Source organism: Ovis canadensis, chromosome 6 (genome assembly GCF_042477335.2).
Source record: "Ovis canadensis isolate MfBH-ARS-UI-01 breed Bighorn chromosome 6, ARS-UI_OviCan_v2, whole genome shotgun sequence".
Lineage (NCBI taxonomy): Eukaryota > Metazoa > Chordata > Mammalia > Artiodactyla > Bovidae > Ovis > Ovis canadensis.
In genome coordinates, this window is record NC_091250.1 from 82,484,500 (window position 1) to 83,542,652 (window position 1,058,153).

The following is a 1,058,153-nucleotide window of genomic DNA, read 5'->3' on the forward strand; positions in this document are numbered from 1 at the left end:
TGTGCCCATCTTTGCATTTAATATTCCCTTGTTATCTCTAATTATCTTGAAGAGATCTCTACTCTTTCCCATTCTATTGTTTATTTCTTTTTCATGCCCTTTTAGAGCACTATCACTTCCTGCTGCTGAGCAGTCAACTCCCTTGAGGACCTAGTGCCGCTAGATCCCCTGTGGCCCAAGCAGCTGCACCACCTCTGCACCTGGCCCTCACTGGGGCAAACCCAAGTCCTCCAGGGAAGTCTCTGGAGCAAACCCCACTGGACGACCCACATGCAAAGATGGAAATAAAACCACAACTGAAACCCAGGTGCAGTGTGGCTAAGGAAGAAGACCCACAACCTTCCCACCAGCTGTATAAGCTACAGATTAAATCCACATGATCAACTAGGCAGACTCTGTGTTTACAGAATATATAAAAGAACACTGAGAGCTCACACAAAAGAAAATGCACTCGTTCTGATAGCTGTGCACATTGGAGGCAAGAACACACAGGAGTAGGACCAGCTTAGAATCTGAGCTGGCCCCACAGCAAGTCCAGAGACCAGCAGTGTTGGAGGGCATCCTAGGGAGGTGAGGTGGACTGTGATTCCAGCAAGGGAAATGATCTGACAGCAGTGACTCAAGAAAAACATTTACTATTCTTTTGACTTGTTTTGTAGTTTCTTTTGGATTTCTTTTTCCTTTTCCACCACCCCCTCTGTTGCAGTTGTCAATTTTATTGGCACTATGAAATCTAGTTGAGCTTTTGAGGGTTTTTTTTTTTTTCTTTCAATCACATGTTTTATTGTTGTTATAAACCTCTGCCTCTACATTGGGCTTTTGTAGTTCTATGGAGTTTCCTTTTTTTTTTTTTCCTCTCTTTAATTTTTTTAAACTTATTTTTTTACATTTATCCCTTAGTTTGCTTTTCCTATTGTTCTTTTCCTCTTGCAGTTAATCTTTTATGTATATAAATCTTTATTTAATTCTATTTAACTTTGCATATCTATTCTTTTTCTTTCCTTTCTGCTCAACATATTTGTTAGTTTTGCTTTCACTGCTTTATTCCCCACTCAGCACCTTGCTTTAGTTTTGTTTTCCAGTTTGTGCTTTAGTCAGTTTTGTTCTTAACTGGTATATGTAAATTTTGGTTTCCTTTGTTTGTTGGGTCAATCTATTGTACTTTATTTTTGTTGGATCGTTTTGATTTTGCTTATGGATGTGTATGTGTATATTCCATTATTTTAATTCTTGTTTGCCTGATTTTCTAACTGTCATTTCTCTGGGGTTCATCCTTGGTTTCTCATTTTGGGTATTTGTTTTAATCTCACTTAATGCCATAACAAACCATTTGTAGAATCTCCGTACCTCACCAGAGATCAAGCCCTGACCCTTTGGAGTGGGAGCACTGACTCCAAGACCCTAGACTACCAGAGAACTAAATGTAGGGAGTATCAAATAGTGAGAACTCATACAAAGGAAACCACTTGAATACAAGACCCTGCATCACCCAACCACAAGTAGTGCCCTGTAGAGGAGGCCTCATCCAAAGAACAAACAGAACAAAAATACAAGCCCAATCATCAGCAGACAGGATTACCACCTTACTCAGCCTGGCTCATAAGAAGAAAAAAAAAAAAAAAACCTCAGCACAAATCTCACCCTATACGAAGCTTACACAAACTACTGCACCAACCTTCAGTTCAGCTCAGTCATTCAGTTGTGTCCGACTCTTTGTGACCCCATGAATCGCAGCACACCAGGCCTCCCTGTCCATCAACTCCCAGAGTATACCCAAACTCACGTCCATTGAGTTGGTGATGCCATCCAACCATCTCATCCTCTGTCGTCCCCTTCTCCTCTTGGCCTCAATCTTTTCCAGCATCTGGGTCTTTTCAAATGAGTCAGCTCTTCGCATCAGGTGGCCAAAGTATTGGAGCTTCAGCTTCAACATCGGTCCTTCCGATCTCTAGGATTGACTGGTTGGATCTCCTTGCAGTCCAAGGGACTCTCAAGAGTCTTCTCCAACACCACAGTTCAAAAGCATCAATTCTTCAGCACTCAGCTTTCTTTATAGTCCAACTCTCATATCAATACATGACTACTGGAAAAACCATAGTCTTAACTAGACAGACAATTGTTGACAAAGTAATGTCTCTGCTTTTTAATATGATGTCTAGGTTGGTCATAACTTCCCTTTCAAGGAGTAGTGTCTTTTAATTTCATGGCTGCAATCACCATCTGCAGTGATTTTGGAGCCCCCCAAAATATAGTCTCTCACTGTTTCCACTGTTTCACTATTTGCCATGATGTGATTGCACCAGATGCTATGATCTTAGTTTTCTGAATGTTGAGCTTTAAGCCAACTTTTCACTCTCTTCTTTCACTCTCATCAAAAGGCTCCTTAGTTGTTCTTCACTTTCTGTGATAAGGGTGGTGTCATCTGCATATCTGAGGTATTGATATTTCTCCTAGCAATCTTGATTCCAGCCTGTGCTTCTTCCAACCCATCATTTCTCATGATGTACTCTGCATAGAAGCTAAATAAGTAGGGTGACAATACACAGCCTTGACATACTCCTTTCTGATTTGGAAAAGTCTGTTGTTCCATGTCCAGTTCTAACTGTTGCTTCCTTCTCAAGAAGCAGATCAGGTGCTCTGGTATTCCCATCTCTTGAAGAATTTTCCAGTTTATTGTGATCCACACAGTCAAAGTCTTTGGCATAGTCAATAAAGCAGAAATAGATGTTTTTCTGGAACCCTCTTGCTTTTTCGATGATCCAGCAGATGTTGGCAATTTGATCTCTGGTTCCTCTGCCTTTTCTAAAACCAGCTTGAACATCTGGAAGTTCACAGTTCACGTATTGCTGAAGCCTGGCTTGGAGAATTTTGAGCATTACTTTGCTAGCACATGAGAGCTAATGTGTGGTAGTTTGAGCATTCTTTGGCATTGCCTTTCTTTGGGATTGGAATGAAAACTGACCTTTTCCAGTCCTGTGGCCACTGCTGAGTTTTCCAAATTTGGTGGCTTACTGAGTGTGGCACTTTCATAGCATCATCTTTTAGGATATGAAATAGCTCAACTGCAATTCCATCAGCTCCACTAGCTTTGTTCATAGTGATGCTTCCTAAGGCTCACTTGACTTCATAGTTCAGTATGTCTGGCTCTAGGTGAGTGATCACACCGTGATTATCTGGGTTGGGAAGCTCTTTTTTTGTACAGTTCTTTTGTGTACTCTTGCCACCTCTTCTTAATATCTTCTGCTTCTGTTAGGTCCATACCATTTCTGTCCTTTATTGAGCCCATCTTTGCATGAAATGTGCCCTTGGTATCTCTAATTTTCTTGAACAGATCTGTAGTCTTTCCCATTCTGTTGCTTTCCTCTATTTCTTTGCACTGATTGCTGAGGAAGGCTTTCTTATCTCTCTTTGCTATTCTTTGGAACTCTGCATTCAAATGGGTATATCTTTCCTTTTTTCCTTTGCTTTTCTCTTCTTTTCACAGCTATTTATAAGGCCTCCTCAGACAGCCATTTTGCTTTTTTGCATTTCTTTTTCTTGGAGATGGTTTTGATCCCTGTCTCCTGTACAGTGTCATGAATGTCCATCCATAGTTCAGCAGGAACTCTATCAGATCTAGTCCCTTAAATCTATTTCTCACTTCCAGTGTATAATCGTAAGGGATTTGATTTAGGTCATACCTGAATGGTCTAGGCATCAACCTTAGGAGGGCAGAAACCAAAAGTAAGAAAAAATTCAACCCTGAAACCTGGGAAAAGGAGAGCTCAAACAAAGTAAGTTCAAAGATATATATATATATATATATATATATATATATATATATATATATGGCGAGAGAGAGAGAGAGAGAGAGAGAAGGCAGAGATATACTGCACAAATGAAGGAACAAACTAGAAGCACAGAAGTCCAGATAAATGAAGAGGAAATAGGCAAACTACCTGAAAAAGGATTCAGACTAATGAGAGTAAAGATGACCAAAAACCTTGAAAACAGAATGGAGAAAACGCAGGAATCAATTAACAAAGACCTAGAAGAATTGAGGAATAAACATACAGAGACTAACAACACAATTACTGACATTAAAAATACTCTAGAAGGAATCAAAAGCCTCCTAAAGTTGGTGCCTAGACCATTCAGGTATGACCTAAATCAAATCCCTTACAATTATACAGTGGAAGTGAGAAATAGATTTAAGGGACTAGATCTGATAGAGTGCCTGATGAACTATGGATGGTCATTCGTGACATCGTACAGGAGACAGGGATCAAAATATCTGAAGAAGAATGAATCAGTGAATTGGAAGATAAAATGGTGGAAATAATTTCTGAACAGCAGAATAAAAGTAAAAAGAATGAAAATAACTGAGGATAGTCTCAGAGACCTCTGGGTCAATATCAAATGCACCAACATTCAAATTACAGGGGTCACAGAAGAAGAGAAAAAGAAAGGGTATGAGAAAATTTTTGAAGAGATTATAGTTGAAAATTTCCCCAACATGGAAAAGGAAATAGTCAATCAGGTCCAAGAGGCACAAAGATGTTCTGGGGAGGAAGGTGGGAGGGGGGTTCATGTTTGGGAATGCATGTAAGAATTAAAGATTTTAAAATTTAAAAAATAAAAAACTAAAAATTAAAAAAAAAAAAAAAAAAAACCTTATAGTAACCTATAATAAAAAAGAATATTATATATATAAAAAAAAAAAAAAAAAAAAAAAAGAGTCCTATACAGGATAAACCCAAGGAGAAACACACAAAGACACATACTAATCAAACTAACAAAGATTAAATACAAATAAAGAATATTAAAAGCTGCAACTGAGAAGCAACAAATAATATACAAGGGAAACCCCATGCACTTAACAGCTGATCTTTCAGCAGAAACCTTGCAGGCCAAAAGGGAATGGCAGGATATATTTAAAGTACTGAAAGGGAAAAATCTACAACCAAGATTACTCTACCCGGCAAGTATCTCATTCAAAATTGAGGGGAAAATCAAAAGCTTTTCAGACAAGCAAAAGTTAAGAGAATTCAGTCCCACCAAACCAGCTTTACAAAAAATCTTAAAATGACTTATATAGTCAAGAAATACGAGAGATGAAAAAGATCTAAAAAATCAAAACCCCAAACAAGAAAAATGACAATAGAAACATATATATCAATAATTACTTTAAATATAAATGGATTACATGCTCCAACCAAAAGACACAGACTGGCTGAACAGATACAAAAACAAGACCCATATATATGCTGTGTACAAGAAACCCACTTCAGACCTAGAGACACATATAGACTGAGAGGATGGAAAAATATATTCCATGCAAATGGAAAGCAAAAGAAAGCTGGAGTAGCAATCCTCATATCAGACAAAAGAGACCTTAAAATAAAGAAGATTACAAGAAATAAGGAAGGACACTACATAATGATCAAGGGATCAATCCAAGAGGAAGACATAACAATAGTAAATATCTATGCACCCAACACAGGAACACAGAAGACAAACACTAACAGACATAAAGGGAGAAATTGACAGTATACAATAGTAGTACTAGGAGACTTTAACACCCCACTCACACTAACGGACAGATCATCAAAACAGAAAACTAATAAGGAAACACAAGTCTTAAATGATGCGTTAGATGAGGTGGACCTCATTGATATCTTCAGGACATTCCATCCAAATGCAGAAGAATCCACCTTCTTCTCAAGTGCACATGGAACATTCTCCAGGATAGACCACATCTTGGGTCACAGATCAAACCTCAGTAAATTTAGGAAAATTGAAATTGTTATCAGGCATCTTTTCCTACCACAATGCTATAAGACTAGATATCAATTACAATTTAAAAAAAACTAAAAAACATTGAATACATGGAGATTAAACAATACGTTTCTAAATAACCAACAGGTTACTGAAGAAATCAAAAGGGAAATAAAAAAAATTTCTAGAAACAAATGACAATGAAAACATGACAACTCAAAAACTATGGGATGCAGCAAAAGCAGTTCTAAGAGGGAAGTTTATAGCAGTACAGTTATACCTCAAGAAAAAAGAAAAACATAGAATATACAACCTAACTTTACACCTAAAACAACTGGAAAAAGAACAACAACAACAAAATCCCAAAATCAGTAGAAGGAAAGAAATCATAAAGATCCAAGCTGAAATAAACAATAGTAAAGATTAATAAAACTAAAAGCTGGTTCTTTGAGAAGATAAAGAAAATTGACAAACCTTTAGCGAGACTCATCAAGGGAAAGAGAGAAGAATCAAATCAACAAAATTAGAAATGAAAAAGGAGAGGTTACAACAGACAATGCAGAAATACAAAGGATATAAGAGACTATTATGAAGAATTATATGGCAATAAAATAGATAACCTGGAAGAAATGGACAGATTCCTAGAAAAGTTCAATCTTCCAAGACTAAACCACGAAGAAATAGAAATGTGAACAACCCAATTATAAGCACTGAAATTTAAACTGGGAACAAACATCTCCCAAAAAACAAAAGCCCAGGACCAGATGGCTTCACAGAATTCTATCAAACATTTAGAGAAGAGCTAATGTCTATCCTTCTAAACCTCTTTCAAAAAATTGCAGAGGAAGGAACACTTCCAAACTCATTCTACGAGGGCACCATCACCCTGATATCAAAAAGACAACACAGATATCAAAGACAACACAGAAAAAGAAAACTACAGGCCAGTATCACTGATGAACACAGATACAAAAATCCTCAGCAAAATTTTAGCAAACAGAATTCAGCAACACATCAAAAAGTTCATACACCATGATCAAGTTGGGTTTATTCCAGGGATGCAAGGATTCTTTCATATATGTAAATCAATCAATGTGATATACCATATTAACAAACTGAAAGATAAAAACCATATGATTATCTCAATAGATGCAGCAAAAGCCTTTGACAAAATTCAGCATCCATTTATGATTAAAACTCTTCAATAAATGGGCACAGAAGGAACCTACCTCAACACAGTAAAAGTCATACACGATAAGCTTACAGCAAACATTCTCAGTGGTGAAAAACTGAGAGCATTCTGCCTAAGATCAGGAATAAGACAAGGGTGTCTACTTTTACCACTATTATTCAACATAGTTCTGGAAGTCCTAGCGACAGCAATCAGAGAAGAAAAACAAAAGGAATCCAGATGGGAAAAGAAGAATTAAAGCTCTCACTGTCTGCAGATGACATGATATGGTACATAGAAAACCCTAGTGTTAGAAAATTACTAGAGCTAATCAGTGAATTCAGCAAAGTTTCAGTATACAAAATCAACACACAGAAATCACTTGCATTTCTATATACTAACAATGAAAAATCAGAAAGAGAAATTAAGGAATCAATCCCATTCACCATTGCAAAAAAAATGAAATATCTAGGAATAAACTTACCTAAGGAGACAAAAGAACTGTACACAGAAAATTATGAGACACTAATAAAAGAAATCAAAGATGACATAAACAGATGGAGAGATATTCTATGTTCCTTGGTACAAAGAATCAATATTGTGAAAATAACTACACTACCAAATGCAATCTATAGATTTAATGTGATCCCTACCAAATTACCAATGGTATTTTTCACAGAACTAGAACAAAAAAACTTCACAATTTATATGGAAATGCAAAAGACCCCAAAGAGCCAAAGCAGTTTTAAGAAAGAAGAATGGAGCTAGAGGAATCAACCTTCCTGAGTTCAGATACTACAAAGTAACAGTCATCAAGACAGTATGGTACTGGCACAAAATGAGAATATAGATGAATGGAACAAGACAGAAAGCCCAGAAATAAACCATGCACCTATGGGTGCCTTATTTTTGACAAAAGAGGCAAGAATATACAATGGGGAAAAGACAGCCTCTTGGGAAAACTGGACAGCTACATGTAAAACAATGTAATTATAACACCTCCTAACACCACATACAAAGATCAACTCAAAATGGATTAAAGACCTAAATGTAAGACCAGAAACTACAAAACTCTTAGAGAAAAACACAGGCAGAACACTCAATGACTTAAATCAAAGCAAGATCCTCTGACCCATCTCCTAGAGTAATGCTAATAAAAACAAAAGCAAAGAGGTGGGACCTGATTAAACTTAAAAGCTTTTGCACACCAAAGGAAACTATAATCAAGGTGAAGAGACAGCCTTCAGAATAGGAGAAAATAATAGCAAATGAAACAACTGACAAAGGATTAATTTCCAAAATATACAAACAGCTCATACAACTCAATACCAGAAAAACAAACAACCCAATCAAAAACTGAGAAACGACCTAAACAGACATTTCTCCAAAAACATACAGATGGCTAACAAACACATGAAAAGATGCTCAACATCGCTCATTATTAGAGAAAAGCAAATCAAAACTACAATGAGATATGACCTTACACCAGTCAGAATGGCCATCATCAAAAAGTCTACAGACAATAAATGCTGGAGAGGGTGTGGAGAAAAAAGAATGCTCTTGCGTTCTCTCTTGGTGAGAATGTAAATTGATATAGCCACTATGGAAGACGGTATGGTGATTCTTTAAAAAACTAGGAATGACCCAGCAATCCCACTTCTAGGCATATACCCTGAGGAAAACAAAACTGAAAAAGACACATGTATCTCATTTTTCCATGCAGCACTATTTACAATAGCTAGAACATGGAAGAAACCTAGACGTCCATTGACAGATGCATGGATGAAAGTTGGGGTACATATACAGAATGCAATGTTACTCAGCCATAAAATGGTACGCATTTGAGTCAGTTCTAATGAGGTGGATGAACCCAGAACCATTACACAGAGTAAAGCTAATCTGAAAGAGAACGATAATATTGTATATTAATGCATATATACAGAATCTAAAAAGATGGTACTGAGAATGTATTTGCAGGGCAACAATGGAGAAACAGACATAGAGAACAAACTTATGGACATGGGGAGAGGGGAGGAGAGGGTGAGATGTATGGAAAGAGTAACATGGAAACTTACATCACCATATGTAAAATAGATAGCCAACCGGAATTTGCTGTATGACTCAGGAAACTCAAACAGGGGCTCTGTATCAACCTAGAGGGGTGGGATGCAGAGGGAGATGGGAGATTGAAGAAGGAGGGGATATATGTATACATTAGGCTGATTCATGTTGAGGTTTGACAGAAAACAACAAAACTCTGTAGAGCAATTATCCTTCAACTAAAAAATAAACTATTAAAAACAAACAAAAAAAGATAAGCCACAAATTAGAATATTTAAATATTTTCAAGGCATATATGTGATAAAATTTATATTCAGGCTATGTAAAAAAATTCCCCAAATTCAAAAATAAGAAAACAATCAAATTTTAAAATGGCAACAGATCTGAACAGAGACTTCACCAAAGATATACAGATGACAAAAAAGCACATGAAAAGACATTCAACATCATTAGCCATTGGGAAAAGAATATTATTAAAACCACAATGAGATACCACAACACACCTATTCAGTTCAGTTCAGTCTCTTCAGCCGTGTCCGACTCTGTGACCCCATGAACTGCAGCACGCCAGGCCTCCCTGTCCATCACCAACTCCCAGAGTCCACCAAAACTCATGTCCATCGAGTCAGTGATGCCATCCAGCCATCTCATCCTCTGTCATCCCCTTCTCCTCCTGCCCCCAATCCCTCCCAGCATCAGTCTTTTCCAATGAGTCAACTCTTCACATCAGGTGGCCAAAGTATTGAAGCTTCAGCTTCAGCCATCAGTCCTTCCAAAGAACACACAGGACTGATCTCCTTTAGAATGGACTGGCTGGATCTCCTTGCAGTCCAAGGGACTCTCAAGAGTCTTCTCCAACACCACACTTCAAAAGCATCAATTCTTCAGCACTCAGCTTTCTTCACAGTCCAACTCTCACATCCATACATGACCACTGGAAAAATCATAGCCTTGACTAAATGGACCTTTGTTGGCAAAGTAACGTTTCTGCTTTTGAATATGCTATCTAGGATGGTCATAACTTTTCTTCCAAGGAGTAAGCATCTTTTAATTTCATGGCTGCAATCACCATCTGTAGTGATTTTGGAGCCCCAAAAAATAAAGTCTAACACTATTTCCACTGTTTTCCCGTCCATTTCCCATGAAGTGATGGGACCAGATTTTTTTTTTTAACACACCTATTAGAACAGTTGAAATTAAAAAGACTGACCATACCAAGTATTAGCAAGGAGGTGGAGGTGGAACTCTCATAGACTGTGGCATGGAATGTAAGATGCTAAAAATTAGTTTGGAATAGTTTGGAAGTTTCCTGAAAAGATAAACATACACCTACCGCATGATCCATGATTTCACACCTAAGTATTTACTTCCAAAAGAAAGCATATGTCCATACAAAGACACATACAAGAATGTTCACAGCATTCTGTGTATTTTAATAGCCAAAAATTGTAAACAACCAAAATATCCAATAACAGGTGAACAGATAAACAAATGATGGTGGAATTCTACAACAGAATAGTTCTCAACAATAAAATGGAAATCAACTACTGTTAAATGTTGTAATATGGAAGAACTCAAAATAATAATGAAAGAAGCCAGATTACACACAAAAAAGAACATGCTATATGATTCCATTTAAATTCTGGAAAATGTGAACTTCTATAGTGGCAGGAAGTAGATCAGTGGTTGTCTAGGAGCAAAGTGGGCAAGAAGCAAGAATTACAACGAAATAGGATGACACTTTCAGGAATGATTGGTTGCTCCCCACCTTGACTGATGTGATGCTTTCCCGTGCTCAGGTGCTCTGTCGTCTCTGACTCTTTGCAGCCCTGGGGACTGTAGCCCACCAGGTTCCTCTACCCATCGCATTTCCCAGGCAAGAATACTGGAGTGGGTTGCCATTTCCTACTCCCGAACCTTTCCTGGGTATGTATATGTCAAAACTGCTCGGACTGTCCACTTTAAATGTGTGTAGTTTATTTCAGTCATATTTCAATAAAGTATTTAAATATGCTAATACAGTAATAACGTAGTGAGAGGACTAAGAAGAGTAAGGTCTTTTTCCTTCTCAAAGGAAGGACTGTGTGGAGTGTTGAAATTCAGAAGGACCAGTCAGTATTATTAGAAGTGCTTGTCTGCAAGCTGTTACTGGTGGTGGTGGTGCTTTAGTCACTAAGTCATATCTGACTTTTGTGACCCCATGGACTGTAGCCCACCAGGCTCCTCTGTCCATGGGATTCTCCAGGCAAGAATACTGGAGTGGACTGCCATTTCCTCCTCCACTGTTACTGGTACAAAACATCATAAGGAATTTGCACAAGAAGGTAAATCAACTACTACCTCCCTAAGCACACTGGTTAGTTCAGCTGATATATATTTTTTTAATGGCCTAGATTTCTCAATGAAAAAAGCAGTATATTGAAAAACATTCTGGCACAAACTCCACATCTAATCACCAAGCTGTAACAAACGGTTCAGAGTGGCATTATCTAGACCACACTGACATTTATTACTCATCTGTATGAGAATAACAGGGATTGCTCTGGACACCTCAAATAGCAGTCTGATGCTCTAATGAGTTATAAAGCTTGCAAAACAGCAGGTACCAATGATGCATCATACTGCATTATGTAGGAATTAATTTGAAAATATAGCAAAACAAAGACAATATATTTTTATTTGCTCAGAATGCTTGTTTCTAAAGGTCACTGAAATTAAAAATGGTTTGCTTTCCAATGAAGTTGTTAACATCCAGAACTTCATTAAGTTTACACCGAATTAAGAATTTACAATAAACAGGGACCTATATAGTCTTAGCAGATATCGGAGTAATAAGGTATACACTATACAGTGACACATATTCTTTTTAACAGAGCACAGTCTCCTGAACAGACACAGAAATGCAGAAGTAAGTAACAGTGTTGTTTTCACTTTTATCTATGCTCGAATATAATATTTTAGTTCCTAGAATTCAAAATTGTTCACCCACATTGAGTTTTTGTTTTTTTTTTTCCTTCAAGTCTGGAGAGCTTCTCTATAAAATTTTACATTTTATAATTTTCCTTTGAAATATGGGAAAAACATGGAATCTCCTGAGTTAGATGCAGCTTATACATTCTTTAAAAATTACTTTTAAAAAACATCACAAGTGAACACCCAAATATATCCATAATAAACATCCTTGCTATTCACATAGTTCTTTAAGCAATTCTCAAGTATATTTGTGCTTGTATGTTTACATTAGAGTCTATTTTTAGCTTACCATAAAACTGTATCTATAAAGCCTTTACAAATATTTAGTAAATGAAGCAACACAGTCATTATGAAAATATAAACTGTGTTTACAGCCTTTTCATCTTTCATGTTTTTATGCATTTCCTGTCAACCATATAATTTCCTTTTCTTTAGGGATGCTGATAAATTGTTGTCTTTGTAATCTCAACACTGCTGCTTTCTCAGCTGGCCATTCAGATTTTCTGAACACATGGTATTCTCTCAGTGCATCAGTTGTACCAGTGGAATCTGATAATGTTGGTATTCATCATTTCCAGTTATTTCAACTGCAGGACCACCTTCAAACACAAAATGGAAGGGCAGCAATCAGATTATACCAGAATGATGCCAGTAGATGCTGAATGAGATGCTTTGAAATCTCTGAAGAAGGGCCTGGAGAACTGACAAGAGTAACACAAAAAACACAGGCCTGCAAGGATCCACGGTTCAGACTCATTCAGACTCATTTACACCAGAACCTGCCACACACCCCTTCAGACATGCAGCCCCATCAAAAGGCAAGCCAGGCTACCAGTTTATTACTGGGCATGTGTCCGGACAAGTCATCAAGGCACTGTGTTGCCCAAGTGACTGCAGAAGATGAAGTATACCGGGGTTTCAAAAAGATGGAGACAAGATAGGTTAGTGTCAAGAGAGGTGCTAAGAATAACTGACTTTAGTCCTTGAGACACAATCACTAGAGATGATGCTCAGCAACAGGGAAAGAACATATATAATGCAGATAATTATTTTTTATGTCTTCTTCACAGCAGCAGTTTCTACTGTTTAAATATCATTGTTCTCATTAGTTAAACATCAGAACTATTACTGTTATTTAGCCATTCCTTTGTAAATGCAAAGCTTTTGGTCCTTCATTAGTTTACAAACTGATATTTTCATAACTACAAATGATATTTTGTCTCCTGAACTTAAATTATCTACCATTTGTCCAGTTAAATAAAACAATCTTGTGTTCAAAATCATAACTATTTTTAATCATTAAATCTCTTCAGAACTAGCTAATTTCACAGCCCCAAGATTTAAAAAAAAAAAATTTATCATTAATGAGACTAGAGCAAAACAAATTTAGCTGTTATTCCTTAAAATATAACTTGACAAATTATGTTCTATTAATGCAAATCAATAATAAATGTAATATCTAAAATGAGAGATGCAGAACATATCAACAAAGCATCTTCTGTGCTTGACATAAAATATCAGGAACAAAGCAAACTTTAAATGATTAGCTTTTCTTATATTGCTCCAGTGGTATCAATCAAAACTTAAACATTTTGAAGCACACAACAAAACTAAAACACATACCTTATTAGCTGCTTCCAAGGAATTTATTAGCTTCTGCAGCTCTTCTTTACTCATTTCAACAGAATATGGCTTGACTTCACCATTTTCTTTTACATCTAGATAAAGGTTTAAAAGTGGCATTTGTAATGAAGCAATCTTGTCACTAGAAAGTGCAAGCTGTTTAAAATGAAAGAAATAGTAATTAATAAGTAGTTTTAAAAAGGAATATACTAAATATGCATCAGAGCTTATGAACAACACATTAAAAAAAAAAGTACTCTTGTTTGCTATGAAGTACAGGAAAATATGAAAGGGATAAAGGGAATTAAATGCATGCCAAACCAGCATATATTTGAACAGAAAAAGAAAGGACAGTGAATGAAAACAAGACAATAGTTTAGGGACAACTAGTTGGGATTCTGTAGCAGTAGATAGCTAGAGCAGTGCTATGGCTCAGAAGTACCAAACGGGTCCAAGAAACAGCGAATTCTTAAAGAAGTGTAATGACACCAAGAGGACCGAAGTCCACGTACAAAGATAAAACTAAAAACATGGTGCAGCTCAGAAATTAAGATGCATAAATAATGAGTAGTTAACTCTCCATTAAACTACTGACAAATGTTATCAAGATACCACCTTCAATTAGAGCCAGTTAACAAAAATATGACACTTTTCCCTCTTACACTCTCTGTCCAAAATCAGTAGCTGAGAAGAAATGGAAGAACCAAATGTTTATGATACTAAAGCTTTCTGAAACAAGCATCATAGCTTCACTGGCAGATGGCAAAGAGAAACTTAATTTTCCTGGAATTTGAGCCAGGAACCCCATAACAACTGAATTTTGGAGTGCAACCACTTGTAAAAATTGACTGGGGCAATGATAAAGGGCTCGTTCTCTGTGGTATATACACCACAGGACCAAATAAACCTTCACACAACTCCTCCATCTTCTCTCTCCAAAATACAGGACTCAGCATATCTGAGATCACCTTCAGGTCGCCCACCTCATCGTTAATTCTCTTCAGTATTTCCAATAAGTGATTTCTTAGCCTATGCTTGAGTACCAGCAAGGAGGATGAGTGTGCTAACTCAAAAAGAGGTTAGAAAAATTTTCAGACACTCATAGGGGTTAGATTATTATTTCTTAAGTTGAAATTCAACCTATTCCACTGTAAATCATATACTTTAGCCCTGTCCTATCCCCCAAAGCCACAAAGCACATATCTATTCCTTCATCCACGTCTTAAAACTTCAGTTAATTAAATTCATTATAATTGTAATGTTATTATACATGGTTCAGATGTCTGCAGTGCAAGTTAACACAAAAGACGTAATTTTAATTATCTTTGATATATTTTTAAGAAAATGTATCTCAAAAACACATTTTAGATATCAGTTCAGTTCAGTCGCTCAGTCATGTCCAACTCTTTGCAACCCCATGAATTGCAGCACGCCAGGCCTCCCTGTCCATCACCAACTCCCGGAGTTCACTCAAACTCATATGTCCATCAAGTCAGTGATGCCATCTAGCGATCTCATCCTCTGTCATCCCCTTCTTCTCCTGCCCCCAATCCCTCCCAGCATCAGAGTCTTTTCCAATAAGTCAACACTTCACATGAGGTGGCCAAAATATTGGAGTTTCAGCTTTAGCATCAGTCCTTCCAATGAACACCCAGGATTGATCTCCTTTAGAATGGACTGGTTGGATCTCCTTGCAGTCCAAGGGACTCTCAAGAGCCTTCTCCAACACCACAGTTCAAAAGCATCAATTCTTCGGCGCTCAGCTTTCTTCACAGTCCAACTCTCACATCCATACATGACCACAGGAAAAACCATAGCCTTGACTAGATGGACCTTTGTTGGCAAAGTAATGTCTCTGCTTTTGAATATACTATCTAGGTTGCTCATAACTTTTCTTCCAAGGAGTAAGCATCTTTTAATTTCATGGCTGCAATCACCATCTGCAGTGATTTTGGAGCCCAAAAAAATAAAGTCTGACACTGTTTCTACTGTTTCCCCATCTATTCCAATGAAGTGATGGGACCAGATGCCATGATCTTCATTTCCTAAATGTTGAGCTTTAAGCCAACTTTTTCACTCTCCTCTTTCACTTTCCTCAAGAGGCTTTTTAGCTCCTCTTCACTTTCTGCCATAAGGGTGGTGTCATCTGCATATCTGAGGTTATTGATATTTCTCCTGACAATCTTGATTCCAGCTTGTGCTTCTTCCAGTCCAGCGTTTCTCATGATGTACTCTGCATAGAAGTTAAATAAGCAGGGTGACAATATACAGCCTTGACGGACTCCTTTTCCTATTTGGAACCAGTCTGTTGTTCCATGTCCAGTTCTAACTGTTGCTTCCTGACCTACATATAGGTTTCTCAAGAGGCAGGTCAGGTGGTCTGGTATTCCCATCTCTTTTAGAATTTTCCACAGTTCATTGTGATCCACACAGTCAAAGGCTTTGGCCTAGTTAATAAAGCAGAAATAGATGTTTTTCTGGAACTCTCTTCCTTTTTCCATGATCCATTTTAGATATATAATATTACAAAAAAATAATGCATTCAAAAAGTGAAACAGAAAGTGTTCTCCTCCTGAAAACACTCCTGTCTGACTCTTTGTGACTCCAGGGTCTGTAGCCCACCAGGCTCCTCTGTTCATGGGATTCTCCAGCAAGAATACTAGACTGGGTTGCCATTTCCTTCTCCAAATAAAAAATATAAATACTCATAAATATATTCTCACCTTTATCTGCCAATCAAAATCCTGTAGTTGTGCAGAGGAAATATCAACTATTTCTGCCAAGAGAGTCTTCTTGATTTCATCTTTCCTACTTTTTAAGCATTTCATGATAGCTTCTTGATGAGATGAATTCAACTGATTCAACTGTTGAGATATCTATGAAAATAAAAATAAATGGTTAGAAAATAAGTGAAAAGGCGTTTCTGTTTAAAATGTAAACAACAGTTACATTCTCATTTCATATAATCTTTAAAGGGTAGTAAATGGGGAAAAATACTAATATAACTATAAAAAGAATAAGATGAGAATGCATAATCAGTAAACAAAAAGTTTTAACAAGGTTTTGCAAAACAGAAAGGAAAAGGGCTGATTGATGAACCAACATGGGAGCGAATACATTGAAAACCACTAAAGCTGATTTACCTATATTAATATATAAGACAAAATAGACTTTAAGGCAAAAAGACTTACAAGAAATAGAACAAGATAGTAAAGGGGTTGTTCAACAGAAATAAACAACAATCACAAATTTGTGTTCACCTAATAACACGGCCTCTAAATATATAAAGCAGTGAAACTCGGCAGAAAAAGCAAAATGGGTAAATCAACTTTCATAGAGATGCTAACACACCTCTCAGTAATGGATGGAAAGAGAAAGCACTGTAAAGATACAGCACTGAGAAACACTTTCTACTTAATCTAACTACACATAGAACACTACACCCTACAACTGAAAAGTACATATTATCTTCAAATATATATGGAACATTACCCAAAAATGAACCATATGTTGAGCCATGTCACAAATCACAACAGATTTCAAAGAACTGGAATCATATTAATTATATTTTTGAGTCATTGTGTAATTAAATCAGAACTGAACAAAACTTTTTCAAATATTTAAAAATTAAGCAGCATGGTAACACAGTACTAAGTGACAAAGTAAATCTTGCATAAACTCTTTCATAGAAAAAAGAAAACAAACAACAACAACTTCCTAATTCATTCCACAAGATGGGAATAAAACTTGATATTTTGACAGAAACATTATAGGCAAAAAATTATGGGCCAAGATTACTCATAGATGAAAAAAATCCTAATGAAATATTGGCAAACCAAAAAAAAATTTAAAAAGAATAATATATCATGACCAAGTTGGATTTATTTTGGTAAAGTTAGTTTAACATTCAAAAATCAATGTAAGACATCACATTAACAAAACAAAGGTGAAGACATAAATTCAGGAAAAAAACAATTTTATAAAATTCAATACCTATTAATTCTCAGCAAAGTAAGAATCAGTGGAAGCTTCTTTAATCTAATCATTGATACCAATAAAATCATACAGCTAACATATTAAATTGTGAAATACTGAACACATACATTCTCCCTAAAGTTAGACAAGGCACTGCTTTTTTTCTTCTTTTCTTTTCTAAAACTGTCCTGAAGACATTAGGCAATGCAATAAAAGGGAAAAAAGAAATAAAAGCTATTAAAATTGAAAAAGAAAATGATTACATACCAAAAAATCTCCCCCTCAAATTTATAAACCATTATATATAGTAGATAGGGGCTTCCATGGTGGCTCATATGATAAATAATTTGCCTGAAATACAGGAGACTTGGGTTCGATCCCTGGGTCAGGAAGATACTCTGGAGAAGGGAATGGTTACCCACTCCAGTATTTCTTGCCTAGAGAATTCCATGGACAGAGAAACCTGGTGGGCTGCAGTCCATGGTATTGCAAAGAGTTGGACAAGACTGAGCAACTTACACTTCTATATAGTAAATAAATTTAGAAAGATTGTTGGACACAGAGTAAGTATACAAAAACCAACTTGGGTTTCCACATACTAGCAATATGCAATTGGAGAACAAAATTTAAGAACATCCGAAACATCAGTTACTTAGAAATAAATACAATAAAATATTTGTGAGACCTCTATACCGAGAACTACAAAATATGAGAGAGAAACTGAAGCTAATCTAAATAAACAGAAAGTAATACCAAGTTCATAGATCAGAAGGCTCAATACTGCTGTCAATTCTCTCCAAAATAGTCTAGAGACTCAGTGCAACCCATGCTGCGGACTTAATGTCCCCTCAAAATTCATATTAAAACTCTGACCCTCAAGATAATATCTAGAAATGGGACCTTTGACACAAAATCAGGCTTAGATGAGGTGATGAAGGTAAGACCCTCATGATGGGATCAGTTCCCTTGTAAGAAACATCAGAGAGTTTGCTCCCTCTCTCTCTGCACCTGCCCCACGCCCCCCACAGCCATCAGAGGACACAGTGAGAAGGCAAAAATCTTCGGCAAGGAAAAAGCCCTCCCTCATCAGGGGCCAGAATCAGCCAGTGCCTTAATTTTGTGCCCCTAAACTCTAGAACTGTGAGAAATTAATTCCTCTTATTTAAGCTATCCATTTTAAGGTATTTTGTTGTAGCAGTCCAAGCTAATACTCTCCATCAAAATTCCAGCAAGTGTTTTGGTTAAAATTGACTGATTTTAAAATGTAACTGAAATTATGGAGAATCAAAGCTATCTTGAAGAAATACAAGGTTGAAGGTCTTCTACTATCAGATATCAAAATTTAATGTAATGCAGCTCTAATTCTACCATAATTTAAGCCATTGTGATATGGGTAAACACAGGCAAACGGACTCATGGAGTAGAAAAAGAGTCCAGATACAGACCCAAACATATATGGTCACCTGCATTTCCAAGAAAGGCTGCACAGCAATTCTATGGGGTAAGGATGGTCATTTCAACAAGTGGATTTCATATGGAAAAATCTCAACTTAATACTTACTCCATATAACAATAGTAATTTAAATATATCACTGACATAAATAAAAGCTAGAACAATCAAACCACTACCAAAAAATATATGAAAATGTTTTCATGATTTTGGCACAAACATTCCTTAAACGCAGTATTAACATCACCAACCATCAAAAGAAAATACTGACAAATTGGACTTGATTAAAATTCAGAACTTCTATTCAACAAAAGACACTAGGAAGAGGCTAAAAAGACAAGCAACATAATAGAAGATATTTAAAATACACATATCCAAGAACTCATATTCAGAATATCATCCAAATCAAAATGATATATATAACTTCATTTCTCCCCAAGTGGGCAACCTACACAAACATGCCCAAATTACTTTTGACAAAGGTACAGAAGCAGTTTAATAGAAAGATACCCCATGACCCTGCAGTTTTACTTTAAGACTTCTAGAAAAGCTGAGCAATTTATGTATGACAAGACACATATAAAATGTTTGCAGCAGCACTATTCATAATAATGAAAGGGGCAATGATCCAACTGGTCATCAGTAGGGAGACAGAAAAATAAGTCTTACTAATGCCTATCATCAAATATTACAAGGAGACGAAACACATAAACCAGACCAATACTTTTTAACATTGAGAAATCTAAAACACAGTATTGCTGAAAAAATTATAAATGTATACATACATTACCACTCATTACACATTTAAACAGCTCAAATAATTGTATATATTGCTTAAAGATGCAAACATTCACACGTTAGGGAATACGAAACTTGCATACAAATTCACTAGTGGTTTTTTCTATTCGAAGGGTGATATTTACATGTATCTATAATGCCTTGTTTCTAACACACACACACACACACACACACACACACACACACACCCCTGAAATACATAAAGTAAAATGTTAACAATTGTTTAATTGTGGTAATGGGAATATAGGTATCACTTATATACCTTTTAGTTTTCTTCCACGATTTTAATGTTTCACAATTTAACATAAGACAACCAATCAGAAACAAAAGTACAAAACCCCAAAACTTCCACAGATTTTTCCACTTACTCACAATTATTAGGTTTTTATTGCTATCACAAAGAGTCAGACATGACTGAGCGACTGAACTGGAACTGATTTTATACACTTGGACCTCCCTGGTGGCTCAGATGGTAAAGAATCTGCCTGCAATGCGGGAGATGTGCATTCAATCCCTGGGTCGGGGAGATCCCCTGGAGAAGGGAACGGCTACCTACTCCAGTATTCTTGCCTGGAGAATTCCATGGGCAGAGAAGCCTGGCGAGTTATAGTTCATGGGGCTGCAAAGAGTCAGACAGGACTGAGTGACTAACACTGTCACTTTTCATTATACACTTCCTGAGGCTGTATTACACGGTACCCTAAACACCAAAATTAAAAAAAAATAATCTGAACATGAATTATCAAGGTATCGAAATCTGGAGCAAAGTTACCTCTTCATCAGATAAATTTTTACCAACTACGGCTTTGAAAAAGGTGGTAATGTCTTCTAGAACATGCATCCATTCTGTTGAATCCCAAACACTGTGATAATCCTGGTAGAGAGGATAAGTTCGGCCACAAATGCCATCAATTATTTTGTGAAGAAGCTAGAGAGAAAAAACAAGAGAGAGTAATAAATGTAATTATAAGTAAAATTATAAAACAGATTTATCTTCCTTGTAGCAAATAAATGTTATTGGCAGTTCATGTTATCTGCAGAAAAGCTGAGGCTGAAAAGCAACTATCTTTAACATTATTTTATTAACTAAAAGTCAGAGCCCCCCCCCCCCACACACACACTTTCCATAATTTTGTCCACCTTCAGAAACTAAAATAATTTTATAGACATGCTGTTGTTTCTCCAATGTTCCTAAAAGGAAGATGGTGAGTGCAGCAGTTTCTCCTTGGGATTCCTTAGACTTCATATTTATACCAATAACCAAAATACAAGGTATGAGTCTTAGAGCAAAGTCTTTCAACTATAAATCTACAAACCCCTTCTCTCCATTTTCCGTAGCACCCATACTTAACTTCTTTCAGTCCACTCCAAAAAACCTTTCATTGACTTACTTTCTCTTTTCCACATTTCTTTCTCTCTACCCCAGCTTAATGCCAGCAATGGAAATCCTAACACATATAACTGAACATGTGATTAAATCTGTGGCTTTTGGAACAAAACTGGCTAGTCTGAATCTTATTCCCACTATTTACTATTTTTGCCAAGTTACTTAAAGATTCTTTGCTGGTTTCCTCATGTGTAAAATGAGGATATCATCTACCCCCATAATGTTGTTTTAAGGATTGAAGAAGGATACACGCAAATCACTTGGCACACTCCTGACATTAAACATTCCTTCCATTGTTATCCTTCTTTTTACTAGTTGTAATTATCATCATCACTATTACTACTGGTACTATCATAACATCCACACCGCTAACATATATTAACTGAGTACCTACTGTATCACCACTACTCTAGGCAAGTGATCAATACAGTTTTCTTTCTCAAGAGATATTGGTGTGTTGTAAGAAGAGTACCTGAATCCAAATAACTTGGAAATGCATTTAAACAGCAAGGAGGCTTCCAACTCTTTTCTCCTGGATCATGTTCCAGTGCATTTTAAGCAAAAACTCCTTCTCTGTAACACCATACTTATTGGAACAGAGATGAGTAATTGGTGACCCTAATTCCAAACGATGGCTAATGCACTGTGAACAGAACTTTTATCTACCATAAATTAACCAACAACATTTTCTATTTGAAATCATTCAAAATTCTCTACCTATACTTCACCTTATCCCAAACTGTCCCCAATGCTAAAGTAAAACCCAGAACTCAAATTGAAAACTAAGAGCACTATGTTTTTGGAACATAGTCTTTTTAAATTAATTCACAAATACGTAATGAGCACTTCATTCCAGTTATTAAACAGGTTAATGCAAATACAAAGAAAAAATAACTATAATAGCTAGCATTTATAGAGCCCTAATTATATACCAAACACTGTGCTGATCTTCACTACAACCCTGTAAAGTAAGTCTTGCTATTATCCCCATTTTACAAATGAGGAAACTGAGGATAAATAAGATAAAGTCCTATCATATCAGAGCCTCAGGCCATTAGAGAAAACTAATATAATCAATAAGTATATGTAATTTAGGATGATAGGAGTCATAATTAAAGTTTACAGAGGGTACAAAGGAGCACAGAAGAGAAAAGTATGCCTTAAAATAATGAATAGTTAGCCAAACAGGAGCAGGGTATTTCTAGTCACAACAGCTGCACGTTGACAGGATAAACTGCATGGCGCAGTTTGGGAGATGGCAGCATACAAAGCTGGAGAGGTGGCAGAGACCAAACCATAAAGGGCCTTGTATACAATGCAGAAGAGCCCAGACTGTAAGCAACCTAATTCACATATTTGCATTATGTTTCCATAAATCGGCCAGCAGGTCAGGAGATACAAGGAAAGAAAAGGGCAAGAGGTTGAGTCCAAAGACCACCCCCCACTTCCATTTACTTACCATCAAGAGATTAAAAGGGAGGTGATAAATTGTTAGGGACACTCACACTGGAGGCAGCAGAGAGGTAAAGGAGATCTGAAAAGGATGATACTCAGAATTTCAGGCTTAATGACAGTAAGTGGTGGTATCACAAACCAAATTTGAGGATACAGCCACAGAAGGAGAAAGTCAGGGAGAAAGACAAGAGCTAAGCCAAGTATACACTGAATCTGAGGTACCTGTGGGTGTATCTAAGCAGAAGCCTGATACTCAGAAGAGATTTTTAGATCCAGAGATTCAGGAGTCATCCATGTACCTGGCAGTGAAGGTTACGGGCCTATCTAAGTAGCATGCAGGTAGGGTGAAGACAGGAGCAGAAAGCTAATACAAGACTTAGAGTCAACAGATCTGAGCATCTGTTTCCACTTTGCCACTTACTAATTTGATAACTTTGGGTATGTTACCCAAACCCTCTATAGACATTTCAGTTTTCTCATTTGTACAGACAGAGAAAAGTTAAGATTTTTTTTTATCCTGGCAAGATAAGTAAGTTTATTACTTTCTATCTCCTCCACACGATTCCCATTATAAATGGAACAAAGAAAAAAGAAAGGCAGAGATTTGGGGCTTATAAAAGCTGGCTACCACATAGCCCTCTATCACATTAGTAGGCTAAGCCCTCGTCCCAAGCGGGCTAAGCCCTTGTCCCCAACTTTCATCCACTGTAAATGAAACAGATTTGGGATTTATTCAAAATTACTTATCATAGAAACTAAAAGCCAGCCCACCAGAGCCTGGGATCCAGATCTTGGTCACAATGATAAAGGTGAATTTAGTAAACATTAATTGATTCCTTCCTTTAGCAAATACTGATTAAGAACCCACCTGGGGCCAGACGTAATTCTCAAGTACCGGGTATATAAACAAAGTATCTACCCTGAAGGAGTTCAGAATAAGAGAGACTAGTAGCAAGAGGACCAGTTAGGAAGTTGTGTTCAAGGAAGACTTGATTAGGCTGGAACTGCTGGGGAACAGAAAAAGATGGGAGTAAGCATAGTAACAAATTAATAATAATACAAAGCTTTAGTCAGTTCTCTGAAGTCAGAGGGCAAAGGACCACAGCTCCCAGAGCTCAGGCTGAAACTCTATTTTGCATACGATGCCTTTTCTTTTACAGGGCTGGCAAATTTCTTTCCAGTCTTACACTTGGGGGACCAAGGGTTTTTTAACTTGAAAGTTCAAGGGAGAAAAAACACTTCTCAGTTAGATTTTCCTCTTACAGTAACCATTGGGTTTTCTTCCTTTCACAGTTCACAGACAAAATTTCGCTGTACGTATTTACTGTCTCCACATTGCTCTCACCCTTCAAACTAAAAATCCGCTGCTGTCAAAAACAATTATATACTGCCAGTACCTTTGGTATTAAGGCTAAACCCAGAAGCATAGTACACAGAGCCTCCTGACTGCTCACTTGTTCAGCCAGCCTCCCTGCTCTACTTCTCACTCCGAACTTTGGCCTCTAAAACTACAGCAGGTCCTAAAGCTCCCTGGGGCTGCCTTTCTTCTAGTCTTCATAAGTGCTGTCCCTTGGCCTGAAATACTCTCTCCCCCCAGCGCATCTGGTTCCTCCTCATCCTTCAGGAGCTCAACGTAGAAACCTAGGCAGATGCTCTACAAAATGTTCCTTTGCCCCTTCTAACCAGAGTTGCTACCCCTCCTACAAACTGATTACTGGATAAACCATTAATTCAGTTATCCGTTTATTCAGTTTGGTTTCCTCATTAGTTGACAAGGTCCACCAGGGTGTGGGCTGTCTCATTCACCATTTTACCTTATCCCATACGGCATTAAGCACATAGTTCAGTGAAGTGTTGGCTGAACAAGTGAACAAGGCTGCCTTTTTCCAGATTCTCATAAACTAGGTTCCTTCCTAGACTGGAGGGGCCGACGTATATGTCACGGCTTGAAGTAAGGTCCACGTTGGACGACCCTACCTGTAAGTCTCCCAGTTTGGAGTAACACATCAATTTTTTTCTGTCACTCACAAAGAATTACGGCCTGCCTCTCTAGGTCACCACGGTTATTCCCTTCACCTACCACCAGTGTTCCTGGCGCATAGGGAATGTTGTGGAGGTTTTGCTGCAACAGTGAATGAATGAATGAAACATGTACAAGAGGTCTGTAAACCACCCCCTCCAGCTTTCAAGCTGGCGACTCCGCACTCCCCAGTCCAGGGTCACTCGGTCCCGGCCGCTCCCGGGGAACGGACAGGTGGTCCCCGCTAGGGCGCGGGCGCGGCCCGGCGGGCGTCTGCATGCAAAACCCCTGGAGGGGCCACTGGAAGCCGAAGCACGGACGAGGCGTCCCAAGCCCCGGACTTCTCCAATCTCCAGAGAACACGGGGTGGGGCGAGGGAGCACCCAAAATCACACCCGGTCCTCTTCCCCTCCCCGGGCAGCAGGCGCGAGCCTCCCAAAGGCATCGGGATGAGGCCTACTCTTCACGCCAGGCCTTCCAGGAGCCTGGCCCGCGCAGCCGGCCCCTGCGCCCTCCTCACCTGCAAGCCCCGCTCTGCGGGAAGCTTCTGCAGCCGCCACAAGGATGTCCCCTCTTCCGGCTCCATCCCTGCGAGAAGCTACGGGCTGGGTCACATGACCAGTCCCGGCGTAAGAAAGGCTACGGCTCGTCCACGTGACCAGCCGGGCCGGATGGGCGGGGCGGGCTCGGAGACGCTGGAGCCCTTGTGCGCGTGCGCAGAGAAGGCTTCGCTTTCTCCGAAATCAAAGAAAATCCTTTCCGCCTGTGGCAAGGTTGGTTAAACACCCTTCTGGTATTACAATGAAGATGCATTCGCAAATCTCTCAGAGCAATTTGGCACCTTTATTCAGAGCTGTATTAAACTTTCTATGCACACTTAGAATGCGAAATAAGGGTAACTATATTTGGAAGGCAAATTGATTTGGAAAGTATCCTAATTTGGAAGGTCAATTTGCCTCCTACCGTGCGCGAGGTTCTTCATAGATTATCCTATGAAGTTACTCTTTTCATCCTTATTTCCAAATAAGACCAGAGAAATTACTAGGGTTATCAGATTTAGCAAATAAAAATACCAAATTCCCAGTTAAACACGAAATTTCAGATAATATTTTCTTATAAGTGTCTTAAATATTGCATGGGACATACACTAAAAAAAAGTATTCTTTATATGAAATTCAAATTTAACCAGGCATCTTGTATTTTATCTGTCAACCCTAAAAGTTCCCCCCAAACCCGAGCTAAGAGCTCAGCCTGAAGTAAATGAAATCAGATTCTAGAGCCAGCCTCAAAGTTGGACTAAACCTAAAACCCAGAGCGCCTGTGATTAACTCTCATTATAGCTTTTACTTCAGTCGGATTCTGGAGAATTCGGTAATAAATAAGATAACCTCTGCGAGCCAGAAGTTTCCAGGAGCACAGTAAATAAAAGACAGAAACAGGAATTGCAATCTAAACAATAGTAAAAGTGGTACAAGCTGCTAAAGCATACCGCTGGAAAGTATCTTAATCTGTGGATTATACAGAAAAAGAACTACTTAATGACATCCTTCAAAAGTTAGCACTTTTGAAGGGGGGTTCATGTTTGGGAACGCATGTAAGAATTAAAGATTTTAAAATTTAAAAAAAATAAAAATATAACAAAACAAAACAAAAAAAGTTAGCACAAAGGCTCTTTCTCTACTTCATGCCCACCTCTTGAATTTCATGGCTGCCTCTCTCTAAAAATTTACCACTTTCTAGTTCTTAATATAGGTAGGTAGACATATATAACCTTCATTGTCCTAGCTGAAACATAATTATTTGTCTTTATGCATAGGTGCTCCCCAAGTAATAGTTAATAAGTGAGAAAGAATCTGGAAAATGGACTCATATACATCAATTAGTAAATCTGAGGGTGGGGTCTGTTTTCAAAAAAAAAGACTGAATAGTATATGTTGTAACAATAAAAATATTTATCAACCATCTACTATATGCCAAAAAATTATATAGTTCATCTTATTAATCTTCCCTACAACCTTGTGTTGTAGATATTCTCCCAATTCTAAAAATGAAGACTCAATATTCGTGACATACTGTCAATCCTGTTCAAGGTCACAAAGGTGGTACTCATGACCTATTTTATATCCACGGACTGATAAGGCCTATGACCTTGAGTTATAATCCTAATGGCAAAGAATAAAAAGCAAAATTATAAATATAAAATATCAATGAAACTTTGAAACAGCATTCCCACATATTGCTGTTGAAAATATAGAATAGTAACTTTTCCTGGAGGGTTGTGATTGCATATATAAAGACTTCAAAATGTACCTACTCTTGGACCCAAGAATTCCAGTTTTAGAAATATAAGAAATGGTTCGCTCTGAGGATATGGGTCTGTTAGTTACTATAGTAATAAATTATTGGCCTAATAAATTACAATGCAGCATAAAAATCCACAAGAAAGTGATTATGTAGAAAAATATTTGGTAAACTTGCTTGCTCTACACTACTGGGAAAAAAGTTTAGTTTCAAAACTACTTGTACAATGATATGATTTGTACTGTATATGGTATGGCATGGATACTTATAGTGTATAAATTCCTGGCATAGGAGTACACTAAATATTAGTTATGGTGATCTTTCATTTTGGGGATTACAGGTGACTTTCACTTTTAGTTTTTCTAAACTTTTATTCAAAGTTTTATTTAAAATGGTGTAATGGTAACTATGATAAATTATAATTCCATCTATTCCCTTTAATTTTGGTTTGAAAATTAGACAAATCTTACCGTAACTTATCCTCTTCTTTCAGCATCTTGCTAAATACCACCAATATACCTTGATAGTAATGTTTTCCGATCTCATTGCCTAGAAGAGTCTCAGTTGGCTCAGATTCTGCCTTCCAGATTTTCAAAGGCACTGCATAACATGACTTGTAGCTTTTCAGCCTCCCGCCATCCACTAACCATAAATCGAATATTCTAGCTGATGTTACAGTACCTCTGGGGTCTCCCCAGGTGGTGCTAGTGGTAAAGAACCCACCGGCCAGTGCAGGAGACAGTAAGAGACTCAGGTTCGATCCTTGGGTCTAGAAGATTCCCTGGAGGAGGGCTTGGCAACCCACTCCAGTATTCTTGCCAGGAGAACTCCATGGACAGAGGAGCCTGGCAGGCTACAGGCCATAGGGTCTCAAAGAGTGAGACATGACTGAAGCAGCTTAGCACACATGTACAGTACTTCCTGCTCCTCATATCAATTTCTGCCTTTGTCAGAGTAGGTTAATTACTTTAACAAGACAACACCAAAATTTCAGTTTATCACAATATTTATTTAATTATTCCTAAATGTATGTCAGTTTAATACAGGTATCGGTTGTTAGGTGGCTCTTTTATTCTCTAAGACCTCAGTTCTGTCTGTTCAGTCAATGGGGAAAGAGCATATAAAAGATCATAAAGGAAATGGTTATGTGCCAGATTTAGAAATGGGAAACATCATTTCTACCCGTTTCTATTAGCCAGAACCCATCCAGTTTCATGGCAACAGTTAACTGTTAGAGAATCTGGAAAATATAGTTTAGCTGTGTGCCCAAAAAGAAACGGAGTTTGGCAAACAATTTCTCTCTACTACAATCATGCTTTTTAAAAGACAGCTGAGAATTTCTAATAGATATGTCAGCAGTGTTATCATTCTCCTTCACATTTTTATTTGGAACAATCATGCTTGATAGCTTCCTGTTAAAGTGGAATATAAAACCAGGCTCCAACTGGCATCTATACCTGCCTCACATTAGTATGGATTCAGGTTCATATTAAGAGGAGGATCTGAGAGGTTAATAATTCAATCGACCCCTTTTTGTGTTATTGCCACAATCGGGTTAGATTAAAATCTGTGATTCTAGAAGTTATATCTGAGAGAAATCAAGAAGGTGAAACTGACTAGTTGGCTATTAAGGTAAAGCTCTGGGTTATACTTATTTCGAGTTATTTCAACAAAAGTTCCAGTCTTCGATTTTTTTTAGGTCCCCAGACTGTATTTTGTCTTTTCACTCAGAAGATACTGACTTACTCTAACTGAACTCTCGAGAGACTGATAAACCAGAATGTTACACAATAGGAATTCGTTCTCCTCAGTGTATTCTCTCTTGAAAAGAATTTTTTTCTTTGGATCATCTTTCCATTAAATGCCATACCCTTATCATTGCTTCTTATAGACTCTTAACCAAGATTTAAGAAATACTCTGTTCTGAGGGTTATTCTGGGAATTTCTATTCCCCATCATTGTGGGTCAAATCTTACTGGTAAATTTCAAATCATAACTTTCTATTGTCCCTAAATTCTGAGCTCCCTACTTTCACCCATGAACTAGCATTAGCTTCAATAATTACAATTCCTGAAAAATGTTTTGAGGAATCAAGAAAAGCAATTAACTCATTATCCAGAGTTGAAGACATCCTTATCCTTTAATAAAAGACATTGTAAATTTCCACATCTATTTCTCAGCTCATACCTGCTTTTCAAGTTATCCTATGCCTTAAAGTTGACTAATTTGTTCATCTTAATTAAACATGTTGCAATATAGATGTGCTTAGTGATTTGCATTGCAATCTGTGTAAAATTATTCCTGTTCATAAATTTCTGAAAGCAAAGAGGCTTCACGTTTAAATAAGTTTAATTACTACCTTATAACTATACAGGAAATATTTAACTGTTATGTTGGTATTGGTTCTATTACACTGAAATAAGTTATAGATAGCTAATTTGTAAAGATGTGAAAGATACTGGGTTTCATTTTGTCTCCATAAACTCAGATTTGACTGCCTAGAAAAAGTTTCTTATAAGTCAACTCAATAAATGTCTCATTTCATTCTGGTGAATGAGCTTAATAAATGGAAAGTGTCTTTCTTTTTGACCTTTATATAATTAAGAAATCTTTTTTTGTGTTAGTCTCTCAGTCTGACTCTCTACAACCCTATAGACTGTAGCCTCTGTGCATGGAATTCTCCAAGCAAGAATACTGGAGTTGATTGTCAGCCTTCTCCAGGGATCGTCCCCACCCAAGGATTGAATCTACTTCTTTTATGTATCCTGCCTTGATAGGCAGGTTCTTTGCCACTAGCACCACCAAAGAAATGCTTTTGTTGTATCCAACTCTTTTCAACCCCAAGGACTGTGTAGCCCACCAGGCTTCTGTGTCCATTGAATTCTCCAGGCAAGAATGTTGGAGTGGGTTGCCATTTCCTTCTCAAAGAAATGCTTTTAACATTTCCTTGAAAGTGAAAGAGGAGAGTGAAAAAGTTGGCTTAAAGCTCAACATTCAGAAAACGAAGATCATGGCATCTGGTCCCATCATTCCATGGGAAATAAATGGGGAAACAGTGGAAACAGTGTCAGACTTTATTTTTGTGGACTCCAAAATCCCTGCAGATGGTGACTGCAGCCATGAAATTAAAAGACGCTTACTCCTTGGAAGAAAAGTTATGACCAACCTAGATAGCATATTCAAAAGCAGAGACATTACTTTGCCGACTAACGTCCGTCTAGTCAAGGCTATGGTTTTTCCTGTGGTCATGTATGGATGTGAGAGTTGGACTGTGAAGAAGGCTGAGCGCCGAAGAATTGATGGTTTTGAACTGTGGTGTTGGAGAAGACTCTTGAGAGTCCCTTGGACTGCAAGGAGATCCAGCCAGTCCATTCTGAAGGAGATCAATCCTGGGTGTTCATTGGAAGGACTGATGCTGAAGCTGAAGCTCCAGTACTTCGGACACCTCATGCGAAGAGTTGACTCATTGGAAAAGACTCTGATGCTGGGAGGGATTGAAGGCAGGAGGAGAAGGGGATGACAGAGGATGTGATGGCTGGATGGCATCACCGACTCAGTGAACATGAGTTTGAGTGAACTCCGGGAGATGGTGATGGACAGGGAGGCCTGGCGTGCTGCGATTCATGGGGTCGCAGAGTCGGACATGACTGAGCGACTGAACTGAACTGAACTATAACATATTTATCAAAGAAATATTCTTGTAACTTAAGTCATCTGAGTTCTCCATTAAAGTGATCTTTGAAACAGACATTTTGTTTGAAATAGGGCAATAAAGATTGCACATAACAGTTATTCCAATGTAGCACTAAAGGATACAGTAGACTAAAAGCTTTGAAATCATTCTGTTAAAGTGAAATATTTGAGTGAACTGCAATTTTGGATCTTAGACGTAATACACTGTAATCCACACTTTGTCCTCGAGGGTTGGCAGTCTTAGAATGGCATGTCAAGTGCTCCATTAGTCTTTCTGATGAAGGTTCTATGCCTGCAAGAGCTCCCTTTTCTCAGTTGCCACCACTTTTAATCACTGTGCTGAAAGCCTCCACATCTGTGAGCTGTTATGATTTTAGCCAATGGTTCTTAATCAAGATAGCTCGTTAGAGTCACCCTGGAGAATTTTTGAGTGATGCATTTTTTACTTTAAATGTGCTATACTTTTGTTTTTGAAATAGCTTTGTCACTTTCATACCATATATTTTGCCACAGTTCACTGGGGCTTTCAAAATTTGTACAGGTCTGCAATCAATACCACAATTTAGTTTGAGAACACTATCATGGCCCCCCAAAATGTCCTTTGTGGCTGTTTGTAGATAATCAAATGCATGTATATGCTGACACTTCAGCCTGGCTGGACTTTTGTGACCCCATGGACTGTAGCCCACTAGGCTCTTCTGTCCATGGAATTTTCCAGGCAAGAGTACTGGAGTGGGTTGCTATTTCCTCCTCCTGCCATGGGATCCTCCTGACCCCTGGATCAAACCCAGGTCTCCGGTGTCTCCTGCATTGGCAGGCAGATTCTTTATCCTCAGTCATCTGGGAAGCCCGGATAATAGTGTGAGGGCTTTCAAAAAAATAATAGCCAAACCTAACCCCTAGACCAACAACATCAGAATCTTTCTGTGGGTAAAACACCAACATTATTTTGTTGTTACAAAACAGCCCAAATTATTTTAATGTAAATCAGTAAATCCACTGATTTGAACAAAACTTAGTAGAAGAGGTGAGGAACTGGAAAATGTAGTGCCTGCCTGTGTGCTTAGTCACTTCAGCTGTGTTTGACTCTCTGCCACCCATGGACTGTAGTCCGCCAGGCTCCCCTGTCCATGGGATTTCTCAGGCAAGAATGTTGGAGTGGGGGGCCATTCTCATCTCCAGGGGATCTTCCTGACCCAGGGATCGAACCTGAATCTCTCGCATTGTGGGCAGATTCTTTACCATTTGAGCCACCAGGGAAGCCCCAGAAAGTGTAGACATGACCCCATACTAACCCAGAGATCTGGCCAACTTAGACCAATGTTGTCTCAATAAAAGCAGAAGCACAGTAGCAAAAACCTTTAGAACATCAAGGGACTGGTGGTGTTTTTGTTGATCACGCTAGGTGTTGTTTTTTTTTTCCTATTGTTTAGTTTGCTTAGAATCTTCTCTCCATCCACCTGCAGTTCCCTCCATGCATATTTAAGTGCACAAAATGAAGTCAGACACATTCCCCAGAGAATTTTAATTGCTGCCTCACCTGTGTTTCCATAACTCTTTAAACAAACTTTGCTTATCGTCTTTTGCATTGCACTGCAGCTGTTTGTATACAGTCTGCTTCTCTCATTTTTCCCAGAGCTCCTTGAAAAGCAGAGGCCATGACACATTCATTTCCATATTCCAGACAGTGTCTGGCATGAAGCAGACTCCCCCTAAGTGTTGAATTCAGAAAAAGAGGAGATTAAAAAGAGAAAGTGCGAAAAGCTTAGGCAGTGATTCAAGTGAACCTTAACTGCAAATTAGAATCAACTTAGGAGCTTTGCACACTCCCTAGGACCAGATTGCGCCCAGATAATTAAGTCAGAATCTCTAGGGAGGGAACTGCCTGTTCCCCCAGCAGTATTTTTTTCAGCTGCCCATGTGATTCTCCTGATGTGTAGCTGAAATTGAGAACATAGTTAAAGCAGCAGTCTTTAACCTTTTTGGTACCAGAGATAGGTTTCATGGAAAACAATTTTTCAACAGACGGGGGATGGATGGAGGGAGATGATTTGGGGATGATTCAAGCACAAAATATATTTATTGCACAATTTGTTTTTATTAGTATTACATCAGATCCACCTCAGATCATCAGGCATTAGATCCCAGAGGTTGGGGACCCCTGCCTTAAAGGATGGTCCAAAATTGCCCCCTTGACCAAAATAGTCTTTCCCATTGCCTGAGACGCTTAAATTAGTTGCTGCTAGTTTACCAGAAGTGAGCTCAGAAATATAGGTGGATTAATAGATATCTGTTTAAAGTATATAAAAACCCCTAGAAAGCCCAAGAAAGAACACTGGGATTCATATAAATTACTAAAGTCTGAGTACTTCCCATCTGACATCTCAAGAACCGTTATGAGACATATAGGATAGGAGTCAACTTGGGTAGAAAATTGAAAGTGTCAAAGCAAAATCTGCACAGAACAATGTTGAGCAGGCAAAGAAGACTTTATTCAGGGCTGTTACAATAGGAGAGGGAGAAACCAGAATTCAGCTCCACTGACACAAAGGGCAGGAGGATTTTTAAGTGCTAGAGTGTGAGTCAGAACACACAACATCTGTATTTGCTAACGGGCTTTACCCAAAGGAAGAGTAAACTTTCTTGTATCTTTGCGACAAGAGGCAGTTCTCGAAATTGGGCTCCTACCCTTTTACAGAGAAGGAGAGATAGTAATATTGTCTCTTTTAATGATTGCATCCCAGAGAGATGGCTCACAAGCTCTTAAGAATGATATTCCTAAAATGTAAAACTGCCAAGAGACTTTTTCTTTTTTTAAATTACGTCTCAATGGGAAGAGAGAGTAACTATAATAATAACAAGTTTTCTAAATAAAATTCTCTCTGAAAGTGGAAGTCAGGGGCTTCGTCAGGAGGAAGCCTCTCTCAAGCTTAGCCAAGCGGGGGAATTTTAAGGCTGCTGCTGCTGCTGCTGCTGCTGCTGCTGCTGCTGCTGCTGCTGCTATGTTGTGTCTGACTTCAGTCGTGTCCGACTCTGTGTGACCCCATAGACGGCAGCCCACCAGGCTCCCCTGTCCCTGGGATTCTCCAGGCAAGAGTACTGGAGTGGGTTGCCATTGCCTTCTCCAAATTTTAAGGCAGTCTTGGTCAAAAGACTAACAGATCACTTTGAAACATGGAGAGTGAGAAGCCCAGAATGGCTGCCCAAGAAATGCTTCCAGACAGAGCTTGCAGCAGCAAAGTGTAGCAATGAGAGTGTTGGACAATCGGAAGAACCAGGAGAGGTTCCCTGGTGGCTCAGACAGTAAAGAATCCACCTGCATTGCAGGAGACCTGGGCTTGATCCCTCGGTTGGGAAGATCCCCTGGAAGAGGGCATGGCAACCCTCTCCAGAATTCTTGTTTAGAGTATCCCCATGAACAGAGGAATCTGGTGGGCTGCAGTTCATGGGGTCACAAAGAGTCAGACTTTGCACACAAAAGGGGAAGCCAGAAAAGGACTTAGGAGACTTTTGGAAACAAAATATTTTGCGGTTTTCCTCTCCCTGCTGTTAAGTCGCGTCAGTTGTGTCCGACTCTGTGCGACCCCACAGACGGAAGCCCACCAGGCTCCCCTGTCCCTGGGATTCTCCAGGCAAGAATACTGGAGTGGGTTGCCATTTCCTTCTCCAATGCATGAAAGTGAAAAATGAAAGTGAAGTCGTTCAGTCATGTTCGACTCTTAGCGACCCCATGGACTGTAGCCCACGAGGCTCCTCCCTCCATTGGCTTTCCCAGGCAAGAGTACTGGAGTGGGGTGCCATTGCCATTGCCTTCTCCTTCCTAGTCAGGTTGATATCCAGCAAATGCAAAAAGAAATGCTTCCTTTCTCACCTCCTTCTTCTTGAAGGAACTCTCAAGTTTACATTCCACCCTGCCCTTCAGCTGTGCAGGAAAATACCCACAGCTGTAGTCACCAACTAACCTGAAAAGGTCATTCTAGCTGGTTAATTGGTTTACTTGGTGAGGTCCATTCAAATGTTGTATCCGTCCCCATACTCATTCAAAGATTGGTTTGACAAAAGAGGAAGTCATAGGGAAGTCTGCTCTACACTTGTTCCAACAGTGTGAGCTGTTGGGGAAACTAATTTTGATTTTATTGCAGAATTGTTGGAGTTTTGTTTTTATTTTTTGTAGGTTCTGATTTTTTCCCATCTTCTGTCTTCCTGCTTCTCCTTCCTCATGGATGATTCATGATACTACTGATACATACTCTCTTCTGCCTGAGTACATCAGTTTTTAACCTTTAATCAGCTTCACTCAGCATTCCTCAAACTCAGTTGTATGTCTTCAGGGGTATAATCTTTCAAGCCAATTTACTATTCTTATTTGCACTTAAAGATATTTTGTCATTTTAGTTCAAGCTAGATTTAGTTAGGGATTCCCTGGTGGCTCACTGGTAAAGAATCTGTCTGCCAATGCAGGAAATGTGGGTTTGATCCCTGGATCAGGAAGATCTCCTAGAAAAGGAAATGGCAACTCACTGCAGTATTTTTGTCTGGGAAATCCCATGGACAGAGGAGCCTGGCAGGCTACAGTCTATGGGGTCACGAAAGAGTCAGACATGACTAGCAACTCAGCAACAACAAACAACAAATTTAGTTAAGGGAAACACTATTTTTGTTTTTCTTCCTAGGAAAAATAGATTATTCAGCATATTTTAAAAACTCCAGGAATTGCAGTAGGGGAGTTTTTGTTTTGTTTTAATGAACTAATTACCACAATGTAAAGAGCATTTCATCAATAGAGGAATTATAAATTAAATAATGTATAGTCATATACAAGAATGCTGTATGTACTTTAAAAAATGAACTTATTTATTACATCAGTGAGAATAGATGTCGATTTTAAAAATATACTGTTCAGTTGAAAAAAAAGGATGTGGAACTTGTTTACATACCACATAACCATCATTTACAGTAAAGTACAAAAAAGTAGCAACATATATATATATATGGATGTGGAAGGTTACACAACACATACACGTAGCTTCTGGAAATTAGACTTCAAGTAATATTAAAAAGGACCTTAGTGATCACTATGGAAAGAACCGAGATTAGGAACACATAATCCAAAATGGTAATTATTTTTCATTCCGAAAGGTAGGATAGGTAAATTTATTCTACAACCTTTGTATTTTTCTAGATCACTTAAATTTTACAAAAAGAAAACCGAAATGAAAACAGAGCTCACATGATAGATCTAAGCCAGGAGCTCAGAAGAAAGGAAACCCACTATCAAGATGACCAGAGATGTTCTGGTAATGGAATAAGCAGGATTTGGAAGATGGATTGAATGTCCACAGGCAGAAATGGATGAACACAGCAATTTGGTTGCAAGGAATTATATGAACCAAAAGGGCAGATAATAAAATCCCATGTCAGTCTATATCCCAAAATTAGTAATTTTAAAATCAAAATTTGATACTAAAAATAAAGAAATTTCTATATAGAGTATTAGGAATATTTAGGTCCAAAGTGAAGCAGATAATTTTCTACGCTAAAACTTCTTTTCGCATTGTGGCTAAATTATAGAGCAGAGCAAGAGGAAACAAGAACTCAAATAATTATAGTGTGAGAAGCCAAACTAACCTTGGAAGGCATCTAATTCAACTTACTTTTACAAAAGAGAAAATAGAGGCCTTCAGAAGTTCAAATCACCCAGTGGTCCAGCCCAATACAGACTCAAAGTATAACACCAACATCAATTGAACACAGTTCAATAAGGCTAATCATGTCTTGACTGTCTTTGATGGTAAAGTAATTATCCACTTGACATGCTGGAATGTACGGAGAATGATGAGGAGTAATTGTAGTGTATGCCATAGTAAGTTTTAAGAGTTTATGGATAAAACACAGACACTTTTATAAATTCATTTTTGTTAAATTCACTTTAATCTATTTTAGGCAAAGAAAGATCATTTTAAAATTCAAAGAGATTTTAGCATAGATTAAACTATGTAAATTGAGAGAGAAAAAAGGGTCATAATATAAGCCCTCTGTCTTAGCATCTATAAAAGCTCATTTAATGGAATTGTGTACATTATATAATATTTTTAAGAATTCTTATAAAAACTCTATACCAATGACAGCAAATGGATTTTATGCAAACAGTAATAACCTATCACAGCTTTCCTGGTGGCTCAGTGGTAAAGAATCCACCTGCAATGCAGGAGTGAGAAGGCAATGGCACCCGCTCCAGTACTCTTGCCTGTAAAACCCCATGGACGGAGGAGCCTGGTAGGCTGCAGTCCATAGCATCACTAAGAGACAGACATGACTGAGCAACTTCACTTTCACTTTTCACTTTCATGCATTGGAGAAGGAAATGGCAACCCTTGTTCTTGTGTTCAACCCTTGTTCAGTGTTCTTGCCTGGAGAATCCCAGAGACAGGGGAGCCTGGTGGGCTTCCGTCTGTGGAGTCACACAGAGTTGGACACGACTGACACAACTTAGCAGCAGCAGCAGCAGCAGGACAGGAGACGTGGGTTTGATACTCAGGTTAGATCCGTAGGTCGGGAAGATCCCCCTGGAGAAGGAAATGACAACCCACTCCAGTATTCTTGCCTGGGAAATCCTATGGACGGAGGAGCCTGGGGGGCTACAGTCCACAGTGTTGCCAAGAGTCAAGCACGACTTAGTGACTAAATCACCAAATAACCTATTGAGAGACCATGTGAAAGATCGCTCAGAACCTAGCAGGCCTGAAGGGCACACTGCACATCATTAGCGCCTTCTTTTAAGAAAAGAAGCATTTAAAAATCTGATATAGTAATAGGATTCATTACTAGGCTCCTCTAGTAATGAACTTCTCTAGGGTATTTGAAATAAAATTTGACATACGGAAATTCAGTAAACACAGTTTTTAAGAAACATTGTTTTGGTAAAGAAATAAATATTGAGAAGGCAATGGCAACCCACTCCAGTACTCTTGCCTGGAAAATCCCATGGATGGAGAAGCCTGATAGGCTGCAGTCCATGGGGTCGCTAAGAGTCAGGCACGACTGAGCGACTTCACTTTCACTTTTCACTTTCATGCATTGGAGAAGGAAATGGCAACCCACTCCAGTATTCTTGCCTGGATAATCCCAGGGACAGAGGAGCCTAATGGGCTGCCATCTATGGGGTCGCACAGAGTTGGACATGACTGAAGCGACTTAGCAGCAGCAGCAGCAGCAGCAGCAGCAGTACTCACTGTGGGTTCAATATGTGTCTCCTTGATGAAAGATGGTTCAAATTAGTCTAACATTAAACACTATACCTTGGGTGAACTTAAGCAGTAACCATTTTCAGAGGAGTAATCAAGGCCAGCATGTGTCAACAGAAGCTGTCTCAGGCCCAGCAAGGAAGTGAGCCCCTTGACGGTCTAGCCAGCCTTCTTTCTGCCTCTCAGTTCTGCCTGTTTTATCTACGAAGGCAACTGTTAGGATATTTTTTAGATTCTTTCCTTCCTTCCCCTAATACTTCAGCAGATGCCCTGAACTTCCAATTGGTAGCTCATTAACAACCTTTTGAATCAATTAGAGATAAAATAAGGGGTCATATCCAGCATGTGAGAATAGAATCAGTTCAGTTCAGTCGCTCAGTCGTGTCCGACTCTTCGTGACCCCATGAATCGCAGCACGCCAGGCCTCCCTGTCCATCACCAAATCCCAGAGTTCACTCAGATTCGCGTCCTTCGAGTCCGTGATGCCATCCAGCCATCCCATCCTCGGTCTTCCCCTTCCCCTCCTGCCCCCAATCCCTCCCAGCATCAGAGTCTTTTCCAATGAGTCAACTCTTTGCATGAGGTGGCCAAAGTACTGGAGTTTCAGCTTTAGCATCATTCCTTCCAAAGAAATCCCAAGGCTGATCTCCTTCAGAATGGACTGGTTGGATCTCCTTGCAGTCCAAGGGACTCTCAAGAGTCTTCTCCAACACCACACTTCAAAAGCATAAATTTTCAGCGCTCAGCATTCTTCACAGTCCAACTCTCACATCCATACATGACTATTGGAAAAACCATAGCTTTGACTAGATGGACCTTAGTCGGCAAAGTAATGTCTCTGCGTTTGAATATACTGTCTAGGTTGCTCATAACTTTTCTTCCAAGGATTAAGCGTCTTTTAATTTCATGGCTGCAATCACCATCTGCAGTGATTTTGGAGACCAAAAAAATAAAGTCTGACACTGTTTCTACTGTTTCCCCATCTATTCCAATGAAGTGATGGGACCAGATGCCATGATCTTCATTTCCTAAATGTTGAGCTTTAAGCCAACTTTTTCACTCTCCTCTTTCACTTTCATCAAGAGGCTTTTTAGCTCCTCTTCACTTTCTGCCATAAGGGTGGTGTCATCTGCATATCTGAGGTTATTGATATTTCTCCCGGCAATCTTGATTCCAGATTGTGTTTCTTCCAGTCCAGCGTTTCTCATGATGTACTCTGCATAGAAGTTAAATAAGCAGGATGACAATATACAGCCTTGATGTACTCCTTTTCCTATTTGGAACCAGTCTGTTGTTCCATGTCCAGTTCTAACTGGTGCTTCCTGACCTGCATACAGATTTCTCAAGAGGCAGGTTAGGTGGTCTAGTATTCCCATCTCTTTCAGCATTTTCCACAGTTTATTGTGACCCACACAGTCAAAGGCTTTGGCCTAGTCAATAAAGCAGAAATAGATATTTTTCTGGAACTCTCCTGCTTTTTCCATGATCCAGTGGATGTTGGCAATTTGATCTCTGGTTCCTCTGCCTTTTCTAAAACCAGCTTGAACATCAGGAAGTTCCTGGTTCACGTATTGCTGAAGCCTGGCTTGGAGAATTTTGAGCATTACTTTACTAGCGTGTGAGATGAGTGCAATTGTGCGGTAGTTTGAGCATTCTTTGGCATTGCCTTTCTTTGGGATTGGAATGAAAACTGACCTTTTCCAGTCCTGTGGCCGCTGCTGAGTTTTCCAAATTTGCTGGCATATTGAGTGTAGCACTTTCACAGCATCATCTTTCAGGATATGAAATAGCTCAACTGGAATTCCATCACCTCCCCTAGCTTTGTTCGTAGTGATGCTTTCTAAGGCCCACTTGACTTCACATTCCAGGATGTCTGGCTCTAGATGAGTGATCACACCATCGTGATTATCTGGGTCGTGAAGATATTTTTTGTATAGTTCTTCTGTGTATTCTTGCCATCTCTTCTTAATATCTTCTGCTTCTGTTAGATCCAGACCATTTCTGTCCTTTATCGAGCCTATCTTTGCATGAAATGTTCCCTTGGTATCTCTAATTTTCTTGAAGAGATCTCTAGTCTTTCCCATTCTGTTGTTTTCCTCTGTTTCTTTGCATTGATCTCTGAAGAAGGCTTTCTTATCTCTTCTTGCTATTCTTTGGAACTCTGCATTCGGATAGGCCAGCCTATACCTTGCTCTTGTTTTAGCAGTGCTTGTTTACATATCTGATCCCCTTGCATTCCACAGGGCCCTTGATTTGCGTATCTTTAAAGTCTATTTTCTTATTGTTGGCCCACATGGGCTCTCACAACTGTCTCGGCCAATCTTAAGTAAGATCTTATGTTCCAAACTGTAATCTCAGTGTCCAAGAGGAAGAAAGATACTGATTTTGTTTTACTTTTTAATGTGTATTTACAGTTTAAAAGCAATAATAAAAAGAAGACCCATATACCCACCTGTTAGGGTAAATTTTACGTGTCAGCATAGCCAGGCCACAATACCCAAATGCTAGGTCAAACATTAGTCTAGGTGTTTCTTTCAAGATTATTTTTTAGATTTGATTAACTGTAAATCACCTTACTTTGAGTGAAGCAAATTAACCTGCATAATGTGGGTGAGCCTCATTCAATCAACTGAAAGCCTTAAAAGAAAAACACTGGTCTCCCGCAAAAGAGAGAATTCTGGAAGCACACTGCCTTTGGACTGAAACTCCAACATCAGCTCTTCCCTGGATCTCTGGCCTGCCAACCAAACTTGCAGATTTGGGATTTAATAGCCTCCACATTCACGTGAGCAACTCCTAAAAATCTTTCAATCTCTCTCTTTCCCTCATTATGTATTTATATCCATTGTATTGGCTCTGTTTCTCCCCAGAATCCTAACACAGCACCGCTGAGTTTAAGAAACAATGAAACATCCTCAGTACCTTTGAAGTCCACTGTGTGCCCTCCCCCTGCCCCAGTTTTATTGACTTTCTGTTGTAATTTTCTTAGTAATGGAATTTTTTTAAATATATTTAATTTTTGGATGTGCCGGGTCTTCATTGCTGCGTGGACTTTTCTCTAATTATGGTGAGTGGGGGCTACTCCCTAGCTGTGGTTCAAGGGCTTCTCATTGCAGTGGCTTTCCTTATTGCAGAGTTCAAGCTCTAGGGCACAGAGGGTTCAGTAGTTGCAGTGCGTGAGCTCCGTAGTTATAGTTTGCGGGCTCTAGGACACAGGCTCAGTAGTTGTGGCCCACAGACTTAGTTGCTCCGTGGCATGTGGAATCTTCCTGGACCAGGAACCCAATCAGTGTCCCATGCATTGAAAGGCAGATTCTTAACCACTGGCCCACCTGGGAAGCCCCAGTAATGGAGATTCTTGATCAGCAAAATCACTCAAAGAAGGAGTTTGCTATTTTATCCAGTAGATGACAGGAAAGTCACTACATTCAGCGTGGAAACGCACTATTTAACAATATTGTGTTAGTTTCAGGTGCATAGCAAAGTGTTTCAGTTATACATATACAAGTAGGTTATTACAGAATGTTGGGCAGAGTTTCCAGCGCTATACAGTAGGACCTTGTTGGTTATGTATTTTAAATATAACACTGTATACATATCAATCCAAAACTCCCAATCTATCCCTCTCGCCAACTTTCTCCCCCTTCACCATAACCAAGTTAGTTCTCTAAGTCTCTGAGTCTGTTTCTGCTTTGTAAATAGGTTTATTTGTATCATTTTTCTTAACAGATTCTGCATATAAGCAATATCATATGATATTGTCTTTCTGTCTGCCTTACTATAATAATCTCCAGGTCCATCCATGTTGCTGTAAATGGCATAATTTCATCTTTTTAATGGCTAATACTCCATTTTATGTATGTACCACATATTCTTTATCCATTCATCTGATGATGGACATTTAGGTTGCTTCCAGGTCTTGGCTATTGTAGACAGTTCTGCAATGAACATTGGAGTGCATGTATCCTTTTGAACCATGTTTTTTTCCTGCTGATAATGTCACTTTTTAATCACCACATAAGTTGCATATTATCTGCCAGACCAAAAGTTCAGCAGCTAGAATTCTGCTTGTCAGCCTGCCCAGGTTGGGGTTCTTCCCAAGGGCTCAGGACTGTTTGAATGACCCCATTACTCAGAGCAGTATCATCCCTGCAGGCCACACAACCTCGATTGTCGGCTGGAGCTCTGACAAGAAAGAAACAAGAAAAATTGGACCATGCAAAGACTCTCGAATGCACCACTTCCTTTCCACACCACTTCCTTGTTTCAGGCCTCCGTTTCATCTCTCTCTCTCTGCAGTATCTCTCCTGCCCATCACTTTTAGATCAGCTTATTATAGCACAGGTGTGACCACATCGCTCACTCTTCTTGAAACCTTCAGAGTAGAGTCCTAATTCTCTTTCTCTCCTTTTCTACTGGTCACATAAAACTTAAAACACACACACACACACACACACACGAATGTGCCATATATGCCACTGTCTTTGTGTTTTTCCTCTTGTTTGTTTTGTATTTTGTCAGAGGTGTCATTCCAACTCATGATATCCATTCAGATGACATCCCATATAAAATTTTTGCTAGTTCCCTATCATTTACGCTCCCATAACACTTGAATCATACCTCCGTTATAAACACTTACTCTATTAGCACCTTGCAAACTGGTGTTAAAGTTCTGTGGTGGTATTTAAAGGGTGAGGGTAGAAGATGACCCTTAATGAAAAACATCATGCTCTACTTGGAATTATCCAGCCCTTACAAGGGTTAATTTTATTTTTTTCTAGGCCAATCAAGTGGGCCTGGAATTTTCTTTTCTAATGATTAGTCCCAAGATGTTCCAGGGTCTCTTGCTAATCAGCTTCTAGTGTGCTGCCCCACTAGTTGCCAGGGCTGCGCTGACATGAGTGAACCCCAACTGTGGGAGTCTCAGAGCCTGATAGAGATATGGGAAGGAGAAACAAAAGCAGCAGGGTAGAAAGAAGGGGACACAGCCTTGGAGGTACCAGGATGACTTTGCCATCAGGAAGAAGTGGTGGGCTGACAACTGGAAATGTACATATAAAGCTCAGTAGAGGGTAAAAGAAGTTTGGAAGTCCTCAGCCTAGAGACCAAAACTAAATTCAAGAGGATGAATGAGATTATCAGGGTAGTCTTTAGAAATATCACTTTGTTTTAGTTGTTGTTTAGTTTCTAAGTCCTGTACGACTCTTTGTGACCCCCCATGGACTGTAGCCCGCCAGGCTCTTCTGTCCATGGGATTTCTCAGGCAAGAATACTGGAGTAGTTTGCCATTCCCTTCTCCGGGGGATCTTCCTGACCCAAGGATCAAAACCATGTCTCCTGCATTGGCAGGTGAATTCTTTACCACTGAGCCAGTAGCGAAGCCCCAGAAATATCACTTATATCTAGGATAAAAGAAGATGAGCCAAACAAGTCTATTTTTTTTTTTCTTTAAAGGCAGAAAGAACACCAGAAACTCCTTGGGGGGGGGGGGAGTTCCTGTAATGTGGAATGTGAGTTTTGACAATGGAGACTGTGAGAAAGACAGTGAATTGGACAACTGGAATTGTAACTTTTGATAAGTTTCAAGGGAGAAAAAAGAAACCAGACCACAAGGGCTTAAGAAGTTAGGAAGTCTTTAAGACATGTTCCAGTGAACTTTGGTAAGGTAGTAAAGAGATTAAAAAAAGATAAAAATCATAGTTTGTTCTGAAGGAACAGCAGAATCAAGAGAAAGATTTTTTTTTCTCTCTTCTTTCAATAAACTTCCTGCCTTCTCTTCCTCTTTCTTTCTTTTTTCTCCTCTTCCTCCTTCCCTTCAGTGTGAAAGTGCAAGTGAAGTCGCTTAGTCGTGTCTGACTCTTTGCGACCCCGTGGACTGTAGCCTACCAGGCTTCTCCATCCATGGGATTCTCCAGGCAAGAATACTGGAGTGGGTTACCATTTCCTTCTCCAGGGGATCTTCCCGACCCAGGGATCAAACCCAGGTTTCCTGCATTGGAGGCAGACGCTTTAACCTCTGAGCCACCAGGGAAGCCCTCCCTTCAGTGTAGAGAACCTATATATTCCACCTCTAAATTAAATATTTGTAGGCTGATGGGAATAATCCAGAGAAAAAGTAGGGATTGAAAGAGAGATAATAGTTGATAACATAAATCCCTGGCCAAGAGCTGGGAGCCAGAGATAATCAACTTCTTTCTCTAGATAAGGAAGGATACTTCACATTGAAATCTAGGCATCAGCAAGATTCCCACCCCAACGTGTCTTAGATCCATTTCAGTACATCGCATAATTGCCTGTCATGAATGAAGATGGTGAGACTGGGTTTAGACTGGTGCCTGGCACTTGATGGTGCTCAGTAAATATTTGTTAGAAGAGGAGGGCTTGGCTCAGAATGTGATAAGGAATTATTTAAAGACAAAAGCAAAACCAAAAGAGTGTGGATTCTACTGAGTTAAGTGAAGTTTTCAGAGGAGTCATTTGGCTTATTTTCATCACGTTCTCCTGCAATACAATCCAGAATCATACAGGGAAAAGCAGCTGGTAGTCTCCCCAGGGTTGAGGACTGACAAGGTAGATTTGTGTCAAAGAAAAGGGGTAGTGGAACCAGGAGCTGACTGTGATCTGTAGGAAGTCCTTGAGATACGGAGCCAAAACTGTGAAACCATCATAGAGATGACCAACTTTGTCAGACCAAAGTCACCAATACCTGTAAAAATCTCCATGCTGATCACATGAAGATAAATGTAAGCCCTGCTCTGTGGGAGAGGGCAAGGGTGGGATGATTTGGGAGAATGGCATTGAAACATGTATAATATCATATGTGAAATGAATCGCCAGCCCATGTTTGATGCATGATACAGGATGCTTGGGGCTGGTGCACTGGGATGACCCAGAGGGATGGTATGGGAAGGGAGGTGGGAGAGGGGTTCAGGATGGGGAACGTCTGTACACTCATGGCAGATTCATGTTGATGTATGGCAAAACCAATACAATATTGTAAAGTAATTAGCCGCCAATTAAAATAAGTAAATTTATATTAAAATAAATAAATAAATAAAATATTCTGATCAGGGATTTTAAAATATGCTGGAATTTTAAAATAAAAATCTACATTAAAAAATGTAAGTCCTAAATATGATAGCCATATAACCTACTGAATGTTTCCTCTATCTGAAATACTTCCTCTTATTTCTCCTTTCATTTGGCTGATTTCTTTGCATCCTGCAGATATCAGGTTAGGTATCATTTGCTCCAGGAAGTCTTACCTGCCCATATCTAGCACATAAACTTTTCCCATTATAGCAGTTTTCATAATACATTACGATTGGCTGACAATTGCTCTTGTTTTTGATGAGGCTACATGTTAAAGCTGAAACTCCAGTACTTTGGCCACCTCATGTGAAGAGTTGAGTCGTTGGAAAAGACTCTGATGCTGGGAGGGATTGGGGGCAGGAGGAAAAGGGGAAGGCAGAGGATGGGATGGCAGGATGGCATCACCGACTCGATGGACATGGGTTTGAGTAAACTCCGGGAGATGGTGATGGACATGGAGGCCTGGCGTGCTGCAATTTATGGGGTCATGCCAAAGAATTGATGCTTTTGAACTGTGGTGTTGGAGAAGACTCTTGAGAGTCCCTTGGACTGCAAGGAGATCCAACCAGTCCATTCTGAAGGAGATCAACCCTAGGATTTCTTTGGAGGGAATGATGCTAAAGCTGAAACTCCAGTACTTTGGCCACTTCATGAGAAGAGTTGACTCATTGGAAAAGACTCTGATGCTGGGAGGGATTGGGGGCAGGAGGAAAAGGGGACGACCGAGGATGGGATGGCTGGATGGCATCACGGACTCGATGGACATGAGTCTGAGTGAACTCCGGGAGATGGTGATGGACAGGGAGGCCTGGTGTGCTGCGATTCATGGGGTCGCAAAGAGTCGGACACGACTGAGTGGCTCAACTGAACTGAACTGAAAGAGTTGGACACGACTGAGTGACTGAAGTGAACTGAACTGAACAAGCCAATGACATCAAAGACTTCTTTTACTTTTGGGTCCTTAGCACTTAGCCAGCCACACAGTAAGCTATTGGCAAGTATTGAAAAAGTATACAAAGCCCCTGTACACTTTTTGCTAGCTGGAAAAGATAGTCAGTGCGAGGCTCCCAGAGGGGAGATATTCTAAACCAGGGGTAATGAAACAAGAATTATGAGGTTTAGACATCCCCCTGGATTGCGGCTCAGTCTCTGGCAGTGTAAAAGGAGACCTCTTCCAGGGTAATAGACTCGCACATAGAACTGTATAAAAGAAGACCACTTCCAGGAGGTCTCCAACATGGAACTGAAGTCCATTTTTCCATTTGCAAGGTGCCCATCTCCCAGTGGTAAGTATAAGAGCTTGAGTTTGAAGAACAGGGAATCCCTGTTAACTTCACAAAGCTTCAGCCTTGTCAAGAAAGCAGGGGGTATGGCTGAATTTGGTCATCTTTCTCTCCTCCTAAGAGTGGGATTACCTTGATATACCTCATTTTTTAAAATTCTGGTATTGAGGTATATACATATAAGTCAATGTATCTGGCCCTCTGTTTCATTTCTGAGCATCTAACTTTAAAAAAAAAAATCTCAAGATGTCTGAAATCTACATTTGTCCCCACAACACTTATGCTTTGAATGTGTCATTGAACTGCCTGATGAGTGTCTAGGCTGGGAAGCAAGTGAGGTTCTGAAAAGGTTAATAAAGGAGCAGGATATATGAATCTATGGCTACAGATGGTGATTTTCAGAGTTCAGAACTTGGATCGTTCCACCTCCAATATTGACAGGATGATGGAAACTAAGGCATACAAGGGTGACAGTTCTGCAAACTTCACTTTGAACTTTGAAATCATTTTTAAATTTTGGTATATTTTACAAGATTCAGTAAAGATAATAGGTTTAGTTGCTAAGTCATGTCCAACCCTTGCAAACACATGGACTGCAGCCTGCTAGGCTCCTTTGTCCATGGGATTCTCCAGGCAAGAATACTGGAGTGGGTTGCCATTTCCTTCTCCAGGAGATCTTCCCAACCCAGGAATCGAATCCGAATCTCCTGCATTGCAGGCATATTCTTTACTGACTGAGCTATGAGAGAAGTCTTAAAGATAATCAAAGACTGAAGCATTTCTTAACTTACTAAAGTACATAAATGAGAGATAGAAGGCAAAGTAAAAATTTACAACTATATAATAGGCAATCCCAGCTGGTGACATTGCTTCATGTTTATCATCTTTTCTCTGGTTGCCTCCTCTCAGGCATAGGCATTCCTCTTCAATTCTCCTGATTCTATTAAAATAAGCCAGTGAACATAACAGACTTTTTTTTTTTAATAAAGGTTGGAGGATAATACAGTACAGATTTTTGTCACTTTTCATGTGTTGCATACCCAGAAAATAATACTTGTACAGCCTAATGAGATAAAATAATTTGATCTACATAGGGCTTGGTACAAAATTCCATTGCATTTTAAACTATAACAGAATCATAATAGATTTTAAAATTCCAAGTATTGGGGAAGATTTTTGAGACTTTGACTTTATATAAAATTTTTATGAAAGATTAAAAATTTTTATTGAGTATCTCTTGCTTGATTTGAACCTTTTTTTCCTTGTAGATATTTTTTAGTTGGGATATAATTCAGGTAATATAAAATTCACTTGTTTAATGTAAATATCCCTTTTAAGTATTTTTAGTAGACTCATACAATCACCATCACTATATATTTTCAGAACATTTTTTTTCACCCCAGTTAGAACTCTTGTAGTCATTGGCAGTCACTGCCTATTCGCCTCTCTTCCCAGGCCCTGGCAACTACTGTTCTACTTTCTGCCTCTGTGGATTTACCTATTCTGGGCATTTCATAAAAACAGAATCATACAATATGTGGCCTGTTATGTCTGGTCTCTTTCTATGAGCATTTTTATAAAAGGTTTTCTGTTTGAAATGGTTACATATAATTTTGGGTAAACATACAATTTCTTCAAATTCTTGATAATTGCCATCAGTGAGAAACTATTTTTAAAACCATATCAGAATTTGTAAGAGTAGAAATTATATTTCAAGGCACTGATAGTTTTCCCTTTAATTAGTCTAACCATATGAAATTGCTATTTTAGGATATCAAAACTGATTGAATACTGGCAGTTGCATATGGATCAACCTTGTATTTCACTGGAAAATATTGAAATTCTTTGTGATAATGTGAATGTATTTTGCATCCAGTTCAGTTTTTCATGTCAAGCTCTAATTTGCAGAACATATGTCTTAAGGACCACATGGGCCACAGCCTTGTCTAACTCAGTGAAACTATGAGCCATGCCGTGTAGGGCCACTCAAGATGGACAGGTCATGGTGGAGAGTTCTGACAAAACATGGTCCACTGGAGAAGGGAATGACAAACCACTTCAGTATTCTTGCCTTGAGAACCCCATGAATAGTATGAAAAGGCAAAAAGACAGGACACTGAAAGATGAATTCCTCAGGTCAGTAGCTGCCCAGTATGCTACTGGAGAAGAGTGGGGAAATAACTCCAGAAAGGATGAAAATACGGAGCCAAAGCGAAAACAATGCCCAGTTGTGGATGTGACTGGTGACGGAAGTAAGTCTGATGCTGTAAAGAGCAGTATTTCATAGGAAGCTGGAATGTTAGGTCCATGAATCAGGGTAAATTAGAGGTGGGCAAACAGGAGATGGCAAGAGTGAACATCGACATTTTAGGAATCAGTGAACTAAAATGGACTGGAATGGGTGAATGGAATTCAGATGACCATTATATCTACTACTGTGGGCAAGAATCCCTTAGAAGAAGTGGAGTAGCCCTCATAGTCAACAAAAGAGTCCAAAATGCAGTACTTGGCTGCAATCTCAAAAATGACAGAATGATGTCTGTTCGTTTCCAAGGCAAACCATTCAATATCAGAGTAATCCAAGTCTATGCCCCAACCAGTAATGCTGAAGAAGCTGAAATTGAACGGTTCTATGAGATCTACAAGACCTTTTAAAAATAACTCCGCCAAAAATAAGTCCTTTTCATCATAGGGGACTGGAATGCAAAAGTAGGAAGTCAAGAGATAACTGGAGTAACAGGCAAATTTGGCCTTGGAGTACGAAATGAAACAGGACAAAGGGTAACAGAGTTTTACAAAGAGAATGCATTGGTTAGCAAACACCCTCTTCCAACAGCACAAGAGAAGACTATACAAATGGATATCATCAGATGGTCAATACCAAAATCAGATTGATTATATTCTTTGCAGCCAAAGATGGAGAAGCTCTATACAGTCATCAAAAACAAGATCAGGAGGTGACTGTGGCTCCGATCATGAATTCCTTATTGCCAAATTCAGATTTACCTTGAAGAAAGTAGGGAAGAAAGTAGGGAATTCCGTTATGACCTAAATCAATTCCCTTACGATTATACAGTGAAAGTGACAAATAGATTCAAGGGATTAAATCTGATAAACAGAGTGCCTAAAGAACTATGGATGGAGGTTCCTGACATCGTACAGAAGGCAGTGATCAAGACCATCTCCAAGAAAAAGAAATGCAAAAAGGCAACATGGTTGACACCACCCTTATGGCAGAAAGTGAAGAGGAACTAAAGTGCCTCTTGATGAAAGTGAAAGAGATGAATGAAAAATCTGGCTTAAAACTCAACATTCTGAAAACTAAGATCATGGCATCCAGTCCCATCACTTAATGGCAAATAGGGAAACAATGGAAACAGTGGCAGACATTATTTTCTTGGGCTCCAAAGTCACTGCAGATGGTGACTGCAGCCATGAAATTAAAAGACGCTTGCTCCTTGGAAGAAAAGCTATGACCAACTTAGACAGCGTGTTAAAAAGCAGAGGCGTGACTTTGCCAACAAAGGTCCGTCTAGTCAAAGCTATGGCTTTTCCAGTAGTCGTGTATGGATATGAGAGTTGGACCATAAAGAAAGCTGAGCACCAAAGAATTGATGTTTTTGAACTGTGGTATTGAAGAAGACTCTTAAGAATCCCCTGGACTGCAAGGAGACAAACCAGTCAATCCTAGAGGAAATTAGTCCTGAATGTTCATTTGAAGGACAGATGCTGAAGCTGAAGTTCCAATACTTTGGCCACCTGATGAGAAGAGCTGACTCATTGAAAAAGACCCTGATGCTGGGAAAGATTGAAGGCAGGAAGAGAAGGGGACAACAGAGGATGAGATGGTTGGATGGCATCACCGACTCAATGGACATGAGTTTGAGCAAGCTCTGGGAGTTGGTGATGGACAGGGAAGCCTGGTGTGCTACAGTCCATGCAAAGAGTTAGACATGAATGAGGGACTGAATTGACTGATGTCTTAAGCAGCAGTGGGCCTCCACATCTGAAAATGGAGAGAGGTATCAAAAGAAAGAACTGGGAACAGGCCTATGCTTCCTTACCCTCCTTACCAGCACCACCTAACATTCCCTGAGGCCAGCTGCTGTGTTTTTTGAACCTTGCAAACAGGTTACCCTTTCATCAGCTCCATGGGTTCCTATTCCATGATGAGTTCTAGACCCCATAGGTCCCATGGAGCTGCTCAGGGGCCGAGAGATTATCTCACAGTACAACCATAGTCTATTGTCTGGGGAACTCTGATTTGTAAGGTATATAGCACCACAGCAAAGGAAACAGCTTAACAGTGGGTTTTAGATATCACTTTCTTAAAGTCTATCAGCTGTAGCTGCTCACAGAATTTGTCATTGGCTTTCTTACACATCTGACTCAAGATTGTATGCCATTCCTTAGAGGCCAGATCCTGTATTCTTTCTCTCTGGGTAGAGTTATTGCTTATCCTCTTATCTTTCCAAAGCCCTCACACTCCTACCTGGTCTGGGCAGTGGGGGAAATACATCATATTTAGAGAAATGTATATGTACTTCTTTATCTCAATTAAATCTAAATTCAGGATAAAGCTCTGGAGCCAACTTTTGTATAAGTAAGGGACTGAGGAATTGTCTTCATTGCAGGTGAATTCTTGACCACTGAGCCACCGGGAAAGCCCAAATTATCTTTCTTAAAGTAAAAGACCATCAATCCATGTGAGGAATTCTGCTACCATCCTATCAGGCACTTTTCACATTACAAACAGTTTCCAGAAGGAGTTAATGGACCTATCTAGAAGTCTGAGACCAGCTTGAATCACTGCCATTATGGAGATTCTCTTGTTGATATTCTGTGTGATCATTGCATTTTAAGGGTTTTTATAAGATGAAAAGCCAATGTTCTCATGTGGAACAAAGTGATTCAGCTGATGAAAAGGGAAAGTGAGTGTTAGTCGCTCAGTGGAGTCCAGCTCTTTGTGACGCCACGGATTGTAACCTGCCAGGCTCCTCTGTCCATGGGATTCTCCAGACAAGAATACTGGAGTGAGTTGCCATTCCCTTCTCCAGGGGCCTTCCCCACCCAGGGATCGAACCAGGGTCTCCTGCATTTGCAGGCAGATTCTTCACCATCTGAGCCACCAGGAAAGCCCATGTAAAGGGAAGGAAATGTGATTCCTCTTTTTAACAAATGCACAAATATAAAATTAAGGCATAAGTTTACAATCAGTAATAATGATGTATATATTGTTATTTCTTAAAAATATAGAATTTCTACTCTCATCAAGGCAGTTATAGTCATAGCATGGTTTTCACCTCTCCCTGTCCCCCAAAATCATTTAATATGCACCTTCCTAATTCACCGAATGCTATGCTGAATAGTCCACAATAGAATATGGGTTCTCCAGCTTTTCACTTACTAGCTTGTCTGTCTTGGGAAAGTCACTTCATCTCTCTGTACCTCAGATTCTTATCTCTAAATAAACACTGAACTCATAGGGATAATATGAGGATTAAATGAGGTAGTAGATGTTCTCAAACTCTTGAGAACAGTGCCTAATAGAATTGTTTTTACTAGTGGTCAGCAAATATTAAGGAAAAGAAAAAAGAGAGAAAAAAAAATCTGGTGATGATGTGACCAAAATTAGGGCTCATCTATGAGGCATAAGCCCTTATGGCTTGAGGCATTGAACTCTTTTTTTTTGGCCAAAAGTTGGAAAGCCAATCCTGGGAAATACTCATCTGCGCTTGAGTCATACTTTGTTAATAAGATAACTAATACAGAGAAGAAGTGGTTGATGAATCCTGAAAAATCAGCCGTGTCACTTTAGGGAACACTGTTACATGTGAAATATTTGGAGGCAAACAAAACACACTCACATAGTTTCATATATTACATGTTACAGTAGTGGTCTAAAAGGATGAATGTTTCTCTTTCACATCTATCTGGATAAGAGGCGTCATCAGTCATAGGAAGAATCATGATTACTGTTTTGTTTAAAAAAAAATGTTTTCTGATAAAGTCTAAGTCAGTTCACTGCTGCCATGATAAAATAATCTTTGAGTATGTTTAAGATGGGAAAGTAGAAGTCAGAGAATTGATAACTATCATATATTACGTTCCTACTTTTTGCTTTACACAGTGATAAGCACTGCAGCTATATGACTTGATGTAATCTTCCACTGAGGTAGGTATTATTGGAATCATTTCACCTGTGGAGCTTAGCGATAGTACCCAAGAATATACATCTAAAATTAACAGAGCTAAGATTTAAAGCCAGGTTAAACCTAGGCACTTGACTCCTATGCCATGTTTCCTACTGGCAGTTAGTTACAAAGTTGTTGATACTGACGTACTACTAATTACAAATAATTTTCCAGTTGGAAAAGATGAAATTTCCTTACATCCATACTATATATTTTGAATATTTTCTCCTAAAACTTCATGAGGAGATGGGCACATAAAATTGGAAAATATTTCTGAAATTAAAAGAAAATAAACATTTTAAGTTTAGCAATGGTATATGGGTTAATACTTACATTTTGGTAGCCAATGTATTTAATCAAAGATTTTATGGAATTTTTTAACAAAATGGAAGCAACCCTATGAGAAATGTTAGATACTAGAGGAACATTTGGAAAAAAACGGAAACTCACATTAATCGTGGTTATTTGCAAATATATTCATAAGTATTGATTTCTTCTTCCAATTTTACTGAGACACAATTGACATACAGCGTTGTGTAAGTTTATGGAGAAGGAAATGGCAGCCCACTCCAGTGTTCTTGCCACAGACAGAGGAGCCTGGTGGGCTACAGTCCATGGGGTCTCAGAAGAGTCAGGCACAGACATAGGGACTAAACGACAACTGCAACAACTGTATAAATTTAAGGTGTGCAGCATAATGATTTGACTTACACACATCATGAAATGATTACCCCAATAAGTTTAGTGACCATCCATCATCTCATATAGGTAGAAAAATAAAAGAAAAAATTCTTTTTTCTTGTGATGAGAACTGGTAGGATTAGCTTTTAACAACTTTCATATATATAACATGCAGCCATGTTGCATGTATTAATCACGTTGTTCATTACATCCCTAGGACTTAGTCATCTTATAATTGAAGGTGGTACCTTTTGACCACCTTCATCACCATACAAAGATATTACATTATTACTGACTATATTCCCCACACTGTGCATTTCATCCCTGTGATTCATTTCATAACTAGAAGTTTGTACCTCTTAAATTCCCTCCACCATTTCACTAAAGTATTAATTTTTAAAACAATTAAATACATTTAAATCAAATGGGACACATGCTCCTTGCATTCAGTCAAATGCTACAGAAACAAAAAGAAAGCTGGTAATGTCCCCTCTTCTACTTCCCCTCATTCTTCATCCTTTCCCTCTGAGTAAACAATTTTGTGTGTCTTAACATCATATTTTATGTTTATATTGTTTCATTTATAATACATTTTATATTTAATATACATTTAAATTAAATATATATATGAACAAACTGTATTACAAAGTGTTTTACATTATCCTGCTACTGCATTTTTTAACTTAAATATAATGTAGATTTTCATCTAAGACAATTTAAATCTAAGCCAGTGATTCTCAACGTTTGCTGCAGATTAGAATCACATGGAGAGCTTTAAACAAATAAAAGAGATTGCTTGAAGTCCATCCCCAGAGATTCAGATTTAATTGGCTTGGGTGGGGCCTTGGCATCAAGCTCCTCAGTTGACTCTGATGTGTAACTTGTTAGAACCCGATTTAAGCAATCCAAACTGGCTGCAAATACCAGCTCCCTGCCTGAATTGTCCTGGTATTCATCCTCTCAAGAAAGCCCTCCACCGAGATTATTTCAGCATCAGTGCTGAGGGGAAATTACGGAAAGCTCTCCCCAGGAAGTTTGGCTATCAGAAAAATTGCTTCATCTTTTATATCATTTAGAGAGAGTCTAATGACTGTAAAAAGGGTTACCAGGGCCAGGAATTTCAGAGGCCACGAGATAGAAACTCTGGTCTACTAGGCTAGGCTTATCCCAGAACTGAACAAAACTTGCCTGCAAGAAAGAGTTTCCTGAATTGGCCATCGCAGGAAGCCACACCCAGAACTTGTTTCTCCTTGTCTGGGAGAGGCACCTACTCTGTAGGTGCAGGAACTTGTTCGGCCTCTCCAGCTTGACCTTGCAAGTCTCCTAGCTACATGGTTCTGTCCTGATGGGCTCTTCACTATTAGGGAAACGTTCGTACTATCATTTAGTTTTCTTCACTCTTGCCACGTATTTAAACATTTGAGAAAATGGAAGATAAATATAAAAAAGTTGTGGAGAGATTTGCCCCTCTTTATCTTTGTGGGATAAAACAAGTGGCAGCCAGTGATTCTTACTATTTGGTCTGAATTATTGTTCTGCCTTCTCTGCATCCCCTTTCCCTTTCTCAAGGCACTTTGCAGGTGAGAAGTGTTGAGAGAGCTGATGGGTTGTTGGAATTTACTTGGAAGTAAAATATATTTTTAAAGCTGTGAGTTTTAAGCTAGCAGACTATGGCAGCACAAAGCCACATAATTCTGGGTGAAGAAGGGGATAGAAGGTCAAGGAGTGAGGAAAAAAGACCAAATAATTTTTCTTTTTTTTCTCAATATCTCTTTTCTAGTTAACATCAATATTAAGTATTTAGATTTGACCCTTTTACCCTCCAAAAATAATTCCCAAGAGTTTCAAGTTTAGGTAAATGAATGAACTGTTAAAACAGAATTTCAGCGATACAAAAATAAACCGAACACCTGAGCAGGCAGGTTCTGGGTTACTGGGAGACATCTGCATCAAGCAGACAGGAAGCTCCCGCCAACAGCTGGAGCTGGGAAACCCCTCGGCGGCCAAGCCCGCCCCTTGCACCTGACGTCACGAGAGGCGGGGCGGCGAGCGATTGGCCTTCCGCGGAAGTTCGGGCCACTCTGCATCCCAGCGGAAAGCGGAGGCGGAGCCGCGGGGGCGGGCCGCCGGGAGCAGAAGGTTGCCAGCTCGGCCCCGGCTGGGCTTAGGTTTTGGCAGCTGACTTTGAGAGCCGTCTGAGAGGTGTTTTGTTGGTTTTTTTCCTTCAAAGTCAAATGGCTGGCGTAGAAGCATAACCCGCCTCCTCTCTTCGGATCTGTGCTTGGTTCTTCTCTTGCATCTTGGGACTTGTGACCATCATGCTGTGATGTGTGCCCAGAGAGAAACTGGTAAGGGTGAACCAGCGAGCCTCTTTGACGGTTTCCCTGCCTTCGTTTTCACTACTCTTTTCCCCTGTTTCTTTACTCTCTCTGTCCTCTGCCTCCGGCAATAGTGGTGTTCAAATCGGATGAAGTACCTCAAAACTGGACTTTGTAGCTTTGTTAAACTTTAAAAAGAAGACTCTTACACCATTTTCAGTCACTTGATTACAGGAGAGGGATGACTATCTTTTCTGAATGCTGGGTTTTATGAAAAGATAAGTTATGCACACACACCCTTTGTCATCTCATTGTGAAATCGAACAGTTTAAAGCAATTTTGGCTCTGTTTCAAATATAATGAATAGAATAGGGATTGAGATTTTTACCCAGTAGATAAACCACGGATTGATTCCTTAGGAAGAAAAAGGTGTTTGTGTTGGAGCTTGCCCAGAAATAGTTTTTACAGGAGCCCTACCAAAAAGCCCTCAATTTTCCATGCAAACACTAATTTTGCAGAGCTTCATTGTTGTTTGGGGCACCCTTTACTTTACACTGTAAAACCTGTGATTATACTTTACAGAAGAGAGACATCTGGTTGGTTAGTGAAACCCTCCATTCTGGAAGGTCAGGCTCCCTGTGCCTTCAGAAATCATGTATTTAAACTATTCATAATCATAAGGGCACGTCTCCTCGGGTATTTAGAGTGTTATCTAAATAAAACCAAAGATTTTTTTTGCTTCTTTTCACATAAGTTCTTTTCAAGGAGAAAAACAATTCCGTAGTCTGAGGGCAAGTCTCTGACTCTAATCAACCTTGAAAGAGGACCCACAAGGATAGGGCACTCCTTATCCACCAATGTTACTATATCCGAAAAGTAACTCCAGAGCAGATAAATATTTTGAAATTCGGCTAGGTCACCGTTTCTGGGTAGAGTACCATCAGAAAGAGATTTGGTGGCTTGTTTAGAGCCAGTGTGTAGCACATGATCATTGTAACGGTAAATTCATTCAGTGCCCAGGTGTAAGCACTCATTCCAGTTTACCCCACAAGGTAATCTCTCTCCTTCTGAACTCTGCTGTCCATGATACAGATACCTATTACCTACATTGTGATAATTTATCACAAGGAGATCATGCTATATAATTTGAAAAACAACTCTCCAACATTCAAAAACTTGTAGACAGTTTTAAAAAGTAACACTGTAACTGCTAAACATTTGTTAAGTTGTATAAAAAAGATGGAGAATCTGAGCAGTCTAAAATAGGATGTCAGTACTGTTTGACCTTTGCCTAATAACTGAATATTTGTTCAATACGATTGCTTAATGACTAAATAGAATTTGAATGGGCTATCATTTATTTTGATGTTAGTAAATGGAGGAAACATTTAGAATTTGATTATAATTTGTAATAGAACAGAGATGATACATCTGTTAGACAGATGGACTTAGAATTAACTTGAAAAATTAAGAGGTAAAAAATGTCCACATATTCAAGCCGCCTCTACAGATCTTATTGTCTGATCTAGTTGAAAGTAGTCTTTTTAATGAGGCAAAACCAAAGAAAATGCTACAAACAAGATCACTTGAGGATCCTCAAAACTCAAAGCATTAGCAGCTGTGCAGGTTTCCTTTTCAGCTGAAATAGGTTTGTTGTGAGTATATTCTCTTAAAACATCATTCCCTTCCTCCCTGCTGTGAAAGAATTTCAATCTGAAATTGATAGAATGAATGATTTCCCTCATGTGCCTTTAGGAAAGCAAAGCTTAAAGACTGGGAGACCAATTTCCCATAAATGCCTGATTTACAGAGGGCTTCCCTGGTGGCTCAGACGGTAAAGAATCTGCCCGCGATGCGGGAGACCTTGGTTTGATCCCTAGGTTGGGAAGATCCCCTGGAGGAGGGCGTGGCAGTCTACTCCAGTATTCTCGCCTGGAGAATCCCCATGGACAGAGGAGCCCGGCGGGGTACAGTCCATGGGGTCGCAGACAGCATGGAGCGACTAAGCACACACACACACAGAAGTCGATAATTTGGAAGTTTCTTAAATGTCAAGGAGTTAATCAGAAGTTTTGCCTTTTATCAGCATTGGAAAGTTTTTGCTTGTGATTTCCAGAGTAAAAAATAAATGACCCAGGTCAGGTTGGTGTCCAAAAAACGAGTTACATTGAGTTTCTCTTGTATGATTAGACTGGTCGTATCTGCTCAGGGAATTTTCAAAGCAGGTCTCCGTTTATTTTGACTTTTTAACAGATACTCATTGAACTCTCTCGTTACATGCCCTGCGCATAAACACAGCCTATTCCAAACCCTGCCGGCTTCCTCAGTGGTAAAGCCTGTGATGCAGGAGATGTGGCTTCAATCCCAAGGTGGGGTAAATCCCCTGGAGAAGGAAATGGCAACTGACTCCAGTATCCTTGCCTGGGAAATCCCATGGACAGAGGAGCCTGGTGGGCTACATTCCATGGGGTTCCAAAGAGTCGCACAGGACTAAGCTACTAAACAACAACATTCCAAATCCTCAATGAACTCACTTCTGGCTTGCTATATAGTTCAGGTGTCCCAAATTGTAATTCCTCTGTTATTCCCAAATTCGTTTCTTTGAGCATGCCTCTCAATTTACGTCTTTACTAAGATGGAGGACATTTCTACTGTAGATGGATTTATTTCATTTTAGAAACCATCTTAGTCATAGAAACAGTACTTTTCACAAAGCTAGTATCACAGAGGAAAAGTAATGGTGGTACCAGTTTTGAAAAAGAGTGTGTCCCTGTGGACTACAGCCCATCAGGTTCCTCTGTCCATGGGATTTCCTCCCTTAATTTATTTCGCTAAAATCTACTTACTCCATTTAAGGCCATTCTGAAAGAGGAAGATGGGAACAACTACAGTTCTGTTAAAAAAACAAACAAAATTTTAACTCTTTAGGTAGGATAAATAATTTTATAAATCTTATTATTTTGGTTATAAGGAAGGTGAAAATTAGCTTTACATTATCCAAAAATGTGAAGTCTTTCTTCAGTTTAGTGAGTGAAGTCCCTCAGTAGTGTCCCACTCTTTGCAATCCTATGACCAGAGCCCACCAGTTTCCTCGATCTGTGGGATTTTCCAGGCAAGAACACTGGAGTAGGTTGCCATTTCCTTCTCCAGGGGATCTTCTCCACCCAGGGATCGAACCCAGGTCTCCCGTATTGAGGACAGATACTTTACTGTCTGAACCACCAAGGAAGCATTCTTCAGTTTATAGTACTCGTAATTACTTAGCACTATGTTTAAAAATTCTCATTCCTCTTGCAGACTATAATAATACATAGAAAGTTCTACTAAAAATCTTAACTGTCCTTTCTTCTTTGCTAAAGTCTTCCATAGAGAGGTATTCTCAGATAGTTTAATGACATATTCTACTAATCTGTGATGTCTTTCAGCCGACAAATTAACCTTGCCATGTTAGAAAAATGCCTGTCTTTTAAAAAATTTTTATTGAAGAATAGTTGACTTACGATATCATTAGTTTCAAGTGTGCAATATAATATTTCAATATTTTATACATTATGCATGAAGTTATTACAATATTATTGATTGTTTTCTCTGTGCTATGCATTATATCCCTGTGACTTATTTATTTTATAAGGTAGTTGGCACCTCTTAATCCTCTTCACCTGTTTGATCCATTCCCCCTCCCTTCCTGCAACCACTAATTTGTTCTCTATATTTGAGTCTGTCTCTGCTTTGTTATATTCGTTTGTTGCTTTATTAAATTTCATATATAACTAAAAACATACAGTATTCATCTTTTTTCTGACTTATTTTACTAAGAAAAATAACCTCTAGGTCCGTCCTTGTTGTCACAAATGGCAAGATTTCATTATTTTTTTTATGGCTGAGTAATCTTCCGTTGTGCATATATACCACATCTTTTGTATTCATTTGTGTGTTGAGGAACACTTAGCTTACTTTCATATCTTGGCTATTGTAAATAATGCTTCAGTGAACATTGGGGTGCATGTATCTTTAGTGTTTTAATTTGGGGGGATAAATACCTAGAAGTGGAATTGCTAAGCATGTGGTGGTGGTTGTCGTTCAGTCACGTCTGACTCTCTGTGACCCCATGGACTGCAGCATGCCAACCTTCCCTGTCCTTCACTATCTCCCAGAGTTTGCTCAAACTCATGTCGATTGAATTGGTGATGTCATCCAACCATCTCATCCTCTGTCACCTCCTTCTCCTCCTGCCCTCAATCTTTCCTAGCATCAGAGTCTTTTCCAATAGAGGCAGCTCTTCGCATCACCAAAGTGTGGAACTGCATCATCAGTCCTTCCAATGAATATTCAGGACCGATTTCCTTTGACTGACTGGTTTGATCTCCTTGCTGTCTCCTTGCTGTCTCAAGAGTCTTCTCCAATACCACAGTTCAAAAGCATGATTCTTTGGTGCTCATGCTTCTTTATGGTCCAAGTCTCTCATCCATACATGACTACTGGAAAAATCAGAGCTTTGACTAGATGGACCTTTGTTGGCAAAGCTATGTCTCTGCTTTTTAGTTCTGTTTTTGAGAGGACTCTGTATTGTTTTCCAGGGTGGCAATGCCAATTTACATTTCAATTAACAGTGCACAAGCATTCCCTTTTCTATACATTCTCACCAATACTTGATGTTTCTTTTCGATGATAGCCATTTTGATAGGTGTGAGGTAATAGCTCATTGTGGTTTTGATTTGCATTTCTCTTCTGAATAGTGATGCTGAGCATCTTTTCAAATGCTTGGTCATCCGTATGTTTTATTTGAAAAATACTTATTTAGATTCTGTGCATTTTTTAGTCAGACTGGCTTTACTTTTTGATACTGAGTTGTATGAGTTTTTTTTTTTTTTTTTTTTTTTTTTTTTTTTTTTATTTTTTTTTTTTTTTTTTTTTAATTTTTAAAATCTTTAATTCTTACATGCATTCCCAAACATGAACCCCCCTCCCACCTCCCTCCCCAGAACATCTTTCTGGGTCATCCCCATGCACCAGCCCCAAGCATGCTGCATCCTGCGTCAGACATAGACTGGCGATTCAATTCACATGATAGTATACATGTTAGAATGTCATTCTCCCAAATCATCCCACCCTCTCCCTCTCCCTCTGAGTCCAAAAGTCCGTTATACACATCTGTGTCTCTTTCCCTGTCTTGCATACAGGGTCGTCATTGCCATCTTCCTAAATTCCATATATATGTGTTAGTATACTGTATTGGTGTTTTTCTTTCTGGCTTACTTCACTCTGTATAATCGGCTCCAGTTTCATCCATCTCATCAGAACTGATTCAAATGAATTCTTTTTAACGGCTGAGTAATACTCCATTGTGTATATGTACCACAGCTTTCTTATCCATTCATCTGCTGATGGACATCTAGGTTGTTTCCATGTCCTGGCTATTATAAACAGTGCTGCAATGAACATTGGGGTACATGTGTCTCTTTCAATTCTGGTTTCCTCGGTGTGTATGCCCAGAAGTGGGATTGCTGGGTCATAAGGTAGTTCTATTTGCAATTTTTTAAGGAATCTCCACACTGTTCTCCATAGTGGCTGTACTAGTTTGCATTCCCACCAACAGTGTAGGAGGGTTCCCTTTTCTCCACACCCTCTCCAGCATTTATTGCTTGCAGATTTTTGGATCGCAGCCATTCTGACTGGTGTGAAGTGGTACCTCATTGTGGTTTTGATTTGCATTTCTCTAATAATGAGTGATGTTGAGCATCTTTTCATGTGTTTGTTAGCCATCCGTACCGCATTTGTGCCTCTGAGGGCTGCCTGAGGGCCGAACCTGAGCGGCTTGGACCGGGGAAGTGCACGCAGCCTAGGACCAGCAAACAGAGTTTTTAAAAATATATTTTGGATATTAACCCCTTATCAGACATATCATTTACAAATACCTTCTCCCATTCAGTAAGTTGTATTTTCATTTTGTTGATGGTTTCCTTCTTTGTGAAATAGCTTTTTCATTTGATGTGGTCCCACTTATTTTTGCTTTTTGTTGCCCTTTCCTAAGGAGACATATCCATTAAAAATATTTCTAGGACTGATATAAAAGTATACTGCCTTTGTTTTTTACTAGGAGTTTTTTGTATCAGGTCTTAGTAGAAGCCTTTCACTTTTCAGGTTTATTTTTGGTTTATTTTTCATCCTTTTACATGTGATTGTCCAGTTTTCCTAACACAGCTTATTGAAGAGGCTGTCTTTTCCTCATTGTATATTTATGCCTCCTTTGTCATACATGTTAAGTCGCTTTAGTTGTGTCCGACTCTTTGCAACCATCGTAGCCCACTAGTTCCCTCTGTTCATGGGATTCTCCAGGTGAGAATACTGGAGTGGGTTGCCATTTCCTTGTCTAGGGGATCTTCCTGACCCAGGGATCAGACCCAAGTTTCTTACATCTCCTGCATTGCCCAGCAGGTTCTTAACCACTAATGCCACCTGGGAAGCCCCCTTTGTCGTGGAGTAATCAATTGATCAGATGTGGGTGGGCTTCTTTCTGGGTCTGTTCCATTAATCCATGTGTCTGTTTTTGTGTGAGTATCATACTGTTTTTATTACTGTAGCTTTGTAGTATAGTCTGAAGTTAAGGAGCATGATGCCTCTAGTTTTGTTCTTTTTCTCAAGATTGCTTGGGCTAGTCAGGATTTTTTGTAGTTCATACATATTTTAGGATTACTTATTCTAGTTCTGTGAAAAAATGTTGTGGATGAATTGATAGATATTGCATTGAATATGTAGATTGTTTTGGATAGTACATTCATTTTAACAATATTTTTGTGATCCATGAACACAATATATCATTCCATTTATTGGAGTCAACTTCAGTTTCTTTTATAAAGGTCTTATATTTTTCAGAGTACAGGTCTTTCATTTTCTTTGGATTTATTCCTGGCTATTTTATTCTTTTTGGTGCAATTGTAAATGAGATCGGTAGCTCATTTTTATTGTATAAAAATGCAACAGATTTCTGTATGTTAATTTTGTATCCTACAATTTTACTAAATTTATTCTAGTTTTTCTTTTTTTTGGTGGAATTGTTAGAATTTTCTGTATATAATATTATGTCATCTTCTACTAGTGATAGTTTTAATACTTCTCTCCCAGTTGTATGTCTTATTTTTCTTTTCTGATTGTGTAACTTGGGACTTCCAGTACTATGTTGAATAAAAACGGGAGCATGGTCATACTTGTCTTATTCCTGATTGTAGAGGGAAAAGTCATAGCTTTTCACTGTTAAATAGGATTAGCTGTTGGTGTGTCATAAATGGGATTTACTATGTTGAGGTATGTTCCCCCTGTACTCACTTTGTTGAGAATTTTTATCATAAATATATATTTTTAATAATATCCTATTCTTTTGAATATAATTTTTTCATCTTAGTAGGTAAAGACTTACTACTAGATATCCTTTTTAATTTCCCATCATTCCTTAATTTGTACTTGAAATGCAAACCATATTGAACTACACAGTGTTATGTAACACTGGGTTACAGGGTTTTCCAGCTGCCTTACCTTTATTCATATTTTCTTTTCTAAAATTTACAGATCACATATCTGATTCTCGATATTTCCCAAGACTCAGTTAAAGTTCTGTCTCTTGGGCAGCCTACCCTACTTTTCTGTCTTCCAGTCTCATGTCGTGTATTCTCCTAAGATGTTCTAGTTCCGTAAAGGTATGTACTGCATGATTAGTGTGACTTATTTATTTTATTTTTGTCGAATTGAGTATTTTGACTGGTTCTGGGCATGTTTATTCATTCTCAAAGTACCAGCACTGTGCCTATAAGACAAGGTAAAGGAAATGAACACTCAAAGGTAAGCTCCTAGAAGACAGAGATTTTTGTCTGTTTTGTTCTCTGATTAATCTCTGTTACCTGTTATAATGCTGGCATAATAGTGGAAGCTCAGCAAACATTAGTTGGAAGAATGAAGTTGAGCACTTTCAGTGTGCTGGACAAGTACTGGTACATTGATTTCATAAACCTCCTTTTAAAACAGTGTGAGGCTGAGTAGTATTCCATGGTATATAGTACACATAAAAAGGATCACATGTAAGTCAGTGCTAATGAGGTGGATGGATCTAGAGCCTATTATGCAGAGTGAAGTAAGTCAGAAAGAGACAAGCAAATGTATATTAACACGTATCAGTGGAATCTAGAAAAATGGTACTGATGAACCTGTTCGCAGGGCAGCAATGGAGACGCAGACATGGAAAACAGACTTGTGGACGCAATAGGGGAAGAGGAGAGAGGGTCACTGAAACTCGTACTTCACCATATGTAAAATAGACAGCCAGTGGGAATTTGCTGTATGATGTTGGGAACTCAAACCTGGTGCTCTGTGATAACCTAGAGGGGTGGGTTGGGGTGGGAGGAGGAGGGGAGGCTCAAGAGAGTGGGGACATATGTATACCTATGGCTGATTCATGTTGATGTTTAGCGGAAACTAACACAATCGTGTAAACCAATTGTCCTCCAGTTAAAAAGCAAAAAATTGTCATTTAAATGGTAAAAAAAAGAGTATGAGGCCTATGATTTTATTTCCATTTTACAGATGAGGGACCTGAGGCTCAGGCTAAGAGTTTGTGATACAGACTGAGAATCTGAGCGTCAGTACCATTGGAACTCTTTAGAGCCTGTGTTCTTTATACTAACTGCAGATGAATCTGCTGTTTTGAAAACAGCTGATTATAATATCACTTTTAATTCAAATGGATGTGTTTTGGAGGGTGGAGGGCATCTAGTAATTATTGGAATTGACCACTTATCATGAATCCAATTTCTAATTCCAGTGAACACCATCCATTTCTTTTTAATACCATTTGTAGTTTTCATCTATCTCTTATTGCTATTTATATACTGTACTTAATAACACTTAACTTGCAAGCTTTGGGGACAGTTTAAATACAGTCATCCCTCCCTGCCCTTAGCCCTTAGTGGCTCAGACTGTAAAGAATCTGTCTGCAATCCAGGAGACCCAAGTTTGATCTCTGGGTCAGGAAGATCCTCTGGAGAACAGAATGGCAACCCAATTCTTACCTGGAGAATTCCATGGTTGGAGGAGCCTGATGGTCTACAGTCCCTGGGATCGCAAAGAGTCAGACACAATTGTTACTTACATTTGTGAGTTACAATTGACTAACACTTACATATCCCTGCCTATCTGTGTGAGGTTGGTTCCAGAACCCACTGTGGGTATCAAAATCCACAGATGTTCAGAATGCAGAGTTGACCCTTCATATCATCAGTTCCATAATTCAGCGAGCCATGGTTGGTGTAGTACTGTATTTATTGAAAGCAGTCAGCATATAAGTGGACGTATGCAATTCAAACTCATGTTGTTCGAGGGTCAAGTGTATGTATGTTGCGACAGTTAAAGTAATTGACATATGTAATCTGTGCTTGTGTTACTTTGTCATGTGCTGAAGTTATTTTTATCCATTGTGAAATTATCTGTGAAATATTTATATCATATTTTAAGTGACCAAAATACTTCCAGAATTGAATCTTAAAAAAAGGTTTTAGAAATGAATTAAACCTCTTGTTCATTATACTGGAATATTTTTTTAATAATTCAACTAAAATAATATCTGTCTTCATCATTTATCCAGTAATGCCACAAGCTTAAAAATTATAGTCTTTCATGTGTTTATTTGGTTTGTAATTTAATAGCTCAGGTTAATGATCTGCAAGAGGCCTTTGGAAAACATTTGTGGTCTGTTTAGTTTTATGAGTATATACATTCTTTCAATGCCTAAATTCTTTCCATTTTAGCTGCAAATAACTCCACTTCCCAGTTTATGCTTTTTTCCTCTTATTATTCCATATTCTTTTAAGCGTTTTATTTTCTTTTGCTTTTTACAAATTTCCATGATGACTAATCCAGAAAATAATTGCCCTACTTTTTATGTATAAAGAAGTAGTTTCACTAATTATTTAAATAATGTATGCATCATTGGGGAGGAAATGAATAGTTGCATAAAAATGATACTTAATAGTAATGAATCCATGGAGAATATATACTTTAAATTAAAAATCAGTCTCTCTAAAACAGTCACAGATATAGAAAACAAACAAACTTATGGTTACCAAAGGGAAGGAGTAGGGGGAGGGATAAATTCCATAAATTATGGAATTAGCAGATACACACCACTCCATATAAAATAGATATGGATTTACTGTGTGGGACAGGGAATGGTATTCAGTATCTTGTAATAATCTGTAATAGGAAAGGATTTTTAAAAAGGAACTATATATATGACTGAGTCACTTTACTATACATCTGAAACTAACACAATATTGTAAATCAACTATAGTCAATAAAAAATAAAATTTTTAAAAGGTACAAAAAATCTCTTCAGAGCAAATTTGGGTTGCCTAGGCTCATGGTTTTAAGTCTGGTCCCCAGTGTGAGAGCATCAACATCATTCGAATTTCTTAGAACTGCCAGTTCATAGGCCCCACTGCAGACTGACTGAATCAAACTGGGGCGAGAGTGTGTGTGTTCCAGGTGGAATCTGTGCTTTCGCAAACTTTCCAGTGACTCAGATCTCTGGCAGTTTGAGGACACAGGCTTAGGCTTAAGAATCTTAAGATTTCTTTATTTTGTTATTTTACTTAATTTTAAAATTTATTTGATGTACAGTTGATTTACAATATTAGTTTCCTATATGCAACATAGTGATTCAATATTTTTATTGATTACACTCCATTTAAAGTTGTCATTAAATGTTGGCTCTATTCCCTGTGCTGTACAGTCTCTGCCCTTGTAGCCTTTTTATACATAGTAGTTTCTGCCTCTTAATCCCCTATCCCCATCTTGCCCTTTTTCCTTCCCTCTCCCTACTGGTAACAACTAATTTGTTCTCTGTATCTGTGAGTCTTTTCCTGTTTTGTTATATTTGTTCTTTTTCATCTTTTGGATTCCATGTATCAGTGATAACATACAGGATTTTCTCTGCCTGACCTAATAGCATAATAACCTGTAGGTCCACTCATGTTGTGGCAAATGACAGAATTTCACTATTTTTTTAGTGGCTAATAGTCCATTGTGAGTGTGTGTATGCGTGTGTGTACCACATTTTTATCAGTCTATCTGTTGATGGACACTTAAGTTGGTTCTATATTTCAGCTATTATAAATTCTGCAATGAACATAGGTCTTTTTGAATTAGGATTTTCATTTTCTTCAAATACATAGTCAGGAGTGGAATGGGTGGATCATATGCTAGTTTTTTGAGGAACCTCTACACTGTTTTCCACTGGGCTGCTGCACAAGTTTATATTCCCACCGAGAGTGTACCAGGATTCCCTTTTCTCCACATCCTCATCAACATTTGTTATTTGTAGACTTTTTGGCGATAGCTGTTCTGACAGGCGTAAGATGATACCTCATTTTAATTTATATTTCTCTGATTAGTGATGTTGAGTGTCTTTTCATGTGCCTGTTGACCATCTTTCTCTTCTTTGGATTTCAAAAATCAGGTGGAATTGACCAAGTAGAATCACACCGAAGCACCCCACTCCATCATTCAACAATACTTTTTCCCACACTTTTTTGATTGCTTGACTCTTATCCTCTTAAAAATCAAATTCTTTTTTGATGAGTACTCATTCCCTGGACGCATAGTGTACCATAGTGAACCTGACTGGACATTAATTTATTTAAAAAACTCATTGAGTACTTGCTATGTGCTGGGCATTGTCCAGTTAGTTACTGGTTAAAGCAGTATACCAGATGGTCTTATAGAGGAAACAGACATGAAAATAATAATTATAGCTCATTCCTCTATCTTTTGAATAATCTTTTAAAGCTTATCTTGATGATCACAATACAGTGTGTTATGTTTTACACACACAAAAATACACACTTCATCACATAGAGCTGAAGGTTGCAGTCTTTGTATGAATGAATAAAGATAACACACTAGGAAATTTGTATTCTGCCAGTTTAAAAAGATACTTTGTAGTTTTCAAAATGAGCACTTATCTGGGGTTTAGCTCCACTTACTTATCTATTGGTTAGTGTTTTAATGCTCTCAGTATTTGCTATTCTGAAGCCTGGCCATAAACATGTCAAAGTTTGTCCCAAGGGAATTGATCTCTGAAGTATTTCAGGCAATGAGGGAATCGCATGAACTTCTTGCAGGATCCCTCTCCTGGACTGTGTGGTCTTTGAAGACAAGAACCACAGAGTTTACACATAACTTTTCATCATTTTGGTTGTAATGCCTGGACAGTACTTTGCTGACATATGGTAGCCTTTTGGTAGCTATTTATTAAACAAATGTAAGGAAAGGCAATCTCTGAACAGTGAGAATAGGTTTCACTAAAATAAGTCTTCTGTTTCTATACTTCTGCTTCCTGAAGACCACTGAGGTGGTTAATTCAGTTTATTTGTTCTAAAGTAGTTGGAAATATGAGTTCAAATTTCATGAAGGCAGATATTTGGGCAGCCAAGGGGAACACAAACCTATGAAAATAGTCATGAACATTCAAAACAAGGTCTTCAACTGCTGGTTGAAAACCTATAGATATGCCTCTGAAGACCCTGAAGGCATCACTATATGGGGTACTTTACAATAATTGGTGCTTTGAGCATTTTGGTGATGAATTCTCAGAAAGAAAAACTTATTCAAAATGTTGTATAAAATGTAGGAAAATTGAGAACACACAATGATTTCTATCATGAAGAAGTTATTTTGATATTTAAGGGATAAACTTCAAACCTCTTGAAAAAAATAGGGTACTCAGAGGAACTTCCTTCCTGAGAGTTTTAGAACAATGAAATTCAAATTCCTCTGCTATTTTTAAAACTAGGTTCTATTTGTTTTATTTCCCCTTTTATGTCTTTTTTGTTGCAGAGTCTTATTAGCAGCCATTTTAGGGTTACCTGCTAAAGATCTTCAAAGTATAATAATTTTAGCATATATAATAAAAGCTATAATACCGTGAGATAACTAAGCTTATATTACTTCTAGAGTTGGTATGTATAAGATTGTTAGAGGTATTCTGGTTGTTACTGCATATAAGAGAGCTGTTATTTTAGTCATTTGTTCATAAGTCTATTCCACAAATATGTGTTGGAAGTCTGCTCTGGGTTTGATACTGTTCTAAGCGCAGGTTACATCAGTGGACAAAGATAAAAATTTCTACTCTGGAAGGGGAGACAAGAACTAAAATACAAAAAAAATTATAGATTGTTAGAAAATGACTTAAGTTTATGAAAAATAAGAAAGTGAAAAAGTATAAATTGCTGAGACAAGGCTGTGTAAGGAGTGGAATGAAGGAGAGGCAGAGGAATAGATTGGAGAGGACATTGGGAGGTAGGTGTGCGTGGCCTTCATGGCTTTTATTATAATTAACATGGTAGCCTTTCAGTTCAGTCGCCCAGTCGTGTCTGACTCTCCCGTGAACCACAGCACGCCAGGCTTCCCTGTCCATCACCAACTCCCGGAGCCTACCCAAACTCATGTTCATTGAGTAGGTGATGCCATCCAACCATCTCATCCTCTGTTGTCCCCTTCTCCTTCTGTCCTCAGTCTTTCCCAGCTTCAGGGTCTTTTCCAATGAGTCAGCTCTTTGCATCAGGTGGCCAAAGTATTGGAGTTTCAGCTTCAGCATAAGTCTTTCCAATGAATGTTCAGGACTGATTTCCTTCAGGATGGATTGGTTGGATCTCCTTGCAGTCCAAGGGACTCTCAAGGGTCTTCTCCAACACCACAGTTCAAAAGCATCAATTCTTTGGTGCTCAGCTTTCTTTATAGTCCAACTCTCACATCCATACATGACTGCTGGAAAAACCATAGCCTTGGCTAGACGGACCTTTGTTGGCAGAGTAATGTGTCTGCTTTTTAATATGCTGTCTAGGTTGGTCATAACTTTCCTTCCAAGGAATAAGTGTCCCCTTTAGAGAATTTTGCCTTGGAGACTAACAGAGATCATTCTTTCTTTTTTGAGATTGCATCCAAGTACTGCATTTCAGACTCTTTTGTTGACCATGATGGCTACTCCATTTCTTCTGAGGGATTCCTGCCCGCAGTAGTAGATATAATGGTCATCTGAGTTAAATTCACCCATTCCAGTCCATTTTAGTTTGCTGATTCCTAGAATGTTGATGTTCACCCTTGCCATCTCTTGTTTGACCACTTCCAATTTGCCTTGATTCATGGACCTGACATTCCAGGTTCCTATGCAATATTGCTCTTTACAGCATCGGATCTTGCTTCTATCACCAGTCACATCCACACCTGGGTATTGTTTTTGCTTTGGCTTCATCCCTTCATTCTTTCTGGAGTTATTTCTCCACTCATCTCCAGTAGCATATTGGGCACCTATTGACCTGGGGAGTTCCTCTTTCAATATCCTATCATTTTGCCTTTTCATACTGTTCATGGGGTTCTCAAGGCAAGAATACTGAAGTGGCTTGCCATTCCCTTCTCCAGTGGACCACATTCTGTCAGACCTCTCCACCATGACCCGCCCGTCCTGGGTTGCCCCGAAGGCATGGCTTGGTTTCATTGAGTTCGACAAGGCTGTGGTCCTAGTGTGATTAGATTGACTAGTTTTCTGTGAGTATGGTTTCAGTGTGTCTGCCCTCTAATGCCCTCTTGCAACACCTACCATCTTACTTGGGTTTCTGTTACCTTGGGCGTGGGGTATCTTCACGGCTGCTCCAGCAAAGCACAGCCGCTGCTCCTTACCTTGGACGAGGGGTATCTCCTTACCGCTGCCATTCCTGACCTTCAACGTGGGATAGCTCCTCTAGGCCCTCCTGTGCCTGCACAGCCACCGCTCCTCAGAGTTGGACTGTGAAGAAGGCTGAGCGCTAAAGAATGGATGCTTTTGAACTGTGGTGTTGGAGAAGACTCTTGAGAGTCCCTTGGACTGCAAGGAGATCCAACTAGTCCATTCTGAAGGAGATCAACCCTGGGATTTCTTTGGAAGGAATGATGCTAAAGCTGAAGCTCCAGTACTTTGGCCGCCTCATGCAAAGAGTTGACTCATTGGAAAAGACTCTGATGCTGGGAGGGATTGGGGGCAGGAGGAGAAGGGGATGACCGAGGATGGGATGGCTGGATGGCATCACAGATTCGATGTACATGAGTCTGAGTGAACTCCGGGAGTTGGTGATGGACGGGGAGGCCTGGCGTGCTGCAATTCATGGGGTCGCAAAGAGTTGGACACGACTGAGCGACTGAACTGAACTTAGAGAATTTTAAATTGCAGAAGAAGTTTTAGGTTCCAAATGAAGCGTTAACAGGGCAAGTTCGAGTGTTGGACTCAGATGATAGTGGTGGAGCAATGCCAAGTGGTGAGAATCCAGATATACTTGGAAGGTGATGGTGGTGGTGCTCAGTCATGTCCAACTCTTTGTGGCCCCGTGGACTGTAGCCCGCCAGGTTTCTCTGTCCGTGGAATTTCCCAGACAAGAATACTGGAATGGGTTGCCATTTCCTACTCCAGGGGGTCTTCCCAACCAAGGGATTGAACCCACCTTTCTTGCGTCTCCTGCATTCGCAGACAGAGTCTTTACCACCGAGCCATCCAGGAAGCCCCATATTTGGAAGATAGAGTAAACAAAATCTACTGACTGTGTGGTTTGTGAGACACAGGACCCTGCATGATCCAGAGGCCTTTGGGCTCAGGGTCCTAGAGGATGGAGCTACATTCAACTAACTGACAGGATGAATCTGTGGAATAAGCAGGTTTTGGTGGGGCTAGTATCAGGAGTTCCATTTTGCACATGTTACCATTTGATGGTGAGCCCAGATGGAGATGAGCTGACTAGTTGGCAATCAGAAGTACATATCTGGAAATTAGGAAGAGATCCAGTCTGTGCTGGAGGGTGGTTATGTGGTGGGGAATCTGTAGAAGTTCTCTTCTGAGGGCTTTGACTTTCCCAGTAAAATAGAAATATGGTCTTCAGCAGAAAGGGAGCTGTTGGCAATTAGAGGAGAAAGTCTAAAACAGTTGTCGGTAAAAGTGGGAAAGTGAAGAGACTAGAAATGTTGTGTGACTGCAGTTGGCATGTCTGGTCAACTAGTAGTTCATGGTCAAGAATTTAAAGTAACACTAAGCCTGCTTATTTGCCACCATATCTTTGCACAAGTTCTTACTTACTTCTAGTCCCCTGGCATGTTTATAAGAATATTGCTGCTATCACAAAGGCAAAACATAAAAAAAAATGAAGTGACACTCTTCAGGGATTTCTCTTAGCCACTTTCAACTTTTCAGTATTGGAACAGAGTATGTAGAGATTCAGATCAAACTGATTTGAGTTGGCCAGGAAGTTCATTTGGGTTTTCTGTAAGCTGTAACTAGGGTAAGGGTTTGGCCAAGAAAGAAGTGAAAGAGGAGCTAAGAGGCTGAGAGACTATACAAAGCAGTGATAGCAGTGTTGACCACAACATTCAGACTAAGTACGGAAGTGTGGCCACGCAAGAATGAAAGGCAGTGAGGAGGTGGCGGGAGGGGGCAGCTGCTTGAAGGTCCCTGTGGGGTCAGAGAATATGGAAGGCAGAATAAAAATGAGTCATTTATTTTAAACACATGTTATATGTATATAGTGAATCATGTTTCAAATATATGGAAACTTTCTATTGAAGGCATCTAATACATTTTTTAAACTTAAATACAAATTTAAGTTTAAATTTGAATCGTTAACTTCAGTTTTTCAAATGAAGTATGCCTTCAGTATTTTCTCCTTCTAAGTGACTTTTCCTTATCCTAGTCCTGTTCTTCCCACCCTTACATTCTTTGGAGATCCTCTGTGCCTCTGCCAACCTGTTGCTCAAGTGCTTTTGCCCTGTGTCAGAGCCTCCTAATAACTACAGAGGCTTATTTGCATTAGCCTTGGGTGAGTTTCTCACTCTGAGCCTCAGTTTCCTCATTTAAGTGGGGATAATAATTTGTGCTTTATTGTAAGAACTAACGTTAATGTGTATTTATCCCTTGCACAGAACTTGACATGTCTTTAAAAATGGTAGATACTGTTATCATCTTAGGCTTATAGAATGAGTCATATTTTATTAGAGTTGAATAACTAAATCTCAAAAACATGCTGTTCTGTCATTTCAATAACATGTTATTTTAGAAGCATCTAGGATTATCAGTGTCAAAACATGGTATTAACGATTGCTATCATTAACCTTTTAAAGATTATTTTTAATTGGAGGATAATTGCTTTACAGTACTGTGTTGGTTTCTGCCATACAGCAACATGAACAGCCATAGGTATACATATGTCCCCTCCCTCTTGAACCTCCCTCCCGCCTCCACCCCAACTCACCCCTCTAGGTTGTCACACAGCACTGTCACACACTCCCTGCATCATGTAGCAAATTTCCACTGGCTCTCTGTTTTGCATATGATAATATATATGTTTCAAAGCTACTGTCTCAAATTGTCCCGCTCTCTCCTTGCCCCACTGTGTCCACACGTCTGTGCTGTCTGTCTCCACTGCTGCCCTGCAAGTGGTTCATGTAGTACCATTTTTCTAGGTTCCATATCTATGTGTGTCAATATATGATATTTGTTTTTCTCTTTCCGACTTGCTTCACTCTGTGTAATAGGCTCTAGGTTCATCCACCTCATTTGAACTGACTCAAATCTGTTCCTTTTTATGGCTGAGTGATATCCCATTGTATATATGTACCACAGCTTCTTTAGCCTTTCCTGTGTTGTTGGGCATCTCGGTTGCGTCCATGTCTTGGCTATTGTAAATAGGTCTGTGATGAACATTGGGGGACATGTGTCTTTTTTCAGTTATGATTTCCTCAGGGAATATGCCCAGTGGTGGGGTTGCTGTGTCATATGGTAGTTTTATTTCTAGTTTTTTAAGGAATCTCCATGCTGTTCTCCATAGTGGTGGTATCAATTTACCTTCCCACCAACAGCACAAGAGGGTTTCCTTTTCTCCACACTCTCTCCAGCACTTATTGTTTGTAGATTTTTTGATGATGGTCATTTTGACCAGTGTGAGGTGATGCCTCATTGTAGTTTTGATTTGCATTTCTCTAATAATGAGCAATGTTGAGCATCTTTTCATGTGTTTATTAGCATCTTTATGTCTTCTTGGCTTCCCTGATGGCTCAGTTGGTAAAGAATCCGCCTGCAGTGCAGGAGTCCCGGGTTTGATTCCTGGATCAGAAAGATCCGCTGGAGAAGGGAAAGGCTACCCGCTCCAGTATTTTTGAAATTCCCCTGTGGCACAGCTGGTAAAGAATCTGCCTGCAATGCAGGAGACCTGGGTTTGATCCCTGGGTTGGGAAGATCCCCTGGAGAAGGGAAAGGCTACCCACTCCAGAATTCTGACCTAGGGAATTCCATGGACTGTATAGTACATGGGGGGTTGCAAAGAGTTGGACACAACGAGTGACTTTCACTTCATTTCATGTCTTCTTTGGATAAATGTTTGTTCAGATATTCTGCCCATATTTTGATTGGGTTGTTTATCTGGTATTGAGCTGCATGAGCTGCTTATATATTTTGGAGATTTATCCTTTGTCAATTGTTTCATTTGCTGTTGTTTGCTCCTATTATGAAAATCGTCTTTTTACCTTGTTTATAGCTTCCTTTGCTGTGCAACAGCTTTTAATTAGGTCCCGTTTGCTTGTTTTTATTTCCAATACTCTAGAAAGTGAGTCATAGAAGATCTTGCTGTGGTTTATGTCCAAGAGTGTTGTGCTTATGTTTTCCTCTAAAAGTTTTATAGTTTCTGGTCTTACATTTAGGTCTTTAATCCATTTTGAGTTGATCCCTCTGTATGGTGTTAGGAAGTATTCCAGTTTCATTCTTTTACATGTAGCTGCCCAGTTTTCCCAGCACCATTTATTGACAAGACTGTCTTTGCCCCATTTTATATTCTTGGCTCCTTTGTCAGAGATAAGGTGCCCACTGGTGCATGGGTTTATCTCTGGGCTTTCTATCTTGTTCCATTGGTCTATATTTCTGGTTTTTGTGCCAGTATCATACTGTCTTGATGACTATAACTTTGTAGTATAGTTTGAAGTCAAGGTGGTTGATTCCTCCATCTCCATTCTTCTTTCTCAAGATGCTTTGGCTATTTGGGGTCTTTTGTGTTCCCATACAAATTGTGAAATTTTTGTTGTTGTTGTTCTAGTTCTGTGAAAAGAGCATTGATACTTTCAGAGGGATTGCATTGAAAGTATAGATTGCTTTGGATACTGTAGTTGTTTTCACAATATTGATTCTTTCTACCCAAGAACATGGTATATCTCTCCATCTGTTTGTTTCATCTGTGATTTCTTTCATCAGTGTTTTATAGTTTTCTGCATATAAGACTTTTGTTTCTTTAGGTATGTTTATTACTAGGTATTTTATCTTTTTGTTGCAGTGGTGAATGGATTATTTCCTTAATTTCTCTTTCTGATATTTTTGTTGTTAGTGTATAGAAATGTAAGGGATTTCTTTGTATTTTATATCTTGTGACTTTAATACGTTCATTGATTAGCTCTAGTAATTTCCTGGTGTCATCTTTAGGGTTTTCTATGTATAGTATTACTTCTTCTTTTCCAACCTGGATTCCTTTTATTTTTCTTTGATTGCTGTGCCTCCGAAACTATGTTGAATAATAGTGGCAGGAGTGGGCCCCCTTATCTTGTCCTTGTTAACCTTTTAATGTATGTTTATTTTTTTTTCAGCTTTAAGAATAGACTAAGAGAGTGGGAACTCACTATGAATATAGGTGAGATTTTTTTTTAGTTCCCAATAACAAAGGTACATGCATATACTTGCATCACTTACCTGTAGTTTTGCTAGCTTAATTCAGTTTTGAGTCAAAGCATCAGACAGAGGTGACTCATTTAGGTGTGTTATCCCTTCAGAAAAAAAGTTGAGGTATATTAAAGAGAGATAGTAGATATTTAAGTGTCTATATATTGACATATGTTTCAGTGTCTATATAATGGGAGATATATATGTGTGTATGTGTGTGTGTATAGGCTTTATTCTCACGCAGGAGAATTGAAGAAACTCTTTGTATTTAATATAAGTTTGGAACACTAAGAATGGATAAATTTTTCTATATAAAACAATGCATTTGTTTACCCCAGTTATATTTTATACTGCTATCTTCTTTCTGGGGCTTCCCTCATAGCTCAGTTGGTAAAGAATCCACCTGCAATGCAGGAGACCCCAGTTCAGTTCCTGGATCAGAAAGCTATCCTGGAGAAGGGATAGGCTACCCAAATAAAAATGTTGTATTTGAAAATTCTGATTTGACTCATCAACAATGATATAAGCCTGTCACTTTTTGCTCTGCTTGGCCCCCTCCCTTATTCTGGGCTAGAGGCTGCTGCTCTGATGTAAATAGAACTGTATTTTTTGTTTCTATCTCCCCACTATTAACCATTGAGTCTATTTTTGAGGCCATGGTTCTTGAATGAATGGGACTGAGTGAGCTTGATTTAAGCATTCTTTTCTAGATAGGGGTATGTGCTTAAGTAAAATGGACTTTTTCCTGTTTAGCATCCTAAAAATGATAGAACTGTAACAAAGGTTTTTTAGTGGTCAAAGTGAAAGATACGTAGTTTCTTATATTCTCATGTAGCACTTCCTTTCATGATACTAACCACCAGGAATCAAAAGTAATAGTTCAGTGCTTTTGGTGATGTATTACCCTTGCCTGGCCTTAATATGGAGCAAGCATCTTATCTGCAGTGATTTTGGAGCCCCCCAAATAAAATGTCACTGTTTCCATTATTTCTCCATCTATTTGCCATGAAGTGATGAGACTGGACGCGAGGATCTTAGTTTTTTGAATGTTGGGTTTTAAGCTAGCTTTTTCACTCCTCTTTCATTTTCATCAAGAAGCTTTTTAGTTCCTCTTCACTTTCTTGACTTCACACTCCAGGATGTCTGACTCTAGGTGAGCGATCAGACCATTGTGGTTATCTGAGTCATTAAGATCTTTTTTTTTGTCTTTTTGGGCTTCAAAATCACGGCAAATGATGACTGCAGCCATGAAATTATAAGACACTTGCTCCTTGGAAGAAAAGCTATGACGAACCTAGACAGCATATTAGAAAGCAGAGACATTACTCTGCCAGCAAAGGTCTGTCTAGTCAGAGCTATGGTTTTTCCAGTAGTTATGTATGGATGTGAGAATTGGACCATAAACAAGGCTGAGTGCTGAAGAACTGATGCTTTTGAGCTGTGGTGTTGGAGAAGACTCTTGAGAGTCCCTTGGACTGCAAGGAGATCCAACCAGTCCATCCTAAAGGAAATCAGTCCTGAATATTCATGGGAAGGACTGATGTCGAAACTGAAACTCCAATACTTTAGCCACCTGATGCGAAGAACTGACTCACTAGAAAAGACCCTGATGCTGGGAAAGATTGAGGCAGGAGAAGCAGGGTATGACAGAGGATGAGATGGTTGGATGGCATCACCGATGCAATGGAAATGAGTTTGAGCAAGCTCTGAGAGTTGGTGATGGACAGGGAAGCCTGGCATGCTGCAGTCTATGGGGTTGCAAAGAGTAGGACGCCACTGAGTGACTGAATTGAACTCCGTGTATTCTTGCCACCTCTTCTTAATACCTTCTGCTTCTATTAGGTCCATACCATTTCTGCCCTTTATTGTGCCCATCTTTGCATGAAATGATCCCTTGTTATCTAATCTTGAAGAGATCTCTAATTTTTCCTATTCTATTGTTTTGCTCCTTTTCTTTCCATTGATCATTTAAGAAGGCTTTCTTCTCTCTCCTTGCTGTACATTGGAACTCGGCATTCAGATGGATGTATCTTTCCTCTTCTCCTTTGCCTTTTGCTTCTCTTTTCTCAGCTATTTGTAAGGCCTCCTCGGACAACCATTTTGCCTTTTTGCATTTCTTCTTGTTGGGGATGGTTTTGATCACTGCCTCCGGTGCAGTGTTACGGACCTCTGTCCATAGTTCTTCAGGCACTCTATCAGATCTAATCTCTTGAATCTATTTGTCACTTCCAGTGTATAATCGTAAGGGATTTGATTTAGGTCATACCTGAATGGTCTAGGGGTTTTCCCTACTTTCTTCAGTTTAAGCCTGAATTTTTCAATAAGGAGTTCAATGTCTGAGCCATAGTCAGCTCCCAGTCTTGTTTTCGCTGACTGTATAGAGCTTCTCCATCTTTGGCTACAAAGAATATAATCAGTCTGATTTCAGTATTGACCATTTGGTGATGTCCATGTGTAGAGTCTTCTTTTGTGTTGTTGGAAGAGGGTATTTACTGTGACCAGTGCATTCTGTTGGCAAAACTCTGTTATCCTTTGCCATGCTTCATTTTGTACTCCAAGGCCAAACTTTCCTGTTTCCAGATATCTCTTGACTTCCTAGTTTGCATTCCAGTCCCTTATAATGAAAAGGACATCTTTTTGGGGTGTTAGTTCTCAAAGGTCTTGTAGATCTTCATAGAATTGTTCAGCTTCTGAGGCATTTGTGGTTGGCACGTAGACTTGGATTACTGTAAATAGAATAGTGTTAGAATAGTATAGAATGGTGTTTCTCAAAGTGGGTCCCAGGACTAGCATACCAGCACTACTTGGAAACTTGTTAAACATGTAGATTCTAGATCCCCACCCTAGATTTGCTGTATCAGACTCAGGGGTGTGTCTCAAGACTTCCTGATGCATCCTGGCATTTGACATCCGCAAAAGGCATCTTGAAATGACTATGCACAAACGTGTTTTTCTTTTTAGGGTGAGTGAGCTCGTGTATATATTTCAAGTTGTTTGTTGGCTCGTGATGGGATGATCTCAGAAATTTTAAAATACCTACTGGACTCAAGGGAGTTCATTATCCTGTATTTACCTTTGGTAATCTGCCCTGCTGCAAGCTTCACTAAGCATTCATTAAGGGAAATGGGGTTTTTGAGAACTGACTGCTTTCAAGTACGTTTATGTACAAGAGGGAACATAGTATGATATGTAATTTTAGGTATGCTCTTATTGAATGACTAGCTTTTATATCATCTATAAAAATATACCCTGGTTAGAAATAATTTAGCTTAAAATGATTATATTTGATTATTTTTAATTTTATATATAAGTAGCATTGTTTAGTTGGAAAGGCATGCCTTTGGAATCAAACATTGTATGTCTTGAGTTCTGGAAACCTTCCTTGACTTCTTGTTTCTTCTTCTGAAAAACGGAAATAAAACTCCACAGCATGTTGTGAAATTTAAATGACATGAAAAATTTATTTCATAAGCAGTAATAATCCTTGCAGAATTGCTTGTACTTATTCTCTAAGCAGATCTTGGTTTATGTTTATTTCTGAACTTAATTGATTTTAGACTTAAAATTGATAGCTTGTAATTTTCAAAACTTCGTTTATTTTTTAGCCTCTGGAGTAAAAAGAATATTGGCTCATGTAGCATCATGCAGGCCTAACGTTAAGCTCAGCTGCTTTGTTGTTCAGTCACTCAATCGTGTCCGACTCTTTTTAACCCCATGGGCTGCAGCACAATGGGCTTCCTTGTCCTTCACCATCTCCTGGAGTTTGCACAAATTCATGTCCATTGAGTTGGTGATGCCATCCAACCATCTCTTCCTCTGTCATCCCCTTCTCCTCCTCCGTTCAGGCTTTCCAAGCATCAGGGTCTTTTCCAGTGACTCGGCTCTTTGCATTAGGTGACCAGAAGTGTTGTAGTTTCAGCTTCTGTATCAGTCCTTCTAGTGAATATTCAGAGTTGATTTCCTTTAGGATAGACTGGTTTGATCTCCTTGCTGTCCAAGGGACTCTCAAGAGTCTTCTCCAGCACCACAGTTTGAAGGCATCAGTTCTTTGGCACATCTATACACTCTCACATCTATACACGGGCAGTTTTGGACTGTTTCATAGCTATTATTTACAGCTTCTTCCTTCAAAAAGTTTAATTAAAAATATCTTTTTACTTCAAGAAAATTAGAGATACCAAGAGGACATTTCATGCAAAGATGGGCACAATAAAGGACAGAAATGGTAAGGATCTAACAGAAGCAGAAGATATTAAAAAGAGGTGGCAAGAATACACAGAAGAACTATGCAAAAAAGATTTTAATGACCTGGATAACCACGATGGTGTGATCACTCACCTAGAGACAGACATCTTGGAGTGTGACGTCAAGTGGGCCTTAGGAAACATCACTAAAACAAAGCTAGTGGAGGTGATGGAATTCCAGCTGAGCTGTTTAAAATCCTGAAAGATGATGCTGTGAAAGTGCTGCACTCAATATGCCAGCAAATTTGGAAAACAGCAGTGGCCACAGGGCTGGAAAAGTCAGTTTTCATTACAATCCTAAAGAAAGACAAAAGTCAAAGAATGCTCAAACTACCGCACAGTTGTAGTCAGTTCACACGCTGGCAATGTCACGCTCAGAATCCTCCAAGCTGTGCTTCAGCACTGAATGAACCGAGAACTTCCAGTTGTACAAGCTGATTTAGAAAAGGCAGAGGAACCAGTGATCAAATTGCCTACATCTGCTGGATCACAGAAAAGCAAGAGAATTCCAGAAGAACTATTTCTACTTCCCCGACTATGCTTAAGCCTTTGACATGTGGATCACAGCAAACTGTGGAAAATTCTTCAGGAGATGGGAATACCAGACCACCTTACCTGATTCCTGAGAAATCTATATGCAGGTCAAGATGCAACAGTTAGAAATGGACATGGAACAATGGACTGATTCCAAATTGGGAAAGGAGTACGTCAAGGCTGTCTATGGTCACCCTGCTTATTTATCTTATTTGCAGAGTACATCATGCAAAATGCCAGGCTGGATGAAGCATAAACTGGAATCCAGATTGCTGGCAGAAATATCCATAACCTCAGATATGCAGATGACACCATCCTTATCACAGAATGCAAAAGGAACTAAAGAGCCTCTTGATGAAGGTGAAAGAGTGGAGTGAAAAAGCTGGCTTAAAACTTAACATCCAAAAAACTAAAATAATAGCATCTGGTCCCATCACTTCATGGCAAACAGATGGGGAAACAATGGTAACAGTGACAAACTTTATTTTCTTGGGCTCCAAAATCACTGTGGACACTGACTGCAGCCATGAAATTAAAAGATGCTTCCTCTTTGGGAGAAAAGCTGTGAGAAACCTAGGCAGTGTGTTAAAAAGCAGAAACATTACTTTGCCAACAAAGGTTCATCTAGTGAAAGCTATGGTTTTTCCAGTATCATGTATGGATGTGAGAATTGAACCATAAAGAAGGCTAAGCACCAAAGAATTGATTCTTTTGAACTGTGGGGTTGGAGAAGACTCTTGAGAGTTTTTTGGACTGCAAGATCAAACCTGTCAATCCTAAAGGAAATCAACCCTGAATATTCATTGGAAGGGCTGATTCTGAAGTTCCAATCCTTTGGTGAACTGATGTAAAGAGTCAGCTCATTAGAAAAGACCCTAATGCTGGGAGAGATTGAAAGGAGGAGGAGATGGGAACGACAGAGGATGAGATGGTTGGATGAATCACCGACTCAGTGAACATGACTTTGAGCAAGCTCTGAGAGTTGGAGAAGGACAGGGAAGCCAGGTGTGCTGTGATCTGTGGGGTCACAAAGAGTTGGACACGGCTGAGTGAGTGAACAACATCACATTTTTACTATAACAAAAGGAAGGTTAATAATTTCTGTTTTCTTTTTATTCCCTCCTCAAGATAACCGATATTAATAGACTTGTGTGAATTTTTCTGTACTTTCATTCATGTCCTTGCAAATGTATATGAACATCCACACATTGAGGCAGTTTGTGTTAAGGCCAGTCAATGGAAGATTCAGTGATGCTCTAAGAAATAAAACCTAGACTATGAATCTGCTGCAGGAGGACTAGTCCTTGGTTACTAATCAGTAGACTCTTTTGTCTTGATGTGACCCTTTTGCAGCCTAAGAAATTGAAAAGGCTTAATTCCAGGTTGTTGTTTCTTGATGGGCTCCTCATTCTCCACAATTGACAAAGCTCCTAAGTAGTCATAACTTCATGAGAAACTAGGCAGGGGATAGGAGCTACAGCCACTCAGATCTTTGCAGATCCTGTTTACTCATTAGGGCGGTAAACCAAAGTGAAACTTGAACTGTGTCCAAGTTCTTCTCACCATTCTTTGAACCCAGGTCTTTCGTATTAGTCTGTTCTTCATTCGTTTTTGCAAATTTTGGATTATTACATTTACATTTCTCTGTCATTTGTTTTATTCCTTTTCTGCTTTAGTACCTAAACAGTTATCAGTCCAGGTCAATGGTTAGAGAAATGTTTTTTTTAATATATGCATAATATCCCATAATGTGGATGTTATAATTTAGTTAGCTGTTCTCCAGTTGACTTTCTTGATATTTCCAGGTTGTTAGTGCCAAAAAAACCCAACTACAGTATACATTCTTGTACATACAGGTAAGACTCCCCAAAGTGGAATTGCTGTTAGTTGCTGGTATTGTTGTTTAGTCATTGAGTCATGTCTGACTCTTTGTGACCATGAGGACTACCCCATGGACTGTAGAGGCTCCTCTGTTTATAGAATTTTCTGGGCAAGATGACTGGGGTGGGTTCCATTTCCTCCTCCAGGGGATCTTCCCTCCCCAAGAATTCAACCTGTGTCTCAGAGTCTCCTGCATTACAGTGGATTCTTTTACCACTGAGCCACTGGGAAAGCCCATTGCTCCATCAGTATTCATATGTATTTAAAATTTTAAGAGATACTGTCAATTTAGAGGGCATGAGAGAGGGTAAAAGAGGAGGAAGATTGTAGCAGTTTTCACTTCCGTTGTCCAGGGGGTTGTTTATACCTATCCTCACCAGCACAGGCTATAATTACTTTAATATTTATCAGTCATATGGATAAAAACAGTATCTCCATTATACCTTCAGTTTGCAACCTTCTGGTGACTAGTGAGGCTTGAGGGTCTCTTCATATTTATTGGCCCTTTGGATGTCCTCTTTTGAGAATTGCTTATTCATATTCCTTACCCAATTTTATTGGCCTTTTTATTTTTCTCTTATAAATTTATATGACTGATTTGGTTACTAGGAATATTAAGAGCTTGCCATCATTATGCGGAGAAGGCAATGGCACCCCACTCCAGTACTCTTGCCTGGAAAATCCCATGGACGGAAGAGCCTGGTAGGCTGCAGTCCATGGGGTCGCGAAGAGTCAGACACGACTGAGCCACTTCACTTTGACTTTTCACTTTCATGCATTGGAGAAGGCAATGGCAACCCACTCCAGTGTCCTTGCCTGGAGAATCCCAGGGATGGGGGAGCCTGGTGGGCTGCCGTCTATGGGGTCGCACAGAGTTGAACACGACTGAAGCGACTTAGCAGCAGCAGCCATCATTATGAGCTGCACTTGTCTGTTGATTTTATTTATGATTTTTGCTATATAAGATAGATGATAGATAAGTGAATAGTCAAAACATTTGTCTTTACTAACTTCTCTCTTGCTTTGGAAAGTTTTTCTTAGCTAACAGTAAAAAAATATCTTTCTAAATTTTCTTCTGGTAAATTTATTGTAATTTTTGTATTTAAGTTTTTAATCTAGAGATTTGTTTTTAACTTAAAAGTTATTAAATTAAAAATTTATTAAAATTTTAATAAAAGATATATTTTTAATGTATAGAGTAGGAATTTAGCTTTCTGTTTTCAAGATGAATGTCAGTTTATTCCAGAGTTGTTAAATTACCATTTTGCAATTTGAAATTCCACTTTTCCATATGTTATCTTCCTGCTTATAAAAGCATCTAGTTTTGGGCCTCTGTGTTAATTTTCTACAGATTACCACAGTTTAGTGCTTAAAACAGCCCCAGCTTATTAGTGTATAATTCCATAGATCAGAAGTCCAGGAACAGTGAGGTTGGGTTTGTTGCTCAAGTCTCAAAGTCTGAGGTTAGGGTGGGGAAGGATCTACTTACAGCCTTATTGAGATTGCTGGCAGAATCAGTTCCTGTGGTTGTAGGACCTACGTCTCTGTTTCCTTGCTGGCTGTCAGTTAAGGATGCTGTCAACCCTTTGAGACCACCAGCAGCTGTTCTTTTGAATTGTATTTCATTTGCTAAATTTTATTGTTTCCCCAACAATACTCAGTCTCTGTTTCCTTGCTGGCTGTCAGTTAAGGATGCTGTCAACCCTTTGAGACCACCAGCAGCTGTTCTTTTGAATTGTATTTCATTTGCTAAATTTTATTGTTTCCTCAACAATACTTATAAGCAAAAGTAGTTTGTAATTTTCTTGTGGCAGTTATAAAATTTATGCATACATATTTTAGTACATGCAGATATTTATATGATGGTGATAAATAATTATTACAATAAAACATTTTTTTTCCAACCATATAGTTGCCTTGCTATGAAGTAGTATTGCAGTTGGGTATATGTAGCATTTGTTTTGTATTCATCTCATGCCAGATCCTCTCTCCTAGTGTCAGCATGTATTAAGAATCTTGATCTTTAGGATCTATGGTCATATTAATTAACTTTTAAATCCCAGATAAAATGCTACTGTGTTAGTTAAAGCAAGGTATACAGAATCAGGTGGCCTTTGACTCCATATTTCTGGGTAATATTAGGCTTCAAGTGGGCATGCTGAGCCCAGGAACCTGCAGTCCTTTACATATAGTTAATCTTTTCTAAAAAATTTTATTTGTTTTTAATTGGAGGATAATTGCTTTACAATATTGTTTGTTTCTGCCATATATCGACATCAATCAGCCATAGGTTTATGTATGTCCCCTCCCTCTTGAACCTACCTCCCACCCTCCGTATAGTTTAACTTTGAGTGGTATTTTTCCATCGCTAACCATCAGCAAGTTTGTTGTAATCCATTTTACAACAAACTACTACTAATTTTCATATAGTAGAAGTTTGCTCTTAAACTAAAAATGAAATTAGAAATGGAGATTTTAATAAAGCCTATGTAGGTTTTTTCCTTTTTAATGAAATAATCTTCTATCTTTTAAGGACAGAAGCTCATTCAGGAGTGATGTATCAGATCTAAAACGTTCTTTCTTATTCCAAGTGATGATGAATGACCTTTAGGCACCTAGTTCTTGTTATGTTTAAAAAATTGTGTTAATTTTCAAGGGCTAGTGGCAGAGGATGAGGTCAAATAAAGCATGGAGCCTTTTGGTTTACTAGTGGAAAACCATGACAAATCAACTCTTCATGGAGTGGGAAAAGTCTTTGAATTATGAATGATGTTCTGGAAAAATTCTGAAAATGCTTTGCATGAAGTTGCTCATTAGCGCTTTTGTCTGTCAGAGTGCTCTCTTTATCCTTTGGGGATAGCTGAGAGCGTGTTGCTCTGCTCAGCTAGTTGGTTGCCTGGCAGACTCTCCAGCTCAGTGAAAGAACTAAGTTGCTAAAGCTGTGTGACCAGGTGGTTGAGTGTGAGTTACGTGCACTTTAAGAAATGAAACATCAATGAATAAGTTGATATAGTCGTTACTATCAATACTATACATAACATTCTCAATTAACACTTCTGCAAAACTACTATGGTTGAGAAAACATTTCCCAGATTATCACTACAGTTGTTAATCTTTACTTAATACTTACATGCTTCCCACACTGCTCTAAGAGCTTTACATATATTAACTCACTGAATCCTCACAAGTCTTTAACTGAGGTTAGGTGGCAAGTGGAGGCACCAGGAATTGATGTCGGTGTCTGGCTCCTGTCTATGCTCTTGATCACGATTATACACTTATTGATCTTACAAATCTAGTAGGACAGAATGATTTCCTAAAAAAGTCCTTCAGACTTGGAGAAGCAGACTCCTTCTACTAATAAAGACAGAATGATGCAGTCAAAGCTGAAAGTGAATTATTTCTGTTGCCTTAAACTTTCATCTTTTCCTTTTGTGGAAGGAAGGCCAGGCTGAGCCATGAAAAAGGAAACTGTGTTTTTGTTTCTATTTCCCTTCTATTACTTTTCTGTAAACTTCAGTGATCAGCCATTTGTTGATCATCTCACTTTGAGCAAACATTAGTTAGACTCTTTGGAGTCTGGAAAGTACTTAGCTATGTTCCCTGACTTTGAAAAATGAAGCTACCTGCAGTGATGGCACCCCACTCCAGTACTCTTGCCTGGAAAATCCCATGGATGGAGGAGCCTGGTAGGCTGCAGTCCATGGGGTCGCTAAGAGTCAGAAAGTGAGCGACTTCACTTTCATGCATTGGAGAAGGAAATGGCAACCCAAGTGGGCTGCCGTCTGTGAGGTTGCACAGAGTCAGACACAATTGAAGCGACTTAGCAGCAGCAGCAGCATAGATTGCAGTGCCTGAGTCATGCTCAGGTTTGTAATGAGAGCAGAGAAGGGATCAATGTACCGTATCTCTTGTGTGGATCCTTCTCCATCTCTCCCTCTCTAAGGTAAAGCCAAAAGTCTAGAGGGTGAAGAGAGGCTTATGTGGTGAGTTGCTATATGATTGATCAGCTTGCCACAAAGAGAGGGCAGATTTGCCAAGGTGCAGGGTGTAGGTTATACTTGGCAACCTCCTTGGTAAGTCACCTGGGTACTTATTAAGTTCCACATTTGTGGGCCCCATTTGATAGCCTCTGAATCAGAATCTCCAGGGGAGGGGCCTAGGGAATGCTGATTAACAGGGCCCCCAGGGCATTCTTGTTGGGGGAACTTGGAAAACACCACAGGAGTGGGATACAGTTTGTTCACAAACGTAGAATGAATTGTAGAGTTAATGGTTGAGGATGAGATCAGATGATATAAAGGTCATTTTATGTCTTGCCTGTCTTTTGTGATTGGATCTCTATTTGTAGCCTACTGAATGTTGCTTACTTCAAGTATCATTAGATATATTGAACAGAGCATTTACTTAGACTTGGACAACCTTAATTTGCAAGCAATATGTTGAAAGTTTGGACTTCAGCCCAATTTACAAGGTTTGCAACCTTGATTTATGTTCAGAAACAGCCAAGGAGAAGAGTGGGGAAAAGAATGACTCTTGTTAATCTACTGTGTGCCCCATGACACTTCATGGTGCCTCCTTGTGTTCCTTAGCCAGCGGAGGCTAATAAGTTAATTATGTGGGCCACATAGCTGTTAAGTGGTGCAACTGATATTCAAACCTGGGTCTATAGAGGAGAAATTTGATTTGTTAAAAAGTGGTGATCAGAGTGTTCATTCACTCAATTAAAATTGGTGAACCAGAAAAGGCAGGATTAGGATGAGGAGCTATGGTAAAAAAAACTTCGATGTTCGCTACCATGTGAAAATATATGCCCAGTGTTTTGTACTTTTTTTCTTTTTAAAAGAAGTCAATTATCAGTATTTTATGTGAATTTCTCTTTTAAAATTTTAGTCCTATATTCAAAAAGTGTAAAACAATGTGTTTGCCAACACCATGATACAGAATACATCATTAGGTAGAAATTTGCTTAAGGGCTACTGGCTTGTGACTTCTAGATGAAATAATCTCTAAAGTCTAAACTTATGTCAAGATTCTTGCTGTGATTTACTGTGATTTGCTGTCCCTTCATATCTTAAAGGAAAAATTCCGTGAACATTTATGTGAAAGTAATAATGAAGCTTTTTTAAATATTTGTATGCTTTTAAGTTCGCTGAGGCAAATGGAGAAAGATGAAAAAGCTGCTTCTGGCTTCTCGCTACTGGGGAAGGTATTGGCCTCTCCTAGGCCTTTAGTCCAACTACTGTGTTTTGGTTGCCTTCTGCCATCAGAGGATGTATGTATCCACTCTTCCATGTGTGCGTTCAGCCCATGAGGAGCCATGTGCAATCGGTGTCTTTCCAAAGTGTATAAAGCAGCATGTTAGTGGACCTTGAAACCAACTTGGTGCCAGCTTGAACAGTATTAAAATGAGAGAGATTGAGAAAGAGAAAGAGAACAGAGCAGGATAGAAGATGCTTGCATGGCAAGTAGGAAGGGCAAGAATTGCTTTGTAGTACTGTTGTTTCAGCTATATATGTGAATGTGTTGCATAATAGAATGTATTTCCCACTGTCCTAGCAGTTAGATTTTGAAAGCTCTGAGCTAGAGTGACTAAGTAGATTTCTTGGTCATTCCCCGCGAATCTAAAATGGTATAAATTCTAAGCTGGAAATTTGAAAGGATTTTCACCACATGTTAATTACCCCCACACTTGTGACTCCATGGACTGTAGCCCACCAGGCTCCTCCGTCCTTGGGATTCTCCAGGCAAGAACACTGGAGATCAGTCCTTTAATCCAGTCATTAATTTTCAGGCAAGAGTGGCCGTGATGAAGGGAAGGAGGGTCGTTACAAGATGGCAAGTCACATGACTTTAGAGAGGAGAACAGAGACTCCATGACTGAGAGAGGATGCTGAGGAGGACACTGAGCCAGTCCCAATTCTGTGTTACTGAAATTGCTAGAGGATGAAAAGGGGGAAGGGGGAAGATAGTATGAGTAAAAAGAGCACCTAATGCAAGTTTAAGGGCACTGGAGAGGCTCAGAGGAAGGTGGACCTGGGGATACTTTGGCAATGAAACATTTTCCATTTGTAGAATTGCCTCTGGAACTGAGTGAATGGGGAAAGGTGACCTGAAGTTAACACTTTCCTTGTATTTGCTTCATCATTTCTAAGTTTGCATTCTCAAGAAACTCTATTGTGAAATTTAAAAATCTAAGTAGAATCTAGATTGTTGTATGAGATTGAGGGCCCTAGCAGGATGCACACTCCTGTATCTTAAGAGTTTAATTGTAAATGCAGACTCTTAAGGTTTCCAGAAATAATGAAAAGTTGTATTAGTTTCAGCCTTCTAAAAGTTAAGTTTTGTCATAACGGTCACCTGATGGGATGAAATACATGAAAAGTGTTTAGTGCTTATATTAAGTATTTTACATTATCTACTGATTCATCAATAAAGCACTATCTTACATCCTTATTCTGGGAAAATTTCTGGATATCTTATGAACTACGTTAAGTTCTCCAAGCTCTCATTACTTATAGGTTAAGAAGCTAATTTATATACAGTTGACCCTTGAACAATGCAGGTTGGAACTGCAGGGATCCACTTAAACTTGGATATTTTTCAGTAGTAAATGTTTACAATATAACCAAATCCTGGCTGGTTGAGTCTGCAGATGCTTGGAAACTGGAAATGCAAGGCCAAGTACAAGTTATATGTGGATTTTCTACAATGAGGAGCGTGGGCACCCAAGCCCCCATGTTGTTATGCATCACCTATACTGAAGTGAAAAACAGGCTTTTCAAATTACTTCAGAGATAGATTAAAACATTATATTAAAAGAGGACTACTTTGACCAGTCTACTTTGATTTAGCTCCCTATGGACAGATATTTGAGAGAGCAAACTCCAGGACAGCAAACCGATGGAGTAGAACTTTTTTTTGTCTTGTTTCTATTCCTAGTATACAACTATGAAACTGACTTTTTGGATATTTTCTCTCACTGGTAGTAGATGCTGTCTATTATGGGTGTCTATATCCAGGCACAAATACACACATTTGGAGGCTATTGTGTTCTTCACATTAAAGGGGATTTTCTGCCTCTTACTTGTTTTTATTGTTTTAAGTTTTAAAGATCTGATGAATTTTTGTGAGATTATTTATGATTCAACTTATTTTCTATAAGTACAGTGATAGTGATGCTGCGTAACTGTAATCTCTTGGTTTGCTTAAGGACCAATATAGAGTAAATAAGTGTATTAGCTGAATGGATTGTTAAAAATATTGATTCACTAGAATTACTAGAATAGGACCAAATCTTCCAGTGCTGCTACATATTGATTTATGATTTCAGATCCATGAAAGCTGAATATAATTTTAATATCCTTGGGATAATTTCTATATCTGATTAGTTATTATACTTTAGAGAAAATCATAGACATAAGCTTAAAATGAAGCTTAGAAAGGAAGGAAGCTTAGAGAATTTGCCCAAACTACTTCATTACCTTGAAGACTCTTTTGCACTTGGGATTGCATTTATATATTTACATACCTATTGCCTCACCTAGACCCTGAGATTCTGGAGATGAGGCTCCAGGTCTCTGTATTTTTAACCTCATGTACTTTCTGCCACGTAACCTAGTTTTTCTGCAGATGCGATCATGGACCACCCGAATCCAATTCATCAGGGGAGTTTTGTTACCAATACAGATTATCAGGACATTCCCACAGATTTACTAAAAATCTCCAGAAGTGAACTCCACCCTAAAATGATCAAGTAAATGCAGTGACATTGATAATGCAAGAATAGATAGCAAGGCTTCCAGACCTTGCCCTCCAATCTCCTCGCCTACTCAGTGAACTTTTACTGGCTATCTACTAAGTACCAGTTACTCTGGATGTGAAGTTAAATGAAGCACATTAACAGTTAAAAACAGACTGAGTTGGAAAGATTTGATTTGAATCAACCTTATCTACATGCTAACCACGTAAATTTCAGCAAGTCACTTAACTTCCCTAAACCTATTTCCTCTTTTGTGAAGTAAAATAATGACTGTCATAAGATTAATGTAAATACTAAATAAGATCAGTTCAGTTCAATCACTCAGTCGTGTCTGACTCTTTGCAGCCCCATGGACTGCAGCATGCTAGACTTCCCTGTCTATCACCAACTCCCAGAGCTTGCTCAGATTCACGTCCATCGAGTCGCTAATGCCATCCAACCATCTCATCCTCTGTCATCCCCTTCTCCTCCTGCCTTCAATCTTTCCCAGCATCAGGGTCTTTTCCAGTAACCCTGATGAGTCCAGTGAGTCAGTTCTTCGCGTCAGGTGGCCAAAATACTGAAGTTTCAGCTTCAGCATCAGTCCTTCCAATGGACATTCGGGACTGATTTCCTTTAGGATTGACTGGTTGGATCTCCTTAAATACTTTTGCAAAGTGCTTGGAATAGAGTGCTCTTAATGAACATTAGAGTTTTTTTTCTTAAATTAATGAGCTCATGTTCTAGGAAGGGCTGAATTTCTTGGAAAATACACACTCGAAAATAGAGAAAATAAGGGAAGAGATGTAAGAGATTTTGTTTTCTATCAAACCACCCCAAAACTTGGTGGTGTAACTTTCATTGACTCAGAGTGTGATGGGTTGACCGTGGGAGTAGAGTTCAGTTGGGACAGCTCATCTCTGCTCTAGATTGTATCATCTGGGCACACTCAGGTGTTGTCAGTCTGCTGGCACTCAGTGGCCTCACCCCTATGTTGATAGGAGCAATGGTTGCTAAGTGGGTCATGAGTACTCATCATGAGTACTGCCAGCCTGGGCTAGACACGTGGTAGTGGCCGCAGGGTTCTCAAGAGCAGTGGGAAAGGAGTTGTTAAGGGAGTCCCATGAGCAGGCACTTTGCAAGGCTTTGCTTGTATCAGGTTTACTAGTGATTCATTAGTCAAAGCAAGCCATGAGACCAGGCCTAGATTCAGCAGGTAGAGAAAGACTTCACCACTTCATGGGTAAAGGGGTGTGACTACAGGGATGGAAAGCATTTGTGGCTATTTTTGTAATCTGCACGGGTTTTACCGATTGCTTCCTCCATATCAGACTTCATGCTAGGTGATTTATATGTTATTCCCCTAATCCTCCCAACAGTCTCCTGACATGTGTGACAATCCCATTTCAAGGATGAGAAAATTGATTAGGTAAACTGAGACTTGTACACATTAAGCACAAAGTTTTTGTCTCAACTTGTGGAGTGGCCTTTTGGGTGCTATCTCTTGTTGGTTAGGTGATCAGCCCACAAGACAGAAGCTGTATGCTCTATTTCGTTAAGATTTGGTTAAAATGGACTTTTAGTGACTTGTTTTACTCTCATATTGCTACCTTCCAGACTAAATAAGGCTTCTTAGGTGTCTAGGCAAAGTATCCACCTACAATGTAGGAGACGCGGGTTTGATCCCTGGGTTGGAAAGATCCTTTGGAGGAGGAAATGGCAACCCTTTCCAGTATTCTTGCCCAGAAAATCCCATGGACAGAGGAGCCTGGCAGGCTACAGTCCATGGGGTCGCGAAAGAGTCAGACATGACTGAGCAACTAAATGATAAAACAATACTGAATAAATTGTTGAGTCATTTGTTTGTTTAGTGTAGAAAAAATTTCATCTTACTAACATTACTGTTCTTTAAGACTTTCCAGAAGTTTATGAGAATTGTTTTAATGGATTTTTCTTTGTTTTGCCAGATCACCTGTGCAACCTGGATCTCCCCGCATTTTGGACATGACCGAGCCTCTTCAATGGGCCAGGTATCACTGGCAGCGGCTGATCGGCCGTACGAACACAGACGATGATGAGAGACCATACAGCTATTCCTCTCTGCTTGCCTGCGGGGGCAAGTCCTCCCAGACCCCCAGACTGGCAGGAAAGCATCGGGTTGTTGTTCCCCACCTCCAGCTCTTCAAGGAGGAGTATGAAAAGTTCTCTGGAACCTACGTGAACAACAGAATACGGACAACAAAGTACACGCTGTTGAATTTTGTGCCGAGAAATTTGTTTGAACAATTTCACAGGTACTTTTATTTTGGGGAGAAAAAAACTTAGAATGTTCTTTGTCATTCTGATTAATATATAAGATTTTTCATTTTCATAATGTCTGATACCTAAGCCTAACGCTTGTGACATTACCTTTGATGATTTCTGGTAGGGTCCCATTGTGAAATGATGACTTCTTACATTCGTATAACACTTTAGGACTAATAAAATGCTTTCTCGTGACAAGAGAAGATATTGTTATCTTCATATTACAGATAAGGAAACTAAGTTTGGCCCTGTAGTTTAACCAATGTCCTGCCAGAAGTGAATGAGGGGATATGACCTTCAGTCTATTCACTCTTGCTTTTGTGTTCTGTCCATTAAAAGAATGTTAATTCTGTATTTAAATTTGACTTATAGCCTTTTCTTCTTTTTTAAAAAATATTTATTTACTTCTTGGGCTGCTCTGGGTCCCAGTTACAGTACATGGGATCTTAAATCTTCATTGTGGCATAAGGAATCTTTAGTTGCAGCATGTGGGATCTTGTTCCCTGACCAGGTGTTGAACCCAGGCACCTTGCATTGGGAGCAGGGAGTCTTAGCCACTAGCTCCTAGCTTTTTCTTCCTCATAAAAGGAGGAAATAGAGCTCTGAAGTAAATACAGATGTAAGCGGTATGATGAGGTAAAGCAGATATAATTTAGCGTAATATGTATTTACTGAAGCCCTTTCATCAGGTTAAATATTGAAGGAAATGCAAGGTTACATGAAGCTTCTTTCCTTATGGAGTCTTAAATTTAGCAAGGGCAGCAAGATGTGCATACAATGAAAAGACACAGTGGATGTGATGAGTGCTATAAGGTGCTGCCAACCAGGATGGAAGCCTCAAAAAGAGAAATACTACTATTAGCCAGAGCAATAGAAAGAAAGTGGCATGTGAAGTTAATTATGAGGGTTGAGATTTTCAAGGCAGAGATATCTGTAAAGCACATTTCGGATGGAGGAAGGAATACAAAGAAAAGCAGAATGGCAATGGCATAGAAGATTTGCTGGAGACTTGGGAAGTAGTCCTCTGTGACTGATACTGTTAGAGGCTAATTGAAAGCAGGATAGGACATTTAGGAAGCTGCTGCATACATCTTGGCAAGCTGTAATAGAGACCTGAAAGTAGAACAATGTGGGGATGAAAAAGAGGATAATCTGTTACAAATACTATGGATAAATGTAAGGAATTAAGTGAAAGGAGTGAAAAGATGATGTGAGCAAATTGAGTTATGATGACCAGGATTATTAAGAGAAAAAAGAAAGACAGGAATAACAAGAAGGTTGGCTCAAAGGTTATGTTGTTTTGTAAATGTTGAGTTTGAGATGCTAATGTGAGTATAGAGATTCTCAGCATTTATTGCTATTTTTTCCAGTATTATTCATTTCATATATATTCATCCTCATTTTTTAATCTCTATATATTCCATGCAGTTATGGAACAGTAGATATGGTTAAAGAACAGATGTGAATTTGTTGAATTAATGGTTTTAACTACTATGGATGTTTCTGTCTTGTATGGAGTTTGCAGTTGTGCCCATGACAGAATTAGAACCTGAATAGAGTTCAGGGCCCAGTCCTATACATCTAGATGCAGTTAACTTGGTGTGCTGCAGTCCATGGGGTCGCAAAGAGTCAGACATGACTGAGCGACTGAACTGAACTGTACATGCAAATCATTGAAGCCACAGAAGAAGCAAAAAGGGTTGCAAGTAGCCAAAATTTCAGGGGAAGAGGAATTGGAGGTGAGAAATGAGGAATATGTGTAGATTATTTTGAGAAGTTTGGCCGTGGGAAAAATATGTGATAAAAATTCAAGGGACCATGCAAAGTTGAGATTTAGTTTCTTTTAAGGAAAAAGGCTGCTTGGATTTGCCTTAGGGTCCAGTGGGAAATATTTGATCATATAAAAGAGAGAAGTAGTTCCTTAAAAAGTAGTTCTCAGTAATGTGAAAGCAGAAATGGAAGCGTTGATCTCAGGGAAAAATAAACCTCAGGATTTTCTAATTATTTTGAACCTTGTTTGAATCTAATGTTTGGACAATCAAGTTAACTTCGGAACGTTAGAGTTAATTTTTTGTTTTTGCAATGTATTAACTTTGAATTTCCTCTTAAGTTTTTTGAACTTTTTAAAAGAAAGTAGTACTTCCTATTGTGCTTTATTATGTTACACAACTCACAATAGTCACACTGCAATATTGACTATAATAGATTTAATGAATGATACCTCACATTTATTAGAGTATGTCCAACCAGATGTCTGCAGGGATAATAAATTGTTAATTCAGATGTGTTAGATTTCACTAGTTCTGTTTTGTAGCATCCAAAATCAACTGATAGAAACTTGTGGGAAAACACCATTGGGTCTTTGGCCTCTTTTGTTCCAGGCTTTGCTTGCTTTGTTAACACCTCCTTGTGTGTGTTTGGGTTTCAGAGTCGCCAATTTATATTTCCTGTTTCTAGTTGTTCTGAACTGGGTGCCTTTGGTAGAAGCCTTCCAAAAAGAAATTACTATGCTGCCGCTGGTGGTTGTCCTTACAATTATTGCAATTAAAGATGGCTTGGAAGATTACCGAAAATACAAAATTGACAAACAGATCAACAACCTAGTAACTAAAGTTTATAGTAGGTAAGTGTAACAGGAACTATGCTGGGGAATATACATGCATCATTGAGAAACATGCAGAATGTTACTCTCCACCCCTCAGATGTGACTAGGACACTTTTGGGGGGTAGGATGGTGTTTTTAACTAATATTTATTAAAATTCGAGTGCATTTAATTCAGGATCATAGGAAAACAATAAACACATTAAACCATTGTCAACCAGATGTTGATAAAGTAAAAGCTTCTATAATTTAGGTATAAGTAGAGCTGAAAGAATTAAACTTCAAACCATAAGAAGGAAAGCAAGCAGATAGCTTTTAACCCTAGATATTTACAGTTTGGGATTAAGAGGATGGGATATGAAATATATGAATGAATATGAAAAATGAGATGGAATATGAGAGAAGGTGAGTTTCTTGTGGAGGAAAGGAATTGTGAGATACAGAGAAGTGCATTCTTTTTTGTAAACAAAGCAAGAAGCCTATAAAACCCTTCCTGTTGCAGCAGCAACTGAGGGCATTCATAATAGGAAGACTTATAAGGAGCATACTTGCTCTGTTGGAGACTTCTATTTCAAGTATTTATGAAATAGCCTGTATAGCCAAGAGTGAAGTCCATTAAGGTGAGTGTTTAACTGTGCTGTATATTAATGACTACATTTACAAATTGTGTCCAGAGACAACTATTTTTAATGCTGTGATGTGTTCCTTGAAGTCATACATATTGTGTGTGGTAGGGAAACGTAGGACAGTTTACAAAATAGGGATTGTACTACATATATTGTTTTTATTCTATTATTTTAGCCTAATTTACATCATAAATATTTCCCCTGTCTTTATCTATCAAGAAGGCACTTTTAATAGCTGCATTGTAATAAGACTCTAAGACAATTTAAATATTTCCCATATTTATATAATTTTGAAAATGTATCAGTACATATTCTTACACAGAAGTATTGAAGATCTATGATTATTTCCCCATTATAATTAGGAATAGAATTAATATATCAAAGAGGAGAATATATTTTTTAATTTATTAAAGTATAGTTATGTTCATTTCTACTGTACAGCAGATTCAGTTATGCATATATAGACATTGTTTTTCATATTCTTTTCCATTTTGATTTATTATAGTGCTTCCCTGTAGTTCACTTGGTAAGTGATTTATTATAGAATATCAAATATAGTTCCCTGTGTTATACAGTGGGACCTTGTTATTTATCCATTCTATAAATAATAGTTTGTATCAGCTAATCTCAGACTCTGAATCCTTCTTTCTCCCACCCTCCTCCTCTTTGGCATCCACAAGTTTGTTCTCTGTGTCTGGGAGTCTGTTTCTATTTCACAGATAAATTCATTTGTGTTATATTTTAGATTCCATATATAAGTGATATATCTTTTTCTTTCTGACTTACTTCACTTAGTATGATCTCCACCTGCATCCATGTTGCTGTAAATGGCATTATTTCATTCTTTTTTATGACTGAGTAGTATTGCATTGTGTGTATATGTATGTGTAAATATACATATTTTACCTTCTTTATCCATTCATTTGTCAGTAGACTCTTAGGTTACTTCCGTGTCTTGGCTATTGTAAAAAGAATGTTGCTATGAACATTGGGATGCATTGTATCTTTTCAGATTACTATTTTCTGTGGATATATGCCTAAGAGTGGGATTGCTGGATCGTATGGTCGCTCTATTTTTAATTTTTTAAGGAACCTCCATACTGGTTGCATTAATTTACATTCCCACCAACAGTGTAGGACGGTTCCCTTTTCAAGGAGCAATATTTTTAAGTCCTTATTCATGTGGCTTTTGTGAATGCCAATGCCAGGTTTATAAGGTTAATTCTCTGAAGTTCATTTTCATGAGAAATGTATCTACTTCTTAAAAAGTTATCATTAAGGATAGATTTATGAAATTCTCATTGTGTTTGCTGCTTTACAAATAAGGTTTTGGTATCACTTTTTTTTCATTTCAGAGTTTGGAAAATTTATGGAGTATTCTGAGGATAATGAGTAGGTTAATTTGGCCTGAGGGTAGTGGCCCAGTAAAAGGGCTATGATTAGAAATAAGAGGATCCCCTGGTGACTCAGTGGTAAAGAATTCATCTGCCAGTGCAGGAGATGTGGGTTCAGTCCTTGGGTGAGGAAGATGCCCCAGAGAAAGAAATGGCAACCTATTGCAGTATTCTTGCCTGGGAAATCCTATGGACAGAGGAGCCTGGCAGACCACATTTCTTGGGTTGCAAAGAGTCAAACATGACTTAGCGACTAAAGAACAACAATAAGAAATAAAAGGGGAGTTTGAGGCCTGCTGTGGAGGGATGTCATGCCCAGGCTACTGCTTACACACTGAATAAAAGAGCTCTCCAGAGAAATACAATCAATAGGAATAAGATTTATTGTAAGAAATTGGCTCATGGGATTGTGGAGGCTAAGAAGTCCCTTTGCGACTCTTTGCGACCCCATGGATTGTAGCCTGCCATAGAATTGTCTGTCGTGTAGTTTGAGGGCCAGAGAGTGATGGTGTAGATTCCAATCCATGTCTGTAGGCCTGAGAACCAGGAATGTCCAGGGCAGATCAGTGTACCAGATCAGTCAGGCAGACAGTGAATTCAGCCTTCCTTCGCCTTTTTGTTCTATTCAAGCCCTCAACAAATTGGATGATGCCCACCTATACTGGGAAAGGCCATCTGCTTTACTCAGTTCACCAATTCAAATGTTCATCTCTTCCAGAAACACCTCCAGAGACACCTAGAAATAATATTTAACCAGGTACCTGGGCATCCTTTCAACCAGTGAAGTTGACTCATAAAATTAACCATCACAGATATTTTCCTTGAGTGGTACAGAATCCATGTTTTGAGCCAAGAAACGGCATAGTAAAAGTTGTGGTTTAAGGAATATTGGTCAGTTCGGGTCATAAGAATGGCTTCTTTATGGATCTGCGTCTGCTAATCAATCCAGGGTACTACCAGGAGTATGTGCTAAGTGTAGGAAGGATTCATAGAATAGATACTGTGTAGAAGGGCCCAATGGAATTTGGTGAACTTTTGTGATTTTTTTTCTTTTCAGATTTGTAGGGTAAAAAATACCACTGATAGAAATAGGGAACATTAAGTTCATCTAAGGTAGAATGAACTAGAAACAATAGCAAGACAGGCATCCCAGAGGAATGTCCAGTGGGCAAATAGGAACATATGGCAGAATTTCTGGAGGGAAGGAAAGGCTGCAGAGAGAAATTTCAAAGTCATCAGTCCGTTTAGAGGGGATTCTGAAGTTAGGAGTTTGACTTAAATCCTCAAGGGAGAACATGGAATGAGGTAGAAGACTGAGGTTTGAGTTCAAAGATAGGCACCTATTTCAGCCTTTGGAGAAACGTCACAGGTACTGTTTGACAGGTGCTACTCTTCTGAGATCCCAAAGCATGTGGCATATTTCTTGGGTTGACTTCAGTGCTCTGATACAGAGCCAGCATTCATAAGAGAGTAATTCCTAATCTGTCAGACTTATAAAATAACCTGTTATATTTTAGTTGCAAGTCAGAATAAAAGATATCTTGGTTTAAAAGTATAGTTTTAAACCGAGAAGTAAACAGAAGTATATTCTGAACAAATTTAAGGCTCACTTGACTGACTAAGAGTTCAACCAGATGGCATAATTTTTTTGTTGTTGTTTTGGGAGAAAAATAACTCAAAGCCTTGTCCTGATAATAGAGCTGTTTTTCATTTTATATGAGCAAATGAAGAGGGAAGGCTTCTCTGAAGAAGTGATACTTAAGCTGATATATGTAGAAATCTGAATTTTGTTTATTAGAATTATTCAGTGGCTTTCCCAAAATTTGTTTTAAAGACTTATTGAAGCAAAGTAACTTTTTTTTCTCTTTTGTGAGATGCTGTATATGCTCTGTGTGTGTTTATTAGTTGTTCAGTTGTGTGCAACTCTTTGTGACCCGGTGGACTGTGTAGCCTGCCAGGTTCCTCTGTCCCTGGAATTCTCCAGGCAAGAATACTGGAGTGGGTTGCCATTCCCATCTCCAGGGTATCTTCCCCACCCAGGGATTGAACCCTGGTCTCTCTCACTGCAGGCAGATTCTTTACCATCTGAGCCACCAGGGAAATCCCGAAGATGCTGTGAACTGTACTTAAATAAGAAAATATTCTCTTTTTTCTTATATAGTCTAAGGGGAACCAGAAAAAAATGATGTGTTGTATGGAAAAATAAAATATTAAAAGGCCATGGTTTTTAAATTCATAGACCACTTTACTGAAACAGTGCTATGAATCATTTAGTGACGTTTAAATGCTTTCATATGCCAGGGACAGAGAGATGAAATGCTGATACAATCTCTGCCTTCAAAACATGGCTATAGGAAGTGGAATTTTACAGTGATTATCTGAAGGACAAAATCCATATTTTGACCAATTTTATGATTACTCAGTATCAAATTTAGCAAATGGAGAGAATATTTCTTATATATTTTAAAATACAAATTCTTGTACATAAATTCTAATTTTTAGTGTGAGGTTAGAGTTGATGCTGTATATTTCCTTTTTAGGGTTGCTCTAAAAAGTTCTGATTCTCATACTTAGTAGCCGTATAGTCGGGAAAAATTATGTAAACTAGCTAAATTCCAGTTTCTTTCATTATGAATAAAATAGTACCAAACAGTAAGCATAGCACCTACCCCTTTCTAAGTGCTAAGTAGTGTGCTCAGTCACTTGTTTGTGTCCGACTCTTTGTGACCTCCTGGACTGTAGCCTGCCAGGCCCCTCTGTCCATGGGGATTCTCCAGGCAAGAATACTAGAGTGGGTTGCCATTATCTCCTCCAGGGGATCTTCCCAACCCAAGGATCGAACCCAGGTCTCCTGCATTGTAGGCAGATTCTTTACCATCTGAGCCACCAGGGAAGCCCACTAAGTAAAAATTAGCTATTACGATTATTGTAGGTTAATAACAACTATAAGCTAGAGTCTATATTTGTTACATGATCAAGTCATTTAATCAATAATTGAGAATTTAGTAAAACACTGTGTGCTTGGTGTCTCAGTTGCGTTCAACTCTCTATGGTCCCATGGACCGTAGCCTGCCAGGCTTTTCTGTCCATGAAATTATCCTGGCAAGAATACTGGAGTGGGTTGCCATTTCCTCCTCTAGGGGATCTTCCCAAATAGGGATCAAACTCACGTCTCTCTCATCTCCTGCATTGACAGGCAGATTCTTTACCACTGCACTACTTGGGAGCCCCTTTATTACAATTGGCTAATGGGAGACATGGTGCAATTTTTTCCTCAGGTGTCCTTTGGATCTGTTTTAGATGATTTGCATATAAACTTGAAGATGAGAGGCAATATTCTTTTCAGTTATTTTAAAGTCTAGTCTGAGATATCATTTTATGATTGTATTTCATAATAGAATCTGGTAATTCTTCTTCATTTATTAACTGTTATTCTATGTAATTTGCCTATTTTTTGGTGTTGTAGAAGAAATAATGCTTATATTCCAATGCCTACCCCTCACTGTTCTTGGAACAAATTATAAGAATATAGAGAAATAAAGATTGTCTATTTATTGCTATTCATTTAAGTTAATGTACTAACTTAAATTCCTGTGAAATACAAAGAAATTACGTTAAAGTACTAATTATTTCTCAGTAAAAGTAAGTTGAAAATATGGGGTCATTAAACTTTGCAAGCTTTTGCAAGAAGCATTAACATTTTTATGCAGATAATTTGGTTCTCATTTGTGAGACTGTGGTCTTTCACAAGGTGCTTAATTTTATTTGGGAAAGTATCATTGGGAAATAACAAATGCTAGAACAGAAAGTAAACATTTAAACCCTATTATACCTCAATTAAGTTAGAGTGAACTATTATCAAAAACTTCACATTCTTAAGATTGCCTTTAAAATGGCAGCCATTTGGTAAGGTTTTAAGATTTGCTTCAAGTATATTAGAAGTGTGTTGACAATAAAACTGTTAATCATCTGACAAATTTAGGTGCATACTGTGTTGCAAGCTCTGAGAGATTTAGAGGTTTAAACAAAAAAACAAAGTGCCTGCCATCCAAGAACTTGCATTGTTTTCTGATCTTTAAAAATCAACCATATTGTTGGTGTTTTGGTGTGTGCTTCAGTTCAGTCAGTTCAGTTCCATTGCTCAGTCGTGTCCGACTCTGTGACCCCATGAACCGCAGCACACCAGGCCTCCCTGTCCATCACCAACTCCCAGAGTTTAGCCAAACTCATGTCCATTGAGTCAGTGATGCCATCCAACCATCTCATCCTCTGTTGTCCCCTTCTCCTCCTGCCTTGTCTTAGTCGTGTCTAACTCTTGCAACCCTTTGGACTGCAGCCCTCCAGACTTCTCTGTCCATGGGGTTTTTTTAGCAGGAATACTGGAGTGGGTTGCCATTTCCCTCTCCAAGAGATGTTCCCAACCCAGGAATCGCATTGGCGTCTCCCATGTCTCCTGCATTGCAGGTGGAGTCTTTACCCATTGAGCCATTTGGGATGTTGGGAGTTTTAAAATACTAGCTGATGTTAATATTTTAGATTATCTCATAAATTCATGGTATTTCATTATTCTTGGAACTAAATATTAGTGGCCTTCTAAGGTATTAACCTTATTTATGTGTAACAATTTCTAAAATAGTTCTTGAAATTCACTTTCTAATACATAGTTAATCAATATTCTATTCGGTGGTCATTGATAAGTTGTTATAACTGGGAGTAAAGTCCAGTATTTGAGAGGTGGACTCTGGAGCTACTTGCCTTGTTTTAATCCCAGAAATACTAGAAACTGTGTGACCTTGAACTAGTTACTTAACCTGCCTAAGCCAGTTTTTCTCATTTGTAAGAGGTGGGGAGTGGGGCATAGTGCATTCATAGTACCAACTACATAACATCGATATAAAATTTAAATGATTTATGAATGGATAAAGCCTCCAATAAATGTCTGGGTTGGTCATAACTTTCCTTCCAAAGAGTACCTGTCTTTTAATTTCATGGCTGCAGTCACCATCTGCAGTGATTTTGGAGTCCCCCAAAATAAAGTCAGTTACCTAGACAGCATATTAAAAAGCAGAGACATTACTTTGTCAACAGAGGTCTGTCTAGTCAAGGCTATGGTTTTTCTGGTAGTCATGTATGGATGTGAGAGTTGGACTATAAAGAAAGCTGAGCACCAAAGAATTGATACTTTTGAATTATGGTGTTGGAGAAGACTCTTGAGAGTCCCTTGGACTGCAAGGAGATCAGGCCTGGGTGTTCTTTGGAAGGACTGATGTTGAAGCTGAAACTCCAATACTTTGGCCACCTGATGCAAAGAGCTGGCTCATTTGAAAAGACCCTGATGCTGCCCTGATTGAGGGCAGGCGGAGAAGTCCCCTTCTCTCACAGAGAATGAGATAGTTGGATGGCATCACCAACTCATTGAACATGGGTTTGGGTGAACCCTGAGAATTGGTAATGGACAGAGGATCCTGGTGTGCTACGGTTCATGGGGTCACAAAGAGTCGGACACAACTGAGCAACTAAACTGAACCAATAAATCTGAGCTGCTCTGTGCCAATGATATTCATTATATAAATTGTTTTTAGTGTTTTTTTCAGAGAAGTACTGATGAACGTCAAAAAGAAAAATTCATTCATAATCCCACTCTTTCTTTAGATTTGTTAAAGTAGGAAATAGCAGTCCACATTTTCCACCTTTTCACCTCTCTGCAGCCAACTCCCACCAGTGGAATTACTATTACTAATTGAATATATTCTTCCCAAATTTCCCCAGTGCTTATGTATTGACATAAAAGCTGGGCGACATTGAACAAAATCGGTCTAGAAGCAAAATGGGTAGCTTTCCTCAGCAATCAATACAAAGAAATGGAAGCAATAGAATGGGAAAGTCTAGAGATCTCTTCAAGAAAATTTGAGATACCAAGGGACTATTTCATGCAAAGATAGGCCCAATAAAGGACAGAAATGGTATGGACCTAACAGAAGCTGAAGATATTAAGAAGAGGTGGCAAGAATACACAGAAGAACTGTACAAAAAAGATCTTCACGACCCAGATAATCACGATGATGTGATCACCAACCTAGAGCCAGACATTCTGGAATGCGAAGTCAAGTGCGCCTTAGGAAGCATCACTACAAACAAACCTAGTGGAGGTGATGGAATTCCAGTTGAGCTGTTTAAAATCCTGAAAGATGATGCTGTGAAAGTGCTGCACTCAATATGCCAGCAAATTTGGAAAACTCAGCAGTGGCCACAGGACTGGAAAAGGTCAGCTTTCACTCGAATCCCAAAGAAAGGCAATGCCAATAATGCTCAAACTACCACACAGTTGCATTCATCTCACATGCTAGTCAAGTAATGCTCAAAATTCTCCAAGCCAGGCTTTAATAGTACGTGAACCAAGAACTTCCAAATGTTCAAGCTGGATTTAGAAAAGGCAGAGGAACCAGAGACCAAATTGCCAACATCCATTGGATCATCGAAAAAGCAAGAGAGATCCAGAAAAACATCTATTTCTGCTTTATTGACTATGCCAAAGCCTTAGAATGTGTGGATCACAATAAACTGTGGAAAATTCTGGAAGAGATGGGAATACCAGACCATCTGACCTGCCTCCTGAGAAATCTGTATGCATGTCAAAAAGCAACAGTTAGAACTAGAAATGGAACAACAGACTGGTTCCAAATAGGAAAAGGAGTATGTCAAGGCTGTATATTGTTACCCTGCTTATTTAAGTTTTATGCAGAGTACATCATGAGAAATGCAGGGCTGGATGAAGCACAAACAAATCAAGATTGCCAGGAGAGATATCAGTAACCTCAGATATGCAGATGGTACCACCCTTATGGCAGAAAGCAAAGAAGAACTAAAAAGCCTCTTGATGAAAGTGAAAGAGGAGAGTGAAAAAATTGGCTTAAAACTCAACATTCAGAAAACTAAGAGCAGGTCATCTGGTCCCATAATTTCATGACAAATAGATGGGGAAACAGTGGAAACAGTAACAGACTTTACTGAGCTCCAAAATCACTGTAGATGGTGACTGCAGCCATGAAATTAAAAGACACTCCTTGGAAGAAAAGCTATGACCAACCTAGACAGCATATTAAAAAGCAGAGACTACTTTGCCAACAAAGTTCCATCTTGTCAAAGCTATGGTTTTCCCAGTAACATGTATGGATGTGAGAGCTGGACTATAAAGAAAGCTGAGAGCCAAAGAATTGATGCTTTTGAACTCTGGTGATGGAGAATACTCTTGAGAGTCCCTTGGATGGCAAGGAGATCTGACCAGCCTGTCCTAAAGGAAGTCAGTCCTGAATATTCATTGGAAGGACTGATGTTGAAGCTGAAACTCCAATACTTTGGCCACCTGATGCAAAGAACGACTCATTGGAAAAGACCCTGATGCTGGGAAAGATTGAAGGCAGGTGGAGAAGGGGACGACAGAGGATGAGATGGTTAGAAGGTATCACTGACTCAGTGGACATCAGTTTGAGTAAACTCCAGGAGTTTGTGATGGACAGGGAGTCCTGGCATGTTGCAGTCCATGGGGTCGAAGAGAGTTGAAGATGACTGAGAGAATGAACTGAGCTGATTGAGTTTACCTGAAGGATGGATTATAAGTGCCATATCCTAAACGGTGAGAGTAATATTGAAGCAACAAATAACAAGTAGATGCAGGAAATTCTAGCTGTAGATTTAGGCTGAGAGAAGAAGAAAGTTTCTGCTGGTTTTAGTTCTATGTCCGAGAAGGAAATAAACCTCATTTAGCGTCTACCACATTGATATATTCTCAAAGCTAGTTAAGATCGGCAATGAACATTGTTGCTTAGCTTGCAGTTTTAAAACATCGTACACACCCATACTCTGTGGCGTTATGCCTCCACTGTCACTCTTGACAGTTACACCATCCCACTTTCTTCACATGACTTTAGATCATCCTGCAGGATGCACCTCCTCCAGAGGTCAATGTCCCGGTTATTTGCTCCCAAAAGAGCCTGTGTGTACCTATCGTATAAAATTGCTGTTTGTGGTTCTTTTTCACATTTTGACTATAGCTTTCTAGGGGAATGATAATAACTTAATCACTTTTGTATTCTTAGCGTCTAACATGGTAACTGGCATAAATTAAGATCAATATGGCTCAGTGGTAAAGAATCTGCAGGATACACAGGTTCAGTCCCTAGGCTGGGAAGATCCCCTGGAGGCGGAAATGGTAACCTACATCAGTATTCTTGCCTGGAAAATCCCATGGACAGAAGAGCCTGATGGGCTCCAGTCCATGAGGCCTCAGAGAATCAGGTACCACTGAGTGACTAAGCACACACATAGCCAGCTACTGGGGACATTAGCCACTTTTTAAAATCGAGTATGAACTCCAAATGGGGAATAGTGAAGTTCATTCAGTTGTAAAATTAACCTCATTTGGATTTTGTTCCAATGTAGAGTGGAGAGTAAATTTGTCCCTTAGAAGATTTCCATTTTTAGGTTTGAAAGAAAAATAAATCCTTAACCCTAGGATTCAAGTCTGTCTTCTCTCCCTACTTTCACAAATTCTCAGCAACTTTCCTTACACCTTTCTTCATAGAAAAAGTAGAGGTCATTAAGCATGAACCAGGTATCTCAGTTCCTGCTTATGTCATCTTCAGCTGCTTGCTTCTGACTTTACATGAAGCAGTAACTCCCTTCCTTGTAATAGTAGTCCTTTCATCTGTGTTCTCAATTCCATTCCTTGTTACTTCTTGATCACTTCAACCAACACTGCCCGTTCTCTCTCCTCTCCCCTACCTTGCCTTCTCCATGGGCTTCTTCCGTGCATGCTGTGTGTGTGTCCAGTTCTCTCTTTTTTTTTCCTGCCCGGTTCTTTCATCCTTGCTGTCCTTTGCCTTCCCTTCCCTTGCAGTGGCTACTTTCACCCTTTATTCCTTTCAGAGCTAAACTTCATGAAGTAGACGACTCCTTCAACTTCTAATCATGCCTTAACCCACTGGAGGTCTCACTTTCTTCTTTACTCTCCATGTCAACAATTTTCATATTCCCTACTTAATAGCAGACATCCTAATAACCACATACCACAGACATGATCCCTTTGTGGCTTTTGTTACTCTGATAACTCCCTTTTTAAAAAAAATTTATTTTTAGTTGAAGGATAATTGCTTTACAGAATTTTGTTGGTTTCTTCCAGACATCAACATGAGTCAGCCATAGATATACATATGTCCCCTCCCTCTTGAACCTCCCCCCAATCTTCCTCCCCATCCCACCTCTCTAGGTTGTTACAGAGTACCTGTTTGAGTTCCCAGAGTCATACAGCAAGTTTCTGTTGGCTATCTATTTTACATATAGTAATGTAAGTTTCCATGTTACTCGCTCCATACATCCCACCCTCTCCTTCTTCCCTCCCCCCACCCACCATGTCCATAAGTCTTTACTCTATATCTGGGTCTCCACTGCTGTTCTGCAAATAATTCCATCAGTATCAGCTTTCTAGATTCCATATATATACATTAGTATACAACATTTATCCTTATTTTTCTGACTTACTTCACGCTGTATAACAGGCTCTAGGTTCCTTCCATCTCATTAGAACTGACTCAAATTGTTCCTTTTTATGGCTGAGTAACATTCCATTGTATATATGTACCACAGCTGCTTTATCCATTCATCTGTTAATGGACATCTAGGTTGCCACTATGTTCTAGCTGTTGTAAACAGTGTAAATATTTTGAAATTTCCTTCTTTCTTGATTTCTCCAACATTTCCTCTTGAATCTTCACTTCTCTATCACCTTGAAGTCTCTTTCACTCTAAGGAATCTCATATCCTTCAGTCCAGTTCAGATCAGTTGCTCAGTCGTGTCCGACTCTTTGCGACCCCATGAATCGAAGCATGCCAGGCCTCCCTGTCCATCACCAACTCCCAGAATATTCACTCAGACTCACGTCCATCAAGTCGATGATGCCATCCAGCCATCTCATCTCTGTCATTCCCTTTTCTTCCTGCCCTCAATCCCTCCCAGCATCAGAGTCTTTTCCAATGAGTCAACTCGTCGCATGAGGTGGCCAAAGTACTGGAGTTTCAGCTTGAGCATCATTCCTTCCAAAGAACACCCAGGACTGATCTCCTTTAGAATGGACTGGTTGGATCTCCTTGCCTGGTGTCAATTGCTCTCTCTGTGCCTAGGACTTGTAGGTACTGTATTTCTACTTGTGAACTTCTGATCAAAACCCTCAAAATGCTGGACCTCTTCAATTTTATATCCTACTTAAAACTTTTTAAACTAGATTTATTATCTTCCCCATGATGCATCCAGTTACTCTAAAACCTAGGACATGGTAAAAAAAAAAAATACCATTCACCATGAAGGTTTGAAACCACAGCATCATCCTTGATAACTTTTTTGTGTATAATAAGTCAGAATACTTGTCTCTAATACCCAAATATATCTTGATTTAATCTCATTTTATCCATCCTTTTTGCTACTGTCTTGATTGTAATCATCTTTATCCCTCCCCTGAATTATTTCAGTATCTTTCCATTGGTTTCTTGCCATTCCTATTTCTAACCAGCCTGTCACCCAATAGTCCATCCATTACTCTGAGGCAGGATTTAGCAAGTAGAAATAGGATCATATTCTCCTATGAACCTTTAGTGATTTTCCAGTCTTTTTTTTTTTTTTTATGAAATGAAAATCCTTATTTCTAGGAATGGCAGTAGGACTGAACCTTCAAAATATGATCCCTGCCTACCTGTTGGGTCTTCTGTTTCTTCCCTCCATGGAAGAGTAAACTGATATATTCAAACACTAAAGAAAAACTGTTAAACCATTGATTTACCTTTGGTGGTAAACTAACAAACTCTTCAGGTAATTAAGGAATTCTTTTAGTTGGATTCAACTTTGTACATAAGGTATTTTGCGAGAATATATCCTGAAAATATTCTTCTTAGGTAGCCCTTTGGATGAATTATTTCTTGAAATAACAATATAATTCTGTGTAGCAGAAGTATATAAGTGTTGGCTTCATGTAGCATTTCTATTTAATATGATGCATTCATTTTTAATATATAGGTCATATAGCTTTCAGAATATAGCTATCTCCTAAGCTTCTTGACAATGAATTTGAATATTTAGCTCCATAATAGAATCTTTACTTTAAAAATAAGTGCCTTTTTATGACAAATACTAGTTCTTTACAGATACATGGGAGACAATAAGGAAATGAGACAGATCTTTTTAAGACCTTGTTGGAATCATTGGATGCGAAATGCTGCTTAACAAGTTACATGGTTTTCTGTGATACACATTTCCTATTCTACTCTTAAGGAAAATGCTTTGTGGAATCCAATTCATGCCATTTTTTATGAAAAGGCATGAAAACGTTGGTAAAACTTTAACACAAACCAAGACATTTAAGGCAAATCAACCTCAATTAATGTGCCTTTCTTTTAAAAGAATTGAATATATAGAATGAAAAACTGCACTTTTAAAAGGGTTAAAAATTCTCATTTTCCTTTCTAGGGATCAGCTATAGCCAACTCAGAACTGTTTTAACCAGTATTTCTATTAAATGATAATTAGGGGTGTTAATGGGGTGCCCAAGTGGCTCAGTAGTAAAGAATCCGCCTGCCGATGCAGGAGATGTAGGAAACAGGGGTTCAATCCTTGCGTCGGGAAGATCTCCTGGAAAAGGAAATGGCAACTCACTCCAGTATGCTTGCCTGGGAAATCCTATGGACAGAGTCTGGCAGGCTAAAGTCCATGGGGTTGCAAAGAGTTGGACACAACTTAGTGACTGAATACATACACTGTGGGTGTTAATATGCTGGTATAATGACTTTTCAAATGCCTGGGTATTTATTTTACTTCTTTTGAGTTTATTTTACTCATCCTATCTACCAGATGAGAAGCTCTCCAAGAGCAGATAATGTGTCTTATGCACTTTTGGATCCTTGACACCTGACATGGAGAGCACGCAGGAATTGCTTCATTTATGAATAAACCCATCCAGTGTCAATTTCCTGAGAAGGCAATGGCACCCCACTCCAGTACTCTTGCCTGGAAAATCCCATGGATGGAGGAGCCTGGTAGGCTGCAGTCCATGAGGTCACGAAGAGTCGGACACGACTGAGCAACTTCACTTTCACTTTTCACTTTCATGCATTGGAGAAGGAAATGGCAACCCACTCCAGTGTTCTTGCTTGGAGAATCCCAGGGACGGTGGAGCCTGGTGGGCTGCCGTCTGTGGGTTGCACAGAGTCGGACACGACTGAAGTGACTTAGCAGCAGCAGTAGCAGCATCAGCAGTGATAATTTTAATTTCATTCCAGAATTACTCAATTAACATAATAGTTCAGAATCTCACAGGAAAAAAAGAATTGAAAAGAAATTTTTTTGGATGCTTAGTAACTAAATTTTCAGATGAAGCAAGTTGTGGAATTTAAGTTTTACAAATTCTCTGGCTTCCCCTTTTAGCATTTAACCAATTAAAATCACCCTAATACTTTAAATTATAAACTAAAAAATACTATTATTTGAGTTTTTTGTCTTGAGATTCTTTTTAAACTTTTTTTTTTTTTTTTTCAATTTTAGGAAAGAGAAAAAGTATGTGGACAGATGCTGGAAAGATGTTACTGTTGGGGACTTTATTCACCTTTCCTGCAATGAGGTCATTCCTGCAGATATGGTTTTACTCTTTTCTACTGATCCAGATGGAATCTGTCACATTGAGACTTCTGGTCTTGATGGAGAGAGCAATTTAAAACAGAAGCAGGTGGTTCGGAGATATGCGGAGCAGGTAAAAAATGTGTTCTCCGCTGGTGATATTAACATTTTCTTTTCAGAAGATGACTGAGCTCATTTTCACAAGTACAGATAAAGAGATGTTTCAAATTTATTTTTACCTTTACAAAATAGAAGTCTCGAGGGCTTAATGTAATTCCAGATATCAGTAGAAGTGTGCCGTATTTCATAGATAATAAGATATAATGACTTCAGAGTTCACACATTTCATTCTGACAGTCACATTTCTGGGAACTGAATTTACGAAACCTAGCAGTTTTGGAAAATTCTTTTGTAATAGAAATGATCAACTTCTGTTTTTCTTAAGCTTCTATTTGTATGTTGTTTTATTGAAGCTGGAGATATCATTTGGTATTGTTCCTAAAATCTGGTAATTACTTATGTATCAAGGCCTTTTAAGACTTTCATAACTTCTCATGCCACAGAGCTCTGACTCTTCACGTGCTGTGGAGAGGGAAATAAGAACTTTGAATTTATATTAACACGTTTGAGTAAAATTGAAACAGTTCTGTCATTTAATTACTGTGTGGTTTTGGGGAGGTCACTTAAACACTTTATGCCTCAGGTGATTAAAGCGGAAATGATGCCACCTCCCTCATAGCCTGTTGTATGACAGAATGAAGTAACATATATAAACACATCATGCAAAATGCTTATCAGTTTTCCTTTCCTTTCTCTGCAAGCACTTAAAATGAGGTATTTTTAAATGTAACTTTTGTTTTTTACTTGAACTATTATTAAGTCACGTTTCTTACAGACCAAAAATATTGTAACCTCATAATATCCTTATCTTTGGTAAATTTGATCTTGTCACATTAAGTCTGTCTTTCTACCTATAGATTAATTTGGATCCTCTGTGATTGTTATGCCTCTCAACTTCCTGTCGTTGTTCCATTTGTAATCATTTTCACACTTAAAACATTGGTAAAAATCCTCTACCACTTGGAAATTACGTACCACTAAATACCTACTTTGAGGGGTGATGCCAGTTGATTAATCAGCGTACCTTACATTCAGTTAAGGGTCGGCTCTCCAGACTCTGATGGCCTCAATTATAATCCTGACTCTAAAAACCTTCTTGTTTTGAAACCTTTAGCAAATTACTGGTCCTCTTTGTGTGTATCTTTCCTCATCTGTTAATTAGGCCTAATTATAGTATCTAGTGAAGAAGAAAATAGTTAAGATGTTTAAAGGGCATAATATAGATTCTAACTCATTAGAAGAACTCAGTAAATATCAATTATTAGCAAGCCAAATCACACGATCATATGACTCATATATTTCAAATGTTTGCTGATACACATATCAATATATATATCAATATATACTGAGATATATCAGTAGCATTTATCTTATTATCCAAAAAACCATATAAAAAAAGGAAAGGATATAAGGTTGACGTGGCTTGTTCTTAGTGAATCCATGCTTTATAGAAGCCGTGCCTATTTTCTGTAAGACACTGTTTATTCACTTGTTGGTTTCATAAAGCATTTTAAAATTATTTTTTACAGAATTTTGTGAGATATGTCTAGATTTAATCTAGATCTAGATTAAATTTTTAAATAAAATTTGCTGAGATTAAATACATGCTACTTATATACATGTATGCATGCATGCTAAGTCACTTCAGTTGTGTCTGACTCTTTGTGACCCTATGGACTGTAGCCCACCAGATTCTTCTGTCCATGGGGTTCTCCAGGCAAGAATACTGGAGTGGGTTGCCATGCCCTCCTCCAGGGGATCTTCCCGAAAACAGAGATTGAACCCGTACCTCTTATGTTGCCTGCATTAGCAGGTGGGTTCTTTACCACTAGTGCCACCTGGGAGGCCTATATTACATGTGTATATGTGTGTGTGTGTGTGTGTATAGATATACACTTAATCTCAGAAACTACCTGTATGTTTAAAGAACAATAAGAAAAGTATTTTCAGCTTTTCAGTGTCTTCCGGATAAAAGAGTGTTTTTTTATAGGAGAAGCTCCCTCCTGCAGGGAGTCCTGCATGAATTTCAGTGTACGGTTCAGGCATTCTCACCACCTGAAGATATTTATTAATCCTCTAGGACCATTCTCATCTCCTCTATTCATTCATAATTATGTGTACTTTCCTTCATTTGGGTAATTTGTGACATATATTTTGTGACATGAATACCTTTTAATTGGTAAAAGGATAAACACTTAAATATCAAGATTTAACCTTTATTTTTTGTGTGGTAATTTTTCAAATATATATATTTTTAGGACTCTGAGGTTGATCCTGAGAAATTCTCCAGTAGGATAGAATGTGAAAGTCCAAACAATGACCTCAACAGATTCCGAGGCTTCCTGTGAGTGATACAAGACTTTCCTTTGTGGGTGTGAGTGGAATTGTATGTTGCAGTTATATTTAACTTAAAAAAAAAAAAACACACAAAACTTTTGTGTACTTATACCCAAGTTAAATCACTAAAGGCTGTAAGTTAAGCCACCTATACTGCTGCTACTAAGTCACTTCAGTCGTGTCTGACTCTGTGCGACCCCATAGATGGCAGCCCACCAGGCTGCCCCGTCCCTGGGATTCTCCAGGCAAGAACACTGGAGTGGGTTGCCATTTCCTTCTCCAATGCATGAAAGTGAAAAGTGAAAGTGAAGTCGTTCAGTCGTGTCCGACCCTTAGCGACCCCATGGACTGCAGCCTACCAGGCTCCTCTGTCCATGGGATTTTCCAGGCAAGAGTACTGGAGTGGGGTGCCATTGCCTTCTCCTATAAGTTTGGCTTATTTTAATTATTTGATAAATATTTACCTATGTATATTTTTAAAATAACACAAAATCTTGTTCTTAAAATAGCTGTAGAATCTCTTTCAGTGATATATGAATGATTTACATGAGCTCCATGTTAAGCCCAAGACATGTTAGTTATTTGGAAGAAAGTGTTTGGACAGACATGGCAGCTTAAGTGGCATGACAGGATGGTGTCCTTCTATCCTGTTAGAGCAGGTGGGCAACTCAGCTGGTAAAAGTTAGACAATGACTTTGAAACACATTTAAGAAAAAGTATGGGAATCCACAGCAGCATCCATCTGGCAGTTTCCTATGGCATCTGCATCCCTTTCCAATGGGAGCTAGAATTTAGGGTCTTACCTGATTTCTGGCTGGCTTCTGCCACTTAAGTGCTTTATTTTTTGATCCAAGTTACTGACTCTTTCTATCCTTCCTGATGTTTAAGAGAAGTCAATTAGACCTACTTCATAGTGGTGATCTTATAAGAAGATGGCAGAGAAAAAAAGTTCCTAAATCATCTTTTGACACCAGAATCATCCTGATACCAAAAGAGTACAGAGACATTTAAAGGAAGATTTATAGCCCTCATGAACATAGGTGCAAAAAATTTACACAGATTAATAGCAAATCAAAGCAAACCCAACCATATATAAAGAAGAAAGTAATAATGACTCAGTAGAACTTATACCAAAAATGCACTGTTGACTTAACATTAGAAGATCAAACAATGTAATTTATAATATTAGCAAACCATAATTAACAAATGAAAAAACAGGTGAGAATCTCCTGGACATAGAAAAATTTAACTTCCATTGACAAGATCTAACTTCCGTTTTTGCAAACTGAAAATAGAAGGACACTTTCTCTTCTTATTGACAGGCATCTGCAAAACCCACGCAGCTAGCAGCATGCTTGGTGTGCTGTGTGCTTAGTTGCTCAGTCATGCCCAACTCTTTTTGAATCCATGGACTGTAGCCTGCCAGGCTCCTCTATCCATGGGAATTCTCCAGGCAAGAATACTGGAGTGGTGAATAGTAAAGAACTAAACAAGGAGATCCAGCCAGTCCATTCTGAAGATCAACCCTGGGATTTCTTTGGAAGGAATGATGCTAAAGCTGAAACTCCAGTACTTTGGCCACCTCATGCGAAGAGTTGACTCATTGGAAAAGACTTTGATGCTGGGAGGGATTGGGGGCAGGAGAAGAAGGGGACGACAGAGGATGAGATGGCTGGATGGCATCACGGACTCAATGGACGTGGGTCTCAGTGAACTCCGGGAGTTGGTGATGGACAGGGAGGCCTGGCATGCTGCGATTCATGGGATCGCAAAGAGTCGGACACGACTGAGTGACTGAACTGAACTGAACTGAATTGAAACATCTTTCCCCTAAGATCAAGAACAAGACATGAATATTATCTCTTACCACTTTTATTCAGGGAGATCCTAGCTAATGTAAAGAAAATGAAATAAAAGCAGCAAGTGATAAAGTAGTAAAACCGTCTTTTATTTATTGATGAGATGATGGTCTTTGTAGAAAACGTGATGAAATCTATTAAAAAGCAACTGGAATTAATAGTTTAGCAGTGTTGTAGGAAATAAGATCAATATAAAAATATTAATTGTATTTCTGTACATATAAAGAACATTCAGATATCAAAACTTTAAAAAAATCAATTTACAATAGCATCAGAAAAAAATACTTAAGAATAAATCAGACAAAAGATATGAAAGACCTACATATTGAAAACCACTGAACATGGTTGAGATAAACTAAAGATGTAACTAAATGGAGAGACATTTGTTGTTCACGCATTAAAACTCAGTGTTGTCAATTTTTCCCCCAAAATTGATCTGTAGATTCATTGTAATCCCAATTGAAATTCCAACAAAGTTTTTTATTTTTGAAAGTGGAACTCGCTCAGTCGTGCTTGACTCTTTGCCACCCCATGGACTATACAGTCCATGGAATTCTCCAGGCCAGAATACTGGAGTGGCAGCCATTCCCTTCTCCAGGAGATCTTCCCAACCCAGGGATTGCACCTGGGTCTCCCTCATTGCAGGTGGATTCTTTACCAGCTGAGACACAAGGGAACCCTAAGAATTCTGGAGTGGGTAGCCTATTCCTTCTCCAGGGGATCTTCCTGAATCAGGAATCAAACCGGGGTCTCCTGCATTGCAGGTGGATTCTTTACCAACTGAGCTATCCGAGAAGTCCGTCCCCCCCTCTGCTTTTTTTAAATTTCAGTTTTAGAAACTGGTAAGTTTATTCTAAAAATTTATATGACAATAGAATCATCTAACTAAAACAACGTTGAAAAAGAAGAACAGATGTGGAAGGCTAAGACTGCCAGATTTTGTTTTTGACATAATGGTATAACACTAGGTCAATGGAATAGATTACAGTCCAGAAATTGGTCCGGACATTTATGGGCAACTGGATTTTTACAAAGATGAAAAAGCAGTTTAGTGGAGAAATGTTAGTTGTTTCAACAAATGATGCTGCAACAATTGCACATCTATATTCAAAAAAATAAACTTCAACACAGACCTCTCACCACGAAGATTAACTAAAAGTGGATCCTGTACTTCACTGTAAACCTGAAATTCTAATACTCCTAGAAGGAAACATAGGGGAAATCTTTGGTATCTTGTGTTAGTCAAAGATTTCTTAGATATAACTCCAAAAGTGCAGTTCATAAAAGGACAAAAATAATTAAATACCTTCATCGGTATTAGAAACTTATTCTCTTCAAGTGACACTGCTAAATGAATGAAAACAAGTTTTCATTCAAACTGGAAGAATATAGCTTGCAGTGTGTATATCTCATGAAGGACTTGTGTTTGGAATATGTGTTTTTCTTTATTATTAAATAAAATGTCTTTATTATTTGCTTATTGTTCAATAAGCAAATGAACAATACAGTTTTTAAATGATCAAAAATATTGGACACTTCACCAAAGACAATACATGGACTTTGAACTGACTGTACCAACGTTTCACAAGAATGTAGAGAAACTAGAATATGCATATACTGCTGGTGGGAATGGAAAAAGCACGATCACTTTAGAAAATAGTTTGGAAATTTCCTAAAAAATTAAATACACACCTACTTTATGATCTGGTTATTCTACGCCTAAGTAGTTACTCAAGGGAAAACATTTATTCGTGTACTAACCTGGACACCAATTTTCAGAGCTGCTTTATTTATTTGGCGCTATTTGGAATAGCCCCAAATATTCCATCAACAGGTAAATGGATAAACAAATGATAGAGCCATACAATGAATACTACGCTTCAGTGAAAAGGAATCCACTAGTGATATATGCAGCAACATGGATGCACCTCAAAATAATATTGAGTGAGAGAAGCCAGACAAAAAAGAATATATACTATATGATTTGATTTATATAATTTCTCAATAAACAAAGCTAATTCATAGTGATAGAAAGCAGATAGTGGGTGCCTGGGAGAGGGAGGATAGGAAGAAAAGATTATAGAAACACATAAGGAAACCTTAGGGAGCAATGGATATGTTCATTTTTCTAATTGTAGTGATGTTTTCACAAGGGAATCGTTGAAACATTAAATTTTGCACTTTAAATGTGTACAGTATATATGTTACTGTATGATTCTTGTTATTCTTCAATCAAGTTGTTTAAAATTTTAGAGAATTGTCAAGATGGAAGTTTAGAACATAGTGGTAGCATCTTTCAGTAGCATCTGATACAGATGGGTGTTGGGGCAGGGACAGGAAGCTATGCAGTGGGAAAAGGGAAAGGATTTAGTCCAGATAGAGAGATAATGCCAGACTTAAACCATCAAAAATAAGAAGATACCAGGCAGACAAGTAAATACAAAGAATTACTGACCTTCTAGGTTGAGGGACCAATACAGGTAATGACATAGGGGCCTGAGACCGCAGTGCATTTGTGGAGTCGTAAGTAGTTTAAGTATGTTTGGAGGGTAGGTGAGCTATATAGTAGATCATAGAGAGGCAAGATGATGAAGGGAAGTTAGTAGATTCTCCTGCCATCAGAAACATGCTCATGAGTTTAAGAAGAGTCATTTCCTAGCATTATTTTCTCAACTGCTGACTATTTGTACAATTTCCTGTTGTAATTGGAAGATTTAGGGGTTGTCATTTTTTCTGACCTGGACTTCAACACCTGAGGTCCAGGCCAAAAAATACCTTAGAGTCCAGTTTGTACAGCCCCTCACTGGGAACACTGACTCCGTTGATAAGCTCAGACTAGGTTCTGGCACAATTCTGGACAGAAAAGAATAGAACTTTAGTCTCTTTCTGTGTGGTCTGAAATATAGTACTCTGCACAGAATCTGAGTCAGAGCATGCATATTTAGTAGAGTCAGCCCAGGTGGATACAGTAATTTTTTGTGAAATAGTTTCTGCTAAACTAGATCCTTACATTTTTCCTGCTGTGTGGCCTATTTTCTAAAATTAACAGGAATTGAGATGTTCAGGCTCACTCTCTATATTATTGATGGCTTCTCTGATCTTCTTACTCTCAGGAAGCACTGACTTTTCCCTGTTTGTGCCCATGTTGTATGCTGAATATCAGATTTCTATCATAGTAACTATACTATTGTTATTATACTTTGACATTTCTATATGAATCACCTCCTGTTAAACCACAGAGGCCAAGACTATCTAAGTTTGTTTTTCTGTTCTCAGCATTCAGGTGGGTGTGCTGGGCATATGGTACATATTATGTAGGCTCTTGAATGGATGAAGGCTGTAATCAGACAGTCCACGTCTTGCACAGAATCTGAAGGTCCCATATCACGCGTGCCAAATACACACTCATCGAGTGCAGGATGTTTAGAGTTTGGAGCCAGTACAATCAAGATAAAAGTTGGGCTTTACTATAAAGGTGGTAAACTAGAGGGATGTAATGGTGAAAAATGAGGATCCCAGGGTAAAAGTTTTAATACACTAAGAAATTTTGTAACTGATGCTTTTGTATATTATATCTGTTCCTGTAAAGATTCTAAGAATAATAAATGCTGTGTTGTTGAGGAGCCTAATCAAGCCTGGGGTACGTGCCTGAGAAATGCTACTTGGGAATGTAAATATTGGGGTTAATTTCCTCATCTGTAAATCCAGGAAGCATTGATAGAATTAGGTTAAACCCAAGGACACTGCTGGTTCTGACTATGACCCCGTGGGTCTCTCTTTGTGCATAAACCCATATATATGAAGGAATGTAAACACATACCTCTTAAAAGAAAATGCTTTGCAAGTTAGAGGAATAAAATGACAAAACAGATTTGTCTATTTTCCTCCTCATTTGAAGAGTAGGAAAGCTCTTCAAACTTCTCTTGAAGAGCTTTCTTTTTTCTTTTCCTTGCAAGATAGCAGATATAATGACAATTTCCCTATATATAACAAAGAGGAAACAACTCATAGGCTGTAGTCTGTTGCTTAGAAAATAAACTAACCTTAATTCTGAAATTTAGTATGCGTTTTCACAAAATATGTGAAATACCTTTTTGCTTATTTTTAAAAATTTTCCAATGAGTCTGCTCTGCATTTTTACCACTATAATAAGTTATTCAGGTGATTACATTGATTATTTTAAAACTGTTTATTACAGAAGATTTTAAATATGTAAAAGTAGGAAGAAAAGTGTAATGAACACCATAGGCCCTCACCTAGTGTTAGCTATTTTATAATTTGCCAGGTTTGTTTCATTATCCTCCCACTTCCTTCCCTATATGCCCCTACATCACATCATTTCACTGTAAATACTTCACTATGAATATACAACAGAAAAAAACTTTATAGAAAAATAGTCATAACATCATTTTAACATTTAAGTAAATTAAGAACAATTTCTTGATAATATCTAATACCTAGTCTTTGTTTAAATTTCTCCAGTTATCTCAAATTTTTTATAGTTAATATATTCTAACCAGGATCAAAACAAAGGTATGCATGTTGTGTTTAGTTGATATGTCTCTAAATTTCCCCTCCTATTCCCTCCACCACTTATGCTCCCCTCCCCCAGCTCCCTTCCTCCCCACCCCACCCCGCATGCCACTCACTTGTTAATTAGAACATTTTGCCTGCAGAGGTTACCCCTGCAGATTTCATAGATTTGGCCAACTGCATCCTTGGGTGATGGTTAACATGTTTTTCTGGCCTTGTTTCCTGAAAACTCTTCACAGACATTTACAATCTGATGAAAGAAATACTGTCTAGAAAATGGCAAATGTATATGAATGTGCATACATAGACACACACAGGGAAATACTGTATACAGTTTCAAAGGCTTCACAGATCCCCTGATGCCACAGACCCCTGTTTGATTCATCCCCATAGAAGCTTGATTAGATTCCCAGGGGGATGAGCAGTTTCTGTCCCTAAACTTCTGGAGGCCTTGATGTCCTGTAGTTTTGTTAAGATTGGTATTGTCAGCCTTACCCTTTCATTATAAACTTCCCCACCAGCCTTCTTCTACCTAATGATTTTAGTAGCCACTAACTATTACTGCCCGAGAATAATCCTTGATTTCACCAGGACCAAGATAGTAATTTTCTAATTCCATTAAGAACTTTTCCCTTCTCATTAAGAACTTTTCCCTCATCAGCTATTAAGTTACTCCCAAATACAGGTTTCTACTATACAAAATAGTTTTCTTATTTGGATTATCTTTTAGTTTTTGTAGTACTAGTAGTTGGCAAACAATGAATGATAGAAAACAGTGTTAGAAACCTGTTGTGTCTTTTTTCGCAGCCAAAGTGAAAAATAACTAGATCAAGTACATCAAGAGTTGAAACTTTTCCTGTGAACTGCTTAACTTTATACTCTAATCAAGAAAACTCAAAATTCATAGTGTTTATTTTTACATTCCCATTTTTGCTATTTAAAAATAAATCTATATGCTGTCTTTTTTATAGAGAACATTCCAACAAAGAGCGTGTGGGTCTCAGTAAAGAGAATTTATTACTTAGAGGATGCACCATTAGAAACACGGAGGCTGTCATGGGCATTGTGGTCTATGCAGGTTGGTTACCCTTCTGACTTTTCACCATCGTCTCCTCTGTGCTTTTCTGCAACTTAATATTTTCCACTTATTCAAATGCAATCTCTAGCAGCAGAAAGGAAATTTTGTCTTGATAATCTTAATCATTGGTCTCTGTTTTTCTAAATGGATCACAAATGGAAACTAAATTTAACAAAGTGTATTACATAGCTACTTTTCATTAAATTGTCTGCCAGAGAGACTTAAAAATATGATATTTGCTACTTGGCTTTAATTTCCACATTTTCTGAAGATTGTGTTACCCATGTAGGCCATGAAACCAAAGCAATGCTGAACAACAGCGGACCAAGATATAAGCGCAGCAAATTAGAAAGAAGAGCAAATACAGATGTCCTCTGGTGTGTCCTACTTTTGGTTATAATGTGTTTAACTGGTGCATTGGGTAGGTAGAATTTGATTATTTGCTGACATCTTTCCCTCAAGATATTCGTTTTAAAGTATTATATTTTCAAAATGATATTTATGAATCTAAGTTTGACTCCAGTAAGTGGGGGTGGTTATTTGCCAATAATTATTTTCCTCACATCTTCATCTCTCTCATTCTCTAATTGGAAAAGCATTAATATTGATTACATGTGGCCACAGTAATAAAGGGACCTGGGAAGAGATGTAAAGAGAGACAGAAGCAGGAGAACATGTAGTCTTTTGAATTTGTTTCTCAAACAGCTGGTGTTCGACCAAAATAAATACTGTCATCTCTCTTTTTTTAGAAATAAAGTTCTGTATTTGCATAATATATACATAGCAACCTTTTGATGTCTGTGCATTTTTTGAAAGGTCATGGAATCTGGTTGAGCAGATATGAAAACATACCCTTTTTTAATATCCCTGAGCCAGATGGACATATCATATCACCAGTGTTGGCAGGTTTCTATATGTTTTGGACCATGATCATTTTGTTACAGGTAATTTCTATTGAGCTCATCATACAGTTTTAAAATCTTTGCTACTTATCCAGCTTTTCATCCTTTCTTTTCTCCCTTTAACGTTTTTAAATTGTTTGGTTCTTCTTAGGTCTTGATTCCCATTTCTCTCTATGTTTCCATTGAAATTGTGAAGCTTGGCCAGATATATTTTATTCAAAGCGATGTGGATTTCTACAATGAGAAAATGGGTTCTACTGTTCAGTGCCGAGCCCTGAACATCACTGAGGATCTTGGACAGATTCAGTACCTCTTTTCTGATAAAACAGGAACCCTCACTGAAAATAAGATGGTTTTTCGAAGATGTAGTGTGGCAGGCTTTGATTACTGCCATGAAGAAAATGGTGAGTGTTGAGTTTCTGTGAAAATCAGCCTTGAGATTTGTCTTTTTTGCATCCACTTAACAGTTTGGTAATTCTGGCACAGAAGTGTGATATTTAATCATTGTGTACTTAATTCCTCCAGATGCTCGTGGAGTTTCATTGTTGTCTCTTTAAAAGTTAGTAGGTCAAAAGTTAGTCGAGAGTTAGTGGGTTAAAGTCAGAGTCTGCCTCCGTCATTTTTTTTTTTTGTTTTTTTGACCATGGTTTCTCTGAAAGGAAAGGAAATTGCTAGCAATTGTAGAAGGTTTGGGGTTAGGTTCGGTATCAGTGATACTGCATTATAGATATTTTTGAGAATCTCATGAAACACTATGGAGCATGTGTGTATTAGTCACTCAGTTGTGGCCAACTCTTTGTGACCCCATGGACTGTAGCCTGCCAGGCTTCTCTGTCCATGGGATTCTCCAGGCAAGAATACTGGAGTGGGTTGCCATGCCCTTCTTCCTATGGACCATATCCCTTAAAAACATTTTTTTTTTAATAATTCCAAAGGGACGACAGTCTTCCCTTACCCCATCACTCAGCCCATAGGTAACCGTTGGTCCCTGGCTAGGAATACCTATTTTAAGAAGAAATAAGATGAGCAGATAAGAGGAAGTAAAGATATAAATTACAAGTTTTCTTTTAAGAATTGAACTTCATTAACTTTATTATTTACAAAAGTAAATATGCTCTTATAAAGATAATTCTGAGAAGTGTCCAAAACATATTAACCTAGAGGTGAACCACTGTTAATAATTTGAATATATAACCATCCATTTCTTTATGTATATTCTTATATATGTGAAAATAAATATTTGCATATTTCTTTTATAAGTTATGTAATAATATTACTTTGCAATTTGCTTTTTCTATTCCTCAATATCTCATGGGGGTTTTTCTAAGTCAGTTCATGAGTTAACATGAAATTCATAGTATCGCATTGTATGTGATCAAGCTTAGTTTGCTATTATAGCAATGTGTGTGTAAGTCTGTGCAGTGGTGTCCTACTCTTTGTGATCCCGTGGACTGTAGCCCTCCAGGCTCCTCTGTCCATGGGGTTCTCCAGGCAAGAACACTCATGTGGGTTGCCATGCCCTCCTCCAGGGGAGCTTCTCAAGCCAAGGACTGTGTCTTTTATGTCTTCTGCATTCACAGGCAGGTGCACTCAGTTGGTAACGAATCTGCCTGCAGTGCAGAAGAAGGGCTCGATCCCTGGGTTGGGAAGATCCCCTGAAGAAAGGAAAGGCTACCCACTCCAGTATTCTGGCCTGGAGAGTTCCATGGACTGTATTATATAGTCCATGGGGTCACAAAGAGCTGGACACAACTGAGCAACTTTCACTTTCTTTGCTGGTGCCATCTGGGAAGCCCGTTATAATAGTACTTGCAATTAACATCACTTATTCATTAAACAAATATTTTGTGAGCTCCTAACATGTGACATGAGTTTCTGATGTAGCTTACAGTTTAATGCAAGAAGATAGACAAGATGAAAAATTATAATGTACAAAATAAAATTCGTCATGCGGTATCCATTTCTGTACACATATCTAAAGTTGGTTTTGCTAGATCCAGAAGTATGCACATATAGAATTTTTATAGATCCCACAAAATTTATCTCTAAAGCATTGTGCTAATTTACATTCTCACAACCCATAAGAATAATATCTATTTTTCCTACCCAACCATAATGGGATGAAGCTATTCTTTTTAATTTGTGAGTTTTGTAGATGCAGTTAGCATTTCATTGTCTTAATTTTTCTATGATTAGCAATGAGATGCTAACTTTTTATGTTTTTAGCCATTTGAATTTCCTTGACAAAATCTATTTTACATGTCTTCCTATTTTACGAATGAGTTTTTCTTATTCTTAGTAGTCTGTAGGAGGATTTTATCTATTATGGCAAGGTTGGTGTTCAGCTTGTATATCCCTGGCTAGGCTGTCTCTAGCTAGAGTCCATTTTCATTTATGCACTTGTATTGAACCTGTGTTCAATAATTTGAATTATTTGAAAAACAATAATTTGAATACCGATGCTGACAGAATTCTTTTCTTCTACAAGTGGCAAATACTTCTCTGGTTTGTTATTTATCACTGTATTAGTTTTCTATTGCCACATAACAAGTTACCACAAATTTGATGGCTTCAAATAACATATACTGTCTTATAGCTTTTGTGGGTCAGGAATATGGGTCCAGGTAGCTATGTCCTCCCTGAATCTCTCACCAGGCTGAAATCTAGGGGTCGGCTGGGGCTGTGATCTTACCTGAGGCTCAGGGTCCTCTTCTTAATTCCCTGGTTTTGGAATTGTCAGAGTCTTGAGGTTGTAGGACTGTGGCCCTTGCTTTCTTGCTGGCTGTCACCTTGGGTCTGTTCTGAGTTCATGGAGACAGCCCATCATTCCTTGCCCTGTGACCTCTCCACAGCATGGCAGTCACTTCTTCAAGGCAAGCAGCAGAACCTCTGGTTTTGAATCTCTCTGACCTCAGGGATGTTCTGACACCTCTTTGTACCTGATGAGGTCATACCACTCTGACTGGACCACTAGTAACATTTTAGTGCTTTTCTTTGGAGTATTTTTTCCTGTAAACATTAATATATGTTTTTAAACAAAGTGACATCACAGTGTGCTTTGACTTTTATAACCATTTCTAAGTCTTGAGACTTCATCATGATTGCCTTTCTGTTCCCTTCTTATTTTTCTAATGGTTATGCTGTATCACATTGTAATAATTGCCACGATTTAGGTAACAGATCAACCATTAGTTTAGGTTATCAACACTCTTTTGCTGTTGTAAACAACACTGCAGTGAACATCACTGGAGTTAAACCCCTATGTCCATTTGTGAGATTAGTCTTTTCCAAAATTATCTGACTATAAATTCCTATTTTGGGGAAGTATGTTATAGCAGTCATGTTTCACAAAATATATGGTGGGAAACGCTGTATTATTTTTTGTATTTTGGGATTTTAATTTTGTAGCATCTAGGAGAGCTGATACCAGCCCTCTCTTGCCCTGTCCATCAATATATACACTGCTGCCCCGTGAGTACTTCTCTTCTGTGGCCCCTTGTGCAGGGAAGATGCTAAGTGACTGAGAATCAAATGCTACCAGGACTGAACTGTAATTGGTAAGATATCTGTGAACCAATGAGTGTTACACCACCTCTGGGAGGTGTTGACATTGCCTGTCCACACCTTTCTACCATATATACATTCAGAGCTCCTAGTCTCTTGTCTGCAAAAGTGAAAGTCGCTCAGTTGTGTCTGACTCTTTATGACCCCATGGACTGTACAGTCCATGGAATTCTCCAGGCCAGAATACTGGAGTGGGTAGCCATTCCCTTCTCCAGGGGATCTTCCCAACCCAGGGATTGAACCCAGGTCTCCTGCATTGCAGGCAGATTCTTTCCCAGCTGAGCCACAAGGGAAGCTCAAGATTACTGGATTGGGTAGCCTATCCCTTTTCCAGGGGATCTTCCCAACCCAGGAGTCAAACTGGGGTCTCCTGCATTGCAGGTGGATTCTTTACCAACTGAGCTATCAGGGAAGCCCTCAAGAGACAAGTCTCTTGTGTAATGGTTTAAAAACAATCATATGCATATAAACACACACCTTCCTCCCCCTGCCCCCCTCAGTGCTGAAGGGGATAATGATACAGGCTAGTTTTCCTCAGAACTTAACCCTGAGGCCTTATTTTCACTGAAATGAAAATTAAGCCTTCAGGATGATTTTCTGTCAAAAGAATTACCTACGAGATATTTCCATCAAAAATGTTACTGCTGGGAAATAACCCCTTACTCTTATGCAGTTGAACTAAATACATTTGATGACGCCATTTCTTGATTTAAAGCCTTTCAACTTATAAATTTGTTTCATGGACTAAGCATCAGCAACACCCAGGTGTATCTTAGAAATGCAGAGTCTCGGGCCCCTCTTTAAAGTTTCAATTAAAATCTTCATTTAACAATACCTCAGGTGACTTGTATGGATATTAAAATTTTTTAAACTCCTTTAAAAGATTTCTGAAAAAGAATATTAATAATAAACATTTTATTTTAGAATGGTTTTAGATTTACAGGAAAGTTATAAAAATATTGTGCGTTCCAGTATGCTCCTCCTGCCCAGCTTCCCTTGTCTTAACATTTTACATTAGTCTTAAGATATATCAGTCACAAATAATGAGCCCATATTGATACTTCATTGATAACTAAAATCCAGACTTTATTGGGACTTCCTTACTTTTTACCAAAGGTCTTTTTTGTCTCAGACCCTGTCCAAGGATACCACTTAGTCATCATTTAGGTGCCTCTAGATTTTGAGTTTCTTGGCCTTTCCTTTTTTGGATCTGCCTGTAATGCAGGACAGCTTGGTTCAAACCCTGGGTCAGGAAGATCCCCTGGAAAAGGGAATAACTACCCACTCCAGTATTCTTGCCTTAGAGAATTCCATGGACAGAGGAGCCTTGCGGGTTACAGTCCAGGGGGGTCGCAAAGAGTCAGACACATCTGAGCGACTAACTCTTTCACTTTACTTTTCACTTCAAGAATTCTGAGGGGCACTCTTTAGGGATTTTGTAGGGTGCCCCTCAATTTGGGTATGTCCGCATAGTGCCTTTATGATGAAGCTTGTAAATTTGATGGACGTAGTGGCAGCCTTTCAGTTCAGTTCAGTCGCTCAGTCGTGTCCAACTCGTTGCAACCCCATGAATCGCAGCACGCCAGGCCTCCCTGTCCATCACCAGCTCCCGGAGTTCACTCAGACTCACGTCCATCGAGTCAGTGATGCCATCCAGCCACCTCATCCTCTGTCGTCCCCTTCTCCTCCTGCCCCCAATCCCTCCCAGCCTCAGAGTCTTTTCCAGTGAGTCAACTCTTCGCATGAGGTGGCCAAAGTACTGGAGTTTCAGCTTTAGCATCATTCCTTCCAAAGAAATCCCAGGGCTGATTTCCTTCAGAATGGACCGGTTGGATCTCCTTGCAGTCCAAGGGACTCTTAAGAGCCTTCTCCAACACCACAGTTCAAAAGCATCAATTCTTCGGCGCTCAGCTTTCTTCACAGTCCAACTCTCACAGCCATACGTGGCTACTGGAAAAACCATAGCCTTGACTAGATGGACCTTTGTTGGCAAAGTAATGTCTCTGCTTTTCAATATGCTATCTAGGTTGGTCATAACTTTCCTTCCAAGGAGTAAGCATTTTTTAATTACATGGCTGCAATCACCATCTGCAGTGATTTTGGAGCCCAAAAGAATAAAGTCTGACACTGTTTCCACTGTTTCCCCATCTATTTCCCTTGAAGTGATGGGACCAGATGCCATGATCTTTCTGAATGTTGAGCTTTCAGCCAACTTTTTCACTCTCCATTTTCACTTTCATCAAGAGGCTTTTTAGTTCCTCTTTACTTTCTGCCATAAGGGTGGTGTCATCTGCATATCTGTGGTTATTGAGATTTCTCCCGGCAATCTTGATTCCAGCTTGTGCTTCCTCCAGCCCAGTGTTTCTCATGATGTACTCTGCATAGAAGTTAAATAAGCAGGGTGGCAATATACAGCCTTGACGTACTCCTTTTCCAGTCTGTTGTTGACGGGCCGGTCATGGTGGAGAGGTCTGACAGAATGTGGCAGCCTTCAGTGGTTTCTAAAAACAAGGATTTTGGAATCAAGCCTCCTAAATCTGACTCCCATCTTCACCACAAGCAAGCTGTGTGACTCTGGGCAAGTGATATAATTTCTCTGGGCTATGATAAAAAAGGATTGGTAATATTAATAGAATCTACTTCAGGGGGTGATTAAGAGGATAAGAGAAGGTAAATTATGAAAAAGCACTTGGAGACTTCCCCGGTGGTCCAGTAACTAAGACTCTGCACTCCCAATGCCAGGGACCCAGCTTCAATCCCTGGTCAGGGGAGCTAGATCCCACATGCTGAAACTGAAAGATCCCGTGTGCTGCAACTAAGACCTAGCACAGCCAAATAAGTAAATATATTTTTTAAAAGGCACGTAGAACATAACACAGAATAAATTCTTTATAAATATTAGTTGCTAGTATTGTTGTCATACCTGGATGAAGAAATGGCAACCCATTCCAGTATTCTTGCCTGGAAAATTCCATGGACAGAGGAGCCTGGTGGGATATAGTCCATAGGGTCATAAAGAGCCAGATACGACTGAGCAACCGAGCACATTGTTGTTGTGTCAAAATAAGAGATAGACTTGTCTGTTGAGAAGCTCATGGTCCAACGTGGGAGGGACACCTGGAAACATAAAAATACCTTTTTAAGTGTCATAGGTTTAAATTCAGTGGTGCCTTTCTATATTGTTTTGATTTTCAAGCAGTCAGTTTTGGAGGTGGATTTGCACTGGTCAAGGTTTGGGGCTTTGAAGATACTGGCCTAGAAATTCTTGGAATGCTGGAAATATGAGGAATTAGAATAAAAGGCTTTGTGTCAAGGTTGTGAGGATGATACAGTTGAAAGAAACTCAACTGGGTGTGCTGTTTACAAGCAGGTGAAAGTTGGAATGCTGGAAATGTTTGTGTAATTAGTTCATAGCAAAATGTTCAGTGGAGGATATGGGGATGATATAGTTGAAAGAAGTTTATCTGAGTGTCCTATGCTTTTCATCCTTGTGTCTGGCCCTTTGGAGAGCACGTTGAAAAGTGTGATAAATGTTCTGTTTCATAGGCTAATGCTCACTTCTTCCAGATACCACATAAATGTAAATAATAGGCCGTGAACAGGTTACTGGATGTTTGAACAGGAGCATTGGAAGAGAAGAGAGATTAGGATTAAATAAGAGAGAAATAAAGTAGTTAATGTAGCGTCTAACATAGTACCTACCTTGAGACAAAGGAAACATTATAGACTTTGTATATTTTCTCTTACGAGCTGGAAGGTAAGAATTCTCTTGCTGCTGTGAGGTATTCATGGAACTTTTCTAGTCTACTTTAGGAGACATAATAAAAGTCTTGGTGGTCATTTGGATAGATTTTGTTTATCAGTGCAATAATAAACCTTTGCTTCTCATGCTCAATTTTAAAAAAAAATTTGAGAGTCTAAAAGTATGGCTTTTAGTAGCTTTGTTTTCTGAATCACATTGTAACTTGTCTATTTATTTCTCATGCTGCTGCTACTGCTGCTAAGTTGCTTCAGTTGTGTCCGAGTCTGCGTGACCCCATAGACGGCAGCCCACCAGGCTCCGCCGTCCGCCGTCCCTGAGATTCTCCAGGCAAGAACACTGGAGTGGGTTGCCGTTTACTTCTCCAATGCACAAAACTGAAAAGTGAAAGTGAAGTCACTCAGTCGTGTCCAACTCTTTGCAACCCCATGGACTGAAGCCTACCAGGCTTCTCTGTCCATGGAATTTTCCAGGCAAGAGTACTGGAGTGAGTTGCCATTGCTTTCTCTGATTTATTTCTCATAGCTTCCCACAAATTATTAAAGATTGAGTTACTCCATGTCTTTCTTATTTCACTCTTATAGTTTTATCAGTCCCTATTGAGCAAGTTCATCCTACAGGAACAGCTCAGCTATCTGGCTCTATACTAATTCCACAGTTCCTTGATGAATATTTCCCCTAATGATGACTATGAGAAATTCCTAAGGTATAACCTTCATGTTTATATATGTTGTATAGTATTTTAATTATTTTAAAATGGTATCACATTATCAGTACGTAAATTTTTTTATCTACTCAAGCATTTATCAACCTAGCACTGTTGACATTTTGGGCTGGATGACTTTGTGTTAATGGGGAGTTGTTTAAGATATTTAGAAGCATTCTTGGCCTTTGCCCACTGCATGTCATAGCACTCCTCCCAAGATGTAATTGCCAAATTGTGAACAGGCATTGCCAAATGTTTGCTAGGAGATAAATTTGACCCTCATTCAGAATCACTGAGCTAACCTCTTGTATACAAGTAACTGTGTGCTGTGCTAAGTCCTTTAAGTCGTGTCTGACTCCCTGCAGCCCTATGGACTGTAGCCTGCCAGACTCCTCTGTCCGTGTGATTCTCCAGGCGAGGTTACTGGAGTGGGTTGCCACGACCTCCTCCAGGGGATCTTCCCAACCCAGGGATCGAAACCCACCTCTCTTATGTCTCCTGCATTGGCAGGTGGGTTCTTTACCACTTGTGCCACCTGGGAGGCCCTATAAGTAACTGCTAAGGACATATAGCAGGTACTTGTCTGACTTTGGAGTCATGAAAACTCAAATTCAGATCCCAGCTCTACTCACTCTGAACTGTTTACTGTCTTACTCTCCTTAGCTGCAAAGTGGAACAGTGATAATTTCTAGCCAATAACATTATTTTAAAGATAAAAAATATATATATACAGCTATATGTAGTTGTTTATAAAAAGGACTTAGCGCAGCACGTACAGTCACAGGCAGTGGTCCTGGCAAGGTGGCCAAGGATCAGCAAAGAAAGCTAGGGGAAGTTTGAGAAAAAGGAAGGGAAAATAATAACAATAAAAAATTTAAAAAAACAAAGGACCTAGCAAGATGCTTGATGAAAAGGAGGTACTCAGTAAGTGCTAATGCTCTCTCCTACAGTGGATTTTCCCTTGATGCTAGGGATGTTATTCATATGTCTATTCATACCCTTATTCATTATTCATATAATGTTTAAACTACAAAACATGGACTCATTGAAATCAAGCAGGGAATATTGACCATTTTAATTTGGGGGCTATATTTAGTAACAGTTTAGCATGAAGACTCACGGCACTGGCTGTGGAGTTTAATAGAACTGGATATAAAACTGATCTGTATCACTCTTGTGAGATGGGGAAACTTACTTAATTTTTATGTATTTATTTATAAAATGAAGGTATTGATAATATCTACCTCAGAAGGTTGTTACAGTGATTAAGTAAGACAAATAACTGGCACATAGTAACATTTAGCAGTGCATCTAAGCTATAAAGTGGTACCAGAGAGTGGGATGAAGCAGAGGTCTTCAGTGAGGAACTAGGACTAAGGTAAGTAGAAAAGAGAATGGCTATCTTGAGCAAAGGCACGGGTAAGAATGGAGAACCTCAGAGCATTTGGGATTCAATAAATATATCTGTTTTTGAAGTTCAAAGGACATATAGGGAAATAGTTTGTATTTTTTTAGGCAGAGAATATAATAAACTTACAGAACTGCAGAATTGGAAAGGATCTTAAAGTCATTGAGTCCAAACTGTTCATTTTTCCAGTAAGAAAACAGAGGCCTAGAAAGGCAAGTGATTTGCTGGAAACCACTTACTCTTTGAAAGAGTTAGTCCTAGAGCACAGAATCACCATGTTGCCTCGTAGTCTCTCCTTGTCCTTAAAAAACATAGACAGAAGCTATTAAAATAAACAGAATATGCAGATTCTCTTTATTTTATATATTAACTTCCTGAAAGCCATACCTATTCAGTAGCTAGAATTGGCATGAATACAGATAACTAGTAATCCAAACAAGCATGTAGTTTTTGATTGTCTACTCTCCATTCCAGACACTGGACATAATGATAAACAAGACAGACAGGCCACTCATGTCATAGAACTTCTGCTGGAGAAAATTCAGTTCAGTTCAGTCGCTCAGTCGTGTCCGACTCTTTGCGACCCCATGAATTGCAGCACGCCAGGCCTCTCTGTCCATCACCAACTCCCGGAGTTCACTCAAACTCACATCCATTGAGTTGGTGATGCCATGCAGCCATCTCATCCTCTATTGTCCCCTTCTCCTCCTGCCCCCAATCCCTCCCAGCCTCAGAGCCTTTTCCAATGAGTCAACTCTTCGCATGAGGTAGCCAAAAGTACTGGAGCTTCAGCTTTAGCATCATTCCTTCCAAAGAAATCCCAGGGCTGATATCCTTCAGAATGGACTGGTTGGATCTCCTTGCAGTCCAAGGGACTCTCAAGAGTCTTCTCCAACACCACAGTTCAAAAGCATCAATTCTTCGGCGCTCAGCCTTCTTCACAGTCCAACTCTTCACAGCCATACATGACCACTGGAAAAACCATAGCCTTGACTAGACAGATATTTGTTGGCAAAGTAATGTCTCTGCTTTTCAATATGCTATCTAGGTTGGTCATAACATTCCTTCCAAGGAGTAAGCATCTTTTAATTACATGGCTGTAGTCACCATCTGCAGTGATTTTGGAGCCCAAAAGAATAAAGTCTGACACTGTTTCCACTGTTTCCCCATCTATTTTCCATGAAGTGATGGGACTAGATGCCATGATCTTTGTTTTCTGAATGTTGAGCTTTAAGCCAACTTTTTCAGTTTCCTCTTTCACTTTCATCAAGAGGCTCTTTAATTCCTCTTCACTTTCTGCCCTCAGGGTGGTGTCATCTGCATATCTGAGGTTATTGATATTTCTCCCAGAAATCTTGATTCCAGCTTGTGCTTCCTCCAGCCCAGTGTTTCTCATGATGTACTCTGCATAGAAGTTAAATAAACAGGGTGACAATATGCAGCTTTGACGTACTCCTGTCCCAATTTGGAACCAGTCTGTTGTTCCATGTCCAGTTCTAACTGTTGCTTCTTTACCTGCATACAGATTTCTCAAGAGGCAGGTCAGGTGGTCTGGTATTCCCATCTCTCTCAGAATTTTCCACAGTTTGTTGGGACCCACACAGCCAAAGGCTCTGGCATAGTCGATAAAACAGAAATAGATGTTTTACTGGAACTCTTGCTTTTTCCATGATCCAGCGGATGTTGGCAATTTGATCTCTGGTTCCTCTGCCTTTACCAAATCTAGCTTGAACATCTGGAAGTTCACGGTTCACGTACTGTTAAAGCCTGACTTGGAGAATTTTGAGCATTACTTTACTAGCGTGTGAGATGAGTGCAATTCTGTGGTAGTTTGAGCATTCTTTGGCGTTTCCTTTCTTTGGGATCGGAATGAAAACTGACCTTTTCCAGTCCTGTGGCCACTGCTGAGTTTTCCAAATTTGCTGACATGTTGAGTGCAGCACTTTGACAGCTTCACAAGTTAATTAATTTTTAAATAAAAAATATTAAAAATTGTTTTGCAGAGAATTAAAATGGGCTGATTGGGCTTCCCCAGTGGTGTGGATGGTAAAGAATCTGCCTGCAGTGCAGGTGACCTGGATTTGATCCCTGGGTTGGGAATGTCCCCTGGAGTAGGAAATGGCACAACACTCCAGTATTTTTGCCTGAAGAATCCCATGGTCAGAGGAGCCTGACGGGCTACAGTCTATAGGGTCTCAAAGAGTTGGACACGACTAACATTTACTTACACTTTATGATATAGAATGAATAGAAAGCACTTTGAATGGGATGGTTGAGCAAGGCCTCTCTAGGGGGGATATCAGAGCCTAGATCTGAAAGACTTGGTTTTTGAATTCAGGAGTAAAAGCCTTCCAGTCAGATGGAGCAGCTAGTATAGGGGCCCTCAGACAGAAATGAACTTGACAGTTTTCAAAGTAAAGAAAGGCCAGTGAGGCTAGATTTAGTGTAGAAGAGGGGCCAGAAAAGTTAGGTCATCAGAGGCCAGATCATTTTGAGTTATGTACGTGAAGATAAGGAATTCAGATTTTATTCAAAGTGAACTGTGAAGCCACTAGAAAGTTTTGTGTGGGCAGTAGTGTGATTTGCTCTATCTTTGGAAGATCACTCTAGCTACTGTTTCAGGAGTGGAGTACATAGAGCAGGGAGGCCAGTCAGGAGGCTATTGTTCTGGTCCATTTGGGAGATGATGGTGAGTTGGATTAAGGTGATGGAGATGAAGAGAAGTTCCGGTATTTGGGATATATTTTAGATGAATAATAGACAGCTGTTGGTGATGCTTTCAATACTACGGATAAGGAAAAAAGAGAAATCAAGGATAATTCTAGATTTTTGGTATAAATAGCTAGGTAGGTATTTAGGTTTCATTTACAAAGACGAGAAAGTGATTTGACAGGAGCCCGGGGGAATAGAAGTAGCAGTCTACAATTACCGTACCAAATTTAAGATGTCCATTATTTATTCAACTAGTATTTTTTGAGTATCAACCCCTGCCCTGGGTTTTAGGAATAGCATATTAACAAAAGGCAAAATTCTCTGCCCTTTTGGAGTTTATATTCTAATGGATGATTCAAAGAATTAAAAATAAGGTCTATGATGTATAGATGGTGGTAAGTTCTGAGGTAGGCTATGTAATGAACAGTGTGGTTAGATCTGAGAAGTCTTCACTGACAAAGGGACATGACTTCAAGGAGACTTGAAGGGGATAAGGGAGTGAACCATGCAGATATGTGCCAAAAATGTGCACAGAGATAATAGTTTAAAGATGGGACCAGATGACACCACAGAGGAAGAGTATGTAGGTGGTGAAGGGAGGAACTCATGTGGCTTCTCTCATTGCTGCTACTTTTCTCAATGATACAAGTTCATTAATTCAGAGTATTGAAGGAGTTTGGAAGCCAAGTTTAAAAGAGGAGATCATGTGAAATAGCTGTTTAAGAAAATGCTTGATATATTCAACCTGCAAGTGTATCATCTCAGGGAATGACCCAGTGTGGTTTTCTCTCCCTCAGCCAAGAGGTTGGAATCCTATCAGGAAGCTGCCTCTGAAGATGAAGATTCTGCCGACACTCCCAGTGGCTCCCTCAGCAATATGGTGAAACCGAGGGCCCCCAGCTGCAGGACAGTTCACAATCGGCCTCTAGGAAGTATCTCCTCGAATCATCTTACTGGGAGCTGTTTTGCTCTAGAAAGTAGAGAAGGAGCCAGTGAAGTGCCTCATTCCAGACAGGCTGCTTTCAGTAGCCCCATTGTAAGTGTGATTGTGTGACTTGCAACTTGTCTGTGATGAATAATGAAAGAACATTCTCATAATTATAATAGAGCCACACACTGTTGTCTTTTCTCCCTGAGAAGAGACTGTGTAAGTTCAGTCTGATTGCCACACATTCACAATATCTTAATTTTGGAGATCAGTGTCAAAAGATAGTATACCATTTCTGAAAAACATGTTTCTGGTCAAGGTCAATCACTTCTGAGCCTAGAGAAAGCTGCCTTGCTTTAATGAGCATGGCTCACTTTCAGAACCAGCACAACTTAGCAGAGGTATCTCATACACTGGTAAGTGTGTCTAATTGATCGAGAAATCAGGCCTTTCAGTATCCTCCGAGGCCTTTTTATCTCTTTGTAATCCTCCCTGAAATCCCACCAAATCTGTGTCCTTCTCTCCATTCCTAGTCCTCAGCAGATCATTTTCTAGTGTTTCTATATCAGAGCTCCAGAAGGTATGCTCTTAAGTCCTGGGACGAAAATATGGAGGAAGAACCATGTGGAAAATGGGAAAGAGGAAAGATGCTTGTGAGAAAGAATTAGAAATCAAAACTTTTGGTGCACTTAAAATCACTGATAAAATTTCAGCTGCCTTCTTTGCCCTCCACATTTCATTAACTTTTCCTTATCCTCATTCAAGATGAGGATTCCGTAGCCGTGAGACTGGTAAGCAGTTGGTGATCTCTGAATCAGGTGACATAACAAGACATAAACAGTTTTGGGAAGACTTTTGTTTCTGCAGTGAATTTATATAGACTTTCATAGTAGATATGCGATCTGAGTGTACCCCAGGGATCTCATTTGTCCTAGAAAGGCCTTGAGGGGAATCTGGCTCTTTTCAAAGTTCCAACAAATAGGGCAATTTAGAATCGAGGAAGATCATTTCACTGAAACTCATCCAATGCATTTCTTTGGCTCTAAGGATATAATACCTGTTATATCCTATCATTACCATATGTCAAGCTATTCCAAACATCTGGACTTAATTTTTCTCCAATCTCTGAGAGGAAAAAAAAAAAAAGTAACGAATGCATACAACCTCTTCTCTGTACTGATTTTCAGGCTATATCAGACGTAGATACCTGTTTTCTTCTGTTTGATCAGTTTTGCCCAATACTCTGCTGATCTTTTACCTTTTCCAGCCACCTGCGGTTAACCCCATGTTGACTCATGTTTACTTGGAAGTCAGGGATACTAATGACCAGGTGGGACTGTACCATGGCCTCCCTCTCAGTTTCCCGATCCAGCCTCACTCTCTTCATGGAACAAAGGATTATTTCCTAATTTGGAGTCATTATGGTTTTTGTACCATTTCCCCTGTCTAAAATTCATTCTCCCCTCACCACCTACCTCTGTCTACCAGATCTGATGAAATACTTCTTTAAATATCATTTCTTCCAAAGACTTCTCAGACTCTTTGTTTCTAAGTTCTGTTTACACAGTCCCTCCTGCCCTCAGTCCCTTAATCCTCATATCATTGGCCTTATTTCTGCCTCTGATGTGGACCTTGCTCCTTGAGAGCAAGGACTTCATCACCTTGAATCCTCCGCATCTAAGGTCAGAGCCTCCCATGTCTGCTCTCAGTGAAGTATCATTATTTGAAGCCGCTCAACAGGCTCAGTCTTCCTGTTCAATCTGTTTTGACTTGCCTTATACTCCAGTTCCATGTGTTGTGCTGATTATGCAGCTTCTCTGGGATTGCTGCATTGTTTTGTGTTTTGAATAGCAGACCCTTACATATAGGATGACGAGGTCTTCCTTGAGATACGAGACCATCTCTCATGCTTGCTCTAGACAAGCTAATTCTATCCTTCTTGGAGACTAAAGATTATTTTGAGAAAACTGTAGCTCCTTTAACCTGAAAAGCTGACATCTGTGAAAATTGTACATATGATACTAAAAGTGTGTTCATGTATCCCAGGTTGTAGAACGCCAGTGTGAAAGCACAATGAGGGCTGTGATGTCTGGAAGTGAAAAGTTGTTAAGATGGTGCCCTTCATGTGGGAGGCAAGGGGAGGGTCAGCGAGTGAGGGTCCAAGGCAGAGGGCTGGCAAAGGTGTGCCAGCTTCAGGAGTTAGGATGACATTGAGGACCTTGAGTCCTGGACTCACATGACCTACTTTAGAAACAGAAACCTTGACTTTGTGAGTCAGTGTTTTTATGCTTCTTTAATCCTCGGGAGATTTTCATTCAGCAAGCATGCTATTCATTCTGCCTGGAGTGCTGTCCTCCTAGGTCTTCATATGGCTGTTTCCTTTCTTTTCACTGAGGTCTCAGCTCAGATGTCACCTCCTCAATAAAGCTTGTTGTTCAGTTGCTAAGCCCTGTCAGACTCTTTGTGACCCCATGAACTGCAGCACGGCAGGCTTCCCTGTCCTTCACTATCTCCTGGAGTTTGCTCAGACTCATATCTATTGAGTCAGTCATGCTATCCAACCATCTCACCTCTGTCATCCCCTTCTCCTCCTGCCCTCAATCTTTTCCAGCATCAGGGTCTTTTCCAGTAGTTAGCTCTTTGCATCTGGTGGCCAGAGTATTAGAGCTTCAGCATCAGTCCTTCCAATGAATATTCAGGGTTGATTTCATTTAGGGTTGACTGGTTTGATCTCCTTGCTGTCCAAGGGACTCTCAAGAGTCTTCTCTAACACCACAGTTCAAAAACATCAATTCATCATGGTAGTAAGATTCAGTAAATTTCACTGACCACCCAATCCAAAGTATGTTCCATCTCCTGCGCACTTGTCTGGATCTAGAACCATCTATTTATAGGTTAATTTATCTCCCCCCACCTAGGATGTCAGTTCCATGCACCCAGGATCCCATAGATTTTGTGTACCCCTCTTTCCTTGAGGTGTTGCTGATACCATAGATCAATAGTAAATATTTATGGGCGAATATTCCATAAATGGAGTAATGGAAGATAATGACATAATAGTAGAGCCTGGGATATAAAACGGATAAAACGCATCCCCAGCTTTCAGCTTTGCTTTTGATAGAGGAGGCAGACATAAAAGTAAATAGAGGCAATGTATGGCAAAACCAATACAGTATTATAAAGTAAAATAAAGTAAAAATAAAAAGTGAAAAAAAAAAGTAAATAGAGGTATTCCTGTATTGAAGATGCAGTAATGGTAGTTAATCCATAGTATTAAAAAGGCACAAAGAGAGTCATCAACTCTGTGGGGATGAGAAGGGATCAAGAAAAGCTGCACAAAAGAGGTAAAACTGATGTTATGAGTGAACTGAGTAGAGGGTTACACAGTAGAAAAGGAAGGAAAAGCGCTCAGGCAGACAGTATGTAGTGTGTGCAGAGGCTCAGAACCACACAACTGGGGAGAACGTAGTGGGGAGGAGCAGCTGTGCATGTGTGGCTGTTGGCCTTTGTCTTTTCTCATAGGTCTTTGGTATTTAGGAATCTGAGGCAGAAGGCGTTTGCATCTATATTTAAGCCAAAGTTGTCCAGGTGGAGTGCTGAGTCCTTAAGATTGGAGTGAGGGCGGCAGCAGGGAACGAGAGAAAAACCTTAGGTACAGGTGACAGGAGAGGAGGAGTAGAGTGCAGTGTTGGGCTTCCCAGGTGGCTCAGTGGTAAAGAATCGCCTGCCAAGCAGGCGACATGGGTTTGATCCCTGGGTGGGGAAGATCCCCTGGAGAAGGAAATGGCAACCGACTCCAGGGAAATTTGCCTGGGAAACTCCATGAACAGAGGAGGCTGGTGGGCTACAGTCCATGCGGTTGCAAAGAGTTGGACACAACTCAGCAACTGAACAACAGGGCACAGTGTTAGACCTTGGTCAATATTATTTCCCACGTGGAGTATCTTTGTTCATTATTAAACTTTGGACATTTTCGAATTTGCATAAACAAAGTGGGTCCAAGTCATTCTCAGTTTGGAAACAGAGTTAACATTCAGTACATAGTTAGTTCAGTCGCTCAGTCGTGTCCGACTCTTTGCCACCCCATGAATCGCAGCACGCCAGGCCTCCCTGTCCATCACCAACTCCCGGAGTTCACTCAGACTCGCATCCATCGAGTCCATGATGCCATCTAGCCATCTCATCCCCTGTCGTCCCCTTCTCTTCCTGCCTCCAATCCCTCCCAGCATCAGAGTCTTTTCCAATGAGTCAACTCTTCGCATGAGGTGGCCAAAGTACTGGAGTTTCAGCTTTACCATCGTTCCTTCCAAAGAAATCCCAGGGTTGATCTCCTTCAGAATGGACTGGTTGGATCTCCTTGCAGTCCAAGGGACTCTCAAGAGTCTTCTCCAACACCACAGTTCAAAAGCATCAATTCTTCGGCGCTCAGCCTTCTTCACAGTCCAACTCTCACATCCATACATACTGTTTAATCACTCAGTTGTGTCCGAGTCTTTTGTGACCCCATGGAATGTAGCTCGCCAGGCTCCTCAGTCCATAGTATTTCCCAGGCAAGAATACTGGAGTGGGTTGCCATTTCCTTCTCCGAGGGATCTTCCTAATCCCGGATCAAGCCTGAGTCTCCCGCTTGGTAGGTGGATTATTTACCACTGAGTCACCAGGGAAGCCCGATATCACTTACATGTGAGATCTAAAAAAATGATGCAAATGAGTTTATTATGAAACAGAAACGTAGAAAACAAATTTATGGTTGCCACAGAAGAAAGGGGGAAGGGATAAATTAGGAGCATGGGATTAAGAGATACAAGCCACTATACATACAAAAAGTTGTGGTTGAATTAAGAGATACAAACTACCATACATGAAAAGGTCTTGGAACAGACCCTGATGCTGGGAAAGATTGAAGGCAGAAAGAGAAGGGGATGACAGGATGAGATGGTTGGTTAGCATCACCAACTCCATGGACATGATTTTCAGCAAGCTTCGGGAGTTGGTGATGGACAGGGAAGCCTGGCGTGTTGCAGTCCATAGGGTCACAGAGTCGGACACGACTGAGCAACTGACCTGAATACATAAAATATATAAGCAACAAGGATTTACTGTATAGCTTGGGGAAGTATATTCAATACCAAATAATAACTTAGAATGGAAAAATTTTGAAAAAGAATAGATGTATATATAACTGAATCATTTTGTTGTATACCTGAGACATTGTAAATCAGCTGTTCTTCAATTTTAAAAAGTATGCAAAAATCTATAAGATATAGTCTCCTTCCTTTAAAGGAACTTTCCCTGTGGGGAGAGAAGTACATATACATGAAATTATTTGAAGCTGGATGGTGTGGATTTGGTTCTTGGGTTAATTCGAGTTCAGAGAAGGCAGGAGCTGTCCATCACAGGGAAAAAAAAAAAAAGAGCAAAAGTCAATTTTGAAATAGGTTTCCATGAGGAAGATTTGGATCTTAGAAGAAGAAGAAAAAAACCCTGTCAAACCATCTTGTACATAACAATTATGTATGATAACTCTATACTTCTCCTGAGTTCAGGAACTAAACACCTTAGTCATTCAGGGTTAACTTGTTAGAGACACCAACTAAAGGGAAGAATATGTTGTTCTTGAAGCTTCATTTTGACGTGGCTCATTCCTTAAATCTTCTGGGCTCTTCTTTATGTACATATATGATGCTTTTAGGGTCTTGTATGGTCCTGAGTTCCTCACGTCTATTTCGACAATTCTTTTTGTAAATATGGTTTCCAATCAGAGTCCCAGCTTTGGTCAGCTCCATGTCTTCTTTTATTCTCGTGGCCACAGCATCAGGTCTTAAATTCCCTGAATGACACATTAGATTGATTTATGTCAACAGTGTTTGTCACCAAGATGGAACTTACAAATCTGTCATTAGTCTTAGAGTAACTTTAGAATGAAGTAGAGTCCTGATGTTCTGAAGCCAGTTACTCATCAGTGCGGAGATCATCAGTACAATAAAATCACTGTTTGCTTCTAAGGTCTGTAACTCAACCCTGATTGTGTGCCAAAGAGCAAATGTCTCTTAGAGATAACATTGCCAAAGCCTGCATACTGGCTTCTTCTTGGAGATTCCCAGTACCTTATAAACACTCTTAGAAGTGCTACAATAGCGAGACCTATTTAAACATTTCTTAAACTTATTTTAGTATGGAACTCTTTGGAGTTTTGCTTAATATGTATAAACATTTTGAGAAGGATGCCTTTAGAAATACTGCTCCAGCCTGTAGCCTCTCTCACACTCACTAGATGCCAGTATCATCATAGCCTTCATCAGTTCCATGCAGCAAGGTTCCCAAGCATCAGACCTTGCCACTCTCTTGTAACTAACTTTGGCAAGGGGATCCTCTAGGAAGGGATGGTTCTCCAAGTAACTGAGGGCACAGCACAGACTCTTGCTGGCTCAGTGTTACTCTGTGTGAGACTTGAGAGGGAATGTGGCCAACTAGTTAATGAGCAGTCATCAGATTACAAACATTTACAAACTCTATCAGACACAACATGGTTCAAATTTTTGCTGAGTAAACTATCACAGAACAATAGATGCTGTCTTTAGATAGAAATTTAAGGATGTCTTTTGACAGCAGAAAACTGGGACCTTTGAAATCCACTGTGAACCAGGTAAACTGCCTGAAAATGAGTGTCATTCCAGAAGAAAAAGGAACATAAAATTATTTCCGTTTCTGTTGTGCTGGTCTCGTCTCACTTGTTGTCTCATTTACTTTATACAGCCACCCTCTGAGGTAGGTATACTTCTTAAGGTTATTCAGAAGAAATGAAGCTCAGAGGGTTAAATAAGTAAGTTGCCTGAGGCCCCTAGACAGCATGTAGTGGATCTAGAGCCCAAACCCATATGATTTCCAGCCTGTGCTCTTTGCTTGTTGAACCTGTGTTAAAACTTGACCGAACTCCTAAGTGTAAAACACAAGCCATGATCACTGAGTCTAACATCAAGCATCTCATTTGAGTCTGTTCTCTCCATCGCCTCTCTTCGCTTTCCTGAAGTCAGTATGCTTTGCCAGCATCCTGGACTCCTCTAGAATACAGTGGCACTTTTTGGAAAACTTGATTCAGAGATGATGATCCCTTTTTTGAGTCATCCGAAAAATTTCTAAAGCAGTTGACTACATATTACAAAATTATAAAGGAACTTCATTAAAGCTAGTACTTCTAAATAAGTGTCAAAAGTACTGTGTTAAACAGAATGAAGTATTTTCCCCCAATAGTGAAACTTCTTAAAGCCAATTTGTAAAAGGAATTGTACAAAAGAGAAGGCCATAGGTCACAGTTGCCAAATATATTTGATAATCAGAACTCTCTTAGAGGTACCTTTGAATGTTCATCGCTGAATCTCTCTCTCGGTTGGGAAGATCCCCTGGAAGAGAGAATGATAATGCACTCCAGTCCTCTTGCCTGGAGAATCCCATGGACAGAAGAACCGTGAACAAGAGGGTACAGTCCATAGGGTCACAAAAAGCTGGACACATCTGAAGCAACTTAGCATAGCAAGCATGGATGTTCATGTCTTGTAAGGTATTACTAGGGAAATACAGATAAACTCTGTTAACCTGCTTATAGTTTTTATTTTGGAAGGTTGGTTTTTAAACAATAGTAGTGACTTGAGCCATAAAATATTTTGTTAAAATAACATAGTACGAATAACATGCTCACTTTTAAAAGAATTAATATTCATCGGTTGCTGTTGGATGAATCTATGCCCAAAGTAGAATCCTACAATAAAATATAGCTCTGCACTGTATATTTCAAAATAAGGAAACACTCATTCAGTTAGAATTTGGTGAAAGGCATTGTCTCTATCTCTTACTTTGTTTAATAGTCAAGGTAATCTCCTTTCATATTATGCATTCTGGATTTTCCATTTAATTTTTTGTCTTTTATTTCCTTTTTTTTCACTTCCCATGATACCATGTACATTCAATTTTTTAAAAAAAGAATAGTATACTGTCTCATATTTCTTAGATTCTGGTTAGAAATCATGCTTCTTGTGTAGATTTAAAACTCATATTTTTAGATGCTTATTGTGACCACACTTTGTCTCATTGGATATTCAGGAAACAGATGTGGTACCAGACACCAGGCTTTTGGACAAGTTTAGTCAGATTACACCTCTGCTCTTCACCCCAACGGATGAGCCTACCCCAGATCCACCACTGGAGACTCTGTACATCATCGACTTCTTTATTGCATTGGCAATTTGCAACACAGTAGTGGTTTCTGCTCCTAACCAGCCACGGCAAAAGGTAAGACTAATGCAAACGAGGGTCACCTTCCAGAAGAGAACTTTGGGTTTAAATATATTTGTTATGTGCTCTTACTGTGCATGCATGCTAAGTTGCTTCAGTCATGTCCAAATCTTTGCAACTCCATGGACTGTAGCCTGCCAGGCTCCTCTGTCTATGGGGATTCTCCAGGCAAGAATACTGGAGTGGGTTGCCATGTCCTCCTCCAGGGGACCTTCCCTACCCAGGGATCGAACTGGAGTTTCTTACATCTAACCTGCATTGGCAGGTGGGTTCTTTACCACTTTCGCCACCTGGGAAGCCCATGGTCTTATATGGATTGTAATTAACAATAGTAACAGGTAACATATATACATCGTTTAACCTGTACTCTGAATTTATGATGTTCTAAGTGATTTATTGGTATTAATAGATTTAATACTCCCAACAGTTCCATGAGTTAGGTACTATTATTCTGCTACTCCTTATTTTACAGGTAAGCTTAAGTAACTTGCCCAGGGATACAGGACCAGTTTGTTGGGGAAATAGGATTGAACCCAGGGAGTATGGATCCATGCTACTACACTACTTTGCTTCCAGGAGGATAGCTAATGAGAGCAGTTCTTGGCAAATGTGACTCTTTTCATTTTGCTTTACTTTGCCTACCAAATTGAAGCTTTCTGTGAAACTTCTGAGACCTCCAACATATGCACTACATCAAGCAAAATATAAAGTATTGGATTCATTATCATGTTTAATGATAACATACCTTTTCATATGCCACTTGGGTAATGTAAACTCAATCACTGGAAGATCCAATACATCTATAATATACCAAGGTTCTGCTGTTCCCACACAAGCTGAATCTTTAAAGTCTCTTTGTAGCTTAGAATTCATGGAAAATTCATTTTCAATTAAAAAGGAAAGCTTGCTTTAGAGATTGGTGATTCACCACTCACTGTGCTGTCTTCCTTGAGTATAACTATTTCCCCTTTTGCACGCATCCACTTAAAATTCAATTTGCAACACAACCCAATTAAATTTTCATTTTCTATTAGATCATTTTCTCTTGGCAACTTCAGAGGTGGTCAGTTTTAACATAAAAATAACTTCTCATTAAGCTTTCATTTGATCCGAAACTGTATTTTTATAAGATTTCAATTAGAAACTTGCTCTTTGAAGTTATCTAGTTAGAGGATAAATCACTGGTTATTCTGTTTTTCTCCGCTACAACACCTTTTGATATACGTCTGTTTCCAGTGCAGACATCTTTTGGCGTTTTCTGCTTAAGATATAGAGTTGTCTTATCCCCAAAGAATGAATATTCTGTGGCCTGAAAGACAATCTCTGTAGGCATATATAAGCCTAAGTGTTATGATATTTTAAGGTAGTGATAGCAAGGCAGTGAATAAAGAGCTCATTGGAATTCATGTGTAATACAGAAACGTCATCTGTAGTTGAGTTCACTTTTCATTTTTGAGTTGCCAGTAAGTTTGCAAATTGACCAACATGAGTCCCTCAAACTATCATAAAATTAATAATTATTAGGAGAAAATTAATTAATTCTTGGACATTTCTATTGTGAAAATTTTACAATTCAATTAATTGGTCTTCCCAATTAGTATTAAATTCTAAATTGAATCACTGGTAAGAGTTAAGATCTAGAAGAAATCAGAATATGAACAAGAAAAAGTTCTATAAAAGCAGAAATTTGAATTCATATCATGATATTGATCGTCTTCTATAAACTACTTTATTGGCCTGTTTTTCTTAAGTCAAATTAACAACCTTTTTTATAATCTGAAAAATGAAAGAAAAAACACATTTTGCTAGTCTTTTGATTTACTTTCTTCTATAAATCACTCATTTGTTTTTCTGCTGCTCACACTATTTTTATAGCTTTTTCAGTATGGCCCTGTAATCTTTATAAACTTGATATTTAAATATTATATAACATTTTAAGATGTTTCTAATTTGTTATTATTGAATACTTATAATTTTAAAACTATTATTGCTAGGATGCATATAATAAAGATAATTTTTTATATTAGGTTATTTTATCAGAAAAATTTGCTAAAAGTATGCCCACTGCTACCAATATTAGCACACTTTGTCTTTTGCTATGAGCTGTCAGATTTCTTCCTAAATGGTTGTCGAAATTCACAGTGCTACCAACATTAGCAAATCTTTTTCATAATGGCTGCTTTTATTTTTATTATTATTTTTTGCATCATTGTTAAATATGAAACAGTTTGCTATGTAAGGGAGTAGTAACTTTTCATTGTCCTTTTGTCCCCTAGTTTGACTTCGTAGTTGCTATCAACTGCTTTTGACTGTTTTATTGAGACCTTCTCATGTTATCTTTCCTAGGTCGGACTCTCCTCTCTGCGTGGAATACCCATTAAATCTTTGGATGAGATTAAAAACCTCTTCCAGAGACTGTCTGTCCGAAGGTCAAGTTCACCATCTCTTGCCAGTGGGAAAGAGCCATCTGGGGTCCCAAACGCCTTTGTGAGCAGACTCTCTCTGTTTAATAGAATGAAACCAGCCTCACCTGTGGAGGAAGAGATCTCCCAGACAAGTGAGAGCCTCCAGGGCTCTGATAACTCAGCATGTCCCACAGAAATTGAGAAACAAAACAGCGATGCAGGCATCGCAAATGGCAAGGTAGAAGCCCTCGCTGGACAGCCCTTGACCTCCAGCCTGTGTTATGAGGCTGAGAGCCCTGATGAAGCCGCCTTAGTGTACGCTGCCCGGGCTTACCAGTGCACTCTGCAGTCCCGGACCCCAGAGCAGGTCGTGGTGGACTTCGCCGCTTTGGGACCATTAACATTTCAACTCCTACATATCCTGCCCTTCGACTCAGTAAGGAAAAGAATGTCCGTGGTGGTCCGGCACCCCCTTTCCAACCAAGTGGTTGTATATACAAAGGGCGCTGATTCCACGATCATGGAGTTGCTCTCTGTGGCTTCCCCAGGTGGGTTCATGCAGGTCTGAGAAAGAAGTGATGGGAAGGGCTTCGTGATCACAGGGCCACTCTCAATGGTCTTGTAAAGGCAAACAAGCAGATCTGTGAGGATCCATCACACTTGATGAAGTAGGGGAAGCTGCCTAGGATTTGGTGAGAAAGCACCTAAGTTTTGGGGTTCCATAGACCAGGGTTCAAATCTGTATTCTTTTTTTTGAAAGTGAGAATGTTGTGTAACTCATGGCAGAGGACACAAACATTTAAAACAATAGAAGTTACACTCAAGTATAGGGTTACATTTTTATATAATTCTTATGCAATATTAGGGTTCTCAAGTATAGGCTTTCACATTTTTACAAAAACAAATAACATTTGTCCATAGTATAATCAGCAGATAATGGATCAAAGGGATATACTATATGCAATATACGCAGTGCCTCTGCTCAGAGCCTAGAAAATGGTAAGTGCTCAGTGGAAGACAGCATCAGTATAATCATTGTTACTATCATTATCACTGTTGTGGGAATGGTATTTGCATTAATTTGGGAGCCTTTTTCTCCCCAAGGAGAAAGGAACAAGGGAAAGATTTATTCTGAGGGGATCCCTTTTATAAATGCACATTTAGGATTCAAAACTATGAGGTCTTTTGTTTGTTATGGATTAAGGTTCCATTATTTTTTAAAAATGTCTGTCGTTGGATAAACTGGTAGGAGCACTTGTGTTTCGTCAATTATTTCAGATGGACCAGGTCTGGAAAAACAGCAGATGATGATAAGGGAGAAAACCCAGAAGCACTTGGATGACTACGCCAAACGAGGGCTGCGCACTCTGTGTATAGCAAAGCGGGTGAGGCTGCTTGGGGCACCCAAAGGCTTCCTTCTTTCGTGTGTTCGACCATCATTTAATGAAAACAAGCATGTATTAAACCCTGATCCAGATATCTGAGAAAGTTCCTGGGCCAGTGGCTTTCTTTTCATATAACTTCCTTATTCCTTATATATTAGTTGGTCAGAGTTTGTTCTCAGAGTATTTTGCCAGAAAAGTTTTCAATAGATCTGAGTATTTTCATTTGGAAACTGCAGTTCGGTTTGGTTCAGTCGCTCAGTCGTGTCCCCATGGACTCTTTGCGACTGCATGAATTGCAGCACGCCAGGCCTCCCTGTCCATCACCATCTCCCGGAGTTCACTCAGACTCACATCCGTTGAGTCCGTGATGCCATCCAGCCATCTCATCCTCGGTCGTCCCCTTCTCCTCCTGCCCCCAATCCCTCCCAACATCAGGGTTTTTTTCCAATGAGTCAGCTCTTCTCATGAGGTGGCCAAAGTACTGGAGTTTCAGCTTTAGCATCATTCCTTCCAAAGAAATCCCAGGGTTGATCTCCTTCAGAATGGACTGGTTGGATCTCCTTGCAGTCCAAGGGACTTTCAAGAGTCTTCTCCAACACCACAGTTCAAAAGCATCAATTCTTCGGCGCTCAGCCTTCTTCACAGTCCAACTCTCACATCCATACATGACCACAGGAAAAACCATAGCCTTGACTAGACGGACCTTTGTCGGCAAAGTATTCCTGCCTGGAGAAGCCCATGGAAACTGCAGTATGGCTGGGAGTAAAAATCCCTGGACCCTACTCTCTGGCTCTCAGTACCTTGTAAATGTCTTCCCTCTGTCTTGTAGCATTTTAATGAATGAGGCCAGAGACTGGCCTTTATTTTCCCCTTAGAAGTTCTTGATATTTTTTCCTCGTTGGCTTGTACATCTTTATCTGCAAATCCAGATAAATTCCCTAAATATTATCTCAAAGTTTTCTGAGACCTAGTTCTTCCTTTCTACATGAAAAATTATGTAATAAGAAAGTAGAGTTCCAAGAAGTGATTTGAGGGGTGTTACTACCAAAACCATCCCTGGGAGAGACTGAGATACATAGTCTTTTAAGAGTAAATTCGTCAAGTTTTCAGTGGGGCCTGGCTTCAGTACTGACCAAGTCCAGCTGCTCAGCTGTAATGTGTGCTTTGTGCTAAGTTGCTTTAGTTGTGTCTGACTCTTTGCAACCCTGTGGACCCACCAGGCTCCTCTGTCCATGGGCTTCTCCAGGCAGAAATACTGGAGTATGTTCCTATTTCCTTCTCCAGAGCATCCTCCTGACCCAGGGGTTGAACCCGCATCTTTTCATGTATCCTGTACTGGCAAGTTCTTTACCACTAGTGCCACCTGGGAAGCCCACTCAGGTGTAATAGGCCTATGCAAAGCCTTACACCTTTAGATTCCTGTCCCTTATTAATAAGCCAAGACATGCCGAGTCCCATCCCTACAACTGTATCCCCAAATGCACACCTAGGTAATGTTTCTTCCTTCAGTGGAGATTCAGCTAGCTATTGATGAGAGCTGTGGCAGGAGAAGGTGGAGAAGTCTACTTAAGGTAGGGAAGGAAAATCTAGTAAGGCCTAGGGCAAGGGAAGAATGTACTTATGGGGAAGGGAAGGGAGTCTGCTATCAAGATATAGCTAAGACTTTCTTCCTTGTTTCTTGTCCTTCAGTGATTTATCTGTCAGTCCACACAGGGGAAATACTGGAGGAGAACCAAGGAGGCTGCTCTTGCCAACTCTCTCGCTTCTCCATAACTACCTCCCACCCATTCTGTCATCCTCTCCCTCCCTGGATCTGAGCCCTGCAGTTAATTTTTGCTGTGTTAGAAGCCAGAGTGTCAATTTTCTGTCCTTCATTGTGAGCTCTAACTAGTAGAGAAGGTGGAGAGAAATGGGTAGATCAAAGCATCCATTCTTTATTGGCTGTCCGATAATTCCTAAATGATAGAGCTCCTGAGAGAACTGCGGACTGAATTGGAGTCTTAACTGAATTGGAGACTGTAACTAGGTCCTGAGACCAGTGCAGGCATCTCTCATTTCTTTCCCAAATTCTAATTCTTGGGAACTGCCTTAGGGAAAGTAGCATATTTTATAGACTCCGAAGCACTTCATATCAGCTGCAAGGATAATCAAAAGCCTGTCTCACACATGGTTGTAAGAGTGAAGAAATCAAGATCAAAACAGAGCCTCTGCCTTTTCAGTGGGAATGATTTCTGTCCTAATAAAGATAGAGCCCAGCAGATGTCAGATTCTCCCAAATCAAATTACCTTGTGGGCAGGAATGAGTAGAGAAATTGGCTCACCCCATCAACTCCATGCTGCTTTATAAGAATTGAAAGTAGATTTCTTCTCTACAGCAATCTGAAGACAGAGGAACATGTAGCATTGGTTCTTTCTCTAGGAATTCCACTTAATGTTTTGTTTGGAAGAGAGCTTTCTTGCTTCACTCATTCGGCTTCCTCTTTCTTTTAACGCCTATGAATAACTCACCCCATAAACCAACCATCAAAAGTAATCAAAGGTGGGACTTTCCCAGTGGTCCAGTGGTTAAGAGTCCATGCTTCCAATGCAGGGAGTGTGGGTTTGATCCCTAAGTAGGGGAACTAAGATCCCACATGCCGCATGGTGCGGCCAAACAAAACTGCTGCTGCTATAGCTATGTGACACCTGGAATTGAGTACCTAACACCACTTTCTCAGCTGCACCATTAGAATCCCCCTGGATTTCACTTTCAAGTGGCTCCTTTCTCTCTGCATAGTTCCTGGCTTAAATAGATTAACCCACTTTCATCTTATGAGTAGAATTTCCTGGAGATACTGAGCTACGGGGTCCATCCATCCTCAGGGTTTTACTAGTCTGATCACAAAGCTTGGGAGGTTTGCTGCCAGGTATGGTATTTGGACCTGGCCTAAGTGAACCCAGAAAGGGGTATACCTAAAATGAGTTCATGATTTGATATTTTTCTAGCGTGGGTCTTGACAGGTTTATCACATAGCTTGCCTCATAGCTTTTTCCCCTCCCCCATAGGTCATGAGTGACACTGAATATGCAGAGTGGCTGAGAAATCATTTTTTAGCTGAAACCAGCATTGACAACAGGGAAGAATTACTCCTTGAATCTGCCATGAGGTTGGAGAACAAACTAACTTTACTTGGTAGGTGGACTATGGTGTATTGTCTTAATGGAGAATTTTTTTAAATGCCTAATGTCTCTGTATTAGTTATTCACCAGTGCCTTTTTTCCCACTTTGATCTAACAGATACATATGTTTCTATCCACCCTGTCCAGTTTGATTTCTACCCACCTTCCAATCCTTCCCAGTCCGTTTTTGAGCACGGTAAACTTGACTTCATTTGTGGTAGGCTCAGCGTGATCATCCTTAAGATCATTTAATTCAACACTTAGCATAGAATATAAAGCTGAATAAATACCCTTGGTCAAGAGAAGAAAGCTAGAGTTTCTTGCCAGGTATTGGATAAGGTTTTTTAATATGTTGTCTTTTTGAATCCCACACTACAGATCTGTTTTACATAGAAGAAACTTGGTGCAGAGCAGTTTAATGACTTGTTCAGAGTCACAGTCTAGTCACTGGCAGAGCTGGAGAAAAGCTCAGAGCTATCCATCTCTCACTCTAGGGCCCATATTCTTTATTCTGTGCCTGCAATTGGACTAAATTTTTTTTTCTCTCTTACTTTTTGGTTTCAGCTAAAAGTTGCACACCTGACACCTCTTGTTTCAGATTGAACTGCATCTTAAAATCACCTGGAGGAGTTTAAATAATACCAGTGCCTACCCCCAGAATCTGATTCAGTTGGCCTGATATATGGCCTGGGTATTTGAAGTTTTCAAAGTTCCCCAAGTAGTTCCCAAGAGGCAGTCAAGGTTGAAAAACACAGTTTTAGAGTCTGGACCTCTAGGTACTAATATAAATGCTAACACACCAAAATACCAGTCTCTAAGCTCCATTCCTCAGGTTCAGAGAAAAGCAATGACCTGACTTGGTCTCTAGCCAGCCGAGTAATGATCTTCCTCCCAAGTCGTTTCTCCATGACAGTGTGAGTGGTCTATAATAGATCCACTTTTCCTTGTCTGCGGTCCCAAACTCAACATGCTCTGTGGCTTTACTGCCAAAACTCATTTAGTGGCCAGATCAGGCCTGATTTGATAAGATGGTTTAAAGTATTTGTTATCCTAATTAGTGTGATTATTGTAATTTATAAGTTTTGCTAAAGAAATATTAATATGCTTGATTACCAGATATTATAAGATATGACTCATGTACCGTGTTACCTAAAAATCTGCAGAGACTTTGAGTTCCAAAATAAAGCTAGTCTCAGTTGTTTTAGAAAAGGAAATTATGGACTTATAGTATGAAAGAGCATTGAAAATAGATATTATGGGTTACTGACCAGAACATTCTTTAAAAGCCTGTCTTTACCCTTAGGAGTATCATAGAATTATAAAATTGGGGAGTAAGTTTATATAAGTAACTGAATGAAATCCCCTCAATCCCCCTAGAAGAAAGCTAGCCAGAAGGAGAGCAAGTGAGTTTGATAAACTCATTGAGTGCTAAGGCTTTCCTCCCCCAATATTACTTTTTTGTATATGATTTTGGTCTGAGGAGTCAACATTTTATTTGGACCCCTTGAAGCTACAGGAGTGGTTTGCATAGTCCAGAACAGGATCAGCTAACAGATAGGTTCCATCACAGTTTAGGTGAGCTTCAGCTGGCTTTTGTTTCTTACAAGTGCTGTTAAACTCTGGTTATTTTCTAGGTGCTACTGGCATTGAAGATCGTCTGCAGGAGGGGGTCCCTGAGGCTATAGAAGCCCTTCACAAAGCTGGAATCAAGATCTGGATGCTGACAGGGGACAAACAGGAGACAGCTGTCAATATTGCCTATGCGTGCAAATTACTGGAGCCAAATGACAAGCTCTTTATCCTCAATACTGAAAGTAAAGTATGTACCCTGAGATTAGCCCAGTCTCCTTTTTTCCAAAGCCAGTGGAATACTTGTGATTTCATGACTGTTAGGAGAAGGAAAAACCAATGACCATTAACTGCTTGATAATCAGTTCTTCTGTCCAGCAGTGGGACTTCCCTGGTGGCTCAGTGGTAAAGAGTCGGGCCTGCAATGCAGGAGACCTGGGTTCGATCCCTGGGTCAGAAAGGTCCCCTGGAGAAGGAAATGGCAACCCACTCCAGTATTCTTGCCTGGAGAATTCCATGGACAGAGGAGCCTGGCCGGCTACAATCCATTTGGTCAGAGGAGTCAGACACGACTTAGCAACTGTACTGCTACTACTGTCCAGCAATGTAGCTGGTTTAGTTATTTTAAAAGCTTGGAAAATATAATGATTCAAAGGAAAAAATTCCCATTAAAAGAATTTCCAATGAATTTGCTTCTCTCTTACCCCCATATTGAATTGTCACTGAGTTGACCAGATTTAGCCCATGATGACAAAATATGTCAAGATGTGAGGCAAGCATCTTCCTCCCTTTCAAGCTGAGGGGAAGTGATTTCTGGTGTAACTGTGTGAATATTTTCCTGATAATTCTAAAATTAGGCTCAGAGGATAATCTTGCCCTCTAGTGGCAGATTTTATACAGTGCACCTGAGAATATCAAAAGTTGAAAGAACTTGAAGGGAAAAAAGTTTTTTATTCTCCTTTTTTAAGGAGAAGGAATTTAAAAGGTTTGGATTCAGCCTATATTTTCCAATACCCTCTTCCCTCCAGCCTTGTTACTAATCTCTAACACAAATAATCTAATTAGTGAAAGTGAGGTTGCTCAGTCATGTGCGACTCTTTGTGACCCCATAGACTGTAACCTACCAGGCTTCTCTGTCCATGGGATTTTCCAGGCAATAGTACTGGAGTGGATTGCCATTTCCTTCTCCAGGGGATCTTCCCAACCCAGGGCTCGAACTCAGGTCTCCCACGTTGTAGACAGACGCTTTACCGTCTGAGCCACCAGGGAAGTCCTGTCACTAATCTCTAACACAAATAATCTAATTAGTTAAACAGGCATTTTATTGAAGATTCTTAATACAGTGACACTAAGAATTTGTGTGTGTTGTATAATTTGCTTGGAAAACCTTCCTCCTTCCTTCCTAAGTTGTCAGGCTCTATCAGTCACGTTCATTTTGCCATAGCAACCTACCTCTCAGAAGTTCTCTGGAACTTGCCACCCAGATCATGTCTTGGGTCTTGGCCACAGGCTACCATGTTTGATTAGCCATGTTTTTATGGCCAATCGTCAATCAATACCCAACTAGATGGTACACTTTGAGGGAAGAGAATTTTCCTTAATACAGACTTAGTTCTCCTTGGCAGTGGACAGTGGCCCAGGAACCCATAAGCAAAACTAGCAGCCAGATCCCAGTATCAGCAAGGGAGTTAGCACCAGAAAATGCCTGGTCATTTTAGTCACTAAAATGGATGTGCCCTTAAGTCTAGTAAGACCTGGATTCAAATGCTTAGCCTGCCAGTGACCAGGTATGTGACCTTTGGGAGTTAACCGCCTGAGTCATTTTCCTTAACCTGTAATGTGAGAGTAGTGCCCATTTCATAGCATTGTTGTGCATATTAAATGGAAAATGTAAATTGTTTAATATGGCCCCTGGCAGATGTAAGGGCTCCCCTGGTGCTTCGCTGGTAAAGAACCCGCCTGCCACTGTAGGAGATGTGAGTTCGATCCCTGGGTTGGAAGATCCCCCAGAAAAGAAAATGGCAACCTACTCCAGTATTCTCGCCTGGGAAATCACCTGGACAGATGGGTCTGGCCGGCTACAGTCCATAGGGTTGCAAAAGAGTCTGACATGACTTAGCAACTAAACAGCTCACAACAGGTTAATAGGAGGCATCTTGATTTTCAATGACTGCAGAGTATGTTACCTTCCAAATGTACCATTTTAATTTAACCCAACTCCAGAGGGTTTTTAAAGATAATTTTTTATCTTTTTTTTTTTTATTACATTTTGAGCCTCTAATGAGCATAGTTGATTCATTGGGGACATTTGAAGTGTATGGGATCGGATTTGTACCCATGGTAAAGGTTGCCATTTTGAAATTGAATCTCTTGTTTATTGTGTATGTGGTTGTTAAGCATTGTTTCTGTGTGTGCCTACATATCCATACCTACTTTTCATCCATTTTATTGTGGGTTGAGAAATAGTTGATAAAACAGCATTTGAAATAAGAGAAAATAGCCTCTGAGTGAGGAACTCTTTCCTGAATAAATTTTTTTAGACTGAGTGTATAAACTTAAGTGCACTGCTCTAGGCTTTTGTTTGGCTCTGTGTGTCATTTGACACTATAGTTTCTGGTTAAATTTATGGTGCTTGTTTTGAGTAGAATTCATCAATGAATATTTATTGAGTGACCAACTTGGTCCTCTTTTAGGCGTTATGATGGTTTCAAAAATAAATTAAAAGTGCTGTCTGTCTTCAGAGACCTTCCTAACAAGCCTGGGGTGAGGAGAGTGGAGGGATTGTATGCAAACCAGCCGTGATGAGGCCGCTGAGAACAGAACCAGAATGTTAGCTCGGTGAGGGTGGGGACTTCCGGTTCATTGACTTGTCCCCAGCACCTAGAATTCTCAATAAATAGTTAAGTGAATTAGTGAATAAATGTGTGGAATCAAAAAGAAGAGAAAAATAATAATTACTGTTTTAAATTCCGAGTATTGTGCTTTACACTAGGAGCTTTGCGTGCATTATTTCACTTATTCCTCACAACAGCTGTATAATGTAGACATTTGTATTTTTCAGATTAGAAAGTTGAGGGTGAGAGAGGTTATGTAATTTGCCTAAAGCCAAGCACATAGAAAATGGAAGAATGAGACCAGAGCGCACTTGATAGTTTGAGAAGTAAACTGCACAAATAACAAATCTTAACACTTATTTCTCAGTTGTATAGTTGGAAGTGAGATGTTCCTCATCCATTTATCCCCTTCCCACATACACATAGAAGCTCTGCAGAAGAGCGTGAGGTCTTCAGAAGGAACCTGTTACTGCCTCCCTGGGGTTGCCTGGATGCGGCAGATGTTAAAGAATAGCAGTGATAAATTTAGCTGAAAGTGGCCGGCAAGGGAGCCCCGAGGCTAAATGTCTGTGCCTCTTGTTTCAAGAATGCCTGCGAGATGCTGATGGATACAATTTTGAAAGAACTTCAGAAGAACCCAGCTTCTCCGGAGCAAGCATCGTTGAGTGTGAGTTTACACCAGCCTCCTCCCACCCTGCAGGGCTCAGGGCTTCGGGCCGCACTCATTATCACAGGGAAGACCCTGGAGTTTGCCCTGCAAGAGAGTCTGCAGAAGCAGTTCCTGGAGCTGACTGCTTGCTGCCAAGCTGTTGTCTGCTGCCGAGCCACGCCCCTGCAGAAGAGTGAGGTGGTAAAACTGGTGCGCAGCCACCTCCGGGTGATGACCCTGGCCATCGGTGAGTGGGAGTGGGACCCAGCCCCATGCTTCTCCCTTTCACGTCACACCAAAGGCTGATTCTTCTGCTTATCCTTTCTTCCGTACATCCCTTTGCCCTTCTGTGGGTCTGTCCTTCTCCTCCCTTCTTTCTCTCCATCCCCCGACTGTCTCCCCTTTGCCCTCCATCACCTATTTGGCCCCCTGTTATGAATCAGGTGGTAGAGGTGTGACATAGAAAACAACATAATAGGAGTCTGTGTTACATATCAGATCCCCAGATCACCTGGATTAGGAGGGTTATGTAGTTAAACGTAGACCTGATGAGTCCCTGAGTTCTACCTTCAAGAAAGTTAAAGTCAGGAAAATTAACAATTCATTTATTTATTTGTTCAACAACTGTTTATTGAGTGCCTTCTATGTACCAGGCATTATCCTAGGCAGTAGATAAAGACGAATGTACAAGACCAACAGAGTACCTTTTCTTAAGGAGCTTACATCTAGGAGGAGGGCAATGCAGTAAAAAGTGAAACAAAACAAAAAGGTATAAAGATTTAAGATATCAGATAGTGACAAGTGCTGTTGAAAAAATTAAAATCAAGGGATGAAGAGCATTGGGGGAAGGGGAAGGGGCTGCTATTTAAAATAGGTTTTTCAGAGATAGCCTTACTGATTAGATGGTATGAGCAGAGACTTGAAGGAGATGATAAAGCAGCCATAGGAGATCTTGGCGGGGTGGGGGCGGGGGGGGGGTGGTGAATTTCTGGCAGAGAAGACAGTGAAATGTCAGGATATGGACCGTGCTCAGTGTGTCAAACCCAAAGCAGGTTGAGCAAAAGGAAGAGTCTTCTGCAGGTTAATGAAGGGTAGAAACGTGGCAGGCAACCAGATCATGTAAAGTCTTGGAGGCCGTTAGGAATTTTGGCTTTTATCTGTGGAGATAGGGAGCCGCAGGAGGACTTTGGGCAGAGGAGGGACATGAGCTGCCTTAAGTTGAGAAGGTTCACATTGGCTGCTGTGTTGGGAGTAACCACTGGGTCACAAGGACATAGGAAATCCAGTTGAGCAGCTATTGGAATAATTCAGGGAGAAGAGAACTGTGGCTTGAGCCCAAGTGGGAGCAGAGGAGGTGGTGGGATGTGATCAGATAATGGACATGGTTTGAAGAAAGAGCTGGTGAAATTTGCTCATGGCTTGGATATGTTGAAGAATAGTAGGCGTCAAGGGGGAGGTCAAGGGTTTATCTCTAAGAATATAAAGGATGGAGTATCCATTTACTGAGATGGAGTCAGGGGAAGCAGGAGTTGGGTCTTACATTAAGTTTGAGAAATCCATTAGATGTCATCAGTGATGTTAGGCAGGCAGCTGGAGATACAGTCTGAGATTTTAGCAGTGAGGAGTTGGCTAGAGACATAAATTTGGGAAGTCTAGTGATGATATTTAAAGCCTTGATGTTAGATAAGATCACCAAAAATGAATATAAGTGTAAAAAAGAAACAGGGTGAGAGTAAGTTCTGTGACACACCAAAATTCAGACATCAGCACAATGAGAACTCAGTCTTCCCTTATAGTCTCTGCTTCTACCTGGATTATTTTCAGTCTCAGGTAGCCTCTCCCCTCAGGATGCTGTTCTAGCCACTGAAAATTCCCACCTTTATATCTCATCCTATTAGCAACCTCAGAGAAATAGTAGTACATGTTTTCAAGTTGCTGGAATAAAGTATCAGGATTAGGGTGGAATTCTGTTCAACTGTCCTATTGAAAGAACATATAAATGAGTGAACTGTTCAAGGCCCTGGATCCATATGTTCCTGAGGCTAGAGCCCTGGACATGTCAATTATATCAATTAAGTTGAATCATGTACCCATCTCTGAACCAATCACTGAGGCCAGGGAACAGATGATGCTAATTCCCCGGGCTTTCTTCAGTTGCCCATCCCAAATCTGGAGATTTGGGTTCATCCTAACAAAACACATAGACTCAGTCCCCAGGGAAAGGTCGGATACTTCATTAGAAAACAAGTAAAGTTTGCTGGGCAGTTGGGAACAACCAATGTTCATTACCAGTGGGAATGTAATAACTCCTCTTAAGAAGTTGCCCCTGTGTTGAGACAAGGAAATCTATAGCAACCATAATACCATGTGACAGGTTTACTAGAGACATACTCAGTGGTACTTGAAACCTAAGGAAGGGGCATCATATCTAAAAGAAATATGACTTCCCTGGTGGTCCAGTGGCTAAGAGTCCACCTGCCAATGCAGGAGACACGAGTTCAATCCCTGGTTCAGGAAGATTCCATATGCTGTGGGGCAGCTAAGCCAGTGTGCTGCAGCTGTTGAAGCCCATGCTCAATAGAGCCTTTACTCCACAACAAGAGGAGCCGCTGCAAAGAGAAGCCCTCGCACGGTAACTAGAGAGTAGCCCTTGCTCACTGCAACTAGAGAAAGCCCACACATAGCAACAAAGACCCGGTATAGCCAAAAACAAGCAAATGAGTATTATTTAAAAGGAATATGAGATGGATTTCCCAGAGGAAGTGATATCTAAGCTGAGAGAGCAGTTAAAATCGAGCAAGGTGGCGGCGGGGGGGGGGGGGGGGCGGGGGGGGGCGGGGTGCGGGGGGAGGTGATGAGTGTAGTGTTATAGAGAAACACTAGGTGCAGGGCTAGAAGAAGCAGAGTATATCTGGGAAATTGGAAGTAGAGTGAGTGACATAGACAAAGGGGAGGCTAGCCCAGGTAAAGGATTTTCAGGTGGTACTGATTTAGAATTCTGATGGCAATAGGAGGCCACCTTGAATTCCTGCTTAGCCAGCTTCCAGGCAGCTTGGAGACATAGGATAAACCTTGAAGGATTGATTCATTTGTTGGCTTGAGAGGCTGCTACTGATTTGCAGTTTGCATCTTTTCTTTGCTCCTCATCCGTTTCTCTTCTCCTGTCTCACGAAGGTGATGGTGCTAACGATGTCAGCATGATTCAAGTGGCAGACATTGGCATTGGTATCTCTGGGCAAGAAGGCATGCAGGTGAGTAGATGTTGCACACCCAAATACCATAAACTTGACCTTCCCATCCAAAGGCAGCCTTCTCCACGGTCACGTCTCTGCGGTAGAGTGAGGCTGTCTGCAGCTAGCTCAGAAGTAAGTGACAGGGTGTTTATCCATTCATTTGCCCAGTGATTATTTACTGGGTGAGTATTATGGTATTTTCCTGGGTAATTTTAACTCACTTGTTCGGTTTTAAAAATAAAACGTATATAAATCATAAGAACATATGTGTTATCTCTGCAATAACTATGGCTTTACGCTGAGAGCTACTAAGGATTTGAATAAAAGACCTAAAGATCCTAAAGAGAGAGGGAGAAGCGAAGAGAAGACAGGAGAGAAAGAGGGAGATGTGCTTGCCAGTTTTTATGTGTGCACGTGTATGCATTGGATAGTGTTGAAGGCACAAAACTCAGATAGAGGCTTGGCCAAAAGACTGCTTGTCATGATTGGAGCAAGTGCTGCCAAAAGAAAGTGGGCTGTGCGGCTTAGGGTTTCCTGAGAATTGTAAACTTTGATGTCTTTACAAAAGATGAGAAATTCAAATATCTCCTTTGCCTGCCGTGTTATTAATAGTCACGTGAAGTCATAACTGTATACTTTTATATTCTCTTCGTTGAGGAGAAGCAAATGCTCCCTCAGAGTTCTAAGGGAGCTGCTTTCTAGGGAAAGCACACTTGCCAAAATTATGTCATGAATAGTAGACCAGAGAAGTGTTGTTTCATTGGATCATATTGGAAAGCTGAGTGGTAACTCCAGGCAACCCGTTAAGGCTCTGTATGCATGCATTTTTGCTTGTTTGGAGAGGGTTTTTTTTGGGGAGGGTTGGGGGGGTATCTCCATGTAAGGCTTAAACTACATATTTAAAAAAATTTTTATTTAAGTATAGCTGACTTACAATGCTATGTTAGTTTCAAAATGAATTAATTATACATATACCCAACTGTTTTTAGATTCTTTTCCCACATAGGCTATTACAGAGTATTTAGTAGAGCTCCCTGTACTGGGCAATAGATCCTTATTAGTTATCTATTTTATATATAGTATATATATCAGTCCCTATCTCCCAGTTTCGGAGAAGGCACTGGCAACCCACGCCAGTACTCTTGCTTGGGGAATCCCATGGCCGGAGGAGCCTGGTAGGCTGCAGTCCATGGGGTCGCTAAGAGTCAGATACGAACTGAGCGACTTCACTTTCACTTTTCCCTTTCATGCATTGGAGAAGGACATGGCAACCCACTCCAGTGTTCTTGCCTGGAGAATCCCAGGGACGGTGGAGCCTGGCGGGCTGCCGTCTATGGGGTCGCACAGAGTCAGACACGACTGAGCAACTTCACTTTCACATCTCCCAGTTTATCCCTGTCCCCTTGCACCCTGGTAACCATAAATTTGTTTTCTACATCTGTGACTTTGTTTCTGTTTTGCTAAGTTCATTTGTACTCCTGTTTTTTTTTTAGATTTTCATGTATGTTTGATATTTGTCTCTGTGTGATTTACTACATTTAAACCACATTTTGACCAGTCTGAGCCTGCTGGAGGTCAGGCTGCCATGCTGTGTCTGTTCTACTATGTTTTGCTCGGGGTGACATTCTCTCCGCCGTCTCCACAGGCTGTGATGGCCAGCGACTTTGCTGTTTCTCAGTTTAGACATCTCAGCAAGCTCCTCCTCGTCCACGGGCACTGGTGTTATACCCGACTTTCCAACATGATTCTGTATTTTTTCTACAAGAACGTGGTATGTAGCTCCAGAGAACTCATCCTTTTCCCTGTGGCCCTTCCTCTCCTGCTGGTGTAAGGGGTGAAGAGGGAGGGCCCAACCTGAAGCTTACTTTGCTTGTTGATGTTTGGGAAGCAGCCAGGATGACTCCTGCTGTCTTACTAGGAATAATCTGCTATGTTTCAGCAGCTGATAGCAAATTGCTAGGCTTGTCCATCTGCTAGCATTTTCTATTCCCTATGCATTTAAATTCAATTAAACCCTGTCTGATTCATTTAGAATCCAATTTTTGACCTTCTGTAAAATGATTGTGACAAGCAGAATTATGAAATGTTTAATGCTGTCTGTCAGGAGAGAATGAAAAGGTTTGCTTCCATGTTACAGGAGATTACTTAAAAAAAAAGTCTGCTGTCCCTAATGGATGTCCCATGTGGTATGTGGAAGATGCAGATACAAATGAAATCCTAGGATAGTGCCTTAGTCTATAGAGCTGGCTAGTACCACTAGATAAGGAATTCTATGGCAAGCCTGTAAAATGTGTTTGTACTTGGTAGCTGTAATTCTGAAAAGGGCAGAATTTGATTAGTAAGCATCTTGGCTTTTAGTCTTCAACTTATTGCTTAAATTTCAGTTTTCTCTTTTATAAACCCATGTTGACCTTAGGTTGCTTCACCTAAATCCCTTCTTAGTGGGATGATTAGGTAAATATGTCATGATTTTCAACCAAATTTATTCTTGGTCTTTTAAGTCCATATGTAGGAAGTTAGTAGTAAATAAAAATTTACATCACTACTGAAATACCATCTTTAGGGAAAAGATGACTTTGGGTCATTTTTAGATCTGTGCATGTGTGTGTTTGTCTATCATCAGCAGGAACATTTTTTTTTTTCTTCTAGCACAGTGAACTTTTCAGGAAGCTCTTGGTACTTTACTAATTAGAATTAGCATACTTAGTCACCAGAGTACATCATGCAAAATGCCGGGCTGGATGAAGCACAAGTGGAATCCAGATTGTCAGAAGAAATATCAATAACCTCAGATATGCAGATGACACCACCCTTATGGCAGAAAGTGAAGAACTAAAGAGCCTCTTGATGAAAGTGAAAGAGGAGAGTGAAAAAGTTGGCTTAAAGCTCAACATTCAGAAAACTAGGATCCAGTCCCATCACTTCATGGCAAATAGATGGGGAAACAGTGACAGACTTTATTTTCTTGGGCTCCAAAATCACTGCAGATGGTGACTGCCTCCATGAAATTAAAAACACGCTTGCTCTTTGGAAGAAAATCTATTACCAACCTAGACAGCATATTAAAAAGCAGAGACATTGCTTTACCAACAAAGGTCCATCTAGTCAAAACTATGGTTTTTCCAGTAGTCATGTATGGATGTGAGAGTTGGTCTATAAAGAAAGCTGAGTGCCGAAGAATTGATGCCTTTGAACTGTGGTGTTGGAAAAGAGTCTTGAGAGTCCCTTGGACTGCAAGGATATCAGACCAGTCAAACCTAAAGGAAATCAGTCCTGAATATTCATTGGAAGGACTGACGCTGAAGCTGAAACTCCAGCTTTGGCCATCTGATGCAAAGAACTGACTCATTTGAAAAGACCCTGGTGCTGGGAAATATTGAAGGCAGGAGGAGAAGGGGACAATCAAAGATGAGATGGTTAGATAGCATCACCGACTCTATGGACATGAGTTTGAGCAAACTCCGGGAGCTGGTGATGGACAGGGAAGCCTGGAGTGCTGCAGTCCATGGGGTCGCAGAGTCAGACATGAGTGAGCGACAGAACTGAGCTGAACATTTAGTCAAAGTGTTAATAAAAAACTTTACAAAAATATTTGAAATGCATAATATCTCTGTCTGAATGTTGACTGTAGGTTAGGCTGTGATTTTAATGTAAAATTCCAGGACTTAGTGGTCTGTGACTTTAAGAAAGGAGCCCCTCTCCTAGGTTTCATTTTCATATCTTTGCGTTTTTCTGCTTCTATTAATATTATAATGCCCTGATTCAAGAGTGGAAAATCCACCTGCAATGTAGACACAAGTTTGATCCCTGGGTCAGTAAGATTCCCTGAAAAAGGAAATGGAAAACCCATTCCAGTATTGCCAGGATAATCCCAGAGGAGGAGCCCGGTGGGTTACACTCCAAGGTTAACAGAGTCAGACACGATTTAGCGACTAAACAAACAGCAGCAGTTATGATGCAGCCTACTCCACCACTCCCTCCTTTTAACTCCATATTTCTAGCTAATATTAGAAAGGGATGCCTCATATTCTTGGAGAGAGAGAATGTTTATTTGTAGAAAGCCCATCACCAAGGAGCAGGGACCCCATGGTCTTTCTGCTCTGTAAACCTTGATGGCTGTTCACACTGAAATCCTCTCTACTTGTTTCTGCCTCTTTCTTGCCTAGCCAAACAGGGACTGATTTGTAAACTATGGAGAATAGGGCCAGTATCAGAAGCCATTTGAGTAGCTTAGCTTTCTGAGACTGTGGTTCTTTGATCTTGACCAACTTTTGAGATAGTGATGAAGGCTATGGATTCAGTCCCCAGAATAGCACACTAAACCACTATGTTTTCAGGAGTGATGCATAATGCATATCAATGGACCCTAGGCTAAGAAACTCTATTCTAAGGACCGTGGCCTCCATCCTAAAGTGTTCCAAGGTATCTATGGTGCCAATAATAATAATATCTGAATCAATTAATGTTAATTAAAAGGCACTTTATTCTTGCCTTGAGAACCCCATGAACAGTATTAAAAGGCAAAAAGATAGGACACTGAGAGATGAACTCCCCAGGTCAGTACGTGCCCAGTATGCTACTGGAGATCAGTGGAGAAATAACTCCAGAAAGAATGAAGGGATGGAACCAAAGCAAAAACACCACGCAGTTGTCAATGTGACTGGTGATAGAAGCAAGGTCTGATGCTGTAAAGAGCAATGTTGAATAGGAACTGGAATGATAGGTACATGAATCAAGGCAAAGTGGAAGTGGTCAAACTTGGCAAGAGTGAACGTCAACTTTCTAGGGATCAGCGAACTAAAATGGACTGGAATGGGTGAGTTTAACTCAAATGACCATTATTTCTACTACTGTGGGCAGGAATCCATTAGAGGAAATGGAGTAGCCAACAAAGGAGTCAACAAAGGAGGCCAAAATGCAGTACTTGGATGCAGTCTCAAAAATGACAGACTGGTTTGTGTTCATTTCCAAGGCAAACTGTTCAATATCATGGTAATCCAAGTCTATGCCCTGACCAGTAATGCTGAAGAAGCTGAAGTTGAATGGTTCTATGAAGACCTACAAGACATTTTAGAACTAACACCCCAAAAAGATGTCCTTTTCATTATAGGGGACTGGAATGCAAAAGGAGGAGGTCAAGAAACACCTGGAGTAACAGGCAAATTTGGCCTTGGAGTACAGAATGATACAGGGCAAAGGCTAATAGACTTTTGCCAAGAGAACACACTGGTCATAGCAAACACCCTCTTCCAACAACACAAGAGAAGACTCTACACATGGACATCACCAGATGGCCAACAGCAAAATCAGATTGATTATATCCTTTACAGCCAAAGATGGAGAAGCTCTATACGGTCAGCAAAAACAAGACCAGGAGCTGACTGTGACTCAGATCATGAACTCCTTATTGTAAAATTCATACTTAAATTGAACAAAGTGGGGAAAACCACTAGACCATTCAGGTATGACCTAAATGAAATCCCTTATGATTATACAGTGGAAGTGAAAAATAGATTTAAGGGACTAAATCTGATAGAGGGCCTGATGAACTGTGGACAGAAGGTTCATGACATTGTACAGGAGACAGGGAGCAAGACCATCCCCAAGAAAAAGAAATGCAAAAAAGCAAAATGACTGTCTGAGGAGGCCTTACAAATAGCTGTGAAAGAAGAGAAGTGAAGTGAAGTTGCTCAGTCGTGTCCAACTCGTTGCAACCCCGTGGACTGTAGCCCACCAGGCTCCCCCGTCCATGGGATTCTCCAGGCAAGAACCCTGGAGTGGGTTACCAAAGAGAAGTGAAAAGCAAAGGAGAAAAGAAAAGATATACCCATTTGAATACAGAGTTCCAAAGAACAGCAAGGAGAGATAAGAAGGCCTTCCTCAGCAACAAATGCAAAGAAATAGAGGAAAACAATAAAATGGGAAAGAGTAGAGATCTCTTCAAGGAAATGAGAGATACCAAGGGAAAATTTCATGCAAAGATGGGCTCAATAAAGGACAGAAATGGTAGGGACCTAACAGAAGCAGAAGATATTAAGAAGAGGTGGCAACAATACACAGAAGAACTATACAAACAAGATCTTCATGACCCAGATAATTACCATGGTGGGATCACTCACCTAGAGCCACAGACATCCTGGAATGTGAAGTCAAGTGGGCCTTAGGAAGCATCACTATGAACAAAGCTAGTGAAGGTGATGAGCTTTTCCAGTTGAGCTATTTCAGATCCTAAAAGATGATGCTGTGAAAGTGCTTCACTCAATATGCCAGCAAATTTGGAAAACTCAGCAGTGGCCGCAGGACTGGAAAAGGCCAGTTTTCATTCCAATCCCAAAGAAAGGCAGTGCCAAAGAATGCTCAAATTACTGCACAATTGTGCTCATCTCACATGCTAGCAAATTAATGCTCAAAATTTTCCAAGCCAGGCTTCAGCAATACGTGAACCGTGACTTCCAGATGTTCAAGCTGGTTTTAGAAAAGGCAGAGGAACCAGAGATCAAATTGCCACCGTCCATTGGATCATTGAAAAAGCAAAGAGAGTTCCAGAAAAACATCTTATTTCTGCTTTATTGACTATGCCAAAGCCTTTGGCTGTGTAGATCACAATAGACTTTGGAAACTGCAGGAAGAGAAGGGGACAACAGAGGATGAGATGGTTGGATGGCATCACCGACTCAATGGACATGAGTTTGGGTAAACTCCGGGAGTTGGTGATAGACAGAGAGGCCTGGCGTGCTGCAGTCCATGGGGTCATAAAGAGTCGGACACAAATGAGCAACTGAACTGAACTAAAAAGGCACTTTATAGTTCATGAGCAGTTTCTAACTGGATCTTGATATTAAGACCTGATGTGGTATAATTCTCTATGTCTTTTTCAGACATAGAAACCAAAATTTATAGAGGTTTTTAAAATGACCTAAAGTCATATAGTCATATAGAAAGTGTCCCCTGGGACTTGAAACAAGACCCCCTAAATCTGAGTTGAATGACCTTTCCTGTGTCCTACATTGCTTCTGGGCAGAAAGCTTTTGCTATTGCAGACTCACTGCACATGAGACAAAATACTGAAACCATTGTGAATGTGTGTGCCTGGCCTCTGGGATGACCACCTGTCCTGGTTTGCCTGGGTCTGCCCCTGTTGAAGTCATAAGAGTACTGTGTCCTGAGAGACCCCTTTGCCTCAAACAAACTGGGATGGTTGCCCACCCACTGGCACCATCCCACTTCACCACGAAAAAAATAATCGAGAACCCAGAAAGCAATTGAATGAACATTTGTTGTGATGGCTGCTACCTACCAGCGCAGGTCCAGCTTCTCTTCATCTGGAGCTGGAATGTCTCTGAATCCTGGCTCTGCCACTTATCTGCCGGGTAACTTTAGGCAAGTTCCTTAGCCTCTCCCTGCCTCACTTTCCTCATCTGTAAAATAGGAACAACAATAATTTCCAAGTTATTATGAAAATTAAATGAATGATTTATAAAGCTCTTAGAATCATGAGTGCCAGTACCACATAGTAAACTGACTGTATGTGTGTGTGTTTAAATAAAACATTTACCAAAAAAAAGAAAAAGCTGTAAGGTCAGCTGTGGTTCTCCATTCCATCAGAAAAGAAGCTGTACTGAGAGGCTGAGATCACACCATTCAGAACAGCACTGGGTGGCATGTGTGGTCATGGCTGTCATAGCAGACTCTAAGATGCGACTTTTTCTCTTTGTGTCCCTAGGCCTATGTGAACCTCCTTTTCTGGTACCAGTTCTTTTGTGGGTTTTCAGGAACATCCATGACTGACTACTGGGTCTTGATCTTCTTCAACCTTCTTTTCACATCTGCACCTCCCGTCATTTATGGAGTCCTAGAGAAAGACGTGTCTGCAGAGACTCTCATGCAGCTGCCTGAGCTCTACAGAAGTGGCCAGAGGTCAGAGGTGGGTGCTACAGCAAAAACATGCACACCGATATACAGCCATCGTCAAAGTCAGGCATCTTCCGGGGTGCTTGGCTCAAATACTCTGGTGTATTGAAACGTATCTGAATCATCTGTGTTTGTTTCCGAAGATCTCTGCTAACACAGCAGACATAACAAAGAGAAAGCAAAACTGTGAAAGACCTCAGGTGCTTCTAAGAAGAACTCCAGTCTTCAGACCTTACAAATAACATTATCTGGAAGGCAATGGCGCCCCACTCCAGTACTCTTGCCTGGAAAATCCCATGGATGGAGGAGCCTGGTAGGCTGCAGTCCATGGGGTCACTAGGAGTCGGACACAACTGAGCGACTTCACTTTTCCCTTTGATGCATTGGAGAAGGACATGGCAACCCACTCCAGTGTTATTGCCTGGAGAATCCCAGGGATGGGGGAGCCTGGTGGGCTGCCGTCTATGGGGTCGCACAGAGTCGGACATGGCTGAAGCGACTTAGCAGCAGCAGCAGTAGCAGTATTTCTTAAACCCCCGGCGCCTTCTATTGGGCAAACTACGAAGTATTCACAGTCCCATTTATCTTCACAAAGCACTCTGAGAGAAAACCTGGTGGTGTTCCCATTCTAAGATGAAGAATCTGAATTTCAAAGGAGCTGAGGAATTTTTCCAGAAATCTCATAGCTATGAAAAAAAAAAAAATAGCAGAACTGGGATGGGAACGCTTCTTAGTCTGGTTCTAAAGCCAAAATTAAATTCTTCAGGTTTTACTGTCATGCGAAATAGAGGTATGATCTTACTGCCTCCCTCTCCCTAAACCTGTGTCCATCTTCCACTTAATTAACCTCTCAGTCCTGTCTGCCCACCTCCGATATATCCCTTATATCTGTCCCCTCTCCATCCTTCTCTCTGCCCTCATTACCTGTTACCCATAATATTATAGTCACCAATTAATTGAGCTAGTTGTCTCAAAACTCTTCTTTTGTCTAGTTCATCTTTTACATAATTAGTAACTATTTTTGAGATAGCCTTATGAACACTATGTAATGCCTCTTATATGCCAGGCATATATATATATGCATACATACATTTATGTATGTAAAGTGCTTAACATACATAAATGTAATTCTCAAAATGACCCTGCAGAATAGATGCTATCGTTAGCCACTCTGTAGATGAGGAAAGTCAGGCACAGGCAGGTATCTTAAGTAATCCACCCATGTCACCGAGCTCATGGGTGGTGCAGATGAACCCCAGTTCCCAAACCTCTGCTGCGATGCTGAAAGAACACTGATGTTATCGTCAGTCCTTGGGTGCTCCCAACCCCTTTGCTATTTAATGGCCAGAAATCCAAAGTGTTCTCATAAGTGCTCAGGATCATAGGGACAGAGGTGGACCAGCAAACTGTAGATACCAGTAAATGGACAAAGCTGAGAGCTTAGTCTTGTAAAATATTCTAGCCTTAAGAAGAAGTCTGTGTTAGTCAGGACTCTTCAGTTTCAGGTGATAGAAAACCAGCTCAAATTGGCTTAATGAAAAAGGGAAATATATTGGCCCCGTAACTGCGCAATCGAGGGCTAATGGTGACATCTATTATTCTTTTTTTAATTTAATTTTTATTTTGTACTGGAGTGTAGTTGATTTACAATGTTGTGTAAGACACCGTTATTCTTAAATCAGCTGTAAATGTGCTGGTTATGACTCCTTGGCTGAGCTGACGGTGACAGTATTAGTCGCTCAGTCATATCCAACTCTTTCCAGCGCCATGGACTGTAGCCTGCCAGGGACCTCTGCCCATTGGATTCTCAAGGCAAGAATACTGAAGGGGGTTGCCATTCTCTTCTCTAGGGGTTCTTCCCTACCCAGGCATTGAACTCAGGTCTTGTGCATTGGGATTTGAGTCCTGTGTGTATTGTTGTGACTAGAAAGATCATTTTCTCACCAACCAGCCCTGGGATATGGATCTTTCCTGAGGACAGAGCTTAACCACATGGACAGGTTTAGGAAAGAGGGTTTCCTGTCAAAGGGCTGGAGAAATGAAAATGAGACCCATGGTAAGAAATTCATGCATTGGGTTTCACTGGACTCACTATTCTGAAGACACTGACCCAGAACAGCACTTGTTATAAATGATGGGTGATGGTTAGCCTGAGTTTACATTCTGGCTCAGTGGTATGTGACCTTGGTAAGTTACTTAACTTGCCTGTACTCCAGTTTCTTTATGGAGATTATGTGAAGATTAAGTAAAATAATATGTATAAAAGTTTAGCCATATTACACTCTCAATGTTGTTGTTTTTATCCCACCCCTAGACTTAACCAGAAATTTGAGGAAATCCTAAATATAAAATGATGCTTTATTTTTGTCAATCCAACTTTTTTCTGGCTTGAACTACCTTTCCAGACTGGAGAGTAAGTTAATATCCTTAGGCTCATGGGTATGGGCTTCCCTGATAGCTCAGTTGGTAGAGAGTCTGCCTGCAATGCAGGAGACCCTGGTTCGATTCCAGGGTCAGGAAAGTCGGCTGGAGAAGGGATACGCTACCCACTCCAGTATTCTTGGGCTTCCCTTGTGGCTCAGCTTGTAAAGAATCTGCCTGCAATTCGGGAGACCTGGGTTCAATCCCTGGTTTGGGAAGATCCCCTAGAGAAGGGAAAGGCTCATGGGGCAGTCAATGCAAGGAGAAGTCAGCTTCCAGGGAGGAGGAAATCCTTACAATTCTTCAGTTTCATCCAATTCATTTCAATTGAAGAACCAAACTGGCTATTCTAAAAAAGTCCAATCTGACTTAAGGTTCAAAGCCAGGGGTGCAGGAATGCGTGGCTGATAGTCGTGAAGTTGTCCTGCACCCCAGGTCTAAGTTAAATTCCAAGTCCATTGAAGAAAGAAGAATAAAAGGGAGACCTTTAATGTTTTTATAGCTGGTGTTTCAGAAGCCCATTTGTACAGCCTGAAGACTGTAATTGGTCTTTACCCTGGAAGAGTTGAGGTCATTGTTTCCTGTTGTTGAGCCCTGCTATCAATTCTGTGCACACATTGTTCTACTGAGCTGGCCAGTTTTGTAATACATGGTGATTGCAGGCAGTGTCCCAGCATGTGGCTATTGATAAAAGGTAATTGATTTCATTGATTTACCTTCCAGAAGAGTTGTCCTTTCTGTGAACTTGGCCTCCAAACAAATTCTGTTTTATGTTTGGGCCATTTCCTGTCTTTGGTGTCATGAAAGATAACTTTCCAGGGTTATAGCATCTCTCTCCTTGAAAGGAGATGGGTCTGGAAGGCCGCAGTGAGAGGTGTCCCTTCCAGACAGCTGTCATCTATTACCATCTTTCTTCACCCACACAGCCTTCTGGCTTTAACTTCATGTCCAGATTTTTGCCTTTCGGTTTCCAGAGATCTCATGAGTTACTCCTTTCAGCCTCTCATTTGTCTTATCCTTGACACTTCCCTACCCTGAAGTCCCCTAATTCACATGACTGTGAAGAAAGTGTACTTGTTACCTTTTGGCTCTAGATATTTTGAGCAGCCTCTGTTCCCTTAGAAGCATGGAGCTGTATTTTAACTTATCCCGGAATTGTTCTGTCTTGTCCAGTGACATTTTAGTGGCCCTTTTGACTCTGCTACATTCTCTTCCACCCATTTGATTGTGCTTAGTTTATGGACACTCGAAGAAAGGCAGGTAGAAGATTCCATCATTCCAATGAGAAAATTGTAACAGAAGATACAGGGAAAGGTAGACTGGAAACCATGACTCTTCATCACTTTGATTTTTCCAGAGGACAAAGAGATTAAAAAACAAAAGAAAAAAAGATAGATGCCTCAAACTTCTTTTGAGGGCTGGAAGAATGTATATGGAGATTTCGAACACTTACAAAGCTTTAGAAGACAGCTACCCATTTTGAAGACAATTTCAGCCTCTTTTTTCATTTTAAAGGAAATAAGACTAATAATATGTTAAGAAAAGGAAAAAGTAGCTCAAGGATATGATGTATGTGTTGTCATTTTTATCCGTGGCAGAGTCACTAATAAACTATGTCCCTCCATCCTTCCTATCAGGTCTGAATGGAGCCTCAGAATCCTGCACACACAGTATTATCTGTTCAAAATTATCTTTTATTTGAAAACCTGTTTTCAATCATTTGACTAGTATTTATACTTGATAGTTCTCTTTCTGCAGACTTCTGGTAGGAAGCAGTTTAGCACATGAAAAGTTAGGTAAAAATAGTTTATTAATCCAAGAAATATTTCTTGGGTACTTGCTATTTACCAGGCACTGTTTTAATCACTTGAGTAAAAGAATCTAAATTATTCAATTTCCCACTTTATGAAGCTTGCTTTCTGTTGAGAGAAACAGGAAATGATTAGGAAAACGAGATGATTTCCGATTGTAATGAAGGACTTCTAAGGATCCCTGGTGTTAATAGTAAATGATAAGTGGACATAACTTTTAGATTGGTCTGGGGTCTATGCCTCTATGAGGAGTGATATTTGAATTAGGATATGAATAATGAGGAACTGGTTGTGTAGGAGGTCTAGGAAGAATTTCTAGCAGAGATAACAGCACATGGAAAACCCTGAGGAAAGAAGGGATTTGGCATATTTGAGCAACAGATGAAGTCTGTGTGTTGGGAGGATGGTGAATGAAGATTAGACCAGGAGGGCATGACCCTGGAGAGCAGGGATTTCAATGATAAGACCACACGGGACCTCCTAGATCATGGGAAGGGACTAAGATTGATCCAGTGTTAGAAGCAATACAAGTTGAGGAGTTCCTTCAGGTTTTTCTTCACCTGTGAACTCATTTTATTCAATTATCACCCCCTTATTCTTTCACTACCACTTACAGATCTGACCTGTGTCATGAATGAGAGACTGAAGGAATAGAGTTTTCTCTCAGAGAAGCAAAAACAAGCCCTGGCTGGTGGTGTGCCTTGATTTTGCTTTGACCCTTATTAATCTTTCTCCCTCCCCAATATCTGCTTTGTTTTCAGGCATACTTACCCCTCACCTTCTGGATTACTTTGCTGGATGCCTTTTATCAGAGCCTGGTCTGCTTCTTTGTGCCTTACTATGTGAGTCCTTGTTAATTCAAAGGATTTGTTGTTCATGAATAAATGGTGCCTCTCTGTCACTGGTGTCAGCATTTAGAATAGGTATATGAGGGTAGATTGTTCATGGAATTAAGTCATTAACTGACTAAATATAATGCTTTTCTCAACTATGGTAGGGTAGTGGGTTAAATTTGGAGAGAAGTGCCTAGATGGTAGGTAACGGGTTAAATTTGGAGAGAAGTGCCTAGATGGTAGGTAACGGGTTAAATTTGGAGAGAAGTGCCTTTTAGTTCCCTTTTTAGCCCTGTACTGCTTGATAATTTTCATCAATGACTTGAATAAAGTTGAAAGCCTGGTGTATAATTAGATGAGTCAAAATCAGAGAGGCAAAGTCAGAATATGAAAGCTATTATTAGTTAGTGCTGGACTAATTCTACCAGGATGACATTCAGAGTATTAAATTAAGTAGTATCCCCCAAACTAAAAAAAAAAAAAAACAAACCACCCTGTTATGCAGGTAAAAAATGGAAAAAATATGACTAAACAAAGAATTAATAAAATTAATTTAAAAAATTTAGACCAGTACCAAGCAGCATGATATAGTTGCCCATTCACCCACCTCCCTCCCCAGAAGAAAACACTAATTTGATCATGGATGGTTACCAAAGGTTCATTAACAAAAAGGGAAAAGGTAATAGTCTTTAAGTTAACAATTTTCATTCTTTATTCAAATAAAACTACTTGAATTTACCCACCTAGAATATTCAAGGTATACTGTATTTCAAGAGGAATATAGGTAAGGCAATCTAAAGTCTATTTAGAAAAGAATGACTAGAATTATAAAATATCAGAAAACTGTGTCATGTGAGGAATACGTTAAGGACTTAAAGACAGAAGCATATGAGAGGGGTGGATATTTACTTAACCATGGCAAAAACTCAAGTTAGCCATAGTATCTGCTTCAAAGGTTTGCAGCTCTATTAAGTGGAACATATTTGAAATTTCTATATACTTCAAAGAATCAGAAACATAAGTAAAAGAATCAAAGAAGAAGAATTAAGATTCAGAATAAAAATAATTCCAACTGAAAAATCCAAAGATTGGATGGCCTCTCTGGGATTCAGTCTCTTTTTCTAAAAATGTTTGTTTATCCTAAATGACCAATTATTAGGAACACTGAAGAAAGGGACCCAGTTCTCATTTGGGCCATGGAATAAAGTGATGATACACCAGAGTGTGCACAACTCTCCAAGATCACCAACTTTTATCCTCTCTTTGTAGACCTACCAGGGCTCAGACATTGACATCTTTACATTTGGTAACCCCCTGAACACAGCTGCTCTGTTCGTCATTCTCCTCCATCTGGTGATAGAAAGCAAGAGTTTGGTGAGTGGTTTTCCTGCCTCTGAAGTAGCCTGAAACTGTTGTTGGGGAAATGTCCTCATGCCTAGAAACCAAATGGTAATGAGAAGAGCAATGACTCCAAGGAAGAAGGGTAACTCACAGCTACTCTCGTGGATTGTTGAGCGCCATTACGCTAAGGTTAATGTGCAGCCAGGGGGAGTGGGGAACACCTGCCTGGTCCCCTTGGTGGTGCTCATGTGTGAATGCTTCATGGTGTGAGTCAGGCTGGAGAAATAATTCCCAGCATTGGCCAGCATTCTTCAAGATGAAGCTGATGCCTTCAACTAAAATGAAAACAGGTGTTGTGCCTTAATCCTGGTATAGTGACTTTTGTAAGTAATAATTTTATGCTTTTCTCATAAACGAAAATTTTTTTTCTCCCTCCAAAAGTTTTACCATTCATTTCATTTATACCTAGGCCTTTTTGAACTTAGTTGCCAACTAACTGAGAAAGTTAAGTCTTTTCTTCAGAGTGATTGCAGGATAGCTGTGAAACAAAGCTAGTACGGAAACTGCCTCTGTGATCATTTATGCTGCTCACTCACTCCCATTGTCATTGTCTCTGCTGTCATCAAAGCCTCTGTCATTTCTTCCTGAATTATAGCTGCGGCCTCCTTGATCTTCTCACCTTGACTCTTGACTCTGCTGGCCCTTCTCTACAAAGCAACCAAAATCATCCTTTTGAAATATAAAGCATACCTTTTTGCTCTCCTTTGGGTAAAACCCTTCAGTGGCTTCCAATTTTACTTAGAATAAAATCTAAAAGCCCTAAGACAGCCTATAATGCTTCATGCAGCCACGCCGCCTCTTCTCTCTCCAATGTCATTTCCACTTATTTGCGGACTAGCACCGCATTGTCCCTCTTTTTCTCAGGTACAGTGAGCTCATTAGCACATCAGGGTCTTAGCACTGACCATATCTTCTGATGGGAGCATCCCTTGTTTACTTTTGGATCCCTGCACTTTACCCAGGTCAAAAGTTTTTGTTTCTTTGGCTTTTTTTTGGTTTCAGCAAAAATGCTGCTTCTCTCAAGAACCCTTTCCTAACCATCCATTTTCTTCTCTCATCCTCTTACTTTATTCATAATCCTAATAATAATTTATAATTCATGTAATTATGTGATTATGCTATTCATGTTTCTCTTCTACATTAGACTGTAATCTTCTTGAGGGCAGAATTCATGTTTTGTTTACCATTGTATACCAGTATCTAGGACAAGGCTGGCACACAGTAGGTACTCAAAAAATATTTGAATAAATAAATGAATAATTAAATAACCAATGTTTAGAGGTGATTTAACATTTTACTGGTGATGCATTTTATATAGGAAATAGCTGGGTGAAATTATAGTTGTAAATGATAATGAGGTTACATCATGAGATTATAATTTTTTAGGTAGGGCTGAATATTTTTGGCATCACATGCTTTGCTTGTAACCTTCTATAACCAAACTTTATAAGCCTAAAGTGTTATAAAAAGTTAATATCTGCAGATACCATATGGGAAAAGTAAAGGGAGTTCTAGAACTAAAATATTGGGGATTATTTTAGTATCTATTTAATTTCATTTTTAAACTCTTATGTAGATACTTTTGGCTACTGCCTAAGGAAATGTCATAAGCTCTGACATCAAAAGGTTTTGCAAAGATGCTAATATGTCAAGTGTCAGTTTGGGTTCAGTGGTTATGAGCAATAGCAATCTATTTTAGCTAACCTGAGCAAACGGAAAAGTTATTAAAAAGATACTGAAGGATCATAGTAAAACAAAACAATGTCCTGAGGACTCAGAGTGACTCCAGAGATCCAGGGAGCAGAAAGCAATGGATAAGCTTGTCAGGATGGTACTGTAGTCTGAACTGGTCCCAGTCATTTTCTCTCTATTCTTGCCACATTCATTGTGTTCCAAGTTCAGTCCCTGGTGACAGAATTCTATTTCCTTAGTTCTAGTCACAGGGTTTGGCAAAAGAGCAATGTTTTGTCAAGATTGCACATAATTCTGGGAGTCTTCACTAACAGAAGGGGAGCAAAAGCGAGGTGCCAAGAACAATGAGTACCATATAAAGAATGTATCATTAAAGAATTGTTTCTCACACTGCAGGGTGGGATAGAGTTCATGGCCTCTGGAGCTCTATTGTCAGTAACAGCCATTCTGAGAATATGAATTGGTTTCCATCACCTGTTACTCACCATCTGACTGTCACTTCCCTCCCCTCCCTGTTGGTTTTTACCCAGCATCCCTTGACTTTATCTGCATCCATTTATTTAAACAGGTCAACTCCATCAAGTCACTTCTCACTTGCCAAAAGTACTTCTTAAAAGGAAAAAGAAAACCCTGGCAGTAGGGCTCAGTGAAAAGGAAGAACATTTGAGAAAGAAAAAAATCATTGTCTTCAGAGGCATAAAGATCTTTTTAACCAGAGAAGCCCAGTTGCTGTACAATGTTTTATTTTCTGCTGTACAACAAGGTGAATCACTATGAAAGTCAAAGTGTTAGTCGCTCAGTCAAGTCCCACTCTTTGAGACCCCATGGACCATAGCCTGCCAGGCTCCTCTGTCCATGGAATTTTCCAGGCAACAATACTGGAGTGGGTAGCCATTCCATTCTCCAGGGGATCTTCCCAACTCAGGGATCAAACCTGGATCTATATTTATACACATATCCCCTCCCTCTTGGAACATCCACCCATCCCACCCCTCCGGGTCACCATGAGCACCGAGCTGAACTCCTCGTGCTCTACAGCAGCTTCCCACTAGCCATCCGTTTTACATACGGCACTGCTCATATGTCGGTCCCAATCTCCCAATTAACCCCCCTCCCCATGCCCACATGTCTATTCCCTATATCTGCATTGCCAGAAGGATCTTAATTGAGAATTCATCCAACATTTTCTGAGCATTTTGTGCATGTTTACAAAACACGAACTGTTTTTGTGATTTTTGTGAAGATATCTATCCTGGAAAAGTACTTTGCAAGGTTAAGAAGAAAACAGAGAAAATTGGATCTTGTTTGAGAATCTTAGGCCTAGAAAGTAAAAAAGATTAATAAAAGCATTCTTCCCCCAAAAGACTGATAAATACCACCATGGTGTACACAGTGATTTTCGGTGGGACTGTACACCGCACTAAATAACAGTGACAGTTAGATAATGTGAAAGTGACTCTCTTTCATACTTTGGATTATGTCAAAAAAGAAGTCTGTTTGGGGCTCTCATGTTTTATCACAGTAAATCTTGCTAATTTCCTTTTGTAACAAAGATAGATCAGACCGCAGACTCAAAGCTGTTATGATAGAAAATGCAGATCTTACATTTAAGGTAGTGATCTGCTTTTCTTTCTAAATAAAGTTATTTAGTGAGCCCATTTATAGCAAAATAATAAAAATAATAATGCAAGCTCTGTGTAGGTATGAAGGTGGATAGGCTATAATGTGATATACAAAGATGTGTATCTTGCTCATGTAGAGTTACTAAGGTTGCAGAGAACTTCAGAGCGATTGTCCTCCAAGGAGTGGCTCAGTGACCCAAGCCATGTCTTATAGCTGTACCACCTGAAATTATTCCCAAAAAGAAAATCTTGGTCAAACATGGAAAGAAAGGAGACAGTATGGAAAATTGCACACCTGCTCTGCCATGCTTCTAACTGGAAAGTTTGCACATCCTTTCCATTCACATTTCTTTGGTCTAAGCAAGACACAGCCATGCTTAATTTCAAGGTAGTGGGGAAATGCAGTTCTTTTGAGTGTTTATTAGAAGCAGAGAATGAGAGATTGGTGAACAACAGTGATATCTACCACCTTAAATGGATAACGTTTGAAGTTCACTGGATTAAGGTATTATCTCAAAGAAGAAACAGACCACTAAGTGACTATATGGAAAAATAAGGAGAAAATCCTAATACCTCATGGAGCATGTGTGTATGTTAGCCACTTAGTTGTGGGGACTCTGCGACCCCATGGACTGTAGCCCACCAGGCTCCTCTGTCCATGGGGTTTCCCAGGCAAGCATACTGGAGTAGATTGCCAGTCCCTTCTCCAGGGGATCTTCTTGACCCAGGGATCAAACCTGGGTCTCCCACACTGTGGGCAGATTCTTGACGGTCTGAGCCACCTGGAAAGCCCAAGCATGGACAGTACAAAACGAGCTAGTCATCAGAATTACTTTGGGGCATTTGATTTCATTTTATATAACTTACACAGTGATATGAGCTATTCATGAAGGATGCTCTTGTGCTTCAGTATTTTGTGTTTTGTTCACTGATTTGTTATACCATTTACCCACTGCTTAAATACGATGTTTCTTCAAAAGAGCAGATTTTGCCAGACTGTGGAACTATCAGAGTATATTCATTTCCCTTCCTTTTCTTATCTTGCAGACTTGGATCCACATGCTGGTCATCGTTGGGAGCATCTTGTCCTATTTTTTCTTCACCTTGGCTTTTGGAGCCATGTGTATAACTTGTAACCCACCATCCAACCCCTATTGGATTATGCAGGAGCACATGGCAGATCCAGTGTTCTACTTAGTTTGTGTTCTCACAACCTGTGTTGCTCTACTGCCCAGGTATGGTATTTGTTTTATCATCAAGGGAGGAAGCAAAATCATAGGTTTAGAATTCTAGCAACTACTAAGAATAGATGGTTAGACCATCATGTTTAGTAGTAGAAAAGTCGGTCTATGTGGTAGTTAGAATATTGGTTTTATCTCTTTTACCAGAGTACAAAAGTGGCTTAAGCAAATGAAAAGATTTATTTCTCTTTCAAGGAAATGTCTAGTCTGGTTGATAGTCCACAGGGATAGGGCAGCTTTGCTTCCCAAAGTTATTGAAGGACTCAGATCCTTTCCTTTGTTTTGTTCTGCCATCTCCCAAGGGCGTTGCCTTCATTTGCATGACTGAAGCTGGTCACCACCAGTACTCTCTGGTCCTGCATCCCTGCCCTGCATCTCTGCCTACAGGAGGGAGAAAGAGAAGATGGAGGCCGTGTAGCTTTCCAACTTTCCTCTTTTTATTCTTTTTCGTAGTGATATGACCCAGGTGTAATGTAATATCCATCATTGCTCATATCCCATCATCTAGAATCTGGGTATGCAGAACTCTGAGTGGCTAAAATCTGGTGGTTTCTAAAAAGAAGGGGAGAATGGGTACTGAGGGACGTGTAGCAGTCTCACCTAAAACCTATAAACTTTGAAAGCTTACCTCCTTTCGGACTTCAGTTATCTTCCTCATTTAAGTTTAACTCCGTTTCTCATGTCAATGGAAATGGCTCAGATGTATGCCTGGGTTTTTAATCTATAGCTTCTCCAGACTCCTTAGAGCTCTTCCCCTTTGTAGTTTTATGTAATCTGTTTAGCTGAAAACACTATAGCAAAGAATTGTTCTCCCTTTATAAATATGATATAAACATCAAAATGATGATTTCATATTATTTGCTCACAGGGTTGACAAATTGGCTCACAAGCAACTCTGACCTGCTGCCTGTTTTTATAAATAACATTTTATTGGAACATAGACATACTTGCTAATTTATGTACTGTCTGTGGCTGCTTTTGCACTATAATAGCAGAGTTGAATAGTTCCAACACAGACTGTCTGGTGCCCCACGCCTTACTGTCTGGCCTATTGGATGAAAGCTTGCCAACCCCAATCTGTAACATCGTCATAAGAAACAACGGGCACAGACCTTTTGTTGTGGATAGACGTCCCTTCTAGAAATGCATAAGAAAACCCCACCCGAGTCATTCTGTGGTGGCTACAATTATATACTTAACAATATCCCTGGTAAACTGAGTTGCTTCAGTAGTTCTCGCTGTTATTACCAACTTTCAGATTAAAAACTGACAAGATGAACATGTAGAATTTATGAAGAAACAGTTTTACTTTAAAGTTATGGGCTTCCCTGGTAGCTCAGACGGTAGAGCGTCTGCCTGCAGTGCGGGAGACCTGGGTTCGATCCCTGGGTTGGGAAGATCCCCTGGAGAAGGAAATGGCGACCTACTCCAGTACTCTTGCCTGGAAAATCCCATGGACTGAGGAGCCTGGCGATGGACAGGGAAGCCTGGCATGCACAGTCCATGGGGTCACAAAGAGTCGGACATGACTGAGCGACTTCACTTTCTTTTCTTTATAACTTTAAAGTTATAGCTTGAAAACTTTTTTCAAGTGCATTAACAGTACAATTTTGCCTATTATTGTTGTAGTAACCTGAAAAAACAAAGAAGCCCCTAACCCAGCAATCCCACTACTGGGCAATATACTCTGAGAAAACCATAATTTAAAAAGCCACATGTACCCCAATATTCATAGCAGCACTATTTACAGTGGCTAGGACATGGAAGCAATGAATGGATAAAGATGTGGTATATATACGCAATGGAATATTCAACCATAAAAAGGAATGAAATAGTGCCATTTGCAGAGAGGCAGGGGGAGATTTGACACAGACAGGAGAATGTACTTTGACCATGATAACAGAAATACCTTGGTCACAAGCCAAGGAATGCCTGCAGCCACCAGAAGCTGGAAGAGGCAAGAAATGAATTCTCTACAAGAGGGAGCATGGCCTTTCCGGTACCTTGATTTTGTTGTTCAGTTCACTCAGTCATGTCCAACTCTTTGTGACCCGATGGACTGCACATGCCAGGCTTCCCTGTCCATCACCACCTCCTGGAGCTTACTCAGACTCATGTCCATCGAGTCAGTGATGCCATCCACCCATCTCATCCTCTGTCATCCCCTTCTCCTGCCTTTAGTTTTGCCCAGCATCAGGGTCTTTTCCAGTGAGTCAGTTCTTCACATCAGGTGGCCAAAGTATTGGAGCTTCAGCATCAGTCCTTCCGATGAATATTCGGGGCTGATTTCCTTTATGATGGACTGGTTTCATCCCCTTGCAGTCCAAGGGACTCTCGAGTCTTCTCTAACACCACAGTTCAAAAGCATCAATTCTTCAACACTCAGCTTTCTTTATAGTTCAACTCTCACATCCATACATGACTACTGGAAAAACCATAGCTTTGAGTAGACAGACCTTTGTCAGCAAAGTAGTGTTTTTGCTTATAAATATGATGTCTAGTTTGGTCATAGCTTTTCTTCCAAGGAGCAAGCATCTTTTAATTGCATGGCTGTAGTCACCATCTGCAGTGATTTTGGAGCCCAAGAAAATAAAGTCTGTTACGTTTTCCATTGTTTCCCTATCTATCTGCCATGAAGTGATGGTACTGGATGCCATGAGTTTTTTGAGTGTTGAGTGTTAAGCCAGCTTTTTCACTCTCCTCTATCACTTTCATCAAGAGGCTCTTTAGTTCCTCTTCTCTTTCTGCCATAAGGGTGGTGTCATCTAAGTATCTGAGGTTATTGATATTTCTCCCAGCAATCTTGATTCCAGTTTGTGCTTTATTCAGCCTGGAATTTCACATGATGTACTCTGCTTGCAAGTTAAATAAACAGCATGATAGTACATAGCCTTGACATACTTCTTGCCCAATTTGGAACCAGTCTATTGTTCCATGTCCGGTTCTAACTGTTGCTTTTTGACCTTCATACAGATTTCTTGTGAGGCAGGTAAGGTGGTCTGGTATTCCCATTTCCTGAAGAATTTTCCACAGTTTGTCATGATCCACACTGTCAAAGGCTTTGCCATAGTCAGTAAAGCAGGGATAGATGTTTTTCTGGAACTTTTTGCTTTTTCTGTAATCCAGTGGATGCTGGCAATTTGATCTCTGATTCCTCTGCCTTTTCTAAATCCTGCTTGAACATCTGGAAGTTCGTGGTTCACGAACTGTTTGAAGCCTGGCCTGAAGAATTTTGAGCATTACTTTGCTAGCATGTAGGATGAGTGCAGTTGTACCTTGAACATTCTTTGGCATTGCCTTTCTTTGGGATTGAGATGAAAACACAGATTTCAGAATTCTTGGCCTGCTGAACTGTGAGAAAATAAGGTTCTGTTGTCCTAAGCCAGCACATTTATGGTGCAGCAGCTATAGAAAACAAATGCAGACTTTTGTATCAGGAAGGTGGGTACTGCTGTAATAAATACCTAAAAATGTGAAATAGGCTTTGAAATTAGATAATGGGCAGGTCCTGGAAAAACTGTGAGGTATATTATAGACTGTTGAATTTTGAGGCATGTGTGCAAACTGTCAATAGAACTATGGACATTAAAGTATCTGCTGGTGAAAATTCAGAAGAAAATAGAAAGCATGGTCAGAGAAACATAAATCATCTTGGAAAATACATAAATGGTCATTAATGCAATGTTGCTAGAAATGTGAGTGTTAAAGGTACCACTGGCAAAGTCTCAGAAGGAAATGAGAAACATTATTGGAAGTTGGAGGAAAGGGAATCTTGGCAGTATAGTGACAGGAAACTTAGCTGAATTGTGTTCTACTGTTATGTGGAAAGCAGAATTTGTAAGTGATGAACTTGGGTATTTAGCTGAGGAGTTTTCTAAGCAAAGTGTTGAAGGTTTGGTCTAGTTTCTTCTTGTTCTTATTTATAGAAACTTAGCAACTGAACAACAACCTGGGAAAATGTGAAGGAAAAGAGATTGAGGGAAGGTACCATTAAGTCCAAAGAAACTAGATTTAGAAAATTCTCAGCCTACCCAGATTTCAAAAGTTGCTAAAATTAGGCAGTTTGCTATTGGGAGTATGCTCGAGAGAGAGGGCCAAGAGTGTGGCTGAACAGCCTTTGCTGGTGCTGAAGAGATTGGGTATGTGACTCATGGATCCTCTCAGTCACCTCAACAGTCACCAAGGAAGGAGGTGAGATACACAGGAAAGATCTGTGGCAGGACCCTCTTATCTAATGGCATAAATGCCCATAACATACATTGGAGACTCAACAAGGTTTTTGCAAATGTTCTTGTTGTTATTTAGTTGCCAAGTCATCTCTAACTCTTTGTGACCCTATGAACTGTAGCCCACCAGGCTCCTCTGTATTAGAGAGGATTGCCATTTCCTTCTCCAGAGGATCTTCCTGACCGAAGGATTGAGCCCATGTCTCCAGAACTGGCAGGCATATTATTTACTGCTGAACCACCAGGGAAGCCCCTAAATACTGTCAGCTTGGCCTGAAGGGGTCAAGTTTGTGGTAATTTGTTACAATAGCCATAGAAAACTAGAAGCTAGCATTTTAAAAAATACTGTGCCAATGCTTTGCCTGCTTCACATGTATTGTCTCACTTAACAGACTATTGACTAGGGGATTGTTGAAGAAACTGACACCTATGGCATTAATACATCTCTGGTCATTAACATGATAACATTAAGACTGTAATGTAGCTCTGTTGGTATCTCTACTTTTATTACAGATTTTATTTTTTGTTGGACAGTCAGGAACTCATTATTTTCTCAGTGTTTAATAAACATTAATTTCATGTTGTTATCTCCATTTTATAGTTCACTTATCCTCCCTCTTTACCTCAAGAAGGGCCACCAGACCCTTTTGCTTTTTCTAATCAGTGAGTATTTTTTGTGGCCCATAATGCATTCGAGGTGAATGTAATTCTGTGATGCTTTTTGTCACCTAGGTTTCTATACAGAGTTCTTCAGGGATCCCTCTTTCCATCTCCAATTCTGAGGGCAAAACACTTGGATAGACTGCCTGCAGAGGAGAGGATTGAAGCTCTCAAGAAGTGGAGAGGGCCTGGGCAGATGGATCAGTTGACGTCTAAGTATGCTGACCACTCAGCGGTTGAGTCAGAGAAAATACCCATTTATGACCCATCTGCTGTCTTTGCAGCGATGTCGGCAACTGCTTGTGCTGTTGAGAAAGGAAACTTAGCTGTATGTGAAACTGCTTTAGACTCAGACTTCTCTGAAACTAAGGCCTCAGGGATGGCTGGACCCTCAAAGGATTAAAAAAAGCAGGATATCCTCCTTGGAGATGCCAGTATTCCATCAAATTTGGGAAAGCAACTTTGAAGAGGCTCCTTTGCCAAAGCAACATGACTTGATTTTTCCTTAAGGGACAAGAACATTTTACTGGAAATGTTTGGAAAAGCCTATGTGATGACTTTTACTGTACGTTTGTGGATCCATGTGTAACGGACGTTGGAATTTGACCTGGACAGAGTTTAGAGAAGTGAAATATTTAATTCAGATTCAGATGCTTTCATGAAACTTTTTGGATTTTGTGAAAGCATTTTACTTGTTCTATAAATGCAAATATTTTCAAGAGGATTCATTTGGGACATATATTTATTTGACTCTGCTCATTTCAGTGTTCTCCTGAGATGGAGTCCTCCTTAGAAAGGGGCAGCAGGGATGCCAGGGGTCCATGGAGATGCATTCCTCTCTCGGCTTCTAGTCAAAAGAAGACTTTTTATGAGGTCTGCCTCTGTACACATGCTGTGAGTGAGGTGATAGAGCCCATAGGTAAGGAAAATGGAATCAGTTGAGTCTAGGCCACCTTGGCAGTTTCCTGTATTCTAAAACTGACAGTAACCTGATCAAAATGAGACAATCAAAACAGTCTTCAGAAGACCACTTGAGGGTTTATCGTCTTTACCCTATAACTTTTCTGGCATGCAAATACTTTCAACCTCTTTCAACCTCTAAAAATGAGATATTATAAACTGACACTGATACAGGTGATTCTCAGGAGAATTCTCTGAGGTTCTTAGATTTGCTTTTAATTACATTTAGGACATGAAAAGTCTATACCAAGTCCATTGCTGTTGCAAATCATGTATGCTGGCTTTAATTGGAACAAGAAAACTAGTTTCTACTACAACTGCCAGGTATTATTATAAGATCATGTATTCTTGTCGAGTTCTTTTAAAATTCTGTATCCATTCATCTGAAAATTATCAGCCAACCCAGAACTTCCTTTGTGAAATCTCCATGCTAATGTTCTATGTTTGTATCAAGCTCTTCTTAATGACTATTCAGCTGTGTTCTCAGGGCTTAATTTTCTACTTGTTGCCTACTGTTCTGGTCTGATATTTTTTGTAGCCTTCTAATATTATTGCAAATGGTCTTTTATACAGACTGATTTCTAGCATATATCCAAAATCCCATATGGCTAATGGAGGTAGCTATCTGCTTTCTTATGATTTTTTTAAGCTTTTTAATAAATAACATATATTAAAAGCTGTCATAACTCTGATACTCATCAAATCCAATAGTAATTGCTACCAGAACTGAGAAGGAAAATCCCAAAGCAATACCTTTAAAGAATATTGTTTGACCTATCCTTATATGGAAAAGTCAGTGATGTCATATCATCTGTTATCTTCATAGCAACTAGCATTTACTCCTTGAGAGCATCTTCTGATAAATAAAAATTTAGAGATATATTCACTTAAAAAAGAATCTAAGGAATGAGTCCAAATGACTAAAAAAAGGTCAGTCTCTCTGATATAAATTATCTGTACACAACAGTTCATGTTATGGGTCTACAACTTCTTCTTCAGCAATCCCAGGAACTCTGAAAACTGAAAAAGTTTTCATAAATTAAGCACAAATACAATGTCTTAAACAGATACAAGACTATTTAATATAGTTACTCATATTTTGCCACAAAAATATTAATAATTTTGTTACTGTGCTACTAAACATTTTAATATTATGCTTTTTAAATTTTTTAAAATTCTGGATTCTGAGACACATCTGGTCCTCAGGCAGAGATTTGGGGTCTTTATAAAGCCTTTAAAGATTCTCATTTCCAAGTGAATAACTCTTATGCAGTTTCCTAAGCTGATGTTCCAGCATTTTCGGTAAGTATTCAGCATATTTTACCAAATTTGGGGGAGCCCGATTTGCTCCTAGTAACCAAGAAAAATTAGCAGTATATATTTGTGATATAATTTTTACCCCAAAAGATTTATAAAGAATTGGATTAGATTCCCAAAATGTGTTCTAGAAGACAAAAGTCCTTATCCTCTTACCAGGGCTAAGGTTTTCCTTGGACACTGAATGGGTGATTAGAGGTTATTGGCAAACTCTTTCAGACTAATCAAAGAGTGAAAGTGAAGTCGCTCTGTCGTGTCTGACTCTTTGTGACCCGTGGACTGTAGCCCACCAAGCTCCTCCGTCCATGGGATTCTCCAGGCAAGAATACTGGAGTGGGTTGCCATTTCCTTTTCTAGGGGATCTTCCCGACCCAGGGATCAAACCCAGGTCCCCCACATTACAGGCAGATGCTTTAACCTCTGCACCACCAGGGAAGCCCTTAAATACAAGAATCCAAGTACTAACATCAAAGATTTCAAGGGAGGAAAGGAAGCCAGGTTGAAAGAAGAAGGGAGGAGCGGGAGAGGAGGGTGAAAGGGGTGGCCTTACAGACGTCTCCTGCCACCTACAGATGCCCAGGCGTTATGGGACTTTTCCCTGGGCCTCCAGAGAAGGGAGGACTGGAACTCGGCCCTGCCAGAAATCAGACCAGAACCAGAATTCGAGTTCTCTGCCAAGAGGAGGTGATCAGTCTCCAATCCTCAGCTCAGGCTGAGGGTCCTTTGACCAGATTCCTGCGTCCAGGACCGGGGGACTAGAAAAACAGGGAAGGATAGGTCGGGTAAAGGAGAGGAAAGAGAGAGGGAAGAGGGGAGAGGTCAATAAAGTCTCTTGTTCCTTACCGGTCGGGGCACTCTGGCCAGTTGTCCGCGTCAGGAGGAGACCAGGAACAAAAGGGTCCCAGTTACGGCAGCTGGGTCTGGTCCATTGGCAGGCAAGCTGGCCCCTGAGTACCCTGAGTGGTCAGGATGTCAGTCTCAGCGAAGAAGAGTCCCCGCCAGAGTCACCATTTGTTGCAGGAAGGTGGACCCTTTCCAGGGCCCGAAACTGGGCTCTTGTCTAACACTTGGAAATGAATTGTCCAAGGAGACACATCTGCTGACAAAGCAAGAGATTTTATTGGGAAAGGGCACCCGGGTGGAGAGCAGGAGGGTAGTGGCATTTAAAAGAGCATGTTCCTGGGGGAGTGAGATAAAAGACAGTAAATTTTGATTGGTGGGAAACAGTGCCAACTATAATAGTGGGAAACGTTTTCTGGGGCTTGTTCCATGTTTTACATCCAATTAAAATTATACCATTTTATTTGTATTAAGGGTTATTTAAAATAACTACAGTATATACATTTCACTGAACATAAGTTGAGCATAAGTTGTTCCGTTATATAACAGAACTGATGTATGTTCTTAAGCTTTCATACAATTGTGACCATAATTCAGTTGCTGGATTTTACTTTCTCGATAGGTTCATACAAACTACAGAACAAGAGATGAATCACATGGAAAGTGTCAAGACAGCTTTGCGAATGTCACCTATGAAAACACATAGGGGAGAGTACAAAACGACATGTATAAAACTGCAGGTAGTCTCGGGGGGTGCTGGGGCAGCCCAGGCTGTGGAGGAAATCTTTTGTTGGTGTTCAGGTGCTCAGTCGTGTCCAACTCTTTGAGACCCCATGGACTGTAGCCTGCCAGGTTCCTCTGTCCATGGGATTTCCCAGGCACGAAGACGAGTGGGTTGCCATTTCATTCTCCAGAGGATCTTCCCAGGGACTGAACCAGTGTCTCCTGCATTTGCAGGAAGATTCTTTACTGCTGAGCTACCAGGAAGGCCCATAAATTAAATTAGGTACATGTGAAGATTTGTGTTTTGAAGGTTTTTAGTGGGAAAAAAATACTTTAACCACCAATTCCTTTGTAAATTGATGTGCATCATGACATAGTACTTAAAAGCATATTTAATTTTGTTTTAATTATGGGAATAAATGGCAACACCAGCTATTAAATATCTTTTAAGGAAAATTACAAAATGTTTTTCTTCATGCAAAAAATTTTACTGTGCTTTGAAATACATCTCTGTAACCTTATTGGTATGGATGAATAGAGAAAAACTGGAAAATAATTAGGTGTGGGGTAAAATTTAATTTCCTTAAAAAACTGCATCTCTCTAAAGTAAGTCCTCCTTTAGCAAAGTTTAACCTCAACTTCATTGTCACAAAGACAGAAATTTTTCCCACAAATAGTTTCCTAGTTGTCAAAATCTCAGTTGCTTAACTGATACAGAGTGAACAAACTCCAACTCTGGGAAGGGTCTATGGAGACTTTCCTATGCAATTACAGCCTGGATTTAAATTCCAAATGTGCAGTCTTTTCATATCAAGTGCTAATATTGATGTGAAAATAACTTTGTGGTCAATGGGATTTGCTCTTTCAGCTACCTAAATGGATGCTCTTTCATAAGTTCTCAGAATTATGCAAACTGTAGAAGAATAATAATGAATAACTTAAGCATGTAAATTATCTTGGCTTTTCATAAATCAAAAGCAAGCCTCTGATGTTGTTGTTGAAATTTGCCACTATGCTCTTATGCTGGAGAAATTTTCATTTTGCTGGCAAAGATTCATCAGCCTGGGTCTCAATGTCCTTTTATGACTGGACAAGAGGGAACTTTCTCTAACCTGTTACCCTGGTCCCTATGCTCTTCTCTTTCCCAAGTTGACCATTTCACTTTACAGTTGAGGTTAGGCCTGCCTAGCAGAAGAACAAACTCTGTTTTGCTTTGGTTTTTAAAAGATTTTCATTCAACTTGAAGTAAGAGAAAAACAGAATTGAAAAAAAAAAAAACCTGCATAAAATTCGACTGAGACAAACATGAACATTTGCAGTGCACTGTGGAGCATCCCTGTCTATGAAAAGTGCTTCCGTACAGCTCTCTACAGGACATCCTCCACCGTCGAAAAGGCCATTTTCTTTGAATGTTGCTGGCAAAAGTCTCATCATCTTTGGAATTAGTTTAGGAGAAAGGTATGGATGTATATTTGTCTTTCAATCCATTTGACAAAGTATGTCACGTTGCTGTAAACTCCAGGCCCCAGGACTTTGGAAAAGCAGACGGAGCCCCATGAAGTTAAGCCAAATAATGTCCACTGTCCTCCCGGCTTCTCACAAACTAGAGGCCCACCACTGTCACCCTGTAATGAAGAGCGGTGGATGTTAGTCACTGATATTTCAGAGCCCTCATGTGTCCATGCTATCCTGAGGGTAAAATAAAGCCAAACCCAGCTTAACCAATGTCCTGAAAAATTTCAACAAAGGTCTCATTGTCAATGTGTAAAGGGAACACGCTTTCCCCTACATAAACAGAACTTCCAAATGAACATTTTAAATCTTGATTAAAGAATAGAGGTGGCTTGAGAAAGGACTATATTTTTTTTCTGTGAAATCGGAGGACATTTTGTCATTTCTTACACTTAATCGAAATATATCAAACTTTTTTAAATTTTAAGTATATCAGGACTGAGTCCCTAAATGATCTAACTCTTTTCATTTTGATCCAGTTTATAAATGTAGAACATGTTCAAGGATAGTTTTCTCACAAAAAAAAAAATAGTGCTAGAAAAATCTAAAAATAAGTCACTTTCAGGATTCTTGCTGTGTGAATGAATGTATTAAGTAAAACACACTCAGGGTAAGAAAAGCTTAATACTATATTTAATAGAAAAGAATTAGCATGCTTAAATAGAAAATACCACATAAGAATTACAGTAAAACTTATTATAATGCATACATAGAGATTTCATTTGCATAGAGACATTCATTCTTAATATTTAAGTTTAGGCATTACAGTTAAGTGAAAGTGAAGTTGCTCAGTCTTGTCTGACTCTGTGACCCCAGGGACTGTACCCTACCAGTCTCCTCTGTCCATGGGATTTTCCAGGCAATAGTACTGGAGTGGATTGCCATTTCCTTCTCCAGGGGATCTTCCCAACCCAGGGATCGAACCCGGGTCTTCCGCATTGTAGATAGACTCTTTACCATCTGAGCCACCAAGGAAGGCTAAATATTTCTTTAAACCGCTTGTTGGTTTTTTTCTTGGCGGGGTTGGGGGGATGGGGGGGTGGGTGGTGCGGGTGGCAGCAAGAATACTGGAATAGGTTGCCATTCCCTTCTCCAGGAGCTATCCCCAACCCAGGGATTGAACCCGGGTCTCCCGCGTTGTAGGCAGACACTTTACCAGGGAAGTTAATACAGTTAAGTTTTATTCAGTTTTCCTTCTCCCAATATAATTGACACTATGGCTTTAAAAATGCTAATATTTTCTATATCTGAAAAGGTGAGAATATGAGAGAGATGTTCTGCATGGCCTCAAAAGAGAAGGATAGATACTCTAGAAAATAAGTAAGCATGTGGACTCATGACAGATATTTACAAAACACTCCTTGCTTTGCAAGAATTTCAAACTTGGAAGTGTATCTATGGTCCTCCCACTTGGTAATGTTGAGAAATAGAAATCGTGTTTACTGATACTCTCCTAAACACCTTCCCTGTGTTAGTTTATTTAATTCTCATGAAATAACTACAGGTTAATAATTATTATAACAATAATTATTATTTACATGTTACTACTTATATAAATATAAATATTTAAATATATAATAATAATTGTTATATCTTATTTATCCCTCCCTGCTTTGGTAACTGTAAGTTTGTTTTCTATGTCTGTGAATCTGTTTCTATTGTATATATAGATTCATTTGTATTATTTTTTCAGTTCAGTCAGTTGCTCAGTCATGTTCGACTCTTTGCAACCCCCATGGACTACAGCACGCCAGGCTTCCCTATCATCACCAACTCCTGGAGCCTACTCAAGCTCATGTCCATAGAGTCAGTGATGCCATCCAACCATCTCATCCTCTGTTTCCTTTTCCTCCTGCCTTCAATCTTTCCCAGCATCAGGGTCTTTTCCAATGAGTCAGTTCTTCTCATCAGGTGCCACTAGTTTGTTTTTGCTTCTGTTTCTTTTGCTTTGGGAGGCTGGTCTAAAAAAGTATTGCTACAATTTATATCAAAGAATGTTTTACCTATGTAATCTTATAGGAGTTTTATGGCATGTCTTACATTTAGGTCTTTAAATTGTTTTGAGTTAATTTTTGTATAATTATAATAATTATGTATATTTTTTGTTATAATTTCATTGATTTACATGTAGCTGTCCAGCTTTCCCAACACCGCTTATTGAAGAGATTGTCTTTTCTGCACTGTATTCTTGCCTTAGAGATTGACCATAAATGTGTGGGTTTATTTTTGGCCTCTATCCTATTCCACTGATCCATAAGTCTGTTACCATGCTATTTTGATTGCTGTAGCTTTGTGGTATCGGAGAAGGCAATGGTACCCCACTCCAGTACTCTTGCCTGGAAAATCCCATGGATGGAGGAGCCTGGTAGGCTGCAGTCCATGGGGTCGCTACAAGTCAGATATGACTGAGAGACTTCACTTTCATGCATTGGAGAAGGAAATGGCAACCCACTCCAGTGTTCTTGCCTGGAGAATCCCAGGGACAGGGGAGCCTGGTGGGCTGCCGTCTATGGGGTCACACAGAGTCGGACACGACTGAAGTGACTTAGCAGCAGCAGCTTTGTAGTATAATCTGGAATGAGTATGTCTCCAAGTTTTGTTCTTTTTTCTCAGAGTTGCTTTATCAATTCTGGATCTTCTGTGATTCCACATAAATTTTAGAATTATTTGTTCTAGTTCTATTTTTAAAAAAAAGTCACAAGTATTTTGACAGTTTAGTTCAGTCACTCAGTCATGTCTGACTCTTTGCGATCCCCATGGACTGTAGCATGCCAGGCCTCCCTGTCCATCACCAACTCCCAGAGTTTATTCAAACTCAGGTCCATTGAGTTGGTGATGCCATCCATCCATCTCATCCTCTGTCGTCCACTTCTCCTCCCACCTTCAATCTTTCCCAGCATCAGGGTCTTTTCAAATGACTCAGTTCTTCACTAATCAGGATTTTTTGGCAGGGGTTGCATTAAATATGTAGATTGTTTTGGGTAGTATGATCATTTTTCCAATACTAATTCTTTCAATGCTAGAGCATTGGATGTCTTTCCATTTCTTTGAATCATCTTCAGTTTTCTTTACATTTTAGTTTTCAGTACATAAGGGTTTTCACCTCCTTGGTTAAGTTTATTCTTAGGTATTTTTTAATGTGATTTTAAAAACAATTTTTTTTTCAATTTTTTTCTTTCTGATATTCCATTTAGTGTAAAGAAATGCAATAGCTTTCTGTATATGAATCTTTTTATTCTGTTTTTAATCTTTTATTCTGTTACCTGGCTGAATTTAGTTATTAGTTCTAATAGTTTTTGTATGGAGACTTTAGGATTCTTTGTATAGAGTATCATATCATCTGCAAATAATGACAGTTTTCTTTCCCTTCAAGGTTTTCAGTTTTTCACCATTGGGTATTATGCTGGCTGTAAGTTTGTCACAAATGGCTTTTATTATGTTGAGATATATTCCCTCTATACCCAGTTTGTGGTGTGAACGTTAGCAAACTGAAGAATAAAAACTGTATTATCATCTCAATAAATGTAGAAGCAGCTTTGGACAAAACTCCTTACCCATTTTTAAAAAGTGGGCATAGAGGGAACATAATTCAGCATAATAAAGGCATATATGGGGTTCCCTGGTAGCTTAACTGGTAAAGAATCTGCCTGCAATGCAGGAGACCCTGGTTCAGTTCCTGGATCAGGAAGATCCCCTGGAGAGGGGATAGGCTACCCACTCCAGTATTCTTGGGCTTCCCTGGTGGCTCAGTTTATAAAGAATCTACCTGAAATGTGGGAGACCTGGATTCAATACCTGGGTTGGAAAGATTCCCCTGGAGGAGGACATGGCAACTCACTCCAGTATTCTTGCCTGGAGAATCCCCATGGACAAAGGAGCCTGGCGGGCTACAGTCTGTGGGGTCACAAAGAATCAGACACAACTGAGCACAGCACAGCATGTGACAAACCCGCAGCTAAACATCATACTCAATGGTGAAAAGCTGAAAGCATTTCCTCTAAAATTAGGTACAAGACAAAGATGTCTTCTCTTGCCACTTCTACTCAACATAGTTTTGAGAGTCCCAACAATAGCAGTCAGAGAAGAAAAAGAATTAATGGTAATCCAAAGTATGAAAAGTAAAATTGTCACTGTTTGCAGATGACATAACTACATGCAGAAAATCCTAAAGATGCTACAAGAAAACTATTAGAACTCATCAATAAATTTGGTACAGTTACAGGATACAAGATTAATACACAGACGTGTTGAATTTCTAGACACTAAGAATGTAAGATCAGAAAGAGAAATTAAGGAAACAATCCCATTTACTGTTTCATCAAAAAAATAAAATATCTTGGAATAAACATACCTAAGGAGACAAAATACCTGTACTTATAAAACTATAAGATACTGATGCAACAAATTGAAGAACACAAATAAATGGAAGAACACACAAATAAATGGAAAGATATACCTACCATGTTCATGGATTAGAAGAATCAGTATTGTCCGAATTACTATATTACCCAAGGAAATCTACAGATTCAATGCAATCCCTATCAAATTATGTCATTTTTTGCAGATCTAGAACAAAAAAATCTTATAACTTGTATGGAAACACAAAAGATCCCAAATAACCAAAGCAATCTTGAGAAAGAAAGAAAAGCTGAGAAATCAGGCTCTGTTACTTCAGAATATGTTGTAAAGCTACAGTAATCAAAGCAGTATGGTACTGGCCCAAAGACAGGCTTATAGATAAATGGTACAGGATAGAAAGCCTAGAAATAAGTTCACATAACAATTAATATGACAAAGAAAGCAAGAATATACAATGGAGAAAAGACAGTCTCTTCTTCAGTAAGTGGCGCTAGGAAAATTGGAAAGCTACATATAAAAGAATGAAATTAAAATACTCCCTAACATTATGCACAAAAATAAACTCAAAGACCTAAATGTAAGATTGGATATTCCAAAACTCTAAGAGGAAAACATAGGCAGAACACTCTTTGATATAAACCACAGCAAGATCGTTTTCAATCCACCTCCTATAGTAATAAAGATTAAAAATAATAAACAAATGAGATTTAATTAAATTTAAAAGCTTTTGCACAGCAAAGGAAACCACCTAAACAAAAAGACAGCTTACAAAATGGGAGAAAATATTTGCAAAGGATGCAACTAACAAGAGATTAATCTCCAAAATATACAAACAGCTCATGAAGCTCAATATCAAAAAACAAGCCAATCAAAAATGGGCAGGAGAGAAACAGTTCTCTAAAGAAGACATACAAATGACCAAAAAGAACATAAAAAGATATTCAATGTTGCTAATTATTAGAGAAAAGCAAATTAAAACTACACTGTAGTATCAACTCAGACTAGTCAGAAGAGCCATTATCAATGTCTACAAACAATAAATGCTGAAGAGAGTGTGGAGAAAAGGTAACCCTTCCTACACTGTAGGTGGAAATGTAAATTGGTACAATCACTATGGAGAATAGTACAGAAGTTCCTTAAAAAACTAAAAGAGTTACCATATGATCCAGCAACTCCTAGACATATATCTGGGGAAAAAAAAAAAAAGATGCATGCACCCCAATATTCATTGCAGCACTATTTACAATAGCCAAAACATGGAAGCAACTTACTGGCCCATAGACAGAATGATAGGTAAAGAAAATATACTACATATATACGATGAGATATTATTCAGCCGTTAAAAAGAATGAAATAAAGCCATTTGCACCATCATGGGTGGACCTGGAGATTGTCACACCAATTGAATTATGTCAGAGAAAAATATCACATCAGTTATATTTGGAATCTAAAAAGATGATATAAATGAACTTATTTACAAAACAGAAATAGACCCACAGGCTTAGAAAACAACATAGTTATCAAAGGGGAAAGGTGGGGAGGGGAACAAATTAGGAGTTTGGGATTAACATATACACACTACAATGTAGAAAATAGATCACTAACAACGACCTACTGTATAGCGCAGGGAATTCTACTCAGTGTTATATAATAGCATACATGGGGAAAGAATCTGATAAAGAATGGATATAACTGAACCACTTTTCTGTACACCTGAAACTAACACAATATAGTAACTCACCTATACCCCAATATAAAATAATAATTATGCATGTACATATTACCATTTTAAACCTTACTTCAGTTGTTTTTATAGTTGAGTTCTTTTTGTTTTTCCTTTTGTGCTTTGATGATTTTCTTTTGAAGTATGCTTGAGTTCCTTTCTTTTAGATTTCTGTGAAACTATTGTATGTGTTTAATTTGTGATTACTATGGAGTTCAAATATGCTGACCCATTACTGTACTTGCTTTAAATTTATTATACTCACTTTTACAAAAATTTTGATTGCTTCTTAATCTCTGTACTGGCATATTTAAGTGATCTTCAGTCCTTCTCAGTTTCAACATCAGTCCTACCAATGAACAAACACTGAGGACTGATCTCCTTTAGGATGCACTGGTTGGATCTCCTTGTAGGCCAAGGGACTCTCAAGAGTCTTCTCCAACACCACAGTTCAAAAGCATCAATTCTTTGGTGCTCAGCTTTCTTCATAGTCCAACTCTCACAGTCATACATGACCACTGGAAAAACCATAGCCTTGACTAGACGGACCTTTGTTGACAAAGTAATATCTCTGCTTTTTAATATGCTGTCTAGATTGGTCATAACTTTTCTTCCAAGGAGTAAGCATCTTTTAATTTCATGGCTGCGGTCACCATCTATAGTGATTTTAGAGCCCAGAAAAATAAAGTCAGCCACTGTTTCCACATGAAGTGATGGGACCAGATGCCATGATCTGTTTTCTGATTGTTGAGCTTTAAGCCAACTTTTTCACTCTTCTCTTTCACTATCATCAAGAGGCTCTTTAGTTCTTCTTCACTTTGTGCCATAAGGGTGGTGTCATCTGCATATCTGAGGTTATTGATATTTCTCCTGGTCATATTCATTCCAGCTTGTGATACTTCCAGCCCAGCGTTTCTCATGATGTACTCTGCATAGAAGTTAAGTAAGCAGTGTGACAATATACAGCCTTGACATACTCCTTTTCCTACTTAGAACCAGTCTGTTGTTCCATGTCCAGTTCTAACTGTTGCTTCCTGACCTGCATACAGGTTTCTCAAGAGGGAGGTCAGGTGGTCTGGTATTCCCATCTCTTTCAGAATTTTCCAGTTTATTGTAATCCACACAAAGGTTTTGGCATAGTCAATAAAGCAAAAATAGATGTTTTTCTGGAATTCTCTTGCTTTTTTGATGATCCAGTGGATGTTGGCAGTTTGATCTCTGGTTCCTCTGCCTTTTCTAAAACCAGCTTGAACATCTGGAAGTTCATGGTTCATGTATTCCTAAAGCCTGGCTTGGAGAATTTTGAGCATTACTTTACTAGGGTGTGAGATGAGTGCAACTGTGTGTTAGTTTGAGCATTCTTTGGCATTGCCTTTCTTTGGGATGGAATGAAAGCTGACCTTTTCCAGTCCTGTGGCCACTGCTGAGTTTTCCAAATTTGCTGGCATATTGAGTGCAGCACTTTCACAGCATCATCTTTTAGGATTTGAAAGCTCAACTTGAATTCCATCACCTCCACTAGCTTTGTTCATAGTGATGCTTCCTAAGGCCCACTTGACTTCACATTCCAGGATGTCTGGCTCTAGGTGAGCCAGACCACACCATCATGATTATCTGGGTCGTGAAGATCTTTTTTGTACAGTTCTTCTGTACATTCTTGACACCTCTTCTTAATATCTTCTGCTTCTGTTAGGTCCACACCATTTCTGTCCTTTTTTGAGCCCATCTTTGCATGAAATGTTCCCTTGGTATCTCTAATTTTCTTGACAAGATCTCTAGTCTTTCCCATTCTATTGTTTTCCTCTATTTCTTTGCATTGATCACTGAGGAAGGCTTTCTTATCTCTCCTTGCTATTCTTTGGAACTTAGCATTCAAATGGGTAGAGGTTTCCTTTTATCCTTTGCTTTTTGCTTTCCTTCTTTTCATAGCTATTTGCAAGGCCTCCTCAGACAGCCATTTTGCTTTTTTGCATTTCTTTTTCTTGGGGCTGAAACTCCAATACTTTGGCCACCTGATGCGAAGAGCTGACTCATTTGAAAAGACCCTGATGCTGGGGAAGATTGAGGGCAGGAGGAGAAGGGGACGACAGAGGATGAGATGGTTGGATGGCATCACCCACTCAATGGACATGGGTTTAGATGGACTCCAGGAGTTGGTGATGGACAGGGATGCCTGGTGTGCTGCAGTTCATGGGGTCGCAGAGAGTCAGACACAGCTGAGTGACTGAACTTGAGCAATCTTTTTATGTATTTGCTTCTCCTCCTGTGATTTTTTCCTTTCCAATAGATTGTTGCTTCTTTTCTACTTAGAGAAGACCCTTTAATATTTATTTTCAGTTCAGTTCAGTTTAATTGCTCACCTTTGTCCGACTCTTTGCGACCCCATGAATCGCAGCACGCCAAGCCTCCCTGTCCATCACCAACTCCTGGAGTTCACTCAGACCCACGTCCATCAAGTCAGTGATGCCATCCAGCCATCTCATCCTCTGTTGTCCCCTTCTCCTCCTGTCCCCAATCCCTCCCAGCATCAGAGTCTTTTCCAATGAGTCAACTCTTTGCATGAGGTGGCCAAAGTACTGGAGTTTCAGCGTTAGCATCATTCTTTTCAAAGAAATCCCAGGGCTGATCTTCTGAATGGACTGGTTGGATCTCCTGCAGTCCAAGGGACTCTCAAGAGTCTTCTCCAACACCATAGTTCAAAAGCATCAATTCTTTGGTGCTCAGCTTTCTTCACAGTCCAACTCTCACATCCATACATGACCACTGGAAAAACCATAGCCTTGACTATATGGACCTTAAGGTTGGTTTAATATTGCTCAATTCTTTTAGTTCTTGCTTGTCTGAGAAATTCTTTATCTTTTTTTATTCTAAATGATAATCTTTCTGGGTAAAGTATCCTAGGTTGAAAATTTTCTCTTTCAGGTTTGAATATATGATGCCATTTCCTAGAAGTGGTGATCATCATATTAATAACTTACCAATGATATAAACCTAACTAATGAGAAGCCCTGGTGGCTCAGTGGTAAAGAATCTGCCTGCCAAGACAGGAGACATGGGATCAAACCCTAGGTCAGGAAGAGCCCTTGGAGGAGCAAATGGCAACCCACTCCATATTCTTGCCTGGAAACATCCATGGACAGAGGAACCTGGTGGGCTACAGTCCATGCAGTCACAAGGAATCAGACACAAGTGAACACACAAGCCTAGCTAATAAGCATAGGCCTTTCAAGGGGCTGACTAAATTGTTCTGTCTGAAAGCCTTATTGATTTTTAAGCAAAATTTACTGGAAACATTTTGATTAGACATATTCCAGTTTTTCATCTCCTCTTATTTAAAAAAAATTAAGATATTTATGCTGTGCTACACAACTTAGTGACTAAACCACCACTACCACCACTTATTTATGCTAGTTATTAAAATGGGGTATGTTTACAGCATCCCTACATTTCCAGATCAGAAACTTAGCCACATAATTATTTAGAATCTATTTTTTGAAGGATTCTGTCTAATGTCTACAGAAGTAGGAGCTATTTTTACCATAAAGGGGCCAAAAGTCCACTTGGATAATGAGAAAAACTTCACATGAAAGCAAAATCTAAGGGCTATAAATAAAGGAGTCTTCAAAAGAATGAGCAATTGCTTCCAGCTAGAGGGGAACATAGGATCCCCTTAAGAGTAGAGTTTGAGCTAAGCTTAGTGAGACCGGTGGACATGTTAGCTGGGAAACAAGTGAAGCAGCAGCAGTTTGAAATGAAAGAAGGATACAGATAAAAGCACAATTTGGTCCTCTTTTCCTCTTCATAATACTGGACTTCAGGCCAAAGTTTGTTTGGTTTCAACATTGAGTCCCATTATTTCTAGACCTTAACAGAGGACCATGGCCTCCGATGTGTCCTATTGATGCAGTTAAGGAAGATAATGAGAGGTTCTGATGAATAATTTTGCTCTGCTGCTTGCTAAGTCACTTCAGTCATGTCTGACTCTGTGTGACCCGAGAGACGTTAACCTACCAGGCTCCCCCATCCCTGGGATTCTCCAGGCAAGAACACTGGAGTGGGTTGCCATTTCCTTCTCCTAGACTTGGTAAAAAAAAAAAAGTAGCCTTTTGTCTCTCTTCTTTTCTACCTGGGGTTTTGTTAGAGAGCATCTGGTATGTGTTTAAGATGCCCACAGTGTGGAACTGCCACCACCAAAGAAGTTGACAGGACCCAATTCTTATTATTATATGAGCACGACTACACCCATGTCTATGTTGGGCCTTAATTTGTCTTTCAAGAATCAACCTTCCATCCCCTCCCTTTAGTAGTTACCATTTCATTTTACAGTTGAGGTTAGGTCTGCCTGGCAAAAAACAAACTGTTTTGCTTTGGTTTTTAAAAGACTTTCATTCAACTTGAAGTAAGAGAAAAATAGAATTGAATAAAAAAGCTGCGCAAAATTAGACTAAGACAAACTTGAACATTTGCAGTGCACTGTGGAGCATCCATTTCTATGAAAGGACATAGAGCTCTTTGTAGAGAGCTGTCCTGAGGCATGAGTTTTTGGTGAGCCTCCGGGTCATGTTGGCAACACAGAGAAATGTGTTCACATTAATCCTTGCTTCTAGGATAGTTAGTGGCCAAGCACATTCATAACTTCATTTTACCACCTTAGTCCTGGGTGATAGGGGGTAAATTACTTAACCTCTATGGTCCCTTGTTTTCCACAAGTGATGATTATGAGAATTCAGTGAGTTATTAAAAAGTATTTAGAAGAGATACTGGAAACATCTGATAAGTTATTTTCAAAAACACTTTCCCAAAGAGCCACACATGAATAATAATGAGCTTCTATAGACCCACTGAACCTATTGCAGAATTGAATCTCTTTGGTAAGCACAGAGCAACTTACCATGCACGAGTCAACTGTGCCAGACTCATAGCCAGCACAGATCATCCGGTTGGTGATGGTCTTCATGTCAAAGTAGGACTGACACTGCTCCAGAGAAATAATGCGTACTTCTCCCTCTTGCAGCTTAAAAGGCACTGGATTTTTTTAAAAAAGAGAAAGAAATAAAACATGAGCGTAAAATGACTCAAAAATTAGGCTAGTCATATAGGAAATCATTACATGTTTATATCAAGAAAACCATATTCTTAGAATGTTATTTCAAGGACAAAGCTCATTTAGAATCAAAATTTTCCAATTAGAAGTGCTGATAGCAGTCATTCCATTAGTCAAGTCCCTCCATTTTGTTAATGAGAAAATGGAGGCACAGACTGGTTAAGTAACCTGGCTCATGGTTTCCCTTTCATTTTTTACAAATGGGTTTTCTAATTTATTTTTTGTGTTTTGGTTGCACTACACAGCATGCAGGATGGATCCTCCACCAGATATGGAACCCAGGCCTCTGCAGTGTAAGCACTGAATCTTAACCACTGGCCCCACCAGGAAACTGCCTCCCTCTCTTATTACATGCGGCAACATAAACAATAGGTATTACAATGAAAATAATCAAGCCAGAGCTCTGCCCCAGATGGGAGGCTGCCAGCTCTGTGACAGCTCAGCATGTGAGTCCATTCTGCTAAAGTTCAGATCATCTGTTCAGAGTAACAGGGGAATGGTTGTCCCATCCTTGGTTTAAACAATAATATCTCACCACATGCTACAGTAGCCATCATTAGATCAGAACCTTTAATCCTAGAAGATGTGTCAGAAAGATGTCCAAAGGGAAAAGTGTCCCTTAGTGTCAGCAGAGAAAATGTGTGAATTCCAGCTTGCCTGAAAGTTCTTGCCTGGGAAATCCCATGGACGGGGGCCCTGGCAGACTACAGTTACAAAGAGTCAAACACGACTTGGTGACTCAACAACAACAAAAGGTGGATAACAGGACACCTATATGTATCATCATGCCTGAGAGCTGCAGTACTACACTGACATAGTTGGCATGGTCAGTGCTTACTATTAAAGAAAACAGCAATTAAATTCTTACTCTAAACTTTTAACAGGTCAAGCAAAGTAAGAGCCCTTTACAGGCAGCTGAGAGACAGCAGTACAAATTTCTAAATTTCTGTATGTTCTCAATGGTGAAAAACAGTATTTCCTCTGAGATCAGAAACAAGACAAAAATGTCTACTTTCGCCACTATTATTCACCATAGTTTTGAAAGTCCTAGCCACGGCTATCAGAGAAGACAAAAGGAATCCACATTGGAAAAGAAGAAAAAACTCTCACTGTTTGCAAAGTCGCTCAGTCTTGTCCGACTCTTTGTGACCTCATGGACTGTAGCCTACCAGACTCCTCCATCCATGGGATTTTCCAGGCAAGAGTACTGGAGTGGGTTGCCATTTCTTTCTCCAGGGGATCTTCCCAACCCAGGGATGGAACCCTGGTCTCCCATATTGCAGGCAGGCACTTTAACTTCTGAGCTACCAGGGAAACCCTGATATTATACATAGAAAATTCTAAAGATGCTACCAGAAAACTACTAGAGCTAATCAATGAATTTGGCAAAGGTGCAGGATACAAAATTAATACACAGAAATCTCTTGGCTTCCTATACACAAACAACAAAAGATCAGAAACAGAAATCAGGGAAATGATCACATTTACCACCTCATCAAAAAGAATAAAATACCTAGGAATAAACCTACCTAAGGAGACAAAAGACATGTACTCAGAAAACTATAAGACGCTAATGAAAGAAATCAAAGATAACACAAACAGATGGAGAGATATACCACATTCTTGGATTGGAAGAATCAGCATTGTCAAAATGACTATCCTACCTAAAGCAATCTAGATTCAAAACAATCCCTATCAAGGCAGGGATAACTGATCTTGCATGTCAGCTCCAAGCATCTGTAGGGGCTCCCTGGAGAAATGAGGTATAGAGAGGGACTTCTGAGGTTTCATTTGGGTTTGCAAATTTAAGTGCATGACGAAGTATTGACTTCTACAATTTGCGTGGAAGGGGGGGAGTGACACATGCTATTTGTGACTCTCTAAGTGAAAATGGGAAATGATTACCAAAGGTTAGGAAGTACCCTAGTGTTTTCCAGTTAAAAGCTGAAAGGTAAGTGCTCCCAAGAATCCTGACTTACTTTTGTTGCCCATGTGTCCCCAGCCTGTGATATAGCAGTAAGTATCAGGTTCTAAGGACTGATCTGGGCTGGGTAAGCAGACTGGTCGGACGTAGCTTGTTTCATTGATGTCTTGGCTTAGCTCCACTATGCTGATGTCATAGTCCACCACCGCTCGACTGTAGCGAGGATGCAGGATGATGGTCTTCACAAGGCTCATCTGCATGAATGTTGATGGGTGGTCTAGGTTATTGATGCCAAACACCACTTTCCAAACGGCAGCATTCTCTCTCCTAAAATAATGATCCAAGAGCTATTAGCATCTTAAACTGTGATTTATCTTTAAAAATTTATATATGATTTTTAAATATTTTTTTGTAAATAATGGCTCTTTCCACTCCCATATCCCACGTATTCTTATAAAAATTTATATAACCCTTGAGCAATTGGTAAATATATTGTTGTGGAAAGCAAAGCTTGGGCTTCCTAAATGGGGCTGCTCTGGAAAATAACACTTGTTCACTTTGAAAGGGAGACAGAGTAGTTACTTGCTTTATTGACTGGGAAAGATGATGAAAAGTCATGAAGAAGAGACAGGAGAAAAAAAATAAAAGAGAATGAAAACCAGAGGTTAAGTGATCCCTCCAAGAAGGACCCAGTGCATCAGAGAAATGTCAAGTTTTCAAGGAAGGCTTCTGAAAATTTCAAGCTAGCAACTTAAAAAAAAGGTCACCTACAACTTATAATGGGTAGTCTCAGACATCACTGCTTTTGAACACTTGACAGGAATAGTCTATCTAATTCCACTTTAAAACACCTTCCCACTTGACTTCGAGAACTCCCCATGCTCCAGAATTTCCTCCTGTTTCTGGCACCCCTTCCTCTCTGTTGCGTCCTCCTCCTCTGCTCTCAATGTCTTCACTGAAGTGACCCAGAGCTCTGCCTTTAGTCTTCTCATTCTTCACTTACCCCTTTGAAGAGCTTACTTAGTCAGATGGCTTTAAATGCCACCCAAATGGCATTTGTAACTTTCAAATGTGTATCTCCAGCTCCATCCTCTCCTTTGAGCTATAGAATCCATTCTACAGTTATTTGTTATTTACAGCCACCCATTACGCAATATTGGATCATCTCTGTTACACACAGCACTGAATGCATCAGCAAGTCCTCACTGCTCCACTTTCAAATATATCCTGAATCTTGTTTCCCCTTCTGCCACCGCTACAATCCTAATCTAAGCTACTCACCTCTCCCAAACGGTGACCCTTCTTTTACTCTTAACCCCTACAACCCAGTCTCCTCACACAGAGTGACCTTTTAAAAAATAAAATTATATAAAATTTGTTTCCTGTTCATAATTCTTTTCAGATTCTTTTCCATTATAGGTCATTAAAAGATACTGAATATAGTTTCATGTGCTATACAGTAGGTCCTTGTATAGTCAGTATTTGAAAATAACTAAATAGAATATAGCCTTTAAAAATTATGAATTGCTATGTTGTACACCTGAAACTTATACTGTACATCAATTATACCTCAATAAAATTGATATTATTTGAATATATATAATACCCATATAGAGACAAATATAGCTCTATAGATATATAGATATTGTGCTGGGGATTTCAGTAACGAGCAAGAAAGATACAAACTTTAGGATTGAGTAAAGATATACAATAAAAGAAACTATTATAATAAAATGCAAAAAGTGCTACGGCATGAACATTACAGGATAATGTTACAAAATTGTTTTACTTTTTTAAAATTTTACTTTACAATACTGTATTGGTTTTGTCATACATCAACATGAATCTGCCACGGGTGTACATGAGTTCCCAATCCTGAACTCCCCTCCCACTTCCCTCCCCATACCATCTTTCTGGGTCATCCTAGCACACCAGCCCCAAGCATCCTGTATCCTGCGTCTAACCTAGACTGGCAATTCGTTTCTTACATGATATTATACATGTTGTTTTTCATTAAATAAAACCATCTGTTACATAACATGTCATTCTTTCTCCTTTTTCTTCCTTCCTTCCCTCTCTCCCTTTCCCTGTTCCATTTTTCAGTTTAGAGGAGTAAGCATATGACCATCTGAGAAATTCAACACTCACTCAAATTCTATTGTTTAAGACATCTGAAATAGAACAATTATTGATCTCAAATGTCTACCTATTTAATAGCTTCTTCAATTCAAAGCTACTAAATTTTGGTTACAAAAAATATTCATCTATCTGCTTAAATCACAGGTGGTATGACAAATAGTTGAACACTGCAAACTATTTGGAACAAAATGAAATTGAGTAAACTTTACAGACTTAATTGCTATATCCCGGTTAATGTAATTCTAACAGTAAAACATGTTAATAAAACTGCTAAACGTTATTATATTCAGTAGCCTCTTGTGACACAAGCTACTGTCAGTTCAGTTCAGTTCAGTTCAGTTCAGTCGCTCAGTCGTGTCCAACTCTTTGCAACACCATGAATTGGAGCACACCAGGCCTCCCTGTCCATCACCAACTCCCGGAGTTCACTCAGACTCACGTCCATTGAGTCAGTGATGCCATCCAGCCATCTCATCCTCTGTCTTCCCCTTCTCCTCCTGCCCCCAATCCCTCCCAGCATCAGAGTCTTTTCCAATGAGTCAACTCTTCACATGAGGTGGCCAAAGTACTGGAGTTTCAGTTTTAGCATCATTCCCTCCAAAGAAATCCCAGGGCTGATCTCCTTCAGAATGGACTGGTTGGATCTCCTTGCTGTCCAAGGGACTCTCAAGAGTCTTCTCCAACACCACAGTTCAAAAGCATCAATTCTTCAGCGCTCAGCCTTCTTCACAGTCCAACTCTCACATCCATACATGACCACTGGAAAAACCATAGCCTTGACCAAATGGACCTTTGTTGGCAAAGCAATGTCTCTGCTTTTCAATATGCTATCTAGGTTGGTCATAACTTTTCTCCCAAGGAGTAAGCGTCTTAATTTCATGGCTGCAGTCACCATCTGCAGTGATTTTGGAGCTCCCAAAAATAAAAGTCTGACACTGTTTCCACTGCTTCCCTATTTATTTCCCATAAAGTGGTGGGACCAGATGTCATGATCTTCATTTTCTGAATGTTGAGCTTTAAGCCAACTTTTTCACTCTCCTCTTTCGCTTTCATCAAGAGGCTTTTTAGTTCCTCTTCACTTTCTGCCATAAGGGTGGTGTCATCTGCATATCTGAGATTACTGATATTTCTCCTGGCAATCTTGATTCCAGCTTGTGCTTCTTCCAGCCCAGGGTTTTTCATGGTGTACTCTGCATAGAAGTTAAATCAGCAGGGTGACAATATACAGCCTTGACGTACTCCTTTTCCTATTTGGAACCAGTCTGTTGTTCCATGTCCAGTTCTAACTGTTTCTTCCTGACCATCATTATGGCATTAATACCCACCAAAAGCAAACAAACAAACAAAAAAAAACAAACAGGAAATTCATATACTTCAATATTCAGTAAGGACATTGTTCTATTTTCCTTTTTGTTAAGATCATGGCATCTGGTCCCATCACTTCATGGGAAATAGATGGAGAAACAGTGGACACAGTGTCAGACTTTATTTTTTGGGGCTCCAAAATCACTGCAGATGGTGATTGCAGCCATGAAATTAAAAGACGCTTACTCCTTGGAAGAAAAGTTATGATCAACCTAGATAGCATATTCAAAAACAGAGACATTACTTTTCCAACAAAGGTCCATCTAGTCAAGGCTATGGTTTTTCCTGTGGTCATGTACGGATGTGAGAGTTGGACTGTGAAGAAGGCTGAGCGCCGAAGAATTGATGCATTTGAACTGTGGTGTTGGAGAAGACTCTTGAGAGTCCCTTGGACAGCAAGGAGATCCAACCAGTCCACTGAAGGAGATCAGCCCTGGGATTTCTTTGGAAGGAATGATGCTAAAGCTGAAACTCCAGTACTTTGGCTACCTCATGCGAAGAGCTGACTCATTGGAAAAGACTCTGATGCTGGGAGGGATTGGGGGCAGGAGGAGAAGGGGAAGACAGAGGATGAGATGGCTGGATGGCATCACTGACTCAATGGACGTGAGTCTGAGTGAATTCTGGGAGATGGTGATGGACAGGGAGGCCTGGCGTGCTGCGATTCATGGGGTCGCAGAGTCAGACACGACTGAGCGACTGAACTGAACTGATAAGGGGAAAAATAAAGTCTCTTAAAATGTTTTTTCCAAGTCTGGAAAACACCAGGGAAAACAATAACCTGTTGTTCAAAAGGGGTACATGAAGTGAGGGAGGTGTGTAGAAATGCTGTATTAGTATATTAAGTGTGTGCTAGAAAGAATGAGTCACTCCCTTCTGGGTAGAAGCAAAAGAGGACACAGGGCTACATGAAGGCCACACGAATCCCGTTTCAGTAAAAAGTACCCAGTAGAGAAACACAGGAACAAGCTATGTTTATGTAGTCCTTTTAGAAAAGAGTTAAGTTGGGCTACAAAAATGAAAACCCAAGTAGAGCAGCTGAAAATCTTCAGCATCAGGGGGACTTTTTTTCTCAGTGCTGTCAGACTTCAAAGCAACATCAGGAAAAACTGGCCAATCCTTAAAGAAGTTTGTACAAACATCCTCATGAAGCCAGGTGAAAAAATTCACAATAACAATAAAAAATGACTGAGGAAGGTGTTAAGAGACATTTTTCTCCTTTAATTCTTGCTCTAGATGGCATTTCATTACCAGAAATTCACATTTAATTTGCTTCATGTTTATACTCCTGTCTTAACGATGAATAGACATTATAGATAACGTTGAGATAATACGATTTCAACTCCTAATTCTTCAGTGATCACTCTAGACAGAATACACAACTACTTATATACTTCAGATACACTATGATGTCCAGGGGAGTTTATACAGAATTGAAGGCACAAGGTCTCTGGACACAATAACCAATTTCAGTTTGCAATCTGCCACACTCAACTCTAGCTTAAACATAAACTCACCACATTTTCACTTAATTCAGCTGGCCAGGTTTAGAGATTATCTTCTATCTTTGCCTTTTCTTAAGAGCACAGAATTTCCCCTTTTTTTCATCCTGAGTTTACTTTGAATAACTTATACTATTTACCCTTTTTCAGAAAATAAAAATAATATTTATAATTAATATTTGTGATAGAAATCACTCTGTTTTACAACACTTACTCCATAAATAGCACAGCCAGATGGTGACTTGGAAGTATTAATAGTTTGAATAGCTTCATTGCTATTCTACAAATCTTAGAAGCCTCTTAACTTTTAATATTGCACCTGCCCTTGGTAATTTTTTTTAAAGAATTCTCTGCAACACACACAGTGAATAGACTTTAGAATAGAGTGACCACAAAGCAAATGCATAAAGGGGCTGAGTATAAGTCAATAATAGCAGGTGTCAGACCACAAGACTTGCCATCTCCAGGGCCATCTGCCTCTCAGCTCCCACTCATGGTTGTTGTGTTGGAATGTCCAGTGAGACCTGACCTTCAAATCGCTTCAGAGAAGCCAGAGTTCTGGATTTTATGTAAAGCATACATAGTTTGAAGTGCTGACTGAAAGTTTTTAAATGCATCCAACAAGCAAAAGAGATCAGATCTAGATTCTTCTTTTAGTGTAAGATCTCTGTGGTTTCCAAGTATTTCTACATGTCAGTTAAATCATCTTCTCACCAGTTATGAGGTGTAAATAGGAATGCTTATTCCATTTCACAGTAGAGAAAGCAGTGACTCAGAGTAGATGAGTGATTCATCTAAAGTCACAGAGATACTAAGTGATGGCAACAGACCAGAAAGCCTTTAAACCTCTAACACAATCTTTATACTAAGCTTCTCTGAAACAAAGAGGAGAGGTCATAGGCATCAGCACAGGAATCAGGTTTTGGCCACAGAGGGGAAAGCATGCATGATGGGTGGAGGCTGGCTGACGAGTGATAGGAGGGCAGACATCAGGAAGATACCTTCTCTTTCCTGAATGTGTCCCCCAGATATGATGGAGATCTAGCCTTCAATGATGAACTTAAAGAAGTGAACAATTCTATTATCCCAGGGTCCAAAAAAAGCAAGAAAAGGGGATAGTCAGATGCACATCCTAGACCTTGAGAATCAGATTTAAGAATGTTTTGAAAAAAAAGGACAATGTGTCCAGAGATTCTTAAAGCAAGTACAGCTAAACAGAGAGGGGAGAGTTTGAGTTCCAAATTCTGATTTACCATCACAAATTATTGTAGTAAGAAAATGAATCAGCTAATAAAGTAAATGTAGCAACATATGAAATTCAAAGCTTTGAAACTGGAAAGTTTATCACAGAACAGTGGCACAAAATTGCAGCAACTGTCAAAAAGTCTTAGTCATAGAACCCCCTTCCACCATTGCTGGGAATGTAAACTGGTACAGCAACTACAGAGAGCAGTATGGAGGTACCTTAAAAAATGAAAACCAGAGCTACTGTATGATCCTGCAGTCCCACTCCTGGGAATATATCTGGAGGAAACCATAACTTGAAAAGATACATACACCCCAATGTTCACTGACACACTCTTTGTAATAGCCAATACATGGACACAACCTAAATGTCCACTGACAGGTGAATGGAGAAAGAAATATGAATAATAGTCATAAAAAGAATGAAATAAAATCATTTGCAGCCATATGGATGAAGTGAGAGATTATCATACTAAATCAGAAAGACAGACGCCATATGATACTGCTTATATGTAGAATCTAAAAATAAAGTATACAAATGAATGTATAAACAAAACAGAAATAGACTCACAGACACAGAAAACAAACTTATGGTTACCAAAGGGGGGGATAAATTAGGAGTTTGGGATTAATATATACATACAACATGTAAAATAGATAACCAACAAGGATGTACTATTTAAGAAGGGAACTGTACTCAGTATTTTGTAATAATCTATAAGGGAAAAGAATGAATATTATGTATATGTATAACTGAATCACTTGGCTGTACATCTGAAACAAACAAAACATTGTAAAGTAACTTATTTCAATAAATTTTGTTTGTGGCCATGCTGTGTGGCTTGCGGGATGTTAGTTCCCTGACCAGTGATTGAATCTGGGCCCCTGGCGGTAGAAGAATGGAGTCCTAACCACTGGACCACCAGGGAATTCCTTCAGTTCAGTTCAGTTCAGCCATGCAGTTGTGTCTGAATCCTTGGGACCCCATGGACTGCAGCACACCAGGCTTCCCTGTCCATCACCAACTCCCAGATTTTACTCAAATTCATGTCTGTTGGGTCAGTGATGCCATCCAGCCATCTCATCCTCTGTCATCCCCTTCTCCTCCTGCCTTCAATCTTTCCCAGCATCAGGGTCCTTTCAAATGAGTCGGTTCTTTCCAAAAGGTGGCCAAAGTATTGGAGTTTCAGCTTCAGCATCAGTCCTTCAATGAATATTCAGGGCTGATTTCCTTTAGGATGGACTAGTTGGATCTCCTTACAGTCCAAGGGACCCTCGAGAGTCTTTTCCAACACCACAGTTCAAAAGCATCAATTATTTACTGCTCAGCTTTCTTTATAGTCCAACTCTCACATCCATACATGACCACAGGAAAAATCATAGCCTTGATTAGATGGACCTTTGTTGTAAGGGGGGGTTACCCCATATCCAAGAGCAAAGGGAATTCCTTATACTTCAACAAATCAATCAATGGGGGAACAAAAAGGAAAAATTAAAATGGCTCTTAGCAAAATAATGTGTGAGAAGAACAAGAAAAGAGGGCTTCTATCTGGGTAAATAATTTAATATTAGTAGTAAACTAAAACAAAGCAAAACTATTTGAACTTTCCTTAACTTCTAATACCTTCATTCAAGGAGAATGATCTTCAGAGAACATCCCAGAAGATTCATCTTCCATGTGATAAAACTTTTAAGTGCTTAATACATTGAGGTGTAGAGTTGATGCCTGGTCTAAGACTATGGGAGGAGTCAGTAGTAGATAAGGTAACATTTCTAGTTCCACCATAGACTGGGCGGTTTAAACAACAAACAGTTACATCTCATAGTTGTTGAGGTTAGAAGACAAAGATTAGGACACTAGCAGGGTCAAGTTCTGGTGAAGACTCTCTTCCTTGCTTATAGATGGTGATCTTGATGTATCTTTACAAGGCACAGGGAGAGAGGGCCAACTTTCTTGCTCTTCTAAGGACACTTATGCCATCATGGGGTTTTACCTTTACGACCTAATCACCTCTCAGGGGCCCCAACTCCTAATACCACCCTCTTGGGGGTTGGATATTCAACATGGGAACACAAATGTGCCGTCCATAACACACCTGGAGAACTAAAATGTTCAGTATTCTAAAAAAAGGAGAAGCTGCAAAAAAAAAAAAAAAAAAAGAGAGAGAGAGAGAAAGAGGTGGGTAGGGGGTAGGTCAGTGACATAAGGATTTTCTTTGTAGTTTTAGAAGAAAAGTGAATAAAGTATTTCAAAAAGGATGTAGCCCTCAAATACTGGGGAGGGTTCCAGTAAGTTGGAAACTGAAAATTGACCATTGGATTTGACAAGATGGAAGTCACTGAAGACTTTGGTAAGTGCCATTTCAAGTGACCTTGACGAGAGAGCAACCTCAGTGCCCTGAGGTGAGTATAGCAAGCATAGCAGTGGAGACAGCGACTGCAGGAAACTCTGAGGAGTTTTACTGTGAATAATAGCTGAAATGTGGCAATAATTGAAGAGGGGATGCGAAGTCAAGAGAAAGAGGTTTAAGTTGGAACACTGAGACATGTTTACTGAAGCAAATGATCCAGCAAAAGGAAAGAAACAGATGAAAAACAGCAGTGATAATTTGAAAAACCGTCTTTGGAAAGATGAATGGGAATATGGTTATCTTTAAATAGAAGCAAGGACACATCCTCCATCATTACTCAAGACAAAGGCTGGAACATGGCCACTGGCATAGATACCTTGTTGGGATTAGGGGTGCAACAAGGCCAAAGATACAATGATGTTTGTTTTCTCATGAAGAATGAGATGAGACCAGTGGAGGGTGAAGGAAATTTGGGGAGAGAGGAGAAGATGTCAAATAATTGAGAATGGAAAAGTGGCTTTACTGTGAACATATATTGATGGGTACCACATTGTTAGATGCACATTTGAGATTCATGATCATACATTTGACACAAGCTTAGGTAGCATTCAGGTGTGTGATATTCTCCAGCAATGGCCAGCTGTTCGGCTACAGGTGAAGAGTATGTGAATAGGTAGCTGCAAGACTAGAAGAAACAATAACTACAAAGGTTGGAAGTGGGAGAACTCTTTAATGAGTTTCTGCAAGCCCCAGAAACTATAGGGATTGGCCCAAAGTTTAGGCCACCTGCTTGCCTAGATCCTAGACCCAGACATTTGCCACTGGAGTGGGTAGAATGCAGAGAATGCCTCTTTAGGGACAGAGAAGTTGGGAGCATGGAGTCAGGTCGGGGTCACCACAGTTGCTCACTCTCTGGTGATGCTGGAAAACGGCACCCCCAGGAGACATATGGATTCCAAATGGAGAATTCCTGTTTCAGTGGACATCAGTACTTGATGGGAATGGATCAAATCTCTCAAGGTGACAGAATGGAAAGAACAGACTGTAAATAACTGGCATCGTTTATAAGCACCTAGAAGATAAAGAAGTGACCATGAGGATACCACGTGGGCTCAGTAATAAAAAGTCAGACCCAGCCATCACTTCTTCTCCTGATTGTATTAAAACACTGTTAGATCAGGACAGTTGGGGGAGCACAAGGGTTTTGTTCTATGGGGAATGAGAAAGAGAGCTGTCCAGAGTATTATTAAGAGTCCAGTGGGTGCTGAAAGTCAGACATGACACTAAACTGCATGGTTGGGTAAATGTCTCAGTTCTAAAGAGCAGAAGATTGAACATGTGCTATTCACAGTGACTCTTAGTTAGAGGTCCACCTGGTGTGTATGGCAGAAAGATGTAGGGGTAAAGAAGTTGAAGGTCCTGATGGGAGAACTGAAGTAATGATCCCAGGGAACTAGGTTAGCTGGGGAAAGAAAAAGAGATGAGGAAGAGGCAGATGGACTGAGATAATAGGAGACACACAAATAAGCAATGCAAGTCTTGGAGTAAAGAACTGGTGTGGTAGAAATCAAGATTTGGGTTACCTGGCAGGGTTAAGGGTTGTGATCATATAGTAAAAGGATACTTTTTCATGCAGGCTTCCTGGAAAGGAATCAGACACTTCTGAAAATTATGAGTTGTGTGCCAGCCTAGGAAGTTCATCCTTTAGTCTTTTGGAGATGGAATTAGGGAGGAAAATTGCTTGTTAAATTGCCCCTGAAACTCAATGTCTTTCTTTCTTAGAACTGTGGCAGTTTAATTTTTATTAGGGCATTTGTGACTTCATCTAATCCACTTAGTACCTCATGTTTTTAATTTTCCTTTGGGATTTTTAAATACTTCTCCATGGAAGAGCAAGACAACCTTGTCTCCCCGCCCCCCCCCCCCAACCCCAACCACCACCACCACCATGAATATAATTAAAAGAGACAGGCTTGCAAAGACCTACTGACAGGTCACACTGGGCCCTGCCAAAGTATGGGATCAGGATATGAAGCAAATCCCATTAATTATAACAATCAATGATTCCTCCAGAGAGTAAGGCTTACAATTAGAGGTTCTCAAAAACTTTTGAGGCCACTGGAGAGACTGTAAAATAGAATCAAAGACATAGCACCCATTCAAGCAAAGACTTGCTTGATATTGGGCAATTTCTAACTTTGTATGGATAGGCCAGGCCCCACTTGACATCTGTGAAATTCAGTTCCACAAAAGTTCATCAGGACTTTTGACAGAATATCCATGTTCTTAATTATAAACACATATTTCTTCTCTATTGCAAGGTTCCTCCTTCACTTCACAGATCTGTCAGTGGATCTGACAGAAAGAAGGAAATTGGATACCACATGTGGAAATGACAAAAGTGGCCCATGAACTGAATGAAATCACGTATAAAGGGTGTTGTTCCTTTAAAGAGCTGTTGGATTCATTTAGGTAATCATCTTTTGATGAAGGCATTTGCTAACACAATCTTCTGCTTATCAAGGAGTTATAAATCAGAACTGGAAAAGACATCTGGAAACATCTGGCCCCTTCCAAAGCAATAACATTCCAGTGTATTTCCTGACATACTACACAGACTCTTCCTATCATTTGGTGTCACTCTTACACATTAAAAGTTCTCAAGAGGAGGTTCTGGTTTGACTTTTTACATTATATCTTCCCCAAAAGAGCAATCAAATAGCTAGACATACACATTTCCCTTTTATAATCAATTCTCATGTTATATTCTAATTATTTGTTCAGATGTCTGTCTCCTCACTGGGTTAGAATTTCAAGAAATTAAAGATGTATTCATTTCTTTAACCCCCGCATGAAGATGAATATATGTTCTGGGACTCTGTCCTGTAGAAACAAGCGTACTAATGGGTGAGTAGCTTTGTATAAGAAGATGCATTGCAGTGTTGTTAAAATGAGAGTAAACTGGGACTAAGGTGAATGTCCATCAACTCAGGAATAATATTAATAGAAAAAGTTATTTTGAGTCTCTGTGATGGAGTGTCATTTAGCCTTGAAGAAGAATGAGCTTGTGCTGCCTCCGTTGACTTGGAGGGGATGTCCATGATGTACTGCCACGTGAGAAAATCAACCGACAAACAAAAGTACAGAGTGCGATTTCAAATTGTAAAAATAAATGACACCCTGTGAAAAACAGGTGTTTATATCTGTGGAGAAACAATCGCTAGGGGTTACCTTGAGGATGATGAGAAAGTATAAGAGAAAGAGTGTGGAAGGAGATAAAAATAGCAAAATGCAAAAATACACCATAACACTAAGGGAAAAGTCAGAATGCATGTTTATAGTAATAATATATTAAAAATAAATATTTACCTTTATTGATGTCTTCATTGGTATCAGGCATAATTCTTAAGGCATTACAGAGACTATTTCAGTTGATGCCTCCACCAACACTGTGAGGTCGGGATTGTTATTTTCCTCATTTCACAGATGAGGAAACTGTAGCTCAGAAAAGTTTATAAATTGACCCATGGTCACACAGTAAATAGCAAAGCTGAGGAAATCCCCAGTGGCTCAGTGGTAAAGAATCTGCCTGCAATGCAGGAGACACAGGAGAAAAGGGTCCAGTCCCTGGGTCAGGAAGATCCCCTGGAGAAGGATACGGCAACCCACCCCAGTATTCTTGCCAGGAAAATCCTATGGACAGAGCAGCCTACTACAGTCCATCCATAGTGCCACAAAGAGTGGGGCACGACTGAGTGACTGAGCACAGCGGAAAAATAATAGTAGACTTCCTACAAATTAGTCTGGTTAAATGACAATAACCAATTTAATGAAGTGATAGAATTGTGAGTTTTTGTTTTAAATATTTGTTATTATTTATTATTGCCGTGCTGTGCTTAGTCACTCAGTGATGTCCGACTCTTTACAACCTCATGGACTGCCAGGCTTCTCTGTTCATGGGGATTCTCCAGGCAAGAATACTTTTAAATAAAGTAAAATTATTAAAAATAAAGGGAAGAAATGGGAAGGATAGTGGATTTTAAAACAAGTCCTCAAATACTTTGCCATTCCTCTCTGAGAGAAGAGCTCCATGTTTCCGCCCTTTGAATATGAGTAGGGCTATGACAGCTCTCATCAACCCCATAGCAGAAGGGGGTTGTGCGTCTTTGGTGGCTGGATCAAAAAAGGTGACATAGCTTTCTCCTGACTTCCTGTTTTGGGACTCTTGCTCTGGGGAATGCTAGCCACCAAGCTGTGAGTCCTGCTTGGCGAGAAACGGGCCCCTGCCAACAGGCACAATCTGCTGCCGGATTTCAGATGGTTCCAGCCTCAGAACCTTAGAACATTCCAGCAAAGGCCCCTGACATTGCCAAGCAGAGACAAACCACAAGCTATGTCCTGTCTGGATGTCTAACTTCCAGAATCCTCCATGGGTATAAAAAATGGTTGGATTTCATTGTTACTACTGATGTTATTGCTTGGTTAGGGTTTGGGGTTTTTTTTTCTTGCTCAAAAATTATATTATAACAATCTAAACCAACAAGGACCTTCTTCAGGGATGTTTGTCAATTTGACATAGGTTTCCCATTGATCTTATTTTTCTGCTCCTCTTAGGTATATTTTGATGATTAATTTTATGTGCCAACTGGCTGGACCATGGTGCCCCAACATTTGGCAGACCACCCTCCATAATGTGGATGGGCCTTTCCAGATCAGTTGGAGACCTTCATAGAACAAAGACTGATTCCCTCCCAAAGCAAGACAGAGTTGCCAGCCAGCACACTGCCTTTGGACTTTTATTGCAGCTCTTACCCGAGCCTCCTGCATGTCTGCCATCCCTTCAGACTTTAGATTCACCAAACCTCCAGTAACGTTTGCCAATTCCCTGAAAACTCTCTCACTGGTCTGTTTCTCTGGGCAGCCCTAATACACATATTTTCTCTTTTACTCTGCTTCCCAAACTCCTCACCAATTCCTCTAGCCTCCTAATGTCACTATAGTATCCAAGTAAATCCCTGCTGTTTAACTTCATATGCATTTGATGTCTTTAAGAGGGCTAGAAAAGAGACTAATGCTGGCTGAAGAGTCAGTCTTCTTTACTTCCTCCTGCCCCTCCCTCTTCAGGACATAAATCATGATTAGTATACATCTATCGCCAATAAATGAGCATGATAACACCAAGGGCAGAAAAATCTAAGCAGATAAAGGCCTGGGAAGATCAACTGTGACTTCTGCATTGAATTACAGAATGACATATGCCTTTAAGAATGCCCAAATGACAAAAGATCAGATCCAGGCAGAGCAAAAGAAAAGGTGCAGCTTACCCCTCGAAGCAGTGGGCGACCGTCAGAACCCATTTCTTGGCAATGAGGACACAACCACAAATGTGCCCACTGGGTTCACTCTGCAGGGAACACTGCCAGGGCCACCTTCCTGGGCGACTTGTCCGGCCCCCTAGAATCCTCTTGTTCATCCGGGCAGCAGGGCGGCGCCCACAGTCTACCAAGGAGCAGGACAGAGGACAGACAGATGTGACTCACTGCCAAACCCAACTGGGTGCCTGCATCTTTGCTGTCATGTACACGAGATCATTTCTCCCCCTGAGCCAATCCAGTTAGGTTCAGATACCATTGTTATACCACGAATTCTCTCACCTTGTTTAGCACACAGAAGAGAAATCTTACTTCTGCTATAACAGGACTGCCTAGATTTGGAAACAAAAAAATGGCATAATATTAAGTTACATATTTATTGTTTACTTCAAACACTTTACCAGTGGAAAGCAAGACGCAGGTTGTACTTAAGACAGGAACTCTCAAGTCAGGGCTGTGGTCAGCTATCACTTTGGGATGGAGGTATAGGAAGGATGTACTTTTTTCGTGTATTTAACATCATGGTAATACAGTTTCACATTTGTGGGAAGCAAAACTACAGTTATCCAGGTTTCTCATATCACCTAAGCTGGTTGCACCACCCAGAATATAAACTCAATGATTTTCAAAGTAGGGAGAGGAAAAGGAAAGGAACTAGTCTGCTTCTCAGAACGTGTGGTGAGGAGGGAGCATGTCCAATCTTTATGCTTATAGAGAGGGCGTGTATGTCCAAAAGAAACTGAGAAATGGTTTGAGAGAAATAATGAATTACTTCAAAAAGTTAGAGAACAGACAAAGGAACTGAATATTTAGACTAGAAGAGAATCTCGTAGAGACTTGATTACCTTTTAAAAAACTGTAGTTGATTTACAATATTGTGTTAGTTTCAAGTATACAGCACTGTAATTCAGTTATTTTTTCTGATTCTATTCCATTATAGCTTATGATAAGATGTTGAATATAATCCCTCATGCTATACAGCAGATCTTTGTTGCTTATCTGTTTTATGTACAGTAGTTTGTACCTATCAATCCCATATTCCTAATTTGTCTCTCCCTGCTTCCCTTTCACCTTTAGTAACCATACATTTGTTTTCTATGTTTCTGAGAACTTTCAGTGTTAAACTATGTATCTATGATTAGCTGACAGGAAGAAGGGGGATTAAATTCATGCCATGTTACTCTAGGTGGCAGGATCAGAATCAATAGGTGGAATTTATAGAAACAATGCATCCAGGAAAGCAAAGATTTTTAAAAATCAGAGTTAAGTTTTGAAGGAAAACACATGGCCATGTTTAAGCATCTATCAATGTGGCTGCACAAGAGAATTCAGTTCAGGGCGTGATAGTTTATATCACAAGGTTCTCTGCTAAGCATTTATTCTACAATGCAAACTTAAAGGAAAAAAAAAACACTTTGAGACTAGATGTGCTTAGAATCCTTGATCTGTCAGAAAAAAAAAAAAACCCTAAGTATTAATTTCCACATTCCTTTTGGAAGACCTGCTATATTTTCTTTTGTTGCTAAATTTGCATGGGGATCTGTGTATACAATAAATTATATAATACAGAAAAAGCACATACACGTTTTACCTTCCCATAACCTGAAGTCCTATCTCTTCCTCACTCTCGTCTCATTATCCTTAGTTTCTTTGTAGCATTTCCAAATATGTGAAATTCACTCTGTTTCTTATTGCTTATACTCTCTCTTTTCACCTCTAAAGTGTATGTTTCCTGAGATCAGGGTTCTTGTCCCCCTTATCACTTCTACATCCCCTCAGAGTTCAACAATAAACCTGGCATAGAAAAGATAGCAATAATTAGCTGTTATCTATTAGATCTTAAAATCATAGCTTTTAGGAATACAGAAAGATAAAAGACTATCTGTCTTAACTCTTTTATTTTAAAAGGAAATTGAGGTTGTGTGGGATCACACATCTAGGTAGTAAGGCAAGACTAAAATTAGATCCACTGACTTTCCATTTCAAGTCACTTTGTCCATCTATCCATCAATCTACCGACCTAGGAGGGCTTTCTTGGAAGTTCCAGTTTGGAAAAACAAGCCACTCTGTTGGAAGATTCAGGTCATTGTTTTGGAGAAAGTGCTTCAGTTGACAGCTTTTCAGAAATTTGGACACAGTTTTGTCTATAGGGAAAATGTCAAGACATCTAAAGAAAAATGACCCACCTTTTAATTTTCTTCTTTGAAATTCTTAAGAGGTGGTTTCTCTAGCACTAATTAAAAGCTTTGGAGTCATAAAAACTTGTTTTGAGTCCAGAGAATAGCACTTACCATTTGTGGGCTGTGAATCTGAGCAAGTTTTATGTAAATATTCTATAGCTATGTCCCTATAATGTCATAATCACCAAATGTGTTAATTCCCTCAATGTATCTTTCTCCTGCACCCCTGCCCATAGATGAGGGAGGCCACACTTAACATTCTACAACCTTTTTTAGGGGAAATTTTTCAGAAGTAAATTTTCGAGGTTACTTGATTACAATTTCTTTGTGTGTCTGTTTTTTTTTTTCTCAGACTCTCTGAGTTTTATCAGCTGTCATGACTTCAATTTCCTCTGTTAACTAGTCCCATGTAGCATCTGTAGGAATTGTAGACATTAAGAATTTATTTCAAACAGGATGTGAAAAACACTCCAAGATTAGAACCCAAGTTCCGCATCCTACACTATGATAGTTTCTGTAATCATAATAAAAAAATGCAATTAGCCAAAAGAAAAAGATGTATGTCTGCAAAGAAGGAAAAAAGCCAAATGATGTTGAAATACAAATGTCCTTAGGTAGTCTATGCAAGTTCCTGTTTGATGTGATACATGTAGAATACCTTAGATCTGAAACAGAATCCGGGCCCTGATGATAGACCTTTGCTCCATAATCCACTCTACACAGCTCTAGTGATGGGTTGTCTTACCCTTTTACCAGTAGTTCATGCAAAGTTGTTGCATTAAGGCTCTCCCAGTTGGAGCGTAATGTAAGCCACTGTTGGTCTTGCTCCTGTTCCTCTATCAATTTGGTCACAGATGGTTCCCTAATAGAAAGACAAATACCAGATAAATATTCTAATACAATGATCTTTGACAAAGCAATATCATTACTGAGCACTTACTTTCAGTGGTAAAGAATCTGCCTGCCAATGCAGAAGATGCGGGCTCGATCTCTGGGTCAGGAAGATCCCCTGTAGAAGGAAATGGCAACCCACTCCAGTATTCTTGCCTGGAGAATTCCAGGGACAGAGGAGCCTGGGGGGCTATGTCCATGAGGTCATTAAAGAGTCAGATAAGACTTAGTGACTAAACAACAGCAATAACAACTCTTACAAAAAAGCAGCGTTAAATTAATAGTCAATATTTCAAGAGGGGGATTAGTATTCAAAAAAGTTTGCTATGGAATGTGATCAGCAAGAGAAGTTACTAAAAGTATCCTGAAGCAATAAAGATCTACAATGTTACAGCTATTTCAGTCACTCTCTGCTGTAATATATTTGTACATCTGAGGTGTTGGAATTCTAACATACGCCATGTAAAAGGCAATACCTGAAAAACAAGAGCAAGTTTAGGCAGGAATCAAAAAAAAGTAAATAAAATTTAATTGCCTGGAGTATTTTTTCATCTTCTTTTCTTATCTAGTATAATCTTTCAATAAAGCAATATCTTATAATAAGTAATAAGTAGAGAAAATCAATGGCTATTTAATGTTTGCTTAGACAGTATAAAATTGTAAGTGGAATTTTTTCAACATACTGCAAAATCTTTATGCACTAAAAATTAGGAAGGACTCTAAAAAGCAGAGATAGGGGTGAGCATCATTTTGTTGTCTACCTATATTCTCACTCAGCTTCCACCACTACTCTGCTTTGAATGCCTCATTCAGGTATCACATAAATACAGTTGCCCTGTAGCCAAGCTTTAAAATTTTATATTTCAAAAATGTCTGGGTTTTTATGTAAAATATCCGACATTTCAAGAAATAGTTGGTTCACTTAGGCAATCCATATTTGATGAAAATCTTTTGGATCTTTTTCACATGATGTTATCACGGCTCAATGAGGTGGTGGAATTCATTTTAGACAGGAGAAAGGGGGATTCCTTCTGAATCTGGAAGAAAGTAGGAGAGAAGGAAGTAGGTACTTGGGTTTGGAGATGGGGAGAGAATTCAAGAGAATTCATGAGAGAATGCAAATCAGATAATCAGATTAGTTAAGTTCAGTTCAGTCCCCCAGTTGTATCCAACTCTTGTGACCCCATGGACTGCAGCATGCCAGGCTTCTCTGTCCATCACCAACTCCAGGAGTTTATTCAAACTCACATCCATTGAGTCAGTGATGCCATCCAACCATCTTATCCCCTCTCATCTCCTTCTCCTCCCACCTTCAATCTTTCCCAGCATCAGGGTCTTTTCAAATGAGTCGGTTTTTCGCATCAGTTGGCCAGAGTATTGGAGTTGCAACTTCAGCATCAATCCTTCCTTTGGATCTCCTTGACGTCCAAGGGACCGTCAAGAGTCTTCTCCAACAACATAGTTCAAAAGCATCAATACTTCGGTGCTCAGCTTTCTTCATAGTCCAACTCTCACATCCATATATGACTACTGGGAAAACCATAGCTTTGACTAGATGGATCTTTGTTGACAAAGTAATGTCTCTGCTTTTTAATATGCTGTCTAGGTTGGTCATAACTTTTCTTCCAAGGAGAAAGCGTCTTTTAATTTCATGGCTGCAGTCACCATCTGCAGTGATTTTGGAGCCCAGAAAAATAAAGTCTGTCACTATTTCCACTATTTCCCCATCTATTTGCCATAAAGTGATAGGACCAGATGACACGATAGTTTTCTGAATGTTGAGTTTTAAGCCAACTTTTTCACTCTCCTCTTTCACTTTCATCAAGAGGCTTTTTAGTTCTTCTTCACTTTCTGCAATAAGGATGTTGAGATCTGCATATCTGAGGTTACTGATATTCCTCCCAGTAATCTTGATTCCAGCTTCTGCTTCCTCCAGCCCAGCATTTTGCATGATGTACTCTACATATAAGTTAAATAAGAATGATGATAATATACATCATTGATGTACTCCTTTCCCGATTTGGAACCAGTCTGTTGTTTCATGTCCAGTTCTAAATGTTGCTTCTTGACCTACAAACAGATTTCTCATAAGGCAGGTCAGGCAGTATGGTATTCCCATATCTAAGTATTTTCCACAGTGTATTGTGATCCACACAGTTAAATGCTTTGGCAGAGTCAATAAAGCAGAAGTAGATGTTTTTCTGGAACTCTCTTGCTTTTTCAATGACCCAATGGATGTTGGCAATTTGATCTCTGGTTCCTCTGCCTTTTCTAAAATCAGCTTGAACATCTGAAAGTTCACGTTTCATGTACTGTTGAAGCCTGACTTGAAGAACTTTGAGCATTACTTTACTAGTGTGTGAGATAAGTACAACTGCGTGGTAGTTTAAGCATTCTTTGGCATTGCCTTTCTTTGGGATTGGGATGAAAATTGACCTTTTGCAGTCCTGTGGCCACTGCTGAGTTTTCCAAATTTGCTGGCATATTGAGCTCAGCATTTTCACAGCATCATCTTTCAGGATTTGAAATAGCTCAACTGGAATCCCATCACCTCCATTAGCTTTGCTCATAGTGATGCTTCCTAAGGCCCATTTGACTTTCCATTCCAGGATGTCTGGCTCTAGGTAAGTGATCACACCATCGTGGTTATCTGGATCATGAAGATATTTTTTGCATAGTTCTTCAGGGTATTCTTGCCACCTCTTCTTAATATCTTCTGTTTCTGTTAGGTCCATACCATTTCTGTCCTTTATCAAGCCCATCTCTGCATGAAATGTTCCCTTGGTATCTCTAATTTTCTTGAAGAGATCTCTAGTCTTTCCCATTCTATTGTTTTCCTCTATTTCTTTGCACTGATCACTGAGGAAGGCTTTCTTATTTCTCCTTGCTATTCTTTGGAACTCTGCATTCAAACGGATATAGCTTTCTTTTCTTCTTTGCCTTTTGCTTATCTTTCTTTTCATAGCTCTTTGTAAGGCCTCCTCAGACAACCATTTTGCCTTTTGCATTTCTTTTTCTTGGGGATGGTTTTGATCACTGCTCCCAGTACAATGTCATGAACCTCCATCCATCATTCTTCAGGCACTCTGTCTATCAGATCTAATTCCTTGAATCTATTTGTCACTTCTACTGTATAATTGTAAAGAAATTTATTTAGGTCATACTTGAATGGTCTAGTGGTTTTCCCCACTTTCTTCAATTTAAGTCTGAATTTGACAATAAGGAGTTCATGATCTGAGCCACAGTCAGCTCCCAGTCTTATTTTTGCTGACTGTATAGAGCTTCTCCATCTTTGGCTGCAAAGAATATAATCAGTCTGATTTCACTGTTGGCTATCTGGTGATGTCCATGTGTAGAGTCTTCTCTTGTGGTGTTGGAAGAGGGTGTTTGCTATGATCGTGTGTTCTCTTGGCAAAACTCTATTAGCCTTTGCTCTTCTTCATTCTGTACTCCAAGGCCAAATTTGCCTGTTACTCCAGGTATTTCTTGACTTCCTACTTTTGCATTGTGGTCCCCTATAATGAAAAGGACATCTTTTGAGGGGGGTTAGTTCTAGAAGGTCTTGTATGTCTTCATCAGCTCAGTTCAGTTCAGTTGCTCAGTCGTGTCTGACTCTTTGCAACCCCATGAATCACTGCATGCCAGGCCTCCCTGTCCATCACCAACTCCCGGAGTTCATTCAAACTCATGTTCATCGAGTCAGTGATGCCATCCAGCTATCTCGTCCTCTGTCGTCCCCTTCTCCTCCTGCCCCCAATCCCTCTTAGCATCAGGGTCTTTTCCAATGAGTCAAGTCTTCGCATGAGGTGGCCAAAGTATTGGAGTTTCTGCTTGAGCAACAGTCCTTGCAATGAACACCCAGGACTGATCTCCTTTAGGATGGACTGGTTGGATCTCCTTGCAGTCCAAGGGACTCTCAAGAGTCTTCTCCAACAACACAGTTCAAAAGCATCAATTCTTCGGTGCTCAGCTTTCTTCACAGTCCAACTCTCACATCCATACATGACCACAGGAAAAATCATAGCCTTGACTAGATGGACCTTTGTTGGAAAAGTAATATCTCTGCTTTTCAATATGCTATCTAGGTTGGTCATAACTTTTCTTCCAAGGAGTAAGTGTCTTTTAATTTCATGGCTGCAATCACCATCTGCAGTGATTTTGGAGCCCCAAAAAGTAAAGTCTGACACTGTTTCCTGATCTATTTTCCATGAAGTGATGGGACCAGATGCCATGATCTTAGTTTTCTGAATGTTGAGCTTTAAGCCAACTTTTTCACTCTCCTCTTTCACTTTCATTAAGAGGCTCTTTAGTTCTTCTTCACTTTGTGCCATAAGGGTGGTGTCATCTGCATATCTGAGGTTATTGATATTTCTCCCGGCAATCTTGATTCCAGCTTGTGCTTCTTCCAGCCCAGCGTTTCTCATAATGTACTATGCATATAAGTTAAATAAGCAGCGTGACAATATACAGCCTTGATGTACTCCTTTTCCTATTTGGAGGCAGTCTGTTGTTCCATGTCCAGTTCTAACTGTTGCTTCCTGAGCTGCATATAGGTTTCTCAAGAGGCAGGTCAGGTGGTCTGGTTTTCTCACCTCTTTCAGAATTTTCCACAGTTTAAGTTCAGTTGCTTCAGCATTACTTGTCGGGGCAGAGAGTTGGAATACAGTGATATTGAATGGTTTGCCTTGGAATCGAACAGAGATCATTCTGTCATTTTTGAGATTGCATCCAAGTACTGCATTTCAGACTTTTTTGTTGACTATTACAGCTACTCCATTTCTTCTATGGGATTCTTGCCTACAGTAGTAGATATGATGGTCATCTGAGTTAAATTCACCCATTCCAGTCCATTTTAGTTCGCTGATTCCTAAAATGTTGACGTTCATCTTGCCATCTCCTGTTTGACCACTTCTAATTTGCCTTGATTCATGGACCTAACGTTGGTTCCTATGCAATATTCCTCTTTACAGCATCAAACTTTACTTCCATCACCAGTCACATCCACAACTGGGTGTTGCTTTTTCTTTGGCTCTATCCCTTCATTCTTTCTGGAGTTATTTCTCCACTGATCTCCAGTAGCATACTGGGCACCTACCGACCTGAGGAGTTCATCTTTGAGTGTCCTATCTTTTTGCCTTTTCATACTGCTCATGTTTGGGTGTCTCCTGAGGAAGTACAGGTCAGCAGTGGACTGCTGCAGGGGCAGGGGCTCTGGGTGCAGTAGACACTGGCATAGCATAAGACCTCTTGGAGGAGGTCTCCATTAACCCCAGCAAAGCCACCAGAACTTACACTGGACTGTGGAAACAGACTCTTGGAGGGCACAAACAGAATCTTGTGTGCACCAAGAGCCAGGAGAAAGAAGCAGTGATCCCACAAGAGGCTGACCCAGAATTGCCCATACGTGTCCAAGAGTCTCTCACGGAGGTGTGGGTTGAGGGCATTGAGTGCAGCAGTGCCTGCATGGGACCTTTTGAAGGAGGTCGCCATTATCTTCATTACCTCTACCACAGTTTGGCCTCAGATTAAATAACAGGGAGGGAACACAGCCCCACCCTTCAACAGAAAATTGGATTAAATATTTGCTGAGCCCATCAGAACAAGACCCAGTTTCCCCCTCAGTCAGTCTCTCCCATCAGGAAGCTTCCATAAACCTCTTATCCTTCTCCATCAGAGGACAGACAGACTGAAAACACACAATCACAGAAAACTAACCATTCTGATCACACGGACCACAGTCTTGTCCAACTCAATGAAACTATGAGCCATGCCACGTAGGGCCACCCAAGTCAGACAGGTCATGGTGGAGAGTTCTGACAAAACGGGGTCCACTGGAAAATGGAATGGCAAACCACTTCAATATTCTTGCCTTGAGAACCCCATGAACAGTATGATAATCAGATAGTCTCTACTTTTCATTTCAAGAAGGAGGGGAGAGCCTCAGATGAAAGGTGTGGGGGAGGGGCAGTGGCAGGGGTGCGCAATGGTGAGGAAAGTGACGTGTATATGAAGTTGCTCCCTGGTGGAGGTATTTAGAAAAACATATCAAAGATAAAAGTATGGTGAGCAGCAGTGAGGATTCAAATGAACCTGGAAACCTTGAAGTGGTAGTAGCACTAAGTCTGAGCTTAGCGACTTGCTCTTTTGATAATGGAATGTCTTTATTTTTATTTTTATTTTTGCAAAAACAGAGAGAGAGAGAGCACAGAAAGGGAAGGAAAGTTAGAATGGCATTGAAAGAAAAGTTACCATTTCACCTAGTTACCATTATTTAAAAACAACTGTAATCACAAAATAGAAAAAAAAAATTTTTTTAAACCTCACCAAATGCAGTTATTTTTAATAAAACCCTCTAACGACTTGAGGAAAGAATAAGAGCCAAAAAAATTAAAAACAAAACAGAGTTCTTCATAAAAGATGAACTCTAATCATTTGATTTTTTTTTTAATGGCATAACCCCTCCCATACTTTAAGAAGCATTGCACAAGCTTTAATTGATTTAGGATCTTGAATGAACTGTTATATAATCTAATATGCCACAAAACTGACTGGAAAATGGGAAATTTCTTCCTTCATCAAAATAAGGCTGTGGCTTTCCAGTAATCCCAAAAGTACTGTATGTGGAGGCACAGTGGGATGGGAAGCAGAGAAATCAGAGGTCATGCTTACCACTCAAGGTTTCAAGGTTTCTGTTAACACCTGCATCCTGAGAATTTCTGTCTGCAATAGAACAATCCGTGGCCTCCTAAATTCATGCAATTTATTGGCAAAAAGCCAAAGGAATATCACCTTCAGATACGTTATTTAATGAAAACAGTCCTTAGGCAGATTCAGAGGGCAACAGGGACTCACATGAGGATGGTTCGGCATAAGCATAGGATTCACACTGAGGCTGGTTGGGAAAATCACTGCAAAGGAACCAGGTCCCTTCAATCACCTTGAGGGATGTTTTTGCATTTTATTCAATTAGCTTCCAAGAAAGGCAATTTAGCCTGAACCTCTCAGTTACGTCAAATGGAAAACCTAAGAAATTCATCAAGAAGAAAGGAGTATCATTATGAAAATTAGTTCTCCATGAAACTCTTTAACACTAGCATGCTTCATAGAAATGTCATCTTATCACCCATTAAAAAAAATCGGTGAATCCATATGGCTCAACTTCTGCCATCATACAGAATCTGAGCATCTGTGTGGTTTCAACATTTCTTTAAATAATTTTAAAAATCATAAAAGTAACACTTATACATGGAAAAAAATCCAAACATTATACAATGAAAAAATATTCTTCCCATCCAAGATGTATAAAATCACCACTGTAAATAGCATTTGAGTATCCTTGCCAAGCACTGTCTATAACGCTTGTATCCCTCTGTTTTTAGTCTATACACATTTCTGGGAGATAGTGATAGACAGGAAAGCCTGGTGTGCTGCAGTTCATGGGGTCGCAAAGGGTCGGACATGACTCACTGACTGAACAACAGTATTGTTCTGTATGGTGTTGATGTTTTCATTTAAGGACCTATCTTGGAAGTCTTTGCATAGAAATAGCTAGATAATATTAGTAATGATTATATTAATAACTATTACTTATTTTCTATAGGCAACACACGATAAGATTAACTTGTTTTATATTATTTAATCCTCTCAACTTTGTGACGTATGTATACGTACATATGAAAGTCGCTCAGTAGTGTCTGACTCTTTGCAATCCCATGGACTGTAGCCTGCCAGGCTCCTCTTTCTATGGGATTCTCCAGGCAAGAATGCCGGAGCGGGTTGCCATTTCCTCCTCCAGGGGATCTCAAGACCCAGGGATTGAACCCAGGTCTCCCACATTGCAGGTGGATTATTTACCATCCCAGCCACTAGGGAAGTATGCTTTATTGGTATTCACCATTTTGGAGATGAAAAAATTGAGGCAAAGAGAGAATACAAAATTTTCCGCAGGTCACACAGCTCCGATATTGCATTCCTTGGTCTGACATCAGAGTACCTCTTCTAACACTGTGAGCACCATGAAGCCCTCCTCTTATTCAGAGCACACACCACGTTCTTTCCATAGCTGCATAGTGTTCCATGCACGTACATTTATTTCACCAATCCTCTATTGAGACCATTTCCAATTTGGAATTATAATGAAAAAGCAGCAGTTAACACCTTAACCACTCACCTTTGCCCACATGCACAAGTGTGACTTGAGAATAAATACCTAGAAATAAAACTATTGAATCAAATGTAAATTTTTGATGAATAGTATGAATTTCCCCTTCAGAGAGTAATGTCAGTTTACATACTTATCAAGACTAGGTGTGCCTATACATCTTAATTTTTATAACTATGCATATAATGTAAGCCATGCTATGAAAATATATCTGGAACCTAACTACTCAAATTTTGTTTACCCATTGGTAATTAGTTTGATGTATATCAAGAGAAAAAGAAATCCTCTTGGGTAGAGACCAAAAGGGCAAAACAACACCTTTCTAGTGATGAAACATCAGAGTCACTGTATCTTAAGGTGTCTATGCAGGGAATGAAGTCACATACTTCTAGAGCAACCATGAAATCATATGCACAGAAGAAAATTCAACCACAATCTATTCCAATGTCCTCTTTTGACTGTGTGAGAAAATAAGACCCAGATATAGACCTTTCCCAAACACTTGTGGGGGGCCCAGAACAACAGTGTAGATAGAGGCCAATATACTATATCATTTTCAAAAATTCTCCAAGCGGGGCTTCAACAGTATGCGAACCAAGAAATTCCAGATGTTCAAGCTGGATTTAGAAAAGGCAGAGGAACCAGAGATCAAATTGCCAACATCCGCGGGATCATGGAAAAAGCAAGAGAGTTTCAGAAAAACATCTGCTTTATTGACTATACCAAAGCTTTTGACTGTGTGGGTCACAATACACTGTGGAAAATTCTTAAAGAGATGGGAATACCAGATCACCTTACCTGCCTTCTGAGAAATCTGTATGCAGGTCAAAAAGCAACAGTTAGAACTGGACATCTAACAGTGGACTGGTTCCAAATTGGGAAAGGAGTACGTCAAGGCTGTATGTTGTCACCTGGTTTATTTAACTTATATACAGAGTACATCATGAGAAATGCCGGGCTGGGTGAAGCACAAGCTGGAATCAAGATTGCTGGGAGAAATATCAGTAACCTCAGATGGCAGAAAGTGAAGAGGAACTAAAAAGCCTCTTGATGAAAGTGAAAGAGGAGAGTGAAAAAGTTGGCTTAAAACTCAACTTTCAGAAAACTAAGATCATGGCATCTGGTCCCATTGCTTCATGGCAAATAGATGGGGGAAAAATGGAAACCATCACAGACTTTATTTTGGGGGGCTCCAAAATCACCACAGATGGTGACTGCAGCCATGAAATTAAAAGACGCTTGCTCCTTGGAAGAAAAGCTATGACCAACCTAGACAGCATATTAAAAAGCAGAGACTTTACTTTGCCAACAAAGGTCTGTCTAGTCGAATCTATGGTTTTTCCAGTAGTCATGAATGGATGTGAGAGTTGAACCATAAAGAGAGCCGAGCATCAAAGAATTGATGCTTTTGAACTGTGTTGTTGGAGAAGACTCTTGACAGTCCCTTGGACTGCAAGGAAATCCAACCAGTCAATCCTAAAATAAATCAGTCCTGAATATTCATTGGAAGGACTGAAGCTGAAGCTCCAATACTTTGCCACCTGATGCAAAGAACTGACCCATCAGAAAAGACCCTGAGCAGGGAAAGATTGAAGGTGGGAGGAGAAGGGGATGACAGAGGATGAGACGGTTGGATGGCATCACCGACCTGATGGACATGAATTTGAGCAAGCTCCGGGAGTTGGTGAAGGACAAGGAAGCCTGGTGTGTTATAGTCCATGGTGTTGTAAAGAGTCAGACATGACTGAGTGACTGAACTGAACTGATTATATCATATTAGATATTATAATTTGAGTTAACAAGCTGTTAAAGAAAATTATTCTATCTTCCCATTTTGATGAAGATAACTTTCAAGTCAAATATAGAAAGAAAGCTTGGACTCCTTAAATTAGTGGTTTTCAAACCTTAGCATTCATTAGAATCACTGGAGGACCAGTGACAACAATGGTTGTTGGCCCCATACCTAGATTTCCAGGTTTGATAAGTCTGAGATGAGGCTCCTAAATGGCCCTATCTAACATGACCTCAGACAATACAGATGCTATGGCCTGAGACCATACTTTGAATACAGTGCACCAGACTCCCAGTGGGTACACCTTTTGATGGACAGACTCTTTGCCCTATAAGGTGAGGCATAGCTGAGGAGAAAGACCACAGTGGTCCCTCTAAATCAGGCTTTCTCACCCTTGGCACTACTGACATTTGATGCCAGATACCATGAAATTAAAAGACGCTTACTCCTTGGAAGAAAAGTTATGATCAACCTAGATAGCGTATTAAAAAGCAGAGACATTACTTTTCCAACAAAGGTCCGTCTAGTCAAGGCTATGGTTTTTCCAGTGGTCATGTATGGATGTGAGAATTGGACTGTGAAGAAGGCTGAGCGCCGAAGAATTGATGCTTTTGAACTGTGGTGTTGGAGAAGACTCTTGAGAGTCCCTTGGACTGCAAGGAGAGCCAACCAGTCCATTCTGAAGGAGATCAGCCCTGGGATTTCTTTGGAAGGAATGATGCTAAAGCTGAAACTCCAGTACTTTGGCCACCTCATGCGAAGAGTTGACTCATTGGAAAAGACTCTGATGCTGGGAGGGATTGGGGGCAGGAGGAGAAGGGGATGACAGAGGATGAGATGGCTGGATGGCATCACTGACTTGATGGACGCGAGTCTGAGTGAACTCCAGGAGTTGGTGATGGACAGGGAGGCCTGGCGTGCTGCGATTCATGGGGTCGCAAAGAGTTGGACACTACTGAGTGACTGAACTGACTGAATTATTTGCTATATGGGGCTGTCCTGGGCACTGTAGGGTGTTCAGCATCACCCCTGGTTTCTACCTACAAGATGCCAATATCTCCACACCACTCCTGGACTGCCAATCGAAAGATCTACTGACAATTCCAAATGTTGCCTTGGGGCAGTCACTGCTGGTTGAGAAATACCGCGCTAAGTCCTGGGGTCCAGCACAAGGGCCCTCTGCTCTGGATCTAAAGGTAGCACTGCACACAGATGCAAGAGATTTTCACTCCAATTTGCTTCTTGAAATGTGTGGCCAGAAGACACAAATAAAAAATGTATAACATAATCCCACCCCACCTCTACTAAAATGAGAAGAAAGAACATACCTAGGATTCCAAATTATCCTGATATTCTGCAAAGAATTCTGTAAGGCTTAGGTGAATAATCAGATCTCTAGATAATGTGGCCTATTTTTACCACATTTTCAGGTTACTTGGTATTTAGTAATAAGACATATCATCCTTGTGTTACAATTATGCTAGGACTAATTACATAAAAAATGAACAGCATAAACTCCTTAAAGTCTAGGGCTTCCTTACTTTTGACAGCAACACAGTAGTGCAGGACTTACCTAAACTTACCTAAATTTACCTTCCATTGCAGTGAAAGGACGAGGACTGCTCTATAGTATCTATTGCTTGGGAAAATAATGAGTCTTCGACCTTGGGGGCTGATGGTTAGTCTTGAAATACAAATGCCTTGTGTGGTGGATATATTATTTGCAATTCTAAATATCCTCTTCAGAACTTGGAAAATTTCTATTAAATATTTTATATCTGATTTCAAAAGTCTTTTCTTATACCCTGTCATGTTATTATCTCTGTTTGGTTCCTATAGATTAAATATGTTAATACTAAAAGACAGTAAAATTATTTTGCCAAGTAGAAGGATGGTTTAGAAATACTGATGGAAAGGCATCATGAGTTTCAAACACACACCAGTGAACATGACTATAGAATCATTTGTCTGGTTAGATAGCTGAGCTTATGCTTTATACAACAAAGACTACCACAACAGAAATTTTTCAAAGAAAACCATAAAGTCTGAATTATTTTCCCAGTAAATTAAGTATTTTTAAATATTTTTATTGTATATAATCTTTACTAAAAATATATATTTTCATTCATTTGTCTACCTCAGAGATAGAGTATAATAATTGTACTAGGCCATGATTTATAGGTGGAAGTGACAAAAACCATCTATAAACAAAAAGAAGTAATAGATTATAAAATTAAATTATAACAGGTTCACATTTCATAAAATAAATCAATGGAACTAAATAATTCATTTCTAATACAAAATTATAAAACTGTACCTATTAAATATGCATTATCATTTTAACATAAATTAAAAAATAAAACTAACAAATAAAGCACTATTTAAAATAAACACCAGTAAAAGTATAAAAATAAACCAGTCATTAAATTTAAAAGTCATTTGATCACCTATAAGAATTCAAACTTATAAAACAAACTCAATAATTGGTGTCAGACTGTAAGTATATTTTTGAGCATAAATACATACCTCTTTCAGAATCTATAGTAGACCAAGTATTTCCTTCTAGATATTTTATCTAAAAAAAAAAACCCATTTCTTTTTTGATATGTTGGAGGAAAACTTTGGGGACAGTTATATTTTTTCTTTTTTAAGAGACAGAGACTCAGTATTTTCTTGACAGCAACTTATTTAGTTGTTTAAAAAGTGTTTCCTGTTTGTCTTTGCCTTCTTTCAGTTCATCAGTGTAGAGATCACCAGTTTTCATTGTAATATGCCATTTTTTATTCCACTGGTTCAGAAAGCCTGGAAGCCAAGGTAGAATTTATTTTTCTAATAGGATCCTTGCTATGTCAATTGCTCTTTCCTCTCTTATCTTGAGATTATAGGTATATAGAAAGTGTGTGTATGCTGTTCAGTTGCTGAGTTGTGTCTGACTCTTTTTCAACCCATGGACTGTAGCCCACCAGGCTCCTTTGTCCATGGGATCATCCTGGCAAGAATACTGGAGTGGGTTGCCATTTCCTCTTGCAGGGGATCTCCCCGATTCAGGGATCAAAACTGTGTCTCTTGCACTGGCAGGTGTACTATTTACCACTGAGCCACCTAGGAAGCCCATAGAAACTGTACCTCTATTCAATTTGAAATTTTAAGGCAGACTATGATACTGGGTATGCTACTATATAAAATTACTCAAATTTCAGGGCTTTAAAAAAAATTCAGTTAACAGTATTATATCAACAACAACAACAAAAAATGAGCATTTTAGAACCCAAAATAGTGACAGAATAGCTGAATATCAAAATGTGGAAATGCAGTCAGCCACTAAAGGGATGGGGATAACCTTTAGGATAGCTGGTGCCCGGGCCAAGTACCTTTAGGACCCTCCATCTCTCATCTCCACTTCCATCAGTGAGAAGGAGGGAGAAAAGATGGGAGGGTGGTTTTAGTGACCTCCAAGTGACTTTTCCACAACCCAGGGGACAGGCTGTCTGCAGCTCTAAACTCAAATCCATTCATCTTTGTGACCAAAAAGAAGTCTTTTTGCCAAAATCGACTTAAATGTTATTGAAAGACTTTATCACAAAACCAATCACTGTTGCCCAAGAATGAGGTCCTTTGATCTGTCCAGCTTGGATGAGGTATCACCTACCCTTCTACCAATCACTGAAGCCAAGAAAAGTGCATCATGGCTAAAGATGGCAGCTCCCTTTTGGATCCCAAGGATCAAATGGGAACTGAAGCAAATCCCAAAAATGAAGGGATGCAGGTCCCCAAGGAAAGGAGGAATGCAGAGAAGCAGCACAACAAAAGTCTGCTACAAGTGACTTCACTTGAAATTTTTAGTTTAAAAGATTATTATGCCTCAGAGTCAAGATCTACATGTTAGTTTGTTAGCTCTTGGAAGATGTAGGAAGGGTACACAATTGGGTAGAAATTAGACTTGTGTTCATGAATGATGTAATGGGTTAATACCCAGTATTCAGTAAACTTGCTTTACTCAGTGCTGAAGGAATATCACCCTAACAGAATTTAAACAAATGACATAGTCAGATGGACAAGGATTAAAACTGATTATTAATAAGGCTAATATGCTAGAATGGAAATGGAGGCAGCACATTGGTATTACATCAGATAGAGTGAACCTCTCGAGGAGCTATTTTACCTACTTTAGTGAGAGGAACAAATTACAAATATGTGAAAAAATAGTTTCTGATACCAGTAGATGCTTTGAAGAAGATAGTGGAAGCAAGTAGAGAGTACCTTGGTGACTGTGAAAGCTGCTCCAATGAAGGTTGTCAAGACCTTTGTAAGTAGTTGATATTCAAGCTGAGACATGATTGATGAGATGGAGGTGATCCTGTTAAGGTCTAGAGATCAGCTTTCTGAACAAAGTAACAGTGAAGCCGAGGCATCTGGGATGGGAATAAGTTTATAGCACTGGAATATCAGTAATAAGGTCAATACGTCTAAAGTTTATCAGACAAATGCAAAGTGCTAGGAGATAGGGTCAGAGAGGGAGGCAGCTTCCAGATTATGCCTTGTAAGTCAGAGTAAGAAACTGGATTTTGATTCCGAACTGTTCAAATTAAAGGAAAAGACCAGTGGGTTTGGCATTTAGATAATATCATTGCTATAAACTCTGTCTTGGGAGTAAAAAGCAAGCCAGACTGCAGTAGGTTTCAAAGACAACACGGAGAAGTCAAGTCATCACCGGGAGTCTCTGGTACAGTTCCAAAAGCCATAGGCTGCCATATAAGGACTTCTAACAGAGATAACACAGGTCTTCCTGGTCAATTTCTTATGGATTCTCAAGATGTAAATCATGTTCTTATCTACCTAGGACCCATTGATATTCATGCCCAACAGCAATATGTAACGAGGACTAGAGAATCTGATGCCTTCAAAGACTTTTAAAGAGATTGCTTATTCCCCATTCCAAGGCCTTCTTGCTCACAAGTAGCCCTAAATTTTTGGTGGAAAGGTGTGTTTTGACAGTACTTAATTCTGGAGAACTCATGGAAACCATCTTTGATTTTACAAATCCTGTGTGAGTCCATTTTTAATGATGAACATTTTTTATCACAAAATGGAAAGAGAGTAAATAAAAATGTGATTAACCTAGGATCTTACATAGTTTATATTTAAAATGGCAAATTTCCCTACATCACTGAGAGGTTTCCATTTCATTTCATAAATTATTCATTAGCCCAAATGAGACAGTTTGAGATTCAGTTTGCTAACCAATAATCTGAATTCTTGGCATAGCTTGCTGATAGTGATCATGTGGATATGCTCTTAGGACAATTGGTAGGCTCACCTTGCTCTTGCTTATTAAAGCTTCATACCTAGTGGTCTCATTTGTTGTTCAGTCACTCAGTTGTATCTGATTCTTTGTGACCCAATGGACTGCAGCATGCCAGCCTTCTCTGTCCTTCACTGTCTTCCAGTTTGCTCAAACTCATGTCCATTGAGTCAATGATGTCATCCAACCATGTCATCCTCTGTCACCCACTTCTCCTCCTGCCCTCAATCTCTCCCAGCATCAGGGTCTTTTTCAATGAGTCAGTTCTTTGCATCGGGTAGCCAAAGTATTGAAGCTTCAACTTCAGTACCAGTCCTTCCAATGAATATTCAGGGTTGATTTCTTTTAGGATTGACTGGTTTGATCTCCTTGCTGTCCAAGGGACTCTCAAGAATTTCTCCAGTCTCAAAGTTCGAAAGTATCAATTCTTCAGCACCCAGTTTTCTTCATGGTCCATCTCTCACATTGTACGTGATTAATGGAAAAACGATAACTTTGACTATATGGACCTTTGTTTGCAAAGTGATGTCTCTGCTTTTTAATATGTTGTCTAGGTAGGTCATAGCTTTTCTTCCAAGGAACAAGTGTCTTTTAATTTTGTGGCTGTAGTCACCATCTTCAGCAATTTTGGAGCCCAAGAAAATAAAGTCTGTCACTATTTCCATCGTTTCCCCATCTATTTGCCATGAAGTGATGGGACCGGACGCCATGATTTTCCCTTTTTAATGTTGCGTATTAAGCCAGCTTTTTCACTCTGCTCTTTCACCTTCATCAAAAGGTTCTTTAGTTCTTCTTCGCTTTCTGCTGGAAGGGTGATGTCATCTGCATATCTGAGGTTACTAATATTTCTCCTGGCAATCTTGACTCCAGTTTGTGCTTCAACCAGCCTGGCATTTCACAAGATGTATTCTGCATATTAAATAAGCAGGATGACAATATATAGCCTTGATGTACTCCTTTCCTAATTTTGAACCAGTCCGTTGTTCCATGTCCAGTTCTAACTGTTGCTTCTTGTCCAGTTCTAACTGTTGCTTCTTGACCAGAATACAGGTTTCTCAGGAGGCAAGTAAGGTGGTCTGGTATTACCATCTCCTTAAGAATTTTCCACAGTTTGTTGTGATCCACACAGTCAAAGGCTTTAGCGTAGCCAATGAAGCAGAGGTAAATGTTTTTCTGGAATTCCTTTGCTTTTTCTATGGTCCAACAGATGTTGGCAATTTGATCTCTGGTTCCTCTGCCTTTTCTAAATCCAGCTTGTATCCCTGGAAGTTCTTAGTTCATATACTACTGAAGCCTAGCTTGAAAGATTTTGAGCATTACCTTGCTAGCATGTGAAATCAGCACAATTGTGCAGCTGCTTGAACATTGCTTGGCATTGCCTTTCTTTGGTGTTGGAATGAAAACTGACCTTTTCCATTCCTGAGGGCACTGCTGAGTTTTCCACATTTGCTGGCATATTGAGTGCAGCACTTTAACAGCATCATCTCATGGAAGATTCTTCTCATGGAAGAACTTAAAAAATAGCTCCTCTTCCTTTAGGATGCAGCAATTTTTCAGGAAAATTATTCTTCCTGTTCACCCCAGTATGGCATACTTCAGAGAATTTTACACTTACACATTGGACTCTATGATTTTCTTCTCAGCCAGACAGTCATATAACTGGCAGCTTCTTGGGAATGTGTTAAGAATTTTTTTCCCCATGCCCAAACCACATATCTGCCAGAGAAGTTACAAAGCTACATGTAAAAGAAAACAGCATTTTGTGGATTTGCTTCACCTGATTTCTACTTAAAATAAACCAAGCATGTACTTATTACTATGTGACTTTTCAGAACATGAGAAATTTTTGGATCATGGTCCTGCATGATGAATTTCTACCACCATTACCACCTCCTCACTGCTATTTACTTAAAAATCCTACAATGATAAGATCACTAGGTGACCTTTCCGTTTTTTTAAAAGCCAAATAAGTTTGGACTATTTTCCTCAACTGGTAGGGCTGCTGTAAGCTAGTTCATCTCTCTTTCTTGAAATTCATATCCTTATACATGCTCTTTCATGTAATTAAGACTTGCCACATAACTCCCATACAAAGCAATACTAAATGAGGTTTATGTTTGAGAAAGTGGGTGACCACGTCAATCATGGCATGTCTACTGAAGAACTGGGTGCTTCATCAGATCTACTCATCATATCGAAGAGGTCTTTTGCCCTTAGTTGGACTTACATCCTAGCTTTGTATTTTTCTGCAACCTAGCAAGTTCCTTGACTTTTCTAATCATCAGTTTCTTAACTATGTAAAGTAGAAATAACAATACTACTTGTCTTTTATACTAATGTAGATAAATTGAGATAATATGTATCAAGTACTCAGAACAGCCTGGCATACAAGTAAGGTTGGTCATTATTATTCTGTGTAACCTATTCTGGGAAATAAATGAAGAATCAAAAAATGTGAATGATATATATCATTGTAGAATTAAGAAAGCTATCGTGTTGTATTGATTTTTAAGTAATCACAGGAAATTTAGGGACAAAAGAAGTCAAGGATATGAGAAGGGCTTCATAGAAGTCATGAGGCTTGAGTAAGGCCCTGAAGAATTTGAATTGGAAATGTAAAAACAATCATCAGTGGACCCAGAGGCAGCAGCAGGAAGGAATGGGCCTATAAAGCACAGATAAAAGACCAGCCAGTCTGGAAAGAGAAGGAGAATGTAAAAGGATATGAATTTGAAGAAAAAGAGATGATCTAGCTTATAGCAGGCCTACCAGTTGAGGAAAATAATCTAAACTTATTTGGTTTAAAAAAATGGAAAGAAAGAGGACTTCTGACAGAAAATAATTTATTTCTGTCTCTCAAGAGTCCCTTGGACTGGAAGGAGATCAAGCCAGTCAATACTAAAGGAAGTCAGTCCTGAATATTCATTGGAAGGACTGATGCCGAAGCTGAAACTCCAATACTTTGGCCAACTGATGTGAAGAACTGATTCATTTGAAAAGACTCTGATGCTGGAAAAGATTGAGGGCAGGAGGAGAAGGGGACAACAAAGGATGAGATAGTTGGATGGCATCACTGATGCGATGGACATGAGTTTGAGTAAATTCCGAAAGATAGTGAAGGACAGGGAAACCTGGCATGCTGTAGTCCATGGGGTTGCAAAGAGTCAGACATGACTGAGCAACTGAACTGAACTGAACTGAACTGAAGGCCCATTTCCTCAATCATAGACGGCTATCTTGTTGTGTCATCACATGATGGAAGGCTGGAGGGAACTCTCTGTGATCTCTTATATAAGGGCACTAATTCCATTCTTGAAGCCTCCACCCTCATGTACTGATCACCTCCCAAAGCCCCACCTTTTATCGCCATCACATTGGGGTTAGGATTTCACTTATGAATTTAAAGTGGACATAAACATTCAGTCTATAGCAATTGGACATGATGTTTGTACTATAGCAGGTAGGCCTTTAATAGAAATTCAGTCATGGAATAGTGAGAGCTTTCAGGGAAATGGAAGCACCAAAGATCTCCTATTGCAGTTTCCCTCACCAGGCACTGCCCATGTTTCTTTGCTTCTCTTTTTGGCAAAATTGCTCAAAAAATTCTATGCTTACTGTCTTTTGTTTCTCTTTTCTTATCATACTATCTCTCAGGCTTTTGCTCCCTTGCAATATTGAAACTGCTCATGTCAATGACATGCATGTTGCTGACTAATAGTCATTTTCAGTCCTTATTTTACTTCTCAACAGCATTTGATAGAACTGACCATCACTTTTTCCTTTATAGACTTTCCTCACTCGGTTTTCAGGGTACAACATACTCCCACCCCACTGGTAATTCTTTTTCATTTCCTTTAGCTTGCTACTTCTCTTCTCTGATCTTCTTAATGAGAGGGCTCAGCTCTTGGTCTTCTTATCTTTTCTCTGTACATTCCCTCTCTTGGCCACCCAGATCAAAAAATGAACAATATCATTTTTGAATACACTGAATACTCACAATCAAAAATATGAAAAAGTGTTGGTGAGGAGATGGAGAAATTTGAACTCTTCTGCATGGTTGGTGGAGTATAAGATGGTGTGGCCTCTTTGGAAAATAGTTTTGTAGTTATTCGAAAGTTACACATAATGTTACCACTTGACCCAATAATTCTAGTTTTAAGATATATGCCCAAGGGAATTGAAAATATATGTTCACACAAAAACTTATACATAAATGTTCATGGTAACATCATTCATAAGAGCCAAAAAGTGGAAACGACCAAAATGGCCATCAATTGATGAATGGATAATCAAAAGGTGGTTCTATCTACTCAATAGACTACTATTCAGCCATAAACAGGATTGACGAACTGATACAACATACAACATGAATAAATCTTAAGAGCATTATGCTATGTTGAAGAAGCTAGACAAAAAAAGCATATAGTGCATGATTCTATATGTGAAATATATACAATAGGCAAGTCCATAGATACAGAAAGTAAATCAGTATTTTTCAGGGGCTGAGGAGAAGAAGAATTGGGAAATGACTGCTATTGAAAATGGGGTTTCTATTTTGATGAAAATACTCTGTAATTGGTGATGATGGTTACAATAACCTTGTGAATATACTAAAAACAACTGAATTGTACACTTAAACTGTGAATTTCATGGTATCTAAATTATATCCTAATTTTAAAAAAACTACAAGGATTTGCACTTCCTTCCCATAGTTTACATGTACAGGACCAGCATCCTGGGCTAGATTTATTACTACAGACGACAGGATCTGTCTTTGAGGTTCATGGAAGTCAATCAATAAGGAAACCATCCTGGATTAAATAGTTCACACATGACAAATGAATTCTGAAATTAGAAACTTTGTCCTGGGAATACATGTTAGGAAAAATTATGATGTAAATCTTACATCAGGGGCTATTAGGTAATACAATAGATGCTGTCTTTGTGGTTTTGCCTAAGTCACAGAAACATTCTTTGGAAGGATATTTCTTCTACTGATCAACTCTAAAGGATTAGGGCATAAAATCAAATTGCAACTAATTCTATAAAGGAATTTTTGCCAAAATAGTATAGCCTATTTCCAGATGATCTAACTTTTATAAAGATAAGCTGATGAGGCCAAGAGACACAAAGAATCACATTTTCTTTGACCAACTTCCCCAAATATCAGATGTCTCAACTGAACATTTGGCAAGCATTAGGAGGCAGTCTAAATTCTGATTTGTATTGCTGATTAAATAAATGTCCATATGTTTTTGATACTGGATACGCAGGTAGCAAAGTCAATATACTGTCATGAGAATTTAGGGGCTTGATTTATACCCTTATCCAATCAAAGAGCCATCGTACTTCCAGCTGGGGTGAACTCCAGAGATACCTACAGATGGAGATAAAATGTCTTTCAGCTTCAGAAGAGAATTCTGAGTCCTCTCATTTGGACAAGCACTTAGTTGAGAGTCTAGCTTTTCTGCTGTTAGACATGGAAAGCACAATTTGGGTCTGAGAAAACTCTAAGTGCAGGTGTTTTTAATCAATTGCTTCTATCATAAAAGCATTTCAATAGAATCCCTGCAAAACATGTCACTTGGTGTAGATCTGCATTTTTAACAAACTAGCTCCATGAATGATCCATTTGGATTTAAGGTGTGTTTGTTTTGGATACTACACTACAGTGCTTTTCTCTATAAATGTTTACTGAATGAGTGAATGATTTAATGAATCTATATTATATTATCAAGGTAATATTAGAGTTGAATATTTTTCTTATACAATTTTAATAGAAATGCCAAGCTATAAGTGAAGTTTTCTCAGATGACAAAAAGATTTTCCTTTAAAAAACTGATTGTTTACTGATATGTCTTCCCCATTATGTTATAAGCTCTTTGACGATGTTATTCACCTTTGCATCCTCCACACAATGCAATGCAAGGTCCATAAGCAGATGCTCAAAAAACAATAGGAGAAAGATATGGAATAGAACTAGTTGGGATCATTTTTTACACTTCAAGTTTTGGATGCACAGTCTGTTCAGCAGTACCAAGGCAGGTCCATAGAGTGACTACTCCACCCCAGAAGCTAAAGGAGGACAGCTCTTTCCTCTTTCCTCTTCTCTGACAGCTGCAGTATAGGTCAGTGACTAGTCACGGCCAAAGAGACCTTAACAGTAGGGACTTTGGATCTGGAGGGAATGACTCAAAGATGCAGGATTACTTAAGTGTTAATTTGAAATACCAGTGACAGAACTGTGAGTTTGCAGCACAGCAACTGGTCTCCAAGCATAGTGGTAACCGCAGCTTCCTAAGTATCCTAGTCCCACGGTAAGAATTTGGCCTTGTCTTGCCAATGATCTTTATTCCTGCCCCAGCCTGACTTTCTAGGTATCTGTCAATTCATGAGCCACCCATGTAAACTGAAGAGTAAATTCAAAAGCAATCCAAAAGTATATTGGGGGTTCATGTTTGGGAACACATGTAAGAATTAAAGATTTTAAAATTTAAAAAACTAAAAAACTAAAAAAAAAAAAAGAAACCTAATATTACCTTTTGTACTCACTTCCTTGGAAGATGAATCACTTCTTACCCATTAACTCAGGCACATAACAATTATGGTTTTTCAACCATACTGCTCTCCCTCAAATGTTCCTAGCCCTCCTATGAAATACAGTTATCTTTTAAAAAATCCAAATGTCTATCTAGATTTTAAATATCCAAGATATTGCAAAGATTTTCCCACTGTGTTAAAGAAATGAAACAATGGAGTAAAGAGATTTTCTAAACTCCTATATACACACAATAGCCAAAAGCAGAAACCACTAAAATTAATACTTCATCAATGGATCAACAGATTTAAAATAAGGGGCTTCACTCGTGGCTCAGTGGTAAAGAATCTGCCTGCCAATGCAAGAGACACTGGTTCTATTCTTGGTCCAGGATGATGCCACATGCTGTGGAGCAAATAAGCCCATGCATCACAACAACTGAGCCTGTGCTCTAGACCTCAGAGCTGCAGACACTGAGCCTGCATGCTGCAACCACTGAAGTCCAAGCGCCCTAGAGCCCATACTCTGCAACAAGAGAAACCACTGCAATGAGAAGCCTGGGCATAGCGACTAAAGAGCAGCCCCCACTTGCCGCAGCTAGAGAAAGTCCGTGCAGCAATGAAGACGCAGCACAACCAACAATAAAACTAGATAAAGTAATTTTTAAAATATGGTGTATCCACACAATGGAATATTATTCAGCCATAAACAGAAATAAAGCACTGATACATAGATGCATGAAAACATTATGCTTAGTGAAAGAAGTCAGATGATGATGTTTCCACATTATGAATACACTAAATGCCACTGAATTGTACACTTTAAAATGGCTAAAATGGTGAGTTTTATGACACGTATTTTTTCCACAATAAGAAATTTAAATTCAATATCCTCAAAATTAGGAGAAATATAAAGCAGAATATTTTAAAAATGATTCCTTCTGTTTACAACAGAACAGAGTGGCTTGTCAAGAGAATTTTCTGGTTATAAAATCTTTGTAATTCCAACTTTCCCTTCGAACTCTCAGTGGAGTTGTGTCATTATGTAATCAGGTTTCCATGTTAAGAAATTACCTTGTGTCTGGCGAGAGGAAAGTAAAGCTCTTCCAAAAGGCATTTAATTTATCTCTGGTCACAATCACAACTCCTTTCATTTAGACACAATGAGGAAGTTTTGAAAATGAAGTACAGTTTAATGGATCTTGACAAATATAATTTTTCCACTCTGGCAAAGTTTAAAGCTCTCTTATTACAACAGTTACTCAGTTTTCCAAAGATGTAGGACTTCACATAAGGAAAAATAGGCTGAAGATGCTAGTATTTACATAATTCTTCAAACTGGGGTAGCAAGAATGTGCGGCAGGTTGCTACCCCATAATTGGATGGCTCATTATTATAAAATATTTCAAGTTTGCTCAGTGGGATACTGGGAAATGACATTAACTCAGTCTTTTACTCTAGAATTTTATAACTTTTTATTTCCATCATTTCTATATTTTCCCCAAAACTCACATACATCATCAGTAAAAGAAAAAAAAATGTGTGTTTATATGTTTAACTGTATAAACACACACACACTTCCACATATATTCTAAGACCTTTCAATTATTGTTTTCCAATCCCAACAGAACTAGAAAAGAAAGCCTTACACACCAAGAATCCCACTTTCAAAGTATTAATTTCAGTGTGTGTGTATCAAAGCTGGTGACTGTCTTTTCATTCTAAGAAGCAAAAATGGTGAACTCTTTGCTGATTTACATTTTCTGCAATACATAGGCTAAATTGAAATACCAGCAACTTCATGTTCTATTTCTCAACTTATTGAAAAATGTGTGTTGCTTAAAAAGGCATTTTCAATAACCTCTTGGGGGAAAATTGCAAGATTTCCCCATCAGATTCCTTGGAAGAAACCATCTTAATGCTTTTATAAATAACAAAAGCATTTCATTTCAGAAGTCCTTAAAATACAATCATTTCATTTACTTTCAGAGGCTTTATTAAAGTAGGTTTTCAACCCACACTCTTCAGAGCAGGTGCCTGTAATTAAAAACAGTCCTCTTACCTGATTCATTTCCTGTGCTTTTTGGGTGTGAGAGCACTAACTCATCCTGAATTCATAAGGAAGACATTATTGCCAAGTTCCATGAAGCCCTCTGAGAAATTCATCAGGGCTACAAACTACTGACCTTACCCTAAACCCATCTGCTTGCAGGCCAGCTGACTCAGTGTCTCCTGCCAGCCATCCGCACACACGTGGTGTTCCATGGCAGATCTGTGAGCCATCAGGAATGAGGAGGAGTTCACGTTTGCAGAGAGGGTCACTGAGTGGGGAAAAAAAGGAGGGGAACTCTAATTTAAAACATCTCTTCTCATGAAACCACATGATAACATGCCTTTATTTTACTTGCAGACATGTATTTTTATTTATTTTAGCTAAAAACTATTTGGTGAATTCTTCCGCTCTGCAAACCATTGTGATCACCATGTGGCAGAGGACTAGAAAATGAGTTAGATGTGTTTCTGCCCTCAAGAACTAGAGACTCTTAGGGAAATGGACAGGCAATTCTCAACTTTTCATTATGAGTTAGAAGATGGCCAGCGGCAGTCCCATTCCCATGAGTTTATCCAATGATTTGAATAATTAGAAGGAGCTAGTTGTAACTTCATTCAAATTGTTTCCTTTCAAGAAGGTATTTGAGAATGTAAATGTGTGAGTGATGTTAATTTTGGATTAATGTGGCATATGGGCTAATTCTTCTTTTATAAAAGAGAATCCTCTGTACTTCATACCCCACAGATCATTTATGGAAACACTGCACAATTAATGATAATACATTTCATAATTATGATTTGGCCAGACGATGCCAAAATAAGGACCAAGGGAATGGAAGGAGGGATAAGTGTAGGATGACAGAATGAACCAAACTCAAGATTATAAACTGCAACACTGGGACACCAGTGGGAGATGCCTTTAAGTCCTGTGCATGGAAGGTAGTAGATAGACAGAAATCTCATCTGGATTTCGAGCAAGAATATAGGGCAGACAGAAAGGCCATGTTAATATCTTATTCCAGGTAGTGTCAGTGATATAAGATTGACCAACTATTGATAAATGTTAAAGTTGGGGGATGATAGAGTTTAAAATTATATTCATATGGAAAGTTATATGATCATAAAAATTTGAACCCAAATATTTTCATATGTAAGACAGACAACAGAGAAGTAACCTGGGGGGAAGTGTTCTGTGAGTTGGAAATAGCATGTACAAATCACTGCTGACTGCTTTTACAGTAGTAAAGTAGAAGAGATGAACTTGGTTAGTAAGATCCATAAAGCCAGTTAGGATTCGTTTAACTTAAATGGCCACCAGGCATTAGAGCAGATGGCAGAAACAAGCAGCTCACCACAGTCCCATTCATCGGAACTGTCTATACAGTCGGCTTCACCGTCACACCACCGGTCACGTGGCACACACTCGTGGTTTGCACATTCTAGCTCATCAGCTTGGCAAAATGCTGGCAGGGGAACAAGAAGGGAGGAGACAAACATTTTAGGAATGGATGACATTTGCACTAACAGGCACCTCACGGTTTGCCAACAGGTGCGTCAAAGGAGGAAAAGATGTGGTTGCCGAGGCCTTCCAGTAAGAGTCAATACCGAAGAGCAAAGCTGGTACGATCTCATTTTTGAGATGTCCATCCACACAAACAGCAAGCATTTAAACAGCACTACCATCTCCAAGTGACTAAATTCTCTGCTACTAACCACAGCATTGAAAAATGGCACCCAGAGCAGCAGAAATCCCAAAGATGAGAGCACAGAACTAAAATCTGAAGTGGCTTGAGCTGAGCACTGGACATGAGCAGACTGAAGTCACTCTAGGATGAAACCCAGCTCTGTCCACATTTATGGTTAGTTTTATTTTTTTTTAATCTCTAGTATTAAGTGACTCTCAGAGTCACACACTAATCTTCTCTTGGGTTTTTAAAAACTATAGCCAAACTCCTTAATTGCCTGCTGCTGCTGCTGCTAAGTCGCATCAGTCATGTCTGACTCTGTGTGACCCCATAGACGGAAGCCCACCAGGCTCCTCTGTCCCTGGGATTCTCCAGGCAAGAACACTGGAGTGGGTTGCCATTTCCTTCTCCAATGCATGAAAGTGAAAAGTGAAAGTGAAGTCGCTCAGTCATGTCCGACTCAGCGACCCCATGGACTGTAGCCTACCGGGCTCCTCTGTCCATGGGATTTTCCAGGCAAGAGTACTGGAGTGGGGTGCCATTGCCTTCTCTGCCTTAATTGCCTATCTAATATCTATTACTTTTCTTCCTCCTTTCTTAAGGGAATCTGATTTTTATTCAGGCCTCCACACCAGCCCCTGTCCAGGGAAAGAATCCTAAGTCGTTTAAATAAGACATGACATTTTTCTCACTACAATTGTATTTTCCTGAGTACAGTTATTAGCCCAGGAGCAAACATGGCACCTAAAATCAGCGTCTCGGCTTGTGGTTTTGTAGGTTGTACTTTACAAGGTAGTTCCTGACCAAACCCTGCCATCCAAGGCTGTGTGTCCTAGCCTGGAAGAGAAGTGGCCTGGAAGAGACACCATCTTTTCTTATTGGTTCTCCCTAAGGATGCTTCTAGACCAATATCATCATGCCTATATTTTACACTTTTGATTGTATTTGGCATATATTTTTCCAAGTGAAGTTTTAGTCAAAAAGTCTGAAAATACAAAAAGCTTTTGACATGTATTTCCAAATTTCTCACCTATCCAAAATGAGGGATAATTAATGTTTAAAATAAAATGTCACATTGACAAATGCCCAATAAGTACTTACAGCAGTTTTTTTCATCCATGTTATCAGGGCAGTCTGGAAACCCATCACAGATGACTGTGTGCTTCAAACACTGTTTACTGGATGGACATTCCCAAAGATCTCTCTCCTTACATCCTGGAGACAGAAAGAAAGGTTATTTGCAATAGATGTGAAGGTGAAAATAACTATGGCTTTGATCAAACAAAGTAAAAAAAGAATGACAATATAAAGGGAGGATTTCTTTCTTCTTAACAAGTTTTGATTTCTGTATACCATGGAAAATGTAATTTTGAAAGTATAAATGCTTGGTAATCTCCATATTGCATTATAAATAGTACATCTCTTCCAGGAGAAGATCAAAAGTGACATATGGGAAACAGGAAAAAAATGAAAAAGCAACTGTACAGTAACGTTCATCTTTTGCTGTTCCTTTTGCTTTCTGAGCCAATTTGCCAACACATAAGATTCATATCTAAAATGATGAGCTACACTTTTAAGCAAATATGCCCAAACCTAGTGATCTAAATGTATATTATCTTAAAATGTAATTTCAATCAACAAATGGTAACGCCATCTGTGTGTTTAGCAAAAGAGGCAACTCCTATGCCAAATATCTACAAAACTAGTTGGTGAGCCAGGTATGAAAGCCATTACCTTCAGTAGTGTAGCCAGAAATCTAAGATTAGAAGCTATCTATTATATGAGAAATAAATATAAAGACTATAAGCTTGCATGGCAATCTGTCCATAAAATAACAAGCTCTTGCAATGAACTTAATAAATGTCATTTGATTCATAGACAGTGAATTTATATGTTCGCTAAAACATGCCAAATGTCTAATTGTTCCTGCCACTCAGGTTGGACCCATGACTCTCACCATGTTGTGAGGGTGTGGAGGAAGAGACCACATATATTCATCTTTGAGCATCTTGACTCCCCTGCCTAGAATGGCAGCTAGCCCTCAGTAGACTCTCAACACATATGAATTTTAAATGGAACTTTATTTCATGTAAGAAACAAAGAGTCTCTTGTTCCTAGAAAAAGGTAGTTTAGTTTACAGTGAATGAAACACCAAGCAGTGATGAAATAAGGAGTGTCTTTAAAGACACAACTTCTCATCAGACCTGGTACAAATCACTCAGAGAAATGGCATAGATGATTGACTCAAGTTTCTTGGAGGCTCTCATAGGAAAAATAATCTGCTTTAAAAAAAGAATTTTCATTGAAAAATTATCAAAATAAATTCGCAGAAGAGAGATTTTACAATGGGAAAAGTTAGGTTTAAAGTGTTTCAGATGCTTAGCAGGAAAAGAATCCACCTCCAATGCAGGAGATGCGGGTTTGATCCCTAGGTCAGGAAGATCCCCTACAGGAAGAAATGACAACCCACACTAGTATTCTTGCCTGGGGAATCCCATGGACAGAGGAGCCTGGCAGGAGGCAGAGTCAGACACAGTTGAGCAACCAACCATGCATGGTTGTACCATTCAGGGCTTCCCTGGTGATCCAGTGGTTAGGACTCTGATGGGAGCATGGGTTTTATCTCGGCTCAGGGAACTAAGATCCCACATGCCACATGGTATGGCCAAAAAAAAAAAGAAGGGGGGGTTAACAAAAAATAAAATATTTTAAAAATAAAGTGTTTCATCATTCAAACATATAGGACAGTGGGAGAGTATCTGACCACAGAACTGTATAGGAAATAAACCGTGAGAATCCATCACTAACTATCTGGAATTGTCTTAGACCCAGGGACATCTATTCTAGGAAATCATGGGGATATTATTTGGAGTTTTCAGCTAACCGAGAATACAGACATCATCTGGAATGTTCCGACAATGAGACTCTCATCACAAACAACACCACTTGCTAGCAGATGATGAGGAAAAACAGCATGAGTCTTTCTGACTATTCACAGAAGTACAGAGAAGAACTTGAACACATGAATGAGCTGAGAAAAGACCACACAAGTCAATCCACTGGTACATAAGATCTTCATCCTCACAGTTCAGTCCAGTTCAGTCGCTCAGTCGTGTCCGACTCTTTGCGACCCCATGAATCGCAGCACGCCAGGTCTCCCTATCCATCACCAATTCCCAGAGTTCACTCAGATTCACGTCCATCGAGTCAGTGATGCCATCCAGCCATCTCATCCTCTGTCGTCCCCTTCTCCTCCTGCCCCCAATCCCTCCCAGCATCAGATTCTTTTCCAATGAGTCAACTCTTCGCATGAGGTGGACAAAGTACTGGAGTTTCAGCTTTAGCATCATTCCTTCCAAAGAAATCCCAGGGCTGATCTCCTTCAGAATGGACTGGTTGGATCTCCTTGCAGTCCAAGGGACTCCCAAGAGTCTTCTCCAACACCACAGTTCAAAAGCATCAATTCTTTGGCGCTCAGCTTTCTTCACAGTCCAACTCTCACATCCATACATGACCACTGGAAAAACCATAGCCTTGACTAGACAGACCTTAGTCGGCAAAGTAATGTCTCTGCTTTTGAATATGCTATCTAGGTTGGTCATAACTTTTCTTCCAAGGAGTAAGCATCTTTTAATTTCACAGAGGGTAATAATAGGAAGTAACACTTATTATCCACCCTAAATCCACATTCTAGATAATAGTTTTAGTTCTTAAAATAACACCACAATGTCAGAATTACAATCATCATTTCCTAAGTGAGGAAACTGAGAGTTAGAGAAAATAAATAAATTGCTTCAAATCCAGCCTTATGGAGAAATATCCAATTGGGAAGAAGGTCTAAGTCCTTAGTTGTAGTTGTCTGTACAATGAGAATACATAGCACGTGCCAGAGGTAAGAGCAAGGGAAACAGAGCTTAGAGGCAGACATCTGGATTTAAACCCCAGCTTCAATCTCATTAGCTGTGTGACCTTGGATAAGTTTCTTAATTTCTCTGAACCTCTGTTTCCATATCTCTAAAACAGAATATTAACACCTGCTACAAAGGGTTGCTATAAGGGAGAAATAAGTACTCTCTGGTCAGTAATTTCCCTTCTGTATATTCTCTTTTCTAATAAAAGTTTGTGCAGCCTAATGTCCTCTTCTGTGGAGTTACGATGAGCATAAATGAATTAGGATGAAAACAGGTCAGGACATGAGTCCCATGGAAGACAATACTGTGATTTTGTGAAGAAATTGTTCTCTCTTTAAAGTGGCATTTTTGGTGTAATTATGCTTTAAATGTATGCTTTTAAAGGAAGAGGGCATGACTCCATTAAAAATGAAAAACAGATATGGATAGGATGGGATGTCTAATGCAGCTGTAGTTTATACAGTCAAATAATTATTGACGTCAGGATAACAGCCACCCCTGCACAGAGGCCATGGCCACTCACAGCGGCCACTGTGTGTTGCTAAAGTGACAGTTCATCCCAGTTTTCCTGAGACTTTGCAGGCTTGAGCATCAATCTACCCCTCTTCCAAGAAACCACGCGCAGTACCAGGCAAACCGGAATGGTTCATCACCTAAGTGTGCTAAGCATTCTGCTGAGTTTTTAACTTATTCACTCTCATCTTCACAAAAATTCTGTGAAGCTGGCTTCCCTGTCTTGGACAGATCCCACTTGAACTGGGGAACCTTGTCTCTCCATCAAAAAAGTTGTCATTCACAGACATAGGGAACAGACTTATGGACACAATAGGACAGGGTAAGGAAGGAGAGGGTGAGATGTACGGAGAGAGCAACACAGAAACATATATTACCATATGGAAAGTAGATAGCCCATGGGATCTAATTTATGACTCAAGGAACTCAAACAGGGGCTCATAACCACAATGAGGTACCACTTCACACCAGTCAGAATGGCTGCGATCCAAAAATCTGCAAGCAATAAATGCTGGAGAGGGTGTGGAGAAAAGGGAACCCTCCTACACTGTTGGTGAGAATGCAAACTAGTACAGCCACTATGGAGAACAGTGCGGAGATTCCTTAAAAAATTGCAAATAGAACTACCTTATGACCCAGCGATCCCACTTCTGGGCATACACACTGAGGAAACCAGAATTGAAAGAGACACATGTACCCCAATGTTCATCACAGCACTGTTTATAATAGCCAGGACATGGAAGCAACCTAGATGTCCATCAGCAGATGAATGGATAAGAAAGCTGTGGTACATGTACACAATGGAGTATTACTCAGCCGTTAAAAAGAATTCATTTGAATCAGTTCTGATGAGATGGATGAAACTGGAGCCAATTATACAGAGTGAAGTAAGCCAGAAAGAAAAACACCAATACAGTATACTAACACATATATATGGAATTTAGGAAGATGGCAATGACGACCCTGTATGCAAGACAGGAAAAAAGACACAGATGTGTATAATGGACTTTTGGACTCAGAGGGAGAGGGAGAGGGTGGGATGATTTGGGAGAATGGGAATTCTAACATGTATACTATCATGTAAGAATTGAATCGCCAGTCCATGTCTGACGTAGGGTGCAGCATGCTTGGGGCTGGTGCATGGGGATGACCCAGAGAGATGCTGTGGGGAGGGAGGTGGGAGGGGGGGTCATGTTTGGGAACGCATGTAAGAATTAAAGATTTTAAAATTAAAAATAAATAAATAAATAAAAATTAAAAAAAAAAAATAAAATTTTAAAAAGTTGTCATTATAGGTGAAGAGAGCAAACCACCTTAAAACAGATGCTTCTTGTACTTTATGAAGCTCTCAGTTATGCAAGTATAAGGTAATTAGGTCTGTTCATCAGGGCTGCTAACTTGATGAGTATATCAGATAAAAAGTATTGCCACAAAAAAAGAACAAAAGTATTCCCACGGAGGAGCTGCTCATGAGAGCAAGGGAGAAAGGCCCTTCTGCATCCTGGTGCTGGTAGAAGCTGGACTGGGCTGGATCTAGCCATCTTCAGCCAGCAGCTGTCCCAGTGGCTATGGATGTGACCTCAGAGTGGATCACAGCAGCTGAACAGTGAGGTTCAGGCCTGGCAGGTATGACGGCCCCTCCAGAGCCTGGGACCCCTGACTATGGGGCCCAAATCTCAAAGAAAAGCCATAGTACCTGTGGTAACAGCTGGGTCAAAAGGACCTGCCTCCCACTCCTCCCCCAGACTCCAGGCCTAAGCGGCAGGGGCAACCAACGCCAGCACAAGTCATAGAGCTCTCGTCTCTGCCCAGAAAGCCCCAGTGGACTTCCCAATTCCTGAGTCACCTTCCCCTTTTAGGGGTGGCATCTTCATGCCATCCTCTCCACATGTGCTGGCCCAGTACCCTGGGAAGAGGCAGCCTGAAGAAACTGACAGGCTTTATATCGTGGGGTCAGGGCCATGCTCAGTGTGTTATCCTGGAGATGGAGACATGCACCATCAAAACAAGCACTTCCTCCAGGACAAGGGGCCACCCTGATGTCCATGTTCACGGTGTAAATCAGGGACTTCACCCAGCCTGCTCTCTTCTGCCACATATAAGACCTGGTCTGTCAGAGACCAAGCTAGACGAGGCTCCTTCCCTCAAGGGAGATCCCTGAGGTGACCTGGGGATGGGGGGACATGCCTCCTGATTTCCTAGCACTATGACAGCTGGGCTCTTGGTTATTGCCTTCTGAGGACTGAATAAGGCTTGTTATATGCATTCCAAGCTGTGAGGGATAAAGGAAGGTTTCTCTAAATGTTACAGGTGAGAAGGCTGAGGCCCAGAGAAGTTACATGACTGGTCAAAAGTCACACAGCCTCCAAGTGCTAAATCAGGATTTAAATCCGAGTCTAGGTCTACATGGGCTTCTTAGACGGCACTAGTGGTAAAGAGCCTGCCTGCCAAAGCAGGAGACATAAGAGACATGGGTTCAATCCCTGGGTTGGGAAGATCCCCTAGAGAAGGAAATGGCAACCCATTCCAGTATTCTTGTCAGGAGAATCCCATGAACAGAGGAGCCTGGCGGCCACAGTGCATAGAGTCACAATGGACACAACTGAAGGAACTTGGCACTCTAGGTCTATATGGCCTTCCCTAGTGGCTCAGCAATGAAGAATCCCCTGCAATGCAGGAGACCTGGGTTCCATCCCTGGGTCAGGTCAGGAAGATCCTGGGAGAAGGAAATGGCAACCCACTCCAGTATTCTTGCCTGAAAAATTCCATGGACAAAGGAGTCTAGTGGGCCACAGGCCATGACGTCACAAAAGAGTCAGACATGATTGAGTGACAATACACACTAGGTGTACATAGAGCAAGACACGCCATTTCAGGCTGCCTGTCCCAGATACCAAATGACATCAAAGAGCTGACCAAGCAGAAAACTACTTAAAGGGAAGGAGAATATCTGCTCCTTAACATGAAATAATTAAGTTAGTCAGAGATCAGTCCTAAGTCTCATCCTGAAAGTACATTTGTGTGCACGTATTATGAGATGAGAAATGCTGGGCTGGAAGAAGCACAAGCCAGAATCAAGATTGCCGGGAGAAATATCAATAAGCTCAGATATGCAGATGACACCACCCTGAGGGCAGAAAGTGAAGAGGAACGAAAAAGCCTCTTGATGAAAGTAAAAGTGGAGAGTGAAAAAGTTGGCTTAAAGCTCAACATTCAGAAAACGAAGATCATGGCATCTGGTCCCATCACTTCATGGCAAATAGATGGGGAAACAGTGGAAACAGTGTCAGATTTTATTTTTGGGGGCTCCAAAATCACTGCAGATGGTGACTGCAGCCATGAAATTAAAAGACGCTTACTCCTTGGAAGAAAAGTTATGACAAACCTAGATAGTATATTCAAAAGCAGAGACATTACTTTGCTGACTAAGGTCCATCTAGTCAAGGCTATGGTTTTTCCAGTGGTCATGTATGGATGTGAGAGTTGGACTGTGAAGAAAGCTGAGCACCGAAGAATTGATGCTTTTGAACTGTGTTGTTGGAGAAGACTCTTGAGAGTCCCTTGGACTGCAAGGAGATCCAACCAGTCCATTCTGAAGGAGATCAGCCCTGGGATTTCTTTGGAAGGAATGATGCTAAAGCTGAAACTCCAGTACTTTGGCCACCTCATGTGAAGAATTGACTCATTGGAAGACTCTGAAGCTGGGAGGGATTGGGGGCAGGAGAAGAAGGGGACGACAGAGGATGAGATGGTTGGATGGCATCACGGACTCGATGGACATGAGTTTGAGTGAACTCCAGGAATTGGTGATGGATAGGTAGGCCTGGCATGCTGCGATTCATGGGGTCGTGAAGAGTCGGACAAGACTGAGTGACTGAACTGAACTGAACTGAACGTGAGATGAACACAATGACCCTCACTCTGTCTTCCAGTCACAGAGCAGGAAGTTAGTCTCTTCTACCAGCAAAGGGACAAAGAGACGCAGAGGCATGGAGACTGGCTCTCTGCAGTGTTAAAAAAACATAACAGTTAAGTCCTTCTTAACTCCTTAAAAGTATTTATGTATTTCTTACAACAGAAAAAAGTCTTTTGGAAAACATTTAAAGTCAAGCTGTAAACCCCACCAATATCAGAGCCAAAGGCTTTAAAACACAGCTATGGGGGTGTTGGGGCTTCCCTCAGGCTCAGACAGTTAAGAATCAACCTGCAGTGGGGGAGACCCAGGTTTGATCCCTAGGTTGGGAAGATCCCCTGAGAATTCTATGAACAGAGGAGCCTGGCGGGCTATGGTTCATGGGGTCACAAAGAGATCATATTCTATTTTTTTAAGGGGGTTTTGACTCCAAGAAGAAGTTCAGGTTAGAATAAAATGTTTTATTACATTTTATCACCCAAGAGGAGATCAAAGATAGATAATGAAATGGTTTTTAATCATTTGAAGACAAACAGAAGGTCCCTCAAGGACACTCGCATTTGTATTGTTGTCCATCTTTCTCTGTATGCTGAATGCCTTTTATGTAGTGATTGATTAGTAATTGTGAAGCTGTATTCATGTAACGAAGGATTTTATTTCTCCAGTAGATGCGGAAAAATTGTTCAAACTCTATTCTCATTTAACCTCCCCATTGAGAGGACCTGCTGCACACATCACAGCCCAGGAACCACCTTACTCCTGCCGGCAGCTCACCTCCTTGTGGACACAGACCTAAAAAAGCTAACCTCAGTCTCACAAGCCCAAGCTCAAATCTATAATGTAATGGCAAAGCTCAGAATTATAATCTTGCTGTTACTTTCTTTAGGTTGCCATTCCTTTATGCCCCTCTTATTCATTTCTCCACCCAGATTTTTCTCCATAGCTTAGATATCAATGCTTAAGAAAGGTTAGAATGAAAATAAGCCTCTTTAATCCACTTGCTAGACATACAGCCAACTTCATCTACATAGTAGAGGTTCAAGTAATGACAAATTATTACTTTAAGACAAGAAACAGTACTGACTCTGTAAAGCAATCCTACCTTTTAGGCTTCCCTCCCATGAAGCAGTTCTGGAATGATGTGTTCATATCTACATAATGCTTCCAAACACTTGCTGAAGACATTTCTAATAACGCCAATATTTCCAATATAAATGTTGTTTACATTAACAATTACACAAGCAGTGCAACTTCAACAACAAAAATTTACCACAAGAGCAGGAGCTACTTCAGAATTTAGCATTACCCATTGCTAAATGCTTAATGTGTATATTTGACAAGTATTTACAGTGTGCTCTGACCACCATGTTTTCCTACTGCAAAAGTGTCAAAGACACACAGCGTTCCAACCCATCAATTCTTTTACAACTAAGTTAAAGAAGTATTGCTTTGAGGGGAAAACCAATTATGTTGAAAGAAGTTCTGGCAGAGCAACAGATGTGTGAAAGTGAATAGTTAATTGTCACATTATTCGGTAAAGCCCCAGCATTTAAGTGACCTCCACACCACAATGGGCAGAGTAAATCAGAAAGACATGAAGCGTGGTGTGAAATGCTGCTGCACTGGAGCTGGCGGTTGTATTACCAGACGGCACGCCTGCCCATGCCCATGGAAACAAAGGGACAGACTGAGCAAGGAGGCAAAGTCGGGAGGGGATGGTTTCCCAGCAGTTCTCTCTGTGCTGGGCCTTCCTCTACTTCCTCATTTGATTTTAAGTGCTGAGTTCTCCAAAAGCATGGGACATGCCCATTCAAACCCCTGCATGTATTCTGAAGGGGATTGTACATAAAATATTTATTATAATTCACTTTGAAAGATATGATGAGAAATTAATTTCTCATGAACTAATACTGTTGGGGGCAATTAATACCTTCAACGTATTAGTTTATTACTGACTTTTAACTTTCCTCAACTAGAACTCTCAATAACATCATCAGTATTTTGAGTGTTTTATAGAGATTAGGTAACTTATTCAATAGTTCTGGTGAGCCTGTAATTGTTAGATTTGAGTATGCATAGAAACTTATAGCTTACCTAGAAATCTGACATTTTAGGATCATTTGTAATGAACAGAGCTTTAAATTTCTTCTTTACCAAATATACTCTAGACCTTAGACCATTTAATCTTCCAAAGTCTTTTTTTGAGACTGAGCATTTACATTTCTCAAATAATTAGTACCCTATTGCAAATTTCGGTCTAGCCACCCAATGGAATATCATTGAACAATGATATTCTCTTTGAACAATCTAAGATAGTTTAGTTTAAGCTGCACCTCAAAATACCATAGCCCATAGTTAGTGAAAAAAAAATCCAATAGATTCTTAATGAGTAACTTATATAGGGGATAGTCAATGAGTATAGGGGCTTGTTTATTTATATAAAGCCCACAAACAAAGCAAGCAACAGTAGTTTCACAAAAAACTGTATGCTCCTCCCTAACAAAATTACCCCTGGTCACTGGACCATCATTCTGACAGCTCTGATTTTCTAGAAAATGCACTTATCCATATTTATCACAGCTGATAGGATTTCAGTTGATTGCTTGTGACATTTTGTCTAGACTAGAAGGGCAATGTCTACTATGGAAAACTCATTTTGGGGAGCAAGGCAATATTTCATCCTTCAAAGGCCAAAAGAATAAAATGATTTCAAAAGATGCATTGCCTCATGTGTTTTCAATAGCAAAAAATGTCAGATTTTTTAAAGCAGAACAAGCTAAATAGTCATAACCAAATTATTCTTTGGCTAGCCCTTCAATCATTTTGCTTTACTCCAGCATACTACTTAGTGAAGAGCATTGTCTGTTTTCAATTCCCTGATACATTTTGAGGTTCCAAGTACAAAGGTTTGCAGGGAAGTAAAATGGGAATTAGCTCCACTTAAATTGCCGTTGGCATTTCTTGCCTTTGCCATGGTGACTTTGGAACTCAAAGGCAGAAATGCCAGGAAGAGTTTTATCCTCTGTGGGCAGAGACAAAAATCATAGAGGCCATGAAATTTAATCCCAATTAAACATAAACTTTGGAGCCTGTAGTCTGTCTTTGTGTATCTAGATGCCTGTTTAACAATATGGGAATTATAAGTAAGGACAGCATTATTCTGATCTTATAACAGACGACAACTGCTTTAGAATCTCTCAATAAAAATAATCTCTTACATTTGTGAAGAGCTTCTCATTTTACTGAGGGTTTGCACGTATGTCATCAAGGTTATAAACAGAAGTGTAATTTAGAGAAAATCAATGGAACTAACAGGAAAAACATTTATAACTCATGTCTTGCTGTTTGATAATTTAAGAAGTAAATGTCTAAACATTCAGTCTTGCTGCTGCTACTGCTAAGTCGCTTCAGTCATGTCTGACTCTGTGCAACCCATAGACGGCAACCCATCAGGCTCCCCTGTCTCTGGGATTCTCCAGGCAAGAACACTGGAGTGGGCTGCCATTTCCTTCTCCAATGCATGAAAGTGAAAAGTGAAAGTGAAGTTGCTCAGTCATGTCAGACTCTTAGCGACCCCATGGACTGCAGCCTACCAGGCTCCTCCGTCCATGGGATTTTCCAGGCAAGAATACTGGACTGGGGTGCCACTGTGTACTTAAAACTGTCAGTAAACAACGGACATATTTTAACACAACCCCTTATCCTAGTGTATGTTTGAGAAAAGTGCCATCTCACATACATACCACAGTTTTCTTCATCACTATCATCATCACAGTCAGCCTGGCCATCACATCTTCTGGAAGCCAGAACACACCGTCCTGAGCTGCACTTGAAGTGACTAGGTGAGCATTCTGTAAAAAGCAATGGGCCATATTACTGCCAACAAACCGAAAACCCAGACCCATCAGCTATGTTATTCATTTACGTGTGGGATGATGTGGAAAAGATATCACTGAAGATAAGGATGGTCCTTCACCAAGATGAAATCACCAAAGTTTACTTGGTTCTCTTCTGTCTGCCCTCAGCATCTTTTTACTTAATCCTTGGCATCATATCTCCACATTAGCTGTTTTGTGTCTTTATGCTTTCCAACAATTACTTCTCTTTCTGAACGGACAATTGCTGGAGCCTGAAATGTCCTAGGAAGCCAATGCTTCTAACTGCCCTCCTTTCATTTGTCAAATTGTTTCCCATTCTAATCTTTCCACCTGGTGAGCAGGCATTTCTCTATCTGATCATCTCTCATGGCCAAGGTCTTTGAATGCTTTCCACTTGAAGCTGAGTGCCGAAGAATTAATGCTTTTGGACTGTGGTATTGGAAAACACTCTTGAGAGTCCCTTGGGCTGCAAGGAAATCAGTCAATCCTAAAGGAAGTCAGTCCTAAATATTCATTGGAAGGACTGATGCTGAAGCTGAAATGCCAACACTTTGGCGACCTGATGTGAAGACCTGACTCCTTGGAAAAGACCCTGATTCTGGGAAAGATTGAAGGCAGGAGGAGAAGGGGATGACAGAGGATGAGATGGATAGATGGCATCAGCGACTCTATGGACATGAGTTGAGCAAGCTCCAGGAGCTGGTGATGGACAGAGAAGCCTGGTGTGCTGCAGGTCCATGGGGTCACAAAGAGTCAGACACGACTGAGCAACTGAACTGAAGGAGCCATGGATTTATCTTCACTGTTACCTTCAAGACCCTCTAGTATAAAAGCAGCTTCCATATATAATGGACTCTGTGAATTGTGTTTACAATAAACACAGATTATTATAAAGTCATCTCTGCAAGTGATGAATACAGTGTCTAATAGATGAGTATTAAATTCTTAAATGTAATCAAGTTTATAGATTCACCACCTACATAGCCTTTCTATTGGCAATCAAATAAAAACAACAATAAAGAAACTTCTAAAGGTAGCTTATTCATTCATATTAGATACTGCATTGTAATTGATTTAAAAATTGGTAAAAATTAACCTTCAACTTCATCATCCGGCATTAGGCAGGTTTGATTGTCTGCATTTTCCTCTGGAAATTGATTGCAATCTGTGTCTTCTGGCCACTGTAGACCCACAATCCCAAGAACAGACTCACAGCGTTCTTTGGAATGCTCACAGAGAGCTCTAAAAGAGCAAAAAAGACAACATTACAGGCAGAAATAGCTATACCAAATGTTAGGCATCTACACAGGACTTTTAATTCGATACAGCCGTGGGTCAGTGTATATATGTGGTGTGTATATGCAGTGTGTATGTGTGTCAATGTATATATGGAAACACATACACATAATAGGTATTTGGGAATCCAAAATAAGTGATATCATTACAAGGGAAATAGATTTCTGAAACACAGTTTCACCAAAAAAACACCTCTACTGCAGAAATGGAAATAGAGTTGTTCCCAGAACATGAATTCCCTTCTCCAGTTTACCTTTCTTGCTTTCTCTTTTGTCTTCAGGCAGACACATTCTCCAACATTTTTGTTTCAAGCAAGTTCCCAGCATCACTATGGGCACTCTGCCACCAAAGGGCATGGAATCTATACAACACCCTCAGCCCCTTCTGGTGCCCTGTGACTGGGCCATTTCAAGTTTTAACCTGGCTTCCCTAAAGGCAATACTTCAGCTTACACCAATATTGTTGAAAAACCTCGTGCTTCTCTCAAACCCATCTATGTTGAGCTCAAGTTGGTAAAAAATTAAATGTGTTGGCTTTTGTTAAAGAAAATATATACTAAGCGTTGCACTAGGTGTTTTAATGTGTAACTTCATTTGTACCTAGAATATTGTAAATTGAGGTACCAGCATGTCTCAAAGAAGATTTTTTTACTTCAGATGGGAAAAAAATGTAGTTTTGCCTCAATATATAACCAATAAATTAGTTTTTAAATGTTAAGTTGACATAACCAAAGTAAGTTCCTAGGCAAATTTCTTATTTCCTTTTAAAGACATTCTCATTTCTCAAAAGTTTCCAACTTTAAACTAAGTTAATATCAACAAGATAAGGAATGGCTAGCAATTGAACAGAGAAGTTTCCCAAAAGTCTCCATTTTGATTTAACTCTGTCTAGATTTAAGACAGAGCATAACTTAATGCTGGTTTACCCTAGGAATCTGGGGCAAAGACAAAGCCCTGGCATTCCCATATGAGGCAAAAATGAGAAGCTCAACAGTGTTTAACAACTATCTGTTGGATTGAACAGTTTTGTTGCAGATTAATAAAAGGTATATATAACTCAATTGCTGTTGCTATTTTAAATTAACCAAAAGATACCTATTTCAGGTAGAAGTCAAGTACTGCCTGACTCTACCACTTTTTTTCCCTATAAAATAGAATAAAATAAATGGCACTACAACTTCATGGCACACTGTTCATATCATAATCTGTGTGGTGTTCAACCACAGGGACAACAGTCCCAAAAGGTTACTTTGAGTATGACAACTAAAGTATTTAGCACATTATAAGGGCTCAATAACATTAGATTTTTTTCCAATTCATAACTTAAAAACTGAATTTTAAGATCAATAAACAAACCTGGCAAAAGCAACTATGTGCAACCCCATGAGCATATCAGTATATTACTCTCTTTATACAAAAAATATTTTCATACAAATATCATAATGTAAAATTCTCTTTGATAGCTACTAAAAACGAAAGATGTATATGTGCTAAGAAACAAAGCTAAAATACCTAGAATCAGGTCACCAAATTGTTCACTGTGTAGTATTTCAGGATCCACCTCATCTTAGGCATTTAAATATAAAACCTAAATCTTAAAATTATCAGTTATATGTGGATATAAATTTGTTCCAGAGAACACTGTGTTAGGGAGATGTTTATACACATATGAAAAGAAAAATCAAATACAAGAATTTGTTAAGCACTATTAAAAGTAAGTATTCACTATCATCAACCTTGCTTAGCAAAAATGGAGTAAGATTTACAAATAACTTGTTAACATAAAACTGGTAGGTGTTTTATTAGTAATATTTTAAAAGGCATTTAACAGAAATTTTCAGAAGTATATTTACACAAGCCTACATTGTATTATTCTACTTGTACCTTTTGTTCAGTTTCCCAAGTCATTTTGAAATTTTATTGTTTCCTGTCCTGACTCTATAGATGACCCTTCTTTGTCATCCATTTGATATTCAGTATTTAATTTGTTTTCTCATCTGTTCACTGTTTTGATATTACTGCTTTTTCTTTAAGTTCTGAATAACTTCTGATCCAAACATATCGTTTTCACAGTTACCACTCAGATTTTGGCAGGCACATCTGTGTATTCACTCCGTGATGGAAAGCAGCCTGAGGCGAGCAGCCCCACCTCTGTGACAGCCGCTTTGCGTGCGTACATTCTCTGACTATAACCCAGGACACACGGCAGAGAAGAAGGCCAAACCACCACAAAGCAGTGAGCTGTGCTCCTGTCCTAACATCAGAGCAGTGTTTAGTCTGGGCTCACAATCAACTGGCAAAGCTTCACCTTTTTGTACATTTGTCTAATCTTAATCTCACAATAACTCAACCCAACCACCATCCACCATCCACAATCCTGATCATACAAGTAAAGGAACTGGGATTGGAAGAGATCGAGGAAACGGTCTCAGGCTACAAGTAGCTAGAGAAAGAGCCAGGACTTGAATCAGAAGGTGGACTCCAGTGTCATAGTCTTAACCACAAGACATCACTCATATCCTAAGGCCAAGCCATCCTCTTGAAATGCTGTCCTGAATTTCACCCAAGCAGGTAGAAAAACTCTATGTTCATCCCCTGTCTATCCTGAGAAGTTTCTGTGATGTCTCCTAACTTTTGACACAGTTAGAAAACAGCATTTTAAGTACATCAACACTGCTAGATCAAGAGGCAGACAGATCCCTCCTTCTGCTGTCTCACATTTAAAAAACCACTTCTTGATCCACCAAAATGAAACATGTGATTTTATTTGGTTAAAGTCCATGAACTATTATCAAAGGCAGTTCACACCTTGTTTGGTTCTTCAGCAATGACTTCTTACTCAGATACTCATTTTAGAATTTCACTTCTTTACCATTTTAATATGTAATTTTTTAAACACAGAGCTTCTTAGCAAAATAGGTACTTTGTCTAAACTCAAACTAAATCTTTATTCCCTTGGTTCTCCCTGAGGGAAAAAGAGGATGCCTGGGGGAGAAGCCATTGTGTTACCTGCAAGGTGGGATACGCTGGTGTGTATCCTCATCACACTTTGGTACCAAGATGGTACAAGCAAAGAACATGAGGTATTTGTAACAGTTGGTTTGAACAAGTGCAGGGAAAAGAGAAGACTCCCAGCTGATGGATGCTTCCTTCTGAGTCCTGTGGCCAAGGTAATTCGGAAAATTTGTATGGTTGTAGGGCAAATTCAAGCAGAGTTCCAATGTAATTGGTTCACACTGACCTAACAATAACAACAACAACAACAACAAAAAAACACATACAGATACATATTATATATTTTCATTTATAAAATTTCATTTTTTATATTTACAATTCCACATGTAAAACAACTTACAAAATTAAAGTCTATTTTACAATCTTTATTAAAAGTATTTAAGACTAGAATGCAAGCAGTACATGAGGTTGCCATCAAAAGATAAATAGTGTGGTTCATGAGGTGTCTTGACAAGCCAAGACTCATTTCTGTATATGCATCTGCCAGCACACTGCCCTGAATGAATGTTTCAGAAAGTCTTCCTCATTTTCCCCTTGGTCTCACTTATCTGAAAGTGACTCCTTTTCCTGCTTCCTTTTACTTTAATTAGTCATCTTCTGATTTATCCATTATTTCTAAACTAATGCATTCCCCATTACCCTGTGAGTCACTTTTAAAAATTAATGAATTTAGCTGAGGAGGCAAGTAGATGACTTTTTTGTGTTTTGTGGTTAATAAACATATGAAAGTGAAAAGTGAAAGTCATTCATTTGTGTCTGACTCTTTGCAATCCCATGGATTGTAACATGCCAGGCTCCTCTGGCCATGGAGTTCTCTAGGCAAGAATACTGGAGTGAGTAGCCATTTAGCTATTCTATTCTCTAAGGACTCTTCCCAATCCAGGGATTAAACCCAGGTTTCCTGCATTGCAGGCAGATTCTTTACTGTCTGAGCCACCAGAGATTCACTGATCAACGTGTAAAGCTACACAATTCCAGGGCAAGAGGAGGCTGAAGTCCATTAGATATCCATTGCCAGAGAGATCGTCCCTAATCCTTAGCTTGGCATCCAAGGCTATTTCACACTCCAAACCACAGCCTAACTTTCTAGCCTCATCACCCATCCTATCTCATCAGCAACATTTGCTTGGTGACACCAGACATTTTAAGAATCGCATGACTTCGTGATTCCTGGTAGCTTTTATCTCTTTCTTTCCTTCACACACTTACAATCACCCCTCAAATGCAATCATGTTTCTACCTGTCAGCACTTGCTTCCTGGAATAATCCTTTCCCATCCTCCTCACCAAGCTAATTTCTCCTTGGTTCACAGCACTCAGCACAAACATCTCTTCCAGGAAGGCTTCCTGGCCAACCACTCTTCCTCTTCCACTCCCAGAAGGAGCGCCAGAGTATCTCCAGGACATACCTGCCGTGCCCACAGGGCCCTCTGCTCTATTCTTCACTTACTTCCTTGTCTTCCCCACACAATGCTGAGACCTCTGTGAAATGAGACTTTCTTTTTTTAAAAATTGAAGGATAGCTCATTTACAGTGTTGTGTTAGCTTAAGCGATTCAGTTTTACATACATAATTAAAATGAATTCTTTTTCAGATTCTTTTCCATTATAGTTTATTATAAGATATTAAATATAGTTCCCTGGAGACCTTATTTCTTGATCTCAGCGTCTGCACCAAGCATAGTGTGAGAATTAAGGGAGGATAGGAGGAAGAAAAGTGTCAGAAACTATCCTAGGCACTTTAAAATGTAAAAATAATTCAAAATAGAGTCCAAGCCATTGAAGCAGTCTAAGTCTCCAGGGATATAACGTGAACAGGTTAGGCCAGCAGGACTGGACAAAATGCTTGAACCCAAAGGGACAAAGCGGACAGAAGCAGCTTGGGAAGACTTCCCAGGACAAAAGGAGTTTGGACAGATTTGGGGGAAAGCAGCAGCAAGGCTTTCTGTCCCTTTTCTGCTGTAGACATGCCTCATTCCCAGAGGAAAGAGATGATCAACGGAGTGTCTTTGTAGAATCAAGACAGGTCCACCAAAGACTTCATGCCTTAAGGGTAATTATTCAAGTTAAATTTAATTATTTAACTAAGAAGTGGTAAGCAGGCAACCAGATCAGCAATTAGGACTGCAGTGAAATAGTAAAACAGCTCTGGGATGATTTCTCAATTTAAAGAATCTGAGGGCTTTTCAGAGACTATGCTATAGGAAGCTTGACACTGATCAGATTAAAAAGCTCATGACCACATATATAAGACTCAGTTTACTGGGGAAGTAACTCGCTAAATCTGGCATAATCCTGAGGATGCCTACAGTGTAGAGAGAAGAAAGAGATGGAAGAGGGATGGGGTTTGTTCAAATTCTTGCTTCTCTGATTTGTGAAAGAGGAGTAACATGAAATGTTTGATTTCAGATTACACACAGAAAATGCATGTTCATTATAAAGACAATAAAAAGATGCATATAGGAAAAGTTCTCCATTCCCCACCTCCCTTTCTCTTAACTTTCCTCAAAGCTAAAAGACAGTTTTAATCCTTCCAGGCCTTTCACTTGCTCATATTTATATGCATAAGAGTTTACACACCACAGGCAGAGATACGTCTATGCTTTCGCCAAAGGATAACTATACTATCACTATTACTTTTCAACTTGTTTTTGTTGCTTGATAACTTATCATGACCAAGCAGTAGAAACAGCTCAGCCTCTATGTTTTTCCTAATTTCTTCAATATACTTAAAATTTTACCCCCTAAAATGGGATCATTTACACATATTTTGATGCAGTCTTTTTTCCCCTGTAGACACCTTTTCTTTCTCTTTTCCTCAACCACCCTATCAAGTTTTGACTTTTTTATCAGTTCCTTTCATTGATATTAACTAATAAACATATCGCATGGACAACTATTCTCTCTTTTGATATGTAGGGGATGTACCACTTTTGATTTGGGATAAGATACAGGCTTTAAATATTTCAGTGTCAAGGGAGATGAAAGGATTAAGTTATGATCATATACTATTCTGAGATCTTTATTGAATGCACTGAGGTTGATTGAATCCTGTGTTTTGTTCCTTCATAATGGAATGCTAAGCAAGATAAACTCTCAAGATATCTGCTGCTGCTGCTGCTAAGTCACTTCAGTTGTGTCCGACTCTGTGTGACCCCATAGACGGCAGTCCACTAGGCTCCTCCGTCCCTGGGATTCTCCAGGCAAGAATCCTGGAGTGGGTTGCCATTTCCTTCTCCAAGATATCTGGCAACCTCCAATTCTGGGATTTATGGTATCAAACTTTTTTTATCTTAAGCATTAGACTCACATATGAGCCTGATTTACAACAGTCACTAGAGGGCGATCGCGTCACAAACATGTGAGGACGTTTAGCAACCACAGGGCTGTTTCCAATGTTTTCAGTGCTCAGCAGGGCATCTTGAACCTAGATGAGGTTTAAAAAAGATATCTGTTGAAAGAAATGTCGTGATGGAGTCTCAATGATAGCCCATCTTCCAAACTCTGAATTCAACCCCCAGACAGGATTGTTAACTAAATGATGTTACATCTTGGTGGCAACAGTGGTAAAGAACCAGCCTGCCGATGCAGGAGACATAAGAGATGTGGGGTCCATCCCTGGGTCAGGAAGATCCCCGAAGGGGGAAATGGCTACCGACTACAGTATTCTTGCCTGGAGAATTCCACGGAGAGAGGAACCTGGCGGGGTACAATCCATAGGGTCGCAAGGAGTCAGACACAACTGAAGCGACTTAGCACGCACACAGTATCTTAAGTCATTGGGAATCATGTATTATGTTATGGTCATTTACATGAGAAAATGTCATGTAAATTGGCATGTATACGATCCTCAGGTTCACCTTTGCATCAAATTTTGTGGCTCAGACAGTAAAGTATCCATCTACAATGCAGGAGACCCAGGTTTGATCCCTCGGCGGAGAAGATCCCCTGGAGAAGGAACTGACTACCCACTCCAGTATTCTTGCCTGGAGAATCCCATGGACGGAGAAACCTGGTGGGCTATAGTCCATGGACTCCCAAAGAGTCGGACGTGACTGAGCGACTACCACTTTCACATTTCATTTTAAATCTCTATCTTTATTATTTTCAATAATTTGAAGAGCTATTATAAGGTGAACATCCTTGTAACCACCACTCAGGTCAAGAAATTGAACTTTACCAGACCATCACAGGTGCCCTTCCATATACCCTGTCATATGTCAACATTCTCCTCTTCTCCTACAAAGTAACTACTGAGTTTCAGAGTCATTACTTCCTTGTTCTTCTTTATAGCTTTATTACCCAAGTGTGTACGTACCACAACCTACATTCTACAGTTTGGCTACCCATTTTTGAAAACCTATCTAAGTCTCTTATAATAGCTATGTTCCCCCTCTATGTCTTTATTTCTCCTTAATATTTAAGCATTGAAAAATCTGGGGACTTGACCTTGGAGGGTGCCAATCTGGATTTTGCTGATGGAACACTCTAGGCAGGTAAAACATGTACCCCTGTACTCCTTGTTACCTGAACACTGGCAGCTGAAGCCAGGAGGCTGGTTAGGTTTCACCAGGACTTGGACAAGGTTCTAGGTGCTGGGATGTTCTCTCATCAAACGACACGTCCAGCGACTTCTCTTTGTGATGTCTACAGCTGCCTGTCCACGCTCAATGTCTCGTCCTATTAATTCTCCTGGTTACCACATGGCAATATTCTCATTCAATCAATTACTTTTCATCTACTCCTTGAAAATGCTTTTAGAAAGAGCCCATTCTTCTCACCTGACTCTTTGATCACACTTCTACACTCTCTGTTCCTCCAACTAGAGACTGCAAAGAGAGGCCAGAAAATTGACATACCCCTGAGAAATTATTCAAATAACAAAGCTGTTACTTCTTCCTGGATTTAACTTTTCAGTGGGAGGATCATACTGCCATCTTCCCACTCATATATACGATTTTGGTTTTCTTTTTCTGTTCTTCAAACACACTCAGCACAGTTTCCCTAGTATCTCACTGTCTCATCAGTTTCCTCTTTCATCACAGATGTTCTTGCCAGGTCCTTTCCATATATATTCAGCAAACGTTTGAACATCCCCTCTGCTGAGTGTCCAGCACTGGACTAGTCACTTGTCCCGCCATCCCTTCTGTGTTATTAAAATGAGTGTTGGAGGTAAAAGTACATGGGCAAACACGTAGAATGAAAGACTGCTGGAACACTATGGGAAACTCAGGGGAGTCCCTGAGGCATGACAGTCATTTCTGGCTTTGCATGGCCACAGTGGTCCTGGGTACAGGGAGGCAGAGAGAGACACATGCCCGGGAGCTGCTCCCTCCACCAGATTTCCCAGCTGTCCGGATCGCACAATGCAAGGTGCAAGTGATGGGTTAGTCCCTACACCCCCGACTGAGGGGACATTACATCCCTGTTCCTACTCCCCAAGGCAAGGAGCTATCTGCTTTTGCCTCCCAGCAGAGTACAGATGTATTAAAGATTCTGGGCGTGAGTGGATATGGTGACACTGGCCTATCACTGAACACTATTATCTGAGCTATATTGTTTAGGCTTTTGTTCTTCAAATTGTAGCCACTTGCGGGAATCTGAGATAAACCATGAAACTTATCCATTGAAAAATACAAAAACCATGAAGACATTTTTCACACCCTCTTTCAAGATGTTACTAATTTCTGCAGCCTCATCAGGCCACAAAGCAATCATTCTCAACTTGCACCGCACACTGGGGTCACCTGGGAGGTTATGAAAATACTGATGCCTGGGCCCTACCCAATACATCTTCAGGGACAATTAGGAAGTTACATAATTTTTTATGGGACAACAAGAACCACTGTCTTTAAGAACTAGCGTCCCAGCAACTCCAGTGAGAGAGGCTGACTCCACCAGACAAAACATCCACATTTTCCAAACCCACATTCTCCACTGGCAGGCAGCCAGGGAATGACAGTGCTGATCACTTGTGCCCCAGAATCTAAATAACAACAGGATCTTATTGGTAGCAGCAAAGATTTTTAAGTGATTAATCACATTTTCAAGTGGTTAAGAGTTTTCTGAGGGGAGACGTTGCTTGTCCATGTTTTTATAGAGAACCAAGTAGACACACACCATTCTTTATCTACTTTGTGTGTGTGTGTCTACTCTTTGAAAAATAGGGAGTAGCATCTTTACTCTCAACTGGAGGTTAGACTTATACACTGTTTTTAATCACACACAAGGAATGGGGATGAGTGACTAGCCCAGTGCCTGACACTCAGAAGAGGAGGTGTTCGAGTGTCTGCTGAATATACATGGAGAGAGCCTGGCAAAAACATTTGTGGTGAAAGAGGAAGCTGCTGAGACAGTGAGATGCTAGGGAAATTGTGAGCGCATTTGAAGAACATAAAAAGGAAACCAAAATTAAATTATATATATGACTGGGAAGGTGGTAAATGATCCCCCTATTGAAAAGTAATCTCCAGGAAGGCTGAAATCATGTCTCCTTTCTTTTCCATAAAAGTGCACAGAGTCCCTGGAACATCACAGGCTAAGTACTGGTTGAATATATATATGAGCCAAGTTATGTAGTGCTCTTCCTACAAATTCTTTTATTTTGACAGATGAAAAGATATTTACATTTTTAATCTTAAAATATTTCAAGTATAGAGAAAACAGGAAAACATACACCTAGTGACTCCCCACCTAAACTTGATATGGGCTAACATTGCTCTCTCAAAATTTTGTAATCTAACAGTGCCATGCTATGTCAGATAACCCTCAAAACTTTAGGAAAATACAGTCACTGTCCAAAACTCTGCAACCCAAGTTCAAAGTGAAGTGAAAGAAAAAAAAAAAGATTCTGAACGAGTTCCAAGGAAGAGTCCGAGATAAGCAAAGACTAACCATATACACACATAGACATATATTTAATGGAGTTTAGAGTGAATAAAATGGTAACATGTCTTAGTAGTCAGACTGGTAACTACCTGCACTGCTCTCTCCCTATGGGAAGTGGAGGACTGGGAATTGTGCTTTCAGCCAAACAGTTATTAAGTGCTCATGAAAATAAAAAATCTTGTCAGATGGGTTATTAAGTGGCTGTCTCCCTCAGTCTCCTATCCAGCCCACTGTTTTCACCCCTAAAAGTCCCCTAAGGGGTATGGGCTTTCCCCACCCATAAGCTCTATGCTGACCCAGAAAAGTCATGAGTAAAATTAGGATCTGAAAACTTGAACAATTCCAGGGACCTGAACCCTTCAGCTTTTCAACCTCCCAGCCTCTAGGACCTTCACTGCCAGGATCTGTGCTAAGAAGCCACACCTTCTTGTCAACTGAAAGCTTGACAGACCTCTTCTGAATCTTAAGCCCAAGCTGACAGGGAGGCCAAAAAATTAGTTCTAAAGAGTGTAAGAAGGGAGTAGACTATGAAGGCAGAGTCCAGAAGTAAGACACCATTACTAGAAATCAGGGCCTCTGGGGACTTTCTGATTCATTTTAAATTCCCCGGGAAAGTCTTTCTGCTCACCTTGCCCATTCCATCTTCCCCTAATTATCCCTCCTCATAAGCCAGTTTGGAGAAAGCCACCTGTCTACACCATTTGGAGCCTTTCCCCTGTCACCAACACAAATGAACACAACAGCCACAAGATTGTTCTAGGTCAGCAAAGTTCCTGGGAGGGTGAGAATACATTTTATCGCAAGAACAGACCGCCAAAATTTTATGTGGTTGTTTAGATGAATTTTATATCTGCTTCTCAGATAAAGTTTCTACTTTTGAGGCCGGGCTTTAAAAAGGAAGAACGATAGCCTCTGCCTGCAGATGGAGCCAGGAAAATAATATATAGGAGCTGATGCTGAGTGGAAAGTCATGCCAATGATATTAAACATGGATTTATAGCCCATTCACAGTGATACATTTGTTTATGATTTCAGTTAATTAAGACCACTTTGCTTCTTTTCTGCTACCACATGCAACCTTTAAAAAAAAAAAGAAAAAATATATGCATATACATATTTTGGAGGGATTCCAGACTTCAGCATTTTAATGTAAATGAGAAAGGAAAACATTGAATGCATATCCTGACAGAGTGATTGCATTTGTCAGAGGCTGTACTTACTACAATTATTCACACTGTTGCTGGGGTCACAAAGAGAGTTACCACCACATGAATCAAGGCAAGAACTGTAGAGGCATCTTTGGTCTCCTTCTTGACATAGAGTCTGACCTACAGAAGAGAGAAAGGCGCATTCACTTTCATCAGCATCCGTAAGTAAATTCTAAGCACTAGTGTCTGAAGGATCCAGAGCTGAGGAAGGACACAACTCTAATTTCCTTCTAGCATCTTCAAAAATATTGAACACAAGCTGAGTAGGTACTTTCTGGATTAATTTTCCTGCAGCTAAATACAACACTGTTATTCCAGAAGGACTCTTCAGGAATGAAGAAACTAAAGGGCAACCCATCCTTTAAAAATAGGTTGTTCTAGTTTTTAATGAAAAAGAGAGCATCTTGTATTTACACGGGTGCATATAGCTGATGACAAAAGAAAACTCAAGTAATTTGAGGGAAGCGCCAATATTTTAAAGTCTCATTTGATCCCAGCTCTAGTCTTCCCTCTAAGGAAAATGCTCTCCTTAATAATAAATAGGGCATCAACATCAATATAATAAGGGTACTTTATCATGGCAGGATTGTAAGCAGCTGTTATCCATATTTTTGGTGTGTCTCTGGAAAGTAGCACTGCCCCAGCTGCAATGACCTGAGAATTAGGTTTCTTGTTTCCAAATGAATGACAACAGTAATGTCAGCCTAATGGCTTTTCCTTAAGGTACATGGAGAGAAAACTGCTTTTCCCATTGATTTCCTGGTCATTTGTAGATAAATGGAAAAGGCAATAAATTACTGCCCATTCTCTTTCTAGTTTGCCCCCATTATAGTCAATTATTTTTAGACACATCATCTGGACTCTACAATATTTTGCAAGGCATTTTTAAATATAAATAACAGTATAACAATCATTCTTACCTATAATTCTGACAATATTTATTATACTGGACTTTCTTATCTAGAATTCTGTTATATCTACAATCTTACCCATAATTCTAAATATAATATTTAGTATACTGGACTCTCTCTCCCTTCTAGTACCATTAATGAACAACACTATATATCATAGCCTTGCAAAAAAGAGATATCGCTCCCTTTTTTTCAATATTTAGCAGATAAAAGGTTTTTTTTGCAAGGTAAGTCAGGCTAAGTTCCATGAATACTAGTCTCTTTTAAAAAATTTTTATTCAGACACCATGCATTCATTATTTGAGCCAATATTAAGTGCTTGCTATGTGACAACTTAGTTTGCCAGCAAGGCACTGAGCATTAAAAGATTAAAAAAGTCTGATAGTTTCAACTCTAATTAGGGATATCTTCATGAACGAAATCTTATAATGCCATATGATCATTGCTCCCTGAAGATACATGTAAAAAGCAGTAAAAGCAAATTAGGGCAGAAAGAAGAAAGCTTCTCAGAGGAGTTTTTAGGCAAATGGGATAAGCTGGGGTAAGAGGGAAGGATGGGTTTCCCAAGCCAATAGCAGGATGTATTGGAGTCACTCCCTTAGTTAAGGGAGACTAAACAGAAAGGCTGAGAGTGAAGCTGAGGGTTGTAAAGGCCTCTGTCTTGAATAGGGCTCCAAGCCCCGGGAGAAGCGATCCCGGCCCTCCTCCCAGCCTAGCCGACCATTAGCAGTCAGTGATTACTGCTGACAGTGACTCTGTTGTGTTGTAACTCGCTGCCCTTCACTCTCAGCTCTCTAAAGACAATGGCGTTCTCCCACTCCTCTATGCTACCTTGCTCTTTCCACCTTGGGGCCTTTGGACAAGCGGTTCCCTGTGTCTGAAATGCTTTCTCCGGTCCCACTATCCTTTGCTAATTCCATTCATTCTTCAGATAGTAGCTCCAATACGTCCTCTTCAGGGCAGCTTCCCAGAAGCCCTTTACCAGGACATGCATCCATAATAACAAATCCTAGCACCTTGAATTTCCTTCCTGGCCTGCATCCCTCCCTGGTTACCAGACCTACTGTTTCACGCCTATCTCTCCCAGAAGCCTGCCAGCCCCATGAGCTGTTCTGCTTGCTACTGAATTCCCAGCACCACAATATACTTTTAGTATATTGAATTTAGCAGAGTGAATAATCTAAATTCACTACAATTTCACTTTCCTTTTTTTTTTATTTTATCATGTGATTTTTCTTGAATCTCATAGATATAAAGAAATACTGGCAAATCCTGCCACTGCATAGTAAAGAATACAAAATTATTTCAAACAGCATTGAATTATGTAGAGAGAACTATTTGATCAAAAGGGAGCTTCTTGGCTGATATGGAATAACTCAAGGCCAGAAAAGGATTTCCTTCTGAATTTTCAAAACTGGTAAAACAAAGCTATCCTTATCTAGTTTTTTATGGAATAAATCTGTGATTAAAAGGCTCTCTCTTTTGGTCTACAATGCATTCTCATTAAAACTATTCTAATATCAATACTCATTACGGCAAATCTAATTTAGTTACAGGTGACCAAGCTCATTAGCTAATGTGGAATACACACAGCCTATGACAGGCTTTCAGGTACCAGCCACAGAAAATAGCTTATCTTTACATTTATGGAGTACTCAACACATGTCATCTCTATGAAGTAGTTATCATTATTCTGAGATTATAGATACAGAAATTGAGAAGAAACAGGCTTAAATTACTGGCCCAAAGTCAACCAGGGGGTAAGTGGGAGCTGGGGTCTGAACCCAGGCAGCTGAGCGGCAACCTCCACATTCCTAACAATAAGGCTATGTTAGTAAGACGCAAGTAAGACTTATAGACAAACGTAGTGGTTTTTAAGTCAAAAGATACCACTAGCCCTGTACTGAGAGATACTTCTACATAAACTGAAGCTTAAGACAATCAGGGTAGAGCTTTCTTTTCCAACAAAAACCCAATTTATTTGACTTACTTTTTCTTTGAGGGCTTCACAGATAATAAGACTGCTTTTAAAATGTGTTCCAGCATATTGTTTGGCAATGGGAGGCATTAAATGGCTTCTCTGCACATGGTTATTTTGGGAAGCCATTGCATTCAATTTCAGAAGCCATTTCCTTCTAACTGGAATCTAATTGAACTGAATAGTATGTGCTACACTTTTCTCTTTATTGTAGTGTTTCCCCAAAAAACAGCCAACTGAATCTACCTGTGCTGTTTAAGTGTTTAACCACTATTTTTTACCCTTAGGAATGAGTTTTCAGTGTAAGTTGCCTGAGACTTGTATTTACCACAAAAAACGGTTTCTGGCTGACCGGAACTGTGGGGACCAGTGCATTAGGCAATCTGAAACTATTTCTGTGGGAATCCTTAAAGCAACTTTATGTTAATCCTTTAAGTAACTTCCAACGTTTTGTTTTGCTCCCAAGGAAAGACTATTTCTGGGGTTGGAACACACACTTACCATCACTACAACTCTCCTCATCACTTCCATCCTTACAGTCCTCGTCTCCATCACACTGGAAAGTGCTGGGGATGCACTGTCCATTTCTGCATTCCACCAGCCCCTGGCTGTGACATGCTAGGGAACACCAAAATAACATGCATTTTAATTACCTGTATTTCTTTCAGTGTGCGGATCATATCCATGATTCCTGTTTATCTGGCATCACCAAGAAATGAAGTGTTCTAAACATCTGAATGCTCTGCCCAAATGAATGAATGTGTCATTAAGGTTTTTCATCCCAAGTGTTCTTGGAATGCAAGGTTTTCTATCTGGAATTTCTCTTACCCTATTAAGTAGCACTTGCTTAAAACTAACCTTTTCTAGATCACTGCCTAAGTGAAATAGTATTAACAATGGTAGTAGTTATACTGGACTTCCCAGGTGGCTCATTGGTAAAGAATCTGCCTGCAATGCAGGAGATGCGGGTTCAATCCCTGGGTCAGGAAGATCCCCTGGAGGAGGGAATGACAATCCACTCCAGTATTCTTGCCCAGGAAATCCCATGGACAGAGGAGCCTGGTGGGCTACAGTGCATGGAGTCACAAAAGAATCGGATGTTACTTAGAGACTAAACAACAAGCAGTTATACCAATGATATGAAAACTACAATTTATTAAAGGTTTACTTAGTGGCAATAGCTGTGCTAGGAGTATTACATGTCTAATCTCAAATCCTCATAATGAATTTGTATAAGTGCAAGTTATCAACCTAGTTTAGAATAAAGAAACTGAAGCTTAGAGACTTCAGTGTGTGTGCCATACTCTCAAGGCTGTTGAAAAGTAGGGCCAGAATATGGAAGGAAGATTTTCTAACCCTAAGCCCCAGCATTTCACTCTGCACCAACCTGACCTAATGCACCAATGAAATGCATTATACCTACCCCACAATAAACACTTTATTTCAAAACTTGCTTATGACATCCGATATTTAAAAGGATGATCTAGTGACCATTAACCTTCCAGGAACTGGTTGTCTTAATTCTATCCCTATTGTCTTTTAAAGCATAAGAAACCCCTGTATCATGTGACCTCAGCCTTCACAAAGTTGCTGTCTACATACACACATAAGCACCATGTTCTTGCTTTTCCAAGATCCATCAAAATACAGTCCATCCTGTTCCACAATGTCCACTCAGTCAGGACTCAGATGATATTCCAGTTCAAATATAATTCAGGAAAGAGGAAAGCTGGGCATAGTGTTTGTTAATTAATTTAAATGAGTTTTCTTATGTCAAAATAAAAGCCATGCAACCTACATTTCTATTTTTGCCTTAAATTACAAGCAAATTAAACAGCTAATCTCTTATGTAGCCACTGTTTCTACTTTTATTAGACAGTAAAAGATGGAACAAAAAGTTTAATTAGCTTGAATATGCATAAAATGCACCACATTAACTCTTTCAGGTCAATATCACTCTTCTTTAGCTTCTATTTAATCATTTTATTATTCCCTATCAAGTATAATATACTTTCTAGGAAAAAAATGTGGCAAGCCATACTAGATTTTATTAGGTGGTATAACAGCTACCTGAAGAGTCTTTTTAAAAAAAAAAAAACAATTGAAGTATACTTGATTTATAATAGTTAGTTTCAGGTATATAGCACAGTGATTCAGTCATACATGTATACATCCATGTATATGTACCTATTCCTATTGGTTACTGCAAAATATTAAGTATAGTTCACTATGCTATACAGTAGATCTTGTTGGTTATCTATTTTATATACAGCAGTGTGTCTATGCTAATTCCAAAGTCCTAATTTATTTTTCCTTTTCTTTCCCCTTTGGTAACATAAATTTGTTTCCTGTGTCTATGAGTCTGCTTCTGTTCGGCAAATAAGTTCATTTGTGTAATTTTTTTAGATTCCACATATAGGTGATGTCATATGCTACTTGTCTACCTCTGTCTAGCTTCTTTCACTTAGTATGAAAGAAGTCTTAGTCTTAGTCTTAGTCTAAAGTCTTAGTCTTTCACTTAGTCCATCCATGTTTCTGCAAATGGCATTATTTCAGCATTTTTTATGGCTGAGCAATATTCTACAGTATACACAGACCACATCTTCTTTATCCATTCATTCTGTCAAGGAACATTTAGGTTGCTTCCGTGTCTTGAAGTCACTCAGTCGTGTCCAACTCTTTGCCACCCCATGGATGGTAGCCTACCAGGCTCTGCCATCCATGGGATTTTCCAGGCAAGAATACTGGAGTGGGCTGCCATTTCTTTCTGCAGGAGATCTTCCCAAACCAGGGATCGAACCCGGGTCTGCTGCTATGAATATATGGGTACGTGTACCCTTTTGAATTTTGGTTTTCTCCAGATATACTCACCAGAAATAAGACAGGCTCTGAAGTAATAATATCATCACACACTCTGTGTAACTCCATCAGCCCTGAAGGCTCTCTTCTCTCTGTCAGTTCTCACTATGCTCTCTGACAAATGGTGAGCATGTGTGGAGGCTCTTGCTTAACTGCTAATATATTGTTTGCAGACAGAAAGTTCCCAGTCTCTGGGGAGACTATCTGCTTTGACAAAGTCACAAAAGAAGGTTTGTGGGTAATGCGAGAGGAAACAGCCACCTGCTTGGCCAGAGTGGCCAACTCAGGCTTTGAGTTTTGGGAAAAGAAATTCAGACATCAGTTATACTACACTGTTACTGTCATCATGCCATTCAATTATCATCTGTATAGGCCAGGACCAAAGTGTAAGAATGCACTGTTTAGATAGTGAACCTTGAGTGTATTTGACTAAACAGACAGAAGTGAGAAAATGAACAAGATGAAAACCTTCAGGGCACTCACAGCAATTGACTTCATCGGATTTATCCACGCAGTCGTGGTCCCCATCACACACCCATTCAATGGCAATGCAGCGCCCGTCTCCACAGCGATGCTCCTCTACAGGGTTGCAATCTGGAGGAAGCAAGCAGTCAGGAAGATGGAGAGAACCAGCATGACAAACACTTGGAATGTATGGCTCATAGTGCCAGTACAAGTTAGAAAGTTCTTCTGTCACTAAATTATACACTACCAAAAATTTGAGAGCTAATCACAAAGTCAAAATGGTAAACAAGCAAGAAGAATTCAGCTGGTTTTATTAATAATTCAGGAGAGGACATTCAGAATCAAACATAGTTCTTTAAAATGTGGCGGCTCAGTGGTAAATCCATCTGCTAATTCAGGAGACCTGGGTTCGATCCTTGGGTTGGGAAGATCCCCTGGAGAAAGAAACTGCAACCCACTCCAGTATTCTTGTCTGGGAAATCCCATAGACAAAGGAGCCTGGTGGGCTACAGTTCACAGGGTCACAGAAGAATTGAACATGACTTAGCAACTAAACAACAACAACTTTAAAAGGTTCATTCCTCTTTCTAACTGAGATATAATTGACATAAAATGTTGTGTAAATGTATGCTAAATGAGATAAGTTAGAGAAAAATACTGTATATCACATGTGGAAAAAAGCTGAATTTGTACAACATAAAGACAACTGGCTAGCAGGGGCTGGTGTGGGCTGTATTGGAAAGATGTTGTTTACAGGTACAAACGTGCAACTAGTATGTGGATTCCTCCTTTAAAAGATAAGATGAGCTTTTGAACGTAAAACAAACCCTTGATGTGTCCACAGCAGAAGTCGCCCTGTAGCGCCTGGCAATCAAATACAGGCGAGGTCTTTGGTTATATATAACAAAAGGATCAAGAACTGCAAGCAGAGTTTTGCTCAAGAGCTCAAAATCTAACCATGAGCCACTGACTCCAACCAGAGAAGAAACAAACACTTTCAAAGAGACAAAAACATGTTAACTCCCATTTCCATTCCACTTCTTTTATGTTTCCTTAGTATGACTTTACCCAAGAAATATTACATTTACACATAAGATATGGCAGACTAGTAATTGAAAAAGCCTGCTCTTCCTGAAAATTAAGAAACCAATCATTTTGTGATTTAACTCCCTAACCACACTAACAATGAACTACAGGATTTTGATTATAAGTCCCTATAATTTTCAATGAAAACCTTTAGGGAAATAATGTTACTTACCACAGTTTTGCTCATCACTCAGATCTCCACAGTCATCATAGCCATCACACACCAGGCTATAATTAAGGCACTTGCCTGTGTGACAGTGAAACAGATTCTCGCTGCAATCTGGGGGGGAAAAAAAAAACAAGCCACTGATGGGTCATCAGAGCATAAAAGGATGTTACAGTAGTAGCTGGTATAATATAACAGAAGCATATCATGGTGGGGGGGATCATAATGGTGACCTGGTCCACATCTGCTGTTTCCCAGGGGAGGAAGACTGTGGTGTGGAGGGAGCCACTGATGTGCTCAAGGTCATATAACAAGTTACTGTCGAACCATGACGAGGACCCTCTGGCTCCCAAGCCAATGCTCTTACCACTCCCTGAAAATACCCACGTTCCACTCTATGTCACTTGAAAGCTTCCTTATAGCTGAATATGAGAAAACACATTCTCAATCCACCATAGTTTCTAGTGAAGTTCAGTTTCATACAGAATGAATACTTCATAGACAGTGAGTAGTTATTTCTTTAAAAAGTTTACTTTTTTTAATTTTTATTTTTACTTTATTTTACTTTACAATACTGTATTGGTTTTGCCATACATTGACATGAATCCACCATGGGTGTGCATGCAATCCCAAACATGAACCCCCCTCCCACCTCCCTCCCCACAACATCCCTCTGGGTCATCCCCATGCACCAGCCCCAAGCATGCTGTATCCTGCATTGGACACAGACTGGTGATTCGATTCTTACATGATAGTATACATGTTTCAATGCCATTCTCCCAAATCATCCCACCCTCTCCCTCTCCCTCTGAGTCCAAAAGTCTGCTATACACATCTGTGTCTTTTTTGCTGTCTTGCATACAGGGTCATCATTGCCATCTTTCTAAATTCCATATATATGTGTTGGTATACTGTATTGGTGTTTTTCTTTCTGGCTTACTTTACTCTGTATAATCGGCTCCAGTTTCATCCATCTCAACAGAACTGATTCAAATGTATTCTTTTTAATGGCTGAGTAATACTCCATTGTGTATATGTACCACAGCTTTCTTATCCATTCATCTGTTGATGGACATCTAGGTTGTTTCCATGTCCTGGCTATTATAAACAGTGCTGTGATGAACATTGGGGTACATGTGTCTCTTTCAATTCTGGTTTCCTCGCTGTGTATGCCCAGCAGTGGGATTGCTGGAAGTTTACTTTAAAATGAAAGTCTAGTTTTGTCAATGGTAAACACAGACATAACAAAGAGAAAAAGTCATTTACATTACAGAGTTGTTACATACTCACACAACTTTACCACTTAAATCAACTGAATGTTTCATAGCATGACCCTCAGATAAGCAGTACTGTCCTAGATTATGATGCCAAGATAAGAAAAAGTGATGTAACCCTAATTGCCAAATTCAGACTTAAATTGAAGAAAGTGGGTAAAACCACTGGACCATTCAGGTATGACCTAAATCAAATCCCTTATGACTATACAGTAGAAGTGAGAAATAGATTTAAGGGACTAGATCTGATAGACAGAGTGCCTGATGAACTATGGATGGATGTTCGTGACATTGTACAAGAGACAGGGAGCCAGACCATCCCCAAGAAAAAGAAATGCAAAAAAGCAAAATGGCTGTCTGAGGAAGCCTTACAAATAGCTGTGAAAAGAGGAGAAGAGAAAAGCAAAGGAGAAAAGGAAAGATGTACCCATTTGAATGCAGAGTTCCAAAGAATAGCAAGGAGAGATAAGAAAGCCTTCCTCTGTGATCAGTGCAAACAAATAAAGGAAAACAATAGAATGGAAAAGACTAGAGATCTCGTCAAGAAAAAAAAGATGGGCTCAGTAAAGGACAGAAATGGTATGGACCTAACAGAAGCAGAAGATGTTAAGAAGAGGTGGCAAGAATACATGGAAGAACTGTACAAAAAAGATCTTCACAACCCAGATATCATGATGATGTGATCACTCAACTAGAGCCAGACATCCTGGAATGTGAAGAAAAGTGGGCCTTAGAAAGAAGCATCACTACAACAAAGCTAGTGGAGATGATGGAATTCCAGTTGAGCTATTTCAAATCCTAAAAAATGGTGCTGTGAAAGTGCTGCACTCAATATGCCAGCAAATTTGGAAAACTCAGCAGTGGCCACAGGACTGGAAAAGGTCAGTTTTCATTCCAATCCCAAAGAAAGGCAATGCCAAAGAATGCTCAAACTACCACACAATTGTACTCATCTCACATGCTAGTAAAGTAATGCTCAAAATTCTCCAAGCCAGGCTTCAGCAATATGTGAACCGTGAACTTCCAAATGTTCAAGTTGATTTTAGAAAAGGCAGAGGAACCAGACATCAAATTGCCAACATCCACTGGATCATTAAAAAGGCAAGAGAGTTCCAGAAAAACATCTATTTCTGCTTTCTTGACTATGCCAAAACTTTTGACTGTGTGGATCACAATAAACTGTGGAAAATTCTGAAAGAGATGGGAATACCTGACCACCTGATCTGCCTCTTGAGAAACCTATATGCAGGTCAGGAAGCAACAGTTAGAACTGGACATGGAACAACAGACTGGTTCTAAGTAGGAAAAGGAGTATATCAAGGCTGTGTATTGTCACCCTGCTTATTTAACTTCTATGCAGAGTATATCATGAGAAACTCTGGGCTGGAGGAAGCACAAGCTAGAATCAAGATTGCCGGGAAAAATATCAATACCTCAGATATGCAGATGACACCACCTTTATGGCAGTAAGTGAAGAAGAACTAAAGAGGCTCTTGATGAAAGTGAAAGTGGAGAGTGAAAAAGTTGGCTTAAAGCTCAACATTCAGAAAACGAAGATCATGGCATCCAGTCCCATCACTTCATGGCAAATAGATGGCGAAACAGTGGCTGACTTTATTTTGGGGGGCTTCAAAATCCCTGCAGACAGTGACTGCAGCCGTGAAATTAAAAGACACTTCTTGGAAGGAAAGTTATGACCAACCTACACAGCATATTAAAAAGCAGAGACATTACTTTGTCAGCAAAGGTATGTCTAGTTAAGGCTATGGTTTTTCCACTAGTCGTGTATGGATGTTGGACTGCAAAGAAAGCTGAATATGGAAGAATTGATGATTCTGAACTGTGGTACTGGAGAAGACTCTTGAGAGTCCCTTGGACTGCAAGGAGATCCAACCAGTCCATCCTAAAGGAGATCAGTCCTGGGTGTTCATTGGAGGGACTGATGCTGAAGCTGAAACTCCAATAGTCTGGCCACTGATGCGAAGAGCTGACTCATCTGAAAACACCCTGATGCTGGGAAAGATTGAGGGCAGGAGGAGAAGGGGACAACAGAGGATAAGATGGATGGATGGCATCACTGACTCAATGGACATGAGTTTGGGTAAACTCCAGGAGTTGGTGATGGACAGGGAAGCCTGGAGTGCTGTGGTCCATGGGGTTGCAAAGAGTTGTACACGACTGAGTGACTGAACTGCACTGAACTGAACCTCAAGAAGCTTACAGTTTGATGTTGGAATAAACATCATGGAAGGAAATTTTAGTAAGACAGATCTTGTTCTTGAGTAAACCAGAACTCCTATCCTAGTTCTTCCATCTATTGGCTATGATGTTGAGTGTATTAGTAAAAATTTGCGTCTGTAAACTTAATTAAGAAAAGAACAACTATTTAATAGAGTTAGGGGAAGACATAAATAATAATGTATGTAAGATGCCAAGGCAATTCAATGGGAAAAGAATACTCTTCAACAAACGATGTGGGGACAACTGGGTTTCAAGTATGCAAAGTTGAACTCTGATCTCTATCTCAAACCATATCAAAAAATCTCGAAAAGGATTATAGATTTCAATGTGAGAGTTAAAATTATGAAGCGTCTAGAAAAAAAATAAGAAAAACGTCTTTCTGATGGGGGTGGCAAAGAATTCTTAGATATGATAATAAAAGCACAAACCTAAAAAATAATAAATGATATTCATTAAAATTAAAAAGATCTTCCCAGTTAGTAAAGAATATGCCTACAATGCATGAAACCTGAGTTTGATTCCTGGGCTGGAAAGATCCCCTGGAGAAGGGAATGGCTACCTACTCCCATATTCTTGCCTGGAGAATCCCATGGACAGATTCCTTGGGCTGTTACAGTCCATGGGGTCACAAAGAGTCAGAAATGACTGAGTGACTAAACACTTCCACTTTTAAAATTAAAAACATTTGTGCTTCCAAAGATGCTGTTTTAAAGAAGAGAAGACAAGTCACATGCTGAAAAAAAATATTTTCAAAGCATGTATCTGATAAAGGACTTATATCCAGAATATACATAGATGTCTTACACTCAATAATAAGACAAACCACCCAATTACAAAGAAACAAAAGAACTTGAATAGAAAGTCTTCATGAAAGATATACAAATGGCTGATAAGCACATGAAAAGGTGCTCAGCGTAATTCATCATTAAGGAAATACAAATAAAACCACAATAAGATACTATTATATATCCCCTAAAATAGCTGTAATAGATAAGACAGACAATATCAAGTATTAACAAGGATTCTGAGAAATTGAGACCCTCATATGTAGTTGGTGGGGGTGTAAAATAATAATGCCACATTGGACAGCAGTTTGTCAGCTTCTTATAAGCTTAACTATGACTTCATGAGATTCATGAATTCTACTCTTAGAAATCTAAGTAGAAGAGAAGTGAAACCCAAAGACTGGCATGTGAATGTTTGTCACAGTCTTATTCATAATAGCCAAAGCCTAGAAATAATCCAAATGCTCAACAACTGGTAAGTGTACAAGCAAAATGTGGTGCATTCATACAATGGGACACTGTTCATCAATTGAAAGTATCAAGCTACTGATGCATGTGACAGCAGCAATGAAGCTCAGATACCTTTTGCTAAGTGAAAGAAACCAAATACAAAAACCACATATTGTGCGACCCATTTATAAACTTTCTGGAAAAGGCAAACTTACAGAGACAGATGTGGCTGTGGCTGGAGATGTAGGAGTGAGGACTGAATGCAGATAAATAGGAGGGAAATGTGGGGAAAGATGGGAAAGTTCTAGAAGTGGATCGTGGTGAGGGTTTCATAATCCTATAAATGTACTAAATAACTTTACAGTAGATAAGTTATACCTCAAGAAGGTAAAAATGTTTACATGTAAAGGCTGTAGTTAGTAGCAACTAAATTTCTTAAATGTATTAGATTGGTCAAAAAGTTCATTCAGGTGTTTTTGTAAGATGTCATGGAAAAATCCAAATGAACTTTTGGCCAACCCAATATTATGTTTTCCCTTGGAGTGAATTAAGTTCAAAAACAGATTCTTAAGGCTGGAGAGGGATCATGGAAGACGTGCAGAATTTTAGTAGAGTGGATGGAATGAAAATTTCAGCATGTTTCAAGTAGAAGGAAAGAACAAAGCAAGAACAAGCAACAAGAACAAAGCAAGAAAAGCAAGAAGCAAGAACAAAGGAAAGAAGTGAGAAATAAAGTCACGTATGAGGATCAGTCTGCTTGACTGGTAAAGGTCAAGAATCTAATGGTAAACATCCCAGCCTCCTGAATTCCAGCTAATTGTTTCTCCTGAAGCAAAAGTCTGCCTCTGATACAATCAGTGATGGGTACTTTACCTTGGGGCTTCCCAGGTCTCATTAGTGGTAAAGAGCCCGCCTGTCAATGCAGGAGATGTGGGTTTGATCCCTCGGTCAGGAAGATACCCCAGAGGAGGGCACGGCAACCCACTCTAGCATTCTTGACTGGACAGAGGAGCGTGGTGGGCTACAGTGTTGCAAAGAATTAGACATGACTAAAGCGACTTTGCACACATGCACCCCTTTAAACATCCCCAATTCTATAACAATTCATTATCAAAAATATTAGGCACTGACTAGTGAAACTGTGAGCCACATCAAAATATTATACTTGTTATTTACATGAATCATCAGCTTCTATTTCAAAGAGCACTCGTCTAAGAAGTCACTTAAATACTTTCAGAATCACACCATTTTAGAAATGGAATGTGCCTTAGAGATCATCTGTTCAGCATCATCATTAAGAGGGCGTACACACATCCACACACATAAACACATACAGAACCTTGTAAGCCCTTTTTTTTTTTTTCTCATTTCCCCTAGGCCAAATAATTTTCAAATAGGGACAACCATCATAAGGGAAAACATAAGGACTAAAAAGAGGTGCCAGTTTTCACCTTGACCGTACTATTTCCCCCCATTCAGCCTAGGGTGCTAACTCCCCATCCTGCACCCTACTGCCAGCTGAGCTGCCCACACACTTACCGGCTGAGTCAAGAAAGGTTGATTGAGGTTCTCCTGCCCACTGAGCTAAGTTGGGGAACTTGTGCATCAAGTTTCCTTGGGAAATGTTAAAGATCTTTTTGATTTTTGTTTTATTTTCATCTCTTATGAGAAGTTTTGAATCAGCATGCTAGAATCAGCATTACGGGGGATCTTCACCTTGACCATCAGTGCAGAAGTACTTATATCACCAGAAGGAGGAGGCAGTGTGAAGGGGTGATAAATTTTAAAACATACGAATTAATTTTTTTTAAGCAGTACACTTCACTTTTTTGGATGGTAGGACTGGAGAATCAAATATTTCTTTCAGAATCTGATTAACCTGAGAACGCTTAAAATATTTCTAAGGTCCATTCTGGGACCCCTGACAATTCATACAAAAAACGCTCATTGGATATATTTTGTAAATTAATGCTGTCATTGATTAACTTATTTCATAAATGGAGATGATTCAAATATTTTTTTTATAATTCCTCATTATTCATACAGGTACAAGCTCAACTTTCCACTGCTATGATTTTCTTGGTTAGAAGCCATTCTCAGACGTTAGACACAAAATTAGCTGCATTTGAAAAACAACTTGTTACCTCCCTAAGGTCTGTATGATTAGTAAACACAGAAAACCTTAACCAGAGGCACTGCACACCCAGAAATACATAGCAAATAACAAAGATCACAGTGCTTCCTTTTATTGGAATAAATGTTTGTTTCACCTGAAAAGACATGCTCTAAGTGCAATTTGGGGCCAACAGATCAAAACTTACAGAAGCTGCTTGCTGTGCTTTTCTTGCTCAATACAAGCATAATTTTGCATTAACTGGGTGGGTATTTTTCTAGATACAGATCTTTTTTTTCTGAATGAGAGTTTTGATACAAAATACTACTTCTAAAGTTCTTGCATGTTAATATTTATTTCAGTCTGGCATCTTACACTATTAACTTTTATCCCCCAAAATTGTTATTAAATGAAAAGAGACAGGTAAGGAACAGAAAATCTTTCTTCAAAAGGCTCATTCAATTTGCTGAGTCTCTTGAGTCTATAAACATAATCATGTTGCCTTAACTCAGGATTCAAGTAGGGATGCTCAATTTCCACCCAGAAACAGCCTTGTTTTGAGATGACTGAGAGGTTAACCAGTTTGCCCACAGTTTTCCAGCTTGTTACAGTGACCTGGGCTTCTTGATGTCCTGAGGGTTTTCAGCTATTGACTTCTAGCTCCAAAATGGGATTTCTCAACTGCAGTACTGTGGACACTTGGGGCTGGGTGACTCTGTTGTGGGGAGCTATCCTGTATGCTGCATGTTTAGCAACAATACCAGCCACTGCCCACTAAATGCCAGTAGCGTCCCCTTAAACTTCCCCGGTGGTTACAATCAAATAGGTCTCCATAAAGTACAAAACATTTAGAAGGAAAAAAAAAAAAACCCATCTAGAAGGGAATATTGCCTCCGACAGAGAGCTGCTGTTCTGGGATATCCAAGCATCACCTTATTCCAAGGCCAGTTTTAATCCTGTCTTTCCCATTGGCTCTCTCATGCCAGTCTGGCAACCAGTGATCTGTGCTCTTCTCTCTCACAAGATGTTTCTTTCTGTTTATACCATCTTTTGCTTTGCCATACCTATTATATTGGGCTTCCCAGGTAGCACTAGTGGTAAAGAACTGGCCTACCAATGCAGGAGACATAAGAGACATGGGTTCAATCCCTCAATTGGGAAGATCCCCTAGAGAAGGGCATGGCAACCCACGTCAGTATTCTCGCCTAGAGAATCCCATGGACAGAGGAGCCTGGCGGGCTACAGTCCACAGAGTCACAAAGAGTCCAACACAACTGAAGGGACTTAGCATGCACATCTATTACATTGTTCTAAAATATGATATTTAATTATCTCTGTGTTTATGTTATGATCTCTATGCCATTTCCCTGATTAGACTAAAAGGCTTATGAAGCAAAAAAAATCATGTCTTAACAGTCTTTATATTTACTACATATCTAGAACATGCTTCACACATAGCAGGAATTGAAGACTATCCAATATCATTCCATATCATCAGATGGTCTCAAAACAGGAGTGAATTTTCCAGACATCTGAAACTTCTTCCATTAGGGCAGAACGAAATATTTTTATTTTTATTAATTTGGTAGAAATCTTTGTAGTATTTATTTGCTCCCTGTCTTAATAGATATAGTAGCTACAGTCATTTTTGATGATTCAGAAACATTATTTGGAATATCAGTTTTTATTCTGTGCTACTTGGGTAGCCTCCTTTCCAAGATAGCCTCATGTGGTGCTACTTTTAAAACCATTGTGCATATGGTAGTATTTCTGTCTCCTCCACAATGTATCACCTGACCTTTGGTGGGACAGGAACGGGAGGGATGTTGGAAGGACGACATGGAGAATAAGATAGCAACCACAGTCACAACCATAAATCCTAATGCCTTTTGAGAATTACTGCATGCCAGGCACTGGTCTCTGTACTTGACATCTAGTGATTCATTGTTCTGCTCAACAATTCTAGAGATAGTTAGTATAATAATATTATTTATTGTCTTCACTTTACTGATGAGGACACTAAGACCCCAGAGAGATGGAGTACCTTCCATATTTACAGAGGTAGGAAATGATAAAGAAGAAATAGGAGGGGATTCCCTGGTGGCTCAGTGGTAAAGAATTTGCCTGCCAGTGCAGGAGACACGGGTTCAATCCCTAGTCCTCAAAGATTCCACATGCCTCGGAGCAACCATGTGTCACAACAGTTGAGCCTATGCTCTGGAGCCTGGGAACTGCAACTACTGAGCCCACGTGCCACAGCTACTGAAACCTGCATGCCCTAGAACCCATGCTCCCCAAGAAGAGAAGCCACTACAATGAAAAGCCTGCAGCTAGACAGCAGTCCCCGCTTGCCACAATTAGAGCAAAGCCCACACAGCAAGGAGGACCCAGCACAGCCAAAAAGAAAGAAGGCAGGAAAGAAAGAAAGAGGAACCAGGCAGTCCGACTCAAGACCTCGTATTAATCTGTATGATAATTAGTATAACTAAGTAAGCTAACTAGTATATTTAGCTAACTCAGTATAATTAGTTTACCACAGTACAAAAAAATAAATGGGGTAACAACCAATGTTACCCCAAATTCAGAGTGAATGACTCCTGAAATTATTTGACATTGGTTTACATGGCATAAAGTATGAGGACTTTGTGGCGGTTCTTTTCCCTGTGACAACCCTTTTCCTGAGGCTTTTTCATTTGCTAAGCACCTGCTACATATCGGATGCTGTTCTAGAGCTGGTTACAGAATCAAAAGATGATAGAATATTAGCAACAAAAGAGACACCAGACACCCTCTAGTGCAGTGGTTGCAAACTTGACTGCGCACTAGAATCAGCGGCAGAGTTTCACAAAGGGACTGCTGCCGGGGCGCCCCCTCCAGACTGACAGAGCTAGAATTTCTGCAAGTGGGGCTTCTGGAGATGCTACTGTGCTGCCGGTCTTGATGACAAGGAAAACCAAGGGGTGAGACATAGCCTATTTCAAGTCACAAAGCTAGAAATTTTAAAAGCACGTCCTAATTTTCAAAAATCTTCTCTGTACAACACTAAAATTCTCAGTGGTTGGATACCTGTCAGTTTTACCAATACTTAAGGAAGAGACAGGGCTTCCCTGGTGTCTCAGACAGTAAAGAATCCACCTGCAATGCAGGAGACCCGAGTTTGATCCCTGGGTCAGGAACATCCCCTGGAGAAGGGAATGGCAACCCACTCCAGTGTTCTTGCCTGAAGAATTCCATGGACAGAGGAGCCTGGTGGGCTACAGTCCACAGGGTCGCAAAGAGTTGGACATGACTGAGCAACTAACACACGCAAGGAAGAAATCAAGAAACACAACAAAATGAGTTGGGAGGAGGTCAGTAAGCAGTCCCAGACACCTGGTGAGCCACTGCAAGGACAATTTTCTCTCTCAACATAACAGAGCACCCAAACTAAACATTTTCCTGTCATATGAATGATCTGAGCACAATCATTCACCAAATTTGCACTTTCTGGACATTGGCAAGTCAAAAGCAGCACAATTAAGAGAAAATAATTTAATTTGGACCCATTCAGGAGTGGGTTCTAATATGGCAGTTTGAACCACTGGCAAATTATTTCATTACCATGAGCTTCACTTCCTTTGCTGAAAATTAAATCACATCATGTAGGTAAATGCTTCCAGCACAGTTGATTTGAGAACTCACTCAAACAGCAAACCCCTTCCCTTCCTTCCTAGGAAGGCAGTCCTCCTCCTGTACCTGTCAGAACCCTCAGAACATGGTAAATCCTTGAGCTCCAACTGAGAATGTCCAGCAAAACCTCCCTCTCCCCTTGGGAGTATCTGTGGGCTGCATTCCAGCTCTGATCCATGCCCTAAGTCAGACGTGACATTATTCCTTCACTTCAGCACAGTGACAACAGGAGGGTGGCCCCTTCCATAAACACACACGCTGCAGTACCACAGGCTCTGGCATGCTAAACTGCAGGCGCAGATGTCCTTGTAAGGTCAGCAACAATTACATGCACAGCTTTCAATGTCTAACTAAGTATTTTCATGAACAAGTATTCTCAAGGGGTGTATTTCCTCAATGAACCAAGCCAAATGGTTTTTGAAGTATGTTCATGAGGAAGGAAAGCCTGTATCTTCCTTAATGAACTCTTCCACTCCTGGGACATTGCTGACTACCTTACAGAATAATAATAATACCTTCTTTGTTTAGTGACTGACTAGGAAAATTTACTCTTTCAACAAATGCAGCAGAAAGCTCCTCTTACTGTTTAGGGTGTAATGTTCCATGCAATGGGAGATGAAGCCAGTGTTGGCCTACCTCAGAGGTAGAGGCATCTGTAGAATTTGAATATGACACAACATGGGCCATAATTAGGGGATAAACAAGAGATTCCACTGTAACTCCCATTACTGTATATAATTATATTGAACCACTTAAAATCCGTACTGTAGGTGCTTTGTATAATATTTGCTCCCAAATCCATAGCAAAATTCAGTTCAGTTCAGTCACTCAGTCATGTCTGACTCTTTGCAACCCCATGAATCATAGTACACCAGGCTTCCCTGTCCATCACCAACCCCCAGAGTTCACTCAGACTCACGTCCATCGAGTCCATGATGCCATCCAGCCATCTCATCCTCTGTCATCCCCTTCTCCTCCTGTCCCCAATCCCTCCCAGCATCAGAGTCTTTTCCAATGAGTCAACTCTTCGCGTGAGGTGGCCAAAGTACTGGAGTTTCAGCTTTAGCATCATTCCTTCCAAAGATATCCCAGGGTTAATCTCCTTCAGAATGGACTGGTTGGATCTCCTTGCAGTCCAAGGGACTCTCAAGAGTCTTCTCCAACACCACAGTTCAAAAGCATCAATTCTTCGGTGCTCAGCCTTCTTCACAGTCCAACTCTCACATCCAAACATGACCACAGGAAAAACCATAGCCTTGACTAGTCGGACCTTTTCACCCATTCCAGTCCATTTTAGTTCACTGATTCCTAGAATGTCGACGTTTACCCTTGCCATCTCTTGTTTGAGCACTTCCAATTTGCCCTGATTCATGGACCTGTCATTCCCGGTTCCTATGCAATATTGCTCTTTACAGCATCGAATCTTGTTTCTATCACCAGTCACATCCACAGCTGGGTATTGTTTTTGCTTTGGCTCCATCCCTTCATTCTTTCTGGAGTTATTTCTCCACCGATCTCCAGTAGCGTGCTGGGCACCTACTGACCCGGGGAGTTCCTCTTTCAGTATCCTATCAAAGTATGGGGTTCTCAAGGCAAGAATACTGAAGTGGTTTGCCATTCCCTTCTTCAGTGGACCACATTCTGTCAGACTTCTGCACCATGACCTGCCCATCTTGGGTTGCCCTGCAGGCATGGCTTAGCTTCATTGAGTTAGACAAGGCTGTGGTCCTAGTGTGATTAGATTGACTAGTTTTCTGTGAGTATGATTTCAGTGTGTCTGCCCTCTGATGCCCTCTTGCAACACCTACCATCTTACTTGGGTTTCTCTTACCTTGGGTGTGGGGTATCTCTTCACGGCTGCTCCAGCAAAGCGCAGATGCTGCTCCTTACCTTGAACGAAGGGTATCTCCTCACTGCCGCCCTTCCTGACCTTCAATGTGGGATAGCTCCTCTAGGCCCTCCTGCACCTGAGCAGCCACTGCTCCTTGGACGTGGGGTTGCTCCTCCAGGCCACTGCCCCTGGCCTTGGGCAAGGGGTGGCTCCTCCCGGCTGCCACCCCATAGTCGGCAAAGTAATGTCTCTCCTTTTGAACATGCTATCTAGGTTGGTCATAACTTTTCCTCCAAGGGGCAAGCATCTTTTAATTTCATGGCTGCAGTCACCATCTGCAGTGATTTTGGAGCCAAAATAAAGTCTGACACTGTTTCCACTGTTTTCCCATCTATTTCCCATGAAGTGATGGGACCGGATGCCATGATCTTTGTTTTCTGAATGTTGAGCTTTAAGCCAACTCTTTCAGTCTCCACTTTCACTTTCATTAAGAGGCTTTTTAGTTCTTCTTCACTTTCTGCCATAAGGGTGGTGTCATCTGCATATCTGAGGTTATTGATATTTCTCCCAGCAATCCTGATTCCAGCTTGTGTTTCTTCCAGTCCAGCATTTCTCATTATATACTCTGCAGAGAAGTTAAATAAGCAGGGTGACAATATACAGCCTTGACATACCCCTTTTCCTATTTGGAACCAGTCTGTTGTTCCATGTCCAGTTCTAACTGGTGCTTCCTGACCTGCATATAGGTTTCTCAAGAGGCAGGTCAGGTGGTCTGGTATTCCCATCTCTTTCAGAATTTTCCACAGTTTATTGTGATCCACACAGTCAAAGGCTTTGGCATAGTCCATAAAGCAGACATAGATGTTTTTCTGGAACTCTCTTGCTTTTTCCATGATCCAGCAGATGGTGGCAATTTGATGTCTGGTTCCTCTGCCTTTTCTAAAACCAGCTTGAACATCAGGAAGTTCACGGTTCACGTATTACTGAAGCCTGGCTTGGAGAATTTTGAGCATTACTTTACTAGCATGTGAGATGAGTGCAACTGTGTGGTAGTTTGAGCATTCTTTGGCATTGCCTTTCTTTGGGATTGGAATGAAAACTGACCTTTTCCAGTCCTGTGGCCACTGCTGAGTTTTCCAAATTTGCTGGCATATTGAGTGCAGCACTTTCAGAACATCATCTTTCAGGATTTGAAATAGCTCCACTGGAATTCCATCACCTCCTCTAGCTTTGTTCGTAGTGATGCTTTCTAAGGCCCACTTGACTTCACATTCCAAGATGTCTGGCTCTAGATGAGTGATCACACCATCGTGATTATCCTGGTCATGAAGATCTTTTTTGTATAGCTCTTCTGCATATTCTTGCCACCTCTTCTTAATATCTTCTGCTTCTGTTAGGGCCAGACCATTTCTGTCCTTTATCGAGCCCATCTTTGCATGAAATGTTCCCTTGGTATCTCTAATTTTCTTGAAGAGATCTCTAGTCTTTCCCATTCTGTTGTTTTCCTCCATTTCTTTGCATTGATCGCTGAAGAAGGCTTTCTTATCTCTTCTTGCTATTCTTTGGAACTCTGCATTCAGATGCTTATATCTTTCCTTTTCTCCTTGGCTTTTCGCCTCTCTTCTTTTCACAGCTATTTGTAAGGCCTCCCCAGACAGCCATTTTGCTTTTTGCATTTCTTTTCCATGGGGATGGTCTTGATTCCTGTCTCCTGTACCATGTCATGAACCTCATTCCATAGTTCATCAGGCACTCTATCTATCAGATCTAGACCCTTAAATCTATTTCTCACTTCCACTGTATAATCATAAGGGATTGGATTTAGGTCATACCTGAATGGTCTAGCAGTTTTCCCTACTTTCTTCAATTTAAGTCTGGATTTGGTAATAAGAAGTTCATGATCTGAGCCACAGTCAGCTCCTGGTCTTATTTTGTTGACTGTATAGAGCTTCTCCATCTTTGGCTGCAAAGAATATAATCAATCTGATTTCGGTGTTGACCATCTGGTGATGTCCATGTGTAGAGTCTTCTCTTGTGTTGTTGGAAGAGGGTGTTTGCTTACCTAATGTAAATATGTGCTCAGACACTCAGTGGTGTCCCCCTCTTTGCAACCCCATGGACTGTAGCCTGCCAGGCTCCTCTGTCCATGGGATTCTCCCAGCAAGAATACTAGAGTGGGTGGCCATGCCCTCTTCCAGGGGATCGTCCCAACCCAGGGACTGAATCCACATCTCTTAAGTCTCCTATACAGGCAGGTGGGTTCTTTACCACTAGTTTTACCTGGGAAGCCTAATGTAAATATACATCCCATAAAAAAATGGTTTTCATATACAATCATGTACCATAGGTTTTTCTGAAGAGAGAATTCCAAGTTATAAAGACAAATATCTTAGTGAAAACATTTCTAACAGAATATGAGCAACATAACTGAAATTCTATAGGATGCTAGATATTATATAAAATAAATAAATGTGTGAATAAATAAATGTGAGGTAATATGTAAACAAATAATTTTGAGGAAATACCAACTTAAGATAAAATTAATGTTTAAAAAAAAAACTGGGATTTATCAGAAACTTTAGTGAGCAAATATGTACTGTAACTCTCTAGGAAGTAGATCAGGGCTTCCCAGGTGGCTCAGTGGTAAAAGAATCCCCCTGCCAGTGCAGGAGTTGCAAGAGACATGGGTTCAATCCCTGGGTCAGGAAGATCCCCTGAAGCGGGAAGCAGCAACCCACTCTTGCCTAGAAAATCCTCTGGACAGAGGAGCCTGGTGGGTTACAGTCAACCCACTCTTGCCTAGAAAATCCCCTGGACAGAGGAGCCTGGTGGGTTACAGTCAACCCACTCTTGCCTGGAAAATCCCCTAGACAGAGGAGCCAGATGGGTTACAGTCCCTGGGGTCACAAAGAGCTGGATATGACTAAAGCAACTGAGATCTGACCGACATAATTTCTCATGCTTTTTTCCCAGGCATTTTTCAAGACTCAGGTACTATGGAATACCAGTTTGGGAAATACTGACCCTAACTAAATATTACCACAATCTACTGCCTTTCAAGAGTTATGACAAATAAATGTCCTAGAAGCCTTCATATGGAAGAAGAGTTGGCCCGCCTGGCAAACACACCAGAGGAATTTTTCAATTGAGATGAGCAATTGAGAGGAGCTCTTATAAAGCTTTGGCAACTCCTACAGGAAGGAAAACACAGCTTTTCCCATAGTAACAATTGCTGGTCATATAACCATTAAAAAGCAATTCAAACACCATTGCATATGGGCTTGTTTTGGAGGCAGATCCTGCAATGTATTCTTGAGACTAATTTTTCCATTTTATCTGTTGCATAATTGCAAACCAATTTGAGATCTGAATGCACATTTGATGTGGACTGAAAGACTGTGTCCTCCCAAAATTTATAGGTTTGAAACCATGTACAAGCCTTGTGCCCTTGTCTTTGTCTGACTCAAGAGTTAATGACTGGGAAATGTGAAGAAGTAGAAACAAAGAACAGCTGTTGGGCTGGGGGACCGGTAACGATTTAGACTACAATTCTGTCACATAACAGAATCACCAAACTCCCAGTTCCCTGAAAGATACAGATAAATGCCTGACACACACTTGTAAGTCGTGTTTACAGGAAGCAGACCCCCTCCAGATGAAAAATGCTGACCACAAGAACACAGACCTTAGACTGGTTGAAACCAGAAGGTTGATAAGGCTTGAAACTTACCTGAAACAACCAAGCCAAGACCTATCCATGAGCTGAAAGTGAAAGTGAAGTTGCTCAGTCGTGTCCGACTCTTTGCGAGCCCATGGACTGTAGACTACCAGGCTTCTCTGTCCATGGAATTTTCCAGGCAAGAATACTGGAGTGGGTTGCCATTTCCTTCTCCAGGAGATCTTCCTGACCCAGGGATTGAACCCAGGTCTCCGGCATTGTAGGCAGATGCTTTACTGTCTGAGCCACCAGGGAAGCCCTATCCATGAGCTGATCATGTCCTAAACTCTATAAAACTCCTCACTACCCTCTTCAGGGTGGGTCACACAGTTCAGGGCATTAGTGCACTGAGGCCCCCTTTGCCTGGCAAAGCAATTAAAGCTACTCTTTTCTATTTCACCCAAAAGTCTGTCTCTGCGTTTCTACTCTGTACCAGTGAACAGAGGCTGAGTTTCAGCAACATGTTGAAGCTTTAATCCCCAACGTGACGGACAGGGCCTGTGAAGTAGTGATAAAGATCAGAAGGGTGGGACCCTAATTCAACTGAGCTGATACCCTTATAAGAAGGGGAAGAGACACGAGAGCTCTCTCCTCCCTACCTCCTCCCTCCTCTCCCCTTCTCCCCCTCTCTTGCTTTCCCCCCAGAGAGGTTATTTGAGTATACAGGCATATGGCAGTTACCTGCAAGCCAGGAACAGAAATCTCATCAGAAACTGAACCCTGTCGGACCTTGATCTTGGACTTTTCAGCCTCCAGAACTGTTAGAAAATACATTTCTGTTGTTTAAGTCTCAGCCTGTGGTATTTTGTAAGGCAGCTCAAGCAAGCACATACAATATTGGACAAACCACCGTTTTTGGTCAAAACGACTAGCCAAATCAATGATAAGAAAGTGGAGGATGTTTAAAGGCTGAATCTACTGATCCATAGACACAGAACAGTTGGTTCATGCCTTAACTCTCTCCAGGCTGAGAGGAAGCATAAACAAACAAGAAATTTTGTGTTTTCTGTGTCACAAATGTTAAAAATCATGAGGGTAAAAAATGTTCCTATTAAAAATATCCTTTTTTTTTTAAGTTGACCTTTATACTCTTAGAACTTTAAAAACAAAAACAAAAATCCTCACCCAAAGAAAATAAATGAAAAGCCTTTTTCCAATTTTAAGATACTTGAAGGAAAAATACTTTGAGCCCGACCTGTTCCAAAACACATCTAGCTGTCAAGTTCCTAATGGAATCAGGCTTTTGAAAGGTGCGCAAACATGCAGCTGTCATGTGGGGTGGGGGAAGATAAACACTTTGCTCACTAAAGAAAAGCAAACTAACAGCAGTCCACCCAAGCGCCGGGTTGTCAGGACTAGACAATGGAATGCTCTGGTTTCCAGGCCCCTGAATAGAAGCCATATCCCTGCAGACAACCCCCACACCGCCTGTCACATACTGCAATGAGCCTCGTCACTCCAGTCATCACAGTCGTTGTAGCCGTTACACTGCAGTTTCCTGGGGACACAGATGCCACTGGTGCACAGAAAGCTCTCGCCCCCTCTGCAGAGCGCTAAAAAAAAAGGAGAGAGGCAGAAAAGCAATGTCAAAATAAATAAGAGGGTTTTTTTTTTTTTAATTAGGAGAAATAAAGAACAGAAAGAAAACCTTCTCTTGATGTTCAACAGATGTGTTTCCCAACCCCCTCGGTTTCATTGTCACCAATTCCTCTCTGGCTTTCCAGAACATTAATTGTAAAATTACCTGAGAAGAATACAAAGTGTTTGCCTGAGAAAAGTGAAAGGAAATTCGCCAGTGGGCTTTCATAGCACAAGAGAGCGGCCTTGTCTATTGCACAACTTATGTGCGGAAAGATACCAAGTGGGAGCATTTTTTTTAGTAACTGAAAATTATTTTAAAGTGAAATTTATTGAACATTTAAAATCCTTCTACAACAATCAGTGTCATGCAGAGAAAGTTAGATACAAATAGTTGATATGTGCTTGAACACAGGCATAGAGATCCTATGCCTTGTATTGAAATATATTTATTAACTGGGCTTAATAAAAAAGCCAGTTAAAAATGTTAGAGCCTATTTTGGCATAAGGAATGTGAAACAACATTAGCTAATAATATTTTCTTTCTTTTCTGTTCCTTAACCCAGTTGCACTTTGGTGTTCTTTGCTTTAAATATTATGTTCTTTTTCTCCTCAAAATTCAACAAATATTCAATTATTTCAAAACTACATTAGACATAAAATGTGGGAGAAGCTAGAAAGATTCTTCTAAGGGAGACCATTACTCAAAGGACAAATTAATTCAACAAAATGGGTGTTAAAATACACTTCAATATTTAGCAATTTGCATCAAATGCCTTTTAAACGTGTATAATCTTTGACCCAGCAATCTTATTTCTTGACCTTCATACAAAGTAAATCATTATGAATAAGTCCAAGTTTTTGTATTTAAGGAACTGTGTATTCCTTGATGAGATGAATCTTGTTGTCTAACTAAAGGGAAATAAATATGGAACATTTAACTCACAAGCTGAAATACAGAAAACTTCAGAAACATTCCAGGCAGTAAGGTCCATGACGCTTACATGTTCCACATTCCCCAGCAGAGAGGCTGCCACTCAGGAGGTTCTTAATTAAAGGGAAAAAGTCACTTCCATCTCAATGGAGCAAAATATATTGCCACAAGGCAAAGGAAAAATGCAATTAATGGATTATCTTGCAATGCTATCAAGGAATCAGAGTTTCAATTTGTTGAACATTAAGTAAAAGTGCAAGTATGTTAGTTGCTCAGTTATACACGACACTTTGCAGCCCCATGGGTATAGCCTGCCAGGCTCCTCCACCCATGGAATTCTCTAAGCAAGAATACTGGAGTGGGTCGCCATTCCCCTCTCAGAGAATCTTCCTGACCCAAGGATCAAATCTGGGTCTCCTCCATTGCAGGCAGATTCTTTACTATCTGAGTCACCAGGGAAGCCCTGTTGAACATTAAGTACCAGTCAATTTGGTATGTTTCTTATGATGGTAATTCATGTGTAACCTTCACAGTATCAACAATGAAAATCTGGATTTCCATTATATCCCATGATTTCTGTATCAATACAAATGGCATCTATGGATTTCAACTGCCAAGACATACAACAAGCTTAAGGTTTATAGAGTCTTAGAGGAGGAGAAGGGGACGAAAGAGGATGAGATGGTTGGATGGCATCACTGACTCAATGGACATGAGTTTGGGTGGACTCCAGGAGTTGGTGATGGACAGGGAGGCCTGGCGTGCTGCGATTCATGGGGTCGCAAAGAGTCAGACACGACTGAGTGACTGAACTGAACTGAGAGGACTCAGCCCAGAATTGTACTTCTCTAGCTGCAGTCCATGGGGTCGCGAAGAGTCAGACATGACTGAGCGACTTCACTTTCACTTTTCACTTTCATGCATTGGAGAAGGAAATGGCAACCCACTTCAGTGTTCTTGCCTGGAGAATCCCAGGGATGGCGGAGCCTGGTGGGCTGCCGTCTATGGGGTCACACAGAGTTGGACACGACTGAAGCGACTTAGCAGCAGCAGCAGTAGCTACAGACAGAAACTCCTCAAGACCATACAGGAAACCAGATATAAAATGAAAACCCAAAACAGTAAAGATATTATTGGCCAGTCTATACAATAGTGTCTCTTTAGGGTTAAGAGAAAGTTTTCAAAGAGTAAGTGTGCATCCTATTGTGAGATTGTTTCTGTTCTACACTAGAAAGTGCAGAAATTCCATCTGTCTGCATTTCAGCAGCTGCAACCCCTCAGAAGAATGACTGCATTCCCTACATTGTGGTTTGATGATTCCTTGGGAAATGTGGCTCAAAGTTCAACATTAAATAGCTCCTAACATCTAGGCTTCATCTCTAAGACCCCATATATTCTACTCCAATAAAGCCATTCATGTGTAAGGTTCAATAAAATCTGGATCAAATTTAAAACATGACACTGCTGACATGTTTTGATTACTGACATCCCATGTCTTCGCTGATTCAGCAGAAACTGACTTCTTTTGTGTGGTTTCTCAGTTGGAGAAGTGGCTGTCCGTGATTTTAAGACACTGAAAATTGTTTCTTTATTTTTATTCTCCCTTTGCAAGTCCTTTGGATGTTCACAACTTCATTAATCAACACTCTTTGTACAGCTAGGATATCTTTGTACATTCTCTTTCTGTTTGATGTCTTCTTAACCTGTATTCAGAATCTTCACTTTTGTGTAAAACTGTATTTGTGTAAAACAGTTCAACTAGCAAAACAGATCAGACATATCTCATTTAGAAGTTCTAAAGTGCTCAATATCTACACAAGCAGGAATTCTATCACAACTTCCTCAGGGTAAGTGGTAGTTTACAAACAGAGAAACTAGAGCATTGTGTGCTTAAGACTGCAATTGCCCAAAGCCATAGAGCTGAGAATCCATGAAAACACCCCAGAGTCGTGGGGTCTGGGCTCTAGGCCCAATCCTTCACACCATAGCCACTCTCTGCACGGTTGATAGGCACTCAGTTCAAGGGTACCAGGTTCAGGTAAACACTCAAACTTGCCTTTTCCTTTCTAAACAAAAGATAAATATCTGTCCTTCAGGTAAATTAGACAAGATGAGATGACATTCTTTGTGAGCTTTCAATTTTTTGGAAAATACCCTGAGAGAGCTCTTAAAATCTCTTAAAATGAGAGATTTTTCAACCATAACTGTCACTGTCTTATAACAATCATCTTCCAATAGCTTTTAGACTGAGTCCTTAAGATGACAAAGGGATATTCCCAGAGGTGAAGTCACGCTATCCAATCTTGACATCATTTTCATTAACATCATTAACAGTGTATAAACTGGACTTTAGATCAATGGCAGATTGCTCAGTGGCAGGTTCATTCATTGATTGAGAAAATATTTACTGGCTCCTATGTGCTAAGCATTACTCTAGCAGTAATGCCAGATACAGCAGTAAAGAAAACAAAACGACTTCACCTTCATGTAGCATATACTCTACTGACCATCATCTAATAAAGGAATTTTAAGAACTAAAGATGCTTCATCACCAAAATAACTTCCATTTACAGATATGACAATTAATATTAATGCACTAATAGCAGTATACAAAGACATATTGCTTAAGATACTAGTTTACATATCCTAATGAAGAAGACAATTATGAATCACTTGGACTTCAGAATCTCACGGATTCTGAAGAGTATATACCCCTGAGGATGATCCGCTCTTTTCAATCTTTTTGCTTCTGATAACAAACTGCTGAAATAACACCTATAGCCTGAAACAAACTTCAGATTTTCTGCAGTTGCTTCCAGCCCTCTCAGGTCTCTCTGTCTGTAATATAGCATGTATATCAGCAAATCCTCTCATTACTTTGCCTGTTAACTTTTAGAGTTTTTTCTCAGAAATTACTCACTGGTCTCTGACTGCATAGTATCCTCATTCACCATGCCTTTGAGTCCTTGCTTAAAGCCTAAAGCTCAAATTCAACTCTATCTCCGAAGAGAAAAGCAACCTGGCACACAACAGCAGCATCGCCTGAGCCTCTACTGACCGAGAGTTTATCAGCCCTTCATTCCACATGGTGCTCAAAATTAAGTTACTATAAACCACCATTGCTCTTACCTTTTACAAAGCTATTTGACCATATGAAAAAGAATGAGGTGAGACAAGAATACTTCTTGGAGAGAGCATTGTGTTTCCCTATAATATGTTGATAAAAGGAGTGGGGTGAGAGATAAGAGGTGAGTGTTGTAGTTGTCTAGTCGCTAAGTTGTATTCCACTCTTTGTGACCCCATGGACTGTAGCCCACCAGGTTCCTCTGTCCACAGGATTTCCCAGCCAAGAATACTGGGGTGGGTTGCCATTTCCTTCTCCAGGGCATCTTTCCAACCCAGGGACAGAAGCCCAAGAGGTGAGAAAGGAGAGAGGAAATCCAAGTGGGTGCTCAATAATTAACTTTGTCTTTACTCTGCCCTCTAAGTCATATGAACTGGAAGGCCCTTCCTTTTGTTGGATACCAAAGTCCATTGGGTCTCAAAGAGTGGGACATGACTGAGCGCTTCACACTTCCACTTTCAAGACATCTAGGGTAGGTATCGATGGATTACAGAAAGCTCTGTCTGAAAAGAATGAAATCCCCATAGACAGAGAGGAGCCAGTGAAGTCGGGCAATGTCTTGGGGGAGAGAAAGAGAGGTTAAAAACTTGGTTGAATCTCCCTGAGGCGCAGTATAGAGAAGACCCTTTGGAAAACAGAAATATCTAAAGGGACATTTCAAGTTGTCGATGGTAGGTGTAATCACTTCCCTATCTGCCATATGGAATTGACAAGGATTATGTTGAAGAAGGAAATGGCAACCCACTCCAGTATTCTTGCCTGGAGAATCCCGGGGATGGAGGAGCCTAGTAGGCTGCCGTCTATGGGGTCGCACAGAGTCAGACACGACTGAAGTGACTTAGCAGCAGCATGTTGCTTTCTAAGTTTTTTCCACTCATTTATTTAACCAATTTGTCATTCTTCTAGGAGCATGAATACAGAAAGATCCCTTTTTGTAAAGATGAGAATATATCAATGAACATAATAAATAAGAAAATTATTATATATTAGGTTAGAATATGATAAGGGCCATAAAGCAAAAAAGAGTACAACAGAGAGATAGAAGATGTGGGCCTGGGGTAGGACAGGCCTCCAAGTTAAAAGTTGACATCTGAACAGCACCTTCAAAGATGGAGGGAGTTAATGAAATCTCAGGGAAAGATTTCAGGGAGGAAGCAAAGACCGTCAGGCCAGAACACAGCTGGCAGGTATGGGGAACACCAAGGAGACCAAGTGGCTAAGGTAGAGACAGTAAAGGGGTGAAGAAGCAAGGGATCAGGCAGAGAAGACGGGAAGGCCCAAACACAAGGCTCTGCAAAGATTTTGTAGCTTAGATAATAAGAGTCATTACACAGCGACTTGAGTGAAGAGTGGCGTGATCTGACTTATGTTTTCAAGGATCTCTGCTTGTTGTGCTGAAAATATTCCAGAGAAGCCACAGGAGCAGTAGGGATAACAGGTAGGAGCCTACTGGATTTAATCCAAAAAGAGATGATGGTGGCTCAGAAGGGATAATGGTGGAGAGGCCAAGACATCATTAGATGCTGGACATACTTTGAAAGTAGAACCAGCAGGGTTTTCTGGCCCATTAGATGAGAGTTGTGAGGGAAAGACAAGAGCCTATGGTGTCTTTAACTTTCCACCCAGCCAAACAACAGGAACTGCCATCTGCTGAGATGGGGAAGACAACGGAAGGAGCAAGACTATGGGGAAAAAAATCAGAAGTTACAATTTGGACATGTTGAGTCTGACATGTCAAGTAGACAACCAAGCGAAAATGCTGAGGGGACAACTGCATACATAAGTTCAAAGTCCAGGAAAGAGGACAGGACTACAACGATAAAAGTATGAGTCACCAGCAAATCAATTTAAAGCAAGTACTGGCTAGGTGAGATCATGAGGGGAACGGTTCGTGAAGAGAGAGAAAAGTGAGACTCAGCGAGATGGGGGAGAGAAGATGAATGAGGGCGGAACTACTCCACAGGCAATGGTTTCAGGAAACAGGAGAAGCCAGCGAAGAGGCTGCGAAGGAGGTAGGAGGAAACCCAGCACATGATGTGTTATCCTGGAAGCCAAGCAAAGGAGAAGATGTCAAAGAGGAGGAAGTGATCTGCTGCACCAGAAGGGACCTGCTGATGGGTCAGGTAAGACGAAATTGAGAAATGGGGACACAGGTAAGAGGAGTTTGAACGAAGCAGTGAGAACAAAAGTCCGACGGCATACATTTGAGAGAGAATGAGAGGAGAGGAAGTAACTCAGAATGAAAGGACAACATTTTTGCTCCAGAAGAGAATAATCAAATGGGGCAGTAGACTACAAGGGAAGTGGGGCAAAAAAGAAATGTGCTTTTTAAAATGGGAGTATTATTGCTTTACAGTGTTGTTTTGGTTTTTGCTGTACAACAGTCTGAAACAACCAAAGTACACATGCATCCTTTCCCCATTGAGCCTCCCTCCCCGCCACGCTCATCCCTCCAGGTCATCACGGAGCACTGAGCTGAGCTCCTATTCTATACAGCAGGTTCCCACTAGATAGCTATTTTACACAGGCTAGTGTAAATATGTCAATGCTACTCTCTCGATTCTTCCCACCCTCCCCTTCCTCTGATATGTCCACAGTCCATTCTCTATGTCTGCATCTCCATTCCTGCCCTGCAAATAGGTTCATCAATATCATTAGAAATGTGGTTTTTAATGCTTTTGAGTGAGTACATTCTTTGCAGGGAGCATGGAGTGGTATTAAGTTCTGCCTCCAGGTTGCCACAGGTCAAATAAACTATGACCACTCTTGAAGATACAGGAGCTCAGGGATGAAGGATCATCAACATCAGGAATATATTTACAATCTAAAAATGAAGGCTGTCTTATAGCTGCCTGTCCCTTAACCCCATCACTGCAATATGACTTCCTTGGAAGTATCTATCTTCCGAGGTTAGTAATCCTTCTCATTCTCTCCTTCCTCCTCTTCATCTATTAGACACCTGTTAAATGTGGGGTACATGTGCTAGTCACTTTTAATAGCCCCATCAGGACTTATCAAATGAACTCCTATTACTTCATGACTCATATAATTGATATTAGCAGAAGATATGTATTTGTTTGCTTATACTCTCTCCTTTCTCGAATGTAAGCTCCTTGAGAGAAGGAGCTTCATCAGTTTTTCTCACCATTGTGTACTGAGTCTAGAGTAGAATTAAATATTTGCTAAATGAATAAATGAAGACTGAGAATTTAAGGTGCCCAGCAGGACTACATGATTGCTCCTGTTTATTGGTTCTACCTGGATAAGCAATAGGTATCCCACAATTTTGTCCTTTTAACTGCTAGAGGAATAAACTGCCGGTGAAATATGACAGTCGCTCTGTGTTCTAGCAGGACACTCACTCAAACTCACGGACAAGTCTGGCTTCTGAGCAGCATCTGTTCCCATGTTAGAACAATGAGTATCAAAGGCCTGTCTACCTAAAATAACCTTCCCCACTGACCTGTGATAGTGTGTCTAACGTTCTCCCAGCATCTCCACCGACAGTACCCATTCCTTGGGCTAACATGGCGGCTTTTAGATGAACTCCAGGGTACCAAGGAAAGGGAATTTGGGGGCACATCATGGGTGAAGGGGGTGTCTGAGTCACCCTCCTCCACTTTGAGTCTATGTATTATTTCCTTTGAAATGGGTTTCTGCTGCCAAAAACAAGTTTGAAAACCCCTTCACCCTTAAGATTTTAAGTGTTCAGTTCATGTCTAAGAGAGCTTGCATTTTACTTCATTTTCTTGGTGATGAATACTTAGCCCTGAATTTAATTATAGACTATTTGGCTTTTCATTTACTTAAACTTGAAAGAAGTGGACGCAAGATAAGTAACCTTCGGAGTGGGGTGGGTGTGGGAGGCGGGGAGTTCAGGAAAGGTCTAAAACAGGAGAAACACAGGTGAGAGTTGAGACCTAGGGCCACAGCGAGGTCAGAGCAGCCCTTCCTGAAGGTGCAGTGGGTGCAGACCTAACTCCCTCACACTGTGGGGCAAGAGATGCCACATCACTCTATTTTTCTAAATCAAATTAATACACACTTCCCCACTCAAAAAAGTGCAAAGAAATATTACTCAGGCATGCTTCAGGGGGCCTCTCCCTCCGTAGGTGGTACAAGGATTAAGAATAGAGGGAGAGGCTTAGCTTCAATTCCTTAGAGAACGGCTGAGGGCTTCGTGATGCTAAGCCCTCGTGGTAGACAGGATGCTCTGCCATGTTACTGCCTCGCCACGGTCATGCCAGGGCCCTGGGCCCTGATGTCAGCTTTCCTGTCTGTCCCACAGAGCTGTTCCTCTCTGAGCCCTGTCCTTCCCCTCAGCAAGTGCTCACCAGTCCCTGCTACATAAGGGACAGGCCAAAGCCCAGGCCCCTTCCAAACCTTGGGAGATGTCTCTACCCCTTCACACACTTCCACCAGTATGCCTTGCCCTGGGTGATCACACAGTCTCTGCCCAGTCATTCTCTCCTCAAGGCTGCTCTCCCTTTTCTGAGAACTCACAGATGACAACAAACACATCTATTACACAGATTTTTTTCATTCATTGCAGAGGAAGTAAATGTTTCCATTAGTACCTTTCAACATCTTTGTTCCAAGGTAGTATGTCTTAGGTGGTCAGTAATGCCTGTTGTATAAATGCATTTAGAGAGTTCTTAACTTAGATATTCTAAAAATAGAACTGCCACGTGGTTTCCTCCTTTATGATCTGTGGCAAACACCTTGCTGCAAAGACAAGGTAAAACCAATCCCCTCACTACAGTCCAACTCAGTGCCTATTATATAACTTGTTTTTATTAGTGAGAAACCATCTCTGCCAAACCAATGTTCAAAGCAAGTTCAAAACAACTCCCCCAATTAAATGTCCTTAAGACTGAGTTACTCCTTGACTCATTTTTCCCCCCTCTGAAATAAAGCTATGCTTTGACTGAACGGAAACTCTGCCAGCTGGCCTTCACCTTAAATTTCTGAAAATCAGAGTTAAGTATACTTATTGCCTGTCCAACAGCATGAAAGATCTATCATTCTGGGGAAAAAAACAGTCATTGTAAAATTATCTAAAAATCATTAGCAGGAAACAAGAATAGATTTGTAACTGGAAACACTCTGATAGGAGAAGGGATGGAAATAGAGTTTAGAAAGCAGCTCATGTCATCACTCAACATCTCAAGTAAAATCACAATATAAAATAAAGTTAGACAAAACCTTGGCCAGTAGATTTTAAATCTAATTAGACAGGGGAGAAAGTAAAGAAAGAGCAGAGTAAAAAGCAGGAAGTCAAGCTTTATGGTCAGAGACTGGCAGAAATAGACTGCCAAGTAGAAGCCTGAAGAACTCTTTGAAAAGGAATCTCTATTCATTCAACAGTTGAGAAAGAGAAGAGAAAGAAATTTTCTGAAACGAGAGAAACAACTTTCAAACAGGTATTGTCTAATTAAAAGAATATACAAGTTTACTACCTCAAGTTTTAGAGTCTAAAAGTCTTAAATAGGGCTCTAAGAGCCAATTAAAAAAAAAAAAACACTGGAATATAAGATATATGACAGAACTCTGCTATTTATTTATTTCCTGCAAATAAATTCATTTATTTCCTGCAAATAAATGCAGTAACATAACTTCTAAAGAACACAAAAATTTTGAAACTCAATGTTTATAGTTGACCCTCCCTGTCAGGAATTATTATCAGGCAGGCAGAGATTTCTAAATTCAGAGATAATTACTCCACCATTTAGGGGAGTTATAATTTATAAACTTGCTTTGGGAAATAAAACCTACATCTTATACACAAGTAATTCTCACTTAGTGGTACTTCAAAGTATTTTTGAGGTTTTCTCCAAACATATGGCTGTCTCAAATCACATTTTGCAATTATTCATTATGAATCATAAAACTGATACACACTAATGATGGTACACTATACACACTACCTTTGACAAATTTCAAACAAAGGTAGGATGTCTTCTATAAAAGAGTTAATGCATGCATATAACCCTAAGAGAAATAAAGGAGATTATATATGACTTGGAAAGAAAATAACAGTCTTGTGTGTGCATATGGTAGTATCTAAAATGTTATACATATTAACATTTTTCAGATCTTTATTAAATGTGTAAAATTCAGTCACAACATCTATGGAAAGACTTAGAAGAAAGACAAACAGAAAAATAATCAGATTGAAGACCCATTGCAGGGTATTTTTCTTAATTGTTGGGCTATACAAACTGAACTGATATCATTTTATAAGTTCATAGGTGCAAATACCATTTTCAACTCAAACCAAATTTCTTTTTTTAGTCCCAGTTTCTTTTACCTTTGTCCATTTTATGTACTAACAATGTAAAAGTTTGAATAAATTATCTAGGACTTTGCAGTACTGTGGGTCTTAAGACCCAGAAATAGAATAAACATACACATGTTTAGAAATTCCCGAGGCACAAACTTTGAAAAAATATCTTTCAAGAACAGATTACAGGAATAAATTAGGAGATTGCTATTAATATATGCACACTACTATAAATAAAACAGATAATCAACAAGGACCTACAGCACAGCACAGGGAACTATACTCAATATTTTGTAATAAACTATAAGGGGAAAGAACCTGAAAAACTATATATATATATAGAGAGAGAGCTTCCTTATAGCTCAAATGGTAAAGAATCTGCCTGTGATCCAGGGGACCTAGGTTTGATCCCTGGGTCAGGAAGATCCTCTGGAGAAGGGAATGGCAACCCACTCCAGTATTCTTGCCTAGAGAATCCCATGGACAGAGGAGCCTGGCAAGCTACAATCTGTGGGGTCGCAGAGAGTCAGACATGACTAAGCGATTTACACTACTATAAAAATATATATATATATATATGAATCACTTTGCTGTACACCTGAAACTAATACAACATTGTAATTCAACTATACTTCTATTTTAAAAGATTACAGTTCTACCTTAGAGCCTAAAACTTCACTTCCAATCCCATGAAGACTGTACCAATACCACTTTCCCACCTATTCCCCATTACTGTTAATTATTGTTAATTACTGTAACAGAGTATTCCAAACATTATCATTATCTTCAAGATACTGTAGGATCTATCAATTTGGCAGATCAGATCGCCAGTAGCTGGATGCAAGATTCTGAACCCCTGGGTTGAAGCTCTGTCTAAAACCCTCTCTACTCTTCATCCTCATAACTGATCATAGCAAACCATTCACTTGCCCCGACGCAAGAGACCATGGGAACAGCACATATTCCGTCGTTCAGGTCAAAGCAGAGTTGGGAAAACCTAGATCCTTCTGATTACCTGACCCTTCAAGTTTAAACTACCCCTGATAATCAGGTCACTTCAATTCTAAATGCTATTATGATTAAAAGAAAATTGAGAGAAAATTAATTCATACTCATCCTAATATCCTGACATAGATTGGGTCTACAGACAAGAAATGCAATTATTCATAACAGTGACCCTACGGTACCAAAATAAAAGTCATTTTGTAGAAAAGGTACAAACTTGGATTTAAATTAGGCTACCTGTGCTGCTTTGACCAAGTTATTTAAGTTTTCGGGGCTTCAGTTTCCTTATCTGAATTCTACCTGTTTTGGAATTGTCTTTGAGTATACACTAATCAGTAACAGATGTAAAGTGCCAGGCACCAAATCATGTAAAGTCCACTGTGTTCCGTTTACTAAGGCTGGGAAGTGTGTAATTCGCTTCCCAAAGACAGCCATCACAAAGTGTTTAAAAATGCCTTGTGTTTAAAGAGTTAACCTGCAAATAACTAGAGCATGTTATTCACCAACCTTGCAGATATAATACTGCCCATTTAGACCTGGAAGTGAAGGCAATGTCATTCATTGTAACAACCAAGATAACTGAGAAAGAGCATTGTCTGAAGCGATCAACACCCATAGGAACCAATATAACAACATTAGAATTTACTAACTTTTCTTTGGCTCATAGACCAAAAAAAGGAAGTCAATTGCTCCAGGAAAGCTGACTTTCACTGTTAAATCGTTAGTGTCTTCTTAAATGATTTACATGCTGGTGGGACACAGAGGTCCCTGAACTCTCTCTCCCGTGCTTCCTCCACTTTCTTCTCTGCATGCCCTTCACAGCACAGCTTTGTAAAATCTCTCCTAGTATCCCTGGTTACCAGTATTATATATAACAAAGCCACACAGACTAAACCTGACATGGAAAAATCAACCTTGCCTAAAACTAAATATAAGCACAATTTAATTAACTTGCATTCCACAGTCATAGCTGCCAACTTACTGAGATTAGAAGACTTGGGTACACAGTACCCAAGAGCTCAGAGGGAGGGGGGAAATATGAGTTTTCTCCAAAATCTTCAGATGGTCCTTTGTAACAATAAACAGGAATAATGTCTCCTGTACACAAGATACAGTGATCTAGTCAATGGTGGAGAGTGGGGAGTAGTGGGAGGAGCCCAGGCAGAAGAGAAGAGAGTTTGAGAGAGGCCGGAATTTCAGGAAAGACAAACAGAACTAGAAACAAATGGCAATATGACAACAAGGTCAGACCTAAGTCAACTAAAGAAAGGTCTGCTTTACTCCTAAGAGGAGGAAAGATGTCGCTTCAGATAATGGAAAGTCAATAAACTCTCCATACTGCAGACCCAGTGGTGATGTAGTCGCCTCTAAAAATACTCCATGATCAGCCTCCTGTGCTTAAGTTAATACTGGGAAATGTTGTAACACAAGTTTCATCCAGTGGTGCATGGGCTATGGGGATACTGAGCTCACCTGGGGGTGCTGTCCCTGGGGAGATGTCCATTTCTCCCACCTGTCAAAAGGATATGGAACGTGCAGTTGCCAAGCAGAAGCACAAGATGGCAGCGGTACTCAGTATACAGAGGCTGTTGGCGCCAGAGGGGAGAACTCAGCCTGGGACCTTCACAACCTGACAGGCTGTGGAAATTCATAGGGAATTCCAGTTGGGAGACTCCTCTTTTCTAAAAGGCATCATTTGCTCGTGTCTATAACCGGGTAAATTTGAAATCATGGTATCGCGCTTCTGCCAATTATTACTACAGAGGAATAAAAAGTTCTTCCTAATTGTATCTTTGGCACATTTTTTTCTTTTTTTTTTAAATGGGGATGATCCAGAGAGATGTCATGGGGTGGGAGGTGGGAGGGGGGCCCAGGACCGGGAACCCATGCACGCCCGCGGCGGACCCACGCCAACGCATGGCAAAACCAGTACAGCACTGCAAAGCAAAACAAAGTAAAAACAAAAAAAAAATTTTTTTTTTTAAAAGCATGTTCCATATTCTAAATTTTACTTGGGTTATCCAGTTCTGAGTTTGTTCCTTCCAGTTTTTTTCTTTTCCAATTTTCATTTTCACTCTACTTTACAATACTGCATTGGTTCTGCCACACCCTGACATGAATCTGCCCCGGGTGCACACAAGCCCCCAACCCTGAACCCCCCCTCCCACCCCCCACCCCACACCATCCCTCTGGGTCATCCCCATGCACCAGCCCCAAGCATCCTGTATCCTGTATCGAACATAGACTGGCAATTCGTTTCTTACATGATAGTATACATGTTTCAGTGCCATTCTCCCAAATCATCCCACCCTCTCCCTCTCCTACAGAGTCCAGAAGTGTGTTCTATACATCTGTGTCTCTTTTGCTGTCTCACATACAGGGTTATCATTACCATCTTTCTAAATTCCATATATATGTGTTAGTATACTGTATTGGTGTTTTTCTTTCTGGCTTACTTCACTCTGTATAATCGGCTCCAGTTTCATCCACTTCATTGGAACTGATTCAAATGTATTCTTTTTAATGGCTGAGTAATACTCCATTGTGTATATGTACCATAGCTTTCTTATCCATTCATCTGCTGATGGACATCTAGGTTGTTTCCATGTCCTGGCTATTATAAAGAGTGGCACATTTTTCTATTGGTTTTCTTCCCTATTGATTTATTGAGACTCCATCTGCTTCAATTATTTTCCTTAGACCATCACTTACTGGTCTTTTAAATTCACAGTCTTTTCAGCTATAGAAAAGTTTTACATATATGTGAAGTCAACTATACCAGCCTTTATGGTTTAGGGCCTCATAAACTGTGTCATAGGACAGAAACTCTAGGAGGGCAGAGATGCAGTCTGTTTGGTTTCCTGCGATAGCCATAGGCCCTAAAAGAGCAATGGACACATGGTGTGGCTAAATAAACTTTGCACTCAGCCCAGAATCTATCTAGAGTAGAAGGAAAATACCATGGCCAAAATTAAGACTGGTCAAGGCATGCCAAAAATAGGCCACCAAGATACAGAAGTCAAGCCAGGCTTCTTAACAGTCAAAATTGATTTTGCCATGGCCATAGGTAGGTGAAGGCTACAGACTGACTGACTAATTTTTGCTAGGGTATCATTCCTGATTATCATTTCCTATGATACTTCTCATATTGCTGAAATGGTCAAAATATTAAATACTGATCTGTATTTAGTGGAGCAGAATAAAAGAACTCTCGAGACGCTTTCCAAATGTAAGCTTCAGTAAAATGGCAAAGGGAAGAAGTTGGATAGTTACTTTCAGCCAGTCCCTTTCTTAACACTGACCACCAGAGGGAGACCACATACTGAAGCACAGAGCCCATGCTACAACTATGACAAGTGTCTGGATGTGTGACAGTGATGGAAAACAATTGTATTTTGCACATCTTTACTAATTATGTTCAATAAGATAATGGGACTTCCCTAGCAGGCCACCGGTTAAGACTTCACACTTCCAATGTAGGGGGAATGGGTTCTATCCCTGGTTGGGGAAATAAGATCCCACATGCCATGCAGCCAAAAAAAAAATTAAAATAAAAATAAAATCACATTAAAAATCATTTTTACTTCAAATACAGACACAAAAATAAGAATTCTCACAGACCAATGCATTATATGGAACAAAGTACTTGGAGCAATTATTTCAGAACTGACTTTTTCCTTTCTCATATCAACCAATAATTTCAGAAATCCAGTTATTAGCTTTATTTCAAATGGCTTTATGTACATTTTTAGAATTGTCACTTGTACCTAATGTGATTTTTGTGGAATGGAAATGATTTTTCAGCAGGTGATCTCATTACCAGATAATCTCATTTACAAATGCCTTTAGAAGGTCTCACCATGGCACCCACATTGAAATAAAAGGCTTCCTCACCGCAGAAAAGTTCTTCTGACATGTTAGTCATAAGCTACAAACTTTTCTGCTCTAAGAACTGTGAAGAAAACTGCCAACTTTTCTCTGCAACTATCCTCCTTAGAAAATGGCCATTCCAGGGCCATTTACAAGTAGACAGAAAAGGAGGCCAAATACTCTGTAAAATTTGGTTTGATTCAAAGGGCCCTTGGGAGATCTCACTGCCTAAAATATTTCCCAGCTGGATTTTATTCATTTAACTAATGCCAAAACTCGACCATTAAAAGGCAGTTCCCGGGGACTCCTCGATTACTCAACCAACTTAGAATTCTGGGGTCTGTCAGCAAAAGGCACAGTATGGAGCATGGCAGAAAGCATGAGGCCTTATAGACAGTACAAGAGACAGGTCATTATCAATGATCAACACCTCCAGAGATAGCACTTTATAAATACTTATATTTTTTATTTTTTCAAAGATATTTTAAATTATTTATTAAAAATAGCAAATGTTTTCTATTTAAACATTAGTATAAAAAATTAGGAAAAGTTAGTATAAAAATTAGGAAAAATCTAGAGTGGGCCCCAGCAAGGACATACCTGGGTACAAAGGCCCCAGAGGGTCAACGTAGGAGCAGTAGGAGCCACAGAAGTGGGGGCAGTGAACTCCACAGGAATCAGAGAGGTGAGAGGGCCTCCCTCGCTAAAAATCCCACCCATGATTAGATACCCACAACTTTAAGCTAATACCAATCAAACACATTCTCTTTATCAGGCAATGTCTGAAAAGCTTTGCCTTAATTTATACCTAAGAACTTCATGGCAAATAGATGTGAAAACAATGGAAACAGTGACAGATTTTATTTTCTTGGGCTCCAAAATCTCTGTGAATGGTGACTGCAGCCATGAAATTAAGACACTTGCTCCTTGGAAGAGAAGCTATGAGAAACAAAAAAGCAGAGACACTTCTTTGCCAACAAAGGTTCATATAGTCAAAGCTATGGTTTTTCTAGTGGTCACGTATGGATGTGAGAGTTGGACCATAAAGAAGGCTGAGTGCCAAAGAATTGATGCTTTTGAACTGTGGTGTTGGAGAAGACTTGAGAGTCCCTTGGACTGCAAGTTCAAACCAGTCAATCCTAAAGGAAATCAATCCTGAATATTCATTGGAAGGACTGATGCTGAAGCTGAAGTTCCAATCCTTTGGCCACCTGATGCGAAGAGCCAACTCACTAGAAAAGACCCTGATTCTGGGACAGATTGAAGGCAGGAGGAGAAGGGGAGAACAGAGGATGAGATGGTTGTATGGCAACACTGACTCAATGGACATGAGTTTGAGCAAGCTCTGGCACATGGTGAAGGACAGACAAGGAAGCCTGGCATGTTGCAGTCCATGGGCTCACAAAGAGTTGGACACGACTGAGGGACTGAACAACAACACACCTAAGAACACAGCCATGAGGTGATAATCTCATCAGAGAATGAGACCAAGACTTGGAAAAGTCGATCACTTTCTCCCATTACATATCTAATAAGTAGCAGAGCTACTTAATAAAACCCAAGCAATTTCATTCCAAAGCCCATGCATCTAATATAAACACTCAAGGGCTCTGGATTAGTTTTCAGTTCTGTTGTAAAGAATCATACCAAACTGGGTGGCTTAAAACAGAAGTTTATTGTCTCATAGGTTTTGCAGGTCAGAAGTCTGACATGGTTCTCGCTGGGCTAAAATAAAGATGCTGGCAAGTGTGTGTTCCCTTCTGGAGGCTCTGGGGGAGAATCGGTTTCTTTGCCTTTTCCAGTTTCTAGCAGCTGGGCCCCCCTTCCCTGGCTCTTGGTCTCCTTCCTTCACTTTGAAAGCCAGCAACAGAGCGTCTCTCTAATCTTGCCTGGATGTTCACGTCTTTCTCTGACCCTCCTCTTCTGCTTCCCTCATTCACTGTTAAGGACACTTGTGATTACACTGGGCCACTCAGATAGTCCAGGAGAATCTCCCTGTTTTAAGGTCAGATGAGAAGCACCCCTATTTCCATCTTCAACTGTGATTCCCCACTGCCATGCAAATTCATGTATTCACAGTTTCCAGGGCCCAGAACAGGGATATCTTTGGCGGGGGGAGTATTATTCTGCCTACCACAGAAGCTGTGATATTTTACTATTTTTTTTCTATGCCTCTTACATATAAAGATCCACCTGCAGATGACTGGCTCAGGGAGGTGTGCCTTCTCTCCCACCTACTGATTGACCTCCTCTTCCCATTCCCTGTGTCAGAGATGCCATGACTTGGCATCTCTCTCTCGTCACTATTCTTGGTTCCAGGATAATTCAGTCAATTCTACTGCAGAAGGAGTGCATGGTAACAGGCATCTTGGGCCATGCAAGTTCACTAGGGGAAAATTGCTGTTCAATTCAACTCCTATAATCAGAGTGTTCAAGAGACTCAGGAATGATACTTTAAAGGTGAATGAATCTGATATCAGGCTTCGGTGCAACCAAGAGCCATCTGGGCTTTTGGAGCTATCAGCCACACGTGCTTCTGACTCTCCCAGGAGGCAAGAGAGCCGAGCAAACAACCAGAAGAGGGCAGAGTCCTGACCAGGAGCTTGGCCTTGTCCTCCCTCTCTCTCTCATTCTTCATCGGTAACCAAAGTCCCTTTTAAAAACTCAAAAGAGCTACATGTGAATGCAGAGACACTATGGGACTTCACACTCTTCTGTAGCAGGCATAGAAAAGGCAGCCAAGAGGTAGCCGCAGAAAGCTGAGCAGACTAGTTCCCCTGCTGGGATCAGCTACACACGTGAAAGTGAAGACGCGGGGTAGGGGTGGGAAGGACATTAAAAATACTAAAACACCCATATTTTCCATTATTTTATCAGTTAAAATAATAAGAGCAGTATACTACTCAAAGCAATCTACAGATTCAATGCAAAGTGAAACTGCTCAGTCGTGTCTGACTCTTTGTGACACCATGGACTGTAGCCTGCCAGGACCCTCTGTCCGTGGAATTCTCCAAGAAATTCTGCTGGAGTGGATAGCCATTCCCTTCTCCAGGGGATCTTCCCAACTCAGGGATCAAACCCAGGTCTCCCCCATTGCAGGTGAATTTTTTACCAACTGAACCACCAAGGAAGCCCAAGAATACTGGAGTTGGTAGCCTATTCCTTCTCCAGGGGATTTTTCCAACCCAGGTAATTTGACAGGGTTTGCATTGAATCTGTCCAAGCTGATCACATTGGGGTCATGTCAGAGTCAGTTTGGACAGATTCAGTGCAAACTGTATCAAATTACCAATGGCTTTTTTTCACAGAATTAGAACAAAAAATTTTTACAATTTGTATCGAAATACAAAAGACCCTGAACAGCTAAAGCAATCTTGAGAAATAAAAATGAAGCTTGAGGAATCAGTCTCCCTGACTTCAGACTATGCAGTCATCAAGACACTATGGTCCTGGTACAAAATAGATATATAGGTCAATAGAATAGGATAGAAAGCCTAGAGATAAACCCATGCACCTTTGGTCATTTAATCTATGACAAATGAGGCAAGAATATACAATGGAGAAAAGACAGTCTCATCACAGTGGTGCTGGGAAAACTGGACAGCTATATGTAAAAGAATGATGTTAGAACACTCCCTAACATCATACACAGAAATAAACTCAAAATGGATTAAAGACATAAATGTAAGGATGGACACCATAAAACACTTAGGGGAAAACATCGGCAGAACACTCCTTGACATAAATTTCAGCAAGATCTTTTTTGACCTACCTGCTAGAGAAATGAAAATAAAAATAAAAATAAACAAATGGGACCTAATTAAACTCAAAACGTTTGCAGAGCAAAGGATAGCATAAATAAAACAAAGAGACAACCCTCAGAATGGGAGAAAATATTTGCAAACAAAGCAACTGACAAGGGATTAATCTCCAAAATATACAAACAGCTCAAGCAGCTCAATATCAAAACAAACAACTCAATGGAAAAAAGGACAGAAGACCCAATAAACAGTTTTCCAAAAAAGACATACATACAGCCAACAAACACATGAAAAGATGGTCAACATCACTAACTATTAGAGAAGTGGTGATCAAAACTATAATGAGGTATCACCTCACACCAGTCAGAATGGCCATCATCAGAAAGTCTACAAACAGTAAATGCTACAGTGGGTGTGGAGAAAAGGGAACCCTCCTACACTGTTGGTGGGAATATAAATTGGTATAGCCACTATGGAGAACAGTATGGAGGTTCCTTAACGAAAAATAGAACTACCGTGTGACCCAGCAACACATTCCTGGGCATATACCCAGAGAAAACCATTATTCAAAAAGATACATGTACCCCAGTGCCCCAGTGTTTACTGGAGCGCTGTTTACAATAGACAAGACATGGAAGTAACCTAAATATCCGTCAACAGCAGAATGGAAAAATAAGATGTGGTACATGTACACAGTGCACTACTACTCAGCGGTAGAAAGGAACAAAATAGTGCTATTTGCATAGATGCGGATGGATCTAGAGACTGTTATGCAGAATGAAGTAAGCCGGCAAGAAAAAACAAATTCTGTATATCGCTTATATATGGAATCTAAAAAAATGGTACAGATGAACTTACTAGCAAAGCCGAAATAGAGACACAGACACAGAGAATAAACTTCTGGATACCTAGGGGGGAAGAGAGGATGGTAGAATGAATTAGGAGATTGGGATTGACATACGTGTGCGTGTGTGTGTGTGTGTGTTAGTCACTCAGTCATGTTCGACTCTCTGCGACCCCATGGACTGTAACCTGCCAAGTTCCTCTGTCCATGGAATTCTGCAGGCAAGAATACTGACGTGGGTGACATATATACACTATGTATAAAATAAATAACTAATGAGAACCTACTGTATAGCACAGGGAACCCTACTCAGTGCTCTGTGGTGACCTAAATGGGAAGGAAATCTAAAAAGAAGGGATATATATACATATAGAGCTGATTCACTTTGCTGAATAGCAGAAACTAACAATGCTATGAAGCAATTGTCCTTCAATAAAAATTAATTAAAAAAATACTAGCAGTCATTGTGGTATGTGATAAACAATAACTTATAAGTTAAACAAAAAAATATTTTTATCATAATTTAAGAAATAACAATGCATGATTAACGTGATTTTTCTGACTCATTATTCTGCAAACTCATGAACTCATCAAAATGTATATTTTCAGCAGCATTATTTTCAATCTGTACAATGGAAGCTGGTATAAATGACTTGACAGAAAGCAAGATTGCAAACAATGTTTGTTAATATTTAATTTTGACAAGGATCTTTTTTCTGATGCAACTTTCCTTGTTCTTTTATGGCTATTTTATACCCTGTGACAACACTGGGGTACATTTTTGATTAGTTATTTTAAAATACAAACTTTAGCACATCTAGAGCTAATGATTCTCATGGAGCAATTAATGAAAAGGTTTAATTCTTCATATGAATTAGTTCCATGTAAGTCTGAATTTAATTTTAAATGTAAATTTCTACAATGGCATTTTAATGTTTATTCTGTTATTTCCTGTAAATTGTGGTGATCATACAAGAAATCAAAAGTGACTTCAAAATCTGCATACAATTCAAAATATCTGTTTATACATTCTATAGCTATATCATCAGTTTTAAGGAAACGTTCATTTTGTTGTCTTCCTCATTAACAAGTGGCGCACACAAAAATAGTGCACCTCATTAATAAGGGACACACAGAAAGTAGTGCTCTATTTCCACTGACAATGGTTAACTGTAATTTCTATTTCCAAGCCCATAGATGCTTGTTTTTGCAACGTTTCAACTTTGAAAACCAAGGATTTTTAAATCTTTGAAGAATTCTAGTCACTCCTTGATAAATGCTTTATTGTAATGCTCATGTGTGTGCTTTTGTAGTGAATAATTTACTAATAAAGTCTGCTGTTCGAGCACTAGTAGCTTTGTCTCGAAATTTCGGGTGGAGAGTTAATATCTGTGCAGATGCCACTGAGACAGGCTGCAGGGACAATCCACCAAGCTGGTCTCCCAGAGGATCCCATGGGGAGGCCCTCTTCTTCCCTGGGGCCAAGCCCACCACTGCCCCCCTCAGAACCCACTTTTGTCATTGCTTCTGTGTCATGACACCATCATGGCCACCAATCTGGGCCAAGGTCCCAACCCAGTCACTTTGGGGCCCTATGGGTTCCCAGACAGTCCACAAGCACATACTTTGGGCCAACAGGCCAATTGTTCAGCACCCACACCTCCCAACCATCATGCATTTGAGTGTGCACACACTACCACCTAGCATATCCCTGCCACACACACTCCATGCATGCTCCATTGTCCCATTAAATCTCACAAACACATTATAAAGATAAAGCTGTTAATTTCAAGACAGTGACAGCAGAGCATTAAACTAAGCAAGAAAGTCTTCTAAAAGTGCTGTGCCACTGCATGGGTCACCAGCCCATCAAGCCAGCCCTGCCCCAGCCTTTCGTGTAAGAATTGAATCGCCAGTCTATGTCTGACGCAGGATGCAGCATGCTTGGGGCTGGTGCATGGGGATGACCCAGAGAGATGTTATAGGGAGGGAGGTGGGAGGGGGGTTCATGTTTGGGAACGCATGTAAGAATTAAAGATATTAAAATTTAAAAAATAAAAAACTAAACTAAACTAAAATAAATAAATAAAAAATAAAGCAAAGAGAAAGGCAAGAAGGGTGAGATGGGGTGAAAATCAGTGACAAATTCTTTCAAGATGTTACAACAGCAGGGGTTCCAGCATCCCAGGAGGTCACCATATACATCCTCCACCCACATCTCTTTTACCACACCCGCCAAAGTCCATCCTACTGGAGTCACTGTCTAGACATGGGAACCACCAGAGAAACATGCAGGGACTGCTGGCTGTCCATCCTCCTGTGCTCTCCATGTCTTCTGTAACAGTGGAGTTTAAGGTGAACCCAAGACTGCCGAACTGAGGACATTTTCCAGCCCCATATTATTAAGTGGTCCACAATAGAAAATAAGCAGATTGTTCTACTTTGCCTGCTTTAAAAGGGACTTGCTGCCATTTATTTCCTCTCTTTGCTCTCCTACAAGCTGAAGCACAAATACAGGGTTCAACCAGCTTCTATCACTTAGATAAGGACCGTGGTCTAGGGACTGGTGAAATAAATATATAAAATAGATAACCAATAAGGACCCCCTGTATAGCACAAGGATTTATACTCAATATTTTGTAATAACCTATAAGGGAAAAGAATCTGAAGAAGAATATATATATATATATATATATATATATATATATATATATATATATATATATCTCCGAATCACTTTGCTGATTTAAAACACAACATTTGAAATCAGCTATACTTCAATAAAAAATAAAATTTAATTTAAATTAAAAGAGAAGACCAAGAAGTGAGTATAAGAGAGAAACAAAAAAGCTACCAAATTCACTCCTCTCAACCCCAAAAGAGCCTGGCAGTAGAAATAAGTTCACCTTCTTACAAGATTAACTTTGCAATCAACAATACACAATGGATCAGTGCAAGACGGTTTTTTAAAACTCGAAAAGAAAATGGGCTTCTACTTTGAAAAAAAAAGCAAAAGGAGAACAATAAACCTTCTTGAAAGCTATTGGGAATAAAAAGAGATAATGGAAAACCTTGAGACTTAATTAGGTGTGGAGAAAATCTGGTAATAGATGAAACTGCAAAGGCAGACTTTTAATTAATTACTTATCTCTAGAGTCCTGTTTTCAGAGAGTGAACAATGAATAAGACAATAAAAAAAGACCAGAAAAAAGAGGCAAAATAGTGAATATCTGCAGAAAGATTTCTTAAGTCTGTACAGGGTAATATTTCATTTGTTCAGCATTTTTAAGGAAGAAAATATTTCACATAGAGAAAAATTCAAATAGCTAAAGTGTTTCCCTTCAAGATTCCTAACATCTTTCATTATTTTATTAAAGCTCAGTAAAATAGAACACTTGTTCTCCACCTTATTAAATGGAGAGTGCCAAGTTTTAACATTTCTTTGCTGCCCCAGGCTCTTTACAAGGAGCAACTTTCTCAGGAAAGTTACGGGTGGCAGGAAGGAGAGGGGGATCAGGCCCTATGCTAAGCTGCCTAAAACTGCTGCCTGCTTCAGGCTCTTGCCATTTGGAGTGTCTCATCCTTTCCCATACGTTATATATCAGTTCAGGGGTCAGCATCTCTACTGAGGCAGAGATACCTGCACCAGTAGTTCTATCCATCTTCATTCAAAATTTTTTGCCATTAACTACAGATCTGGGAAACCAAAAAAAGAAAAGAGCCAGTTTTTAGATTTGTTTCCAAAGTAAAAATGAACATGCTATGAAAGACCTTGGGAAATATTTTTAATGGTAGAGTGAACATCTATTTGGTTGTTCATCTTTTCTGTATTTTTACTTTTTAATTATTGGTTGTGTTCTGAATAATTTGGGTGGTAACCTCTGGATAAGTGAGCAGCTAATTTATATTGAAATGATTGAACTAAAATAGAAATAGCACAGGAAAAGAGATCATTTTGCTACAGTGGAAAGACAATGGAGCTTTACCAAAACTGGGTTCAAGTCCCAGTCCTGCCTCTAATACGAGGTGCGAACATTCATACCTACTATAGACAGGTATTCTGAAGACAAAAAAAAAAAATAAGGTCAAGTGTCTACCCCTATACTTGGCAAATGTAAAGCTCATACAGGTGAGCTATATTATTTTAAAATCATGGAACATGTATGGAAATTTTGATGTACCTCTAACATGCTCAAGAGGGATTATGAAAAACCCAAAATTCAATCCACAAGAAAAAAAATCAATTTTAACTTATTTTAGGTAAAATAGAGCTAATTAGGTTTTTGGAATTTTAAAACTGGAAGAGACTGGCAATCCTACAGTCCTGCCGCTCCCTCTCCATCCTAAAGATGAGGAAATTTGACTTGGCCAAAGTCACAGAGCCAATTAGAAAAAAGAGGCAGGATTGGAACCCAGATTTTCTAGTGTCTGATCCAAGGCTCTCAGTTCAGTTCAGTTCAGTCGCTCAGTCGTGTCCGACTCTTTGCGACCCCATGAATCGCAGCACGCCAGGCCTCCCTGTCCATCACCAACGCCCGGAGTTCACTCAGACTCATGTCCATCAAGTCGGTGATGCCATCCAGCCATCTCAACCTCTGTTATCCCCTTCTCCTCCTGCCCCCAATCCTCCCAGCATCAGAGTCTTTTCCAATGAGTCAACTCTTCGCATGAGATGGCCAAAGTACTGAAGTTTCAGCTTTAGCATCATTCCTTCCAAAGAAATCCCAGGGCTGATCTCCTTCAGGATGGACTGGTTGGATCTCCTTGCAGTCCAAAGGACTCTCAAGAGTCTTCTCCAACACAGTTAAAATGCATCAATTCTTCGGCGCTCAGCCTTCTTCACAGTCCAACTCTCACATCCATATATGACCACAGGAAAAACCATAGCCTTGACTACATGGACCTTTGTTGGCAAAGTAATGTCTCTGCTTTTGAATATGCTATCTAGGTTGGCCATAACTTTTCTTCCAAGGAGTAAGCGTCTTTTAATTTCATGGCTGCAGTCACAATCAGCAGTGATTTTGGAGCCCAAAAAAATAAAGTCTTGACACTGTTTCCACTGTTTCCCCATCTATTTCCCATGAAGTGAACTGGATGGCATGATCTTCGTTTTCTGAATGTTGAACTTTAAGCCAACTTTTTCACTCTCCTCTTTCACTTTCATCACGAGGCTTTTGAGTTCCTCTTCACTTTCTGCCATAAGGGTGGTGTCATCTGCATATCTGAGTTTATTGCTATTTCTCCCGGCAATCTTGATTCCAGCTTGTATTTCTTCCAGTCCAGCATTTCTCATAATGTGCTCTACATATAAGTTAAATAAGCAGGGTGACAATATACAGCCTTGACATACTCCTTTTCCTATTTGGAACCAGTCTGTTGTTCCATGTCCAGTTCTAACTGTTGCTTCCTGACCTGCATATAGGTTTCTCAAGAGGCAGGTCAGGTGGTCTGGTATTCCCATCTCTTTCAGAATTTTCCACAGTTTTTTGTGATCCACACAGTCAAAGGCTTTGGCATAGTCAAGAAAGCAGAAATAGATGTTTTTCTGGAACTCTCTTGCTTTTTCCATGATCCAGCAGATATTGGCAATTTGATCTCTGGTTCCTCTGCCTTTTCTAAGACCAGCTTGAACATCAGGAAGTTCACAGTTCACGTATTGCTGAAGCCTGGCTTGCAGAATTTTGAGCATTACTTTACTAGCATGTGAGATGAGTGCAATTGTGCGGTAGTTTGAGCATTCTTTTGCATTGCCTTTCTTTGGAATTGGAATGGAAACTGACCTTTTCCAGTGCTGAGGCCACTGCTGAGTTTTCCAAATTTGCTGGCATATTGAGTGCAACCCTTTCACAGCATCATCTTTTAGGATCTGAAACAGCTCAACTGGAATTCCATCACCTCCACTAGCTTTGTTCATAGTGATGCTTTCTAAGGCCCACTTGACTTCACGTTCCAAGATGTCTGGCTCTAGATGAGTGATCACACCATCATGATTATCTGGGATGTGAAGATCTTTTTTGTACAGTTCTTCTGTGTATTCTTGCCACCTCTTCTTAATATCTGCTGCTTCTGTTAGGTCCATACCATTTCTGTCCTTTATTGTGCCCATCTTTGCATGAAATGTCCCCTTGGTATCTGTAATTTTCTTGAAGAGATCTCTAGTCTTTCCCATTGTGTTGTTTTCCTCTATTTCTTTGCATTGATCACTGAAGAAGGCTTTCTTATCTCTTCTTGCTAGTCTCTGGAACTCTGCATTCAGATGCTTATATCTTTCCTTTTCAAATACAAATTAATCTAGAACAGAAGTTGGCAAATTTTTTCTCTAAAGGGCCACAGAGTAAATTTTTTAGGCTTTGCAATTAGTACAATCTCTATTTCAATTGTTTATGCCATTGTGGAGCAAAAGTAGTCATAGATAATATGTAAATGAAAGGGCATGGGTGTGTTTCAATAAAGCTTTATTTAAAAAACAGGCTGCAGGTTGTATCTGGTTCAGGGGTTGTAATTTGCTGATCCTAATCTAGAACAAACTGACATACTCTTTAGATAAAAGAAAATGATGGGTGTGATTTCAAATCAACAAATCTATTCATATAGTAAAAAACTGGATGATAATAAGAGAACTCAGAAAGTTGATTTTAAATATATATATATGTTGCTATTGTGACTAATATTTTTAAATGATTTTTGATAAGAATCAATCCTGGCCTTAAGACCATTATAATTTTGAGTAGTTATTGGGATAATGCAAGAAAGAAACTAAGAAAATAGGAGGCCTTTCAAAGAGTGGGGATTTTAAATGATTTTGTCTAAATAAGATCCATGAAGACAGCAAAATAGTAAATGTTAAATGATATAATTTATTTCAGTTAGAATATCTAAAACATAAAACACTAGGGAAAAAAAGCAAAGTTCTCTAACCTGCAGAAATTAATAAATATTACCATCACATTCTACTGATTACTACAACCTGAAAACACATCACCATCTCACCAAGGGAACATCTTTAATAGCAGAATCAAGATTATGATCCTGGAAATAGGAATCATTTACCAGAAACAAGAATCAAAGAGTACAATCATGGACGTAGGAATAGTATACTAGAAACAAGAATACACCTAAAGTATATCTGGCCTTCTGTCAGGACCACCTGGTGATACTGGTTTGATGACATAATCTTCATAATATTCTTTAGACACATAACGGGAGATTTCATGGAAGAAGGTGCCCAAATGCCTTTTCTGCTCCATTAAGAGCTGGTGTAAAAAAAAAATGCTGCAATAAAAGGCAGGGGCCAATTTCCTATTGCTAAAAAGTATGACAGATTGAAATAGGTTTGCCAAGGAATATTGTTCAAACTTCCTCGAGGGAGCCTTCCAGAGTAGTTTAAACTCTGCATCTGTTTGGCATAAGGTATCCTCCCTGAAGTGAAAGGAAAGAAGTAGAAGAATTTTTTTCAACATCTGAATGTTAAGGAAGCTATTCAAATTGTCATTTGACATACTCAATTGAACTAAATGTAGTACTCTGTTTTCCCTACTGTTTATGTTGCTCCCTAGTAGTAAATTGGTTGTTTAGAAAGCACATCTACCCTTGGAGGCGCCAAAGAATAACCCAATGATATACGATGAAAATGAGGTTCATTACAGCATGCCAACTTGCTCCCAACATCTGTTCAGTTTATACAATGACTCATTTGGAGTATTCAGTGCTTAGTGCAAACAACTGTGATCTTCCAATATTTGATTTGTCCTTGGGCTTTCACATACCTAGACTGTGGTTTAACTGCATGATTTTAGAAGAAGAAAGGCATATGAAGTTGCAACAATAAACAAGAGAACAGACTTGCAAATATGAAAGTTTTTTCTTTTATCCAATGTGTTTAATTATTTGCCTTTAAACAATGACACATAACAGTTATATAAGCAACTCTATAAAATAACATGATTGTATATGTACACAACTTCTGCAACTCAACAGTTCTGAGTCGATAGGGTTATATTAGCCAAAAAGCATTTAAACACCTTTGTTTTCTATCAGAAACACAATTAGAGACATTGCCTGGGTATTTTAGTCCAGTGTCATTTCCTTTTAGATCCAACTCAATTGTTAAATCACAAAGAACAGTATTTTTCACATATATATGTGCATATATATGAATGTATATAAAGTTCTTTTACTACTTATAATTATTATTATCATAAACTATAATTAATGATTTATAAATTGCAATCAGTTATAACTTATAGCTAAATACAGCTATGAGGAAAGTCTCAGTTTTCCAACCTAGATAAGAGGCATTTATTTCTGTGCATCAGCTTAAAAAAAGATGGCTTCAATTATCACACAAGAATGCTAATGCTTTACAAATATTACTAAAAAGTAAATGAAAATAAGGCCACTTTTAAATGTTAACTGAAAGGATAATGTATTGGAAAAAATAGAGAATACATTCTCTACAATACAAAGTAGATTAATCCCTATTAGCTCTGATGTTATAAACAAAATTCCTATAGAAATAATATTACAAACATCACAACTAAAGCAAATTTTCAAAAAAAATTGTTGGCCAAGTCCAAAAAGATGCTTGCCTTTGAAGAAGACGACAAGTTGTAATTAGTTTCCTTAAGGGAAAAGTAATGTTTTTGTGTTGAAACTCAGAAATCTCAGAACCATGGATTTTTCTCATTTATTTTCCATTGTAACGTCCTTCAGGGTGTTTCACAGCAACAACAATGGCTCTAATAGACAACTCAAGCATGCAAAACCGGTACATATTCAATTTTACTGGTCGGTAAAAAATGTTTTTTCTCACCCACAGCTTTGACCAGGTCACCCCACCCCGCCAGTGGCCTCACTATTGTTCTCCTTATCAAGTGCAGACTCCCAATTCTCCACTTCAAAGGCCCCCTCCAGTTTTCCCAGCTTTCATTTCCTCTCTAACCAGTCTGTATTCTTCCAGCAGAGAAATCCTTCATTCAGCCCTTTCTTTCACCGGCCCCCATCCTTCATCCATACTATCTCTCACACTTCCAAGCAGGCTCAGATCACTTTCCACAACCTACTTCTTTCCTTCAGATGAAATCTAAAAGTTAAACATGTGAGGTTAAATGGCCAACTGCTTTTATATCCTTGGTTTTATTTTGTAATTTAATGGCATTTACCCTGTACAAAAAAATATTGGGACCAGGAGCCCAACGACAAATTTCTCCAGTATTTTAGTCTTTTGGGTTCAATCTATGAGACCTATATGAGGCATGACACAGAATAAAAGATAAAGCATTGGCATGACATTTAAATACAGGGGTGAAGAAACACCCTTATTACATTTTGTGACTGCTGATTATAGGAGTTTCAGTTGATATTGTTTGGGGAATCACGCCAGGCCCGGAAGAAACTGAGAAGGCTAAGTACCAGATACGAGAGGAACAAAGATACAGACAGCCCTGTACACAACATAAGAGTGATAAACTGGCAATGAACTTTGGAGGAGGTACAGAGACAGCACAGGGGAGGGAGAACAAGGCTGCAAATGAGCACAATATCCCAAGTAGGAATAAAAATAGACTAGAGTTCAGCCAGCCAGGCAGAATGGCCTTTGGGCATCTGCTGCTGCTAAGTCACTTCAGTCGTGTCCGACTCTCTGCGACCCCATAGATGGCAGCCCACCAGGCTTCCCCATCTCTGGCAGTCTCCAGGCAAGAACACTGGAGTGGGTTGCCATTTCCTTCTCCAATGCATGAAAGTGAAAAATGAAAGTGAAGTCGTTCAGTCATGTCTGACTCTTCGCGACCCCATGGACTGCAGCTCCTCTGTCCATGGGATTTTCCAGGTGAGAGTACTGGAGTGGGTCAGCACTGCCTTCTCCGTTGGGCATCTGACTTGGCACCAAATGCTAAGATGGACACACAACATTAGTGACACGAATCACTATCTCATTAGACCAGGAAATTCACAAGTCAAATGGTTCTTCTCCCAAACTATTCTGTTCCCTGTAGCCTCTACTTTGACAAATGGTACAACCACTGAGGCAGGAGACAGATGGGCCCCAGGCTGAGCAGCTGGAGTTTGTGCCTGTGGACAAATAATCCAGGATGAAGAGAAGGAGGCGCTGAGACCTGCCCAGATAAAAGACAGAGACCATATATTTCTCATTCTCAAGGTCAACAAGACCTTCCCAACTATACATACACAGAAAGGCTCCTTGCAGGTCAAAAGAGAAGTGATGTCAACCTACCCATAAGCCTCTTCCCTAGACTCCATCTTCGCTAAGCGATGCGTGCAGACAAATGGGAAGACCTTGAGATAACACCAAATATGAACTCAGGTAAAGCAAGATGATTGATTGAAGAAAACCCAAAAGAAATGGCCCATAGTGATTCAAACTACCACAAGAGTGGAACTTTCTCTCTGAACCAGCCTGTGTGTGCGTATTCACATGTACCCTTTTTCCTCCTAATAAACACTTTACTTGTTTCATTACTTTCCATTTCTTTGTGGAAAATAATTTTCTGCAAAGCAGTACGGGCCAGGGCCTTGTCACTGGCCACTGGTCTAGCGGTTAGGATTCAGCACTCTCATTGCCGCAGCCTGAATTCAATCTCTGGCTGGGAACTAAGACCACCACTACCTTCTACCTGTTCCCAACCAAACATTTGCTTATTATCACTCCTTCTGCCTTTTCCGCTCCCCAGTGGATTGCAAATCTCCAGTGTATGAGTCCTTCAGCACAGGACTTTGTCCGCCGTGTTTACTCCTGAATCCCCAGTGCCAGAAACAATCTCAACACACGGTAGACACGCCAAGCCCCTTTGCTGCACACATGAATGGCGCATAGGTGATGCTCCATAACTGCTGAAAGAAGGCACGAGTGCACGTCTTTTAAGCTGAATTCCCAGAAAACAGAAGGAACATAAGAATAATTCCTCTTTACCTAAATTTTTCTAGTAATTTGCTCTTCTAAACGGGCTATTACATCATATGAAACAGTTGGTTTTCTATTAGAACAAGATAAATATGTTTTTTTACAACATTCAAATATTAATCCCCTGGCTGTTGAGTTTTGCAATTAAGCAAGAAACTTTCCAGTCTTCAGATTGTATCTTATAAAAATCTGTAAAAATCCTCTATTCAAAAGTTACTCTTAGCAGAGGGTCTTCTGAAGTCCAAATTGGGAAAATTGGAAACAGCTTAGCCACTCCAAAGAACAGTATTTCATAAAATCCTATGGTGTAAAAAGCCAGGTCCTGTGGGGCCACTGGCTGGGTATATGAAGCAATTTCAGAAAACATTAACTCTTTCAGACCTTTCACATGCTACTGAGTGGACAGAGTAACTGCCAAAGACTCTCAAGATTTTTGAGTGATGAACTTTACACCTCATCCAGAACATTCTGTTTTTCACATTTGAGTTGATTTTAGTGAACCAGGGGTCCTAGATACAGCTGTTGCTTTCTTGCTAGAAGTATGTTGTCTTGCATCTTACTTCATATTGCTCCAGTCAAATCAACTTGTAAGACCTTGCTTCATAAAAATAGCAAAAATGTGCTACAGATAACAGAAATAATAAAAGGTCAGTGCATTCATGTCTGCCTCTATATTTGACTGGCAGAATAAAAGATTTCATGAAACAAAAATATTCTGAGGCTGTTTTATTTTTATCACTCCTATTCTATACCAGGCAGATCTGAGCATTGTATATATTCTTCAATTAGAAGACTACCAACAGGCACTTATTTTCAGTGCAGAGTCTTAGCCTGAATTAAGCCTCACATTTCTGACATCTTGTTGAAGGAGCCTGAGAGCAAAACTCTAAACTTCTTCTTAGAGTTCAGAGTTTTAGGTCAATAGCAGCAGTTATAAACTGAACAGCCACTTTTTGTCCTGTGTTGAGATTTATTCAAAAGGCCAACCATGAGAAATAAAAAGAAAAGTAGAAACATTCCCTTAAAGAATACAAGAGAGAGAAGCTGATGGGGTATGTACAGGTAACCATTGCGTATCTAACCACAAATTATTCAGTTCAGTTCAGTTCAGTTCAGTCACTCAGTCATGTCTGACTCTTTGCGACCCCATGAATTGCAGCACACCAGGCCTCCCTGTCCATCACCAACTCCTGGAGTTCACTTAAACTCACGTCCATCGAGTCGGTGATGCCATCCAGCCATCTCATCCTCTGTCATCCCCTTCTCCTCCTGCCCCCAATCCCTCCCAGCATTTGGGTCTTTTCCAATGAGTCAGCTCTTTGCATGAGGCGGCCAAAGTACTGGAGTTTCAGCTTTAGCATCAGTCCTTCCAATGAACACCCAGGACAGATCTCTTTTAGGATGGACTGGTTGGATCTCCTTGCAGTCCAAGGGACTCTCAAGAGTCTTCTCCAACAACACAGTTCAAAAGCATCATTTCTTCGGTGCTTAGCTTTCGTCACAGTCCAACTCTCACATCTCTACATGACCACTGGAAAAACCATGGCCTTGACTAGACGGACCTTTGTTGGCAAAGTAATGTCTCTGCTTTTGAATATGCTATCTAGGTTGGTCATAACTTTTCTTCCAAGGAGGAAGCGTCTTTTAATTTCATGGCTGCAATCACCATCTGCAGTGATTTTGGAGCCCAAAAAAATAAAATCACCCATGTTTCCACTGTTTCCCCATCTATTTCCCATGAAGTGATGGGACCAGAAGCCATGAACCTCGTTTTCTGAATGTTGAGCTTTAAGCCAACTTTTTCATTCTCCTCTTTAACTTCCATCAAGAGGCTTTTTAGTTCCTCTTCACTTTCTGCCATAAGGGTGGTGTCATCTGCACATCTGAGGTTATTGATATTAAGTTAAGGTATTTGCTTAATATATGCAATTGTGTGTTTTATATAGACACATGTACATATATACAGAAATGTCCCTATACAACATATACTTTCTGCATAAAATAAACCCTTTCCTTCCTTTGTGGGCCTAATGTGATAGGTCTAATCTTTATTCTAAGTACCTGCAAGGAGTGATTTTTAAATAAGTAGTCTACACACAGCACTTTGTGCTCATTCTGAATGCTATTAAGTTAGATGCACATAGAAATCCTCTTTTCTTCTCTTAAAATGAGTGCAACTATGTTTTATAACAGGGTCATTCTAGGTCTTTGAACTCTTAACAGGCCCAGATCAAAACAAATATCAGGTTCAAATATCAGCTCTGTCAAGTCATGCCACTGTAATTTTGAGTAAGTTATTTAACTTCTCCAAGCATCAGCTCTCTCACCTACAAAATGGGCAGTGTCTCAGCCAGTTCATGCGGCCATAACAATCTGCAAACTGGGTTGCTTAAACAAAAAATATTTATTTTTCACGCTTCTGGAAGCTTAAGATTAGGGTGCCAGCAGGGTTAGATTCCTGGTGAGGGCCCACCTCATTTACGTTCTCACATGGCCTTCCTTGGTGTGTGCTCAGGGAGAGAGCAAGTTCTGGGCTCTTTCCTTAAAAAGGGCATTTTTGCTTCTCTTCAGGGTTTGCCGCATTTCTCTGCTGCTGCTGCTGCCAAGTTGCTTCAGTTGTGTCCGACTCTGTGCGACCCCATAGATGGCAGCCCATCAGGCTCCCCTGTCCTTGGGATTCTCCAGGCAAGGACACTGGAGTGGGGTGCCTTTCCTTCTCCAATGCATGAAAGTGAAAAGTGAAGTCGCTCAGTCATGTCCGACTCTTAGCAATTCTCTAAGCACTAATAAATATTGGTATTTTTCTTTTTTTTTTTTTTTTTTAGTAAAAGGTTACATCCCATCATGGGATCCACCCTGACAACCTCATCTAAACCCAATTACTTCCCAAAAGTCTGCACCTCCTAATACCACTCCAGAGGGAATTCATTTCAACATTTGAATTTGAGAAGGGGGACACAAACATTCAGGCTGTAACAGGAAGAATAACCATAACCCTCACAGTGCTGCTGTGAGAAAATGTCTCTAAAACACTTAGCACAGCACTTTATACATAATAAATACTAAGCAAATGTTATATATCATTATTGTTACAGCTATTCCCATTAAATGTTATTATTAAGACTCTCTTATTTAGATTGGAAAGTCTGACCACTATATCTTTGGGGATTTTTTTTTCTTGTTTAATTTCATAACTGCCTTTAACCATATTCAGTCAAGAGAAGCTTAACTTAAAAGTAATTGATCGTCCCTTCTACATATCTCTATCAAAATGCCATTTCCATAGATTAGCCCCACCAGCCTCTAACTATTCCACCTTCACAATTACTCAGCACTTTTCTGTGCTTGATACATGCATGTGTGCTAACTTACTTCATTTGTGTCTGACTTTTTGCGACCCTATGAACCATAGCCGGCCAGGCTTCTCTGTCCATGGGATTCTCCAAGCAAGAATACTGGAGTGGGTTGCATGCCCTCCTTCGGGGGATCTCCCCGACCCCAGGAATGGAACCCTGTGTCTCTTACATCTCCTGCATTGACAGCTGGGTTCTTTATCACTAGTGCCACCTGGGAAGCCCTCTGTGCTTGATACTTATCACATATCACTAATGTTATCACTTCCATATATACTAATGTTGTCACTTGTACATGTGCACATCCTTTTCTGTCACTTGTGATTCATATCTACACTAAATGTGTCTGTTTCCAACTTTAGATTATCACTGGAGAAGCAGAACCAGGATAGTAGCCAGGCCTGTATGATTCCACAACAGCCAGAGGCAAAGACTTTCCAAGGGCACATATAGGCAGATTTTTAGGGAATCAATTTCCATATCCTTAATTTCCCTCTCTACTACAGTTGCCTTTACTTGAGGCCACATGCAAGGACAAAATCATCAGTTTTTCTTTTCTCACCTCCCCTTTTGGAATGTCCTATAATGACTTGAAACAAATAAAAACACATCTCTTATCCATTCCAAGCCTGTGGTGGTATATAATCCTAAAGGGTGAAGCCTCTGGAGTTCCAAACAGTAGACAGTACAAACTACCTTCCCTTTAGCTGTCTTGCATCCTCACCCCTCAAATGTCAGAGAATACATTGTCCTTAAGGAAAACCTCTTGATGGGCAAAGCTAAAAGGGCACTGAAGGCAAGAGTGCTTATTTCCTTCAGACAGCAAATTTGTGTCAAAGCCTTGAGTTTTGTCTGTCTGTCTACCTAAATACGTATCTTAAAATTAGAGATAGAAAGTGAGAGCCTAAGCTTCTAGCTCTAGTTAAGATGGAATAAGAACATTCCACCTCATTACCCCTCTAATTATAACTGAATATTGTCAACAAAACACATAAAGCAAGTTATCCTTGGTATCTGAAAAGGAAGCAATAACAGGCAGATTGAAAAGCGAACTTAGCTTAAAAGAGACTAATACAAATATCAAGTCATTACATTGTACATTTGAAACTAACATAATGCTACATGTCAAATATACTTCAATTTAAAAAAAAGACTAATAACGAAGTGCGTTTTCTAGTGTTTTTCTTTTTCCAACCATATTTTGCAACACAGAATCAGGGTAGTAAAATTATGGAACTATTTAGCTGGCATGGTCAAGAGAAACTCTCTCCCTGGTCAGAGAAATGGAAGGGAGGGTCCCTGCCAAGCAAAGAGAAGGGGAAATCCCCGAGGTATCTTTTCTCTTGACCCTCCTTTGGAGGGAGGTCCCAGTAATAAAGCAGTATGCTTGCAGCAGGGTAGACAGCAACAGCCTAGGTTGTGTATTCGCCCCAGTGGTGGGTATGACACTGAATGGGTGATGAAACTACAGCTTTTTAAACAAAAAAACAGGAGGAAGGGTCCCTGGGAGTTAGGGAGTTTCCAGGAGACCATAGAGGAGGAAGCTGTGTATGAAGTCCTGAGCGTATTCCCCGGGAATGAATCTGTAAAAATGGCTTGAACTATAATACCAAAATCTTTGAGAAGTAAACTGCAATGTAGGCATGGCCCAGGTACCAGACTGGTCCACAGGAGGCATACATGTGGGGAGGATCCAACAGGTACAACAAAGTCTTTGAAAACTAAACTGACATTGGAACCAAAGCCCACAGAAAGTATAATGGAACTTGTGACCTGAACCCCAGTGGGTCAGGTGACTATGAAACAACAAAACACAAACGGAAACCAACATCCTCCAGAGAATTTTAACAAGGCCTAGAATTTCATAATGTACTCAAAATGCCGACTTTTTACTCCAAATTGGTTGACAAACTAAAAAGCAGAACATTCTCAGTAACCCCAGTGAAAACACAAACACCAACCCTCAGATGACGTAGATGTTGGAATTACTTGACGAAGACTTTAAAGTAGCTATTATACACATGCTCCATGAAGTAATGGTCAATAGGTTTGAAATGAGTGGAAAGACAGAAGTTCTCAGTAGAGAAATAACAACTTCAAGAAAGAATCAAGTAGAAATTTTAGAACTAAAAAATACAATAACTAAGTTCCTTTTTTTTTAAGAGCCACAGAATGGCAGAACAGAGATGACAATGGAAAGAGCCAGTGAACTTGAACATAGATTAACAGATTATCCAACCTGCATGAGAGAGAAGAAAGACTGAAGAGAAAAAAAGAAAAAAAAAAAGAACATAAGTTTAGGGACCAGTTGGGTACTATAAAAAGATCTAACACTGATGTCATTAAAATCCAAGAAGGAAATGAGAAAAATTTGTACAGAAAATTGAAAAGTAATGATTATAACTTCCTAAATCTAGTGAAAGATATAAATTTAGACTTTAGAATCATAGCTGCTGCTGCTGCTAAGTCGCTTCATGTGTCCGACTCTGCGCGACCCCATAGACGGCAGCCAATCAGGCTCCACTGTCCCTGGGATTCTCCAGGCAAGAGTAATGGAGTGGGTTGCCATTTCCTTCTCCAATGCATGAAAGTAAAAAGTGAAAGTGAAGCTGCTCAGTTGTGTCTGGCTCTTAGCGACCCCATGGACTGCAGCCCACCAGGCTCCTCCATCCATGGGATTCCCCACAAAGAATCACAGCAGCCCCCTACTACTGGGTTGGCCAAAAAGTTCATTCAGAATGACTGAGTTTTTCCATCAAGCTGATAGAATAAATTCAAGGAAAATCATCTTTAGGCACAAAATAATCAACCAAGTGGGGTTTATTCTCAGAAGCAATGCTAGTTCAACATCCAAAAAATTTTTTAAATGTAATCACCTGATTACCAAACCAAAATAACAGACTCCGAAAAAAGCATTTGATAAAATTCAATATCTTTCATAATAAAAACTATCAGGAACCAAGAATAGAGTTTTAGGGTTCAAATGATTATGTCAGTCCTTCCATTCATACTCTACCTTTCTCAAAGTCAGCTGGAACATAGAACAGAAGTGACTATCATATCATATACACAATTCAGGTCCACATTCAAAAGTAGGCAAATTATACAGGTAGAGTGGCACTCCTGGGTAATGGAGAGTATATTACAATTCTGTTTACCATAACAACAAAGAAAAATAGGAGACCAATATCATAAAAACAATACCTTTTACAACAGCTCTAAAAGAACCCAATGAAATATGTGCAAAATCTATATAATGAAAATGTTGATATCAGGGTCAAGGAAGACCTAATAAATGGTAAGATAAACCAAAGTTATGGTTTAAAAGATTCAATATGATTAAGCGATCAAATTGACATCTTCCTAAACTGATTGATAGCTTTAACACAATTCCAATCAAATCACTGCAGGATTTATACAGAAAGACAAGACACTAGAACTTAAAAATAAATTTTGAATAAGAACACAGGTGAGAAATTCACACCACCAAGATGTTAACACTTATTATAAAGCTATAATAATAAGATAGAATGGTTTTGGATAGATACAGAATGGAACAGAGTAGAATCAAGAAACAGACCCACATGAACATGGTAAATCAACATAACAAAGGTACAAAAGCAATTTAATGAGGAAAGGATAGTCTTTTCAACAAGTGATCCTAGAAAAATTGTGTAACAATTTGAAAAAGAAAATACCACTTGACCTATACTTCACACTTTATGCAAAATTTAACTCACCATAGTTTAAAATAAAATGAAAAGTATAAAAGTCTCAGGAGAAATTGTAAGAGAAAATCTTCATGCACATACCTAAGGCAAAGAGTTCTTTGATACAAAAGCATGTAATATACAAAAAAAGGTTGATAAATTAGACTTCATTGAAATAAAAGTGTCTGTTCAGTGAAAGACAATGTGAAGAGAATGAAAAGACAGGTGTAGGCTGGGAGGAAATATTTCCAAATCACATAATCAATAAAAGATTTGTCACCGAGAACATACAAAGAACTCTCAAAACTCAACAATAAGAAATACAACCCAAGGGGGAGAAATGAGCAAACAAAATGAATGGGTACTTCACCAAAGAAGACGTACCAATGGGAAATCAGCATGTTAAAGATGCTCATTCACTAGTCATCAAATAAATGCAAAAAAACCACAATGAGATACCTCTCCATACCTAGTAGAATAGCTAACACAAAAGCAATACAAATCAACCAGACAATACCACACACTGGTGAGATTATGGAGCAACTGGAATTCACATATATTATTGGTGAGAAAGCAAAACAAAACAGCCAGTCTAGAAAACAGTTTGGCAATTCCTATATAATAAAACACTTACCAATCTAGGTGTTTATCCTGGAGAAATTTGCTTAAAAAAATTTAAGTAAATGGCTGGCAATAATACTCATAATCACTAAAAGTTGGAAATAAAAAATGTCCTTTAGGCCGTAGCTGGGAATCTTGCAGAGGAGGCAGCTAAGAGGACATGCCAACTCAGGGGCCCTGAGTCCTAGGAGCCACGCAGGATGAGGTTTGGGAAAACTTGCTTGAGCTTGGGGTACAGGCATGCATTAAAAATAAATGTCCTACAACAAGTAAGTCATCATACATAGATATCAAATACTAATAGTAAAAATAATACTAATAGTGGATACAAGTAACAACATGAATTAATCTTAAAGGTATCACTGTAAGTGAAAGAAGTTTAGCCTCAAAAGATACTGTAATTCTATTTACATGAAAGGTATGACTAAAAGTCTAAAGAGCTGATCAGTGGGGTTGGAATGTGGGTTTGACCACAAAGGATAACATGAGCACACATTTTGGGTAATAGAACTATTGTGTATCCTGATGTGTTAATGGTTCTATGAATCTATGCATGTGTTAGAATTCACAGAATTGTACACAAGAAAAAACTGAATTTTGTCATGTAAATTAAGAAGTAAAGTAAGATACTTTACACAGGGACATATATTAACACACTAATATAAACTAAAAATCAGCTTATTTCTGTCAGAAAGTCACTCTAATTTGGCCAATTAGTTTAAGAGTGAAGTTTGGCTTTATCAATTAGGTAAATTCTATGTAAATTGAATGAAGCAAATAAACAGCTTCAAAGTTTTCATGCATATATTTAATGGATATGATAGCATATAAAGCTTTTCATCAAAATTATTGTATTATCAAAGATAAATTGAAATTAACAATATTTCAGTTTCCCAATTCTTTCTCAGTATACGGATTTAAACAAAGTGATCTAACTGAAAGATGTTAGATAAATAAAATAAATAGATGTTTGATAAATCCTGGTAAAATTATCAGAAATTGAGACCATGAAGACTAATGATAGGATAATAAATTCATGGGCAAGTAAAATGCTTTCCAATTCTTACTTTCAAAAATAGGAGAAGAATCAAACCAAGACTCTAATAATTTTAATGGTAGATTATTACTATGTGACTTTTTATATTAACCTGGAAAATTCTTCAAATAATTAAAGACCATTATTATGTCCTTTCATTTCCATGTACTTAATTATATGAATAAGTCTTTAAGTCATTACAATCCAGAAGACAAAAAAAGTAGAAATGGAATAGATGCCAAACCCTGTTCCATTCTACACAAACCAGTTTTAAAAGAAATCATCCCATCTAACAGAATGAGAGATGAATTTCCAACAAATGTCACATTTAAGCTTAGTAATTATTTATAAACACATAGACTTAAGTCACAATTACTACAGAAAGTTAGTCAAAATGCTAACACTCAGTCTCATAAATGAGAAAAGTTTTTTGTAAGTAATAATTTCCACTCTCATATATGGCTTTTTTCTAAGGTGATAAAAATAATTATAAGCATTTAAAAGAATATGCCAGAATGAAATTCTGTGAGCAAAGGGAAATAGAAGTGTGAAAAGAGAAGCTATGTAATATTTGTCCAATATTAAAAGAAGAGCTTGCAAATTTTGGATGGCTGTGAGTGCCAAGTCACTATGGTATTTAAATTCCACTGAACACATTTAAAAGAGTAATATAACAGTTTCATTTTTAATATGTCGATTATTATAATATCCTTTAGATTGTACTCTGTCAACTGCTTACATTCATGATTTAAAGTTTTTAAATATTAACTTAAAATTGTGAAAGAGGTATATAATTTTTCAAAATCCTTTTAGGGTCCCACAAGCAAAAATATTTGGAAGACCATACCTCTGAATACTATGTTACATACACAGCCTCCTCAATATGAATTTGGCTCATTTTGTTTAAATGTGCACAGAGGTTTAGACTCCAAATAAACATATGGATTGAGCAGATGAAATGGAGATGGCAATTACTTCCCAACTGCTGAGCTCAATGGAATTGAAGTTATAAAAAGCGTGATGCTATTTGGCATAATGAAGTCTCAATTTCAGAAGAGGTTCAGACTTTGATGAGATGATTCTGAATCATGCATTAGTTTCAGTGGGTGGCCCAGAGCGTAGAGTTCAAACTCTAGGATGTCTGAATTATCAGGAAATTGCCACATTCCTGGAGCTCAATTTAAAGGAGAACTGACTGAGTGTAAGGAGTTATGTCCATCAAAAGGACAGGTAGTATCCAGTCTTGGGAATTTTTAGAGAGAAATATGAAACAGAACAAAGCTAATATTTTTATTGTGTGGGAAAAAAAAAAACCAACCAGCAATTTTATTCAGCTACCTGGTTCTATAAAGATGTATCTGCTGTGATTAAATTGATCAACATAGATATATAAAGCTGGAGATAGAATTAAAATAGATCAGGCTTTGAATTGTTCACATGTGAATTACCAGCATTCTTGTTAAAGTGGTCAGACTGCTTATTGACTAAAATATAATAGGCTTAGCGCTATGAATTTATAATTACATATATCAAAAAAAATCAAACTTTTGCTTTGTTGATAAACATGTCTGCATTTTATTATCATCTGTAAGACCACAAATGTGGATTTCTGATAGCAAGAGGCAATACGGAACAAAAAGTGGATGCCCTTGGTCTCCAGCCACTGAACAAAATAATATTCTGTAAGATGCACAGGGATCAACCCATGATATTGGGTTTCTGAGTTATCAACTTCCAAGCCATGCTATTAACTTAAAAATAGGGGAAGAATGAATGAATGCAGGTGAGGAAAGGACATCTCTCTATTTCTGTTTTAGGAACCACTGTGCCATCTCAAGCAAAGCAATATCTGGCAGAGAATAGACATCTAATCTCAAATGATCTATAAACAAGAATTACTGAACCCAAAGAGAAGAGCTAGTACTTAGGCTCAACAAGAAATCTGTTTTATTTGGCACTGCTTCTTTAGCTGGCATGGGAAGGAGGAAAGTCAAAACAAGACTGGCTCTCACAGAAAACAGAGGAAATCCACAAGCTGAGCATTCCTCATGGTTCATAGATGGAAAGAGATTGTTAGGGACTTTAAATGATTTTTAAAACCTTCAAGGTTCAATTCACAGCCAAATGAAATTCAAGTACTGGACAAGTTGATTGTGTAGTTTATTAAGAGTTCTTCCAAGTCTTTTGATAACCACAACAGTAACAATAGCTATTATTCCTATGGCTTCTCTTCCTTCCCTTATCTGTGATCATTCTCCCTAACATGTTCTATGTTACTGCCCTACAGACAGGTGCTTTAAAGAACTGAGAAAATATCTCTAGGAGAAGAGCATTGCAGGCAGAGGAGTTGGAGCCTTAAGAGCAAAAAGGTAAGTATTCAGAGAAAAATCAGACAGATGATAGGGGCAAGATAATGAAGGGCAGGATGTCTGTGTTGTACAACTCTAGAAGGCACTGTTTATCTTGAATTCTGTGTGACTGGTGCCCCCCTGGAGTCATGCAAGGCAATGATACTGATGGAGTGCCCTGAAGGTCGTAGGGATAGTAGCTTTTATATTGAGGGAGATGGGAAAACTTGGAGAGAAGAGATATAAATGTTTAAATGATCCCTTTTGCTTCTGTATGGAGAACAACCTGCTGGGGCAAGCAAGGATGCTAATAAGGAGGTGGATGGATAATCCAAGCAAGAACTGAAATAACCAGAGCCAGGGGTGGTCATGGAGATAGTGAACACTGGTTGGATTATGTGTATATTTTGACAGTAGAAACAGTAAGATATCTGAAAAGTCAGATATGGTATGGAAGAGAAAGAAAAGTCAAGGATAATACAAGGCTTTTGGCTGAAACAACTAGAAGAATGAAGCTGTTACTTACTAACATGAGGAGCCTTTGGAGAAGAGCAGGGGTGGGGGCAATACTAGATCAGGGTAGTATGTAGGACCTACTATGCTTAACACATTTTGCAGACACTCGAGTAGAAATAACTAGAAAGCTGAAAGCAGTGTGTGTGTGTGTGTGTGTGTGTGTGTTGTGAGTGTATAGCACAAGCATATATATACATGTAAGCCCAGAGTTTAGAGGATGTGCGGGTTTGAGATCCATGCTGGTAGATGTCAGTGTCTTGTGGTATTTCAAGCCATGAGCCTGAATTAAACCATTCAAAAGAGGAGTGATCCAAGAAATGAGCCCTGGGGCACTCCAGTGTTTAGAGGTGAGAGAAATGAGGAGAAAACATCAAAGGAGGCTGAAAATAGGTGGCCAGAGTAGAAAGAAATTCTGTTGGTGGCTCAGAGGTAAAGAATCTGCCTACAGTGTAGGAGACTTGCAGGAAACACGAGTTTGAACTCTGGGTCAGGAAGGTCCCCGGGAGGAGGAAATGGCAATTTACTCCAATATTCTTGCCTGGAAAATCCTATGGACAGAGAATCCTGGTGGCCTACAGTCCATGGGATCACAAGGAATCAGATGCAACTGAATATGCACACAGACCAAAAGTAGAAAGAAAACCTCCCTGGAAGCCTAGAGGGTTTATCTTGGATGAAGAGAGTGATTAAATGTGGCAAAAGTTGCAGGAGGTCAAGTCAGGGGAAGACTGAGAACTTCCCATAGAATTCAGAAACATGGATGACAATTCCCGGAGATCTAGGGGAAAGTAGCTTTGCTTGAGAGGTTGGAGCAAGGACTTCAGAATACAGGTTGGAAGCCTGAGGGATGGAATAAAATTGGGGATGAAGTACAGATTTAAGAGTCATCAGTACTTATGTGGCTACGACCAACTATGAGGTTTCCTAGACAAATGAATAGACTATTGAGGAAAGAGGGTTGAGACCAGTGTTCTGTGGAATATCAATATTTCAGGAGCCAGGAGAGGAGGAGAGACTGGAGTGTGGCCAGAGTATGGGAAGCAAACCAAAACAGAGCAGTGTTCTAGAAACAAAGGCAAAGAGAGTGCCACAGATGAAGGAGAAATAACCAGAGACAAAGGCCTTCCGTTGTAGGGTGCAGCCAGGTTTCAGACTTCCTCCTCCACAATCCCATGTCTCTGCTCTTACAGGACATAGTACTTATAGGCTGTGGTAGATCCTTATCAGCTTCAAAGGCTAAAGGAAGGAAGGGTATCCCCAAGTTCCTCATTACTCTAGTCGGGTAATTTGGAGTCATATTGTATAAATCATACACTATTTCCCAGATTTTACCATGACATTAAGCTTCAGTTGACCACAATGGTAGCTGGATTCATAATTTACTGGCCACCTTCCATCCCTTGAACCACCTCCCCACTCCTCCACTGGTCCACACCTCTCCCAAACATATGATTTGTGCTCAAATCCTTGTCTTAGGCCCTGCCTGTGTACTCATCTGTCTAGCTCTTTATGGGCTTATGAGCACTTTAAAAAGTCGGCATGCCAGTATTTCCCTGGTCCAGTGGCTAAGATTACATGCTCCCAGTGCAGGGGGCCTGGGTTGGATCTCTGGTCAGGGAACTAGATCTCACATGCTACATCTAAAGAGATCCCATGAGGGGCAACTAAGACCTGATGCAGCCAAATAAACAAGCTTTTTAAAAAATACTGCATTCCATCTTTCCTTCCCAGTTCCTGACTGACTACATGGTCCATAGAACATGCTTCTAGATGTCTGTTATACTGAAGTGTTTACATTTTCATAGTGCAGTATAGATTCCAAAATATTTTCAAATACAGTATTTTATTTAGTCCATAAAACCATTTTACCACCCAGGTATTATTCCTACTATAAAATAAAATTGAGGAAAGAGAAGCAAATAGAGTTTATGAAACTTGCTTCAAGACCACCCAGCTATTAAATAAAACAACTAGGGCTTGAAAACAAGTCTTCAGATTTAGGTTTGGTGCCCTTAAAAGAAGCAACTATATATCAAAGAAAGAACATGCTTTTATAGTTTAAATTGTCAATAATTTAAAATTATAAATGTTACAAAATTTGAGGTTCTAGGAAAATCTCATTATATTTGATTATTCATTGTAATGAAAAATGTGTAGCTAATTTTGGTAACTCTACTCATCTACCTCTGGCAAAATATTGACACTACCTCAAAGAAAGAGTAATTTTCCCAAGTGAATTCACAACACAAAAGGAGAAAGGGGGTATTATGTTTTACTGAGATCTTGAGACAACAATATATTGGAGCTAACATACTGAAGTGGTTTATCGCAACAACCAAAGCTAAGAAAGCAAATAAGATACTCGGAAAAGGAAGAGGAAAATGAAAGAATAAATAGCTGAAGTTCTTTCATAGCAGCAGAGATCTATTCCTAAACTACTTTCCATACACAATTTCAGACAAGGTAGAGTAAAGGGCTAGTCAGACAGCTCAGAATGATTGATGGACCTTGACCTTTAGCCCTCTGAGTTCTCACAGCTCAACTATGGAAACACACACTAATGTTTATTTTAAAAACCTGAGAACAGTTTCCACAGCATTATCACGTTAGCACATTATTTACTTTACAGGACCAGGCATTGATATAAGATAGAAAGGGTAAGACAACTGAGTATCCTTCCATATGAGAACAAAATCTCTTCAGAGTTACGACTGATTTAAAAGATGCTATGACAAGATGAATTAAATTTACAGAGCTGTGCATTGGGAAAAGCAGCTATTACAAGTTGTGAGTTTTGGCTCAACTCAGTCTAAAAAGGCATTTGAAAGCTCTTGTGAGAAGGAGGCTGTAACAGAGGGGAGCATTCAAAGATTAATAATCAAATCCCACGACAGTCCCAGGATGAAAACAGAACTGGGGGGCTGATTTAAAATAATCTTGGGATAATCTTCCTGAACCTCAGTTTCCTAATTTATAAAATGAAGATGATAATACCTCAGAGATTTACTCTGGAAGCAAAGTGAGCTAACAGCTGTGAAAGCACTTTGGAAAGGAGAATGGGGCTCACAAGGTAAAAGCGAGGCTGCTGTTTTCTTGGGCAAATGACTTGACAAGTTGGAAGGAGAAAACTAAGATGGGAGTCAACTTTTAATCATCATTTGTTTCACGGGCTAAATAGACACCTGACACCCAACACAGGTCCACAGTGCTGAAGGCCTACCCGGGACACCCCCTTGCTTCCTCTGTGTCAAGTGAGACCCTTCATTTTTCAAATATTCAGAACTCCTTTATGTCATTGACTCCAATTCTATTCCATTGACATTTAACCTGTGTTCTTCTTTAGTTTCTATCTGCCAGCATGCTATATGGAGTTACTAATGTCCTTTTGACATTGTTTCTCACATTCTCATATATAGATCTACCAAATCAGGCTTAACACTCCTTAAAGTATTAACTCTTAATACTCCTTAAAGGTAGGGAGTACAAGAAGTATTATTATTATTACTAGAAAGTACCTTGCAAAACATCACACCCAACCTAGAGTCTCTCAAAAGGAGCACTACTGGCATTTGGGACCAAACAGTTTGTGTGGGTAGCTGCCCTATGCCCTGCAGGATGTTTTACAGTATGGTGGGTATCTACCTGCAAAATGCCAGTAGCAACTCTTTCTGTCCCCAGAGTTGTGACAACCAAATTGTCTCTGAGTGAAGTTGCTCAGTCGTGTCTGACTCTTTGCAACCCCATGGACACCAGGCTCCTCCTCCATGGGATTTTCTAGGCAAGAGTACTGCAGTGGGTTGCCATTTCCTTCTCCAGGGAACTTCCCGACCTAGGGATTAAACCCAGGTCTCCCGCATTGTAGACAGATGCTTTACCATCTGAGCCACCAGGAAATTATCTTCAGACATTGTCAAATGTTCCCAGGTGGAGGGGTCACAAAATTATCTCTGGTTGAGAACCATCACTCCAGGTGGATATAAACCAATATCATGGTTACTGTAATTCCGTTTATTTTTTCATATTACCTGCAATAATGCTCAGAACTGAATATTCAATGAATATTTACTAAATTAGTGAAAAAATGAGAAAAAGACTTTCACAAGTTATATTCATAACTGGTCTTACAACACAAACCCTTATACGATTAAGGCAATATTATATAATTCATACTTTTCTACCTGGCATACAATATTCTTAGTATATGAATATTTTTTTTAATTTTAAAATCTTTAATTCTTACATGCGTTCCCAAACATGAACCCCCCTCCCACCTCCCTCCCCATAACATCTCTTAGTAACTATGTGTGTATGCACTAGAAATTATATTCTCATGCATACATAAATATCACAGCTAACAGTGGTTCTTTCCTAGCACATGCCCTATGAATATACCTATGATGGCTAGCATACCGTTTATCTATCAAGCATGAGATGGAAAAATTATTTTAAATTCCAGGAAAATACTGCATCAAACACTGATTATCAGACTCATTTTCAGAGAATTAACTCTACATGGAAAAAAAAGAGTATAAAGAATTCTAAAAAGGTTGACAAATAGAGGATCTCAGATGAGTGTACTTAGGACATTTCTGTTCTCTTAAAATGTAAGTTTCTTTAATATATCTTCCCAGATCTTTTCCAAAGCCATCAATCTTTTCCAAGATGGAAAGATCTGTACTATCTTCTGATATTTGAGGAATATATGTGAAGCAGCATTTCACCTAGAGCTATTAAAGAATATTGGTATTACTTTGATTTTAAAAACTGATACTTTAGGACCATCATGTTATGGAACACTGATGATTTTTTATTTTCAAATTTTCTCAGTAGATTCTTAAATCCTATATCAACAGGCTTTTTCCAAATGACGACTAATAAAGTGTTCTTATTAAAATGGGACAAATGTAGCTGAAAAAGAATTAAAAGGGCTTCTTTTTCATGTACACTCACTCATCATTCTGGTCGTTTATTGCTGTATACAACCTTTTGGAGGGAATCCTAATTTAGCAGTAGACCTCTACTGTACAGTGTGTTAAAAAGAAATAAGCAAACCCTTACTTTTGGCTTGGGTGAGTAACTTGTGACAGGTTAATGTCCCTCCCATCAAGTAAAACTGGAAAAGCCAGATGAAACACAAGAAACATCCGTTTAAAGGCCTCTGATAGCTGGTGAGACTATTAAGAGGTGAGTGGCTAAGATCCAGAGAGAAGACAACTTCAGAACAGTCTACATTCTATGTATGGATGCTTTTACCCCTTGGAACTTGCCGATTCCTGGCACAGTGCTAGAAACTGAGAACCTGGACATAGGGCCACTGCAAAGAGGCAGAGAAGCCAGTAGAACTTTTTGGTAATCCCACAGAGGTAGACAGACAAAAATTCGAGTTTTGATGCTACCAGAGGAATGGGAAATTAAGGCGCCAAGGATGTAGCGGGAAAGGAGACACAGAGAAGGGCAGGCCTATCATGTGGAAGGATTTCCCCTAAAGGCTTCTGCTGTGAAGAACAAGCCAGAGTTAGGTAGAAAACCTCTGCAAAGCCAAGTGGAAATCTAGCAATCTTGCTGCTCTACCAAAAAAAAAAAAAAATTACAACTTGGGACTGCCAAGGAGGAACAGAATGCAATAAACGCCTTGGTTTCTAACAGCAAGGCTCACCAGAGAAACGCATTCTCAGAGTGGAAACAAATGGGAGGGAGGTGGAGTCACCGACGCTGTCTTATAAACAGAGAGCAAAATCAGTGCAGTTCTTACTGGATCAATGTGGTCTGTTCCCACTCTACACTCCTGCCCTTCAGAAGAGAATCTGCTTCCCCCACTGTCAGCCAACAGGCTTCAGATGCTTCAGGTTTAGCCTCAGCTGCAGAGAACGGCCCTAAACAAGAGCACATCCTTCCCAAGAAGGATCACATCCAGTGGCGGCTTCAGGTGGGGGTATAAAGACCTGGTTGACTTGTCCCAGCATGAAACAAGTCCCTGAGACCATATGAGCCCCAGAACTCCCTGAGGATTTAGCCAAAGCTTCAGTGGCTCTGGATCACATTTCAGCTTCTGCCTCCACCTAATCCTGCCTTCTCTCTCCTCCTTTACACAAGTGCTGATACCTAATAAACACCCTGTACAACAAATTCCATCTCAGTGACTGCTTCTGAAAGACCCAGCTTGTGACAGTTGCAGGAGTGGTCCCGGAAAGCAGGCAGTCTGATGGGGTTATTGATCTGGATCACTCACTGCTGGCATGAGAGTGAAGTTGCCATTATTGATGGTAGGTGGAGACAGACATTCCCTGGCATCAGGGGTGGTCCAATTGTTAAAATCATTATCAGAAGTGAACTGGAATACTTTACCTACAGAAAGGAATGCACTCAATGGGGTGACTTACCATGTATTTAGTAAGTAACTATAAGGACAATGGATTGGATGGCTTAGTGCTGCTGCTAAGTCACTTAGTCATGTCCGACTCTGTGTGACCCCAGAGACGGCAGCCCACCAGGCTCCCCCATCCCTGGGATTCTCCAGGGAAGAACACTGGAGTGGGTTGCCATTTCCTTCTCCAATGCATGAAAGTGAAAAGTGAAAGGGAAGACGCTCAGTTGTGTCCGACTCTTCACGACCCCATGGACTGCAGCCTATGTCCTCCGTCCATGGGATTTCCCAGGCAAGAGTACTGGAGTGGGGTGCCATCGCCTTCAAGCATCAATATTCTAGAAAAAGAACTCAAAACTGCAGGCAACTGTAACTCATGTTGTGGAAGCCAAAGGGCCCTTCTAGTAATTTAGAAAGAGGCTTTCACATACTGTAGCATGAGAATCTGGAAAACTGAGGATTGGAAAAGATTAATAATACAGACCCATTAAAATTAAGACTTTCTATTCCATAATAGACACTAACAGAAGAAAGGTAAGCCAGCCAGTGGGCAACCTTTACAATGCATATACCCAACAGATAACTTCTATACAGAATGCATGCAGAGCTACAAATCAGGAACAGACGGACTACCCAATCAAAAAATGGACAAAATACTTGGACAGACACTTCACAAAAAAGGATATTTAAATAACCAAAACAGCTTGAAAATTCAGCCCCATTCATGAGGAAAATGCAACTTAAAACCACAAAGAAATACCACAACACTAGCATCAGAACTGCCTAAATGAAAATGACTGGCAATACCAAGTGTTGGGGAAAATTTGGAGCAAGTGCAACTTTCATAGCTAGGAGGAATATAATGTCCATAACCACTTTAAAAAACTGTTTTGCTAAACAAATACATAGCCATGTTCCATCAAAGACATGTACAAGAATAGTCATAGCATCACCATTGACAGTAGCTGGAAACAACTCACATGTCTGTCAACAGCAGAGTAGAAAACTATATTGTGGTCTAAAACATATTGTTTAGTTGCTGTCACGTCTGACTGTTTGCAACCCCATGGACTGTAGCCCACCAGGCTCCTGTGTCCATGAGATTTCCTAGGCAAGCGTATAGTAGTGGTTTGCCATTTCCTTCTCTCAGGGATCTTCCCGACTCAGGGATTGAACTTGCATCTCCTGCACTGGCAGGCATGGGCAGGTTAATTTTTTACCACTGAGCCACCAGGGAACCCCATAAAATGTATTAGAATACCATAAAAAATGAGAATGAATAAACTACATGAAGATGAAAATACAGTGAATCTCTAAAACATAATGTTGAGCAAATGGAGTGAGACAAAAAAGGCATGCATACTGTATGATTGATACCACTGATATCAAGTTCAGAAGCTGGCAAAATTACCTGAGGTGATGGAAGTCTGTATAGAGGTCTCTTTTAGGAGGGTCAGATCACTGGTAGGAAGGTTGGGTTTCTGGGTTGCTGTTACTATTCTATTTCTTGGTCTGGATGCTGGTTACATGACTCTGGTCACTTCGTTAAAATTTATTGTACTATACGCATTATTTGTGTATTTCCTAGCATGAACTTCAATTAAAAAAAAACTAAAAAATGCAACAAAATGCAGACACCTACATTGCTTTTCGTTTTCCTGCTGTGGTGAGAAGCAAATCCTGCTGACATTGCTGTTTTCACTTTGGTTTCTAAACTGTGAACACTTGAGGAAATCGGGCCAGGAGGCATTCACCATTCCCAGGACTGACTCACAGCCCTCTTTTGCAGACTCACAGAAGGATCTACAAGGCAGGAGTCCATGACTAGAAGAAAAGAGAAAGGTGGAAATTAATGCTTTTACAGACTGTTTCTCAAAATAATAATTAAACTAAAGAAAAGTTGGCCACCCATGCTGCAATAATACCTTAATTTATATTTACTATAATCAACAACTTGAATCATCAACAACAACCTTTAACCCTGTAACAAGCATTTTAGCCACCTCACTGTCATGATTCTAGAGGGAATAAGCTAGTTCCATAACAGATCATCTAACTCTCTCTTGTAGAAGGTTTTATCCAAAATGATTTTTTTTTGAGATTTCTTGTGTTAAGTAAACCTGTCAACCAAAAAAAAAAAAAAAAAAACCCAGCTCTACTGCTACTGCTAAGTTGCTTCAATCATGTCCGACTCCTAGCGACCCCATGGACTGCAGCCTACCAGGCTCCTCTGTCCATGGGATTTTCCAGGCAAGAGTACTGGAGTGAGGTGCCATTGCCTCACTCAATAAATTAACTCACTGAATAAATTAACATGAAAATGAATGTCCCCAAAATGAAAAGGCAGAAGTAGATCACAAAATAGGTTAATCTCATTTCTTTATCAACCCTCTGAGAAATTCAAAGTATCTCTGAGAAGCAGATAGAGAGAAAGCTGTTCCTTAACCTACACTGTCTCCCTAGAAAAGAAAATATTACACAAACAAATGGCAACTCTGAAACCTTGTACAGTAATTTACCTTTTCATTTCTATGCTATCTTCTGCAAAATAGCAAAACACAAACAATTGTCCACTAGCAGTAAGGTAATAATGCTTTGGAGTTTGTCTTTATTCATCTGACATGCAATCAAACACTGCTGGATCTGAGTCCCTGTGTCTGGGGACGGGGACACTACAATGTCAAGGTCATGGTCTTGTTCTCCTGCAGATCCAGGCAGCTTTTTCTACTTTGAGCTATGGACAGCACCTCTCACCCTAGCTGGTCATCTGGCAAAGGCATCTCAAATGATTTTTAAGAAAACTAGGAAAGAAACTATACATGTCAGTCAAAGCAAAGCACACACTTCAAAAATGCAAGGTCAATAAGAAATTTCAGAATCATACAGTATCAGATCTGTAAGAAATCTTAATCAATACCTCATTCAAATCCTTCATTTGAGGGAAGTCTAGGGAGATTCTGAGATACACAGCTTCGTAACAGATGAAGCAGGGAGAGAATCCAGATTTTTAACATTCAACCCATGCCCTATCTACCATCCCATATCATTTATTCTCACGTAAGGACCTAATAATTTGGCTTTAAGAACTCCTTGACCCAACAAACACATTTATAATTCTGCACTATAGATCACTGGAACATAAAGGGATATGCCAACCACTGAGTTAAAACAGAAAGGATCAAGTTAAAAATGAACGGATCTTTTATACTTAAAAATGTGGGAAAAGAGTACTCAACAATTACATTTAGATACAAACACTTTTGTCCTTCTCAGAAACTTGTCTTAAAATTAAGTAAATTTTAGAATCCTAATATTCACATGACTATATTAACATGTATCCAAATTTGTTAGTGAAGATGTGAGAAGAAGTTTTGCATTTGAAAGGATTAGCTTTAGACATAAAATATGAATTAGTCCAAGCAAGTATCTCAGTGGAAAGGAGATACCTGATTGCCATTCAGGAAATAAATTAGATATTCATAGAACTGAAAATTCTGCTTAAGCAACATTTTTGAGAAGATTTTCTTTCCTAGATCTTATTCCAGAGACCTTACATATTTTCTCAAATAAAACCGAGAAACATGGTGGAGGAATGTAGGGAACACAGAATTCCTACGCAATTGCTTCTACTTTGCTAGGCTCTAAGTGCTACATACACATTAACTCATTTCTCACTACAGTACACCACCAGCGATACCATTACTGTCATCTCTACTATACAAATAAAGAAACCGAAGCCCAGAAAATAGATGAGATTCTTCCAAGATCACTGAGTTAGTGAGTGTCCCAGTCAGCATTCAAACCCAGGCCAACCGATTCAAGGACTATTAACTACTCTATTACACATGAGTCCTTACTTTAGGAATGTATGTCCCAAAAGCATAACTCAAGGTTAATTCAAAACCTGGTATGCACTTTCCCAGTGAACCAACCACATACACAGTAGTTGGGTTCTCCCATCACTCTACAAACTTCTACTTAACCTCCAATCAATCCGTACTTGCCAAAGGGGCTAAGAAACACTAGGAAAGGGTGAAGGCTTTTCTCTTTCTTTCCCAGGTGTAAGAGCCCACAATAAAGCTACACAGCAAGCTTGGCTTGGTTTCAGCATTCTTCCTTTGCTTCCTAGTCCCTGACCTGTGTCCCAGCGTCCTGACACCATCCTGCCCACCCCACTCCAGCACCCCAGCTGGAAAGCCACCTCCACCAGAGCATCATTGTTTAGTCACTCAGTCGTGTCCGACTCTTTGTGACCCCAAGGACTGTAGCCCACCAGGCTCCTCTGTCCATGGGATTCTACAGGCAAGAATACTGGAGTGTGTTGCCATTTTCTCCTCCAGGGAATCTTCCCAACTCAGGAACCAAAGTCGTGTCTTCTGCTTGGCAGGCAGATTCTTTACCACTAATACCACCGGGGAAGCCATACTTGCTGCTAAACATTTTTCCCCTTCCTACCATCAAAGCTATGTTCCCCAAGTGAGCTGATTGAAATGAGACTTTCAAAGAAGAAGAGAGATGAAAATAACACAGAGTTGTCCATAATAACAGATGGACACTTCACCCTCCAGAGGTTTTTGGCATCATTAGAAGATTGCTTGCTGCACCAAAGGAATCTCTGATGGAATTCCAGGTACCGCTTACAGAGGGAAAAGTCATCCCACATTGTCAAGGGGGGAAGATCACTGCAAGGCTGAGTAGCACTTGGGGCCAAAGTCTCCCAGGTGTTTCTTGGACCTTTCCTCGCTTCTGAACCCACATATTCTTTGATCACTCCACATCTTCATTCAGAGCCTTCTATGGTAAAGGCGATGAAGGTTCACACAGGGGTCCAGCAGACCACTTTCACTCTAAAGCTGAGTCTATAACTCAGAAGCTCAATTCTTGTCATTGACCCTCACCTGAGTTATTTTCTGTAGGAAATCATAAGCTACACCTCTGAACTTTTCACATTGGCCACTCCTCACTGTCTGATTTTTGGCCAACAGTTCATTCATACAAGACTCAGTTTCATCATTTGAAAAGTGAGGAATTTGGAAGAGCTGATTTTTTCATAGTCCTTTTACCACTGACATTCTGTGAATTAAAATTCACTCTTTAACACAATGCTTCTCAGAAGAGTGGTGATAATCCCACCAGCTTTGCTAAATTTCAAAAGGTAACATTTTTTTTTTCTCGAGACTTGATCTGGGAATATATAGAGACATTAAAATACCATTAGGCCTTCCATTCTAAAAATAGGGCCTAAGAAAAATGTCTAGAGTGTTTCCAAATAGCTCTCTTAAGAGGTGTAACCAACCGAGACCCATAGGCTTTAAATTGCCAGATGAGGACATGTGAAATAGTGATGGGGTATTAATAACTTGCAGCCCTTTCAAACACTGAGCAAAATGAGGAGCCATTTGTTCTTGCTTTGCATGAAATTCAAGTGCCTACAAGGGATTGAAGCATTTTACTTTTCATCACATGGAAGAGTGTGTTGAGACAGACCACACTATTTTGGAATATAAGTGCTGATATCTAAGCAACAAGCAGACTGACATCTGAAAACAGTGCTCAGAACAGGGAAGGAGTCAGATTTGGCTATCAGGACACTATTTTAGAAAAGGTGATTATTTTAAATGGACATTTGAAGGATATTTGGTGTTGTGCAAAATCCCCCTAAAACATTTCAACTAAGGCTTAAGCAGAGAATTCTTACCTCTGTAATTTTGTTGAAACAAATACATACAAATATCAATACTTCTACTACATACTAATAATGAGGTTTTTAGGGGATTTTCATTAACAATGCTACTCAAATTATCTCTCTGTTAATACAAAAAATTATAGATTTTACCTATACAATTTTAAGCAAATTTATCTACTAAATTTCCTATATTTACATATATATTTTTTATTGTACCCTTTGACCAGCATCTCCCCATTTTCCCACCCACAAATTTACAGATTTTTATCTGCAAAAATAGCTCTGATAAAGACATAAAGTTAAAATTATTGAATAAGCTACAGCCACATTGTAGGCATATATAATAGCTAAAGGATTTTTAGGTTTTATAAATCACTTTTTTCTAACTTTTTAGTTTTTTTTGAAATATGGCTCATGTACAATATTATATAGGTTACAAGTGTACAATATAGAGATTCACAACTTTTAAAGGTTATATTTGATTTATGGGCTTCCCTGGCTCCAAAATCACTGCAGATGGTGATTGCAGCCATGAAATTAAAAAACACATACTCCCTGGAAGAAAAGTTATGACCAACCTAGATAGCATATTCAAAAGCAGAGACATTACTTTGCTGACTAAGGTCTGTCTAGTCAAGGCTATGGTTTTTCCTGTGGTCATGTATGGATGTGAGAGTTGGACTGGGAAGAAAGCTGAGCACCAAAGAATTGATGCTTTTGAACTGTGGTGTTGGAGAAGACTCTTGAGAGTCCCTTGGACTGCAAGGAGATCCAACCAGTCCATTCTGAAAGAGATCAGCCCTGGGATTTCTTTGGAGGGAATGATGCTGAAGTTGAAACTCCAGTACTTTGGCCACCTCATGCGAAGAGTTGACTCATTGGTAAAGACTCTGATGCTGGGAGGGATTGGGGGCAGGAGGAGAAGGGGATGACAGAGGATGAGATGGCTGGATGGCATCACTGACTGAATGGATGTGAGTCTGAGTGAACTCCGGGAGTTGGTGATGGACAGGGAGGCCTGGCGTGCTGTGATTCATGGGGTCGCAAAGAGTCAGACACAACTGAGCGACTGAACTGAACTGAACTGGTGACTCAGATGGTAAAGAATCTGCCTTCAGTGCGGGAGACCTGGGTCCAGTCCCTGGATTGGGAAGACCCCCTGGAGGAGGGCACTCCAGTATTCTTCCCTGGAGAATCCCCATGGACAGAGGAGCCTGATAGGCTATAGTCCATGGGGTTGCAGAGTCGGACATGACTGAGCAACTAAGCACATGGCGCTTGATTTACAGCTATAAAATATTTGCTATATTCCCCATGTTGTACAATAATATTCCTGTAGCTAATTTTATCTAATATTTACCTTTTTACTTTAAACTACTTTTAGAGACTTATAGAAAAGTTTTAAAAATAACACATAAAGTTTCCATGTGGCCTTTATCCAGGCTCCCCCAAAGCAAACACCTTACACAACTACAGTACTATTATCAGAACCAAGAAATTAACACCATACAATATCTTTACCTCAAGTAAAGACCCAATTCAAACATCACCAAGATCTTCATTTAGGATCCCACACTGCATTTCACTGTCACTTTTTATTTCTGACAAATAAACTAACCTTTGAGTATATCAGAAAAGCTCAGGATTTAAAACTCTTTTCCCATGGGAGAGGAGCAGTTTTTGTGAAAGGCTGACTTTAAGATGGCCCCCAATGACTCCTACCTCACACTATTTATACTCTGTATAATCCATCCCCTTGAATGTGAGCTGGCTAGTGACCTACTTAACAATCACTAGGAGATAATGGGATGTCACTTGCATCATTAGGGTACATAGGACCGTGACTTCTATCTTACTAGCACTCTCTTCCTCACTGGTTCTGTTGAAGCAAGTTGCTGTATCGGGTGGGCTTACTGGCAAGGACTTGAGGTTGTCCTCTGGCCAATAGCCAGCCAGGAACTGAGACCCTCCACCCTTAAGGAACTGAAATTCTTCCATCACATGAGCCTGGAAGTGGATCCTTTCCTAGGCAAGCCATCAGACAAGACCCCAGCCCTGGACAACACCATGACTGTAACCTGTATGACACATCCTGAGACAAAGGACCTAAGGCACTCCCAGGTTCCAAATCACAGAATCTGTTAGATAATAGATGTGTGCTGTTTTAAGCTGCCACGTCTATGGTAATCTGCTATGCAGCAATAGGTAACTAAAATATTTCTCTTTGATATATCACTTGGTAAGAGGCATGCTATTGAGTTAGATGTATTATTCACTGATGAGATTTATACAATATTTTTTTTTAATTCCTAAATTTGTCTTTGGTGATGACCAACCTGGACAGCATATTAAAAAGCAGAGACATTACTTTGCCAACAAAGGTCCATCTAGTCAAGGTTATGGTTTTTCCAGTGGTCATGTATGGATATGAGAGTTGGACTATAAAGAAGGCTGAGCACTGAAGAGTTGATGCTTTTGAACTGTGGTGTTGGGAAAGACTCTTGAGAGTCCCTTGGACTGCAAGGAGATCCAACCAGACCATCCTAAAGGAGATCAGTCCTGGGTGTTCATTGGAAGGACTGATGTTGAAGCTGAAACTCCAACACTTTGGCCATCTGATGTGAAGAGCTGACTCATTTGAAAAGACCCTGATGCTGGGAAAGATTGAGGGCAGGAGGAGAAGGGGATGATAGAGGATGAGATGGTTGGATGGCATCACTGACTCGATGGACATGGGTTTGGGTGGACTCCGGGAGTTGATGATGGACAGGGAGGTCTGACGTGCTGCAGTTCATGGGGTCACAAAGAATCAGACACGACTGAGCGACTGAACTGAACTGAAGCCAAAACAAGTTGTTCAGTGAACAGCTCTCACAAGGTCATAGTCAGGGAGCTCCCAGAGCTGCAGACTTTAGTTATGAAGAGAATGCTAATGATGGATGATCTTGCAAGAAAATCTACTCCTATTTCCTCCTTTTAATTATGAGAAAATTGAAACCTAAAAAGATCTCATAGCCAGTGCTATGATGCCAGCCCAGTGCTCCAGAATGTCTCACCTAGCTGACCTCATCTCATAAACATGAGTCCACAGATAACACAGGGGTATAAACTCACAAATCACACAGGAGCATGAATTCATCAGCACTGCCAGAAAACATGAATAGCAACAGATGGCTCTTTCTGTGATGGACCAACGGCACCAGCTTCCTACGTCCAGATCTCTGGTGGCCTCAAGCGACCTCAGGAGACATATGGCTTAGGTGGGGCATAATGGGAGCAGGAAAGAGGTTCCCTTTCTTCCCAGCTTCACTAGGCATGGGCATGGAAAACCATGCTGGTGAACGTTTATGGGTGTCAGTGTCTCACACCAGAAGGGAGATCATGGGAGAAGTCAAGGTATTTTTTGGTCACATCAGTCTGAAATTCTTAAAAATCCAGGACTGTGTCTGTCTTATTTTTCATTTACAATAATCATAGTTCCAGCATGAAAGAAACAGCTTGCTCAAGTAGGGTCACTGCAGAGCATTTAACGAAAGGCCCTTTTACAAAGATGCTGGAAAGGTTTCAAATAACCAACTAGGGGTAGTGCAGCCTGTGGGGACAGATTGCTGCTGGCATCCCAGATTCAAGGGAAAAGGTGAAGAAGCAGTTACTGGAACTCGGAGAGAGCTGTGTGCACAAGGCCGCCTGATAGGAGCCACAGCCTCTCAGTGAGGCAGGCAATTCCAAACTGCGTAACCAGGTAAAGAAGAAATGAGGAGATCAGGACTGCCTCTCTGAGCCACCAGAAGCTAGAAAGCAGGCCTACTGTTAAAACTAACCTGTGGGGAAGAGTGGGCTGGAGGAGGGTGGGAAGTGAACAAGGAGAAATACAGGAAAAAGAGCCAGCACACGGCTGCATGCCTCACACCAAGCGGGAGCTCAGCAAATACCTCTCAGGGGACAAAATTAGTGCTGTGCGAGGAGACTGTTCAACTATTATTAGCTTGAAATCTAGTAGGAATCTTTACACCACAAACATCAGCAAATGCTACAACTAATAGTTTTGTTTTTCAGGGAGCCAATTTACCAGCATAGCACTGGACGCCGGTATAAATCACATCATCTCCTCCAGAAAGAAAGCTGCTTTTATCTCTGCTGAAAGGAAAATTATGGTCACGCACTTGTTGAACCAGATGAAGACTTTATGTCAACAACACCCCGCTATCTCCCAACACCATCATAGCCACCAGTCTCCCTTTGAGATAAACGACTTTCTTGGTGGTAATACTGTTTACCCAAGTCCCCAAGCCTACAAACCTTTGCTTCACCCTCACCATTCATATGCAATTGATTACTAAGTATCACTAATTTTACTTTCCCAACCTCCCTCACATCCATTTATTCTTATTTTTTGTTCTCATAAAATTAAGCTAGTTGTAGTTCCCCTAATACAAAATAGATTTAGGCTGCTCTCTTTTTCCACCTTGTCCACATGGCAAACTTCTGTTTATCCTCCCAAATATAATCCAGCTATTACTTCCTCCCTTGGAGCAGCCTTCCCTAATACTGCCTAATGGAGAGACCCTCTGTGTTGTCCCCATAACACACACCTTTTTAAACTGATTGCATTGGACATTAATGTAATTGTTTTCATGTCTGGTCCCTTATTAGGCTGAGTCCCTTGAAGGCAAAATGTGTTTTATTCATCAAAGTATCCCAGCATCAAACAATGCACCTAGTACATTGTAGGTGCCAATAAATGCTTGCTAAAGGAATATATTAATAACTTTCCTAACATCTTTGTTGAAAACAACTGTCAGAAGCTGAAAGGGAGTTCCCAAGCTCTACACATGCCTGGCAAGACCCTCCAACTCTCCCTTATATCTACCCCCCAACACTTGCATCCTTGCCAACAGTATCTGCTTGCAGGATTGTTTCCATCATGCCCTCTTTCTCATTTGGGGCAGATATCACAGGACTCAGGATATTTGGCTCTCCTCACTTCCTGAATTCCCATATCTTCATGGATCCTGGGTTTCCACATCTTTTTCTCAGTGAGATTTTCCTGAATGACATTTTACTTAAAATCTAACCCCTTGCCATCATACCCACACTCTCCAAGCTCTCCAATTCCTTTATTTTTATTTTTTCCATTGCATTTATCAATAGTATATCTGTACTTGACATAGTATTATTTTTAAAAAAATTTTTATGTATTCAGTTCAGTTCAGCTCAGTCGCTCAGTCGTGTCCGACTCTTTGCGACCCCATGAATCGCAGCACGCCAGGCCTCCCTGTCCATCACCAACTCCCGGAGTTCACTCAGACTCACATCCATTCAGTCAGTGATGCCATCCAGCCATCTCATCCTCTGTCGTCCCCTTTTCCTTCTGCCCCCAATCCCTCCCAGCATCAGAGTCTTTTCCAATGAGTCAACTCTTCACATGAGGTGGCCAAAGTACTGGAGCTTCAGCTTTAGCATCATTCCTTCCAAAGAAATCCCAGGGCTGATCTCCTTCAGAATGGACTGGTTGGATCTCCTTGCAGTCCAAGGGACTCTCAAGAGTCTTCTCCAACACCACAGTTCAAAAGCATCAATTCTTCGGCTCTCAGCCTTCTTCACAGTCCAACTCTCACATCCATACATGACCACAGGAAAAACCATAGCCTTGACTACACGGACCTTAGTCAGCAAAGTAATGTCTCTGCTTTTGAATATACTATCGAGGTTGGTCATAACTTTTCTTTCAAGGAGTAAATGTTTTTTAATTTCATGGCTGCAGTCACCATCTGCAGTGATTTTGGAGCCCAAAAAATAAAGTCTGACACTGTTTTTACTGTTCCCCCATCTATTTCCCATGAAGTGATGGGACCAGATGCCATGATCTTCGTTTTCTGAATGTTGAGCTTTAAGCCAACTTTTTCACTCTCCTCTTTCACTTTCATCAAGAGGCTTTTTAGCTCTTCTTCACTTTCTGCCATAAGGGTGGTGTCATCTGCATATCTGAGGTTATTGATATTTTTCCTGGCAATCTTGATTCTAGCTTGTGTTTCTTCCAGTCCAGTGTTTCTCATGATGTACTCTGCATAGAAGTTAAATAAGCAGGGTGACAATATACAGCCTTGACATACTCCTTTTCCTATTTGGCACCAGTCTGTTGTTCCATGTCCAGTTCTAACTGGTGCTTCCTGACCTGCACACAGATTTCTCAAGAGGCAGGTCAGGTGGTCTGGTATCCCCATCTCTTTCAGAATTTTCCACAGTTTTTTGTGATACACACAGTCAAAGGCTTTGGCATAGTCAAGAAAGCAGAACTAGATGTTTTTCTGGAACTCTCTTGCTTTTTCCATGATCCAGCGGATATTGGCAGTTTGATCTCTGGTTCCTCTGCCTTTTCTAAAACCAGATTGAACATCAGGAAGTTCACAGTTCACGTGTTGCTGAAGTCTGGCTTGAAGAATTTTGAGCATTACTTTACTAGCATGTGAGATGAGTGCAATTGTGCGGTAGTTTGAGCTTTCTTTTGCATTGCCTTTCTTTGGAATTGGAATGAAAACTGACCTTTTCCAGTCCTGTGGCCACTGCTGAGTTTTCCAAATTTGCTGGCATATTGAGTGCAGCACTTTCACAGCATCATCTTTCAGGATTTGAAAGAGCTCAACTGGAATTCCATCACCTCCACTAGCTTTGTTTGTAATGATGCTTTCTAAGGCCCACTTGACTTCATATTCCAAGATGTCTGGCTCTAGATGAGTGATCACATCATCATGAATATCTGGGTCATGAAGATCTTTTTTGTACAGTTCTTCTGTGTATTCTTGCCACCTCTTCTTAATATCTGCTGCTTCTGTTAGGTCCATACCATCTGTCCTTTATCGAGCCCAATTTGCGTGAAATGTTCCCTTGGTATCTCTAATTTTCTTGAAGAGATCTCTAGTCTTTCCCATTGTGTTGTTTTCCTCTATTTCTTTGCATTGATCGCTGAAGAAGGCTTTCTTATCTCTTCTTGCTATTCTTTGGAACTCTGCATTCAGATGCTTATATCTTTCCTTTTCGCCCCTCTTCTTTTCACAGCTATTTGTAAGGCCTCCCCAGACAGCCATTTTGCTTCTTTGCATTTCTTTTCCATGGGGATGGTCTTGATCCCTGTCTCCTGTACCAGGTCATGAACCTCATTCCATAGTTCATCAGGCACTCTATCTATCAGATCTAGACCCTTAAATCTATTTCTCACTTTCACTGTATAATCATAAGGGATTTGATTTAGGTTATACCTGAATGGTCTAGCGGTTTTCCCTACTTTCAATTTAAGTATTATCTTATGAAAAGTGCATTCAATAAAAAATATTCAGTATTATTATAAAATAAATAAATAAATAATTTTTAAAAATCTATTTATTTGCTCATTGCTGATCTTCCTCCAATATAATATGTGGTTCATGAAGTCAAGGATCTTGTCTATTTTGTTTGCTGCCAAATACAGTCTACAACAAGCACTCCAAAAATATTTGTTCGTGAAGTAAAAGAATCACATGCAATGAATAATTTGGTGGCCTCTTGGAACAAAGCTGTCAGTAACAAAGTCGGGAGCAGAGTCACCACTACCTAACTCCCAACTTAATGGTTTGTACAAAAGCTCGCTCTCTCCTTGCTCGCATGTTTCTTCCTCCCCCACTGCCCCCAAATTCTATGTGGTTGAATCCTGAAATAATTCCCATGTAAGGGCAAATGGCAGTAAAACTTCTATGGATGAATAGAAAGTGAAGTCACTCATTTGTGTCCAATACTTTGCGACCCCATAGACTGTAGCCTATATAGCTCCTCCATCCATGGGATTTTCCAGGCAAGAATACTGGAGTGGGTTGCCATTTCCTTCTCCAGGGGATAAGTGTCTTGCTTATATATCAATAGTAAAATGTCACCCTTAAAATAGAGAACCTGAGGAAATGCCCGCCGATAAACACAGCTCGAATTAAGACAAGAGTGAATAATGTAAAACCACACAAACACCCCTAAAAGAGAATATAAAATTCCATAATCTTCTACACAACATGATCCTGAGTCTCATTAATACTTGACATACTTATCAGGGCCCATGGGATAGAAAATTAACAAGTCACAAAAGAAATTTGCAACTGTTCAATTATTTTTTGCAGCTGTTTTGATTTTTTTGCACATCACGAAGTGATGCCTGATATAGGGATTTTTGAATGCAGTGAGTCACTAGCACTAAGTCTAAATTCTAGTCACATCCATATAATTGAGGACAAAAGTAAACAAACTACTCCACTGAGTCTGATGAAATATGTGTGCTTGAGACTTTGTCAGTAATTTGACAAGGCATTTTCAGGGAGATTTGAGCTCCTGTGTCCTGATTCAACAGCGTTGTGTCTTTGTAAAATAAAAATAATATGAGTTATCTGACTATTATCCACACTTTGAGCCATTCTGGCACATAAAATGGAACCTTACTTATCATTTGATGTTTTATAAGTAATGGCCTTAAGCAGACTCAATCACCCATGTTGCCTGAGGCTGAGAAGTGAACTGTGATACAATTGACCACCTAAACAGCCAGGGAGACAGCACAGCTGTAGCTGAAAAGACCGCTGTTTTCTAGTTAGCAGATAAAATCAGGGAAATAAGTGGCAGATGACTTTCTGAATTTTTGCTTGGTATTAGCAACAAAGCCTCTTTTAGACCCATAAAAATTCTTTAAAAATATAATCATGAAAAAATTTTTTCCTGCCATGTTTTCATTTATTCTCAAATGTGACACAATTAGAGTTCTTGGGACATAGACAAAAATCTCTAATAAACAAATCAGCAGTAAAAAAAGTAATTAAGTTTATGTGGACTACCTAATTTATGAATTCTTCAAAAATTGTTTTAACCATAATTTTCAATTGGCTTTTAAGATTATTTCAGGATCGCATTTCCATAGGTTAGTGGCACATGCTGTCTTACAAAATCATGTTTTTAAGAATACAGTAAGCCTTCTAAAATTACATTATAAACAAACAAATCTGTTAGTTTTTTACTAAAAGGTTAGCAGTAGAAATAAAACTCAACAATGTGGTAGTAATTTAATGCCATGTAGTAGTAGCAATTCTGAATTTAAATTGGATGGTGGAGAAGAGGTTTTGTAATTCCAGTATAGCAAATATTTTTGAAAATTCATTCCTATATCAACTTTGGTGCCTATCTTGACTATTCACCTAGAGGCCATCTTAGTGATTTGGCTGTCTTTAGTAAATGGATAGAGTTGAAAGAGGAAAACCTTATCTGTGTATTTGAAATGACAGGAAACATTCACTGTAACTTTAAATAATGGGGCTAGAGTATCGACTCATTATTCTAGGGAACTCTGTTACTTCTACAAAGGAACCCTAGGGCACTGATAAAAAGTGAATCAATTGTGTCTTCCAAAAACAGAAATTTTAAATACCTCTTGTTTCTGTCAACACTTTTTTTCTCCTTTAGAGTAGCTGAAACAAAATATGCCTAGAACTTTTATTTAGCTACCAGGATTTTAGCAAAACCAAAAGCTTAAAAGATAAACACAAAGTGAGTAGAAGATAGCAACACAGAATTCCAGTCGTGATTTTAGAAGCAAAACACATAATTCAGGGTGAAAAGCAGACAGATCTTAACACAATATTGACTGGGAGCTTTTTGCAGAAACTAATTTCTATGGCCAGTGACTTATTATGTAAGTGAATACTGAAACATCTCTGGTGATAACATTCAGGTAACGAAAGATATATTAATATATCTCCTGTCAGTAAGTTAAATACCTAGAGTCAAAAGTTCTGCTTTCTACCATAAACCTTTCAACTCTGAGCAAGAGCCAAGCCAATCAAGATACAGAGGTGTTTCCAGCAGGTAATTTAACATTTCCCCAAGGTGATACACTGTAAGCATTTCTTTAAAGTTTATTTAGGGGAGAACCTGACAGTTACAACAGAGAGAAAGAGGGCTTTGGCTAGCAGGGTTCCAACGTACAAGCCCCACTGGGCAGAAGAGAAGTCCTGCAGGTAACTCAGCTCATCCTTTCTAAAGACAGTTAGGTGCCTGTTTGCAGCTACTGGATCCATTGGATGTCAACACAACTCCCACAAGGCCCCCCAACTGAATTGCCTATTATTCCCAAAGCAAATATAAAGGTGTCCCTGAAAAAAGTCATGGTAAATTTAATTTTTTTCTTTTTTCATAGGTTTTTAGAGTTCCTTGAATTAGAACCATGAGCCACTGTTGAACCTGCCCCTTCATCCACAAGAAACTAATTGACCATAAGATGCTAGAGTCCTTGTCACTTGTCTGTATGTGTGACTTAGTGTGACTCCACTAAGTCCTCACCAGTTGATTGAAATACCTCTAGTAATAACAACTCACCATTTCTTGAGACAACATTTCCATATATATACAACTTTAGTGGGGCTTCCCTGCTGGCTCGGATGGTAAAGAATCTGCCTGCAATGTGGGAGACCTGGGTTCAGTCCCTGAGTTGGGATGATCCCCTGGAGAAGGGAATGGCTACACACTCTGGTATTCTTGTTTAGAGAATTCCATGGACAGAGGAGACTGGCGGACTACAGTCCATAAGGTCGCAAAGAGTTGGACATGACTGAGCGACTAACACAATGACAGGACAACTTCAGTATTCATGAAGTCCTTAGTCAAGTTAGACTTTACTTCTTTATGACTTTCAGTTACTGGTTTTCTCTTTGCCCTGTGGAAGTACAGAGAAAAACTGTTCTTCCGGTCGTGGCCGGAGCATTTGCGGGTGGCTGTGGTGCACACTCAGGGCCCTCACACCACCAGGTGCCCCAACTATTCTTCACATGAACAGATTCTGAATCACTATTCTGGCCCTTTTTCTCTAGACATAATTGTTTTGTTTCTGCTCCATAAATGAACCTTAGGTCTAAGATTTTCAACTCAAGTTGACCTAAGGTCTTTTTTAACCGATGCATATGAGTCAATATTAAAAGAAAAGCACTGAACCACCAAGCCAACCCTCAAGAATAATCTAGTGTTTCCTGATCTATTCAACAGGATTCTGAGAGCAATGAAGAATAGCAAGTTAAATTTTAGCTCATTGTTCTGCCAACTGAAGCTCACTCAGAAGGAAACTAAATCATCTTTGATACCATACAACTCAATGTAAAACTGTAATTATTTAACATATATAGAATGGTTTAGGCATGAATTTTCAGGAACATATCAATTATAAAAAGCAATCCCCAACTACTGTCAAAGTACTTTGAATTCCCATTGACCCAGACATTTAGGAGAGCTCCCTAATGGAAGAGTTTATTTATTGATACATTCATTCCAGCAAATATTTATTGAGTGCCTACTATAAGCTAGGCACTGCTCTGGACATTGGCTATACAACAATGCAGAAAGTCATAAGTTCTCTGCCACTGTGGGGCTTATAAAGTTAGACAGAGGACATACAGACAAGTGAAAAGGGACACAGTCAGGCTGCAGTGAAAGACAATAGAACCACCAAGGGTGACCAGAGAAGATTTCTCTGTGGAGATGTCTTTTGAGGAGAGGACATAGTTCAAGGAGATAGATCCAACCTGATGAAGGGAGAAGTACATGCAAAGGAAGATGGGAAAAGGTTGTCATTTTTGAGAAAGGTCAGTGTCGCCGTGGTAGGGTTGATGACACCAGAGAAGCAAGAAAGTCCTGAAAAGCCACAGCAGGAAGTTGAGCTTGTAATCTAAGTCTAAGTGAAAACCTTTGAAAGGGTAGGGGCAGGAGAATAACATCACCTAATCTGTGTTTTTATTTTTTCCCCTTTCAGTCTTATTTAGACACAACTGACATACAGCACTGTATACGTTTAGAATATACAGCTAATGATTACCACAATAGACTTAGAAAACATCTATCATTTCATACAGATACGAAATTAAATAAATAGAAAAAAATTCCTTGTGATGAGAACTCATAGGATTTACTCTCTTAACAACTTTCATATAACATACAATAGTGCTAATTGTGTTTTTAAATTGTCACTTTGGCAGCAAAGAGGAAAATGAATTAGAAGATAAAAAGAATGAGAAAAATATGCAAATTTTGTATCTCTGAAGGAGGTGAAGAAGTTTATACCCTTCCAGAAACTCACATACCATCTTTGACTATCACATCAATAATAATACTCTTTATAGTTAAAAATAATAATTTACTTATTATTTAATAATACTACTTTTTATGGAGAATTTACTGTGTGCTAGAGTATACAGAGCATGTATGAGCACTGTGTATAAATCACTCTTTTTGATACACACAAACAAACCCTTGTTCAGTCACCCAGTCATATCTGACTCCTTGTGACCCCATGGACTGCAGCACACCAGGCCTCTCTGTCCCTCACCATCTCCCAAAGTTTGCCGAAGTTCATGTCTATTCCATCAGTGATGCCATATAGTCATCTCTTCCTTTGATGCCCTAGTCTCCTTCTGCTGTCAACCTTTCCCAGCATCAGGGACTTCTCCAATGAGTCGTCCATTCACATCAGAGGACCAAAATACTGAAGCTTCAGCATCAGTCCTTCCAATGAATATTCAGGGTTGATTTCCCTTAAGATTGACTGGTTTGATCTCCTTGCTATCCAAGGGACTCTCAAGAGTCTTCTTCAGCACCACAGTTGGAAGGTACCAATTCTCCAGCTCTCTGCCTTCTTTACAGTCCAGCTCTCACAACCACACATGACCACTGGAAAGACCACTGCTTTGACTATATGGACCTTTGTTGGCAGAGTAACATCTCTGCTTCTCAACACACTGCCTATGTTTGTCATAGCTTTCCTGTCAAGAAGCAAATGTCTTCTGATTTCATGGCTGCCATCAGCATCTGCAGTGATTTTAGAGCCTAGGAAGAGGAAATCTGTCACTACTTCCACCTTTTCCCCCTCTATTTGCCATTGAATAATGGGCAGAAAGTGAAGAGGAACTAAAAAGCCTCTTGATGAAAGTGAAAGAGGAGAGTGAAAAAGTTGGCTTAAAGCTCAACATTCAGAAAACGAAGATCATGGCATCCAGTCCCATCACTTCATGGGAAATAGATGGGGAAACAGTAGAAAGTGTCAGACTTTATTTTTTGGGGCTCCAAAATCACTGCTGATGGTGATTGCAGCCATGAAATTAAAAGACGCTTACTCCTTGGAAGAAAAGTTATGACCAACCTAGATAGCATATTCAAAAGCAGAGACATTACTTTGTCAACAAAGGTCTGCCTAGTCAAGGCTATGGTTTTTCCTGTGGTCATGTATGGATGTGAGAGTTGGACTGTGAAGAAGGATGAGCGCTGAAGAATTGATGCTTTTGAACTGTGGTGTTGGAGAAGATTCTTGAGAGTCCCTTGGACTGCAAGGAGATCCAACCAGTCCATTCTGAAGGAGATCAGCCCTGGGATTTCTTTGGAGGGAATAATGCTGAAGCTGAAACTCCAGTACTTTGGCCACCTCATGCGAAGAGTTGACTCATTGGAAAAGACTCTGATGCTGGGAGGGATTGGGGGCAGGAGGAGAAGGGGACGACCGAGGATGAGATGGCTGGATGGCATCACTGACTCGATGGACGTGAGTCTGAGTAAACTCCCGGAGTTGGTGATGGACAGGGAGGCCTGGCGTGCTGTGATTCATGGGGTCGCAAAGAGTCAGACACAACTGAGCGACTGAACTGAACTGAATGGGGCCAGATGCCATGATCTTAGTTTTTTTAATATTTATTTTTAAGTTGACTCTTTTACTCTCCTCCTTCACCCTCATCAAGAGGCTCTTTGGTTCTTCACTTTCTGCCATTAGGGTGGTATCATCCACATATCTGAGGTTGTTGATGTTTTTGCCACCAGTCTTGATTCCAGCTTGTAACTCATCCAGCCCAGCACTTCTCATGATGGGCTCAGCATACAGATTAAACAAACAGGGTGACAGCAGACAGCCCTGCCGTACTCCTTTCTCAATCTTGAACCAATCAGTTGTTCCATACGGTGTTCTGATTATTGCTTCTTGACGTACATACAAGTTTCTCGGGAGACAGGTAAGATGATCTGGTATTCCCATCTCCTTAAGAGCTTTCCACAGTTTATTATGATCCACACAATCAAAGGCTTTGGCATAGTAGATGAAACAGAGGTAGATGTGTCTCTGGAATTCGTTAGCTTTCTCTGTGATACAGCAAATGTTCACAGTTTGATTTCTGGTTCCTCTTCCTTTTCTAAACCCAGCTTGGACATCTGAAGTTCTTGGTTCACATAATGCTGAAGCCTAGCATGCAAGATTTTAAGGATGACCCTACTAACAAGGGAGATCGGTGAAATTGTCCGATGGTTAGCACATTCTTTAGTGCTAACCTTCTTGGGAATTGGGATGAGGATTGATCTTTTCAAGTCCTGTGGCCACTCATGGGTCTTCCAGATTTGCTGACTTGACGAATGCAATGCAACTAAGAGGTGGGAATTATCATTTTCACTAAACAGGAGAGGAAACTGAAGGTCAGAAAGGTCAACTGAAGTGCCAAAACCTTATAGCTGCACATTGGCAGGGCTGTGGTTTAAATCAGGTTTCGTCTGTCCCCAGACTTTCAAGCGCATTCTCTGCATTTGCCAGATTAAGTTCTCTGATGTCCAGGGAACATATTATTTATTCAGGGGAAAGCATAGTGCTTTTAAAGAAGTTCGTTTGAGAAACCTCCCTCAACCCCTTCCACAAAGCTATGAAACTTGAATACATGGCAGAAAACTATCCTATAGATTCCAGGTTTGAGATATAAGCTTTCTTTAGTCCCTAGTTATGTGGATAGATAAATAATTTTTTCATATGATTTATCTATTTTCATGACTAAAATATGTATAACAGAAACTGACATAGTTCATACTTTTTTGGACAAATTCAATTAGGTCTGGCGTGAGAAATATTGACTCCAAAATTGATGTATTAGCTAAACTTTGATTGGGACATGATGACTCAGGTATTGAGCTAAATACTTTATAAAGTGAAGTCACTCAGTCATGTCTGACTCTTTGCGACCCCATGGACTGTAGCCTACCAGGCTCCTCCATCCATGGGATTTTCCAGGCAAGAGTACTGGAGTGGGTTGCCATTTCTGTCTCCAGGAGATCTTCCCAACCCAGGGATCAAACCCAGGTCTCCTGCATTGCAGGCAGACGCTTTACCGTCTGAGCCACCAGGGAAGCACAAATACTTTATATGAGTTGTCTTAATCAAAAGGCAAAAAACATGGAACACTTTACAAATTTGCAAGTCCTCCTTGTGTAGGCTCAAGCGGTAAAGAATCTGCCTGTAAAGCAGGAGACTCAGAATTTATCCCTGGGGTAAGGGATGATTTCCTGGAGGAGGAAATGGCAACCCACTCCAGTATTCTTGCCTGAAGAATCCCATGGACAGAGGGGTTTGCAGTGCTATACAGTCCGTGGGGTTGCAAAGAGTCAGACACAACTAAAGTGACTTAGCCCCTTGGGTAGGAACCATGTTCATCCTCACCGTATCATTTGAATATGGTATACGAGCTACCAAAATAAACAGTAAATAAGAATTATTTCTTTTCTACAGATGTTGAAAATATCTGCTAAGGATGGAGAGGCAAATCAACCCTCCAGAGGAAAAAATCAATAGCAAATATCCCATTTTTTAATGTTAAGAATTTATTTCATGAGCAAAGTTCCTCTGCAAAGTACTAGAGGGTGTAAGTGGGATAATGAAGATTAGCAGGATCTCCTGGGTGTCTTCTAGAAACAAAGCCAAGGCTGCACCTTTCAGGCCATTAACCCTGCTTCTGCTTTGTAAAGTCATAGGCCTATTATTTCAACCCTGTAGGAAAGGGTGATGGTCATATATCAAAAGCATGTGGCTTCAATGGCTGCCTCCTCTTCCAAACACAGAGACTTAAAGTGTGTCAAAAGTCATCCAGAAATAGCTGTCATTCTACTGGCCTAGGAACTGCTTATTTCTCTCTACCAACTTTCTGATATTTTTAAGCTATTCCTTCTAAGTCACATAATATTAGAGCTACCTAAATCATTTATCAGCCAAATCTCTATACCTTGAGATATATTTTATTGAATCAATATAACTATGGATTATCCTGTGCTATAAGATATCCTTTAATTATCCTGTATTATAGTCCCTGGTACACACATTTATTCTTTAGTAAATGAAACTATTAATGAAACTGTTCAATTAAACTGTTAAGTTTAATTGTTATAGAGTAAGTTCATTGCTATATAATATAGCTGAGTATAGTTGAGATCTTAAAGGGACAGATTAAAAAATGTACTACTTATATATCACAGTAGATCTTTTAAAATTTAACCCTAAATATTATTAAGTATCTGTCTTCTCTAGGATAGAATAAAAGCAATTTTCTATTATTTGAATCCCTGGAGAAGGGAATGGCTACCCACTCTGGTATTCTTGCCTGGAGAATCCCATGGATAGAGAAGTCTCATAGAGTCCATGGGGCTGCAAAGAGTCGGACACGATTGAGTGAGCACACGTTATTTGAATAGTAGAGAAAATCAGTAAAACAAATGATCCAAAATGGTGAAATATAAAAAAATATTTGATATATAATGGATAAGAATTATTTTGTATGTTTTACCTTTCTGAACTGATTGTGCTTATTACATTTAGCTTGCGGGTCTCATGCACACTGGTCTGAAAGTACAATTAGAAAAGTAAATATAATACAATAATAAGTGTTATAAAAAGTAGGAGAAGTCCCCAAAAGATACCTGAAAATTGACTATAAATTATTATCCATTATAACAGAGAAAATGGAAAACTCTTACATGAGAGCATTTCTCAGGATGAACTAGGTCAGAAGAAAAACAAATTTTACCTAAAAGTGCCCTGCAGACTCTGAGCAGCTTAACTAGAATATTACAACTGATTTAGCTGAGAGTAGAGATTGAATTATCATAAAAAGATCATCAAAATGAGTTTAAGAGTCTCCTGGAGGCTGAATGCACTCTCTTTCTTTGTTTTATTTACATACTCATGAGTCCATAGAGAAATTAAAGCAAAGAGATATAAGTGAAATTGTTGAAATTATGGAGAAACAGAATCCAACTCCAGCAACCTTGAGTATTCTACCCAATTTTCTTTCCATTCTTACAATATCTTACATGTTTTCTGCAATCCTTCAATATCTAGCATATAGTAGAAATACTCTGTGCTCTCAGTGTCATCAGTACTGCCTCTTCTTTTTGATCCACTGAGAGCTATTGCTGACTTTTACCGAGCTCTTCATAAAAGCCTCACACTGTCATTTAATCCTCACGTGAACTTTGTAAAGCATGATGATTACCTACATTTTACAGACGAGTAGGCTTAGACGCACAACTTATAGCCTGTGTGTCGAATCAGTTCAGTTCAGTTCAGTTGCTCAGTCATGTCCGACTCTTTGCAATTCCATGAATCGCAGCACGCCAGGCCTCCCTGTCCATCACCAACTCCCAGAGTTCACGCAGACTCACGTCCATCGAGTCGGTGATGTCATCCAGCCATCTCATCCTCTGTCGTCCCCTTCTCCTCCTGCCCCCAATCCCTCCCAGCATCAGAGTCTTTTCCAATGAGTCAACTCTTCACATGAGGTGGCCAAAGTACTGGAGTTTCAGCTTTAGTATCAGTCCTTCCAAAGAACACCCAGGAATGATCTCCCTTAGAATGGACTGGTTGGATCTCCTTGCAGTCCAAGGGACTCTCAGGAGTCTTCTCCAACAACACAGTTCAAAAGCATCAATTCTTCAGCGCTCAGCTTTCTTCACAGTCCAACTTTCACATCTATACATGACCACTGGAAAAACCATAGCCATGGTGGCCCCCAAAAGACATGGCCAGGTCTTAACCTTGGGAACCTATGAATATGGCCTTATTTGGGGAAAAAGGGCCTTTGCAGATATAAAGATCTGGCGATGATGAGATCATCTTGGCTTATCTGCATGCGTAAGCCCTAAGTCCAGTGACAAGTGTCTTCAAAAGGCAAACACAGATACACAGAGAAGAAGGCAATGTGAAGATGGAGACAGAGACTGGAGTGACATGGCCACAAGTCAAGAATGCTTGAAACCACTGGAAACTGGCAAAGAAAGGAAACGCATTCTCTCCCTGGAACCCCCAGAGGGAGCACAGCCCAGACAGATTTTGGACTTCTAGCTTCTAGAACTGTGAGAGAATAAATTTCTGTTTAAAACACCCAGCCTGTAGTAATTTGTTATAGTCACCCTAGGAAATTAAAGTAACCACCACCACGTTATAATGCCACTGTTCTAGGAACATAACAGATAGTTCTCTGCCACTATTACAAAGTTTGACTCTTAAGTAAGACCTAACAGAGTTTCTCTCTTTATTATGCAAGCATTGTCTGCAAATGAGTCTTTCAAGGAAACATTTTCCTGAAAGCTGTGTCTGTTAACAGTGCTTGCATACTTACTTCTACAATTTAGAATCTATTGTTTCTTCTCTACTTGGTTTTTATTTTATGGTAATGTAGGCTTTTTCCAGTTAAAATAATAAATACCTTCAAAACATTCTTTATACATTAAATTGGTACAAATAACATAAAACCTATTTGAATTTAAAAATACAATTCATTCTCTCATTACTACCCTGACAAGTTTCTAACATTAATTCAGAAAATAATTGATGTTATATAAGATTATGTACTTAACAATGCTTTGAAATTTAAAAAGCTCTATACAATTTCAAATATTCCATAACATATTGATTTACTTTGATAGAAAATTATTTAATATAATATTGAAATTACACTATTTCAAAATAAATAAGGCATAGGGGTATAATGTAAACAAGGAGACTATGGTAAACAATACCACATTGCATGTCTGAAAGTTGTTAAGAGAGAAGATCTTAAAAGTTTTCATCAGAAAAAAAAAAAAAACCTGTTAACTATGTGTAGTGGTGGATGTTAACCAGACTTACTGTTGTGATCACTTTACAACACACACATATATTGCTTCAGGTGGTACACCCAGAACTAATGTTACATGTCCATATATTTCCGTTTAAAAAAAAAAATGAGCTTACAAAACACACTAACTCACATGTTCTCCCTGAGGGCCCCCCAAAGAAAATCATTTTTAATCCTACTTGACATCATGCTGGACAGCCTCTGACCCTCTGCTCCTATCCTTTGTCCCCCTCCTCAAACGCTCTGGGTTCAAGTGTTGACCATAAGAATCACCAGTGTCTTACCCAGATCAGATTTAAATGAGATTTGGAACTTCGGAGCTGATGATATTGGGATGAGATTTTAGATCTCATCTATTGTGCTCACATCAATTACTTGCCCTTGCCCAATGGTTGTGGGCAAGCGCAATTGGTGTGAGGCCTTGGCAGACAGGAAGGCAGGAGGAGAGTGAGGTCAGGGCGTTTATGCCCTCCTCTCTCTCCCTGCAGGACCAACTGGCTGGCAGTGTCCGTGCTCCTTGGTCTTAAGTGACAGCACTTGACTTGCTGGGAGACCCCTTGCCCACAGCCCTCTCCAGGTCTGTCTGCTCCTTGACCATCCCTTGTTCTCTTAACCTTGCCCACACCTCCATAAATCCTCTCTTTTCCATCACCCTTTGAGTGTGCTGTCTTCTGCTGGAAGACCAAAACACTTACTGACTACTACGACTGATGGCACCATAACCAGCCTGAATAATTTCTTGCCATAAATAAAATTATCCCAGATTTTCCAAAAATGTCTACTTCAAAAGAATTACCATTGGCTATGACTGGTGTGGTTTTTTTTTCCTCCTTTAACAACAATCAAAACAAAAGGCGGTAGCTTGAGATGACTCCTGCTACCACTGACTCTTATCACTGAATGCTTTTGGTTCCAAAATACCTGTCAGCACCATCCCTGATGCACTTGGGAAAGGCCAGGCTGCAGCCAAAAAGCATGATATGTTGATAGCAACCGAGGCGATGGAGGTACGTGAAGAATTTGAGGAACTTCTCCATTTCCATGCTTTTGACAATGGAGAGGGGAGATGTCAGCGTGGTGTAGTAGGGCAATATCTGACACTGGCTGTGGGTGATGTTCATGCAGGCACCTGGGAAGGTAAGAAAATTACATTTAGGAGAAGACACATAAGAATTATATATTTATAAACTCATTTGATATGATAGACTAATGTGTTCATACCATAAAATAAATCTGCAAGTCAGAATAATTATGGATGTACAATAAGACACATACATATATAGCAGCATTATTTACAATTGTTAAGATATGAAAGCAACCTAAGTGTCCATCAATACAAATGGATAAAAATGTAATATGTGTGTATATGTATATGTGTGTGTATATATATACATATATATATAACTGAAACCTACTAAATCAACAAAAAGAAACATTTGAAATTTTGCCATTTGCAACAACATGGATGGATTTGGAGGGTACTGTGCTAAGTGAAATAAGTCAGAGAAAGACAAATGCTATATGATATCATGACATGTGGAATCTAAAAAATACAACAAACTAGTGAATATAACCAAAAGAAGCAGACTTACAGACACAGAGAACAAACTAGTGGTCACCAGTAAGAATGGAGTGGAATACAGGGGTAAGGGAGTGGCAGATACAATCTACTAGGTGTAAGATAGGCTACAGGATATATTGTATACACAGGGAATATAGCCAATATTTTGTAATAACTACAAATGGAGTGTACTCTTTAAATATCACATAACAAATTTTTCAGAAAAGAAAGAGAAAAGAAGTATGTTTGTGATCACAAAATCAAGCTGCTAATATTCACAGAGGGATAACTTCTGTGTACTGGGAAAATGCGTGAAGAAAAACACTCTCACCTAGCCAGATGGCAATCACTATTCTAGATCACAGCTGGGCTGGGCAATATGTATCAAAAAATATGTATTTAAAAAATGCATATACTTTGACACTGTAGTATTTCTAAAAATTTATCATAAAAAATCACAGTTGTGCATATGGATTTATCTACAGGAATCTTCATCTCTGTACAGCTTATACTTACAAAAAATAGCAATCATCTAAACATTCAACAAAGGAAACTGGTTTAAAATATTATGGAACAAACAACAGAAAACTCAGTTACATGAAAGATGCTTTAGAAGACTATCAATCACATAGAATGATGTCTATAATAAATAAAAGTTACTAATCACAAACTAATTGTTATACCATGATCCTGTTTTTTTAAAATAGATGATTATCAAGAGTTTCCAGTCCTGCCCATGTCAATAGTTCAGGGTCAGCTCAGAGACTCTGACCTTATTTTCCTCCAAATTGGTGCTCCTGAGAAGGATCACTTCCATGGCTTTTTCTTCTCCTTCATGCTATAAAATTGCACGATTGGCCAAAAAATGAAGGGTGCATTTTTTTGGACTTCATCAAACTCACAATGCAAAATGGGAAATAAAGGAATCAGAAAGAAAGAAAAATCCAAACTAAAATACGTAGACAGAACACAAATAGGCATAAACATGCATTCAGCTTCACATGAGTGCCGAGGTGGCAGTTCTGGGCAAGTTTCACAAATATGACACTGAAGTCTTTCAGGAAGGAAGTTAAAATGCATTGGTGTGGGAGAGTATTACAAGCCAAAAGAAGGTACAGACAGTGGAGTTCAAAATGATACAATTCTACGTATTGTGCTACAAGCAGAAAAGCTGGCTTACAAGAGGTAAGAGTAAATTTATGTCCATCCAAAATATGAAACAATTCATGAAAAATTCAGTATCAAGAAAACCGATTACAAATCAGGTTTGTGCCAGGCACCAAAACAAGTGCTCAGATCTCCTCATTCAGAATGATCTCATTTCTACAACCCAAGAAAGTGATATCATTTCTGTATTACACACGAAGCCAATTTTGGAAAAGCTAAGATATCTGTTGAGGAGTGCACAGCTATTATGCGGAAATTCTAGATCTTCAAATTTATGTATTCTGAGTAACTTCCATTTGGAGCTACCTTAAGCTAACACAAAGAGGGTTATAATGTTAAAAAACAGTTTTTAAAGAAGATAATTCCTAATGGCCTATGAAAGAAAGAGGCCAAAAAGCGTATAATGATATACCACAAGATCCATATTTATATTCATAGATAATATCACATGTTATCCTTCATTTTATATTACATTATTTTCTTTAGGAGTCATCAGCTTTGGGGTTTATATACTTGATGATAAACCATATTGGATGAGATCATCAAAAGGCTCATTTATCCCACCAAGGCAAAGAAAACACAGAATACTGAGTGATCACTTAAAAAATACAAGATAATAAGGAAAATCATACTTTAGTTGGCTCTATTATGTTCATGACAGTGTGAGCTGTACAAAAGGAAAAAAAAGATTTTCTAATAGCAAATTCCTTTGGGAAAAGAGAAAAATGATAAATAATAGTCTGAAACCTTAACATATGTCTCAAAATAATTGGTATGGACAAAAATAATAATGTTTTATACTTATATAATAGTTTTATAGAGTTTTCCAAAGTAATCCTATTAGGATTATAAACTCTCATTATAGATGAAGGAACTAAAGTCCTCATAGATATGTAGGTAGCTGGAAATGTGATAGATGGATGGACAGGATGGATAGACAAATAGGTAGCTAGGGACATAGACAAAAAGTGATTTGCAGGACACTCAGTAACTGAAGAGCCTCTTAAGGGTAAAAGAGGAGAGTGAAAAAGCTGGCTTAAAACTCAACATTCAAAAAACGAATATCATGGCATCAAGTCCCATCACTTCACGGCAAATAGAAGGGGAAAAAGTGGAAGCAGTGACAGATTTTTTCTTGGGCTTCAAAATCACTGTGGATGGTGACTGCAGCGATGAAATTAAAAGGCGCTTGCTTCTTGGAAAGAAAGCTATGACAAACCTAGACAGCATATTAAAAAGCAAAGATATCACTTTGCCAACAAATGTCCGTCTAGTCAGAGCTATGGTTTTTCCGTAGTCATGTATGGATATGAGAGTTAGATCATAAAGAAAGCTGAGTGCCAAAGAATTGATACTTTTGAACTGTGGTGTTGGAGAAGACTCTTGAGAGTCCCTTGGACTGCAAGGAGATCAAACCAGTTAATCCTAAAGGAAATAAATCCTGAATATTCGTTGGAAGAACTGATCCCGAAGCTGAAGCTCCAGTACTTTGGCCACCTGATACAGAGTCAACTCATTGGGAAAGACCCTGATGCTGGGAAAGATTGAGGGCAGGAGGAGGAGTGGGTAACAGAGGATGAGATGGTTGGGTGGCATCACTGACTCAATGGATGTGAATTTGAGCAAACTCCAGGACATAGTGGAGGACAGCGAAGCCTGGCATGCTGTAGCTCCATGGGGTCACAAAGAGTCAGACACAACTTAGTAACAGCAACAACAGTCAGTAACAGAGGTGCGACTGATACACAGGCCCTCCATCTCTCAGGCCAGCATTCATCCCTCTATACCACAGCTGTCAATAACACAACAAATGCCAAAGGGATTCAAAAGAGCAAGAACTCAATGTAGCATGAATGACTAGGGAAGACTTGATGAAGAACAACTGGATTTGCTGATCAAAAATACCTGACAGAAACGATAAAAACAGGGTACTTACTAACAGTAGGGAAAAAATTACTACAAAGACAGAATCATAATTGCACATGACACAGAATGACTAAAAACTTGAATCTGGGCAGAAAAGCACTCAACTGAGAATTTGCTAATAGCCAAAAAATATAAAAGGGAATTACTTTTTAAGACTCTTGATTTCAAGCCTTTTATATTCAAGAAATTGTATAAATTTCCTATCATCCCTTCTGCCTCAGTGTGCATGTCAAATGTTGTTTTTTCCCCAGAATGTTCTTGCCTTTGAAACATGTAATTCTAGTCTTGAATTTGTGCACATTCTCATGAGGGGCAAATGATTTTGCATAAGCCAACTACATAACAGGCACCACGCAGAGTCATTTCTCTGAGGGGAAAGGAAGGGCACTTTTGGAAATGGATTCATTTATTGTTGCTGCTCTTCCAACTTGATTTTCATGAGGTAGAGAAAAGAGGGGAATGTTTGTTTCTCTTCCCTGGGCATTTACTACTGACTCCAGTAGAAATTAGAAGGCAAGGATGTTGCTGTGTAAGAAGAGATAAAATAATACAATAGATAATTAACCATAGTGTTCCTATAGACATTATTATTCAATTAAATGTGTCTTTTAAACGATTATTACTTTAAGTTGGGGAACCTGAGGAGGAAAACTTAGAAACAGATTTTAAGAGCAAAATTACTTCTTGATGCAATGTATTTCTGGTGAACCAGAAATATTTATTGTGATTAGTTCCTAAATTCTAAAACAGCATTGCCAATAAGGCATGATTTAATAACAAATTACCAAAGTATATGCTGATTAAAACACAGGTCCCAATTTGAGGGAAAAAATTTAATATGAAAAATAAAATGCTGCTTGTATTGAAGAAGATATTGATTTTTTTGTTTTCTTAATCTGACTCAACAGTTTCTAGATAAAACTGGGGCTTTCTCAACTCACATCACATTGCTAAAACTTCTAGTTACTGGAATGAGGAAAGAAAGATAGGTCTGCTTTAAAAGTTTTCCTTATGCTCATTTGGGAATTAGGATAAATTCTGTGTTGTCTACTTTTGGAATTAGGTAATGTGGAGCTAGAAATTCTTACTTATATGATTATTTTTAATGCAAAATTAACTTCAGAAAATTCTTGCACAGAATTTATTTCAGCAATGGGTTCTTTTTAAAAATCCCTTAAGACCAAATAAAGATTATATTTAAATAAAAGCAAAATAGTATCTAAACCATAATGATTATCACATAATAGTGTTATTTGACAGGTAAAATCTTCTTAAATTAAGAATAATAAAATGTCAACTTTCCAAAGTACTTTGCTGTCTTTTCTGGACAAAAGATAACCTTTTGTAGACACAAACTAACAAGAAACCTCAGTAACCTTTCTGACTTCCTATGTATGATTTCACATTTAATTGAAGGGCTACTGATAAGGATTCCATTGTATCAGAAGGGAATATTTTATCAGAGTTTGGCTTGGTTTGCCCTAACTTACTTATTTTACCTCATGAATTTTCTTCACAAGACTTCCTTGTGGATGCTTCAACATTTGTCTGTCTGACTTCCAGATCTTGAGAATTTGACAGGACTGTAAGGGCGAGTTCTCTACACACAGCCCGCTACAGTGATTTGGGAAGAAAGCCACGGCAGCATTGGCCCTCTTCACATGTTTTCCTTTATCATTCCTTTCATCCAGTCTGTCATTAATTTTGTTGCTGTTTTCCCAGATGATAACTCTTATTCCCATACCTCTGTAGTTTAAATTCTAGCTTTTTGTGGTTACATATGGCACTTTTATCTGCATATTTTTATCTCCACTATTTACTGAAAAACTGTAGCATTGTTTTCTGCCCTTTCACATACTTTGCCCTCCTTACAAGTAACTCTGTTTCACAGCTGAGGAAACAAGGTTTGAGTAATTTTCCCATAAGATTCACATCACTAAACCTAAATATCCATCAACAGAGGAATGGATAAAGATATAGTAATGTATACAGTGAAATATTACTCAGCTATAAAAAAGAATAGAGCTTCCATGGTGGCTCAGATGGTAAAGAAGCTGCCTGAAGTGCAGGAAACCCAGGGTTGATCCCTGGGTCAAGAGATCCCCTGGAGAAAGGAATGGCTACCCACTCCTGTATTCTTGCCTGGAGAATCTGATGGACAGAGGAGCCTGGTGGGATACAGTCCATGGAGTTGCAAAGACTCTGACATGAATGAGCAACTAAATGAAAAAGAATAACGCCATCTGCAGCAACAGATGGACCTAGAGATTATCATACTAAGTGAAGTACGTCACACAGAGAAAGACAAATATTATATGATATCACTTATATGTGGAATCTAAAGAAATGATGCAAATAATATTTACAAAACAGAAGTAGACTCACATACCAAAGGGGAAAGCAAGAGGAGGAATAAATTAGGAGTTTGGGATTAACATATACACACTGCTGCTGCTGATGCTAAGTCACTTCAGTTGTGTCCAACTCTGTGTGCCCCCACAGACGGCAGCCCATCAGGCTTCCCTGTCCCTGGGATTCTCCAGGCAAGAACACTGGAGTGGAGTGCCATTTCCTTCTCCAATGCATGAAAGTGGAAAGTGAAAATTGAAAGTGAAATTGCTCAGTTGTGTCTAACTCTTAGTGACCCCATGGACTGCAGCCTACCAGGCTCTTCCATCCTTCTCCAATATACACACTACTATACATAAAATAAATAAATAAGAAGGACCACCTATATGGCACAGGGAACTACATTCAATATCTTATAATAACATATAATGGAAGAGAATCTGAAAATATATATATATACATACACACACATATAACTGAATCACTTGCTATATATCTGAACCTAATACAACACTGTAAATAAACTATTCTTCAATAAACAAGTTTAAGTTTAAAAAAATTAAAGATTCACACAGCTAATAAATGCCAAAGCTAAAATTCAACTCAAATCATCCTAACCAAGTCCAAGTCTCTTTCCATCAACAGCTGTGCCCATAATCCAAACATTAAAATTGAAGATATTTCCTCCCTGGAATTTCTACCACATTGGTTGGGGCCCCATGAGTTCTATGGAGGCTGGTGGGCTCTTTTTCACTACTCATTCAACAAATATTTATTGACTTCTTATCTGTGTCAGGAGAAAGCAATGGCACCCCACTCCAGTACTCTTGCCTGGAAAATCCTATGGACAGAGGAGCCTGATGGTCTGTAGTCCATGGGGTTGCTAGGAGTTGGACATGACTGAGCAACTTCCCTTTCACTTATCATTTTCATGCACTGGAGAAGGAAATGGCACCCCACTCCAGTGTTCTTGCCTGGAGAATCCCAGGGATGGGGGAGCCTGGTGGGCTGCCGTCTATGGGGTCACACAGAGTTGGACACGACTGAAGCGACTTAGCAGTAGCAGTATCTGTGTCAGGCACTGCTTGAGGAGCAGAGCAAATGTGCATGTGTGTGTGCTTAGTCACTCAGTCATGTCCGACTCTGACACCATGGGCTGTAACCTGCCAAGCCCTTCTGTCTATGGGACTCTCCAGGCAAAAATACTGGAGTGGGTAGCCATTCCCTTCTCCAAGGGATCTTCCCAACCCAGGGATTGGACCCAAGACTCCTTCACTGCAGGCAGATTCTTTATCGTCTGAACCACTAGAGTAGCTCACAGAGCAAATGACATGATGCAATATGCAGGTCAGGAAGCAACAGTTAGAACCAAACATGGAAAAACAGACTGGTTCCAAACAGGAAAAGGAGTATGTCAAGGCTGTATATTGTCACCCTGCTTATTTAACTTATATGCAGAGTACATCATGAGAAACGCTGGGCTGGAAGAAGCACAAGCTGGAATCAAGATTGCTGGGAGAAATATCAATAACTCAGATATGCAGATAATACCACCCTTATGGCAGAAAGTGAAGAGGAACTAAAAAGCCTCTAGATCATGGCATCTGGTCCCATCACTTCATGGGAAATAGATGGGGAAACAGTGGAAACAGTGTCAGACTTTATTTTTGGGAGCTCCAAAATCACTGCAGATGGTGACTGCAGCCATGAAATTAAAAGACGCTTACTCCTTGGAAGAAAAGTGATGGCCAACCTAGATAGCATATTGAAAAGCAGAGACATTAACTTTGCCAACAGAACGCATGTAAGAATTATAATTTTTTAAAAAAATTAAAAAAAAAAACAACTTTGCCAACAAAGGTCCATCTAGTCAAGGCTATGGTTTTTCCTGTGGTCACATATGGATGTGAGAGTTGGACTGTGAAGAAAGCTGAGCGCCAAAGAATTGATGCTTTTGAACTGTGGTGTTGGAGAAGACTCTTGAGAGTCCCTTGGACTGCAAGGAGATCCAACCAGTCCATTCTGAAAGAGATCAGCCCTGGGATTTCTTTGGAAGGAATGCTGCTGAAGCTGAAACTCCAGTACTTTGGCCACCTCATGTGAAGAGTTGACTCATTGGAAAAGACTCTGATGCTGGGAGGGATTGGGGGCAGGAGGAGAAGGGGATGACAGAGGATGAGATGGCTGGATGGCATCACTGACTTGATGGACGTGGGTCTGAGTGAACTCCGGAAGTTGGTGATGGACAGGGAGGCCTGGCATGCTGTGATTCATGGGGTCTTAAAGAGTTGGACATGACTGAGTGACTGAACTGAAACTGAAAACAAAATCCCTGCCCTTATGGAGCTTTTATTTTAGTCACGGGAGACAGACAACAGACACTTTACTGTCTGGCATTGATACACACAGTCATAGTACTAATACTCAGCAAGAAACAAAGCAGCAGACGTGCTTTAATTAGGAGAGCCTAATATCACAATAAATCTTTACTTATTAGGACGGGACAAAGGAAAGTTAGTTTTGAAAGTGAACTCCTTTCTTAATATACCAGAATCAAATATTGAGGCAGCACAAATATATTTTCTCAAATTTAGATGTCAGTGTTTTGATTTTCAATAATTTATATTCAGGCTCACTGAAGACAGGCTCATCTGTCTTCATTGTTCCTATTATAACATTTGTCATCATTTCATATTTACTAAAGATTTGTAGCCACCAAATAAAAGTATCAAAGAAAAGCAGCTCCCTTCTCTCCACTAGATTAATCACAGCAGCTCAGATATTCTATTGGAGTAAGAAGCCACAGCGAAGGCTTGCTTCAGAGAACCAGCTTTCTGGGGCGGGGGGATGGTCCAGGAGGGGGTTTCAGGAAAGTTCCCATAAGCACACCATTCAAAGTACTCCTGGGCCTCTTTATAACATTATCTGAATTTGCTCTCATTACAACAACTGGACTAAGTGATAAGATATTATTTATTTGTGTTTGTTCTCAGCATCCTTCCACATTTATGGAGAGACTTTGTCCTGTGAATAGAAATCACTTGATACCAAAGAGTATACACCCAGTTCAGTTGCTCAGTCATGTCCAACACTTTAAGACCCCATGAACCGCAGCACACCAGGCCTCCCTATCCATCACCAACCCCCAGATTCCACCCAAACCCATATCCATTGTGTCTGTGATGCCATCGATCCATCTCATCCTCTGTCATCCCCTTCTCCTCCTGCCCTCAATCTTTCCCAGCATCAGGGTCTTTTCAAATGAGTCAGCGTTTTGCATCAGGTGGCCAAAGTATTGGAGTTTCAGCTTCAGCATCAGTCCTTCCAATGAACACCCAGGACTGATCTCCTTTAGGATGAACTGGTTGGATCTCCTTGCAGTCCAAGGGACTCTCAAGAGTCTTCTCCAACACCACAGTTCAAAATTATCAATTATTTGGTGCTCAGCTTTCTTCACAGTCCAACTCTTACATCCATACATGACCACTGGAAAAACCATAGGCTTGACTAGACGAACCTTTGTTGGCAAAGTAATGTCTCTGCTTTTTAATATGCTATCTAGGTTTGTCATAACTTTCCTTCCAAGGAGGAAGTGTCTTTTAATTTCATGGCTGCAATCACCATCTGCAGTGGTTACACTGTGTAAATGGTCAGAATTAAGAGCTAGCTACTCTTGCCAGGAGAATTACGAGGTTTAGGGTGTAACAGTTTTTGTATAATTACAAATATTCCAGACTTAACATTTTGAAAGCAACCTCAAGCCACTTGGTGAAATATTTTGCAAATCTTCAAGCTTTCAGTTTAATATATATGTGTGTATATATACATATATGTATATATATATGTGCATGAATATATATACATGTATAAAACTAGATCTCCCCTGTCATTTAAACACACATCCATACTACCTGATTCTAAGATGTTTAAATGGTAGCCAAATGTTCATAACTTGATGAAACTCTTTTATTCAACTGCCGGGGTCCAGCCCTGGTGGATCCAGGGTGATTCGAAGGTGGGGACGGAGTCGGCGTCTTTGGAAAAATACATATTTAATCACAGATATAGAGAGATTAGAAATGGATAGTGTAGTAGGAAGATTAGTGGAGAAAAGGAGGCTGAATAACTTGGATTACGTGGAATAGCATCCATGCTCCAGATGGGAATTCAGCCAGAAAAACGGGAGCAAGAAAGAAGCGACATGGGGGAATCAGTCTTGCCGGAAACTGATCCGATTTCTTTATTTTGAGGTCAGCTTATATACCTTTTGTTACACATAGGGATGAATACAGAGTCACGCGGGGGTCAGCAGTCCTGACCTTTATCAAAATCAGGTGCTTCACATAAATGTAAAAGAAAGGTCTTAGGGATATTACATCATCTTCTGGCCATGAGTGAGACCTGCTAACATTTTATGATCCTTTCTTTCTGATAACCAAAAAACTTATTTTTTCCAAGGGTGTTTTTTTCTTAAACCAGGCACCACCCTCCAAATAAAGTTACATTCCTATAGGGTGAGGGTGTAGTGAGTTATAATCAAGAAAGGAATCTATTTAACCCAAGGTTAACATGATTAATCTTAAGTTTTCTGGTTGAGCAGCCTTTATCAACAGAGGGTCATAAAATGTTCACAGGCCTCCAAGGCCAGAAGATACTGTACAAAACATCATTTGTGGGAAAGATATGCAGAAAAATCCTGGTTTCGATAAGGGCAAAACTGCTGGAATGTTTGGGCTGACTCTGTATGACCTTGCATCTTTCATTTCCCTCTATGTATAAGGCAAGGTATAAAAGTACCTTTTGAAAAATAAAGCTTTTGGGCCTCGCAGAAGCTTGGTCACCCTGTGTTTTTTCTTCTCTCTTTCTCTCTCTCTCTCTCCCTCTCCCTCTCTTTTTCAGGCTGATCCCTTGGAGCATGGGGGCTCCCTGCGTTCACTTATCTGCCTGGGTTTCTAAGACCTGAACAGGAAGACGTTCTGCGCCTTCACTCCCTCGGGAGACCGGGAGGGCACCTGTGGCCTCCGTGAACAGGGCAAACTTCTTGTCTTGAAGTTTTATTGGCTTTCTATGTAAACCAAGGAATATCAGCCTCTTTCTCTCCTCTATTTTCTTATCTTCAACTTTCTTTCCTCCTCTCTCTAAATCAATCGCCAACGCCGTTTCTCCTTCGGGTTTCCCTGGATCCTGCGGGGGCTGGACCCTGGTGGTCATCCCCTTCTCCTGCCCCCAATCCCTCCCAGCATCAGAGTCTTTTCCAATGAGTCAGCTCTTCGCATGAGATGGCCAAAGTATTGGAGTTTCAGCTTCAGCATCAGTCCTTCCAATGAAACTGTATCAAGGAAGCAAATCAAGGCAAATCCATTACAAAACAGTCATTTTGCTTCCTTGATACACAGTTTCTCAAGCAAATATTAATGACTATATTATATCTCTACTATGGATAAATTAGGGGAATTTGTCAGATTAAAGTTGAAGACATTTGTTGGACATTAAAGTCTTCTTTATCAATAAGATACAAGCAAGAAACTGTGGACTAGTTTTTTCCTAAGTGTTACCAACTATAGTAGATAACAAGAATACATTTGTCAAAGACAAAAAATATGGCTGTGTGATAAATCTGGCCTTGAAAAATGTAAATTCTGAAACCTCTCCACTCCTTGACTTTTTCACATTAGGATGGCTATGAAAATAACTAGGATAGAAGGTTTTGGGATAATTAAGCCAAAAAAGATAAACACGGGAATGAATGTATAGAGTTGGAATACCAAGAAGCTGAATCAAAATGATAAGGCTGCTCCAGCTTCAAATGGGGCAAATATAATGTGAACCTAAAGAGGCAGAGATCTGAAGGATGCTGTGGAAGGCAAGAAATATCCAACACAAGAGGGAAATGTTGAATCAATTTTGTTTCTAATAATTGGGAAATTGTTGAATATGAATTTTAATAATGATGAATATTTAATGTAGTTTAACATACTGCTTTATAAAAACTTTGATTTCTCCAGGTGATTTCCTAAAACTATGAAGTAGAATATTTTAATTACAAACTGGTTAATATCAAAATTCTCTGTGCAAACAATACAGAGAACAGCCTAACTTTCAACAATGGAAGCAAGTATAAACTCTACTAGAAATCATGCAAGAAAAAAATGCTTTACAAAAGATCCTGAGAAAACTAATAAAATATTGATAAAGTAAAAGAGGGCATATGTGCATTCATGTACTAGTCTCTCTACTTTTGTATATGATTAAAAATTTCTGTATAAAATTATTTTTTTGAAGAAAAGATTCTTAAATAATGTTGACTAAGTAATCTGAAAGCCCACCCATTATAAACCTTTAGAAATAGTTGATAAAATAAAATAAACATTTTTATGTAAACAGCTGAATGTTCCATAAAGAAAAGGACATCTCAAAACTGCAGAAATGCAAGGGTAAATCAAAAACAAGAGCAGTGAGTAGGACATCACAGGAATGAAGAGCATATGGGTGAACATTTCATAAGCAGATACTGTAATGATCCTGTCTTGGAGGAAGTCACCAATCTCAACAAACAGCCGAGGCTTTGAGTCCATAGGAAGTACAAATAGGAACCAAGACCCCCACAAAAAGCAAGAACTCCCAGGTAGCACTAGTGGTAAAGAACCCACCTGCCAATGCAGGAGATGTGATAATGTAATGTAAGAGACACGGGTTCGATCCCTGGGTTGGGAAGATCCCCTGGAGAAGGGCAGGGCAACCCATTCCAATAATCCTGCCTGGAGAATCCCATGGACAGAGGAGCCTGGTAGGCTACAGTTCATGGGGTTGCAAAGAGTCAGACATGACTGAAGTGACTTAGCATACATGCATAACAAATCACACTAACCACAAAATTTAGGGCTTCCCTGGTAGCTCAGCTGGTAAAGAATCTGACTGCAATGCTGGAGACCCCAGTTTGATTTTGGGTAGCAAAGATTCGCTGGAGAAGGGATAGGCTACCCACTCCAGTATTCTTGGGCTACCCTGGTGGCTCAGTTGGGAAAGAATCTGCCTCCAGTGCAGGAGACCTGGGTTCCATCCCTGGGTTTGGAAGATCCCCTGGAGAAGGGAAAGGTTACCCACTCCAGTAATCTGGCCTGGAGAATTCCATGGTCTAGTCCAAGGGGGTTACAAAGAGTCAAACACAACTGAGCAACTTTCACTTTCAACTAGCTCAGCTATATGATCAGGGAGATCATCTGATTGCCTAGAATCTGGTTTGAAACAAAAGCCTTTCTTTGGGCTCTTCTTAATACAACTCTGGAGGGCCCATGGATTTGAATTTACTGCTACATGTGTAATCCAAGAATCCCCCAAGCCAAAAATTAGCACAAAAATTGGCCCTGGGACAGTGATATCCTGGGGTGACTAGCCAAACCAAACACAAAATTGTCCGAAGTGGCATGCCCTGAATCCAAAAAGTTTATAATCCAAAGTCATAAAATAAACAGGAAACAATTCACTCGAAGAAAGAATAATAAGTCATTAGTCACAACCAGCAATAATAACTAAAGTGGAGAACTTCAGACAATTGAGCAATCTGACAGAGTCTATTAAGCAAGAATGAGTAAAACAACTAAAGACAAAAATGTAGTAATTGAAACCATTTGAAAAGAATGACACACTATAAATAAAGATCTGGAAGACTCAAAAAGAAACCAAATAGAATCTCTAGAAATAAAAAGTATGTATGAATATTATAATTTAGTTAGCAATAATCACATCTCAGATAAACGTCCTTGGCTAGGAAACTGCCACTGTGCAAAGGTGGATATTATGATTTAAAACTCAGTGAACTCAATTCATATGGAAACACAAATGACCCCAAATAGCCAAAGCAGTCTTGAGAAAGAGAAATGGAGCTGGAGGAATCGATCTTCCTGACTTCGAATCATTCTACAAAGCTACAGTCATCAAGACTGTATGGTACTGGCACAAAAACAGAACTACAGATGAATGGGAAAAAGATAGAAAGCCCAGAAATAAACTGATGAACCTATGGGTACCTTATTTTTGACAAAGGAGGCAAGAATATACAATGGGGAAAGGACAGTTTCTTCAATAAGTGGTGCTGGGAAAACTGGATAGCTACATGTAAAAGAATGAAATTAGAACACTTCCTAACACCATACACAAAGATAAACTCAAAATGGATTAAAGACCTAAATGTAAGGCCAGAAACTATAAAACTCTTACAGGAAAACATAGGCAGAACACTCAATGACATAAATCAAAGCAATATCCTTTATGACCCACTCCCAAGAGTAATGGAAATAAAAATAAACATAAACAAGTGGGACCTGAGTAAACTTAAAAGCTTTTGCACAGCAAAGGAAACTATAAACAAGATTAAAAAACCCAACCCTCAGAATGAGAGAAAATAATAGCAAATGAAACAACTGACAAAGGATTAATTTCCAAAATATGCCTCTTGAGAAACCTATATGCAGGTCAGGAAGCAACAGTTAGAACCAAACATGGAACAACAGACTGGTTCCAAATAGGAAAAGGAGTACATCAAGGCTGTATTTTGTCACCCTGCTTATTTAACTTATATGCAGAGTACATCACGAGAAACGCTGGACTGGAAGAAGCACAAGCTGGAATCAAGATTGCCGGGAGAAATATCAATAACCTCAGATATGCAGATGACACCACCATTACAGCAGAAAGTGAAGAACTAAAGACCCTCTTGATGAAACTGAAAGAGAGTGAAAAAGTTGGCTTAAAGCTCAACATTCAGAAAACGAAGATCATGGCCCATCACTTCATGGGAAATAGATGGGGAAACAGTGGCAGACTTTATTTTGGGGGCTCCAAAATCACTGCAGATGGTGAGTGCAGCCATGAAAGTAAAAGACGCTTCCTCCTTGGAAGGAAAGTCATGACCAACCTAGAGAGCATTTTGAAAAGCAGAGACATTACTTTGCCAACAAAAGTCAGTCTAGTCAAGGGTATGGTTTTTCCAGTAGTCATGTATGCATGTGATAGTTGGGACTATAAAGAAAGCTGATCACCGAAGAACTGATGCTTGTGAACTGTGGTGTTGGAGAAGACTCTTGAGAGTCCCCTGGACTGCAAGGAAATCCAACCAGTCCCTCCTAAAGGAGATCAGTCCTGAGTACACATTGGAAGGACTGATGCTGAAGCTGAAACTCCAATACTTTGGCCACCTGATGTGAAGAGCTGACTCATTTGAAAAGACTCTGATGCTGGGAAAGATTGAGGGCAGGAGGAGAAGGGGATGACAGAGGATGAGATGGCTGGATGGCATCACCGATTCAATGAACATGAGTCTGGGTAAACTCCGGGAGTTGGTGATGGACAGGGAGGCCTGGCGTGCTGCAGTTCATGGGGCTGCAAAGAGTAAGACATGACTGAGTGACTGAACTGAACTGACAAGCAGCACATACAACTCAATACCAGAAAAACAAATAACCCAATCAAAAAGTGGGAAAAAGACCTCAAAAGACATTTCTCCAAAGACGACACACAGATGGCTAACACACACATGAAAAGATGCTCAATATTGCTCATTATTAAAGAAATGCAAATCAAAACTACAATGAGACATCACCTCACACTGGTGAGAATGGCCATCACCCAAAAGTCTGCAAACAATAAATGCTGGAGAGGGTGTGGAGAAAAAGAAATGCTCTTTCACCATTGGTGGGAATGTAAATTGATATAGCCGCAATGGAAGATAGTATGGGGAGATTCCTTAAAAAACTAGGAATAAAACCACCATATAACCCAGCAATCCCATTCCTAGTCATATACCCTGCTGCTGCTGCTGCTGCTGCTAAGTCACTTCAGTTGTGTCTGACTCTGTGCGACCCCATAAATGGCAGCCCACCAGGCTCCGCTGTCCCTGGGATTTTTCAGGCAAGAGTACTGGAGTGGGGTGCCATTGCCTTCTCCACATATACCCTGAGGAAACCAAAATTGAAAAAGACACATGTACCCCAATGTTCATTGCAGAACTCTTTACAATAGCTAGAACATGGAAGCAACTTAGATGTCCACTGAAAGAAGTTGTGGTACATATACACAATGGAATATTACTCAGCCATAAAAAGGGAATGCATTTGAGTCAGTTCTAATGAGGAGGATGAACCTAGAGCCTATTATACAGAGTGAAGTAATTCAGAAAGAGAAAGATAAATATCGTATACTAATGCATATATATGGAATCTAGAAAGATGGTACCAGATAATTTATTTGCAAGGCAGCAGTGGAGAAACAGACATAGAGACCAGACTTACAGACATGGGGAGAGGGGAGGGGAGGGTGAGATGTATGGAGATAGTAACATGGAAATTTACATTACCATATGTAAAATAGATAGCCAATGGGAATTTGCTGTATGTCTCAGGAAACATAGACAGGGATTCTGCATCACCCTAGAGGGGTGGGATGGGGAGGTATATGGAAGGGATGTTCAAGAGGGAAGGGACATATGTATACCTATGGCTGATTCATCTTTAGGTTTTATAGAAAACAATGAAATTCTGTAAAGCAATTATCCTTCAATTAAAAAAAAATTTGAACATGGACATGGCGATGAATTCCTAGCACATGAAAGAAAGAGTTCACAACAGTTAAACATGATTTTTCTTACTATGTGCCAAGCACATATTATTAGTTATTAAAGTTGTATTAATGAGCAAGACATAAAAATAAAAATAAAAACAGTGAACAGATTAAAATAGAATATTAGATACCACTGAAGAAAGAACTTGAGAATTAAAAATAAATCTGAGAAAATACCAAAAACTTCAGCAGAAAGATTTATAGAGGATGAATGAGAATGTCCTACATAAGATAATTAGAATTCCAGAAAGAGAACAGAAAAATCGGGAGTAAGGATACAGTCACAGGATTAATAGCCGAGAATGCTCCCAAACTGAAGACCTGAATCCTCAGACTCAAGAAGCATACCTTGTAAACAAGACATACAAAAAGAAATATACAATACTAAACACTGGAGAGAGCATGAAGAAAAGGGAACCCTGTATAGTGTTGGTGGGAAGATAAATTGGTGAAGTCATATATAGAACAGCATGGAGGTTCCTTAAAAAACTATTGATAAAGATGAGTTGCCATATGATTCAGCAAACCCACTCCTGGGGATATACCCAGAGAAAACTCTAATTCAAAAAGATAAATGCACCCCAGTGTTCATAGTACAGCTATTTACAATTACCAAGACATGGAAACAAACTAAGTGTCCATTAACAGTTGAACAATAAAAGAAGATGTGGTATATATGCAATGGAATATTATTCAGCCATTAAAAAGAATGAAATAATGCCATTTGCAGCAATATGGATAGACCTAGAGCTTATCATATTAAGTGAAGTAAGTCAGACAAAGAAATCCAAATTTTAAAGGTATATGATATCACTTACACATGGAATCTTAAAAAATGATATAAATGAACTTATTTACAAAAATAGAAAGAGACTCACAGACACACACACACAAAAATGTATGATTACCAAAAGAGATAGTTGGGATAGAAGAGAGAGAGATAAATTAGGAGTTTGGGGTTAATGTATACACACTGCTATCTATAAAACATAAAAAACAAGGATTTACTATAGGCACAGGGAACTATTTAATATCTAATAGCTTATAGGTTATCTAATAACCTATAAGCTGAAGCTCCTGTATTTTGGTCATCTGATGTGAGCAGATGACTAATTTCAAAAGTCCCTGATGCTGGGAAAGATTGAGAGCAGAAAGAGAAGAGAGCGTCAGAGGATAAGACAGCTGGACAGCATCACTGATGCAATGAATGTGAACTTGGGCAAACTCCAGGAGATGGTGAGGGACAGGGAGGCCTGGCATGCTGCAGTCCATGGTGTCACAAACAGTCAAACACAACTGGGTGACTGAACAACAACAACAATAACTTACAATGGAAAAGAATATATATATATATATATATATATATATATGTATTATAGAGAGAAGGGAAGCAGACAGAGAGACAGAGACAGAACTGAATCACTTTGCTGTACACCTGAAACTAACACAACATTATAAATTAACTATACTTCAATTAAAAAAAAAGAAATCTACAATATAGTCACTTTAGTGAAACGAGAAAATGCAAAGAAAAAATTTTTTTAAGATTCCAAAGACAAAATGCAAGTTGCCTACAAAGAGATAAAAATTAAATTTGCATTAAAGCTTCTGATGGCATCACAAGAGTACAGAAAAATGTAAAATAAAATTTTTTAAGTTGATGGGTGAAAAAAAACGTCGATCTAGAATTCTGTACCTAAACCATAATATTGAGGGTTAAATAAGGTAATTTTAGACAAAAACTAGAAAGTTTCCACGGAAAGAACTTCCAAGGAGTATATTTAATTAAGGAGAGACCCAGAAAGAAGTAGCAGAAAGAAAAGTACCCAGAAAGAAGTTATGAATAGCAAGATGTAAGAAGTTATGGTGATTATTATATTATGTATATTTGAAATCGCTTATAATATTGAAAAAAAGTATAATAGCCTTCTTTGTTTAAAGATTTCTTTAAATTGTCTCAAAATTTTGGAAGTTGAGCACCATTGGCTATAGTATTTTTTCCTATAGAAACCAGAAACCTAGGGCTTACTGTCTTATTTGCTCAACAATAGAGAAAAATAAAAGTATCCTCCAAATTTTGAAATTTGAAAAAAAAAAATAAAAGAAAGAAACCCTATACTTTGGGTGCACAGAGGAACTAAGAGAGAAAATGATATAACTTAAATCATATTATTAAATTATCTGACTTCAGAATTTTAAGCTATATTTATTTCTTATATTTCCATATCCTATGTAAGTCAATTAAGATTTTATATTAAATAACATATACAAAACTGTCTATGTAATTTAGCCACGAAATGAGGTAAACAGAAGTGGAAATTTATTTTAAAAGACTTACTCCAGTGTTCTTGCCTGGAGAATCCCAGGGACAGTGCAGCCTGGTGGGCTGCCATCTATGGGGTTGCACAGAGTTGGACACGACTGAAGCGACTTAGCAGCAGCATGGTGATATCACTATTTAGTCAGTACATACTATTGTTTAGAGTCTTTAGTAGATATATATTTTATTATAAGGCCATAAGTGCTTGTGAAAGGTGAAAGATACAGGAAATACAAAGCAGTGCAAAGAAGAATATAAAAAGTTAACAATAGGGACTTCCTGGTGGTCCAGTGGCTAAGACTCTGTGCTCCCAATGCAGCGGGCCTAGCCTTGATCCCTGGTCAGAGAACTAGATCCCACAAGCCGCAACTAAGGACCCTGCATGCTGCAAATAATACCTGGTGTAGCCAAATTAAAAAACAGGTGTTTTTTTTTTTTCTTAAAAAGAAGTTACCTATAGTACTATGACTCAGAAATAACCACAGTAAAAATTTAGATATATATAACTACTGAAGTCAAATAACCTAAATACATCTGCCAGCTTCCTTACTATCTTTACAGATGATATTTAAATTCTCTCAACATTCATTTCTTTACTGTAACATGGGGGTAATAATAGTATCTACTTAATAGGGTTTACATATAGGGTATATACTGCAATACTTATTAAAATTTGACTTATTTTACTAGTGTTTCTCTTTCAAAATATATATCATATATATTTAACATGAATATATTTAACATTACAATTCATTGTACATATTCAATGTGCATACTATTTAACAGCCTGCTTATTTACTAATAGGTCTTAACATTTATACATATCAGTATGTACACTTCCACAACATTATTTTTAATGATTGCACATTTCCCAGGAGCCAGCGTGAGGAACTCTGCCCGTGAAAAAGGTCATGAGGAAGGAGGTTCGGCATTACACAAAGGCAGGATCGAAACTCAGGAGACCCCCTGTTCCCAAGCATCTACCCCAAAACCAGAATCTGCCTACTTTACTGTTTTATGCTCTCACCTACACCTTGGACTTTACGGGGGGCTGTCCCCCACCACCTCTCTCAGAGAAGGAGTTAACTTGCAGCTCCAGTCAATAAAAAATTCCTGGGTATGACAAGAGTGTTTCAACTTATAAACTCCTCTGAAGGTTCTCTAGCCTGCCTGAGCAGATTTGTCCGGCCACATGTGATTGTTTACAGCCTCCCAACCGTGAGAGGCATGAGATGCTGTAAACTTTCTAAAAACAGATTCTTTTAAGAAGTTAGAAATTATTAGTATAGTGGGTTGATTACAAATTATATTGATGAAGGTTTTTTCATTTGTTGAGCCAATATTTGCCGCTAAATCTCCATATTCCCTGCCCTTATAATGAATATAACTAGCATATAGGAGAAATAAGTATTAACCTTTGATATTAATCACGTTAAACCTTAGGCTAAGTAAATTTCTTTTCTTGATTATAACCCCCTGCTCCCTCACCCTATAGGAATGCAACTTTATCTGGTACCTTCGGAGGGTGGCGCCTAGATTAAGAAAACATCACCCCTGGAAAAAATAAGTTTTCTGGTTGACTGACCGTTATCAGAAAGGGCCATAAAATGTCAGCAGGCCTCATGGCCAGAAGATGATGTAAAACCCCTAAGACCTTTGTATACATTTGTATGAAGCACCTGATTTTGACAAGGGTCAGGTCCGCTGACCCCGCGTGACTCTGTATTCATCCCTATGTATAACAAAAAGTATATAAGCAAACCTGAAAATAAAGAAAATGGATCAGTTTCTGGAAAAACTGATTCCCCTGTGTCATTCTTTCTTTCCCCTTCTGGCTGAATTCCCATCTGGAGCATGGATGCTCACCATGTCTACTTATTTGTCCTGGCTTCTAAGACCCAGCAAGAGGGAGTCCAAGGTGGGGCACCCTCCGCTATTCAAGTGGGCACCGGTGGCCTACATAGATGGTGCAAATTCCTTGTCTTGGAGTTATATTGGTATTCCACGTAAACCAAGTTATTCAGCCTCTTTTTCTCCACTAATTTTCCTACTACACTATTCTTTTCTAATCTCTCTTTATATTTCTAATTAAATAGCTTTTTCCTAGGACGCCGATTCCATCTCCCCTTCAGATTACCCTGGATCCACCAGGGCTGGACCCCGGCACACATTTATCCAACATAGGGTTGATTAAGAGGAAGAGGGGGAAGAAGAACAAAAGATTGATTAAAAATCCAAAGGAAAGAAAACATAATTCAAAAACAAAACACACAGACCTTTAAAAATTGCTATGTGTTGCAAGAAAGCAATAAGAAAGTAAGTTTATCAAAAAGGGAACAAGACACAAGAAAAAAAGACTGGAATAAAAGAAAATGAGACTGTAATACTAAAAAATTAATTTAATACTAAGAATATTTAGAACTAGTATGTAAAAATTAAAGAAATTAATGATAATCATGAGAATAATTAAGAAGATAAACATAAGGAAGACAGCAATTCAACAAAAAAAAATGTTCTGAATTCAAGAACCCAAAAGTGGAAGAGAAAAGACTAGAAAGATGTTATAATTTTTTTCCTGAAATGAAGGAGTAAGTTAGTTTGCATATGAAAAGGGCAACCATATCTCATTATGACATCAGAATCATGAACATCAAAATATAAACTGTTAGTAAGTTTAATAGTTAAAAAAATATCAAAATAACTTTTCATTTTAAGACTGAATGTTAAATATAAGATGTAAAAATTTAAAAAAAACATGTAGCATTTGGTTAATAAATTTTAGTTTTTGGACAAAAATACAATTCTTCAATAACTAGCCATCAGATGTGTTCATTGTTCATGGGCTGCCACTTCTTAAAGGCTTTTTGTGGCAAACTGAGATAAATTAGTATATATTTTTAAAGGAGAAAAAAAATATCGAATTTATACTGACATTATCGACTCAAGGTTACAGGCTTTTAATTTGTTTTTATATTTATACCTCTTTTATGTTGAAAATGCTTGTTCCTAAAATCATGAATATAAACACTTGTTTTCTCCTAAAATGTGCAAACAATAGTTCTAAAATAACAACCCCAATATAATAAAACTACCTAATGGAATCTTGAAATGGATTAAAGATGTAAATGTAAGACCTGAAACCATGAAACATCTCAGAAAAAAACATATGAAAAAAGCTCCTTGACACTGGTCTTGGCAATGATTTTTTTGATAAAATGCCAAAATACAGGCAACAACAGCTAAAAAAGCAAATGGAACTACATCAAACTAAAAAGTTTGAAAAGATAATGGATGGAACAGGAGATCATATTTGCAAATCATATATCTGGCAAAGGGATTAATAATCAAAATACATAAAGAGTTCATCCAACTCAGCCCCCCAAAATCTTTAATAATCCAATTTCAAAATAGGCAGAGGACCTGAATAAACATTTTTCCAGGGAAGATATACAAATGATCACAAGTATATCAGGGGCCAGGGCCTCAATATATGAAATATTGGAGGAATGTTGTTGCTCAGTCACTAAGTCATGTCCAACTCTTTGAGACTCCATGAACTGCAGCATACTAGGCCTCTCTGTCCTTCACTATCTCCTGGAGTTTGCTCAAATTCATGCCCATTGAGTCAGTGATACCATTCAACTATCTCACCCTCTGTCACCCTCTTCTACTGCCCTCAATCTTTCCAAGCATCAGGATCTTTTCCAATAAGTTGGCTCTTCACATTAGGTGGCCAAAGTATTACAGCCTCAGCATCAGTCCTTCCAATGAATATTCAGGATTGATTTCCTCTAGGATTGACTAGTTTGATCTCCTTGCAGTCCAAGGGACTCTCAAAAGTCTTCTCCAGCACCACAATTCAAAAGCATTAATTCTTCAGTGGTCAGCCTTCTTTATGGTCCAACTCTCACTTCTGTACATGATTACTAGAAAAGCCACAGCTTTGACTATACAGACCTTTGTCATCAAAGTGATGTCTCTGCTTTTTTAACACACTGTTTAGGTTTGTCGTACATTCAATTGATAATATTCTAACCCTGGCTCCCCAAAACTCACTGTCCTTCCCACAAGTACATGTATTCACTTCACCCCAACAGCTCAAAAGTCTTAAGTCGTTTCAGCATCAAAATCTAAAGTCTTACTCAAACAGAAACTTATGACTTACTCAGACATGAAGACTTACCCAGACTATTGACACAGCAGGGGCAGGAGAGGATGGGATGAATTAACAGAGTAGCACTGAAATATATACATTACCATACGTAAAATAGATAACTAATGAGAAGTTGCTGTGTAACATAGGAAACTCAACGTGGTGCTCTGTGATAACCTAGAGGGGTGGGTTGGGGTAGGAGGTGACAGGGAGATTCAAGACGGAGGGAACATATATATACCTATGGCTGATTCATGTTGATGTATGGTAGAAACCAAGACAACATTGTAAAGCAATTATCCTCCAATTAAAAATAATTTATAAAAAGAAAATCATAAGGAAGAGAAAACACATGCACACAGAAGTCTAAAGTCTCATCTAAATGTCATCTAGATCATCTAAATATGAGGGAGACTCAAGATATGATTGCTCCTCAGGCAAAATTCCTCTTCAGCTGTCAATGTGTGAAACTAGACAAATTATGTGATTCTAAAACAAAATTGTGGGAGAGGAATGAGGGGCATTCCCATTCCAAAAAGGAGGAATAATAGATAAGCAAAGGGTGACAGGTCCCTACTAAATACTGATGGTGTTCCCATGTCTCACTACCTCACCTGTCTCACTGCCTCTTATGGTCAGCCACAATATGACCACTTGGCAAATCCCCAAACTCTAGAACAAGCAAAGACTTTTGATTTAAGGTCTTCTTTTCCCTCCCATAACCAACCCTCCCCTATTCTAGTTTCCATTTTTGTTGACTTTCAACAAAAATGGAAATGGACTTTCAACAAAAAATGGTCTGTGGCTTAATAACCATAAGACTGATCATCATCAGTCTTCTGAAATGTATATCCTAGAGGCCTTTGTCTAGTGCGTATCTATGAACATATAACCACAGAAGAAACTAACCCTCTGCCTTTAATAAACAATGGAAGAATTGGAAAGCAATTTCAAGGAATTGTAGAATTCCTGATCTCCCATTTTCTGAGATGATAAAATTCTCATTTTGGAGAAGGAAATGGCAACCCACTCCAGTATTCTTGCCTGGAGAATCCTGTGGACAGGGGAGCCTGGTGAGCTGCCATCCATGGGGTTGCACAGAGTTGGACATGACTGAAGCGACTTAGCATGCAAAATTCTCACTAGTACCTGTAAAAGCATAGTGGACCATCCATAAAACTGAAAACAAAAGACTCTATTCAATGTATCTAAGAATTATATTATGAATAAGTTTTTGAATCTAAGAATGAAACAGTATAATCTGATTAAAAATGGAAAATCCATGACAGACCTTCAAAACAAAACTTTTATAACTGTAAATAAAACATGATGATGTTTAGAAGAAAGATTTATTATAGAAAAAAGTGGATGAATTAGCAATCTTGTCTTTTAAAGAATTAACAGTTGAAATGAATTATGTTTTCTTTATTCTCTTAACCTCCATTATGAATTTCTCAGGTTATAAATAAAATGTTCATGTCTCAAGGCAGTTACTAGACAACTGGCTACTTGAAGACAGGATTTCTATCTGATCCACCATTATACTCTACAGAGCCAAACCTCAGAGCTTGGCACCCAAAAATAGCTGTTTAAGAGCCAGTGGTGATTCCTAGTATTAACATCAGTTCAGTTCAGTTCAGTTCAGTCTCAGTCGTGTCCGACTCTTTGCGACCGCATGAATCGCAGCATGCCAGGCCTCCCTGTCCATCACCATCTCCCGGAGTTCACTCAGACTCGTGTCCATCAAGTCAGTGATGTCATCCAGCCATCTCATCCTCTGTCGTCCCCTTCTTCTCCTGCCCCCAATCCCTCCTAGCATCAAAGTCTTTTCCAATGAGTCAACTCTTCGCATGAGGTGGCCAAAGTACTGGAGTTTCAGCTTGCCTCTCAGAAATTGAGATATCTCACAAAGCTTGTAAGATACTGGTATCTTATAAGATTTGGTACACTGGTATCAGAATGAGTTTACACCAATTAAAATAATCACAAACAAGTACTGTAAGTTTTATCAGTTAAACACCTCCTGCAAGTATTAATAATGCACAGCAGCAAAAAATAAAATATGTTAACACTATGAGACAAGGAATGGTTTGCATCACATGCAAATTGATGCAAAGCTTTTGGCTTGGAAAAGTCATTACCATATTCGTTTCAACTACAAATAGGCATATTCTCCAAAGGCACAAGTAACAGCAAACAGATTCCTGCTGATGGGCTTCTTGCTCTCAACACCCAGTTGTACAAAGACTAGAAACCTGAGACAGCAAATTGAGCAATTCAGGCAAAAGAATATATACAGTGCCAATTTGCTTTCAAAATCATGGAGTAAATTAAATTACACACTTTGAAATCACACTTTTACATGCAAATTTGGCTTTTAAAAGATCATTTTTGTCCTTGGATTTGATCAGGACTGTTTTTGTAATGCTGTTATCAGCATGCTACTTTTTTTTTTAAAATTCTCTACATTGATCAAATGTATGCGGCTGTTGTTTCTGAAGAGGAACCAAAAGCCTTTTTGACATGGCAATTTAACTCTAACTCTTGTTTGCTTTAATAATGTATTATAGGCACATTACCTTTGGGGGCAGATGTCACTGTGGAGGACTGCAGGATTCATTTTGGAGCAGGGGTCTGGAAGTCTTGCCCAGAAATCTTTGCAATGGGAGGAATGGGACTGTAGCCAAAGGAGAGTGAACCAAGGACTGGAGCCAAAGGAGAATGAACCAGGCACTGTTCCATCATCCCTTTCAAAACCCTAGTTCTGCAAAGATTGAGTTTGCTCTCTCTGGGAGGAACCCAATACATCCCAGGGACAGAGTCCTCTACAGATGGAATGAAGAAGAAGGAAAGGAGAGTGGGGAAGGAAAAAAAAGGAGTCAATCCCTATATTCAAATTTCCTTTTTCCTCTCCTAAGAATTAAGGAGGTCTTTATTAGAACACTACCACACCAACCAGATAAGCAGGCAAAAATTATTTAAATGCTTCAGTTGTTCTTGCTTGGATGTTGATATTAGCCAGAACCCATGTCTGAATCTCATAACTCTTCTTTAAGCCTAAAGAATATAGTTTAGTATATGGTGAGGGCAACCAACTATACTTGAAGCTTGGAATCTAACATTGGTGGCCAGCAGAGCACATAAGGGATGGGATTCAGGGTTATGACTACAGTAAATTTTGAAAGTAGCAAATTCCTAATGAAGTAGCTTAAGAAGATCTCAGATTCTCTCAAGTACTAAAAAAAAAAAAAAAATCCACTAATTTCCTCTAAAGCATATGTTCTTAATTACAATCCAAAGACCTTAATGGTTTCATACATAAAAGTTTTGCTGTCAATCCCCCTCCCAGGCATATATCTGGAAAAGATGAAAGCTCTAATACAAAAATATATGTGCACCCTAATGTTCAAAGCAGCATTATTTACAACAGCTAAGACATGGAAGCAATCTAAGTGTATATCAACAAATGAACGGATAAAGAAGATGTGATATATATATATATACACACACACATACACACACATATACATACAGTGGAATATTATTCAGACATAAAAACGAATGAAGTAATGTTATTTGAAGCAACATGAATGGACCTAGAGATTATCATACGAAATAAAGTAAGTCAGACTAAGATAATATATCACTTATATGTAGAATCTAATAATATTACAAATGAACTTATTTATAAAACAGAAACAGATCCACAGACATAGAAAAGAAGCATATGGTTACCAAAGGGGAAGGGGTAGGGGGATAAACCGGGAGTATAGGATTAACAGGTGCACACTCCCATATATAAATAAAGAAGGATTTACTGTATAACACAGGCAACTATATTCTATAACATAATGAATTATAACAGAAAAGGATCAAAAAGAATATATATATATTTACATACATATATATATATATACAACCAAATCACTTCGCTGTACACCTTAAACAATATTAAAAAACAACTATATTTCAGTTAGAAGAGAATTGCTGTCTATGAAGAAATTGGACAGGAGAAAAATATTATCTCTATTTCCAATAAGCTTCAAATGAAATTTAGCTTACTTAAATTATCAATGTAGATAACAATCAGAAAAACAAATTAGACATCATAACTGTTTTCATATCAACATAGACTTATTACAGACATTTCAAAGTATTATGTATGCTCATCCAATAACTGTTATAAAATTACAGATATCTGACCTAGGCTAGATATCATTATTTAATGTGTTAAAAAATAAATACATGTATTACTATATTACGAATTTATATTTATATTTTGATAACTGGATTTTCATAAGATTGTTTTTCTTTATGATTATGTGTGGTATGCTTTAAGCATCAAAAAATTATCTGAGAAAGCAACTATAAGCTTGACCAGATTGTCAAAGGAGTCCCTGGCACAAAAATGTTAAGAAGCTCTGCTGCAGAGTATCACTGCTTTTCCGGAGAATATGTCATGAACAGCAAGAATTCAGGTACCCTAAATCAGTATCTCACAAGTTGAAGAATTGTACAGGCTTTTTCACAGAGAGAAAGTTATGCAGGTATACATAAAAATTAAATATAAACCCTTTTATACATATAGATCTAACATGCAATAAAGTCAATATATATAAATTAAATAGAAATGAAACTACAAAACTAGTAAGATTTAAGTTAATTACATTAATGAATTAATGTTAACAGTGCTCTGCTAAAGGAGAAGGTGATGGCACCCCTTTCCAGTACTCTTGCCTCGAAAATCCCATGGACAGAGGAGCCTGGTGGGCTGCAATCAATGGGATCGTGAAGAGTCGGACACAACTGAGTGACTTCACTTTCACTTTTCACTTTCATGCATTGGAGAAGAAAATGGCAACCCACTCCAGTGTTCTTGCCTGGAGAATCCCAGGGACGGGGGAGCCTGGTGGGCTGCCATTTATGGGGTCGCACAGTCGGACACGACTGAAGCAACTTAGCAGCAGCAGCAACAGCTCTGCTAAAACACTATGAATATGGTGCTAACTCCTAAAGCACAAGTTCTCCTATATTTAGGAAGCTTATGCTACCATGTATCCCCACTGAGTAAGTCAGTTTTCCTCTATTTTAACTGCCACAAAGACATCCTTTGTACAACATGCCAGGATATACTTTAGTCCGCCGTTGAGAAGACTCTCAAACTTGCCTCTGTTCCTTTCTTAATGGCTGGACAAATGTCTAAGAAATAAAGCTTAGTAGAAACTTTATCATAAATAGAAACTCAAATACAGGCACCAAAATTTCATATCAGTACTTGTTATAAGACAGTTATCCAGGTTATCAAGAATAGGTGTACATTAACTACTTTTTATCATTGATATAGAAGGCTACATTTAAGAAATTCTTATAGAGAATTCTTTGATCCCCCAGAAAACATATGAGGTTCCTCAGGCCCCAGGTAGAGAAATACTGTCCAAGAAACAACAGAAGAATGATAAGCCATTGACCCATCCATATCTACATATAAGCACAGATTCCCCCTCCAAACTGCACAATAACCTACAGTCAGTAATCTATAGGGACGGGTACCTAACTCTAAGGACAGCAAAAATGACCTCCAATGAATATAAAGAAGACATCCAGGATTCCACTCTGGCAGGATTAGAAAATGTCAAGGGAAAAGGAGAAGGGACTTTATGTGATTTCAGATGTCTAATTAGACACCCCCCTCCCCTTATTACCCATTTGGATAGCTTCCTGATACAGTCATCCAAGTATAATTTCAGATCTTGCTCTGATTCTCTTAGCTTCATACTCTTGCAGAACTCACTTTCAAGCTAATACTGTGTTAAAAACAGAGAACTCGAAGAAAGAATAAGCTTAAGGTTTTTGATTGGTGTATAAACTTTCTACACTCAGCAAATTCAGAGTGCGTGTTTAGGGCGTTTTGGTACAGTTATCAGTGTTAATAAATCACTGTTGTTTCACTGTCATGATCCAAGTCATTTTATCTTCAGAAGAGAGACCATCTAGTTCATTGAAGAGAAAAATATGTATATAAGGTGAATATCACTGTTAGGAGAATGGTTGAAATAAATTATGGTGTAATGCCAGTACAGAATGTCATTCAATCATTGTAATAATGAATTAGAGCTAAATCACTGTCTTGGAGATACTTACATCAAATATTCTTTTTTTTTAAAGTGATTTTATTTGGCTGTGCTGGGTCTTTGTTGCTGCACTGGGGCTACCCTCTAGTTGTGGTGCACAGGCTTCTCATTGTGGCAGCTTCACTTATTGTGAAGAATGGGCTCTAGAGCATGGGCTCAGCAGTTGAGTGCACAGGCTTAGCACCACTGTGGCATGTGGAATCTTTCCAGACCAGGGATCAAACCCATGTCCCCTGCATTGGCAGAGAGATTCTTAACCCCTGGACCACTAGGGAAGTCCTACATGAAGTATTCTTGAGTGAGAAAAACATTATATATAAAATTGTATGGAATAAATGTGACCTCATTTTCTGAAAACCAAAAATGAGTTAGACTTAAAAAATATTCACAACCTAAAAGTTGAAAGCTATGTTTTATTTGGCAAGAATTTTTAGGACTTCAAGCCCAGGAGGTAACATCTCAAGTAACTCTAATAGAACTGCTCTGACGAGGTGAGGAGGTGAAGAAGCATGAAAGTGTTAGCTGCTCAGTCATGTCTGACTCAGCATTATATAGGAGTTTTCCAACAAAGAGCAGGTAGTCTAAATGTCAAAAGATTATTGTTAATTAAAGAAAACCAGATGTCTAGTTAAGGAATTTAGTGCTTTTCTATGTATGAGAAAATGCAAGAGTCTGGGCTCACTGAAATCATTTCTTTCACATGCACCTCACCTATATGGGGCTGGTATCCTGTGTTTTCACATCCTGTGTTTCCTCAGGGCTCACTGTACGGAGTGGCTACAGTCTCATAGTTGCTAGGTGGCAGGTATTTGTTCCTTCCTGAGTTCCTTCAGGGCTCACCAACTCACCAGGGGTGGTGGCTGCAATCACTGATGACAGTGACATCCTTTGTTTACTGATATGGCAGGAAATATTCCATTTCTCAAGACAGAAACACTCTGGTGTATATGTTATTCTGTATACACATTTAGGTATATATGTTTATATGACTGTATGAGCATAGAGAAAACCACAAAATCATATACACTAGGGTAACATGGGCTAACTGTGGGCAGAAATAGGGTAATATGATGCCAAAGGAAGAAGAAATGAAGTGATTTATTCAAAAAAGGGGAAGAAAAAAATCTTCCATTTTAAAATAATATATAATGTGATTATACTTATTCATCATAAAAAGAAGAAAAATTAACTGTCAATGTTGGAGGAAATGCAAAAGAAGCAATAAGGTAGATAAGGAAGATAAAAGCAGGGTTAGGAAACACTTCCAGAATGGCACAGTAAGATCCTCCAAAAATCTGTTTCTCCATAAAAGCAATAAAAACACTGGGAAAAATGTCAATAATCATATTTTTCAGAACTTTGGAATTTAACTAAAGGTCTGCCTTAATTAGAGGAACATTTGTTTCAAGAAAAATGGTGGAATCACAGTGAGAACCAAGAACTTCGTAGCATTTCAACTTGCCCAATTCACATCACCCTCTCCTCAGGTCCACAGAGGCCTTGAAAACCAACGGCTTCTCAACCCTGGTAACTATGAAAACCAGCAAACTAGAAGGAAATGGAGGGGGAAGAATGAGTTTGAAGCTCCCCAAAAAGCTGTCTCCAGAGAACTGTCACCATTCAACTTGTTTAGAAGCTCCCTGAAAAGGATTCATGCTCAGCACTTGTCTTTATTTGATTTAACTCAGAGCTTTCTCTTCACAAACATTTCTATTCCCAGGGTACTTGTTGAAAACAATCTATGGTAATCGTTTAACATCATAGTTACCTTCAGCAAGGATACCTGTTAGAAATAAGAGATTGACCAAAATACTTCAAAGGAAAAACTAGGGAATGAGATGTTTGAAGGGGCCTTTGAAAAGCTCTGACGTATTCCCTGGAAAACTAGAAGGCCAGGGCTGTGCCCATATCCAGGAAAAATATGAGACATCAGTCACAAAACCACATATTTATTTCATGATGCCCTTTAAATGAAATATTCAGAACAGGCGTATCTATAGAGACAAAAAGTAGATTAATTTTGGATACAGGCTGAGGAAGAGGAGAAATGGGCAATAATGGATACAGCATCTCTTTTTGCAGTGATGAAAATATTCTAAAATTAGGTGGTGGTGGTAGTTGCACAAATCTGTGAATACATTTTTAAAATATGCAATTATTAGGAATTCCCTGGCAGTCCAGTGATTAGGACTCAGTATTCTCACTGCCATGGCCCAGATTCAGTCCCTCATTGGAGAACCAAGATCCCACAAGCCAATTGACATGGAAAAAAAAAAAAACACCTGATTTATATATAGTAGAGGTCAAATTTTATGGTATGTGGATTATATCTCAAAAAAGCTTTTTTTCTAAGTGAATGAGAAGTATGATGATTTTTCACCTGATACAGAAGATTTAGGAGCAGGTAAGAGTGGGCTTCCCTGGTGGTGCTAGTGGTAAAGAACCCGCCTGCCAATGCGGGAGACATAAGAGATACAGGTTCAATCCCTGGGTTGGGAAGATCCCCTGGAGGAGGAAATGGCACCCCACTCCAGTATCTTTGCTTGGAGAATCCCATGGACAGAGGCGCCTAGCGGGCTACAGTCTGGGATAACAAAGAGTCAGACACATCTGAAGTGACTTAGCGCACACACAACAAAAAGTTCACTAAGAGAACGAAATACGCTTTCAGCACATTAGCCCACTCTTGTCACTAATTCCTGATTAGAGCTTATAGGTTATTTTATTTTGTGCCATATTACTTTTAACCCAAATGCTGGGTTAAACCCAAATGCTTTTGGTTGGTAAAAGAGTTTTCCCTTTCCTTAAAACTCAATATATCCTGCCTAAATATTTATAAGGATATTTATATTTATATTATTTAAATCTTATATATATAAGAAGAAAAGATGAAAATAAAAATCCACATACAGAACGCAATCTAGAAAAATCCCTTGCTGAAATATAGCATGAAAGATAACTGTGGGCCTTTTACCTTTCTATATTAAAACTGATTTTCAAAACGCAACTGATGAAACTCCAAATGTAACAGATGTCACACAAAGCCTATTTCACATTTACAAAGCCCAATTCTGCCGCATAGCATAACATAGGAGGTATTCTGGTTAAATTTTACAAACTGCAGTATTCTATGCTTTGGTATAATACTAAGGACCCCCAAAAGAAAATGTCTTTAGGAAAGGCTATTTCCTGGTACTTTTTCAGGAGTTCTCCCCTTGTTTTTCTACCCAGGATATTGGATAGGACAGAATGTCTTGCCACTGTATTTTTGGACTGAAGTGGACTCAAATAGCTTTTACATGTGCCAGAAATTTAAAAGGACTTTTAATTAGAGGATAATTTTTTAAAGGAATAAAAGGAAATTCTCTACTATGTGTTAATAGAGATACACAGCATTAAATGATACTTTAGGTAAAACTGACTAAACAGATACCAAATACAGAAGGGTGATTAGGCATTACCAATAAAAGTAATCAGGTATTAAATTTTTGAAGTGACTGTAGTTTATTCATTCATTCAAAAAATAGTTTATTGAGCACAGGCAATAAAGCAGTAAACAAAGCAGATTACTTTCTCTACTCTCCTAGAGCTTAAAATTTGCTCAGAAATGCTCCTGCTATTGCAAAGAAAGCAGTGAAATTAAATAAGGAAGCATGATATTCTTGAAAGAACACCGGTCCAGGAGCCCCAAGATCTGAATCCCAATTCCATGGTTACTGACTTGTAAACAAGTGACACTGGATAGATACGTCAACTCGATTTCCCTAAGCCTCAATTTCATATCTTGAAAAACGGTGTATATATCTGTCCTGTATACCTTATTAATTATAAGGGCCACAGAGAGATAAACAAGGTCCTATTGTATAACACAGGGAACTACGTTCAATACCCTTATGGTAAACCATAATAGAAAAGAATATGGAAAAGCATGTATATATATGTATAACTGAATTACTTTGCTGTACAGCAGAAATTAACACATTGTAAATCAATTATACTTCAATAAAATTTTTTAAAAAAATAACCACAGAGAAAATATTCAAACATGCCCCCAAAACTGTCCAAAGCTCAATACTCACAGGCTAGCAATATTATTGAAATGCATGATAAACTGTCAAATCCCTTACAGTAAATAATTTTAGTTAATATAGACAGTCTATTGAGAGTCTTTATGATCAGACAATAAATCTCAAGGCTAACAATCAAATACATTTAAGAACACAGAATGACACATATTCAAAGGTGTTGACCTTTCTCAAATTAAGCATTTTAATTTCACCTGGATTTCCTTTACATGTCAATTATGTTCATATTCTCAAGCAATGTTCCAGCCATAGGATGAGAAAATGAGTCAAACAGACTCCCATCAGATTTCCAAACTGAGCAACAAGGACGAGACTATATATTTCTTTACTCTTCAGGGTATGTGTTTGTCACCTCTATTTGAATGTTAACAATGATGGAACTTTCAAAATACCAATTACTATAATTACAACCACATTAACTGGACTGAATTTTTGCTTAAATTACTTCTGTCCTTCTGTTGAAAACCACAGTACTAAGAATAATGAGGTGCTTAAGTCATGACCAAAATATTCAAAATTTTAAAATTAAACTCATGAGAAAAATACAATTTACCTGGCATAATTTGGGTTTGCAGTATTACTGTCAGGTAATGAATATGAATCTATAGGAATCACTGGTGAACACAAAGCATAGGAAACAGTTAACTTCTATTGGTGCTCTGTAGAATCCAAATATTCTGACTCTTTGGGGTTAGAGAAACAGAATAATCCTGCTTTTCTTCAGATGCTGGCAAACTTACACTGTGATAGCTTAACAGTCAGTTTAATCCTTCCCTTCTTGGCTCAGAATGAAAATAAATACTCTTTCCTAGACCCAAGATATGATTCTCCCCTGGAGGTTTTGATGAAAGAGGTAGTAACAAACAGGAAAGTGATCAGGGATGAATGGGTTTTATCAATCACACAACATTGTTTTAGGAGGCAGAAAGTAAGAATCAAGACCATTGCAGCGAAAACTTTTACCAGTGACTGAGCTCTGATTATGATGTATGAGTACTGACTGGGTCATTTCCAAACTAATCCCCTCCCACTAGCATTATAGAAGTTTAGGAACTTTCCTGAAAGAACTAGAGAGGGACAGAGTTACATTCCAGAGCATATCATCTGCCACCATCTCAGACCCAGCTCCACACTTTCTGTCTTCCCTCTCTCCCTCCCAGCTCTTTCTCTGGAATAACTGACAAATACCTCCATCTGTCCTCAAATAGAAGTTCTGCACATGCGATTTTCCTCAAGGTATGATTATTCGTCAGTCAATAAGTAAAATAGATCTCACAGCTGAGAAAACAGGGAAACAAGAAAGAACATATAGACAACCTGGAAAACAGATGAGGGGATAACCCTCAAATTCCTCGGCATTCTATCACAGAACCGTGTGCCTGGTTTTCTCACTATAAGCATCTCTGTCGCAGACATTTTCACCATGTAACTGACTGACTGTATGGCAATTTTGCAATGAAAGATAAACTAATGGTTGACAATTTGGGGCCTGACAGTTTGCTTTCAACGAAGTGAAATGTGTTAGCATTTCTTTCAGCTAGAGATGATATTGATAGCTTTACTGAGCTGAGAGAAGACAATGATTTGCTTCAAGATGGTTTCTTATTTTGAAACACACTACACTGGAGGAGAAGGAGGCTGAGGACCTCAGTGGTGCAGAGTTGAACCCACATTTTCCATAGAACTTCAGAAAGTCTATCAACAAACATGTGACAATATGCCAAGAACATACAACACTGTAGAAGACTGTCACAATGCAATACAGAACTCAGTTACAAATACACATCCTAGGATTTGGAGACTGATGCCTCTCTTAATGAAGGGACAAATTTTAGCAAAGAAGGAAAAGCCCAAGGCCAAGTGAAGAGAAATGATCATGCAAAAAAAAAATAGTGTATAAAAATATTATAAACAGAAGACTTTGAAGACCAGGTACAACTCACAAAATCAGTTATTTGTGCTGCATCACCATGAATCTACACGTTTCAAACGTATTCAAAATTTTTTTATTTAGCCATGAAGTTTTTAAAATTTTGTTAATTTGTTTCATTAAATCTTTTCAAATGTCCTTTATTTTTCATTATCTTTTATGACAAAATTAACTTACAACCAATTAATTAGGAGGCAGAAATGTTTGTAGCAAAGACGTCTAAGGCAAAGATGCTGACAGTGAAAATACCTAGAACCATAGAATTGGGCTACCTGCCACAAGGTACCAATAACAAAATAAGTAACTTAATTTACTTATTAATTTAACCATCTCAACATAAGTAACCTAAAACTTTAAAGCAGAGGCACAAGCATTCAGAGGTGATAAAATCAACACCATTATACTAATTCAAGCGGCATAGATTTTTATGCTTCTAAAACATTGAATGGCACTGGTACATTTTTATTTCTTGCTTCTGTCCCCTATATGGATGGCTGAACTGATAGTATTTCATGTTTAGAAAGAGGACACTCAGCTATGCTTGCCAGATAAGGGAGCAGAGCTTTTCCTGTTTGACCAGTAAGGGACTGTGAATTAACAGCATCAGTCACCACGCTTCAAAAATCTACCTGTGGATTCCACAGACATTAAAGGGCCCAGGCATTCAACACCTTCAGACTTACTTGTGTTCCTGTGATTCTGGTCTGCTGAGAGAGAAGCATCCATAGTCCAGGCCGGAATGTGTTGGGTGGGATGGGCAGCAGATGTCACAGTGCTCTCGTCATTATGAATTGTATCAAGAATAACATCAGACACGTGGACTTTACTATCAGTGACCAAAGGTTCACTCCCATTTGATTTAAAATAGGCCTTTTTTAATGTTCCTGAAAGATCAAAAAAAGATATTTTAAGACGTTATTCAGTTCAGTTCAGTCTCTCAGTCGTGTCCGACTCTGCAACCCCATGAATCGCAGCACGCCAGGTCTCCCTGTCCATCACCAACTCCCGGAGTTCACTCAGATTCACGGCCATCGAGTCAGTGATGCCATCCAGCCATCTCATCCTCTGTCGTCCCATTCTCCTCCTACCCTCAATCCCTCCCAGCATCAGAGTCTTTTCCAATGAGTCAACTCTTCCCATGAGGTGGCCAAAGTATTGGAGTTTCAGCTTTAGCATCATTCCTTCCAAAGAAATCCCAGGGTTGATCTCCTTCAGAATGGACTGGTTGGATCTCCTTGCAGTCCAAGGGACTCTCAAGAGTCTTCTCCAACACCACACTTCAAAAGCATCAATTCTTCGGTGCTCAGCTTTCTTCACAGTCCAGCTCTCACATCCATACATGACCACTGGAAAAACCATAGCCTTGACTAGATGGACCTTAGTCGGCATTATTAGAAGTATTTATTTTTAAAAAAAAATATTAGGAAAAATCTAGAGCTGCCCTCTTGGGCAAGCAAAGAGAAAGATGATGGCCAGCAAATCCACCCACATCATTGGAACAAGCATAATCTCTTCTACCATAAATCACATAACCCTGTGAGGAGACTATCGCTTCTCAAGAGCTAAAGGTTTAGAAACTAGAGTCTCCACCCAGGTTTCCTAGTGCCCACCTCACCTGGGACTCGCCACAAATAAAACATGGGGAACTTAGTGTTTGCTTCCTGCTATCATGGTGTTTCAATTTCACACATCATTTTATGCTACTCTGTACCCAGCACCAGAGAAGGCAATGGCACCCCACTCCAGTACTCTTGCCTGGAAAATCACATGAATGGAGGAGCCTGGTGGGCTGCAGTCCATGGGGTCGCTAAGAGTCGGACACGACTGAGCGACTTCACTTTCACTCTTCACTTTTATGCATTGGAGAAGGAAATGGCAACCCACTCCAGTGTTCTTGCCTGGAGAACCCCAGGGACGGGGGAGCCTGGTGGACTGCCGTCTGTGGGGTCTCACAGAGTTGGACACGACTGAAGTGACTTAGCAGCTTAGCAGTACCCAGCACACAGAGCTCTCCATCTCTACCTGCCACAGAGGACAAGAGCACCAGCATACCTCCAGCCTTCTATTTCTCCACATTTGACACTAGCTTTCAATGAGCTACACACAGTAGATACTAAAAATAAGAGGACTCAAAATTTGCCAAGACTTATTGAAATCCAAAAAATAACTGCAATTCCAACAAAACTAAAAGAAACTAAGTCATCTTTGTCTTTGACCAGAAGCTACAAAACACGATGATAAGAAAAAGGCATTAAAGTAAGATTATCAACTTTCTCAAGGTATTTATTCATGAACAAAAAAAAAGAGCCCAACCTAAGATTGTTGGGAATCCTCTAGCATTGGCTTTAGGCAGACAATCTGAAAACTTTGAAAGAGATCATGTATTTTTAACATAGTCAAAATAGACAACAGAGTGTTTCCAGAATACAGCACTCTGATTGAGTATACCACTAAAATAAATGAATGTGATATTGATCCATTATACTAATACCCAAGGGAGTTTTTTTTTTTTTTCCCAAAAGCATTTACAGTGAATGCTCTAACTGGCTCTCACTTTTCTAAACAGCTCATGGACCATTAAAAATAAAAGAAATATAAATAAAATGTTTAATATCAGTCTATGGAAAAAATTTCTCTACATGTGCTTGACACTTGGAAAACATTAACTTAAATCAAAATAGAAAAGCAGCTGTTTTCTAGCTAACTAAGGTCAACAGTTTCATCTGCCAAAGGACTCTAAATAAAACAGTGGAGCGTAAAAGCTAAATCATGACCATGTGGTGCAGGTAACACACTCCCCAAACTGTGATTACGAGTAAACATTAAATGCAGTAGGTGAAAGAAAAGACTTCATTTAACTGATTTTGATTTTCAAAGTGATTTAGAATTTACTGTAAATCAAAATGTATACAATAGACTTGATCACTATAAAATATGTATTACATTCATGCAAAAAAAGTTACTAATTAATTAGATACAATTTTATTTCTAATGTACTAGTTTGCTCTCTTCTTTACTAATTTTGGCATAAAGAGATGTTCTTGCACATAACTTTTCATTTCCACTAATGCGGCTGTAATGAATATATAAGGTCCATAAAGTCAATTTACTTATTGCACTAACCCTATGATCAGTATCCATCTTTGTTAACACAGTTTGAACACATGCCAGTTCCTCAGTCATATCCTTGTGTGATGCATTTAAATCGGGTTCCTTATCATGCAAAATACTTCAACAGTTGTTCTTACCATTTTGTTTGTAATGACTGGCTTTATTAATCATCTTTAAGTTTTTCACCTAGCAACAGTATTGAAAGTGTTAATAACATGTTTACTCTAAAATATTCTGTAAACACTGACTTGGAGAAGGCAATGGCACCCCACTCCAGTACTCTTGCCTGGAAAATTCCATGGACGGAGGAGCCTGGTAGGCGGCAGTCCATAGGGTCATTAGGAATCGGACACGACTGAGCTACTTCCCTTTCACTTTTCACTTTCATGCATTGGAGAAGGAAATGGCAGCCCACACTAGTGTTCTTGCCTGGAGAATCCCAGGGATGGGGGAGCCTGGTGGGCTGCCATCTCTGGGGTCACATGGAGTTGGACACGACTGACGCAACTTAGCAGCAGCAGCAGCAAACACGGACTTTTTCAGGAAACACTGACTTGAATAACAACTTTCAAAAAAAAAAAAGGCAGATTCCTAGCTCTTAAACTCTCTACATCAAAGCAAGTTGACAGAAGAAAAAAGATAACACATGATATATGATAGTAGCTGCAGCTAATGTCCTTAAACTATATTTTTGAGAGAAAGACAACAGACGGAGACAACACGCTTAAAGGACCTGTCTTTAAAAGCCTGAACTCACTAGACAATATTTTCAAGCATCTCTGGAAACTGACTAACTCTAACTCACAGTTGGCCCTCTATTATGCATTTTTTTCCAAAGCACAGAAAACAGAATTCAATAAGACTAAACACTCTCAAGCTATACCATGATGAGCTATAAAAAAGCTATGAGTTATTAGTCCGGAGTAGAGTGTTCACTCATCAAGTGTTGCCACATCCTTCTCCACATTCTTATTTTTATAGTGCTGTGGTTAAAAGTATAGGTTCTAAAGCCTGAACACCTGAGTTAAAATCCCATCACTAGTACTCACCAGCCCTGAAACTCTGGGCAAAGTCTCAACTGACGCAAAATAAGGAAAGTAACAGCATCTCCCCTCAGTGGGCTGTATTAGTCAATACACACATAAACAGTTGGAACAGTTCCTGGCACATAGTAAGTTCTCAGTAACTGTTAGTCATTACTGCACAGTAATAGTAATAAAAGTAAAATAGTCTTTTTTAGGGCTATAAGTGAAAGTTGCTCAGTCGAGTCCAACTCTTTGCGACCCCATGGACTATATAGTCCATGCAATTCTCTAAGCCAGGATACTGGAGTTGGTAAGCCTTCCCTCCAGGGGATCTTCCCAACCTAGGGATCAAACCCAGGTCTCCTACACTGCAGGCGGATTCTTTACCAACTGAGCCACAAGGGAAGCCCAAGCATACTGGAATGACTAGCCTATCGCTTCTCCAGCAGATCTTCCCAACCCAGGAATCAAATCAGAGACTCCTGCATTGCAGGTGGATTCTTTACCAACTGACAAATTAGGGAAGCCCCCTTAGGGCTATAAGGTACTTATAAATAAATGCCAATTTCTTTTTACTTTAAATATATCCCAGCATAATAAAATGGCTACGGAAATTTTCAAAAGTGTATTGCTTAACCCTATTTTAGAATAAAATAACTGTGGCCCTTTCATGCTAAGTTATTAATAGAAGGCCACACTGTATCAGGGTTGTATGTTGCAAAAGTGTTGTTTCAGCTATAACACAGTTCTATTTAACAATGTTTAGAAGCATTTAGGGAGAAGGTAATGGTACCCCACTCCAGTACTCTTGCCTGGAAAATCCCATGGACGGAGGAGCCTGGTAGGCTGCAGTCCATGGGGTCACTAAGAGTCGGACACGACTGAGTGACTTCACTTTCACTTTTCACTTTCATGCATTGGAGAAGAAAATGGCAACCTGCTCCATTGTTCTTGCCTGGAAAATCCCAGGGACGGGGAAGACTGGTGGGCTGCTGTCTATGGGGTGGCACAGAGTCGGACATGACTGAAGTGACTTAGCAATAGCAGCAGGAGCATTCAGACGCTCAGTCATGTCCGAATCTTTGCAACCCCATGGACTATAGCCTGCCATACTCCTCTGTCCATGGGATTCTCCAGGCAAGAATAGGGGAGTGGATTGCCATTTCCTCCTCCAGGGGATCTTTAGGACTCAGGGATCGAACCTGCATCTCCTGTACTGGCAGTGGATTCTTTCCACTAAGCCACCTGGGAAGCACAATGTTTAAGAAATGGTCTGCAATTCCAATAGTAAAAACCAAGCGTTACTGATCACTTATCGAAACATCTAGTAGATTGAGCACTGTGGCAGCCAAAATGATGCTCCCCCAGAGATGTCCACATCCCAAGTCCCAGAACCTGGGCATAGGTTACTTCACACTCCTTGCATGGCAAAAGGGGTTGCAAATGTAAGTTATGGAGTCTGAGATGGAGAAATTATCCTAGACTATCTAGATGAAGGTACTCACTGGGTCCTTATAAACAGAAGAAGGTAAGAAAGTGCAGGTCAGAGCTATAACAGTGTGAGAAAGACTCAATGAGCCATTGCTCATTATGAAGATGGCAAGGGGGCCACAAACCAAGGAATGTAGGAAGACTCTAGAAGCTGGAAAAGGCAGAAAACAGACTGGTTCCCAGAGCCGCCTACCAACACCTTAATTTTAACCCCATGAGGCCTATTTTGTGCTTCTGACCTCTATAACTCTAAGCTACTACATTTGTGTTATTTTAAGCTTCATTACAGCAGTAATATTACAGCAGCAATACAAAGCTAATACAGTGTTCTTGCCTGGAGAATCCCAGGGATGGGGGAGCCTGGTGGGTTGCCATCTATGGGGTTGCACAGAGTTGGACACGACTGGAGCAGCAGCAGACTAAGTATCTTTACTAATTAGACTTCCAACAATCCTATGATAACTAGTCTTTACTAGTTAGACTTCCAACAATCCTCTATAACTCTAAGCTACTACGTTTGTGTTATTTTAAGCTTCATTACAGCATTAATATTACAGCAGCAATACAAAACTAATATAAGCACTAGACTAAGTATCTTTACTAGTTAGACTTCCAACAATCCTATGATTATGCTATAATTAACCCTTCTTGATGAAGTTTCAGAGAGAAGGAAACTGAAGCTTACATTAACCTAGCCCAAGAATTGAGTTGGGATAAGATATATACCCATAATCAGAGAGTCACACATGCTTTTCACTTTGGACAAGGTATACAAGTTAAAAACTCAACCATCGTGGGCATGTAAGAAGTTTATCTTCCTATGAGTTTGAAATAAACTCCCCATCTTTATATTTCTTCTTGTTCAGTCGCCCAGTCATGTCCAACTCTTTGTGACCCCATGGACTGCAGCATGCCAGGCTTCCCTGTCTGTCATCTCCCAGAGTTTTCTCAAACTCATCTCCATTGTGTTGGTGATGCCATCCAACCGTCTCATCCTCTGTTGTCCCTTTCTCCTCCTGCCTTCAATCTTTCCCAGCATCAGGGTCTTTTCCAAAGAGTCAGCTATTCACATCAAGTGGCCAAAGTATTAGAGCTTCAGCTTTAACATTTCTAGTTATGTGGTAATACATTTATATCTCTAGTCATGTGGTAATACATTTATGGCTCAGGGGTAAAGAATCTGCCTGCCAATGCAGGCTTGATCCCTGGATTGGGAAGATCCCCTGGAAGAGGAGACAACCCACTCCAGTATTCTTGCCTGAGAAATCCTGTAGACAGAGGAGCCTGGTGGGCTACAGTCCATGGGGTCTCTAGGAGTCAGACAGGACTTAAGGACTGAGCACAAGCATGCATTTTCTATGTTCCAGGAGCTATGTATTTACTCTCTACTGAGAGCAAATTAAAAACTTTAGTTAGAGGTTTTCATCAAGATGTTTACAGATGAGATGAGGAAGACAGATATGTATGTAAAAATACAGACCATGATACAAATGCTTTGAGAATGATATGTGTATGACAATCTGTTGACAAAAATTAGAGAAGAAGCTGAGACTCCATTTAGGAAAATTAGGAAAGATTTCTTAGGGGATAATGATCCTTCATGAGAATCTTAAAAGATAACTAGGGATTTTCTAGGTTTGAGCCAAGCATTTATGGGGAAACAATTCCCCGCATTAAGGAATGGAGAACTTTTTAGATAGAGCAAGGGGAAAAATATGCAAAAGCTGAGTAGTAAGTAACTAAACATGGCTAGCACACAGGGAGCTGACAGGAGCAAAGGAAGTGGAGCCAGACTGTGAAGGGTATTCTTGTTAAAGCTTTGGAGTTGATCTTGTCATGATAGAGAACTTCTGAAGGGTCTTAAATGGGGTAGAATGTTAAAATGACCACTCAGACAACAGTGATGTTTAAAGGGGCTAAGTCTGGCAGACAGTTAGAAGGCTACTGCAATAGCCCAAGGGAAAAAAGATGGACTGAGCCAAGGCAAAATCAGTGAGGGCAAGGGGAACATTTGAGAGAGAACTTTCAGAGGCAAAATTATAAGAACTTAACAAAGTGTCACAGGTCCCTTAAAGGCTTCCAGTTTGAGCTATGGGTAAATGAAGATATTTACCGAGGTGGGATGATCGTCATTTGAGTTATTCATCAAATATTTTCAACTTTCTCCCATTCTACTAGGACACATGCTGGAGTTACATTCTCTGGCCTCATTCTTTGTCTCTTGACATCTTTGATGCTGATCAAAGTGTACAGACTTCTAGTTATAAGATGAGTATATTCTGGGGGTTTAATGTACTGCATTGTGATTATAATTAATGATGCCATATTACATACTTAAAAAAAAAAAAAACCCTCTAGGGCTCTTTCTCTTTCTCTCTGGCACAATAACCTCAAGGTTCAAGATGATGGCTAGTCCATCAATTTAGTTCCTGAGTGACCTGAATGAGCACAGCCCCCCTGCCATCTTGTAAAGCATGTGCTGCAAAAGAGAAACTGACTTTCAGCATTGATAAACCACTAATATATTATGATTATTTCTGTTACACAGCATAGCATAGCCTGCCCTGACTGATACAATAGATAATAGAGAATGAAAAATAGACATTGTGAAAGTTTACTTTTGTTACTGTAATTATTATGGATACATTGAGTGTAAAACGCAATGAAACACACAAGGGGAAAGAAATCTAAATCCAAAGCAATCTAAACATTTCCTCCAGAAGGTCTTACCAGACTTCCCCACAAATGTGCTTCCCTGATCACACTCTGCTTATATCACTAACACACTCAAGTGAAATTGGCTGTTTCTTGTCTGCCTCTTCAAAGTTAAAAAGGTATAGTATGCATGACCGCATTTCAAGCACACAGTAGAATGCTTGGCAGTGTAGGCCTCAATAAACACTTGTTGAATGCATGAATGATGAAAGAAGTCATGGGAGAGCATGATACTGTCTAGAGAAGTATAGGTGCAAAGTGCGAAGAGAGCTAAGGTAGACACTCCCAAATTTACTGGCTAGGTACAAAAAGGTGGTGCTAGTGGTAAAGAACCCTCCTGCCAATGCAGGAGACATAAGAGATGAGGGTTCGATCCCTAGGTTGGGAAGAACCCAGTATTCTTGCCTGGAGTATCCTACTGACAGAGGAGCCTGGTGGGCTACAAGTTGCAAAGATTTGGGCATGACTGAAGCGACTTAGCACAGAGAGAAGGACAAGCTTAAGGACGCAGAGAAAGAGCAGACAGAAATAGAAAGAAAATTAGAAATGATAATATCCAGGCAAAGCAGAAGAGCATTTCAAGAAGAAAGGAGTAGTCAAAACTGAGCATGCTCACTGTGAGCAGATGTAAACACAGAGCGAAAACAGAGGCTCTCCAAAGTCTTGTTCAAACACACACAGGTTCCAAATGCTGCTTTTCAATGAAAGGACATTGGGGCCCTGGGGCAGAACAGATATAGTAGTATGAAAAGAAGAGAAAGAAGAAAAATCAGATTACAGTGGATTAAGGACTGGATGAAGCACAGAAATGACCTGGGGAGCTTGTTTGAAAGTAAATATGGCAGGTCTGGAGAGGGGCCCAGGATTCCAGATTTTGCATTTCACACAAACTCCCAAGTGATGCTGATGCTGCTGGTCCACTGACTACACTTTGAATACAAGACTTTAGACTGCCTTTTCCAAAACATCATACATTATACATAACCTCAGACCCAAGGAATTAAAGAAAAAATATTCTCAAGTTTGAGAACTGCATAGAAAATCTTAAGGTTCTGGTGGAAAAAAACTAAGGATCTGAGAAGTTTGCCCTTTTAAAATTATATTCAAAACACAACATTGTACGTTACGAAGTTCAGATTCCAAATTCTTGTAAAAGCCACAGCTGCTAAGAAATTTGGTAAGAGAAAAACTATATTTAAATCCAATGATCTCTAGCTCATCTAGAATTTTTGAAGAGGAAAGTCAAGACCACAATGAGGTACTATTTCACACCAGTCAGAATGGCTGCAATCCAAAAGTCTACAAGCAATAAATGCTGGAGAGGGTGTAGAGAAAAGGGAACTCTCTTACACTGTTGATGGGAATGCAAACTAGTACAGCCACTATGGAGAACAGTGTGGAGATTCCTTAAAAAACTGCAAATAGAACTGCCTCATGACCCAGCAATCCCACTGCTGGGCATACACACAGAGGAAACCAGAATTGAAAGAGACACGTGTACCCCAATGTTCACTGCAGCACTGTTTATAATAGCCAGGACATAGAAGCAACCTCGGTGTCCATCAGCAGATGAATGGATAAGAAAGCTGTGGTACATATACACAATGGAGTATTACTCAGCCATTAAAAAGAATACATTTGAATCTGTTCTAATGAGGTGGATGAAACTGGAGCCAATTATACAGAGTAAAGTAAGCCAGAAAGAAAAACACCAATACAGTATACTAACACATATATATGGAATTTAGAAAGATGGTAATGATAACCCTGTATGTAAGACACCAAAAGAGACACAGATGTAAAGAACAGACTTTTGGACTCTGTGGGAGAGGGAGAGGGTGGGATGATTTGGGAGAATGGCATTGAAACATGTATAATATCATGTAAGAAATGAATCACTAGTCTAGGTTTGATACAGGATATGGGATGCTTGGGGCTGGTACACTGGGATGACCCAGAGAGATGATATGGGGAGGGTGGTTCAGAGTTGGGAACTCATGTACACCTGTGGCGGATTCATGTCAATGTATGGCAAAACCAATACAGTATTGTAAAGTAAAAATAATTAATTAATTAATTTAAAAAAGAAAAACAGACTACTTATATTTCCTATATGTCCATGATAATTTCTTTCTTCTTCACTGAGTGAAAAAAATTAAAAAGTTAATAGGCCCCACATAGGTTTTTTGTAGTTTTGAGAAAACTAGGATGGTAGCCTTAGGCTATTCTTCATAAGCGTAAGCTAGAACAGTTTGTTTTAGATGTGGATGAATGGATAAACCTTTGAAACCAAGTCTTCAGCTGTTAGCAAGAAAAAGTTAAGAGCATTTTAAAGAGTTTTTTTGGGATCTTAATTTTAGTGAAATAAATTGAGATGAATAAATTTTGCAAAAATCAGTGTAGAACATATTCCAAAGCACCATGTCTGCAGGATTCTTGTAATAACTGTATTTCTTCTCCCTGTCACATACTCTACCCACTTCAACCCTTTCTCCAGACAAGTGTCAAAGGGACCTTTTAACAGCCCCACCCAGATCCACTCCCCTACTCCGATATCCCCATGGTTGAGGTCATGGGTAAAGCGCTCCCCCATCAACGAAGGCTTCTCAGGCTGGGTTCACACCCTGTCTCAGAAAAACTGTCTCTTCCCACATAGGAGCTACCTGTGTGATAATTAATCAATTATGTGATCATTTTCTATGTGCCCCTCCCTCAATGAACTGGGAGTCCCATGGAGGAAGCTTGATTCAGGGCTGTGTCCAAGACCCATAGGTTATCGCTTTGCACTTAGTAAAAGTGCACTTGTCCAACTCTGCAACCCCATGGACTATATAGTCCATGGAATTCTCCAGGCCACAATATTGGAGCAGGCACCCTTCTTCAGAGGATCTCTCCAAACCAGGGGTCGAACTCAGGTCACCCACAATGCAGGAAAATTTTTTTACTGGCTGAGTCACCAGGGAAGCCTGCTTTGCACTTAACAGTCACTCAATAAATGCCTGTTCAAGGAATGAACAGTATAAGATTATACCTACAATTTTATGCTAGTTCAATGTTGCTCAACATGTCAATATAATATTACTTCAAGTGTTGCATATGTAATATGTTTCTATATTATTGATAAATAATTTGTTAGGCATTGGTTCAAGCTCTAATAAAGCATCTCATGGCACAAGCTGACTCCTGCAGTCATGTGATGGCAGCACAGCCCACTGCCAGTTTAAGCTCTTATAAGAGGAATGAAAGTAGCTCTCAGGCCTAAGCAGAAGAGTCAAGTGAAACTTGGCATCATATCACAAATCCAGCAGTCTATAAACTTTATTTCTTCCTAGCTACTTTACTGGCAATTAAACTATACTATGGCAATGGCTTTCTCATAGGGTTATGGGGTTATGGAATATGAGATTACTAAAATGATGGCCATAATACACAGACTTCAGTTCTTTTAGAGTTAAAATGAGATAAGAACAATTTTGGCCAATTTTTGAGTGTTGTTCAGTCACACAGTCATGTCTGACTCTTTGCCACCCCATGGACTACAGCACACCAGGCTTCCCTGTCCATCACCATCTCCCAGAGCTTGCTCAAACTCATGTCCACTGAGTCAGTGATGCCATCCAACTATCTCATCCTCTGTCGTCCCCTTCTCCTGCTGTTAATTTTTCCCAGCATCAGGGTCTTTTCTAATGAGTTGACTCTTTGCATCAGGTGACCAAAGTATTGGAGTTTTAGCTTCAGCATCAGTCCTTCCAGTGAATATTCAGGATAGATTTCCTTTAGGATGGACTGGTTTGGTCTCCTTGCAGTCCAAGGGACTCTCAAGAGTCTTCTCTAATACCACATTTCAAAATCGTCATTCTTTGGTGCTCATCCTTCTTTATGGTCCAACTCTCACATCTATACATGACTACTGGAAAAACCATTGCTTTGATTAAACAGACCTTTTTTGGCAAAGTAATGTCTCAGCTTTTTAATACACTGTCTAGGCTGGTTCATAGCTTTTCTTCCAAGGAGCAAGCATCTTTTAATTTCATGGCTGTAGTCACCATCTGCAGTAATTTTGGAGCCCAAGAAAATAAAGTCAGCCACTGTTTTCATTGTTTACCCATCTACTGGACATGAAGTGACGGGACCAGATGCCATGATCTTAGTTTTCTGAATGTTGAGCTTTAAGCCAAGTTTTTCACTCTCCTCTTTTACCATATCAAGAGGCTCTTTAGTTCCTCTTCATTTTCTGCCATAAGGGTGGTGTCATCTGCATATCTGAGGTTACTGATATTTCTCCCGGCAATCTTGATTCCAGCTTGTGCTTATTCCAGCCCAGCGTTTCTCATGATGTACTCTGCTTAGAAGTTAAATAAGCAGGGTGACAATATACAGCCTTGACGTACTCCTTTTCCTATTTGGAACCAGTCTGTTGTTCCATATCCAGTTCTAACTGTTGCTTCCTGACCTGCATACAGATTTCTCAAGAGGCAGGTCAGATGTTCTAGTATTCCCATCTCTTTCAGAATTTTCCACAGTTTATTGTGATCCATACAATCTAAGATTTTGGCATAGTCAATAAAGCAGAAATAGATATATTTTAGAACTCTCTTTCTTTTTTGATGATCCAGCGGATGTTGGCAATTTGATCTCTGGTTCCTCTGCCTTTTCTAAAACCAGCTTGAACATCTGGAAGATCACAGTTTACATATTGTTGAAGCCTGGTTTGGACAATTTTGAGCATTACTTTACTATTGTGTGAGATGAGTGCAATTGTGTAGTAGTTTGAGCATTCTTTGGCATTCCCTTTCTTTGGGATTGGAATGAAAACGGAACTTTTCTAGTCTAAACTATAATAAATTAAACTGAACAAAACCTTTGTAGCTCCAACTTCAATTTAAGGGTTGAGGAGAGAAACAATTTGCTATTGCTCTTTTCCATAGCCTGCTGCAGAAATAATTATTCAGGAAGTCTAACTCTCTTATTTCAAAAATCTCTTTGCCATCTTGATTTTATGCATGCCAGAAGCCCAAACAGACAAAATTAGAGAGGCACAATGCATCTGTGTTTGTTAGCATAAGGCTTTTACTATCTTTTCCTAGTCAAAAATCCTCTCACTATCATCTCTTCACCTTTTGAAGCCAAAGCTCCTGCTATTCGTACATGGCATTCCAGCATCTCTTAGAGACCCAGAAATAACTGCAAAACTTTGAAAGAGCACAAATTATAAACTCAAATCAAACAGAACATTCTTAAAAGCAAGCAGAATCTAGTGAGGTTTTTTAAAACAGAGATATGAAATGATTTTATTGCTCACTACAACAGTAAACATCTCAGTTATAAAACAGGAAATGTTTATCTGGGCAGAGATTACTTAATGTATCTATATGAAACCATCTGGTTCAGAACATATGAAAAGAATGCTTTTGAAGACAGTGCCAGAAAACACTCACTTTCTAAAGGTTACCTTTAAAAATGTACCTTAGAATAGTACCAAGAAATGGTTGCAAATTGGTCAGTTTCCTAATTTCATAAGGTGATTTTTAAAAAATTGTGCCCCCAGGGATAAGCCCAAGAGAAATGAAAACATGTACACATAAAAACTTGTTTTATGTACATGAAGGTTCAGAGCAACATTATTCATAATAGTCCAAAGGTGAAAACAACTAATATGTCCACCAATTGATAGATTTTTTTAAATGTGGTAAATCCATACAACAGAGTATTATTTGGCCATAGGAATGAAATACTGATACATACAATAACATGGATGAACCCTGAAGATATTATGTGGGGTGAAAGAAGCCAGTCACAAAAACCACACATGGTCATATGAAATGTCCAGAAAGGGGAAACATATAGTAGATTAATGGTTGCTTAGAGCTGGGGCAGAGGGGACACAGAAAGGTGGAAGGGTGACAGACAGCTAAGAGAGAAGAAATTTTCTTCTTGAGGCAATGAAAATGTTCAAAAATTGACTATGGTGATGACTGAACTTACCTGTAAATATATTAAAAATTACTGAATTACACACCTTTTAATGGGTGGATTGTATGATATGTAAATTATATTTTAATAAAGTTATTAAAATGTTTAAATAAATCAATAAATCCAAGTAAAGCACTGTTATAATAGAACCCTGCCGCAAAGAGTCGGACATGACTGAGCGACTAAACTGAACAGCCTCTGCTCAGAGGCCTCTAAGCATTAAAGCACTTAAAAATGGGTTTTAAACTTATATTTGCATTCCACCCTGAGAATGAAAGGAAGTATTCTTTAGAGTGTGTGAGCCATTCCACACAGTGTTATGACAATGCTGCTGCTGCTAAGTCGCTTCAGTCGTGTCCGACTGTGTGTGACCCCACAGACGGAAGCCTACCAGGCTCCCTCGTCCCTGGGATTCTCCAGGCAAGAACACTGGAATGGGGTGTCGTTTCCTTCTCCAATGAGTGAAAGTGAAAAGTGAGAGTGAAAGTGAAAAGTGAAAGTCAAGTCACTCAGTCGTGTCTGACTCTTAGCAACCCCATGGACTGCAGCCTACCAGGCTCCTCCACCCATGGGATTTTCCAGGCAAGAGTACTGGAGTGGGTCACCATTGCCTTCTCCGGCTATGACAATGAGAGCATTCCAAATGACAGATGTATGACCAAGGGAGCACCTACCAGACAGATTCTTCCAGATGTAACAACTACAAACTCTGGACAAAATATAAAAAAGCAACTACTGGAAGGCACAGGAAAGGAAACAAAAGCAGGCCAAGTCTGGAGGGGAGGGAGTCCTGGCAGAAGAGAGGGGCAGAGGTCAGTTTCAGGGTTTGTCCTGCCTCTAGTCCAGCGCAGACCACAGCGGGCACAATATGGGGCAGGGCGACTGAAACTCCAACAGAAAACCTGCGGTTTTCCTGCCCTCTTCTTACTTGTCACCCTGTAACCTCTGACCATCTCTGCCCTAGGCTTCTATGAAACCCAGCATCTCTGGGATCCTTTCCTTCTTGTCCAACAACTCTGGTATCTCTTGATCCTTCCTCTTCTCATCTCCCCTGAACATCAGCATCCTCCAAGCCTTTGTCCTCAGCTTTGAATCAGTGCACTTTCTCCTCACAGTTCATCTACCCCTGCTACTTCTGCTGAGACTCCCACCTTCACAAATACAGGCAGGCTAGGCTCCCTTCGCAGCTTCCCTTCCTGATGGTTCCAGCTTCCAACCAGTAACAGCAGGATGAGAGTTAAATTCTAAAGTGTACAGAAGCCAAAAAATCGCACAGACTCATAATTTTCCTTGAAATTTTCTTAGGAAGTTAAGAAATTCTTACAGTCCTCCATTTCTTGGCCCAGCCTGCACTGTTGAATTTGCTCATGATAAATGCACTTAAACTATGGCTCTACTGTATTCAGTTGTCCCATAAAAATCTCCAGCTTATCATGTCCTAACTGAACTTCCAGCCTGACCTCCATCTACCTGCATCTCAGTCCTCTGCCTTTTCTTCCCATGTTAACAGATGGCACCAAAGCCAACCTGGTTGCCCAAGCTAGAAATCCGAGAGTCAACCTTGACTCCTCTTTCTCCTTCATGCCAAAATCCTAAGCAGTCTTGATTTCCATTGATTTTCATGCACCAAATGCTTTAATTCAAGCTCTTGCCATCTTTTACTCAGATGATAGCCAGTCACCAAATTGGTCTCCCTGCCTTCATTTCTTTCTATCATCAGTTCCCTATAATGTATTCAGGTCTTTTGTCTTTTACAAATGCAAAAGCAACCAGATTTCTCCTTGCCCAGAAAAATCCTCCCATAGTAAACCACCATCCAGAGCAGCAGAAACCACTCTTACGAATCATACTAATGTTAATTTTAACTTCATTTTTCTTTAATAATGGCATCACTCACCAACAAAGGAGAGCAGGATCACCAGCAGGACAATGAGAGCACAGATACATGGAATCAGGACCAGCAAGAGGAAACGAAGAATATTCACAGTTGTCAGCTTCCGAGAGCAGCCATCACCCATGTCATCATCATCAGCTCCCAAGACCTAAAGTAGAAGATGAAAATGAAACATGGTTTTAATATTGCAAACCAATTCAATACACAGTATGACATTTTAGAGGACAGCAGTCCATTTAGAGCAGAAGTGAAGTGAAGTCGCTCATTAGTGTCCAACTCTTTGCAACCCAATGGACTATAGCCTACCAGGCTCCTCCATCCATGGGATTTTCCAGGCAAGAATACTGGAGTGGGTTGCCATTTCCTTCTCCAGGGGAACTTCCCAACCCAGGGCTCAAACTTGGGTCTCCTGCATTGTAGGCAGATGCTTTACCATCTGAGCCACAGCAGTATCATGCTTAAATTTTCCTGTGTACTACATAGCATGAAATGGGTTTAGTCATCAGATCCCACTAATAAATAAACAAATGATTGTACAAACCATTTTCTGGACTGAGCAAACCATCTATTTCTGAAATGTTTTTCAGGAGTATATGGACTTATAACCATATTCCATCTTAAATTTGTTTAAACTTATCTGCTAATTTGGTATTATTTCACAGTAGAACTCACCTTGACCTAGAGCTCTAAGCAAACTGCCTAATGCAGTGATTAAATACTGGTGAGTAGGGTGGACAGGGCATCATCCAGATTTCATTCTTGTTTGTCTCATTAGTCCTAACCCAAATGTGAATGAGTCTGGATAAAATAAGCTTTTAACCATTAATGATTCAGCAAGATTGAATATTACTTACTACGTATTAAGTGGCAGGCTGAGTAATGAAAGAGAGCCTGTTCTGCTGGCCACTGACAATCTCTCTGTTGTCCACACTGCCCCTTCAGCCCATCAGAGAATGATGACGTACAAAAGTGATGATTCAAGTTGGAATTCTTATCTTCAAACTTTAAATTTTGCTAGCTCAATCTCTTGTCAGAAACAATGTCTGGAAATTCATGTATTGCAACTGGCTTAGTGCAGTAACTTGTTCAACAGAGATGGACTTAAAAGTGATTTGAGTCACAATGAGCAACACTTCTGATCCCATTAATTAAAATGTTTCTTATGGTTCTCTTTAAGACTTCTGACTCTCCATGCCATTTCTGACAGTTTCAGAGCTTGAACTATAGCCTTGGTGTACCCAGCTCTTGAATCTCTTGAGTCCTGAACTTCCTTTCAAGTTAGATCATAAATTTCTCATGCCTAATGCATAGTGTCATCTCTTCTCAGCATGTCCACAACCAAACTAATTTCCTTCTTTAACCCTACCTTGTGGCTCAGCTGGTAAAGAATCCGCCTGCAATGCAGGAGACCTGGATTCAATCCCTGGGAAAAGCTACCTACTCCAGTATTCTGGCCTGGAGAATTCCATGGACTGTATAGTCCATGGGGTCACAAAGAGTCGGACACAACTGAGCAACTTTCACTGTCATTTTTTCACTTTCAAACTAGTTCTTCTCCTGACTTCCATATATGTGCTAAAACAAATTCCACTACTCCTATAATCCCAAGACTCCAGACTTTTCCATGATCTCCTCCATGCCATTCATTACCAGGTTTTGTTGGTTCTTCCCCTGTAAGAAGTATCTAATTTTTAAAACCAAATGACCTTTGAGAAAGCCATATCACAATTGAGAAGTCCTAACCAATGATCTTACACTTGATCTTTTCTGGCATATAACTAACACCTGATAGTTTTCCGTGTATAAAAAGGCAACTTTGATGCAATGCAAGGCGTATGCCATTCTCTATTTCTGCTTTGTTCCTCCTACATCAAAATCAACTCTTGTTCACTAACACATATTCCAAACAGTGTTCACTAAACATACTGATGTGGTGACACTGTCTATAATTTTAAGAATTCTCTGTGGGAGACATTACTTGAATGAACATACGATGTTAGCTTGAGAATGGCTTGATTTCCTAGATTAACACCTTTACTGATCCATGCCTTTTGAACCTGGTTTAATTGACCCACCAATGTGAGATCCCTCAGACTTAATATACAAATACTTGGCACCATTTTGGAGGAGGTCATGGAAAGGATGTGACCCATCACATTGACCCATGAGCTGGACTCAGGCAATCAGAGGCTCCTCACCCACTATTCTGTCCTCAGAATGTATGTTACACCCACTGTTCCCACAGCCAAAGCTGTTTTCAAGGATGCAGCCTTGAGTAAGCAATGTGCTGCTGAGACCTTCCAGATGATACACATGACTGAATCCCATTATATGATTCTGGCAGGTGTGGAGATCTAATGACCTTGTAGTCACCCAAGACAAACCTTGCAAGTAAGTTACCTTGGTTATTAAAACTGCCACCTAGCAATCTGGAATGATCTACTGCCGGGAGCCAGCATGGGGAATCCCGCCCATGGCAAAGGTCATGGGGAAGAGGCCTGACAGGCAAAGGCGAGATCAGGCCTCGAGGGAACCCCCCGGACGTTCTTGAGCATCCACCCCAAAAATAGAGTCTGTCTGCCTTATTCCATTATGCCTTTCACCAACTCTTCTGACATTAACAGGGGGCTATCCCTCACCACCTTTCTCTGAAAAGAGTTAACTTAGAGCTCCAGTTAATAAGTCTCCTGGGCATAACAAGAGTGTTTCAGTCCAAAAACTCCTCTGATGGCTCTGTAGCCTGCCTGACAAGTTTATCTGGCCTCTTACAACCACACATGTGATTGTTCACAGCCTCCCAACCGTGAGAGGTACGAGAAGCTCTAAACTTTTTAAATACAGAGTCTTTTGAGAAGTTAGAAATTGTTAGTGTAGTATTAGTGGATTGTTAGAAATATACTGGTGGAGGGTTTCATTGTTGAGCCAATATTTGCTGCTAAGTCTCAATATCCCTTGTCCCTTATATACATTAATTGATATAACTGGCATATGGGAAAAATAAGTAATAACCTTTGATGTTAATCACGTTAGACCTTAGGCTAGTAAATTCTTTTCTTGATTATAGCCCACTGCACCTTTGCCCTGTAGGAATGCAACTTTATCTGGTGCCTTAGGAGGGTGGTGCCTGGTTTAAGAAAAATCACCCTTGGGAAAAAAAAGCTTTCTGGCTGACTGACCATTATCAGAAAGAAAGGGTCATAAAATGTTAGCAGGCCCCCTGGCCAGAAGATGATGTAAAATGACCTAAGAACTTTGTATGCATGCATAAAGAAGTGCCTGGTATCGATAAGGGTCAGGACTGCTGACCCCGCATGACTTTGTATTTCCCATTTATCTCTATGTACAACTTAAAGTATAAAAGCTTTCCTGACTAACACATATATATGGAATTTAGGAAGATGGCAATGACGACCCTGTATGCAAGACAGGGAAAGAGACACAGATGTGTATAACGGACTTTTGGACTCAGAGGGAGAGGGAGAGGGTGGGATGATTTGGGAGAATGACATTCTAACATGTATACTATCATGTGAATTGAATCGCCAGTCTATGTCTGACGCAGGATGCAGCATGCTTGGGGCTGGTGCATGGGGATGACCCAGAAAGATGTTATGGGGAGGGAGGTGGGAGGGGGGTTCATGTTTGAGAATGCATGTAAGAATTAAAGATTTTAAAATTTAAAAAATAAAAAAAATAAATAAATTTTAAAAAAAAAAAAAAAAGCTTTCCTGAAAAATAAAGAGATAGACCAGTTCCTGGAAAGACTGGTTTCCCTCGTGTCTTCTTTTCTTTCTCTCCTTTTCAGGCTAATTCCCGTCTGGAGTACAGAGGCTCGCCGTGTCTACTCATTTGCCTGGGCTTTTTTTTTTTTTTTTTTTAAACAGCACAAATTTTTATTTGTTCAAGAAACTCCAATGAAAGTATTAAAATTATAATCAACTGCTGTGTGTAGTAGACATTGCACCATCACCCACAGTGAGCAAGTTCTTCGGAGTCTTTCTGAGATAACTCCATTTTAGTTGTCACTGCTTTAAAATTACTAGCTAAATAGCTATTTCCCAAGATCATTTGAGCTTATAAAGTAAGGGTTAACCCAAGAATGCCTTTAAGTACACTTCTATTGCAAGAAATCTATTGCATCTTTGAAATAACATCTTCCTTTATCTTCAAGTATTATCATATTTAAAATATAGGTTTCAAATACATGAAGATGATAGATTATTCATGTGTAAGGATTTTTTTTTCTTTAAAATCACAAGATTATTTCTGCCAAAAAAAAAAAGAGAGAGAGAGAGAGAGAGAGTGTTTCCCCACCAGTGTGTGATTTTTTTTTTTTTTTTTTTTTTTTTAGTTGCCTGGGCTTCTAAGACCTGAACGGGAAGGCGCTCTGCGTCTTCACTCCCTCGAGAGACCAGGAGGGCACCTGCGGCCTATGTGGACAGTGCAAGTCCCTTGTCTTGGGGCTTTATTGGCTTCCTGTGTAAACCAAGGAATTTCAGCCTCTTTTCTCCTCTCTTTTCTCCACTGCACTATTTTTTCCTAATCTCTCTTTATATCTCTAAATAAATAAATCTCTCCTCACCGACGCAGTCCCCACTTCAGATACCCTGGATCCACCGGGGCTGGATCCCGGCAGTTTACCTCTTTCTTCAGTCTCTCCTTGTCCTCCATATATGGGGGCCAGTTTCAGATTTCACTCAACGAGAATTAACAGAATGATGCAATATAATATCTTTATAACACACTGCTTATAACAGTGATGGGTGGTATCATTTGAGGCTTGGACATAACATTTACCTGTAAAATACCAGTGTGGAACTATAGCTCAGAGACCATAGTAGAACTGACTTTTTTGCTTCATTTACTCAAGAAGTGGTTATTGATACATCTACTAATTATAATAAGCACAGTGATGAATTTAACAATAATCTAAGAACAACTGTTCCTCCAAAGCTCACAGTCTTGTAGGAGAGGTAAGATATGGACATAAATAACTACATTTTGAGATAGCAAATGATCAGCACTGTGAGGCTTCCAGGAATTGAAAAGACAGGAATACAATTTCTTGCTAGAAGATCACTTAAGACATTGTAAAGAACCAGCACTTGAACTAGCCATGATTCTCAGAAAAGTATCACTGAAAAGTCCCTGTTATAATTTAAAAGAGTGATAAAATACACCCAGAGAGGTAAGGAGTTATGAACTTTCTTTGGCTTCCACAACAATTGAAAAGATTTCTTTGTTAAGGGGGTCACAAGAGCAGTGTAGGAATGATCTTCTTGGGTGGCAAATGTACAGTGGCCTCAGTGCTATCTGAAATCCTATGGCCAAATACATCCCATTTAGTATTCATAAGTGAAAATCAGTAGGGAAAGTGCCAGTGGCTCATTTTATTATCTTATATAAGTATATCAACAAGTGCTTGATTTCCAGAAACCATATTCATGATTAGTGCAAATGCTTTCTCCAGTGACTAGGAAATTGATTCCTTTTATGCAGGGGGGAAGAGGAAGAAATACTTAGAAAAAATCTAGAACTAAGAAATACTTAGAGGAAACCTCAGCCCTTTCCTCAAGTGTTTAACTTTTCTCTAGCATTCATAGCCACTTAAGACTATTACTGTAAATGCTGCATTAGTCAGAGGCCCTTTGAAAAGTGAAAGTGTTAGTCACTCAGTTGTGTCGGATTCTTTGTGATCTCTTGGACTGTAGCCCACCGGGCTCTTCTGTCCATGGGATTTTCCAGGCAGGAATACTGGAGTGGGTTGCCATTTCCTTCTCCAGGGGATCTTCCCAGCCCAAGGATCAAACCCAGGTCTCCTGCACTGCAGGCAGATTATTTACCATCTGAGCCACTGGGGAAGCCATTGAGGTTCTTCTGAATATAATGCAACTCTCAGACTTTACTGTTGGGTGAATGAGGCCAGATGAGCTAAACCACTAAGACAATTCCTAAGTTTTATTTAGGTGGACTCAACAGCCCTCTCTGCAGAAGGTACCCTCTTCGAGAATCTACCCTCCACATACTTGAAACTGTAAGCCAAGCATTCCAACAGTGCAAGCAGGGAACAGTGCAACTGGCTGACCCACACATATTTCAAATATGTAATTCTTCAGATTAGTTCAGTCACTCAGTCGTGTCCAACTCTTTGTGACCCCATGAATCGCAGCACGCCAGGCCTCCCTGTCCATCACCAATCCTCAGAGTTCATTCAGACTCACATCCATCGAGTCAGTGATGCCATCCAGCCATCTCATCCTCGGTCATCCCCTTCTCCTCCTGCCCCCAATCCCTCCCAGCATCAGAGTCTTTTCCAATGAGTCAACTCTTCGCATGAGGTGGCCAAAGTACTGGAGTTTCAGCTTTAGCATCATTCCTTCCAAAGAAACCCCAGGGCTGATCTCCTTCAGAATGGACTGGTTGGCTCCCCTTGCAGTCCAAGGGACTCTCAAGAGTCTTCTCCAACACCACAGTTCAAAAGCATCAATTCTTCGGTGCTCACCTTTCTTCACAGTCCAACTCTCACATCCATACGTGACCACTGGAAAAACCATAGCCTTGACTAGGCAGACCTTTGTTGACAAAGTAATGTCTCTGCTTTTGAATATACTATCAAGGTTGATCATAACTTTTCTTCCAAGGAGTAAGTGTCTTTTAATTTAATGGCTGCAGTCACCATCTGCAGTGAATTTGGAGCCCCCAAAAATAAAGTCTGACACTGTTTCCACTGTTTCCCATCTATTTCCCATGAAGTGATGGAATCAGATGCCATATCTTCATTTTCTGAATGTTGAAATTTAAGCCAAATTTTTCACTCTCCACTTTTCACTTTCATCAGGAGGCTTTTTAGTTCCTCTTCACTTTCTGCCATAAGGGTAGTGTCATCTGCATATCTGAGGTTATTGATATTTCTCCCGGCAATCTTGATTCCAGCTTGTGTTTCTTCCAGTCCAGCATTTCTCATGATGTACCCTGCATAGAAGTTAAATAAGCAGGGTGACAATATACAGCCTTGACATACTCCTTTTCCTATTTGGAGGCAGTCTGTTGTTCCATGTCCAGTTCTAACTTTTGCTTCCTGACCTGCATATAGGTTTCTCAAGAGGCAGGTCAGGTGGTCTGGGATTCCCATCTCTTTCAAAATTTTCCACAGTTTATTGTGATCTACACAGTCAAAGGCTTTGGCATAGTCAATAAAGCAGAAATAGATGTTATTTTTGGAACTCTCTTGCTTTTTCCATGATCCAGCAGATGTTGGCAATTTGATCTCTGGTTCCTCTGCCTTTTCTAAAACCAGCTTGAACATCAGGGAGTTCACGGTTCATGTATTGCTGAAGCATGGCTTGGAGAATTTTGAGCATTACTTACTAGTGTGTGAGATGAGTGCAATTGTGCAGTAGTTTGAGCATTCTTTTGCATTGTAGTTCTTATGTTTTACTAATCTTGTTGGTAAAGATTCATTTCTTATGTCTTAAAGACTACATTTATTTTAAAAGGTATCATGTACCCCAATGTTCATCGCAGCACTGTTTATAATAGCCAGGACATGGAAACAACCTAGATGTCCATCAGCAGATGAATGGATAAGAAAGCTGTGGTACATATACACAATGGAGTATTACTCAGCGGTTAAAAAGAATTCATTTGAATCAGTTCTGATGAGATGGATGAAACTGGAGCCGATTATACAGAGTGAAGTAAGCCAGAAAGAAAAACACCAATACAGTATACTAACACATATATATGGAATTTAGGAAGATGGCAATGACGACCCTGTATGCAAGACAGGGAAAGAGACACAGATGTGTATAACGGACTTTTGGACTCAGAGGGAGAGGGAGAGGGTGGGATGATTTGGGAGAATGACATTCTAACATGTATACTATCATGTGAATTGAATCGCCAGTCTATGTCTGACGCAGGATGCAGCATGCTTGGGGCTGGTGCATGGGGATGACCCAGAAAGATGTTATGGGGAGGGAGGTGGGAGGGGGGTTCATGTTTGGGAATGCATGTAAGAATTAAAGATTTTAAAATGTAAAAAATAAAAAACTAAAAATAAAAAATAAAAAATAAAAAAAAATACTGGTAAAAAATAGATAAATAAATAAAATAAAAGGTATCATGCTGGCTTACATATGCCGAATATAATCTACCTAACTAGAATATCTCCTTGAGTCTCTGGTTCCATTGGGATATTTTCTCATTCATCTCTTTTACATTTTTAATTCTGTTATGCTTGCCTCTTGGCATACTGATTAAACTATTTTCACGACAGCCATTCTGTCTCTTTTTTAAAGCCTGTAGTTTGCCTATAATGTGTAAGTTTCATGTGTATAGCACAGTGACTCAGTTAATTGTGTGTGTATATACACACATACATATTCTTTTTCAGATTCTTTTCCCTTATCATTATTACTAAATATTGAGTATCAATCCCCGTATTATCTATAAAATAGATAACCAACAACGACCTGGCTGTTGGTTATCTATTTCATATAAAGTAGTTTGGCTATGTTAATTCCAAACTCCTAATTTATCCCTACCCACTCCCTTCCTCTTTGGTAACCATAAGCTTGTATTCTATGTCTGTGAGTTTATTTCTGTTTTCTAAATAGTTCATTTGTATTTTTTTAGCTTCTACTTAGGAGCAATATCATGATATTTGTCTTTGGCTTACTTATCATACTTAGTATGATAATTTCTAGGTCCATATGTTTGCTGCATATGGCATTACTTCATTCTTTATGTCTGAGTAATATTCCATTGTGTGTGCATATTGAGAGACAGATATCACATCTTCTTTATCCATTCATCACAACAGCCATTCTCTGACACTTGCAGGACTTTGTCCATTGGTCCTCTTTCTTCTGCCACTCTATCAACTCTATCAACTCTCTCCTTTCTTCATTTCCCTACATACCTTCTTTAAAATCTTTGGGTCGTTATTTCAATGATACTCTTGCTAATGCCCTGAACCACTTTGCCCCCTCTGGATTTTCTTCTCCCTCATCTTATAAAGGTCAACATGAGATGAATTCAACAATCTTCTCTATATATCTACACCTGGACAACTGAATGTGTGGCTGTAAAAAGTTACTTAACAGGACTGACTGATTGCTAGTTTAAAGTCTTCTCTATTCTCCTCAAACTATCTTTCCCTACTCTTCTGCCTTCTGCCCTCACTTTCAGAAAAGGATCCATCCCAATTCCCACCAAATGGAGAAAATAAAAACCATCAAATGGGAATTGCCTCAACACTGCCTGTTTTTACCATAAAGTTTTATTAGCATACAGCCCTGTTCATGCATTGTATACTGTTACAGCTGCTTTCCTGCTACAGCAACAGCACTGAGTGGTTGTAACAGAGCCATGTGGCCCACAAGGCCAAAAATATTTACTATCAGGCCCTTTACAGACAAAGTTTGCCAACTCCTGATACAGAGTATCAGTGTATCCCTGCATCCATGGCTATTTTAATTGTTATAAATCTTAATATGATAGCCAAATCAAATTATAAATTCTTTTAAGAAAATCACATTATCTCTTACTAGGGCCCTTAGTAAAACCTGATATAATTGTACTGGTGGCAAACTGGCAATAAAAAAAGAAACTGCATAATTATTGCTGTACTACATGGTTATTTCATAAAAACATTCAAAGATAATCTTAAAAAAAATTATCCAGACTTTTAATGCATTACACTTGAAGAAGAAAGGAAAGCACTAAGTTTCAGGGATGTTCAAACTTAAATAGGACTGCAACATGCATTATAAACTCTAAGGACCAACAGATACTCAGAAGATTATAAAGGAGAAAGTACAAATTTATTCCTGCTTCTGCAAAAACAGGCAAAAATAATAGCATACAATGCGCTTAATGTGCTTAGTCACTCAGTCATGTCCGACTCTTTGCTACGCTTTGGACTATAGCCCACCAGGCTCCTCTGTCCATGGGATTTTTCAGGCAAGAATACTGGAGTGGTTTACCATTTCCTTCTCCAGGGGATCTTCCTGACCCAGGATTGAACCCGCATCTCCTGTGTCTCTTGCATTGCAGGCGGATTCTTTTCCCACCGAGCCACTGGAGAAGCCTCAAATAATAGCATAAATAATACTAACTCAGTTGTATCTCTCTCTATGTAAGCAAATATTGCCCCTTCTTATTAGTGTATGCCCAGTATCTAGAATACAAGTCAGGAATAGATTAACACCTGTTGAATAAATAACTGAACTCAACCACCTAAACAAAAATTCTCTGTACATAACTATGTAAATAATCCTTTTTTAAAAAAATGATATATGCCTCATAAGGTCTATTCTTAAATCATCCAAAAACACTTTAGGTGAGAGAATATATTTGATAAAATAATAAAAAATATTTCCTTTCAGGGAAAATATACTAAAAAATATAACATCAGTTTTTACTAGGACTATTTATTAGTACTACTCCACACTCAAATTTCCTATCATGATCTTTGAAGTCAGTTAGAAAATGTTGTTTTAAAAAGTAAATTATCATGGATTTTATTATAGAAAAATATTTTTCAACACCACCTATGTTAAGAAAGAAGTAGCCTTGTAACTCTGTTAACCCCACACATCAGCAATCCCCAGACATTCTAGGTTCATGGTACCATCAGTGTGTAGGTACTATTTTCAGTGGACCTAGGCCAAAAGAAGTGCCTAGTGGTTCCATTTATTAAGTAGCTTCATCCAACAATTTTTTAAGTACTCATATCCTAAAAATTTGGTAAACATTTGAAAAACTACTACATATAAGTTAAAAGCTTTAGATATTTTCATGCCATCCTTAACCACGATTATTTACCATCTTGGGAAGTATGCATCGGTTGAGCACTGCTCAACACTTTAACCTCGGAATCAGATTGAAAAACACCTCCACACATTGCCTGTTCCAAGTAGATTCTTGCCTGGTACAACTTTCTACACAGCAACCACCAAGAACCCAGATTTATGAAGATAGAATGACCTCAAAAGGAATAGAGCACAATCCCACGTTGAAAATGTGAACTATGTCAAGCTAGTATTTCATTTGGTAACCAACAAATGTCAAATATCACTAGATTTCCCTCAAAAATTGAAAATTAACCAGCAGCCTCTATGAATCACTGCAGTGTCATAGGGTACTTCAGCACACAGTTTCAAAATCATGGTTCCAGACTATTTCTCCCACATCAATCTACATAAATCCCAATCCTTAAAGGAGTAACTCAAATTCCATCTCATTCAGGAAGACTTCCTTGACTACCCAGACAGAAGCAATCTCTTTCTGCCTCATCTGAGTTTCTGGTATGAAAAAGAGACTAATTGACTCCTAGCATCTATTCTTTCCTTTGATCTTAGAAACAGAACCCTACATTTAGAATAAAGACACCATTTCCCAGTCTCTTCTAGAGTTGTGTGAGGCCATGTGGTCAAGCTCTGGACCATGAGATGAATTTCAAAATGGTCAATGTGACTTCCAGGAAGTATTTTCCGAGACAGGGGTATTGCCTTTCCTCTTTCCTGTTGGCTGGAAACAGACAAGCTACCCACTCCAGTATTCTTGGGCTTCCCTAGTGGCTTAAACGGTAAAGAATCCATAAGCAATGTGGAAGACCTGGGTTTCATCCCTGGGTTGGGAAGATCCCCTGGAGGAGGGCATGGCAACCCACTCCAGTATTCTTGCCTGGAGAATCCCCATGAACAGAGGAGTCTGGCGGGCTACAGTCCATGGGGTCACAAAGAGTCGGACATGACTGAGCAACTAAGCACAGCACTTATGTCATCAATCAGGATAAGTTCAGAAGAAAAATTTACAACTTAGTGATTTGTAATTAAAAATTGCTAATCTGTAATTTACTAAGTAAAGTGTGACAGCCAAAATGTTTTTAAATAGGGATTAGTAGACAGCAAACCATACAAAGTAAGGTTGGTCCTACCTTCTTTCCCCACATCCTCACCTTTCCCCTTCAAAATGCCACACTGACCCAAGAGGTCTTTTCAAAATGCTCATGTGGATGTATCACCTGCCTACATGAAACCCTCCAGAGACTTGAAAGACAAAAAACAGTTTTCCTAACATGTTCTAGAAGACAGTGCTTCTCCGACTTCATTGTGCACATGAATCACATGCAGAGAGTCTGACCCAGTAGCTTTGGAGGTGGTGGGGTGGGGCTTGAGATTCTGCATTTCTTACCAGCTCCCAGAGGATGCTGATGAGGGTGGTGTGAGGACCATACTTTGAGTAGCAGGATCTGGACACTCTCTAGGTGTGCCCTGCCTACACCAGGTTAGTTACAGCAGTTCATGACTTTACACCTCTCAAGCCCATCGCCTTCTCTCCACACCAGCCACCTAGGTCCTCTCAGTTCCCCATTATCACTCTTTGCCTGGACTGGCCTCCCTCCATCCCCAACCTTTGGGAGTCACTCAGGTCACCCTTACACATCAACTCATGACCCATGCTTGTTCTTGTCTTTCTGTCCTATATCCCAGTTATCATTTACATATATTTGTTTGAATATTAGATTATGTTGATTATTCCTGCTAGACTGTAGACTCTATGAGGTCAGGGACCAAGTTGGGTTTTGCTTCTCATTGTAGCCCCAGTATTTTTAAAAGGCCTGGCTTGTAGCACACACTTCATAAAAATATCAAAAATAATGGATAAACTCTTCTACTACACCCTCCCATTGTCAGAAGAGTCTTAAAAATACAAGGAACTGAATGCTGCTGCTCCATGTGTGAATAATTATTACAGTCATTATAATAGTAATAGTATAGCCAGAAACCCACTGACCTTTTCCTGTGAGCCAGGCATTCCTCTAAATGTGTCAGATACAGAAATACTCAAGACAGCTCTACTGAGTGGGTGCTATCACCATACCCATTTACAGAAGAGGAACGTGAGGATCTTTGTGAGTAATTTAATTAAAATAATTCAAGCTAATCAATGAAAAAGGCAGATCTAAACTGATTCCCTTTTCTGAAATTCTGAAGGTGACTAGAGATCCATGGTTTTTAATTTGGCTTGAATTCTAGATCACTGCTTCCGGAGCTTCCTGGAACACGCTATCTACTCTCCAGATCTGTCTACAAAGACAGACTGAGGTTTCCCCCACTGAGCCACACAGAGCTGACCTCAGGTGATCCCAAACCTACGCAGAACCAGATCTCATAATGTAGCCATTGCAGGGTAAGCAACAGACTTCTTGAGTCTCCATGCTTCTGCCCTCCTTGCAAGTCAGACAGCCTAACGGAGGATGACCACTCACGGCAGTTGGACAATGAGAGCTACTTCTTAGAAACGGCTTCTCTGTGGTATTATTTCTAGAGCTCACATTTCAAAATTATTTTTAAAACTTTAACCTGAGACGGAGGGAAAGATGGCGGAGGAATAGGACGGGAAGACCACTTTCTCTCTCACAAATTCCTAAAAGAACATTTCAACGCTGAGCAAACTTCACAAAACAACTTCTGAAGGCTGGCAGAGGACATCAGGCAACCAGAAAAGCAGACCATTGTCTTCAAAAACAGATTTTTAATCTTTGCTCTTAGGTGTTTGTTGCCAATTTTGTACATTTAAAAACCCAAACTTCACTACCCGATTTTACCTGAGAGCGAGATTACTGGCTTGACCACTCTCTCCTCCTCTGGACTCTCCTTTTTCTCCACCAGGTGGCCTCTGTCTCTTTTCTCCCCCATCTCTCCTCTATCCAACTCTGTGAATCTCTGTGTGTTCCAGACGGTGGGGAACACCTAAGGAACAGGTTACTGGCAGGATTTGTCTCTCTCCTACTCATTCCTCTCTCTGATCCTCCTGGTCACCTCTGTCTACTTCCTCCCTCTCCTCTTCCCCGTATAACTCTGTAAATACCTCTGAGTGGTCCAGACTATAGAGCGCACATAAGGAAGTGACTACTGGCTAGCTTGCTCTCTTCTCTTTTGATCTCACCGCATCTCATTCCAGTTACCTCTAACTACCTCCTCCATCTTCTCTTCTCCTTATAACCCAGTGAACCTCTCTGAGTGTCCCTCAATGTGGAGAAACTTTTCATCTTTAACCTAGATGTTTTATCATCGGTGCTGTATAGATGGAGAAGTCTAGAGGCTACGGTAAAAATAAAACTGAAAACCAGAAGCAGGAGGCTTAAATCCAAACCCTGAAAACATTAGAGAACTCTTGAATTCAGGGAACATTAAGCAATAGGAGCCCATCTAATGCCTTCATACCTACACCGAAACCAAGCTCCACCCTAGGGCCAACAAGTTCCAAAACAAGACACACCACACAAATTCTCCAGCAACACAGGAACACTCCCCTGAGCTTCAATATACAGGCAGCTCAAAATTATCCCCAAACCTTTGATGTCTCGTAACCCATTACGGGTTACTCCACTGCACTGCAGAGAGAAGAAACCCAGCTCCACCCACCAAAACTCCAACACAAGCCTCCCTAACCAGGAAACCTTGACAAGCCACTGATAGAACCCCACCCAAAGTGAGGAAGCTCCATAATAAAGAGAACTCCACAAATTACCAGAATATAAAAAGGCCACCCCAAACGCAGCAATATAACCAAGATGAAGAGACAGAGGAATACACAGCAGGTAAAGGAACAGGAGAGTTGCCCACCAAACCAAACAAAAGAGGAAGAAGTAGGGAATCTACCTGAGAAGGAATTCCGAATATTGATAGTGAAAATGATCCAAAATCTTGAAATCAAAATGGAATCACAGATAAATAGGCTAGAGACAAAGATTGAGAAGATGCAAGAAAGGTTTAACAAGGACCTAGAAGAAATAAAAGAGTCAATATATAATGAATAATTCAATAAATGAGATCAGAAACACTCTGGAGGCAACAATTAGTAGAATAACAGAGGCAGAAGATAGGATTAGTGAAATAGAAGATAGAACGGTAGAAATAAATGAATCAGAGAGGAAACAAGAAAAACGAATTAAAAGAAATGAGGACAATCTCAGAGACCTCCAGGACAATATGAAACGCTCCAACATTCGAATTATAGGAGTCCCAGAAGAAGAAGACAGAAAGAAAGATCATGAGAAAATCCTTGAGGAGGTAATAGTTGAAAACTTCCCTAAAATGGGGAAGGAAATAATCACCCAAGTCCAAGAAACACAGAGAGTTCCAAATAGGATTAACCCAAGGCAAAACACCCCAAGACACATATTAATCAAATTAACAAAGATCAAACACAAAGAACAAATATTAAAAGCAGCAAGGGAAAAACAACAAATAACACACAAGGGGATTCCCATAAGGATAACAGCTGATCTTTCAATAGAAACTCTTCAGGCCAGGAGGGAATGGCAAGACATACTTAAAGTGATGAAAGAAAATAACCTACAGCCCAGATTACTGTACCCAGCAAGGATCTCATTCAAATACGAAGGAGAAATCAAAAGCTTTACAGACAAGCAAAAGCTGAGAGAATTCAGCACCACCAAACCAGCTCTCCAACAAATTCTAAAGGATATTCTCTAGACAGGAAACACGAAAAGGGTGTATAAACCTGAACCCAAAACAATAAAGTAAATGGTAACGGGATCATACTTATCAATAATTACCTTAAACGTAAATGGGTTGAACGCCCCAACCAAAAGACAAAGACTGGCCGAATGGATACAAAAACAAGACCCCTCTATATGCTGCTTACAAGAGACCCACCTCAAAACAAGGGACACATACAGACTGAAAGTGAAGGGCTGGAAAAAGATATACCACGCAAATAGAGACCAAAAGAAAGCAGGAGTGGCAATACTCATATCCGATAAAATAGACTTTAGAACAAAGGCTGTGAAAAGAGACAAAGAAGGCCACTACATAATGATCAAAGGAACAATCCAAGAAGAAGATATAACAATTATAAATATATATGCACCCAATATAGGAGCACTGCAATATGTAAGACAAATGCTAACAAGTATGAAAGGGGAAATCAACAATAACACAATAATAGTGGGAGACTTTAATACCCCACTCACACCTATGGACAGATCAACTAAACAGAAAATTAACAAAGAAACGCAAACTTTAAACGATACATTAGATCAGTTAGACCTAATTGATATCTATAGGACATTTCACCCCAAAACAATGAATTTCACCTTTTTTTCAAGTGCTCATGGAACCTTCTCCAGGATAGATCACATCCTGGGCCATAAATCTAAACTTGATAAATTCAAAAAAATCGAAATCATTCCAAGCATCTTTTCTGACCATAATGCATTAAGATTAGATCTCAATTACAGGAGAAAAACTATTAAAAATTCCAATATATGGAGGTTGAACAACACACTCCTGAATAACCAACAAATCACAGAAGAAATCAAAAAAGAAATCAAAATATGCATAGAAACTAACGAAAATGAAAACACAACAACCCAAAACCTGTGGGACACTATAAAAGCAGTGCTACGAGGAAAGTTCATAGCAATACAGGCATACCTCAAGAAACAAGAAAAAAGTCAAATAAATAACCTAACTCTGCAACTAAAGCAACTAGAAAAGGAAGAAATGGAGAACCCCAGAGTTAGTAGAAGGAAAGAAATCTTAAAAATTAGGGCAGAAATAAATGCAAAAGAAATAAGAGAGACCATAGCAAAAATCAACAAAGCCAAAAGCTGGTTCTTTGAAAGGATAAATAAAATTGACAAACCATTAGCCAGACTCATCAAGAAGCAAAGAGAGAAAAATCAGATCAATAAAATTAGAAATGAAAATGGAGAGATCACAACAGACAACACATAAATACAAAGGATCATAAGAGACTACTATCAGCAGTTGTATGCCAATAAAATGGACAACGTGGAAGAAATGGACAAATTCTTAGAAAAGTACAATTTTCCAAAACTGAACCAGGAAGAAATAGAAAATCTTAACAGACCCATCACAAGCACGGAAATTGAAACGGTAATCAGAAATCTTCCAGCAAACAAAAGCCCAGGTCCAGACGGCTTCACAGCTGAATTCTACCAAAAATTTAGAGAAGAGCTAACACCTATCCTCCTCAAACTCTTCCAGAAAATTGCAGAGGAAGGTAAACTTCCAAACTCATTCTATGAGGCCACCATCACCCTAATACCAAAACCTGACAAAGATGCTACAAAAAAAGAAAACTACAGGCCAATATCACTGATGAACATAGATGCAAAAATCCTCAACAAAATTCTAGCAATCAGAATCCAACAACACATTAAAAAGATCGTACACCATGACCAAGTGGGCTTTATCCCAGGGATGCAAGGATTCTTCAATATCTGCAAATCAATCAATGTAATTCACCACATTAAGAAATTGAAAAATAAAAGCCATATGATTATCTCAATAGATGCAGAGAAGGCCTTTGACAGAATTCAACATCCATTTATGATAAAAACTCTCCAGAAAGCAGGAATAGAAGGAACATACCTCAACATAATAAAAGCTATATATGACAAACCCACAGCAAACATTATCCTCAATGGTGAAAAATTGAAAGCATTTCCCCTAAAGTCAGGAACAAGACAAGGGTGTCCACTTTCACCGCTACTATTCAACATAGTTCTGGAAGTTTTGGCCACAGCAATCAGGACAGAAAAAGAAATAAAAGGAATCCAAATTGGAAAAGAAGTAAAACTCTCACTGTTTGCAGATGACATGATCCTCTACATGGAAAACCCTAAAGACTCCACCAGAAAATTACTAGAGCTCATCAATGAATATAGTAAAGTTGCAGGATATAAAATCAACACACAGAAATCCCTTGCATTCCTATACACGAATAATGAGAAAGTAGAAAAAGAAATTAAGGAAACAATTCCATTCACCATTGCAACGAAAAGAATAAAATACTTAGGAATATATCTACCTAAAGAAACTAAAGACCTATATATAGAAAACTATAAAACACTGATGAAAGAAATCAAAGAGGACACTAATAGATGGAGAAATATACCATGTTCATGGATCAGAAGAATCAATATAGTGAAAATGAGTATACTACTCAAAGCAATTTACAAATTCAATGCAATCCCTGTCAAGCTACCAGCCACATTTTTCACAGAACTAGAACAAATAATTTCAAGATTTGTATGGAAATACAAAAAATCTCGAATAGCCAAAGCAATCTTGAGAAAGAAGAATGGAACTGGAGGAATCAACTTGCCTGACTTCAGGCTCTACTACAAAGCCACAGTCATCAAGACAGTATGGTACTGGCACAAACACAGACACATAGATCAATGGAACAAAATAGAAAGCCCAGAGATAAATCCACACACCTATGGACACCTTATCTTTGACAAAGGAGGCAAGAATATACAATGGAGTAAAGACAATCTCTTTAACAAGTGGTGCTGGGAAAACTGGTCAACCACTTGTAAAAGAATGAAACTAGATCACTTTCTAACACCATACACAAAAATAAACTCAAAATGGATTAAAGATCTAAATGTAAGATCAGAAACTATAAAACTCCTAGAGGAGAACATAGGCAAAACACTCTCAGACATAAATCACAGCAGGATCCTCTATGATCCACCTCCCAGAATTCTGGAAATAAAAGCAAAAATAAACAAATGGGGTCTAATTAAAATTAAAAGCTTCTGCACAACAAAGGAAACTATAAGCAAGGTGAAAAGACAGCCTTTTGAATGGGAGAAAATAATAGCAAATGAAGCAACTGACGAACAACTAATCTCAAAAATATACAAGCAACTTATGCAGCTCAATTCCAGAAAAATAAACGACCCAATCAAAAAAATGGGCCAAAGAACTAAATAGACATTTCTCCAAAGAAGACATACGGATGGCTAACAAACACATGAAAAGATGCTCAACATCACTCATTATTAGAGAAATACAAATCAAAACCACAATGAGGTACCACTTCACACCAGTCAGAATGGCTGCGATCCAAAAATCTGCAAGCAATAAATGCTGGAGAGGGTGTGGAGAAAAGGGAACCCTCCTATACTGTTGGTGGGAATGCAAACTAGTACAGCCACTATGGAGAACAGTGTGGAGATTCCTTAAAAATTGCAAATAGAACTACCTTATGACCCAGCAATCCCACTGCTGGGCATACACACTGAGGAAACCAGAATTGAAAGAGACACATGTACTCCAATGTTCATCGCAGCACTGTTCATAACAGCCAGGACATGGAAACAACCTAAATGTCCATCAGCAGATGAATGGATAAGAAAGCTGTGGTACATATACACAATGGAGTATTACTCAGCCGTTAAAAAAATTCATTTGAATCAGTTCTGATGAGATGGATGAAACTGGAGCCAATTATACAGAGTGAAGTAAGCCAGAAAGAAAAACACCAATACAGTATACTAACACATATATATGGAATTTAGGAAGATGGCAATGACGACCCTGTATGCAAGACAGGAAAAAAGACACAGATGTGTATAATGGACTTTTGGACTCAGAGGGAGAGGGAGAGGGTGGGATGATTTGGGAGAATGGGAATTCTAACATGTATACTATCATGTAAGAATTAAATCGCCAGTCCATGTCTGATGTAGGGTGCAGCATGTTTGGGGCTGGTACATGGGGATGACCCAGAGAGATGTTGTGGGGAGGGAGGTGGGAGGGGGGGTCATGTTTGGGAATGCATGTAAGAATTAAAGATTTTAAAATTAAAAAAAAAAAAGTAAGAAGAATTAATAGTACAACTGGTTGAAACTAGTAAGACTTCATTCACCAATATAATAATGTAACTCTTCTATTTTAAAATGAGTATCCTTCTTCAGATATTAAATTACCCACTTCTGAGGCTTCATAAAAAAAAAATAAGAAAACTTTAACCTAATTATCTAATAAAGCCTTGATTATGTGGAATCTTTACAGAAGTTTACTATTCTCCACCTTTTGTAGACATGGAAAATGATAAGAAAATAAGCAAATTATAAAGAATTTATAAAATACTGCGAGAGAACGAAATGGAATTCCAGAAAATGTGAAATCTTCTACAACTTCCATAGCTTCAAATGTTTTGCCCTGAGAATGACATGTAAGTATTGGCCTTGATCATCAGTTCCCAAAGATGTTGTATGCTTTAAGAAAGTGCAAGAAAAATCATTTTCAATAGCAAAGATTGAAACAAAAAAGAGGGTCAAGTTTATATTTAATAACATCAACAACAACTAACAACAAGAAGAAAAATTCCAAAGTTTTGCTAAACATATGCCATTTTGGCCTACAAGAGCTCGAGAATTTATAATATTCACCAAATGATACCATCAACAAAGAGACTAACATCAGCTTACTACTTTTAAGGTACAGCATCAAATATGAGAGATGCTAGTATTTTTATTTCAAATAGGACATGTTTAAATTACAAAGAGACAAACTTGAAGTTGTATATAAACTGTTTCTCATCAACAGAATATTTTAAAATGTAAAGGGTAATTCTACCTTTATAATGTGATGCTATATTATAGATTTTATGAAGAAATAATTATATTAAGTCCAATTGTGAAATTAAGTATACTTGGTTAATGCAGGATAGTTAAGTAACATAGTCTGAACTTCAGCTGCACAAATATTACTACACAAAGTTTATCCTAATCCATACGTCAATCTGGATTTAGTAAAATTCTATTCATAGCTCTCAACTTTATGATACGGTCAAGTCAAAATAAGAAAATATTCTTAAACTAAAATGAATGTGCACATTTTAATGGATGGGGTTGTATGTAAAATCATGGTAGAATTCTGTGACCATCTGTCCTACACAAAAAAATTACTTACAATGTTAAAAACAATTAAGAACAAGACATCCAAAGGCAATACCATGTACTTGGTTTGAGGCTCATCGAGCACCCTGATTCTTTAGACAGGAAGGTGGTGAACTGCACAGGCCTTCATACTTACTGTTACCAGAGAACAGCCTACCATGAGCACAAGGTCACTCCAGCTGATGTAGCCTGCACCAGGCACAGGAGCTCCCTCTAAACTCTGTGGAGATGTTACATCGTCACATCATGGTCCTCATGGTCCATGGTCCATGATCCATGATCCTGAGAAAAGGCAGATGCTAAGATTCCACCAGCTAACAGTCAGCCTGGAACAGTATCCTGCACACAACCATCAGTCCAAAATGTGATGTGAATTGTTGTTTCAGTGTTAGAGATGGAGCTTCTCCAAACTACCTCCACTCTCTGTACACTGAGTAAAAATGAGCCAATGTTATCCACTTATTTTAGAAAGGAAAATCTGCCACTGCTAGATGCTTTCCTCTCTGTCCTCAATAAACTGAAATCACTCCTTATGTGAATCAAGAGAAGATTTATTGAATATAAGATCAATCATCTAGCTATTTCTCAAACCAGGCATCTCTCAGTCCTCGTTCATACTAGCTTCCACTCTGTCAAGAAGCAAAAGGTCTCCCAAATCATCCATCAGTGAAGTATACCAAACCCAAATGTCTTTTGTTGTGATGTTTGTTTTTAATGCCCCAAGAGGCCTGAAGAACAAGCATCTGGTTTCTGGTTTTCAGTAAGTCTTTTCACCCATTTTCTGGCATTTAATTGAAGCATATAAAGTTCAAATAACTCACACACTCTTTCAAAATGAAATTACTCAGTTCACACCAGAACACATGGTTCTGCAATCCAGTCCTGCTCACATTTTCTTCTTTGAAAATTAACGGCATCAACTAGTCCTCCCTGGAGTTTCCTAGTCACACATCCCAGAACAGTTATTCAATATGGAGACCAAATATCAACACGATATTTTTCCTTTCAAGAAGACCTGTAATAATAATCCAATATCCAGACAGCATATCAATTCAGTGTTTGTTTGGAGGGTAGTGCTATTTAGCTGAAGTCTGAAACATGAGAGAAAAGACTAGAATGCTTCAGAAGCAATTTCTACGATACTGTCTCCACCACTGAAAATCTAGGTGAGCTTATAAAGTCATCACCCTGTCCCAACCATATATTCATATCTGTAAATAAAGGATAAAAAATAAATGCCTTGCTCCAACCACAAATATTCCAACAATAAAATGAAATTGACAAAGCAAAAGAAAAGTAAGGAAATAGTGATAATAACAACGTCTCTTTCAACTTTAGAAAGCTGTAGGAGTCTTGATTTTTCTTGAACACACAGCATGAAATTTGTTCAAATCAGTCTCCCTGGAGGAAAGTTATAACCTTTGTTAAAGTGAGGAGATGTCTTCAAAGGCAACATGAGAACTTTGAAGGTAAACCTCATTTTCTTTAGAGCCCGGTGGGAGGGTCACATGCCTGTGATAGTTTCTGAAGATGATCTTGGAAAGAAACAGCAGGCAACTCCCCCCACCTAGATGAGGCAGATAAATGAGACCCCATGTCCTCTTTTAAGATGGCTTTGCCCCGAATCTCAAATATGTCAATGATATCATTTTACAGCAGATACAAATCTTGAAGTAATAAAAGATTCCATTTAAGACAGATACAATATCAGAACTCTTTCTGCATATATTGCAGAGTCTTAAAGGTCCCTCTTTTTTTCAGTATGTATTTCTGGAAACAATGAAGACTACAGAATAGGGGGAAAAAGGAGGGTTGTGCTCTCCATCCTTTAGGAAATTAAATATTTGACATTTACTAATTAAAATATTCTGAATTTCACATTCTGATTACAAGTTACTTCATTTCTAAGGAAGCTGTGGCATAATTCAGAGAAACCTCAGATTTCCAAATGAAGCCAAACCTATCTTTTGTGTAGCATGAAGGAAGCTATTGAATTTGTGCCCACTGTAGACACCTAATTGACTCGCTGATCTAATAATGATGGAAATCTTGTGACTTTCAAAAACTGAAACTGATTGGCAGAATAGAGAACTACAAACCTAACTTTCTACAGCTGAAAACAATCAGGGGATGCATACAAGACAAAATAGATTTTATACTCTACAACAATTCATTTCAGGCATTTCAATGCAAAGTAAAACATAAACAGATGTTGAAGACAACCTACTGAACCTACCTGCTGAATCTTGTAGTAAAGAAAAAAAAGTACAAGTAAGGTTTTTATGCATTAGATGGAACAGCAGTTTCTTTCTGAATACCTGGAGCAAAAGTGGATTTCAAACTCAACATTCATCATACATGTTGCTGTATTTCATGAAGATCTAGTTGGACAATATAGAGATGGTACGCACTGAGGTTTCCATTACCAAAAAAAAAAAGTCTGTTTCATGTTAGCGATCTCATTAGTTTGGTTTATTCCATTCATGCTTATTGAGCACCTATTTTGTGCACAGCCAAGCTGTAAGTATAGGAAGACAGGAAAGACGGTCCTTGCCATCTGGGAGCTGACAGCCTACTTCCGCCATATACAGCATCATGGGTAACTTCAAGACTGTTTAACAGGAGAGTCACATGGTTTGCAGAAAGGACTACGAGTTAACCATGGGGCAGAGGGAACCAGGACACGCTTAGTCCACGTTGTTATAAGCTGCGTTCAGGTCCATGGAAAGAAATCAACAAGAGGTGGAACCAATTACTCAGATACACAGAGCTTGTTTACAAGTGTTGCAGTCCTCCATTAGTTCAGTTCAGTCACCCAGTTGTGTCTGAATTTGCAACCCCATGGACTACAGCACGCCAGGCTTCCCTATCCATCACCAACTCCTGGAGTTTACTCAAATTCATGTCCATTGAGTCCGTGATGCCATCCAGCCATCTCATCTTCTATCAGCCCCTTCTCCTCCCACATTCCATCTTTCCCAGCATCAGGGTCTTTTCAAATGAGTCAGTTCGTTGCACCAGGTGGCCAAAGTATTGGAGTTTCAGCTTCAGCATCAGTCCTTCCAATGAATATTCAGGACTGATCTCCCTTAGGATGGACTGGTTGGATCTCCTTGCAGTCCAAGGGACTCTCAAAGTCTTCTTCAACACTACAGTTCAAAAGCATCAATTCTTTAGCACTCAGCTTTCTTTATAGTTGAACTCTCATGTCCATATATGACTACTGGAAAAACCATAACTTTGACTAGACAGACCTTTGTTGGAAAAGTAATGTCTCTGCTTTTTAATATGTTGTCTAGGTTGGTCATAACTTTTCGTCCAAGGAGTAAGCGTCTTTTAATTTCATGGCTGCGGTCACCATCTGCAGTGATTTTGAAGCCCAGAAAAATAAAATCTCTCACTGTTCCCATTGTTTCCCCATCTATTTGCCATGAAGTGATTGGACCAGATGCCATGATCTTAGGTTTCTGAATGTTGAACTTTAAGCCAACTTTTTCACTCTCTTTCAGTTTCATCAAGAGGCTCTTTAGTTCTTCTTTGCTTTTTGTCATAAGGGTGGTGTCATCTACATATCTGAGATTACTGATATTTCTCCCAGCAATCTTGATTCCAGCTTTTACTTCATCCAGCCCAGTGTTTCTCAAGATGTACTCTGTATACAAGTTAAATAAACAGATTGACATTGTACAGCCTTGACATACACCTTTCCTGATCTGGAACCAGTCTGTTGTTCCATGTCCAGTTCTAACTGTTGCTTCCTGACCTGCATACAGATTTCTCAAGAGGCAAGTAAGGTAGTCTGGTGTTCCTGTCTCTTTAAGAATTTTCCACAGTTTGTCATGATCCACAGAATCACAGGCTTTGGCATAGTCAATAAAGCAGATGTTTTTCTGGAACTCTCTTGCTTTTTCAATGATCTAACAGATGTTGGCAATTTGATCTCTAGTTCCTCTGCCTTTTCTAAATCCAGCTTGAACATCTGGAAGTTCATGGTTCACATACTGTTGAAGCCTGGCTTGGAGAATTTTGAGTGTTACTTTGCTAGTGTGTGAGATGAGTGAAATTGTGCAGTAGTTTGAGTATTCTTTGGCATTGCCTTTCTTTGGAATTGGAATGAAAACTGATCTTTTCCAGTCCTGTGGCCACTGTTGCATTTTCCAAATTTGCTGGCATATTGAGTGCAGCACTTTCACAGCATCATCTTTTAGGATCTAAAATAGGTTAAGTGGAATTCCATCAACCTCCACTAGCTTTGTTTGTAGTGATGCTTCCTAAGCCCACTTACTTCACGTTCCAGGATGTCTGGCTCTAGGTGAGTGATCACACTGTTGTGATTGGGTCATGAAGATCTTTTTTGTATAGTTCTTCTGTGTATTCTTGACACCTCTTCTTAATATCTTCTACTTCTGTTAGGTCCGTACCATTTTTGTCCTTTATTGAGCCCATCTTTGCATGAAATGTTCCCTTGACATCTCTAATTTTCTTGAAGAGATCTCTATCTAGTCTTTCCCATTCTATTGTCCTCCATCTCATGGTTCTAATTCACTCTAAATGTGTTAATTAACCTCTGACAATGGTTCTAGATTTTAGAGACCTGATTCATTGATTTCATCAGAGAATGGTAGTTGGTTTTGCTACAAAACAAAAGAGAATGCAAGCCTTTATCTTCGTGTATTCCATCTTTTTGAGGTGAAGTAAGAACACAATTCAACAAAACTTTTACAAATGCAAAGCTAAAAGAGCAATTCAAAAGGCCTGTGCAATTCAATGTCCTGACTCTACAGAAGCAGTTTAACTCAGGAAGTCAATGTGGAATGGTTTGAAAAACACACTTCAGTCTTATCTTCAGACCAACGAATTGATGAAGCTGAAGGAAGAGATTTCCTTAAGAGAAAGACTGAGGTTTGAGCAGATAGGCCGAGCAGATAGGAAGGAGAAAATGTGACTCTAAAGATCTAAACATATCAATATAGAAAGACAAAGAGTTATAACCAGTCAAATACCCTTAGACTGTTAGAAAGAGGAGATGTTCTTAGAGGTTACTAGATGATAATATATGTCTGGAACCTGAAGAAATCAAACAGTGGAGAAAGGGCAGGCTCTCAAAGAATAAATGAATTGACTGCCCCCAAGGAAGAAAGGACCTGAGAAATTACTGAAAGCCTCTTAAAGCTTCCCTCGTAGCTCAGATGATAAAGAATCTGCCTGCAATGCATAAGACCTGGGTTTGATCCCTGGGTTGGGAAGATCCCGTGGAGAAGGGAATGGCAACTCACCCCAGTATTCTTGCCTGGAGAATTCCATAGACAGAGGAGCCTGGTGGGCAATAGTCCATGGGGTTGGAAAGAGTTGGACATGACTGAGTGACTAACACTTTCACACTTTCTTAAAGCTGCAGATAGTTCATTACAAGAATAATTAGGGGGCTTTCGCAGTGGCTCAATGATAAAGAATCTGCCTGCCAATGCAGGAGACATGGATTTGATCCTTGATCAGGGAAGATCCCACGTGTTCCAGAGCAACTAAGCCCACATGCCACAACTATTGAGCCTTTGCTCTAGAGCTCAGGAGCCACTGAGCCCACGTGCCACAACTATTGAAGTCCACATGCCCTGGAGCCCATGCTCCACCACAAGAGAAACCACTGTAATGAGAAGCCTGCGTGCTGCACCTAGAGAGCAGCCCCTCACCCCTACCCCTAGAGAAAAGCCCGTGAAGCACAGCCAAAAATAAAATTATTTTTTAACAAAGAATAATTAGGGAACCAAGCCTTCAAGACTGGACAGCTATGTCAAGCAGCTATTGAAAATCGAGATATACTGGATGGGGTAAGATTTAGAAAATCCAGATAACATATATCCTTCTAGAAGTCTTTAGCATCAAGTTTCAGTCTGACACAGTTATTATAGGTGAGTACATAAGTATTGTGTATACACTTACTGAATGTTATAGAAAATTGATAGAAATAAGAGAAAACACAGCAAAGATGAAACACTTTAAAAGGGAACTGGGCAGTCCATAACAGACTGAGTCCAAGCCTAGGTTAGAAGAGGACCTGATAGAAGAAAACCTCTTGGATAGAAATTAACCAGCTGGGGAGGTTTATTTAAAATGGAAGGTTTTGGCAGACCTTGAATTCACTGAGCATATTTCTGGCTACAGGAGTCCTTGTAGGGGAAAATTTAGAAGAGTAAGAAAGGGAGAAACTGTTGGCCAGAAAGCAAAAAGAAACTAAACGCAAGCTCAGCAAGGAGTATAGACCCACATGAAATACAAATGGAGAATAACCAAACTCAAACAGGTTGAAGGCTTTCAAACTTAGTGAGGTCTCCCTAGAAGAGGAGGGAACAAATAGAGACAAAAATAGTCTAGGAAAGAAAATATCTTATGAGGAAATTGCCAGGGGCCACCATGAGGAACTCCGCCCATGACAAAGGTCATAAGGAAGGAGGCTTGGCATACACAAAGGCATGATCAAGCCTCAGGAAACCTCCAGTTCCCGAGCATCTACCCCCAAAACCAGAGTCTATCTACTTTACTGTTTCATGCTCTCACCTACACCTCTGACTTTATGGGGGGCTGTTCCCCACCGGTTATCTCGGAGAAGGAGTAAACATGCAGCTCCAAGTCAATAAAAATTCCTAGGCGTGACAAGAGTGTTTCAACTTACAAACTCCTCTGAAGGCTTTCTAGCCCGCCTGTATAGGTTCGTCAGGCCACATGTGATTGTTTACTGCCTCCCAACCTGAGAGGCATGAGATGTTTTAGACTTACTAAAGACAAATTCTTTTGGGAAATTGTCAGAATAGTGGGTTGGTTAGGAATTATATTGGTGAAGGGTTTTTCATTTGTTGTGCCAATAATTGCTGCTAATTCCCTGCCCTGGGTGGGATAAGGGTGTCTCAGGTCAAACCTCTCTGCTGGCAAACTAGCTTGTGTGACAGGATTATCCATACTTCTGCCACTACACACAGGATTGTTTACTACCTCTCAACCATAAACAGTACAGAGAGTTTTGGAGTATTTTGAGAGTCTTAATTAGCATAGGGCTTTTCTCATTGTTGAGTCAATGATTGCTGCCAGGCCTCCATATCCTTAGGTACCTGGGAATATATTAATCAATGTATTTGGAATACAGAAAAGGAAATATAGTAGTTTTTAAGGTTAGCAATACTAGACTTTTTGAGTTAGTGAATTTTCTCTTTTGTAATAGATCACTGTACTTTGTTATAAATCACTGTGTCCTTGCTAGGTAAAAATGTAACTTTATCACTATCTTAAGACTAAATAGATCTTAAGGGGAACATTGGTGAAAGGATTTTCATTTGTTGGGCTGATGTTTGCTGCTAAATCTCCATATTCCCTGCTCTTATAATGAATATAACTAACATATAGGAGAAATAAGTATTAACCTTTAAGATTAATCATGTTAACCTTGGGTTAAAAAAATTCCTTTCTTGATTTTAACTCACTAAACCCCCACCCTATAGGAATGCAACTTTATTTGGAGCGTGGTGCCTGGTTTAAGGAAAAACACCCTTGGAAAAAATAAGTTTTTTGGTTATCAGAAAGAAAGGGTTGTAAAATGTCAGCAGGCCTCATGGCCAGAAGATGATGTAAAACTCCTAAGATCTTTTTTTATGTAAAGCACCTGATTTTGACAAAGGTCAGGACTGCTGACCCCCACGTGACTCTGTATTCATCCCTATGTGTAACAAAAGGTATATAAGCAGACTTAAAAATAAAGAAATTGGGATCAGTTTCCGGAAAGACTGATTCCCCCATGTCGTTCTTTCTTGCTCCCCGTTTTTCTGGCTGAATTCCCATCTGGAGCATGGGTGCTCACCACGTATACTTACTTGCCCTGGTTTTCAAGCCCACGTGAGAAGGAGCCCAAGGAGGGGCACCTTCTGATATTCAAGTGGCACCAGTGGCCCAACATAGATGGTGCAAATTCCTTGTCTTGGAATTTTATTGGTACCCCACGTAAACCAAGTTATTCAGCCTCTTTTTCTCTGCTAATTTTCTAATCCCTCTCTATCTGTAATTGAATAAGTTATTTCCAAGGACGCCGACTCCGTCCCCACCTTCGAATCACCCTGGATCCACCAGGGCTGGACCCTGGCAAGGAAATGACCATTCCCAGCAAGCAATACCGGAGAAGGTAATGGCACCCCACTCCAGTACTCTTGCCTGGAAAATCCCATGGACAGAGGAGCCTGGTGGGCTGCAGTCCATGGGGTCACTAAGAGTCGGACACGACCGAGCGACTTCACTTTCACTTTTCACTTTCACGCATTGGAGAAGGCAATGGCACCCCACTCCAGTAGTCTTGCCTGGAAAATCCCAGGGATGGCGGAACCCGGTGGGCTGGCATCTATGGGGTCGCACAGAGTCGGACACAACTGAAGCAACTTAGCAGCAGCAGCACCAGTAGCAGCAAGCAATACAATGATAAGGGAGGGATAAGGAGGGAATCGGAGTCCTTAAAAAATGTGAAAGATGATGGGAGAGGAGAAATGATCCCATCAACCTTAGCCAAGTGAAGAGTTTCACATGGTCCTGATACAGAAGCAAAGACCAGAGGCACAACGCATGTTATCTGTGGACACTGAATACCCACAACTGAGCGTGTTCTTTTTTGTAAGGTCCCACCAGCCTCTAGTTCATCATTCTGGCCTGCTTTCCTGCCCTTGGCATCTGTGAAACACCAAGGAAACCCAAGACAGTCATGTCCTCTTTGGTTTAGAGAGTTCTAAGTTTTCCTGAGCAGGCACAGGAGGGCCTAGAGGAGCTATCCCACGCTGAAGGTCAGGAACAGCGGCGGTAAGGAGATACCCCTCGTCCAAGGTAAGGAGAGCGGCTGTGCTTTGTTCGAGCAGCCATGAAGAGATACCCCACACCCAAGGTAAGAGAAACCCAAGTAAGATGGTAGGTGTTGCAAGAGGGCATCAGAGGGCAGACACTGAAATCATACTCACAGAAAACTAGTTAATCTAATCACACTAGGACCACAGCCTTGCCTAACTCAATGAAACCAAGCCATGCCTGCGGGGCTACCCAAGATGGGCGCGTCATGATGGAGAGGTCTGACAGAATGTGGTCCACTGGAGAAGGGAATGGCAAGCCACTTCAGTATTCTTGCCTTGAGAACCCCATGAACAGTGGAGAAAGGAAAAATGATAGGATACCAAAAAAGGAACTCCCCAGGTCATTAGGGGCCCAATATCCTACTGGAGATCAGTGGAGAAATAACTCCAGAAAGAATGAAGGGATGGAGCCAAAGCAAAGACAATACCCAGTTGTGGATGTGACTGGTGATAGAACCAAGATCCGATGCTGTAAACAGCAATATTGCATAGGAACCTGGAATGTCAGGTCCATGAATCAAGGCAAATTGGAAGTGGTCAAACAAGAGATGGCAAGGGTGAGCATCGACATTCTAGGAATCAGCGAACTAATATGGACTGGAATGGGTGAATTTAACTCAGATGACCATTATATCTACTACTGCGAGCAGGAATCCCTCAGAAGAAATGGAGTAGCCATCATGGTTAACAAAAGAGTCCAAAATGCAGTACTTGGATGCAATCTCAAAAATGACAGAATGATCTCTGTTCGTCTCCAAGGCAAACCATTCAATATCACAGTTATCCGAGTCTATGCCCCAACCAATAACGCTGAAGAAACTGAAGTTGAACGGTTTCATGAAGACCTACAAGACCTTCTAGAACTAACACCCAAAAAAGATGTCCTTTTCATTATAGGGGACTGGAATGCAAAAGTAGGAAGTCAAGAAACACCTGGAGTAACAGGCAAATTTGGCCTTGGAATGCAGAATGAAGAACGGCAAAGTCTAATAGAGTTTTGCCAAGAAAATGCACTGGTCATAGCAAACACCCTCTTCCAACAACACAAGAGAAGACTCTACACATGGACATCACCAGATGGTCAACACCGAAATCAGATTGATTATATTCTTTGCAGCCAAAGATGGAGAAGCTCTATACAGTCAACAAAAACAAGACCAGGAGCTGACTACTTATTACCAAATCCAGACTTAAATGGAAGAAAGTAGGGAAAACCGCTAGACCATTCAGGTATGACCTAAATCAAATCCCTTATGATTATACAGTGGAAGTGAGAAATAGATTTAAGGGTCTAGATCTGATAGATAGAGTGCCTGATGAACTATGGAATGAGGTTTGTGACACTGTACAGGAGACAGGGATCAGGACTATCCCTATGGAAAAGAAATGCAAAAAAGCAAAATGACTGTCTGGGGAGGCCTTACAAATAGCTGTGAAAAGAAGGGAGGTGAAAAGCAAAGGAGAAAAGGAAAGATATAAGCATCTGAATGCAGAGTTCCAAAGAATAGCAAGAAGAGATAAGAAAGCCTTCTTCAGTGATCAGTGCAAAGAAATAGAGGAAAAGAACAGAATGGGAAAGACTAGAGATCTCTTCAAGAAAATTACAGATACCAAGGGAACATTTCATGCAAAGATGGGCTCGATAAAGGACAGAAATGGTATGGACCTAACAGAAGCAGAAGATATTAAGAAGAGGTGGCAAGAATACATGGAAGAACTGTACAAAAAAGATCTTCATGACCCAGATAATCATGATGATGTGATCACTCATCTAGAGCCAGACATTTTGGAATGTGAAGTCAAGTGGGCCTTAGAAAGCGTCACTACGAACAAAGCTAGTGGAGGTGATGGAATTCCAGTTGATCTGTTTCAAATCCTCAAAGATGATGCTGTGAAAGTGCTGTACTCAATATGCCAGCAAATTTGGAAAACTCAGCAGTGGCCACAGGACTGGAAAAGGTCAGATTTCATTCCAATCCCAAAGAAAGGCAATGCCAAAGAATGCTCAAACTACCACACAATTGCACTCATCTCACATGCTAGTAAAGTAATGCTCAAAATTCTCCAAGCCATGCTTCAGCAATACGTGAACCATGAACTCCCTGATGTTCAAGCTGGTTTTAGAAAAGGCAGAGGAACCAGAGATCAAATTGCCAACATCCGCTGGATCATGGAAAAAGCAAGAGAGTTCCAGAAAAACATCTATTTATGCCTTCTTGACTATGACAAAGCCTTTGACTGTGTGGATCACAATAAACTGTGGAAAATTCTGAAAGAGATGGGAATACCAGACCACCTGACCTGCCTCTTGAGAAACCTATATGCAGGTCAGGAAGCAACAGTTAGAACTGGACATGGAACAACAGACTGGTTCCAAATAGGAAAAGGAGTATGTCAAGGCTGTATATTGTCACCCTGCTTATTTAACTTCTATGCAGAGTACATCAGAGAAACGCTGGACTAGAAGAAACACAAGCTGGAATCAATATTATCAGAAGAAATAGCAATAACCTCAGATATGCAGATGACACCACCCTTATGGCAGAAAGTGAAGAGGAACTGAAAAGCCTCTTGATGAAAGTGAAAGAGGAGACTGAAAAAATTGGCTTAAAGCTCAACATTCAGAAAATGAAGATCATGGCATCCAGTCCCATCACTTCATGGGAAATAGATGGGGAAACAGTGGAAACAGTGTCAGACTTTATTTTGGGGAGCTCCAAAATCACTGCAGATGGTGACTGCAGCCATGAAATTAAAGGACGCTTACTCCTTGGAAAAAAAATTATGACCAACCTCGATAGTATATTCAAAAGCAGAGACATTACTTTGCTGACTAAGGTCCGTCTAGTCAAGGCTATGGTTTTTCCAGTAGTCATGTATGGATGTGAGAGTTGGACTGTGAAGAAGGCTGAGCGCTGAAGAATTGATGCTTTTGAACTGTGGTGTTGGAGAAGACTCTTGAGAGTCCCTTGGACTTCAAGGAGATCCAACCAGTCCATTCTGAAAGAGATCAACCCTGGGATTTCTTTGAAAGGAATGATGCTAAAGCTGAAGCTCCAGAACTTTGGCCACCTCATGTGAAGAGTTGACTCATTGGAAAAGACCCCGATGCTGGGAGGGATTGGGGGCAGGTGGAGAAGGGGACGACCGAGGACGAGATGGCTGGATGGCATCACGGACTCGATGGAAGTGAGTCTGAGTGAACTCTGGGAGATGGTGATGGATAGGGAGGCCTGGCGTGCTGCGATTCATGGGGTCGCAAAGAGTCGGACACGGCTGAGCGACTGAACTGAAGTTTTCCACTTTGGAGAAGAAAATGGCAACCCACTCCAGTGTTCTTGCCTGGAGAATCCCAGGGAGGGGGAGCCTGGTGGGCTGCCGTCAATGGGGTCGCACAGAGTCAGACACAACTGAAGCGACTTAGCAGCAGCAGCAGCAGAGAATGCAATGGCAACCCACTCCAGTACCCTTGCCTGGAAAATCCCATGGACGGAGGAGACTGGTAGACTGCAGTCCATGGTGTCCCTAGGAGTCAGACACAACTGAGCGACTTCACTTTCACTTTTCACTTTCATGCATTGGAGAAGGAAATGGCAACCCACTCCAAGGTTCTTGCCTGGAGAATCCCAAGGACAGGGGAGCCTGGTGGGCTGCCATCTTTGGGGTCGCACAAAGTCAGATAGGACTGAAGAGACTTAGCAGCTTAGCAGCAAGTTTTCCAAAATTTATAAGCAATGGAGTCCTATCAAATATAGAATACCTCCCCAAAATTTTACACAGTCCAGGAGATTCCAACTGCCATGACTACCCCAAGGCTAGAAAAGTAGTCTCTCTCAGGATGTTTTCTGGGTCTACAAAGTACAAAAGTGGAACCAAGAGTGTGGACTCCCAGATGTGTCACTTCCCTCCCAAATCAAACCACCGATGGTTTCTTCAACTATTGTTTAGGCCAAAATTAGGCCAATTTAAATATATAGCTGCATTCACAAGAAAGAGTGAAATCCTTTCGGGCAAGAAAAGACAGGGAAACTGAAATCCAGGGCATGAAGTGTGAAAATTGAGGCTGAGAGTTCTGGCAATTAGGGGTGCAGGGAGAAATGGGTTCTGGACCTCAAAATAGGCCCAGTTCACTTGGGTTTGGGTTTGGATGCTAAGGAAGGAACCTGAGGAAAGGTCTAGGCTAAGAGTTGGACTGAGAGCCTTGACTCAAGCCAGGATGCTCAGAGGAACACATTCTCAGTGAAACATTTCAAGAACACATTCTAGAAAAGTTTCCTCTTGGTTAGCCCAAGAAAAGGACCAAAAGAAACATATCTGTAAAGGGGAAACAAGTTAAAAGCTCTTATGAAAATATAAAAGAATTCCTAGCCTGTCTCATGAGCAGGGCTTGGCACCAAATTTATATGATAGTCAAGGTGCACAATTCTGAAGCTAGGAAACTAATATAAAAATATATTAGTTAGACTGGAGATTCTACTAGGTGCCTGTCAGAAGAAAACTAAAACCACTCTGCATATCCATGTAACCCTTCCCCATCCTGCAAAATGAGCTCATTAAAAAAAAATAATAAAATGACTAGCACATGAGAAAGTGATTTGCCAGATTGTGTTAAGATATGAAGATAGAGAAATGGGCAAGCAAATAGCTCCTGTCCTCATGGAACACATACTCAACCAGAGAAAAAACAGTAAATAGCTATACAAATATTCACCTAATTTCAATTGTGATAAGTGCTATATAGACAAAACACTAGGTACAGAATTTGTGGTAATGCAAAAAAAAAAAAAAATCCCCAAACTTGCCTTTTTTTTTTTAAATGTAATATGTTCTTTGTAAATGACATGACTGATAAGAGAGTCAATACTTAAAATATATAAATAGCTCAACATCAAAATAACAAGCAACCTGATTTAGACATGGGCAGAAAGACCTGAATAGACATTTTTTCTAAAGAGGACATCCCAATGGCCAACAGGTACATGAAATGATGCTCCACATTGTTAATTGTCAGGGAACAGCAAATCAAAACCTCAATTTAAAAAAAAAAACAATGCCATATCACCTCATGCCGGTCAGAATGGTTATCATCAAAAATATCAAATGTTGGCAAGGATGAGGAGAAAAAGAGACCTGGTGGGCTCATACACTGTTGGTACAAATATAAATTGGTGCAGCCACTGCGGTTAATAGCATGAAAGTTTCTCAAAAAACTAAAAATAGAACTACCATATGACCCAGCAATTTCACTTTGGTATATATCTGACAGAAACAAAAACACTAATACTAAAAGATACTAGTATCCCCTTGTTCATAGCAGCAGTATTTATAAATGCCAAGATACAGAAGTAACCTAAGCATCCAGCAACAGATGAATGGATAAAGTGGTGTATGTATATAGGAATATTACTCACCCATAAAAAAGAATGAAATAATGCCATTTGTAGCAAGATGGATGGACTTGAAGGGTATAATGCTAAGTGAAATAAATCAGAGAGAAAGACAAATACTGTATGTATTCACGTATATGTAAATCTAAAAAATACAACAAACTAGTGAATATTAACACTAATGACGCCGACTTTCAGATACAGCAAACAAACTAAGTGGTTATCATGGGGACAGGGAAGGGAGAAGGGGCAGTGCAGGGGTGGGGAATTAAGAGGTACAAACTATTATGTATAACACAAGCTACAAGGATATTTAAAAGTGGAGTATAACCTTTAAAATTGTGAATCTATACACTGTATAGATTCCATATACAGGTGTACTACTGTACACCTGTAACCTATATAATATTGTACATCAGTAATACCTCAGAAAAAACAAGACCAAAAAACATGTTCAACTTAACTACAAGAGGGAGAGTCTAATAATGAAACTATTTCAATGACAAGGAATATTAATGAGTGCTTACATATAGACATTCAAAACTGAATTACTAGAATTATGATTTCATTTATAGTAATGATTCTCAGATTCTTTCCACATGTTTCCCAAGGTGCTTTTTAATAAATTTACTTCTTTTTAATTAAATGACAATTGCTTCACAATTTTGTGTTGGACTCTTCTATACTTCAACATGACTCCATCATTCAGGACATAGGTTTACATATGTCTCCACCCTCTTGAAACTCCATCCCACCTCCCATCTCTTCCCTCCTCTCTTGGTTGTTACAGAGCTCTGGTTTGGGGTCCTTGAGTCATACAGCAAATTCCCATTGGTTATCTATTTTTCATATAGTAGTGTATATGCTTCCATGTTACTCTCCATTCATCCCATTCACTTCTCCCTCCCCTCCCATGCTTTTAATATGTTAATACATACATTATAAACAGTGCTAAATGTTTAATATTTATCACAAGAGTCCCAAAGATTAAGAATTACTTAACATTTCCCATTGCAACAAAAAGAATAAAATACTTAGGAATATATCTACCTAAAGAAACTAAAGACCTATATATAGAAAACTATAAAACACTGATGAAAGAAATCAAAGAGGACACTAATAGATGGAGAAATATACCATGTTCATGGATCGGAAGAATCAATATAGTTTAAAATGAGTATACTACCCAAAGCAATCTACAAATTCAATGCAATCCCTATCAAGCTACCAGCCATATTTTTCACAGAACTAGAACAAATAATTTCAAGATTTGTATGGAAATACAAAAAATCTCGAATAGCCAAAGCAATCTTGAGAAAGAAGAATGGAACTGGAGGAATCAACTTGCCTGACTTCAGGCTCTACTACAAAGCCACAGTCATCAAGACAGTATGGTACTGGCACAATGACAGAAATATAGATCAATGGAACAAAATAGAAAGCCCAGAGATAAGTCCACACACCTATGGACACCTTATCTTTGACAAAGGAGGCAAGAATATACAATGGAGTAAAGACAATCTCTTTAACAAGTGGTGCTGGGAAAACTGGTCAACCACTTGTAAAAGAATGAAACTAGATCACTTTCTAACACCGCACATGAAAATAAACTCAAAATGAATTAAAGATCTAAATGTAAGACCAGAAACTATAAAACTCCTAGAGCAGAACATAGGCAAAACACTCTCAGACATAAATCACAGCAGGATCCTCTATGATCCACCTCCCAGAATTCTGGAAATAAAAGCAAAAATAAACAAATGGGATCTAATTAAAATTAAAAGCTTCTGCACAACAAAGGAAACTATAAGCAAGGTGAAAAGACAGCCTTCTGAATGGGAGAAAATAATAGCAAATGAAACAACTGACAACAACTAATCTCAAAAATATACAAGCAACTTATGCAACTCAATTCCAGAAAAATAAACGACCCAATCAAAAAATGGGCCAAGGAACTAAATAGACATTTCTCCAAAGAAGACATACAGATGGCTAACAAACACATGAAAAGATGCTCAACATCACTCATTATTAGAGAAATGCAAATCAAAACCACAATGACGTACCACTTCACACCAGTCAGAATGTCTGCGATCCAAAAATCTGCAAGCAATAAATGCTGGAGAGGGTGTGGAGAAAAGGGAACCCTCCTACACTGTTGGTGGGAATGCAAACTAGTACAGCCACTATGGAGAACAGTGTGGAGATTCCTTAAAAAATTGCAAATAGAACTACCTTATGACCCAGCAATCCCACTGCTGGGCATACACACTGAGGAAACCAGAATAGAAAGAGACACATGTACCCCAATGTTCATCGCAGCACTGTTTATAATAGCCAGGACATGGAAACAACCTAGATGTCCATCAGCAGATGAATGGATAAGAAAGCTGTGGTACATATACACAATGGAGTATTACTCAGCCATTAAAAAGAATACATTTGAATCAGTTCTGATGAGATGGATGAAACTGGAGCTGATTATACAGAGTGAAGTAAGCCAGAAAGAAAACCGCCAATACAGTATACTAACACATATATATGGAATTTAGAAAGATGGCAATGATGACCCTGTATGCAAGACAGCAAAAAAGACACAGATGTGTATAGCGGACTTTTGGACTCTGTGGGAGAGGGAGAGGATGGGATGATTTGGGAGAATGGCATTGAAACATGTATACTATCATGTAAGAATCGAATCATCAGTCTATATCCAATGCAGGATACAGCATGCTTGGGGCTGGTGCATGGGGATGACCCAGAGGGATGTTGTGGTGATGGAGGTGGGAGGGGGGTTCATATTTGGGATCTCATGTACACCCGTGGTGGATTCATGTCAATGTATGGCAAAACCAATACAGTATTGTAAAGTAAAATAAAGTAAAAATAAAAAATTTTTTAAAAAAGAATTACTTAACATTTCCTAAAATTATAAGTTGTTATTTTAAAAAGGCTTTTGAGAGTACGGATTTCATTGGTATATCCATACTTTTAAATTTTATTTTGACATCTTTCCACAGTTAGTATTCCCAAGTAAAAAAGCATTTTAGAAATCAAAATGCAGTATTTCACAAAGAATAACACCTGTCAATTCTCTTGACTTTCTTTCCAATGCTAAAGTCATCTGTACTTTGAAACAAAAGAAAACATATAATTGACAAATTTTTTTAAATGTACAATATTGTGGATATGGGCTTCCCAGGTGTCATAGTGGTAAAGAACCTGCCTGCCAATGCAGGAGACATAAGAGATATGTGTTCAATCCCTGGATCAGGAATATCCCCTGGAGGAGGTCATGGCAACCCACTCCAGTATTCTTGCCTGGAGAATCCCATGGTCAGAGCAGCTTGGCGGGCTACAGTCCATGGGGTCATAAAGAGTTGGACACAACTGATGTGACTTAGCACAGACTGTGGATATATCTAATTTGCCCATGAAGAAGCAAATCTCTGGATCTCAATTAAGGCAGTCTAAACTAATGAAGAGATGTCTATAAATGTTTGTGGATGCTCAGCCACTTCAGACTCTTTCTGGTCCATAGACTGCAGCCTACCAGGCTCCTTTGTCCATGGAATTTTTCAGGCAAGAATGCTGGAGCAGGTTGCCATTTCCTATTTCAGGAGCTCCTCCTGACCCAGGGATCAAACCAGGGTCTCCTGCATTGCAAGCAGATTATTTACCTCTAAATGTTTAATAATCACCCAATCTTGATATACTGATTTTTTTAATGGAAAGGATAAAAATCAATATATCATCAAGATTAGGTGATTATTAAACATTTAAACAATATATCAAGATTGATTATACATATTAAACAATATATCAAGATTGCCAGGAGAAATAACAATAATCTCAGATACACAGGTGACACCACCCTTATGGCAGAAAGCAAAGAATTAAAGAGCCTCTTAATGAAAGGAAAAAAAAAGCACCATGTCCTTACTGCCATTGGCCGCACATGGTGGGGTGTTGCTCCAGAATATTGCTTCAGAAAAATATCAAGCTCTGAGCCTTTGGGGTGGGAGCAATGACTCCAAGACCCTAGACTACCAGAGAACTAACCCTAGGGAATATCAAATAGTGAGAACTCACAGAAAGGAAACCACTTGAGTACAAGACCCAGTATCACCCAACCACCAGTAGCACCCTGTGCAAGATGCCTCATCTAAATAATAAATAAAACAAAAATACAAACCCAATCATCAGCAGACAGGATTACCACCTCACTCAGCCTTGCCCATCAGAGGAAAAACAAACAAACAAAAACTCAGCACAAATCTCACCTTATAGGAAGATCACACAAACGACTGGACCAACTTTAGGAGGGCAGAAACCAAAGGGAAGAAAGAATTCAACCTTCTTCATGGAAAGAATTCAACTTTCCTTGAAGCCTGGGAAAGTGAGTGAAAGTGAAAGTGAAAGTGAAGTCGCTCAGTCATGTCTGACTCTTTGCAACCCCATGGATGGTAGCCTACCAGGCTCCATGGTCCATGGGATTTTCCAGGCAAGAATACTGGAGAGGGCTGCCATTTCCTTCTCCAGAGGATCTTCCCAACCTAGGGATCGAAGCTGGGTCTCCTGCATTGCAGACAGATGCTTTACCATCTGAGCCACTAGGGAAGCCTGGGAAAAGGAGACCTCAAACACAGTAAGTTAAAAAAAAATAATGAAAAGGCACAGAAATACTGTACAAATGAAGGAACAAACTAGAAACACAGAAGTCCAAATAAATGAAGAGGAAATAGGCAAACTACCTGAAAAAGAACTCAGAATAATGATAGTAAAGATTATCAAAAACCATGAAAACAAAATGGAAAAAATGCAAGAATCAATTAACAAAGTTCTAGAAGAGTTAAAGAATAAACATACAGAGACAATATAATTACTGAAATTAAAAATAGAAGCAATCAATAGCAGAATATCTGAAGTAGGAGAATGAATCAGTGAGCTGGATGATAAATAAAATGGTGGAAATAACTTCTGAAGAGCAGAATAAAGTAAAAAGAATGAGAAGAATTGAGGACAGTCTCAGAGATGCCCAGGACCATATTAAATGCACCAACGTTCAAATTATAGGGGTCCCAGAAGAAGAAGTGAAAAGGAAAGGGTATGAGAAAATTTTTGAAGAGATTATAGTTGAAAACTTCCCCAACATGGAATAGAAAATAGTCAATCAAGTCCAAGAGGCACAGAGAGTCCCACACAAGATAAACCCAAGGAGAAACATGCCAAGATACATACTAATCAAACTAACAAAGACTAAACACAAAGAAAGAATATTAAAAGCAGCAAGGGAGAAGCAACAAGTAACATACAAGGGAAAATCCCATACACTTAACAGCTGATCTTTCAGCAGAAACTCTGCAGGCCAGAAGGGAATGGCAGGATATATTTAAAGTACTGAAAGGGAAAATCTACAACCAAGATTACTGTACCTAGCAAGGATCTCATTCAGAATTGATGGAGAAATAAAGCTTTTCAGACAAGCAAAAGTTAAGAGAATTCAGTACCACCAAACCAGCTTCACAACAAATGTTAAATGGACTTATATAGTCAAGAAATACAAGAGAAGAAAAAAGATCTACAAAATCAACCCCAAACAATTAATACAATGGCAACAGGAACATATATATCAATAATTACTTTAAATGTAAATGGATTAAATGCTCCATCCAAAAAATACAGACTTGCTTAATGGATACAAAAACAAGACACATATATATGCCATCTATAAGGAATCCACTTTAGACCTAAAGACACATACAAACTGAAAGTGAGAGTATGGAAAAATATATTCCATGCAAATGGGAAGCAAAAGAAAGCTGGAATAGCAATCCTCATATCAGACAAAATAGACCTTAAAGATAATTACAAGAGATAAGGAAGGATACTACATAATGATCAAGGGATTAATCCAAGAGGAAGACATAACAATTGTAAATATCTATGCACCCAACATAGGAGCACCTCAATACATAAGACAAACACTAACAGATATAGAAGGAGAAATTGACAGTAACATAGTAATAGTAGGAGACTTTAACACCCCACCCACACCAATGGACAGATCATCTAAACAGAAAATTAATAAGGAAACATAAGCCTTAAATACATTAGGTGAGATGGATCTCATTGATATCTTCAGGACATTCCATCCAAATGCAGAAGAATACACCTTCTTTTCAAGTGCACATGGAACATTCTCCAGGATAGACCACATCTTGGGTCACAAATCAAACCTCACTAAATTTAAGAAAATTGAAATTGTATCAAGCATCTTCTCCGACCACAATGCTATGAGACTAGATATCAATTACAAGAAAAAAAAGTGTAGGAAACACAAACACATGGAGACTAAATAACACATTTCTAAATAACCAACAGGTTACTGAAGAAATCAAAAGGGAAATAAAAAAATTTCTAGAAACAAATGACAATGAAAACATGATAACTCAAAACATATGGGATGCAGCAAAAGCAGTTCTAAGGGGGAAGTTTATAGCAATATAATCCTACCTCAAGAAGCAAGAAAAACATCAAATAGACAACCTAATTTTACACCTAAAATAACTGGGAAAAGGAGGGGGAAAAACAACCCAATATTGGTAGAAGGAAAGAAATCATAAAGATCCAAACAGAAATAAATGAAAAAGAAATGAAATAAACAATAGTAAAGATTAATAAAACTAAAAGCTGGTTCTTTGAGAAGATAAAGAAAATTGACAAACCTTTAGCCAGACTCATCAAGGGAAAGAGAGAAGAATCAAATCAACAAAATTAGAAATGAAAAAGGAGAGGTTACAACAGACAATTCAGAAATACAAAGGATTATAAGAGACTATTATGAACAACTATATGGCAATAAAATAGATAACCTGGAAAAAATGGACAGATTCTTAGAAAAGTTCAATCTTCCAAGACTGAACCAGGAAGAAATAGAAATTATGAACAACCAAACTATAAGCACTTAAATTGAAGCTGGGATCAAAAATCTCTCAAAAAACAAAAGCCTAGGACCAGATGACTTCACAGGAGAATTCTATCAAACACTTAGAGAAAAGCTAATGCCTATCCTTCCAAAACTCTTTCCAAAAACTGCAGAGGAAGGACTTGATGACGTAAATCAAAGCAAGATCCTCTATGACCTACCTTCTAGAGTAACAGAAATAAAAACAAAATTAAACAAGTGGAACCTGATTAAACTTAAAAGCTTTTGCACAGCAAAGGAAACTATAAGCAAGGTGAAAAAACAACCCTCAGAATGGGAGAAAATAATAGCAAATGAAAACTGACAGAGGATTAATTTCCAAAATATACAAACAGCTCATACAACTCAAGACCAGAAAAACAAACAACCCAATCAAAAAGTGGGGGAAAACCTCAGCCGGCATTTCTCCAAAGAAGACAGATGGCTAACAAACACATGAAAAGATGCTCAACATCACTCATTATTAAAGAAATGCAAATCAAAACTACAATGAGATGTCACCTCACACTGGTCAGAATGGCTATCATCAAAAAGCCTACAAACAATAAATGCTGGAGAGGGTGTGCAGAAAAGGGAATGCTCTTGCACCATTGGTGAGAATGTAAATTGATACAGCCACTATGGAAGACAGTATGGAGACTCCTTAGAACACTAGGAATAAAACCACCATATGACCCAGCAATCCCACTCCTAGGCATATACCCTGAGGAAACCAAAATGGAAAGAGACACATGTATCCCATTGTTCATTGCAGCACTATCTACAATAGCTAGATGTCCATCAACAGAGAAGTTGTGGTACATATACACAATGGACTATTACTCAGCCATAAAAAGGAATGCATTTGAATCAGTTCTAATGAGGTGGATGAACCTAGAACCTATAATACAGAGTGAAGTGAGTCAGAAAGAGAAAGATAAATATCATATTCTAATGCATATATATGGAATCTAGAAAAATGGTACTGAAGAATTTATTTACAGGGCAACAGAACAGAAACAGACATAGAGAATAGACTTATGGACAAACCTAGACAGCATATTAAAAAGCAGAGACACTACTTTGCAACAAAGGTCCATACAGTCAAAACTATGGTTTTTCCTGTAGTCATGTATGGGTGTAAGTGAAGTGCAAGTCGTTGAGTCATGTCTGACTCTTTGGATCCCATGGACTATACAGTCCTTGGAATTCTTCAGGATACTCTGGGATACTGGAGTGGGTAGCCTTTCTCTTCTCCAAGGATCTTCCCAACCCAAGGATCAAACCCAGGTCTCCCACATTGCGGGCAGATTCTTTATCAGCTGAGCCACAAGGGAAGCCCTTGTGTCTCTTTCAATTTTGGTTGCCTCAGGGTATATGCCTAGGAGTGGGATTGCTGGTTCATATGGTGGTTTTATTCCTATTTTTTAAAAGAATCTCCATACCGTATTCGATAATGGTTGTATCAATTTACATTTCTACCAATAGGGCAATGGATGTGAGAGCTGGACTATAAAGAAGGTTGAGATGGTTGAGTTCAGTTATTCATTCAACAGGTATTAATCCATTCCATTCCTGACTGTGTTCTAGATGCTAGGCATACACTAACGAGAAAGGGCAATATTTGCTTACACATAGAGAGATACAACTGAGTTAGTATTATTTATGCTATTATTTGAGGCTTCTCCAATGGCTCAGTGGGAAAAGAATCCACCTGCAATGCAGGAGACGCGGGTTCGATCCTGGGTCAGGAAGATCCCCTGGAGAAGGCTGAAAGCCAAAGAATTGATGCTTTTGAACTGAGGTGTTGGTGAAGACTCTTGAGAGTCCCTTGGACTGCAAGGAGATTGAACAGTCATTCCTAAAGGAAATCAGTCCTGAATATTCATTGGAAGGACTGATGCTGAAACTGAAGCTCCAATACTTTGGCCACCTGATGTAAAGAACTGACTCACTGGAAAAGACCCTGATGCTGGGAAAGACTGAAGGCAGGTGGAGAAGGGGACGACAGAGGATGAGATGGTTGGATGGCATCACTGACTTGATGGACATGAATTTGAGCAAACTCCAGGAGTTGGTGATGGACAGGGAAGCCTGGCATACTGCAGTCCATTGGACACAACTGAGCAACTGAACTGATCCAAAAAAATGCAGTGAAGGATGATAACTGTGAATAAAATGATTATAAAATAATCCTGTTTCAATTGTAAAAGATAAAAAATATCCACTTTTGGAAATATGAGCAAATTGTATATTAAACATATACTAATTGTTTACAGATTTCAAAAATAAAGTTTGCCAAAAAGTTAGTGATTACAAATAAACTTTGTTAGTGTAGATACAAACATAAAATTCTTGAAATCAAAATTTCTTTCCCTTTTATTAAAATTTGACACAACTACATATTTATAGAAAAGTTGGAAATACGATAAATACAAAGAGCTTGTTTTTTGAACCATTTGACACTAACTTGCTAACTGGATGCCCTAACACTCTAGGATAGTTTTCTCCTGTGAACAAGGACATTCTCCTACATAACCAGAGGAAATTCCATGGATACATTGTGCTGTGCTTAGTCACTCAGTCCTGTCCAATTGTTTGTGATCCTGTGGACTGTAACCCTCCAGGCTTCTCTGTTCACATGGATTCTCTGGGCAAGAATACCAGAGTGGGTTGCCATGCCCTCCTCCAGGGGATCTTCCCAACCCAGAGATCGAACCCATGTCTCCTGCACTGTGGGCGGATTCCTTACTGTCTGAGCCACCAGGGAACCCCAAGAATACTGGAGTGGTAGCTTATCCCTTCTCCAGGGGATCTTCCCAACCCAGGAACTTAACCAGGGTCTCCTGCATTACAGGTGGATTCTTTAGCAGCTGAGCCACCAGGGAAGCCCATGGACACATTGCCACCATCTAATTCTCAGAACCCTTTCCAATCTTGCCAAGGCCCAACACTACCCCTTAAACCAAAATGGTCTAACTTAGAATTAGGTATTGCATTTAATTCTCTGGTTCTTTGGCTTCCTTCTGTCTTCCTTCCATTTCCTTGACTTTGACACTTTGAAAATTACAGGTCAGTTATTTTATAGAATATTCCTTAGTTGTGGTTTAAGGCTAAATTATGATAACTTTAGCAGTAATATCACAAAAGTAATACTACATTCTTTTCATTGCCTCCTATTGATTTGTCCCTTTGCTGATGATAATTCCATTAATCACATGATAAAGATGGTGACTGCCATGTCCCCTGTAATATTACTCTCTTCTACCATCCATGTAATCAGTAACGATTTTGCAGAGAGATTCTGATTATGTAAATATCCCAGCTCATTCTTTTATGGACATATGCATGGGCTCTTCATTTTCTATTTTACTTAACATTTTGTCACCTCTACTATCATTATTTATTCTGATGCTCAAATCTCACTCTGTTTAGCCAGTGGGAGCCAGTTCAAGCTAGCTTCTGTGTTTTGAACATGCCCACATCATTCTTTGAGCACTTTCTTGCTATTTGAACAAGATGTTTTGGACTCATCTTTTACTTTCCTTGTCTGACCCTTGGAATTAGCCATTTCTCTGAGGAGCCTGGTTTCTTTCGGTAGAAAATGTTATTTGAAACCAAGATCTGGAGACCCCTTGTTTCTCACAGGGCATGCTCAATGGTCTTAGCTTGTGGCTATTCCCAGTCTCTTCTCAGCTGACAGAGTTGAAGGGGAAAATGTATTTATACTGTGTGTGCCCTCATGTGTGCATGTGTGCACACACAGACATTCACATCTATACTTATTTCTATATCTCTACCTTTGTATCTTGAAATGTATACATTTACATGCCTATTTCCAATTCCAATCCCATCAGGCTTATAAGTCTAGCTTTCTGCCTTTCCCTATTTTTAACTTTTTTTTCCCCGACAACAAGAAATCTGGCTTGTTCTGAGCTTGTTCTATCAGTCACCTAGACTGTAAAGAATCCCTCAGCTTTATCACCTGCGGGGGTACCATGCTCACCCTGCCGGGAGCGCTGACATTCCTCCCTGGCTACTCAGTGTCTGTGCCTTCCTCATCCTGCTCAACTCGGACCGCTCCCCACCCCAGGCCCCCATCCCTCACACCCTCTCCACCTTACCTAGACTCTTAAACATCCCACTGGCCACCCCTTCACGGTGATGCTGTCCTCAACCCATGGGTTCTAAGCCACTGTGCTGCCCCTCAGGGCACCTTGCTCCACCCACTGACCAGATTCCAGACTCAGCTACTCAGCACAGAGCCAGGAAAAGGAAACTCCACAGAAAGGTCTGAGGCCTACAGAAAGCAACCCATGTTATTCTTTCACTCTTTTCTCACTTATAACACCCAGAGAAGAGGAATAAAATGACAAGATCTGGCTCTTGCAGATGTCTCAGCTACTTTTAAGTCAGTCTTTGTGAGGATGTGTGTTTTGTGTGTGTAATTTTTTCTGCTACAGCAGCCAGACCATGACAAAAGCTCTGTGCTCATTACTTCCCATCAGAGTTGACCTATTTCTCCACCTCACAGGGAGCATCTAGAAAAGGCCAATTTGGATAATTTGTTGTATTTCTTTTTGTCTTGGGGAGACAAAGCCTATTAAGGAGTAAAAGGCCAAGTAGGATAATTTGTTATATTTTCCCTTTGCCTTGGAGAAGCAAACATTTAAAAAGAAAAGCCTGCTTTTGCAAATTAAAAGTTTCTAAAATTTTAATTAAAAAATTAAAATAGTTATTGTTAATTTCCCATGAAAAGTGATGAAAGTATGAATCACTGTCGTGTCAGACTCTTAGGGATCCCATGGACTGTAGTCCTCCAGGCTCTTCTGTCCATGGAATTCTCTAGGCAAGAATACTGGAGTGAGTTGCCATTTACTCTCCTTCTTCTTACTTTCTATACGGAAAATAATTTTTTCTGGAAAGAAGATATTTCTCATCTGTTAAGAAAACTTTCTTTAAGGAAGGAAGGAGGGGAGAGGTGCCAGTTTTTAGGAGTTTCTGACCCAAAATGATTAAAGAATATTGTTAGGAGTATCTATTTCTTATCCAGAGAGCATTTTTGTTCCTGTTATTGACATTCAGCTAACAGAGGTAAAGTTAAAACAATACAAATAAAACTTGGTGCCCAATATTCATTGCAGCACTGTTCATTTGCAACTGCCAAGACACAGAAGCAACCTAAACGCCCATCAAAAGATGAATGGATACATCTTTGTGAAAGAAGAAACAAAAACTCCTTAAAAAAAAAAAACAGATTTGGAAACCTCAGGTGAGTCTATCAAAGACAGGAATATGCAACTGATTTCCCAGTGCAAGCATTTGCTGATTGCAACTTTGATTCAATTGCTGTAATTTATCTTTCCTATACTAAGTCCTCCTCTTTAAATATCAGTACATTAGAATTGAAAGTTCATTGAGTTTTGGCCAAATTTCATTAATCAACTTTGTATCATAGCCATTGTTGGAAGATTCCTGTCCAAATCAGCTTTTATTAGGCTGCTTTCTGGTGCAGTGAGTTGGCCTTAAATAAGGACACATCAGAAAAAAAAAAAAGAAAAAGAAAAAGGAATAGATAAATATGTGATATATATATAACAATGGAATATTACACAGCCATAAAAAGGAATGAAATAAAGACATTTGCAGCAACATGGATAGACCTAGAGATTATGATACTAAGTGAAACAGTAAGTCAGAAAGCTATCATAGGATATCCCTCCTATGTGAAATCTAAAATATGATACAAATAAACATTTACGAAACAGAAATAGATCCACAGACATAGTAAACAAAATTATTGCCAAAGGAGAAAACAGAAGGATAAATGAGGAGTTTGGGAGTAACATATAAAAACTACTATACATAAAGCAGATAACCAAGAAGGACCTACCATTCTGACACAAGGAATTATACTCAATACTTTGTAATAAACTATAAGGGAAAATAATCTGAAAAAAATATATATATACACATATGTATAGCTGAATCACTTTGCTGTACACCTGAAACTAATACAACATAGTAAATGAACCATATTTTAATTTAAAACAAACAAACAAAACAAACAAACAAAAAAAAAAAAACCATGACTCAGACAGTAAAGAATCCATCTGCAATGCAGAAGACCTGGGACCGATCCCCGGGTTGGGAAGATCCCCTGGAGGAGGGCATGGCAACCCACTCCAATGTTCTTGCCTGGAGAAACCCCAAAGATATAGGAGACTGGCAGGCCACAGTCCATAGGTCGCAAAGAGTCGGACACGACTGAGCAACTAAGCACACACACAAAAAACAAAACAAATTAAACAAAATGAGCAAAAATGTTGGTTCCATGGGGAAAGAGTCAATAGGCAAGCTGGGGTTGTCCCCAGGAACCCAGACCTCAGACCTGGGCACATACTAATCTGCTCCTTCCAAGGGACCACTCCATTTTTAACCAAGGACACCTTCAGAAATGTTCATCTCCATTTTAATTTCAGGAAGGTTGGGGAGCTCAATTGTTATTCAGAAAAAGGCAGAATAAAATCAGGATAGGGGGCAGTCCTAAGATGGCGGAGGAATAGGAGAGGGAGACCACTTTCTCCCTCACAAATTCCTCAAAAGAACATTTCAACGCTGAGCAAACTCCACAAAACAACTTCTGAATGCTGGCAGAGGACATCAGGCACCCAGAAAAGCAGATCATTGCCTTCAAAAACAGGTAGGAAAAAGTATAAAAGACGAAGAAAGAGACAAAAGAGGTGGGGAGGGAGCTCTGTCCTGGGAAGGGAATTTTAAGAAGAGAAGTTTCCAAACACCAGGAAACACTCTCCCTGCCGAGTCTGTGGTGAGCCTTGGAAGCACAGAGGGCAACATAACAGGAAGGAAAAATAAATAAATAATGAAAACCAACAGAGTACAAGCCCAACAGTAACTCCCCCAGCGGAAAAGCAGCACAGACACCTGCATACACCACTAACAAGTGGGGGCAGGGCAGGGAGGTGTGGGAGGCGCAGGAGGCGCAGGAGTCGCGAGCTGCAGAGCTTTGTAAGAATCGGGCAGGAACGCCCCACGCGTAACCAGAACGAACTAACTTGGGCTAGCAAACCAGACTGTGGGATAGCTACCACGCGAAAAGCTCGAACATAAGACACCACCAGGACCATGCACAGAACAAAGGACTGAACAGAAATAGCCGGCTGCAGACCATCCCCCGCCAGGGACAGGCAGCCAGAGCCGTAAGGGCTGGAAAGGGGCAATCGCAGCCCTGGAGAGACTTTATCTACCAAAACTGCAAGCAGGCTTCTTTGCTAAGACTCCTGGGGGTGCTGGACAGTCACCATCTGCCTCACGAGGGGCACCAGCAGTACACCCAGAAAACTGAGCAGCAGAGACAGGAAAGGCGACAAGTGGCAGCGACCGTGCTCGCCAAACACCTGAGATATTCGGACCTGGGAAGGGCACAAAACGCAGTCCCAACCGAATCTGCGCCTCTGAGGGCTACCTGAGCACCAGACCTGAGCGGCTTAGACCGGGGAGGAGCACACTGCCTAGGGCCAGCCTCAGACGGTTCCCAGCTGAGCAACACAGAGCCGGAGCGGTTTGTGCGCCACAAGCAGGGACAGGCCCAGTGGGGCTGAAACACTGTGTGCACACGACGGTGTTATTTGTTTGCAGCATCCCTCCCTCCCCACAGTGCAACTGAACAAGTGAGCCTAAAAAAAAAAAAAAAAAAAAAGTGTCCACCACCCACTCCCTGTGTCAGGATGGAAATCAGACACTGAAGAGACCAGCAAACATAAGAAGTTAAACAGAGGGAACCACCTTGGAAGTGACCCCACACTGCCCACAACACCAGAGAAAGGGCTAGATATATCTTTACTATTTTTACAATCATTCCTTTTTTTTTTTTCTTTTTTTTTTTTTTCTTTTTTGTTGATGCTGTTGTGGGGTTGTTTTTTCTTCATTTCTTTTTCTTCTTTTTTTTCCCCTAACTTTTTAAAATTGTTAAGTCCTCTATTTCTCCTCTAATTTTTATTTCTATAACCTACTATTACTTTTCAAAAAAAAAGACTATTTTTTAAAGCAAACACCATATATAGTCTTTGTGTGGTTGTTGGTGGTGTTTTTTAATAATTCTTGTGGCTTTTTTTTTTCTTGTTTTTTTTTTTCTTCTTCTTTTCTTTAATATTGTATTTTTGAAAAAAACCTCTACTATAGATCTTTATCTTTGCTTTTTGGTTTTTGCTGTCAAGTTTGTACATTTAAAAACCCAAACTTCACTACCCGATTTTACCTGAGAGCGAGATTACTGGCTTGACCACTCTCCTCCTTTGGACTCTCCTTTTTCTCTACCAGGTGGCCTCTGTCTCTTCCCTCCCCTTTCTCTTCTCTATCCAACTCTGTGAATCTCTGTGTGTTCCAGATGGTGGAGAATACCTAAGGAATTGGTTATTGGCTGGATTTGTCTCTCTCCTTTTCATTTCCCTCTTTTATCCTCCTGGCCACCTCTGTCTACTTCCTCCCTCTCCTCTTCCCTGTATAACTCCATGAATACCTCTGAGCGGTCCAGACTGTGGAGTGCACATAAGGAAGTGATTACTGGCTAACTTGCGCTCTCCTCTTTTGATCTCACCTCATCTCATTCCAGTCACCTCTAAATATCCCCTCCCTCTTCTCTTCTCCATGTAACTCAGTGAACCTCTCTGGGTGTCCCTCAATGTGGAGAAACTTTTCATCTTTAACCTAGATGTTTTATCATCAGTGCTGTATAGATGGAGAAGTCTAGAGGCTACTGTAAAAATAAAACTGAAAACCAGAAGCAGGAGGCTTAAATCCAAAGCCTGAGAACATCAGAGAACTCCTGAATTCAGGGAACATTAATCAATAGGAGCTCATCAAACACCTTCATACTTACACTGAAACCAAGCTCCACCCAAGGGCCAACAAGTTCCAGAGCAAGACATACCATGCAAATTCTCCAGCAACACAGGAACACACCCCTGAGCTTCAATATACAGGCAGCTCCAAGTTACTCCAAAACCATTGACGTCTCATAACCCATTACTGGTCACTCCATTGCACTCCAGAGAGAAGAAACGCAGCTCCACCCACCAGAACTCCAACACAAGCCTCCCTAACCAGGAAACCTTGACAAACCACTGATATAACCCCACCCACAGTGAGGAAGCTTCATAATAAAGAGAACTCCACAAATTTCCAGAATATAGAAAGGCCACCCCAAATGCAGCAATATAACCAAGATGAAGAGACAGAGGAATACTCAGCAGGTAAAGGAACAGGAGAAATGCCCACCAAACTAAACAAAAGAGGAAGAGATAGGGAATCTACCTGATAAAGGATTCCAAATATTGATAGTGAAAATGATCCAAAATCTTGAAATCAAAATGGAATCACAGATAAATAGCCTGGAGACAAGGATTGAGAAGATGCAAGAAAGGTTTAACCTCTTCTAAAGGTTTATTTAGAAGAAATAAAAGAGTCAATATATAATGAATAATTCAATAAATAAGATCAGAAACACTCTGGAGGCAACAAATAGTAGAATAATGGAGGCAGAAGTTAGGATTAGTGAAATAGAAGATAGAATGGTAGAAATAAATGAATCAGAGGGGAAAAAAGAAAAATGAATTAAAAGAAATGAGGACAACCTCAGAGACCTCCAGGACAATATGAAACGCTCCAACATTTGAATTATAGGAGTCCCAGAAGAAGAAGACTAAAAGAAAGACCATGAGAAAATCCTTGAGGAGATAATAGTTGAAAACTTCCCTAAAATGGGGAAGGAAATAATCACCCAAGTCTAAGAAACCCAGAGTTCCAAATAGGATAAACCCAAGGTGAAACACCCCACGACACATATTAATCAAATTAACAAAGGTCAAACACAAAGAACAAATATTAAAAGCAGCAAGGGAAAAACAACAAATAACACACAAGGGGAATCCCATAAGGATAACAGCTGATCTTTCAATAGAAACTCTTCAGGCCAGGAGGGAATGGCAAGACATACTTAAAGTGATGAAAGAAAATAACCCACAGCCCAGATTACGGTACCCAGCAAGGATCTCATTCAAATACGAAGGAGAAATCAAAAGCTTTACAGACAAGCAAAAGCTCAGAGAATTCAGCACCACCAAACCAGCTCTCCAACAAATTCTAAAGGATATTCTCTGGACAGGAAACACACAAAGGGTGTATAAACCCGAAACCAAAACAATAAAGTAAATGGTAATGGGATCATACTTATCAATAATTACCATACGTAAATGGGTTGAATGCCCCAACCAAAAGGCAAAGACTGGCCGAATGGATACAAAAACAAGACCCCTCTATATGCTGCTTACAAGAGACCCACCTCAAAATGAGGGACACATACAGACTGAAAGTGAAGGGCTAGAAAAAGATATTCCACACAAATAGAGACCAAAAGAAAGCAGGAGTGGCAATACTCATATCCGATAAAATAGACTCTAAAACAAAGGCTGTGAAAAGAGACAAAGAAGGGCACTACATAATGATCAAAGGATCAATCCAAGAAGATATAACAATTATAAATATATATGCACCCAACATAGGAGCACTGCAATATGTAAGACAAATGCTAACAAGTATGAAAGGGGAAATCAACAATAACACAATAACAGCAGGAGACTTTAATACCCCACTCACACCTATGGACAGATCAACTAAACAGAAAATTAACAAAGAAACGCAAACTTTAAATGATACAATAGACCAGTTAGACCTAATTGATATCTATAGGACACTTCACCCCAAAACAATGAATTTCACCTTTTTCTCAAGTGCTCATGGAACCTTCTCCAGGATAGATCACATCCTGGGCCATAAATCTAACCTTGATAAATTCAAAAAAATTGAAATCATTCCAAGCATCTTTTCTGACCATAATGCATTAAGATTAGATCTCAATTACAGGAGAAAAACTATTAAAAATTCCAACATATGGAGGCTGAACAACACGCTGCTGAATAACCAACAAATCATAGCAGAAATCAAAAAAGAAATCAAAATATGCATAGAAACTAATGAACATGAAAACACAACAACCCAAAACCTGTGGGACACTATAAAAGCAGTGCTAAGAGGAAAGTTCATAGCAATACAGGCATACCTCAAGAAACAAGAAAAAAGTCAAATAAATAACCTAACTCTACACCTAAAGCAACTAGAAAAGGAAGAAATGGAGAACCCCAGAGTTAGTAGAAGGAAAAAGTCTTAAAAATTAGGGCAGAAATAAATGCAAAAGAAACAAGAGACCATAGCAAAAATCAACAAAGCCAAAAGCTGGTTCTTTGAAAGGATAAATAAAACTGACAAACCATTGGCCAGACTCATCAAGAAACAAAGAAAGAAAAATCAAATCAATAAAATTAGGAATGAAAATGGAGAGATCACAACAGACAACACATAAATACAAAGGATCATAAGAGACTACTATCAGCAATTATATGCCAATAAAATGGACAATGTGGAAGAAATGGACAAATTCTTAGAAAAGTACAATTTTCCAAAACTGAACCAGGAAGAAATAGAAAATCTTAACAGACCCATCATAAGCATGGAAATTGAAACTGTATTCAGAAATCTTCCAGCAAACAAAAGCCCAGGTCCAGATGGCTTCACAGCTGAATTCTACCAAAAATTTCGAGAAGAGCTAACACCTATCCTACTCAAACTCTTCCAGAAAATTGCAGAGGAAGGTAAACTTCCAAACTCATTCTATGAGGCCACCATCACCCTAATACCAAAACCTGACAAAGATGCTACAAAAAAAGAAAACTACAGGCCAATATCACTGATGAACATAGATGCAAAAATCCTCAACAAAATTCTAGCAATCAGAATCCAACAACACATTAGAAAGATCATACACCATGACCAAGTGGGCTTTATCCCAGGGATGCAAGGATTCTTCAATATCCGCAAATCAATCAATGTAATTCACCACATTAACAAATTGAAAAATAAAAGCCATATGATTATCTCAATAGATGCAGAGAAGGCCTTTGACAAAATTCAACATCCATTTATGATAAAAACTCTACAGAAAGCAGGAATAGAAGGAACATACCTCAACATAATAAAAGCTATATATGACAAACCCACAGCAAACATTATCCTCAATGGTGAAAAATTGAAAGCATTTCCCCTAAAGTCATGAACAAGACAAGGGTGCCCACTTTCACCGCTACTATTCAACATAGTTTTAGAAGTTTTGGCCACAGCAATCAGAGCAGAAAAAGAAATAAAAGGAATCCAAACTGGAATAGAAGTAAAACTCTCACTGTTTGCAGATGACATGATCCTCTAAATAGAAAACCCTAAAGACTCCACCAGAAAATTACTAGAGCTAATCAATGAATATAGTAAAGTTGCAGGATATAAATCAACACACAGAAATCCCTTGCATTCCTATACACTAATAATGAGAAAGTAGAAAAAGAAATTAAGGGGAAAATTCATTTCACCATTGCAACGAAAAGAATAAAATACTTAGGAATATATCTACCTAAAGAAACTAAAGACCTATATATAGAAAACTATAAAACACTGATGAAAGAAATCAAAGAGGACACTAATAGATGGAGAAATATACCATGTTCATGGATCGGAAGAATCAATATAGTGAAAATGAGTATACTACCCAAAGCAATCTACAAATTCAATGCAATCCCTATCAAGCTACCAGCCATATTTTTCACAGAACTAGAACAAATAATTTCAAGATTTGTATGGAAATACAAAAAACCTCGAATAGCCAAAGCAACCTTGAGAAAGAAGAACAGAACTGGAGGAATCAGCTTGCCTGACTTCAAGCTCTACTACAAAGCCACAGTCATCAAGACAGTATGGTACTGGCACAAAGACAGAAATATAGATCAATGGAACAAAATAGAAAGCCCAGCGATAAATCCACATGCATATGGACACCTTATCTTTGACAAAGGAGGCAAGAATATACAATGGAGTAAAGACAATCTCTTTAACAAGTGGTGCTGGGAAAACTGGTCAACCACTTGTAAAAGAATGAAACTAGATCACTTTCTAACACCGCACATGAAAATAAACTCAAAATGGATTAAAGATATAAATGTAAGACCAGAAACTATAAAACTCCTAGAGGAGAACATAGGCAAAACACTCTCCAACATAAATCACAGCAGGCTCCTCTATGATCCACCTCCCAGAATTCTGGAAATAAAAGCAAAAATAAACAAATGGGGTCTAATTAAAATTAAAAGCTTCTGCACAACAAAGGAAAATATAAGCAAGGTGAAAAGACAGCCTTCTGAGTGGGAGAAAATAATAGCAAATGAAGCAACTGACAAAGAATTAATCTCAAAAATATACAAGCAACTTATGTAGCTCAATCCCAGAAAAATAAACGACCCCATCAAAAAATGGGCCAAGGAACTAAATAGACATTTCTCCAAAGAAGACATACAGATGGCTAACAAACACATGAAAAGATGCTCAACATCACTCATTATTAGAGAAATGCAAATCAAAACCACAATGAGGTACCACTTCACACCAGTCAGAATGGCTGCGATCCAAAAATCTGCAAGCAATAAATGCTGGAGAGGGTGTGGAGAAAAGGGAACCCTCCTACACTGCTGGTGGGAATGCAAACTGGTACAGCCATTATGGAAAACACTGTGGAGATTCCTTAAAAAATTGCAAATAGAACTACCTTATGACCCAGCAATCCCACTGCTGGGCATACACACCAAGGAAACCAGAATTGAAAGAGACACGTGTATCCCAATGTTCATCGCAGCACTGTTTATAATAGCCAGGACATGGAAACAACCTAGATGTCCATCAGCAGATGAATGGATAAGAAAGCTGTGGTACATATACACAATGGAGTATTACTCAGCCATTAAAAAGAATACATTTGAATCAGTTCTAATGAGGTGGATGAAACTGGAGCCGATTATATAGAGTGAAGTAAGCCAGAAAGAAAAACGCCAATACAGTATACTAACACATATATATGGAATTTAGAAAGATGGCAATGATAACCCTGTATGTGAGACAGCAAAGGAGACACAGATGTGTAGAGCGGACTTTTGGACTCTGAGGGAGAGGGAGAGGGTGGGATGATTTGGGAGAATGGCATTGAAACATGTGTACTATCATGTAAGAAATGAATTGCCAGTCTATGTCCGATGCAGGATACAGGATGCTTGGGGCTGGTGCATGGGGATGACCCAGAGAGATGTTATGGAGAGGGAGGTGGGAGGGGGGTTCATGTTTGGGAACGCATGTACACCTGTGGTGGATTCATGTCAATGTATGGCGAAACCAATACAGTATTGTAAAGTAAAATAAAGTAAAAATAAAAATTTAAATTAAAAAAAAAATTCAGGATAGGCCAGGTTTAGAATGATAGTTACCAAGTCTAGAATTTACATTTTAAAAAAACCAAAAACACAAAGATCAGAGGAGAAAGGGAGCTGGTCTCAAGTTTGGCAGAACTTTTCTACAGAATGAAACTGAACAAACACAGCCACTCCTGGCTTAATCCTCCCATGTCCACCCTCAGGGCCTGGAATTGGCCACCCCAAATAGGCAGCTGGGGTGAGAGCTTTCAGGGGGCCTCCCCAGAGCTTTTTTTAACCTGGCATTTTCTGCTTATGGACTTTCCACTAGGGCAACCCTAGGACCAGGGATTCACTTTGGCTGGGAAATCTGAGACGTCAGCTGGTTTGTGCCAAAGGAGGTATTTTTAGCTGAGACTTGGGGATTTCAGGATTGATACCTACTTTAGACCTCAGGGTGGGAGGCAGAAAACAGCCAAGCAAGAGCAGTGGGTGACTCTGCAGTTTTGTGGCAACGACTGCAGAGCTTACCTTGGAAAAGGAGGTTGTGTGCATCCTGGTGGGGGAGGGCAGGCCAGCCTGGGGGGGGGGGGTCTTCTCAGCAATGATGCTGCACCTTCCCAAGGAGGTGAGGCTTAGAAGTCTTACCTTCATGCTAGTATTCAGAGAGACTCTCCCAATACCTACCTACCCACCCATCTTCCTCCTTGCCTGCTGTATTGGCATCACATGAAACTTATTAGAAATGCACATTTGGGGCCCCATCTACTAAGTTAGAAATTCTGGCAGCAGGATCCAGCAGTGTTGCATCAGGCCCTGCAGGTGATTCTCATGCACACTAAACCTTACTGATCTAATCACACCCTCACAAACATTTCTGGATAAAGGTACAAGAGCAAAATTTTACCCCTATCAAACCTACACAACAGTACATCTTTTTTAATTGACATTATTTTTAGCACATTTTTAGATTTACAACACTGAACAGATCAGTAAAGACAGCCAGTAATTCTTTCTAAACCATTTTTTTTTCCTCCAGCATGTGCTGTGCTAAGTCACTTCAGTTGTGTCTGACTCTTTGTGAACCTATGGACCATAACCTGCCAGGCTCTACTGTCCATGGGATTCTCCAGGCAAGCATACTGGAGTGGGTAGCCATGCCCTCCTCCAGGGTAATCTTCCCAACCCAGGGATCAAACCCACGTCTCTTACATCTCTTGCATTGCCAGGTGGGTTCTTTACCACTAGCGCCACCCCTTACTCTAATGTGAAAAGACTTTTTCATCTTCCACGGCAGTGATGAGACACCAGGTGAGTTTTGTTACCAAAGGTTGCAAATTGAGTCAGAGTAAGACAGCCCCCAGTGCTTGGGGAGGAGAGCAGTCCCATACAGCAGCCCTAGAAATGGGCAGGGGAAGCTGGGGGAAGCCAACTGAAAGTATTTAAGATGCTGTAGCCAGGGGAACACCCCCTCAAAAGAGCCTGGGAAATAATATTTGAGCATTCCTAATGAAGTAGCTTCCTATGGCTGCTGTAACAAATTACCACCATAATTACAACACAAATTTTTTCCCTCATATTTATGAAGTTCAGAAGTCTGAAATTGGTTTCACAGGCTAAGTCACGGTGTCAAGGTATCATCAGGGTCACTTCCTTCTGAATTCTTTTAGGAGAGGATCTATTTCCTTGCCTTTTCCAGCTGTTAGTGGCCACCTGTCTGTATTCCTTGGCTGGTAGCCCTTCCTGCATCTTCAGAGCACATCTCTTCAGGCTCTACATCCATTGCCTTCTCCTCTGACTGACCCTCTTGCCTCCCTCCTATAAAGAAACCATGGTCTCATCAGTTCCTTCCAGATATCCAGGACAATCTCCCCATCTTGAAATCTTAGTTAGTCACAGCTGCAAAACCCCTTTGGCCTTAAAAATGGTATTCACAGGTCCTGGGGATCAGGACGTGGCTATATTTGGGAGTCCATTATGCAACTTAGTACACTCCACATGGCCCTGTAACTGTCTAATACAGTAGAGACATTGGCCACATGTGGGTATTGACCACTGGAAAATGCAACTCACCTGGATTGCTGTGCACTGTAAGAGTATTGAAATTTAAAGACAGTCTGAAAATAATAACTTCATTCATAACTTTTATATCAAATTCCATGTTAGAATTGGGCTTCCCATGTGGCTCAGTGGTAAAGAATCCACCCACCAACACAGAAAACAGAGGAGATGCGGGTTCAATCCCTGGGTTGGGAAGATCCCCTGGAGGAGGAAATGGCAACCCACGCTAGTATTCTTGCCTGGAGAATTTCACAGCAGAGGAGCCTGGTGGACTGTAGTCCATGGGGTTACAAAGAGTCAGACACAACAGAGCACACACGCACTGTATACATGTGTGAATTACAAAATCTTGGACAGAGTGAGTTAAATACGACATATTATTAAAATTAATCTGGACCAGCCCACCCCCCGCCAGAGGCAAGGAGGCAGGCAGGTGACAGCCAGAGCTGGAAGGTGAGGGGCAAACTCCGCCCCAGAGATGGCATCCTCTACCAAACTGTGAGCAGGCTCCCAGTTGCTAACCAAGTCTTCCTGGGATTCTGGATGGTTGACATCTGCCAGGAGTGTTGCAGCCAGAGATCAGCTCCCCAGAGGAGACACACGGCACACCTGAGAAGGCACTCTCACTGCACACCCAGGAAACCAAGCAGCTGGGATGGGGGAGGCGATAAGACACCCCCCCCCCAACCCGAGGTGAGTGCTCTTGCCAAGCACCTGGTCACCTGAGCTGCTCGGACCTGGGAAGGGCACAAAGTACAGGCCCAACCGAGTCTGTGCCTTTGTGGAGTACCCGAGAACCTAAACCTGAGCAGCTTAGACCTGGGAAGTGCACGCAACCCAGGGCCCGCTTTAGACAGTTTCCCTGCAGAGCAACCTGGAGCCTGAGCAGTGTAGACCGGGAAAGCACACACACCGTGATCGGGGGCAAACCCAATGTGGCCCAGACACTGCAAGAACTCCCCACACATGCCACTGATATTTGTTTGCAGTGTTCCTCCCTCCCCACAGTACAATGGAATAAGTGAGCCTAAATAAATTACCATCTTCGCCCCCTTGTGTCAGGGTGGAAATTAGACACTGAAGAGACTTGCAAACAGAGGAACCCAAAACAAACAAAGAGGGAACCGCTTTGGAAATGACAGGTGCAACAGATTAAAACCCTGTAGTTAGCACTGACTACATTGGAAGGGGCCGATAGGCCTTGAGAAGAAGTATAAGCTGGAACAAGGAACCATCTGAAACTGAAACGATCACACACTGCCCTCAACAGCTCCAGAGAAACTCCTAGATATATTTTAATGTCATTTTTTAATTTAAATTTTTTTTATTTTTAAGTTCTTTATTACTCCTTTCATTTTCACTTTTAAAACCTACCACTGCTGCTGCTGCTGCTAAGTCACTTCAGTCATGTCCGACTCTGTGCGACCCCGTAGACGGCCTCCTACCAGGCTCCTCTGTCCCTGGGATTCTCCAGGCAAGAACACTGGAGTAGGTTGCCATTTCCTTCTCCAATGCATGAAAGTGAAAAGTGAAAGGGAAGTCACTCAGTCGTGTCTGACTCTTAGCGGCTTCATGGACTGCAGCCTACCAGGCTCCTCTGTCCATGGGATTTTCCAGGCAAGAGTACTGGAGTGGGGTGCCATTGCCTTCTGTTTAAAACCTACTATTACCTTTCAAAAAAAAAAAAAAGACCCTATTTCTAAAGCAAATTTCATATATATATTTTTTAATTTTTGTGATTTTCTTTGGTTTTTTTAATATTATATGTTTGAGAGTCTAACCTCTACTCTTGATTTTTAATCTTTGCTTTTTGGTATTTGTTATCAATTTTGTACCTTTAAGAATGCAATCTTCAGTACCCATTTTTACTTAGAAGTGTGATTACTGGCTTGATTGCTCTCTCCCCCTTTGACTCTCCTTTTTCTCCCCCAGGTGACCTCTATCTCCTCCCTCCCCCTTCTCTTCTCTAGTTAACCCTGTGAATCTCTTTGGGTGTTCCGGGCTGTGGAGAACACTTAGGGAACTGATTACTGGCTAGATTGGTCTCTCTCCTTTTGACTCCCCCTTCTTTGCAACCCCATGGACTGTAGCCTACCAGGCTTCTCCGTCCATGGGATTTTCCAGGCAAGAATTCTGGAGTGGGTTACCATTTCCTTCTTCAGGGGATCTTCCTGACCCAGGGATCAAACCTGGGTCTCCCACATTGGAGGCAGGCACTTTAACCTCTGAGCCACCAGGGAAGCCCCATAGGTGGCCAAAAGTCACACCAAATCCATAGATACCTCAAAACTCACTACTGGACACTTCATTGCACTCCAGACAGAAGAGACCCAGCTCCACCCACCAGAACACTGATGCAAGCTTCCCTAATCAGGAAACCCTGACAAGCCACTTGTCCAACCCCACCCACAGGGAGGAACCTCCACAATAAACAGAAACCACTAATTTCCAGCATACAGAAAGGCCACCCCAAACACAGCAACCTAAACAAGAAGAAAAGGCAGAGAAATATTCAGCAGGTAAAGGAACACAATAAATGCCCACCAAACCAAACCAAAGAGGAGGAGATAGGGAGTCTACCTGAAAAAGAATTCAGATTAATGATAGTAAAAAAGATCCAAAATCTTGAAAACAAAATAGAGTTACAGATAAATAGTCTGGAGACAAGGATTGAGAAGATGGAATAAATGTTTAACAAGGACCTAGAAGAAATAAAAAAGAGTCAATTAATAATGAATAATGCAATAACTGAGATCAAAAACACTCTGGAGGGAACCAACAGTAGAATAACAGAGGCAGAAGATAGGATAAGTGAGGTGGAAGATAGAATGGTGGAAATAAATGAAGCAGAGAGGAAAAGAGAAAAAAGAATTGAAAGAAATGAGGACAACCTCAGAGACCTCTGGGATAACATCAAATGCCCCAACATTTGAAACATAGGAGTCCCAGAAGAAGAGGACAAAAGAAAGGCCATGAGAAACTACTTGAGGAGATAATAATTGGAAACTTCCCTAAAATGGGGAAGGAAATAGCCACCCAAGTCCAAGAAACCCAGAGAGTCCCAAACAGGATAAACCCAAGGTGAAACACCCCAAGACACAGATTAATCAAATTAATGACGATCAAACACAAAGAACAAATATTAAAGGCAGCAAGGGAAAAACAACAAACAACACACAAGGGGATTCCCATAAGGATAACAGCTGATCTTTCAATAGAAACTCTTCAGGCCAGAAGGGAATGTCAGGACATATTTAAAGGGATGAAAGAGAAAAACCTATAACCCAGATTACTATACCTAGAAATGATCTCATTTAAATATGAAGAAGAAATCAAAAGCTTTACAGACAAGCAAAATCTGAGAGAATTCAGCACCACCAAACCAGCTCTTCAACAAATGCTAAAAGATCTTCTCTAGGCAGGAAACACAGAAAAGGTTTATAAACTTGAACCCAAAACAACAAAGTAAATGGCAACAGGATCATACTTATCAATAATTACTGTAAATGTAAATGGGTTGAATGCCCCAACCAAAAGACAAAGACTGGCTGAATGGATACAAAAACAAGACCCCTATATATGCTGTCTACAAGAGACCCACCTCAAAACAAAGGACACAGACTTGAAAGTGAAGGGCTGGAAAAAGATATTTCACTCAAATGGAGATCAAAAGAAAGCAGGAGTAGCAATACTCATATCAGATAAAATACACTTTGAAATAAAGGCGGTGAAGAGAGACAAAGAAGGACACTGCTGCTGCTGCTGCTGCTGCTGCTGCTGCTGCTGCTGCTGCTAAGTCGCCTCAGTCATGTCTGACTCTGTGCAACCCCATAGATGGCAGCCTACCAGGCTCCATCGTCCCTGGGATTCTCCAGGCAAGAACACTGGAGTGGGTTGCCATTTCCTTCTCCAATGCATGAAAGTGAAAAGTGAAAGTGAAGGTACTCAGTCGTGTCCAACTCTGTGCAACCCCATAGACGGTAGCCCTCCAGGCTCCCCTGTCCATGGGATTTTCCAGGCAAGAGTACTGGAGTGGGGTGCCGTTGCTTATCCGAAGAAGGACACTACATAATGATCAAAGGATCAATCCAAGAAGAAGATATAACAATTATAAATATATATACACCCAACATAGGAGCACCACAATATGTAAGGCAAATGCTAACAAGTATGAAAGGGGAAATTAACAGTAACACAATAATAGTGGGAGACTTTAATACCCCACTCACACCTATGGACAGATCAACTAAACGGAAAATTAACAAGGAAACACAAACTTTAAATGATACAATGGACTAGTTAGACCTAATTGATATCTATAGGACATTTCACCCCAAAACAATGAATTTCACCTTTTTCTCAAGTGCACAGAGAACCTTCTCCAGATAGATCACATCCTGGGCCATAAATCTAGCCTTGGTAAATTCAAAAAAAATTGAAATCATCCCAAGCATCTTTTCTGATCACAATGTGGTAAGATTAGATGTCAACTATAGGGGAAAAAAAAAACTATTAAAAATACAAACATATGGAGGCTAAACAACACACTTCTGAATAACCAACAAATCATAGAAGAAATCAAAATATGCATAGAAACAAAGGAAAATGAAAACACAACAACCTAAAACCTATGGGATTCAGAAAAAGCAGTGCTAAGGGGAAGGTTCATAGCAATACAAGCCTACCTCAAGAAACAAGAGAAAAATCAAATAAACAACCTAACTCTACACCTAAAGCAACTAGGAAAAGAAGAAATGAAGAACCCCAGGGTTAGTAGAAGGAAAGAAATCATAAAAATTAGGGCAGAAATAAATGCAAAAGAAACAGAAGAGACCATAGCAAAAATCAACAAAGCTAAAAGCTGGTTCTTTGAGAAGATAAATAAAATGGACAAACCATTAGCCAGACTCATCAAGAAAAAAAGGGAGAAGAATCAAGTCAACAAAATTAGAAATGAAAATGGAGAAATCACAACAGACAACACAGAAATACAAAGGATCATAAGAGAGCATTAGCATCAACTATATGCCAATAAAATGGACAACTTGGAAGAAATGGACAAATTCTTAGAAAAGTATAGCTTTCCAAAACTGAACCAGGAAGAAATAGAAAATCTTAACAGACCCATCACAAGCACAGAAATCAAAACTGTAATCAGAAATCTTCCAACAAACAAAAGACCAGGGCCAGACGGCTTCACAGAGGAATTCTACCAAAAATTTAGAGAAGAGCTAACACCTACACTACTCAAACTCTTCCAGAAAACTGCAGAGGAAGGTAAACTTCCAAACTCATTCTATGAGGCCACCATCACCCTAATACCAAAACCAGACAAAGATGCCACACAAAAAAAGAAAGCTACAGGCCAATATCACTGATGAACACAGATGCAAAAATTCTTAACAAAATTCTAGCAAACAGAATCCAATAACATTAAAAAGATCATACATCATGACCAAGTGAGCTTTATCCCAGGGATGCAAGGATTCTTCAATATTCACAAATCAATCAATGTGATACACCACATTAACAAACTGAAAGATAAAAACCATATGATTATCTCAATGGATACAGAGAAAGCCTTTGACAAAATTCAGCATCCATTTATGATAAAAACCCTCCAGAAAGCAGGCATAGAAGGAACATACCTCAACATAATAAAAACCATATATGATAAACCCACAGCAAACATTATCCTCAATGGTGAAAAATTGAAAGCATTTCCTCTAAAGTCAGGAACAACACAAGGACGCCCACTCTCACCACTACTATTCAACATAATTTTGGAAGTTTTAGCCATACCAATCAGAGCAGAAAAAGAAAAGGAATCCAGATTGGAAAAGAAGAAGTAAAACTCTCATTGTTTGCAGATGACACGATCCTCTACACAGAGAACCCTAAAGACTCCACCAGAAAATTACTGGAGCTAATCAATGAATAGTAAAGTTGAAGGATATAAAATTAACACACAGAAATCCCTTGTTTTCCTATACACTGACAATGAGAAAACAGAAAGAGAAACTAAGGAAACAATTCCACTCACCATTGCAACGAAAAGAATAAAATACTTAGGAATATATCTACCTAAAGAAATAAAAGATCAATATATAGAAAACTATTGAACACTGATGAAAGAAATCAAATACGACACAAATAGATGGAGAAATTTACCATGTTCATGGATCAGAAGAATCAATATAATGAAAATGAGTATACTACCCAAAGCAATCTATAGATTCAATGCAATCCCTATCAAGCTACCAAGAGTATTTTTCAGAGAACTAGAACAAATAATTTCACAATTTGTATGGAAATACAAAAAAGCTCAAATAGCCAAAGCAATCTGGAGAAAGAAGACAAACTGGAGGAATCAACCTGCCTGCCTGGCTATACTACAAAGCTACAGTCATCAAGACACTGTGGTACAGGCACAAAGACAGAAATATAGATCAATGAAACAAAATAGTCCAGAGATAAATCCATGCACCTATGGACACCTTATTTTTGACAAAGGAGGCAAGAATATACAATGGAGAAAAGACAACCTCTTTAACAAGTGGTGCTGGGAAAACTGGTCAACCACTTGTAAAAGAATGAAACTAGATCACTTTCTAACACCATACACAAAAATAAACTCAAAATGGATTAAAGATCTAAAAGTAAGACCAGAAACTATAAAACTCCTAGAGGAAAACATAGGCAAAACACTCTCTGACATAAATCATAGCAGGATCCTCTATGTCCCATCTCTCAGAGCACTGGAAATAAAAGCAAAAATAACAAATGGGACCTAATTAAACTTAAAAGCTTCTGCACAATGAAGGAAACTATAAGTAAGGTGAAAAGACAGCCTTCTGAGTGGGAGAAAATAATAGCAAATGAAGCAACTGACAAAGAATTAATCTAAAAAGTATACAAGCAGCTCATGCAGCTCAATTCCAGAAAAATAAGCAACCCATTCAAAAGATGGGCCAAAGAACTAAACAGACATTTCTCCAAAGAAGACATACGGATGGCTAACAAACACATGAAAAGATGCTCAACATCACTCATTATCAGAGAAATGCAAATCTAAACCACAAACAGGGACCATTTTACACCAGTCAGAATGGCTGCTATCAAAAAGTCTACAAACAATAAATGCTGGAGAGGGTGCGGAGAAAAAGGAACCCTCTTACACTGTTGGGAATGCAAACTAGTACAGCCACTATGGAGAACAGTGTGGAGATTCCTTAAAAAGCTGGAAATAGAACTGCCACACAACCCAGCAATCCCACTGCTGGGCATACACACCAAGGGAATCAGAATTGAAAGAGACACGTGTACCCCAATGTTCATCACAGCACTGTTTATAACAGCCAGGACATGGGAGCAACCTAGATGTCCATCAGCAGACGAATCTATAAGAAAGCTGTGGTACATATACACAATGGAATATTACTCAGCTATTAAAAAGAATGCATTTGAATCAGTTTTAATGAGGTTGATGAAACTGGAGCCTATTATACAGAGTGAAGTAAGTCAGAAAGAAAAATACCAACACAGTATATTAACACATATATATGGGATTTAGAAAGATGGAACAATAACCCTATATGCGAGACAACAAAAGAGACACAGATGTAAAATACAGACTTTTGGACTCTGTGGGAGAAGGCAAGGGTGGGATGAGTCGAGAAAATAGCATTGAAACATGTATATTAACATATGTGAAATAGATCACCAGTCCAGGTTCAATGCATGAGACAGGGTGCTCAGGGCTGGGGCACTTGGATGACCCTGAGGGATAGGATGGGGAGGGAGGTGGGAGGGGTGTTCAGGATGGGGAAAACATGTACACCCATGGCTGATTCATGTGAATGTACAGTAAAAACCACCACAATATTGTAAAGTAATTAGCCTCCAATTAAAATAAATAAAAATAAAATCAATCTGTTTCTTTTCACTTTTTCAAATGTAGCTACTAGAAAATTTTAAATTACACATGTGGCCAACATTATATTACTGTTGGCTGATGCTGCTATAGACCACAAAGGAAGCAGGGTAATGCTAAATTTCAATTGTTTTATTTTTGTCTTACAGTTAGAACCTAAATGTTGAAAGCAATATATCTTCTTTCAACCTTCTCTAGGGAAAGCAACTGATGACACAAAATTGAGATTTCAAATCAAGAGGTTGTTACTTAGGGACGTGTACAACTAACTAAATTCTCCACTGGAAAACAGGAACATATATATGCACATACATATATATATGTAGCAACTTGTGTTCTTACAAAGCACTTTCATAAAGCATTATTTCACTGAGCCATCAATCAGAATCCAGAGAGAGGAACATTATTCCCATTCTTCCAAGAAAGAAATCAAGCCTAATGGGAATTTACCTGTTACAGTGGCCCCCAGCTAATAAGTGATGGGTAAGAACCTGAGCCAGGTCTGTGTGCCGCAGCGTCCAGGGCTGCCCTGAGCTTATCTTGGCTCAGGTTTAATGATTTAATCAAGCTCACTCTACTTCCTGAGTTCTTTTATATCTGATTCTTTCCAAATTTCAGAGATCCCAGAATTCTCTTCACCTGGAAATTTTATTCCCTTGCCACTCTGAACCTATTTTTATTATTTTTTATTTTTTAACTGTGAACACAGAGGAGGTGTATCCTACCTACCCAGGTGAGAAAGGACTTTATCCTGTGTTAAACTCCTGCTCAGCTAGAGGCATACCTGGTACCAGACAAAGACACTACCAAATGTTAAACTGCAGACCAGTATCTTTGATGATATAGATGCAAAAACTCAATAAGACATTAACAAAATGAATCCAGCAACACATTAAAAAGAAATCATACACTACAATCAAGTTAGATTCATCCCAGGGTCAAAAAGATAGTTCAACATACACAAATCAATATGATACAGCACATCAACAAATGAAAAGACAGAAACCACATGATCAACTCAACATGCAGAAAAAGTATTTGATAAAATTCAACATCCATTCATGATGCTACTCTTGCCAAAGTGGGCGTAGAGGGAACACACCTCAACATAACAAAAGCTGTTTCTGACAAACCTGCAGCCAACAATAGACGCATGCCTGGCTCCCAGCTTGTTGTGGACCACCTGTTGTGAGGCCCTCAACACCAATGACTGTCTCTCTACACCTTTTCTACCATGCACAATCTGCATGCCTGGGTGAAACGCTCAGATCTGACTTAGAACCAAAGAAGATATCCCCAGACAAACCTGGCTTCTGGTGAGCAAATTTCCTTTGCTTAGTCTTCCTTGGAGTTGAACAGGCCATTCTGCACTTTGGCAGAGGTCACTGTGAAAAGATATGGCAAAGACCCACAAAGAGGGAAGCAGATACCAGCATCAGTTCAGATGCCCTTCACCCAGCAGCACTTCTCAATTGAAAGAGAGGAGAGAAAGAAAACGGATAAGAGTACAATGAGCTCCTCGTTTTTTCTGCAACATGATAATCTAGTTTTTAGATCTAGAAAGGCCCTTAGAGAGTGTCTAGTCCTCATTTTATACATGAGGAAACCAGGATCCAAAAGTTAATTGACTTCTGTAAAGTCTCACAGCAACTCAGTATCAGATAAAGACTAGAGCTCCCATTTCTGATTGTGTCAAATTAAACAAAATTGCTTTAAAGGATCCACAGAGAAACATTAAGTGCAATCATACAGTTTTGATTACCAAACCACCCTACAGAGGAGTGGCACCTTGCTTGCAAGATGAGACTCTGAAATAGGTACACAGTCCTGAAAATCATGTAATATCGAAATAATCCTTGAAAATCCTTAAGAAAGTGCCACGTTGGAGACCAATATAATTTCTGTCAATCAATCCCACATGGTTAGTTTTTCCAGAGATGGAACAAGCTCAACAGTTGAGTACCAGATTAATTAATTGGCCTGAGGTTAGAAGGGAAAAAAAGGCATTGATCTTTAAACACAGGATCACATGTTGGCCTGCAAGCTGGATACATATAAAAGGCACTGGAGTTCTGAAATTAATAGCAGATTCCCCTCTCTTCATTTGTGCTCTCACTCCAAGGCACTGAGCAGAACAACAGGCAAAGTGACTCATACGATGTCAACAGTTCTCTTTTCCCTGTGCTCCCGATAATAGTGTTTACCACGTAATTAGAAACGAATTTGCTTCACACATACATGAATCTGTTTTGTTCATTGGTGCATCCCAAGTGGCAAGTACTGTGCCTGGCACATAAATGTTTGTTGAATAAATGGATGAATCTACCTCTCTTTCTGTCCAGGTGATGCAACTGAATTCTTACAAGATTATCTTGTTCTAGCATGTGGCTCTTAAGTTCTCAGAGAGTTATATTGCCCTGGCCAGAAAAATTCACATTGAACTGTTCATAGAGATTGTTCAGTACTCATGGGGTTCATGGACACATGATTAAAATTTTCTGGTGCTATCAACCTTTAAGATGCATCTGTGACACTTTAGCAGAATGACCTTCATGGCTCTGGAGAGCCTAGCATCGTTTACTTTCATAGCTGCATAAGAACTTTTCCTTAAAACTCTCTTAAGCGCTAGAAACAAAAGGTACTCTCTAAATGCTGTCAGCCCGAAAGTTCAAAGGAGACTCGAGCTAAGCTCAAACTAGTGGCACCAAAACAACCTTTACAACCCATAGCTATATTTTCTGCCCTACTCTTAAGCCAGCCTGTTGGTTGGCTGGCCCTTTTTCACAGATGTCCTCTTGAGCTGCTTGTAAGTTTCAGCACTGATACTGAATGGCCAGATGGATGACCTACAGGAGCACCCTGGATCCCCAGCTACCCCCAACCAGCACTGATACTGCACTTGTCACCACAAGCTCTGATGGTCTGAACACGGAGAAATGTACAGCAAGTGAATATTCAAACAGCTGCTGAAAGGTGAGCTGAGGGAGGTCACTGCCAACAGGCTCAGAGGAAAACATAATTTATAGGCATCCTTCAGCAGAGCTCAGAGCTGAGCAAACACGGCTACAGAGCCCTCAGCAATACGGCCACCAGATACACCAGTGCTCCGGGACAACAGCAGCTCTTTCTGAGTGAAGAGAAAGAAGTAGAGGAGGATGGGCTGGGGACAGTGACAGGCTTAGGAAAGGGCAGCTGACTCAGCAAGCCAGCCCATGTACTCTACACCCATGTGGAAAGCACACATACTCTCCCAACCTGCATGGTGGTTGCCTATAAGAATAATAAATATTATGGACTATGCACTAAAGCAGATTTAGCAAAGTCCTAGGAACCGAATAAACTTAGGGCAGGGAAAGGATTATCTGTCTGCACATCTGTACTGGCTTGAATAATGTCCCTCAAAAATTCATGTCTACCAGAACTGATGCTTCTAAACTGTGGTGCTAGAGAAGACTCTTGAGAGTCCCTTGGACAGCAAGGAGATCAAACTAGTCAGTCCTAAAGGAAATCAACCCTGAATATTCATTGGAAGGACTGAAGCTGAAAGTGAAGCTCCGATACTCTGGCCACCTGATGTGACAAGCCGACTCATTGAAAAAGACCCCAATGCTGGGAAAGATTGAGGGCAGGAAGAGAAGGGGGCCACAGAGGATGAGATGGTTGGATGGCATCAACAACTCAATGGATATGAGTTTGGGCAAACTCTGAGAGATGGTAAAGGACAGGGAAGGCTGGTGTGCTGTAGTCCATGGGGTGGCAAAGAGTCAGACACAACTAAGTGACTAAAAAACAATAAAATGAAGGGTTATTGGGACATAACCCCACTGTAAGTGAAAATAGATCAATATTGTCATTCTTATGGAAAAAAGTACAATACATAAGGGTACATATGGGTACATATGGAAAGGGAAATGGCAACCCACTCTAGTGTTCTTGCTTGGAGAACCCTATGGACAGAGGAGCCTGGAGTGCCTCAGTCCATGGGGTTGCAAAGAGTCAGACATGACTTAGCAACTGAACAAGGGGTACATAAGAGTGAGAAGAGTCTCCCTCTATTATATCAGAATTTCTGTTCTAAAACCAGGAAAACCACCAGCCATAAATCTCACTGTGAAAGGAAAAGGATGCTACATTAGCAAAAATCATCAGTGATGGGAGACTTCCTAAGGATTTTGTGACTAATACACACACTTGATTGATTTATAATAAATACTATATATCATTTATTCTATAATTATATAAATTATGCCAATTATAAACACCCATCTACCGCTCAACAAATGCTCTGGCTGTGACACAACAGAAGGGATTCAGCTATACAGAACAAGAGGAAAAGAAGAGGAAAAAAAGCAAAGGGAAGTGCTGGACAGAAAAACCTTTATCATCTGAGAGTCTCATTAAATTATCACTCAAGCAAAGAGCTCTAGAACTAAGAGAACACTCCTCAGTGAATGAGATGTTCTGTCTACACTGTCTAATAGGGTAACCACTGGCCACATTTGATTACTGAGCACTTGAAATGTGGCCAGTGAGACTGGAAAACTAAATTTTTAATTTAATTTTGATTCATTTAAATGACCATAATAATTAAATAACCACATGTGGCCAGCAGCTACTCTATTGGAGGGCACCGCTCTAGAATCACAGAAGGCTGGCTGTAGAGACAAACCTGAGAACCTCAGAAATCTGAGATGTGACTAGCCCCACAAGTAAAAACAGGGGAGGAAGCCTTCACAGAAGGTACAGCTGTATGTAGAGTATTTCTAGGACATATCTGGGCTTCCCCGGTGGCTCAGGTGGTAGAGTCTGCCTGCAATGCAGGAGACCCATGTTTGATCCCTGGGTCGGGAAGATCCCCTAAAGGAGGAAACAGCAGCCTACTCCAGTGTTCTTTCTTGGGAAATCCCATGGACAAAGAAGCCTGGTGGGTTGGCTACAGGACATATTTATTTCCTTAATCTTCACATGCTCTTATAGATAGTCAGTGATCATCTCCATCAGCTGGATGAGGAAATCAGGGTTCAGCAAGATTCTCTGACATGCCCAGGGCCTTACAGCTTTTACAGGCTAGGGCCAGAGATCTGAATATGGCTTTGACATCAAAATCCATACTCTAGTCATCAAGGCACTCCATTTACAGCACCTTTCACTCTTGTGATGTCTTCCATTTCCACCCTCTCTGAAGGGTCTGAAACACAAAAATGGGTATGCATGGGTTAGTGTATATATGTGTGTCTGAGTAGATTTTGCAGAACAGGTACAGGTCTGAGAATTACTTGAGTGTTTAGTGTGGATCTAGTATTCCATACAAATCAGGATCCTCTAAGCAACCAGCCCCATTTTCCACTTAATCAAGAAGAACAGGAGGCAAGAATGAGTACCTGCTTACTAACTTATTAAGGCCAAATTGGCAGATTAAATAAACCTTCTTCCTGGGACACATTTAGCACTATTTCTATCATCCAGCTTTCCTGGTCCTCAGGGAGCCCCCATTTCCCTGGCCATAGTGACACTTAGAAACCCCAAGACTACAGGTCTTCACAGCAGGGGAGGCTGGAGGTAAGGGAATGAGGAAAACCGAGAGCTGGGATACCTAAGAAATGGTATGTAGGTTTGAAAATAACTGGTTTCAAATCAAGAGTGACAGTGTTAAATCTGGGCTGCTCAGCTTCTCCCCCAATCTCCTGTTTGTCTCCAGCCGTGGAAAAGGGCTAATGAAGGTCATTAGATACCGCAAGTGTGGAAATCAGATGAAGCCATGGTGGGAAAGATGGCCCTCCCAAGACAAAACCACAGGTGGTTTGTGGTGGAGGTGTGGATCCCTGCTGTGCTATAAATAAGATTTCTGCAGTATTATGAAGAAGGTTTCTAATGGAACTAATTGTGCCTCCCTTTAAAAAGTTTCATTATGCCTGGAAATACACTTGATAAGATTAATACAACAATCCTTATTTGTCTAACTGAGCCTTTAACTGAGTCCTGTGCTCTGATCCTGCAAGGAACCCTCCGGGAAGAGCCCCTTCCCCCTAAATAAAGCTTTACAGCTTGAGGTTGTGAGACTTATGTGATCCACACCCAAATAACTCCGAAAATACTTCATCCTCGTGCAACTCTCAGTGTGTCCTGGGAAGAATTCTATGGAAAACCAGCTTAGCCCAGTAATCACATTTGTCTACCCAGACAGCTAGTCTAATCTCTCAAGCTCCAGGAACCTGGCTGTGGGGACTGATTTCTAGCCTAAGTTTACACAACAAAATTATTAACGCCAAATAATACAACCTAGCAGGTGACTGTTGTGACAAAAACTGATTTTATAGCTTTTTAAAAACCCATTGTTTCCTGTCATTTTCTCTGGGCTACTCCCAAAAGTGGGGCTTCCTTCACGGTAAATCATCTGACTGCAATGTAGGAGACCTGAGTTTGATTCCTGGGTAGGGAAGATCCCCTTCAAAGGAAATGACAACCCACTCCTGTATTCTTGCCTGGAGAATTCCATGAACAGCGGAGCCTGGCGGGCTACAGTCCATGGGGTTACATGGGGTCGCAAGAGTCAGACACAACTTAGGGACTAAACCACCACCATTCCCAAAAGTAATGTGTTCCAACATCTTTAATTTCTAACACCTTCAGCTAAAATGTATGTGTCTTTGGGAAATGACCACCACTAAGTCCTGACTTCACTTCCTTTCTGGTGGCAGTCGGCATTCCTTTGCAGAGTTTTGCTTCCATCAGTAAATTACTTTACCAAGGAGGGGTCGGGGGAGACTACAAAATACAAATGCGCACAGAGAAGTCGTCTGGTCTTATTCAAGAGTGAGTTTGTCTTTGTAGTACATTGTTCTCAAAAGTTTTCCCGCGGGAGGAAAGCTCCACTTTGAATTGACAGGACAGCTTCCCTGGGAATGCCCCGCCAGGCGACTTCCCTTATGAGCTCCTAGCTCTGAGCACGCAGAACTCTGACCGAGTAGTGCAAAAAGTGCCTACATCGCCATCCACCGGCCGGGAGAGGGTGGCAGCCGGGGTGCAGAGCTCGCCGCAAGAGCTGGGGACGAGTCCTGGCAGGATTCGACCCAGTAACACCTAACCCGCGCAGCCCTCCATCCCCGCCCAGAGAACAGTCTCTGGTACCCGGCTCTGAGCTGCCGCAACCCCGCAGCAGCAAGTGGACTCCAGGACCCTCCTGACATCGAACAAGAGCAGCGCGAAAGAGACCCAGTTCCTGTGGGATCAGGCCAGCGAGGACCTTCCGTGTTCCTCTTCCCTACCTTTCTTCTCCCAAATCAGGGGCAATGCTGTCCCTTCCCAGGACAGGATCAGAGCTCGCCGAACCCAAAGTAGCTGGAACCTGCGTCCCCAGGCGGCCCCGCGCTCCTTGCGCCCAGAGCCGGTACACGCCGCCAAGTTTGCGCACAGGGGACGCAGGAGTTGCCAGCACCCTGCAAGTCGGACCAGTCCTAGGATGCCCACGCTCAGATGGTCCAATGATCACCGGCACCACTGGTGGCAGGGGAACTGAGCGTGAATCCGGGAGCTCGGAGGGACGGAGACAGGCGCGCGCAGTTGAGAGGCTTACGTCTGGGACATGCGATGCTGCGCGCTCCTTCCAGATGCTCAAAGCCTTCGACCCCCAAGGGGCTGTTTCCAACGTCTCCTTCAGCAGCCTCCTCCGGACCCCGGACGCCGCCGAGTCCACTTGATGCGTGGAGGACTCCGTGTTGAAGAGGGGCAGTGGGGGGGGTGGGGTGCGTACCTGGGACATGACGACACCCCTGGCAAGGAGAGCGTGGTCTCTGGACCGACCTGGCTCGAGGGCTAAAGGAAACCCTATCCATGACCCTGCGCCCAAGGACTGGTTATAGCGTGGGGCTGGGACAGCCGAAGCTCACCGACGGTGGGGGAAGGTGGCATCCAAGGGGAGGAGGGGGCGGGACAGGAAGGATTGACCCTGAATCCATCCGGACTGAGAGGTCATCCGACCTGTCTGGCGACAGGATCTTACCCGCTCCGGGGCCAGGGCTGGGCGGTAGCGCTCTTCCGGAGCCAGGGCAGGGGACTGCTTCGTGCAGAGCATGTCTCGCTTTTTCCTCCGTCCACTCTTGGTCTCTCTCTCCTCTGCGTGCCCCTGGGAGAGGTACTACGGATTCCTTGCTCCTCGCTCAGGAAGAGACAAGTTGCCCTTCAAGGGACAGGGGCCCCACATTTTGTCTGCTCGTCAGATCCTACCCGCGGACCACTCCCTCCCTTCCCTCGTGTCCCTAGGCCCCACCCATAAAAACCCTTGATGACAGATCCTCCGCAACCCCACCTCTTCTAGGCTGTTTTTTCAAATAAGTTATTCTTCAGGGGCTGGGGGGTAAGCCAAGTGGACCGCTGGTCTTCCACCCAAACCCTCCCCCACACTTACGACCCGCGACGGCAGCATGGAGAGGGCGAGGGAGAGAACTGAGTGTTTGGGCTGGGGGAAGACAGAGTAGCTGAGAGCAAAGGAATTGCTTCTCATCTCTCCCAGATCTCATCATATCCTAGACCAGTCTCTTGGCCTGAGCGTAGCCGAGTAAAAATCAAAATAACTGCAGCCACTGTCAATTAAGGGCCAAGTTTGTCATCTCAACAAAAACGTATGTTTTCTAGGGTAATCATTGTTTGCTTTGGAAAAATGGAATCGAGATTCTATGTTTAGGGAAGAAACTGCTTTTGCAAGACTGCCTGAGACTTTGCTAAGGCTGCAGGGACCCGGAGTAACGCAGAGTCAGCTTCCAGAAGCCTGGTGGCAATTTCATGCCCAGGACTTCCACAGGCTGAACCCTAGAGGCCAACAACTCTGTGCCTTTCGGCCACTCACCAGCAGCTGCTTCTCCTCACGCAGCTTCCAGGAGAGCACCGCAGGTATTTATAATGATAAAGACTATCACCTGAAGCCCAAGAGAGTTGTCATAGGCTTGGCAGAAAAGCACTACATTGAGTTTTGCTGAGAAATATTTTTTTTATCCAACCTCGGTCAAGATCTAATGAAATTTTCACAAATTACTCATGAGGTTACTGAATAAATGCATCTCTGGTATTCTGGAGGCAGCTATGAATAGTCAATAAAAACAAGTACCAGGCACCTGTTCCCTCAATATTACAACTGGAGAGGGGGATAACTTGTAAAATTGGGGGTGGGGGAATCAGTATTTTGCTTCTGAATTGAAATGAGAAAGTAGAAAATGTAATAAGTGCATCATACAATAGTTGAAATTGGGAGAGAATCAAAGTAACCAGCCTAATTTTAAGTTTACACAGTTAGCAAGTACAGAGCTGGAATTCTGCAGAGGCAGGGTAATTTCAGGACTATGTTCTAAAATATTGTCTCATCACACGTCATCATTACCACAGGAACACCAGCCTGAAATCAAGAGCCTAAACAATTTGTCCATGAGCAAACCCCCTAGTCTTTCATTGCAGTCAACTCCATCTATAAAATGAGGGTTGGATTCAATCCTCAATATTTCTACAGGCATTCTGAAGCCAAGGATGGATTGTTTATTCACCTCTTTTCGCTTCCACTTTCTGCCCTCTGGTGGAGGTGCTATAGAAACTGACATTCAAGTAGCTACATTGGAGAATCTGAACTAGCCACTACTATACAGGACCATCCTTCAGAGAACTAAAGCTGACTGCACTGATTGTGTAAAATGACATTTTCTAAGCTTCCTTTTAGCAAGAACACCCAACCAATGCTAGGTACCAGTGGCAACAGAGTAAATATCTGAGGTAGTCTTTGCATGAAGGTAAACAGCTATTTTTATATGCTTTGTAACAAACTTCTTTGATATAAGGAATCATAACAAATGTTAGAAACCTCACTTGAATTTGCAGCAAGCTCACAATAATATTCAATGACCTATGAACTTATTCCTTTTTAAAAAATTTGCCACGTTTGCTTTTCAACTTAGAGTGAAAACCATCACCTAGTTTCTTATAATACTTTTCATTTTACATAAACAAATATTTACAGCCTTTTGAAATTTTTATTGTCTAATATTTCAAACATATATCTATTTGGATGGCTTAAAAGAAAAAATCTTAATGGGATTTATGGGCAAATTAACTTAAAGGTAGTGAGTATACCTCTGGAAAGGGTGACTTTACAGATCAAACGTGGATCACATTGCATATTACAGACTGATTTCAGTGCTTAGTACTACAAATGAAGGCCATTTGAGAACAGGAAAGAGACATCTCAGAGAAGCAACCAGTACTCCCAGGATGAAAACAGGAAAGCAGCAGCTAAAACAGATATGTTATCCCAAGACTTACCAATGTATCTATTCATTCAACTAACACTCTAATTTAAGATTTGTTAGCTGCCAGATGAACAAAAGAGTTCCTGCCCTTAGAGAACTTTCTGAAATAATAAACACATTAAACAAACATACACAAATGTAAATAAACTATGGAAAAATACTTGCAAGTAAGGTAAGAATGTATTTTAGGGAGTTTAAGCTGAGATCTAAAGATACGAAGACTTTAAAGTAAAAAATATATGAAGAACACAGCAAGAAATAGGCAAACTGGACATTTACCAATTGCAGGGAGAGTTTACTTAAGAGGCAAAAACATACCCGTATCTGGAGTAAAATATTCCAGCATGCTGAAATGTTCTGTATGATAAAAACAGCCCATGTAGACATTGTTTGCTGTATATACTATTTCTGGGGTATTAATCCCATACTCTATAGAGTAGTCCCTGGGAAGAAGGTAGTAAGAACTGGCCCATAAAAAGTTTCAAGGGACTTTTATTTCTAACACCCTCACATACCTAGTGCTAGTCTTCCCCACCTCTAGGGCTGCCATTTGACTGCCCACATCCTGTCTAGTTTTTCTAAGAATGCTCATTTATTCTCAGTCACTCAGTCGTGTCTCTGCAACCCAATGGACTGTCGTCTTCCAGGCTCCTCTGTCCATGGCATTTTCCAGGCAAGAATACTGGAGTTGACATTTGCTTCTCCAGGGGATCTTCCTGACCCAGGGGTCGAACCTGAATTCCTGCAATGCAGGATTCTTTACTGCTGAGCCCCTGGGGAAACCCCTTCCTGAGAATACCCCCTCAATGATGATGACCACATGAGCTAAAACTGAAATGTCCCAGTTTACAATTCGTTTTTCTGATTTGTGAATCAATCTGTAAGAGAACTCATGACATTGTCACATTTATCTATCATCATAGTTAAGAATTTCTAAGCACTGTATGCCAGAGTGTATGTTCACAAAGTAACGTGTATTTTTTCAGTTTTGAATTCTTGAACCAAACCTATTTCCTCTGTTGTAAAATGAGAATAGCCCCACTGCGTTAAGTTGTCATGGGGGTTAAACAAACATAAGAAGTGCTGTAGACATAGCTAATGGGAACCTGCTGTATAGCACAGGGAATTCAGCTTGGTGCTCTGTGATAACCTAGATAGGTAGGATGGAGTGGGACAGGGGGAGAGAGGTCTAAGAAGAGGATTTATGTATACATATAGCTGATTCATTCCACTGTACAGCAGAAACTAATGCAACATTTTAAGGCAATGATACTCCAATAAAAAAAAACACAGTTAAAATAGTTGTAGACACAATAATCTACTATTTCTCCTTGTTTCTGTTTTACAGATGAGGAGTAAATGAAGTCTAAGAGAAGTTAAGTAATTGCCCAAGACCTCACAACTAGAAAAGGATAGAACCAGAACTGGAGCCCAAGCAATCTGGAACTAGACTGACCTCTTAACCCCTACCTCCTGCAGTACAATTAAGACAGTAATGAAAAATGCCCCAAGAGTTTACAGCCCAGAATTACACTGTGAATCCTCTCATTCATCCATCAAATGTTTACTGAGCACTGCAGTGAGTTAAATAGTGTCCCCTGCACCCCCCACAAAATTAATGTCCACCTGGAACTAAATATATAACTTTCCTTATTTGGAAATAGGGTCTTTGCCGGTATAATTGGGTAAAATGAGATTATACTGGAGTGGTATGGGCTCTAACTACAGAGTGTTCTAAAGAGTCAGAAAAGGACACACATAGACAAGAAGGCCATGTGGAAATGGGGGTGACACACTGATGTATCTACAAACCAGGAAACGCCAAGGACTGTTGCCCCAAACTGGAAGCTAAGAGAGAGGTGTGGAAGGCTTTCTTTCTCTTGAGTCTCCCGGAGCCAACCCTGCTGACATTTTGATTTTGGACATCTGACCTCCTAAACTGAGAGAATAAGTTTTTGTTGCTTCAAGCCACTCTGTTTGTGATAATTTGTCATGGCAGCCCTAGAAAACTAAAACCAGCATCTGCTATGTGGCTAGGCACGGTTTCCCACTCTAGAGTTACAGCAGTAAGCAAAACCGCACCCCCACCCTTGTGGAGCTTTCCTGCTAGTGAAGGAGACAGATAACAAATATAGAATTCAAAGATAGGTACTGTGCAGCGTTACAAGGAAAAAACATTGTGTGAAGATACACAACAGCCAGAAGAGGTTAGTTAGGGATGTCTAGGAAATTTCTCCCTAGAAATGTTTTAACTCAGATGAATCTAGACTGTGAAATTTCAGGCTATATGGATAATTCCTCATAGTACCACTGAAATACATGCCTTTGCATTTGGAAAGAAAACTGAGCAAGAACAGCAGCTTGGCAAGCAACAGACCTAAACTTGCTCAACAGACCAAGATTCTGAAACACAAGAAAAGAATGAACACCCTTAAGAGAAAGCAGAGGGGTTTCTGACGTCTCTCAACCCTCCGAAATTCACATCTCTTCTCAGAGATAGTAATCAGTATTCTGCCCTTTCCTCCTCCTACCTCACAGGGAGACCCTAAGGTCCAAGGCTTCAGGAGGTCTAAATCACTGTCACTCAATAAAGAGGCACCTTCCACAGACCAAAGAGACAGAGCTACTTTTATATAAACTCTAGCTCCAGAGCTCAGACTTCTGTTTCACTTCCTAGCACCCAGATATGGGCAAACCTAACAGCTGGAGTTGTCCTTGGGTCATCAGAAATAAAGTGAAGAGTCAAAAATTCCTTTAGGACATCTTTAAACACTAACACAGATACTTACCTCTGTTTAGAAAGTTTAACATTCATAGCCATGAAGTTCTAGCATCAGACTTCTTGGCAAAAAGCAAATATTTTCAATGTCTTGCTTCAGTAAAGTTCATTTGGCAATTTAGCAAAGATTTCACCAACTTATTTGTGACTGAAAGTGAAAGTGAAGTTGCTCAGTCATATCCAACTCTTTGCAACCTCATTGACTGTAGCCTGCCAGGCTCCTTCCTCTGTCCATGGGATTCTCCAGGCAAGAGTACAGGAGTGTGTTGCCATTTCCTTCTCCGGGGGATCTTCCCCACCCAGGGATGGAACCTGGGTCTCCCACACTGCAAGCAGACTTTACAGTCTGAGCCACCAGGGAAGCCCTTATTTGAGATTTTCTGAATTTAGATTTGAGGAGTGAAATTAACTGAAATACAAACATTAGGTATTGCTCAATCCCTAAAAATGTTTAAACTGGAAAACTAAAAAATTTCAACATAAATATGCCACAAATTTCAAAAACTAAACTAATAAACTTTTAAAATGACACAAGTAAATAGGAAAATAAGGCCATCACATTAACATTTTTATCTGTGTCATTCTGAGTGGCTACTTGGTAACTTTTCCATTCCTTCTCTAATTGGCTCAGATTGAAGCAAAAAGGTCAACAGGTACCATTTTAATAACTTCAGAACAAATTAGCATTAAGCATTTGGACAAAATTTAATTTTGACCTTAAAGAATTTATTTCCTCCCCTTTCACTCACTACACAGCAGGTTCTGCAGTGTCCTCAGATCACTCCTTCAGGGCAACAGGGAACCGTGGGAACTGCAGGCCTGCATCACTGAATCCCGGCATAGCAGCCCCTCCAGCCTGGGCTGCCTCCCACCTACCTCACTCCCTGCTTTTACTCTCCTCTGCATAGTCTTTTCTCCACACAGCAGTCAGAAGACAGTTATCTTAAAAGAACAGTAAGAAATTATTCAGTTCAGTTCAGTCACTCAGTCATGTCTGACTCTTTGCGACCCCATGAACTGTAGCATGCCAGGCATCCCTGTCCATTACCAACTCCCAGAATTTACTCAAACTCATGTCCGTTGAGTCGGTGATGCCATCCAAACATCTCATCCTCTATCGGCCCATTCTCCTCCCGCCTTCAATCTTTTCCAGCATCAGGGTCTTTTCAAATTAGTCAGCTCTTTGCATCAGGTGGCCAAAGTACTGGAATTTCAGCTTCAACATCAGTCTTTCAACACTCAGGACTCATCTCCTTTAGGACAGACTGGTTGGATCTCTCCAGTCCAAGGAACTCACAAGAGTCTTCTCCAGCACCACAGTTCAAAAGCATCAATTTTTTGGCGCTCAGTTTTCTTTATAGTCCAACTCTCACACCCATACATGACTACTGGAAAAACCATAGCTTTGACTAGATGGACCTTTGTTGGCAAAGTAATGTCTCTGCATTTTAATATGCTATCTAGGTTGGTTATAACTTTCCTTCAAGGAGTAAGCATCTTTTAATTTCATGGCTGCAATCACCATCTGCAGTGATTTTGGAGCCCGGAAAAATAAAATCAGCCACTGTTCCCACTGTTTTCTCATCTATTTGCCATGAAGTGATGGGACCAGATGCCATGATCTTCGTTTTCTGAATGTTGAGCTTTTTTTTTTTTTTTAAATTTTAAAATCTTTAATTCTTACATGCATTCCCAAACATGAACCCCCCTCCCACCTCCCTCCCCATAACATCTCTCTGGGTCATCCCCATGTACCAGCCCCAAGCATGCTGTATCCTGCGTCAGACATAGACTGGTGATTCGATTCTTACATGATAGTATACATGTTAGAATGCCATTCTCCCAAATCATCCCACCCTCTCCCTCTCCCTCTGAGTCCAAAAGTCCGTTATACACATCTGTGTCTTTTTTGCTGTCTTGCATACAGGATCGTCATTGCCATCTTTCTAAATTCCATATATATGTGTTAGTATACTGTATTGGTGTTTTTCTTTCTGGCTTACTTCACTCTGAGCTTTAAGCCAACTTTTTCACTCTCATCTTTCATCAAGAGGATCTATAGTTCTTCTTCACTTTCTGCCATAAGGGTGGTATCATCTGCGTATCTGAGGTTATTGCTATTTCTCCCAGTAATCTTGATTCTAGCTTGTGCTTCATCCAGCCCAGTGTTTCTCATGATGTACTCTGCACAGCCCTGACATACTCCTTTTCCTATTTGGAACCAGTCTGTTGTTCCATGTCTAGTTCTAACTGTTGCTTCCTGACCTGCATATAGGTTTCTCAAGAGGCAGGTCAGGTGGTCTGGTATGCCCATCTCTTTCAGAATTGTCCACAGTTTATTGTGACCCACACAGTCAAAGGCTTTGGCATAGTCAATAAAGCAGAAATAGATGTTTTTCTGGAACTCTCTTGCTTTTTCAATGATCCAGCAGATGTTGGCAATTTGATCTCTGGTTCCTCTGCCTTTTCTAAAACCAGCTTGAATATCTGGAAGTTCACAGTTCATGTATTGTTGAAGCCTCACTTAGAGAATTTTGAGCATTGCTTTACTAGTGTGTGAGATGAGTGCAACTGTGTGGTAGTTTGAGCATTCTTTGGCACTTTCTTTGGGACTGGAATGAAAACTGACCTTTTCCAGTCCTGTGGCCACTGCTGAGTTTTCCAAATTTGCTGGCATATTGAGTGCAGCACTTTCACAGCATTATCTTTTAGGATTTGAAATCGCTCAACTAGAATTCCATCACCTCAACTAGCTTTGTTCGTAGCGATGCCTCCTAAGGCCCACTGGACTTCGCATTCCAGGATGTCTGGCTCTAGGTGAGTGATCACATTATCATGATTATCTGGGTCGTGAAGATCTTTTTTGTACAGTTTGTTTATTCTTGCCACCTCTTCTTAATATCTTCTGCTTCTGTTAGGTCCATACCATTTCTGTCCTTTATTGAGCCCACCTTTGCATGAAATGTTCCCTTGGTATCTCTAATTTTCTTGAAGAGATCTCTAGTCTTTCCCATTCTATTATTTTCCTCTATTTCTTTGCATTGATCACTGAGGAAGGCTTTCTTATCTCTCCTTGCTATTCTTTGGAACTCTGCATTCAAATGGGTATATCTTTCCTTTTCTCCTTTGCTTTTCACCTCTCTTCTTTTCACAGCTATCTGTAAGGCCTCCCCAGACAGCCATTTTGCTTTTTTGCATTTCTTTTTCTTGGGGATGGTCTTGATCCCTGTCTCCTGTACAATGTCACGAACCTCTGTCCATAGTTCATCAGGCACTCTGTCTATCAGATCTAGTCCCTTAAATCTATTCCTCACTTCTGTATAATCATAAGGGATTTGATTTAGGTCATACCTGAATGGTCTAGTGGTTTTCCCAACTTTCTTCAATTTAAGTCTGAATTAACAAATAATTATTCCCCAGCTAAAACTTCCAGTGGCTGCCCACTGCAACTAGAAATCAACTCCAATTCCATACCACGGTTTACCAACCTTGCTAAGAAATGGCGCTGGACCCTCTTTCCCTGTCACTCACTAAGCTCCAGACACACTGGCTCTTCCACCTATTCCTCAGCCAGGCCAAGCATCTCCCAACTTAAAGACTTTCTTCTTGCTGCTTTCTCTCACTCACAGACTTTTCCCTCAGAACATCAACTGAAGGTCATTCAGGTCACAACTCAAATGTCCCCACCTCAGAGGGACTTTTTCAATTTAAGTAGTTAGTGCCTTTACACGCTCCCCACGCCCCCCACCCCCATCACTTTCGGTAACATTTCTCTCATTTTTTAACACCACTTACCGTACATGAAATCACATTCATTTTATTGTGTATCTATTTCCTGCCTGCTTTCTTCTACTCTTTAACAGGTCCCTGAAAGGACCGCCATTATTTCCAGTACCTAAAAAGTACCCATCACACAGTAAAGGCATCTGTTGATTGAATAAATGAATGCACAGTTGTGTGACTCTGGGCTAATTAAGCTCTGAGCTACTAGCCAATCAAATAAAAAACAGCAAACTGTGTTATTCACTCCATCTTCTTCTGCTCACTAAATTCTTCTGCAAAACTTGGAAAGAAAACTTAGCAAGAACAGAAACCCAACAAACAGACATGAACTAATCTCCAGGTCTGTTTATTAGGCCAAGATCTTGAAATACATGAAAAGAGCTTCCAATGTGGACACCTAATCATTTAATTAATATTCGTTTTAGATTAGAGTAAGGTAATGACTTGAGTGTAAGAGCTCTGATTTAGAGCTTCTAAGACACCAACACAGTAACTCTAACACTGGGAAAGATTTTAAAAAAATCTAAAATTAAAACAAAAATACAATAAAGAAAGGAATGACTGTCTTCCCACTTTAGACACCAGCTAATACCCGACTCAGGGACGTAACATTAAACAAACTGAGTTAAAGGAAGCAAAATTTTAAAATCCTTCTTAGTACTTCTACCACTTTTTAGTACCTGTCAATTACTATGTTTTGTAACAAGCATTAGAGTTTTATAAATTGATAAAATTATAGGCTCCTGAATGTTTTAAATAGTAAATATTCTACCTTAAAAATCTGGTATGAAAAATTTTAATTAATCATACAAAAATTAAATATCAAAAACATTTTAAATGACTTACAATTCAAAGAGATTCAGCTTATTGATACTTCTCTGTTAGCTTGTTTTCATAAGAATTGATTATTTCCAGCTGAAAAAAAAAATCTACCAATAGGACTGTGGTAAGAAGAAATTAGAATAATGTACATAAAGTTTATAAGCCTGTGCTCAGCATATATTGCTCATAAATATTAGTTTTTCTTTTATTATCACTTTGAAAAAAATGCATAAAAGTTTTACAGAACATGCCAACTTCAGATAGAAGCTTCTTACATGAGAAATAACCACATGTAAGAAATCTAGCCTAGCATTTTTTAAAAACAATTACATTTTCCTCTGAGGAACATACTACATAAAACAGTAATAACTGATAAAAATTCCTCACTAATAAACCAACTTCTAGAGTCTAATTATATAGCTTCATGTTATAACTTAAGAGGTCCTTTAGAGAATATATATTTTTTAAAAAGTACAAAGTTACATGATCAGGAAAAGTACCTTTTAATAAGTAACCACAACATTGTAAAATATTCCTCTAATTACATATATGGCTCAGTTTAATCTTAATTTTGCCAAAAAAGAAAAAGATGGCTTGAAATAGTAAATGAAATAAGTATGTTAATACAAGGAAGCACAACAAACAACTGACATGTTACCTTGCCACTATCTATGCCTTATGAAATATTTTACAATTTCAGTCATGCTTTTACTATTAAATACTGTTATAGTGCCACTTTTAGGATGCTAATTAAGGTAAAGCTTAACATTCTATCCTTCTAACAAGAGTTCAAAGAGAATACAGAGATGAATGTGAATATATATTGTGTTTTACAGCATCTGCTTTCTAATATTCCAAATTTAACAACTTATCTAAATCTAATCTGAGGTATATTAACAAGTCAAACATTTTTTAATCCACAGCATGGGCTATGTACCATGCAAACACTACTACCACAATTGCACACAGTGGAAAGAGGTAATATTTATATTTCTGCCATAGGGTTAGCTCAACTGCCACTTCATCTCTCTTCCTGTTCTTCTTCCGACGACCCTTCAGTCTGTTTTCAAAAGCTTCCAGTTCAGCCTAAATCAAAACAGTATCATTTTTATTAAATTCAATACACACATTGACTTGAATTTTTCCACTCAGACAAAAATAAACTGGGGAAGTGTTTTAATAGTAATGGTATATAATTAATATACAGATTTGATTTTTTAAAAATACTATCTTTCCACTACTGACCGTATTCAACAAATTCAGAGTTGAGGTAAGAAGAACTGGAACTAGAGAGTAGTGAAAGAGACTATTTCAGACTGATGGCCTGCTTTTGATACTAAATATAGAAACATCTGATTTAAAATATAGATATTAGTTTTATTTAGCACCATTAATCTGTAGTTAATAGGGCTCTATAATACAGAGCTTCCAGCAAGTGCAGATAGACGACCCATTAGGATAAAGATACCTATAATCCTAGTTTTACACAATGCTGGTAACAAATATTAATGACTTTTATGGAAGACATTCATGTAAGTGAATAGAAAAAGCTGCCAGAAATTTATTCCTCTCAATCAAATACATTTAAAAACAGAGTAAAAATTCTTCAGGGGAAAAATGCTTCATACTTTAAACCAAAATGACTCCTTTAGAAAGAATTATATAAAAATTCATTCTAAAAAATAACTTTTAAAAAGTTGATGACACTCATTATAAAGTGTAGATTTTTAGTCTACTGTAAAGAACTTACTTATTAAGCTTTAATGCATGACAATATTATACACTGCATTGTTATTAACTAAAGCCTGGCACTTATCAACATATATATAATATTCATGCAAAAATCTATAAATGTTCATTTAAAGGAAGGAAATAGAAACTTCAGTTAACATATCCATAACTTTGCTCATAAACCACATCTGAAGACCTAACATATATTCAATACTTAATTTAACAGAAAGCGACATTCTTCAATGAACCAAAATATCAAAATATTCTCAAGTCATTGTGATATACAGCAAAAAGTCAAAATATATTAAAAGCAGTCAAACTTGAGAACCACTGACACAGTAAAATAACTGATCCATAAATGATGACTCACAGTTGTCAAAAGTGGTTTAAATTATATTCTATACACTGTTTAAAAGGCAGTAAATAGAGACTATATTTAAGATTTCTCTCCATAATGGCTTATAAAAAGGAGAAGGGACACCCTAGACTATTAATAATCTCCAGGATTCCAGTCAACCCATGTTTTATTGCATTAGCTCTGATAATTTATTTTTTTATATTAGGCAAATCAACTTTACAGAACGTAAAACATGAGAGGTTATTTTATCCCACCTTGCTACATGAGTTATTTTTAATGCCCTCTCTCAAGACATGCAAATTTCAGTTTCTTCATTCATAATGGTGGTAGTTTACATACAATGTATACTACTTGCTAAGCACTGAAGTATCTCAAAATGAAACTGACAAAAAATTACATGTCACTATTAGAAAGCTAAGCCACTCTTTGGAATATATGATCAATAAATATAGTATGTGAACAAACAGGAGGTATAAGAATGTATTTGTTATCTAGGTAACACATTTTATCTCGAATGCAGATAAAAATTTAAGAATTCTTGAAGGCATTCAAGAGTCTAATGGGGAAATAAGAAGGTGTATTATTAAAGCGAATGTATTGGTTAGTAAACAGCACTTATCTGTCACAGACAACCTACAACTCAGTAAGATGAGTGAAGATGCGTACTCTAGGGGATGCCTTAAAACGGATGCTGCCATGTCCTGACCCCCTGTCACTCAAACCAAAAGAGGTGTTATCTCTGGAGAATGGATGAAATCGACAAGGAAGCAATTGGTAATACACAAAATACACAGAATATCTGGGCACATACAGGGTCCCATGCTTCCTTCAGAGGTTCAGGATACCTGGACTGAAACAAACAAACGGATAATTTTTGTTTTACAAGGAACTATATTTTCAGTCCAGAATTGAGCTGACCTAGTTTATATGTTTCCACATATCTTGTATCTGCATAAAAACTAACAATTATGCAAAAAGGACCTAAGTTTGGGTGTTTTCTGTTACCTGTTGTCTTCGTTTTTCCTCTTCAAGGGCAGCTTTGGCTTCTGCTTCTTTTAACTGTTTATAGACATTTAAAACTAAATTAACATTGCAATCACCAAATTTCATACAGAATTTTAACATCTTTCCTTCCAGGCTCCACTAACCTATAACAACTTCTGAGAGCTTCATACTGAAATTTATTTAAAGAACCATAAATGTTATACACTGAGAAGTGTTACTAGGGTACTAACAGGGTGTGAAGGGAAGTAGAGTGTTATATCTTATTCAGCCGAACAACTATAAGATACTAGATCATAACACACAGAGTTACAACACTGTAAACTGAAATACTTTTAAAACTTTTACTCTTGTTACCATATTAAGATTATAGTCAATTATTAAATATTACTGTTTGCCTAGGGATGAAATTGACCATTTTCCTAAAACACCGTCTCTGGAAGGGAATCTTTAGTTTCAAACAAAACCAGAAGTTTATTCACTGGGTTAATGGAGGGAAATAGTGACACTAAAAGTAACCCAAACAGCAAAGAACCCTAAAATTTTATTTTTGTAATATTTTAACATAATTTTCAGGAAGCTTAAACTAACATTAAGATGAGTAACTATGTTCCAGAGTACATCTACTAACTGGTACAGAGTATGGGAAAATCTAGTACACACCAGACAATAAAGATTATATCTAGCACACACCAGCACATCTGACAGTTTTAAAATAGGCCTATACACTAGGCTTTTATCACAAAAACAAAAAAGGATGAGATTTCAAGTTCTTCATAATAAGCACATAAATTTAATGTACAAAATAAATAAGGAAAGGCCACTAACACACTAAAAATGACATTACCTCAGATGCTTTCTGCTTCATTTCTTTGCATGTTGTGTCACATTCTATGGAAATCTGATTTTCACGTACTTTGTTGCACTGCACTTCCTACAAATAAAATTTTTTTAATTTTTACTTCAAAAGATTTCCCTCAAAGTTGTAGTAACTGCATGCCATAAAAAAGCAAAATTTCTCTAGAAGCTTAAGATTATGCCTATTATTTCATTTTTATTCTTCATTTCTCTTTATTGCTTCCTATTACTCTTCTGAAGCCTCCAGGAAGATGCTAGAGAAGTGCCATCCAACACAGCTAGCTGAGGCAATGGAAATGTTCTATACTCACAAGGGTAGCACTTCCCATACGTGGTGCCTGAGTACTCAAAGTGTACTGAAATCAAGGAACTGAATGTCATGTCACATATTATTTAATGTTGATTCATTAAAATTCTAATTTAAATGACCATAAGTGGCCAGTGGCTATCACCACAGTGTGGTTCTAGAGAGTCTTTTGGAGAGCTACAAGTTTTTTTCTCAACCACTTATAGTTTTTAAAAGAGCTGAGGTGAAAATCATTCTAAACTTTCTTTCTGTACTTCACTGATTCCTTAATAAAATAATAAAAAATATAGTTTTATTGATGAGGTGACATCAAGACTATAATCAATTTGTATACTAGTAAAGTAATGCTTAAAATTCTCCAAGCCAGGCTTCAGCAATACATGAACTGTGAACTTCCAGATGTTCAAGCTGGTTTTAGAAAAGGCAGAAGAACCAAAGATCAAATTGCCAACATCCGCCGGATCATCAAAAAAGCAAGAGAGTTCCAGAAAAACATTTATTTCTGCTTTATTGACTATGCCAAAAGTCTTTGACTGTGTGGATTACAGTAAACTGGAAAATTCTGAAAGAGATCAGAATACCAGACCACCTGACCTACCTCTTGAGAAACCTGTATGCAGGTCAGGAAGCAACAGTTAGAACTGGACATGGAACAACAGACTGGTTCCAATAGGAAAAGGAGCACGTCAAGGCTGTATATTGTCACCCTACTTATTTAACTTCTATGCAGAGTACATCATGAGAAACGCTGGGCTGGAGGAAGCACAAGCTGGAATCAAGACTGCCGGGAGAAATATCAATAACCTCAGATATGCAGATGACACCGCCCTTATGGCAGAAAATGAAGAAGAACTAAAGAGCCTCTTGATGAAAGTGAAAGAGGAGAGTGAAAAAGTTGGCTTAAAGTTCAACATTCAGAAACGAAGATCATGGCATCTGGTCCCATCACTTCATGGGAAATAGATGGGGAAACAGTGGAAACAGTGTCAGACTTTATTTTTGGGGGCTCCAAAATCACTGCAGATGGTGACTGCAGCCATGAAATTAAAAGATGCTTCCTCCTTGGAAGGAAAGTTATGACCAACCTAGACAGCATATTCAAAAGCAGAGACATTACTTTGCCAACAAAGTTCCATCTAGTCAAGGCTACTGTTTTTCCAGTAGTCATGTATGGATGTGAGTGTTGGACTATAAAGAAAGCTGAGCACGGAAGAATTGATGCTTTTGAACTGTGATGTTGGAGAAGACTCTTGAGAGTCCCTTGGACTGTAAGGAGATCCAACCAGTCCATCCTAAAGGAGATCAGTCCTGGGTGTTCATTGGAAGGACTGATGTTGAAGCTGAAACTCCCAATATTTTAGCCACCAGATGCAAAGAGCTGACTCATTGGAAAAGACCCTGATGTTGGGAAAGACTGAGGGCAGGAGAAGGGGATGACAGAGGATGAGATGGTTGGATGGCATCACTGACTCAATGGACATTAGTTTGGGTAAACTCCGGGAGTTGGTGATGGACAGGGAGGCCTCGCATGCTGCGGTCTATGGGGTTGCAAAGAGTAGGACATGACTGAGCGACTGAACTGAACTGTAATAAAATTAGTGGTCTCTATTTTAAATAGTCTAAACTTTGCTTCTGTACATCTTTGTCTGCCTTTTATTCATTCCATATTTCTTGCTGCCAGATGTCATTTTTGCTGTAAGTGTACCTATTGGTACCAAGTTGCTCCTTTCTCATCACACCCTCAGAAACTAGTTTTTTAGTTCAAATCTACCAGAGTAAGGAAATGAGATCATCAAATCCTGAGCAAAGGACATACACTTCAATAAAAGGACTTTATAGCACAGAATTTTGGGTGAGGTTGGTGATAAACAGCCTTGTCATCTGACAATAGTCTAAAAGAAAAATAACATGGAGAAACATTAGAGACAAAAATAAATACTGCATGTTAGTGGATATTAAGTCTATCAGTCTGGAAGAAAGATTACCATATCTTTTCTCATTCAAAAGGTACTTATAGAGTACCTATTACATGCCAAGCACTGCATTAGGAATAGGGGATACAATAAGGAAAAAATTAATATGGTAAATGCTAAACTAATAATAATAATAATAGCAGCTGCTATTTATTAAACATAGAGTAGTTATGGCGCTAACTGCTATATAAGCATCATCTCTTTTATTCCTTTCAGTAAGTCTATGTAAACACAGTTACACACATCCCTAGAATCACAAAGCTGTTAGTCATGAACCTAGCACAAAGTATAAAGGAAGTCAAGAGGAAGGAGCACCTAAGTCCTTTCAGAAGGAGGCAGAAGGAAAGAAAATCTTCCCAAACCAAGAAATGCTTGCATGTATGCTAGTAAGCATAAACAGGATTATACAAAATGGGGCAGTAAAGGGAAAAAACTTATATTCTATACAGAAGGAACATAAATAGTATTACATATTAAAGCAGAATATAGCCAACGTGTCAGTGCACTTAAGAAACAAATCACAGGAAGGACCAACAGGGGACATGACCAGACAAGCAGGACAAGACAGAGCCCCTCCTATGCCATAATTCTGTACATGTATACCTTATAAAGTACTTAGTTTTTCCCAAGTAATGAAGAAGCAGTGAAAAACTTGGATTGGAAGTATTATGATTAGAGGCATGGAAATCTGCTATGAAGCTGTTTTCAAAGTCTAAGAATAAGCTGTTGCCAGTTCTAAGGGGTGGCAAACTGCACCTGGATAGTAAGATGAGGTTTGAGAGAAAACCTGAGAAACATTTCAGATTAAAAGTGATTTGACTGAGTACTGATTTTCATACAGAGGTGATCCCTTTAAAAACCTAAAACTTAGGGATCCAACTCCAGAAAAACTTAGGCCTATAAATTTAAATTCAGAAATAACCAATCCAGGAAATGATAGTTGGAGCTGTAAAAGCAGAAGAAAAGCAAAGGTCCTCAATAAAAGCAAAAGATTTTCAATAAATATTTGCTGAATAGATGAGTAAATGAGTAAACTTAAAGAGCAGCTTTAGCGAACAACCATAATAATGTGAAGAAAACAAGGAGTTACAACTATAGCTGAGAAAGAGAAAATCAGAAGTAAAGAAATCTTTGTAAGAGTCCACAGTGTAAACAGGGAAGTCAAGGAAAAGGAGAACTGACCTGAGTCCTTTGTAAGTTTTGCCAAACGGTATGTAGTTTGCTACCACTGAGCTTTCCAACCATTAGCTTTTGCCCTTTCACTCCTCCATTACCATAACATTATCTTTTTTTTTTTTCATTTTAACTGTAACTTCATCTTAAAATTAATTCTCTCCAAGTTTGAATGTTATTTTATAATTTTATAAGGCTGAGTATGTGAGGTCTTTTTAAGGTAACAATTTTACAACAGAATACTGATTATAAAAAACTTCCATAAGTAAGAGCAACAATGGTTCATTCCAGACCATTTCTTAAATTATGAAACTCACTTCATTACTCACACTGTCACTTATGTGGAGACCTCAAATCTAGAACACAGATTCTGTCTAAAAAACAGCACTGAACTCAGTTCCAATATAAAACAATCCTCTTTAACTATTAAATTGCAGAAAACTAGCTGCCAAACAATGCTGATTTTTAAAATAAGGATTTACAGAGATAGGCCAATAATGAAAAAACTCTACGAAATAAGAGCTTAAAATTAAAAGGCAAAAAATTAAAGTCAAAGAACTACCAAAACATACTCTCCCCACCAAAAAAAAAAAAATGTACATAGAAAAGAATTTTTAATAACTTAAAATATTTACCTTTTTTATTCTTTTACAAGGACATCTAAGTTTCACCTTTTGGTTGCAATTAAAGGGACATTCACCAGGATGGCACATTTCTTTGCATCTATGACCACAAGGAAGCTAAAATAAAACCAAAATAAAACAATTTCATATTTATAGTCATACTCTACTTCCCCTTTCCCCCAACAACTATTTTAAGAAAAAGTCCATTACAATAGGGTCAATAAATCTTGAACAACTGGCTAAGTTTTTCATTTTTTTCTTTTAGATATAAATTATCTTAATTCCCAGAAATATTCAATATTCTACCTGTTTCCACTCCAAGAGTACACCTTACATCACTCCTGAGGCTACTTAGAGCCCTGTGACTAAGCTCTGGCCAATGGACTGTAATCAAGAGCACCTCCACGCCTTAAAGCTTTTAAGAGCACAGGTCCATGCTCTTCCCTTCCCAGTATGCTGGAAATGAGGATATCTAGAGCAACGAGGATCCCATCAGTCAAAGAGAACAGAGCTGCCCTGCTAACTTGGGTCCCTTGGAGCACAGTGACACATCTATCTTCTCTTTCACTGTTATGTGAGAAAGAAAATTTCCTTGTCCTTAAGCCGCTGTACTGTGATACAACTGCTTAGCCTTTTACTCTAAAAGGCTTGCCACTCTGAATTAAAACATACCAAACAAGTAGCCAAACCAATTCAGTAATTGCTGTGATGTCTATGTGCTCCTTGACTTTATATACTATTTTCTTATCTCAGTCAAGCTTTCAAATGAAAGGGTTCTCTTCTTTTTTCTATTCAAATCTTATACAAATTTCAAAATGCAGCTTAAATCATCATTAAAGCATGGCGTGAGTTTGCCTACATTTGAAAAACAATAATAATCTATTTCTAAACTATTGTGACAATGCCTGTATTATTTTCAACTTAAAAATCATTTTTAAAACCACTTCATATATTTCTGCCTTTCCAACGAGAATATAAAAGACACCCACTGGTTAGCAGTTAAATTTCAAAATCATACTGCCTACAACTGAATCCCAGATGCCCTGTTGATTAGCTATGGGACCTTGGGTAAGTCGCTTCACATCTAAAAATGGGAAGAGTAATAAAACTTTATAAAGCTGTTGTGAGGATTAAATGGGCTTAATATATTTAGCTATCTAGTAAAGGTTATTATTGCAAGTTAGTTAAGAGCAGTGGTTTTATATTTCTTTTTGTCTCTCATATTCATTAACAAAGTTATTTACAAATAGTGCATACCTCAATAAATATCTGAATTCTCCAAATTCTAGTCTTTATGATTCACCAGACTGATCTTTCAAATTACTGACTCTACCACCCACTTTAAGAAATTCAGAATCCTTTCCTATTGTCTTTAGTCTCTCTCGAGTATGCAACCAGCTTTCAAATTTTTTTAATTTTTAGCTGAGACATTCATACTGTCAGGCGAGTGTATGCTCCTCGGTTCTGTCTCATCACAACAAAGATTTGGAGTGACGGACATTAAAGCCCTCAGTGCGTCACAGCTCTCGGGTCTTGAGCTTGTTATAGCTCTTAGGTCTCGAACAGACCGTGTTATAGCTCTTAGACAAATCAGTGTTACAGCTCTGTTTTACAGCTCTATTTTACTTAGAAAATAGCAGGAAAATTCATCCTTGAGGTGTGAGGGCATGTCGACCCACAGATGCGAAGAGAAGAGCGGCCCCAGCGCACAGGGGAGAGAGAGAGAGACCCCTTTCCCTTTGGCTCCTCTTTTTATGTCTTTTCCTCCTCCCTGGGCCTGCCCTGTGTAAATTGGGGTAGCCAGGAGTGCTGTTTGTTCTACCTGAGATCCTCACTCCAATCCTCGGACCTTCCTTTGCTCTATTTTCTCGGGCTTTTCCCTTCCTTATCTTTTAGCCACTGCCATTCTGGACTCCTGTTTCCTATTCTAACTACCTAACAATACCAAAACTAAATTTGGATCATTCATACTGCATTTTCACTAATCCTAGCATAGTGCAATGCTACCTACTAGAATGAGTTCCACACTAGGCATTTCTGGGCCACTTCAGTCTCGTTTTTCTCTACACCTAATACTAGGCCCTCAACACAACTTAACAAGCACAATATTTATTCACTATCAAACACCTGTCTAAGAGTATTTGTTTCAGGGACTCCCTCACCTCCCTCTCACCTTCATTCCTGCCAGTGCCTCTAGCCTGTCTTCATAAACAAGACAAACACTTGGCATTAGCTCACCACCTATCCTTTTTTCCCTTCAAAATATGTCTTTACAGCATCTTGTTCTTTCCTTAATCTTGAATGTAATTACATCAGTCATCTTCTCTGAAAGTAATAAAGCACTCTACTTTAAATCAGTGAGTCTGAAGTGGAAAGTGAATAGGGAAACATATCAGAATCAGTAAGGAAAGATCTTTTTGAAATTATATTGACTCATGGCTACAGTGTGGTCTCTTACTGATCATTATTCTGTCTCTTCAGTGTGCTGGAGAGAAAGGAACTTTGGTAGACTTCTAAGATGCTATATTTTTTGACTTAGGTGGGGTTATATGATGTTCAGTTTTTAACCATTTTTATACTGTACATATATGTACTATGCACTGTTGAGTAGGTAATCATTTCATTATTTAAAAAATCAAATCATATAACCATTTCCCTGTTAGATGTGCAGGCATGTATTATCTCAAAAGCCAGATTATATTCTGAAAGGGCAAAAAAGTAGTCCCAAAGAAAATTGCTTAGAATATAAAATATATACAATGACTGTATCTTCTTCACAGCAAAAAAAAAAAAAAAAGACATTTTTAAAAAACATCCAACCCTGGCATTCATTTAAAGATGAGATATCCTACCCTTCGCATTTAAAGTGAGATGGTTTTCCTCTACTCTACTCAGCCCTTAATATCATTTGCTAGCACTTTGGTAAGTCAAAATAAATGGCTTACTAACAAGCAATATTGTCTAGTTCAAAATGTCTCATTTTAATCCCAATAAACTTAAAAGCTCTTTAAAAATAATTAAAGAAAGTTTGCATATCAATATTATTTGTAGATAGATACCCATATCATCATCACCATAGCTGGAACATCCATAGCATTTACCATATACTAAGATCTTTACCTGTTACTGATTCACTTAATATTCAGCACTCTGAAATGAGTATTGCTACTGCCTCCATTTTACACATGAACAATCTGATATACAGAGACATTAAATAATGTATCCAAGTAAAAAATAGAAAAGCTTGCATGGGAATGATAAAACCAAATTCAGAAATGATTTTAAAAGTAGAATTGTATATACGAGGCACGTTTTAAATAAAGGTTCAGTTCTTCACGCTATCTTTATATATTTCCTCTAAGTTTAATTCAAACTTAATTGAACAATCCAATAGACACATGGAGTGTGTATCAGAGAAGCAATGTAACTAGAACACACTTATGCCATCCCCACAGTTCACTCTTACACTCACACTCAATAGACATTTACTAGCTACCTATTAAGTACAACCAGGGACTGGATACAAAGACAAATATGACACAGTCGCTGCCCATAGGAAATCTATAGTATGGTAAGGGGAAGAGAAAACAAACAAATTTATCAATGCATCAGAATTTGTCATAATCCTGTATCTTAAGTCTGAGTCTAAGATTTCTGTGGCAAGTTCAGAAAGATAGTTCTTGGTTGATACCATCATAGTCTACTGGTTCTCAAACTGTACCAGACCAATATTATCATCCTTATGTACGAGCTTATTAGAAATGCAAATTCTGGGACCTCCACTCCAGGCCCACAAAATCAGGAACTCTGGTGTGGGCCCATTAACCTGTTTTAACAAGTGCTTATGATGATTCTGATGCATATCAGAGTTTGAAAACCACTGCTGTAGCCTTATCAGAACATAAACTAGATTGAATTCTATTAGACATAATAATGTTCACCTGTCTACTCCGAGACTGTTCTAAACCTTAATAACCATATGGACCGTTCCCAACCTAAGGATATATTTTTCAAGAAAGTCCAAGGAGACACTAGCAATAACATGGTCTCCAGAATGTCCTAGAATTAAAAAATGATGAGCATGGGAAAAAATGTCTAAATAAATAGTGCATATTCAGCTCCAGTCCCACCCAAATATCATAACAGGATCACAAACAAATCATAACCAAAGCAATGCTAAATTACAAATTAGTGATCCCTGACTTAAATGCTTATTTCTGACAGCAATCTCATCCCAAATTACTGTGTCAGATTAAAAATAAAACATTCTCAACTACTTATTATCTGAAACTTGAATCTGAACAAGAAAATGTATTTTAACAAGGGGAAACTCAGAATTTGAAGAATTCAGAAAATTAAATTTGAAATATCCCATGCCTCAGGTTTCACTTATATAACAAAGACAGGATTATTAAAATAAGCATGTATTGCTTGAAATTTCTCCCTTTTATAATCTCACGTAACTTTTAAAATTCCCAGGTCCAATTTCCAATAGTTCTTAAACAAAAATCCACAAATGTGTCCAAAGTTTTAGTTAAAAGGAAATACTGTTAATAAAAAAGGCATTATCATGCACTGATTTGCTTTTTCTTTAATCAAAGAGACAGACTACTATAGTTACGACTTTGCTGTCATCTCTTCCTGATTCTAAATAGGATAAGAAACACTTAGGTAAATATATAAAGACAAAGAATTAAAGAAAAAAGGTGCTACTAGTACAGTTATAAGTAAAAAGAATTCCTTTATAAATCAAATAACTGTCACTTCCCTACTGCAACGATCAAAAAAGGACTGTCTTAACTTTTAAGTTGGTCAAACAGAGATAGACTGCTTTGGTTTCTCAAAATTACTGCCAGTGATACTCAAAATTATTCCCAGTGAGTTTTTACCTTTTCACTCTGAACAATTTTTCTGAACTACTTTTGATACTTTTAGCTTGAAAACAATGCATGTACCAGCATCATAATCTCTAAAAGAAAAACTTCATACATGAATGCTTTATACTAATTCAAATAATGAGCTTTAAGGTTTATACACACACACACACGATCTGTTTTTTCTACTGTGGATTTACTGTCCAACTGCCCATGAGCCACACAGTTCCTAATCTACTTATCTTTCAAGATGGGAAAACACTAGGTCATAAAAAAATCGTCAAAGGATCATTCCTGCTCCTACTATCCCAAAATTTTGCAGAGATGTGCACTTACCCTAACTACAACACATATCAATCACATTTTGCTTTCTGGGCCCACATATCTAGTGAGTCCAGAAAAGATCTACAATAGGATGAACAAACAACAAAAGAGAAACAATGCCCAAGAAATACAATGTAAAAAACTTGTATTAAATCTTACCTCTTTAGGACACTGATTTTTGCAACAACTCAATAGATTCTTTTCATTTACATCAGCTGTGGTTATTTTTCTAAAAATATGAGAGGAAGTTTTGATGACAGTCAAAGCAAAGTCCATTTTATAGTATGGTTTTTCTAAAAACAGCTCACAATTTCAAACAGCAATGCAATAAGCTTCTCAGAAAAACTTTTTTCAGTTGATTCTGGATTAAGCTATTTATTAATGTTAGAAAATGATTTATTTTATATCAGTTCACTTGAAATCAGTCTGCGCTTTTATATCTGATACAGGGGGTAACTCTGAAGTCATAAACACCAATGAATAAAACTACTTTCTAACAAAGAGCTAGCTGAACAGTAGATACATGAGTCAGTAACCAATGACAGTCTAAACATCCCCATCATACATCTCACTTTTCTCTTCTACCTTTCTTCTCTTTTCCTTTATTCTTTGTTTTCCTATTCCTTTCACTAGACATAATTGCTAAAATACACCATAAGTTTAGCCTCACTAATGTCAAAACTATTATCTTAAGTATCTATATCAAATTAGCTAAAACTTGTACCCTAGATAACACAGGCAATTTTCTTGACAGTTTCATGTAATAATAACATCGTTTTTATACTGGCTCTGCAACTAAAGTTTTCATACTGGCTCTATATTTTCATTCTTACAAGTAAAGTGCTCCCCTCTGAACTTAAAGAGATAATTTTGTTCCTGTTTCTCTATAATTAGAAACAAGTTTTTCAAGGCCTGTATTTTTTATAACTAATTTCTATAGAAGAAACTGCATGAAGCAAAAAATGACTAAAAGGAAAAGATGGCTTAGGAAATGGAAAGTAAATGAAATTATCAGAAAAAATACTGACTGAAGAATTCTGTATAAAACAATGGATTCAAGAAAAGAAAAAAAGAACTCTATAGCTGTGGTAATGGAAACCACTTCCAAGCCATCTACCTCCAAACATTTCTAGCCAAAATCATTCAGCTCATTAATAACAAACAGAATCACCGAAATTCCATGATGTCAGCAAAACTAGAAGATAGAAATTTCTACAAATTGCAAATGACCTGTAAGTAGACAAATAAACACCAACTCCTAGCAGAGCTATTTCTCAAGCTCCCATAGCAAATCTTCACAGACAGCTTGGTAGAATTGTGGAAAAAATGAGAGGTATGAGAAGACAGGGAATGAGCTAATGTTGTACCAGGAAGAAAAAGTCTACCACAAATGTAAAAATACTGAAAAAATCTTGGTAAATCAAAGCAAAAGAAGACGCTTTTAAAAAGTATGCAAGAATCAAGGAGCCAGTGTTAGAAAGGCAATGCTTTGTGGAAGAAGGTAAAAGGAGGTGTCCTTTGGAGACCACAGGACAAACGAAAAAGAAGCCAGAGGGGCAAATTTAGGACACTGCAAGACCAAAGAAAACAAACTCTTGGGACATTCCTGGCAGTCCAATGATTAAGATTCCATGCTTCCACTGCAAGAGGTATGGGTTCGACCCCTGGTTGAGGAACTAAGATTCACAGAGGGCACAGACCCAAAAAAGGAAAGAAGAAAACAGCCTCTATTCATCACTAACACTCGTTAATAAAGCAATATTGTCCCCTTAACTACTTCTTACAAAATTTCTAAAACTAAAAATTGTAATTTTTTAATTTCAACAAAATAATTTTAGTATTTAAAAAGAATAAAATCTGACTTCCCAATTTAAACCATGAGTCTACAGTATAAGTGGGAGAAGGAAATGGCAACCCACTCCAGTTCCTGCCTGGAGAATCCTGTGGACAGAGGAGCCTGGAGGGCTGCTGTCCATGGGGTCACATGGAGTTGGACACGACTGAAGCAACTTAGCATGCATGCATGCATGCATGCACTGGAGAAGGAAATGGCACCCCACTCCAGTATTCTTGCCTGGAGAATCCCAGGGACAGGGGAGCCTGGTGGGCTGCCATCCCTGGGGTCACAGAGTTGGACACGACTGAAGCAACTTAGCAGCCGCAGAGTATAAGTAACAAAAAAATTTTTAAGATACTATCAGCATTTACTTTGGCCACTTGATATGAAAATGACTCACTGGAAAACACCCTGATGCTGGGAAAGATTGAAGGCAGGAGGAGAAGGGGACGACAGAAGATGAGATGGCTGGATGACATCTCTGACTCGGTGGACATGAGTCTGAGCAAGCTCCAGGAGTTGGGTGATGGACAGGCAGCCTGGAGTGCTGCAGTCCATGGGGTCACAAAGAGTAGGAGACAACTGAGCAACTAAACTGATTACCATTTTTCTGAAAGTAAGGTCCAGAAAGTCAGAAATAAACTCATATTCCCAAATTTAATTTGAGTAAAACATACTTACAAAAATCTCACTTGACAGACTTTAGTGAAATGGTTAATTATGTCAGATCATAATTAAATAGAAAAAAAATGAAAAAAAAAATTTCCCTCCACATAATCCACAAGCAAAACCTGCATTTTTAAGTAAGGAAAATATAGAAGTCATATCCTAGTATGATAACTGCCATAACAGTAACATCTGCAATAAACAAAAGCCTACCTTTTAAATCTACGATTTAAAAATTGTGCCTAAGTAACTACGCGCAACTCAACTTTGAACCAACAAAACCCTAGCTGACACTGGTATTTGAACAATCTGCTATAGGAGTGCTTCTGTTGTTTTTCTAAAAGCAAGCTTTTTCCTAACAAAATCTTACATGAAATACCCAAATGGAAAAAAGAGAATTTCCCTGATTAAAATCTAGGTAAAGTATCTGGAAGGTGAAACAGCCTACATTTCTTCCTTCCAGATCTCTACCGGAAAATAAAGGCCTCCAGCCTCTAAGGACCACACTGAAAAATATTCCTTAAAGTATTGTATTAAAGGTTCTGAATTATAAAAAAAGATAACAGTTAAAATGGCTGGTAAAACAAGAGTATTTCTTCAGTCTACTGACCTACATTCCACATAAAGACTTGTGATCTTGCAGTGACATTTTATTCTAAGCATCTGAACACATGGAGGACACTCTCCAGGGTGACATGGCAGGACACACGGATGAGGACAACCCGACGGCCGTGATTTAGAGCACCCTTCTTCACAGTGAAGGCATTCTGGGCCAGCCTGGTAAGTACCAATGAAATAAACCATTGAAATACAGAAATCTAACATTTCTATACAGCTAAAGCTATAAAATTTTTGTATCTCATTGAAAGAAAGGACATCTGCAGCTCTCAGAAATTCAGTTAATAAAATGGTGCTATGCTTACACTCTTCTAAAAATATTCAAATGAATATCAGCAGGATTATCAATGGGACCATAACTGCTTCACCTTTAAAATGGACTTGATTACATGAAGCTTTCCTACTAAAATGTAAATTACTTCCTAGTCAGTGGTAGGAGGTGGGGAGGAAACAGCAATAGCTTACTAATTTCCACTCAAGAAGTATGACCATCATCTAACTAAAGAAATCAACACTGTTAACACATGAATAAAAATTACCAAAGCAATCAATGTTCTAGGAATATTAATCACATCTGGCCAAGGAGAAACACATACACAAGGGAAAGAAAATGACTAGCAGTCTAATTTATTTTTGAATGCACTTCAGTGAGATAAGATTAAATTACATTTACAAATAAATGGACCTTAATGTAGCTCAACAAAGCTCCTCTTTTGTAATCATGGCTGAATTTGGGGATGATAATAAAAATGTTTAACCCTCATAACTTAGTATCCATGTCAGTTCAGTTCAGTTCAGTCGCTCAGTCGTGTCCGCTCAGTCGTGTCCGACTCTTCAGGCCTCCCTGTCCATCACCATCTCCCGGAGTTCACACAAACTCATGTCCATCGAGTCAGTGATGCCATCCAGCCATCTCATCCTCCGTCATCCCCTTCTCCTCCTGCCCCCAATCCCTCCCAGCATCAGAGTCTTTTCCAATGAGTCAACTCTTCACATGAGGTGGCCAAAGTACTGGAGTTTCAGCTTTAGCATCATCCCTTCCAAAGAACACCCAGGGCTGATCTCCTTTAGAATGGACTGGTTGGATCTCCTTACAGTCCAAGGGACTCTCAAGAGTCTTCTCCAATACCACAGTTCAAAAGCATCAATTCTTCGGCACTCAGCTTTCTTCACAGTCCAACTCTTGCATCCATACATGACTACTAGAAAAACCACAGCCTTGACAAGACGGACCTTTGTTGCCAAAGTAATGCCTCTGCTTTTCAATATGCTGTCTAGGTTGATCATAACTTTTCTTCCAAGGAGTAAGCATCTTTTAATTTCATGGCTGCAATCACCATCTGCAGTGATTTTGGAGCCCAAAAAAATAAAGTCTGCCACTGTTTCCCGATCTATTTCCCATGAAGTGATGGGACCAGATGCCATGATCTTAGTTTTCTGAATGCTGAGCTTTAAGCCAACTTTTTCACTCTCCACTTTCACTTAAGTTAATGGAAGTTTCACTTTCATTAAGTTAAATAAGCAGGGTGACAATATACAGCCTTGACGTACTCCTTTTCCTATTTGCACAGTATCCATGTCAATTGCTCTCATTTATTCATGTGAGATGCCAGGCTGGATGAAGCACAAGCTGGATCAAGATTGCCAGAAGAAATATCAATAACCTCAGATATGCAGATGACACCACCCTTATGGCAGAAAGTGAAGAGGAAGCCTCTTAATGAAAAAGGAGAATGAAAAAGTTGGCTTAAAACTCAACATTCAAAAAACTAAGATGATGGCATCCAATCCCATCACTTCATGGCAAACAGATGAGGAAACAATGGAATCAGTGACAAACTATTTTCTTGGGCTCCAAAACCACCATAAATGGTGACTGCACCCAAGACCTTAAAAGACGTTTGCTCCTTAGATGAAAAGCTATGATAAACTTAGACAGCATATTAAAAAGCCAGAGACATTACTTTGCCAACAAAGGTCTATATAGTCAAAGCTATGGTTTTTCCAGTAGTCACGTATGGATGTGAGAGTTGGACTATAAAGAAGGCTGAGCGTAGAAGAATTGATGCGTTTGAACTGTGGTGTTGGAGAAGACTCTTGAGAGTCCCTTAGACAACAAGAAGATCAAATCAGTCCATCCTAAAAGAAATCTATCCTGCATATTCATTGGAAGGACTGGTGCTGATGCTGAAGCTCCTATACTTTGGCTACCTGATACAAAAAGCCAACTCATTGGAAAAGACCCTGATGCTGGGGAAGATTGAAGGCAGGGGAAGAAAGGGACAGATGACGAGACGGTTGGATGGCATCACTGACACTATGGACATGAGTTTGAGCAAGCTCCAGGAGTTGGTGATAGACTGGGAAGACTGGCGTGCTGTGGTCCATGGGGTCACAAAGAGTCGGACACGACTGAATAACAACCAACACAAATTCAGTTCTTTAGTAGATACATATTAGGTAAATTACTAAATTACTAGACCAGAGAGGGACTTTGTTGAGCATCTCTATGTCTTTTTTAATTGACATAAAATTCTAAGCTATTTTTGACATGCAGGATTACAAAGAAAAAGCATTTCAATTATCAAACATTCCTCTATAGTTTCTTTTTTTAAAAATATATATTAACTTATTCCATTAATACTTATTCAGCATTGTGTGCCAGGTATTGTCCCATATACTAGGAATATGCAAGATTGGAGAGGGTCCCTGACCCAAGGAATTTATATTTAAGTAGGGGACTATAAAGAACTTGTAACAGAATATCTTCATATATACTGAGAAAAGATAAAGCAGGACCTACAGGAGACTCAATTGAAATGTTACAGTAAAGAATTTTAAAAGTTTCTGAATTATTTAATTTTCAATACATAAATTAGAATGATTACAAAGTTATCTTCCAAAATAATTTTCATTCACATACACTGCAGTAGCCTTCCCTGAATGTGAGATAGGGATGAACTTGTAGCTACATTGAGAAGAATTGCACATAATTTATAACTCATATTTTGCCAGAGCAATTCACTGTCTAGGAAGCCATGTCAAGTAATCCAAAGTAACTGTAATTCCCCACTTCTTTAAATGAATTTTTTCTGATTCAGTTGATATTCTGGCCATATATCATACATCAGCTATTCTCTAAAGAGATTCTAATCATTATATTAGTTTGATTTTATAAGTCTAGTATCTTCCTCATTTTATCATGACAGTATTTTGACTAAGGATCAAGGTATAGCTCAATGAAGAAATTATAAGCAATACAAGTTACACATATATTTACACACAAAAAAGAATATACTATGGACATTTATGTTGCCATGTATTATAATTACCAAATCAAAGATCAAAACATCTAACAACGCAAGTGAAATTTTCAATAACACAATTCATATAATAATTTAAACATCTGTTAATGTAACATTACTTAGTAATGAAGCTTAAAAATGTTTGACTTATTATTCCTTATTAAGCACACTGCTAAATTATTAGGATTCCCTACAAAATGGACACCTAAGAAAAAACAATATTTTAAAAATAAAATTTTATATTATTTGAAATTTGATTAGCTACATTTGTTTTTCTATGCAAAATGGCAACTTTTAGACTTTTTTTTAAGGTTGATATCTCATATGCTTGTAAAATGCTAATTTTAGTAAATCTCACACAATTTACACATATCCCATATTTGTGATGTTATTTACTGCCAACAGAGAATTTATTAAAATCGTGAACGTCACCTACTACCCATTTTAGAGTTAAAAAACAGCTGAGAGCAAATGCTCCAGACAAAACTTTGAGATATAAACGGATAGCAGTAGAGGTGATACTGCCGCTATTGTCTAAAAAGGACAATTTCTGTACTTTTATCATAAAATCAAATCCTATGTAGTAACACAGGTACAGCATGTAAAGAGTACCAAAGTAAAAGGCTTATTATTATGAGCTAGCACAAAGATACAGAGAGATATACGCCAAGTGTTAAAGCTGGCTGTCTTAGGAAAAGCAAGGAAGGAGAAGGGATGAGGGCAACAAAAGAGAGAGAAATTATAGCAAAATATTTATGGCATAATTATTAAAAGAAAGTGTTTTAAGCATATCATAACCATGTATACATTCAATCCAAGGACATTACCTTTTTTTTGTCAGTGCAGGAATCTGTTTCAGTTACTTTATGACACTCTTTCATACATACATGATTCTGACAAGTTAAGGTTCGTCCACAAACTCTTTTACAAGAATAAGGTCCTACAGCATGACATGGTAGAGGGCTCACCTTAAAATTTAAGAAAAAAAAAATTTTTAAGAAAAAAAGGAAAATTAGCAACGTACACCAGAGAAGGCAATGGCAACCCACTCCAGTACTCTTGCCTGGAAAACCCCATGGACGGAGGAGCCTGGTAGGCTGCAGTCCATGGGGTCGCTAAGAGTCGGACACGACTGAGCATCTTCACTTTCACTTTTTACTTTCATACACTGGAGAAGGAAATGGCAACCCACTCCAGTGTTCTTGCCTGGAGAATCCCAGTGACAGGGGAGCCTGGTGGGCTGCCGTCTATGGGGTCGCAGAGTCGGACATGACTGAAGTGACTTAGCAGCAGTAGCAACGTACACACATACAGAGCCTACTGGAAGCATGTTTCCAAAATGATTGTTATTCATTTGAGAACAAGTTCTATCTAACATATTTCATTAATAATTACTATCAAAATCAAAGTAATCTATCAAAAAAAATCCAAAGAATGAATGCCAAGAAGCAGAATATCCTATTCCTAAAAGGGAAACTCAACAATATAATGCTTCTGTAGTGAATGCATATTCATAGGCTAATTCTCAAATAAAAGCACTGTATATTTTTGAATACTTAGTAGACAAACTCTTACACTCTTTAGAGCACTAAAAAGACAATACATTGACTTTGTTATTTCTAATAGCCATCATATAGAAGAGGAATATATTAATAGATTGTAAGCTTTAGTTAAAGCTTGTGCCTGGAACTCACCTCATGTTTTCCAAGACATTCCCTATAAGAAAAAAAATGAAAACATTATACATTCTTCAAAAAGAATATTTTAAAGCAAAGATGCTAACTCTACTGGTTTTTAAATTAACAATAAAAAATAAACACATATGGAAATAATAAGTGATTATAGAAAGATTCCAGGATACAAAGTTAATATACAAAAGCCAACTGCTGAACTGGAATTTGAAATTAAAAACACACTACCATTTATATCCGGGCTTCCCTGATAGCTCAGTTGGTAAAGAATCCACCTGCAATGCAGGAGACCCCAGTTCAATTCCTGGGTCAGGAAGATCCACTGGAGAAGGGATAGGCTACCCACTCCAGTATTCTTGGGCTTCCCTTATGGCTCAGCTGGTAAAGAATCCGCCTGCAACACGGGAGACCTGGGTTCGATCCCTGGATTGGGAAGATCCCCTGAAGCAGGGAAAGGCTACCCACTCCAGTATTCTGGCCTAGAGAATTCCATGGACAGTATAGTCTGTGGGGTCACAAAGAGTAGGAAACAACTGAGCAACTTTCACTTTCACCATTTATACTAGCACACACAAAAATGAAATACTTAGATATAAATCTAACAAAATAAATAATAAGATCTATATGAAGAAAACTATAAAACATTGATGAAAGAAATAAAAGTAAACCTAAATAGATGAAGAGATATTTCATGTTCATCTTTAGAAAGGTGCAATGCTGTTAAAATGTCACTTCTTCCCAACTTCATCTAGATTCAACACAATTACAATCAAAATCCCATCACGTTATTTTGTGGATATCAACAAACTGAGTCTACGGTCTTTATGGAAAAACAAAAAAACCCAGGATAGCCAACACAGTACTGAAGAACATAGGCAAAGAACTGACACTACCCAACATCAAACCTTATTACAAGGCTACAGTGATCAAGATAGTATGGTATTAGTGAAAGAACAGACAAACACATCAATGGAACAGAGAGCCCAGAAACAGACTCACACAAAGATAGTCGATTGATCTTTGACAGAGAAAGGCAATCAAACGGTGAAAGGATAGACTTTTCAGCATATAGCTGGTGCTGGAACAAAGGAACATCTACATGGAGAAAAATACAAACAGACTTTATACCTGACTGAAGTTACGTCAAAATGGATCAAAGACCTAAATGTGAAACGCAAATCTATAAAACAAAGGAGGAGACGATCTAGGTTACCTTGGGTTTGGTGATGACTTTTTAAATACAACACCAAAAGCACAATCCAGGAAAGAAAAATGGCTAAGTTGGACTTTATTAAACCCAAAACATCTGCTCTGCCATAAGCACTTAAATAAGAACACTTAAATGAAAAGATAAGCCACAGACTGGGAGAAAATATTTGGAAAAACACAGCTGGTAAAGGACTTGTATGCAGAATATAAAAGAACTCTTAAAATTCAATAATAATAAATCAAACAACTCAAATCAATGGGCAAGATCTGAACAGAGGACACTTTATATATATACAAATGGCAAATAAGCATATGAAAAGATGTTTAACATCATTTACCACTAGAGAAATGCCAATTAAAACAGCAATAAGATGTTGCTGTTACTACACACCCATTAGGACAGCTAAAATCCAAAACACTGACAATATTTGCTGGTAAGGATGCAGGGCAAAGGGAACTCTCATACACTGCTAGAGAGAATGCAAAATGGCGCTGTCTCATATAGGTAAACATAGGTCTACCATATGATCCAGAATCAGCACTCCTAAACATTTACCCAAATGAGTTGAAAAATATGACCACAAAAAACTTAGACATGAATGTTTACAGCAGCTTTCTTCATAACTGCTAAAACTTTGACAACCAAAATGTCCTTCAACAGGTGAATAATAAACAAACTGTGGAACAATGGAATATTGCTTAGCAATAAAAAGAAATGAGCCATCAAGCCATAAAAAGACATACAGGAAATTAAATGTAAATTATTAAGTGCAACATGCTAAAAAGGCTATATACTTTAGGATTCCAACTACAGGACAATTTGAAAAAGGAAGAATTCTAGAGACAGTAAAAGAAAGAAAAAGATAAACAGTTTCCAGGGGCTTGAGGGGCAAGCAGGTGAGGGATGAACAAGTGTAGCACAGGATGTTTTTAGGGCAGTGAAACCATTCTGTATGGTAAGTAATGGTGGACGCAGGCAGGAGATTATGCACATACAACTGGAAAAGTATATCCTAATGTAAACTATAAACTTTAGTTAATAATAATGTATCAGTATCAGTTCCTCAGCTATAAAAAATTCTGCTCTAAGAAAGAAATTATAGTACCTGGATAGTTCATGTGACAAATAATACATTTCAACATATACTTCATAATAATAATTATGTTACACATGCCACTGAAAAAGCATTATATCACAGCTACAAAGACCTTTATATATATGTGTGTGTGTTTGGTTTTTAAACTGAGATAAAATTCACATGCCATAAAGTTGATACTTTTAAAGACTATAATTCCACACTAATGTAATATATTAAAAACAGGGGAAACTGTGTGTGAATGGCAGGAAAACAAGACCTCTTTGTACTTTCTGTGAAATTCTCCTGTAAACCTAAAAAGTCATCTTTAAAATAAAGTCCATTTAAAAAAACAAAGCAAATATTTTATGTCCCTTTCGAGAGACTAGAAATTGTCATGTGATCCAATTCCGGCCAATGAAAAGTGAAGAAGAATTTTATTACGAGAAAAATTTCCACAGTCTTTAAAGAAAATGATGGCTGAAGGCACAAACAGCTTCCATTTCTCCCTTTGGAAACTTTACTAATTGGATGGGAAGTTTATCAGAAAGGCAAATACCCAGAGAGCAAAGACTATACAAAGGATACAAAGTAAGGACAAAATCTGGGCCCTCAATGAGGTATCTGAATTAATCAGATTAACCAACTATGAAGCAGTTCTAACACCAGTCTAACTGTGCAAGAAATAAATGTTACCATGTTGCTTTTTATTTAGTTTGTTACTTGAAGCTAAAGGCACCCTAAATGATACAGCACATATTATATATGTTATACATACATCTTCAGAATTCTTATACCACATGGCCAAATTATTATCAAATGTAATGTTATTTTTAAAACAAGAGGACAGGAAAACAAAAACACTGTACAGTAATAAGAAATTATATTACCTTCATAATTCATGTGACAAGTAATATTTTTAATATATACTTTACAATAATTTTGTTATGCATATTACTAAAAAATCATATCAGAGTTAGAAGGATCTTTATACATGTTCTTCTCCTTTTTAAAACTGAGATAAAATTCACATACCATAAAATGTATACTTTTAAAGAGTACAATTCAGAGGTGTTTAGTGTATTCACAAGGTTGTGTAACTAAAATCACCACGACTTAATCCTAGAATATTTTCATGACCCAAAGAGAAGCCCTGAAACAATTAGAATCATTCTCCATGGTCTCCTATCCCCAGACTCTGCAACCACTAACCTACTTTCTGTCTCAATGGATTTGCCTATTATGGACATTTCATATAAGTTTATTATGTGGCCTTCTGTGTCTGGCTTCTTTCATTTAGAATGAAATGTTTTCAAGGTTCAACCATGTAACATGAAAATATATCAAAAAATCATGCATTTTTATGGCTGAATCATATTCCATTGTTTGTTGTGGTCCACACAAAGGCTTTGGCATAGTCAATAAAGCAGTAGATAATTTTTCGACATTCTCTTGTTTTTTGGATGATCCAACGGATGTTGGCAATTTGATCTCTGGTTCCTCTGCCTTTCCTAAAACCAACTTAAACATCTGAAAGTTCACGGTTCACGTACTGTTGAAGCCTGGCTTGGAGAACTTTGAGCATTACTTTACTAGTCTGTGAGATGAGTGCAACTGTGCGGTAGTTTGAGCATTCTTTGGAACTGGAATGTAAACTGACCTTTTCCAGTCCTGTAGCTACTGCTGAGTTTTCCAAATTTGCTGGCATATTGAGTACAGCACTTTCACAGCATCACCTTTTAGGATTTGAAATGGATCAACTGGAATTCCATCACCTCCATTAGCTTTGTTCATAATGATGCTTCCTAAAGCCCACTGGACTTCGCATTCCAGGATGTCTGGCTCTAGGGGAGTGATCACAACATCATGATTATCTGTGTCATGAAGATCTTTTTTGTGCAGTTGTGTATTCTTGCCACCTCTTCTTAATATCTTCTGCTTCTGTCAGGTCCATACCATTTCTGTCCTTTATCGAGCCCATCTTTGCATGAAATGTTCCCTTGGTATCTCTGATTTTCTTGAAGAGATCTCTACTCTTTCCCATTCTATTGTTTTCCTCTATTTCTTTGCACTGATCACTGAGGAAGGCTTTCTTATCTCTCCTTGCTATTCTTTGGAATTCTGCATTCAAATGGGTATATCTTTCCTTTTCTCCTATGCCTTTCCCTTCTCTTCTATGCACAGCTATCTGTAAGGCCTCCTCAGACAACCATTTTGCCTTTTTGCATTTCTTTTTCTCGGGGATGGTCCTGATCACACCCTCCTTTACAATGTCACAAACCTCCGTCCATATTCATCAGGCACTCTATCAGACCTAATCCCTTGAATCTATTTGTCACTTCCACTATATAACTGTAAGGGATTTGGTTTAGGTCAAACCTGAATGGTCTATTGGTTTTCCCGACTTTCTTAAATTTAAGTCTAAATTTGGCAATAAGGAGTTCATGGTCTGTGCCACAGTTAGCTTCTGGTCTTGCTTTTGCTGACTGTATAGAGCTTCTCCATCTTTGGCTGCAAAAAATATAATCAATCTGATTTTGGTATTGACCATCTGGTGATGTGTAGAGTTTTCTCCTGTGTTGTTGGAAGAGGGTGTTTGCTATGACCAGTGCGTTCTCTTGGCAAAACTCTGTTAGCCTTTCACCTGTTTCATTCTGCACTCCAAGGCCAAATTTGCCTGTTACCCCAGGTTATTTCTTCACTCCCTACTTTTGCATTCCAGTCCCCCACAATAAAAAGGACATCTTTTTTGGCTGTTAGTTCTAGAAGGTCTTGTAGGTCTTCATAGAACTGTTCAACTTCAGCTTCTTCAGCATTACTGATCTGGGCATAGATTTGGATTACTGTGATACTGAATTGTTTGCCTTGGAAACAAACAGAGATCATTCTGTCATTTTTGAGATTGCATCCAAGTACTGCATTTCAGACTCTTCTGTTGACTATGATGGCTACTCCATTTCTTCTAAGGGATTCTTGCCCACAGTAGTTGATATAATGGTCATCTGAGTTAAATTCACCCATTCCAGTCCATTTTAGTTCGCTGATTCTTAAAAAGTCGACGTTCACTCTTGCCATCTTATTTGACCACTTCCAATTTGCCTTGATTCATGGACCTAACATTCCAGGTTCCTATGCGATATTTCTCTTTACAGCATCAGACTTTACTTCCATCACCAGTTCCATCCACAACTGGTGTTGTTTTGCTTTGGCTCTGTCTCTTCATTCTTTCTGGAGTTATTTCTCCACTGATCTCCAGTAGCATATTGGGCACCTACCAACCTGGGGAGCTCATCTTTCAGTGTCCTATCTTTTTGCCTTTTCCTACTGTTCATGGGGTTCTCAAGGCAAGAATACTGAAGTGGTTTGCCATTCCCTTTTCCAGTGGACCACGTTTTGTCAGAACTCTTCACCATGACCCATCCATCTTGCGTGGCCTTACATGGCATGGCTTATAAGTTTCATTGAGTTAGACAAGGCTGTAGTCCATGTGATCAGATTGGTTAGTTTTCTGTGATTGTGGTTTTCAGTCTGTCTGCCCTCTGATGGAGAAGGGTAAGAGGCTTATGGAAGCTTCCTGATGGGGGAGACTGACTGAGGGGGAAATTGGGTCTAGTTCTGATGGGCAGGGCCCTATTCAGTAAATCTTTAATCCAATTTTCTATTGATGGGTGGGGCTGTGTTCCTTCCCTGTTATTTACCTGGGGCCAACCTATGGTGGAGGTAATGAAGATAATGGCAACCTCCTTCAGAAGGTCCCATGCATATACTGCTACACTCAGTGCTCCCTGCCCTGCAGCAGGCCACTGCCAACCCACATCTCAGCCAGAGACTCCTAGACACTCACGAGCAAGTCTACTTCTGCTTTATTGACTATGCCAAAGCCTTTGACGGTATGGATCAAAACAACTGCAGAACATTCTTAAAGAGATGGGAATACCAGACCACCTGACCTACCTCTTGAGAAATCTGTATGCAGGTCAGGAAGCAACAGTTAGAACTGGACATGGAACAACAGACTGCTTCCAAATAGGAAAAGGAGTATGTCAAGGCTGTATATTGTCACCCTGCTTATTTAACTTATATGCAGAGTACATCATGAGAAATGCTGAGCTGGATAAAGCACAAGCTGGAATCAAGACTGCCAAGAGAAGTATCAATAACCTCAGATATGCAGATGACACCACCCTATGGCAGAAAGTGAAGAAGAACTAAAGAGCCTCTTGATGAAAGTAAAGAGGAGAGTGAAAAAGTTAGCTTAAAACTCAACATTCAGAAAACTAAAATCATGGCATCTGGTCCCATCACTTCACAGCAAATAGATGGGGAAACAATGGAAATAGTGAGAGGCTTTATTTTTCTGGGCTCCAAAATCACTGCAGATGGTGACTGCAGCCATGAAATTAAAAGACGCTTGCTCCTTGGAAGAAAAGTTATGACCAACCTAGATAGCATTTAAAAAGCAGAGACATTACTTTGCCAACAAAGGTCTGTCTAGTCTAAGTTATGGTTTTTCCAGTAGTCATGTATGGATGTGAGAATTGGGACTATAAGGAAAGCTGAGCAACAAAGAATTGATGGTTTTGAACTGTGGTGTTGGAGAAGACTCTTGAGAGTCCCTTGGACAGCAAGGAGATCCAACCAGTCCATCCTAATGGAAATCAGTCCTGAATATTCATTGGAGGACTGATGCTGAAGCGGAAACTCCAATACTTTGGCCACCTGATGCAAAGAACTGACTCATTTGAAAAGACCCTGATGCTGGGCAAGACTGAAGGCAGAAGAAGGGGACAACAGAGGATGAGATGGTTGGAAGGCATCACCAACTCAAAGGACACAAGTTTGAGTAAACTTCAGGAGTTGGCAATAGACAGGGAGACCTGGCATGCTGCAGTCCATGGGGTCACAAAGATTCGGACACATCTGAGCAATTGAACTGAACTGATATTCCACTGTATGACTAAACCACATTTTGCTTATCCATTCATCAGTTGACAGACAATTGAGTTGTCTTCACTTTTTGGGCTATTAGTAATAATGCTGCTATGGACATTCATGTTCAAGTTTTTGTGAACATATATTTTCAATTTTCCTGGGTATAGATCTAAAGCAAAATTGGGTCATATGGTGACTCTGTTTAGTCTCCTGAGAAACTACCAAACTGTTTCCAAAGTAGCTACACCATTTTACATTCCCAATAGCTATGTATAACGGCTCCAATTTCTCCGCATCTTCACCAACACATCATATGTCTGTTTTATTTTAGCATTCCTAGTGGGTATAAAATACTATCTCTTGGTGGTTTTGATGTATATTTTCCTAACTGGTGACATGGAGCCTCTTTTCACATGTATTAATTATCTATTTGTAGATCTTTGAAGAAACACCTATTCTAAGTTTTTGACCATTTTGAAATTGGATTATTAGTCTTTTTGTCTCTCAGTCTAAGAATTCTTTACATAATCTGGATAATATACTCCTATAAGATATATATTTACATTTTCTCCCATTCTATGAGCTATCTTCAATTTTTTCATAGTGTCCTTAATGTGCACTTTCTTGATAATGTCCTCTGACTTACTTTTTATGAACTCCAATTTATTTTTTCTCTTATTTATGTTTTAGGTGTCATATCTAATAGAACAATCCCTAACCCAAGGACACAAAGATTTTATTCTATGTTTTCTTCTCAGAGTTTAGTAGTTTTAGTCCTTAATTGTAGGCCTCTTATCCATTTTGAGTTACTATTTACATATGCTGCGATGTAAGAATTTGAGCTCATTTTCCATGTGAATATTCAATTGTCGCCAAACCATTTGTTACAAAAAGTATTCTTTCCCCTATGTAATTATTCTGACACTCTTGCCAAAAATCAACTGACCATAAATGTATGCATTTACTTCTGGGCTGTCAGCTCTATGCACTTGACCTTTATGTCTATCTGGATGTCAGTACTATAGTTTTTGGTCCTCTTTAAATTCTACCAACGTTTTATAGTTCTCAGTGTGGAAATCTTGGATTTCTTCTATCAAATTTATTAAATAAACAAAATGTTTATTCTTCTTAATGTTATTGGAAATGGAACTGTTTCCTTAGTTCAATTTGCAGATTGTTCACTGTTAGTGTATAGAAAATAGAATTGACTTTTGTATATTCATGCTTCTTATAACCTCATTAAACTCATTTAATATCTCTAATAATTTTTGGAAAGATTCCTTAGGATCTTCCATACACATGATCATGTTATCTGAAAATCCAAACAGTTTTACTTCTTCATTTTCTAGTCTAATTGCTCTAGCTAGTATCTATAGTAAAGCATTCAACAGAAGTGGCAGAACAAACATCCTAGTCTTCTTCCTGATATTCAGGGTGAAACCTTTAAATCTTTCACCATTAAGTGTGATGGTAACTATGGGTTTTTCATAGCTATCCTTCATTGGGTTGAGGAAGCTCCCTCTTACTCCAAGACTGTTGAGTGTTTTTATCAAGAAAATGTGTCAGATTTTGTCAAATGTTTTTCTGCATCTATCAACTGCCTATTACTCTACTGATGAAGAACTAAGCTGATTGATTTTAATCAATCATTGATGAATGAATGACTGAGGTTGATTCAAATTCATATTTCTGGAATATACATACTTGGCCATGGTATGTAATTCTTTTTTGTACATTGCTGGATTTAGTTTGCTAATATCTAGCTAAAAACTTTTGTATCTATATTAAAAAGGGGATATTGGACTGTATTTTTCCTGTCTTTTTCTTATTAACAGGGAAATTCTAGCCTCACTGAATGCATCAGGAAGTGTCCCTCCTGAGTAAAACACTGGTGTTAACTCTTTAAAAGTTTGGTAGAATTCACCAGTGAAGTCATTGGTCCTGAAGTTCTCTTTGTGGTAAGGTTTTTGTTACTAATTTACTCTCTTTACTAGTTATACTCAGATCTCCTACTTCTTCTTGGGTCAGTTTCAGTACAGTTACGTATTTCTAAGAATCTGTCCATTTATCCATGCAAACAGTAACCAAAAGAAGAGTAGGAGTGGCTATACTGACCCATTAAAACGCTAGTTGGGGAAAATGACTCAAAAAAGTTATCTAGAGGAATATTTTAAGCAGTATGCAAAATATATTTGGAAAAGAATGAAACAGAAAGACAGACTACTTTACAGGCTACCAGGGAAGAGATACCAGGTTACCAGAGCCACCAGGGAAGCCCACTTTACAGGTTAGGCCTGAAATAATAATGAACTACAAAAAGAAAAAGGGGAGAAGTTTCTTAAGATATGCTTCGGACTATGTCAAAAGATCTTAAAGACTCCGCTCCCAATGCAGAGAGCCCAAGTTTCCAAGTCAGGAAACTAGATTCCACATACGCCAACTAAGAGTTCACATACTGCCACTAAAGATCCCACATGCCACAACAAAAATAAATTAAAAAGTAAAAAAAAAGCTAAAATTCTAATACTTACATAGGAATAGGAACTTGACATGGAGGACAAGGCAATGCAGTCTGAATAAATGCTGGTTCAGAAGGCTGTTCCCAAGGGCCTGTAGGCTGGTGCTACAAGTAAAATACATACCAATTTTAAGTCAGAGGAATTAAATTGTATGGCCAGTTTAAGAATCTAAGAAAACAGTTCCAAAAATCCTCTGCTCAAGCAGGTTGAAATCTTTTCAAGTAATCAATAAATTGTGCTTATTGAAATATTTTACTACATCCTTAAATTCCACTACATTGTTTCCCTCTAACACATTTATATTAAAAATTGAGGCAGATTGCAGTTTTTAAATAACAGAACAAAGGCAGCATAGCATCCTCCACTTCTTATAAGCCCAAACAAAACAAAACAAAACAGAATCACAAAATCTAAATTCCACCAATGGAATTTAACCTCCATTGTTTGGTTCACTGCTATCTCCCCAGCACCTAGAAAAATGCTTAACACATAGTAAGAATTCAGTAAATATTTGCTGAATGTGTGAAGGAATCTTTGAAAAAATTAGGAGATATTTATAACCCTAAACCACCATATATGGAGGACCCACAAACTCATCTGCATGATTATAAAATGACTATTATGCTGTTCTTACAAACATTTGTTTATTGGTTTCTTTTCTTTTCTATACTGTAAGCTTCTAAAGACAGAAGGTCAAGTCTTAAACCATATGTGAAAGTCACTCCGTCATGTCTGACTCTTTGCAACCCCATGGACTCAGACCAGAATACTGGAGAGGGTAACCTTTCCCTTCGCCAGGGGGTCTTCCCAACCCAGGGTTCGAACCCAAGTCTCCTGCATTGCAGGCAGATTCTTTATCACCTGAGCCACCAAGGAAGCCCAAGAATACTGGAGTGGGTAGCCTATCTCTTCTCCAGCAGATCTTCTCGACCTAGGACTCGAATCAGGGTCTCCTGCATTGCAGGCAGATTCTTTACCAGCTGAGCTACCAGAGAAGCCCTATACCTATGACCCAGCTCCTATCACAGTGTTTAATACCCAGTAAGTAATTAATCGGGCTTCCCTGGTGGCTCAGAGGTTAGCCTGCAATGTGGGAGACCTGGGTTCGATTCCTGGGTCGGGAAGATCCCCTGGAGAAGGAAATGGCAACCCACTCCAGTATTCCTTCCTGGAGAATCCCATGGACGGAGGAGCCTGGTGGGCTACCGTCTATGGGGTCGCAAAGAGTCGGACACCACGGAGCGACTTCACTTTCACTTTCAAGTAATTAATCATCGCTTGTTGTATGACTAAGTAAAATTAAGAAAACCTAACCCAGAGAAATGCATTATCTCTTAGTAATATTTGTTCTCTTACCCTGCCAGTTTGCTTTATTAATGCTTGATCATGACACGGAGCAGGACATAAGTGACCACATTTCTCCAAAACCTTCTGGCAAGGTTGACGACATGGAGGACAAGAGCCAAAGTGACAGCGATGTTTTTCTTGACTTGTATGATGGCAAGTTGGTGGCCGACTAAATTATAAAATACAATTTTTTTTAATTACTTTGATCACTGAACAATTATATCTAAAGTGCAATTATTTATTTATATATATATTCTGATTCCATACAGAATGACATATTGTGAATATTAATATTTTAGAACATTAAAGCAAAACTGAAAATATTAACAAAATTAAAAATCGATATGAATTTAAATCTCTAAGATACCAGATGTAAGTCGGTGCAGAGCTTTGTACTAACCTGCACTGTTCTTTGCACTTGGGGGGTCTTGTGGTACGTTCTCGGCCACAGGGTACTGTCACCTTTGTATTACCACAATTGCACTTCACATCTACAGTCTCTGGGCAAGGATAACAACTACCTGAAAAAAAAAAAATGTCTGAAACTTAAAGAGAAAGTTCCTTAACTATCCAAATTCCCATAAACAGCAGAATCAATAAGTTTAGTATATTCACACAATGGGATTCTACTATGAGAATAAAACCAGTCTGAATGAACCTCACACATAACACTGAGCAAAAGAAATTCGACACCAAGAGTATGATTCCATTTACATAAAATAAACAGGAAAAACTAAATCTACTTTGTTTAAAATCAGGATGATGATTACAAAGGACACAAAAATAGTTTTGGAAATGCTGGTAATGTTCTGCTTAATAATGTGAGTTCTGGTTATATGGGTAGGTTCAGTTTATAAAAAGTCATCAAACTGTACACTTGCCATCTGTATACTTCTCTGTATCTACACTGGTACTTCAACAAAAAGTTTTAGAATTTTCCTTAAAATTTGCTAAAAGTTCTATTCTAAGTAACAAATAACACATTATTAAAATTATATAAGCAAAATGGAGCTAAGTCTTTGGAAAATCTGTTAGCAATAATCTTTTTGGCTTAATTTCATACATACATTTATTCAAGTACATTATTTTAAGATAAATTCCCCAATATGAGTGACTTCTTTCATCAGATTATTAACAAGTACAGTCAATTTTCCATTACTCATGCTCTGAGAAACGACTAAATTGTAAAATCTCATTTTAGGCTATAATTCCAAATAATTCTCTTCTAAATATTTCAAAAGGGAACGTCTTTAGAGTTTTAGTTTTTCACCTTCTTTTGTTATGGGTTGGTAGAAACACACAAAACCAACTGAAAAGAAATCTTTTAAAATGGGCTAAAAAGTTCTCCCCAAGGCTTTGACATTCTCTTAAGGGCTTTCTTTCTACTCTGTTTTCCCAGTAGGGCACCCCATTAAAAATGAAATAATAAAAAAGGAATAAAGAGTTTTCAACTAGGAAGTAAGTATCTCAAGACATCACTGCCTAGGTGTCAGGACCAAGCAAAATACTGAACAGCAGTTAACCTAATAAAAAACAGATTAATGATAAAAAATAGTCTGGTTAAAGATTCTGTAAGTTCAAAACAAACAAAAGTTTAAAATACTTAATAAGTTAAATAATGACCACAGAAAAAGAAAACAAAAAACATCATAGGGAAAAAACACACATGTATCATACAAATTACCAGACTTAGACTTCAGAGTTTTGGTAAGTATAATCCAATGAAGTATTATCTTGATGGTAATGCAAACCAAGTCATCCTGACTCACCTGAACAAACTTTATTTTGTTCCTTCCAAAAGAATGACTAGATGTCACATTTTTTTGAAATTAATAGCAGTATTTATGTCTGTTCTTACTCAGCACATTGTATCAATTTCCACATTTAACAATGATAATTTTCATTCATCTTCAGCAATTCAGAGAGAAACTTATCAAACATCTTTTTGCCATCCTAAACTTCAGTATTAGTTTTTTTTTAAATTAAATCTTGAGAATAAGGGATAATTTCCCTCAACAGTCTTCATAATGAACCCATTACAGACACTTGTACAACATGACAGATAAACTAAAATAACCTCAGTTACAGTATTTTTTAAATGAAAAAGGAGCATAGAGTTATAGTGACCAGTGGGTCAAAAGCCCAATAATTCTGGAACCATAACCATAGATGGTCTTAAACTTAAAAGAACTATACATTGAACTTTCATATATTCACAATGCAAACATGCAGATAGCATGCTCTTCCTATGAGTTACAGTATAACTTAGATTATGAAGGTGTCTAGAATAATGGGAAATGACATAAAATAATGATTTTATATATCTTATGCAATTGTGGTAAGAGCTGTACAATGGTATTTTCATACACTTTCCATTAAGATAAATTTTGTTAGGGGCTAATAAGCTTTTTTGAAATAAACATTCTGCCAAACAATAATAATAATAATTGAACCTAGATCTGATCAAACCACTAGTCCCACTAACAGTTTATAGGAAATACAGAGGAAAATGCCAAAAATTCAATAATACCACAGAGATGCATTCTGAAAAACCCAGACTCTATAAACTGTATAAAGCAATCTAGTTTCTTAAGTGACAAAAGAAAAAGATGGAAAATCATAAAAAAAGAGGGAAATTACAGATTAACAGACTTTAGAGACATCAACCAACTACAATGTCAATCTTAGTAAGATTTCCGAGTCATACAAACTGAAGTAAAAAAATAAAGGTATTTATGAAACAACAAGATATGTGAACACCACATATTTGCCGATATTAAGAAACAGATTAACTATTTTCAGGTTAAGAATCCATCTTTTAGAGATGCATTTATGGGTATTTATGGGATCTGCTTCAAAGGAGTACAAGATGGGGATATGCTTTCAACATTTCTCCACTAAGTATGATGCTTGCTTCATGCTTTTTGCAGATACTCTATATATCAGGTTAATGATGCTCTCCTCTATTCCTGGTTAAGTTTTCATCATATATGAATTTTGAATTTTACTAACGGTTTCTCAGACATTTACTAAAATGATCTCTTTTCTCCTTTAGTCTATTAGCGTAGTGGAAACGTATTAGATTTACTAATCTTAAACCAACCATATATTACTGCATGGATATCTTAATACCATCTAGCTGGATTTGAGTGGTTAAAACTAATTTCACAAACATGTTCATAAGTTAGATTGACCTGTAATTTTCTCTTTCTTTCTCTGTAAGATACATAATGAGCTGGGGCACAATCCTTTTTTACATATACTATCAAATAATTTACAAAGAGATTAAACTTATATATACCTTAAACGTTTATCTATTAAAAATCATGTGTAAATATCAATGAGGCCTTTTTTTTCTTGGTGAGAAAATTCTCAACTACTGATCTAATTTCTTTGATGGTCATACAACCAGTCAAGTTTTCAACTTAAAGTGAAGGCCACGTTTTAACAGTGGCTTCTGAGGCCCTAGACATATTCTCCTTTCCTCAGCAGTCCTTTATCCCACCCTCTCTCTGACCTCATCTCCTTGGACAGTCACTTCCGTCCTCTCAAATGTTTCTGTCCTAAGGCATCTGCAATCCCATCGCCCCATCCCCATTTCCACAGCATCTGATCCCTACTTCTCTCAGGGTCCCCCTCACACATCATCCTACTTGACCACACTAAGTAAAGCAGTATATATCATCTCCACTAACACAATTTTAATTTCACTCTAATTCTCTTATTATACTTGTCACTATCTGATATTCTGTACTAATTTATTTATTTTTATTCTAATTAAGGGAGAACTACAAAATAAGTTCCATAAAAGCAGGTACTTTGTCAAATCATTCACTCATGTAATCCCGGTGCCTAGTACTTAGAAGACACTCAAAAATACTTATTGACGTTTTGGGTTCACATCTTGACTCTGTAACTAGTTCTATAACCTTGGGCCAATAGTCTTTGCCTTCTTCCTCCTTACACAGAACAACACTAATGTCATTCACCTTCCAAGATTTCTGAAAGGATGAAGACATTAAGAGAGATATTTGGCATCCACCTAATCCCAAAGAAAAAAAAAAAAACAGTATAGTCGTTTGTCCAAGGTCATACAGCTACTAAGTTCAGACTTGACTCAGACCTCTTAATTTAAGTCCATGCTCTTCCCAAGACCATATACTATCTTTCCGGAGATTTCACTTCATACTAACATACTCCAAATGAGTAAAGTTAACTCAGTTTTCAGTGTCTAATAACTTAGGGATTCCTGAGACCCTTTCAGGTGGTGTGCAAGATCTCTTATACATAGATTAGAATTTTCCAGAAGCTATGTGACAAGGGATATCACAATAGATTGAATGCAGAAGCAGATACGTGAATCCAGTTATCTTCTACTAAGCTGGACATTAAAGAAATCTGCAAAAATACAAAATACCATTCTTCCCACCAATTTTTTTTTCCAGAAAATACTTATTTTTCACACGCAAAAAAGTTACTATATTAAGATGTAATGGGTTATTACTATGTTTAAATAAAATAATGTTACTATATTTTAATTTTAAATAGAATAAATATCAATAGATAAAACCCATATTAACAAAAGGTCTTTGGGTCCAAAATGAGTGTAAAAGGGCCTTGAGATAAAAAAATTTGAGACTCACTGGAAAGAATATATTCATTCCTTTACTAAACTTAATTTCATATAAATGTCTAAAATTCAAAATAGTACTGAAAAACCTATTAGCTTAAAAACTATATGGGGAAGATTGGGTAGAAGAAAGGAAACAATATGGTATTACAGAAAGAACTAAAGTTTATATTCAGAAGGCCTGGGTTCAAATCTTGGCTATGGTGCTTTGCTAGAAAATTCCCTAAGGAAATCACTGAATCCTCTTCAGCTTAAATGTCCTCAACCATAAAATAAGGATACTAGCGACTACTCTAACGTATCAAGATTGTTAAGAGTAAGATAATAAATGTGAAAGCTCTCTATCAACTATAAAGCACTATGTAAATATAAACATAAAATTACAGCTGTTATTAAATTTTACCTCTATGGCAGACAGATGGACACTTATGGTTTCTACATCCTAAAGTCCGTCCACAGTTTTGATCACAAGGTGGACAGTTTCCAGGGCAACACTGAAGGGAAAGCAATATATAAAGAACAGATAATTTGAAAATCATACATAATATGAATGTCATTACTAGTTATTCACAGAAATTAGGGAAATCAAAAGATTGTTCTTTTCACTATAAGAATAAGAATATTCAAGAGTATTAACATTCTTGTGTAGAATATATTATACTATGAACTTGTAAGTTTAAATAGACAATGACCTAATTTAGTGAAATCAAGCTAAATTTATGTGCCCTTTAGTTAACTATTTTATAATTTAAAATAGTTCCATAAGAGATTCTCTTCTACTTATCTATGCAGAGACTGACAACATTAACCATAGGAATGCATGTGGTCAAACTCTACAATCAATTTAGGCAAACAATCTGCCTATTTTTAAGATTTAACTATAATAAAGCCAGTGCATTATATAAATTAGGTGGGCAATTATTTTCAAACCAAAGAATCAGAGTCTAACTAAAGGAAAGAAGCAGAGACAGGCTAATTGACTTCAGCACTCTCTAGTTTGTTACTTCTTAATTTTCAATCTGTGAGAAATATAGCTGTCTAAGACTTGTCCCAATTTTCATTCATGAACGCAAAGCAATTACTTAAAAGTTTCATCTGCCACTCTAACTCCTTGACTTCTCATATATCCAAACCTTGGAAATGAAATACAGACTACAACTGTCTTAAGGAAACATGGGTTTGTTAACCTACTTAAGAAAACGTTTCAGAATATAAAAATAGCTCAAAACAAAATATACATTATTGAAAGGCAATTAGAAGTTACAATAGTTCATTCAATTCAATAAGTATTTACCAAAAAATACTATGTGCCTATCACTTTCCCAGTGCCAATGGGGGAAAAGAAGATCACTGCAATAAGCGTTTTAGGTGTTTGTTTCTCACCATGATGAGCAATAATGACCAGATTTACTCTCCTGCTTTAAACAACTAGAAAATCAGACAAAATATATCAAACAAAAGTTTTCAGATTTTGGACAATTAGGCAACATTGGACAGAAACCCTATGAAAAGATAAACAAAAAAGGTGAGTCCTATGATAGCACAAGCTCAGACCTGGAAGTTTCCATACTGCAGCACAAGGAGAAAAATCACAAGCAAAGTCCAGTGGTCTCACCAATTTAAGGAGACAAAATTCAAGGTTAAGAAGCCAGTATGGTTAGAATTTGTGGAGAAATGGTAGCACAAAACATAAAGTTCATAATATCTGGAAACCAATCAAAAGTGACCCAGGAGGAAAAAATAACCCAAAAGGAAAGCAAAATTCAATCAACAAAAATAGACCCAAAAATGACAGATGACAGAATTAGTAGATAAGGACATTAAAATAGGCATGTGAAGTATAGCCTATCCACCTATACTGATGACAATAGAAGAAAGCATAAGCATGAAAAGGACAGACATGGAAGTGATGAAAAAGACACAACTCCAAGTCTCAGATGAAAAAATACTGTCTGAGACAAGAAAATACATGATGGGATTAAAAATGGGATTATACAATGCAAAAGAAAACTTAGTGAACTTGAAGATAAAGCAATATAAGCTAACATAAAATATGAACCTTAAAAAGACTAAATAATAAATGGAGCATCAGTGAAGCATTAGAACTATAGACCCTCAAGTAGTTTGACATATACATCCCTGGAATGTCAGAAAGCAAAGAATAGGAGAAATATTTGAAGAAATAAAGATCGAAAATGTCGTAAGTATGATGAAAACTATAAAGAAATATAAGAAGCTCAACAAAAGCTGAGCAAAAGAAACATGAAGAAGGCAATACAAAGGAAATCACTAATAAATTCCTGAAGACTAATGATAAACAGAAAAATCTTTTTAAACAGCCAAAGAAAAAAGATACATACAGAAGAACAAAGATAACAAAAATTGTTTAACGTATGGGGGAAAACTGTCAAATAAAAATCATACAGTAAAAATATTTTTCACAAACAAAAGCTAAAGAGAGTTTACAAAAATTGAAAGACTCCATGAACAGCACTCCAAAGGTGTTAAAGGAAGTTCTTCAGATAAAAGAAAATGAAACCAGATAGAAACCTGAATCTTTATAAAAGGATGAAAAATGGCAAAAGTCATGAGTTTGATGATAAATATAAAAGATTACCTATTTGTTTCTAATTCTTTGAAAGATACCTATTTAAAGCAAAAACAACATATTTAAGATTATTTTAAAAAATGGTATAAAATGTGTGAGAATCAAATAAAGGAGGTAAAGTAGAATCATTGAAAAGCAACACTCAATTAAACAGAAGACACAAGAGAAGGAAAAGAAACAAAGAGCAGATGGGCAAACAAAATAAATAGCAAAATGATAGATTTAAATCCAACCATTTTATTAAAGATCATAAGAAATGTAAATGATCTACACTCAAATTAAACACTAAAGATTAAATAAAATTTAAAAAAATCTAAGTGCTCTGCATAGATGTTCACTTTAAATATAAAGATATGAATAAGTCAAAAGGATGGGAAAGATATACTGTATTAACACTATGAAAAACAAAGTTGAAATCACTGTATTTAATAAATGTAAGAACAAGGTATCTTACCAGAGAGAGAGGGATAATTTATAATAATAAAAGAGGCTTGAAAAAACTGCAAATCTACAGACTCAATAAAATACTCCTTATACTGAACCAAGTTTCTACAGATAAGATCTGAACAGCAGAAGTTAAGCCTCTACAAAACCAAATAACATTGCTAACACTGCTATGACGTTTTAGTCAAGGAAGAGAAACAGCCAGAGAATCAAGACAAAAGAATTATGCACAGGACAAAAGGACACCATTGTTATTTAAAAACCGTGGTAGAATTCCCACTAATACAAACAATAATGTAGAATATTTATTAGTATTTCATATAGGAAGCAAAGAATATGTCTAAATATCTGAGGAACAAGTCAAGATGGCACTTATCATGGGCCCCAAAAGGAAAAAACTCAAAAGAATTTAAAAATCAGTTTTCCAAGCTTATTACCTTTCTCCTACACTGATGCTTCTGACAGTCCCGCATCTTAACACACTTAGTTTCACAAAGATAAGGTTTATGGCACGGCATTCGTTTTGTATGCTTCCCACAGCGACAATGCTTTTCCACTTCCTGGAAGAATCAAACGCTATTGACTTTTGTTGATATGATTTTTTTCACATTGCTATCTCTATAATTACTAAAAAATGAAAGAGAAAAGTTTTAAGAGCCTTTTGTATTAAAGACTTAAAAAAAAACAAAGGCTGAATTTTCTAAGACACTTGTTCCAAAAAGACTTCACAGAATTTCTATTATTAAATTTAGGAAAAACTTGATATTAAATAGTAAAACAATTAAAATCTCATATCTAATTACACCATAACATCTATACATCTAGTTTCAATAAAACAAGAAAACTGGATTATCTGGTAGTATGTCAAAACCAAAATGACATCTAGGCATTTTTTTCCATCATCACTAAGCCTAATTCATTGTTGCTCTGAATGCCTACTGAGAACAAACAAGTCCACATTAGTCTAAAAATGACAACATTCAAACTTTTACCAAGGAATACAAAATAAATGGTAACTGCAGATTTAACTGCTGGCATACTCTCCTGTTTCATCATAATAAATGTTAGATCATGACAACAGATGTTTAAGAGAACAATTATAAAACAATCCCATTTGACATATTATGACAGCTGTTAAAAAAGTAGTATTACAGGAGATGACTGACTTGTCTACATGTTTCACAAGGGCCTCGGTGACAACGCTGTGAACATCTATGGATTCCACATTCAAGTACTTTGTCACAACTGTCTCCACAAGTTGGTACATCTTCTGTACAAGGCAAGGAAAATTCTAGAAGCAGACAAAAAAAAATCAGTATTAATAACAACATATATTATTATAAAACACTAATAATATGCCACGTACTTCTGATTCCCTAAATGACAGGCCTTTCTGACGTGAGTTTTTGCATCTACATAATTAATGGGAAAAGTTCACTTTAATGAAAACCCCTAATATTTGTAAAGTTTATGTTTTTTTAAAAAAAAAATTTATTTGGCTGCATCAGATCTTAAGTTGCAGCATGTGGGATCTTCGTTGTGGCGCACAGGCTCTCTAGCTGAAGCACTCATGCTTAGCCGCTCTGTGGCACGTGGGATCCTACTTCCCAAACAGGGATCCAACCCAGGTCCCCTGCACTGCAAGGAGGATTCTTAACTATAGGAGTGCCAGGGAAGTCCCAAAGTTTATGCATTTTAAAAAGAATTTGACACATGACACGTTACCATACTCGGGAAGCACCTTTTTATGAGCTAACTACTTCAGAAATACTTTTCTAAAGAAATGAGTAAGTCCCTGGAAACTACTGGGAAGAATTCTACAATATACAGAATTAAAAAAAAAAAAAAAAAAGAAAAGAAAATTGCTCTAAAAGCTCATAGGATGAAAAAAAAAAGATCTAGATTTTAAAACTATGAAATTGGCCATTAAGTTTATAACTAATGCTGGCAATAATCTCACAAATATGTGTGCTGGTATTGGTGCTAAATCAAGAAACTGAATGTCAACTGAAACTCTTCTATGCCTTTATCTCAAAGTAGTCAAAACTAAATTCACCTATAATCTAATACAGAATAATGGCAAGAGTTTATAATTATTAGGTTTCCTTCATGTGCTGGCCACTATACTAAATAATTTATGTGCATTTTATCACTTAATTCTCACAATTATCTTATAAAGAAGGTATACTATTATCCCCATTTAACTTGGGAAAAGTATAGTTCAAGAAAGTGGGATTTCATCCCAGATATGCCTAGTCTATTTCTTTTTTCTTTTTTTTTTTTATTTTAGCAGAGATTTATTCATGCAAGGAAAGAAAGAAATGGGATCAGAGGAAGGAACTAAATCAGGAATATATCTTGCAATACTTATATTCATCACAGTCTTAACTCACCCAGATTTATATGTGTTGGCATGCTATTCAGAATGGTGACCCTTATATAATCAAAGATCATATTATTATCACTCTAGTTCAGTTTTTTGTTTATCAGCATGCAGCGCAGGATATTGACATTTACTTCCCTGAATCACTTCTCTTCACTGGTCAGGGGTTGAAAGAATAGGGGAGTTGGAAGAGCGTTCAGATGGAAGCCGAAGATACACCTTGAATGTGCTTTGATGGGTTGAAAAGAGGTTGGTCTGAGATTGACAAGACACCCATTTCAGAGGCTCAGGAAGTCTGGGGCCAAAATCTGAGTTCTTAATCCACCAGGCTACATTGTCCTGTTACCCAGGTGTGTAGATATCTAATATTGAATTTATATTATTATTGAAATGACATTATAAATTTCCAGAGAAAACTAATTGGGAAAATATAATAATTAGCATAACAATTAATCATAATCTGATTAAAGATTTTTTAGAAAGCCTTACTTGACTTCTGACACGGACAGAACCTTTTCCCAGATCGAGGACAATCTCCACAAGCACCTACATGGCAAACTTGCTCACACGTATGATTACCACATGGTAGTGTTTTCCCACACACCTAGAACAACATGCAATAAATGCTAAAGACTTAAAAGTTAACAAGACTTTGTATACGTAATAATTTCTCAATCACAAATAAGCAACTTCTTTATATTCTTCATATTATTACGCTTTCTCTCTTACATCGGTATCATGAATGTGCATAAACACACACACACACGTTTCTTATGTGCCAGAATATATCTTTAAAATATAATAAAGGCAAAAGGAACATACAGTTTCATGTGGTCATCCACCAAAGATTTCCAATGGTACTAAAGCCACGCCAATTCTAAGACAAGCTACAAAATCAACCCTACTTCCTCAAGTGGATTAACTCAAGAAGAGGGAAAAGAGAAGGAGAAAAAGCTAGCAAGAAAGAGTACATATGTACTAAATCTGAAATTCAACAAGTTGCTGTTAATTTGGAAAAAAAAAAAATTCTCCTGGTAATTAAAATGATACTAAGTTGAAAAGTTTCCTAAAACATGAATAAAATTCATCTGAGTTGCTGTTCTTCTCTTTTTATCCAACTAAACCTAACTAGCATTTCTAATTGTATATGCTTTGATAGACTTTAACACCCACTCCTCAAAATGCATATACACTTACTTGATCACAGTGCCACAGTGGACTTGCACAGCTTCTTTCAGCTACTCGTTTGCCACAGACACACTTTTGTCTACTAACTCTTGGACAGGGTGGGCAACTTCCTAAAATCAAAATGATAAATAAGCATGGAACATCATAAAAGCAATGGAGACTGCTTTGACTTCTGCTTAAGGCTGGAACACTAACACTTATGACCTTTTACCTGCATGACAAGGATTTTCACATTTATGCTGCCCACAAAGCAATTTCCGTCCACATGGCAGCTGACAGGACCATGCCTTAGCACTGCACCGGCGAGGGATAGGTTTTGCTTTCTTACAATAACAAGTAGTTGTGACCATCTTGGGACAAGGGGGGCAAGGACCTAGAATCCAGCGAAAGGAAAAAAAAATCAGAAGTCAAAAATTAAAATTGTCAGTTCCTACACCTATCAGTAATTCCTAACACTTTCCTGATACTTTAAAAGGCAATCCCTTCAAATATTTTCTTATGTACACTTAAGCTCTGGGTTCAACTTTCACAATGATTTTTTTGCTTCAATGTAAGAAGAAATAACTACCCACAAACGACAAAAAATATAATATACAACTCACCTGGATGGCAGAGGAGTAAACACTTATGGCCACAAGAAGGTTTAAAATCTCTCTCACATACTTGGCCACACGAATGAGGCACGAGCCACGGATCTAAAGGTGGATCTTCCACTTTTCCACAATAGCAATAGTACCTACTAGGTGTGTCAGATCGTTTGTATTCAAACCTACATTTGGGACTACAAAAAATGAAATTCCTGAAGTTAATTTCATTTATAAAAGTGACATGAGATGGGATATAAATATACTTAACAATGGAGTACATACAATCAGTTAATGTAACCTCTGCTCCATCTCTATATTAGTAAGAAACAAGATTTTACTAAAATCAACTTCAACCATCTAGAATAGCTCTGTCCAATAATTTCCTGAGACGATGGAAGTGTTTTATACCTGTCATGTCCAACACCATAGCCATTAGCCACATATGGCTAATGAGCACTTGAAATGTGGCTAATACATACAACTGAGAAAGAAACAATTTTTTATTTCATTATTTTTAAGAGTATAAAAAACTGCATGTGGCTAGCTGCTACTGTATGAAACAACACATATCTAAAATATAGCTACACAAGAAAGCATCATTAGCTTTCTACTAACCACCTGAACTTTATTCTTGAGTTATTCATTCCAATTTTATAAGGCTCACTATTTTAAAAGTTTGGTTGGGTGGTCTACGAATAAGCAAACTATATTAGCAATAGCAAGCAGAAGAGAGGAATCAGGTTACAGGTAGGCAATATAGCAGCAAGAAACATGACAAAATCTAGAAGGGGAAAAATATTTGAAAATAAAAAATATTCATATTTAACATCTAATACAAAAATATACACATTTCAAATATGCCTAAGTCAAAGAAAAGTTCAAATATTATATCACATTCTCTGCTAAAACAGATTTTTACCCAGCAAGACTAAAATAAAGCAGTTTTGGTCGTAGAAGCCAAACTAAAATAATAAATGTAGAAAATTTAATGAGATTGGATAACCTGAAGCTTTGATAGATTTTGAGGATAAAACTAGGAAGCCAATGATCAAAAATGTTAGATGACAGTCTTGTACAATGTAATACTAAAATATATAAACAGGAGCTCCTGAGAGAAGCTGCAGAATTTCAATGGATTCTAGTCAAAAAGAAATTAAAAGTTCTTTAAAAAGATAACTAAGTGCACCAGCCCCAAGCATCCAGTATCATACAGAGAGATGGTACGGGGAGGGAGGAGGGAGGGGGGTTCAGGATGGGTACACGTGTATACCTGTGGCGGATTCATGTTGACGCATGGTAAAACCAATACAATATTGTAAAGTAATTAACCTCCAATTAAAATAAATAAATTTATATTTAAAAACAATAAAAATAAAGAAACCAGAATGGAAAAAAAAAAAGATAACTAAGACATTGCTTTGTGGTTGGGGGGCGGGGGGAGGGGGGAAGAATCTAAATGATTTATTAGTTACCAAAAGGAACTAGTAGTTATACAAGCTGGGGCAATGGGGGGAGCCATTAGTAGGTTTCATATCTTCACAAACCAAATGACTACTTGAAGGCCAAGCATGGACAATGAAATTGCCAATAAAGCAACTTAGAAGCTACAATTTTCATTTACTTACTACTAAGCACTCCAACTAAATTAGAGAAAATTACCATGGCCAGGGATAATCTCTCTTTCCAAAATCATCATCCGTCAGAGAAGATACCAGAAACTGGCTGTCTTTAGCCCACTTCTGGATACAGGGCATGTGAAATATACAGAAACATCCTGAACAACTCCAAACCTAAGACAAAGGTTATCAGAGATTAACAAACACAAAATGATTTTTCTTTGATAATTCCACAATACTTTAAAATAAGTACCATTTTCAAGAGCTAATTATAGAAAAAAACCTTCCTCTAGCATAATAGAACAAATGTTCTTTAAAAAAATTAATTTACATGTAGAACACTTAAAAGAAAAATAATATTAACCATTCAGATTCATTCAGCTAGAAACTACTGCTAACATTCTGAAAAATCTCTAATATTTTTGTATATATTTCATACTTTTTAAAAAATGAGGTCACACTGCACTTACTGATATGTAACTATAGCCTTTTTTTTAACATAGTATAAGCATTTACCCTTATCAAATATGTCCATACAACATGATATTTATAGCTGTATAGCAGGTATCACACTGATTTATATACTATAATTTAACAAATTATGGGTTGTTGTACATTTAGGTTTTTCTAATTGTAAATAACACCACAAAAGGAATCCTTAAACACAAGTATGTACATATAATCTCTGTTGCCCCATTGTTATAAAAAATCTATTAGTCTCGCAATTAATGCTAAATTCTAAAACTTGAGTGAACAAAAAAACTTGAAAATATATATATAAATATCATAAGCCAGCAGAAGCACTGAAAAAAAGCTAACTTCTTAGTTTGAGTTCCCCAAAAAAAGCAGTGCCTAAGAAAAGAACTGTGATATAGAAGCAAAAGGTCAAGAGAGAGAAAAGGAAATGCAAATAAACTGCATATTACTCAGCTGATTACCACTAAGGGCCAAAGTTCAGTCCCGTTCGGAATGCTCTGAAGAACCACATAAAACATGCCTAGGACAACTCCAGCCCTAACCACTAGCAAACAGGAAGCTGGGGCACTCATTCCCCAGCTTCCTATGGTGGAATGTTGCCCCAGCGGGCATTAACTCTGCCCTGCTTCAGTACTTCCTGCTGAGTTAGTTCCCAAAGAGAAAGCAGTGAGGTTGGGAAAACAGCATTAAACAGCAAGTGTTTAATGCAGAGACTATTCCTCCACTGCAGCTGAATTCAGAGTAAGCCAACCAGAAGCACTAAAGGCACCTGCAGCTGCTATGCTAACCTATCTGATATAGCTTAAATTTCTGGCTCATTCTACATGACCCATCCATTTCACATCTGACCACACTGCCCTTCTCTAGGCAATGGGGCTACAACAGCAGAGGATTAACTTGAGGTCTAAATGGTGAGTCTATCACACTCAGTCATCACTTCCCCTTAATTGCTTTATTAATGCTCTTTAAATTTACATATATATTAACTTCACCATTAGGCCATAGAATCTCTAAGTACATAAGTTATCTCTGAATCCATCCCTCCCTATTAACCCTAGCCCCTTTCCAGAAACACCTTCAACACAAGAGAAGCTCACGAATAAACCATAAATGTCACTGCTAGGTTTTACTTCCTTGAAGGCAGGGAACACAACTATATTTTTTAAAACCTGGTGAAAGTAATGAAATATAGTTTAACATTTCAGTACTTGTGAATCTCTACAACGTACTGATGCTAAAAAGGCTTTATCAACATGACATATGCATTGAAACTGAAGATATTTGCTTCAGTTTTATAAATAGTGCTGAAAATATTCATTGCTCATTTAGAGGTATTTTTCTTTTAATCACAGATTCCCCAAAAGTGAATATCAATTTATAAATAGAATTCTCAAATGAAACATTTTTGAACAAAAATAAGCAAAAAGAGTAATAAATGATTGCAAATTATACAAGCAAAATAAGATATTTGAGGGAGATGATAACATTATTTTAGATAAGGACAAAAACTTACTGCTTGGTTTCTCTTCACTGAAGCAATACAAATTAAGCATGTCATAGCCCCGGCTTGAAAAGCTTCATTTAAGTATTGTTTCGTTCGTTCTAATTCTCGTACATCTCCATCTTGAAATTTAAAAATTGAAAACTTAAGGTTAAGCAACATCTGAAAAGAACACAGTCACCAACAACACTACATTACATGAGAACTGTCTGGTATTATCAATTGTTCAAACTACAGCTAAAAAAAGGAGAAGCTAAAGAAAAAAAGCAACCAGTGAACTGCCAAGAGGTCACAAAGTCCATGCATTCTATTTTGACCTTCTCTCAGAGTTTACCTGCTGTTACAGTCCTTAACAAATCCGGTGGGGGCAGAGCCTCAGGCAAAGGCAGCAAGATGCCAGGTACTAAGAGAAACCATACCTAAAATGAGGTGAAAGGAACTGAAAAGCAGCTCAGCAGAGCCACTGAGCCTAAATATAAGCATATGTCCATCAATGTTTAAGTGCGTAAGAGTCTGCGTGTTACGAGTCTGTCTGACAAAAGCATGTTCTTAGTAAAAATCTGTCGAATGAAAAGATCAATCCAGTACAATAACCTTGTTTCATTAAATTATGCTATTTCTGCTTAAAAAGGAAGCATGACTTAGAAAAAAAAATTACTACACCGAATTTTCTTTAAGCAATCATTAAGCATTTACTTGGTAGACACTGCACTATTTGTATTTCAGTAAGATTAAATAAGATGTTTTTAATTTCATTTTACAGATGAGAAAACTGAAGCACATAACATTTAAGTAACTTCGGTATGGCTCCAAAGTGAGCCCTCTTGACCACTATGCTATGCTGCAGCAAGGGTTTTAATACAGGAAGGTCCAAGAAATAGCAGCACAATAAAAGGCAGAAAAACAACCCCAAAGCTCACATGACACCAAAAGGACAATAATCTGAGTCACTTTAATGTAAGAAAAATAAACCTACAGGCCTTTAGTATAATAAAGATTATTCAATAGGGGTTAACCAAGTCTCCAAGAAAAGTACACTACTAGCATAAACTATCGTAAGTGCAGAACATGGCAATAAAATTGTACAAGCCAAAATTTAGGTCATCAAAAAGAAAAATAAAAAGGACACTTGGATAATTCTTTACTTCCTAAGACCATCTAAGTAAACACAAAAGTCACAAACTCTTGTTCTACCATACCATAAACACAAGTATAATTTAGGTTATTCAATAAAATATATATAAAATCACTCCCAAAACTATAAAATACTATAAACTTACTAAAGACAATTGTTTTGAACAAACATCAAAGTTTGATTGAGAATCCTTAAAAGTAGACTTAGTAACCATATTCTATGTATTTATTTTGCTCTTTGACATAGCTGGCTCTAACAAATGTAGAGCATTTTAACATTTTATCTAATTTAACAGCTACCATGTAACATAGAAGACAAAAAGCAAGATGAATAGACTTTAATAAAATAATTTAATCTTATATTTATAAAATTTATGTAAGACTTCTTTGAAAATTGTGTTAAAACTTGGCTGAAGCAATAAAGTATACTGCCCAAGATGTCATGGTGGCTAGGATGGCATTTGAAGTCATGCATTTTAACAAGATCACTCTGGCAACTGAAGAAAAATGACTGTGAGGAGGCCAAGCCTGGAAACACGAAGTACCAGAGAGGAGGTAGTTACAGCAGATGAAGCAAAAAACGACCTTTAGTAAGTCAATGTGACCAATCCCAGCTTTCTCATCTTTAAAATAGTAGTAATAATAATATCTACCCCACAGAGCTATTATGTGGATTTAAATAACTATTATTTAATAGCTATTAAACCTATTAAACAGCTGTAGGGGCCTGAATTAAGGTGATGACAGTATGGGGAAAGGTGGGGTGAATTTACGAAATTTAGGAAGTAAAACTCAGCAGGACTTGGTGACAATGAGATTGTGTTGCTTTGAAAAGTCAATGTTCATGCCAAGATTCAGAAGGAAAAGACTGTTGTGTCTGAAGAGCTGTCTGACATAGGCTGAGGGGAAGAGTGGGAGCAAATAAAATATACTCATGTCATGTATATGCCAACCCTGCTCCCAGATTTCTGCCTTAGGTGGATGACTGGGAAAACTGTGGCACTACTAATTAATATAAAGAAAACAAAACAATAAATAAGTTATCTTTCAACATATGTTTATGTTTCCATAGGCGAGCAAGACAGCAATTCCCAACAGGAAGCTGACCATTAAAGTCTGAAACTTGACATCAAAGTATAAAGGCTGTGCTCAGGCAGAAAAAATGCAATTTCTTCGGTTAAGTTCTGTTGTTCAATTCACTAACGTGAGATGTGAACCATCTCATAACTCTGGCATTTACTGTACCAGTCAAGTTTCCTGACTTTGGCAGAGGCAAAGTACAGAACACAATGGAATGGATATCAAAATACTTACGGATTTGACACAATACAACATTAACACTTTGAGATGAAAGCTGGGTTAAAAATGAACAAAACTCATATATGATAAAAGTTTTCTAAACACTAGACAGAAATACTCAGTTATATCACTGGATTTCCTATTTAAAAATAACACCTGTACCTAGAATGGTTTAAGTGAGGTCTTCTTGAAGGAAACCTTAAGTTACTTTCTATGAAGTCCTTCAAAAGCAAGAAACCTCAAGGTTCCTCTTTACCAACTTTTACCTGGCTGAGCCAGACTTCTTAGTCAAGCTTCCTAATCTTAATTCCTTGCCAGATATAGTAAATTCCTTGGAAACCATTTTGATGATATGTACCCAGGCTCATGATGCTATCAATATACTCAGCGAACAACTAATGTGGATAATACATACAAGAATGCTTCCAGCAACGACTGTAAGTATAAAATGTGGAACGTGTAAGAGCACTTCACTGAAAATAATCTATTTCTACACTTAGTACCAAATCTTCACAGCAACATCACTTTGCCCCTTGCTCTCATAAACAAATGTGGCTAAGTAACCCAGATATATACAACATACAATGTGACTGTACACACTGAACCTGAGGAGACTAAGATTTTTTTTAAAGCATAAACATCAGAAGTTGTAAGATACAAAATAAAGGAATAAAGTCAAGAAATGAAACTGACTCCAAGATACATTTAACATAATGAAAAAGAAAAAAATGAAGAATCAATTTAAAGGAGTATTCAAAGTCTTCAAGTGCAATCAAACCATCATCAGGAACAACTGGACCCAACTCATCTCTCAGGGAAGATCCCCCATTGCCACTACCCAGGCATACTAATGAGATGCCAATTAAACACCAAAGAGAATTTCTAAGGCTATAAAAGACATTGCCATCCTGTGACTATGATAAAACATATAACTCAAATAGTAAACAGAGAAGGCAATGGCACCCCACTCCAGTACTCTTGCCTGGAAAATCCCATGGACGGAGGAGCCTGGAAGGCTGCAGTCCATGGGGTCGCTGAGGGTCGGACACGACTGAGTGACTTCACTTTCACTTTTCACTTTCACGTATTGGAGAAGGAAATGGCAACCCACTCCAGTGTTCTTGCCTGGAGAATCCCAGGGATGGGGGAGCCTGGTGGGCTGCCATCTATGGGGTCGCACAGAGTTGGACACAACTGAAGTGTCTTAGCCACAGAGGCAGCAAACAGTAAAAGGTCTAAAAATTCAACTCCACAGCACAAGAATGTTTATTCTTAAGATACAAAAAGTATCCCACACAGACTAAAGGTGTTACAAAAAGTCAGGAATATATTTTTCATTTGATGTAAAAATATCAAAATGTAAAAGCTCATACAGTACCTGTTTGAGTAGTATAAGTTATAAACGTATTAGCAACTATTTTTCCTCTTTTTCCTTCAAAATCTTCATCCCCTTCTTCTTCAGATGAAGAGCTAAAGTGTTCTTCAACAATTTTTTTGGCTGCAGCCTGATTAGCCTTCTTGATTTCCTCAAATTTCTTTTGAGACATTAGCTCTGCTTAATAGAAAAAAAGTGAAAAATAAATAAATAAATAAGTGAAAAAAAAGAAAAGAAAAAAGTGTTTTTCATTTCTGCAAAACAATCTCACAAAAAGCAAGACATGAGATACCAACACATTATTAAAATACAGATTTAAAAGTCACCTTTGGTGCATTCTATTTTACTGTCATCTATGAAAAAAAGTATTTGCAAATTTCTTATCATATAGGTAAAGAGAATACCACAATATAAACTTTCACTTTTGTTAAATATTCTGCTAAACGCAACAAACTGTTCTAGAGTGACTAACAAATCAATTTTTTAAATTATAAAGGCAAGTTAAAGTATCAAAAAACTGGTGATCAACCTCAAGACAAGGACATTAACAAAATTAAAGTGAGATGTTTAAAAATAAATGGTAGGAAGGTTCAAGAGGAAAAGGATACACATAGTTGATTCACTTTGTTGTACAGCAGAAACTAATGCAACAATGCAAAGATATTATACTCCAATAATAAAAAAAACTTTTACATGAATGGTACACAGTGATTCTTAAGAGGTGGGAAACATACGCACGGGGAGCACATCAGAATCAGCAAAGCCAGGTGCTTTTTCAAATCATCTTCTTCCATACTACAAACCCAACATGGCCTGGTCCACCAAACACTTAGCACGAGCAATAGTCACTGTGTACCCACTATGTTTACAATTTGCTGCTTAGAAAGCGCAAGAACTTTTTTGTCTTTATTAGCATGTGGTCACAAAACACATTTACTGAACATTAATCCCACACAAGAAGTGATTGAACGTGGCTCAGACAGTAAAGAACCTGCCTGCATGGGGGAGACCTGGGTTCGATCCCTGGGCCACAAGAAGATCCCCTGGAAGAGGGCATGGTAACCCATCCCAGTATTCTTGCCTGGAGGCTCCCCATGGCCAGAGGAGCCTATCGAGCTACAGTCCATGGGGTCGCAAAGAGTGGGACACGACTGAGTGACTAAGCACAGGAATCCCACACAAACATGGAATCCCACTGCTAACATGGAAAACGTGCTTCTCACAACTTCATTCCAAAAAGAAATGTTAAATAAGTTTTGAATTAGTTCCATTATTCTGTTTAGCAATGTCTGTACTTCTGACTTTGTTACTTGCTTAAATAATGCAAAAAAGAATTAGACTACTTCATAGCACATTCCCAATGAGACTTCAAACTCCTCAAGAGCAAGGACTATCAGAATTCTCTACAAGCATTAATAAACTCTTTGGACAGCAACCACAGTTCAAGAAAGGAGCCACAAACATACTGAATTGATCTTAATTCTTTGATGTCTTAATTCATCAGCGCACTAAGAAATGCACTTTATGCTTGAAACTGATGAGTCACTATTCATACAAGTTTTCCTATTTTAGGTGGTGTATTTGTATTTAATGATGTTTTATCTTTATTTTCCTCATGAAATGCTTTCCTTTTCTTATTGCAGCTGGCTTGGCTGGGAACTCCTGGGTATTTCAAGTAAAACTGGAGGAAAATGTACAGAGCTTACATAGGAATCTTTGAGTGCTAGTAGAAAACTAATTGATATAATAAGATATATGACTCAAAAATTTTTTTAAGGTTGAAGCAGATATAATAAAAAATTCATAACCTGATCAACAGACCCAGATCAGATCATCTCAAAGACAGCTGACAAAGCAACCCTCCCATATACTATTTCTTACAGTCAAATCTCAATTATCCAGTTGAAGGATGCTTGCTTTTCTCTATCTACAAAATCCAAGGAAGTTCACCAAAACTGTTCACAAGTCTCCCTCTTGCATACCTCACTACCACCAATATCATACTCTAACTCACCACTATCATAAACTCAGAATATCACCTAAATTTTAAGTTAGATGAGGAGGGAAAACATTCAGAAGCTCAATTTGCTCCTCCACCTAAAAAAATTTATTTTGAAAAATACAACAATAAAATTATTTCCAGGATTATTCCCTGATCCCCCTGCACTAGTTCACTACTGTGGACAACTGAAAGCTGCATGTGCGCACTCCACCAAAACACTGCTTTGTTGTTCAGTCACTAAGATCTTTGTGACCCCATGAACTGCAGCAAGCCCGGCTTCCCTGTCCTTCACTATCTCTGAGAGTTAGCTCCAACTCCTGTCTCTTGCCTTGGGTGAAGGATATTGACAAGCTGAAGGAGGCCACACCAGATATATCCAGGAAAGGACATCAAATTTGTGACTAGGAATTTGTGACCCCAGTAGAAAACAGTACCACAAAGTCAAGTGCGTACAGGACATAGATAATTAAAGTCACTAAACTAAGTAATCAAACAAAGATGGAAAATGACAACCAGTTGGAGACAAAATCCGAAGGGGAAAGCCTAAATCCAATCTAAAAGGGACTTCTGTAACTCGGCCCAGCCGACTGTTGCCACGCATAAAAGTACCAAAGCCACAGTGTTTTAGAAGAAAAGTTGCTAACCGGATTTTTATGAAATTTTAAAAAGAAAAACAAAAAACTGCCGGCAATCAATTCAGATTTAACGCACTGTGTTAACCAAACTATATGCTATATCAGACCGCTGGGCTACGATTTGCAACCTTAGGGATTCAATAGACAAGAGTGAAGAGAAGACTACGGGACGGAGAAATAACAAAGATTAATATCAATTAAACTGATGATGAATAAGGTGTGATGGGAATTGGCCTAGAATGAGCAGCTGCCTGAAAGCTTTGAGAAGTGAGGCCAATTATAAACTCCCGAAGGAGAAGGAAAGTAGTGAATGCGGAGGCAGCTCAGACTAGGAAGTGCCTTAGGAGGTGGGCATTCAGGTGAGCCCGAGAACAGGAGCCATTCTCACCACCGGCCACGGAAGTCTGCGACGCTTCAGACCCCGCGGGGCTGCGCCGCGCTGAGCTACCTGCAGTCGCAGGGGTGGCCGCACCTCCGGGGCTGCGGCCAGGACCAGCAGCGCCCACCGACCCCTTCTCCCGCCCTCCTCCGGCGCCGCGGAGATGGACTCCATTTCCTGAGGAGGGCGCCGCAGTGGCTCGTCCTCGGGCTCGGCCTCGACCACCGGCCACCTGGCGCCAGGAAGCTTCCATCCCTGCAGAGGGAAAAAAAAAAAAAAAAGTGGAAGGAGCGTGAGGGCTGCGGTGCCGAGGAGTCTGGGGAAAAGGACAGTGAGGGGAACCGAGATGAGGGTGGAGTAAGGAGGGTCTCCGCCGGACGGGGTCCGGATTTGAAAAGGTCGCGGCCCTGTCTCTCCCAGAGGGCGAGCCCCCACTACGCCCAGGCTTTGGAGATGGCTAGGAGAGGGATAGAGCTAGGCAGAGAAATGGACTGCAGAGCAAGGCGCATACACCCACGGAGAAAGAGTCGAGGGAGAAGGAAAGAGCCTCCTGGGCCTCAGAGTAGCGCGGTGATGGGAGAACAACCGACTGACCCGGCGTATCCCGCCGGGAAGCAACTGCAGTAGCAAACCTCAAGGAAAGCTACGTCTCCTTACCGACGGCGCCCGCCTCAAGCGACTACAATTCCCAGAAGTCCAGGCCCACAGATCGCAGAACGCGTGGCATCACCGGCCGCTTCCTCATCCGGGACCTTTTCTGTGTGTTGGCAAGTCCTCGGAACGCATGCGCCAACTGAATCGGGCCTTCGGAAACTACAGTTCCCGAAATTCTCTGGGGTTCGGGCTTCTCTTATAGCTCAGCTGGTAAAGAATACGCCAGCAATGCGGGAGACCTGGGTTCGATCCCTGGGTTGGGAAGATCCCCTGGAGACGGGAAAAGCTACCCACTCCAGTATTCTGGCCTAGAGAATTCTGTGGATTGTATAGTCCATGGGGTCGCAAAGAGTCGAACATGACTGAGCGACTTTCACTTTCACTTCGGGCGGGCGGGGCGCAGAGAGAGCGAACTAGATGGGGAAGTGGGCGGGGCCCTGAGGTGTTCAAGACACCGAAGGTTGCTGCTTTTTCCTCGCAACTTCCCTGAACCTAGCTAGAGTCTGTGCCAGTGGTCGTAATTGACTGCCCACTGTCTTTGGTGCCAGAGAACTTTTCTCGCAGATGGGAAAAGGCATTTACGAGAAAATTACTTGAGGTCGGGGAAGAGGGAGGGAAAGCCGAGGGAGTGTTGCGGTAAAGTGGCTGGAGTGGAAAAAACGCTTTTCTGAAAGTCAAAGAGGAGAGTGAAAAAGTTGGCTTAAAGCTCAACATTCAGAAAACGAAGATCATGGCATCTGGTCCCATCACTTCATGGGAAATAGATGGGGAAACAGTGGAAACAGTGTCAGACTTTTGGCGGGGGGGGGGGGGGGGGGGCACTCCAAAATCACTGCAGATGGTGACTGCAGCCATGAAATTAAAAGACACTTACTACTTGGAAGAAAAGTTATGACCAACCTAGATAGCATATTCAAAAGCAAGAGACATTACTTTGCCGGCTAAGGTCCGTCTAATCAAGGCTATGGTTTTTCCTGTGGTCATGTATGGATGTGAGAGTTGGACTGTGAAGAAGGCTGAGTGCCGAAGAATTGATGCTTTTGAACTGTGGTGTTGGAGAAGACTCTTGAGAGTCCCTTGGACTGCAAGGAGATCCAACCAGTCCATTCTGAAGATCAACCCTGGGATTTCTTTGGAAGGAATGATGCTAAAGCTGAAGCTCCAGTAGTTTGGCCACCTCATGTGAAGAGTGGACTCATTGGAAGAGACTCTGATGCTGGGAGGGATTGGGGGCAGGAGGAGAAGGGGACGACAGAGGATGAGATGGCTGGATGGCATCACTGACTCGATGGACGTGAGTCTGAGTGAACTCCGGGAGATGGTGATGGACAGGGAGGCCTGGCGTGCTGCGATTCATGGGGTCGCAAAGAGTCGGACACGACTGAGCGACTGAACTGAACTGAACTGAACTAAAGGGGTGTAGAAGATAAATCTAACGGCATTAGTATCAAAGTCCTTTATAGTTTATAATATACTGTTTCTGAAGCAGGCCGATTTTTACTTTCACAACAAAAGGAAAAGTAGTTAAGAGCCAGGTCTGGTCCTAATTCTTCTGGCTCTGCTGTTTTCAATAATAGATAAAGAGAAGAGTGGGAGAAATCTTAAAAATTCAGGAGTCTGTCTGGGATTGAGAAATATATTAATTGCTGTTTGGGACTACACGGCCCTTTACAACTCTTCAGCTTAATTAATAAATACCTAATATTAATATAGCATTTATTAAGTTCCAGGCACTATGCAAAGTGTTTTACATATATATGTGTTTTAACAATGTGATACTCAATAATCCTATTTTTATCCCCATTTTACAGCTGAGAACACTGAGGGATAGAGAGGTTAAGTTCCTTGCCCTTGACATAACCTGGTGTTGTTTTCTATTCCATTTTGTAAATTAGAAAATAAAGACACAGAAAACTTTCTTATTAAATATCCTAGCAGAGCCAGGACTGCGGCTGAGCTGTGTGACTCCTGTACTATACTCTTAAAAACACCATACTACTTAATTACTGTGAAAAAGCAATGTTTACATAGAAATTCCCCTTATGTTTAGAGGCCCTAATCAGGCAAAAGACACATGTTCAGAGTTTTTCCCTTGCCATTTTTCCCTTGCCATTTTACAAAGATAATTGATAATCATAATAACTACAGTGGTGTCAAAAAGAATGTTATATGCTATGTGAATGAGCAAGCATTTATTATAGTATTCTCGAAAAGAGTGGAGAGCTGATGGATATTATAATGTGGAAGTATAGGTAAAAAGCACATTTCAAAAGCTACCATTTTCTGCTATTTTCACTTTGAAATTTCAGATAACATTTGAAAGAAACAAGTTCTATTTACCAAAGGGGAACATGAGAAATACATGAAGATGATAAATACTAGATAGTTAAGATTATAAAAATTGATAAATATAATTGTATAGTTCTAATTAATCTTAATTATTAAAAATACTACCCTCAAGAAAAGCGAAAAACAAAAGATTAGCCAACTACTGGCAACAATATGGAGCAATTGGAACTCTCATACATTTTGGTAGGAGTGGAAATTGGTTCAAACTCTTTAGAAAAATGTTGGGCTGTATCTATTAAAGCTAAACATGACTCACTACTAAAGCATGTTCCAAGGACCAAGTAATTCCACTTCTGAATATATACCTGAAAGACCTGAGTGCACAGCTTCACAAAAACTCATTTTATAGCAGCTTTACTCATAATAGTCAAAAACTAGGAACAACCCACATATCTATCAACAGGATAGAAAAATTGCGGTATATTCATATAATAGAATGCTATGCCAAAAGAAATACTGATATGTGAAGCAAGATGAGTAAATCTCAAAGATATCATGTTGAACGAAAGATGCCAGACACAACAGATGACTTACTTGTGAATCCAATTTCATGAAGTTCCTGAACAAGTAACAGAGGCCAGATTAGTGCCTACTTCTGGTAGGGGTGGGAGAATTTTAACTGGGAGGAGGAATAAGGTATTCTCCTGAGTGGTGGGAAAATTCTATCTTAATCTGGGTAGTAGTTTTACTTGTGTGTACGTATGTTAAAACTCAAAATATTATACATTTATGATTTGTGCAATTTACTATATGTATGTTGCTGCTGCTGCTAAGTCACTTCAGTGGTGTCCGATTCTGTGCGACCCCATAGATGGAAGCCCACCTGGCTCCCCCGTCCCTGGGATTCTCCAGGCAAGAGTACTGGAATGGGGTGCCATTGCCTGCTCCAACTATATGTATGACACACCTCAATTTTTAAAGAATCCCAAAATAAAATATAGGAAAAAATAGGATATCTGAATACCCCTGTTGTCCAGTCATTTTAAAAATTATTTGTCCATTACTGACATGTCTCCCTGATACGGATTCGTTTTGCCAGTGTATCAGTATAGCTCCCTGAATACATTTATCTTTGACAAATACATCTAGACGCAGGTAAACACTTTGCCTGTTATCAATACATTGCCCCTCAGCTCCTATTCACCCTTTAGTATGTGCTCTGTGACAGGACAGAACTTGAAGCATCTCCACAGAGATGTTAAGTTTTCTCGGCAGAGGGCACTGGAGAAGCATTGGAGGAAGCAAGACACTCTCCTGTTATTTCCTGCTGCTGTATATATAGTAGGTCAGCCACCTTGCAGCATTTGCCTGGCCTGAAAATAATCTTCCAAAGCAGCCCTCTCAACATAGAAACCGACCTTACGGTCTTCTGCTCACCACTGATCCCCTTGAGTCACCACTCCCTCTGCAGCTGACACCCTCCTCACACCTGCCACAGCACCCCTGAGCCTTGGCTCCCATCCCCTCTGCAAACTCACCCCTCTGGTTTCTGATCACTGCACTCTGCAGGAGACTGCAGAACAGCTGTGGCCAGAACAAACCAGCAAGCTTCTCTGCTATCCAGTGGGCTAAACTACACCTTCTCCAATCAGACTGAATCAATCCTGGGGAGGGAAACACTTCCAAGTTTGTCCTTCCTTGGGTATTCTCCCTCAGTCCTAGAATACCATACGTAGTTTCCTTCTAGTCCTTCTTTTATCAGAGCTTAATAATTCTTTCTATTAAACTTAACCCACTGTGTGGTTTCTATTGTTGATTGGACCAAGACTGATATAAGCACTCAATACCTTTTACTTGACATATTGGATATGATCCAATCACATTGACAGCAAAAATAAATATAGTTAACAAGGAAATAAAGAGGGGAAGTGTCAAGAAAATAAAAGGTACAACATAAAGTGCAAAATATACCAGTTGAAAAAAGTGAGACAGAAGTGCTCTCCGTGGGACAGAAGAAAATTAGAAAACTGAATAATTAGGCTGATTTCTCTAGCCAGGTTAAACACAAATAACTTTCAAGGATAGATTCTTATTTTGCTTTACTTATTAATACTGAGAGAACTGAGTGATAAAAGTAGTATTGTATAATGTTAATTTCATTAAAATAGCATAATTTTTAAACTGGGTGATCAGTTTCTTTTTCTAGTAAAACCTTCAGAAACAAAAGTTAACCAAATATTTATTCATATTTCATCTAAACTATTTTCTAATATTCAGCTAAATAACCCATCCATCAATCAATAATTGAGTCTGGGGCTTCCCTGGTGGCTCAGTGGTAAAGAATCTGCCAGTCAACACAGAAGACACAGGTTCAATCCCTGGTATAGGAAGATGCCAAATGCTTCAAAGCAACTAAGCCCATGGCCACAACTATTGTGTCTGTGCACTAGAGCCCAGGGAACCAAAACTACTGAGCCCACATGCCACAATCACTGAAGCTTACCTGTCCTAGAGCCTGTACTCCACAGAGAATCTACTGCAATGAGCAGCCCCTGCACAGCAACTAGAGTAGCCCCTGCTCAGCACAACTAGAGGAAAGCCCACACAGTAACCAAGAACCAGCAGAGCCAAAAATAAATAAATAATTTTTTTAAAAAACTGACTCTGGCAGTTATCCAGTATTGCCAGGCATTGCATATTTGTACTCAGAGATGGGAAGGGTTCATTGTAAATAAAGAATCAGAATAGGAATGAGAAGGTTCACTGAGATGCTGTGAACTGAGAAAAGTATTAAAGGCAGACTAAAATGCGGATGTAAGTGGTCAGTCAATTCAGTCACTCAGTTGTGTCCAACACTTTGCAACCCCACAGACTGCAGCACACTAGGCTTGCTGTCCATCACCAACTCCCAGAGCTTACTCAAACTCATGTCCATCGAGTCAGTGATGCCATCCAACCATCTCTTCCTCTGTTGTCCCCTTCTCCTCCTGCCTTCAATCTTTCCCAGCATCAGGGTCTTTTCCAAGGAGTTAGTTCTTCACATCAGGTGGCCAAAGTTTTGGAATTTCAGCTTCAGCATCAATCCTTCCAATGAATATTCAGGACTGATTTCCTTTAGGATGGACTGCTTTGATATCTTCCTGCAGTCCAAGGGACTCTCAACAGTCTTCTCCAACACCACAATTCAAAAGCATCAGTTCTTCAGCGTTCAGCTTTCTTTAGAGTCCAACTCTCACATCCATACCTGACTACTGGAAAAAACCATACCTTTGATTAAACGGACCTTTGTCAACAAAGTAATGTCTCTGCTTTTAAATATGCTGTCTAGGTTTGGCATAGCTTTTATTCCAAGGAGCATGGGTCTTTTAATTTCATGGCTGCAGTCACCATCTGCAGTGATTTTGGAGCCCCCCCCCCAAAAAAAAAAAAAAAGTCAGCCACTGTTTCCACTGTTTCCCCATCTACTTGCCATGAAGTGATGGGACCGGATGCCATGATTTTAGTTTTCTGAATGTTGAGCTTTAAGCCAACTTTTTTACTCTCCTCTTTCACTTTCATCAAGAGTCTCTTTAGGTCTTCTTCACTTTCTGCCATAAGGGTGGTGTCATCTGCATATCTGATGTTATTGATATTTCTCCTGATAATCTTGATTCCAGCTTGTGCTTCATCCAGTCTGGCATTTGGCATAATGTACTCTGCATATAAGTTAAATAAGCAGGGTGACAATATACAGCCTTGATGTACTCCTTTCCCAATTTGAAACCAGTCTGTTGTTCCATGTCCAGTTCTAACTGTTGCTCCTTGATCTGCATACAGATTTCTTAGGAGGCAGGTAGAGTGATCCAGTATTCCCATCTCTTTCAGAATTTTCCACAATTTGTTGTGATCCACACAGTCAGAGATTTTGGCATAGACAACAAAGCAGAAGTAGATATTTTTCTGGAATTCTCTTGCTTTTTGGATGATCCAACAGATGTTGGCGATTTGATCTCTAGTTCTTCTGCCTTTTCTTATTCCAGTTTGAACCCCTGGAAGTTCGTGGTTCACATACTGTTGAAGCCTGGCTTGGAGAATTTTGAGCTTTACTTTACTAGTGTGTGAGATGAGTGCAATTGTGTGGTAGTTTGAGCATTCTTTAGCATTGCCCTTCTTTGGAACTGGAATGAAAACTGAACTTTTCCAGTCCTGTGGCCATTGCTGAGTTTTCCAACTTTGCTGGCATATTGGGTGCAGCACTTTCACAGCATCATCTTTTAGGATTTGAAATAGATCAACTGGAATTCCATCACTTCCACTAGCTTAGCTCATTGTGATGCTTCCTAAGGCCCACTTAACTTCACATTCCAGGATGTCTGGCTCTAGGTGAGTGATCATAGCATCGTGATTATCTAGGTCATGAAGATCTTTTTGTATAGTTCTTCTGTGTATTCTTGCCACCTCTTCTTAATATCTTCTGCTTCTGTTAGGTCCATATCATTTCTGCCCATCTTTGTGTGAAATATTCCCTTCGCATCTCTAATTTTCTTGAAGAGATCTCTACTCTTTCCCATTCTATTGTTTTCCTTTATTTCTTTGCACTGATCACTGAGGAAGGCTTTCTTATCTCTCCTTGCTACTCTTTGGAACTCTATATTCAGATGGGTATATCTTTCCTTTGCCTTTAGCTTCTCTTCTTTTCTCAGCTATTTGTAAGGCCTCCTCAGACAACCATTTTTCCTTTTCCGCATTTCTTTTTCTTGGGGATGGTCTTGATCCGTCTCCTGTACAATGTCACGAACCTCCGTCCATAGTTCTTCAGGCACTCTGCCTATCAGATCTAATCCCTTGAATCTCTCGGTCACTTCCGCTGTATAATTGCAAGGAATTTGACTTAAGTCATACCTGAATGGGTATCCCTTGTGGCTCAGAGGTTAAAGCGTCTACCCGCAATGCGGGAGACCTGGGTTCGATCCCTGGGTCAGGAAGATCCCCTGGAGAAGGAAATGGCACCCCACTCCAGTATTCTTGCCTGGAGAATCTCATGGATGGAGGAGCCTGGTGGGCTACAGTCCACAGGGTCGCAAAGAGTCATAAATGACTAAGCGACTTCACTTCACTTCATACCTGAATAGTCTAGTGGTTTTCCCTACTTTCTTCAATTTAAGTTCTAATTTTGCAATAAGGAATTCATGATTTGAGCCACAGTCAGCTCCTGGTCTTGTTTTTGTTGACTGTATCGACCTTCTCCATCTTTGGCTGCAAAGAATAAAATCAATCTGATTTTGGTATTGACCATCTGGTGATGTCCATGTGTAGGGTCTTCTCTTGTGTTGTAAGTAAGAGGCACTGTATTTGGTAGGGACAGAATGAGCCAAGGTTTAGAACTGAAAACAAACAAAGCACATGTTTGAACCAGACAAAAGAAAATTCTATTGAATCCCCAGGCAAAGGTGACTAATGGGGTTGGAGAACATTTTGAAACAGAAAATTTTGGTTTCAATGTTGACACTAAGTACCCACTGTGAGGTTCAAGAGAAGGGAGATGACATTTTAAAAGGGAGATTTTTCAGGAAAATGAATGTAGAAATAATAGAAAAATTTGAGCTAGGAAGAGCCTTGTAAAAGAATGGCTACATAGAATTAAATTGTACTTGTAGGATTCAGTTTACAAATTCAGATGTGCAAATAATCACACTACAGTAATCATAACCTTTCAGTTACCTTAATTTGAACTCTTGAGTTATATCTCCCAGGATTGGTTGGAAAATGCATTTATTAATTCACTCAACAGACCCCTATTATGCCTAGACATTTTCTACATACTGGAAATAGAGCAGCACGTGAAATAAAGTACCTGTCCTCATGGAACTTACATTTGAATGGGGAAAGCAGATAGCAAACAAGTAAAATATAAATTAAGACATAATATGAAGCAGTGATCTGTGTGGGGAGATGCGGTGAAAAGGTTTTCAATTTAGACTGAGCAAAGAAGTTACTCTACCACGCTGACATTTGAGCAGAGATCTGAATGAAGGTGCAACACCCACTGGATACTGGGGAAAGAATTTTCCAGAAAGAGAAAAAGAAAACAAGGACCCAGAAAAGGGGGCATACTTGGTATGTTTAAGGACCAACAAGGAGGCCAATATAACTAAAAGAGTTTGAGCAGGCAGAGGAGCAGTAGGACACCAAATCAGAGAGATGATTGGGGCCATTTAATGTAGGGCTACGGTGAGGATTTTGGATTTAATTGTGAGCAAGCTGAGGCAAGGAAGTCACATAATCGGATTTTGTTTTTGTAAGATCACAATGGCAGCTCTACCTCGAAATGGGCTATTGGGGAAAGGGGAGCAAGAGTTACAATAGACACCTTTAATATGCTGTGTATAGTCCAAGTGAAGATGGTGGTTTGGATATGATGACTTATAATGAGATTCAGGATATGTTTTGAAGGTTGAGCTGACAAAATTCACTGACAAATTATGATAGCAGGTGTGAAATTAAGAGTCAAAAGTTTTTTATCCGAGGAACTGAGCCAATGGCAGTGCCCTCTTCTGAGATAGAGAATATTAGGGAAGGAACATATTTGGGGGAAAAAATCATGAGTTCTGCTTAGAACACATCAAGTCTTCACCAAAAGCTGGCTCTCACATTTCTCTCTATGTACAGCAACACGTTTGATACCAGATGTGTGGGTTTTTCCACACAAAATAATTATTCAGTTCTCAGTGGGTACCAACTGGGTGTCCTACATTTAATTCAGTTCTGACACAATTGCCTGGAGAGCTCAGATCTCACAGGTTAAGGGCTCAGTCCCACAAGACTGGCCCCCTCACTTCAAATGCCAGTCACTAGTCTTTCGGTTGTCACTTATACTCCTGATCACCCAGCTGGAGTCCCACACTCCCCCTACCTGTGGACCATTTATTCACATGTGGCGACTCTATCACCCTTTTAGTCAATCTCTAGACCCCATCCACATCTAATAAAATACATTCTGTTCACTAAACAGAAATGCATACAGTATTCTAAGTTCAGATGCCCCATGATTTCCTACAAAGGCAAGAGCATGTTTCTTCTTAAAACTTCCTAATTAAATCCAGTCTTTTTTTATCTTTTTTTAATCTCCACTGAGAACATTACTAGCTGCAAATTCCTTATATAAGCCTTCACTGCCTTTGATTGCTTAGAGCCAATTATTTTAAAATTATAATTTTCATTATCTTATCCCAAATGTACTCACTCCAGTAGAACTTACCCCTACTGAAGCCCATCTACTGGTTTTAAGATGCTGTTTAATTAAACATCTTAAATGGCTCAGATGGTAAAGCGTCTCTCTGCAGTGCAGGAGACCCGGGTTCAATCCCTGGGTTGGGAAGATCCTCTGGAGAAGGAAATGGCAACCCACTCTAGTACTCTTCCCTGGAGAATCCCATGGACGGAGGAGCCTAGTAGGCTACAGTCCATGGGGTCGTGAAGAGTCGGACAGGACTGAGTGACATCATTTTCACTTTCACTTTCAAATGTGACCAGTCCCATCAGAGTCAATACCTAGGGAATCTATTTATCCTTACCACTTATTGTATGATATCTGTTCCAAGTCTACTATAAAATTCAAAAAATAATTATGGTAATCATTGTTACAATAACTTTTTAAAAGTTTAAATAAGTGATATCTACTGATTTCCTTTTGTTCACAAATTTATTTACAGCTCAAATAGATTATTCAGTTATGGCTTTCAGTTCAAGAGGCTCAAATAATTTGAAGAAAGTGATAATAACTGGGCTCACGAAGCAAAGGCTCAATCTGCATCGCCCATATCACAGTATACTACATTTGATGGCAAATAGGTATTTGAAATATGATTAATCTGTATTATGTACTTGTATTTGTGTGTGTGTGTGTGTGATTTATTTTTGGTTACTCTCTCTGAGCTTCAAAAAAGCTTTCTGGTTTGGCATGTGGGCCAGCGGAGCAGGGAAGCCTGGTGTGCTGCAGTCTATGGGGTTGCAAAGAGTCAGACATGACTCAGCAACTGAATAACAACAACCAGTGGAGAAGGCTACCTCTCAAGGTAAAAGAAATAAGACTAGGTCAGTGGCATTAAATCAAGAGATCTATATTAAAGAGTTTAGCACTAAAATTTCTTTTAAAAAGACATATCCATTATTTCAGTTCATTAATAAAACAACTCTCATTTTTCTACCACTGAGGAGTCTTGTCTCTCTTTAATCAATGAATTTCAAATGCCCGGTTCTTTTAGACATAAAAATAAAAGGAATATAATCAAGGTAAATTTCATGTTACTTTACTATAGTATGCTTCTTTGGTAATTTTATTTATTTTATGGTTTTTTTAGGCACGTTGAAATTATATCAGAAATGGAACAATGGAAAAAACCATAAATGTAGATCTATTAATTATCCTTATCTTTAGGAAACTAAGGAACTAGGGAGAGAGGTTTGTTACACTAAAAACTGAGTGGAAACAAATTACATTCCTATCCTGGAGTCCCCCTAGGTAATGGTAGACAGATGTTCATCCTTCAACACTCTTTCTGCCACAATGAGGCCACTGGAGGATATCAGGGAGCACCATGGACTTGGGTGCCACCAGGATACCTGTGCTCCTTAGCATCATGAATCTTTGTGACAAACCCAGGAAATAGGCTCCCTGCTCTCTGAAGACCTAACTCAAGTAGCTTCTTGGACCAAGTCCAACTGGCCAAAGCTCAGCCTAGATGAAACAAAAAGGAACCTAACTGAAGAGAGGAGAAACTGGCAATCTGACAAGAAAGGGAATATCAACTATTTTTAAGGGCCAACATTGTCAGGCTGGTGAGTAATTTTGTGGTAAATTGCTATTTTCAGAATCCCAAAGGAATGCATGGGTGAAAAATGCATTCCTTCACCTTGAACTCATCAGGAAACCAAGAGCCAGACGTGGAATGTAATTCTAGAAGGTATTGTCTCCAAGTGATTTAAGATGCACTCTGACTAACTTCAAGTGGAAACACAGGTAATAGGCATGTAACCACCAAGTTGAGCCTCATAAAGCACTCAAGTTCGTCTGTGTAGAAAGCAATCAAGTACAATCTCATAGTGAAGTAAACACTGAGCCAAGGGTTAAAAGTCCAGGCTTTGGCACTAAACTAGCTGTGTGAATTTATACTTAACTCATCTTTTTTCTTCTTGTGAAATAACTCAAATATACCAAAAATAATAGAGAGAAGATATGTCCGTATGTGTATGTAGGTTTGTCAGATCTTAACATTTGGAGTTACTTCCTTCATATTGTTTTAAAATATATAAAACATATAAATGAAGTCCTATGAATTTTCCAGTCTCTCTTCCATCCCATTCTCTCCATTCAACACAGAAGTAATCACTTTCCTGATTTCTGCTTATTCCCCTGCCTGTTTTTAAACTGTTATATCACAGGTACACATCCATAAGTGCTACCTAGTACTTTGATGTATGTTTGTAAGTTTTGTATAGATAATAATTATATGTACATTCAAGAGTCTGCACAAATGAAAGTGTTAAGAAAAAACACAATGGAACCTCAGGGCTTGGATTCAAATAGTGGTTGTGTAACTTTCTTCTTGTGGGCATCAGGCAAAATAATAAACTCTCTGTGGCTCCATTTCCTCATCTGTTAAACAGGAGACCTAAGAGAACCTAATTTCTAGGCTGTCCTGAGAATTAAATGAATTGACATCTGGAAAACACTTGGGACACAGCCTGGCACAAACTCAGAACTACATAAATGTTCGGTTCAGTTCAGTCTCTCAGTCATGTCCGACTCTTTGCGACCCCATGGACTGCAGCACGCCAGGCCTCCCTGTCCATCACCAACTCCCAGAGCCTACCCAAACTCATGTCCATTGAGTTAGTGATGCCATATAGCCATCTCATCCTCTGTCCTCCCCTTCTCTGCCTGCCCGCAATCTTTCCCAGCATCAGGGTCTTTTCAAATGAGTCAGTTCTTCACATCACGTGGCCAAAGTATTGGAATTTCAGCTTTAACATCAGTCCTTCCAATGAATACCCAGGACTGATCTCCTTTAGGATGGATAGGTTAGATCTCCTTGCAGTCCAGGAGACTCTCAAGAGTCTTCTTCAACACCACAGTTCAAAAGAATCAATTCTTTGGTGCTCAGGTTTCTTTAGAGTCCAACTCTCATGTCCATACATGACTACTGGAAAAATCATAGCCTTGACTAGATGGACCTTTGTTGACAAAGTAATGTCTCTGCTTTTGAATATGCTGTCTAGGTTGGTCATAACCTTCCTTCCAAGGAGTAAGCATCTTTTAATTTCATGGCTGCAGTCACCATCTGCAGTGATTTTGGAGCCCCCAAAAATAAAGTCTGACACTGTTTCTACTGTTTCCCCATGTATTTCCCATGAAGTAATGGGACCGGATGCCATGATCTTCGTTTTCTGAATGTTGAGCTTTAAGCCAACTTTTTCACTCTCCTCTTTCACTTTCATCAAGAAGCTTTTTAGTTCCTCTTCACTTTCTGCCATAAGGGTGGTGTCATCTGCATATCTGAGGTTATTGATATTTCCAGCTTGTGTTTCATCCAGCCCAGCATTTCTCATGATGTACTCTGCACAGAAGTTAAATAAGCAGGGTGACAATATACAGCCTTGACGTACTCCTTTTCCTACTTGGAACCAGTCTGTTGTTCCATGTCCAATTCTAACTGTTGCTTCCTGACCTGCATACAGGTTTCTCAAGAGACAGGTCAGGTGGTCTGGTATTCCCATCTCTTTCAGAATTTTCCACAGTTTATTGTGATCCACACAGTCAAAGGCTTTGACATAGTCAATAAAGCAGAGATAGATGTTTTTCTAGAACTCTCTTGCTTTTCCGATGATCCAGCGGATGTTGGCAATTTGATCTCTGGTTCTTCTGCCTTTTCTAAAACCAGCTTGAACATCTGGAATTTCACAGTTCGTGTATTGCTGAAGCCTGGCTTGGAGAATTTTGAGCATTACTTTACTAGCATGTGAGATGGATGCAATTGTTAGTATTCACACATTTTATAGAATCCATTATATGAATGTATTCCAATTTATAAGTCATCTCCTTTCCATGATCATTTAAGTTGTTTACATTTTTTTACTACTACACCCTTCAACATGTCTCAGTGTTGAAGAATGTGGCCAATATTTGTAGTGACTATAAACCCCTAAGAATGAACTTTCTGGGTTTTAGGTTAACCCAACTTACAGCTCTAGCAGATATTAGCATATTGCTTTCCAACATATGGCAAAAATTTCCAGTCTCATTCAGAGTTCCCATTACTACATACTCATCAGTTTTACTGTTGTTTGATCATCATTTCTGTATTTTCAAAATGAGGAGGGATAAATAAGATGATCCCTAGAGCATGCATTTTCTATATTCTCTGATTCGCTTTTCTTGAATTTCCTACTTTCTCTCTTCACCTTGATATTAACTAGTCCAGCATATAGCAAACTGTTTCTTCTGAGTCTATAAGACTATATTTTTTGTATTTTATATTCTGAATAGACTATAAACTAAGACATCCATTAATACAATTTCAATAGTCATAAGGAAGAATATAACTTAAACTGACAATGTCCAAGCCACGCATAGATACATCCAACACTATTAAAACATATCTGTGGTTTTCAAACATTTTAAAGCAGTGGACTTTTTAAAAAATAAAAATATAAAATGAAGCTCAATATAAATGCTGCTTGCTCCTTTTCTCCCCATTTTGCTTACCTTTAAAATGTATCTTACACATTGGCAAAAGCTTCTTGCAATGAAATTATATTAGTGCCTGGATGAACTTCCTGAAAATAAGAAATGTTAAAATGCTTCCATTTATGTTATTTTACCCATTACATTTGTATTTTATACTTTATTTGATCATGCTTTCATTTTAGACTAATATATAGTCTATACTAAAATCTTATGGAAATATTCATGTCAGAGAAAGACTGCCTATTGTTACCAAAGAGCTCTGATTTTACTACCTACAATTTCTATGAGAAAAAAACAGCTTCATGCTCTGAAGTTTATAATTATAGGCCGATATTGCCTCCTAATGGTAAGAAGCTTAATCACATCATATTTCAAGTTAGAAAAATTGATTTTAAAAAATTCTGCAAAACTTTGAAGTAATCTCTTCCTATATCATACTATAATAGAATTGGAAAGAAGGCAGAGTACCTACCAGACACATTGGCAAGCCTGGGTCATATTCTCTCTGATCTGCCATCTACAAGTCCCAGAATTCTCCCTCTCATTTCCTCTCAGATGCCATTACTAAAGATCTTCCAACTTCAGCCAGCCTTCACTTGTCCTTACATCAAGCCTGTCGTAGTCTTAACATGTTAAGATCCTAGTCCCAGACAGCCATTGGAGTGCGGGATCAGGATGGAATGTGGATGGTCTCTGGATTGATAAAAGAGAGCTCCTGCTTTGACATCCACATGTACCCAAGTCAGCACACTTACCATCAGTCTCACCAAAGCCACATGTTCCCTGTCTTTTTTTTTTTTTTTTTCAATTTGCACATGAAGCCAGCAGAGAAGGCAGTGGCAACCCACTCCAGTACTCTTGCCTGGAAAATCCCATGGAAGGAGGAGCCTGGTAGGCTGCAGTCCATGGGGTCGCTAAGAGTCGGACCAGACTGGGCATCTTCACTTTCACTTTTCACTTTCATACATTGGAGAAGGAAATGGCAACCCACTCCAGTGTTCTTGCCTGGAGAATCCCAGGGACGGGGGAGCCTCAGGGGCTGCTGTCTATGGGGTCACACAGAGTCGGACACGACTGAAGCGACATAACAGCAACAGCAGCATGAAGCCAGAGCTCAGTTGTGAAGTAATGCTTCACACTCCAGGTGTCTAAAACTGGAGTCTTCACCACCTGGAAGAGTCGTGAAAAAGGATTTGGCTAAACTCTCCTTAGCCCAAGGCTTTGTACCACGAACCTGCTACCTATCTGATGTAAGCTGAGAGCTTGGGGTCAGAAGTCATCAAATCAAAGCCCTTGGATATGTCTCTAGCTCAGATCAGATTCAATGTGCCCTCCACTGGATGCTGTGGTTGGGGCTGCTTCTCCTTTGGGAGACAGCTCTAAGAGAGGTGTGTAACCCTCACTTATTCCCAGCAAATCTGCCTGCTATGAGGAGCCTTCAAGCCTGTTTACAGTGTTTTAGAGGTTTTTATAGCAGACAAGAAAGAACACAAAGAAAAGAATTAAACACAGATGAAGGAATAGGAATAATAAGAAAGAAAAGAGAGGACAAGAAGCACTTGTCTCAAGAAGAAGCCATATTTTTTTATTACTTATGATTCACCCATTCCAGGACTAACCACTTCCTCTGCAGTGAAGTATTTGCCTGTCGATATTAAAGATATAGGTAGGATGCTGAAGGGAAGTCTTCAAAGGCTTCAAGGCAAAGACAACATTTAATTCAACAAATATCCTATTGGTAGAATAGGATAACTTCTACCATTGGCATACACTGATTGAGGTCCACAGGTATATCTGAAATGTCAAATTAACAAGTCATATTATTGTCATATTATGTTAAGTCATATTAAGTCATGTTAAGTCATATTATAAGAGTCGGACACGACTGAGCGACTTCCCTTTCACTTTTCACTTTCATGCATTGGAGAAGGAAATGGCAACCCACTCCAGTGTTCTTGCCTGGAGAATCCCAGGAACAAGGGAGCCTGGTGGGCTGCCATCCATGGGGTCACACAGAGTTGGATACGACTGAAGTGACTTAGCAGCAGCAGCAGAAATCTGAAGTCAATCCCAGTGATCTGTGGTAAGAATTTATTGAGCCACATCTGAGTTTAGCAGTAGAGTTGTATAACTGATTGTCAGTGTCTTCTGCGAACACACACTTGTCATATAATTCCCGTTTCTTTTCTAGACCCACCCTCCTATTAACTCCTTCATGGCTGTCTTCTCATGCTTTAATGTATGAATTACCTAGGGGGTTGCTAAAATTTGGATTCTGATACAGCAGGTCTGGGGTAGGGCCTGAGATTCTGAATTGCTAAGAAGCTCCCATGATGCCCATGCTGGACTATAGTACTTCCAGGTCTCATTTTCTAACAATTTCCTTTGTTCATCACCCAGCAAAAGTATTAGCTTTATCTCTTTTTCTTATTGCTGGTCAGTCAGAGAAAGGAGATAGTAGCCAACTTCTATCAAGCCTTAATAATCATACATTTTTAAATTTATATAAAGATTCTTATAATATTTTATGATTTTCAATTTCATGATTTTCAACTTCCCAGGTGGTTCAGTGGTAAAGATCCTGCTTGCAATGCAGGAGACGTGGGTTTGAGCCCTAGGTCAGGAATATCCCCTGGAGAAGGAAATGGCAACCCATTCCAGTATTCTTGCCTGGGAAATCCCATGGACACAGGGCCTAGTGGGCTATAGCCCATGGGGTTGCAAAAGAGTTAGACAAGACTGAGCAACTAAAACAACAACAACAACAACAAGGCTTACTCGATGGCTCAAGTACTAAAGCATCCATTTGCAATGCAGGAGATGCAGGTTCAATCCCTGGGTCCAGAAGTTCCCCTGGAGGAGGAAATGGCAACCCATTCCAGTACTCTTGCCTGCAAAATTCCATGGACAGAGGATCCTGGCAGGCTGCAGTGCATGGGGTCACAAGGAGCCAGACACAACTAAGCACAGCATAGTCATGTGTGTGTGTGTGTGTACAGAATGGATGGAGGAGTCTGGCGAACTTCAGCCCATGCAGCCGCAAAGAGTCAGACATGACTGAGCAAGCACACACCATGTGTGTATGTATGTGTGTGTGTGTGTACATATATATACACACATACACACATATATAAATATGATTTGTCATGCTTATATCAGTAAGAAGTTTCTTTCAACCATTCTTCCCAAGCTCTAGAGTAAATGATGAAAGTCTTTAAAATGACTTGGACGCTCTAAAATGTCCTAAACTCTCAACTGAATTATCAAATAAATAATATTCTCTATAGCTTTAGGATTTATCTCACTTTATTGCATTCTAATTCTTTTTAAATATCATCTGGAACATGAGGTACATGATAATTTTCAGTTGCTCCTGAGCAATATAAATTGTCTGAAAGTGAGAGATGCTTGTTCACTTTTATAAACAGTGTTACATAAGAGGACCATATGTGAAAAAATTAGAAGATAAGAGATGCTGACAAGTTAATTGGTTCATATCTTTGCAGGTTATCCATTGTGAAAAATTCTAAGTGTGATGGTTCTTTAACCACAGTACCTCACAAGTGAATGTATGGTTTGTGCCCTGCAACAAAGCACATTTTCCCTATGGAAAAATTCCCAGCTGAGTCATCCTTGTCTTCCAGCTTACAGGTATCTTCATCACATTACCAAAAGGATCCTGAGTAATGTCCTTATGAAAAACTAGCTTTTCAGTCCTGTGTAGAGTCTGTGGGCCCGCTTTCAGTTCCAGATCCTTCGATAGCTGAAAACTCTGTGTCAATAAGTGGTTTCAGGAATTTCTCAACCTTGGTTAGTCTCTGCTTCAGTTTCTGCTGCATTGACTCATACTCAGCCAGGATCCGAGCAAACCTTGTTTGCAGGAGGTCTACTGAGCTCTCCATTCGGGTGACCTTCTCTTCAAGATCTTTAGGATCACTTCCAGCATTTGCAATGTTTATGTCCAATAGACCATCTTTCATCAAGATTTGCTTCCCTTTCTCTTCTAGCATACCTTTGGCATCTGGGTACTCAGTTAGAGCTTCCATGAGGTCATCTTTTGAGAGACAGAATAGATCTGAGTAGCCAATGCTTTTAATATTGGCTGTTCTTCGATTGCCAGCTTTGCTACCTTTAATATTAAGGATACTGATTTCACCAAAGTAGCTGCCATCACTCAATACCACAAACTGAGTGATCCCATCATCAGCCACCACGGCCAGTTTGCCTTCCTTGATGATATACATCTCTCGGCCAATATCCCCTTTCTTGCAAATGTAATCTCCAGGACTGTAGACTTGGGGTTGTAATTTCAAGACCAACTCCACCAACAGACCAGCTTCACAGTCTGCAAAAATGCGCACCTTTTTTAATGTGTCTAAGTGAACGTTGATGGCGATCTCTGCTCTTAGTTTATCAGGTAGATACTTCAGGACTTCTCTCTCATCCACTGTTTTTTTGTTGGTCCACAGATAGTCGAACCATTTAATAACTCGCTTTTCCATATCTTTGCTTACATTTCGAAAATGCATGTATTGCTTGATTGCATCAATTCTTGCTTGAAATTCTGCCCTGGCTGCATTCATGTTGGAAATCATAGAACCTATGTTACCGACAATGGTGGCAAAAATTAACACTCCAATGAGGAAATCAGCAACCACAAAGAAATACTCAGAATCCCTCACGGGAGGCGGTGTTTCACCAATAGTGGTCAAAGTCAGTGTAGACCAGTAAAGACTGTACACATATTTTCTAGCCAAACGGCCAAAATCAGGATCATTAACATCAGGATAGACCCATGTGTCATTTCCAAACCCAATAGCTTTGGAAATAGAGAAGTACACACACGCATTCCAATGGATGATGATGATGATGTACATGACAAGGTTAGAGATCCTGAAGATGTTTGGGTAGTTTGTCCGTGTTTCTGTTCTCTGGAAGAACTCAAACATTCGAGAGATCCTTAACAATCTGTTTAATCTAATTTCTGGATAATTCCAGCCAAACTTAATATATAGCAGATCAGTTGGGATCACTGATAGAACATCAAGTTTAAATTGAAAGGTTGATTTATACTTCTCTATGAGTTTACGCTCTTCCCTCACCAGTAGTCCTTGTTCTAGGTAACCTAAAATAGAAAAAAAAAAAATGTTTTTCCTTTTTATGCCGTTGTGAATTTTTCTAAAGTAACTTTCAACCAACTTCATTGAGTTCAAAACAAGAGCTCATTTCAATAAATACACTTTCAGCAATGTAATGAGATCAACATACGGCTGTGGAAAATGTTCTTTTGCAGAAATAAAAAATCAAGCTTTATAAGTACAAAAGTAAGAGTTTATATGCAATGTATGCATCTATGAGGTATATATGCAAATTTCTCTAGGCTCAGCGTCTTCTCCAGGTTAAGCTATTCTTTTTATAAATAGTGTTCATACAAAGTCTTTTGTACGCTCTAGCACTGTGTTTAATTCCTCATGCCACTTTTTTGTCAGAATCCCAGCCTCACCCTTGAAGCTTGGGTAATCTTCCTTGCTGTTTGACTATCCTGCATAGTCTTGCCTTACCCCTTCAATGTGAAGCATATCTCCTTCGAGGCTTCATTTTCATATCTCTTTCTTGCCCTTCCCCAGGCTAAATTAGACATCAGGGATCTTCCTTTCATTTAAGCTGCTACCATGGGCCTTGTGTATTAAACTCAGAATTTCAATGCTTGATATATTTCACTAGGGAAAATTTTATTTCTCTTCCTATTTTGGTTACCAGAGCTGTACATAGAACAGAACTGAAATATTGTTTAAATGATACTAGAGAATGTCACTATTTTACATAAGGATTCTTAAAAGCCATTCTCTGCATACATAGGTTACCTTTGCATGTACAGAATAGTATAGAAACAATAAGCTTATACCTATTTAACAATACTTAAGTAAGAAGCTACAAGATCCTGCCCAGATTATTGGTCAATAATTTCCCCCCATGAACCATCAAGTTGAATTAAGGATGTATATCCTGTTTCTTATAATATTTCTAGGACAGCTCTGCTAAGTACAATGATCTTTTCCCCCATGTCTCTTCAAGGTACCTCTGTTAAGTAGCAGTTACCCTGTCCTCACAGAGCTGCAGAATACTTCTCTTCTCTCTGTTCCTCCTGCCTTGTATAAACCCAGTGAACAGGCTAATGGAGGAAAGCCATCAATCCACATCCAGAAGGTTGCTAGTAATGTCCTTCTGAATCAGTTGGAGTGGCCTAAGCCTGTGGGTTGGCCTTCCCTGGTGGCTCAGATGGTAAAGAACCTTCTGCAGTGCAGAAGACCCAGGTTCAATCCTTGAGTCAAGAAGATCCCCTGGAGAAGGGAGTGAGAACCCACTCCAATATTCTTGCCTGGAGGAGTCCATGGACAGAGGAACTTGGCAGGCTACAGTCCATGGGGTGGCAAAGAGTCAGACGCAATTGAGCAACTAACACACACCAGCCTATGGGTGAGTATATGGTACTCTTGCTTTCAGTGGTGACTTTTCTTCTCAAACAACTCTTTGTTTTCTTTAAGAATATTTGAATTAATAAATTTCAAATTAAACATGGAGACAAAAGCACAAAATTGCAAAATATCCAAACTAAACATATTTACCTGTCCTTGTCCGTACAAACATATCAAGAAGATAGACTATATCTGATAAGTAATCAAAAACAAGCCAGTATTCTAGGTAATCAGACTGAAGTTCATCAAAACATGCTCTGTAAAAGAAAAACTTGTATAAATAAAATGAAATGGGACTGATTTAAATAAATTTAAATAAAAGTCCTCTTTGTATAATTTTTATCATGATGAGAAATATAATACACTAAGGTGAGGAGGGGTCCTTAGAATCCATTTACTCAACCATGGTTTTCCCAAATTTATTCCCAAATCTGAGAGTTAGATTTAGTTTTTTCACATTTCTGAATTTCAACATTCTTTCCATTATACCAGTCAGCTTTGTGAAAATATTAAATGAAATAACTGTCTCAAGCTAATGTCAAAATACTGATAATTTTTGGTGATACACATTGATAACCAGGTTCATACTGACTGTTTCTACCCAAAGTGCCTCAGGAAATCACACTTGGCCCTGGGTGACTGAGATGTTCACTGTCTAAAAGACAAGGAATCATAGATACTACTTGGGAAACCCATCTTGCTCTATAAAACCTAGATCCTTGATCTTTTTCCAGTCTTGGCAACTTTCTTTTTCTTGCAGGCCAAAGAAAATAAAAAGTTTTTCCCAAAACTCTAATTAAACGATTGAGCAATTCAAAAGTTTAAAACTATGCCACCATCCCAGTTCTGGATTTCCAAGGATATTGGAAACCAAAGAACTTTTGATCTTAGGAAAACACAGAGAATGTAACATCTAGAAAACTGGTGGTGGAGAAGGGTATGTCCTAAAGAGTTCTTCTAAGCCAAACTGTTAAGTCAGTGAAATTGGAAACTAGAAGTGGGTTGAGATCCATAAAAATATACAGACACCTTGCAATAATCATGGTCCAGTTATACATAACAGGTAAGGTGATGCAGAACAGCCAGTTGTAATACGTATTTCCTGAGGGATCAATAACCACGACTTCCTTCTTCTCTCTACCAGCAATTAGAAATAAAGGGAAGGTTACCAAGAAACAAGATTTTTATTTCACGTATCAAATATGGTTACACCCATCACCCACAATTAATGATATAAAAACAAGATGGAGAAGCTCACTCCACAGTGGGAAGACCAGTTTGACATAGTGCATTAATCATAAGAAAGTGGTTAGTGAGGGGTGGATAGTTAAATTATTAGTCTCACATTAAACCATACTTTAGACTTTATCTAAGCCCTTATTTAACTGTGATGCTGTAGACACTTCTACCACTCCAGCTACTGAGAAAGAACAACAGCATAGATCATGCCAAACTCTGGATATTCCACAGATCCCTTTGGAGGGTTATGGGTGGTGGGAGAATGATGGTTTTGCCACTCCCCTTACCAGGTAATATAACAATCAGGGACCACATTGTGAGGGGGAACTCATGGCTTCTTTCTCATCTGTATGGAGAGAAGAATATAACACAATCTAATAAAAAGTACTCATCCTTAAGTGTGCATGAAGAATTGAGAAGAAGTAGAGGATGAGAGAAAGAAGAAAGGAAGAAACTATACCATCAAATGATATTTTAAAAAACTTTCTGGTATCAAGCCTATTATTTTTAAGGATTTTTCCCTTTATACAACATCAACAAATTTCTAACAGGCACAAATAATTTAACCATTGTCTGATAGTGTTTTCTTTGAGTAAGCTAAAAGAACAAGTTTTTCTTTAATTATAAAGTAAAAAGATAGCTTGGAAAACATCACTCAGTCTTATTCTTATGAAATTCTAACTCTTAAGCATGGCTTTTGTAATGAGACTACTTTACTTTAAATTATTTGCCATATAGTATGGATGACTCAAAAACGTTCGTTATTAAATTTTTACTTCAAATAAAAAAAATAATGGTAAGAGCCTAGAAATGCAATTTTCTCTGGATCCTAAATATGTCCCAATAATAAGTTTATCTTCATCAGTGCTTGAAGAAGGAAATTAACTATGACACTGAAAGTTCTTGATGAGAAAATTAAGATTAAGACTACCATTGCTAATTTTATGGAAATTGGAAAAAAATTAATTCACATTTGACAACAATTTATTTAGCCTTTACACAGGGCCTCTTTCCTGTAAATTTCTGGGAAATTATCTCTGCATCTAAAACCTATCACAAATTTACTTCCAATCTCAATGCCATTAAAAATACTTACTCCTCTTTCTTATCTTTCCCTTTCTCCTCTTTCTTTTTCTTGTCTTTGTCCTTTTCTTTCTTCTTTTTCTTTTCTGGGTCCTTTTTATTTTCATTTTTATCATCTGGCTTGCTGAAAAAGTGAGCAATACAGTTGGTAAAATACAAAAACGTTATGGGCAGAAAAATGTGGGTTCATTCAAGCCAAAGTCTCACCTCTTCTTTTCTTTTTTCTTTTTCTTCTTTTCTTTTGGTTCTCTATAGGAAAAAACAGTGTTTGCATCACATAAACAAATCACGTTCTGACTTCCATTCTTACTCACTTTTCTCTTCATTGGGCAAGAATTCTGAGCTTTGTGTTCAAAGACACACCCCCATGTTCAGAGACCAGAAATCTGGTCTCTTAATGGAGCGTTCAACCAAAAATAGACACATACCCAGATAAGAAGCAAATAAAAATTCCCAGGAATTAGTGCATGTAGAAATTTGGAGAAAATGGAGGTGGATAAAGGCATAAACCCAGGGAGGGAAATTTACAAAATAACAGATGCAAGAGTGCACTTTCAAAGTCTCAATACATATCCAAAAAATGGTTACTTAAACTTTCAGCTTCTTGATGTCACTTAGATTTATACTTGAATAAGAACTTTGAGAATTTCCAGAAAATGTCAAGACATTTCTCTAGAGGGGTAATCCTGGCTGAAGCAATCTTTCATGAGCAGTCAAAAAGTTCTGTGGTAACAGAATTACAATTCCAGTTCTTAGAATCATTCACTGGATTTGAGATCATCGTCTATGTACAGTTTCTTCTTGAGTGGAGAGTATGTGATTAGAGGCCTCTTTCTGCAGTTGGCTTTCTCTGTCTGATTAGAGGCCTCTTTCTGCAGTTGGCTTTCTCTGTCAGCAGAAGAATAGATTCTGGAGTCAGAGCAAAAGTAATAGTAGGCTGTCATTGTTGGCTCAGATGTCTTGGGAAAATATATTATTCAGAGTTGAATGAACAAGTATCTCATTACTACTGGGATAGTCAGAGAATGCTCTTAAAGAGAAGTAGGAATAAACGTAGGCATCCAGGTATATGTAAGAGTTGTAGAGGCTGAGAAGAAGAGGAAGAATGCTAAAGGGAGGGAAACTTTCAGGTGCAAATATACAAATGAACTTCATCTGGGTAGGAATGGCCCAGTGGAAGTAGAAAACTGCTACCAAGGAGAAACAGGAGATAAAATTGACAAGGAGCTGGGGCTTGGCTCCTAAGGTTGTCATGTACAAACAGGAACAGGATATAAAGTCAGATAAGATGGAATTTACAGCTATAGGAGTACATTCCTATGATACAGGATTTTACGTCCTCACACAGACCCTGGGAAATGGTGCTGGCACCTTCTTGGATGGCATTTAAAAGTTTGGAAAAGGTGATGGCTCACACTAAGTGACATAAAGATTACAAAATGTCATGGCAGATGGTGGAAGGAGGTATCAGAAAGATTCAGAGAAGTGGCATGCTAAAATGAATATACTAAGTAAGGAAACTAGCTCACCAACTGATTGTGTTCCCTAAGAGGGCTGAGAGGATACAAAAATGATAGGGTCTGTGCTGGTGAGAGGGGCACCAGCATCACTAAGCAGCTCAGTGGTGCTGTCCTCTGTTTACTTAAGCGAGCAGTGAGAGACACTGACCTGGGTATAGAACCAGATTCCCTGAGAGCAATAGGGATGACAGGATCTAGAATCATGGAGATCAGCAGCAGTGCTTACCCATCAGAAAAGAAGTGGGGCTGATTGTTGTAATTAGCAGTTAAGTGCACGTAGTAGCCAGGGCCTTTAACCCACAGAAAGCTATAGAAGGGGTTAATAGTCTACTGTGTTCCTAGATAGGTGGGCATCCCATTGACTTGTTAGGGTACTGTTTAACATTTACAATAAAAAAACAAACCAGGAATGGATGATCAGGAGGTCGAGGGCAAGTTACCCCAATAAAAAGTCACAACCCCTTGAACAGTTTCTAAACCTGAGTAAGCTTTCAAAAATGAAACCACTGACTGGAGGAAAAGCCAAGCTCCCATGAAGAAGGACTGCAACAGCAATGACAAGTATATTCAGTAACGATTTCCCCAGTCTTTCCCCTAAAGAAAGTCAATGGTCATTTACTTAGGTAATTGTACCCTAGTGGGGCTTCCCCAATGGCTCAGCAGTCAAGAATCTGCCTGCAATGCAGGAGTCATAGGAGACACAGGTCAGATCCCTGGGTCAGGAAGATCCCCTGGTGGAAAGCATGGTAACCCACTCCAGTATTCTTGCCTGGAGAATCACCATGGACAGAGGAGCCTGGTGGGCTACAGTCCATAGTGTTGCAGAGTCGGACACGACTGAAGTGACTTAGCATGCAGACATGCACCCTAGGGGGAAAAAAGAATGCCTAGATACATTAAAAACCGCTTGGCAGAGGACCCAAGTTTTGTTACTGAGACCCAGGAACTAAAGCATTATCATGCCCCCTCCATTAAAATGGGGGACATATGGTGGTTTGGTAGTAATTCGTGGGGCCTCTATTGGGTCTAAAGATGTCCCCTTGTGGTCATTTCTCCAGTTCAGTTCAGTTCAGTCGCTCAGTCAAGTCCAACTCTTTGCGATCCATGGACTACAGCACTCCAGGCTTCCCTGTCCATCAGCAACTCCCAGAGTTTGCTCAAACTCAGGTCCATCGAGTCAGTGATGCCATCCAACCATTTTATCCTCTGTTGTCCCCTTCTCCTCCTTTGAAATCCATTGATTCTCTTTACAGGGAAGACTGGGGAAATCATTACTGAATATACTTGTCATAGTAGGTGTCATGTGTTTATACTTTCTCCAGCTGCTCAAGTATAAACAGAATAAATCTATCTGGCCATTAGAAGAACCCTCATCTCCACTTTCAGCCATGCCATGAAATTAAAAGACCCTTGCTCCTTGGAAGAAAAGCAGTAACAAACCTAGACAGCATATTAAAAAAACAGAGATGTTCCTTTGCCAATAAAGGTCCGTATAGTCAAAGGTATGGTTTTTCAAGTAGTCATGGATGGATGTGACAGCTGGACAATAAAAAAGGCTAGGCACCGAAGAATTAATGCCTTTGAACTGTGGTTCTGGAGAAGACTCTCGCGAGTTCCTTGGACTGCAAGGAAATCAAACCAATCAATCCTAAAGGAAATCAATCCTGAGTATTCAATGGAAGTACTGATGCTGAAACTGAAGCTCCAATACTTTGGCCACCTGATGTGAAAAGCTAACTCATTGGAAAAGACCCTGATGCTAGAAAAGATTGAGAATGGGAGGAGAAGGGGACAACAGAGGGTGACATGGTTGGATGGCATCACTGACTCAATGGACATGAGTTTGGGCAAATTCTGGGAGATGGTGAAGGGCAGGAAAGCCTGGCCTGCTGCAGTCTATGGGGTCACAAAGAATCAGACATGATTGAGCAACTGAACAACAACAACATCTCCACAAGTTTCTTGGCTTGTGGAATATGAGTTAATGTAGTGAGGAGGACCAAGTGGAGGCCATAAAGCTGTTTCCTACCTTCCAGCAAAAAACAAACAAACAAACAATATTGCATCCTGGACAGGAAAGGAAATCAATCCTTAAAGACCTAATGCATGCGGGGGTGGTGTTTCCCCATCACATCCTCATTTAATTCAATGTCTGACCCCTACTACGACCAAATGGATCCTGCTGGACAGCAGCAGACTACTGCAAAATCAACCAAATAGTAGCTCCCATTGCAGCCACTGTGGTGAATGTGAAAAACAATACACTCACCCAATCTATACCAGATTCCTAAGATTCGGGGTCAGTGATATATTTGGGTAAATGTGTTATATTTAATCACTATCAGGGAAGAAGGTCATAAATAGTCCATATCCACAAGGGATGGACAACAGTATGTCATCTACAGTATTTTCCAGGGCTATGTTAACTCTCCCACCTACTATCATGACATAATCTCAAGGGACCTGGGCCATCTGGACATTCCTCAGATTATCACATTGGTCCACCATATCTGTACCAATGACATCAGGTTAACTGGGACCTTAAGGAGGATTATCTAACCATAGGATAGACAATGACTACTGACCATGAGCTGGACTAATAAGTCCTAAAGTTGTATTGCAGTCTATCATATGATGAAGTGGTATATTTGGGATTGAGCAGGTGGCTCAGCACCTTCTCCCCATGTCATCTACCACTGGTGTCTAAAGCTACTCCTCCTGCCCTATCGTGGCCATATATTTGCTTTGTATGAGCAGCTGATAAAGCATGATCTATGATGAGTCAGTTTGGCACTTTGGATTAAGCCAAAATGAGCTGTTGTCTACAGAAAAGCACTATGGAGAGGTAGCCTTAAAGACAGTGAGGTTAATCTTACCAATGGGACAGTGTCAAACACTGCATAGTCATTCGCTTGGTGGGAAAAAAGAAATGGCTCAAATTAAGAATGTACAAGGATTCATGGACAGTCACAATGCTTTGGCTGGTTGGTCAGGGACCTGATGAAAAAATACTGAAAGATCAGCAAAAATAATTCTGGAGAACAGGCAGACTAAATGGACTTCAGGGGCATGGGCACAAAGTTTTAAAATCTCTGTATCCCATGTTAATGCCCATCAAATATTAGGTGCCATGGAAAAGGAAAGTAAAAACAACCAAGTAGAAAAAACCTGCCTGCTGATAAAGCTACCCTCTGTCACTGGCATCCTCAGTGCTGACACAACTTGGACATGAATGGAGCAACCATGTTGGCAGAGATGGAGATGAAGTATGGGCCCAGCACAGAGGTCCCATTCACCCAGGTGATTTAACTGCTGCTAATACTGTCTAACCTTCCAGTTACAAAGACTAATGCTATGACTCTAAAACAGCACCATTACTTGAGGAAAGCGGTCACTTGGTGGCAAGTTAATTACACCATAGAAAGGGTATCAAATAATTCTGACTTGAATCAATATATATTATGGATGCTGTGCTCAGTCGCTAAGTCATGTCTAACTCTTTTGCAACTCCGTGGACTGTAGCCTGCTAGGCTCCTCTGTTTACGGAATTTTCCAGGCAAGAATACTGGAGTGGATTACTATTTCCTTCCCCAAGGGCTCTTCCCAGCCCAGGGATCGAACGCGCATCTCTTGCATTTCCTGTACTGCAGGCAGATTCTTTACTGCTGAGACACCGCAGAGCTCTATAGTATGGATACTAATTTGCTTTTTCGCTTCAGGGCTTTGACCAGTGCCATTGTCCAGTTTTGGTTACTGCCAGCTTATAGTTTCCCTCTCCCTTGGGTGGCCTTGGCTGAAGGAAGCCACCATGCTCAAAATTATGCCACCCTTCCTGAGGCAGCCCTCATCCAATGACCGTGCATGCATACAAAGCCCAGTCCTAACACCTAACTATAGGACAATTCTGAAGGGCCACATGGCACATCAACTCTATTTACGAAGCCCAGCTTCTTTCTCTACCCGGTCCTACTCCCTTAACTCCCTTCTAGGTGTCATTTCTGAAAGCACTCCCAATAAACCTCCGTATACAAGCCTCCATCCCAGAGACTGTCTCCTGGGAAACTTGATCTAAGACATATTGACTTAGAATGAGGACGATTAATAATGTTTCATTTATTTGGTCAGCCACCCTAACCCTAACCACATGGAGGTACAATTGCACATATGGTCTAGACAAGGGTTTCCTACATGTATTTAAATAAACACATACTACTTTTAACATGGCTAGGTCCATTTTTCAGAAGGAAATGACAAAACAAAAAAATATCTTTGCAATTGTATTAGATAGAGTTTGCCAAATAAGTATTTGGAGTCTAACACATTCAGACGTTTTTATGCCTTTTACTGGTTTTCTTTAAATACAAAGGTTTGGCTTTCTATTGCCGATATACTTACTGCTCCTTATTGCTGCTGTTGTTAACATTAAAAAGTGCAATGGCTCCAGGCAAGTATTGCTCCCTGGGAAATGAAAAAATACAGTAAAGACTTTGTAGTTACCATATATACAATGTCCATGGTAAGCAAACAGTCTTAAAGAACAAATGCTTTCCAGTTTCTACCCATTACTAACTAGTGCCTAGGCAATTTTTGAAAATAGAGAGCTTCCATGAAGTGTGAGTTGCTGAATGTTAGTGCCGGGAATCAAAGCGATCAGTAAACGTCTATTCATCAGTGCTTACAATGGATCACATTACCATTCTCTACATCCTGCGTGAGCCAACTTGGATGCTGCTAACTCTCAGCAAGAGACCTAAGTCTTAGACTGTCATGGAAGATAAGAGAAATGAAAACAACAGGAAAACTGAAGGTGGTCAGTGGGGAAAGAAAGAGGAGAGGGGAAAAAAGAGGGACAAAGCCAAAGAAAATGTAAATAAGCATGATAGAATGGGAATCCCTCATCCACACCAATACTACACTTCTTTTACACTCTCAGAGTCAACAGTTTGAGGTGGATTTGTTAAGTTTTCTCTTCTCGATACTCACCCTAATACTTGACTTCCCTGTAAGTAGGGTTGAAGGGGAGAGAGCATTTTAGAGAAAGACAGCTAATCCCTCTCACATACAATTGCTTGGAAGAAGCGTCAGAGAAGAGGAGGATATCAGAGAGGACTCAGGTATGAGATTTCCTAAGGGATAGACAAGGGTCTCAGGGAAACTGATTGGAAAGTGTGTTTATGACTTGGAGCCCCGAGAACATAAATTATCATCAGGCGGTGGCAGATTCCCAAGAGAAGAAAAGAGTAAGGAACAGAATGTACTTCAGAGTAGCTGGGCAGCAGGAAGGTTTGCCAAGCTTATCAAGGTTGCCAAGCCCACCAAGTGGACGAATAGTGCCTTTCTTTCATCTAAATAATAGTTTAAAGACAAGTGTGGAGGGACCGATCACATTGCTCACCTCTGTGATGGTTGTCCGCTTCCGTGTGTATCACTTCTAAAGGAATCCCTTGCATGGGGGTTCTCACTCTCTGATTCTTCAAATATAGAGGCACTGTCGTCATCATCATCAGAAAAGGAGCTATGGTCCAAAAGGTGGCAAAGATGAATTAGATCAATGTTTTGAACCATTATAGGGGAACGACATTTCTCACTGGGGGATCTCTTCTCTCTCAAACAAACACAGACAACAATGTGTAATAAGACTGAAATGCAAGCTGTGCAGAAGTAGCAATTTACTCTCAAGAACAGAATTAGAGTATATGCACAATCCAGCACAATACGTGTAATTAAGAAACTACTCTCTAGGACTCTCAAATTTGTATTGTTTGATGAACTGAGATGATAATGTTAGTGTTTGTCAGATGGAAAGTATAGAATCTATGTGTCGTGTGTTCTCAGTCGCTCAGTTGTGTCTGACTCTTTGCTATGCCATGGACTACAGCCCACCAGGCTCCTCTGTCCATGGGGATTTTCCAGGCAAGATACTGGAGTGGGCAGCCTATCCCTTCTCCAGGGGATCTTCCCAACCCAGGAATCAAACCAGGGTCTCCTGAATTGCAGGCGGATTCTTTACCAGCTAAGCTACCAGGGAAGCCCCCTTTATATCTATGTGGTTAGTCGCTCAGTCGTGTCCAACTCTTTGGGACCCCATGGACTGTAGTGCGCCAGGCTCCTCTGTCCATGAGGATTCTCCAGGCAAGAACACTGGAACGGATTGCCGTGCCCTCCTCCAGGGGATCTTCCCAACCCAGGATCAAACCCAGGTCTCCCACATTGCAGGCAGATTCTTTACAGTCTGAGCCACCAGGGTAACCCTTGATACCTATACTTTAGGTCAAAAAATACAGGTTTTTAAATTAACTTGTAATAACATTTCATTGCACCAAAAATAAATTCAACTATATTTATACATGTTCGCTTCATTTATAGGGTGACCACTTTAAATCATACTCTTAAAACACATTAGCATTTCACACTATTCTTCTTCCCCATATTTCTCCATGGCACTGTTGTCCCTTTAGATGTGAAATGTTTCATGAGGAAAGGTCCTGCCAGTGACAAAGGAAATATTTGGCAAAGGTGCTTCTAAAGAATGCCCACAATAATATCTCTGTTCATTTGTTAGACAAGTTAGGCTGTCACAAAGTAGAAGCAAATTCACTAAATTAAATAAATTATGAAGTTCAAGGTTTGAAATTAAAACTTAAACTGTAATTAAGCCCATCCAAACTTAAGAATGGTGGCTGGTATTAAAAATATGTAGAAGAGAGTGTGCATTTACCTGCATGCTCCATTTTCCATCCTTCTTATTTCCTTTTCAACATCTGGTCCAACCACATTGGGAATATTTACAAAAGAGCGCCATGTATTAATAATCATTTTCTTCATGGTTAGTTTAATATCTGGGAGAAAAAAGTCTTGTTAGCAGGAAGACTTTTTATATACTTACAAATATAATCCAAAGTTTCACTCTATCATTCTTCCAAGGCTGCATTAACAATCTTATTTCTAGTTATAGGTAGAAATTATTTTTAATAGAATATAGTAATGGTCTAATACTTTAATTACCACTAGAAAGGTTTTTGTGTATTTTTTTTAATTCAAGAATGCACCAGAAGTGTAGAACTTCTTTTAATTTGGATTTACCCTAACTTTGAAATATTTAGACAATGTAAGTGTAGAACAAAATTATAGGGACTTCACATACACACTCAACAATGAAGTAAGAATAAAAAGCTATAAAATAAAATACCAAAATGGATGTAATCAGATGTGAATTTCTACAGGCATTCAGAAAAAAACAGCGAGTCTCAAGTGGGATTCAAACTTTGGAGTGAATAAAGATGCGACTGATCCACATTTTAGCAAGTTTCCTGTGTTATTCTGATACACATACCATTCAGCTTCCATACAACCAGTTAAGGCATCAGGAAAACACCAAGAACAAAGCAACCCAACCTTGTGGTGGCTGGAGCCCAGCTTTACACAAAGTGAATGGCCAACAGGCAGATCTGCTTTTGCCTTCTTTCCTGATGTTCCGCTAGCGCCCAGAGGTGCATGCATGCTCAGTTGTTTCAGCCATGACCGACTCTTTTTGACCTTACGGACTGTAGCCTGCCAGGCTCTTCTGTCCATGGGATTCTCCAGGCAAGAATACTGGAGTGGGTTGCCATGCCCTCCTCCAGGGAATCTTCCCAACTCAAGGATCAAACCGGCGCCTTTTATGCCTCCTACCTTGGTAGGTGGGTTCTTTAACCAGTAGCTCCATGATGACACCCCTGCAATCCTGACTGACTCCAAGTTCCTTACTGGGTCTCCAGTGAGCTGCAGTGACATGGCTGGAAACAAGTTCCTGCTGGGCCTGGACAGTGTACCTGTGTGTACAACCACTGCTCTCGCACCATGGACATGGAGTCCCATGTTGAAGCTCTGCTGTCCCAAGGGCCCAGCTGTGTCCAGGATCCTCCCCTTACCCTTGCGGCTTGGTATTCACAGAGCCACCCTGTCAGGATTTCATCCCTAAGGATGTTTCCTTTAAAGTTGCATAGAGACAACATCTGATATCCAGAAAAATGACCCTAGATGGGCACTAGGTATCCACACCAGCTCCTCCCCAAGACCAAGACTCCCCACTAATAAAGTGCTGCTGCTGCTGCTAGGTCGCTTCAGTCGTGTCCGACTCTGTGCGACCCCAGAGACAGCAGCCCACCAGGCTCCCCCATCCCTGGGATTCTCCAGGCAAGAACACTGGAGTGGGTTGCCATTTCCTTCTCCAATGCATGAAAGTAAAAAGTGAAAGAGAAGTCACTGAGTTGTGTCCAACTCTCAGCGACCCCATGGACTGCAGCCTACCAGGCTCCTCTGCCCATGGGATTTAAAGTGCTAGGTATCAGTAAAATAAAGGAAACTGTGGATTTTAAAATATGTTGCTATTTCAATAAACAAAGAATGCTGCTCACCATTCCAGTAAACAACACATACATGTTGCTCACCATCAAGCCATCAAGTCTTTGGGGCAACTAGAGCAGGTGCACCCTGAGAGGATTCAGAATGGAGAAAACAGGCCACCACTACTACTACTGCTAAGTCACTTCAGTCATGTCTGACTCTGTGCGACCCCAGAGTTGGCAACCCACCAGGCTCCCCAGTCCCTGGGATTCTCCAGGCAAGAACACTGGTGGGTTGCCATTCCCTTTTCCAATGCAGGAAAGTGAAAAGTGAAAGTGAAGTTGCTCAGTCGTGTCCGACCCTCAGCGACCCCATGGACTGCAGCCCACCAGGCTCCTCCATCCATGGGACCTCCCAGGCAAGAGTACTGGAGTGGGGTGAAACAAGCCACTGGCTTTAGGCAATTAAGATGCATAGCAAAGGGGTAATTTCAGTGAGCCCAGACTCTTGACACTTCCCATACATTGAAAAGCACTAAAATCATTATCTTAGGAAGTCTGTTTTTTGTGATTAGCAGTAATCTTTTGATGGTCAACAACATGATTTGCTTTCTTTTTTTTTTTTTTTTTCAGCAAAAACTCATATATATATCCTTATTCCCTCCCTACCTCTTTGGATCAGTCCCTCATAGCTATCTGCAAGGTTGCCTCTCAGAATATAGTTTTCAGCAATGTCCCCAAATAAAATACAATTCTCAGCTTTTAAGCTGTATGTTTATTCCAGTCGACAAAACAAAAACCCAGTATCTGTTCATGGGCTCTAAGAACAGCAGTTCTTGTACTGAATACCACTTGCTGTGGTCCTGCTGATAAAGACCCAAAGAAGGCCAACATGGTGAGAGGATGACTGGGATGCTAGACAACTTCAACAGATCCCAAACCTCCATCTTATGCTCTGTGGCTGGTCATCCAGCCATCCCTCTCCTCCCACAACACCCCCCTCCCCACTTTCCTGCACTCCCAGGTTTTTATTATATAGACTGGGAATTTTTCCTTTGTTATTCTTCTACCACTGATCTCTGGGTTTTGTTGGGAAACTTGCCTTTGTTATGAATAAAATAGAAAAGCAAAAACTAAGAAAAAGACACCATTTCATGTGAGAAAATGTATAAAATACCCTTTGTTCTTTAAAATGTTACATCTTCAAGTGAGGATGGCAATAAATAATGTTCTTTATTTCACCCTACTATTCATACAACTAATGAAAATAACTAGTGGTCAGTAGTCAAAAAATAGTAAACAGGATTTTTGTGATGCTTGTTAATAAAAGTGTGCATATTTATTTAAATATAAAGCAAAAATAAAAAATAAATATAAAGCAACTTTTAAAGAAACAACCACTTTGAGAACTATCTCATTGACTCCTTTTCAGCATTAGCATGGATATTCTGGTTATATTTATAGCATGCTGGCTTCCTATTGTCATCAATGACCACTCTTTCAGGGAGATCCTGTACCTTATATTTAGTAAAAGGAGAATATATGATTATTTCATCCATCTCAACATAGGAAAAACTATGTGTGAGTAAAAAAGATTAAATAAGGACAAATAATATTATCCAATATGTCAGAATGAACCAAACCTGGACTTTGCTTGCACCTGAAAAACAAAGAATCACTTCCCTTCTCCCATAATTTCTTGTTAGCCTAAGTGTTCTATATAGGAAAAAAACTTTTTATATCACATAATCACTTTTTAATATATCTTCACTCTAGGAAAAAAGAAAAATATAGAAATAGAAAAATAAAATACACAAAATTCCACTCTAGACCTTATAATTATTTATCAACACATTTTCTCCACTGTTTCTATGGTTTCCTTTTTCACATTTAAATTTTAATCTATCAAATTAATTTTGGTGTAAGGTGTGAGGTAGGGATTTAACTTTACCTTTTCTAAATGGCTAGTCAATAATCTAAATAGCACTAAACCAATAATCAATAGTCTATCTTTCCCCTACTAGCTTGAAATGTCATTGTTCAAAATTTGTTTTGTCAACCATAAAGATTTTGCTGGAGTTTGCATTAAAATTATAGAAAATGCTGGAATATTATTTTTCTTTATGTTTTTGAAAAAGTTTCTATGTATAGATTCTATATTTTTATTAATTTCTAGATATTTTGAATTTTTATCTCTATCATGATAAGACATTTTCCCCTTGCTTTTCCCTTTTTCCCATTGCTTCTGCTGTATCATAAAAAAATATTTATTTACTTATTTATTTTAAACCAGCCAACCTAACTGACCTTTACAGTTAAAGTTAAATAATTTAAAATATTTCTAATAGTTTTAATGCTAAACAATTTCTGCTTTCAGTAATGAAATCATAGAACTTACACAAATTATTCTTTGTCTTTTTTATGAGGTATTTAGCTTTTTGATGTCTAGTTACCATGACTAAAAATTCCAGAACATAACAAGTAACAGTCTTGATATTCTGATATTAAAACTATCTTAAGAGACACCTAGTATGGGTCTTGGCTTTATGAGAATGTTTTATAGGTTCACTCTTAAGCATATTACTGACTGTTAGCTTAAGAGAAATGTTTGCTACATGGTAGCAAAATCTCCATTTATTCATATTTTATTAATTTTTAATAATTAGAATTTGGAGTGAATGTTGATTTTCATTAAGGCTCCCTTGCTTTTATAGAAATAATCATATTTTTCCTTTCAATTTTCCCTATTAATATACTGAACTATATTAATAAATTATTTTAATAGTTATGGAATAAAATCTCCTTGACTATGGTAAGTTATTCTTTTCATATGTATTGAATTTTAGCTGCTAATATTTTATTTTGAAATTTTACATTTAAGTTTTTTACATTTTAAAGGCAAAATTTGTAGTTTGAGAAAGGGTTTTTAATGTCAGCAATAGTTGATTTTTTCCATATACTTTTCAACTTATTTTGGTACCACAAGATGATTAGTAAGACATCTGAACAAAAAACAAAAAATTCTTTTAGAGAATTCATTCCTTTGTTGGTTTTCAAACATGAATCTTTGCATCAAAATGAAACAACTGTTTTTGCAAAGTTTCAGCTTTCATTTTTAAATAACAAAATTTTCTCACTTAAGCAAGGCAATGTGAAGAGTTGACTCATTAAAAAAGACTTTGATGCTGGGAGGGATTGAGGGCAGGAAAAGGGGACGACCGAGGATGAGGTGGCTGGATGGCATCACTGACTCGATGGACGTGAGTCTGAGTGAACTCCGGGAGTTGGTGATGGACAGGGAGGCCTGGAGTGCTGCGATTCATGGGGTCGCAAAGAGTCGGACACAACTGAGCAACTGAACTGAACTGAAGCAAGGCAATAAAAAAACTTCACAAAGAAATCAACACAACATTGTAGAACAATTATCCTCCAATTAAAATAAAAGACTAAAACAAATACTTCACTTAGATAAAGCAAAGTAAATGATTGAGAAACCTGATGAATATTTCAGGCAAAATTAACTTGGAATATAAATTATGAATGCCCAGGAAGCAGTCTGACTTGGGTTCAAAATCTACCTCTACCATTTGTTAGTTGAATGAACTCAAGTGAGATTTTTAACCTTATTCAGCCTTGGTTTTTACATCTGCAAAATCAGAATTGTATCATTTTTATATCAAATATCAGAAAGATACGCTGTGTACTCACACACATGAACATAATTAACTATGAAGCAGTGAGTGGTTCTCTAAATTTAGGATGAATGATACCTGTAAATTTTGTGTAAAATACAGATTCCCAGGTCCTGCTCTCAGAGTATGAATGTCATGGGGCAGAGGAATCTACAATTCTGTCAAGCACCTTAAGTAATTATATTTCAAGCCGTTCCTAAATTACATTTAAAGAAACATTACTCTATGCTATTCAGTTCAGTTCGGTTCATTCGCTCAGTCGTGTCTGACTCTTTGCGACTCCATGAATCGCAGCACGCCAGACCTCCCTGTCCATCACCAACTCCCGGAGTTCACTCAGACTCACATCCATCGAGTCAGTGATGCCATCCAGCCATGTCATCCTCTGTCGTCCCCTTCTCCTCCTGCCCCCAATCCCTCCCAGCATCAGAGTCTTTTCCAATGAGTCAACACTTCGCATGAGGTGGCCAAAGTACTGGAGCTTCAGCTTTAGCATCATTCCTTCCAAAGAAACCCCAGGGTTGATCTCCTTCAGAATGGACTGGTTGGATCTCCTTGCAGTCCAAGGGACTCTCAAGAGTCTTCTCCAACACCACACTTCAAAAGCATCACTTCTTCGGTGCTCAGCCTTCTTCACAGTCCAACTTTCACATCCATACATGACTACTGGAAAAACCATAGCACTGACTAGACGGACCTTTGTTGGCAAAGTAATGTCTCTGTTTTTCAATATGCTATCTAGGTTGGTCATAACTTTTCTTCCAAGGAGTAAGCGTCTTTTAATTTCATGGCTGCAGTCACCATCTGCAGTGATTTTGGAGCCCCAAAAAATAAAGTCTGACACTGTTTCCACTGTTTCCCCATCTATTTGCCATGAAGTGATGGGACCAGATACCATGATCTTCGTTTTCTGAATGTTGAGCTTTAAGCCAGCTTTTTCACTCTCCTCTTTCACTTTCATCAAGAGGCTCTTTAGTTCCTCTTCACTTTCTGCCATAAGGGTGGTGTCATCTGCATATCTGAGGTTATTGATATTTCTCCCGGCAGTCTTGATTCCAGCTTGTGTTTCATCCAGCCCAGCGTTTCTCATGATGTACTCTGCATATAAGTTAAATAAGCAGGGTGACAATATACAGCCTTGATGTACTCCTTTTCCTACTTGGAACCAGTCTGTTGTTCCATGTCCAGTTCTAACTATTGCTTCCTGACCTGTGTACAGATATCTCAAGAGGCAGGTTAGGTGGTCTGGTATTCCAATCTCTTGAAGAATTTTCCACAGTTTATTGTGATCCACACAGTCAAAGGCTTTGGCATAGTCAAGAAAGCAGAAATAGATGTTTTTCTGGAACTCTCTTGCTTTTTCCATGATCCAGCGGATGTTGGCAATTTGATCTCTGGTTCCTCTGCCTTTTCTAAAACCAGCTTGAACATCAGGGAATTCACGGTTCACAGCTTGCTGAAGTCTGGCTTGGAGAATTTTGAGCATTACTTTACTAGCATGTCAGATGAGTACAATTGTGCGGTAGTTTGAGCATTCTTTGGCATTGCCTTTCTTTGGAATTGGAATGAAAACTGAACTTTTCCAGTCCTGTGGCCACTGCTGAGTTTTCCAGACTTGTTGGCATATTGAGTGCAGCACTTTCACAGCATCATCTTTCAGGCTTTGAAATAGCTCAACTGGAATTCCATCACCTCCACTAGCTTTGTTCATAGTGATGCTTTCTAAGGCCCACTTGACTTCACATTCCAAGATGTCTGGCTCTAGATTAGTGATCACATCATCATGATTATCTGGGTCGTGAAGATCTTTTTTGTACAGTTCTTCCGTGTATTCTTGCCACCTCTTCTTAATATCTTCTGCTTCTGTTAGGTCCAGATCATTTCTGTCCTTTATCTAGCCCATCTTTGCATGAAATGTTCCCTTGGTATCTCTAATTTTCTTGAAGAGATCTCTAGTCTTTCCCATTCTATTGTTTTCCTCTATTTCTTTGTGCTGATCGCTGAAGAAGGCTTTCTTATCTCTTCTTGCCATTCTTTGGAACTCTGCATTCAGATGGGAATATCTTTCCTTTTCTCCTTTGCTTTTCACCTCTCTTCTTTTCACAGCTATTTGAAAGGCCTCCTCAGACAGCCATTTTGCTTTTTTTGCATTTCTTTTCCATGGGGATGGTCTTGATCCCTGTCTCCTGTACAATGTCATGAACCTCATTCCATAGTTCATCAGGCACTCTATCTATCAGATCTAGGCCCTTAAATCTATTTCTCACTTCCTTGTATAATCATAAGGGATTTGATTTAGGTAATACCTGGATGTTCTAGCGGTTTTCCCTGCTTTCTTCAATTTAAGTCTGAATTTGGCAATAAGGAGTTCATGATCTGAGCCACAGTCAGCTCCTTGTCTTGTTTTTGTTGACTGTATAGAGCTTCTCCATCTTTGGCTGCAAAGAATATAATCAATCTGATTTCGGTGTTGATTATCTGGTGATGTCCATGTGTAGAGTCTTCTCTTGTGTTGTTGGAAGAGGGTGTTTGCTATGACCAGTGCATTTTCTTGGCAGAACTCTGTTAGTCTTTGCCCTGCTTCATTCCACATTCCAAGGCCAAATTTGCCTGTTACTCCAGGTGTTTCTTGACTTCCTGCTTTTGCATTCCAGTCCCCTATAATGAAAAGGACATCTCTTTTGGGTGTTAGTTCTAAAAGATCTTGTAGGTCTTCATAAAACTGTTCAACTTCAGTTTCTTCAGCATTATTGGTTGGGGCATAGACTTGGATAACTGTGATATTGAATGGTTTGCCCTGGAGACGAACAGAGATCATTCTGTCGTTTTTGAGATTGCATCCAAGTACTGCATTTCGGACTCTTTTGTTAACCATGATGGCTACTGCATTTCTTCTGAGGGATTCCTGCCTGCAGTAGTAGATGTAAGAGGTTAAAAGATTTGTTCATGTGACTTTTATTGCAGTGCCGGTATGCACACACAAGCTGTAAAGCTCAAGCTCCTTCTGGCACAGCTTAGGAAAGGCATGATATGGGAATTTAGTCACCAATGGCCCCAAGCGAAACCTGTCTGTCCCTGCTTTATGCCTATCAGTGTTGTCTTCTCCAAGCAAGTGTACCTTTTGGATTCAGTCAGTTATTTACAAGGCAGTGAGATAGACTCAAAACATATGTCTTTAAACATTGACTTCAGCAAAATGGCAGCTTTAGGGGTTCTAACTTCCAAAGATGTCCTTTAGGAGCCAAGCTACCACCAAAAAATATACTTTAAAAAAAAAAACAGTTGATTTGGTAAATAAATATAGCTTTAAACTAAGTTCCTAGCTGCCACCTCTTATCAGATAGCATCAACCCCATAGATGGCAGCCCACCATAGATGGCAGGCTCCGCCATCCCTGGGATTCTCCAGGCAAGAACACTGGAGTGTGTTGCCATTTCCTTCTCCAATGCAGGAAAGTGAAAAGTGAAAGTGAAGTCCCTCAGTCGTATCCAACTCTTAGCGACCCCATGGACTACAGCCTACCAGGCTCCTCCATCCATGGGATTTTCCAGGCAAGAGTATTGGACTGGGTTGCCATTGCCTTCTCCGCTCTAAACCCTTACTGTGTAGAAATTCTAAATCCACTTAGGAAAAATACCAGACAGGATTTTCTATAATTTCACTAGACTGAACTCTTTAAGAGAAGGGCTTGTTTTTGTTTTGTGTTTCATTCATATATATCCTTGGAGAAGGCAATGGCATATAATAGATATAATCCTTAGTATTAAGAATCGCACTTCAAACTCTGCAAGTACCCAATGATGTTTGTGGAAAGAATGAATGAGCAAATGAATCAATGCAGGTCAGAGGAAGCAGGGGTAAAAGCGATGAAGAAATGAATCTAAATTTCCTTGTTTGCTCCTGTTCCAACCTCTTTACTAAAGTCTCATTCCCCACCTCCTCTGTTTATCACTTTCTCCCAACTCTGGTGTAGCTCATCAGGACTATAAGGACAACTGAATCTGAAGATGCTGTAGCCACTAGCAACATGGCATGAATGTGGATCTCCCTTTTTCACCAATCAGTAATAGGCTTCCCAGGTGTCAATGGTAGTAAAGAACACGTCTGCCAATATAGGAGACATAAGAGACTCGGCTTCCATCCCTGGGTCTGAAAGATCCCCTGGAGGAGGGCATGGCAACCCACTCCAGTATTCTTCCCTGGAGAATCCCATGGACAGAGGAGCCTGGGCTACAGTCCATAGGATCACAAAGAGTCAGACATGATTGAAGTGACTTCGCATGCACTCAAGAAGTCTAGACGTCCAAAACACCAGTGCTCTGTCTGCTCCAGTAATTTTTTCCACTGTGTCTTTCCATTTATACTAGTAATATCACATATCACATAGAAATCTATAGCATGCACAGTCCTGCATTCAACATCCTGCTCTGTTGAGAAACAAAGGGACTCATACTTTCACCCATTTTCTTGCATAAAATTCTGCCTTCACTTCTATGCAGCTATCTCCAAATTTCACATAAATAGCCCTGACCATCTTTCTTGGCTTCAATATTGCATTTCATTCTTTAATTCATTTCAAATATTTTGAGTACCTCCTATTAGCCAATCTCTTCTCATTTGTTTTCTGCAGTAGCCACTTCAGAGCCCTGCGTCCAATGTGTTGAAAAGTGGACTTTCACTTCTTTCCCTGTCAAACCAGCTCTTCTTCCTGACTTGCCTATTTCTGGTCATAGAATCACTGTTCTTTCTTGCACTTAATTCTCTGAGAACTTAGGAGTTCATTGTCTTTGACTCTTTCCTTCCCCCACCCCCGCCCAGTCACTTTGTCAAATCTTACATACCCTATCTTACAACTGCTCTTGCCCACACTCCCACTTTTTCATTCTAATTATCACTAGGGGTTTGTCAGGTGCTTGTTGCCACTTATCTTTGACTAAGTCTTTTAGCTGATTTATTTATCCCCAGCCTCCCCCTCCCCCCAGTTCCTCCTTCAAAGTACTCCCAAATTAATCTTCTTAAGGAGCATATACATAGCATATTCTTATTCTAGAATCTTCAAGATTTCACCATTGTCTACTGAATTATTACCCTTTCTTCTGCAACAAAGTCCCAGTTTCCCTCCCTCCCTCTCAATTTCTTTCTCCCTTTTTATTACTTCAAAAAAGACAGGATAAAAACTATATAGTTATTAAAAAGGACAAAATACTTCTAGATGAACAGGTATTGTAAGTTCTTAAAGATATAGTATATTACCATATGTCAGAAAAGATATATATATACACATACATATATATATATATATATATATATATTCATGTGTGTATATGCATGTGTGTGGAGAAAGAGAAAGGAAGATGCAACAAGAAAGTGGTAACAGTTATTACCTGCCTCTGAAAAGAGAAAACCATGGATGAGAATGGGCAATAAGCATAGAAAGGAGACTATTGCATTTTCTGAATATTGTACAACATACATTAATAAATTTGAGGATATGAATAGTGACCCTCATTTCAGAATGCAAAACAATGTAAAATTATGTTACCCATAGTTCCACCACCAGGAATTAACAAAGTTAACTTTTGTCTTTTGTCAAACTTGCTTCCCACATTTGATGGCTTTGAAAATAAAATTTTATACCTGGGTGGGAAGGAGTTTCAAGAGGGAGTCACATATACTTATGCTTATATATTATATACTTATAACATATATGTTATACATATAACAATGCTTCACATAGTTGTAAGGCTGAAACCAACACAGCATTGTAAAGCAATTATCTTCCAATTAAAAATAAAATTAAACTTTATATCCAAACTTTAGGTCCTTTTACCAAGCTGCCACCACCAAGTTCCAACCTTGTCTTCCTTCTACCCTCTGCCCAGAAGCAACCACCACGGTAAGTTTGGTGTGTATTTTTCCAGCTCATTCCATCGTTTTCAGTTCAGTTGAGTTCAGTCACTCAGTCATGTCTGACTCTTTGCGACCCCATGAATCACAGCTCGCCAGGCCTCCCTGTCCATTACCAACTCCCAGAGTTCACTCAGATTCATGTCCATCGAGTCAGTGATGCCATCCAGCCATCTCATCCTCTGTCATCCCCTTCTCCTCCTGCCCTCAATCCCTCCCAGCATCAAAGTCTTCTCCAATGAGTCAACTCTTCGCATGGGGTGGCCAAAATATTGGAGTTTCAGCTTCAGCATCAGTCCTTCCAATGAACACTAGGACTGATCTCCTTTAGAATGGACTGGTTGGATCTCCTTGCAGTCCAAGGGACTCTCAAGAGTCTTCTCCAACACCACAGTTCAAAAGCATCAATTCTTCATTTTACATAGATATATAAGCATTCATAACCAAAGTATAGTTTGAGACATGTTAAGTGCATAATTTTGACTTCCCATTTCATTTTATAAATTTGTTTGTTAATACTGTAACCTATATAGATTATATTTTGCTCCTTTTTTCTGTTTGTACCTCTTCTTTCTGTTAATGGAAAATTGGTTCTTTCCAGTTTTTTACTATTATGAACAATGCTACTATAAAAATCCTTTGCATGTTTCCTTAGACTCCTGTGTAAGAGTAGTCCTTATGTCTACATCCAGAAGTGAAATGGCTGGTTCTACTTTCAGCTTATGAGATCAGCCAAATTTCTGCTCAAGGTTGTCTATCATTTTACATTCTGTGAATCCTATCCAGGTATATCATTTCCTCCACACCAGACCAACCTTCATATTGTCGGATTTTAGGGTGTTTTTTCTGAATTTATTGAGACAAATTTGTTTGCACTATGGTTTTTGATTTGCCTTTACTGAAGAAGTTGGACAAACTCTCATGAGTCTATTAATCATTTGGATTTATTAGAAGTTTATATTCTTGGTACATTTTTCAGTTGGGTTCTTTCATTCATTCAAAACATGCCTGCTAGGTGCTAGGCATTATTATTATCCTCCAAGTGAATATGTACCCCTGGTCCTCTATTAACTTCACTTTAATTTTACCTTTCTGATTAAGCATAATATTATAAAGCATAAAATTCCAAAATTAGTGCTCTTCTAATGCCACTCATTAAAAAGTAGAGACATTACTTTCCTGACAAAGCTCTGTCTAGTCAAAGCTATGGTTTTTCCAGTAGTCATGTATGGATGTGAGAGTTGGACCATAAAGAAATCTGAGCACTGAAGAATTGATGCTTTTGAACTGTGGTGTTGGAGAAGACCCTTGAGAGTCCCTTGGACTGCAAGGAGATCCAACCAGTCCATCCTAAAGGAAATCAGTCCTGAATATTCATTGGAAGAACTGATGCTGAAGCTGAAACTCCAATACTTTGGCCACCTGATGCAAAGAACTGACTCCTTGAAAAAGACCCTGATGCTGGGAAAGATTGAAGACAGGAAGAGAAGGGAACGACAGAGGATGAGATAGTTGGATGGCATCATAGACTCAATGGACATGAGTTTGAGCAAGGTCCAGAGTTGGTGATGGACAAGGAAGACTGGCATGCTGCATTCCATGGGGTCACAAAGAGTCGGACATAACTGAGTGACTGAAATAAACTGAATTGAATGCCATTCATGAGGCTTCCCTGGTAGCTCAGCTGTAAAGAATTCACCTGCAATGCGGGAGATCCTGATTCGATTCCTAGACCGGGAAGATCCCCTAGAGAAGGAATAGGATACCCACTCCAGTATTCATGGGCTTCCCTGGTGGCTCAGATGGTAAAGAATCCACCTGCAATTCGGGAGACCTGAGTTTAATCCCTGGGTTGGGAAGATCCCCTAGAGGAGGGCATGGCAACCCACTCTAGTATTCTTGCCTGGAGAATCCCCATGGACAGGCCTGGTGGGCTACAGTCCAGGGGATCTCAAAGAATCGGACACAACTGAGCAACTAAGCACAGCACAGAACAGCAATGCCATTCATATACTTTACTAACATGTAAATCCCTTAAATTATTTAGCAAGAAATATTTGTTTACCAGTGTTTGGCTTACTAAGCAATCTAACTCCTTTAATCTCATTTAATTATCAGCACAACTATGTTTTGACCGTATTATGCCACCCAAGCAGTGAACTACTTCTGGATAAAATTGAAAACTGAACTGAACAATCCAGTTTCTAAGTCTGGCAGAGCATGCAGACTTTAAAGCATCATCTTTAAACAAAGACAGCTGCATATTATGCAGCTCAGAGCACCCACACTGTTTAATTATTTGTTGTTCATTTGCTCAGTCGTGTCTGACTCGTTGAGACTTCATGAACTGCAGCATGTCAGACTTCCCTGTCCTTCACCATCTCCCGGAGTTTGCTCAAACTCATGTCCATTGTGTGGAAAATGCTTTCCAACCATCTTATCTTTTGTCACCTCCTTCTCCTCCTGACTTCAATCTTTCCCAGCATCAGGGTCTTTTCCAATGACTCAGCTCTTCGCATCAGGTAACCAAAGTAGGAGCTTCAGCTTTCAGTTCAGTTCAGTCGCTCAGTCAAGTCTGACTCTTTGTGACACCATGGACTGCAGCTCACCAGGCCTCCCTGTCTATCACCAACTCCCGCTTTTGCATTAGCCAAAGATCATTCAACTTGTATGAGGATTCCTATATGTTGGTGCTTTCTGGAGTAGAATTCTTTGTGAATGTCCCAAAAAAACTGAGAGAAATGATGTATTTGGTATTCATCTATTATTTGTATGTATGAATACAAAGAAGGTAGAGTGTCGAGGAACTAATACCTTCAAACTGTGGTGCTGGAGAAGACTCCTGAGAGTCCCTTGGACAGCAAGGAGCAAACCCGTCAATCTTAAGAGAAATCAGCCATGAATATTTGTTCAAAGAGCTGATGCTGAAGCTGAAGTTCCAATATTTTGGTCATCTGATGCGAATAGCCAATTCACTGGAAAAGTCCCTGATGCTGGGAAAGATTGAGGGCAAAAGGAGAAGAGGGCATCAGGGTGAGATGGCTGGATGGCATTTCTGGTGCAATGGACATGAACCTGGGCAAACTTTGGGAGATGGTGAGGGACAGGGAGGCCTGGCACGTTGCAGTCCATGGGGTTGTAAAGAGTTGGACACGACTGGGAGACTGAACAAAAACAACAACATCATTATTTGTCATATTGACACTAAGTAAATAGGTATCTTTTTAAAGAGAAATGCTTTCTTCTCCATTAGTGCAAAGATATTCTAAAGAAAGTACTCTAATCTGCCAATGCAACCAGTAAAATTCAAGCCTCAAAAAACAGTGCAGAACAACATGCAGTTAACTGTAAACAATAGTTACCTCTGGAGACTAGATCTTTGTATTATTTGAACTTTATACAATGTGCACATATTAACTTTATAATAAAAGGATAAATTTTAATATATTTTCTCAAAAGAATATTACTAAACAACTTGTAGAAATGTTCATGATATAGTGTTAAACAGAAAAAGCAGATTGTTAAACACTATGGTATCATCCTGTTTTATTAAAAATGTTACATATGTGCATGGAAAGGATAAATACTTTAATATTACACATTTTAAGTGTTTAGTGGTAGGATCATCAGTATATGGCCTTTTCTTTGTATTCTGTAATTTTGCCTAATTTATTTTCTTAATGAGAATAAAAAGGCAGTATTCATAAATGAGATTTTGGTTAGTAGCAAAAATAACTTATATCAGCAGTTTTGCTTTAAAATAATGTTTTCCAGTCCTTTCCCAATCTCAGTATCCTATTGCAGAGCCTAGGTTCTTTCTTAATATCGAACAATGCTCCCAGAGTTGTGTAACCATCCAGAACAGGCTTTGCCAGCTCTGCAATAGAGAAGCAGCCAGTGCCTGAAAACAACCATCTACTGCTTGGCAAAGCTTAGGTTCTAGCCCCAGCTCTACACCAACTTGCCAGTGAGAACTTGGCAGAGATCTTTCTGAGCTTCGTTTCCCCTTCCATAGAGTGGAGATATATGCTAAAACCTGTCCTGGCTACTATAGTGATTCTCTATGGGGAGTTAATGAAAAATACACATAAAGTAATATTGAAGGCTGTGAAGATTTACACAAATTCAAGTTGATGATCGGAGAAGGCAATGGCAACCCACTCCAGTACTCTTGCCTGGAGAATCCCATGGACGGAGGGGCCTGGTGGGCTGCAGTTCATGGGGTCACGAACAGTTGGACACAACTGAGCGACTTCACTTTCACTTTTCACTTTCATACATTGGAGAAGGAAATGGCAACCCACTCCAGTGTTCTTGCCTGGAGAATCCCAGGGACGGGGGAGCCTAATGGGCTGCTGTCTGTGGGGTCGCACAGAGTTGGACACAACTGAAGCAACTTAGCAGCAGCAGCAGCAAGTTGATGATGTAATTATATAACTACCAAGCTCAGAAAGAGACAACTATCAACTTTCTAAGGGAGACAAAGAGAGCTAAGATGCTTAAAGTAATCTTTCTTGAACCCTTCCCACCTTGAACTAACACTTTGAGAACTCAATTTTGTCAGAGCAACTATTTAATAATTATCTTTAGAAGATCATAAGCTAACTATAATTCCCATGAAGACTAAAACAGAACTGAACAAAACTGTTGCTATGTGTGCCCGTAGCAGACAAACACAAGGAACGATTGTTAAAACGATTGTTATCAACTTACAGAGAAAATACACCACTTTTTCAGGAAGCAACAATTTCACTACAGAAGTTATTATTATCCTAATCATTATCATCACCTTTACAATTCACAGAAAATTTGCAAAGGGGCCATCATAAAGTAAAATCTCAATCAAAAGGCAGTTAATAAACCATCAAATACCCAAATATATTCTCCAAACTCATTTTTTTAGTCAAACATTTTACAAGAAAACAGTGATATAAATGCCAGAAAAGTAAACGTCCTAAGAGCAAAACTACTACTCCATTCCCAATGATCAGAACTAAGAATATTTTTTAAATAAACTTAAAGTATCAGTTCAGTTTAGTTCAGTCGCTCAGTCGTGTCCGACTCTTTGTGACCCCATGAATTGCAGCACGCCAGGCCTCCCTGTCCATCACCAACTCCCGGAGTTCACTCAGACTCACATCCATCAAGTCAGTGATGCCATCCAGCCATCTCATCGTCGGTCGTCCCCTTCTCCTCCTGACCCCAATCCCTCCCAACATCAGAGTCTTTTCGCATGAGGTGGCCAGAGTACTGGAGTTTCAGCTTTAGCATCATCCCTTCCAAAAAAATCCCAGGGCTGATCTCCTTCAGAATAGACTGGTTGGATCTCCTTGCAGTCCAAGGGACTCTCAAGAGTCTTCTCCAACACCACACTTCAAAAGCATCAATTCTTTGGCCCTCAGCTTTCTTCACAGTCCAACTCTCTCATCCATACATGACCGCAGGAAAAACCATAGCCTTGACTAGATGGACCTTAGTCGGCAAAGTAATGTCTCAGCTTTTGAATATGCTATCTAGGTTGGTCATAACTTTTCTTCCAAGGAGGAAGCATCTTTTTATTTCATGGCTGCAGTCACCATTTGCAGTGATTTTGGAGCCCCAAAAAATAAAGTCTGACACTGTTTCCACTGTTTCCCCATCTATTTCCCATGAAGTGATGGGACCGGATGCCATGATCTTCGTTTTCTGAATGTTGAGCTTTAAGCCAACTTTTTCACTCTCCTCTTTCACTTAAAGCATAGATTATAACAATAAAGTCATATATATTAAAACCCTGGAGCACCACAAGACCTTACATCATCACAGAAAATTTTCTCTAGAAGCAATGTGTTATATCGATCAAGGGTAAGAATGAAGACTTTCTGCAATGGTTGGAAGCCTTAATGCGTTATCCTCCCCCTTTTCCCCACTCAATCAGGAAGTATTCTGAATTCTAACACTTGACCATAAAAATTAATAAATTATGATTACTTGCAGGTTTGCTTGACCTTTATCTTAGGGTACCTCACTCAAATATTTGTTTCTCAGGAAATGCAATCTGATGAGAATGGAATTTCTCAGAAAATGGATGCTGATGAGAAGCCTTTTGGGAAAGTCTAAATTAGGGTTTCATCTTCCATAAAATCTGTTATGATTTCACCATCTATTATACGTATTGACTATATTTTAAACCAGTATGTTAGCCATAAGCATTTATTTCTTTGTACATACATCTACATTTGCATATGACTATTCTGCTTTACCAATTCTTCTCTAAGCTTATTAAAAGCAGAGAACTTTCTCTGCTCTTTATATCCTTGGGACAAAGCAAATATAAAATTTGACGGAAACAATAGTGAGTAAACATACAAAGAGGCAAATAAGTATTTCTAACCCAGCACTTGAGGTCCCCTGGATTCTAATTACACAGGAATTTTGTCAGTTACAATGCCTAGTTTGAAATTTAGGATAATTTTTTCCCCGCTTTTCTTACAAATCTATGTTTTATACCCAAAAGAACACATTAAAACTACTGATATTTTTACTTTAAACAGTTTGAAGATAACATAATCTAATCTTTACTGAATATTTTTGTTTCTCAACCCTTGTTGAGCATGTGCTATGTGCCATATAGCTTGCTGCAGTGTGAAGGCAAGGAAGAAAAGAGGGAGGATGGAATGTTAAGGCAGGCTTCCAGCCCTAAAGAAGTTAATAAGAGAGCCCTGTAAGTAACAAAAATCCAACATGACAATTTTGTGTGTTTATCCAACTCTGTGGAGTCAGGAGATTCATGAAAGCTCTCCAAAGCAGGGAATATGTGACTGGGTTTTGAAGGATGAGTAGGAGTTTACTAAGGTAGTAGTGGAAATGAGCACTTCTGGCAGAAGAAACACCATCTGAAGAAGGTAAGGAATAAAGAAAAGAGCAAATACTTCTAATGACTAGGACTAGGATGCCTGGGTGCTTGTGCCTTCCCCTCAGCACTCATGTAATATGGAACACTTTTCTTGAGTGCCCTGGCCCATTATTGTATTATGATCCAGTTATCAGTGTCTGTCCCGCCAGACTTGAGATCAGGTACCAATGAGCTCCTGAGCACCGAAGAATTGATGCTTTTGAACTGTGGTGTTGGAGAAGACTGTTGAGAGTCCTTTGGACTGCAAGGAGATCCAACCAGTCCATTCTGAAGATCAGTCCTGGGTGTTCTTCGAAAGGAATGATGCTAAAGCTGAAACTCTAGTACTTGGGCCACCTCATGCGAAGAACGGACTCATTGGAAAAGACTCTGATGCTGGGAGGGATTGGGGTCAGGAGAGGAAGGGGACAACAGAGGATGAGATGGCTGGATGGCATCACCGACTCGATGGATGTAAGTCTGAGTGAACTCCGGGAGTTGGTGATGGACAGGATGGCCTGGCGTGCTGCAATTCGTGGGGTTGCAAAGAGTCGGACACAACTGAGTGACTGAACTGAACTGAACTGAGCAACTTACATAATGCCTGGCTCATAAAAACCTTCCAAGAAAGCTTTGCTTTACTTTTGATATTATTTTATTGCACAAACACTACTCTCAGAACTTAAACATCTACATTATATCATCATTTTAATGATCACATTAAAATACTATTTCTATAACAGTACAATGTATACATTTCTTAATTCCAATTGCCTTTAGAACAAGTTTATCAATCCCCAAGAAAACAATGTGCTTTGAAAAGAGATTTCATTAGATTTATGGATTAATTTTGAGAGAATCAACATACTTAATATGTTAAAATTTTTAATTACCTGACAAGGGACATCTCTTCATTTATTGATGGCTTTTAAAGTCTACCATATAAGTACATGTTTTAAGTCTTTATAATTTTCATTAAACAAGCTATGCATATTTCTAGTTAAATATATTCCATGTATTTAAATTTGTATTTGTAAATAAGATTTTTTTTTAACATATTGTCTTACCAGTTACTACTGATTTATAGGAGAGCTGTCAGTTTATATATTTATTTTGTAGTCTATCATCTTATTGAACTTTAGCTTTAATAGTTTTAAATTGATCCATTTGCATTTTCTAGGTAGACGATACCCACAAGCAATGATAATTTTATCATTTCAAAATGTATATCTTGTTTATTTTTCTCATTTCATTATGTTCAGTACAAGTTATAGAACACTGCTAAATAAGAGATACTATATCCTGCTTCTGTTTCAGTCCCTAGAATTTCTCCTATTTTTCTCACTGGTTCCAGATAAATTTTCTTTATTGTTAAGGAAGTTTTCTTATATAAGTAATTTCCTCTTTTTTCAAGAATATACGTTAAACTTCACCAGTTACCTTTCATCAGCTAAAGCTGATTTGTAACTGGAAAGATTTGTAACATTTGGGAACTGTTACGTGTAATTATAAGCACTTGCTTCACACTCTAGAGTATCTAGATTACCATAATTCAAAATCTTGGCATAATGGTTGTCTGCTGTTGGGACGGTACATGCTATTTTTCCTTTGAGGGAATGTAGGAAAGTGCCAGCTGTTTGATTAGTGCCATAGCCAAAACTTAAAATATGACGGCCTACGTTCCCATGCACTCTTAAGTCAGGTGACGGGCTCTGGCCCTATGTGGATTTATCCCGCTGAACTATTGATAGGGACAGAGTAGGAAACAAAGCAAAGTTTCTATCTAAGACAATCACTGGCACATAATAGGTACCAAATAAGTCTTTATTGAATAATAAATAAAAATATCTAGGGTACAGTAGCTTTTTTGGAGGTAGTTTTGGACCCCTTTTTAAAATCATGTCCGTAAGTTTTAGTCAATTTAAGTTTTACTTTTCAATTTAAATTTAGGCATTTGTTTATATAGAAAATAATCTATTTTATCCAGACTTTTAAGTTTTTAGCACTATTAATTTCATAGCTTAAAAAATTACCTCCATATAAAAGAGAAAGATCTATAATAGTGTCTTGCTATTATCTTCAAAGAGTTATTTGATATTTCTCCCCCTTCCCACCTTTTTTTTTTTTAATTCTAAGGGGTAGGGTCCTTAATTTAAACTTATTAATTTTTAACTTTATTTGACTGTGACTAGAAAATGTATACTTTTTTGCTAATTGAGATTATTTTTGTGATCAATATGTACCAATATTCCAAGAGTAGAGAAAAGAGGGTGTATTCTCTATGCAATGGTCCCCAACCTTTTTGGCACCAGGGACCAATTTCATGGAAGACAATTTTCCCAAGGACCAGGGTTGAGGGGGATGGTTTGGTAATGATTCAAGGGCATTACATTTACTGTACACTTTATTTCTATTGTTATTACATCTGCTTCACCCCAGGTCATCAAGCATTAGATCCTGGAGGTTGGGGACCCCTGCGCTATGGGATATAAAGTATAATCAATAATTATTAGGTCTTTTATTTACAGTTAACATCATGATGCTTAACCACCACCATCCCCATTCTCTTTTATCTGCCTGCTTCATCTAACAAAACCGTAAGTAACGTTTATAGAAAGAACAGTAAGTGAAAGAATAAATATAGTGGAACAAATTGACTGAGGGATATATAAACAGAAAAGGTCAAGGAGTAAAAAGATATGTCTTTAACAGTAGGAACATCTTAAAAGCTCAGTTTAATAAAGTTTAACTTTCTGATACAGAATGAAAGCACAAATATTTAAAATCCTGTAATCTTGGAGGGATTGGGGGCAGGAGGAGAAGGGGACGACCCAGGATGAGATGGCTGGATGGCATCACTGACTCGATGGACGTGAGTCTGAGTGAACTCCGGGAGTTGGTGATGGACAGGGAGGCCTGGCATGCTGCGATTCATGGGGTTGCAAAGAGTCGGACACGACTGAGCGAATGAACTGAACTGAACTGAGCTAAACTGAACTGACTGAATCTTGGCACAGTAAACATGATAAAGAGTAGTTTTAAGTTTATAAAAATAAAGTGAAAAAAGAAAGTGTCGGTCGCTCAGTAGTTCCTAACTCTTGGTGACCCTGTGGACTGAACCCCTCCAGGCTTCTCTGACCATGGAATTCTCCAGGCAAGAATACTAGAGTGGGTAGCCATTCCCTTCTACAGGGCATCTTCCTGACTCAGGGATCAAACCCAAGTCTCCTGCCCTGCAGGCAGAATTCTTTAGATTCTTTACCTTCTGAGCCACCAGGAAGGCCAGGAAAATAAAACTATCAAATAAGTGATAAGTTTTTTAAAGTCTAATTAAATTATACATGCCTATCATGGAGAAATAAAAGAAAGCAAGATAATTTAAATTCTGGCTCCATCACATAATAGTAATATGTTACCTTGAAAGATTCTTTAAACCTTTTTAGACCACTTATCTCTAAAAGGAAGTGTGCAGGTTGCTATAATAATGTTTATAAAGTAACTAACATTTAAAAAGTTCTTAAATGTCTCCAATGAGTTGGAGCTCATATTTTCAGGGAGTTTTATTAGGATTTATATGAATTTGACAGTGTTCCATCTTCAAATATCTTAAAAAGAAAGAAAACCTAGTATATGATACTTCCTTTGAGGAAAGACATATCTGAACAAAGGTATTGTTTTGACTTCTAAAAATGAACTTGAAGGTAAACAATAAGGACCTACTGTATAGCACAGGGGACTCTACTCAATATCTTTTAATAACCCAAATGGAACAGAATCTGAAAAAGAATATATATATATATGTAACATATGTATACACAGATATTCATATGTTTTATATATATATAAATGAATCATTTTGTTGTACACTAGGAACTAAGACAATATTGTAAATCAACTATATCTACATTTGTAAAAAATGAATTTGAAACTTGCAAAAAGGCAGTATTTACTATGCTGTGATATTCAGATTAGCAGGACCATATTGCCAGACTTTATTTAGTGTTATTTTTAACTAAAATTATATCTTTAACTAAATTGTGTTTAGTAGAATATTCATTTATCTGTCAAAAATACAGAGAAATCAATAAAAATAAAACCATCAGTTGTAGCTAGAAAGCATATACCATGGAAAACACAGCAAATGCTGATGCATTAATAAATCGAAACAGAGATATAAACATATGTGAAAATATAATTTTAATTACCACTGAGTTCTTACCTTTGGTTGCTTAAGCGCTATACCTGTGTCTTCCAGAAACAGAAGTCAGTGGTGTATCCAAAGCAAACAGGGATATAGTGTAAATCTGGACATTGTCAAAATCCAGGTCCTAATTTTTAAAAGAAATAAATACACTGATCTTTTTCCTTTCTTTAAACATGCACGAACAGCTAGTTTTCTTAATCATTCCCAAGGAAAGAAACAGTTCTGTGGCATTGACAAAGGAGGATTTTCATGAGCCAGTATTGGATTTGCGGATTTATATACAGATGAAAATAACAGCAAAGCACCATTATCCTTTGCTAGAGCCCAGGCTTATTAATATGTGACAGATTTAGGAACAAAAGGGGTTTTCTCATACTATACCTCTTAACAAATGTGCAGTTAAACTTAACCCAAGGTAATATTGGCTAATGAATTTTATTAAAGTTCTATTTTCAATTCATCCAGCATTACAATCTGGATAGAATTATAGGCTTTTACAAATTATGACTAAAATTTTAAATATAGTGCCATCATAATAAAATGGTTAAAATATAAATAAGGTATACTTATTTATTCACTGACCCATTTAATGTGTGTTTTGTGGAAGAGCTGCATGTCTGAAACATATCTAGTCAGAAATAAAATTGGATGAGTCTGAGAGTCCCTGAAAGAATAAGGTATACTTTAAGTGTGGCAATAAGATATGCCAGTTAGTGTCCGAATATTATTCTAATGACCAAACAGTAAATTTTCCTCAGAGTTTTTAATGAAATATTTGATAGTTTACATACTCACTAAGGGCTTCCCTGGTTGCTCAGCTAGTAAAGAATCTGTCTGCAATGCAGGAGTCCGTGGTTCAATTCCTGGGTTAGGAAGATCTCCTGGAGAAGGGAATGGCTATCCACTCCATATTCTGGCCTGGAGAATTCCATGGACTGTATAGTCCATGGGATCACAAGGAGTTGGACATGACTGAGCAACTTTCACTTCACTTCACATACTCACAAAACTTTTTTTCTTATTTATTACTATAGACCTCCTTAATATGCTTAGAGATCTCTTCTTGGAAGTAAGGATTTTTCAGAAAATTATACTTGTCTAATAATAAAGAACCTTTTGTTCTTAAATTCAATGCTCACTTTACTTCTGTCTCTCTTACAAGAACTACAGCTACCTTTAGGTTGGGGTGTTGTCTGTGACACCATGCTAAGTTTACACGCAGAGGTTTGGGAGTCACAGGCCTGGTTTGAACCTCAGCTCCAAGTTCACCAGCTCTGAGACTAGAGCATGATAGTGAACCCTCTGGGTCTCAGTTTCAGTTTCCATGAAATGGACATGATAATACCTTGCAGATCTGAGGATTAAAATGAGATATAGTAATATGAAGAGTTTATTACACTTCCTAAAGCATGGTAAACACTTTATAAGTGACTATTAAACATTTGTAAAGATAAATAGCAGAGTTAAACTTTATTTTACAATAATTGGTCTACTATCAGAAATGTGTATGCTTTCTTTTAAAAGTTGAAAATATATTTTCTTGAAAATTCCCTGGCTGTCCAGTGGTTAGGAGTCCACACTTCTAGTGCCAGGAGCCCAGATTCCATCACTTGTCAGGCACTAAGATCCTACAAGTCAAGTGGCATGGCCAAAAAGAAGTAAAAAAAAAAAAAAAAAAATTTCTGCTCAGGAAATATCTTACAGTTATTTAGAGCAATCTTTTTCTAATCTTACCTCATACACCAAGTGAAAGTCACACCAGAGCTTTGTGACTGACCCCATGGACTATACAGTTCATGTAATTCTCCAGGCCAGAATACTGGAGTGGACAGGCTTTTCCTTCTCCAGAGGATCTTCCCAACCCAGGGATCAAACCCAGGCCTTCCACACTGCAGGCAGATTCTTTACCAGCTGAGCCATAAGAGAAGCCCCAAAATACTGGAATGGGTAGCCTATCCCTTCTCCAGTGGATTTTCCCAACCCAAGAATCAAACTGGGGTCTCCTGCATTGCAGGCAGATTCTTTACCAATGAGCTATGAGGGAAGCTCAAAGATGTAACTAAAACAAATATACCTAAAAATAAAACGAGATGACAAGATTAGGAACTTGTTCCCTCATAGTGCCATTCATTTTCCCCTGGATTGCTTGTTAACTGAAATACTCTTAGAATGATTCAATGAATTAAATAAGAAAGTTGAGGCAATAATTCTGATACCTTTCTTCCTCCTGTCGACTCAACCCCTGGTTGACATAAAACTTCACAGAACTTGCCATTATAAAATAGCTATTCCCCAATGAATCACACACACACACACACACACACACACATACACACACACACACACACACACACACACACACCATAAGAAGCTCTCATTTATTTTATCTTCCCTTGCTAGCTTCCACTGCCTTTGTGCACCTTCCCTATTCCAAAACTATAATTAAAGATGAAGTGAATATTTTTGATTCTTGAGATGACACTTAGTTGTGCAGTCTTGAGAAAATGGCTTAAGCTTTCTGAGCCTCAATTTATCTGTAAAATGGAAATATAATACCTCCCTCAGTACATTTTGTGAGAAAAATGGAGCAAGATTACAGCATATGACACACTCATGGCGTATATAAGATGACACTTAATAATGCACTCTCTCCCCTTTCGCTTTCCTCTAAACTGGATCTTTGCAACACATTGCTTAGGCCTTACCTGTATTCAACATGTTGCAACTGGACTTTTGATAGCCAGGTACATGTGGCTATTAAATAACTAATAGGTAAAGATACAGAGCTATTTTTTATACCTTGTTTCTAAACAATTTATTACATAATTCTAGCAGAGTGTGACCAAGTAATTCTCTTCCGTTTTTTAAAATGAAAATCTGTGTTTTCTGTGTGTATAGTACTTAACAATGTGAAATAATAGTCCTTCATAAAGGCATAGAATTCATTCAACATGTAATTCCTGAGCACCACACTATGCTGGGTGCTATTCTAAGGTCTGGGAGCACACCCACAAGCCCTTTCCTTAGAGATTATCCACAAGAAGGAAACAGGCAAAGCAAGAGGTGCTTACCAAAGCGTGTGACAGAGGTCTAAGGAAGCACACAAAAGAAGCCCTAAGATTTGGAGAGGAAAAGAGTCGGTCAAGAAAACTTCTGGGGGAAAATTATCTCTGCTGAAATCAAAGGTAAGTAGGAATGTTGTTTTCATATATACAACACACATACTAGGATACTTTTCTGATTTACCCGAATTTAAAAGGGTAAAAGTATGTTTCATCTCGTTTCATTTTGTTTTCCCCTCCAAAGTACAATTAACTTGACCCAGTCTGCCAATGGATTTCTTCTCCTGGAACCTGCAGTAACCTTGACTGATGGAAAGAACATAGCCAGACTAGATTATCTGTTTAGTAGGCTACTTTTAGTCTGGTTCCCAGCCTTGCTTTGTCAGCTCCCTCTAAATCTTTATAATCCTATTTAAACTGCCTCTAACTGTAGATGCTCATTTGTGTGACATTGATTCTTTTACATTTTCATTTCAAAAAATTGTGTGATGTAAAGGATTCTGGTGCTTGCCCCTAAATTATTAAATATTTGACAGTATGTCTTCCAGCACACCAAGACCTGCAGTCAGAAAGGTCAATGATGTCTTCTCAGCACTTATAACCATAATAATTAAATCTTGTGTAAAGTAAAAGTCACTCAGTAGTGTCTGACTCTTTGAGACCCCACGGACTATACACTCCATGGAATTCTCCTGGCCAGAATACTGGATTGGGTAGCCTTTCCATTCTCTAGGGGATCTTCCCAACCCAGCAATCAAACCCAGGTTTCCTGCATTGCAGGCAGATTCTTCACCAGCTGAGCTACATTGTTTAATGTCTGTCTCCCCTATAAAAACTATAAACTCCACAAAGGACTATGTCTGTGTTATTCTCAACTGCATCTTTAGTGTTTAGCTCAATACCATGCATAATCATTCATTTAACAGATATTCAGTGCCAGGCTCTCTTCTAAGCACTAAGAAGTTTAATAGTAAACAAAACTAAAACAAAACTATTAAAAGTAAACAAAACAAAAAAGTTCCTGCCCTCATAGAGGATACATTCTAATGGGATAGGATAGCACAAGACAATAAACTAAGCAGTAAACACAGAAGTCAGACAGTGATTAATAATATGATAAAATAAGGCAGGGGGAGAGAAAATGATTTGGGGATAAGGCAGGACAGTTTCAGATGGGGTATTCAGGGAAGACCTCACCTAGCTGAGACCTCAATATAGGCACAGAGCTAGTCATGCCTAGTTCTGGGGGGTGGGGGGGCAGATCCTGCCTGGCGAGAAAACATGTGCAAAGCTCAAAAACAGGACTGCCTTAGAGTATTTAAAGAACATCAAAGAGGTCAGGTGGCTAGGTTAGAGGAAGCAAAGACAGGAGGGGAAGGAGTTAAGGTCTTAGAGGACAGATCAAGTGAAGAACAGTTAGGAGGCTAAGACAGCAATTCAGTGAGAGATGGCAGTGGTTCAGAACAGGATGGCAGATGTGGAGATGATGAAAAGGGGATGTATTTTTAAGACAGAGACAATAAGATTTGCTGATTGACTACACGGAGGCAGGGGTGGGGGGCGGTGTGAGTGAAAGAATGAAGTCAAGGTGAACTTTAGACTTTTTGACCTATGAAACCAAAGAATAGGCTGTAATTTAATGAGATAGGAAGGCATCAAGAAGAACAGGATGGGGATAGAGGGAGATTGGGGTTCTGTTTGGAAAATAAGGAGTTAGTGCATGTCAGTGCCTCAGTAATATTCATTGAAATAGATGAATGAAAAACTTATGCATTTTCTTGTACCTATATTTACTTTATTATTCAGGATTTCAGCAAGAGAAAGTAGAGGCTGTACAGTTTTGAGAGTAGCAATACTGATAAACAGTAGAACTGCCTTCCACTGCCCTTTGAACCCATAATTTCTTAAATCCCATTAGCATAATTTGGGGGTCTAGGACCCCATGATACTATAACATGATGCGGTATATACATGAAAATTAGTTCTTTTCTGAAATGATCCATGATTTTCATCAATTTACCACTCCCAAATAGCTAGTATGTATCCATATTAATATAACATACATTTATTAAATATCTTTTCACTCTTCTTCATTCAGTAAACTCAGAGTCCAAACTACATAAAATGTGCAGGATTGACAAAATGCTAGTGTCCTTATTCAGTTAAGAAAAAATGGGGAGTGTTACATGCCAGGCACTGGGATAGGGAGTGTTCATATCACCCCCTATGAGAGGCAATCTGGCTTAACAGTCAGGAATACCAGCTTTGGATGTTAGATACACTTTGGTTCAAAATCCAGTTCTTCTACTTGCTAACTGTGTTACTGAGGGCAAGTTATAAAACTTCTCTATTTCGTATCATATAATATCACTTATATGTGGAATCTGAAAAAGTGACACAAATGAATTTATATACGTACTACTATATATAAAATAGCTAAGCAGTAAAGACCTACTGTATAGCACGGAGAACTATAATATAATAATGTATAATGGAAAAGAATCTGAAAAAGAATATATGTACAACTGAATCATTCTGCTGTACACTTCAGTCAGTTCAGTTCAGTCACTCAGCTGTATCCAACTCTTTACAACCCCATGTAATGCAGCATACCAGGCTTCCCTGTCCATCATCAACTCTCAGAGCCTACTCAAACTCGTCCATTGAGTCCGTGATGCCTTTCAAACATCTCATTCTCTGTCATCCCCTTCTCCTCCTGCCATCAATCATTATTTCCCAGAATAAGAGTCTTTTCAAATGAATCAATTCTTTGCATCAGGTGGCCAAAATATTGGAATTTCAGCTTCAGCATCAGTCCTTCCAATGAATATTCAGGACTGATTTCCTTTAGGATGGACTGGTTGGATCTCCTTGCAGTCAAAAGCATCAATTCATCCATATGTCTTCTTTGGAGAAATGTCTATTTAGTTATTTGGCCCACTTTTTGATTGGGTCGTTTATTTTTCTGGAATTGAGCTGCATAAGTTGCTTGTATATTTTTGAGATTAGTTGTTTTTCAGTTGATTCATTTGCTATTATTTTCTCCCATTCTGAAGGCTTTCTTTTCACCTTGCTTATAGTTTCCTTTGTTGTGCAGAAGCTTTTAATTTTAATTAGTTCCCATTTGTTTATTTTTGCTTTTATTTCTAGTATTCTGGGAGGTGGATCATAGAGGATCCTGCTGTGATTTATGTCAGAGAGTGTTTTGCCTATGTTCTCCTCTAGGAGTTTTATAGTTTCTGGTCTTACATTTAGATCTTTAATCCATTTTGAGTTTATTTTTGTGTATGGTGTTAGAAAGTGATCTAGTTTCATTCTTTTACAAGTGGTTGACCAGTTTTCCCAGCACCACTTGTTAAAGAGATTGTCTTTACTCCATTGTATATTCTTGCTTCCTTTGTCGAAGATAAGGTGTCCATATGTATGTGGATTTATCTCTGGGCTTTCTATTTTGTTCCATTGATCTATATTTCTGTCTTTGTGCCAGTTCCATACTGTCTTGATGACTGTGGCTTTGTAGTAGAGCCTGAAGTCAGGAAGGTTTATTCCTCCAGTTCCATTCTTCTTTCTCAAGATTGCTTTGGCTATTTCTCCAAAGAAGACATATGGATGGCTAACAAACACATGAAAAGATGCTCAACATCACTCATTATCAGAGAAATGCAAATCAAAACCACAATGAGGTACCATTTCACACCAGTCAGAATGGCAGTGATCCAAAAGTCTATAAGCAATAAATGCTGGAGAGGGTGTGGAGGAAAGGGAACCCTCTTACACTGTTGGTGGGAATGCAAACTAGTACAGCCACTATGGAGAACAGTGTGGAGATTCCTTAAAAAATTGCAAATAGAACTGCTTTATGACCCAGCAATCCCTCTGCTGGGCATACACACAGAGGAAACCAGAATTGAAAGAGACACATGTACCCCAATGTTCACCGCAACACTGTTTATAATAGCCAGGACATGGAAACAACCTAGATGTCCATCAGCAGATGAATGGATAAGAAAGCTGTGGTACATATACACAATGGAGTATTACTCAGCCATTAAAAAGAATACATTTGAATCAGTTCTAATGAGGTGGATGAAACTGAAGCCTATTATACAGAGTGAAGTAAGCCAGAAAGAAAAACACCAATACAGTATACTAACACATATATATGGAATTTAGAAAGATGGTAATGATAACCCTGTATGCGAGACAGCAAGAGACACAGATGTTTAGAACGGACTTTTGGACTCTGTGGGAGAGGGAGAGGGTGGGATGATTTGGGAGAATGGCATTGAAACATGTATACTATCATGTAAGAAATGAATCACCAGTCTATGTTTGATACAGCATACAGGATGCTTGGGGCTGGTGCACGGGGATGATCCAGAGAGATGATATGGGGTGGGAGGTGGGAGGGGGATTCAGGATTGGGAACTCATGTACACCCGTGGCTGATTCATGTCAATGTATGGCAAAACCAATACAGTATTGTAAAGCAAAATAAAGTAAAAATAAAAATTTAAAAAAATTAAAAAATAGAGTTTCTTGGAAATCAAAAAAAAAAAAGCATCAATTCTTCAGCGCTCAGCTTTCTTCACAGTCCAACTCTCACATCCATACATGACTACTGAAAAAACCATAGCTTTGACAAGACGGACCTTTGTTGGCAAAGTAATGTCTGCTTTTTAATATGCTGTCTAGCTTGGTCATAACTTTCCTTCCAAGGAGTAAGCGTCTTTTAATTTCATGGCTGCAGTCACCATCTGCAGTGATTTTGGAGCCCCCCAAAATAAAATCTGTCACTGTTTCCACTGTTTCCCCATCTATTTACCATGAAGTGATGGGACCAGATGCCATGATCTTAGTTTTTTGAATGTTGTTTTAAGTTTTAAGCCATTTAAAACTTAATATTTAAGTTTTAAGCTTTTTCACTCTCCTCTTTCACTTTCATCAAGAGGCTCTAGTTCTTCTTCACTTTCTGCCATAAGTGTGGTATCATCTGACACACACAGTAAATTAACTATACTTCAATTTTTTTAATATTTTTAAGTCTTCTCTATTTCATAGTTAAAAGATATATCTAACATAGTAAGTAAACTTTCTTCCACAAATGAGGTGTTCAATATATGGCTATGTGTGCAGGCTCAGTCGCTCAGTCCTGTCCAACTCTTTGTGATACCACGGACTGCAGCCTGCCAGGCTCCTCTGTCCATGGGATTTTCCAGACAAGAACACTGGAATGAGTTGTCATTTCCTACTCCAGAGAATCTTCCCAACCTAGGGATCGAATCTGAATCTCCTGAGTCTCCTACACTGACAGGTGGATGCTTTACCACTGAGTCACCTGGGAAGCCCGCAATACGTGGTGAGATTTCTGCTAATGAGCAAACTAACTCCTTAATTATAATTTAGGTTTTCAGGTAGATTTGTTTATAGGGAGAGCACACACTAATTACAGATCATAAGCATCCAACCTGTAAAACCAGACCTACTGAATGAATAAAATAGGATTTTAGAGCCTACAGAATCACAGCCCTACCCGTAAGAAGTGTACATACCTAAGTAACTATTGTGCTATTGTAACTAAAATTACACAACTCTTCATAAACTATCATGTAATTTAAAAGAAAACATTTATTATTACTGAATTTAACTGATCTTAAAAAACTGATAGAATTTTGATTAATTCTCATACATCTAAAAGAAGCTGAGTAATAAAATTTTAGCAACTTATGTTAACAGTTGCTTAGAATACCAAACAGACTTTGGAGTCAAACTAATGTAGAGTTGCACACTGGCCCTGCCAATTAGCAAGGGTTTGTTTTCATCAGTATAGTTGATAGTTGAAGGGATCCTTTTTATCACTTAATGGTAATTAGAGATATTCTACACAAAACTCTTCCAACAGGTATAGATCTCTCCTCGGTAAACTAGGAGTTAACAGACTATGTTATGGGATATAACGAGTTAATACACATAAAGTGCCTACATATGCATGGAAAAGTAAGACTATCATAAACGTTCAGTTCACTTCAGTCGCTCATTCGTGTCTGACTCTTTGCAACCCCATGAATTGCAGCACGCCAGGCCTCCCTGTCCATCACCAACTCCTGGAGTTCACTCAAACTCACATCCATCGAGTAGGTGATGCCATCCAGCCATTTCATCCTCTGTCGTCCCCTTCTCCCCCTGCCCCCAATCCCTCCTAGCATCAGAGTCTTTTCCAATGAGTCAACTCTTTGCATGAGGTGGCCAAAGTACTGAAGTTTCAGCTTTAGCTTCATTCTTTCCAAAGAAATCCCAGGGCTGATCTTCAGAATGGACTGGTTGGATCTCCTTGCAGTCGAGGGACTCTCAAGGGTCTTCTCCAACACCACAGTTCAAACGCATCAATTCTTCGGAACTCTCACATCCATACATGACTACTGGAAAAACCATAGCCTTGGCTAGACGGATCTTAGTCGGCAAAGTAATATCTCTGCTTTTGAATATGCTATCTAGTTTGGTCATAACTTGGACTTAGGGAAAAGCTGATAATAATCCAAAACAACAAACTCTCTTCTCAAGCCGCCAGAATAAACTTTACTTGGTAATCAGAGCAGAATCCCAGGGGCCACAGCTTCCCTGCAAAACCGCGAACACCCAAAGCAGGGCCCTCAGAATCCCCCGGCAGAGGGCATTTCGACCAGGGAGGAGCCTGAAGGGGGCCTCAGCACAGACTTTTACGTCACAAAATTCCCCGGGAGTTGACCTGGCGACTTCCACGCTCCGAGAGACGCTTTACACCGCGAAGTGTGCCTGCGCTTCTGCTCTGCTTGGGTCCAGCTGCGGTCCCCAGGGAGCGTCCTCACACCCACCACTGGTACCTGCGCGGGCGGATTGCAGCCTCCGCCAGCTCTGTGGGAATCAGCACCCAACCCCGAGGCTCGGGGGCGTGGCTCTAGCGGAGGCCCCACCCCGCCGTCCCCATTGGCTGAGGCTGCCCGGGGCCGGGGTCTGCGCGCCGCAGTCCGAGACCCCGCAGCTCCGCCCCAACGCGGTTACATGGGGAGCTGGAGAAAACCGGGTGCTTGAGGAGCGAGCTTCTGCGCCTGGGAAGCCCCGTCGGGGGCCATGGGGGCACAGGTGAGGCTGCCGCCCGGAGAGCCCTGCCGAGAAGGTGAGTGTCTGCTCCGGGCCGGAGGACTTGGCGTCCGGGTGGCGATGAGACCCGGCGGGCGGTCGCGGGTACTTGTGGAGTCTAGAAAGGGAAACGCCGACTCTTAACGTACTCATTCATACATTTATTCATTCACTCAGCTCGTCAACAGATATTTATTGGTGCCAACAATATGCCAGACTCTATGGGAATGCCTGAGTCGAACAAGATATACATGGCTTCCCACTCCCACTCCAGAAGACAGGTCCACATAAATTATGAAGAGTTGAGTGTCTTGACGGGGTGTTCAGGGTGTTGTGGGAAGACTCCCAAGTTTCATCCGAGAAAGACGCTTCCACTGACTCAGACTCACTTCCAGAGTCCGTGGTCGACGTCATCCCGTGGGCAGAGGGCGCGGCCGTGGACCCGGCGGGCGTCCAGTCTTGCGCACAGCGCTGGCTTGGCGAAGCTCAAGAACAGTAGAGGGTCAGGCGCCCTGAACACCCTCGGGGGAGGAGGCTGGACAAGGCTGGGCTGCCCACCTCTCTCCTCTTTCTTTGAGAGGTGAAAACGCCTCCAACCTCAGTAGCCTCGCGTCTGACTCGCTGCAGAGTCACTTGGCTGGTTAAGCCGAGACCGGAACTGGGCGCGATCATTTGTTGGTTTGTCACTGCTTTGTGGCCTGGGTTTCTGCCCCCACCCTCTTCGGGTAAAGTCTTAGGGCGCCGCCCCTTGCCCTTTGCTCCTGGGCTTTCTACAACTTCAGTACCGAAGGCGCATGTAACTCGGGATGAAACTCAGGACCTGGGGACCAGGCAGGCGGGTAGGGGGCGGCGGACAGTTTGTATCAGGAGAAATCACAGTTTTCAGTTTGTACAGAGTCCAGAGGAAAGCTGATTTCTGATTTACCCGTAAGGATGTAAAGAGGGAGGGGACAAAGAGAGGCGTGGCAAGAACTCTACCTTCCCAAAATTGCGGGCAAATCCCCCCGAGTTTCTCTTTCCTTGGCTCTCCCAGCTTATTCCTTGATGTGGAGAAGTATTGTTTGTTTTGTTTTTAAGCCAGAACGCAGTGAACGAGTCAGAACGATGCCAGGAAGAGAAAGAACGAACACAGAGTAAAATGCCTGAACAATTCACAAACTATTAGAAAGTTGTAGTTTTGAAAGTGGTTTTGAAGGCAGTAGGATCTAGAATTATTTCCTAGATAGTCAATCTTTGTCTAAAGAATTCCTAAACCAGTAAGTCGGACTGTTACTAACACATCCACCCTTGTTTACCCAAGGATCTGTAAGGAGGATGTGTGAATTACCCTGCTTGTTTGAACTTAGGGATGATTTTCCCGCTTTGCTCATATATTTAGTTCCAACAAGAAATGTTCAAGCTCCATGTTTAATCATTGTTTTTTAGTCATTAAGTTCTGTAAGACTCTTTGTGACTCCACGGACTGTAGCCACCAGGCTCCTCTGTCCATGGAATTCTCCAGGCAAGAATACTGGAGTGGGTTGCCATCTCCTTCCCCAAAGGATCTTCCCAATCCAGGGATGGAACTCAAGTCCCCTGCTTTGGCAGGTTGATTCTTTACCTCTGAACCACCAAGGAAGCCCTCCATGTTTAATACCAAGGGTTAACTGTGGTAATTAATTGTGTGGGACTCTGGGGGCATCACAAACTCAATGGACATGAATTTGAGCAACATCAGGGAGATGGTGAAGGACAGGGAACCTTGGCGTGCTGCAGTCCATGAGGTTGCAAAGAGTTGGATACACAACTAAGCACACGACTGAGAGACTGAACAACAGCTGGGGGAAAAGACTTGAGAGAAACCAGAATTGTTATCAGTGAAACTTCCCTGGTGACTCAGTGGTGAAGAATCTGCCTGCAGTGCAGGAAATGCAGATGACTCCAGTTCGATCCCTGGATCAGGAAGATCGCCTGGAGGAGGGAATGGCAACCCACTTCAGTCCTTTTGCCTGGAGAATCCCACGGACAGAGGATCCTGGTGGGCTGCAGTCCCTGGAGTTGCAAAGAATCAGACATGACTGAAGCAACTGAGCTCACAGGCAATCTTCTCAGCTATGATACCATCCTTAAGTCTTTCTTCATCTGTAAATTGAGAATAATTCCTACAGTTTAGAGTTTGAGGAGTAGATGCAGGTGGGATTACATATGAAGCAAACACTTCAGAGTCTGACCTGACATGGAGTAAAGGATCCATTTTTCGTTTGTTCATTTATTCAAATGACATTGACCTAGGTCCCACGTGTCAAACGTTGACCGAGGTTCTATTAATAGAACAGAGAGATTTGCAAGACAGTCTGGGCCTAGAGGCCCAAATAATTGAATAAGTCTTCATAATTAGGAATCAAACCAAGTACAAAATTATTTGAGACTTTGTTTTTCTGTAGGTGCCCATCTACATTCTCTGGCCTCTTGGATGCAATGGTATATGTTAATGATTCTGAGATTTTACTCTTAAAAGAACCATATCATAAACATTTCTCAAAATTCCACCAAATGAATATAACTTTATTAGCAGGGCAAGCTGTATTTTCTCTATAAAATATAGCTTCTTTTATATTACACTAAAATAGATTTTCTCCAGATTTCTACAAGAAAGTTAAAAGCATAAGTTTTTTTTTTCCAAGTTTAAGTGCTCTAAGTGTGGAAATTTAAGTGCTCTAAGCTAGTAAAAATCTTCACTAAAGGTTGTTCAGTAAACAATATGTTATTAATTGCAGCAGTTTATGTAGGAAATCTGATGGTCAACAGTCCTCATAGAGTATTTGGCTTCTAGAAATACTGATAGTGGGATGATCTTGTTTAGAGATACAAATTTTTAACTTAAAAAAATCAACAGTATCTGCTCAATTTTATTTGGATTAATTGAAATAATGGGCTCCTTACCCAGTCCTATCACAGTTTATTTCCAAACTTCCAGTTTATAGCAAAATTATTTCTCATTCTCCAAATTTTCTCTCCATTTCTGCTCCAAATTATTTCTCATTCCTATTCTACCCTCCTTATTATTGTCTTTTTGTTAGTTTTCTCAATAAAATTGTCAGTTTTCATGAGAACAGAGACCTGTTTACCTATCTTGTTGATCACTGTCTCCCACATTCCTAGAACAGGCTGGGCACACAGAAAGTATAATAAGAATTTAAGTGTTGATGAATGGTTACCTAACATGGTGCCTTGTATGGTAGTTTGGGCTTCCCGGGTGGCGCTAGTGGTAAAGAACCCGCCTGCCAATGCAGGAGACACAGGAGATGCAGGTTCAATCCCTGAGTCTGGAAGATCCCTTGGAGAAGGAAATGGCAACCCACTCTAGTATTCTTGACTGAAGAATCCCATGGACAGAGGAGCTTGGCTGGCTACAGTCCTTAGGGTCACAGAGAGTTGGACACAACTGAAGTGACTTAGCACCCACATGGTAGTTTGTTGAATAAATGAAATAGATCTGTGGATATACAGTGTTGTTACAAAGCCATAATTAAGCTGTAAGAAGACATTTGTTTGGTTGGCAGTGTTAAATTGTACAGTGGAAAGTGAGAAATTAGGTTGGAAAGGCAGAGAAGGTCTTTCTAAGGAGGTGAGAGTTGAGTGAAGAGGAGTTAGCCATACCAGCCACTACTAGGACTAAGTAACAAGTGAAGGCTACTTACTTAAAAGCTTCTAAGATGAGAAGAAATTAAGCCTATTAAAGAAAGAAGGAAAAAAAAAAAGAAAGAAGGGAGAAAATTAGGAAATGAGGTTACAGAGATACATGGAGGCGGGATTCTATAGGCCATTTTAGACTGTGGTGGGGATTTTGGATTTTTTCTGAATGGAAAGGGAAGCCATTGTAGAATTTTGGAAGGAGAAGTGACACAAAAGGATGGACTTAACAAAAGGCTTATTTCACCTGAGCCTATGTCTTACTACTCTTTGGCCTCATCTCATAACATCTCTCTTCTCTCATCAGCCAACCTGGCTAGTAAACTTCCTTTTACCCTCCTCAAGTAAATTTCCACATCTGGGTGTTTGCATTTACTTTTAGCAGAGAGGTTTTTCTATTCAGTGCTCCCTCTTAAAAAATACTCCTTTATGCTGCTTTTACTCCTTTCCATGGCAGTCAACATATTCTGTAGTTTTTAGTTCACTTGTTTATTTTCCCAGGAATTTTACTTTACTCACAGTTGTAACCCCAGCTTCTAGAAAATGCCTGACAGATGGTAGATACTCAATAAAAATATATTGAATCAGAGAATGAAAAGTGTTGTTTCAGGGAATGAGTGAGAGAGTAATGCAACGTAATGTCAGAGGTGAGCAAGTCTCAGAACATATAAAGCTCTTTAAAAATTAGAAATTTAAATTTTGTTATAACTGCCATGAAAAATCATGGGGAATTAAGCAGGGGAGTGATGTAATCTGATTCACACTGGCTGATATTTGGAGAATAAATTGTAGGAGACAGAAGAGATCTCATTCATTCTTTCCTTCGCTAATATAAACAGGCAAGAGTATCAGTCAGCTAGGGGCTTCCCTGGTGGCTCAGCAGTAAAGAATCCGGCTGCAAGGCAGGAGATGTGGGTTTGATCCATGGGTCGGGAAGATCCCCTAGAGAAGGAAGTGGTAACCCACTCCAGTATTCTTGCCTGGGAAATCCCAAGGACAGAGGAGCCTGGCTGGCTACAGTCCATGGGGTTGCAAGAGTCAGACACAACTTAGCGATTAAACCACCAAACCACCACTATCAGTCAGCTATTGCTGTATTACACACAACCCAAACTCTAGGATGCTCAGGCTTCGGTTGTTGCAGCTCCCAGGCTCTAGAGTACAAGGTCAATAGTTGTGGTGCACAGGCTTAGTTGCTCCAAGGTATGTGGGATCTTCCAGGAACAGGGATCCTCCTGTGTCTCCTACATTGGCAGGCAGATTCTTTACCACTGAGCCACCAGGAGAGCCCCAAATTATTCTTTATAGACAAATAAGACTTGAAAAAGCTATTCGAAGCATTTCATCTTTGTATAAACAACAGTAAATTTTAACTGACTTTATTTGAACTTTTTGTTCTTATGTTTCTGAAATAGAATAGTAGTCTGGGAATTGGATTATTTGGCCCTGATTTTGGCTGTTACGTGTCTTTGCCAAGTCACTTAATATCTTGGCATCAGTTTCTTTAAGATATCTTCCAGATACAAGTGCCTATGAATTTAGAGCTGGTCAGTGATATTTATGAACTACCAGAATTATAAGTAAATTACTCTGGAAACCAAGATAGCTTATTATCAAACCCAAAGGTACTGAAGGGATCTTTGGACTCATTGAGTCAAACTCCCTCATTTGAGAGATGAAGAAACTGAAGTCAAGAGTAATGACTCAACTTTCCCAAGATTATAGACAATCAGTAATAGAGTTTAAGGTGGGAAAAGGCATATAATCCTATAGAAAATTTGACTTTGTTGTTAAATTTTTAAGTGTGTGTAAGAAGACATTCACACCTGTACCTAGAAGATACATCTTAGGTTGAATCATATGAAACTGCTATTTTCTGTTGAGTCAAAAACTGTCAAATACCATCAACTTCATTTGGTTTAACATAATTGAGAACGTTAGCAGCACTGTTTGTAAAAACAAAAACACAGCAAATTACCCAAATGTCCACAAACTATAAAATAGAAAAACTACTGGTGAGATAGTCATAAAGTGGAATTCTACAGACCAGTAGGGAAAAAAGGAAACCTTACAGTCAGAGCATCAGAATGATAAACCTCAAAAGCAAGCCAATCACCAAAGAATGCATACTATATGATTACATTTTTAGAAAGTGCAAAAAGAAGAAAATAAAACAATTTATTATTTAAAGATAATCTTATAGGGGAAATTTCTTTCTTTTTTTTTTTCTTTTGGCCATTCCCCATGGCATGTAGGATCTTAGTTCCCTGAGCAGGGATTGAACCCATGTCCTTTGCAGTGGAACCTCCAAGTCTTAACCAGTGGATTAGCAGGGAAGTCCCAGGAAATCATTTTTTTTGAAGCAAGGACTATTAGACAGAAAATCAGATTAGTTGTTACCTTGAGGGGTAATGTTTTATTTCTTAAATTAGGTGGTTGATACATTGGTGTATATTATTTTTTCTTTATAACTGACACATATTTCCTAAATGTTATTCAATATTTAAAATAACATAACATTAAAGAAATGATACATGCTCTTTGCTGACAGGAGTATAAATTGGTTTAGATACTTGATAGGGCTATTGGCAGTGTCTATTAAAATGAAAAAGAAGGAATGTAATAGATTTTCTGTGTTAGATAAAGTTTGGATTAAACTCCTGGAGAATTATTTTGCTTACTATAATCTTAAGAAGCTACCTCAATTTTGAGATCTCTAATTGCTCTGAAACCCTCCAGTGTCCCTGCCCACATATTCCGCTTCCTCCATCCCTCCCCTCCTGCCCTGCAGCACTCCATACCCACCTACCCACCAGTCACTCCCTCATTCGTTCATATCTGCCGTGGCCGCCCTCTTTCATATGCTCCCCAAACATAAAACAATTTAAGTTCTAAGGTCAGTAACTAGACAAGATTTTATTATTTTTCCTGCCATAAAACATGCAACATTAATGTTCATTTACAATGAGAACTTATAAAAGGCAACAAAGATTATTTGCGCTCCCTTATCATCCTCTGCCCCACGCCCCCTAAAAAACATTTTGCTGTGTAAACAGTTCAGAAAGAGTATTGTTTCACTGGAATGAGATCCACCCACACTGTTTCCAGAGATAAAGTTTTGGAATGGTTATGTTAACTACATAGTAAATGATACTGATGCAGCCATGGAATTTTCTGTCCAGTTCAGTCAGATGTTTTCACAAAAATTCATGTAATCAAAATTCTTACTACTAAAAATTACTTTGGTAGTAATTGGGGGTTAGATGCGATGAACAGTGTCCGGGACTAGGTTGCTGCGGCTAGCTTATGTGAAAACTTGCAGCAGTCCTTACTAAAACAACCAGCCTGAAAAACTCCTCAGTTACAGTAAACTATCCCTGAAGTAATATAATTCTCCTTGGAATATTTAGAAGTCTTGTCTCAGAATTTATCCTGTATCTCTGAATCAAAGTTGGTTCATTTTCAAATTACAGAGATAAATGAAAGAATAACCATGAAAAAACTGAATTCAGTTATTTTACCTTTTGCTAGACTTGAACTTAATAGTTGTTTCTCAACTGTATGTGTGGTAAAATTCACATAACTCATACTGCTTCTAGGGCTTCCCAGGTGGTGCTAGTGGTAATGAACCTGCCTGCCAGTGCATGAGACAAAAGATGTGCAGGTTTGATCTGTGGGTTGGGAAGCCGCTACAGGAGGACATGGCAACCCACTCCAGTATTCTTGCCTGGGGAATCCCATGGACAGAGGAGCCTGGTGGGTTACAGTCTAGATGGTTGCAAAGAGTTGGACAAGACTGAAGCAACTTAGCACGCATGCATGCACGCACGCATACTGCTTTGCCCCAGAGGCACAGATCCCACTATTAAAGTTTTGTTTCTAAGACAACATTTAGTCAAACTATCTTTTGTTGTTTACGTGCTTTCTTAAGAGTTTTGAGATGTAAAGCTGACTTTATTTCACTGAATTCTAAAATTTGTTTTTGCGCATTTTTGTTCAGGGTAAGTCACGCTAGGAAAATATGTCTTTCAAATGGAAAAAAAGTTGAGAAGATAGAAAACCTAGTCACAGGGTCACTGTGTTGGCAGCTTTTCAAATGGAGAATAGATTATAAAAATCTCTTAAACAGTATAAAATGTTTTCATTCTGTGTTTTAGTATTTAGCTCCTCCCCCCTCCAAAAAACAGGCAGTTATAATAATGGGTCTGGTTCAGTGGATTTACATGCTTATTTGAATCCTCTTCAAGAGAAAGAAAAAAAAGGCCAACTGATATTTAATTCATTTTTCTATTAGAGTCTGTTTTATTAAGGAGGAAGTGAATTAGACTTGAAAAATTATTCTTTATGGGGAAAGTGGTCTAGAAAACTAGACCCACTTTTAAACACATTTTCTGAAATGCACATCAAGTGGGTTAGCTCAGTTTCTTGTAGCATGGTGATTTCTAGTCTCGTGGGGTTGCTGTGCTCTTTCCTACTTTCGGGCATTATACACACACTGATGCTTTCTGGGAAACACACTGATGGAGGGAAGTGGATGTGCCGGGGAGGGGGCTATAATGAACTGCTGAGCCCAAGCCAGTGCGCACAGCTCCTTGATGCTCCAGCAGAGAACCAAGTATTGCTAGACTTTCCATTCAATAAGAGGAATCCAGACTTTGATGTGAAGTTTGTCATGCTTAGATGATGACAGCTAAAGCACTTTGCAAACACTGTGAAGAACTTGTGTGTGTGAGCCCAGCAGAATGTGTCTGCCAGCCCGTGGATCACGTGCTGGAGACTGCCCCCATCAGGCAGTAAAAAAGTGTGTTAGCAGAGAAAGAAAGTTTCTATTTCTTGGATAAAGAAAGAAAATGTTAATGCATCTCCCTTTCGTCAGTTGACATCTCCCTCTTTCCCTTTTTCCAGGCTATGTGCTGTCCCTGAGCTGCCCAAATGCCTCCCAGGCTTGGTGTGAGATCACACGTGTGTCACAGCTGCTGGCTTCTCCTGTCCTCTACAGGGACCTGAATTCCAGCATAACCAACCTGAGCGTTTCTACAAATACAGAGAACAAATACAGCCTTTATATAGGCCTGGTACTGGCAATAAGTTCCAGTATTTTTATTGGCTCCAGTTTCATCTTGAAAAAAAAGGGCCTCTTGCAACTGGCCAAAAAGGGTGTCACTAGAGCTGGTAAGAGACAAATGCAACTAATGAATTCAAGTTTCTAATTGCAGAGATAATCCTATTGTAAGACCACGGTGCTATGAGAATTTCAGAGAATTTCCCTTTCTCTGTCTTAGCCCCTATCTCTGTTCTCAGCAGTTTCCAGGACTGAACCAGTTGTGTCTCCTTTAGGGTGAAACTAAAACTCAAGAGGTTTAGCGTGTGGAAAGAGTTATTCTTTCATAACCTTGTTGTTGTTCAGTGGCTAAGTCATGTCTGACTCTGCGACCCTCTGGACTGCAGCACGCCAGGCTTCCCTGTCCTTCACTGTCTCCAGGAATTTGCCCAAACTCACATCCATTGAGTCAGTGATGCCATTCAACTATCTCATCCTCTGTCACCTCCTTCTCCTTAGTCTGAGATTTCAGGATTTAAAGTCAGATCAGGCTAAACACATTAGGGGGTTTTCTCTGCACACAGAGTAAAATCCAAACATCCTTGTACAATCTCTGACCTCACCTCCTGCCTAAAGTGTCCCACGCTACCTCTCTAGCTTCATCTTCTGCTACTCTCCCTGCCACCTGCTTTTCTCTGGCTCTTGGAATTTACCAAGTTCTTTCCCACCTCAAGAGACAGGGGTTCAATCCGTGGGTCAGGAAGATCCCCTGCAGTAGGAAATGGCAACCCACCCCAGTATTCTTGCCTGGAGAATCCCATGGACAGAGGAACCTGGTGGGCTACCGTCCATGGGGACAGCATAGAATCAGAAATGACTGAGCACAGCATGGCTGGGACAGCTTCCCACCTCAAGGTCTTTCCTTTGCCTGCAACTCTCTTCTCCCTGCCTGTCGCTTGGTGACTCATCCTTCAGACTTCAACTAAACTATAACCACTCCAGAATGGCCTTCTTGACCATCCTCTTTGGGAAGGTCTCACTCACCTCCACCCCTGCTGTTATTGCACTAAGGGTTTCCTTCACTGTCCCTGGAATAATTTGTCATTGTACTTTTATTATTTATTTACTTGTTGTCAACAGGCTTGTTTATCAATAGTAGATTCACAAAAGCAGGAACCTTCCCTAGCATAGAGGTTGGCACCCAATAAGTATTGTCAGGTCAATAAATGGATAGCAGTAGAATTAGGTTACTATTTGCAGTGACATTTCAGAGCTGTTAGTAGAGCTGTTAGCTCTACTTGACTGTCCTTCATTAGCCATGAATTTTCTATTCATTCTTATCAAGAATAATGTCTTTAAAAAGCTAAATATTGTTCTAAGATCCATGGAGGATAATAAATGGTTATGAATTACACAAACAAGTTTATAGAAGAGTACTATTGAGGGGACACTGATTAAAATAGTTTAGCATTTAAAAAGATAGACAAAATAAAAGATAATTGAAAAATCGAGTAAGTCCATGCAGCAGTTTATTACACAGTTTTTAAAGTGGCATTTCAGTCCACTAGAGAAAGGGTGAATTATTCAATCGAAAGTATAGAGACAACTGGCAAAAACTAGAGGAGAAAAATGTAAGAGTTCTACTTTATACCATTTTTCACAATAGATTTCACATAGTTTAAGTTAAATTTAAAATAATTTTTTTAATCAGAAAGTCTTCCTAAGCATAAAGATAAAGGAGGAAACAATTCTTTATGAAGAAAGAGATTATCTGGAAAGACCAAAAAAAAATCCTACTTGAAAACACCTTTAACTGAAACTGAAAAGGAAATGACATGTAGGAGAGAAAATTTCAAAATATATGACAAAGGGTGGTTAGGGTCCACAATATATAGAGTGACTATAGTTGATAATCCCAGGAAAAGGAAATGGCAACCCACTCCAGTATTCTTGCCTAGAGAATCCCAAGGACAGAGGACCCTGGCAGGCTCCAGTCCATGGGGTCTCAAAACGGTCAGACGTGACTTAGGTGTGACTAAACAACAACAATAGTTGATAAGAAAGAGATTAGTACCTAACAGAAAAAGACAAAGCACATAAACAAGGAACTCACAGAATAAGAACTGTAAGTGGCCAATAAACATACTTAAGTAAATGTTAATTCACTAGTATCCAAAGAGATATCAACTCTGTAACAATGGGCTCCAGAGTTGTTGCCTACTATTTTAAGGATTTGGTTTTTCTTTAAAAAATAATGCCCTATGCTGCTAAGGGAATTTGAGAAATAAATAGCTTTCTCAAACATTGCTGGAAGCAATATAAATGGGTACAAATTTTCCTGAGAGAAATTTGGGAAAGTTTAAAATGTTACCATCTTAAAAATCTAATAATTCTACTTCTGGGAATTTATCTTAAGAAGTGAATGAAACTACATTAATCAAAACAGCATCATATTGGCACAAAAGCAGACATATAGATCAATGGAACAGAGATAACCCACACATCTACAGTCAATTATTCTATTATAAAGCAAGCAAGAATATATAATGGAGAAAAGACAGTTTCTTCAATATGTGGTGTTGGGATAACTGGACAGCTACATGTAAATCAAGGAAATTAGAACATTCCCTCACACCATATACAAAGGGCTTCCCTGGTGGCTCAGAGGTTAAAGCATCTGCCTGCAATGCAGGAGACCTGAGTTCGATCCCTGGGTCGGGAAGATCCCCTGGAGAAGGAAATGGCAATCCACTCCAGTATTCTTGCCTGGAGAATCCCATGGATGGAGGAGCCTAGTAGGTTACAGTCTACAGGGTCGCAAAGAGTCGGACACGACTGAGTGACTTCACCACCACCACCATATACAAAAATAAACTCAAAATGGTTTAAAGACCTAAATATAAGATGTGACACCATAAAACTCCTAGAGGAGAACATAGGCAAAACATTCTTGGACATAAATCATAGCAATATTTTTATATCAGTCTCCCAAGGCAAAAAAATAAAAGCAAAACTAAACAAATAGGACCTAATCAAACTTAAAGCTTTTGCATAGTAAGGGAAACCATCAACAAAACAAAAAAGACAACCTATGTAATAGGAGAAAGTATTTGCAAACAGTGTGACCAACAAGGAGTTAACATCAAAAATATACAAATAGCTCATACAACTCAATATCAAAACAAACAACCCAATCAAAAAATGGCAGAATGCTTAAATAGACATTTTTCCAAAGAAGACATTCATATAACCCAGAGACACATGACAAGATGTTCAGTATCACTAATTATCAGAGAAATGCAAATCAAAACTATAGTGAGGTATTATCCCACCCTGGTCAGAATGGCCATCATTAAAAAGTCCACAGACAAATGACTGGAGAGGATGTGGAGAAAAGGGAACCCTCCCATACTGTTGGTGGGAAGGTAAATTGGTACAGCCACTATGGAAAACGATTGGAGGTTTCTTAGAACACTAAAATTAGAGTTACCATATGATCCAGCAGTCCCATTCCTGGGCATATATTCAAAAAGACAAAAACTCTAATTTGAAAAGACATAAATACACCCCAGTGTTCAAAGCAGCACTATTTACAAAAGCCAAGGCATGTAGAAAACCCAAGTGCCCATCAACAGATGATTGGCTTAAGAAGATGGGATATATAAATATAACAAAATATTACCCAATCATAAAAATGAATTAAATCTTGCCACTTACACCAACACAGATGCACCTAGAGAATGTAATACTAAGTCAAACAGAGAAAGACAAATATATATTACTTATATGTGGAATCTACAAAATAATGCAAATGAATATATATATATATAAATAAAAGAGAACCAGACTCACAGACATAGAAAACAAACTTATGGTTACCAAAGGGAAGGGGATAAATTAGGATAAATTAGAAGTATGATATTAAGAGACACAAACTACTGTACCTAAAATAGATGAGCAACAAATATTTACTGTATAGCATATAGAACTACATTCAATATCATGTAATAACCTATAATGGAAATTAATCTGAAATATATATATATAACTGAATCACTTTGCTATATACCTGGAACTAACACAAAATTATAAATCAAGTATATTTCAATGTCTTAAAAAAAAGAATTAAACACATCTAATATAAGCATTATGGCCTATACAGTAAAAGAGTTTAAAAAAAGAAAAATGAGTGAATAAGAATTCAACCTAGATTTACATACCTGGATGTTTATAATACTTAAGGCTTTTATTTAATGATAAGAAAAAAACTAGAAACTATATGTTTGAGTGTCTATATGGTCTCATACAGGTTAATAATAATATACCAGACTTTAGAATGCTCAATTATTAATTAAGAGCTGAGAAAGTATTTCTGATACTAAGTTTTTTTAAAACAGCATATGAAATCATATTTTAATATTCCAATTTAGTTATTTGCAAATTTTGTAAGGAAAAAATCATAAATAGGTGGTTAATTCATGTGGTTAAGGTAAAAAATTACAAGAGTGGGAAGATAATTCCCTGAGTATCTTAAGAAAGGTTTTTGTCCTTTTCAGTACACTAGACACAAATAGATTCAAGGGATTAGATCTGATAGACACAGTGCCTGAAGAACTATGGACAGAAGTTCATAACATTGTACAGGAGGTGGTGATCAAAACCAACCCCAAGAAAAAGAAATGCAAAAAGATGAAATGGCAAATTAGCTGAGAAAGAAGAGAACTGAAAGGCAAGGAGAAAAAGAAAGATATATCCATCTGAATGCAGTTCCAAAGAATAGCAAGGAGAGATAAGAAAACCTTCCTAAGTGAACAGTGCAAAGAAATAGAGGAAAACAATAGGATGGGAAAGACTAGAGATCTCTTCAAGAAAATTAGAGATACCAAGGGAACATTTCATGCAAAGATGGGCTCGGTAAAGGACAGAAATGGTATGGACTTAACAGAAGCAGAAGATATTAAGAAGAGGTGGCAAGAATACACAGAAGAATTATACAAAGAAAGATCTTAATGACCCAGATAACCAGGATGGTGTGATCACTCACCTAGAGCCACACATCCTGGAATGTGAAGTCAAGTGGGCCTAATGAAGCATCACTATGAACAAAGCTAGTGGAGGTGATGGAATTCCACCTGAGCTATTTCAAATCCTAAAAGATAATGCTGTGAAAGTGCTGTACTCAGTATCCCAGCAAATATGGAAAACTCAGTAGTGGCCACAGGACTAGAAAAGGTCAGTTTTCATTCCAGTTCCAAAGAAGGGCAATGCCAAAGAATGTTCAAACTACCACACAATTGCACTAATTTCACATGCTAGCAAAGTAATCCTCAAAATTCTCCAAACCAGGCCTATGGTACATGAACAGAGAAAGTTCAGATGTTCAAACTGGATTTAGAAAAGGCAGAGGAACCAGAGATCAAATTGCCAACATCCGCTGGATCATAGAAAAAGCAAGAGAATTCCAGAAAAACATCTACTTCTGCTTCATTGACTATGCTAAAGCCTTTGACTGTGGATCACAACAAACTATGGAAAATTCTTAAAAAGATGGGAATACCAGACCACCTTCCCTGCCTCCTGAGAAACCTGTGTACAGGTCAAGAAGCAACAGTTAGAACTGGACATGAAACAACAGACTGGTTCCAAATTGGGAAAGAAGTACGTCAAGTGTGTATATTGTCACCCTGCTAATTTAACTTATATGCCGGGTCGTGGGCCATGCTCCGGGGATGGCCGGGGCCGGCCGGCGCCCCAGGCGTCACGGGACCGCCCTCGCGTGCGGGTGGCGGTGGGATCCCGCGCTGGTGTTCCTGGGGGCCCGGCTGCGTGCCCGGCCTTTGTCGTCTGGTCCTCGGGGCGGCGCCCGCGTCCCATGTGAAATGCCAGGCTGGATGAAGCACAAGCTGGAATCAAGATTGCCAGGAAGATCAATAACTTCAGATATGTAGATGACACCACCTTTATGGCAGAAAGCGAAGAGGAACTAAAGAACCTCTTGATGAAAGTGAAAGAGGAGATTGAAAAAGCTGGCTTGAAATTCAACATTCAAAAAATGAAGATCATGGCATCTGGTCCCATCACTTCGTGGCAAATAGATGGGGAAACAATGGAAACAGTGACAGACTTTATTTTCTTGATTTTCTCCAAAATCACTGTAGATGGTGACTGCAGCCATGAAATTAAAAGATGCTTGCTCCTTGGAAGAAAAGCTGTGACAAACCTAGACAGCATATTAAAAAGCAGAGACATTACTTTACTGACAAAGGTCCGTATAGTTAAAGCTGTGGTTCTTCCAGTAGTCATGTATGGATTTGAGAGTTGGACCATAAAGAAGGCTGAACACCAAAAAATTGATGCTTTTGAGCTTTGGTGTTGTTGAAAACTCTTGAGAGTTCCTTGGACTGCAAGGAGATCCAACCAGTCCATCCTAAAGGAAATCAGTCCTGAATATTCATTAGGACTGATGTTGAATCCTCAATACTTTGGCCACCTGATGCAAAGAACTGATTCATTGCAAAGAAAAGACCCTGACGTTGGGAAAGATTGAAGGTAGGAGGAGAAGGGGATGACAGAAGATGAGATGGTTGGATGGCATCACTGACTCAATGGACATGAGTTTGTGCAAGCTCCAGGAGTTGGTGATGGACAGGGAAGCCTGGCATGCTGCTGTCCATGAGGTCACAAAGTGTCAGACACAACTGAGCGACTGAAGGACAACTGACACAAATTCAGTTTCGTGGTGCCAAAAGGTAGAGTCGAGTCCAACTGGCTAATACTAGTTATTCTCTCATTGACTATCCAAAATTTCAAAAGTTCTTATGTCAGCCAAATTCTTTCCTTTAATGTCTTCATTTGGTACCAATCTAATTTAATATTTACAGGGTTCTGTCTTTAATTGTGGCCAAAATAAAGCATTTAGGGCTTATAATTCTCTCTATTCCCTCATAGCTCAGTTGGTAAAGAATCTGCCTGCAAAGCAGGAGAGCTGGGTTCGATTCCTGGGTCAGGAAGATCCCCTGGAGAAGGAAATGGCAACCCACTCCAGTATTCTTGCCTGGAGAATCCCATGGACAGAGGAGCCTGGCAGGCTACAGTCCATGGGGTCGCAAGAGTCGGACACGACTTAGCGACTAAAGAGAGAGAGAGATCTACACCTCTGAATGGCATAAATAGTTTAGACAAAAAATGTCACCTTCCATATCAGTAAACAAAGGATACTGCTGACATCAAGGCATTAGTGACTGCCACCACCAGCAGACAGTGCAGCCTGAGGGGATTCAAGATGGAGAGCACTAGATACTGGCCCTAAATACTTAAGGTGCATACCAAAGGAATGATTCCAGTGAGCCAAACTCCTACATCTTCCCATACAAATAAAAGTGCTAAATTCATTTTTTTTTAATTAACAGTAATCTTTTGATGTTCCAACTATCTGGGGTTTGTTTGTTTGGTTGGTTTTGGTTGTTTTTTGTTTTTTTTTTTGTTTTTTTCCCCCACAAAACTCCTATATATCCTGGTTCTTCCCTTTCCTATTCAGAGCAGGCCCTCAGAATTATCTGAGAGGCTGCCTCCAAGACTTAAGCCCTCAGCAAATCCACCAAATAGAACATAATTCTGTTTTTAGGTTTGCATTTTTTTTTGAGTTGACAATAATAAACCTCATGACTAATTTTCCTGCAAATGAAGAAAACTTATTTTCTATAGAAATCAAAGGCAACATAAAGAAAACTTTAGGAGATCTCTAGAAATGACTGAGTAAGTAAGCTAAAAGATGAGATATACTGAGTAGGCCTTAAGTCTTGCTTTTTCCAACCATATTCTGGTACCTTTTATAGAAGTTAACTCCCCAAACCCTCTTCTTCCACTTTAGAACTTAATTTCTATTTTCATCATTTTCCTAGGACAAGGTGGACATTCTTACCTCAAGGAATGGCTCTGGTGGGCAGGATTACTCTCAAGTGAGTCCATAATGCCAAGAATGGTGTTTGCTTGCAAAATGATGAATAAATTACATGCAGTTGTTCAAATTGATCAGTTTATCCAACTGGTAAGGCTGGCATATAAGTCTGGAAGTTTTTGTGTGGGCATAATGTCTTATATGTAAAGTAAGTCCTATGAATTTAGAATTAATTTTTATTCTGTCTTCCTCCCACCCTCATGTTCTCAATACTGTCTTGGAATGCCAGGAAAAAACTTATCATCTGAAATCTTATGTTTTATCACAAACTTCTCCTTCTCTTGTATTTTATTCCCCATAATAATTGATGAAAATGCTTCCCTCCTACATTTCCCTGGCTCCTAATTCTATATGTGACTATTCTAGCTGCATAGAGTGGGTAACTTTCCTAGCAAGGACCAAAACGTAGATAAATGAAAATCCCCTTGGGCTGCTTAGTTCTGAACAGAGAGGAGATGAAGATTGTCAGCATTCTCCCTTCTCCTAGACTTGCTGGAGGATTAAATGAAACTCTGTATGAGGTGAAAGCACTTTCATTAATGTGATATCCAGAGAGAAGGCAGTGTTATCTCTCAAGCACTTTCGCAGATTTATATTTCCCTGCTAACTCCTCTGAACTCTTTCAAATTCCAAGCCTTAAACTTCCAGAGAAAGGACCTCATAAATTGTAGTTTCACACACTTGCCAGCCATCTCCCTCTGCAGCCTTTAAACTTCCATCAGTTTTCCTGCACCAAGTAAAACATTTCAGTATTTTTGAGATTCTCTTAAAGAACTGGATAACTTTTTTTTTTTTTAACAAATGGTGGTATCTAAAAGGCTTGTTACCTCAAAACTGGGTTTTGCCTCTTGGTGGGTGTCAAAAGACACAACCAAACCAAAGATAAGAAGAAAAAAGGATTTGTTACTTGAAGCAGGTAAGAATTCTGGGGATCTTTCCCAAAGCACTGTCTCCCCAAACAGCAAATTGGGAAAGTTTCAAGCTCAAAGTATGTGCATACTCATGGAGGGCTTGAGCAGAGAATCCAACATAGAAATGGGATGAAGGTTGATAAATTCCAAGCTAAGGCTTCTATCTAGTTTATAGAAGTCATGAGGGTTGGGCAAGTTCAATATCATTCCTTAGGTTCAAATGGATCTAGTGGTGGAGGGGATTTAAACTCTGCAAAATAGCTCAAGAAAGTACTTTAGACTAACCTTTCCACTGAACCAGAATTGGGAGTCTTTACAACCAATTTATCATCTTTACTGTTGTTACTTTTCTTGCCTGATAACAGTTTGTCCTTTTGTTCCTTTAAGATCGTTAATTACTGAGGCCTGTTCAAGGACAAGCACTGTGGCCAGGCTTAGAGCACACAATAGCTTAGGCCTAAGATGGCTTCTCTTACATCAAAAAGCTGTATCTCATTCTTTTCCTTTGGGAAACCCATACCCTATCTGCTTACAAGATGAATAAAGATAATTTCAATTTTTTTCAATTTTTGCAATTTTTAAGGTGTTTCCACATTTGTTTTCTTACTTCATTTGAGTAACTGTTGTCAGGGACCCTACTGGGAAGATTCCAAATAAATACTTGGATGATTCTCTTCCTTTACTTTCTCTCTCGTATCTTCCCACCCTCTACCTATGCAATAATAAGTAGAAGAATATTATATGGCTACGTTTGTAATTGTATTCTCACCATGCACATGGTTTCTACAAGTATTGAAGAGAGAAAAGCACTGTCTTCAACATTAGAGATTTTTACCTAGAGACAAACACACAGTACTTCATGAAGTCAGTATTTTCCTGGAAAGCTATCATGATAAAAATATAAATAATGAGATATTCAAGAAAGCTTATGTTGATGAAAAATTAACTAGTCAGTCTAAAAAAGAAATGGAAAATTTTATTCAAGCCAAATTGAGAATTATAACTTGAGAACAGCCTCTCAGCAAACTATTCTGCCCATTAGAGATCAAAGCACAGTTTTATTAGTTTTTCAAGACAGGAGGCTGTACATTAAGTGCTGTATAATGTACACTTTACACAATCCAGAGATGCACGTACAAAGAAGGTAGTGGGCCCTTCAAGATTAAGGAGGAAGGATATCTGCTAAGGAGGTCTGGTTAATGCACAAGACACACTAAAGGGGAGAGGGAGCCCAAATGGGGAAAAAAATTATGTTTACATTTTTCTCATCTTGCCATAAAATATGAATTTTATTTCATTGCTTATGATTCCAAGAAAACCACCATTGTTGCTATTATGCACAGTCTCCTAATTGTTCCATTCTGTATGTTTCTATTTCTTCTACGATGTTTTGAAGCTGATTACTCTTGCAGATCTGGCTGGGGATGGGGTAGGGGCTGGGAGTGGCGTGGATAGCAGCCAGAGGGAAAAAGAAAAAGTGTACTGGTGTCTTTTATCTGTTCCAGAACTCTCTCAACAAGAAGTATGTGCTTGGCATAGTTGCGGTGTGAAATACTACATTCTGTGGGCAAGCATTCAGTGGTGACCCAGGAGAATAATCTGCCCTCAATACAAGAACCCAACTCTTAGAGGGATTTTCCATTGCTCTCAAAGTTAATTGCATCTCCCTATCTCATGGAAGTCTGGAGTTGCTCAAATAAGAAAAGGCCTTCAGGAGCACATTATTAGGACTTGAGCTAAGATACTGTTACTTGCTTGTAGATCCCCTGAAATCCAGGGCTGGCTGACTACACAGGCCTGTGGGTATCTCTGCCTAACCCTGACTGGACTGTACACCTCTAGAAAGTGTTCTAATTTTACAAGTTGCTTTATTGTTAATTTGCCCAATAGTAGGTATTCTTGAGCAAACAATAATTCTCTGCTCACTTCAAAGCCTGCCTCTACCAGATTTCAGCAGAGTGACCAACTATGTTTCTGGTACTAAAGTAACTAAAATCTTTATTGAAGGTCTTTTAAAATAGATATTTCCCTGTCACCACTTTTTGCATTAGTGAGTTTGCATCATCAGGTAGTTATGGTTTATCTGGAACCTTTTAATACCAAACTTTCCCCACCTTCCCTAAAAGAAGTTAAATTATTCCTTTTCATTAGATATGAGCGTCTTCAGGATAAAAGACTACTGTTTTGCCTGTGTCAGTTGTTGAATACACGTGCCTGTCCTTTATATTAACACTGCTGCTTGCTTTCCAGTGGGAGCAGGAGAGGTGGTGAATTTTGCAGCTTATGCTTTCGCTCCTGCCACTCTGGTCACCTCACTGGGCGCTCTGAGTGTTCTTATAAGGTATGTGAGCAGTAAGGAACTTGGTTTCTGCAGAGATTTTAATACCATGATTCACATAACCCACAAGAAATAGATTACTAAGCGTATCATCAAAGCAAAATTTTGAAAATCACAAAAATAATTTAAGAAGATTCCACAATAAATAGCAGTAGAAATAAGAAATGGAGTGTCTTCCTGCCAAACTTAAGGTAATTGTGTGTTTTCTTTGTGATGATTCAGTGAAGCCAAGCAGTTTTTCCCCTCTTGCCTGAACAAATTGCCACAACCCTCTTTATGCTTTCTCTTGTCATAGTGGTTAATGACCATAGTTATCAGAGGACTTTAAAAAGCATGATATTTGGGTTAAATTTCAGCTCTTTACTAAAACTCTTGCATTGATGCTGAATTACTTCTGTTTGGAGACATCTTAGTTTCTTTTAGTCCTGCAAGCAGGAGTCATTTTCCTGTCAATAGAAAGTGGATCTAATATATCTTGAGTTGATCGTTATTATGATCCCAAATGAATGTGTTCCATGAGCCCATGAACTGTTTTATTTTGTAACTAAGCAACTATTGTGTTTGTTGTCTTTTCCTTTTATCTCCATTATCAACCTCTAGAAGAAGGTTTATGACTAGGCCTACCCACTGGTGGGAGTGCCAGGGCATAAGGAGAAGGGACCACAGCCGACCTAGTGGTTGAACAGCAGGAAGGCATAATCTGTGTCCATCGTGGTGCCAATCTAGAACTTCCTGAGGCCATAGCAACCTAAGCAGTGGGAGCATTGGATAGGTGAAAGTATCAGGGCAATAGCAGCTGGTAAGGAAATATTTCAGTATTTTGACAAGCCATTTGGTTGTACTTGTGTGTACTAGCTAAATACTGGCCCTGAAGAGCAGAGTTAATTCTTCTTTAGGTTTATATCTTTTTTTGAAGCTTTCATGAGCATGCATGTTCTAAATGTATCATGCCAGTAAGATGTAAAAATATCTTCTACTTTGACTTTACAGAAGATGGGGAAATTGAAAACAAATTGAGTGGGACCTCTTAGAAGGTCATGGGAAATTTTCAGGTGTACAGAATGCCTATTATGACGTTTTAGATATAAAAGCAATTAAGCAGATTTGATTAATCATCTTTTCTGAGTTTTAAAGCTAACCAGAGTACAGATGTAGAAAATAAACCTACAGTTACCAGAAGGTGAAGGGAGAGGAAGGGATAAATTGGAAGACTGGAATTGACATATATATACTATATATAAAATAGACACCTAATCAGAACCTACTGTATAGCACAGGGAACTCTACTCAATACTCTGTAATGGCCTATATGGGAACAGAATCTAAAAAAGAGTGGACATATGCATATTTAATAGCTGATTCACTTTGCTGTATTCCTGAAACTAACAGAACACTGTAAATCAGCTATACTCCCATGAAATTTTTTTAAAATAGCAAACTACCAATGATTTTTTAAATGTTAATCTTAAAGTTTGACAAATGGTAGAAATTTTTCTAAATACAAATTTAGTAATATATAACAAACTTCACACACACATAAATAAAGCAAGCAAGCTAAGTGGGGTTTTCAGTGTCCCGTAGCATATTCCAAGCAGTTGACTGAGATACAGACTGGTTCACACCACAGCCTGACAACTGAGCTGCTATGGAATCCAAAGATAATTGAATAAGAGTGATTTTTTTTTTCCTTCTTCCCACAGTGCAATATTGTCTTCGTACTTTTTAAATGAGCAGTTGAACATTCATGGGAAAATAGGCTGCATATTAAGTATATTGGGATCAACTGTGATGGTTATCCATGCCCCACAAGAAGAGAAAGTTGCTACTCTGCATGAAATGGAAATGAAATTGAGAGACCCAGGTCTGTAATTCAACCGAAAGAGACACTCAAATTCTGCTCCACTTTCTCTCATCACATGACTTTGTAATAATATTATAATATGCTTCCTGCAAGCCTGTCTGTGGGTTGAGATATAGTACAAGCCTTCTGAGTAGTACCAGCCTTCTGAAAAGGTGCCGCAGCTTATTTTTGTGTCCGTGCTTCACTTCAGAGAATGAAGGGAAGAAATGGGAATTGGAGAGGGGAAAGGCATATATTCCAACCCAAACTCTGACATCTTCCTCATTCTGAAAATAAAGTCAATCAGGCAATACCTGCTGTACCTTATAGTGTTGTCTGTGAGGTTCAAATATGTCTGTGAAAGTCCATTGTGAGATATCAAAAGCCATGCAGTAACATGTTGTTGCTGTTCCTGTTTTTAATTTGATCGTGGTTCTCTTTCTAAAACACTTACGCTCCTAAACTCATGACTAACAAGATTTCACAAAGACCTGACCCTGTTGGCATTTTCTAAAGTCTAATTCTTCTCTCCTTCTAACAGGATTTATCTGCTTTGCTGTGATCATAACTGTGATCTCCTTGGTACTAATTTTGATTGTGGCACCCAAGAAAGGACAGACCAACATACTGGTCTACATATCAATCTGTTCATTGATTGGAGCATTTTCAGTTTCCTCTGTCAAGGGCCTGGGAATTGCCATCAAAGAACTACTGGAATGGAAGCCCGTTTATAAGCATCCCCTGGTCTTTGTTTTGTTGGCTGTACTTGTGCTTTCAGTGACGACACAGATCAACTATCTCAACAAAGCACTGGACACCTTTAATACATCTCTTGTGACTCCCATTTATTATGTGTTGTTCACATCCATGGTGGTGACTTGCTCCGCCATCTTATTCCAAGAATGGTATGGCATGAATGCTGGAGATGTCATCGGGACTTTGAGTGGGTTCTTCACCATCATCAATGGCATCTTCCTTCTACATGCTTTTAAAAACATTAACATTACCTGGAGTGACCTGACATCCACTACTCAGAAAGAAGTCCTCTCTGCAAATGGCAGTGAAGACAAATATGTCTTACTAGAGAACACAGACTGTTCAGTCCCAGGATTCGATGATGACATTACCTTATATAGCAGGACTGGTCAAAATCCCTAGAAGCCTGGACTTTAACCAGCAGGAGACACTTGGAGAGGAGAAGGAATACCTGATTCTTGAAAGAAATATAAGGAAAGCTGGCATTTTTAAAGTTCTAACTCATAATGTACACATGAGGCCAAATAAAAATGCCTTCACTTTTAGCCATCAAGTTTGAAAAATCAAAGTTTTGGTCCAGAAGACTTCTGCTGTTTTTCATTTCTGCACACTTGAAACACTCCCTAAGCATGAAAGAAGTCAAAGAATTAGATAACTCTCAGAATAATCTCTTTCTTCTGGTCACAGTGTGCGTGACTCTGCCAGGTGGCTCTTCGTTTCTTTGGCTGCTATTCTCAGTCTCTCAGTAATTCTTAGGTAAACTCAACTGTGTACTGACAAGCAGAATATCAGCCATCACTCTCTAATGAGTCATAGTTTCAAATTATCAAGACTGAGAAGTGAGATCACTGATGCTTCCCCTCGCTCTACAACTTCCTTCTTTCTGAACTAAAGAGCTAAAGGGAAGAGCGTTAAAGAACATACACATGTTGGAAATCTGCTCGGTGGTATGCTAGACTGCAAGACACATGTGCCCACAACGGGCTCATAAGTTGTAATTTATTGACATATCACAGATTTATTAACAATTAAAATGGGAGAATGGAAGAGAGAAATACTTACTACCTTAGGTAAATGAAAGTATTTTTCCTTTTCACAAAAACAAATGCACATGATTATGTTCATGGGTTCTTTTAATTCAGACCTGAACAATATAAGACACAACTGAGTTTCTGAAGAAGTACAAGTGATTTCAGCTTTGGAGTTCTCTATATTAATTTTGTTTTTTACTTTTGTTATTATCCCAAGTGTCATTTTTCTTTTTGATGTAGAGACTTTCAAAGAGTAATTGCTACATTATTTTAGCATTATATTATACACTTCAATTTTTCTCAAAGGTTTAATCCCCAAAGGGGGGGTTTTCCACAAACTAAATAGAAAAATCTTTATGAAAGACCTGAATAAGTTATCATAATTGTCCTCTTGAAATCTGGCACTTTGACCTTTATTAAGGAAATTATAATTGGTTACTAACCTTTAAAAAATATACATATCCTACCACGGAGAAGGAAATGGCAACCCACTCCAGTGTTCTTGCCTGGAGAATCCCAGGGACACAGGAGTCTGACGGGCTGCCATCTATGGGGTCGCACAGAGTCGGACACGACTGAAACGACTTAGCAGCAGCAGCAGCAGCAGGAATAATTTAGGAGAAGGCAGTGGCACCCCATTCCAGTGCTCTTGCCTGGAAAATCCCATGGATGGAGGAGCCTGATGGGCTGCAGTCCATGGGGTCGCTGAGAGTCTGACATGACTGAGCGACTTCACTTTCACTTTGCTCTTTCATGCATTGGAGAAGGAAATGGCAACCCATTCCAATGTTTTTTGCCTGGAGAATCCCAGGGACGGGGGAGCCTGGTGGCTACCGTCTGTGGGGTCGCAAAGAGTCGGACATGACTGAAGCGACTTAGCAGCAGCATCCTACCACAGTAAGTGGTAGATTGTCTTTTTCTGTTGAATTTCATCCTGGCCATGCTTTCTATACATTTTATTGTAATTATCTGGGGAGAATAGGAAGGTGGGTTAACTTCTTCGAAAACAAAATACTAAGACCTCAGGGTAAAATACTAAGACCTTAGTACAGGGAAATATATTTTCATGTTTAAAGCCTGCATAAAATTTTCCTATCTTCAAGTGCACGGGAGAAGTAACAATTTTGGTGGTCTTTACTGTTAATGGGTAGATTACTCATCACTCATTAATTTAATGGAAAAGAAATTAGCTATATTATTTCTAGACCAAAGTTATTTCTCTCAAAAAAATCCTAACCCCAAAAACCCTTCAGTTTGACTGGATTTTTCTTCTCTAACCTCAAATGTTAGTAGTTTTATTTGTTTGTAATCTAGCTTAAGTCTGTCCTGGGTAATTTCTTCAGAATTCCATTAAAGTGACTTGAGCATTTCCACAGTTTCGCTGAACTATTACTGACGTCCACAGTCATGACCTGAGATGACTGCAACGTTCTAAAGTGCTGGTATAGTCTGTTTAGCATAGGGGCTGCGCTAGTGGTAAAGAACCAGCCTGCTAATGCAGGAGACATGAGAAACACAGGTTCAATCCCTGGATTAGGAAGATCCCCTGGAGAAGGGCATGGCAACCCACTCCAGTGTCCTTGCCTGGAGAATCCTATGGACAGAAGGGCCTGGCAGTCTACAGTCCATGGGGTTGCAAAGAGCTGGACATGACTGAAGTGACTTAGCACACACGCAGTGTTGAGTGCAATTCAGTGCCTTCCAAATATTTGAAAATTGATAATCCATGGAAGATTCATGGGTTGATACCTCAGGTCAAATATATGTTTACTCTGTTGATTGCTGTTTCATCTAAATTGTATATCAGATTCATAAGTTATAACCACAAGCTTGTGTTCATAGAAAACGTGGTTTCTAAAAAGGTAGTGGTTAAAAGTTGTAGAAATTCATTTAAAGTTTTTCTTTTTTTCTGTTGAAAACTGTTGCTTTCTCCAGGACACCTTCTTAGTGGGCATCCAACCTGACTCCAAGGTAGTCCTCCGTTTAAGTGAATCTTGGTTTCAGGTATTTCCTCAAGGTCACCTGTTACAAAGCTTTGCCCTTGGTATATTGTGCCCGGCTTGAAGGTTCCTGGAATACAAGAAACCATGTGTACCCTGGGATGGATAATGAACTGGTGTTGACACATATGCCCAGGAGAAAGACTCAGAAAGATCTAATGAGTTGAAATGTATTGAGAAACAATGAAACATTTGAAAAACTCTAAAAATCTCTGGTGGGCATATGCATTGAAAAACCAAAATTTTGCAAATCCAAAACCCAGAATACTTTTTCCCAAATAGGAAGATGTTGTCTAAGGAGGAATAAAATGCTGGATCCCTATATTCAGACTAACTGTGTTAGTCTTAACTGGTACTTTCAAATGTATATATTTTAATATATATACACTTTATCTCAGATACCTTAAGATTTATTATGTGAAAATCTGTACGTGTATCATTAAGGATCACAAAGCTGTCTTCACACAGCCAAAAGGAAAGCCTTTCCTAATTCTGTAAACGTAATAGTTTCATTTTATTTTCTAACTTAAAATTTTATTCTTAGATCAATGGTTAATTATTTAATTTTTAGTTCAGATTTCCAAATATTCATAAAAGCCTCTAGATTTGGCAGCATGCAGTTAACATTTTTAAGGGTGTGAAATCAAATATATATATACGGAAAGTACTCACGTTTATCCCTGACATTGAGGCATTCAATACAATTCAGGTCTCTGAAACATTTTAATTCTCATAGTCTTAATATTAGACTGATAAGGACCATTAGTCATCAGTTTTCATAAATTGTTTTTTGCTCTCAGTTTGTCACTTTAGTTCATTTTTAATAATTCAACTGAAAATGAATTCTATTAGTGTATTATCAACAATACAAAATGTCAGACAAAAATATTTTTCTTAATAAAACCAAACTAAATACAGTTTTCACATCCCAATAAAGCTTTGTAGAAAATAACATCAATATATATGAAATATTTTCAAATATTTAAAAAATTGTGATCATGAAATTTTCTATTTTTCTAATGTTTATAAATACTGTGCATTTTAGAAAGTTTACAACTTTTAATGTTTCTCTATATCTTTTCATTTGTAATAAAATAATGTGTCTTACTTATCCTTGTTGGAATTCCATTTTGAGTTTCTTAAAGTTTATGTCATGGCAAAATTAAAAAGAAAAGTTCAAGGTTTAAAAGGCTTTGTACTTAATGCTTTGTCATTTTCCTTGAAATTAAAGTCTATGTTTTAGAAAAAGGCTCTGCACAAAGCCATCTCCTGTATAACTAACTGATCTGGCACCTGAACAAAAAGTAGAAGAAACTGTCTTATCTTTTGATAATTTTGTTGAACAGTCAGTGTAATGGTATCTCCTCTCAGTTCAGAAATTTAAAAGAAAAACGAGAAAAAGAAAAATATATATAACAATGTTTGGTAGCAAACCCTCTTTCTGGCCCCAGGGGCACTTGACCACATGCCTTTATCAACTTTATCAGTATTGACCATATCACCATGACTTTATCAACTTTCCTTATTTTAATTTGAATTCATGTTTAAGAACAGCTCTCTCAGTTGTTTCTAAGGGAATGAATTGTCTAGGGTACAAAAGCCTCTTTCTTACCTGTGTCTGTTTTTTAAATGAACAGAAATAATTTGCAGTTCCCTAAATCACATTGCTACTTAGGGCCAGAATGACCAAAACCCAAGCTCCCCAAACTCCCCACTCCACAGTATGGAGGGCCACTCCTTAGGCACATCTAAGGAGGCCTTGGTGGAACACATCTCCCCAGAGTCAGAATGAACGACAGCTGCCCCCGGCAAGCCACGTTAGCATAGACCAAACATTACAGTACCCTGGCTGCAGTGTACAGGAAGCCTCTAAGAGGTAAGCTTAGGTTACAAAGAGTCTTAAATTTTATCTACAACAATGAACAATACATGTTTCCCAACTGAGAATTTGTTTGCCAAAAAACAAGCAGAAAAAAGCTTTTTGAGAGAGCTGACCACCTGAGACACCTTTTCCCACTTCAGTTACAAATCATGAAAAATCTTTCTTCTTGAAGGAAAACCGAGTCTCCATTAATGCCTTTAATATGGGAGAAAACCTCTGAGTTCTAAAGCACTTTGTGTTTCATATGGAGAACTCCCCCTGTGGCTGGGAATAGAGCCGGCAGGAATCAGTAGGCCAAGCTTCACTAACCTCAAGCTTGTCCAGTGGTCAGGAGACAAGGCCTCACACCAGTTTTCTGCACTGGGGTGCTTTTAAGACCATGCAGCCCTGCCTCACACAGCTACATGTAGGCCCGAGCAACTACCTGACTGGGGCAGGGGGCAGGGCCGGGAGGAGAGGTGTGTGGTGCAGAAGGGATGACAGATGGAGGTAAAAGCCCTGAGTACCATATTCCCAGAATTCCCTCCAACACCCTGCTTTCTGTGATCCAGCCAGAAATTCCTGACTGCCAGCATGAAACTCAATCTGTCCCCACAGCTTGTGGCACTATTTAGAACAGCCAAGACATGGAAGCAACCGAAGTATCCATCAATAGATGAATAGATAGAGAAGATGTGGTATGTATACACAATGGAATAGTACTCAGCCGTAAAAACCAGTGAAATAATGCCATTTGCAGCAATATGGATGGATCTACTTCCCTCATAGCTCGAAGATCCCCTGGGGAAGGGACAGACTACCCACTCCAGTATTCTTGGGCTTCCCTTGTGTGGCTCAGCTGGTTAAGAATCCACCCACAATGCAGGAGACCTCGGTTCGATCCCTGGATTGGGAAGATCCCCTGGAAAAGGGAAAGGGTACTCACTCCAGTATTCTGGCCTGGAGAATTTCATGGACTACAGTCCGTGGGGTCACAAAGAGACACAACTGAGCAACTTTCACACTTTCAGAGATTATGATATTAAATAGGTCAGAGAAAGATAGACATCATATGATATCTCTTACTTGTGGCATCTTTTTAAAAAATGATACAAATGAACTTATTCACAAACCAGAAACAGACTCACCGACTTAGATAACGAATTTATGGTTACCAAAAGCGAAGTTGGGGAAGGTGCTGCTAAGTCGCTTCAGTCATGTCCGACTCTGTGTGACCCCATAGACGGCAGCCCACCAGGCTCCCTCGTCCCTGGGATTCTCCAGGCAAGAACACTGGAGTGGGTTGCCATTTCCTTCTCCAATGCATGAAAGTGAAAAGTGAAAGTGAAAGTCGACTCCGAGCGACCCATGGACTGCAGCCTACCAGGCTCTTCCGTCCATGGGATTTTCCAGGCAAGAGTACTGGAGTGGAGTGCTATTGGGGGAGGGATAAATTAGGAGATTGGGATTAAAACATATGCAAAATACTGTATATAAAATATATAATAACCAACAAGGACCTACAGTATAGCACATCAAATTCTGCTCAATGTTATGTGGCAGCCTGGATGGGAGGGGAATTGGGGGGAGTATGAATACATGTATATGTATGGCTGGTTGTTTTTTTGTTTTTTTGCTATTTACCTGAAAATATTACAATGTTGTTAATCAGCTATAACCCAATACAAAATAAAAAGTTTTTTTTAAAAAAGAATACATATATAAAACTGAATCACTTTGCTGTACACCTGAAACTAAGACAACATTGTAAATCAACTATATTCCAATATTTTTTTAAAAGAAAACCAGGTACAATAAAAGTATTATACTTAAAAAAGTTTGTGGATTACATTGTGAATGCCTTCTATAGACTCACCAACCATGGAAACCAAATACAGGGCCTGACTCTTTAGCATCTATGAGTCAAGTCTCTAGATCTTCCCTGGAATGGATCTGGGTGAAGTATATGGCTCCTCCTTGAGTTAAGTGTGCACAACAAACATCCCAATGAAATTGTTTCACAGACCAAGAAGGGACAAACTAGCTCTCCAACTCAGAAAGTCTCCTTGTTTTTCAATTAGCTTTTGCCTTTGTTTTCACTATAAACATTTCATCATTTCACTAGAAGAGTTTAAATAAAGTATATTTGAATAAAAGAGTTCACACTTCTCCCAACCCAGGGAATGGTTAAGACTAGGTTATAATGGACAAGCCTTGCAGGAAACAGAAATTTAATTATTATGGATAGAATGTGGTTTTATTTACCCTTGTTATCTTACTTGAACTTAATTCCTTCTGAGTAATCTTGCATGCACAGAAAAAAGGGCAAGGCTTTGAGAGTCTGGGATCACAGGATCGCAGGGTGTAAACTTAAGGAAGGCAGTGATTCAGTCTTTTTAGCAAGTACTGAGACAGACTTTCTGCAAAGGTAGGCTACTGGATTGAGTTCACCTGGGCAAGAAGGAGGGTCAACATTGGAGACACCACAGTGTGGTTTCACTGTGAGAACCAAACTGGTTTAGGTCAGGTGGACTTAAGGAATTCAATGTAATTCAGGTTACAGGCAGCATTTCCACTTCTTATGGGAGGTGCCTGCTGATAGGAGATTACCCTGCTGCCCGAGGAAAAATAAAAGGCATGGAGGAACTGGTCAAACAAGATCAAGTGTTATATTATTTGTTTTGCTTCATGGTGTGGCATAGCTGGGGCTGGAAGAAGCAGGTCCCCGCCAGCGACATGGGCATGTGATCTTACCTTCACAACATTGGGATAATTTACAGTCCAGCCTAGTGAAGATTAAACCCTTCTGACAAACTCATCCGTGTGTCCTGTGTCTCTGAAAGACCATGACTTCAGAATCATCAATGAGACATAAAAGGCTGAGCTCTAAAACCTGTAGCTGAACAGAAACGTCCAATCGGGTTCCCAAGCAAACAAGAAAACAAGGCTTAATTTCAGAGTCAGAAACTCACCTGACTTTCACTTCCCCCAATCAACCAGCAGATTCCACAAAACAAACCCCTTCCTAAAATACATGAATTTCTGGCCCTTTTCCTGAGATTTCATGGAATTCTGTATGCAGAGTGCCCCCCACCCCTCCTCCATGAGATATAAACAGTAACTCCTCAGGACTTATCCAGTGGTTAAGACTTTACCTTCCAATGCAGGGGATGTGAGTTCAATCCCTGGTCCTGGACCTAAGATCCCATGTGCCTTTTGCCCCAAAATCCCAAAACGCAAACAATATTGTAACAAATTCAATTAAGACTTTAAAAATGGTCCATATTTTTAAAAAATCTTAAAAATAATTTTAAAATGAGTACATCCTCTCTAGGTTCTCAGCATCTTTAATATCTTCCCAAGTAACCTGGGAGCACTGCCATCCAGAAAGGAGAAACTGCAGACTCCCTGCCTCTGGATTTCTGGCTCTTTGTTAAAAAAAAAAAAAGTCATTATATTCCTTTAGCCCTCCTTGGCTTTGATTTCTTGGCTGTGCTGGTGGCTAGGCAGGCTAACTAAAGCATCTGATGTCTTATTAAGGGCCCCCCCTGTTGAACAGCTGTTAGTCATCAGGCATCACTGAGATATCTTTCTCCGTTTGTCTCACCTTTTAAAAAATCTTCACAAGAAGTCTTGACCCAGAGAAAACAAAGTATTTTATTTCACGCAATGATTTTTGACCCTGACTGCACATTACTTTCACCTGAGAAGGCTGTTTTACCTTCCCAAGCCCAGACCCCACCCCAAACCAATCAAAGAGAACATGTGAGGGTGGGGGTACAGTCAAGCTATTTTGTTAGAAGTTCCCCTGGTGATTTTAATAGGCAGCCAGGCTTGAGAACCACAGATCTAATCTAAGACCCCACCTATCCAAGTCTCATCCCCATGGTAAAGCTGTTATTTTAAAAGTGCTAAAATAGAGCATGTATATTCTGTGGCTATGGTTGTTTTCAATTTTTTAGATTTCAATAATCTTTGAAGTGAGCTACATAATTGGGACCTAAGTAGAAGCATATAGTAAGATAGCTGCCAATAGAAGAATAGTAGACACGTATCATTTAGGAAAAGGCTTGGCTTCTGGTAATTAAATGACTGACTAATATTGACTTAAAGAAATAGGGATTCATTTGTTTCATAGAACAAGAAGCCTAGAAGTGGGCAATGCAGAGCTGCCACAAAGGAGAGATTCATGCACTTTGTATCTCTCTGCTCCATAGACAAGGCTGCCATTTAATAACCACAAACACCACCCAGCTGAATTTGAACTTCACACACACAATACCTCAAATAGTATAAGAATGTCCCTACAATCTTTGGAACACAGTTATAAACAGTTTAACTGATGACAGTTTTCAAGCCTCATCACTGCCTTCTTCCCTTCTGCCCACGCCCAAGCAAGCTGATAGGAACTGCTGCTCCTTCCGTAGCAGCGGAAGTTCAAACTACACCAGCCCAGCCCCTTCCTCTCTACCCCACCCTTCCTCACCACAAAACCCCAAAGGAACCGCTCCTCCCTGCGCTCTCAAGTCACCTTTTGGGTCTGCTGGGGAGCGTGTTCACGGGTGTCCGCAGAAACCCTCACTCTGAGTCATAAACCTTTCACACTCTCTCAATGTGTCTATGACAACGGCAGTCTCAACATCTGAACCAAGTCTGGGATAGGGGTTCATCCATCTCTGAGGGTGACCACAACAGAAGAGACTACAGCACACTGGAAAACTGTTGGGAACCCCCTGTCGGTCCAGTGGTTGAGTCCACGCTTTCAGCGTCCATCCCTGGTCTGGGAACTAAGGTCCCTGCAAGCCATGCACGACGTAGCCAAAAAAAGAAAAAAAAAAAAGTCTGTTATCCCAAATTCAGATTTAACTGGTCCTTCTATGTTTAATCTGAGAATCCCATCCACGGTAACTATACCTACTATACCTCCAGGTCTCAAGGCTGTGCTCCAAGTAGGAAGAAGCAAAAGTTTTCCTTCTGGTGAAATTGGTTTGTTCCTTTGGGAAGGGAAGCTATCCTTGGGTGCTTCTGGCTGCATCTCGTTATGTAGAACTTTCTCATGTGGGTAAGCTTGTCATGGGGCTTTAAGAACGTATCTGCCAATGCAGAAGATGTGGGTTCAATCCCTGGGTTGGGAAGATCCCCTGGAGAAGGAAATGTCAACCCACTCCAGCATTCTTGCCTGGAGAATTCCACGGACAGAAGAGCCTGGTGGACTACCAGGACTCATAAGAGCCTTATGAGTCCATGGAGTCATAAGCGAGTCAGACATGACTTAGCAACTAAAGCAACAAGTTTGCCACAAGACAGCCTTAAAAATTGAATTTTTCAACCTTTCATAACAAGAATAATAAAGGGTTTTACATGACTTTTGGAAGATAAAATGCCAACAACTACCAGGAAATATGTAATAGGCATAATAACTTTGAAATACGTCACTCACTCAACAAGGTGATTTCCCTCTCTCTGAATCCAGTTAGTTTGTGAGGGTGAGAAGGCAAATACCCTCTGGGAAGAAGGATATGGTCTAAAGACCTGCACCATTGACATCAGCTGGGAGCTTTTCAGTAACTAAGACTCTGAGGCCCCACCTCAGACCTATTGAATCAGAACCTGCGTTTTAACAAAGGCCGCAGGTGATTGTACATGCATTAGCGTTTGAGAGTAACTGACCTGGAAGAACAAGGGTTGTCACATTTGACTCCTATTGGAATAATCCAAACAACTTAAAAAGTCCTGTGCTAGTGATTCTGATTTCATTGCTGCAGGATGTAGCCTGAGCATGAAATCTCCCCAGATGGTTCTAGTAAGCAGTGAAGACTAAGAGCCACTGGGCTAACAACCGTGGTTCTCAGCCCTGCATGAGAATCACTTGGGGCACTTTGTTGTAAAACCAATGTCTAGGTCTCCTCAAAGCAGGTAAATAAGATATTTTTGAAGAGCTCTTGGATCATTCCATTGTGTGAGGACCAGGGCAAGGAAGTAAAAATCTCATATTCTTTGGGAGAATGATGTTAGATGGGCTGAAGATATCACCGAGGAAGGGGAGGCCAGGTGGACACTGCCAAGGGCAGTGAGGGGCTTTTGCTGTGATTCATATTTCAGACTCCTGGAGGGGGTTCCCTCACAAACAGTCCCTGCCCAAGTCTGGCAAGCAGCTATAGCAAGATAAACTCTGCCCCACAACAAGGTCAGGCAGGGTGGTAAGGGGGAGGGGTGGGAGTGCACAGTTGCAGGGTTTCAACTTTCTGAGCTGTTCTACCCTGAGTGGTATGAACAAGACCCAGAAGTTCCCACACAGTCTTAAGATGGGACTCAGGAGCTCAATGGACTGAGAGCAGAAGCACTGTCATGGTGCCCATTGTTCAGGAGCCAAGGTGACTGGCAGCCTCTGCTACAACACAGCCCAGGCTGAGGGACAAGTGGAACTCAGAGCAGAGCCTAAGAGGGGCCCACAGTGCCAGCAAGAGCTGGGATGAGGTTTCAGTAGCCAGGAAGAGCTTCTGTATCCTGAGCTAGTCAAGAGAGGCCAACCTATGGTCTGCAAAGGCCAGTAGGACAAGCAGCAACCAGGCTGATAAGCAGTGTTGCTAAGACCAGAGGTGCCAGGGGACACTGCTCCAATCCAAGCAGCCCTCCCATTCACGTCAGCACCTCAAGGTCACCTCGCCAGGGCTGATAGTCATGGTCTCCATCAGCAGGGCTGGACTGATTACTGGCGGTCACCATCCATTCTGATTGGTGTCTGCCTGTGACAAATCAGTTGGTAAATATTTTGAATATCACCCCCTGGATAAAGTCACCCCTCTCTCTTCTCTGCCCAGATGCTACCTTGGCAGAAGCAGAAGGAAAGGCAAAATCTGAGAGACAACCCACTGCACCCACAGAGAATATTTTCATTTTTGCCCTGGACTAAAGTCACAAAATTAAGCTAAATTTTCTCAGCACTCTAAGCAGGTAGGGGAACCTGAGGAAAACAGGATAATTTCAGATAAAATAAAATAGCTGCAGGCTGCTTGTACATCTGGTAGGAGTGTGAAGAAGCTTCTGTCCTTGTGTAGACACAAGGATAATCTTCTATTAAATATCGACGTGTCTATATGAATTTATGTTTCTCTATAGATTTATTTGGGAATCTTTTTTTCTGTTAATCTGATGTCAATCCCTAACAAAACATAATTTTCTCTATGTAAACAGGGAAAAGGAGATATGGAAAATTTATGGGTAAGTCAAATTGTTCTTGAAAAAGTAAGAATTCTACTAAAAAGAGCGATGAACACCTGAGATTATACGCTAGAATCAGAAGGAAAAATGGCCCACTATTGTGTGGCAAAGCAATGGATTGTCCAAGAATCCCAAGAGGAGAGCTGCTTACCAGACTGGATCCCCACCTCTGGAAGATGAAGCCTCCGGATAATTCCACCACTTGTATTTCATTGGGTTATTCCATGAGTGTTTAGCTTAACTCTGTGTTGGGCCCTATTTAAGGAGCTGGGGATATAGCAGTGAACAAAAGAGACAAAAATGCCTGACCTCACACATGTTACAGTTTCAGGGATAATGAGACAGACAATAGACCAAATAAATAAGTAGAAATATATTATTTTCTGTATAGTGTTAAGAGCTGTAGATAAAAAATTATATGGAAAAAGGAGACAGGGAATGTCCATGGTGGGGTTATCGTTTTAAATAGGATGATTCAAGAAAGCATAACAGAGAGGGTGACTTTTGAGCAACAGTCCTGAGGAGATGAGGAGGCAAGCCACATTGCTATCAAGGAGAAGCACTCCTGGCAAAAGGCAGGCAGATGCAAAAGCCCTGAGGTGAGGAGGTGCCTGGAATGTTCGAGGGACAGTGTGGGTTAACAGGGGAGGAGCAGGAGATGAGATCAATGAGTGGATGCGCACAAGTGACAGAAGGAAACCACTCTGCTTCAGTCCAAGCCGATTCTTCACCTGCATTTTCAGCTTTCCCAGACAGCTTATCATACAGGAAGTCACCAACCCACCACTACCGGCACTAAAAGAAGGCACCTATATTTCTTAAGATCCTCATTTACTGCTAAAGCTTTCTCTTTCTTTAGTTGTGAGAAAAATTACCCCAGACGACTTCAGAACATTAAAGTGCTGGAGAAAAACAAACCTGGCCAACTGGCACTTAATACTGACAAAGTCCCCCAGTTTATCAATCATACTTGAGCTAATCTGCTTTAAGGAAATAGGGATCATAGCTGAACAGCTCCAAGTTGTTACTAGTGAAGATGCTGGACCACGTGTTAAATGGCCAAGAAAGCAAGAGACTCATGGGGAAGAGAAGAACAGTGGATGTTTTTTGATTATCTTTCCTCCATCTGTTACCCACTCCTCTGCTGCACTCCCCAGAGCTCTGAGTTTCTATTTCCAAGTGCAAGTGTGCTCAGCTGTGTCCAGCTCTTTTTGTGACCCTATGGGTTGTAGCCTGCCAAGCTCCTCTGTCCAGGGAATTCTCCAGGCAAGAACACTGGAGTGGGTTGCCATGACCCCCCTCCAGGGGATCTTCCAGACCCAGAGATCAAACTCGTGTCTCTCATGTTTCCTGCATTGGCAGGCGGGTTCTTTACCACTAGTGCCACCTAGAAAGCCCCTCCCATTGTTAAACCTTATGGTAATGACTCCCGCTTTCTACAGCACCCTTTCCCCTATGCAGCTTCCCCTTTCTGAAGCACTGAAGATGAAGAAGATCAATTTCCAATCATTCCTGCAAATGGTATGTGAAAAATTAAGGTTTAATGGTGATTACTGGTTATTTCATTTTGAATCTAAAACCCTGGACTTCAGAAATAATGGAACTTGATGTAACATTTGAGTATCTTGCTTTTGCCACCTTTTGTTCTTATGGAAAAAGCAAGTCATCTTCTAGAAGGTGCCAGAGGTACTTTCTATGACAAAATGAGGCTTCCTCAATTATCCAATTTCACAGGTACCAAGGGTGAAATCTCAGAATTGAGATGGAGGTTCTGAATTGTCCTGGACAATGGATCTCACTAGAAACAGAAACTTCACCAGGTCCTGTTCAAAGGACTTTCTCCTGTAACTGTTCAATACTGGAGCACAGGAAACTGTGCTGAAATAATCAAATCTGTGCAAAAATAGTTTATTAAATAACATAAGGAAGATTATGAAGGACAGTTCCAGAATGCTCACTCATGTGGCTTGTAAAGGTGCATTTTTCATAAAGATCTGTACAGCTCAAAAGCATGACATCCTGCAGGGCAGGCTCCTTTATTCCAGGATTTGGCAGAATTTATTTTCATCTTCTACGGATGCGCCACCAAAGTAAAAAAAAAAAAAAAAAAGAAGTCACTCCTCTTCAGTAAAGCAGTGTCCTCAGTAAAGGATAAGGTTCTCATGTAACCTTGGGGGCTCTCAGGGCGTTTCTCATGAAGAGCAGTCACTGTAAAGACCACCATGGAGCAATTTTTTCATTCTTCATGCATGAGACATAAAGAATATTACAGGAAAATCCAGGTTTAGAAGTCACTTTCAAACATACATGTAGAAGAGTTATTGTCAGAATACTCTCAAGCTTTAACAAATTGGAAAAGCCTGTGATCTTTGCACTGTTTCTCAGAGTCAGTGGCTCTAAAGGGTGATAGTCACCATCAGTGACTTCACCCAGGGTTTCCTTTCATGATGGTCCTGCAGGATGATCCTCTGGGTTGGCAGTCCCTTTAGGTCACCAGGTTTCTGCAATCTCTGTAAGAACCTGTAGCAGCTCAGCAAACGTCGGGCGGCCTTTAGGTTTCTGGAAAAGGGAATTGGAGGCGGTCACCTTAGCTTAAGATTCACACAGAGACCAGCTTTGGAACTTGCTGGCAGGACCCAGATCCGGTCTGTTTCACCACGAACAGAAGAGACAGATATCTTGGCTGATAGACAGGGCATGAACAGCAGCTGAGCGAGGCAGGGGTGTGAAAATATAAGGGAAGAGATCGCTGCAAAAATAAAATGGCTAGAGCTGCAAACATTCACATGGCTATTTAAATTAACTGAAATTAGATACATCTTAAAATTCAGTTCTCAGTCACCCTAGCTACTTTTCAATTCAATAGCCAGGTATCACCTGACCTTTTGGACAATGCGGATAGCATACTTCCATCACCACAGAACGCTCCATAGATCTTCCCTAGAGATCTATTTGGATGACTTGATATGCATGGAATAAAGGAAGAGCTGGGAGAGAGGGGCCTCTAGAGTCCCAAGTCCCCAAGCTCTTCCCGTTATTCACTATACCTGACCCCCTGTAGAAAGACAGATTTTAGTCAGAAAGCAAAAGGCATATTTCCATGAGGGCCTTTTCAGGTCTTGAAGCACTGACTGTGCTGTCTTCAGGCTCAGTGAATAAATTCCAAGCCATGAAGATTAGAGCCTTTTTCCTGTTTCACAGTGGGATGTGGTTTGACTTTGACTCCATGAGGAAGCCCCATGGCATCTTTGAAATCCACGGGAAATAGAAATATTCATGGTAGTAGGGGCCCCTGGCAACAGGGTTAGTAGGGAGACACCACCCCTAGTGGCTTGTAAACAGATGGCATCAATAAAAGTACAGAGTAGGAGACAACCTAAATGTGCATCAATGCAGGAATGGATAAAGAAGATGAAGTACATATATACAACGGAATACTACTCAGCCATAAAAAAGAGAAAGCAATACCATGTACAGCACCATGGGTAGACCTAGAGATTATCATACTGAGTGAAGTCAGTCAGAAAGAGAAAGGCAAATGCCATATGATTTTGCTTATATGCGGAGAAACTATGAAACAAATGAACTCATCTACAAAAAAGAAACAGACTCACAGACACAGAGAACAGATTTTTGGTTGCCAAAGGTGAGGGGGAGTGGAGGAGGGAGGGATTGGGAGTTTGGGATTAGCAGGTGCAAACTATTATATATAGAATGGATAAACAACAAGGTCCTACTGTATACACAGGGAACTATATTCAATGTCCTGTGACAAACCATAACAGAGAAGAAGAAGAAGAATGTACATATATGTATAACTGAATCACTTTGCTGTATAACAGCAATTAATATACAACATTGTAAGCCAACTATACTTTAATAAATGACATTTTTTAAATAGAGTAAATAAAATATAACAATTAAAGGACAGAATAGGAGAATATGTGAGCACATGTGAGAGTCTTCCTTGAGACTTCAAGAATAAATAGAGGAGCTTGTTGCTGGTGCTGAGGTTGTGCCAGTAGTAGAGCCAATGAAACAAGTATGCTGCTGCTGCTAAGTCGCTTCAGTCGTGTCCGACGACTCTGTGCGACCCCATAGACGGCAGCCCACCAGACTCCGCCATCCCTGGGATTCTCCAGGCAAGAACACTGGAGTGGGTTGCCATTTCCTTCTCCAATGCATGAAAGTGAAAAGTGAAAGTGAAGTCACTCAGTCGTGTCCAACTCCTAGCAACCCCATGGACTGCAGCCTACCAGGTTCCTCTGTCCATAGGATTTGCCAGGCAAGAGTACTGGAGTGGGTTGCCATTGCCTTCTCCAGAAACAAGTATAACCATGCTAATATAATCATGTTTGAGTCTAGAGATGCTTAAGCACCTTGTTTACTTGGTCCTCAGTATCTTATTTACTCCTTTCTCTGTCTCCTCTCCACAGATATGTAAAATCTCAAAAAGTATTCTATTGTATATGCATGTACAAGTATATTGCTTTAGACATGTACATTCCTGAGCTATTTACATTATTATTGCAAAGATGCTCTTCAGACATCTGTTTGCTACTAACAGCTTACTTAATATTTTTTTATGTCTTTCAAGAGCCCTTGCAGAGCAGTTAATCATATATAAAGTATTTTCATACACTGGGGATCTTTATAAAATTAATACTTTTCTGGAATGGAAACAACCATGTTACTTTTGAAATACTGAATTTTTTTAGTGTTTGTGAATTGGAAGCTGAGTGATTTCTTTTTTAGCCAGGAGGAAATCCTCATCCAATTGTAGCTATTCTGGGCTGAAACTGTCAACTGGAAAGAGAGAACTGTCAAAGTCACAGAGGAGCCTGATGATGGGGGGTGTGTGTTGAGTTGTCCCCAGAAAAGACAGAGGTGGGATATAAACTCATCTGGCCTTATTTTTAAGGTTGGCATTTCAAGTAAAAGAGAAACTGGCCTCCTGAGAGAGATTTCTGAGTACAAGTTCCTGGCACACTTCCTGCCTTCATTCCTATTTTTGTTTAATGTATCAGGAGTCTCAAATGCTGCAGGAGAGATAAAACCCATTACTCTTACCCTTGGAAAAGCAAGACGAATTATAGTAGAGTGAAGTAAATAAAAACACCATCCTTCTCTTTCAACGTGAAAATTGAACAAGTCTGATTCCACCCTTAGTTTCCACCCAGAAGTTCTTAAAAGGAGTAAAACCTCTCATCACAGAGGCTTTAATAACATCGAGAGTTTCTGTAGGAACCAATTTTGGAAAGATAAGACTTAGAAAAGGTACTGAATTCCTCAGTTGAAAGGCCACTGTTAAAATGTGTTAATGATTTTTGTTGTGGAAGTACTTCTGGCTCTCAGGGATCATTACCAAGAAATAGAAACCGTTTCCTGCCATGACAGAGTCCTGGGGTAACATGGGTGATAATCAATCTGCTCTCAGATGCAGGAACTGCCAACCTTTGAAGGAAAGTAAGGGCACTCACCTCATGCCAGCAGCTATACATGACTTCATATATGGACATTGGTGCCAGGTAAGGCCGGTACAGCCTGAAGCCTTTAGAAATAGCTTCCACAACTTGCAAATTTGACCTATTCTCAAAAGGCATTTTTCCTTCTGAGAAAACTTCCCACATCAAAACTCCTGAAAATAAAACACATAAAAATAAGAGGTTAGACAGAGGTGGTTACTTGGAACTGAGCTGTTTCCAATTACAAGGCATTATTTCTCTTCTGCAGCCATGGAGCTGCAGTCATCCAGAATGACTGCAGTTCTATCCAGGAAGCAGATCCCGTGCATCTTAGGTTTTGAACTGAATATATTCCAAGGGAAAACAATTCCTTCCCTTTTCTGTTGGTTCTGACTGCCTTCTTATTGGAAGAAAATGCTGGCAGCATCTTTAATTCAAAGTACTATTCATGTCTCCATACCCTGATATCAATGAAACTTTCTACCATTCCATAGAAAATGACAATATTGTGTAATCCCCTGCTGCCTGCTAAGGCCAGGAAAACTCCTGACCAGGAGGCATGCATTTCCCTCTTTCCACTGAAAGACTGCTGAGTAGAGTCCCAGAAAATCTGGCAGGGGTTCTGTTTATATAAGCAGGTGTTCAAAACTCATTGATGATTGATGAAGCTCCTTCAAGGCTCTCAATTTGAGTTCATTTAATTATTCACTTATTCTACAAATATGTATTATATATTGATCAGACTCCACCCTTATGTTAGAGCCACAGAATTAAGATTGAAACCTGTCCAAGTTCTTAAGAATTTAAGAAGCTCACTGTCCAGTGAGGAAGAAAGACAGGTGGTCAGGTAAAACTCAAGGGTTTCTAATTGTTCTACAACTACCATTGATGAAATCCTTATGTTGTTGTCATTGGTCTCACAACTCAACTGCTCTCCAGCAGAGCTTAAAATGTCACCAGCCAAGACTATCACATGTCAGTGGAGAGCTAATGAGATCAATACAAGCTAAACCTTATTGTGGGCAATAACATTCACACCCTTTGAGGGTACAGATGTCTCTCACAACCTAAGAAGGCACCCAGGAAGGCCCAGGTGAAAGAGAATAGATAGATCACTTACACATTTATTGCCATTTTCTGCAAGTCAACTCAAAGAACAAATTCCATCAGACATGGATCCACAGTATCTCTTTTTCAATGAAGAACATTACCCAATATAAATAGCTATTGACAGACCCCAAGGAAGCCTATGTCTAATTTCACAAAATATGGGAATAATAATGTAAACGAGATGGCATCACGAATAGGCAAGCAATGAAGGTTATTAATTACACTCAAGATTAAATGCTGTAAGATCAGTTTTCCTTGCAAGTCTCTGTGGTGTGGGAATGTTGGCTGAATTTGTTTTCTAAATCAGTAGACTCTGTAAACGGTTTTACAGCAAGTGCTCAGTGGGAAAGGAAAAGACCCCAAAGGCAAATTTATATAAGAAGGTTGCCAGTTGCCAAAGACAATCTGATGTGTTAGAACACCTGAGACAGAAACACAGTTATAAGAAGACTTTTAGCTAGATAATATCAAAAAATCAAAGTTAAAAGAGCAATCTCTATTTTATTCAATAAAGCTCCAACAAATGAACATCAAATTCACTCACCGAATGACCAGACGTCAGATTTGCTGCTATATCTGTTGAAATGAAAAACTTCAGGAGGGGACCACTTGACTGGGAACTTGGCTCCAGAAGAACTGACATATTCATCATCCAAAACGTACCTACAGCCATCAGAGTTCAGAGCACATTGTGTTAATCACCCCTAAGTTCTGTGTACTTCTAATCCTTTTGGTTAACTCTGATTTCTAAAATACAAAGTCTTTTACCACAGAAAGGCTCAGGATACCTTCTCTTCTTGCTATCAAGGTAGGAAAGTAACCCTGATACAGTTTCCCCCTTAAACCAAACCTCCATTGTGTTTATTATATTTGAATCCCAGAAAACCATAGCAATTCTTCAGTTTAAAACAGGCCTGTGGTTTAATAATGCCAGGCATGAAGGAATCTTGCAGACAGAAATTCAGGATGAGTCAGCAACCACCTGTGTCAAGAGTCAGACAAGGACAAAACAGGAAAATGGTGGCTGCAGGGAAGCCAGTTTCAGTGGTCAGCAACAGGGACCAGTCAGGCCATCTCTAGTATGTGGCCCCAAGAGACAGAAGGAGTTTGGATTTTGACCCTGAAGAGAGCCAGAGAGAAACCCTGAAATCACTAGGATTAACTTTCTAGCAACCTGAAGGAAAGCAGACTCAAAATATAAATTGCACTGAGTTGTTGAAAATAAGGTTTTTCAACCTTATTTTCACACCCTTGCTGACTGTCAGCTACTACAATTGATAAGAGAAATGCAGGAAAAGGACAGCAAAATCAAAGCTGAGCAAACAAATTTTTTTTTCTATTTCAGAAATATATAAGGACAACTTTTCTCTTAACCTTCTACATATGATAAGTCGACTAAGAAATTCTTTTTATTTTTAAGGGATGACATAATTTTATTAATAATGACCTGACAGATCAGAAGACTAGCCCACAGTCTCAGTTTCCCTTATAGCTAAATTGGTGCATGTCCTAAAGCTCAAAGTGGGTCAGCAGGACATCCAACCACATCAACACTTCCCTCAGGGAAAAAAGAGCAAAGCCGATAACACCTTCAGTCTGTCTGTAGACGAATGTAAGATTCCCTACTATGAGTAAACAAAGAAAGAAAGTGCATCATGTACCTTGTCATTCCAAAGTCCGAAATTTTTACTATACATGTAGAACTGACCAAACAATTCCTTGCTGCCTATAGAAAGAAGAAAAGAATCCAGGTTTGAATACAAAGTTTTTTCTTTCCAGAGTTTGTACTCTTTTCCTTATTTCGCTTGTGGCTCAGCACTACCTCTGAGTGAACAACCATGCTACTTCATGGTGATAACTGTCGATGCTACATAGGATTTAATGTATCTGCCCTTGTGAGATGGATTTTAGTGATTTTTTTTTAAGAAATGATAAAAAAAGAAAAATTTTAACTAACTTTTTTCCTTTTTAAAATGTGTAATCTTTCTCAAGAAGTATCCTTGACAAGTATTAGGATAAACTCAAACTAAGAGGTAAAAAACTATGAATCTTGACATAAAAAACTGTGTGTATTTAAAACTTTACCTTTATAAATAAAAAGAGGAAAGTCCAATATGCATGAAAAATAAAAGATCATTATATATCTTTGGGATAATCATTATATAAAATTACTTATAGAAATTAAGAAATTGTATTTAAAATTTACATTTCATTGAATGTAACATCATGGGGTCACAAAGAGTCGGACACAACTGAGCGACTGAACTGAACAGTTTACAATTGATATTTTCTTATTTATTAAACCACAGTGAGCTAAATATAGTAGTATATAATGCAGAAACTATTTGATGCCAAGACAATCTATTTTCAGTCAGCTTAGTCAGGAAAACCATTGACTTCATTTTTTAGCCTCATGTAGGTCAAAGGTTTGACCGAATTTTTCTCTTTTGAGCTAATTTGTGGTTCAGTTAGTTCAAAAACAAAAGAAAAAACTTGAAATGGAGGGCCAGCAGGGGCCAGTCTGGAAGATGTTGACAAGTGCCAGCAATGATCTCAAAGTCAAACCACAAGGCAAGCCCTCAACAGAGAACACACACATTGTTAGCTAATAGATCTTAAGTGGCATGTAGGTGGAGAAAACAGGACACAAAAGACAGTGATCAAGGAAGGAACCAAGACTAGGTAGGTCTGCAAGAATACAGCTGGAGCAAATGGAATTACCTCAGCTGTCACCTGACTGAATTTTGAATTCTAATCTTCATGGGGAGGACAAACCACAGAGACTAGGAAGGTGAGTTAGGTGGAACTGATACCGTATCCATCCAATAAAATGTGTGCTCAATGGCAACTCAGGCCAGACACTGGGGAATGCGTCATGAGGCGTGTAGAACAATGGTGGAGCTTTTCTACGTGCCAGGCACTGCTTTAAGTGCTTACACATATTAATTCACGTAATCCTCCCAGTAAGCCCATAGGAAGGAGGTGCTATAATTAACACCACTTGACTAGTTAACTAACTTAAGGTCACACGGCTAGTAAGAAACAAAGGTGAGATTTCAACTAGCTGAAGCAGGGTATGCCATCTTGACTACATAACAAACTTATCAGGGAAATTTCTCAAAAACTTGATCACTAGATTTTACCCCCAAAGATTCTGATTTCATTGGTTGGGGGTATGGGCTCGGTACTGTGATGTTTTAAAGCCCCCAGATGATTCTAATGCCCAGCTAAGTTTGAGAGCCATTGCTCAGCAGCTTGCACTCTCATGACACTGAACTGCAGCTAAGAAGTCTACGCCTTGGTGTCAAGGAGTCTGGAGTCTAATATTTGTGTAAACAATGCAAACAATTATTAAAGGAGGTCGTAAATAATAAACGCCAATGAGAGCTCTCAATCATGTGTAGGACAAGCAATGGTGTGCTGGGGCTAATGAAATTATGACCCCTTTCTTGCCCCAAAATAGTCCAGCCTGAATGACAGATATTATGGTCATCCTAGTCATGGCTGATGGAAGTTCAGGATTACCTGTAAGTGTCAGTAACAGGGACTCCTCATAAATTCTCAAATTTTCATTGGATTTAATTTGGGAGCTTAGAAACGAGACATGAAAGGACACAGAAGGAATGGTATGAATATCATGAATAAATACGGAGCAGATAGAAAATGTTTTTCAAGGGGAGGTAGCAAGGCAGGGAAGGAGAGCTATTTGCTTCTGAGGTAAAACAAGCTTTGATCTTTTTTGTTTGGAGGGTTGTTCTGAGTGATACAGAACAGAATGGTTTAACATTTCGAGTCCCTCTCAATAATGCCAGTAGTGCTTTTATGCTGCTGTAAGAACCAAACCATCTCCACTCGGAGGCAGTTTCACCCCCTGGGTGAGACCCACTGGGGCTGGTGCTTCAGCATGGTCCTCCAGCACCTGGCAGAGAGCTTGTCATTTATAGGCACTTAATATGTATTTGATTATTGGCTGAAAGAAAGAAAGAAGGCAATAAGAGAAGGAAGAAGAAAGGGGGAGAGAGGGAGGGAAAGTAGTTTAGTTCATTTGTTGGTGAATAATTAGTTCAAGACATATGTAGAGTAACATCTTACTTGGTTACAGCATCAGTAGGCAATAGAAAATAAATCTACATTTCTCAACAAATTACATGACTAGAAAAATGTTTTAAAATTAAGCCAAAGGATGCATTATTCAAAGTACTGAAAGTCCTAACTTATCATGTCCTTCACAAAATAGCAAATTTGCTCTGTACTTACTAAATCCCTATGGATAAAGCAGTTTCTCTCCAGATACTCCATTCCTTCACAGATATCTTGGCACACACTCAGTAGCATCTCCTTGCTAAGCTTTCCTTTTCTCTCTCTCAGATAGTTAAGCAGGCAGCCATTTTCCATAAACTCTGTCACAATATAAAGGGGCTTCTGCTGTATACACACTCCATAAAGCTGAACCAGCTTCGAATGAGATAACTTCCTGTTGAAGAAAGCATAGACCCATGAGCAAAATCACTTTTGTGTTTTCAAGTGTTTGAACTCAACTGGTGATACTTACCATTTCCATATAATGTTCATCATCAAGCTATGACTGAAACTAACCCAACCACAGAGCAAGTAGGACAGTTTCCTTCCCACTTTATGTGCTGAGAGAGTGGGGTCAAGAGGTTATGCGGTACTACTTCCTAAGTTGTGGTACACACAGGATAGTCCATATTCTGTTTTTCTTTTTCCCATTTTGTAAGCCTTTTGTTTCCTCTTTACTGCTACTCCTTGCCCAGTTCCTGGTCCTTGAGTTTCAACCTCCCCAATCACAGCTGTCTAGACAAAAAATTCGGGACAGACGGAGGGAAGAAAGAGCAATTGATGTGAATTTTTAAAAGAAACTTAAATTATAACTAATAAATGCATTTAAAGGAAATTTTTAGATTAAGTTGAAGACTGAAAAACATTTACTGACATGAAACTCTTCTATGTATTTAGTAATCACACACATACACACAGACACACCCATATCATAATTTTATGTCTCTTAAAAGGTGATGGCTATGACACCTCATAGAAATGAGCTTTGAACTGTTGGATAACTTAAAGAAAATTTCACTTTAGAGAACTAAAACATTTGTGCTCAGCTGCTTGAACTTTTCTCTCCTCTCTTTTTCTCTTTTCACACACACATACACAGTGTCCTTGAATATCACCTACTAAAATACACTAAAATAAAGTTTTTAAGAAATGATACAAATGAGGGGCTTCCCTGGTGGCTCAGTGGTAAAGAATCCACCTGCCAGTGCAAGAGACGCAGGTTTGATCCCTGATCTGAGAAGATGCCACATGCCGTGAGAAACTAAGCCTAGTTGCTTAGTTTGCCACAGCTACTGAGCCTTTGTTCTAGAGCCTGGGAGCCACAGCTACTGAAGCCTGCACGCCCTACAGCCTGTGCTCCACACGGCAGATGCCACCGCAATGAAAATCACGTGCACCGCAGCTAGAGAGCAGCCCCGGCTCACCGTTACTGGAGAAAAGCCCGAGCAGCAACAATGGCCCAGCACAGCCAAAAATAAAATACACTTTAAAAATTTTTTGTTTAAGGAAATGAAATGATACAAATGAACTTATCTACAAAACAGAAACAGATTCACAGACTTAGAGAATGAACTTACGGTTACCAGCTGGGAAAGATGGGGAGAAGGGATAGTTAGGGAGTTTGGATCCACACGTACACACTGCTATATCTAAAATGGATAACCAACAAGGACCTACTGTATAGCACAGATAACTCTCCTCAATGTTATGTGGCAACCAGGATTGGAGGGAAGTTTGAGGGAGAATGGATACATGTAAATACATGACTAAAAAAAGAGAAGTGAAAAGCAAAGGAGAAAAGGAAAGACATAAGGATCTGAATGCAGAGTTCCAAAGAATAGCAAGAAGAGATAAGAAAGGCTTCCTCAGGGATCAGTGCAAATAAATAGAGGAAAACAACAGAATGGGAAAGACTAGAGATCTCTTCAAGAAAATTAGAGCTACCAAGGGAACATTTCATGCTAATATGGGCTCAATAAAGGTCAGAAATGGTATGGACCTAACAGAAGCAGAAGATATTAAGAAGAGGTGGCAAGAATACATGGAAGAACTGTACAAAAAAGATCTTCATGGCCAAGATAATCATGATGGTGTGATGACTCACCTAGAGCCAGACATCCTGGAATGTGAAGTCAAGTGAACCTTAGAAAGCATCACTACGAACAAAGCTAGAGGAGGTGATGGAATTCCAGTTGAGCCATTTCAAATCCTGAGAGATGATGTTGTGAAAGTGCTGTACTCAATATGCCAGCAAATTTGGAAAACTCAGCAGTGGCCACAGGACTGGAAAAGGTCCGTTTTCATTCCAATCCCAAAGAAAGGCAATGCCAAAGAATGCTCAAACTACCACACAATTGCACTCATCTCACACACTAGTAAAGTAATGCTCAAAATTCTCCAAGCCAGACTTCAGCAATACGTGAACCGTGAACTTCCTGATGTTCAAGCTGGTTTTAGAAAAGGCAGAGGAACCAGAGGTCAAATTGCCAACATCCACTGGATCATGGAAAAAGCAAGAGAGTTCCAGAAAGACATCTGTTTCTGCTTTATTGACTATGCCAAAGCCTTTGACTGTGCGGATCACAATAAACTGTGGAAAGTTCTGAAAGAGATTGGAATACCAGACCACCTGACCTGCCTCTTGAGAAACCTATATGCAGGTCAGGAAGCAACAGTTAGAACTGGACATGGAAAAACAGACTGGTTCCAAGTAGGAAAAGGAGTATGTCAAGGCTGTATATTGTCACCCTGCTAATTTAACTTATATGCAGAGTACATCACGAGAAACGCTGGGCTGGAAGAAGCACAAGCTGGAATCAAGGTTGCCGGGAGAAATATCAATAACCTCAGATATGCAGATGACACCACCCTTATGGCAGAGAGTGAAGAGGAACTCAAAAGCCTCTTGATGAAAGTGAAAGAGAAGAGTGAAAAAGTTGGCTTAAAGCTCAACATTCAGAAAACTAAGATCGTGGCATCCAGTCCCGTCACTTCACAGCAAATAAATGGGGAAACAGTGGAAACAGTGTCAGACTTTATTTTTGGGGGCTCCAAAATCACTGCAGATGCTGATTGCTGCCATGAAATTAAAAGATGCTTACTCCTTGGAAGAAAAGTTATGACCAACCTAGATAGCATACTCAAAAGCAGAGACATTACTTTGCCGACTAAGGGTCCATCTAGTCAAGGCTATGGTTTTTCCAGTAGTCATGTATAGTTGTGAGGGTTGGACTGTGAAGAAAGCTGAGCACCAAAGAATTGATTCTTTTGAACTGTGGTGTTGGAGAAGACTCTTGAGAGTCCCTTGGACTGCAAGGAGATCCAACCAGTCCATTCTGAAGGAGATCAGTCTTGGGTGTTCTTTGGAAGGAATGATGCTAAAGCTGAAACTCCAGTACTTTGGCCACCTCATGCAAAGAGTTGACTCATTGGAAAAGACTCTGATGCTGGGAAGGATTGAGGGCAGGAGGAGAAGGCGACGACAGAGGATGAGATGGCTGGATGGCATCACGGACTCGATGGACGTGAGTCTGAGTGAACTCCGGGAGATGGTGATGAACAGGGAGGCCTGGCGTGCTGTGGTTCATGGGGTCACAAAGAGTCAGACACGATTGAGGGACTGAACTGAAATGAAAGCCCTTTTATGCCAACTTGAATATGAAATAGAATATTCAAATTAATGTTTGTAATTTTAGGAGGTGTATAATTAACTAACATTTTGTTAGTCAAAAATACCTTGAAATGTTACTTCTTTCCATTCATAAAGATAATACAAGATCAATGAATCAGGGAGATTAATTATATCAAAACAACATGTATGAGTGATTGATACATTCCCATATAATGAGCAAACAGAAACACTCCAGTTAGTAGGGGTAAAGATATTCAAGCACCTATACATGACTTTAATTTGTAGATATAGGTATTATATGGTGGCACTAGTGGTAAAGTCTGCCTGCCAGTGCAGGAGACACAAGAGACCGAATCCTGGGAAGATTCCCTGAAGTAGGAAATGGCAACACACTGCAGTTATTCTTGCCTGGAAATCCCATGGATAGAGGAGCCTGGCAGACTACAGTCTATGGGATCGCAAGCATCAGACACAACTGAGCAACTGAGCACACACACACACGTACATATTATATGTGTAGATTTTGTCTGATTTACGTTTCTAATTCATGAAGTGTGTTTTCACTTAGGGGATGCAGCTTACATGTGTGCAGAATAATGGCAGGAAGGCAATTCTTGAGATGGAAAACTAATTTTCCAAGAGAAAGCTGCCAAATTGATAGTCACATGTAAGCATTTGAGAATTAGAACATTACACTGTATTTGCTCAGTAAGATCACTAGCCAAAGTTTATCAGAAAAAATTATCAGAAATAAGGCAAGAACAAATAAATAAACCCTCACTTATATGGTTCAGTCTAACAAATAGGACAAATATTTTTCAAGGTCACAGAAAGATGCAAACAGAAAAAGAATGCTGTTGTTTGCTGTAACTTTAGGACCCATTAATACACATTTCTTTCTCATCTTAGAAAAATGCATATGATTCATTGTAGAACAAACATGTCATATTTATGTAAATTTGTTACTTAAATATTTTCAAACTCTGTAGTCTTCTTCTCTTCCTATTGTGCTTTTTTCCCATGTGATCAGATCAAGTTTCAGAGTTTTTAATGTCATCTGTGGTGACCAGGCTGAACTCTAGACTCATGCATTTGACCCTTGGTCATACTTGGCTACCCAATAGGTTTCTCAAATTCAACATGTCCAAAGCAGAATTACTCATTTTTCCTCTAAAACTATTCCTCAGCAGGTCTTTTCCATTTCAGTAAATGGTGCCATTCTCTGCCTAATAGTGCACCCAAGACCTTGGTTTTCACTTTTTGGTCCCCCAGTCTCCTTAAGTGATTTGCAACATCTAATTTATCAGCAAGTCCTGATAATTTTATCTCAAAAATGTATCCTGAAACTATTCCCTTCTTTCCATCTCTGCTATCACCCCTTTCACCATCATCTTACACCTGCTTTATCGAAAGGGCTCCTAAAAATGTATAATAAGATTTGAAAAAAAAGTGAAATATTTTTTCCCAAAAATTGCTCAAATTATGTTTAAACATCTCAGAAGAAGGATTTAAATTCTACTTCCTTGTTTCTGATAGAGATTCTAGGTGAGATTTTACAGGTGAGGAAATTGAAGCTTAGAAAAATGAAACAACTCAAGCCACACAGAAGTCAAATAATTTGCCCAGGTCCCACAACTAGCTTGGGCAGAGTTGTGACACAAATCCACTTGTGACTCCAAGATCCATGTTCTTTCCATGACACCTGGATGTTGTGCCTATTTGTCTGGGTTTTGTGTATACTTACATCATCACTTTAGCCTCTTCAATGAAATCCTCTTCAGACATGAAGCCTTCGTTGATGGCCTTGATAGCTACCTGGACATGTGCTCGCCATTGGCCTAAATAGACCACTCCAAACTGACCACTTCCAATCTGCTTCACAAAAGCCAACTCAGATGGATCTATCTCCCACTTTTCTGGAAAAGTAAAATATCCATGTTACAAGTAAGGAAAAGTTAAATTTTAGAGCTAGAAAAGATCTAGGAATTATCTCAACCTGTTTTCTTTTATTTTTCAGAGAGGTCGAAAACATTTACAAATGAGTAGAAAAGGTCTGTTACCATTTTTAATACTATCATTGTGGCTTAAAAGTGTAATTCCAGAATTCAAGTTTAAATGCAATAATTTCTTAAGAAATTTTGTATGTTGAGCCGTGCCATATAAACACATTTTCATAAAATAAGTAAAAATAAACAAAGATACAAACCTCACTTACTTAGAGAGAAATTATGGGTATCAAAACAGGCTTTTTCTTTCCTGAGAGACCCAGAAGGAAACACAGTTCCGTGTCTTTCTAAACTAAACCTGCCAAAACCAGATGTGGGACCTAAATATGTATGTCCCCAGACTCTTTTTGTTCTGATAAGTAAACTTGTGAGGCAGAGAAAACCTGGGCTCCCCTCACCCCAATCCCAGTTTCTTTTACAGTTCCTCTGCCACTCCCACCTCTAAAGGGCTTTTTTGCCCTTTCTCTTTTGCAAAAAGTCTAATCAATTCATCATAAATATTTTCAATATTAAGATTCTAACCTATATCTAAGTGTACGTTTGAAATAAGAATTGCATTAGTGAATATGTCTCATCATATAGAAGCAAATCAGTGGGGGAGGGGGGACTATTTTTATTTTTTTTTATTATTTTTTTTTCTTTTCAGTTTTTTTTTTTTTAATTTTAAAATCCTTAATTCTTACATGTGTTCCCAAACATGAACCCCCCTCCCACCTCCCTCCCCATAACATCTCTGTGGGTCATCCCCATGCACCAGCCCCAAGCATGCTGTATCCTGCGTCAGACATAGACTGGCGATTCAGTTCTTACATGATAGTATACATGTTAGAAAACCATTCTCCTAAATCATCCCACCCTCTCCCTCTCCCTCTGAGTCCAAAAGTCCGTTATACACAGCTGTGTCTTTTTTCCTGTCTTGCATACAGGGTCGTCATTGCCATCTTTCTAAATTCCATATATATGTGTTAGTATACTGTATTGGTGTTTTTCTTTCTGGCTTACTTCACTCTGTATAATCGGCAGGGACTATTTTTAAAATAATACTTTGGAAAACTGAGAATCAAATCTTAACTTTTTAGTATCCCTTTTTATATAGCAATGCCACCATCTGCTGGAACTTTAAGATAATGCATTTAAAAGAATCGAAGGGAATTCTCTGGCTCTCCAGTGGTTAGGATTTCACGCTTTCACTGTCCAGTGCCCAGGTTCAATCTCTGGAGAAGGAGCTAAGATTTCACAAGCTGTGAAGCATGTTCTCCCCTACCCACCCCACCCCCCAAAAAAAGAATTATAAGGACTAATGGACCCTTGTATCGGGCTAAGTAACATAGGAGAATATATTCATGACCTTGGGATTGGCATAGATTTATTCAACAGAATATAATCATAGAAGAAAATATTGATAAATTATACTTCATAAAATCTTAATTTATCAAATATAGCCCACTAAGAAAATGAAAAGTTAAGCCTCAGACTGGGGGAAGATATTTCTTAAAATACATAACCTACCTAAGAATTCCTTTTCAAAATAAGAATAAATCAACTAGGAAAAGGCATATAATCCTATTTTTAAGTGTCAAATAAAAACTTGAATAGAGTTTTCTCTCACAAAAGAGAATACCCAAAATGGCAACTGAACCTATGAAAAGTTGATCAAGGAAATTGCATATTTAAACCAAAATGAGATATGCACACACAGACTAGATTGGCTAAAATGTGAACCAAAACCAAGCCAGAACAAACAAAAACCGCAAGAATATGAAACACTGGCAAGGACAAAGATGCGGAACAGCTGAAACTCACACGTGTCACTGATTGAACTATAATTTGGGATAAGCTCTTTGGAAAACTGACTAAATCTGAGTGTGTGCATACTCTGTGACCCAGCAAATCTGTTTCTAAGTATACATCCAACATTGTCTGGCCATAAATGTGATTAAACTTTATCAAAAGACATACAAGAATGTTCATAATAATATTATTTAGAAAAGCCAAAAGTTGGTTACAACCCAAATGGCTATATAAAGAAAAATGGGCAAACCCATTGCAGTATAGTCACAAAACAGTAGTGCAGCGCCACACAGATGAGCCAACCACATCCGACACCACGAGTGAACCACGAGAAGCCAGGCATGGATGCACGGTGTTGAACTTCGTTTATATAAAGTAATCAAAATGAGACAAAATTAATCAGACTCTAGATTTATGAGCTATATACTGTTAAGGATATTTAAATATTGAAAAGTTTATTTTTTAATGAATGAGGACCATATTTAACTTAGATAAACTGCTAATGATAGAATTTTTAAACATGTAGTATTTATGGGGTAGAGAAATAATCTAAGCACACATAACACTCTGGAATCACCTTTCCATTCCAATTCAGAGACTGAGTCCTGGGCACCTGCTACACAATAATTGTGTGTGTGTGTATTTTTTAAGCATATTCTTAGTCCCCATAATGAGATAAATTTAAGGAAATAAAATATCACCAAATTAGAAAGAAAGATTCTTTGGCTCTTATTTATTCTCATAGATTCGTAACTACCACATTCACTAGAAAATACTTCAAATCAAACTTCACCCAAGTTCTATTTGAAAAGGTGAAAAGGACAGATTTCGCAGTTCGTTTTAGTAGGTCCCATTGGGAAGAAGTCATTTCCCAGTCACCCACATAACCAGAGAGCAACAACCCAATCATTCAAATAAAAAGAATTGGAATTTATCAAAGAGGTTCCAAACAATGCATAATGAAATTTAAAGCAAAAGTGAAACATTTCCCCCCAAAGTTTAAATGCCCTTATGAGATGCATTTAAATGCATTTAAATCTCAGAAAGGAGATTTAAACGTTGAGGAGAAAACATATATCAAGACAGACATCTCAAAAGAGCTGAGAATTCAAAGAACATAGAACTTGGGATAGACTCTTGATTTGATTTTTACTTGAGCACGCATGCATACTTTACCATAACTAAAACCAGCTGTGGCTGGCAAACAACTGCCCATCAGACCAACTGGGTAACGGAGACGGGACATGAGTCCTGGGGAGAAAAAGAGACCAGCATTTCAGTTCTAGTTCCTGGTACAAGAGAAAAAGCCAAATATACCAGAAGATGGAACCATTCCCTAAACAGATCAGCCAGAGAAAGCATTCTACAGTTAGTCTGTTTGGTTATTTTTCCTATTTGAAAAAGACTTTTCATAATATAGCGTATGCTCATTGAACACAAGTTAAAGAATCCAAGAAAATACAAAAATTAAAAGGTCCCTTACAAAATCTTAGTATCCAGAGATACTTTGTTATCATTTTTGTGACCATCTTTGCAAAAATCTCTATATGTGAATTTGAACGTATATACACATATGTATGTTTCATGGAAATGTCAATGTTTTGCTATAAGCTTCTTACACTCAACATATAATCAATATACATCAATGACTATGAATCGACCTTAAAATTATTTCCAAGATTTCACTATAGAAAAATATGCTATATGCTGGAGGGAGTGAGATGAGGGTAAGAGCATGGCAAGCAAAAGGATGAGATTGAGATAGCTCATTTTTGGTGACTTTGATGTTCTTTTAACTTTTTAAAACAGAATATAGTTGATGTACAATATTATATAAGTTACAGCTGTACAATAAGGTGTTTCATAATTTTTCAAGGTTATACTCCATTTATAGATATAAAATATTGGCTGTAACTCTCTATGTTGTATAATATAGCCTTGTAGCTTATTTTATACATAGTTTATACTGCTTAGATTTCAATTTTCTTAGTGAAGTAGAAAGGCAATTTGCTGATGGGCAGTGGATAATACTGGAAAGAGGGTTTTGAGGAGAATGGTAGAAATTTGAACAGAAGAAAGGATGCTTACTAGTGACTCTGAAGACCTAGTTGGGGTTAGAGTCCTCACTGAGTTGGGACTCCATAACACATGATCCAAATAAAAAACACAAGAGGAACTGCTTTAACACCTAACACTTCCCTCTGAATTCAAAGTTTTTGCTTGCCAAACATTTTTGTTTTGTGAATGACTACCAATAGTTTAGTGACAGTGTATCTCTCTGATAGAAACAAAAAAAGCCTGTCGCTCTCTGCACTGTCCTTACTTCTGGTAAGGAAATGGATTGTTATGAGCATAACTGACCAGAAGTCAAAAAGTAGATGGGCTAGTCATGGGTTTCAAGCCTCTTCTAAAATGGTCTCTCCAATAATCTAATTTGCTTCTTTCTGGAAAAGACAGCAGTCATTAAACACAGACTGTGGAGCCAGAGGGTTGAATGGCTCCAGTGGCTTCATAGATTTCTGTGGTTTCAAATCTTGGCTCAAATGCCTATTAATGGTGTGACCTTGAGCACAACATATGCCTGAGTTTCCTCATCTGGGAGATGGAGATGTCAACAGTATCAACCTCATCAGATTTCTCTGAGGATTAAATAAATAAATAGACATAAATAGGGTCTGGCCCAAAGTAAGTCTTCAATAAATACTAGTTGCTTCTGGATCCCATGCCTTTCCTCTTATCATTTTTCTTCCTCTTTGTCTTATCTCTTTTCTGCTTTCTTTTCTCTCTAACAGCAGCCATAGTTATAAGTTTTCAACTCCTGTCTTTCATCTTCTTATTGTTTGATCTAGCTTTAATTTTAAAAGTTATCTGTATGGTATTTCATACACTGTAAGAATAATTTATGTATATGTATATTGTAATAAAAAAAAAAAACTAGGGCAAGCTATAAAGCAGAAAATAAAAGTTTTCCTTACCCTCAGTCTCCTTCCTCAGAGGTAAACATTAACAGTTTATAGTCTGTTATCATGTTATTAGTTAAAAAATTATTATCTAAATTTAACAGAATTTTCCTAGGCACACATGCCTGTATGAATGTGTATTACTCTACAAAAGTGAGGCTATAAATATACTGTTTTGCACTTTTTTTCCTTTATAAACAATTTATCACCAACAACTTTTTAGGTTAGCACATCCTGATCTGCCTCAGTACTTTTTTTAACCTCACCACCACAGACACTCAGTTTCTTAAATTTCTTCTTTGAAGAAAGAGGAAAGAGAAGAGTGAAGAAGAAAACTCAGACCTGATCTGATTCTAAGGGTTTCTATCTCTGGCCACAAATACGTCCTCACTGGCCTCACTCAAACACGTTGCCACTTCCTCTCTAACTAAAGGCCCAGTGACCACCAGGAGTATCCAGGTGGACTCAGCTCATAAGTGTATAAAATTTCCCTGGATTTATTCCTAATATAAAAAACCAGTGTAATGGAAAAGTGACTGCTTTCCAAAAGGGATTCTTTTTTTGTCAACACAACTTTTCATGAGAAAAATCTTTAAAAGTACTGCGCATCAAGAAATCAAAACAATATGAAAGTTGCACTGGGTTCCAAATTCTCTAATGTTGAGGTAAAGAGATTCCCCTTGGACTCAGAGTAGTCCAGAATAGACTGAATGAGGGCTGAAGGTCAGAGCTGTGATTGTAACTGTGATGGAACTTTCTGGAATCTTACATCTTTCCACAGATGATAGGCTTGCAAAAGTAGCCATCATTGCAAATAACAGCAAGAGGAGGGGGTTAAATATGCCTCTGGTATGGTATACTTAAGTCAGATTATAACTGTGAAAGACTATGCCTGCTCTCCAAACAGGAAATACAGAGAATGAGACATTTAAGGGTAATTTTCTACTGTAACTGTCTAGAGAGCAAATTTATAGGGGCAAAGGAAAAAAAAGCATGATTCTTTAAGACATTTGAAATTTTATTACATTTAGCACCATGTAAATTTCAAGAACAAACGTATAGTGACTAAATGGCTTTTTGAATCTTTGTCATGTATCTTTTTTCTAAACTGGCAGAAATGTGAAAAATCAACGTACCTCTTGCCCCTCTAACTAGAAAAACAAAAAAACATCTCCTCCTTCTCTCCTGAGTAGGAGAACTACTCATAAGACAGGTTGTATTTCAAGCTCTTTAACATTTCTACAGGGATATTTGTTCCTGTTAAATGTCTGACCAAAGACACATAACCTGCCTGGGGCCTGGCTCCCCAACTCTCCCAGCCTGAATCTTTCAACTTACCGGCTGCATTGTGCTGGTGATACCATATCAACTCAGGGATTGATTGAAACAGGTGTCTTTCAGCCACATACCACTGTCCTGAGTCATTCCTTTTAATTTGATAATGCTTGATGGTAGCCTCCATATCTCTATAACCAATAAAATGTGAGTTCATAAACAAGCAGAAGATCACTTTGAAACCAAGTCAATCATTAAGCAACAGGACTCGACTTCAAAACCTTGTATCCTCACTACACACTGAAAAGTAGATAGGATTACAATAAACAGGTGCCTCACCATTGCTGGGAAAATTCCACAGCTATGGTATTAGGGTCTTAGATCAAATATAACTTCAGCCAAAGATGTCTAGGTGACAAGTCTAGTGTCCAAAAATGTACAGCTCGTAATGGATACTTATAAGTATCTACTGAATCAGGTATCAGTCCAGTGAATAAGCAAATGCACTGTGAGACATGTGAGACAAAGAAAGGAGGAAAACCACCAGAGGGTGTCTTGATGAGCAGGTTTGTTATGGGCAAGTGGGGCTTAATCCCTTCAGGAAGCCATGAGAGAAATGTGAAACATACCTACAATGCTCTTAGTCACTGCCAGCCCACCCCGGGGGGACCACGAGAACCCATAGGCAAAGAACATTCTCAGGAAGAAAGAAACAGGAAGCTTTCTGCATTCAAGAGAGCTCTCTGTAGGTAATATGTGATGGTGACTCGTTAACAATGACTATCCTAGTGACTGTTATTTCTAAAGTGACCAAAATCACAATTGCTTACCTTTTATCTCTTATAAACACAGAAATGGTGTAGGATCCCAAATGTCTTGAATCTCTGACAATAAATGCACCTTCTTTAGACTGCAAAACAATTCATTCATTGTACATGTTTATTCCTTATTTGGAAGAAAGACAAATATCTCCATAATGAAAACTAAAGCTATACTGACTACTATAGAAGGATGATATTGTTTTTATAAGTACACACAATCTTATCTCTTAAATTCTTACAGATTTAGATGTCATACCTAAAAAATAAAATAAAATTGGATTAAGAATCTGCAATGTATGAGCATTTTAAAACTTCGCTCATGATTTTTCTAATACTGCATTTGATAACCTTGTACCCCACCATTTAGTTATTTTTGTATACTGATTAAGTAATAGATAAAAGAGCTGATGAATAAGAACTCTGAGACAGATGAACAGGATTTTTCTTTACAGGCAAAGAAATAATATGGCAAGTGGGGGTTAGGGAGGCAGGGAGAAATACATCTAGGAATCTGAGGAATGGGGAAAAAGACCAGTTTATGACACAGATGGAAAGAGAATAGACTTGGAGAAGTCTTGAGAGAAGAGCAAGGAGAACCATTTTGTTTGCTCTAAGGATACAGGCTTCCCAGGCAGCAGTAGTGGTAAAGAATCCGCCTGCCGATGCAGGAGACACAAGAGATGCAGATTCAATCCCTGGGCCGGGAAGATCCTCTGGAGACGGGCATGGCAACCCACTCCAATATTCTTGCCTGGAAAACCCTATGGACAAAGGAGCCTGGTGGACTACAGTCCATGGGGTTGCAGAGTTGTACACGAGTGAAATGACTTAGCATGCATGCATGCAGGGATATAGGAAACACAGGGAGACATGGCAAGAGGTAAGAATATTATAGTAAGGTTGATGTTTACATTATCAGTTGGATCCCCAATGACATTCTTTGGGCTTCCCTGGTGGCTCAGATGGTAAAGAATCTGCCTGCAATGTGAGAGACCTGGGTTCAATCCCTGGGTCAGGAAGATTCCCTGGAGAAGGGAATGGCAACCCATTCCAGTATTCTTGTCTAGAAAACCCCATGGACATAGGAGTCTGGCAGGCTATGGTCCATGGGGTCGCAAAGAGTCAGTCAGGACTTAGCAACTAATACTTTTGACATTCTTTGAAACTGCTTTTAAATAAACTTGAAGGTTGGACTGCTTGGTCTGGTTTGTTTGATATTAACAAACAAAAAAATCTTTGCCTCTATTAAGTTTGCTTATGTTCATGCAGAGGAAAATATCTCAGATCTTGTCAAACTCATGAACATTTACACTTATGAAGTACTGGTGAGAACTGCACAACCCTAACAGCATGATGTGACCCCTCAAGAGGAACATAATACATTGTCTCCTCCTTCCAGATGCTTACCAAGAGACAAGCCTTTTCTGGTCAGAGTTTTTAACCAGTGGTACAGTAGAGAGCCCAGAAATAAACCCATGCTTCTATGGTCAAATAATCTGTGACCCAAAAAAGGGCAAGAATACACAATGGGGGAAAGACAGACTTTTCAATAAACTGCAGTGGGAAAACTGGACAGCCACTTGCAAAGGAATCAAACTGGGCTACTTTCTCCCACAGTGTACCAAAATAAACTCAAAGTGGATTAAAGACTTAAATGTAAGACCTGAAACCATCACAGTCCTAGAAAAGAACATAGGCAGTATGCTCTCTGACGTTGGTCTTAGCAACATTTTTTTTGGATTTGTCTTCTCAAAAGGAAGACAAGGAACAATGGAAACAAAGCAAAGGAAACAAGCAAAAATGAACAAGACTACATTACACTAAAAAGCTTCTACACAGTAAAGAAATGAGCAACAAAATGAAAAAGCAGCGTACTGAATGGGAATAGATATTACAAAAGATATATCTGATCAGGGGTTAGTACCTGAAACATACAAAGAACTCATACAACTCAACATCAAAAAACAGACAATTTTGTTTAAAAAAGGGCAGAGGATCTGAACAGACATTTTTCCAAAGAAGACATCTAGTTGGCAAACAGACCCATGAAAAGATGCTCAACACCGCTAATTATCAGGGAAATGCAAATCAAATCCACCTTGAGATATTACCTCACACCTGTTAGAAAGGCTGTCATCAAAGAGACAAGTGTTGCCAAGGATGTGGAGAAAAGAGAACCCTTGTGTACTCTTTGTGGGATTACAAATTGATGCAGCCACTATGGAAAATAGCATGAAGATTCCTCAAATAGAACAACCACATGGTCCAGCAATTCTACTTCTGCATATTCACCCAAAGAAAACAAAAACATTAATTTGAAAAGACACATGTTCATAGCAGCATTATTTACAATAGTCAAGATATGGAAGGAACCTAAGTATCCACTGATAGATGAACGGATAAAGAAGATGTGGTGTACATATACAATGGAATATTACCTAGCCATAAAAAATAATGAAACCTTGCCATTTGTGACAATATGGACAGACCTAGAAGGTATAATGCTAAGTGAAATAAACCAGACCAAGAAGGACAAATACCATATGATCTCACCTATATGTGTAATCTAAAAAGCAAAGCAAACAAAAACAGACTCATAGATACAGAGAACAAATGGGTGGTTGCCCAACTGGAGGGGGTGGTAGGGAGCATGAACTAGGTGAAGGGGATTGAATTACAAACCTCCTGTTAGAAAATAAATAAGCCACAGGGATGTAATATACAACATAAGAAATATGGTCAATAATATTGTAGTAATTTTGTATGGGGACTGCTGCTGCTGCTGCTGCTAAGTTGCTTCAGTCATGTCCAACTCTGTGTGACCCCAGAGACAGCAGCCCACCAGGCTCCGCCATCCCTGGGATTCTTCAGGCAAGAACACTGAAGCGGGTTGCCATTTCCTTCTCCAATGCATGAAAGTGAAAAGTGAAAGTGAAGTCACTCAGTCATTTCCGACTCTTGGTGACCCCATGGACTGCAGCTTACCAGGCTCCTCCATCCATGGGATTTTCCAGGCAAGAGTACTGGAGTGGGTTGCTATTCCCTTCTCCGGTATGGGGACAGAATGTGACTAGATTTACAGTGATCATTTCATAATATATGCAAATATCAAATCAATATGCAGTACATACACCTGAAACTAATAAAATATGTTTACCATGTAACAATATGTTGACATGAAACATGTCAACCATGTTTCAATAAAAAAGGAAATTCAAGTACAAATGAAAAAATCTAGAATACAGACACACTAATTATTAGGACCTCTGCTATATAGTTCAGGTAATACTCAGAAATAAATTCACAGTCTTATTATATCAATAAATGAGAAGAATACAAAATAAACATATCCAACTCAAGAAGTTAGGTTAAGAATTATAAAATAAATTCAGGTAAAGTAGAAGAAAAGAATTAATAAGGGCAAAAGCAGAAAATAATAAATTATAAAAACAAAAATATAATATAGATAGACAGTAATTACATTCAAAGTCTGGTTGTCTAGGGAAAAACAATAAAATAGGTAACCTACTAGTTAACCTAATTAATAAATAGTGGAGGAAATCTATTAAAAATGTCACAAGGATTCAGGAAAAAAAAATCTTCTTGGCTCTATATATTTGAAAACTTGAATAAAATGGACAAGTAGCTAGCAAAACATAAAATTTGTCAAAATTGATTTCAGAAAAGCTAAAAATCTTAATAGACCTAATAAATTGAAAAGCAGATAAGGTTTTAAAACAGCTTCAACATTAAAAAGCACTACATTGCACTGTGATATTACTAAATCTTTCAAAAAAAAGATAGATCAATTAAATAATTCCAGAGCATATGAAAAGAAAAAATAGGCTCAATAAAAAAGTAGGCTCAATATCCATACCATAACATAGCAAAGATTGTGCACAAAAGGGAAAATTACCAACCAGTCTTCACTCGTATCAATGCAAAAACCCTAACTAAATATTAACAAACCGAATCCAGTAGCACAACAGAAGAATAATACACCATAACCAAGAAGGATTACATACAGGAATGTAAAAGTAATGTAACGTTAAGAATTTTATTAAGATGAGTCAACATTTAATAGATCTGAGAAGAAAAATCTCACTTAAATTTCCATAGATGTTGAAGAAGCACTTAATTTCAATTTCTATTATCAAGGTTTTTTTATTCTTTATAAAATAGGAATATATGTATATTCTTTAACACAATAGCCCTTATTTACTTTGGTCCCAAGTCCAGTATCATGCTTTATGTGGAAATCATTCTAACTAAAATTAGGAAAAAAGAAATGCCCACTGTCAGCAGTGGTATTTAAAACTGTTCTAAGAAACTAGCCAGTGCCATTAAACGAGGCAGAAATTAGAACCCTGAATTAAAATTGTAAAAGAGGGTTGAAATAATCTGTTTGCTACTGCTAAGATTATGTACCTAAACCTAAGAGCATCAACTGAAAAACTACTACAGTAAAATAGTTGAGCCACACTCGCCTTCTGTGATGGCCCATACTCTGTCTGTGGAGTGTGTCTCTCTCTAACTAAATCCACTTCTTATCTATCAAAAAGAAACTTCGAATTCATCAAAGTCATCAGTTACAAAATTAATTCATAGAAATCAAGAGATTTCAAAAGTAAAAATAAAAAGATATGCCCATTTATAATAGAAACAAAAAGATAAATTATTTTAATATAAATTTAAAAATACACGTGCATGTGTTAAATGAAGAAAACCTTAAAATTCTCCTGAAAAATACAAAAGCATTTGCTTTTTCTAATTAGGTCTTTCATCCATCTAATATCAACTTTTGCTTTAGGTTTGGGTCTAATTTTGATTTTTTTCTATGTGAATAATTAATATATACATCCTGGAACAAACTGGTCCCCAAAACACACTGATTTGTAATGCATAAATAATTTTCCCTAAATTAATCTGTAAATTTAATGCAAACAACAGGAAGACTTCTTAAACAAGGCAAAGTAATTCTGAAGTTCATACAGACAAAACATATATTTTCAGAAAGTTTCTTAAAAAGGGAGACTAGCCAGAGAAACCTTCATTGTTTAAAACAGTAAAATGTACTTTGCTGTACAGCAGAAACCAACACAACATTGTAAAGCAACTATACTCTAATAAAAATTTTAAAAATAAGTTAAAAAAATTGACAACTATATCAATATCTCCAATGTTAAGATAACTGGGTGCCACCTAGTGCTCGATTTCTGCAGCTACTAACCTTACATATTCAAAACTGCTACTATTAATAAAGCCCAGGTTTTAAAAACTGCATTTTGAAAATGACTTTTTTGTTGATGTGTTTATAGCGGCAGAAGAAGATCATGAAAAGAATGCATATGATATCAACATTAGCATGAAAATAGCCACATGCCCCTTAAATATGAAAAACAGACCAATCATTTTTCACTGCAAATGCAGATTTCTGCTTCCCTTAAATTTCACCAAAATCTCAAGGGAACATCTCTGTAACTGGAATGTACAAAAACTCACTATATGGTAAACAGGCTAGTCAAAACTAGGGCTTAATTATAATCCACGATGAGTATACAGCAAATGGTCTGTTCAAAACTTCCATTTACTTACTCAAAGTGGTCAAAGTGGAGAAGGCAGTAATGTATATTTTTCTCTTTCTTAAAAGGGTAGATGTGGTCTTTGCCAGACTATTTTATGAAACTTTTACTAACCTTCAAGAAACAAATAACATCTATCTAATATAAACAATTTCAGAGATTAGAAAAAGAGATTAAAAACCCCACATTCCAACTTATTTTATGATGCTAGGATAACATTTATACCAAAACCAGACAAAGAGAACAGAAAATTAGAAGCCGGGCTCACTTTGAACTTAACAGGAAAAATGCTAAATTGAGGAAAGCCAAACTAGCAATATATATTTTAAATGACTCATAACCAAATAAAATTTAAACCAGGCATAATTTTAAAAATAAAAATTGGAAAATATGTAAATTATACAAATATTTTAAGATATATAGGAAAGATATGTATGTATTTAAAACATCATACATACATTCTTCAGACAGATTAAAGACCTCAATGTGAAAGCACATCTTTAAAACATTTAATGAAAAATATAAAATTCCTTTATTATCTCAGAAGAGAGAGGAATCTCTTAGAGTAAATAACACAAAACAAAAAGCAGAAATCATAAAGGAAAATATTGAGATTTGCCATTAACATTTTAAAATTTTTGTATACGAAAATACTCTAAAGTTTACAAAAAGCCAGAAATCCAAAAAATATCATTGTAACACATAATGCCAAAAGACTGGTATTCAGAATATATATTTCTTAAGTACAACACATATTGATCAGTATTAAAAAAACGAAACACATTATAGAAAAATGAGCGAAGGATATTAACAGGCATGTAACAGCAGAGGCAGTACAACTGGTCAAAGACACATGGAAAGTTACTTCAACTGAACTGTTTACCAAAGAAATTACATTTTAAAATACAGAATTTTTCACTCAATGAATTGGGGGGGGGGAATCGGAAACTACCCACTGTTAGTAGGAATATGAGTGAGTGTTAATCACTCAGTCATATCTGACTGCAACCCCATGGACTGTAGCCTGCCAGGCTCCTCTGCCCATGGGATTTCCCAGGCAGAATCCTGGAACAAGTTGCCATGCCTTCCTCCAGAGGATCTTCCCAACCCAGGGATCCTGCATTACAGGCAGATCCCTTTCCATCTGAGCCATGAGAAAAGCCCTTGTAGGAAACCAGCTTTTTCACTCCCTGTAAGAGTATAAATTGATCTAAGTACCTGAATCCTGATTTGAATACACAGTATCTAGTAATGTTAAATCTGCACATATCCTCTGACCAGATGATTCCATTTTGGAGTGTAATTCAAAGAACCCCTTGCCCTTGTATACAAGATGACATGCACAAGGATGTTCTTTGCAGCACTGTTTGTAAGAGCGAAAAATTAGAAATGATTAGAATGTTTATCTACAATAAAATTGATATATTTTATGTACTCATAATGAAATAGTACATAATAGTTGAAGGTATGTGTTGATCCATGTGTATGCCTATGAATTAAATGGAAAATATAATGTTTGGTTAAAAAAATCAACATATATGTGCTCTCCTTGACATCAAATATTAAAACACATAAAATAGCACTATAGTTGTTTATACACATACATGTGATAAAAGTATAAACCCATGGACAAAATGGGAACATGCTCCTCTATTGTGGTTGCCTCAGAAGTGAGGACCAAAAAGATTAGGGAGAGGGTGGGCCTCAACAGCTTCTGTAATGTCTTATTTTATTGAAGAACATTATGATCAGTGTTACTATTTGTGATATCTGGATTGTGGGTATGGAGGTTTTGCTACAAAATGCTCCATTCTACTCTTGGTAGGGAGGCCAGATTCTCACCCTGTTCTGGCTTCCTCTCAGATGCAGAACCTCATGTAGAACCCGCCCAGCCCAGTGATTCGGGCCATATTGCCTGTGACAAGCTTGCTTTCCGTGGATTGAATTGTCCACTTCCTTTCTCCAGTTCTGCCTGCTTATCACTACATCTTCCTTGTCCGTTCTGAACCAGCTAATATATAATGTCACCATGCCAGGCAGATATCACATTGGCCGTCATGCTCCCTTTTCTTGTAGCCAATGAGACCGGGCCAGACCTCCAACCTCCATCTCCACCAGCTCCTGAGAGGTCTGTGTTCCTCGTACTCAGCCTATCCCCCAAATACTAACTGGATCTTCCCTGTGTCATAGGTCATTACTGGCACTGAGTTTTGAGTTACAGAACTGATTTTTTTCTCACTCATATTACTAGATTTCCTCAGCATCTGACATCGGGTCATAATGACATGCATACTTCTCAGCTACTTTCTAGTTTTGACTATGCATTTACCCACAGCTGATACTTACCGTCAGTTGGAAATTTAAACTATGCTCAGTTTTGTTTTGTTTTGACCTAAATGAGCAGTTTTGATCTAAGTTTGCTGCTCCACTCTTCCTTTTGTTCCCAAAGAATGAAAGTGCAGCTGCATGTATTTTTCTGTATCTATGCTTTTTACGAGTCTAAGCTAAGCTCAGGACCGAGAATCTATTGGACTGACATTGATGCAAATGTATACAGGCAATTCAATTAGAGACCCTTCTGGCAGAATGCACTTTGGAGTGAATGAAGCAGTTTTGGTATGTTAGAGATGAAATCATTTCAGGAGAAGGATATGTGAAATTGTGGTGAAAATCAATGGAAAACATGATTTGATACAAATTAATCTAGTTTATAATTTAATAGAAAATATAGTGCCAGTGAAGTTGTAATAATATTTTAGAACTAAAAAAATCAGGAAGTAATAAAACATTTTTAGCTGAGTATTTATAATTCACCTCTCTCAGAAATTTTGAAACTATCCACAAAATTATTCATGGATAAATTACCTCTTGTCTCAAAAGATGTTCTGCCTGATTTCTAGTGATATTCCTATGGTACCACCTGTAAGAGCAATAAAAATAATTATTTAATGTTATATATCATTTGTTTCCAGAAAAAAAACCCTGTTCCATTTCCTTCATTTAAAAAAACACACTCCAGAACTAATTTTATAAAGGGACTGATTAACTCACATAAACAATAATGTACTATAATAATATATCAAGTGATTTATTTAACAGTTATATTAATTGCAAGCCAGTATCTCATTTTTCTACCATATTTCAACTTTCTGAAACACACTTGGTTTAACACACTTAATTTTGAATGGTTTAACTTCCTGAAAATTTCCATGAAATGTATGTGGTTAAAAAGTCATCATCTTTGATAAACACTTTCCTGAGCTTTGGTTAAACCCAACTAAAACATACACATATCTTTCCCCTCAGGAATATCTTATTTGCCTGCTCTTACATGTGTCGTCACCTTTCCAAACTTAAAACTCACACTGACTTATCTGATTCTCCTAAATATGTTGTTGTTGCTGTTTAGTTGCTAAGTCATGTCCAACTCTTTTGCGACCCATGGACTGTAGCTCGCCAGACTACTCTGTCCTTGGGATTTCCCAGGCAAGAATACTGGAGTGGGTTGCCATTTCTCTCTCCCAGGGATCTTCCCCAGTCAGGGGTTGACTCATGTCTGCTGCATTGGCAGGCAAATTCTTTACCACCGAGCCACCTGGGAAGCTCCAAAGTATGCCACCTTGTAGTAAAGTCAGTAATTTAATAGAGTAAATGGAACAACCAGTATACTAATCACCCCACCCCACACCCTCCTGGGCCTCATATTCTCCTCATTCTTCCTTCACTCACTAAACTTCCATCACATTGGATTTCTTTCCCGGCTGAAATTCACCAAGCCCTTTTCTGCCTCCAGCCTTCCTGTTGTGTCTGCATGAAACACGTCATTAAATGACCTTAAAATATCAGATGTTCACACAGTAATCATAATTAATGAACACTGTAATTTAAACATATGGTTTTGGGACTTCCCTGGAAGTTCAGTGGTTAAAACTTCATCTTCCAATACAAGGGGTGTGTGGGTTTGATCCTTGATCTGGGAACTAAGATCTCACATACCTCAGGGCCAAAAGACCAAAAACAAAACAGAAGCAATATTATAACAAACTCAGTAAAGATTTTTTTTAATGGTCCACATAAAAAATCTTTAACAAAAAATTGTTTTTATTTTTTTTTAATAAATAAACATATGGTGTGATGTGACAGCACCTAAGCAGTAAGCAAATGTTGTACGGGAAAGAGAGAGGAAGTGACGATAGAACAGAGGAGAAGAAAAGAAAAAGGAAACACTTTCATTCCAAAACAAGCCTTTAAAAAGAAGCTAATCTAATATTACCAGAAATACTATTTTTGTGGACAGCGGAAGAAAGGGTGTGGGTAAAACCAGGCATTAAGTCAGGTGGAGGAGCCCAGTGGTGGCTGAATGAGACTCATACCTGCCTGGGACAATGGGACCTGTCTCCTCATGTGGACTTCCCCTAACCTTCTATAGTAGAAAGCTGCCACTAACTAGCGTGGCCAGGTGTTTAAAATATTAATATTAACGCGCTTAAATTGAAAACGGTCTTTTAAAAGGATGAACCACAGAGAACAAGGGATGATTACAGATGATTCTAGTCAAAGTCATATAACTGCCTATTGCTAATGGGAACAAGAGTAACTGTGAATTTAAACTGTGTCTATCATTCAATATTTGTTAATGAATATTATTATTGTGGGAGGGAATTTCAAGATGCGTCTAAGACCTCTTGCTGTAGAAAGAAGAAATTTTTCAAAATAAATGAGGCAGAGTTAAATTTACAGGGGACCAATTTAAAGAGGCCTCCATACTGGCTAAGTTATGAAATATGGGTGCTAAAAAAAGACTAATGATTATAGCTCACTGAAATAGACTGAAGTTGTGAAAAGAGAAGACAGCATTCTGCTTAGTCACTTCAGTCGTGTCCAACTCTTCCCGACCCCACGGACTACAGCCTACCAGGCTCCCCCGTCCATGGGATTTTCCAGGCAAGCGTACTGGAGTGGGGTGCCATCGCCTTCTCCAGAAGACAGCATAATGACACTCAAAAAGGGAGGAATTAACATAAATTGATTTTTTTTCTAAATAATGTTCCTTTACCTGCTATCATGTTGGTATTCATTTTGTTGCTTTGTATTTATTTATTATAGTGATAAATAAAATATATTGTGTTTAAATATAAATTAAAAATCCATCCGTGTGGAAGTCATTCTCAGAATGACTTCAAAAAAGTAACAAAAGAACCAGATAGAAGTATATGATGAATTTAAGATCAGTTAAAATAAGGCAGAATTCCATCTGCATTACAATAATGATAAATAAAAGGCAGAAAAATGATAAATGTAATTTAGAGGAGGTTGAGGCATGGTATTTTAGAATTTCAACTATTTAAATCAGATGATAAAAGGTAGAAGAGTTTTTTGTTTTGTGTTTTTCAAATAGGTAAGGCTGCAACTTCTTTATTGAGACAACACTGACTATAAAATTAATATTGAATGATGTCATTAGAAGCCCCAAATCACAGGATTGGGTGGGGATTCTATTAATACATTTTTTACTACATCTGACTGTGGTTGAGTACAATCATCACATATGGAACATATGTGTAAGCCTCCCATGTGCCAGTCTTAGATTTTTAATCAGTAAAGAATAGTATTGTGACTTTGAGTTTTAGCCCTGGAAACCCTATTAGATCTGAGAAAGTTAATTTGCTTCACTGGTGACTTTCTGGAGAAGGAAATGGCAACCCACTCCAATACTCTTGCCTAGAGAATCCTATGGACAGAGGAGCCTGGTGGGCTGCTGTCCATGGGGTTGCACAGAGTCAGACACGACTGAAGTGACTTAGCATGCAGGCATGCATTAGAGAAGGAAATGGCAACCCACTCTAGTATTCTTGCCTGGAGAATCCCAGGGACAGAGGAGCCTGGTTGGCTGCCATCTACGGGGTCGCACAGAGTCGGACACGACTGAAGTGATTTAGCAGCAGCAGGTGACTTTCTGACCCTGAGAAGATTAAGCATTTAGTGTAGAGAAAATGAGATAAGTCAGACTATACATCCATGGCTCAGAATAATCAATGTCTGCTACTTAAAATATCAAAAATTTTAAAAGAATCTGGCATATCAGGTTTTTTGTCTTTGCTTTAAGATTTGTAACTAATCTTCAACTTGTTTACCAGCTGAGCCACAAGGGAAGCTTCTGATAGCTCAGTTGGTAAAGAATCCACCTGCAGTGCAGGAGACACCAGTTCAATTCCTGGGTGGGGAAGATCTGCTGGAAAGGGGGTGGGCTACCCACTCCAGTATTCTTGGGCTTCCCTGAGACCTGGGTTTGATCCCTGGGTTGGGAAGATCTTCCGGAGTAAGGGAAGGCTACCCACTCCAGTATTCTGGCCTAGAGAATTCCATGGACTGTAAAGAGTTGGACACAACTTTCACTTCACACTTCAACTTGATATTTGAAGTTTGAGAATAATTAATTTTTAAAATAATATTCACATGGGTAAAAGAACTCAATTCACATTATGCTTAATTAAACATTTATGTTTAATTTATTACATTTCCAGGATCATGTAAGGACTTACAAGGGGCTATTACAATTGCAAATTTGACCTGTCAGGCATGTCCTTTATAAAGAAAACTGAATTTATTCAGTTTATTTATGCAAGTTAAATGTTTCAGGAAACTTAATTAACTGAGTTTGTAAATAGGATGGATTGTTTAAGGATATTTTTGTCAAGTATGAATTTAGGTAATTGTTCTTGTTTTTTAGATTTATAAATAGTATATCAAGATTTAAAAGTTCAATTTGAAGGGTTACTGAAAACAAAGTTTTTTCATTGCATTGTTGATAATTTGAATATTAATTTCAAACCAAAGTAGCCATAAACATTTCTCTGTATAAAGGATCCCCAGAGATGTCAGAAGCCCACAGGGACAGGATTCTTTCTTCCATCAGCCCCTTAACTCTCTCCTTTCTCCTTTAGGCCTCAAGTCACGTCCTCAGAAAGGTCTTCCCCACTCAACATGCTCATTTAAATTATATTCCCTCCCCTCGTTTCCTTCCTGTGCTCCATACTATTCCTTCATAACACCACAATTTAAAATGATGTGTCTATTTGTCAATTCAGGGTTACTTAATGTCTATTTCTTTGTGAAGCTGTAAGTTCCATGAAAACCAGGACTCCTTCTGTGTATTCTGTATTGTGCTTCCACTGCTTACAACAGCTAACATCTAATATTATCCTAAGTACATAACGATAAAGATCGAACAAATTAAGTGGAGGACTGAAGTGACTCTGAATGTAGTGTACCAGTTATACTAGGCAAGGTGGACAAAGCTGTAAATGTCTTTCTTGTTTCACAGTTCAAGGAAATAGTCGTAACTTCTAGAATGTATTGGAAAGCTACTATGTACCGAATGAGACAGGCATTATTGTCCCCAGGGTTCAGATCATTCAGAGGTTTAAAGACATTAGGTAACTTTGCTCAGAGCTGAACCATTAGTCAAGAGTGATGCCAGGATTTGAACCCAGATTTCTCTGATTTATAAGCCCATACTGCTGCACTTCAACATGGGACAGTAATTTCTGTACAGTCAGTAGAATGGTGCTTGGTGCATAGTAAGTGATTGATCAATTTTAGTGATTTATATTGATGATCTATATTTTAATAACCTTCTTAAAACCATAATAAAATTAAAAATTGATCTTTTCATAATTAGAGTCATTTATAAAAGAGGCTTACAGAAACATAAATCCACGCTAAGGAAATGAGATGATTATCTAACTTCAGAGTGGCTTAATTTGTGATTCAGTATCTGCAGTATAAACAAGTTGTTAAAGCCAGACCATAAGCCTGGTCTAAATAGGGGAAGCAACAAGCACATCAATTCATAACAGAAGGAAGAAAAGTAGCCCCGCTGATTACTGAGTGTCCACTTGCTAATCACCAGGCACTGTGTTAGGTACCTTCACACAGGTCTCCTTTAATTTCCAGGAAAATCCAAACTGAAGTTAGAATATGGTGATAAAATCATCTTATTTTTCTGGTTTTTCTTAGCAGGAGATTTTCAAACAAAAGTTTCCCTCATCTGGCCTTCAAAGAGTTCAAAGAGACCTGTTTGTGCTGAGCAGCTTCAGCTGGGGCTAGTGGTGAGTTCCTCTCCCCTGCCCACTCCCCACCCCCAACTCCATGCATGGGGCATGCCTGAGCAACTGTAGAGAGTTGTGAGGCTATTTGCTAAGGAAGGTGGGGTCAGCCACCTGGGGGCTTTGAGTGGAGAAGGAATTTCAGGGCAGAGCTAAATGACACAGACCAAGAGAGGGGTTATGACAAGCTAAGCAAAGGAGAGGAAGAGAGACAAGACACCGTGATGGAGCTGAAGACAGAGACTTGAGAAGGAGAATGGAAACAGCCAGCAGAAAGGTCTGGTAAGGTTATGGGTGTTTTCGGTGACGGATGTGCTGAGTCTGGAGTTTCCCAGGTGGCACTAGCGGTAAAGAACCTGCCTGCCAATGCAGGAGATGTAATAGACACAGGTTCTATCCCTGGGTTGGGATGATCCCCTGGAGGAGGGCATGGCAACCCACTACAGTATTCTTGCCTAGAGAATCCCATGGACAGAGGAGCTTGGTGGGCTAAAGTTCATAGGGTCGCACAGAGTCAGACATGACTGAAGCGACTTGGCAGGCAGGCAGGCATGCTGAGTCTGGCCTACAAATGGGCTTCAATGAGCAGCAAGGCAGTCCAAGGCTGAGTTTTCTTTCAATTTGCCTGGTTCTCAGGGAAGTACCTGTTCTAATGCCTCAATTCACATCACCTAATACAACCTACTGGAACATATGCTAATTGCAAAATCAGTATCTAAGTCGGGGGAGGGCACTCAAGTGCTCAAACTGCAAACCTAAATTTATAAAAGACTAGGAAATCAACCCTGAATACTCTTTGGAAGGACTGATGCCGAAGCTGAAACTCCAATACTTTGGCAACCTGATGTGAACAGCTGACTCATTGGAAAAGACCGTGATGCTGGGAAAGATTGAAGGCAGGAGGAGAAGGCGGCGACAGAGGATGAAATGGTTGGATGGCATCACCAATTCAATGGACATGAACTTGGGCAAAGTCCAGGACATGGTGAGGGACAGGGAAGCCTGCCAAGCTGCAATCCCAGGGCTCCCAAAGAGTCAGACATGACTTGGTAACTGTACAACAAGGACCACTCCTAGCCCTGTCTATCTGTACATTAATATCTCAACTTTATTTTCTGATCTGCAGATTGAGGGGTTAAATAGTGATTGCTAATGTTTCTATCTTCTAAATCCATTAATATAGTGTAACAAGAATGCATTTCTAAGCAAAACTCTAGTGAACATATCAAAAGTTCTTCTGAACTATAGCATTAGCCTATTTCTCATCTTCAGTGATCTCTAAACACTTCAAAACATGAGTCAAACTATAGTAACATGTCTGTATATTAAATCTAACTTAATTAATGAACAATTGATGTCATTTTTCATTTAGTTTTGGTCTTAGCTCCCCAACCAAGGATGGAACCCATGCCTCCTGCAATAGAAGCGTAGAGTCTTAACCACTGGACCACCAGGAAGTCCTCATTTTTAAAATAATAACTTTTCCACTTAGGACTCGCAGTAAAACAAGTGCAAGATGAGTGTTTGGCTTCTTGTAGTCACTGTTAAAATTTCCTTTAACTGGCCAAACAAAACCAAAAAAAAGTAATTGTAAGAAAAAGAAGTTTCTGAATCAGCCATTATTAAGATTAAAAATCTCTTAAGCTAAAGCTTCCAAATGTGTTACTTTCTTTTCCCTTTTCAGACCCAAAACAGTATATATACTAATAAGTTACCCAAATGTACCTGATTTTTATAGATTAACCATGGGACATATTTTTGAGGACACTTACTCATATATTTCTAAATTAGTTGGTTTGTTTTCGGTCACATAGTTGCTTGGAATTAAGCCTTCATTCCTACAAACACAAAGCAAAAGTCAAAATTTTGGCACATCTGTGGCATTATTGTGGCAAAGATCCCTTTAAAAAACCTCAAGGATGCAGAGGAAAATCAAATTCATTTGACTAATTAAATTGTTGAGAGAAGAAAAAAGGTTTTTCATTTCAACATTCAACTAAAATCTTTGCACAACAAATACTAAGTTTCTGATGTTTAACATTAGTAGTTTAAGATGTTTTCTCACACAGATATCTTTGCAAATAGGAAAAGGGCCGCTTAACATAATCACTGGGACGTAATAGTGACTAGATTAAAAACATACCAATTGGAAAGATATTGACTTAATTCTTTTTAATTGCTGCAGAGCATCCCACAGAATAGATATTCTAGTTTAGCCATGCTCTATTACAACAAAGCTGTAAAGAAATACTTGAATATGCCTTCTTGTGTACAAGTAAGAGTATTTCTCTAAGACAGATACAAAGTGGGAAAATTGCTGGGTTGCTGATTAAGCGCATCTTTTCAGTAGATAACAGCAAATCGCTGTCAAAGGGCAACAATTTTCACACTTATCAGCAGGGGAGGAGTTTTTCTTTTCCTATAACTTCACCAACAAAATCTGAAATTTAAAATTATGAAAGATCTCCAAGACATATTATTGAGGAGTACAAGCAAGTTGCAGAGCAATGCATAAAGTATAGTCAGATTTAAGTAAATTAAATCCTCAGACAATACCATATTTTTAATACATCCAAGAAAGTGCATTGAAAGTGATCTGGACAGGAAGATCATTGAAATGAATCACTAAATGAATAATGATGCTTACTTTTGGGAAAGAGTCTGGGTTTGGAGGTGTGGCAAAGCAGAATTTGGGCACTATTTATCATGTTTGAATATTATTTTTTTTAACCTATATTCACTGATTAACTTTGAAGTTAAAAAATTGGTGCTGTTCCTCTTTAAGTCTGAGTCATGACAACACACCACCTGCAAGGATAGTTACTGATACAGCCCTGAACCTACTAACTTACATGGTCTCTGGGACATCATTCCTCTTTACCCACTGAAAAGTCGCCAGCATATGTTGAGTCTTAATTAAGAACTGGTAAAAGAGCCAAATCATTAAGAAAACATAAAGAAAGAGATTTGTATGTACTTCTAATGCTTAGATACTTATAACCTCAAAATCTTGACAAGGCCAAGAATTCTCTCCCAGAAAGCAGACATACTCCTCAGAATTCTTTTCTACCCAGGACTCCAGTCTAGAATTAACAATCTATTGCAAGCGGTACAAAGAAGTATTTTTGTATCCCAGGGCCTTTTTTTTCTAATTTCATTCAGAAACTACTGCAATGTTTACTTCCAAAACTAGTCATTGTAGAAATATGAAAATGAGTAAGACACTGTTTCTGTTTCTATCTTAGAGCTTAATAGGAAAAAAATTCAAATTGAAAAAAAAAAAAAGCATAAATTAGAATAAAAACTTGTATGGTAGAAACTAGTATTCTTATTTACAAATAAAATTCATTAAAAACAGAACTATCTTATGATCCACCAATTCCACCTCTGGGTATTTATCTGAAGAAAATGAAAACACTAACTTAAAAAGATACATGCACCCCCATGTTTACTGTAACACTATTTGTAATAGCCAAGATATGGAGACAACCAAGTGTCCACTGATGGATGAGTTGATAAAGAAAATGTGGCATATATGAAATATTATTCACTCATAAAAAGAGTAAATTTTTTGTCATTTGCAACAACATAGACGGACCTTGACAGCACTATACTAAGTGAAATAAAGACAAAAACCATGTGGTCTCACTTACACGTGAAACTTTTAAAAAAAAAATGAAAAATTGAAACAAAACAAGCTCAAAGTACAAAGAATACACTGGTGGCTGCCAGAGGCAAGGGTGGTTGTAGGGAGATAAAATGGGTGAAGGGGATCAAAAGGTATAAACTTCCAGTTACAAAATAAATGAGGCTTGGGATATGATGTGTAGAATCATGACGAGTTAATAGTACCGTATTGCATGTTTTAACTCCACAGTAATAACAGAACAGACTTCTGTAAGATTTCAATACATTTAGACCATGAAATTTTTGCACCTGGACTTATGTCCCTGAATTATGTTCCAGTGTCTCCTAGTTTATTGTCCATCAATTCAGTTCAGTTCAGCAGCTCAGTCATGTCTGACTCTTTGCAACCCCATGGACTGCAGCACACAAGGTTTCCCTGTCCATCACCAATTCCCGGAGCTTGCTCAAACTCATGTAGATCAAGTCAGTGATGCCATCCAACCATCTCATCCCCTGTGGTCCCCTTCTCCTGCCTTCAATCTTTCCCAGCATCAGGGTCTTCTGAGTCAGTTCTTCGAATCAGGTGGCCAAAGTATTGGAGTTTCAGCTTCAGCATTAGTCCTTCCAATGAATATTCAGGACTGATCTCCTTTAGGATTGACTAGTTGGATCTCCTTGCAGTCCAAGGGACTCTCAAGAGTCTTCTCCAACACCACAGTTCAAAAGCATCAATTCTTCAGCACTCAGCTTTCTTCACAGTCCAACTCTCACATCCATATATAACTCCTGAAAAAACCATAGCTTTGACTAGGCGGATCTTTGTTGGCAAAGTAATGTCTCTGCTTTTTAATATGCTGTCTAGGTTGGTCATAGCTTTTCTTCCAAGGAGCAAGAGTCTTTTAATCTCATGACAGAAGTCACCATCTGCAGTGATTTTGGAACCCAAAAAAATAAAGTCTGTCACTGTTTTCCATTGTTTCCCCATCTATTGGCCATGAAGTGATAGGACTGGATGCCATGATCTTCATTTTCTGAATGTTGAGTTTTAAGCCAACTTTTTCACTCTCCTACTTTCATCAAGAGGCATTTTAGTTCTTTTTATTGTCTATAGGAACTTGAATAGAATTTGTGCCCTACTGTTGTGTGAAAGCTGTATAAATTTACATTATGTTGAATTGATTCATAGTGCTTTTCAGGTCTACTATTTCCTTCTACTTCTCTGTATATTCATTCTATTAATTTTTGAGAGTTTGATATTGAAACTCGAACTAAACATCTTAATTTACCTACCTAAAAACAATTATATATAATAGAACTATATGTAACTTTGTTCTATATTTTCCATGTCTCCTGTAAATATGTTACCTTATTTTCATAATTTAAAAAAGTTAAAAAGCATTAAAAGTGAAAAATAGTACCATATTGCATGTCTGAAAGTTGCTGAGACAGTAAATCATAAAAGCTCCCATCACAAGGAAAAAAAAATTGTAACTATGTACACTGCCGAATGTTAACTAGACTTGTAGTGATTATTTCACAATAAATATAAAGCGCAAATCATTATGTTGTACACCTGCAACTAATACAGTGTTCTATGTCAATTATAGAGACTTCCCTGGTGGCTATATCTGAGAAGAAAGAAAGGAAGGGAAAAGGCAGGAAGGAAGGGAAGGAGGGAGGGAGAAAGGAAGGAGGGAAGGGAAACAGAGAGGATAAGTAATTTGCCCAAAAACACACAGCAGTGTGTGGCTACATCAGGATATAAAGCCACATGTGCCTAGTTTGGAGAGTCTGCCTGAAATCACAGCATTATAATGCCCATTCATACAGATGGAGAGGTGTGGGAACAGCTTCTGTTTCATTTACAAGGGAGAGTTATAAACCTTGAGAAAACAAACAGAGTCTATTTCTCTAATAAGCTAAATGGAGTCTATTTCACACTTCGGAAGACTTTAGGGACTGAAAGAAGAAATATTTGGTAAAGACAAACCACCAGTCTTACCCCAAGCGGTCTCTTGCCTTCCACCAGTGAGGATCATACTTCTCCAAGATAAGATATTCCTCGGCTCTCTTTAAGGCTAAATCATAGGGCTCTCTGGGCAGGAAATCGTACAGTGCCTTAACGTGGATCTTCTCTTCAGAAACCTCAGAGGGTGGGAGGGGAGGCAATGGCTTGCGTTTTGATGGTTGCCCATGGCCCCTGTTGGACTGTAAAACACTAAGGAGTGAGTCGTGGTACTATTGTTTAAGTGATCTGAGCTAAAAAAAGAACAAGGGTAGAGAGTATCTGCCTGCCGCCTTGTTTCTCCCAGCTAGCTGCAGTAAAGCAGAAGCCCTGATGGTATAAACGTAGGAAATGACTAACTACAAAACAATTTTCTGATCGAGCAACACACTCATCATTCTGTAAATTCTCGAGATCACAAATTCTCTTGCCAGCATGGCACTGAATATTTTTCATGTCACAATTCTTAAAATTTTATTTCCTCCTTAATAATTTCACTTTAAGGATTTTTCTCCTTTGGAAAAAGGAGGAAAAAAAAAACAAACCAGCTTTTCCCTTTAATATGCTGTAAGCTTGTGTGTGGGCTTATCAACTTCCCAAGAAAACTTATTTTCTAACACTGAACTGAAAACTGATCCTGGCCTCAAAATGGCGATAGCCAGAAGGCATTTTTTCCCCAATTTCAAATTCTGCCAAAATATTGCAGAATAGGCCATTTTAACTGGTCTTTTTTTCTTTCCCTTTCTTCTAGGCTGTTGATTCACTAAAAGTTTATTGAAAACTTATTATGTGCCAAGCATGACATTAGGTTCTGGGCAGGGTAGCAAACGGTACCTCACGAAGCACAGACCCTAAAAATGCCACCTTCCTCTACCCCTTCTCCCCCTTCAAAATGATACTCACTTGCTTTTTACTTGGCAAGTCACTGAACCATGGTCTGCGACGCTGTGTGTATTTTTCTGAAAGTTCTTCATCTTTGCTAAGGCTTATTTGTGTCCTCACTTGCCTGACATTGAAAAATAATCATGTTACAAAGGATTATTTTACTCTTAGCTATAAATCCACTAGACTATAAACAAGCTAGTAGTAAAGTCTCCTTCCTATTTTTCATTTAGAAGACTTCCTAACTCCTTGGGCAAGGCACTCTGGGACTTCTCAGAACTTTATTTTACTTTTTTAAATCTAGGACTAGAGACACTAAGAGCATATAGAGTTGTTATGAATAATAAAATTGAGAAAATACATGTCACGTGGGCAACATAAAGTCTGGTGACTATTAAGGGCATACAATTACAATCACAATAATGAAGACCTTACTCTGTGTCAGGCACAGTGTTTTACATTTCACATGCATCGCCTCATTTGAAAGTATCTATTGTTAAAAAGTAGATGTGATGTAGCGATTAAGAACATGAGTTTGGATCCCAGATCTTCCATTTTTAGGGCTTTGGGCAATGTAACCTCCCTAGGCCTGCATTTCTTCATCTGTATAATGGGGATTGTAAAAACAAATAAAAAGGGTGGTTTTGAGAGTTACTAAGAGCTAAAAAACATAAACTTTTTAACACAGTCTGACATATAGGACTCCCATTAAATGCTGGCTGTTACTATTATCATGGCACCCTGTATTTTTATCTTTATGCATCATTTACTGGGCACCAAAGTATAAAACACATTGGTAGTTTCAGGGAGAATCTCAAATAAGACAGGATTTTTGCCCTTAAAAGGTAAAAATTACAGTGAGACACAGACACATAAATAGCATGCATGAAACAAATATTAAATACAGAACCAGGCCGCATGCTCTGGGAACACAATGGAAGGAGCAATTAAGTCCAAGAGGATGGAGAGAGACCATGGACCTGACACGTGACCTATCGCTAGCTTTAAATTAATGGCCATTCAATAGGGAGAAAATGGGAGGAGTTTCCCAGGCAGATGAACAGCAGATTCAAAGAAACAGGGAGATTCCACCCAAGAAGTTGCCCTCGGACTTACCGCTTCTGCACGGAACAGCAACAGCAGCAGCAGAAAATCGACTGGATGGTATTATCTGAAAAGCAGATCATTTTCAACTGTTAGGAAGCCACGAGTCCGTGATATTGGAAAGAGGAAGCTGCTGGCACTATTCCAAAGGAGGAAATCTCCGAGGGCATGGGTAATAGAAAGAATCCTATTAATACAGCACATGCCAACCTATACCTGCCCTTCTTCACTAGTAAAAGGTGAAAGATTGTCACTAACACGAAAATAAGTTACTGGCACCCTGGCCACTGTGGTTTCCCTTCTCAGGCTCTTGTCTCTGGTTCTGGTTTCATGCATTTCCTCAGTCAGTGAATGATAAATGACCGGTGTATTCACTTCACCTTGATCAGGGCTGAAGTCGGCTGACAAATGTACCAAAGGATATGATTCCAAAAACAACGTTCTCCTAGAGAATCTACTAGTAGGGATTTAAAATTAGGTCCATTACATTTCTTCAAATATATTTTAAAATACATTTATATAAAGTAATATGAATATACTAAATATATTTATAATATGTAATATACTACATAACAGCATGTTTATTCTATTTTTATATTTTGTGTATAAAAATACACTTACCTTTTTGGATCTCAAACTTTCTATGGATTAGGTTCAAACAAACTGAATATTTAAAGAAAGTACTAACTACTTAGTAAATCTGGGTCATTCTTACACTTTTGTCAAGCTTAATCTTTGTTAGATTATTTGCCTATTTTCAAACCATAAATAAATTCTGAATATATCAAAAGCTGTTTTATGTTCATAGAACCTACATTTCACAGCAACTCTTTCTCATACTGGCCCCTGAAAATGAAGTATTATTAAGAAAGCAGAGTACATTAGACATGAGCATTAGCTTTGAGGTTAGAAAGGGCTGCATATGAATTCTAGCTGGAGGTGTGTGGGGGGGTGGTGCTGACTATATCAAGAATAAATCCCTTTACTTCTCTAAGTCATTGTTTTCCTATCTGTAAAAACAAGAAAATCATACCTATCCCCTTCGAGAAGCCTTAAGGGGCAGAGATTAATCTCCGCCTTTGTGGATTTGGGCAAGCTAGTGAAGTGTTTTGTGCTTAGGTTTCCTCATCTGTAAAACGGGAATAATAGGATACTTAGCATGTAAGGCTACTGTGAGGATTAATTGAATGGGTTCCTATACAACACCTAGAGCTATGCCATGTATGTAGTAAGAGGGCAATCAAGATCTATTATTATTAGTTTTGTTGAAAAGATTAAATTAGATGTTTTCTCTAAAGTTTCTCTCCTACACAGAAGAGGGACGGATACAAGCAGAAGCCACCCAGTACAACCTACCCCTCAGCATCCACTCTATGCCCTCAGAACACAGGGTGCAACAAAGCCCCATCAGCTAACATTATCACCAGGTGCTGTCAATTTGATTACACTCCCACCTGAAACTTGGTACATTAACCATCATTAGGATTCTTACATCAGATGGAGAAAGAAGGTGAAAACAAGAGTAACATAGGACATAGCTGCTACTATTCCCACCTTGGTAGCTATCCTGAGTTGTAAGTCGATCACAGATGCCCTCTGTCACCTTCCATTCCTTGTGCTCTCTTGCCTTTGCTAACACTTTGGTGGAAGGAGTTTTCATCTGCTGGAATTGCCCAAATGTTCATTCCTGTAGGATCTGGTCCTTAGTTGTTTTTAATGGGGTTGTTACAATTTCCTACTGAGCAGGGCTATTTTGAATATTAAGGAATGAAGCTAGTGGCTACTGTCGCCTCCTGAGGTAGCCCACACTCTGTCTGTGGAGTGTGTTGCTCTCTAAATAAATCCACCTCTTACCTATCACTTTGTCTCTCACTGAATTCTTTCTGTGATGAGATAAGACTGAGCTTCATTAGGTCCTGAAACCAGAGACTGAAACCCCCACCAGATGGAAGAAGTTAACTTCACGCTGCCCACAAGCACATAGTCCCCAGGCCTGTTGGAACCAGAAGCTGATGATGCCGACTCACCACTAGCCAATCAGAAGAATGTCCACGAGCTGACCATGCCCTGCTCCTTGAACCATTCCTAATAAAACTCCTCATTACCGCCTCCAGGGGGAGAAACACTGTGATCTACTCACCCCCTACCCCCCTTGCCTGGCAAAGCAATAAAGCTATTCTTTTCTACTTCACCCCAATAAAGGAAAGAAATGAAGCTAGTATGTCCCCTGAGTTTCCAAGCCCTCTTTGTCCTCATTGTAGAGAATGAACCCAGTTTCTTCCTGGAAATTGCGATTCTCATCTCTGATACATTGAGTCCTCTCTGTGCCCATCAGCTCACTGATACCAAGAATCCCACAACGGTCAGAGGGCAATCTTAGCTCCCAATATTCCCTAAGAAAGGGATTCTTCTCTGCGGCACTGGTATCTCCAAGCTCACCAAACACAAAAGTCGCAGGGAAAGAAAATAATAATATTCCAGTGGGTTATTAGTTGGTAAGAGGGGCCACTCTAACCTCTTCCTCCTCAGTTGCCAGACGCATGCATCCTAGCTTTATGAAGACATCACCACATATGCTGCTGGTTTAAGACATTTACTGTATCCTATAGAACATCGTTCCAACTTTGCAAGATGTTGTCTCCCAGATGTCATAGGAATTAAGGCTTTAGCCGGTCATTTAGCTACCAGAAGCCAGAGAGCTTGAAGCATGTTGAGCTAAGCCCTACAGATAACTTTTCCAGGAGAAGAAGGAATCAGAGAAGGCAATGGCACCCCACTCCAGCGCTCTTGCCTGGAAAATCCCATGGAAGGAGGAGCCTGGTAGGCTGCAGTCCATGGGGTCGCTAAGAGTCGGACACGACTGAACGACTTCAATTTCACTTTTCACTTTCCACTTTCATGCATTGGAGAAGGAAATGGCAACCCACTCCAGTGTTCTTGCCTGGAGAATCCCAGGGGTGGGGGAGCCTGGTGGGCTTCGGTCTATGGGGTCATACAGAGTCGGACACGACTGAAGTGACTTAGCAGCAGCAGCAGCAGCAAGCTCACTAAGCCACTATGGAGGCTGGTTCCACATTTAACTCCTGCTGGTCATCCTTCCAGGACAGAACAGGGTGAATAAGATAAAGACACCCAGGACAGTAATCAATTATATATTGTTTCCTTTTCCTTTCACCGAAGTTGACCTTCAAAACCTAGATTCATGTATTACTTACATGCCTTTCTCTGATTTGGACACTGCCATTATTTCGTCTTTGAGCTATAGACACCTTGTGGGTCCAGTTGGCAAACATCTCATTTCTATCAGGCAAAGAGTCACCTTTACCCCTCTAATTTAATAGCTTTCTTCCGTAGCCAAGAAACCATCTGTTCTCCATCCCAAAGTTGATTTCTGGAAAAATCAAATAGAGTCTGGGCTCTCAAATAGAGTGCCCCCCCCCCCCGAATTTGCACCACACTGTGTATTATTAGGCTTTTGGGTCTCAACTGCTTCTGTCAGTTTTCAAAATCTGAGTGTTTTTCCCTCACCCTTCTGTCACTAAAAAGGTCTAAGTCTCCATTATCTGAATTATACCAATAGCCTCCTAACTTCCTACTGCTTCTACCCTTAACTCCCCCTGTGGTTTCTTTTCCGCAGTCAGAGCAATTAATTTAAAACCTAGGTCAGATCATGCTACTCCTTGCCTCAAAAACCCACAACGGCTCTCCATTTCACGGAGCGTTTTAGCCGATTTCTCACAACAGTCTCTACACCTTCCGTGGTCTGGCCTCCTGGAGCCTTCTCACCCCTCTCTCCAACGCGCTCATGCTCATCTACCCCCCACGCTGGCCACACTGGCCCCACAGTGCTTCCGGGCCAGGCCTGCTCTCAGCACAGGCTCTTCACTTCTGTTCTGCCTGGACCATTTCCCTCAGGCATCAGTCCTTGCCTCTCTCCACTCCTCAAGTCTGCTCCAATCTCACCTTCTCAGTGAAGAGTGCCCTGACCCATGACTATTGCTACCTGTCCTCCACCTAGTAACTTCAGGATTCCTGACTTTGCTCTGTTCTTCTTTTTGTAAATAGCATTCCCCACATTCTAACATGATTAGCAATTAACCATTTCTCCCCTTACTGTCTCCTCAACTAGAATGCAGACAGGGATCATTGTCTACTTTGTTCGCAGGTAGATCCCAAGAGGCCTGAACAGTTTTTGACACCTAATCATTACTCAACAAATATTTGTTGAGCAAAATCAACATATGAATGAATGGGTTTGAAGGAGCATCAAATGATAACTTTTCCAAAGCACCCACCTGTTTTGATTCAGTCCCAACAGGAAAATGAAAACTCAATGTGTAGGGGACAGAATAAGCAAGTGCAACTAAATAAGCAACAGAATAAGTAGTGACCTGTAAGAGTGGGGATATAAGATTAGGTTATGAAAGTCCTCGAAATAAGAGAAGATAGGACCTTACTGTATTTGTAGAACAGAGTCACTACTGAAGACAGAGAACAATTTGGTCACAATAAAGCAGAATAAACTCTGTACTCAGCCTAGAAACCTTTGTAAGATGGTCTGGCAAGGTAAGCGACGACCTTTATGGTCACAGGTTTTAATATAAGCTAGAACATTGAATATCACTGAACTCTGGGAGATGGTGATGGACAGGGAGGCCTGGTGTGCTGCGATTCATGGGTTCACAAAGAGTCAGACACGACTGAGTGACTGAACTGAGCTGAACTGAATCCTCAATAAAAAATTAAACTGATAAAATAGACTCTCAACAACATATGGCAACGAGATTGTATCTTTCCTTATCTTCAGGGCCTTTCAAAATCTGATCACCCCCATCCTGACTCTTACTGTTTACCAATTCCTGTTACACCAGCTTCTTCTATTTGCTGTTCTCACAGACATCTTGCCTAGTTCTGCCTCCAGCCTGAAAAAGGCTTCCTTTGTACTTCACTCCCATCTAATCTTCCTCCAGGCTTCTAAAGCGCTATAACTTGTCTTGCCTTGTGGCTCTTAATTAGGTACCATCTTCCATGGTCATTTATACTAACTGGGCTTCTCAATCTCACCACTACTGATACTTTAGACACTTTAGACTGATGGATTCTTTGTTGCGGGGAGCCGTCCTGTGTATTGCAGGATGTTTACCAGCATCTCTGGCCACTATGCACTAGGTGCCAGCGGCAACAGCCCCATCACCCCTCTAATACCCACCTCCCCCTCACAGGTGTGAACACCGCACTATTCAGCGGCATTGTCAGATGTCCCCTGCGGGCAAAACCACCCTTTGTTAAGAACCATTGAGCTAGATTGTAACTATTAAGCTCAATTCTTGGTCTGAGTTGCATGCTTTTTTGTCTTGTCCGTAACATCGCATCGGAGGCTCCTTTAGAACAAGAACTCAGTAGATAACTGTTAAGTAACACCTTCCTGATCTCTACACCATCATATTACATTTAGGCTCTATTTCTCAGTAACTCACTCTACCACATGGTGTCTCACAGCTTGATGCTGGCCACAGACAAAGCTAGGTTGACCACGTCCTTTTGACTAAGTGGAACAATAAGGCTGAAGAAGACAGCTTCCGGAGCTTATAGGAGGTCATGAGTCTAACATTTTGTTCCAGATATAATAAAAGAAGAAGGAGAAGGGTGGGAAGAAAAAGAAATAGCAGTTTATCCGAAGTCAAACATCGATCCATGAGATGCTAAACGAAATGGTAAAATTGGTGTTCAAATTTTTTTTTTTTCTGTGTTAGGATAGATATGGAGTTGAGCGATCATTAGGGTCAGAGCAACCTGAAGTCACGTCATGGCTCCATTTTCTTGTAGCAACAATATGATGTGGGGCATCTACTCAGGAAACTCACCTGGAAAATGTTGGAAATAAAACCTACCTTCTAAGAGAGGCAGTTCCCCACTCCTACCAACAAAGTCTTTACCATATGCAGACACTACTGCTGCTGCTGCTGCTGCTGCTAAGTCGCTTCAGTCGTGTCCGACTCTGTGCGACCCCATAAAAGGAAGCCCACCAGGCTCCCCCATCCCTGGGATTCACCAGGAAAGAATACTGGAGTGGGTTGCCATTTCCTTCTCCAGTGCATGAAAGTGAAAAGTGAAAGTGAAGTCGCTCAGTCGTGTCCGACTTTGTGACCCCATGGACTACAGCCTACCAGGCTCCTCTGTCCATGGGATTTTCCAGGCAAGAGTACTGGAGTGGGGTGCCATCCCCTTCCCCGATGCAGACACTACAGTAAGATCTCATTATCATATACTAATTCACACCCTATGGAAGTGACGCTACTGGTAAAGAATCCGCCTGCCAATGCAGGAGATGCAAGAGGCACAGGTTTGATTCCTGGGCCAGGAAGATCCCCTGAAGTAGGAAATGGCACCCCACTCCAGTATTCTTGTCTGGGAAATCTCATGGACAGAGGAGCTACAGTTCATAAAGTCACAAAGAGTCAGACATGACTGACTGAGCACACACACATACACACACACTCACTCCCTACACTATTTCAATGTGTAACAGTAAGATCTTACTGTACTAATAATGTAATACTGTTATTATTAATGTTATTATTACCTAGAGCCAGGCATCCTGGAATGTGAAGCCAAATGGGCCTTAGGAAGCATAACTATGAACAAAGCTAGTGGAGGTGATGGAATTCCAGTAGAGCTATTTCAAATCCTGAAAGATGATGCTGTGAAAGTGCTGCACTCAATATGCCAGCAAATTTGGAAAACTCAGCAGTGGCCACAGGACTGGAAAAGGTCCATTTTCATTCCAATCCCAAAGAAAGGCAATGCCAAAGAATGCTCAATTTGCTGCACAATTGCATCATCTCACACCCTAGTAAACTAATGCTCAAAATTCTCCAAGCCAGGCTTCAGCAATACATGACCTGTGAACTTCCAGATGTTCAAGCCGGTTTTAGAAAAGGCAGAAGAACCAGAGATCAAATTGCCAACATCCGCTGGATCATCGAAAAAGCAAGAGAGTTCTAGAAAAACATCTATTTCTGCTTTATTGACTATGCCAAAGCCTTTGTTTGTGTGGATCACAATAAACTGTGGAAAATTCTGAAAGAGATGGGAATACCAGACCACCTGACCTGTCTCTTGAGAAACCTGTATGCAGGTCAGGAAGCAACAGTTAGAACTGGACATGGAACAACAGACTGGTTCCAAGTAGGAAAAGGTGTATGTCAAGGCTGTATGTTGTCACCCTGCTTATTTAACTTATATGCAGAGTACATCATGAGAAACGCTGGGCTGGGTGAAGCACGAGCTGGAATCAAGGTTGCCGGGAGAAATATCAATAACCTTAGATATGCAGATGACACCACCCTTATGGCAGAAAGTGAAGAGGAACTAAAAAGCCTCTAAAACTAAGATCGTGGCATCCAGTCCCATCACTTCATGGCAAATAGATGGGGAAACAGTGGAAACAGTGAGAGACTTTATTTTTGGGGCTCCAAAATCACTGCAGACGGTGACTGCAGCCATGAAATTAAAAGACGCTTACTCCTTGGAAGAAAAGTTATGGCCAACCTAGATAGCATATTCAAAAGCAGAGACATTACTTTGCCAACAAATGTCCATCTAGTCAAAGCTATGGTTTTTCCAGTGGTCATGTATGGATTTGAGAGTTGGACTATAAAGAAAGCTGAGCACCAAAGAATTGATGCTTTTGAACTGTGGTGTTGGAGAAGACTCTTGAGAGTCCCTTGAACTCCAAGGAGATCCAACCAGTCCATCCTAAAGGAGATCAGTCCAGGGTGTTCATTGGAAGATCTGATGTTGAAGCTGAAACTCCAATACTTTGATCACCTGATGTGAAGAGCTGACTCATTAGAAAAGCCCCTGATGCTGGGAAAGATTGAGGGCAGGAGAAGGGGACGGCAGAAGATGAGATGGTTGGATGGCATCACTGACTTAATGGACACGAGTTTGGGTGGGCTCTGGGAGTTGGTGTTGGATAGAGAGGCCTGGTGTGCTGCAGCTCATGGGGTTGCAAAGAGTCGGACACGACTGAGTGACTGAACTGAACTGAATGTTATTATCCCCATTGCACAGAAGAAACTGAATAACAGAGAGGTTCGGTAATTTGTCCAAAGCCACATACCTAAAAAGCAACCAAGCACAAATTTAAGCCCACAGAGCTCGGTTGAGTCCGTGAGCGTACTGATGAGTCTCTTCTTGTGGATAAGAAGATTGTGTAAGATAGCGAAGGGGAATGCCTAGAACAGAGCAGTTAGCCATTTAGTTCCCTCCTTTCCCATCGGTCAGCTTCCTAGAACTCATTCATGCGCTCTGTATTCACAGGGTGGAGTGAAGGTAAACAGACAGAAGGAGACTGTGGTTCTCCCTCTGAAGACAGAATGGGAAGAAGGCTAAGTAGGTTAGAGCTGACCTCCAGTCCCCTAACTCCTGTGTTCTGAGTCCATTCTCTACCCTATTTACCCCACTCAGGACTCTAATGGGCCCTCTTCCAACTAAAACAGCTCTCCAGGTGTAAATGCTATGACAGTCAATTGATGCGACAGCAAACATGCACTGCAGTGCTTCTTCTAAAGGCACTTGCATGTTTGCAGGCATGACACTCATATTTATCAAGGTGATCAGAGAGAGACTGAGTTAAGGAATTGGCTCACACAGTTATGAGGGCTGGTGAGTCCAAAATGTGATGAGGCAGACTGGAGACAGGGAAGAACTGCAGTTTGAGTCCAGAGGCAGGCTGATGCCCCACTTTTTTCTTGCTTAATGGAGATCAGTCTTTGCTCTATTAAGGCCTTCAACCAATTAAATGAGGCTCACCCACACTGTGTAAGGTGATGCTATCTAATTATCTCATCCTCTGCCACACCCTTCTTTTGCTTTCTATCTTTCCCAGCATCGGAGTCTTTTCCTTAAATATATAGAGCTTTCAAAGGGTAATTGCTGGTATTTGTCAGCAGACATAATATCTGGGGACTAGGAAAAGGCCTTGCCCTCTTCACTGAATTTATAATACATGACTACACACTAGCAGAGTGGATAATAAATCCAGTAACAATCTCTCAGTTACCTTTACTCTCTTCTGCAGGCTAAAATTTAGGAGGAAGAATATTCAGGAATATTCATTTGATTTGCAAAGCAGAAATAGAGACACAGACGTAGAGAACAAACATGGATAACAAGGAGGGGGAAGGGAGGTGGGATGGATTGGGATATTGGTACTACTACGTACACTGCTACTTACAGAATAGACAACTAATGAGAACCGACTGTATAGCACAGGGAACTCTCCAAATACTCTGTGGTGACATAAGTGGGAAGGAAATCCAATATCCATATACGGGATATATGTATATATATAACTGATTCACTTTTCTGTACAGCAGAAATTAACACAACTTTGTAAGACAGCTATCAGCTCAGTTCAGTTCAGTAGTTCAGTCGTGTCCGACTCTTTGCGACCCCATGAATCGCAGCACACCAGGCCTCCCTGTCCATCACCAACTCCCGGAGTTCACTCAGACTCACATCCATCGAGTCAGTGATGCCATCCAGCCATCTCATCCTCTGTCGTCCCCTTCTTCTCCTGCCCCCAATCCTTCCCAGCATCAAAGTCTTTTCCAATGAGTCAACTCTTCACATGAGGTGGCCAAAGTACTGGAGTTTCAGCTTCAGCATCATTCCTTCCAAAGAAATCCCAGGGCTGATCTCCTTCAGAATGGACTGGTTGGATCTCCTTGTAGTCCAAGGGACTCTCAGGAGTCTTCTCCAACACCACAGTTCAAACGCATCACTTCTTCGGCGCTCAGCCTTCTTCACAGTCCAACTCTCACATCCATACATGACCACAGGAAAAACCATAGCCTTGACTAGATGGACCTTAGTTGGCAAAGTAATGTCTCTGCTTTTCAATATGCTATCTAGGTTGCTCAAAACTTTTCTTCCAAGGAGTAAGCGTCTTTTAATTTCATGGCTGCAGTCACTGTCGGCAGTGATTTTGGAGCCCCAAAAAATAAAGTCTGACACTGTTTCCACTGTTTCCCCATCTCTTTCCCATGAAGTGATGGGACCAGATGCCATAATCTTCATTTTCTGAATGTTGAGCTTTAAGCCAACTTTTTCACTCTCCTCTTTTACCTTCATCAAGAGGCTTTTTAGTTCCTCTTCACTTTCTGCCATAAGGGTGGTGTCATCTGCATATCTGAGGTTATTGATATTTCTCCCAGCAATCTTGATTCCAGCTCGTGTTTCTTCCAGTCCAGCGTTTCTTATGATATACTCTGCATATAAGTTAAATAAGCAGGATGACAATATATAGCCTTGATGTACTCCTTTTCCTATTTGGAACCAGTCTGTTGTTCCATGTCTAGTTCTAACTGTTGCTTCCTGGCCTGCATGAGATTTCTCAAGAGACAGGTCAGGTGGTCTGGTATTCCCATCTCTTTCAGAATTTTCCACAGTTTATTGTGATCCACACAGTCAAAGGCTTTGGCATAGTCAATAAAGCAGAAATAGATGTTTTTCTGGAACTCTCTTGCTTTTTCCATGATCCAGTGGATGTTGGCAATTTGATCTCTGGTTCCTCTGCCTTTTCTAAAACCAGCTTGAACATCAGGAAGTTCACGGTTCACGTATTGCTGAAGCCTGACTTGGAGAATTTTGAGCATTACTTTACTAGCGTGTGAGATGAGTGCAATTGTGCAGCAAATTGAGCATTCTTTGGCATTGCCTTTCTTTGGGATTGGAATGAAAACGGACCTTTTCCAGTCCTGTGGCCACTGCTGAGTTTTCCAAATTTGCTGGCATATTGAATGCAGCACTTTCACAGCATCATCTTTCAGGATTTGAAATAGCTCCACTGGAAATCCATCACCTCCACTAGCTTTGTTCGTAGCTTTCGAAGGCCCACTTGACTTCACATTCCAGGATGTCTGGCTCTAGATAAGTGATCACACCATCGTGATTATCTGGGTCATGAAGATCTTTTCTGTATAGCTCTTCTGTGTATTCTTGCCATCTGTTCTTAATATCTTCTGCTTCCGTTAGGTCCATACCATTTCTGTCCTTTATCGAGCCCATCTTTGAATGAAATGTTCCCTTGGTATCTCTAATTTTCTTGAGGAGATCTCTAGTCTTTCCCATTCTGTTCTTTTCCTCTATTTCTTTGCATTGATTGCTAAAGAAGGAATGATCTCTGTTCGTTTCCAAGGCAAACCATTCAATATCACAGAAATCCAAGTCTATGCCCCAACCAGTAATGCTGAAGAAGCTGAAGCTGAACGGTTCTATGAAGATCTACAAGACCTTTTAGAACTAACACCCAAAAAAGATGTCCTTTTCATTATAGGGGACAGGAATGCAAAAGTAGGAAGTCAAGAAACACCTGGAGTAACAGGCAAATTTGGCCTTGGAATGCAGAATGAAGCAGGGCAAAGACTAACAGAGTTTTGCCAAGAAAATACACTGGTCATAGCAAACACCCTCTTCCAACAACACAAGAGAAGACTCTACACATGAACATCACCAGATGGTCAACACCGAAATCAGATTGATTATATTCTCTGCAGCCAAAGATGGAGAAGCTCTATACAGTCAACAAAAACAAGACCAGGAGCTGACTGTGGCTCGGACCATGAACTCCTTATTACCAAATTCAGACTTAAATTGAAGAAAGCAGGGAAAACCGCTAGACCATTCAGGTATGACCTAAATCAAATCCCTTATGATTATACAGTGGAAGTGAGAAATAGATTTAAGGGCCTAGATCTGATAGATAGATTGCCTGATAAACTATGGAATGAGGTTCGTGACATTGTACAGGAGACAGGGATCAAGACCATCTCCATGGAAAAGAAATGCAAAAAAGCGAAATGGCTGTCTGGGGAAGCCTTACAAATAGCTGTGAAAAGAAGAGAAGCGAAAAGCCAAGGAGAAAAGGAAAGATATAAGACAATTATACTCCAATAAAAAAAATGTATTTGTCCTCATTCAATAGCAAAGACAACTGCCTTGAAATAAAGGTACTACTCTGCTATGACTTTAGTCACAATAAGGTTTTCCGCTGAAGGCCAAGGACAGCTGTGAGCATGGAGGCCCACGTCTGCCTTGTTCATGGTTCCAGTTCTGCACAAAACAGTTGCTAGCAACTAGTTGCTGCCCAGTGAATTACCAAGGAGTGAGTGAAAAACAAACGGTAAAAGCCAAACAGCTTCCTTGTTTGGCGTGACTCTTCAAGACACTTGGCATGTCTGTTTACAGACTGAAGTGTTGATTCATGCCAAAGTAAATGATAATGATTATTGGATTCATGGTCATTTGCTATTTACAGCATCACAGGTCGTCCAGGTGAATGAGTAAACGAAGCCACTGCCACATGCCCACGGTGATTACAGAAGCTATTCTTTGAATTTTTTCTCAGTAACCTGCAAAGAGAAAGCCTTTTTGCGCCTTTGTAAAATTTCCGATTTAGGCAGAAATTCATGCATACCTGGCCTTTGCCAGAGACTGTCTAAAACGCCCCAGAGACAGACAATGACTATTTGCCTGCTGGAGGTTATACTCAGGGTTGAGGATTATCGCTGGAAGTAATCAGAGCTTCCTCTCTCCCAGGCTTACATCTGTGCTGTTCTTTTCATCTGCTTCTTATTCCCCAGCAAATGTCTTTAATTATCTATCTTGTACCAGCAAATCAGGAAAAGGGCATCACATCCCGGCATAATCTCTGTGACCTTTAGGAACTGGCACGTCTCTCATGGATAAGGGAGTTGGGCTTCTCATTTTATTTGATATTCTCGTTCTTTCCTGTGAAGGCTTGCCCTCTTCTCCCATCCGCGCGTCTCCTTTCCACCTCTGGCCTTGCGCACATGGCTACGGCAGGGCTCGGTTTGGGGACGGTTTTCCACCAGGGGGCGCTAGAAGGGAGCAAATGGGAGAAGCACCACTTCTCACAACATCTCCCGGAGGCTCTCAGTCCCGAAGATGAACCCAAGCACAGGAGCTGTTGGGCCACTGCTGTCTGGGAAGCAAAGCTGGCGCGTTTCTAATGTTTTCAGGTTTGTATGTGTATAACCTCACGTTCATCCCCGGGCGTTTCCGATGGCAGAGTTTCCTTTTGAATCAGTGCGCCAAGTGAAACTCATTCCTCCTGAGTTTGCTTATAACAACTGGCTGGTTGCTTATAACAACTTTGCTAGTAATAGATGGCTGGAGAAGGCAATGGCACCCCACTCCAGTACTCTTGCCTGGAAAATCCCATGGATGGAGGAGCCTGGTAGGCTGCAGTCCATGGGGTCGCTAAGAGTCGAACACGACTGAGCGACTTCACTTTCACTTTTCACTTTCATGCATTGGAGAAGGAAATAGCAACCCACTCCAGTGTTCTTGCCTGGCGAATCCCAGGGACGGGGGAGCCTGACGGGCTGCCGTCTATGGGGTCGCACAGAGTCGGACAAGACTGAAGCGACTTAGCAGCAGCAGCAGTAATAGATGGCTGGTGACATTTATTCGAAAATGTGAATTACTGGCTCGTTTCAAGACCTGCCTCGAGCCAAAGACTAGGCTAGTGGCTCAGCCCACACAATCCAGGTTGTGGTTTTAGGACCAGGAATTCTAGGGCAGCTGCACTCACAGCTGAAGAATTCCACGAATGGCAAAGTCTGGGAAACTTTGGCTTTGGAAAAAGGTCTCTGGGCTATTGGAGCTGATCCTCCTAAGTCCACTGTAAGAACCGCCTTTTTTTTACCCCAGAAATTCACAGAAAGGGCACACCTCTTCATGACTGCAGTAAACTTCCACCACTAGATCTATTTCTGGGACTTTCCAGTAGGTCAGACAGTAAAGAATCTGCCTACAATGCAGGAGACCTGGGTTTGATCCCTGGGTAGGAAAGATCCTCTGCAGAAGGAAATGGCAACCTACTCCAGTATTCTTGCCCGGAGAATTCCTTGGACAGAGGAGTCTGGTGGGCTACAGCCTGTGGGTTTGCAAAGAGTCAGACACGACTGAGCGACTAACAGTCCACTCCACATCTATTAAGGGACTTTTGAAGACAGATACATTTTAGTGAACTTAACCCCACGTCATCTGGGAGGTGTGACACATAGCTAGCTTTTTTATAGCTTGGATTTCTACCTCTGAGCAGGCACCGCAAAAAGGCTTTCTGTCCACTGAACGAAGAATCCACATCAATGAGGGAAAGACAGAAAAGAAAATAGAAAGAGAGGGAAAGGGGAAGAGAGGGAGGAAACGAGAGGGAGAGAAACACACTGAGTTTTTCAGAGAAATATTTACTCAATTTAAAACATTATCCTCGATACAAACTTATGGTCACCAAAGGGGAAAGGTGAGGGCATGATAAATTAGGAGTTTTGGGTACACATATACACACATATACATACTACTATATATAAAATAGATAATCAACAGGAACCTACTGTATATAAATAGCACAGAGAACTTTTACTGAATATTCTGTAATAATCTATATGGGAAGAAAGTCTGAAAAACAGTTGATATATAACTGAATCATTTTGCTGTATACCTGAAACTAACACATTGTAAATCAACTATACTCCAATATAAAGTAAAATTTAAATTTTAAAACATTTAAAAGATATCCTCGGTTCTGAGTTTATGCTCTATGTATTTGAAACCTTACATTTTCCTTGTTATGTGTGTGCGCCTCTTCTGATATTAAAAGGACACTCCTTTCACAGAATTAAGAAACAGTGTGTTTCCATTCTTCTAAAAATAAGTCATCAGAGATGTTAGTGTCTTTTAAATGTATTGACAAAATAAGTCAGTGACTCTGTATTAGATCTCAAACTGGTTTTTGGACATTATCCTGTCTGTTAAAGCTTCAAGTTACTCCACTAAGGGATTCGTTGGTTCGTAATAGAAAACAGGCAGCTTGCTCATGGGACAGTATCTGATACTCTGGGTGGAGGACAAGCGCAGTGCTGGCCTGGCTGGGCCTGAGGAGCTGCTGTGTGAGGGAAAGGGCAAGGGGACTCTGGAAGCTCGGGGAGCTGCATGGGGCACTGGGCACTAGGGGAAATGGTGTCCTGGGAGCAAAGATGCTGAAGGAAAAGGTGGAGTCTCCCTGAAGACTGACAGCCCATCCATTCACAGCTTTAGCCAGCAAAGCCCCGGATATCAAACATTCCAGCTCCAGAAGCCCTTGTTTGCTCCAGGAAAGAACTTCATTCCTCCTCAGTTCTGGGATAGCATGAAGAGGACTTTGCAAGCATCCTGCACACAACTCCTCCATCACCAGATCTCAGAGTGGTGTTTCCTAGGAGGTTGTGGTCTGTGACCTCCAAGTGCACAAACAGCTCATGGACATCACACCCAGACATCTGGCCAGCTTGGTGGTCACCAGACCCGCTGGCAGCCAGCACTGGGCCACGCTCTCCAAAGGCAGGGAGGAGACAGATGCTGGTCAGTGGGCTTCACTGCGCAGCAAGGCATCTGCTGGTCACACACCAAAAAGCATGGAAACCTCACAAACCCGGTGCCAGACAGTGGCTGCTATGGGCATTATTGCTTTTATGCAGCTGTGAGAGGATAAAAATGAAATGATTTAGAAACAAAAGGAAAGACATGTATTCTAGTGTCCATATTAACACTGAGCCTATTTTTCAGAAAGAGGACCAACTCCAGCCTGAGGCAAACTGGCCAAGTCTTCTTTAGGTCCATGGCTGTCCTAGGTTTTGCCACTGATTTAGCTATTCATTGTTGGATGCCAAACCTAGAGGCAGAAACCATCTCACAGTTTCTGTGGGTCGGGAGTCCAGGCACAGCTTTGCTGGGTGCCTCTGAATCAAGCTGAAAAGGTCACGAAGCTCGTGACATTGTGGTAAAGGGGAGTTGGGTTAAGTTGGAGAATCTGCTTTCAAGTTCACTCACACGGCTGTTGCTGGCTTTGGTGGCATGGCTCATGGGGATGGGGATTCTCCATAGGCTGTCCAAGAAGGCTCACAGCATGGCAGTGGGCTTTCCAAAAGACAGGAAGTCTGAGAGTGCTAAGACAGAAGCTAGTCTGCTGCAAGCTCATCTCCCAGGAGCACTCTATCCAGCCCAGCTACCATACTCCATTCATACTAGAGAAGAGAGATCATGCAAGGGTGTGGACAGCAAGAGGAGGCATCACTGGGCCACCTTAGAGATGCCTATGCAGCCACCCTCCTTATCTTCGTATTAACTGGAAAAGAAATAACAGAATATTAATTTAAAGGGGTTCGTGTGGGACTCAAATATGAGGAATGTTGTTGTTTTTCAGTTTTTGTTTGTTCAGTTGTTGTTCGCTCAGTCACGTCTGACTCTTTGTGACCCCATGGACTGCAGCACGCCAGGCTTCCCTGTCCTTCACTGTCTCCTGGAATTTGCTCAAACTCACGTCCATTGACTCGATGCTGCTATTTAACCAACTCATTCTCCTCTGTCACCCCCTTCTCCTCCTGCCTTCAATCTTTCCCAGCATCAGGGTCTTTTCCAGTGAGTCAGCTCTTTCCATCAGGTGGCCCAAGGAGGAACAAGAAGGAATAAGAGGGGCTTTGAAATCAGAGGCCCAGGAAAGGTAGCGTGATCATGGGGTCCTTACCTCGCCACCCCCACCCCCGATCAAATTATGAGTCCAGAAAACTACCTTTTACCAGTATCCCAGGCACACTTTGGACACACTAAGACTTAAGAAGCACTCAAAGATTACTTTTCCTTCTTCTCTATAAACTGGAAAGAAACGAGAAATAAGGTGATGATGAGGTGGAAGGGAGGGCGGTAGTCAGCTTTACGAGCCCCCAACATTTCTCCCTGGTCCCTGCGCCCTAAATAATCCCCTGGGCTGGGACTGTCCTCAAAGCAGCCGTTAGTTGTTGTTTCACAAACTGACCCTCACTGGAGCAGGGCCCTGGCACCTCCCTCAGGCTCTGCCCACCGGTCTGTATGATCAACACTCACCTTCCACCTTCTCCTGTCCCACAGCAGCAGCCTAGGAGGCCAGACTTCTATGACAACCCTTAAAACCACCACTGTGTTTCTCAAATGACTGTGGCCCAGCAAACACTTAGAAATACGGTTTCAGTTGGTACTAACACACCCTGGGGCACCCCTCAGTTTTCTCTCATTGGCAGTAAACACTCATTTGTTTCACCCAGGAGGAAACAGAGTCACATCTAAGTGCACTTTGTTGGAATAAATAAATTGGTGATTCTCACAATGCAGTCAAATTATCAGAAGCTGGAAAGGACAGTGGTAGTTCATCAAACCTATGCCCTTCCAGACCAGACAGAATGATCCTCAAAATATCCCCACAAATAGGCAACCTCTTATTCAGTCCTTTGGGCAATCTAATCGTTGTCTCAACCCTCACTGTTTATTTTATATATAACTGAATCCTTCCTGTTATTTACAGCCTTTTCTCTAGTTCTGATCACAGGAGACATGAAGAACAGATGCCCACATGGCTTTTAATAAAAGGTTCTTATTAAGTCACTGCTCATCTTTGTCCTGTTGCTGGGGGAGGTGGGGACACGGGTTACTGCTTCTTAGCTCTTAGCGCTTCACTCTGCTTTGCCTGTAAGTCTGATAACAGGCATCCACCTTTATGTGTGGATCCAGACAGTAAGTTATAGCTCAGGTAAGTACAAGTGGGATAGCCTGGATAATTTTTTTTTTTTTTTTTTACAAATCTTATTGAGTCCTGAGGTGATTTAGTTTAAACCCATGACATTTTAAAAATTGCAAACAATTTTTCCTAATGCCACTTAAAAAATCAGAAGTGCAAAAACTGTTGTCAGCTGGCCTTGACTGCTTTATTCTGATGTTACTGAGCATAGTTTTCATACTCATCCAGTATTCAAATCAGTGTTTTTCTTCCCAATTTTTAATTTCTTGCATAACAAGTCTCTCTGAGTCTTCAAGGTAAATTAATATGCATTTCCAAAACTTGTACATGGGACTGAATAGTCCTCCAAATCCATTCCAAAATTAAGTTCATGAAGAACCTGTCATTTTAATTTCTTGTTTTCTATTATACTGTGTTGGAGGTAGGCAAAAAGAGGGTCCCTGCTGTACAGATGGGGACCTCACATAAAGAAGTTGCCAAAGGTGACCCCCGAAGGTGGCAGCAAATCCTGAACTAGAACTTGGTATCCTAGACTTCTGCCCTCAGTTCTCTACACTAAATATTCTAACACAAATACTTTTCAAACTGATCACATTTCTACACACAGAAATTTGGGGGGGGGGGTTTGCGTTCTTAAGGCTGAATATTTTCTAAAATGACATCATCACCATGCTTGTCAAATAACAAACAAAACCCTGTCACAACATCTGGGGAAATTATCTTGCAAAGATCATAACTTCTGGAATTCAAGAGTGAGAACCAAGCCCAGAACAAGCCCTGAAGACAAAGGCCCGAGCCATCTTACTTACAAGTGGAAAGAATCATGCTGCCTTATGTGGGGAGCATACAGCCTTCTGGTCTCCAGCGATGCTCCTGTCACAAAAACACATCTTTTAACTGAAATCATAGCTCACCGAGGGTGTTTCTCACGGGCAAAGTTAACCCCACCTATTTTCCTGTTCTAAAAACCTCAGCGAAGTGTGTGAATGACAACCTGATGGCCTATATAAGAGAAAGCTGAATAATCTCCATCCAGATCTGAGGGTAGCTGCTGTTTGCTCCTCCTTCCCGACTGTGTGGGTGACCCCACCAAAGACCATTTCAAGAAGTCACAAGGTTTGGGTAAAAGGGACCTTAAAAAAAGAGCATGAATGCAAACTTCTGTCTCTGAACAGAAGAGGAAATGGAGGCACAGATGGGATAAGGGGCACAGTTCATGGTAGAAACAGAACTAGATTATCAGTTTTGAAGTACCACGTCTAGAATGTTCTGTCCTCCGGCTCAGTACTAACACTTTTCGGCACCATCAGAAGAAAATTTATTCCGTGGGGAGGAGGGAAAACCAACCCATCCCCAGGTAACATTATCAATGATAAAAATGCACTTAGGAGTTTCACTTTATCCCACTGAAAAATAAACAAAAAGTAAGTAAACTAAAGGGAACAAGTGCGCTGAAGACATAGCAAATTCACATGGCCCTTCCTATTTCCTGCTTTATAGATTAAGATCTCTTTACATATTCTGGGTGGATTCTTCTATTTCTACTTCTTTTGCTGCAGCTAGGGCTTTATATATATATTTAAAAAAAAAAAAACTTTTTCAAAACGTTCTAGTGAACGATTTAAAGATTTTTTAAGATGTTTCCAAATGTAGCCAAATCTTGCTTTCCCATCAAAAGTATTCATCAACTGTTAGGCAAGGGCTATAGCTTCTCCTTTTTCATCAAAGCCACCTAGCACTTTCAATGTAGCTCCTCAAGGTCAAACGGGAAACATGGGATGTGGCTGGGAGGCGCAGGAGTCGTCAAGGCGAGGAAGGAAGGAAAAAAGAGTGAAAATGATTGTAAGGTAGGCTACAGCTTGTGCACAGCCAACTCCCTGAATGAGCTACAGTTAATATATGCATATGTTGTTGTGATGGGGGTACGGTTAAACAGGAAGATGAGGAGGACGGCAAGAAACAGACTGTGGCAAGGCTCAGGACAAATGTTTTATTTTTTTCCATTAGGTAGGGAACAGGGAAGGATGGAAGGCAGCTGAACTGAACAGACTGGAAAGATGATTCTCCAGGGTCATATGAAGGTGCTGCTCAGAGAAGCCAGCCACAGCTTGTGTTCCTTCAAACGTCTTGTTTTTCCCTACATACAACATGTATAATTTTTTTTAACCATTTAAGCACTTTTTCAGTTAAATGGTTCTAGCACCACTGCGTGGAGAAGGTAATGGCACTCCACTCCAGTACTCTTGCCTGGAAAATCCCACGGATGGAGGAGCCTGGTGGGCTGCAGTCCATGGGGTTGCGAAGAGTCGGACACGACTGAGGAACTTCACTTTCACTTTTCACTTTCCTGCATTGGAGAAGGAAATGGCAACCCACTCCAGTGTTCTTGCCTGGAAAATCCCAGGGACGGGGGAGCCTGGTGGGCTGCCATCTATGGGGTCGTACAGAGTCGGACACAACTGAAGCGACTTAGCAGCAGCAGCAGCAGCAGTACCACTGAGAGAGCTGGGTTTGATCCCTGGGTCGGGAAGATCTCCTGGAGGAGGGCATGGCAACCCACTCCAGTATTCTTGCCTGGAGGATCCCTATGAACAGAGGAGCCTGGCAGGCTACAGTCCATGGGGTTGCAGAGTCAGACACGACTGAGTGACTTAGCACACATAGCACACAGTACCACCGCTGCAGTATTCAAGTCAGTGCCGTCAACAAAAGAGGGTAGATGGGTCACTCACCTTGACTTTGCCTGCTCTTGCCTCTAGATCCTCAGAGTAAACAGGGAAATGAGAAGTCACATGTAGAAGACATGCTGTCTGGGTCCCAACAAGCTGGCATGTACCCTACAAGCTGGCATGTGATAGAAGCAGCCCCACCCTTGTTCATGAGACTTGCAGGATGGTAAAGGAAGTGGGTCTTGAGTGTGCAGTTTGAAAAAAAAAAATTAAACATGGAGGCCTCAGCTCGTTCTTGGAAGCAAGAGCCATAATAAATCCTTTGAAACCCGAGTCTTGCAGTACACAGGTTTCTTTGGGCCCTGCATAAATGAGGAAGACATTTTCGTGCTTCAAACATACGAACCACAGAGGTGCCTTTTTGATGTCCCAAGATCAACAGGGAGTCCTAGAGGAAACAGGTAGCTAGGGAACAGTATTTGTGCTATTCTGAGGCCATGCGCTCATCTTCTGACCTGTTACTTGCTTAGGGAACCAGAGAGGTATACTCCTGAACCCAGCATTGCCCTCCTGTGAGCTGTTTCTTTGGCAACACTGTGGTTTAGCCTCTGCAGCTATTCCTGGGGGAGGTTCTATAGGATGTTGCTGGTCAAGACAACTCGCTGCCGGGCATTAAGTAGCTTCTTCACATAAGAACTACTGAGTGAATGCTACATAAGGAGTGTTCACACAGTGCTGCACAGAACAGGGTCAAGACCAGGGCCCCTGGAGCAGATGAATTCCTGAAGAAAGCCCCTGTGTCCTCCTGGGCTTTCTGTGGCTTCAAAACCAACAATCCTGTGTGGAGCAATACATGGCCTTTGCTTTCATGATAGAGACTGTGTTTCTTTTCCCTGGGCTCATGAAGAAATGAGGTTCTAATTCAGATGGTATCTTGGTCAGAAATTATAAGGGGCAGAAACCCACTCAAATAACCTCAATCACAGGGTCTACTATGAAGCTATAATAGAAAATTTCTCTGACACAGGAACTCAAGTCCAAGCAGGCCTCCTGAAAACCATCTGGGAGACAGCTTGGTACACCATGCTCTCCATTATTCCTGGCTGTTTCCTGGATTCTGCCAGAACTTGGCTTGCTCCTGCATCCTGCAGGCAGTGGGGACAGGCATTGTGCTGATCATCACTGATCCTTCTGCTCCAGAGTACACCTCCACTCACAGCATTTATGTCCAGGGACAGAGTTTCAGACACAGAGACTAACTGAATGGCTGAGTTCAATTCTCCATACAACTGCAATTAGCTGTGGATTTCATGGACAGGACCTTTCAACTCTTTGTGATCCCAAGGACAACAGCCCTCCAGGGCCCTCTGTCCATGGAATTCTCCAGGCAAGAATACTGGAGTGGGTTGCCGTCTCCTTCTCCAGGGGATCTTCCCAACCCAGGGATCGAACCCAGGTCTCCTGCACTGCAGGCAGATTCTTTACCATCTGAGCCATCAGGGAAACCCAGTTCAATTTTCCATCCAACTTCAATTAGCTGTGGATACCATGGACAGGACCACTTAGCCCAACACAAACCCTGCTGGGGGCTTAAACTGGACAGGCACCCCAAACATGGCTACTCAAGTAAGGAGCGGGCACAAGCAATAGAAGGGTCCAGACATTCCTCTTCAGTAGGGAATGTTTTATCCCTGGGGCAAAAGGAATTAAGACAATCCATGTCCTAAGAAGGTTGGCTCATGTATTACAGCATTAAATGTTTCAATTAAACGACAACTCATGAAATCAGCTATATCCCAATAAAAATTAAATTAAAAAAAAGACAACTCATTTCTTATAAATATATAACTTTATATATTATATATATTTATAATATGTACAGCATACAAATATGTTTTAATGAAATACTAATGGCAATCTTGAAAACAGATGTTTCAAAACCTAAGATGGGTACTGATCCATCCAGAACCCACATTCTAGACAACACCCTGGCCCAGATTTTTGAGAAATCACGGGGCAGATGGGTGGCTGGACTGCAGCTCTGACGCCCTTCCTCCTCCCAATTACCCTGGCCTTCCACTGATACCAGCGGACATGACCCCATGTACACCCCAGAAATGGACTGACTATGGGGGCCTGGGTACAGTGCCTGGCCCACAGTGGGCACTCTAGCCCTTGTGGAATGAATAAAAGTGGGTGCTTTTAACCACTTTGTCTAAGCCAGCATTTCCATTAATCCAGAAGATTCAGTCACAGACCTACGGCTGGTCATGAAGCAAATGCGTCAGGTGTTTCCACTTTGTAAGTAAAACAATCTACCCGTCCAAGTGCTAAATAAATTAAGAGTCTGCCACAAAGTGCCATTTCATCCTCGTGCTTTGGAATCTGGAAGCCGTCGGTCACAGCACCACTCATCTTCCAAAAGCTTCTCCACATTCGACTAGCTCATCTATCGTGCGCAGCAAATCTTCAAAGGAAGGCCTTCCCTCCGGTTTCTATAATTCAAAATCAAAGAGAAGCTGTGGGTTCCAGAACTCATCCCCAAAATGAGTTTTCACTGCTCAAACTCAGACAGCACAGCGTACCAGAGTGAGGGACTCTGCTTCCGGACCGGAGCACACATACCTCTCCATCAGGTCTCACTGATCCTGCGTGTGTTGCTGCTACACTAATCTTTCTGCCCCACAGCTTTTGCATCCAACTCAAGAACCTAGTAGAGATCCCAACTACCTGTAAAATCAAGTCCTGCTACCCTGCAGTGCCCTCTGTGACCTGTCCCACCCCCATGGCCTTGCTACCCAGTTTTATTTCCCACAAAACCCTCACCTGGGCTCTATGCTCAAGCAGAACAGTCTCCACACTTGTGTACACACACTACGTCCAGTGCCACCACCCAATCTTTGCTCACACTATCCCCTCCCGGCCAGCGCCACTTCTTGGCCAGAAGGCCTCTTCCCATCCCAATCAATGCTCTTAGGAGGCAAATGATAGCAAGTGACTGAGGGCATGGGCTTTGGAGTTGGACAGGACTCTGTTTCTCTACGGCAAAGTGGCCTTGGGCAGGCATTAACATGGTATCCCCATCCACACCGTGGTCAATGTATCCAAACTTCACAGGGTTACTTTGAGGACTAATCGAAAGCACTTAGCACAGTGCCTATCACGTAATACTTGTGAACTAATGTTACTGTTGGAGAAGGCAATGGCACCCCACTCCAGTACTCTTGCCTGGAAAATCCCATGGATGGAGGAGCCTGGTGGGCTGCCGTCCATGGGGTCGCTAGGAGTCAGACACAACTGAGCGACTTCACTTTCACTTTTCACTTTCATGCATTGGAGGAGGAAATGGCAACCCACTCCAGTGTTCTTGCCTGGAGCATCCCAGGGACGGGGGAGCCTGGTGGGCTGCTGTCTATGGGGTCGCACAGAGTCGGACACGACTGAAGCGACTTTCTTCCAAAAGTCACTTTCGTGTCTAATCTCTGTCGTTGTTGTTTAACTGTCAGTCAGGTCCGACTCTTGTGACCCCATGGACTGGAGCCTGCCAGGCTTCTCTCCATGGGATTCTTCAGGCAAGAACACTAGAGTGGGTTCTCATCTCCTTCTCCAAGGGATCTTCCCGACCCAGGGATCAAACCCACGTCTCCTGCATTATTAGCAGGGAGATTCTTCACCACTGAGCCACCAGGGAAGCCAGTCTCTTCTATGAGGTAACATTTCAACACATGGAGAAGGAAAGCTTCCAAAGACTACGAGTAAAAAGACCTGAGGAATTTGAGGCTTGGAGAAAGAAATCCTCTCTGGTGAAAGAGTATATATTTCAATAACACAAGAGGGCCACTGAAAGAAGAGCTACTTCTCCAGGTTTGTTCCCAGAGCCCCCAACTCAGGCAACCACGGCAGGATGCCCACTTGGGAGGGAAAGGGCAGCCTGAACTGACTATCTTATTATTAGTGTTTTCCTCATCTTCACATCTTCTTCCTGTTACTCAGACCGAGTTGAGAAGAGCAGCTTCCTACTTAAGAGTCTGAAATCATGTAAAGCATGCACTAGGCTATAATGACCACACATTAAATTAAAATCTACCAAGCCCAGATCCCTGAATGCTTTAGAGACTGAGGAAGAAAGCACCCCAAAAGTGTAATACCTCCTGCCAACATCTCAGCATCACCTCGTATACATATCTGGAGGCCAACTTTGGCTGGTGCAGTCGGTGGCCGCGGGTAACCATGGTTACCACTTCATAGTTGGTGTTTTTCTCAAAGGGCATTCTGCCTTCAGTGAATACTTCCCACATTAAGACACCTGGAAGACGAGAAGGATTGCCAAACAATGCACCCACTTCCTCTTTAGGGCAGAGTTGAGGGGAAGTGGAGCGCGAGTCTTACCAAATGACCAGACATCTGATTTGCTGCTAAAGCGGCTGTAATTAAACACCTCAGGTGGACACCACTTCACAGGAAATTTAGCACCAGAAGAACTCGTGTACTGATCATCCAGGACATACCTGGGGTAAGACAGTGAGTTATGATCTCTATTTTGGACAGGTTCTTTAATACCCTCCTACCCCCACCCCCGCCGCCCACCCCAGAATCAAAACACAGTTGATTGAAGTCCAACAAGCATCCGGTTGAAGCTGCTTGCCTCTGCAGCCACGCCTCTGCGATTGTTGTCTTCCTCTGGGTGCTTGAGATGGAAACGCTGTAACATTCTATCTGCACTTTCACTTTTATGTTTTTCTTTTTTATAAGGCAGTGGAGGCAGCACACAATAAAAGCTTGCAACCTTTTTTTTAAATAAGCAATTTTGTCCTATAAACCAAGTTCTACCCAAAGGCTGCATTTATAAAACATCTAAAGCAGAGCTGCTCTAAGGAAGTGGTGCAAAGAGCCTGGAACATGTGCTTTTGCCCCCATGATTCCACAGAGCACCACTTAAAACTATAGCAAATAAGAAGAGCAAAATGATGTCTGTACACTGTGGTGTATATACCACAACATCCCTCCTCTATACATACACACTCAAAACAATAGCATGTAATTCTTCTGTGGGAGTACATTTATGTCCTTCCGGAAAGACACACACAAGCTGGTAACACCAGTTACCCCTGGGGAGGATCCTTAATTGGGATGGTAAACCTGGGTTCTTCAGCCCTTTTTATAATGTGTTCAGTATGTATTTGCAAGAGGAAGGTGTTTATGTAGTACAGGGACATATAAAGTTAACTTATACAAGCTCCATGGGAAAATATTCAAATACTTGCACAAACTTCCCTTGCTGTATAGACAAAGATGGTGACAATGCCACCATGGGTGCCTGTCAGCAGAGTTTGAATTGAGTGTGGAATGAGTGTTTTAGAAGCAGGGATTCCCAACCTCTAAGATCTAATGCCTGATGATCTGAGCTGGAATTGATGTAATACTAATAGAAATAAATTGCACAATAAATATAATGTGCTTGAATCATCCTGAAACCATCCCCCACCCCTGGGTCCATGGGAAAATTTCCTTCCATGAAAGTAGTCCCTGGTGCCAAAAAGGTTGGGGACCACTGTTTTAGAGGGACTGATGCAAAAGCACAGGTTTTTCTGAAAGACTGACATATACGAAAATCAAGCATGAAATTGGAGATCTTCCTGGCAGATACAGAATGTCTTCACAGAATGAAAACAAAGAGCACTGGGTCATTACTTCCTGAGAGTCGGCAGTTCTGGTCCCATTTCTGACAGTAATGGCTTTCAAACCTCCCTTGGCTTGAATTTCCTTAGGAGAGAGACCTGGCTGTATGACCTGGCTTTGCCTGCTTTATAACCGTTCCTCACGCCGGCCGTGGGCCAACCACCCTGACCCTCTTTTGACTCCTGAGCAGGCCAAACTCATCCCTAATTTCAAATTTTTGCACTCGCTGTTTCTTACCACCTGGATTATTTTACAGTCAGATTTTTCACCTAATTGACTACTGCCTACCTTTTGAGTCCCTTTCCAAATATCCTGGTCTCAAAGAGCCTTCCAGAGCAACAGACCTAAAAAAGTAACCATCACCCCACCCCACACATCACTCAGCACCCACCACCCCACGAACCCCAGCTTATCACTATCACAAGGGTTGGCGAATGTTTTCTGTAAAAGGCCAGATCATGAATATTTCAGCTTTGCAGGCCTTTGTCGAGAGAAAGCAGTCAGACGAGTCTATGTCCTAATAATATCATATTTATGGACACTGATATTGGACTTTCAGATCATTTTCACATGTCATAACATTTTTTTAAGTTTTCTTCAGACCATTAAAAAATGTGAACACCGTGGGTGGCTCAGGTTGTACAAACAGAGGTGTCAGGTCAGATGTGGCCCGGAGGCTGATATTTGCGAACCCCTGTGCTGGTACCTCACTCTGTTGTTTCCCCCTCTTAGTGCTTCTGAGGTCTTATGCTTCTCTCTCCTCTTGAATTAAAGCTGCACATGGGCAGGGACTCGAATGTCTTAGCCTCTGCTAGGCTTCAATCTCTAATGTTGTGCCTAGCGCAGCACAGGCACCTAATTTTTTTATGGATGGAGGTACAGATGCCTGGAGAATTCCATGGACAGAGGAGCTTGGCAGGCTCCAGTCCACAGGGTCGCAAAGAGTCGGGCAGGACTGAAGTGACTTAGGACTCACACACGTACAGATGAATGAATGAAAAGAAGTAAGGAGGGAAAGAAAGGACAAATGAAATACTTTTTAAAGGTCTTTTATAACACACTACTAAAATTTTAAAAATTAGGAGAATAAAAACACTACAGATTTGGTTATTCTAAAAACTGTACCCCAAACACATTTCTATCAAAACAAAAGATTCTAGAAATTTAATCCTCACCAGGGAGAAAAGAAAGCTGTATATTTAACAGGCTATACTACCACCTAGTGGAGAGAATGGTTAACAATGATTAACACAATGTATACAGTACTATTATTAATACATTTATCTTTATCTCAGGATGGCTAACAGGATTTCCTTTTTGCTTTATCAGTACAGAATATTTCCATGCTTATCAATTTTATGAACTAATGTGAATATCAACTAAAGCCACGTAATGAAGTACTGCTGCTGCTGCTGCTAAGTCGCTTCAGTCATGTTTGACTCTGTGGGACCCCATAGACGGCAGCCCACCAGGCTCCCCTGTCCCTGGGATTCTCCAGGCAAGAACACTGGATTGGGTTGCCATTTCCTTCTCCAATGCAGGAAAGTGAAAAGTGAAAGTGAAGTTGCTCAGTCGTGTCCGATTCTTAGCGACCCCATGGACTGCAGCCTACCAGGGAAATTCCATGAGATTTTCCAGGCAAGAGTACTAGAGTGGTTTGCCATTGCCTTCTCCAAATGAAGCACTAAGTAATCATAATTTCTCAACAGTTTACCTGAGAAAAAAATCAAAGCTAACAATTTAGACAAATTCAGCAAATAATTTTTTTAAATATAATCTAATTTATTTTCTAACCTTATATCAAAAATACTAAGAAGCAGAAAAATCGATCTGTACAAAAATGATGCATACTTCTAATGTTTTGCTAATGGAGCAAAAGATATTTCAAAAGAGTTCTTAAATAGGCTTTAGAGGAAGAAGTTGACACAAACTGCAAAGAAAAAGTCAAGTACTTTAAAGGGAAAGGCCACAGCCTTAATTTCACCCCAAATTTAGAGAAAATGGTCACATCTACGCAGACTTACCTAGCCATTCCGAAATCAGACACTTTCACAATTCCTGCCTCATTTACTAGACAATTTCTGGCAGCCTGGAAAACAACATTAAAATGGTATATTAGTGTAAAAGTTCAATAAAAATAGAAAAATATAAGCTCTGTGTATATTAAATTTACTGTAAGCCAGTCAACATTTGCAGAGGTGTCTTATATGAAATTTTTTTTACCCCTATGGAAATATCTTCAACATATATGTGAAAGAATGGATAGAAAGACAGGTCAAAAGTCTCATGTGCAAACAAGGCACTATTACATAATCTTTGCCAACTGTCGCCACTAATGACTAACAGAAGGGTCAACCAGCTTTTTGCTATTCTTATTAAATTACCTGATTTTCTTATCGATAGTCACAACATCTCTTAAGGTCCTTAATTCAGGTTCTTACTAGGTGAGCTATATAACACAAAACCACCACAGTGATGGGTGAAAAATCTTTCACCCAGTGGTTTTGCTCAATGATTGGTCTTCCCTACCCCAAACAGTCAAAAGAACAGCCCTGCATAATATACTTTGCTTTTTCACTTATGACAAATACAATTCTAGATTATTTAAATTTTCTTGCCCACTCTTTAAGGTTACAAGGTTCAAGAAAATAGTCTGGAATAACACATAGTATCTCTCAGAGGGAGGACATGATGACAATCACTTAAAATGCTAAAGCCATAGGGTAAAAATGTATTTTTCTTCCTGATGCTTCAGAATGAGGTTATTTCCTGTTGAATGTGTTTTAAATGTTTCTTTAAAAGTATTACTTAATGCCCATTCTCTGGGTTATCTCCATATTCCTGAAAAGATACCCTACAGTGCCTTTACATGATGGTGACCAGGACTCCTCCCCCAGGAGACAGACCATCAAAATCTTCCTTAAGGGATGACAAAAACATACCCTACTGATGTCAGTATCACAGGCACAAACGTATCAGAATTGCCTTCACCAAGGTGTGTGTATTAAGGTGTACTCTGTCATACCCACGGAGACTACAGATTTCCATCAGTTTTACAAGTGTAAGAAAGAGGAAGGTGCTAAGTTCACAAGTTTCAATATGACAAAGAGATGTTCTTTATCATCACCGCACATAATAATAACAATAAGTAATGCTACACAGATCACATCTGCCTTTAAAATTTTTTATTTATTCACTCATTGGCCGCACTGGGTCTTCGTTGCTGTGCATGGGTTTTCTCTAGTTGCAGCAAGTGGAGAGTACTCTCTAGTTGGTGGTGCACAGGCTTCCTATTGCAGTGGCTTCTGTTGCGGGACTCTGAGACTCCAGGGCTCTTGGGCTCAATAGTTACAACTCGCAAGCTCCAGAGCATGGGCTCAGTAGTTGCAGCACTCAAGCTTAGTTACTCTGCAATATGTGGGATCTTCCAGGACCAAGGATCAAACCAGTGTCGATTGTACCACAAGACAGATTCTTAACCAGGAAAGCCCCCTAACCCCCACCCCACCCCACCGCCTTTTCACATCTTCAAGTTTGAAAAGTCCTTTGCCCCATCATAAAATGTAGTCTTTAAAAGTTTCGTCCAGTGACTGGGAATCCGCCTGCCAATGCAGGGGGCGTGGGTTCAATCCCTGGTCCGAGAAGATCCCACACGCCATAAGCAGCGGAGCCCATGTGCCACATGTGCCGAGTCTGTGCTCTAAAGCCCCTGCACAGCAACTACTAAAGCCCGCGTGCCCTAAAGCCCACGCTCTGCAACAACAGAAACCACTGCAATGAGAAGCCCATGCACTGGAACTAGAACAGACCCTCTAGTCACCACAGTTACAGAAGGCCATGGGTAGCAATGAAGACCAGCATAGCCAAAATAAATAAATTTGTTAAGTTTTGTGAAAGAAAAGTCCAGGGCTAAATGATTGCACTGGTGAATTCTATCAAACATTTAAAGAAGACTTAACATCAAATTTGAGTTCTCTAGCTCTTCCAAAAATTTTTTAAAAGGTACACTTCCAATCTTATTTAATAAGGTTGACATTACCCTAACACCAAAGCAGGATAAGGACACAAGAAAATAAAATTATAGGCCAATATCCCTGATGAACACAGATATCAAGATCCTCAACAAAATATTAGCAAACAGAATTCAACAGCACATTTAAAATGATCACATGCTATGATCCAGTGGTATTTAATCCTGAGATACAAGAATAGTTCAATACATGCAAATCAAAAAATGCGAGGAACCACACTAACAGAAGGAAGGATAAAAATGATTATCTCAATAGACACAGAAAAAGCATTTGACAAAACTGAACATCCCTTGATTTCATGATTAAAAACTCTCAACAAATTAGAAGTAATGTACTTAATAGAAGTAATATACTTCAACATAATAAAAACATATATTACAAGCTCACAGCTAACCTCATACTCAATGGTGAAAAGCTAAAAGCATTTTCTTCAAGATCCAGAACAAGACAAGGATGCCCACTCTTGTCACTTCTTTTCAACACAGTACTTGGGAGTCCTAGCCAGAACAAGATGAGAAAAGAAAATAAAAGGCATCCAAACTAGAATAGAAAAGTAAGACTGTTGCTGTTTGCAGATGACATGATCTTATATATAGAAAACTATAAAGACTCCACTAAAAAAACTGTTAAAAAAATAAAAGAATTCAGTAAAGTTGGATACAAAATAAACAGAAAAATCAGTTTTGTTTCTATACACTAACAATGAACTGAGAGAAATTAAGAAACCAAGTGAATTTCAATAGTACAAAAAACATTAACATATGCAGGAATAAATTTAACCAAGGGGGTGAAAGACCTGTACATTGACAACTATAAGACTGATGAAAGAAACTGAAGAAGACACAATTAAGTGGCAAGATGGCCCGTGTTCACAGAGTGGAAGAATTAATACTGACAAAATGTCCATACTACCTAAAATTATCTATGGATGAAATGCAACCCTATCAACATTCTACTGCATTTTTCATAGAAATATAAAAAATAATCCTAAAATCCATATGGAACTACAAAAGATCTTGACTAGCCAGAAGAATCTTGAAAAATAAGAAAGCTGGAGGCATCACACTTCCTGATTTTGAACCAGATTACAGAAATATAGTAATCAAAACAGTATGGTACAGGCACAAAAAGAGAAACACAGGCCAACGGAACAGAAACAGAGAAACTGGAACTAAACCCACGCATGTATGGTTAAACAATCTTTAACATGGGCACCAAGAACACACAATAGGGAAAGGATAATCTCTCCCATAAATGGTGCTGGGAAATTCAAATATCCATATGCAAAATAATGAACTTGGACCCTAACCTTACACCATACACAAAATTAACTTTTGGATATGACACGAAAGCATGGGCAACAAAAGCACAAATAAACTAACTAGGGCTACACCAAAATGAGACGTTTTTTCACAGCAAAGGAAACAATCAACAGAATGAAAAGGCAAACCACAGAATGGGAAAAAATGTTTGTAAACCATTCTGATAAAGCGTTAATATCTAAAATAAATAAGGAACTCATTCAACTCAATAGCCAAAAAAAAAGCAAATATTTGACTGAAAAATGGGCAAAGGACAGAATACATACTTCATCAAAAAAGACACACAGGGAATTCCCTGGTGGTCCACTGGTTAGGACTCTGCACTTCCACTGCAGGGAGCACGGATTCAATCCCTGGTCAGGGAACTAATATCCTGCATGCCACAAGGCACAGCAAACAAAACACAAGACACACAAATGGTCAATATATATACGAAAAGGGGCTCGACACCACAAACCATCAGGGGAATGCAAATCAAAACTACAATGAGATATCACTTCACACCTATTAGAATTACTCCAACAAAAACACAAGATGACAAACACTAGCAAGAAATATAAAAGGTAGAAAAAGAGGAATATTTGTATGCCGTTGGTGGAAATGCAAATTGGTACAGCCACTACGGAAAGCAGTATGGAGGTTCCTCAAGACATTAAAAATAGAACTACCATATGAACCAGCAATCCCACTTATGAGTACATATCCAAAGGAAACAAAATTAGTGTCTTAAAGGAATATCTGCACTCCCGTATACATAGCAACACTATTCACAACAGTCAAGATATGGTAACAATGTAAGTGTCCATCAGTGGGTGAATGAATAAAGACAATGTGGTGTGTGTGTGTGTATGTGTGTGTGTATGTGTGTGTATGTATATATACATCCATTCTGCATGCATGTGTAGTCTGTGTGTGTGTGTACACCTGTGTACATATATACATGCATCAGTTCAGTTCAGTTCAGTCGCTCAGTCGTGTCCAACTCTTTGCGACCCCAAGAATCGCAGCACACCAAGCCTCCCTGTCCATCACCAACTCCTGGAGTTCACTCAGACTCACGTCCATCGAGTCAGTGATGCCATCCAGCCATCTCATCCTCTGTCGTCCCCTTCTCCTCCTGCCCCCAATCCCTCCCAGCATCAGAGTCTTTTCCAATGAGTCAACTCTTCACATGAGGTGGCCAAAGTACTGGAGCTTCAGCTTTAGCATCATTTCTTCCAAAGAAATCCCAGGGTTGATCTCCTTCAGAATGGACAGGTTGGATCTCCTTGCAGTCCAAGGGACTCTCAAGAGTCTTCTCCAACACCACAGTTCAAACGCATCAATTCTTTGGCGCTCAGCCTTCTTCACAGTCCAACTCTCACATCCATACATGACTACTGGAAAAACCATAGCCTTGACTAGACGAACCTTAGTCGGCAAAGTAATGTCTCTGCTTCTATATATATATATATATATATATATATATATATATATATACACACACATGTATATAAATATACACACACAGGCATGCAGAATGGAACATTATTCAACCATAAAAAAGAAGGAAATCCCATCAGTTGCAACAACGTGGATGAATCTGGAATAAACTATGTCAAGTGAAAAAGGTCAGTCAGAGAAAGACGAACACTGTATGGTATCACTTACCCATGGAATCTAAGCGGGGGTTAAAAAGAACAGAACTTTTATAAAGAGAGAGTATACTGGTGACTGCCAGGGGTTAGGGGATAGGGGAAATAAGAGATGTTGGCCAAAGGGTACAAACTTTCAGTTATAAGTTCTGAGTATCTAAGACATAGCATGATTACTACAGTTAATAATAGAGTGTTGTATACTTTCAGTTCAGTTCAGTCGCTCAGTCGTGTCCGACTCTTTGCGACCCCATGAATCGCAGCACACCAGGCCTCCCTGTCCATCACCAACTCCCGGAGTTCATCCAAACTCACGTCCAACGAATTGGTGATGCCATCCAGCCATCTCATCCTCTGTCGTCCCCTTCTCCTCCTGCCCCCAATCCCTCCCAGCATCAGAGTCTTTTCCAATGAGTCAACTCTTCGCATGAGGTGGCCAAAGTACTACTTTAACAGGAACTAACAGTTCTACCAACATACTGAAAATAGACACACTGGGCAATAATAGGCAGAGAAGAAAAAGAGAAAGGAAAAAGAATGGAGGAGAAAGGGAGACAGAATAAGATAGAGGAAAATCAAGAAGTGTCTCTATCATAATAATTTAGAACCAGTAAAAGATTACTGATATTTTCTGGAGTTATTAACATGGCCCTCCATCTCTTCCCAATGAAGAAAATGAACCGAAGGATTTTTGTTATATAATAGTTTCTGCTTCTAGTCTAGAAAAGACCTTAGTATTAAGTCAAAAGATGAGTCAACCCTTAACTTACCCATTTATCACCATATGCAAATTATCTCACTTCTCTGATGCTAATTTCCCTATATAAGACAATGGTGCTCAGAAAATCTGTTATCACTGGCTACCTCATGAGATTCTTGTGAAGATCAAATATCAATGGAGGGTTATTAACTTGGAAATAAGACCACTATAACTATATATACTACATGTATTAGATTTAATAAGATCTTTCTGTTAAAACTATCGGGCAAGTTAAATTTATCACATTTAAAAATAATGGGGAAATACTGTTGAGAACAAAACTTGGGTATGAATAAATCATTGCTTGTCTGCTGACAAAGCTATGGTTTTTCCAGTAGACTAGTCAAAGCTATTGTTTTTCCAGTAGTCATGTATTGATGTCAGAGTTGGACTATAAAAAAGCTAAGCACCAAAGAAATGATGCTTTTGAATTGTGGTGTTGGAGAAGACTCTTGAGAGTCCCTTGGACTGCAAGGAGATCCAACCAGTCAATCCTAAAGGAAATCAGTCCTGAATATTCATTGGAAGGACTTATGTTGAAGCTGAAACTCCAATACTTTGGCCACCTGATGCGAAGAACTGACTCATTGGAAAAGACCCTGATGCTGGGAGAGATTGAAGGCGGGAGGAGAAGGGGACGACAGGGGATGAGATGGTTGGATGGCATCACAGACTCGATGGACATGAGTTTGAGCAAGCTCTAGGAATTGATGATGGACAGGGAAGCCTGGCATGCTACAGTCCATGGGGTCACAAAGGGTCAGGCACGACTGAGCGACTGAACTGAACTGAACTGAACTGAACTGCTGACCCAGATTACAAAGGAATTTGGCCAGGGACAGGGAAGCAGGTGGCATGATTACCAGGTCTCTGTGGATGAAGCTGTTTCTCTCCAGGTACTCCATCCCTTCACACACATCTTGACACATGCTCAGCAGAATATCTCTACTGAAATGGCCTTGTCTCTGCCGGAGGAAATTCAGAAGGCATCCCCTCTCCATGAACTCAGTAACAATGTAAATGGGTTTCTGCTGCGTGCATACACCATAAAGCTGTACTAACTTCGGGTGTGTCAGTTTCCTGGGAGGGAAGTTAAGCATACAGAGAGTTACTGCAGAGAAAGAAACCACCAGGGCTGTTAGCTGGCAAAGGGCCACTTCTGAATACAGAAAGGGGAACCAGAAAAAAACACAGAAACTTACATCATCACTTTAGCTTCTTCTATGAAGTCTTCCTCACACATGGCACCTTCCCGAATAGCTTTGATGGCTACTTTGTACTGAGCTCGCCACTTGCCGAGCCTCACCACTCCAAACAGTCCACTCCCCAACTCCCTCATAAAGGTCAGCTCTGAAGGGTTAATCTCCCATTTTTCTGTGAGACAGAAGGAGAAAGTGGTTAAAGTTTAAGCAGGAGAACACAGTAGAAATCAGTGAGAAACAAACTATAACCGAAGTCAATCTAAAAATTATACAATTAATACTATCACTGGTAAAACAGAGAGCAGACTTGCAACCTGCATGTAAACTACAGAAGGTGGCTTTCTACTCTCTAGGACGATGGACCCATTCTCAGCTGTCACAATAAAAGCAGAGTGAACTGAAGGAAAGAAGATGCTGCATAATCAGCTAATAATGGAGCCTGAAAGTTAAAGGTGCTCTTTTTTTTTTTTTTAAACAAATACCTCCTCCTTTACCATTCTTCTCCTTCAGGTTTTTTTTTTTTTTCAAGTCCATCAAGTTGGAAAGAGTTTAACCTGTTTGAAAGGCTTTCACCAGTAGCACAAAGACAATCAAATTGGATCTCTTTTCTACTAACCTCCATCTTTACATTCCTGTGAGTAGCCAACCAAGCCTGGTGAGAACCAGGAAGACTTTGATATAATTTAGAAGTAACATGGTAATGCTTCTTTTTCACAAACAGGCAGGTTTTTGTTTTTTTTTTTTGCCAAATAATGAATAATGATGAAAACAGAAAACTTAGGGTTACTACAGCTATTAAATATAATCATCTAACATTTCAGACTATAAAGACAGCTCCACTATGTACAATCCTACGCATCTAAACTGGCCTTGTGATAATGGGTTCTTTACAAGAAAAATTACCCACACAACTACAAAAGGAGTTACCGTAGCTGAATCCTGCAGTAGTTGGTGCATTCTTCCCCTTTGTGCTAACTGGGTACCGCAGCCTTGTGGCAAGTCCTAGAAATCAAAGAAAAGTATTGCAATTGAATTCACTCTGAATCATTCCGCATAGTAAAACACTAAACTAGAAATTCACCACAAAATTCATTCCTTTATTCACTTACTGCTCATCTTCTGTATGTACATACAGCCCTGTGCTGCTGCTGCTAAGTCACTTCAGTAGGGTCCGACTCTGTGTAACCCCAGAGACGGCAGCCCACCAGGCTCCCCCATTCCTGGGATTCTCCAGGCAAGAACACTGGAGTGGGTTGCCATTTCCTTCTCCTGTGCTATATGCTGGCAAAAAGTAAAGGAAGGAAGGAAGGAAGATGATCCTACGTTGTCAAAAGCAAGTCTGTGTGCCTGATGCACAGTGAGGCCAAACAAACCAAAATGTCAGAGTTCGGAGCAGATAAAGGTTTATTGCAGGGCCGAGCAAGGAGAATGTGTGGCTTGTACTCAAAAGACTCAAACTCCCCAAAAGCCTTTCAACAAGGGTTTTAAAGACAGTGCTGTGGGAGGGGATCATCTGATGAGTGATTAGTTCATGGACCTTCTACTGACTGGTGGTAGGTAACAGCGTGATGTTTCAGGAATCTCAGTCATCAGCCTTCTAGTTCCAACCAGTCTGGGGTCTACCTGCTAGTGGTCAGCAGGCAGTCACCTTCCTGCACCTGGATGGGGGTCTTAGTTTCTTCAGAGCAACTCAAAGGTATGCATCAGATTGTTATCTATATACTTTCAGGAGGAACTAGGAATCCGGTAACTCTAATCATGAACTGCTTGAGCCTGTCCTTAGGATTTCAGGGGAGGCTTTTTTTTTTTAAACAAACAAGAAATGGGAAACACACAGGGGTTTTTGTACCCAGGAAGGCCCCACAGGGTTCTACTTGGTTTCACTACTGAGTTGACAATTTCATATTTTTAAAATATACATATGTTTTTATTCATTCAACATTATTTTTTTAAATGCAGTGTTTATCAGGCACCATGCTAGCATACTGTCTTTGCAAACACTTTAAAGGATGTTTAAAGTTAGTTTCCAAAAATTAGTATCAATTATTGTATCATGTTCTTTCCCAGGATGATTTGAATTATAAAATGGAACTACAGTAGTCTACTAAAAATTAAAGTGATTCACCTGACATAACTCTGTATTTGTAACCTCAGCATAAAAACTGGACTCTATAAAGAGGGAGATGGGAGGGAGGTTCAAGAGGGAAGGGACATATGTATACCTATGGCTGATTCATGCTGATGTTTGGCAGAAACCAACAAAATTCTGTAAAGCAATTATCCTTCAATTAAAAAATAAATTTAAAAAATAAAGCATTTAGTAGAGAAAAAAAAAAACAAAAAATTGGACTCTACAACATTAACGATTGGGAATACCAGCTACTGGAAATCAGAGATGTACCTTAAATCCTTTAACTTAAGTTGCTTAAGTACTAAATAAGAAATCCCAGGTATTTCACCTATAGATACCTTGTAGCACAATGTATTTTCTCTAGTATACCATATCTCATAGTAATTTAATATTCTCATGTACTTCTCTGTCTCTCCCACCAGATGGTGAGATTAATAACATCTAGTTCACCATAGTCTCCCTACAGCCTGACATAGCTACTGGTATGCAGCAGGCATTTAATACATGTTTCTGAAATGAATTAACTGAGATAATGATGAAGAATAAAATTCACACAAGAACAAATAGAAATGGAGGAATGCGAACACTGAAAAAGAATAGAATAAAAGATTAAAAAAAGTTCTTTGGGGGATAAATTGATATGAAATTTGTTCATCAATATTAAACACAGAGTTGCTATATGATCTAGCAAATCCATTCTTAGGTAAGTACCCAAGAAAAATGCAACATGTTCCCAGGCAAAAACTTGTACACATATGTTCATAGCAGCATAACTGAAAACAGCCAAAAGGTGGAGACAACCCGAATGTCCATCAACTAATGAATGACACCAAACGGATACACAAATCCACACAATGGATGATTATTCATCAGCGAAAAGGAATAGAGTACTTATAGAGGCTCTGACATACTATACTCAAAGAAGTTAGTCACAATAGACCACATATTGTATAATTCCATTTACATGAAAAATCCAGAACAGGCAAATCTGTAGAGAGAGAAAGTAGACTAGTGGTTGCCTAGAGCTGGACTGGTGGAGTGGGTTGAAGTGAAGTGAAGTGAAGTCGCTCAGTCGTGTCCGACTCTTTGCGACCCCGTGGACTATAGCCCACCAGGCTCCTCTGTCCATGGGATTCTCCAGGCAAGAATACTGGAGTGGGTTGTCATTCCCTTTAGGTGGTGACTATTAATGGGTTCAAGATTTCTTTGTGGGGGGTAGTAAAAATGACCTTAGATTATGGTGGCAGTTGACACAACTCTGTAAATTACTAATTTATGAACATATCATACAGATGAACTTTAAATTATATTTCAATAACTGTTTCTATCATTATCTGAGAAAAGTAAAGACAGTCAAATAGCAACAGTCTTGGCAAAAGCCTTCAGTAAGATATCCAAAGTTAATTTTCCATAAATTGGGTTGGATGCTTGGCTAACCTCTACTCAATTAGACCTTTGAAGTCAAAAGCTAGAAACCTCTCTGTTTCATCCTGTGGAGCCTCAATGGGCAAAACTGTGGCCTCTGGTTTTGTTTTTGCTGTTTGGTTTATTCCCATTCAGTGGCAAGTGTAGCAGAGATTCAGGAAGATGGGAAACTTGTCTGGGACACTATTACTCTAATCTCTAGAAGCCTCTAACACAGACCTAAACCCAAGCTGTTCATCTGGTGGCTTCTGTGACAACTCTGACACAGACATATGTTGAATTTTAGTCTGGTACTGTTAAAGGAAAAAAAAAAATTCAATGACACTGTCACAGACAGATGGTTCGGCAGGCTTCATTCAGCACCACTGTGACAGGTATTGGGACCACAGCAATGGGATTTTAGAATAGGGGAGAGAGACGGACTCAACTCCAAATACAGCATGGGCAAGCGAAAGCTTACCGCCAAGGAGAAGAGTGGGGTTCAGTGGGTGAAAATTACTACAAGAAACACCAGCGGAGGGAGGAGTGGGGATGGTTCTAGCTAAGCCAATCTAGCAGGAATCTTGCAACAAGATTATTCTCGCTGAAGATAAGCCAGGATGCCTGACAATCACCCAGGGGATGACTGGAGATGAGGAACTTAATCAGATATTGAGGGTACTTAGATATATATCAGATCTCAAGGGTAAGAGGTTCTGGTTAAACTGACATAGCAGGGTTATTGCTAAAATTGGACATTATAAGAAAATGTACTGATGGACCTAGGAGATGGTTCCAGAGCCTAAAGTTTGGTCAAGCAAAGAGTGTTTGTCAGCACCAAGGGTATAAATCACAAAAATGTGAACATTTGCCACCTACAAGAATAACTTGCATTTAAAGGTCAAGACTGTACTTCTTTAGTCATTATTTCTGATTTTTCTTTGTATATATCATTTCCTTAATATGCAATCATTTTAAATCAATGACATTCTACAACTAATTACAATATAAAATTGCTCAAGGAAGAACTCATCACAATGTCTAATTATTCTAACCATATTTGAAATAGGTTTTAACAGCTCACTTACCTGCTGCATTGTGCTTATGATATTCAATAATCTCAGGAATTGAACCAAAAGCATGTTTTTCTGCCAGATAATACTTCTTTGGAGATGTCATTGTTTCCTTTATATGGTAATGCCTGAAACCTGAGGAACCCTCGCTGTAACAAAAATCCAAATGTGTCAGAACTAAGTTGGAATAACATAACTTCACTTGTAAAATATTTTCTACCAGGGTCCCTACATATAGCCCCATCTAGTCTCCAACACAAATTTTATTTTTCCCCATGTTCTTCTTAGTTTTACCTTTCAAATTAGCAGATGAGATTTAAAGTGGTCACTGATAACATCATTGATCTCTTGCATGAGACTGTTGAAAAGAATTTCTACCAACTCTTTACTAATAGAGTCTTAAAACAGCAATTAGCTGGCTACTGCTTTTTGTCCCTGCTATTGATGTTACAAATGTTCAGAGGACCTCTAAAAGTGAATAAACTGAACTTATAAAACATGTACAACTTCTGTTTCAGATATCTTTCTGTAACACAGATCTGGAGTCATCTGCTGAAAGTCCTTTTCAGAGAACTCTTGCTGGTGTTAAGATAAAGCTCAGGCTTCACATTTCCTTCTCAGGTTCCCCTCTCCTCCCTTGCCCTACCTCTCCCATTCTACAATCTAGTTACAATACGCTTTGCTCAGCTCACCAAGTGCTCCTTCACTTCTGGGTCCAGCAATTTCCTGTGTCAGAAACACTTGTTCCCCTCCCTCCAACCTCCACCTGCCTCACCCATCAGGTCTTAGATTGGATGTCAGTAGGCAGTATTAATGACTAACTCAGATGTGTCTGGGCTATGTACCCCCGTACTCTGCCACACATACACTCTGCCCAGCATTCACGCATCTATACCAGCACTGCCTGTTTGCTTCTCTGAAAGAAGCTCCCACCAGGCGACTGGAGGGCTGGTTCTGTATGTGCTTTGCTCAGTGTGGGAGCCTTAGCACCTAGCACAGTACAAAGGAATTATCTGTGGAATGCTGCTAAGATTTCTGTGTGTGTGTTCAGTCCCTCAGTGGTGTCTGACTCTTTGTGACCCAGTAGACTGTAGCCAGTCAGGTTCCTCTGTCCATGAAATTTTCCAGGTAAGAACACTGGAGTGGGCTGTCATTTCCTACTCCAGGGGATCTTCCAGACTCAGAGATCAAACCCAAGTCTCTTGCATTGGCAGTTGTATTCTTTACTGGGCCACCTGGGACGTCCCAAGGTTTCAATAGCCATTCTCAACAAATACATATATAGAAAATGAGGAAAATTACTAGATATGAATACAAACATGTTATAGACTTTACGGCTTCCTGGTGGCTCAGACAGTAAAGAATCCGCCTGCAATGTGGGAGAGCTTGGTTTGATCCCTGGGTCAGGAAGATCCCCTGGAGGAGGGCATGGCAACCCACCCCAGTGTTCTTGCCTGGAGAATCCCCATGGACAGAGGAGCCTGGTGAACTACAGTCCATGGGGTCACAAAGAGTCGGACACAACTGAGCGACTAAGCTCAGCACTGCACATAGACTTTAGAAATCAAGTTCAGATTTTTAAATTCTGAATAGCAGCTTATTTTTCAGGAATCCATGCAAACTATATAAGAACTGTATTCAAAGATTCTGAATTAAAAGAGAGAGGGATTACTTACCCTCCAAACTTTGTATAAAGGGAGACTGTATACATGCCTGGTTGACTGGAATCTCTCACCATAAAACCACCTTCTTTATCCTAAAATCCAAGTTAAGAAAAATTTTATTTCAATCCAATATCAATGCCATACAGAAGATCCAATAACCCCATCTTATGAGTTTATGATTATTATCCTCTTCCTAGAAAATCTGGTTGGAGAAGCACAATTTACCAACAGGTAAGTCATCCACGTGACCTTTCACTTCACATTACTGGACCATGAGATTAGTTAAAGAAAGCACACTCATAATTCCCCATAGTTGCAACTCTTCACACACACACTAGTAGGAGACATTTCAACAAGATAATCTCTCAGGGCCTTTTCAGAACTGACAGACAAGGTTTTGCAATTCCTTTACTTCCTGGACATTTGGGGAAACAGTTACTGAAAAAGGTATTTCTTAACAACTGGGTTTCATTTCATACATTTTTCATATTTGCTAGAAGTCCTGAATCCTAGCTCAATATCATCTTTGTCCACATAGCATTTTTCCTGTAAATATCTCAGTGCTCTTTATAGAAACATTTTAAAAAGTCCTTAATTCTCCTAGAAATCTATGTTAAATATCACTCTTTACAAAAGGAGAGACGGAAGCACGAGCAAGTTAAGCAGAGAAAACCAAAAGGCTGAAACATACTGAATGGTCAAAAGATAAATCCTCAAGTTCTAAGCCAAAGAGCAAGAAACAGAAGCTAGGAACCTCAAACACCTCTCCACCAATAACGCCACAGTCAGTCTCCATCACTGAACCTGCTTGGGAAGTCTGCCTACCAGATGAAAATAAAATAGTTTTTCCTTATTCCTAGGAAAGACAATGGAATGAAATAAAGCCCCCCCAAAAAATCCAATAAGAACAATTAGGGACAATGATCATAATAATTTATTGGTCAGTAAAACTTTTTTTCCCCTGAGTTACTTAACATTATTTGCTTACACAAAATTTCCTGGAAATGATTTCACTCTATGAAGCTGTTCCTTTTCTTTGCTAGAAGATTTTCTAGTAAAACACATTTTGTTTGTTTGTTCGCTTATTTTCTTTTGTTTTTGGCTGCACTGTGTGGCATATGAGGTCTTGGTTTCCCAACCAGGGATCAACCAGGTGCCCACTGCAGTGGGGAAGCAGAGTCTTAACCGCTGGACCACCAAGGAAGGCCCTAGTAAAACACACACTTATTGAAAACTTACTCTTATGTTATATGTGGACCTACTCAGTCCTCCAAACAGTCTTTGGAGGTGGGTACTATTATCCCCTTACCTGTTTACAGGTGAGGAAATGAAGCACAGAAAGGTTGGAAATTTGCCCCAGGTCAAATGGATAGTAAACAGCAGGGCCAGGATTTAGACCCTAAGCCTTCTAGGTACCCACTGCCCTACAGCAGCCTTTCTCTGTGGAGCCACCCACAGAATGGGAAGAGAGGTGACATGCCATATGAATCAAGCATCAGTCGAGTTCAGTTCAGTCACTCAGGTGTGTCTGACTCTTTGCAACTGCATAGACAGCAGCATGCCAGAATTCCCTGTCCATCACCAACTCCAGGAGCTTGCTCAAACTCATGTTAATAGAGTCAGAAATGCCATCCAACCATCCCATCCTCTGTTGTCCCTTTCTCCTCCCGACTTTGATCTTTCCCAGCATCAGGATCTTTTCCAATGAGTCAGTTCTTTGCATCAAGCGGCCAAAGTATTAGAGTTTCAGCTTCAGCATCAGTCCTTCCAATGAATATTCAGGACTGATTTCCTTTAGGATCGACTGGTTTGATCTCCTTGCAAACCAAGGGACTCTCGAGTCTTCTCCAACACCACAGTTCAAAAGCATCAATTCGTCGGTGCTCAGCTTTCTTTAGAGTCCAACTCTCATATCCATGCGTGACTAATAAAAAACCATAGTTTTGACCAGACGGATCTTTGTCGGCAAAGTAATGTCTCTGCTTTTTAATATGCTATCTAGGTTGGTCATAGCTTTTCTTCCAAGGAGCCTTTCAATTTCATGGGTGCAGTCACCATCTGCAGTGATTTGGAGCCCAAGAAAATAAAGTCTGTCACTGTTTCCATTGTTTCTCCATCTATTTACCATGAAGTGATGGGACCAGATGCCATGATCTTAGTATTCTGAATGTTGGACTTTAAGCCAACTTCTTCCCTCTCCTCTTTCACTTTCATCAAGAAGCTCTTTAGTTCCTCTTTGCTATCTGCCATAAGGGTGGCATCATCTGTGTATATGAGGTTATTGATATTTCTCCCAGCAATCTTGATTTCAGCTTGTCTTTCAACCAGCCCAGCAGTCTGCATGATGTACTCTGCATATAAGTTAAACAAGCAAGGTGACAATATACAGCTTTGACATACTCCTTTCCCAATTTGGAACCAGTCTGTTGTTCCATGTCTGGTTCTAACTGTTGCTTTTTGACCTGCATACAGATTCCTCAAGAGGCAGGTAAAGTGGTCTGGTATCCCCATCTCTTAAAGAATGTTCCAGTTTTTTGTGATCCACACTGTCAAAGGCTTTGGCGTAGTCAATAAAGCAGAAGTAGGTGTTTTTCTGGAACTCTCTGCTTTTTCGATGATCCAATGGATGTTGGCAATTTGATCTCTGAATCAAGCATGATCACCTGCTATTGCTCTCTTCCAGTATGGGCTTTCCAGGTGGCACTGGTGGCAAAGAACCTGCCTGCCAATGCAGGAGATGTAAAAGACATGGGTTCAATCCCTGGGTCCGGAGGATCCCCTGGAGGAGGAAATGGCAACCCACTCCAGTTTTCTTGCCTGGAGAATCCCATGGACAGAGGAGCCTGGCAGGCTACAGTTCATAGGGTCACAAAGAGTCAGACATAACTGAAGCAACTTAGCATGCATGCATGTACTGCTCTCTCAACATAAACTACAAGAAATAAGCAATAAGCACCCAACCCAACCAAACCTCAACTAGGGATATTAAGCAGGAGATAAAATGAGAAAGCACAGGTTTAAAAGAACTATTACTAAATAGAATAACTAGGTCATAAATTCAGAGAACTGTAGAGGCCATCTTTTAATACAACATCTCTGCCTTACAGATGTAAAAAACAGACTAGAAAAGTCACAGCTAGACTTGGATGGGTCTCCTTATTCAGTCCACTTAGCTTCCTCTAGACTAGATTTCATCTTGCCACTGTAATTCTTTCTAAAGTGCAAGAATTTTAGCACATTTCTAACGGCAACTAAATACTGTGTTAACACTTAAAAGATAGCATGTAAGATTGATGTTAAAACTGTTTTAAAACAACTTGAGGCAAAGAAGAAAAATACATATAAGTACTAACATTAAGGTAGCAAATGATAAATCAGTAAGAAACAGTAAAGAAAATGTTGGCCATGTATAGCTATTATCCACTGTTATAAATCTGTTGACAGGAGTTTGAGCAAACTCCTGGAGATAGTGAAGGACAGGGAAGCCTGGCCTGCTGCAGTCCATGGGGTCGCAAAAAGTCAGACACGACTGGGCGACTGAACAATAGTGAGTTTTTTCCCCCCTTGAAAAACACACACTGGAGTTCTGATCCCTGGTACTTCAGAATGTGACCTTCTGTGGAGATTTACAGAGGCAATCAAGAGAAAATGAGACCATGGGGCGGGGAGCCCTGTTTCTATGTGGCTGGAGTCCTTATAAAGGGGAAATCTGGACGTAGAGCCAGATATGCACAGAGGGAAGAACCACAGGGAGAAAGGGAGAGAGGCCTCATTCAGATCCCTCCCTCACAGCCCCCGAAAGGAGCCCCGCCTACTGACAGCTGGATTTCAGGTTTCTAACCTTCGGATCCGTGAAACAACAAACTCCTGTTTGTGGTACTTTAGCACAGCACTCAGTGTGTGGTACTTTGTTTACAGTAGCCCCAGGAAACAAATATAGCAGGCTTCACTTTTAAATGACTTAAAAAAATTTTTGTACTTACATCATGGTATTTTTTTAGGCTTTGGTCACAGAGGTAGGTGGAATTACTAATCAGGAATTCATTTCAATTGATTCTGTGCTGGAACCAAACCCACAAAACAAGTACAAACACTTACCTCACTTCTAAGGAGTTGCTCGGCTTTGCTCCTATTCATATTTCTGCAATACCATCTGAACAGAAAAAGATATGTTTAAGACCTGAGGTATTTTAATTGTTCTGTTTTTTTTTTCAGAATTAGCAAGGCAATACTGCTCACCATTGACAAACAATAAATAAGAACAAGATATCATGCATATTCTCTATAAACCAGAAAACCACTAGTAACATTTGGATGTACATACTTGTGGAATTTTTCTACTCATATTTTTATAAAGACCAATATGTATGCTAACATTCTCATTTTCATTATTAAAGTGAGATCAAACTATACTTGCTGTATCAGAACCTGGATTTTTTCACTTAACAGTGTATCACACACATCTTTGCAAAGCAATATAGTTCACATTCTGGATGTGCCATAATTTATTTAAGCTCTTCTTTATTAGTTAACATAAAAATCATTTCTAATTTTTCACTAATAACAGCAAGAATGAATTTTACCCCACAGACTCAAATATGCAGGAAATGTCACTACAATATTGTCTTTAATTCAAATTAAATCTAATCCCAAGCCTCCATCCCACCAACAGGCAGTAGATTTCATCTCAACTTATCATGAAGACTCCCCTAGTGAACTTCACAAAGGTCCCAAGTGTTGAAAGAAACAGAGCAAAACAGAAGAGGAGGCCTCCTAGGTCTTCCAGACGTACTGCTTCTACCACAGTCCTAACCCCTGGTAGCCTCCTCGGCTGTGTTGTAGGAATTCTGCCACAGCCAAGCAGTGGCGCCTGCCCTCCCTGCTCTGTGCTAAGCCCCTGCATATCAGCGCCCCTTTTAACCCTTAGGAAATTTTTCCTAAGGAAAGATAGATACTGCCATCTCCCACTTCATACTCAGAAGTATACCCCTTTCCTTGCTTTCTGCAGCTCAATCTCTCCATGGGACTATGAGCAAGTTGGCCAAAGAAGATCAACTCAAATTGTCAGGTTTATTTATTTTTTTGGCCGTGTGACATGTGGAATCTTAATTCCCGACCAGGAATCCATGCCCACACCTCCCACCGCCCCCACACCCCTCCCCATGTAGGAAGCATGAAACCTTAACCACTGAACTGCTAGATAAGTCCCTCAAATTGTCAGCTTTACACTGGAGTTTTTGTTCTCTGTTGTTTTGTTTTAGATGGCCTTTTGTGGGCAGAACCCTCCACCAGTCATATTTCCTGAGGGTTCCAATATTATAAAACTTAGCTTGGCCCCTCTAAACACATGAATTTTTTTATCACTGTTTCAGGCTTTTATAAGAGGATGAGCACCTGCTTTTGGCCCAGCAAACACCACAAGACTGGCCAATACAAAGGCCTTTCCTGACTGAGGAAGAGAAAAATACAAAGAAAAAAAATATAAGATCTTTTTTTGTCAAGATTATTTTAAGCAGTTGTAGCAGCCAAACACAAATTCTAATCTCAATACAAGCCGGTAACTTATTTTATTTGGAGCCTGAAATGATTAACCAGGCCTCAGAATTGTGGGTATTAAGATCTCATTTCTGTGGACCCCACTTTATGAACTGGGACCACATTCAACAAAGCTATAGTTCTGATCAATTTCTGAAAGCAATTGAAAAATGAAATAAAGGAGGAGGGGACTTCCGCATCTGTCCAGTGGTTGAGACTTCACCTCTCAATGCAGGAGGTGTGGGTTTGATCCTTGATTGGGGAGCTAAGATCCTATGTGCCTTGCAACCAAAAAAAAAAAAAAAAACGAAACATAAAACAGAAACAACATTGTTAACGAATTTACTAAAGACTTTTAAAATAGTTTACATTAAAAAAAAAAAAAAGGAGAACAGATTGGATTCTGCCTGTCCCTAAAGCTTTCTCATTGATAGAGAAAATATCTATCTTCTTAAAAACAGTCTTAAGAACAGTAACTGGAGCTCTCATTATGCATTATAAACCAGCAGGATCTGAAAGACTGAAAAATATTCTCTTAACTAATCGGAGAAGGCAATGGCCACCCACTCCAGTTCTCTTGTCTGGCAAATCCCATGGATGGAGGAGCCTGGTGGGCTCCAGTCCATGGGGTCACTAAGAGTCAGACACAACTGAGCGACTTCACTTTTACTTTTCACTTTCATGCATTGGAGAAGGAAATGGCAACCCACTCCAGTGTTCTTGCCTGGAGAATCCCAGGGATGGGCGAGCCTGGTGCGCTGCCATCTGGGGTCACACAGAGTCGGACACAACTGAAGCGACTTCGCAGCAGCAGCAGCAGCAACTAATCAGAGAAGATCCAAGCCCATATTCTCACAGCAAGAGTAAACAATGGAGGTTTAGTCTCACGTTCACATGCAAGTAGTCAGTAAAACTAGACTGTGGCTTTCAAGAGGAATTAGATGTAAGAAACTCAGAGGGAAAAAAAAGAGGTCCTTTCCTCACTTGGTATATTCAAGCTCCTAGGAAGGGATAAAGAAAATAAGGAAAGAAAAGGAATTCACAGCACAAATCCTGTTCTAAGCAGTCATTTTTATGGCATTTGCAGGTTCTCCAGAAAGGATGCTCTCTTTCCCTAGAATAGAAACTCTAAATAGACACTGAAGTGTATGTTGAAGGAAGGAAAACAGGAAGCAGTGATGAGCAAATCAAAAGATGAATCAACTTGTGGCTCTTGGTGAGTATTTCCTAACGGTTCTTTGTGGCTTCTTTGTCTCTTCTTTGATAGCTGTCACCGGGCAAGGAGGGAGAGACAAGAGGGAAAGGATAGAGGGAAAGGATGCTGAACGCATCCTATGGGAAAGAACGATGCACAGGGTGGGAATGTGAGGAAGCACACATGGTGAGGAGGAGAGCTACAGCTCTAGGAAGCCAGCACGCGCATCTCTCACAAGACTGGTACACAAATACTTACGGGAGGTCAGTTAGTTCCCCTTGGTCAAGGTACAATATATCTCTAGAAGCAACATCCAGGATTTGTAAGTAACTTGTCATTCCCTTCTTAGATATCAAAACCCTAATGGGAATGAGGGTTTCAGATTGGCTAGTCACTTCAAACACTTAAAGGGACAGGACTTCATGGTGGTGTCTGAATAGAGGGGAAAAGTAGATTTAGGGATACTGAGTCCTTTCTGGAAAGGAAGGATCCTAGTCAAGCTTCTTGGGGAGGGTGGGCTGGGTAAATTATAAAAAGGAGGCAACAGGTATAAATTAACAAAAAAAAAAAAAAAGAAAAGAAAACAACCAATGAGCTATAAATCTTAACCAGTTTTCAATTTGGGCCTTGCCTTCTGGATCACCCGTGAAGTCTTGCCCTGGACTATTCCCGCCTAAGGGCCCTTGCATTTCTGTCACCTTCTTCCTTTAATGTGCTTCCATCAGGAACATATTCCTGACAACCACAGGGAGTCCAGTTTCTTTCCTGCAGCACTTCTGCTGGTTCTGTCCTCCCCCAACTGGGACCTGATGTAGAGGTGAGAACCAGGGTGCTGACACCCTGGGAGCTGTAGGTTGGCAGTCCTGAGCCCAGCCCAGGGGACAACCATTGCCTGGGACTCCTCCTGCCCCCAAACAAACAGCAGAGGGGCTCTTGATTCAGTTCAGTTCAGTTCAATTCAGTTCAGTCACTCAGTCGTGTCTGACTCTTCGTGACCCCATGGACCACAGCACGCCAGGCCTCCCTGTCCATCACCAACTCCCAGAGTTTACTCAACTCGTGTCTATTGAGTCGGTGATGCCATCCAACCATCTCATCCTCTGTCATCCCCTTCTCTTCCTGCCTTCAATCTTTCCCAGCATCAGGGTCTTTTCCAATGAGTCAGTTTTTCACATCAGATGGCCAAAGCATTGGACTTTCAGCATCAACATCAGTCCTTCCAATGAACACTCAGGACCGATCTCCTTTAGGGTGGACTGGTTGGATCTTCTTGCAGTCCAAGGGACTCTCAAGAGTCTTCTCCAACACCACAGTTCAAACACATCAATGCTTCGGCGCTTAGCTTTCTTTAGAGTCCAACTCTCACATCCATACATGATTAATGTAAAAACCATAGCCTTGACTAGACAGACCTTTGTTGGCAAAGTAACGTCTCTGCTTTTTAATGTGCTGTCTAGGTTGGTCATAACTTTCCTTCCAAGGAGCAAGCATCTTTTAATTTCATGGCTGCAGTCACCATCTGCAGTGATTCTGGAGCCCCCCAAAATAAAATCTGTCACTGTTTCCACTGTTTCCGCATCTATTTCCCATGAAGTGATGGGAACAGATGCCATGATCTTAGTTTTCTGAATGTTGAGCTTTAAGTCAACTTTTTCACTCTCCTCTTTCACTGTCATCAAGAGCCTCTTTAGTTCTTCTTCACTTTCTGCCATAAGGGTGGTGTCATCTGCATATCTGAGGTTATTGATATTTCTCCCGGCAATCTTGATTCCAGTTTGCGCTTCATCCAGCCCAGCATTTCTCAGTAGTATGAGCTGAAAGAGGGCATCAGAGGGCAGACAGCCTAAAACCACAATCACAGAAACTAGCCAATCTAGCCACATGGACCACAGCTTTGTCTAACTCAGTGAAACTAAGCCATGCCGTGTAGGGCCACCCAAGACAGATGGGTCTTAGTGGAGAGTTCTGACAAAATATGGTCCACTGGAGAAGGGAATGGCAAACCACTTCAGTATTCTTGCCTTGAGAATCCCATGAACAGTAAGAAAGGCAAAAAGATAGGACACTAAAAGATGAACTCCCCAGGTTGGTAGGTGCCTAGTATGCTACTGGAGATCAGTGGAGAAATAACTCCAGAAAGAAAGAAGAGACAGAGCCAAACCAAAAACAACACCCAGTTGTGGATGTGACTGGTGATGGAAGCAAGGTCGGATGCTGTATAGAACAATATTGCATAGGAACCTGGAATGTTAGGTCCATGAATCAAGGCAAATTGGAAGTGGTCAAATAGGAGATGGCAAGAGTGAACATTGACATTCTAGGAATCAGTGAACTAAAATGGACTGGAATGGGTGAATTTAACTCAGATGACTATTGTATCTACTACTGTGGGCAAGAATCCCTTAGAAGAAATGGAGTAGCCATCATAGTCAGTGAAAGAGTCTGAAATGCAGTACTTGGAGGCAATCTCAAAGACGACAGAATGATCTCTGTTTGTTTCCAAGGTAAACCATTCAATATCACAGTAATTCAAGTCTATGCCCTGACCAGTAATGCTGAAGAAGCTCAAGTTGAACAGTTCTATGAAGACCTGGAAGACCTTTTAGAACTAACACCCAAAAAAGATGTCCTTTTCATTATAGGAGACTGGAACTCAAAAGTAGGAAGTCAAGAAACACCTGGAGTAATAGGCAAATTTGGCCTTGGAGTACAGAATGAAGCAGGATAAAGGCTAATAGAGTTTTGCCAAGAGAACGCACTAGTCATAGCAAACACCCTCTTCCAACCAACCTCACCAAATAACACAAGAGAAGACTCTACACATGGACATCACCAGAGGGCCAACACCAAAATCAGATTGATTATATTCTTTGCAGACAAAGATGGAGAAGCTCTATACAGTTAGCAAAAATAAGACCAGGAGCTGACTGTGGCTCATATCATGAACTCCTTATTGCTCTTGATTCAGCAGCTGGCAAAAGGTTTTTTAATCTTGGAGACATTTAAGATGTATTACAAGATGGGCTTTAGCAAAATCCAACACCAGCTGTGGCATGGAAAGACAGCAGGAGTCAGCACTGAGAACAGGTTTTTCATCTCTCATGCAGCCAGAACTGGCACCCTGCCACATGGTATCCCCAACCTTGGGCAGAAGCCAGCTGAGGGGGCTCCCACAACAAGTACCCTTAATCATGCAGAGGTGGAGTCAGGCACCCAAAAAATGCATGGCAACGCATCATAAACTTCCTAAAACACTTATGTGTAATCCCGTGAGTCACAGAGGATAGTCTTACATTCAGATAAGGATTATCTGGTTTCCAGGCACTTCCCTCCTCAAATTATCAGTCACTTCTCTACCAGATCCCTTTAAAATCAGGTCCAAGTTTCTACTTTTAGCATCTTCCCTAAATTCTAAAGATATGCTCTATTTTCCTAAAACTTATTTCAGAGCAAAAACACTATTTTAGTCACATGTTTTTTATACCCTCATCTACTTCTAAAACACCTTTGAAGGGGTCACACCACTGGGAGCTATGACTTTTGAATCCGTCAATCCTTTTCTAGACTTTTAAGGTACACTCGTGTTACAGGAAGTGACATGGACAGAGGAAACAGCTTTGTGTTGGAGGTGGTGGTGATGGTGTTGTTTTTAAAGAAGTGAATGAAGCATCAAATACCACCTCAGAGTGACCACAAACAGTATTTGGTATATTTGAGCCTCTCACTAAAACCTGGCAACACACTGCTGGTGGGCGTATGAACAGCAGCCCACTTGCTTTCTCTGAAAAGTAATTTGACAGCATGCTTTGGAAGTCTTAAGAAGTTCAAAACTAGCCTTTAGCCCAGTACGTAGGTTTTTAAAGATCTAGTTTAAAACAACAAGCAGAAAGAGGTATCCCAGTATTTTCATATAGCAAAGATGCCAAAACATTCATGCCACACAAATAAGAAAATGATTTTATAAATTACTGCACATCCATGTGGCTATATGCCTGCTTGTACTCCTTAAGATCTCACACAGTGCATGATATATGCTAAGGTCTCAGTAAATATTTGAAGAATGAAATATAGTACAATTATGAAAATGTTCTTGAAGAACATTTAACGGTATGAGGAAATAATATACTGTTAAGTGAATTAAACAGGATATAAAATATATATACAGCATGATTCTGTTTTTTTTAAAACAGTAAAAAGCTTGAAAGAAAATATACAAATGTTGACAGAGTTCAGATCTAGTTGATTTATAATTTTTCCTTATTATTTTTTATATTTTCAAACAATTTTAAAACAATAATCACATATTATTATAGTTAGAAAAAATTAACAATCAAATGCTTTTTTAAAGGCAACTCTAGAAAACTGTATTTTCATTTCTTAAATGAATGAGCAATGAGCTATATTTCAAAGCCAGTTAAGCTGTGATTTGTTTAAAATCAATTTAATTCTATTCACTTCTGTAACTTGAGTCACACATAGTATGTTCAGGTGAAGCGTATAATAGAAACTAATTCTTACAGCATCATTTACCATCTTAGACAACTGAGTTAAAAATAAGTTGGTATCACCTTATAAAGACGGTTAAAGATAACCATTAGTCTCCCAGATGCCTCACATAATTAGGAAAAGAAAAACAATGTCTGGTTCTCCACATTCACAAAATAATCTTTTACTTACTCATATTGATCTAAGTTGTTTGATTTCTTTCCTGTCACATAATTACTTGGGATATATCCTTCACTCCTAGAAATGAGAAAAATACTTTAGATAAACTGAAATTATTTTACTGACAGAGTATTAAGAGGAAAATTACTGCCCTTCTGTAATAATTAAAGTATAATATTGCCTAAAGCTTATAAGAAAGATTGGCTGACCCTCAATAAGTCAATATATCTGCAATATTTGATGCTTTACAAAGGACTTCCTCATAGGATCCTTACAAAAATTCTAAGGTAGGTAGACATTCTCGTACCCACTTTTAAACCAAAGCTTAGGAAGACTGAGACTTTCTCAAGGGCTCAGAACTAGTCAGTAACAGGGTCAGAATGTGAATTCTGAACTTGTGACTCAGTTCAGAGCCCTTCCTAACGTTCTATGGTGCTTCTCTTGAATTCACACTTTTGGGGGATGTTTTACAGAAACCACCACCTCAGGAAAGTGGCAGTGTTGGATGAAAACAACTGCCACTGCAACACCGCGGCAGTCTGTGCAGCGCACGCCTTCACAGAGAGTAATCCCTAACATCTACATCAGCATCATCTGGTCACTCGGTAAATGACAAATTCCTGGGTCCTACTCAAGAGACATGAACTGAGGAGGCCTGTGTGGGGCCAGGGAACCTTGCATTTTTACGCTAGATGACTCCTGTGCACATTAAAGTTTAAGGAGCAATCAGAGTAGGTAGAATCTTGGCTGGAGCCAAGAATTTCAGCAGAAAAAGAGATATATGTATACAATTTCTGAGTAAAAATGCTATAATTCTGAATTGGAACTGTTAGTAACAATTCATAATATATGCACACATATATGGCTCTGTGCACTGAGAAAGACCTAGAAGCAAGGACAATCCAGCAGCATTAGAATCCTAGTACCCCACCTGTCATCTTTAAATATCATTTCGTATGAAAAGGAGCCAGAACTCTATGGGGAAATGGCAAAGTGCAGGTTTGACCAGGAAAAACACAAGAATGAAACCGAGCTCTTTTATTTTATTCAGAAAGCAAGGAAGCTGAGAAAGAAAAGCTAAAAGGACCCCTAACAAAAATAGCTACCATTGACGCATGATGGGACAATCCAAGCAAAAAAGAATAATGACTGCAATAGGAAAAAACCAAATATGAAACTATCCATGCTTCTCCTTCTGTTTAGTGGCTCAGTCATGTCTGACTCTTTCCAACCGCATGGACTGTAGCCCCCCAGGCTCCTCTATCCATGGGATTTCCCAGGCAAGAATACTTGGAAATGGATTGCCATTTCCTTCTCCAGGCGATCTTCCTGACCCAGGGAGTGAACCCACATCTCCTGCATTGATTGGCAGGTGGGTTCTTTACCACTGAGCCACCTGGGAAGCCCAAAAGTATCCATAATAACACTTTTAAAAGTATTGGTTACCACTGTTATCAGCAGAGGAAGCTAGGTCATCAGAATTATAAAAACCACCATTTTGCTATCCTTAGTGAAATAATCGATCTAAGCAATAATCATCAATGGATGCTAAAATCATTAAGTGAAACATTCACAAAGAATTTTATGATGGAGGAATAAAGTTGACAAACATACCTCAGGTATGTTTACCTGCGTAACCTTGGCATCATAAGAAGTGGAACCACCAGATATACAGGACATAGATACATATTAAACAATACCATGTGGAAGAAAATAGCTTAATCTAGATTGTGGCTCACTATAGAGAAAAAGATCTGGTTTCATCAATAAATCAAAAATGGGGGAAGAAAAGGACAGGGATTGTTGTAGAATAAAAGAGAGACATGAGACATATCAGCCAAAATGCATTGTGTGGACCTTGTTTTAATCTTGAGTAAACTGTAAAATTACAGATTAGAGCTAATCAAGGGAAACCAGAATTACAGAGTTGGTACTATCCTTAAACCTGGGCCAGAAGGGCCCCTGTTCTGACCTCACACTTTCGAGAGAATGCTAAAATCCACCATTCCTCAGTTGGACCATCATCTGAAACTATGGCCTCAGAATTCGCTGCCTATTGCCAAGTCCTACATGGGCCTTTCCAAGGGGTTTCATTCTCTGAAAACCAAATGACGCTGCTTGCATGCACTCCTCCAGCCCAGGTCCAGGCAGTGACCAAGCTAGGAGGTAGCTTTTGCCAACCAAATGGACAGAATTTGGATGTGTAGCTGGGAGATGCACATGGTGCATGTGAGACGGAACCAGGGACAGAAGGGAAGGGAGAAGGGCGATACCCTGGGGAGATGGCCAGCCCTCTGTGCACTGCCACATTTTGGCACGGAACTCCAAGCCAAACCTTGCTTTCCTTGTCATTTTGAAGGTATGTTTGTCAAGTTGGAGGATAAATTATATCTTATTCACCAGTTTGTCAGCTTGACTTATAAATATTTAAATATTTGATATCTGGGCTTTTATTTGTACTCTTCTTCTAGGGAAAATTATTATTCTATTACAATGTTGGGGTTCCCTGGTGGCTCAGACGGTAAAGAAACTGCCTGCAATCAGGAGACCCAGGTACAATCTCTGGGTGGGGAAGATCCCTTGGAGAAGACAATGGCTACCCACTCCAGTATTCTTGCCTGGAGAATTCTATGGACAGAAGAGCCTGGTGGGCACAGAAAGTCAGACATGGCTGAGCGACTAACACACACACACGATAATGACACAGCAGTTGTTTAAAAAATCTTTCGCAATTAAACTTGGGGGTGAAATTTCACGATGATTTGAATCTAGCTTTTAAATACTCAAAAAAAAAAAAAAGGAACAGTTAGGAAGATTTTTTTTTTAATGGGAAGATTTTAAAATTATGACTGACCAATTTCTGAAGTCAAGTGGCAAGAGGCTCCATTAAACTATTACATATCTTCTGGATATGTCTATAATTTTTTTAAAAAAGTCTTGTTTGGCAAAAAAAAAAAAGCAGTGATGATCTTCCTGTAAACATAGATGAACAGGTTTCCATAAAGGTACTAATGCACAGCACTCAGGAGATGTACCACTACTAAGAAGTGAGCAGCAGACACGGGCCCTGCCCAATCCAGAAGCTTCCATTGCTTCTCCAGCAGTGACCCTGCAACTGGGGGTGGGGCAGGAGGTAAGAAAGTAGATTTGCATGAAGGGACCAGTCCATTCTGAAGGAGATCAGCCCTGGGATTTCTTTGGAAGGAATGATGCTAAAGCTGAAACTCCAGTATTTTGGCCACTTCATGAGAAGAACTGACTCATTGGAAAAGACTCTGATGCTGGGAGGGATTGGGGGCAGGAGGAGAAGGGGACGACAGAGGATGAGATGGCTGGATGGCATCACTGACTCGATGGACCTGAGTCTGAGTGAATTCCGGGAGTTGGTGATGGACAGGGAGGCCTGGCGTGCTGCAATTCATAGGGTCGCAAAGAGTCGGACACGACTGAGCGACTGAACTGAACTGAACTGAATGCTCTAATCAGGACAAAAAGTCCTCCTCTTCTTATTCACAGGAATTCAGAATAAAAACAGGGTTATACTACAGAGTTAAGCACAGGATACAGAGCTTTCCTAATGAAGCTTAAGATACACCCCCCCCCCGCAATGTTTATCATATTTACCCACTATTTACCAATAATAAGGTTGAAAGGATTATTCTCTTTAAATCCTATTCAGTATAATGTTTTTTTTAAACTTCTTGAATGTATGTATTTTAGACATAGGCACACACACACATACATATAGACAGACACATACTCACATTCTTTCTTTCTACAACCAATCTAAGATTACTTATTTACTTTGAGGGGGAGGGGGACGGGAAGAGACCTAAAATGTCATTCCCCCAAGATAAAAACAATCAAATTCAAACATACAATGGATGAGAAATAGACCAGTGTGAATGGATTCTAATATCTGGAAAGAAGTGGTTGATCCATTTACACTTATTGGTCACTAAGAATACACTGTGCTACTAAAAGGTAATAATGTATATTTTCATTTATGGCTGCTGAACTGGTCTCACTACATAACAGTTACAGATTATCACCTTCTCACTCAGTATTTAACTCCCAGCCACCCACTGTGTATCGTCCACAGGGAGGGAATACCTACCCGTATTTATCTCTTGCTCTCCACCAATGAACATCATTCTTTTCCAATATGATATACTCCTGGCCTCTCTCTAGTCTGAGATCATGTGCTTCCGTCGCTTGGAAATCATACAAGGCTACAACTATTTCTTCACCATTTTCTTCTTCAGGCGGAATTGGTGGAGGCGGCCTTCGCTAAGAAATGGAAATGTGAAAGTTTAGTCTTCCACGTGAAACTGGGTGTGAAGTAAAACACTAAGCCACTGCATACTGCCACAGAATAAACTCTCCCTAAAATAAGCTGCGGACTCTCCGCACATGAGTTTGAGGATATTGATGCTACTGGGCCTCTCATGGGTTTCAGAATACAGGACAAGAGCAAAAACTGCCTTTAAATATCAAAAGGATTCTTCTCGGTGTCAGGATTAACTTACCAGGGAGAGGCAAGGGTAGAATGTGAGTAGAAATGACGACTAGAAGCAGACCCACCATTTAATGGCCTACAATGGGAAAAAGACCTACTTTCGTCAGGTCTCCCACTTGAAGGAATCTACTTCTTCATGCCTACTGTGTGCAAGGTACACTCTAAGTACATAGCTGGCATATTTCTTCTCTTTTTTTTTTTTAATTTAAATTGAAATATATAGTTGGGCTTCCCTGGTAGTTCAGCTGGTAAAGAATTTGCCTGCAATGCAGCAGACCTCAGTTTGACTCCTAGGTCAGGAAGTTCCCCTGGAGAAGGGATAGGCTACCCACCCCAGTATTCTTGCCTGGTGAATCCCCATGGACAGAGAAGCCTGGTGGGCTACAGTAGGTGGGGTTGCAAAGAGCTGGACATGACTAAGCGCCTAAGCACAGCATAGCACAGAGTTAGCTTACAATGCTGCATTTGTTTCTGGTATACAGTGAAGTGATTCAGTATATACTCTTTTTCATATTGTTTTCATTATGGTTTATTATAGGATACTGAATACAGCTCCCTATGCTATAGAGTAGGACCTTGCTGTTTATCTACTTTATATATAATAGTGCCTATCTGCTAATCTCAAACTCCTAATTTACCCCCATAACCCACCTTTCCCCTTGGGTAACCCTAAGTTTCCTTCCTCTGTGAGTCTGTTTCTGTTTTGCAAATAAGTTCATTTGCATCCTCATTTATTCTTAGTACTAATTCCATAAGCATATATAAATCCCATTTTATAACTAAGGAAACAATGGTTTAAAGTCACCCACACCAGATTCGTGCTGGATCAGGTCCCTCCCAAGTCCAAAGTATATGTGTTCTCTACCATACTCCACTATTCATAAGTATATCATTAAATCACTAGTCATTCTTTTGTCATAATACTGTGGTCTCAAGACTGAAATATTCCTCTAAAGTCCCACATTGCTGGAATAATATTCAAAGCCAAAATGATAATAGGGCCCCCAGTGATGATTTCTGATACACTTAAATAAATATTATTTGACACCAAAAAAAATCAAGTTAAGCCATAATCTATCCATTTCTGAGGAGAAGGAAATGGCAACCCACTCCAGTGTTCTTGCCTGGAGAATCCCAGGGACGAGGGAGCCTGGTGGGCTGCCGTCTATGGGGTCACATAGAGTCGGACACGACTGAAGTGACTTAGCAGTAGCATCCATTTCTGATATGATCCATGCAGGAGGCAACATCACAGGACTGAACAAAAACACACTTGGTAAACACATGCTTAAAAAAGTTAGGGGCTTCCCTGGTGGCTCAGACAGTAAAAAAGCTATCTGCAATGTGGGTTCGATCCCTGGGTCAGAAAGATCCCATGGGGAAGGGCATAGCTACTGACTCCAATGTTCTTGCCTGGAAAATCCCACGGATAGTGGAGCCTAGCAGGCTACAGTCCATGGGTCGCAAAAAGTTACACATGAATGAGTGACTATCTCTTTCATCACTTCCAAAAGTTAAAGACCACCTACTTTCTTTATTTCTGGTGCTGGTGTTGGAGGTAGTGCTTTTCTTATACCTAAAAATACAACAACAAGATGGGTTAAAATGCCATCTAACAATGATCAACAGTTTTAAGGAAAAGTAAACATAACAAGAAGTCCACTCTGACTCTCTCACTCTGGTGCATGTTGCTTGCAACACTATTTTAGAACAGATACCTTGAATAGACTGTAAATGCCATAGGGATTGAGGTCATGTGTCATTCATTGTAAGCAAATAGGATTACATCAGAACCAAAAATCTTCTGCTCAGCAAAGGAAAACCATCAATAAAATGAAAAGGCAACCAACAGAAGGGGAGAAAATATTTGCAACCCACATATCTGAGAAGGGGTTAGTATCCAAAATATTCAAGGAACTCATACAACTCAATAGTGAAATAATAACTCAGTTAAAAGTGGACAAAGGACCTAAAGAGATTTTTTTTTTTAAAGAAGACATACAAACAGCCAAGAGGTACCTTAAAAGGTGCTCAGCATAACTAATCATTAGGAAAATGCAAATTAAAACCAGGAATAAGATACCAACTCATATGTACTAGGATAGCAATTATAAAACCCACATGTGAAAGTGGGCACCCTTGTCTTCCCGACTTTAGGGGAAATGCTTTCAATTATTCACCATTGAGGATAATGTTTGCTGTGGGTTTGTCATATATAGCTTTTATTATGTTGAGGTATGTTCCTTCTATTCCTGCTTTCTGGAGAGTTTTTATCATAAATGGATGTTGAATTTTGTCAAAAGCTTTCTCTGCATCTATTGAGATAATCATATGGCTTTTATTTTTCAATTTCTTAATGTGGTGTATTACATTGATTGATTTGCGGATACTGAAGAATCCTTGCATCCCTGGGATAAAGACCACTTGGTCATGATGTATGATCTTTTTAATGTGTTGTTGGATTCTGATTGCTAGAATTTTGTTAAGGATTTTTGCATCTATGTTCATCAGTGATATTGGCCTGTAGTTTTCTTTTTTTGTGGCATCTTTGTCAGGTTTTGGTATTAGGGTGATGGTGGCCTCATAGAATGAGTTTGGAAGTTTACCTTCCTCTGCAATTTTCTGGAAGAGTTTGAGTAGGATAGGCGTTAGCTCTTCTCTAAATTTTTGGTAGAATTCAGTTGTGAAGCCATCTGGACCTGGGCTTTTGTTTGCTGGAAGATTTCTGATTACTGTTTCAATTTCCATGCTTGTGATGGGTCTGTTAAGCTCTTCTATTTCTTCCTGGTTCAGTTTTGGAAAGTTGTACTTTTCTAAGAATTTGTCCATTTCTTCCAAGTTGCCCATTTTATTGGCATATAATTGCTGATAGTAGTCTCTTATGATCCTTTGTATTTCTGTGTTATCTGTTGCGATCTCTCCACTTTAATTTCTAATTTTACTGATTTGATTTTTCTCCCTTTGTTTCTTGATGAGTCTGGCTAATGGTTTGTCAATTTTATTTATCCTCTCAAAGAACCAGCTTTTGGCTTTGGTCTCTTTTGTTTCTTTTGCATTTATTTCTGCCCTAATTTTTAAGATTTCTTTCCTTCTACTAACCCTGGAGCTCTTCATTTCTTTCTTTTCTAGTTGCTTTGGTGTAGAGTTAGGTTATTTATTTGACTTTTTTCTTGTTTCTTGAGGTATGCCTGTATTGCTATGAACTTTCCCCTTAGCACTACTTTTACAGTGTCCCACTGGTTTTCGGTTGTTGTGTTTTCATTTTCATTCATTTCTATGCATATTTTGATTTCTTTTTTGATTTCTTCTGTGATTTGTTGGTTATTCAGCAGCGTGTTGATCAGCCTCCATATATTGGAATTTTTAATAGTTTTTCTCCTGTAATTGAGGTCTAATCTTACTGCATTGTGGTCAGAAAAGATGCTTGGAATGATGTCAATTTTTTTCAATTTACCAAGGCTAGATTTATGGCCCAGGATGTGATCTATCTTGGAGAAAGTTCCATGTGCACTTGAGAAAAAGGTGAAGTTCATTGTTTGGGGGTGAAATGTCCTATAGATATCAATTAGGTCTAACTGGTCTATTGTATCATTTAAAGTTTGTGTTTCCTTGTTAATTTTCTGTTTAGTTGATCTATCCACAGGTGTGAGTGGAGTATTAAAGTCTCCCACTATTATTGTGTTATTGTTAATTTCCACTTTCATACTTGATAGCATTTGTCTTACATATTGCAATGCTCCTAGGTTGGGCACATATATATTTATAATTGTCATATCTTCTCCTTGGATTGATTCATTTCCTCTAAAGTCAGGAACAAGACAAGGGTGCCCACATTTACCACTACTATTCAATATAGTTTTGGAAGTTTTGGCCACGGCAATCAGAGCAGAAAAAGAAATAAAAGGAATCCAAATTGGACAAGAAGAAGTAAAACTCTCACTGTTTGCAGATGACATGATCCTCTACATAGAAAACCCTAAAGATTCCACCAGAAAATTACTAGAGATAATCAATGAATACAGTAAAGTTACAGGATATAAAATCAACACACAGAAATCCCTTGCATTCCTATACACTAATAATGAGAAAATAGAAAGAGAAATTAAGGAAACAATTCCATTCACCATAGCAACGAAAAGAATAAAATACTTAGGAATATATCTACCTAAAGAAACTAAAGACCTATATATAGAAAACTATAAAACACTGGTGAAAGAAATCAAAGAGGACACTAACAGATGGAGAAATATACCGCGTTCCTGGATTGGAAGAATCAATATAGTGAAAATGAGTGTACTACGCAAAGCAATCTATAGATTCAATGCAATCCCTATCAAGCTACCAATGGTATTTTTCACAGAGCTAGAACAAATAATTTCAAAATTTGTATGGAAATACAAAACACCTCGAATAGCCAAAGCAATCTTGAGAAAGAAGAATGGAACTGGAGGAATCAATCTGCCCGACTTCAGGCTCTACCACAAAGCCACAGTCATCAAGACAGTATGGTACTAACACAAAGACAGAAATATAGATCAATGGAACAAAATAGAAAGCCCAGAGATAAATCCACGCACCTATGGACACCTTATCTTTGACAAAGAAGGCAAGAATATGCAATGGCAAAAAGATAATCTCTTTAACAAGTGGTGCTGGGAAAACTGGTCAACCACTTGTAAAAGAATGAAACTAGAACACTTTCTAACACCATACACAAAAATAAACTCAAAGCGGATTAAAGATCTAAAAGTAAGACCAGAAACTATAAAACTCCTAGAGGAGAACATAGGCAAAACACTCTCAGACACAAATCACAGCAGGATCCTCTATGACCCACCTCCCAGATTACTGGAAATAAAAGCAAAAATAAACAAATGGAACCTAATTAAGATTAAAAGCTTCTGCACAACAAAGGAAACTATAAGCAAGGTGAAAAGACAGCCTTCAGAATGGGAGAAAATAATAGCAAATGAAGCAACTGACAAAGAATTAATTTCAAAAATATATAAGCAACTCCTGCAGCTCAATTCCAGAAAAATAAACGACCCAATCAAAAAATGGGCCAAAGACCTAAACAGACATTTCTCCAAAGAAGACATACAGATGGCTAACAAACACATGAAAAGATGCTCAACATCACTCATTATCAGAGAAATGCAAATCAAAACCACAATGAGGTACCATTTCACGCCAGTCAGAATGGCTGTGATCCAAAAGTCTACAAGCAATAAATGCTGGAGAGGGTGTGGAGAAAAGGGAACCCTCTTAAACTGCTGATGGGAGTACAAACTACTACAGCCACTATGGAGAACAGTGTGGAGATTCTTTTAAAAACTGGAAATAGAACTGCCATACGACCCAGCAATCCTACTGCTGGGCATACACACCACGGGAACCAGAATTGAAAGAGACAAGTGTACCCCAATGTTCATTGCAGCATTGTTTATAATAGCCAGGACATGGAAGCAACCTAGATGTCCATCAGTAGACAAATGGATAAGAAAGCTGTGGTACATATACACAATGGAGTATTACTCAGCCATTAAAAGAATATATTTGAATCAGTTCTAATGGGGTGGATGAAACTGGAGCCTATTATACAGAGTGAAGTAAGCCAGAAAGAAAAACACCAATACAGTATACTAAGGCATATGTATGGAATTTAGAAAGATGGTAATGATAACCCTGTATGAGAGATAGCAAAAGAGACACAGATGTATAGAACAGTCTTTTGGACTCTGTGGTAGAGGGCGAGGGTGGGATGATTTGGGAGAATGGCACTGAAACATGTATAATATCATATGTGAAACGAATCACCAGTCCAGGTTCAATGCATGATACAGGGTGCTTGGGGCTGGTGCACTGGGATGACCCAGAGGGATGGTATGGGGAGGAAGGGGGGAAGGGGGTTCAGGATGGGGAACACATGTACACCTGTGGTGGATTCATGTTGATGTATGGCAAAACCAATACAATATTGTAAAGTAATTAGCCTCCAATTAAAATAAATAAATTCATATTAAAAAAAATTTAAAAACAAAAACAAACAAACCAAAAAAAACACCCCACATGTGATATCAAATGCTGATACGGATGCAGAGAAAAGAGAACTCTTGTGCACTGCTAGTGAGAATGTAAATGATGTAGCCACTGTGGAAAATAACATAGAAGTTCCTCAAAAAACTTAAAAATAGAACTACCAGATGATCCACCAATCCCACTTCTGGGTATATACACAAATGAAAGGTACTCAATACCTCGAGGAGACAATCTGTACTCCCATGGTCATGGCAGCATATTTTACAATAGCCAGGAATAGAAACAACCTGAGCATTCACCAACAGAGGACTGGATACAGAAAATGCAATGTGTGTGTATATGTGTACATATATACACGATGGAATATTCAGCCTTAGAAAAAGAAGGAAATCCTTCCATTTGTGACAACACGGATGAAGCTGGGGGGCATAATGCTAAGTGAAATAAGCCAGACAGAAAAGGACAAATAGCACATGCTGTAATTTATATGGGGAATCTTAAAAAAAAAAAAAAAACTCATAGTAGAATAATAGTTGCCAGGGGATGCAGGGTGGGGAAAATAGAGATGTTGGTAAAAGAATACAAGTTTACAGTTATTCAATGAATAAGGTATGTTAATTATTACTCAATTTATATATATATATATATATATATATATATATATATATATATAAAACTGGAGAAGGAAATGGCAACCTACTCCAGTATTCTTGCCTTGAGAATCCAATGGACAGAGGAGCCTGGCAGGCTATAGTCTATGGGGGTAGAAAGAGTCGGACACAACTGAGCAACTAAGCATGCATGCACGCACATATACACACACATATATCTAGAACTAACACCCCCCAAAAAGATGTCCTTTTCATCATAGGGGACTGGAATGTAAAAGTAGGAAGTCAAGAAACACCTGGAGTAACAGGCAAATTTGGCCTTGCAGTACAGAATGAAGCAGGGCAAAGGCTAACAGAGTTTTGCCAAGAGAACACACTAGTCATAGCAAACACCCTCTTCCAATAACACAAGAGAAGACTACACATGGACATCACCAGATGGTCAATACTGAAATCAGATTGATTATATTCTTTGCAGCCAAAGATGGAGAAGCTCTATACAGTCAGCAAAAACAAGACTAGGAACTGACTGTGGCACAGATCATGAACTCCTTATTGCAAAATTCAGACTTAAATTGAAGAAAGTTGGGAAAACCACTAGACCATTCAAGTATGGCCTAAATCAAATCTCTTATGATTATACAGTGGAAGTGACAAATAGACTCAAGGTATTAGATCTGATAGGCAGAGTGTCTGAAGAAGTATGGATGCAGTTTCATGACACTGTACAGGAGGCAGTGATCAAGACCATGCCCAAGAAAAAGAAATGCAAAAAGGCAAAATGGTTGTCTGAGGAGGCCTTACAAATAGCTGAGAAAAGAAGAGAGGCAAAATGCAAAGGAGAAAAGGAAAGATACACACTTCTGAATGCAGAGTTCCAATGAATAGCAAGCAGAGATAAGAAAGTCTTCCTCAGTGATAAATGCAAAGAAATAGAAAACAATAGAATGGGAAAGACTAGAGATCTCTCAAGAAAATTGAGATAGCAAGGGAACATTTCATACAAAGATGGCCACAATAAAGGACAGAAATGGTACGGACCTAACAGAGGCAGAAGATATTAAGACGTGGCAAAAACACACAGAACTATACAAAATAGATCGTCATGACCAAGATAACCATAATGGTGTCATCACTCACCTAGAGCCAGACATCCTGGAGTGCCAAGTCAAGTGAGCCTCAGGAAGCATCACTATGAACAAAGCTAGTGGAGGTGATAGAATTCCAGTTGAGCTATTTCAAATCTTAAAATATGATGCTGTTAAAGTACTGTACTCAATATGCCAGGAAATTTGGAAAACTCAGCAGTGGCCACAGGACTGGAAAAGGTCAGTTTTCATTCCAATTCCAAAGAAAGGCAATGCCAAAGAATGTTCAAACTACCACACAATTGCACTCATCTCATACACTAGCAAAGTAATGCTCAAAATTTTCCAAGCTGGATTTAGAAAAGGCAGAGGAACCAGAGATCAAATTGCCAACATCCTTTGGATCATAGAAAAAGCAAGAGAGTTCCAGAAATACATCTGCATTGTTGACTATGCCAAAGCCTTTGACTGTGTGGATCACAACAAACTGTGGAAAATTCTGAAAGAGGAATACCAGAACACTTGACCTGCCTCTTGAGAAATCTGTATGCAGATCAAGAAGCAACAGCTAGAAGTGGACATGGAACAACAGACTGGTTCCAAATTGGGGAAGAAGTACATCATGGCTGTATATTGTCACCCTGCTTATTTAACTTAAATGCAGAGTACATCATGTGACATGCTGGGCTGGATGAAGGACAAGCTGGAATCAAGACTGCAGGGAGAAATATAACCTCAGATATGCAGATGACACCACCCTTATGGAAAAAAGCAAAGAGGAACTAAAGAGCTTCTTGATGAAAGTGAAAGAGGAGAGTGAAAAAGCTGGCTTAAAACTCAACATTCAAAAAACTAAAATCATGGCATCTGGTCCCATCACTTCATGGCAAATAGATGGGGAAACAAGGGCAACAGTGACAGACTTTATTATTTTTTGGCTCCAAAGTGACTGCAGATGGTTATTGCAGCCATGAAATTAAAAGACACTTGCTCCTTGGAAGAAAAGCTATGACCAACCTGGACAGCATATTAAAAAGCAGAGACATTAATTTGCCAAAAAAGGTCCATATAGTCAAAGCTGGTTTTTTCATTAGTCATGTATGGATGTGCGAGTTGGACCATAAAGAAAGCTGAACACCAAAGAATTGATGCTTTTGAACTGTGGTGTTGCAGAAGACTCCTGAGAGTCCCTTGAATTGCAAGAAGATCAAACGAGTCAATCCTAAAGGAAATCAGTCCTGAATATTCATTGGAAGGACCTATGCTGAAGCTAAAGCTCCTATACTTTGGCCACCTGATGTGAAGAACTGACTCATTGGAAAAGATCCTGATGCTGAGAAAGATTGAAGGCAGGAGGAGAAGGGGACAACAGATTAGGGGTTGGTTGGATGGTATCACCAACTGGATGGACATGAGTTTGAGCAAGCTCTAGGAGTTGGTGATAGACATGGACGCCTGGCATGCTGCAGTCCACGAAGTCGCAAAGAGTCCGACACAACTGAGCAACTGAACTGAACTGTGTGTGTATATATAAAACAGGAAAAAAGACAAAGTCTAAGGATCTAGTGTATAACATGGCAACTATAGCTGATAGCTTTGTAATGTAAACTGAAGTTTTCTAAGAAAATAGAACTTAAATGTTTTCATACACACACACACACACACACACACACAGGTAAACACACAAGGTTTTAATTAGCTCAATGAGAAGAACCTTTTCCAGTGGATAAGTATATCCAATCACCTCACTGTAAATTGTACAGATGTTGCAATTTTGTTAATTATACCTCAGTAACACTGGGGGGAAAGGAGAGAAAAAGTGCTGACAGTCCTTCCTTAGGTTCACACTTACCCTTACAAAATATACCTACCCTGAAAGTCTGAAGGCCATATTTAACCAACGGCAAAATCAAAAACATGTCACTTTCTCCCTTTACCAATAATATGTACATCCTGAGCACAACATAGTTATAGAATAAAATGAATACTTACTACTTTCAAAAAGATTATATTTTTCACATCCAGGTGCTAGTTTTTCAGTTTGTCTGCAACACTGATAACTTCCATCTGCCCAAAATTTAGGATGGTATTTAATCATAATATTATTGTTGTTCTTTATTTCTGTAATTCAAAGATACATTAAAGGATCAGTGAAATAAAGCAGAGATGATAGAGTGTTTCCTTGAATAACACTGTTGATCACTCTTTCCCAAATTCATTGTTATTGTTTAGACACAAAGTCGTGTCTGACTCTTTTGTGACCCCATGGACTGTTTATTATGAGGAAATCCTCATAAACACTCAGAAGAGGCATACAGTTCTCTTTTGCCTCCTTTTTTTGGTGAGGCACCCTTGTGCTAACAAGGTGAAGCAACCTCTGCTACACTGTGATGGATCAACACAAAAGTCAGCCCATCACCATTTTGTTCTTCAGAGAAAGCAATGAGGATTATGCAGGACAAATTACAAGTGAATATTCTTCACGTACAAGTCAATTCCTCCACATCAAGTGTTGACTACACAATTTCTTGGAAAATACTAAATCCTGCTATCATAAAAGCCCAGTGCTTAGTCACCTCCAAATGTATTATATATTAAATGAAAGCTTGTTTTTCTTAAAAACTATGTATAAGCCACTAGAAGGAAGCAGATTATAAAAAAAGGAAGTTATCTTCGATGTGTGTCACTTACAGGAAAAGAATGACCTTGGAGAAGCATTTATTGTCGATTAAAAGATTATAAATGTAAGATAGTTCTGTCCTAGTGGTAAGAATGTTATATTCTGAAATTATGTACAGATTAATATTTCATGATATGAGTTTACCTTCTTTTAACTTCTTTACCCACCGGTCCCTGCTTTGTGCACTAGGTGCAAAAATGTAAAGTGTGTTAGCATCATGCACAACCTGAAATAAAACAAAAAATGGAACAGGTCAGAAATAGCACTCCTACCTAGCACAGAGCCCTTGGTACTATCAGTTCAGTTCAGTTCAGTCGCTCAGTCGTGTCTGACTCTTTGTGACCCCATGAATCGCAGCACGCCAGGCCTCCCTGTCCATCACCAACTCCCGGAGTTCCCTCACGTCCATCGAGTTGGTGATGCCATCCAGCTACTTCATCCTCTGTCGTCCCTTTATCCTCCTGCTCCCAATCCCTCCCAGCATCAGAGTCTTTTCCAATGAGTCAACTCTTCTCATGAGGTGGCCAAAGTACTGGAGTTTCAGCTTTAGCATCATTCCTTCCAAAGAACACCCAGGACTGATCTCCTTTAGCATGCACTGGCTTGATCTCCTTGCAGTCCAAGGGACTCTCAAGAGTCTTCTCCAACACCACAGTTCAAAAGCATCAATTCTTCTGCGCTCAGCTTTCTTCACAGTCCAACTTTCACATCCATACATGACTACTCAGTTCTGTTCAGTTCAGTCGCTCAGCCGTGTCTGACTCTTTGAGACCCCATGAATCGCAGCAAGCCAGGCCTCCCTGTCCATCACCAACTCACGGAGTTCACTCAGACTCGCGTCCATCGAGTCAGTGATGCCATCCAGCCATCTCATCCTCGGTCATCCCCTTCTCCTACTGCCCACAATCCCTCCCAGCATCAGAGTCTTTTCCAATGAGTCAACTCTTTGCATGAGGTGGCCAAGTACTGGAGTTTCAGCTTTAGCATCATTCCTTCCAAAGAAATCCCAGGGCTGATCTCCTTCAGAATGGACTGGTTGGATCTTCTTGCAGTCCAAGGGACTGTCAAAAGTCTTCTCCAACACCACAGTTCAAACGCATCAATTCTTTGGTGCTCAGCCTTCTTCACAGTCCAACTCTCACATCCATACATGACTACTGGAAAAACCATAGCCTTGACTAGACGGACCTTAGTCAGCAAAGTAATGTCTCTGCTTTTCAATATGCTATCTAGGTTGGTCATAAGTTTTCTTCCAAGAAGTAAGCATCTTTTAGTTTCATGGCTGCACATGACTACTAGTAGGAACCAATAAAAGATTCGGAAATTCTTTAAGCAAAAGTCAATTGCTTTCCAAAGAACCGATTTCAATTTCCAGTTCTTTTCCAAAGAACCTAGATTCCCTTCTTACAAAAGCAAATTTATTTCTTCATGTCTACATCAAGTGGGATTTTGCAAAGGACTGTGCTTTTACAGGAGGAAAAAAATGTACAGAGGCCAGGATGCTGTGCCAATCTTATTATTTCTTGCAATGTAAGGAACTAAAGTTCCTTAAGTAAACTTGGTACAAGAGGGATTATTCCAATCAAGTATTTTTCTGAATAATATTTAGATGAATGGACTGCTCTTTCAGGATCACTCCTACACCTTCCTTTTGCCACTACAAATAACTGCAGTAGGTAGCTTAATTAAGCACTGACTACTCCAACTCTAAACTTTACAGATATTAACTCAATCAATCCTAGTATTGATTAGGCATTAGTATTCCCATTAGTATTAGTATTAGTACTAAGGCATTAGTATTAGTATCAAGGCATTAGTATTCCCATTTTGCAGAAGAGGAGACTAAGGCCTATCCAAGACATCAATTCTAAATAGCTCCCGGAGGCACCACTCACACAGAATACACTGCAAACGGTACCCCTTAATTTACCTGCCCATCAGCATGTCATCCAGAAAGCCAAGATCCTGACTCTAAGTTCCAAACTTTTAACCACAGTACCTCTTTTAGAGTTACCTCCAGGTAAGCAATTAGACAGTCTTATTCCTAATATTTTTAATATTAATAACAAAATTAAGAATGGGAATCTAACCTAAGAATTTTGGTCTTCACTTTACCCTTGATGATCAGTCACAAGGCAGAAACACCCTGATTGACCAAAAAGAAATATCTGGCTAGAAACCTCTCTTTACTATGTCAACAGCCACTAGATTGAACACAGATAGCTCTTTCATCAATAGATGGCTCTTCCTGACCATATTTAATAGATAATCCTGAGAAATAAAAATAATATTTTTATGGCAAGACTAGAGAAATATAAACAAAAAATTCTTATCTGCTCTTCAGCCTCCTCTCCCCCCAACTGTACATTGTGTAACTCTGTAATGCAAAATCAAACCTCCCCATCAGCAGAAATACCTGCTCAACCCTAAAGAGCAACATCATCTTCCCAGCAGGAACAATACGGTGCCTTAAAAGATAGCATTCCTTCTTGATCTTGTAAAGGGTCACATGACCCACTACAATGCTGCTCAGATCTGGATTCTGTAAAACTGTCAATAATATGTCACATGATGTCCAGGCCTCTGACTCAAAAACTGATGTATCATTAACTGTGTCTTGACTTGTAGAAGGTGGAACAGTTCTCAGAGCTTTTTGAGATGCTCCTCCCAGGTTATAATCCTCAACTCTGGCTCGAATTAAGTTTTCCATTTTTTTTTTTCAAATTCTTTTCCCATGTAGATTGTTACATAATATTGAGCAGAGTTCCCCATGCTATCAGTAGGTCCCTGTTGGTTAGCCATTTAAAATACAGCAGTATGGGGACTTCCCTGGCAATACAGTGGTTAGGACTTCACCCATGCTCTCACTGCTAAGGGCCCAGGTTCAGTCCTTGGTCAGGGAAATAAGATCTCACAAGCTGCACGGCAAAGCCAAAAAAAAAAAATGTATATATATATATATATATATATATATATATATATATATATATACACACACACACACACACACACACACACACACATACACATGGCAGTGTGTACATGCCAATCCCCCCAAAAAATAGATACGTGTGTGTGTGTGTGTGTGTGTGTATATATATATATATAATTGAATCATTCTGCTGTACACCTGAAACTAACATGACATTGTTAATCAATTATACTTCAATATAAAATAGTTTTTTAAAATCCCCACTTCTTTCTTAGATCAACTGATTAGTTTTTTGTCAACAATCCCTTCTCATTCATTTTAATCAAATAAATGTGGTCTAATAACAATGGGAACACCATAGAACAGTTCAGTTCAGTCATCCAGTCGTGTCCAACTTTTTGCAATGCCGTGGATCACCAGGCTTCCCTGTCCATTGCCAACTCTGGGAATTTACTCAAACGCATGTCCATTGAGTTGGTGATGCCATCCAACCATCTCATCCTCTGTCGTCTCCTTCTCCTTCTGTCTTCAATCTTTCCCAGCATCAGGGTCTTTTCCAAGGAGTCAGTTCTTTTTCATCAGGTAGACAAAGGATTGGAGTTTCAGCGTCAGCATCAGTCCTTCCAATAAATATTCAGGACTGATTTCCTTTAGGATGGACTGGTTGGATCTCCTTTCATAGAACAAATATTGCTATATTCTCCTCAGTGATTAATTCATACAACTAGCACTTTGCTAGGACTACATGAGATACAGAAATGAATCTAAGAAATACCTTATTACAGGACAGAAAATGAGATGTAATAAAGAGGTAAAGATAAAGCACTAAGAGAGAGGGCTCTGGGGATGTATGCTGCCTCATTCGGCCCATGATTTTCATACCTGTGTCAACCTTGAAAAGATACAATGTGAGAGCTGCAAGTTTTATTTAGGGCAAAATGAGGACTGCAGCCCGGGAATCAGCACGTCAGATAACTCTGAGAAACTGCTCCAAAGAGGCAAGGGGGATGGTCAATATATATGTGACTTTTGCTGAAGGGAGGGTACATGCAATCAAGCACATATTTTGCCAGAAGGTTTCTGCTAGGCTCGTTAAACAGTCATCATTATGAAGGATTTTAGTGCTTTTCCAGATATGAGGAGATACAAGAACTGTGCTCATAAAATCAGCTCCTGAAAATATCTATCAGAAGACCTGTCCTGCCAGTTTTTCCTAAAACACAGAGTGCTTCATTTCCACTCTATACCCTGAACTTCTTTCAGGGGGTACTGAAGGTCAGCAGCTGCAGCAGCATCTTGTAGAGGTAAATGGCAAGTGCCCATGACAAGTGCCAATTTGTAGCTAACACCTGTGATATTGTGATTTATAACAACAAATATATATTTGGTCTCTGTTCCGGTTCCTGGCACAGAGCTCCTAGAAACCGCTTGGAATTTCCTGCGCTGAGAAAAGGGGTATTTTTAATTATGCTAATAAGGTGACAATCTGGGAGAAGGTGGGGGAGGGTGCTGGCTGCCAGTGAAGCCAGCCCTGTGATCATAGTATTGGAACTTTCAGTCTCATTTCTCGGAGGTGGAGAGCTCCAAGAAGAACAGAGGAGCTGTGACTGAATTCATTCATCAATGGCCAATGATGTAATCACCTGTGCCTAAGTAATGGAGCCCCCATAAAAACCCAATAAGGAGAGGGTTCTGACAGCCATCTAGTTGGTAAACATGAGGAGATGTCCACAGACAGATTAATGAATAAAAGCAATTGTTTTATATATATACACATACACATACAAACACATATATATACATACACACAGTGGAACATTATGCAGCTTTAAAAGAGAAAAACCCTGTCACTTGCCTCAATGTGGATAAACCTGGAGGGCATCATGATAAGTGAAATAAACCAGACACAGAAAGATACACATTGCATGATCACAGATGTGGAATCTTAAACACACTCATAGAGACAGCAAGAGTGGCTGACAGGGGCAGGTAGGAGGAGCACTGGGAGATGTTGGTCAAAGGGTACAAAGCTGAAGTTATGCAAGATGAATGAGTTCTGGAGATCTAAGGTACAGCATGGGGATAGCAGTTAACAACACTACATGCTTGAAATTTGCTAAGAAGGGAGATAAGTGTCTCACCACTGGAGAAAAAAACAAGGGAGGGGGGAAGGGAAGAAAATGGTAACTACGTGAAATGATGGATATGTTAACTAGCTTGATTGTAGCAATCATCTCATAATGTTGAAATATATCAAAACATCAAATCTATACCTTATATATATATGATTCTTATGGGTCAATTATATTAATACTTCAACAAAGCTGCAAGAAATCAATCAACAAAGCAATGACAGGGAACTTAAATGTGAAATAGTAAACATGACTAAAAGCCCAGAAATTCACTGTCGAAAAAATATGCCAGCTCACCTGAAATGGATATTTATTTTGACAGGGAATGACACCATCATCGTTCTTCACTATTTCCACACACTTGATTTTTGACACATCAATAAATCCCTTTCTGCACTTTTTCTGTTAAAAAAAGAGAACCATTTCAATCATAAGTTAAAGGGAAAATGTTATTAATAGCAATATTTGTTTTAAAAATCACTGATTCAAAACATTATATTCTCCTTCACAATTATCTAAATCATGCCTGGCTGTATGGCTAAAATTATTCAAAATACTAACACTATGAGGGTTATAATCAAAATAATTAAGCCTTTTAATTTTCAAAGCTGAAATTGCTCTGTCCTTGACCTCTCCAGAAAGGTCTAGAACTGAGAAAGAGACTCCTTTTGATTGCTGTCTTCCTCACAGACACACACCTTAACTTGTAGATGACAGCCAACTCTCATAACCCAAAAAAGAAAGCATCAGAGACAAACCAAGCAAAAGTCCATCCACTTGATCACAGATGCAAACTCCAGCCAGAGACATCTTGCACTCCAGCACACAGAACTCAGGAGGATGTGAGGACGCATGCTCATGCAAAACCTCCATTCAGAGTCTATGTTTGAATTTTCTTTTCTTTTTTTTTCTTCCCTATTGCCCTCCCTCCGTGCTCACTGCAAATCTCCCTACAGCAAGTAACTAATGACATACCAGGACTTCTCCCTCCAAAACATTAACATCCGTGAGCATAATGATCTCACATGTGAGAATTTAACCCAGGGAAAAAAATCCAGAAGAATACAAAGTAGTATGTGCAAAGACAATTTGGCATCCTTAAAAATGATTTTAAGCACAATGTAGAAATAAAAAATGTTTACTGAATAATATTAACTGATACATCCCATACAAAAAGCTGCACAAAGACTAAGATTACTTTAGAAGAGAATGTATGGAGTCATATGACAAAGAACAGAAGAAGAGAAATGAAGATGAAGAACACTGTAGTATCTGGGGTGACCCAGGCATGCCCTGGCCCTGGTCATTCAAAACTGCTTCATCTAGTACTTTGAAACTCCCCTCTGGCCACAACCTTTGGAGTCCCTACCCTGCTCCTTATAAGCAGCTCTGTGTTTTAACTACCACCACCCTTAGCCCAGACCACCCTCCCAGACTATCAGCTCCCATTTGTTACCTGACCATCATTTTACCAGTGCATCCATCCTCCTTGTCTCCCTCCCTCCCTCCACCCCCATCTCTCTCTCCCTCTCCCCAACCCACTCCCACACAGGAATCCCCATCCCCCACTGACATTTCCGTCAGTCCCCAGTTCTACCCACACCTTCTTCTGCTCCTGCATGCCTGGCAGCAGCAGGTCATAAAACAATCCTACCTGTCCTCTCATACTTAGCCAGGCCTTCACAGGTCTCATCTGCCTCCAGTGGAGAGAAGCCGGTGGCCTCCACGGAGACCACCAGTCTCATAAATGCTACAGAGCTGCCAACCCCACCAATTCCCCTCATCCCAGTGGACCGTCCCTGTCCCTCCCTCATGGAGAAGAGAGAAGCCGTCCCACAAGCACATCCCTGACTTCTTACTTTTGCAGGCCTAAAACACACTAAGATTCACCCTTCTTTTTCTTCTGTTTCATCCTGTCTCTATGAGAAGGTTAAAAGGACACAACAGCTAAGGACACAATAGTTGGTACTTAACAGACCTCATTTCTTTCTATGCTCACCAAATTCTCACTTTACAGATGAGGAAACTGCACCTCAGACAGGTTAAACACATCACCCAAGGATCCCAAACAGCTCCTAAGGCTCCCTCAACCTTGGATGCCCCAGCTGTAAACAGATGACAAAATTAATGGAGCCAAGTCCTCGATGGGGCAACATGGATTCTGAGCATGGACTGACCTTCTGCCCCAAGAGCCAGAGGAAAGCTCTTTACAGCCATACTCTTCTGAGGCCTTTGCTTCTCCTGCCTACAGATCAGAAGTCCCCCACCTTTTTGGCATCAGGGACCAATTTCGTGGAAGACAATTTTTCCATGGACCATGGAGTTGGGGATTGGTTTTAGGATATTTCAAGTGCATTACATTCCCTGTGCACTTTATTTCTAACCTAATGTTGCTGCCAGCAATTAGACAGCAATTAGCGATCTGACAGCAGGTACCGGTCCCAAGCCTGGAGGCTGGGGACCTCTGCTATAGTCACCTTCAGGCCTCTGCCATCCACACCAAGGACCTTCTTCTGGCCTTCCCTTCCTGAAAGAGAGGTATTACACCTTCAGCCTTCATTTCCTTCCCACCCACTCCTCCTTAACCACGTGCAATCCGCCTGCCTCCCTTCTCACCACAGCTGCTAAAGTTGTTCTCAAAAACACTACTCATGACCAAACCAAATGGCCTTCGCTCAGCTATCTTCCGCTCAAGCCTTTATGAGGCATTAAGGAAGTGCTGCTATTCTCTCCTGCAGAGGCTCTGACTTTAGGTCACTCTGGTTTTCCTTCTGTCTCATCCACTCAGTTTCTTACAGAACAATACTTGCTCCGTGCCAGCCACTGTGTTAAGGAACACACCAAGTCCAGAGAGAGAAAGCGCATTTCCTGAACATACAATCCAAATATTGTGCCATTGCTATGAGTTAACAGTTAACAGACACATCTTACAGAAGAAGGAAACAAAAATTAAGTAACTTGCCCAAGTTTACCTGTGGGAGAGACATACATGAGAACACAGCAATACGTAGTAAGTGCTGGATATAAAAAAGATGCTAAGAGAACACTGGGGAACCAAGGCTTATATGATTAATTTCAGAAAAGAAATTCTGATAATACGGTAGGAAGGGAATGAAAATCACAGCACATGGGATGAAAAACATACTCCAGAATGACCTCAGCTGCCTCATCTATAAAATGGGAATAATAATAGTACCCACTTCATAGAGATTATTAGATAGTTATGAGAGTTAAATGAGTTAGCATTTGCAAAATGCTTTAAAGAGTGATCTATAATATGATATCTGTGAGTGTTTGCTATATAAAATAAGTAGGAAAAAAAGTGTGGCTGAAGCACAAGGTACATGAGGCAGCTGCTGCTGCTGCTGCTAAATCGTTTCAGTCGTGTCCAACTCTGTGCGGCCCCATAGACAGCACCCACCAGGCCTCCCTGTCCCTGGGATTCTCCAGGCAAGAACACTGGAGTGGGTTTCCATTTCCTTCTCCAATGCATGAAAGTGAAAAGTGAAAGTGAAGTCGCTTAATCGTGTCCGACTCTAGTGACCCCACTGAATGCAGCCCACCAGGCTCCTCCTTCCATGGGATTTTCCAGGCAAAAGTACTGCAGTGGGGTGTCATTGCCTTCTCCATGAGGCAGGTGAACAGGGCCCAACTTGTAAAGAACCTGGTGCACAGTGCCAAGGGGGCAAGTTAGACAAGGCCACCTACCCTGTTCCTGGGCTTATGCCAGTTAGTGGGCAGAAGAAACTGTGATCCTATTAATACGTCACACATGTTCACTGTAGAAACCTTCAAAAATATTAATAGCACGAAGAAAATCAAGTGACCTTTAATCCCCCAACCCTGGAGAAAATCCCTGTTGATACATCATGGAGCTTTTTCAGACACTGCTCTGGGGTCATTTATCACCTGCCAGCTCTCTTAGCTCTTGAGCAGCAGACCATCATCACTTTCTGAAACGCCTATCTCCACTTACCATCTGCCCCGACTAAAAGCGGCTGACAGATGCCAGTTAATCTATATAGGAAAATCGGGGGTGGGCTGGTTTATGCCCCCCTAAATACACATCCCATGATATATAATCTATTGTACTGTACTAACATTTGGGTTTATTAATTCAAATACTTCCCTATGAAATTTACAGATAAAGGTTCACACTTAAGTTGGTCATTCATTACTTTACCCATCCTGCTGGCAAACACTGATCAGACACCAAGCACAGTGCTGTGTGCTGCAGTCTCAACATTACGGAAAGGGGTTGAGAGTCCCCTCAAGAGGAGCTCACAATAATATGGTAGGTGGAAGGGGAAGGGGGAAATGACTCACAATCAAATAAAGATGAAGTCATGTGTCATGCTATGCTATGGAATGAGCCGGGAAAAGGCAGGAAAGTTTCAGGGAGGAACTGATATTTTGATTTGCTTTTTAAAAGATAAGTACAAGTTTTCTTTTAGAGAAAGTGGAGAAGAGAACTCAGGCGAAAAAAACAACAAAGCACTGATTTAGGGAACAGAAATTCATTGTGGCTAAAGTTCAAAGTGGTTCAGGGGAAGTGTAGGAAAGGACACCAAAATGATTATTTGAGACCAAATTAGGAATAGGTAACTAATGGTCATTTTGTCCATTGTTTAAATAGGGAAACTAGAGAGACAGATGAAATATGACATGTGTAAAACAACACATCAACAGAACAGTAAAACTGGGAATTAGATGAAAGAGAACCTGCCCCTGGGAAAGTCTTACAAGATACACTATTTTCCTTTAATTTCTAGAATTAAAATATTTTTTAAAATATCAATAACAACTCCAAATTAAACTAAATTTTTATGATTGTATACAAATATCCAGAGCTGGCCCCAGGTTTACCTGCAAAACACCCTCGGGTCCTCCTTTCTACATCCCTGTCCTAAGACTTACTATGCACAATAAGAGTTTCCCTCCGATATTATTAATGGTTCCTCCCTTTCCCCCTGTATCACAACTTTTATTCCTAATGTGGCTATTCTCAGCTGCCTGCCACAGAAGAAAGCTACTGGATGAATTACCTGTGCACTGCAGGGACCTCAGGTCGGGGGCATGGACTTTGGAGGCAGGCAGATCCTGAGTCCAGCCACATTCTGCCTTCTCTGGGTTCCTCTGAAGGTATAGGATAATTTCACTAAGGATAAAGGATAATTTCACTGCTCATTTCACTAAGCTCTAAGCAGGAAAAAAGATAAGGTACAAAGGTGTTCAGTACAGTGGCTGGTATAGGGAAGTCACTCTCTAAACGGCAGCATCTACTATTAATTCATCTTCACAACCCTGGGAAGTTGTTAGGAAACTGAGTAGCTGAGAGGTGATGAGTGGCTGAGCTAGAACTGAAACCACATCTTTCAAACTCACAGAAGCTTTTACCTGACTCCTGGTCTCTCAAGCCTGAGTATTTATGAACACTTATTTTAAGAAAATAAAATTATCTTATGTCAAACCGTAACAATCACTCTGAGCCAGGCACTGTGTGCACCTTTAATGGTAATTCAGTGAATCCTCACATCATTATGAGAGCTGCTACCCCACTTTACCGATGAAGAAATCAAGGCTGACAGCGTGTAATTAACTGGGCAGAAGTCACACAACAAACCAAGACCTTAACTCTAATTCCAATCCTGATTTCTCAAGTGCTATGTACTCTTTAGTAACTTGATATCACTTAACTGAGTACAAACTAACTCAGTGGAAATTTCTCATGTTTATAATTCTTAATAGGTATAAGATCAAAGCAAGTTCACCAATTAAATGTAAACTGGACAGTAAATAAGATTCAAACTAACAGCTTACTTGAATGTGAGGGCTGGGCTATTTGCTGGAATTGAATCTCTCTCCCCAAACTATGGAATTAAAACTCTATGGACAGAGAAGCCTGGTGGGCTATAGTCCATGAGGTTGCAGAGTCAGACACAACTGAGTGACTGAACACACACACAGCACACCTTAAAAGCACACCCCAAACCAGTTAGTTGCACACACACTGCCATGCTTTCGTTAGGACTCCATCTGGTCCAGTTAAATTGTTTAGTGTTCAGTCAGCTTGTTTTCTCCAAAGGACACAACAATTAAAACAGACCATAAGTACAAACCCAAGGATGGCTGTTGACGTGGCATGTTTAATGACAAAGGACCTTCCAGAGAATACAGACAAAAGATATGTTATATATAATAATAGTGAAGTTCTTAAATCTCACAGTCCTCAGCAGATGGGCAGCATCAAAGCTTACTAGTGACATTCACTATATTCTATCATGACCGTTTCTTCACTCAGTCACATTAATTAAAGATTTATTTTGGTTTCCTTCTACCAGCAGGCACAGAGATACCAAAGAACCATGATAGAGATTTTAAAAGCACAGAATTTCTTGCCCTTATGGAATTTACAACTAGCCATTTGCTAAGGTTAAGGAAAGGAATAATCAAGTTGACAATGAAAGTTCAGAGGGGTCAATAATAAAAACTAAAAATAAAAGAAAATAAAAAATAAAAAATAAAAAAAAAAGAGAGCAAAAAAAATAAAAATAAAAAATAAAAAGTAAAAAAAAAAAAAAAAAAAGGCCATAGAGTTTTCAATCAACTCTTGAAAAGGAAAGAAATAAATTGATGTATTCTACCAAAAATCTCAAATGAGTAAAAAGGCGTGTTTCATACATGAAGGTTGTTTTCCCTTTCCACTCAGAACAGAGCTGAAAGAATGGGCCTCAAGAGCAACAGGACACATTAATCATAAGAAACAAGGAAAACCTCAGGATGGTTATGACCGTGTGCGTGTGGATACTGGAAATAATTTTGATATAGGCCTTTCCAGTATCAGGAGAAGTAGAATAAATATAAAGTCATTTCCAACTTGGTAATTCTATTGGTATTCTTGGTATTCTATTTAGTACTTTACTAAGTACTAAATTCCAATGAAAAACTAGAAGAAAACTAAACCAAAAACTTGACATCTTAATATTTTTTTCCTCCCTTTTAATCAGCTCATAATAATAACTGACATAAGGGCCTTACAATTTACAAAGTGACTTTAATCAAACAAACAAATAAAAAGAGTACTTTTACATTAAGAAGCCAGTAGTTACATACATAAGCATGGCTCACTTATGAAGATTATGGTTTCTAACATAACATCCAAAACAAAAACAGGATAAATGATAAGGAATCTGAAGACAAAAAGAAATTCATTTCCAAAATCACATAATAATCTTCAAATAATATTGTGTTGATAGAGATGATTATAAGGTTTCTGGAGACTGTTTTTCACTGTATTCAAAGTTAAAGTTTTTATTCCCCCCAAGTAACCATTTCCTCTTTCCTCTTCCTCTTCCTTCTATACTTCTGGCACCCTTTTCCTAATACTCTTTTGTAACCCAAGGGCACTTTTTAAAACTAATACCAGTTATGTTTTATCATAGTTGAAAGCAAAACCTACTAATACAAGTATTTGCAAGTAAGTCTAAAAGCAATTTACTTAAACTTAGTAAAAACTGGAGTGAGTTCTGTAGAAATCAACATATATAGATCTCTTACTTTATAAATTTCATGTGACAGACATCCAAATTCAATGAATTCCAGACTTAATCAATTCAATCCAAAGACTATGAGGCCTAGGGAGCAGAGATGATGCTCGAGATCTCGACTGCCATGTTTCCCCCTTCTTCCTGGTTGCCCAGCTAGACTGTATTTTCCTATCTCCATGCATTTGGGTAAGACCGTGTGCCCAATCGCTGGCCAAAGGCGTGTAAGTGAAAGTAATATCAACCAGTGTTTATTATATTATATAAATATATATATATTTATATATATTATATACATTTTTCAGTTTTTAGAACTACTAATTGCCACATGCAAACACTAAGATCACAAACAGAAGTCCATAGAGTCACCTTCTAAATTATGATTATTCTGCCACCTTCAGACTAACAAAGCTCTCTTACTCCCATACATCTGCTAAAATGTTCTTCCCAGCAGCTTTATTTGTATTAGCTGAAAACTGGAAACAACCTCAATGACCATCAACAGGTGACAGGACAATGAAATAGTTTACAGCAATAAAAAGAAATGCAACATTGATACAATAAAATGGATATATTTCAAAATAATATGCTAGGTGAAAGGAACTAGCTTTTTAAAGAGTAAATGCTATATTAGTTTATTTCAAAATCCTCATACATGCAAACTAATCTATAGTGCCAAAAATCAGATGAGTGATTACCCAGGGATAGTGAGATAGAAAGGGGGTTCAGTTCAGTTCAGTTCAGTTCAGTTCAGTCGCTCAGTCGTGTCTGACTTTGCGACCCCATGAATCGCAGCACGCCAGGCCTCCCTGTCCATCACCATCTCCTGGAGTTCACTCAGACTCACGTCCATTGAGCCCGTGATGCCATCCAGCCATCTCATCCTCAGTCATCCCCTTCTCCTCCTGCCTCCAATCCCTCCCAGCATCACAGTCTTTTCCAATGAGTCAACTCTTTGCATGAGGTGGCCAGAGTACTGGAGTTTCAGCTTTAGCATCATTCCTTCCAAAGAAATCCCAGGGTTGATCTCCTTCAGAATGGACTGGTTGGATCTCCTTGCAGTCCAAGGGACTCTCAAGAGTCTTCTCCAACACCACAGTTCAAAAGCATCAATTCTTCGGCGCTCAGCCTTCTTCACAGTCCAACTCTCACATCCATACATGACCACAGGAAAAACCATAGCCTTGACTAGATGGACCTTAGTCGGCAAAGCGATGTCTCTGCTTTTGAATATGCTATTTAGGTTGGTCATAACTTTTCTTCCAAGGAGTAAGCATCTTTTAATTTCATGGCTGCAGTCACCATCTGCAGTGATTTTGGAGCCCCCAAAAATAAAGTCTGACACTGTTTCTACTGTTTCCCCATCTATTTCCCATGAAGTGATGGGACCAGATGCCATGATCTTCGTTTTCTGAATGTTGAGCTTTAAGCCAACTTTTTCACTCTCCTCTTTCACTTTTATCAAGAGGCTTTTAAGCTCCTCTTCACTTTCTGCCATAAGGGTGGTGTCATCTGCATATCTGAGGTTATTGATATTTCTCCCAGCAATCTTGATTCTAGCTTGTGTTTCTTCCAGTCCAGTGTTTCTCATGATGTCCTCTGCATATAAGTTAAATAAGCAGGGTGACAATATACAGCCTTGACATACTCCTTTTCCTATTTGGAACCAGTCTGTTGCTCCATGTCCAGTTCTAACTGTTGCTTCCTGACCTGCATACAGATTTCTCAAGAGGCAGGTTAAGTGGTCTGGTATTCCCATCTCTTTCAGAATTTTCCACAGTTTATTGTGATCCACACAGTCAAAGGCTTTGGCATAGTCAATAAAGCAGAAATACATGTTTTTCTGGAACTCTCTTGCTTTTTCCATGATCCAGCAGATGTTGGCAATTTGATCTCTGGTTCCTCTGCCTTTTCTAAAACCAGCTTGAACATCAGGGAGTTCACAGTTCACGTATTGCTGAAGCCTGGCTTGGAAAATTTTGAGTATTACTTTACTAGAATGTGAGATGAGTGCAATTGTGCGGTAGTTTGAGCATTCTTTGGCATTGCCTTTCTTTGGAACTGGAATGAAAATGGACCTTTTCCAGTCCTGTGGCCATTGCTGAGTTTTCCAAATTTGCTGGCATATTGAGTGCAGCACTTTCACAGCATCATCTTTCAGGATTTGAAACAGCTCAACTGGAATGCCATCACCTCCACTAGCTTTGTTCGTAGTGATGCTTTCTAAGGTCCACTTGACTTCACATTCCAAGATGTCTGGCTCTAGATTAGTCATCACATCATCATGATTATCTTGGTCGTGAAGATCTTTTTTGTACAGTTCTTCCGTGGGGTACAAATTATAAAAACAGCATGAAGAAAATTTGAGGGGTAATGGATATGTTCATTATTTTATTGTAGTAATGGCTTCACAGGTATATACATATGTCAAGACTTCTCAAATAATACATGTAGTTTGAAAGTGAAAGTTGCTCAGTCATGTCCAACTCTTTGTGACCCCATGGACTATACAGTCTGTAGAATTCTCCAGGCTAGAATACTGGAGTGGATATTCATTCCTTTCTCCAGGGAATCTTTCTCAACCCAGGGATCAAACCCAGGTCTCCCCCATTGCAGGCAGATTCTTTATCAACTGAGCCACCAGGGAAGCCCAAGAATACTGTAGTGGTAGCCTATCATGCAGTTTACTATATATCAATTATAACATGCAGTTTACTATATATCAATTATAACCTCAACAAAGCTGAAAAAAAAATATGGCCCTTGCCTTTAGAGATCTTAAAATCTGGGAATATTTAGAAACTAAGAAATTCTTTGCTAATAATTTACTGTTCTAAATCATAGACTTCAAATAGCTCACGCAGCTCAATATCAAACAACCTTGGGACTTTCTTTGAAGGTCCAGCACTTCAGATTTTACCTTCCAGTGCAGAGGGGGTGGGATGGACCCTCAGTCGGGGAAGTAATATCCCACATGCCTTGAGGTAAAAAAAACTAAAACAATGGAAGCTATATTAACAAATTTAATAAAGACTTTAAACATGGTTCACAGAAAAAGAAACTCTTAAAAAAAAAAACACACACACACCCAATCAAAAAATGAGTGGAAGATCTAAATAGACCTTCCTCCAAGGAAGACATATAGGTAGCCAAAAAAGTACATGAAAAGATCCTCAATGCAAATCAAAAATACAATGAGATATCACCGCACACGGTCAGAATGGTCATAAAAAATCTACAAATAATAAATGCTAGAGAGGGTGTAGAGAAAAGGGAAGCCTCCTATACTATTGGTGGGCATGTATATTGCTACAGCCACTATGGAGAACAGTTTGGAGGTTCTTTTAAAAACTAAACACAGAGTTACCACAGGATCCAGTAATCCATCTCTTGGCATCTACCCAAAGGAAACCATAATTTGAAAAGATGCATGCATCCCAACGTTAATTGCAGCACAATTTACAGTGGCTCAGACGGTCAAGAATTCACTTGCAATGCAGGAGACCCAGGTTCAATCCCTGAGTCAGGAAGATCCCCTGGAGAAGAGAATGGCTACCGACTGCAGTATTCTTGCCTGGACAATTCCAAGGACAGAGGAGCCTGGCAAGCTACAGTCCATGGGGTCACAAAGAATCAGACACGACTGAGCAACTAACACTTTCACTTTTTTTCCACTTTCACAGGACATGAAATGTCCTCATCAACAGGAATGCATAAAGAAGATGTGGTACATATATGCAATAGAATATTGCATGCTCAGCCATTCAGCTGTGTCCAACTCTTCAAGATCCCAGGGACAGTAGCCTGCAGGCTCCTATGTCATAGGATTTTGCAGGCAAGAATACTAGAGTGAGTTGCCATTTCCTCCTCCAGAGGCTCTTCCTGACCCAGGGATCAAACCCACATCTACTGCATTGCCTGCAGTGGCAGGCAGATTCTTTACCGCTTGGGCTTCCATGGTGGGTCAGACAGTAAAGAATCTGCCTGTAATCTGGGAGACCCAGATTCGATCCCTAGGTAGGGAAGATCCCTTGAAGAAGGGAATGACAACCTACTCCAGTATTCTTGTCTGGAAAATCCCATGGACGGAGGAGTCTGGAGAGGCTACAGTCAACAAGGTTGCACAGAGTCGGACACGACTGAGCAACTAACACTTAAGCCACGTACTCTTAGTCTTCTTTACCACTTGATCCACCTGGGAAGCCCTACACTGAATATTACTCTGCTATATAAAAAAAAAAATAATGCCATTTGCAGAAATATAAATGAACTCAGAGATTGTCATACTGGGTGAAGTTAAGTCAGACAGAGAAGGACAAATACAGTATGATATTGCTTACAAATAGAATTTTAAAAAATGGTACAAATGAACTTATTTACAGAACAGAAAAAGAGTTACAGATATAGAAAACAATCTTATGGTTACCAGGAGGTAAAGGCTGCTGCTGCTGCTGCTGCTAAGTCGCGTCAGTCATGTCCGACTCTGTGCAATCCCATAGATGGCAGCCCACCAGGCTCCTCTGTCCCTGGGATTCCCCAGGCAAGAACACTGAAGTGGGTTGCCATTTCCTTCTCCAATGCAGGAAAGTGAAAAGTGAAAGTGAAGTCGCTCAGTCGTGTCTGACTCTAGTGACCCCATGGACTGTAGCCTACCAGGCTCCTCTGTCCCTGGGATTCCCCAGGCAAGAACACTGAAGTGGGTTGCCATTTCCTTCTCCAATGCAGGAAAGTGAAAAGTGAAAGTGAAGTCGCTCAGTCGTGTCTGACTCTAGTGACCCCATGGACTGTAGCCTACCACGCTCCTCTGTCCATGGGATTTCCCAGGGAAGAGTACTGGAGTGGGGTGCCACTGCCTTCTCCAGAGGTGAAGGCAGGAGGGATAAGTTGGAGATTGGGACTGACATGTATGCCCTACTATATATACAATGGATAACTAATAAGGACCTACTGTATAGCACGGGGAACTCTACTCAATACTCTATAGTGACCTATATAAAAAAGTTTTAGATAAATCAAAGACTTAGAAAACTTAACAACAAACAAATAAAAAAAAACTGGTATAAAAATGAAGTAGGCAATTAATCAGCTCTCAATTAAATGAAGGCTCTGCCTTAGTATTTGTTTTGATTTAGAAACAACTCATCCACCTACCTGATTCATCCAGTGCTAAATTTTTCTGGTTAAGAAATACAATTAATTTAATACCTTTCCCTAATGCTGGTGCCCAGCCCTACCTTCCTCTTTCTCCCTTTCTCATGACCGACTTCTTCGAGGCAGGCAGGATAAAGGTCACTAAGTGGGAAAGACACACCCACCTCCTCCGCAGCACCTGACATGTGGCAGGTGCCTGATGACTTGTGCATGAATGAATGAGTGAATGCTTCCCAGGCAGCACAGTGGTAAAGAACCCACCTGCCACTGCAGGAGATGCAGGAGACTTGGGTTCGATCCCTGGGTTGAGATCCCCTGGAGAAGGAAATGACAACCCACTCCAGTATTCTTGCCTGGAGAATTCCATGGAAAGAGGAGCCTGGCAGGCTACAGTCCACAGGGTCCCAGGGTTGGACATGAATGAATGAAAACATGAATGAACAGAAGAGGATTCAGCTAAGCAGGGAGGAGGCCTTCCTTGAATCTGATTTCATAATATCCTGTCACAGCCATCAATTTTTTTTTTTTAATTAGAGGATAACTACTTTACAATGTTGTGTTAATTTCTGCGGACAATAATGTGAATAAGCTAAATGTATACAGATATCACCTCCCTCTTGAATCTCCCTCCCACACTCACACCATCCCACACATCTAGGTCATCACAGAGCACCAAGCTGAGGTCCCTGTGCTGTACGGCAGCTTCCCACAAGCTATCTGTTTGACTATGCTATTTTAGAGCAGGGTTTCAGCTAGTGGGTTGGGAAGATCCCCTGGAGCAGGGAAAGGCTACCCACTCCAATATTCTGGCCTAGAGAATTCCATGGGCTGTATAGTCCATGGGGTTGCAAAGAGTTAGACAACTTTCACTTCCATTGCAGCTAGCTTTATTTCTGCCATTGCTGTCTCAGACATACACCAACCCAGATGGGCACAGGCACACCACAAATTTCCAGGACCTAAGAGGCCCTTTTTCTGCCCTCCTGTTCAGTCAAAGCACATTGCTGAATGTGTGACTACAAATGAACACAGTAACTGACACATTACATTCTCAGAAATACAACTCTGTCAAGGGACCCCTCCTCAACCACAGAGAAGGTAATCACTGGATAAGCCGCTGCAAATCTTTATTTGTTTGTATGTTTAAGTAGTAAAAGAGAAAGAAGGGGATAAAAGAAGGAAAGTCTTTTAACCTAGGTTTCAGTTTTCAAGTTTCTACTGTTGACAGTGACAAGCAGAGCCTTGCTTCTGTATCAGGGGTTCTGTGCGCACCCGCATGTATGTGACTGCACATATGTTTGCTCACACGTGTTCTGAGGCTCTCCAGTGAACAAGTCATGTGTTCATGTTTTTTTTAATGATATTTTATATCTTTTTGAAAGTATAAATAACTAGAATCACAAAAACATGATTTCTAATCAAGAGGAACTTAGGAGAGAGAAGCTGTGTGAGTTTCTGGTGGGTGAAAATTATAGAGCAAACAGGGCAAAACTGAAAATGCAGTTTCCGGGATAAGTGGTGCGTGGCAGGGCAATGAGTAATGCCAACACACTCAGCAAACTCTGTGGCTTTTGCATGTGGCATGAGCCTACTTCTGCAGCACAATTAGGGGTACGATTTCCACCCCTACTCCCAGTATCCCCTTCGTGGCCAAATGGATTGATGAAGTGATTGTTCAGAGAAACGATAGTCCCAGGGGTGGGAAACCCCTGTGGTAACTGCTCCCAGCCTCATCCTGAAGGCTGACCTATGACATGCAGGCAGGACTGGGTTTCTGAGCAAGGGGAATGTTAGGAGGCTCACAACCTCCTGGGAACTTTATCTATGCACTACCCATGTGAGACCTCCAGATTCTCCACTAAAAAAAAAAACAAACAAAAAAAAAACCTCTCTGCTTATCTGATGTGAGTGGACCACAAAGGTGCCTGCAGAGAAGTAAGATTTGGAGATAAGATTTCTTTAAAATAAACCCAGCTGTGCTAGGATCCTGCAAGACCAGTGCATGAACTTGGCCTTTAAATAAGTTTCTACTGGACCATATACGACATTTCTCTAGTTTGCCCCAGTGTTAACAGGATCATCCTGCAGTCTGCTCACTAAAATACCTTTAAAACATTCAACTACATATAACGTAGCTTCCCTAGACTGCTTGCTGCCCGCAAGAAAGCAACATCCTTCCTTTTTGCCAGTAAAGATAATCAGTCATGCTGGGGAAAGTTCCTTCCTTTTGCTTCTAGGGGGGCCTAAGAGATAGGGGTGAAGGGAAGGAGAATGAGGAGGTGGACATGGGGAGAAGGAATCACATGGGACAACACCAGCAAGAAAGAGAAAATGTGTATCTTATATTGAGATCTCTCCTAAGAAAAGATGAACCGTCTATCAATTCTCCCCACAGTAAGATATTCAAAGAGAAATACATGAAAGTGCCTAGTTCCATGGATTTCTGGAGGCCTAATGGGTGCTAACCACTGCTTTTACTATGGTTTCTATAGGAATATTCACTTTGTATTACAATTAATTTACAGAAAACATTGGTAGCACAATCTCTTAATTGTGAACATTCTATGGATAAAACTATTTTAAAAACAATTTCTTCCACTAACTGGGCCTGCTTCATGCCATCAAGGAAGTTCTGTTGATATGTTTTGAGATGTGTGATAGTATTAAGGTTCTAATTAAGACGCAGACTTTGTTAAAAAAAAAAATACGATACAAATGAACTTACATACAAAACAGAACCAGACTCACAGACAGAAAGCAAACTTCTGGTTACCAAAGGGGAAAGGCAGGGGGAGAGAGAAACTGGAAGTCTGGAACTAACATATACACGCTACTATATATAAAATAATCAAGAAGGACCTACTGTATAGCACAGGGAACTATGCTCAATATTTGTAATAAGGGAAAAGAATCTGAAAAAGAATAGATATATATATATATGTCTAGCTTTGCTGTATTCCTGAACACTGCAAACCAAATGTACTTTCATAAAAACAAAACAGCAAAAAGATGGGTACTCTGTGTCTTTTGGGGATGGATACGGAAGCATATGTAGAAGAAACTATGTGATTTCTATAAGATACTGAGAGTGCGAAGGATGTGCCACAAGATAACCGAAGTGGGCATGGGGAGTATGACTTGGGGTTATTTAGCCAGGTGCTGGATACATACAAGTCAGTGCGCTATTCTGTCCACACTTGAGTACGTTTGAGAAGTCTAAAAAAATATTTCTTCCCATCATATTTTTAAAAACCCTGATCAAAGCAGTTGTTGAATATACTTACAAAAATTCCTTGTGAAAGTACAGAAAGTGTGCATTATAAACAGGTAAAAAACAGTAGAGATGAACAGATTGCTTAAGCGCTGCTAATGAAGATTTAGCTATCCTTGTTGGTACTGTGAACAATGGATTCAAAAGAGGAACCAACACAATTCCTGATGCTCACACAGTGCTCTCAGAGGTCTCATCTAACTCTTTGCATCCATCAATCTCTAAGTGCTTCAAGTCTAATTATAAAACTACTGATCTTACTGAAAAAATGAGTTGTTTAGCATCTGTATTGTATAATTAGGTACATGGGGGCACTGACATTAAACCAGTTGACCAAGAGCAAATGAAGACAGAGTTCTAGACTGTGCTACTCTACTCTTTATTGGTTATCACAGCTGGGGGCCATCCTTAAACTGTTCACCCTCTCTTACTCTGCTATTGCTAATACAATTAACTCTCAAATAATCTAATAAAAATTAATCCATGTTGCAGAATATATGGCCATTCCAAGAGATGCTCTCCAATGCCAAATACATGACCCCTACAGCCCAGAAGCCAAGCTATGCTCACTGTGGGCCCACCAGCACCTGTGAGGGGCCTTATCTGTTTGATTCTCTCTTCCTTACCCCCTTAGCTCCCTTCTGAGTGCAGAGGGACCATATCATACCACCTAGACAGCAACAGGCTTTGCAAGGCTTTCCAGGAACTTGTAGGAGTTTCTATAGCAAATGACTTCTGTAAGAACATCTGAAACCTCCATATTACCAAGCCACAGGCTCTTAAGTGGATTCAGAAAGAGAGGTGGCTTTTCTCATCAATTCACAAAGGTAATATTAGGTCAAACCATAAGAAACTACCCTTTTAGAAGTGAAAAATGATCAAATACTGGTATTTTCAGGTGGCTCCATTTAATACATCTTGCACCATTAGAATGTTTTGGTCCTACTCACATACCTCACACTTTGAAACAAAAGCAGCCTGTACTTTTTCTGAACGTACTTTTGCTAACTTCTACATATCATAATATGTAGTTAACTGTGAGACTCTCATGGAATACTCCATGTCCATAACAGATGGGTAGGGGATGGGTACCTGCCTCATGTGGTCACCACCAGCACCCAGCACAGTGGGAACTCAATGGATATGTGGTATGGGCAGCCCAGGAAAACACTGGAATTGAAATTGGATTTAACTTAATCAAATTAAAACATCAGACAGTTAACCTAGAATCAGCACAATTATTTAAAATGCCAAATTGAGAGTTATTTCACTGTTGCTTGTTTCATGGATATCACAGTTGTGAACAATGTAATTCATACACTTCTTGTTTCGAGTTATGAAAGGAAGTATGAATAGGTCACAATGAATAATTTATGTCCCCAAATCAAAAAGCCTTACATTCCATACACAGGATATTAAATATCTGGAATTAACCCACATATCCTCAGACGTTTCAAGTATCTCCCCTGCACCTCCTCACCCCTCCATCTCTCACAGTCAACATTTATATAGCATCTGCTCCTGTTCTCACGAATTTCCAGCTGATTGGGAAGAGATGATTACTCATGAGGCAGTGTAGAAGGTTCTTTCCTGAACAAAATGTAGTGGGACACAAAGGAAGAAGAGGTTGATTCTTCCAGGAGAAGAGTAAGAGAAGGTTGCATGGAGAAGTTGCCTCTTTGAGCTGCACCTTGAGTCCTAAAGAAGAGTTTTCCCAGCAAAGAAAAAGAGTATTACTGACAACTAGAATATCATAGGCTAAGGAGCAAAACATATTTAGGGATGTCAATGTACCTGCATGTTCAGATAACTGAGGAGGACAAGTGGAAGAGGCAGGAGTGGAGAGTCGGAGGGTGGCGGGGCGGGGGGCAGGTGAGAAGGGACCAGATTATGGAAGCCTCTGATACAGGGGTTGCATTTAACCTTAAAGGAAATGAGGAACCATGGCACTGAATGATTATATTTGGCATGCAAGGGCCAGGCTGCTAAAAATAATAAACTGGGAACTCTCTGGTGTCCAGTGATTAAGACTCTGAGATACCAATGTAGGAGGCCCAGGCTCAATCCCCGGTCAAGGAAGCAGATCCCACAGGCTGCAGCTAAAGATTCTGCATGCAATAAAGAAGACTGAAGATTCTGTGTGCTGTCACTAAGAGCAGGTGCAGCCAAATACATAAATAATAATAATAATAATTTAAAATAACAATAAAAGGAAAAATCATTTTTACTTTGTATTATATATCTCACACCTCATTAGACTAAGAACCAGCAGGACTCTAACACGAGCTTACTGCTTAAGAGGCAAGACTCTGGAGTCAGAATGCCTGGGTTTGAATCTCAGCTCTGTCACTTATTTGCTGTGTCTCCTTGGACAAGCTACTCAACCTTCCTGCGCGTCAGTGCCTTTAGCTATATCATAGGACGAATAACAGCACCACAACCTCCTAAGCCTGCTGTAAGAGTTGAAGACTCAACTCACGCTAAGCTCTCAAAACAAACCTGACAAATAGCCAGTGTTTGATCAATTTAGCTATTAATATTATTTTAAAACAACATTAGTCCTTAGGGAAAATAAAGGAAAAGTTTCTAGTTCTATTAAAAGAAAGACCCTCACACCTACTTTCTAGATGCCAGGAAAGGTCTTCTGAGAACTGATATCAAATTTGATTGTATCTTAGAAAATAAAATGGCATGAATGAGATTCTTCCCTGGGTTAGGACAAATATCAGTTCCCTAACATTACAGAAGGATATAATAGAAATTACCAGTATCTACCAACATCCACTCTTTTCATCTGGAAAAAGAGATTAACCTCTAATTCATGGGTCTGATAATTCTGTTTTTTAAAAAGGACTATTGATGCTTCACGTGACTGTACTATTTTCACCCTGTGCGGCTATTTTAGCTCTGTCTTACAGTATGAAACCAATACTGAATCTGCAAACTACTATATTAGCACTTCCTTTTTACGTTAGAAACAGTTGATCTCTGGTAGCTCACAGCCTTTACACACCACAGCAGAGAGCACCTTTGGCCCAAAACTGCTCTTTCTTCAAAGTATACTATTGACAGTAGTTACTACAAAGGCACACTTTAACAAGTTTCCTAGGCTTTCTTGAGGGAAAGTTCTTTTTTCTGCTGAACATAAAGATGAATAGAAGCCTGATCCTTATGTATGAATCAGACAGCTTCAGCTGGATTCCTGGCTCTGCAACCCTGGGTGAGGAACTCAACCTCCTTATCCTTCAGTTTCCTCATCTGTAAAATGGAAATGATAGGTGCATCTACTTAATAAAGTTCAGAGGATTAAAGTTAATGCTTGAAAAGCACAGAAGACCATGACATATGGTACAAACTATGGAAGTATTTGGTAAGTTACGTTCAACAAGGACCTACTGTATAGCATGTGGAACTCTGCTCAATGTTATGTGGCAGCCTGGACAAGAGGGGAGTTTGGGGGAGAATGGACACATGCATACATATGGCTGAGTCCCTTTGCTGTCCACCTGAAACTATCACAACATTGTTCATCAGCAATCCTCCAACATAAAATAAAAAGTTATTTTTTTAAAAAAAAGCCTCCAAAAAAGCCCCAAAGCCCTCTGTTCCTAAGCCCAGAAGGCAATTTGATTTTCACTGTGCAAAATGGATGTGCATTCAAGATAACCAGGAAATGATTAAAAAGGATAATGTTTTCCATCATCTCTGTTTATTTAAGTAGCTATATCTTCCTTTTTAATAGTGAGGTATATCTTCCTTCTTAATAGTGTTTTTTTAAGACTAAACAGAAGAGTTCAAAATATTCTGGCTGCATATAAATGTCCTTGCAGGCTATGTATTTTCTCCATTTACACATAAGGAAACAGAATTTTATCAGCTGACCAATTGTCATAGCTAGTGAATGCCAGATCCAGGATTCAGAGCAAACTGTCTGGATTTAAAGCCCCACTGCACATCCCCTTAGGAAGCTACCTCCTTCTGGGATAAACAGAATTAAACAGATTAGATATGATTATTTCAAAATTACTTCTCTAGTCCCAACCTCTTACTGTGCCTGATTCAGTATCTCTGACTACCTAGCAAGCCACTTCTCTTTACAGTTTTCATTTATATCTCTTTATCACGATCCAGAATAAATTCATAACATCCATCCTTGAACCTCAATACCATTCAGTCATTCAACAACCATTTATTACCTACCACAGGTCAACTACTGGGCTAAGAAATGCCTTCATCTGCCTTGCAAAAGATTAGTTAAGAGAGAGACTGCAAAAACAATTGCACTAAAAATTTATTAAGCAAAGACAGGTGGTAAAAAAAAAAAAGTAAAAGCTCAAGTTGATTTTATAAGTGGAAAACTAATCTAACCTGGAAGATCACTGAAGTTATACTGAACAAGTGATATTTAAGCTGAAACCTGAGGAAGTTAGCCAGTCAAGGGAAGGGAGGGATGGATTCTAGACAGAGGACACAGCTAAAGCACATGCTCTAAGGTGGAAAGGAGCCAGGTGCCTATAAGGAACACAAAGACTGGTAACCTGGAAGGTCAGAAGTGAGGAAGAGAAAGAAGTGCAGATAATGCAGGCAGATGGGCAAGCTGCTGGACCAAAGGCCTGTTGAGGACTTTTGAGATTTAAATTGGAGATAGTGATTAATTTATGAAGATTTTAAGCATAGGAGGAACAAGACTGTGTTTTCAAAAGATCACTGTGGCCAAGATGTACACAGACTGCAGAGGGCAAGAACAGAAAAAGGAGCTATTAGGACGTAGCAGAGATCCCTACTTGTCTAGCCATAATATCCACTTCTCAGCAAAAACGGAATCCTAACTTATGCCAGCAAATTTGGAAAACTCAGCAGTGGGCACAGGACTGGAAAAGGTCAGTTTTCATTCCAATCCCAAAGAAAGGCAATGCCAAAGAATGCTCAAACTACTGCACAATTGCACTCATCTCACATGCTAGTAAAGTAATGCTCAAAACTCTCCAAGCCAGGCTTCAGCAATACATGAACCGTGAACACCCTGATGTTCAAGCTGGTTTTAGAAAAGGCAGAGGAACCAGAGATCAAATTGCCAACATCTGCTGGATCATGGAAAAAGCAAGAGAGTTCCAGAAAAACATGTATTTCTGCTTTATTGACTATGCCAAAGCCTTTGACTGTGTGGATCACAATAAACTGGAAAATTCTGAAAGAGATGGGAATGCCAGACCACCTGACCTGCCTCTTGAGAAATCTGTATGCAGGTCAGGAAGCAACAGTTAGAACTGGACATGGAACAACAGACTGGTTCCAAATAGGAAAAGGAGTATGTCAAGGCTGTATATTGTCACCCTGCTTATTTAACTTATATGCAGAGTACATCATGAGAAAGGCTAGACTGGAAGAAACACAAGCTGGATTCAAGATTGCCGGGAGAAATATCAATAACCTTAGATATGCAGATGACACCACCATTATGGCAGAAGTGAAGAGGAACTAAAAAGCTTCTTGATGAAAGTGAAAGAGGAGAGTGAAAAAGTTGGCTTAAAGCTCAACATTCAGAAAACGAAGATCATGGCATCCGGTCCCATCACTTCATGGGAAATGGATGGGGAAACAGTTTAAACAGTGTCAGAGTTTATTTTGGGGGGCTCCAAGATCACTGCAGATGGTGACTGCAGCCATGAAATTAAAAGACGCTTACTCCTTGGAAGAAACGTTATGGCCAACCTAGAGACATTACTTTGCCGACTAAGGTCCGTCTAGTCAAGGCTATGGTTTTTCCAGTAGTCATGTATGGATGTGAGAGTTGGACTGTGAAGAAGGCTGAGCACCAAAGAATTGATGCGTTTGAACTGTGGTGTTGGAGAAGACTCTTGAGAGTCCCTTGGACTGCAAGGAGATCCAACCCGTCCATTCTGAAGATCAGCCCTGGGATTTCTTTGGAAGGAATGATGCTAAAGCTGAAACTCCAGTACTTTAGCCACCTCATGCAAAGAGTAGACTCACTGGAAAAGACTTTGATGCTGGGAGGGATTGGGGGCAGGAGAAGAAAGGGACGACAGAGGATGAGATGGCTGGATGGCCTCACTGACTCGATGGACGCGAGTCTGAGTGAACTCCAGGAGTTGATGACGGACAGGGAGGCCTGGCATGCTGCGATTGATGGGGTAGCAGAGTCGCACATGACTGAGCAACTAAACTGAACTGAACTGAACTTTTAGTTGGGTATACTGATATTAAAAATAGAAGACTACTTCTAGGCTCCCTTTGCAGCTAAGTGTGACTATGTGGCCAACTTACAGTCAATGAGATACAGGTGGAAGTCTTACACAGACCATAAGGAAAGGCTGTTAAAGGAAATCAACTCAGGTGAGAGAAGTACCTTCTTTTTCTTCTCCCTCCATGGGATTCTCCAGGCAAGAGTACTGGAGTGGGTTGCCATTTCCTTCTCCAGGTTCTTCCTTCTTACAATCTGCAATTCAGAAAAGATGGCTGGAGCACCAGCAACCATCTTGGGCCAAAATAAAAGATATAAGCTAGGGCGATAAAGAAAAAGACAGGATTCAAAATCCCTAGGTTGGATCTACCGTACCAGTTCAGGGCAGCTTGCTTCCAGTCTTTGTCTTTTTCCACATTGAAAGAAAAAAAATTTCTATTACACTTAAGCTGCTATTAGTTAGAGGTTTTGTGTGATATATAGCCTAACTCAATCCTATATGATACAGAGGCTACTATATTTACCCAAGAATAGGCAGGGGTGGTTTGGATCATGGGGGTGGTAGAGATAAGAAAAAGCGGCAGGACTGAGGTTATATTGAGAAGATAGGAACAACAAAATCTGTTGCGAGTCCAGACATGACAGAGAGTGAAGAAGGGTAAGGTCAGAATGACTTTCAGGTTCCTCGCACAAGCAGTTGGAGAGACCATGGTACAATTACTGAGGCAGAGATGGTGGGCAGAAACTCAGAGATCCTGAGTTTCTTTTCAGACAGTTTGAATTTGAGGTGGCGATGAAAATTCTTAGATCTCAGAATAGGCATCAGGCTGGAAACCACAGCAGAGATGTTATTAGCAAATAGATGCCAACCCAAAGCCACGGAAATGAATGATGTCCCCTCAGGCAAGTGTGGAATGAGAAAAGAGGCCTTAAAGAACAACCTTAAGGAACACTGACTCTTGAAGGAGACAAGAACAAACAGCCAGAAAGGAAGCAGGAAAACCTTGGAGCTCACAAAAGGAGAAAAACGCCATTACTCACTGTATGAACAGAAGGGTTAGGAGTTGGGGAGTCTTGGATGGGCATGTACACAAAGCTATATTTAAAATGGACAACCAACAAGGACCTACCATATAGCACAGGACCTCTGCTCAAGTTACGTAATAACCTAAACAGGAAAAGAATCTGAAAAAGAAGAGGTACATGGATCAATATACGTAAATAAATAAATAAATAAGAGCTAGGGAGTCATTAAAGAGGCAGGGAGAGCACATCCAAATGGCACTATCCGAGATGGGCCAGGAGGAGGAGGAGGAGGAGGAGCAGGAACAGGAGCGTAATGGTGGGAGGAAGCTGTGAGCCTGCAGAGAGACTTTGGAGGGGCCTACATTCCGAGGCTGGAGGGGCAGATCACGCCCTCCCCACCCCCCACCTCAAGAATCAAAAGCCCAGTTAGTGATCCCTCTGCTCACAGAGTCAGAGAATGGTCTCAGGTGGACCCCAGGCTGCCCAGTCCCAAAGCCCGTAACTTGTTTCAAGGTAAGCAGCCTTCACTCACCACACTGGAACTCCTTTCAAACAATTTCCTTAAAATTTTCACTGCCAGTTAAATAGAGTTCTAAAGGAGTGTGGGGTAGAGGGTCAGGGTGTTTGTTTACTCAAATCAGTATGAACAGTCAAAAACAATGATTCTTTTATACCAACAGTTAACTAAAATATACTGACTTTCCTTTTAAAGTGAAAGTCACTCAGGATACTGGAGTGGGTAGCCTATCCCTTCTCTAGGGGATCTTCCCCACCTAGGAATCGAACCGGGGTCTCCTGCATTGCAGGTGGATTCTTTACCAACTGAGCTAGGCTCACTATATGGAGGATTGTGTTTTAAATTCACTTAGTGCACATTTTAAAGGCATTCTCTCAGACTTCCCTGGTGGTCCAGTGGCTAGGACTCCATGTTCCCAATGCAGGGGGCCTGGGTTACCCCTGGTCAGGAAACTAGATCCCACATGTGGCAAAAAAGAGTTCACATGCCTCAACTAAAGACCCCACATGATGAAACTAAGACCCAGTGCAGCCAAATAACTAAGAAATAAATCTTAAAGGCATTTTCTCAACTGATGCCCACAACAACCCTATGAGGCAGTAACTATTATTGCCCCCAGTTCACAGATGAGAAGACTGTGGCACAGAGCAGTTAAGTTTGCTCATCCCCAGCTTCATATGAGCCAGTGAGTGACGCAGTTTTGGACCGAACGCTGGCCATCTGACATCTGAATCAGTGCTTCCTCTTTTAGTTAGAAAATTTGCTTTTAACTCCAAAAAAGAATATTTCCAGCCATAATGTTAAATTAATTAGTGGAAAAAATAATTATGTAAAGTCATAGGCAGAAAAACAACTACTTCACCTGAGGGAAGTAGTCAAAAGCTGAGGGAAATGGTCAAAGAAAGGTAAGTTGTTTTCTTTAACTGATCTGTCTGGTGACTCAGAATGAGAGGAACTGGGTTTTAGTCAGCTCGTGGCAGCCGGGTCTGCTCTCTCCCAGTAGTTCCTCTATAGCAGAGATCCCCGAATGTGCTGGTAACAACTGGACCCAGGGCGGACAACCCACTCTGTCAGTGCCCGCTAGAACAAAAAGAAGGTGTGACCCCAACATAGGACCATGGCAGAGGAAGTCAGGGGGAAGAAACTGTTTCAATTTTAGCTAAAGTTCACAGAAGTAAAAGTGAGCCTGAGGCAAGGTGTCTGGGGCACTGGAACAAAAGAACCATTGTTTCCACTGGAGATACAAATGTAGATCTCAGTGATTCAAATGAAGGCCTTGCAAGAAACAACAGTCACTGAGAAGTCAGAGGAGGGGTTGTGAAGCTACAGAGACTTCTGGGCTAAGCAGTCATAGTCATAATTAATCATGATCTGGAGGTTCTGGCTGAACCCAGAAAACCTTTCGAGCACAGAAGCCTTACAGAGGGCACAAGGGCTGAGCACCAGTGAGGATTTGCATAACTCAGGGCACCATTATTAGAAACCCAGCTCGTATCAAGTCTGATGCAGGCACCAGAAGTGGAAAAGGGATGAAATGATAAGCAGATATAGTCTCTGCCCTTTCTCAACCTTCTTTCCTATTTTTGCATTGGGGTTAGTGTGTAGAAAAGAGTTAATACAGCAGACTGGAGACTGTTATTCTAAGAAAGGCCTGTTGGCCTTTCTGCAATTGGCCTGGGCTGGCATTTAGGAACTTGGAAAGGTCCCGTCATTCCCAGCACAGATAAGAATGGCTCACTGAGATCCAGTGGTTGAGACCACCCTTCCACTTGCAGGAGGCATGGGTCTGATCCCTGGTCAAGGAACTAAGAGCCCACATGCCACAGAGTCAGAAAATAAAAGAAAAAAGAAAATAAAGCATGGCTCACTGGGTCTAAACTGTCTGTACAAACAACCTGGTTTACACTGAACACCTGTGTTCCTTCTGGAACTTGGATTTTTGGCTCATGCTAGGCAGAAGGTGCCAATATAACCAACCAGTGCCCTAATGCATCTGTAATGAGCTTCCTGCCAGGTAATATTTCACACATTGTCAACTCACTGCTAGAGGTTTAGCATACTCTGTGTGACTCCACAGAGAAAGGATCTTGCAAGCTCGAGCCTGGTTTCCTCTGGGCTTCACCTCATGTGCCTTTTCCCTTTGCTGATTTTACTCTGTATCCTTTTGCTATAAGAAATGAGAGTCATGGGTATAGAAACATGCTGCATTGAATGAGTTCCCTCAGCAATTAATCAAGCCTGAGGGTGGTCTTGGAGATCTCACCATCTCTCCAAAACAGTTGGTAAACTGGAATCCTGACCTAAATCCCAAGGATGACACTGAGCTGTGAATCACTGAATTGGTTAATAGTTCCCTAAGCCTTGGATTTCTCTGAAAATAAGATAGTAAAATCTGCCTCAGGAGACTCTTGTGAAGATTAAGTACGTGGTAGACACTCAATGAACATTATACATTTTTCTCTTTAGACTAACATGAGGACGGCACCCCTTCCGATGTGCAGGGCCCAGCCTGCACTCACCAGGCAGCCCTAATAAGGTTTACTTCACCCAATCCTCCCCCTCCTGATATGCTGGAAGGAGTCAGCTCATGCCAGTTCATGAGAGCGTACTGTGCACACCATCTCCCTGCTCCACTTTCAATGGCTCGTTGATGGCTGGAAATATGCCATAGCAGGAGTGCTTAACAGAGAAGGCAATGGCACCCCACTCCAGTACTCTTGCCTGGAAAATCCCACGGACAGAGGAGCCTGGTAGGCTGCAATCCATGAGGTCACTAAGAGTCAGACACGACTGAGCGACTTCACTTTCACTTTTCACTTTCATGCATTGGAGAAGGAAATGGCAACCCATTCCAGTGTTCTTGCCTGGAGAATCCCAGGGACAGAGGAGCCTGGTGGGCTGCCATCTGTGGGGTCGCACAGAGTCGAACACGACTGAAGCGACTTAGCAGCAGCAGCAGCAGCAGGAGTGCTTAAACCACAGAAACTGGCAAACGCTAAAAATTTGGGCTTCCCCCTGACCTCCAGTTGTGAAGCATTTACTAGCACACCACTGTCCCCTTCATTTAAAAAACTGAGTAAAGATAAAGTTCCTGCCAGACAAGCTTTATTGTCTAACCAAAGAGAGCAAGCATATATGCATTTTAAAAAGCAATAGGCTACATGAAAAGATGCTCAGCATTTTTAGACAAAAGAGAAATACAAATCAAAACCACAATGAGATGCCACTTCAACTAGGAGGACTTCAAACAATAAGGGAGATTTAAACAAGTGTCTTAAGAAGGATGTGGAGAAACTGGAACCTTCATTCACTCCCAGGTGGGAATGTAAAATGTCACAGCCCCTTTGGAAAACAGTCTAGCAGTCGCTCAAAATGTTAAACACAGTTACCCAATGACCCAGCAAGAGAAATGAAAATATACGTCCACAAAAATACATGGACCTGGATATTCACAGCAGCTCCATTCAAAAAGCCACAAGGACCTATAATGGATTAGTCTCCAGAATTTACAGACAGCTTATGATGCTTAACGGCATCAAAACAAACAGCCCACTCAAAAAATGGGCAAAATACCTGATTAGCCGTTTCTCCAAAGAGGACATACAGATGGCCAACAGGCACATGAAAGATGTTCAACATCACTAGTTATCAGAGAAATACAAACGAAAACTACAATAAGGTATCAGCTCACACAGTCAAAATGGCTACCATCAGAAAAATCCACAAACAACAAATGCTGCAGAGGGTGTGGAGATGGGAACCCTCCTACACTATTGGTGGGGATGCAAACTGGCAAAGCCACTATGGAGAATTCCTTAGAAAACTAAAAATGGAGCTACCATGTGACCCAGAAGTCCCACTTCTGGGCATATATCCAGAGGAAAACATGATATGAAAGGGTACCTGCACCCCAGTGTTCGCTGCAGCACTGTTCACCATAGCTAAGACATGGTGTTCAGTCACTCAGTCGTGTCTGACTCTGCGACCCCACGGACTGCAGCACGCCAGCCTTCCCTGTGCTTCATTAACTCCCGAAGCTTGCTCCAACTCATGTCCATTGAGTCGGTGATGCCATCCCACCATCTCATCCTTTGTCGTCCCCTTTTCCGCCTCCCTTCAACCTTTCCCAGCATCAGGGGCTTCTACAATGAGTCAGCTCTTCACATCAGGTGGCCAAAGTATTGGAGCTTCAGCTTCAGCATCAGTCCTTCCAATGAATATTGAGGACTGATTTCCTTTAGGACTGACTGGTTTGATCTGCTTGTTGTCCACAGGACTCTCAAGAGTCTTCTCCGGCACCACATTTCGAAGTAGTACTTTAGCACTCAGCCTTCTTTTATTGTCCAGCTCTCATATCCATACATGACTACTGGAAAAACCGTAGCTTTGACTAGACGGACATTTGTTGGCAAAGTAATGTCTCTGCTTTTTAATATGCTGCCTAGGTTGGTCATAGCTTTTATTCCAAGGAGCAAGCGTCTTTTAATTTCATGCCTGCAGTCACCATCTGCAGTGATTTTGGAGCCCAAGAAAATAAAATCAAATAGGTCAAAGAGGAGATGGCAAGAGCGAACATTGACATTTTAGGAATCAGTGAACTAAAATGGACAGGAATGAGCGAATTTTATACAGATGACTGTTATATCTACTACTGTGGGCAAGAAGCCAAGACTTGGAAGCAACTTAAACGTCCACTGACAGAGGAATGGATAAAGATAATCTAGTACATATATACAATGGAATATTACTCAGCCACTAAAAAGAATGAAATAATGCTATTTGCAACATGGATGGACCTAGAGAGTGGCATATGAGAAAAGTAAGTCGAACAAAGAAGGAAAAATATTGTATGACATCTAAAAAGAAATGATACAAATGAATTTACTTACAAAACAGAAAGAGACTCACAGACTTAGAAAATGAACTTATGGTTGCTGGCGGTGGGGGATGGGGGCTCGGGGGGGGAGGGATAGTTAGGGAGTTTGGGAAGGTCATGAACTCACTGCTATTTGCTATTCAAAATAGATAACCAACAAAGGACCTATTGTATAGCACGTGGAACTCTACGCAATGTTTTGTGCCAACCCAGATGAGAGCGGGTTTTGAGGGAGAATGAATACATGTATATCTATGGCTGAGTCCCTTCACTGTTCACCCGAAATTACCGTAACATTGTTAATCGGCTATACCCCAATACAAAATAAAAAGTTTAAAATTTGAAAAAAAAAAAGAACAAAAGAGCCACAAAGTGGAAACAACTCAAATACCATCAACAGAGAAGTGAATAAGCCAAATGTGGCATACCCTTATGATATAATATTATTCAGCTATAAAAAGGAATGAGATCTGGGTGTATAGACAAAAAAATAAAAACACTAATGTGAAAAGGTACAGGCACCATAATGTTCACAACAGCATTATTTATAACAGCCAAGACATGAAAACAACCTGTGTCCATCAACAGGTGAAAGGACAAAGAAGATGTGATCTATATATACAACGGAAGACTATTCAGCCATAAAAAATTTTGCCATGTGTAACTAACATGGACAGATGAAGATGGCCTTATCCTAAGTAAAATGAGTCAGATGGAAAAAACTAAATACTGTAAGGGATTACAGTATTAAGGGAATGGGGACCAACTATTTAAATGAGGCCAATGGTGGATGGGTTGTTTGTTTTTGTTTTAAAGACCCACTGCTCTCCTTTGTTGCCTTTCCCTGTATCAGTCTTTAGGATTCTATAATGTTCAGTCTACTCTTTTACACTGGAAGTCCTTCCCTTTGAACATTTTAATGACCCTTCTCGATAATTTCCAGCTAGTTTCCAGTTTTTTTATTTTGAGGAATGACCAAAACTACATGTGGTTTTTCAGAAGTTAATTATGTACTAAAAAATTCTATACCATCTGGATTTACCTGGCCTAATACAACTTTTCAGATGACTGATAATGACAATTAATTTAGAATCATAATAATATGTGTGCTCACTCAGTCAGGTCAGACTCTGTACAGCCCCATGAACTGTAGCCCTCCAGGCTCTTCTGTCCATGGGATTCTCTAGGCAAAAATACTGGAATGGGTTGCCATTTTCTCCTTCAGGGGATCTTTCTGACCCAGGGATCAAACCCACATTTCCTGTGTCTCCTGAATTGGTAGGCAGATTTTTCACCACTGAGCCACCTGGGAAGCCCATATCATAATAATAATGATAGCTAATTTTTTAAAGATGCAAAATAGTTTCACTACCATTTTTCTAAGTAGATATTGACCAGTGTATAAAATAGATAAGACAGATGCTACTCCTCCTGCCCCACCTGCACCTCTTTATGCATAAAATTACTGGAGTTCAGAGTGATTAAGTGACTGCTTAGTTCCACAGACCAAATAAACCCTAGGCCTTGGGTTTACTGATTCCCATTTTTATATTCGATAGTCTTAAAAACTATCAAAAGTTAGAGGTAGATGTCCCTGGTGGTCCAGTCATTAAGAATTTACCTGCCAAAGCAAGGGACACAGGTTCAATCCCTGTTCTGGGAAGATTCCACATGCCAAGGACCAACTAAGTCCGTACACCACACCTACTGAAGCCCTCATGCCCCACAGCCCCTGCTCTGCAACAAAAGAAGCCACTGCGGTGAGAAGCCTGAAAGCCACATCTAACCAAAGCCCGAGTACAGCAAAGACCTAGTGAAGCCAAAAAAACAGAACAGAGGTGAAATGCAAGACATTATGTGTCGTTCAGTTCAGTTCAGCCGCTCAGTCGTGTCCGACTCTTTGCGACGCCATGAACTGCAGCACGCCAGGCCCCCCCTGTCCATCACCAACTCCCAGAGTCCACCCAAACTCATGTCCATTGAGTCGGTGATGCCATCCAACTGTCTCATCCTCTGTTGTCACCTTCTCCTCCCGCCTTCAATCCCTCCCAGCATCAGGGTCTTTTCCAATGAGTCAGCTCTGCACATCAGGTGGCCAAAGTATTGGAGTTTCAGCTTCAACATCAGTCCTTCCAATGAACACCCAGGACTGATCTCCTTTAATATGAACTGGTTGGAGCTCCTTGCAGTCCAAAGGACTCTCAAAAGTCTCCTCCAACACCACAGTTCAAAAGCATTAATTCTTTGGTGCTCAGCTTTCTTTATAGTCCAACTCTCACATCCATACATGACCACTGAAAAAACCATAGCCTTGACTAGATGGACCTTTGTTGACAAAGTAATGTCTCTGCTTTTGAACATGCTGTCTAGGTTGGTCATAACTTTCCTTTCAAAGAGTAAGCATCTTTTAATTTCATGGCTGCAGTCACCATCTGCAGTGATTTTGGAGCCCAGAAAAAACAAAAAAAGTCAGCCACTGTTTCCACTGTTTCCCCATCTATTCCCCATGAAGCGATGGGATTGGATGCCATGATCTTTGTTTTCTGAATGTTGAGCTTTAAGCCAACTTTTTCACTCTCCTCTTTCACCTTCATCAAGAGATACTTTAGTTCTTCTTCACTTTCTGCCGTCAGGGTGGTGTCATCTGCATATCTGAGGTTATTGGCAATCTTGATTCCAGCCTGTGCTTCCTCCAGCCCAGCGTTTCTCATGATGTACTCTGCATATAACTTAAATAAGCAGGGTGACAACATACAGCCTTGACATACTCCTTTTCCTATTTGGAACCAGTCTGTTGCTCCATGTCCAGTGCTAACTGTTGCTTCCTGAGCTGCATACAGGTTTCCCAAGAGGCAGGTCAGGTGGTCTGGTATTCCCATCACTTTCAGAATTTTCGACGGTTTATTGTGATCCACACAGTCAAAGGCTTTGGCATAGTCAATAAAGCAGAAATAATTAAATTTATAGACTAGAAACTATTAGCCAAGAATGTAACCAAACTTCCTTCTAAATAAAAACAAAAAACATTTCTAGTGGTATCCCAGTATCCTCACAGTGGAAAGGAAAGTTATAAGTTGACATACTAAGTCAGCTTCATTTAGGTTTCTTTTGTATAGTGTTTGTGAATCTTAGTGCTAAAAATTTTTAATCACAATTTAGGGACCAATTTAGGAACCAGAATGTATGGGAAGCAGCTCACTTTCACTTTCAAAAAATGCCTTAATGGATTTACTTTTTTATGTAAAATAAGAAAAACTATGTATTCTAACTTTTATTGTAATTTTTTTTCCTCATTACTTTATGTTTTCATTTTTTAAATATTTAAATACCCTTGTACCCATTTCTCAAACCCTGCACCCCCTACTTCTGGCAACCACCAATCGGTTATCTCTATCTATAAACTTGGCTTTTTTTATTTTTTTAGGTTCTACATACGTTAAAAATCACTCTGTAATCCCAGAGAAAGGCAATGCCAAGGAATGCTCAAACTACCGCACAATTGCACTCATCTCACATGCTAGTAAAGTAATGCTCAAAATTCTCCAAGCCAGGCTTCGGCAGTGCATGAACCGTGAACTTCTAGATATTCAAGCTGGATTTAGAAAAGGCAGAGGAACTAGAGATCAAATTGCCAAAAATCCATTGGATCATCAAAAAAGCAAGCGATTTCCAGAAAAACATCTACTTCTGCTTTATTGACTATGTCAAAGCCTTTGACTGTGTGGATCACAACAAACTATAGAAAATTCTGAAAGAGATAGGAATACCAGACCACCTGACCTGCCTCTTGAGAAATCCATATGCAGGTCAAGAAGCAACACTTAGAACTGGACATAGAACATCAGACTGGTTCCAAATCTGGAAAGGAATATTTCAAGGCTGTGTACTGTCACCCTGCAAAGTTAACTTATATGCAGAGTACATCATGAGAAACACTGGGCCGGATGAACCACAAGCTGGAATCAAGATTGCCAGGAGAAATATCAATAACCTCAGATATGCAGATGATACCACCCTTACGGCAGAAAGCGAAGAAGAACTAAAGAGCCCCTTGATGACAGTGAAAGAGGAGAGTGACATGGAGAAAACTAAGTGGCTTCTGGTCCCACCACTTCATGGCAAATAGATGGGGAAACAGTGGAAACAGTGATAGATTTTATTTTGAGGGGGCTCCAAAATCAATGCAGATGGTGACTGCAGCCATGAAATTAAGATACTTACTCCTTGGAAGGAAACTTATGACCAACCTAGACAGCATATTAAAAAGCAGAGACATTACTTTACCAACAAAAGTCCATCTAGTCAAAGCTAAGGTTATTCCTGTAGTCATGTATGGATGTAAGAGTTGGACTATAAAGAAAGGTGAGCACCAAAGAATTGACACTTTTGAACTGTGGTATTGGAGAAGACTCCTGAGAGTCCCTTGGATTGCAAGGAGATCCAACCAGTCCATCAAAGGAAATCAGTCCTGAATATTCATTGGAAGGACTGATGCTAAGCTGAAACTCCAATACTTTGGCCACCTGATGTGAAGAAATGACTCACTGGAAAAGACCCTGATGCTGGGAAAGATTGAAGGCGGGAGGAGAAGGGGACAACAGAAGATGTGATAGTTGGATGGCATCACCAACTCGATGGACATGAGTTTGAGTAAACTCTGGGAGTTGGTGACAGACAGGGAGGCCAGGAGTGCTGCAGTCCATGGGGTCGCAAAGAGTCGGACGTGACTGAGAGACTGAACTGAACTGATGTTTTAACTGATTTTTACTTAGCAATGCCCTTGAGGTCTATCTCAAGTATTCAAGTGTTAGTTGCTCAATTGTGTCCAACTCTTGCAACTCCAAGGACTGTAGCCCGCCAGGCTTCTCTGTCCTTGGGATTTCTTAGGTAAGAATATTGGAGTGAGTAGCCATTCCCTTTCTGCAGAGGATCATCCCAACCCAGGAATCAAACCCAGGTCTCCTGCATTGCAGGAAGATTCTTTACTGTCTGAGCCACCAGGGAAGCCCTGAGGTCTGTCTACACTGTTGCAAATGGCACGCTTTCATTTCTTTTTTATGATTGAGTAATATTCCCCTGTGTGCATGTATGTCTCTGTATATCATAATTTCTTTATCCATTCATTCATTTATTGATATTTAGATTGCTTCTGTATTCTGGCTATTGTAAATAATGCTGCAATGAACACTGAGGAGTGCATATCATTTTGAACTGGTGTTTTCCTTTTCTTTAGATAAATATCCAAAAGTGGAACTTCTGGATCATATGGTAGCTCTATTTTTAATTTTTTGAGAAACCTCCATATCGTCTTCTGTAGTGGCTGCACCAATTTACATTCCCACCAACAGTGCACAAATGTTTCCTTTTCCCCACACCCTCACCAATGTTTGTTATTTCTTATCTTTTTTAATAGCTATTCAGACAAGTGTGAAGTGATATCTCATTGTAGTGCTGATTTGCATTTCTCTGATGATTAGTGATGTTGAACTCCTTTCCATATACCTGTTGGCCATCTGTTATGTCTTCATTGGAAAAAATGTCAATTCAGACCTTCAGCCCACTTTTTTTTTTTGTCACTGAGTTGTATGAGTTATATATACATTTTAGATATTAACTTCTTATCAGATATGTGATTTGTAAATATTTTCTTCCAGTTGGTATGTTGCCTTTTCATTTTGTTGATGGTTTCCTTTTCTATGCAGAACTTTTTGGTTTGATGAAGACCCATTTGCTTATTTTTGCTTTTGTTGCCTTTTCTTTTGGTGTCAGATTTAAAAAATCATCAAGACCTATGTCAATGAGTTTACCACCTAAGGATTTTTACATCTGAAGTTATCAGGGATATTGATCTGCAATTTTCTTTTCTTGCAGCATCCTTGTCTGGTTCTGATACTGGGGTAATTCTGGGGTAGTTCAATATAGCCAAAGGCCTGAAAGAAGTAAACGTCAAACCAAGAATACTTGACAGAGTTATTCAGAATTAAAGGAGAGACCAAGAGTTTTCCAGACAAACAATGCTAAAGGAGTCACCATCACTAAACCAGATGTGTAAGAGCTTCTTTAAACTGAAAAGAGAGGGCACGAATGAGCAACAAGAATATATTTGGAAGGATAAATCTCATGGGAAAGGTAAGTATAAAGGTAGTGGTGAATGGAAACCCAAGGAAAACTTGGGCAGCTTTACCCATGTTATACAAATAGACTTTAAAACAAAGACTGTAATAAAAGGTGAAGAATATGTAATTATCATTACCTAACTGCAGCCATGAAATTAAAAGACGCTTACTCCTTGGAAGAAAAGTTATGACCAACCTAGATAGCATATTGAAAAGCAGAGACATTACTTTGCCAACAAAGGTCTGTCTAGTCAAGGCTATAGTTTTTCCAGTGGTCATGTATGGATGTGAGAGTCGGACTGTGAAGAAGGCTGAGTGCCAAAGAATTGATACTTTTAAACTGTGGTGTTGGAGAAGGCTCCTGAGAGTCCCTTGGACTGCAAGGAGATCCAACCAGTCTATTCTGAAGGAGATCAGCCCTGGGTGTTCTTTGGAGGGAATGATGCTAAAGCTGAAGCTCCAGTACTTTGGCCACCTCATGTGAAGAGCTGACTCATTAGAAAAGACTCTGATGGCTGGGAGGGATTAGGGGCAGGAGGAAAAGGGGACAACAGAAGATGAGATGGCTGGATGGCATCACCAACTCAATGGACGTGAGTTGGAGTGAACTCCGGGAGTTGGTGATGGACAGGAAGGCCTGATGTGCTGTGATTCATGGGGTTGCAAAGAGTCGGACACAACTGAGCGACTGAACTGAACTGAATGGAATTATAAAGATGTCAACCCAATAAGAGGATATAGCATTCATAAATATTTAAGTCCGACATAGGAGGATATAAATATATAAAGCAAATATTAACCAATCCAAAGGGAAAAACCACAATGCAATAACAGCAAGGGACTTTAACACCCCACTTACATCAATGGATAGATCATCCAGACAGAAAATCAATAAGGAGCCATCTGCCTTAAATGATACTTTATATAAGATGTACTTAACAGATATATATAGAACATTTCATCCAAAAAGCAACATAATACATGTTCTTCTTCAGTGCACATGGAACATTCTCAGTTTCTGTTTGGAGAAATTAAAAAAGTTCCAGAATTAAATAGTGGTTGTTGTTGCACAACATTATTAATATACTTAATGCCACTGAATTGTACACTTTAAAATAGTTACAATGGTAACCTTTATGTTATATGTTTTTACCACAATAAGAAAAAAGGTGCCATGAAGAGAAGACAAGTCACAAAGCACAAACAAGTATTTGCAAAGCATATACAGATAGCGAGTTTGATTCAGATTATGTATTTTATATATTCTAAAAGTACATTTTAAAAGGCAGAAAACCTAATAGAAAAAAAAAGGAGGAAAAAAATCTAAAAGGGCCCTTCAACAGAGAGTAAATGCCGACAGTCAATGAAAAGAGGTAACCAGGGAAATATATGTTGGAAAAAAAAAAAGTGTTACCACCACTCCACATGGACCGGAATCTGGCTACCCACAGAGGTAGAGGTGAAGCTGATCAGGGAAGGAAAATCCAAGTCTGAGCAGGTGGGGGAGGTGGGGGACACTGCCGATACATGTTGAATGTTTAATAACTATTTTAAGACTTGAGAATCATATTTAGCCACGAAAAGGACTCTGACCACATAATCCAACTTCTTCATTTTAGGGTTGAAACTGAGGTGTTCCATGGATAACTCACCTCCTCAAGATCACACTGGCTGCTGCTGCTGCTGCTAAATCACTTCAGTTGTGTCCGACTCTGTGTGACCCCATAGACGGCAGCCCACCAGGCTCCCCCGTCCCTGGGATTCTCCAGGCAAGAACACTGGACTGGGTTGCCATTTCCTTCTCCAATGCATGAAAGTGAAAAGTGAAAGTGAAGTCGCTCAGTCATGTCCGACTCTTCGCGACCCCATGGACTGCAGCCTCATGCTGGCTAGCAGAGCCAAAACAACCTCACACCTTCTAACCACCGACTCATGTTGCACTGAGCCCCAGGATTCTGATGTGCATGAATGTCAGGGCCAAACTATGTCACTCCCCACTCGTAACCCTCCAATATCTTGGTGCTCGGGGCTGGTGCACTGGGATGACCCAGAGGGATGGGATGGGGAGGGAGGTGGGAGCAGGATTCAGGATGGGGAACACATGTACACCCACGGCGGATTCAAGTCAATATATAGCAAAACCAATACAATATTTTAAAGTAAAATTAATTAATTAATTTAAAAAAGAAAAAGAAGAACAAAATTCAGTCTTTTCCATGGTTGACAACAATCCATGTACAAACTTGCCCAGGTCACCAGCCACCTCCCACACCACACTCCACACCCGTCCCCCCACCCCCGCCAACCCCCGCTACCCTGCCAACTCCACTTTAGTCCCTCAGCCTCTCTGCTGTTTCTGGAGCAAAGAAGTACCCCATGCCTCCCTTGGGGCCTTACTTCCTGGATTTGCCTGCTGGAACACCCTCCCCTAGGCTTCCATGTGGCTTTCAAGTATTCCTGTTTAGGATTTTAAATACTTTTATTTTTCTTAATATATTTTTAAAAATTATTTCCTTCTCATAATTGGATTAAATTTAGTATAAAATAACCCTTTTATAGCAAGGTTGGTAATATAAAATTGTGCCCCTATGTAAGTACTTAGAAATAATATAGTATACTGGTTGGTTACAAAACAGATATATAAAAATCAAGAGCTTGATTACATATCAACAGTATCTAACTATAACACATCTTGAAAATTCACCTGTTCACAAGAGTAACTACAACCATAAAATACTCAGGAATATATTTAGTATGAGACTTTTTTAAAAACAATGCTAAAACTTTAATTAAAAAAAAACAAATTGAACAAATTTAAGTAGATAAACTACCTTGATATTGAAAAAAAAACTTTTAAGAATATAAACTATAAATGTGCTTCCGTTACAGTGGAGATGTCTGGGGGTATTTCACTGGCAGATTTGTAGTTATTATCAGATACTAGAACAAATAGTGTCTCACAAGTTCTGCAAAACCAGATCCAGGTCTTGAGAGGCTTGAGGCTTACACACCTTGGGGAGAAGACTCTTATTTTCAGTGCAAAGTTATAAACGTGAAAGTGCTAGGGCCCTTCTAGGGGCTTTACAAATCCAATTCTATGGAATTGAAATATCAATAACATCAGATATGCAGATGATACCACCCTTACAGCAGAAAGTGAAGAGGAGCTAAAAGCCTCTTGATGAAAGTGAAAGAGGAGAGTGAAAAAGTTGGCTTAAAGCTCAACATTCGGAAAACAAAGATCAGGGCATCTGGTCCCTTCACTTCATGGGAAATAGATGGGGAAACAGTGGAAACAGTGTCAGACTTTATTTTTTGGGCCTCCAAAATCACTGCAGATGGTGACTGCAGCCATGAAATTAAAAGACGCTTACTCCTTGGAAGAAAAGTTATGACCAACCTAGATAGTATATTCAAAAGCAGAGACATTACTTCGCTGACTAAGGTCCATCTAGTCAAGGCTATGGTTTTTCCAGTGCTCATGTATGGATGTGAGAGTTGGACTGTGAAGAAGGCTGAGTGCCGAAGAATTGATGCGTTTGAACTGTGGTGTTGGAGAAGACTCCTGAGAGTCCCTTGGACTGCAAGGAGATCCAACCAGTCCATTCTGAAGGAGATCATCCCTGGGTGTTCTTTGGAAGGAATGATGCTAAAGCTGAAGCTCCAGTACTCTCGACACCTCATGCGAAGAGTTGACTCATTGGAAAAGACTGATGCTGGGAGAGATTGGGGGCAGGAGGAGAAGGGGATGACCCAGGATGAGATGGCTGGATGGCATCATGGACTCGATAGACGTGAGTCTGAGTGAACTCCAGGAGATGGTGATGGACAGGGAGGCCTGGCGTGCTGCGATTCATGGGGTCTCAAAGAGTCGGACACGACTGAGTGACTGAACTGAACTGAACTGAATGCTTACTTTTCTTTACCTTCCCACTCGATCTACCTCTAGTGTTATGAAATATAAAACTGAAGAACACAACATTCATCAAACCAGCATTCATTCTATCATGTGCCAGTGGACAAAAGAGACACTTACAGGGTAAACCCAATAAGAGTACCACCAACAGATGCTCAGAGGTGCCAAAAATGGGAACTAACCCTGTCCCAAGGTAGGCATGGTTTCCCAGGTAGCAGAGTGGTAAAGAATCCGCCTGCCAATGCAGGAGATACAAGAGATGCAGGTTCAGTCTCTGGGTCAGGAAGGTCCCCTGGAGGAGGAAATGGCAACCCACTCCAGTATTCTCGCCTGCAGAATTCCATAAACAAAGTAGCCTGGTGGGCTACAGTCCAGGGGGTCACAAAAAGTCAGACATGACTGAGCGTGCACACACACACACACACACACGGTATACATTTATACACACACACGGTATGCATTTACACAGACACACACACACATGGTATGCATTTCCCCTAGTGATCAGACTCCACAAATCCAACTAGGCTACAAGGAGCAAAGATCAATTTAAAGAACGAAATCACCTGTGATTAGTGACTTACTAGGAAAATGAAATGGTTATGCTTATCGCAAAAAAAATGTCTGTATCTGGGAAAAGCCAGATGCAACAGCAAAAACTGAAACACATTATTCTAAAAAGACAGAAGTGGGTAGACAATGCAGTTTACTGATAACAACAACAATCACTGACACTTAGAATGGCACCTACTATATGCCAGGAACTGTCCTAACTACTTCATATACAGGGCAATCCATTTACTCCTGACAAAAACCTGTAAGGAAGTACTATTATTTGCCCCAGTTTAAAGATGAGGAAAATGAGACACAGAGAGATTTAGTAATTTGACTGAGGTCACACAGTTAATAAGTAACAAATTGAGAATTTGAACCCACATGATCTGGCTCCAGAGTCCATAATCTACTCTCTAACTCACAGAAAAGCAATTAATTCAAAGATGGACCTCAGACCACAACAGAAGTTCCCTACAGTGAAGAAGAAATAGAAAACCGCTGATAAGCTTGTTCTAGAACCTCTAGAAACATACTCTCTCATCCAGTAGATACTGCTCTTGTTTCCTACATACATTTTAGTCATAATACCTATCTTAGAAAGTGATTTAGTGTGATGTCTGAAAGTAAAAGAATCGCTTTGTTTAAAAACAAATTTTAAATTCCATATTTGACCTTTAGCATCAAGCTGCTCTCTTTTTTCCAAGAAAATTCAAGTCTCTACCCTTTTTATGATGTTGTACAATAATCAGTGCTTCCTTGGTGGCTCAGACAGTAAAGAATATGCTTGCAGTGCAGGAGACCTGGGTTCAATCCCTGGGTCGGGAAGATCCCCTGAAGAAGGGAATGGCTACCCGCTCAAGTATTCTTGCCTGGAAAATTACATGGACAGAGGGGCCTGGCAGGCTACAGTCCATGGAGTCATGAAGAGTTGGAGACGAGTGAACAACTTAGTCAGAACTGAGTTAACCTAAAAATCAGCTTACTTAACTATTTAGAAAAAATATTTAACTACTTATCTACTATTTTAAAAAGCACTTAACTTCTTACTGCAATAGATTTTATTAGTTCTCTTCAGCTGTGATAATGTTCTCTACTTGTTGGGATAGACTATGAATGTGAATAAATTCATCTTTAGTTATCTGTGAGTTTTCTGTGTGAAGAAACATTTGACCATTCATACTTTGAAATGAGGGCTTCCTGGGTAGCCAGCTGGTAAAGAATCCGCCTACAATGCAGGAGACCCAGTTCGATTCCTGGGCCAGGAAGTTCCCCTGGAAAAGGGATAGGCTACCCACTCCAGTATTCTTAGGCTTCCCTGGTGGCTCAGATGGTAAAGAATCTGCCTGCATTGTGGGAGACCTGGGTTCAATCCCTGGGTTGGGAAGATCCCCTGGAGGAGGGTATGGCAACCCACTCCAGTATTCTTGACTGGAGAATCGCTATAGACAGAGGAGCCTGGTGGGCTACAGTCCATGGGGTCACAAACAGTCAGACACGACTGAGCAACTAAGCACAGCACAAGCACTTTGAAATGAACTATTTAAAATTAAATAAAAGGAATTATTTAACCAAACCCATTTTAAAGTTCTGAAGAGTTACAACTTCAGTTTAGCCCTTTCCATTTCTTTCATCTAAGCATTCACAGAAATGTGTTCTTTCTGTGGGTCTCTTTTCTGTACAACTATAATTTACTGAAATGCATAGGGTTCCCAGCATCTCACAGGGGTGCAGTGAGGAAAACAGCAAACACAGTTCAACATCTGCTAAAAAGAACACCCTTTCAAGATCTAACATATAAAGCTACAGAAGGAAAGGAGGAAGGAAATGTATGTTTAGAGGCGGTCAGTGAATACACTATTTAAGGAAGTCCCCCTTCAAGGGAAGGAGCATAATGTGGTTTAACAGCACGCTAGCCAGAAAGATAAGACATCTTGGTTCACCTAGTCAAATGGGATGTCAGTTCAGAGAAGGTACATGACTTAGTTGTTTCTCCTTCAGTGTCTTCACTTGTGAAGTAAATGGTGGAGAAATGGTTATCTACACATATACTTTATGGAGATGCTATGGAGAACAGAATATTGCAAATGTGTATGCAAAACCCCTCTACGTTTGTGAAATCTATGCTATGTAAAGTCTAAGGACAGAGGGAAACCCAAGGGCGAGGGAAGTTCAGAGTTCCAGGTAATCCAGAAAGTATGGGCGAGTGCAAATAACTGTGCCATACAAGGACAAGAACTCCAGGTGCCAAGAAGCCCCCTTTGAAACAGACTGGATGCAGGATAGGAAAGTCTACCATTATGAACCCAGAAAAGTAGAACTATAACTTAATCAGACTGTAAGCTTAACAAAACCAGGATCATTCATTTTTCGGTTTTCCCATCCTTATCTTATCGTGTGTGTGTGGTCAGTCATTTCTGACTTTTTGCAACTAATGGACTATAGCCTGCCAGGTTCCTCTGTCCATGGAATTTTCCGGGCAAGAATACTGGATTTGGATTGCCATTTCCTTCTCCAAGGAATCTTCCCAACTCAGGGATCAAACCCGTGTTTCCTATGTCTCCTGTGATGGCAGGAGGATTCTTTACCACTAGCACCACTTAAATACTCACTAAATCTTTGCTGTACGAATTATGAATAAATGAAAACAAATGAACTGACTTCCACATAACAAATAAGTGTATGGACTCTCTTCTACCAAGATATACATATAGATAAAATATCAATATTTTATCTGCATATTCCTCTAAAATGAGAAAAATTCACATATTACAATCTCATGAGCAGAGAATTACACCTGTCCATGTTACCTTTTGCAGTGGCAAATAAAATTAAGGAACAGCTATACCAATGTGATTACTTGGAAGGAAGACAGAACTTTTCCAAAAGTCTTCTCACACAACCAGGATGATCACAGGGAAACTCCTTTCTCACAATCTATTAAAAATCACTAGAGATTTCACTTAAGTCTCACTTATTCATTCAATTTTATGTAACAACTATATTCACACATGTTGTGAAATTTTTCATTTCAGGTGTTTACCAATGTAGAATCTTCCAAACATCACAGCAGTTCTCTAAGATTGAAAATAAAAAAGGTAAATGAAGAGCCTTGGTAAAAAAGACTATAACAATGTTTTTAATTATATGAAGTAGCAATTATCAAATCATCATGTGATAAGATTTATCTCAGAAGTACAGTATATTCACAAGACCCAAAGGCTAATAATGTCAGGAGTTCTCTTAAGAAAGTCACTGAATTATTGATAATCATTGAATAACCCAGGTGTTTCTAAGCAGCCTTCAATAGGTGATTCTCTACATGTACCTGACCAGCACAGACCAGTGGTGAAACCATGTTCTAAATGGGTTTAGAAACAACTCAAATGTAGTTTCACTTTCTCAAATGGACATATGATTTCTTCTGACAGTTCATACTCTGGTTGTTTACAATAATGTCCATATTTTAGTTTGGGAGAAAGGTTAACACTAATAAATACTAAATCAAAACATACTTTTGATTCTAAATCTAAATAATGCGTCTCCTCAACAACTAAAATGGAACAAACAGCATCAGAAATAACTATTACAATATCTTTAAAGATCTTTTTGCTTACTTGAAATATTAACTGATCATCACTATTGTAATTACTACCAACAAAAACTTTTCTGAGCACCTAATGGGTATAAGATATTGTGTGATATATTGAAATTAGAAGGCAACAACCTCTTCCCTCAAAGAGGTAATCATATAGTTAGCGATTTTAAAGAGGCAATAATAATACACATAAATTTAACAGTAATCCTGAAAGGGCTGGCATTACAACCAGCTAAGAGAGGGGGAGGTTGTGAGCTGGAAAAGTGGGAAGGTGAACAAGGTCTCTCAAAGGTAAGCCAGAGAGAAACATTATATGATATCACCTCTATGTGGAATCTAAGACAGTGATACAAATAAACTTATTCACAAAACAGAAACAGATTCACAGACATAAAAAACAAATTTAACAAAGGGGAAATTTAGGTTGCGGGGGGGGGGGGAGTAAATGAGGAGCTTGGGAATTAATAGATACATAATTCTTTATATAAAATAAACAACAAGGTCTTACTGTGCAGCACAGGGATGTAGTCAATATCTTATAATAACCTATAATGGAAAAGAATTTGAAAAAGAATATATATATATGTACACACACACACATATATATATACATATACACATACATACACGCACACACACATACATAACTGAATCACTTTGCCGTCCACCAGAAACTCATACAAGGTTGTAAATCAACTATACTTCAATTTTTAAAAATTTAGCTTTTTTTAAAAAAGAGAACTTGAGATGGTACTTGAATAAACATAAGCAGAACTATTAGTTACAGAAAGAGCAAAGCTTCAAAAGTAGAAAAATGACAAGAATTTTTAGGCAAAGGGGTCTGAATAATCACTAGATGGGAGTCTGTTCTGTGCATGAACATATCATTGAAGCTGTAAAAGTTCCCTGAGCTACTTGGGCAACCCAAACACATCCTTTTCAGAACAAAGGCAGTGCAGTCAGATCTGATTTTGGCCCAAGCTTAACAACTAGCTTACTGGATGATCTGGAGCAAATCATCTCGTTATGTTCAGTTTCTACAAGTGAAAAACTTGAAGATTATTCTTTAATGTCTCTTCAAGCTCTAAAATTGTATGATTCTTCTTCATTACTAACAAATAAGAAATCCCCATGGATGGTGATAATCAGTATACAAATCTATACAGGTCTAGAACAGTACAGTCCCACAGACACACCAAGTCCTCTTCTACCCCAGGGCCTTTGCACGTGATGTTCCTACCATATGAATGGGCTCTTTCTGCCCAACACTGCTCATACTCCAACCCATGGCCAAGCAGACACCTTTTCTAATGTTTCCCCAGTCTCCATCTTACCCTTTGCCAAAAATCTACACAGTCTACACTTTTACCACCAATGCTTCCTCTGGAGTGGAGTGTTAGTTGCTCAGTCATGTCCAACTCTTTGCTAATCCATGGACTGTAGCCTACCAGGCTCCTCTGCCTGTAGAATTCTCCAGGCAAGAATACTGAAATGGGCTGCCATTTCCCTCTCCAGAGGATCTTCCCGACTCAGGGATCAAACCCGGGTCTCCTGCACTACAGGCAGATTCTTTACCATCTGAGCTACTAGGAAGTCCGTGCTTCCTCTACTCATATAATTTGGCCTCTTTTCTAATTGTCCTTTAGGATAAGTGATATCATATATATCCTCATCAACAAACACTTAATAGAAACTACTAATTACAGAACTAGCTTCCAAGATTTCTAAGGATTCCCAGACCAGCAGCTCATGACGCGGAGAACAAAACTCATCTTACAAAAACCATGACGTCAAATACAGTTCTTTAAAAAAAAAAAAAAAAAAGCTGCAACAAGTGACATACACTTCTGGTTAAAACAAGTTTCTTTTAAGACAGGCAGGTGGGAAAGGGGGCGACGGAGAAACACTGTTTCAACTATACTGCCACTTCCCAGACATTCTGGGAATTGGTCTTTTCATAATTGCCTTCAGTGCCTACAGCACAGTTTTCTGAATATATTCAGTGCTAAAATAACTATACAAAACTTTGATGGAAATTTTATTTTTTGATAACACTAAAAATTGCTGAAAGCTATGAATAAATCAGGTAATACCATTTCTGAACAGAAATGCTAATTTTTTCTTACAGGCTTTGTCTTTCTCATCATGATACAAATAATTAATGAATAAATCACAACTATTATAGCCAGATGCAGAAGTGTTTTTGAGATCTAGAATTCTTTTATTATTTCTACTTTTAGGTAGCATAAGGAAGAAATCTTTGATTAAACTCAACACTTCATTTACTAGAAATTACTCATACTGTACTGTTCTCCATAAAATGCTTTATATGACTAGTAATTGTTTAACATAGGAAAATAAAAAGTTAAAATCGAGGAGGGGGCGAGAGAAAAGGAAACAGGAACAAGTGATTTCTAATCATCCCAGGGTACCAGGCTAAAGTGATTTATTTCATGGGAAGGTGATCTTCAGCTCCTAATAATGACCATGAGAATGTGAGCAGGGGAATAACATATAATGATTTTTAAATCTGATTTCATGCATGTGGACTCTCATATACAGTCACTGAGTATTCATGAGATAGTTGGCACTTTACAACAAAGAACAGTATTTCCTGTATACCATTCTCTTCCTTGCACCATGAACATTTACAAACTGTATGTCTTGACCTACTAAACACAATGCATGATCAGGGATTAGATGCTGGATTTGGGAGGGGAGGTTTTGAAACAGCTATAAAGATATCAGTGGAATGATGAATGAAATTTGACCGTGGCTGCTGCTGCTGCTGCTAAGTCATGCCAGTCATGTCCAACTCTGTGTGACCCCATAGATGGCAGCCCACCAGGCTCCTCTGTCCCTGGGATTCTCCAGGCAAGAGTACTGAAGTGGGTTGCCATTGCCTTCTCCTATTTGACCATGGACTCTGGACCAAATAATAGTATTGTATCAGTGTTACATGTCTTGATTTTGACCATTGGACTGTTGTTCTAAAAGAGAATGTCCTCATTTTTAGGCAATATACAACAACCCATTTAGTGGCAAAAAGGGATTATCTACATGGGCCTTTGCTATGATCCACTTAAGATTCTACCCTTCCACTGCAGAGGGCATAGGTTCTATTCCTGATGCGGCCAAAAGAAAAAAAAGTAAAGAAGGGGACCATCTACAACTTATTCCCCAATGGTTCAGAAAACATGCATAGGAAGAGAAAGAGACCATGCAACAGACCAACAGAACAACAGAGCAAATGGGGCAACCACAGGCAATTTGTGAAGCTAAGTAAAGTATTTGAGAGTTCCTTGTACTAGTCCTGCAACTTTTCTATCAGTTTGAAACTATAGCAAAATAAAAGGTTATAAAAATACTTTAGGAGAGTGGATAGAACAAATGGTGTTATCCCCCTCTTCTGTCTTAAATACATTTCGGCTTCCTAGAGAAAAAAGAAAAAAACAGTTAATACTGTTTGATGAAAATAGATAAATTGGCAATTTAAGAGGGTAAATCAGACCCTAGGACTTCAGACCTACATCTTGGCTGTTTTAAGTGATGAAGAAGGTCAGATCCAGGAGAGAAAAATAAGAACACAAATACAAATCAAGAGTGGGAGAAGAAAAGAGAGAGAGGAAATTAAGACACAAGACAGGAAGCTGATATAACCTTATTTCAGAAACATGGAAACTCAACTGCCAGTGAGAAAATGAGTTTTCATGGGATCACAGAGTTGAGGCTTTTCAGAGCCAGAAAAATCCCCTAGCACACTAGTCATTGTACTGTTTATGGAGTATTTAGAGCTGTCTCACTTTATAAGCTGGAGAATTGTCTGGAAACCTCTAAAGCCCGATGCCAATGCTCCCAATTGTCCTGAAGTAAAAGAAACTATATCTTCCACCCCATACTCACCCCTCAGAATCCTAGAAAGTGCTAGAAGATATAAATCTTCAGGTAGCAATAAGAAGGATCCTATAAACTTATACTTTCCCCTACGAGTCCACCTAGTCAAGGCATACAACTAAGGGAGAAATAACCAATAATCTCAGAAGCTTACAAGCTCTTATGTCTCCATCACTAGAGTCTCCAGGTTCCCAGGAACAGTCAAGCAAACAACAATATGACCTAGAAGACCTTATAGAAATATGCGAGATGGCCCAGGATATTCAAGAGACTCATGCCATCATCTTGTAACTTCTCCACCATCCAGACAGTTAACCTGGGTAAAAAGTTAAATTTTCAAACATCTCATCACATAGAATGTTTGATTTAAGTACAAAGTATAAAATGATAAGGGAGGCATTACAGAAAGAACACTGAACTTACAGTTGGAATACCAAGGCTCTAATCCTGACTCTTATTCTTACTAGCAGCATGATAACCTTTTTGGTTGTCCATGATGTCTGCATAGGATAAACCTGCATAGGAAGCCCTACCTTCTTTGAAGGGTTGAGGTCTCCCCAAGTCTCTGAACCAACCAGCCATCCAACTAGGTACTGAGGACTCAACTCTCCACTCAATTCCCGGAAATATGAAAATAGGAAAGCTTTGAACCCTGCCTTCAAAGAGCTTGAAGTCCAATGGGGGAACAGATACATAAACAAAGTCAAGCAACCACGATGTCTCAATAAAAATAGGGGACAGGGTGCAGAGGGCTGACGGGGGCTGGTGAGTCCACCACTGGTGTGAGGATTACAGAAAAGGCTTCAGAGAAGGTAGGGACTGAACTCAGTCAGAAAATATGAGCAAGTGTTGACTAGGCCTCTCACCATATTTTTGATGGGTAAATGTGGGTAGATAGACAGATCCTGGCAAGCACGTGGAAGAACGTATCACTCCAAGTTGACTGAACAATACTAAGAAAGGTACAATGTGAAAGAGTACAGGTAGAAGACACAGCTGGAGATGGAGGGAAGACAGAGGGAAGACAAGGGGAAATGGCATCAAGTACCTGGTATATCAATCTAAGGGGTTTTAACTTGATCCTAGAGTAGACGCAAAGCTATAGGTTTTAAGTATTCTTCTGAAGTCTGTATAGTTGAAAGATGAAGATTCAAAAGTAGAATCAACTAGGGCAGTGATCCACCAAAAGAATGACAGTGGGGGCTGGAATAAGATTCTGATGAAAGAAAGGAGAATTCATGAGACTTGGTTAACAGACTGGGTGTGTGTTGGCTTGAACAGTCATGGCGAAGGAGTTAAGGGTGTAAAGAGACAATATATATGAAAGTAATTTCTAAACTACAAAAACAATTGAAAAACATTGTTTTATAAAGTCTAGGTAGATAGTGGCAGAATCAGACAGAAACCTTAGTTTTGTCTGATGTTCATTTTCTTCTACCACAAGACACATTTTTAAAAATTTGTAACTGAAAGTAAGAAATAAAAATTTCCTCAAAACTTTTAAAATAAAAATGTATCTGTACTATAGAGAGATTTAATAGATTTTTCCCTTAATTTTTCCTGGAGTATCAAGGCTGTTTCAAAGAGAGGCTTTGAATAAATAGCCCTGTAATTCATCAGTATTTGACGTTGTGTAAGTTTTTATACGTACAAGTCTCGTGTTGCTCATTTTTGAAATGGGAGTCCTAATAAGATGTAATATGCTATTCTTTTGAGCAATAAAGAAATTAATGCATGTACTTAGCACAGTAGAATAGTACCTGGCCGTATCTGGTACTCAATAATTTGTGCCATAACTACTACAAATGTGTGGGAAAGAGTTAACCTAACAGGCCTGTGAGGCTGAAAAAGGTCTGCTTACAAGATTGGTCCTTGGCTGGCATCTGGGAACTTGGACTTTGGGAGGGGGAGAGCTCTAATATCCCCAGTGCTGATAAGAATAGCTCACTGGGTCTAAACTGTACAGACAATCTGGTTTACACTGAACACCTGCTTTCTTTCTAGAGTCGGGAATTTTGGTACATGCTTTGATCGAGGGTGCCTATATGACCAGCCCAGTGAAAACCTTCAGCACTGAGTCTCCATTGAGATTCCCAGTGAGAAAACATTTCACAACTGTCACAACTGGGAGCTGAAGGAATTATACACCCCTTTTGTGACTCTACTGAGAGAGAACTCCTGCAAGCTTGTGCTTGGTTTCTCCAGACTTGCCCCATGCACCTTTTGCCTTGCTCGTTTTGCTTTGTCTCCCTTTCACTGAAATAAATCATAGCAGTGAGCTCAACTCTATACTGAGTCCCATGCATTCTACTGAATCACTGAACCTAGGGATGGCCTTAGGGATCCGCAGCACAATTAGTCTCCTTGTTCCTCAACCTCATCAACTACTGGCCAGTTTTCAAACCAGAGGAGTATTACAGACAACAAACCAACCAAATTGATAATTTCAAAGTTGAATTAAAAAACTTCCTGATTTCTCAAGTAACAGTAGTTGCAGGTTTACATACAACTTGAAATTTCTGTATTCAAACATCTCATCATATAGAAATCTCACCATTCTTTGTTTTCTATTATTTAACAGGTCATTTTTCTGATTTAACTCCAGCCCTATTCTTCCCTAGATTCCATCTCAAAACCAAGTGGAGGCTCCAGCAGAATATTAGGTGGTCTGACCTATGTGATTAGTTCCCTAATCAGAAAGCAAGATCACAGTGTCCTCTGTTCTGAGTTATTACAAGAAGAGCAAACAATATAAACTGTCAGGAAGATATTTTATCAGTTCACTAGAAGATGCAGAAATATGAGCTGGTTGAGAATGAGTAAGAAGGACAAACCAATGAACCACAGCAGAAACTGAAACATAAGTTTTCCAACATTAGACTTGAAAGAAACAGCTTGACTGAATTTCCCAGAATTCCTTGGCACACTTCAAAAAGTACAATAAACTGTACTTAGGGTACAAGAAAATTTTCAGTAAAGTCCTGCTGCCATCATATCAAAGGAGCTGGGATGTAGAAAACCTGGAGAAGACTGATGTCTGACTCACACTGTGATTAACTGAGAGTTTTAATAAAGGATAAGTGTCACTTAATAGCAACAAAGAAACCACATAGCTACTAGATCAATCAGTAGCCTACCCACTGTTTCTCTTCTAAAACAGAATACTAGCAACTAAAATAAATATATCTGGGGCTATCCCAGAATGGCCCCTATGGTTTTTCTAATACACTTAAAAGAGTTCTGTATTTTTAACAAAATAATATTGTTTAAATTCTTGTTGATTTCCATGGTTACCCACGTCACCTTAGATCACAGGGTAAGGGAGATGGAAACAAGAACACTGAATTGTGGAAAACAGAGAACTGGGCACATTAACTCAAACAGCGAAGAAACCCTACAATGAAGTGCTACTGGGCTTACCTAGAAGCCAGGTTGAGAGCTGTCATGAAGGAATTCAGCCCAATATGATCAGAACTTTTACTTTCTCAAGAATTCAGATTCTTCTCTTAAAATTCCAAACTTTTTAATATAGGTAAACATTTGTTTTTAATTGTGGGAAGAAAACAAATCTGCAATCATATTTTCAACTGAAGATCATAAGTGTCCCAGTGAACATCAGTTCCTGAGAAAAGAATCCAGGAGAGATAAAAATGCCCAGCTCCTGGGATGAGCAGGGGCTCAGGCAGAACTAGCTAATGCGACTAGGCTCCCTGGGCCAGTCATCAGTAGCCAGAAAGGAGATGAATTCTTTTTTTTTTTTTTTCCCATTGAAGCATAGTTGATTTACAATATCATGTAAGTTTCATGTATACAGCATAGTGGTTCAGGTTTTTTTGCAGATTACATTCCATTATAAATTATAAAATACCGAGTATAATCCCCTATGTGTGGGTGTGTGTGCTCAGTCATGTCCGATTCTTTGTGACCCCGTAGCCTAGCCCACCAGGCTCCTCTGTCCATGGGATTTTCCAGGCAAGGTAATTCCCTGTGCTATACAGTAAATCGATGATAAGCGTCACAGGCTGGGCTTTTTTTACATTGTGACAACTTCCTCATTCTGTCCTTTCTGGTTCTCATGGTGGCTGAAGCTGCTTCCAGGAAAGACAGCGGGTCAGGTTGCCAAACAAGAGGGTTTCCACTGTTCTCTTTATTCTTCCTAAGCTAAAGCAATGAGGGCCTTTTTAACTTTGTATCATCTTTGTGTTATCATTTATCATCTTCAAAGTGATTTAACAATTGCAAAGAATTTCAGCTGTAAGAGTCCATATCTCTAAGCAGATAAGGTAGGTTTCCGAGGCTTTCTTGGTTAGTAAAGGACCACACTTTCCCATGTTTACTGTAATATTTCTATTCTTTTCTTATTATACTATTCAAATTATAACAGATCATTATCATACAGCAAAAATGTATTAATCTTTCCCTTAAATTTTATTTTAGATTTTAAAATAATTCATATTTCTAGTCTTACCTGAAACTCTTTTGGAATCCTGAATTTTTCAGATTTAATAAATGTATTATACCTCATATAGCACACATAACACTCCCAGCAAGAACTAGGACAGCCCCACATAATTAAACACATGATTATTACCATATATACCCATATCCACTAAGATAAAAACTAAAAATAGCTTCATCTAAGGTCAGGTTTTACAACTGAGTTTTTAAAGTTTGGGTCTTCAGCATTATGGGGATTTAGGAAGGTGGATGAAAGACTGAATTATATGAACCTGTAGAATACCACAGGTCACAATGACAAGCCACAACAGAAATTAACAGAATTGAGGACCACCAGTGAAAAGCAATGTCATTCTGTCTGTACTGGGGGAACCAAAACACAGAGAAATCAGTGGGAAAAATCAGTGGAAGTAAAACAAAACAAAAACAAAATAAAAAGAAGCAAATCCATTTCTGAGGAGGGCACTCCAGGAAAAAAGTGGAATAAAATAAAACATCAAGATCACCAGCAATCTACTAGTAAACAACTAGACAATGGCATGTGGTAAACAAGGGTGACCCAGTCTCTCCAGCCACCCCCTGGGACCCGAGAAAAGGTCTAAAAGGGAGGACACAGCTGGACCTGCAGTCCCCTGGATGACGCGTCCCCAATACAGCAGGAAGAAAAAGGCGGGTCAGAGGCTACTCTACACTCACACACCTCATCGAGTGGTAGAACCAGAGGACAAACCGACTTAAGAGCCAGGAGCTGGATGACAACATGAACCCCATGCCAGCTGCTCACCGACCAGGTTCTCAGTGAGCCACTGTCCCCTGCTCCCATCAAAGGAACTTTGTACTAGCTGCTTAGCACAAAAAAAGTTGAACAGTTTTGCTACCAGTCAACTTCACCAAATCACTAACCAGTTTTAAGTGACTTTCACTGAGTAATGGAGAAATATTCATAGAGTGATGGATATAGACACAGTTTGTATGTGCTAATAAAGAAGACTTTGATACATAATATGAGTTTATGGGAAACAGTCATTTACAAAACATACCTAATGAATTCCACAAGGATCTAAAACTGATGTAGGAATTTGTTTCCTCTCACAGATTAATTCAGTAGGCCAACATAAAATGTATCCCCATGCATACTAAATCCATAATTAACAGACGTGTGAAAATGTCCATCCATATTCTAAACTTTATTTTTCAAATCATTAGCTTAACTTCATTAGCTAACAAATCATTAGCTTAACTTCATTAACCTAAAGCTTATTGCATAAGATTTGGAGGGTGTCAGGAATGTCAGTGTCAAAAGGTAGTATCAACATAGAAAGCAGCGAAGTAAATTTTGATTGTCTCCTACCTCTGGGCGACCCTCGTAGTAGGTCAACATGGACTTTGTGAGCACAAAAAGTCTCTCTTTGTAGTTTAAGGGTGATGTCTTCTTTTTCTGCTGTGACCTCTTAATAAGAGTCTCTTCCAGAATAGTGTTAAAATTCATCTCGGTCTTCTGATCACTGTTTCTCCTGCCATTGAAGATCCCAGTGTTCTAAAGTAAGAAAATAAACAGTTGAAATAAAATGCGACATGTTAATTATCCAAGGACGCCTGTCATTCCAAATTACAAAAACAGATTTTACTCTGACAACTGGAGCTGAGGAATGTTACTCTATGCACCCGGACTGAAAATGCCCAGGGCATGAAAGTTCAACCTCCTCTTCTTCCATCTTGTTCCTCCAAGTCCCAGGATATCATAAGAAAACCTAATCCGAATTGCCATGATGATCCACTCCTTTGTCCCTCCCTGCCAATCCCTTGGTTTGCTGGCACACTCTACTGCTACTTGATTGCAGAGAAACAAATATCTCAGATGGAAAAGTACATTTCATCACCTGCATGGCTGGTTTAGGCTGGTATTTAAATTGCCTCAGGATCTTGGTACACAAATAGACAAGCACACAGGCATGCAGACTTGTGAACAAAATGAATTACCACAGTGGTGGATGGCATCCATCTCCAGTTGTAGCAAGGATGTAATCTTGATAAGCAACCTCACCACCAGAACTACAAGGATGCTCTCTGATACCTACACTACCATGCTGCGCATTCTCTTCCCTGTGGCTCCTGTCTCAATCACAAGAGAAAACAATTCCCACCCAGTTACAGCTTATGCTACTCAGCTACCCTACCCTACACGGCTACCTCTCAAGGCAGAGCTCATCAGTATGAGGTCTTCAGTCCTGTATTTGGAGCCCCCACATCTAGACTGTCCATGCCCAGGCTAATAAGCCTTCCAAAATCCAACAAAATTTCACTTTCTGAAAACCAAAGACACTCAGAAAAGGCCTGGACATTTTTATCTGAGACAAGTTGAAAAGGCAACACCCCTTTCTTCCCTTCCTTCCACCACACCCTGACAAGAAGTTATTGTTTAGCAAATCATAGAGGCAAGGACTTCCCTGATGGTCCAGTTGCTAAGACTCTGGGCTCACAATACTGGGGGCCTGGGTTCAATCCCTGGTCAAGGAACTAGATTCCACATGCAGCAGCTAAAGATCCTGTATGCCACAACTAAGACCTGACACAATTAAATAAATTAATAAAATATTTTTTAAAAATCAGAGAGGCAACAGGAGTCATGTGAAGAGAATAAGTGGTTATCAGAGAGCAAAACTGGGAACTTGAGTTTGGCAGAGAGAAATTAATGAACTTTTCGGCCAACCCAATACCAACCTCAGCCAACCTAGTGCCACCCAAGCTGACACCCTGGCAAATCCCTTGCAACTCCCTACTACTGATCTTTCATTATCCAATCAGGCCTTCTGTTTTCTGTAAAGTTACTTTACAACAGCGTAACCTCTGAACATCAGTTTCTTTCATTCATAAAATATGGAGCTAAATATCACAAGGTCACTGTGAGGTTTAATGAGATGTGAGAGAGAACTTAATTATGAAACGCTGTACAAATGTTTATTATTGTTATTTTTTATTTCCAATGTTCTTTTTCTAGCTTAAAGAATTATCATCTGGGCCATGACAATAGCTTTCCAACTGGTCTTCCTTTCACCCCAGCTCCTGCCTCATTTTATTCAAACTACATGCCCTTAATTCCCACTGGCTCAGCCTTCAAAGACATCACAGTCATCATGCCACATTCATTCACTGGAAACCCTCCATGCCTCCCCAAAGTCCTCCTCATCACCTGCAGGATAAAGTAAAAATTCTTTAGCCAAAACACTAGACATGGTCCACAATTTAGCTGCAACCTAACACCCAACCTTTACTTTTACTGCTCTCCAAACACTCCATATCCCAGTCAAAATAGTTAGCATTCATTCCCTGGCCTAGAGAACCCCCTCTCTCCACCTATGAAAACTACTAGCTCAAAACTCACCTCCCTGATGAAGCCTTTCCTGATGGTCCCAATTAATTAAAAATTATCTGGTTCCTGGGCCCATGATCTCTGTATCACCCATCACAGAGCTCATTGTTGCCTTCCATGTTTTAGAGCAATTGATGCTGCTCTAAATTGATATTCTAACTCTCACCTAGATTTTAAGCTCCTGGAGGAATAATTCTCACCTTTAAGTATACATCAGAATCACACAGGGAAGTTTATTTCAGAATTCCGAATTCAGACATCCTGAACCCATACCTAGATACTCTGAATTGGTCTGGGGTGGGGTCCAGGGCATCATAATTTAATGTGCAGGTAGATTTGAGAGCCACTATCTTAAATGAGGAGAAACTGGGCTCTGACACGAACTCTTTATACCACTCTTAGTGCCTCTCAATAAGCGGTGGATAACAGGTCTAATTGACCCATTATCCTAAGCTGAGAAGTCAGAATAAAAAGCTCTTGTTCCTTTGCATCTAAGTTGGTCCTCCTTATTTTAAACTAAAAATTTGGTACCGACCCAGCAAGCCCAGCAGATACCCTGAGAAAACAATAATTGAAAAAAGACACATGTACCCCGATGTGCATAGCAGCACTATTTAAAACAGCCAGAACATGGAAGCAACCTACATGCTCATCAACAGATGAATGGATAAAGATGTGGCACGTATATACAATGTGATATTAGACATAAAAAAGAACAGACCTGAGTCAGCTCTAGTGTGCTGAATGAACCTAGAACCTGTTATACAGAGTGAAGTAGGTCGGAAAGAGAAAAATAAATATAGTATATTAGTGCATGTATATGGAATCTTAATAAATGGCATTGACAAACCTATTTGCAGGGGGCAATGCAGACACAGACGTAGAAAACGGGCTTGTGGACACTGTGGGGGAGGGAGAGAGTGGGCCAAATGGAGAAAGTAACATCAACATATATACACTATCAGATGTAGGATGGATAGCTGGTGAGAAGTTACTATGTAGCACAAGAAGGCCAGTCTAGTGCTCTGTGATGACCTGGGGGCGTGTTATGGAGGGAGCGGATGTATGTATAATTATGGCTGACTTGCACTGTTGTATGGCAGAAACCAACACAACACTGTAAAAAATTTTAAATACATACTTAAATAAATGAAAAAAATAGTTCATTGTTGTTATAATAATCTGTTGGTCAATGGGAAATCCTGGCCAAAGAATACTATGAAAGTTCATATAAATGAAGGAAAGTTCTCCTCACGTAGATTTTCAGTTAAAGATGGAGGGCTGAATGTACACATTAGCCCAGGCTCCCTCCTAAAATCCTAGTGTTAAGAGAAGACATTGCTTGCATAAAACAAGGTCAGGATACAGCCAAAATAAAGTACACAGAACCAAAAGAGAAGAACACTGGGGGGGGAAATAGATATGAGAAGCTCAGTAGAAGAGTCAGAATATAAAACTGAGGAAATAGCCCCAAAATATGAAACAAAAAATAAAAATAAAAACTGGAGAGGAAATATACTTTTCTGGATCCATCCAGAAAATTTAGCATTTGAAAAATAGGAGTTCTAAGAGGAGAAAGCAGTGAGAAACCAATCAAAGAAGAAATTTAGGAAAATTTCCCCAAATTAAAGATTACTTCTCAATTGAAACAGAATCAAATCAGCAGAGCTCATAAAATTTCAAAATCACAGGGACAAGCACAAGATCCAGCAAGCTTAAAAATAGGTTTCATAGAAAGGATCAAAATTCATAATAGCAATCATCAAGGACAATAATAGAAGCTAGAAAATAATGGAGAAATTTTTTGAAGAAAACTGATTTCTAACTTAAGAGTCTATACTCAACCAAACTATCAATACAGTGACAAAAGAATAAAAACATTTTCAAATATGCAAGGTTTTAAAATTTTTACCTCCTATTCACCCTCTTCAAATAGCTACCTGAGGACAATACTCCATTAAAATTAAAAAAAAAAAGAAACTATATCATAAAATACACAGAATCCGGGAAACAAGGGTTTCAAAACAAAAGAGGTAAAGATAGTCTCCCAAACAGTGGTGAAGGGAAATCTGAAGCTGACATTGGGCAGCAGACCAAAAATCACCAGGCCAAACTAGATCAAGGTAAACAGTTCTTGGAAGGAATTCTTCCAGGAAATGAACCTGAAGGTGTTGAGAGAAGATTTATAATAAATTAGTTAAAATGTAGCAAACCTAAAAGTAATAGATTAGTTTATGGGAAATAAGAAATTGTACAGAAAAGGAAAAATAATAACAGTTTGCTGCAGAGTTCAGCCATATGTAACATCTAGAACATCGTAATAAAATAGACTGTAAGTAGTAATCTTACGTTTAAGATCAAGCCAGTCAATCTTAAAGGAAATCAACCCTGAACACTCTTTGGAAGGACTGATGCTAAAGATGAAGCTCCAATACTTTGGCCACCTGATGTGAACAGCTGACTCACTGGAAAAGACCCTGATGCTGGGAAAGAGTGAAGGCAGAAGGAGAAGAGGAAGACAAGGATGAGATGATTGGATGACATCATTGATTCAATGAAAATGAACTTGGGCAAACTCTGGGAGATGATGAGGAACAGGGAAGCCATGGGACCGCAAAGAGTCAGACACAACTGAACAACTGAACAACAATAACCTTACTACTAGCATAAAAATACTGGGGTAAGGGAATGCAGGAAATATGCTTCTTTGTGGATCCCAAGGTATGTTGTGAAAGAGAACTATGTCCTCCATAGTACTAGTAGGAAGTCAATGCGTCATACCTAAAATTGAAAAAGCAAGAAGTGGCAGCGTAAGTAAATCACTTAGAGATTTACAATACTAACATGTTGTTTTAAAAGTAAAAGTGGTTGCTTATCAGGAAATTATTAGAAAATGGCAGTGCAAAGAGTATTAATATGTTCTCTACTCACTTTCCCTAAAACTCTGTGCAAGCAATAAAATGTTCAAATCAGAGAGGAAGATAATCCCAACCTCCAGTGAACAAAAACATGGCTCTGAACCCCAAGCTGCAAACTAGGAAACACGTTATCTGCCAAATACTGTGAAAAGTACATCAAAATAGGAGAGGAGGCCGAGTAGATTTCCCTTATAGTAAACATCATTGTCCTGAAAGGTCAATCTACTAACCTTTTGATAAGATCAATGAAATCCAGAGGGATAAACAGACCAGAAGAGAATCAGGGAGTATCCCTGTAGAATTACTATTTATACAGAAAAATAATAAAAATTATAATCAAGCTTTCACTATTTTGCTATGTGTTGGCATTTCTAAGGACTTCCCGGGTGGCTCAGACAGTTAAGCGTCTGTCTACAATGTGGGAGACCCGGGTTCAATCCAGCACTAAGCACTTCAGATGTAGCAACTCATTTAATTCAACAAACCTATTGAAGGTACTATTCCCTAGTCATATGATAAGAATAAGAGCCAGACTTTAATACAGGCATTCTGACCACACAGCCTGCACTATTAACCGCTACACACACAACCTCTCCAGTGGAAAGGAAGAGAGAACTAAAAGGAAAAGCATATGATGCGTCATTATCAGCCTTCTATTTAGGCAGATGGCTAAAGGCAATTCCACGCAACTTCCAAATTTCAACAGATAAACTATGACTCCCAAGGCATCATTAAGAAGGACACCAATCTCTCAATACCAAAGACTAAAGAGAACAAATGAATTTATAATCAAACAGAAATAGACCCACACATTCTACCAGAGGAACAGGGAATGGCAGGAGAAGTATGAGCTCTGGAACCAGCCAAAGCCAGGTACCGGGTCAAGTCAGGCTTCTTCAGTTCTGTGAATGTGGGAAAGTCCCTCAACTTTTGTGAAACTGAGTTCTCCCTTGGGAAAGGGGACTGATGATAAGAAATGTAAATGTAATGTGCATGTCAAAGTCGTTTGATCACTGCAAGTTTCAATAACAGATCTGGGATATTTTTTTAAAAAAGAAAAGAAATAGACCACAGAACACAAACTTACGGTTACCAGAGGGGAAAGGGGCAAGGGGGGGATAAATTAGGAGCTCGGGATTAACATACATACACTACTATAAATGAAATAGACAACTACCAAGGACCTATTGTATAGCATAGGGAACTATACTCAATATTGTATAATAACTTACATGGGAAAAGAATCTGAAAAATACATATATATATATATATATATATATATATATATATATACCTGAATCATTTTGCTATACACTTGAAATGAATGCAACATTGTAAATCAACAGTACTTCAATAAGAATACATACAGACATAATTAATTTTAAGAAAACTGGAGACAATCACTCTGAATGAAAGAATCGGTTTGATGCTCCAAAGGAAAAAACAAGATGAAACAAAATTTCAGAGTCCTCCAGGTGATTCTCCCATTTTCCACACCAAAAAGGATTGAGCCTTTCAGACAAAAGAATCACAAAGGAAACAACTCTGGGTTACAAATATCTTTTTAAAATGAAACTAAGAGCTACAACTTAAGACCCTTTTCTCTGTGTCTCCTTAACAGTGAGCACAAGAACATTCTTTTCTTTACTCTGACTGCTAATTGCTAAAAGCTTGAAAAACAACACATGAGTCTTTGAACATCAATATTCTTTTTGTATTAAAGTATTAGTTGACTTACAACACTGTGTTAGTTTAAGGTGTATAGCAAAGTAATTCAGTTATGTTTCTCAGATTATTTTCCATTGTAAGTTTTTACAAGATATGAATATAGTTCCCTGTGCTATACAGTATATCCTTGTTGCTTATCTGAATACCGATATTCTAAAGTAGAGAACAGACACTGTTCACTGTTTCACCAAAGAGAAATCCAAACCACCATGAAGTTGTATTCTCCGTCTAGTGTTACAAATCTAAGTACCAAACTAATGGTTCTCGGTTTCATGGTCTACCAATTTTAGCCAAAAGATCTAAGAACTCCTTTATCATAAAAATTCTGCCTGAAGAAAAATGTTTTTTAAAATGGCTACTAAGGTTATCCAGCCTATTATATAAATCCTTTCACAATATTTTTAATCAATCAGGGGTACAGAGATGATTATGAATTACCAAACAAGAGGACGGTAAGGAATATAGTAATTAAGAAACCCTAGTTGTCAGGGTAGAGAAAGGATGAACTCCTTACAGGAAGAAGCAGAGTGATCAAAGGTTGTTGAAATTCTCATCTTACTATGTTAAGCCATATGAAAATGTCAATGTTCAGCAATATTTTACCTATACAAATCAACAATATTATCTAACTCAGTCTAGTACTTGGCAATGCTCTGAGAGCAGTAATGTAGTTAAAGCTCTCAATTTCAGAAGTTTACATCAGAACACATTGGCTATTACACATTTCATCATAGGTTTACCAAAAAGTTTGAGCCTGTTTGTAATGTTAAGAAATCTAGCATGAATAAACATCAGACTGACAATTACCTGAGAAATCAAATGCTGTATGCCTGCCAACAGTTTCTGTGGGTTATGGTTCAATTCAAAAGTACCTAAAATGGATAGGTACTATATAGTAACAAACCTTATCCTGCTCTCTTCTACAATGTAAACCCCAGCTTAAGCCCCAATTTTCTTTTGTAAAAGGGGAACTGAACAGCAGAAACACAAGCAAAAAGAAGGGAAATGCTCGGCTGACTTTAATCAGAATAAAGGGTACATTCTAGGCTCCCCATTTAATATCACGAATTGGTGCTATTCCAGGATCAGGCACTTTTTTAGCTCTCAGCTGAGAGTAAAAGTTTAGCCTGCAAGTCTTCCTTACCTATTAAACAAGGCACCCAGGGATAAACTGTATTTTCTTAAAGTCTTGACTATGTCTCCTTTCAGCTAGTTGCTCAGTAACAGGCTACAAAGTTTTGAGTAGTTTGTTGATCTACTGAACCTAGGTCTAGATTAGACTCAAAAGGTCAAAAGGCAAAAGTTACATAAGTCAGCTGACTTATCTCTCCTGGGTATGCAGCGCCTGTCCAGCCATATGGTGGGTGATCAAGATGTTGGACTTGGGGTGGACTTGCAGTACTTCACTACAGATAGTGGTTTCCTACTGTCCATATAACACAGGTATATGCAATAATTTAACATATACTCTTTAGGACAGGTATGGGGTTCACAACAAAGGACCCTGCTGGGGTCTTTGGCTATGATTGTGGTTGAGGGTCTCCTGGCTGATAAAAATGAAGAAAAAAAAAGAGAGATAAAAAGAACAGTGGATGGAGAAAAAAGTTTTGACAAAAGAAACCATGAGCAATACTATTAAAGAAAATTGGTTTCACCTCTTGGCAGGTATCGAGCCAAAAGACAGACTCAAACAGAAGAGCAGAAGGAAGGATTTATTACTTGCAGCAAGTAAGGAGGACAACAAGGATGCTTCCCAGAGCATTATCTCCCCAAACAGCAAGACTGGGGCTGGAGCAAAGAGAATTCAGCATGGAACTGGGGAAAGGTTGACAGAGTCCAGCACAAGTTGATGGAAGTTGGGAGGGTCAGCAAAGGTCACCATCATCATTCCTTAGGTTCCAGTGGATCTGGAAATTGTGCCCCCACAAGGGTTTGCATTCTGCAAAACAGCTCAAGAATGTGCTTCAGGCTAATCCTGACCTTTGAAACAGTACAACTGATATATCATGGTTAAGTTATCTCCCTGGCCTGATTATATCTGTTCAGTTTTACCTTCTTTTGCTCCTATAAAATCATTAACTATTGAGACCTATTCTTCTGCAAGAGTGAGCACTGTGGCTGGGCTAGATCACAAAATGATTTAGGCCTAGGATGGCTGAGTTCTCTTCCTCTGAGGAGCCCCACCCTATCTGCTTGTAATACCTCAACACATCATCTCATATACTTACACTACAGGAGATTCATAGTTAAGTATTCTAGAGAGAATCAAAAGTTGTCTTAACACAGAAACTACTCATTGATCAACTGACCACATAGGCTCCAAATATTCCTTCCACATTACTAGGTTCTGCTTCTTTGTGGGTCATTTTCTCTCAGTGAATGAGGGAATGCAACAGTCAACATCAAATGTTCAAAAGATGAGGGTTTTCAAAAAGTCAATAATGAGAATAATGTTGGAGAACTGCTCCCATCACACTCAATGAATGCCACTGGCAAATGAGGATCTTGCAGTTAGCTGGTAAAAATAAAATAAAACTCTCAACATTGTAAAGTAACTATACCCCATTTAATCAGATTAACTAATTAAATGCACTGAAAAAAACAATAACATAAGTATCAAAAATGAGTTACACTTTAGAAAGAGAAATATAAATATCATATACAGAGACATATATATGGAATCTTAAGAGATGGTACTGGTGAATTTATTTTTAGGGCTGCAGTGGAGAAACAGACACGGAGAACAGACCTATGGGCAGTGGGAGGAGAGGAGGGAGAAGGGGAGATGTATGGAGAGAGTAACAGAAATTCACAAGACCATATGTAAAATAGACAGCCAATGGGAATCTGCTCTATGACTCTGAACTCAAACAGGGGCTCGGGGACAGGTGGAAGGGTGGGATGGAGAGGGAGATGGGAGGGAGGCCCAGGAGAGCGGGGACATGGGTATACCTAAGGCTGATTCTTGTTGATGTACGACAGAAAATCACAAAATTCTGTAAAGCAATTATCCTTCAATTAAAAAAAAATTTTTTTAATGAGTTATACTTAAAATACTAAAATACACTATGTCAGACCGCTTTTTGCTCCCTTTCCCACTTGTAACCCTGTGCCCTACTCATCCTTCCCTTCTTTCCGGATGTATGGGCTAGAGATAATATTTCCCAGCCTTGGCAGCAAGTTGTGGCCATCTAACTTAAAGCCAAAGGGATGTGTGCAGACATGATATGTGGCCCAGCTTCAACTTAAAGACAGGTCACTCTCCCCAGATTTAGAGCATTGTCCACTTCCTCATTCTCATTTAGAGCATTCTCCACTTTTCTCTTAGAAAGTACACATGGCAGACACAATTTTATGCATTCAACACATGACCGTAGGGAGTAGAGGGGAAGAAGAAGGAATCTAGTCCTTGAATGACTTCATGGATCAGGGCTGCTGAATCAGCCTAGACTTGTGCTACCCTACTTTGTGAGGGATTAACACACTTCTGTCAGATTTTAGAAATGCCAAATGATGGTCTCTTTGTTATAGTGACTTAACCTTTAATCTACCTCGGGAAACACCCTTGCAAAACCTGATAAAGCTTGCTAAGGCTTTCCCAAAAAAGGGCCCTCTTTAGATCTGTGCTGACAAATGCAAATGTAAGGGAAGGAAGTCAAAAATCTTTATCATGCATTTTCATCAGAAAAATAATTTCAAGAAAACTAAATAGTTGATTCCCTCTTCGTTTAGAAGTTAAAAATTATAATCTAAATGGTACCATATATGAGATTAAAAAACATATATTCACTTTATTTTTCATGATAAAGTCTGAATCATAGTGGGTTTTTTGTTTGTTTACTATTTACTATGAAATGTAAGTGGATTCACTTTAAGTGACAATACTCTGGCACTAGTTCTCCTCGCATAAGGGAATTTCTGATACACAAAAAATATTTCTCTTTCTGCTTCTTGCAAATTCAGAAGGAAACAATAACCAGTGAGAACAAGGCATGAATAACAAATTTCTCAAGTAGGTCAAGTGATTTTCAGCAACTTTTACTAGGAGAAGACATGAAAGTAATTTGGAAATTATATATAAAATAATCTATACCAAAATATGTTCCTTGACTACATTAATCTAGATTGTTTTTAATTTGAAACATTCATCGATGCCAACATATTATTTTCCTATTATTTTCAATATAGGAATAAAGAACTCAAATCATTATTGCATTCAGCTGTTTTTACAGGAAAGTAAGCTTAACAAAAAATTACAAGAACAAAAACAGTGAGACTGAGGAGGAGTCAAAAGCCTTTTAAAAGTCTTAAGAGATATCTCTTAAATGTGTGAGATAACTCTTAACAACTTGACCGCTAACTATATATTGGTGATCATTTTAAGTTTGTGGTAAGATTTATTTGATGATAACAAAATAGTACTAGGTCATTTTGGAATTTTTGGGGGGTGATGATGCTACTGTGATTCTATTTTTAAGAGTTATCTTTTAGAGATACATACTGAAATTTTGCAGACAAAATACTGTCTGTGATTTGCTTCATAATCTGGTAAAGGGGATATGGGGCTGTAGACAAAATAAAACTGTTCATGAGTTGGTAACTGGAGAAGCTGAGTGAGGCACACAGGAGTTCATTACACTTTATTTTTGTCTGCGTTTGAAAATGTCATAATAAAAACTTTTTGAAATATATTTAAAGGAACAGTATGGTTTTCCATGTCCCTGTCATCCAACCCTTTGGAACTGGTAAGAAAGAGTACATAAAAAGATGAAAAAAGGAAGAGAAGGGGATGAGGGGAAAGACAGTCAAATAAAAGTAGAAAAAGGTGGGCGGACTCTCCTTCAAGGATATTATTACTACGCTATCCAGCTGATCACAGAAGCTCTTCCAATGATCCCAATGATTCCTTGAGTCAGCAAAGCCTCATGATAATGTAATATGATACCATTTCTTCCCCAACAAAGAGGAGTATGTGGTTTCCAGGGCCAAAAATAAAACCACAGTCTATATAACATTTGTCCTTGTTATAACTCCTCTTCTTCTATTTCCTTTCCTTTCCCCTGTTCAAATTTCATGAAAGCAGAAGTTAGCTTTTCAAGCCTAAAGCACAATAAAAAGAAAATTCTATACACACTAACAAAGCACCAAAACACAGTGGACAGTCAGATAAAGTGAGTATACCTGAACTGTAGCCTTTTTCAAAAGAATCATTAGAAAGTTTACCAAAGGTGAGCATCACAATTAAAACTACAAAGCACACTAAGACAAGGAGGCAAATTTGACCAGAGAATTATTTACCCTTAATTCTAAGGCTTGTGGAGCTCAAAGATGAATTTCCCCAAGTGAAATGCCAGCTGTTATATATCTGATCTCTAAAAGGATAAAATTAAACACCTATGAATACCAGTTCCATAGAAAACATTCTTTCTTATTTTTTTATTGAAGGAGAAACATTCTTATACATCACTTGCAACAATTAAAAACTGTAAACTACATTCAAAAAGTATCATGAATATAAGCCATGATCTAATTACTGAGGAAAATGTGCACTGACTTTTGTTTATGGGATTATAATTAGTACACAAGAGTACTAGAGTGGGTTGCCGTTTCCTTCTCCAATTATATTAGTTTCAGGTATACACCAGTGATTCAATATTTTTATACACTATGACATGATTGCCATAAAAGTCTAATTATCTGTCAGCACACCAACTTATTACAGTATTACTGACTATATTCCTCATGCTGCATGTTACTTTTCCATGTCTTATTTGTTTTATAGTCGGAAGACTGAACCTCTTCATCCCTTCACCTGTCCTTCCACCCACCTCCCCTCTGGCAACCACCAGTTTATCTTCTGTATCTGAGTCTGTTTCCACTTTGCTTTTCTTTGTTCATTTGTTTTGTTTTTTAGATTCCAAATAAAAGTAAAATCATAGCATGTGTTTTTCTCTCTCTGATTTATTTCACTTAGACCTGGAAGGTAACCAGGTCCATCCATGTTGCTGCAAATGGCAAGATTTCATTCTTTCTTATAGCCAAGTAGTATTCCATTGTGTATATATACCACATCTTCTTTATCCATTCATCTATCAATGAACGCTAGCTACTCATAAATAATGCTTCAGTGAAGACTTACGGGTATATGTCTTTTTGAGTCACTGTTTTGTTTTCTTCAGATAAAGACCCAGAAGTGGAACTGTTGGATCATTTGGTAGCTCTATTTTTTAACTCTTTTTGAGGAAATTCCATACAGTTTTCTATAGTGGCTGCACCAATTTACATTCCCCCCAACACAGCACAGTGGTTCCCTTTCCTCAACATTTGTTGTTTCTTCTTCTTGCTAAGAGCCAATCTAACAGGTGGGAGGTGATACCTCATAGTGGTTTTGATTTGCATGTCCCTGGTGCTGAGTGACAATGGAGCAACTTTTCCTATGCCTTGTTTATCTTCTTTGGGGAAATGTCTATTCAGGTCCTCTGCCCATATTTTAATTGGGGCTTTTGTTTGTTTGTTGATACTGAGTTGTAGGAGTTCTTTGGATATCAACCCCTTATCAAATATACAATTTACAAATATCTTCCCCCGTTCAGTGGGTTGTCTTTTTGTTTTGTTGACTTCATCAAAGGCTTAGTTTGATGTAGTCCCATTTGTTTATTTTTGTCTTTGTGGCCCTAACAGCATATTAAAAAAATATTACTAAGATAGATATAAAAAAAGATTACTGCCCATGTGTTCTAGGAGTTTTGTAGTTTCAGGTCTTATATTCAAGTCTTTAATCCACTTTGAGTTTATATTTTAGTATGGTATAAGAAAAGCAATATACATAAATCTGCTGCATTTCTATATACTAATAACAAACTATTGGAAAGAGAAATAAAGCAAACAATGCCCTTTACAATTGGAATAAATTTAACTGATGAGATGAGAGACCTATACTCTGAAAACTCCTAAGACACTGAGGAAAGAAAGTGAAAACAAGGCAAATAAATGGAAAGGTATACCACTCTCATAGACTGGAAGAATCAATATCATTTAGATGTGCTACCCAAAGCAACCTACAGATTCAATGTAATCCATATCAAAATACCAATGTCATTTTTCATAGAACTAAAACAAATAATCCTGAATTTGTCTGGAATCACATGCATGCTAAGTCGCCTCAGTACGACTCTTTGCGACCCCGTGCTCTGTCCACCAGGCTCCTCTGTCCATGGGACTCTCTAGGCAAGAATACTGGAGTAAATTGCCATTCCTTCCTTCAAAAGATCTTCCCAACTAAGGGATCAAACTCGAGCCTCTTACATCTCCTGCACTGGCAGGCAGGTTCTCTGCCACTAGCACCAGCTGGAAAGTTTGGAACCACAAATGACCGCAAATAGACAAAACAATTTTAAGAGAGAAGAACAAAGCTGGGGTATAACACTCCCTGATTTCAAACTATACTACAAACTTATAGTGCTGTAATCAAAACTGTATGGCACTGACACAGAAAGACACAGATCAGTGGAACACAATAGAGAGCCCCCTAATAAACCTACACTCACACAGTCAAGCTACAGCAAAAGAGGCAAGCATATACAATGGAAGAAAAGACAATCTCTTCAATAAGTGGTGTTGGGGAGATTCCCCGGGGCTCAGTGGTCAAGAATCCACCTGCCACTGCAGGAGACAAGAGTTCAATCTCTGATCTGAGAAGATCCCTCATGCCATGTGGAGCAACTAAGCCCGTGCATCACAGCTATTGAGCCTGTGCTTTAGAGCCCAGGAGCTGTAACTACTGAGCTCATGTGCCACAACTACTAAAGTCTGTGCTCAGCAATAGGAGAAGCCACCATAATGAGAAGCTCATACACGGTAGTGAGAGAGTAGTCTCCATTCCCCACAACTAGAGAAAAACCCATGTAACAAAGACCCAGCAAAGCCAAAAATAAATACATGAAATTATTTTTCCAAAAAGAAAAGAATAAAAATAAATAAACAAATGGTGTTGGGAAAACTGGATAGCTATACACAAAAGAATGGAACTGGACCTTTCTCATACACACTCTCCCTAATGAAGTAAATTGATAATGTACTTCCCTGTTCTTGGCTCTACCCATCACTGCCATTGTCTGAACCACTTATGACACGTAATACTGTTGTTTTCAAAAACAGATGCAAGTTCACTGACACTCCTCCCAGGGAATTTGACTAGGATTTTGATTCCTTCAACTCATAGAGGACAGCAGAAGGGATACTGGGTAATCTGTGAGGCTAGGCCAGAAAAGGCCAAGTAGCTTCTGTCTTGTTTTTTCAGACTTCTCATTCTTGGGACAGTCTTACATGGAACCTAGCTACCATAATGAGAGAAGCTCCTGCCAAACAGAGAAGTCACATACAGGTGTTCCAATGCAGAATTCCTGCTGAGCCCAGCCTTCAAATCATCCCAGCCCAAAAGCTTGAGACAGATAAGTGAAAAAACCCTCAGATGATTCCAGCTCTCAGCTGTCCAAGTTGCTCCCAGCTATCAAGTTTTCCAAGATAAGAGCATGAGATATTGTGGAGCAAACATTCCCACTGGGCCCTAGTCCAATATTTAGCCTACAGAATCCACGAGTGTAATAAAGTGGTTGTGATTGTGTGCTGGTAAGTTTAAGGCGGTTAGTTACACAGCAATACATAACCAGGACATATAATTAATATACTTTATCATTCCTGATCATCTCATTCTCATTTCATTCATCTCTAATCCCTTTCAACCATCTTCCTTCCCTTAAATGTTTCCTCTTTTTCACTTATCCATCTTTTCACCAAGTTCAGTTGATGACATAATCTGTCCACAATAATAATTTCAGGGATTCATATATGATCATTCATTCTGGCATTTATTGCAAAGCCGTGATGTATGAAAACTATGCAGGAGGCACTGAAGAGGTAACAAAGGTTAGCAAGACAAGAACTCTGCTCTAGGCAGGCACAGGGAAAAGCAATTTAAAAACAAAGAGCTACAATGCAATCTGTTGAGGGCCATACAAGTGACCTGGACAAGTTGTTTTGGAACACCGATAAACCTTAAAAATTACTAACATGTAATCACTAAAGAGGAACAACTACCCCTCTTCAAAATATGGTGGACCATGTCAATGAGCATATTACAGAATTACAATCAAATTAACTGTAATTTAATGAAATTACAGAATTAAAAATACGTTTCCATGGGGGAGAAAGATTTATTCAATACAAATACTACAAATCTTTGGAAATAAACAAGGCCATTCTGGGTCTTAAATAATTGGGAAATGGTTTCACGGAACTTCCAGAATTCTGACAGATAGCTGGATGTACACCAACACATGAATAAAAGTATTAATAGATGTTAATATTCTGGTCTGTATAATCACTTCCACATATAACAGATATGAAAATGTTGTTCTTACTGAGTGGCTTGATTTTTATCTGAATCATAAACAGGAAAGAAAAGTTTACAATGGCATATGTTCACTCTCATTTTCAGAAGTTATGTACTGGCTCTCCATCATGAGATTTACTTTGGCATGTTTTGGTGTGAAGAAAAGAACTTAAAGACAAAAGCAGAAGTCTTGGTTACAGAAGAATGACTCTTTTAACTACATATATCCTTCACTTTACAGACCAAATGCATTCCAAGTATATGACTGAAATTAAAATAAAATTTAACTAGAGTAACATGTCTGTTTGAATTCAATTACAGAATTAAAAACATATTTTCATGGGGGGCAAGATTTATTCAATACACATACTACAAATCTTCGGAAAGAAAAAGGCCATTCTGTGTGTTAAAGAATTGAGAAATGGTTTCATGGAACTTCCAGAATTTGTCAACAGCTTGAATTGAAATTTAGTAGTTACAGAACTTTCACTTCGTCATCATCCTACTATTTTCAACTACTTTCTCCAAAACAAAAGTTTTCCCCACATAAGCATTCCCTAACCATACCAAGATTCTGAAGCTAGATACTTCTCCTTTGGGGGTGACAGCCAAGCATTAAATCTTAACATCATGTTTGGCCAACAGACGGTTGCATATTTCAGTGCAACTGAAAATTTCATTTGAAAAATTATATTCTATTAAAGAAACCGATGCCCAATTTTTTTCCCAGTGCTGTGTGAAATTATAAAAATCAACTTGACATAAACAAGCCATACTGGGACTTCCCTGGTGGTCCAGTGGTTAAGAATCTGTCTTCCAACACAGGGGATGTAGGTTCTATCCCTGGTCAGGGAACTAAGATCCCATACGCTAGGGGACAACAAAGCCCTCGTTCCACTGCCCCTGATACCCTGCGTTCTTGAGCCCACATGCCACAACACGACAAGTGCATGCACCATAGCGAGACGCTCTTGCACTGCAACTAGAGAGAGCCCGTGTATCACAATGAAGCCCGTATACCACAGCCAAAATTTAAAAAAAAAAAAGGCAATGCTGATATTTAGGCAGCCACAACAGAATAAATTAGCTGATATCTATGTATGTATGTACATATATGTTGGAGAAGGAAATGGCAGCCCAGTCCAGTATTCTTACCTGGGAAACCCCATGGACAGAGGAGCCTGGTAGGACAGTCCACGGGGTCGTAAAGAGTCAGACACGATTGAGCCCATGTGCACATACATACGCTATACAGATACATAAATCTCCATTCCATTCCACAGCAATTTCTCAGAAGCATATTACCAAGTATTTCTCCCACCCTGAATAATACTCTGTCTTAACAAAAAATCAAGCAAAACAAAGTATAACATTTGGCAGGATCCAGCAACCAGTACACTGCCTGAAATACAATAGGTATTCAATAAGTACTTGATAGCTTAACAATTTCACTCTATTTAAGCCTTGGTGGTATTTACCTCAGAAGCCAAACCACAAAAGAAACAGAAGTATCTACTTTCAGATCCTTCACCATTTTTAATTTTTCTTGTTGTCACTGCACAGATTTGCAGGAAAAATCTTTTTCAAAAGTACATCTATCTGTATTGCAAATCATCAGGGTCTTCGTCTTTTAATCATAAATCACCAAAAAAAAAACAGGATCTTTCTCTCCTCTGAGATGTTCCAGAGGATTAAGTATGACCTATGCAAGAAGTTCTTTTTCCTGATGGGGTTGGCAGCTCAAAGCTCTGGGTCTCACCCATCTCTGATGTTGGGAAATGATGGTGGTTCCTCCCAGATCTCCTGCTCTGTCTCGTCGAGGTGGCAGGTCTTTGTCCGCCACTATTCTGAATCCCTTGTTACAGTATAAAAGTGAGCCTCACGGTGTAGAAGAATCTTTTCTGCCCTCAGCTGACAATTCAACTGAAAGCAAAACTCACAAAATCTAAAGTCCTATGACGTTATCTCTAAGATTAATGCCTTGAAGCTGAGGAGCTCTAATGTTGTCAGCTCTAAAATTTTATGTAGCTCAACATTTTGGAAACCTACTTGTTCCCTATATTACCACTGTATTCAGTTCAGTTCAGTCGCACAGTTGTGTCCAGCTCTTTGCGATCCCATGAATTACAGCACGCCAGGCCTCCCTGTCCATCACCAACTTCCGGAGTTCACGCAAACTCATGTCCATCGAGTCGGTGATGCCATCCAGCCATCTCAGCCTCTGTCGTCCCCTTCTCCTCCTGGCCCCAATCCATCCCAGCATCAGAGTCTTTTCCAATGAGTCAACTCTTCGCATCAAGTGGCCAAAGTACTGGAGTTTCAGCTTTAGCATCGGTCTTTCCAAAGAACACCCAAGACTGATCTCCTTTAGGATGGACTGGTTGGTTCTCCTTGCAGTCCAAAGGGCTCTCAAGAGTCTTCTCCCACACCACAGTTCAAAAGCATCAATTCTTCGGTGCTCAGCCTTCTTCACAGTCCAACTCTCACATCCATACATGACCACTGGAAAAACCATAGCCTTGACTAGATGGACCTTTGTTGGAAAAGTAATGTCTCTGCTTTTCAATATGCTATCTAGGTTGGTCATAACTTTTCTTCCAAGGAGTAAGCATCTTTTAATTCCATGGCTGCAATCACCATCTGCAGTGATTTTGGAGTCCAAAAAAATAAAGTCTGACACTGTTTCCACTGTTTCTCCATCTATTTCCCATGAAGTGATGGGACCAGATGCCATGATCTTCGTTTTCTGAATGTTGAGCTTTAAGCCAACTTTTTCACTCTCTTCTTTCACTTTCATCAAGAGGCTTTTGAGTTCCTCTTCACTTTCTGCCATAAGGATGGTGTCATCTGCATATCTGAGGTTATTGATATTTCTCCCGGCAATCTTGATGCCAGCTTGTGCTTCTTCCAGTACAGCGTTTCTCATGATGTCCTCTGCATATAAGTTAAACAAGCAAGGTGACAATATACAGCCTTGATATACTCCTTTTCCTATTTGGAACCAGTCTGTTGTTCCATGTCCAGTTCTAACTGTTGCTTCCTGACTTGCATATAGATTTCTCAAGAGGCAGGTCAGGTGGTCTGGTATTCCAATCTCTTGAAGAATTTTCCACAGTTTATTGTGATCCACACAGTCAAAGGCTTTGGCATAGTCAATAAAGCAGAAATACATGTTTTTCTGGAACTCTCTTGCTTTTTCCATGATCCAGCGGATGTTGGCAATTTGATCTCTGGTTCCTCTGCCTTTTCTAAAACCAGCCTGAACATCAGGGAGTTCCCAGTTCACGTATTGCTGAAGCCTGGCTTGGAGAATTTTGAGCATTACTTTACTAGAATGTGAGATGAGTGCAACTGTGCGGTAGTTTGAGCATTCTTTGGCATTGCCTTTCTTTGGGATTGGAATGAAAACTGACCTTTTCCAGTCCTGTGGCCACTGCTGAGTTTTCCAAATTTGCTGGCATATTGAGTGCAGCACTTTCACAGCATCATCTTTCAGGATCTGAAATAGCTCAACTGGAATTCTATCACCTCCACTAGCTTTGTTCATAGTGATGCTTTCTAAGGCCCACTTGACTTCACATTCCAGGATGTCTGGATCTAGGTGAGTGATCACACCATCATGATTATCTTGGTCGTGAAGATCTCTTTTGTACAATTCTTCTGTGTATTCTTGCCACCTCTTCTTAATATCTTCTGCTTCTGTTAGGTCCATACCATTTCTGTCCTTTATTGAGCCCATGTTTGCATGAAGTGTTCCCTTGGTATCTGTAATTTTCTTGAAGAGATCTCTAGTCATTCCCATTCTGTTCTTTTCCTCTATTTCTTTGCATTGATCGCTGAGGAAGACTTTCTTATCTCTCCTTGCTATTCTTTGGAATTCTGCCACTGTTTAATACCACTGTATTAATACCACTGTATTCAGTTCAGTTCAATCGCTCAGTCGTGTCTGACTCTTTGCGACCCCATGAATCACAGCATGCCAGGCCTCCCTGTCCATCACCAACTCCCAGAGTTCACTCAGACTCACGTCCATCGAGTCAGTGATGCCATCCAGCCATCTCATCCTCTGTCGCCCCCTTCTCCTCCTGTCCCCAATCCCTCCCAGCTTCAGAGTCTTTTCCAATGAGTCAACTCTTTGCATGAGGTAGCCAAAGTACTGGAGTTTCAGCTTTAGCATCATTCCTTCCAAAGAAATCCCAGGGCTGATCTCCTTCAGAATGGACTGGTTGGATCTCCTTGCAGTCCAAGGGACTCTCAAGAGTCTTCTCCAACACCACATTTCAAAAGCATCAATTCTCGGTGCTCAGCCTTCTTCACAGTCCAACTCTCACATCCATACACGACCACAGGAAAAAACATAGCCTTGACTAGATGGACCTTAGTCGGCAAAGTAATGTCTCTGCTTTTGAATATGCTATCTAGGTTGGTCATAACTTTCCTTCCAAGGAGTAAGTGTCTTTTAATTTCTTGGCTGCAATCACCATCTGCAGTGATTTTGGAGCCCCAAAAAATAAAGTCTGACACTGTTTCCACTGTTTCTGCATCTATTTCCCATGGGATGATGGGACCAGATGCCATGATCTTCGTTTCCTGAATGTTGAGCTTTAAGCCAACTTTTTCACTCTCCTCTATTACTTTCATCAAGAGGCTTTTTAGTTCCTCTTCACTTTCTGCCATAATGGTGGTGTCATCTGCATATCTGAGGTTATTGATATTTTTCCCGGCAATTTTGATTCCAGCTTGTGTTTCTTCCAGTCCAGCGTTTCTCATGATGTACTCTGCATATAAGTGAAATAATCAGGATGACAATATACAGCCTTGACGTACTTCTTTTCCTATCTGGAACCAGTCTGTTGTTCCATGTCCAGTTCTAACTGTTGCTTCCTGGCCTGCATACAGACAGCCGGCGCAGTAAGCGCAGGCGGAGGCAGCGGCCAGCGCACTAAGCTCAGCCGAGACCTACCCCACGTCCGAGATCAGGGACAGCAGCCTAGAGTGCCAGGCTGCGCCTTGGCCGAGAGGAGCTACCCTGCCCCTGAGGGCAGGGACGGTGGCCGGGAGGAGCCACCCCGCATCCGAGGCCAGGGGCGACGCCCGAGGCCACGGCCAGAAGGAGCAACCCCACACCGGAAGCCAGGGGCGGCTGCTGGGAGGAGCAACCCCGCTTCCAAGGAGTGGTGGCTGCCCCGGCGCAGGAGGGCCTAGAGGAGCCATCCCTCGCTGAAGGTCAGGAATGGCGGCGAGAGGAGATACCCCTCATCCAAGGTAAGGATCAGGGGCTGTGCTTTGCTGGAGCAGCCGTGAAGAGACACCCCACCCCCAAGGTAAGAGAAACCCAAGTAATATGGTAGGTGTTGCAAGAGGGCATCAGAGGGCAGACACACTGAAACCATACCACTGTATTAAACACAGGAAATTCAGCCATCTAGAAGGCAAGCCTATATCTTTTGACATATTATCTCTAAAAATTTTAATGTCTCCTGACAGAGCTGTAGAAGATACAACCAATGGTTCTTTATACATTATCCTAAAGATTTCCTTCCCTATGTCACCCTGTCATCTTATTTCACCAATTACTTACATTAGAACTCCTGGTTTAAGCAGAATGATTTAGTAGAAGGAACCTAACTTTTTTTCTATTGGAATATGGTTGATTTACAAGACTGTGTTAGTTTCAGGTGTACAGGAAAGTGATTCTGTTATACATACACATATATGTAGTCTTTTTCATATTCTTTTCCATTATAGGTTATATTACATATAGTTCCCTGTACTATATAGTATGGCCTTGTTTTTACCTATTTTATATATAGTATTGATAGTTTGTATCTGCTAATCTCGAGCTCCTAATTTATCCCTCCCCCACCTCCTTTCCCCTTTGGTAATCATAAATTTGTCTTCTACATCTGTGAGCCTGTTTCTGTTTTGTAAATAAGATCATTTGTGCCATATTTTAGATTCTACATATAAGTGATATCATATGATATTTGTCTTTGTCTGACTTACTTCACTTAGTTTGATAATCTCTAGGTCCATCCATGTTGCTGCAAATGGAATTATTTCATTCTTTTTACAGCTGAGTAATATTCCATTGTATATACATCCCACCTCTTCTTTATCCATTCATGTGTCAATGGGCATATATGTTACTTTCACGTCTTGGCTACTGTAACTAGTGCTGCTATGAACATTGGGATGCACATATACTTTGTACTAGAGTTTTCTCCAGATAAATGCCCAGTATTGGGATTGCTGGATCATATGGTGACTCTATTTTTAGTTTTTTAAGAAACCTCCATACTACTTTCCATGGGGGCTGCACCAATTTACCTTCCCACCAACAGTGTAGGAGGTTTCCCTTTTCTTCACATCCTCCCTAGCATTTAATGTTTGTGGACTTTTTAATGATGGACATTCTGACTACTATGAGATAAGTAGTTTTGATTTGCATTTCCCAGATAATTAGTGATATTAAGCCTCTTCTCATGTGCCTTGGGCCACCTGTATGTCTTCTCCGGAGAAATATCTATTTAGGTCTTCCGCCCATTTTTTGATTGGGTTGTTTGGTTTTTTGTTATTGAATTGTCTTGGCTGTTCATATATTTTGGAAATTAAGCCCTTATCAGTCACATTGTTTGTAAATATTTTCTCCCAGCCCATAGGCTGTCTTTTCATTTTGTTTGTGGTTTCTTTCGCTACACAAAAGCTTATATGTTTGATTAGGTCCCATTTATTTATTTTTGCTTCTATTTCTATTGTCTTGGGAGACCGACCTAAGGAGACATTGCTACACTTTACGTCAGAGAATGTTTTGCCTATAGGAGCCTGAACTTTTAAATCTGACCGACCTGGCTCTAAATCTTAGCTTTGCCATTTATTAGCTGTATAACTTCATACAAGTTACTTAACTCGTTTGACACTATTCCCTTACCTTCATAATGAGGATAATGGTACCAACCTTAATGGAGTAACATGAGGTATAAATCAGAAAAATGCACATAAAGTTTCTTATACACAGCAGTCAGTTCATTTTGCCATACCTTTGTTTTGAACTGATACATGTCTTCATATTCCACAACTGTTAACTGAGTATCTGCTAAGTGCCAGATATGCTATCAGATTCTGGGAATAAAGCAGAAGACAGAGCCAATAAGGTATCCACAACGTAGGAGAAAGGACATATATAACGGAAAGTAAAAATATCATTAACCATGTGGTAAGTGCTATATCACAGATGGATACAAGCTTCAGCTCTGCCCGAAGGTAGGAGGTAGAAAGATAATCAGAGAAGATGACGTCTGAGCTGGGGTAAGGGCTGAGTTAGTTGTCACCTATGGAAGATGGTCGAACAAGGGCTCAACCCCACTAAATGCAAGGTGAGTTTGAAGAAAAACAGTAAAAACAACTTCCATTAATTTAAACATATTCTATTTCAATAATCCTTTCTCTCTTCCATTTCTACCCGAATACACACACATATTCCCAAAGGAGAGAATGGTATTTACACTATCAAAAAGAAATCAAAATCCAAACTGATTCTTTTCCAGCCTTGTATTCATTTGTTCATTCATTTTTCAACCAAAGAGTTTGTTTAAAATCTACTCTACATCTAACGCTGTGAGAGGGTTACAATAGTGCAATGGAAAACACAGGCCTCACCTTCTTCAAGCTTACACTCCAGCAGAGTTTCTGTCTAAAGCTTTAAAGAGCCCTCTCCTCCAATATCCTTCTCAAGTGCCATACAGAGAACTGTGACGTTTACAGCTTATTCACATCCAAGTTATTTGTTTACAGAAAATGAGAGCTGGGTACTCCAATAATTAGAATCATCGGGTCCAAACCTCTCTACCGATAATTCGGAGTACACAAAAGCTGAGTTTACAAATACTACTTCCCTCTCTTTGTTCATTAATACTATTATTAGGACCTTAATTTTTAAAACTAACAACTCACTGTAGCTATTTTTAAGAATTCTAGATTAAAATTATGTTTTAAAAAATGTCATTCAAATGTAAAGTTTCATAAACACAAAGTCACAGCCCCTTAGCTTTTAAAATTGCACCCCCACTCAGAATTTCATTAAATGAGTTAATACACAGAAAGCACTCAGAAGAGCACATGCACTTAAGTGTCACGTGTTCACTCTTAGTCTTACCATTTTAATTTTTGTAGTGCTACTATTATCACTAAGAAATTAAAATGTGCAAGAGTCCCATAGTAAGTGCAAGTGCCATTTTATAAATGAAGAAAGAAAAGAGAATGTAACTAATATAATACCTTTAAGAATAGAAATCTTGTGTCCTTACTTTCAGACTTTTATAGTAAAAGTCTGACTACATTAGATAGCTGATTAACTACATTAAAATTTTTATTTTTATTGATTTACAATTTATACCTTGTGTACATTCAGAGAGAAATTGAGACACCTTACAATAAAAATACATCACTATTCACAATAGCCAAGCAGCACTATTCACAATAGCCAAGACATAGAAACGACCTAAATGCCCATCAACAAATGAACAGATAAAGGAGATGTGGTACATTACTCAGCCATAAGAAAAGAAAGAAACAATGCCATCTGCAGCAACACGGAGCAACGCAGATGGACCTAGAGATTATCATACTAAGTAAGTCAGAAAGACAGATAACATGATTACCACTTCTATGTGGAATCTAAAATATGATACACGTGAACTGATCTGTGAAACAGAAACAGAAACAGAGAACAGACTTGTGACAGACAAAGGGGAGTGGTGTGGAGGGAGGCAGGGATTGGGAGTTTGGGGTTAGCAGATGCAAACTACTATATATAGAATGGATAAACAACAAGGTCCTAGTGCATAGCACAGGGAACTATATTCAATGTCCTGTAATAAGCCACAATGGAAAGGATATGAAGAAGAATATATATATATATATATGCATGTATAACTGAATCACTCTGCTGTACAGAAGAAATTAACATAACATTGTAAATCAATTATACTTCAATAAAGTAAAATTTTAAAAACTACATGAACATGGGAATTTCCTGGAGGCCCAGTGGTTAGGACTCCATGCTTTCACTGCCAAGGGCCCAGGTTCCAACCCTGGTCAGGAACCTAAGAGCCACAAGCCATATGACTCCATCAAAAAAAGAAAAAAAAAGAAAAAGAAACATGGACAGAATTTAACCAAAGATGTGTAAGGCTTATGCACTGGAAACTACAAAATGCTGTTAAAAGAAATTTAAGACCAAAATAAAGGGAAAGATGTCCATGCTCAAGGACTGAAATTCTTAATATTGCTAAAGTGGTACTCATTATCAAATGATTCTACAGATTCAACATAATCTGTATCAAAATTCCAATTGCCTTTTTTTTTTTGCAAAAATGGACAAGCTAATACTAAAACTAACACAGTAATGCTGAATAGCCATTTAATCTTGAAAAACAAAAGGTTGGTGGTCTCATAGTCCCAATTTCAAAGGGAATGGCAACCCACTCCAGTACTCTCACCTGGAGAATTCCATGGACAGAGGAAACTGGTGGGCTACAGTCCACGTGGTTGCAGAGTCAGACACAACTGAGCAACTAACACTTTCACTTTCACTAAATATTACAGGAATTCAAACAGTGTAATATTATATAAAGACAGATGTACAGATCAACAGTATAAAACTGGGAGTCCAGAAAGAAACCCCACACATCAATGGTTAATTGATTTTTGATGAGCATGCCAAGACTATTCCACAAGGAAAGAGTAGTCTTTGCAACAAATGGTTCTGAGACAACTAGATATAAGTGAATTTGGATCCCTACTTCACACCAAAAACAAAAATGATTTCTAAATGGATCAAAGACAGTGTAAAAACTAAAATTACAAGAACTCTCAGAAGGAAACATAGCAGTATGATTTTAGTTCACACAATGGTTTTTTAAACACAACTTCAAGAAGAGCACAAGTGACGAAAGAGAGAAACTGGACTTCAACTCAAAAACTTCTGTATGTCTAGGGACACTACAAAGGAAGTAAAAAGACAACCCACATATGGGAGAAAGGATTCACAAATGACATACCCAATAAGAGTCTGAAGAGAAGTGAAAGTCACTCAGTCGTGTCCAACTCTTTGCAACCCATGGACTATACAGTCTGTGAAATTATCCAGGCCAAATACTGGAGTGGGTACCGTTCCCTTCTCCAGGGCATCTTCCCAAACTGGGATCGAACCCAGGTCTCCTGCATAGAAGGCAGATTCTTTACCAGCTGAGGCACCAATAAGAGTCTAGTATCCAGAAAATATAACACAACTGAATAATTTTTTTCAAATTAACAGGTAAAGGACTTAAGTAGACATTTTCCCAAAGATGTCAAAAGGCTAAGAAACACTTGAAAAAATGCTCGACATCACTAGCTTTTCAGTTCAGTCCAGTCGCTCAGTCGTGTCCGATTCTTTGCGACCCCTGGACTGCAGCACAGCAGGCCTCCCTGTCCATTACCAACTCCAAGAGTTTACTCAAACTCATGTCCATTGAGTTGGTGATGCCATCCAACCATCTCACCCTCTGTCGTCCCCTTTTCTTCCCACCTTCAATCTTTCCCAGCATCAGGGTCTTTTCAAATAAGCTAGTTCTTCACATTAGGTAGCCAAAGTATTGGAGTTTCAGATTCAGCATCAGTCTTTCCAATGAATACTCAAGACTGATTTCATTTAGGATGGACTGGTTGGATCTCCTTGCAGTCCAAGGGACTTCAAGAGTCTTCTCCAACACCACAGTTCAAAAGCATCAGTTCTTCAGTGCTCAGCTTTCTTTACAGTCCAACTCTCACATCCATACATGACTACTGGAAAAACCATAGCTTTGACTAGACAGACTTTAGTTGGCAAAGTAATGTCTCTGCTTTTTAATATGCTGTCTAGGTTGGTCATAACTTTTCTTCCAAGGAGCAGGTGTCTTTTAATTTCACGGCTGCAGTCACCATCTACAGTGATTTTGGAGCCCAAGAAAATAAAGTCTGACCCTGTTTCCACTGTTTCCCTATCTATCTGCCATGAAGTGATGGGACTGAATGCCATGATCTTCGTTTTCTGAATGTTGAGCTTTAAGCCAACTTTTTCACTCTCCTCTTTCACTTTCATCAAGAGGCTCTTTGGTTCTTCACTTTTTGCCATAAGGGTGGTGTCATCTGCATATCTGGTTATTGATATTTCTCCTGGCAATCTTGATTCCAGCTTGTGTTTCATCCAGCCTAGTGTATCTCATGATGCACTCATTAAGTTAAATAAGCAGGGTGACAATATACAGCCTTGACATACTCCTTTTCCTATTTGGAACCAGTCTGTTGTTCCATGTCCGGTTCTAACTACTGCTTCCTGACCTACATATAGATTTCTCAAGAGGTAGCTCAGGTGGTCTGGTATTCCCATCTCTTTCAGAATTTTCCACAGTTTATTGTGATCCACACAGTCAAAGGCTTTGGCATAGTCAATAAAGCAGATGTTTTTCTGGAACTCTCTTGCTTTTAGGAATACATAAATCAAAAGCACAAGGAGATCCTACTATACACATACTAGGCTCGTTATAATCCAAAAAAAGGAAAATAAGGATTGACAAGAATATGGAGAAACGGGAACCCTCATCCGTTGTTAGTAGGAATGTAAAGTGATACAGCCAATGTGAAAAACAGTTTGGTAGTTCCTCAAAAGTTAAACATAGAGTTAAGCTATGACCCAGCACTTCCACTCTTAAGTACATACCCAAGAGAATTGAAAACATATATTCACAAAGAGGCTTATAAACTACTGCACATAGAGGTATTAGTCATAATAGCCAAAAAGTGGAAACAACCCAAATGTCCATACACTGATGTATTGAGATATATATAAACCCATACAACTGAATGTTATTCCACCAGAAAAAACAATGAGGTGCTGATTCATAGTGCAACACAAATGAACTTTGAAAATATTATACTAAGTAAAAGAAGCCAAGCACAAAAGGCCACATGTTTTATTGATTCCATTTATGTGAAATGACCAGAACACCATTTATGTGAAATGTCCAAAACAGGCAAACCCACAGAGAAAGAAAGTAGGCTATCGTTTGGATGAAATGAAGAGAGAATGGGGTAGGGTGGGTGTGTACAGAAATTTCTTTAAATGATAAGAATCTTCTGGAATTAGATGGTGGTGGTGGTTATACAACATTGTAAATATATTAAAAACCACAGGATTGTACTCTTCAAATTGGTTCAAATGGTGGTTACCTGAATTTATTCTCAATAAAAAAATTCAAGAAAAATATAAATGTACAACATGTAAATAACATACAGATGAGAATCAAAAGTAAAAGGAGAAATCAGAAACCAAAAGGAAGGAATAAAACAGAGTGAAACCAGGCAAAATTTATACGGAAGTTGGTTCTCACATCAGCTCATACAACAGAAACTGAATATAATCAAAATTAGCCTTGAATGTTCCATCGAAGACACGGCCACGCTGTCTCCAGATAAGCCCAACACAGCATTAACAGAAATGTCCACCAGCATTGGAAGTTGTATCCATTAGCTCTTGATGAGAAAAATCACCAGCAAAATAAACCCCATTCCATAATTAGGAACATAAAAGCAATTAAAATGTATTCTTCCTCCTGATTCTGTCAGGGGAACAATTCTGATCTCGATGTCCAGAATGGCCTCACTCATATTTTGAGCACTTGCAGGCTATCAGCCAGGACACCTCAGGTCCCTTCCATGTGACCTCTTCAACCGGACAGCTTAAGCTGATACATGTAGTTCTCCAGGTTCCAAGAGCAATAAGAGAGAGCAAGCCCCAATATGCAACACACTTTAGGTCTCTGAATGATTTACCTTAGCTATTATCTCATTGGCCAAAGCAAGTCATATTACCAAGCCCAGATTCAGAATGGGAGGTGATCTTCAACGTGGAGGAGGGAGAGGAATTATGGAGACCACTTTGCAAACAATCTAATAATCTGGCAGAGAAAAACAAGATTCTGGTTGTTTTGTTTGGCACCAAAGTACTTAACTTGAACTCAAGGGATAGTTTGTATGAAAAACTTACCTCTCACCACTAAAATCACATTCAGTACTGTGAGATGCTCATGGAAAAACCTTGACAAAGACAGACAAGGAAGCAGGCGGTTCCCACATCTCCCAAAGCACACACCCTCTGGAGCATATGCTTCTGGAGTGGAAAGGTGAACAGAAGCACCCACATTCTTTAAATTGTTGTTTCTCTAAAAAGAGAGCTACCATATGGCCCAGCAATTCCACTTGTTGGTATATATCTAGAAAAAAACATAATTCGAAAATATACATGCACCTCAATGTTCACTGCAGTGCTGTTTACAATAGCTAGGATACGGAAGCAACCTAAATGGTCATCGACAGAGGAACGGATAAAGACAATGTGGCACACTTATACAATGGAATATTACTCGGTCATAAAAAGGAAAGAAATGCCGCCATTTGCAGCAACACGGATGGACCTAGACATTAACGTACTGAGTGGAGTAATTCAGACAAAGACAAATATCATATGATTTCACTTATATGTGAAATCTAGAAAGATGATACAAATGATCTTATCTACAAAACAGAAACAGACTCACAGACACAGAAGACAAACTTATGGTTACCAAAGGGGAAGGGTGTCAGGGGAGGGATAAATTAGGAGTTTGGGATTAATGTATGTAATAGTTTATATAAAATAGATAATCAATAAGGACATTGATATGGCACAGGGAATGCTACTCAACATTCTGTAATAATCTATAAGGGAGAAGAATTTGAAAAGGAATATATGTATATATATACATATACATGTTACACATATACATATATATATGTATAACTGAGTCACTGTGCTGTATACCTGAAATCAACAAACTGTAAATCAAATATACTCCAAGATAGAATAAAACTTAAATTTTTAAAAATGGTCCAAGCTTTAAAAAAAAAATGTTGTTGCTTTCCTTTGTTAACCCATAGGATTTAATTCCCCAAAGTTTAATGCACATAGGCTACAATGCTACTACACACTGATAACCAGAGCAATAAATTTGGAGCTTCTCAAAACCCAGGGAAGGGATAACATAATGCTTCACAGGATAGGAAATTTTTTATCATAAGAGACACACCAACTGATCAAAAGGAAAACGTTCCCTGTCATTAAATTCTAAGGACAAACTAGTTTATGGGGTCATAAAGGACAACAAAAGATACTACATGATACATCTTGAATAGAAGTTTGGGCAGAAATTATAAAAACATTCCTCACTTGGCTATTTCTTATATTAACACTTCTTAATAGCTAAGTGGAGAAGGCAATGGCACCCCACTCCAGTACTCTTGCCTGGAAAATCCCATGGACAGAGGAGCCTGGTAGGCTGCCGTCTATGCACAGAGTCGGACACGACCAAAGCGACTTAGCAGCAGCAGCAGCAGCAGCAATAGCTAAGTAAATAAAGCCTTATAAAGCATTTCTCCTTGAGCTAAGCTAGACAGGTTACTTTCTTGTTGAGTCAAGAAACAAGAGTAGATGGGAATTCCCTGGTGGTCCAGTGGTTGGGACTCAGCAGTTTGGGTTCAATCCCTGGTGGCAGAACTAAGATCCCACAAGCCACAAAGCATGGCCAAAAAAAGGAAAGAAGAGTAGAGTACAGAATTAGGTAAATAGATACAATCCTTGAGCGATATCTGATAAACACTCTTAAGCTCATTTTCAATAATAGTTAAATGAAATTCAGACTTACTCTCCAACATGTGAAAGAAATGTAAATATTACATTAATAAAATAATAATATATTTGCTGTAAAAATTTTTGAAGGCTAAGTATTTTCAGATACACCCTCCTGAAAGATCTAAGGTAATAGAAAACACCAACAATTCCAAAGATCCACAGCTTCACACTAGAAGCATTTACATTTTGAGATTCTGACTTCATCTGATTTACGTCTTGCTTCTTGACTTCCTAATATTTCTAACTTTGAACTAACAGTCCTTTGAACTAACAGACCGCTATATATAAGAATTACTAAGACCCTAGCAGATGTCTTTTTCAGTATTATTTCCACCAAATCAGAAAGCAGTAAAAAGCAGAGTGGTGGCAGATGTGGTTCTCAGTTCACAATATGAACTGCACAAGTAAACACTAATATTTTAAATGAGTGAAATACGAAAACAGATTCACAGCAACTGAACAAAAATCTTTGAAGACTGTGAAGATACTCTAAGACAGGGTACTACATTTTTTTCATACCACCATCCTCACCCACCACACACAGAGCACAGATTCCAGGAAGGCTGGTGAAAACAGTTGCTTAAATATCACCAAATGTACACATGAACTTCTACAAAATACATTTTAAATTACCATTCATTTAATATATTTGCTTTATATTATAGTTTCAAGTTTAAGTTCAGTTCAGTTGCTCAGTCACGTCCGACTCTTTGCAACCCCCTGAACCGCAGCACACCAGGCCTCCCTGTCCATTACCAACTCCTGGAGTTTGCCCAAACTCATGTCCATTGAGTTGGTGATGCCATCCAGCCATCTCATCCTCTGTTGTCCCCTTCTCCTCCCCTCCTCAATCTTTCCCAGCATCAGGGTCTTTTCAAATGAGTCAGCTCTTCGCATGAGGTGGCCAAAGGATTGGAGTTTCAGCTTCAACATCAGTCCTTCCAGTGAACACCCAGGACTGATCTCCTTTAGGATGGACTGGTTGGATCTCCTTGCAGTCCAAGGGACTCTCAAGAGCCTTCTCCAATACCACGGTTCAAAAGGTAAATTTGAAGTTACTTTATCTTAAAAAGCATAAAAGGCAATTTTCATCTCCCAGCTGGAATTACAGAATACATACCTGGTCTGCAATCTACTGAACTGATCAAAACATCAAGTCATACTGTTATAAGAATCTAGACACTGTCATTCACATTCCCTTCCTAACTTTGCTCAAGAAGTGCCACACTTGCTACCCATATCAAAAATCTAAGAAACTGAATTTATCAGTTTTTCTATCATTATAGGAAACATGGAAGGTTTCCCTGGCAGTCCAGTGGTTAAGACTCCATGCTTCCACTGCAGGGGGAGATGTGCAATCCCTGGTTGCCAAACTAAGATCCCACATGTCAGGCAACACAGCCAAAAAATAAAAATAAGTAAAAAAAGAAAAAAGAAACACTGAGCACCACCTACAGAAATAGAATATTTCCAAAGAAGTCTCTCCGTCTCTCCTCTACAATGGTAGCTGAATGAGCCTAATACAGAGGCATTCCCTCTGCCCAGTGTTACAGCAGAACTTATATCCATCCTTACCCTGGCAGGTGGCTGAAACGATTCACTTCAATGGTAAATATTTCATTCCAAAATTAGAAATAAAACAGAGCACCCAAATACCCCTGAAGAAGGTAACACACTAATTATTCTAAATTCTCAATCCCATCCTCTCCTGCCATCTCCAGCATCTGTGGCCTGTAGCTTTCCCTTCTTTGGTGCACCTGATGTCTCTCTACTGGATCATCCCCTTTGGTACAGCAGCATCACATACATTCCCCAAAATAAGCCTCTGCCTTGACCCATAGTCACCTCCAACTACCGTATCACCTGAGTCCCTTTACAGCAAAAGCTCTTGAAAGACACGATTAGGGTTGCTATCCCTGCTCCTCAACTCATGTGCTGGCCTCAAATTGCTCCAGGTGCGCTTCTGTCTCATCAGGCCACTAAGACTGCATGTGTCAAGATCACCAAGAACAGCCTTGTTGCCAGAACCAGTGGTCACTTTCCAGTTCTTGTCTCTCTCCCCGGACGCCCTAACAATGTTAACACAGCTGACCATTCTCTCCTTGAAATGCTTGGCTTCTGTTGGTTCTCTGTGACACCAAAGTCTCCTTGATTTTTCTCCAATCTTAGAGGCTGAACCTTCTCAGCCTCCTTTGCTGACCTCTGTTTTCCTCCTTTACTTCTAAACACTGGTGTGCACCAGCGCTCTGTCCTGGGCTTGTTTTGCTTCTTCATCTATGAATCCTCCTCGGAGGCACCCTCATCCAGTTCCACAGCTTGACAGACCATCTGTGTAGTAATAAACCTGACATCTCCATCTTTAGCCCTGTTGCCAAGAACCTCAGATTTATATATCCAACTGCAATCTTGATATCTTTATTTAAATATCTAGCAAGTATCTCAAATGTAACATGGCTAGAATGGAGTGCTATATAGTCCCCCAAAATTTGCTCTTTATCTAGTCTTTGATGTCTGAATAAGTGGCCTCACCATCTCCCCAGCTGCTCAGCCAAAAATCTAAGAGCTATCATTGATTCATTCCTCTCCTTCACACCTCAACTCTAATCCATCAGCATGTTCTTTTGACTGTGGAAGTGGAAGTGTTAGTCACTCAGTCGTGTCCAACTCTTTGTAACCCCATGGACTGCAGCATGCCAAGCTCTTCTGTTCATGGAATTCTCTAGGCGAGAATCCTGGAGTGGTAGCCATTCCCTTCTCCCAGGGATCTTCCCAAAACAGGGATCGAACCCACGTCTCCTGCATTGCAGGCCGACTCTTTCCCACGGAGCCACCAGGCTCCAAAATATTCTAATATCCTATGAATATTCAAGACTCCACTTCATACTTTTTCCCTTTAGTGCAACAGACTGATTGCACTAATGGCTCTGATTTTAATGCCTCTCTGAATCTTTTCATACCTCTCTGTATAGCTGCTCTTTGGTACTGCCCCTCATACTAGCTGTTGATGTACTCAGGTAACCTGCCTTGACCAATGTAACAGTAGCAAACTGAACACAAGCTAAAGCTTAAAAATCTGCCTGCCCATTTCTATTTCCTTTCTTGCTTCCTTATTATGACCATGAGACTAGGACTGGGCCAGCCTGAGAATAAGAATAGAGTCATGTAACACCACCACACAGAGAAGACCACAGTTGTCCCAGCCATCTGAGTTGAGGCCATCCTAGACAGTCAACAACCAGCTGGCCCTCCCAAACATATCAGGGAAACCAGGTAATATGGCAGAGTTGCCTACCTGACCCACAGCTGATCACAGACATGCACAAGCTCAGTCAGGATCAGCTGAGCCTGGCCCAGGAGAGCAGAATTACCAACCATTCCATTGACCGAGCAAAAATAATCCTTTTTTCTGTATGTCACTAAGTTTAAGGGGATATCTGTCACACAGCATTACTGTGGCAATAACTGATATAGATACCATCATCCCTTGTCAGGACTATTGCAATATCCTCCTGTTAGGTCTCACTACTTCCTTCCTCATCTTCTTACAATCCTTTCTATATTCATCAATCAACATAAACTTTTTTTTCTGGTTGCACTGGGTCTTCGTTGCTGCACACAGTCTTCTTCTAGTGGCAGAGAGTAGGGGGCGACTCTTTGTTGTGGCGTTCGGCCTTCTCATTCCCATGGCTTCTCTCGTTGCAGAGCACGGGCTCTAGGCACACGTGCTCAGTAGGTGTGCCTCGTGAGCCCTAGAGCGCAGGCTCAGAAGTTGTGGCACACCGGCTTAGCTGCTCCAAGGCATGGGCACTCTTCCCAGACTAGGGATTAAACCCGTGACCCCTGCTTCAGTAGGTGGCTTCTTATCCACCAGGGAAGTCTCAGTCAACACAAACTTTTAAAAACATAAATCAGCTTATGTCCTCAGTCCTGCTTAAACCCTCTAATGGATACCCTGAACTCAGACTAAAAATCTCTTAATTTAGGACACTACCTACTTGTCCAACCTCATCCAGTACCACTCTCTCCCTGGCCCACTATGTGTCAACCCACAACAGCCTTCTTCCTGTCCTTCACACACAGCAAATCCATGGCATGTTGGGGGGGCAGGCAGTCTTTGCAAATCATTTTACCTCTATCTAGAAAATCATTCCACCTGCTCTCTCTTGCTCGCTCTTGAACCAATAACATCTTGTAACTCAAATTCAACCTATATGTCACTTTCACCAAAAGACCTTTCCTTGATCGTTGCTTTTGTTGTTTAGTCACTAAGTTATGTCTGACTCTTTGCAACCCCAAGGACTGTGGCTCCTCTGTCCATGGAATTCTCCAGACAAGAATACTGGAGTGGCTTGCCATGCCCTCCTTCAGGGGATCTTCCTGACCCAGGGATGGAACTTGTGTCTCCTGCATTGGCAGGCAGATTCTCTACTGCTGAACCACCATGGAAACCCTCCTTCCCTTGACTATACAATCTAAACTAATCAGTCACTCTGATTAAATTAAAATAAGGATTTAAATTCTCTGCATCATACTTATTACTATGCAGGATTTCTGTTATTTGTTTTTAATCATGTGACCTCCATACTGACTCTAACTTCTGCATAAGCAGGAACCTAGTCTGTGTGTTCACCACAGGATCCTCAGCTCCTAAAACAGTTCCTTCACATAGCAGTACAGTTCAGCTCAGTCACTCAGTCGTGTCTGACTCTTTGTGACCCCATAAATCGCAGCACGCCAGGCCTCCCTGTCTATCACCATCTCTCGGAGTTCACTCAGAGTCGCGTCCATCGAGTCAGTGATGCCATCCAGCCATCTCAGCCTCTGTCGTCCCCTTCTCCTCCTGCCCCCAATCCATCCCAGCATCAGAGTCTTTTCCAATGAGTCAACTCTTCACATCAGGTGGCCAAAGTACTGGAGCTTCAGCTTTAGTATCATTCCTTCCAAAGAAATCCCAGGGTTGATCTCCTTCCGAATGGACTGGTTGGATCCCCTTGCAGTCCAAGGGACTCTCAAGAGTCTTCTCCCACACCACAGTTCAAAAGCATCAATTCTTCAGCGGTCAGCCTTCTTCACAGTCCAACTCTCACATCCATACATGACCACTGGAAAAACCATAGCCTTGACTAGATGGACCTTAGTCAGCAAAGTGATGTCTCTGCTTTTGAATATGCTATCTAGGTTGGTCATAACTTTTCTTCCAAGGAGTAAGCATCTTTTAATTTCATGGCTGCAGTCACCATCTGCACTGATTTGGAGCCAAAAAAAATAAAGTCTGTCACTGTTTCCACTGTTTCCCCATCTATTTCCCATGAAGTGATGGGACCAGATGCCATGATCTTCGTTTTCTGAATGTTGAGCTTTAAGCCAACTTTTTCACTCTCCTCTTTCACTTTCATCAAGAGGCTTTTGAGCTCCTCTTCACTTTCTGCCATAAGCGTGGTGTCATCTGCATATCTGACATTATTGAGATTTCTCCCAGCAATCTTGATTCCAGCTTGTATTTCTTCCAGTCCAGCATTTCTCATGATGTACTCTGCATATAAGTTAAATAAGCAGGGTGACAATATATAGCCTTGACATACTACTTTTCCTATTTGGAACCAGTCTGTTGTTCCATGTCCAGTTCTAACTGTTGCTTCCTGACCTGCATACAGATTTCTCAAGAGGCAGGTCAGGTGGTCTGGTATTTCCATCTCTTTCAGAATTTTCCACAGTTTATTGTGATCCACACAGTCAAAGGCTTTTGCATAATCAACAGAGCAGAAATAGATGTTTTTGTAGAACTCTCCTGGTTTTTCCATGATCCAGCAGATGTTGGCAATTTGATCTCTGGTTCCTCTGCCTTTTCTAAAATCAGCTTGAACATCAGGAAGTTCATGGTTCACGTATTGCTGAAGCCTGGCTTGGAGAATTTTGAGCATTACTTTACTAGCATGTGAGATGAGTGCAATTGTGCGGTAGTTTGAGCATTCTTTGGCATTGCCTTTCTTTGGGATTGGAATGAAAACTGACCTTTTCCAGTCCTGTGGCCACTGCTGAGTTTTCCAAATTTGCTGGCATATTGAGTGCAGCACTTTCACAGCATCATCTTTCAGGATTTGAAATAGCTCAACTGGAATTCCATCACCTCCACTAGCTTTGTTCATAGTGATGCTTTCTAAGGCCCACTTGACTTCACATTCCAGGATGTCTGGCTCTAGATGAGTGATCACACCATTATGATTATCTTGGTCATGAAGATCTTTTTTGTACAGTTCTTCTGTGTATTCTTGCCACCTCTTAATATCTTCTGCTTCTGTTAGGTCCATACCATTTCTGTCCTTTATTGTGCCCATCTTTGCATGAAATGTTCCCTTGGTATCTGTAATTTTCTTGAAGAGATCTCTAGTCTTTCCCAGTCTGTTGTTTTCCTCTATTTCTTTGCATTGATCGCTGAAGAAGGCTTTCTTATCTCTTCTTGCTATTCTTTGGAACTCTGCATTCAGATGCTTATATCTTTCCTTTTCTCCTTTGCTTTTCGCCTCTCTTCTTTTCACAGCTATTTGTAAGGCCTCCCCAGACAGCCATTGTGCTTTTTTGCATTTCTTTTCCATGGGGATGGTCTTGATCCCTGTCTCCTGTACAATGTCATGAACCTCATTCCATAGTTCATCAGGCACTCTATCTATCAGATCTAGGCCCTTAAATCTATTTCTCACTTCCACTGTATAATCATAAGGGATTTGATTTAGGTCATACCTGAATGGTCTAGCGGTTTTCCCTACTTTCTTCAATTTAAGTCTGAATTTGGTAATAAGGAGTTCATGATCTGAGCCACAGTCAGCTCCTGATCTTGTTTTTGTTGACTGTATAGAGCTTCTCCATCTTTGGCTGCAAAGAATATAATCAGTCTGATTTCGGTGTTGACCATCTAGTGATGTCCCTGCATAGAGTCTTCTCTTGTGTTGTTGGAAGAGGGTGTTTGCTATGACCAGTGAGTTCTCTTAGCAAAACTCTATCAGCCTTTGCCCTGCTTCATTCCGCATTCCAAGGCCAAATTTGCCTGTTACTCCAGGTGTTTCTTGACTGCCTACTTTCGCATTCCAGTCCCCTATAATGAAAAGGACATCTTTTTTGAGTATTAGTTCTAAAAGGTCTTGTAGGTCTTCACAGAACCATTCAACTTCTTCAGCGTTACTGGTTGGGGCATAGACTTGGATTACCTTCACATAGTAAGCACCCATTAAATACTTGATGAATGTTACGTGACATGGAATAAATAAAAGATCAGATCCTTTCTGAAATCAAGTTTTTCACAAACAGAATGGGCTGGGCAAGCTGAAATGGCAAGGGAGAAAAGACAGACTGATTCTGAGAGGAATTTTAGAAGCAGAGAAAAACATTCACCTAATAGAAGATGAAGTTAAGTATGTGGACTCTGAAAACAGCCTAGAATGGAAGCCTGGCTTTGTTGCTTCCTAGCTGTGTAAACATGGATATATCACTCACTTTTCTGAGCTGGCCTCCCCATCTATCAAATGGGGTAATAATTACTATTTCACAGAGTTGTTGTAAAAATTAAATATATGTAAAGTGCTTAGCACAGAACACAGATCATAGTAATTACTCAACATTAGTGATGACGATGGTGGTGGTGGTGGTGATATCTAAATCAGCCCTGATAATGATTAAATTGGCATAATCCATAGTATCTCATTCAACCTGTTGAGTTTATTTTTTTTTCAATATTCAGGCATTCCATATTGTCCCTTCTCACCAAGAATGGAATCTGTATAGGACCTAGAGTCTGAAGATCTGGGCTCTGGCTCTACCACTAACTAGCTGGGTTACCCTGGGCAAGTCACCAACTTCCCAGAACTGAAAATTAGCTTGTCATCAGCTCTGTCCATCTCCAAGGCAGAAGGGGCAGGAAAAAGTATGCGAAAAGTAGAGATACTGGTGTAACACAGAGAAACGGAGGCAGAGAGACAGGAAGGGAGATAAGCACGCTGCTGGGGGCGGAGGGGGGCGGTCAAGTGGCCAAGACTCCAAGCCTCAAACCCTGGTTAGGGAACTAGATCCCACCCCCTGCAACTAACAGCATTCACATGCTCCGCAAGTCCCACATGCCACAAGAAAGACTGAGGATTCTGAGTGCCACAACTAAGACCTGACACAACCAAATAAATAAATATGCATTGCTTTAAAAATCACTCCACTCTATTCCAGAGCACAAATAAGAATGTCTACACACCTTAAAGCTTCCCAAACTGTCCCAGAACACCAAGAACTTGTCAGAGGATACCAGTCCACACTCTCACAAGGGCAGGCACATGGGCTGATTTTATTCTCTTACTGACCAGTGACCAGCACAGTGGCCAGATCATACTATTACAGTGTGTGTTGACTACATGCTTGCTGAAATAGACAAATATATTTAGGGAAATCAGGGTTAATCAATGTCTAACTGGTTCCCTGTGTGTATTTCGCAGAAGCTCTTAAGAAATGAATAGGCTCTGTGAATCATATAGAATACTTTCCAATCTTATTTGATCATAGAACTCATTCTGTTTCCCTTGAACCTGATTAACATCTCCCAGAGTTGTAGTATTCTACAGAACAGTTTGAGAAACATCTTAACACAATTTTCTTTTTTTTTTTTGGCCATGCGGTGCGGCTTGCAGGATTTTAGTTCCCTGACCAGGGACTGAACCCAGGTCCCAGCAGTGAAAGTATGGAGTCCTAACCACTAGATTGCCAAGGAATTCCCAAGCTTACATAATTTAAGTCATTTTAATCATCATGATATAAACATTTTACTCTTAATATATAAGATAATTAAAAGGCCAATTGTACTTTGACTCACATCTAGTACACGGTTGTTTCACACCAAATCCTGCACCTCTAAATCACCCATCACCACGCAGGACCTTGATCTCTCTCATCTCCTAAGAAGCAGATGTCCTGCTGGTTTCTCTGCCTGCTCCCTGCACCCTCACAACCAGTTTGCTCCACAAATTCTCCCACCTTTTCTTCTACCGCCCCCCCCCCACATCCTTAGTCTTACTGTGAACTTCCTTCAACTGCTTTAATTACAACTCTTCTCCTTTTATAATCAACCTAACAGGTTTTTATCTTATAATCTGTACTATCATCCTATGCCTGAAAACTTCAAAGTACTTCTCCCTTTAATAATAAAGGCTGGTCCGTCGCTTGCATTCTCCACACTGGATCCTCTTTGGGGTTATTCCTTAATCTTAACGACATATCATCATGTCAAATTCTACCTGGGTTCCCTCTTCCCACCCTACCATCTGTTTCCAAGAGCTCAAGGACATAGATGTCTTCACTTCCCCATGCCTTTGTTTGAGTTCTCTCTGCCTAGAAGAGCACCTGTTGAAATCCGGCCCATTTGTTAAGGTCCTGATCACAGGTAATCTCTTTTATGGAGTGTCCCTGATATACCACTCTGGTCACAGTTAGCTACTCCCTTTAAGTACCTCAAGGCAACTGGGCAACTTATCACAGATATATAAAGCTAGTTGTACATATGAATGCAGAGACGGCAGAGTTGGGAGAGAAAACCATGAACCAAGTGAGTCTAACAAGCAGCATGACCATGGGTCGGTGACAAAAGGAGAAATCAGAAGGGTGTTTCCATGAATGGCTTGAAGGCTAAAGGAGAAAGGCTTTTGCGCGTCCTGGAAGGAACAGAGGGAAGCCAGGAGAAGGCTACAGAAGAGTGAGCTGCAGAGAAGGGAGCGTTCTCACTCTGTGAGGCAGCTGGGCTGTGGGAATGCTGATTCACCATGGAACAATGCCCTCAGAGGGCCACCGGAAAGACGTGGGCAGGAAGCCAGTAGAAGGCTGGAAGCTCAGAATCACAGGGGAGTTGAGAGTACATAAGAAGGCAGCTGATCAGAAAGGCTGGGAGCCAAGGATACTAGGGATAAGAGGTAACGCTCTGGCCTAAACTGGCTGAGATCCCAGAGAGTGTCAGGGGCCAGACGAGTTAAGCATTCAACAATCTTTGATCAACATTCAGACGTAGGTTGATGAGTAATTGTTCTAACATCTACAAAGATCCGATTTCCCTAATGTTCCACTCATGGAGCAACTGACATCTCCCTGTGTGGGCTGTGCCACGGGGGTAGTGGATTGAGGGGAGTACCAGAGAGGGACTGGGTGTGGAATAAGGAAGAAACAAGCTGAATATTACAGGGTCTACAGGGATCAAAGACCTCCAAGCACAGGAGGCACCCAGGCCCAAGAAGTAGTGAATACATCCAGTTGGCAGACCGAGAATGGCAACAGGATAATCCACGACAAAAATATCTTCTGAAAAGACTGTCTATTAGTTAGCATTTTCAATTCCAAACAACTAGATTTGGACACACAATAACAGCAAAAAGGAATGTATTCGCTCACATAACCAAGAAGTCCTGGAAGATTCAGGCACATCTGAATGCTGGGGTTCAAATGCTGCTGTGCTCTCACCACCGCTTGGTACTTCTCTCTGCATGTCAGCCTCATTCATTCCCTCCTCCTTCAAACAGCTGCCTCCATGTAGTGGAAAGATGGCCACCGGAAGTTCTAGGTTACATTACTCGAGCAGCCTAAAAATCCCAGAGGGAAAAAAATGCCTCCTCTCTTAAAGTGAACCAGAAAGAGAGGCTGAGTGAGTCTAGGTCATGTGCCCACCTCTGACCAATCACCTGGCCAGGTCAGGAGGCACTTCTCAGATTGGCCAAAGCTGAGTCACATGACCATCCTTGGCATTGGTGTCAACCCCACCCAAACTACATGGACTGTGAATAGAAAGTTCCCTGAAGGAAGGAAGTCTGGGCAAAGACAGTGTAGGGACTTGTCAGTCAGGCCCCAGATACCAAAAGAGAAGCCCAGTTTTCTCACTTAAACCATTAGAAGGGCTTTGAAGTTAGACAGAGCTGGTTTTAAATTTCAGCTTTGACATTGACTAGCTGCATATGTATGTATGTTCAGCTGCTCAACTGTGTCTGACTCTTTGGGGCCCCGTGACTGTATCCCACCAGGCTCCTCTGTCCATGAGATTTTTCAGGCAAGAATAGTGGAGAGGGTTGCCATTTCCTCCTCCAGAGGATCTTTGACCTAGTGATTGAACCTGCATCTCCTGTGTCTTCTGCATTGCAGGCGAATTCTTTATCACTGAGCCACCTGTGTGACCTCAAGTAAATTACTTAATTTCTCACTGCCTCAGTTTCCTGCTTATAAAACAGTACCTACCTTCTAGAGATGTTTGAAAAGATTAAATGAAATAACGCACATAAACTGCTAAGCATAATGCTTGATGAACAGGGATCAATAAATGGTAGCTATTATCAGTAATTTAAAAAATCATGACAATTATTACTCAGAACAAGGGCACCACATGAAGGGTGAGTTGTGACTTGGTGAGAGAGAGAGCCAGGTCAGCAAACTTGGATAAATCAGCCTCAGGTCCAGATTCATTAAGGGCAACTCAGGCTACAATACAGGGGCCCTGAATGAACTCTGAGATGACAATTCAAATCAGTGAATCTGTTCAGCACCTACATACTATGTGACAGCCACTGAGGATACAGTGATGAGTGAGACACATGGCTCCAAGGTAAATTACCATTAAAAATGACTATGGGTTTGTGACATGATTTTGGGGAGAGGAGAGGGTGACTGAAGCTGCTTCCTTACTTTTAGCCATAGGCTGTGAACACTGGAAGTCCTGAGCATACAAGAGAAGAATGTCAGGCCCGACTGCTGGAATGCTAAGAAGGTATAAAAGGACTGCAACCACTGCCCCCTCCCCAAAAAATGCCTTTGCATGAATTAGGAAATTATGTCTCTTCATTTAGACACTTCACTTCAATCCTCATAGTAAACACATCTACCAAATCGTCCACCTGAATGACACCCCAGAGTTTTGCAGTGAATAACCTGCACAACTGTACATGGTAGCCCTGGGTATAGGCAGGGAAGATGACATGGGGGCTGGAAGGGGTCAAGGAATAGGGTGGAGATAGAGAATCTGGAGTCCCCAGGCCTTTGGAGACAGACAGTAACTTTTGCTATGGGCTGCTCCATTTAATATGGTTGACACTCACCACAAACAGCAATTAAGCATTTGATATGTGGCTATTACAACTGAGGACTAATTTTTTAATTTTAATTTAAAATTTAAAACTGAAGTGGTGTAAATATGTTTCCTAACTTTGTTTGGTAGGACTACATTTTACTTTATTCACTGTACTGCATAAGATATTCTATTGAATTGCATTGCATTGTATTATACTGTATTGCTCATAGTAAGCTCCTGAGTTGTTTCTAGTATCATATTAATAACTTTTATATGATTATATGGTAGAATATTTTTTATGTACTGAGTTACCCAAAATATACTATTAAAATTAATTTCACTTGTTGTGTTTTGCTTTTTTAATGTGGCAACTAGAAACTTCTAAATTACGTGTCTGGCACACAGAATATTTTTTAAAATATGTATTTATTTGGCTGCATCAGTCTTAGTTGAGCAGGCAGGATCTTCAGTTGTGACATGTGGGATCTACTTCCCCGACCAGGTATCAAACCCAGGCCCCTTGCATTGGGAGCATGGAGTCTTAGCCACTGGACCACCATGGAAGTTCCAAAATATTTTTATTCATCAGTGCTGCTGTGAAGACATCTTAGGACCTATAGTGCGAGGGGCTTGGAATGATACTCAGGGGAACTGGTTGCTTTTAGTTTTGTTTGAAGCAGACCTCTATGTTTTCTTCCAGGTTGTCCAACTCTGTTGACCAGGAAGGAAAATAACAGAGCGAGCGGGCAAGCAGGCAGCTCAGTACGTGTAGCTCAGGAGAGCTTGCAGGGTACACTGGAGTCAGACTGTATTGTTCTGAACTCTGGCTCTACCACATAACCAAATTTCCCCGAGACTCCTTCAGGCTCTTCATCTATAAAAATGCCAAAAATTATCTTGCCCACTTTATAGGGATTGTTGGGAGGGTTAAATGAGATAATCCAATGTAAAGAACTGAGCATGGAGTCTGGCACATCTTACATGCTCAGTTAACTACAAGAGGGCCACTGGAGCATTATTTGGAAATAAAGAAGGTGCAAATGAAAGATCTTCCTGTACAACAGAGCTTGGGTTGCCATGGCTTAAGAGGATACACCATGTCCACGTGTCTCCTCAGCATTTATCTTTCAAGACCAAAGAACTGGACAGAATTATTTACTCAATCCTCTATGCTGCCGATTAATATATTTGCTTTTTTCTAAGTCCACTGTGTTTTTAAGATACATTGATGAACAATCTTACATGCTTAAGGATCATGAAAACCAGTAAGGTAGCATTTCTGAATTATGTGTAACAACAGCTAAGATGTAGCTAGCTTTTTTGTTCTAAATCCTACAGTGAATCAATGTCTTCAGTTAAGAATTGACAGTAATATCTGAATCTCATTCTTGAGTAAACTAGAACATTTGTATGTACAGATGGATTCATTTTACCTAAATGCTTTCTTTACTACTTCCCTGACATTTTGCATGAGCTTGAGACCAGCAATTTGGCTTCTTACATCCCAAAAGGTTCAGGTTCCCTGTAAACTTGGGAGTTTACACTGTGTACTCCCTCTTCTACATGTTTACTTTAGAAATAGTAATAAACTAACTTACTCACATTTATAATCTGAGACATGTCCATCTATGCTTAACCTCTGTTCTACCTTCCAGTCCCCTCCCTATTCCTGACTTCTAAAAATATCTCTCCCAGCCTCCCACTGACTAAATTTATTTAATAGCCTTTGTGTGGAGTCTTTTCACAATTTATCCCTAGCTTCCATAGCTATGCAATGTTCCTCAAGAACTCTAGGGAATTTGTCAAACATGATTCCTCTTCACAAAGGAGTAGCCTATCCCAGCAAAAGGTTATATCTGCTTAAAAACTGTAAAATCCACTTTCCCAACACATACACTTCTGCAGAATTTGTTTTAAATTCTACTCGTTCCACAAGTTCAGTTCAGTTCTCGCTCAGTAGTGTCCGACTCCTTGCAACCCCATGGACTGCAGCTCACCAGGCCTCCCTGTCAATCACCAACTCCTGGAGTTTACTCAGATTCATGTCCATTGAGTCAGTGATGCCACTGAACCATCTCATCCTCTGTTGTCCCCTTCTCCTCCCACCTTCAGTCTTTCCCAGCATCAGGGTCTTTTCAAATGAGTCAGTTCTTCCACAAAGACCAAGAAAAATTCCACAGGCACCACGTTAAATTTATTGTCTTATTCTCAACAAGGCATTATCCTCTATGAGGCTCACTTTTTTCATCTGTGAAATGGGCATAATATACATGTGTTAAGTTGCTTTGGTCATCTCTGACCCTTTGCGACCCTAAGGACTGTAGCCTGCCTGGCTCCTCTGTCCATGGGATTCTCCAGGCATGAATACTGGAGTAGGTTGCCATGCCCTCCTCCAGGGGAATCTTTCCAACCCAGGGATCGAACCCATGTCTCTTACATCCTCTGCATTAGCAGGTAGGTTCTTTATCACTAGTGCCACCTGGGAAACTCATAACTTAGATGTCCTTTGCTAAATAGAGCAGGCCATCTCATTACTCATGAATGTATATAAAACACTCTGGGAAAAGCTCAAAGTCTTTTACAAGCATTAGGCCATGAATCTTTCTGAAGTGGATTGTTAATTAGGTGTCATTATGCTTTGTTTAATAGATGGAAAACCCGAGGCTTGGGAACACAATACCACATAATGGCTAACTTAGAAATCTAGCCTAGGCTTTAAACATCAGACTGAGAGATTGGGGGCTGTGGGGGCAGGGATCTGAATAGGAATTCACTCTGCTCCAGTTCTTTATCAAGAAACTGCATTACTACAAAATTCTCTCCTGTTACTGGTTGCCCTGCCCCTCCTACTTCCTCATGCAGTCCAGTAATGGGGAAATGGGTGGGAGCGTCATAATTCCCTACTGAACATATAATGCCTCCCCCACTTCCATGAACCTTAGACCAGGTACTAAAGACAAATTTAGTTTCACAGATCTCATTACAACCCCTCCACATTTTGTTACTGATCCCTGGAAACTTTTCCTATCAGATATCCAACAAAATAAAAAGAGGCTGTAGACATTTATCAACAAGAACACAGTCTCCCCAAATAAACCTGTCAGGCTACTCCAGCTTTACTATCTGACCTACAACTGGGTACATGGCATGGCCTCAAGAACTCCAGATAAACCTTATGTCTTCACCCAGAAGAGATACCGTGGATCCAAAAGGTCAAAAAAGAGGTAATGGAAACTTTATATAGCCAGTGAGCTTTTATAAATTATTATTATGTACCTGCTGACAATGATTAATGGAAACTAGAAATCCTTTAATCCCAGAGTGGTATTTTGAAAAATATTTCCTGAGAAAACAGTTCCCAAATGGGAAAAAGATAAAGCAACACTATTTACTTAAAGACAAACAAACAAAAAATATGCCCAACAATTGGGGAGTGGTTCAAAAATATCATTGCATATTAACAAGATAGACTGTCACCAGGCTATTAAAAACGATAATTATTCCTATAAGAAGATGCCTATTTTGAACACTGTTACCCAAAGAATAGCATGTCTAAGTATAATCTTATAAAGTATATATATATATACACACACAAATGTGTGTGTATTAATGTATCTATATATGTGTTATATATGTAAAGATTATAGAATTCAGAGTTACATAAATGGTTGCACACAATGCTCCCTCAGTTAATTATTTTCTAGAAAGTTGCTAAAGCTTTGTAGAAAGTCAAATGATGATAAAGATGACGGAGAGGGGAGTTTACCAAGATTCTCTCTGGAACAGTTTGGGGGTTATTTTAAATCTCTTTTTTGCAAGCTTCAGTACTGTCCATAATTTTTTAACAATGAATATATAAAATTCTATAAAATGACTTCTTTTTAATGATGGCAGGGAGAGTCCAGAAAGCACACTGAGAGCTGGGGAATTCTAGTGGCAGGCAGAGTTCCATCCTTGGTCTGGGAGAGGAAAGCCGGATGTGTCACCAGCTGAGCCTCAAAAACCTCAGCTATGATTCCAGAATCTATGAACAAGAATTCTTTAATGCACTGCTTCTGTAACTGGCTTAAATGTGTGAAAAATAAGCTGAATATCATTTTTAAAAAATAAAAGCATTCATACCTAAAACTTACATATCTAACAGCACTCAAAACTCAGTTAAATTGTTTTCTTTTTCTCTGCATGCTTAAAGGATCAAGCATTTTTATTACTCAAGGCAGGAAAATAAAATAGAAAGCCAACTGCCTTCTGTGAAACAAAAATAATCCCAATGGTAAAAACTAAATCTACTGCGTACTTAAATTGTATTTGCAGAATAATAAACACTGAAATCACTACTATGTAGGAAAGAAAAACACAATTCAACTTAGGGGTTCACTTCAGTTCAGTCACTCAGTCGTGTACGACTCTTTGCGACCCCATGATTGCAGCACGCCAGGCCTCTCTGTCCATCACCAACTCCCGGAGTTCACCCAAACTCACGTCCATTAAGTCAGTGATGCCATCCAGCCATCTCATCCTCTGTCGTCCCCTTCTCCTCCTGCCTTCAATCCCTCCCAGCATCAGGGTCTTTTCCAATGAGTCAATTCTTTGCATGAGGTAACCAAAGTATTGGAGTTTCAGCTTCAGCATCATTCCTTCCAAAGAATACCCAGGACTGATCTCCTTTAGGATGGACTGGTTGGATCTCCTTGCAGTCCAAGGGACCCTCAAGAGTCTTCTCAAACACCACAGTTCAAAAGCATCAATTCTTTGGCACTCAGCCTTCTTCACAGTCCAACTCTCACATCCATACGTGACCACTGGAAAAACCACAGCCTTGACTAGACGGACCTTTGTTGGCAAAGTAATGTCTCTGCTTTTCAATATGCTATCTAGGTTGGTCATAACTTTTCTTTCAAGGAGTAAGCATCTTTTAATTTCATGGCTGCAGTCACCATCTACAATGATTTTGGAGCCCCCCAAAATAAAGTCTGACACTGTTTCCACTGTTTCTCCATCTATTTCCCATGAAGTGATGGGACCGGATGCCATGATCTTCGTTTTCTGAATGTTGAGCTTTAAGCCAACTTTTTCACTCTCCTCTTTCACCTTCATCAAGAGACTCTAGTTCCTCTTCACTTTCTGCCATAAGGGTGGTGTCATCTGCATACCTGAGGTTATTGCTGTTTCTCCTAGCAACCTTGACTCTAGCTTGTGCTTCTTCCAGCCAGTGTATCCCATGATGTCCTCTGCATATAAGTTACAAAAGCAGGGTGACAATATACAGCCTTGACGTACTCCTCTTCCTGTTTGGAACCAGTCTGTTGTTCCATGTCCAGTTCTAACTGTTGCTTCCTGACCTGCATATAGGTTTCTCAAGAGGCAGGTCAGGTGGTCTGGTATTCCCATCTCTTTCAGAATTGTCATGTGGAAATCTCACAAGTTATAGCTGAAACTTAATATTGGGGGATACTTGAGGACATGACAGTTTCTAAAGAAATAGCTAACAGAAAAACACTATTAGAACTCTATTCAGGATAAAGAGAAGAGACATTACAAGTTTTCCCTATTAAATCAGGCTAGAATTTTGCAAAAAGGTAAAGTAAAGGGAGTAAGGTACTTGACAGAGAGTTTTACTGTATAAGCCTTTCATGTAGTATATGACGATGTAAAGTTTTTCATTTTGATGCTCTGTAGCTAAGCATTTCCAAAGCTCTCAACCTAAAAAAATAAATAGCCTGAAGTTACCAAAGTAAAACTATATGAAATATTGCTGAAATCAAGAGAAATCTTCCTCTTTTAGAAATGTAAAACCTAAAAAAAAAAATACAAACGTAAAACCTAGAGGATTAGAAACCTAATTTGCACACACTTCCCTTCCTCTTCCAAAGCTACTTTCCTTAGCTATAAAAATCAAGACAATCATGACACTATGCTAAGAAATATATGGGTGAAAAACAACTAATAATAAGTAAAATTAATGTTGTCCTCTCAATGTTTTCAATCAGTATTATTTCTAAATAACATACTTCAGTCAGTCCAGTTCAGTTGCTCAGTTATGTCCAACTCTTTGCGACCCCATGAATCTCAGCACGCCAGGCCTCCCTGTTCATCACCAACTCCCGGAGTTCACTCAAACTCACGTCCATTGAGTCGGTAATGCCATCCAGCCATCTCATCCTCTGTTGTCCCCTCTTCCTCCTGCCCCCAATCCCTCCCAGCATCAGAGTCTTTTCCAATGAGTCAACTCTTTGCATGAAGTGACCAAAGTACTGGAGATTCAGCTTTAGCGTCAGTCCTTCCAAAGAACAGCCAGGGCTGATCTCCTTCAGAATGGACTGGTTGGATCTCCTTGCAGTCCAAGGGACTCTCAAGAGTCTTCTCCAACACCACACTTCAAAAGCATCAATTCTTCGGCACTCAGCCTTCTTCACAGTCCAACTCTCACATCCATACATGACTACTAGAAAAACCACAGCCTTGACTAGACGACCTTTGTTGGCAAAGTAATGTCTCTGCTTTTCAATATGCTGTCTAGGTTGGTCATAACTTTTCTTCCAAGGAGTAAGCGTCTTTTAATTTCATGGCTGCAGTCACCATCTGCAGTGATTTTGGAGCCCAAAAAATAAAATCTGACACTGTTTCCACTGTTTCCCCATCTATTTCCCATGAAGTGATGGGACCAGATGCCATGATCTTTGTTTTCTGAATGTTGAGCTTTAAGCCAACTTTTTCACTCTACTCTTTCACTTTCATCAAGACGCTTTTTAGTTCCTCTTCACTATACTTGGGAATACTTAAATTGAATACTGTACGGCTTCAGTCTATTCAGCCAAAGAGAAGTGAAAGTATAATCAAGAATTAGTGAATATACAATATTGTTTGTCAATCAGCTATACCGTGATACAAAATAAAAAGTTCAAAAAAATAAAAATATAATAGATTAAAAAAGAATTTAGTGAATATAGACTATCGGATACAACTTGGATAATTATAACGTGTGTGTGTGTGTGTTTTACCTGTCAAGTGTTGACAATTATTTGGAAAATTCATCTGATACAATGATCTAGTATTCATTAGACATGTGCTCTTCACCTGGGAGAGTTCACATTTCAGCTAAGAGGACAAAAAGAACTTATATGAATTACTCAGCACATTAAAGAAAAGGTATGCTACTCGGAAAAAGATGTTGCAATGTCTTCAAAGGTTCTGTTTAGAAAAAAGGGAAGGATATCTGTGGAAATACAGAGGGAAGAATGAGCACCGAACGTATTCCCCTTGGCCAAGCTTTTGTTCACAATGGTACCTAGTGAGTTCTAGCTGAGTGTTTCCTAACCATCCTATCCTTTGCTGTCATCTTTCAGAATGACTGCTGTATCTGCTCCACTGTAGCAACTGGCAGCACTGGTTTTTCTGGATTCCCAATGCATAGCCACCTTCATGAGGGTATAGAGTTTTGCTTTTTCTACACAGATAAGGTGTGTGATCAACACTCTTCCAACTTCAGTGGAAGCTAACTCTTGCATCACTCCTCTATGCGTAACCAGAAAATCATGTTGGTGTTGTCAAGCTACTGAGATAGAAAGCTGTAAGATCACACTGCATTAAGGGAGCCTGAAGAATGTCTCAGCTGGTTAAACAGGGTTGGAAAAGTTGTGATCATCTGTGAGGAGCAGGGTAAGTCCGTCATCCCTGCTCATCCAAGCCAGAAACAGGAACTTGGTGCCCATTCCAAGAAAAGGTGTGAACTCTGATATGGGAAGAGAGGATGTTGCTGTTGGTAAGGCAACTATGTGATAAATGCCTCCAGAAGGACATATGATAATTTCCACTGGAAACCACATGATCACCAATGACACCAGGCCTACCTTGCAGCTTAAAACATTAGACTTATAGAGGCTGAGCTTCACTGAAAGGTGTAACACTCAGAGGACAAGGTGACATAATGAGTCCTAGACAAAGCCAATTTGAGAAGCAGGAACCAGGGCTCTATGACCAGTAAGCTATACTCTACTCAAGCTAGGGGTTTTGCTTCCTGTGACCACTGGAATCAACTGGTAGGGGATCCTTAGAGTGATATAAGGAGGAATGAGGGGCCTAAATTGGGCTGGGTGAGAAAATATACCCAGAGTGGTTAGAAAATGTTTATTGGGACTTCTCTGGTGGTCTAGTGGTTAGGACTTCGTGCTTCCAATGCAAGGGGCCCAGGTTTGATCCTTGGCCAGGGAACTAGGATCCCACATGCCATATGGTGCACCCAAAAAGTAAATAAATTAAATTAAATTAAAAAGAAAAGAAAATGCTTAGTCTGGGTAAAGGTAGGAAACATGGCAGCACACTGCCGTGGCTAAACCACACTAGTCCCTTGGCAGAGGTGGTTAAGAAAGCTACACTTCAGGCACTAAGAGCAGAGTAAACAAACCTTCTGCTTTCTCTCCTGCCTGAGAGTCCAATAAAATTACAATTGAGGGACAAACCCACAAGGATGGAGAGAATGAGAAAAGAGACAATAGTAAAAGTACTTTGGTGGGGTGAAGGGAAGCCAAGATCCACCCTGATTTATACCATGGAATCTGAAAATGCTAAATTGTTGTTGTTCAGTCTCTCAGTCGTGTCCGACTCTTTCCAACCCCGTGGACTGCAGCATGCCAAGCTTCCCTGTCCTTTACTATCTCCCAGAGTTTGCTCAAACTCATGTCCACTGAGTCGGAGATCCCATCTAACCATCCCATCCTCTGTCGTCCCCTTCTCCTGCCTTCAATCTTTCCCAGCATCAGGGTCTTTTCCAGTGAGTTGGCTCTTCAGATCAGGTGGCCAAAGTATTGGAGCTTCAGCATCAGTCCTTCCAGTGAATATTCAGAGTTGATTTCCTTTAGGAGTGGCTGGTTTGATCGCCTTGCAATCTAAATAAGTTAAGACAATGGCACCCTCTGTAGGGGGAGGGGTGATCAAAAATGAAAATTGAAAGCCTCCTAAGGAACGAATTAGGTCTCCCAGGTCTCAGCCAGTCTGAGCAGTTAAATGATTGCCCCTTCTCCACCTCAGCAAAAAAACACCTGGAGTTTCTTCCCTGCCTCTTCCCCCAGAGGAGTTACATGAACATGTAACTACTCGCAAAGAGGGCAGAAAAGAGAAGGTCTCTGTATTGGAGTATGGCAGCCACAGCTCGGGTGTTTTAATATCATGGAGGGGTTACATGAACATGCAGATGCTGAGACAATCAGCCTCTTCTCCACCTAGCTCCCAGATTCCTGACAGCCAGGCTCTTCCCATCAGCCAGGAAAAACACTGCAAGAGCTTTTTGGGAGCACCCTCACCAGCCCAAGAGGTACTAACATCAGAGTCTCCCCAAATCACCCAGTAGTGAATTTCCCAGTCAACAAACCCACTACATCTTTAGCTTTTTAATGCCCCACTTAGATATGAGTAGACAACATAGGATATCAGAAATACAAGGAAAGTCTCTAACACAAAAGGTAAAGATCTAAACAAACAGACAATAGCAACCTGGGGAAACTGAGTCTGTGCAGGAAGGAAAAAGCTTTAAAAGGAAAAAAAAAAAAAAACTCCTCAGAAAGATAAGACACTGAAACCATAAAACAAAATCAAGAAAGAAAGAAATACAAAAGCCACACACAAATACATATGTATATATATTCAGGGAACAAAAAGGTTTTAATTTTAAATATTTAAAATATGATTGATTACACTCATGAAAAACTCAGTGGAAGGAGTTCATGATAATATTGAGAAAATCTCTCCCAAAATAGAAACAATAAAAGGACAGATAAGAGTAAAGAAAAGGTAAGAAAATATCTAGTATCCAGCCCAAAATATCTAGTATCTGAACAATAATTTTCTGAAAGTGACATCATACAGAAAAAGTAATGATCAATAAGATAACTCAAGAAAAGTTTCCAAACTGAAAGACACAGATTTCTGGACTGGAAGAACCCAGAACAATGCATGAAAACAGACCCATATCGTAGCACACATGAAAATTTCAGGATTATGGAGGCCAAGAGAAAATTCTATAAACTTCCAGAAAGGAATTCTATAAACTTCCTTCCACAAACAGCAGGTGTGTAGAAAGGTTACAGACAAAATTACGGTGTCAGAAAAATTTTACAATTGTTAATTGTTAAGATTTCTTAACAATTAAGGAATCTGAATTTCTCAATAGCAACACCACAATCCAGAAGGGGATGATGAGACAATGCCTTCAAATCTTCCATCCTATAACTCTGCAGTCAGATAAACAATCAATTGACAGTGGTAAACATATTTTCAACACTTGCTATAAAATGAATAGACAAAACACAAATCAATAAACTAAATAAAAAAAAATATACACCCTATGCAGCCTTCAGCAGGAAACTTATTGAGGATGGACTATACCAAAACAAAGGAGTCTACAAAGATAAGAAAGGCCTGTGCCATAGGCAACAGCAGAACTGATACAGGAGAGAAATGATGGGGATTCCCAGGATGATGACAAAGGGAGGTCCTCAGGGTGACATCTGTGCCCATATGTAGAAGGCAGCCAGTCCAGACTAGAGCAAGAATGCAACTGACAGAATACCTGATGCTTCCAAGGGAAGAATCCAAAAATTATTCAAAAGCTTTGGGTAAAATTAATGATGAGTACTTAAAAAGCTAAATCAGTGAACAAACAAAGCAATTACTGACTCCGAAGAAAAGAAGTTGTACTTGGCTTGGCTACGAATATTGATCTAATTACTGTTTAACTATGGCAAGGATAGGAAAATAAGGAAGCTGTGGTTAGATGGGAGGTCAAAGGGAAAAAAAGAACCAAGTCATCATCTTCCACAGCGGGAAGTGAACAGATAAACCTTCAAACTGAAAAATGCAACAAGTATCGCCTACAAGGAATAAATATCAATATAACCAGCTCAGGGAATCACAAGTGTTTATTTCTGAAGAGGGAAAAATGTAACTTGGATTAAAAGTTTAAAACTAAAACTGAAAAGAAAGAGAAGAATATAACAAAACAAAAAGCATAGTGGCTTCTGTGCCCTTTTATTATTTGCTTTTGCTCTGTTTCCCTAATAACAATTTGTTTGGGAAAATTCCAGCCTTGTTTCACCTAAACAAAAGAAAATATCATTTTCTACATCTAGAGCATGCAGCTGCGGTCATCTGAGCTCTGAACAGTCAGACTTAGTGGGAAAGTTAATAGTTATAATCCAAACCAAGAAGGACTGGCTGAGCCAGAGCAGAGATGCAAAGGCAAGCCTGGGTGGAGGCATGCTTGTAGGTGAAGACAACTGCTATGCCTTTCTCCTCTGGGGTTCTTTTCAACAAAGCTAGTCTCATGGCATAATCTCCTGGGACGGGATAATTTTAGAACTGCCAGGGACCATGGACCAATTGCACTCCTTTCTAGCAGACTCCAGTTAATCCAACCAAGGCAGCTAGCCTTCACAGCGATTGATCTGGGTTCAACGTCAGTTGCTCCACTTTGCCTGAGTACACTGGAAAAAGAACACAGTAAGGGCTCTGAAACGGGCAGCCCCATCATCAACAGCATCTATGCACCAAGCTGGGTGTCAACAGCCCTGTCAACTACGTGGACTATCCCTGCCCTGAACAAGAAAATGATTCTCTCCAGGGGTGGAATCCCAGGGAGCAGTGTAGTGGGATGGAAGCCAAGGAGCTGGAAGAGCTGGGGTGGGGAAGGGAGGCACCAACCAGGTCAACCTGGAGGAACCTGTAGGTAGAGATATGCCTGGAGCGCAAGGCTAAGGCTGCCAGCGCTCTGTACACACAGAGGAAGGTCTCTACCAGCAATTCTTCCTCAAGCAAAAAGTGGCCAGACACAGCCACAATGCCACCTGCCATCCTGTCCAGGGTCAACTTAGGAAGCAAAGATCGCCTTTTTCTTGAGATTCACTAAGATCTGATAAAACATAGACTCTGCCCTTGAGTGACTAGCTGCTGACAAAATATGACTATTTTGATACACAATAAGCAAGGAACAGGTTGACAGTGCTAGAGCATACATTAATATTCTTTTTTTTTTCTATTTGGGAAGATGTCAAAATTCTAGTTCAAGAACCTGTGTGTGGCAAACTAGAGGTTTGCCAGTCAAACAACACTGATTCCCATGTGTTTGCAACGCTTGCCCTATACAGTTCTACAAACCAAAATGTACACACCCTCTGGGAAGAATCAAGATCATTAACACAAATGCAGTAAGCACCTAGAACTGACAAAAGAATATACTGATCAGATTAATGAGTATTGGGAAAGTATGGTTTTTCCCTAAACAATGAAAACGTGCCTAAACCAAAAATAAAAAATAAAAAATTCAAATACTTAAGGAGACTGTTATACACATTTTCTATTCTCCATGTAAATCATGACACTCCATGCAATTCTCAACAACTAACCTACCAGTATCACAAACCAACCTGTTAAATCCTAAACTTACTTGGGAAACCTACTGGTTTGTTGGAGTGTTTCCTCCTTTCTAGCTCTTTAGGGAAGAATTATCTAGAAAAAAAAGTGAATTATCAGAATTTCCTAAGAGGAAAAAAATGGGCATTCACTGGAAAAACACAGGGTATATGCTCAGAACACTTAACTATTCTGGATAAGCTTCAAACCCACTTAGCCACCAGTCATCCTGTTGTTCTAACTTAACACTGAGACCTACCCTTCTAATCAAGTCTTCCAGTTTCCAAAGAATGGCAACAGATGAGACTGTTTCCGAATCTGATACACAGCAACTTCTTGTTCTTCCATGGAGGAAAAAAAAAAAAAAAACAAAATCAAACCAAAAGGAAATTTAGGATCCGAAGGAAAGCGCACACCCCGGAGTCAAGGCCCTAGTTTTCCCAACACATGTATTCACCGACTCCCTGCTATCAAGATTCAAACACAGTTTCCCAGATTTAAAAATGTAAGGCTGAAAAAAAAAAATGTAAGGCTGGTGGGGACAGGCACTCAGACACATGCAACCGTGGAAAGTCTGTCGATTCTGCCAACTCTCGCATCAAGACTTCGCTGCTGCCCAAGCAGAGAGAAGGAATGAAGTCCGCGGCGCGGCTGGGAAGTGAACCCAACGCTGAATTTGGGGCAGGGCGGCCTCTGTCCCGAGACTCAAGGAGAAGGGCGGGCGCTCCTCGGGAGAAGCCAGCACCGGAGCCCGGGAGACGGAGAGGCTGCGGCCGCCGGAAGGCGCGGCTACGCCGGGACGCGCACCTGTCCCTCCGTAGCCCGCAGGGGACGGGGTTCCTCACCTGGGGCGGCGCGCTCGGGCTCACGGCCGCGCGGGGTAGAGAAAATCCTTCCTGGTTCCACGAGAGTCAGCCTCTGAGCTGCTGGAACTCTCCTCTCGCCGCACACATCCCCACCCACCCTTCCCCGCCCCGAGTGGCGCAGGCCCGGGGCCGCCCTCGCCTGCCCGCAGCGCCCTTACCTGGCTGGAGCGCACCGGCTTCGCGGAGCCCGGGACACTGAAGTCCGCCCGAGCCTCGGAGTCCTGTGCCTGGAGCCCCGCCCCCTCCTCGGCTCTCCCCGCCCCGGCCGGCCCGGCGACCGCCCGGCCCGCGAGGGCTCCGCCTCCAGCTGCCGGAGGCCGGCGGCGACCTGTTCCCACTGCTCTGCTGCGGTGCTGAGACTGAAGGTGGGAGTGGGTCGCTTACGCGTTCCGACTCCCGGGACCCAGCGGAAGTTTCGAGGAAGTCGCGGGAACGTCCCTGGTGTTTCCTGGACGCAGGAACCTCCTCCTTCCTGCCCCCCTCAACCGCCCCGCGAGGACACGGACACCCCTGGCCCGGGAGAGCCCCGAGCAGTGCCACCTGTGGGTGAGCGGGGACTCGATCGGAACTAGGGACCGCACCTCCCCTTCCGCTAAATGGTGGCGAGCCAGGTGGTAACGCAGTGAGGTGGAGCGAAGCAGCCAGTTTTACCAAAAGAATAAGTCTTTTCTGTTCAACCTGAAGCAGCAGAGCGCATCTGATACACTTACAGGTCACGTGGTGTGTGTGTGCATGTGTGACCCCATGGAACTATCACAACAGGTCACGTGGTCGGTGTGTGTGTGTGTGTGTGTGTGTGTGTGTGTGTTTTACCAAAAGAATAAGTCTTTTTCTGTCCAACCTGAAGCAGCAGAGCGCATCTGATACACCTACAGGTCATGTGGTGTGTTTGTGTGTGTGACCCCATGGAACTATCACAACAGGTCATGTGGTCGGGTGTGTGTGTGTGTGTGTGTGTGTGTGTGTGTGTGTGTGTTCTCGCTCAGTGGCTCAGCCCTTTCTGACTCTGCGACTCCATAAAAGTCCACCAGTTTATGTAGGGTGAAAGGCACAGAGAATTTAAAGAACCTACCTAATGTCACCCAACAACAAATTGAAAGGCTGGAATTCAAATCCCTGTAGTCTGCCTCCTGATTTTGAACGCTAAACCACAGCTCTCCTGGCTCACCAAATTTGAGTGTCCACCATATCTCATGAGGAGAAGGAAATGGCAACCCACTCCAGTATTCTTGCCTGGAGAATCCCGTGGACAGAGGAGCCTGGCGGGCTATATAGTCTGTGGGGTTGCAAAGAGTCAGACACGACTGAGCAACTAAGCACGGCACAGCACATGTCTCATGAGCTGTTAGAGCCCAGAGAAATACAAGGACTCTGCCCTCCAGAAGCTTTTAGTATAATGGGGCAAAAGGGACAGTCAGTCATCAATAAGCAAGTGAAAAATGAAGCCATTGCACGTGCAAGAAGCCTCCTGACTAAAATACAGTAGGGTGATGGATTTGAGAGTGTGGGGAGGGAAAGACCACAGATCTAGTTGTTCCCGAGGCTTCTCAAAGGAGGTGACAGTGGAGCTGGGAGCTGATCAGCCAGGTAGTCAGCCTGAAGATGAAGCAAAGGGAAAGTCACATTCATTAATCCTCATTCTACCTCCTGCTTGTTGGAGACCTAAAAGCATGCCTTCCTATATATTATCTCTCTTTTGCTCATACAATAACCCTGAGAAGTCTGATAAGATTCCTTTTTACAGAAAAAAAAAAATGTGATGATTAATGATTTGCCTAAGAGGAAGGGGCGATGGGAAGAGAGCACAGATTTGAACCAAGGCTTTCTGATTCCAAAACCTCTTTCACTCAGGTGAGGGCCTTGAGTATGATGTCTCAGAATGAATCTAGTAAAATTTCTCTTTGGTGATCTTGCCTCTTCGCAGCCCCAGTCTCTTCTCTGCTGCCTGTTGACTGATTAAAGAATTTCCCCCAGGGAAGGTGTTCTTTGAGGGAGAAGAGGTCAGGAACCATCTGAAAGTATGCAAAATGTATACTTTTGTGTGTGCACAAATTATAATTATGTAATTATGGTAATAAAGTTGGCTTTCTCCCAAGAAAAGATGCTCACATATATATGTATAAGGGAGAGAACTTAGAATTTTCATCAAATTGCCCCCAAAAAAGGTAAAAGTTACTGTCTTAAGAGTTTAACAGATATTTGTGGTGATTAAAAGAACTGATTTTCAGCTTTCTTTCCCTGGAGGGAGGCAAGTCTGGTGATTCCTGTTTTCGACTTGGTGGAAATGAGGCTCTTAAAGTTTGTGAAGTTTGATGGAAAGGGAAGCAAATCCCGATCCTCACATAACACCTTCATAAATCACTTCTCTTCTTAGAAGAGAAGGTCTGTATTGTCACTCTCTGATCTCAAGAAAACCATAGACTGATCTGTAAACAAAACATCTAGGTAAATGTAACTCTATTGGTAATAATTAGTTTCCATAACATCATACCATTTCCTGAAGAAAGCATTGTTTATACTACCAGTCAACAAGCATAAGTAGGTGATTAACACATGTATATCATCTCCAAAGCCAGTAGAGAGTACTGGCATTGGTTTTCAGCAGTGTTTTTAGAGATAGTGTCAGAAAGAGAGCTTCAGCTACATTAATGAAAAGGTGTAAAACTGAATTCAGGATGTGGTAGACTTACAAAAAACTTTAACCTGTACTATTTCTTATGTGAAATGAGCAGTAGCTTTAATAGAAAACAGCATACATATTATGTATGACTGAATCCCTTCGCTGCACACCTGAAACTATCACAACATTGGTTGTTAATCAGCTATACACCAATACAAAAATTTTTTTTTAATGTAAAGAAGGATCTAGCTGCAGTTTATGTCAGTGTTCTGCCTATGTTTTCCTCTAACAGTGCTATAATATCCAGCCTTAGATTTAGGTTTTTAATCCATTTTCAGTTTCTCTTTGTGTATGGTGTTAGGGAGTGTTCTAATTTCATTCTTTTATTAATATACGTAACTCTGAAATGGCATATATGGAAAAAGAATCTAAAAGAGAGTGGAGATATATATATATATGTATAACTGATTCATTTTGCTGTGTACCTGAAACTAACACAACATTGTAAATCAACTATACTCCAATAAAAAAATTTTTTTAAGAAAAGAAAATAGTATACAAGGTTAGGCTTATGTAACTCAAACTTTTAGGTTGGGCCTCTTCAAAAGAAGGAATCTGATGATGGACCTGACAAGATTTCTTCCTCTTCCTCCAAGGAGAAGATGCAAACATTCTTACTGCCCTATTTATTTTAATAAAGTTGAAATACAGAAGGGGGGAAAAAGGCGATCTATGACTTCTTTGAGAGAGGGACTCCCTTCTTACCATATATCCACATGGCTTCATAAAATTCATATATTTAGCTGAGAAATATCAGGTTGATATAATCTTAGTTCCTTGAGAAAAGAAAATGCCTCTTTTTAACTTACAGATAGATTCCACATGATGCCTGAGAAGACATGCAGAATCAACAAGGAAAGTTTGTAAATAAACTGGTGTTTAGCATTTGGAGCTTCTCCCACTCTTTTCTGTACATCTCTGGCCCCCTTTTGTAACTTTCTTCCTAACCATTGTCCACGCCCATCCAAGGTGAATAGTAAGTGTTTGTGGAATAAATGAATGATAACAACAATGATGCTAATAATGTAGACCTTATCAGTCTTGTATAGAGTCTGTTCCTACATGAACATCACTTCATTGTGGTGATATGATATGTCTGCCTCTCTTCCCATCATGTACTGAAAGTACATGTAAAAAGTACAATGGTTGCTTCATTGGAACTAAATACATGGGAGGAAAGAGTTTTATGTTGGACACAAAATCAAAAATTATACTCCTGGGGACAGCTGGGAAATTAATCATTCAAAAGAAGGAAAAAGCATCATGTACAAAGCATGTGCATAAGATCATCAGTTCAGTTCAGTTCAGTTGCTCAGTCATGTCAGACTCTTTGAGACCCTATAAACCGTAGCACGCCAGGCCTCCCTGTCCATCATCAACTACCAGAGTCCACCCAAACTCATCTCCATTGAGTCATCCAACCATCTCATCCTCTGTCGTCCCCTTCTCCTCCTGCCCTCAATCTTCCCCAGCATCAGGGTCTTTTCAAATGAGTCAGTTCTTCGCATGAGGTGGCCAAAGCATTGGAGTTTCAACTTCAACATCAGTCTTCCCAATGAACACCCAGGACTGATCTCCTTTAGGATGGACTGGTTGGATCTCCTTGCAATCCAAGGGACTCTCAAGAGTCTTCTCCAACACCACAGTTCAAATGCATCAATTCTTTGGTGCTCAGCTTTCTTAATAGTCCAACTCTCACACCCATACATGACTACTGGAAAAACCATAGCCTTGACTAGACGGACCTTTGTTGACAAAGTAATGTCTCTGCCTTTTAATATGCTGTCTAGGTTGGCCATAACTTTCCTTCCAAGGAGTAAGCGTCTTTTAATTTCATGCCTACAGTCACCATCTGCAGTGATTTTGGAGCCCCAAAAAATAAAGTCAGCCATTGTTTCTGCTGTTTCCCCATCTATTTGCCATGAAGTAATGGGACCGGATGCCATGATCTTCGTTTTCTGAATGTTGAGCTTTAAGCCAACTTTTTAACTTTCCTCTTTCACTTTCATCAAGAGGCTCTTTAGTTCTTCTTCACATTCTGCCATAAGCGTGGTGTCATCTGCATATCTGACATTATTGAGATTTTCCCGGCAATCTTGATTCCAGCTTGTGCTTCTTCCAGCCCAGCGTTTCTCATGATGTATTCTGCATATAAGTTAAATAAGCAGGGTGACAATATACAGCCTTGACGTACTCCTTTTCCTATTTGGAACCAGTCTGTTGTTCCATGTCCAGTTCTAACTGTTGCTTCCTGGCCTGCATACAGATATCCCAAGAGGCAGGTCAGGTGGTCTGGTATTCCCATCTCTTTCAGAATTTTCCACACTTTACTGATCATCACTCATAATAATAAAGAATATTATTCATCACTCATAATAATAAATTTATATGATCATCACTCATAATAATAAAATAAATGCCCAGTAACAGGGAAATTTTTAAGCAAAATTAATCAATAGTATGGCATATCAGGGTATCATTAAAAACAGTAGGTTAATTAAATAAGTGTGGAGGAAACCTTATGAAAATTAAATTTAAAAAGTGTAACACCATCCTTAACATATCCTCTGTGTGTGTGCATGCACATGTATGTGCACACGTGCTCACATGCTCAGTCATGTCTGACTCTTTGCAGTCCCATGGACTGTAGTCTGCCAGGCTCCTCTGTCCATGGAATTTCCCAGGCAATAATATTAAATTGGTTTTCCATTCCCTACTCCATACATATCCTATGACTGCAACTAAATAAAAATTATGTGGGAAGAAAATTGTTGGGTTGATAATAAGAATTATGAACAGTTATTGAGGGGGGGTTCTTAGGTGCCAGACTGTTTAAATGCATTAGATCAATTCACCTAATTCTCACAACAACTGTGTGAGGTACAATAGCTTTAATAAAAAACTGTGTGCAGTTCTTCTTTTCATTTTACAGATCAGAGGACTAATGCAGAGGCCCTAAGTATAATTTGCCTGAAGTCACACAGCCAAGATATGAATATAAAGCTTTATGACTCTAGAGTTTACAGCTTTAACCATTCAGAGCTGCCAGGGAAAATATGTTTGAATCATGGATCATTGTGTGTTTTTTTTAATTCCTTCTATAAAGTTTTAATGTTGATTTAACAGTAAGTAAAAACACATCAAATTACAGAGTTAGAAAAAAAGGCCCCAAAGTAAAACCAGATTATGCTCAGAAGAAAAGACATAAAAAGGTAAGAAGAGGAACATATTGAGTGAAACCATGTGGGTTTGGCCAATTTTTGTTTTGGATTAGGATCTAAATAGTGTTTCAAATGAGTCATACTATATCAACAAATTTATAGTTATGAGGATTGAGATGAAATGAGCTATGTCATATAGAATGGTATACTCAGTATTATTAGTAGGATTCTAAGTATATTGTGGCCTAATGGCTTTTACTTACTGTTTCTTCTACCTAGAATGATCTAGCCCCACAGCTTTTTGAAGCTGCTTCCTTTTCAATGGCTGTTGATGTTTAGTCACTAAGTCATATCCGACTCTTTTGCAACCCCATGGACTGTGGCCCACCAGGTTCCTCTGTCTGTGGGATTTTCCAGGCAAGAATACTGGAGTTGCCATTTCCTTCTCCAGGAGATCTTCCTGACCCAGGGATTGAACCTACGTCTCCTGCATTGCAGGCAGATTCTTTACCACTGAGCTTTCACTGGTGGCAGTTATGAAAATGTGACCATCACTGCATTAGCAGAAAGCTGCCTGGTGGGCTGCCATCTATGGGGTCACACAGAGTCGGACACGACTGAAGCAACAGCAGCAGCAGCAACACTGGTGAACAATCCCAAGAAAACTCCCTGTTATGGTGGTACTTACATTCTGGTAGAAAGATCAGTCATCTAAAAATGGATTGAGTAAAGTATGCTGCTGCTGCTGCTGCATCGCTTCAGTCGTGTCCGACTCTGAAACCCTTTAATTGTTATTTTTATTTACTTTTGGCTGCGCTGGATCTTCATTGCTTTTACACAGGTTTTCTCTGATTGCGGCAAGTGGGAGCTACTCTTTATCATGGTGCATGGACCTCTCATTGCAATAGAGCACAGGCTCTAGGCAGATGGGCTCAGTAGTTGTGTGGACTCAGGAGTTGTGGCACACAGGCTTAGTTGCTCCACACCATGTGGAATCTTCCTGGACCAGGGATTGAACCCATTTCCCTTGTATTGGCATGCAGATTTTTATCTACTCGGCCACCAGGGAAGCCCTTAAACCCTTTTAAATGAGATTTTCAACAGAAGTCACTATTAAGGCCAATTATAAACGGGGGAGAGTGCATGCTTGCTAAGTCGCTTCAGTCATGTCCAACTCTTTGCAACTATATGGACTGTAGCCCACCAGGCTCCGCTGTCCATGGGGATTTTCCAGGCAAGAATACTTGAGTGGGTTGCCATGCCCTCCTCCAGGGGAATCTTCCCAATCCAGGGATCAAACTTATGTCTTATGTCTCCTGCATTGGCAGGCTGGTTCTTTACCACTAGCGCCACCTGGAGAGTAAAGATACGCAAAAGGAGTTAAAGTTTCTCTGTTTCCCTCAAACTGGTAAAATGACACCAGGAGGAGTTATATATATGTAATATATCAATAAATCCTAGAGCAACGCAGATGACACCACCTTTAAGGCAGAAAGTGAAGAGGAACTAAAAAGCTTCTTGATGAAAATGAAAGAGGAGAGTGAAAAAGTTGGCTTAAAGCTCAACATTCAGAAAACAAAGATCATGGTATCCGGTCCCATCACTCCATGGGAAATAGATGGGGAAACAGTGGAAACAGTGTCAGACTTTATTTTTTTGGGCTCCAAAATCACTGCAGATGGTGACTGCAGCCATGAAATTAAAAGACGCTTACTCCTTGGAAGGAAAGTTATAAGCAACCTAGATAGCATATTGAAAAGCAGAGATATTATTGCCGACTAAGGTCCATCTAGTCAAGGCTGTGGTTTTTCCAGTAGTCATGTATGGATATGAGAGTTGGACTGTGAAGAAAGCTGAGTGTCAAAGAATTGATGCATGTGAACTGTGGTGTTGGAGAAGACTCTTGAGAGTCCCTTGGACTGCAAGGAGAGCCAACCAGTCCATTCTGAAGGAGATCAGCCCTGGGATTTCTTTGGAAGGAACGATGCTAAAGCTGAAACTCCAGTACTTTGGCCACCTCATGCGAAGAGTTGACTCACTGGAAAAGACTCTGATGCTGGGAGGGATTGGGGACAGGAGGAGAAAAGGACGACAGAGGATGAGAGGGCTGGATGGCATCACTGACTTGATGGACGTGAATCTGAGTGAACTCCGGGAGTTGGTGATGGACAGGGAGGCCTGGCGTGCTGCAATTCATGGGGTCGCAAAGAGTTGGACACGACTAAGTGGCTGAACTGAACTGAACTGAACCACTTAAAAAGCTATAGAAAGAGATATACACAAAAACATTGTATTTAAACTGAAATAGAATTCTTAAAATAGTCCTCAACTGTTCTTAAAGCATATACTGAGATAATCATATCCTGGGCCATAAGACAAACTACAGCAAACTTTAAATAATTGAACTCATACAGCATGTGTTCTCAGGTCACAATGAAAGCAAACCAGAAATCAATAACAAAGATTTCCAGGAAAACTCCCAAACACTTGGAAAATAACAACTTACTTGTAAATAATCCATGAATCAAAGTATGTATTAAGGTATCACACAAAAAAATATTCTGTCTGGAATGAAAACAAAAATACAGCATATCAATATTTGTGCATACAGCCGAACAGTGTCAAGAGAAAATTTTATAGCAGTAAATGCCTACATTAGAAAAGAAGAGAAGTCCGAAATAAAAATCTAAGCTCCCGCCGTCAAGAACCTAGAAAAGGAAGAACAGCTATATAAATTTAAATAGAAGAAATACTAAAGATAAAAGCAGAAATCAGTGTCATTCAATACTGAACAACAATACAGTATTACTTTGTGCCTGCAAAATGAAACAATCATGAAGAAGAAAAAAATATTAAAACTACACTGATTTAAGGCTGCCCTGGTGGCTCAGGGGTAAAGAATTCACTTGCCAATGCAGGAGACATGAATTCGATCCCTGATCTGGGAAGATCCCACGTGCCGAAGAGCAGCTAAGCCTGTGCTCTGGAGTCCGGAGCCACAGTTACCAAGCCCACGTGCCACAACTATGAAGCCTGCGTGACCTAGAGCCCATGTTCCACAAGAAAAACTACCACAGTGAGAAGGCTGTGCACCACAAGGAGAGAGTAGCCCTTGCTTCTACAACTAGAGAAGAACCCTCGAAGCAATGAAGACCCAGCACAGCCAAAAGTAAATAAATTTAAATTTTAAAAAACTTCATTGATTTAAACCTAACAAAGATAGGTGATTAAAAGTAATATAAAGCCTGAATTAGATTATATGGTTAGATAGCATCACTGACTCAATGGATATGAATTTGAGCAAACTTGGGGAGATAGTGAAGGACAGGAACCCTGGCATGCTGCAGTTCATGGGGTCACAAAGAGTTGAACATGACTTAGCAACTGAACAACAATAGCAAAGTCTGAATAGCAGAATACGTTTTGAGTAACAATAATAAAACAAATGCAAATAGCTACTGCTAATATCACAGCATATTTATTGATTTTTTTTTTAATGAAATCTTCCGATGGTCCAGTTCTGCTCATACTGTTAATTACTTAGTTCATCCCTCTTCCAGACATCCTTTCCCTGCCTCACCCCACCATAGTAGCTGTCAGTGTCCCTCATATTCCTTAGATACACAAGGTCTTCCTTAGGCAACTTGTGCCTGACAGCTTTCTCTTATACAGAATAGTCCAGAAATGCCAGAAGAGTTAACATCGCCAGGAAACTCCCACCAACCAATGACAGGAGAGGACTGGAGGATAAATACCCCAGTTTCCTTGCCTTTGGGTAGGACAGCTCTGAGGCATATTCTAGTGAATGGAGGGCCAGTTGCCCTCAGTGATAATCTGCTCACTAATACACACTTTATTCACTTCTTTCTTTTCTTTGATTGCCTCCGAAATAAATAATTTGCATTGAGATTCTTGTCTTAGTTCTGATGAGCACACACCTTAGCCTAAGACACCCATCCCAGGAAAGAAAGACCCAGCATATCGTCTTAAAAAACATAGCCTTTAGGACTTCCCTGGCAGTCCAGTGGTTGAGACTATGTACTTCTGATGCAGGGGACACAACTTTGATCCCTAGTTGAGGAACTAAGATCCCACATGCTGTGTAGCATGGCCAAAAAATTAAAAATAAAATACTTTCCTCACCCAGGAGGGAAGTAAAGATTGGCTTTGTTTCTAGCCCATTGAAAAGGATTAACCTGGTTCATTTTAGATAGTGAGGGAAGATCTAGTTTTGATTTGAGAAGGAAAAAGGTGACAGTCCAAGCATCTGAAATCCCAACTCTGTATTCTTTCCCCTCCAGAAAATAGTGGAGCAAACTCCAAGAGATAGTGAAGGACAGGGAAACCTGGCGTGCTGCAGCTCATGGGGTCTCAAAGAGTCAGACATGACTTAGCGACAGAACAATAACGACATTCTTTCCCCCTCACCTCTGAATTCATCCAAGTCTGAGTTTCCAGTAACTTTACACTACTGCATTTGTTCTCTACCCTGGTCAACAGTTAGCTCTGCCAAGGGTAACCATTATGGAGTGAATTGTGTCACCCTACCCCCACCCCGACCTCTGCCAAATTCATAGTTTTAAGCCCTAACCTCCAATGTGAATGTACTGTATTTGGAGTTAGGGCCTTTCAGGGGGTAATGTAGGTCAAAGAGGTCATAAGGGTGGACCTTATATGGACGAATGTCCCTGTAAGAAGGAGAAGGGACATCAGGAAAAGAGACGCAGAGAGATAAGGCCAGGTGAGGATACAGCTAGCAGGTGGTCCTGAGGAAGCCAAGGAGCGGGACCTCAGGAGAATCCAGACCTGCCAGCACCCCCAAGTTCTGAGAAAATAAATTTCTATTGTTGAAGCTGCCCAGTCTGGGAATGTTATGGCAGTCCAGGCAAACTGACACAGCAACCCTAGACAAATGGGAGACAGTACCTGATGTATATATGAATTTTTCCAACTCCAGTACAGACAATTTTGAACAGACTATTCTGGAAGTCACTTAACATACTGCACTGAAGGTTTTAGCCAAATCAAAGCCCTGTTACCCAAAGCATTGACCTCCAAAACACGCCTTCACACGGCTTTTCCAGTTTCTCTGCTTCACTCTCCCCACCATCTTACTCCTGTTTCCTATGGTCACTCTAAGTGTTGTTGCTGTTGATGTTTAGCTGCAAAGTTGCATCTGACTCTTTTGCAGACCTATGAACTATACCCCACCATGCTCCTCTGTCCATGTGATTTCCCAGGGAATAATACCGGAGTGGGTTGCCATTTCCTTCTCCAGGGGATCTTCCCAACCCAGAGACTGAACCTGCATCTCCTGTATTGGCAGGTGAATTCTTTACCACTGAGCCACCAGGGAAGCCCTATCACTCTAAGTATACTGCCTAAGTAAGAGCGCTTATCACAGCTCTGCTTTGGGAGAACCCAAGCCAAGACAGGGCCTGCCCCTAGACTCAAAGTACAATCTGGTTCTAAGAATGGCGGCTGTGGGCCTCATTCATGTACTGCACTCAGGGTGGACATTGGTAGCTCCTCCAAGTAAACTTAGGAAACTAAGCAAGGGTCTGCTTCATTCACCACAGTCTTGCCCACCAAAGTACCAAAGACCAGCTTCTACAGAAGAAGCAGTTGATATGAAGTCAACATCCATTCAAGGACTAAGTATGGGCCTCTTCCCAAAGCTCCTGGAACAATGTAGGCTTGTGATTCTTGTATGATTCCATGGCAGGGAGTAAAAGGGATTGAATAATAACTGAGATTTGATTTCCTGCCTAGTGAACAGGAAGAAGTGGAAGTGTTAGCTGCTCAGCTTTGTCCGACTCTTTGTGACCCCAGGGACTGTAGCCCACTAGGCTCCTCTGTCCATGGGATTCTCCAGGCAAGAATATTGGAATGAGTTGCCACACCCTCCTCCAGGGAATCTTCCTGACTGGGGAATCAAACCTGGGTCTCCTGCATTGCAGGCAGATTCTTTACCATCTGAGCCACCAGGGAAGCCTGTAGTGGACAGATGAGGGCTCAATACCGATGACATTTGGTTTAAGGACTATGATATGCTTTATATCCTGGTGGTATGGAATCATTAATAGCTGCAGCTGGTTGCATTAGAAACTGAGATCAAGGCATGTTCCACATCATCTCTCAGAAGTCCCCACCCAGAGGTGCTCAGCCAATTTAATTCCAAATTAAGGAGATCGGATACTACATGTTTTTATAAAATGGAAGAAATATTTTGGCCTTTTCTCTTCTCTTTTCCCTGAGGATTAATTTAAATACAAAAGAAATTAAAAGGTTATAAAGAACCTTTTCCTGTGCTTATTTTTCTAACATTGCATGTTATTTCATAACATTGATAACACAATATGATGATCAAAAACAAGCTAGACTTCTTTAGTTCAACTTAGTTCTTGGCTTCTAAACAATAGTGGGAACAAAGCCCGTTAGAAAATGTGGCCTGCCAGACACATTTTTGTTAGGCAGTCTGCTAGAAATGATGGCAACCCTCTTGGTCTTTTTCAAGAGGTAAAAATTAACATCTTTCTCTCTTTAAAGAATTTCTTCCCCTCTTTGCTAACTTTAAGTTTCTCCATCTTGAAGTTTTCAGATCTACACTAGAAATTGTCCTCTATAAGATATCTTCTTAATTGTCTGCAAGATTTCATGAAACTAGCACCTACTATAGGTGCTACAATAGGTTCCTTGCACCTACCTGGGAGACTATCATCAACTTGCCAAGTAAATTAATAAATATATAAACTTCTTTTCATAGAGGAAGATGGTTAACAGGCTCAAGTCTATTTGCAAAATTGCCTTCATCCTCAGACTGTTTTTCTGCTCTTTATAATATCCTGCATTGTTAACTTTAACAGCAAAAAAAAAAAAAAAAATTCCTTTAGTAGAATTCCTATATCCTAAACAGAAAGTTCTAGAACATCCTTCCATAATAATGCAAATGCAAATCTATTCCTCAGGGGCTGATAGAAACATTCAAAAGGACAGCTAAGCATCTCCCCCGGACTTCTGAACTGCAAACTCTTTGATTAAGAGTGTCAACTACAAACTGGCACTTACCATGGGCACATGCCATCTACCTCTATAAGGATTAAGTCATGTGCTGCTGCAAATGCTGACCTTCAATACCCCCTGCAAGGAGTTCAGGGTGGAGAGCAGAAATGAGGCACTCTGTGCTCATTGCGAAGGAGGGAGTTCCTCAGATAATTATATATTTTCAGGAGTTGATTTTATGAGCCCAATTCTTGTATCTCCTCATATCTAGAAAAGCACTAAAATCCTTCATGGTGGTGACTCTTCCTCATGACTAGCAAAGGCTTCAAGAGACAAGCAGAAATCTTTTGGAAAAATATGTGCTTGATTGCATGCATTTTCTTTTCACCAAAAATCACATACATATTGACCTTTTTCATCCCTGCCTCTTTGGAGCAGTTTCTCAGAGGTATCTGAGGCGCTATCTCCTGGCCTACAGTCCTCATTTTGCCCCAGTTAAAACTTAACTCGCAGCTCTCATATTGTACATTTTTTTTAAAGTCAACAAGTGTCAGCAGCAACACAGACAGCATGATTGCTGCGAGAAGATAGAGAAGAAGCCGTGTGGGACAGAGAAGTTGGCTTCTCTCCTTCCCTTGAATGAATAGCCATCTCCTGATGCGATGGAGAAAATGAGCCCTGTATTTACTATGAAACAGAAAAACTAAGGATTTACAATAAAACCCAGAAAGTCATACTCTAAAATATATATATTAATGGTTTTAGTCAAAGAATCTTAAGTAAATAGTCGTGTTGAATGTATAAAACAAACTTCAATTGTATATTTACATATCTAAAGACCTACCTAATATATTACTAATGTACTATATATAATGTACTACATATAATATATTATATGTACTAATATATTCTTTTCACTTGCTTCCACTCCCCCCTCCCCGACTTAAATAAAACAACCTAATAAGGAAATTTCAGGAAACTGAAAATGCAAATACCTGTTATTTCCTCCCTTGACCTCATCCGCCTTCAGCCCCAGACTCAGCTGCAGTACCCAGCAGGGAGCTTCCAACACAGCCTCCTGCTGTTGACCATTAGATAAATCCTCCTCTCTGAGCCAGGGCCTCCTGTAGTGGTCCCTGGTGTATTCCCAGCATGCTGTGCGAGCGGAGTGCTGGGACGGACAGGAGCTCTTCCCAGTGGTATCTGTCTAGAGCAGCACCATCCAGCCAAAATCCAATGAGCACCACAAACCCAGGCCACTCATGTTATCAAAAATGAAACAAGTAAAATTAAGGTTATTTGCATGTCTTACTTAACCCAGTTTACTAGAATACAAGCTTTTCGACACGTGGTGCATACAAAAAATTATTAGTGAGACATTTTACTTTATTTTTTTCCTGCTATGCTTTCAACATTGGGTATGTATTTTACAGTGTATTTCTATTTGGATTAGTCAGGTGCAGGTATTCAATAGCTGCTTGTGTCTGGTGTGCCCAGATTGGACAACATGGGTCCATAGCATACTGTGGGCGTACATTCACAGAAAGGCAGGCAGGGAAAATGGCACTGCCTTCAATACTCCAGGTGACACACTTTGGGAAACACTGCCATTGAAGTTTCCGCATGATATTAAGGGATCCCTAGCCATCTTATGGGCTTCCCTGGTAGCTCAGCTGGTAAAGAATTCGCCTGCAATGCGGGAGATCCCGGGTTGATCCCTGGGTCAGGAAAATCCTTTGGAGGAGGGCATGGCAACCCACTCCAGTATTCTTGCCTGAGAATGCCTATGGACAGAGGAGCCTGGCAGGCTACAGTCCACGGGATCACAAAGAGTCGGATACAACTAAGCAACTAAGCACAGCACAGGCATCTTATACTGAACAAGACTCCTCGGTAAATCCCAAAACTGCCCACAATCTCCTCAGAGATAAGGAGGGACCTCCAGACTAGGGATTGATTACCCTGTCTTAAAACTGGAACAGACCCATCAAAATTCACTTCTGTGTGATTTGTGACTCCTTTGGCCATTGCTGAAGCTATGCAAAATTCTGTACCAGCAGCTGGAGGATACCTTGTTAGTCAGTGGATTTTATTTTTCCCCTTTTCTCCAGAAAATTTCTGTGATTTTATAATTGAGGCTTACAAAGCTCTTGATTGCCAATGAGCTGTCTCTAGTGTGTCTGCTGTACTCCAATACTATTTTATTTCAGGCCGTGTGCATAGTCAACATGGAGTGTGAAAACGACTGTATGAAGCATAGAGCCATTTAAAGAAAGTATCCTCACTATGTGTAAAAATACCCTACCTTCTGTCATCCTGAAGGAGTGTTTAGACTAGTCACATGGCTCTGCTCTCTGAATCCACTGGACTAGGGAAGCACTCAATTCTGTTTCCACTGACAATATAAGTTCCGCCTAAATATGCCAGTTCCTTTTTTTTTTAATGTTTCTTAAATAAAATAATATTCAAATATAAAAAAAACTAGATTTAATTTTTTGGCATTTGTGGGCCAATGAATCATAAAGTCATAGAATTATTTACCTTTAGGGAATTCCCTGGCAGTCCAGCGGTTAGGGCTCTGTGCAGAAGGCCTGAGTTCAATTCCTGGTTGGGGAAATAAGACCCTGCAAGCTGTACAGGACAGCCAGAAAACAAACAAACAGACAAAAAAATGCCTTTATAAAGGATGAAAGGGTTAGAGGCTCTCCAGGCAAACCTCTCATACTATAGACAAGGATAATTTTTCAAATAAATGTCTAAAAGATTTGATCTGGATTTTAATCCAAAGACTTTCAAAAATCAAGATATTTCAAATCACTTATGTTCCTATGAAATGATCAGGACTTTTAAAATCATAAAATTGAATTTATTTAATTATCATCTATTGGAAGTATCCCATATGCTAAGAAATCTGGTAGATAATGACAAATTATTTTATCTTGCTTTTATTTACTCCAATATATTATGATACGCTATGACAGAGGTTTATATAACTTGCAATACTTTCCATAAACAACTAATAGTTTAGCTAACATATTGTTATTTATAGTATATGAGGATACTTTTCCTTTGTGGTTAACCACAATGATAACATTGGCTAAATGACAAACTGAAATGTTTGCCAGAGACATAAGAAACATTATAGTAATATAGCAAATTATATTTATGACAGATAGAAGGAAGACTTCCTGACCAAGAAGATTATTAAAACACTAGAATGGCTTACCACAAGAGGATAGGGTCATTATCTATAAATGTAGTATATTTCTTCATTATTCAAGGTCTGTTCAAGGAAATGTACTGCAAACAATGAAAGATATTTCTCTTTTAGTTTTGGTACATTCATTTTTTTCCAACTTATGAAAGTAATCACAAGCGTTTTGGAAAACAAAAAATAAAATCTCAACCTATAATCCCTCTGCTCTAAATGTAACTTAAATTAGCAATTTAGTGTTCTTCATCCCTGTCTTATTTTCTATGTAGACATTTTCATTTTATATAGCTTTATTCAAGGCATAGTTACATTTTTCCTATTTTTTCACTTATGACAACATAACCATTTCCTCATGTAAGACATAATATTCATGAGCTGTTTGATGGAATGATTTTGTGAGGTTTTGGTCCGTGTATTTTGTTCCCTGAACCTTTGACCATCTTTCCCCTTTGGGCTGCAAGACAGGAGGCTGCCATCTGGGTAGGGTCAGGATAGAGATCAGCTTTTAGTGTGAGGAAAAAAAAAATACACTGAACTCTAGCTTCTAAATTCAAAAGGAAAATCCAAATGTAAGGTCATTTAAAAAATTATTTTGAAAGGAAATGCAGCAGAGAACCAGTTCCTTCCCCATCACCAAAATCCAAAATAGAAAAATTCCTCAAACCTGGGAAGGGTGGGGAAGAAAAAAGAAGGGCTTCCCAGGTGGCGTTAGTGGTAAAAAAAAAACCTGTCTGCCAATGCAGGAGACAAACTCCGGTTAATCCCTGATCGAGAACGTTCCCTGCAGGAGGGAACGGCAGTCCACTCCAATATTCTTGCCTGGAGAATCCCATGGACAGAAGAGCCTGGTGAGCTATAGTTGATAGGGTCGCAAAGAGTCAAATACGACTGAAGCGACTTAGCATGCACTCAACTCCCCACATCCCAGCTCCTGTGTGTTCTGGGTGAGGGGACAAAAAGCAGTGGAGCTACTCTCAGGGAGGAGCGTAGCGGAGAACGGAAGGAACCTTGATGGTCCTGCCTGGGACTTGCCAAGACGTGGTGGAGTTGAGGAAATGCTGGGAGGGGGTGGTGAGACCCTGCCAGATCTAAGATTCCCACAGTGATTACTTAAATATTGCCAGGTGAATGGCTCCAGTGAGTATCAGTGGTATCATTTGGAGCCAGCAGAAACCCCAGGTAGAAGGGGCAGCAGATGGATGCATTCCCCCTCGTACACGTTCTAAAAAGAGATGTACTTGAGCCCGGACATAGTGGGTACAACGTGAAAGCTATCTTCTAGTTGAGAGACCTGCCCCTCTGTTGCTCTCTCTTTCGGCAAGGTGAGCATGAGAGTGTTGTGGGGATAAACAAACTGCTTGGGCAGCCTGAGCTTTAATGCCAGCAGTTCTGAGAAAGTGGCTCCCGGCATCTGGAGACCTAGTGGGAAGATGCAGCCCTCCTACTGCAGAAAGAGGGGAACCCCAGTCCCAGCAACTCTTACTCCAGGACTCCAAGGTCATTCACCAGTCCTGTAGTATTTATCTCTACAAATATAAAAAATTTAATACTCTTTTTTTTTGGCCATGATGTGCAGCATGCCAGATCTTAATTTTCCAACCAAGGATCGAACCCATACCCCCTGCATCAGAAGCCTGGAGTTTCACCCCCTGTATCATGGAAATCTAAACTCTTGCTATGAAGAATTTTGGTAGTGGTTTAGTCGCTTAATCAAGTCCAACTCTTGCGAGCCCAAGGACTGTAGCCAGCCAGGCTCCTACATCCATTATCCAGGGATTATCCTGGCAAGAATATTGGAGTGTCTGGCCATTTCCTTCTCCAGCTATGTAGAATATGAATTGGTGAATGTGAGATTGTTTATAGGAAAAAAAACTAAAAATGTTTAAATGGCACATGTAGGCACTCAAAATTTGTTGAATGAATGATGCAAGGACAATAGAGTATAATAATTCCATTTGTGATCATATTACTAGTCTAATGTTTATAATCTAGTTTGTGGGAAAGTGCTGCTCGATGAAATAATTGTATGTAGTATAATCTCTATTTTGAGTCAATCATTGTTCAGTTATCCATAATTCATCTAAATTTAAAAAAAATTTTACTATAGTTTCAACCTATACTATTTCAGGGATAATTTCTAAATGTTTCTGGAGAAGCGAATGGCAACCCACTCCAGTATTCTTGCCTGGAGAAGTCCATGGACAGAGAACCCTGGTGGGCTACAGTCCATGGAGTCGCAGAGTCAGACACAACTGACTAACACATTCACTTTCACTTCTAAATATTTATATTATAACATATAGTTCTGCTCAAAACCTACCTTTTTGTGACTCTCACTCATTCTCCAATAATACAGTAGTTTATTAAAAAAAAAAAAAGTAGGGACTTCCCTGTTGGTCCAGTGGTTAAGACTCCTCACTCCCAGTGCAGGAGGCCAGACTTCAGTCCCTGGACAGAGAACTAGAGCCCTCATGCCACAACTAAGACTTGGCACAACCAAACAAATATTTTTGAAAGCTTTTAAAAAAATATTTTCCTGAATATATTTTTAAGAATTCACAGATAAGTTTTTACATTTACTTTTCATCTTCATTTAATGCTAGAAATGGCTCTCAAATTAATAGTTACCTATTAATAGTATATGATAAGATTTCTAATGCATAGCACTATACTAAATGGATGTTAATGGGTCAATATTCTATTGGATATTGATAAACATTAGAGTATGGCCAACAAAGTTGAAATCTTACCTGTAAGGAAGTAAAAAAATATGTATTAAAAGGCTTTTAAGTGTGTAAGTTATATAAGCTTTATCAAGATAAATTTTGTAGTAAATATCAAAAGCCCTAAAAATTTTTATACCATTTGCTCTGGAGTGACTGTTCATCAAAGAACTATTCATAGACACGTGTAAAAAGTTATTAATGATTTTCATTAATGTTAAAACTCATAACATAAAAATTTAAAAATGATTAGGTACATTTCTATATATATGTATTATGATACAACTCTGATGGCATATATAAGTAAAAGGATCTTCAAAATGATATTTTAGATGAATATTTGCTGATAAAGTAAAATGTTATATCAAGAAAGAAACAGTGAAAAGTATATTTATAAGGCAGATGGATTTTATTATCTCATCTTTGGTTAAAATGTACATAGATATGCATAGAAAAAATAAATTATATTCCAAAATACTAATAATTATTACTTCTAGGTGGTATGCTTATAGATTTTAATATTCTTTTTTCTCTATTATAATTTTCTGTAATTATTATCCATTGTTTCTGTGATTAAGTTTTCAATGATATTGTTGTTGTTGTTATTTATTTTTATTCATTAATTTCTTTTTTGGCCACACCACAAGGCTTGTGGGATCTTAGTTCCCAGATCAGGGATCGAACCTGGGGCCCACTCAGTGAGAGTCCTCATCATCAGACTGCCAGGGAATTACCAGTTGTTTTTTTTTTTTTTAACTCTCATTATTAACAATTTTACTGAACTTAATAATTTTTAATAAGAAATGAAAATTCAATAGCTTAAAAAAACAGTCTTTAATACGGGTCAGAGAACTTATCTTAAAAATGAAAAAAGCTTCACCTCGCATATAAACATAACAGAAAGCATTAAAAGGAATTGATCACTTGAACCAATTTTCTCTCTGCCCTCGTCTCTGGAAGATGAGCCTCTGTTTATGGAGAATCAGTTGGGGTGTAATTTTTAGTATTGGTAATGACTAATACATCATTATTTAATTTTGCTTTGAAAAGATTTCATAATAAGGAAAATTGACCAAGGATTTTAAAGTTTGGGTTGATTCAGTTAGGTAGTCTTAGGGGAAAGTAACTTTTCTAGTTCTCACAGTCATTAAAAAAGAGGCTGTATACTACCTTTTTCTTCCTGGTAGAAGCAAAGTGGCTATTATATTAGCTTTTTACACATCCTACTATCCAAATGTTCAGCAAGGTGGAGTTGGGTGTGAAGTATTTCATATGGATATGAGAAATAGCTACTCATCCAATCCTTGCAGAAAAGAAATTTCTTAACAAATGGCAGAGAATTAAGCATCAGGTATTACAAAACCCCAGCTGTCATCCACAGAACCAGCAAGATGTTAGGAAAATATCCTGGCAACTCCTATCCGCTAATGTGACTCAAGACAGTATTTCTTGGGAGAACATGTATATGTATGACTGAGACCCCCTGCTGTTCACCTGAAACTATCACAACATTGCTAATTGGCTATACCGAATACAACATTAAAAGTTTTTTAAAAACTTAATATTTTTTCTTCTTTTTGAAGAGTAGCATATACCAGATTATCAATACTCCCCATTAGGAATAATAGCCCTGGTGACTCAGGCAGTAAAAAATCCGACTGCAATGTAGGAGACCCGGGTTCAATCCCCGGGTAGGCTAGATCCGCTGGAGAAGAGCAGGGCAACCCACTCCAGTATTCTTGCCTGGAGAATTCCTTGGACAGAGGAGCCTGGTGGGCTACAGTCTATGTGATCGCAAAGAACTGAACATGACTGAGGGGCTAACACACACAGATAGTAGTAGCTGTTAAGAAACAAAAGCTCATCTACCTGGTTTAACCCCTGCCCTTCCCCAAACAAAACAAAAACTGACAATAAAACTAACTTGGTGAGAGTCTCCTTCATTTACCCCAGGAAAAATATTTGCTTGAAGTGCAGCTTCTTATAGCCAGTTTTAAGATTCCCAACTATATCCAAATTCTAAGAATTTGTCTCAATTTCTTCTGCTTCCATAGGCATTAGAAGGGATATGGAACCAGGGAATGTTTAGCACAGAGAACTAGATCTCATCCAGGTATATTAATGCTAATAAACACTAGTTTTAAGAAACGCTGATTTTCTGGTCTTCATGACCCAAAACAAATGAAACTATCTGGTTACTAAGTTTAGCCACATTAAATTTAAAACATGTATCCAAAGCACTATATACAAAGTTTACCAAGTTACATGTGGCAGGAGATGCAAGGCATAGAACAAAGAATTAATATTTATAATAAATAAGAACTCTTTCAAATGAACAAGAAAATTATAAATGACCCGATAAAAATGGGTGAAGGATGTAACCAGGTATATTATAGAGAAAGAAAATGCAATAGCAAAAACATGAAAAGAAAGATTTGTGTACTACTAATTAAGAAATTCAAATTTAAGCAATAAGGAGATGATAATTCACATACTTCCAACTGGAAACAAATTAGAAAGCCTGATGAATCAAGAGAAGATGTGAGTTGTTGATAAGAGTATCAGTTGATGCAACCATTTAGAAAACAATTTGGCAACACTTAGTAAAACTGAAGATATGGTTACTCCACGACTCACATTTTTTTTACTACAGGGAAACTTGCCCACATATACCAAGGAAAATATATAAGAATATTTATTACATCACCCTTTGAGGCAGAAATAAATAAATTAAAATAAAAACACTAATTCATCATCAGCTGGGAAATAAACAATAGTGATGATTATTCATACAATAAATTTCCACACAGTAGTTAAAATGAATAAGTCAGATGTACATGTATCAATGTAGATAAGTTCCAAAAATATTAGACTAAGTAAAAATGAAAGTTAATAGAAATATGATACATTCAGTATGATGCAACTTATAATCATTAATCTAATTATGTGATGCATTAAACAATGTTATATAGATATATTAATAAGGTGGTAGTGGTTTAGTGGCTAAGTCATGTCTGACTCTTACAACCCCATGGACTGTAGCCTTCCTCTGTCCATGGGATTCTCCAGGCAAGAATACTGGAGTGGGTTGCTATTTCCTTCTCCAGAGGATTTTCCTGACCCAGGAATTGAACCCGGAGCTCCTGCATTGCAGGCAGATTCTTTACCTACTGAGCTATGAGGGAAGCTCATTAAGATATTGGAGTCAACGATATATATTCAAAGCATGAAGTCATGCATGGTAAAGACACATTGATGATAGGAAATGGCTAACCCTGAGGAGGGAAAGGAGAAAGATGAAAGTTTGGCTTTAGGTGTATCCAAAATACTTTATTTATGTAGAGAAAAAAACATTCTGAAGCAAAGATAGTAAGATGTAAACATCATTTACATTCAGATAGTGGGTAAATGGATATCTGTAATTTTTTTCTGTATGTTTGAAATGTTTAATAATTACAATAATTTTTAATTTCATGTAAGTTATTATTAAGGAAAACACTTTTTGTATTTGGAGAAATACAAAAGCAAAGCATATAGATCTTGTAAGATTCAAGCTTATTAACAGAGTTAATTTCATCCCTGTGATAAGTTTATGATATGATAGTCTGCTCCAGTTAACCCCATCAAAACATCTTTTTTCAAGCTTATGTTGGGTGGGCATCCTTTTTATTTACCCCCAAAGATATGTGTGACAATTAAAATTTAAAAGGTTTCCCAAAATTTCTTTGACCTTATATGTATAGGTCAAAACAAACATGATGACTAAGAGCTAAACTGCCAGATGGTATATTTCAAAGTTGCTAAGGGGATAGATGGAGAAGGCAATGGCACCCCACTCCAGTACTCTTGCCTGGAAAATCCCATGGATGGAGGAGCCTGGTAGGCTGCAGTCCATGGGGTCGCTAAGAGTCGGACACGACTGAGCGACTTCCCTTTCACTTTTCACTTTCATGCATTGGAGAAGGAAATGGCAACCCACTCCAGTGTTCTTGCCTGGAGAATCCCAGGGACGGGGGAGCCTGGTGGGCTGCCGTCTATGGGGTCACACAGAGTCGGACATGACTGAGGTGACTTAGCAGCAGCAGCAGCAGCAGCAAGGGGATAGATTCTAACAGTTCTCATCACTAGGGTGAAAAGCATTTCTTTTTCCTTTGTTTCTTTGGAGTGTTTTTGTACCTATGTGAGATGATGGATGTTAACCAACTTATTATAGTAATTATTTCACAATATATATGAGTCAAGCCATTATGCTGTATACCTTAAATGTATACAGTGCTGCATGTCAGTTATATCTCAATAAAACTAGAAAGGAAGAAAAGGTTTAGGCTGTAAGAGACTTGCTCATTCATACTTCTAAATAGTTTTTGTTATTTGTGCAAACTGACTTGTCATTACACAGCTTCTTTGGGTTGCTGTTTTAAGCTATTTTATTTTCTCTGGCACTTCATGCAAACAAATGTATTATTACAATCGTAGTATGTTAAGAAAATCCCAACTTGGGAATTCCCTGGTGGTCCAATGGTTGGAACTCTGTGCTTTCACTGCTGAGGGCACAGGTTCCATTCCTGGCTCAGGAACTGAGAGCCCACAAGCCACTGTTAATATTTTGCAAGCTTTACAGCACAGCCAAAAGAGAAAAAATCCAAATTAAACAATATCCTTATGCCACCATTTGGTAACTATCACATAGTTATTGGCTTGGTCAAGAGTCGTCGATGGATGCTAAAATTAGTAGATGAAAGTTTAATGAGAAATAGGATATAGTCTCAAAGTATCTCCCCACAAATTGCTTTTTACTTGTAAAAAAAAAATAGTGACTTTACAGTGGAGAAACCAAGCAGACATCTCTTTAACACAAGTATTAATAATTAAGATACATATCATGGCTACTGGGACACATTAGTGTCGCGTGAACTGATGTATGACTGACCCAAGGCACTGAAAATACAGCATCACTTCTGTGTTAGTCCTGTTCCAAACTCATAACTTGAGTCTAAGTGTGAGGGACCATCAGACATCCTACACAGTAACAGACCTGATGCTCCAAAAAATCAAAGCCATGAAAGAAAGTCTGAGGTGTTATTCCAGATGAAAGAAGACTAAAGCAAACATGGAAACTAAACGCAATATGTGATATTGAAATGGCTTGTATGCTGGACCAAAAAATTATTTTTCTTGTGCTATGAATGACACCATGGATAATTGGTGATTTTGATTAATTTGCTCCAACTTTTTGCTTTTGTTAAGAAGTCTCGGAATGCAAATTTAGTGTACAATACTTCTAAGTGTCTATACCTTTTAATGGGACCAAAACTGTAAAAGTGTTGCAGTTTCATCCTGCTACTCCATAAGAAGAAGCCAAGTCAAAAAGATAATTCTGTTCTCAAGAATTACAAACAATTCTGTCATAGTAAGACTGACAGAAAAATTCTAATATATATAGGCCTTGTCTTCAGATTACATATTGTAAATTTGGGAACTATTGGCAGAAATCCACTAGCAGATCTATTTGACTGTAAAGCTGAAAAAGTGAGAAAGATGATTGATAATGCTGTTAGAACCAAGTGACGCTGGGTTTCGCTGCTCACATCAGCTTCCAGAATTGTAGAAAAGCACAGCAGTAGTCAGTCAAGTGCTTTGGCTTTGATGTAATCCATCAAAGTTTAACTTAGTGAAATTGTTATGAAGATGGGTGTTATGCCTTCCAGTTTTTGGAGAGCATTCTTCATAATTTTGATGTATTCACTGCAGTATTTTTAGGTTTAGTAAAATGTGAGCTCATTTTCATGAACCATGTAACTGGAAGTTAATTACCTGGCTTCTTTGAGCTCAGGAATTTTACTTTGTTAAAAGATAAGATCAGACTTTCTTACCTCTGAAATTCTTTCTCATCCTAGCTGCAAATTGTTCTAGTTCTTTAATCAGTAGTTAGATTATCAATAAAAGTGGTATATTTCTTCTAAGACTGAAATAGAAAACCTATCTTCTTTAAAAATAATTTCTTATGATAACTTGTTTTATAAAATATCTTAGATGCATAAAAATGTATAATTTAGAATAGAACAGACTTCTATAGTGCTAAAATGTAGAACATTACAGCTTTCCTCTATCACATTGGCAAAAATCCTTAAGTTTAACAAAAGATCTTATTGGCAGATCTGCAGGAAAGCATGCATTTTCATACATTGCTGGTGGAATGCAGGGGTATCAGGAGAATTTGGCAATATCTAGCAAAATTACATATTCATTAACCTTGGACACTATGATCACCTTTCGATAAAACGTATCTCAAAGATATACAAACAGAAATATGAAATGATGTGTGCACAAGCTTATTCACTGTAGTGTTATTTGTAATAGCAAAAGATTAGAAACCATTAAATGTTCAGCATTTATGAAACAATAGTATGTCCATATGATGGGTTCTATGCTGCTGTAGTAAAAGATGCTCTATAAAATGCTTTGGAATCTGTACAGTATGCTACATTTTTGTGTAAGAAAGGGGACTATTTATATAAGTACATATGATTTTTTTAAGTAAAAATAGAAGGGCAAACCAAAAGTCAATAAAAAATGGTTACCTATAGTGGCAGGAAAAACCCAGAAGGAAGGGAGGGCAAATAAGTTTATGAAAAGATGCTTGGGGTTCTCCCTGGTGATCCAGTGGTTAGGAATCCACCTTGTGGTGCGGGCGACACCGGTTTGATCCCTGGCCCAGGAATATCCCACATGCCATGAGGCAAATATGGCCATGTGCCACAGCTACTGAGCTCGTGAACCCTAGAATCCATGCTGCGCAAAAACAGAAGCCACCGCAATGAGGAGCCTGATCACAGCAACTAGAGAAAGCCCACGTGCGATAATGAAAGCCCAGTGCAGCCAAAAATAAAACAATTAAAAAAAAAAAAGATGCTCAACATGGTAGATCACTAGGGAATTGCAAATTAAAACAACAATGAAATACCAATACACACATATCACAATGGCTAAAATCCAAAACACTGACAATCCCAAATGCTGGGGAGCTTGTGGTGCCATGGGAGCTTGTTCATTTCCAGTGGGAATGCAAAACGGAACAGCCAATTCTGGAAAACAGTTTGGCACTTTTTTACAAAACTAAGCTTACTCTTAGCATATGACCCAGCAATGATATCCTTTAGTATTTACCTAAGTGAAAGTCGCTCGGTCGTATCCGACTGTTTGCGACCCCATTGACTATACAGTTCATGGAATTCTCCAGGCCAGAATACTGGAGTGGGTAGCTTTTCCCTTCTCCAGGGGATCTTCCCAACCCAGGGATCGAACCAAGGTCTCCCTCATTGCAGGCGGATTCTTAACCAGCTGAGCCACAAGGGAAGCCCAAGATTACTGGAGTGAGTAGCCTATCCCTTTTCCAGATCTTCCCAACCCAGGAATCAAACCAGGGTCTCCTGCATTGCAGGTAGATTCCTCACCAACTGAACTATCAGGAAAGCAGTATTTATCCAAACATCCACAGAAAAACCTGCACACAAATGTTTATAGCAGCTTTACTCATAACTGCCAAAACTTGGATGCAACCATGGCATCCCTCAGTGGGTGAATGGATAGATAGGTTGTGGTACAACCAAACAATGGCCTATTATTCATCAACAAAAAGAAATGTGCTATCGAGTCACAAAAAGACATAGAGGGAAAAAAAGATATGGAGGACACTTAAGTGCATATTGTTAAGTGAAAGAAGCAGATATGAAATGACTACGTACTGTATGATTCCAATTATATGACATTCTGGAAAAGGCAAAGCTATGGAGACAGGAAAAAGATTATTGGTTGCCAGAAGTTCTGGGAGAGGAAGGGATTAGAGAAGTGAAGCATAGGAGATTATCAACGTTTGGTGAAATATTGATGAGGGGTCTTATTAGTATATGTATTGATGGATCAGATTGGCCACATTTGAACTTATTGATTGACAACCAGTTGTTATTTAGCCACTAAGTTGTGTCAGATGACCCCCATGGACTATAGCCCGCCAGGCTCCACTGTCCATGGGATTTCCCAGGCAAGAATACTGGAGTGGGTTGCCATTTCCTTTTCCAGGGGATCTTCCCAACCCGGGGATAGACCCTGCATCTTCTTCATTGGCAGGCAGATTCTTGAGCCACTAGAGAAGCCCCTATGTGCATTTATTAAATTTATTAAACCTGAAAAACTCAGTATGCCAAAAGGGTTTCAGATAAGACTAGAAATATGAATTATTTTTAAATCTAAAATACATAAATAAATTAAATAAAATACATTTTAAGGGAAACTGATAAGTTTTTGCTGTATGATAATGATTTGTTATTATCTGAGTAATATAATAAGAAAAGAACAGAAATATAACAGTAAACATGGGAAAGTGTGATCCTTTACTAACCAAAAAAGCCTCAGTAACCTACCTTACCTGGACAGAAACAATTGAAATACACTGCAATTGTTAAGCCACTTTGAAGATAATAAATGATAATACAAAGATGATACAAAGCTAAAAGTGCCCTCATTGCTTTAGCTTGTATAGCTCATAATCAGTATCATGTGCCTTTTGTTGTGATACAATAGGAAGTATATAGAATTGTGTATGTAGTATCTTTGTTTAAACTAGAACATTTCCTAACTCCGTACACAAAAATAAACTCAAAATGGATTAAAGACTTAAATGTAAGGCCAGAAACTAAAAAGCTCTTAGAGGAAAATACAGGCAGTACACTCTTTGATAAACATCACAGCAAGATCCTCTTTTACCCACCTCCTAGAGTAATGGATGGAGAAGGCAATGGCACCCCACTCTCGTACTCTTGCCTGGAAAATCCTATGGACGGGGGAACCTGGTGGGCTGCAGTCCATGGGGTCGCTGGGAGTCGGACACGACAGAGCAACTTCACTTTGACTTTTCACTTAACCCACTCCAGTGTTCTTGCCTGGGGAATCCCAGGGACGGGGGAGCCTGGTGGGCTGCCGTCTATGGGGTTGCACAGAGTCGGACACGACTGGAGTGACTTAGCAGCAGCAGAGTAATGGAAATAAAAGCAAAAATAAACAAATGGGACTTACAGTACAGTAGCAGTGCTCAGTCTTGTCAGTTTTTTGCGATTCCATGGACTGTGGCCTGCCAATCCCCTTTGTCCATGGGATTTCCCAGGCAAGAACACTGGACTGGGTTGCCATTTCCTCCTCCAGGGAATCTTTCTGACCCAGGGATAGAACCCACATCTCTTGGATCTCCTGCATTGGCAGGAAGATTCTTAACCACTAGTGTCACCTGAGAAGCCCTTAAACTTAAAAGCTTTTGCACAGCAAAGAAAACAATAAACAAGATTAAAAGCCTCAGAATGGGGGAAAATAATTGCCACCAAAACAACTAACAGGATTAATTTCCAGAAAATTAATTTCCAGCTCATACAGCTATATCAGGAAAACAAACAGCCCAATCAAAAAGGTCTGGGCAGAAGACCTGAACAGACATTTCTCCAAAGACATACAGATGACAGATGAGCACATGAAAAGATGCTCAACATTGCTCATTAGAGAAATGTGAATCAAAACTACAATGAGGTATCACTTCACACCAGTCAGAATCAGTTCAGTTCAGTAGATCACTCGTGTATGACTCTTTGCGACCCCATAAATTGCAGCACACCAGGCCTCCCTGTCCATCACCATCTCCCGGATTCACTCAAACTCACATCCATTGAGTCGGTGATGCCATCCAGCCATCTCATCCTCTGTCGTCCCCTTCTCCTCCTGCCCCCAATCCCTCCCAGCATCAGAGTCTTTTCCAATGAGTCAACTCTTCGCATGAAGTGGCCAAAGTACTGGAGTTTCAGCTGTAGCATCATTCCTTCCAAAGAAATCCCAGGACTGATCTCCTTCAGAATGGACTGGTTGGATCTCCTTGCAGTCCAAGGGACTCTCAAGAGTCTTCTCCAACACCACAGTTCAAAAGTATCAATTCTTTAGCGCTCAGCTTTCTTCACAGTCCAACTTTCACATCCATACATAACCACAGGAAAAACCATAGCCTTGACTAGACGGACCTTTGTTGGCAAAGTAATGTCTCTACTTTTCAGTATACTATCTAGGTTGGTCATAACTTTTCTTCCAAGGAGTAAGCATCTTTTAATTTCAGGGCTACAATCACCATCTGCAATGATTTTGGAGCCCAAAAAGTCTGACACTGTTTCCAGTGTTTCCCTATCTATTTCCCATGAAGTGATGGGACCAGATGCCATGATCTTCATTTTCTCAATGTTGAGCTTTAAGCCAACTTTTTCACTCTCCTCTTTCACTTTCATCAAGAGGCTCTTTAGTTAGTCTTCACTTTCTGCCATAAAGGTGGTGTCATCTGCATATCTGAGGTTATTGATATTTCTCCTGGCAATCTTGATTCCAGCTTGTGCTTCTTCCAGCCCAGCGTTTCTCCTGCTGTACTCTGCATAGAAGTTAAATAAGCAAGGTGGCAATATACAGCCTTGACATACTCCTTTTCCTATTTGGAACCAGTCTGTTGTTCCATGTCCAGTTCTAACTGTTACTTCCTGACCTGCATACTGGTTTCTCAAGAGGCAGGTCAGGTGGTCTGGTATTCCCATCTCTTTCAGAATTTTCCACAGTTTATTGTGATCCACACAGTCAAAGGCTTTGGCATAGTCGATAAAGCAGAAATACATGTTTCTTTGGAACTCTCTTGCTTTTTTGACGATCCAGTGGATGTTGGCAATTTGATCTCTGGTTCCTCTGCCTTTTCTAAAACCAGCTTGAACGTCTGGAAGTTCACGGTTCACGTATTGCTGAAGCCTGGCTTGGAGAATTTTGAGCATTACTTTACTAGCGTGTGAGATGAGTGCAATTGTGCGGTAGTTTGAGCATTCTTTGGCATTGCCTTTCTTTGGGATTGGAATGAAAACTGACCTTTTCCAGTGCTGTGGCCACTGCTGAGTTTTCCAAATTTGCTGGCATATTGAGTGCAGCACTTTCAGAGCATCATCTTTCAGGATTTGAAATAGCTCAACTGGAATTCCATCACCTCCACTAGCTTTGTTCATAGTGATGCTTTCTAAGGCCCACTTGACTTCACATTCCAGGATGTCCAGTCAAAATAGCCATCATCAAAATATCTACAAACAATAATGATGGAAAGGTGTGAGGAAAAGTGAACCCTCTTGCACTATTAGTGGGAATGCAAATTTATACAGCTACTACAGAGAACAATATGGAGATTCCTTAAAAAACTAGGGATAGAACTACAGTGTGACCCAACAATCCCACTACTGGGCATATACCAGTAGTACATAAGAAAACCATAACTGAAAGAGACACATGTATCCCAATGTTCATTGCAGCATATTTACAATAGTTAGAACATGGAAGCAACCTAGATGTCCACTGACAGATGAATGGATAAAGAGAGTTGTGGTGCATATACACAATGGAATATTACTCAGCCATATAAAAGAACACATTTGAGTCAGTCCTAATGAGGTGAATGAACTTAGAACCTGTTACACAGAGTGAAGTAAGACGGAAAGAGGGAAGCAAATATTGTATATCAACAGATATACATGGAATCTAGAAAGATGGTACTCGTGGACTTATTTGCAGGGCAGCAATGGAGATGCAGACATAGAGAACAGATTTGTGGACACAGCCGGGGATGGAGAGGGTGGGACGAATTGAGAGAATAGCATGGAAACGTATACATTACCATATGTAAAATAGATAGCCAGGGGAAATGGCTGGGACTCAGGGTGCTCAAATCAAGTGCTCTGTGACAATCTAGAGGGGGTGAGATGAGGTGGGTGAGGAAGGGAGGTTCAACAACGAGAGGATATATGTATGCTGCTGCTGCTGCTAAGTTGCTTCAGTCGTGTCCAACTCTGCGTGACCTCATAGACGGCAGCCCACCAGGCTCCCCCATCCCTGGGATTCTCCAGGCTAGAACACTGGAGTGGGTTGCTATTTCCTTCTCCAATGCATGAAAGGGAAAAGTGAAAGTGAAGTCGCTCAGTTGTGTCCAACCCTTAGTGACCCCATGGACTGCAGCCTTCCAGACTTTTCCATCCATGGGATTTTCCAGGCAAGAATACTGGAGTGGGGTGCCATTGCCTTCTCTGGGATATATGTATACCTATGACTAATTTGTGTTGATGTATAACAAAGACCAACACAATATTGCAAAGCAATTATCCTCCAATTAAAAAAATAAATAAACAAACAAACCTGAATCTAAACCAAGCCTCTAAATATAACCTCAAGTTTATGGGAAAGTTTATGGGCTTCCCTTGTGGCTTAGTTGGTAAAGAATCTGCCTGCAATGCAGGAGACCTGGGTTCAATCCCAGGGTTGGGAAGATCCCCTGGAGAAGGGAAAGGCTACCCACTCCAGTATTCTGGCCTAGAGCATCCCGTGGACTGTATAGTCCTTGGGGTCGCAACGAGTCAGACATGACTGAGTCACTTTCACTTTCACTTATGGGAAATACCATTCCATACTTATCAAATGATAAAACTGGACAAGGGTGACCTTAGCAAGCCTGCTGAAGACTGGGAAGGTGTGAAACTTTGGAACCTCTCACACTCTGCTGGTAGACACGCAAACTGACCTGTACAATTTGAATTCGACGATTCTTAAACTGTGGGGAAAGTCATCTTCTTGCCACTAGATGGTGCTTATTGGCTTTTAAGGAGTTTATTGTATTGTGTTCTATTATGTTGTTACATTCTCTCATTACTCTCCCCTGATCTTCGGAGGAAGGGGCTAGCCTCTAGCACTAGAGAAGCTGTGATCCAGACCTAAGCAGCCATATCTGCTTTCGCCCTGTCTCACCATGTTGGTACTAAGGATACATCTCTGAAGCTTGTTGTTTCCCCAAGTCATTTATTTTATTCATTTCTTTAGTAATATCTTTCTCTTAACACTGTATCAAGGATATTTTTTCTGAAGAATGTTTTTCGATATTCAGTAGTTCCATTCTCTAGTTTTAATTTTTGTTTTAGTTTGAGACCAGAATTATAGAAAACGGTGCAAAGAAATTCTATACACCCTTTACCCAAGACCTGGATTCCCTACTTATTAACATTTTCACCATTCTCCTTTTTTCTCTTTCTCTCCCTCCCTCCCCTTCTCATTATCTCACCCGTACAAATATATGAGACAGCAATGATGTATAATTTTTTAAACCATTTAAAAGTAAGTTGCAGACATTGTCCCATTGGCCTTGTAAAGAAGGGCACTATTTACAAAACCACAGAATCCCTATCAAAATCAGGACCGTTTCTCAAACTCTCTTTGTCTTTTATAATTTTGGTATTTTTGAGGCCGAGTTTCATGAACTTAGTTTGGGTTTGTTGTGTCCTCATGATCAGATACAAGTTATAATTTGAGGGGCAGGAGTATTACAGATGTTCTCAGTGCATCAGATCAGTAGGCAATGACGTCAGTGTGTCTTCTTACTGGTAATACTGTGTGTGTGTGCTCAGTTGCTCAGTCGTGTCCGACTCTTTGCGATCCCATGGACTATAGCCCGCCAGGCTCCTCTGCCCATGGGGTTCTCCAGGCAAGAATATTGCAGTGGGTTATCATTTCCTCTTCCAGGATCTTTCCCACCCAGGGATCGAACCTGCATCTCCTGTGCCTCCTGCATTGGGAGGCAGATTCTTTACCGCTGAGCCATCTGATTAGCTGGCGTTCTACCATAAAGTGACTGGGCTTCCCTGATGGCACAGGCCCTGGAGTCTGTGTTTGCAGTGGAGATGCCACTCACCACAACTAGAGGGTGGCCCCTGCTCACCCCAACCGGAGAAAAGCCCTAGCAGCAGTGAAGACCCAGCACAGCCAAAAATAAATAAACAAATAAAAATTATTAAAAGAAAAAAGAGGGCGCGCCTTTCTCATTGTTATACTACACCTTGAAGGATAAGCTAAAACGTGAGAATCGAATGATTAAAAAGGGAGATAAATGGAGAAGAGAGATCAGGTAGTCACTTGAAGAAGTATGCCCATTTTAAACTTCTTTTTACACTAGGATGTGAGGTAATGTTTAGCCATTTTTGTTTTCTTGGGAACTTTTAGCCTTTTCCAATGTACACATCTAGGGAAACAGAAAATTCTAAGTTCTAAGATATTTTGGTGATGTTAGACGTTCAGCTTTGTCACTTAGTAGGAAGGTGAAGGAAATTGAATTGTGCAGAATGAGTAGTTTTGAGCACCCTCCCTGTCTCTTTTTCTCTCACCCTTCACATCTAATCAATCAACAAACGCAGCCATTCTGCCTTCTCTCTGCCTGTCACCACCTCTTCACCCCTATTAGCTTCTCCAGTTCAGGCTGTCATCCTTCACTTGAATAAATACAAGAGCCTCCAAACAGACCTCTTTCAAATCATCTTTTGCATAGAGTAATCTGCCTAAAGCACAAATGTAGTCATCTCATATTCTTGTTTAAAAACCCACAAGGATGCCTCATTGCCTACAGAATAAGGATCAAGTTCTTCATCCTGGAGACAAGGGCCTGGTGACCTCTTTCCCACCTGTCATTCACTGCTCTTAATTCTTCCTGTTCTGAGCCTTATAGTTCAGTAATAGCATGCTATTTGTAGCCACTGCCCAAACACCATTTTGTTTTTTGCCTCTAATATTCTCATTCCTACTATCTGGTGTACCCCCCTCCTCCTTCCCCGATAATGGCCTTAATTCCTTTTAAAAAATAGTAAACTGCCCTTTCTTTGGGTCATAATATACTTCCCTGTCCCACAGATAATAGGTTTGGTCGTATGATTTGTTTGGATGAGGAATATGTGAGCAGAAGGTATGTTCATCACTTCCAAGCTTAAGCTTTGAGAGTCAGAATATGGCTTGCTATGCTCTTCCTCCCACCCCACCCCCCACCCCCACTGAAGCTATGAGATTAGTAATGTTTCCAGGTAGAGGCTGCTTCACCAACCTGGGTCCTAAAATGAGGACAGTGGACAGTCTGCAATGGTTGTGAATGAGAAGTAAAACTTTGTTGCTGTGAACCACTGAAATTCTGGAGTTATTTTTTACTGCAGCATGAAGAATCATATCCTGCCTGATACACTGGCCGTCTCCTGCTCAGTCTTTCACACTGGGGACTACCTCCACTGAGGTTCTGCAGTAGACGTGTGACTGCCCAATTCTTAATACAAATGAACTTCCTGTCTGGAGAAGCTGCCAATGCATGCATTTGGGCAGAAAGCTGCTTCTCCCCTCCTGGGAAAGCTAAGAAGAACTACCCTTGTGCTCTCAGATTCCTCCCAGCTAGGGAATAGGCATATGCCCTAAGGTTAGACAGTTGGAAATTCTCGATTTAGGATTTTGAGTCTTTTTTTAAAATATAAATTTATTTATTTTAATTGAAGGCTAATTGCTTTACAATATTGTATTGGTTTTGCCATACATCAACATGAATCCGCCACGGGTGTACCCGTGTTCCCCATCCTGAACCCCCCTCCCACCTCCCTCTCCGTACCATCCCTTTGGGTCATCCCAGTGCACCAGCCCTGAGCATACTGTATCATGCACTGAACCTGGACTGGCGATCCATTTTACATGTGATAATAATATACATGTTTCAGTGCCATTCTCCCAAACCATCCCACCCTCGCCCTCTCCCACAGAGTCCAAAAGACTGTTCTATACATCTATGTCTCTTTTGCTATCTCGCATATGGATTTCGAGTCTTGATACAAAGAAGCAAGAACAGTAGATTATAACATTATTTCTGTTGCTGATGGGAGCAGCCAGTGCCCAACAGAGTACCAGCAGTGAGAGCAGAGCCAGGCGTGTAACAGTGAGTGTCCAGTAGTGACAAGAGAGGCAGGCTGTTCCAGTGTATGAGCTGGCTGTCTTCCAGGCTGTTCCCTCATTCTTACTCATTTCCTTAGCCTGCTTTTCTTGTTTTCCTAAAATTCTTTGATTCTTTGATGTGCCCCATATCCTTCCAATCTATCTATTTTCTTCTTAAGTTACGCAGAATTGTTTCTGTTGTCAGCAATCAAAAAACTTTTTCCTACTAATTCCCAGAACTCGAAGTGACCTGGTCTTCATATGGAGTTACATTTTGGTTTTCTTCTTTCTTTTTTATTAATTTTTCTTTTCTTCCTTCCTTCCTTTATTTTTGTCACATTTTAAAAGCCCAATCCTTAGCATCCAAAAAGATCTTTAAAAAAGAATTTCAATCTCTACCTAATTTCTCTGAGGATCGTTAAAATGTGACCCATGTTTACTGACACTTATTTGTGCTTTTTCCTCACCTTACCTCCACCCTAAGAAGATTTCTCGTGCAGCACTCCTCTAGAGCGTCCTTCCCACTTTTCCACACCTGACTGCCCAGCTCTGGAAACTCTGTTTCTCTTACCCCCCTTTCCTCCCAGCTCTTTGTTATCTAGATCATCCTCCATCATTCAGTTAGGTCCTTATGTTTTTCATTTTACCCCCGAGATCTTGGTTCTCTCTACTCATTTTGTTCAATTCTGCATTATCAACTCCGCAAAAGGTCTGGGAATCAAGCTGGCCAAGACAGAACTCTCCTTAAAGTAAAGGTGGTAAAATGGCAACCCGCAAGCCACTGCCAGCCCTCCAACTTAGTTTAAGTTGTAGAATGTTTCTGTTGTCTATACTGAGTTAGGTTCCAACATTTAACAGTGGGAGAATTTCACCTAAAAATCTGTATTTCCAGATCACCTGAGAAATCAAAAGACCTGGCAATATTGGGATCCCATTTTCCAATGGTAAGAATCAACAGGAGCTTGGTAGTAGCCACTTCCTTTTATGGGGCATCATTCCAGTTCTCTGTGATCCCTTCCCACTTTTCCTTGGTAAAGTTGCCTTTCTGGCTACTGTGGGCATTTGAATTTGCAGCCTCTGCTCTATAAGGCACACCAGGAAGGACAGGAAGCATCTGTGAGATGAAAGAGTATATCTTCTATGGGGATGTGGCATCAAGTGAAAGAAAGTATCCAAGAGGGGAGCACTTACACATTGTCAATCCTGTCCTGCCACCCTAGGACAAGGGAGGAGAGACTGATGAAAGATGAACACAGAAGAAAGTGAGGCAGCTTCAGAAAGCATGGTAGGTAGAGGGGCAAGACAAATAAGTGAAGGTGCCTAGTTGATCTGAAGAATAAAAATGCAATGAATGTTTACAATCTTCCATGAGCTCATGTTTAGGAGGCTCCCTCTCTCTCCTTCCACCCTCCACCCCCACTAATCCTGTGCTCTTCTCTATACCTGAAAGGCATCATCCATGATGTCCCTTCAAGCTGCAGAGGAAGCAGAACATTGCTCATAATTTAGAAGCAAACTACACTTGATTCCATTTTAAATGTATGAGAGAGAAAGATTTGAAAAGAATCTTAAGGCAAAATATTTCAAAAAGAACATTTACCTTCCAAAGTTTGCTTATATTCCTTTTATGTAAGAAATTTTCAGGCTTGCCTGGTGGCTCAGTGGTAAAGAATCCACCTGCTAATGCAGGGAACATGGGTTCAATCCCTGGTCCAGGAAGATCCCTCATGCTGCTGGACAACTAAGCATAGTACACCAAAACTACTGAGCCTGTGCTCTGGAGCTTGGGAGCTGCAATAAGAGAAGCCATTGCAATGATAAGCTCTTGCACTTTAGCTGGAGAGTAGCCATGAGTAGAGAAAAGGCCACACAGCAATGAAGACCCAGCACAGCCAAAGAAAGAAAGTTTCTTATGCAGTATTACAGTTAGATGCATGTAAATTATCAAACAACTGAACTAAAATCTCTTACACTAAACTTTTTGTTTTCTTACAACTTTATAGGTTCTTCACTGAAAAAAGTTACTTGGGGTCTATAAAGTGAAGTGAAGTGAAGTTGCTCACTTGTGTCTGACTCTTTGCGACCTCATGGACTGTAGCCTACCAGGCTGCTCCCTCCATGGGATTCTCCAGGCAAGAGTACTGGAGTGGGTTGCCATTCCCCTGGGGTCTATATCTCTATTTATATATGAAAGAGAGTTTCAACTCTTTAATGCTCCATGATTGTGAGTATACAAAATAGCAAGTTTCAGGCTGGTAGAGAAGAAACCTATGACAATGTTTAAGGAAAAGAGGGGATCAGTGAAACACTGAACTATGAAGGCACTCCACTTCAAAATAATTCACTCCTCTGTAAAGAATTCAGGGGTTTTAATATTTGTAGTAATATATCAGGTTTGTGCTTTTCAGGAAAGATACAAGAGTTGAATATAGCTTAGGAAGAAAGGAAAAGGAGATGAGAAAATTGATAAATGGCAAATTTGGGTTACCATACTCTTCTTTTTAACTTCCATTTCTTGTCACTTTTTTTGGCATTTTATTCCAGTATCTTGTAGTGCTTGGTTATTTTTTATATTGTAACCAGGGACAGAAGAATGTTTTTCAAGCTGATTTCTTGCAAGTGAAATGACATCATCATTATGGAGAATAACTGGAAATATCTAGTTAGTTTGAAGATGCACATACCATATGACCCAGAAATTCTCGCTGTAGATATATACCCTATAGGAACTCTTGCATGTGTGCACAGGAAGACCTGTTCAAGAATGTACTTGCAGTATTCTTGGTAATCATCTCTATTAATAGTAGAATGAATAACTGAATTGTGGCCTAGTCACTGAACAAAATACCGTGTTGTAATGAAAGGGAAGGAACTATGGCTTCATGCATCATTATGGGGGAATCTTGCAAATATAACATTGAAGGGAAAAGCAGGTTGCAAAAAAACACAGTATGACAATGTAATATTTGAAATAGTGTGGCATAGTCATGCAGATACTCTGGAGTCAGACTCCTGAGTTCAAACCCAGTTCTATTTACTACCTGTGTAACCTTGGCAGGTAACTTAACCTCTGTTGGCCTCAGTTTCCTTATCTGTGAAGTGGGGATAGTATTTGTTCAACTTAATGTGGCTATTATGGAAAAAAAAATAAGTTAGTACTAAAGTACTAAGAAGAATACATAGTACCATTATTTTTCATACAGTGTATCTTCAGTCTAAAATCACACAGAAAATACTATGCATTTTATAAGAATGTCTACGTGTAAAAGTACATAGACATGAATGGGAATGAAAATACAAATTAATGAGAGCAGTTATCTCCTAGACAGAGAAATATTTCTTGAACTGTGGTAGGTGCATGATTTTTTTGGGTTGTTATCCTAATGCCTTTGTGTGTGACTGAACTATCTCATGATAACTTTTAAATCAAATGAATAAAGTTTACTTTTAAAACTATATATACAGTATAACCAAATTTCCAAAAGAACTGGAAAATAGAGGAAAAGACACAACAAATTACACCCTTAACTCACAATTTTTAAAAATTATGTGTGATTCTTTCAACATGTGACTAAGGCTGGTGAATAAGAATGCTATGTCTGCAGCATTACTCATAATAGCCAAAATCAACCCAAATGACAATTAGCAAGCAAATGGATAATCAAAATGTTGTACATCCACACAATAGAAGGAAATTCAGCAATAAAAAAGTAATGAAATGTTGCTATATGCTACAACTTGGATGAAATTCAAAAACATTATGCTCGGTAAGAGGAGCCAGACACAAAAGACCACATATTGCATGATTCCATTTATATGAAATGTCTAGGAAAGGCCAAAAAAGTCCCAAAAATAGATGAGTGGTTGCCTGGAGCCATGGCGGAGGAAAAAAGGAATGCCTGCAAATGAGCACAGAAGAGTTTTAGGGGGTGATCGAAATAGTCCACAGTGAATGGTGATGATGGCTGCACAGCTATGTTTATTACTTTGAGTGTTATTAAAATTCATTAAATTACACACCCAAGTGGGTGAATGTTTTGGTATGTAACTTATATGTCCAAAAAACCCACGTGGTTTTAAAAAATAGTCTTTAAAGAAGAAACGCTTATGCTTGGGAGAGAAGGAGGCAATGTTATTTTAGTTTATAGACATGAACATGGATGGATATAAACTGAGAAGGGGCCCAGAACTCTATCCCCATTAAACTGTGTCAGCAAAAACCCTTCAGGTAGGTTGAGGTGGAGCTTGAAAGCAAAGGCACCTTTCTGTCAGGGTTTCTGGAAAGAGGCCATCTTGTAGGAAGGCCCTCATCAACCTGGAACTGCCAGAGTAAGAAAAAAATAGTCATGGTGGCACCATTAGGAAGAGAGAAATCTGAGCATGGTGCTTCCGTTTCTTAATGTTCTGTGGGTAGTCTGCAGGAGATTCAGAAGTTCCTGCACATCCCAATTTGGGGAGAAAGTGAAAGTGTTAGTCGTTTAGTCCTCTTTGACTCTTTGTGACCCCATGGACTGTAGCCCACCAGGCTCTTCTGTCCATGGGATTCTCCAGGCAAGAATACTGGAGTGGGTTGCCATTTCCTCCTCCAGGGGATCTTCTTGACCCAGGGGTTGAACCCAGGTCTTCTGCATTGCAAGCAGTTTCCTTACCATCTGAGACACCAAGGATGAGCAGTAAGTCCTGGGAAAGAAAGTAAACTGAAAGAAACCTTTCAGTAAACTGAAAGGAAATTATGATCCTGGGACCAAATACTATATATATGTTGATGATCCTCAAATTTATATCTAACTCTAGGCTTCAACCTCCAATGGCCGACTTGATGTCTTCCCTGGGGTACTGCACAGAAATGTACAACTAAACATAGCCCCAAATGGCAGTTTTGATTTGAACATCCCCAGACCTTCCCCACCCACCACTCTCCCAGATTGCCACCCCCACCCACATTCACTGTCCCAGTCACACAGGACCCACTTTCCCTGTCTCCACTGCTACCACTTGTTTTTGGCCACCATTCTTTCTTTCCTGGATAAAGCAACAACCTCATAACGGGTCTCTCTGCTTCCAATTTTGCTTTCCTCCAACCCATCCTCCATACAACAGCAAAATTTGTTTTCTTTAATGTAAATTGGGTCCTGTCTTTAAGTTCTTAAAACTCTCCAATGGCTTCCCATTGTACACAGAGTAAATCCCTGAATAATCTGGCCTAAATCCCCACCTGGCATTCTTCCTGCTACTCACTACATTTATTCACAATTGTTCTTCTCTCAGTTTTCACATTTCTTAAGCTTTTTCCATCTCAAAGCTTTGGCACGTACTGTTCCTTCAATTTATACTGATCTTTGGCCTTCTCATCCTTCACATTTCAGCTTAAATATGCCTCTCCCAAAGTCACCTTCTCCAATCGCTCTTCGTAAAGTAGCCTCCCTTTTTATTCCTTTCCTTCACCTCCACTTCTCGCAATTTACAACTAATATGTGTTGCTTTACTTATACTTAAGGCTGCTTCTCTTATGGATAATTGAACCTCTATGAACCACATACTACTTGCTATTGTAGCCCCAGCATCCAGCATAATACCTGGAACGACTCAACAAAGATTTGTTGAATGAAAGCATTTAGAACACCACTCGAATATTCCCCCCTATTGTTCTATTTCCAAAAAGAAAAAGATTTTCTTGATGGTATTGAAACCGAACAGGACCCTGTGGTCCTTCTCTTCCATATCCTCTGCCTGCCTTTCGTCTATGCAAAAACTTTAGCCAAAGAATAAATCTGAACAGGGAAGCAAGAAAATATAGAAGCAAAGGAAAATAGGACAAAACAATAGTAGTTTAGTCAATAAGCAAGTCAAGGACCTTTAGCTCTTTCTCAAAGGCTATAGATAATATTCTGAGCCATATACTGTGAGCCATCCTGTGGATACTAAAACCCCCACCAGGTGGAAGAAGTTAACTACATGATGACCAGACTGTAGTCATGATACAGTTCTAAGAACTGGGCTCCTGGAAACGGGAACAAAATGGACTGTGGACCTGAAAAGTAGCTGTACTTAAAACAACCAACACGATGCTGATCAGACTACTGATGACCAATTTCAAGATGCCTTTCAGAGCTATCTGTACTGTTTCTACATGTAGCCGCCTCCTTCATCTATAAAAGCTCTTGCCCCTGATTGTAGGGAGTCGGTCTCTAGACAGGACACCATCTCTCTCCCTTCCTCCCCCTCCTCCAATTTCTGGCATCTAAAGTAAAGCAAGCTTTCCTTTCTACCAACCTTGCCATTTTATCAGCTTTTGAGTGGTGAGCAGTCTGATTCCACTTTTGGCTACAGTATCAGGACTATTTTGATTACAAATAATGGGAGCCCATTTAAATGCAAATAAAAAGGAAGTTCATTATGGAGACACAGGTTCTCTCTGGAACCTGAAGAGCAAAAAGGTAAGGGGCATCTTAGGAAAGATCTCAATGCAAGAACTGAGGTATTGCAAGGAACCCAGGAATTTTACCCTATTTACAAGCTAAGAAGTTTGCTTGCCACAGTTTCATTCTGGCAGAAAACAAAAATGTTCCTGAGCTGTAGACAAAGAACAATATATCATTCATACTCATAGCAGTAGCCAGAGTGTCAACATTTGCACTCGTTCTGAGCTCCGGGCAACATGAACAGAGCCAGGTGGTACTTACATACCCAGTGGATTGAGAACCTGCAAGTTTAGGGAACCCAAATCTTTTTTATTTTACTTGTTTATTTTTGGCTGCCCTGGGTCTTCATTGCTGGGTATAGTCTTTTGCTAGTTGAAGTGAGTGGGAGCCGCTCTCTACTTGAGGTGTGGAGGGCTTCTTACTGTAGTGGCTTCTCTTGTTGTAAAGCTCAGGCTCTAGGGCAAGCAAGCTTCAGTAGTTGTGGTGCGTGGGCATAGCTGCCCCGTAGAATGTGGAATCACCCCAAACCAGGGATCAAACCCATGTCCCCCTGGGTTGGCAGGTGGATTCTTAACCACTGGACCACCAGGGAAGTCCAAGGGAACCCAAATCTTTTATAATGAGCAGGATGTATGCCTGACCTTGGCCCTGAGAGGAAACATTATTTTTACAGTTTGTTGTTTAATTGCTAAGTCATGTCTAACTCTGCAATCCGATGGCCTGCAGCATGCCAGGCTCCTCTGACCTCCACTGTCTCTGAGTTTGCTCAAATTGATGTCCATTGAGTAGGTGATGCTATCTAACCATCTCTTTCTCTGCTGCCTCCTTCTCCTTTTGCCTGAAATCTTTCCCAGCACATCAGGGTCTTTTTCAGTGAGTTGGCTCCTTGCATCAGGTGGCCAAAGAGTTGGAGCTTCAGCTTCAGCATCAGTCCTTCCAACGACTATTCAGGGTTGATTTCCTTTAGGACTGACTGGTTTGATCTCCTTGCAGTCCAAAGGACTCTCAAGAGTCTTCTCCAGCGCCACAGTTCAAAAGCATCAATTCTTCAGCGTTCAGCCCTCTTTATGGTCAAACTGGTAGCAGCCCTTCACACCTCAAGTAGAGAGCAGCTCCCACTCACTTCGACTAGCGAAAGACTACACCCAGCAATGAAGACCCAGGGCAGCCAAAAATAAAGACCAAGGTCTTTATGGTAGTAGTACAAGACTACTGGAGAAACTATAGCTTTGACTTGTATGGACCTTTGTCAGCAAAATGATGTCTCTGGTTTTTAATACGCAATTTGGGTTGTATTTGATGGCTAAAGAAAAACCTGTTCTTTTCTACCGAGAGGCATTATCTGTAGTTTCCAAGATTGTTTTGTTGTGTAAACATCCTTGAAAAGATAATCCAGAAAAAGAGTGGCAATGGCTCAGTCACAAGATATGCAGAAATGCAAGAGATCCAGGAGAAATGTCTCTCTCCAGGTAGGTGAGAAGAGGATGAGCTAAGCAGAAGAAACAGCAGTCAGTAACCTATTTACACCTCTGAAGTGAATATGTGAATATTTAGACCTCTGAAGTAAATAAGTACATATGATAGTTTTTAGAATGGTTATAGGATAGGTTTAGCATTTTTACAAGTGAATGCAGGGAATATTTACTAGTTTGTATCTTAGAGAACCTTACCATTAGAACTTGATTTAAAAAAAGAAAAACAAAGGTATCTCATCCCAAAAGGTATAGAAATATTTTGAAAACAATATTAATGTTTTTTTACAACAATGGTATGGAGGAGACCAATTTAAATTCCTGGCAATGATGCACTTGAAATAGTTCTTTAAAAACAATTTCCCTTTTTAAATTTTCTTTTTCTGTTTTTTAAAGAGTAGCTTGTGGCAAAGGGTCAAATGGGGTATTGTTTTATGTTTTTCCTGCTGAACTACTCTGATTCTGTATGAATAAAAACAAAACTTGGAACATTTAATGCTATCTTTGAAAGAAATTCAAGGCAATACTAAGAGACTTAAACACCCTCACTTAATTCCTCATAACAATTTCAGGTTTTTAAAATCAGTTTGTACATGAGTTTAAATTTTGGTTACTCAGAATTCTGTGGATAAAGAAAGTCATATAGTCTTCAGAAATAAACCAGTAGTCAAAGCTTACTGCTACCAGAGTAAACTTATTCTATAATTTCTTTCCGATCAGGGATTATAGAATGGTAGTTTGTAAATAAATCAATGATTTATATACTGTTTCTTCAGTTATACTTATTGATACATTTGTATTAGATGATGAAACCATAAAATATTGGCCTTTAATTAGCTTAATTCACTTTATAGAAAACCCAGCATAGCAATTAAGTGCTTAAATACTAGCTATATTAGAAAATGGTCCACAAATCAATTACAGAACCAGGATTTTCAATCTCAATGAAATGTGAATATTTAGAAGCACTGTTCCCTCTAAGTTAGTGTTAGTACTGAAGCCATATGACTCAAACTGGAACTTGAACCCATGGTCTTCTAATTGAGATCATACCTGGTCACAGGACTTAATGAAGCTTAGCTTCTTCATGTTTCATCACAGAAAGTCTTTAGTGAGAGACAAATAGGTAAGAAGTGGATTTATTTAGAGAGAAACACATTACACAGAGGGGCCTTCCTGGTTGCTCAGACAGTAAAGAATCTGCCTGCAATGCAGGAGACCCAGGTTCAATGCCTTGGTCAGGAAGATACCCTGGAGAAAGGAATAGCAACCCATTCCAGTACTCTTGCCTGGAGAACTCCATGGATGGAGGAGCCTGGTAGGCTACTGTCCACTGGGTCTCAAAGAATCAGACACGACTGAGCAACTAACACACACACACACACACACACACACACACACACACACTACACAGAATATGGGCTATCTCAGAAGGCAAGAGTGGCACTCAGAAGTGCAAGAAGGTAAAAGGGTAAGGCGTTGTCAGTTTTTATGAATAAAGAATGTATAGTCACTCAGTCATGTCCAACTCTTTGTGACCCCATGGACTATAGCCCGCCAGGCTCCTCTGTCCACGGGATTCTTTAGGCAAGAATATTGGAGTGGGTTGCCATTCCCTTCTCCAGGGCATCCTGTCAGTTTTTATAGGGGTAAGTAATTTCATGCTCTAATGAGGGGGAGGAGCCTTCCAGCTATTTCAGGGACGATGCGTGTGCATGCTAAGTCGCTTCAGTCATGTCTGACTCTTTACAGCATTATGGACTGTAGCCCGCCAGGTTCCTCTGCCCATGGGATACTCCAGGCAAGAAGACTGAAGTGTGCTGCCAGTTCCTTTTCCAGGGGATCTTCCCAACCCAGGGATCTAACCTGTGTCTCTTATTATGTCTCCTGCATCGACAGGCGGGTTCTTTACCACTAACACCAGCTGGGATGCCAGATTTTAGGAAAAGGATGGGGATTTTCAGGAAGTGAGCCACTGCTCACTTTTGACCTTAGAAAGGTCATGGGGCCTGTGGGTGTGTCATTTAGTTCGCTGATGTATTATAATGAGTGAATGATGAGGCTCAAGGTCTAGTGGAAGTCGACTCTTTCGACTCTTCCATCATCTCGGACCTATTTGGTTCTAATCAGTTTATGTTGTGTCCTTGGTCTGTGTCTTCTTTAGAGGTCGAGCCCTGCCCCCTTCCCTCTTGTTTCAGTACTTTGTTGTTGTCTATATCTGAAATTTGGGCTTTCCAGGTGGCGCTAGTGGTAAAGAAACTGCATGCTAATACAGGAGACATCAGAGACTTGGGTATTTAAGAAGATATTTTGTTTGTCCCCTTGAGTGTCCCGTTTCTAACCCAAGAGAAACCAGAACTTATTTCAGCCATATTTAGCATTTAGAGTTCAGTTCAGTTCAGCTCAGTCGCTCAGTTGTGTCCAACTCTTTTTGACCCCATGAACTGCAGCACGCCAGGCTTCCCTGTCCATCACCAACTCCCGGAGCTTGCTCACACTCATGTCCGTCGAGTCGGTGATGCCATCCAACCATCTCATGCTCTGTAGTCCCCTTCTCCTCCTGCCTTCAATCTTTCCCAGCATCAGGGTCTTTTTCAATGAGTCAGCTCTTCGCATCAGGTGGCCAAAGTATTGAAGTTTCAGCTTCAGCTTCAGTCCTTCCAATGAATATTCAGGACTGATATCCTTTAGGACTGACTGGTTTGATCTCCTTGCAGCCCAAGGGACTCTCAAGAGTCTTCTCCAGCACCAGAGTTCAAAAGCATCAATTCTTTGGTGCTCAGTTTTCTTTATAGTCCAACTCTCACATCCACACATGACTACTGGAAAAACCATAGCTTTGACTAGATGGACCTTTGTTAGCAAAGTAATGTCTCTGTTTTTTCATATGCTGTCTAATTTGGTCATAGCTTTTCTTCCAAGAAGCAAGCATCTTTTAATTTCATGGCTGCAATCACCATCTGCAGTGATTTTGGAGCCCAAAGTTTCTCACTGTTTCCATTGTTTCCCCATCGATTTGCCATGAAGTGATGGGACTGGATGCGTTTTTCACTCTCCTCTTTTACTTTCATCAAGAGGCTCTTTAGTTCTTCCTTGCTTTCTGTCATAAGGGCGGTGTCATCTGTGTATCTGAGGTTATTGATATTTCTCCCAGCAATCTTGATTCCAGCTTGTGCTTCATCCAGCCCAGCATTTCACATGATGTGCTCTGCATAGAAGTTAAATAAGCAGGGTGACAGTATACAGCCTTGATGTACTCCTTTCCGAATTTGGAACCAGTCGTTGTTCCATGTACAGTTCTAACTGTTGCTTCTTGACCTGCATACAGATTTCTCAGGAGGAAGGTCAAGTGGTCTGGTATTCCCATATTTTGAAGAATTTTCCACAGTTTGTTGTGATCCACACAATCAAACCTTTGGCATAGTCAATAAAGCAAGAATAGATGTTTTTCTGGAACTCCCTTGTTTTTTTGGTGATCCAACGGATGTTGGCAATTTGATCTCTGGTTCCTCTGCCTTTTCTAAAACCAGCTTGAACGTCTGGAAGTTCACGGTTCACGTATTGCTGAAGACTGGCTTGGACAATTTTGAGCATTACTTTACTAGTGTGTGAGATGAGTGCAACTGTGAAGTAGTTTGAATATTCTTTGGCATTGCCTTTCTTTGGGATTGGAGTGAAAATTGACCTTTTCCAGTCTTTTGGCCACTGCTGGGTTTTCCAAATTTGCTGGCATATTGAGTGCAGCACTTTCAGAGCATCATCTTTTAGGATTTAAAATAGCTCAACTGGAATTCCATCACCTCCACTAGCTTTGTTTGTAATGATGCTTCCTAAAGCCCACTTGACTTCATATCCCATGATGTCTGCCTGTAGGTGAGTGATCATACCATCGGGGTTATCTGGGTCATGAAGGTATTTTTTGTATAGTTCTTCTGTGTATTCTGGCCACCTCTTCTTAATATATTTTGCTTCTGTTAGGTCCATACCATTTCTGTTTTATTGCACCCATCTTTGCATGAAATGTTCCCTTGGCATCTCCAATTTTCTTGAAGAGATCTCTAGTCTTTCCCATTCTATTGTTTTCCTCTATTTTTTTGCTTTCCTCTATTTATTTAATCTGTAATAATAAATTTAAATAGAACAAGTTACACATTGTTTTGCATAAAATTATTCTCAAACTACAGAAATATTTCAGTCAACAAAGATTCATTAGAAACTGCATGCAGGGCACTAAGCTTATTTAATGAGAAGAATGAGGAAAGTGAAAGTAACATCAGCAACACAATTCATATTCTTTAATATGCTTATTCAGAATATGAAATGCCCTTAATCTTCCATCATTACTGTAGAATTTAGCTACTACTTAGATAAGTGAGCTTTAGTACAGTGCTATTTAAAGCTTAGAACTATTTGTAACAGGTGCGTGATAAGTACAGAGATTGAGACTAAGCATTTTGAAATTTTTATAGCTATTTGTATAAATTTCTAAGTAAATAAAAAAATGAAATTTTTCTCTAACAACAAATGTAGGTTTTAATTTTATATATCTTCTTAAATTTAATTTTTCTAGGAATTCACTTTTACAAAAGTCTAATTCTCCTACGGATTGGAAATGAGAAAAGTAGTCTTTACCATGGACAGCTTTAGAAGCTCTATTTTAGTACAGTGTAGCAGTGTTAGTCGCTCAGTTGTGTCTGACTCTTTGCGACCCCACAGACTGTAGCCCGCCAGGCTCCTCTGTCCATGGGATTCTCCAGGCATGAATACTGGAGTGGGTAACCATTCCCTTCTCCGGCGGATCTTCCTGACCCAGGTATCAAACCTAGGTCCCATGCATTGCAGGCAGAATCTTTACCATTTGAGCTACAGGGGAGCTCCGTGTAACTTTTTTAGTATAAAGCACTGTAAAGTCATCTATTATTACTATTACTCCTAGGTGGTTCCTGAGCACCCTAGCAGTCTAATTGGATCATAGATTATTTACTAAATATGCCAGATTACTGATTGTTATGTATATGTTGAATAATCAAAATATTTGAGGTACCTGTTTAACCATTGCTTTTCTGCCCATAATATTTTGGACATTTTATAGGATGCTAATCATTTCTGCCCACCCTTGCTTCAGCTAGTTCTCTTGCAATGGGCTAATCTTAGTTAGCCTAGTAATATGGTGAGTCTAATATTATGTCACCCAAGCATCCGGAATTGAGACACTGAGAGACTGAGTGATTAGGTCACAGTAGGCACACAAGCTGAAATGTCAACAGTTGTTATAACACCAAACAAAAAGTCACATGTAAGCTGATGTTAAGATGGGAACTCAGAAGCCATGAGTAAGCAGAAATTTTGAGAGAGAACAAAAGGCATGGAGCCACTGCTGAAAATGCAAGAAGCAGAGACCAGGTTAAAGCAAAGCTCCTGGTTAAAATGCAAATCAGGTCATGTCACTCTTCTGCCCAAAATCCTCCGTTTTCTTCTCATTTTAGTTGGAGTAAAAGCCTACGTCCTTACAAGTACCTCATAGGCCCTATGGAAGCTTTCCTCTGCCCCTCTGATCTCTGTCTCCCAAGACCCTCCCCACCACTCACTCCAGTTCAGCAACAGGGAACTTCTTCCTTGAAGCCAGGTACATTATGGCCTCAGAGCCTTTGACTTGCAATTCTGTGGGCATGCTCTTCCCAAGTAACCTGCCTGTTGTGCTTTCTTACCTCCTTCAGACCTTTGCTCAAATGTCATCTTCTCTGCAAGACTCTGCCTAGCCACTATTTAAAATTACAATCCTACCCCTGCCCATGCTCCTTATTCTCCTCCCTGATTTTTCTCCATAGCACCATTATCATATGGCAAACTCTATATTTTACTCATGTATTAATCATCTGTTACCCATCACTAAAATGTAAGCTCCATAAAGTCTTTTCCTTTTGATTTTTTACTATATGCCTAATGCCTATAACAATTCCTGGTACCTAATATGTGCTCAGTAAACATGTTGGATAAATAAATGAGTAACTTAAAGGAGATGGAGGACATTGCCTTGGTTTCTTTTGAAACATGACTGATAGTTCTTATGGTCATATAGAGTACCGCTTTTTTGTTGTTGTTGTGCTGGGTTTTTGCTGCTGCACACGGGCTTTCTCTAGTTTTGGTGAGGGAGGAATAATCTTCATTGAGGTGCCTGAGCTTCCCATTGCAGGCTCTTCTCTTGCTGCAGAGCACAGGTTCTAGGCATATGAGCTTTAGTAGTTGCAGCTCGAGGGCTCTAGTGATTGGGTTCAGTAGTTGTGGCATACAGAGTTAGCTGCCTTGAGGCACATGGGATCTTCCTGGAAGAGGGATGGAACCTGTGTCTCCTGCATTGGCAAGCAGATTCTTATTCACTGTACCACGAGGGAAGTCCTTGCCTTGGTTTCTTACTTTGTAGTTCTGTTCCTCAACTGGCTTTACCTATCATCAGATGTTATAGTAGGACTTTTTAATAGCTCCACTTTTTCACTTTTTTGAAAAATGTATTTATTTATCTGGGCTCTGCTGGGTCTTCACTGCTGCCCAGACTTTCCCGAGTTGTGGGGAGCAGAAGCTACTCTCTAGTTGTGGTGCACAGGCTTTGCATTGCAGTGGCTTTTCTTTTTGTGGAGCACAGGCTCTGGGGCATGGGGGTTTTAGTGGTTGCGGTGTGTGTGCTCAGGAGTTGTGGTTCCCGGGCTCTAGAGGACAGGATCAACAGTCATAGTGCACGGGCTTAGCTGCTGTGTCACGTGGGATCTTTCCAGACTAGGGACTGAACTTATGTCTTCTGCATCGGTAGGCAGAGTCTTTATCCTGGAACCACGAGGGAAGCACCCCCTGCTCGCCTTTTTTACTTTCGATTTCTCTTTCTTAAGCATGTCAATATCTACATGGTTCCAAAGTCAAAACTATATTACAAGATAAACTCAAGATAAATTCTATTTTGTTGATGAAAAATTAATCAGTCAATCTAAAGAAGAAATGGAAAACTTAGTCAAGCCAAATTGAGGATTATAACCTGGGATAAACTCTTCAGAAAGCTCTGAGAACTGTTCCACCTGTTACAAGTCAAAGCATAGTTATGTAAATTTTTTGAGATAAGAGGGCTGTATATTAAATGATATATTATTAACAGCTTATGCAATCCAGATCTGTAAGTGCACAGTGATGGGTCATTCAGACCCCTTTAGAACATCAGGAAAGAATGTTATCTTTAAAGGAGTTGTCTTCTTGGTCCAGACAGAATGTTGCTCTTTATGGTTGAGCAGGTATTTCTGCTGATGGGGAGATTTGGTCAATGCACAATTCAGATACACAATGTACAATGGGGGAGAGAGGAGGCCAAACGGCAGAGAAAATTTTTTCCATGTTTAAATTTTTATCTTGCCAAAATTCATAAAATATGAATATTGTATCATAATTTATATTTCCTTCACTCTATTTCCTCCTTTCTCATTGCGTGCATGAGTGCAAAGTCACTTCAATCATGTCCAACTCTGTGCGACCCTATGGGCTCTAGTTCACCAGGCTCCTCTGTCCATGAGAATTTTCCAGGCAAGAATACTGGAGTGGGTTGCCACTTTCTCTTCTAGAGGATCTTCCTGATCCAGGAATTGAACCCAAGCCTCTTATGTTCCTGCCGTGGCATGTGGGTTCTTTACCACAAAGTGATTAAGTGTTAGTTGCTCAGTTGTGTCTTACTTTTTGCGACCTTATAGACTATACCCCGCCAGGCTCCTCTGTCCATGGGACTCTCCAGGCAAGATTACTGGAGGGGGTTGCCATTCCCTTCTTCAGGGGATCTTCCTGACCCAGGAATCGAAGCCAGGTCTCCTGCACTGCAGGCAGATTCTTTACTGTCTAAGCCACCAGGGAAGCCCTCTTTACCACTAGCACCACCCTTTTTCACTGGGTCACTGTTTTTTGTTTTTATCATTTTTGTGTTAGTCTTCCGTTGTTTCTTTCTGAAAATATAAGCACATATGTACATACTTTATATCTGTCCCTCCTGTTGACACTAAGCACCATTCTAAACCAAATATCTTGGAGACAAGTTATCTTTCTCTTTCCTTTTACTGCACAGTTCTCCACGGTGTGGCTGCATCATGATGTCTCAACCAGTCCCATACTTTCAATACTGGAGTTGCTTTTGTTATTACTGATAATGGCATAAAAATAGTAAATTGCCCTGTGCATATTTCTGTTTAATATTTTTTTCCAGTTTACTTTTGGAATATATTCTTAAAAGTGAGATGAGTGGATAACCCCCTTTTTAAACTGAGATGGTTCAAGTGGTTTTCTGCTCATTACAACCAACTTGTTGGTTAAAATAGCTACCTATCCCTGAAGGCCTATCTGAAATCACACTTCTTCTGGGAAAACTCAAGCTACTTCTATTCCCTTAATACTTTCTTTCTCTCTCTCTCTCAAAACAAAAACAAAAAAAAAACAAAAACAAAAAAAACAGATGGAAAACAAACACACAAAAAAAGCCCTTGTATTCTCTCTTGTCCATATGGCTCACATGGCACTTTTCACAAGGTTCTTTGTATGCATAGTTATCTGTGTACATTTCATCCCCTTAATTGGACAGTAAGCTGCTGCAGAGTAAGGGGCACAGTCCTTATATGGCCTTTATCTTCTCTGGCCCTTAACAGCGTACTTTGAATTAGTAACAAAGACTGAATGAATATATAGAGTGTAACCCAGCATACTACATTACCCATATAAAACTGTCCATTTAGAGTTAAACCTTACTGAGACTTCTCTGGCTGTCCAATGGCTAAGACTTGGGGGTTCCACTGCAGAGGACACAGTTTCCATTCCTGCCTGGGGAACTAAGATTCCGCATGCCACACTGCTCAGCCAGAAAAAAGAAGGAAAAAAAAAAAAAGGCAATAGATTTATGCCTTACACACCCACCACAATAAATCTCATGTCAACTGAAAAGCTGAATGTAAACATTCTAGGAAACTATAAGAAAAAAGATCTGATGTTTAGCATTGTTCGGAGGTCAGGGAAAGGACTGTCTAAACTTTGGGCATTAAGCTAGATTGACCCAATAGAAATGAGCCTGGAGCCCTCTTGCACATCACTTTGTATCCTCTCACATAGCTCCAGCTCATATTCTCTGCTCATGGTACTAATCCTAGCTGGTTCACTGCTGGGCTGACCCTACAAGGGATGACTGAATGTTGTTGCTCAAATATAAGACTCTAGAGCCAAGCCCATTGCTACAATCGCTTGGAAGCTCTGGCAACTACATTATTGTGCTCAGGGAGCACATCAGCTTCTGTGTGGAGGTGGTGGCCTTTATTAGCCTTTTGACTAAGTGTAGGAGGAGTTGTTTTTTCTGCCTGAACTCAGGCTATGCCTATTCTTGGAGGGGACCTTGTGCAACATTATGATGTAGCTCTAAAGGTATCTGAGGTGGAGATGTAGAAAAGCATCTCTTTTATCCTACCTGGTGGACAGGTTGGAGAAATTCATCACCTTCCATGCAGCCTGTAATTCTATTTATGAGAGCAATACACATTGTCCTGCTAGCCCATAGTACACATACCCTCTCTCTGCCAGGATCATGACAGTCAATGCCATGATCTGTCCTGCTGCCCACACACAGCAGAATCTTGGTGGTTTTCTCAAGAGTTGTTTACAAAGATATCATATCATCATTTGGGTCCAATATTCAAAGGAGGAAAAGGGGACAACAGAGGATAAGATGGTTGGATGGCATCACAGACTCAATGGGCATGAGTTTGAGCAAACTCTGAGAGATGGTGAAGGACAGGGTAGCCTGGCGTGCTGCAGTCCATGGGGTCACAGAGTCGGACATGACTGAACAACTGAAAGGCAGACAACATTCAAAGACCAGAGGGTACTTAAGCAGAACTGTGAATTGACAGCTTTGTGTCACGGGAGGTTGCCTAGATACCTGGCCACACCTCCTGATCAACTGAAAGGGGGTTGAAAAAATAGGCAATAGCAAAAGTGCAAGCGATCTGGGAGAATGGTGATGACTGAGAGGGGAAGCGAGTCTTCCCATAAGCTGGGGTAGACAATCACGCCGACAGACAGAGCAGCTCTGTTTGAACCGGGAGTTGTCTCTTCACGTGCAGGTGCCCTATCTGAAGTCAACCATACCCACTGATAACAGAGGAACGACCTGTGCCCGGCTTCTCATCTCCCTGCCAACACCCTACCCTCATTTCTCTAGACAAGGGTACAGATGTGAGATGAGGGCTATCTGGTTTCAGGGAACTTTGGGGAGATGGAATCTGTTTACAGATCGGCACAATGGTGGACTCTTGTGCATCAGCGACTCTGTAGAGCGGGCCCTGGTCCAAGCATATCTGGTTACCAATGTGTCCCAAGGCTAGAAACACACAACCCAGCCAGGCAACAGCATCACTGGCCCTTTAAATGCAACTCTTCCTCCCACACAACCTGCTACTGAGCCTGCAAACACTTAATTTTAGTGGAAACTCACCTTCTCATCTACTGTTGAGGCCACGCCTCCTGCTCTCATGTGTTTCCTTTGCTTTATACTTTGTCTTTTGCTAACTACATGATGATGGACAGGGAGGCCTGGAGTGCTGCGATTCATGGGGTCGCAAAGAGTCGGACATGACTGAGTGATTGAACTGAACTGAACTGAACTCGTTTCCCTTATTTCAGGACCTGTTCAAATTTTCCTTCTCTCATGTATAGGCCTAGGACTCTTCCCATTAAATTCTGGCCTTTAAATCTTCATGCTTTGTTGATTGTGGTGGTATTACTGCTCTGGGTAAAAGACTCCCTCTGTCAGCTTCTTCCCCATAAAACTCCTAAAGAACTGGACTAGTCTACCAGCCTTTCTTTTGGGTAAGAAGCTCAGATGCTGAAGCTTCATCTAAGTAAAGTGCTGACTGGGGGCAGGAGGGACGTGGTCTTCAGGACCCTTCCTCCTGCTTCTCAAGTATCTGGAGTACTATCAGAAAAAGTGAAGTGAAAGTCGCTCAGTCATGTCCAACTCCTTTCAACCCCAAGGACTATACAGTCCATGGAATGCTCTAGAACAGCATACTGGAGTGGGTAGCCTTTCCCTTCTCCAGGCGATCTTCCCAACCCAGGGACTGAACCCAGGTCTCCTGCATTGCAGGCAGATCCTTTACCAACTAAGCCGCAAGGGAAGCCCAATACTATCAGAGTAAATGGCCTACTAGGAAGTATTTTGAACAAGAGATGGAGGAATTACTTCCCTCTCTTAAGGAACAGATTGCTTCTATGTGTCGAGTCCCAGAGTCTCTGAGACTGCAAAACTGGCAAACGTGCTCTTAGAGCAAGAGGATCAAGTTGTTGGGTATCATGAAAGCAATAACCGTTGTTCCCAGTCCCCACTCCAGATGGTAGCTGACTGAGGTGTCAAAATTCTTGGAAGGAAAATAATGGAGAACTCATCTTGGTCATGAACTATGGGAGATTTGAGTGCAGATTCTAAAGTCAGACCACCTGGGTTCAAAACCAGCTCTACTACTTCTGGGAAGTGATTTAACATTTTTATCTTGGTTTCCTCATTTGCAAAACAGAGATGATGATACTAATAGCTGCTGCCTCAAAGGACAATTGTGAGTTTTAAATGAATTATTATGTATCATAAAAGTGGTCAATAATTGTTTGCTACTATTTTTTGTTGTTCTGTATTCAGGGAGTTTTTTGGGCCACATCTTGTGGCATATGGAACTTCTCTGACCAGGGATTGAACTAACAACCCCAGGAATGGAAGCATGGAGTCTTAACCACTGGTCTGCCAGGAAAGCCCCTTGTTAGTCACTATTATTGGGCTAATCCAGAAAGACCTAGATATTTACAGAATTACACTTCCAGGGTACATATAACTTTGTTTATATAAGGGTGATGATGAATAAGAAAGGAAATTTCTAGATGTGCTTCAGTAAATTGAATAGTTGATTATGTCTGTCAGTCTGTGTAATATTCCAGGAGTATCCCAAAGACTTAGGAATAGAATTCTTTCAACTTCTTAGATAGAAGAGTAACTGTATAAATGTCTAGACAGCTTAATTTATTTAAGCCTAATCCAGCCCTTTATTCACAGTCTACTATCTCTCTAGCATCTCTAAGTTAGTCCTCAGAACAACCTATTTTAAATCCTAGACAGATAACTGGGACTTGTATCAACTTGGAGATTTGGATGATTCTTAAAAAGTTTTCTCCTATCCTTGAATGGTAGGTTCCCTAGAACATCATTGATATTCAGAAGTGATTCACAGTCTTCTTTTCCAGCTTCACTGTTCTGCTGATATACTACTTAAAAAAAGGAAGAAATAATAATTTTTATTTAAAATCTTATCTTCCCTTTTGCTGCCACAAAAGGGTGGGAGATTAAGTAATGTTTCGTTTCGGGCTCAGACAATAGCGTCCGAAGACTATAAGAGTCTGTTCACCTCTGCCCTCATCATGGGCCTTCCCATCTTTACATCATTATAATACATGCCCCCAACAGTGAGATAGGGGGCCACTCTTGACCAGAGGACCTTCCTAAGGAAGTGATGCCTGACATCATGGCCACTTTTGAGGCATCCCATAACTGTAAGACCTAATCAATGTTGACTGGAAAAATTTTAGGTCCAAATCCTGGGTTCCTCTTCTTTTTGTTCCCAAGATTTCAATTCAGAATCTCTTATATGCATAGCCTTTTAAAGTTCCTGAGATTCCTTCTTAAAGGAAAAGACGGTAAAGAAAAGGCCCCAAGATAGACCAGAAGGAGGTAGATCTCAGGGGAAAATGCTGGTGAGGATTAGGTGCGAGAGAACATCTAGGAAATGACTAGCCCAGTGTGTGCCTGTGATGACAAAATGGATGTGCTAAATAGACAAGGTTTCTTCAAAGAATTTGAGCATTTTTAAAACAAATGCAACTATTTCTGTAAGTGCCCAGTAATTTCTAAACTCCTTTTGGGCATATGCTCATACATACACATACACATATTGGTTTAGGATTTTAGGACTGCTGAATATCTTTAAACCATTGAGTAATAGTTTTTCCTTAAATACTTTTGGTGGTTTGTAATATTTTCCACTTTGTTAGGAGTTTCGCCAAGAACTAACATGCAAGTAGAAGCAAGTTTTGGAAGGGGCCACACCTGCTTAGAAAAGAAGCAACTCCTTCATTCAGGAACAAAGCAAGCTTATCATAAAGGACAACACTTGAAGAGCTAGTTGGGCTAAATGTGATGCATACTACAGACACCTCCCAGCTTTACACCTCATACTTACATGAGGTCACTTTTAGAGTGACTTTAAAAATATGCTCCAACAATTCAGAATCACCAGAGAAGACAGTATTGCAGTTAACCTGGAAGAGAAAGATAGTTTTAGGATGGAATGTAATATTCTTATCCTCATACTTCTCAGTGAAAACCTAAGATTTTCTCTCCTCAGCAATTTGTAAGGGCTGTTGGCGTTCAGGACATGTTGAAGATGACATATGTGTATGACATGCTGCTCTTTTGGAAGAGGAAATATAATTAAGAAAATCAACCATTCAACATTATTAGGAATCTCCACCTTAATGATCTGAGACATAACAAATACATTTATCTGAAATCCGCTTGACCTAAGTCCATCCATTCATTCAACATTTATTAACATCCACCATATAGTAGGCACTGTTCTTGGCACCAGGCATCAGTGAATCCTGTTTTCACCCAGTTCATATTCTGCTGGGGAGAGATAGGCAATAAATTAAAGGAAGAAATAGATGATGTATCCGAGGAAAAATTAAAAGGTTAAGAGGGTAGGGAACGGTAAGGATGCTGTTTTGTGAGGGTCATAATAATGAAGATAGTGAACTTGGGTGGTTATATTTGAGCTGAGACCTGAATGAAGGGAGATTAGTAATGTGACAGTGTGGAAGAAGAATTGACCCTGGATAGAGGGAATAGCAAGTGCAAAGTCCCTAAAGTAGAGATCTGCATGGCATGTTTGAAGAACATCAGAAAGGCCAGTGTGGCTGGACTAGAGTGATAGAAGGGAAGAATAGGGTACTCAATGAGATACCTGAAGAAGTAGCCAAGTATCCAATCTTACAGGAAAAGGAAAGGACCTGAGATTTTTAAGTATGTTAAGAATCAAGCAGAGGATCCCCAGCAAAGAAGTGGCCTGGTCTGACTTAAACAAAGGATCATCTGGTTACTATGTGCATCACAGATTGTAAGCAGCAATGTGGAACAATTCATTAAGAGAGAACCACAAGAAAAGATAGCAGCTTAAACTAGAGTTGTACTAGTGGTGGTGCGAGGAAGTATTCAAACATATTTTGAAAATAAGGCCAGAGGTTAAGGTCAAGTAGGTGGTGCTATTGGTAAAGAGCCGACCTGCCAATGAGAGATGTGGGTTTGATCCCTGAATCAGGAAGATTCCCTGGAGAAGAAAATGGCAACCCACTCCAGTATTCTTGCCTGGAGAACCCCAAGGACAGAGGAGCCTGGTGGGCTATGGTAGGGTCGCAAAGAGTTGGAGTGACTGGAGCAACTTAGTTAGCACACTTGCACCATATTTATGGTATAGCTAGAATCTGCCAACCAGTCTTTTGATGACCCATTCATTCCTTCACATTGCCCCATGAACTTCATAATGTTATATGAACTATTATTCTTTGCAAGGAATATATTTGGAATGCTTTTGTTACAGAACCTGGCTGGTTGAGATCTATTTTGCAAACCATTAAATGCAAGTGAAAGTGCTCTATGTAAAGCAACCATGATGTTTAACCCTCTGGTGACTAATTCAGATGTGCCAGGGATAGCAATGATATTTAGATGTGCATTATACAGGTAATATATACTGCTTCACAGTTACTGTGATGCAAAGACATTCTTTGACTAGGTGTGCATAGCTAGGAAAATATTCTACTTGTTTATAGTTAGCAAACTGAAAATACTCAATGCTTTTTTTTTTTTTTTTTGCTATGAATAAACATCTATCTGGTCCTTGACCTGTCAGAATTTACATTCCTCATAACTTTCAACAAGCCAAATATTGAATGTCCACTGTGTCAGGCACTTTACTAGACCTGGAAAACTAAAATGAATGGTCCCTTTTCATCAGGTACAAAGACAAAAAGAATTGAAAGTGACTTAGAAAAAGAAGCAAATTTTTCAAAAGTGCAAATACCTGTTGAAAATTATTGATCAGGTAATGCTGATCAATGTACATGAGTTTGAGCAAGCTCTAGGAGATACTGAAGACAGTGAGGCCTGCCATGCTACAGTCCACGGGGTCACAGAGAGTCAGACATGACTTAGCAACTGAACAACAGCAATGCTACAGTAAACAGAACAACTAGATCTCCTTGGAATTGTCAGGAAAAGGTTTCCTAAATGGGTGATCAGGAGTTTTAAGAAAAGAATCAGACTTGGCAGGTGGAATATTCAGTATAAGGGAAATACAGCGCAGGAGGACTCAAGGGTAGAAGCAAGTTTGACAGGGCATGTGAGTCCACACCCAGGTGTAGCAGGACTGGGCCATTATTAGCAAAGGGTGGAGGAGGCAATTAGAGGAAAGCTGCAAACACAAACCATAGTTCACAATCGAGGTCTCAAGAGCACTGAATGTGATCAAAACAGAGTATGTGTGTGTGTCTCATTCATCTCCGACTCTTTGTGACCCCATGGACTGTAGCCCACCAGGCTCCTCTGTCCACGGGATTCCCGAGCAAGAATACCGGAGTGGGTTGCCATTCCCTTCTCCAGGGGATCTCCAGGGGTCGAACCCAGGCCGCTTGTATCTCCTGAATTGGCAGGCAGATTCTTGAACACTGCGCCACCTGGGACAAATTACAAACGGGTGCCACCGAAGACAAATTTTTAGTCATACTTCTCTCAGCGTTTATCAGTATTCGTCAACATGTTTATTAAGTACTTTCAGTACACAACCTTTTAAAGGCAAGACACAATGTGGAAAAGCTTTTCAGAAGAAAATACAAAGAAGAAATTATGCATCGACAACAGACAAAGTTGAGAAAGGAGCAGTTTTCTATCCCTGCTTCCTTGAGTGTGCTGAAAACAGCAGTGAAGTCGGAAAAATTGTTATAGATAATGTCTTTATCTAATGCACAGTGTCTCTCCGTAGTAAGCACTCAACAATTTATGGTTATTCTGTTTTAGACGTCTCTTAACCATTTGAGATTTGGCTTTCTCATTTTCAGAAGAAACGGGTCGCAGATGGTCTGCGGCTCCTGCCAGACCCGACAATCCCCTATTTCAAGAAGGCATCGACTAAATATTTGCTAATCACACGAAGTAAAACTCTTTCCATGGGGCCAGGCTCAGCGCCCACCAGAGAACCCACTTAGAAGGAGAACAGGATCGGACGCTGGACCCACAGGCGGGTGTTCAACCAACGCCAATTGGTGGGGCTAAGAGTCTCGACTTGCAATCTTAGTCCCACCCGCTGCCTAGTCCACACTCCCCTCGGGCCCCGCCTGCGCCCGGAATCATTCGTCTCATCCAGCAAAGCAGTGACCCGCCTCCGCCAACGCTCCGGACACGCCCCTTCCGGCTTAAGGCCCGCCCCACGCGGCCCCGCCCCACCAGCCTCGCCCATGGCCACGCCCCTCCGCGAGATCTGAGCTGGGTTCCTAGCGCCGGTCGGCGGCCGGTCCACCCACGACGCTCTGAGGTCACCCACTGGGCCGGGCTGAAGGGGCGGAGGGACGGAGGGAAGATGGCTGCCGAGGCCGGATATTGGCGCCGCCTCCCCCAATCCTGGAGCCGGCGCAGATGAGGCGGCTCGGCTGGGTCCGGCGACGCTTGGGAACCGGAGCAGGAGGGACACAGGCGGTGGGGCCTGGCCCTGCTATATGCCGGCGCCTCGGCTAGAGTGAGCGGCGGCGGCGGCGCCTCTTTCCTGCGGCTCTTTGCCTGTCGCTGTGAGTCCGAACGGGTGGCGGGCGGCAGAGGCAGCGGGGCCGGGATGGAGGACGTTAACTCCGACGTGAACGCGGACCAGGAGGTGCGGAAGCTGCAGGAGCTGGTGAAGATGCTGGAGAAGCAGAACGAGCAGCTGAGGAGCCGCTCCGGGGCCGTGCAGGGCGCCGGCTCCTTCGGGCCCGGCAGCCCGGTTCGGGCCGGAGCGTCCACTCCCTCCTCCGGCACGGCGTCTCCTCGGGGCTTCCCCTTGGGCCTCAGCGCCAAATCGGGCAGCGGGGCCGGGTCGGGCCCGAGGCGGACGAGTAGCGAGGAGCTGCGGGACGCCACCTCCTTGCTGCCAGCGGGCGAGGGCGGCTTGCTGGACGAGGTGGAGCCGCTGCGGCCCGAGGAGCTGGAGCGCCTGTCAGGCTGGGAGGAGGAGGAGGAGAGCTGGTGAGCGCGGGGCTCCGGGCCGGGGCTGGGCGGGGACGGGGGTCCCCCGGTAAGACACCTCGCTTTGTGTAGCGGGGTCCGCTCTCTGACTCGTGGTTTTCTTGTTTTGGCAGCGGTAAGGTCAGCGAGAGTTGGGGGTTCGGGGCTTGCGAGAGGAACAGGGTTTGTAGCTAGTTCTCCTGTGTTGGGGCACCCTCTGGGCTTTGGGCCCCGTTGGGGTCTGGGGACTGGCACAGCCTAGGAAAGGCTGCTCGCCGTGGGAGGAGTCGGAGATGGGAAACTGCTCTGTAGAAAGGGATCTTGCTTTGTGTGAAATCCTGGCTTTCGGATGCTGGCTTGGGTATTTTGGGTGTCGGGAAGGGGTTCTGCTTGATGAGGTGTCACCCGGTGCGGGGAGCAGACCAGGGTAATCGAAGTCCGCGCAGTGGTCAGCGTTTTGGACCGGTGGGAGTTGGGTACATTTCTGGCGGCGATGGGGAGACCATGTGAATCAGCACTCCCCCTTGGGTAGTGGGGTGAAGCTTGCTTTGTGTGAAGAGGGCAGAGGATGGTGCCGCTTTGTGTAAGAGTCAACGGTGGAACAAGAGCCCTGACTCTCGTTTTTTAAACAAGAACTAGGCTTGGCGTTTTCCTAAGGTGTGAAGTGACAGTTTTCCATCTTTCATTTCCATGTCATGCTAGAGGCAGAGAAAAAGAGCCCTATTTAAAAATGTGAACTGAACTGTATTGTCACAAGCTACTCGATAAAATTGTGACCCACGGCATAATATCACTTCCATATATAGAGAGGACATGAGAGGCAGTTTCTTTCGTGTTTTATGGCAATTGCATAAAAATATCTATGGGAAATTCTTAATTTGTCTTTTTTTTTTTAAAGTTTTCATCTTTTAGCTAAAGTATCTCTGTTCTTTGTTGAAATTGAAACTTCTAACGTAGTGAAATTGAAATCCTTCATAGACTCTGGTTTTGCAGGGCTGCAACTTTACTGAATGTCCTGATATAGTTGAGAGCTTTGCCTGGATTCAGGCCCTGGCTCTGCTACTCACAGCTGTACGACCTTGGGCAAGTTACTCTGAGCCGCACTTTCTTCCCCTTATTTGATGAAGAAAATAATAGTTCTTTATTCTATAGCGTTGTGAAGATCATGTGAGGTAATCCATGTATCCTTTTGGCATGGGTCTGGTATATAAGCTCTCTGACACTAGCTGCTATTACTCTTAAGCCAAGTTGTTAATATCAAGAAATATTTATTTAGTGAGTGCTTCCAGGATCTTGTGGGAGATTCTTAAATTTGATCCCTGTTCATTAAGGCAGTTACAGTCTTGTTGGGATAGGGTTGCGAAGAGTCAGACCCGACTTGGCGACTGAACAACAAAATAAGGAATTGGCTGGGAAATACATTGTGAATTGCTTAAAAGATTGATAAGGACTGAAAGTACTGAGAGTGCTGAGAAATTGGGAAGAAAATAATGGTCTAAGGTAGTTGGGAAAACTTTGAGGAGAGGTGGAGCCTGAGGAGTGAGGGGCATTTTATGCTCTGACAACTGCCAGAGCAGAGTCAGAGATATTTGTAACTCTCGATTAGAAAGGTTTGAAATACAGAGATACTCTTGAATATATGATGTCAGGCCTTTATTATACTGCCAAGTGATACCAAATATAATTAGAGCTGACTGTGGTAGTGACAGTTTTCATATTAGTGTGAAGTCATGTCCTCACAAAGGAATCCTAGGTATGTATACACTTTAAAAGAAGTGAGAATCATCTAAATACCATTGCATGCCTCTTCCAAGTGATGATGAGAATGATACTCTTAATAAAAACGAGGATTAGCTGCACTCACCCCCCATTTTAGATTACATATTCTTAGAACACATTAACTCTGCTTGGAGAGGCTGATTAAGTCTTTTGCTGCTTTGGTTTCTGAGCATAGGGCTTGTTCAAGTAAAGCAAGTCTTTTAAAATACTATGCCAGAAGTTTCTTTTGGCCAGTTGGTTCCTGGTTACATGTCTTGATGTTATAGATGTCCTACCCTTTTTCTGAAAAGATTTGTGTGAATTAAAAGTTTGAAAATCATGTTTAAAGTGTTTTTGGAGTATGTGTATGAAGTATTAAGTTATAAAGGGTGGTGGGTGTTAGCAGCAAGAGGAAGAATTTAAATCAGGAGTTTTTCTTAGCAAACTAAAAATCTACTTTCTGTAACATACACATTTCTTTCTCTTTCATTTAGGGAAATGTTTTTTTCCCCAAATGTATACCACAAAATGCCACTCCTGAAGGTGTTAGTAGATATTGTGTGAAAAAATAATTGTTGGTCTGAGATCAGATATATCTGAGGAAAAGGTTCAACAACAACAAAAAAGTTTTCTTTTATGTTGAACTTTTTTGATATCCTAGTATGTGTTGAACATAGTAAATCTCTTAAGTGGTGTGGTTTGTCTCCTAAACTTATTTGAGCTCCCAAGGAACTAGTTTCTATAGAACACATTTAGTAACCAGTATACTACTACTTAGTGGAGACGGAACTGGCAGACCACTCAGGTATTCTTGACTGGAGAATCCCATGGACAGAGGAGCCTGGTGGGCTGCAGTCCATGGGGTTGCAAAGAGTCGGACATGACTGAGTCACACATACACACACACAAACCCACTGTACTTTTAGCAGTGACTTTCACTCTTTTTAGATCCATCTTCCTGATAAATACATTTTATACCACAGTTTAGTACACACATGTATGTGAATAATTGAAACAGTTTCACAAAACTATACTTAGTATATATGTTAAAGTGCTATGATTTTCTGTTTCTTTAGGGTAAAAAAGCTGATTACAATTCACTGAGCTGATTTGGTGACCCATTAATGGTAATTATTAGTTTGAAAATTACTCTTATAGAACAACTCAGAAAAATCTAGAGAAGGAAACTTACATTATTGTGTATCCCAGTGTGTCATGCGATGCCAGGCAACGTATGAACAATTTTACACTTAATTGCATTTAATTTTTTATCCATTTATGAGGTAGGTATCATTTTCCAGGTAAGGAAACTTAATCACTCTCTAAGCATCAAATAGCAGACAGTAAATGATGGAGCCAGGATTTGAATCCAGGTCTTTATGACATCATAGCTTATGTTGTCCCACTTTATTTTGCTTTCTCCAAGTATAATTCCTTTTCCACCTGAACAGCCCCTTACATTATTTGAATACTACCATCATAACCCTACTGACTCCTCCCTACCACACATAGAGCACTCTAATCTCCAGAGTAAAACAACCTCAGCTTGTTTCCTTCTTGTTATTTAGCTCCTAAGTCATGTCCGACTCTTTTGCAATCCCATGGATTGTAGCCCACCAGCCTTCTCTGTCCATGGGAGTCTCTAGGCAGAAATACTGGAGTGGGTTGCCATTTCCTTCTGCAGGGGATCTTTCTGACCCAGGGAGCAAAGCTGCTTCTCCTGCCTGCCAGGTGGATTCTTTAATACTGAGCCACCAGCCCTTTAATCATTCCTAACTTAATGTAATTCTCTGATCTTTCAACCATAGTCATTTTTCTATTAATAAATTGTAGTTGTTCCTTGTCATTACATGTGTTATCCAGAACTGAACTTGGAATTTTAGATGATATTTGACCAGCATGTGGTGGATATATTTTGCATGAGCTAAATGCTGTTATTTGGAACCAGGTATTTCATTAACAGTTTTGACTTCTGTTACTTATGCTCAATATGAGCCAGTAGTTTCAATTACACTCTATATTTTTATACATAGGTAGTTAAACCAAGTCTTCCTAACCCTGGTTTTCTGTAATTATTTTTTTTAGCTTAAATATTAAGTTTTTGTATTTTGTTAGTCTTGATTTAGGCATTTAATATTACCTATTCCTTCCAATTTTTTTGGTCATTTTCATGGCTTCCCTAGTGGCTCAGACGGTAAAGCGTCTGCCTGCAATGTGGGAGATCCGGGTTCGATCCCTCGGTCTGGAGGATCCTCTGGAGAAGGAAATGGCAACCCACTCCAGTACCCTTGCCTGGAAAATCCCAGGGACAGAGGAGCCTGGTATGATATAGTCCATGGGGTCTCAAAGAGTCGGACGGGACTGAGCGACTTCACTCACTCACTCACTGATACTTCATAGGAGTACTTAATGGGTCTTCATTCAGGTTGTTGATGAAAATACTAAAATTATAGAATAAAGGGCTCTGAAGTATGCAGTGCGACTAGACTTTCTCCAGGTTAACATCATTAGTCAACATACATTGTGGTTATTCAATAACTATTAGTACTATTTCTTCTTATCAAGCCTATATGCCATTTTGCCTGTATGGATATTATGAAAGATTTTGCCAACTGTCTTGCTGTAATTAAGCTGTATGGTGCCTACAGAGTTCTTACCTACAGTTAAGTGAACTTATCAAAATAGAAATTGCAGTTATTCACTTGTTCATGATGAATCTTCTGGCTTTTACCTTTTCTAACTTTACATTTTGTTTAACATAATGAATTCCTTGAATTTTGCAAGGAATCAATCTGTCTGGAATTTCTAGACATTGCTTCCTTTTCGCTTTAGAAATTCTAATATTTCCTCTTATTCAGGCTTTTGACCCTTCCATAATATTTTGGATCAACAGCAGTAATTTTCCATTATTTAGAAGAGTAGAGCTAACCTTGTTTCAAGCTGCCTTTCAGCCTGCTATCACCTTGACTCAATTTGGACTTCAATTTCCCTCAGTTTAGCCTCCCAACAATTCCAAGTTTGTAGTTTAGTACTGTCAGCTGCATACACATTGCTTCTGTGCAGCAGATCCCCAGAACCCTCCCATCCTGCGTGACTGAAACTTGACACTCACAGAACAGCAACTCCTTACCTCCAGGACCCCCAGCTCCTGGCAAGTACTGTCCTGTGTACTTTATTTCTGTGAGTTTAGCTACATTAGATGCCTATAAGTGGAATCATGAAGAATTTGTTCCTTTGTGACAAGCTTATTTCACGGAGCATAATTTTCTTAAGGTTCATCCATGTTGTAGCATATGATAGGGCTTCCTTCTGTTTTTAAGGCTGAATAATAGTCCATTCTATGTATATAACACAGCTTCTTTATCCATTCATCTTTTGATGGATGCTTGCATTGCTTCCATTTCTTGGCTGTTGTGAAAAATGCTGCTATGAATGTGGGCCTACAAATAATCTGTGCAAGTCCTTGCTTTCATTTCTTGTGGATTCATAACCAGAAGTGGAGTTTTTTTGATCAAATGGTAATTCTATGTTTAATTTTTTGAGGAGCCACTGTATTGTTTTCTACAGCAGCTAAGCCATTGTGCATTCCAACCAGCATTACACAAAGGTTCCAGTTTTTCCACATTCTTACCAATATTCAGATTCATTCTGAGTTTTTAAATTTTTAAATTATTTTTGGCTGTCCTGGGTCTTCATTGCTGCATGCGGGCTTTCTCTGGTTGTGGTGTGTGGGCTTCTCATTGAGGTGGTCTCTCGTTGCAGGCCACGAGCTCTATGGTGTGTAGGCTTCAGTAGTTGCAACACTTGGCCTCAGTAGTTGCGATTCATGGGCTTAGTTGCCCAACAGCATGTGGGATCTTTGTGGACCAGGGATTGAATCAGTGTCCCATACATTGCAAGGTGAACTCTTAACCACTGGACCACCAGGGGAGCCTTCATTCTGAGTTTTTATATGGTGTGAGGTAGGGGTCTGACAATTCATTTTGCATGTGGACATCCAGTCGTCTCTGTCCCATTTGTTGAGAAGACTTTTCTGTTCCCATTAAATTGTCATCACACCTTCGTCAAAATTCAGTTGCTTATAAATGTATGGGCTTATTTCTGGACTCTCAATTCTATTCTGTTAATCTATCTATGACTATCCTTATTCCAGTACTACACAGCCATAATTACTATAGATTTGAAATTGGAAAGTGTGAGTCTTCTGATTTTGTTTATTTCAAGATTGTTTTGGCTCTTCAGGGACTTTTGTATTTTCATATGAATTTTAGGATCAACTTGTAAATCTCAGAAAAAAAAAAAAAAACACTGGAATTTTGATAGGGATTATGTTAAACCTGTAGGTAAATTTGGGATTTTAACTATTGAGATCTTAACAATATTGATTTTTAGTTTTTTTCAACTTTTAAAAAGTTTTCAGTGTAGAAGTGTTATGTTCCTTTTGTTAATTTTATCTCAGTCATTTTATTCTTTTTTTGATGTCACTGTAAATGGAATTGTTTTTCTTAATTTCATTTTTGGACTCATTACTGCTGTATAGAAATACAGTTGATTTCTGTGTATTGATGTCATTGTCTCTTGCAATCTTACTGAGGTTGTTTATTAGCTGTGATAGTTTGTTTTTTGGTGTGAATCCATAGTTTTTTATATCCATAAAAACAAAATGATAAAAATCCATAATTTTTTATATATAAAATTATGTCATCTGCTGATAGAGGTAATTTAACTTCTTTTTTCCCAGGCTGGATACCTTTTATTTCATTTTCCTGCCTAAATGCCCTGAAACTAGAACACCCAGTATCATGTTGGGTATAAGCAGTGAAAGAAGACATCCGTCAATGTGATTTTTATTGTTCTTTTATTTTTAATAATTGCTAACAATTATTTATTACATTAACACATGATGGATACTATACTAAGCACTTTTTATACTGTAATTCATCTTTTTAATAACCCAGTATGATCATTCTATTATTAATCCCCATTTTAAAGGTGAAGAAATTAAAGCTTAGATTAAATAACTTGCTTATAGTCACTCAAATATATGGACAAACTAGGATTGGAACACAGATACTCTGACTGTATTTAAACATTTTCAACTGTTGTGTGTGTGCATGCTTAGTCATGTCCACCTCTTTGCGTCCCCATGGACTGTAGTCTGCCAGGCTCCTCTGTCCATGAAATTTTCTAGGCAAGAATACTGGAGTGGTTTTCCATTTCCTCCTCCAGGGGATCTTCCTGACCCAGGGATTGGATCCACAGCTCTTATGTTTCCTGCTTGGCAGGCTGATTCTTTACCACTGTGCCACCTGGGAAGCCTTTACCTAATTCTAATTATCTGTATTTTTTTAAATGTTACTCTTCATAGATTTGTAGTTATTCACCTTTAGCTGTTCTATATTCCACCTAATTTGTTTGATCATTTATCTTTTAACAACCTGAGCCCTAGGTACATTTTTGATTTCTTTATCTGATGACCTCTTTTGGTACTCATTATTCTTGTGCTGAAGTGGCCTTTAGAGCCCCAGGAGTCAGACTGTAGCCCCACCCTTGTCAACTGCATGACCTTGTCAACCACTTACTCTCTGTGCTTGAGACTCTTCATTGTTAGAAGAGTTAATTATTATACCAGCCACATATAATTAAATATCTGCAAAGCATTTATAAGTTCTTGGTACAAATTAAAAATATAAGTGTTAGCTTTGTCATCATCATCACCATTTTATTTTAATTCTACACTGGCCTGTCTTTGCAGTGAACTTGAAAAATTTAAACATGTACAAAAGTAGAATGAACAATGAAACAAACCTTTACTTATCACTTATCTTTAACACTTACCAGCTCATGCCATTCTTGTTTCATTTGTAGCATTAAAACCTCCACCTTTTGGACTGTTTTGAAGTAAATTTCATCTCAAGCATCATATCATTTAATTACTAAATATTATAGTAGAAGATATGGACTCTTTTTAAACATAACTACAATACCAGTTTCCCATCTTTAATATCATCAAATGTGCTCTTAATGTTTTTAGGTCATCACTATTACATCTTTTCTTTGTATGGAATTTATATTAGGTAAGTAACATTCATATTTTTCTTTGGCCTATTGGCCTGTAGTCAGTTCCTGTAATATCATCATTAGTTTTATAATTAGTTAACATTTTTAATTAAATTTAGTTTTAGTGTCTCTGTGCTTTCATTTCTTAGTTGTTCTTTGGCAGGTGGAATCTTCCAGGACCAGGAATTGAACCTATGTCCCGTGCATTGGCAAGTGGATTCTTATCCACTGTGCCACCAGGGAGGTCCCCTTAAAAGTTTTTGAGATTGGAAAACTAAATTGTTCCTCATATCCTGTTAAATTTGCTTTACTTTAAATCAGTTTTAAGTTTATGAAGGCACTTTCACTCAGATTGCTCATCAATAAATTTTATTGATAAACTTTCCCCAGCTTAGCGATCGATAGGTATATAGTTTTTACTTACTGTATTTTTTTTCTCATAGCCCTTCACTTTTGAGAATGGACTTTTATTACCTGACCATTTTGTTTTACGTGTGCTTTTTGTAGGAGACTGTTGGTAGAATTTGTAATTTAATATGATGAGCCCAGGTTTATAAAACAATTTAATTTGTATACTTGCCACCACTTATGATTTGGCAGTGGCTCACTGATTAAAATCTTAAAGTTTTGTCTTCTGGATTCTTCTGTACCAAGGAGATGTTATTTTAAAGCAACATGGTTTGTGTGTGTTTTAATTGAATCAGAAGTTATACACCAGATGACCATTTTATTCCCCTCTTGACTCTGGTTTCCCAGTCATTCTAACATGACTTTATATTTTCTTTTTTCTTCAATGGAACAAATTCTTAGAGCCTGTATCTGTGAGCAGCCCAATGTTAGAACAGTTAGACATAGTGATGCATTTTCTTGCTTTCTTAAAAAATTGAATTTGACCAAGAAGGGCCACGTGATTGGTAAAATACATTACAGTCATTATTGTTTGAGCATGTTCTTTATACCAAGGCATTTTACACATGTTAAATCATTTAATCTGTTTTGAATTGTAATTGTATTTATCCCCCCTTTTTTTTTAATTAGGGTAAAATATACAAAACAAAAACTTCACCATTTTAATCACTTCTAAGTGTATAGTTCAGTGGCATATTAAACACATTTATGTTGTTGTGAGGTCATCTCCACTATCCTTCTCTAGAACTTTCTTTACAAATTGAAATTTTGTATAAACAGTAACTCTTCATTCCCATATTCACCCTGCCTCCAGCCCCTCACCACCACCACCATTCTACAGTCTGTCTATGAATTTGACTACTCTGGGTACCACATGGAAGTGGAATCATGTAGAATTTATCTTTTAGTGTCTGGTTTATTTCATTTATTATTGTGTCTTCAAAGTTTATCTCTATCATATTGATAAGAAGGTGTCATGTTATCTTACTTGTCCTCTTACAAGTAAGGAAATTAAACTCGAAGTCGCACAGCTAATATAGTTCATTGGGATTTATACCAAGCCTTAAAATCATGCCTGATAAATAACATTTTATCTTGATTTGTTTAACCTGTAGATAGATTGATTTTTTAAGATTTATTCTGTATAACTCTGGAGATCATCACTAGGACAATAGGTATACATTGTTGTTGTTCAGTTGCTCATTTGTGTCCGACTCTTTGCGAACCCATGGATTGTGGTATGCCAGGCTTCCCTGTCCTTCACCATCTCCCAGAGTTTGCTCAAACTCATGTCTGTTGAGTCGGTGATGCCATCCAACTCTCTCATCCTCTGTCATCCCCTTTCCCTCCTGCCTTCAGTCTTTCCCAGCATCAGGGTCTTTTTCAATGAGTTGACTCTTCACATTAGGTGGCCAAGGTATATATTAGAGGTAAGCAAATATTTAATTAATAGAAGGAAAATGTTCTAGTGGAGCTGTTCCTAGACAGTATGAACTGCCTTTAAAAAGTGTAACGTTTAGCAGTAAAAGTTAATTGTCCTGTGGCAAGGGATGTTAGAAAGAGATAAAAGTTGAATTTGATTACTTCTAAGTGTTCTTTTAAGTTGTATTTCTGTGATTAAAATATTGTAGTCTTTGGGGAACATAAGATAACCTTCAAGACAAAGTGCTAAGCTTAAATGTGGGAGAGATCTTTAAGCATCATGGAGTTTTTATAAATCTGTGGCACATTTCTTTGCATATCCTTAGTAATGGCAAATTCTTTTCCTGTTGAGGGTAGGTTTCAGTTTTGAAAACTGTCTAAAGTCATTATTATGCCTAGTGAATAAAAATGGGTTAGGAAGATATTTGAAGCTCTCAGCAGTATAAGTCCAGTTCACCTTTTTCCTAGGTTTACCTGCTATTGTCAGGAAATTTCATGAACGTTCAGGCCTATTACCTTTTAATGTTTGTTCTGTATAGAGTATCTTCTTTTTCTCTCTGAAATTCTAAATTTCCCACTTAGTTTACTTCCTCTTCAATGTTACCCACTACTGTTTATGTTTCTTTTTAGAGCACGGGTAACATCATAACCTCCTCTTTGGTCTGTCTTGTCTAGATTGTGAGCATTTTAAGCAGAGGGAACAGTATCATATTCATCTTTGTGTATCCAAAACAGACTCTCAGAATCTTGTGAGTTCAGTTATATTAAATTGAATCAATCTGATTGTCAATGATAAGTTGAAACTAGGTGAAGCTGAAAATAATGAGACCAAATTTTTTGCATGACTTGAATGCCACCAATGCCAGTTAACAGTAAGGAATTTCACATGTAGCCTGCATAATGGCAGTATTGAAACTGTACTCTCCCATGAATTAGTTAAAATACTGTCAAGATACAGTGTCTTATATCAAAAATCAGCTTCAAAATTGTCTCTTTGGTAGGATAAAAGATTTTATACTTCTTTGTATATTTTATGATTTCTCAGTTTTCTGCTATGAACATAAGTTGATTTTATAATTAAAAAATCCTGGTGATAAATCCTACTAATTGAAGTCAGTTTCAATAGTCTGTGGTCACATAGAGTAGGGATCATAATACAACGTGATGGATATTTAGGTCACTTCCATGTCTCGGCTCTTGTGAATTGTGCTGCAGTGAACTTTGGGGTGCCTGTGTCTTTTCAAATTACGGTTTCTCTGAATATATGCCCATAGTATACCCATAGTGGGATTGTTGAATCATGGGTAGTTCTGTATTTTTTTTAAGGAACCTCCATACTGTTTTCCATAATGGTTGTACCAATTTACATTCCCACCCACAGTGTAGGAAGGTTCCCTTTTCTCCATACCCTCTCCAGCATTTATTGTTGGTAGATCTTTTGATGATGACCATTCTGACTAGTGTGAGGTGATACCTCATAGTAGTTTTGATTCGCATACCTCTAGTAATTAGTCATATTGAGCATCTTTTTGTGTGCTTTTTGGCCATCTGTATGTCTTTGGAGAAATGTTGGTTTAGTCTTCTCTTCCCCACCCCTCCCCAACCCATTTTTTTGATTGAGTTGTTTGGTTTTTGTTTGTTTGTTTGTTTTATTGAGGTACATAAGTTGTTTGTATCTTTAGAGGTTAACCCCTTGTTGGTTACTTCATTTGCAAATATTTTCTCCTATTCTGTGGGGTGTCTTTTTGTTTATGGTCTCCTTTGCTACAAAAGCTTTTAAGTTTAATTAACTCCCATTCGTTTATTTTTATTTTCATTAGGAGGGGGATCAAAAAGATATTACTGTCATCTGTAGTCTGTTTTTGTTGGGGGGAGGGATCCAAACAGCTTAATTTTCCAAGGATACCAGATAAAGAATTCTAAAGCTTGGAGTTCACATTCTGTGAGCCTTCTGGGTCACTGATGTTGCTTGCTCTCCTCAGTCTCATTTTTAGGACTACTCTGCATGCAGATCCCTGTGCCAGACTTCCTGAAGTACCTGGCTGGTGCTGATGCCCAGGTAGCCCAAAAAGGCTCCTTTTCTCCCAGATCCCTGCCTTCTTGCCTTCTGTTGGGAGCATATCTATATATCAGTAAATTTGTTTAATTTTGACATGATTAAAAAAATAATTTAGATAGTAAATAGCATTAAATAATGTCTTAATGTAAATGCATTGAGTTATATTAATAATAATGTACTATTCCTAATAATGGTCTTCCCAGATCGCTCAGTGGTAAATAATCCTGCCAGTGCAGGAGACGTGGGTTCGATGCCTGGGTTGGGAGATCCCCTAGAGAAGGAAATGGCAACCCACTCCAGTATTCTTGCCTGGAAAATCCCATGGATAGAGGAGCCTGGTGTGCTATAGTCCATGGGGGTCACAAAAGAGTTGAATACAATTTAGCAATTAAACAGTAAAACAGCAACAAATTCATTATGATAATGACTTGTGTTAGCCAAGGCACTGGGCATGTTGACTCCTGTTATGATAGTTTAGTAACAAAAGTGAACTTGTAAAAACATTTAGGTTTGAAGTCTTTTAGTAATACAAGTTCTTATTTTGCGTGTTCTGTTTACTCAAAAATCACATCCTCTGTGATCTTTCATTTGGGAATCTAATGGAGGATGTAGACACCTTTAGGTACAAACTAGATTATTTAAGAGGAAGACACAAAATGAAAAATACACAGTTTGCTTTAATCTTGGAAAAGGTTCAAATTCTGGAGTCAAATTGCAATTTCTTGACAATATTAAAGAACTATAGGGAGGAAATAAAAAGTGATTATATCTTCTTGAAATGTGAAAAATAATAGATAAGCAAGATAATGCAATACCATGAAGTTTATGCAAATACTTAGAAATAGAGAAATCGTGTTTAGTTAAAATTTAGAGGTTTAGAATTCATGAGGATGAATCAAACCATATCCCACTTCTAACAGTTTACTAGAAGGAGATTCCTCCCACACACAACCCTCCACTACTCCATTCAGGAACTTCTGCTCATCTGTCTGTGAGAGAGTCAGAAAGTACCCAACCATGTGTGGCTGTTAAGGGTTGTTTTGTTTGAAAAGTATGAATTAGAAGCAAGGGGTGAGCCAGGCTAAGTCCACAAATAACCTGTGAGTCTGATAAACTTGAGGAATGGAATTTAATAGATGGTATCAAGTTAGTGAGGAGGTTTTAAGTATATGCATTTAGTGCCTAATTAGTGCTGTATTTTATAATTATAGAGATTATATTGTATGTCTCTATTAATAACTAGTAGATATAGAAAGAGTAAATTAATAGTTTTAGGATGTGACTATCTTTTGAGTGAACCTGCTAATTTCCCCCCTAGGAGGAAGATAATGGGTTTTTCATTGACTTGTCATAGTGAAACTCTTGTTTACCATTGGTTATTTTTCGCTGGGGCTGATCTGGAGAGGATTGAAAAAACAAAATCCTCCCAAGAAAGATGAATCCTAGAAACCTGAATCTGGAGGTTTGGAACTTGATGAATAGGTGCTATAGGTTTCGATGGTAGTACTGCCTATGAGTGAGAGAGCTAACAAGTACTGTGTTAGGTACAATCATTCAGTTTTGTCTTAATTTATCTTTGGATTCCTGTTTAGCACCATGCCTGGCCAGTGGTAGCTACCACATAAATGTTTGTTTAAATGACTGATTGTGGCTTTATACTAAGCCTTCAAGTGCTTGGAGTTTAACTTGGAAACATTATGAGAGCAAATTTGATTTTCTATAAAACCAGCAGTGAGAGTTCTTAAAAAAAATTTATATGGACTTGAATGTGAGAAAGTGAAAGTGAAGGTCACTCAGTTCTGTCTGACTCTTTGTGACCCCATGAACTATACAGTCCAGGGAATTCTCCATGCCAGAATACTGGAGTGGGATCTTCCCAACCCAGGGATCGAACCCAGGTTTCCCGCATTGCAGGCAGATTCTTTACCAGCTTCCAACAATGGGTACAGATAGATCAAAGGGTATGTCTTGCTGTTCTTTCTGAATCAAAAAGTGCAGGGAAAAGAATGAGTGCCTCATTTGAGTTCAGTTCAGTCACTCAGTCATGTCCGACTCTTTGCGACCCCATGAATCACAGCACGCCAGGCCTCCCTGTCCATCAACAACTCCCAGAGTTCACTGAAACTCACGTCCATCGAGTCAGTGATGCCATCCAGCCATCTCATCGTCATCCCTTTCTCCTCCTGTCCCCAGTCCCTCCCAGCATCAATCTTTTCCAGTGAGTCAACTCTTCACATGAGGTGGCCAAAGTACTGGAGCTTCAGCTTTAGCATCATTCCTTCCAAAGAACACCCAGGGCTGATGTCCTTCAGAATGGACTGGCTGGATCTCCTTGCAGTCCAAGGGACTCTCAGGAGTCTTCTCCAACACCACAGTTCAAAAGCATCAATTCTTTGGCACTCAGCTTTCTTCACAGTCCAACTCTCACATCTATACATGACCACTGGAAAAGTTATAGCCTTGACTAGACGGACCTTTGTTGGCAAAGTAATGTCTCTGCTTTTCAATGTGCTGTCTAGGTTGGTCATAACTTTCCTTCCAAAGAGTAAGCGTATTTAATTTCATGGCTGCAGTCACCATCTGCACTGATTTTGGAGCACAAAAAAATAAAAGTCTGACACTGTTTCCATTGTTTCCCCATCTATTTCCCATGAAGTGTTGGGACCAGATGCCATGATCTTCGTTTTCTGAATGTTGAGCTTTAAGCCAACTTTTTCACTCTTCTCTTTCACTTTCATCAAGAGCCTTTTTATTCCTCTTCACTTTCTGCCATAAGGGTGGTGTCATCTGCATATCTGACGTTATTGATATTTCTCCCAGCAATCTTGATTCCAGCTTGTGCTTCTTCCAGCCCAGAGTTTCTCATGATGTCCTCTGCATATAAGTTAAATAAGCAGGGTGACAGTATACAGCCTTGACATACTCCTTTTCCTATTTGGAACCAGTCTGTTGTTCCATGGCCAGTTCTAACTGTTGCTTCCTGACCTGCATATAGGTTTCTCAAGAGGCAGGTCAGGTGGTCTGGTATTCCCATCTCTTTCAGAATTTTCCACAGTTTATTGTGATCCACACAGTCAAAGGCTTTGGCATAGTCAATAAAGCAGAAATAGATGTTTCTCTGGAACTCTCTTGCCTTTTCCATGATCCAGCAGATGTTGGCAATTTGATCTCTGGTTCCTCTGCCTTTTCTAAAACCAGCTTGAACATCTGGAAGTTCATGGTTCACGTATTGCTGAAGCCTGGCTTGGTGAATTTTGAGCATTACTTTACTAGCGTGTGAGATGAGCAATTGTGCGGTAGTTTGAGCATTCTTTGGCATTTCCTTTCTTAGGGATTGGAATGAAAACGGACCTGTTCCAGTGCTGTGGCCACTGCTGAGTTTTCCAAATTTCCTGGCATATTGAGTGCAGCACTTTCACAGCATCATCTTTCAGGATTTGAAATAGCTCAACTGCAATTCCATCACCTCCACTAGCTTTGCTCGTAGTGATACTTTCTAAGGCTCACTTGACTTCATATTCCAGGATGTCTGGCTCTAGGTGAGTGATCATACCATCATGATTATCTGGGTCGTGAAGATCTTTTTTGTACAGTTCTTCATCTTACTCATTTGAGTAGGGTGAAGCAAAGCCTGTGAAGGTAGAAGTTTGTTAGGGAGCAGGTAAGAAAGTTGGCTTAAAACTCAACATACAGAAAACTAAGATCATGGCATCCAGTCCCATCACTTCATAGCAGATAGATGGGGAAACAATGGAAACAGAGAGAGACTTTATTTTTTTGGGCTCCAAAATAACTGCAGGTGGTGACTGCAGCTATGAAATTAAAAGACACTTGTTCCTTGGAAGAAAAGCTGTGACCAACCTAGACAGCATATTAAAATGCAGAGACATTACTTTACCAGCAAAGCTCTGTCTAGTCCAAGCTATGGTTTTTCCAGTAGTCATGTATGGATGTGAGAGTTGGACTATAAAGAAAGAAAGTTGAGCGCTGAAGAATTGATGTTTTTGAAGTGTGGTGTTGGAGAAGACTCTTGAGAGTCCCTTGGACTGCAAGGAGATCCAACCAGTCAATCCTAAAGGAAATCAGTCCTGAATATTCATTGGAAGGACTGATGCTGAAGCCGAAACTCCAATACTTTGGCCACCTGATGTGAAGAACTGACTCATTGGAAAAGACCGTGATGCTGGGAAAGATTGAGGGCAGGAGAAGGGGACGACAGAGGATGAGATGGTTGGATGGCATCACCGACACGATGGACATGAGTTTGAGTAGACTCCAGGAGTTGGTGATGGACAGGGAAGCCTGGCGTGCTGCAGTCCATGGGATCACAAAGAGTCACGACAGAGAGACTGAACTGAACTGAAGAAAGTTGAATCTTTGGATTGGAGCCCATACTGTAGATGATCTCTGAAATCTAGACGGAGGTTTTTGAGTGTTGGAATATCCTTAACAAAATGGTGTTTTGAAAAGAATAGTGTGGCAGTAGTATGTGGGTGGGAACAGGAGATGTAGGTATCTTTGTGTGCTAGAAAGCCAAGTTGATCTTTACCCACCTCTTGGGTCCAGAAACACATAGCAAAACTGGAATTCAAATCAAAGTGCTGAGTCCGTGATGATGGTCTTTCCATTTCATCCCAACCACTTATGATTGATTGCAAAAAAAAAAAAAAAGTTATATCAAGCTAAATGATTCAAGATCAGATTTGTTTAATTCCTCTTATAAAATATTTGTATGCTTAGTTGCTCAGTCGTGTTTGACTCTTTGCAACCCCATGGACTGTAGCCTGCCAGACTCCTCTGTCCATGGGGATTCTCCAAGCATGAATACTGAAGTTGGTTGCCATGCTCCCTTCCCGAGGATCTTCCCAACCCAGTGATCAAATCCAGGTCTCCTGCACTGCAGGCAGATTTTTTACTGTCTGAACCACCAGGGAAGCCCTTTAAAAGTAATACCAAAATGATATTTTTAAGCAATGTAGATGTTTTGTATCTACATTGCTTTTAAGGAAGTTGATTTACATTGCTTAAAAATAGCATTTTGATCTTACTTACTTATATGAGAGAATTGATACTTTGGACCACATACTTCTTTGTTGTGAGGGCTGTCCTGTGTATTATATGATGTGTAGCAACACCCCTGGCCAGGCAGAAATGTCATACGTTGCCAGATGTTTCCTAGTGGCAAAATCACCCCAAGTATTGCACTAAAGCATACTTACATTGTCTCCTTAATCAGAAATATTTAGTGCTGTATTGCAGGAATAAGTATCTGATTTAGTAACTTTGCTTCATACACATGTCTAAGTCATAAAATAGTAATATTCTGAACATTAGGAAAAACTACTGTGTGCCAGGCAGTTATCTTTGGCACTAAGAGTGGACCATAAGAGATGATATGAATATTTCTGGCCCTGAGATGCTTGGAGTTGTATATGACAGAGAGTTAAATATGTATAACTTTTATGTATACATACAACTGCAGGCTTGAACAGTAGAGGACTAGATTGGGTTTTCTCTCAAGGACATTGTTAAATACTTTCCCCCATCCCCCTAAAATGTATTTTATGCATTCTAACCATCTTGGTATACAGTACCATTTAATAATAAGGAACCCTCACATACTCATTCCTATCTTTTTATATCTGTCTTTTCAAAAGTAAAAGAGAAGAGAATGTCTTGACTGGCCTTAACGTTAACTTTGGTTCTAAAAGCAGAGTATAATGTATTACTTACTCTTCCTGCTCTGTCATGTAACATAAAGATATTAGCACTGTAATTACCTAATGTTTTAGGCTAGTCTATTGTTGAGGTTAAATCCTTATATTTGAATATATGTTTATCTTAATATATGTATTTTGATTTCTTCTGTTCCTATTTGATTCATGTTTTCACAAAGTGGACAAAATATTCTAATTTTACAATAATCCAAAAATCTAATTTCAGAGCCTGTAGGAATACTGCAAATAGGAGATTCTCTGAGCAGACAGTTTGGTGTTTATTATGTTGATGAATCTTTGTTACCAGTGTTTAGTAAATTCTAACTTGCTGCTTTCACAACTTTTATCAGATAGTTTTGCAGAAACCTTCCCAACACTAAGAAAAATATATATTAATTTTAAAAACCTAAGCTTGGTTGATAAACCATTAAAAGTCAGTATACATTATTATTGGGCTTCCCTGGTGGCTTAGATGGTAAAGAATTTGCCTGCAATGCAGGAGACCTGGGTTCAATCCCTGGGTTGGGAAGATCCCCTGGAGAAGGGAATGGCATCCCACTCCAGTATTCTTGCCTGGAGAATACCATGGACAGAGGAGCCTGGTGGGCTACAGTCCATGGGGTTGCAAAGAGTCAGACACGACTGAGCAACTGACACACACACACATACATTATTATTATTTAGGATTTGAAGGACATATCGTTTGCTAAAAGTTAACTTTTTAGCCATAAGAACCATGGTTTCTTAAACACCTGAAGTCTTGTTTAAGGCCTTTCACAGATAAAATTAGCTGTTGACAAGCAAAATACTCTTAAGAGAATCAATATGAACCACACACACATTTAATGAAATATATAGATGTGATACATGCTTTTGCTACAGTTTGCAGCATCTGGTATAGTTTGAGACTTCCAGTCTTCCTGATGTCTTTTCTCAAAAAGAAACAACTCATTCTCTGATTGCTACACTCCCAGTTGATCTCACGGTTACTATTGTTTTCCAGCAGTACATGATTATGCCTCAACACTAGATGTTTGCCTTTTTAAAGAAGTAATTTCCAGCCCAGTTTTGTGGCATCCCAAGGAATATCAAAATTGTTTTTATTTTCTTAAAATTAAAAAACTCATACCACAGCAAAATGAGAATCAAGAGACTCATGAAATGAAAATGGAAGCACAGCATGTCACTTTCCAGCAGTTTGCGATTTACTGCTCTAAACCTCTCTTCAGTCTGTGCTACCTGCTCTGCCAGTTTTTGACTCACCTTGTTGTGTTTTGCTGACATACTAGCAGTTTATATCTGTATTCTACCCTGCAGCTGATGTCATTTTGGGGCTTCTAAACTGTTCTAAGACTTTATTAATGAATTTGCCTTGCAAATGATTACCACTGTTATTTACTAAAATTTCAAAAAGACTTTTATTGCATATAAACTGAAGATACTTTTCTTCAATTGCATAATTACAAACTGAAGATTCTTTCTTCAGTTGCATTGTGATTTTTTTCCCTTGTAATAGTAGGATCAATTACAGCTTTATATTTTGTGGTTCATAGGGCTTAGAAGAAAGCAGGGAACAGCAGAAGGCCATTAGGATGATTGCTATATAGAAGTCTTTGCAAGTATCTTTTGCATTTTTTAAAGTAATGGTATTAGTTGGAAAAGTATGATAATTAAGAGCAATTGTTCTCAAGCAATCATAGTTTTGCCACTTAACAGCTATGTCACCTTGGGCAAGTCATTCATCTCACTGTGCTTCGGTGACCTCATTTATAAAACAGGGATTATAATAGTACCTATCTCATAAGAGCTGTGCTTTCAGGGTGGCTTGGCGGTAAAGAATTCACCTGCCATTGCAGGATATGTGAATTCAGTCCCTGGGTTGGGAAGATCCCCTGAAGAAGGAAATGGCAACCCACTTCAGTATTCTTGCCTGGGAAATCCCTTGGACAGAGAAGCCTAGCGGGTTACAGTCCATGTGGTTGCAAAAGAGTCAGACATGACTAAGCAACTAAACAACAGCAACACAATCCTAATAGTTCATTAAATTATATTTAGATGTGGTAGGACAAAAAATCTTGGGCTTCCCACATGGCACAGTGGTAAAGAATATACCTGCCAATCCAGGAGACGCAAGAGATGTAGGTTCGATCCTTGGGTCAGGAAGGCCTCCTGGAATAGGAAATGGTAGCCTGCTCCAGTGTTTCTTGCCTGGGAAATTCCATGGACAAAGTAGCCTGGCGGGCTACAGTCCATGGGGTCAAAAAGAGTTGGGCATGACTGAGCAACTAACACTTTATTCAGGATCAAATATTTAATAGTCTGGAAATGTCATTACTATTGCAGGGAATATATATTGAGCTTTGTGAAGACAGAGGCTCCAATCTTTTGCTTTGAGTATGCCTTACTCAGTAAATAGAGAAGGATGATTTTGAGGTATTCAAATCTGATTTTCCTTAGCTTGTAAAAGTTTTCACACCAATCTGCAGAAGTTTCTCAGTAATAATTTTAATACAGCTTTTATTTTTACTTTAAGTTAAATCTTAACTTTATTAGCCTACTTTCAGCTGACTGCAACATGAAAAGTGATTATTGTGGTTATCTTAAATTCAGCAAAGTATCTCTAGTCTCCCATCTACCCCCATCTTTTAATTATGTGTCTGCTATGTGTATGTATAGAAACCTCAGGAGAAACCTACGCAAACTATAAATATTAATAACTTCAGAGGACAGAATTGGTAGGCGGAAGATTATCAACACTTCTTGTTGTTCAGTCGTTAAGTCATGTTTGACTGTTTGAGACTCCATGGACTGCATGCAGCACCCCAGGCTTCCCTGTCCTTCACCATCTCCCAGAGTTGCTCAAACTCATGTCCATTGAGTCAGCGAAGCCATCCAACCATCTCATCCTCTGACGTCCCCTTCTCCTCCTGCCTTCACTATTTCCCAGCATCAGGGTCTTTCCAGTGAGTCAGCTCTTAGCATCAGGTGGCCAAAGTGTTGGAGCTTCAGCATCAGTCCTTCCAATGACTAAATTCAGGGTTGATTTCCTTTAGGATTCACTAGTTTGATCTCTTTGCTGTCCAAGGTACTCTCAAGAGTCTTCTCCAGCACCACAGTTTGAAAGCATCAATTATTTGGCACTCAGCCTTCTTCATGGTCCAACTCTGACAATTGTACATGACTACTGGAAAAACCATAGCTTTGACTATACAGACCTTTCTGGCTAACTAATGTCTCCTTTTTCATATGCTGTCTAGATTTGTAATAGCTTTTCTTCCAAGGAGCAAGTGTCTTTTAATTTCTTGGCTGCAGTCACTGTCCACAGTCAGTTCAGTTCAGTCGCTCAGTCGTGTCTGACTGTTTGTGAGCCCAAGGACTGCAGCACGCCAGGCTTCCTTGTCCATCACCAATTCCTGGAGCCTACTCAAACTCATGTCCATTGCATCGGTGATGCAATCCAACCATCTCATCCTCTGTTGTCCCCTTCTCCGCCCGCCTTCAATCTTTCCCAGCATCAGGGTCTTTTCCAGTGAGTCAGTTCTTCGCATCAGGTGGCCAAAGTATTAGAGTTTCAGCTTCAGAATTAGTCCTTCAAATGAATATTCAGCACTGATTTCCTTTAGGATTGACTGGTTGGATCTCCTTGCAGTCCTAGGAAGTCTCAAGAGTCTTCAACTCCACAGTTCAAAAGCATCAATTCTTCGGCGCTCAGCTTTCTTCATAGTTCAGCTCTCTCATACGTACATGACTACTGGAAAAACCATAGCTTTAACTAGACGAACCTATGTTGGCAAAGTAATGTCTCTGCTTTTTAATATGCTGTCTAGTTTGGTCATAGCTGTTCTTCAGGGAGCAAGCATCTTTTAATTTTATGGCGGCAGTAACCGTCTGCAGTGATTTTGGAGCCTACCAACATCCCCGTGGAAAAGAAATGCAAAAAAGTAAAATGGCTGTCTGGGGCGGCCGTACAAATAGCTGTGAAAGAAGAGAAGTGAAAAGGAAAGAGGGCTGGAAGAAGCACAAGCTGGAATCAAGATTGCCTGGAGAAATTTCAATAACCTCAGATATGCAGATGACACCACCCTTACTTAGGGCAGAAAGTGAAGAGGAAAAAGCCTCTTGATGAAAGTGAAAGTGAAGAGTAGAAAAGTTGGCTTAAAGCTCAACATTCAGAAAACGAAGATCATGGCATCTGGTCCCATCACTTCATGGGAAATAGATGGGGAAACAGTGGAAACAGTGTCAGACTTTATTTTTTTGGGCTCCAAAATCACTGCAGATGGTGATTGCAGCCATGAAATTAAAAGACGCTTACTCCTTGGAAGAAAAGTTATGACCAACCTAGATAGCATATTGAGAAGCAGAGACATTACTTTGCCAACAAAGGTCTGTTTAGTCAAGTCTATGATTTTTCCAGTTTTCATGTATGAATGCCAGAGTTGGACTGTGAAGAAAGCTGAGTGCCAAAGAATTGATGCTTTTAAATTGTGATATAGGAGAAGACTCTTGAGAGTTCCTTGGACTGCAAGGAGATCCAGCCAGTCCATCCTAAAGGAGATCAGCCCTGGGTGTTCTTTGGAAGGAAACTCCAGTACTTTGGCCACCTGATGTGGAGAGTTGACTCATTGGAAAAGACTCTGATGCTGGAAGGGATTGGGGGCAGGAGGAGAAGGGGTTGACAGATGATGAGAAGGCTGGATGGCATCACTGACTCGATGGACGTGAGTTTGATTGAACTCCGGGAGATGGTGATGGACAAGGAGGCCTGGTGTGCTGTAATTCATGGGGTCGCAAAGAGTCAGACACTGAGTGACTAAACTGAACTGAACTGAAGCATCTGAATGCAGAGTTCCAAAGAATAGCAAGAAGAGATACGAAAGCCTTCCTCAGCGATCAATGCAAAGAAATAGAGGAAAACAACAGAATGGGAAAGACTTGAGATCGCTTCAAGAAAATTAGAGACACCAAGGGAACGTTTCATGCAAAGATGGGCTCGATAAAAGACAGAAATGGTATGGACCTAACAGAAGCAGAAGATATTAAGAAGAGGTGGCAAGAATACACAGAAGAAGTGTACAAAAAAAGATCTTCACGACCAAGATAATCATGATGGTATGATCACTCACCTAGAGCCAGACATCCTGGAATGTGAAGTCAAGTGAACCTTAGAAAGCATCACTAGGAACAAAGCTAGTGGAGGTGATAGAATTCCAGTTGAGCTATTTCAAATCCTGAAAGATGATGCTGTGAAAGTGCTGCACTCAATATGCCAGGAAATTTGGAAAACTCAGCAGTGGCCACAGCACTGGAAAAGGTCAGTTTTCATTCCAATCCCAAAGAAAGGCAACGCCAAAGAATGCTCAAACTACCACACAATTGCACTCATCTCACATGCTAGTAAAATAATGCTCAAAATTCTCCAAGCCAGGCTTCAGCAATACGTGAACTGTGAACTTCCAGATGTTCAAGCTGGTTTTAGAAAAGGCAGAGGAACCAGAGATCAAATTGCCAACATCCGCTGGATCATGGAAAAAGCAAGAGAGTTCCAGAAAAACATCTATTTCTGCTTTATTGACTATGCCAAAGCCTTTGACTGTGTGGATCACAATAAACTGTGGAAAATTCTGAAAGAGATGGAAATACCAGACCACCTGACCTTCCTCTTGAGAAATCTGTATGCAGGTCAGGAAGCAACAGTTAGAACTGGACATGGAACAACAGACTGGTTCCAAATAGGAAAAGGAGTATGTCAAGGCTGTATATTGTCACCCTGCTTATTTAACTTATATGCAGAGGACATCATGAGAAACTCTGGGCTGGAAGAAGCACAAGCTGGAATCAGGATTGCCGGGAGAAATCTCAATAACGTCAGATATGCAGATGACATCACCCTTATGGCAGAAAGTGAAGAGGAACTGAAAAGCCTCTTGATGAAAGTGAAAGAGGAGAGTGAAAAAGTTGGCTTAAAGCTCAACATTCAGAAAACGAAGATCATGGCATCTGGTCCCATCACTTCATGGCAAATAGATGGGGAAACAGTGTCAGACTTTATTTTTTTGGGCTCCAAAATCAGTGCAGATGGTGACTGCAGCCATGAAATTAAATACGCTTACTCCTTGGAAAGAAAGTTATGACCAACCTAGATAGCATATTGAAAAGCAGAGACATTGCTTTGCCAACAAAGGTCTGTCCAGTCAAGGCTGTGGTTTTTCCAGTGGTCATGTATGGATGTGAGAGTTGGACTGTGAAGAAAGCTGAGTACCAAAGAATTGATGCTTTTGAACTATGGTGTTGGAAAAGACTCTTGAGAGTCCCTTGGACTGCAAGGAGATTCAACCAGTCCATTCTAAAGGAGATCGGCCCCGAGTGTTCTTTGGAAGGAATGATGCTAAAGCTGAAACTCCAGTACTTTGGCCACCTCATGCAAAGAGTTGACGCAGTGGAAAAGACTCTGATGCTGGGAGGGATTGGGGACAGGAGGAAAAGGGTACAACAGTGGATGAAATGGCTGGATGGCATCACCGACTCTATGGACGTGAGTTTGGTTGAACTCCGGGAGATGGTGACGGACAGGGAGGCCTGGGGTGCTGCAGTTCATGGGGTCACAAAGAGTGGACATGACTGAGCGACTGAACTGACTGAAAATAAATAGTCTCTCTTCTGTTTCCATTGTTTCCCCATCTATTTGCTATGAAGTGATGGGACCGAATTCCATGATCTTAGTTTTCTGAATGTTGTAAAAACTTTTTTTTCTTAAGTTTTTGAAAACTAGTTTTAAATTTAAGCCAACTTTTAAATTTTAAGCCAGTTTTTTCACTCTCCTCTTTCACTTTCATCAAGAGGCTCGTTAGTTCTCTTTGCTTTCTGCCATAAGTGTGGTATCATCTGCATATCTGAGGTTATTGAATTTTTCTCCCGGCAGTCTTGATTCCAGCTTGTGCTTTATTCTGCCCAGCATTTCTCATGATGCATATTAGTTAAATAAGCAGAGTAACAATATACAGCCTTGACGTACTCCTTTTCCTATTTGGAACCAGTCTGTTGTTCCACATCCACTTCTAGCTGTTGCTTCTTGACCTGCATACAGATTTCTCAAGAGGCAGGTCAGGTGGTCTGGTATTCCCGTCTCTTTCAGAATTTTCCACAGTTTATTGTGATCCACACAGTCAAAGGCTTTGGCATAGTCAGTAAAGCAGAAGTAGCTGTTTTTCTGGAACTCTTGTTTTTTTTTGATGATCCAGTGGATGTTGGCGTTTTCTTCTCTGGTTCCTCTGCCTTTTCTAAATCCATCTGGAACATCTGGAAGTTTGTTCAGGTACTGGTGAATCCTGACTTAGAGAATTTCAAGCATTACTTCACTAGCGTATGAGATGAGTGTAACTGTGTGGTAGTTTGAGCATTCTTTGGGATTGCCTTCTTTGGGATTGGAATGAAAACTGACCTTTTCCAGTCCTGTGGCCACTGTTGAGTTTTCCAGATTTGTTGACATATGGAGTGCAGCACTTTCAGAGCATCATCTTTTAGGATTTGAAATAGCTCAGGTATAATTCCATCACCTCCATTCTTTTTGTTCGTAGTGATGCTTCCAAGCCACTTGACTTTGCATTCCAGGATGTCTGGCTCTAGGTGAGTGATCATAGCCTCATGGTTATCTGGGTCATGTAGATATTTTTTGTATAGTGACCATAATATATATTTTTAAATATATTACTAAAATTTTTACTCTTCCAAAAATAGTTAGATTTTTTTAAAAAAAAATCACAAGTCATAGTATACAGGCATTTGTGATATATGGGTCAAAATATGATTTGTAATGATCAGTTTCTTAATATTTATATTGTTAGTATTCATATTCTTTTATCTTTATTAGAGCTCTTTTAGCAATATATATAAATTACATTTAATGGTGTTTAATTCCTTTGTATTGATTACTCTTAAGGGAAAATGCAGTATCTTGAAAGGCCAATTATTTCTAACAGATTTTTTAATACCTTTACTAAGATAGAATTTACATAAAATTCACCTGTTTGTAGTATTATTTCCAGTATGTTTACAGAATAGTACAACCATGGCCATAATCTTGGATTAGAATATTTTCAGTATTCCCCAAAGAATTCTTATACCCATTAGCAGTCATTACCCATTTCTCTTTCCCCACCCTCTCTCCTATCCCTAGGCAACCTCTAATCTACTTTCCATCTCATACTTTTGCCCATTTTAGACATTCCATATGAATGGTGTCATGCAGTTTTGTGGTCTTTTGTGGCTGACTTCTTTAACTTAGTTTAGTATTTCTGAGGTTTATCCATGTTTAATGTTTTTATTGCTGCTAACAGTTTTTTACAGGTCTCTCTTCAACTTAGAAATACCAACTCAGAAACTTCAGACAGGATAAAAATGAATAAAGTAAGTTTCTTGTAATTCAAAGATGGTTAGAGGTGGAATTTTCTTTTTGGTGGGCCATGTCTAAGTAGATGCAAAGATGCTTTGTTAAAACACCTTTCTTCACTATGTAGTACATAGAGGGGCACCTAATATAGTCTTATGAAAGATACTTAAGGAAGGTTCCCTTTAAGAAGTGACATTTAAGCTGAGATTCAGTAGAAAGTAGTAGTGGGCTGGCTGAAGTTGGACAAGGGAAGGGTAAAGTAAGCCCAAAGTGGAATTGAGCAAGGGGAACAGCATATACAGATGACCTAAAAGCAAAAGTATTGGGCTTTCAAGACTAGAAATTAGTACCATATGGCTGTTATTTAGATTGGAGTGATGGAGGAGGGTGAGAAATGTAGCTTAAAAAAAAAAAGTACTACAACAGTTAGATCATTGCTGTGTCTCAAGGGTCATGGGAGCTGTGTTTTGGAAAAGACTGTAAGGCAAAAGGAAACTGGCATAGTGACTTCCCTGGTGGTCCAGGGGTTAGGAATCTGCCTGCCAGTGCAGGGGACACGGGCTTGATACCTGGTCCAGGAGGATCCGGCATGCTGCCGAGCAACTGAGCCCATGAACCACAACTACTGAAGTCCATGTTCCTAGAACCCATGCTCCAAAGTAAGAGAAACCACCACAGAGAAAGTCCTTGCACCACAACAAAGAGAAACTCCCACTCACTGCAACTAGAGAATGTGCATGCACAGCAAAAAAGACCCAGTGCAGCCTATAGATAGATATTTTTAAAAACTGGCATAGAATTTTTAGTAGAGTAGTATTAATAGTCAGATTCATATTTTAGGAAACAGTTCACCTGCAGTATATGGAATGAATTGGAAGGGAGCAAGATCAGAGATTTTGAAATTTTTTTAAAAAAAAGGACTTTTCTTTTTCAGAATCCTTTTGGCCATTCTGTATCTTTACATTTTCATGTAACTTTTAGAATCAGGCTGTCCATTTCTATAAAAATGTCTGATGATATATTTTATGGGTTGTATTCTGTTGATCAGTTTGGAAGAATTGACATGTTAATGTTGAGTCTGTGAACATGATGATGCATCTGTCCCATTTATTTAGGGCTTCTTTAGTTTCTCTCAGCAATGTTTTATTGTTTTCAGTGTACAACTCTTGCAGTTCATTTGTTAAATTTATTCCTAAGTATTCTTTTTGATGCTGTTGTGAATGGAATTTTTATTTCATGTTTGAATTCTTCGATACATAGAAGTACAATTTTTTTGTGGAGGGAGAGCTGTTGATTTTATATCCTATGACCTTGCTAAATCTAGTTGATTTTGTTTGCTTTCAGTAGATTCTACAAAGGATTTTTTATGTACAGGATCATATTGTCTGTGAATAAAGACAGTTTTACTTTTTCTTTCCCATATGGATGCCTTGAATTTCTTTTTCTTGCCATATTGCACTGGCTAGATACTCCAGTACCACACTGGATAGAGATGATAATACTGTACATCCTTAACTGTGTTCCCAGTCTTCAGAGAAGCATTCAGTCTTTCACTATTAGATCTGTTTTCTGAAAGATTTTGTATAGGATTGGCATTTTTCCTTAGTATTGATAAATAAGTGAAGGCATCGGGCCTGGACTTTTCTTTGCAGGGAGATTCCTCATTACTAATTCAATTTCTTTTTATAATCTCTTCAGAGTCTCAATTTTTTCTTGAGTCCCAGTTGATAACTTGTATCTTTCTAGAAATTTATCTGTCATACCTCCTTTGTTGGCATAACGTTGTTCGTGATATTCCTTACAGTTCTTTTAGTATTGGTAGCAGTGCTCACTCTTTCTTTCAGACTTTGGTTTTTAGCAGTGCTCACTCTTTCTTTCAGACTTTGGTAATTCACATGAAGGAAACCATACACACAAAACATTGAATGATTTCATTTATATGAAATGTCTAGAAAAGGACATGGAGCTGAAAGCACATTAGTTAATGCCTAGGGCTTGAGGTAGAAACAGAAAAGGGGTTTCTTTTTAGGGTGATATAAATTAATTCTAAAATTACATGGTGATGGTGGTTGGAATAACTAAATACTAAATTTATCAAATTATACAATGGGTTCTATAGTACAGAGATTACACAGGTTGATTTTGTGGTATGTAAATTATATCTTGAAAAAGTTGTATTTTTAAAAAAAGTTGTAAGGTTCTTTTAGCATCTTAAAAATATAGAAACTACCATAAACTAAATGAATAAAGCATCAATAATTCAGAATCTATTAAAACATGATCTCCCCTATACCACACGAATGGTAGCTTTCCTGTTTTTGTTAGTGGCACTGTAATACTTTCAGTCACAAAAAGCTAAAAACTGTAGAACAGTTTTGGATTTCTCCATCTTTTTTATTTCCTACCCTCATCATTAATCTGTCACCAAGTCCTGCTGATGCTACATGTATAAACTACTTCTCTCCCTTCAGATCCTATATTTAATCCCCTTAGTGGCAATAGAGAATGCTCTTGCCTTCTGGTAACAGATAAAAGGTAATGTAGCAAACTGTCTATTCCTCGAGTGATGAAAAGGGGGACACTGATTCAGTAACCCTTGTGTGTGCAAACTATTTTCTGCCACTCTGTTCTCTTATTTCAGTGTCCCATCACTAAAATGATTCCTAAAAATAAAACATTTTGGCTCATATGATATTGGCACCAGATTATTTTTCAGTCAGGGAACCTTTGGTTGACATTTCACAGTACTTTTAAACCTGCCAGAGGACATATAAGCTGTATTGTATGTAGCATGTAACTGAATGCCTCTTTAGCAAAACCAAGTGTTTCCCTAACCCTAAATTTTAAAGAAAACCCCAAACAAAAGTGCTTGCAGTAATTATACGTATTATCTCCTTTGCTCATCTCTTACAAATACATAGACTTCTTTAAAATAACTGTTTGCATACTGAAAACTTTTTTTTCACTCTGATACTTTTGAATTTCTTACATAGTTTACACGGGGATGATCCGGAGAGATGATATGGGGTGGGAGGTGGGCAGGGGGGTTCAGGATTGGGAACTCATGTACACCCGTGGCTGGTTCATGTCAATGTATGGTAGAACCAATACAGTATTGTAAAGCAAAATAAAGTAAAAATAAAAATTAAAAAAATAATAATACATAGTTTAATCAAGGGGGACTGCGTTCTGATGGACACAGCCAATTTATTGATGGCTAATATAATTTACAGTAGGTTGAGATTATCAAGTTTTCACTTGTCAATAAAACTTGAAAAGTATTACTTCATTACCCTGTTTCTGTTAAAATTAAGTCATAGAGGCCCAGCGAGAGAGCTGAACTTTCACCTCTATCCAGCATCAACAAGACAAGGAAGCAGTGGGAGATGGGGCCCTTTGTCTCCCTTTCCCCATCCTCCATGTGTCAGTAGGACCCAAGAAAGGAGCTGATTTTACATCACATCCATTGGAAATATAATAATTTTGTTTACATCATAAATTTCACCTAAAGTGTCTTAATTTGGAAACCACTCTGGTTAGAGTCCAGTTAACTTCACATTTTTCCTGTAGAGTCACATTTGAAATGAACATCAGTTGATATGATCTGAACTCATTCGAGGAAAAACCAATCAAGTAGGCCTCCCTTGTAGCTCAGTCGGTAAAGAATCTGCCTGCAGTGCAGGAGACCTGGGTTCAATCCCTGGGTCGGGAAGATCCCCTGGAGAAGGAAATGGCAACCCACTCCAGTATCCTTGCCTGGAAAATCTCATGGACAGAGGAGCCTGGTGGGCCGTAGTCCATGGGGTCCCAAAGAGTTGGGCATGACTGAATGACTAACACTTACTTACTTACTTAGGAAATTAAAGTCTCCTGTCTTCTTGAACCTTTTTGTTTTTATATACATTCTCTAGGAACTTATAAAATATGTCTTCTTTCTGCTTTACTGAAACCGAAGTAATGTAGTAAATTGGATCATATTGTTATTAAGGATTTTTTTCATTATTGCTTTTTTCTAATGTACCATCATTTGAAAAGAGGGCTACAGAGGGCTGCTGCTTAAGTAAAAGGAATGAATTGCTAATGATAAATTTTCGTGAGGTTTGTGGTAGGAAGGGAACTGGGAATTGGAAAGCAAGGAAGCTATTTATCTGCCTTCTAGACAAGACCTAATGATATGGTTATGTTAGGGAGTTAAGAACTACAAGAACAGAATAAACTAATGTAAAAACATGTTTCCTCATAGTTTTTGAATGAGAGTAAAAGAAAAATAAGACAGACTTTAGGACTGGACAGTTGGCCGCCTTTGAGTTCACTTAATAGTTGAGATTTGATGGTTATAATATTTTCTTCCTGTGTAGAAAGTAGATGTGGGTGATTTAAAAATACTCCATCATTTTTTACTTCTCATCCCCCAATTTAAATCTGTTCAAAAGATCCCTTATTTTATAACCTTGTGTTTAGTAACTAACATTAGTCTTTTTTGTTTTTTGTTTTCTCCTAGGCTATATTCATCACCAAAGAAAAAACTTACACCAATGCAGAAATCGGTTAGTCCTTTAGTTTGGTGCAGGCAAGTTTTGGATTACCCAAGTCCTGATGTTGAATGTGCTAAAAAGTCTCTTATCCACAAACTTGATCAAACTATGTCAGGTATGTCTGTAATTTTTCTTGTAAATTCACCCCTTTGCTTTCTTTAATCAAAAAACAGATAAATGTTGAATGGTATATTTTTAGGAAGGCAGTTCCTTGCTTGGTGGTGTTTTTCAGATCACATTGTGCATGCTGTTGTGAGGTTTTGCCATATGCACATAACCCTGTTCTGTTATTTACTTAATAAGTTCTTTTTTAAAAAAATCTCTATTTATTTAGCTTCATGCTAAAAAATATCTGTGAAATAATGGATTTTATGGCAAGTTTTTTTTTTCTAATGTAAGCTAAAACAAATGGTTATTTTAAAAAATGTTTTGTCTGGTATCATCTGAAATCATCTCACCAGCCTCAGGGAAATTCTGATGTGATAGAAAGAATCAGAGGGAGAACCTTAGAGATCTCCTTCTCACTCTGTCGCTTAGTTGCTTGTGACCCTGTGAGTTAACTCAACTCCGTTAAGCTCAGTTTTCTTATAAGGATGATGAAACCTTATAAGTGTTATTTAAGGATTAAATGATAATGTTTTATGAAAGAGCCTTGCATGTTTTTCTGGCTCATGGTAGTGATTAGTAAATGCATTCATGCCTGTTGTCTTTTTATTTGCTTTGTTTTTTTTATTTGGCATTTTAGGTTTTAAATTGCTTTTATGCCCTGTTGTTTAATAGCATTCACAAAGCTAATAAAATATATGTGTCACTATTTATGGCACTTAATGTAGCATACTGGTGTGTTGGAAATATAGGAAAAATATTATTGACTCTCTCTTGGAATTACTGTCATTCTGTTAAGAATATCAGTTTCCAGGAATTCCCTGGATGTCTAGTGGTCGATCCTCAGTGCTTTTGCTGCTGGTGCCTGGGCTCAGTTCCCGTTCAGGAAACTGAGATCCTGCAATTCACATGGCATGGCCAAAAAAACAAAAACAGAAGACCAAAAAAAGTAATAGGTTTCAGGAAAACTCATGTAGTAAAAGATTGATGCATGATCACTAATTTGGAATAGGTCTTTGTTTTTCACTTTTTGTTTGCTTGGCAGCTATGTCCTTAAGAGTACTGTTTTTGGCTTTATTGTTGAAGTACATGCTCTTTTTTTCAGGGTGTAAGCTGCAAGTGGTCAGGGGAGGCATGGGGAATGTACACAGTTAAACTGGCATATAGTAAAGTATAGTTTGCCTGTAGTGAGCAATGGTTATTATAAGAAAATAATGTATGGGATAGACATAGTGGAGAACACCAAAGCGGTTACACTTCAGAAGTAGCAATTGGAGTGACTAGCTTTTTGCTTTATTATGACAAAATTATTAAAGATAGTAGGAGCATGTAAGAGAAGATGTTACTCTTGAACTGAGACTAGGTGTAATCAAGTACTGGATCTGCATAACAATGCTTAGATCTTACAGCTGTGTGCACAGAGCAGTAGCTATAACTGTATATGTTTAAAGGAAAAGTAATTTGGCTGTTTCAAGTTTGAAGCTTATAGTCCTAAACCTCTCTTTTCCCAGGTTGGAGGGAAGATTTTTTTTTTTAATGTATTTTTTGATAAGGCACATCTTCCTAGAAACTTAGCTGTTGTATTCCAGAACAACAGTTTCTGCTCCTTCACACTCAGCTTCTCTTGAGTGGACTACCATGTGTTCCTAAGGCATTCTTTTCTTGTTTATTTATTTTTTAATAATAATGCATTATCTTTTTTACCCTGTCTTAAACACTCCCTAGTTTTCAGTCTTTAAGGTCTCCCTTCTCTGTTCTCTGCCCATCTTTTTTTTTTTTTTTTTTGGGTGGTAAGACTTATTTAACATAAAATTCCCCACTTTAACTATTTTTAAATGTACAGTTCAGTGGCATTAAGTACATTCACAGTGCCGTCGCTTCTGTCTCTAGAACATTTTGTCATCCCAGACTATATTAGAGTGGAGAAGGCCGAAAGTGAGCATAGGATGGTTTTGAGGAGGGTTGATGATGATAGCTGAGCAGTGTGCGTTGGGGGAAGGGGTCATAGTCGAGATGAAAAGGTGTGAAAGGAAAAAGGAATAAGCCAAATATGAGGAAATGGGGGAGAAGAAAGTATCGGCATTGATTTCTGTGTTTCCAGCTAGTGTGATAGGGTGAATGTTTTTACCGTTCTGAGATAAGGACAGCAGCTAAAATTTGTTTTAGCTCAGAAAGAATGAGTTTGGATTTGGACATGAATTAGTTTTGAGAATGAAAATGAGAAAAGAATGAGTTGGTTTTGGGGTACATTTGCCATACCTTCAGGGGAGACATTAAGTGGGCAGTGTATATGAGACTGAAGCCCATGAAAACGTAGGCTTAGAGATATAAGTAATGGGGATTTGGGTAATATAACTAATGTTGTGAGTACGATTGAAATTTCTCAGGAAAAAGAAAGTTAAAATTTGAGTTGAGAATTTGCAGTGATGGTAATTAAATAAATAACCAAATAGAGAATATGCTTCAAAGGAAATCAGAGTGAAGAGGAAGGAACGAACACCCCTATTTCTGCTCAGGTTGATATATTGAGATCAGGCTATGTACTTCATACTCAGTGTGTTTAATGATATCTTGTCTCGTGGTGAATATGTGTAAAACTATACTACTGACCAGCTTACTGTACTATCCAACTTAACAGAAAACATGTTTGCCTCCTCTCAAAACCAGTGCTCTGCCTGTAAGCAAACCAGAAACTTCAGAACCATCTTTTTTTTTTTTTCCTTTAGTAATCCTTTCTAGTTTTTAATTATCCCTTTCTTCCCTTTTTTGGTCACCTTTATTAGAGTTCAGTCTAATCCATTTAACATTAGGATTTTGACCATTTATTTTTCCTGTGCTGATTAGATCACAGTACTCTTGCTCAAAGTCCCTAATGGTGTTATAATTGCTACTGGACACATTTCAAACTCCTAAGCATGGCATTCCAGGCCTCCTGTGACCTGGCCCCAGCTGGTTTTTCTTGTTTTGTCCCTCACCGTGTACTTTACCTTTCTAGATTACTCACTGTTATTCCCTAAACACAGTATGCATTTTCACGACACAGCTTTAGTTTGTTATAAGCACAGATGAAACCATATACTTTGCTCAGTACGAGTGTCCTATCAAATTACTACTCATCCATTTAAGATTGCTCCACTGCCTCTTCTTCCAAAAAACCTTACCTATTTTCTGTTGGTTGTAATGAATTACTCCCATCTCCTCATTTCCATTAGCCTCTTTGCACTTTTTTGATACTACTCATTTCATTTTGCCTTGAAATCATTGTTTTTTCTCCCTGCACTACTTGGAGATAGGCCTGTTGAGAAAAAGTACCATGTCACATCTGTGTATGTATTCTACATCATACTTCGGTAATGGTCATAAACATGAATAAATGGTAGATTTTAGAATAGAGTAGAGGAAAGAAAAAAATACTTTTATATATGTATTTATTTAGCTGGCTGCGTTGGGTCTCAGTTGCAGCACACGGGATCCTTCTTGAATCATGTGGGATCTTTCGTTGCGGCACAGATTCTCCAGTTGTTGTATGTGGGCTCAGTAGTTGCGGCGTGTGGGCTTAGTTGCTCGGCAGCATGTGAAATCTTCCCAGACCAGGGATCAAACCTGAGTACCCTGCATTGCGAGGTGGCTTCTTAACCACGGGACCACAAGGAAAGTGCCCCCCAAAATATTTTAAGTATTAATTTTTCTTCCATATAATTGCACTTGAGATCTTTCATACTACTTTTATATTTTATACACATAGCACAGATGTTTTACCTTTTTCTAGCAGAGTATTCTCTTTGGCCCAGAATATAGGAGTGGGGGGAACTTTTTTTTTTTTTTTTTTTTTTTAAGAATTCTTGCATGTTTGACTTGAATACGGCCTGAATAGTCAATGGACTTCCTTGGTGGCTCAGATGGTAAAGCTAAAGCTTCTGCCTACAATGTGGGAGGCCCGGGTTCAGTCTTTGGGTAGGGAAGATCTCCTGGAGGAGGAAATGGCAACCCACTCCAATATTCTTGCCTGGAAAATCCCATGGACAGAGGAGCCTGGTAGGCTACAGTCCATAGGGTCGAAAAGAGTCAGACACAACTGAGCAACTTCACTTTCACTAAATAGTCAATATTGTTTTATTTCTTCTAAAATCCAAACTTAGGAATCCAGACCTCATTATTTCATAGTTTTTTGTTGTTACTAGCAATATGTATTCAAAAAATGAGAAGACAAAAATTGCTTTTATATTCATTTTATTTTTAAAGGCTATTCAACAGTGGGAATAAACTTCCTAACAAGACAGAAGTAACTTAATTTAGTAGTTAATAATTTATTGAGGAGATATTCTTCCTGTGGTATTATTGGGTTAGCCATAAAGTTCATATGGGTTTTTCTGTAACATCTTAAAATATTTTTGTTTGATGTGGCTCCTGTTTTATTTGCGTAACCAAATTTAAGATAGTGGAGATATTTTGTTGGGATTATTAATGTGATATACAACCCCCCGTAGAAGTGTTTCTGTATTTAAATTGAGATAATGAATTACTGAATTGCCTAACAGGAAATTTTTTGAAATGTTACTAGCCTTTTGTTCAGTTTGATTTTTTCTCTTGTCATTAATGCAGCTCTCAAGAGGCAGAATTTGTATAATAATCCTTTCAACTCCGTCAGTTATACAAGTCCTTACAGTCCAAATGCCAGTAGCCCATACAGTAGTGGTTTCAATTCTCCGTCCTCAACCCCAGTGCGACCTCCTATTGTCAAACAGCTAATACTTCCTGGAAATTCAGGTAAGGAGAAATGAAGTAATTGAGAAATAGTTTTTAACTTATTGCCCTGCCTCAGAAAAATAATTTATTCATCAGTAGCTCAAGTTCTTTTATTTATGAAACCTCCAACAGATTTGAGAAGATATTGTCAAGGAGCTACTTAGCACCAGGTGGTGCTGTACTGGGCACCAGGGATACAGATAAGCCAGGATACATCCAGTTTTCTTTAGCATATATGTAACATTTTTTTAATGTGGCTTGATTAAATAGGATCATAAGTTTGATTCTCTTAACAAATGCTTGCTTGAGTTGTAAAAGCTTCAGTTAAATAGGAGTTTTAATGAGCTTTGATACTGTACTTTAATAATAGTATTAGACTGTGTATGAATGTGCCAAGGGGGTGTTTAGAGCCATGAAGGGTATAGGAGAGGGATAGATTGCTATAATTGAGGAAAGAATGTTCTGCGTGGTTCTATGACTGAGATTGTTGTTGTATAGCTTACTGTTCTTTAGATTTCACCCATTCAGTTACTCTTATTACTGCTGTTGTTATGATTAATTATTATAGCTCCCTTAAAAAGTATTAATCACCTCAAACTTTTGACCTGTGTACTTGCCAGTTTCATCACTTACTGATCCTGCTCTTTGCTCTGTACATAGGTTGTTAGTTGCTACTTATTTCACCCATGACTGTTGTACTAAAAAGTTTGATCTATTTGTTTAATATTTTTAAAAAATATTAAAAATTTTTATTCAGGTACTATTTGAGACTGACCTTGTAGTACATTTCCTTTTATGTGCACTATACTCTTTTTGATAATATAAATATTAGCTATGTTTTGTATTCCTCTTGCTCTTTTTACATGCCATTCATATTAGAGCTGACTCTTGCGGTGAAAAATTCAGAAAACAAGAATTTCAAATACATCTGTATTAGAAATATTAGTAACAGTGTTGGGATTTTTCAGTTCTTCATTGGAAGTTGATCAGATGAAAACATTTCCTTAGAAAGAAGTTATTAGGTTGGTGCAAAAGTAATTGCAGTTTGTATTGTTGAACTTTGCTGTTTGGTATTGGAATAGATTCTTAATGAATTGTGGTTATGTTGTACGTCATTTTAATGCACCTTTCTCACTTTATTATTTTTTTTGCTAATGACTTATTACTTGCTATGTATTTTATATTTAAACTATGGAAATGATGATTAACAAATAGAAAATTCAATCAGTTTTCTTATTCAAGTTCAAAAGGGGTTGTAAGGCATTAGAGACAACTTGTAACATCAACAACGCATTTGGCCCAGGAATTGCTAACGAACATACAGGGCAGTGGTGATTTGAGAAATTTTGCAAAAGAGATGAGAGCCTTGAAGATGAGGGGCGGAGTGGCCAGCCATCCGAAGTTGACAGTGACCAATTAAGAGGCTCACTGAAGCTGATCCTCTTTACAACTACATGCTGCTGCTGCTGCTGCTAAGTCTCTTCAGTCGTGTCCGATTCTGTGCAGCCCCATAGACAGCAGCCCACCAGGGTCCGCCGTCCCTGGGATTCTCCAGGCAAGAACACTGAAGTGGGTTGCCATTTCCTTCTCCAATGCATGAAAGTGAAAAGTGAAAGTGAAGTTGCCCAGTCATGTCTGACCCTCAGAGACCCCATGGACTGCAGCCTACCAAGTTCCTCTGTCCATGGGATTTTCCAGGCACGAGTACTGGAGTGGGGTGCCATTGCCTTCTCCGTACAACTACATGAGAAGTTGCCAAAGAACTCAACGTTGACCATTCTATGGTCATTTGACCTTCAAAGCAAATTGAAAGGTGAAAAAGCATGATAAGTGGGTGACTCATGAGCTGACCACAAATCAAAAAAATCATCCTTTTGAAGTGTTGTCTTCTCTTATTCTATGTAACAACAATGAACCATTTCTTGATCGGACTGTGACGTGCAATGAAAAGTGGATTTTATATGACAGCTGGCAGCGACCAGCTTGTATTTGGACTTTCAAAGCTCTTCACAAAGCCAGACTGGCACCAGGAAAGGTCTGGTCACTGTTTGGTGGTCCGCTGCTCGTCTGATCCACTACAGCTTTTTGAATCCTGGCAGAACCATTACACCTGAGAAGTATGCTCAGCAAATCGATGAGATGCACTGAAAACTGCAACGCCTGCAGCCAGTGGTCAACAGAATGGGTCCAGTTCTTCTCCATGACAACACCCAACCACATGTTGTACAAGCAACACTTCAAAAATTGAATGAACTGGGCTACAAAGTTTTACCTCATCCACTGTATTCACCTGACCTCTTGCTAACCGACTACCACTTCTTCAAGCATCTCAACAGTTTTTTGCAGGGGAGATGCTTCCACAACCAGCAGGAGGCAGAAAATGCTTTCTAAGAGTTCATAAAACCCAAAAGCACAAGATTTTTATGCTACAGGGATAAACAAACTTATTTCTTGTTGGCAAAACTGTGGTGATTATAATTATTCCTATTTTGATTAATAAAGATATGTTTGAGCCTAGTTATGATTTAAAATTCACGGTCCGAAACTGCAATTATTTTTTCACCAACCTAATAAGACTCTTTTGGATATGTATAGCCTTTATTCCTTTGAGCTGTCTTCCATCCTCCTTTGGTTTATAGTGATAAAATGTGTTTTTAATCCAGTCATTTCCTTCATCCTGTCTTTGTGCTTCACTACTAAACATCAGAGAACTCCTTGGATCCCCATTACTAGTTTGACACAGGAATTTTGTAAACATGGCATAACGTAGGAGAAACGAGCTTAGTGTTCTTTCTTTGGTTTGGTTCTAAATCTCTAAAGAATCCTGATTTTCCTCAAATTATAGTTTTCTTGTTTAGGAAAAGTAGGTGGTTTTATTCAAGGGAAAAGATGATGGTGTTTGCTAATGACTGAATAGGAGGGGAAAGCATGACATAATTCATCTATTTATAGAGCAGTTTCGTTGGCTACCTGGTAAAAGTTGGAATCCTCTAGCATGTATTATGTGAACATTAACTACTTTCCCAGTACTGTTTTGAAAACTTAATTTTTCATAAGAATATGGATAAATTATAGCTAAGAAAATGAGTTTTGTATTTGTCATTATATATGAAGGAGTCTCTATAGCTGTCTTTATTCTTAATCAGGTCAGTTTTTAATTTTAACATCTGGGAATTTTATAAACAGAAAAGACAGAATAGCAATAAACTGAATCAACCCAAAGATATAATATCAAGTTAATTGCAACAGATGTTTATTCAATTTTTGTTCACCAAAGTTTGAATCATTTTCTTTTTTAAGGTAATTTGAAAGGTTCATCAGACAGAAATCCTCCACTCAGTCCTCAGTCCTCTATAGACAGTGAATTAAGTGCTTCAGAATTAGATGAAGATTCAATTGGATCCAATTATAAGCTAAATGATGTAACTGATGTGCAAATTCTAGCTCGGATGCAGGAAGAAAGTAAGTATTTTAATGGTTAAAGCTTAGGTCTTTCATTATGGTATAATTTTGTTGCCCTTATTAAATGTCTTACAGTGTTGTGGATTAGTAGTTTAATAAGAATAGAAATGTTGAAATTTCAGAGGCTTTTTCAGCATGTGGACTGGTTTGGTCATATACTTGTTTTTAGAGTCCATTGTATGCTGAGCAGTTTGCTGTGTGAGTACTGAAGAAAAGCAGGCTTTGCTCTGCTGTGACTGGAAATCATACCCTGCGTGTTACTCTGTACTGTAATTCACCAGCATGAGTGAGTGAAGTTGCTCAGTCGTGTCCGACTCTTTGCGACTCTGTAGACTGTAGCCCACCAGGCTCCTCTGTCCATGGGATTCTCCAGGCAAGAGTACTGGAGTGGGTTGCCATTTCCTTCTCCAATTCACTAGTATAGTTATACTCTGTTCTCTGTTTCCTTAGTGTAGATTAGCATTTCTCAGCTGTTCCTTCATTATTACCTGTCCCCTAAGGAGCGTATTTAGATTTTTCTTTTCCTTTTTACTCACCTCCACTCCCAATAAATTTTAATACGACTGATATATTCTATATCTCTTTGTGTGTACTCTAAGAACCACAAACTGTTATCTCTTAAGATTTTTTTCACACCCACAAAATTGATTTTTTCTCCTTGGAGGCAAGTATATCATCTTTATTACAGTGTATGGTGTATTATGATTAAATAAAGAGAGAGAGAGACCTTTATGAAATTGTGAAACTTGAAATTGTGACATTAAATGAAGCATGTGATACTGCTTTGCACAGTGGTCCTTGCAACTTTTTGGGTAACAGGTACCTTTGAGAATCTGATAGAAGTGTTGTCCCCAAAATATACATGTGCACAAAATTTTTATTATTTCAAGGGTTCATCAATGACTTGACTCTCATCTGAATATAAGATGATGATAGTGTTATTCTTGCCTGTATGTTTTATTGTATGGGCTTAACTGAAGGAAGCAATCTCTCTAAAGTGATCTCTTTAAGCTTTACAATGAAAAGATCCTTAAAGCACAGGTTTCAGTCTTGACAGTTGGCTGAGGTAATGGAGTAGTGCTATAATTTAGTTGAGAAATTTTGTTTGTCCTTTGTTTTATGTAAGTTTTATCAAGCTGTAACATTAAGAAACTGCAGAATGTTGGTTTCTTACTCTGCTAGTTCTTATCCCATTTTACACATCTTCCCTTAGAAAGATAGAAAGGTTTGGTGCTTATCTGTCTTTAGCCCTAGAAACCAGTAACATGTTACCCTTTTCTTCTGTAACTTTGTAGACATAACTGCTCACTCCAAGTATGATATTGTCAGCTAATGAGGGGTTATTGTCACAGATGTGAAGAAAGAATAAAGAATGCTGCCTGTCACTTAGACTAAAGTTATTCGTTTCTTCTTTGAACCCTGACTTTTTAGACTGCAATATTTTGTTAGAAATTCAATCACATATTTGCTATAGTTTTCATATTGTATGTTGGTAACACATAATAGAAATTTTAGCCTTTCTTTAAAAATCCTTTCTAAGCTATTCACATGCATAAATATTTCTTTCTTTTTAAAAAAAGAAAGTGATACTGAAAATGTGAGTGATACCTCTTTGAAAACACCATCATTTTCTTTTTAAGAGAATGATTTTCCTTTTTGCAACATTGTTTCTCCAGTTTCTTGCTAACAAAATTGTAAAGTAACAGATGTGGACTTTTGCTTGGTTCAGATCCCTCATTTTTAAGATGAGAAAAGCACAATGCCCATAGTGGTTGTGATCTCCCCAAGACCCACTTGTTAATGGAGAACTTGCATCAGGATTGGGATTTTCTTTTCTAAAACAATACTCTTTTCATGGGTCTGTTGTCTTTTGCTAGGTGGCACCAAGTAATTTGTCAGTTACTGCAATGGTCTCCAAACCTGACCAAAGGGCTAGGTGGGCCCTAGGAAACCATAGTGTTATAGGTACCCTGATATGATTCTCTTTCACTTCTTTCGGGAACCATGTTGATAACACTTTCTGTGTATGACTATATAACTTAGGAAGTTTGAATACTACTCAAGAACAGACAGATCTTCTGGACTAAACTGCCAATAGTTAGCAGGATTGCCTTAAAATACTATCTGAATTCAACACTCTTTTTCAATTGTAATTTTTTTCTCATTGAATATGTTTCACATTTGTTTTTACTCCAGAAGTTTTTATACAATTTGAAGGGCCTCTTAGGTTGCTTGGGTGTTTCTGGAAAAACAAGAAAAAAGGGACTCCTTTGAAAATTCTTACTTGATGGTTTAGAATATAAGCTTATTTTATTGAAGTCCGTTAGCTTATGAAGCAATTGAAAATACATTTGTACCCAAGTATTGAATTCCTAAGAGTGGGTTAGAAGTTTCCTTCATCGTCTTCTGAGTAAGATTAACCCAAAGGTTTAGTATCCAGGATGTTTATTTACTCACTGATATATTCTTTACACTGGTTGGACAGGTAATTGTTTTCCTTCAATATTCCTTTAATGTTAATCTCAAGTTTAGACTCTGTCTTTTGAAATAGAAGTATTTTTAAATTTATGGTTTTCTTTTTAATATAGATTTTGGATTCAAGAAGAAATGTTGAAATTAGGTAAAAGTTTATGAATTTCATGTAATTTAACAATAGCTTTTTAGATGTAGTATATGCATCCTTATGTGTGGGGAAGTCTAAGATGAATCAAGTAAAAGGGAATTTTCCTTTACATGTTATATGCTATTTGTGTTTCTCAATGATAATCTTGTGCTTTTAAACCTTAAATGTTTAATACCAAAGAAGTAACACATTCATTATTGTCAGGTCTCCGGCAAGAATATGCAGCCACAGCGTCTCGGCGCAGTTCTGGTTCATCTTGCAATTCTACGAGACGGGGTACTTTTAGTGATCAGGAGCTTGACGCGCAGAGTTTAGATGACGAAGATGACAATGTGCATCATGCGGTATACCCTGCTGTTAACAGGTTTTCACCATCACCACGCAATTCACCTCGACCTTCACCCAAGCAGTCACCCCGAAATTCACCTCGTTCTCGATCTCCTGCTCGGGGAATAGAGTACAGTAGAGTGTCCCCACAGCCTATGATTAGCCGCTTACAGCAACCTCGCCTTTCACTTCAAGGCCATCCAACAGATTTACAGACAACCAATGTTAAAAATGAAGGTAACCATAAGAATGGAAAAAAATTATCCTTCATATTTTGGTATATAGTAACACCGTTTTTACCAAGGTTTTGTATTTTAGATAAGTAGATCAAGAATTTTTACTTAGGTTAGTTTTGGTTTGCCATACTCATGAAATGTTTAGATTTTGAGTTAAGTAATTTATGGTTCTTTTTAAAAGATTCTACTTTTTTTTAAAGGTTCTACCCATTTGTAGAAACTGTATTGAGTTATTTTTTATAAGAATGGTTTTTTTTCTGTTAGCTCTTCTAAAGTCTCCAGAACACTTAAAGAATGATTTTTGAATATTAATATTTTAATTTTCTCCATCCTAAAAAATGTTTTGACTTGTTTTTTTATAATTAAAATTCTGTTGTCATAGAAAAACTAAGACGCAGTCTTCCAAACCTGTCCCGAACATCTAATACACAAGTTGACTCAGTGAAAAGCAGCAGAAGTGACTCAAATTTTCAAGTGCCAAATGGAGGTATACCTTGCATGCAACCTCAGGCTTCAGCCAGTAAGTACCTTTTATGTATCAGTTATTTAAAGAAAAATGAAAATTACAGAGTTTAATTTTGTGCTGAATAGCTGTACTATAGTAAAATGTAATGCTTATTAGTTCTGTAAGATGATCATAGCTATATTAAATTATATAAAAATTAAATATATATAAATATATATATTCTTTAAAAACCTTCCGTTCTGCAGTACTGAACATTAAAAGTGACAGAATCTGGGGGGGTCGAGGGGGAATAGTCCTGAAATAGACCATTTAAAACCCAAGGAGCCTTGTTACTAGAATATTAATAAAAGCAATAATCGTCCTATAAATATACAAATGAAGGCTTGCTAAATTCTTAATAAATACTTTACCAAAGGTAGAATTTTATTTTTTTAAAAAAGGTTGAAAGTAACTTGATGGAAAGAAAAGCTGAAACTGTTGATTTAAGGAGAAATATGCAACATAAACAAGGATTAGAGAATCATACAGAAGGAACGCCTAAGACAAAGTGGCCAGACTGAGCCAAGAAGTGATGTGGGAGTAGATGGGCACTCTGTACTTTACAGAGTGATTTTAAAAGAATTGAACACTTTCCAAGAACTATTGCTTATTAACTAAGGCAGATATGAGCATGTACTAAACCCAGTTTTAAACAACTATCAGAGTTATTTCTGCAATCTCTGAAATGCTCAGTATGCATGCCTTCTATCCCACAGTTCACATCAGTGTTGTAGTCTGATTTATTCAGTTCCTTTGTAACATATTTACTGTTTGTGGTTAAAGTGGTCACTGTGATGTGTTCCTTCATTTCCTCAAAGCTGTGATGAAGAAGTGATACAAACATAAAGTTACTGACTGTCCATTTGTAGCTTGTGTATTGAGTAACAACTTTGACAGCATTCAATTCTTTTGTAAGTCCCCTTGCATTCTTCCTTGGCTCTGTTGTGTTTAGCTGACTTGGTGTACTTTATATTAAGCTGCTGTTATTTGGTGGCTCAAAAATTCACAGTCTAGAAAAAAATTTTGGTTCAGTTTGAACCAAAATGACTTTTGTGATAATATTGATAAGTTTTCCTTATTTACCAATTGTAAATGATATTATTTATAAAACTCACATTGTGCTATACCTTATATTCATAATTCTGTTTAATCCTCTGAACAAGTCTATAAAGTAGGTTCAGTTACTAACACATTTTTACAAACTAGGAACTGGAAGCTTTGAAAGGCTATGTAGCTTATCACTTGCTCATTCCCTAGAATTTTTTCCCTATAGTTGAATTATTTTCTGTTTTCCCTCAGAAGTTGATAATTAAAAATAGGTAAAGAAACATAGTGAGATTCTAATCACTAATTTACTTGTAAGTGGAATGAATATATATATGCAGTTTCACAGTAGTGTATTTCAGTACTTGAATAATGTATAGGCAGGAGAAATAGTAAGGTACCATCCTTTTTTAAAAATTGCATATACTTGTTTATTTTTATATCTGTAGTTGTGAAACTTGTTTATGATGAAAATGTCAGAAACATTTATTTTAGTATAGAGTCGCACTGTTCACAGGATGTATTTGAAAAGTAGTCAATCCAGAATATTAGCAGGTTTAAAATTTAATAAAGTTCATTTGATAAAAATATTTAAAACTTGGACTTCCCTGGCAGTCCAGTGGTTAGGACCTGGCGCTTTCACTGCCATGGCTCTGGGTTCAGTCCCTGGTCAGGGAACTAAGATCCCACAAGCCACATGGTGCCACCAAAAAAGAAAAAAAGTTAAAGCTTTGTGTTTAAAGTCAATACATTATGAAGCAAAATAAAATGTTACCTATTTTTCTGAAAATTTTACATATATCTTTAATACATAATATGTGTTTCAATTAGTGTGTGTGTTAGATGTACTATTACATATCAAGATAAAAAGACTAATATGGTAATTATGTAAAAATATTATAATGGCAAGTTTTATACATGAATAGCATTTTAAATATTTTATACAAACCAGTTCATATTTGCTGCATTTTGTTTTCTTTTAAGTATTTTTCCAGCTCTTAAGTGGTAAAGCTTTGGTTCTTACTTGCTGGTCTGCATGAACCTAACTTTGCAAGACTGCTGTTATTTCCACCTAAGGGACCACTTCTTTTGCCTTGTTACTATGCAATCACTATTTTTATATGCTTATTTGCTATGGCTGCATTATTGTGGATGCTGGCATTCAAATATGAATATTATGAGAGTTCTAATATACTTCATTTTCATAGCTATTATCAATTCTTGACTTTTATATTTGGAAAATGTGAGTAACTTAAAAAGTTTAAGAAAACCAGAGCATTGCAAAGGTCATGAATACATGTAATTTTTTCAGTTTCTCCAGTTGAAGGAATGTTTGTCAAGGACAGTTTTTCAAAAGACTAGTATTCCTTGTTTTCTAAGACCACTAGAGAACAGGTTTAGTAGAAGGCTTAATTTTCAGAAAAATATAGGAATTACTGGTTCAGAAATAAGAGAAGGGAGAAAAACCCAAGACAGTCAGCTGGTTTTGAAAAAGTAGTACATATTTACTTTTATATGTATTATCTCATTTGACCCTCACAACATCTCATTTTTTTATTTTTATAGAGAGGGAGCAGAGATCCATGTAGATTATATGTACAGTGCAAAGTAACTAGAAAACTGGCGAAACCAAGCCAGATTAACTCTCAGCTCCTCTGTGTCTCCCAATTTCCTCCCAGTTACTGTTTGGATTACATCATGCTGACCCTAACTGCAAATAAGGAGGCATTGGAAAATATTCTTGGATGACTCTGTTGGAGCATGATTTGAGGTTGAACTATAAATACTTTGTGAATTACCACAAAAGAATAAACTAAGTCTGTGTAACATTTATCATTTGCTTGCTTTCATGTGACTAAGTGGAAGAACATATTTGCACAGGATACAGTGTACTCCTAGAGAAGAGATGTATAGGATCAGTATTGTACTGAGGACCTCACACTGAGGAGGGAGTGTTCAGGGCAGTTGCCAGCTTATGTGTAGCCAGACTGCACTTTGGCCCATGGGGAGGGAATTCTCGTCCAAATTTCACTTGTGACCAAAACACCAAAACACTAGAATTTTACACAATTATGAAACATGAAGTTGAAGTAAAATAAGTCGCTCAGTCATGTCCGACTCTTTGCGACCCCATGGACTGTAGCCTACCAGGCTCCTCAGTCCATGGGATTTTCCAGGCAAGAATACTGGAGTGGGTTGCCATTTCCTTCTTCAGGGGATCTTCCCGACCCAGGGATCGAACCCAGGTCTCCCGCATTGTAGGCAGAAGCTTTACCGTCTGAGCTACCAGGGAAGCCCCAATATAATTAGGTTGAGTCAGGTATCACAAAAACATTGATATTAAGTATAGTTCTTCTGACCTTTACTTCTGGAAACATTGATAGACTACATCTGGAATGGGGACCCAGAATCTATTTTTTAGAAGTGTCTCAGCTGACTCTGGGGCATAGTTAAGTTTAAGAACCACTGAATTGGATCTCAGCTGTGGAGGATCTTGAATATTTAATTGAAGTCTCCAGATTTTATCCAGAGATTATTATTATTACTTAATTATTCAGTAAATAATTAAGATGTTTATAGGGTATATGTTATGTTCCAAGCATTGGGAATATAAATATGAAAGAGAGAGCTCATGCCCTTCAAAAGCAGGAAGTGATGGGGAAACAGAGGTATTACACTCATCAGTATAAAGAGGTTTTCTGGGAAGATACTGAAAGATATCTCAGCCAGCTCTGGAGAAGGTGTCACATGAAGGAAGAAAGTATAGGTTTTCCCAACAGTGGGACCAGGAATGAAATCGTAAGAATGACACCCTGATTATAGTGGTTTTGTTTGACTAAAGTGTGGGTCACAGGATGGTTAGTCGGTTCAGTGACAAGAATGAGAGATGGCAGGTAGGGGATAGATTGTGGGAATTTTAAAATACCATATTTGGAATTTCCTGGCACTCCAGTGGTTAAGCCTCTGTACTTTCATTGCTGAGGGTACAGGTTCTAGTCAGGAAACTAAGATCCCACAAGCTGTGTGATGCAGCCAAAAAATAAGTAGGTAAATAAAATGAGTTTAGATTTCATCTTAACAAGCTATCATAGGCTCTTAATCAGGGTTCCTTCTTAAGAAATTGAATCTGATAGCAATGTGAAGAGTGGATTAAAGTTCCAGAAGGATTTGGAGACTTCAGTTTAGTATACTTTGTCATTTAAAAAGTGATTTTGGGAACTCCTTGGCAGTCCAGTAGTTGGGACTTTGTGTTTCCACTGCAGCAGGCATGAGTTGGATCCCTAGAGGGGAACTAGGATCCCACAAGCCACATGGTCTAAATAAAGAAATAAAAGTGATTTTGCCATTGGAAAATGGATCAAATTAAGATTGATAATTCAGATTAAAATTTAGTTTTTGTTCTTATTTGTGTAACATTATGTTTCTTTGTGGTATCATGAAAATCATTCATTTTATTCTCTGTATCAGGCAAATTTAGAGTATACTGCCTGAACCTATTTACAGTTTGATTCTTTGCATTTCCACTGGACAGTCATCACTTGTCTGTAGATGCTGTTCTTGTGACATCACCCATGAAACTTGAGGGATAAATAAAGTCCATTAGAGTTATTATAGCTGTGAATTTAAATAAGATCTTTCCAGAACAATTGGTTATAGAGGATATTTTATATTTAAACCCTCATTTAAGAAATCTTGGTGGTTAATAGATATTGTGGATTGCCAGCATTATGCGCAGTTGGTTACCCTTTGCCCTCATTTGCTCCACTACAGACACTGTGGCCTGCTTCTGTTCTTCATGTGTATCCGGCACACTCCTAGCTCAGGTCCTTACTACTGCTTTTCCTTTTGTCTAGAATGCATTCCCCCAACATCTATATGGCTCACTTCCACTCTTCCTTCAGATCTTTGGGCAAATGTCATCTCAGGAGAAATATTTCTTAATCACCCTATTTATGATTGCAGCTTATGTCTCCTACTTCTTGTCCCCCTTTCCTACTTAATTTTCTCCATAGCACCTGTCACCATCTGGCAGGCCATGGATTTTACTCTTTGTTTCTTGTCTGTTTCCCCTTCCTGAAACTCTTAGTTCCATGGAAGCAGGAACTTTGTCTGCCCAGCTATGTATTCATTATTTCTAAAACAGTACCTGGAATAAAGTACACAATTATTAGAAAGAGAGTAGGAATGAATGGGTGAGGGAATGAATGAAAATATGAATGGTAGAAAGCATGTGTGAGTAAATGTATAAATGAAGAATATTTAATGATGATAGTGCCTGATATTTCTGTGGGATAGATATGAGGTACTGCATTATAAAATTGATACCTTTTTTTAAGTTTGGGGAATTTTTTGCTAGTCTGCCTGGCAATATATTTAACTTAAACTGGCATACAACATTGAGTTGCAGTAGTGTGTTGTAATAAGTATTGGTAGAAATTGAAATCAAATGGGTTTGTTACTTTTTAAAAATGTTTCCTATTAGTGAAAATCCTATCACCATTGATTGGATTAAGTAATAGAGATAAAGAAAAATTCTCCTTAACTCTTTTTGGTGATGTATCAAGTAATACATTTATCCACAAATGACTGAATGCTGGCCAGATTTATGGCTTGAGGTCTCTTTTTGGGGGCCTAGAGGTGTATGAAGTCTGATTTTCACATCACAGAATGATGTTTTAGAACCGCTGACATAGGTGACTGCCCTGGTGGCTGTGGGACTCACCCATTCATTGGAGCCATAGTGAGCTTTAACTCTGGATGTCTCTGAACTGCTGCTTAGTTGCTAGTTTTGAGAGTTTTACTGCAGTTAATAGATGAGGAGTTGTGAAGAAAGCTTAGAACTCCTCCTTGAACACTTAAAAAACAGATGCTCTGATTCCTCCAAATCCCTCAACTCCAACACATACACACACACATCCCTACCCCTGACCATCCATATGCATGAGCACTTAGTCCAGATAACCAGGTCTAAAATGCAGCTAGGTGAATTCTACACCAAGATGTTGTTGAACATACTTAAAGCAACTAGATTGTGGACTCCCTTGAGGACCTGCCTGGTTCTGAGTTTTCTTCTCCTTTTTGAGTATGAGGATTACTCTTTCACCTTAGGACCGTTCATCTAACAATAACTGCTTTGCCAGAGTCTGCTTTTTTGCACTGAACAAGTACTACATTTATTTATTTTTTTCTGTACTGTGTGCTTGTGTTCATCACTTTTACTTATTAGCTTTGTATTCTTTGCATCCTATAGCATGTTTGCTGGTGGTTTTGTTTTCTCTGATATTTTGATCAGTTTACATGTTATAGATTTTCTCATCTATAAGAAACAGTTTCTTAAAGTCTGCACTTTGCACTAAGATTTCCATTCCCTTTTCTAACTTAATGCACTAAGCATCACTTTGATTCCTCTGATTTTAGGTTTCTGAGGTATTCTCGCCTATCTGTTTCTTGATAAATTTTCAAGTTTATATTAAAATATTCAAGTTTACAGGAGCTATAGCCTTTATCTTGTCCTTCCAGGCAAATATTACAGTTCCTTATTTTTCAACAGCTTCGCAAAGGCTGAAAAATTTGCCTCGTACTTCCCTCAAAGCCAAACAGTTGCTTCAAACTTCATCTACAAAAAGAGGTAACTACAGCCTCTTACTAAGTTTTAAATTTCAGCAAACGATCAAGCTAGTTAAATCTTTCACCTTTTGGCATACTGAATCAGTGATGTCTGTAGGGCACGTTTTAGTCTTTTTTTTTTTTTTTTAATAATAAAATAATGTGGATTCATTCTCTGTTACTTGGATAAATCCAGAAGAAACTAATTTTCTACAGAGGTATGTATTGAGTTGCAATTCTGAAAGGAATAAATGATATTTATTTATGATTGCTTTTCATATTAGAGAATTTATCATTTTTCTTACCTAAAACTGAGAGGCACTGTTTTAATTTTGTTAGATAAACTAATAAATGCTTTAAAATGTATGAAATGCCAGACATTCTGTATGCAGTATTTTTTCTTCTGACTTTGGTGTTTGGATTTACTTACCTGTAGGATGAAATGGGCCTGTTTTCATATTAGAGATTGATTGAGGTTAGAGCACAGTTATGGTTAACTGATGATGTTTGGAATATTTATGGAATGGCAGTTTTTATAAGAACTGAGTGTTGAAGAAATATCTGAAGGTTGGACATCAAAGCTATCATATTGGTTCCAGGAGATTGAATGTATGGACAGCTAGGAAAAAGAATTGGGAGAAACACTGTGGGGTTGGATAGACCAACAGTAATAAGAATGAATAGGACTTCCCTGGTGGGAAGTGGTTAATAGTCCATAATTCTGCTTCTCAGGGCAGGGTTTGATTCCTGGTCCCCCTGGTCAAGGAAGTTCCAAATGCTGAGCAGCCAAGAGAGAAAAAGAATGAATAGAAACCTCAGAGAATATGGGACAGAATAAATACAGGCAGTGAAGAAAAATATTTCCCCTGTCTGCATAGATTTCCTGACAGCTTCAGAACTCAACAACTAACAATATGAGGATAAAACACTAACAGCACGTTACATGGAAGAGGAGGTTTGAGGTTTGATTTGTTGAAAAAACGATTTAGTTAATATGGTGACAGAAGTGCTGAAATAGATATCAATACTTTAGCAAGTTCATTAAAAGCAAATGATTTAGCAGTGATTTGGTGGATAAGTATAATTTAAGGAAATACTGTTAGATATTAGAATCCCAAGAAAATAGTCAAATAGAAAATAAGAATGTAGGAAAGTTTGTGTTTTGGATGTCGGAAGTTGATCTTAGGCCTCCAGTAGGGGTGTTTTCTGGTGCCCTCTGTCAGAAATGCGGAATAGATTATGCTCTTTTATTGAAGAAGAAGGTGACTTGTTAAAGATCATGAACATTTTAGAAATGTTCTTAAATTTTTTGGGGACCCTAAGCCTCTTTTTTGAGATTCCCAAATACTTTTGAATATTTTTAGGTATGGGAAGAAGGTGAAAACAGAAGATCATGAAAGGATTGTATCTACAAAAGGGCAAGAGAGTATATTAAGTTTATATAAATTGTATTTTTTGGTATGTTCTACAAGCTGCTTCATTTTGGGCGCCTTAAGTTTATATAATTTAAAAATTTTACGTGATTCTGTGTTACTCTTTATTAGATTGAAAGTGAAAGTGACAGTCACTCAGTCGTGTCCAACTCTTTGTGACTCTTTGGACTATATAGTCCATGGAATTCTCTAGGCCAGAATACTGGAGTGGGTAGCCTTCCCCTTCTCCAGGGGATCTTCCCAACCCAGGGATTGGACCTGGGTCTCCCACATTGCAGGCGGATTCTTTACCAGCTGAGCCACAAGGGAAGCCATTATCAGATTGAGAAGATCGTAATTTCTGGCTGACTTTTTGGGGGAGGGGTGGGTAGGGCCTATGGAGATTACATTATTTTTGTGATTCTGAGCTACCAGACTACCTAGCCTCTGTGACAGCAGGAACACTGAGTCTCATAGCTCCTGGTGCCTCTAGCTGTCTAGTTGACGTGGTACAGGGAGAGGAGTCAGTGCATGTGCATGTTTGATATTTTTGTTCTTTTAATTTCATTTTGTTTAATCTCTTAATTATCTTAATCCAGACTCCCATATTTTCTGGTTGGTGTTGTGGCTTGGTGATCACTTACACTGTAAGTTCTAAACCAATGGAGAAATGGTTTATGACAGGATTTTAAATACTAATTTAACGACTGGTAAAGCTGAATTGGAGAATCTCTCTTGACTGGAAGGCCAAAATGGGTTTTCTGATTTCCCCTCATGTCTTGACTTTGTGAGAAAAAGGAGTCTGCTTTGGACTGTGGGATTCTCTGATCTTGGAGGATGTAAAGCAGACAGGACATATGTTTACAGGTAACTTTACAAACCTGCCTAGTAGAGAAACATGGACTAGATGGTAAATTGCCATATAAATCAAATGTTCCTTATCCTGGGGATGAACCTATAACGTTTTCTAGAAAGCTGATTTACTTACTTTAAGGGCTCAAAGAACCGTGGGAAGAGGAAGAAGTTTTCCTTAAACTCTTGGAAACTGATTTTGATTGCATTTAGTAGTGGCTGGAGTTTGAAGATGGGAAGAGAAGTAAAACTATGTTGCATGGCACAAAAGAAACACACCATGAACATTTGTTGATGAAGACGATCATGCCACTAACTCAAGAGGCTGGACACATCCCTGTTTGCATTTTCTTCTTGCAAAGCTTTTGGCTTTCTTCATCCAATTTTTCCCTTTGAGAAGAGGGAAGAAACCCATTGTGTGTTTTTAAGACTTCATAGAAATGACTGCTTAAACTGTTTTGATAAAGATATGTTTTATCTACCTTCAGTTGTTGGAGAATCAGTGAAGTAGAGATAAACAGGGTGGGAACCTAACCAAGTTAGGGGAAGAAAATGACTAATTAGAAAAGTGAATGCAGAGCTCAGGGCAAATTTAAATGTTTTTTATTTTTATTTTTTTTAATTTAAATGTTTTTTATTTTTATTTGGAAGGAAAGAAGCAACTAAGGAGTTTGTGATGATAGTTGTCTAATACTGCTTTAATGTTCTAATTCACTGTATTTTGAGATATTTAACATGAGATAAACAATAGTTAATCAGAGTCCTTAATGATATGAACCCAGGAATTTTATAATTACTCTGGATCTAAAATTTAAAATTTCTTGTGTTCTCTTTTCTGTCAGTTAACATGTACTGAATCTGAATCAAACAGGATACATGCATTATATCCTTTTCTCTTTTTTTCTCTGTTTTAGCCCCTCTTTACTTTTTCTTCTACTAACAGTTGTGATCAAAGCCAGCCTCTGCCACAAACAGCTTTTCGAAGCAGTTAAAATGATAGGAGTTGCTCTCGCTCCCATGACTTTGTTGTATACAGTGGGAGAATGGGAAAGAAGAGCACAGAGGACTGTTCTTGGGGCTCCCTTCAAACACAAACATTCTGTTAGACCATGTCATGCTGTTTTGGAATGATGATTGAATGGATTGTATTTACATTTAGACTTGCTAAGGCTTGCGTGATTTTCTAAGATTCTTTTTTCTTCTCTAGTTAAGTCTTAAGTACATTGATTAATTTCCTTTTCTGAGAAAATCCTATTTCAAAATTCCCTCCTCTCTGAAATTTGTGCCTTGATTTTCCTGATTAAATAGGACTGCATTTTAGAATGTTAAAAATCTAATATTCTGTGGTCTTAAAAAGATCACCTGATTCCAATTTACCCTCATATTGTTATTCCTCCCTAGCCCTCAAGTTTATAGATAAGGCAAAATGCTGCTGCCATTAGAGAAGGAAACATTTTTTACAATAGTGAAGCTACAGCTTAGTGTACCTCTTTATAAACTCTCTAGTTTTCTCTCAGTTTATACATTAACCTTATTAAAGTATTTCTCTCCATATCTTGAGATTGTGTTAATAGAACATTTTGACTTCTTTCATAAAGGAGTCCTTTCATTCATCTAAGAACTTAAATATTAATACAGTTAAAAAGGTTTCTGATTTGTAAATCTTATCTTTTAATCCTTGTTATTTTAAAATACAACACCAATTCAGAAAACCATATAATACATAGAGAACTTAATGAATTCCTATAAGGCAACAACCTTGTGACTACCATTTATATCAGGAGACTAGAACTTACTCCCTTAGATGCTCTACATCCATCTACTTTCAAACACAATCCTCTCTTGACCTCTTTTCACCAAAGTAGCCATAATTTTTATTTTAGAACTTCCAGAAGTTCCTTACTTCTCTGTATTTGTCATCCAAGTAATCAAACTATAGTTTTGCCTCTTTACTATGTCTTTTTAAGTCTCCCTTAATTTATAGCTCTCCTCCAACTCTTTACTACCCCTTATTGTTTGAAGAAACCACCAAATCACTTGTCCTATAGATGTTCACACAAATTGGAATTTCTGTGATGTCTTTTATCAGGTTCCTCTGTATTTCCTATAAATTGGTAGTTATCTTCATGCTTAATTAGATTCAGTAATGTTATTTTTGGCAAGACTATCTCATTGGTGGTGGCACTTCTTCAGGCAAAGGTGCGTACAGTGGGGTTGCCTGTTTCATGTGGTATTAACAGGCATTGATGCATAATGCCTATATCCTTACTTTATTAGGAATTGCAGAATTGGGTTTTTCAATTCTAACATTCCTTTATTTAAAATAAAAAAACTAGTATGCAGAGAAACTTATTCTTTGGTAAACCAGCACTAAAGGTTTATTTCAGTGCTTGTTCTTTCCCTTTATTTACCAGTTTGCAAAATAAAAAATTGGCAACCCAGAATTCTTCAAAGATAACCAGTATTTTTCTTTAATATGTGTCATTATAAATGTATAGATTTAAACAAACATTTTTTTATTGTGTTTCAATCTATTCTGGGCATTTTCCCAACTTTGGTAGAAGCATCATCAAGTTGGTGTTCAGGTCTTTTTGACACAACCGTGGTAGTCTTTGATAAAGTCTTAATAAACTGATATGACAAGATTGGCTCATCTTTTGCATTTCCTGCCACAGACCTGGATTTATTTTTTTTCCAAAAACCTTGATTTCTTTAGGTAGGCAATGGAATCTCAGAACCAAAATCTTAGTTATTACTTATGCTCTTTGCTCTCTTGTTGGTCATTGTTTCTAGGTCTTTTCAGTTACCAGAACTGTATATGTGTAGGTTTGTGTCTTTTTTAAGATTGAGAGCCTTAATGAGTTCATGCTAATACTTCCCTTTCAAATTTAGGGCTTTAGCCTCTTTTAACTTATTATCTATCTTTCTTTTATCCTGCTCTGAGAAGCCTATTTCTTGGAAACACAAAGAAATAGAGTATCATGTAACAATTTTTCTCCCATGTTTTACAGAGAATCTTCTGGGGATAAATAACATTAGTGTAATACACCATACAGTATGGTTACTAAAAACAGTTTATAGAACGTTTCCCATATATAACTATTCCATATTCTCCTTTATGCCTCATTTAGAGATAGCTCTACATTTAAATAATATCTCATGGTTACTACCAGTCTGTTGATATTGTCTCACCAGTCAGTTTTCTTATTTAAAGCTTATCCTCTAGTAGATTCCTTCGGAAGGAGTTATGGGAACAATATCCATTCTCTCATTTTTTGCATGTTGGTGACAGCTTGTTTGCTATTTTTATATTTGAAAGTCAGCTAGATATGAAATCTTTGGCTCATATTTTCTTTCCTTGAGTATCCTAAATATATGACTCTTATTTTTTGTCAGGAATAAAGACTTGTTTCTGTTACAGTCATTTGATATTTTTATCTAGATGTCCAAAGGTTTTTTCTTCTCTTTAAAGGTCAATAATTAATGATAATGCATCTCTGTGTTGGTTCTTCTGAGTTGATTTCCCCAGACTTGTGATGTGTTATTGCAATTTAAAGTTGCAGAGATTTAAAAATTTTAGACAAGTTCTTTAGAATTACAGTTTTCATCATTGTGTCCTTTTGCATTGCTTTTCTCTTTTTGTAGGTATTCTTGTACACATATTAGGTGTTCTTTGCCCTTCTTCTATATTTGTTGCCTTCTCTTGAATCCATTTCATCTTTCTTAATTTCTTCTTGTTCTGTAAAAGTTTATTTTCATTGTTTATTTCTCTTAAAGCACTCTGTTGTGTATGGTGACTCTTGTTCCTTCCATCTTAGACTTCACTTTGAAATGATTTATTTTATGTCTAATTCTTTTCTGTGTTCCACCATCTCACTTTTGAATGTTTTTCGTTATTTATTATTTATGTTCTTTTGTAGCTTGTAATTTTCATCTTTGTGTGTGCGTGCACATCAGTTCAGAGAAGGCAATGGCAAGCCACTCCATTACTCTTGCCTGGAAAATCCCATGGATGGAGGAGCCTGGTAGGCTGCAATCCATGGGGTCGAGAAGACTCGGACACGACTGAGCAATTTCACTTTCACTTTTCACTTACATGCATTAGAAAAAGAAATGGCAACCCACTCCAGTATTCTTGCCTGGAGAATCCCAGGGATGGGGGAGCCTGGTGGGCTGCTGTCTGTGGGGTCGCACAGAGTCAGACACGACTGAAGTGATGCAGCAGCAGCACCACCACCACCACCACCACATCAGTTCAGTTCAGTTGCTCAGTCATGTCCAACTCTTTGTGACCCCTTGGACTGCAACATGCCAGGCTTCCCTGTCCATTGCCGACTCTCGGTGCTTGCTCAAACTCATGTCCATCCAGTCAGTGATGCCATCCAACCATCTCATCCTCTGCTGTCCCCTTCTCCTGCGTTCAATCTTTTCCAGCATCAGGGTCTTCAGGGTCTTTTCTTTCTTTTTTTTTTTAAATTTATTTATTTTTTTGCTTTATAATATTGTATTGGTTTTGCCCTACATTGACATGAATCTGCCATGGGTGTACACGTGTTCCCCATCCTGAACCCTCCCCCCCCACCTCCCTCCCCATCCTATCTCTCTGGGTCATCCCAGTGCACCAGCCCCGAGCACCCTGTATCATACATCGAACCTGGACTGGTGATTCGTTTCACATGTGATAATTTACATCTTTCAATGCCATTCTCCCATATCATCCTGCCCTCGCCCTCTCCCACAGAGTCCAAAAGACTTCTATACATATGTGTCTTTTTTGCTGTCTCGCATACAGGATTATCATTACCATCTTTCTAAATTCCATATATATGCATTAGTATACTGTATTGGTGTTTTTCTTTCTGGCTTACTTCACTCCAGTTTCATCCACCTCATTAGAACTGATTCGAATGTATTCTTTTTAATGGCTGAGTAATATTCCATTGTGTATATGTACCACAGCTTTCTTATCCATTCATCTGCTGATGGACATCTAGGTTGCTTCCATGTCCTGGCTATTATAAACAGTGCTGCAGTGAACATTGGGGTACACTTGTCTCTTTCAATTCTGGTTTCCTTGGTGTGTATGCCCAGCAGTGGGATTGCTAGGTCCTATGGCAGTTCTATTTCCAGTTTTTTAAGGAACCTCCACACTCTTCTCCATAGTGGCTGTACTAGTTTGCATTCCCACCAACAGTGTAAGAGGGTTCCCTTTTCTGCATACCCTCTCCAGCATTTATTGCTTGTAGACTTTTGGATCGCAGCCATTCTGACTGGCGTGAGATGGTACCTCATTGTGATTTTGATTTGCATTTCTCTGATAATGAGTGATGTTGAGCATCTTTTCATATTTTTGTTAGCCATCTGTATGTCTTCTGTGCAGAAATGTCTGTTTAGTTCTTTGGCCCACTTTTTGATTGGGTCGTTTATTTTTCTGGAATTGAGCTGCAGGAGTTGCTTGTATATTTTTGAGGTTAATTCTTTGTCCATTCAGATGAGTCAGTTCTTTGCGTCAGGTGGCCAAAGGATTGGAGTTTCAGCTTCAGCATCAGTCCTTGTGATGAATATTCAGGACTGATTTCCTTTAGGATGGACTGATTTGATCTCCTTGCAGTCCAGGGGACTCTCAAGAGTCTTCTCCAACACCACACTTCAAAAGCATCAATTCTTCGGCTCTCGGTTTTCTTTATCATCCAACTCTCACATCCATACATGACTGCTGGAAAACCCATAGCTTTGACTAGATGGACCTTTGTTGCATATGCATGGTAGACATATTTGGCAAGATTTCACCATTAGTAGAAGTATTATTCTAGTCTTTATTTTCTTATGTTCTTTTTTTTCATATAATAGCTTTATATGAAATTTGGCCTCATTCTTTCTGTTGTTTATTGTTCTATGAAATTGGTTTTCTAAACACTTACGGAGTTTTAAGTTTCCAATTTATGTCTGTAGCGCTCCCTCTTCTGTTGTTTTAGGGAACTGTTTGAAAATGGGGCTGTTTCTTTTTTGAGGTTTCTTGCTGTTATTCCCCTCCCTTATTTTAAAATTCATTCTTTTAAACTGTACGCAAAAAAAGGGTAATACAATTAACCCTTGAACAACATGGGTTTGAACTGTGGGTTCACTTATGCGTGGATTTTTTCACTATACACATGTGCTGCAATACCACACAGTCTGGAGTGGCTGGATCCACAGGTGCAGAACCGTGCATACAGAGGGCCAGCTGCAACGTTACGTGTGGATTTCCACTGTGCAAATGGTCAGCACCTCTAACTCCTTGAATTACTCAAAGGTCAGTTCATAGGTTGAGCAACTGTTAACCACCGTCTGATTTTAGAAATTTTCGTCACCCCATTCCCCACTCCTTCTAGGCACTGGCAGCCACTAATCTGCCTCTGGATTTGCCTGTGCTAAACATTTCATATCAGTATAGGTGATCTTTGCAGCTGGTTTATTTCACTTACCGTAACATTTCCCAAGTTCATCGTATTTAGCATGTATTAGTACTTTGTTCCTTTTTTATTGCCAAATGATATCCCATTGTATGGACACAAACCAGTTTTGTCTATCCATTCATCAGTTGGTGGACATTTGAGTTGTTTCCCATTTTCTACCTGTTGTGAATAATGCTGCTGATGCTGCAGATGTGTGTTGGTAGCTTATTTATTATCTATCAGTGTTTTTGTATATATGGAAGAAAAGCTAGTGAAGCTGATTCTCACAGGTTTCTTCTGCCTCTATGTTTAATAAATATTTTCTTTATATGCTTAGAAAAATAATGGCAAGTACTGTATAGTAATGAAAGAAGAAATCAAAGGCTTTTTCTATGATTACTTGTCAGCCATAAAAAAATTAATATACCTTGGTGTCATATCTTATAAAGCCTGCATAGGATAGTCCCACAAATAAACTTTCTGAGTCTAGTTGAAAATTAAAATGTTAAAAATGATATTTTAACTTTTACTCCCAGAGGTGTTTCTCCTTTGGTATTACCAGTCTGGGAATCAGGAGACCTGGATTCAAGGCCTCATTTTCCTGTTTATTTGGTCAATTGATTTCTGTGATTATGGCAATTTTCCTTCACTGTAGAGTGGAAGGGTTGTACTAGATGGTTACTACCATCTCTTTTAACAAGGATTCTTTAACTTTGTAATGAGAGAATCATGTTTACTTCATCTCTATGGTTTTTAATAACCAGAAATTATTTTTTTTAAGTCCTTATTATGTCAGTAACCTGTTGCCCATCATTTATCGTGCGTAGATCATTGAGGGGCTGGAATGAGTAGTGTAACTAGGATAATTGACAAGGAAGTATTTTTGTTCTTATTCTCTATTTATTAAAATAATTAATTGAATGGCATATATGTTTTAATAACTATTTTGTTCCCCATTAGTCTTGGTGGCCAATGTTTGGCATTATGTGTGTTTTTATTGCAAACTATATATTGGACATTTACATATTTTTTAAAAATTATACAATTAATGTAATTTGTAGTTTGGTTGACACATGACTGAAAACAACCACTTGATATGTCTAGTTTTTATATTGCAAGATAGTGTTTAATGTTGTGATAAATTATTTGTAAAAAATTCAGTGAATATTTATCAAGATAAATACAGTATACAGTTTAATCAGTTTCTGTTTTTTAGAGTTAAGTGCCTGCTAAATTATTTAAGCCTTAAATAGAAAATAAACAGATTTTTATTAAATGCTTATTAAAAGACAAAAATGAATATTTGAAAAACAAGAATCCTCATATCACCCACCATTTTAGAGATGACTCTGACACCACAGTTAACATTCTTAGTCATGTCAGTTTTATAAATAGAATTCTAATTCTTGCTTGGAGCAGATAACATTCCTTCATTTTGTGCCTTGGATCAAGTGTAATTCTTGATATCCAAAATGAGTAAAGAGAAATTATGTCCTGCTGTCATAATTAATTTGGGCAATAGAGCCTAATTTACTTAATCCCTATATTTTAGTCAGTTTATCAGAACAGCCCAGGAGACTGTCCTGAGTGGCATTGTTGAATATCTTCCAGAGAACTGAGCTGCAGCAGGCTGAAAGGCACCATATTCCCTGGGTATGGGAGGCATGGCTATGATTTGTCTTATAAATCCTGTAATATTTTACATTTTATCAACAGTTTGCTTATACATTACTCATTTGATCTTCACAGCTAACCTGATATTTGCTGAAACTTGTTTTGTTAGATTTACATCTGTGTATTTATTTTTCTCTCTTTTGGGGTGCAGTGCAAATGGTATTGCATTTAAAATTTATATTTCCATACACTTACTGCTGGCATATAGAAATATCGGTTTTTATATGTTTATCTTCCATTTTGTGAATTTCCTGAGCTTAGAATTTCTGGAAGATTTTATTTTTTGTCAGTTTTTTAGATTCCTTGGGATTTTCTGTGTAAACAATCATGGAGAGAGGTTTCTTTTTTTCCTAACCCATTGTTGTTGTTGTTCAGTCGCCTAGTTGTGTCTGACTCATTGTGACCCTATGGACTGCAGTACCCCAGGCCTCCCTGTCCCTCACTGTCTCCTGGAGTTTGCCCAAGTTCATGTCCACAGCATTGGTGATGCCATCCAGCCATCTCATCCTCTGACACTTTCTTCTCCTTCCACCCTCAGTCTTTCCCAGAAATGTGTTAGGTTGGTGCATAACTAGGCTCAAACACATCTTTATTAATCAAAATAGGAACCATTACAATAGACACAATTTTGCCAATGAGAAATAGGTTTGCTTATTCCTAGAACATAAAAATCTGTGCTTTGGGATTTGATGAACTCTTGGAAAGCATTTTCTGCCACCTGTGGTTGTGGAACCATTTTCCCTGCAAAAAGTTGTCAAAGATGCTTAAAGAAATGGTAGTCGATTGACAAGAGGTCAGGAGAATATGGCGGATGAAGCAAAACTTCATAGCCCAATTTGATCAAGTTTTGAAGCATCAGTTGTATAACGTGCAGTCAGGCGTTGTCATGGAGAAGAATTGGGCCATTTCTGTTGACTGATGCTGGCTGCAAACGTTGCTGTTTTTGTTGCATCTCATCGATTTGCTGAGCATACTTCTCAGATATAACAGTTTCGCTAGGATTCAAAAAGCTGTAGTGGATCAAACCATAGCAGACCACCAAACAGTGACCATGACCTTCTTTGCATGCAAGTTTGGCTTTGAGAAGTTCTTTGGATCTTCTTCTCAGTCCAGCCATGAGCTGGTCGTCATTGGTTGTCACAAAATCCTGGTATCATCATACATCACAATCAGATTGTGAAATGGCTCATTGTGTAGAATAAAAGACAACCCTTCAAAATGACAATTTTCTGATTTGCAGTCAGTTCATGAGGCACCCACTTACCAAGCTTTTTCATCTTCCCAATTTGCTTCCTCTGCCAAACGACCACAGAATGGTCGACACTGAGACTTAGGCAACTTCTCGTGTGGTTAGTTGTAAGAGGATTAGCTTCGATGGTGTCTCTCAGTTGGCATCTTCCTGGATGGTCACTATGCTCCTCCTCTTCAGTGCTCTCGTCTCCTTTGTGAAACTTCTTGAACCACCACTGCACTGTATGTTCGCTAGCAGTTCCTGGGCCAAATGTGTTGTTGATGCTGTGAGTTGTCTCTGCTGCTTTATGACCCATTTTGAACTAAATAAGAAAATCACTTGAAGTTGCTTTTTTGTCTAACATCGTTTCCATAGTCTAAAATATAAAAAACAAGTAATAAGTCATTAGCAAAAAGCATAAAGCAAGAAATGTACGTTAAAATGATGTGTAACATAACCACCTTTATTAAGAATCTATTACAGTATCAAATGGCAAGTTTCAACAATGTAAAAAACCTCAGTTATGTTTGCACCAATCTAAGTCCATTGTTTTCTTTTCTTATTTATTGCACTCACTGGAACTTCTAGCACTGAGTTGCATAAGAGTGATGAGAGCATATATCCTTACCTTGTTCGTGATCTTAGAGGGGAAGCATTCAGTCTTTCCTCATTAAGTATAATGTTCAGTTCAGTTCAGTCGCTCAGTCATGTCTGACTCTCTGCAACCCCATGGACAGCAATATGCCAGGCCTCCCTGTCCATCACCAACTCCCAGAGTTTACTCAAACTCATGTCCTTTACATTGGTGATGCCATCCAACCATCTCATCCTCTGTCATCCCCTTCTCCCACCCTCAATCTTTCCCAGCATCAGGGTCTTTTCAAAAGAGTCAGTTCTTTGCATCAGGTGGCCAAAGTATTGGTGTTTCAACTTCAGCATCAGTCCTTGCAGTGAATATTCAGGACTAATTTCCTTTAGGGTTGACTGATTTGATCTCCTTGCAGTCCAAGGGACTCTCAAGTCTTCTCCAACACCACAGTTCAAAAGCATCAATTCTTTGGCGCTCAGCTTTCTTCACAGTTCAACTCTCACATTCATACATGACTACTGGGAAAACCATAGCTTTGACTAGACGGACCTTTGTTGGCAAAGGAATGTGTCTGCTTTTTCATACGCTGTCTAGGTTGGTCATAACTTTTCTTGCAAGGAGCAAGCTGCAGTCACCATCTGCAGTGAATTTGGAGCCCAAAAAACTAAAGTCAGCCACTGTTTCCACTGTTTCCCCATCTATTTCCTGTGAAGTGATGGGACCAGATACCACAATCTTAGTTTTCTGAATGTTGAGCTTTAAGCCAACTTTGTCACTCTCCTCTTTCACTTTCATCAAGATGCTCTGTAGTTCTTTGCTTTCTGCCATAAGTGTGGTGGTATCTGGATATCTGAGGTTATTATTATATATTGTTTATATTGTTATATAGTATAAGTATAATGTTAGCTGTAGATTTTTTTGTAGGTGCTCTTTATCAAGTTGAAGTTCCTATTCCATGTTTTTCTGAAAATTTTGTCATGAATATGTGTTAAACTTTGTCAAATGCTTTTTTCCATCAAGAGGTGGGCTCATGTAATTTTTCTTCTTTAGCCTGTTAATTGTGGAGGATTATGTTGATTGATTTTCAAATATTGAACTATCTTCACATCCTGGAAAAAAAACCCACTTGATCATGGTGTGTAATTTTTTTTTTATCTATCACTGAGTTCTTTCTGTTTATATTTTGTTAAGAGTTTTATGTCCATATTCCTGAGGGGTATTGGTCTTCAAGTTTCTTTTTTGACACTGTCTTTTTCTGTTTTGATATTATGGTTGACATTTCATAAAATGAATTAATTATGATTTATTCTCTCCTCTTCTCTTTTCTGGTAGAGAGTATATGGAATTGGTGTTAATTCCTCTTTAAACATTTGGTAGGTTTTTTCAGTGAAGTTGTCTATGCCTGGAGGTTTCTCTTTCAGAGGATTTCGAGTTATGAAATTCAGTTCAGTCAGTTCAGTTTAGTCGCTCAGTCATGTCTGACTCTTTGCGACCCCATGGACTGCAGCATGCCAGGCCTTCCTGTCTGTCACCAACTCCTGAAGCCTACTCAAACTTATGTCCATTGTGTTGGTGATGCCATCCAGCCATCTCATCCTCTGTCGTCCTCTTCTCCTCCTGCCTTCAATCTTTCCCAGCAGCAGGGTCTTTTCTAAGGAGTTGGTTCTTCACATCAGGTGGCCAAAGTAATGGAGTTTTAGCTTCAGCATCAGTCCTTGCAGTGAATGAATATTCAGGACTGATCTCCTTTAGAATTGGTTGACTTGATCTCCTTGCAGTCCAAAGGACTCTCAAAGTCTTCTCCAACACGACAGTTCAAAAGCACCAATCTTCGGCACTCAGCTTTCTTTATAGTCCAATTCTCACAGCTATACATGACTACTGGAAAAACCATAGTTTGGCTAGACAGTCCATTGTTGGTAATCAGTTTCCTTAATAATTATATGGCCATTCAGTTTATCTGTTACATACCAGATGAGTCATGGTAGTTTGTGCATTTTGAATAGTTGGTTCTTTTCATCTAAATTGTCAGATTAACACGTGTAGAATTGTACTCCCTTGTGATCCTTTTAATGTCTCCAGGGTCTGTAGTGATATCCCATTTCACTACTGATACTAATACTTTGTATTTTCTCTCCTTTTTATTTTGTCAGGTTTGTCAGTTGTAAAAGAACTCTCTGTTTCATTGATTTTTTTTTTCTGTGCTCTTCTATTTTCAGTCTCATTAATTTTTGCTCTTTATTATTTTCTTCTGCTTGCTTTGAGTTTTTTTACTCTACTTTTTCTAGGTTTTTGAAGATAGGAACTTAGATTACTGATGTAAGACTTCTTCCTAATTATGACCCACAAACTTTGATATTTTGTATTTTAATTTTTATTCAGTTCCATATATTATAAAATTTCTATTCAAGTGTATTATTTGGTTTTCAGGTGATTTTTAAAATCTTTGTTACCTTTTAGTTATTGATTTCATTATATTATGATCAGAGAAAGTACTCTTTGTAATTTCAGTTTTTTAAAAACTTGGTGAAGTTTGCTTTATGGCCCAGGGTGTACTCTATCTTGACTTGGCTTCTGTGGACACTTGAAAAGAATGTATTTTCTCCTGTTGTTGAGTGGACTGTTCTGTTGATATAAATGTCAATTAGATCTTATAATTGGTGGTGGTGATGTTGAGTTTTTACATACGCTTGCTTGTTTTCTGTCTAGTTCCATTAGTTGAGAGGGAGATGTTGAAATCTCCAACTATTGTGGGTTTGTCTATTTCTCCTTTCAGTTCAGAGTTTTTCCTTCACATGTTTATAGCTGTCTTTAGTATGTACACATTTAGGATTGGCTTGTCTTGGTAATTTGACCCTGCTTTCATTATGTATTACCCTGCCTTATCCTGTGTAATTTTCTTTTTAATTGTCTGATGTTACTGTAAACATCATGCTTTGCTTTTTGTATTGTTGGCATGATATATCTTTTCCATCCCTTAACTTTCAACCTCCCTATATTTTTATATTTGAAGTGAGTTTCTTATAGACAGAATAAAGTTAGGTTATATTTTAAATGCATTTCTACCAAATCTGGCTTAATAATTGGTACAGATGGGCCATTTACGTTTCGTGTAATTATTGATATGCTTAAGTCTGCCATTTATTTGTTGTTTTCTGTTTGTTTTCCCTATTTTTCATTTATCTGTTTTCTTTTTCTTGCATTCCTGTGGGTTACTTGAACATTCTTTGGAATTCCATCTTGACTTACAGTGTTTTTTCCCTTTCAGTTTTATTGAGATGTAATTGGCATATAACACTGTATATATATAAGGTATACAACGTAATGATTTTGATTTCCATACATTATGAAATGATAGCCAATTAAGTTTAGTGAACATCCATCATCTCATGCAGCTACAAAACCAAAAAATCTTAAGATTCACTCTTTTAACAACTTTCATATATAACATACAGCAGTTAATTAAGTTCTATCAATACATTATATCCCTGGTACTTACTAGTCTTATAATTGGAAGTTTGTACCTTTTGACCAACTTTGTCTGATTTTCTCTCTCCACTATGGCAACCACAAATGACTTAAATGTAGTGTTTTTGAGTGCATATATTTGCATAGTTATTGTAGTGGCTGTATTACATTATATATGCATAACATCATATATACATATCAGTATCTCATAGTTCAGTTGGTAAAGAATCCGCCTGCAATGCAGGAGACCTTGGTTTGATTCCTGGGTCGGGAAGATCCACTGGAGAAGGGATAGGTTACCCACTCCAGTATTCTTGGGCTTCCCTTGTGGCTCAACTGGTAAAGAATCTGGCTGCAGTGCGGGAGACCTGGATTCGATCTCTGGGTTGGGAAGGTCCTGTGGAGAAGGGAAAGGCTACCCACTCCAGTATTCTGGCCTGGAGAATTGCATGGACTGTATAGTCCATGGGGTCACAAAGAGTCAGACACAACTGAGTGACTTTCACTTCACTTCACTGTTGATGTTATCATTTTATCAGTTCAAGTATGTAAACCTTACCTTTTTTCCTGTATCTTTACCCTCACCCTATTTGTAGTTGTCTTAAATATTTACTTTAATATTTCCAATGCCATTAATATTACAAATTTTTCTTCAACCTGCAAATATAATTTTGAAAACTCAAGGAGAGGGAAAGCCTGTGAGTCTGCCTATATTTTTGTTTACCTTTTTCTTTCTTCCTTTCTGGTATTCCAGGGTTCCATCTTATCATTTTCTGCCTGTTTATAGAACTTGTTCAGCTGGGTTTTTTTGGCAGGGTAGTGGGGAGGAAATGGGTCTGCTGCCCACACATTGTCTTGGTTTTTTTGTCTTGAGAATGTCTTGATTTTCCCTTAATTTTTCTAGGATATTTTCTCTGGGTATAGAATTCTGGGTTGACATTTCTTTTCTTTCAACTCTTGACAAATTTATGCCACTTTCCTTCTAATCTCTGTGGGTTATGATGAGAAGTCCACTGTTATTAAAAATTCATCTTCCCCTGTAGGTTATGTGTTATCTCTCTCTCTGACTTCAAGGTTTTTATTGTGTTTCATGTTCAAAAGTTTAACTGTGATGTGTTTTGACATGGATTGCTTTGGATTTATCTAGTTTAGTGTTCTCTTAGTTTTTTGAATCTGCAGGTTTATGTCCTTTAGCAAATGTGGTGAGTTTTCATACACGGAAGTCATTGTTTCCCACCATACTTTTTGTCCTCTCTTTCTCCTTTCTTCCTAGTACTCCAGTGACATACAGATCTAAGCCTCTTGTAACCCTACAGGTCCCTGAAAATTCTGTTCATTTCCTTCTTTCTTTTTTTCTATTGAACTATAAACAGTTGGTTTACAATGCTGTGTTAATTTCTGCTGTACAACAAAGTGATTCAGTTATACATATATGTACATCTTTAAAAATTCTTTTTAATTATGGTTTTATCACAGGATATTGAATGTAGTTCCCTGTGCTATGCAGTAGAATCCTGTTGGTTATCCATTCTATATATAATGGTTTGCCTCTGCTGATCTGAAACTCCCAATCCATCCCTCCCCCGACTTCATTCCCCCTTGGCAACCACAGGTCTCTTCTCTGTGTCTGTTTCTGTTTCATACATAGGTTTGTTTGTGTCATATTTTATATTCCACATGTAAGTGATTTATGGTATTTGTCTTTCTTTTTCTAACATTTTTCACTTAGTCTGGTCATCTCTAAGTTCATCCATGTGGCTGCAAATGGCATTATTTCATTCTTTTTTTTACAACTGAGTAGGATTCTATTGTGTATATGTAACACATCTTGTTTATCCATTCATCTGTTGATAGATATTCAGGTTGTTTCCAGGTCTTTGCTATTGTGAATAGTTCTGCTATGAACATAGGACTGCGTTTATCTTTTTGAATTGTGGTTTTGTCTGATGTTTGCCTGGGAGTGGGATTGCTGGATCATATGATAGATCTGTTTTTAATTTTTTGAAGATCCTCTGTACTGTTTTCCATAGTGGCTGCATCAATTTACATTCCCACCAAAAGTGTAGGAGGGTTCCTTTTTCTCCACACCATCTCCAACATTTATTATTTTGTGGAGTTTTTTATTATGGCCTTTCTGATGGGTGTGAGGTGATACCTCATTATAGATTTGATTTGAATTTTTCTAATGATTAGTGATGTTGAGTATCTTTTCATGTGTGCATTGCCCATCTGTATGTCTTCTTTGGAGAAATGTCTATGTAGGTCTCCTGCCCATTTTTCAATTGGTTGGTTGTTTTTTGCTGTTCAGCTATACGAGTTGTTTGTATATTTTGGAAATTAAGCCCTTGTTTGTCGCCTCATTTGTAAATATGTTATACCATTCTTTAAGTTGTTTATTCATTTTGTTTATGGTTTCCTTTGTTATACAAAAGCTTGTAAGTTTGATTATGTCCTATTTGTTTATTTTCACTTTTATGTTTATTGCCTTGGGAGATTTTTTAAGTCTGTTTTCTCTCCACAAGCCACAGGGTGCAGCCAAAAATAATAAGAAGAATAGAATTCCTAAAGTTTTTTTTAAAAAGTTCTATCTAGCTCTTCAAAAAATCTTTAATTCTCATCTCATGTTTATATATTTTTTTATATCCTTAAGCTTGTATGTAATAGTTTTTATAAACTATTACAGTAGTTCAGTAGCTCAGTCATCCCTGTGACTTCTTAATCTGTTTCTCCTGACTAATTTTTAGCCTAGCTTTGGTTATCACTTTATAGTTTCTTTATATGTCTACTGGTTTTTATTGGTTAGTAGACATTGTGAAGTTTTACGTTGTATGCTGGATTTTGTTATCTAATTTTAAATAGTGTGGACTTTATTCTGGCAAACAGTTATTTATAGATTAGTGTGATCCTTCTAGCAAGGATCAGCAAACATTTTCTTAAAGGACCAGATAGTAAATATTTTAGGATCATGGGTGATATGGTCTCTATTGTAACTGTTAACTACACTTTGTAGCTGGAAAGCAGCCATAGACAAGAAATATAAACATATGAATGTTGCCATATTCTAATAAAACTTTATTTACAAAAGCATTTTAGTTTCCCATGAGTGGTAACTTGCTGATCCCTGCTTTAGTGGCTTTTTGTTGAGTTTTGTTAGAGTGGATTTAGAGTTGTTTTAGTCTAGAACTAGTTTATATCTTTTAGAGTGTCCCCTGATTGTCTTGAATATTTGGCAAGGATTCTCTGCTCTAACTGGTTGAAACTCAAATGTATCCTAGTCCTGTAAAAGCTTTGGAAACTGTTCAGTTTACTACATGCCTTCTTTGCTCAGTCTTACGGAGCTTTACTTGGTGCATGCACAGCTCAATATTCAGGCAGAGGTTCAAACAGACCTGAGTCATAGAGGTCTTCTGGAGCACCTCCCTCCTCTAAGGTGCTTTGCCCCTCAGATTCCAATTTTTGTCTCCTCAATTTAGCAACATAATTTTGATATTCTCTGGATCCTCCTCCTTATTCTATAATCCAAAAAATCCACTGCCATCCCCTCCCCCAAAAAAGCCTGGGAGCTCATCACATTTATTTTCCTTCTCTCAGGAATTACAGTCCTGTACTGCCTGTTGTTCAATATTTGAAAATCGTTTTTATGTATCTTACCCAAATTATAGAGGTGCTTATAGCAGGAGGGTAAGCCCTGTTTTTGTCAACATGGTTGGAAGCTCCTATTGTGGTTTTAAAATAAGTATATTGATTTCATTCCAAACTAGATTTTCTGGGAATGGTGCTTGGGCCCCTCTCCCCTCCTTTTAATGTTCCTTGGGATTTTGGTACATAGTCAAGCTTTCTCTCTATTGATATCTTAGGCAAAGTAATGCAGGTTGAGAGAGAATAGGGTGACTGATTTCTTTCTCCCTTTTCCTCTGAACTCTCCTCCCTTACTCCCATCTATCATTCACTCTGAACCCCCACCCCAGAGTTCTTTGTTAGGAAAGCATGTTAAGGTAATATTTTTTATTTATATTATATGTAGGCATTCATAGGTATTTGAAGAAACCTTCTAGAGGTGATTTATCCAAATAGAATAAGCAGGAAAGGATGAATGAATCCCTCAACATCTGAGCTTACAATGCTAAGGGACCACCACAATAATAAAATTTATTTTGAAGTCTTATTTTGACAAAAATTGCTTCAATTGCACATTTAATTCTTTTGTGTATCATTACTTATTTTAATAATGTCTTTTAACTAACTACTTAGTAGAATTGACATTCCAGCAAAACATACCATGTCTATCCTATGACTTCATATAGTTCTTGATGTGCTCCTAGATTTTAACTTCCCTACTTGCTGAAGCACAGTAGAAGCAGGTTCAGTTTCTAAATTTTAAGTTACACTGTGGATGAGAGAGGACTTACTTTCCAGATACTTGATAACATGTTTACATGATTGTTTCTTTGAGGGGAAAGTGTGTTTGAAATTCTAGTCAACCATCTAGTAGCCAGCACTTTTTTCACCTCTAGAATGTGGCTTAGGTTGGTTGCCATGCTGAAACAGAATGCTGCAGTGTCTTTTCCGTTATTGTGGATTCCTAGCTGACCTAGTTAAAAATTAAAACACTGTTATCAAGGATAGTTACAGTCCTCTGAGTAAGGACTTGGTTACTTAAGAGCTGCTAGTGATCTTTATGTAAATGTATATATTACCCCAGAAATATTCTTTACTCCTTGCATTTCTCTAGAGTGAATTTTCAGGAATACAGATGTACTGGTGCCCAGTCATAAAGCAGCAGTTTCACTTGCACTTGATTTCCACTGAAAACATTGATTTTTCTTTGCCATTCTGCAGTACCTTCTCCAGGTAAATTCCGCTCCCCTGCAGCACCGTCTCCTTTGGCTCTCCGGCAACCAGTAAAAGCATTTAGTAACCATGGCTCTGGTTCTCCTGGTAGCCAAGAAACAACACAGCTCATGCAAACCACTTCCTCACCTGGGCCTCCCATGGTTCAGAACACAGCCCCAGCAAATCCTCCCAGCAATATCAACAGCACTACTCTAACCAGACCTGCAGGGACAACTGTGATGAGAAGTGGCTTGCCCAGACCCAGTGCCCCTTCTGCTGGGGGTATACCAGTGCCTCGCAGCAAACTTGCACAGCCTGTTCGCAGGTAAGTGGCAAATACTCTGTTTTGACCTTCTTGAGTATAGGAAAGTGGGTAGACGGGAATTACCTTCAGTTCTGATAGTGAAGATCAGGAGTCCTAGTGGGTTCCCACTAAAATTATTAAAATTTGAATAAAACATTACTTTCAAGAAATTCTCACTTGGGACATTGGGGTATTATATCACTTTGATTCAGATTAAATTTGCCCAGATGCCTGGTTTGATCAAGCATCTTGGTGAATTCCTAGGAAAAATTGTTAGAACCACTCCATCTAGTTGTGGTATTTGTTCGTTTTGAATATAATGATATTCAGTAAAGATATTAAAAGCATAGTAGAACCTACAATGAGATTTAAGATAAAACTTTAGCTGTCAGGTCTGAGAGTGTAATCCAGGAGGTTGGTTTTCAAATCTCACTACAGTTCAGAATCTTCTGTGGAATTTATGTAAATATAGAGGCCTGAGTTTTGCCCACAAAGTAGATCTGGTGTGAAGCCCCAAATCTGTAGGTATGCTGTTTTTAAATTTGTTTGTTTAATCTTCAGATGATTCTGAGCCTACCCAGATTGGGAGTCACATATATGTAGTCATATCTGTACCTTTCACATATGGTGGTAAGGAATGTGCTTACCACCATCATTTTGTGTTGAATGTGTTAAACTTGAAATATTTATTTGCATGAAAAAAGTGCTTTTGTGCCTTAAGCATTGAAACTGAATTAACCATACTTCTTTTATTCTAAGATAATATATTACACTTTTGAGTTCAGTAGAGTACAACAGTTTTTCAATCCCTAGGTCAGGATGATTCCTTGGAGGAAAAAATGGCAACCCACTCCAGTATTCTTGCCTGGAGAATCTCATGGACAGAGGAGCCTGGCGGGCTTCAGTCCATAGGGTCGCAGAGTCGGACACGGCTAAAGCGACTTAGCACACACATGAACACCTTACTGAATTTTTACTATAGCATTAGACATATAGGTACTGTTATTATGCTTATTTTTCAGAGAATATTAAAATTTAATGAAGTTAAGTAATTTGCCTGAGACTTCAACTAGTAAGACCTACAGTTCCAAGTATGTCTGACTTCAGAGTCCTTTTAAGCACTATCCCATTTTGCCTCTCTAACGATGGTGACACTGTGCCACTAATAACACATTCATCAGTTTACCCCTCAAATAAGTAAGTAATAAGTTTAGTGATCCATTTGGTTGGAAAAGACAAGACAGTCTTTTCTCTTACTACAGTGGCTATGTTAACAAAAAAGAGGTTAGTGCAGTTACCTGATGCCCAGTAAAACTTAAAAGTTGTGGACGTGCCTGATCTAGAATGGTTATGCTGATAGCTGTTTAGAGCTTTGATCTCGGCAGTCCCCTGGAACATTGGATTGTGTTGCAACCTACAAAGTAATTGATATGCATGGAAGATAGCATGGTAATGTTCCATAAAACCTTGCAAATCATTTTGTAAAATTGCTTTATTTCAGATCCTTGCCAGCTCCTAAAACCTATGGCAGCATGAAAGATGACAGTTGGAAAGATGGCTGTTACTGACCAGCAAAAACAAGAATGCAGAGGTCCACAGCTTCATGGATACCCCTCCACCAGACTAAAAGACAACTTTTATATGCAGACTGTTCAGATAAGACTCTTGGGATTTATAAAATCCCAACCCTCTCTGTCTTAATTAGCACAAATTGACAGAGATGATCAAACAGCACTTTAATGACATTTAACATCAGATGTGTTTGGTAATCATACAATCACTCTCCATGGAATCGCTTTTAGTTTTATTTAATAGCAACTAAATTGATTTTTTAATATTTGACAGAGGCCAATATCTGGGCAAAAAACCAATGGATGCCAAAGAGAAATGCCCATCTGTAAATGAGAGCATACCTTTGTGCACAAGGTGAATTCTAGCTATCCAAAACTTCACGTTCAACCTAAGTTACTGTATACATAGTATCAATAAATATTTGTGTTAATGAGAACTAATATTCTGACTAATTATCTAAAACGTTTCACTAGTACTCCAGTAAACTAGATTGAGATGGAAGGGGACAGGGTGGGAAGAAACCTGGGCTAGAGATTTAAAACACAATACCTAAATTTGGGAGAATCCTATAAATTATTTTTGCAGATTCATTAGAAAAATTGTCATTTTGTTTAATCTTAAGTTTTGGATGTAGCTCACATATCACCACCACCAGATAGTGTTGACCGTGCATCCATCATGTTGCATTGACACATCAGACTTTTGTGTGTTTGTTTTGATTGCCAAAAGGGCTTAATATCAGTTGTACAATCTTTCTAAACTTTATAGCTCCTGGCTCAGGAAAGATAGCCTTTGCTATTGAAGCCAACTTCTTCACATGCTGTTATCTGTTACAGGACTAAGAGATCTTGTTTTTATTAGCAGGTTTCCATGATGGGAAAGAGCAAGTAGTATGTGTCTTTATTCTTAATATAAATAACACCACTTCAGTGCTTATAACCTGGAACAAAACCATACGATAAGGGGGAGGGGGTGTAATCTATGCACTAATGTTCAAAAACTCTGGTAATGACAGTTGTATTGTTACTATTAATTGACCTAGCAGCCTATTATGTGATGGGAAATTATAGCCTGCTGAATCCTATTTAAGTTGATCTGCTTTAAACTGAGCAACTGTTTCATCACACCCTTTGAAAATACTGTCCCTTTTAGATTCTGTCTGACGTCAGTTTTTGCATTTGGGGGTACAAATGAAACCTACTACATATGACTCTAACCTGTTAAACACTTGCTCTGTGATGGCCCTTATGTATATCCTAGAAATAACTAATTTGGATTTTATTTGACTATTACTAGACTAAAGCTTCCATCTTCTGCAGATTTCTCATTTTTTCATGGTGAGGTCTGTTTTTAAATATTTAATTTGTAGAGCTCTAAAATATTGGCAGTCAGGTCATTAAAGGATTTTAGATATTTGAATATACGTTCATCTTCTGTTAGTCAAAGACATTCTGTAAGTTGGCAAAAGAAATTGAGAGAGAAATGGGAAGCTTATATTCAGGATAGTACTGAGGTTTATAGATTGAAAGAAGGATAAAACTTTTAAGATCAAGGCTGCTGTTCTGCCATGATGGACACCATGGTAGTCTCTATTAGCTTGACCAGTAAGGAGTCATTCAGTTGGCACAGCTGCTGGAAGTTTAAACTGCCAGTGCTAGTGTATTTTGGTGTATAATGCAAGGAAGAAATTTTATTCTTGGATTTGAGGGTGATGGGGGTGGGTCAGGAAAGGATGGCGCCAGAATTCCACATATAATGATGAACTTTAAAATGTTGCTTTTCAGAGGAAGATAATGCATCTGTTTTGGGTAGAGGGGTATCTCTTGTAAAAATCTAAGTAAGTAAAAGAACTAGCCACTGTCTCTTTTAAACCACGTATACACAAAAGGAAAAATAGGTCTCAGTTTTCAGTGTAACATTGCAAAAAAAAAAAAATGCTGCAATCTAATAATTAAAAGGAATTTTAACTCTTATAAAACACCCATTACATTTTTAAGTTAGACTATCAGTTTCAAAAGGAATATTCAGGTTATTTAACTTTTTTTTTAATGGCTGCATCAGAAAAAAAAAAAATGTCTATTTTTCTTTAATTAAAATTTTCATCACTTGTTAAGAACATGATGGATCTGAGTTAGGTAAAGTATTATTTTACCTGCTGTTATACTACCACAGACTATTGGCTTTAGTTTCCTAAAGAGAAAAATTGCCTTTTTACTAAAAGCCTTTGTGTATTGCCAATTTTTCTGTTTGGGAAAAATATAAGGATTCGCTGTGGTTACTCTTACAGATGAAATGTGGATTTGATAAACTAGTGCCTATGATTTTAACTTATGTTTGATATATAGTAGTAAGGGTTTTATGAATGTTGATTATTTTTTTGTGCCAACAGCCCAGAATTGTCACTTATATGTGAGCAGAAAGCTATGAGCTCTGCTTCCAAAGTTATTTAATTTTTCAGTGTTTGAATGTTATTTTTTGTAAGTGTGTTAATAAAAGTGTAAAGAATTGGAAAAATATAAATATTCTTAACTCAAGCATTTGCTGGATCATTTTTCTACAAAACTTGTTTGTATAATATAAAGCACTCTGAAGGGTTGGCTTTTTTTGGTTTTCATACCCTGAGAATCACATTTTGTAATACTGGGGACCATTCATAATTGTCAGATACTTTTAAAATTATTATCTCAATACATCACTTTTATAAAAACGTTTTTCTGAAGGAAATAAGATACATATGTGTCCCCAGATGTTTGTATAACTCTAGAATGATCTAGACTATGTATATTTAACTTTTTATTGAATGTACAGGTATCCATTTTTGACATTACGCATGGTCCTTTTAGATCACATGAAGTTTGATTTGCAAACATTTCTATAGCCGAACTTGTATGTGTGGTTGCCTCCTTAATAAACAACCTGACCGTAATGTTTATTATTAAATTTATATTTGTTTTTTCAAGTGTTTTATTAATTTCTGGGTACGGTAAGATCTACCCTCCTTTTCGCCAGTTGCTTACAATTGGTAATAATAAATATCTCAGTTGATTTTTTTTTTCCTAAACGCAACCCAAGTCACATTGTCCCTTTGGACTTGATCTCTGTGAGGTTGGAATATATCATGCTGTATTCTCTCTGTCCTAATTACTTCATATATGGATTTTGATGGGTGAAATTTGTAGTTTACTCAAAACTGGTACATTCCTATAACTTTTTAACTTGCTGTGAATTGTTAGCTAGTTAAAAAAAGATAGCATACATAAACTAGCAAAAACACCATTATGTAAGAGGATCCAGGGACTTCCCCTGGTGGTCCGGTGGTTAAAAATTCCCTTTGCAATGCAGAGGATAGGGGTTCGATCTCTGGTCAGAGAGCTGGGATCCCACATGCTGTGAAGTCCACGTGCCACAATGGAAGATCCCACGTGCCAGAACACTGACCCAGTGCAGTCAAATAAATCCTTTTTTAAAAACAACCTTAAAAAAAGTATCCAGAAGAGGAAATTAATACCTTTTCAAACCAAATCCAATGGCACCCCACTCCAGTACTCTTGCCTGGAAAATCCCACGGACGGAGGAGTCTGGTGGGCTGCCGTCCATGGGGTCGCGAAGAGTCGGACACGACTGAGCGACTTCACTTTCACTTTTCACTTTCATGCCTTGGAGAAGGAAATGGCAACCCACTCCAGTGTTCTTGCCTGGAGAATCCCAGGGGCGGCAGAGCCTGGTGGGCTGCTGTCTATGGGGTCACACAGAGTCGGACACGACTGAAGCGACTTAGCAGCAGCAGCAGCAGGATGCATATTTATTTAGTTGATCATGTGCATCTTTCTTTTATGGGTGAATGGAAAAAAAAAATCGAGAATTGTATACTGTGTTATTAGTTCCCTCCATCCCTTTTGGAAGTTTTCACCATTCTCTGTGTTAAAATTGGTCTCACTAATCAGTTGTAGAGACATGACACTTTCATGCTTTACTTTTCTCCCGAGTCAATCTAAAAGCTTTTAAGAATCTTTTTTTAAAGAATCATTTAAAATTGGATGTCATTATACTTGTAAATTCATGAATGAAAAGTTTACCTAAGCTTTTTATATACCCAGTACAACACAAAAATATATATGGTGGTTCTTGTGAATTATTTGCTATATCCAAGCTTAGCTTTGAGCTACAAAAGCAAAATAAATGATAGTGAAACTAACTTGGAGGAAAAAAGTGTGTTCATATGAGCATGAAGCCAAAGTTAGCAACCACTAACATATTTTTAATGATCCTGAATAAGTCTTAGCAAACGAAATGGCCTTCTGTTTACTGGTAAAAAATGGAACAAATTTTCCTCATGGACCTCTCTTAATACAACTCAGTTAAAAGTGTTAACTGTATTCTAATTTCAAACCAGTTCTTTACACTGGGTAACTTCCGTGTTTTCTTTTTAGATAGAGGGGAAGAAAACTTTGTTTCTAATGATTTTGAAAATAATAGGCTCATTACTTTTTACTTAACTGAACATATTAAGAAACATAAAAGGGGAAATGATCCCACATTTTACCTTTGGATCCTGCAATCTCTCCTCCCAGAAATAAAGATTTAAGTGCTGACCTTAGCATGGTTATAAAATAACAGGTATCTCCCACATTTCAAAGGTTCACTGTGTGCCACTTCACTTTTTTGAAAGACCAATTTGTACCTCTTTTTACTAACCAAAAGAAGTTCAAAGAGGATTTTTGCTTTTACCAAAAAAGGTGAAAGCAAAAATAGTGTTCAGTGTTTATTTTGCAGGGAACAGTGAGCCCAACCCGTGAAGCCCCTGCACCAGGAGCTACTCAGCGTCTCAAGCCACCGTAGCTTGGAACCATGTGAGCATCTGTGCTGTACTTGATTTGTGTCTCTGTTAGCAAGCTGTGTCCTCAGATAATTGTTTCTTCACTTTATGCCATTCCAGCTCAGGAAAGTTTCATAGGAACGCTCTCAACTTCAGTAGTGGGAAACCTGTATTAAGTGGAAGGGTAAGAAGTCTTCTGTTTGAGATGAGGAAATACTTTTTTCACTTATACAATACTGACATGAGTTTCCTCTTGAAGCAGAGGTGTACATTAACTGCTTGTTGAAAGCTTGACATATTTCTCAGTTCCTTATTATAGATATTCCTTGATTAAAAATAAACACGTACACTGTATCTTCATACCATCAGCTGTCTTTATGAAAAATTATGTTTATTACAGAAAAATAGAGGAATAGAGGAAATTTATAAAGAAGAAAAAGCACTTACTCCATAGGTAATAAGCCACTTAAATTTAAGGATGTTGTCCCCCCCACCCACCCACCCAATGAAATTGGGATCATATTCATGATTGACATTGTAACTTTTTCTTAACTCTGAGGTCACTGGAGGACTCCTATCATTCAGATGGATTCTGCTAGGGGAGGAAAAAGTTCCAGGAAAAATGTACTAATATTCCCAAATTTTCCCACATCTGTATTTTCATATTCTTTATATAGTTTCTTTTCTTAACACTTGAGCCCCCCACCCCCACCCCCACCCCAACATACACACACAGCCTACCAAGCCATGAATTGACAGGTTTGGTTGAATACAATTCCAGTTTCAAAACAAAACACCTCTGAAAAAATGGGCACAGCCAAATAAAGAATCAAGATAGTCTAGATTACAGTCCTCAAACTTCAGAATCATCTGACAAGCTGTTAAAATGCAGATTTCTGCACCCTACCCCAAGCATGCCTATTTAAAAATAGAGCACTGGCCCCAAAAATAAAACATCTAGGAATAGTGTTCCCCAGCACAGGTCAGGTGCCCATTACTGGGCTTGTTGACTATGGCAGGTGATTGGGGTTAAGTAAAAAACATGTATCTCTTGTGAGAAACCATATGGATAGGATGAGGGATGACCATTTTCCCTAAAAGTGGTGCTGTCTCCAGTAAGTAGGCCTTGTCTTGAGTAAACAAAACAATAGGTACACACCAAAAATGTCTGTGTGTACCATATAGAATGGTGGTTTCATGTCAGTGGTCATGTTTCCTCACTACATTTGTGGTGAGAGGGCAGGTTCTGATAGTATTGGATCCCTTGGTTCATGTTCATGCAGCCCAGTATCATTCCTGACCTTGAATTCCACGAAACACCTCGTATCCTTATTATAAGTTCCCCTTAATACACAGATTGGCTTAAACTAAGGTTCTGTCATCTGCCACCTGAAGGAAGAGTTAATGTGTTTTTTAAATTGGCACATAGAATATGTACAGAAAAGTGTACAAAACAAATGTTCAGCTGAGTGAATTACTAAGTGACTGCATGTATAACCACCATGCAGGCAAGAGTTAGACTCTTAAGAGTACCCAAAAAGCTCTCCTAATGCCATCTGCCAATCACTGCTTCCTTCCTCTTCAAAGATAACAGGTGTCCTGACTTCCAACATTATAATTTAAGTTTTGCCTATTTTTGAACTTTATCTAAATGTAACCAGAGAAGCTGAAGCTCCAGTACTTTGGCCACCTGATGCAAAGAGCCAACTCATTAGAAAAGACCCTGATGCTGGGAAAAATAGAGGGCAGTAGAAGAAGGGGGCAACAGAGAATAAGGTGGTTGGGTGGCATCACTGACTCAATGGACATGAGTTTGAGCAAACTCTGAGAAATAGTGAAGGACAGGGAAGCCTGGTGTGCTATAGTCCATGGAGTCGCAAAGACTCGGACACAATTTAGCAACTGAACAACAAACCAGACACTAATTTTTTTCTGCCTGTCATTTTGATTAAAGGCTAAAAATGGTATTTCTCTGACTCAAGAACTAAACAGCAAAGATAATGTGAAATTCACCCATATTGATATTACTGTAGTGTGTTCATTCTAATTGTCATATGCCATTGTATATATCACAATTTGTCCATTCTAATGTTGAAGAGCAATTGGGTTGTTTCCAGTTTAAGTCTCTTAAAAATATTGCAGATTTGGACTTCAGAGATAATTGAGACAGAGCAAGCTCTCAAAAGCTTTTTTTCCCTACTGACAACTAAAAGTTTTGGACAAAATGCATAAGGTACCTACCTGTGGACACAGAAATACAAACAAAAGCAGGTGGTCTGGGAGGAGCCTCAGACCTGGAGAAGAGACTCAGAGAAATGAGTGGTTTTTTCTCTTTTGTCTTGGCCCTGTCCTCAGAGAAGGCACCCAGCAGAGCTGTCATGATGGCTCCTCTGATAGGTTAAACCAGAGAAAATTCTGAGGGAAAACCTATGAAAGGAACCCTGCCCACCTTCCCCCAAAAAAGGGGGGGAAAAAAAAGCTCTTGGAAGCTAGAGCTTGTTGGGGACTTTTGCTTTTCTTTCATGATTTGTCGCTGTTAAGCACCCCATTAAGCCCTGGTAGTAAGCAGTGCCAACAGTTAAAATTGATGGAACCCCTATTTTTCTGATAGAGAAAATGGAAAAAGAACCTCAGCAGTCTAAAGAGTGAGAATAATCTCCATTTTTCTCTACTTTTTGTCCTAAAGGTGAACTGAGTTGCGGCAACTGCCCAGTGATAGTGATGGAGTTAAAATTCTGAGAGAACCTTTGTATCTGGTCAGAGGAAAAGCAAAGGCACCCTTTGGGGTAAGGAGGAAACTAGAAAGAGAGCCCAGAGAAAGGGGTCCTTTATTGTGATTTAATCCAAACTAATCAGTGTAAGCTCTAAGCTTACCCCTGCACTACACATCCTCAGACCCAAAGCAGCACAGCAAAGCCTTTGAGAACTGAACTAATTTAAACCGCTAATTATGACACAGCATAACTACTGAGCAGTGCATGTGTGAGGTTGATCCCACATAGCGTAACAAAACCTTTGTAAACTAAACTGACACTGGAACCACAGGCTGCAGAAGATGAAACAGAACTTGCATTCTGAACTTGTCTGGGTTGGTTGTTTAAATAAACAAAATCAACATTCTCCAGAACATTTTAACAGGACCTAAGGAGAAGGCAGTGGCACCCCACTCTAGTACTCTTGCCTGGAAAATCCCATGGACGGAGGAGCCTGGAAGGCTGCAGTGCATGGGGTTGCTGAGGGTCAGACACAACTGAGCGACTTCACTTTCACTTTTCACTTTCATGCATTGGAGAAGGAAATGGCAACCCACTCCAGTGTTCTTGCCTGGAGAATCCCAGGGATGGGGGAGCCTGGTGGGCTGCTGTCTCTGGGGTCACACAGAGTCGGACACGACTGAAGTGACAGCAGCAGCAGCAGCAGCAGCGGAGTCTAAATAATGTTCAATTTAACATATAATCCACAATTATTCAACATACAAAGAACCAGAGAAATGAGATTAATTCTGAAGAAGTTAAGACAGTAAATGTCAACACCAAGATGGTCCAGATGTTAGAATTTTCAGATTTTAAGGCAGCCATTATAACATGAGATAAAGGAAAACACCCTTGAGATGAATGAAACTGTAGAATCTCTCAACAAAGTGGAATTTTTTTAATGGAAATTTTAGAACTGAAAAAATAATCTGAAGTTTTAAAAAGTTGCTAGATGGATCCAATAGCTAACTAAAGATGACAGGAAAGTCAGTGATACTGAAGAAAGATCAATAGAATTTATTAAACCTGGAGAGCAGAGCAACAAAAGATTGGAAGAATAAGCAGAGCCTCAGGAACCAGAGGACCAGTATCAAAAGGCCCAACATTTGTTTCACTGGACTCTGGCTCTCAAAAAGAAGTCTTTTGTAGGGACTTCCATGATGGCCCAGTGATTTAAGAATCTGCCTGCCAGTGCAGGGGAGACGGGCTCAATCCCTAGTCTGGGAAGATGCCACGTGCCATGGAGCAGATAAGCCCATCAGTCCCAACTGCTGAGCCTGCACTCTAGAACCCATGCTCCTTGATTATACCCCTCCTGCTCTCTCTGCCTCTTCTCTGTGGAGCCTTACAGTAAGCCCCCTACATACGAATGAGTTCCCTCCGAGAGTTTGTTCATAAGCTGGCTCTAGCACACCAGTGTTAGGATACCAGAAAGGAACAGAAAGAGATAGGTACAGAACAATTATTTGAAGAAGTAATGAATGAAAGTTCCCAAATTTGATGAAAGACATAAACTTAACAGATTTCAAGAATCTCAGTTAACTGAACCTATCTGGGTTGATAAGATAAAACCACACTAAGACAACGAAGTGAATTAAACTTCATAACTCAAAAAGCAAAAACTCAGAAATACACATACAGACAATTACAGTGCTGACACCAGAGATAAAGGAGAAAAGTCTTGAAAGCAGCCAGATTGAAACGCATTACGTATGGTAGAACAATTTAAATGATCACAGATTTCTGTGAGTCCGTAAAATAGTGAATAAGACCTTTAAAGTGGTGAAAAAGAATAATCAAACTTCTACACACTGGACAGTAATCACAGCAAAATGACATTTTCCGGTGAGGGAAAAATAAGACTTTATATAAAATCTGCAGACTTGAAGACAGTGATGCCAGAGGGAAATTTAGAACTACAAGAACAAAGGAAAAGCAGCATAAATGTTCATTCAGTTCAGTCACTCAGTCGTGTCTGACTCTGCAACCCCATGAACCACAGCACACCAGGCCTTCCTGTCCAACACCAACTCCCAGGGTCCACCCAAACCCATGTCCATTGAGTTGGTGATGCTATCCAACCATTTTCCTCTTTCATCCCCTTTGGCCGCCTCATGCGAAGAGCTGACTCATTGGAAAAGATTCTGATGCTGGGAGGGATTGGGGGCAGGAGGAGAAGGGGACAACAGAGGATGAGATGGCTGGATGGCATCACCGACTCGATGGACGTGCGTTTGGGTGAACTCCAGAAGTTGGTGATGGACAGGGAGGCCTGGTGTGCTGCAATTCATGGAGTCACAGAGTCGGACATGACTGAGCGACTGAACTAAACTGAGCTGAAGCCACTAAGTTTGTGGTAATTTGTTACAGCAGCAACAGGAAACTGATAAGAGATCTCAAATCAACTATCTAAGCATTTACCTTAGGAAACTACAAAGAGAAGCCAAAGGAAAAAAATTTAAGAGCAGACTTCAGTGAGACTGAACTCAAAAACAATTGAGGAAGTCAGTGAAGTCAAAGGACTGCTGTGAACTTTCTTGTACATGTGCGTGCGCTTCTGTTTGATGCACTTATGTTTATAAGTGGAATTGCTAGGTAAAGGGATGTGCACCTGTTCAGCATGAACAGATGTTTTCCAGGCTGTTTTCCACAGCGTTGTGTCAGCTCCCATTCTTACCCACAGTGTATGAATGTTCCCATTGCTCCACATCCTTGCTAGTGTTTGGTATTGACCGTCCTTTTTACTATATTTTTACCTTTTTCCCTTTACTTTAGTCGTTCAGAGTACACTGTGATCTCTCTGTGGGTTTAGTTTTCATTTCTTTGATAGTTCATGATGGTTGTGTTCTTTTTCACATGCTTGTTGATCATTTGGATATCCTCTTGAAATTTGTTCCGAGAACTTGCCTGGTTTTATTTTCTTTTTACGTGAGTATACAACGCTGTGTTAGTTTCTGCTGTACAATGAAGTGAATCAGCTATATGTATACATATGCCCCTCCCTCTGAGACCTTCCTCCCACCCTCGCATCCCCACCACTGAACCGAGCGCCCTGTGCTATACAGAAGGTTCCCACTAGCTGATGTATTTTGTGCATGGTAGTGTATATATGTCAATTCTAATCTCCCTGTTCATCCTGCTCACCTTCCCCTCTTACCTGTGTCCACATATCCGGTTCATCTGTACCATTTTTCTAGATCCCTTATTATGTATTCACATACAGTATTTGTTTTTCTCTGATTTTCTATTGAGCTTTCTTTAACTGATTAGTAGGAGTTGTCTCTGGGAATCCCTGGTGGCTCAACTGATAAAGAATCTGCCTGCAATGTGGGAGACCTGGGTTCGATCCCTGGGTTGGGAAGATGTCCCTGGAGAAGGGAAAAGCTACCTAATCCATGTATCCTAGATAAGTAAAAATAATTTTGAGTGAAGTTTTTCATGGTTCTTTTTAATGAATGAATAATACAATGTGATATCCCTTTCATTTCGTGTATTGATATTTGGGGTTTTGTACATTCTCCCTCTCCCTATCCCTCTCCCACTTCTCCTTCCTTATCAGTTTTACCAAGTGTATCTCAATTTTTAAATTGCAGCTATTAATTTGATGTGTCCCAAGGCCCAATCCAGGGCTTCCCTAGTAGCTCAGCTGGTAAAGAATCCACCTGCAATGCAGGAGACCCCACTTCGATTCCTAGGTCAGGAAGTTCCCCTGGAAAAGGGATAGGCTACCACTCCATAATCTTGGGCTTCTTTGGTGGCTCAGATGATAAAGAATCTACCTGCAATGTGGGAGACCTGGCTTCACTCCCTAAGTTGGGAAGATACCCTGGAGAAGGGAACAACTACCCACTCCAGTATTCTGGCCTGGAGAATTCTATGGACAGAGGAGCCTGTCGGGCTACTGTTCATGGGGTCGCAAAGAGTCAGACACGACTGAGAAACTAAGCACAGCACAGAAAGTCCCAATCCTTGGTCCACTTCTCTGTCTATACTCACTCAATGGTTCTTGGCTTCAGTTCAGTTCAGTCGCTCAGTCATGTCCGACTCTGCAACCCCATGAATCACAGCACGCCAGGCCTCCCTGTCCATCACCAACTCCCGGAATTCACTCAGACTCACGTCCATTGAGTCAGTGATACCATCCAGCCATCTCATCCTCTGTCGTCCCCTTCTCCTCCTGCCCCCAATCCCTCCCAGCATCAGAGTCTTTTCCAATGAAGCTCTGCATGAGGTGGCCAAAGTACTGGAGTTTCAGCTCCAGCATCATTCCTTCCAAAGAACACCCAGGGCTGATCTCCTTCAGAATGGACTGGTTGGATCTCCTTGCAGTCCAAGGGACTCTCAAGAGTCTTCTCCAACACCGCAGTTCAAAAGCATCAATTCTTCGGCACTCAGCCTTCTTCACAGTCCAACTCTCACATCCATCGTGACCACTGGAAAAACCATAGCCTTGACTAGAGAAATCATCTATTATGTGTCTAGATTCAGACCCATTTCCTGAACTCAAGATTTACGTACCCATCTGCTGATTCGGTATCTTCACTTGGAAATCCAGTAGAAATCTCAGGGTGTATATGTGCAAAAACAAACTTCTGATCTTGCAAGCCTGCATCCATCTTGGCTGATGGCAACAGGATGAAAACTTCAGAGTCATTCTTTGTAACCCCTCTGTCTTTCTGTTTGTGTCTCTGTCTCTCTCTCACACTCACAATATAAGCTTCACAGGAGCAGAGATCTTTGATTTATCATTGTACATCAAGTGCCTAGAACAGTGCCTAGCACATTGTAAGCACTTAAATCTTGAATGAACGCATTGTTGGTGAGAATGTCTTGAGAGCATTTTGTAACACTGAACAAAATTTGCAGTGTAGGTTAAAATGTAGATAGAGTGATTTCCAGGGCTTCCCAAGTGGTGCTAGTGGTAAAGAGCCTGCTTGCTAATGCAGGAGATGTAGGAGATGTAAGAGGTTCAATTCCTGGGTCAGGAAGATCCCGCAGAGGAGGGCATGCCAAGCTACTCCACTATTCTTGCCTGGAGAATCCCATGGACAGAGGAGCCTGGTGGGTGACAGTCCATAGGGTGGTATGGAGTTGGACATGACTGAAGCAACTAAGCACACACAGTGATTTCCAAGAATGTATCTTATACCTGCACATGTGTTTATGTAGTTGTGCATATAGGACCTTTATTATAGTGTTACTTGTGGCAAAGGCTGAACTTGAATGACAACCAATAGGACACTGGTTAAATTATGATACATTATTCACTGAAATATCATGCAGCCAATTAGGAAGACCAAGATATAAGAGCTCTGTATAATTATGTAGCATGATACCCAAGATACAGAGTTAGAAGCAAAAACGAAGTACCAAACAATGCCGTTTGTGGCAAAAAGAGGCTTGTTTGTGCTATTCACTTGATTAGCAATGATTTCCTCTAGAGGAAAACAAAAGAAACTGATGACTGACCTGTGGAGAGGGGAACTAGGGACTCTGTTTAGTAAAAACATTCATTTCACCAGAAATCTTTCTTGTGCTTCTGAATTCTTCACCATGTGCATATGTACACCCAATGCTTTTTCAAAAAGTAGGAGAAACGTAGCTCTTCTTCTGACTTCTCCAAATCTCGCCAAAAACTTACCTGACTTTTAGTTAAATGAATAGAATCTGGTTCATGGGACATGCTCTTAGATATTTGGGCCATGAAAGTCACTTTCATAAATTTTTCTTTAGTGTTGTGCTTTGGGCTTTATCCAGAGTTTTATGAAGAACAACCACAAAAGCTACTTCTCTCTGGTGTAAAATTATCAAGGGCATTGTTCATTCTGTGGCTCAACATCTCCTGTATAAGGGCCCATTGTAACAACTTTATTCTAGAATGCAATACCTGGAAGATCATTGTGTCTCTTGAGGAACTGAGGGTGGCCCTTTTGATTATAAGACCTTTGTGCTTTGTCATATGCTTTGCATTTTTCTTCCTTTGCCAGAAAGTGTAAATTTCTTAGGTTGGCATAAAAGTAACTGCGGTTTCAAATCTTAAATTTTGAATCATTATAACTAGGCCCAAATACGCCTTTATTAATCAAAATGACCATTACAATCAACACATTTTTGCCAATGAGAAATGTTTGCTTATTCGTATAGCATAAAAATGCATGCTTCAGGATTCAATGAACTCTTGGAAAGCATTTTCTGCCTCCTCCTGGTTGTGGAAACATAAAGTTGTCGAGATGCTTTAAGTGGTAGTCAGTTGGCAAGCAGTCAGGTGAATATGGTGGGTGAGGCAAAACTCTGTAGCCCAATTCATTCAACTTTTGAAGCGTTGGTTGTGCTATTTGCGGTCAGGTGTTGTCGCGGAGAATTGGGCCCTTTCTGTTGACCAGTGCCAGCTGCAGCTGTTGCAGTTCTCACTGCATCTCATCAATTTGCTGAGCAAACTTCTCAGATGTAATGGATTTACCAGGATTCAGAAAGCTGTAATGGATCAGACCAACAACAGTGACCATGATATTTTTTTGGTGCAAGTTTGGCTTTGGGAAGTGCTTTAGAGCTTCTTCTCAGTCCATCCCCTGAGCTGGTCATCTCTGGTTGCTGTATAAAATCCACTTTTCATCATACATCACAATCCCATCGAGAAATGGTTCGCGGTTGTGTAGAATAAGAGAAGACAACACTTCAAAATGATTTTTTTAAATTTTCAGTCGGTTCACGAGGCACCCACTTATTGAGCTTTTTCACCATTCCAATTTGCTTCAAATGCCCAACGACTGTAGAATGGTTGACATTGATTTCTTTGGCAACTTCTTATGTAGTTAAGGTCAGCTACAGTGACCAAGCTCTCAGTTGGTCACTGTCAACTTCTGATGGCTGGCCACTACACTCCTCATCTTCAAGGCTCTCATCTCCTTTGCAAAACTCCTTGAACCACCACTGCATTGTATGTTTGTTAGCAGTTCCTGGGCCAAGTGCATTGTTGATGTGGGGAGTTGTCTCTGCTGCTTTACAACCCACCTTCTTAGAAAATCACTCGAATTTGCTTCTTGTCTAGCAGCATTTCCATAGTGTAAAATAAATATAAAATACACAGCAAATAATAAGTCATTAGCAAAAAAAAATAGTGAGAAATGCTCATTAAAATCAATATCAAATGGCAAATTTCAACAATGCAAAAACAAAAATTACATTGTCACCAACCTAATATATATGAATTTATTTCCTAATAGTCTGTTTTGCTCCAAAAAAAAAAAAAAACGGTGATTTACATAAATAGAAGAAGAAGAAGTTTTTACTGGACAAGAAAACATGAAGCTGAATAGAAAAAACCTCATGTGGCATATTTTCTTCTTCCTTTTCAGAATACTGATTGTGTTTTTGTTTTATAATACAACTATTCTCTTAGAGGTAAGGTGAGCATGATGAAATTTTTAACCTAAATACTAAAATTTTCCAAACATTTTCGTTCTTCAGCAAGCCAGAAAGGCTTCTGTAGGTTTAACTTACTCTGCACAGCCCTAAGCTGTGCACTGAGAAAAAAATACTTCTGATAATATAATTTCATAATCAAGTTATACGTGTTGGTTTATAGTAAATAAAGGAGACTATGACTACTAAAGTGTAAGCAAAACCTGTAAAATCCCTTATCTTTGTCTTAATTCCTTTAAAGTAACATGAAAAAGTTTTAATTAGAAAACTTGATTTTCTATGTTAGACATCCTTGTTTTAATATACACTCCAGAAAACTGTGGGGGAGAGGGAAAGCTTTCTTTGAGAATTGGCAACTTGGTCAGCAGCTAGTTAAGAGTATTTATACTTAAACTTTATCTTTTAGATAAAATGAAGTACTTGTAGATTATTCTCTTGTAGATGCCACCAAACCAGGTAGACTCATATATACCAAAAAAGAGTTCTTTTTAACACTAACTTTCTCTTTTATTAATCTGTTTTTATTTGTATTTAGATACAATTGACATGTAGCATTATATTCATTTCAGGTATATGACATAATGATTTGATATTTGTATACATTGCAAAATGACCACCATAGTAAATCTAGTTAACATTCATCACTATACATAGTTACAAATTTTTCTTGTGAAGAAAACTTCCAAGTTCTATTCTTTTAGCAACTTTCAAATATGCAATACAGAATTATTAGCTATGCTGCTGCTGCTGCTGCTGCTGCTAAGTCACTTCAGTCATGTCCGACTCTGTGCAACCCCATAGACGGCAGCCCGCCAGGCTCCCCCGTCCCTGGGATTCTCCAGGCAAGAACACTGGAGTGGGTTGCCATTTCCTTCTCCAATACATGAAAGTGAAAAGTGAAACTGAAGTCACGCAGTTGTGTCCAACTCTTAGTGACCCCATGGACTGCAGCCCACCAGGCTCCTCCATCCATGGGATTTTCCAGGCAAGAGTACTGGAGTGGGGTGCCATAGCCTTCTCAGATTATTAGCTATAGCAACTTTCAAATATACAATACAGTATTATTAGCTATAGTCCCCAAGTTGTACATTATATATCTACAACTTATTTATTTTATAACTGGGTTTCCACTCTTTAATCCCCTTCACCCATTTCACCCACTTCCCACACTACCTCCCACTTCCCCTCTGCACCTCTGGTAATCAGCAATCTGTTCTCTATATCCATGAACTCAGTTTGTTTGTTCATACTTCGGTTTGTTTTGTTTTGGATACCACATATAAGTGAGATCATACAATATTCGTCTTTCTCTGGCTGACTTATTTCAGTTAATATAATGTCCTCAAGGCCCATCCATGCTACTGCACATGGCAAGGTTTCCTTCTTTTTTATAGCTGAGTAATACTCCATTGTGTATGTATATGTATATACATATTTTCTTTAGCCATTTATCCATTGATGGACACTTAGGTAGCTTCCAGAGCTTCGTTATTATAAATAATGCTGCAGTGAACATGAGTGAGTGAAAGTCACTCAGTCATGTCTGACTGTTTGCGACCTCATAGATTGTATGTATAGTCCATGGAATTCTCCAGGCCAGAATACTGGAGTGGGTACCCTTTCCCTTCTCCAGGGAATCTTCCCAACCTAGGGATCAAACCCAGGTCTCCCGCATTGCAGGCAGATTCTTTACCAGCTGAGCCACGAGGGAAGCCCAAGAATACTGGAGTGGGCAGCCTAGCCCTTCTCCAGGGGATCTTCCCAACCCAGGAATCAAACCTGGGTCCCCTGCATTGCAGGCGGATTCTTCACCAACTGAGCTATGCAGTGAACACGGAGGTGCGTAATCTTTTCAAGGTACTGTTTTGTTTCTTTCAAATAAATATGCAGTAGTGGGATTTCTGGATCATATAGTAATTCTATTTTAAATTTTTTGAGGAAACTCCATACTGTTTTCCATAGTGGCTGCACCAGTTTATTAATACATTCCCATCAACAAGTATACAAGGGTTCCTTCCACATCCTCAGCAATACTTATTATTTCTAGTCTTTTTGATAATAGCCATTCTAACAGTTGGGAGATGATATGTCATTGTGGATTTGATTTGTATTTTTCTATTGATTAGTGATTTTGAGCATTTTTTCATGTGCCTGTTGGCCATCTTTGGAAAAATGTCTATTCAAATCCTCTGTCTTTGAAAAAAATGTCTTTCAGATCCTCTGCTCAGTTTTTAATAGAATTATTTGGGTTTTTTGCTATTGAGTTTTATGAGTTCTTTATATATTTTGGATATTAACCCCTTATTATATATGATTTGCAAAATTTTTCTCCCATTTGGTAGGTTGACTTTTCATTTTGCTTTATGATTTCCTTTGCTGTGAAGAAGCTTTTTAGTTTGATGTAGTCTCACTTGTTTATTTTTGCTTTTGTTGCCTTTGCTTTTGTTTGTTTTTTTTTTAAATTTTTTTTTTATTTTTTAAATTTTAAAATCTTTAATTCTTACATGCATTCCCAAACATGAACCCCCCTCCCACCTCCCTCCCCATAACATCTTTCTGGGTCATCCCCATGCACCAGCCCCAAGCATGCTGCATCCTGCGTCAGACATAGACTGGCGATTCGATTCAAATGATAGTATACATGTTAGAATGTCATTCTCCCAAATCATCCCACCCTCTCCCTCTCCCTCTGAGTCCAAAAGTCCGTTATACACATCTAAAAATCACCAAGACTGATTTCAAGGAGTTTGTGGCCTGTGTCTTCTTACTATAAGAGTGTGACAGTTTCGGGTCGTGTTCAAATCTTTGATCCATTTTGCGTTAATTTTCATGTGTGGTAAGATAGTGGTCCAGTTTCTTTCTTTTGCATGTGACTATCCAGTTTTTCCAACACCATTTATTGAAGACACTGTCTGTATTGTATGTATTTGTGCTCCTTTCTTATAAATTAATTGACCCTATATTTGTGGGGGTTTTTTTTCAAGGATTTCTATTCTATTCCATTGATCTATGTGTCTGTTTTTAATGCCAATACTATACTCTTTTGATGACTATGATTTTGTAATACAATTTGAAATCAGGGAGTATGATACCTCCCGTTTTTTTCTTCTTTCTCAAGACTGCTGTGGCTACTCAGAGTCTTTTATGGTTCCATACCTATTTTAGGGTTTTTCTATTTCTGTGGAAAATGCCTTTGGAATGTTGGTAGGAATGTATTGAATCGGTAGATTGCTGTGGGTAGGGTGGGCATTTTAACAATATTAAATCTTCCAACTCATGAGCATAGACTATCTTTCCATTTATTTGTGTCTTCTTCAATTTCTTTCATTAGTATCTGATGAAAATCTTTTTCTGATGCTTTCATAAACAGAAGATGCTGATTATGATGTGAATATTGCTTAATAATTTAAGCTCATCAGTAAAACCAATGACTATTCTGTGTTCAGTAGATGTTCTCCTATTGCCAGAAATACAGCATTGAAGCCACCTTTACAGAGGTGCTGTCTTTTTTCCTGTGGATGCAGATCAAATTATCATAATTATTAGAATTACATAGAAGAATATTCAGTAAGTTCAAAGTTCTTAGCTATGTCTATTTTTGCATGGATGCCAGATTTCTATTTACTTGCTTTGGGACAGTTATTTCACAGGCCTCCTTTGGCATTCTTCTTGATTTTTCACTATGTTCAAATGTTCAAATAGATAGAAATCCAATATCCAGTAATTGGGGAGGGACGTAGGAGAGGGGGAAAGTGCTGTTGACTGGAGTGCTCATTAAGACTAGTGAAGTGGACAGATAGCACAGGAATTGAATGCCTCATCTTTTATACTCATTAATCCTGATTATATTATAATGAATATAAAGAGTGTAAACTCACAGAAAACTGCCCATTCAGTCTTTGATTACCTGTTCTGTAGGAGGCATGACATCAGGCCCTGTAGGGGACACCTGCTCACCAACCTTGCACATATTTACATGAACCCCCTGCCAGGTCCAAAACTCCATCCCTCTTCAAGGATATTTTGATGTTGAGGTTGTTGGCCATTTTTTTTTAGTAATTAACTGTGCCTTCTCTTCCTGTGGATAATATTTAAACTAGGATTTTTAATATCATTTCCAAAAAGACAACTTTTTATGCAAGGAAGTAGAGGAAAACAAAAAGAATGGGAAAGTCTAGAAATCTCTTCAAGAAAATTAGAGATACCAAGGGAACATTTCATGCAAAGATGGGCTTGATAAAGGACAGAAATGGTATGGACCTAACAGAAGCAGAAGATATTAAGAAGAGGTGGCAGGAATACACAGAAGAAATGTACAAAAGAGATCTCCACGACCCATATAATCATGATGGTGTGATCACTCAATTAGAGCCAGACATCCTAGAATGTGAAGTCAAGTGGGCCTTAGAAAGCATCACTATGAACAAAGCTAGTGAAGGTGATGGAATTCCAGTTGAGCTATTTCAAATCCTGAAAGATGACGCTGTGAAAGTGCTGCGTTCAGTATGCCAGCAAATTTGGAAAGCTTGAACCATGAACTTCCAGATATCCAAGCTTGTTTTAGAAAAGGCAGAGGAACCAGAGATCAAATTGCCAACATCTGCTGGATCATCGAAAAAGCAAGAGAGTTCCAGAAAAACATCTATTTCTGCTTCATTGACTATGCCAAAGCCTTTGACTGTGTGGATCACAATAAACTGTGAAAAATTCTTCAAGAGATGGGGATACCAGACCACCTGACCTGCCTGTTGAGAAACCTATATGCAGGTCAGGAAGCAACAGTTCGAACTGGACATGGAACAACAGACTGGTTCCAGTTAGGAAAAGGAGTAAGTCAAGGCTTTATATTGTCACCCTGCTTATTTAACTTATATGCAGAATAGATCATGAGAAATGCTGGGCTGGAAGAAGCACAAGCTGGAATCAAGATTTCCAGGAGAAATATTAATAACCTCAGATATGCAGATGACACCAACCTTATGGCAGAAAGTGAAGAGGAACTAAAAAGCCTCTTGATGAAGTTGAAAGAGGAGAGTGAAAAAGTTGGCCAAAGCTCAACATTCAGAAAACGAAGATCATGGCATCTGGTCCCATCACTTCATGGGAAATAGATGGGGAAACAGTGGAAACAGTGTCAGACTTTATTTTGAGGGGCTCCAAATCACTGCAGATGGTGATTGCAGCCGTGAAATTAAAAGACGCTTACTCCTTGGAAGGAAAGTTATGACCAATATAGATAGCATATTAAAAAGCAGAGATATTACTTTGCCAACAAAGGTCCATCTAGTCAAGGCTATGGTTTTTCCAGTGGTCATGTATGGATGTGAGAGTTGGACTGTGAAGAAAGCTGAGCGCTGAAGAATTGATGCTTTTGAAGTGTGGTGTTGGAGAAGACTCTTGAGAGTCCCTTGGACTGCAAGGAGATCCAACCAGTCCATCCTGAAGGAGATCAGTCCTGGGTGTTCATTGGAAGGACTGATGCTGAAGCTGAAACTCTAATACTTGGGCCACCTGATGCGAAGAGTTGACTCATTGGAAAAGATTCTGATGCTGGGAGGGATTAGGGGCAGGAGGAGAAGGGAGCAACAGAGGATGAGATGGCTGGATGGCATCACTGCCTCGATGGACATGAGTTTGGGTAAACTCCTGGAGTTGGTGTTGGACAGGGAGGCCTGGGGTGCTGTGATTCATGGGGTCGCAAAGAGTTGGACACGACTGAGCCACTGAACTGAACTGAACTGAAGGAGGGTTTGTTTTGTATTTGTACAAAGTTGAGAAAATGCTATTTTCTATTCTAAACACTAGGGGGAGACCTTGTTTTCTCTTGAGGCACTGGAAACTGACTCCCAGTCGGCTAGCTCTCAATTCAATTTATTTTCAACACAAGTGAATTAGTGTGAAATTTTTATATTTATAAAAATAAAATGAAGATACATGACAACTAAATGCAATGTAGTATCTCCTGAAAGAGAAAAACAACATAAAGCAAAAAACTAAGGAAATCAGAATCACAGATGGACTTTAGTTATTCAGTTCAGTTCAGTCGCTCAGTTGTGTCCAACTCTTTGCAACCCCATGGACTACAGCACACCAGGCCTCCCTGTCCATCACCAACTCCCGAAACCTACTCAAACTCTTGTCCATCACATCAGTGATGCCACCCAGCCATCTCATCCTCTGTCTTCCCCTTCTCCTCCTGCCTTCAATCTTTCCCAGCATCAGGGTCTTTCAGTTCTTTGCATCAGGTGGCCAAAGGATTAGAGTTTCAGCTTTAGCATCAGTCCTTCCAGTGAATATTTAGGACTGATTTCCTTTAGAATGGACTGGTTGGATCTCCTTGCTGTCCAAGGGACTCTCAAGAGTCTTCTCCAACACCACACTTCAAAAGCATCAATTCTTCAGCGCTCAGCTTTCTTTATAGTCCAACTCTCACATCCATACATGACCACTGGAAAAACCATAGCTTTGACTAGACAGACCTTTGTTGGCAAAGTAATGTCTCTGCTTTTCAATATGCTGTCTAAATTGGTCATAGCTTTCCTTCCAAGGAGTAAGCGTCTTTTAATTTCATGGCTGCAATCACCATCTGCAGTGATTTTGGAGCCCCTCAAAATAAAGTCTGACACTGTTTCCACTGTTTCCCCATCTATTTCCCATGAAGTGATGGGACCGGATGCCATGATCTTCGTTTTCTGAATGTTGAGTTTTAAGCCAGTGTTTTCACTCTCCTCTTTCACTTTCATCAAGAGGCTTTTTAGCTCCTCTTCACTTTCTGCCCTAAGGGTGGTGTCATCTGCATATCTGAGGTTATTGATATTTCTCCTGACAATCTTGGGTTCCTAGTTCTTGCAAATTCCTTCAATAAAGCATGGGCTTCAGCACTGGTTCACGATTCTATGTTCCTGATTGAAAGGACAGTTATTGTATTTAATTCAACAGTTCTGGTATTTTGTAACTAGAGGGGTTTTTAGGATATTTATTCCATGGTATTGCTGGGATCAAGTCATCTTGTTAAATCCTATTCACCTTTACAGGCTCAATTCAAAGGTCACCTCTTATATAAAAGCCTCCCACATTTTCCTGGACAAGTGGACCTGCCTCTGAGCTTCTGCAGTCCCCTGTGACACTCCGCCTCCAGGGCTGTAACTCACTTAACTCACTTGGAGGCCTGCTTTATCTGTGTGCTCACACCTCTCTCTCCACTGCCTGTTATGAGCTATTCAGGGAAAACACTTTCAGATGCACCTCTTAGTGTCTGCAGCTAGCTTAGAGCCTGCCACCTGAAGGGTAATTAATACTCACCGAATTAAAAGCAATTAATAATGTGCTAGTGCCATAGTTCAAATTCTGATGTGGTTCCTGTCACATTTGAAAGGAGGTATTAGATATACTGGAGAAGGTGATAGCACCCCACCCCAGTACTCTTGCCTGGAAAATCCCATGGAGTCTGGTAGGCTGCAATCCAGGGGGTCGCTAAGAGTCAGTCATGACTGAGCGACTTCACTCTCACTTTTCACTTTCATGCATTGGAGAAGGAAATGGCAACCCACTCCAGTGTTCTTGCCTGGAGAATCCCAGGGACGGGGGAGCCTGGTGGGCTGCCGTCTCTGGGGTCGCACAGAGTCGGACACGACTGAAGCGACTTAGCAGCAGCAGCAGCAGGGCAGATTTAACCTTGTTTCCTACGTACAGCCCTGGCTTTTCTATAGCTCATACCAGCTTTGCTCCATTTAGTCATGGATTTAGTTCAGGTCCTTCGAGGTGGAATTTTGGTTCAGCCCATCCACTTCTTCTAAAGGATGCACGCCTGCTTATCCCTACACCTCTGCCGAAGTAGCTTGTGTGCTTGGTAGGAAGGAGGATGAGGTTGTAGGTGAGGGAGAACGCAAGGCAGTGGGATCTAGAAATGAGGCAGCACACAAGCACCACGGGCTGAGAAGACAGCGGCGACCTGAGTGGTGGGAAAAAAGGCAAAGCAGAAAGCCTCAGCAATAGCTTGGACCAGGCAATGGCACCCCACTCCAGCACTCTTGCCTGGAAAATCCCATGGATGGAGGAGCCTGGTAGGCTGCAGTCCATGGGGCCACTACAAGTCGGATACGACTGAGCGACCTCATTTTCACTTTTCACTTTCATGCATTAGAGAAGGAAATGGCAACCCACTCCAGTGTTCTTGCCTGGAGAATCCCAGGGATGGGGGAGCCTGGTGGGCTCTCGGCTATGGGGTCGCACAGAATCAGACACGACAAGTGACTTAGCAGCAGCAGCAGCTTTGAGATTCCGTTCAGTGTCTGCTTTGCCAAGAATTGGTCTGAAAAGATGCAATTCCTTATCTTGATGAGAAATCTTGGTAAAAATGGGGGAGGGAAGGAGGCTGGAGGTGGCTTTTTTTTTTTTTCCTGGAACAAGAGCTTCTTACTAGACAAGGAACACAGGAAAGCAGGGCATAGATTTCTCCTTCAGCTCTAGGAATGTTATAATCTCTGCGGCCCAGGGTTGGGAAGATCCTCTGGAGAAGGGAAAGGCTACCCACTCCAGTGTTCTGGCCTGGAGAATTCCATGGACTGTATAGCCCATGGGGTCACAAAGAGTCAGACACAACTGAGTGACTTTCACTTTCACCCCATCTCGAGGGCTTCCCAAGTGGTGCTAGTGGTGCTGCCTTTTGCCCACCTGCTCCGGGAAGCCAGGTCATCATATAAGCTCTAGATGCTAAATAAATGTTCTTTGGAAGTGGTCTGACCTAGTCTAGCCACACATGTGCACAGCTTCCAGCAGTGAGCTTTCAGCTCTAGTGTGCAAAGGGTTTGTTAAAAATGCTTGCCAGCCCTCCCTCAGAGGTTCAGATTCATCAGATTTGATTCAGGGTCCGTGTATCTTACTTCCTCATCTAGCACCTCCAGTGACCTAATAAAGGAGATTTGTGGATCACTGTTTTATACAATTGGCTTTTAATAAATAATGATAATAATTACCAGTTACTAAACGTCCACTGTGAGCTAGGCATTGTGCTAATCCCCTATGTATATTATTTTTCTTAGTCCTCACAACAGTGCAGCAGCTAGTCCAGTACAGTTATTAGAGGAGGACATAGATTCAGAGGGCAGCTGAAATTTGTAACTGGTGAATCCTGGACTGTAAATTCAATGGACTCTGATTTCAAAACCTGTGCTCTTTCATCAAACTGTGAATCCTCTGTTGATTGCCTAATACCTTGCTACTCAAAGTGTGGTCCCTGGAGGAGCCTGGGAGTTTATTGGCAATGAAGGATCTTATGTCCCAGACCCTGGGAATTAAAATCTGTCTTTAACAAGATCTCCAGGTGATGTCTATAAACATTAAAATGTGAGAAGCACGATTCTCATCTATTTTATTTATTCATTTTTATCCCTATCTCATGGACTTCCCCTGTGGCTCAGCTGGTAAAGAATCCGCTCACAATGAGTGAGACCTGGGTTCAGTCCCTGGGTTGGGAAGATCCTCTGGAGAAGGAAAAGGCTACCCACTCCAGTGTTCTGGCCTGGAGAATTCCATGGACTGTATAGCCCATGGTGTCGCAAAGAGTCAGACACAACTGAGTGACTTTCACTTTCACCCCATCTCGAGGGATTCCCAAGTGGTGCTAGTGGTAAAGAACCTGCCTGCCAATGCAGGAGACACAAGGGACTCAGGTTTGATCTCTGGGTTAGAAGGGTACAGCAAACCGCTCCAGTACTCTTGCCTGGAGAATCCCATGGACAGAAGAGCCTGGGGTGCTATGTATGGTTCATAGCGTTGCACAGAGTAGGAGATGACTGAAGCAACTTAGCATGCACACACGCCCCCAGTCTCATGCCAATATAAATTAGAGGCATAGTCTCCTATTATATATATCATGGAAATATATCTAGGGAATGTGATTCATACTGGTTTAATTCATCCATTCAACTAGATTTAACTGAGCCTTTTTTTTTTTTTTTGGCAGATTGGTTAAATTTTGTTCATTTTTCTCCCCTGGTTGCACCATGCGGCTTGTGGATCTTAGTCCCCCAACCAGGGATTGAACCAAGGTTCGGCTTAAAGCACCATATCCTAACACCTGAGCCACTAGGGAACTCCCTGAACCAGTTTTATTATTCTCACCCAAACTGTTAAAATTATGCCCTATTTGTTTTCTCTGCCTCCAGTCTCTCCCACCTTCTATCCATTTTGCAAACAACTTTTTAAAAAAGCGGTGGAACATCTTATAAAAACAAAATTTTAGTGATAGATCTACCATAATTAAAGTGCAGCTACTTTGGTTGAAGTGTGTTTTGTACACGTGTGTGTGTAATGGGGATGGTCCAGGCTCCGTCTTCTTACCTACCCCCCTTCCCAAGACACCTGAACCCCCAAGTGTCCACAGAACGCACATGACCATCCTTGCTCTAGCATTGCCCAGCCGTGATCAATTAAGAAGCACGTGGTCAATAATTTAGTAATAGTTAAAGTACCAAAGTTTGTGATAAATTTAGTTTAAAATCACCTGCATTTCAGTACGCTTTCCTGAAGATGAAAACCCCCATATCAGTTACATGCAGGAAAGTGGAATGATATCATCAAGGATGTCATGGATTCAGGCTGGCCTTCAAGTTACTACCAGAGTTTTATTAAAAAATATCACTCTCTTTGCTTAGAAGCTCAGTTCCCCACAGACTATAGATTTAAGACTCTGGGGAAAGTGGATTCCTGACCTTCAGTGCCCGCCTCTGGTCCCTCCTGGGTCCAGTAGTTCTTCCTCCTTTGTGCTCTTTGCTGGTCTTTGGTGCTCTGGGTTGGGCCCTGTCTCGTCTTTTTACATTTGCTGTGAGTTGCAGAAATCTCATCTAACTCACGTTTATACTCTCAGGGCCTGGAAAACAATGGGCTGACAAGTTATTTCTGCTTTTTTTTTTAAAAAACTGATGCATAGATGATTTATAATGTGTAAGTTTCAGGTGTACAGCAAAAGGGATTCATATATATGTATATTCTTTTCTCAAATTCTTTTCCATTATAGCTTATTATAAGATACCTGAGTGTAGCTCTCTGTGCTATATGGTAGGTCCTTGTTGTTTATCTATTTTATACATACTAGTGTGTTTCTATTAATCCCAAGCTCCTAATTTTTCCCTCCCTCCCCTCTTTTCCCCTTTGGTAACCATAAGTTTGCTTTCTATGTCTATGAGTCTATTTCTTGATTTGTAAATAAGTTCATTTGTATCATTTTTCTAGATTCCACACATAAGTGATATTGGAATATATGATATTCCTCATATAAGCGAGGAGAAGGCAATGGCACCCGACTCCAGTACTCTTGCCTGGAAAATCGCATGGATGGAGGAGCCTGGTAGGGTGCAGTCCATGGAGTTGCTAAGGGTCGGACACAACTGAGCGACTTCACTTTCACTTTTCACTCTCATGCATTGGAGAAGGAAATGGCAACCCACTCCAGTGTTCTTGCCTGGAGAATCCCAGGGACGGGGGAGCCTGGTGGGCTGCCATCTCTGGGGTCACACAGAGTCGGACACGACTGAAGCGACTTAGCAGCAGCAGCAGCAGCAGCAGCATATAAGCGATCGTATGATATTTGTCTTTGTCTACTTACTTCACTTAGTATGATCTCTAGATCCATCCATGCTGCTGCGAATGCCATTATTTCATTCTTTTTATCACTGAATAATATTCCATTGTATATATATCATGTCTTCTTTATCCATTCAACTGTTGACAGACACTTAGATTGTTTCTATGTCTTGGCTATTGTAAATAGTGTCGCTATGAACATTGGAGTATTTCTTCCTTTTTAAATGGAGCAAAGCTACCAAAGAAAGCTACCTTATATTTTCTTTCCTTTGTTCAAGGTGACACCTAGACATATTCATTTGAGTAAAAATAAACTAGAACATGATCCTCAGGACTCTAATTTACCATAAAGATTTTTAAAGTTCTAGTTTTTCTGTATGAACAGGAATTATTTATGTTGGTTCCCTAAAGAAGTAGCAGTACTTTATCACCCCGATCATTTTTCATTTGCGTGAGATACACATCAGAAATTTCCTCCTTTGTACTAAACCCAACAGTGCACAGAGCCAAGCTTTTTAAACAGTAATTCATTAGTTTGGAAATAGGAAGTGACAAGAGGTAATTGATCTGTTTCAATTTGCTCTGGCAGGGGACAGATTTTATTCCTTTGCCCCATGGCCCCTTTTGATTTGTGTGTGTATTTTCCAGAATTTCTTACCTTTTTTTTTTTTTTCCAATTCAATGGGGAGCAAATTTTAGAATATTTTAAATCACAAATGCAGACCTCTCAGTCTCAACCTCTTCTTTCCTATTATAACTAAATATAGAAATTAGGCAATACCATGGTCTCCCTCCCCTGCCTGCCTCCATCTCTGCATTCTGCCCAGCCTTCTTTATGCTCTGCTTCCCCTCCCCCACAGAGATTTTAATTTTGTTAAAACGTTTTTACTGCAGCTGTGACTCAAGCAGCTCAGCTAGCCGCAGAAACACAATGTCATTTAATATTCCAGTCCACAGCCCAGACAGTTTCACTTCAGGTCATTTGGAGCAGAGCTGTGGCGACGGCTTTATGACAATGATTGGCAACACCCTGCTGCGGAAATCAGGCAGCCTGGAAACCCACCAGTGTGCTCTGCACACATTTCTGCTTTCACACCAGACTGCAAATCACAGCCAATTTAACTGAAGTGAGTGTGGTCACCAGATGACAATATCTCTTGACTCGCCCTGTGTTGGATGGATAAGACACATCCATTCATTAACCCATCGCCCATTCATTCAGCTATATTCAGAGTGGGTCTCTTTTCAAGACAGGAACTACGACAAAGCAGTGCTCCACGACAAAGCAATGCTCAGGACACAAAACTGCACTAGCTCAGCTCCCACTGCTACAGACCTGTGTCTACTGGAGAAGGTAGATGTCAAAAAAATATTACAGGTTGGGGAGGCCATAACGGTAACTTGGGGAACCAAAGAAGATGACACTCGACTCACAGGGAAACCAAAGGTGAGTTCTAGGGCCTCACAGAGGAAGTGAGATATGAAGTGAATTTTGAAGGATGAACTGGCTATTACCAGATGAAGAGAAGGAGTAAGTGTATTTCTGGCTACAGAAAAACATAAATAAGAGCAAGAAGCTGATGATGGCAGTGCCATTAACTGAGGTCAAGAATAGGGGTCTGGGGTGGAGAGAATGAATTATAGTTTATGCCATGTTTGCAGTATCTGTAGTGGATTTGGGACTAGAAGTAGAGATTGGAGAGTCATTCTCTACAGTTCAGGGCTAAAGGCAAGTGAATGAAGTCATCTAAGAATGTGTAGAGGGAAAAAGAGCCCCTGACTAAATCCTAGAACAGCAAGGATGTGACAAGTATCACACAAGAGAGTCTGAAGAAGAGTATAAATGGAACATAGAAGTGTGTGGTGGAGAGCAGGTACTGTCTTTATAGAAGTTGTCTTCCTCGTTTTTACATCCCTAATACCTGATCCAACCAGTCCATTCTGAAGGAGATGAGGCCTGGGATTTCTTTGGAAGGAATGATGCTAAAGCTGAAGCTCCAGTACTTTGGCCACCTCATGCGAAGAGTTGACTCATTGGAAAAGACTCTGATGCTGGGAGGGATTGGGGGCAGGAGGAGAAGGGGACGACAGAGGATGAGATGGCTGGATGGCATCACTGACTCGATGGACGTGAGTCTGAATGAACTCTGGGAGTTGGTGATGAACAGGGAGGCCTGGCGTGCTGCAATTCATGGGGTCCCAAAGAGTCGGACACAACTGAGCGACTGAACTGAACTGAACTGAATACCTGACATTCATCCAGATATCTGATAAATGAATGATTTTAGACATTATCCAATTCAATCTTATCTAAAAATGAGGATGGTAAAGCCAAAAGTTATATAATTAAGATATCCTGTCTTTTTTCATCTTCACTACAATGTATCTACAAGGTATGAAATTATTTCTGTTTACCATTCTCAGGACTCACTATGCTTCCTTAACCTGGAATCATTTTTCTCCAAGTCTGGAAAATTTTAAACTATTACATTTTGAAATATTACTTCTTTGCCCCCATCTCCAGCCTCCATAAGTCCTTCTGGAATGCCCATTAGATGTAATGGAGGTTTTCCAGGATTCTGTTATGGGCTTGTCTGTGTCTTTAAAAGGATGATGTTATCTTCTATGTAGCATCTCTCAGTGTTTTTTCATAAAAGAAAGATTTTCAGCTTGCAGAATCAATCATATTATCAGAAAGTAGAGGCAGGTGTGACAATTGCTATACATCTGACTACTAATTTACATCTATTCCCAGGCCTCTGTCTTAGGCTTCAGAACCAAAGCTCATTTACATATTGGACTCCAACCGGTCTAATATCCAAACATCCAGCATCCAATGTATTTATCTATTTATTTTATTTTGGGGCAGAATCTTAGTTCCCCAACAAAGGCTCAAACCTGCATCCCCTGCAGTGGAAGCACAGAATCTTAACCACGAGACCTCCAGGAAAGTTCCTACCCAACATACTTAAAACCTAGTCTCATACTTGCTACTTTGCCTATGATATGTAGCTCAGTTAATGTTATTACCATCCACCCAGTCTTCCAAATTAGAACCTAATTTTGCTTTTGAGTCATCTCTCTACAGCACCACAATTGTATCTTTTCTCAATTTCCGTGCTTATTCTCCAGATAAGTTACCATTAATTTCCATTGGCATTACCATAATAGCCTCCTAGCTTGACTCACTTCTTACGCCTGTTTCTGTCTATATACCCTAAGTTTCTGGAATTGTCTTTCTGAGTCTTGAATCTGGATATGTCATTTCCCTGCATAGAAAACCTAGCTGACTTCCTGCTGTCCACAAAATAAAATTAAAGATCTTTACATGACAATAAAAAATTAAAAACAAAACAAACAAAAAGCCCTTCATAGCTGTGTCCTGCCAATGCAGGAGGCTCTGGTTTGATTCCTGGGTTGGCAAGATACCCTGGAGAAGGGATAGGCTACCCACTCGAGTGTTCTTGGGCTTCCCTGGTGGCTCAGATGGTAAAGAATCCACCTGCAACATGGGAGACCTAGGTTCAATCCCTGGGTTGGGAAGATACCCAGGCGAAGGGAACAGCTACCCACTCCAGTATTCTGGCCTGAAGAATTCCATGGACAGAGGGGCCTGACAGGCTACAGTCCATGGGGTCACAAAGAGTTGGACATGGCTTTCCAACTTTCACTTCACCTAGCCTGTACATAATTTACTTCTCCCATCCATCTTTCTGTATATTTTTCTTGTCCTGGCCACTTGTGTACACTCCCTGTGCTTCTGTGGAAGTCATGTACCCATGACTTTGTTCAACCTCTTCTTTGGAATGTCCTTGCCTTCCTTCACACAATCAAAGTCTAGACACTTGTTGGTTAACCAGGCTTAGACTCCACAGCCAGAATTCATCACCACCACCTATCTCTATTTGAACTTGAATATATACAATTCATTACAATATGCCGTGTATTGTAATTGACTGTTTACTTGGAGCAGCAAAGTCCTTGAGAATATGAAACAGATCACATATCTACCTACCTCTATCATCCTGTGTGTGTGTTACTCACTTAGTTGTGTCTGACTGTTTGTGACCCCCTGGACTGTAGCCCACCAGATTCTTCTGTCCATGGAATTCTCCAGGCAAGAATACTGGAGTGGGTTCCATTTCCTTTTCCAGGAGACCTTCTTGACCTAGGGATCAAACCCAGGTCTCCAGCATTACAGGCAGATTCTCTACCATCTGAACTACCAGGGAAGCCCTCTACTGTCTTGAAAATTGTTGGGAGATTAATACTCAGCTTTGAATTAGAGCCTTTATAATACAATATTACAGGACTTCCCTGGTGGTCCAGTGGCTAAGACTCCCTGGTCAGGGAACTAGATCCTGCATGAAGCAACTAAGACCTGGTGCAACCAAAATAAATAAATAAATATTTTTAAAAATACAATATTACAAAAAGAACTCTGAAATTTTCAGAATCCGTGTCTACTAACTATCAGTTCAGTTCAGTCACTCAGTCGTGTCCGACTCTTTGGGACCCCATGAATCACAGCACCCCAGGCCTCCCTGTCCATCACCAGCTCCCAGAGTTCATCCAAACTCATGTCCATCGAGTTGGTGATGCCATCCAGCCATCTTATCCTCTGTTGTCCCCTTCTCCTCCTGCCCCCAGTCCCTCCCAGCATCAGGGTCTTTTCCAACGAGTCAACTCTTTGCATGAGGTGGCCCAAGTATTGGAGTTTCAGCTTCAGCATCAGTCCTTTCAATGAACACCCAGGACTGATCTCCTTTAGGATGGACTGATTGGATCTCTTTGCAGGCCAAGGGACTCTCAGGAGTCTTCTTCAACACCACAGTTCAAAAGCATCAATTCTTCGGTGCTCAGCTTTCTTCACAGTCCAACTCTCACACTACTAATTACAGACAATTCTAAATCTAGAGTAATAGGAGAAGCATGCATATATATATATATATGTATATATATATATACACACACACACACTATTAAAACATATGTCATACACACATATATACTTATATGTGTCATATATATTACAAAATATCAGATTTTCTGAAAAGTTATTTCTATTTGACCAGTTCGGAGAGAGTCAAAACAAGTATGATAAAAATACTAGCACCAGTTTATAATCCCCCCATCTCCAGCCCCTGTAAGTCCTTGCAGCATGATTTTGAGAAGTGGTAAGGGGGATGCAGGGACCTTGTCTACTCTCACCCAACTAATACTCTACACAAAGTAGGGCAGTAGAGCGCAATGACAGATACTGGAAAGCGCATCTATTGGTAATAATTCTCAGATCTATTGGATGGCAAGACTAATTCAATATTGAGAGTGAGAAAAGAATACATGAAATATAAAATTGTTAACAGACCACAGTCTTGTCTTAGGATCATATGAAACCAGTATTCATTGTTATTCCACAAACACATATCATTACTTACCAAGGTTAAATTAGTAAGAGGTTGTTTTTATGATTTGCTTCTTGTGTGATTGGCAGGATGCTTAAAATTATTCCAAGAGAGCCAGCTTTGAAGAAAGTTTCAAAACAATACTTCCCAAATTCAAAAATGTTAACATTTTTCTACTTTATATGGGGTGATGGAAAAAAAAGTATTTTTAACTGAAATTCAAACTAATTAGTGGTGTCTAATTTTAATAAAACATTTTTGTTTTAAATCTCATTTTTGCTATTTATTGTGTTTTCTGTTTAACAAGAGGTAATCTTTCAGTTGAGGACCTTTAAAAATATCACTGGAGCTTTTCATGTTTAGATCAAATAATTCTCAGTTTAATATCCTGCTAGAGCTTTGTAGATACTGTTTCTTTCTTTTCAGTTTATCAGATGACAAATGCCTCCTGATACAAGCCTTTATGCCATACAAAGACTGCTATGTGAAGTCCCCAGGAATGTCTTCTATGTATCAGAAGCCCATTGAAATATTAGGACTCCAGGAAAGCAAGACTTCTCACCTTTCTGTTTAGTTGATAGTGGTAAGAAAGTTAAAGAATAGGTGAGAATAGGTGGCAAGGATGGGACTCGTTAAAGAATGGAAGTTTAGCAAGAAAAGAAAAAACAATCTTCTCATGTAAAGCAAACCCCTATTGTTAAATTACTGAGGAAGTATGTGGAAGCTGATGGCCCTTTTGATACAGACTTTGAGATAATACACAAAGGAGGACCTGGATTAAATCAACTCTCAACTGATGCCTCCTGTAGGGACTAGGAAGTGTGCATTGGATCACATGATCCACCAGCAGATGAGATGGTATTTTTACAAAGATGATTGCTGGATGAGATCTGACATGTTATCAGAGCAAGCAAGATAGGCTGGGAAAAGTCATGTGAGGACACAAGGAATCAAAGCCTCAGACGAAGTAGCAGAAGGTTTGGAAGCAAAAGCTGCACAAACCAGTACTGAGATACCAAGATCCTTCACAGGAACTAGGTGAGTTATGCCACTCTAATGTATTCAGTAACAGTTAAGATCACCTCCCAGTATGGGAAGCTGGTAATACCTTGATGACAGATTACGCTATATTAGCAACTGCTTATTTTGTGCAACAACTTAATGCAGCCCATTCTTCCCCTGGCTGCATGAGATTGGGCTGCAATCCAGGAATGGGAGTTACACCAAAACTAACCAAATAATAGCCAAATGCCACCTGTAAAATTACTAAACAACTAATTCCCAATCTTTCTACACTTTCACACTAGGTGAAAATGGTTTTATTATTCAAGGACTCCTTCACTTGCAACTTGAACTGGTTCGCATAACCAGGAAGGTGAGGAGTGTTGTTGGAAAGAACCCAAACAGGAACCCGCCTGCATTTTCTCTCTTCACCTCTCATCAGCTTTATTTAGGCTTTTATTTTTGGCTTTATTCTCCCAAGCTGGGTGGTTTTACAAAATGGAGCTATGGTTAGTATCAGTTTCTGGGTTCACAACTTGCCAACTTCTTAACAACAGGGCTTTTCCTTGTGATTCTCATTTAAAAAAACATCACAGGAAAAGGCCTTAATTGACCTTGTTGTTGTTTGGTCGATCAGTCGTGTCTGACTCTTTGCAACCCCATGGACTGCAGCACACCAGGTTTCCCTGTCCTTGACTGTCTCCTGGACTCATGTCCATTGCGTCAGCGATGCCATCCAACCATCTCATCCTCTGTTGTCCCCTTCTCCTACTGTCTTCAATCTTTCCCCGCATCAGGGTCTTTTCTAATGGTGGATCAATTTCTACTTACTGAACCAGTCACCGAGGGTAAGAGGTTGGTTCCTGGGGTCACATCATATACACACTTTATTGTTTACAAAATCAACTCTTTGAGTTGGACGAGGGGAAAATAACAGAGAGATGATGGTTGTGTGTGAGTGACGCGGCCGGCCACTGAGTACAGTGGGTCCAAGCCCAGAGAAGACAATCTGCTGTACCTGAGGTCCCAGCGCTTATCATGGCCTGATAACCTGGAGCAAAGGTCCAGAGAGTCATTTCATATAACCTGACCCTGAATTGCAAGCTGATCACTTCCTCTGGTGCTCAGAGGAAGAAACAGCCCTCTGTTCCAATACTGGGGTGATGTGTCATTGTGACCTTCATGAAAAAAAAATTATTATACTGTTATGTGTATCTAAAGGATTTTCAAGGACAGTTCTGCCCGTAGTGAATTTCTCCGAACAAGCTGACAGTAAAAGCTACCCTCTGCCTAGGATTTCTCCAAGTTATGAAGGGTCTGGAGGTCCATCCCTAAACCAGTCCCTGATAACTCAGAGATGGGGTCCTTAGGAAGGCAGTGGCTTCCATTCGGACTTTATGACAGCAGCTGTTGAACATGCAATACCCTCCCCCTCCCCACTTCCACACCCCAGCCCCTGCCCAGATCCTCCCACCCGAAAGGAGGGTCTATCTCCCAGGAGAAAAGGGGAGGAACTCTGGGGAGCAAAACAACTGGTTTTGCTCAGTGGAGTGACTGTTTGGCCATATGAGTTGGGTGAACATAAATACCTTCCTCCATGGACATCTTGGACTTCACCTCTGTCCACTGGTCCTCCCTAGGGCTTCCTTCTTGGCTTTCTGTCCCCCTTGAGAGCCACTCTGTGTCCAATTAACACATCCTTCATTCCCAGATTACTTCCTGCTATAGTGTTTGTGTACATCAATGTCTTCCTTCCACTCTATGTGACTGGACTTCACTACAGAACATGTTTAATCAGAAACAGCAATAGCAGTGCTTCTCTCCACCTGGAACCAGGCCATGTTCCTCAGGAGACAAGGAGGGGCCTTGCTGTCTCCTCTTCATCGCTCCCCAGGCACCATCCTTGGCCCAAGCCTATCACCTCCCCTTTCCCCATTTAGTGTATTTCCTGCGATTTGGGGGTTGCTTCCTAGCCACATGGTGCTCCTGGCCCTCAGAAGCCACCACTTCATTTCAGCTTTCTCAGTTCAGTTCAGGTCAGTTTTCTAATCATCCTCTTTCTCCAGGTGATAATGCCTGATAAAATATTTGGGACATCTATATTAAAAACTTTATTGTTTACCCAATATTCAAATTTTACTGGGCATCCTATACTTTTATTTACTACATCTGGCCACTCTACAGTAAGGCTTTCATAAATAGGACCTCTGCCTGCAGAGTCCAACGGGTCACCCATACATTCCTGAGCAGGTTTTAACATGTTTGCATGCACCAGATGGAGAAGGCAATGGCAACCCACTCCAGGACTCTTGCCTGGAAAATCCCATGGATGGAGGAGCCTGGTAGGCTGCAGTCCGTGGGGTCGCTAAGAGTCTGACACGACTGAGCAACTTCACCTTCACTTTTCACTTTTATACATTGGAGAAGGAAATGGCAACCTACTCCAGTGTTCTTGCCTGGAGAATCCCAGAGACGGGGAGCCTGGTGGGCTGCCGTCTATGGGGTCGCACAGAGTCGGACATGACTGAAGTGACTTAGCCGCAGCAGTAGCATGCACCAGGAGCGACAATCCAAGCCCCCACCAACTCGAAATATTCAGGCTTTCATGCCAGTTATATAATTGTAACATGGGTATCCTCCCCTTTTCCAAAGCTCACTTCATACCACTTTACTTTTACAAAAGACCTACACATTAGTCTTTGTTTTCACTAACCAAAAGCAATCCAAAGAGGATTTTCACTTTCATAAAAAAAGTGAAAATTGTGTTGGTTTTGCAATAACCGTTACAGAAGCATCGAGTGCTCCAAGCAGTAAGAGTGGATCCAACAAACCCCTTCCTGGTGATGACACTCCTCATCTCAGCATCAGGCAGCCAGAGCTGTGAACTCTGTCTGAGCATCTGTGCTTTATCTTGATTGATTTTGTACGTCTGTTGCAAGATGTGGCCTAAGGTAACTGCTTCTTTGCTTTATGCCACTTTGGTTTATTGGAACCTCTGCTTTGGGAGAGTGGTGAAACCTTTACTGCAGACCAGCATTTTAAGTGCGGAACGCTTTTTGGGCACAGAAGATAGTCCCTGGTTATATCTGTCATTAGCTAGTTATTGAAGTATAATTAACACTGTTAGAAATGGACATTTATCCTGGAAAATAGGCTTGATTATACAAATCAGGCATAATCACCAGGCCATGTTGTTCTTAGATACAAACCAGCTGAGAGGAATATTCCAACCAACTCTCCTGTTTGATGGATTCTATTAGAAGAAAATTTTCCTGCTTCCTTTCAACAAAAGTGGTCAAACATTATTGTAATTCAAGTTGCTTCAAGGAATTTAGAAAACTTCCCTGTTTCATTGATTAAAATGCAATATAGCTATATACTCGATCTACTTATTTGACAATTTCAGTTTCTATGAGGGGGTGGTGGTTGAGAGTAGAGATAAAGCAAATATAAGAATACAAAAATCATCCATCATCCACTATATTTTGTATACATTGGTCCAGTCCTTTCGAATACAAATATATAAATATTTTTAAAGAAATTGGGACCAAATTGTGTCTACATTCTGTTGTATAATTAATTTTCTTCATTTCGGATTATTAAGCTTTTTAATAGTTGTATACTGTTCCATTATATGAATAAAGTGTAATATGCTCAATCAATTGCATATTGCTGAATATTCAGGTTATTTCTAAATTTCTTTTCTCTTACCACAATCTTATTTTAGCTTCCTGAATAAACTGTCTGCAATTCAGATGATTTCTCTAAATCAGCAGGGTGAGGCCCTCTAGTTTCTGCCTGCCCAATATCCATATTTCCTCCATCTGTTAAGAGCGCCCAGTATTCCTCTGGGGAATCCCTGACCCAAATCTGAGTTTCATATGTCTCATGTGGGGATGAGACTACCCCAAGTTCAAGGGAGAGCATTCCCCTTTGTGGCTACAAGGTCTTTTTTGAGGATGGGCACAGTTCCTGGGTCAAATTTACCCCAAGACTTTTATGAAAATCATTGGGAAGTAAGCTTTCTCTTTCCATGGGTGGTTCTGAGCTGGTGGATATTTCTGGAAAAAAAAGCCCCCTGGAGAGAAAGTGAATGTTAAAATAAAGATGACATAGAGGAAAGTAGAGCTGAGAAATGGACAGAGACCGAGTCCTCACTGTAACCTGGGAGCCAGCCACACCAGGGGATTTTTCATTCTCATGAGTCACCAAACTCCCTTTTTGGCTTAAAGCAATTTGAGTCAGGGTTTCTGGCACCTCACTTGGAATAATTCAAATTTAAAAAAAAAAATGTCAAGCAGGACTGTATTATCAAAGTGCTTTCCCCAGAAATTGTATCAAATACCGACTCACCATCAAAGGTGTGCTTCTATGGCATTATCACAATTAAATGTTACTTTGATACTCTATTTGACTTTTTTTTTGAAGTTTCATATTACATGTTTATTTAAATATTAGTGGGGTAAAACTTTCCCTATTTAAAACCTTTCCTATTTGGTAGAATATAATTTGTCTATTATACATTGTATCTTTGGCCTATTTTTCTGTATCAACCTATGGCCTATAGATTGATTACATGATTTTCACTTTGATACTTGTAGAATGTATTTTTCCTCTGGATTTTAAACTAAAAAATTTTTTTATTTTTCTGATTATAAAATATATGTATAATTTTGAAAAACACAGTGAAACACAAAGAAGAAAATAAAAATCCCTTTTAATACTGGAGAGGCAATGGCACCCCACTCCAGTACTCTTGCCTGGAAAATCCCATGGACGAAGGAGCCTGGTGGGCTGCCGTCCATGGGGTCACGAAGAGTCGGACACGACTGAACGACTTCACTTTCACTTTTCACTTTCATGCATTGGAGAAGGAAATGGCAACCCACTCCAGTGTTCTTGCCTGGAGAATCCCAGGGACGGGGGAGCCTGGTGGGCTGCTGTCTATGGGGTCGCACAGAGTCGGACACGACTGAAGCGACTTAGCAGCAGCAGCAGATATACATTGGAGAAATTCCAAGTTTACATATATATAAAATATATTTACTAGAATATGTGTATGTTAATATGTGTTTATAGCTTACTTAAGATTATGTCAACACGTAATTTCTCTTTTGTCTTTAAATAGTCCTCAAAATGGGTCTTGGACTTACTGAGAAAAGTCATGAACTCACATTTCAGGAAAAAAAATGTCCATATGTACAAAAACTAACTTTATTTCAGGAGAGTCTCAGACTCATCCGTGGACTCCAGATTAGGAACTCTGGTTGTAAGCACTCTTCTTGGCATCTGCATAGTAGTCTCTTGTCTTAGTACATTCGTATTTATTTATTTTTAAAAATTTCTTAAATTGAGGCATAGCTGATTTACAGTGTTTCAGGTATGCAACAAAGTCAGTTACGTATATCTATATATCTTCTTTCTTAGATTCTGTTCCATTATAGGTACTTCAAGATATTGAATGCAGTTCCCTGTGCTATACAGTAGGTCCTTGTTGTTTATCTATTTTGTATATAGTAGCTTGTTGTTGTTATTGTTGTTTCGCCACTCAGTTGTGACTAACTATTTTGCAACCCCATGGACTGTAACCCCTCCAGGCTCCCCTGTCCATGGGATTTTCCAGGCAAGAATACTGGAGTGGGTTGCCATTTCCTTTTTCAGGGCATCTTCCCAAGCTAGGGATAGAACCCACGTCTCCTGAATTCCAAGTGAATTCTTTTTACTGCTCAGCCACCAAGGAAGCCCTGCCTGTTAATCTAAAATTCTTAATTTATCCCTCCTCTGCCCCTTTCCCTTTTGGTAACCGTGGATTTGATGTCTATGTTTGTGACTATATTTCTGTTTTGTAAATAAATTCATTTGTATCATTTTGTAATATTTCACAGAGAAGTGATAGAATTTTTTTTTTCCTATTTGACTTACTTCACTTAGTGTGATCATCTCTAGGTCCATCCATGTTGCTACAAATAGCCTTATTTCATTCCTTTTTAATGGCTGAGTGATATTCCATTGTATATATGCTATATGTATCACATCTTCTTTACCCACTCATTTTTCAGTGGACATTTAGGTTGCTTCTATGTCTTGGCTACTGGAAATAGTGTTGCAGTAAACACTGAGGTACATGTATATTTTCAAATTAGAGCATTCCTCTTTCCAGATATATGCCCAGGAGTGGGATTGCTGGATCATATAGTAACTCTATTTTAGTTTTTAAAGGCAATCTCTATTGGCTCAGGTGGTAAAGAATCCTCCTGCAATGCAGGAGACCTGGGTTTGATCCCTGGGTTGGGAAAATCCCCTGGAGAAGGACATGGCAACCCACTCCAGTATTCTTGCCTGGAAAATCCCATGGACAGAGGAGCCTCGCGGGCTACAGTCCATGTGGTTGCAAAAAGTCAGAAAGGACTGAGCGAATAACACTTTCACTTTCCTGTTTAACTACATCATATTCGGTTTAGGACTGACTTTGGGATCCAAAAGCTTGGGTTCAAAAAGCCTGACTCTATCCCTACTAGGAGGTGACTTGGCAAATTCTTTCGACTTGGCAAATTTCTGACCTCATTAAGCCTGTTATAAAAACGGAATGAGATGATCCATGATTAAAAGCTCAGCAGATTGTCCTGTATGTAAGCACTCAAGTGGCTCTCATTTTTTAAAAAAAAATTCCCTGATTGTTTCCTTAGGATAAACACCCACAAATAGAATTGCTAGATCAAAGCAGATGCGCATTTTTAGGGCTACTGTCATCTACACCAAGTTTTCTTCTAGAAAGGATACACCACTAGCAATATGAGAGGGTATGCAGATGATAGAATCCTTGGCACCATAATATAATATCATTTATGTCAGTCTTTTATTTATTTATTATTATTTTTTTACTTTACAATATTGTATTGGTTTTGTCACACATCAACATGAATCCACCATGAGTGTACAGGTGTTCCCAATCCCAAACTCCCCCTCACACCATCCCTCCAGGTCATCCCAGTGCACCAGCCCCAAGCATCCTGCACCCTGCATCGAACCTAGACTGGCAATTCATTTCTTATATGATATTATACATGTTTCAATGCCATTCTCCCAAATCATCCCACCCTCTCCCACTCCCACAGAGTCAAAAGACTGTTCTATACATCTGTGTCTCTTTTGCTGTCTCGCATACAGGGTTATCATTGCCATCTTTCTAAATTCCATATATATGCATTAGTATACTGTATTGGTGTTTTTCTTTACTTCACTCTGTATAATCGGCTCCAGTTTCATCCACCTCAGTAGAACTGATTCAAATGTATTCTTTTTAATGGCTGAGTAATACTGCATTGTGTATATGTACCATAGCTTTCTTATCCATTTGTCTGCTGATGGATATCTAGGTTGCTTCCACGTCCTGGCTATTATAAACAGTGCTGTGATGAACATTGGGGTACACTTGTCTCTTTCAATTTTGGTTTCCTCAGTATGTATGCCCAGCAGTGGGATTTCTGGGTCATAAGGCAGTTCTATTTCCAGTTTTTAAAGGAATCTCCACACTGTTCTTCATAGTGGCTGTACTAGTTTGCATTCCCACCAACAGTGTAGGAGGGTTCCCTTTTCTCCACACCCTCTCCAGCATTTATTGCTTGTAGACTTTTGGATAGCAGTCATTCTGACTGGCATGAAATGGTACCTCATTGTGGTTTTGATTTGCATTTCTCTAATAATGAGTGATGTTGAGCATCTTTTCATGTGTTTGTTAGCCATCTGTATGTCTTCTTTGGAGAAATGTTTATTTAGTTCTTTGGCCCATTTTTTGATTTGGTCATTTATTTTTCTGGAATTGAGCTGCATAAGTTGCTTGTATATTTTTGAGATTAGTTGTTTGTCAGTTGCTTCATTTGCTATTATTTTCTCCCATTCTGAAGGCTGTCTTTTCACCTTGTTTATAGTTTCCTTTGTTGTGCAGAAGCTTTTAATTTTAATTAGGTCCCATTTGTTTATTTTTGCTTTTATTTCCAACATTCTGGGAGGTGGGTCATAGAGGATCCTGCTGTGATTTATGTCAGAGAGTGTTTTGCCTATGTTCTCCTCTAGGAGTTTTATAGTTTCTGGTCTTATGTTTAGATCTTTAATCCATTTTGAGTTTATTTTTGTGTGCGGTGTTAGAAAGTGATGTAGTTTCATTCTTTTACAAGTGGTTGACCAGTTTTCCCAGCACCACTTGTTAAAGAGATTGTCTTTACTCCATTGTATATTCTTGCCTCCTTTGTCAAAGATAAGGTGTCCTTAGGTGTGTGGATTTATCTCTGGGCTTTCTATTTTGTTCCATTCATCTATATTTCTGTCTTTGTGCCAGTGCCAGTACTGTACTGTCTTGATGACGGTGGCTTTGTAGTAGAGCCTGAAGTCAGGCAGGTTGATTCCTCCAGTTCCATTCTTCTTTCTCAAGATTGCTTTGGCTATTGGAGGTTTTTTGTATTTCCATATAAATTGTGAAATTATTTGTTCTAGCTCTGTGAAAAATACTGTTGGTAGCTTGATAGGGATTACATTGAATCTATAGATTGCTTTGGGTAGTATACTCATTTTCACTATATTGATTCTTCCAATCCATGAACATGGTATATTTCTCCATCTGTTAGTGTCCTCTTTGATTTCTTTCACCAGTGTTTTATAGTTTTCTATACATAGGTCCTTAGTTTCTTTAGGTAGATATATTCCTAAGTATTTTATTCTTTTCGTTGCAATGGTGAATGGAATTGTTTCCTTAATTTCTTTTTCTATTTTCTTATTATTAGTGTATAGGAATGCAAGGGACTTCTGTGTGTTGATTTTATATCCTGCCACTTTACTATATTCATTGATTAGCTCTAGTAATTTTCTGGTGGAGTCTTTAGGGTTTTCTATTTAGAGGATCATGTCATCTGCAAACAGTGAGAGATTTACTTCTTCCTTTCCAACTTGGATTCCTTTTATTTCTTTTTCTTCTCTGATTGCTGTGGCCAAAACTTCCAGAACTATGTTGAATAGTAGTGGTGAAAGTGGGCACCCTTGTCTTGTTCCTGACTTTAGGGGAAATGCTTTCAATTTTTCACCATTGAGGATAACGGCATCTAATTGGTTCAGTTTAATTTCTTTGGTCTTTTCATTGTATGATCTTGTATATCTATTCATAGCATTTGTGCTTTTTTTCCTATTGTATTGTTTGTTCTTGTTAATTTATAAAACCGTTTTATAAAATTAATATTAGCTCTTGGTTTTATAAAAGTTGCAAATATTTTTTCTTATTTTGTAATTTGCTTTTAAGTTTTCAATGCTTTTTTGACTATAACAAAGTTTAAAATTTTTATGGCGTCCTAGCTGTTGAGTTTCCTGTTATGATTTTTTCTGTTACTTTTTTGCTTAGGAACATTTTCCCTATCCAAAGATGAGATAAATACTAGCTAATATTTTTCTCCAGAAATTTTGTTCTGTTATTGTTATTAATATTAACTCTTTAATCCATGTGGAATTAATTTTGGTGTATGGTGTGCAAGAAGAATCTAAATTTCTTTTCCCCCAGCTGGCATTTTCCACCTATGGTGTCATCTTTCCCATCTATGTATTTTCTCCCTTTTGGGTGGGCCAGACTCTCCTTGGCAGCAGTAAGGGTAAAAGGTAGGGCAATGGAGGATGTTCAGTGACCTGCAGCAGCCTGCCATTATCACTGCACCTGGAGAGCGAGCTCTCTTTTCCTAATCCTAGGGTTTTTCCTAAATAGTGAAAAAGATCAGAAGGAAGAGGGGAGGCAAGAGCATATGCTTTCTTTACAACAACCACACGAGCAGGAGAGACGACAGGTGTGCATGCCCCCAAGAAGTCCTTGAGGCTGCAGGTTGAGCATGATTCTCCTGCTGATTTACAACCCAAGCCCATCTCTTCTGCTTTCACTCTTCACCCACTGCAAAAATTCTCTCCCATATCCCTCCCCAGTTCCCAAAAGGAGTTAGTTGGATGGGTTGGCCTGCCTCTAGTTACTGCTTATTTAATTTGATTGTGGATTTTAATACCATTAGCACAAATTGGAGTGGTGTCTGCAGAGTCAGGCTTCAGCTCACCCTCTGCCATTTGTGTTCTTGGCTTATCTTTTCCTGTGGTTTCAAGAATGTAAAGGTTCCACAGTGCCTCCTCCTTATCTTGTCTGTTTGTTCACATGTCTCCTATTCACTTAACTGAAGTATTTGGGTGGCATTTTTTTTTGTTTGTTTATTTGCACATAAGCCAAAATGAAAACTTGGAATGTTTTTGGTCATATTCTACTTCCTTCAAAGCTCTACAGATGTTATGGCATTGTTTTTATTTAGGTTTACTGTCTGGGGACAGTTTGAGGGTATATTATTTTCCTAAATGCTTGCAGAAGCACTGCTCTTGTGGATTTATGGTCTAATGGAGAGGAAATAAATTATTTGTGATAAAGAGTGTAATATGCCATGAACTTAATCATATCTGTTATGTGTGTGTGTGTGTGCTTGCTAAGTCACTTCAGTTGTGTCCCGCTCTTTGTGACTCTATGGATAGCAGCTTGCCCAGCTCCTCTGTCCATGGGACTCTCCAGGCAAGATTATTGAAATGGAGGAGTGGGTTGCCTCTTCCAAGGGATCTTCCCCACCCAGAGATTGAACCTGCCTCTCATGTCTCTGGCATTGGCAGGTAGGATTTTTACCACTAGTGCCACCTGGGAAGCCCCATATTTGTCATAATCTCTTCCATTTTCACAAGATTTGAGGAAGAGAAAATATAAACATATTTATATTTTCAAAAGGCAAAAGAGAAAAGGAAAGATATATCCATTTGGATGCAGAGTTCCAAAGAATAGCAAGGAGAGATAAGAAAACCTTCCTAAGTGATCAATGCAAAGAAATAGAGGAAAACAATAGAATGGGAAAGGCTAGAGATGGCTTCAAGAAAATTAGAGACCTCAAGGGAATAATCCATGCAAAGATGCACAATTAAGGACAGAAACAGTATGAACCTAACAACAGAAAATATTGAGAGGTGGGAAGAACACTCAGAAGAACTATACAAAAAAGATCTTAATGACCTAGATAACCACCATGGTGTGATCACTCACCTAGAGCCAGACATCCTGGACTGCGAGGTCAAGTAGGTTTTAGGAAGCATCACTATGAACAAAGGTAGTGGAGGTGATGGAATTCCAGCTGAGCTATTTCAAATCCTAAAAGATGATGCTGTGAAAGTGCTGTACTGAGTTCAGTTCAGTTCAGTTGCTCAGTCATGTCCGACTCTTTGCAACCCCATGAACCGCAGCACGCCAAGCCTCCCTGTCCATCACCAACTCCTGGAGTCCACCCAAACCCATGTCCATTGAGTCAGTGATGCCATCCAGCCATCTCATCCTCTGTTGGCCCCTTCTCCTCCTGCCCCCAATCTTTCCCAGCATCAGGGTCTTTTCCAATGAGTCAGCTCTTTGCATCAGGTGGCCAAAGTATTGGAGTTTCAGCTTCAACATCAGTCCTTCCAATGAACACCCAGGACTGATCTCCTTTAGTATGGACTGGTTGGAACTCCTTGCAGTCCAAGGGTCTCTCAAGAGTCTTCTCTAACACCACAGTTCAAAAGCATCAATTCTTTGGCACTCAGCTTTCTTTATAGTCCAACTCTCACATCCATACATGACCACTGGAAAAACCATAACCTTGACTAGATGGACCTTTGCTGCACTCAATACCAGCAAATTTGGAAAACTCAGCAGTGGCCACAGGACTGGAAAAGGTCAGTTTTCATTCCAATCCCAAAGAAAGGCAATGCCAAAGAATGCTCAGACTACAGCACAATTGCACTCATCTCACACACTAGCAAAATAATGCCCCAAATTTTCCAAGCCAGGCTTCAACAGCACATGAACAGAGAACTTCCAGATGTTCAAGCTGGAGTTAGAAAAAGCAGAGGAACGAGAGATCAAATTGCCAACATCAATTGGATCATCAAAAAAGCAAGAGAGTTCCAAAAAAAACATCTATTTCTGCTTTATTGACTATGCCAAAGCCTTTGATTGTGTGGATCACAACAAACTGTGGAAAATTCTTAAGGAGATGGGACTACCAGACCTCCTTACCTTCCTCCTGAGAAATCTGTATGCAGGTCAAGAAGCAATAGTTAGAACCAGACATGGAACAACAGGCTGGTTCCAAAGTCGGAAAGGAGTACATCAAGGCTGTATATTGTCACCTTGCTTATTTAACTTCTATGCAGAGTATATCATGGGAAATGCCAGGCTGGATGAAGCACAAGCTGGAATTAGGATTGCCAGGAGAAATAGCAATAACCTCAGATATGCAGACGGAGAAGGCAATGGCAACCCACTCCAGTACTGTCGCCTGGAAAATCCCATGGATGGAGGAGCCTGGTGAACCGTCTATGGGGTCACACAGAGTTGGACACGAATGAAGTGACTTAGCAGCAGCAGCAGTAGATATGCAGATGACACCACCCTTATGACAGAAAGCAAAGAGAAACTAAAGAGTCTCTTGATGAAAGTGAAAGAGGAGAGTGAAAAGGCTGATTTAAAAAATACTAAAATACTAAAATTCAAAATACTAAAATTCAAAAAATACTAAGATCATGGCATCTGATCTCATTACTTCATGGCAAATAGATGGGGAAACAGTGCAAACAGTGACAGACTTTATTTTCTTGGGCTCCAAAATCACTGCAGATGGTGACTGCAGCCATAAAATTAAAAGATGCTTGCTCCTCGGAAGAAAAGCTATGACCAACCTAGACAACATATGAAAGAGCAGAGACATTACTTTGCCAACAAAGGTCCATCTAGTCAAAACTATGGTTTTTCCAGTAGTCATGTATGGATGCAAAAGTTGGACCATAAAGAAAGATGAGTGCCGAAGAATTGATGCAAGGAAATCAAAACAGTCAATTCTAAAGGAAATCAGTGCTGAATGTTCATTGGAAGGACTGATGCTGAAGCTCCAATACTTTGGCCACATAATGCGAAGAGCTGACTCATTGAAAAAGACCTTAACGGTGGGAAAGATTGAAGGCAGGTGGAGAAGGGGATGACAGAGGATGAGATGGTTAGATGGCATCACCAACTCGATGGACATGAGTTTGAGCAAGCTCCTGGAGATGGTGAAGGACAGGGAAGCCTGGTGTGCTGCAGTCCATGGCACTGCAAAGATCTGGACACAACTGAGCGACTGAACTGAACTGAAATATAAACATAAGAACTCAGTGCACCATTGGGAAATGGAAGTCACCCAGTCTCCTCTGATGTAGAAAATGGGATAGAGACAAGTTTCCAGGAGGAAGAATTCACTCTAGGATCTTGGCTCCATACAGACTGAACCTGAACTAAGACTTCAGCCTAGAAATCCCTGCTATTGGCTTTCACAGCTCAACTGGCTATCAGGTTATAGTCACTTCAGTCAGCCAGCTGCCTTCTCCATGGCTTCTTGATATGCAGGGAGGTCCCTTTCCTTTGCAGATGCACCCAGGGACTCACATAAAGTTGTTAAGTCAACACTCCCAAGAACTCTGCATTTGATTTGTTTTCTGGATAAACCTGTCTGAAGCAGGGAAACTCACCACTTTATTTCTTTTCAGTTCTTTAATCCTAAAGCCTGGGCTATACTCAAATCATAAATCTGATCACTGAAGTAGCCTTTACCCATCTGCCAAAAATTCCCAAACACACATTTTTCACGGAGACTTTTCTTAGCAGAGCTCTTCCCCTGCAGTGCTTTAACACCATATCCCGATGAACACTGAGTCAGGTGCTTGTGGATTTAGCTGATGAGGCTGAGATTTCCCCATGCCTCGGATTCCTGGTGTGGAAT

At 39.5% G+C, this 1,058,153-nt stretch overlaps 9 protein-coding genes and 1 non-coding gene across 31 annotated transcripts; 4 read left to right on the forward strand and 6 right to left on the reverse strand.

Annotated features, from left to right (window-relative positions):
* Positions 1-9,337: 9,337 nt before the first annotated feature.
* COMMD8 (COMM domain containing 8) lies at positions 9,338-25,339 on the reverse strand. 2 transcript variants are annotated; one of them, XM_069593058.1, is made up of 5 exons: positions 25,191-25,339; positions 20,581-20,736; positions 16,309-16,461; positions 13,586-13,741; positions 9,338-12,561 (listed from the first exon to the last, which is right to left on the reverse strand). In XM_069593058.1, the coding sequence occupies exons 1-5, from the start codon at positions 25,254-25,256 to the stop codon at positions 12,541-12,543; spliced, it is 552 nt and encodes a 183-aa protein (XP_069449159.1). In that variant the 5' UTR covers positions 25,257-25,339; the 3' UTR covers positions 9,338-12,540. The 2 variants fall into 2 exon arrangements, with proteins under 2 accessions (XP_069449159.1, XP_069449157.1); XM_069593056.1 differs by lacking the exons at positions 9,338-12,561; positions 13,586-13,741 and adding an exon at positions 14,896-16,032 and having other exon boundaries at positions 25,191-25,301.
* Positions 25,340-55,169: 29,830 nt separating this feature from the next.
* Positions 55,170-182,093, forward strand: ATP10D (ATPase phospholipid transporting 10D (putative)). 5 transcript variants are annotated; one of them, XM_069593061.1, is made up of 24 exons: positions 55,244-55,506; positions 63,040-63,167; positions 91,597-91,923; positions 94,362-94,556; positions 109,138-109,342; positions 111,588-111,673; positions 119,030-119,136; positions 119,426-119,557; positions 119,953-120,080; positions 120,190-120,442; positions 132,986-133,224; positions 141,214-141,402; positions 143,752-144,358; positions 145,089-145,195; positions 148,241-148,367; positions 149,989-150,173; positions 153,344-153,653; positions 156,581-156,657; positions 158,285-158,410; positions 164,363-164,563; positions 169,544-169,624; positions 170,885-170,989; positions 175,378-175,565; positions 180,530-182,093. In XM_069593061.1, the coding sequence occupies exons 3-24, from the start codon at positions 91,634-91,636 to the stop codon at positions 180,858-180,860; spliced, it is 4,269 nt and encodes a 1,422-aa protein (XP_069449162.1). In that variant the 5' UTR covers positions 55,244-55,506; positions 63,040-63,167; positions 91,597-91,633; the 3' UTR covers positions 180,861-182,093. The 5 variants fall into 5 exon arrangements, with proteins under 5 accessions (XP_069449161.1, XP_069449163.1, XP_069449164.1 ...); XM_069593060.1 differs by lacking the exon at positions 63,040-63,167 and having other exon boundaries at positions 55,170-55,506; XM_069593063.1 differs by lacking the exons at positions 63,040-63,167; positions 94,362-94,556 and having other exon boundaries at positions 55,242-55,506.
* TRNAC-GCA (transfer RNA cysteine (anticodon GCA)) lies at positions 166,999-167,071 on the forward strand. Its single transcript has one exon. It is a non-coding gene; the product is annotated as a tRNA-Cys (tRNA).
* Positions 182,094-183,953: 1,860 nt separating the features above from the next.
* Positions 183,954-491,550, reverse strand: CORIN (corin, serine peptidase). The gene is made up of 22 exons (XM_069593065.1): positions 490,917-491,550; positions 417,011-417,155; positions 401,482-401,682; positions 365,484-365,691; positions 341,569-341,750; positions 291,098-291,211; positions 273,584-273,691; positions 272,344-272,454; positions 269,503-269,619; positions 266,125-266,232; positions 258,013-258,244; positions 254,805-254,950; positions 253,574-253,681; positions 242,595-242,708; positions 241,161-241,271; positions 239,948-240,077; positions 215,819-215,935; positions 213,176-213,225; positions 212,846-213,020; positions 198,975-199,246; positions 196,783-196,916; positions 183,954-185,922 (listed from the first exon to the last, which is right to left on the reverse strand). The coding sequence occupies exons 1-22, from the start codon at positions 491,100-491,102 to the stop codon at positions 185,740-185,742; spliced, it is 3,252 nt and encodes a 1,083-aa protein (XP_069449166.1). The 5' UTR covers positions 491,103-491,550; the 3' UTR covers positions 183,954-185,739.
* An 8,659-nt stretch (positions 491,551-500,209) lies between these two features.
* On the reverse strand, positions 500,210-556,734 carry NFXL1 (nuclear transcription factor, X-box binding like 1). Of its 10 annotated transcripts, none has more exons than XM_069593073.1 (23): positions 556,352-556,734; positions 555,764-555,949; positions 552,682-552,855; positions 548,883-548,992; positions 546,936-547,066; positions 545,292-545,470; positions 544,901-545,062; positions 544,699-544,799; positions 543,991-544,105; positions 542,285-542,409; positions 541,556-541,678; positions 538,470-538,560; positions 533,837-533,957; positions 533,446-533,605; positions 532,102-532,193; positions 522,357-522,378; positions 521,490-521,630; positions 517,350-517,516; positions 514,396-514,465; positions 509,051-509,155; positions 504,952-505,038; positions 504,108-504,161; positions 500,210-502,099 (listed from the first exon to the last, which is right to left on the reverse strand). In XM_069593073.1, exons 2-23 carry the CDS (start codon positions 555,945-555,947, stop codon positions 501,926-501,928), a joined length of 2,688 nt encoding a protein of 895 aa, XP_069449174.1. In that variant the 5' UTR covers positions 555,948-555,949; positions 556,352-556,734; the 3' UTR covers positions 500,210-501,925. The 10 variants fall into 10 exon arrangements, with proteins under 10 accessions (XP_069449174.1, XP_069449172.1, XP_069449170.1 ...); XM_069593071.1 differs by having other exon boundaries at positions 552,682-552,858; XM_069593069.1 differs by having other exon boundaries at positions 555,704-555,949.
* A 16,914-nt stretch (positions 556,735-573,648) lies between these two features.
* On the reverse strand, positions 573,649-609,805 carry CNGA1 (cyclic nucleotide gated channel subunit alpha 1). Its single transcript, XM_069593078.1, has 10 exons — positions 609,697-609,805; positions 601,418-601,596; positions 587,399-587,519; positions 586,076-586,195; positions 585,076-585,138; positions 579,368-579,409; positions 579,174-579,284; positions 577,868-577,975; positions 576,989-577,095; positions 573,649-575,487 (listed from the first exon to the last, which is right to left on the reverse strand). The coding sequence occupies exons 3-10, from the start codon at positions 587,503-587,505 to the stop codon at positions 574,073-574,075; spliced, it is 2,073 nt and encodes a 690-aa protein (XP_069449179.1). The 5' UTR covers positions 587,506-587,519; positions 601,418-601,596; positions 609,697-609,805; the 3' UTR covers positions 573,649-574,072.
* A 9,891-nt stretch (positions 609,806-619,696) lies between these two features.
* Positions 619,697-646,516, forward strand: NIPAL1 (NIPA like domain containing 1). The gene is made up of 6 exons (XM_069593083.1): positions 619,697-619,896; positions 628,437-628,703; positions 636,474-636,530; positions 639,691-639,781; positions 641,479-641,639; positions 642,160-646,516. The coding sequence occupies exons 1-6, from the start codon at positions 619,851-619,853 to the stop codon at positions 642,774-642,776; spliced, it is 1,239 nt and encodes a 412-aa protein (XP_069449184.1). The 5' UTR covers positions 619,697-619,850; the 3' UTR covers positions 642,777-646,516.
* Positions 646,517-656,009: 9,493 nt separating this feature from the next.
* Positions 656,010-717,615, reverse strand: TXK (TXK tyrosine kinase). Of its 3 annotated transcripts, none has more exons than XM_069593081.1 (15): positions 717,364-717,615; positions 698,947-699,001; positions 697,852-697,954; positions 696,946-697,151; positions 693,089-693,154; positions 686,074-686,128; positions 677,636-677,715; positions 676,869-676,996; positions 673,747-673,821; positions 670,518-670,689; positions 665,320-665,536; positions 662,724-662,788; positions 661,607-661,725; positions 659,968-660,125; positions 656,010-657,046 (listed from the first exon to the last, which is right to left on the reverse strand). In XM_069593081.1, exons 1-15 carry the CDS (start codon positions 717,377-717,379, stop codon positions 656,978-656,980), a joined length of 1,584 nt encoding a protein of 527 aa, XP_069449182.1. In that variant the 5' UTR covers positions 717,380-717,615; the 3' UTR covers positions 656,010-656,977. The 3 variants fall into 3 exon arrangements, with proteins under 3 accessions (XP_069449182.1, XP_069449180.1, XP_069449183.1); XM_069593079.1 differs by having other exon boundaries at positions 656,010-657,236; positions 717,364-717,542; XM_069593082.1 differs by lacking the exon at positions 717,364-717,615 and having other exon boundaries at positions 698,947-699,017.
* Positions 717,616-721,053: 3,438 nt separating this feature from the next.
* On the reverse strand, positions 721,054-880,854 carry TEC (tec protein tyrosine kinase). Of its 4 annotated transcripts, XM_069593084.1 has the most exons (20): positions 880,287-880,363; positions 879,522-879,603; positions 847,088-847,169; positions 823,992-824,177; positions 771,817-771,921; positions 766,600-766,681; positions 765,768-765,896; positions 757,567-757,613; positions 755,636-755,808; positions 751,531-751,596; positions 744,222-744,276; positions 740,136-740,215; positions 738,475-738,608; positions 734,779-734,853; positions 733,852-734,023; positions 733,513-733,729; positions 726,927-726,991; positions 723,613-723,731; positions 723,396-723,529; positions 721,054-721,718 (listed from the first exon to the last, which is right to left on the reverse strand). In XM_069593084.1, the coding sequence occupies exons 3-20, from the start codon at positions 847,106-847,108 to the stop codon at positions 721,635-721,637; spliced, it is 1,944 nt and encodes a 647-aa protein (XP_069449185.1). In that variant the 5' UTR covers positions 847,109-847,169; positions 879,522-879,603; positions 880,287-880,363; the 3' UTR covers positions 721,054-721,634. The 4 variants fall into 4 exon arrangements, with proteins under 4 accessions (XP_069449185.1, XP_069449187.1, XP_069449186.1 ...); XM_069593086.1 differs by lacking the exon at positions 847,088-847,169 and having other exon boundaries at positions 723,372-723,529; positions 880,287-880,852; XM_069593085.1 differs by lacking the exons at positions 847,088-847,169; positions 879,522-879,603 and having other exon boundaries at positions 723,372-723,529; positions 880,287-880,854.
* Positions 880,855-938,515: 57,661 nt separating this feature from the next.
* Positions 938,516-1,013,874, forward strand: SLAIN2 (SLAIN motif family member 2). Of its 3 annotated transcripts, none has more exons than XM_069593088.1 (9): positions 938,516-939,989; positions 970,283-970,431; positions 975,024-975,188; positions 978,468-978,629; positions 981,457-981,816; positions 982,198-982,335; positions 988,916-988,993; positions 1,009,471-1,009,789; positions 1,011,270-1,013,874. In XM_069593088.1, exons 1-9 carry the CDS (start codon positions 939,601-939,603, stop codon positions 1,011,334-1,011,336), a joined length of 1,827 nt encoding a protein of 608 aa, XP_069449189.1. In that variant the 5' UTR covers positions 938,516-939,600; the 3' UTR covers positions 1,011,337-1,013,874. The 3 variants fall into 3 exon arrangements, with proteins under 3 accessions (XP_069449189.1, XP_069449190.1, XP_070148530.1); XM_070292429.1 differs by having other exon boundaries at positions 939,255-939,556; XM_069593089.1 differs by lacking the exon at positions 988,916-988,993.
* Positions 1,013,875-1,058,153: the final 44,279 nt, after the last annotated feature.

Excerpts from the sequence above, each read along its gene's own strand:
- NIPAL1 (XM_069593083.1), top strand. The coding sequence starts at position 619,851 with ATGGGGGCACAGGTGAGGCTGCCGCCCGGAGAGCCCTGCCGAGAAG. Across the intron at positions 619,897-628,436 it reads CGGAGAGCCCTGCCGAGAAG|GCTATGTGCTGTCCCTGAGC; the intron begins GTGAGTGTCTGC and ends CCCTTTTTCCAG. Across the intron at positions 628,704-636,473 it reads AAAGGGTGTCACTAGAGCTG|GACAAGGTGGACATTCTTAC; the intron begins GTAAGAGACAAA and ends TCATTTTCCTAG.
- CORIN (XM_069593065.1), bottom strand. The coding sequence starts at position 491,102 with ATGTCCCAGGTACGCACCCCACCCCCCCCACTGCCCCTCTTCAACACG. Across the intron at positions 253,682-254,804 it reads GCCGGATGATGAAGTTGAAG|AATGCTCACCTAGTCACTTC; the intron begins GTTAATTTTTAC and ends TGCTTTTTACAG. Across the intron at positions 196,917-198,974 it reads GGGACACATGGGCAACAAAA|TGCCTTTTAAGCTGCAAGAG; the intron begins GTAAGTCAGGAT and ends AAAAAAATCCAG.
- TEC (XM_069593084.1), bottom strand. The coding sequence starts at position 847,108 with ATGTATCAGTTCAAAACAAAG. Across the intron at positions 744,277-751,530 it reads AACAACTTAGATCAATATGA|ATGGTATTGCAGAAATATGA; the intron begins GTAAGTAAAAGA and ends TTTTCTGTTCAG. Across the intron at positions 726,992-733,512 it reads GCTTCATCCACAGAGACCTG|GCTGCCAGAAATTGTCTAGT; the intron begins GTAATCATGCCA and ends GTTGTTTTCCAG.
- CNGA1 (XM_069593078.1), bottom strand. The coding sequence starts at position 587,505 with ATGAAGAAAATGATTATTAATACATGGCGCTCTTTTGTAAATATTCCC. Across the intron at positions 585,139-586,075 it reads AGCGGACAACCATCACAGAG|GGAGCAATACTTGCCTGGAG; the intron begins GTGAGCAATGTG and ends TTCATTTCCCAG. Across the intron at positions 579,410-585,075 it reads AACAGCAGCAATAAGGAGCA|AGAACCAAAAGAAAAGAAGA; the intron begins GTAAGTATATCG and ends TTTTTCCTATAG.
- SLAIN2 (XM_069593088.1), top strand. The coding sequence starts at position 939,601 with ATGGAGGACGTTAACTCCGACGTGAACGCGGACCAGGAGGTGCGGAAG. Across the intron at positions 982,336-988,915 it reads GCAACCTCAGGCTTCAGCCA|CTTCGCAAAGGCTGAAAAAT; the intron begins GTAAGTACCTTT and ends ATTTTTCAACAG. Across the intron at positions 1,009,790-1,011,269 it reads CTTGCACAGCCTGTTCGCAG|ATCCTTGCCAGCTCCTAAAA; the intron begins GTAAGTGGCAAA and ends GCTTTATTTCAG.
- ATP10D (XM_069593060.1), top strand. The coding sequence starts at position 91,634 with ATGACCGAGCCTCTTCAATGGGCCAGGTATCACTGGCAGCGGCTGATC. Across the intron at positions 153,654-156,580 it reads GGTGATGACCCTGGCCATCG|GTGATGGTGCTAACGATGTC; the intron begins GTGAGTGGGAGT and ends TGTCTCACGAAG. Across the intron at positions 158,411-164,362 it reads ATTTTTTCTACAAGAACGTG|GCCTATGTGAACCTCCTTTT; the intron begins GTATGTAGCTCC and ends TTGTGTCCCTAG.
- NFXL1 (XM_069593067.1), bottom strand. The coding sequence starts at position 555,947 with ATGGAAGCTTCCTGGCGCCAGGTGGCCGGTGGTCGAGGCCGAGCCCGA. Across the intron at positions 533,606-533,836 it reads AAGTGCAAAGAACAGTGCAG|TCGGCCACCAACTTGCCATC; the intron begins GTTAGTACAAAG and ends TTTATAATTTAG. Across the intron at positions 504,162-504,951 it reads TGAAGCAGAAAGCATCTGAG|TTAAAAGAAGCAGAAGCCAA; the intron begins GTAATGTCATTT and ends GTCTATAAACAG.
- COMMD8 (XM_069593056.1), bottom strand. The coding sequence starts at position 25,256 with ATGGAGCCGGAAGAGGGGACATCCTTGTGGCGGCTGCAGAAGCTTCCC. Across the intron at positions 16,462-20,580 it reads AAAATTTATCTGATGAAGAG|ATATCTCAACAGTTGAATCA; the intron begins GTAACTTTGCTC and ends TTATTTTCATAG. Across the intron at positions 16,033-16,308 it reads ATTTTGATTGGCAGATAAAG|GCCAAAGCCTTTGACTGTGT; the intron begins GTGAGAATATAT and ends TTTATTAACTAG.
- TXK (XM_069593079.1), bottom strand. Across the intron at positions 697,152-697,851 it reads ACTTGCCAAGTAAAAAGCAA|TCCAACAGGGGCCATGGGCA; the intron begins GTGAGTATCATT and ends AGTGTTTTACAG. Across the intron at positions 670,690-673,746 it reads CACAGCTGGTTTTAGTTATG|AAAAGTGGGAGATAGATCCA; the intron begins GTAAAGTATGCA and ends TTACTTTTCCAG.